The 1,153,433-nt window shown below is 41.3% G+C and overlaps 2 protein-coding genes across 3 annotated transcripts in view; both read left to right on the top strand.

Annotated features, from left to right (window-relative positions):
• The first annotated feature begins 480,506 nt into the window (after positions 1 to 480,506).
• Positions 480,507 to 1,106,219, top strand: TENM2 (teneurin transmembrane protein 2). 2 transcript variants are annotated; one of them, XM_081292628.1, is made up of 28 exons: positions 480,507 to 480,621; positions 767,683 to 767,892; positions 840,161 to 840,395; positions 868,807 to 869,045; positions 921,735 to 921,857; positions 934,567 to 934,772; positions 956,615 to 956,810; positions 962,861 to 962,962; positions 978,731 to 978,925; positions 984,375 to 984,575; positions 986,275 to 986,460; positions 1,018,863 to 1,019,009; positions 1,044,277 to 1,044,487; positions 1,049,434 to 1,049,553; positions 1,052,525 to 1,052,786; positions 1,053,519 to 1,053,786; positions 1,057,502 to 1,057,645; positions 1,058,062 to 1,058,311; positions 1,064,876 to 1,064,896; positions 1,067,805 to 1,068,037; positions 1,069,261 to 1,069,415; positions 1,070,569 to 1,071,443; positions 1,077,808 to 1,077,983; positions 1,079,867 to 1,080,102; positions 1,091,136 to 1,091,432; positions 1,092,939 to 1,094,553; positions 1,102,435 to 1,102,565; positions 1,104,139 to 1,106,219. In XM_081292628.1, the coding sequence occupies exons 1-28, from the start codon at positions 480,576 to 480,578 to the stop codon at positions 1,104,898 to 1,104,900; spliced, it is 7,842 nt and encodes a 2,613-aa protein (XP_081148754.1). In that variant the 5' UTR covers positions 480,507 to 480,575; the 3' UTR covers positions 1,104,901 to 1,106,219. The 2 variants fall into 2 exon arrangements, with proteins under 2 accessions (XP_081148754.1, XP_081148755.1); XM_081292629.1 differs by lacking the exon at positions 480,507 to 480,621 and adding an exon at positions 719,443 to 719,566.
• Positions 1,106,220 to 1,127,118: 20,899 nt separating this feature from the next.
• The window catches only part of WWC1 (WW and C2 domain containing 1), a 143,525-nt gene continuing 117,210 nt past the window's right edge, over positions 1,127,119 to 1,153,433 (top strand). Inside the window, exon 1 of the mRNA XM_081296533.1 lies at positions 1,127,119 to 1,127,617. Within this exon, the coding sequence (XP_081152659.1) occupies positions 1,127,499 to 1,127,617 (119 nt within the window). The 5' untranslated portion in view covers positions 1,127,119 to 1,127,498. The remainder of the gene's footprint in view (positions 1,127,618 to 1,153,433) is intronic.

Raw genomic sequence — 1,153,433 nt, 5'->3', positions numbered from 1 at the left:
TAGAAAAAGGTCTTATAAGATTCATTCACTTATTCTTAAACATGCAATTATTTTTACTGTTTAAAGAAAAAAACACCCTCATCGCACACTCTCATCTAGCTAACACACTATTTCTGTGATCTGCTTTATAGCAAAGCTTTTGGGGGGCTGTCTATACTCATTGTCTTTACCTCTCATTCCATTCTTTCTTGAACCTACTTATCTTGGTGATCTCAAGTATTCGTGTAGTTTTAGACAATGGTCATTGTGCTTTATATTTCTATCCCAATCCTCTTTCCTGACCAAACCAGGGATGAGATATGGTTCCTAGAGGAGAGTAGCCTGGATGGAAATCTTGATGTTGAGGGTTTGTGGTTTACACAAGGTGTAAGTAGATTGCTGCAGGCTGAAGCTGATGTCTCTAGGTAAGACACATGTCCTTGTGAATTTTGGCCCTCAAGTGAAATTGCAAACATCAATCAACTTCAGAGATTAGGGTCAGGAACATGGAAGCCAATAAAAGATTTGGATGAACAGAAATGAGATGCCAGAGTTCCTGGGCAAACATGCAATGGCAGATACCTAAGAGAGAGGTGTTTGATGTTTTAAATATCTAGTCAAACCTTCTGATCCTGGGGTCTAAATATGGTCCTGGAAAATTCTTTTATTCTAGCAATTCTTTACTATATTGAAGTCTAATTAAGCCACCGTGTAAGAGGAAAAACTGCTTTCTATACAATATATTTTAATAAGTGTTCAGTATTATATGACTATTATTTTCCCCATTGACAGTTGTTAATCTTGCTTTGCTGGGGTTAGAAATCTAAAAGTACATTAAGCATTACTGAATCTTTAAGACAGATTATTGATGATCATAAATTTTCTCACACCAAAGCCAACCTGAGCTGTCCCCCTGCAGTTTTATGAAAGTAAATGGTGTCTGTTTATTTTAAGTCTATTAGGAGAATTGCTATGTCCTGCTGTTGGGAACTGTGAATGGAATGATTTAGCAATGCAATGGTCAGTTTTCAGTAACCGTTAGGTTATTACAAACCAATAAGATGCTCTTTTCCATGACATAACAGGCACTTGCTAAAAAGGAAGTGGACCACAATAAGCAAATGGTTACATACATGCAGGTAGTGAATCGTAAACACCAGGGTTTCCACAGGTATTGACATTGAAGTTGATACAAGACTGATTGTATCTCTGGGCATATTTAACATGTATTTGGTACTGATCATTAATATCAGTGCAGATGTAGATCTCAATAGAGGGATGGAAATAATACCTAAGGAATATACCTTTACTAGGAAGGATATCCCTAACAGGCCATAACCTATGCAACCAGTATTAATTGAAGGTCTCTAGAATCCACACCCACCACCAAGGCCTGGGAAAGCAATGTTCCTGAAATAGCTTCTGCCACTCTGGACTTGAACTAGAGAGTCATGCATATGCTGATTTCCCTAGCTGTGAGAATAATTCACCTGCACCCTGCCTACTGAGAGTCCAATTACCTAATAGACAAACTGCTAGAGTGCCCAGGGTCTGGGAAGCAAGGACACTAAAACAATTTGAACAATTCAGCTTTAGAATACATTCTTGAATTGTGTATCTAAAGCAATCCAGAAAGAAAGAATCCATTTTAACCTTAGCACATGCAAAAAAAAAAAAAATGTTTTTCTGGTTTAATGACTGTTTAAAGTAAATTTCAAATGAAGGAGTAAGTGCCACAATATTTTGAGAGTTTAGAGCCTCTAAGGGTCTGCAGCTGACCTTGTTCTCCACTGAAATGGAAGCAGAGCCCCCTCTGAAGGTGCACTAGTGACCCATGCTGTGTGCTGGCCCAGCAGTGTCTCTGTGACCCAGAAGGTAATTAGTCTGAGCCCAGAGGATGACTGGATTCCCCTTATCTGCACGTGAGCTTGCAGACCCACAAACATTATTAATGGTCGTAAAATTATCTGATCCCTTTTTAACACCAGCCTTAGCATTTGTCTCTCTGACCTCCAGTGGCTGTTATTCCCACAGGCTGACCCATGCACTGGGAAAAGATGAATTCCTTTTTATTGGTTTGAAATTTATTGCCCATTAATTTCATTGATCAAACAGAATAAAAGATCAAAGAAAGGGTAGCCCATTACATGAAGATACAAATCATTATTACTTTCTTTAATATTTTTGACATTAACATTAATCACTATGAATTATGGTGGTGTTCCTTTGGATGTAATATGCAACTTCAAACATTTCATTTTAACACCACATTCTTGCTCACCATGTTATTTAAGCCAGTTTTTCTTTCAGCATAGCTTTTTTTTCCTCCTCTCATTTGCAACCAAATAGGTGGGGAAAGCATCATGTTTGTATCTCTGGAGGTTGTGATCACACAGCTGTGTACCTGTGTCTGCCTTTGCAGCAAAGTACTTAATATTTAATAGACACGACTGAGCTATGTTCTTTCTTCAATAAACTACGTCGACTTGAAAGGTATATAAATATTCAGGTTCTGTGGAATCAAAGACAAATTTGATATTTTGGAGGGAAATGTAGAACCACAAATAATGTGATTGTGTACTAGATTTGAAAATGTGTGGGAAAAGATAGAGGAATGCCTTTGATGTGTCTATAAAGATGTACATTTTCTTGCCAAATGACTATTTTCCAAGACATTTTTGTGGGGATTTTTTTAGAGCTAAAAATGAAAGGGTTCAGCTATGTAAATAATTTTGGAAAGATGTTGGAAGTGATTTGTTATGCCTTTTTACTTAGCACATAGCTCTGGTTGTTTACAACAAATAGAATTTTATATTTGATTGGTCACTTGTTTTGTCAGATTCATCCTCATCTTTGAATATCTGCTTGATATGGTCAGTTATGAGCTCTTTAAAAATCAATATTGAAGCTGGGAGATTTCAGAGAATCCTTGATCACCTCCCTTTCTAAATGAGATGCATAAACTAAACATAGATGAATGATTTGCCCAAGGACATTTGGTTGGCTGAAGATACTACAGTCCCAGCAACTATGCATAGCTAATTTTCAATTTATTAATCTCCAAAATACATCTTACTTTTTCAATGGCTAAATGCTTCCAAGTCATAATGATTATTTGCAAAATAATTGAGGTCGCCTTTTTAGTTGCTTGAGCTTAACTAAAGGTAGTTATCCATTGACTTGTCAAGTTTAGTTCAACATTTATTAAGCACCTACTGTGTGAGTACTGAAAATAACAAAAGGATTGAAAAGATATCATTGATTGGTTGGCTGGTTTTCTCAGTACTGGGAGTTGAATTTAGGGCTTCATTCACGCTAGGAACGTTGTCTAACCATTTACCTACACACCCAGCCCTGAAAATATAGCTTTTGATTTCAAATCTAGTAAAGTAGAAAGACTAGCATAAAATAAGATTATAATAGGATATAAAGTATAAAGGCTACAAACTACACACAATTTGCTAATATGGTCAAGGAAGGGAGTGTTTATGTCATATAGGAGAGACAAAAACCTATTTCAGGGAGAAGGTAGTTCTTGTCCATGTGAGGTGTTAAAGAGAACATGATGTATTTTTATTGGTGCATTAAAAATATGCAAAAGAGTGAGATTCACTCTGACATATTTGTGCATGCATATAACATAATTCGGTTAATCTCATTTCCTAGAACCTTCCCCTTTCTCTCTTGGTTCTTTCCTTTCTGGTCTCTCTCCTTTTATTTTTATTTATTTATTTATTTATTTATTTATTAGTGGAGTTAAAGGCAAATTATTGGGGTATGAAATCAACCAAGTTATGCTATGTCCATATATGAAGATGAATATATCACAATGAAAATGATATTTCTTTGGCAGAATAGATAATTCAAGGTGTGGGGAAGGGAGGTCATGCAAATATTCAGAGATGTGAAAATTAGAGCTCAGAATCCTCAGTTGTGCTGGAGGCCTGGAAACACTGAGGGAAGCCATGGGAGACAGTGCTGAAGAGTGATGGGTTGGTCAAGTTTTACATAGTCTAGCTAAGGGAACTGGCAGAGTTGAGTCAGTGAAGGGTTTATGCAGATATGAAGCATGATCTGCGCTATATACTAGGAATACTGTTCTAAGGACTCATCAGAAGGGGGAGATGCAGACAGGAGGGAGAAGACAGAGGTCATTGCATCAGCTCAGTACAAGTGACAGGCTCTGAAATGCAACCAAGTGAGGTGGTCCAATAGAGAGAATTTAGCTGGAGAGCTATTGAGGATAAGAAAATAAATTCTATAATAGAGATTGAAGTATCAAATAGGGCATGCAGGGTTTTGACTTATAGGAGTAGAATGCAAATCTAAAATTCCCTTTGGGCACAGAATGGTAAGAACATGATGAACTCAGTTCTGAATGCTCTTGTGTTTGAGTTTATAGCATGTGTCCTTGTATCCATTGGGGCTAATACTCAAAGGAATGCTGAGTTCTGATGTCCAGATGAGAAATTTGGGTTGGCACTATTGCCCAAGGAATCATCACATCAGTGTGTACATTGTTGTGTAAGACCATGAAAGATCAAAGGCATCCAGAGTGCCTAGAGCATGGGCAAAAGAGAAAAACACAGGTGGGTGCCACAGATGGGTGCCATCAGGACTTCTGAGGCCTATTAAAAAAAATCCACTCCTGCAGAAGCCTCAAAATGAGTGCTAAGGAGCATCCACTTAATTTGTCCATTACTAGATTGCAGATGCCTTCAACAGAGGCCGTTCCTGCATGGTAGGGCTGACTCCTGTTAGAGAGGCAAGAGAGGAGTTAGGCGCAGCAAAATATAGACAATTCTTTCCAAGCAAAGAGACGCTGTCCAGAGAAATACTGGATTCAAAGAATGGGTTTGAGAACAATTGGTAGATTTGAGCACTTGCAGGGATGGATGGGGGAAAAGACACTGGAATGCAGGAACTGGACCTGGAAATAAGGAGGCGTTGAATTAAAGTAGAAAGTTCCTGGAGGACATGTGATCAACAGTGCAGAGGAAAGACTGCCTTTGAGGAGAAAGAGGTAGAGCACACGCCTGAAGATCATTTGTTTGGTGCAGAAGAAGTAAGATAGGGATGGGACCAAGTTTGCATTGTTAAAAATCTAAGTCTTTCTTATTAGCTGTTTGATCTTGGACATGTTTTGTAATCCCTTTGTTCTTTAGTCTCCTCATCTGTGAAATTTTGACATTAAGCCCCTCCCTAATTGAGTCACATGGATTAAACAGTGTACTGCCTACAGAATTCTCAGTTTAGTATGTAGCACACTGTAAGTGCTTGAAACTGGAGGCTATTGCTAAGGGCTGCCTGAGGAGCTCTTTATAAACTCTGACACCTTTAACCTTTAAAACTCCCCACTGTAGGGACCACTTCCTTTATCGTTCCTCACACTGGTAGCTCTTCTGTGGCACTATCCTTGGCCAGTGCAGTACGTGATTCCAAGGAAAAACACAGCTATTCTATCATTATCAAGCAATCATTTTTTTTTATCCAGCTCAACTGGTTTGCATTAAGCAACCCTGAGCCAGGCACAGAGTATGCTACAGACCTGCCCATTCTTGGAAAGCAGGCACAGTAACGGGTTATTTGCCCAAACACTAAGCTCTGAACACAGGGAGTCCAGTCTGTACTTTAGGAGATTGAAGGTTACTTGGTTCTTCATTTGTGCCTGAGGAGAATTAGTAATGGCAGGGGGATGAGTGGAGAGAGGAAAACATGCTCATTTTCTCTGATCATTTTCCCCTAGAGGGAAAGATCAATTGCCTTCAACATGACGCTCAACTATTTTTCTGAGTCCTGGCCTCAAAATTTGTCAAGTTTTCTGAAAACATACGGATACTGCCATTTACTATCTTGCTCAGATAGTAAAAATGTTAAGAAATTAAGAACTCACTGGAATAAAAGGTTGAGTGGTCACCTTCTCTATCATAACCACATGGAGAATTACTGTGTATGTACCTATCACCTCTCCCCCTGCCCAAACTCACACTTACAAATACTCCAATAGGTGGAGGCATTTTCCCCCAAATATTTCGTTTATTTCCATGTTAAAAAAAGCTTGTGATTTATTAGTCCATTTAAAACCCATTAAAGATCTACTTGCTTTGATTAAATGGCACCATTTTAAAGGTTAATCAGTGTCATTTTTTATATTTAAAACTTAAAGGTACAGTGCTCCTTACTTACTGAAAATTATTTTTAAAAATGGAAATGGGAACAGTCATTGAAATGCATGCCTACTTAAAGTGTGGGATAAACACAGTGAGGATCATTTATTGGTCAGACCCTATGGGTCAGTATGCTACTAATGATATACATCTTTCTTACTTCCAGAAACCACAAGGTCACTGTGAATGTCCCTATTTTTAGTTTTCTCCATGTGTCTCCACACTGAGCAGGCTGAAGAAGGCTCCCTGTATCTGCACTTTAAATTCTAACAAACCATGTTGTTAGACCTTTGCCACAAAAGTGGAAAACTGTATTCTAACTAATGCATAAATGCATTGTTTCTATGTATGTTTACTTTATTACAATTTGTTTTATTCTTTTGTGTACTTTCTTAATTTTTGTGCTATACTTAATATCTCTGTATTATTCTAGCAGATAATATTGAAACATCACAGCAAAGGTTAATGTCATCTTTGATTTTCACTTCCCATCTGGGTTCTTACCCAGGTTTTCTATTCCATTTGGTATATAGATGACCATTTTGATTTTTAAATGTAAAAGTGCCTATGTAGATATTCATCTGTACCTTGCACTTTTTCATTGTCTGATCGGTTCTAGAGGTTTTATATTCTTAATTCTCAGATTACAGAATTACAGAGAAAGGTCCAAATCAGTCTCAGAAAAATTGAAAAGAAGAAACTTTCAAATGTAAAAAATGATGGACAGTTTCTAGAAGACACATGCTGAAACAATTTAAGTGAGTTTCTTGGTTTGATTGGGTGACAAGAGAGTAGCTTGTTTGGTTTTCTCTTGAGATTTCTATTATGAGATTCTCTATGGAATAGGATCTTCCCATTTATCTGTATAGACTAGAATTTCTTTTCAGGTTACTGTCATCCTAGTAAGTCTTTATCTAAATATGAGAACGAATAGAATTACGTGGTTACCTGGGTTCTGCTTTTTAGAGAACTACTACATCAGAGAACTCGAATCTCTTTTAAAATGATGAGAACACACCAGTGTTGGGTAACTTATCTGTGCTTTATCACTGGAGAGAGAAAGAAGAAAGACCTTATAGCAAAAAAACTGTATACAGCTTGATCTTTTTGTGTAAAACATACTGAAGAAGCAATGGCACTTTGATATTTCTAGCCTAGTGAATTTGCCACAGACAGAAGTATTCAATAAGAAATTTTTAAAAATTTTTGATGAATTTAATCTGTACTCATGAATAATTATTTGGCTATGATTCCCTTGTTTACCAAGTAATTATGGTTTTAAAATCTGTTTGGGTTAGCATTTAGCATTTCTCCATCCAAGGGAATCATAACATTGATGGAATATCTATCAGTCTATTCTTATGAGCTAAAGTAATTAAAAAAAATTCTTTATTATTCTCTGTATGATAGTAACCTATAATAAATTTGGCATGAGTTGTTCAAATATTGACTATCAAAGCAGTGTCCTTCTGCTTCTCTGAATAAAGGGGAGAGAATTTGAAGAATTTTATAAGGCTTTAATGAAACTCATGATTTCAGAATCACCATATACTGGAAGAAAAATATGTAAGAGATTAGTCACATCTCACAGACACACAACCAACCACAAAATTATATGCTGTGTGATGCCAATATTAAGCAGCCCCACCTAAATGAATTTAGAATCTGAATTACAGAAGGATGAAACGTTGGGGCCGTGCTGTCACTTATGACTTAATATCATTTCATTCCTATGACATTAAATCGGGAATGCACCCTTTTAAAAACATAAGACTTGTCATTACTCTATACAAGGAGGAACTGTTATAAAATTACTTCTGCTAAGCAGAAGGCCTACCCATGTTACTTCTTAGATCTGAGTTACTTTCTAAATTAGGCATGCTACTATAAGAAAATGTACTTCTTAAAATCCCCCAAAGAAAATGAAAGTGTTGAACTTGGTTTCTGAGGTCATGTATAATAATTCTAAGACAGCTATTATTCCAATAAAGTTCTCTTGATTAGTTTTTCTTTAAAAATATCATTGCAACTATTTAACATTTGCAAGCGGGATGGTGGAACAGATAGGGGTTCTCAGCAGGTACAGGGAGAACAGGGTGCATTTTTTGTTGTTTAAGAATCACAATGTTGAAACTACATAATTACATAGTAACTGTTGACCTTGTAATTACACTGTAAGCACCTGTAGTGACAAGATAAATGCATGGTTGTTTCAGTCTTTTAAGCTATAGGCCTATCACCAGACCCTTACAATATAAGCTACATAGTAATTTATTGGTAAATAGTGCTTACCCAAGAGTAATACCCACACATGTGCCTTGCTTGTTACACACATGCATAGAAACAGGCCAACTTAGTGCCCTGGAGGCACTTTTATTAAAATGACACAGGAGTCACATATGCACATGGCTAAGATTCCTAAAGTCATCTGTGGGCCTTTTGGGCTATTCTTCACTGCTGCTGGTTTCCACATAAAGACTTATGAATGACCTATTTTTACTGGTAATTATTTTTCATTGCAATAGGATATAATTGTAGACAGTTAACTGGAGTCCCCTTGTCTTTCCAGGTTTACTTCACTTTAAACAAGACCATGATTGAAAGGACTGCAAAAAGATCAAACTCCATTTTAACAAGTCCTTAGGCAAAAAAAAAAAAAAAAAAAAAAAAAAAAAAAAAAAATCTTTATATGCCTTTGCAAAGGAAAGGAAACAGTAGTGGGGAAAGATTTTCTAAAACAAAAATTCTTTTATAATGTAAACAATAATGGTAGCTATTAACACTTATTGAATGCTTATTAAGCCCCAGGGCACTATGATAATTACCCCTAATTTTGCCATGTCTGCTCAAATTTGGATTTCAATATACTGAGTGCTTTAGTGATAGTTTGATTTTAAATAAGAAGCTGAGTGAAATTTGTTGTTATTGTTGTTGTTCATTCCTTCAAAACGTATTATTTTTTTCAGTGTCTGCACTGTACCAGACCCTGTACTAGGTCATCCTTAGGGTCTAATCATCTTTCTAATGTGAGAGAAAAGTGAGTGATTTACTGTGATCTTTTTGTCAAAGTAGAATTTAATGCAAGCTATAGAGAGTAAATTAAAGTTACCCAGTAATGAGGGCAGTAAGTTATCTTGCAGTAATAGAAGAGAAGAGCATTCCTTGCTAAGGGGCCAGTGTATGTCACTGTCCAGAGATAAGACAAAATAGGAGATTTGAAGCCATCACAGCTGGGACTTAGAACTTGAGTTTGTGGAGAGATGGTGCCAACATACATGGCTCTCCATTCTGGTGTCAAAGGGAAGGAAAACATGCCCTCTCCCTACTCGGCATTTGATAATTGAGCCACCAGAACAAATGGACAGAAGGCAGATTAACAGGAGAGAAGCCATATTTAATTGCATATGTACACATGGGAGTCCCACAAAATATGCAGCTCAAATGTAGGTTAGATGTTGAGGCTTATACAGCATCATTCAGAAGAGGAAATGGAGGCTTAGGACATCTGAGGGGTGCTGGGGTGCTGCTGGCAGCAAACTGTGGGACAGTGGACAAAAGTGGTCTTGATAAGCAGATAATGAGTCTTGAAGGATAAAGGATCTTGAAGGACCTCTTTGAAGAATTTGTGAAAGTGTATGTCACCATCTGTCTGGGCATAGTACTGACCTCATATCCTCTCCTGTGACAAGAGTTCATCTTCCCTGGTTGATGGGATTCTCAGGGAGCAGATTCATGAGTGGGTCCCTTCTGTAGGATCTGTCTTTAGTCAGAGAAGGAGAGCTCAGAGAAAACCCCTCCCACAATTACCATTCCTAAAGTGCCCTCAGATTGGAGTCACCGAGTGACCAGAGCCCCATATTTCTGGGGTGGCATTCCTTATCCTTCTTCACTAGAGAGTTTGGATTTCATCTTGTGGTCAATGAAGAATCACTGAAGATTTTAAACACAAGAAAGAGAAGTTCAGCTGTGGATAAGGATTGAAAGTTAGGCAAGATTATCACTAGACAGCCATATTATGAGGTCATTGCAGGAATCCAGTAGAAAGGTGTTGTTGCTCAGAATTAACCCTTAGAACATCACAGAATCTTCCTATACTCTGTGTGCAAACTTCTTCAGTTTGGAGTTTCAATGTCACTGGCCTTGATGGATATTTCATCTGTCCAGTTCTGGTGTAGCACAAGGTAGGCAGGACAATAGAACTTCGATCAGCAAATGAGAACCACAATTGTACAAGGTTTAGCAGTGACTCTTATAATTGCATCCTCAACGTAACGTATCATCCACTGATGTTTTTAAGTATTGTAGGTGGAAGTCTGTCAGCCTGAAGGTGGTTTCAGCTCATGAGACACGCTGCAATCTTCTCTTGTCTGAAACACTGAATCATTCAATAAATAAGCCACTGGCACTTTTCCCCGTGTGGCCTGTGTGTTGATCCACTTTTTTTCCCCAACCAATACACAATTTTCACATGGCGTATTTGTTCTCTTTTGACAAGAGTTTGCAAGTGAACCTTCCTGTGAGAGCCTATATGTATGAACTACTTTGAAGGGCTTATGGAAAGCTAAATTGGGACTGTTTTTCTTAACACATCAGTTTGTATGATCCGGGAAAAAAAAAAGCAAAAGGCAAACTTTTGTTTGGATTCAAATGTCATCTTTGCCTGTACCACATTTATTTTTATTTCCTTTCTGACAAGGAATGTTAACTTTCCAGGAAAATTCAGCTTCTCTATGAGAACAGCCAAGACAAACAATTTCTTTTAAAGGTGTGATTTTTCCTTGAGGCTGTAATTTTATCATTTGGAGCAAATGGTGGCTTGTGGGGGGTGCGGGGAGCAAAACAGCCTTGGGGTGTAGACTCCATCTATGAGGACATCAGGGTGAACCATGCTTCAGATATTATGGCATAGGGTTGTGCTGTCCTTTGCCTCTCAAGAGACTCTGATGAGAAACAAAATGGAAAACTGTTCACAGTCTCCTTGGGTTAGATCTCCCTGAGCTTGGGGGAAGGTGGGAAAACTTTTGCTCGCTCAGGACATATTATAGACAGATGTTGTTCCTGAAAATATTTGCATTGGTGATGTATTATATTGGTGCAAGGTGAATTGTCTGAAATGAAGTCAGCATTTTCCTTTCATAAAAATGAAAATTTTCCCTATTCAGGTACAGCTGAAAATTTTTTTAGGTTAGCTTTTCTTTTTTTTTTTTTTTTTTAATTTGGAGTACTCAAGTATACCTTACAAGTACCTGAATTTCATGATTTTTACCCATGTCCCTTTCATATTGCAGATCAAATATATCAATATTTGTTTTTTTTATTTTTTTCAGTTCATTTGAAGTGTAAATACATTTTTCTGTTCTCATGGTATTAAGAAAAATATGTATTCCCTTTAAAGTCTTTTCTTTGTACTTTTGAATTTGAGTAGATATATTTTGCTTATAATGCTTTTTTTTTTTTTGGGTATTTTGTAGTACAACCAATTTAAAGGTAAAGCCAGTGGTCTCCCATCTTTCACAAGCCAAATAAAAAGCTAATTGAAAAATGATACTTTGTTTTTAACCCAATCTGACTATTTAGTTTATAATAATAAATGATATCAATAATAGGTATTTTTAAAACAGGAAGAACAGAAGAGATGAAGCATGACTCAAAAATGTAATTGTGCTAACATTTATTTCTATGTGACACCTTCAATTCTGCCCAATACTTCAGCTATACTAATTCCCTGAACTTTTACTATTAATGATATTCAAGCTGGAAAAAAAGAAGGTTGAAATGCCAACATCATATTGGAAGACAAATTTACATTTCATTCCCAACACCGTAATTTAATAAAACTTTTATGGTGTTATGGGTACCTAATTATGCTTGAAGCAGAGCGGGAATTTAACATTGTTCCACATACACAGAGGCTTTGGTGGTGCTTTATTTTAAATGGTCCTTTGAAAGTGCAATGTAGTAGAGGATCCACCAACTTATGCTGCTTTTAAAAGACATGTTGGAAAACGATGAATTACTTCAACCATATTTCATTTGTATGAGAGAGAATCAACTCTCAGAATTCACTTAAGTTGACTTAGTACACTACATTCCTGGACTATCAGGTTTTGAAATATTCATTCCTCTGAGAATTGTAGCAATGTTGGTGATACTACAGTATAGACTCTTAATGCAAAATTTACATTGTAAGCTAAGTTGTGAGTTTCCTGACAGTCTTTTCCAAGTAAACTTTATCTTATTTTCCTGGGCACCCTGGAATATGGTTTTATTAAATCACCTTTTTACCTCTTCTTATATCCAACCAAAATCTAGTTGATTAGATCTTTTCAAAATCTCAATAAGAGTCATGTCATCTTCCATTGCTTAAAATTCTCCGCTCCTCCTCCCCCACTCTAGATTAACTCTAGTCTAACCTGCCATTTACCATTCTCCAGTCTGGCTTCTGCCAACTTTAATTTAAACACCTGATGTTACAGCCAAATGGCTGTCTTCTGAACAAGTCCCTCACTTTCTGTGCCTGCTTCATGCTGCTCCTTCGAGGAAAATTCTTCCTCTCCTAGAAAAACTAACCTGGTGGGGTTTTTCTATCTTTCAGAATGTGGCCCTTTGCTACCCTCTCCCCAGACAGAGTTGTTTATTCCAGCATTTGACTCTTCTGCAATAGACTCTATTTTTTATGACACTTATTATACTGAAACTTGAAAAAAACTTATTCTTATTCACATAACATGAAATTGTATTAACTCTATTAACACCCTAGTCATGTCTTGTTAAAAGAGTCTATGTCTTACTTGCCCCCCCCCCCACCGAAGGGTTGAATGGTGTCCTCTCCATAGTAGGCACTTGGTCACTGTTGTGAAACGATGGGACATGCTTTTGAAGCAGGTGTTTATATGTGCTAATGGAGTGGTCACATCCCCTTGCCTCTGAATAAATTGGACTTAGTGCTTCCGTTTATACTGTTTACAGTCCCCAGATATCAGGTGTAAAAAATCTGTCCATGCTCTAGTGCCATTAATAACTCCTAATTGGTTGGAATGATCAATTTTTCCAATCACTTTACACAACAGGGTACTTATCCTGCACGTTTACCACCTCATCATTTTATAAAGTTACATGAGTCAACGTGGATATTTTCCAGGCCCTTCATTTTGAGAGTCAGTTTTATGTTTCTTTAGAGCATTTTATGTTTTAGACCAGTTTCAACCTTCGTTAGCCTGTGACAGATTAAAAAATGAATTGATTTTCAAATTTAAACTAGGCTTGAATCCCTGGGAAAATCTCACTTGATTGTGGTGTATCATTTTTGTTGTTGTTGTTGCTGCATTTTATCTGCGAGTATTTTGTTGAGGATTTCTGCATCAATGTTTATATTGGTCTGCAGTTTTCTTTTTCTTTTTTTTTTTTTCCCCATGCTGCGGATTGGACCTATGGCCTCATGCCTGCTAGGTGAGAGCTCTACCACTGAGCTACATGCTCAGCCCAGTTTCCTTTACTTTAGGTCTTTGGTTTGGGCATTGGGGTTCATGCTAGTCTCATAAAGTGATTGAGAAGTATACCCTCTCCATCTACCCTCTGGAAGAGATTGCCAAGAACTGGTATACTGTCTTCCTTAAATGTACAGTGGAATGCATTAGCGATCACATTGTTGGTTATAGATTCCATTTCTTCAATAGCTATAAACCCATTCAGATAGTCTCTTTCTTCTCATATGAGTTTGTGTAGGTTGAGTCTTCTGATGAAATTGTCCACTTCATCAAGGCTATCAAATTTTCAGATGCTATGTTTTTTGTATCCTTTAAAAAATCTTTTTAATGCTTATATTACCTATAATGCTTTCCCCGATCTTATTTCTGATGTTGATAATTTGTGTTCTTTATCTTTTTTCCTTAGTTATCCTGGTTACAGGCATATTGATTTTAATGATATTTTCAAAGAACTTTTATTTTGTTGATTTTTCTCTCTTGATATTTTGTTTTCAGTTTCTTCATTTTCTGCTCTAATTTTCATTATTTTTTTTACTTGTGCCTGTTGAATTTATTTACCTTTCATCCTCTAATTTCTTAAGGTGAAACTTAGGTAATGGATTTTTAGATCTTCTTTTCTAAATAAACATCCAAATTCTAGAAATTTCTCTCCCCTGCTCTTACTGGAGCTATACATTTTAATAGGTTTTACTTTCATTTTCATTTAGTTCAAAATACTTTGAAATTTCTGTCAAGATTCCTTTTTTTTTGACCCGTGTGTTATTTGGAAATATGTTAAAATTCTTTCATCATCTTTTTGTTACTGATTTGCAGTTTAATTTTATTATGGTCTGAGAGAAGAGGTCGTTTGATTTCTATCATTTTAAATGTGTTTTATGGCCTAGAGTGTGGTCTACCTTGGTGAATGTTCCATGGACATTGAGAAGATGCTGGATGAAATGGTTCATAGATGTCATTTCTCTGCAGCTGATTGATAGGGCTGTTGAGTTTGACTGTGTCCTTACTGATTTTCTGCCTGCTGGATTGCTGATCCCCTTTGATTATCTCTATCTTTTAACTGATGTATTTAGCTCTTTAGGTTTTAAAGTGATTATTGATATATTAGATTACTGTCTACCATATTTGCTATTTTTTTTTACTTATTGCTCTTCTTTTTCTTTTTCTTTTTTTTTAGTTTTTAATTTTTTAAATTTGTTTTAATTAGTTACACAAGACAGTACAATGATCTTGACATACATTTGAATCAGATGCTCTTATTTTTTAATGGTTTCTATTTTCATCTTCCAAGATTTTATGGTTTTAGTTGAGCATTTTGTATGATTTATTTCCCCTTCATTATTACATATCATTTTTACTTCTTCGTTTCTCCTATATAGTGGTCATCCTAGAGTTTGAAATACACTTTACAATTAATCCAAGTTCACTTTCAAATTCGACTACACAGCTTCATGAGTGCTGCAACTGCCATACAATAAAGAACAGGATATACACCCAGTTTTTAAATACAAATATTCTTATGTGTATGTATTCATACATAAAGCATATTTAAGTGAATACGTTGCTGCTATCATTATTTGGAACACACTGTTATGTGTTATGTCATATGTCAGTTAAGAATGAGTAGAAGACTGTGTTCTGCCTTCAGGTATTCATGCCCTGACCTCTTTCTTTCTTTATGTGGATCCTGGTTTCTACCCTATGTTATTTCCTTCTCTTTGAAGAATTTAACATTTCTCTCAAGGCAGTTCTCCTGGTACCAAAGTCCCACAATTTTTGTTTACCTGATAAACTATTCCTCCTTACCTATGAAGGATGATATCACAGTACACAGACCTCTGGGTTACCTGGCTAACAATTTTTTTTTCTCAACAATTTTTCGTGTATCATCTGCTCTGTTTTTACTTGCATGGCTTCCTGAGGAGTAATTGGATTAAATCTTTGCCCTTTTGTAGGTAACTTTTGTTTTTAAATCTCTGGCTTCTTTTGATAGTATTTACTTATTTACTTATTTACTTAATTTTTGCAGTGCTGGGGATTGAGTCTGGGCCTCCCATGTACCAAGCAAGTATTCTAAAAGTGAGCTATATCCTCCAGCTCCTAATCTTTAATTTGTTTTCAACTTTCTAAAGTTTGACTGGAATATACTTGGGTGTACTTTTAATTTATTTATTTTTGTTTGTTTTGCATTCTTTCTTTTGGTCTCTAAGCTTCCTGGATCTGTAGTTTGATGTCTGACATTGATTTGGGGAAATTCTCAGTTACTAGTTATTACTTCTGGTCCTTTCTCTTTTCTTCTGGTATACTCTTGACACATGTCCTACACCTGTGCATGTGAGTTTGTTCCACAATGCTTGGATATGCTTTTCTCCCTTCACCCCAGTCTCTCTCTCTCTCTCTTTTTTTTTTTTTTACTTCTCTTCATGTTTGAAAGTTTGTATTATCATAAACTCCAGCTCAGATATTCTGTCTTCAGCAGTATCAATTTTAATGAGCCATTGATGGCAATTCTCTGTCTTGACACAGTGTACGAGATCTCTTGCATTTCTTTTGATTGCTTCGTAAAATGTTTCTTTCTCTGCTTAGACTGCTGATCTGTTTTGTGTGCTGGTCTTCGTTTCCAATAAAGTCTCTAAGTCTGCTGATCATTGTTTTTAAAAATTCCTATTCTGATCATTCTAACATTTCTGTGGTATCTGAGTCTGTTTCTCATGCACGTTCAGTCTCTTCCAACTGTGGCTTTTGCCCTTTTTTATCCCTTTATATTATTTTTGTTTAAAGGTGGGCCTGACACACTAGATAGTCTTTTACTAATGTAGTGGTAAGGTGTAGGGAGAGGTGCCTTGTCGTCCCCTGATTGTGCTTGTGAACTTGGACTCTGTAGCAGGGCTTCTCAGGGCTGCTGCCCCTGTCAGAAGGCACATGGTGATGGGAAGGGGAGCTGTGGGAGCAGATTTGCCACTTTTCCTTCACACATATGGAAGTCTAGAACAGGGGTTGATATTTCTCCTCCCAAAGGAAAATTAGGCTCTGACAAATCCTCAACAGGTGAGGCTCTGGTAAAATAGCTTCTCAGAGGGCAGATCTTATTAAGAAGAGCAAACTGTTGGCGTGGTTCAAAATGGTTTCCTTACCCTTTCCCTATCTCAAGCACAAAAGTATTCTTGCTTTTCAGGAAATGGCAGAGCCGGGGGGGGGGGTAAAACTCACAAAAGGGTGAGAGCCCCCTGTGATGGGTCATGCTGCATTTTTAATTCTTGGTGCTGTTCACAGTGAGCCCAGAGGTTCATGAAGTCTTCACTGTGTTCCAAGGGTTTCTGCTTCAGTAAGTTGTGATTCTCTGCATTTGTATGTCTGTCTTTAAAAGTGTAGGGGGTAGCAGTTTGTCTGGTGAAGAGTTGTTGCTTTTTTTTTTTTAATTTCTTGTTAGGTTGGAGATGTAACTCCTATTATCTTTATAGGCTAGATCAGGAAATGGAATTTAGAAGTCAAGTTTAACCATTGATTAAGTGCAACATTGTTTAGATTCCTACCCCTGTCTATGTCTCAAAATGATAGCAACATCTTGTTTATTTTCAGAATGTCCCACAACTTCCTAGCTGTTAAAAAACGTTGAAGTCATAGGTAAAAATGAAACAAAACAAAACAAAAACAGTATGAGAAGAAATAGAAAAATTCAAATTTAGATGACAATAATAACAAATAATCTTATCTTCCTCTTTCTTGAGTCATGTGGCTGGTATCTCTTAGAAAAATGTGGAAAAGATGAAATTAAGAAATATCAGTAGATGAATCACAGGATCAAAGCTGTTTCAGACTAGATACGGTGGTTATAGACCAACTGTAGTAGAATCATCTATAACAGGAGCTATAACAGGCACTTGATAAATACTTTATTGATTGACCAGCTGATTGACTCATGCTCAATATTAAATATGAGCTTTAGGATAGTTGACCAAGGGTGCAATAGAATGCTGACTTTTATAAACTGGAATAATTAAAATGTGTTAAAAACCAGATTTAAGTAACTATTGACATTGGGTATGTTCTGTCCTATAGAAAGTACTCAGTTTTGCTTTGATTTCTTGACCATTTAAAATAAGTATTACTCTTCTCAAATGGCCTTGGGGAGAATGGGTGAGTTTAACAAACATACTTGGGATCTGTAAGACATACTAAATATTCAAGGGAATGACAGGGACACCTTCCCACATTACTAATATTAAGTTGTTTGTACCTAACTGCTTAATGAATGAAACAGTTAGATAATTCTATTTCCCTAGGGGTACCACGAAAATTTCACTCAGCCACTCTGAATATTGTGAACTAAGAAAATTAGTAGATATCTGATTTATCTCTTCATCTAAATATGAATGTGTAGCCTATGGGTCAGGAACATCAAGACTGGAATTCCCTCACCATCATTAAAACAGAGTAGTGTGAAAATAAATGTACAAACCCCAGCATAGTAAACTAATAATGGAGTATAAAAAGTTCCTAATGCGTTGATGTTGGAAGCTCCAGTATACATCACCTCTTTGGAATTCATAGTACATTGGCCAGTAGAGAGAATGTTTACAAGCATGGTAAACATTCCAGTGTATACCTGTTGATGCCATCGTATAGCTTACAGTAGTTAAACCTATAGTTGATAATACTTACCAGTTTCCATTCTGAGTATTTTTACTCCCCTGTAGGTGACCTCCACTGCATGAAAAAGCATGCTCTGTAGTGAAGAGCATAACCCATGTCCACACATACAAACTCAATTTCAGAGTTGAAGTTGAGAACTGGCCACACCTGGGACTTTTTATAAATTAAAACCAAAATTATGTAGAAATGTATGCATGTGGCATTTTCATCAATGTATATATCTTTGTTAGAATTTGTGGAAGCCTGTAAGCATATCTTACTACAAACTTGATCATACAGATTTGGTCCCGCTATCATGGTTAAGGATTATTTACTACCCTTGTCCTCGAATGGGCACTTACTAATGCCATACAACAGAAAAATTGTTTCAGGTAAAGATACAATGTCCATTAGAAGTTCAAATGTGAGGCATATATATATATATATATATGTATTTAAATTTTCTAGTAGCCATGTTTGAAAAATAAAAAGAAATGTGTGAAATTAATTTAAAAAACCCTTTTATTAAACCCATAATATCTAAAATGTTATCATTTCAGCATTTAACCAATATGACAATGATTAGAATGACATGTTATATTTTCATGCTACATTTATATATAGCGATAGATAGATAGATAGATAGATAGATAGATAGATAGATAGATAGTCTTTTATATCCTGTGTGTTTTCAACACTGTCTTCTCCTCAGTGTGAACTAGCTGAGTTCTTAATGCTCAATGGCTGCCATATTGGATATGGTGGTTATAGACCAACTGTAGTAGAATCTCCTGTTGTTTCTTGTTTAAAACTGAGATGTGTGGACCCTAACCCAGACTTTTTGAATTAGACTCTCTAAGGGAGGTCCCAGTGATCTGAAATGTTAGATTATTTCTAACTGATTCTTCATCAATTAATATTTAAGAAAACTTTACTTCTAAAAGTGAACGGTTAATCTCCCTAAGCACAACATTCATGCATGTGCACATATAATCACATACACAGAGCCTTGATCCTAGTTAATGCCTATTAACCTGAAAGAGACAGTAAATTCTCTTCCTTCCAGCTCCCCCTTCCCAAGTAAATCCTAATATATCTTGTATGTGCATTCTTAAAAAACACGTTTTTGGAGAAAAGAATTCAGTTTTCCAATGAGAGCTCAGTTTCTGAGAATATCTGATGAGCATGGGCAGTGTTTTGGCCATGTTCACCTACCACTTCCCCTGAAACAGGGCAATCCTATTCTAGTCAATTGATGACTGACTACTTAATACAATTTCCAATAGACTGTTTAATAGAGACAATTCATTAGGCCCCCTTCTTATAGTAAAAACACTTTTGGTCAATTCTATGTGCAAAAATTGGTGAAACGTGATTCAATGTTTTTTGAATTGGTTTGGGACACTCAGAGAAATAGCAGGGATGCCCATCATATCTTTTTTTTCAAATAGAGGCAATTGATTATCACATCCATAGAAGCAACAAAAGGGAATGAAAGAAAAGAATAAAAACAACATTGTCTCAAAAAAATCCTTCAATCATTCTTCTGGAGGCAGGTGACTTTTTTAGATACTTCCTATTGGTGAAGCAAATATGAACTGAATTCTTGTGTTAAATGTGTTTACATTTACACCAAAAACAGTAACACAGAGAGTGTGTTTCAATTAAAAGGAACCCTGGAGCAAAAATGTGTTACAGTCAGGGGTAGAAGCACAGTGTATCATTATCTCGTAGGCACAGCAGTCAAGATAATGAACAGCTAAGAAGACTGGACAATGGAAGGTGAAGTATGGCTTGTCATGAAACTGTCAATAGAATCTGAGCTCACTTTCCATTAGTAGGTGCTATGAAGTTGCAGGGATGTGCTGAACAGCTGGAGAAAAAGCTAAAATAAAAGTGGCTTAATAGCACTTAGTATTTTTAAGCCTGATTTAATATGGGCCACAGTTACCAAAAGCCATAAAGCAGTGATTTCAATGTTTAATTCCTCATATTGTATGAGCTGATGGTCTGAGTTTCTCCTTGACTGCCTTGACCTAAGAGAAATTCCTCCAGTATTTTTCTCTTTGAGGGAATTTGTTGTTATTGTTCATTGTTAGTATGGAGTGTAAGATTTGAATGTGATTTGGATTTCTGTCCCATCAGAAGGCTAATGTGGACATTCTAAAAATTCTAGTGAGAGGTGGTTTGAGAGCATATTAGATTTAGGTAAAAGTGAATTGCTATTCATTTGGGCTCAAGAACAAGTTTCCCCAGTAGATAAAAGCTACATGGCAGATGGGCCAAAGAGAAACAAAAAAGAATCAGAATCAAGGAAGATTTCAAAGTAAAAATTTACTAACGTTATATGTCCAGGAAAATGTATTGAAAAACAAAACCAAGTCTGGTAACGGAAGGAATCAAAGAATGCCAAGCACAGGTTGAGAATCCCTTACCTCAGGATTAGAATTGTTTTGAATTTTGATTTTGATTTTCGTATATTCATATTATATGTGATTGCTTGGGGATGGGACTCAAATCTAAACATAAAATTCATGTATGTTACACAGATATCTTATATGCAGAGCCTGAAGGAGATTTTATACAATATTTTTTCATAATTTTGTGAATGAAACCAAGTTTCACACTGTGGAATTTTCCATGTACAGTATCATAGCACAACTTGAATTTCAGTGCATTGTGGAGTCCAGATTTTCAGATTAGGGATGCTCAACTGATATAACTATTCTTGATTCTTTAATTTATTCGTTCAGTCATCTCTTAGATAACTGCTCCTTGCCTGGTGGTGCTCTGGGCCCCTGGGGACAACTGAGCAAGACAGGAAGGCCTCAGCTCTGTTACAAGGAGACAGAGAAGAGATGTTTAAAAAAGAAGAAGAGCAATAAGTTCAAGGAAACAAATAGAACTATCAAGCAAAAATAACTGGGACCCCTGGAGCTCATCAGTGGAAACCTCTCTGAAGAGAAAATCTATTCAATCCAGAGAGAGAGGAAGCCAGATGGAGGGAGAGCTAAATGGAAAGAAGTTTAATACTGAATGGATGCTGAAAGGGGCTGCAATCCTTCTGGCTTCCTCCTTAATGCTTAATGTCAACCTCATTCTCTTGAAAAAGTCAGAGTCCCTCTAACACATAGATGTTGAGAGTATTTGTGGTAGTTCTGGTGATTTTTTTTTTTCATTCTCAAAGTTTCCAGAAATTTCCCATGTCCTAAGTTTCTAGAAAGTATTTCAAGTCTCTTTTTCATCTTTTGCCTCTTATATAAGAATCATTTCTGTCTCATAAGATTAGGTATCCCATGACTGTCACTACAGCCACGTATTGACTCTCCAGAGATAAGCCTTTGTCTTGTAGACCCTGCATACTAAGAGCCTGGAGCCAGACACAGTAAACATTTCCGAAATAGAAAAGAATACAGTCAAACTGCTAAGTTGTGTTATCATGAGCAGTTCAAGGAGTGTCAAGTTCAAGATCTAAGACTATATTCAAAAGCCTTAAACAGGAACTCTTATAATTCCTAGAGCTCACCTTTGGAGGCTCTTATTCAGTAAATCTGGAGTGTACCTGGGCATCTGATGGTTTTGAATTCCCTCATCAAATCTTATCAGTAGATAATTTAATGAGTCTGTGGAACACAGGGAGGAAGTGAGTAGAAGGGCACTTAGATTTTTTTCTGTCTAAGCCTTCCCTTGATTTTAGTTTTTTTTTTTTCTTACTTACCTTTCAGTTAAGTGGTGTATTTGAATTAAAGCTCATAGTCCAGATAATTTTATTGTGTTTGTGCATATAACAGATACAGTGAAGGTAAATTATGTTGCTTAAATTCAAAATTCAGAAGCCAAATGCTTCACACTACAGGTCTTCCTTCTTGAAACATGTAGAATCTACCTGCCTGTACCAGTTCCCATCATGACAATGAAATAAGTTCTCTGAAACAGAAAGTTATACAAATTGAAACATATTTACTAGCTTACAAGTTCACACATCAAAAGCTTTGGGTAGTTCAGGTTTTAGATTAGAATTCAACATTTTCCCTCTATTAAACGCCAGCCGGGTGAGCTGTATTAATGACTGTGGTTATGTTTGACTGTAAGTGGAGGACATCTGGCAATATCAGGAGATCAAATGTTGGGAGGAGGCTTGGTGACTCTCTGTTTGTCACCCAGCAGGTGTAATGGATGGCAGGCATGTGGGCTCTTTGCCCAAGTTAATGTACAGACCTAACCTATCCAGGGAGAAGGTTCCTCTGCACTTTTGAAGGATCACAGCTCAGGCTGGGTGGACTGGGGGCTGTGGTGGCAGGGAGCTTGGGTAGGGGAGTGGATATTTTCCTCCGACACCAATTCCTTTAGCAAAGTCTTCATTTTCTAGCCTACAGGCATTTCTCCTGTCCCGTTTCAACAAACTTCCACAGCCCAATTTGTTATTCAAAAATTTATGGAAAATGTATGTTAAAGTGAAAGGGTACATTGTGCAGAAAGGGGAAGCAGCTTGTAAGCATATCATTACGAGTGAGCCATGGGGCCCGCAGATGGCACTTCTACCAGAAACGAGAGCCGTGCCAAAAGCTAAATTCTAAATACATTTAAATCACATATCTTTACTTAAAAATGGAGTATTTTGGAAGGAAAAGCAGATGATATTTAAGTACACAAGTGGTATTCTTTTGTCCCTCATATAATAGAGCCCTTTATAAAAGTCGCTGCCTTCTGAGTGTGCATAAGCCTCTGATTCCTAAATTCCCCAGCGGATTTAGTTGCAGTACATGGCTCAGTTCTTAATAGGATTAACTATTGAGGTAGTACCTTGCTAGGAGAACAACTCTTGAAGTATCCTTACAGTTATTGAAAATTAAAGGATTTGTTGTGATTACTATGTTCAATGCTAAAAGCAAACCTTTGTTTTGCGCATTAGAAATAGTAACAAAAATTATCATGACATATGGGCTTCTTATTTTAATTGAAAATAAATTTAGTTCTTAGACTGTGCCAATCTGTTAATTAATTAGAGGGAGGGTAGTGAAAGGGATGAAGGCATTTGTTTGCTGCTTAATATAATGATTTTCTGGAAAATTTTTTTAATATAGTAATCATGCTGATTTCTTGTTTCAAGAGTGGTTAAATTTACTCCTAATGGAGAATTTATGCTTTAAAGGGTACAGTTCATGTTGGTGAGAATAACACAGTAAATAATTGGGTCATTTTTATTTCTCCTTTAAAAAAAAAATCACATTATTTCCTCTAGCACCTTACTCAATGAGGACCTTTAACTCTGAAATTGATTTTGAATGTGTTTTCCTAATTTTTATTGATGCAATGTGATTAAAATACACATGCTTTGTATTTAAAAATTTAGAGCATAACCTTTTATTTTAATATTCTAACAGCCTGGTTTGTTTAATGGTTGTACTTTAAAAAAAATCCCAAAGTATAATTATATCTATATGACATTTGGTATATGGGATCTTGAATGTTCAAAATATTGCAAACACATGTCATTTCCACATTTCTCTACCCCCTTCTCCACTCTATTCTTCTGAAATATTCAACATAGAGTAAATTCCTTCCAGGACTATGGTCTGTATTTAGTTGGTGTGTACATATGTATGGAGAGACAATGTGTGCATATGTGTGTGTTTGTGTGAGTGTGTGTATGCACAAACAAATGGGTGTATGAGGTTAGAATGGGGGGAGAAATATGAGTTAATTTTTAAAGAGATACCATTTCATTTTTTTCCTGCCAACTACAAGTAAAATATGGTGATAGCTAATAACGTGTCGATAAATAAAAGTCCACTGGGAGTTTCTGTTGAGGCACAGATAGAAATCAATTATGGTTATTTGTAAATTGCTCATTTCAAACTGAATGCTAATGAAGCCAATTGAAAGGTGCTTCAAAAGTTTTTTTACATGAACTGGATCACTACCTCAATTCTATTTTAATGTTGTGTGTGTGAAAAATTCTCTACTTAGTGCTTTCAGTAAAATTTATTATATTTCAGCACTCCTCAGGATTTGTGTGTTTGAAAAGCAAATTACTTACAAAGTGAAGGTTTGTACTTTTTTTTCCCCTCATTTATTCTTTTATAGTTTTATAGCTTCTGTGGAAGGCAGTGATCATTCTATGTTCATGGTCATTCTGTATTTCTCACCATGCTCTCCCCAAGGGTGATTGTTTGTTGATGTACAATTTTATTTTATTTTATTTTATTTTTTTAATATTTATTTTTTAGTTCTCGGCGGACACAACATCTTTGTTTGTATGTGGTGCTGAGGATCGAACCCGGGCTGCACGCATGCGAGGCGAGCGCACTACCGCTTGAGCCACATCCCCAGCCCCTGATGTACAATTTTAGATGGTCATTTCACTTGATCACTTTTCACTCTCTTATTCCAGTAATTTCCCCTAAATGGTAGGAATGCAGGATGTAGGAATTCAGGGAAGGGGCTCATTTGTTTCCATATCAGTGAATGAATACGAGAAGAACTCAGAACTCTTTGAGGGATGTCCTGGGTGATATTTGAAAGGATCAGATGAACATTTAAATAGTTTGCTGTGAATAGAGGTTAAGTGTAGTAATTACTATCTTATAAATCAAAGCAATAGTCTGAGGCCTCCATGCACAAAGGTCAGACTCTTCATCACTGAAAAAACATTCTTCTTCTATTGGTTAGTTCCCCATCTGTCCACATTTAAAAGGAGATGATGATAAATTTATAAATATCCTTATATATTTCAATAACACATGTCCCAGAATGTTCCAATGCAAATCAAATCCCAAGCAACTTCTTTCAGCAAGTTTGTTTTTCTTAATGATTTCACATTTTTTTTAAAATAACAGCATACTTCTTTCAAATTAAATAACAACAAAAGGTCCACAGTTTCTGAAGAGTCTTACAAAATTGTTTATTCCAACTTGTCACCAAAAATGGTATTTTGAATTCTAAAGTTACTCAGTAAATAAAAATGATCCTTATATAATCTAGTACTCAATTGATTGCACTTTAGGCTTCCATATGAGTACTATTTTATATACTTTAGCAAAAGTAAATGAACCTCAACTATCTTCGAATTAATTATAATTAGTGACTGATTTGATGTTTTCTTTTGCATTCCTTTTTATATGTATCCTTATGAAACAAACATTATTCTAGGCATGCAATACACAATTATTAGTTCAAGTTGAAGTGATTCTGTATAAAAATGCTCTCATATTTATTCACTCAGAAAATGAGCAGGAAGAGAGTGCATATTTGATATAACTGGTAATTTCTGTATCAGATAACCCTTAAGCAAAATAGGATTTGACCCTTTCAAAATTGCTTAATGAATTGGTATTACATAGAGTATCTTTTTAAACTTCTGTAGATTTTTTTCCCTTTTCCTCAAGCCTTTGAACATAAGCTTTGAATCACATACCCTGCATTTGAATGTCATAAATATGATTGTGTTTGGATTGGTTTGGTGCATCTTTATGATAGAAGCTATGTATTCTAAGCAAAATTATGCCAGCATTTGACAGATTATTGTGGAAATCTCTGGATGAAGAAGAGGATGAATTAAATTAATTGAAATGTTATCTTAAGAAGTGAAAATTCCATGATTCCAAGATTCCATATAACAAGAATAAAAGTTGTCCTTGGACAGAAATGATTTTTAGAGAGAATAAAACATATTTAAAAATCTGGTTCATGCCATTTTAAACCTCTTCTAAGCAAACCTTGTCACTGCTGTTTGGATGGCCATCATTTCTTTGTGAAGTTTTGGTCAGGACCACCAAATATCATTCTCTGCTCATTAATCTCTGACACGTATTTGATAGTTCTCTAATCTATTTGTCAGAACCACAGTGGGCCTTCGGATCCTGAAGGTGGCTTCAGGGGCTTCTGGATGTTTTGAAATGTATTCTCTTAATTCTCTCCTCCTAAGATCCAGCTTAGCTAGCTTGGGGATATGAGCACATTTCAAACAGCATTTATTATGAGGCCACTCTCTTGCTCTACTATACAAATTTGCCACTAAAATCAAATACAATATGAAATCTGCCTTTCTCCCTGGAACCTGAGTACCACATTCACAAGACCAGTGTGCACTGGCCACGTGCTTTGCGTGATAGAGGAAGTGAGTTGCAATGTACAAAACCATAATTTTAGAGGAGGAATTAAATTATTTTTGCATGAAACCATGTCATATTTTAAGTTATCTATATTTAATAGCATCATCATTTTAGTGACTTTTGATGCATACTACTACATGGCAAAGTTTCAGGGGTTGGCTCACGTCTTATACTTTAATGCTCTATCCGTAGCATCTGATACAGGTCCTTAAACAGCATTAGCATCTGGCCATAACCTGGCCAAATCCATGAATACACAGGCCTGTATTCTTTGTATACCACCAGTATTTTCTGGGGGAGGGCTGTCTGCAAGTAAGCAACACGTGTTACTGAAAAATATCAAATAGACCCATTAAAAATAGTGAAAGGAAAACTGGTGAAATTGTCTTACTATATATATTTTTGACCTAATATAGCAAACTGTACTTTTCAATGTGCAACCAAAATAAACATGTTGCTGATATATTTTACATTTTTTTATACTGAATCTGTGAAGCAAGGTATGTGTTCCACCCTTACATCGCACATCATTGAAAACTAGCCACATTTCAATAGCTGCATATGGCAGATGGTTGGCACATTTCACAGCATAGGCCCAGAGCTTAAATGGAATCTAGTACACAATCACCACTCAATGAAGTATTTCTCCAAAAAAAAAAAAATGGAAACAAAATGAGTGAATATATTCATTGACTAGTTTTAGTATACCCAGACCAAATAATAATTTTCTATGGTATAAAGCTGCAGCAAGTCTAAAATTCTCAGGATAAAATTTCCTTATTAAGTAACAGAGAAATCTGTAATTTCAACTTAGAATATTCTATTTTTGAATAAGGCTGAAGTTCTTAAACCGTTATATGAATAGTCAAATGCAAACTGGCTTGAGTGTTATGAAATTCATTCATTTGAACTTGCCATTTCATTTTCCTCTGTGTGTGGAATGAAACTGATAGGCTCATATTTTTCTGTCTGTGAAATCTTTATTTTTATTCATTCGAAAGAAGTCAATTAATTTGCATTTACTAATCTCCGGTTCCTCACATTGTAATATTATTCTCTTCATATCTGAAGGGGAAATTGTTAATATTTCTCTTAAGCCTATAAACTTAATTTCCATTAAGGGAACTGGTAGTTTGAATGAAGAGAACAACATCTTGCAAGTTTTATTCCTATTGTGTGGCTTTTTATAGGCTTTTCTTGATCACTTCCATTTGTGGCATTTGTGTAACATATATAGTCTGCAGTTTGCTTTGTTTTTTTTGATTTTTATGTTTAATGGTGGAGAAAATCTATCTAAAAGATAAAAATCAAGGCATCCCTAAATTATTCCCCAAGTGTAAATAATTTTTAATTATTTTAAATTGCTTCTTTTATAAAATTTTAAATAGGATATTTAAATATTTCAATCTTCCTACAAATGTTAAATGGAAAGTTAAAATAATTTATTTGACTTCTAAGTGTGTCCACATTGACTGCCATCAGCAATCTATAAAATACATTTTATTAGAAAAAATATTTTGTAATAAAATCAGTGAATGATATTGTCTCCTTTATGTACAATTTTTATCTATACCAGATGAGTTTATTTATGGATATGGTTAGGAAGATTCTCAACAAAATGTAAGCAGTGTTTATTATTAACTTGTGCTTTTGAATGATTTGCACTCTTGTTTCAACTGAAACATTTAGGTTTTCTTCACGATGATACTACAAGAAAATATTCAAAAATAATTCCAAAAATCTAGGTCATATCACGTTGCAGTTATATAAAATTCTGTGTGTAAAATGTAAAAGAAATTTGTATTTTAGAAAAAAAATGCTATGAAGTTCGGTTTTACTTAATTATATTATTTTATAATCATTTAATTAATAAGGCACTGAATTTTAGTTAATTTTAGCTTTATCTGACAGATCTTAACATCGATAGGTCCTAATAACAAAATTCAGTAAATGTATTATCTTAAAGAATGTGCCATTTGTTATTGAATATTTGATGAGAGAAATACACTGATCTAAAAATATTTCTCCGTTACTAGCTTGAGGGATATTCATAATGCCTATAACAAAATTTGGAGTGCGTTTGAAAGTTCAGAATTTCAGAAAATCAGTGAATTTTTATATAATTCTATTTCTCTAATAATAATAAATAAATAATAATTTTATGCCAGTCATATTTTGTGAATGTATTATCTGTATGATCTTTAGAGCAATCCCATGAGTTAGATTCTGTTATTATCCCTCTTATCCCTCTTACCCAGGAGTCTGAGGAATGCAGAGGGTTATAATTTTTCTAGCATCACAGGGCTAGGGAGGGTTTCTGCTGAGGGTTCAAGCAGACATTGAACTGTGGGGCTTGCTCATTTCTTCAGTACACCATACCCAGTGGACCGTGTGTACACTGGCCGTGCCTGTTTCTGTTTTGCATTCTAACAGCAGGTCTTTAAATTCACAATTAATATTATATGAAACAACAAAGCAAGGAACATTGCTCTATTGCCTAAAATTGTCAGTGGTCTTATTACATAGACTCCTGTTATTCCAGAGAGTTTGTAGCTTTATTCAGAACAAATTGTTGATTCACTGAGAGGCGCATCTGACCCTACCGCCTGCTCTCTGAGGCAGTCTCAGTCGAGGGGCAGAGACACCTAGGGCTGCACAGCTTCCCCCTTCCAGGTGAAATGTTATGGTTTTATACTTCTTTTAATTATCCAAGTAATTTTTGATTCCACCTATTGGTGAATCTTCTGGAAAATATTCTTACAATGTTACTTAGTAATAAAATTGTTAAATTGTGGCTCTTAATAGAATTAAAAACTAATATTCAGGAGAGATTAAAGGATCAGAGCTTCACAAATGAGTAAACAGACATGATTATAAGGACACCTAATTATTCTGAGGTAGGATATAATAAAGTGCTAAAGTTGTGTGATATAACAATGATAAAGACTGCAGAGTTTCTAAGAAGGGAATCAAAGAGCCACACTGCTTTGCTGGGCTCGGATTGCCAACTTGAGAACCCCCAAAATAACAAAACAAAAACAAATCACATTTATACAAGGTCTGTAATTCTTCCTAGTCTCGTCACTGGTCACTCTTTTAAAGATACACAGTCTTGATTAGACAACTGTATACTTACAGCTACTGAACCAAGATACTATAAGAAGGAAGGTGACTTAACAAGGAAGGCCATTGTGGTGATTAATGTTGGTTGTGTCCCCAGGTGTGGCAGAAGCATTGACTTTCAGTATTACTCAATTTTGTGTGGAAGATATTTTAGTCCCATTTTACAGATTTAAAAAAACTGAGGTTCAGTGGGTCTCAGGAACCTTGGACAGTGTTGTGCTTATGAGTATTGACAGACTCACACAATTCAAACCCCAGCTGAAGAACTGCCTTCCATACTCTCCACTGCATGGTAGCAAGCTCTGTATCTGCAAGACCAGCATGTTAACACTCAAAAATTGTATTCCAGAGTGTCAGGAGTCTTTGCAGAGGGCAAGGTGGTCAGGGAGGATATAGCCACTGGTCTAAACACACTGCTTGACCTCATATGAGTGTCTCTAGGAATGTGGCCCGCAGTGTGGCTGTGTGCGGAACTTGAGATGGGCTCAGCTGAGCTGGCTGAGTGGGGAGGGGCTCCTCATATTACATATGAAGTATACCCTTGATGCCCAAGATGGGAAGGACCTGCGCTAACCTGGGAAACCAGAGCCATTTATTTTTAAAAGTCTTTCCTTCTTTTTCATTCAATACTAACACCACCCCTCTGGTGTGTTGAAGAGGTTACCTTTTCACAGACCAATTGTTCCAGTTCCTTTCATCAGAGGATCAGGGGACCTAGAGAGCCATAGATGTCTTAGTGTAGGACTAGTTGAATATGTAACCTCTTTTAGGCTGAGTGTGTGTGTATGTGTGTGTGTTTGGGGGGGGGTTGCATTTTTCAAAAAAGTCACTTATTACAAGATGAATCCAGAATTTCTTGACGACATTTTAGACATGTGGCATTGGAGTGGTGGCTGTGAGGGTGACAATAATGGCTGACTTGTACTGAACAAGTACTATGTGTCAGGCACTATACAAAGTACTTTTGGTGGATTTATATATTCCCTCTTTTCATGCAACAGGCTCACGTATATGCCCATATTTAGATGAATAAAATTTTAGTTATTTTCTTAGACCAACTTGAGGTCATTGAAACCTTTCTTTTTTATAATATGTTCCTACATACTATTGATAATGGTATTCACTAGCAAACATTTGAATATAAAAGTCATTGAGGTAGTGGCCAAACTGTCAAATTGTAACTTTTTTTTTTTTTGTATTGGGGATGAAACCCACGGTTGTTCTATCACAGAGCTGCATCCCTAGTTCTTCTCATTTTTAAAAAATTTTGAGACAGGGACTTGCTAAGTTGTTGAAGCTAGCCTCGAACTTGTGATCCTCCTGCCTCAGCCTCCCAAGTTGCTGGGAGTGTGTGCCACGACGTTCAGAGCCAGACTAAATTTTAAGATGAAATAAATCTTTCATATATAAGAAGCCTGAACGTAAACCTAAATATTACTAGGAATGCATATGATCGTTACCTCATTCTAATAGCATGCCTCTCAGGATATTATACACAGCATCAACTTTGAGGAATAACAAATATACAAACTATAACACCATGGTGGTCATTTTGTACCCTGATATTAATGGTATGACAGCTTCAAAGCAACTGAACTGATTAATATATTTTATACCAGACTTTGTATTCCTCTATTGAAAGATACCCAAGGTGTATAATAAGGTTCATTTAGTTTCTGATTTCAACATTCCTACATTTTGAAGATAGATGGCATTTGTGTTTTCTGTTTGTTTGTTTGCTATTTTGTGTTCATTTGCATCTAACCTAATTTTCTTCTTCATTTTGGCAGTTGTGTCCAGTTTTTTACTGCCTAAGCAGTCTGGGGCTCGCTTCCTTACTTGGCTTTGCAGTGGAGCCCGCCTAGAAAGCTAGCCGAATTGCACACTTGAAGATTCAACCTTTTGGTGAGTGGAATCCCAGCTACAATTCTGTGCTTTGTTCTGCCTCAGGTTGTGTTTACACTGTGGACCAAAGTGCTTTCATACTGGGCCTATAATTGAGCTTTTCCAGATCTGTGCAGGAAAATTGTTTTGCATTATTTTTTTTCTCCTTATGGAAAAACAATGTAATTTGTACTGATATTTTCCTTCTCTCTGGAAAACTGTTATTATCTTTCTTCCTCTTACCCAATGGAGTGACTTCACTGTTCTTCAGCTAGGCACCCAACACTTCTTTACCTGGATGGGGCTGTGTGCCCATCCCCCGCTCCACTTGCCATATTGGCTCTGGACACAAGGAAATAAGATGTGATGGTTGTGGTTAGCTGGACCACATCCCATCACACTGCAGAGGGTAAAGACCTGGATGACAATCTTGGCTCTCTTGATGTGTTCTAATGTTGTTCGTATATACAGGCCATGAGATAGCAAGTGAAAGGAAACCATGGGACTGTCTTATGCTCCTAGTTAAATGTTTTCTGCTTTAATTGTCCCTGAACTAGTATTCTCAATATTTTATACATATTCTAGCCCCATATGGAGAATCCTTCCCTACATCTCTTTTTTTTTTTTTTTGGAACTCCTATCTCCATGTGTCTCTAGTCTGTTTCTTTCTATTTATTTATTCTTTTATTTTTACTTAAAATAAAGGATCTTGAACATGCTTTGTAAGTCCTGGACCACTGAGCTATAGTCCTAGACCTCTTTTAGATCTCGCTTTTATCTTTCTAGAGATTAAATCCTCCTATTATGGTTCATCTTGGGGCAGGGCAATTAAAGGATTCTACAGGGACCTTTAATGCATTCTGCAATTCTAACTTGGAGATGGAGGTGTCTCATTTAGCTAAAAACATTGGTTAGTGCAAAGTTTTAGTCCTTCGAGTATTATCCAGACTGACAGGTAAGGACAAGGTGTGCAAAGTGATATTGAGCATTTACAGTGATTAGACAAAATACATGGAAAATGTACCTAAATTAAATCCCATTTTTCTTCTTTATGTTTTATTGCTAGCACAAGTTTTTCTGTGAAAATGAGACTGTGAGTGAAGAGGAAGTCTTAAGTGGCTGAGGGAGTAGGGTGGCTTTAAGGACAAGGGCAATGATGTGAATACTGTGAAGAAGGAGGTGTTTATAAAGCAGCAATTGGCGTGGTTGGAATGGTTAGTGTGGAAAGTACACTGAAATCTGTTATTATCTTTCCAACATTGAGCGCGTTATATAACGTCCAAATGGGAATCTTGGGAGACAGTAGTGACAATTAAATTAGACGATGCAGTAAGGTACTTACCTGGTACTTTGATGCACAGTCAGGGATAAATGAATGTTTTCAGCAATTCTAGCTCTACTTTGCTTGTGAAGAAACTTGAGTTCAAACAATCTGTTTAGAATTTACCTTTCTATCACATTTCCGGCACTTCTTTTGCTGTCTACTTAGATCTTTGCGAATGTGAGACCCAGGCAGAGAGAATTTTCTACTAGAGTAGTAACAGTTCCATTTGGATCTTGTGTGCTTTCATTATGAGAATAGCATTCAATTTGATAAACAACACACAGCATATCCCAACTTTCTCTGAAGCATATTTGTTCCAAGTTGTCGTCCAGGTGACATTCAAGTTGATTGAATAAGGCTGATGTGGTTCGAAGGCCTCTCTGAGTTCAGGGTGTTTAACTCAAGCCATTCAGGTGCTGCCCTTGCCCGGAAGCATCCGCCAGTGCTACTTTCTACAGTGGAAGCTGGGGTCTATCTTTGCTTTTGTTCTTAAGGAAACATACATAACCAAGTGCTGAGGAAATCCATTACAAATGTAGAGTTGTCAATTTTGGAAGAAATAGGAGGGCGTATGGTACAACAGACCTAAGACTCTGACATATCCTATGCTAACCCATCTGTCCTCTCTCAGCAAGCAAGAGACCAGAAAACTGCAGACTTAGGGAAAATGAGTTTTTGGGTTTTTTTTTTTTGGCCAAGACCTGGAAGCATGGTGTCTGTGTGAACAAAGTCTTTGGTAGGGTATCTAGAGGGCTTTGTGACCTAGTCATATAGAGCAGTCATTCCTTGCCTTTCTTTCTCTTTCTTGCTCATCGTCCTAATCTTATCTAATTTAATCTTCTGACTCAGTTTTCTGAAAAATGGTAGCAAGATTGTTTTTCTGTATGCAGTGGTCAGGGAAGTAAGCTAATAAGATAGCCAGGGTGATGAGGAAGAGCCTGCAGGTCTAGGAACAGAGAGCAGGTTACACAATTCTGGGCACTTGCATGATAATTAAAGCAAGTGTCAGAATTTCAGGCTTAAAAACTGAAAGCCTGAGCAACTTTCCATGCTCCCCAGAAATCTCACAGTGATTTGCCTAACATACTGGTCTGCAGACTCATTACATTCTCTCATTGCTTTCTTTACGTGTTGCCATCATTTGGTTAGAGCAGTATTTTTATCATTTACTATTGCAACCAGAAATGTTTTAAATTTGGGCTCTATAGCAAGCCAGTCGGTGAGGCAGGGCTTGGCTTGCAGAAAACTGCTATCAGTTTATAGAAGAAGTTCTTCATGCTGTCTGGCATTATATTTCACATTCTTTTGAACCTATTTTCAAGAAATACCTACCTACTTTGAACATGGCTCTGCAAGGCTTCTGCCCTCTGCTGTTCATTTAGAGTGTCACTTGCAGCCCTAATAGAATAAATGAGAGTGGCTTTGCCAGGCAACAGGAGGCTGTATAAACATTCGCTAGTGCTTCCCCAGGTTTTCCCTTCTTTCCCAGACCACCTCTGGCTTTTTCCTTTTCACTTAGGCTTATGCCTGAAGTTTTAAATGCTATTCTCTTTGCTCTTAAGAGGCAGTAACGTAAGGTATGCAGCTTTTCTGGCCAGGGATCCACCTTCAACATGGCCTCGTGACTTCTTCTGCTTAACTAGAAACAGTGTATAAAATTGGATCCATACTGGATTCATAGAAAACACAAAACTGAAGCACAGATCCTTTACATTCCCAGTCATACCTGCTTTCAGCTAGATGAGGATGGAATGCGAGTAAGGATTCATTCTCTCCTTGCCAAAAAAGTGAATTTCACTATTCAAAATATGAAGATAAAAAAGGAAGGCAATTATAAAATCAAAGGAAAATAGATACTATTAAGGATAGCTCCAATAAATGCTATGTAGGTCCTGTGCTTCTCAATTTCTGCTGTTAGTGAATGAAAGCCTACATTAGGAAGAAGTTTGGGGAAAATCGACAGAACTGTCTGAGGGCTGTTTTTGGCAATGTATCCTGCACTGGGTGACGAGTGGATTCAGTTCCTGATCTGTAGATTACAAATTGACATTTCCACTTCCCTTCCCATTAGAAGGTTCATAATATTCACTGTGTGCTCAGTATAGGAGTGACCACGTCTCTTTTAAGAAATAAGATATGTACATTTTTCCCCTCTAGTATAAAATCCATTTCTGTATAAGCACTGGAATTATTAGCACCATGTTGGAAGTATTACACTGAGTTCTTTTTTCCCTTTAATTTTCTTTCTTTCTTTCTTTCTTTCTTTCTTTCTTTTTTTTTTTTTTTTTGCCAACATAGAAACACCCTTTAATACTTCACAGCTAACCTTTAAGATGAGTGCATTTTGAGGTGTGTTTTTTTTTTTTCCCCTATGCTACATTCCTGAGTTGCCTCTTAACCTTGTGAGATTCACAACAGGTTTTCTTTAAATATTTCACATTCTGTCTTCAACATGAAGTCATACAATATTGCATATTTCCCAAAATATTTTCTTGGAAATTTAAAGAATGAAATAGAACTTACATTATAGAACTAAAAGTAATCCATTATGCCTGTGGTAGTTTAAAGTAACGATGATTAAAAGGAAAAAAGAGAAAGGAACCATTATTAAATAAAAACCTTGTGATGTGTTCTAAATATTTTTTCTTTCTAACATAGATCATTTTGTTTAACTATAAAGTCAATCTTCTTTATTTCTGAAAACTAAGGTCACAACAGGTTAAGTAACATGCTTAGACTTGAACAATTATGAGGAAGGAAACTATTGTCTTTCAATCTATTATTTGTAGAGACTCATTTATTGCTAGGATTCTTCTGCACAATCAAAAAAATGGGATTATTCTAGGGGAAGATATTATTATAAAGAATATCTGATAAGGTATAGCATAGTAAATTAATTGCATATATTTTAAAGTTATATATTGTGTTTTTAAATTCCCATGTTCATCAGTTATACTGAAGTGGGAGTAGTGTATTTATAACTATTTGCCAACTATCATTGGGATATAGCTTTGGGTTTGCAAGTCCTGAGTATACAAATCAATTAAACATTTGTAACATGAACTAAGAAGAGTAGTTCTAAATACTACTGAAAACATTTAATTAGCTTATTTATAAAATTGAGGAGGAATATCTTTGAATGGGTCATGTTACTATTATAGAACATTAATAAAGCTGGACCTGGTGACACTCACCTGTAATCCCAGCTACTGGTGTGGAGTGGCTGTGGTGAGGCAGGAAGATCACCAGCTCAAAGACAGCCTGGGCAAATTAATGAGATTTAATCTCAAAAGTAAAATAAAAGAACTGGGGCCAGGCACGGTGGCACATACCTGTTATTGCAGTGGCTTGGGAGGCAGGAACAGGAGGATTGCAGGTTCAAAGCCAGCCTCAACAATTTATAGAGACCCTAGGTAACTTAGTGAGACACTGTCTCAAAATAAAAAGGAGTAGGGATGTAGCTTAGTGGTCAAGCAGCAGTATATTTACTCCCTGGAATTAAAAATAAAAAAGAGATAAGAATATAGCTTAGTGGTAGAAATTTTTCTAGCAAGTGAGGGTCCTTGAGTTTAATCCCAGCACCACATTTCCCCACAAACACACACAGGGGAAAAAAAATTGTTGCAAAAAAAATCAAAGTAGTCTGTAAAAATGTTTTTGTATCATTAAATCTTATGAACCATAATGAACAAAAGAACAGAATTTGGATAAAACCAAGCAATTTAACCTGGCACTGAGAAAATAAATGAAAAAAATATGAGTTTCAACTGACTAAAACTCTAAATAATAAAAAATATATTACTAAAATATGAATTTAATGAAACTAAATATCATTTTACATAATACACACTATAAATAAGTCAAAAGAGCATATTTAATATGCTTGAGAAGTTATTTGCTATGTGTGTGTGCAAGTATGTGTACAGGTGTGCATCCATGAACACCATACCAAGAACCGTAGCAAATGCGTTACAGAGTATGTATATTCATAAAGAATGTAAGAGTATAAGATGATGGTCATAGCAAGAAAGTCAGTAAATACAATTGATTCTTGTTCGTGGCAGTCACATTCAATAAAGTCTCCATAGAGATGGAATTAAGGAATCCTGAGCCATCTCATTGGGTAGAAATACGGGGTTTGGAAACAAAAAGCTGAAGTTGACAAAATTTGTATCAACCAATGAGCAAACGAGCATGTGGCCTTCCTTAGTGTCTCTGTTTTAAGATGTCTTGTTGAATGTAGACTGTGTTAACATTGTGCTCATGGCCAGCCACCAGTGCTGTTCAGACATGAGCAAACCTCATCTAGCACATGCACTTTCTCACTAAGCATGTCACTAAGCATGACACAGTCTTCTGGTGCTTTGGAATGCTAGGGAGCACTCAGCACTGTGCATGGGGGCCATCGTAAACAGCAAAGTCACCAATAAAAAGCATCCAAGTGTAAAAAATAGTATTCAGTAGGCAGTAGAAGAACACTTGTTTACAATATGAAAACTGAAACAAGGAAGAGGATCCCCTGGTGGAATTAGTCTTGGGACAGACATGTTGGGTGAATCAAAATTTTCAGTGCTCTCTTTTGTAAGTCTTGATTTGGGAGTTACAAATATATTTTAAATTGTGGGTAAATTTACCAGTATGGAAGAATAAATAGTTAGGATTACCTCTGTCCCTCTCTGAAATGCCTTAGCATATTTGAAATGAATTCACCAAGTTTATTTCTGTACTTTTTGCTAAACAAAGCTCAAGTTGAAATGTGGCCATTTGGGATATCTGTATTGTCTAAATTGAAAAGAAAATGGTATTGCTACTTAGAGAAAACAAAGAAGAGAAAATAATTGTAATGAGCATATATATTGCTGGTATTTTCTTTGGATGATTAAGTAGTGTCTTTTAAAAAAAATCAATTAAAGTATAAGCTATCAGTATTGGCCTCACATGCAAATTATCGAAGGTGTTTTCTTTTAAAAATGTTATCTTTGGGGGTGGTAAAGATACAGTGTTCACTATTACCAATCACCATTTATACTAGTCAAAAATACTGAGGATCTTAAAAGGCATGTACTTTTTGACTCTGTTATTATACATTTAGTCTTTTATTCTAAGAGAAGAATCAGCATCAGACGTAAGGTTATATCTAGAAGGATGTTTTCCAAACAATCATTTAAAGCATGAGCAGTTTGAAAAGAAACTAAATGCTTACTAATAAGGATTTGACTAAATAATCATATCCAAAGTTTGAAGTATGGTGTGTCCCTTAAAATTATATTTTTCTCAAAGAACATATATATGTGTATATCTGAAAATAGCTTCATGTATTATTTTTTAAAAAAAATATAAACTAATTCCAGTGTATTTATTTTAAAATTACACAGAAAGAACCTTAAAACCAATGATGAGCAGGATATACCAGGTATTGCTAAAAGTGGTTACTTCTGAGAAGAAAAATAATGGATCATATGCAGTTTCTCATGTTTGTTTTTCCCCTATATTTTTCTAACTTTCTACCGTGATTTTATTTATTTATTTTTATTTATATATGACAGCAGAATGCATTAAAATTCTTATTACACATATAGAGCACAATCTTTCATATCTCTAGTTGTATACATAGTATATACACATCAATTCGAGTCTTCATACATGTACTCTGAATAATAATGATCATCACATTCCACCATCATTTGTAACCCCATGCCCCCTCCCTTCCCCTCAACTGAACATGTATCAGAATATAACAATTTTTGGTCAAATAAAGCATCTTATCTGGGATGTGGAGTTATTTCATTCCTACAAAAAACATGCATGTCCTCGTTTTTCTGAGGAGGGTTCAGTGACTTCTGGCAGAAGATGCTGTTCGTGTGGAGTGTTGTGGACAGTCAATGGGAAGGGGGAAACTTCTTCAGAAAACCAAAGACATTCTGCTCTTCTTCTTTTGCTTGGGTCAGAATTTACCTTCCAAGAACTGCTGGCATAACCCTTCTCTCTTCATTTAAGAATCAATTTTAAAAAAAATTAATTTTATAAGTGTTCCTCCTGTGTCTTTTAGGAGTATATAATGTGTTGAATAGTGCTTTTTTAAAAAAGTCTGTAAGTCTTTCTTGCTTTCTAAAAGGTTCAATTACATTGGGAGATCAGGTTGGCTCAGTAAAAAAAAAAAATGAAATAAGTGATATGAAATTCAGAGGAGAGAGTTATCAATGCAGGTATCATTGTGGGCCTAGCACAAAAGGAAGAGTATCAGAGAGAATGCATGGCACGGAATGAGCAGTAAATAATAGGTTGGGATTTGATAAGCGCACTGCAGAATAATAACAACTGCTCATTGAGGGCCTGTTACATGCCAACTGCTGTGTTAGACTCTCACTGCAGCCACTTCAAAACATTTACTGCAGTGTTAGACAGGAATTGATACTATCTCACTTTGCAGATGAGGAAAGCAAAACTCAGAGATATTAAATAGTCCATCCAAGGTCATACAGTTAATGAATGACAGCAGGAGAATTCAAATTCCACTCTGCTCTTCCTCCTCTTACTCAGTAAATCCTTATGACAGGTGTAAATGTCATTTACTTGTTACCTCTCAAAATTTCAGTTTCTTCTGCAAGAGGGTATAAAAGTGACTTGCCAAGGATTGCAATTGCCTAGCATGGCATTGTTACCAAAAGAGCAAAAGTCATGTTACCAATGGTACAGGGAGACCTTTACATGATGACTAGAACAGTGAGACATGGACACAGGACAGTGAGAAGGTATTTTCAAATTTTTTCTCAAGCATCCTTTTCTTTGAGTATCTCAGATTGTGACTATGTGAGGTTTTGCTTTCTGAGGTTTTGCTTTCCATGGTTTAAGTTATCCATAGTTAACTCTGGTCCAAAACTATTAAATGGAAAATTCCATTAAAAAATAGTTCCTGAGTTTGAAATTGTATACCATTCTGAGTGTGATGGTGATTTCTACTGTCTCTCCCTGTCATTTGAATATGTCATTGGAATATGTCATTTCTTTGTCCAATGTGTCCATGCTGTATATGCTACCTGCCTGTTGGTCACTTAGTACCATCCCCATTATCAATTTTATCCCACTTTATCACTCTTTATAATTTTTCTATTTTATTTTTAGTTGCTATATCTTACTGTGTCTAATTTATAAATTTAGATTTATTGATTATATGTATGCACACGAAAAGACATATGTAAAGTTTATATCATCTGAGGTTTCAGGTATTAACTGAAGGCCTTGGAATATAGACCATGAGAAAAGGAGAAACCATTGTACTATAATTTAAATAACTTTCTTAAATGCAATAATGTATTTATTTTTTAAAAAATATAAGTTCAGAAAGAACTTTCATTAGCAAATTGTATTTAGTTTGAAATTAGGAACTTTAAAGAAATGATTCTTATGTTTCCATCTAGTCATAACAAATGAAAACATTTAAAAAAATACCTTCAATTCTGTTTTAATAAATGACTTTTAAAATAATATACTTAAGAAAGATGAAAATGATAACAAATAATTCCAATTAAATGAGGTGATGGCCCTTGTAAGTTAATGCTTGAAATGCAGTTGAGAAACATTGCATTATATGGGGCTGATAAAAAAAGATGATATTATCTAAATACCCGGGGTATTCAGTGGGATCATAATAAAAGGTTCACATACAAAAGAAGTAAAGGTATGATGAAGAATGCTTCAACTGTTCATGTCTCACCAGAGAGTGGTGATGTGGCCCTGTGAGTTAGCACTGGACTGCAGGTGTTTTCAGGTGAGAGTCCTGCAAACCACATCAGGCAAGAGGAATAAGTGGCCACTTCTCTCTATGATTTAAATACAAGTAAGAAGTCTTTGTGGACTGGCCTGTTTTACTCAGGTGTTGCATTTTTTGAGTCTAAACCCCAGGAGGATGGTGGTCCTGTCTGATTTGCCTATCACTGGATCCCCTGTGCCTAAGCAGAGGCTTGGGCTCTGGTAGGTGCTTGGTAAACATTCTTTCCACCTAGGGACCTTCCCTGTGTTTGTTTGATATTTGTATGACTGCATCTAAGAATTTTGATGGGATCAGAAAGGAGAGAAAAAGCAAATTAATTCTGTTTAATAGATGCATGACCTTCAACAGGGTCAGCAGAGTCATTACTGAAGTGTTCTGGAGACCTACCACTGTCAGATGAAATGTCCCCAGCACAAACTGAGATATTAAATCAATTCAAGAGGCCCACAGCACTCGTAGATGTCACTCTTGGGAAGACTATGAGGGGCTTTGGGATAGGAAATGTTACACGGAGTTTTCTTGAAGGAACAGATTGGTTTTACTCATTGTGGATTGCTAGTGGTGGAGTGGGAAAACATGTTAGGAGGGTGGCAAAGAGCAGAGAGATCATGCTTCCACACAGTGACATTGCTGTTCTAACAGGACCACTGAGCAGGATGATTCATAGGACACACAATTAGGTACTAGACTGTGAGTATGTGTGTGTGTGTGTGTGTGTGTGTGTGTGTGTATTCTTTCAAAGTTAAGGACATCAAGGGAGAGTCCTTCAGAAGTTCCCTGAATGCTCTAGTCTAACCCTCCAGAGGTTCCTCTTTAATATAAATCACTCAGGGAAGCTCATCAATTTAGGTTTGGACATGTGGAATTAGGCATTGATAGGATGATTCTGCTTTTGGTGTGCTGCCTAATTCAGGTATAAGAAATGGCAGTGACATTTTTTGCAAGGAAGGCTATAGATACTCTGTAACCAGAGGTTCCACACCACACCCTCTCAGGTTTTCCCACACAGTGATGAGGGCCACCTGGTTTGTCACCTACTTCCCTGCTGCCTGTGTTAGACAGACCTTGAAGGTTCAATGGTACAACATTCAGGACTTGGCTTCAAAAGACCTCTAAACTTCTTGTTGTGGCATTGCTTTGGGGAGTCGTTGTAGTCCTTTATACAAATCAGATTGAAAATTTCTGCAAGATGTAGAAATGGTTTAGACCAAACTGGAATATTCAACAATAGCAAAGAAAATGTCAACAGGTGATTCTGGGACTTAGTAATTCTGGGACTTAGCTAGCAGGTGAAGACCATAGTCTGGGTGAGCTTGGCTAACAGAACATGCACCATTGTAGTTAATCCTCTCATAGGAAGATATGCCATCCCTTCCTGCCCCCTAAAATTTTATCCATTCTTACCTGACTTTTCTCAGTTTCTGTCTCCTGACGAAGCAGAACAGAGCAGAGAAACAGTGATTATTTCACAGTATAACTCAAAGTATCCTGTGTTTACTCTAAAGGGTTCAATTTTTTCACCAGTTGTGTATCAGAACCCAACTTGGCATGATGTCTGGCGACTTTCTGAACAAAGTGACTCTTATTCGATGAATGTCTTGATCAGATGCTGCAGGAACAACAACAAAAAAAATATTACAGCTACATTTTTACTGCCGGAGGCTATTAGTCACATCACCTACAATTTCTTTAACACAAGGGTCCTAGTCAATCATTTGCCTGACTCAGATACGGTAGATTTATTTATTATCTAATTTATCAATTCCAGAACTCCAAAAGGAACTCCAAATTGCTCTTTTATGTCCTTGATGGCGACCCTAAGTGATAAAGAAATTTCCCTGACCTTGGAGTGACTTCAAGAGACAATTTAAAGGCAAGACACAGCCGCATTGGAGAAAAGCTCAACATAAATTTGAATATCCTCCGAAGAGGGGGCAGTTGTCACCATGGTGATTTTATTCTCTCTTAGACTGAGCTCAAAATGAAAAGGGAGGAGTTTCCCAAGCAAAGATGCTGAAATAGGTGAATCAAAAATCTGGATACAATTTCCTGCTGTTATTGGAAATACAGTCCTTAGTTGGAAGTTCACAGCCTGCGTTTGGTATCAGATAGTGAACATGATTGGTAGGTGGCCTGAAAAAGTGCACTTCCATTGTTAAAATATGTATAGATAATTAGGGAGTTATCTTATTATCATTAATATTTCTCTACAAAGGTTTATACTCACACTGGTATTGAATGTTTCTCTAAACAGTATTGAGTGTTTATTATTCACCTTGTAATATGCAAAGTGCTTTGCAAGCATTATTTCATTTAATGGTTATAAGAATCTATGATGTACATGCTATGATCACTCCCATTTTAAAGACACACAAATGAAGGCTGACGTGTTCATGATAGGCATTTTCATAAAAGTGTCATGAAAAGCAACCTGATTGAATGCTCTCATCCTCGTGAAGTTGCATTCTGGTGGATTGCATAGGTCACAGAGCTAGTAGGCGGCAGATGTGGGATTCAACCCAAGTACGATTTCAAAAGGCTGTCGTAAATAACAAGTATCAAAGCTACACATAAACATGCTATAATTTTAGAATGCAATTTAAGATGAGTAGCTCCTACAGGTCATGTTCTGAGTAGCACCAGGAGACAGGCTGTTGACATCAGTCCTGAGTGCTCACAGATTCTGTTCCTTTTGTATCCCTCTTTGAGAATTTCAGGGATAAACCAACAAGAGCTGAACTCCTTTCCCATCACATACTGCATTAGGAGAAGCTTCTCCGTACTTCTGGCAGCTCCTCTCACCCACCACCCAAGAACGATTCTGTTCCAGTTGGGAAGGGCCTTCTCATAAACTGAGACTATGAAGCAGAAATGAATTGAAACCAACCCTGGCTGCCATTGTGGTGACAGATGTCACAGCTAGACCCCCCTCAAGCAGTCCTGGAACGACTCTGGTGTTCTGCATGTGCCAGCAGTCATTTCAGAAGCCACAGTCCCTTGCTTATGTTCTCCCCTTCCTTCCTGCGTGACCTTCATAGCTAGTCCTTTGTGCTGTACCTCGGATTTCTGTCTTTCAACAGTGATGACACTCCTTTTTCATCTTAGAGAAGTCACCTATCCGGGGAGATGGTTTCTTGGTGAATGTTGATTGGTACCAGGGAGTCTTGGCCCTCATGATCTCATCCTCATTGCTGAAGGTCCTGGTGTTGCTCACCTCCAAACCAAAAATTAAAAGGACCTTCATTTGTCTCCTTTGCAAATATTTTGGAGAATACCTAGCCAATATCTTCTCTTCTTTTTCTTTCTCCCCCCCCATTTTTTTTAAAGAAATGCATGATGGAAGCCAGCTGCTAAGTGCTGGTGTTTGTGTGCACCTGTTTGTTTATTTTTTTAAATGTAATTGGGAAGATGCCTGGAAGCATGAGTCTGTTTCTCATGCGCTTGAGTAGATTTGAGCATACAGAAGACAATCAGAGCCTTGTATTGTGCACCTATTGCATGCATGGTTCTGTGAGCTGGTGTTTTGCAAAAATGTAACAATCAAAATGCCTGGAATGCAAACCTCAAATGGAGACACAAGATGCTCAAAAGTCACTGGGAACATTAATTAACAAAAACAAACAAAAACCCCAGTAATAATATCACCTAATTGAGAATTTTGAAATACCTTATCAGTGGCTTTCAATACTGGCTACACTTCAGTATCATCTAGAAAATGTTAAAACACACATACACACAACACACACACAAACACACACACATACACACACACACACACTCACACACACCACTGTATGGGTTCTGCCTTCAGCCATTGTGATTAATTGGCATGTGTATTGGGACCACACATTCATATTTTGCAAAAGATAACCAGATAATATCAAGCAACCAGACCTGAGTACCACCTCAGTGCTTACCTTTCCCACTTCATCTCAGGCACCTGCCCCATGCATATGTACTGCTCTAGCCCTGTGCTTTCTGATTGGTCATACAGAGAACATTCCTACTTTTATGGTCTGTGTTCCCCTTTGTCCCTTTATAACAGCAGCCTTTACCCAGATTGTTACATGGCCACTTTGCTTCTTGCCATTTTGCTCTCAACTCCCATGTCAACTTACTAGAATCTATATGAACAGAACACTGTGGAGTTGTTCCCTGACACTCAGCATTCTTTCTGGTTACTCTTGAATCAGCTTCTCCTAATGTTTTTTCTTTCCAAATGTCTAACTGAAACTAGTTCCTTTTATTAGTTTTTTTTTTTAAATCTTCTACCACTAAGATGTAGTAATCCAATGGGTACAAAATTTCTCTGACTTGTTCAGTATTTGTGTTTCTATTAACTGGAATGGGACCTTGCACAGAGTAGGTACCCAACAGACACATGTTAAACAGATGTCCTGTGTGTGGTATAAAAAGCAAAGGATCTCTGATATAATGTATGAGGTAGTCAGAGTTCATCAAGAAGTCAGGTGTGCTGTGGCACAGGCTTGTAATCCCAGCAACTCAGGAGACTGAGGCAAGAGGATTGCAAGTGCAAAGCCAGCCTCAGCAATTTAGTGAGGCCCTAAGCAATTCAGTGAGACCCTAGTCTAAATTTAAAAAAAAAATGGTTGGGTATGTAACTCAGTGGTAAAGTATCCTTGAGTTCAATTCCCAGTACCAAAAAGAAAAAACCAGAACTCTTTAAGAGGGGGATAATATTTAGGGCCAATTTCAAATATAGGGGGGTTGTTTTGGAGTGTGTGCAGTTTCAGAAAAGCTGAAGTAAGCTATGACAGAGTAGAAGCACCTCGTTCACTTGGCTGTGATGACCAGGCTGTGATGAATAAAGTCAGTGAAGTGTCATGAGATAATGAGCACATGGAAATAGACCACAATCAGATCCAGAGCAATGCTTCTGAATGACGTAGACAGAACTTACAGAGCCCCAACTCCCATGAAAACTTTGAAAGCTATAGATTTATTTCAATGAAGACTCCCAGAAAACAGAGAAAACCTAACAATAATGGTGATAATCACTTTGTTAATGGCATTACACCAAATATTTATATGAATCACCTCTTTCTAAGGGTCACAGAAAACTTATGAGGTGATTAATATCCACAGTTATCTATCATCAGAAAAACCAAGACTTGAGAAAGACAAGCATTCAGTTGAAGCCCACCCTTAAATTGTTGACATGGGATCTGAGTCCAGGGTCTCAGACCCCAAAGTCACTGCATTCACCCAAAATGCCACATTAGTTATGTGGATAATGTTTCACCCAGTGTGACTCTGTTGCTATCTTCCATACTAATTCACCTCAGTAAATTAAAATTGTAATCCAAGGTACAGAAACACTTTGAATGAAATTCTCTTGTAAGGTTGTTCATTGTAGCATTTAGAACACAAAATATACTTTTAGCAACAGAAGAATATTATGAAGAGTACTCAGGTCCCCAGGCCACAGAAGGCAAAATTGTAGTTGTAATTCTGAACATTTTCATAAATAAGAACAGGAAGGCACACTTATTTTGCATGTTTTACATCCTATGTGTCATTTTAAATTATGACGATGGTGTATCACACGTACTGAAAGAGAGACAAAATAGTTTGCTATGCTTTTAAATCCTGTACAAATATCTAAGCAAAGTAAGCAAGAAAAATGTCCTATTCAATTTTTGGTTTATATTTAAATTGAATGTTGATGCCTGGCAGTGGTTTAATTAGAACAGGATAAGGAAGATATTCCGGGTGATTTTGTATAGATTCCAAAGGAGATTAGGAGGTCTTTCAAAGAATCGGGGTGTATTGCAATTGCGATTTATTACGTGTAATTTCGTTTCATTTCCAACTGTATTTGTTTTTTCTTTCCTGTAACAGTATCATTGTTCAGAAAGCCCACTGAGATCAGGAGTGGGATGGTGGCTGGTGCAGAAAGGGATGTCTATGTGCAAGATAGTGAAAACACGTGCGCCTTAGGCGTGTTGCAAACTATCTGGAGTTAAAGATGGAGGAGGAGGGATGGACAGAAAGAGCAGTTTTAAGGGGGAAAAAATCCCACTTAGGGTAGGACCAGCTGCCAAACAGCACTTGGCCTAGATCCTTTGCTTTTCAGAGTTGAGAGGCCTGGACAGGGGCTGCAGGTTGGAGGGAAGCTGGCTGAGAAGGCGTCAGACCTAAGAACACCCCAGGCAAAGCTTGTCTGCCTGGGAGGCCTCCTGCTCCTACTTCAGGGCGGAGTTGCTTCATCTTCAGAGCAGAGACTGACAGATCATGTAAAAAGGTGATTCCTGTTGAATTCAGGTACCAGTACAAAGACATACCGGTTTTGGATAAATAGCCTCAATTGATACTGAGTGCACAGGTGGGCCTATTTTTCTTTACTTTCTTTATTTTCATAATGATTTATAACTGTCAGCGAACATTAATAAACTATTCTAGTGTAGTTCCTGCAAAAATTGGAGCTACTGCTGGTTTGTTTTTAAAACAAACAGTTAATTCAAAACTAACAGAATTCTCCTTTTTTTAAAAAAAGATGGTAGTTGCTTATTTACTTCATTTCAAAGGTTTTTTTTTTTTTTTTTTAATTCAGTCTCCCTAGCAACAGAGACATCTGTCTCTATTCTCTTAGTCATTAAAGCCAAAGAAAGTAGCTGCTTCAAAAATAATAAAGGCAATTTCTATGAATTGGGTAACTGTTAATTGTTGCCAAGAAATCTTAGTGAGATAATGAGGCATACAGCAATTGACAAAGATCTTTTCATTGATGTATGAGCCTCCAGCTAGCCCATGGTGGTTAGCTAATACATACAGTACCATCGATGAGGTATTGTGTGGTTCGCTATGTAACACAAATAGAGAAGTGATCTTTACTCTTTCTAATTCCTTTCAGAAGTATGCCTTGCTGTGATTTTTTTCTGATTGCTTAGTAACTAATCATACCTCGGGATTCCAGGGAATATGTTTGCCCATTACATTTTATGGAAATGGAAAGGTTTGAAGCCTTCACAATGGAGATCAATGCAAGGAATAGTGTAGTAGCTGGTGGTGGTGTTAAAACACAATATATTTCTTTTCGAGTTGTAGATTCTGCAAAACCATTTGAATGAAAATACTTAAAATTGCACTGGATTCTAAAATGTATATTGGCATTTGTGCTAAAACTGTTTGCAGGCCCCTTATAATGAAACCCCAATCACCGTCTACAATAGCTTCACTAATAAACAAAACACTTTTCAATGCTTTCTGTTTTACTAGAAGCCAAGGAAGCAAATTATATTAAGTCAGTATTTTTTTATTATTGGCCCTCAGTTTGGCACATGCCTGGCTATATGTGAAACTACTGTTAAATGGATAATAACAGAAGGAGAAACCAAGCATATACAAACAGCTTTTGGTTTCTTTTTAATAAGGAAATATGGCTCTGATAACCAGATGTGGACATTATAGTACTGGCCTCATAAGCCTATTTTGGTTTCTTAAGGAGGTGGCTGGAGGAGGCAGGGTTGGGACATTATAAATGAGAAGCATCAAAAATGCTGAATCTACTTTTAAATGTAGGATGTTTATAAAATTTACATATATATGGATAACTATAAAGGAAAATATAAGGGACACTAAATGCATATCAATTTTAGTAGACATTTGAATAAGAATTTTTACTTTCATTGTAGTATGTTGTGGTAGATTACAGATAAGAAACAGAGGAACTAAAACACACTTTTAACCTCACAATGACATTTGTTTTATGGCAAACTGTAGGTATATATAGTCTGGTGCATTATACAAGTCATCAAGGCATTGCTGGTTGGGAGTTAGATAAGATCTTGGAATAAAATCGCAGGCATAGTTAAGCAAATCCTTTTCATGCAGGGATATTTTTTATGATTTGTGAAGCATTTTTCTTTTAAAAATCCTCTAAATACAGATATTCCTAGTAAATGCTTATGAATATAAATGAATAAAAGACATTATCTTTTAAAAATTACAGTTTTCATCTGCATAATTTCACACTGTTAAGGTGACAAACTGTTAATTTCCTTTCAAGATGCTTCTAATAGAATGAAAGTGGAGAGAATTTTTCTAACAACCAAGTAGAAATAGACTTGAATAGCTGCTGTGACTTTTTATCCAAAGTTTAAAAAATGCAGTGTCAAGGAAATCTTGGCACTTGATATGGTCTTTGTGACATCCTCTGAGGATCTCAAAGTGGCGTGCTGGCTTTGTTGATCAAGTTTTACCATATTGTCTACCAGCATGTCATTTCACAGCAGGATCTGGTGAAGGAATCCAAATGAATTTGTGTCTCAAACAAGGGACATCCATACACAGGACTCATCTCCAAATGGAGACTGGAAAACTGCAAGCCTTGGGCCACATGTGACCAGCCACCTGTTTCTGTGTGATGCATGAAACTAAGGATTGATTGTTTATATACATACATATATATATATATATATATATATATATATATATATATATATATATATGTGTGTGTGTGTGTATGTGTGTGTGTGTGTGTGTGTGTGTGTGTGTATATATATATATATGAGAAAAATCAAAAGAACAAAATATTTTATGATGTGAAAATTACATAAAATCAAAATTTGAATATCTGAGATTTTACTGAAGCCGTTTGTTGGTTTGTAGATCATCTGTGATTGCTCTCAGGCTACAGGGGCATTGAAGAACTGTGGCAGAGATATTCGGGGTCACAAAATGTGAAATATTACTTTCATTATTTACTAATTAATTAAAAATTAATCCCTATCTCGCCCTTTCCAGAAAAAGTTTTCTGACATCACTGCTAGATTTAGGCTATAGTGCCAATGTGAATTAAAAGAAAACTCAACTAATGTAACTTATTTAAAGCTAATGTTTGCAGCTAGCATTGAATGGGAAATGTCCTTTGTTGTCAGGTATTGTGCTAAGTATTTTCTGTGGATCATCTCTCTGAATTCCTGCAATGTGGAGACTCTTGTTATCTCCCACTTAATATACAAGGCAAAAAGAAAATACCAAAAACAAAAAAAGCAAAACTTAAAGCAAACACTTGCCTAAGGCCACACAAACAAGATGTGGTGAAATTAGACTTGGAACAATGCCTGTCTGAGGGCAAAACCCACATTTTTAACAATTGCTTAACAGTCACTCCTAAAATTATCAGCCCTGACAAATCAATGAGAAATAGACAAACACTTCACTAGAAAAATTAACTAAAGAAATATGTTGGCATTTCCTCAGTGAAGAAAGATAAACATCTTTTCTCCTAGGGAGATGCTTTTTCTGGATGAAGAAGATAGAAATGACAAAAGCCCCTTTGATTTTCCAACTTGGAATCTTAGATTTGGATTTCTTCTGACTTTGAACCATGCTTTAGTGACCAGCATCTCTGAAAATATAACTATCACATCATTGCCCTGGTCTTTCCACAGGTAGAACTTAATTGTGTTAAGTTAAAAATGCTGACTTAACTCCTGTGATTTCACTCCAAGTGGGTCCCTGGGCATCATTCTGTGGCTTTAGGAAGTCAGGAACCCAGATTCATTTTGATAACCCAGGATTCCCTGGAAGCAGTGTTCCTGGGGAGATTCTAAACATCTTTGCCTCTGCTCCTCCTTCACTTATTCTTTCTTCCTAGACCCTGTATTTTGTGCCAGCTGTTTTTTGTGTGCGCCAGGATTCCAATTTGTAAGCAATCTGAGCAGAAAAGGAACGCATTGGAAGAATGTCAGGTAGCTTCTAGAATCATCAGGAAGCCAAGAAAACAAGGTTGATAAAGGAGACAAGAACAGAAGGAGATTTGGCAACAAAAGCCATAGCCTAAACCATGCCAAAGGATCTGGTGGTAGGGACAATCATGTCCCTGGTAGTGAAGCTTCTCGGCTACTTCAACTTTTGAACTCTCCCTTCACCTTTGTGTCGTTTGCAAGCCATCACAGACCTGGATGGGAAGAGCCAGGTGTCCAAGTCCTAAACTCTGTGCCTTATTTTACCAGCCAGCTATAGGGAGGAAGAAGGATCTTGTGGGCTCTGGGCAGCTCCTGCAGTGGGCAGGGGAAGTTATGCATAGGCAGGTGAATGCAGGCTACTTAATCACTGTATTTGGTGAGGGGTTTGAATGAAGAGAAGCTTTTCATAGTACCGGGCTTTAAGAGAGACTAGCCCATTATCATCAAGTGTTGTGGGATCTTGAGCACAGACCCAAGGGATTGCTGGCTGCTCAGGACAACGAGAACTAACATCAGACATCTTTCTAGGAGTTAGGAGTACTGATATCTGAGCTAATTTTTACAAAAGAGAAGAATGAACAGGGAACAGAAAGGAAGGGATGCATTCCACCAAGCTGCTGGCACGTGCCCAGTGCATGCACAAAAATTTAAACCAGTATATGTCCAAAGACTTTTTTAATGCTGCTAATTTGATAGTGTATTTAAAATTTAAAAAAAAATTATGCCAAGGGAAAACTTCTTATTTCATTTTTACATGTTACAATTTTGTTGAGGTATAATTGATAGACAATAATGTCCACATACTTGAAGCATGCTATTTGGCAAATTTCAACATGTTTATTCCCATGAAACCATAACCATGATCAATTCCATTGCCACAAACCTGTACTCATGCTTTGTAATACATCCCGCCCCTACCCCAATTCCTTGGAAACCAATATTCTGCTTCTTGTTACTTCTGTATGTAAGTTTAGATTTTCTAGAATTTTATATAAATTCAATCATTCAGTATAAATCATTTGAGGGAATTTGTGAGATTTGCCCATGTTGTTGCATGAATCAATAGTTGGTTTGCTGTTTGTAATTCTGATAGTAGAAATAAAACAGGAAGCCTGGTCACTTACCATTGCTAAAATGTGTCACTCATTATTCCAATATACTTATGCAGTCTACTGAAAGTGAATCAAAAACGTTCTTCAAAGTTTATCATTTTCAAATAGTTTGATTATTACGTTATGCTGCTGCCTCCTACCCTGCAGAAGACCCAGTGAGTTCCTTGCTGGTAAATTTCTTAACCCCTTGAGTCAGGAGTCAAGTCTAATTTACTGGTGGGAAGAAAGTTTTTGTTACTTTACTTTCCTGTGGTTTAAAACTATATAAATTAGTATATTTCTTAGGGGCAAATGAATTTCTTTAGAAGATAAAATGGTCTTAGAATTTCCAGTTGAAGGTATGTTAAATGTAAATTTAAACACATTTATAAATTTAACAATTTTCATGAGTTTCTTTTATGAGTCAGGCACCAGATCTTGACAGCAGTTTTGCAAAAATGATGAAGACGTGTCCCTGACCCTGAGGGATTTATTTCTAGTGCAACGGGGTTATGCAGTTATAAAAGTTAGTTTATATACATTAATTTACCAAAAAACTCTTTATTAATCAACGACTATGTTCCAGATCCTGTGCTACAATCCTGGCTGTTGCTACCTCCCCTCCAGTTACAGAGCTTACTGTCTGATGAGGGGAAGAGCGTGATGGTAGACCAGAAAGCATGTGAACAGGAAGGATTAGAGCAGATGAGAGTACTGTTGGATAGCAATGAACAGATAGATGGGAAAAATGGAAGCATGGCTAGCTTTGCTGAGGGGCAAGATGACTAGGACATGAACATTCCAGGAAGCACAGAGAACTCCAAGTACAAAGCTGGATGTGGGGCCAGTGCCTGGCTGTCCATAAAACGCAGAGAAGAGCATTCCTTCAGGGAGAACAGGTGAAGGCTGGAGAGGTCGGCCTGTGCGGAAAGTTTGGGGGTTTCATTTTATGTCTTCCAAAGAGTCTCTGGAGTGACTGAAAGCAGGGGGTACCTGACTTTTTGTTGTCTATATTTTATTTTTAAAATGAGGCCATGTTCGCATCATAAAATTTATAAGTAAAATTTGAGCAGTAATATCCACAGATCATACGTCTTCACTTTGAGTTCTAATAGTTGAATACAACTAGGTAACCGTGACCCGAAACCAGATGTCAGAATTGCTATTCCAAGAAAGTTCCCTTATGCCCTTTTCTTTTTATTTTAAATTTAATTGTACTTTTATTTAAAGATAACCATATATAAAAATACATGGTTATACATATTTATATGTATAAAACCATATATATATATATATATATATATATATATATATATATATTTGTATATATGACATTTGGTGATGTTCTGATACATGCATAATTTATGGAATAATAGCATCAAGCTAATTAATATATATCCATCACTTTGTGTTCTTTTCTCCTTCCCCCCTACAAGTTCTGTTTACTTAAAACCTAATCTTTCAGCAACTTTTGGAATTTCCTTTTCTGGCTTACTTTGTGAAGGGTCACTAGTGAAAACTTGCCAAAGAGTCACCTCCCTTTGGCCATCTGAACTTTTCTCTCATTGGATTCTTGAACCATGCCACTTTATTTTAGTGTCACTGTTTTATTCTGCCCCGCTATGTCCCTTACTACATGCTTTCCGATCTGATCCCTCTCTCCAGACTTTCCTTGAAGTTGCTTCCCAGTGAGTGTGTAGGGTCTCCTCTATTTTACCTGGTCCACCTTAAATGTCTGAGCAGCTTCTGAAAATCCTACCTTTCCATAAGCTGACCTCTGTAATGCTACCTCTTCATAAGCCAGCCCATTGGAGATTAGTCCGGTCCTCTGAGCTCCAGCCGTGTTTCTCAGCTGTCCCCCCATTAGGTGCTCTTGTGTACTACCTGGTGAAGGAGTAAAGAGAAATGTATTGCTGTAAAGGGAACAGCTAGTGAAGTGATCTGGAGAAAATAGCAAGAATAATCATAGGGAGAGGCAAGGCAGGCAGATTCTGTCTCAATGCAGCCTTGAATTCCTAAATGGAAGGTCTCATGCACCATGTGTCCATCTGGCCCAAAACCATTTTACTCTTGGTTTGGGAAAACAGTGGCCACTGTTTGGTTTTCCTCTTTATCTTGTTCTGGGAGTCACTCTGTCCCTGATCTAGCCAGCAGTCATGAAGGCTCGCACACCCCAGAGAATGCAGCACGCCATTCTGCCCGGCTCAGGCTTCACTGTTGGCTGCCTTGATGTCCATCTAAATGCTAACTGATGTCTTTTCCCAGAGTCAAATGCTCTCTGTGCTGGCCTGTCAATGGTGGGTGTTTGCCTGCACTTGCCCCATGGCCTCGTGAAGTAATGGATCAGCAGGATTTGCTTATTTTAAAGATGATTTGATCGAGTGCATTCTGTGTGGGTTGATGTGTTAAAAATTCAGGATGTTATTTACAAAGAATTGCAGAGGCACCAAGGGCACATGGGGCCTTGGCCAAGATTTTCTTCCTTATTGATGCTGCCATCACAAATATTTAATTGGCATCACTGTAAATAGTCAAAGGTTAATGTAGCATGCTGCTAATGGATAATGAAGGTGTGCAGTCCTTACTGCCTCACTTTGCTCCTGGAATGTAATTACCAGCATAGGGATAGTCAGAGACGGAAGCCATGTATCATCTTTTGGCACTTGCCTGCAGGTAGTACACACAAAAAATGGTGGCTGTTAGGATTTTGTGAATTTTGATGCACTGCTCAAAATCAGATATTTGCATTTCCATGAGCACAAGACCTAGCATCAGTGAATTAGATAGTGCTTTCTGGCAGCATGACAAAAATATCACCAGTTTCCATATTTATGCCAAAGCAGAGAAACATTTATTTCTAATCCCAGTCCTATGTTTGGCATTTCATGGGAGAAGAGAAACACCTTTCTAAAAGTCATATTTTGTGATATGCGTTTTTATTTTTCATGTTTCTCAAGTAACAAGGATAGAACAACACCTGGTACATAGTAAGTGCTCAATAAAAACAGATCATAACAATTGCTAATTTTTGCTATCCTAACTGACCTCTTTATTCTTTGTGCATTTCTAACTTTCCCTTGTATTGTGGTTGCAATGATAACAATATCTGAATCATGTTACATGCATAAAAAACAATCGCATTGATATTTTTCTCCAAGTTTTTATTGTTTTAGTCATAGAGGTCTATACCAAATAAATGAATTATGCTTAAATATGCTACCTTTATATAGCTACCATCTGGGAAATAACTATAAGGCTATCTTATGCTATTATTTGTGCTCCACTGCATGATTTTTAAAGTACTTAACAAGAATCATTATAAATAACATATGGAAACAGATACATTTGATCTGATAGATTAGACCCTGTGACATTTAAGTGCAAGTCACACAAATGAAGAATTGACAGAATGGTTATAATCATGTCATTCCTTTGCATTTTGTTTCTAACTGGATTTGTCCACTGTGTATTGATAACAGAGGAAAGCTGCTTCCAATTATCAGGAAGCATTAAGCTTGTTGTCAGCCTAATATTTACAAGAAAGCAGTTAAATATGGGATTTGAGTGTCCAAGTTTGGGCCACACACACTGACACTGCATCCAAGGGCTCCTGCTTCTGTTGGTTACTCCAGCCTAGTCCCATCTTTCTCAGAGTTTGTAATTCCTGTTGTTTCTGCCTGTTTTCTTATTAAACAAGAGATTAGCAGCTGTTAAATGCATATTAGAACCCAACTGAGACATTATTAGAGATGAAAACATAAAATTTGAAAACACCCTGATTAAAAGGGAGTCCCTTAAGGAGGGGATGATCAGTTTTAGAGACATTTTATCTAAAATGGACAGTTTCGAAGGCCCAGTTGCCTTGACATGGGAGGTTATTCTATCCACTGATATGAACCAAAGTGGTAAAAATTGATTGCAAACAGAACTAAGCAGGGTTTTCCCCCCTTTTCTGCATTAACTTAGCAGACTGACTAGTGATGTTTCTCTCACTATGACTGAATAGTCCCTGTCACTAGCACTGACTGGGGAACTTGATACAGTGCACATTTCTAAGCCCCCCCATCCTGTGGGAGCCCTTGTTCTGAAACCAGGACTGGGGAATCTTCATGGTGACAAGTTCTCTAGCCAGGACCTCAGATATATTCTGCAATCTGCATGGGAAATTTCTTTGCCAGAAATATTTGTTTCTTATTTTATTAACACAGAACTGCAGAACTGTCAAGAACAGGAGATGAGGAACCTTAACCACATGATTCTTATTAAGTACTGGAATTAGTGCACTGCAGCAGAAATAATAGCATAAGATAACTTAGTATCCATTTCCTAGATGGTGGCGCTTATGGGCTCTGTGATGCTGGCCATTTACCTAACCTTTCAGTTTCTCCTGTGTCAAATGGCCTCCCGTAGGACAGTGTGGGAACTTGCGTGAGATAATCCCAGTGACACAGTTGGCACAGAGATGGACTTTGTAAGATGTCTCATTGTGGTGTTCATTGTAGCTGTCTTCATTCTGTCATTCTTACAATCTCATAATCATCACAATTATATACCAGCCGACCTGTGACAGAATTGTAGAAAAACCACAGAAACGTTGCATATTTTTAAAACATAAAAATTTCGGATTTCTACAGTACTCTCCCAAAAGGAATTTTTTAAAAAGTAAATATATTGACTGCCTTCAATTTTCTGGACTGAACCAACAATTTCAGGAAAGATGGTCCAGGCTACCCTGCAGTGACCTTGTGGAAGGAACTCCCCCTCAGCGCTGGAAGTCGAATGGCTGAGGTCTGAGCCACAGGAGCCACCTCGAGGTGTGCCTTCTCTTCTGCTAGTTGACCAGTCCCTCCGCACCCAGGACTATCGCTCATCAGCGCCTCCTACTGACTTGAGCTTGCTGAGGGCAGTGGTGGAAACTTGTGCAGCCCGCCCTGCTCCCCTCCACCTGCGCATCTCTGTTCCACAATTTAAAACACGCCCTTTGACTTGCCCTGTGTAAAGGTGGCCTTGTACTTTATTGTGTGCATTTTTGGCCAAGTTCCCACACACTGGGTTTGGGCCATTACAGGGCTTTAATTACAGCGATTACACAGCTTGGGTGAAGGAGTGTTTTTCCTCTGGTCATCCAGCAGAGTCTTGAAAGGCGAAGGCAACAGGTGGAAATGCAGCATGAATGACTCCTGCTGTCCTGAGCCAATGGACCCTGGGCAATGGAGGAGGCCGTGGTGCTTCTCTTCTGTCCCAGGAGACCCATGGTGGTCATCTGGGGGACACTGACCTGTGTCGCCAGTTACCCCTACCTTAGCTTTGACTGCCTCCAAGGTCCTTGTGTTCCTCGCATCCCATTGTTCTTGCTTCTAGAACATTCTAGGTTTCCTTGAATCGGCGTGTGGAGAGGACTTCCAGATTGTTCATGGTAGATGGATTGAAGCCTCTTTCTTTGGCTTGGTTATTTGAACATCCATTTCCCCCTTTTTCCTGTATAAGCAAAACATTTTTCTTTCTTGCTATCGTCTTTTCCTCCTGCTACATTATCACAGCATACCTGGTACCCGTGAAGCCACATACATATTAGTTTGGTTTTTTCCCCCGCCAAACTGAGTTTTCCTTTAAAATTATAATCTGCTTCTCTTGTATATTTGTTATGAACAGCAATCCAGATAATTAATTCAAGTTATTTTCAGACCTATTTCAAACATTTTGATGACTCAGAATCTGAATCAGAGCAAATAGAACAGGATCTAAATACTACAAGGTGACACAAATTCAACATGAGTAGGAAAGGACTAAAAAGGCAGTAATTGCAGTTATTCATCTTAAATTAGTTTGTATTGAGAAAAGTAATGCTGAAGTTCTGGAGATGTATGTTTAGGTATCACTTGCATCATTTTTCAAATCTATAGTCCCAGGAATATAAAAATAACCAGAATTTATGGGGCCTTTAACAAAAATACAGAGGTCTTCTCTCCTTGCCTAAAGTTTTGAATGTCCTTGTTTTAGCGGTAATGAATTAAGGTTTATGTCATGCTCCACACAGTAATCAGCAGCAATGTAATTGATCATCCTGCATTCCAGCAATATGAGGGTCTTTGTTTGGTATGGAAAGACCAAAATCCCCAAAGGCAGTTGGCAAGAAGGAAAAATGTTTTGCTTATATGGTAAAGAAGAGGAAGCACATGTGGGTCTTCAGTCTATCAAAAAACCTTTAGTTCAGGGAAAATTCATAAGAAAATAATAAAAAATAATTTGAATACTCAGAAATTATTAGGAAACACAAGCTCTGTTACACATAGGGTTCTGCTGCTATTTACCTATGACAAACTGAGTCTGGAAGAAGTTAAAATGGGCCCCAGAATTGTTAGAAATACCAAGATGCTGCAAGAAATCAATCAGATATTTCAAAGAGAGTGGGCAAGGCAAAATTTCACTTCTGACAGAAGGATGTGCTACTGAACCTGGCTAGCCAGCCACCTGGGCCTACTCATATCCCTATGCTGCACTGCCCTTCACCCTGGTTGGAGGACTCAGGGGTACAATCTAGGTGATTGGCTAATTTTAAAATTATGGCTGGGCAAAGGGAAGGGCTATAATTAAAGTGACTGTAATTGGGTCCTGGTAAGGCTAGATACTATATTCTGGATATGGACCACTGGGTTTTCAATTTCTCACACATCCCCCCTTTTTCTTTTTATACCTTTTGATTTTATTTTCATTGGCCCTTTGGTATGGCCATCCATCCTAGGTATATTAACTTTAAAGGTAGAAACTTTCCATGGGTATGAGTTCTCCCCCTTTTAGCAGTGCAAATAGCTATCCCAGTGTCTCAGGAACACTTGGAAAGGTTCTATACTGTCACTTTCTGGGAAATTGTGTTTTCCAGAGAAGATGCCATCAGTATCCCCCATCCCACATGTTCTGGGCTGTGACATTGCCACTCCCCCATTAAAAGGTAGATTCTGTTTCTCATCCCTTTGGCCTGAGCGGGTCTTAATTTCTCACCTGTAAGCAATGTAACTTCTGAGGCTACTCTGCAGAAAGTTCAGCAGCTCCCATGTGAAAGGATGCCTGTCCTCCAAACACTGCCTTTCAGGGATCACCTCTTGGAGCCCAGCTGTGAGACCCCAGGCCACATGAAGAGGCCATGCTGAGCTGTAACTCCAGTTTTTAAGGTATCCCATGCAAGTGTTAGTGAAGAGACAGCAAAGGTGACCCAGAGTTTCCAGTCTTCCTGTATGAGGCTCTGATACCATGACAGAGACAATCCATCAGTCTGTGCCCTGCCCTTAATCCTGTCTTGTGGAATGCAATATTAATTTATATCATTGAGGTGGATTGTTTTACATATAACTATATTTATATGAATATGGTATTCACACTTGTCATAGAGGTAGAATATGAAGCAAAACAGAGATCAGTAAAAGACATGTTACTATTATGTCGGGTAACGATAATCTGCTATAGGGATTTCCACCTATTGTTTGCTTGGTACCGGATTATGGGACCTAATGCTTCTATAATCTGCACAAGGGCCCTGAATTAGGCATTACTGCTCTTTCCATTTGATGGGATTGAGGCTTTGGGAGGGGGAATAATGAAATCATATAGTAAGTGAGGGACAGGATGAGGAACCTTAACTACCCGGATAGGAGATATATGTAAGTGCTAGTCTAGTACTGGTGCACAAGTTCAAAAACTATGCCACTGCAGAATAGGGTGGCTTTATACTTCATGGGGCTTTGTGAAGAGATAAAGTTTGTACTGAACCTGGTCAGGTGCAAGATTTAGATAAGCAGAATATAGAAGGAGAGGTAGGTATTTAGTGTGGAAGTAAATACATGGGAACAAAGAACTGAGAAAAGCAGCATGTTTGGAGAAAAAAAAAAAAACTAGTAAGAAGAGATTGCAGGAGGATGGTAGTGGTGTTGGGTGAGTTCCTAAAGAGATATAAGGCTCTGGGGTGTTGCATCTGAAATATCTCTAGAATGATTGTTCAGTTTGAGTTCATTCTAACAACTGTATAGAGACTATGTAAATCTGAAGGTAGGATAATCAGAAAAAAAATGAGGTGGGATTCATGTTAGATGGAAAAACATGGAAACAGGTACTGCAGAAGTTGGCTGATCTTATATAATATTACACTCTAATGATAGTACTTTGCAGTTGTATTGCCTTATATCTGAAAGGCTCTTCAGTTGTCTTTAGATGACATGAATCTGTGATATTGGACATGCTACAGCTCTGTGAGTTAGGGAATCCAAGTTGCTATCCTGTGTCGGAAGGATGTTGCTGAGCCTTATAGAGGTCAAATATCTTGTTCAAGATGCCATGACAGATAATAGCTCATTCTGGGACCAGAACCTTTGAGGCTCAGTCCAGGGCTATTTCTCTTTGTTAGACTAGCGTTTAAATAGGTTTTTTTTTTTAACCTTGGCAAATAATTTTTGGTTCTAATAATAAGGAGCATGGCTATTTCCTAAAATCCTTTATACTTAAAATATTTTGTTGTAAGTGATGCTGATGACCAGCCTTGAACTTGAGATTAGTGGAAAAGTGAGTATAGGTTTTCAGGAGGTTTCTTGAAGTCCTTCTTTCTACAAATCTGTTAGTCACTGAGAGCAGAAGCCCAGAAGTCACTCTCTTTCTCAACCCTCGTGTACAGTCCTGCTCATGTCACATCCTACTGACCTCCACATGTCTTTGTCTTCCGCCGGCTCACATCACCACTGTCTTTGTTTGCATGTTCTTGGAGGAACCCAACTGGCTTCTAATTTGTTGTTGTATTTTTACTACTGCACACTGAGGAATCTGATGATTTTCAATTATCTGTGTTTTTCCTGAGACTTACAACAAATATTCCATGTTCCCATGGAATAAATCCCCAAAGAGCATGGCCAAGCTATTCAGTGTCATCTTCAGATGTCGGTCACAATGCACACTGAAGCAGTATTGACAAAACAGTGAGTTTAACACCCCCACATTCTCACGCACACACATGTACCTCACTCATTTCTTGCTTCTTTAGTGTGGCACGTGTTGCCCGCTACCTGGAGCACCGTGTTGCTAGTTCCTACTGCAAACTCTGTTCAGTCCTAAAGCCCCACTGATGTCACTTATCAAGCATGCCCGGCTTTCCTCACCCATCGCTTCTGTCTTGGTACTATGGGTGGACACTGTGTGAACTCCATCCTTGCCTGGATCACCCGTATCATAATTCTTTTCATACCTACTCTACTTACTGGATTGTAAACCCCTTGAGGGCAGGGACCATGGTCATCCAGCCTTGGCATCCCTTGAAATCTTCACAGTACATGACACATGGCAAATGCTTATTTAACAACTGTTGACCTGGGAAAATGCACAGTGTTTTTGGCAATAAAGGATTTTTGGCTGGGAAAGGTCATTGCCACTGTGCCACAAATAAGAATTTATTAAGCACCTGTCTTCAGGAAGCACTGTGCTGAGTGCTCCTCGGAACAAATTGCACAGATCTGCTTCTTGACCTCTAAGAACTTATTTATAATTTAATACATATATCAGGCATGAGGGCAAATATGGAAAGGACACACAATAATTGAATTACCAACGTTAAACAGATATACAAATAGGTTAGATTAAATATTTACTTTGTATGTGCATTACCTCGTAAAGGGTAATTGCATTTTAGCAGCTGGTGAGTGTATGGAAACCATTTGAGTTTTATGTTTAGACAATAGGATCCTATCATCGTGATTACAATGTAAACGGAATTTTGATGTTTTTATGGGTGAAGATGGACATTAATATTCCCTCTGAGGTTAATTTACATTATAGTGGAGGAAGAAGTCATATAGCTTGGATAGCATCCAAATCTAGACACCTCTGGCCAAATTACAGCTAATGGAGCTTATCTGTAGAACTCTAACATTTAAAAAAAATAAGGAATTTGAAAAATATGTGTTTTTCATCAAAAGCAGGAAATAGGTTATTTGACAACATGCATTTGTCTACTGAATGTGATGGAATATGTGATGAAATATGTTTTGTCAATAAAATAAATTGCCAAACAAAATGTAATCCTTTCTGCAAGCACATTTAGTCTCCAGAATGAAATAAGCTACTTCAAAAGGCGCATTTTTCCTTTGAATTATTTTAGATTTGCTGTCTATCAGAAACAATGGAGAAAATGTGTTTTGTCAGACACTGTATTTCAAGGTATATAGATAAAATATATTTAATTGGAAAAAAGTACACTGAGATGTGGAGGGTCGCTAAAAGTTTATAGCACATTGATGTGCTTTAGACAAGTCTATAATTTTTACTTAAAAGACAGGAGTCTCATTTCCATGTTGGTTATATTCATTTTTAAAAATAATTAAGTAAATATACTGTTTTTAAATTGATATGTAAAAACATAAAAACTACACATATTAATAAGATACCGAGTGATGTTTTGATGTGTATATTGTGTAATTAGGTTAAATATTCTTAAAAATATTTAAGTAATACCCTGGATGGTTCTCAAGCACATTTGTAACCCTTTTCTTGTACCATGTTATCACTGCATCACTGAAAGAGTTAATTACATGCCTAATTAGGTTCTTTTTTTCCATTCTCCTCCTGCTCTGTGAATTGCTCCTTTGCCTCAAGGCTCCTGAGGAATTTTCACTTCCATAATTAATTAATACAGTTTAACCCTTCAAATGTGACTTAACGGCACACCTAGTTGAACATAATTTTTTAGCTCTCTGGGTGACAGGCTGTGGTGTCCTGCAGTGGACAAGTTGAAGTCAAGTACTTCAGCATTGGTAGGTTAGGGTAAAGCCTAATTTCAAAAAAGCTATCTAATGACCAATATGTATGCAAGGATCTTTAAGAATCGTAAGGTATTATACAAATGAAAAATTATGTGACCAGGAGATTATTCTTCTTTTCTCTCTTGTTCTTTTTATTATTATTTTTCTTTTTTTAAATAATAACACACTTCCTCACTCATGGTATCTGTTCAATATTTAATGACTGTATGAGATAATGTCTATAAAGCTCTTGGCTCCATGCCTGGCATTATTTCTATATTGATTTATAGTTTTCCAGTATTAAATAAACATTGTTTCATTTGGCTTGCTAACTGAACCCTTTGGGGGAACAGAGATTATTTATTTCCATTTTATGGAAGAACAAATGGAGGATCAGAGAGCAAAATTGTGATGGATCCCAAAGGAGGGACCGATCTCTACCAGAGGGTGACGAGGACTATCTAGGGGGAAAATGACATTTAACGATGTTCTGAAGAATACAGAGGAAATCAGAAGGCAAAAATTGTGTGTAAATGATGAAAGCACATGGCACGTTGAGGGTATTGTACCAGAAGGGAAGATTTAGCTTATTGGGAAATGAAGCTTAAGATGTCATTGGAATCACAAGGTACCTTATGGACTACAGAAATTTGCCTCAGTTGTAGAGGTTACTGGGCAGCTACTGAAAATGTTTGAAGTGGGTAACTGACATGGCTCAATCAAATTTTAGAAAGCAAACTTTGGTAGTGTGAAAGGGCCTCGGGTGCATGTTATCCAATAAAGGCAGTGAAATCCTTCTCTGGGCTGGAGCTAAAGAGACAATGGTAGAGAGAGTTACAAAGCCATTTATCAACTGTAAGTGGGGAGTGGCCATGGAGGACATGGGCCTGGGAGATGTTGGAAATAACTGGAATTTTGCATAGGAGATCATGAAATAGAAAATGCAAGGAGCAAAGAAAAGTAAAGAAGGAAACAAGTTGATATTAGTGGAGCCGATGTATTTGGTTTTGAGAGTAAAGGACTGTGACTGCAGAATCAACAGACAAGTTATGTTGTAAATACAGATCCTGAGTCAAAGAGAGAGCTTAGAGGAGGAAATAAAGATTTGAAGCGTTGTTATGTTGTTTTTGCTATTATCATGATATATGAATGAAATAACTTTCAAAGAATTTCAATTAATATTCAAAGTAATGTGCAGAAGTGAAACTTAACCAATAGAAACACTGACTCATGTTTCTCTCACTTTTACTAGGTAATCATTTTTGAGAATATGATTAGCTCAGGGTAAAGGTTTGCTTGAAAAATCTTAGGTGGATCAAAAAACTTGGAGCTATTTGTAGGAATGGTTATTATTGTTTGTATTTCCCAGTGAGACATGGGCAGGTGAAATTAATTGTTCAATGTACAACAGGAATTCAAATCCCTGTTTTCCTCTGGAGCTCACACTTACACACCATAACTGTATGAAAATGTTCAATTCACATTTTGACTCATCTTCAAGGCATCCAGCTGACAGTGGCAACTTCTGTAGGGCTCTGGTGGAAATCCAGACCTCTTCTTTAATGTAAAATTGTTCAAAAATACCCAGCAGGGGACTTGGCCCACCCATGGTAGCCAATGGATATTTATTTCTGTCTTATTCTCACCCTTCTCCATCCCTGGCTCTTAACCCTTCCATCATCCCTTCTGGCTGTTTTTTTTTTAAGACACTTCACCCTCTTTGTATTACCCTTCTACATGTCTGCCAGGCATTTTGAAGACAAGGATTTTTCTTGGCTTTTAATGCAGGGCTTTACACTGTGCTAAATTCTCTCATGACATTGTCCCATTTATAAGCCAATGAAGTATACCATAATTGTTCCTGTTTTTAGAGTAAAAATCTGTGTCTCCATCAGAAACTTCCCCAAAGACTGGTTAAGGAGAATCATAGACTGCATGTGAACCCTTGCCTAGAGTAAGAACACTAGGTGACTAGTAGGCTCTCATTTTTGCAGGAACAGAGGAACAAGACTTTGGGAGCATGGGCATGGTTCTGTGATATGGAGGCTTTTTCTTCTTTTGTTTAATCAGTGCTTATGATAATGGGATTCTGCCTAATATGACTTCTCTCAGAGAAAGATTGAATATAAAGGAGCTCCATAATATCTCAAAAAAAAATTTTTTTAGTCAGTCTTTTAGAGTATCTGAAAGGCACACACTCGATCCTTAATCTCACCAATCCAAATAATGAATAAGGGAGTCCACAACAGAATTACCGAGATTGTTCCAAAGCTTAGGAGCTAATTTGATTTTGTACAGAAGGGCTTTAAAGAATTTTTAATGAAAAGGCAATTAACGTTGAAACCTTCATTAACAAGGAGTTGAGAGGAAAAACTGGACTTCTTGCTGAGTTTTTGACTTTTTAACTAATTGCAAAACTTTATGGTATTTTTACTGTATATTAGAAAATGGTAAGGCACTGTCTGTTTAATATAGCTAGACCTTATGGGCAAATAGAACACTTTTAAAGGCTTTTAATTTTTTTTAAAAAAAAAAAAAAAGTAAAGAGGACAGAACCCCCAAGAACTAATTATAACTTAAACAGCTCTCATTTGATAAAATGGGTGCAGAGTAATGAAATGTGCACAAAGAAACAGTAATTTCAACTCAGCTTTAAAGAGTCCTGAGACTATTTGTTGTTTTTCTGTATTAGTACACATTGAATAATTTTGCATGAAGTCATATAAGCTAATATTTTATAAGAAGATAGAGAAAAAGAGCTGACCACCAAACATAGAATTACTTATGAACATTGGTTTGCCTGACTTCAAATCCTGTAAACGCTTTAAATAGAACTCCTTCCCCATGTTAGCCTTAATGATAAAGGAAATTACATGTGCAAATTTGGATTTTCAGTATTTAGTTTTGGTACCAGCATTTACCAAACCTTGTCCACATGTGCCATCTTTAGGGAATGGAAATGAAGACAAAGATCATTTGGCTGGAAGAGGAGTAGAGAATTATATTGGCCATATGGTGTAACCTCATGCCTTGAAATTAGGAGAAGTCTTATTTATTTTGCTTTCAAAGCAGCTTAAATCAAAAATTGTATAAGTTCCTAGTTAGAATAACTTTCTAAGTTGCTTTCTACCAATTTCTTGGGTACATCTCATTATATTAACTGCCATCTGCCAAAGTAGGTTACAGGGTAAGGGGGCTGAGGGCCCCCAGTGGATGTGTATTTTGTTATTCAGTCTTTGCCCTTTAGCTAGTCTTTATAAGTCAAATCTTCTACTACTGAATTGGGTGATAAATATCAAACCCTAAATTTTGGATTTTATATAGTGGATAAATAAAAGGTTTCTTTACCTTATTGTCTCTAACTGTGTTTATTGATGGATGAGAATTTAAAAAAAAATAGCTGGAATCATGTCCCTTTAACAGAAATAGCCTAGTTCCGTTTGTTGGAAATAGAACAAAGGGGAGATGTATAGGTGTCTCATTCAAAGCCTTCCCATCTGGAGAGGATCCATAGTATTGTTTGAAGAGTCCATCCCTTTCTGTGTTCTCTACTAATGCTAAAACTCATTTCATCTCATTGCAATATAATGTGTGTGTTGTAAGCATTCAGTACTTACATATACTCCTAGAATGCATGGTTAATTGATTGCACAATAAGTGCATCAGAGCAAAAAGGGTTTTTAGAATAAGTTGGGAGAAGAATTGAGTTCTATATCTGCCACTCACAAGCTTTACTTATCTGGCACATTCCTTAATTCTTTCTCTTTTATTTGAGATCTTTGCTGTTTAAATCTCTGTTCTCATAAGCTAAAAGTATATTGTTTTAGTTGATTAGAATCAAAACATTTTAAGAGGCTTATAAAAGGATAGAGGATATTTGCAAAATGAAAAATTTTGTGCACGGCCATTTCTCATGAATGTATTTTTCTGTATTGGAGAATTTGTATTTCTATTCCTTGTGAGAAAGACAAAAATGTGGCAAAAATATGCATTTTATTTCCATTGGTTACTTTTCCCCAGCATAAATTTTTCTCAGTTCTCTCTCTCTTTATGGTTAACACCTCTAAAAGGCATCTTTGGGAATGATGCACAGAATAAAAAAATTGGACCCACAAAAAGTACTGAACTAACTTGCATTTTTAGAGAACATTTTAAGTGAACTATACATTTAAAATTATTTTGCAAAGATGTTTTTATAATCATGCTCTTATATTTTGCTTTCCTTTGGTATTACAACGTGGTACTATCCCCATATATGGACAATATCAATAAATGGTTCATGTAGTTTTTTTGATATTCCTGAAGAGCAGAATATTGCAAACTGTTCCAGAGCAAGGTCTCTATGATACTAGTTTTAACTCTTAATGCACCTAATAAGCTGTATAAGTTTTGTTCAATAATAATAATTATTATTATTAGAAAAACATGGCATAGTAATTCAACTATAAAAAGCAAAAAAAGAAACTAAAGTGAAATCTATGGTGTTAGATTATTCCAAAGATTTATGTTGCATTTTGGAAGGGCCTGTAATGTTCTGGAAACCAGAAACAGCTCAAAACAATTTGCCGTAGTGGAGGATTATCTAAGTACTTTCCCTAGGCTAAGGTTTGCCTGTACATTATTTTTCATATTCACATTTATTGTTGTTTTTACTGAAATGTATACCTAGTGTACACACCAAACAACAAGTGCAAATTTGAGTTTATTAGCTCAGTTCCTTTCTTAAGTCATAGAAATAATACAAAGCAGACATTCTGGTTGAACTTTCATGTTCAAATATCTGTTTATAGTAGATGAGGTATGAGGATTTTATGATATTGTTTAGTACACTAGTGCAATAAAAGAATTGAATTAAACTATCTGCAACATGTTCTTTGTGATTAGTCTCATGCTCCTTTTTATTAATCCCTCTTATTATTTTATTTTCCTCATCCAAATTACTAATGTAAAAATGCATGACATTATTTCTGCATTTCATTGATTAATTTGTTCACCCAGCTATGTGTTTGCGTGCCTTGATGTGACCTGGATATCAGTTCCCTTGTCACTTTTTCTTTATTCTGCCATCTTGTGAGTTGACACAAAAATACACACTGCGAAATATATGTTAGGCTGGGACATTAAAATGATTGACAGTGAACTTGCAGGGCAAGGAGAAGGCTAATCCATATATGACACACGGAAGCTGTTTTCCTGGCAACAACTTCATCATTGTTTCTAAACATGAGAGATGAGCCAATGTACCTAAAAAATCATTCAGATAAACAGCAAAGAATTTTGTCTGGCGGGGCATGAATGCTGTAGTCTTTCAGCTTCTCACTTCTCCATGCTAAATGGAAATAGATTCTTCCCACCTACATTAATAGCTGTTTTAACTCAGTAAAAGATGTGTAAGTCTTTGGTATTTTTTTTTCCTATTGAGTCATATTCAATCTTTTTATATGTATGCAATACCAGAGTAATTGAGATATATGTCAGGCCCTTGGGGGAAAAATGTTCTTGTGTATTTAGAATGTAAGTTATATATGTAGACACCTTTTGGGATAATAAATTGTTGTGAATACAAGTTAAAATCTGATGAGAGCCTGTATCAAATTTTTAGGTCCAATATCTCACAGTATTCAATATTTCATATTACATGAACAAAAGGGAAAATAGGAGACTAAATTGGATCAAAAAATTGTATAAGGCCTAAGAAAAGACTGTCCCCAGATGGAATTCACTGAAGATTCTGTTTCTTTGCATTTTCATTATAATTAATTCTTTAATATTGCCAGTTGAATCTCACGAATTGAAAATATTCCAATCCATACAATCTGGCACCATGCTGCTCTTCTGAAATTCCAGGGAGCTTTCCTAAGGGAAGATTGGAAAAGTCATAGTATGAATGGAGCAATTTGAGTAGAGGTGTGGCATCAAGAGATACATACAGGCCAAGCAGACATAACATGACAACGGCCCCTTTCCAAATGCAGCAGAGTCAAATTATCACATTGTAATAGGGAGGGGAGACAAAGAAAGAAGCTACTCTTGGTAAAACAGCTATCTATACTTTTAAATTGCATGGTGTCCAAAACATATCTAAAATAGGTGTCTATAAAGGGGAGTTGGAAGCAGCATTCGATGAGTTGACAAAAATTGCAGAGTTTCAGGCAAATGTGTGTAGGAGTGTAGGGGACAGGATACCAAGAGGAGGCAGCCCATGGCTGAGGAGTCATATTATTGGCCAAGGACCCTCAAGATTCCCCGAGGATGGAGAAATACCAAAGAGACAAATTTAATGGAATAGTCCAATTATTTTGGAGAAAAGAATTGGGTGAGTTGCAAAGGGGTCACGTGTGAAGGCTGTGGCAGAGCAGGGTCCCTGTTTCATGTCTGACTCTAGAATGGCCCTGAGGGCTTTTTCATCCTTTTAAGGAGTTAGATACATAGGATGTGTCAACCTCCTCTAACCTTGTGTGAAATTCATGTCATCTTTTGTCTACCTAATGACATTTTAATTGAAAAAGCAATACATAGACATAGAAAATTTATAAAATAGAGGAGACTACTTCCCATCTCCACTGTCATATCCTTAGTGCTAGAAGACTGGCAATGAATTCAAAGAAAATGAGTATAAAACTCATAGAAAATGAGTTTTATGGAGCACAAATAAGGTTTTGAATATCGGCATATACGAAGGATATGTTTGAACCCACCTGGTGTCCTCCTCTGCTCCTCACAGGAATGTGGACAGAAGGTGACCTTGACCTATATAACCTTCTTTAGACCCAAACAAAAGATTCCAATCTTAGGCATCAAGGTGTCCCATTCCCAGAGCCAGCCACCACAAGTGCCATGTCATTTCCCAGAACATCCTAAATTTTTTTTTGTTTGTTTTCCATAGAACTCTTTTCTTCTCTCTTTTTACCCATATTAATAATTGAATTTCTACTGTGTGAATACAGACACACACAGTACAGAACCTTGCTTTTCCCATTTAATATTTTTGAGTATTTCTTACATCAATAACTAGTCTTCAACAACATGGCTTTACATTAATGCTTAATTTTACAGAAGCAATGGTGGATCTATTTAGATTTTGAATTATTTGAAAAAAATCAGGAGTTAATTTATCCAATTCTCAGAATTCAAAACTCCCTTGCTAAGTTGTAAGGGCTAAATTTGCTGAACTTACATTTATATTATCAGGAAAATAATCACTATTGTTTGCCGAGAAGACATCAGTTAAAATTAACTGTAAGAGTTTATCTCTGAAAGGATATTCATAGGTCTTACACAAGTAAGTTAGAATTTGTCATGAAAAAAAAAATTTATACATCTAAATCTTTTTTTTTTCCTTTTTTATATCAAAACTTTATTTTCTTCATTTTTTTAAACTGCTCTCTTTTCTCAAAGAGAATCATCAAAGGCATATGTAATGTGTACTGAGTAAGTCATGTTAATGAATTCCAGAGATAATTTCCAAAGGTTGGAAAGGCCTTTGACTTCAGAGAAATTGAAGCAGTTTTGAAAGGAGCCAAAGAGGTGTATATTAGAATCCTCCCCATATGCATGAATAGTGGAGTGACATTTGAATTTGACAGAGAGAGTGAAAAGATCAAGTTGAAATGTGGCACTGGAGAAGGGAAGGCTGCCTTGTCCGTGCCTTCTCTGTTTGCCAAGGGAAGATATTCTGCAACTCTGAATGAGAAGTAAAGGGCATTAGCATCAAGAGGGGTACAGGAGTCAGCTTGGATTTGCAAATAACAGAGTCATCTGGGCTAAACTCCAGGAAGACCTTGAGGCTGAGATCCAAGATCATATGCTTAAAAATAAGTAACTTTTGTTGAAGAAGAGTGTGCAGGTGACCAAAGTCGAATTTGCACAATAAAGGAGAGATCACAGGAAGGAGGCTCTGAAGAAGTGAGGCTACCTGGGCTGGTGGTGTGAGTCTAACTCCTGAGTCTACAAAATGATTTCAGAGAAGTGAACAACTTTCACCTCAGATTTAAAAAAGAAAAAAAAAAAGTTCTGAAAGTAACTACATTGACATTTTTATCTCCCATAAAAGATGGGTTCCTCATTGCAGTTGTGTTTATTTATTCTAAATAATAACAGCTACATTTCCCCCTTGGGTTCTCTCCTTGGAATCTAGGGCACCCATGGCCCCTTGAGGCTCTACTATTTATTCTTAGCTAAACACCAAGATTCAAATTGTAGGTTCAAATATCACAGAACTTGACTCATTTGGAATAAATAATAATTCCGATGGGGAAAACTCATTGAAATTCACCTCCTCAAAAGCTATGGTCAGTAGTTAGTTGGTTATAAATAGTATTTCTGCTTCTGTATTGTTTGATTCCGTTACAATGAGGACACATTCGTGTATTATTTGGGAATCTAAAAATAAGTTTAAAAATAGAAAATAAATTATAGAGTGAGGAAAAAATAGCATAAGTGGTATTGAAAAAAAAGAATTTTAATTGGGGAATGAATTTAAATAGGCTTCAATAGTAATGTTTACCTTTGGTAAAGTTGGTTAGGGCAAGCTAGAAGAGTAGCGGAGAGAACTTGGTTCTACAGGGTCAGACCACCTAGGTTTGAATACTAGGCTCTCCAGGAAAAGATAGAGAGAGATTAGCACAGTTCTCAGCTCTGACATTAGAATGATGCTGTATACACACTGCTGTGGCTTGATGTTCTTTGTCTTCCAGAGGTTTCTGCCCTGGTTCAGAGGTGGTAGAGCTTATAAGAATTGGAGGTACATAAGTCATGGGCTCTCACCCTCATGAGGGGACTTGAGTTGTCTCTCAAGAGAGAGGAGGCTGTCATTTAGGAAGGCCACCCCATTGCCTTGGCTTCTTCCTTTACTGCTTACCTACCACATTGTAATGCATTTGTGGATATTTCTAAACAATTAGCCTGTCACATGGTGAGCTATCTAAGAGTGACTAGTCCAGCCTGGGAGCAGACAAAGCCAAGTCAGTTCTTGTCTTTGAGAAGCAGATGCCTTCATGAGGTTTGACATGCAAAAGATTTATTGAGAAAAAGACCCTTGAAGGCAGATGAGGATGAAGCAGTATTAGCAGGGAAAGCATGAAGACCATAGTGTAGGTTTGTCACCTGTGACAGAAGGTCAGGAAGGAAGATAGGTTAGGTAGGCAGTCTTAGACTACAATGTGGTTCCAAGAAAGTTTGGGCCAGTGGGTTGCTCAGTCCTCCAGTCAAAGTTATGTGCTGGGGGTGATATCATGGCCCAGAGGAAGGGGCATGCATAGTCACTGGCTGGCATCATTCAGGAGAAGCAAGGACCCTGAATAAATGTAGTGATGGATCCAGAGATTGCATCTGGAGCAGGAGACATAAGTGACAAATTTCTGTGACCACCACAGGGCCATCTCTTAAGCTGAGATTTTGGTGTTGCCGTTAAAAATCACTAATATTAATTCATTAACACAGGCCTTCACTCCAAACTTTGAGTAGCTGGGCCCAGGATATTGCATCTCAGACCCTCAATTTCCTCACCTGTGAAGTGGGTAAAATAATAAGTATGTCACACTCATTTTAGGAATGATTTAAAGATTTAGTTGAGAGTGCTTTGGGAATGTGAAATACCACAAAGCTATTTCCTTTAGATGTTTTATAATTCAAAAACTTCTTTCCACTTTTTTGGCTTTTCAATTAGTCTGACTTTATAAGACTTTATTGTAATTAATTTCACAATGTGTGTCTATGGAAACAAATGTTCAGGCTATCTTGTCTTTGAACTTTTAAGAATTTAAGGTTTACCACCAGAATGTTTTATTTGAGAACTGTTGTAAATATGCATGGTGGTGAATCAGTTTCCATTATTCAATATGCACTTCATGGTGCCTGATGAGTTTAACCCACTGACTCTTGAAATTTATTTTGAAGATGCTGTGGATTATAACTCCGGAATGGCATTAAGCACTGCTTCGGTTGTTCATGGTGGTGTCCCTGGGGTCTCATGGAGTGATGGGAACATCCAATGCTCAATAACTGTGTGTTGAGTAAGTCACTGGGTCAGTTAACTTCTAGCTCTTTTCAGGATTACCTCTAGGCTTGCCTCATAGGGATTTAGAATACCAAATATAAAAACAGAAAGCAAGACAGGATGAAAGTTCCATTCCCAGGAGCTTGTGAAAGTTGGAAAGGAATGGATCAGGTGTTTGGACCATACCTGTTAAAAACACAATAATCATAGACTCCTTAGAAATTATTACCTGCTTATTTTAGAGCGAGTTTCTCAGCATGGCCCTGCTATTCTTTTGAGCCAGATAATTTTTGTTGGGGAAGGGGCTTATAGGTTGTTCAGTGGCACCCCTGACTGCCAGCAGAATCCCTCTGTCCTTCGCCCCTGCCCAGTTCTGAAAGTGTGCTGGGAATTGCTCATTATTCCCATGGGACAAAGTCACAATCAGTTGACAACCATTGTTTTATAGATTAGGTTACCAAAGATGCCCTGAGAGGTTACATCAGTCACCAAACCCTTGGGAAAACCAGACCAATTCTAATCTAAGGACTAAGGATCCAATCAGTTTTTCTGTTATGCAGTAGTGCTTCTTTGATCCAGAATGTTGTTTCCTCCTGTATGAATCAGCATGTCTGCAGTATAGTGACTGTGATGTCATCATGACTATTCATATCTATTCATAGCATTCTTCCACATTGTAGATTATCTGATATTATATGTGTGTGTGTGTTATCACATGCAAAAGCAAGGCCTATCATTCCCCTCTATACTGAATTAAAAATGAAGCTTCTCTTAGAAGTAAAAAAAGCAAGTTTTGAAGCCCAGTACAGACCAGGCATTCACCAATCTTCCTCTTTGGAGATGTATTAGGTTTCCTTGGCCCAGCTTGCACTGATATAGAAAAATATATCTATACAGAAAGATTGCTACAAAAAAACATATATGGCCACCAAGTCCAGAAGACATCCTGTAAAGTGGCCGAGTACAGAATGGCATAGTCAGGAGAGTCGGGTGTAATTTCAGGTAATTCCATGTCAGGTTCCTGAGAACCCTTTTGGAAAGCTCGGGTATGTATTAGTGCTAGGTCTCAAAGAAATGGAAAATTAGTATTTTCTTTCTCAGCCTACAATTTATTGATCAAAGAAAACTTATCTTTGGCTTTGTAGTGTTGCAACAATCTGAAGCACATTAATAAAGAAAGAGAGTTGCTTCTTGGGAGATAACCTTGATGGCTGTGATTTTTCTCATGAGCATCACTGTGGCTTATGTGCCAACAGATCACAAGTGAAGGGGAAGGAGGGGAGCAGCTGCTGGGCAAGGGCAGTGTAGTGTGTGTCTTGCTTGGCCCTCTCCCAGCCTTTTCTGGAGAGTTCTCATCCTTGCCTCTTTATTCTGAAGAAGGACTTGAGGAGATAGCATTATATGAGAGGAAAGGCTTTTTGATTATGAAGGTAGAAAGTGCTGAAAAGGAGCTTACTACTTCTAATAATTGGTTCTATCTAACACAATAATTAGGGGATGCCACCATTGCTGTATAGATGCATGTAGGTACCCACCCAGGAGCCACCTTGGTTACCTCCCCCACCCCACCCCACTCCCTGACAATTACATCACCCTGGGCAAGTTACTCAGTTTCATTATGCCTCAGTTTTCTCATCTGTAAAATGAGAGTTTTGAGTAATTATATCGAATTAAAGCACAGAAAAACTAGTACTTTTAAAACATGTAAAAAATTGTCACCTATCTATAGAAGCATTTTAATATAAATCACATATTTAAAATTCATACTGAGAATTAAATTTGTAGTAAGCTCTCTGCTACATGTTGTTGGTTTATTACAATGAAAAGAAAGTGTTCTCAGACAAGAAGGCACCCAAAGTAGGAAATTAGTCACATTTTAAATATTTACTATCAGTCTCTGCTTATTAAACATCTGTGGCTTTGTCTGTGTTGTGTGCTATAACAAAACTCCTTGGATGGGTTAATTTAAGAAGAGTAGGGTTTTATTTCTCACAGTTGTGGAGGCTGGGAAGTTCAAGGTGAAGGTACAGCAGGTTCTGTGGTCTGATAGGGGAGACATCATCTGTGTTCTTGTCTGTCCAGAGACCAAAAGACAAGTGCTAGACACTTCAGAGTGCTCCCTTTAATAAGACCCTTTACCTCTTCCATGAGGGGGAACACCCTTATGATCTAATTTCCTCTTAGAACACCTCTGAATGCTCCCATATTGGCTGCAGAGCCCAAAATCTGAACTTGGGAGGGGACTCATTAAAACCATAGCAACTCGCTTGATGGTGGCTCCTGTGCTGGCCACAGAGGAGACAGAGGTGAGAGCCAGCTTTCTTTCAGAATTCTGGTGGAAGAGAGAAAACAAAATGTAAGTATGAGTCCGGTAGCAAGTGATATGATAGGTTTAGGAACAATATGATTGTTCATATCAAGGGACCCAAATTCCCTGCCTGAGGATGGGCTTGGATAGAGAATCTCTTCAGGGGAAGTGATAGCAGTTAAGCCCCACAGGCAAAGCAAAACCAATAGGACGTGATAGAGGTCCCTGCACAAAAAAGGCTGGAGAACCTGAGTAGAAAGGCAGACAGGAGGGTGAGCAGGGTCAAAATGCCAAGGCATGATTCCTTGAGAAGGACTTTGCAGAGTGGGTTGAAGAGGGTAAACATTACCTTGAAAAAGAAGCCAGGGTCAGATTGTCCAAAGTAATGATAGGATCATAGAGGGGGGGAATCCTAGTTTGCAAACTGTACCTCTTGCTGTGTGGAGGAAAGTTGGAACACAGCCAAACTAGAAAAGATAAAGAGAAGTGATGAGGCTGGACCTGTGGGGACATCGGGGGACAGCGATGGAGGAATCAGATGAATGCACAAGTTCCTAACAGCGGGGCTCTGGCAAAATCCCACGTCCTGTAGTACCAAAGTGGGATTTGAATGGTGGTGGGGGGAAGCTTGGAAGTGAAGATTACTGTTCCTCCATGTTGAAAATTCTCACGTACCCTTTCTAGGATATCAAAAGAGGAGGAAAATAGGAGAAGAGTCATCAGGAGTTGTCTTTCAGGGCTTTCATTCCATCTTATGAGCCTATGAACTTAGATTGGAACCATTACTTACTGCCCCTTTTCAGTCTGGTGCATAATCTGTTTAATCTGTTGGCACTTTTCATTTGACTTCAGAGAGGTTTTTAAATATTATTTTTGACATAGACAGGGGAGTAGAAGGGTCTTTAATATATAGTTTTCTTTGACCCTTAGGTTAAGTCATAGATATTCGAACTGAGCCTGAAATGATTAGAGATCATGTAATGATGTGAAAGCAGAAAAGTCGATCTCTAATGCCCTGCACAAACTCTTAATAGTGGCTTCTTGGAGTGCTGTGTTGACAGAGAACGTGAGGCCCATCTGGCTTGGAGGGAGAGAGTGACAAGAATTAAATGCATGCATCATGGGTGCAGCAGGGTGGAAAAGCCTCAGATATCCATTTCTAGGACAAAGGATCCAAGCCCACAGTGTGTTGATGAACTTGAGGAAAGTCACAGATTCAGTTAGGAGCATGGCTGCAAAGAAAACCAAGTGTTATTGGCTAAGATATGAGGTGTCTCCCCAAAGCTCTTGTGTGAGACAATCCTGAAACATTCAGAGGTAAAATGATTGGGTTATGAAGGTCTAAACCTAATCGCCCAGTTAATTAATAGCTAGGGAATGACTGGACAGTAACTACAGGTACGTAGGGTATAGATGGAGTATGTGGGTCACTGGGGTTGATATTTTTGACCCTGGAGAACAGAGCTGTCTCTGCTTTTTAGTTGCCATGTCCTGAGCTGTTTTTCTCCACTACACCCTTCTGCCATGATATTCTACCTCACCTTGTGCCCAGAGTAATGGAGCCAGCCAACTATGCACTAAGACCTCTGAAAACTGTGAGCATCAAATAGTTTTCCTCCTCTAAAATTATTCTTATAAGGTCTTTCCATCATAGCAGCAAAAACAGCTGACTAAAACACCATGCCACCCATGCCTAATACCAACCTTCTCCATTCATTTCTTGTGTGATATTTGCCTAAAGGGATGACATCCAGATCCCTCTTACGTGATTTTGTTTTTAGAGTTAGATTTTTGGCTTTTAACAAGACCCCCAAGACCCTTGCTTTCAGGGAGACCATATTCCAGTGGGAGATGGGTAACAACTCAGTTGAATAAGCAGGAGATTGTCAAGAGCACCGGAGATTTTAAAAGCAGTAGAATCGGGGCATTGTGATAGGCAACAAATAAAACATGGCCCTGGGGTGGCCAGCGAGGAGAGTTAACTCAGAAAAGAGGACTTTTTTAGCAGAGACTTGAATGAGAAGAGCCAGCTAGGCCAAGATCTGACAGAGGAATATACCAGGCTTCAGGAATACCAAGTGCAAAGACCCCAGAGCTAAAAGTAGCTTGAATGTTTGAGGAACAGAAAGACGGCCTGCGGGGCCAGGGCACTGGGAGTGAGAGGAACAGTAGTTCCTGGGAAGATGGGGAGAGTTGGGCAGGGGCCAAATCATGTTTTCCCATCTCAGAGGGAAGGGAGTCTTAGGGTCTTGCTCAGTGGCCCCAGGCAGTCGAAAAGTGAGGGGGGCTAGACCCTCAGTCTCCAGGTTCTAGTGCAGTGCTTTTGAAAGTCTCCATGAGTACATAGTCCTTTCTTTCTTTTTATAGGAAACTCCTTGATTATAACTGCCAAGATCAAACAGCTGATAGGATCAAAAACTTTGCTCTATATAGATTAGAGTGGGAAATAGAAACCTGGAATAGTGTGTTTCCTTCAAGTGACCTTAGTAAAACATTCATGGGGTGCTGACAAGTACTTTGAATTTATACAATGGGGAACACAGTTTAAATACTTTGATATATTGCAAGCAGCTTCTAGAGAATCTCAAAAAAAGATTGTGAAGCTCATTTAAATCTTGTACCAACCCTGTGAGAATTGGTAGGAAATAGCTATAGCTGCCGTTTTTTTTTTTTTTTTTTTTTTCCCAGATAGATAAAATGAGGCACAGAGATTAAATTACTGGATTTCACATTTCTGCCTGTAGTCTTGCTTTCAACCTAATAGATACATTCCGCACACCTTCATTTACAAACAAATCCATGGTTGAAATCCAAACTGTGGTTAAACAGCCTTGGAATATTCACTTTTTGAGTCTTGTGTATTTACCTCTCTAATTACAAGGGATACATAGAAATGAATCTTTCAAAATTCATGCGCTGAGCCTGTTGGATTTTATTTTGCTGGCCAATTTGTTTCTAATATTTTTTTTCTGGGGTTTACAGTGGCCAATTTTCAGGCTGCCCTATTGAATATTTGCATATATTCCATTAACTGCGCTACCCTCTCCCTCCTCCCACCCTCCCCTTCCTGCCCTCCCTGAGCTGACTTACCTGTTCTGGCATCCTGTTCCTTGTAGGCTGTGCTCCTGAGTGACATGAGTGACAGCTTATGAGCCTAATAAATCCAGGCGAATGTGTAAATGGATGTTAATGGTTCACACTCCCTTCCACATAGCCCATGTACATTCTCATGGTGACCTTTGATGGTTAGTACCTAACTCAGAGGAATGACTAATGGCAGGATTAGGGAGCCCAGTAGATTTGGAGGTCAGCCTTGCAGCTGAGTGGAAGTCACACACTGGGGGCAAGTCAAGGACTTGTTCTTCCCCACAGATCATTAAGATTTGCATAATTTCAGGGCCAGCTCTCATCCTAAAAGTTAGGTCCATGTCTTTCAAGTATTCATGGGCCTTGAATGGTGTCTTTCATGTGGACATATATAAAGGTCTGAGCTGTACCCAGAAGTTTTCTCAATAAGACAAATACACAAACTTTAAATCGATGTACAAAGTAAGACCTAGAGAAGAAATGAACTCCAGGAAGAATAGAATTATCTGCCACAAAATCATTTCTTCCTCTATTTCACAGAAAATGTGTCTTTTGTTTGTAGTCTGGTGTTAGCTCTCACATTCTCTGAGCTGGTCCAGTTCCAGGTGTTCTTTCCTCTCTCTAGATGACATATGATCTCAGAAGCCTATTTAAAATTCTTTTATAATCCAGTGATATAACTCAGTAAGGGAGTTGTCCAGAATCAGGGCAGCCTCATATCCTTTTGTAGTGTATCTTCTGGTGTGTAGCACAGGGAGAGAGATGTTTAGGAAAACCACTCAAAAGGAATGTCTCACTTTCCACTTAAAAAGATATATCTATTATATATATTGCAATTCATATTCTTCCAGTATACTTTTTTTTCTTCCTCAAAAGAAGATACATGCATCTTAAATTCTGCTTTCTATATAAAGATATATACAGGTACATTCAGTAAGAAGATGATTCTGCCAAAAGTACCAAAAAATAAAAAATAAAAGAAACATATTTACATCTAGAGCAAGTTATACTGCACTCTGGTACCTTTTACCACAGTAATGAATTTCCCATTCACAAAAAATAAATTTTAAGAGACTTGAAATTGAAATTAATTTTGAATTAATTAATCTGAATTGAAATTAACTTGAAATTAATCTAAATTAAAACCCAAATTAGAAAAATTAGAAAAAGCATTTTTAAAGAGTCTAATTATATGAACATATATTTATGGGCTTTCATATGTGACACTAACTGGTAGATGCTACCTGAAGAATAAGTTCATATGCAAACACATTCAGTGGCATTCCAGTGAGGTGGGTTTTCTAAGATATTCTTCATTTAATTTTAGCATCTTTACTTTGGGTAGCACTTCCAATTTCTCATCTATAAACCTAAAGAGTAGGTAAAATTCTGTGTTGTACCTCTCATCTTCAAAATTCTAGGATTTCAAAAAATAAAACCAAAAGCCATAAAAGTTTTCATACGGACAGAAGGAGATTTTGCAATGTACCATCTTGGGTCCATCTCCCTAATATTAAGTTGTGACTCCCACAGCAATTTGTCCATATTGTTTTATTTTATGTCCATCTTGGGATATCATTATTTATGGGCTCGCCTTACTTTTTCTCCTAGACTGCAGGTAAACATTGCTATAAAATATGACTTTATAAGCCTGTCCATTACAGGCATTCGATACCCGCGTCTCTTCTAGGTTGTTTCCATCCACACACAGTTCTTGTGTGGCTTATCGAAATCTTATGGGGGTGAATGTCAGTGCTTTATTTTAAGTTTCCCATATTCCATTGTCTCCTTATTTTGGCAAAACTTTCCCAACAGCTGTTATGGAGAGAGTACTGTGCTAGACTCTGAGAGGGTACCGAGGATTCCATCTCCCAACCCAGGGAGTTTAGAATTCCAGTAAGGCAGTAGCCCATGACACCATGCAAGAGGGAGCTAATAATGTCAGGGGCCTTGGTGATGCCTCCTGGTAGCCAGGGTTCAATAAAAGACAGCTGGTCTCTCTACCAGTTACACATACAATTTCTATTATTATTATTTGTATTATTTGTAGAATCCAAGATAATTAAGTGGGAAAGGAAGACAAAAATAGAGAAGCAGCAGCATCCACTAGTCATTAGTAGTATTTCTGATGGAATTGTGCCATAGGTGTCAGAGCTTGGTGAAAACTGGCTGATGATGCTTTGAAGAATAGGTGGTGTCTCTTCACAGGGGAGCTAGGGACTGTACAGCTTCTGGAATAGTGCACACTATGATTCCTGGAACAGCAATGATGACATCACTTAGGAATTGGTTAGAAATGCAGGTCTGTTTGGGTCAGATCAGAACAGGGCTCGAATCCAACAGTTTGTGTCTGCAGACTGACGCTGTCATGTGTCACCGTGTGAGAACTGCTACCAATGTTCTGGCATGTTGGTAGAGATCCGGAGAAGGTACTTGGGAGGAGTGTGTTTCAGGATGATGCTCAAAAACAAAAACAGAGGCATTGCAAAGTCCCCACTCTTACAGCACTTGTGACCTGTTAGGGAAGCAAGTGACCCCTTCCAAGAACACCATGAGGTCTCACATGTGTAGAAAAGGGCAAGTGCAGAAGGCTGGAACTGCCTTTACCCGGAGAAAGTGAGGGAGCCGAGTGTGCAGCTAAGACTCAAGAAGGAAGGAGTTTGGGTAGAGTTTCTCCTTTAATGCTATATGAGTGTCAGAAGACTGAATCTGCTCAATTAGAATAGAGCATTTGGAGCTTATATATGAGTAATTTGTACAGTTGTTTGTCCCTGTACACATTAGGAATTATCCTCTGTGACTTCCTTTAAGCCAATTCAGTACTCAAAATACCATATATGATCTACACAAATAAGAATGTATGCATGTGTATGGAAATGCTCCTTGATGATGGTGACACTCTGCATGTGGCCTGCTTTGTGCCTTTGGGAGACACTAAGGATTTGGTGCCAATGCCTTATCAGTACCACCCAGGGTCCTATACACACAATAGCTCTCACAGTTCTTCAGTTTGGAATTGTTCACCCCACTATGGAAAGCACATGGAGCAAGATGAAGTCACTTGCCCCAGGCTATAGAGCTCCAAAGTGACAAGCAGGCTCAGCCACTACAGAAGGAAATCTCGGGCTTGAGTATGTTTCTAATTAAGAGGATGTGCACAAAAGTGAAGTTCTACCTCATGAAGTTTTAATTTATTCTGGCCTGAATTTTGCCTTAGAGGTCTGTCGATTTTTTCATGACTGAAAGCATAAGATACCAGGTGCCATATTTCACTGGGATTGAGGCAACCTTCAAAATGTCATATGGACATTGAGAGAAGCTGTGAATTCCAATGACCATGCACATAAGAATTTGAACAACACTGAAAATAAGGCCAAGAAGGACATTGATACAGGGGATATTAGTAGATGACTGGGCATATTTAAGAGAGGCAGCATATTTCTTCTTCAGGTGCCAAATTCTTCCTCTTATTAGGATGTCCTCTGTGTTTCCACATGCTTCTTCTGGTGGCTAACTCTTCCATGCTAACTGTTCTGTGACTCTTCTCTCCACTTAAATACCCTCAATGTCAATTTCACCTTGTTGTTAAATAATATTAATAAAGCCAGGAAAAAGTGCTATTATGTGCTCAATTCATAATCCTTCCTATTTGGAATCATGTTTGCCTCACATCTACCTGAAAACTGCACTAGTATCTGAAGTTACCCCAAGCCATCTCATGAAGCAACTAGAAAGATATCTTTGACCAGGAAACATGAATAATTTTGATTTTGACTGGGAAGATTTGATTAGGTTAACAGAAGCAGAACTATTTCCTAAATTTGTGCCTCCTATAAACATAGTCCATTAAAAAAAAAAAAACAAGATACCAGTGAGAATTAGTGTGTTTTAAAATAACTAAAAGCCATCATCTATTGGGAATTCAAAAAACAATTTATATTCAACGTTCCCAACACTAAATAGCTTTAGTGAAAACACCACTTTTATTCACTTTCTTTAAACGTACAGGTTATTAATACATTTTCAAATTAGTAGTTCGGAAATCTTCATACCCTTCTAACTAAGAGTCAATAGTCCATCTCCACCTGCAAGAGCGGCTTGATGCATTCATTTTACTACAATAAGAGTGTCCTTTAGAAAGCCATTAAAACATAGCCTTAAAATTAACATCGTGACCCTGCAAGGAAATATTAAATGGGTTGAAAAGTAATGGTTTTGAAAAGGAAGGGCCTGCTTTTAGAATACAGCTTTAAAAGATAAAAAGGGGGAAAAAGAAGAAGAAGAAGAAAGAAAAAAGAGCCACTAATGAATAATTATTTTAATGAGCCTCCGGTCCCAGAGCTGCTCATGTACACTCACATTAATGCGAGGGAATGCTAGATGGTGTGAACACATTAAAATCTTCATTTTAGGGCTTTTTTGTTCACAAAGCAATGCCATATCCCAGATTCTTCCATGAAGCACCTCTTTAGCAGTTGACTTGGTTAACAGAACAATAGTTCTGTCCACCAGGTCCTTCCAGCCGCTGCCTGGGGAACTTCCTTAAGCATCAGCAGGACCATGGATCTGCTTCAAAACCTCTTATAGCTCAGTAACCTCACCCCATGATCCCATGGCCCAGGCTCTCTCTGCATAGAAGGCATTTGAGCAGAGCAGTGAATGCAAAGTTTCCAGCATCTGATGCAGAGCACAAATGTAATCTGGGGAAAACTCTGCAGCTTTCCCACGCCGCCAAGTCCTAGTATGTTCAGTAAGAAAAGCATGGTGTGATTACATTACAGTGAGTTGCTTTGAGGAGCAAATGAAATCACCTAGGGGAAAAAAAATGCTCAGTACAAGGCTTTTCTTCATAAAAAGGAAAAGGTAGCCAGGCACGGTGGCACACGCCTGTAATCCCAGTAACTTGGCAGCCTGAGGCAGGAGGATTGAAAGTTCAAAGCCAGCCTCAGCAACTTAGAGAAGTCCTCAGCCACTTAGTGAGACCCTGTCTCAAATAAAATGAAATAAAAAGGGCTTGGGACGTGGCTCTCTGTTTAAGTGCCCCTAGGTTCAATCTCTGGAGCAAAAAAACAAACAAACAAACAACAAAAAAAAAAAAAACAGTAGCTCCTCAGGTTAAAAAATGTAACACTTCTGAGTATGGCTCAAAAGGTCCACCAGGAAAGGAACCAGTCCCAGTCTACTATGGAAGGTTATTTTTTGCCACTATTTTCCCACCTCTTGCCACTTCCTTTATGTTATGTCCCAGGAGCATCTTAAACTTCAGGGCCTTTTGAAACACAGATTGCCAAATCTCACACCCAGAGTTTGGGATTTAATGTGTGTAGGGATTGGGCTCAGAAGTTTATGTTTCCAGAAAGCTACCAGGTGTTGCTGCGTGTCCATAGATCACATTTGGAGAACCACTCGTCCAGTTCACCCTTTTTAAAACAATGCACTCTGCCTTCTCTCACTTAGAAAATTTTATACCAAGGCCTGATTCATAATGCATCACATGAATTCCTGCTGATTCCTTAAGGCAGAATCAGCTGCTCTGTGCTTTGAATTCCTCCAGTTGTTGATACCCTTCACTTTATAGCAGAAATCACTTGGCATTGTAATTGTCCAGCTCACGGGCTGAGTGTTCGTCTGCCCACCTGGACAGTGCTCTTCCCATGACCCTGCCACATTCATCCTTGTAATGTTGAAGTCTGCCTGGCACAAAATAGCTGCTAAATAAATTCTGCTTAAAGAAATGAGCAACCAAAACATACTCTCCATGCCCTGTGTCCATCCCCTGGCCTTGAAAGAATAACTTCCTCCTTCAGAAATGCAGTTATTTAGTGCCTCTGATAGGCCCTGGTCTTTTCTTTGAGACCCTTTGCTAGTATTTTTGAAGTCAAGGGCTTTCCCTAATTGCTAGAATTGGCACTCCTTCCCCCAGGTGCTCATTTTCTCCCCCTTCCATTTGACTTTGCGTTTTTTAGGACTGTTACTGTGTCGTATTTATCTAAGTGCCCCAGAACCTGGTAAAGTGGCTGGAACTTAGGAGACTCTTGGGAAATGTGTGTGACTGCTAAGCAAGCTTGCTGGAGGCCCGGTCAGGCTGTTCTGGGAAGCTGACTGAATTTATTGCTGGTGTTTCCAGCTGTCCACTCCTTCGATGGGTTTCTTCCAAAATATCTCCAAGAGTTCCAATTCTTACTTCCTTCATAGACCATATGAGAGACAGAGAATGCAATTAGGAAACAATTACCATAGCCCAAGCAAGATATGATGAAACCTTAAACTAAGCTACAGCTTGTGATCAAGGGGGAGAGGCAGCAAGACCAAGTAGATCCCCACAATTTGGGTCATAGGGTTTGTATACATTGGTTAGGGTCAAAGTGACTTCCTCCAAGTCTAAGTGCACTTGGTTCATCTTAAGATAATATCAGGGTCAGGTACATTCTTGGCACCCGGGTCAGTTTGTAAAGCTCCTATATCAAATGTTTTGGCAGGGAAACCAACTAGGCTTGCTCTGGAGCAACCATGGTGGTCCTAATCCAACAGGGCTCTAGTCCTGCAATCTGAGTGTATTTTGGCATGTTCCTATAGGCATTTATCTTATAATGATGTAAGACCATAAACTCAATTAAGTGGCTTGAGTACAAACAATAATTTACTGATTTGAGCTAAGTGTACAAATAGTGACACCCAGGAAACAATGACACTAAAAATTTCTAATGGTTTTATGTAGACACAGAAATCTAGATCATGTGTGTGTACTTTTATAAACTGCAGATGGTATTGTGAATGAGGAGATTTCCTAAGTGTCTCAGTTTGGATGCACAAAAATAATAGCGGCTAACACACAGAGTGTTGACTACGTGTCGGGCCCAGTTCTAAATAGTTTTGCACTGGTTGAGCCTTACAATCTTCAAAACAACCACATGAGTTAGGTTCTATGAGGATCCTTGAATTATGGATGGGGTAACTGAGGCACATGAAGAGTGGATCATTCTCTAAAGATCCTACATGACAGGGAGTTAAGTTGGCTGCCACATCTGTGCTGTCAATCTTAAGTAAAAACCTAAAGCCTGGCAGCTCCTGTTTCATACAAGCTCTGCTTGTACCTGCCGGTACTGAGTGAGCCAGGAGGATCCACACCCAGGTCCTGTCATCCCCAGCAATGCCCTGGCTCCCTCTACCACAGTCTGGACAGTGACAGGGACTCAGGACCTTTCCACTAGTGTCTGTGATGTTTCCACCTTTGCCCTCCTTAGGATCCCACATATCCCAGATGCTAGCCCATCCTCTTATTTAGTCAGACACATGGATTTGTCACTCGAAATGATCTTTTAATTGATTCTTTCCCTCTGCCTTCTTTCCTGGGATTTGTAGCAAATGTTAAATGCTGTTTAAAAAATGTTTTCTTCCCATGGAATAGGTTAGCTTGTGTGCTGATGAGCTGCAGCATTTTGAACTTCTCACTTGATAACTGACAGCCAGTAATTAAGCATAACTTGAACTCTGACCACATCTGCGTGTAGTTTTGTAGGCTGTCACCAAATTTCTGTTGAATATTTTATGTGGAAATGGCATACAACAAAATGCTTCCTGGCTTTGCAATCTCTCATCATGATTAGGTTAAAGCTTTCTGTGATGGGTTGGAGACCTGGAAATGCTCTAACTGTGTTACACACATTTTTATTTCTTCTGGAAAACAAAGTTTCCATATAATGCATTAATTACTTATTTTCCTTAGGGATGCAGAGCCTTAAATCAGGGAAGAGAAGGTGCAGAGAATGGCATTTATTGAAGGACCTAGGACATTCCAGGACTTGGGCAAATTGTTTTCTGTCATTTGAACTTGGTGATAGATTTGCTACCTGAGCAGATTGACACTTGTAATTGAGGGCCTGCGTCCTAATCCCTTTAATGGAGCCTACAGCTCTGACCTGAAGATGTGTCTCAGATACTGCTGGGACTCCTAGGCCAAAATCTCTCCTACCCTCTACTATGAAGAAGGGTTACAGGCCAACCAGCTCTTTCCTTGGGGACCCCTCATCCTAGTTACTAGATTGCAGAGCTAGCACAAATCAATAGCATTTCAGAGCTCTCAACCAATAGAGAGATAAAAGGAAGATGGGGAATTTGCGATCACAATAACACCCCCCATTTTTACTAATAAAACTGATATTAGAAAATGAAAATAGACAAATGTACCCTGATAGGTGGAGACAAATCTACCCCCATGGAATGCCTTTGGTAGAAGTCTCAAACCCGTTTCTGTATATTTTAATTTTGTTGTTGTTCCTGCTGAAATTTTCTTTTCTTTTTCTTTTTCTTTTTCTTTTTTTGGTGATATAGAACTTTTAAAGTCAGAAATCTTTTGCACATAGATGAAATTTTAGATATGTCTACATCCTTTGTGTAACAATATAGATTCAGCCACTTCCCAGCATCCCAGAAGGCTCACAGTAGAAGGTAAGCCCTATTCATACCTCTATCAAAAAGTATGCATTTTGGAGAGACTCTTTCAAGTGTTCGGAGTTAGAGGAGTAGAGCAGGGTTTGGATATTTTGTGAGAAGCTTGAGAAAGACAGAAATGGAGAGAGTCACTGAGCTATGACAAGCAATGACAGAGTAATTTTTCCTTTTAAATTTTCCAAGCAGATTAGGTCTCTCTTCCTTCTTCTGGGAAGAAAGGAGAGAGGCGTCAAGGATGCCCATGCATGTTATGCTAATAGATCACTCTTCCCTTGGGAGAGGCAAATTCAGAAATGGAGAAAAATTCTCTCCCCACCTGCATGAGGTATGTGATCCCCTGGGCAGTAGACAAGGGTAAATAGCAAGATGCACAGAATATCACAGGCTTAACATGACATCTTCCAGAAACATCAATTTTACTCAGCAAGTTGGGGGAAACTATTATTTTAATAGTAACACAAATATGGAGATATTTATGGAACAGAATATGAAATTCACATGAATTTTTAAAGTAAAACATATTCCTTTAAATCTCTTTTAGGCTTGCTTTGGGCTAAGCCCCTAGGTCCCTCAGGGGTATATATTCACTCCTCTCTGGCTGGGGTAACTTCAGTGGAAAGATTCTGGGAGCTCCCCTACGACACACATGTCACATAATACATTTATTAAAGCATCAGTGTGAACTTGGCAACTTCGGCAGATTGAGAAGGAAGGAGGAGAAGGGAACAGATTTGAAGAGACAGTCATTAGAGAGGCATGTGACCTGGTGTGGGGGACACATAGCATAACGCCAGTCCAGCAGGCTCACCAATGGACAGAAGGAGGGAGAAGGAAAGAAAGACCATGAATGCCTATGACACAGTAGGTAAGACAAAGAGTGAATGAGGAAGTGCTGGAGGTCATCTTGAGGTAGGTGCATGACCCCTTCTTCATCCCTTGCCTTCAGGATCCAGGGAACCATGACACACAGTCCTGTCCAGACCTGCCAGGAACACTCAGAGTGAGGTGTCTGAGGTGGGATTTGGTTTGTAGAGAGGACATGCCCACTCCTGTCTCGGGCAGTTTATAGTTGCCTGGCCAGTCACATGACCACTCCTGGTCAATCATGTGACGATCCAAGGAAGAAGAGTTTCTTCCTTCTCTTTTCATCTTGCTACTGTTTTGGGCTTTCATCCCCACCCCCATTCTCCCTCCCTTCTTCCTTCTCTTTTTCACTATTATCTTGGTGACATCATTCTCTATAATAAACTTTGATTTTTGCTCTGTATGTGTAAAATCACAATTCTATCAAGCAGACCTTGCCTGCAGAAGTTGAGATGCACATATTTGTGGAATCCTGGCAGATAAAAAAGGGAATGACTATCAGTGTTAATTATAGGCAGTGCTGAGGATTGTGATAAACTTGAGCCTGGGGGTCTTGTGTAATGACGTTCAAAGAAGCAAAAGAACTAGCTGGCTAGTCGAATCTTTTCATCTAGATTTGATCTTGGAAGTTCAGTTTCCTATCTCCACAACACTGCATAGACCCAACTTTCTCCCTGTAATTTTAGTAATATGAATGTGTCACTTAATTCCCATAATATCCCACCCAAAGTTACTATTATTTTCATTTAAAAAAAAATAAAAGCCCAGAAACTAAGTAGTTTTCTTAAAGTGACCAACTAGTAAAAGTTAACACCAAATTTGACCTAATGGTGTTTTAAGATTTTTTAATTTTCTTTTTTCTGTCTTATTTATTTATTTATTTATTCATTCATTCATTTTACTTTGACATCCATGTCAGAACTTCCAAAGCTTCTAACACGTATTCACAACAAACCTCGAAGGAGGAAAGCTATGATCCTCCACAGAAATGTGGTTTGCCAAGTACTTATCCATAGAATGGTTATCAAACATAATGGTGCTATTTAACAAAATACAGTGACAACTTTGCTATTTTAAATAACATGTTTCAAAATAAGCAATAACAGCAAAGCTGGGACTCTTGAAAGAGAAGAAATGGTTATTGATTTGGAAAAAAATAATTGGTTTAACAGCAAAAACATTTTAATATGAAACTTAAAAAAAGAAACTGTCAGTTGATTTGGTCAAAGACTCATTAATAGCCAGCTATTGGACAGCTTTTTCACTAACTATTTTCTTGGTGACATCACTTTATATAATGAATTTTGATTTTTGTTGGCATGTGTGTATAAAATCCAATAAAACTTTGAAAGGATAAAAGATAAAAATTAGTGGAAGTGATTGGCTTCTCTAACTCAGTGATTGTTCAGAGCACACATTCTGAGCTGCAGATTTTTACAACATACACATATTAGAGCCCAGTTCTTGTTTTATTTTTAGGAGAGGTTGGTCATGAATGTTGATTGCATTCAGTGAGTGGATAGTTTACAAATGCCTGGCAAAATGGCATGAGGCCCTGAGCCTGGTCTGTTTCATTTTGCATATTTCTTTTATTTAAAAGTCAGAGACCTACCATTATTCAGCTTCCTCTGACCTGTTTTTCCTGCTGTTTTATTGGACAAACACAGATTTTTTTGGCTAGAACCATCTCCATCTTGGCTAAAGAAATTAGTATCTTAGTACATATTTTCCCCTCCTGCTTCTAGGATTAGGGCAGCTAGAAAGTAAGCATAATGCTATAACTGGAATAGCCACTGTGGTCTCAGTAATGATTTTAAAACACCCACACAAAAAATTACTTCTCTCCTGAATGGAAGTCACAGAGGAAACATTGCTGTAGCCTCACACTTGTGAACAATTCCATTGTTAACGATGGTATATTAAGCTGGTTGCCTTATTCATTAATACAACATACAACAGAGTGCATTTTCAAGTGTGTGCAGTGAATTGCATACACATGCACATTATTGTCATCAGAGCTGTACAGAGGGAATATAGCTAAAACTGTTTAGAGGCGCCCCGTAATAGTTGCCTGTAATTGTTTCAAAATTGGTTTTCTGGGGTTTAGAGCTCTGTTTTTATTATTGTTGTTATTTATTAATCTCATTCTATGACTGTCACAACTCATCCTGGTTTTGCTAGCACGTTCCAAGCAGCAAAATGATATAATTTTATTTCATCAAATAATTTTGGTACTAAAAAAAATCACATTTAAAGGAACTGAACCCCCAACGATTTTAAATGATTAACAGAATTCTTTAGAAAAGTAGGACCACAGAGAGCACATGTGGGCCAATAAATAGAAAATTGTATTCTGTCTAGATTGTCAGACTTTGTTCTTTCCTTGTTTTCTTCCTTCTACCTCTTTCTATATTTTTGGTTCTTCAGAGTTAAAGGAATAAACAGCATGGATTTTGACATTTCTTGCAGAACTATACAGTGATCTTGGTTGTTTATACTGGCTTGTTGAGAGTAGTGAAAGAGCAATATGAAGAAGTGAATTTCATTTCAGTAGTATTTTAATACATACGGTCTTTCATTTTTAATGGGACAGGTTATAAAATAGCTAACAATTTCATATCCCACCCACTCATTAATATATTACACAAATATACACAACTTTGCTAGGCACTTTATATGTAGTAAGGAAGTGTTATTTCCCTTAAATATATTTATTGTTTTAAATATTATCTGAGGGTTTTTTTTGCATTTTGTGTTTAATAAACTTGGACATAGTCAAACACAAAATGCAAAAAAATGTAACTCTTTACATTTATTTTTTTATCTGCATTCCAGTTGAACTGGGCTATTAGATTTTTCCTTGTGGTTCTCTTCATTTTTGGTCTGAACCTTAGTGGCCGAACTAGTCAACAATTTGCTACTAATGCTTTAGTCACCATCTTAGGTCTTCAAAATTGGAAGTCCACCACTTTTCAGTTCCAAGTCCATGCCAGGCATTGGTGCCAAGAGAATGAAGGGATGTCATGGACATGCAAGGAGGCTGGTTTACTTGCACTAGTTGTGCTTAAAGCACTGGGAGCAATAATAAAAGAACCAAGCTTTCAGAACTGTCAAGGCTACACTACTGTCACACCCTCTTATTTGTCCTCTGTTGCTGATACTCATCCATATTTCTCTCCATACCATCCTTTGGGATGGAACTCATTAAAATACATGTTGTGCTCCCTCTCTGTCGTCTTCATTTCTGTATCACTTTATTCCTTGTTGCATCAGTAAAACAAGAGCAACTAAGTTGACATGCAAAGTGCAGTCTCAGAGGGCCATTTCTTCTTCCATTTGACCAAGCTCCAATGTGGTTCTGGGCTCACCCCAATCTCATGGTGGGCAGAAGCTCTCTGCTTCATATTGTGTCTTTTATTCTTGGGTAAAAGGGATATTTCTCTGGGTGTTCTAGGCTATTTGAGCTGCTACAACAAAACACAGTAGCCCTCAGAGTTCTGAAGCCTGGGACGCCCAAGTTCAAAGTGTAAGCAAAGTGGGTTCCTGGCATACACCTGGGCTCTTTCTTGCTGTATCCTCACATACCTCAATTAATCTGTTCATGAGGATCTTAGCACATGACCTCACATAGCCTTAATTACCTTCACAGAGGCCTATGTGCAAATACAGTCATTATAAGTTAGGGCTTCAACAGAGGAATCTGTGGAGTGGGCCCTCAATTTTGTAACTCTGAGCTCCTCTTTGTCTTAACTAACCTTGATCTCCTTCCCCTAAATTCAACACCACTTAGTATTTTTATTAAAACTGGACTTATAAAAATTAACATGTGTTTAAAGGAAATCTTATATCATTTCTGTAAGTTGAAGACTAGTGTTGACTGCCCTAAGTAAAAGATAAATACAAAGTACGAAGCTATGAAAAATAAATTTGAATGAATCTTTTTCCAGTTTTCAGAGAAAAACTAGTGAAGAAATGAAACACGTACAGGTTCTGAGTTCAGGACTCTCCCCAAGTGTCCCCCATGCTCTATTCCTGATATAGGCAGAGATTTGGGCTCAAGCTAAGAGTTTTCTATATGACTATTACTAACAACCTTAATAGAATTGAGAATATATCAACAGTAGGGAAATTGTGGTTCATATTAATTCTACCATTTTTCCTTGCTGAGCCCAGATTTAGAGTTGTGCATAATATATATTTGTTTCTTGATGTGAGCTGTACTGGCTACTGGCTTGTTAACTTTAATTGGTGGAACTGTGATCATTTAGGCTATTAACAGAAACTAGTCATGTGTTTTCAAAGAAACTGGTATAAATTAGACTCTTTCATTAAAGACCAATCAGCCATTTTCACATTTCAAAATTTGATGTCATTGCTTTCTTGATGGGGTAGCAAACTGACCAGAAAATTCATCTAATCCATTTTCTAAGGGTAAGAGTCAAGAAAATAAAAATCTATCTCTATTAATGGCTTATAATATTTATATTATCAATTCTGGCATAACTGGTTCAAGAGTAAGATTAGGAAGTGATTTAGCCAATGTTGCTTGAAAGTTAGACGCTGGAAGCAACAGAAGTGCCTGCCTCATTACTGTCTGTTCAAATCTCTAATGTTTGCTTTCAAAGAAAACAATCAAACAAGTGTTTGATTCTTTTCTAAAAAGAATCAAACAAATGTTTACATAAAAAGAATCAAAGACGTAGCTGGCATAGGTGAAATGGCACATCTTTCCTTTTTAAGAGCAAGATATACTACTGAATATGTAATGAAAACTTTTCATAAACATTTTAAGAATGGACTCAGAACAAGTTTCTTAAGGAGGCCCAGAAACAATCCAGAAATAGACAAAAGGACAGGGAATTCAATGACTCTCTGGACATAACAGGATGTTTAACTTTGTAAAAGTCAGCATGATTGGTTGCATGAATCTTGAAATGTAAGAGGATCAATATCTCAGATTCTAAATATGCTTTGTTACTTAGGAACTGATCTTGGGCAAGGTGTCAAACTTCTCAGCCTTAGTTTTTCACCTGTAAAAGGTATGCTGATGACAGCTGGTTCAGAATTGTACATGGTTGCTGGGAAGAGAGAGAGGCTTTACGTGGCTGTATTTGAATACCATTGTTAGTTGGTTCACTCATATTAGGGCTGGTTATCATCACTCCAATTTGCTCTGCTCCCTGTGGGAGGTAGTACAGTGGTGTCAGGTGAGACCCAAATGGTGTAGAGCCCAGGTGTCCCATTCTTCCTATATCCTGAAGCAGTATCCAGTAAGAATCAGTGCACAGGACCAGGGCAAGACCTGAACCTCCATGGCCAGTTTGTTGTAGTCTGTTTGCATCTGTATTTGTCTTTATCCATGTCTGCTTCTTGCAGCCTGCTTCTACTACTGAAGTGTCAACATTTCCTTCACTGAACCACAGGGGAAGATGATAAGAATTAGTACAAGTAATCTTTCTATTTCACAGATTTTAGAAAGAAGACTCCATGGAACACATTTTGCATGTGTGAAAATCTGTGATTTTATGATCCATAGCCACTCAAATTGTATGAAACATAGATTTACATTTTGGGCATAAAAACCAAAGGTCAAGAAGAGTTTAGAATAAAATTCCAAGGCTCAAACAAATTCATAAACCTCTGACAGGCCTTCCTTGCTTACGTGTAATGATCTAGATAAAGTAAATGTTAGGAGACACATCTATTTTAATATTCTAAATGCTTTTGCCTGACTCAGAACCAATTATCAACTAATAATTGGTTATTTTTTCCATACAGACAATATTTTTATACTGTTTTGTTCTCTCTCTCTCTCTCTCTCTCTCTCTCTCTCTCTCTCTCTCTATATATATATATATATATATATATATATATATATATAATTTATCACACTCATAATCCACCAAAGATTTAATGCAAGAGATAAAATGAAATGTAAATAAGATAGGAAAGTTCAATAGCAAGTGCTCTAATGATTTCAGATGTGCCACTCCCAACTTTCATGACAGTTGATTCATTGTAATTGTTACTGACTGCAGAGGAAGATACCAGGCACTCACACAGGTATTTCTAAAGGTCTAGCACCAGCCTCATCCAAAGGATTTTACTCTATCTTCTGTGCACATGCTGAGGTGCCTCTTTTATAGAGGTCAAGTCATTTGCCTAAAATTACTCAGCTAAAAAGCAGCAAAATTCTAATTGGAACACAATCCTAATTTCAGAGGTGAGTTTGGCTTTTGACACACTGACTGTTGTCATCTGGCTGCTGCTTCCCTCCTCAGCTACTTGCTGCCTCTCACAGTCATGTTTTCTTACCTAGCTTTATGATTCTTTATGTTCTTAGAGGCTGGGACTAATTATTGCATCTTAATAAAATCTCAGATTTCTCCTGAGACTCACATAATGCTGAATTGGGTTTATTTGAAGGCTATTTAGAAGGATTGTCATCAAACAAATACCTTTGTGTGGACTCTTCTGTAGGGTAGGGGGTGATATGTGAATGGTGACAGAACTGTTCTGAGACCACTGTCAATCCGAATGATTGTCCAGGCTCTGCTTTCTGATTCCTTAAGAATCAGGTGGTTGAAGGTCAGAAAGACACTAGATAGAAGGAAGATAGATAGATAGGCAGGCAGATACACACAGGGAAGGGAAATTCCTGTTAAAATGCATATCAACCAGGCTTGGTGGAGACTAATGACAGACTCTCCTGCAAGCACTATCCCATGCTTACCATTAAAGCCAGGTATACTGTAGAGGACACTGGGTCGGGGTTGGGGTGGAGCTGAGCACAGTAGCTCCTTCCGTATTTACATGGGGATATCTGTTTTGTCTGCTTCCTGCTCTCTTCTGTTTCTGGGTAATGCAGTTTTGTGAATTTTTCCATCGATTCAGACTGCCTTTGGAATTTGTATCCACCAAATTTTAGCCATGTCGAATGTGATCAGGAGGAAAGGGAGGGGGCATACACTGTGATTTGCTTCATGCATACACAGCTCTATTTTTATTGTATATTAGTCAATGGAAATTAATTGCTAATTACCCAAACATTTCTATGATAATATTTCAAGCTCTCTTGTAGCAGATGTGGCCTAAACTATATTTGGAAGAGAGTAGATGGTATTATCTTTCTTGATGGGAATGATTGCATAGGGCTTTAACAATTTTTTCACTGTCTTTTATTTTAGAAAGAAAAATGGCTACCCTTCTTTTACTACATTTGTTAAATATTCATACTGACCAGGGTAATTATGCACTGACTATATTAGCAAACATATAACTCTGTCAATGTGAAGAAGTTGGGAAATTAAATTAAACAGGTTGTGGATAATATATTCAGTTATATGCTGGTGTAGACATATAGATTGTTTAAATAACCATCACCACATTTCATTTGTAGTCATTGGCAATGACAGACTTCTCTTATTTTGGGACTCTCATGCAGAATTATTCTTTTTTATTGCATTAAATGTCTGTCCTTCAATGTCTGAACATTGCTTTTTCATTTCTCCTTTATGAATGCTAATAATATACTGGGTAGAGCACTGGCTATTTTTAGGAATTCAGCATTTCCTTATATTTATACTATGAACAAACTTGAGAGAGTTTAGCTCTGATTAAAACAGATAATTTTCTCTTTTTTAAAAAGAATAATGTGGGACTGATACATAGCGAGGACAAAAGGAATTTGATGGGCACAGTGTCAAAGCTTAATTGTGTCAATAATTATTTGTGTATTAGTGCCAAGTTTTTAATGAGGAGTAGTCACTTGTGTGTAATCATTATCAATGACAAGTAGTTAAAATATCTTCATGAAGAGGCAAACTCTGGGGGGAAAATGAACCAGCATTAACATTGCCTACAATTCCTTACATACTACCACTTTGAAAATCCATGAGTAAAATTAGTTTTAAAACATGAATTACCCGGGGCTGGGGGTGTAGCTCAGCAGTACAGTGCTTGCCTAGCCCATATGAGGCACTGGTTTCCATCCACAGCGCCACATAAAAAAATAAATAAGTAGAATAAATGTATTGTGTCCATCTACAACTAAAAATTAAAACAAAACACTGTCAACCACATGAGGATGTTGCTATGCAAATATAGGTACTTGTGCTTATATAAGATCTTCCCAAGCTAGGAAAATTTGTTTGTCCTTGGGGTTGCATTGCAACTTTGTTAGGACCTTTTAAAGGGAAGGACTCTGCTATCTCCAACCTATCACTATTGCCCAAAGACCTAGATCTATCCATGTAAGTCCCCATTTCTACATTAAGATAATAGCTTTTCTTTTTCCATATTTGTGCTTTCCAGGTCATTAAGACTCATCACCTCTCATTCTGAATGGTGTTGTTCTACTTCATTCAATATCCTGCCACTTTCCAGCTGGCTTGCTCTCATCTTTTATCCATAATTTTAAGCTAGCAAATCTGAGTGGCCCACACTGTATTAAGCCCTACAGGGGAGGAGTGAGGAACTTTTAAGATCCCTAAAGCAGCTGTGGATTGAGTCTGCAGTAACCTCAGTATCTGCTTTCTCTCTGTAGTAGATAGTATAAGCCTTAGTAATCACGTGGTAGAAGTCTAAAAAACAGCCCCCATAAGGATTGCCCACGTGATCCATTTATTTGATGTCATTGAAAACTTTGCTATTGGCATCTGCTAGCATCCAGCTGTAAAACAGGGCAGTCCAAATCTGTGCATCCCTTCTGTGCTTACAGGCATGGAAACTCGCCCTTATTTGCCAATGACCACAAAGAAGCTATGCTGGGGTGACCGCGGATATGTACAATGGAGGCAATATCTATAAAATACTTTGCTTTGAAATAATCTCCACATAGAAAACATAATTTATGGATTTTTTCTAATTGTGTCTGCCTTTACCCAGAAATCACAATTAATTGTAATGGGGACCATTAAAAGGTTTTTCTCTACTTTCCTGCTGTTGTGTGGAATGCCTACATTTCAGTTTATTTATTACTGCTTCATTCAGTCCCATCCTGTCTTTGTGTGATGTTTCCTGGGAGTGGAAATTGGTGTCTCATATATTGTGGAGTTGTAACAAAAACAAAACAGAAAAAAAGTATCTTAGCAGTGAACCCTTTCCTGTATGAATATTCACTGAAGGGGGGGGTGGGGGGTGGGGACAACCATCATGAAGTGGTTGCTAGTAGCAGATTTTGAGTAGGCCTTAACCACTGAGTCGAAGTCTGGAGACTTGCTGACATTTTGAAAATAGTTTTTAGAACAAAATGTCAGATGATGGGAGCTTTGTACATGCAAGAGTAACTTGTGCACAGCTGATGCTAACTAAGCCGATTCTTACAAAGCTGTGTGAGGATGGATGACCACTGAGCTTTTAAAGGAGCTAATTATATCCACATATATATTCAACACTTTGCATTTCGCACTCGCTTCGTCTTGCTTAGCTTATATAGGAGATGCAGTTGACGGACGTCTCCGGGGACCAATAAAATGCCGGCAAGCTGCGTTATTTTTAAAGAGAGCCTTCACTAAGGAGACATCATTACGTATTCAAACTTTGGACCAATGGCGTTGAGGCCCCCCTGTCACCACTCAGCCAGGCAGCTGTGTTGCATTCACATTGAAATGAGGGGATTTTTTAAAACCCAAGCAGCTGTATTATTCAGACTTAAAATAAGAGCTTAGTTTCCCCAAATGGGTGTGACGTAAACATCTCATTAAATATTTTTAATTTTGAAAAAAATATATATTTTAAGTGGCAGTGAGTGCGCGGGTGGTGGCAGCGGATCGCATTTGTGTGCAAGATCAAGGGAGGCACCTTACGCCTTGGTGGCCTGGGATTGTGCTCCTCCACTGTCACGGATCTGGAGAGTGACACGCCCCTGGATGCCCAGCTGCAGGTGGCGGTGGGCTCCACAACACCATGAGCACGTGCCGCTACTGTGTGACTTTAGTGAGTGGGCATCTCAAGGAAACCCAGGTGCTTTGTTCTGGCTCCTTTTCTTGACTTCAGTTTTATCCAAGTTTAAGGGAGCTAAAGGAGAAGAGGAGACATTTCTTTTCTCTATTGCTTATTAGGCCACAGTGTCCCACCCACAATAATAAGTGAAGATGGCAGAAAGGACTTTTGTCTCAATGCAAGGGCAGCCTGTGTGCCTGTCATTGGTTAATAAAGTTTGGCCTTGGGGTATGCATTAGTATCCTGTGGCTGCTGTAACAACCTTAGTGGATTAAAACACATATTTATGTCTCATCCTATGCTGAAGGTTAGAAGTCTAAGATGTGTCTAATGGGACTAAAATCAAAGTGTCTGCGGAGGTGTTCCCTATGCAGGCTCCAGTGGGGAATCCTTCCCTTACCTCTTCAACTTCTAGTATTGCCAGTGTTCTTTGGCTTCCTGGCATTCCTATAGTCTCTAGTCCTGTCACCACATTGGTTCTTCTACTCTGGTCACATCTCCCTCTGCCACTCTTTTAAGCACCCTTATGATATTGTGCCCAGTTAAGTAATATCTTTATTTCGAGATCCTTAACTAATTCACATCTGCAAAGTGTGTTTTAGCGTGTGAGGAAACATAGTCATATTCTTGAGGATTGGAAATGGACATCTTTGGGAGACCATTATTAGCCTACCACAGGTATGAACTTTGGAGAGAAGTACATCCAGTCTTGCCAGTTGTTAGTTTCATACCCTTGGGAAAGTTACTAAACCTCACAGTTTCTTACTCATAAAATGGGATATTGCTGCCAACCTCACAGATAATGTATGTAAACCAACAGACTTCATATAGCAGGTGTTTGACAAATGTAATCCCCGCAGCCTCCAAGAACATTTCACAAGTCTGATCAGGACATGCGTGTTACATTTTCCCTGCCGTGACCAAACAACCTGACTTAGAGGAGGAGAACTTTGTTTTGAGCTCAGGTTTTCAGAAATTCAATCCATGATTGGCTGTCTCCCTCATTCTAGGCCCAAGGTGAGGCAGACTGTCAGGGCAGAGTTGGAGAGCAGAGAAAAGCTGCTCACTGGACCACAGCAGGGAAGCAGAGGAGAGAGAATAGACAGAGGGCCAAAAGAACAGGGGGACAAGATATAACCCCACAGGTACACCCTCAAGATCAGACATGCCCCACCTGCCTACAGTTACCACCCAGTTCAGTAGTCTTTTCAAATTATTAATCCATTAAGTGAATTAATCTGCTGTTGAAGTTATGATTGTCCTAGTTGAATCATTTTGCCTTCTGAATTAACATGAGGGCTTTGGGGGGAAATCTCACATCCAAACCATAACACCAAGTTACTGGTCAGTAGAAAGTTCTAGGGTTTTACTTTTTCTTCCTTCAGTGGAATCAAAGTCCTGATGCCCAGGAGAGCATTCTCCTCTTATTGATACTATTTAACCTGGGGCACTTTCTCACTGTACCTGCCCTTACTAGGTCAAGTGTACCAGTGATTTTTGACAGATGCTTCTCATTGCACAGCTGCCTGTGTCACACAATGCCGCTGGGACTGAAATCCCGTGACTGACCCTGTCCCCTGCTGAGAACAATAGCCATTTGGATTTGGTTTGACCATCTTCTGGGAGGACAGTCCAAGTCCCCCTTCAGCGTGGCCGAGTGGACAATGGGCACCACTTGTACTCTTTACAGCCTGTTCACCTATTATGACAATGATGTCATGATTCACATTATTGCTCTCATTATTATTATTATTATCCGGTGACCTCTGATCTGGGGTGGAACTCCCTGTGACAGATGGGAGCTTCATTTATCGGCCTGCTTTATGCAGCACAATCCCCCTGCCATTCTGAGTTTATATTGAGACGGGCTGCTTTTGGAACAAAGGCAGTCTGATCACAATTTGTCAGTGTACTTGGTAGCTATATATCACCAAAGCTCTCTGCCAGTCCTTCTGGGACCCAATTATTTATGGAGCCGACAATATGGGCTAACTTGTCTTGTTATGAATGCCATTATTACAATAAAAGCCTTGCTATCCTGGGCAAGGCAACAGTAGTTTCCGTTGGTCAAAAATTCCATTAACTAAAAGGTACTTCACATTGCTCCAGGTGATCTCCTGGTGCCCCAGGTGAGTTGATGAGATCCGTGGGGAAAGTTCTATTTCAATATTCTTTTCTGTCCAGATTCGGGAGATCTGTTGATAACTTCAGCTGCTGCGGCCTCGGTGTAATTCAGGTCTAGTCCGTAATGGTTAGGGAGCGTTCCCAGTCTGCTATCGACAGAGGAGTTTACCCAGTACTTTGGGGAGTGGAAATGAAATGCAAGACTTGGCCTCTCCCTGTAAAGTGCACGTAATTGAATGAGAAGAACGATCCAACTCAAATCTATGCTTACCAACTCAGATGATAGAGGAATAAATATCAACAGAGTCCAGCTTGACTGCCTGCAGCCTCAAAATGGACTTCAATGCCATTCCAGCAGCGCAGCACCTTCATTCCCGACATCCTTCACTAACCCTGTGTCACACTGATTTTAAATCAAATCCCTTATGTCTGCTTTTAAGATACCTCAGAAGAACACTGGAAAGAAAGGAAACTAATTAAATCTAAAAGAAATTAAATTCTTGGGGAAAATGGTTCTATAGTAGGAGGAGACGAACAGAGAAATGAAACAATTATGATTGGATACGAAATATAGGGTTTTACTTTCAGGACACTTGATGGTACATATGTGACATTACAGAGAACGGAGGAGTTGGTCACTGGTGATAGATCATTTGAACATGAATTTTCTGACATGCTGGCTTAGCAAGGTCTCAGTGTAACAGATAAAGAGCATATTGATGGGCACACCTTCTTCCTAAACTTGTGTTTCCACAGTGTTAGTGGTATACAGAATTATTTTTGTCCCTTTCTCTTTCATTAAAATAGTCTTTGAACCAGGCATAGTGCTTAAAAGATTAGATCTTATACAGAAACATAACATATTGTATTTAAATATGCTAATCTCTAAGAGGAAATGAAGGATCTGAGCCTGCTCATTAAGAAATAAATTAATTCATCACCATCACATTCATCATCAATCATCATCCAGTTGTGTCCAGTTTTCAATTAAGTTTTTCCAAACTGCTTTGTGCCTTTACCAAAAGGACTGATTATCTCTGATGATGGTTTTTTGTGGGTATTCGGATGTTGATGGCAGTTGAATTGGCATAAACATGCTGAATGTCTTTTTTATTCAAGTAGTTAAGCACTAGTGTTCCTTGCATACAAATACATTATGATGACACGTGAAAAATCTTATAGTTTAAGATGTATTTTAGTGGCCAAACATCCAGCTTCTCACATTGACAGAGAATGTAAGTGTAGCAAACACTAAAGTACACACTGAACATTTATAATATATACATTGTTCATTCATTTGTGACTCATTCATTGAGGCACAATTCATTGAACACCCTTACGTTTCTGGTGTGATACAGGACACTGCATATACATCAGGAAATGCAAATGACATTATTCCTGCCCTGATGGAACTTCTAGTTTCATAGCTAGATAGCACATCATCGATTTTAGTAACTAGACACTCTCTCCCTTGGACTTTTTCTCAAGGTGAACAGCAAAAGCCGTGTTCACTTGACCACTGACCCTACAGGTACAGACCAGCCTTCTTCCTTGGAGTTCATGAGTATTCCATGTCGAAAGAGAACAATTCCAACTATCTCTTTAAGGTTTCCATGCAGAATGAGGATGTATGAAAATGACTCACCATGCCTGCCACTTATCTCTAGATTCCTATAACATGAAGATGATCACAATCTGCCATCGTGCTGTTAAAATGATGCATAACCCGACCAGCACTCCGAAATGATCGAGTATTATTGCAGCCTCTTACAAGTTGGGCACTGAGATAATTTGGCTAGTGTTGGAGAAAGAATGTTCCATAACCCCTGTGGCTCACCCTGCATTGAATAAATATGGCATGCTGCTGCTTTTGTTCTCCTTGTGTATGGAAGAGCAATTAATGTGTCAAAAAAGAAAAATCACAAAACGTGCAGACTTTTTTCCCCCTCTATGAAAATTGCAAGACTACATTCAATCTGCTTTAAAATTATTGTGCAACATTACAGGATGTTGTTATCTTTGAAATATTAGGTAACTTGTGGTTGACATTACATTTCTTGTGGGGGTTTCATGACTTATGTCCATTGGTGATCCTGTGGTGGTTAGTATTTCTTTAAAAATACAATTGGCCTTCCAGCATTTATATATAACTCCAGATGTGTGTGTGTGTGTGTGTGTGTGTGTGTGTACATATAGATATATCGATCTATATTTTAATCTGAATACCACAAATGAAGCATTTTTAATAACATAAACATCTGCAGATTTTGACTAAGGGAAAGATCCATGCGATGGCCAGCTCTCTGGGATTCTCTTTCTAACATTTCCCCAATGTTCCCTTGCATTCTTAGAAAAATTCATGAAGTATTTGTGGGAAAAGAGCAATAACAGATCATTTTCCAACTTCTAGCATTTAGAGGGATGAAAGGGGGAAAAGAGAGCAGAGTTTTCCTTCATCTGTTTTATCTGCTAATGTAGTTCAAACGACTCAGTTTATTCAATATTCTGGGCCACAGTATGTGCTCAACAAATGTATGTGACTTGAATGAATGAATTAACACATCATCTTAGTAAAACGTGTTACTAGAGATTTAGGAAGAAGGTCCTACCTAGTCCCTGATAAATACTAAGCTAAATTGGTGAGTGTCTCTTTATAGATTTAAATACAGCTAGTTTATTCTTTGAAAACAAAAAAAAAATGAATATTTTCATCCCAGGTTGTTAAATTGTATTTATTTTCTGTGTCCGCTGCCTGATCACAAGCTTCTTGAGATCAGTCCTGTTTATTCCTATATCCATGGCTCCGGATAATTTGGCATAAATAAAATTACTTTTTCAATTATTATTTATCAAGTGAATTTTCTAGCTAGACAAAAATGGCTGCGGTTGTACCTGGAAAATATGTACATTAAAAATATTAGATATTAGTCCTGCCTCTATATCATACTATGCAGAATTTAAAAAAAAAAAAATGCTTCATGTTTTCTAGAACTCTGAACATGTGCTCAGAGTATAGATAGGCAGGATCTGGCCCACATTTCCTTTTGTGCTCTGGCCTTCCTGCATTCCTTTCTCTACTTTTAATGCTCTAGACCAGGTTGTCATTGCACTACACACGTTTGTGGCCTCTCCATACCTTCTTTATCATGCTTTCTCTCCATGTGGATAACCTTCCTTGATCGCTGTGATTTCTCTTGTATTTCTAAGTACTTTCCACTTATTGGTGAAGGCTCATCTGGATTAATTTGTCTTTCACAAAATCTGACTTCTCTCTCTCCCTCCAAAGCTTCCAAGATACTCCATCCTCATATCTCTTCTATGATTTTCTTTCTTGCACTTGCATGGATATAATGACCTCTAGGGTGTCATTTTCTTCCACAAGACTATGTCTTGAGGATGAAGACCCTGCTTTGTCCACAGCTGTATCAGTGCCTGACAGAGTGCATAGCACAAAATGGGCTATTGTGCTTTATAGAAGGAAGGAATGGAGGAAAAGAGGAAGGAGAGATGGAAGATAAATGGATGAAAAGAAGGGTAAAGAGATGAACACTCAAAGAAAACTCTAATGACTATACTAAAACGAGTAGTCTCTGTTGGAGAACAAGTTCTAAATTATAAAACAGGAAAAGAGAGAATTTAAAAAAATTACAATAGGCACATAAATCTTTATGGAAGACACTCTCCACTTCCGTGCATGTACTCTGTCTTCTCATTTTTAATCATGTTGATTACCTCCTTTGTTTCAGCAGCCCATCACTATAAAATACCAATGTATTTGACTGGCTACCTTAATTGTTGAATTGTTGTAGAAATCTTGGTTTGTGCTTCTATTAGGATCATTACAAACATGCTTCTGATAGACCAGAAAAAAAATCATCATTGGCGGAAGTAAAAGAATTATTTATACATAAGGAGTTGAATATTCAAGCTTAGGGCTTGAATTTAATGAGTGGATCATTTTGTTTTCAAAACACAAATAGTGTTCTTATTCTAAAACTGAAAGTGTTTGTGGATGGACTTGAAGATCTCATCCTAATAGATGATACTTACAGAGTGCTTAGTGTGCTGTCCACGGTTCAAAGGGCTTCACATGGTTCTAAGGCTCTCACTTGCTGCAACAACCCAGGGAAGGAGTTGAGGAAACCAAGGTACATAGAGGTCAAGCAAGGTGCCCAAGGTCACATATCTCATTGGAGGCTTAATTTAAATTCTAAGCTGGGTAGTTCAACTTCAAGGTTAATCCTGTGAAAGCTCTCATAAGATTTCAACCTGAAGCCTGGATAACACAGAAGCTCATCCATGGTGACAGTTGTGAGCACAATTAGGTTTAATGTAATAAGCCAATATATTATGATTAAAATTTCATTTTCAAGGAAATGATTGGGTGAACGTGGCCATTTAAATACATTATTTGATATGATCATCACAATAATCTTTCCAGATTGGTGATGATCTTCCCTAAAGCTCACTTTAGAGTAACTCAAGGTACATACAGTGATTGAGCCAGGACAACTACAAAAACATCCTTGGAGTCTCTCCTTAGATCTGTGGATATAAGGTGTCTTATTGAACCTTTCCTCCAGTAAGGATTTTAAGTCTTGGCACATCTTTTATTCCTAGAAAGCAGATTGGGAGGACAGAGAACAATAAAGGAGATCTTAGAGATCCCTGCCAAATGAAGATGAGTTAAAAATGGAAAGTCATGAAATTTCTTAAACACACCATTTTTTTTTTTTCCAATTGGAGAACTTATATGAACATGCCAGCCTTTCACAAGGCACCCGTTGGGTACAGAGGAGCATACCAATAGATGGCATCCTTAGCTGACCACGGCCTTCTTTTCTCACTGGTTATAGTGGTTTGAGGAAGCAGAGGAGAAACACCTCACCACCCCCGCCCCCTCAAAGGGATGACCTAATGGCCTTGTTCACAAGGTGGTAGTCAAAGTGTAAGCCTAAATATTCACAGCCAAAAAGCAAGCATACTTTTTTTCCCCCTTCTTTTAAGAATGTACCTTAAACCCTTTGGTAATATGCATTTTTCCACTCTGTGGGAGGTCAATAAATCCCGTTGACTCTCTTTACATTCAGCAGCTCTGAATAAAAGGGAAAGAGGCCTGGTCCATCCAGGCATCAAACAGTCTCCGGCTTCTCCCATGCTCCGTTGAGAAGCCTAATAGTTCAGGCAGTGTGGTGTGCAGGGCTCAATTGAGAGCCACTGGCCAAGGTGCTCCTGTACCACGTCCATTCCTATTGTCAGGGAAATAATCACATTGAATAAACAAGGCACTGGACTTGCTTTCAAGCTGCTCTGATTTCTTTTACATGCTTAACAAACACACACTTTATTTTCTTCTTATGAGCAAACTGAGAGGGTATGGGGCAGGAGTTTTATGATGATGTTTATTCACAACCTCAAGAAGTAAAAACTTAGAGAGGAGCATCTCTGAACTTAGCATAGGATACATAGGATACAACAATAATTTCAGGTGCACATACTCCTATACACTTCATATCAGCCTATGGATTCACCTGGAGATTGGATCCTGAAAGACTGTATTTCAACAGTTGTGGGAAAGCTCGGAGGAGGAAGAGTTTCTTACTGGGAATTAAATCTCAATGTTCAATGTTATGGGTCTAAAACAAGAGTGCAGTTTTAATATAGGTCTTTGAATTCCCAGCTGTTGTAGAGTGTTAAATTCAAAGGAACCCTCCAATAGGAGTTCAGGATGAGGGTATATGTAGTAGACATTTTGTAAAAAAAATGCCCTGAAATAAATAATGTGTCCTAGTTTCCAGAGATTAGTTTGTCTATTCTTGGGAACACTTAGTGACTTAGATTACTCGGGAATTGTAAGTATTTTAAATGATCCACACATGACAGTGACTACACACACACAGGTGTATGTGTGTGCGTGTATTCCTTTTTTAGAGTAAGCTTTGTAAAAATAACAATGCATCAAAATCTGGATGAATTTGCCTTTAAGAATGAACAGGTTTTCTTTCTGGCATTGATTTCATAATTAAATAAATATTTAATTTCCTTACCCAGTCAATAAAAAAAAATTAAAACAAAACAAACTTGGTTGCAATTAATGCAATTAGCAGATGTGCCTGCAACTCATACCATTTTCTAATATGTGTCTTTCCTTTTTTTAAATCTGTTTTTGTCTTTAAGTTAATAATACCTCCAAATTGTGTTTCTGCTGCTGCTGTAGAAACTGTAACAAATTCAGTCCAACGTGAAATCAATAAAAGCTGCTTTCAGTTTGGTGAAATACAAGGGCAAGGTCTCTTTGTGCTCAAAATGAGACTGAACACTGATTTTTTTTTTTCGGGAGATGAATATTTCTGTTTATATTGTCCAGACCAGAAGCAGCCTGCCAATAATCAATTGATCTACAGCTAAATGCTAAAGATGACAAACGGATCTGTCCTCGTGAGTGTGTTAGGAAACAGGGCTTTTCTTTCGCGCATGAGACTTACATTTATTGAAGTGATTTAACCGATGATGGATTTAGTTTGAAATATGTATTTTAGAAGTTGGAAGTATTCTCCTTGGACTGAAAATATTTATACTTTTATAATTTCCTGGTGGGTTTTGAGCCACACAGGTATTTGCAGAATTGACAGGAGCTCTCTGTTGTCTTTTTGAAATATGCAAACTTGGCATGAGTGTGAGCAGGTATGTGAATGAGGGAAATGGGAGTCAAAACAACACAGGATTTCAAATTTCCATTATTAAAAATACATATTTTTAAAAATTAAAATCAAACAGAGTTGGGCATTCTCTTAGTTGATAGTGAATAAAGATGCTTCAATCTGATAAGCCAGTACAGGTCAGATGAGGTTTTCCAAAAAGAAGACACTAGCACTAAACTCAGGATTTTTCCAGAGGATTAAGATGTCTGTGAAGTCAAATTTGTGCTCCTGTTCCAACTGGTACTGCACTATTGCATTTCCATTGGGTCATTTTCTAGCTCTGTAACCCGTGTGACTCATATAATTTCTCAGGTCCTGAATTACTTATTTGTAAAAAGGGAGAAAACCAGAACCTAATTTGTATATATTCTCTGAGGAACAAATTAATTACTGCATATAGACTAATTAGAAGTGTGGTGGACACATAGTATATATAAGCTAATTTTATTAATTATCCCAATGCCATTTGCCTTATAAAGCATCAGAGTCATGCATATTGCCTGGTAACCTTCCTTTCTTGGTTTCTGATTGGCTGAACCTAATTATGTAATAAGCACCTTGATACTAAGCTATGTCATAATGATCTTGATAATAAGCATTTGTCATGTTCTTCTGTGACATTGTTGATGAATGTAAAACATGATGTGTTATATAAGGGGTCCGTTTTGTGAACCCAACATTAAAAGTCCCCTAAAATGTACATAGAATTTGCTTTGTCATGAGGAGATGTAAATGATGAAACAAAACATATTCACTTATTTTGCAACCTATCTTGATAAGATGTATTGAAATATTCTGTTTAATTGAGCAATTAGCAGATGCTGGTTTTTACCAAGTCGGGTTCCATGGAATCCTACTTCCAAAAGGTATTAATAAGTCTCCTTTCTTTCACCCCCAAAATATTCCAACATCAAATAATATTGAAAATCTAAGTTAAACCATTATATTCCTGTGATTTAAGAAACACTGTAACCTTTAAATGTGCTGATAGTACACCCAGAGGGGTAGCCCTTTCCACTCCTAGCCCAGAGCTCCTTCTTGAAGGGAAGCAGCTCAGTGTCCTGGATTCAAGGCCGTGAACAACAGGATTTGGGGACTGCTAACTGAAGCCTGTGACCATAGCTAGAGCTACAATAGCGGGCTTCACCAACAATGCTTTCCAAAATTCCATGCCTGTGTTCTGCACTAGGAGCTGCAAGGTTTCCCCAATTATGTACTGAAAATTTAAGAATGCTTTGCAAAAAGACTGAAATGGGTCATAATGAGTGTAATGCATTCCACTATTGTCATGTATTTAAAAAAAAGAGAGAATGAAATGAACTCAAGCTGACTCAGGGATGTCCCTGTAAGTCCTTCATCTTTGCCATTCATTTGCATTTTCTGCATGGACTCCTCCAGTGAAAAGGAGGAAACTCAGAAAACTGAGTTTCACACCAGCAAACTGTCAGAGGCTTTGCTGTGAGTGTGTGGTCACGCAGCTTGTCTGGGAAAAGGCAGCACCTTTGAGAGGTGCCAGACTCCTCACGCCCTCTCTGTTTTTCTAAAGGATTTCCCTGGCTCTGCATTGCAGTAATGGCTTCCTGTGTCACTCCTGAGTATGTCTGCAGAAAGCTATAGCAAAGCACTTTAATTTTATGACTTTCAGATGTCTTGTTAGTGGGCAAATGAAGTGATGGGACAAGTGGGCTTTGTCTAGTTGCTAAGGAAGAAAAATAACACGTGCCTTGATTACTTTGCTGACAATCTATTTATAAATTTCTGGAGGAGGTGCCTTGAAGAGGAAGATAACGTATATATTTGGGACATACCTGAGATTTTTCAAATAAAATCATTGATCACTGGTCTCTGCTTTCCACTGCTCTGGTGATGTGCCCAATGTTGCTTCTAAACTCCGGGTAAGCTTTGGGCTTTGTTCTTTGATGGCATTATACAAATGACATCTGGCAAAGGTGCTTCCCTTTCCCCTCCTCTTTGGCCTTATTCATGTTGAATTGCCTAGAGGATTTCTAAGAATTGCAATTCTGCCACCTTAACCACCCAGGATGGAAAAAAAAAATGTCTTTTATTTATTTATTTCTAAATGGTTGCCCCAACCAATGGCTAATTTGCAATGGAAATCCGTGAAATCTTTCTATGAAAGCCTTCAGGGCTTTCTTGGATTTTGTTTGTCATCTCCCTCCTAACAAGGTCTTCTTGATCTCCAAATCAGATAGCAGTTCTCACCAGTGCATCCAAACCTTTGACTACATTGCCAGAGGTTGGGCCCTTGCATCGCCGGCAAATGGCAGTTGGCTAGAAGAGCATTGTGGGTACTGGCATGCAAAGGCGTGATTCTAGCCAGGTTGCTCTCCCTTGCTGAGACACTCGAAGAGAGCAAAATGCGTTTTCCTGGTTACACACCTGGCCCTGTCAAGCCCCTATCCAAAATAAAATGACAATTTAAAAAATTGTCTGGGCAACTAGTATTTTGAGTCCAAAATGGCTAGAGTTGACACCACTGGGTGTTTCTGAAATATTTAAGTTGCACATTCATTAAGTTGGATGTGAAGGGGATTCAAAATTGTTGGACAAGGAGAGGAAGTGGTAAAATACAGTGACCTGTGGTTTACATAGGAATATTGCAGGATTTCCAACTTCTGCAAACCCATGTCTCTTTATAAGAACCAAGCTTTGCCATTTGTTTTCATGCAGGTGTGATTCATAATATCCCAGCATTCTGAGTTAATAAAGCCGTTTTGTAGACTCTCATGCCATTGATGCTGTGATAATTTGGCAATCTGTTACAGTAGGAAAAATATCTTATACAGTAGCCCCAGTGGTTCCTTTTACCTGGTACAAAGCAGGGCTTCCAAGGCACTATTGTGCTTCAGTGTGCAGGTTTCAAAAGGCCTTTCCTTGCTGAAGACAAAAAAAACACCACATGGTTCCCAGAGAGAGTAAATCAAAGTGAAATGAAGGTGGTTTGTTTATGGATAAGCCCCTCACTTAGAACAAGCCCGCTTCCTGCTTATCAGCTAATGATTTCCATTTGTCACCAGCACACTTAAATGCGAAATGGCCCAATTTCTACAGTATTGCTAGATCATGAGGTATGAAAAGAATTTCTGCTCCAGTAACCAAAGATGAGCGGATAAAAGAACCTGGGAGTTTTCCACAAGCAAAGGGTCTTTGAGAGTCAGTATGGACTTTCAGACGTATATATCGGCTTCCCACAGGACATGTCTATATGAACACAGGGGGGTCTAGAGTGACATTACTTATTGCATGGCAAAGCTCATCAGCTACATTTCAGAATTACTACTTAGAAAATTTTTTAAAAATTGCCCCATTGTTTTGGAGGTGGACTTTTTTATAATCTAGATTAACATATTGTCAACAGGAATGCTTCCCTGTTGCTCATTTATTTTATACTTTTGCCTTACAACTTCAAGATATAGGAGCAGCTAAGCAACCCAATTTAATCGATCTCTGTAATGAAATAACAGTTTAATTGGTCACTTATGATGTATAATCAGAGAAATTTATCAGAATGAGTGACACTATCATTATTCTCATTTTGGATTTTTTCCTACAGGATCCACAAGTTGTTTTGTGATCTCCAAGCCATTCTTTCTTTCTCTTTCTCTAGCTTGCATGGTGTCTCTCTCTCTCTCTCTCTCTCTCTCTCTCTCTCTCTCTCTCTCCCTCCCTCCTCCCTCCCTCCCTCCCTCTCTCTCTCTCTCTTTTCCTTTTTACTTTAACTGAAAATTTGTGCCATGGCCTTGATTGAACTATCTGACAGTTAGACATTAATATTTGTTGGCTTTTTGATTCCTTCTTTGTACTTTTAATCATTTTATTTAAAAAAAGAAAGCACAGATACATAATAATACTGAATTTAAAAAAAAAAATAGATGAACAGGTCATTGTCAGATGGGCATCCTTGTAACTACCTCTCAGGGAAAAATAGAGCTTGCCAGCCCCTCACGGCTCCTATCCAGTTGTGCCTTCCCGTCCCAAGCCCTGCTACCTCTGGGAAAGTTGCCACTTTTAAAAAATGTTATCTTTGATTTTCCTTGCCCTTCTGTGGCACCCAGGATATATCTCCACATCTGCTGGTTTATACTGGCTCAGTGGAGTCCATGTGTGGGTCTCACTCGATCTGTCAGAACGCCACGCTGTGAAGCTGAATCATGAGACAGGTATTTCTCACAGTTCAGGTGCTGCTGAGAAGCCCAAGAGCCAGGTGCCCACAGGAGGAGGCTGTCTCCTCATTATATCCTCACATGGTGGGGGTGGGAGTGAAAGGAAGCAAGCCACACATGTGTCTTTTTCTAGGGCACTAATCCCACTATGAGGGGTCCCCCTGATGACCCAATTATTTCCCAAAGTCTCTGTCTCCAAATAGCATTCCACTGGGGATTGGAACGTGGACATGTGACTTTGAGGGGGAACACACACATTCTATCCACAGTACTCTTCTCAGTCTTTTGTCATCCACAATCTCCTCCATATCCTTTTATTTTTTGTACAATTTACTTTGGGAAGAAATGGGGTCATTTCTTTTAAAGCTGTAATTTTGAATTCTTATAAAGGTGAAGCGTTCCAATCGTGGGCACAGGTATTCTCTTTCTAGGAAGGGCGTGGTAATGATTCACTCCGTTTAGAGCCCTTCTCCTACCCCCTGCCTATCCTCACATTTCAGTACTGCTTAGACAGTCAAGAACGTTTAAATCCAGCCCTGTAAGCCATGGATCCATAAAGAGGCTTGGGGGTATTCTTCCCCTTCCATGGAGAGGGCAGGTAGTGTGGGGAAGGACTCAAGATGTGGTTCTTTCAACACAGAAAGAGTCTCCGAAGGTTCTCATTTCAAAAGCTGGCTGGACTGAATAAGTTTGCCTGTGAGAGCATCAATTCAGATGTGTGGGAGTGTCTGGAAACTGGGACTCCATCTCAGGAGAGGGATGGGGGCTGGAAGTTCTATTCTGGCAACTTTTCTGTTTCACACGTTTTTAACTCTTTCCTATAACAACAGGAGCTGCTAGGCAGTACCTTAATTTTACAGATGAGAATCTGAAATAGTGCCTCACCTAGAAATAATCCTCTGACTGGTCTCCTAGTGATACTGGTCTTGGAAATCAGGACCAGACCAGGTCCTCATTCCCCCACTATACTTCTTTATGAGCTCCAATCAGATAACACCAGGTCTGCAGACATCACAGAGTCGCACCCCGACTCCTCCCGGGCATCCTTCTGGAGCGGATGGGCTGTTGTCCCCTCTGTCCCCACCACTCAGACCTTGGTCCCTTGTGCTCTGGCTGAGCTGGCCTCTGCTGCTCCTCCCGTATCACAAACTCTTCTTCAGGATCAAGGAGAATTTAGCCTGGTGGTCTTTAGGATTCATGTTGTCTCCGGGATGGGAATTCAGCACGCACAGCCATCCTGGAATTCCTCTTCCTGGAATGCACGCTGCCCTGTTTTGGGTAACCTGGATCGTGCCTCTTTTATACCCTAGGACTTGTGGCTTCCTCAGAGAACTTCCTTGCTCACTCAATCTACTTAGGCTTTTGCCTGTAATTATCTCCCCTACATTTTCTTCTTTCCTTTCAGCCACGTATCAACACTCTAATTATACTTGTATTTGTTTAACATCTATCTCTTTGGATCCTAAATTACCTGAGGGTGACAGATGCCTATTTTGTTCACAGCAGTGCTCTTTATGAATAGCCTAGCAGCGCTGTCTAGAACACCATGGATGCTCTGTAAATATTGCGTGGAATGCAAAATGGGAACGTGGTTCAGAGAGGTTAAGTGACTTGTCCAAAGTCACAGAGTTAGCAAGCATAAAGCTGGGAATTTGAAAACATGGCTTAAAACCTAGGCATCTTCAACAATTTGTTTTTCCAAATTGTATTTCTTGAATATTTGTGTAAATAAAAAAACAATAGATATTCCAAGAATAAAAAGTAATCTGTACTCAAATAAATTGTGACTATCATGCAATTGTTTAAAGAGAATTGAGCATTTTTTCTTTTCTTGCAGTATATCCCAGAGACTTCTTAGGTAATTGGGCACTGTGGTTGTCCAAGAAACTAATAGGTTATATAGTAATTCCCACTGGTGTTTGGCTATGATTTCCTTTTTTTTTTTAGATGAAGATTATATCTTGTGGGACCACAGTTTGAGGCAGAAGCTGAAGTGGGAATCACTCCACTATTCCTGCCTCTTCCTAGGAAGTCAGCAAATTCAAGGTTCTCAGAGCAAATGAGGTGTGACTATCTGAGAATCTTTGAAACACTTCAGAGTGTATTCCTTTTTTTTTTTTCCATCATGAAGATGGGATGGAGAGCAATATCTTAAGAAAACTAGATTAGAAATTAAAGAATTTTAAAAGGACTGTAATTTGGATTGTTTCAGAAAGAATATGGGAAGGATATATTTCAAGAAATAACAGATTAGGAAACGCAAACTAAAGCAAGTTAAGTGACTAATAACTTAGATGTAAGCATCTTTTTTCCACTTCACTATTCTATTAAAAAAAATGACTGAACGAGATCTTAAATGCTGACTTCCCTTAACGGGAGAAAGTATGAAATTACCAAATAACCAATGTAATCACACCTTAATCTTGTTAAATTGAAACACTGTAATCTACATTCAAATTTCACATATGGTCAATCTTGCAGGAGCTGGGGGGATGAACCAAAGCACTATTTGGAATTTTAAATAGAATCTCTCAAACTCTACCAAGCCTGTTATGTTCCTTATGAGAAATATTTCCCTGGAACTGGGAGAAGGGAACCCCAAAACACAAGCAAAGTAAGTCTTTATTTTTTGAAAAATAATCACAATAAATAAAAGTTTGTTTCTAGAAGCCTAATATCCACCACCAATCCCTTCATAAGGAGGGCAGAGTGGATTTCAGGAAAAGGTGGAACTAGGTGAGAAGAAAATGGGTTCTGCTCTCTCTGGTGCACAGATTATCACAGTCTGTCATTGAGCATGATTTTTAGCATGGCTGAGTAACTAACTTGGGCATTCTCCTCCAAGGCTGACTGAATGGGTCTCAAGTGTAACCAGGCCATCACCTGGCCACCAAACACAGGTCAGCAGCAGAGTCTCAAGAGCAGAGCTACCCACACGTGCTGTGAAAAATTGTAGCACTGTATCGGTTAGATCACCAAAAGAATGTTCTCTTGAATCTTTAGTCTTCCTTCTAAATATGAAGATGCTTTCATGTCCTCTGTCAGGAAAATCATACTGGAAACACGTGGTTCTCACAAACTTCCAGAAAATTCTTGTGGAATGAGAAATCTTAGGAATCTTCATGATAGAGGCATTAGAGAGATTTCCTTTATCAACTACTTGGATTTCTCTATTCTACCTGGTACAGAACACTCTACCTGGTTTCAACACTTTTGCTCGAGTCGTGGCCTGATGCTCTAAATCAGCTCTTCCAGGGAGATAGCTGATTACGGCAACCACGGGCTCTGCTCCTGAGGCTCGCACTAGAGCATTACAGAGAAGATGTGGCTGTTTCATTCATTCCAGGAGGCTGCTGCTTCCCAGCAAGTCCCTTGTCCCTAGAGTATTTTACTGTATCTATAATAAGACAAAACAAAGCTATTTTGAAGGTTGCAGTAGACACAGCCTCCATAGGCAAAGTCCTCCTGAAACCTGGAAGGAAAGAAAGATGAGACAAAGGTACCATCGCTGAATCCTCTGTGAAATGGATGCTCATAACACAGCCCTCCGCCTTGAACTTCCAACTGCTGAGAACTTTCTGTAGTTTTCTGCAGTTGGTTATCTCCTGCCTTCTGTTTTCATGAGCAAAGGCGATTGTGTTAAGAGTGCTAGGAAAAGACAACTTTGTTTTCCAAATCAGAACACCACGTGTCCTGGGATGCAAGTACCCTCTGCTTTAAATAAGAACACTTGCTGTCTCAGTTGTCAGTGGGACAGGGCAGGAACCAAAAATGACAGAGAGACCACAGCTCCCAAAGGGAGATTTAGGCAGTCATGTTCCTCAGCATCCAGGATCTGAGTCCTATGTGGTTCTAGGTGACCCACTTCACCTCTCACACCCTTAGTTTTTTTCTTCTATCAAATGGGGTGCTTTGGACTTCAAGTTTTATTGCAAAAGGCCATTAGAGATTATCTAACGATATAGCTTCACTGTGGATATAAAGGCACCGAGCCAAGTATAGCATTTTAGACTCAATTTCGGAATTGTGTGAATGTTCTCTAATATTCTTGCTATTATGCTCTGAGGCTAAAATACCCTATTGTTTTTGAGCTTACATAAGCTGACCTCATTTACTATGGGAGCATTTTAAGTATTTAGGAATATGAGGGTAAGCACCATAGAAAGAATAATTCAATCTAGATGTGAGAGAATCTTTTTTTAAGCTTCATTAACTGATAATTATTTGAGTGCAAAACAATGCCCTTACTGTTTGATAAATGAATATTAGTCTCATGTCTTGCTGATAAAAGTCATGAACAGAACAAGATTCCTGTGCATTTAGGGGACTTTGTTATTTTGATGCTAATGGATTATGTTCATTTTGGACAGATAGATATCTCTAATGACTCAGCAGGACAGACTGAAATTAGATTTGTCCAGCCATGCTTGCTTATTAGTATGTCCTGAACATCTTGATACCAGCTTCATATTAGAATGTGCACTTCATATAGTTTATCTTTCATGACCTAAAGATTTCTGTGATAGGAAAATTCGGTTAATTAGAAAAAGCATGATTATACTTTTGTTTGAAAGTGTGGCCTCATGTTTGTGTCCCCTCCCTCAGGAAAACCTGTGTCCTCAGAATCAGCAATATGAGATAACTTATTAAAATCTCTTTACAACGTATGCTCTTTTTAAAGTCTATTGAATCATACCCCTTTGTAGACATTACCTTCTTACGCTAGTGAGTTGTATTAGCCTTGGTTGCCATGATAAATAACCTCCAGATTTTAGTGACTTGACATATGTCTTTATTGTTCACCTTGCACAGAGTTCAAGTGCAGGTAGGTGGGAGGGAGGGAGGAATCTGGGGAGAAAAAGCTTCTGTCCATCAGTTACCCAAGCACCTGCTATATTGTGGCTCTATCCCTCTTGGGGTTTCTGGGGTCTTCTCTGCTCAGTGGATGGCTGCAAAATGGGAATGAGGATTATAAATAGAATGTTTCCCTTAATGGTCTGAACTTGGAAATAGCCTCATTTCCACACATGTTACATTGCCTAATCACTGACTTTAGCTTCAAGGGAAAGTGGCTGAGTGACCACAAAAAGAAGAGATGACACTAATTGCTATAACTGAAATTTTCAAAGTCCTCCAAAGGCCCCTGTGTTAAAATCCCAGTCCCCAACTTGGTGCCATTAGGAGGGAGTAGAAACTTTGAGAGTGGGCCTAATGGGATGTCCTTAGGTCATCAGGGGTGTGACTCTGAATGGGACTGTGGAATGCTGATCTGATCCTCTTATCCTCTGCCCCCTGGTTAATGAAATGTATGGTTCTGCTTCAGCATACACTCCTGCTATACATCTCAGTCCCAAAACAGTGGGACCAATCTGTCATGGACTGGAAACTTCAAAACTGAGAACCAAGACAAACTTTTTCTCTTCATAAGTTGATTATCTCAGTTTTCTTCTTACAGTCACAGAAGACTGACTAACACAGAGAGGCTGATAAACATGAACTGTTCCTCCCTTCCATGATACCCAAACACCAAATTTAAGTCAACTTAAAGGTAGGCTTGGTGAATACTTAATAGTCAAAACTCATCTGGAGTGTAACTGAGCTATCAGTGAGTGTTTTAGTCAGCTATTTCACTATTGGTACTGAGAGACCTGACCAGCACAACTGTAGAAGAGGAAAAGTTTTTTTTTTGAGTGCTCACAGTTTCAGAGGTTTTAGTCCATAGAAGACCAGCTCCATTCCTTGGGGCTTAAGGTAAAGCTAAACCTCATGGTAAGAGGGTGTGACAGAGAGAAGCAACTCACATCATTACCAGGAAGCAGAAAAAGAGAAACTCCACTTGAAAGATAGAAATATATACCCCAAAGCCATGCCCCAATTTCCATCTCCTCTGGCCACACCCTACCCACTTTCAGTCACCACTCAGTTAATCCCAATCAGGGGATTAATTCACTGATTGGGCTAAGACTCTCACAACCCAATAATTTCTCCTCTGAACCTTCTTGCATTGTCTGACACTTGAGCTGTTGGGGGACACCTCACTTCCAAACCATAACATTGAGACAAGTAAGGTGTGCTAATAATTATTCTGTTAGTAAAACACAGATGTAGTTATGCTTGTGGAGAGGTATAAATAATGAATGAGGGAGGAATAACTTCTAAAAATGCGTGAAAATTGAGAAACAAGAATTTCTTGAGGTTATGGTATTGATATGGGACCATGAATATTGCTGCCAGAGTTCTAGACAGACTGTTGCCATTGACTTGCTACAAAATCCAGAATAAAATTTCCCAACTTCAGTTCTGCCCTTCATAGAGTGAACATCATAACTAGTGTGCCTGACTTGTGACCTGAAGGTAGAGTTCAAGATAGGTTGTGAAAGAGGAGCATTTTTTGAGTGGCTGTTCAAATAGCAAATTACACTGCTGCTGTCCTTATCGTTTGTAATTCCATGCGCATGGGTCAGAATGACTGAATGTTTACAGAGTATTTTTCTACACACAGATGCATACGGATACGCACACCCACTCACACAAACTTGCGGGTGGAGGGGAAAGAGATGCTCTTTTCTTTGTTCTTTTGATTGAAGCTGTGAATGAGCACCTGGAGAATCGGTTTCCTGTCACTGATGCATCTTGCATCTCTCCTGGTTTTGTAACCTGTCCTTGGAAGGTGCCATCCATTACCTGTGTCTGTGTGAGTAGGATGGATGTAGAAATGTTTGTCCTTTCTGCCTCATATTATTAAGGGTGTTAGGCAAAAGTAAGTGTGAAAGTGTTTTTTAAGCTGTAAAGAAGGCATATATCGATGGGCAGTTTAGTGTTATTTTAAGTTCCAAATATCTGTCTAGTTAATTTGGGTCATCTATGTGGAAAGTTATTTAAATCACATTTGTGGATAAACTTTTAGCCAAAATCAAACATGCTTTAAGTAACACATTAAAGAAGCAAGTATAAGGAGTCATTCAATATCTGGTATTAATTTAATTAAACTTATTGCTGATGATTAATACTCAAGTTGTCTGTTCTCAATAATGCTATTGTGTTTCTCATAACCCCACAATCTTGGTGGGGGGTATATCACACAGGGAATCAGGTTCAGGAAGTGGATATTTCTCATGAATCTCAAGGCTGGCTTGGCTGATCTTTGAGGGCTGAGGATCAGTATAGAAATGTATTTAAAAACACATCTCAAGGTTCAGATTAATCAAAGCCAGGTTATGCTTTGGATTCTGGCCTGAAATGCCTACAATTGGCAAGATAAAACCTTCTTCCTTAATTCTTTGATTGAAAGCTTGGCTACCTGTATGAGTGTCTTAGAAAAATGTTTGGCCAACAGATTGTCAGAGTTCACACCTTGAGAGGCATAGTGGCACTTCTTGAAGCTGAATTGGGGACTTAGACTTGAGAAGATACAAAGGCATAGTTTTTTTTTAATTTTTATTTTTTTTAGAATTGGCAAGTTCTGATGCTAAATTTTGACAAACCATGGTGTCTGCATTTATATAGGAGAATGTAGAGAAATTCACAAGATAAAATTAGATGATCTGTAATGAGTCCTCCGAGATGTACGTGAATTTTCACGTGATAAGTTCCCATTTGTCCGGTCCTCACATCATCTCTCTCCGTGGTTATTTCTAAACTGAGCCAAGTTTAGACCCACAGGGGATCTCAACCCTCCTGATCCCTCCCCTCCCCCACCCCATCATCAGCTCATCTCTGGATCCGTCTTCCTGGCTGAGCCTTTCCACATTCTTCATGCACCTTTAGGAGCATCTTGTTTCTTCAACTACCTGGGGAATGGCTTCTCATTCTTCAAACCTCAGACTAAACACTCTTTGGTGTGCCTGCTGGGATGCAGGATGAGGGATGTCTGGTGTGTGATCGTAACACTCAGTGTGGGGGCCCGCCCCAGCCCTTCAGCCAGCATCCCATGACCATCTCACTCTTTGCCTCCCTAGCAGATTGTGAGCACCTTAAAGACCTAGTGTCATTTTAGTTTTGAATCCCCAAAGCCTAGCATCTGGCTTGGCACTTGGTAGGTATTCAGGAATGACACAGTGAATTGAATTGAATTGAATGAATGAATGAATGAATGAATGAATATCCATCTTCCAAGAAGCAAAATTCCAAGATCAAGCAACAGATAGGTGTGCCTTTTCTGAAAAAGTTAAGATTTACAAATTTAAACCCACACCTTGAATGGAGTGGGGGGTGAAATCTTAGTAATTGCAGAGGGAGGGCAGCTAGCATGTGGCTGCTTTGGGTATTTACCCATCAGACCAGACTGAAGCAGCCTTAATCAGGGAAAATCAATCTGCCTGTTTTTCAGAGTGAGCGTAAACATGCCAACGGCGGATGCCACATAGGTGTTCTGAAAAATCTTAAACCACCCTCAAGTTAGTCATAGCTTTATTTACTTTCTGTGTCTAAGTTTGAATTGTTGATACTTATCTAAAACAGCAAATTTATCTTCAAGTACTGTTTTATATCATGTCATGCCTGAGGTCAAACATCTTTTAATGTACTAACTGTATTCTGAACTTGCCCTGATGTTCAGGGTCTCCGGACCTGGTCCAGTTTGCATCCACTCTTCTCTGTGTTGACCAGATGTCTTGGCTAAATTACCCACATGTCCTCCTCTATACTCTGCTCAGATCCTTCAGAATTTCATCCTTTTTTTTAAGTGGGGAGGTTACAGGGGATTAAACTCAGGGGTACTCAACCATTGAACCACATCCCCAGCCCTATTTTGTATTTTATTTAGAGATAGGGTCTCACTGAGTTCTTCAGCACCTCGAAGTTGCTGAGGCTGGCTTTGAACTCATGACCCTCCTGCCTCAGCCTCCAGAGCTGCCAGGATTATAGGCATGTACTACTGTGGCTGGCTCACCTGTTTTCTTTAAGTCCAATGTAATCATGAAACTTTTGTGATACCACGAATCCCAAAAAGTATTTATCCTTTCAATTATCTTTTCCATTCAAATAATCACTTGTTAATTTGTGATATTTTTGGTATATTAAAAACAATAAATTCAGGGTGGGGGGCGCGCTGGGGTTGTGGCTCAAAGTAGAGTGCTTGCTTGGCACATGTGTGAGGCCCTAAGTTCAATGCTCAGCCCCACATAAAAATGAATAAACGAAATAAAGGTGTTTGTCCATCTGCAATTAAAAGTAATAATAAAATAATTTTAATAGAAATAAACCTTAAATTTTCCATAAGCTTTTTGTGTTTGATTTCCTCAACTTTATTTTCAGATGACATTCAGTTAAAGTTTGAAATGGAAGTTCCATACAGCAGGATATGGTGCTTTCTCTAGAGTCAGAAGAGCTGAGTTTCCATTGTAACTCTCCATCCTCACCAGCAATCTTCACCAAGATGGTCTATTCCATGTCTTTATGGTGTAGTTTTCTTATCATTGAAAATAAATGATGGGGCTGGGGATGTGGCTCAAGCGGTAGCGCGCTCGCCTGGCATGCGTGCGGCCCGGGTTCGATCCTCAGCACCACATACCAACAAAGATGTTGTGTCCGCCGAGAACTAAAAAATAAATATTAAAAATTCTCTCTCTCTCTCTCTTTCTCCTCTCTCACCCTCTCTTTAAAAAAAAAAGAAAATAAATGATCATAGTAGTTATGAAAAGGAAAACATAGAAATGAAATTCATGTAGAGGTTATGCTTTATGGTAAGTAGCTGCTCATTGTAAGCCAGCATCAGTTAAAGTGATATGATCTTTTATTGGTACGAGAGTCCAACTTCCTGTGTTCACATTCCAACTGCATCACCTATGCATGATCCTGAGACACCTATTTAACTCCATAAGCCTGTGCTTCCCTCTCTTAAAATGAGGAAGGTAGTGGTATTTTCTTTAGGGTGTCATTCTGAGGAAGAGAAGCATAGACCATATTAAGCACTCAATAAATATTAGCTCCTGTTGCTCACAACATCAGTATGCTAATTCAAAATTTTACTCACTCATGCTGACATTTCCTTGGAGGAAATTATACCCTTGATCATAATTTAAAATTTACTTTTCCAAAATATGAATCTCAAGATGCCTCCTAACCCTTTTTGGTTCTCCTCCTTCTCGATGCCATGAAATAAAAGTCTTTGTTGCTGTATGTATTTGTTTTGTGCAGTTGTGCTTTGGTAGAAGGAGAATTGTCTAGGTGATTTATCTGATGCTTAATAATAGGGTATCTGTCACCATATTGCAGAAAGCATGTAGACATTCAGTGGGACACCACTGATCTGCACTTCTTAGGTACCATCATCCTGAATGCTTCCCAGTACCCATGCCACCAACCCATTATAGGGCTCACATACCTGTTTGCTGACATGAAGAAAGTGCCTCCATTGGCTGGAGTATTTTCATGAAATCTGATTCCTTCATCCTAGGGAAAAGTATATGCTGGTTTTAAGAAGGGATAAAGATACCATAGAATTCCTTGTAGGAGGATTAACAAATATGATTCCTTTCAATTCCCTCTCAGGGGAGAAATGTACAATCAAGTTGTGTCCACTGTTCCAACCTAGTCAAGCCTCACTGGTCTGCAGGTCAGTCTCAAAATAGGATTTGATTTAAATCTCAAATGCTGCATACAACTTCCTGTATAACTGATATCTGGGTATGGATGAGTGTGTGTGTGTGTGTGTGTGTGTGTGTGTGTAAGTCTTAGAAAAAGGCCCCCAAATTGTTTTCACTAAATTGAATGTATAAACTTACTGAGATAATGATACACTTCTTAACATATTTCATGTATTAGCTAACATCTTTTTGCATTTATCTAACAAGTTTGTGGCTTGTGACACCAGGGTTGAGACCCTGGTTGTTTACATTTTCGTAGGATATTCTCACTGGAAATTTATGTCACAACACAAAAATCTATGGTCATAACATTAAGTAGGCCTTTTCATTTGTCGATTGTGTTTCATTTGTCCACTAGGGAGTTGATCCATAATATCTCCTGGGTTTTCTATGGAACTCATCCCAGCTAGGCTTTTATTTCCAACCACTTTATCCAGGTGGCCTTTGTCCAAGGTCAGCAAGGAACCAAATGGCTAAATCCAGGAACCTATGCTCTGTCCTCACGCCCCTTGATCCATCCCAGGAACTGATGCAGTTCTCCTCCCGAGAACGCTGTGTTCTTTGACTTCTCGGATACCATTGCCTCTTGGCTGTGCTCTCCTGCTCAACTTTCTTCTTCTCAAGGTCTTTGCTGGTCCATCCTCTTTTCCAGCAGGCCTTTTCTTGGGTCTCTGTGTCTCCTCTTTCTAGCATTCTGGGTGAGCTCCTCCTGGCTGATGTCTTCAGTGCCCTCTAACTGTGGAGGAGTAGTGCCCTTCTGACATTGTTCCAGCCATACCAGCCTCTTTCCCCACCGTGGGAGTGCTAAATAAAGAGGCTTTGACCCTGGCCCTGGGACTTGTGTGACCCCCTCCTTAACTTCCTATAAGCTTCAGTTATCATTTTATCAGGGAAGCCCAGCCTGGCCTGCCCCTGTGTGTGATCTCCACACATAACCACTCCCTCTAATACTTCTTTTAAAATAATTGTATCAGAAAAAGCCCCACAGGAAAGAAATGGCACACTTGACAGGGTTTCAATGAAGAGAGGTGGGCAAACTACGTGAGTGTATGCCTGAGACTAACGGGAATGGTGACCCTCCCAAGGAAAAGCACTTGCTGGGGCAGCCAGTCTAGCCCCAAGCCTGCAGGGACAGGAAGGGGACCTGTGTTACCAGAGCCTGAAAGCAGGGCCACCTTGTAGAAGGTGGCAGAGGAAGAACACAGCCAGCTCTGGGACCATGAAGACTGGAGGGTGGGAGAGAGCCGCTGAATTTTCTCTTTCCTCATCTTCTGAGCTCTTTCTACTGCCTCCCGTTGGCAGAATCCAGAAGATTCCACAGGGCACGTGGAGTCAATGCTAGTTTCCAGCTTCCTGCTAAAAGGCAGAGTGTCTAGTGGAGGTAAACACAGGTGCACAAGCAGGGAATCTTGAGAAACTCTTGTTTTCACTTACATATGTCAAGTTAAATCCCTCTGGAACCATGACAAAAATCAGCATTAAATGTCACTGCCTTCATTTTGAGAATGAACATTTTGAGCATCCAACAGGTATTGGTGAAAGTCACCATGAGCCCATTAGACTTCTCCCTGCAGAAGGTATGTTCAAAATATTAAACATCCAGTATGACAGAGGCACTGGACAATCAGACCAGTAATCCAAGAAATGAGATTATTGTACCAAACTGGGATGTCCATCAGGATGCTCAATGTGGAACATTTATAGGAGATGTTGTAATGCAAATATTTTAAAGGGAAGATAGTTTCTTTTCCAAAGACATTTGGAAAATGTGTGCCTTATATTCAGGAATTTATGTAATGTAGAGCAGGCAATTACCAAACTCTGGAAACTCTGGAAAGGGCACCTCATTTAAACCTTGCAAACCCTCTGAAGTAAATGTGTCAGTTTCTCTGTTTTCAGGTTTGGATATTGAAACATCTTGGAGGCTGCTGTTGCCCAGGACCCTGCATTGGTCTTTGCAGAGTGGGAGAGGCTCCCAGGGATTTTGGCCTCAAAGACCCAGCTCTTGTCTAGTCTTAATAGCAGGTCTGTCTATACCCAGGGGGATAGTTGTGGTTCAGGGCGAAAACTGGGCATATTTTATACTTTCATGTTTGATATTTGGTGTTTGCAAAAAGAAATCTCTAGCCAGGTGTGGTGGCAGATGCTTGTAATTCCAGCGGCTCAGGAGGCTGAGGCAGGAGGATCACAATTTCAAAGCCAGCCTCAGCAATTTAGGAGACTCCAAGCAATTTAGCAAGACCCTTTCTCAAAATAAAAAAATAAAAAGGGGCTGGGATGTGGCTCATGGGTTGAATGCCCCTGAGTTCAATCCCCCATACAGAAGAAATCTAGGAAAGTCTCTTTTTTATTTCCTGGCCTATTTTCTATCTCAAGAAGTTAATTTGGATTCATTCCTGAATTTGACTAAAACTCACAACAGGTGTATATACGTCCCCTCCTGACCACATTTATTTTCCCAGTCTATGTGTACAAAAGGCATCTGAAATACACATGCTAACTCCCTAAGATTTCCTTCTGGCTTGTTAGCTGTGATGTTAAGCCCAGAATTCTTAAGTGTGAATGTTAATGCAGGTAGTGTACACATAACACCATTTCGTCCTAAGTAGCCAAGAGGTGTGACTGCTAGAATTTACCTTGCAACATACATTTTTTAAAGAAATGCTACACCATCTACATAAAGAAATCAACGAACCTGTGTTTCCTTACTTACTGTGTTAATTCAACATTTTTTAAGTCCAAATTTCTGCTTCCTTTTTCTCTGCTTTCCTACCGTAGATGGGTAGAATACCAAAGAGAAATTATTCATTCAAGTGCTTTCTTTGCAATAATTATTTTGAATCCTTAATTCCTGACCCATACCTGTTGGGGGCCCCAGATGGGCTAGGCTACCTGTGTGGATAATTGGAAGGCTCCTCTGGGTACTGCTTTTCCCATCACAGCTTATAATGTCTTTGTAAAAATGAACAAACTGTGTGGACTAGTGGAAGCAAAGATGATTATTATGACCAGGAGCGTGTTGGAACCTTGATATTTTTGGTGTGTGTACATCACACTTGTCTGCCTAAGTTAATGAAGGAAGAGTGAAGAGTTGCTACTTATCATTTTAATACAGTTTTGAATTTCCCAAGAGAGAGTTTCTGGTTGTCTCAAGGTAGTGTGTGTGTAAGTGTGTGTGTGTTTTGTATACTTAAGTTGTCCAAATGATAAATAATGCCCTAGGTGAGTTGCTCGCTGTATATGTAAGAAAAAGTAATATTGCATTGGAAAGTTTGGAGATAAAGTAGAATCCAATTTTGTTTTGAAAGGTTTTGATGAATGTTAACCACTTTTTTGCTGAAATTCCTTTTAGACATATTTTAATCTTTTTAAATGAGCCGTATGTGATTTTTTTTAAGTAAAATACATAAATGACGTTGAGGAATTCTGTTATTAATAACATCTGAGGGAAAGATTCCTTTTTTGATTTCCCTTTCCCACTTCTTTGAAACAAGGCACGATTAAATATGCAAGGTTGTAATAGGAACTGAGTTTGGGAGGGTTTGTTCCCTTTGTTACTACAGTTCTGCAACTGAGAAAATGATTTCCTTGGTTTTTCTCACAATGAAGTTCTGCGTGTTTCATTCAAAACAATAATAATAGAAAAATACCCTGTATGTACTATGTCTAAACATCCACAAATAAACACTGGTTTTATTTTTATTTCAGCTTGGTTTTATTCGCATGTAGTGTATAAGCACAAGGATTTAACTTCCGGGACCCTTGAAGCAGGCACCTCTTTCCATCTGGTGGATTTGCTGAGGGGCTCCCTCTAGTGCCCTCAATTCCCATGGTGCTGTTTTGGCACTATTCGCCCTGTTAAATACCTTGAAGAAATACTGACAATTAATAGCAAGTTAGTAGAATTGACATGTGACAACGAAATTTTATTTTGTACCTAGGGCAGGTATCATAGATACCTTGTTGCTTTATTTTTAAAAACATTATTTTATTGAATATATTTGAGGTATACAGTACGGTGTTGTAGACGTATACATGCAATGATTACTTAATTAGGCAAGTTAACTTATCTACCACTTTCCACAGTTCAGTGTTTTATGATAACACCCCAAATCTACTCATTCTGCAAATTTTTAATACATAACACAATATTATACAAACTTTTTAGTTTGTAACATAATATTTTAATATAAAGCACAATATTATCAACTATAGTCACCGTGCTATGTATTTCTAGATTTATTTATTCTATGTAATTGCAGGCTTGTACACTTTGATCTACTGCTCCCATTTTGTCCCCCTCTCTGCCCCTGGTAACTCCTTTTCTTCTCTTGTTTCTATGCATTCAACCTTTTTTAAGAATCTATGTATAAGTGACAGTATGCAGTATATATGTTTTTCTTTGATCAACTTATTTCATGATGTCCTCCAGATTCATTCATGTTGTCACAAATGCCAGTATCTCTTCTTAAGATGAATAATATCCCATTCCATATATGTGGCACATTTATTTATCCATTAATTTGTCTGTGGACACAGGTTGTTATATATCTTGGCTATTGAATATGGGAACTCTGATAGTGCAAAAAGGTATTGATTCAAGATGGCATACTGAACATTTTTGTCTTTTTAAAACATTGTTTAAATTTATTTGTTGTTTGAGAATTGGTATGCCTATTTCTAAATATACCCTGAGATATGTTTACATCACAGATGTTATACTTATTTGGAAGCATCTATCCACAGTAATCCTATCTTCATATAGTCAGCGGTAAGACAATTTGCTTTTTAAGTTTTGAAATCATGCAATAAATTTAACTAAAGCTGTGTTAACTTATGTGTTTCCCCAAGCAACTCCATCCTTTCCAACCTGGATTACTCTCCTGTGGAACGTTCTGTCACATTCTTAGACATCAGACTTGAAATGGGATCTCTTTTGTTTGTTCTCTCTAGTTCTCTTTAAACTGCATGAGCAGAGTGCTTCTCCCTCCCGCTCTGTGGTCTTTCCCAATTCACAACTCTTACACAGCATTAGGAGGTTGTAAAGATCTGGAAAATCTCTGAACATTCAGAGATTCTCTTTGCACTTCAAATCAATAGGAGATCCCTCCTGACATTTCTTTAATGAGACCTCTTCTACTTTTCCAAGCTGATCTTCTAGAATATTTTTGTAGGAACTTGACATTCTAACCTAACCCAGTTATTTCTGAATGTGTCTTTTGTTTTGTTTTGTTTTGAGACTTTTTTTTGGGCTATTCCTTTTACCCAAAGCTTGCTTTGTGACTGAACATAGCCCTTTACCTTTAGCGGAATGTCCCCATTGGCTAGATTGCCTTGTCTCCCCAGCTTCTCTGAACTGTTTTTTTTTTTTTTTTTGGTCATTTTATTTTTCTATTTCACTACACTGTGCATTATAATAACTTTAATTAATGTAATTACTAATATAATAAATAGTTATTTACTAAATGGGAGGTGGTCTGGAGTGTTTGCAGTTGTGATTTCATTCCTTCCTCTACAAACTTTGAAAGGTATGTGCAGTATAGCTCAGGGCCAATAATTAACTCTATGCAGGTGAGTAGAATGGAGGGACCCATTCCAGATGGAACTTGTCAGAGGACTTCAATGTCTGTATTCTCAATAGTCTCCTCAGTTATAATATGTACGATTTCTCTACTCTGCCAGATTTTATGTCTCTTGAGGGCAGAATACTCTTACATTTACAGTATATTACACATCATTTTATTCTTTCTGAAAACTATAAAAAAAGAACATTATTTAAATAAATAAGAGAATAAAAGAACTCCATTAGGTTAGAGAAATGAAAATCCTATCTCTGGGTGTTTCCTATGGTTTGATTTAGATGAGGACACCTAGGTAGAAGATGTATTTTTAATACTACCTCTTCTTACTTCCAGAGGTCATAGGCATCTTGACCTAAGAAAGTTATCTGGGATGTGGCAAAGAAAAACTGCATTGTTAAAGCTTTTCTAAGTTCATAGAATTGCTGAGGGTGTTGACCCATGGGACCCAGCTCATTAGTTAATTACATTCATGATGCTCTTAGTTTAAAAATCAAAACCAGGTGTAGTCATGCCTGGGGAAGTTGAGACAACAGGGAAATAAATTTTTCTAGGAGATAGAGTAGGAGGGATTTTCTTCCTCCTGGTTTCCACCTGACAGTCTAAAAGATCTACGGGATGGTGTCTGTGCTTAATGGACAGTAGTAGTTAAGTAGTATTGCATCTTTTCAGACCTGTTTACAGGCAAGTGCTAAAATGCTAGAATACTGGGGACTGACTCACTAGTAAGGAAATAGGTAATTATACCTACATTTAAACATATATCTCTAAGGATCATCATCAAGAATGCAAAAGGCGGAAAGGAAGTGCTCCTCCAGTTATCCAAATCCCACTTGTCATCCTCTAGCTAGTTTTCACTCCCTTGCAGTTAAATTTTCTTGAAGAGGCAGGACTCATAGTTCTTCACGGATCTTTCCTTATGTTTCTGACTGTATTGTATAATAGGGTCTTGGTCAATGTTTGTCAAATAATGACAAATCTGGGGTCAGATATTACAAGGTACAATTGATTAATCCAAAGTGGCTTCATCTTATCCTAGGGGATAGGATGGGTGTCAAGGCTCAAGTTCAAGTGTGAGTGTTTGATGTGAGAGAGAACCAGGGGCTGGTGGCTACCCATATTTGCGTTAACAAGTGTTGAAGTGTGGCCTGAAAGATAATAGGGACACAGAAAAGGACTTAAATCAGTTGTAGTGTCATAGGGCCCCATAAAAAATTATACTAGTTATTAATTTTGCCTGAATAACAAAATGAGGACTATTTAATTAAATAAAGGTCTTGGTATTCTGATGAGGGAGAAAAAAAGGAAGAAAAGAAAAAGAACTACAGCAGATCCTTACTGTCCTGGCTATAATAAAGGCAGAGCCCTGGATTCTCGGGCCTGTACAGTGTCGGATTTTCCCTGTTAACAAGAATAGTAACAGTGTGATCACGTCCTCAGACCTTAGCACATTCACAAACACAGTTGCAATTTTACTCTGGCAGTGATAAATGAAAAATTATAAACATTTAATTTGTAGGGAAATTTAACATATTATTCCCTAAGTCCACTTGGCAAGTGAAGGAGGTAATTAATATAAGCTCGTTACATCACAGTGTTGCATCCCTATGACCACCCTAGCTGGCTTTCTAAAATTAAAAGTGACAAGTTGAGGTTGAAGAAAGGCTGTGTTTCCAGGCCTCCTATTGCAGCAAACCATCCTGGACAATGCACTCACCTGTCTGAAATGCCCTCCCAGGTCAGGGTATTTTTGCATTTTTCTTTCGAATTGGAAGCTCTATCTCAGAGCTCCCAGTTTTTCTCTGTTAAGACAGCCTAGGAAGGAGGTGAAGGAACCGAGCATCTCATCCTGGCCGGAGCTCTTGGTAGGTTGCTGTGCCTTAGCGCTCTCTCCCAGTGGGTAAAGATGGAGTGTTAGCCAGAAGACGGAGTTAAGCCAGCAGTGTCCTGCAGAGATTCGCCATCACAAAGGGTAATACTGCTTTATCGATCCCTTCCACACTCTCTCCCACCGTTGTGTTAAGCCTGTGGCGTGTACAACCTTTACAAAACGAGATCTGGAGATATGACTTACTTTCTAACTTGAACGTGAACTTGAAAAAAAGAGGGGATGAAAGCGTGTTTTGTAGGAATGGCGTGGTGTTGGCATTTTACAGCGTAAATGATAAAAATAAAAAATCAAAGTCAAGTATCTCAACAGAGGAAAAAAGTCACATAGCAATTGGAACACATGGGTATAAAATGTGGCCACATTCTTCCATTTGAACCAGAAATATCTTAATTTGAACATGTTTTATCCAACCATCTAACTTTCTCTTGTTACCTGAAGAAAGACAGCATCGTTAGCAAATGTTTTTAGAGAATGGATGTTCACTTTCATTTCAGATTTATGAACAGGGGACATAATTTATGTCAATGAGGTTAGGACAGGTCTGTACCTTTAAATTGAGACAAATAGATTGATTTCCCCAGAAATATTGATGATTTATAAGCTGTTATATTTGTGATCCTGTTCCTCTTAATAAGGCATTCCATTATCAGGGAGTTTTAAAAATACAGAAGCATTTGCTGAGAGCTGCATGGGAACGTGCCTTTAATTGGCACTGTCCCCGTCCTTCCAAGGATAATGGGAAAAAGCTTATACTTCACCGCTTGCATGATTTTTGATTTTACCTTTGTTTGTTACAATGCAGAATTAAGGAGGAAAAATGGCCGTGAGGTAGCTTTTAAAAAGGCTTTTCCTTTCATTGTATGTACTAATGGGATGAGAGAGAAGTAAAAGACAGATTTATTTTTATGTTTAATCAAGTCCAATAATTATTGCATTGTGGTTACTGCTTTGAGCATTACATTTTCAGTAGGTAATTTATCAGCTGCATTCTTTTTTATTTTTTATTTATTTATTTATTTTTTCTACAGAGGATTAACAGTGGCTATGGGATTTATACACTATAGGCACTCTTTTTCCTTTAGTAAATAAGGCTTATTGATGGCATTGCTTCCTGAGGCCCCATGAGCTCCGGGTTTTATACACACAACTTTTCATTTTTAGTACATTTCTTTCCCTGACTTTCTGAAGAAGTTCTCTGTGGCAGGTGGAAACTGAGGATAAGAGAAGACATTCTTGGTCGGGTAGGGGTAACAACTTGCTCTGGTTTGTCTGCTACTGTCCCTGCTTTAGCACCAAAATTTGAAGTCCCAGGAAGCCTCTTAGTCCCCTACAACCCAGGAAGATCTGTCACCCTGTGTTCCAGGCACAGGCTAGGAGCTGGAATGCCCTAGAGCACAAGATCTTTTATCCCAGTTGGGAGAACAATGACAGAAAGGGAGAGAGAGCAGATGTGAAGGGTATGCAGAGATGGACAGGATTTGGACAAGCTAGAGAAGGAGTTGACAGAAGGTGCTGGACCCTATTGCAACCTTCTGACCTAGGGCTTTCTCTGTATCTGGGTTTCTCTTTCTTCCCCAACTCATTTCAGGTGTTACAAATCCTTCTGTTTCTATCTTTTCTGTGCTCCCCACCCCACTCCCAGTGCATTTGGACAAAGAAATCATTCCTGCCTGATCTCCCCAGTTACCTATAGGCTGATTGAGATTTGCTGTCAAGATATTTGGATTCTCAACCTAGTGTTTCTTTATTACAAAAAGAGAGTCTTGAAGCTCATCAGGCCCAGAAATGGGCCAGAAATCACAATTGCCAGTCCGTGACCAATGGTTCTGCTAAAAGATTTTGTAGGAAATTTGGGTTCAACATTCATGTATTTTAGAACCTATGAATGCAAAAATGTTCTATGTTTGACTTCAGTGTCCTTGAAATGAGACTACTAATGTTATAAAAAACAAATATAGTAGCAACCCCTCACTCCTGTCTCTTCTCTTTCATAGCTTATTTTCATTCCTTTCCTGCTTCCATGCTTCCATTCATTCTTTAAAAGCAACATGTGTCTGCTTTTTTGTCATTTACATTTTTTTAAAAATGTATTGACAAAATAATCGTGCATACTTACGGGATACCATGTGGCAACTCAATACTTATAATAATGATCGCATTAAGATAACTAGCATACCTGTTACCTTTAATATTTGTGATTTCTTTGGAGCAAGAACTTTCAAAATCCTCTCTGCTATGTTTTTACTTTTGAAACTCACTCTTGTTTCTCTGTTTTTTCTAGGGAACAGTTTATTTGTGCATATATGAATGTGTGTGTTTTGTTGTACATGTAACCTACACCTATGACAGGCATGCTCTTAAGCAAAGCACAAAATTCTAAATACTCTTTTGGCTCAATGTGAGTAAAAGAAATCTTGTTAAATTAAACAGAGAATATCTGCACGAGTTCCTGCTTTTGCATATAAACGTATTAATGGAAATATTAAAATTCCACATAATCAGTTTTATGTATAATAAAAATCATGAGGCATGTTGGCTTCTGTGGAGTGGTAGACAAACTATTGAAGTAATTTTTCATTGTAAAAATGCACGTATAATTATAGGCAGCTCTTCCATTTTTGATTTGTTATGAATCTTGAAATTACATTTTCTGAATTTTTAGTTTTCTTTAAAAGGAATTTAATATTAAAACACTGTTCTTCACTGTTCATGACCAGGTGCTATGTGTGGATAGATGTCTGTTTATTTCTACAAAAGAGGCAAAGTCATTTGCAAGTAGCAGATCTTATTCGAGGTTTCACCCATGATGCAAGATAAAGATTTTATAATTTTTGGAAACTGATAATATGTAATAAGTTCAGTATATAGGTATAATTTGCTTTTTCAAATATTAAATACAGCAGCAAAACATTTCAGGTAAACATTATTTTAGCATTTGCAGTTTGAGTATTTGAATGGAAAACAACATTGTAATGATTTTGATTTGAACTTAATAAGACTCCCAGGGGGAGGTTCTGTTAATGTCTTATCTTTTGTTTTTCTAAATCCAATTGAGTGAATATAGAATTATTCTGCAAATAGGTTGCTCAAAGAGTTCAATGCATCTATTAAACATTAAACAAATGTCATGAAATAATTTTGTGGCTTTTTAAAAGCACACTTTGATCCCTGTTCTATTTTAATTTGGGGCTTCATTCTGACTTTTTCTTCCATTTTCTACTATATTACTTCACGACTAAGAGGGATTAGATAAATTAATTCTTCTTCAAAAATTACTTTAGAAATCTGTATAAAACATTTTCTGATCTTTTTATGGTCTTTATTGTTTTTGCGAGTTTAGAAATTTCTAAATTAGAAAATAATCCAGAAGGTCAGATTTTCTATTTGACTGTTCAGTTTTAAGATTAATTCTCAGAGAAGTAACTTATTTTGAAGGAGTAATGAAGAGAATCTCCATAACTTCTTAAATGTCTTGTAATCCTGATTCTTCTCCTCCTCTGTTCCTTTCATAACGAAACTTTCAAAATTTAAAGTAAGCATAATAACTTAATCCTATTTTGAGTTCAAAAATTTTGGGGGAAGATCTTAAGAAATGTGTGCATCTCCTATTAAGATGAATGCATTTTAAAATATTTACAAATATGAATGTATATGAATGTCATATTCAAACTCAGGATGAAATAAAACACTTTCCTCTGCTTTTGAAAACAGCTTATTTCCCCCAGGTCTGATTTCTGTCCTCCTTTCCCACAATTCAAGCAAGGAGAACTAGCATTATTTATATAATTTTGGCAAGGGTGCATTTAAAGGTCCATTATGTTATTTCTCACCATAATTTTCTGTGAATCATCCCTCATTTTATACCTCACATTCACACGCATTATTAGAAGTGCTTATACGGAAGGTCAAGCATGAAAATGATGCTATTTTGATAATGTATGCAGCTTCATGTAACTGATATTTATATATTGGTCATGATTTTGCCACTTACTCAATATGTGGTTTTTAGGAAATCATCTCTCCTCAATTTCCTGGTGTGCAAATCCGGTGGGTTTAGTACTTGTTAGTAAAACAGATGTTTACAAGGAAGTTGCCCTCTTAGCAACATATTGTATTTACATGGTAAATACCTAGTAACATGTTGTTAAGCATATTCCCTGTCAGCCTAACAATACATGATATTTCCCTTGATTTTGGTAATTATGTGGACTCATTATGGTCTTTGAATATGACGATCTACCTAGGCCCACTTTCAGAGCTTAGTAAGTATTTTCTGAATTAATATACACCATTTTAGGTATCTTGTTATTTATTAATATAGCTGTGTTTTTGTGTTTTGTTTTACTTTTGTGGCTACTCCTCTCCTAAAAAAATAAGGAATCAATTAGATTATTTTAAAGATTGTATATATATATATATTTTTTTGACAGCCATCAAGTTTTTTGATTCTATAACATATGTATTTTATGTGTAAGTGCCTCACAGCCACGTAAGCTAACTTGCAAATTCAGCAATACAAGCCACCTGAACCATAAAGGAAAAATAGCCACTTACTGAATTTTCAGATGGTTTTCAGAAATGGAAATGTACTAATGTATAATATAATTAATTTACTACAACTATGATAGTACATTGTTATGTTTATGTACATATATAGTTTTATACTTTAACAATATGTTTGCTATTTTTTGATTTATTAAACAGGACAATGATATATTTTTTTTTTTTTTTGCTCAGAAGCACATATTCCTTCGAAACCAGCATATTAAAGGTATGCTATTTTTAGACCCACTTTTGGCCCATCTATTTACACAAATTCACTCAAAAGAGTACATTACCTGGAGTTTTCAAGAACTATACTAATTTCTTATGTTGAAACATATTTTTGAGGATATCCAAAAAATAAATAAATTCTTAGCTCAGAACATACTTTTGAATCAGAAAGCAAGGAGGTGAGTAGATGACCAGGAGGTAAAGTTTATGTTGTTATAACCCACAATAGGCAATTTCCTCTCAGCCTTTTATGTCTTCTTGCAGAAACTGAGGTCTATATTTCTGCTGGACTGAGGCTTATTAATGCAAACAGTAGTTAGCATTTATATAGTACCTTATGCTAAGGTAAGGAAATGCATTAAAAAAAACAGAAAATGCCATTTATAAATAATACATAAATACAGTGATGGTTATAAGTTTCACTTTTGTTTTTGTTGAGGGGGTGGAAAGAAGTTAACTCATTGGTACCATATTTCAATGTCATGTTGAAGCACTTAAAAGGCCATGGTAGTGATCATGGGCAGTTTGCAGTGGTCTGGATAAGTGCTTGCTGACCTCTATGAGTCTGTATTCTAATGACTCCTCTTGAGTGCACCCTACCCCAAGTGGCAGTAAGCTTGCTCAGCTGACCTACTCAGCAGTCCCTCATTCTCCTATGATTTCATTCTATCTGCACTCCCTCATATAACATTAGCCTATTTTAGGGCTCTCAAGCTACCTTTATGTGACTTCTGCTGTAAGTCAAATTCAGAAGGACCCCCTTTGTTGTAAAGGAGTAGAAGCACTCAAAACCAACCCTGAAATTCTGTTCTCATCCTACTAGGTAATATACAGCAGAAAACTCTTAATTTTTCTAGTTTTGCTTGTCTTATAGTAATGAAGACCTAACACATTTAGGACACTCAGTGTTAGACCTATAAAGGGATATCTGCACTTTAAAATGTTTTGAACATACACACTAAGAAATAAAAAAATGTATTGTCATTCTCAAACACGAATCTTTGTAAATAAATCAATACATGTGTAACTGAATAATGTAGCAGATATATTATGAATTAAAATAATTATCTTTCTTAAAATAAGATAAAAATGATAATCAATAGTAGATCTGATCTTTTCTCACCCTCACTTGGTGGATTTTCTTGTTCATCTTGGAGATCACTACTTAACATAATTTGCAACATGCAAGGCATAGATGATGTACTCAGTGCTTGTTTAACATGGCTACAGTCCAAACTTCAGCTGCCTTGTCAGTTCTCTTGGGATAAATAACTGTGTATGAGGCTCATTATCACTCTAAACAGAGGCCAACGCACATCTGCATGTGGGTCATTAGGTTAATGTAGGAGCAAGCAAAAGGAATTCCAGGACCTTTTGAGTTTTTATCCAATCTGCATATTATTAAAAAATCTCTCTGTAAAAAAAAAAGTGACATTTGTATAGTACCTGAAAGTCTGAAATTCTCTGTAAGATACTCATTTAATTCTCCTTTAATACTTACTTAATACTCATTTAGTTCTCCCAAACTGAGTGTAAGCGAGGTACTCATTTTGTAGAAAGGGACTGAAGTTCCTTCACTTTATGATATAGCTCTGGCTCTAGGGCCCATAGGAAACACATTTCCCAAGGCATCTCATGTCTTAGTTGTTACCTTCATTGGTCATTGAAATGTCACATATGACAACCATAAGCAGAAGTTACACCTGAGCTTGTCTTACTCTGGTAGCCCATTGGGTAAGGCAGTGAGTATAGCTTCTCTTCGTCCTTTGCCTCCTCTGGGATGGTTTATTTATGTGCCAGTTCAACAGGGATTTGAGTGCCCAGGTAGTTGGTAGAACATTATTTCTCAGCGGGCCTGTGAGGGTGTTTTGCAAAGAGATTAGCTTTTGAGTCAGGAAGCTGAGCAACAAAGGCCCACACTTGCCAGTGTGGTGGGTGGTCATCATCTGATCTGGGGAGGGCCCACGTAGGATGGAAGGAGGAGGAATGGTGACACTGATCTCTCTTCTTGAGCTGGGACATTCATCTTTTCCTGCCCTCAGCCCTCAGATCTCCTGCTTTCAGGCCTCTGGGCTCTGGGACTCATAGTAGAACCCCCTCTGCACCACTCCCCAGTTCTCAGGCACTCAGACCTATACTGAATCACAGTGAATTCCACCACTGGCTTTCCTGGTTCTCCAGCTTTCAGACAGCAGATGGTGGACACCTTGACCTTCATAATCACTTGTGCCAATTCCTAAAATAAATCTCTTCCTCTCTCGACCTGTCTGTCTGTCTGTCTCCTCTTGGTTTTATTTCTCTGCAGAACTCTAATGCACCTTCTTTGCAATGTTACATGACTATTGTTTCAAGGAGAGAGGGGTAGTAATGAGAGAGCCTATGTTTGCTTGTGATAACTCATCTAACTCAGTAGTATTGTCCTGTATCTGGAAACTAAGAACCTAGTTAATTTTAACATATTGGTGTGAAATTATAAATGATCAACATGAAGAGTGTCTGTGTATCTCTATTTCTCTCCACTGTGATTGTTATCCTTGAATAACAAGCTGTGAAACTGTGCACATTTTATGCAAGGATAAATATCTGCATAATTCTGGAGTGAGAATTTTACAGTCACCAGATTCATCTATGACCCACAAGATGTCACTGATGTTACTATCTTAGCCATCAAGTTCTTCCATGAGATTCTCATCTATTCTGTCTTATATAAACTGCCACCTGGAACTGCACAAAGGCCCTGGACATACTAGGCTATCATTCCACCTCTGGAAGATCATTTTCTGGCTACAGTTTCTTAGAGAAAGGACATGTTTTCAGATGAACCGTGAGCCTCCATGCTCCTTTCATGGCCCTCAGAAACCTTCAGCACATCTTTGAGGGGACCGGAGACAAAGCCGGTCTCACTGTACATTGGAGGGTTTTGTTATCCTAACACCTATGTTCTCCCCTAAGCTTTGTACACACAAAACTGCTACCTGCTGCTCCCACCGAGCTCATACCGCCTCCTCTGAATATCTGCAGGCCCCTTTGGTGGTGACAGGGGAACTTTTCAGCAGAACACCAATGATGTCTGGCCTTTTTCTACTTTATGGTTTAGGGCATTTATAATTTGAGGTAAGAAGATAAAACATTTAACAGAGTGAAATTCAGCAAATGGCCCAGAGTGTGACTTTTATGATTACAAGTTCAATCAACCCTTTTAAAGATTTACCTTTTTTTCCCCTTGAATTTCACTTTGAATGTCTATTTGAAGAGGAATCTTTACCCAGCTTAACAAAACTCACTAAAATATTTCAACTGAGAGAAAATAAAACAAAACAATAAAAAGAAATATTAGCCGTGAACTTGCATAGACTTATGGCCTGGCCCCTCTACCTTGGGAGATGTCCTTCTGACCCCCGACATCTAGGCTTAAATTGGAGTTTGGGGGTGAAAAACTGGAAAGAGGGTGAAAGAAATGATTTCCAGTGCAATGCAGATAAAGCAGCGGCTGCTCGGCTCTTCTCTGGTCTCCCCTTGGGTGAGGCTTATGAGGAAAAGAAAGGTAGGTGTGAGAACAAATGAACCTATAAAAATGGGTCGGCATGAAAGCATGCTTGGAGGAGTTTAGCGAGTCTCCCTTTGGGAACCCAAATTTGGAAACAGCCCTTGGGACGATATGTAGTTGGCTTCTCTGTCAGTCACGGCAAAAAGCATGGATCTTCACAGGCTGCCGCACCAAATGTGGGCCATCGCAGAGCACCCTACATGGGGAAATAATTAGAATAAAAAAGAAACATGAAATCCAAATTGATGTGCCAACCGCTGCTAAGGATTAAGTTACAGAATTAAACAGATTGTGACTAGAAAGTCCAGTTATGGGAATAGAAGCCACTGTTGAGAATAGAAGTGGCAAAGCCAGGCTAATCTGCCTGAGAAGGGCCTGGTTTTCTTGAAATGTTGAGTCCCAACCTCATTCCAGGGCATCAAACTACATTTGACAATTCCAGGACAAGTGACCATAATGTCAGCTGCTAAGAAACTACTATGCAAGTCCATGTTGCTGAAGTCGCTCTGGCTGTGGTGGGGTGGGCAGCAATCCCTTCCCACCCCCAGCAGCCAGTTCTTCAAATGCTCAGCTGTTGCTAGGTTGGGTTTTCTCAGTCTGGGATCCTGGGGTGAGGTTAGCATGGAGATACATACTACCTTACCACCTCCGTGTCTCTTTGTTATTAAGCAGGACTGAGAGACCTGTTGTAATGTTTGGTGCCCCAGATCTGGTAGGTGTTAGTGTGCTAATCATGCAGAACTAGTAGGTATACATGGACTAGTATTCTAGTCCATGACTCTCACATAGAATCAACTGTTCTGAGTGTTGTGCTTTCTGATTTAATAAAGTAGATGAGGATTAATTCCTTCCCATTCAAGAAGTGGGCCAGAGAGAAAAACAGCCCACAGTACTTATCCTCGGAGTACTTTCTAAGACAGGGTGCCCTCCTAGGGCAGCAGTGCCAGGCATATTAGAGATCTTAACTTGCATTCAGATGAGGAATTTGATCATCTTGCACCTTGGCTTCACCTGATGGATGCTAGGACCCTGAGAGCTTCTCTGGAGTCACCAAAATAGTGAGGTTTGAGGGCTAAGAAGTATTTGCTTTCATCTTCTGTAAGCCCAAAGCAAGAGGCCAGGGCTGACCTTGGGGTCACCCTCCACCATCCTAGCGGGGCTGGATAGTTCCATCGGCATTAGCTGTTGTAACCTTGGTCTTTTTACCTCCCTCCTTTCCTCTTCCTCTTCTTAGTGGAAGTGAGTGGAATTGAAAAGTTAGCAGCAGGGGATTCTCATTCAATGGGTTCTCCTGGAAACCTGGTTGTTTTGAATTCACCTCCATCTCCCACCCTCTACCCCATTATAAAACCAGGAAAGAATTGCCACTGCACTAATTTTCCGAGAACAGGTGAAATATATCCTGTCGTGAATAAAACACCCCAAGCCGAAACTCAGGAGGTTCCTTCACGTTTCTCCCCCTGACAGAGGCTGTTGTGTTTTGTTACAGCAGCGTGCGGAGTTGTTATTAGAGTGTTATGGAAACCAGGTGTTAGAGCTGATTAGTCACTAATCTTCCATCTCTGGGAGCTTGGCTCCAATCTTCCCTTCATCAGAGTCATTCTGTTGTGTTAATTTATTCATCTCGGCTGTAAGAACCTTGTCAAATCAACATGGTGGTCTCTGCTGGGTCCCTAATGCACTATAGCCCAGATCGCAAACCTGCTATATGACACATAATTCAGGATGATTGGCAGTCAGTGCTCAAACGGCCCTGTGATTAAATAGGGATGGAGATTGCAGTAGCCTCGCACCTATTAGAAGGTTGTCTCGCTAGGGCGGTGCGGCAGGAACCGCGGCCTTACTTTTCTAGCTTCGTGTGGCTTGTGATTGATGAGCCGGCACGTCTTTTTCCTCTTAATATTTTACCTCTCAAAACACGAAATGAGCCACTTAACTTTATATTTCCTTTTTTACACTCTATCTCAAGTCTTCGTTAGTAAATCTTAATGACTGCTAAAATTATAGGAAACCCTGCACTCTGTATAAAAGGGAGACCATTTATTTTTCCTTCCTAGGCTGTTTTTTTCCAAACAGCTCACTTTTGACAATGAACTGTATATGAGGCCACCAAAGAAAGAGCTTGACCATGTTTTTAATTTCTGACAGGGAATGCGACTGTTCAATATGCCTGAAACAATGGTTTCTGGTGAAAACAACATGGCCCAGCCACGAGCATCTCAGATGCAGGGGATGCTGAGCTGCTTCTTCCTCTAGACATGGCTTCTCTCCTGTGTGTGGCTTTCCAGATCATAGAAATCATACTTGATGGGAAATTTGGAAGATAGATACAAATGAAAGGATAAAAATCATCCACAAAAGCTCACTGTACAGGGAGAAGTTATTTGGCCTGTTTCCTTGTGATGGTTTTGTTCATTTTGTGCAGTTTTTGTACGTTTTTGTGGAGTGGATTCCAAGAGCTGCAGAGATCCATATTTTTGTCCTGCTGAGGTTTATTTATTTCCTTTTTAATTTCATCACCTGTTGGTGCTGGCCTCTAACTCATGCATACACAGATTCACATCTACAAAATCCTTGTGTGAATCATTGTTGCCATCCAGAACATTCCCACAAAACAAAGGCCTCTTGGTCCAGTCTGAGATGGAAATGACAATATAATCAAGTAGTGAGAGAAATAAATTAATATGGAAACTCATGATTTTAGCTGGAACGCTAGTTGTTGAGCTACTGTAGTTTATAGAATCACTTGTGGTCTAAAGGAGTCTTAAGATTTTTCATTATGTTTGTTAACTAGGGTGAGAAGAAAGTATCTGTAGGTATCATATTTGTGAGTTCAGTTTCCCAAAGTCACAGAATATAATTAGAAATTCAATTTATTACTTTAGAATTTGTAGCAATTCTTCAAATTCAATGTTATAATTTGTATATTCCCAAGACCACAGCTACCTTAGTAGTGTTATGAATGGTTAGATATCATTCTATCTTACATAAATACCAAAGTTTTAATAACCAGTTCTTTTTTAAGAATAAAAATAATACTCTACTGGGTACTTGGGATATAACTTTTCATTAATGATTTTGGTTATTTGTTTAGCATAAGTTATCTGAGTTAGAATTTGAGGCATAATAATATTCCAGTAAAACTCTAAATGAAAAGAAAAACATTTGAGAAGATCTCAGAAAACTTCTACTATGGCACCTTTAACTCAATTTCTATCTAAATTCTTCAAAAAGGCTGGCTTTTAATGCATTATGTTTAAGTAATGCATTATGTTTTGTTTTATGTCTGTTGGGCTACTTGAACTAGAATATCTCTATTAAACAGTTGTGCCTCAGGTCTTAATGGTGAAAGGTTACAGCCTTGAAGAGTTAACTTGGAGTGTCATAGCTAGCTCTCCTTTGACAATGGCAGAAGTATAAAATAAAGATAATGATGGCATCCCTGATCTAACAAACAGAATTCTGTAGTTAGGGTTTTTAAGGTATGACATAAGATCATCAGAAATGAGAAAAAGCTTTTTAGAACAGGACCAGGGCAGGTCCCGAGAGTTATGCTTCTATTATTGTTGACCTCTACGCTTCTCCAGCCTTCCATCCCCACTTCCTGTGCCTCACTGACACATGGGTGATAGCAAAGGTGTTGGAGAGAGAGATGGGTTTGGTAGCAGAGGAATTTTAAAGTTCTTATGTGTTTGAAGCTTTGAAATCTTTGTTAGTCTTTAGCATGGAGTCAGATTGGAATCTGTGGTTTGCTTGATACTCACTGTGTGATGTAAGCCAGATACTCTGTACAATCTGTTAGGATTTAACCTGGTGATTTTTCTTTTTACCTTATTACTTTATCCCAGCTTTCCTAGAACATGGTGTCAGGGGTAGAAGGAATCAGGGACCCATAGTAAGTTCTAGGTCAAATGCTATAATATAGATACAGAGCCATTGCCTTTCTCTTTTGTATGCTTTCTTAGACTCAGCAGTAGATATAGTGAGAGGGCTCATTTCACCAACTCATGCCAACCTGGGTGCATTCATTGTTTGAGAATGCTAATTATTACAAGTGAACAACTTAGTTCCTTTTATATTATTAATAGAAGCAGGAATACTTCCTCATGAACTTGCTACTAGCAAAATATGGGATGCTGCCTTTTTAAAATTTTGTGAATAAATGAGTTGCATCACTCTTCTCCTTTGTTGTGTAACTGGTAAATTTTTTTCTGATTAATTTTTGTTTTTTTTTATATTTTGAACACATTAGTATACCAATAAACAATGTTGGGACAATTAGTTAATCCTTTGGAATAAAAGAAACTTAGACATATAATCAAACCTGACAGGGAAAGAAATTCTAGAAAGTTTTAAAAATTAATGAAGAAAATATTAATCCTTAACATCTGGGAGAAAAAAAACACAGTTCAGATTTTCTTTTTTTAATATTTATTTTTTAGTTATAGATGGACACAGTATCTTTATTTTTATGTGGTGCTGAGGATTGAACCCAGTGCCTCACGCACAATAGGTGAGTAGTCTACCTCTGAGCCACAACCCCAGCCCTGCAGTTCTGATTTTCAATTAAAAAATATATTTTCTGACTATATAAAAAAGTACCACAAACAGAAATCTAATAGGTTAGTATTATGTCTATTGTTTTACACACATATACACACACAGAAGATGTATGTATGTTACTCATAAAATAGCACACATGCTATTTTGTGAATGGGGTGGACTGGTTAATTAGAAACTATTTCTGATCATTCCTGGCATGGGGAGGGCCATCCAAGTGCATATGGCTTCCACATACTCTTAAAGTGGGCAGATCTCAGATGACCACTCTGAAATTCATCAGCATCATGAACTCCAGAACAACTAACTCCCAGTGGGCTGGGTTTGGTAAAAAACATGAAAACTTTATTTTCTATTCTCATGTCTCAACTTACCATATGTGTGAAGAATGTGGGAGCTGGAGAGGATGAGGGAATTTCCCACGTGCTCACAGCCTACCATAGATACAGCCAGAGAAGACACCACCTCTCCAGACGGCTAGCCTGGCATGTGCTTCAAGAATCGGAAAGGCACTAATTTCTCTTCATATGGTGAACATGGATAATGAAGGTGGAGCCTACTTCTCTTCCATTGGTTTTGATCATGTCTACTGTGGTTGGGAAATGTCTAACCCTTTGAGATGTGATAGAGAAAAATGAGTTCTGACTCTCAGGGGTTCTATAAAGATGGAAACTTATTCATGAATGTGGTGGATGATGATCCTCTTTGTGTCTGTATGGCATTGGGGAAGGTTCAGTAAAGAAAGGAAGACAATAAGGGACATAATTACGATGGATGTGAGCAGGGAGGCAGCAAAGCAGTCTCAGGGCATGGATGGGATCTGTTTACCTTTCTCAGCAAAAGTTTGGTGTTGGTAGTGCAAAATACCTGCATTTGAATCTGTGTTGCTACCACAGTGTAAAAACACACACTGAACACTTTTCTCTCTAAAGGGAAAGATCCTACTGATGGGGGTGGGTGTTAGGAGGAGGGAATGTGGAAAACATCCAATATATCTTGTTCGCAAAAAGTGTCATTTTAGTGTCAGTTCCTATTTCTTTTAAATCCATTAAAACTCTGTATGCTGCAGTTGTAGTCAGGAAAGACAGACATCATTATACACATTTGTTCCTGACACCTTGGGGTACATTTTCAGCATCTTACTCCTGGGAAATCACTGTAGGTGTGCAATGCCTGCAACTTTAAATGGAAGTGTGAATCTTTTTCCCCATGTACACCGGGGAAACTTACGCGGAAGATGTCTTTGTTTTCTTAAGTGTTTCAGTTCGCTTTAAGTGGATCCTGTGAATTCTTTCCTTTGTACACAGCCTGGGGAATCTCTCTACCACACAGTTTATATCAGAGGGATGTGGGGGGCATTCTTCTCAACATATAGAAAATGGTTTCTCTGTTTGTACATACAAATCTCTTTAACCAGAGAATGTGTAACTATTGGTAGGTGTCAGTTTAAATTTGAAGCTCATACTGTCATTTGAGCCTATTACTGTTTCCACTTGAGGCATTATAGAATATGAGGTCTATAAAAATAATTTTTGATCTTGTCGGTCAGCCTTTGATGACAACAGTGACAGTGAAGATGGTGACAATAATGATGACAACTACCATCCACTGAGTGCTTCCGTGTTCAAAGTGCTCTTCAAGGAGCTTCACAGATAATAAGTTTACTTAGAGCCAATGTGATACATTGTGCTCTGTGCTTTACAGACTCCGTTCTTTGTACCAGCAATCATAGCTTTTATCCTTTTGGATGAGGAAACTGAGACTCTCAAAGATGAAGCACTTGAGCCAAGATGACTGGCAAAGCCAGGAGCCGTACTTCCATCTCATTTCAAGCTCTGGTTCTTTGCATGACATATCCAGAGAAGACTAAATCACTTCCAAGGACAACTTGGCCCTACTTTGGTAAATGGGAAGGTTGTACTGGTGTTACCCTCCCTGGAAATGAGACCACAGTAGTCTCCCACCACCCTTTGCTCAAGTCAGGCACAGGGTGCCAAAAGCTTCCTCCCTGATGCTGTCTCAAACCACTGTGTGCCCGGGATGCATTAGAAAATGGATCACACTCATTTGCTTCATAGCCATTCAACTGATCGTAAATAATGGAAGATGACACGTGAAACAAAATGCCCCTTTCTTCCCAGTGTCTGAATTTCCTCTGGTTCTAACGTGACCCACTTTAGGCAAGATTTCCACTAATGAACACATAAGCTAGTTTCTGATTTCTGAATGTGCATTAAAGCTCATCTAATGCAAAATTAACCTATCTTTATTACTGGAACTGTAGACTATTAATGTAGCATGCAGAGTTACAGAATTATACATTTGGAAGAGATTTCCATGCAAGGCACTTGTGATTTTATGAAAACTGTTCCCCTTGTTCTGAAATTGGGTTTTGAGTCAGGGATTAATGAAGGTAAGAAGGAAAAGGGGATTGGGACAGGGTACAGTTCTTGAAGGTCACACACTCTAACTTTTGGTCCCTGGACAAACCCAATTTAGCAAGGATCATTATCCCTAGGAGGTACTGACATTTACAACACAAGGTATAAAAATAGTAAGTGCTCCATAAATGTTAGCTGTGATAAGCAGTTCCTTTGCAATTTCTCATTAATCCTCACAAAACTCCTAATAGATGGATGCCATTCTTATCTCCATTTAATGGATAGGGACACTGAGCTTTTTGGTTCTAAATCATACAGCTACTCACTAACAGAGCAAGAAGTGAAGTCTGTTAGTTTCTAAATACTACACCTTTAACTGCAATACTATCCTGTCACATATTTCCCAAAGGGTTTAATGTTGGAGGGCATCCTGGCTAGCCTAGGTAGGTTTATGATATGTGTATACTCATCCATGCAATGACAAAAGAGGATAAACACCCAAAGCAGGCTGGTGGGATGGGTAGGGGAAGCGATAGAGGACCTCAATGGGAAAAGTCCCCACCACAACAAAAGAGCTCTGCAATCTCGGTTCCTAGACTTGATTTATTAGCAGTGTCCTTGTGCTAACATTTGTACTTTAAAGGAAGATTTTAGTGTCTTATCTGGGAGTGGTGACATATTAAGCCATTATCAGCCATTAATAGCTTAAATTAATGTGTCCAATTAGTACTCAGTCACCTACAAAGGACCTGAGGGAACTGGTCTTTTAGAAAAGGTAGAGACTTTTATTGAGCACATATTGTGAGCCAGCAGTAAAGGTAGCTCAAGCATCAGCAAACATTTTTGTCCCCCCAGTAAGGGTCAGATAACTTGAGCTATGGATAATACGGTTTCCATCACAAGGGCCCAACCCAAGTTTGTGGAATGAAAGCAACTCTAGACAACATGTAAATGAATGATGTGTTCCAATAAATTCTTACACAGTCAGGCTGCAGTTTTTTTAAATAAAAACTGTTATTAATATTATTATTATTGCTTTGTAAAATGATGGAAATTCTAATATCAAAAATAAGAGAGCCTTAAGATTTAAAAAAAATATTTAAATTGAATAAGGAATACATTGAACCTCATAAAGGACTCTATTTTTTCTTCTTCATTTTTCCCTGGCCTGAGTGCACACACCTGTATTTGGATAACATTTTTTATTAATCACTTAAAATGTGTTGTTGTAAAAAGATTAAACATATTGAAAATAAATAATATAATGAAACTTCATGTAATTATCACCAAATTGATGAGTTATTAGCATTCTGCTTTTTCATATGTACCTGTCTCCTACCCCTTGTACCAAATTATTATTCATCTACTATTTGGAATGTAAAATGTATAAATGCATAAATCGTGGCTGTACAGTTTTGACTAATGTATGCAAGTGGGTAAGTCAAGCATTTCTTGTGTTTATAGCATGTCTTACCATGTGTCTCATAAGATGATTAATTCTGAGATCCTGAATGTCAAGTTCAGCAGTGAGTTCAGCAAGATCCCATCTAGAGACACTCAGGAATGGAAAAGTTGCTTCTTTTTATATTGTTCTGTTAGAGATAGATATTATTAGGACCATTTTCACAACTGATCTTTATGATGTTATGAGGTCTATTTGCACAAGGGATCGTTCTAAGAGCGGAGGTCAGTAAACTCAGAGGAAACTGACAGGGCCGCACAGTAAGCAGTCAAACCAATGCTCAAATCTGTGACTGTCTTACTCTAAAGCTTGTGCTGCTTCTGTAGCTTGGCTTGCTGCAGGTCACAGGTGCATGCCCATGGATTTCTGATAGTGATAGGCCAAGTGAGGGAACTAACCAAATCCGCATCACTTGTTCCTGGAGCAGAGCCTAGTAGGTAGGTGGTGTCACTTCAATCACATTTGTTAAAAGAATGTGGGTCAATCTTTGAAGAACACAGAAACTAGGTTATAAGGGCTCAGGGCCTTCTTCAAATTTCTGCCTGGGACTGGCAGAACTCAGCTGACTCCTGGGGCTCAAACTCACTCTTCATTGCAAATGGCACTTACTCTGCCAACCAGCCAGAGCAGAACATCACATCATGGGCAAGAACAGTGAGTAGACAGAGATCTGAGTCGACCTGGGAACCTAAGTTAGCACTCTGCACAGCAGGAGAACAGATGTATATCTTTCCATTTGAGCATGAACCAGGTGGCCTCAACTACATCTTCTAGGCACCTTTAGTACAGTGACTTGAACTTGGACATATTCTGGGTCCTATTTCCATGTTCTTAGTTATAAAACATTTTTTTGAAAGCACTTGTTTCTTCTTGGAGTATGAAATATGCACACATAGATATTTATCTATTTAGCAATATCTGTAGATATACATGTGGCGTTTCTATTTATATGTATACATATATGTATGTATGTGTGTGTGTGTGTGTGTGTGTGTGTGTGTGTGTAGAGAGAGAGAGAGAGACAACAGGAGGGAGACAGAAGGAAGAAAAACTAAATAATAAGGGAACACAGAGATTGAAAGGGATCTAAAAGGAATAACTTATATGAAATATCTCCTGATAACTGAAACTCTGAAGACCATGTCCATCAGAGACTGTGACTTCAACTGCACTGGGACCTAGCATTGGTGGTACTCTGAACCAAGTGAGCATTTAGGATACTACAGAGCACATGCATTCTCTAAAGGTACAGTCACTCCTCAATTCCTGTCACATTGGAAAGGAGTGGTAAGCCTGAAGCAGCCAATCGACTGCTGATTTAAGGATGATCCCTATCTCCCTCTCCCCAGGGAGAGGGTAAATAGAGAGGGTATTTGTATAAATAGACAGACTGTGGAAATGGCTGACAGGAACCCACAAGATGAGAAGTGGACAAGTTAGATCTGTTACCTTGCTTTCCACGCTTCCTTTAACTCGTTCATTTAGAAAGACAGTTTTTGGTAGGCAAAGTTTGCCTGGAGAGTGCAGGGAGCAGATCTGAAACATGGCATTCTGTGTCCCTCATTTTGCAAGAAAATTCACCCCCCTAGATTTCAAATCCCTGGTGATGGGATGCCACTCCCTGTCCCATCCAGCTGTGCCATTGATCATCCGCCACTAGTGTTGTAGCACACACAGTTGAATTGCTTTTCCCTGAGGGAGACAATGCCTCCAGGTGTGCTAATAATAAAATTAATAGCTTAGAGAAACTGCTTGCTACAGCAACAGCGGCAGGAGAAGGGAGGATCGATTTCAGTGTTTAACTGTCCTAATTCCATAGTGTATGCCCCACCTCAGCCCCTGGTGAGCCACGCTCGGTCTCATGGTTAATCAATAGATGCCTGATTTAAAACAAAGAACCAGTTTCAAGATTAGAAGTCTTTTTGAATGAAAAGATGTATAGTAAAACTGACAAAACCCTTCAATTTCCATCTTAACTCTGAGAAGGGCAGTCACTAGCTGATACCAAAGCAGGAGGGGGACTCACATGCACTGTATCCCCCCTCTGCCTATAAACAAAAGAAGAAAACTCGGCACTGCTACTGCTGATGGCATCACATAAATAAGAATTTATTGAGTTGCTCTGTGTTTAAAGGACTGTGAACATAAAGATGTGTGAATATTTTCAGTTGCACAGAGAGTAATATGTTTCTGCTCTAATCGGCCTGCTAGCTGGAGGTTCAATTTATACCTTCTTGGAGTGGCACTCCCCTCTTCTCCCTGGAAGGAAGGATCAAGCTCAGGATAACTTTGTGGCCACTGCTGGTGTGCCCAGAGTCCTCTGAGGCTTGGAGGCCAATGCCTACAGAAGGTTTTCCATCCCACCTTCCTCATCTTCCTCTTATTCACCAAATCGACCTTCCATTTGCATGACTCTTCCCTTTCCAGGAGAACAGTGGCCAGGAGAGCTGGCTTCCTCTCTGTAATTTTTACTATGTTTGCTATTATTTCTACGATTCTGTCTGAATCTTCCAGGAAATGTCTTTTTCCTTGTTTCGCATGTTCTCCCTTCATGGAAATAAGCTTTGTTCTGGAACACCTCTGTCCCAGTATATGTGAACTGCCCCTGAGGTGGAATAAAGAAAATCAGAGATATCTCAGATTGCACACAGTGCAATTTTGGGGGCAACTCACTGACAGATGTGTGATACTAGATGTCAGCAATACCAAGTGGATCTTTGCAATTTGGGTCAGAAGGAGGAGTGTATATATCAGGACAAAAGTGACTTTGTCCAACCAGAAAAGCAGCTGGTTTATCTTAAGCAAGTATCAAAGAGTCACATGCATTCTTAGTTGTAAAGCTCCACCCTACCACTCCAATGGTTTTTGTCTATTTATAATTTTCTGCGAAACTGCAGGGAAAATGAAGTAGAGTTACTCTGGGGTGATCATGGTGGTTATGACCAGGAGGGCTGCAGACATGTCAAGCTGAGTTCACACAAGCTCATTGAAGGGTAGAAAGCAGTTTCTTACCTCCCTTTGCTGTATTTCCCAACTGGCTCCCAAATAAGTCCTTAAGTCATAATTTGAGCTCCTAGAAAGAAGGCCTGCAGCCCCTTCCACCCCGCCTTCATTTATGTAGTGTTACAAAAGCTGATAGAATGTTTTATTTTGCCTTTTCTTGGGCAGCCCTAAAAATAGCCCCATCCCTCCTTTGTCAGTGATGTAAAGATTATAATTGGATAGGATATAAATTTCTTTCCCCTTGAACCAACACTGAGTAGAAGGGGGCATGGGCTCTGTCCTGTTAGGGCTGGTACTGGGGTTCTTTCTGCAAGGCTGGGGTACATTAGGCTCCATTGTCCCCACCACCCACTCCCTGTGAGGACCAGGAGCCAGTCAGAGACAAAGGTCAAGTCTTTTCACTAATTCAGAGAGAGAGAAAGACAGAAATGCCCACCTTTTTTTTTTTTCTCTCTCTCTCTCTTGTGTGAATTTTGCAAAGGCAGAGTGTTTAATTCCCAACTGAATCTGGCATTAAGTTTGGTTGGTTTTTGTCTTTCTCACAGTGACGGTGGGAATTTATTCCCAGTGTGGGGCCTTTTCAACTCATTTTCCCAGCATGACCATCCCTTGGTTCATTCTGAACCAAACCTTTCGCTTCTATTAGCCCTTATTTTTTTCTCATCATTTTATTGCATTACTTGATACTTCTGTTTTTGTTCTCTCTCTTCTCCTCTCCCTTTCCCCCCCCCACTTCCACATTTTCTCCTGCCCTCCCCTCACTCCTCCTCTCTCTCAAGCTCTATGCAGAGGGAGTCCAAGGGCAATGATAGAGAATCTTTTCTGGAATTTTCTCTCTGAGGAAAGTGTTCTCTAAATTTGGAAAAAGAGTGGGAGTAAAAGAGAACCAGGGTCCAAACACAAGGCTTCTACCAGTATATAGTCATTTGGAGGAGAGTTAATCACCCTTTCTGCTAAATGTATCTAATTAGATGTGCCGTTCTCCCTGACGCCAAGCAGAGGAGGTGTGGTGTGGGAATGCATACAGGGCGCCATACAAGTGTAGTGGCCATGACTCCATTGGCCCAAGATTTAGGATTTTATTATATGTACTTTCCTTCATAGGACATGCATTTTCTTCTCAAAATCCAAAGCTTCGTGAAAGTAGACATTATCTTATCTATCTGAATACAAAACCCACTGGCAAACCAAACCAATTTCTTTATGTAGTGTGAGTACCCAGAAAAAGTAAAAAGGTACTGGGTTCCAAGAACCACAGGTATTGTATCCCAAAGGAATCTTGAAACACATGAGAAATTCCAGGGAAAGAGAGCACAGAACCTTGTGCACAGCGCCTTCAACTTGGCCTCTTTCTTGCCTGGTTTTCCATTTTCTAGGAGTATTTTTTCTCCTCTCTTCCAACAGTAGAGTGAAATCAGGATTTTCCTACAAAAAGTCCTCACTTCCAGATGGATTTGTTGGGAAGTACCTATCGCTTAAAGTGAGAAATGCTTATATGCGGCAGACCAAGTTAATGGGACCTGAATTTTGTTCAAAGTAGCATAATATTCGAGTAAAGGTAAAACTGTTATTGTATGCCGAGCATTTGATTGGAATTCTATTGCCTTTTAAAGATGTAATGCTGGGTAAATGAAAAAGAAAAGTCCAACTCTAATGACCTTCATTTTACATCCTGAAAATGAATGGTAATAATCCGAAAATAGAGAAGTTCCAGTGAGTTAGGATTCATAAATATTAAATGTAATGGAGGAAAATCACAGATCTTTAAGAAATTAACTTGAACAAATGGTGATTTTAGTTACGATGTTGTCATGTTGAGTGATGGTCATTAGCACAGTGGATTGTAATGGGGACCAGCTTACTGTATAGGAAGAATGCCTTCTGATTAACTCGGGTTTTTTCCTGATGCTGCAGCCAGTTTACAACTGTACTGTACATCTCATTTTGAGCTTGTGATTGGCTCCAAAGGCTCTTTGTTTAGCAACGCATGTGCTCTGTTTTCATGATTAAGCTTTTTTTATGATTAGTCCCCATTTTCCTTTTTGTTTTAACATTTACTATGAATAATACACACTGTCTTGGATCACTGATTGGCTGACTGATATAATTGAGCTCAGATGCAGCATCCTCTGCCTCCATCCCCACTCGCTTCTGGGTTGCTTCCTCCTGCATGGAGACCACACTTCCAAAGCTGCTGCATAGCATTTTTTTTTAAACAGGGAAGTGGATTTTTGTACAATTCTAATAATATCAATTCAAGGCAGCTAGTTGTTGGGGGAACAATGCAGGGTCCCCTGGTCCCACATAGATCTAATTCCCTGTCATGTATATACTCTTGGACCCCAACAGCATTCCTAAGATGGCAGTTAAAAATGTAGATTTTCCTGGGAAGAAATGTCAAATAGCCAAAGCCCCTGAACAATTCTGTTAAACATTCCTCCCAAGTTTCTTCTCTCTTCATAGGACTTGCAGTTGTCTTTGATAATCTTAAATCTTTTCCTCTGTATCTTTCTCTAGCATTTCTAGTTCTTTTTCTATATCTTTCTTGAGCATCCCTTATGACATCTCCTGGGTCTCTTCCCTGCTTGTTTCCAGAAGATCTGTCCAACCCTATATTATATCCTACTGTCCCTTTCTGCACATTTCCATTTTGCATCCCACCCCCCTCACCTTCCTCAGTAAAGAACAGACTTTCCCTAGGATTGCTTCTCTTCAGGCAAAGGGATTTAATTGAATAATAATTGTTACTTTTGTATTTCTTGTCCCACTAAAACCATCCTTGCATTTGTGTTTAGATCTTATGGGAGAGAGCAATGTCTCTTCTTGGAATTCCCTCTCTGGTTTTCTCTTTTCAAAGGAAAATAAAATTAAAAAAAAAACAGAAGAAAGGAAGAAAAGTTAAGTGAGGGAGGGAGAGAGGATAGACATGATAATAGAGAAGAGAAATAATTTGTTTCTCACCCTTGGATGATCATGTGCATTGTGGAATTTATTCCTCCTGTGCCCATCCACAAGACTCTACCTCATGACAGGCATGTTCTAGCTAATGACTCCATGATTTTCTATCATGTGCACATGGCTCCTCAAAGCACAAACACTCAGGCTTCCTTGCCACAGATCAGGACATGTCTGAGCCATAACTTATACTCCAGAGTCACCTGGTATGACAAGGTTGAATCTGGTCTGCATGGCCTCTGTCTGAGATCATGCTCTCATTCCAACAGCTCTCTCTCCCTCTCCCCTGTGACCCTGCAGATCTGTATGAGGAGAGCTTCTTTAATATGTTTCTTGCTTGTGAATCCTCCTTTCAGGGTCTTTTTCCAGGATCTGCTGACCAACAAGTCTGTGTTGGTCAGCTTTTCATCACTGTGACAAAAATGCCAGACAATAAAAAGTTGGAGGAGGAAAAGGTTATTTTGGCTCACAGTTTCAGAGGTCTCAGTCCATGGTTAGCTGACTCCATTGCTCTGGACTTCAGATAAAGCAGAATACCATGGCAGAAGAGCATCGTGGAGGAAAGCTATCAGCTCATGGCAGCTGCAAAGCCAAGAGCAAGAAAAGGAACCAGGCAAAATATACCCCAAAGGGACATATGCAGCCACATCCTTCCTGCCTACAGTACCACCTGGTACAATAGTTTTTGCAAATTATTACTCCATCAAATAGATTAATTCACTGATTAGGTACGGCTCTTGTTATGTTATATTTCAACTCTTAACATTCCTACAGTGTTTCACACATAGAGTTTTCCAGGGAAACTTCATGTCCAAAACATAACAAAATCTGTGTAGTAAGTATCACTATCCAAACTTTATAGATGAGAAACCTGAAGTATAGTGATGATAGGTAATTCACCAAGTGCCACATACATTACACCAACTTGAATCTGCACCAATCCAATTCAAAACACCATACAATAAGCCTCTCAGGGTTTCTTGAATAATTTTCCAAAGTGGTCTGAATTATGTCATTTCCCTGCTTGAAACTATTTCCCTACATTCCTAAACATACCATTTAAGGCCCTTAAAATCAATGGCAAGCATAACTTCCTTTTCTCAGTTCTGTATCACTTCTGCTAGCCTTTCTGTCTAGGCACGTGGGGTCCTCAGGGCTCTTCAAATGGGGGTTCCCCTGGTCCAGGTCTAACCTCTTTTTCTTTCACCACAATCTCCCTCTATGATACCCTTTCCTGTTCCTGTCCTGCACAGTCCTTCTGGAACCCACACCCACACTATCCCTTAACTGTAGAGCTTAGCTATCACCACTTGGAGGAAGAATGTCTTCATCTTCCCAGACTGAAAGAAGGTTCCTTCCTTGAACTGTTGTAGAAATCTGTAACTTTGTTTCATAGCCATTCGGATGAGTGAACAGTAGAGGCTCTACCTAAATGGGTTGATTTTGATGGAGCCTCCAGTGGGTCAGGCTGTGTCACACTATGATGATTAGGTTATGGCAAAATATTTTAAGAGTCATTATCTTGGTGTTTATGTTTGTGGATATTTTTCTTCTTTGTGCTTTCTCATAGTTTTTAACACACACACACACACACACACACATATATCAATTTTTTAAAAGTTGCTTCTATAGGATAGATGAAATCATCAAACCTTATACAAAGAGGAAAAGATATAAAGATCAAAGGGGAATAAAAATTTAAAAAAAAACAGAAGAAAGGAAGAAAAGTGAAGTGGGGAGAGGATAGACAAAGGGGTAGGGAGAAAATATGATCATTATAAAAATGCAATAAATTCTAAAATCCTAGAAAAGAGCATCCGTGAGTATTGGGCAGAGGTTAATAATTACAGCGGAAGCAAGGAGTGGATAATATAAAGATTTTGTGTTCCACCATCTTTATTGTGCATATTATATCCTCTGTAAATATCTGTTGTTCTTAGAGATTATCATGAAGACTTAGAAGGGAAAAAAAAAAAACCTGAGGATCAACTACAACTGAACAAAATAAGGAGTAATGAGCTGAAACTGGGAGGAAGAAAAGAGAAGGGTGGAATAAATTAGATAATAGAAAATAAAATTAATAGTAGGGTCAATTAGGCAACAGAATAATTTCCCAAAGAAAGTAATTGGAGCAATAGCATCCAAGCTGTTCAGAACGAGGAGAGATAAATCAGTGAGAAGATTAATGTGGAGAAACCACAGTGGAGCAAAATGGACCAGAGGTGAGAAACTGTGCTAGGCTCTCCAGATGGAATCCTGGCACAGATTTCCTTAGTAGATTCCAGAAGGCTCTCACCTGCCACAGCAGGAGTTAGAAAAGCGTAGACACAAAAGCATAGACATCCTTAGTAGAATCCCATCTAGGATTGCCTGTCTCAGTTCTGAAATCTAGAGGGATCACCTTTCTAGTGTCAGGTGCTGTATACTACATGAGTAGAATGTTCTAATGTCAAGCCAGTGAAAATTGGTGTCCTTGTTTGGACCCATTACATCAGAGAAAATGGAGTAAACCCCAGGGGAGTCTGAGTCTTTGGAAGATTACAGTCCTATTTGCCAAAAAGTTTTCTTCTAAAGCTCAAGAACTGTCATTCCAAGCAGACCCTCGGAAATGAACATCTTTACCATATACGCACAGACACAGAGAAAGTCCTTGTGCATCTGCCACAAATGAACCACACCAGAATTCCCATCAGAGAGAAGGGATAATCAGAAAGTTGATCCTAATTTTCCACTAACTAGTTGTTGCCTTTGACCTATCACTCAAATGTAGGAGACACAGTCTTCTCATCTGTGCGATGGGGATGAGGTCATTTTTTTTTCCACAGCTTTGGTATGATGATTGCATGATAATGCTGAGCACCTCATACAATGCCCTGGGGAGTCATTCCACTCAATGTGTTTCTTTCCTGGCTTGTAGTAACATTTCTCCCTGTTCTAACTCTGCCTCCACATTAAATTCAAATGTTGATCCTCAACTGACATGTAACACTTACTTATAGATATAGGCTCCTTTTAAAAAATTGAACAGCAATAAAGTGAGAGATAATTTGTTTCTCATCCTTCCCAACTTCTTATCTTAAATGCCATATTAGTTTTGTATTGCTCTTTAACAAATTATCTTAAAATCAGCGGTGGAGAATAATCCTTACTTATTATGTCATAGTTGTCGTGGGTCAGTGTACCTATGCATGGCTCTTTGAGTAGAATCTCTAAAGACTGAAATCAAGGACTCAACAAAGCTGCACTTCTTTCTAGAACTCAGGAGAAATCTATGCCCAAGCTCCTTCAAGTGTTTGGATCACATCCTTGTGGTTGTAGGATTTAAAAAGTTCCTCTTTTTTTATATATTATATATTGGCACATTCAGTCTTTTTCCTTCTTTAGCTTTTTCTTCTACCATTTTTCTTTGACTTCCTCTTCTGCTCTCAACCAAGAGGAAATTCATAAGTCATATTAGACCCAGGATGATCTTCCCATGTCAAGGTCAAATGATTAGTAATCTTAATTACACTGGCAAGGTCCCTCAGCCATGTAACCTATTTGAAGATATGACACCAGGGTAAGAAGTTAATGGGGAACAAAATTCTGCCTATCAAACCTACTTCCCCAGATACCCATGGCCTCACCCTGATGTTAGTATCCTCCAGCTTTATCATATTCAACACTGAACTCTTCATCATTTTGGCACCTTCTCTGTTTCTGTGTTCTCTTTCATTCTGTCTTCTGTGCCCTTCTACACTGTAACTATGACACCTTATTTTATTATTTCTGCCTGTTTTCATCACTAGAAAAGATCTGAGTAGGGGATAGGATGTGAGCTTGTGGCATTTGGGTCTCCAGCTTCTGTTGGGCTTCTAATCCATTGCTAGGGAAGTGGAGAGAATCAGGCATGGCCCAAATTCCATGAGATACCTTAGGCGCATCTTATATCATGGAGCAAATACCTATCTTAGAACTTAGCAAGCATTATCCAATGAGAAATTTTGTTATATAAGTCATTTTATTCAGGCTACATCTTTCTCTTCTGTGAAATTAGACATTGAAAGAGGTTTGTGCTTCCCAATCTTTTCACTAAAATTAGATGTATCTTATTTTTTAAAACTCCGTTGGACCCAGGATGAGAAATATTTTAATACCAAATTCTATTTATTCCTCATTAAATAAATTTCCTCTATGTTCTTTCTGGGAAAATCATGATTTTTCAAAGCAGACATAGTTGAAATACTTGATTAGCAGCAACTATGAGGAATGTTATTGTACCTTGAGATAATTGTTAGCACACCAAATGAATTAAAAATAAACAAATAAATAAATTAAGTAAAGTTTCAAAGGAAGATATAAATATGTAAAGAAGAGCAATGCCATTATAAAGTTTTAAACAAGACACTTTTGCTCTGGAAAAGGAAAATGAATGTACTTAATACATTAGTAGTTAGATTTTAATATTGAAGAATCAAAGAAATTTTTAAGATTCCCCAGAACTGATCACACACCACAGGACCATAGGATCACAAGGTCTATTCCAGTTCTAAAATACATACTGCTAGGGATCAGTCTGAATTCCATTCTTTCTTGATGGGACACTGGTGGACTTCTCCAGGGGCTTTGCTTGCTACATGTGGCACTGGAGGGCTCAATTCAGAGCCTGTGGGGGCAGCACAAATACATGTAAGAGCCCTAGGAATTAGGGAGAAGGCACAGGCAGCTACAGACATCCACCAGTTGTTGTCTTGAGGGAATACAAGCCTAGTGGTATTAGATCTTCTGATTTTAAAGTGAGCTGGAAATATGGATTTTACTTATGTTACAAAAAAAGAAGAAAAACTTTTAAAAATATTGAAAAGGGTTTTAAAAATCCTGTATCAGCCATATAAAATACCTCTGCAAGCCAAATTATGTCAACCAACTACAGGTTTGCAGCCTGACTTGGAGTTAGGAATTACTGCCCCAAAGAGATCCACAATCATTTACAATTTTATCTGTGCTACATGCCCTTCTCCAACCACTGGCCATGCAACTTCCTTGTGCTTTAATTTCCTTGCAATAATCAGTTGGTATTTATAAGGCTGCTTTCTAAAGTGTAGAAGATTTGCATAAGTAATTACTGGGGTACATTCTTATTTTAGTTTTTCATTGCATTTAGGAAATAATTAATGTCATTTTATAATAGGTAATCAACTTATGTAAGGAGCATGACTTCCGGGAAAGGGGTGTATGTGTGTGTAGGTTTGTATGTATGTGTGTATGTGCATACGCATACACACATGTAAGAGAGAGATGGGTTGGGTTAGAGAAGGAGAGAGAGAGAAAGAAAGATGATTTGATTTACAAATTCTTAGTTCTTTCCAGGCATTTTATGTTGTCTCTGATATTCATGACAAGTAAACATTAATTCTTTGCAAAGATATGATTGTGTAAGTTAAACCAACATGACTTAATGTCTATTTTAACCATTGTACGCTAATAGTAGATGATTCTGCCTTTAGAAACGTAAAGTAAAATACTCTCTCTGAGATACCACATCCTGGGGAGAAAGCAATTGAATTGTATCATAAATTTGAACTGCTAACTTAGAAGTGAGAAGTGGTATAAAATAAATAATTCAGACATGCAACAAAGAACACTAGAACCACATGGACGTAATCAATGTTTTCTTAAGGCACAGAGAATGCATATATAGCCTGAGCATTAGATTTCAAATCTGTTTATTTCAGTGTATTGACATGTGTCGGAGCTCTTTTGAGGGCTTTTATTTAAGGGGATATAAAGTTACATGAATTTTGCTTATCTTTACTTGACCAATTACCCTCTAAGACAGTGGAGCTTAAGTGAGTTAATGGGAACCTTTGTGTTTTATCCTGGCTGGGTACATCTGTGTCCTGAGAGATCTCTTATTCTCTGGGTATCACTCCTGATATTCAAGAGCACATCAGGCCATGAAAAATTTAATGGAACATATGTCCTCTCTTTTATATTTTAGAAGATATTTCATTTTGTCTTCCAAGTTCTTGGTCAGAATGAGACCCAGATTATTTGGTGGAGATGTCACTCAGCTGTGGGTAGAAGAGTTAACTTTAGCCTCTAACGTCCTAGGGGGGGCCAACTGGGAAAATCAGGCATCCCTGTTCCATTGACTCACCTTTCTTCTGAACCACTAGTGTGTCTTCTTGCTCAGTTCATGGCAGACAGCCACACTATCTGGGCATCTTGCGCAAGTGTTTTAAGTCCTTTTAGTTTCTTCTCCCTGATATGTGAATTTAAAATAATACTAGTACTTATTTCATAGTGATGTTATAGGGAATAAATGAGAATATGTATGAAGCACTTTGCTTTCCTACTATATGGGAGACAAAGACTTAGCTGTTTTTGTTAATATTGTTTCTCTTCACCTTAGGTTGATTGAGCGATTCAAGTTTCTAATTTAAGGCTACTAATGATTTATTTTTATACAATTTTTATACAAGTTTCACAAAATCACTTTCTTTTCTCATATAGCATACCCAATTTTGTTGAAGTTACCAGACTCTGAAATCCCACATGCCTCAGGGTCCAGGAAAAATTCCCCCTGCACAAAGGAAACCACATACAGCAAGGTCAGGGATTCTGACACTCATAAGATTCAGGAAACACATGCTTTTCTTCCCTGAATCTAATGGCTCAGCCCTTGGTGGCTTCTAAATTAAGATGGCTTTTAGCCATATAGTATTAACTTTTTCCTCTGTATTGCTTAACTGGCATGTTGTAAACTTCCAGGAGTTCTAAGTAAATCACATTTTCATGTATGAAACTCCATCTAGTGAATACCTCTGGGTTATAAATATAAAGGTTCTGCATCCCTTATGCAGAATTCTTAGGACAAGAAGTGTTTTGGATTCCAGATTTTTAAAATATACTTTGGAATACTTGCATATAAATGAGACACCATAGAAATGGGACTCAAGTCTAATGCAAAGTTCATTCATGTTTCATACATACCTTGGGTGCATAGGCTGAAAGTAATTTTGTAGAACATTTCTGGTAATTTTGTGTGTTTTGAATGTGAACTGTCACATGAGGCCAGTTGTGGAGTCTTCCACTTATGACATCATGTCAGCCCTCAAAATGTTTCAGATTTTGCAAAATTTTGGATTTCACATTTTAAGTTTAAGGATGCTCAACTTTCAACAAACAAAATTGATAGCTAGATGTACTTAGCACCTGGTATATATTATTTCATTTAACTCATGTGACAAGTTAATATTATTTCTAATATTTCTGTTTACACATTAGGAAACTGAGGCTTTCAGGTGCAGCTTATCTAAAATAATATAGCTGATAGTGGTTGACATAGAACCAGAACAGAAAATGTTGGATTCATTAAGGGCAAAGATATGAATGAGAATATATTACCTTCCCTTCAGCATCTAACATTCCTGCTGAGTAAATAATGATACAGCAAAGTAAAAAGTCATAAGTAATAGGCAAACAAATATCCATGATGACTTTATGAAAGAGAGAGACTTGGGAAGGGTCCAAGGAGAACTTCCAAGCATTAAAAGACTTTGAGTTTCCATTTTCAATCTTTTTTTTTTTTTTTTTGGTCATCCAATTTATTTTGTCTTCAGTAGCTTTCTCACAATTCTGTTATTGTTACACCCATTTCTTAAGGCTTTATGGAAAACACAGTGACTTCTGTGTGCAACTTGAAACTACCACCAACCTACTAAGGTTTATGATACTATTTAATTCACTGGGATAAAATATTTTTGATAGTTTATAAATTCTACAGTGAGTTAAACTTGAGAAGGTTCCACAGAGTATCAGAAACATTTTTACAGGAGTTGATCTGATGATCGTATATCATTGAAATATCCATGTGGACTCAGAGATAAGCATATAATACATTTGGACATAACAGATACAGTAGTCCATAATATGAGTTTCCTTAGAAATGTATTTATCATTTGTAATCCTGTGATGAACTATACTTTGCTCAGAAATGGATTTTTCTCATAGTCTCATCAATAAGATAACCTGACAAGAACTATTTTTTTGGACCAGTCCTAAATTAATAAATTATCTCATATCCCCAAACTGTAGCCTCAAGCGGTATAAAAAGTATCCCTTTATGTTTAGTACCTTGTAAGAAAATAATTTATTATTGGCAGCTTGTGCATAGACTGAGTAATCTTGGTGGCTATGAGGTTATAGATTTTATTCTTAGTAATTATAATGAGAACTGAGGTTATATTACACATTACTGTGCTATCTGTATTATGTCATATGTATGACCTATTAACAGATTTTATGTTTGCCATTTGCCTTTATGTGGCTGAGAACTTCACATGCTTCATCTTATTTTCTCAATAACAACCCCGAAAGGTAAATTTCATTATTAGTCCCATTTTACAGATGATAAAATTGAAGCATAATAGAAGTTAAGTCCCCAAAGCCCAATTTCTTAACTTCTATATTTATAGTGTTTCCAAGGCAGAACCCTTCTTTCTAATAGCTTCAGACATTTATGTCTCGTCGGAATTCCAAGTTCTGTTCATTTGAACACAGTAGAGAAGTTTGCTTTTAGCATTTTGGCTTCTTAGCTAGAGAGATCATATTAGAAATTATTCTTCAAGTGGAGTAGATGGGAGAGAAGAGAAACAGCTCAACTAAAAAGCTTTCCTTGAACAGTTCCTGCAGATCAACGGACCTGAGGCTGCAGCCTCAGGTGTAAAGGATTCTTTTTTCACCAAGAGCAGCATCCAGCAGCGGCAGCAGCCCTGCCATTCTCTGGGTCCCTGTTCATTAGTAGTCAAGGTTTTCATTGTGCTCAGCAAAACAGTCACAGAAAATAAATGTGCCTCACAGATGGGCCCATAGAAAATCTACTTGATGTATTCTTGAAAATTCACAGCTAAATGACTTTGAAGAGATGGGGGTTATTGTGTCCATGATTAAAATGAGGTGTGGCATGAATCTTTCAGATACAACACTGTCCCCATAGAGCTTTTTAAACTGATAAGGTGCAAAGTGGTAGCTGGCCCTGGCTCATGGATGGGCCATGGCTTACTGCACCATTCCCGGATGATGAAATATATTTGTATGCTATTTGGTTGATGCAAAGGTAAACTTAAGGCTATAAAATAAGTGTGTTTCATTTTATATAAACTGTAGCATTTAATTGAAGGATTTTTCAGCTTGGATGTTCAAAAGGTACAGGAATTAGATCAATATATCATTGGACCATGTACACCATCCATATCAGAATTTTCTGATGTTATCTGGGTTGCCTGTCAAAAATGCTACTCATGTACCTAGGAGTAGAGCCCAGGAATCCACATCTTTAATAACTATCACAGGTTAATCACATTTTATATGAATTTGAAGTCAAACAATGTAGACATACAAGATGGCTATTATATGCAAAATTTGAAAGAATATGATTTCTCCAAATTATAAACAATTACAGTTGAGATTTTTCAATTTCAAAGCTGGCAAACTAGAAGACTTATAGACTTTACCAGAAGCAAAGCTAGTTTGGTTGTCACACTTTTACTGTTTTTCTGTGTTAAATCACACCATTGTTTTATATATGAACAACATTGGTAATTATTGCTGTTTTACAGTGTTCGTTACTGCTCTTTAATCTGTAGATGTGCTATCAAGGTAATCCTTAAAGAGTGTCTTAGTTGAGCTACTGAATGGCTTATAAGCAATATACCTTTTGTTCTCACAGTTTTGGAAGCTAGGAGTTCAAAACATTTTATAAGGGCTGGCTTCCTGGGCCATAGACAGTTGTCATCTTGCTGCCCTCTCACAAGGCAGGCAGGGTGAGGGAACTCTCTGGGGTCTCTTCCATAGGGCACTAATCCCATTTAGGGGAGCCCTGCCATTATGTCCTAATCACTTCTCACATGTTCTACCTCCTAAAGCCATCATATAGGGTGATTAGGTTTTAATACCTGAATTAGGTATAAGGCACAGACTTTCCAGATTATACTAAATAATAATGCTGTCACTCATGCTTAAAAAAAAAAAAAGAAATGCTCCTTAAAATGATTAACTTTGGGGGCTGGGGTTGTAGCTCAGTGGGGGAACACTTGCCTTACATGTGTGAGGCTCTGGGTTCGACCTCAGCACCACACATAAATAAGTAAATAAATTAATTAATTAAACGTCCATGGACAACAATTTTTTTTTTTTAATTACTAACATTGATAAGGAAGTTACAGACGAGGGTAGTTTTATGAAGAAGATCTGATCACCACCAGTTCACTCTATATTATTAATTTAGGTAAGTGGGTTCTACAAAATATTAGAATTAAAAAAATATTATAGTTGTAGATGGACAGCATGCCTTTATTTTATTTGCTTATTTTTTGTATGTGGTGCTGAGGATGGAAACCAATGCCTTATACATTCTAGGCAAATGCTCTGCCCCTGAGAAACAACCCTGGCCCCAAATATTAGAAATTTTATCCAGAAAATTAAAAGTGACAGTAAGACAAATATATGATACTAATGTTTGCAGATCTACATTCCTATGGGGAAAATGACATTGAATTGTGTAAGTTTTGAAATATGTAAAGTCTTCAGAAATTGCAGTTTGTATGAAAATTATTTGCTTGTGGATCAGCGTTTGAAAACCACTGAAACTGGCATGCAATTGTGCACCCAGTTGGCCAACACAGACAATTTTTACAATGACTACTGGGGTCGATGTAGACTATTAGGCCCACTATCCTAGTGAAAGATATCAGAATAGCGATATAGGATCATAATATTGATCAAGAAACAGGAAAAATTTATGAGACAGTCTTAGAGAAAGCCAGTTGCATTGTAGTCTCTATGGAAGGCATGTCTTAGAGATGGGCAAATGTGTAGCCTGAAGCAGCGGTATGCTAGTAAATGTTTAACAACTGACTCTGGGATTGGAAGATCCCTGATTCATAGCATCTGCCAATTTCCATGGTACATACTCCTACTGTGACCCATTTCAAAGCTAACAGTCATCTCATCAAATTCCTGACAATTTAAAAATCAACATTGTTTAAGTGGTGCTAGTTATTTGCAAAATACCACTGGAAGGGTCTATAGCATTAGAAAAATATACAGTTAGTTCTTCATAATCCAGAGCCAAACTAACTCTTTTGTGAGCTAAAGAAAATTATAATTCAGAAAGCTCCCTCAATTTCTTGTGATTCAGAGGCACTTAATGTAAGACTTTCTTTTCTTAACCAGCTTTGTTCCTTGTTCACATATCAATTTCACTGACATGGTATTCTATTTAGATATGTAACCAGAAAGTTCCAGCTGTCTTCATTTCTCTAACAACAGAAGAAAAACATGTGTGGGACTTCCAATTAAGTAGAGTTGAAACTCTGATTGAATTAGCAATTACGGACCCTAAGGTGGGTTTGGAGATTGGCATTGTGTACAGTGTACCGTGGAGCAGACGGAGAGACTCAGTGAATGAGTAGATTGGATTCCCTGAATGAGACAGCGCAGCAGACAGATGTTCCTAATCATAGGGACAGGGGTCTTAGCCAGGGCCTTTCCCCATATTGCACTGTGGTGTAGCCATAGCAGTATATTTTCCTCTTCTCGAGTCATAAGTACCTTCTCTTGCCAGTCTCCTAGCCTGGATTTTGATTACCTACAATCCCTTCAGAATACATTTCTTTCTGCTTCTGTCATAGATTATTTTCACAGTTCTCTGTAGGAATGCTACTTCTTATGGAATATTATGGAAATATGGAAATATTATGGAATAATATGGAAAATAAAGAGGGTAACCTTTCCTAGAAATTTTCTTGTCTCATTACATCTTCACATCCATTTCAAGCTACAGTTCCAATAGTACTCCCTCCTCCCTGATAAATCTATTTTTCTAGATGAATCTATTTGCCTAGATAAATATGATCTGGCTCTGCTCTGACCTCCTTAGCAGTTCTTCACAACGTTCATTCTTCATGGAAATCACTTAAGAAGCTTTTCAAAACTCATAATTTCTTAGGACCCACCAAAATTTCAGAAGTAATTGGTGTGGGGTTAAGTGTGGGTAATAATGTTTTCCAAAAGGGCTCTAGGTCACTCTAATATGCCACCAGAGCTGAGAATCACTCCATGTTCTACAGCATGACGTCTTCCCTTTCCCTAACCCAAGAGCAGTCCAGACTCCATAAAGTGCACAGAAGTAAAGCTAGATCTTTGGGTGAAAAATAGCTTTCAACTGAAAACAGCAGAAAGTTCATAGGTAGTAACCATACCGAGTTGACTGCAGGGAGGGGAATCATTGGAAGTAAAGATTGGAAAGACCATTTCCAAGATCTAGGATCACTTTAGGACCAAAAGCAATCAAAGGGGATAGAATCCAATGACTCACATTAAACAGGAGTATGCGGGAGACTAAAGAGGCTTTCTCAGTGTCCTAAGTAACTTTCCCAATATTCTATATCCTACGATCAAATATTAGACAAAGATGAGCTAATATTTTCAGAATGCATACACTTGGCCAAAGCATTTTATGTGTATGAACTTTTTTTCCTCATATAGCAATGTTTACCTCATTTTTATTACTTAATACTATTCTGTTTATGGCTATACCACAGTTGATTTATCTTCAGTCTCTTTAACAGTTTTACTTATACAAAAATCACATATCTTAAGGTTCACCCATTTAAAGAATGAGATACAATGATGTATAGTTTATCTATGAATAAGTGCAATCATTACCAGAATCTAATCTTAGAATTTTTTTAAATTGACAGAACAAGTAAAGGTGGTACCAGTTAGTCCTCGGCAGACCATAGACTATAAGTCCAGCCTTAGCCTCCTCAGTGATCAGACCTAATGTCAGTAATGTTCTCAGTGTCATCCATATAATAACGGGCACATCCAGAAAACTAGAGTAATCACGTTTCAATGTACCATGTCTAAACAAAAGCCAGTCCAGAGTAGCTGACACTCACCCTGTGAGAAGGGGTTCAGTTCAGAAATAAACTAATTGCATGGATATTTTTTTCTCAGATATTTTATGGAGAAAAGAATTTCTCAGATATTTTATGGAGAGGAAAACAGAGAAATAGTGGAGTCTCAAAGTTTTTTATTCTTCATTGAAGGATAGTTCTGGCCCGTTGAGTCACTTTGTCCCAACTGCTGTGTGCCCTTTTCCAAAGGTTTGATAAGCGCTTATTTCATAGATTGTCTGTTTCTTAGTTTCCACTTTTACAGTACAAAGTCCTCAATGTGAGAGGACTATCAAGTGTGCAACTTTGTTTTGCCTAACACTTCATTGACTCTCTACTGAGTCTCCATAGACAGGTAGAGCAAATTTATCAATGAATGATTCCTGGCATTGCTATAGAATGGCAAGCATTTAGCAGGTATTCCAGATTTTTCCCTTGTTAAAAAACTACTGCATGATTTCACAGATAATAGATAAAATATAGTTTGTTTTATCTAAATAATATATTTTGTAGTAATTTGTTGCTATTATTTAGTCATTCAAAAATGCATAACATATGTACTTAGATTTATTCAACTTTAGTCTCTTTTTGAAAAATACTGACCTTCAAGGGGTAAAGACTTTGTCATGACTTCTTAATGAGTTTCTGCGAAAGAACCAAGAGTTCCTAATGTATTTTACTCATAATTATACCTCATGATTATGTGTAGAAAAGTAGGTGGCCTGAGTCACAGATTCAAGCTGAATCCTTTAGAGTTTTAATTACACAGCACTGCCACCTAGCATCAACCACGAAGGCTTTTATTTATTATTATTTAAAAAAAAAAAGAATGGAGGCTCCTCAGTATTTAAAATATTATTAAAAGGATCAGTCTGCGATCTTTTAAGAAGCGTGGACTGAGATTGCTTCAGGAAGTATTTGCGGCAGCTTCCAACCAGCGTTGTTTATTTGAAAACCCTTGTGATTGGAAGTGAATTGGTGTCAATGCAGAAAGGGGCTGTGAAATGTGCTGAAGAGTTTCAAATGTCAGCGCTGCATATTCATGAGCTGCAGGCACCTGTGGCCGCCTGTGCTGTCTCCCTGCAGATTCCTGCCTCTGCAGTGCTCAGAAGGGCGATGGAGGTGGCTTCCAAATGGCATTGTTGTTTATTTGCATAAATATATAAAAGAAAGAAAGGCAAGTGGGAAACACACAGACATAAGAGTTAGAACAACCTGCATCCTCCCTTAGGGGAATGCAGCCAGGGCAACTCTCTGGCTGGCTGGGGTCTGGGGGTTGATGACGCCCGTTAGGAACCCCTTAGATTGACAGGGCGGTTGCAGATTTCCTCTGCCAGTCTGGGGAGAGGCTGGCAGTGAGGAGGAAAAGAGGACCTTAACCTTCTTTGCACCTGTTCTTGGATGTCCCTCAATGTGATGGACAATGCTTTTGCAGGGCTTAGGTCTCAATCTTCTCAGTTCCCAAACTGTGCTTAAAAAAACACATCAAAACAAATCAATAGTATTTAAGAGGGGGAGAGCCTCGTGCTTAGATTGATGCTTTACATAATGAGCCCTTTATGAGATGTAATGCCAACTGTTAATCAATAGACATGCCAGAACTGCCTCTAATACAACCTTGTAGAGTTTTTTTAAAATTAATCCTTATTAAAAATATTGACTTGTTGTGACTTGCTGGGGCCGCTCCTGGCTCTGTTTTTTATCCTAATTAGGAGGTTACGCTGCACTGGTTAGGCTGCAGATAATAATGTAATGATTGTTGTCTTAAAATCTGAGAATCAATATGAGATACTATCGAATTGTGCCAAGTGTCACAATTATGAAAATTACTAGAGATTTTAAAAGCTTCACAAAGGTAGGATTTTTTTTCTTTTATTGTTTTTCCCCATTTGCTTGTATGAATATTTTATTCTTATTAGATAGGTTCAGGTAGTTTTTGCTGTTTCCAAAAATGTTTCTTCAAAGCATTGTATTTTTACCATGTCACCTTCCCAGGGAGCTGACACTTTCTGTAATAGTCTAAGAGGATTTCCTCTCTCCAGGTCCCCACACCAAAAATGGCAGTGGTGCCTAAACACTTGGCAAAGTTCCAGAATGAAAGAACATAATAGAGCATCTGAAGATTTTCCCAAAGTGTGTCCCTAATTCAAAGACAAAAGAAAGACAAAGAAGTGAATAGAAATGAGAAAACTAGTTGTTACTGGTGTAAGGACTCAGACTATAGCATTTGGAAGAATATAATAAAAACAGTAAGAAACATACAAGTTAAGATACATACATCATACGATATATATGAAATATGATATCTGTGTCACATATGTCACATATGTCATAAAGGACACATGGTATATATGGCATATGTATATATCATATAATATGGCATATAATATATCATATATGCCATATATGGTGCATATCATATATATATATCATATATGACATATATCTTGTTTTATATATATTTATATCATGTATATAAATACATGTTTATATACATGAATAAAAGGCTCATTGTGTGTGTGTGTGTGTGTGTGTGTGTGTGTGTATGAATAAAACTTCCTTAGGCAAAACATACATACTGTACTCAGTTCATGATCTATGTGTACTCTAGTACTCATCGTGGTCTTAGAAAGATTGTACTGTTATCATTCCTGTTTTACATTTAGGCCAGTTGAGGCACAGAGAGTTTAATTTGTTTGTCCAGAATCACATAGAAAGTAGCAGAGCAAAGAATACCAAGCGGAGCCTGTCTTTGCCTTTTTCCCAATGTGTCTGTGCTATTAACCACTGGGATAATTGAGACCATCTGTCAAATTACAACCTCCTCACTTTGTGATTTAGGAAGTTGGGTGGGGCTGAAAAAATTGCAAGGACTTATCTCAAGACCTCAGCCAATGGTAAGCTGTTGGCTACACTCTGTCAGCATAGGTTACAAGCCTTAGTCCCAGTCAGCCTCCACGTTGGAGTTGTTATCCCTGAGGGTGTTCCCTCCCTGAGTGACAAGCCATATTGTGCAAAGCCAGCGGTTTCAGCCTCCTGAGCCACCACAGCTTGTATTCCCAGTCTCTGTGGCCAGCTCTTTGCAGGGCCATTGTTCTTATGGAAATCAGGGAGGGGTGCTAATGGGAGGGAGTCCCACTGTTTAGCTCTATGTTTGTGAATAAGGAAAATGTTTTCCTTCTATAGCCTCTTTAGAGACAATTAAGCATTAGCTTTTGTGGGATGCTAAATTATGAGTGAATTTAGTTTAAAGTATGTGAACCATGCACCCTTTGAAATTTGCCTGAAAAGGCTCATTATAAAACTAATGCTATGAAAAAGCACTCCCTTTCAGATTAGGGAGAGCACCTGAATAGTTTTCGTAAGTGGCTGCGCATCTTTGAAGGCATTCTAGTGGGCCTGAAATGCTTTCAACACACCTTTCAAGTAGGAAATTTCGCATTCAGCATATCTGTAGTTCTACAAGACTTTCAATAATATTTAAATTGGTTAACTGTATTTCTTTTATATCTGTTTTAATGCTTTTATTGATTGGAGGTAGATAAACTTGATTGTGCATGAAATCTTATTTTTCCACACAAAGGAGATATGATTTGAGCGTCTATGGGGGAAACACTGTCCCTCTAAATGAGTGAGACCTCTGAAATGCAAGGGTTTGGGTCACAGAGATGTTTGTGGAGGTCTTTGAACTACGTGGGACTGCCCCCAACATTTGTTTCTTCATAAGTCAGTGCTGCAAAAGAGGCCCAGGATGACAGTTTTTTTTTTGTTTGTTTGTTTGTTTGTTTGTTTGTTTGTTTTAATTAAAGCTCCTGGGAAAAAGAAAACTCCCAGTTCTTGGTGTGAGAATAAATGTCTCCTTAACACAGCGTTTTGTCTTGTTTTGTTGTTTTGGGGGGTTTATAGGCAGGATCATTCTTACAGCCAGTAGTTTTAGCCTCTTCCTTGCCATCTCTAAGGGAAGCCAACAACCAAACTTGTGGACATTTCACAACTGGGCAAGAATAGAGAAAGCAATATAAAATATTTTTTAAAACTATGTATTTTATAAGCCAAATAGAGGACATAGCTAATTTTAGTGCTTTAAAAGTACCTAGTGCCTATCATATACTTCGCAAGGGTTTGGGGACAGGGCCCTAATCTAGATGGACATAGATCCTGGCTTTCTTTGTCTCCTTGTGGGAATGTATGGGAAGACAGGTGTGAGCCCTGCTACCAGCAAGCCTCAAAATAAAGGGGAAGGGTGCAGTAAGAGATAAGGAAAAGAACAGCAGACACCAGAATGTTTGGGAGTTAGGATACTAAGATGATGCTTTTTTAACTTTGGACCTAGGACTGAGCTTGTAAAGTGGGGCTAAGAGAAAGAGAGCCCCCAGGGCACTTACATTCAAAAGCAAATGGAGGGTTTGATGTTATCTTCCACAAGTGAGCCTGGTGGTGGCTGCTCTCCATTGGCTGTTTTTTTTTGTTTGTTTGTTTTGTTTTGTTTTGTTTTGTTTTGTTTTGTTTTGTTTTGTTTTGCTATTTTGGGCACCAGAGATTGAATCCAGACACACTTTACCACTGAGCTTTATCCCCAGCCCTTTGTATTTTTTGATTTTGAGATGAGGCCTTGTTAAATTACTTAAGTTGCTGTGGGCCTTGCTAAATTACTGAGGCTGGCCTGGAATTTTCCATCTTCCTACCTCAGCTAGGATTACAGGAGTGTGCCAAGGTGCCCAGCTTTTCCATTGGCTTTGAAGAGGTCAAGTTTTGCTCTTGAATCCCTGTGTTGGCAATCCTAAGAAAACCCACATACCTGTGATTAGCAAACAATTTGGACATTGTCAAAAAGTTTAGTGTTAGTTTCATGTTTAAATGCTATAGAGAATACTATGCTATAGAGAATACAATGAAATATAGTAAAATACTGATTTCACATGTGAAGAAAGAAGAATATATTCAAGGCTATGCAACCAGGGAGTGGAATAAGGCAGAACTTCAGCTCTGTGGGAATCTTTTTTTTTCTTCCCTTGTCTGTGTATCCAAATTTGTACTTTTAGTTTAATGTCTCAGATGAAATGTGCTTATGGAAAACAAACATATACAACATGAACTAGTTACCACAGGAAGATTGAAGGAGACCATCACCCCTGGACTTGGAAGGCTGATAAGAAGAGTAAACATGTTCAAAAATATATTGAAATTTTATATTTAAGGAAAAAAAAGATGCATAGCTCAATTTTGGAGTGTTTTGGTGTTATATGATTAATACTCTTTATTCTAGTTTTTTTATTAAAAACTATTTTCTGCAATTAAAAAAAAATGGCCAAACTGAGGGAATTCTTCTTAATGAGGATTCAGTATCTCAGGCATGCGTCAAAATTTGGATTTTTATTTTCAATGAAAAGACCAGAATCATTCTTCCATGCAAATGATGGTCAAGTCAATGAATCTGCTTTGAGTTAGCAATAGAGAATAGTGATAAGCTAGTCTCTTGTGCTTAGGTACTATCTTAAACTTCTTACAAATCTTCATCCAAAACATTTGGTAAGAAATACTACTGATAGAAGATTACCAGGAGGACAGTCATTATCCAAAGCATTCTTTTCTGAATAATCATACCATTTTAGATTATTATAAAATTGCTATTACAAAATTGTGATTTTTTTCATTAAGCTATCTGCTGAAACGGATGGAATTCTTAATGAAAAGTGGTATAAAATACATTATTGTATGTAACATAATAACTCAGGGGATGTTGTTGCCTGTCACGGCTAATAGTTTTCTTTCTAGGGATCAATCAGTGTTGGAAAAATGAATTGCCTTCATTGTATGGACACAGTATAACACCTATGTTTCCCTTTTTGCCCTGGCTGCTAGGAAACATAGACTTAACACATACAGCTTATCTTGAGCTCTGAACCGCACTACATGCATCCCAGTTGGCAAAGATTATCTTTATGCCTTTTGGTCATGATTAATTTTATATCCTTCTTTTCTTTCCCCTTCAATCTTTTTAATTAGTTATTTAGTCCTGAGCACATATTGAAATCTGTCTTAAATCTTTTGTGAAGTGATGTGGGAAGTGAAAATACGTGTAGATATATAGACACACCTAAAAATCATAGCCATTTAACCCCTATTTATGTGCATACCATATTTCATGTATGGTTTAAATAATATATGAATGCTATTAAAAGTTAAGAGAGAGAAAAATAATGCTAGCATTAGCTAATAATAATAATGATAATAAGAGTCTTTGAGTAGAATTTTTAATGACTTTCAAATCTAATTGCATTCCAGAATCATAAGAAGAGGTATTTTTTAAAGAATATTTGTTCTCCTTCTTAAAAGATGTTGGCATTTTCAACCTTGGTGAAGCTCTGGCCTCTTCATTTTACAAGGATTTGGTGACAATGCTGAGAAAACATCAAAATGATGAACCATGAACAAAAGTGCTTAATGAATAAGAGAACCTGCTAGAAGAAGAAAAATATATACTCAAAATACAAAGTGAACTAGTAAAGAAGATGAATATCTATTCACCCTGACTGAAAAAAATTTACTTAAAATTAACCAAACATGTGCTAAAGTCCTGCTATATATATGAAGCCCTTTGGTAGGACACAGCCGTGATAGACAACAACATCCCCTGAGTTATTATGTTACATACAATAATGAATTTTGTGCCACTATTCTAGCTGCCTCAGTATTCCAGGGTAAATTTCTCCATGATGCTCCTTTATCTCATTATCACCTCCATCATCCAGAAGCATATTGCTGTGTGCTGAAGACACACAGTGTTCCAAGACATTGCCTCACAGTCAAGGAGAGTCGGCTACTTGGACAGACAGGACATGTACATAAAAAAGATAATTAACAATGCTAGGTAGCATATGCTAAGTGCCAAATCAGTGGCAGCAACAATAAATACTCAACAAGTCTGGGGGGAGATCATCACAACAGGCTCCAGGGGGAAATGGAATGCAGAGACCTGACCTTGCTGTTGGTGTAGGAACTAGAGAAATATTCCCCTAACTTCAGTATAACTACAGCTGGCTCATGCATATTTACTCAGACCGTTTCAGATAGAATGCCATATCATTATTGAATGTCTAACTATGGGTTTAGAAAAGTAATCCTCCCACACCTTTGGTCTTTATTCATAGTTAGTATCTAAAGCTATCAAAAAAAAAAAAAGAAAGAACCTGTTAGAAATATATGTTTTGGAGAATGCAAAAAGACCTGACCTATCTGTAAAATTATATCCATTTACAAAGGGGGTTTATCAATTTCAGCCTACCTTTGTTTTACTGCTGTTTCGCAAAGAGTTTATTGTATTTCAGTCTAAAAGCAAATCTGCTTTATTACAATTAGGGAGAGTGAAATTCTGCTTAACAATTTTTCCATTATAAAAATAAGAAAATGCTTGTTAACATATAATGTATTCACTTAATATGATAAGAAAAGCACTTGATTTCATTTTTCCTCTAAGTAGAAAAGCCATTTAGAAGGAGTTGTTTTTGTAGTGACTCAACAGAAAATATCTCAGCCAAGATTGAAAGCTAGCATCCGTGAGTACAAGAAGGAAGCTTAAATTCTATTTTTTTTTCTTTCTTTCTTTCCTTTTTTTTTTTTTTTTTTTTTACTCCACAGAATTCTCAATGTATGTAAGTCCTGCCATGGAGGATATGATTTATAGAGTGATCTAGAAATTAGTAAACAATTATAGCAGGAAGTGAAATCTTGCCATAAATAAATACGAAAAAGAAAAAAAAAAGAAAAGAAAAGGAAAAAAAGAGAACCTAATGGTGTTTTTATGAGCGGGTTAAAAAACTCCATGAAAACACTCAACAATGCCCAAATGCTTTCTATCAGGCCGGTAGAGAGCACTTTAAAATGTCTCGGATAGAACTCAGTACAGAAAAGATAGCATTGGTCTAACTATAATAAGTGGAGAGTTAGAAATAGCCTAGGAGACAGGCTCCCCTGAGTCACCAGCTCTGGTTCTGACTTTGTGTATCCAGATGAAACAGGAAAAACTCACTTGGTCATGAGTCCTCACATTCAGACTGAGGGCAAACAAATCCAATTTTTAAGTTCTTTTTCAAACACAAGTTCCTTCTTTCTCTTCCTGTAACTTTTCGACTCATCTTTCGATTCCACTCTGTCTCTCTGACTTCCAGAGCCAAAGAACTTCATTCTGGTCACAGTGAAGAATGTGGCCTTGAATCTGGGAAGTTTTTGAAGGTTCAGCAGTTGAGAATTTTTGTCCGTTGTTTTAAGGCTGGATGAGTCTCTGTCTCATCAGGACTTGGCTGTGCATAGACAAAAGAAAACCATGTGCTATTTTGAAGTGGAAATCAACAATAGGCTATTTCTTAGGACCAACTTGAAGTGACAGATTTGAGGATCCCAGTCTCTCATCAGGCTCTGAACACTTCAACAGTGGGGCTCCTGCAGATGAGGGTTCTTCCACAAACTTATCAGGAAAAGTTGATTGTTTGGGATACCAGGGGACCTCTGATATATTTCAATATAACAGGGATTTGAAGTCTGGTGTCACAGGATCTAAAAACAAGCACTGTGGTGTGTCTTCCGTCATGGGCACAGAAATTATACATAAAGGATCAGAGAATGAAACATAAAAAGAAATTACAACGAAGGTGATCCATTCACCTTCCACTTTTTGCGTCTGTTTAGAGATACTCTCTTTGTCTTCTGTATCTCTGGGTTCTCAAAATATTACTGCTTCTAAGAGTACCCATCTTGACAATCCTGTTTCCTTCTCTGCAGTAGTCTTCCTGGGCACCTGCCTATTTTAGTTTGTGAGGGTGACCATAACAAAGTATTACAAATTGTGTGTTTAAACAACAGGAATGTGCAGTTGGCCCTTCATGTCCATGGGTTCTACATCCAAGGGAGTCAACCACCTGCAGCTAAAAATAAAAGTCTGTAAAATATTCTGCTTCTATGGAACATGTACAAGTGTTTTTGTTGTTATTGTTCCCAAAACAATATAGTACAGCAATTTTTCATAACATTTATGTTGCCTTAAATATTATAGATAATATATAGACTATTTAAAATATACAGATTCATAGATTAGATGTAAATACTATACCATTTTATATAAGAGATTTGGATATCCATGGACTTTGGTATCCTCGGGGTCCTGGAATAAATCCTCCATAGGTGTCAACATATGGCTGTATTTCCTCATAGTTCTAGAGGCTAGAAATGAAAGATCAAAGTGTCTTCAGGATTCCTTGGGTCTCTCTCCTTGGCTTGCAAATGGCTATGTTCTCCTTGTGTTTACACTTGATCACCTCCCTGTGAGTACATGTCTTTACCTCCTCTTTTTTGTAAGGAAACCCATCATATTGAACAATTGTTACCTTAATCATCTCATTTTTCCTACTTACATCTTTAAAGACCCTATTTTTTAAACACACTCACATTCTTAGGTATTAAGAATATGCATTCCTAAGGGTACGAACTTCAACACATGAGTTTGGGCCAAGAACACAATTCAGCCTATAATAATCTGTCCTTTGACTGCCCAAAATTCACATCCTTCTCACATGCAAAGCCCATCTACTCCTGCTCTTAGCAGTTGTCTCAATGAAGACATTAGAGACACTCTATTTGCCTTTAATGAAAAGGGAAAAAAATTGACACAACTGGAAAGTTCAGGGAAAATTTATCATGTATAGGTAGAGCTGGGTTCAGATACTGTAATTATTATTATTACTATTGGGTACCAGGGATTGAACTCAGGGGCACTTGGCCACTGAGCCACACCCCTAGCTCTAATTTGTATTTTTTTTAGTGACAGGGTCTCACTGAGTTGCTTAGGGCCTTATTAAGTTGCTAGCATTGAATTTGCGATCCTCCTGCCTTAGCCTCCCATGCTGCTGGGATTACAGGCATGTTCCACAGTGACCTGTAGATACTGTAATTACTTTATCCAGTATTGATCATACCCTTAGTTCTCTTTTCCTCTGGAATGGGTCCTTTCTCAGCTAGGCTGTCCCTCATGGTCACTAGATGACTGCCAGTTCTCCACACAATAATCTGTTGGCAATTCCATTAATAAAGGAAATTTCCTTTTTCTCAAGTATTAGAAGTTCCAGATTCAGGTCTCTTTAGCGTGGTGCACATTTTACAACCATCATGAAAGTAATCCTGTGACCAGGACAAGGGGAAACTCCAAAGGGTGAGACCTGGGACAGATGAGTGACCTGAAAATCAGAGCTATAGTGAATCCTATGGACCAAGAGTTTGAAAAGCATTAGGCTTCCTCAAGAAATCTCATTTGCTCTTATCAGAAGCAAGAGGAAGTGTGGCTGGACAGGCAAAATCTATAGCTGTTCACTCCACCAATGCTCTTCTCTCTCACCTCACCAACTCCCAATTATTTCTCAGATCTCTTCTCAGTCAGCTCCTCCACCCTGAGGCCAGCTTTGATTCCTCTCCACAGTACCTGTTCACACCTTCATTATTGCATGAACTTTTGGCATGGTTTTCTGTCTCAATGAGCCATAGGATCTTTGAAAGGAAGGAAGCCATTATTCTGTCTTTCAAATAGCTAATGCTGACCACAATACCCAATATATAAGGATTCATGACCCTGTGTGAGTTTTTAAGATGCTAAACTCAATGAACCACAATGTGGGGAGATTATTTTTTTCCATGGGAACCTGCTATCATTTATAATATAAACAATAAAAAGGAACTAGTTTGGGGGAAAATCTGAGACACAGATATATACCTGTTTCAGCATTTGAGACTGGAAGACCTCACATATGTAATCATCCAATAGCTGTAACTCCAAAGGAGATATATCAGAGAATGAGAGGTGAACGTTCCCAGGTAACTTACAATCAGTCTCTGAGTCTATTTCTCCCTATTTCTGAAATAACCTATATTTGGATTAACTTTTAGTTTTCAAGATCCTTTGATCTTGAAATCTTTTAATGTCTCTCTCTGCTAATTCTTTGGCAAATGATACCTAGGAGAGTCTGCAGAAGGGCTGAAACCAGATCTGGACATGGGATAGACATTGAATGATCCATATACTGGATCTAGGAAAGCAAATTCTAGAATTTGGAATATTCACAAGATTCATAAAAATATCCAACAGGTGAATGCATTTGTGTCAAAGGGAAATGAAGAATGAACAAGACAGCATCTTCCCTTCTGTCCCTTCCTGTCCCACTGGCTAGCTGTCCCATTCTCTCTCCTGCTCAGCTTTCTTCTACTTCTGTGCTATTTAACTTATTCCAGACTTAGGACAGTCTTGATCCTCTTAGTTTGTCTAATTCAGTGCTTTCTCTGCCATAAGTAAATATTGCTCAAGATGAATGCCTATATTTCTTTCCAGGAACCTCTCCATTTACTTTTTGTTCTCTTAGGGCCAGATGGCAGCTTGGTAGACTAGTAGGAGTTTCTTTTACAATTCTTGGGGATATACTTGATTTTTAAAAATATGGTGAAAAACAAGAAACCCCTGTTTGCCACAAGGCTGTAAATTCAGTAATGGTACATAATTTTAACAGATCCATAAGTCTGTATGTCTGTGATTGGAGAAATCAGTCCATCTGCTTCATTTATGACCTTAATTGGAGTGCCTACCATATGGTGAACATTCAGTGAGTCTAATTATTAATGACTGAATGAGTGAATAAATGAGAAGGTATGAATCAGACCTCCAAGGTATGATTGGAGGACTTTTTTTTGGTGGGGGGGATATCCATATTTCATCAATTTTACTGTGCATAGTTTTCACATTTCAACTTCTGTGAATCAATGGTTCTCAGTGTGGATTTCTGTTGACTAGAGACTATTGCTGTGGACAGGTCATTATCTACAGATGCAAATGTAGTCAAACTGCAATACAGTCATGTGCATTATTGGTAATGGGCATTGAGTTTAATTGTTGCTGATTTTTAAATTCAGAAAGTTGGTGTCTCATTTAAAAACACTTAAAGAAGGAACATTTCTTTAGTCCTGCTACTTGTCTGATTCATATCTTCTCATAAGATTAGAGACGCATCAACAATAAAATCTACGGGATAGATAGCTTAGAAGAAAATCATCAAGATGATAGCAGAATATGATTTTAAGAAAGGCTGCATCACCCATTCTCTACCATGGAGAGTTTCCATGTATGGAAAAATATAGGCATTGAGGACTCTCAGCACAAAAATTGATTTGGAAGGGATATGTTCCAAACATGAAAGAAGTGCTAGCAATTTATTTTGTTTCTGTTTTCCACAAGAGATTGAATTAAAATCTATTTCTAAGCAATTCTCACTGGCAGTATTTGCATACTTGGTCCATAAAGAGAGAAGTGCCCTCACATGCTGCATCTCCAGGTCTTCATAAGAGCAAGTGGAGTAAATCCCAGAGAAACCAATGTGTTTGCCTCCTAAAATCACTTCAGGAAGGGGTGTCTCAAGGCATCTTTGAGGAGCCCCTCGTCATGCTCATTATCAAATCATAGTTAACCATAGATCTTATGTGGAATTTCATGGCCAATAAATGCTTTTAATTGGGTACTAAATTGAACTGAGATAATATGGCCTTTTGCAAAAGGATGATATAATAAGTAAGACCAGCTAGTTTGAGAAAACCATAATAGAGGTTAGGACACAAGAATCCCACTTTGGACTCCAGAGCTATGTTATACATTCTACATTTCTGTAACTCAGATCTTTCTACCAAGAACTCATCTTCTCCCCTGGTGACTCCCACTCTTGCTTAAACGTGCATTTCAGGAACTATTTACTCCAAGACAACTCACATTGCCCATCACCACAGGTCTCCACTGCCATTAACTTTGGGGCACAGAGTTGGCATAGTTCTGGCACTGGTCTCTACGTTTTTCCCAGAATTAACCACACTGTGTCAGGTACTTTTTACTGGTCAGACTCCCCTTCCAAAAGTAACCTGAAGGCAGATGTGTTTTCTTGTACCAGAACTAGGACAGTGCCTAGAATAAAGGGCATCTTTCAATAAGCCTGAAAGTCATTGACAAATACATGAGAAATTATGTGATACTTATCCATTGATAAATTCATGCTCTTATCCTTGATTTTCTTTAATGCAATTTAATTGGAGTTTGTTCCCAGGTAGTACTTGTTTATAAGTTCTTATTTTCTGTTAGAAGGATTCTCTTGATAACAATGACTAACATAACTAATATCACTCATTGTGGTTTAGAACTTGAATGTTCCCCAAAATATCATGTGTTGAAGACTTGGTCCCCATCACAGTAATATCCAGAGGTAGGGCTTTGGGGGAAGTGATTGGATCATAATAATATGAATTCACCAGTTGATAAATCTACTGGTGTTAATAATTTGACAATATTATGGGGAGGTGATGGGAACTATGGGCGGTGAGGCCTAGTTGGAAGAATTGGGTCACTGGGGTCATGTCTTTGGGGACTGTAACATGCCCTTGGCCTCTTCCTTGCTCTCTTTCCCTGCTTCCTGGCTGCTATGAGCTGAGAAGCTTTCCTCGACCAAGGTGTTTCTGTCCAACCGTGGACTGAAACTTCTGAAACTGTGAGCCAAAATAAAACTTTCTGCTATCAAGTTGTTATTGTCATGTATTCTGGGTCAGAGTACTAAAAAGCTAACATATCACTCTTCTAAAGAACAGGCGTAGATTACTAAGTGACTTTGGAAGTTGGACCTATTTTCCCCATATTTGCTCCTGTTTTTTTCTAGTTCTTTCTACCTATTAAGCATTTCTTTAGATATAATATGTGTCCATCTCTTATTGTTTGATTTTGCCCTATATTCAGAGTCCCATAGTTAAATATTTAGTTCCCAGGGAAGTGCTGTTGGTGGCAGGGGAGGGTTTAAGAGGTGAATCCCACTGGAAAGTCTTTAAGTGACTGAGGCATGTTCTTGAATAGGACTCTGGGACCCAGCTCCCTTACTGACTATCTTGCCAGATTTGCTCTATCATGTACTCCATACTGTTGCTCTAGCACCCAAACCAGAAGCCCCAAAGCAATAGGTCTTCCTAATCTTGTATTGGAAGCTCTAGAACTATGATTCAAAACAAACCTTTCTTTGTATAAGCTGATTATCTCAACTATTTTATTATAGGGATGGAAAGCTAACTGACATATTCCATTTTTTTCAATACAGTAATTTCCTTAGTATGCCTATTTTTATCTTTTTTACTTATTCTCCCAAACTCTTACTTCATGTGTATGAGTTTAGATGTTTCCAGTAAATAAGAAAATGAAACAGATACCAGATAATCCAACTCTAACTAGCCTATTGAAAGATTTATTGGCTCTTAATAGAAAGGCGTAGTTGGGAGTATGTTAGTCAGCTTTTCATCTCTGTTACAAAATACCTGGAAAAAAAATCAACTTAAAAGAGGAAAGATTTATTTGGGTTCATGGTTTCAAAAATGTCAGTCCATAGTGGGCTAGCTCCATGTCTATGGCCCTGGGGTGAGGCAGAGCATTATGGCAGAGAAGACAGGGTGGAATACAGCTATTCATCTGTTTGCAGCCATGAAGCAAAGCAGGAAGAGAAAAAAAGGGCCAGGAGGAACATACAGTTTCCAAGGGCACACCCATAAATGTATACCCCCTTCAATTAGGTTCCATCTCCCAAGAGTCCATTCAATTTATGAATCCATCAATGGATTAATCCACTGATGAGATTGGAGCCTCTGTGATCCAATCACTTCCTAGAAGTGCCGCCTCTGAACATGGCTGCATTGGGGCCAAGTGTTTACACATGAGCCCTTGGGGGACATTTCAGATCCCAGCTAAAACCAGGGACTTCAGGGTTCATCAACACAGACACCTTAGGGAGCCAGGTGGTTTGTTTCATCTGTTTTTTTTTTTTTTTCTTCTCTGTTCACGTTGGTTCTATCCTGTTCCTGGTTGTCCTTTGTCAGCTCAGAAATGAGCTGAATGCAGTCAAGACTGTGCAGCAGGATAGAGGACACATCTCTTCTTTTGTCCTTAGAATAAGAATCTTTTCCAAATCTCTTAAGAAACCTCTTCACGTTCTCTTTGAATTAGACCCCATGTCTATTTCGAAGCCAATCCTTATTGTTAGTGTGATGGTCTGTGCCAGCTACTTTAGTACTGGGTTTTCCAGAAGATCTCTAAGGAAGACAATGAGGGCAGCGTAAATCCTTCTACTTGAGCTGAGGTCAAGCTACCAAGCAGGACTTTCACAAAAGTAGGGAAGGGTAGAGTGTCTGAGAAAGGATAGCCATGGGGTCTATCAAAACATGTCCCCACCATTGTTACATCTTTTCTTTAAATGTGCTAGTGACAGCTCAAAACTAACAGGTCCCAAAATAGATCACCTTCTTTCCTCTTAGAGCAAATCTACTTCCCCATTTTCCTTTGCTGAAGGAATTTCAGTGACATTTTCCTCATTATCTACTCTGTAAGACAAAGTGTTACTTTTGATCCCAGTTCACCCCCCCCCGACATAGTATAGTACTCAAAGAAATACCTAGTCATTCATGCAGCTATTTATGGAGATTCTACAATGTACCAGGCACTATGTGTAGAATCGGACATAAAGCATATCTAGAGAAATTCGTAAAATAAAATTGGTATAGAAAATTATAAGAAAATATTTTATTCCTTGCAAACACCAAGCAAATTTTTAATATACTTATAAGATTACAAACTGTGAGAAGCGCTCTGGAGACAAAGAACAGGATGGGATAAAATGAAGATGGGGTAAACATGAAGTCTAGATTTAATCATCTGGGTAGGAAAAACTTCTCTGAAGAAGTGACCCTTAAGCTAAGACCTGAAGAGTAGGAGGCAGACAGGCAGACAGAGAGGGTGAAGCATTGCACACAGTAAGAATCACTTCCCAGGGTTTTATCGAGGCATGGAGAGGACTCCAGCAAGGGTGTGGTGTAACTGAAAGGAGGGTGCTCCCATGATTCAGTGCTGCCCAGCGGTCTCAAGAGGCAGCACTGGAAAGCAATTGTTCCACTGGGCAACATGGATGTAGCAGTTCTTGTGGAGTGATGAGGACAGGAGCAAAATGGAATGGTCTGAAAAATGATTGCAAGAGGAAGAGTGGAGACATGGATGGGTACACACCTTGTTGAAGAAGCTGGACTGCGAATTACAGCAGAGAAACAGTTAATCACTGCAGAATGCTCTCTGGTCATGGGAGTGGAGGGCATATTTTAATTATTTTTTTTCTATTTATTTGAGATGAAACTCGAATTGTAACTTGCAATGTCCAGAATTCTACGAGGCCAGGGATTTGTGTCTGCTCGTTTTGTTTTGTTTCATTTTTAACTGACAAATCCCTAACTCATAGAAAAACAGCTGATGACTCATAAGTACTCATTAAAATTTTGAAGATTAAATAAATGAGATATGCTTGATTATATCTTTGTGTGAGTAGGACGTGTCAATCATTGAATAGGAGGCCAAAATGCAAATGAGAAACCTTTCAGAAGGAGCAGTGCTCTGAGCCAGTGCACATGCAAAAGTCTTGATGCTTATCAAAGCCAGGACTTTTTTTTTTTCCATTACAATAAGAGTAGGGTGCAAAGATAGAGGGTTCTAGATTTGGAATGGAGTTTCTATCTCACAGCTTTGGAGATTCTTAAAGAAAATGAGGCAGGATTATCCCAAGAGCAAGGAGGGGCCTGTGAAGATGTTGGCAATCAATGCTGAGTGAACAGTGTTTGTAAAGAAATGAAAAATCTCTAGACATTTTAAGATGAAGGCTCATGAGCACATACCCTCCCTCTGAGGGTATGGATGGTGCCCATCATTGCTAACCTGTATGTATGTGGTGAAGAGGGGGGACCTGCTGCTGGCCAACTGGGGTTCATCCATGGTTTCCCATGTAGACTGAGGAGCAAAGGAATTGAGTTTCTTTCTCCTGGTGAAGCAGGAAAAGCAATACAGACCAGACTAGTGGAAGGCTACAGAGAAAGAAAAGTGAGTCCTCAGGCATGAGCTAGAAGGACGGCATTCAGCCTGGGACCTCAGATGCTGTGATGGCGAAGGCCATCTTGCTAGTTCATTCTTCCCCTGGTCTGGACAGCTGCAGTTTCCTCCAGCCATTTCCAAGGCTCCTGTCTTTCCTCTTCTCCTCTAAGGCTTTTCCTAATCTGCTGTTTTCTTCACTGACATCTGATTGATTTCCCGAAGTGCGTCACTGCTCAGGGCTTTCCTGCTGTGTCCCAGGCAGGTCTGAAAGCCTCACCTTGGACTTGAAGCCTTTCTATTATTTTGTCCCACTTTGCATATCGAATTATTTTATTCCTTGATAGGAGTTCGCCTTGTACCTACTTGGTCTCATTCCATCTCTCCCTCCCATGCCTTTGTCTGGGAACTCTCTCTCCTCTTTCCTTTGGCCAGTGAGAATCATTCTTGTGATTTTAACTTCAATATTTTTTTTACTATTGTTTGTAGTTTGTTAGAGAGTTAGTTCAGGGTAACTTGCTCTGCTAAGGATCTATGCCACCTTTTCAGTTTTCTTTTAATGCTATGACAGAGGTCTTCACATTTAAAGCTTAAGTTTACTATTACTTGTGAATAGTAAATCACATTTGAATAGTAAATCATCATAATGATAATAACTATTAATAATGACAAACTCAATTGTCCAAATATGGAAAAACTCAGATGCTGTCATGGTGAAGGCCGTCTTGCTAGTTCATGTCTATATGATTTACACACTACTCTATTTAACAGGTATTAAAATCATTCCCACACTATGAAATATTAATTGTAGTTAAAGAAAAAGAGCACTGCATTTTGGGAGATTCAAAACCATCAACAATATGGAATTTCACTGACACCAGGTGATCTGAAAATAGTTAAGTGGCTGCATTTCCCGAGGTTATTTTTCTCGGGAGGTATGTGCTCCCCGGGGAAGCTGTAAGAGTATTCTAGGTCTCCCTAGGTGCATCCCTCCAGGAAGTGAAGCCAAGGGGCTGGTTGTCCTGGGAGACCCTCACCAGCATTTGACAAGTATGGAGAGAAACAGAGAAGGTCTGACGATCAAAGGTTAGGCACTAATCTTCTCCAGGGGGCAGGCGCTGGGCTTTTGCTGCAGGCTGGAGTGCTGTCTCCTGGACCCTCCCAAGGGACAGAGAGCTTTTTTTTTTCCCCTGGGGGAGCCTGGCACTTCATCTCTTATATGCACCCAGAGTGCCATCCTGTGGCCTAAACAAGTCGTGTTTGCGTGTGGTGTGGCAGCCTGTGGTACATTTCAGGAGTTTAGGAGGAGCAGAAGTGTAGTGTAGGTAAGCTTCATCCAGGATCCCTCTCACAATGACCAAGAGGAGGGCAAAACGCAAAAGAACACCTTGTAATTCCTGTCAGCTCCCCTCCAGTTATATTCCTCATCTGGCCCATTGCTAGTTCTATTCTGGTGTCTAATTCTTAGTTGCCATTTTAGTTCCTCTGCTGGTTGCCATGGTTTCTTTCCCCCCTCCTCTTTCAAATGTACATTAGCAGTGATGTTTGCTTTTGTCTTAATTTCAAAACAGATTTTAAAACGCTAATATTTGTAATGTCAAGAGATTAGGTAACTTGACTTAAGGAAATCAGGCATTTCACACTTGGGCAAACTGCAGTAGAACAATGCCTCCCAAACAAAGGAGGCACCGGGGCTCTTTCCCACTCCCTGAAGCGTGTAAAATCACAGGAAGTGGAATGTGACATATTATTTTAATTCCATTCCTTAATTCTGGTAAGGGTGCAAGGTAACAGGTGCTCTTGTTTGCTTCTGGGGAGGCATAAAGCAGTACAAACCTGGATGAGAGCATTGTGCTATATAGAAAAGAAAATAATATGAACACGACGTTGACCCAGCCAGTCTTGTTTGTAGGATTCCTCTTCAGGAAAGGAACAGACCAGTATGCAAAGAATGTCGGTGTGATTTTCTGAGACTTCATAATTTTTCAGAATCCCGATGGGTTCAATAAGGTATAGAACATCGTACGATGGAAATGCTGAATGATCACTGAGAATGATTTAATAGAACACAGTATTTCATGATGGGGGGGAGATTCTATGTGTTTAGGCAGCAGCAAATTAGTGATTTGGGTTTTACAAAGGACATGTAAAGAGCCAAAGAATAATCCTGCTCTCTTCCTAATTGGAACTGGAAACAGTTGATAACGGGGATCAAAACAGCAGCTTCCTAGGATGGAGGCACCCCTGACACCCTTCCACTTAGCTCGGGCACAGGGGAACACACATGCTGTCACCCTCATGGCCCCCTTGTTCTGTTCCTCCCCACTGTCACCAAGTGGATGAGTTACCTCCCCTCCCCCGCAGAGGAGAAAAGAGTAGGTTGATAAAGGATGGAATCAGTTCTTGAGCCTTTCCTTCTAGAGATGCTAGTTTCTTTTACGGTCAAGAGAGGAGCAGGGGCTCAGGCTTTCCCATCCAATACCCTGCAGTTTTCCACTGCTTAGTTACTTTGTGACTCAGGAGAAGAGAGGATCTCCATCACTGTGCCCTCCAGAGCCCCAGTGAGCATGAGTGGTGGCTGTGAAAGTATGTGTGTGTGTGTGTGTGTGTGTGTGTGTGTGTGTGTGTGTGCACGCGCGCGCATGCGTATATTATATGTATAATGCCTGGGTGTGTTTATGTACTCATGTGAATACTTTGTTCAATGATCATTCATATTTTTATAAATCACACACACACACACACACATATATTCACACTTATATAATATGAACTATGTAATATGTAAAGGAATATATATTTACATATACTTTGCATATTCCTTTATGTTATAATATTTATATTAGGCTTATTTTATTTATATATTATAGCATTAAGTATTTGTCAAAATGACTCTGTATTTCAAAAGAGAAACAAGAGCTGGGGGTGTCTCTCGGCAGTATAATGCTTCCCCAGCATGCGTAAGGCCCTGGGTTCCATTGCTAGAACAAAGAAAAGCTGTACTGATTTTGTTAATCCAGTGCATAACCATATCCTCAAATTATTGGCATTTTGAAACAAGCACCCAGGCAGTGTGACCGGGCCCCCTTCCTCTGTTAGGCAAAGAACACAATCATTAGGTGAGGGGGCTGCTGTTGCCCACAGTAGGTGGGCAGTGGGAGTGCTTCTACTGCCTGTGTGTGCATGTGAGGTGTGGTGTGGGTTTAGTGCTGTGAAGTACAGGTGGAAGGAGGTAGTGGACCCCTGGAAGGCTGGAAGGGGCCATCTTGAGGACCTGGCACTTCCTATTTTCAGCTTCCCAACGAAGTTCCCTGCTGATATCTCCTGGACCTCATCTGTCGTTTCATCTCTTCATCCTTCATTTTGACACGTTTATAGAAAATTAGCAAATACCAAGATGGAAAGTCATAAAATGCTTGCTCCTATCAGAAAGAACAAAGCATAATTTTTGATATTATTATTAAATTATTATCAATAAAATAAAGCCAATAAATACTTGTTTGACCCTATTGAAAAACAACCCAAGTGCTAAATAAATGTGCATGCCCTTTCAATCCATGAAAAAACTCAGACACATAGAGTTGAAGAAATTGTTCAGTGTCCTCAAGCTGAATTCATCCTGAGAAATTAGCCTCCTGACCCAATGCTCCTTGCTGCCATCCCAAGCATTCTATACCATGAGATTCTTCTAAAGGTAATATTAATGAACTTTGAGTCCTATTGTATTTTTGGAATGGGAGGAAATTTTTGCTTAATATTTCAAACCTTTTGGAGAAACCATACTAGAGTTTAAGGGTGTCAAATGAGTTTTGTTAAAAATAATACACCAGTCATCGAGAACACAGTTTTTTTGGAGGAAAACAGAAATGATTGGTGCTTGAAATAGAAACCCCAAAGCAATATGGAATCGCACAACAAAGAAAGAGCAGGGTGCCCACCTGGCTCACCTCTGTCCTCCTCTCCCTCCCCTGTGAGTCTCAGTTTATCTTCTACTTAAAAAGAACAAACCCCTGGGATAAATCACTTCATTCCATATTGTTCCTTTCTGCTTTTTGTAATTTAAATTTGCAAACCTGAAGCCTGAGAAATCGTAGAATCTCGTCTTTTTAATATGAAATTTAATTTAGGGGATGGCATGGAAGAAGAGCTTGTAGAACCTCTAATGGATTTTTTTTCTGAAGGAACATGAAATTAAATATTGGTAATTATTTGATACGCTTTTAAATGCAGGCTCTAAATCCATCCTATCACAGGAACTTCCAGATGTACCAAGCATTAGTGTGACAACTGAAATGGTGAAATGCTTTAAAATGATGAGAAACCTCATTTTCTAAACCAGATGACAGATACAAAAGTTGGCAGTATGTCTAAAAGAAAACATAGCAAGCAGAGAGCGATCTAAAAATACTGTAAACAAAAACTGAAAGACAACTTGGAATTTCACTTCAGAAATGTTGTTGGTTTTTAAATAGCACCAGTGACTTCTTTTCCCCCTTACAATGAAATTTGATGGATTTTTGCTGTAAAAAGATTTTAAAATAATACTTGTGATATTCTTTGTAAATTTTGGATAGATACAAATAGATATACATGTATTATATGTGTATATATTATCATCCTAAGATTTGAATATGCTTCCTAAATATATTTTTTCTATCATGGTACCATTTTGAGCTTCCAAACATGAATTCTTAATGAGCTAATTCATTTTTGTGGCTTTCATGGTATTTTACCTGGGCTCAGGGTAAGAGGCCAGGCAAGACCAGTGGTTCTTATATTCCATTGTGCATCAGAACCCCTCAAAGGGTTCTATAAAGCACAGATGGTTGGCCCTGTGCCCAGTTTCACTGATTTAATGTGTCTGGGGAGGGGCCTGAGAATTGGTGTTTCTAGCAAGTTCCCAAATGATGTCCACGCTGCTGATACGTGATCTACTCTTTGAAAATACCTGACCTCCTAAAGGAAGAGGCCTGTTTGCTTCTGTGCCTGTTCATGAGTATCAGTCCATAAAATCTAAATTGATGCTGTATGTATATCTGGGGTTGGGTGGGGACAGGGTCTCCAAAGAGTCTCAACATCAACAGACTTCACTGAATTCATAGATTGATGAAAGAAATAAAAGAATGAGCAAATTTTAGATTTTGGAAGAAAGAGACTCCAAAGCCAGTATGTATCATAAAACATTTGAAATTTCTTGGCTGAAGCATAAATTTGAAATTCCCTAAATTGTGTATATGCTATTTACTCGAAGATATTAAAAACAAAAATGAAATGAAACAAAAACACACTGGCCCTAAAAACAAATTCTGATGATCCACAAACTGAATCCTTAGAATGGATAGCTGACAGTAAAGGAAATATCTGCATATCTCTGTAATTAGTCTTGGGTGTAGACAGCTAATAGTCACCTGTCAATCCTTGGCAAGATGACAGTAGTAGTAAAATTCTGCCAGCCTTTGCATGCATCTGATACATTATAAACTGGATAGAAGAGTTTTGAAAATTTACTGGGGTCCCTGTACAGTATATAATCCCTCCAACCATATCTGTGGGTCATACTCAGAACTGAAACATTGTTGAAATAAATCCAGAAAAAAAGCAGACGAACCTTGTTTGGTGGAGTCTGGAAGAATTCAGAAGACGCTGCCTACAAGCAAGGTGAACAGTGCTATATCATCCTCGCTGGCTGTGCCATTTAGCTAATGAACATCACCAATATTTTGAGGAAGTTGTTTCACCTTCCATTCGAACACATCTTTCTCCTTCCTCTTTTCCTCCCTCTCTCTCCTTCCCTTCCTTTCTCTCCCTCCCTTCCCCTGTCCTTTCCTTCCTCCTTACTTTTCTCAGTCCATCTTTATATAAAAAATATGTCTGCACACTGATTCTGGATAGGCACTGGCTGTGCTAGGTACTTCAGGGATGCTGCAGTGATTAATAAGACAGATACATATAGATCTTTCAGTCACTTAAGAAAACTAGATAATACGTAAATAAAGTAGAAAAAGGACTAGGAAGTAGGAGTATGCGCTGTGACAGTGTATGGCAAAAGAACCCATCCAATCAAGGGGTCAAGACAGCCTTCTCTAGACAAATGATGTTTGGACTTACCACACTTTGGAGGAGAAGGATTTTACCTTGCCTTTTCCCTATCTCCCGTCCCTCGAAAACTGCCTGAAATATCACCATCAGATTCGAATGAAGAATTCTGAGCCCTGAATGTGAGAAGGGCTGAATGAAGGATTAAGTGGGAATGGTGAATTTTCACTCAAACATAAAGTGTGTGGGGCTTGACTGTAGCTCCCTGTGCATATGGCAGCTGCTAGTTACATGCGACTGTTAGACACATGAAATACTAGTGACACCCCGGAGTCCAAATTGAGATGCAGTATAAGTGTCAAATACATAATAGGCTTTGAAGAATTAGTATGATAAAAGAGAATGTCAAACAGTTCTTCGATAAATTTTAAAATATTGATTTCAGCTGGGCGTGGGGGTACATGCCTGTAATCCCAGTGGCTGGGGAGGCTGAGGCATATACTGTTTATATGTTGAAATTATTGTATCTTGCATATATTAGGTTAAATTAAATATGCAACTAAAATTAATTCTGCCTTAATTCTGCCTTAATGTAGTCCCTAGACATTATATACGTGGCTTGTATTATACTTCTGTTGCACAACACTGACATACGATACAAAACATGTGGAGTTTGTTGTTGGAAATATAGACACATTGCAACTTCTGCTCTCTGATCTGAAATAAGGGACCATTGCATGCCATTGGCTCTTGTACTATAGCATGTTCCTTCACAGAGAGAAACACGAATCCTGCTGAAGTGCAGTTATGTTATCAAAACTGTTTTGATCTATTATTTGATTGTCGTATTGTGCATCTCAATACAAAAATCGTAGCATCTAAGAATGCTGTTGAGCGAATAAAAGGAGTGAGCTGCTTCGGAGAAGCTGGCAGTGGACTAAATGCCAACCATATTTTTTCATGGGTCCCATTCCCAGTATGTTTGCTCAGGAGAGGCCATGTTGATTGGATGGTTTGGGTTTTGTGGTGAAGTGGTGATATATTGAGGCAAATTAGTTCTCTCTTTCAAGAAAGAATAAACGATGAGAAATGGAAGTAGAGTGGGACCATTCCCTGTAGACATAACTTCAGCTTGTAGATATTTTAAATCCCTGAATGGGAAAAGTGCTAATGATTAGACTCTTTATATTCTGAATACATTTCACATGATGGTGGCGTCTGGAAAGAAAAGAGAAGCATGCTATAGAAGTTGATTTCGGGGTCCAGCTTTGCATGCACAGAAAGGCTGGGAGAAGAATCAGCTGTGGGTGTGTAGTTGCTTTAGGCTGAGGGTGCTCTCTGATTTCAAATGGTACGCAAAGCTATACAGCAAAACAGTAGCCTTCTGCACCAAAATCTATAAGCCGAAATATTAACAGTCATAATGGAGGGTCAAAACTATTCAAATGCATGCTAGTGCCTAATGCTTATAAATGCTTTAGGTAATATTTTTATTGTCTTATTCTGTCTTTCATTCACTTGGAGTTGAGAGGGAAAATTACAAATATTTTCTTTCCTTTTCTTGAAGGAACACAGACACATGCTAAAGCACTAATTGTTCTCACACAAGCCAATTTGGGCAATACACTATACAATTTGTCTCCAACAGGTGTATCAAAAAATGGTCATGTGTCCAGGCCCACCTCACTTTAGTACAGATGGGGGATATCTTGGTTACCCTTTGAAATTCCTCTGTGGGATTATCAGTGTGATTTAAAGAGTCAAATCGATTTTGAACTGAATTATATAAATTTTACAAATGTGCTTATAAGTCTTACTTTGAGCATAATTTCCTGATATTCCATATTAGAACACTGGAATCCTGTCTCAATCCTCCTGAAGCCCTGAAGGATAGAGACTATTGGTTAAATATTTATTGAATTCCTACTAGATGCCAAGGCAAGTCCCAATTTAGCAATATTAGAGATGAAGCAGGCATCCACACTTGAAGTACAGAAAAATCCTCAGCAAAAATTGCTCCAGAAAACTAAACAAGGTAGAGAAATGAATTCAGGGCCAAGGTCAGGAGTTTTGGGGGGCCTAGTATGATAGAGTTCTCCTGCTCAAGTGGGAGTTCACAAGGTTAATTTGCTCTATGCTACCAAAACCCAAAAGAAAAAAAAAAATAGAGGGCTGTGAAATATCTTCTCTGAGGTTAGGGAAAACTTTGCAGAAACAAAGAAAGCTACAGAATAGAAGTGCCAAAGGTGATAAAGAAAGATATTGAGGGAGTGGAGATGCTGGGCCCAAAGCTTGAGGAAATATTAGCCTTCTGTATAGTTCAATAAGTATGATGGACTGTAGCTGTTAATATAGGCTAACCACCATCTAAAACAGCTCAAAGAAAATATTTACTTCTCAGTAATAGAAGGAGTAGATGAATAGCAGTCGAGTAGTTCTTCATGCTGTCATTTGGAGAAGGCAGGACCCAGGCGGATAGAGACTCTGCCATCTTCAACATGCATCTTCCAAGGTCATCTCCATGTTGGCCAGCTGTGCAGGAAAAGGAATACAGAGAAGCACTGTACTCATCTGTTTTATGTTGCTTCAACAGAGTGCCATAGGCTGGGTAATTTGTAAAGAAATTTAATGTCTCGCTGTTCCAGAGGCTGGGAAGTCCAACACCAAGATGGCAGCATCTGGCGAGAGACTTCTTTCTGTGTCATCTCATTGCATAAGGCCAGAAGGGCAAGAAAATATATGTGAAAGAAGGTGAGGAAAGGGAACCAGACTTCTCCTTTTATCACAAGCCCACTCCCATCACTCCTATGATGCCAACACTAATCTCTTCTTGAGGGAATCCCCCTTTGATGGTCCCACCTCCCGATGCTATTCAATTAGGAATTAAGTTTCCAACATCTGATCTTTGGGGCTCACATTCATTTGATTTATATCATATTCCACCTCTGGCTGCCAAATCTGTATTCGTTTTCATATGCAAAATGCAATTATTCCATCCCAAAATAGTCTTAATGTTTTAACTCAGTCCAGTACCATCTCCAAAGTTCAAAGTCTACCCAAATAAGGTGAGACTCAAGGCATGATTTATCCCAGCCTATGAAGTTAACAAGTCATATGCTTCCAGAATGCAATGATGGGGTACATATAGGACAGACAACTCCCTTCTAAAAGAGAGAAATAGGCAAGAAAGGGTCCCAAGTCAGACCAAGACCCACCAGGGAAAGCAACATTAAATCTTACAAATGTGAGAGTAATCTTTGATTCCACATCCTACATCCTGGGCACACTGGTGTGGGGTTGGTCCCCCACTGTCTCAGGCAGCCCCACCCTAAGGCTCTACAGAGCTCACTCCACCTAGAGTTTCTCACTGTTTGCTTCACATACCTGCAGCTTTCTCAGCCTGTGGTTGTATCCTGGGTCCCTACATTTTTGTGGTCTTGAAGGTGGCCCCAATTCCATTGCTCACTGGCTTTGCTTTGGTGGAATCTTGTTGGTTCCTCTGTACTTGTAACATGTTACTGCCTGGGTCCCCTTTGAAATCTGGGACAATGCTTCCCTGTCCCAACATCTTGTGCACTCTGTGTATCTGCCAAGTCAGCACCACTAAGGCACTATGTCTTCTGTCTTCACCCTCTGGACATGTGGCTGTATTTGTACCTAGGTCTACTTGAACCTCAGCTGGGGCATCTAAGAGTGTTGCCCCAGAATTCAGAGAACAGAGTCTCAAGGTTGCATGGAGAGGTAATGCTTAGGTCCTGTGGGTGCCTTTCTGGAAGTCTTGAACTCAAGATTCTATGCTGAGCCTGTGATGAGAGGAGCATCCTTGAAGATCTCTGAAATGCCTTTGGGATCTTTCCTCTGTTGTTTTAATAAGCAGTGATGGAGAGTGCTGGGATCCCTTATATCCATGGTAATGTCTTTTGTAAAAGGTCACTTGCCCATACTCTTGGTGTGCTCTCCTAAAACTGCCTTTTCACTCTTTGCACGGACAAGCTGTGAATTTATCAAAGCTTTGAACTCTGTTTTGCTTGTAATTATAAATTTCTTCTTTAGTTTCTCGCATCTCACATTTTAAAATATGTAGTTCAAGGTAACCACATGGCAACTAAAATATTTTGCTCATTTTTCCCACCAGATAGTTTAGTTCATTGCCCTTTGGTGCTGTCTTCCATAAGGCCATTGACACGAACACAGTTCAGCCAAGTTCTTTGCCACCTTGTAACAAGAGTGGCCTTGGCTCTAGTTCCTGATAGCTTTTTCCTCATTTCCATCTGCTATCTCATCTGAATAGTATTTACATCCACATTTCTACCAATATTCTGGTCATACTGACTTAAATATGTCCAAGTTCCATATTATACCTGCATTGTTTTTTTTTTTTTTCTTTTGGGTCCTCAATCACCCTTAATAAGCCCCCCATGACAACACAATTTTTCTTCTAGTCTCCTCCAATTCTTTCAGCTTCTATCCATGACTCATTTCCAAAACTACTTCCATACTTTCAGGTGTTTGTTATAGCAACAACCCCACTTCTCTCTTATTCCATCCCAAAATAGTCTTAATGTTTTAACTCAGTCCAGTACCATCTCCATTTTTTTCTTAGTGTGTCTTCAAAATGCTCTAGCAAATAGACTGTGGAATCATCCCAGATGCCCTTCAATAGATGAATGGATAAAAAAATGTGGCATTTATACACCATGGAGTATTACGCAGCACTAAAAAATGACAAAATCATGGAATTTGCAGGGAAATGGATGGCACTAGAGCAGATTATGCTTAGTGAAGCTAGCCAATCCCTAAAAAACAAATACCAAATGTCTTCTTTGATATAATGAGAGCAACTAAGAACAGAACAGGGAGGAAGAGCAGGAAGAAAAGATTAACATTAAACAGAGACATGAGGCGGGAGGGAAAGGGAGAAAAAAAGGGAAATCACATGGAATTGGAGGGAGACCCTCATTGTTATACAAAATTACATATAAGAGGTTATGAGGGGAATGGGATAACAAACATGGAGGGAAATGAATTACAGTAGATGGGGTAGAGAGAGAAGATGGGAGGGGAGGGGAGGGGGGATAGTAGAGGTTAGGAAAGGTAGCAGAATACAACAGTCACTAATATGGCAGTATGTAAAAACGTGATGTGTAACCGATGTGATTCTACAATCTGTATTTGGGGTAAAAATGGGAGTTCATAACCCACTTGATTCTAATGTATGAAATATGATATGTCAAGAGCTTTGTAATGTTGTGAACATCCAATAAAAAATGCTCTAGAAAAATGCGATAGACAGGGTCATTTATTTAAAAAAAAGAATTTAATTTCTCACTGTTCTAAAGACTGAAAAGCACAATACCATGGTATTGGTTTCTGCTGGAGATCTTGCATCCTCAGATTCCTGTGGTGGAAGGCAGAGGGCCAAGGGAAGGGCAGGCACATGCATGGAGTGTGTATGTGCAGGTACATATGGGTTGAGGGCTGAACTCATCCTCCTATGATATTATCCATGTTAGTTATCCACCCATGATAAATAACCTCCCTTAATAGCCACACTAATCCATTTCTGAGGGCAAAGCTCTTTCAACCTATTCACTTCCACATGATTGAGTTGGGGATTGAGTTTCCAGCATGTGACTTTTCAGACACATTCAGACCAGAGAGAATTTTTTTTATCAGTTTTTCCTGGAAATGGTATGCAACACCTCTCCCTTTTTATTGGTGGGTGTCGGCTACATAGTTACACCTTAATGTAGACCATGAAACCATCTACATGCACACTGGGGAAACCAGTTAGCAATCCCTGCTAGGGTTAGATCAACCAAACCTTAATCCTGGGCCCCCTTAACACTATCTGGTTTTTGCCTTTTGATCATTTCTGAGGAGTTAACATGATATTCCCTGCCATGCAAGTCTCTGTAGCATTTCAATTTTTTCTTTTTTTTTTTAAGAGAGAGTGGGGGGGGAGAGAGAGAGAGAGAGAGAGATAGAGAGAGAGAGAGAGAGAGAGAATTTTTAATATTTATTTTTTAGTTCTCGGCAGACACAACATCTTTGTTGGTATGTGGTGCTGAGGATCGAACCCAGGCCACACGCATGCCAGGCGATCGCGCTACCGCTTGAGCCACATCCCCAGCCCATTATTTCAATTTTTTCTAAAATATTGTGCACATGCTCAGGTGGTGGCTTGACTTTGACCTGACATGCAGGAAGACATTAAGCCAAGTGTAATAACACATCCCTGTCTTCATCTTATAACCATCACTTTCCATAGATGTGGGTCACTTTTTCTCATTTCATAGCTCTGTGGTTTTGGGTAAGTGTGTTAACCTCTTAGTCTCAGATTCAGTGTTTTAATGAGAAAATAATAACAATAACTAAAAAAAACCCACCTTCCAAATTATCAGTAGAACTAAATAATTTTTAAATGCAACAATAATAATAGAAAATTTAAATTCTTAGTGGAGTCCTAATTTTTCTTGCGAGAATAACTATGAATTACTATTTCTCAAAAAAATATTTTTGAAAACCAAGGATGTAGGCTTAATTTTCTTAAATGGCATTTTAATATCTATGAAATCAGTAATATTTTCTCCTTTACTCATTCATACGATCAATATGTTAAGAATCAGTTTCCTGAATTTTGAGACTCTTGCAGGATCTAGGAAAATATCGAGTGTATAGTTGGTGCTCTGTAAATGCTTTTTGAATATCCGACTGTCCTTGTATCTGCTAACAGTCACCTACATTAGTTGCAAACTAATCTCTGAAGATTGCACGGGGACTGTGACATCCAGTTTTCCTTCCTCAGATAGGATTGGTACAAAGGAAGGGAACATGAATCAAGTTAAGGCATACAAAGCTTGCCTGCCAAATTGACTCAGAATAAAATTGTAAATTCTTTTATTTCTGGTTTTCTTTTTTACTGAGATATTTACTACAAGTTACTAGGCTGATGCCAGGGAACAAGAAGAATATTTTCTACCCCTCAGGGAGGCTCAACAAGAGAATGGCTTAAGCTCCTAGAGACCAGCGGCTTGGTGACCACACCTTGGGAGTGTTCAGGGATCAGAGTTAAGGTACACAGGACCAGGGAGAAGAAGGGTGAAAAGAGAGAAAGGGCAGCTTCAGGAACAGCTGCCTTCTTGAGACCTCTCCCACCTAGGGGTTCCTGCATTCAAAGTCTTCAAATAAAGCCCTGGAAGAAAGGTGTCATGTCAGAGCCATGTCTGGAGCTAAATGCCTGGAGAAAGCAGTCTCCTCCCTGCTGTGCTTCATGTGGAGATGAAATCAAGCTCTCTATTCTACTTTCCTGCCAAGCTCATCCCTCCACCCGCTATCCTACTTCCCAGGTGGAGTGCATTCTATCTGGGTCAGCGGCTTAACCAGCCCATGCCTTCAATTTTACCAACTTCTTTCTTGCGGTCTGCAAGTATTTACTGGACTCTAAATGTACCTTCTTCTTCTTGTGAGCTTATATTACAAAGAAATGAGAGAGATCTTGACAATAAACAGAAAAAGAAATGAACGAGATTATTATGGAGAAAGATGTCTGCTAAGAAGTAATAAAAAAAGGATATTTGATGGGAAGTAAGGGATGAGTATTGAATTTAGAAAAGGAGATCAGGGAGTATCCTTTGGTGCAGAGGGCACATGAGTTGACACCTGACTTGTGAGAAGAGGTGATGAGACAGCCTGACACAGCCCTGGGGTTGGGCTCTTCCGGGAAAAGGGATGCTGGGAATGTTCTTGGGTGGTTCAAGGAGGAGAAAGAAGAGGCTTGTGTTGAGAGTGGAGTACACAAGGCTCAGGGTGTGATAAGGAAGATGCCCGTTCAGTTAGTTCCTTGTGGGTCTTGGCAATGAATGAGTTTAGATTTTATCCTCCATGTGATAAGAGAGAAACCATTTGTACTTACTGAGAGTTTCTTTTTATTTACTCCTTGTAGTTCATTATTTGTTATCACTAAAAGTTCTGTGATGTCTTGAGCTCTTCAGTCAAAAACTTGCTCCCGAAATTTGTCAAATTATAAAATAAATGAAGAGTCCTAAAAAGAACTTTAATAACATTTATTGACGCTTTCAAATTATGATTCTCCAATAGCATTCTTTATTTCTTTGTAATTTATGAGAACAGAATAATGGATAAAATTGGTTTTTTCTTCTTCATATTTTTTTTTTGATGATTATAATGAAGACTTTTTATTCAATGCGAGAAATTACACCATTAGGAAGGTCCTAATTCTGAAGGGTGATTGCTAAAAGCCAGATTCTTTCTTGAAGGCGTGTTCCTCATTTAAAAGCACTTTCCTTTGAAAGCTGAATGAAATAGTTAAGGGATTTGGTGCTAATTAGGAACTACAAGCTGACTAAAAACTTCTGCCCTCTTTTTCTTCTTTTTAGGTTTTCTAAGAGTTTTATGGAAAGTATTGACATAAATGCTTTCTTGTGTAGGAAAACATAGATTCCAAAGTTTTGTGGCCCTGATTTTTACAGCTACATTTGTTCCATATTTGCCCATGTCTGAGAAATAAAATTTTGGAGAGAACAAGGAACTGTATGCTGTTTTGGATAAACACCCTATTGGTTTACGTGAAACGGTAGCTTTGCAGTGTATCCATTACAAAATTCAGATTTGGTGTGATTTAGCCTTTATTTTCAGTTCTCTATTCCGCCTGCTTTTGATCAGTTATATGGCGATGTCATTGGGAAAGAAGTAACCACAATTTTTTTTTCTTCCTAAATTGTTTGACATTGGGATTATTAAAGAGATGTTTGGAAACAAGTTTTTTAATTGTGGTTCCTAAAGTGTCTTGGGAAACTTGCTGAGGCTTGTGATTGCTGTTTTGTTAAATGTTCTTAAAATCCCATTCATTATGCATTCCTTTGGCTTTGGCTTTGGTTTTTGGGTTTTGGATGGGATCCTACACTAAGTGGTGCCCCCCTGGAAGTGATAAAGTGCCTTTGGGTATGTTTTCTGGAACTAGCCCATGAGGATTGCATGTCGTGCAAGCAAATGAGCTTGACATTGTCTGTGGAGTTTTGGGATTCCCATAGCCTAGGCTACAAGTGAACATAGGCATTCAGGGTGAACATCCCTGACAATAAGTGAGGTAAAAATTTTGAGGAATAAGTGAAAGTGCTCCAGTTGGTACCGCCATGATAAATAAAATGCAGTGGACTGGTTCAGCCATGCTTTGTCATAAATAACTTGTCCAAAGCAAAGATGCACAGGGAGGAATTATAAGGACTTGTCTTAATGGAGAAATGGAAGAGAGGGACCTGGCACAGCCCTTCTGCATTGATTATAAAGCTAATAGATGTTTACAGCATATCTAATTGGGACTAAAACTATAGCATCAACCTCAAGGTACGATGTAAACATTATTAATAAAGCATAGCATAAATATTAAAAACTCAGGGAAACAGCCTCTCTCCCCAGCTTCTTCCTGTTGTCCTTTGAAGGAAAGTATTTGGTTGCTTTTCTATGAAAATATATAGACATGCAGTAAGGACAAATGGAAGAAGAATAAATTTTGTAGGTCGATTTACTTAATGAACAAGCAGCTGGAAAAGGAGGGAGAAATTAAGTAAAAAAAGACTGACTAATGAAGAGAGAAGTGTTGGGCCTTGGAGGAGAAAGTGTCGTAGCTACTCTTTGGTGGTAGATTTGGGAAAGATCAGGGGGAATATAACTTTTAGGAAGTTTTGCTGTGAAAAAGATAAGGAGGTTTGCTGGGGACTGTGAGATGCAATTTTCCATTAATCCCTCTTGTATACTTAGAAAAAAATTCAATGAAAATATCTACATTTTTCTTCAGAATCCTGGGAGTTTAAATTGTGCTCCTTTCTCATGCATCACCATGCTGAGATGGGATCTTTCTATCTGACAGGCTTATAGATCAAGATTTTTGATGGAAGAGCTTAACACTGTATCAATAAATTAGGTTATACAGATAAAATAGAATATGCAAAAAAAAGAGATTACAACTTTTCCCTATTACCCTACCATAAAAATCATATTCTATATGGTGTTTTGTAACCTGCTTTTTTCACTGTGTTTGCACATCTAACTATCTGTCTGTATACATTCAGTTATTGGTACATGTATTCCATTTGAAGGCTCTAAAACATTTCCCTGTATGAGGTACTACAATTGATTGACTCTGTCCCCTGCTTCTGGACAACCCATTGTTTCCAAACACTTATTTTTTACAAACAATACTGCAATGAGCATGTATGTAGCCAAATTTGGGTGCATCCTAATTTGTTTTGCTGGGACTAGCATTGGTGAGGAATAAATTATTTGAAAATAAAAGAACCAAATAATAAAAGGCATCTAATAGTTTCTGGGACTGAAATGTCAAATTAATAGAGGCAATGCAAAAAAAAAAAGAATCCAGACAACTAGACAAAGTAACAAGATTATGCATAGAAAATTAACCACCCCCAATCCAAAAAGTATGATAAAATAAATCAGGAAAGAGTGCACCATCAATTTACCCTGTCTTCTGCAGGCTGTATTAAAGTTATATAGAACCAGTAATGTGTTATAAAAATATTAGGAGTGGTATAAAATATATTTAGTATATATCAATGCAAAGAAGTGTAGTAATTAAAATGTAAACATGGTGAAAGGTTCTAGAAAAGATTCAAAGAAAGGCAAAAGGCAAGATTTCTGACAATCACCTACTTAGTGAGAATGGGTTCCAAAGTCTGTACTTTCACGTTGTCACTACTTACACTATGAGAGAAATTGATGTTGAAGAAATGATGCTGAAGAGCTAGAAAATGTTTTTGTTTTGAATGTTCCTATTTAGAATCCCATGACATCCTTTCTTCAAGGTCAAAAACAAGCTATCTCTTCCTCCCTCAGTTCTACCATGAGTCACTGACCCATTTTGTTATTGCAGAATATGCATAGACCTGGTTGAGACTTGATATTCCAGACTGTTGAAATGCCAACCTCATGAGATCACTCTTTGTCCCTGGGTGTCATGTGTGTCAGAAACTATACAACACTTCAAAAAAGATTCTCACTCAGGCCCCCTCTATTAGTGATTCTTCACAGGTTTGAAAAAATAAAAGCAAGCCAAGAAGAGATACCACCTCAAAACCTCATGTGTGGAAGAAAAATGTGGGAGATCTATCGTTCTCAAACTTGAATGTACATCAGAATCTCCCAAAGGATTTCTAAATATAGAGTGTAGATCCCATGTTTAGGGGTTTGGATTCCACAGGCCTTGGATGGGGTTGAGAATCTGTTTTCCTGCTAGGCAGATACCTGTAATCCCAGCAGCTCAGGAGGCTGAGGTAGGAGGATCTCAAGTTCAAAGCCAACCTCCTAACTTAGCAAGACCCTAAGCAACTTAGCAATAGTTGTCTCATAATAAAAAAATTAAAAATAAAAAGATATGTGGCTTAGTGGTTAAGTGACCCTGGGTTAAACCCCTGGTATTAAAAAAAAAAAAAAGATCTGTTTTTTTTTTTTTTTTAATGATTACACAGGTCAAGGGACCAACTTTGGAAACCATTGTACTAGAGGTACAAGAGATCAAGGTTAAAAAATGGAAATGTCAACAGAATTAAAGCAGATGATGTAAATGGTAGAAGAGAACTGAGTGTCTGGCAGTAGGGGATATTGACTGGAGATTTAGAAGAATCTTTCTTTCTAAAAAAGGATTGTTCTTGTCTATCTTGTGTTGATTATGTCATTCATTCAGTATTGCTGGGTGATCTGATTTCTGAAGAACAGAGAGAAATATATACTTTATATATAACTTCCTAATTTGCATATGTTGTTCACTAAATAAAATTGAAGTAATACATGAATCAAATAAATACATCTGCCAGCTAGATGTGGCTATGGAGAGGCTTGTCTCTGAAGTGCAAACCTGAATAAACACCTATTTCAGTGAATGGAGACATTGAAGTCTTTGCACTGTTACTTGCAGATAGAACCTGTCATGGTCTACATGTCTGTCTAATCTTACTAACAACATTAAAAGGAAAAGTGGCTATAAGATCATGTTTATTACCACCTTTAATTAATTGTCTCCTTCAATTATTTTTTTCCTTCTCCTCCTATCTTTCTGGCCCCTGGGATGTTGTGAAGAGAAACTCCCATAAATAATCTCATAACTTTTATAAATATAAAGTTTTATAAGCGAAAGATAACAATATTTCCCTGCCTTCTACATCCAATGCTCCAGTACCTTTACCAGTTAATTCCACTTGGAAACAGAGAAGAAAGCAGTGGTTGTGTTCTCAGTCATTTATTTCTTAGCCTTTCATTTCTTTGAATCAGTTAAAATATTTTACTAACCATCTGGTTACCTGCAGATTCAGGAGTAAACCAATGCCAAAATACACCAAGTGATCTTATAAACACTTTTTTAGAAAAGAATAAAATAGAATCCTGGTCAGTGTGTGAATCTTCATTAATGATTCCTAGTATGTGTTTTTTTTTTTTTCACTATGACTAACAAGTATCATCTAGTTATGAGAGGCCATTATACAGAATCATTAAAACATGCTTAACTGTACTGTGTTAATTATGCAATGATAAATTATTCTTTATTTCTTCATTAACAGTATTGTAGCAGTAGAATTAGCATTGTTTGTTCCTTTTTGGAGAAAAAAAATCATTAATATTAAAAAATGAAAATTCTGGAAACTTAATGTTGTGGAATGACAGTTTTAATTTGATTTTTAAAATCCTATTTGCTGATCCCCTCAGCTATAAAAGTTTAACCATTATGTCACTGTAATTACATTTGCTGTTTATCTCTTCTTCCACAGCTATATCTAGGTTGGTGCAGGAAACTGGGGGCTGGCATTAGACTCTGAATCAGGAGACCTAAGGGATCTTACTAAATCTTCTACTAAATTGAATCTAATAGTATAATTTAAATCTCTTCTAGTTTTATTCTCTACTTTTCAATCATTTCATTATTAAGCAATAAACAGTGTGATCCATGCTTTAAGAGGACTGTGCTAGGCACCATTCAAGAGAGCAGAATATTCTAAATGAATGTTTTCTGTCTTGACCTGTTGAAGATGTAGCGTGAAAGTTAGACATGGATACACTGTAATTTACACAGAGCAAAACGTAATCACAGATGTGGTAGTGCAAAGGTAATATTAAGATGTGGAAAGGAAACTATTTTTCTGGATAGATTGTCTATTAAAATTTGAGCTTGGCCTCTAACAATAAAAACAAAAATAATGACGAGTACCATGAGGCGGCCGGTCATGATTTACTCTGCTGGAATGCAAGCCCTGGGACTTGTACATGCACCATGTCTTCAAACCCTCCCAGGATCTCTATGAGTTTGGTACTGGGATTATTCCATTTCACAGGTGCCAAAAGGGGAATGATTTTATTAGGTCAGTGGTTCTCAAAGCCTGGTCTCAGCACCAGCAACATCAGCATTACGTGGCAGCTTGTTAGAAATATACATGGTCGTGCTCTACCTGCCTCTAACATGTTGTCTGAGAAGGAGTAGAACAGTGATCTGGTTTTAGCAAGCTTCCCAGGTGATTCTGATATTTGCTAAAATCAAGAGCCACAGCATCAGGTAAGGAGGATAGGACAGTAGAGGCAATAACATGAGACCTAGAGCTGATGGCCATGGCATCTGGGTCCCAGCTTTGCAAGGACTATTTGTGTGAGTTTGAATTCATTATATAACCTCTTTAAGTCTCAGATTCCTCAACTCCCAAACTGGGAGAACAGTTACTGTGCATCTTGGATTAGATGAGATCATGCACATAAAACCCCCAACATGGTTTCTGATACAAAGTGAGCCTCCATTACAGGGTAGTTTTTATCACAGTGGTGGTCACCACTATTGCCACCACCGTCCTCATCCTCCTTATCCAGGAGAAGAAAGCAGCATGAATCAAGGCAGGGAGGAAGGAGTGCCTGATTTTCCTAGGCAGAAGATTAAGGGGACCATTTCTCGCTTTCATGGTAGAAACAGGTCACCAATAATGAATTGAAATATTAAAGCTTCAATATTTATATCCTTCAAAAAGCCTCTTTGATTAACCTTCCCCCACAGGGATCTTTTCCTTGATGTGCTTTCCTTGAATGTGTATGGATATAGCCTGTCCTGAATAAATTCTTACTTTTTTTATGTTACCCTATAATTGCTCTAATTTGAAGGATGCATATCACATCTCCCTTGAATAGACGGTCTGTTCCCCTGGGTTCCCGTTTCCTTGGAATGCTCCAGGGGGATAGTATAACAGCTCCCGTTTGGAGTCAGACTGGAATCAAACAAACTCCACCACTTGCAAGCTGTTACACTTTTGGCCAATGATCCAAGGTGCCTTGTCTTTAAAATTGAGATGTTAAATTCAATGTGTTTTTTTCAAATTGATGTGAGATACTTAGTTTGATTTTTTTAAATTTAAAATGAGTGTATCTTTGGGTAGGGTGGCTGGGAGAATTCAAAGCACTAAGGCAAGGAGAGGTCTTAATATAATTCTTTGAGAGGTGAGATGCTTACAACAAAGATGATCCCTATCTGTGTGCACTTGTGTGCTGACCAAGGAAGCCAAATACTGGTCTGTAAGATGCCAAGGTTGAACAACTCAGCAAAGCAAGGGAAAATGTCAATGGTGTATAATTGCCAATTCTCTACACTGTTTCTCCTTCAAATACAGCTACCTGTGTACTAGTAGTAAAGGGAGGGATAAAATGAGGACCTGAAGGTTGCTACAGACTCAGCAGTCTTGGTGACAAAAAGGGTCACAGAGGATTTATCTTCTGGTCCTCACACACATTTGAGAGCAAGCTCCAGGATCCCTTCTGAGTACAATTCCAGGCAGGGGCTTCCCTGAGCGTGATGTCTAAACCCATTCCTGTTACAATTCCGTTAGATCAATTTTAGCAAATCATGTTTATTTCTGTTTTAATTCATTCAAGCTGCTACAACAAAATTACCATAAAGTAGGTGGTTCGTCAACAACCAACATTTATTCCTCACAGTTCTACAGGCTGGGAAGCTAAGGTCCAGTGCAGGATTCAGTGTCTCTTTGGGTGCTGCTCCTCCTTCTTCTTGCCCTCACCTATTAGATAGGGGAAAACCAGCTCCCTCCTACCTCTTTGATAAGGCACTAATCCCATTCATGAGAACTCTGCTGAAACTTTAATTGTGCTCAAAGATAGCAAGGGTAGTTCAAAGCTGAAATTCAGAATTCTGAGAGTGCATTCAGAGGTCCAGCTCTGGAATATTACCCCAGAGAAAAATTGAGCAGACTGAAGCACAGAATTAAGAGCTTTAGCCTCAAAGTAAAATTCTAAGGATTTCACCTAACCATCATTCTTTATATATTCTACTTGGATTTTGATCTCTGTTCTGGCAATTTCCCATATGCTAAAATGAAGTTTTTCCTCTGTTCTTTATTTCAAATTTCTCAATATTTCTAAAGTGCCCTTTCATGTGTCAGCCTTTACCATTCTGGTATTTGCTTTTTCAGTTTATAAAATCTCTAGAAATGCTAAGCAATTCTCCTTTTTTGGTAAAACGTGAAAGAAAAAGAACTTTTTTTTTTCTTAGTTTGTGCCACATCTGTGGTAACCAGGACAAGGTCAATACAGAAATCCTAGTCAGTGCAGTGCCTCTATGCAGGGGACCCATGCTCTTCTGAAGGTTGGTTTTGCTGAAGGATCAGCATGAAACAGAAGAGACTGAGTGTTCCTGTTTTATATATTGTTATTTGCATTGCAGAAGGAACCAAAAGACCTCTATTTGGCTGGAAGACTAGCCTGAAAGTTCTAAATTCAGGAATTAGTGCTACAATCCCTGGGAGACATGTTCTCCCCAACCTCCACTCAGTTCCTAAATTCTCATTTTGTGGAAATCCTGATGTGGTAGACAAGATGGGGCATACTTGAAATAATTTGGCTCTTACTACATGTGGAAATATATTCATGAGTGATTTAGGAAATGAGACCATTGAGTAGTATGTGTTTTGTTCCTGAAGTCTGGGCTGTTAGCCTGTGAAGTGTGGTTCACATCCTCCATCCCCACCCTGGCAGCTGCAGAGGAACACAAGCCCTCACAGGGTCCCAGAGAATGAACAGCAGTGCTACAGAATATTCCCAATAATTGACCCAAGCAAACACTGAGCCAAGGATTTTTTACTGGACCCTTCCTGTGTGTGTCTTTGCCTACTCCACACAAGTGCAGCCCTTTCGTCAGCAGGTCATATAACTTTTTTCCATCTGAAGAATATTTCTTTGGCAATCTATACACCTTGGGCATTTAATGATGTTGATGTTTGTGTAGCAATTAAACTGGCCAATGGACTTGATAGCATCACTCAATTGGATCTACAAATTTGGATGCCCATGATTTGTGCAAGGTCAGATAGAAAAGGAGTTAAATAGCATTCAAACCTAAGATTCTATTATCTAAAACAGCTAGGTCTTATGTGAATTAAGCATGAAGTAAATAGTTAAGAGAACTTCCTGATTAATAAAGTCATGAAATTTGTGCATAAAAGAAGAGAAGGGCAGGCAAGTTTGCCTTTTGAAAGAGTTTTTGAGAGATGGGTGCTAAGATATCAAGGTTGCAAATAATTCTACTTAAACTCAGGTAACAGCTTCTTGAGCATGCTGGGTTCCAAATATGTGAAACTATCTCAAGTTAGTTTAAGTTGAAATGAAAAATGTATGCTAAGGGTATAGGGATGTTTCTGTGAATTCAAGTGCAAAATTCTAGCCAGCCCTTTGGCAGGTACTAGAATTAGGGATTGGAAACACTTGTCTCTGTATTGCTTTATTCTCTCATTCTACAAACTGACTTCTTATCTGTTTATGGTTTGGGGTTTCTGACCTCACATTTTCCAAGCAACAGGAAGACAGTCAATGTCAATTACCCTTTCCTTTCCCACCAAATACTTCCATATTCCTGAAGAAAATACTCTGGACTAATGTAGGTCATATACACACTCTTGTTCCAATCAGACTTTTGCACTATGGTAGTCAAGTAGTTTTGCTCCTGGCACTGGCACTGCATTGAACTGGCATTACCTGTGTGGTTTGGCTTCTGAGGAGTAGGTGAGATCCCTGGACCAGAGTTCACATCTTACATACATTTTTCTTCACCACATTCAGAATAGTTCTTACTATTTTGGAGGTACAGGTGCTCATTAGGTAAACAAGCACAGGGACTGGATGAAGTCAAATCCCATTTATGGAATGTCCCTCTCCTTTTCCTTCTTAAACCAATTGAGCCTCTCCTTTTAGGATCTCTTTATTATAGCGATCATTTATTATGATTGTAAGATTGCAAATTGTCACTAATCATCTCAAGAAGAGGTACAAAATTCCCTTGGAATGAATTGTAATTCAAATTTAATTTGTCTCAAATCACATAAAAACACTTGGGTATAAGAAAAAGGGGGTTAACACAGAAAGAGAGGTCATAGAATTTAACCTTGATTAAGAGTTGCAAATTCATTCACTTTATTTTGAAGTATCTTTTTACTAAAGATAAAATTTAACTTTCTAAAATGTCGATGAGAGCTAGCTGTACACAGAGTGCTTTCTTGAAATTTCCCATCTTTTTTGAATTGTAGCAATGTGGTATGCTGTTTAAAAAATAGACAAACACATGGAGATGAAACACAAAAAAGATTTCATGTGTTGGTGAAATCTGGAGTTTAAACCAGATATCTGGATTCAAATCTAAGTTTTGCCACTTTCATGGTGTTTTTTTTTTTTTTTAATGTTATATGTAATGGTAAGCCAAGTTTATTCCAATCCACACCTGTAAAATGGGGATCATAGTATCTAAATAACATGTTGCTGTGAAGTTTAATGAGATAACTAGTAAATTCCTAGTGAGGCTCAGCAATGGCAACATATCCGTACATATAAATAAAAAGTTTCTGGTATCCATGGACATACTATAGGATAAGGACAAAAATTTGGGAGAAAATGAATGTCAAATCATACAATTCCAATGTGTGCTGGTGAATGAACTGCTTCTCCTAAGTAGGGACCTTGTAACTCATCTGCAGTCCTTTTGAATGTGATTTATAGAAAACAGGTTGCTCTATTTGTTTATCCCTCCATATAGTTGGAGCCTCTGCCTCAGCTCTCTATCATCAACTGGTCCTGCTGGCCAAATCAATCTGTTACTTTTAAAAATCCTGCTGTTTCCCTCGTGTTATGAAGTCATATGTGAGTCCCCATAGAGAATTGCATGTTATCCCGCTGGTGAATCTAGGAAGGCATTTGATAGAATCGGACTGACATTTGATTCTGGTATGTACCCTTCTTTTGTCTGTAGTTCCATTTGTCCTTTGGGCCTTTCGCCCTTGTTTCCAACAGTCCTTACTGGTTAGGGTTTCCAGCAGCCTCTTTAGAGGACCAATATTCATTTCTGAGGCCTGGCTTTCTTTTCCACCTCCAGGATTTAAAGATTGCCTGTCCTTTGAAAAGTAGGGTTTTGATGACTTCTTTGAGCCTTTATTCTTCCTTGGCCCTCAGGAGTGGCCCTCCATTTTTATAATCAAAGGCAATGAGGAAGCCAGATTCCGTTTTCTACCAATTGTACCAGAACACAACATTTCATAGCATGAGGGATGTTGGTAATTGCTTTGGGAGGGAACATTCCCCTCTCAAAAATCAGAAGCTACCTCTCTATTTCAGGCAGTTTATCACAACTGTCTCCCACAGAGGCTTTTATCCACATGTATGGAAGAGTTTACACTGTTGTAACATTCGATACTATATTAGACAACAGAGGGTAGTAGGCAAATGTGAGAGACTTTCATTTCCTTGAACCTCTGAGTGATTACAGCATTATGATTCTGGTGAATGGCAGTGCTAATGGCTGTAAAAATATAATGCCATACCTTGAGGGATCATTAGGAAATTCAAGGATGCAGGTACGTAATTTCGAGATTGATGTTATTGAGTTATTTTTAAATTTGCACAAAATTTTCTATTGGGCTCTGCATTTTCTAATATTTTTTTCATATCACCTATTGATTTACAGCTAAGTCACAATACAAGTACAGGCTACAAAGAGTCCTTTTAATACACAGTTGTATAAGTGAATTCTTTAGCTATTACCCCAATTCTTTCTCCTTACTGTGTGATAAATACCCATTTCTGTAAGAAAGGGTATGAGTTTCTTTTTCTGTGTTTATATTCTTCCAGATCTTAAAACTTAAACTGCCAACATTTCTGATCATTTAGTTAATCATTTATCTTTTTCTTTCTCATAAGAACAAAATAAGACATAGAGACAGAAAAATGGGTTATAAAAGAAACAATTTGATACATCATTGCTGCTTCTCATATACACTGACAAACCTCAATGCCATAAAATAATTGGCAAAATAATAATTAGTAGGAGCAGCGAGGCAAGAATTAAATGCATATTATACAGAAAGGTCAAATTTCAAACTATTGTCAATGAGCAGTTAAACATAAATATATCTTCTTGAGGGATGCACAACTTTGGCTTGAAGCCCAAGAAAATATCTCAGTTTCAAATCAGTAACCTTCTGAATGCAAGCAATTTCCCCTAGTTAGATTGTTCTAGTTATTGACCCCATACTACTCATTCATCAAGAATATCTTGTTCATGTTAATTCATCCTTATCAAAAACTTTCTAGTACGGAAGTTCTCAACTTCTCTAAGATCCTTGGTGAGGCATGCTTAGTATGAAGCAAATATTTGGCAAGAGTTTCAAACTTTTGGCTTTTAATGGGGTCCTATCTATATTATAGCAGCTGTTGGCATACTTTGGTCTGAGCACCAAATCCAATGTGTTGCCTGGTTTTAAAAATAAAGTTTTATTGAAACACAAATACATCCATTCAGTTAAGTATTGCCTTTGGCTGCTTTTGTGCTACCATGGCAGATTTGGGTAGTGCAATGAACTCTATGATGTTAAAAAAAAAAAAAAAAAAAAAAAAAAAAACAAAAACTAAAGTTCCAGCTGGATCCTTGTAGAAGAGGATACTTTATATGCAGTAAATGCTATGTTCCAGCCCATACCTTCTAAAACAAAAAGATGTCTTATAAGCAGGATACTGACTCTGACTTTATCAGAAGCCAGTTCCTACTCTTAGAATACTATCTTCAAATTTTCCAAGCAGTTACCAATATTCATGTATTGCATCCTAATTAAGGAAGCAGGGTTACCTTGAAAGAGAACACTTGACATTGTATTTGTTTGACAAAGCAGGAGGTAGGAAGGAAATTTGTCATGAAATTATTATAGAAGTTCTTATGTAAATCCTGCAAATTAACAATAGACCTGAATAATATGTTCAGGGCAGTTAAATACCAAGAAAGACAGTAATGGCTCTAAGACCCTTAAAGCATTTTTCCCATTATTTTCTTAAGATGTTTCTTATAAACACATATCTATTTTTACAAAGCTTTTACTGGGGACTCTTTAATGGTGGGTTCTCCAGCAAATACTGGAGATATATTTAGTGACAAGAGAAAAGGTTTCTGCTCTCACAGAGCATCTCAGATACAATGCAAATGATTCCCTTGTTGTCATCCCTTCCTGGATCTTGCATTTCAGTTCTTGTACCATGCCATCATTAAAGCAAGACTTTAAGGAATGCCATCTGCTTACTCCTAATAGTAAAATAATAGAGAATATCAACTGTACCTCACACACATATGCAATCCCTTATGCCCTAATTCTCTATGAATTGTACATGGTAATTTAGACCCACACTCCTTCCTCAAGTGCTGTATCTCCACATCAATGGTTTGGGTTCAGTAAACAACAGAATTTCCACTTACCAGACTCTACCTTCCTGAACAGGTAGGGAGTTAGCTGATCTTTTTCATTTCATTTTCTTCTTATCTACATATGGCACCATTTGTATCTTGAGCTTAATATGATATATTAAAAGTCAGGGCAACGAATATCTGATTTGACTATGAATGGGTAATATTGCTAGAACATCTCAGGTTCATATTTCCAGGGATATTAGAACTATATCATGAAGTGAAAGTTAAATACTAAATGGGGTTATTAATAACTGTTTCCATCTTAAGAAAGTATGATAGTACTAACTCTTCAGAGAATAGAAATGCTGCAACCCACGAGATGTAGTTTAGAACATTGTTACTTAACTAGTGTTTTGATGATCACTAAGTAATAGCTGCTCCATATCGTGGCCATCCATACAATATTGATAATGCTTGGTGGAAGTGATGAGAGTGGTAGTGATGAAATCTATCACTATTTAAATTACTATTATTAGGAGATTTATACAGTCCAAAGGCATATTATATTATGTGACTTCAAAGTCGACACAGCATCTCCATTTTCTAGAGTGAGACTTAGGGCCTACTCCTCTCAAATCTTTGTTCACTCTTCCTCATGGTATTTTTCTCCTTCATTTCCATGATATCGGATATATGAGGTTCTTGCATACACGAGTCAACTGATCTTGTGTTTTCTTTATTGGTACATAAGGATTGGGATATGACTCCCGACTTCCATGAGCCAAATGAGTTATATTGGAGGACCTAAGTTCTTGGACAATTACAAATCTAGTGACCAAAAGGAACATGAGACAATGTTCTAAGATTGTCCATTTCTCAGTATGATAGATCTTGGAGTTAGTGGTCAGTTCCAAACTTGGTGTGAATAATTTTTAGATGTGTGAAATTAGAAAGTCACTTAAAATATGAATGAGAATATTACTGATAACTTACCTTAGGAGCCTGACTGAGAGCCTGGCTCTTTGTAGTTGTTCATGAAGCAGGAGCTTGACTTGACAGTGATACTTATGTTCTGCCTGGAAATCTGTGGGCCACCGCCCTCTGCTCACTCTGTGTGGTGCTGCTTGCAGACTCCTGTAGAGAAAGGGGCATACTGAAAGCTGGGAAGAGGGTGTTCACATCCTTCCTTCATTAGGTTTGGAGGCTGCAGGCTCTTGGGCTTGCTCTGATGCTTCTTTGAGTACTGCATGGCGGGGAGGAGGAGTGGGGAGGGACTGTCTTTCCGGTTACGGTAACTTAGCCAGTGCCTAAGGTACAGCCATCTGTTCAGCTGGATCTCAGGAGGCATGTAGGAAAGGGGAGGAGAGCAGGCGGCTAGCGTGCCGCGAAGGTGGAGCCGAGGAGGCAAAGGCTTCAGCAAACTTCCACATTTCATATTGAAATTTTTGCAGGAGGTGTAACTGCGCTGACTTTCTGGAATGTTAAACAGTTTGGACCGGATAAGAAAAAAAAAAAAAAGTGTGGAATTAGACTATATACCAATCTGATGTAGACTTCTGCCTTTTCATTACTATTCAAATACAAATATACCCAAACACACGTTTGTGCTATCGGGGCAGATAGCGAGACTCCTCGCAGGGTGCGTGCTGCTCCTTGGTGGCTCTTGTTGATTAGGACCGTGCGCACGTAGAAACGTCCCTGCATTTCACAATTCATAAAATTCATAGACAGCAGATCCTGGCTCTGCTTTCCCCATTTCCTGTGCAAATGGCTCCAGGGACCCTAACAGATTCTAAAAGCAGCCACATGGAGCTCTGAAGCTGGAGAGCAAAACACAATTGTGAATTTGCTTATCCTTTCTTGCTCTGGACATTAACCAGAGTTGGCTTTTTATCCCCAGACATATCAATATAAAGGCACAGGGGAACAGGAAGCAAATTGCCTTTGACCTCTTATTTACTAGTGCATTAAATTATTAGGCCACTATCTCCTACTTTTGTAGATTTTAAAATCAGATTTTCTTAGGTCCACCCAGAGGTCACAGGGATATTCTGTGGCTAAATATTTTGGATCATATCTGTATTTGGAATTTTTCTTATGTGTTTTTAAGAGAAGGCACTGCCTATATTAGAGAACCAGTCCATGTACTGTATCCATAAAGAAGCCTACTTGGGGATGGAGGGAGGCGAAGGCAGACTCCAAGCTTTCCCCCTATCTCAGCTTCTCTCTCTTATGTGTAGTGTTCAGTTCAGCATTACATTTTATTTGGTGCTTTAAGGATTTTAAATAAGCCACTCTCATGAAGATGTTCTAATACACAAAAAAGGAATCTGTGAATGCACTATAAGGCCATCTTAGCATTTCTGCTTTTGAATAACAGGCAAAATTTGCAGGGGCGTAATGGATAAAGGGGCCATGTTTTATCTATTACATCTTTTTAAACAGAGACACATAGTACCTGCAATATTTAAGAAACAAGTTGGCAATCCAATTAACACATTATCAGAAGGAAGAAAGATCTTCTACATAATTCAGACTGAGCTTTTTAAAAAATATATAAATTAACTACAAATACGCTCCTCTCATGAAACTTTTTTTTTTTTTTACTGGATTTCTAAAATATATGTGATTCCAGCTCAAATTAGGAAACAAGAATATTTGATGCATGTGCACTGACTTTACCCACTTCCTTCTAGACAAACTTCTGCAAGGATTTATTATAATTCATGAATGGAGAAGAAAGGTGCTCACATTGATCTGCATTCAGAATTAACAGATTGCCACTGCACATGGACGTTGGGAGGTAGCTGACTCTCCCAGTGCCACACTTCCCAAAAGTCTGTCTGTCATTGGTTTACAAGATGCAAATATTCAAGTATGATGAAAGGGTGCCCACAGTGTAATCAAAGACCAATGTGGAGGGCGAGGGAAGCTTAAACAGCCACCTGCAGTATTCCCTGTGACAGAGAAAGAGCAGCTGCCTGTTGGAGGCCCCCACAACCCACCCATGCATCCTTCTTGAGTACTTCTGCAGACACACTCACATATCTCCACTGGGCTGTCAGTGATTAACAAGTCAACCCCCTTAAGTAGTAGGATATTCTGAAAAGTTAATAGTGAACAGTGTTACAGCTCATAGGATTAGTTAATTAGACAAAGGCTTGCAGGCAAGATCTCTGTAGTCTTTTCTGCGAAAGTGATGGAACCCACTTAGGCAACTGATGAAAAAAGCAGTGTGAACCCTCTTCAAGGGAGGAAATGTGGAATGTAACAGAATAAAGCCCCAGCGAAGCAGTACGAGCTGGCAGGGGCCTCGCTGTCCAGTGATTGCCATTTGTCAGTGGCGGAAAAGGTGGAAGCTTGGGGAAAAGATTGATAATTTTGGTTACCATCTTTCCTACTGCTTCGAGGCAATTTTAATTACTTTTTAGAAGTAGTCTCTAAACTTCATTTCCCCACACGCATTGTTGACCTTAACTTTCAAGGACGGCCGTGCTGAGAGGGCTTACCCATGGTAGGCAATAAATGCATTTATTAAAGGATTCCTATCCAACCAGCAAAGGAGAAAGACTAATATTCTATTATTTCAAAATTATCTTTAAAAATGAAAAGATTGCCTTATAAAAACTAAGCAGATGTTGGCAAATGCATTTTCTTGCATTGTAACTGTTTTTTTTTTTTTTTTTTTTGTGTGTGTGTGTGTGTGTGTGAATTTTTCAGTGTCCACAACATTTTATTTTTTTATACTAGAAGCCACACACACACAAAAAAAATATTGGCCAACCAGGGGATTCCAATAAATAAGACAGACTGATTAGACATCAAAGAAGTGATAAAATAATGGTAATCTTTTTTTAAAGTGGAGCATGTATACCCAATGTTCACATTTTTAATATTTATAATTATAATTGTGATAATTAAATAAAATTAATTTATAAAATATAAAATTATAAATAAAGTTATAAGAAAATTGATTTTATTTAATTGTGATAATTAAATTAAAAGATAATTACAATGTTTACAATATTAATTGTGGATTATCTTCCATAGTGCTTATTTTCATGATGGATTTGGGGATTAGGTATGCTGTATTGGATGATATTTTTTAAAGACATTTTTTAACTTTGCTGTAATTGTAGAATCATTTATAGTCAGAACACATAAGGCAGAGCCATGCCATGTGCCCTCTGATCAGTTTCCACCAAGAGAAACATCTTGCAAACTGTTGTGATCATATCTCAACCAGGATGTGTATGGGTATGGCCCAAATCCACCCTATCCCTATCACCCCAGAAACCTGATTAGAGCCATGCTGATTTTACCTCACACTCTCATACCTTCCGAAACCAGCAGCCACCAATCTGGTGTCCGCTCCTGTCATTTTTTAAGAATGCTGTGTAAAGTGGAGCCAAATATCAGTACATAACCTTTTCTTCCTGTTGCTGTGTATGTCCATAGTGCATTCTTTTATTGCTGGGCAGGGTTTCAAGGCATGGGGCCACCACAGCTTGCTACCGAGTCACTTAATGAAGGACATCTGTGCAGTGTCCAGTTCTGGGTTGTTATGAATGAACATTCTGCTATAAAGACTCCTCTAAGGTCTTGGTGTGAACAGACATTTTCATTTCACTTTTGCTTACATAAATGCCCAGGAGAGTAGTCTCTGGGTTTTAGAGCAGTGACACGTTTAGTGTTTTAAGAAATCCCTCAGCTGTTTTTCAGAGTGGCTGTTCCATTTCACATTTGGGCCTGCAATGTGTGAGTGATGGCTTTGCCCCATCCTTGCTAGCACTTAGTGTTGTCCCTTTCTTGTTTGCTTATCCATTCTGAGAGGTCTGTAGTAACGTCTCATCATAGTATTAATTCGCTTTTCTCTTGTGGCTCTGATGGATGTGTTTTCATGCGCTTATTTGCACTCACATGTCCTATTTGTGGAATGTCACCTCGTGTCCTTTGCCAATTTTCTAATGGGATTGTTTGTGTTTTATTTTTACAGTTGTGTTTTGAGAGATATTTGCATGTTCTCGATGTTTGTCCTTTATCAAATATGTGGCTTACACATATGCTCTCTCAGCCTGTAGACTGTCTTTTCATCCTATTAACAAGGTCTTTTGGAGAGCAAAATTTTTGATTTGGAAGAGATTCAATCTATTATTTTTTCCTTTTATGCATTATGCATTTGGTGTCAAGTCTAGAATATTTCCCTCTTTTCCTAAAAATTTTGTATTGTTTTCTAAAATGTTTGTTTTATTTTTAACTCACTAATCCATCCAGTTTGAAGTTTTAAAATATAAAGTGGAAAACTAAATCCATTATCTTGTGGCTTCTAGATGTCTGGTTGCTCAGGCACCCTTTGTTGAAAATGCTGTCCTCAATGAATTACTTCTGCTCTTATATTAAAAGTCAGTTGAGCTTATTAGCATGTATCTTACCGGGTGTTCTTTATTCTATTGCATTAGTTTATGTATCTATCCCTCTGTCAATCCCATAGTATTCAGTACTCTAGCTTTATAAGTCTTAAATTCCTTCTTTTTTGTTTTAGCTATTCTAGTTTTTCTGGCTTTCTGTATAAATTTTAAATAAAATCATTTCAAAGTCTTAGAAAGCTTTTTCTTTTTAAGATAGAAATTTCATTCAATCTACTTATCAGTTTAGGGGAATTGGTATTTAAACTGCTGCATCTTCCAATCTATCATGATACTTCCATTTATTTTGATCTTCTTTAATTTTTTTCATCAGTGTGGCATAAATTCAGCAAATAATTTCTGTACATATTTTGCTAGATTTATGTCTAATGTTTCATCTTTAGAGAGACTGTAAGTAAAATTATATTCTCATGTCCAGTTGCTAGTATATTAAGATGCAATTGTTTTTTGCATGTTTATTTTCTATGACTTTGGCAAACTCACTTATACTAGTTTTAGAGGTTTTGTTATAGATTCCTTGAGGTTCTGAGCTGACCTAATCATGTTGTTTGTAAATGGGATGTTTTCTCTCTTTCTGATATGTAGGTTTTTTACTTCTTGAATTATTGTATTCTAGAAATCCCACCACAAATGTTGGATAGGACTGGTGAGAGCAGATGTCCTCACCTTGACTCCATTCCTAGAGAGAAGCATTTTTTTCCTCCATTCATTAGAATGTCAACTTTAAGTTTTTTGTTGATGCTCTTTATCAAGTTCAGGGAATTCCCTCTTATTTTTCTGATAGTTTTTTTTAAATCATGAATGGATGTGAATTTTTGCCAAATATCTTCTCTGCCTTGATTGATACTATCCTGTGATTAGAATTTATTATCCTGTTAATATGATGGTTTATATTCCTTGGTCTTTAAATACTGAGCTAGGCTTGTATCTACAGAACAACTCTCTTTTGGTCACAGTGCATGCTTTTTATTTTCATGTATTACTGGATTCTGTTCGCTAATGAAAGGATTTGTGCACCATTATTCATGAGAGAAATTCATCTTTAGTTTTCTTTTTTGCCTTCTTTCCTTCCTTTCTCTACCTTTCTCAGGTTTTAGAATTAGAGTTGTAGTAACTTCAACAAATGAATTGAAAATCACTTCCTCCTTTTCAATTTTCTGCAAGAGATGCTGGAAATTGATATTAATTCTTTCTTAAACATTTGGTAGAATTTTCCAGTGAGACCATCTGGGCCTGTTTATTTTTGTCTGGGTAGTATAATTACAAATTAGATATCATTAATAGCTATAAGGTTATTCATGTGATCTATTTTGCTTTGGGTGAGTTGTTATAATTAAGTGGGGTTTTTTTGGAGAATTATTCTATTTCATCTTAGTTTTTCAAAGTTGTATGTGTAGACCTGTTGGTAGTTGTCTCTGGTTATCCTGCGCATGTTGTCAGAACCTGTAGCAATATCCCTGCTTTGTAGCTGATATTGGTAATTTGTTTCTTCTATTCTTTGTCAATCTTGCTAGAGGTTTGTCACTTTTATTGATCTGTACAAAGAAACAACTTTGTTCATTGCTTCTCTCTATTGTTTCTCTGTATTTGCTTTCATTGATTTTGGCTCTTTATGATTTTTTTTTTTGGTTTGGGTATATTGTTGTCTTATTACTTTTTTCCTGGTTCTTAAAACAAGAGCTTGGATTACTTATTGGAGACTTTTCCCATTTTCAAGTTCTATGAAATTCTCTCTTATCACTGACTGGACTTTTCCCCACAATTTTGATGTGTATTTTCATTAACTTTAGTGCATATGTTGATTCCCCTTTAGACTATTTCCTTCACCCAGGGATTGCTTAGAAAAGTGTTTTTTAGTTTTAAGCATCTGGAGATTTTCTCCTTATCTGTTACTGATCTTATTTCAATTTCTTTATTATCAGAGAACAGACTTTGTGTGATGTCAGTCAAGTGGAAATTTTTTAGGGTTTATTATTATTATTTTTTTTATGATCCAGGATATGATTTACCTTGATACATCCTATGAGCACTTTGGAAGTAGGTGTAACCTGTGTTGTTGGGAGTGAAGTTCTATAATGTTGCTTAGACCCTATTGAATGTTCATGGTATTGGATCTGATATATCCTTGCTGATTTTCCATCTAGTTATTCCATTAATCTGGGAGACTCAGAAGTTGAAACCTCCAGATATGGTTGTGATTTTGATTACCTTTCCTTTTAGTTCTGCTGCATTTTGTTTTCAGGTATTTTGTAGCTCTGTCTTTTGAATGCATACATATTTAGAATTGTCATGTCTTCTTATAGAATTGACCCCTGTGTGACTATTGAATGCCCCTGTCTGTCTTTAGTAATTGTCTTTCCTATGCAGTCCACTTTAATAATAATAATACAGTCACTCCTACTTTGTTGGATCAATATTTGAATAATATATTTTCCTTAGTTTTACTATATTTTTATATATTTAAAAAGTTGAGATTTAATTCTCACCTATAACCCATTCTTAATTTACCTTTCAAACATGTTTACATTGTTATATTTAAAATGACTTTCTAATCGATAATAGTCAGATCCTGAGTCTTAGTTCACCTTATTGATCTCTGTATTTTAATTAGTATACTGAGAACATTTACATTTAGTATAATTATTGCTATTTTAGGACTTATGTCTTCCATTTTATTTTTTACCTTTTGGTTATTCTCTATTTTTGTTCTTTAAGTCCTTTTCTCACCTGTTTCTTGTAGATTATTGCACATTTTTAGAACTCTATTTTGACACCTATGGTGATTTTGAGTACACCTCTTTGTGTAGTTTTTATAGCAATTACATTGTACATTTATATCTTATCACAGCCTACTGCTTTCATCATTTTATCAACTGGACTGAAGTATGGAAACCTAAGTTCTCTTTATGTCCTTTTACCAGAACCCATTTATAAAATTTTCTTAATCATATTCTCTACATATAATTGTAATCAGATCAGAGAGTTACAATTTTTCTTCCTCTATCAGAAATCATTTTGAAAACTCAAAAGGAGAAAGTTTATTACATTTTCCCATAATTTTGACTTACATGTTCCTTTCTTCCTTTCTGATGTTTTAAGGTTCCTTCTTTTATTTTGATCTTTCTGTTTAGGGTACTATTTGGCCAGTCTATACAATAGGTTTCCTGGTGACAACTTCTTATAGTTTTCCCTACCTAAAGTATTCTTGATGTTTTTCTTCATTCCAAAAAAAAAAATATTTTCCCTGGATATATAATTGTAGATTGAAGGTTCTTCAATTTTAGCACTTGAAAAATATATTTTGGCTTCCGTGGTTTCCGATGAGAAAACAGTTTCATTTAAAATGTTTTTCTATATAGGTAAATAGTAATTTTTTCACAGTTTTAAAAAATTTTTTAATGTCCCTTTAATTTTTAGAAGTTTAACTCTGATTTTTTTGTATGGATGCATTAGGTTTATGCAGTTTGGGATTCACTCAGCTTTTTGAATATGTACTGGTATGACTTTTACAAATTTAAGATGTAATCAGCTACTATTTTAGCATATTTTCAGCCTTCTTTCTCTTCTTGGGACTCATGAAATAAATATCAAATGTTTTGTTGTCTCCTTAAAGGTTCCAATGCTTTCTTCTTTCTTCTTCTTACATTTTAGGTTTTCATTTTTCTTTCCATTATATTTATTGGGTAGTCTTTATGGCTATTTTTTTAGTTTTCCTCATTCTTTTCTCTGTTTTTTTTGTTTGTTTGTTTGTTTTAGTTATTGAATGATTCCATTCTAAAAATTCTGTTTGGGGTTTCTTTGTGTCTTCTATTTGTATAATGAGCATCTCTATTTTATGAGGACTTTTACTTTTTAAAAATTTTTTCCAAGTATGTTCTTGATTGGTCATTGAAGTAGTTTCATGATGGCTGTTTTAACATATGTAAGGTCATGCTAACATCTTAGTGTATGAATTGCCTTTCTTCATTCAGTTTAAATATTCCTGATTCTTTGTGTAACAGTGGTATTTGATTGAAACGTGTGCATTTGGGCTATATCATATTATGCAACTCCACATCTCATTTAAACTTTCCAATTTACCTGGTTTCTTCTGGCAGTGCTCTATGGAGGGAAGGGGGACCCTCTCTTGTTACTGCCAGGTTCCCTGCTCAGCCTTTGTCAGTTCCTGAATTCAAGAAGCTCCCTTTGAGGTGCTCATTGGGAGCGGGGATTATAGGGATGGAAGGTTGGTTTTTCCACTGGAACTGCACTGATGCTTCCCGGGTGTTAGGGATAGGAAGCCTTGGTACTGCTCAAACTCAGCATCCCACCTCCAATTGGTTCCACAAGGGGCAGGGGGAATCTAACACTGGGGGACGTGAAAGTCCTAACTCTTCACTAGACCTCCTCCTGTGTCACTTTGTTAGGGCCCTCTGGAAGTGAATGGCCAGGTTCCCTGTGGCAAGGGAAGCTTCATTGTCTCCTGGAAGTGGTGAAAATCCTGGCTCTCTTCTTGGCCTTGTCTGAAACCTTTCTGATTGAGGTTGAAGTCCCTAAATGCAACCTCATTAGCATGGAAGTGTGGGCTTCCCACTTGGTCTTGGCTGTTGAAGGTAGAGATGGAGACAGCATTTTTTTTTTTCCATATTGTTTGACTGGAGGGGCATGGTTGATACCTAGGTGCTTCGCCTCTTATCAGGAAGACCTCATTATAGGCCTTTGGCAAGAAGAGGCTAGATTTTGTTGGGCTGTGTGTTGTCTGTGCCTATTGATGTCTCTGGATTGTCAACTCCTTCATCTCCAAGTCCCCGCTATTTAAAGCAAGGAGACCCTCATTGCTAAACAAAATTACATATAAGAGGTTGTGAGGGGAATGGGAAAATAAACAAAGAGAGAAATGAATTACAGTAGATGGGGTAGAGAGAGAAGATGGGAGGGGAGGGGAGGGGGGATAGTAGAGGATAGGAAAGGTAGCAGAATACAACAGTTACTAATAGAGCATTATGTAAAATTGTGGATGTGTAACCGATGTGATTCTGCAATCTGCATTTGGGGTAAAAATTGGGAGTTCATAACCCACTTCAATCTAATGTATGAAATATGATATGTCAAGAGCTTTGTAATGTTGTGAACAACCAATAAAAAAAAAAAGAAAAAAAAAGAAAAAAATAAAATAAATAAATAAATAAATTAAAGCAATAGAAATCTCCAGGGAACTCATCACATCATTATTCCTTTCATCTTCAGGTTCCTAGTTGGTCTGCCTCTTCTTTTCACTTTAAAGACTCTTCTTATTTTTATTTCATATAGAATGTCCAAGATTTTTAGCTGGATGCTATGGGGAAAAGATGAAAAATTATATCTATTCCATCATTTTGGAAACATCAATTTTTATGTTGCCTATATTTAAAGGTTAGGTAGGACTCTAGATTGTAATATAAATTCTCCTCTTTTGTATTTTTTAATAGTGATAATTAATTTTTAAATAACAGGCAGTCATAATATAAAATGTCTGTTTGCCAACAGGCTATGAACTCTGCTTAGTTCCTTAAGAGATTAGGTTTCCCTGTCAATTTTTACCTCATTATGTATAAATTTCCATCACTTATCCAGAGGTGACGGTTCTGACAAACTTAGCCAACATGAACAGAGCCAAGAAAGAGGACTTTATCAGGGAAAATTTCTGGGCAACTAACGTAGATGTCAAAATGTCCAAATACCAAAGTTCTTGTACTTTATTAATAGTTAATAAGCCTTTAGGCTCCTACCCCGAGCATCTCTGAGCCATGGTTTTAAAAAATAAAATAAGAGCATGTGCACATATACACACAGAGGTAGAAATTCAGCTTGTTACCCCAAGCACATGCAAATTAGAGGAGATAGTATTTCAAGAGTCAGGAACATAGACAATATTTAAAAGTAAAAATTTAACAGCAAAGCAAGAGAGAAGCAAATTATAAAATCAATTTATAACACACAACTCTTAAAGAAACAACTATGGCTCTTCAGTATTGATGATGAACAATCTTATTGTCTTTCAGAGAGGCTGAGGGGCTTCTTTTCTCAGTGTTTAGTTTATATGCTAAGACTTATTATTAGAACTGTGAGTGAGAAATTTACGGTCTTCTCCCTCTGTCTTTTTAAGTCTATACTTACTTAGTTAAGAAAAAATTAACATAGAGAAAAAATAACTTTTTAGCCTCTCTGATGTTTTAAAGCATATTACAAATTAGCTACAATACATTTTAATTTTTATTATTCCTGTTTCCACCATTTGAGAAACCAAGTTAGAAAGGCCAGAAGTAATTATGACAAGGGCATTGTCTAGTTTGTGGTCATGGTAAGATGAGCCTCCCATTAGGTTCTCAATGGCCACACTTGCAAATAGCCTGTAATATGATTCCAAAATGTTGAAATCATTTGATCGGAAGTAAGGACCAGGAATTTTGGCATCTAGAATCTAGAAATTGCAATAATATTAGGACATTTGAATTTATTACTAGGCCGTGAAAACTTCTATCCCAGTTCTATTTATGTCTTCTAAGGAGGTCCTGGGGTCTTGGTTGGTGACTTTTAAAAAAATATTTATTTTTTTATTTGTTTTAATTAGTTACACATGACAGTACAATGATCTTGATATATCATACATTTGAATCAGATGGGGTATAATTTCTCATTTTTCCGAGTGTATAGATTGCAGAATTACATTGGTCATACAGTCACGTATATACATACAGCAATAATAATGTTTATTTTATTCTGCTGTCCTGATTCTTAAAGGTATTTCTCAACTTGCTGAGTCAGGAACTCTAGAATTTAGGAAACTTTTTTTTTTTTTTTTTTTTCTGAGTGATCACAGTAGCAAAATAACTGTGGTCGGTGTTCATATCAGGTGTACTTTTCTGTTGCCAATTGTCAAAAATATTTTCTCAGAATTTCAGGTAGCAATTGAAAAAGTGTATTAATAGTGTAGATGAGGAGTGTGCTGGAGACCCAGAAGGTCCTTTGGTGTCAAGAGACAACAGAGCGGCAACTTTGCTCTTGCTGCCTCTGGGTCAAAGCTGTCCACATCGACGCGCACACTGGCTGGCACTTTGGTATACAGGGACATTCGGTTACAGAGTGGTAAATAGCCAAGGAAGGGTGGGGGGGCGGCGGCGGTGGTGGTTCAGAACTCCAGATCTGCTCCCCAAGTATTTCCTGACATATTGAGGAGGCAGTGAGCAACAGTAGCCTAGAGAAAAATCATTACCCTGGCTCTGGGTTGTATTTTCCATTTTAATTAAAATTTGTATTTGTCCATTCTGTCCAGGCCCTGGCCCCATGGTCCATGCTATTTTGCATGGCAAATGAAATCAATAAGAGCCTATCATTTGGAACTTGGAGGCGCCTAGGCATTTTTGCCGTTATTTGCTGAGCAGAAGGCTAGTGTTTTCTGAGTGGTGTTTGGCATACACTCTCAGGATGAGGGTGGCATATGACAGGCTGAGGCTCTCTCTGGTTGCCAAAGCATGTGTTAGAGAGGTTCCTCCCCATCAGCTTACCTATTGTATTCTGGGTCCTCCTCATTTTCCCTTTTCTGCACTGGGTGTACTAGCAGTGATGGGCATCCTCTGGGTTTTAGTTAATGGCCAAGTGAGTGATTCATCACCAAGGTCTCTAGTTCACCTGTGGCTAGGAAGAAGTGACCAGGTGTATCCAGATGCAGATTTGCAAAGGAATAAAAACTGGCTGGGAGTTTGCTGATGGCTCATTAAATAAATAAGAGGAAGCCTGTTTGCATGTCTACGGTGCCTTTTATTATTGTTCTCCAGATCCACCTAGGCAATTTTATATTAGTCAAATGGTTTGGTACCATTGCAGAGCATCAATAACATACTTATGCTTCATGCTCAAATTTGCTGATATACTTGTTATTTTCATTTTTTCTTCCTTCCTTTCTTTCTTTTTCCCTTCCCTCCTTTTCTTCATTTCTCTCTTTCATTCTTTTTTTATATTTGCTTTCTTCCTGAGCTTTCTGTAGCATAAAAAATAGGTGGGGAGAATGTCATTAAAGAAGGACAAAATCAATTTCATTTTGAACTGCTTGATAACAAGATCTTGCATTAGAGTGACAGAATTATCATGTCATTTGTACACATATAAAAAAATCAAAAGATGAGTTTTCTTGCTATTACTTTTCCCTCCAAATCTATTAAATTAAACATCAAGAAAATTAATTTACTGTGTATCAAGTTCTTGTATTTATACTGACTGTTTAAGTAGACATTGAGCCTTTGCAAGAGTTAGTGTGAAGCTCACCAAGCTTGCCTAAGCAAACTTGAGTCAGACAGAAGGCACCATTTCTTGTAGTCACAGTCTTGGGTTTTTCCTTTGATGTTTTTAGGTGGGAAAGTGAAAGGTGCCAAGACTCAGGCCTGACTTTGCTGAAAGCATCAGTGTTCTGGAATAATGGATGTAAAGGACCGGCGACACCGCTCTCTGACCAGAGGACGGTGTGGCAAAGAGTGCCGCTACACGAGCTCCTCCCTGGACAGCGAGGACTGCCGTGTGCCCACACAGAAGTCCTACAGCTCCAGTGAGACTCTAAAAGCCTATGACCACGACAGCAGGATGCACTATGGAAACAGAGTCACCGACCTCGTTCACCGGGAGTCCGATGAGTTTCCTAGACAAGGTAGGTAGCGCTGCCCTGCTGATGGGCTCCAAGCCTTCTCCATCCTTGACTTGGCCTGTAGCAGGCAGATGACTGAGGCTGATGGAAATGGGGAAAGGCATGCTGACAAGCAAATTGCCCATGAGGGCTTAGTTTAGTAGGACAGTTCCTTTTCCCATGCCCAGCTCCCATGGGAACTAAGAGATGCATCCTTGGTCCTGCACACTTGATTCCTCATCAATTCAATGGTTGCTTTTAGAGACCTGTTATGGTAGGTTTTGACAGATGTCACATACAGCAGGTCCTTGGCTACATAAAAGATACTCCTGAGATGATACTTAATCTCTGCCTGAGGAATATGAGCTGATCCATGTTGTTTAGACTCTCTTCTTGGAATCCCACTTCAAGCCTCCAAGAGCTCATGTTGCTACTGCTTCATGAATTGGAATGAATTGGCCTTTTCAATTAGATTCTCTTTGAATAAATGTGTGTCAGTTAAAAGACATCTGAACACCTTTTGTATAATAGCATATAATTTCTATGTTGCCCCATAAAAGTATGGTGTTAACTATGAGTTATACAGTTTACTTTTATGTTCCAGAGCACAGGTGGTACATATATGTTATTACCTGTTTCCCATGATATAATTTTTTCCCTTAATTGTATTATAATACTTTGATTTCTTTTGTATGAATATTGATCTTCCAGGTGCTAATAATTAGCTTTTCCTTGGTGTCATTATCCACGAAGAATTCTGTTATCACTTGTCCAGGGTTATGCAAATGTATTGGCATGCAGACTGAAGCAGTGCAGGGCCGGAGGCAGAGTGGTGAAGTCCACTTACTGCTCCATGTCTTTCACTTTGAGTACCAGCTTCACCTTGGGTGCAGTTCACATAATTCACCCTGCAAAATTACAAGTAAATCCTCAAACCGCAGGGAATGCATGGGGTAGGATCAGGCTGCCTGCACCACAAGTTTAGGCTCTATTCTGCTGAGTTATTACATCATTCATTTTATACCTTTGAGTTTTTAAAATTTCCTGTTCTGCATCCTTGACAATCAGTTTGTTTGATTCCTAATGAGATGTCTTGGCTCAGAACCACATTCCTGGCTTCTTAGCTTCCTTAAGTTCTTAAATTACTTTTGCTTTTCTTTATTCTATAGAAAATATACATATGCATATTATTAATTAGCATTATGCCCAAGATTTATAAATCTAGAGTCCAGATATTGTTCCAAAAACATGTTGTCATATCCTCCCATTTTATCCTGCCTCCCGCTTTTAAATTTAAAATAATATTTTTTAAAAATCAACAAAGAAACAGTGAAATTATGTTTTTGTTGCCATTGTGTGTCCTTCAGGGAACAATTTTTATTTAATCTTTACTCTGATTTTCTGAGTACCAGAGTCTTCATAAAAATGAAACACATACTGATCCCTCTCCACTAGAAAAGAGGGACAGAGTCTGCTTGAAAATTGCTCTGGATCAAATTTGTTTGATCTACAAGTCACTCCAACATGTGCTTTACTTCATTAAGTACTCACCTGACCCCAGGTAGTAGGTAGTGGGAATTGGTGGGGGAAAAATGAAGAATCCAAACTTAATTAATGAGCAGAGTGCTTACATTTCCAATATGCAGAAATTAGGACACCTGTCGGCTCTTTCCAAAAGCACCACTGAGAGGAGATTCTGGTATTTTGAAAGGTGATGTGTGCCCAACATGGAGAAAAGCTTTTCATCTTCTGCTGGAACTTCTGTGTTGTTTGTGGTGTTGCTGCCTGAATTTGTTTCTGTCCTGAAATATATACTCTTCCTCCTAGGCCTCATTAAAGGTGCATTCTGACTTCTGGATCAACAAGCTGTAGATTCCAGATTATTGTTGAATGGCGGATGGGCCCATCATCTTTCCCCTTATTAATATTTACACCAAACAAAACCAAGTGTTGGGATTTTATTTTCCAATATACCTTTATTCTTCCTATTTAATCTTATTCTCCTCCATTGATAATAATGGAGGCTGCTTGGCCATATCAAACTCATAGCTTTGCAATTAACAATTCACACATGCCGTGTGTTGTTATTGAGCCCATATTTGTTTGTGTAATGTGTTTGCATGAATTAAAAACTGTGCAGTCCAAAAGTAGAAATGAAAAGGCATCGGAAAGTATTTGCATATGCAAGTGCAATTCCTTCTGAAGACATCTATGAATTTATGCATGAAAATGTAGTCAGAGTCTGAGTGGATCTACTTTGATGGGCTCTAAAATTGAACTCTGCAGGAAGTAAACAAGCACATATTTAAGGAGGGGAGGAACAGGAGATACAATCTGGCAAACAGCACATGTAACTTGAAACTGAGCCACTACACAGAGGGTTAAAATAAATTTTACACTCAGTAATAACAATAATTTTTTAAATGTCATGCATTTTCCATTTTATTTTCTTATTCATGAAATCAAAGAGCAGGATCATCTCAGCACTTATTAGCCTGGAGTTACATTAGCAAGGATCATAGCAGGATCATCTCCTGCAGTATTCTTATTTAAAACCCAAGACACTGATCATAAAACAAACACGCTTCTCACATACAAGCAAGTTTGGCAAACACAGTTGGCTGGCTCTCCAAATGCTCAGAGTAGAAAAGAATTGCCAACCTGTAAAAGTTATGTGGGGTCCAGAGTCTGACCTTGTCCATCTCCCCAGAGGCCTGCTGAGGTATCTAACCAGAAAGCTGCTGCAACCCAGCAGGAGGAAGGGGCCAGTGGCTCCCAGGAGGAGCTCACGGAAGCTCCCATCAAATTGTGCCAGCTTTGTCTGCTTGCAACACAGAATCTTTCCATGCCTTCTTCTGTGCTGGCCTCTTAGAGACTATGCAAATTACCTGTCTGGCCTCTGTTATGCTGGATCCTCCTGGTGTGAAGGGAGAGAATCACTGACCTTAGGTCTGTGGCTGCTGGAGTTATTAGTAATTAGTAAATGACTAATCCTGCCCTGAATAGTATCCTAGTGGTCCCAGAGTTAATGCGCCTGACAAAAGTGAACAGCAGTCTGATACCTGGTCAGACAGAGCCCCCATCCAACCTGTGAAAAAGATGCCACTTTGAATAATGAAGATAGGCTGAGTTCCCCAGCAGATTGTACAGCTTGTTCTTTAAGACTCTGAAGTAAATGTGTGGAGCAGTGTGTCATACACTGCTTCTTGTGTGGCATAGTTACCTAACATTAGACACGAATTCTGCCTTGGCATATTTGTGTAACTGTGACCCCGATCGGCACTGTGTGCTCCATCTACATAGTTTTTAGTAGCATCAAGCAAGGACAATAAGAATAACAACAGTATCCTAACAGTGGTTGAATACTTTCATAGTGTCAGGTGCCAATCTAAGTGTTTTGCTTGTATGAACTCACAACAATGTCCTGACGTAGATGCCATTGTTACTTCCCATTTTCTTTCAAATTAGGAGACTGATATATATATGTGTGTAATTGGATAAATCAACCAGGGCCAGAAACACATGAGGAGGAGTTGAGCGATTTCCTACCTGGAGAGCTTATTTCAAGAGCTGTGTTTTATACAATTGTGCTTAGTCACATGCCAAAAAAGAGCGAAAACAAACCAAAAACAAATCAGGACAGCCTCAGTCAAAGGCTTAGGAGGTTCTATGAAGCTCAACTCTCAAGCCTTATAAGGATCACAGCTTTAAATCTCTGTTAGCAATGCAGGAACTGAAGTCCCTAACATTGATTGAGCATATCATGGGCAATACAAGCAACCCCCTACACACTGACATCCATTCCCCTCCATTTCCACAGCAGTCCCAGACTACCTAGACCAGTCCTACTTTCATTCTCTCCACCGAATACCACTATAGGAAAAAAAATTCCTGGGGTAGGAATAAGTGCCAGGCTGTCAGCACTGATTCTCTGTCCCCCTCAGAGTGATCACCTTTTTGCACGACCTCTCAGCCTGGAACACTGACCAAGAAAGGTGTTGCTATCTAAATGATATTGCTCAGGTAAGCAGAACCAGTCGGTTTCTGTGCCAGCTGAGGCCCAGTGGGCCAGAGAGTTCAGCCAGGCTTCTCATTCCTCAAAAAGCCCTTCTTTCCAGTTAGTAGTTCAAGTCTCTTGAGAGGGGGCCGAGATTGAATTCTTTCTCTGTACCTCAGACTGTCTGTTTGGGTCAAGGTTGAAGAAAGAATTGGGAGAAGATTGGATTTTTCAAAGTATGCTTGCTTCGCTTCTCTCAATCAGTTCTAGCAAAGCAATAAATTTCACCAACTCTCCCTTGCACTTTTAAAAAAATACGTAAACACACACACACATACATATTTTAGACTCAGTTTAGTTAGGGCACTTCATAAATTAATTCTCGCTCCTAGGATTTTTACAATAATTTGGATAAAATAAATTTTGCTCTGTGTAATTTGGTATAGCATAAAATTTTAACCCATGTTTTTATTTTTTATTTTTTTAGTTGTAGATGGATGCAATATCTTTATTTATTTATTTTTATATGGTGTTGAGGGTTGTACCCAGTGCTTTGCATGTGCTAGGCAAGAACTCTACCACTAGGCCACAACCTCAGCCCTTTAATCCATGTTAATAAATTGAAAACTAGGAACCACTGGTAATCTGGATAAAATATTGACTATATCAATTCAATTAATGCATGTGGTAATTGTTGAAGCATTTTGAAAACCTATAAACATTTCTTTCTATCACCATCTTAAAAATAGTTACATTTTTCCTATCCCTGGGGATCATGGTTATAATGATTCTATTTTGAAAACTCTAGTACTTTGATTTACCTACAAAGAACAACTTTCAGGTTTTAGTGAAGTTGAAGATGCTGGTTAATATTTGGAAGGGTGAAATGTATCTTGAGAAGATTGCCTTCAATTTATTTTCTTTACCTCATGAAAGGACTTCTTTTTATCTTTGGTGGTCTTGTTGTTTAAAAAAAAAAACAAAAGAAAAATCTTTAGAAAAGGAGAATCTGTAACCTTTCCATGTTCTCTGATCTGTAATCTTCTTGCTGACTAACTTAAATTCTTATTCCCTCATCTAGGAGGCATATGATAGTAGAGTTAAAAATGCAGAACCCAGAGTTAAACTGCTGTGAGCTCTCAGGGTGACCTGGTCCAAGTTAGAACATTGCCTAACTTTTGTTTTGTTCCTATCTCCTATGGTCATTGGGTTCACTTCCTTCCATAATGTTTTTGTCATGAGGTGGCCTTTGTCTTTCTTTTCCTAAGTGGTGAATACAAGCTAAGGCTGATATTTGTGGTAATTGTCATTTTAATCCTATTGCCAGCAGGAGTAGGGATCTCCTACTCTCCAACACTCATGATATTCTGTGCAACAGAAATCTGTCCCCCCGCCCCTTTGGATTTGATTCCCATGAACTGAAAAATTTCTGACATCTTCCAGCCCAGAATTGTGCTTCTAGCTTGTTGATGGAGTATGGCTGACTCCCTGTGCACCATACCTTTTGCTTTCAAAGATGAACATAACTCACACATTATTTCCCTATTTTTAGAAAGGAATGAAAGATACCATCTAGCAACTGTCAGCTGATGCCAACACACTGTGTGACAGAGTTGCTAGTCAGAAAACTTTACAAGTAAAAAAAAAAAAATAAGGTTGGAAGAAACGCTTCAAGGTAGTGTCTTTGGATACAGGCATTTTTTTTCAGAGATGTGAATTTTATGGCAGGTAAACAAATATATATTTTAGGAATGAGATTAATTAAGAGAGAACTTAAACCATATAATCCCTGGATGAAAATTAATCCAGTCTCATCATTCTAATGTATGGAGATTTGGAGACCACACCACTTTGAGAGTCAATCTTATCTGTATTTTCTGTGTTGAGGTTCATTACCCTTCCAGGAATATATTTTTCAATAGCTTTAGCCATTAAGCAAAAGTCTTTCTAGTTGCCCAGTTGTTAATCTTTAAATAATTAACTGCTGTCATTTCTGCATTCAATGTTAAATCTAGCTTTCTTTTTTTTTTTTTTTTAACTCATCTTCTGTTTCCTGCTCTTTTTTGGTGGTAATTCTCTGGCGCTCTCCCCTAAGAGTACAGTTTTATTCTCATGACCCCTGAGGTCACTGTCTATATCCCTCAAGGGCTCTTCAGATACAAATGATGTAAAAAGATCATATTTGGACTGACATCTCTAGAGAATCTAGCCGTACAACTAGCCTCGTGTTTACCACCACTTCTTGGCTTTTCTGTTCAGAGAGATCTGTTTGATCTCTCTGGCTGGTATCACTACTCTTATTTCTCCTCTGTTGGGAACATTGTTAGACAGAGGCCTTTCCCCGCAGTGACCCCCATCTCCTATCTTGAGCACAACATTGTCAAGGAACATTCACATAGACCAGCCCTGGGATGCATGGTGATGAACATCTCTATCACTCTATGACTTTAGCTGGCCTTGTCTTGAACTTAAATCTGCCTTGTGTTTAGAGATAACTTAGGCCAAGTGCCTCTGAAGCCTGAAGGAATGGATCCTGCTCTGGTAATCAGAAAGGAACACCACACTGGTCTGATGACATGTGCTTTTCATGCTAGTGACACTCAAGACTTAATAACTCCCTTGTATGGGCTTTCCAAGCTCTCTTTGCACTTTCCTAAAGATTTCTTATTAAGGCATTTAAGCATCAGACTTAATAGATTTTTCCCTTAAAATATGTTTCCATTTTCATTTCCCAACTTTGGTAAATGGTATCACAACCCTTATATTTTAGGGAATTTTCCAAGACCCTTTTCTTTCTTCTTGATTCTTTCTTTTGGTGTTCACAAAATCTTGCCTATTTTTCTTGCTTTGTTTATCATGTGTCCAAGTTTCTCATTCCATGAGAAGCTTCCAGCTTTCCAATATTGTACAACTGTTCCTCCATTTATATGGCCTCCCTTCCTAAGTCTCTTCCCTAGCATGTTGTGCTTATTATGAGTAATTTTGAATTTCTAAAACAGGGTCCAGTTTTTGCTACTTCCTTCAAGTTAATTAAAAAAATATGGGGGTTCACATAAGGCCACTATAAATTTTGGGACACAACAGTGGATGAGGCAAACATGGTCCCTAAACTTGAAAAAATGGCAATTTTGAAGACACATAACCTAATAGATATGTGACTAGGTATAATATGTTAAATACTATGAAAGGGACAATACTGGGTGGTTTTAAAGGGACATTTAACCTGTGATTATGCATCAGGAATGGTTCTCCTAAATTGTGACATCCTTGCATACAATTCAGGGTCAATGATGGAGTGAGCCATCAGAGAGGCAAAAGAGTATTCAGGCAAAAGGTGCGACATACACTAAGGTATGGAGGAGACAGAGCTGTTTGCTCCAAGATCTTAAAAGAAGTTCTGGTTAGCTGAATATGGAGCAGGGACAGAAGGGCTAGAATTGGTAGGCAACTCAGGGAGATAATTCTGGTTTTCAGGGAATGTTACGGGAAACCACAAGATCAAGGAAGTAAGCTAAGAGGCTTTCTTTTAAGGAAACAAGACTGGTGGCCTGAACTGGGATAGTGGAGATGGTTTGAGAAGTGTTGAGAAACAGAGGTTGTTGCCTTTTTAGGACACTGTATAAGTAGAGACAGATATATTGTTCTGGGACTCTTGGGCATTGACTTATTTTTTTTTCCCAGCAAAAAGAATATTGGCTTTCTGATTCTGAGTTTACTTAAAGAGACTGGAAAGGTCAATGCTTGTAAATAACCCCTTAAGTAGAAGGGCATAGATTGTTCGTTCAAGTTCATCTAGAATGGCAGACTTAAAGTGTATCAAAATGTAGTATTATCAAAGAATTTGGAGTATTTTTTTTCTCAATCTCATTAGATCTCTGCCTAGGCAAAGAGCAGCACCATTGTCAGAGCATCTCCCATGGATCCAGGGCAAAGAGAAAATAGGATCAAGATGGCACTGCTCCTGTGCCTCCTCTGTGTCCAGCACATGCAATTCTGCATCCTCTGTCACACACTAAAGAAGCCAGAAACTCAATAGTAGTTGTGCATTGAGTGTAAGTGTGAGCATGGAATGACTCTGTTTTTATTCCAGCCAGTTGATGAGTTTACTGGGAAAGATGAAGAGGTTTAGTGGCGGAACCTTCTGCCGTTGGCAGGATAAGCAGCAGAAAGGATGAAAGAAGAGTCAAGGACATTGCTGTAGTTCTGTTTACAGCTAATGTGACATCCATGCTGGTCACCAAGGCCAGAGGCAGGGGATGTGCTGCTGGGCCACTTAAGACGACTTGTATCAACCTGGACTTTGTGAATCTCAGGTGTTCTTGGGCCATCTCTGTGCAGATGTTTAATGGGCTGTACAGATTTGCAGTTCTGGGGAGAGGCCTGAGCTAGACAGAGTTGCAGGAGTTGATAGCTAATCACTTCATAGGGCTTGGTGTGATCATCTAGGAAAAGTGTGCCAGGAAAAGAAATAAGGAACTGACAGGAGGACAAGGTAATCAGAGGACAAGAAGAGGAAGACCTTGCAAAGACATCCAGCTGCTCAGGCCACACTTGACGTCTCATTTCAAGCATGATGATAGTTTCATTTTTTTATCCCATAAAAGTCGACCTGATTTTTATCTCCTAAATCAGAGGTCACAAAACTAATGTACACAGGTCATATAAGGTGTAGATATGTTTTGTTTGGCCCACAGATTGATTTATAAATTTGAACCAGGAACACATCTTTCCACGTTCCAGTTTGCTCCAAACACCATTTCTGTTTCCTCATACGAGTTCTCCTTATCAGTCATTTGTTTTATATGCCAGGCGCCTGAAGGCTATTATAAATGCAAAAGGGTCATGCTTTTCTTATCTCCATTCCTTCTCTTTAGAATACCATTCTGCCTACTCCAAACCGATTCATCCTGCAAGGCTCAGCCAAACTTTCTTTTTGATGAATCTCTCTTCCATCTACTTTCCTGGGCCCTGTACTGGGCTGTTATTGTTATATTTTTTTTGTTTATGAGTGACTCAGCACATGGATTCAAAGACTCCTGTAAGTAGGGAGCCAAAGTGCTCTGCAGTTTTGTGCTTTGACTCATGGATGCAACTACAAGAGAATTTATTTTTATTAATGGTTTGTTTTCTAATGAGAAGACTTTAAAACAAAGCTTAGAAAAGGACAACATTTAGAAAATATGAATGGTATGTCTGTTCAGCTTGACAATACCAACCCCCACATAGTGAAGGGCCAACTCGCAGGTGCTCTCCCACATACCTTCATACTCCCACGCTGAATTGCATTAACATGTGCTTTTCTAAGTCAGTAATACTGTTCCCCTTTCTAGGCTGAGGCCATGCGCTACAAGAGCCTCTGCAGGGTCACTTGTATGTGTCAGGTGTCTTCAGTGCATGTGCAGTCAGTGACGGGATACAGTTCTGATGGAAACCTCAAGGAAAACTGAGAGAGGAAGGGATTGCCAGTGTCTGCCTCACCCTGCTTCACAGTCTGGGTCCAGGAGTGGGAAGCCCCACCCCCTGATGAATCAGCACACCGATATTATCAAAGGAGACATTACATTTTCAATGTCATGTTTTACGTTTATAATTTAATTTTCAGCTCTGGCAATTCCAGAAGCATCCCTAGGGACATATGAAGAGGAAGGGTCTGGTATGTCCCTGAAATGAATTCATGTTCATTTCTTGAGCACCTTAATTGGCATGCATATCTCACAAGCTCCCTCTCTCTCTCCTCTCTGCTGCAGCCAAACTCTCTCACACCACCAAGTTACTCAATATTCCTCCTGCACTGACTGCTTTCTTTTCCACTCAACCTCAAGTCAGATCTACTTTAGCAATAAATCTCTGCTGGGAGCAATCAGAGCAAATACTGAGCGTGCACAAAGATATTAAAAAGAAGTGCAACACAGACTTATTTAATAATGTTGAACAGCCCTTTATAATATTTGGAATATTTTGCCAAAGTTACTATGAGCATTATGTTTAATGCATTTTCTCCAAGACAGAAAGATCTTTCCAAGAATGAAAGAGAGAGAGAGAAATAGAGAATCAGGTGGGCCACGTTGTGTTCGGCTGAACCTGTTATTCTCTTTCTTTTCCTAGATCTTTTTCTTTGGCCAGAGACACAAAATGTGAAGCTGCTCTTTGTTCCCCCTGATTTATGAATAGTCGGCATTGGGCAATTGCTGTCCCAGTGGGATGCATTTTATTTTAAAAATAGTTTGAAGCACTTTCTTTTAAATTCCCCTATGTCTACTGCCACCTTGACTGTGTAATACATGCTTCTCAGGGTGTCCTTGTGCCATTGAGGTCTGCTCCATGCACTGGGAATTAAAGCACTGAATTTATTTGTAGCACTTTGAACCAAAATGTTGAATTTATTTAGAGAGTAATTCCAGTGGGTTAAATTTGTTTCTATGGATCTATTTGCTGCAGCTGGAACACTGATAGAAAAGAGGCATGTTACTTTTATGTCCTCAAGAGAGAGAGAGAGAGAGAGAGAGAGAGAGAGAGAGAGAGAGAGAGAGAGAGAGAGATATCCAGGCAACTGTAGGATAAATATCCATAGGGCAAACAAATCCCTCTCAAAATGACTGCAAATTCAGGTGACGGCATCAGCTTTAAAAAGACCCCTGTTCACCTGGCAGCTGTGGGTTCAGATTCTCCTTAGTTTACAATGACATTTTATTCCATTCTTGCACTCTGATCCCCATTTGTATGCATTGCAAAATCTCTGCACAGAGATGACCCAGTTAACACTTTCTGCTTCACAAACCCAGAGATGGAACAGCAGGGAGCCTGCTGCAGAGTGCTGAGTCGTACTAGCTGAGCAGTGAGGGGACAGGGAACCTGGCCACAGTCCAAGCCATCTCTGTCTGGACCAGTGGCAATGCGCTAGACTCTCCCAGGGAGGTTTAAGAAACCCAAGCCCCACCCCAAACTAATCATCATCTCCCAGGAAAATGGTAGGACAAGACATTTTTCTTGCCTTAAAACAAACAAACAAACAAAAAAACTATTTTTTTATATAAATAAAATATTTCCAGGGATTTGAGTAGAGCCTACTGAGGACATTGTCTGACAGGACCCACTATAGAGAATGTAGCTGTTTTGTTAACTGATGGCATTTCAGGAGCAGAGGCTCTCATGCTTAGCAAAGAGACATAGAATCTCACTTTTCCCTCAGAAGCCCCTAAACTTGGTTTTAGTAGAACCTCCTCATTCTTTGGCTTAATAAGTACAATTAATCCAACCAGGAGCTCATTTTGTGTGTTCTAATGCCATGGCAGGTGACCAGTTGCCAGTGTGTTATGGGGTTGCAGGTCATTTTTTGCCCTGGTCCACTTATCTGCTCTTCAATGTGAAGCATAGCGGCACATGGACTGATTCCTCTAGCACCCCTGCTTCTCAGCTTACCTTCTGTTAAACATTATAAGTGACGATTTAATTTGAGCACCTGGCTGGGGATGTAACATGCAATCAATTAATTACCTTAATTGATCCAACATCCTCAAAGTCAAAACAGTAATGATGAATTTGGACCTACCATAGGAAGAAACACAGTTGTGTTTAGGTAGAAAGGCGAAGTCAGCAGAGAAAGATGGTGTTAAAACTGGGTCTCCACCTCCATTATGTGTTAGTGTGCTTTAAGACAGGGAATGGTTTCAATAGTGGTAGAGAGTCCAGTATTCAGAGGGGGCATATAGATGGATTAAGCAGGTCAAGGTTTCAACTAGCTGTCATGCTGGAGACCTTTCTATTTTGGAGTGTTTGTTTAGGCGGTACCTCTCAGGGATGGTAGGTGGATGTCATTGTAGAATTTGGGTCTAGCTTTCCTAGATCTTGCAACTTCTCAAGAAAAGCAAACAGTTTGCATTTGTTGATAAAATCTCCAGATTTAAATGTCTCTGTAATGACACTTGTAGAGCTGATTAAGTAGGCTTTGCACAACATTCAGGCTCTGGACTTTTGTGATAATGAGATACTCAAATGCCCTTGAAAACCAGGACAATCAGAAGCAAACAACCCTAGAAGTTCAGGGAGTTAACATCCTGGGCATTCTCTTGACCAATGGATTCAGAAGCCAGAAGTGAGAGTTTTATGATAAATGTTTCTTTCCTTATCCTGAGATGCACAGGCCAGAGCCCCTCGCAAGAACCCAGTAGCAAGACCATGGGTTGCCCCTGCTTTGGATAGTTCTGCAACTTATCATTGAATTGGCATTCCCTCCTGTCCTGTTTCTGCATCTGTCCCTCACCTCTGTTCCTTTGACTCATTCTACAAATAAACTACTTGTTCCCAAGCCTTTCTCTAGCCTCTGCTTTCAGTGCAAATTGGGTTAAGACATTTGGCAGCTAATTCGTTTTACAAGTCACTGTGTAACCAAAAGAAGTCAGTCTGTACAGACAGGCGTGTTTCTGAGGCTGCCTGTGTAGGATTTTGTGATAGTGAAGGGCTTGTTGATTGAAGAAACAAGACACTGAGTGAGATTCGGGTCAGCTGTTTGGTGCTTACTAAATGTTACTAAATTATAGGTTTGTGATTTCTGTAATACTTTGTTATACACAAGAAACTTCATTTTGTTGTTGTTGTTGTTGCTGCTGCTGTTATTGTTTGGGTAGTTGGTTAGTTGGCTGGTTTTCAAATGAATCTTTATAGATTTTTCATTTTAGCATGGTTTTTGAGTTATATAAAGGTTGTAACACGTTGTAGAGTAGCTTGGTTGGATGTACTGCTGCTGTTGTCTTTGGTGTGGGTGAGTTTTCAAATCATGTGTCTAGAAAAATCTGATGCTGTTTCTCCACTGAAGCCATCACGTCAGATCAGAAAGTGCCCCCTAGGAAGTTCTGAACATACCCTATCAGCTCCCTGAGGGCAAAGGTTGTATCTTGCTTATGTTTCCATCTCTCTTAACTTCAGCCAATGCTGCCAGGCACAGGGGTATTTAATAACTATTTGTTGAACAGGGGATTCCCATCACCCTTTGGAATCTGAGGAATGGTATCAAGTCCCAAAGCTGCCCTCTGAACCCAACTCATATCTCTTTTCCTCTGCTCCAGATGATGACCATAGCCTGTATAGTTTCTATGCCACTAGGATAAATTGGTAAGCAGGATCTTTCACTCAGTCTGACTTGCCCAGACCTCCCTCTACCTCATGCATGATGCATGATCTCTGTTGCCAAACAAAGCTTCTGCTGGCACCTGGGCACTGCGAGAGAGATTTCTAGGACCTACCTGTGCACCGTGTGTTACAATGTATTCTCAGCCACACCCTGAGTGAAAGCCTGTGTTCATTTTCTTTCCTAGATCCTCTGAGCTCTGATCTTGCTCATTTACTGGGTGATTAACAAAAAAGAGTGCTATGAAAACATGGTGTAATTTCAGCCTCAGATCTTAGGACACTTTTACGAGGTCATTTTATTAACCCTTTTCAGAACCTGGGATAGCTTGCTCACATCACCATAAAAGACAAAATTTATACTTCTGCCAATGACTTACCTTTGCTCAGCCTAAGTTTACATCTCAGAAGGTTGATTAGTCATAGAGCATTACATAGCAGCATGACCTGTGAGTTCCTCGTTTTCTGTCCTTAACAGACTTAGGAAGTCAATGCTTTAGGGTAGGGATTTAGTATGTTTTATAAAGGTACTGGAACTTTTCTTGTTTTCATTTTTTTAACAACATTTTTGATTGATCACTGCATTGAATGGCAGGTGGTCTTCAACACACCTTACATGTATGAATTCAATATCACCTGTGGTAAAAATGGAAAAAAGTTGGGCGCAGAGATCATAGATAATCAGTTTAGTGAACATGGAGTGAGGGAATTCGCTGAGAATTTTAGGCTACTGAGCAATATTAGGTCATTTCTGTTGTCAAGAAGTCACTGGCTTGTCTGTGGGAAAGAGATGCAAAGGGGCTTCACAGAGGTCCCAGAACAGTGGTAAGCCATTGGAATTGCTCAAGAAACAACTTCTGAAGTCAGAGAGGAGGTTCAGGTGGTCTAGCAGGTGTTTGCAGGCTGAGTTCCTTCATGCCCTGAAGCCACTCCCTGTGGTACTGAATATGGTAAAATTTATAGATATGGACAATGGGTGTTCTGTGGAGCACAATGGTCCAGTCTTTTTTTTTTTTTCAGAAACATTAGAAATATTGTCATCCACAAATGTCCCCATCCCTGGTTGTAGGTACTATCACTGTGTCCCCAGGTAGGACTCACAGATAAAGGTAAGGATGCGACCAGCTGTTGAGGATACAAAACAAGTGGATCAGAGCTCATCTTAAAAATCAATCATTTAAATCACTTATTCAGCACCCAGGCCAATTACTCTGAGAACTCTTTCTGGAGCTGGCTGTCACTATCCCTCATTTGCCCAACACCTCAACAGCATAACACTTCCCTTATTGAATGCAGAGACCCAAAAATTGTAACCATAATATTAGTAGATTAAATTTATTGACCAAACGCTATGTGCTTCACTACACAAGATAGGTGCATGAAAATCATTGTAACTCTTAAGGACAACCAAGGTTTAGGGAAGTTAGTTACTCAACCAAGGCAGTCATCTTATACGTAAAAAGGGTGAAAGCAAAGGAGGCAAGCCCAAGCCATCTGAGTGTAGTGGCTGCTAAAAATTGTTTGTTGATTGACTACCTAAAAACCATCTTTCCCTCAACACTTGCTGGAGGGAAGAAGTCAAAGCCCTGTGTGGGAATGGCCTGGCCAGGCAGGCTGCTGGCAGGCAGAGGATCATTAGAGCTGTGACGACAATGCAGAGGGTGTTTTGGTGCTGAGATCTGTGCAGCCAGATGGAAATCGTAGTTCAAGCTTGGTGTTGTCAGACAGCAGAGGCTGTGGGCAAAGGGGAAGTCACGGGTGAGTGATTTTCGACTGTTTATCTCTAATGTGTGTGGCCAATGTCACTCCCATCTCTGATGGCTGTGATTTATTCTATTACACTGTCAGGATTAAAACACCTTAGCAGGAGAAAAATAAAGGGCGGGATACAAATGCTGTGTCATTGATGTGACAGATGGGATTCCTCTGGATGCCATAGATGACGAGGGTATGGAAACTGTCTCAAAAATGCCATGCCTGCCGAATATCAGAACGAGACAGATTCCAGGGGACCATCTATTTCACACCCTCTTTGAAAGATGAGACCAAGACTCAGAGAGCTCACGGGAAGGGTGGGGGGCCCAAGGTGACATGTTCCTGGTTTAGAGCCCCAACCCTAAATCCCTCCTCCCCTCCAACTAAGAATTCACAGCTTCATGGCCTGCTGCTCAAGTTCATTGTCCTCAACCCACCTAGGTGATCCTGACGTGGAGTAGGAGAGGAAGAAGCAAGAGATGGAGAAGGGACTTGGAGCCTTTCTCTGTACATTCTCCCAAGTACTGTTTAACCATGGGGAACTATGTGTGGCCTTGCTTCTTTTTTTGACTAGCTCTTTTCTCTTCTCTGAACAAAAAAGACCCCTCTCACCTCCAGGCACTTCTTAAGTGACGGGGTGGGCCACTCTCCACCTGCTGCGGCTGCCAGCTTCTTGTTGTGTCCTCACCTCTCTTCCCTAGACCTCTTGGGCCCCAGCTCTGTCTCTCTCCTGCTGTTTTCCATGTGAAGAGGGAGCAAGGGTCAGAGCTGGTCAAAGCTCCAGCTCTCAAAGCCCAGGGCCTTGTCTCTCCACCTCCTGCTCCTGCTCACTTATTCCCATGTGCAGACTTTCCAGCAACTTAGATTTTCTGAATTCCTTTAAATTAATAGAGTAGTGCAGAATTTAGACCAGAATGACCCAGCTCTAAGCCTAAGCCTCACCAACAGTGACCCATATGATGTTAGACAAGTGTCTCTGAGCCACAAAATCCTCTTGGCACAATGGCTATCTTAGTTTCTATATAAAGTGTGTTTTGTTGTTGTTGTTGTTATGAGAGAGAGAGAGAGAGAGAGAGAGAGAGAGAGAGAGAGAGCGAGAGAGAGAATTTTGATATTTATTTTTTTGTTTTCGGTGGACACAACATCTTTGTTTGTATGTGGTGCTGAGGATCCAACCCGGGCCGCACACATGCCAGGCGAGCGCGCTACTGCTTGAGCCACATCCCCAGCCCAATAAAGTGTTATTTTGTGAGTGGAGTTTATATATGACAAAATTCTTTTTCAAGTGCCTTTGTTGCTACTAAATTGTTTCCATGAACAAAGTGCATGAATTATTTGGTAAATCTTGCGGCTTTATATGAAAATCCCCATGTATCCAGACACCTTCAGGTGTTGACATGGATCTCTTGCAGGATGTTCTGTGCCTGACAGGGAGACTGGGCCCAGGAGGCCCCAGTGCTGTGAGACATTTTAGGTGCCAATCAGCGCTGCATTTCCCTGTGTGCACTGAACAAACACCCCAGTAGAACTGTTATAAGAACACCGAGCAACACAGTCAACCTCTAACTCTGAATCCTGCTTACCACTTGGCAGTGAGGCACACTGCTTGTGGCCCAGCTGTCATAAAGAACACGTCAACACGACGTCAGGCTCCACCTATATATAATGTTCTATATCCAAGAGATGCAGTATAATGTGGTGAGGCTTGGAGTAAGACTACTGCATTTCCCTGTCTCTAGTTCCTAACCTGGGAAAATGCATGGGAGGGAGGTGCCATCTTGAAAACAGTCCAAGGACACCTATGGTGGGGGAAGGGTGAGAGGCAGAAAGGTCTTCCTGCTCTATTAGACTCATCTAAGACCTGTGACATTTAATGACAGTGTCATTGGAATGGGCTGGAGTTCTGAATTACCCAATTAAATACTCACACAGAGGAATGGTATTAAAACTAAAAAACCACAAAGCCAAATAGCACCATCACAAAAACCTTTCTAAAAGAATATCCCTTATCTTCTCTGATAAGTCTCCTATTTTGTATTCCCATACAAGGCAAGTGAGCTTGGTAGGGATGTCGGACCACAGAGAAAAATGGAAAGAGCAAAGACTGCTCTCATCCCTCTCTCTGATCCCTGTGGGTTGACACAAGAAGAGAAGCAATCTCTTGAAAAGCTTAAGCCAGATGGATCCCTCAGAAAGTGAATGTCTATAAAGAGTTTAAGCATCTCACCTGCAATTTGTGTTATCCTCACTCCCATGCTAACCTTGGGGCTACAGAAAGGATTCTGAGCCTCAAATCCAGACCAGTGATAGGGGATCACTCGGTTAGCTGTCACTTGACTTCAGGCCACTTTTGTCCCTGGTGTTGTTTGGGAGCTGGGGATGCAGACATGAAGAAGGCTTGGTCAAAGCTCCTAGAAAACCCACTGGCTAGTGCAGGAGAGGCAAGAAGAGACAGAAGCACAATTCTCTGGGAGTGGAAATCAAGACTTCCTGGAGACTCTTGCAGCAGAGATGCTGTGCTAGGAGTCAGAGTTGATCTTGCTGAAGGTTTCCTGGGATCCGCTTAGGTTTGCTCTCATGTGAACTAGATGACTAAAATAGACGGGAAAAATAGCATCCTGATATTTAAATATATGATTACCCTTTCTTTATAAGTACTTAGCTGGAAGTGTCTCAGGATGAATACTAAAGTGCGTATCTGTGAATGTAGACCATATTGGAAACAGATTTACTGTCCCAAAGTGTAATGCTTACTCAGCCATCTGATGAGATTTGAGCACTGAGCAGTTTGAGAGGGATGCATAGAGCTGTTTTATTACAAGATGCTGTTATGAGTTATAGCAGCTTTCCTTATGCTATACGGCTGTCGCCAAACAAGTTACATGAATATAAGCAGTTTTATTTGCAATTTTTTGCTTACATTTTCTTAGCATATTCAGATTATGGCTTCTCAAAGCCCAGCTCGTACTCCTGTGACAGTCCTGGTATATTGCCTTATTCAGAGCCAAAAGGAGCCTTTAAAAATATTTGTTGATAGTCCCCCTTAGAGTATAAAATGTTAGTGTTTATTGACGCTATCACCTGGCACTTAAAAAAAAAAAGAAGAAGAAAAGGGAAAGAAGCATTTTCATTCTTGGGTATAGTGTGTTTATGTTAGAGGAAACCTAATGAACACATTAATTAGCCTCTGTTTGATACAAATACAGGGACTCTGAAATAGAAGGTTTTATGTTTTAGAAAAAAAAATAGAGTTTTGCATTTCTTTTGATCAGGATCGAACCTGAAACAACTAAAATAAGAAAGAATTAATTTCATAGGAGAGATGTACCAGGCTTGGTGGTTACATATAAATTATAGGCTGGAAAATTAGTGTTGTTGTTTCCCCTTGAATGTGTGAAAGTGAATCAGAGAAATTGATGACGTTAATAAAAATGATAATAACAGTAAATTAGTTTATACTAAATGTAAATAATTGTTAAGCTGGGACCTGAATGAACCTCAGACAGCTAGGGACTTCATTGAAATCCACTTTATTTTTATCTTATTAAGCATCCTTTAAATGGAATTAATTGTGTTGTTAATAATTACAATAAATATTTAACATACAATATTAAGTACTCAGAGTCTTCTTTTTTCTTTCTATTTGGTTTTGGAAAATAGCGTTATCATTAGTGCTTGTCTTGACTCATGATTTGGGGGACACTGGACTTGTGAACATGACCACATAGCCTAAAGTCACTATAGGGAGGAGCAGAACATAGATGGGATTGTAGATAATTTGGTGAATCAGCCTTTAGAGGCTTGTTTGAATTCCTTGCATTGAATTGCTTTTCTGATTATGAAAACAATTTGTATTCATTGCAAAAAAATTGAAATAATAAATATACAAAGAAAATTAAAATAACCTATTATTTTATCTTCCAATAGCAATTGCTATTATCATTTCAATATATTTATTTTCCAGCCTTTTAGCTGTTTTGTTATGTGGAATGCATTTTTAAAGCTGGAATTATATGTAATATTGACTTGGCATCTTACTCTTTGTATTTACTGTCATGAATGCTTTCCATTTCTTAAGATAGTCTTATGAAATATGATTCTAACAATTATTTAGCATTTCTGTATGAATGGGGCATACTGTATTGTATATCTAATCTTTTCCTCCAGTGGAATCTTAGTTTTTGTACTTTTTTGATATAATATTTAAAATGGTTTTACATAAATCTTTGTGTATGTCACTCATTTCCTTAGAATAAATTTGTTAGTATTTTAGACTTATATTAATGTGGTACTAATAAAAAAAGAACCAATAGAATAGGCTATAAGTTCTAAATGTCTGAATTATGCATCCAAAATCTAAAATGCATTTTAAAATAATATTTAAATTTTACTTATAAATCGTATGCTAAATTTTCAGCCACATATGTAGTAATCCCTCAGTACCACATTATAGATTGTATCTTTTAATTATAATGATATTTTGTTAAACCAATTTTAGATTGTGTGAATGTAGGAATCCTAAGTTATATTTCTCTGGATCCTAGCTAAGGGGTAGGTTGTGTAGGATCATATGACTACATCTCAAACTTTTTGTGTTTCTGCTAATAGTAGTGTAATTACTGAATTCTCAGAAAGATGGAGTAGTAGCATGTGTAAACGTTAAATTGTTTCCCTTGACTATATGCATATATTGCTGGGCACAAATGTCCACATTATTTATGCCTGCTACATAAATCACCTATAACATATACATTTGAGTACATTGAAACAGTAAGTATATATTTATGCTCATGTACATATATTAAAATATTTAAAATATCCTATTTTTAAAAGGATTGATTCATGGAGTTCAGTTATTTTACTGTTTAGTTGTGTTTAAATCAAGTGACTATTAGCACAATTAGTAACAAATACTGTGGGCCATATAGCCATCTGGCCTACCATTGGTCTCCATTTGCTCTAGATGTATAGTATTGCTTGGGGTTTATCTTAAAAGGAATTCTTGTACCGTGGTCCAAAGCACAGAGAAACCCAGAACAGACAGAAATGGCGTCAAGAGATAAAGGCAGGTCTTGCAGAATTTTTCTGTCTCATTTTATATGTGTCTGTGGGAAGCTTTCCACCTATACAACAAATCATCCCTAGGGAGGACAGTGTCATGATATGAGAAAGGAACAAAAAATGAAATGATGTCTGATTCCCATGGGAAAAATAGGTCTTATGTGAAAATTAATCTCAGTGTGTTACAACATTTGCTACATAAACCTGAACAAAAGAAGAAAAAAAAAGAACTTGTGAGAAGCTGCTCTTTCCCTCTGAGGTGATCTTTCATAACCGTCTCTTTAGTTTTGTATGGCTGCCCAATTGCAATAGTGTAAACCCCAATGTTCTCAGAGCACTCAGTGGTACAGAAGCCAGCACGTGGCTGCCAGACAGGCCACCGGCCAGGGAGGTCAAGCAAGAGGACAAGCTTGTCCTCATGGAGCCTTGACCCACTTACTCCTTGACCCTTACTTTTAATTCTTCTCTTTTATCATTTTTTCCCCTCTTCTGGGCATCTGTGTGTTTCAGATGATGATATAAGAGTTTCTTATGAGATAAACTCTGACACTTCACATGTAGGGCAGGTGGAGACTAATGGTAGACCAGATGGCTATGTGGTCTTTGGTATTTATTATTAAGACTCTGACACTAATTTGTTTCAGTGACCTGGCAAGTCACTTACTCTGTCTATGCTTCAGTTTTCACCCCTAAAAGGAGCCAAGAGAGGCATAAATGTTCTTTCAGCCCCCTCTCTGATCACTCATTTCTAGTATGCTTCTATGTAGACTCATTTCCTGCCCTTTAACTGGCTTGGTCATGTTTTTGAATGTCTAGTCATCCTTGATTACACATAATTAATACCACAGTATGCAAAATCTGGTGAGAACAGTGACTATATTTTAAAATGTACAAATATAAGTGAAACCCATTTGAAGCAAAAAACCTCCAGATGTCCCCAAAGAAAGTATCCTTTCTCTACTACTTTACTTCCTGCACTGAGTATCATTTTCATGTTCATGAAGATTCTGTACCAGATTATGTCATCCCCCATCTCTGATTCAAGTGGGTTGTGTTTATAAATATTGAATGACTGATGTAGCCTCTCAGTATCACCTTACCCTGGCAAGTAGTGTGGGGTATTTTGAAAAAAGATTCCTATAGAGATTAATTATACATCTGTGGGCTCAAAAACCTCTTTCTTTAGGTTTTTGCTTCTTGCACTCCTGAGGAATTGAATGTTTGTTCTCCTATTATGCTTATCAGTAAATTCTTAATTTTGTTAAAGGAAAAAAAAATATCCAGGGCAAGTGCTTACATTATCACCATCATCTGCTCGAAGCCTGAATTTCATTAAGTAGATTGTTAATAAAATGAGGAATGATATATCACAACTGCAATGCTGTGTCTCCCAAAGTTAATGAAGAGTTATAATTTTCTAGATGACAAATTAAAAGGCTGTTAAAATGGTTGGTAAGACTGTCAACGGATTTAGCAACATTCCAATTAAAATAGGGCATTAAAGAGAATTAAAATCTTGAATTTGGAGAAATGAGAAAATATGTTTAATATGTGATTTAATATAGTTGGGATCCCTGGAATCTTTACATAAGATGAGATAGATGTCATCTTAAAGACACCATGACACATTTTTTAAAAAGTGGGACATCACCATTTCAGAGGGTTTCACAAACTTTGTCAATAACTAGCTTTCCTAAAACATTAAAATTGTATTTTCTAATTGTAGAAACATCATGGCAATAATAATAATTTTAATTTATAAAATATGTATATTGTGTGTGATATTAATTTTATTGATAATACATGCATTCATGTATCACCCATTCCTAACAAATCAGCAGTTTTTATTTCTCCTCTTTATTTGAACTCTTAGTCATCTGGATACATCTTGACGCAGAGTGGTCACACCTTCATATGCTCTTTCAATTATATTTTAGTCTTATATATCCCCTCTGTTTTCCTTTTTAATCACTGAATACTATTAATTAAAATAGTGAGCAAAATTTTATTAAATCATTGTGTCCCTTATGTTTTTTTCCTGTGATAAATAAGATTCAGTAAACAATTCCATATATACGTGGAGTGAGTTTCTAGAAACAGGATTAATGGATCAAAGAGAATTAACACTTTTATAGCTCTTTAAATATTATCAAACTGCCTACCAAAGATGTTTTATCATTTAACATTATCACCAGTAATTTAATGACAGTTCTAATTCAACTACAGGGTGGGCAGAATTGAATTGCATCATTATTTTATAATCTTTGTAAAATAAATAGGTAAGATGGTACCATATGGTTGTTAACTTATTTTTAATCAACCTGCCCTAAGAATTTCACAGATAATTAGATAACATGACCATTTTTCTCTATTAATTTGGCTTTCTATATTTTATTCTTTGATAAGTAGTAATAGGCAAGGTGGCCATATGATGCTGTAATTTTCTTTGAGCAGATTTTGAAGACAGAGAACTGAGATTAACTTTCACTCAAAGGTACCCATGGAATGAATTGGCTTCTGTTGCCAGGAATAATATTCAATATATACAAAGACAAATTATTTAGAAACCTGTTATAGAGTTAACAACAGTCATAGTAAAATAATTTCTTTTTAAGAGGTACTAAACTTGAAACCTGTCCCTAAATATCAGTAGTGTAGGAGCGACCAAACCCTCCCTATTCCTACCGTAAAGGACAAAATAGGGAAGGCAGAAGACTGAGTGAACAGAATGAAAACTGAAGCAGAGGAGCTAACTCTGGGCAAGCATGCCCCAGAATGAAGACATGGAGGTAGGCAACCTTCTCAGTATTCCCCTCTCTGTTAGCAGACAGAGAACACTAGGAACAACTGCAGCAGGAGTTGCAGATAACTGCTTTGTGGACCTGCTGCTCTAAGTCTGCTTGGAACACTCTCAGCCTCACCTCCTCCCTCTCTGTCTCCCAATCTGGACTGTAATATTACCTGTCTCTGCCTTTTCTCCATAAAAAGCTCTCTGCACCTCCCTTGCCATTCACTCCCTGTGCCCCTTTATTATGTTTTGTGTTTCATGATCCAACATTTGCTTATTTGCTTTTTTATTTACTTATTTCTATTCTACAAAATGTAAGCTTCGTAAGGAAAGAGATCTTTTTTTTTTTTTTAATCTCGTTTTCTCATTAATGTATCCTTGGGGCCTGATATAACCATGCCTATCATGTAATAGATACATTATGAATGTTTGTTGGGTGAAGAAATGGATGAATTAATTGTGAAACATTACAGATGGAGAAATGACCCAATCTCTGGTTGATAAATCCAAACTGATGTAAACCTATGATGACTTTAGTGTAAAGTGATCCACAAGGAGATGCATTAGTTGGGATCAGGAGAGCACAAAATGCTGCAGACTCAAGGCAACCAAAGAAATGGAAGGTAACATTGGGCTAGAATAGAACATTTCTTGCAGTCACATCTAAGTGTTTCTTCATTTCCTTCTAAGAAAGAATTAAAAATATATTCTAGATGTTCACTGTATGTTATTTTCAGTTAGGTATAAGTATATATTTGAATATATTCATGTGTGCATCTGTGAATACACACAGCTACGTATACCCACATATGTGTGTGGGTTTGTGTGGACATATGCTTTGACTTTGGCAAACTCTGTGGAAGGTATCCCATTAATAGAGTCAGTGAATGTCAACTAACATTATTCTCTGTATTTTAAAGGCTTATTAAGAATTTACTGAAATATCATAATGAAGAAAACCCTGGAATAAGTAAGTTAGAATTTTGGTGCTCATATTGTACATTCCAGAGGTTAAGTGTTCTGTACAAAGTTATGCTTTTATGGTTAATTACACTTTTTTGAGAATGTTGGGGGAAAAAAGAGCACCAGTTGGTGGTACCCCAGCCTTCCTCAGCAATCCCCCCTATACTAACATTTTGGGTCTCAGTTCTCTTATCATCTGTCAGTCATTTTTCAGCCTTTTTTTTTAATCACATTGATGCCTTGGAGTATCATTAAGTCTGGACTTTCATCCCACCTACAATTCCCCTAAGCCAGTGGACTTCCCTAACTTAAAATGCCCTTGGCCATCAAAGGCAGGCAATCTGCTTCCTGAGAGCACTCAGTGGTGCAGCTAGAAAGGGTCCTTTCAGTAGGCTCCTGATTCTTCCTGTTCAAGGAATGGCCTTTGGTGTTTTGCCTTTGAAATCAATTGATTTTATTTTTATATTTAATTCTTTTTCATTTTCTAAAACTTTCTTTTCTTCACACTAAGTCACATCAGCACTAAACTCTCTCTGTGGTGTCATATACCTTAGCTCTCCTTTTATCCTCCCATAGAATTGAGAATCATAATGATAGAAGGGACCAGGAACAGATCAGCTCATCAAACCTACAGTTAATCACTAAGAGGATTCAGCTTTTTTACAATTTTACCCTTCTACCAAGAAATGGATTCCTGAGTATCTCTGTATTATTCCTTTTGTGTGTTGTGCTCCACAGAAATTTTCTCTATCTCCATCTCTGCGACTCCACTGTCAAGAGCAATCTCCTAGGCACTGCCTGCCATTGTGATTATTGCCAATATCACTGAATTAAGGTAATCAGGCCACATTCATTGCATATACTTGGAGCAGAAGCTGAAACCACAGGTGAAATTGAAATGCCCGGTAATGGCCATTTCAGTGTCGGTTTCCTGTTCTTTTCCTAAAGTGCATTTGCTTTTGCTTTTTCCTCCTTGCCTGCTGAGATCATTGTGTGGGTGTGAGTGTCCGAGGGCTCGAGTTGATAAGTTGCAAAGGGAAGGGGTGGGAGAGGAAGGCCACACAGCTTGAATAAATAAATGCATAAAAATATATGGTGTTCTAGCATGCCCTACTGCCATGTCTCCATCACTACACAAGGATGTCCTCATATATTAACTTCAGCATCAGAATTCTGAAAGCAAGGAAGCAAAGTAGCAGCGGTGGGAGCTCCCTAAAGTGGAGCCGGGCATGACATTCTGAATGCTGAAATTGCAAGCCCACAGTTCAGTAGGTTGCAGCAACACAGAATGCAGATGGCGTGTTGCTTTGGATTGTCAGGGCAGTGCTACAGTATATATAAATGGCTTCAGTTCGCTCCTGTTGGCTCTGTCACTGCCTTTTAACACCAATGTGTCAGTAAAGCCATGTTACAGTGACAATCATATGTTGGTAATAGGGCTCAGAGAATACCTTGGGAGCACTTGAAATTAACCATTTGAGAATGAAGGAATCATTTAAATGTGTTTTATGCAAAAGAAAAGGATGATGCATTAGATTTATTAGGGTACAGAAATAACTTGGATTGACTGAATGCATAGTATGGAATTGAAGACTAGATAAAATTGTTCTTTTTCTTTTTTTTTTCCCATACAAATGTATGTTTTTTTTCATAACATGAAGAAAAGGGAATAAGTGCACATTAAAACCAACTCAAGGATGAAATGATCTTCTTATCACCTGTATATATCAGATACTCAAGTCAGAGTAAATACAAGACAGCAGTTTACTCCCAGACCTTTACTGATGCTGTAGTCACAATGGGGTCTGACTCTTCTCCTAATTGTATTGACTCATTGGCCAGCTAGAAAATGAGGTCCCTGGGTATTTGTAATATCTCATGTTCACCCTGCTGTCCACAGCTTGTCCAGGGCTTTGTGACTCAAGGCCAGCAAGTATAACCGGTCAATGTGAGACTCATTAAGAAGGTAGTTTATTTCTTAATTTTGTAAATTACATGTTTTGAGAATGTCCACATGAGATGTCTTACCCTAAATTTAGAGAAAGAAGAGCAGTTAGAGGTCTGATAGAATAATATTTTCTTAGCAGAACGATTGGGTAAGTCTTGCAAAAGCAACTAGCCCAATTGCCACTTCATTGCATGGGAAACTTAAAGGTTTAAAATGGTCTATCTATGTATGTAGAGTTGGCCAATTTAAAAAAAAAAAAAAAAAACTTGCTTTCATTAAAAACCCATCATTGAAAGGACTTTAAGACCAAATACATTTGTTGTGTGTGTGTGTGTGTGTGTGTGTGTGTGTGTGTGTGTGTGTATGTGGAGAAAGACAGAATTTCATCTCTTTCACTGTTGGAGAAAGTATACAGACTCTATGTGCAATGTAGGGTGTATAGACAATGCTGTAGTTAAGTGTCCAGTGTAGCTTCTATTTTGAAGCTATATAACTTTGGTCAGGTTAGTACATTTCTGTAAGACTGAGGAGTTTTCTTTTTGTTTCAAGGAGAGATAATACTACTTTACTTTGGCTCATGTTGTCACTTACCATAACTTTACAGCTGCCTGCCATTTAGAAGTCCTCAGATAGTGTTAGCAATGATGGTTTTTATGATAGTTGCATTTCCCATCCCATGCTAGTGACCTACAGAAGCCATACAGGGAAAAAAACAAAAACCCAGCTTTATTTATTCATCTTCATTTTTTAAAGTCCTTTCAGATCTTACTATGAAAATGATTCAGATTCACAATAACTTTTCCTATTTTAAGTTGAAAGAACAAATTCAGGGAAGGCAAGGAAGTGACTCTTTCAATGACATTAATAGATTGGTCCTGGTGTGCTAGGTTTTCTAGTCTGGTGTGAGGTCTACTGGGCCACATGGCTCCATATGTATTGACTTAAAAATTAACTAGATTTTGAAACTTTGAAAATGGAGCAACTCAATGTTAGCCTAACTTCAGATGCTAACCTACCTAGAATCTATTTAAGAAATGGAACTTAAGGAACCAGTTAGTACCCAGGATAGAGGCAATCAGAATAAGCCAGATCACTACCATGTTAAACCATTGTTTCTGCAAATACTTATTCAGCCTCTCTCTAGTGCATGCCAGGCACTCTGCTAGGAGTAATGATAGTTAATCCATGTCGAACACTTGTGACACTTTGGGCCATCAGCTAAAAACTTACCTTGTGTTAACTTAATTTGATTCTTAGAGACACCTTAGGGAATAAGTACCTATATTGGCCCCATTTTATCCTATGAATCAAAATCAAATATGATACAAGTACCCATTTCCTCTGTCTTGAACTTTACTGAACTACAACCTCTAGAATAAGAACAATGTTTATCTTCTGGCATATAGTTGTTGCTCAATAAAATATTTTTAAATAGGTATATACTCTAATGGTAAGAAAATATGCATTGAAAAATTAAGACAATAAAATATATCTAGGAAGAGCATAAAATAATACATCCAAGGATACTTAGGTCTTCGAAGAAAAAATGGACTTATTTGTGAAATAACTTGAATACGTAGATTATTACATATGCCACGAATTTAGACTTAAAAGAAATTTCGCATTCTCACCTCTTTACTTTTTTAATGGACACTAAAGGAGATCATTCAGGACCTGACTATATAGAAACAACATTTTCTTTTTCATTTTCAGATCTTCTTTTTAATATGTGAGTCATCTCTTCCTACAAAAAAACAGAAAGAATTGAAAAATACCTAGGACACGCCTGCAATGTTGGTTCCCTGCTTAGCTCTTCCATCTAGGTTCCTAAGGATAAAATAGTCTGTAGTTGCTGAATACTTAGTACTTCTAATATTACAAATGATCTCACTTGCAAGCAAGAAGGGACTAGACAATTACTTGGCAAGTTTAAAAATTTTTATTTGAATAAAACATTGATAGTCTCTGCTGGAAATTATTTTTGCAGTTCTACCTGTGAAGAATATTCATGAAATGAGGAACTTTTAATCTAAGAGTAAGAGGCAAACTCATTTATTTGACCCATGTATCAAAATAGGTAAAGGCGAAAAAAGAAAAAAAAAATAGGGCCTGTAGGGGATGTCTGGTCCAGAATGGGAAAGGAGACAGTGCCATTTTTGAAGCTTCCCTCTTCCAGATCTGCTTTTCCCTTTTCTGTCTGGCGGCTGACAGGCTGGGATCACCTGGAAGGGATTTTGAAGTTAATTTTATGTGGAGTAGAGGCATTTTTTTCCCCCTTCTGCAGACATAAGGCTTGCAGGATTTATCACTAGCTCCTGGGGTGAGCAACATTTTTGCCAGAAATTTGTCTGCTCTAACCTTCTCTGACTTTGGTTCCTCAGCTAACAGCTTGCCTTTGGTTTTTAGGCCATGATGAAGTGGTATGCTGAGGCAGGAGAGGGAAGAGGCTGCTGAGGCTGGGAGGGCCTGTCACTGGTAGGTCTAGGCCTCCCGGTGCTCCGCTCACCTTGGGCTTGACCTCTCAGTGGCCTCCTCCTCCTTCTGGAGCTTTTGTTTCTTTGTTTTCTAAATGTCTACCTGGGCTCCCTCGAATCTCTTACCTTGGTACCTTGCCTTTTGTGTCTCTTGGACCCTCTCTGACTGGCTTACTTATGACGCTCACTTAAATGCCAAAAAAAAAAAAAAAATTTGCTTGGAAAAAAGAACAAGAACAACAACAACAACAAAAAGAGCACCTGTAAAGTGCCCACTGTGTGTCACATCTCAGCCTTCAGAAGACTTGGAGCCCCATTCTGTCAGTTTAAGCCACCCGCACCATGGAGCAAGAACCTCTGTATTTCTTTCTCCACCAAACATCCCAGAAACACTTGGACTCTGGATTCCATTAGAACACTTTCAAATCCCACTGCCTGGCTCCCTGACTAGGTGACCTCCATTATACTTTTCCCTGTTCCTTTGCCTGATTTGCAAAATATAGATAATATTTCCTTCCTCTTTGGTGTTGTGAGGATCAGATGTGATGGCTCACAGGAAATCCCCAATCTACTGCTGAAGAAAGCTTGATACCTTCTCCTTCCCCTCCTCTTCCTTCCCCATTCTTCCTTGAAGGTGAAAATGAAACATGGCTGTCCAAAAGAAAAACAGGAGGGAATCAAGGATGAAATGATTAAAACTGGAGTTTTCCTTTAATGTACTTAACCAGTGGGTCACTCAAGGTACTTCACAATTTGTTGAGAAAACCATTAAACACCATTAGTAGGTCATCTGCCACTGACTTCGAAACTATAGTCCTTAAAACCCAGCCAAATAGGGAAATCATCTTAATAGCTCTGATCACTTTGATTTGGGCCATAAGGCCATAGTGACAGATGCACTAACCATCTCATAAATACCAGGGTATTTCTTTTAGCCATTATAATTCACAGAATAGCAAAACGGTCATGTGCTATCCCTGTGTAACATGATATCATTTAAAAATGCAATGCAGCAGCAGAGGCATTTTGACCAAGTGGCCCTGCGTCTCTTACTCCCCCACTGAGCACCCTTCTGTTTGTTCTGCTCTCATCTAAATGACCCTCAAATTGCCTGTTATTTGGTCTTTTTCTCCTTGAAATCCTGAAGGAGGGTCTACTTTATTACAGTGGGAAGAGCTGGTCTGAACTTTTGAGGTGATCTGGTCTTTTACAAGTTTAGCTGATTCCAGCTCAGTCTTCTAAATGCACCTGGAGACTCTGCCCTCTCCCACTCTCCCTCTCTAGTAGGAGAGTCTGGGGTTGAATCATAGAAACAGGGGGAAGAAAAAGAAGGAAGGCCAGGTCCTTAGCCTTGGACCTCTAGTGGTTGAAGGAGAGAATGTACAGGTGTCTGCCACCTTTTCCAGACCTTCACTGATACCTTTGTCCATGTTATTATCGTTCTGGGAAAGAACTACTGTCATGTGACAGTGGGATGAAGGCAAAGAACAACAGAGATGAAGTCTCGCCACCTACTGCCATGTTCGCTGTCCAGGATGTGACCCAAGGTACTAGGAACTGGGCATCACTGTCCTGCACATCCAACACAGAAGGAAATAGCACCAAGACCTCTGAACTGGGAATCAGCCAGCCCTCAGAGCCTTTGCCTGCTTAAGGATGATGATAGGGCAGATGAAGGGTATCACCCCATCTTCTTCCACAGCACCCCCAGGAAGAGAGTTCACCATCTATGAACAGGACACCTCAAATTCTTGTGCATTGTTAGCAAATTGGCTTCATGTAAATGAAAATAAATAAATAGACATATAGATCAAGCAACTAAGATTTAAATCAGTGAATTTATTTGTCATGGCTAAGTGGGTAGTAGCAGCTGGTTTAGAATTTGAACTCAGATCTCCCTAACTAATTTAGGTTAAAACAAAAAACGAAGCCCCTATTTTTGTCTGATAATGATGTGTGTGTGTGTGTCGGTGTGTGTGTGTGTGTGTGTGTGTGTGGTGTATGTACACATGTATGATGTGTGCGCATATGTATGTGAAGGTGTATATAAGCATATATATGTGCCCCTCAAAGAGATCTAGCATCTGTAAATTCAATTCTTCTGAGATTTTTTAATATATATTCTTTAGTTGTAAACCGACACAATACCTTTATTTTACTTATTTATGTTTATGTGGTACTGAGGATCAGACCCAGAGCCTCAATGTGGTAGACAAGTGTGTGAGCTTCTATATTTTATTTTTTTTTTCTAACCACAATCAACTTTTTTATTTGTGACAATAAAAATTATATGTGTTTAGTTTTTAAAACAATTTCAAAACAATTCAGAAGAGACTAAAGAAAGCCCAAATTCCCTGGAATCCCAGAAATAACATCTACAAATATTTTGATAAAAGTTATGTTGACATATTTCAAATTTCCTAAAAGTATACATAAAATTCCTGGAGAAAATACTTAGTTGTTTTGTTTTTCCTCCCAGAACTTACATTCTAACCAAAAGCATGGTGCAAAACAGTAGCTTTCAAAGTGTGGTCCAGGAGCTACATGAATATCACCTGTGCACTTGAGAAAACTGTAGGTCAGTCCTTACCTAAACCCTACAGAGTGGGAAACTCTTGAAGTGGGATCCAGAGATCTGAGAGTTAAAAAGCCCACCTGATTATTATGATGAAAGATCAAAGTTGGAGAAATTTGACCTAATGTATAATCTGAAAGATCTGAGTTTAAATTCATCTTACCTATGTCCCTCATTGGATTGTGACCTTGAGTAGTTCGTCATCTTCCCATGTTTCTCATTGATGAAATGAAGATGATATTATCTTGATGTGTTATTGTGGAGAAGAGACAAATTAGGTGACTATTAAACACAAGGACTAGTCCATTATATCTGGTCCCCATGTGAGGCCATCATAGCTTTAAACAGCAGTTCACATTTACAGCCCATTGTGGAGAAGCAAGGCATACTAGCAGAAAAACACTTTTGTTAATATTTAAAATTTGCAAATAGTATTGCAGCCAAAACATGATCCCTGTCTGTTTCAGAATTTGCACTCCTCAGAAACAACATATGGTTCTTCATTGCCAATTAGATCTGCTTTCAAGGGAGGCCACATTTTTTTTCAAAATATTTTAATCTATGAAACTTGAGCTAATAATTCTGGACATGGGACTCTCCAAGGAAAGCACCATTTTGATCATGAAACTGAACTGTGAATGTGAAAGCATACAGAATTCCTCCATCTCTATTTGCCATGTATAAGAAAGACCTAAAGTGACCCAGGTACTTAAATTCCTATTTCAGGGGTGATTAGAGTTTATTGGTGCCATAACATATTTGCATAGAACAACAACAGCAAAAAATTAAAATACATAGAAAATATAAATATAAACCACTAAGTGGTTTTAGTTTTATCTTTCTGAAATGCCTTGTGATAGTAATCATGCAAGTGTTCTGCATTCAGGCACTGAGCTAAAGGAAGATGAGCTGACATCACTTATGGGATAATGGAACTTGATGAACTTAGGTATCAGACAACCTCATCCTGAGTTCACAGAAGAACTTGCATGGACAGAACTTGGCTTATCTTGGTGCAGAGCTGCAAATTTCAAGAAATGGTACCTTTCAATCTTAAGCACAAGCCCCATCCTAGCAGTCCCTACTGGCAGTTAGGTACTGTGACATTAAGTCTATAGAGCATCCCCTCTGTTTCCACTATGTGGAAACAGTAAATTGTTTTAATCACCTTAAATTGAGAAAGAATTGCTATTAAAAACTTTCAGTAATTTCACTAAGATTTAAAAAAAAACACCAATAAAATGAAATAGCGTAATGACAATATTTAAGTAGGAATGTTATGGCAGATAAATTCTTAGAGGTTTACTTGCTAATGGCCACTTGACATTTTTAAATAGAGCATTTCAGTAAATCACGGAAAATTAGCCGACAAGAATTTATATTCATCTATTTAAATGATACTTATAAATAAATAAGTAAATATGGTTTAAATATAGTGTGAGTGATGCTGGAGTTTGTAGCAGCAAGTGTCCTAGTGTAGGTTTTTGTTCTAATTTCAGATCAATTCAACAAGCGTCTAGTGTGGGATTCCCAAGAGCCAGGATGTATGCCAGTTCCCAGAGACCTACAGAGGAGAAAAGCCCAATTGCATAAATCTAGTAACACAGCCCAGATTTGTCTATGGTCTATGGTCCTTCGCTTGAAAAAAAAAAAAAACTCCCTTCCTTGTTTAACTGACCATACTAGGGGACCCTCATGATATGCAGGTTAGAATTTAGAGTGGCTCTTAATCATAGCTTGTGCATTTTGGCTTACCCACAGTTAAAGAACTATGTATAGGTCAGTTATTTGCAAAAAATGCCAGTAGCATGTTTTAATTATGTGTGCATTAATTCATTAACTCCACAAATATTTATTATGCACATTCTCTATCCCAGACATCGTTCTAAGCATGGAAGATCGTAGGAGTGAACAATGCATCAAAATCTTTGCGGCATTGAACTTGTATTTTATAGCAGGGAGTTCGGTGGAGAATCTGTGAATAATTAAGATAATTTTAGAAATCTGTTATTAAGAAAAAAATACAGCAGTGTTGTAGAAAGAGTGACTCTGGAGAGGAATGAGGAAACGACTCTCTACACAAAGCTTTCTGGAAAGACCTGTCGGGGAAGGTGGCATTTGTACTGGACTCTGAAGGAAGAGCTAAAGTCTATGTTGTAGCCATGGAGTCAGAGGAATGGCTCCAGTGGTTCAGGACTAAAGAAAGGACAGTGTGGCTAGACTTGGTGGATAAGGCAGGGAAACGGCCACAACATAGTTTGGTGAGTGTTCTGAGGGATTCCAGAAGACAGTCATTGTTTGGCATTTTGTGATATACTGAGAAGTTGGTGGGTCTACAGCATGGAAAATACATACACTTTTTTAAAAATTTCTGAAACAAGTAAAGAATCTTCATAACATTATATACATTCCTTAAAATAGAATAAAGTCGATTCTCTTAAGGTACATCTGGTTGAGATGCGGAGGAAAATCTCCAAAGTTATACTCAACCATCATTTTAATTCAAAAGGCATTTATAGTTAAAATACTACCAAGCTAAACTTTTTGAAAGACATAATAATGATGAAGAAATAGTTTCTGTCTGAAGTAAGCTACAAGCTATTGGAGAAAAGAGCTATTTATAATTACCTATGATATAAAATTTTAATGAAAGAAATTCTATATTGGAAGCCTAAAGGAAAAGCCAACAAATTGTGATAACATTAAACATTTATTTAACAAATATTTTTTGATTGCCTGCCACATATCAGGATGGATATAAAAATGAACAAAACACACGTGGTTCTTGTTCTTATATAGAGTTTCAAGTCCAGTTGGGAAGAAAGGAATCAAATATGAAATATAGTCGCAGTTGGAATAAAAGCAGAAAAGAACAACAACTTTATTTTATTCATTGATATTTATTGAGTGCCCATCTGGCCCATAGCCACTCATAAATATCAGTGGAATGAATGAATAGATGGATGAATGAATGTTTCATCTATTATAGAATAATTGGGGGTGACAGGCCTTAAAAGCCATAGTCAGATCCCAGGGGACCCACCATTTAAGCTGTGGCCAGAAAGAAGTGAAGGCATGATCATTTCAAAAGATTAGGAGATGAGGTGGCTTCTAGATAGAGATCAAGGGAATGAAGTTACAAAGATGGAAAAAAGTTCTTGCATTGTGTCATGAAGCTGAAGAGATGATAAAGGAGTAAAATAGGGTAAGGTACTACCGGCATAAAGAGTTAAATTATTTTCAAATTAAATAGGTCAATCATTTGTTTTAGTCAACATTTTTGCTACTGTGACTAATGATCCAACCAGAACAACTGTAGAGGAGGAAAAGTTTATTGGAGGGCTGACAATTTTCAGAGGTCTCAATCTAGAGAAGGCCAGTTCCATTCCTCTGGGCTCAAGGTGAGGCAGAACATGATGTGGGAAGAGTGTGGCAGAGGGAAACAGCTCCCATGGTGATCTGGACCCAGAGAGACTCCACTCAACAGATACAAATATATACCCAAAGCCACCCCCCCCATTCCCATTTCCTCCAGCCACACCCTACTATTTCAGTTACCACTCAGTTAATCCCTATCAGAGGATTAAATCACTGATTGGGTTAAGACTCTCAGAACCTAATCATTTCTCCTCTGAACCTTCTTGCATTGTCTCACACGTGAGCTTTTGGGGGATATCACATCAAAAACATAACACTATTTCAGGGATTCATATGTTTGAAAGATTTTCCTAATTTTTGCAAAATAAACTGACTGGGAATAATTGAATGGGAGCAAAAGATGATGTTTATGATGTTATTGTATGAAATTAGATTTTTAGACAATGGTGGGTTAGACTAAGATGAGAGTACAGATAGAAAAATATAGAAGGATCCAGCAATCCTTTTGCAGAAACAGTTACTGGATTTAGCAGGATGATGTTTTTTCTTCTTTCAGTTGTCTAATCTAAAATTTGGAGTTACCATGAATTTTTCACAGTATGAAGTGTGACCTTGTCAAAAACAAGTGAATCTTCTTGTTCCTCTGTTCAGAACTCTCCAAATGGTCTCCTGTGTCATTCGATGATTTGAAATCCTCAAAGAAGACCTACAAAGTCTCTAAATGTTCCATCTTGTTAAATTTCTAAATGTTTCCCACCAGTGTCCCCTTCCTTGTTCTGAGCTGGACTTCCCACTGCATTCAGACAGGATGGTCATTCTCCACCTCGTGGTATTTGCCTTAGGTGGAATACTCAGCTCCCAGAAGCAGACTTTGCTTTCTTTAGCTCTTGGCTCACATTTCATGTTCCCAGTGATGTCTTCTATCTTAGTCTATTTTGTGTTTCTATAAGAGAATATCTGAGACTAGGTAAATGACAGAGACATTAATCTCTTATAATTCTGGAGGCTGGGAAGTTCAAGTCAGAGGTGACTTCACCTGAAGAGAACCTACTTACTGTATCATAAAATGGTGGAAGGGGATACATGGCAAAAAAGCAGGAGCATATAAGCTCAGGTTTCTATTCTTTTTATTATACAATTTAACACTATCATATGGTGCCACTCCCTTACCCTTATCTAATCCTATGTACTTTTCAAAGGCCCCACCTGCAAATACCATTGATATAGGAATGTGGGGAATAAGTTTCGAACACTTGAAATTTGGGGGACCACATTTAAACCACAGCACCTTCCTATTCACTTGTCTAATATTCAAACCCACCCTCCTTTTCAATATACTCTGTCCTCTCTCTGCTTTATTCTTCTTCTCAGTAATTTATCAATATTAACAAAATTATATATTTTGTTTAATTTTTGTTTGTCTTCCCACTAAAATGTAAATGCATGAAGAATTGCATCTCATTTTTTTTCATTACCATTCCACAGTGCCTAAACTAATATCAGTGCATGTTGGTTTAATTAATAAATACACGATGATTGTTGGAGAAAAAGGGAGGGTAATATATTCCAGAATTAATGTGATTTTAAAAAAGTAAAAAGTTTATTGAGCATTTAGAATATGTGGACATTGCTTTTATGCAGAATAATCTTGAATATCTTGCCAAAATGTTTGAACTCAGTCCAGTAGGTAGTTGGGGTTCATTAGAAGGTGTTTCGGGAGAAAGAAAGCACACATAAGTTCTATGTAAAACTTCTTGGAATAGTGCAAAAGAAGAAACAATGAATGGCTACACATTGGGATTAAGGGGAAAGATCTATCAAGAAATTATTGAACTAACCCAGCTATGAGGGCATAATACATGCACAGACTTTTCAGTTTTTTGGTTTTGTTTTATATTTATTTTTTAGTTGTAGTTAGACACAATATCTTTATTTTATTTATTTATTTATTTTCATGTGGTGCTGAGGAACAAACCCAGGGCCTCACATGTGCTAGGCAAGCGCACTATCGCTGAGCCATAACCCCAGCCCCAGATTTTTCAGTTTTAAAAACAGAAATAGAAAAAAGAGATATGGAAGATGGAAATCATGAGTTGTAACTTATAGTCATTATTACTGTTGGTACTAATGAGCTACTTACTCTTTAATACAATTTCGTTATTTTTCCATATTCCCAATTCCTCATAAAACATTTGGATCAGTTGATTATCTCAACTGTAGAGTATTCAAGCTGAATATTCTGACACCATTTACTTTGGCGGGGGGGGGGGACTATGTTATTTTTCTGGCTAATGTATCTGTAGGTTTTTTTTAAGTTTTCATAATAGGAAAGTCATTGTATTTTTAGAAAATCAGTTCTTGCTATGTTTCTGTCACTAGACATGTGACCTTGAGCATGTCACTTAACTTCTCTAAACACTGTCAAATTATGGTATCAAAAGGTATCATGAGAGGAAGCCACCAGAGAATTATCTGCAGATATCTAAAGTGCTGTCAAAATTAGAGCAGCCAACCTTAATTGAGTACTTGATAAGTGGTAGGGTTTATGCCCATAAAAGTATTCTTGTTTTACAGTTGAGGAAACCGAGCTGAAGGGAAGGTATTCTGCTTGCCAAAGACTCCAAGTTATTGGTAAGATGTGGGTTTGAATCCAGGATGAGACCAGTGCTATTCAACACTTGGGCACAGTCTACTTGTTCCCAGGGGAAGCAGTGTGGCACTTGTGCAGTTCCAACTCCACACAGGGAAGAAATTTCAAAAGGGTGAGATGGTGATCTACTTTGTTAGGGAGTGACCTCTCTGTCATAAAGAGAGATTCAAGCAGGACTGCTGGCATCCAAGGCTTCAGTGTTTCCATAAGGAGATCTAAGCCCTCACATGGTGGCCGTATGGAGTGGCTTGAATTCCTTCCTGCTATAAATACCAGAGCACAGGAATCAGCAGCAGCACAGTCTTCTCCCAGTCACCCATCATATCTATTTCCTCTTATTTGCTGCAGATTTAGTGTCCACAGCAGTTTTATTGAATTTCTCATTTAATACTCAAAGGTTTGTAACTTATCCCTTCACCAAAATATGGAGGGCTTTATTTTTTCCAAGTCTTCTTCAGCATTTTAACTTAACAAAAGACATTTACACCATATCATGCATATATTATCTACCGAAAGATATTGTAAAAATATAAATTATTTCTAACTTAAATTCTATTTGAAATGAAAAATTGTTTCAAAAATCATATATTTAAAAGTTCAGCCAACTAGCAGCTCTCTCAAGATCAAAAGATAGGTGAAACACAGGCATTGTGGTGCATGATGCATTACAGATTCCAGAGACTTGGAACACTGAGGCAGGTGTATCATGAGTTTGAGACCAACCTTAGCAACGTAGCAAGTCTGTCTCAAAATAAAAACAAATAAAAAGGGCTGGGGATGTAGCTCAGTAGTTAAGCACCCCTAGGTTCAATCCCTAGTACCAAAAAAAAAAAAAAAAATGAATGTAGGTGGACAGTGCTTATGGCAATGAGGACATGGCTTTCTGACGGTTAGCAGGTTAGCACCATGAATGCCCCCATACAAATGAGTTCCCTGAAGTCTCAACCTCCTCATCCTACCTGAGAAACATTTATTTTCAATGCAGAAAGTTCTGTCATCTGAAGATGATCAAAAACAAGCCTTCTCTTTGTTGGGAGCAAGAGAGAAGAGGGGGAATATCTTCCATTTGTGCAACCAATTTCGAAAGAGTCTGTGATAACAATGATGACAAATGTCACTCTACAAGGGAACTAATGCTGAAACAGACATGGTAAAGTGAGGCCCATTAAACGTGCGCACCACTGAGTCAAGCTGCATATAATTACCACCGAGGACAATGCCCAAGCAGAGAATGTGGTTAATGATTTGTCAGAGCCCAAATGGCATGGAAAACAACTGCCGAGTGCATTTACCCCTCCTCTGATGGAGCCCATCACAATGTAAAATTGAGGGGGCACCTGGCATTAAATACTGTATTTACAGAAATGCAGTAAAAAAATCAAGATAGCATTTGGTGTATTGTTCTTATACAAAAGAGAGAGAAGAAAAAAAAAATTGCCTTTATCGACCAACATATTCCAATTATGATGTTTTATTTAAATAATCACAAATGGGCAATTTGTTCAAACTTATTTCTATATTCCCAGCATGAAATAATCCCCTATCCACTCAAGTTTTTCTATGAATCTAAGATGGGATAAGTAGAACCATAATTACAGGAAAAAATTGGGGCGTTGCAATTGCGGCCCAAAGTGTCGGGGCACTCGCTTCCCTGGCCCAGGCAGCTCAGTCTGTCTTTGTTGAGGCTCGATCCCCCCCCCCTCACTTTAGCTACCATTTCCTTACGGTATTTTAAATTAATTATCAATACCTTTTATGCCTTTCTGTGTTTTTGTTCTACATTTGTATGGACGGCTCTTGCTATTCTTTGGCAAAATTGCTTCCTTTGCTTTTCCCGCGTCTGAACTGCGGTTGGATCATGGTGAGGGTTTCCTTGCTGGGAGCTGCACCCTCCACAACAGAAGCAGGCTTTGTTCCCAGACAGCAGCTTGATGACAGCTGGACCAGAAGCCTCTGTATTGCTGGAACAGGTCAGAAGGGGAGAATTCATTTTGTTTGACACTGGGTGCTTGACTGGGCCCCAGTTTCGCCCCTCAGAGACTCCTAATGTGACCTGGGACCCTTCTGGAATCTGCTGTGCAGTGTTTTATTTGCTGGTCCTGGGCTGAGTCCACAAACACTAATCACAAAAATCCCAATTAGCTTAACAATGAAAATGGAAACACTGAGCCTCTGAGTGCTAAGGAGTAGTCTTTCAGAGTTGTTGACTCTTGTATATTTCATGTCCTACACACTACAGTAAAATAATAATATTCTGTAGAAACACCCTTAGGAAGGAAACCAAGAAGAGAAGGTACTGAATGTGGGCATCATGGCGAGTCCCAAATTAAGGCGGTGAACGGATCCTCAAGAGTTAGGTGCAAATACAAGAGCAAAACCAGGTAAGAAGTTGTTTAAAAGGTAATGGAAGAGCTTTAAAAATGGATGTGAATTTAAACCTGTGAAACAATAGTGCATGTAATGGGAATTTCAAAGTGAATCCATAAACCATTAACAAAGATAAAAGAAATATTATAACAGTGATATGGGCATTAAGTAAAATGGATGAAGAGAGGGAAAGTAATTAGAGGAAGCCTTTCCAGAAGAACAGGAGAAGTAGACCGAATTCATAATGAGTTATTAGGACAAATCAAAGAAAATGGGCGGCAACTACCCCCTGGCTTCAGGGCTCTGATTTCACCACTTTCTAGCTGTGGGACCCTAGAACAAGTCCCTTTATCTTAACTTCAGCTTTCCTGTGTGGAACCTGGGAATAATAATGGTATCACTGATCCAAAGATTATTTATGAAGATAATGTTCACACAAATTCTGAAAGCAAGGCCTAGGTTATGTAAAGTGTAGTTGTTATTGTTAATAGAAAAGTAAATATTCCAGACAATCTGATTAGGCAGGAGATATTTTCTTAAAGTCTTTCAACTCAGGAATAACTGCAAGGAACTTATATGTCCTCAAACCAGTTCAGAAAAAAAAAAAAAAAAAAAGCTTTCTTGAGGACTGACAAATGGCATGACAGTTGAGGACCGTACTTTGGATGGGATGGCGGAGGCGAGGATCATGGTGATTTCTAATCTGCACATGGTATGGATGTGTTGGGTGTTCTGGTCTCTTTGTTCTAGGGTGAGGGCTGTGGATCAGTCAGAGTAAGGAGGATGGTGTGTCTTTAAAGGTTAAGTCTCCAAACAGTGAGGCAGGAATCAAATTGGTGTCATAGAAAATCTATGACAGTTTTCCAAATACATCTTCTTGGCTCACCAATACAGTGGGTAGGGGGCTTGCTTCTATATGGCAACAGTATTGGAGAAAAGAGTGTCAATGGAATTATGATGAAAACATTGAGTCAATAGTGTAGGTTACCATGCCTACATCAGGCTTTGAAGTCTTTAAATGAGAGTGTGCACTGATAATTACACCTTATATTTATTGTTTGCCATGTGCCAGATATTTTAGTGTTTTCATGAATTGTTTTATTTATTGTTCCAACAAAGCCTGCTAGTGCAGGATATTTGCACTATTCTAATTCTGGAAATGAGAAAATTGAGATGAAGAGAGGTTAAGTAGCTTGCTCAAGTTCAGAGTGCCAGAGAACAGTGGAGCGGTGTTACAGCTCAGAAGCCTGGCACTGGTCTGAGGCTCTTGCCTGGGCTTAAAGACACCTTACACAGGTCGGTGATCGCCATCTGTATTTGATGGAAGGAAAGTGAAACTCCCTTAAAAATTCTTAAAATATACCTGCAATGTCAATAATTGAAAACAGTGAAACTGCCTTAAAATTCCCTAAAATACACCTGCAATGTTAATATTAAAACAGCACACATTCTTTGAAAATCAAATAGTCTGCTGCCAGCTGCACCCAATGGTCTAAAACTGCTAAGTACCACCTTCGAGAACCCTGCCCCTTTCTCTGATAATTGAACCTGACAGTTTAGACTTGACCAAGAAGACAATGCACTTCCTATTCCAAGAATTCTCTCTCTCTTTTTAAAATTTATTCATTTATTTTTATGTGGTTTTGAGGATCAAACCCAGTGCTTCAGACATGCTAGGCAAACACTCTACCACTGAGCCCAAGAATTCTCTTTTAAGAATACATTTTTCCTTTCCTTCTTTCCAATCCCTTCCCTTCCCATTTCTCCCTCTTCTTGATTTCCTCCTTTCAGCCACTGTTCTTATAATTTCATTCAGGCCTGTCAACTTTGTGTTAGCACATCTTGGCACATTGTATTTTGTTAGCAATGGCTTGCCTTACAACACACTAAATGGTTTTCAGGTCATATTATTTGAAGTGGCAAACTGCTGGTGTCTTAAAGGGACATGGAGGCTCTGATTTGCAAGCATTTGTCTTTTGAAATCAGAATTGGTGAAGGACTTGGAGGTTTCAGATCTAACAGAAGAAGTTCACAAAATCCGTTGTTGATAGAAATTCAGCTGAAATTTCACCACAAGTAGCCCATTTGTTTTGTCAGATAGGAGTGTCTTAGGATATTTTGAACAGGGCTTGAGTATTTGAACTTCATTACTTAGCAACTACTGTTCCATGACATTATAGGTCACCTGTTTTGTGAATGGGTAGACTCCACCCACCTCCATCACTACTGACACTTTATTTTATATACAGAAGAATGAAACCTTGTCGATCATAGAGATTCTACACGAGCACCACAGATGAGACTCATCTTTTTAAAACTTTATTTTAAACATAAGAAAGGGGAAGTTAAAAGCATGACATGTGCATGATGATACAATTACTTAAAGTTTCAGCCAAGCCCCAATTCTATTCTTCCACATTCCATCCTGGCTATTTCCACCATATTATACCCCCAAGTGAAACTAATGGAGTTGTTGTCAGTTGCTAGTAAGATGCTAATGGTTAATAATAAAAGTGCTTATGCTACATATTGTGTTCAGAAGCCCAGTGGATAAAAACGTGAGCCCTTGAGGGACTCAAGTGAGATGGGAAAAGCAAGGTGCCCTCTGCTGAGCCCAGTTAGGGACACAATCATGAGCCCTGGATTCCTCCATTTAGAAACCAAGCCCTGTCAGGTTAAGGAACTGCCTAAAATCATGTGAGCTGATAGGTCCTGGTCTAATGCCAGCCTCCAAACAGTGCTGCCTCCTGCAGAATTCCAAATCCATTCCTCTCCCTCCCAAAGCTAGAACACATGGGAAGCAGTTCTTGCACACGCTCAACAATGCGTCCACCGTCTCATCTGATATTGGCCCTTTGGTTTCTCCTTTCTGTGTCAGGGTACAGGTCCAGAGAAGGGGTGGATGTGGCCATTGGAATCTCCTCTGTTTCTGCTGGCCACATGCTGTAGCCAGCTGATCAGGACGAGCCCTACCTGGGAGCGCTGTTTGGAGTGTGTGCCCAGTTCAGGCAGACAGAGCCTTTGATTAGTACCTCTCTGGTCCTTGGCTTTTTTTCCCCTCTTTTGTTCTTGTCCACAGGAGTGGTAGGGATGGAGACTGAAGAGGCTCAGTAGGCTGGCTGGGACCAAAGTTGAAGAAAGGCTGTCTATTACCTAAGAATATAAATCACATCTCAGAAGTTTGCAAAGGGAAACGCGGATGGAACTGTGGGGAATTCCAAGACTCCTCGTTTTCTTTTTAATAAGCTGTTGCAAAGCAGAGACCAACAAACTAAGATGACAAGTATACCAACCTCCATGTGCTGAAGTAGCCGTGCAGCTCGGAAAGCAGCAATAAGAAAAGACAAAGCAAGTCATTTATGATATGTTTCCTCTTGAGAATGATAAACAATTAAACATATGAACCTAAAATTCTTTACCTTTATAGAATATCCAACATGTTCAGACAGAAATAGTTCATAATTTGACATTTTCACCTAGTCGTTCAACAGTAGATTGTAGCTACATAACACAAGAAAGGGGGTGCTCCACTTAGAATCCAAATCCAATGAACAGATATGTTAGAGGTAAATGATAATGAAGGGGAGTAAGTGCTGTAATAAAGGTACCCATAAGGGATTTGGAACAGCAGAGGACACTGGCTATTCCAAAACATGCTATACAGGGTTTCTCAGAGCATTTGATGGTGGGAGTGAGTCTTGTGCATCTTCCAGATGGTGAATGGAAGGGGTAGGGGAGAAACGCAAACCAGAGGAACCTAGTTGTGGCCCTCAGAGGAAAAGGTCAGTGGCTCAAAGTCAGTCATGGGGTGACATCAGAGGGTAGTATGAGATTAAAAACGGTTTGTACCAGAATGTGACCAACTTCAATCTTAATATGTGCTGGGTGTTTTATTATAAATCAAGTAAGATTAATTTTCTGTTGTTCACCCTGATAAGTAAGAAAGACTTAGCAAATAGTTTTCAACAAGATTGAGTAAAATCAAAAGGCTATTCCAAAACTATCTTGGACCTGGGTAGATATCTATAATAAAATCTTAAAACATAAAATGAAAATTTGTGATTTCTCATTAGATTACTAAATCACTTGGGCAATCCCATAATTAAAATGCCCACATTGTTACGAAGGTTAAACACTTTTCGCTGATTGCTGTATCTGTCCCATATGCCCCCATGGTTATACAGTGGGCTAGAGCCCAGCATTAGTCAATTTATTATGACTTTGTTTGTTTCTGCTTGTTTTCTTTATTGTTGTTTTTTGTCTCTTTTCCCCTGTGGGATGTAGGTTGCTAGATCGAATTGAACCATAGCAAATTTTAGTGATTTAAAATAACACATTTACTTTTCATTCATATCACATGTCCTTTGTGGCTCGGCCAGGGACTTTGCTTCCATTGTCTTCACTCCAACTTTCAGAATGAGTCCTAGATCGGGAAAAGGCAAGGAAAATAGAACATACTAAGACTCATGCTTTCTCTTATTAAGGAGAATGTAACAAATGTGACCCTTGATGACAGTTCACTCCACATCACGTGGCTGTCTCCTTTTTGAAAAAAATGTTGAGAAAGCTGGGAGCAGTGGTGCACACTTTTAATCCCTGCAGCTCTGCAGGCTGAAGCAGGAGGATCTCTAGTTCAAAGCCAGCCTCAACAACAGTGAGGTGCTAAGCAACCCAGTGAGAACCTGTCTCTAAATAAAATACAAAAAAAAATGGTTGAGTGTCCCTGAATTTAATCCCAGATTACCTCCCCTTCCCCCAAATGATATTAACAATGTTAAGGAGGTACAGTCCTGAAGTATCTCTTAAAGGAAGAGAATCTAAATTATCTGGGCATTACACTGATTAACTCACTGTACATTGGTCATCTCAGGCCACCGTAACAAAATGCCATAGACTGGATGCCCTAAATAACAAAGATTCTTTTTTGTTTGTTTGTTTGTTTGTTTGTTTGTTTTTAAGTTATGAAGGCTGGAAGACTGAGATCAAAGTCCTAGCATGGCCTCACTCTAGTGAGGGTTCTCAAGTTCTGGTTTACAGCTGACCTTACTCTCTCTGTCTTGTTAAAAGGGTGCCACTCTTTCAGACCAGGGCTCCACTCTCATGACCTCCTTTAACATTGATCATCTCCTTTCTCCCACCTGATCACAGGGGGAGTTAGGGCTTTAATATATAAATTGGGGATAGTACGATTCAGTCCATTGCATTTGAGCCCTGGCTCCCCAAATTCCCATGTGCTTTTTTCATGTAAATACATTCATTGTATTCCAACAGCCCCCAAAGTCTTAACTCATTCCAGGAATAAATCTGAAGTCTAAAACTCAAGGTCTTATGTCAGTATGTAAATCAGATATGGGTGACATTCCAGGTGTGATTCATCCAGCAAAATTTATTTCCAGCTATAACCCTGTGAAGCCAGACAAGCTAGCTCCATGCTACCAAAATACAGGGGTGAACAGGAATAGGATAAAATAAGGAGAAATCATAAAGAAGGAAGGATTGACAGGTCACAAGCAAGTTCAAAACCTAGCAAGGCAAATTCTATTAGATCTTAAGGCTCAAGTCTAATCCTCTTTGGCTGAATATCCTGGCCTCCAGGCCCACTAGAGTGACAATGTCACACTCTCAGCTCTGTGGGATGGCCTTGCCCTTGGCGGTCTGGGAGCGCCCTGCCCACCTGAATCTCTGGGAGGGCGACCTCCCCTTCCCCATAACCTAGGCACTGTATTTGATTATCCTGGTCCTCCAGAACTGGAAAGGCATCCAACCCTTGAAATCGAGGAGGAAAGAGCCTTGTGACCTGCAGAGGGAGGGACAGCCCTGTTGATCTCCGAATCTCATTTGGGGGTCACTTTCCTATTTCCTTGAGGAACACTGCACATTGGCAGCAGAATATCTTTGTGGTCTGGTCCTGTAGCATCCCCAAAGTCTGAAAGCCTTCTTTTCCTCTGGCCTTTCTCATCTCTGTTGGTTCCGACAGGCAGTGTTATAGGTGGTATAATACCATCTCTATTTCTGGCTTAGCTGAGATGGCTGATTAACTACATGAGTCACGCCCGGGCTCTCTTTACCAAATGCTGGCTCAGCCACACCCATCCTGTCTCTTCTCCACGATCTTTCTCATTGTTTCCAATATAGATAGTCTGAAAATTTTCCAAATCTTCAAATTCTGATTGCATTTTGCTTAACGATTTATTCTTCAATTCATCGTTCTCCTTTTCATTTTATTGTAAGCAGGTAGGAGAAACCAAGCCATTCTGCTATGATCTGAATGTGTTTCCCAAACTTTACATGTTGGAGAATTAATCTTTAATCAAAGAGCATTGAAAGATGGGGCTTTAACCCTCACAAACGAATTCATGGTATAATCAAAGTGCTTATCAAGGGACATTTTGTCCTGTTTTCCTTCCACTATGAGGAGACACAGCATTGCTCCCCTCCAGGTTCACCAGACAGCAAATGCCAGCACCTTGATCTTGGCTTTTCCAGCATTTAGAACTATAAAAGAAGTGAATTTATCTTTCTCATAAATTACCCAATCTCAGGTATTTTGTTATAGCAGCAAAAAACAGACATAGACACATTCCTTCAACACTTTAATCAGAAATCTGCTGAGCTAAATACCCAATTTAATTGCCTCCAAGTTCCGCTTTCACAAAACACTAGAACATGGGCCACCCAAGTTCCATGCCATTTTATAACAAAGATCACCTTTCCTTCCTTCTTCAGCATTTTCATATGTAACCAAAGCAGAATTTCCCCTAATATCCCTATTTCTAGCATGTGCCTCAAAACCCTTCTGGACTCTATCCATTACTTCCACATGTTTAGGTATTTGTTACAGGAGCACCCCACTTCTTGGAACAGAATCTGTATTAATCAGCTCAGGCTGCCTTAACACAATGCCATAGACTGGTTGTTTATACAATAGATCTGTTTCATAATAGTTCTAGATGCTGGAAGTCCAAGTGCCAACATGGTCAGGTTCTGGTGACAGTTCTCTTCTGACTCATAGATGGTCAATTTGTGGCCGTGTAGTCTCATGGCAGTAATAGATCTGGTGTCCCTTCCTTCCATTGTAAGGGTGCCAGTTGTCTTGGGGCCAGAATCTGCTATCAGAATCTAATTTTATCATAATCATATTCCTCAAAGACTCAACCAGTTTAAGGAGGGCTTATGGCTTCAGCTTATGAATTGTGTGAGGGACACAAATTTGGTCCATAGCATAGAATATTTTTTATCAAGTTTAATTGAAAATCAACCTTGGAAATAACACTGTCAAAATTATTTGGTTCATCAAAAACATGGATTTGTGCTATCATAGCACAAATCATTTTAATTATATTGACAAAAATGTGCTCTGAAATTTGTTAGAAAAGAGAGTCAATATTTACACACTAAAATATTCCTTTTTAGGTTTGTGTTTGTTTTTACTTATTTCACCAGGTTTTAAAAAGACAAGCCAGAGTGGAGTATAAATGGGAGCTTGCTCCCCTGTCCTTGCCTATCTCTCAGCCTTCTCCTGCTTGTAGAATGGAGGTAGTTGTTCTATAGCACACTACTATCTGTATGTGTGTATACATATGTATGTATGTATGTATATATGTTTATTTATATTTTTATGTGGTGCTGAGGATCAAACCCAGTGCATCACACATTCTAGGCAGGTGCTCTACTTCTGAGCTACAACCCAGCACACACTACTCGTTCTTAAGGGGAAGCTATCCCTGAAGACATGGCTGGTGCTCCCCCCTGTTTTCTGGTGCTCCCCTACCCCATTTTCTGGTATTCTTCTTGCCTCTAGCTTCAGGTTTGTTGTCACATGTGCTGTTTTCTCTTCAAGAACAGTTCATGGCAGGCTCCCCTGTAGGTTGTTCGGGTTTAATGTTTTCCTCCCAGTTTTATGTTTTAATATCAGGGAAAGCTATTTTCTTTTTTCTTTTCTTTATAGCCCTATACCTATTAATCATTGATTTGATTGATAAAAACATTTTTTATTTTCTGTCCTTCACAGAAAGATATTTTTAAGTTTTTTAAGTTTTCCTTTGTTTTCCTCCTCCAGAATGTCGGGATATCTGGTGAGAAAGTCACAGTTGGTAGATTTACTTATATATTTCTTGTATAAATTGAATTGTCTAGCTATTTTGGTAAAGACTGAATTTCACTGCTTTTTTTCCTTATTTTTAAGCTTTCTTTGATTTTTTTCATTGTTTTTCCTGTGAACATTTCAGTTAGTTGGCTTCTATTATGTGATTAAAAAGATTCATGGGAAGGAGAGCGTGACCTGTTCTGAAGTGCTTCCTTTTTTGAGATGTTTGCAAAAAAACCTTGTCTTAAATTTCATAAAAATGTAATCACATATCTCTGTGTTATTGCTTAAAATAAGGTTTTAGGCATTTTTCCTATTTTATTTTATTTTTTAAACTTAAATATATATGTGTGTGTGTATGTATGTACACACAGATTATCTATATATATACACATATATATGCATATATATGTATACATATATATATTTTGTAGACCATATATAAGTGTGTGTGTATTATATATATATATAGAGAGAGAGAAGAGAGAGAGAGAGAGAGAGAGAGAGAGAGAGAGAGAGAGAGAGAGAGAGAGAGACAGGCAGACTATAACAGCATACAGTTGTAGGTAGGTGTCTTATTCTCAATCAAAAAAAAAAAATAACTCCTGTGCCTGGGCCACAGTAATATTTCAGATGTTATTTGGCCAGTTTAACTCTGGTTTGGAAATGAAAAAAGCAAAATGTATATTTATCCAAATAGTTCCTCCATTTTATCTCCCCAAATGTTGATAATTTTCCCTTTTCTACCATTATATTTTTTCTCTCTCTGAGTGGAGTGAGATTATTGAAGACATTTGGGCCAAATTTTTTAAACAACATTTTTATTTTAGAACAAGTTTAAGTTTCAATGTTTTAGTTGTACAGAATTACTTCAAAGATAGTACAAAGAGTTCCTATATATCCTACACCCAGTTTTCCATATTATTTCTACCTTGCAGTTCATGATGCATCTGTCACAGTAAAGGCACCAGTATTGCTACACTATTATTAATGAACACTTATACTTCATTCACATGGCCTCAGTGTCCCCCTTAGGCCCCTTTTTGTTCCAGTATCTTATTCAGATAACACTTACACTCAATTATCAAACATCCCCAGAATCCTCTTGTTTGTGGAGTTTCCCAAGCTCTCTTTTCTGATGACCTGGGCAGTTTTGAGGAGGGCTACTCAGGCATTTTATAGAATGCACACATTGAGGTGGCCTGGTATTTTTCTTCTGGTTAATGTTTCTGGGGGGAAGAATGCAAAGGAAAAAAATATACATTTCGCCAAATAGTTTCCCCAGTTTATCTCCCCAAGCTGCTCATTTCCCATTTGTAACATTCTGCCATTCCCATAACACATCAAGGGCAGGCCTGTCACTTCGACTTTATGGTTGATGCAAACCCTGGTCATCTGACTGAAGCAGGTTTCTTCACTGTGAAAATTACTTTTTATTTCCATAATGTCATTTAAAAAAAATCACTATTTACAAATTTCCCTTAGTGGGAACATTATGTTGGGATAGAGGATGACCATAAATGATTTGGAAAATTCTTCTGCATGGGGAAGTTGTTTTATCCTCCATTCCACTTACTCACATGGATGTATTCTGTACCTTTGGTTCTGAGCCAGCACTTCTTTATTACTTCGTTTCTCAAGTTGTTCTACCATTGGCCACGTGGAGCCCTGTGCTTGGTTCCTGGACCCCTTTGATATACACCCAGCCTTGGGAATGTGTTGTTCTTTGTTGTGTTTTGTTTTGTCTTGAGAGGAGTTTTCTTGGAGCAATTAAAGATGTTACAGGCTTGTCTCCTGTTTCCTTAGCCCTGGAATCAGCCATTTTTCCAGGGGCCTTAGTTCCAATTTTTAAAGAACGGTATTGAAAGTTGAGATCTGGGTGCTATTATGTGCTCTTTTTGGACCAGTTTTGATGAGATGTCTCCCACTTTCTGTTTAATCTGGCTTTAATATTGGATGGCCATTTAGAACTTGATGTTTATTCCACACAATATTGGGAAGTAATCTTTTGTTTCTTTCCCCTTCATGATCTATGTGAACATGAGGTTTGCTTCCAGATGTTTTGCTTTACCCATTAGCACCTCTGGAACCAGACTATTTTTAAAAAGCCATATTTGCTTTGAAATAAAACTTTCTTCTATCTACCCAGGTATGAGGTAAATATCAGAAATCAAAATGGAATTGATAGCTAAATGCATGTATTATGTTTTTAAAAGGTGAAATCATCAATAACAAAATTAATTGTTCTGAGATAATTATATTTGCATTTCTTTTTCTTGCTTTTTTTCTGTTTCTTTTCTTTTTTGTATTGATGACAGAACCAGAGGCTCACATATGAAAGACAAGTGTTCTACCATTGAGCTAGATTTCCAGCCTAGTTCGGTTTTGTAAAATCTAAAGTTATGATGGTCTGTCTTTTAGCAGATCTATTTCAGAAATCTTATGCTACACTGGAAGGCAGTGGGCATGAGTTGGGCAATTTCACTGGGGGTAACTTTATTTGTTGTATTACAAAGTTGTTTATATCAGAATATGTATCTATTTTAGAATGGGAAAGGATTTTAAAAACTATTGTTCCAGCTGATTGATCCTACTTTTGAGTAAAATTACTTATTTGTTCTCATATATTTATCTAAATAACAAAGTAGTTCAAGTGTCCTGAGATGGGGGATCCCATCCAGACTAACTCTTTCAAGAATTTATTGATGTTTTATTTTTTTACTTTTTTCTCTTTTTTAAATTTTAATTTGTTATATATAATAGCAGAATGTGTTACAATTCATATTACACATATAGAGCACAATTTTTCATATCAGTAGTTGTACACAAAGTAGAATGACACCATTTGTGTCTTCATATATGGACTTAGGGTATTGATGTCCATCTTGTTCCACCATCTTTCCTACTCCCATGCTTCTCCCTCCCCTTTTCCCCTTTGCCCTATCTAGAGTTATCCAATCTTCTCATGCCTACTCACCCCCCACCCCCACCACCACATTAAGAATCAGCAGCCTTAAATTAGAGAAAACATTCAGCCTTTGGTTTTTTGAGATTGGCCAACTTTGCTTAGCACTATATTCTCCAACTACATCCATTTACCTGCAAATTCCATGATTTTATTCTCTTTCAATTCTTAATAATATTCCATTGTGTATTTTCTCCACATTTTCTTTATCCATTCATCTACTGAAGGGCATCTATGTTGGTTCCACAGTTTAGCTATTGTGAATTGTGCTGCTATAAACATCTGTTTTAAATATATGGTTACAAAGACAAGGAACTTCAACTCCATCATGCATTTTGGAAGCTAAAGGTATGACTAACAGAATGACTTTTGCTCTTTTTACCAGAGTTTAACATCCTAGCACCAAGAAATTTTGTAAAGAAATCCACCTCTGCTTGGAACCAAATGTACTATGGAGAAAGTAACTTATTTAAGGGAAAAACTAATGTACAGCTAACTAGGCCATTTTTGATGAGTCAATAAGATTACATCCCTTCGATTGAAACCAAAAATGAAAATAAATGTGTCCTAAAGAAAGCCATTAATATGATTGTGTTGCTTTCATCCTTTCTAGCCAACAGCCAAAAATTTGGACTCACAGTTCAGTGTGTCATTACTGCCCCTTATGCCTTATTTTTGGCAAAGACATCGCCGAGGCTAGGGCATATCTGACACCTGGTGGATATTGAGATGTCAGGTCTGCTTTTTACTCTCTTTAGAGAGCATTCCTTAACACCTGGAGCCAGCAGAAAAAGCAACATTGGGCCACCTGTTGACACCTTTATAGGAAGGTGGAAGATGGGTAAAGGAGACCCATTTTGAGCTTTCAAAATCAGTCACAGTCACTGGTTTCTGTGGTTCTAATATACTAGGCACTGAAACAAGGGTACAGAGAACAGAATGAAAGAAAACACAGCTTCCTTTGGAGGTGAAGTGATAATCTCTGCCTCTACACACATCTTCTGGCTCGTATTTCTGAACATTGTGAGGACATGCAGACTCGGTATTTTATTCCCCTCATTTCTCTGCTCTGAATTGTTCTTGTGGCTTTGGAAACAATTATGCAACCACAAGAATCACAAGGAATTTGGAGAGGCAAATCTAAGAAGCCAAGGAGACAGGCTGCAGGCTGCAGGGTATCTAGCAAGTGTTGACTTCACTTCCGTGAGAAAAAGCCAGTGTCCACAGGCCCTCCCTCTGTACAGGCTCTCTGGCTGTGTGTGTCCATCAGATCATAGCTGAGCCTGGGAAGCTTAGAGATTCATGGCATGGGGACCCAAGTGTAGTATAAGATGTGTTCAGACACACCTTATAGGTCATATATCTTTTATGTATCAAGTGTATTGGGTTTAGTGGCCATGAGCTTATAGGAATAAAAGAAAGAAAATTGATGTCAAAAAGAAGACTTTATTTAAATCACATTTTCAATTGTGTTATTTTATTTGTTCAAGATTTGAAACTGCTTCTTCACTAGGAAAATGAATACCTAAACCCAGATATTAATACAGACATTGCTTTGGATAGAAATGAAGAATTTTTAATGGCATTAATATTTTTTATTAATACTATTTTAAGTAATTGGCATAGGCCCCAATATTGGAAAGGAAGTAATATTCTTGATTTCTTCCAAAACTATACTTTGACAAACCAAAATAGTAAAAGAGGATGAATCATAGAATTTCAATCTAGAAGGGACAGCTTTCTGGTAAATCATTGACCCCAGTGAATATTTTTTGTTTGTTTGTTTTTGAGAAGGAACTTTTTTCTTCTTATTTCTCAATATATTCTGATGGTTTAATTCAGCCAAATAAAACAGAATGAAAAACAAGTAATCAGTAATAGGTAAGTAAAACATGAATTTTACCAAATAGGTGGTCCCTAAGTAAATCCTCACAAAATAACACAGTAGTAAATGTGAATCATAAAACTGTTTTATGAGATTTTTGTCAGGGCAAGGACAGAAAGACAAAGCCTAGTTGTGAGACCTGGCCCAGTTGTCAAGTATCCTATACCCAATCCTGCTGGTAGCAAGTAACCTCGAGGAACGATTTCCTACCTTTCTTTTTAAAAGGAGACTTTGAACTAAAGGGGGAAAAATTCCACTCTCTTTTAATTTCTTGAACCAAATAATTTTTTAAATGATCACCAAAAAAAGAACACATTTATTAAATTATGGAGGCCAATTTTCTCATTTTAAGTTATCAGTGATAGGTCAATATAAATCAACTAGAATTTCTTATCACAATGAAATGGCTTATATTTATACAAAGAGTTGCTTTAATTCCAGATGAGAGTAGGAAAGTAATGAGTTGTAGTACTTAGTCTACATATTTCCATTATAAACATTTTTCCCCTGAAATTATTTTGAAATGTGCGAATGTTTTCTTTTAGACTTTCTGAGATATAAAAATTTGAGATGGTGACACAGATTGGAAAATAGGCAAAATGGAGTGTCTCTGAGTTCATTCCTTATTCTGATGTTCAATGATGAGTTGGTGTCATGGTTTCTGCTGAGAACTGTGAAGGTTTTGAGATTTCTCCTGACTTGTAAGATAACGAATCTGCCATGCTTTCATGAATGCTGGCAGAAGTCAAGACTCTCTTATGTCAGAAGTAGACCAAAGTTTTTACTCATAGTAATAAATGTAGGCAGAACACTAGCATTGTGATGGTTCTCCAAGATCCAGTTCCGATAGAGGGATATGAGGAAGGCCAAATCATCCCTGTAGGCATACTAGGCATGAAGAACCCTGAGCTTAGGGAGATGAAAATCTTTTATAACGAATGGTGAGCATGCCTGCTCCTTTGCTCCAGAGGGAGATATTGTCTTTATCATCAAAGTCTGTAGTAAAAGTTGTTCTTTGCATGGCAGAAGGTACCATCTCTGCTTTCTAAGGCTGTTTATTGAGCAACTGTCTGTGAAAAAAAAAACAGTCTATTCTAAAATCAGTCAGCATGTCTGCTTGCAAGAGGTACAGAGAGGTGCAGAAAATTGTCTCCCCAAAGCTTTCCTATGAATAAATACAGTTCACATTGGCAAAATATATACATTGGCATCAAAAAAACTTAGTTTTTGTTACCAAGGAAATGGGGTTTAAATACTTTGTGACCTACCATGTGCCAGCACATAGTAGTAGGTCATAGATAATGTGCCAGGTGCTGTGCTGGGTGCTAGAATTGCATTGGTGAGAGCACAATGGATATTCTTCCTTCCTTGATTTCCTCTGTCAGTCCATTTATATTTATTTATGAAAACCTTTCTATCTATATACCCACCATTGCTGTAGTACTGCAAGCACAGAAGTAAATTAGACAAAGTACTTCCTTGATGAAGGCTGATTCCTGGTCATTGGTTTACATGTATGTGACATCCACAGGACTCTCATGGATTGAAACCCTGTGCACAATAATGTATCTACAGAGAAAAATCATACAACATTTCCTAATGTCCTGCCTTCGTTTTGAGGAGAGAGGAAAAGGGCTATCATCCACAACCCTGGTAGCAAGGGAAAGTTCCCATCTGCCCTACAAACCAAACCAGAGAGCTTGTTGTTCTGGAACATCTTCATTATTACTGCTCCTGCTTAGAGTTTGGGAAAGAATTGTTCAAATCAAATGGGAGGTGGTTCTTTGAAAGTTCCAGCTCACATTAAAAGAGAAAACAGGAGATTTACAATCTGAGGCCAGACTTAATAATACATAACAAATTGCAGCTCTGTTTTGGAATCCCCCTTGGTACCATTCCTAAGGATTCCAAGTGTTTAATTGAAATTTCTTTAGGGACAGTAGTAATCATTCACTTAAGCATTATATTTATATTTGCGCATGAAGAAAGGAAGTCAAAGGGCTAATAGAGCGAGTGAGAAGAATGGTTGTTTCCAGCTGCAGGCCACGAGGAGCCGGCAGTTCTCTGTGGAGTGCTTATCCAGGCGACAGCTTGCTAAGGTTGTCCTCTGGGGACCGTGGGAGGAGGACAGTGATGTGACTGACAGCTGTTTCTTCCTAGACTAAGACAGAATACATGATCCCAGTGCAGCCTGTTTAATCAAACTATTTTCAGTCTAGAGGATTAAAAAAACCTCAAGATGGAAAAGTATTCTGGTATAAATTTATTCTTAGAAAGGCAATTCTTTTTTACCCTGGTGGCTAACAGAGAGGGTTTGAATCCCAGGGGACCTGTGCCTTTATGATTGTCAAAGCAAAGTTAATGAGTAAGTATTATGCTAGGAATATTTTAGCCACAAAAATGGGGGATGAATCAAAATGGAAGTCATGGCGCCATTACCACTTGCCCCCTCGGCACCCTCCAATGTTCCACTTCCTGTGCATTTTTGATATCAGAGTAGAGGAACTTAAGTCAGTTTGTTTGCAGTTCTGTACATTTGAAGCCTCACCTCTATTGCCATGCTCTGTCTTAATGAATGCAGTCTTCACATACTGTTTTAGTCAGCTATTTTGCTGCTGTGACTAGAAGTTCTGACCAGAACAATTGTAGAGGAGGAAAAGTTTATATGAGGGCTCAAATCTTCAGAGGTCTTAGTCCATAGAAGGCTGGATCCATTCCTCAGGGCTCAAGGTGAGGTGGAACATCATGGCAGGAGAGAGTGGCAGAGAGAAGCAGCTCACATCATGGTGATCAGGAAGCAGAGAGAGATTCCACTCTCCAGATACATATATATATATATATATATATATATATATATATATATATATATATATATCCCATATGCATGACCCTAATTAACCACTTCCTCCAGCCACACCCTGCCTTCCTCCAGTTACTGCTCAGTTAATCCCATCAGGGATTAAGCCACTGATTAGGTTAAAACTGTCCTAACCCAATCATTTCTCCTCTGAACCTTCTTGCATTGACTCACACGTGAGTTTTTGAGGGACACTTCATATCCAAACCAAAACACATACACAGAAATGCTTTCCATACACCCTATTTATTTTGTAACAGCTTTATTGAGGTATAGTTTTCAAATCATAGAACATCCTACTTCAAGTTCACAGTTGAATGGAATATTATTAGTAAATGTCTGAGTTTTACACCCATCAGTGCAATTCAATTTCAGCACATTTCCTTCACCTCAAAAAAAAAGTTCATTTTCTCCCACCCCCAGCCCCAGGCAATAACTCCTTTAATTCCATCTTCCCATTATAATGGCTTTTGCTCATCACCTAATAGGTCTCGTTTAGGTTTTCCCCAGATGTGAGTTATAGTTTATATTTTTAAATATAGTTGACACTATCATCCTTATTTTATAAATGAGAAAATTGAGATTCAGAGAGGCCAGGAAATTTACCCAAGGTCCCAGAGCTAAGAAGCTGCAGGATTTGAACTTTGTTTAGTCTGATTCCAAAGCCCCTTTGCACCATGCTGCACAATCCCTCCTAGTGTGAAATTAAACCAGTTGTGGATCTTAATAGAAGTTGGAGATTACTCAAAGATCATTCGTGTGTGTGTGTATATATGTGTGCATGTGAGTGTTAAACACACATACACATATAGGTACATACATGAATATGGGTATATATACACACAACATTTCTCTTTTCTCAATTCTCTTTGTTCTTAATACATAAATATATACACGTTATATTCAAACATGCACTCTGTGTGTGTGTGTGTGTGTGTGTGTGTGTGTGTTTCTTTTTTTAAATTTTGGTAGTTACAATAGGGTTTGATGGCTGATAATTCCTCATGCCTGTATTTATAACATTTTCTTTCATATTAAAAAATTATGCCATTGCCTTTTCTACCATATTTATAAGAACACCTCATAAAAATTTGTCTTTCAATAAAATAATATTGCTTATATTGAAAGATAATATAATATTACATATTGACCAACTATTTTTGTGTCAAAATATTTATTTGGGGATACTTTTATTCTTGAGTTGTTCTTTTATTAATATGTAGTGTAAATAATTAGAGATCTGACAGCTGACAAATCAGGATGATGGTAAATTATATCAAGTTGGACTAGTAAGAAATTTAATAAGAACTAGTTTGCCAACTCCTGACAGTGTAACAGACGGTAGAGAGGGGCAATGATAATTTTCTTGGAGCTGCTAAAATTTGGTTTGAGTCCCTGCTTTTCTGCTGACCCCTTTTATGTCTTTTGGTGAGTCATAGGTTCCCTGATCCTTCTTATTGGGCACAGAGTGGTTCTAACTAAGTGGCAGTTAATGGCACTAACATATTTATGGTAGCCTAGAATGCTTCACCTTTTGGACAACATAGTTTCATACCTTTCCTATAAAACACATCCTCAAATAATTCAGTTTTAACTGCATTCTTTTGGATAAATTTATATGATAAAACAAGGAAATACACATAGGTATAAAGCATCAATCACAATCAAAGTAAATTTCTTATTCCTGAGATTCTCAAATCAGTAATGTGGGGGCTGCTCATCCAGGTGGTGACTCAGGGAACAAAGATTCTGTTATCTATCGACATCACCATTTTGAAGCCATGATTGCAGTGTCCCCTGCTTCATAAGGAAAGACAACCTGGTGGAGTTTGATTTGTTGTTTGGCTTTCTGGACTATAAAAGATAAACATCACATCTGACTGTATTGATAGACAAGAGCTAGACGTGTGTTCTCATGTGGGCACAAAGGGGACAGGAAGCAGTAATTGCTGGCTTGGCTGCTGTTTTCTAGTGGCAGTTGTGTACTGTGGAGGGGAAACCACTGATGTTGGTGGATACAGTGGTTTCTCTCTGATATTCAGGGTAAGTCTAATCAGAGGACTAGAGGGGCTCTGAACTTAAAAAATCAATGAAGTCTTAGACCAACTGGGTACTGGGGTCGAGTAGACTGAATAACTTGTTTCCTCGCTTTTAAATAAGATCATAATGAGTTTCTTCAAAATTGTTCTAAATAACTGTTTTCTGGACCACCATATTTACTTAAATAGATAAGCACAACTGCTCTGGATGAAGGGCTTGGGGCAAGGGCTAGGAGCCTGGGAAGAAGATCAAAACCACTGTGTAGATGATTTTAGGCCTCCCTTTCGGGCATTCTCTGATCTCAGGTCTTTGTTCTTTCCCTCTCTTTTTCATTTCTTAACAAAAAGTGCATTTATTTATTTATTTATTTATTTATTTTTAAAATATTTTTATTAGCTATTGATGGACCTTTATCATTTGCTTACATGTGGTGCTGCGAATCTAACCCAGTGCGTCACACATGCTAGGCCAGTACTCGACCACTGAGTCACAACCCCAGCCCCCCAAAAAGTATATTTAAATAATCACTGCAGAAAGTCCAGGACACAGATTAAAGACCTTTTGTGATCAAGAGCATAGATAATTCAACCTAAACAATTTTATTATCTTTTGTTTTGCCATAATTTATAACTAGGTAAATACCATATAACATACAAATTCCAGGCTTTCTTAGAAAAGCTGCATAATCTGGCAATGTAAGTCCTGTCTTCTGGAAAAAAAGGGACTTCTTCCACTTTGCCAAAGGCCCCCACTACTCCTTATTGTCCTTTAAACAGGCTCCTTTGTGTTAACTGCCTACCTGTTGTTAAACATTCGAATTTAAAAAACAGAATCTCATGAAAATTGTGTGACTCCAATGACATTTTTATCTTTTCCCAGCAAGCATATAATTATTAAAAATGAGTAATTATCAAAAATGAGTAAAGACACACTGAATCTCTACTTTTCTTTGTTCTTCAACCTATTTTGCATAGAAAGTTCTGCTGTGTGATCCTTTCCCATTTGGAAGACATTTATTTATAAATTGAGTTTTCCACAATAATTATCCCCTCATTGCCCATATTACTCCCTGTAGCCTTTTGGCTCACAGGATTTTAGGCTCTTCTTGGAATTAATTTTTGCAGCGATTTTTTCTTACCAAAGGATCTACATAGCAACAATACATATGAGAGGAGAGATGATGGCACTTTTTTTGGGCAATCTTCTTCTTAGACTTGTAACTAATAACATCTTTGTGAGGATGTGTAGTCAAACTTTGACATATGTCATGGTTGTCAAAGTCGGCATTAACGCTAAATAATAAGTTATTTAATATAGGATTCAACTTTATTATTTTTTCAAGTAAGCTGTCTATCACCAAGTTCTGAAGTGGATTTCTTTAAAGTCTCCCTGTCTCCAGAGAAAAAGGGGAAAAAGCAGTGTGTCCCTGGACAGGATCTATGACTCATTACGTCAATCAAACCCCACTTCAGAAGGGAATAAAGAGATTTGTATCTCAAAGCAGCGCATAACGACTCCTCGGCTTTTCATTTCATATTTATGAGCGGTTTACTTTGAAGTGTTTATCAGCCAATGCGCAGAAACATGAGGGAGGCTTGCCCGAAACCATACTCATGCTTCTAATCTGCGAAACGCTTGCCGAGCAGACTGGCTCATCTGCACATTGCCATGCAAAAATAAATACATAAATAAACTTTTTGTTATTCGAGGTCTTGAAGCCATGTCTTTATATGAACTATAAAAAAGGGATAAATAGTGCTGAACATTTTGAAATTGGTGTAACGTATGAAACTTGGCTCTATGATGTGCAAAAGGTGGGGGGCAGATGATTTCTTGTCTGAAATAAAGACCGAGTAGCATGCAGAAAAATAAAAACACATATGCATATACTTCTCACAGGGTATAGGGCTTTGGGGCTTTGTGAACACATGATGGCAGTGAATTGTATAAGGTGGGGTTTTTTTATATATATTTTTTGAAAATGTAATTCTCACAACAGTCAGGAAGATGGCTACTGCCAAGATATCGAAAGCACGATATAGGGTTGCTTTATATTTTGTGTGAATTAGGACCTCATGCCTAGTTTCAGATAAATTAAGCATATGGAAGGGAAAAGTTGGAGAAGATGAAGAAGAAATAAGAAGCATACATTCTCGATGACATTTCCTGGATTTTTAATACACCTGTACATCTTTGTTTAATTAATTAATTCAGCCCATATTTGTTGAGGCTCTTCTAGGTCCAGGATTTATGATGGCTAAGAGAAGTCAGAATTGCCAAGGAGCATCTGACAAGGGAGACTGGCCAGCCAGGGGATCACGTCAAGGCTGATAGCTGTTACTTTCTCAGATCAAGGGACACTCAATTCTCCACTTCTTTACATTGGATCTCATATGTCTGTGCTCATTTCTTGCTTTTTTTATGGCAACAAAAGCAACTTAACAAAACAAGCCAGTCCTGGGCCATGGGTCAGTGGTAGAACACTTGTCTGGAGTATACAAGGCCTTTAGTCCATCCCTAGCATGGAAAAAAGAAATAAAAAGAAAAAAGAGAAAGAAATAAACCTAATTCACTTAGATAATCTACAAATCATTTCATTGGCTGGAACACCTGGGAGTTTTCTCAACATTTCAGGAGTCCATGAGCCATTGCTGTTTTGCTTTTTTACTGAGTTCTTTAAAGCAATTGTCCTTCAGCACCCTACCAATACCTTCCAGGATCCAAATTGGGAGAAGCAGCTGTGTGCTTTTGATATCTTGGCAGTAGCCATCTTCCTGACTGTTGTGAGAATTACATTTTCAAAAAATATATAAAAACCCCCACCTTATACAATTCACTGCCATCATGTGTTCACAAAGCCCCAAAGCCCTATCCCCTGTGAGAAGTATATGCATATGTGTTTTTATTTTTCTGCATGCTACTCGGTCTTACTTCAGACAAGAAATCATAGACCATCACAGAAGTTGAAAACTGGAAGACTTACACCCATTTAAAAAGCATGATTTGTGCAAGCACCTATAGACTATAGCATCTATAGTGAAAAAGAGAGAAATGTGTTTCAAACAAGATTTCTCTATTTCTTCTTTATATGGCCTCAGGGATTTTTCTTCTCTCTTTGGGGCCTTATGCTTTCCTTAGGATTATATTCTAAAGATTATATGAGATTGTGCATGTTAAGGATTGATAACCCAGTCTGTACACATAGCGCCTAATCAGTAAATATTAAGCCATAATTGTTTGCCAAGTGAATTAATAATGATGCCACTCCTTCTTACATCATCCTTTTATTTTCAAAGAAACTGAAGATTCAGGGGATTAAGCAGGTTGCATGTTTTCCATTTAGAGTCAGGTTTTTGAAAGGACAAAGAAATAGTTACTCCTACCTACATCTGCCCTCCCAGTCAGCCAGTGTAGGTAAGAGCAGAAAATAAGCTTATTAGGAATAAGAAATCACACTATAATTGTATTTTTATGTGTTTATCTTACTGATTAGCCTGTGAGATCCCAAAAGCAGGAACACAGTTTCTCCAACTCTGTGTCCCTAGTTGATTCTTAGCACACCTTTTTGTCTATTTGTAGAACTGAATTGAACTAATCATTTTGAAACATGAACAGTGGGTGCCCTTGGGGCTGTGTGTGAGGTATAATGGCAGCTATTCTTGGGGGGACTTAAGTACAAAGGAGCCTAAAACCTGCCAGATATGCAGGAAAGTCAACCCAAGCCTTTGTGGGGTGTGTTCCCGATAATGCTGATGGATAGGTTTTCTGAAAGAACCATTTTGACTTTCTTATCCGACTAGAGATGGAGCATACTGCACACAAGAGAAAGTGATTTGGAGCCAATTCTAAGAGAGAGGAAATTGAAGTAAGAAATAAGTGTTTGAAATAATAATCTGCTGTTGATCCCTAACCAACCTGAAATGAGAGCACAGGAATTAATGAGGCTCTTAACCCCTTGTGACATACGAGTATCGGACTGGGGCCAGGCACACAGCAATTTTCCTGGTGGTGTGTTTGCGTGCAACCAGCAAGCAAACAAAACCACTGTCCCCTTTGAAAGGCCAGCTATCTTAATAAGGGAAATGTTGCTTTTCAGATGGAGTCTCGTAGAGTGCCAGGTAGTGCAAATGTTGTCCATAAGCACCTGGAAAACCTCAGCAAAGAGAAACATCTCAATAGAGAACAATTGTCACATTGGATTTAATTGCCCGTCAGTCCAGAGATGTAGCAGTTTTGCTGGGAAAAGTTGGCATTTGAGAAAAGAGGTGATCTACCAGAAGAGATCCCTGACTTGAGAAAAAGAGAAAGAAAGAGACAGACAGACAGACAGGGGCATCTCAATTCCCAACTCTGTCAGTTTTTCTTTGTGGCTGCTGGGAAGCCCAGGATCCCCCCACTTTCTCTGCTTCTCAGGGGAGGTAATTTTTGCAACTTTCTGTGGATGCCGTTGAGTCCTAAGGCAGTATGTTTTGAAAAAAAAAAAAAATCTTTGATGAATGTTCTCTCTGAATACCAAATAGTAGGAGATATTAGAGTGACTGGATTCTGGGAGATATTTTGGGAGAGTGTGGAAGGGCCAGAGAAGTTCCTGTAATGTCTGAACAGTTGTTCCACTAATTAGAAGAGGCAGGATGATATTAATGCTGGGCAGCCTCGCCAGAACACGTGGCCACAGAGACAGCTCTGCTCCTGCACGCTAATGCAGCCAAGTGGCCAGAGCCTTTGTTTTTGTTTTATTTTTTTTCAACTCAGAAATGTTAGATTTGTACTCCAGGATAATAACAATATTAGAACACAATCCAAATTTCTTTTAAAATCCATTGGGAACATTGATGTTTTAATTCCTGGTGCTTTTGGTCTTCTCTAGATGTAAGGATTTTCTGAAAGAAACAGGACTGTTGAAACCCATGTGGGCCCTGACATTTTCCCCCTTGTCATTTCTCCTAAGAATGCCTAAAATTAGAAACGAGGGTGCAGTTCAGTAGTAGAACTGCTTGCCTGGCTTGCGCAAGGCCCTGGGTTCCACTCTCAGCACTGAATGAATGCATAAATGAATGAATGAAAAAATAAATAAGTAAATATAAGTAAATATCATATTTTGCAACTGCATTGCTATAAAGAAAATATATTACTGTTATCTATGAAACATTCTCTATAACATTTTTTTCTAATTTTAAAAGAAATTAAAGCTTTTTTTTTTTTTTTAAGAGAGAGACAGAGAAGTTTAATATTTACTTTTTAGTTATCGGTGCACGCATGCCAGGCGAGCGCGCTACTGCTTGAGCCACATCCCCAGCCCCAAATTAAAGCTTTTTTATGGGCATCTTGTGACCAATGGATGGGCTGGCTCTGGGATAAAACCCTGTTGACACTGACATTTTGTTCTTGATACGTTTACTTCTAGATCTAAAAATTTCAATTTCAGAGTTTTAATGACCCTTTATCTTAAAGTCAGTATACTTATCTAATGAAAAGTAGAAATTTATTGAATGCCACTAATCGGTTACAGTGGATTTAGAATTTAGAGTTGCAATTTCCACTTAAGTAGTAATACAGTCCATCTACAACACATGGCTCTAAATGCTCTTGATTTCCTTCTAATGTAGGAGCCATTGTTTTTTAGAAGAATGTTTCTACATTGCATTAAATATCATCTCATTTTTTAAACTCAGTGTATTCCTCACAATTCAATCTTTTCCATGTGAGTCAAGGCAGCCCTATTGAATGATGAGTTGTGTTATATGCACACTATGATAAATCTCTTCTCAGTAATGTTTGAAGTTTTAAAAATTTCAAATAGCCCCTAATTCTTTTCTGTACTAAATTAATCATCTGGGCTATGCAGTCTCTCATTCCTCTAGATGTAACTTCATTCCCTCTGCTGTCCCCTAAACCTCTAGGATCTCCTTGGTATCTTCCATTAGAAGCAAATTATCGCATTGCATCTACCATCTGTATACTCCCAGCATCTGCACCCAAATGCTCTGCCTTCCTGCCTATCACTATAAATGAGCAATCACTACAGTTATCCCAAGTGAAACCCCCACTTATGCAGTCCCACTGGTCTGCTGGTCTGCTCAAGTTTATTCCAGGAGCTCTCCAGCCTCTCTCTACTAGGTGAACCCTTCCCTCATTCCAAAGGTGCTGCTGGAATTACACCCACTTCTTCCACCAGCTAATGTCAAGTGCTTACCTCCTCTTTGTGGTAAATCTGGAAGGTATGTCTGTTTCTTGCATCAGATTCCTATCCCCATCTTCTCACAAACACAATACAGTCAGATCATCACATGTACCTGAACACCTAATTGCTCTTGAACAGGTCACCAATGATTACTGTGTGGCTACACCATGATGGTCAATTCTTGGTTCTCATCTTCATGAACTATCAGTTACATTTGAACCATTTACCTCTTTGGTAATCTTTCTTCACTTAGATTCTGCTCTACCATGCATTTGTGGCTTTCCTTCTACTGGCTCTTTTCATATCTTATTTTTTTTTCTTTTTCCTCTTTGATCCAAATTCTTTAAATTCTCCAGTGCTCTGGAGATGCTTCTGTGCACCTAAATACACAGGGCCCATCTTATGCTTTTCAGTATATAGTTATTCTAGACTGGTGGTGACCTTGGCCAGCACCCTAGCATTAAACAGCATATAGCCAGTAATGCCAAAATCTTTTCCTCTTATATCACACTTTCACTAATATATTCAGCTTCCTGATCAGCATCTCCGCGTATGTCAAAGACACATTTCAATCTCAACATGTCTTGAATCCTCATCTCCTGCACACCCTCCTAGCACCCGACTCCTACTCCACAATCACACCTGTTTTTCTTTTAGTTTTCCCCATCTCACTGATGGCAACTCCCCCTTCAAGTTTTTGATCCAAAAATGTTGCTTCTGATTCCATTTTTTTCTACCACACCCCATATGCATTAGCAAATCCTACTACTGCCCACAATCCCAACACTTCCATCCAGATGGGCTGTAATCATGGTTTACAGATTCATTTTATACAACCTCCTGGATTCTATTCTTACCCACTTCAGTTTCCTAATATTCTAAGACAATAGAGAAACTCTCTCAAAATTGAAATTGGATTATGTCATCCATGTCACCAGAAACAATACTGCCGCTTTCTATGTCACTCGGTATTCTACTTCAACCATTATTTTTAGGAGCTTGGAATATGGCTCAGTGGTAGAGTGCTTGCTTAGCATGCATGAGACCCTAGGTTCTATTCCCAGCACTGCAAACACACACACACACACACACACACACACACACACACACACATTTCTGAAATCATCTCAAAAGCCCCACAAGACTCATTCTCATGAATTTTTGTGCCTTTGCTTAGGGCTGCAACTGTGTTTTCCTTGCTCATTTTAGAACATGCCAGACCTGTTTCTTTCTGGGTCTTCAATGTTGAAAATACACTATGAAGGCTGATTTCTTTCATTTGCTTAAGCATCACCTTCTCAGTGACCTTTTCCAGGTCAAATTACTCAGGATGCTCACAAACAGCCTGATACCACTCATCTCTATCTACTCCTGCTTAAATAGAAACTCCACAAGGACGGACATTTTGATCAGGTTTGCTTTCTAATATGTCTCCATCTCTTAGAATAAGGCTTAACACTTACTAACACTAACAAATGTGGGTCCAATGAATTCATGCATACATGGAGGCATAGGGTTCTTTACCTTCATTTAACCTGCCCTGGAGTTGTATTCTTTTACATTTCATATCTTATTTATTACGTGTCTACTTCCATGAAGTCAACTGCCTTTCTACTCATGGAATCCTCATTTGTGTGGGGGGTAGTGGGATAACAATGTACCTCATGAATGAATGTTCATTACAAGAATTAAGGCTTTGACATTTCTACCACCACCACTGTTGTAGCTACACCTCCTTTTTGTACTATTGTCTAAAACATTTTATTTAGTCCCTGTCATGTTCTAACCACACTGTTAAAGTGTTTGGGGGCATAGATGACTTTTATTTTTATACTCTTATGAGTATAGATATTATTAGATTTAGTTAGTGGAAATATTGATGCTTGGGAGTAGGGGGTTAATTAAATTGTAAGTGATCAGACCGTTTAGTAGTGGAGTAGAAATTCAAATTTGGGTTGATTTTCTTCTAATGTATTCTTAACCACACAGATACATGACCTCTTTCCGAGGGAGAAAAGTGCATGGGATTCCTGAGGAGTATGTCAGTCACAATGATTGTGTTACATGTACCTGGGTTTTATAACATCATTCCAGATTGACTGAAACACAAAAAGACATGAAAACGGAGGTATTCCTATATAGTGGGACTCAATATATGAACATGAAAATGCTGAGGGATAGAAAATAGTAGGAGAATACATCACAAGCATTTTAAAGTCTGGAACAGAGATAGATGACCCAAGGATTTTGTTTTTTTTAATTTTTAAATGGAAAAAGAAACTTGAAGGCAGAGAGAAGAAAGCAAGCAGAGCTCATCACTTATAATTAACAAGTATTAATATTTTGTCAAATTTGGTTCAAATCCTCTTTTTTCTCCCTAATTGCCTTATTCTCCCTCTGTCTCCAGAAATAATTGCTACTAAGAATTTGGTATATATTCTCCAATCCAGATTAACCTTTTATTATGCATGCATCTATAAATAACGTATAGCACTCATTATATTTTCTTATTGTTCTTTTGTTAATTAACATTTGTTAACTGAGATCTGGTCCTGTTAAGACCAAGGCTGTTATTTCCAACAATTGTTCACTCATAAAACAGCTGTTTTGTGGCAAATGGTGGCCAGCATTTTAGGTATGTTGTTCGTTTTTGCCACTTTTTCAGGAGACTTACACTTCTTCTAAAAGGCTACTATGATAAGCAATGGAAAGACAAAAATACATAGCACATTTAGCTGTACAAGAGTTCTAAGGGGATAGTATAAAGCCCTTCTTTATAGAAGCCATGGGTTGATGCTTCTAGATATGGGGTTCCCCTCCTGAGCTGCTCTGTTCCACGTAACAGCCAGGAGGGGGGGCTTGGTTTGTGGACTCTGCCCATGTTTGGGAGTGGTGTCGTTTTGTTGGAATTAGTTCCTGGCATTGTAGAAACCCATTAGTTACAGCGTCACTCACACCTTGGATACGACAGTGCTGATGGTGACATAAGACTTCTTTCCCCCCTATTTAGCAAGCTTCTGCTTTCTCTTCCTGATTTCCTTTTTTTTTTTTTTTTTTTTTGAGTTCGGCTTAGTGTGACTCAACAACTCTCTGTAAGTCAACAGCTGCCAGATGCTAAATGTAATTAAGGCTTTACATGTATTTGTAACCTACAACATGTGTTTGAAACACAGGAAGCAAGGTGGGGAAGGAAGCAAAGGAAAACTCTTGACTCAGTTTCAATTTTCCTCTGCCTATTTAATGGATGCTAACAGGTCCTAGGAAAAAATGGTCTTGCCATCTTCCATAAGCTGGGTGGTTTGATGCTTCACATGGTTTTAGACAAGTATCTAAATCTATCAGCCATTGGTGATAAAACAGTTGATTTAAAAGAAATGTTTCACAACAAAAATATATCATTAACATTTTCCCCAAAATATTTGTGGTGGATATACAGAGTCTAATTAGTGACTGAAGCAGCTATCTGCTACACATCCATTCACCTGATCATAGACTGTGATCCATCCATCTCACTAGATGTCAGACTGTAGATGAGTTAATTAACTCTTGAGATCTAGAATAATCCTTCAGTGATGAGAAAGTCAAAATGTTTTCAAAACATCAAGCGCATGATGGAAACAGGGACCTTGATGAGTGTCGTGAATGCAAATGTCATTTGCCTTTGTCAAGAGTTTCATTTAATGTTGGTAGTTTCTCTCCTCATGCACCAAACAAAAAAGCTAATAGAATAAGAACTAAAAAATTAGTTAAAGTAAAAAAATCTGAGCACTGAATCATAGGCCTGTCATTGGCTTCCGTTGAGAGTGAGGGGCTGCTCTCAGAACCGCAGCAGGGAAGCTGGCCCTTGGACTTAAAGCAAGGAAAAAGACCTGAAACAAAGATAGCAAGCCTGGCAAGAGACAGGAGGTGAAGAGAGGGACAGGCCCTGGACAGAAGCAGATACAAGTCTTCGACAGTTAAGAGTCCTCAATTGAGGCCCTTGTAATTTTTGAAAATTATTTTTAAAATGTGAGCTAAAATTAAATATAAGCAAGTACATAAGAAATGAAACCTTCATAACTAAACATGAAAAAATAATAATAAACCATTGATTTTGACCCTTAAACTCTTAAAGCAATAGAATTTTCCAGATGTCTGGTATCACCTGTGTAATAGAAAAACTGAAGAGGAACACTTATAAAACTACATGAACCTTATAAATAAAATACGACTTATTAAAATAAAAAGCAGTTCAGTATAGTAAATGAAAAATAGTCATAAGAAAAGAGCACAAAGACATTAAAATATAATAAATTAAAGGAAAAGAACATGAGGTCTATTTGATTGGTAAAGAGGATAGAAAGTATGGAAGTGTAAATATTTAAAAAATGCAATGGCTTAGCTTTGTAAAATTAAGACATCATGAATTCATACAAGCTGGAGGTCCAGCATACATTCAGTAATATTATTAACTCTAAAGAGAGTATAATCCCAAAAGCATCCTTAAAAAATGTCTGAGGAGATATGTAGAAAGCCTACAGACTACTAAATGGGATTTTGGAAAATATATTAAACCATAAGAAAGTGAGGATGAGAGAATGGTGGGAAGGAACAAACAGGAAAAATAACAAAATAACAAATCTAAGTACAGCCATATCAATATTCACATGAAATAAAGACAAAGGGACTGTCACACTAAGTAAAAGCCAGAGGTTGTCAGGTTACAGAAATGGCAAATCCTAATTATAGGCTGGCTACCAAAATATATATATATTTGAATTATAAAAACATAGGAAAGTTGGAAGTGAGCCACTGGGGATGGATTTATCATGTTCATCTTTTATGTTAAATGTAGGAATGCTGGCTTCACTGTTTTGTGTGAAGCAAAATAGAATTCAAGATTTCAAGTATTACTGAAGAAAAGAATTTCAAATTGGTAAGAGGTTCTGTTCGTCCTGCAAATGTAAAATTCTATGTGACTCTTAATGGTTTACATAGAAAAATGGGTGGGGACGATGTAGGGAGGAATAAGAAGAATCAAGGACAATAGTATAAGAGAAGAAAAAACCAAATCAAAATTGCAGATCTGTTACCAATAGAACATCCAGACCAAAAATACCAAAGAGGGAACGGAGAATTTGAATAACACTGTCAATCACCATGGACTAATGGACATTTACAGCATACTCCAAACAAGGACTCCAGGATCACAGGATTCTGCAAGGGAACATTTTATAGTATATACTATAGCTCATATATAAAACTCCATCCATTATAGATGGAAATCCCAGATTGTAATTCTCTGTCCACTATGTACTTCAATTAGAAATTAGTAAGTCAAAAAATCTAAACAAGTCCCAGATATAAAGTCACAAATTTAAAACCAACACATAGTTCAAAAACTACATGACTTCACGAGAATTTAGAAAATATTTGGAAATAAATGATTATATATCCAAATTTGTGTGATACAGATAAAGAAGAAAAAATTTTAGGTTTGTATACTTATTTTAAAAATGAAAGTTATTTTCATATCAGTGATCTAGACGGGTACCTCAGGAACCCAAAGAGAACGAACAAACAAAACTCAAAGTGAGTGGAAAAGGAGAAAATTAGAAAGGAACATGTCAAAGCTAGTCTGTTGGGAAAAAAAAATGATAAAATTGATAAATACCCAACAAGAATAATCAAGAATTAAAGAAAATATGCAAATTACTCAAGTCAGGAATGAAAGAATGGATATTGGTATAGATCTTACCAATATTCAACGTACAGTATGATAAATTTAAAATAAATTAGATGAAATAACAAAACATGCAAATTCCCTATAAAACTCAAGAATACTAGAAAAACACATCTTGACTCGAAAGTCCTTATTACAGGGAGAATTATTTTTAATTGATATGATGGTCCAATCTATTGGATAGATAAAATAATGCCAAATCTATATGTAGCTATAAAAGAAAGTAGAGATGCATAAAGCAAACATTGATAAAACTGAAGAGAGAAATACCCACCATACTGGGAAACTTCAATACGTATCTTTCAGTTTCTGTTAGGTCAAACAAATGTCATGTTAATGTCAGTGTGCAGAAATACATAGCTTGAGATGCTCACATTAAAAAAGAAGCATGGCCAGGTGCAGTGGTGTAGATCTGTGACACCAGGGACCCAGGAGGCCAAGGCAGGAGGATTGCAGGTTCAAAGCCAGCCTCAGTAACTTAATGAGACCCTAAGGAAATTAGCAAGACATGTCTTAAAATAAATAAATAGATAATATAAGTTTCAGAGGCAGAGCCTTGTAAGTAAGTAAATAAATAAATAAATAAATAGAATGGGCTGGGCATGTGGCTTGGTGGTTAACCATTATTGGGTTCAATCCCAGGTCCTCCCCACCCCACCTCCCTTAAAATACTAGAAAATGAAGCATGGTTGAACACAAAGACAAAGAATCAAATATTAAGGGTGCAGAAAAGAATAAATGAATGAGCTCAAAGAAAGGGATAATTTATCTACATAAAGTCAGAAATGGAGAAACTAAAAAATTTATGTAGACAATACATAGGATCAAAAAGGCAGAATTTTGTTTTGTAGAAAGAGAAAAAAAAATCCAGTCTACTAAAAAAGAAACAAAAGGCACAGTAAATAATATGAAGAATGAAAATAAAAACATCATTCCATAAATCCAGAAGAAATTCTAAAAACCCAACAATACATGGATAACTTTGTGCTAACCCCTCGTAAATAGACGAAATGATCACACTCCTACTGAAATTCATTGTTCCCAAACTTTCTAAATTAACTCAAGCGAAAACCAGAAATGGTCAGTAATCGTATAATCAAGAAATAAAACACTTTCCTTTGTCTGTAAGTGCTGATCATCAGAGTAGCCCTCAGTGTTGCTCTGTGGTATGTAATGTTGTAGAAATTTGTACTTGCTTGATCTCAGTATGTTTGATTCTATGAAGGTAGGTGCTATTTTGTAAAAAATGTGTAAAGGGAGACTCAGCGGAAGTAGTTAATTTTAAAACTATTATGGTTGACTTAACCCTGGTTTATACTATTGTTATATACTAAAATACATACTATTTTATAGTACTGTTCTAATTATCTGGACAGCTTGACATGAAAACATTTAGGACTGCGCCTGCTACGTTGCAAAGACCTTAGCAGATGTCATTTAATGCAGTAGTCATTCTGAAACATTGGACAGCTAGCCTGATCCCCTTACAACTTTCCTTTTCTTACCTCTGAGTGTAAATTTCAGAGGCAGAGCCTTGTATGGTCAGTTGAATGCTGCATTTGTATACAGAAACTGATCGGTATCATTTTTAATACTGGGATTGATCTTTTCAGTCTCAGAATTTCTGACAGCAGAAAGAGTCCCTAGGTAGTGGTTCCTGAATTCATTTCTATTTGTGAACTGCCCGTTGTTCAGAAAAGACCTTGTTGTTAACTGCTTTTGGATTTTCTAATTTGGACTTTGCTCAGGTTGGAATAGGAAAATGCCACCATCTCAAAGCAGAATGCCACCATTTTTTCTCTTTGAGAGTTACACAGTTTATGTGAAAACCTGTGACACTAGAAACTGTCCTGCTTTGCTAACCATATTGGTCATTCTGTGATTTGGAGTATGTTTGCTTACATCAGAATGTTTCTAGTTAAACAGATCTTGTAAAAGTCTTCACACATCAGACATTTATATAGATTAAAACAATTAGTCTAAACATTTAGAAACATAAAAGCATTAATATTTTAGTTATATAAAAGAAAATTGTGATTCTTAAAGCATAGTTTTAAAACATAAATATTTGGCTTAAATTTTTATGAATAGTAATGCGTGTACACCACTCTGTAGTTTTAAGCTATGGGATTTTTGCTGAACAGTTTTGTCAACATTTGGGAAAATATTTGAATGTGTAAAAGCAGATGAACTTTAGAAGAGCATTAAGAGAGTTTACGTGAAGAATTTTAGTATATACAAGCATAAAACATTAGAATTTATAAGTAGTTTCCTCAGTAGCTTGCAAAATTGTGATCACTGCATATACAAATACATAGTTGTTTATATTTGTATGAAAACAATGCTTTAGATAATGTTGGTATTGTTTAAGACTGATTATTTTGTATCACTCATACATATCTACAATAGCTCCACATTTAAATATAAGGTATTCATATTTAATATAGAGTAACAATTTGGCAATACATTTGATTAATCAAACATAAATAAAAATTATATTTTACCACCTATAATTGCCATATTTTTCTAGAAAATATTCCATTTGACAAAAGCAAAGGCTTCAGGTCAAATTACTTCAATTACTTTCATTGAAAGGACTACATTGTAAGATTTGTACCTTTTTCTTAAACACTGTGTAGCAAATTTATAGTCTACATTTATTCCTGGCTTTAAAATGTAGAATCTAACATTTACTCAAGAAAAGTGACCCATGTTTGTTTACAAGAGATTCTCTTTGTTTTAGGATAAATGATCCTGGAAAAAAATTCCCCTAAGAAAGGAATTAATGTTTAAAACAACCAATAATTTATATTAAATAGTGAAAATAATTCAATGCAACTTTATCTTCAAAAACCAAACCTGATATTCAAAAATATATTTTAGTTGATACCTAATACTATTCCAACTGTGCAATATTGTTTTTAAAAGGTAAAGATTAACAGTCTTGGGGTGGGGCATGCATAATACATTTTTTTACAAAATTGTGTGATTATACAATGTTCTATTTTTTGATGAAGTTTTGCATTTTGCAGCATAATTATAGAGGGTCAGTTTTAGCAAAAAATAAAAAAAAGAAAGAAAAATTAAAAAATTTTTGGATGGATTCATTAGTTTTCCTAGGGGCTCCTTATGAACCTTCTGTTTACATTATTATTGTTCCTCATGTAAGTTGAGACTTTTACTGTAGGCTGATACATGGAGGTACCCTGCTGTGAAACTCTGGATCTTAGGTCTTCTGCTTCAGGGGCCTCCTCTGGCACTGGGCCAATGGGAAAAGTGGGCTGCCGCAATGTGACGACAGATAGAGGTGGAAGTCCTGGATCTGGTGTGCCTTGCCAAGACAGCAGGGTGAGCCACTAGGGAAGGCTATCTCCCTGTTGCCTGGGTGGGGTTGGGTGAAACATCCCAGCCAGGCCACTGCAGATACCTGGGAGAGGGAGGGGAGCCTGCTGACATTGCACAGGAGGCCTCTTCCCACCTTCCAGAGAGGTGAAATTTAACCTGTAGCCTCCTCTGACACACACAGGGAGAGAAAGGGGTGGGGAGAGGAGGACCGGATCCCCTCACGGCTGCCTCTAACACGACTGGGAGCAATCAGGAGAGATTCATGACTACTGGGTAAAGATGGATGTTCTGACCCCCCACTTCATGATTTTTAATTCTGCCCTGGCACATTTGAAGAGGCCTAAGAGTGGGACCCGTGTTACAGAAACCTGTAGTTTGGGAGTATTTTATCTGCTCCCATTGTTGTCTCCAATTTGCCATCTTTCCACCACGAAGTCTAGGATTCACAGAGCTCTCCATATAGTTCCTGAGGCCCCAGATCTTACTAGGTTTGTCTTCCTCTTTTTCCCCTCTCAGGATCTCATGTGACTTTTATATGTAATGTCCAAGGGTCTTAGCTTTACTGAGTGGGAGGAGTAGAGACAAGTGGGATATGTTATCTGCCTCCAGAAACAAGTTTGTCAGATTAGATTGTCTTTTGAAGTCCTCATCATTATCCAATGACATCATTTCCATTTTCTCTTGTTGAATTGGCTTAATTTTGTTAGATCTTGATTCTGTCACCTTGCTTGTGGTCCTGGTGTTTTTCTGCCATCATTTTGTTGACTTTATGAATATCTGCATTTTATAAGCTTTGCAGTTGATTTCACATTTGGCACCATTCTCCACTGCTATCAGGAAAGAAGTTGGTGACATGGGTATTGATATGGTGACTGCTGCCACTAGTAAGTGAACACGGGTGAATAGGGGTTAATTTTAAAAGTGGTCTTTAGTGACTGTCTGAGTGTTGCAACAGCTTTTATGTCCACCTGTAAAATTTCTTGTCAACTTTTCAGGGCCTTAGAGAGTAACATTCAGATAACAGTGTCTTATATTATATCCCACCCATTACTACAAGTTTCCTTTATCTTCTTGCCCTTGTAGTAGAAAATCTGCTCAAATCCTGACATTTTCAGCGCTATTTGTATACCCTGGTATTACCATGATGTGATAATTCTGACTTAGCTACATATGTGCTTCTCCTACTTAAAGGTTATTTCAAAGTGTAAGAAACTGGTAAAAACTTAGAAAATAAAGCCAAGATCACAAGGCACTCACATATCCTTCCTTGGACTTGTGTTCCTAAATAGAATTACTGGGTCAAAGGACAACTTTTGTTATCTCTTGCTAAATTTCACTCTAAAAATGTTTTGAAGAAGACCTGGATTTTATGTTGAGGTTATAATTGAGGAAAGGCATCCTAAAGTCAAAGAGAATTAGCAACAGAGTAACTTTTAAAGACTGGTGTTCCTTTGTCTTGACCATCTCACAGTTTTTAGGTATTAACATTTTCTCCCAACATCTTAACTAAAATTGCATGATGTGATTATCATAGGTTTTGTGTGATCATCATGTATAGAATTATTGACTTGGCCTCTATATCATAATAGGGGCCACATGGGCGACTTACTGGCAATAGCCATAAAACATATACCTGAAAGTAAATGAATTTGGCATGTCGTCTACATCCACTTTAATCAACAGGGTCAGGGAGGTTGCAGGCAGGTAGAGGGTGAACATGTTCCTTGATACTGAAATACTGTGCCTCCTATGTATCTTTCTGCAAGATAGTAAAGAAGGAATGAAGTATTGACTGCTTTCCACTAGAAATATTAGCTTGGAGAATCACACAATGACTGGTCTCTCTCTTCCATTCAAAGCTGCCCTGGAGTTTAATAAAGACATAATTACACAAGATGAATTAGAGCAAAATCAGTCTTCTATCAATGAGCAAAGTAAGTGGAAAAAAAAATAAGTTGACATAGTATTAAAATTTCCCCCACAGTCTTTTCTATTCTGAGCTCAAGTGTGTGACATGGGGTTTGGTGCTGTTAGATGAACTACCTGAAATAGAGTTGTCTAAAATCAACTCAAATAGTAGAATGTTTGGAAAACCTGGGTAAGGCCATAAGAGCTTCCCAATGGAGCAGACTTGCAGTGTCCCCAAGTTTTCACCCCATACTAGATGAACAGTTGGTGGGCCAGCATTGAAAGCATTAAAGGCTGGGTCCTTGATGACCTTTCATGGCTCTATGTCCTTATCCTATATAATATTTATTACCTTATAGATTGCACTTTGTTTATGTGATTCTTTGATTAATGTCTCTTTCTCCATTTGACTGTAAATGTCATAGACTATATTTTTATAATGCTCACGGTTATATCCCCAATGCCTAGCACAGCACTAGGAACAATAAATATTTGTTGAATGATTTAATAAATGATAGGCCAGTTTTCCCCCTGTGCTCTGTGCATGGCTCACCAGCTCCATTGTGGGAAGCCAGCAAACCTGAGTGAGGCTTGGTCCAGGGTCAGTTCTGGGAAATTTGAGTGGAGTTCTTATATTTTTCTATCAGTGGAGAACAGAAAGATGACCAAATTAGTGATTGTCAGGGGTGGGGGATGTAGTATTCAGCACTGGGGAGAGATGGTATTGTTTGAAAATGAAGATGAAAAATGGAGGATGAAAATGAGTTTCTAAGATTATTTTTTGAGGAAACGATTTTGGTTTTAGAGAAAAAAAGAAAAAAATACCCTTTTCTATAAGAGAATTTGATCTTGCTCATTTGCTTTCTCCCTGTGAATTTGATGCAGGACCCGCAGTTTTCTTTACAATGCTGCTCATTTGTAGCTTGGAATCTAAAGTGTACTTTTTCTTGGCTAACTTTTAAAATTTCTACATTTTTTTTTAACCTGGTCCATGATGAGTGCAAGTTTGTTTCAACAGAAAAATAATCAGGTGAATTTCTTATCATGGAATAAATTTGGAAACCAAAGGGACACCTATTCATTTTACCATTTCCCATGGCCAAGGCCCACTATTGCCTATTACCAGAGGTATTCAGGTCAGGGACACGTGGTGTGCTCTGAAAGAGGCACATTTCCTCAAATAACTGTTTCTTTTATCCCAGAAGGTTTTTGAAACTTGGGCTAGATAATGAAATTAAGAGAAATTGTAAGAAAAGTAGCCTTAACAAGTACCCACTCCTTTGTATGTGGAATTATATGGCTAAAAATTATGACCTAAAGAATACAATAAAAAACATGTTTTTGTTTAAATTGTTTTCATCTATGGAAAAGAACACCTATGGAAAATAAAGTGTAAAGAAATACACTTCATGAACTCTGAAGATAAGATGAGACAATGTTAATACTAATCAACACAACTTTTTTCTAATTCAGAATGAGGAAAGCAGCAGTAGAAATGCCTCGTAATATCAGTTATGTATGAACTTGGTACCTTCTCTTTTATAGCTGATGAGACTGAAATATGAATTTTAGTGCACAATTATGAGACAATACCCAATTAGAAAGAATGCAAACAGGAACAGAGTGTGCCAGGCAGAGAATTTCAACCAGCCTGATAAACTATGCGCAGAGAATAAACAGAAACCCTGAGCATTGTGTGGAAGGCACAGGTAGAGGGAGATCACCCTGTGCAGACAGGAGTCTGCTCAGGTTGGCTCTCCAGTGAATAAGACTCTCTCTGCAGAGACAGTTATGAATGGAAGTGGGTTTCCTTCCACTTGCACATTTAAATAAAGGGGAGATCAGCATGCAGTGAAGACAGAAGTGTAAAATCGTAGAATGAAAGCACACCTATTAAAATTAAAGTCACACTAAATTTAAACAGTCATATTGTGCTTCTTAAAATAAAAGCTGAAAAATGTTATGTATGTGGATTTTCATAGAGTATCATTAATATTATTAATTATCATAGATTTCTGTCTCAGGTTTGGAGATGTGAATGATAGAAATGGCCCTAAATTGAAAAAATATACATAGGGAGAGGGTCAACACCAAGCTTTGGTTATTTATAAGATTTTCACCACTCACAGCATGGAAGTGCATTTTTTTTCATTGTCACCAATTGATTAAAGACTAAAGAAATCCACTTTATATGTCACCAAATACAGGGGGCTGTATGATTCCATCCAATTTTCATTAAAACCTTTGAATATCTTTTCATGAAGCTGAATAGTAAAGCACACAACAAAACAGGGCACTGAATGTGCAGAAAATATGTTGCTAGGTTAGCTATTGATGGAGACTGCTTGACACCACAGAAAAAGCTCAGGGTCAGTGGATATAGAGGTGAATCCAGGATCTGCCCCTGGCCCAGGTGTGACCTGATATACCTCATTCAACATCTCTTTGTAGATTGGTGGTGACAACAGTTTCTGGGCTACTATGAAATTTAAATGAGATAAAGTATATGAGGGATCTGGCCAAGTGCCTACTCAGCAGCCCAAGTTTCCAATATATGCCTGTTTCCTTTGCTTCCCATCAACCTGTGGATTCATCCCTCAGATACACACATTTTTCATAGGGGAAGCCTATTGGTGGTCTTAAATTTTGTTAGCCAAGATAAGTTATTTGATGCCATTTGAAAATAAAAGGACCATTCTTCCTCCTTTAGATGCTGATTTCAGTAACATGTCACATAGATTTATTAAAAATAAAAACTGCTTGGCATATATTGTCACACAAGGGGCACAGTGATGCTTTGAGAAATGTAAGGGATTAATACCCAGATTTAACAGATAACAAAACAGGCTCACAGAGTTAATAGACTTTCCACCAATGAACCTGTAGTCATTGTAATGCTAAGACTGGCTTCCAGCTCTTTCAGCCCTCACTTATATTTCTTAGAAGGTTAAAGTTTTATCACACACACACACCGAATGTGGATTGGATTTAGGTTTTACCACCATCTAAATGGATGACCTTCAATTAAATTCTCTAGTCCTCAGTTTTCTTAAAGATATAAAAATGAGTGAAAGATGCCCAAGAAAATGCTTGGTAGAATAATAGCCATTATGATAAGTACGATGCTTATTTATCTACATGGTGCTTCTTAGATGACAATGTCAAAATGCCTAAAAATCTTTGAAATGAAAACTGAGTAGTCTGTCATAAGATTGACATTTATGTTTGTTTTTTTTACTTGTTGTTTTCAAATTTATCCCAATATCCTGAAATACGCCTAAGATCTGTTTCCATATACGGTGGCAAATTAGACATTTGCTTTTTTGTGTAACAATGCATTTAACTTTATAGAGCATGACACACATTTTAATCCCTGTCTCTGTCGCTGTCCCTCTAGGAACTAACTTCACCCTTGCAGAACTGGGGATCTGTGAGCCCTCCCCGCACCGAAGTGGCTACTGTTCCGACATGGGGATCCTTCACCAGGGCTACTCCCTGAGCACGGGGTCTGACGCCGACTCTGACACCGAGGGAGGGATGTCTCCCGAACATGCCATCAGATTGTGGGGGAGAGGGATAAAATCCAGGCGCAGTTCCGGCCTGTCCAGTCGTGAAAACTCAGCCCTTACTCTCACTGATTCAGACAACGAAAATAAGTCAGATGATGAGAACGGTAGGTCCACTTCGTAAATACCTTTGAATGTTCCGTGCACGACAGGACCGTGGGGCTTGGGGTGTATTTTTGTCTTCTAATAAAGAGGCATAACAAAACCATTCATTTTCATTTAAATCGACCTTGTCTACCCAGTCTGAGCTGGGGGAAATAAGCCAGCAGCCCTCAAGCACACAAGAAATGAGAAGAGAATTAGAAAATCACATTTTGATGATAACATGATATTCAGGTATAGTCAGTGGGTCTTATTAGCAAGTAAATTACATGGCAAAAGAGGCAGCTTGATAAACTATGACCTGTACCTGGAGAATGTCCTCTCTCTACCAGTTTCTAGGTCTTCATATTGATTTCCCCTTCCCAGTATATGGCAACCTGGGTTATTTTTTTCATGAAGATCTCTTAAGAATCCTACCTTATCTGAGACTTTCATTTCCAGGCAGCAATGCCTCATATCCGTATTGAAGATCAAACTTAGAACTCATGCTCTGGAGTTTAATAATGACAAATAGGAAGAGGCTTGTCTTCGGAAAACTCTTTACCGCACTTACTTTTCCCCTTGGTACCTATGTAGGTTAATGGCTTCCCACATCTTCTATCACAAATCGCTGTTGCCTGTCCATCAGCTTTGTAGGTGGGTTTTAATGAAACTTTGAAAATTAAATTCTTCTGATCATTAAGCAGTAAATATAGGGAAGCCTAAGCAAGTCATTAAAGAGATAAGGTGCTTATTTATAGATTTCCTAGCAACTCAGAATTGTGTTTAGTCAAATACATTTTTTAAAAAGATAAATTGCATTAGGTACAGCTGATTTATGAAGAAAACATCAAATGCTGTGCAGTTTGTTATGAATAGACTGCATGTTTGTGAAAAGAATTACCATTAAAATGTTTACAAATAGATCAGTTAAGAATGTTTACATAAAATATTATAAACTTCTGCTAGAGCAGCTTTAAGTGTCTTCTTTCATTGAAAAAAAAAAGAAAAAGAAATTTACAGGCAGACAGCTTGTTGTGAATGCAAAAACATAGCTAAATACCATTTAATCTCAAAACTGTTGAAAATATATCATTTCCTGGGTAAGTAGCATAGATTTTAAAAAGATGCCACTTTGTCACATTTAGATTTATTTTTAATTCTGAAATAATTTATTCTACAGTGGGACAAGGGGCTGAATCTTATGCCTCTGTTCATGTAGCTAATCAAGGTGTACTCTTCAAGGAAAAATCTGCACTCGACTCCTTTGGAATTTTAACAAAATTCTGACACTTGGCACATTGTACACTCTAAGGTGTTCATTTGATAGGAAATTACTTTTATAAGTTTCCATGAAGGCATACATTGAATCCATTTACAGATATCCTTTTTCAACTTCAGTGTATGTCAGGTACTATTTAAAGGGAGGCCATTTGACTGCCCAATAAATAAAATCACGTGTTATCCAAGAATTTATAGCCCAATCTAAATAAAGTATTTTTAGCAAATCTCCCACGGTTGCATTATCACATATATACAGGGAATCATGTCTATAGGGCTCTTTGTACATATTTATAGAGTCTGCATCCTCTTCTTTTAAGTTATATCTATAGCTATATAAATATAAATACTTAAAAATTCAACCAGTAAGTGAAGCTTTCCCATGAAACCAAAAAACTCTTTCCTTGAATTTTCCTAGAACTGCTATTGATTAGGGCATAAGTGTGTAATTAATCATATATTTGGTAGAACAATAAGAGTTTCTTTTACAGCATATTATTTGAAACATCATATTTGAAAAATTTTTACTTTGAGGGAATCTATGCCAATTCCTACATTTGATGAGAAATAATCCCTTAGCTTCAACATCTTGAATATTTTTTTCCTGTAATGCTAGTTACAACACAATCAGATTTGCCTAAAGAAAAATGTACAATTCTCTATATGAGTGCATCTGGCAAAGCCCAAAAGAGGTACTTAAAAGCCAGAGTTCAGGGTAGATGATAGTTATTTTTAAATGTATAGGTACAATGGCTCTCCTTTCCTCTTTTTTACTAATTTTTTCATATTTCACGTATGTAAATTATGTACTAAATGCATGTTCTATTCTCATTTTTTGGTCAAATATAAAATAAGACATTTTACATGTCACATCATAAACTCTTTAAGCAGATAAAAAGTGAGACATAAGCAATTCTGCAGGCTGGGTTTTAACTTCAGTAAACTTCTTGCTCTTTCTGTCTGACAAATTCTGTTTAGTTCACAAAGAAATCAATGCTTTTTCACATCGCTGATTTTATGAAGTTTGGGAATGTATTATCATATAGATTGACAGTTGCCCCTCTGGTTCCACACCACAGCATGGACACTTACGAAGCCATCATTAATTTCTCACACTTGTACCCAGCAATGGCTTCCTCCGTAATAAATACTGTGTCCTTCAGAAACAAATCAATAACCTTTTAGGTATGCCTCTCTTGAAGAGGAAGTCACAAGAATCCATACTTTGAAGAAGCCCTCAACACAGACTTAGGCTTTAAGGATACATGGTCATAAAGGGATTCTATGTTTATTTGTTTGGCAGATTGTGATATCTTTCACAGTGTTCATTTAAAAGTTCCCTTAAAAAAACTATTCTTGTTGTCTGGGATTGTGGCTCAGTGGTAAAGTGCTCACCTAGCACATGTGAGGCAGTGGGCTTGATCCTTGGCACCACTTAATAATAAAATAAAGGTTATTGTGTCCACCTACAACTAAAACAAATATTTTTAAAAAAATCTCTGATTGTGACTTTGCCAAGCATATTCATCAAATGAAGACAGAACTCAGAAACAAACTATCTTTCCTAGAATGCAAAATATTTATTCATCCTTCCAAATCATGTAAGAAAATCCCTGACCTTGCTGGTAGTTTTTTTTTTTTTTCCAAGATGAATGTTAATTGGGCTTCCTATGTGCTGTGACAAAAATGACCTTCTAGGTAACTTGACAGTCCTGTCACAGTGCACACAAATATGACTTATTTACTTATTTGTTTTTGTAGTATACATGCTGCAATGTTAATCACCACTCGTAGCTCTGCATCTTAACCTCTGTATCTTAACCTGTACCTGGGAAATTATTATTGTGCTGGCTTGAGTTGGGTTGCTTTAAATAGATAAAATTCTCAAGTTCAGGTCCTTTAACTCTATCTTGAAGCTAACGATGGCTTGGCTAGAAATGAAAATGAGAGTTAAGAACAGCTGGGCCAAGATTTTGCTCTGTAAAATTCAACTGCATCTATACAGAGGGCTTTTCCAGGACTTTAAATTAGAATCATGTGCTTTTTTTTTCCAATAATAAACATTCCATTTAAACTATGCCCTCTTGGAGTCCCTTTGTATCAGCTGACTGAGAAAATGGGGCAGTCACTAATTCACAAGAATAACTAATTGCCTCCTTTAAGATGCAAAAGAGCACACACTGTAAAACTCTAGTGTGCATATTCTTGACTCCCTTAGGCAATACCTTCACCTTGGGGACTTAAAAATATCTTTGAGATTTTTATTTTTTAATTTTCAGCATAACCCTAGTTTCAGTTATTTTCTTGAAACTGTAGAAAGATAAAAGGACAAAGAAAATAAGCTTGGCCATTGGGATTACAGAAGTTACAGAAAACTCAATCTGGCAGTGGTTAAAGCCTTAAGAAATTTATTCTTCCCCTGTCCTCTCTGTTTCCACCCAAAGTAAATAAGAGCAATATTCATTTTCCTCTACTGTCAGTTGGGAAATTTATAATTTGCATAATGCATTTTGAGGTTGAAAATATAAATGTTGGGTTAATTCCATTGCATTTCCCAAAATGCACTTATGGCACAATCTGGCTGTCGGCACATAATGGATTTGTGTAAAGTGTGTTTGTGGAACACCGGTTCTATTAGATTGTGAGTCCTCTTGGTGGAGGGCTGTACTATGATGGTGTCCGTGGTGCTTCAGCACACACAGGTGCTTTGTTCTGCCAACCAAGGTAGGTTCATTTTTGCAATAGAAGTTGAGTTTTCTTCTCTTCCAAAAGATTCTCAGTAATTCAGCATTCAAGTAGCCCTTAATGAATGTATACCACACCTGATGGTGGGTGTCTGTTTCCACCCCATGCTATTATTCTTGTATCCATGTAAATCTGGTTTGTGCTTCATAATGCACTGCTTTCTTCTCCTCTGTCTCACATTTAAAAATGACAGAAACTGCCTAAAACAGACCCGAAACCATGCTTTTAGCTGCGAACAGAGTCAAAGACTCTGAATTTTGCTCTTAAAAAAAATTAACCGTGCACAGTGGTACCCGCCTATAATCCCAGAGGTTCCAGAGACTGATGGAAAAGGATCGCCAGTTGAAAACCAGCCTCAGCAACTTAGTGAGGTCCTGTCTCCAAATAAAAAAATAAAGAAATAAAAAGGGCTAGGGATGTGGCTCATTCTCCAATCCCTAGAACCAAAATAAAAGGAAAAAAGAAAAATGAGAAGTTAGGAGGAGTAAGAATAAGTAAAAGAAGTAGCCACAAAATGCATGAATTAATATATGACTATACTATTCAGGTTGATATAGGATAATTTTCCAGTCAAATATCATGGAAAATAATTTTTATGTAACTGAAAGAAAATATTATTTCAATTCCTTAAAAATAAAACAAAATGGGGGAAAAAAAACCCAATAAAATAAAACAAATTTTCAAGGCATTTTGGCAACAATTATTTCACATTGCATTTTTAAGCCATTTTTGTAAATCTACTTGCATATTCGAAAGAGAAACACAAATAAGAGTGTGAAGTGTGTTACATGGATTGAAAAAAATTAAGGACATGGAACAAAACATCACAGGCCCTCATTCTTGTCTGTTCCTGAACAAAAGGATGTTCTTATTTTAATGAGTGCTTTGGTTCCCTAAAAATCCAGGTAGTTGAGACTATGGAGGAAGCTTGTTTTAGAATTTTATTAATGGGAGTCTGAAATATAGAATTATCACAGTATTAAAACACAGCTGATAAAAAATATAGAACCAGAGGCAAAATTTAAGACTCTCCCACAGACGTGGGGCTGGGTTCACAAGCAAAGAAGTGAAAGGATTGATGTTTTGCAAATGGACCTGAATGAGACTAAAAGTTTTAGTGTTTTTGGCAAATTAAGCAATGCTTACATTAAAGTAGAACCGAGTGCTCGTAGAGGGTGAGACTGTGTGCTTTATTTCAGTACTGCACGTTCCAGATTATAAACTTTAGTGGCATGGTCTTTAGTTATTTATATATTTCTTTCTTTCCTTTGGTGGTTTCTTTCATGTTTGTTAATGCTCCCAGGGGCTATCAAGCAATGGCTCCATTCAATAAATACAATAAATAAAATGAAGCACTAAGCCTTACTTTTGGCAAGGGCAGCCTGATTATTACACGTGTAATCTGCAGGCCTTGGGGGAGACATTGGGCTTGGTGGATAATCATTCGGTTTTAAGCTGCTGGGTTCCTGATAGCAGTGCTTTAACTTTCCATTGAGCAGGGGAGGTGGTGAGAGAGGAAGAGGCAAGATGTTTCTGTCAGTTCACGATTGGAAGCCGCTTCTGTCAGAGAACTCCAACTTTTTTTTTTTTTTTTTTTTTTTTTTTTGCTTATTGCTCGGTCTTGTTTTTGGCTCAGTTGTTGTTTGTCAAGGATCGAATTAAATTTATATCAGAGATGGGAGAGATATGCCATGAATCAAGTAGTAGGGTCATAAATAAAATGAGTTAAAGCTAAGATAATATAAATTTTCTACAGACAACTGAATCAGGATGAACCTGCACAGAAAATAATACCCAACTTAAAAGGATCTGAGAAGATCATATGAGACATAAGGAGGCATTTCAGTTAGCCATTCTGTAACTGGGACATAGCAAGAGGAAGGGAAAAATTCCAAGTAATAGATTTGTAAATAGGATAGAAATTGCAGAGAGATAGGTACTATATATATATATATATATATATATATATATCATATGTTGTTGTATATATGCGCTAATGATTTAATTTTGATTGTTATCTAATGCTAGCTGAAAGAATGGCCTAGAAAATTGTCCTTTGATGGTTTTCCTAGTCTCAGTTGGAGTGATGTTGAAGGCTTCACACCTTGGGGTAAGAGGTGCATGGATCAGACCTAAGTAACAGAAGTTATGAACTATGGCCCATGGGCTAAATCAGCCCCAGGAGTTGTTTTACTTAGGACAGTGTTTACAATTTTTAGACTAGTAATATTTTTTAAATGTAAGATTTCATGTTAGAAATTTTTATTTGGGGCTTCTCTCGAAGCATCTAACAACTCAGTGGTACTGTTCAGGTTCTCTCTGGACACGTCTGGGTTCCAGGCAATGGCAGCAGCAGGCCTGGGTGGAATCCTTCACTTCCCTCCAGCCTGCTCTATCAGCATGAGATCCAGCTGTCCCTGTATGCTCTTCAGTGACCATCCTTGACCTATGCACAAACTTGAAACAAATCAGAAATAATAAATATTGTTCAAAATAGCCAGAATCCAGCAATTTTGTCCTCAGTGGACAGGTTAGGAATGGTGATATTAGTTCTTTCTTGAGTCTTGGACTCATTTGCCAAATGGGTTTTACATTGCTACACCAAATTTCTAAAATAGTTTTGATGAATTTAGATTCGAATCCTTCCATTAAAATTAAATCAAAAGAATCAATTTAATTTTGAAAGTATTAAGTCATTGTGTTTGTGTGTGGAAGGGGGACAAACAATGATTTGTCATCCCCATCTTCTGAAGTGGATGCCGGAAGTACTGAAAAATTAAGGTTAGAAATCTTTAACATATTATGCTTCCATCTATTTTACTGTGGAAGTACTAGGCAGACTTTAAGGAAATAGGTGGAGGGAAAACCTCTTTTAAAAACTTGAGCTATTTCAGCTGACTGAGGGAAAACCCCAGAGCTTTTCAGAAGGAATTCTTTTAAAGAAGAAGAAAACGACTTGGTACTAATTATGCTCAGTCTAGCGGTGGCAGGTGTTTATGGAGTCTGCTACAATGAAGTGACAACAAACTGAGGTTGTGAGAGGTAAAACACAGTGGTCTGCAAAGACTCCCATCCCCCAAGAAAGAAGGATATGGTGCTGGGCTGATAACACCAAGCTGGAAGAAGTGAAGGTAAGAGTCAGTGTTGCCCAAGCCAAGAAATGCTCTACCGTGATTATGCAGGACACTAACATCAATAAGTGATGCTGTTCTCATGGTGCACTGACCTCCCAGCCTAGGGAAGTGTATGAAAGAGAAAAGATGATTGGATTTCAAGTATGTTTACTGATATTATAGAGCTGAAATTTTTAAGCCAGTGTTCCTTGGAAAAGAATAGGTTCAGAGTTAACTTTGTGGAGGTGTATGATATTCTTGCGGGGTGGAGTATAGAACAGAGCGCAACTGTAGCAATACATCCACTTGTGAGGGGTACGAACTCAACGGAGAGAGCTGAGCACTAGAAGAAGATTGGGAGTGTTTCTTTATAGAGCATCTTATGTAAGGAATAAACTGCCACGTATCCACCAATCCAAGAGGACCCTAGAAATGAATTTAAAAAATTGGTTCTTGGAAAATAGCACATATGGGATAAATAGGCATATTTAGTTAAGTGAGCAAAACTCTTCCTTGTTTTATTTAATACTGATAAAAAAGTGAAGCAATCTTAGATAAGGAGGTTCTTTAATATGGGTTATTCTTATTTCACATCTGAAAATATTTAAGGTGTGGCTGCTCATTGTTCTGCATTGTACAAAGCTATCATATGTGTTCCTTTGTGTGAGTGTGTGAGTGTGTGTGTGTGTGTGTGTGTGTGTGTGTGTTGTGCATGGTGGGAGAGGTTACTCTGGAAAAAGGGATGTCATGGAGGAAGACAGACATCAAGAAATGTAAGTTGACCAAATCTCAATGAGATAGTAAAGTAAAACACACATGAAAATGTCAAAATGGCATGTGTGTGTGTGTGTGTGTGTGTGTGTGTGTGAACGTGCTCATTACACATCATAGTGGGATGCATTGTTACATATTCACACACACATACCATATGTGTGTGTGTATGTGTGTGTGTATGTAGTTTCAGAGGAGGGAGAATAGAACTGTGCTAACCTCCTTGGGTCATCTTACACTGAGAATCATTATCCCATACATATAGGTCAAAGTCTACCCAAAAGGGTCCACTTTCTCTCCAGTCCCATGTGAGAATCCTTGTCTCTGGGGAGTCCTGAATCAAGTTGAATCCATTAGAGAAACAGTATTTGACTTGATTTTTTTTTTTGCCAAGTAAGATATAATCTACATCTCTCTGTCCTTTGTGGACCTATCTCTTCTTCTAGACCTTTCTCTCCTTGCCCTGGATCTAGTAAGTTCTGATGACCTTAGTGTGAACTGATGTCTTAAGTATTTAATTCTACCCATTTGAAATTGATAGAATTATGTCTTCAAAACATGGTTTGAGCGTCATGACTCACTAGGATGTAGAATAAGAACATATATATATATATATATATATATATATATATATATATATATATTTATTCTTTACAATTCCATGTGTGAGTATGTGTGATAACATATGTTATTATATGTAAACACACATATATATGACAGATTATATAAAGTGTATATAACATTAGAAGTATTCCAAAATTTGATGTCCATATAGGTGTCTGATGAAATGGTAAGTGACTATAGATATATAGATATTTTGTCTCATGGGGATAAATTCTAAGCATCTGTCTTCCCTGGGAATATTTGGATTATCCAATACTGTGTGGCAACTCATTGGATTGTCTTATTGTTTATGGCCATCTGTGCTGACAATTCTTCCTATTTATGGGGGTACAATTCCTATTTTCTTCTCTCAGTTCCCTGTGTTGACTTCTATTTCATATACAAATAGATACAAATATTTACTTTGTTGAAGAAACAGAGCACCTCTGTACATTTACAGATAAATTCTTGTCTGTTCTCAATAAAAAAATAAGAAAATCAACACGAAATATATTACCACTCTGGCATAGTCAGAGCATTTGGAAGAGATTCAGTTTTATTCAGGTTGTAACTGAGGGTCAGGGCTTGTTTGAGTGGAAGTATATTACTGGAGATTGAACAAGGCAGCGGGCATGGCGATTAGAGAGTGGGAGGTGGGTGAAGTGAAGGTGATGATTTTTCAAGGGACACGCTCTTCCAGAAACTTCAGACTCCTTCAGATAAATGGGAACTTAGTTATTTTACTATACAACACCAGGAATGCATCCCTATATGTGTAGCAGTCAGGGACTAAGAACTTTGCATTTCATCCTAAGGAGTTAAGGTCTGACCAAGTAGGAATTAGAGAACTCCTTAAAGAAGGTTTGATCAGGGACCATGTGTTTTAGGAAGCAGAGGATTAAAACACAAAACGCACACACACACACATACACAATTTACCCGAATTAGAAGCCGTGTTTCTACAAAAGGAAGCAATCACCCAGATAAAAGGACTCTGGAACCCCCTCGATGGCAATGAGTGCACCTGCTTCTTGGCATTTGAGTCAGAGACACTCACCCCAACCTAGCAAGTAGACACTGGATATTTGTAATTAAAATATTAAAATTCAAAAGGCCTTAATTCAAAGCTGAAATCGCAAGCAAACAGGAACAGGCACATAATCCCACCCTCATGCAGTGCTGGGGTGCCCTGTACAGGGTATCCTCCTCTCTTCCATATTCAGTATCAGGTTACATAGCTTGACTCCACTGTCGACGTTATTTAATCAAATGATTAATAAAGTGACATTAAATACTACTATGTACAAGGAAAACGGTCATGATATCATTTTTAAAGGGGTGGTGAGTGGTTGTAGGTGAACATTAGCTAGCGGTGTTCCAGGTTGGCAGTACTTTCCTGAAGATTATTTCGGTTTCTCTTCCTGGCTGCTGTCTGTGAGTCATGTTCCCGTGCAGTGGGTTTAATTGCTTCTGCAGCGACAGTTAAGTCTCCCATCTCATCCCTAATCTTTCATATTTTTATCTCTCATGTTTTTTTAATCAGGCTTGAAAGGCATCTATTTATGTTTCTTTCAAGCTTTCTACTTGTCTTTATTTTTTTTCTTTTTCATTAAGTTCATCTTTGTTATAATTTCCAATTTTCTCATTTGAATGTTTGGATATTTTGTTGTTCCTTCCCTTACTTTTTAGATTCTACATTTTTTGCAATTTCAGTATTCTTTATATATTAAAAAATGCATTTACCTCATCTTATATATTTTGATATAAAATATCCCTTTATTGCTTTCATAAGGTGTCTCACCTCATCTTGAACCCCAGAATAAAACAGAATCCTCATGCTGCCAGATTTTTTTTCCTTTAGTACGAACATATATTTAAAAAAGCCAATGTTTTATTGTTGATTAAATTAGTTATAAATATATAAGTGTTTGTAAATATATGTGTATTTATATATTATACATCACTACACATAGTGCAAAATGTATATCATACCTATAATTATGCAAAACATCTAAAATACATGTATGTAGGTGGGTATATATTATTTTATACAAATATATACAAACATGAAGAATAAAAATCACCTGTAAGTTGGCACCAGGAATAAACATCATTCATATTCTGACACATTCCTTACTTTTTTCAGTTTCTATGTTATAGATAGAGAAAGAGATAAATATTTTCACAGGGTCAGTAGGATGGTTTTAAAAGCTCTAAAAAAGCCTTATTTTCTTGTCAGTAAATATACTTTAACATTTCCCCGTGCTATTAAATATTTTCTGCAGTATCTAAGGGTCACATAGTACTTCTTCAGCATAATATATATTTCATTGCACAATTAATTTATTTTAGATGCAGCAAAGAGCAGAATGATGAATAAAATTAGAAGAGCTAAATTCCTGTGCACATCCCTAATTATTTTCTTAGGGTAACTCTTGGAAGTTTTATAATATGCACAGTGGTGCACAGTGATGATCCTTTCCCGCCACTTTCCTCATAGGAGCATTTGGTTTTATACTTGCATTGAGAACCACTGAGAGTGCCACCCACCTGTGTTCAGGAGTCCCTGGAAACTGATGTCAGCAACTTTCCAAGTTATACATGAAACTATTTTCACTCTGACTTTCATTTATTTTAGTATGGTGCAGCTGAGCAGATCTCTGTGTGTTTGCTGTTGGTGTATTTGTGATTTGTAATTCTCCATATAAGAAGATGTTGGAATGACTCTTGTCATTTTGTAGTGTATTACCTTTTTACCATCCTTCAGTGACTCCTGCATAAGTCTTGTTGGTCCCTGTTATCTACACAGAGGCTTTAAAACACTCATTTATAGGTGTGAAAGTGATTTGATCACATTGTCAAAAGCATGTGACTTATTTTCTGTAAGGTGGAGAAGTTAACTAACTGGAAAGCCATTTAAATGGTTATATTAACCAAAGAACAAAAGCTAGTTCTGATTAAGGTAGGGATTTTTTCCTTATTAAGAATTTGAGCTGTTGTTTAGAATGCAGGGCTTACTTCAGATTGTTAATTTATAAAAAAGCAAGGACAGAATTGCATTCTGCATGATGAAAGGAAATTCACATCTAAGATAATCTGCAAGGCACCTTGAGGAGATAGAATCTAGTAAATGATGTATTAAATATTCTTAAAACTTCCTCCATCTATGGTGCCTTTGATTCAATGAGGTTAGTAATCATAAACACAGTGGTATCCCTGCATTGGTATTTTTACAAAATAGGTAGTTCTGCATGTAAGATAAATATCTCAGTACATAAGGAAATACTCTGAAAAATAATCATGTGGAAGCAATTACTATTATAATAAGCATATGGCTCTGCTAATATACAGTGTTGCTTAATAATTGATGTTATAGAAAAAAAGAAAAGAAAAAAATATCTATATTCTGGGGCATCCTTTTGTACATTCAGAATGGAAAAGACCCCAGTGAAATGCAGAACAATTAAGAGAATACAGGTTGTCTTCCATTTCCGCTGATACACATTTATGGCTCTGAACAACAAGGCACATTGGGAAGGCAGGAAGTACACAAATCAACTTAATCTGTCCCACTGTGGTATTTTAGTCCTTCCACAATATAGTCCAATTTTATGTTTTTAGCCCTTGCTCCCACTTCTCCTCTAAATATATTTTCAGCTCCAACCCAACTGGGCTACTTACTTTTTTCCAGAGAATACCCTTTTGTCCTCTTTGTCTCTGTCTGTCCTGTTCCCTTTTTCTGCATGGTTATCCCTACCCCAGCCTGTCCATCACACTTCCAGCCATCATGAAAGAATTCTCTAAGATTTCAAATCCCCTCTGAAACTATTCTGAGCTTTTAAACTGCACGTGAACTTCCATGCCTTTGAATTATTTAGCATTTTATTGCTCCATCTCCTCAAGAACCTAGGAGAAATGGTGTAGTGTTTACCAAGGTAGAGAAGCAAATGTTTCGAGTTGTTATCTAGAGATAGAATACACAGAACTGGATGATGGTTCTGATGAAAAAGAAATGCCAGGGATCTCTAACTTTAGCAATTGGATGGATTCCTCAGCACCAAGATGGTTAATGCATGGAGAAGATGGAAATTGGGGACTTATTTTGCATGTAAGACAACCAAAGGTAAAGGTAATGAGGATAAACTTGTGTAATTATTGAGAATAGATAGATCTGGACTGGAGTTATCACTTGAGAGTCAGCAACATAATATTGTAGGGTGTGTGTGAGTGTGTGTGTGTGTGTGTGTGTGTGTGTGTGTGTATGTGTGTGTGTGCACACATCCATCAAAGGAAGTAGATGAGCTCACCAAAAGAGAAAGGTAGAAGGAGAAGAAGAGGTTGGGAGCAAACTGAGTCATCCTTAAATGTTGGGAAGAGGAGAAGAAACACACAAAAAAGACTGGAAACCCATTGATATGCACATTACAGTTGTCTATTCACTGTTGTTTATGTGATTTTCATTGGATTTCCTAATGGATTTCAGTTCAAATGTGGCTCCATAATCTCTCTACCCAAAGTCTCTCTGTTTTTTTTTTTAATTTTTTTCCTCCCTGTGACTCTTGTTCTTTCAAAGGAGACAGAACTGGATGAGCCTAAATGTTATAAGAAAAAGGAGAAATAAATTAATTTAGAAAGGAATAGAGGCACAGCAACATGCATGAATATGAGGGGTTTTCTCATGTGACTGGTAACATAAGATGGTGGTTACTTTTATGAGTCATCTTTGCTGGGCCACAAGGCACCTACATAGCTGTTTAAACATTATTTCCAGGTATCTGTGAGGATGTTTGTAGAAGAGATTAGCATTAAGTGGACTGAGTGAAGTAGGTGGTCCTTCAACCACATGAGTGGGCATCATTAGATTTACCGAGAACCTAAATATAATAAAACAAGGAAGAAGGCTGAATTAATTCTGACCATTTGAGCTGGGACATTGATTTTCTTCTGCTTTGAGTGTTCCTGTTTCTCAGATTTTTAGACCTGAATCTCTTATTATAAGCTCTCTGAATCCCAGGTCTTTTAACCAGACCACCAGTTTTCCTGGGTCTCCAGCTTATAGGTGGCATATTGTAGGACTTCCCAACTTCCATAATTGTGTGATTCAATATCTTATAATCATTATAATCAATCTTTCCATTTTTTGCTTTCTCCTTCTCCCTCTCTCCCTCCTCTCTCCCCCCTCCACCTCCCTCCTCTCTCCCCCCTCTACCTCCTTCCTCTCTCCCTCTCTCCATACCTTCCTCCCATTCTCTATCTCCCTGTGCTTTTGGTATCATATCAAAGAAATCATTGTCAAGACAAGTGTCATCAATCTTTTTCTCAATTGTTTTCTTATAGAAGCTTGACAGTTTCAGGTCCTGTATTTAAATCTTTAATGCATTTTAAGTGGGTTTGTGTACCTGGTGTAAGACAAGGGTCCAATTTCATCATTTGCATGGGCATATCTAGATTTTCTGACACCACCTGTCGTTGAAGAATGTCCTTTCTCATTTATGCATTCATATATGTTGAAGATTAGTTAATCATATACATGTGTTCATTTCTGAGCTCCCTACATAATTTGATTGGTCTGTGTGGTTAACAATGGTATACTCTTAGTTATTATAGCTCTGTGATATGTCTTCAAATCAGTAAGTATGATACTCTAACTTTGGTTTTCTTTCCAAGGACTATTTGATCTGTTTAGGTTCTATGTGGGTCTTATGGTTTTGTTTTTTTTCTGTTTCTATAAAATACAACGTGGCGATTTTGATAAAGATTTTATTGTGTTGGTAGATTGCTTTGAGTAAAATAAATTCTTTATTTCTCCTGATCCATGAACGTAGGACGGCTTTCCATTTCTTCTTTTCTTCATTTATCAAAGATTTGAGGCTTTTCAATGTTCGAGTCTTTTACATTTTTGACTAAACTTATTTTTTCAGGATATTTGGGTAAAGGATTGCTTTTTCCAATTTCTTTTGAGATAGTTAATTGTTAGTGTGTAGAAGTATGACTGATTTTGTATATTGATTCTGTATCTTATGCCTTTACTAAATTTATATATTGGTTCTAACAGGATTTTATTAGTAGAGTCTTTAGGGTTTTTACATTTGAAATCATGTCATCTGCAAACAGAGATAATTTCATTTCCTCCTCTCTGATTTAGATGTCTTCTATTCCCTTTGCTTTCCTAATTGCTTTTCTAGATTTTCCAGACTATGTTGTATAATAATGGTGCAAGTGGAATCCTTGCTTTATTCTTTACCTTATAGGATATGTTCCTCCAAAGAAGACACACAAATAGCAAACCAGTACATGAATATATGCTCGACATCACGAATAATTGGGGAAATGCAAAACAAAGTCACAGTGGAATACTATTTTACATATCTATTAGGATGGTCATTATTGAAACAAATAAGCAAAAAGATAAGTTCTGGTGAGAATGTGGAAGAATCGGAGCCCTTATATACTATTGTTGGTAGGAATATACAACAGTGCAACCACTAAAGAACAGCGTAGGGTGGTGTATGCCTGTAATCTCAGAGGCTTAGAAGGCTGATCCAAGAGAATCTCAAGTTCGAGGCCAGCTACGGAAAATTCATGAGGCTCTATCTCAAAATAAATAGTAATAAATGACTCTAGATGTGGCTCAGTGGGTAGAGGGCTCCTGGAATCAATTCCCAGTAGTGAAAATATTTTTTCCATAAAATCTCAAAATCCCATTTCTGAGTATTGTACTCAACAGATTTAAAATCAGAGAAAGATACATTCTTTTGTTCATTGCAGCATTGTTTACAATAGCCAAGGTGTGGAAACAATTTAATGCCCATCAGTAGGTGAATAGATTTAAACATGTGGTATATATATATATAATGGAGTATTATATATTCTGCTGAATGAAAATAGCCAGTCTCAATAGGACATGTACTACTTACATGATCCCACTTACAGAAGGTGTCTAAAATAGTCATAGAAGTAAAATAAATTTGAATGGCATTTGCCAGGATTGGGGAAAAAAAACAGAACTGGGGAGATGTTCCATGGATAGAAAGTTTTTGTCATGTACAACAAAAACATTCTAGACATCTGCTATGTAACATCGTTCTTACAGTTAACAACACTGTACTGTGTGCATTAAGTACAGAGAGTAGATCACATGATATCTGTTCTTAACACAATTAAAAAAAAATGTATCCTAAGTCTTAGGCCTTTATCATGAAGAGAGGCAAGGATTTTCCTCCATGTGAAATCTTCCATCAAAACTTGAGTGGAATAAATGACGGAGTGGAATGTGCAGAAAGCCTAATTGTGGTGGGATTAATTGAGAATGGAATAACGAGACTTGGAGACACAAATAGAGGCAACTCTTTCCATGAGTTTTGGTGCAAATGTAGGAAGGGAAGTCAAGACAATATCTCTGATAAGAGAATGGTACTTTGGTGTGCTAATGAAGATTATCTAACAGAGAAGGAGAGAATAACTGGTGATAGACAAAGGAATGGGGTCTATTTTACATGTGCAAGAGCATAGGAAGTGCATGTATGGTAAGAGAGAGGATGGGTCATAGCAGATGGTTAGATATGTGATACAAACCCATGGTATTTCTCTGCTGATTGCTTATTTTTTCTCAGTGAAGTGGAAATTCTGGGCATCAGCTGAGAGAAAGGATAAAGGAGGCTTTTGAGATTTAGAGAGAGAAGTACAAAGAAGTGTAGGAGAGCAAGGATACTATTTTCTATGGTCAGGGGTATGTGTGTGTGTGTGTGTGTATGTATGTGTGTGTGTGTGTGAGTGTGTGTGTATTCATGCTGTATGCACAAATGTAGGCACAAAGAAAGTAGAATTTGATTTCACGACTATGGTTCTGTCAAACCAGCATCTATAACATCAAGTCCCAGAAGTAAGTTCAATGATGACAATGATTCACCATAAAACTTAAGCGAGATAAGGGTGAGAATGAGGACATCATAGAAACATGAAATCAATTGGCTGGAGGTGCCAATGGATGTCCAAAACTATTGGGATCAAGGTACAACAAGAGAGACGTGAGCTGGGGAGGAAAGCACAGGAAGAAGTTGAGATGGAGAATGGCTTGCAATTTTCCACAGTGACAAAGTATGATTCAGAGGTTAAGAGTTGGTGAGACTGGGTGGAAGATAATGTGAGTAGGAAAAGCCCTTCAAAGAACTGAAAATCAGGGCTTCATGAGAATTGCTTACATTTATAACAAACAAGTCATGACTGTGGACAGAAGTGTATATACAGAGAGAGTGACAGAGATCCAGAAGTTGAAATTATGTAGAAATGAAGAATGATGGAGTGGTCGCAATGGGGTGTCAGTGGATGATAGCAATAAGGAGAGTTAATACAGGATGGAAGCTGATAGCCAGAGATGAGATGCAGAGAGTGTCTGTGGAGCACTGAGCAAGCATGTTCCACCAGTGACAAGCCTCAGTGTCTGTCTTTTTCACATCTTCTGTCCCATAGGGATGAGGGCCCAGGGAGGAATTTCCGCCACCACTTGAGCATACCTGGGGGAAGAAATTTCCTTAGGAAAAGCTACCTACCTTTCCACTGAAACAAGAACACTAAATGGGCATTTGGAACATGATTAAGATTTTTGTTTTTAAGCTACTGGTATACAGAGTAGTAATAGACATAGTAAAGATGGAAGGCAGACGGTGAAGGACTGGCTTTTGATGTTAATTCCTGTTGATCCTGCAGAAATATTCCTGATATCTCTTCCTCATTTAAGGCAGTAGTCAAGCTGGGATGCTAGAGAAGCCATGGAGTTAGACTTTGGTATAAAGAACTGGGTGTCCAAGGAAATGGGAGGACAAGAAGACATTTCTATTACACTGTAAGAAATTTTGAAGCTAGGGACCACATCTTGCTCATCTGTGTTTCTATAGGATCTAGCGCATTATTTGTGGGAATGAGTGACAAAACTTTGGAAGGGAAGTAGAAGGAACAGGGAGAGAAGGCAGGGAAATCGAAGGACAAGCTCTAAAAGATAAGATAATACTCATTGGTAAACCCACACTTATTAGGAGACCTAGGTCCTCATGTATTTGATGTTAGAAAATTTATCTCAAAATAATCACAAAATGTATTTGCTTTAATTTGTTGTCAGTTTTTTTGTTTTTGTTTTTGCTATTGTTGCTGCTATAACAGAATACCAGAAAAAGGGTAATTTACAAAGAAAAAATCATACATTTTTTTATAGTTTTTGAGGCTGGGAAGTCCAAGGTCAAGGGACTTGCATCTGGTGAGTACCTTCTAGCTTCATCATCCCATGGCAGAAGACAAAAAGGGCAAGAAAATACATGTAAGAGTGAGAGAGGAAGGTGGGACCTGACTTACTTTTATAACAAATCCTCTCCCATAATGATAACATTTAATCAGAAGCTAACCACTTCTCATTAGGCCATCACCTCCTAACAAGGCTGCTTTGGTAATTAAGTTTCCAACACATGAACTTTGGGAGGCACATTCACACCATACCAATATTTGAGACCTGCAGTTACCTAATAAAAGAAAAACTGAAATCCACTTCATAAAGCAATACATGAAACCCATGAAAGAAAGGGTTTTGTTAGCATTGTCTATGGTTTTATATGGCTGATGGTGATGGTGATGGTGATGGTGTTGGGAAATGGAATCCAGGGCCTCTGGCAAGCACTCTAGGGTTGAGCTACACCCACAGCTCCCTGGTTTAATGCAAAACTGTCCCTTCTCCATTTGAGGAGGTTAACAACCTGATGAATGAAGAAGAGGTATAATGGCAAGGTGATTCTTTCGAACCTTCTAAAGAAAGCTCCATCTTGTATAATGAGGTGCAAGACAGTGTTTCCTTCTGAAAGGGTTGGTTAAGGAATGGTATCTGCACTCAGGTGACACCAGAATGACAGCTCCATCTCATAGGTCTTTGTTTGCTTCTTGAAATTTGAATCAAGCAAAAGCAGCCTCTATAACATGACTCAGAATCATCTTCTCTCCAGACCCTTAATGGGCTTTCATACTTGTAAACTTTCAAGAGTTCTGTCACTGTCTCCCCGAGGCAAACTGTGCCTATCCATGCCCATGAACTTCTTTCAATTTCAGTTTGTTCCGATGAAGAAAATTCCAAAAGTGCACTCACTCCATGTACCGTGATGGCATAACATAGAAATGGGAGTGTCTGGAGGCTTAGTAGGAAACCACTAGGGACTTGGGTCCTTATCCCAGCTGTGCAGGTAATAGCTCTGTGGCTGGGGCAGCAGACCTGTTCTCTGTAGGGGTCAGTATCATTATTCCTGATAGGAACACAATAGAGGCAGGTAACTTGGCTGTTAAGGGCAAAAGTTTTAGAATCGTGCAGGCAAGTGTCTTCCTCTGTCCCTTATCAGTGCCAAATTAGCACTCAACTCTCAAAATTGTGGTTCCTTCACCTGGAAAATGGGGATAAGAGTTAGACTTCTCCCTCATTTTTTTTTGCTTCAATATTTAAATGAGATGAGGTATTTCAAGCTCTTGGCCAAATGCCTGGTATGTGGTAAGCATTCCATACACAGTACTGATTCGTTTTCATATCACCTTTTTAAAACAATTTTCTTTGTTGCCGTATTTAATCAATTTGCCCTGCTTTTAACATTTCCAGATTTATCACAGGCAAGTGATTAAAAATGATTTCTGTGTCTCCTTCGTAACCCTGGGCTATGAGGTTGTTGGGCAGAAAATGTAAATCTCTGCTCTCGCATTGGTCCTCTGGTAAAGGCGACCAGGATTAGATCATTTTCACTTACAATGGCTGTCCTCTGTTTCTGGGAATCTGTCACAAGCGGGAGGTCTGCCTTGTATATCAAAAAGGAACTCTAGAAGGTGATTTCACTTTTGCTTTCATTTTGTTCTTCAAGGAAAGGGAGTTAAATATTAATTAAGAAGGCTAATGCAGTAAATACAGAGATGCAACCATCCCAGACTCACAAGAGTTTATGATAAAAGGAACTGTGAAAGGGATCAAAGCCAATAATGAGCCAGGACGCGCAGAGTGAGAGATGTGGGATCAAAATATGCAGGAGGCCCCGTCGTAGTCTGTGGTGCAGAGCGCCATTGACTCCCAGAGAACAGTGGCGCGTCCGTCATTCTGAACACAAGTCATCAAACATTTATTGAATATCTACTACATGCTGAGAACTGGAAATACAAAGATAAATTTCACATGATCCTTGCCCTCAAGTAACTCACATGCTAGGAGGAAAAAAGAGACCTACATGGTGGCAGGAGATAGAAGAGCACAGTAATTAGGCACGTTTCTTTGCAATGAGATGGTCTGGGTACCGAGGTTGGTACTGTCACTTCTTAGATTGGAGAGCATAGAAAATTACCTCTTGTCTCTGAGTCTGAGTTTTATCCTTGGCAAAATGGAAGTAACTACTTGTGGATTTGTTGTGGAGAGTAAATGAATAGAATGTTTGAAGCAGGCTCTGCACCCACTGCCAAACATGGACAACGGTGTACATACGATTACATGACTAGGGATTGCAAAAGATGCTAGTAGATATAGGCAAGGGTTTCAGCTAGCGGAGCATGATTGCTGGTAGGAGAGAGGAAAGTGACTTATTAGGCAAGGATACAGGACACGGTGAAATCAGAACAGCGAACAGGCTGGGATGAATGGAGAATGAAGAACCATCCCTTAGGAGCAGAAGGGATGGACAGCAGGAGAGAAATTGGAAGGGAATAATGAGGGTACTAGAAAATTTACCCTGGACAGCTTTTGGAAAGCTTAGAATTAATGAAAGCACATGGCTTTATCACATAAGCAAATGGGAGCCACTGAAGGCTATTAGCAAAGGGATGACTTGATTCGATATACATTTAGAGAAAAAAAAAATCTACATTGGGAGAATCTGAAGCAGATAGAAGAAATGGAAGGTTGATAATGGTCCCACTGGTGCAGTGAGATGAGAGGGAGGGAATTTGAAGAAGAGAGTTTGGAAGGCAAGTTTTTAGAAGTTAGCAATGGTCAGAGTGGACAGAGGTGTATTTACAGGGAGATGAAGAATTCCAGGTGTTTCTAAAGAGTGCAGGTGAGATAACTGGGTATGAAAAGCCTCCCACAGAGGCAAGGAGGAGAAGAAAACCTGGCCGGGAAACAGGAGTTTACTTTTGGAAAATATTAAGTATAGGTTTCCTTGGAATTTGGTATAAGAATGTCAAATAGGCAATTGGAAATTTTTTAGTGGAAATAAGTGTGAACCTGGGGGAAAAGAGAAGGAAGGAAGAAGCCATCACCCTTAGATTGTCACTGGGGCTTGTTAGGAGGTAAGATGTTTGGCAAAAGGGAGGGGACACAGGGTGATCCGGCAAAGGACAGCATCCTAGAAACACCACCTGTCAGGAGAAAATCCATGCAAGGTGAGGCCAGAAAGGTGATGAGGAAAGGATGCTTGGAGCAAAGGGGGTGCATCAGTGTTTTTCCTGGAGAAAGAGACTATTAGGAAGATCAAGGTCAACTATGCCTTAAGCTGCAAAATGTTTAATTAGGATGAAGAATGAGGAGAGGGCTTTGGATCTGATGTTGATAATGTTTGAAAGAAAGCATGTTCCCGGAGGAAGCAGTTGCAGATGCTTGATGAACATGGCTAATGGAAAGGAGGGTATAAAGAGAATCAAGGCAGAGACCGGCCTTGCACCCAGTGCATCTGGAAAAGCCCTGTGTTTCTTGGGCAGTGGTACTCACTGTGCATATTGGGACATTTTCAACATAAAGCAGTGAAGCTAACTGTCAATGTTCGTTATATTCTGACCAAGAGGACAGTGCTCCAGAACGAGGTCTCCATCCAGTACTTATGGAAAGGAGCACATGCTTGGAATTATTCAAATGAGGATTCTAGGAATTATGTTTGCTGAGAATCATGGACATTCAGTAAGATTCTCATAATTTATGAAGCATTTGAGGATTATTATAAAACAAGAAGTCTTTAATGTTTTAAAAGGACAGCATGTAAAATTGTCGGAATAAAAGGTTGAAGCACTTAACTTAAAAATATAGCCCCCTGCAAGCTCTAACAACTGAATTTTGATAAAAACCACAGCCCTCTATTAATGTGGGTACTCAGAAGTCACACCAGATTTTGATGATGAAAGGGCTTTGGTGATCCATTTTAAACTAAATAACAAATGTTTTTCAATCTGAGAAAACCCTGACTTTCCAGGTTTGGGTGTGGAAGTGAAATCTCTTAACAGTACACTGATATTCTGAATTTTGAGAAATGGCTTAAAACTCACTGGCAAAATTAGTTTCTGAAGTGGTGGGTTTGGGTTGTTTTCAGTTGTGGCTTCAGCTAGTCTTTGTCACTTCCCTCGAGGTAGAGGAGAAATCAAGGTGGAGACCAATGCCAGAGGCTAGTTCCCCTGCCTGCTGTTTTACCTCCCCACCCAGCAAATGCATAGTTAATGGCCCTTCCCTGCTTTCTTTTGATTCTTTAATAGAACATGTCATACAGTCCAACAGCTTTTTAAAAATCCCTATAAAGTAAGACAAGATTGGCAGTGCCATTTTTTAAAATAAGAGAAGCAGTTAAAGCTTAGGTTTTAGATTCAGACAGACCTGTATTTGAATCCATCTCTTCTATTTAAAAGCAATGCAACCAGCCAATCGCTTAAACTTTCCTAGACTCTGTCACCAGTAGAAGGACAAAAGAGAATATAAATACCCATTCTAACAGGTTGTCTTGGGGATCACAGAAGCTGGAGCATTATGCTTGCATTGTGTCTTTCTTAGGTTTATTCTCAACCAAGACATAAAATTATAATCACAGACTGAGACAATCACTCCTAGAAAGTCCCTGAAACTGTCTCTAAAGTAGACAATATATGGCTTTGTGCATAAAACCCTATACCTGAAAGGTGTATATGAAGATTTAATGCTTACAGTAATATATACACAGGACATAGTGCAAGGATGTGTCAAATGTGGGTGTATTTAGTGTTTTGAGAGTCGGGGGGACAGGCGTGTGTGATGAATGAGCAGTCTTGTGTCTTGTCTCTCATCGTCACTGTAAAGGGCATCTTCTTCTCTCCTTCCTCCTCCCCATAATAGGAGGCACTTATACTGGGATGTTGTGATAAACCCAAGGTGCAACACAGTTCCTAATGTGTCACAAACACTCAGTAGGTGCCTCTGAGTATTTTTAATGTCCTTTGTTCTCTGAATAGAAAGAATTTTAAAACAAAAACTGTTTGATAGCTTAACAAAGGTCCAAGGAGCATTCATTCTTCAGAGCTGAAGACCTGACCTTGCTGCCTAATCCATGTTTTAGTGATACAGAGTGATCATTGGGGTTAATTTTGGTCTCGCTTTGTAGTCCTTCGAGAGCTTTATAAAAGGAACATATGCTTAAAGATAATACGTAGGAAAGCCTAAAAACTCCAAATTGTGCAGCTTTTGATGGATTTGAAATAAACCCTTTACAAGGAACAAGGGAGAATGGATTTGGTTGAGGTTCTAGTTTCTTTCCTCAAAGATTTATCAGCTTAGAAACTGTGTGTGTGGGTGCGCATGAGCCTGTGTACATATGTGTGATGCTTTTTAATTTTGGTCAAAAAATATTTTTTCTTAATACATCCCCAATATTGGAGGAATAATATGAGTACATCTGGGTGGTTTGTGACTGACTACCTTCTTAAAGTTGCTTCGAGATGCCAAACCAACTTGAAATGTCTGCCATTCCCAAATTTTGGCAGTAAAATAAGGACAGTCTGAAGTAGCCTGAAGACAAAAACATAAATCAATGTTGTTCATTGCTTACTTATACTATGCTAATGTATTTGCCATCGGCAAGAAATACTTCTAAATATTAAACTAATTTTAAACCATTAGATAAGATGTGTGGCTATCCCTGCTAACGATTCTAAAACCCTTAGGTTTTGTCCCAATATTTCACAGATCTTCCCAGTTTACACCCAAAGGTATGTGTCATGGTAGATAGACACACACATACACAAAAAAAACTTGTATGAAATTTTTAAAAACGGGATTGGAAGATCCTAAAATCTTCCTTGAATGTTCTGCTGTTGATTTCTCCGAGGAGTAAAATATACGTGGCAACTTCTTCAGAAAGAACTTATTAAAGTTGAAGTACAAGGATTTTTAGATCAAAAGGATAATGATTTTTTAAAATCTTTACTATGTGATAAATTATTCTGAAGGCATTATAAAAATGTACAAACTTGCACCAGGGAATAACACAGAAAGTTGGTGGTGACTTTGAAATTAGTACAGACAAAATGCTAACCTCCTTCTATACTTGGTCAAGGATTTTACAGTATGGTGCTACCAGTGCTTTTTTTTTTTTCTTAATTCCATTATCATCAAAAGATTTTTTTTCCTTTTCAAGAGATATGCATGACAATAGCTACTACTTAGAAACATGAAAATCAATACCTTCACCAACAAGTTTCCCATTGTTTAAAAACAATGGCATTGTGAAGAATTGTAAATTATTTCCACCCTTTACTTACTTGCCTTTCATGGAGAAAATGACACCTAAATTTCCAACCACTGTAACTGTGAAGATGTGCTTTCTGGGCCTCTCCCCCTCTCTATAGGACAACAGAAAGGCATTAAACCTGAGGATGACTGGAAAGGGAGTGTAGCAGGGAAGGGAACAGTGATGTGAGATGCACAAAGGGAGATTTTAAAAGCCTACCGAAATTGGAGGATTTCTTGGTGCATCTCCTTCAGAAGAGACAAAGAATGGTGATTGGGGGTTTTGAAAATGATTGACAATCTATCAGCATAGGGTAAGATCAGAAGATCTTATCATTCCAATATATACCAAATTCCTCCAGACAGGTATTATGATTGACATCTCTTAGCCTAATGCAGGGTGACTTCAAGCTGGTGGAGATGATAAAGCACTGATGTAGCATCTTCAAGAGACAGAAACCTTTGAAGGAATCCCCTTTTAAACCACTTTTGTCAGCAAGGCCACCAGCAACTCCCTTGGAGGGTTATCACAATCGTTCTTGCATATAACTCTCTTTTTACCACATTGCCAATGCAGGTGAATCCAGGGCTGCTGACCAGGTAGGTCTGTACTGATCCCTTCTGTGTGCTAGTTATCTCCATTCCCTTCTTACTGCCCTTTAGAGATTGTTCATACTTTTTGAAGTTGCTTCTATGACTTTATTATTTGTAACAGCATGATTGAGATACGGTTTACATAGTGTACAATTCACTCAGTTAAAGCATTCAATTCTCTGGTTTCTAGTGTATTCACAGGGCTGTGCAATCATCCATCAGTCAATTTTAGAATATTTTAATCGCCCCCAAAAGAAACCCTTTCACAGTCATTTCCCACTCTTCCCCCAACAACCTCTGGCCCCCCCATAGCAACTACTCACCTACTTTGTCTCTCTGGATTTGCCTGTTCTGGACACATCATTAAGGTGGAATCTTGCCCTACATGTTTTTTGTGACTAGCTTCTTTCTCTTAACATTAGGTTCTCAAAAGTTCATCAATGTTACAGAATCTATTTTTTTTCATTTTTTTATTAAGGAATAAAATTCCATTATGTGGACATACCATGTTTAACTGTCCATTCATCTGTTGGTGGACTTTGAGTTGTTTCCCTTTTGGCTTGTACCTGTGATTTTTGATCCTGGGCAGAAAGTGCACCCACTTTGGAGTTTCCTGAACCTAAGTGCAAAACCTCACGTCCTCAGGTCTGCTACTACTTCACATAATCTGTTTCCTCCTTTTGTATAAATGGACATCCAGTGTTGCCCCTTTGACTCCCTGTAAAGATTAAATGAGTTAACAGTTGAACAACTTCCTATTTCTTGAATAGATAGTCACATAATATGAGCCTTCCCATAGAACTGTGATATATTGTACATAAAGGTAATCTGGGTAATTCCAGACTATTACACTCTATTTTAAATCAAGCAAGCAAAGGCTTCAGAGACATCTCCTAGTATTGACAGTACGTTCTGCAAAAGATTTTTGGCAAAGCTCTGTGAGAATTATTTCTGTTCATGTTTTCCTAACTCAGCCTCACCCTGTAATCCCAGAAAGTACACCCCACAAACCTTTGCCTTAGATATAGCACAATTTAAAAAAAAATCAATGTTGGCAACGGTCCCAGAAAGGGAACTGGCATGAGTCTTCCCATTTCATCGCATTATCTATTGAGGCAAATGTGATTGATTCTTCAGGTAATCCAGGATTTTATAAATCACTAAACTAAGCCTTTTTACATCTCTGGACCTGATGTGTTGTTGATCATGTGCTATTAAAACTTTTCTCATGTTATTTTCAACCAGAGAAGAATACATGGAATAAAACAGGGTCCCTTAGAGAAGTCAAAGAATATGCCTAAAGTTTCTCTAGTAATTGAATTAAAGAGAGTGGCTAACCAAATCTTTCCATAGAAATGCTACACCTAAATGAGTTCTTCTAAATGAGTTTGCAAAAGACGAATAGAGTCTTGTTTAATTAAACTTACTTGTAAAGTTTGCTTAGAGTTTGCAGTAATTCACCTTGTCAGTTCTCATCCAGGATATTTAATGATGGGCTTGCTTTAATTTCCAAATCAGAATCAGCCTCTCCCTCTTTACAGCCTGACATTAGGCACCCTGTAGAAATTGCATTATTCTCCACATGCATATTCATAGAATTAAGTATTATCGATGCAGTTAAAAGAGCTCAATTATTTTTTGCAATTGCATGTTTAGTTGTCTATGCTGAAGAAAAGTAGATTGAATATTTTAGGGTCTAGTCAAACCTTTAAAATATAAAATGTGAATAAATATCAGCAAGAACCCCCAGCCTTGCTGTCAGTTGGATTTTTAAGACATTTACCATCAATATCATCCCTTCATTTATGTTTCATGTAATGACTTCAATTACAAGGAGCACAGTTTTTTTTTCTTTTATTCTCACCAAATGCTTTGAACAAAAAGCAATGACGGATGAGGAAACTGACTATCATCAAAGAGAAACATTTTCTCTAAGATCATGGAGTTAGCAAGTACTGAAGCAAGACTAGCATCTAGAGCTCTGACTTCTAGCTCTTCATTTCATTTTTCTCATCCTCTGACCTCCCTGGGGAATGAACAGTATGCTTCCAAATACCTACTTACTTTAGCTTCATATTTAGGCTGGCCTGCATGTGTCACAATGGTGTTAGTTTCATTGCCCAGTCATTGAGACATATGAATATTTGGTAGTGATCAGAATACTGCATTTTCAGATTCCAGGGTAAATGTAATTCTTGATTAATAATTTAATAAAAAATAAGGTGTTTGTTTATAATGTTAATTAAACACTCAAGGAAAACACACACCAGCAATTCATTTGAGAAAATACTGAATACAAATAGGAAAACAAAGGAAATGAGGATAGGTTGATTCTATATGCATTTGAAATATACCACTGCTTTGTCCTTGTTCTGGGACATTCAGGTTTCTTCTTACCCCAGGATCCTTGTCATTGTGTTGGATTATTAGTACAGGTTGTGAAGAAATAGGAATCTTGTGAACAGTAATCTCAAACTCCAATGTCTGCTGGAACCAGGTGGAGGACATAAGCACCCAGGCATAGGGCAAATCCTTGCATATGTGTATACCTTGCCTGGACAGGTACTCCTCTCTGGTTGGTTATTACCATTCTGAAATTAGCATATAATTTTCCCAGATTTTCGGATTTTGCAAATAAGGCCAGAAAGGAACACAGATGTTCTTCAACTTAACATGGGGTTATGTCCTGATAAGCCCATCCTAAATTGGAAATAACATTAAGTAGAAAGTGCATTTAAAACAGTTTAGTCAACTTACTGAATGTCATAGCTTAGCAACACAGTGTACCCTGGAGTATCCATTGTTTTCCCTCATGATTGGGTGGCTATGTGGGAGCTGAAGCTCACTGGTGCTGCCATCTTCCCACAACAGTGCTGTGTGCCTATTGTGGGCACAGAACACGTTCAAAATTCAGAACGGGAAGACAAGTTCAGATTGCTTCCACCCCATCGTAAAGTCAAACATCCAAAGTCACACCATCATAAGTCGGGGACTTTCAGTACACATATATTGACATTATGAAGTCTCTTAATAGTTGGCTTAATTGAATTGTACAAAGAAAATCTTTTGCAGGGCAAACAAAAGCACAGCTGGAAGGAATTGGTGCACAGGCCATTTGTTTTCAACTTTCACTCCAAGGAACCTCCTCCCCAGAGAGGAAAACCATCTCCATTTAATATTGAGAGACTAAAAGTGAAAAGAGTTGCATTTCCATTCTAGTCACACCAGTACTCAGAAATGTATCCAATGAATCACACTTTCCCAAACTGTCATTCTCCTCCTGGGGAAACACTGCAACTCCATTGCATCCTCTCATTCCGTTGTGACCCACAGTGGGTGTTGTTATTCTTGAAGACATCAAATCTAGCAAATTTACCATGAAAACCAAACATATTGGAGACAAACTGGAGTAACATGACAGAGAAAATAAATTGGTCTCTGCCAAAATATAATCTCTCCCGTCATTTCCACTCTCAAAAGTATGGGGAAGCTTGGAAACAAAGGTTTTAAGGAGTTTACTTGGAAAACACGATGAACATTGCTCTTCCTCAAGAACTCAGAACTGTGTGTATGTGTGACTTGCTTTAGCATCCAAGGGCGTTGCAAATGAATATGTGATCTTTGGGCCAGATGAGTAGGTAACTAATACTTACTTCTATTGTGGGGCTCAAGGAATGCCCCCTATTTCTTGATAACATTTCTCAGGTGCCAGAGACTCAGGTGACAAATGGCATTTTTATTCCTGACGTGCTACTTTTTATTATATCATTGAGAAATAAAGTTCAATAAGTGACTTCTGATAATACTTTACTGCAGTCTTTATGAAAGATCGATTCCATTAAGTAGGTACATTTCAGTTGCTATTACTTCAAGTGAAGCCATAATGTACTTGAAATGCAGTCTTTAGTTAATAATAGCGAGCTTATTGAGTGTGTTAGAGTACTTACTTTTGGATCAGGTATCAGCCAAGAAATAGTATTTTAGACCTGTATGCTTTCTGTATATTTCTCCCCAACCTAACATACAGTTACATACAATTTAAAAAATACAAATGTGTATAATAATTTTATGGGATGTGTTACCACTTAAAGTACTGAAGTAACCTCATTGGATAGAAAAATAGCTTATTGGCCATGCTACTTGCAAAACTGAATTGAAGTCTACCTACCTAGGAACTCAGAGATGTAGTTTGAAAACAAACAGGCAATAAAAATAAGGACTTAACCAATTATATTTTTAAAAGGTTTATTCCTATAGCAAGAGCAAAAATTTTTGCATGGTAAAAAGGGATGCATGTTAAAGATAGGAGTTTATTTCACTTATCTTTTAGTGATCAAGAAAATGTGGGAATGTCTAGGCAAAAGAGAATGAGTCGACTTACAAAAAAGTTATGAAACCACCATAAGAAAATTTCATATTATGAAGGGACAATTTAAAAAATAATTGTGAGATTTTAATGATATAGGTAAATTATAATGTATATATTATTAATTTAATAAGCAGCCTGCACATTATAAATCCAGTTAAATAAAAAAAAGATGAACTCAATAAAAAGCAGACTGGAAGCATGTGCTCAAAAATATTGACAATGGTATGCATACACAGTAGGATATAGATTATTTCATGGGTAATATTCTATATTCTGATTTATTAATAAAAATATATTTTTTGAACACAGAAAACATTTTAAGTGCAATAAGCATTTTTGTGGTAACAAATGTTTGTTTTTATTTGAATGGGGTTTTTGTAAGCTTTTTCTATCTTTTAGCATGTTAACTATAGGGAAGTATCCATTGTGTGCATAATCCTTAACAGAATTTTTACCACTGCTGATGGGTTTTTCATAATAGAATTCTTTTGTAGTTTTGAAAAACCTTCTGCTTTTGTTAGTTATTCAAGGCAGAAAAAATTCATAGGAAAATATCAATAAAAATTAGGAGCAGAGCTTTGTAATTAATATTAATTTAATTAATCAACTAAACAACGTAAATATTCTATAATTTCATTTTTATATAGCTTAATTGCTTTAGCAAAAATTTCTCTAAGCAAGAGAAAATAAATGCACCAAATATTGACCGTAGACTGTGTAGAAATATTTCTGGACAACATGAAATTCTTACAGTATGATACCAGCAAACACCTCCAGGATTTAATGTCAGATCTGATTAATCAAGATATTAAAATTTATTAGAATTTATTCCGATTAGGAAAATAGCAATCAAAGCATTTGAATCTTTTCACTTGTTAAGACAGATGGCCTATCTTTATAAAGGCAAATATCCAAAAACAACAACCCACTACCTTATCTTTCAAAATATGATGCTCAGAATCATCTTGGAAAAGCGCTATTTAAGCCTAATAAGCCATATGCTTAATGAACTGATTTATTCCATTGTGTGGTATAGACATAAAAACTCTTCTTTACAATTTTTTATCATATCTGCATTCTCCACAACTCATTTCTGAAAATTAACCAAGCTTCCAAATAAGAAGTAAATTGTTATAGAGAATGAAGCTTTCACATAAAAAAAATTAAATACATTTAAGTGAACGGTCTGATTTACCAGAGATTCTCCCCACAGAGTTCACAGTGTGTTTGAAGATCAGATAAACTGACAGCCTCCTTGGTATACATAAGCAGATCTAAAATTATTCCAGAAAGAATACCTCAGAGGAATGCAGCTTTTCCTGCCATTCTTATTCATGTTAGAGACTGACCATGGACTTGGAAGAAATGAAAAACATTTCTGGGTCCTTAAACAAAAGGGTTTTTCCCATTTTAATTTTATGTATTTTAAGAGACACTTTGGTGTACTGTATTTAGTATTGCAAATAATGTTCTATAAAAATTGGCAGCTACATGTGTGTGATATAATGTAAACCTGACCTATAAACTAAATCGCCATTCACATCTAAATGCTTACTGTGTAGAATGCACATCTAAATGATCTAAAATGCAAAAATGAGGTTGAATAAGCATTTCTTTATTTTTAAATATAACACTTCCTAGAGAAATTCTTTTAAAAGTATAACTTGCATGAAAAGGGAAACTCTTGTTGGTTAGCTTATGAAAATGTTATTTAGAGACGGAAGATGGACTTTGCCTCTATGTTCACAATGTGCTTATCTAGGTGATGCTACTTGGAAGGTCTATAAACTCTACAAGAGGGTAAGAGAGCAGGGTGTCATAAGGACAGAAAGCAAAGGGAATTAAAAAAAAATAAACTGTTTGGTTTTTGTATGTGTTATTATACTTATATCAGCTTCCAGTAGAACAATGAGTCTTTCAATGAAGGAAATGGAGAAGCAGAGATGAGGGAGAGATCATGAGAGGGAGCTGAATGATTTACCTTAAAATATTTCCATAGGAATCTAGGAGATTTGAAGAATTCTAAATTATAAAACAATCTAGAAAACGTTAATAACTCTCCATGTCAGATTACGAGATGAGGTTATTAAAGCTCAAACAATATTGGCAAGAACAATGCTCAATGTGTAGAATGCACTGGAAATAATCAGGAGGTAACTAACTCACCTTTATCTTGTTGGGTGCTTTGTTTACAATATCCACCTACAATATCACACTCACGTCTAATACATCAGTTTTGATTGAATTCCTCCTGATCACATTGTATGCATGTATGGGAAAAGACTAGAGATAAAAATGTAAATGCCAGAAAAAAAGTTCATGACTTAAATGAGAGTATTTTCATAAGAGACTTTATGAGTGCCCATGGAAACGTTTTGGGCTGCTTGATGAGTACTTAAATGTATGGCTACCAAGTTGACTATAGTGAAATTTGAAGGTTCACCTGGAAGCTATATTGAAATTTCACTCAAAGAGGCCATGTGAACCTCTCTGGGTCTGGAAACTTTAGAAGCTACAAAGCCCTTTACCTGAATCAAATTTTGTATTGCAAAACGGACTCCCAGAGAGATGCAACAAGAGTAACTGAGAGTAACTGGGAAGTGTTTTTGGCAATGATTTATAAACTGTGGTCCACAGAGCAACAGTATGAAAGGTGGGATTCTGGGTGGGACTTATTAGAGACATGAATTCTCAGAATCCACTACAGACCTTCTAAATCAGAGAATAGAATCCACCATTCATGTGGCCACAGTTCTCCAGTTGATTTAATATGCATGCTATAAATTTGAGGACCAGTAGTTAAGAACAATATCAATCTTGTGAACCAAACAACATTTGTTTCTCTCCAAAATATTTGAAAAGTGTGGGTATAGTGGTGCTGTAATCCTAGCAACTCAGGAGGCTGAGGCAGGAGGAGGCCAAGTTCCAGGTCAGACTCAGCAAATCTGAGACTTTCAGCAACTTAGCAGGACTCTGTCTCAAAATAAAAATATAAGTAAATAAAAAGGACAAGGGATGTAGCTCATTTGGTAAAACACCCTGAGTTCAATTCAGTGCTAATTTAAAAAATAATAATAATTGACCAGACAGTTATGCAAACAACTTCACAGATACTGTTTCAGTGGGGGAAAAAAGATGACTGGGGAAATTGTTACCCACTAGTTTTGTGTACAAGTCTTTCACCACCACCCCCAGCCACAAGCATATCTATTTCTGAATCTTAGAAGTGCTTAAAAGAATATGGAGCACTTTTTAAGCTATATTTCCCCCTTGAATCAGTAATCAAAATAATACTATACCTGGAGAAATGGAAAGTTAGGCCATCTGTACTTCTTAATGAATTGAAGAAAACAGCATTCTGTTAAATGCTGCTAAAACATAACTGATCAAACTTTGGCCCAGCCTAGCATAATTGCTTTTGAAATGTGTTGTCACGTCTGTCAGTTCAGTCGTAGTTTAAGATGTTACATGTTTAACTTTGGGGGACGAGTGCAGAGTCTGAAAATATGTCATTGGAAGAAAAAAGTGGCTTCCATTTTTGACAAAAATATAGTAAAAAAAAACTAAACTGGAAACTTCAAAGAGCATGAGTATTTGAGACCTTGCCAAATGTTCATCACTTCTAATAGAACAAAGAAATCCACTCTCACCTAATTTCTGTAATTTTACTAAAGAATACCACTTATATAGAAGGCATTTTTATTATTGGATTTAAATTTTGGCATGATTTTCAAAAGGCTTTATTCTGCGTTTTTTTTGTTTTGTTTTGTTTTGTTATTTTTTTAACTGCTTCTGATGATCATAATTCAGTTCTATTTTCTGTATAAATACACTGTTATATTTGGGTCTTAGTGTGTTCCAGGGTTACAACCTTGTTTATTATTTGAAGGCAATGATGTTATTATGCATCCTTACTTTTCTTAGTCTCTGAAATAATATATAGATCTCTGGTTGAGTCCTGAGATGGAATCCTTTACCTCTCTCTCTGAGGCTACACTTTTTGACCTCCCTCCAGGTGAAGCCTGCTTTGTCAGACTAACTCACCCCCAGTGAGCACAGATGAACTTTGATGAGGTCAAGGCCCATGCCACTGAGGGCACTAATATAAAAGATTGCCAATTGGTGACACCTTGCTGATGCACTATTATCCATGCCTACAAGGCTGGTTGCAATGAGTTGTCTAATTTGAATTTTCTGAACCATGCCTTTAATGCTCACATACCCGAAGTATTTATCCAAACACATTGTAGGTTTACCTCCCTCAAATATCCAGCCATCCATCCATTTCCTTCTGAGCATAGCAATAAAAATCAAGCCAGACCCTATGCCTTACATATGGAACCGGTATGATTTACAGCCAGGCTGAGTCTAAAATCATAAAACTTTCAGTACGTGGTTAATATATAACCATCAAAATAACAGAGTGCAATTCTAAATTTATGAGGCTGAACTTAACACTGAATATCAAATAAGAATCACATTGATCTCTGTAGCGGATGACTTAAAAACACATTAGGTGGCATAACTGCAAGACAGTACATTGATTTAAGCATAAAATGCATAGCACTCAATACTTTACCACCTAACGTTTCTCAATAATGAACAAAGCTGTTGTATATTGATGAAAGGAAAATTATTTGTTTTGTTATATTACAGGGCTCATGGAGATGCCTTGCATTTAGGCTAAGTAAACATGATTTGAATCACATTTAGCAAAGGGTGACATTGCATGGACATTTTACTGAATTTACACTTGTTTCTCAAAACAACTATACAGAAGCATTATCATGATGAGAGTTTTCTCACTTTTTTTTTAAACAGAGGAAAGAGCTATACCGGATAGGTATTGACATTGTGTAGAAATACATTTTACTGTATTTTTATTTTTTCCATTTTTTAAAAAATTTTTGTTTGTTTTAATTAGTTATACAAATCCATACTGAATTTTAAGGTTGATATTCCTAAATGCATGAGCTGATCGTGTAAAATTATCATTGCATTCAAAAAATGTAAAAGTGTTCCTTAAAAATAAATAATAATCTTACAATAAGACTTTTTAATTAGTATATTTATTTTAATTAGGTATATATGACAGCAGAATTCATTTTGATTCATTTTATACAATTGCAGCACAACTTTTCATTTCTCTGATTGTACCTGTTGTAGTGTCACACTCTATGTGCAGTCATACATGTACCTAGGATAATAATGTCCATCTCATGCCACCATCCTTCCCCTCCTCTCTCCTCCCTCCCCTTTGCCCAATCAAAGTTCCTCCATTTTTTCCCATGCCCTCCCCCATAATGGATCAGCATCCACTTCTCAGAGAGAATATTCAACCTTTAGTTTTGTAAAGCTGCATGCTACTTTAAATTTTTAAAATTCCTAATGACTTGAAATTTTAAAATTTTTGATAGCTACAGGTATCCAGGAAATGTAGGTAACAAGACGGGTAAATTTGGTTCTGAGTTTAAAAAAAAAGAAAGAAAAGAAAAGAAAGAAAAAGTAGCTAATGCTCAGGCAGTGATGGACAGTGATACATGGAAGTGCCCAGGGACCTTCTTAGTGGGACAGGGTGCTTCTCCCTTCTCAGCTTCATGTATCTACTTTTTGTGTCTGGGTGGGTCAAGATACTAGGGCTTATGATTTGCAAATAAATGATAGAAATACAAAATTTTACATGAAGTCTCCTGATTTTAAAACACTGATAGTCACTGAAATGTGAAGTAAGGGGTAGACCACATTTAACCTGTGCCGATACAGTAAGCAGCATTCACATCGCTAGTCCAAGAGTTGTAGTCTCAGGGCCTCCGAGAACATTGTTCCCCAGGGAGGAGAAAGAGGTATTCCTTCTATTGGTGGAAAATAAGAGGAAATCTCAGATATTCATATATTTGTAGTCTGCATGGGAATTACCATCTGAGTAAAATATCTGCTCATATTTTACTAAAGAGACCCTATTTTAAGTGGTGGCAACCGTAGGGTAGTTAGAAAGTCTGCCCTAGCAAGTGTGCACAGTGAGGAAGGTTTTAAGGCCCCGTAAGCAACATAAATTATTTCACCTGCTAATCAAAAAGCAAGCTTATGTTTAGAGTCAGCTGCCCACTCGGCCACGCCATTTGCTCTGCCATCTTTCAACTACAAGCTGATGTAGGCAAGTCGGTAGCAAGGTCTTGAAAGAAAATCGTGACTGTTTGTAAGTAAGTAACTCTTTTTCAAAGACACTAGAGTTTTAACTTTATGTAAGTCATACCCACCCACGATGGAGTTTATTTTACCTGGTGTATACTTTCTAGCCTTATGCTTTCAGGCTGTGTTTTCTTCATAATAAATTAACTTATTACTCTTTATGACATGCAAGATGGACTGTGATGTTAAAGAATAATGTTTTCTAATTACCATTGACATTTGCAGAGAAGATTAAAATTTAATAAAATTAATTGTCCATCTTTGAATGGCTCACTTTGCAGTTAATCATAGAACTCTGATTTTCTCCCACAAATATGAAAATTTCAAAGTTTCACATCTTATTAATATCCATAATGAACTCTGCACTTAGAGTTTGTTTTTGCCTGTTGACATGGTTAATATATTTTAAGCAAAATTGGTATTGATTTCAAAAGAACTTTTTGTGTTCATAATGTTCCTACTGAAACATTTGGTGGTAACCTTCTCTCTCTGATTTGAAAAGGGTAACTTGTGGAGGTTAGTTTGAACAGTGAGAACTGTATCCGCTGCACCGAGGTACATCTCTAGTAATATAATTTGAAGTGCTAGGGCCCCTTGCATCCATTTCTGAATCTATTATTAGTTGATTAAATTAGCTGGCTGGATCAGTACAGTGAGAAGAGACGCAGTAATGATATTATAGAATTAGTATGCTATGATGAATTGTCAAGAGAAGTAATTGTGACAGCCCTGTGACCATATGCACTTAGCCATGCAATTTATAGTCATTTGGAGAGCCAAGGACTTTTCAGTTTGGGTTAGGAAATTTGTTCCTGCTTTTGACATAGTTTGAGGGATATGTGTGTAAGAGCGAGTGGGGGGTGGGGATTTGGGGGGTACTTGGTCTCAACTCAGGAAGAAATCAAGTCCCTTCTTAGCCACTGGAATTTGGATGATTTTCAAGGAATAAGCCATCTTGTGTGGATGTCTTTGTTGTAACTGTGCCAATTCCTTTAGATAGATTTATATGATAGTCCTGTTTCTTTATGGCTGCCGAAGATAATGTTACTTTGGGTAAGATAAAAGCAAATGCAATCTGGTATCACGATTTCCCTGGTTATGGAACACTGTAAATTCTCATCTATGTACTGCATTAACAGCAGTCCTGAAAACATTGTTGGGGTTGTTTTGATTTAAGTACATGTGGGCCGCCTAATTACCAGTAGTTTTTAAGCAACTTAAAATGTATCATTACTTTTTTTTTGCTTTGCAACTATTTGCAAGATAAACAGACTGTCAGATACCTCTAAAAGGCTGATGATGACAGCGGTTGGCAATGCAAATACTGGCAAAACACGGCATTAGGCCAAATTTATTGCAAAATTATCAAAACATGTATAACTGGGAAGCCACCTCGATACTACTGTTGTACGAGTATTACTCTCTCACTGATTTTTTTTTTCTTTTTATGATTTCTGGGCTACAGTCACATTCACAGTACAATGAACATGGGTACTAATGTTCTAATTCCAAACCAGATTCATGCAGAAAATGACTGCTTTTTTCTTTTAACCTGTTATAGAAATGTGCTGTGAATAGTTGGTCTTCTATTAGTCAAGTAGGACTGTCATTTGATCACAAAGCACAGAGTTTTGTTTTTCTTTTCTTCCTTTATGATAGTCATTGTTTTCACCGATTATAAGTCATAAGTGAGTCTATAAGCAAAAGTTGTCTTATGATCTTAGGTCTTAGCTCCTCCCCCTCGTTCCTAATAGTAGTTACCCAGAACTGGAATTTCACATGCCCGCCTTCAGGAGCTCTGCAGTTGGGCATTTCATATTGTAGGTAATATGTGGGTGACTGTCTATTCCTCCTCTTTGTCCTTGCCACCCGTGTTCTTCCAGCTCCCCATAGCTCGTATCCACTAGTTATTTTTGACTCTCCTCCTTTACCCTTGGTGTCCAATTTATCCCCAACACCTGCTGCTTCCTTCTCAGCAGAGCCTCTTGGATGGCCCCTCCTTTCCATTTCTACAGCTTCCATCCCATCCCCTTTCATCACTCAGCGCCCTGGTGTGCAGTGTGCCTCCGAGGCCATCTTCGTGCTATCTCTCGCCCCACTCCAGTACAGCCTATATATACTGAGCTACCAGATGGCTCTTGATCTTGATTCTACCCGCTCCTGTCATCTCCTTGGGCATGGGGCCCTTTGCTTATTGATATTTCAGACTCCGGAACAATGCATAACCAATTCCCCTCCTCTCTCCTGCCCTTTCCCTAGCACACATAATTAGCTAATTATAATTGTCATTTATAAAATGTTGTGCCAGGCACTGTGCTAAGTGCTTTCCATACATTATCTAGTTTAAGCTGCATGACTTCCTTTTTATAGACAATGAAACGTAAGTGTGAAACAACTTGCCCACCAAAATGTAGACCTATATGGCTTCACAATGTGGCACCACGGAACACCAGCCAGGGCTGGAGGTGGGCGGATCTCAACCTTATGTGAATTTGAATTCAGTACTCATTTGGGTCATGTCCCTCATCTCCTTTATCAGAAACTGACCCCATCTTTGGTTTACCTTTTTGTGTGTTCATTTTTACTGCATTAATCTGGCTCGAATAATGCTTCACCTAGTGTTTGTACACGGTGCCTCCTTGCCAATGGCCCACTTAGACTGCTTTGCAGAAGCAGGCAGAATAGGGGTCTTTCCTCAGAAGGAACTTGGCATCCATGGTCCCTGATGAAGTTTAGCATCCAACTTACTACTTGTGCAGCTTTGTGAGAATGGTTTTATTGTTGTATCGTATTTTAACACTTTCATTTGATAAGCCATAAGGAAATTTCTATCACAAAATTTGAGAAGAACTAAGTGTTGAAAATCCAGCCAGATTCCAAGCAATGACCAAATTAATAAATAATAAAGGCTCCCTGGCCAAGGAAAAATGCAGGGATTTGGAGATTCGGAGCTTCACGTGGAAAAGCTAAGATTCTACTTTGTAAACATTCCATAAAACATGCCAAGGTGGTTTGGGAACATTTACTTTCTTTTTATAACATTGTAGGTATAGTTTTAATGTTTCCATTTTAAAAATGCCAAGCATGTTTTCTAGGAAGTGAGAAAAAAATATTATTATTTTTGTCACTTTTTTTTGAAAAGTCAGGGGGTAGGAAAAGCAAAACTGGCAAAGCTACTGATGATGGGATGAGAGCGGGGAAACCACATTGCCATTGGTATCAAGAACGAATGTAAATCATTGTCAGCTATCTCTCTATAATACACACTTATGCCACTTAAAAATAATTGCTTCAGGGTAATTTAAACATCCTGAAATAAAACATTTGGGGGAAAGTTAAGTCATTCGAGTGATGTAGATAAGCATGCTAATGAAACCTTAAAAGGATAAATATGTGTGCATTTTATTATTATAAAATAAAATTTTATCTACATTTGAAAGGATATATGAATATAAAAATGTTTAAATATTTTGCTGATGGCTGGGTATCTGCAAAGATTAGATTCCATCAGCAGCATTTCTTATTTTGCTTCTGTCTCTGAAAATTCCTGCTCAGTCTGAGTGACTGAAACGGAGATGGCCGTTTTCTTATTACATTATGCATTTTCTTCATATCCCCTGTCTAACATTATGGAAAGTGGAAGCACACACATGCTGGGGAGAGATAGGCCTGCCTTATACTTCTAAAACGACCCATCCTTTTTCCTCGGTGGCTCCAGGTGAGGTATGCAACTTTTCTTCAGTAAAGTAAGAATAAAAACCTTTGTGTTTAGAGGCTGAGAGGACCCAAGGAGGGAAACCCAGACCTCACTAGAGCTAGAGTCTGTTTGAAAGACAAGTTGCATAGGAGGAGAGGGGATTTCCAGAAATCAAGTTTTACTTCTAAGTTGCATGAGAGTAGGTGTTCTAGAGTTTTGCAGCAGAGACTGGGCTTTATTTATGGAGAGGGTTAGGATTAATTGAACGTTGAAAGAAGAGAAGGTAAAACAGTAAAAGAAAAAAGGGTAAAAAGGTGCAAACAGGTGAAGAGTTTTCTACTCTGTAGAGGGGCACCAACGTCCCTGGTAGCCAGTTACCTGAGTGAGGAACCTGGCAAAAGCGCAGGTCCTGCAGGGTGGACTGCTTCTTGTCGCCTTAGGTAGCTTTTGGGACATTGTGGAAGGTCATATTTTATGATTTTCCTAATCCAGAAATGGAATATTTGAAAAATTCTCTGATTTTTAAAAATAATATTGGCTAAATTGCTCAGGTATTCTGAGACCAAATGAGAGAAATTTGCATACAGCTGAATGATGCCCTGTCTGGTATACTGGGAATGCCACACCTATTGGTAATAGGTATGGTCACCAGGGGACCCTAGGGGTTCTATGGTCTCACTTCCTATCAATTCCCCCTCATTCCTCTCCAGACCTTATCTTTGAATGAGCTGATTTCCAACTTAAGGAATTTGGCATTGACTGTTCTTTTTTTCCTGGAATATTCTGCCCTCAGATATCTTCATATATAACATGATATTCAAGCTCAGATGCCACCTCCTCTATAAGGCCTACCCTGGCTGTTATATAAATCAGAAACTCCCTTCCCATCCATCTTTATTTACCATGATACCCCTTGTCTTTATACTAGTACCATTACTTATGATTGTACATCATATTATTTACTTATATATCATAACTTCTGCATAATACATCTATCTTATCTGACATATAAACCCCAGGGTGGCAGCAGTCTTTGTTTCATTTGCTAACTAGAACTGAGCCTTGTAGGTTGTACGCATTCAAAACATTGATTGCATAAAGAAGTGACTGAAGAGTCTGGGTTAAAAACTGCCATAAAAAATATAGGCATATTTCTTTGAAGTACTTGTGCAAACCAACCAGAGAAGAGGAGACCTTCAAATCAAAGGATCCTGTGTAGGAAGACCTGGAATAGCTTATAAAAATTATTTTAAATTCATAGTTAAACAACAAAAATGTCTATGTTAACATTTAGTTTTCTCTAATTAAACCTATATTGGGGAGAGAGGAGGAGCATTGTCAATATCTTAAAAGAAACACTAGCCTGATTTAGGGCACTGATCCATGCTATTCTGTGTTGTTTCTGACAATAGTGATAAAGATAATTATATATGAATGTTAATGGTTGTTTTGCAAAGCAGTGTTCTGACAGTAGTCACATCAAAATTAACATTCCTACTGTATACATGTTAACCTTGCTCTCAATCAACTATCTTAAATTAAGTGCCTATTAAGCACTCTTTAATCAGTGATGAGACAAGCCTTGGTAAGACATCTCTTAGGGTGTCATCTGTTAGGTGTAGAAAGAGGGTCAGGCTTCCATTCAACATCCAGAGGGGAGCTCCAGGAAGATGCAGAGATACGTTCAATGGCAGTTCAGTGGAGTGGTTCAAAGGTGCATACTGGTGGTTGATAGGTCTAAGATAGCTCTTCTGTTTCCACTAGCTGTACGAACTCTTAGCTCACCTTGAAATTCAAAATCCTTACCTATAAAATAGAAATAACAGAAAAATATATGACCTAAAGTATTGTGAATATTACATGGGCTAATGTACACAAAATTCCTTACCACACTTTGTCACCTTCTTCATTAATAGGATGTATCAAAGGCTTTAAATGAGTAGATATTGTATTTGTTTGGCATCTGTAATCACGGTTATGATACTTTGACCAGTAGAACAATGATTTCATTTCAATTGGATGTAACCTAACATCCTCATCAAGAAATTTATGACTGATGGGTTCACAATGTTTAAAATATTTCAGAAGTCCACAATATGCAGCGGCAGCCACATAATTATTTCTCATTTTCTCCATCGGCATCCCAGGAGATCTATTTATTCAAGCAAATCAACATATCCATGAATTAAACTGTGAGAGATCAGGAGATTAAGGGGCCCAAATCTAATAGGTAGAAAGATATTTTTCTACAATTTCAAGGGAGTTTTCAACTCCTGTTACTTTATATTGCAAAAAGGTTTTCAAAAGTAATTTATCAGGTGTCCTGTCCCTGGAGTGCTCTTTTGAATGAATCTAGATTGAGTTTTCTTTTCCCTTCCCTGTGAGGAGGTGGCAAGAACTGGAGGTTACTGGGATGCATGCCACTGATAGCAATGGTCTGTGTGACCACTTCCAATAGGGAAATGTCAAATGGAGCATCTCACACCTAAGTGTAAGTCCCTCCCCAGCATACACGGGCATCCTGATGTCATGGCAGTGCTGCCCCACCAGGAGCACATTGTAAGGGTACAAAAATGAAGACCTCTTGCTTTAAAGTCTAAATGCCCTGCAGGGAGCCCAAAAAGATTCCTTCAACGGAAATGAGCTTATAATCAGGCTTTCATCCAAAGAAGATACAGAAAAACAACATCCTGTAGTTTTATGATACACTTTTACTAGGAGAACACAAATAGGTTTCTCTGAGTTGTGCTGCGCAGACTTCTCTCCAGCGTATTTCAAACAGCAATCATGATGAGGCTTCATTTCAAAGCCCAAAGAAAGAAAAGCCACACGTGAAACTGGATACCTTCTTTTAGCAATGAAGAAGAAATACAGATTGTTAGTATCTGCCATTCTCTTTTATTTATTTTTTTCTTTTTTATTATGATTTTGATATGTTCCTCATGTTGGCAGTTACCAAAATAAATTTATTTTAGCATTTTTAGGGGTCATGGGTACATTTACTCAGCAAAGTTAGCTAGTTGAAAGACACAAATTAACAGCTAATCAGAACTTAATGAGAGCTTTACAGCACCATGTTTGAGTGCTTGTCTGTATGAACGTATTGATGAGCAAAGCCACCTTTTGGACTTAACTGTTGGTAAAGCAGGTTGATTTCCAAGGTGGATAAAATGCATGGCTAGATATTCTGTCCACTGTGCTGTTGGCAGGCTGTTGTTTATCACAAGGTTTTAGTGTTCTTAATGAACTGTTAACAAGCTGTCAATTATGGTATTTATGCAAATTAGGGAAAGAGACATTGAAGGATTGATGTGCCTAGATTTAAAAATGCCTCCTTGAAGTATTGCAAAGTAAATAATTCCTCTTTTCATAACTGTCCTTAAACGTCTGTTACCCTTTGCTGATAAACCATCCCTTGGAACATGACAGGCCAGGCCTTCTTTCCAAGTCACACTGACAGTAGAAAGCTCATCTACCTCCAGGATGGGTTCTGCTTGGTGTTAGGAATTCAGGAATCATTTTTATTCACCCTCAGCCATAAGTGAAGTTCAGTTTTTAGGGTTGTGAAATTCACAGGACTCTCATGTGGACACACATTTTCACCTTTATTCCCACTGGAGACCATCTACCAGGGTGAAAACACACCCTCAACCCTGTATATGTCCTGTGCTCTTGCCACTGTTCCAAATCCCACATCTCTTTTATAGTAGCCCAGATCCTCTCTTACATACAAATGCTTCATGTACTTGCATTGTCAAACTGGAATTATTTCTTTGCAAAAGCTGGTTGTACCTCTGCAGAAAAACCATGCCTGCAACCAGTGTATCCGCTTGTTCCCATGTTGCTTAATCATTATTACTGTTTTTCCATTTTACAAGACCTTGAATTCGTGGACCTAAGACACTCCCTGGCATCCTTCAAGGATCCATACAAATATTACATTCTCCAGGTAGTTCTTTCTGCTCCTTTGCCCAATGGAATCAGTTCTTTCCTGTATCATCTCCAGAGAACTTTTAAACAATTTAAATTTCTTCTGTTGGGCCCCCCACCATTGCACACATAGAAATTGCAGGCTCTCTGAGAAACTGAATGAATTGTGCTCCTCAATGTTAGAAAATAACCACCTTGTGACACTTTAGAAGATTCTCTGCTCAGACTTGTGTTTTATAATAATAGTAAAAGCCTCTCTGTAATTAAGAAGTGTAATGATTTTGCTGCAATCGCATCACTTTTATTTTTAATTGGTGTGATCAGAATTCTATCCAGATAGTTATTATAGGAGAGCAGTCTTTGAAGAATTCTTCACTTCTCAATACAATTAAAGTAGACATCTTTTAAAAGCTCTTAATATTCCCCCCAGAAATGTGAAATTACATCTTGTTTTGTTTTGTGAAAGTCATGTTTTGATTATGTGAAATTGGTATTTTATATATTGAAAAAAATCTATTGAACTTGGAGTATGGAGGTTTGTGCACTTGTTAGCATATTAATTGTTCCCAAATCATTGAAAATATTATTCTTGCAGGTTTGGGGTTTTTAGCCTCATATTCTCAGCTTTGGGAGTTATAATGCCTCATAAAGGAAGTATCATAATGTACAGAAAAATCATGTATTTGTATCTAGTTGAAATGATGGATTAAGCTGTTTTATTGTAAGTGTATCAAAAAATGCAATAAATATTTGCCAATAAAATGTAGTTCTCACAAGATTTCACACATTTCAATTCCATGTTAATATCCAAGTGGAATATGGATGGCTTTATATGTTTGGTTATAGTATCTGCTCTGCAGTTTGAAAAATTTATTTTAAGTGTTGAAAATGTAAATATGAGAGTTCCAAGTATCCATGACTTATTTCTAAATACCACTTAACTCCTCCAGTGACAGATGAGGGCAGCATAAAACTGTAATTCTGGTGATTGATAAAATAAGCTGGGCAATCAAAGGAAATAATTTGATAAATCAAAACAAAAGTGTGAATGAATTGGTCTTTGAAGAAATAGGTCTTTGGTGGCAAGAGCTTTGGCTCTAGTGTCAGCAAGCACCTTGACCTCTTGGCTTTCTCATCTGTAAACAGAAAAAAAGTGCTCAGCTCCTAGGTTGGCCTGTGGCTTCAGCAGGTGAGTGTTAACAAACAAATACTGCTCTCTGAGTACTTCCCACAAGCCAGGGGCATTTCTAATGCCTGCTGCAATCTCTGTGGTATTGTCTCTGTTTCACATACAGCTTTTGATAATCAGAATGTGTTTTTGTTCTTTCCCCTTAGATGCAGTTAGAATATCTGAAAATTTGTGCATTTTACATAGGAATTGGAAAAAAATACCAGGTACAATATTATGTCCTGTTAGTCCTTAGTTCTGCAGTTCAATAACTATGATTTTGGAGAAATTACTTCATCTCTCTGTTTCTCATTTTCTTCAACCATAAAGCAATGTTGACAGCAGTGGTGGTGATGATTGTGATGGTGGTGGTGATGATGTTGGTGGTGGTGGTGATATGTATGTCACAGGCAATCATGAAGTTTGAGTTCATTCCTAGTTAGGTTTTAGCACAGGGCCTGACACGAGTCCTCAGTCACCTTTTCTTATTTGTAGCAGTAGTATCTTCAGCATTATTTTTGCTATTCTTAAGGATAATGTGATTTTTTTTTTTTTTTTTTGGAAATTCTACTGTGCATAAAAAAGTCAGTTGCAGGAACTGGAGATTTTTGTGGCCATTTCTTTGTATTGGACTTCCAGTCTTAACACTCTGCTTTTAATAATGCGGAATCTAGGGACACCCTGGAGTCATGGAGAGGTGAGCCTGCCAGTCCTCCCTCCCCCACCACCTTACACCTTTAAAATCCCTTTGTACTTGGATGATACTAGCTTTATCTTTGCTTCCTGCATCCTCCCCATTGTTGTTAGAGATAGAATGGGCTTCAAAATAAACTTAGGGCCCCCACTCCCTTGGTTCTGACCCTAGAAGCCAAGTCTCAGAGTCTCACTTCAGTCAACCTCTTTGAAATTCTAATAGCTCAACGTTAAAAAAAAAAAAAAAATCTTTCAAATCCATACTTTTTTCTCGAACTTTGTATAAGCCATGCCCTATAAAAAAAAAAAATGACACTGTCACATCACTTCAGATATGTGCACTTTTGTTCAATATAATATTTTAGGAAACAGTCTGGAAAATACTTTATTTGAAAATATCTAGATTTGAGCATTTTGCTATGGCTTTCACTTCACAGCTGCTGCTTAACTGCTTTGGCACAATCGGGATCCATTTTGCATTTTACTAATTTGGTGTTTAAACTCAAATGATTTGTCATCTTTACCAGAACAGGGCCAGTGGTCCATATAATTAGACGACTTTGCTCATCATACCTAGATTTGCTTGTGTTTAGCGTTTTTCCACCAAATGTTTGTCAAAAAATTCAGAGAGCCAGCAACAAGTTGCACTCTAGGAGCTATACATTTATTTTGATAGGAGTTGATCATCTCAAAGATTATTTTCACTACAAAAAAGATCCATGAATCACATAAATAGCTTATCCTTTCAAGATTCTAGAATAAAAACCATAAAGACAGATGTGTCCTTGTTGTCATTTTCCCAGCCGGAACCCTGAGAAATGTGAGAGGGGAGAGAGAATCCTTCAGTCAGAATGTCTTCATGTGCCCAGTTTTTACTTGAAGAAGAAGGAGGGAGGGGGAGGGGGAAGAGGAGGAGGAAAGAAAGGGAAAGAGAAGGGAGGGAGGAAAAATAAATAAGAAAGAAAAAATACAGAAAAAGAAGAGAGAGCAAGAGAAGGAGGGAGGAAGAAAGAAAAGGGAAGGAGAAAGCAAGAACCAGGTTTAGGGTTAGCACACAGGACGAGGGAGTGGGGAGGAGGGGGTGTATTTCAGCATCTAGTATTGTACCACATTTTTTCTTTCTTATTCACCACTTCAGAAGTTTCTTTGTGCCCCTCTTTTTTTCTCTTGCTCTTAATTTTTGCAAGTCTTTTAATATCTCCATTTTTAAGTAAATACACTCTTCTTAGGACAAATGGTATAGAAACAGAGATAAAGCTATCTCCCCAATAGATTATGAGTTATTTTAAAAAGTAATTACTCTCACTATTATGACTTCATGGCAATAATTAGTAGGCAACAGAGTCCAACTGCTGTTAAAGCAGGAAGGCTGAATGCCTCTGTCATTCTGTCCTTTGGACTGGCACAACCACATTTCAGTTCAGTCTTTTTGTTTTTTCTTTTTTTTTTAAATAAACTTTGACAAGTTATTGAAATTCTTAAGAAACATTATTGTCTCTTTTATCACAAAATAACCTTCTGGTCTTCAGTCATATGAGCAGTGGGTTGCTCTCATTTGATTTGCCTACCTGAGATGCGTTAGGGCAATGACGAGATTTGGTCTGGTTTTGATTTTGTGTGTAAGGTGCTCATCGAGATTTGACCACTTCGACAGCAATTGAGAAAAAAGAATTTGAAATTTTACATCTGTCTTTATAAACGAGAAAAATGATTAATTTGCCTGGGTGTTTTTCTAGTGTGTCATGCTGAAGCCTTGAAGGATGAATTTCATCTTATGTCAAAAATCGAGTAGCCTTGTTTTAGCATGAAACTCTGAACGATCAGAGGAAAAGCCTTTTCTTCATCCCTCGTTTTCTTTATAAATGATATCCACCTTGAGTAATTGTTCAGTCGAAGCTGGACTAAGTGCATGGGGGAAGATTATGTTCCTTCTGTTGCGTAACAGTGGTCAGGCCATTGCACAAGGTGATTTTCATGTTTTGTTCTTTTGGACTCCCTAAGGCAGGTGGTAGTTCATTGAGACTGTATTCTACTATTAAAAACAAAATCCGTCTTCATGAATGATGCCCTCTGTGTGTTAAACCCATCACTTTCTGCATTTCCACAAAGTATTTTTATACACATATATATTATCTCTCCTGGCAAATCTATAAATGGAATTTTTGAATGGAAATCCTGTGATATAAATATCTTTGAAAGCTTTCTCCTAGTCTCACCTGCTTTGCTATCAGCCATTTTCTCCTTCAAAATCAATGCCTCTCATTAAGACAAATTCTGGCAGGGATAAGGATCTAGCATCATTTTCTGGAAAAGTGGTCCTGATTTTGCCTCTGGGTTTGTTTTAATTGTTCCTCTCCATGCAGCAAACCCAGTGGTGGTTTAAGTCGATGGGAATTCCTTTGTAAGTTCACTTCTCTGTTTCTCCAAAGATGGTTGTGAGGATGAAATTAATCCACCCCAAATGCCTTACAGCACACACACTCCACACCAGGCCCACTACAGGTGCTGCAGTCTCAGGGTCAGGCAGGCAGACCCACAGTCCTGAGATTTAGTTCTTTCTGGACAGCCTGCAGGTGAACAAGACGAAATTCCCAGAGAGCCCTGCAGAGTGGAGAAGAGGAGATGATGATGTGTGAGCTATGCTATGGAGGCCTTCTAGGGAAGCCTTCTCTCTGGGATGTCATTTCACACAATGTGCAAAAAGGAGGTAGCCTCGTGGAAACCAGAAATTACATGCCCAGATGTCCGGAGGAGAAAGAGTGTGTCATGTGAGTGCAAGAAAAGTAGAACTCCATGAGGACTTGTATAACTAAGACAGGTAGAGGCAAAATGATCTAGAAACGTGATTTATCAGTATTGACTTTAAGTCAAGGAGGGACCCACATGGTGTAATTTATGTTTTAAAAATAATAAAATGTATATAAAGACAATTAATTTAGTAACGAATATAGGAATCTACCAAGAGTAAATCCTGACATCAGTTTTCTTATCTGTAAAATGGGTTAGAACCATCACAGTGTATACAGTAGGAATTGAATAAAATGATCCATCTGCACTGGTCTGTCTTAGCAGGTACTGGGTAGACAGAGGTCTCCCTTCAAGTCTGTCTTAAATGCCCCTGTGGTTATCAAGCCTGGACCATGCATTAGTTTATTTTGTGCTCTTCTCCTTTCCTCGAATATCTGAAAATTTTGACAATTTTCTCTGAGATTCCTGGCATTTGGGTCTCGGAAGATGGCAGGGGGCCTGGTTTATTGTCTGTTAATTTTAGCTGTTCTCGGCTGGAAGCACCATCACAAGTAGAATAACCAGAGAGAATGGGAGGTGGTACAGCCTGTTAAGTGGCCCCATGGGGCAGCCCTCACAGCAAAAATCAAAACAAACAAACAGCATCCCCAAACAGGTTTGGGCTTTAGGGGTTTAAAAAGTGGACATTTTCCCCATTAATAACATATCCATTAAACTCTAATATGACAGCTCTCAAAAAGTTCCTTTTAATAAAAGTACTTCAGATCGAAAACCATTCATTTTGCCTACAAATCTGAGAGCCAGGCAATACCTAGCAGATAATTCGGTCCAAAATTTTTGAGTCTACACGTAATAGCAAATGCAAATAAGTGATCTGCTGCTGTTTTGTATTTCCATTGTTTCTGTATGAGCCAGTCATTTCATGGGACCCAGAAAATTCAAGAATGTTTAATGATTCAAGATACTTGGTGGAATGGCTGATATAGGTATTCAGGCCAAATAATTAAAAAGTATATTTGTCTTCTGTTTTGTTTGAGGGTTCCCAAATCTAAAAGCCTTTTGTAAAGAAAAGAGTTAAACCTTTAAATATAAAACAAATGCACTACGAATCTTTATTGTTAGCCTTGCTGTAATATTACTGTGAAATTTTTATAGTGAAGGTATAACATTTAGATTGCAGATCATTAAGACAATTACTAATTTCTTTGTGTCTAAGCCACTATATTCGGAAGCAAATGTACACCTTATTTTATTGCTCGATTAATACCAGCCTGTGAAAAATAAGGATTTTTTTTCCAGAAGAGTATGATGAAATAGTTAAGGCTGGTTCTGCCATATTTAAGTTAATGGCAAAAAAGACAAAAAAAAATTTATTTAAAATGTTAAACCCAGGACCATGTGTACTTTAAGTCCTCGGAAAAAGAAGATGAAAAGTATTAAAAAAGCATTTATAGACAGTAACGACTATTGCTTGAGAAAAATGAGACTCCATCTTAAACCAAGATTCAGAAAAAGTTCAAACAGAAGGAAATTTAAGGTAGTTGCCTTGTGTGCTATTATCATCTGTCGTCGTCTTCCTTCCCTGTGCTTTCTACAAAATAGATTGAGTTCAGTCTTGAAATATCTGTGTACACCCACCTACATGCTTCTATCCCTATGTACAACTACAAAGCTTTATCAGTTTCTATATCTGTGCATATTTGTCACAAATCGGGTAGGACAAGATAAATCCACTTTCCTGTGATTTACTACTTCAAAAAGGACCGTTGCTGTTCAGAAAGAATGCCTGCAAATATTTTCCACTACTATGTCCTGAAAATAAAATAGTTTTAATCCTATAGGTATTAATAGTGAGAATCATAACCACTTTAAATATGATTCTGGGGTATTTTTCTCATTATACAAAAGGAAATTTTGATGTTTTGTGTAAACTGGAATTTTAAGTGGATATCTATGCTCAAGGAAAATAAGGGCCAAGATAAAATATACAGAAGTTAAACTCTAATGCAATCAGCCCTCCACTGGAAATAACTCTTACCCCTGTTCAATTACTCATTTTCCACTGTGGATTTTTATGAGAGATTCCCAATTTGGGAAAGCATACTGAATGGTTTATGCTCATAAAACAACTCATCGTTGACATGAACTCATATTTAAATCTGAATTACTAGCATTTGAGTTTTTCAGCCTGAAACAGCAAAAGATTGAAAAGCCATGGTTCCTAATGTCTCTCTAAATTATTATTTACATAGACATAGCCTTTATCATTTCTTCTCCATACTTGAAAAATAAAAACTGGTTAAGGTAACCCCACTGCATATTTTTCATCTGCTTGTTGTACACTTCACAGTCATGGAATGAATCAGCTTTGCTAAACGCACTCATTAGTGCCCAATTTGTTGCTCCTCATCTCTTTGAAGAACCCTCGCAGGCAGTTGGAACACTTATTTTATTTTGATTCCACCGTGGAAAATTGTATTCACATAAGTAAGCATATACCAAACAGCAATAAATCATTATTTCCCAGATGACCAATATCAGCAGGAATCTCATATAGTTCTCTGCTGGAGTTGATTTCCAAATTCATTGAATAATTATTGGTGCTGCTTTTCATAAGTGAAAAACATTTTTTTTTTTTGCTTTATATTCCAGTTAAATTTTTAACACTACCTTTCTGTCTCATTTCCTTCACACTTCTGATAACTCTTTGTAAAGGAGGGGAAAATGTCAAAATTTATATTCAGCAAATGTCAAGGTGGTCAGAAGGAATATAATTCTCAACAGTTCCCCCAATCTCTCCCCATGTTAAGAGCCTCTGTACAAAGATCAATTCTCATGTCACTGTCAATAAAACAAACAAAAACTTAATACCTTGATGTTTGAAGGGGAATCTCAGAATATGTTAGGGTTTTTAAAAATATTACATTTAGGTTATTAAGCTTCTGTTTTCTTTTTGCCCTGCCAACAGAAAGCATGGTATTGTCGTTTCACTTCATGAAGTATTCATTGAAGTTTTGTAATAAACACTGAATATGTTTTCAATAGTATGCATATTATTTCTGTCTTTTCCCACCTTAAAAAAAAACTTACTAATGGCAAGTCACTAATATACTTTGCCCCAAAAGTGAATTTGTAAGACATTGGTTGTTTCCAGTCAATTTGAATACAGATGAACTATTGTGGTCAAGTTCCAGAAAGGGTGAGGTCTTCTAGATGTAGATACTTCAACCAACATTCGAAAGTTCTTAGTGGCTTCTGTGGACAACATGTCATGCCCACTGCTGTTAGGAGGAAAGCAAACCAGCATATCTGAAACTTCAGAGCTCAGACACGGGAAGGGTGGCAGTACAGGCAGGCAGACTAGATTCCTACTGTTCATGCTATTATTCTTTTAAGGATTTTTTTTTCTGATTTTGATCAACACTTTTCCATGTTTTAGGATGCTAATTTTAAGCTAAGTTGAAGCAACTTCAGGAATATTTTCACTAAATTTCTTATTTTTTTAGAATTGAATTCTGAACGCAATTAATACCTGGACATAGAGCAATGTAACATTTGTACTATTGGTATCTGCCTGGCAATTACATAGTCTATATATTCATTTCTACATTTATCATTGCCTCCTTAAGTGAAAATATTATATGAATAATGACAAAATTTTAAAAATCACATATATTTGTATAAAATATCAAAATTGCATACTGTGATTACCAGTAATGAAAAATCTAAGCTTTAAATTGATATTTTGCAACAAATATGATTTTGTGCAAATTATTGAATTATCCATAGATAACTGCAACACTATATTTTTTAAAAAGGTGTCATAACTACAAAGTTATCCATGTGACAACAGGCTTTTAAATTATTTTGCCTTGACATTTGCAGGTAAATGGATGGAAGTTAGAGAAGATAATGCCAAGTGAAGTTAGCCTATCCCAAAAAACCAAATGCCGAATGTTTTCTTTGATAAAAGGAGGCTGATTCATAGTGGGATAGGGAGAGGGAGCATGGGAGGAATAGACGAACTCTAGATAGGGCAGAGGGGTGGGAGGGGAAGGGAGGGGGCATGGGGTTAGAAATGATGGTGGACTGTGATGATCATTATTATCCAAAGTACAGGTATGAAGACACGAATTGGTGTGAATATACTATGTATACAACCAGAGATATGAAAAATTGTGCTCTATATATGTAGTAAGAATTATAATGCATTCTTGTGTCATATAAAACTAAAAAAACAAAAAACAAAAAACCCTAATCTTGGGCTGGGGTTGTGGCTTAGTGGTAGAGCCAGTGCTTGCTTCCCACGCATGAGGCCCTGGGTTCGATCCTCAGCACCACAAAAATAAATAAATAAATAGGTAGATAAAGATATGTGTCCATCTACAACTAAAAAATATATTTTAAAAAACCCAGAAAACAAAAAAAATTATTTTGCCTTGAAATTTCTTTATCTTTTTATTAAAACATTTTAATCTGAGTAAATTTTAATTAATACAATGGGCAGCTTACCTTTAAGGTATTCTAAAATAATATAAAATGATGTTAAATAGGAACATATTTGAAATTATATTAATGCATTAAGGTGATCAAACAATTTAATAATATATGAAAACATTTTTAAGCTACAAGATAGAAATTTTTTCATTAGCTCTTTATTCTCAAAACACCCAAGCCAAATTGTTTTAAATAAGTAATTATTTCATATTTCAGGAGTAATCTCAAAAATTAATTTTAATTCAATTATTGAACTCTTGAATTTCAGACAATTATTAAACATTATTAGAAATTATTAAGAAATCTGTGACACAATATGTCTTACCCCTGAGTTTTACCCTGATTTTAATATAATCAAGACTCCAATAGCACTTGATATGACATTGAATTCAGAAGTCCTTTGAATTCTAAACTTCAAATGGCTCCAGTTTGGAAGATCAAAATATGGTCTTCCATAATCTTATTTTTTAAATTTATGTGTAATTTTAATTTGTTGTTTGACAGCAGAATGCATTACAATTCATATTACACATATAGAACACATTTTTTCATATCAGTGGTTGTATATAAAGTATATTCGAACCATTCGAGCCTTCATACATGTACTTAGGGTAATGACATCCATCTCATTCCACCATCTTTTTCCATAATCTATTTTTATTGACCATATCTAGTCACATAGGAAGATGATGATACATGGTTAGTTTGACATATGTTTCTTTGATCTTGTGGGGGAAAACAAGATAGAAAACTCCCAATTGAGTTGAATATACTACATGATCACACTACCCCTTTGCCCAGGAATTAGCCAAACAATAGCAGAAGTTACTGGGGGAAAAGAGTTGCTTAATGCCTGAGTGCCAACATGGTGGCACTATCCAGATAGTACTACTCCTTATCTTTTCTCTGTGTATTCCCCTTATTGAATTACCTGCCTATTTTCTAAATCATTCACCATCAAGCAGAGCAGTTTCTCAGTTTACAGTTTACCAGCTGTTTTACAGAGTGGCTGGTGTAATATAATTGAGAAGTTCAGGTGGTGCTGAATGCTTAGTGCCTTCCCTACATTGATGTCAGTTCAGAGTTCCTACAGGAAGGACCTCTCTTTGACATAATCTCTGCCTAAATAACATTTGCCAATTGTTCTCCTTTTAAATTAATTTTAATGGTGCATTATAATCATTCATAATGCTAGAATACACTGAGATGTTCATACATGCACATAACATGACCATTTGCCAATCTTGTTCATATTCTGCAGAATAGTACAGTGTGTGACTTCACAAACAGCTTACTTATAACTACCTTCTAATCTAAGCCCTAGAATCTGCTCTCAACCCATCTTCCAACTTGAGTTCCCTCAGGAAATCTATACTCCAACCAAAATGAAATATGTACTTTCCCCTGCATGAATCCCCAGATGGTAGTTCTTTGTTGGCCTCTCCCTTCTTACCCAAGTTCAAATGCTTGTGCACCATAGGTGCTTCACATCTAAACTATTGCTTACCTAATGATGACCTTATGAGTGTGCTTGGCACTCAACATTTCCAATGAAGCTTGAATGAACATTTTTTGTGGCTTTGATGAAAAGTAGATTATGTTAGGCACTAGTCTGAGAGAGCAGCCAGGCGAGGGTTCATACATGTGCCAAATGAAAGAGTCAGCCCTGAGTTGTTCACAGGAGGCGAAGAGATCGAATTAGTTCACACGGAGAGGGCAGGACCCAAGTGACCTCTTGATGAAATAATGTAGACTGATAACTTGTTGCAAATGTGATTGGAAACTGCAATCGCAGGGTCTGAACTGAGTGGAAGATTTGGAAAGGATATGGTTTGCTTCATAGATATGCTTAACCAGCTTTGGTGGCTAAGAAAGGATGCTGCCTAAGCTGTGATTCATTGTCTCAACACCTGTGAAGGGCACCAAATCCAATGGTGAAAACACCTTGAATGGGATCTTGTCTCTGCTTAGCGTTGGGAAGGGCACTTCACCTTACTAGGATGGTTTCTTCCTCTGGAAACAGGAATGGTCACACTAATTTCCTAGACTCCATGCATGAATTAATACATCATACAGGAACACATAATTGATTGGCCTGCAGAACCTTCACAATACATAGAAATATGTATAACGCCGTCCTTCTCCATCCTTTTACTACTCCTTTCTTTAGACTAAGTCAAGAATTTATTTTTTTTAATGGATTCACCACTGAAACTGATAGTCATGAAGCATTAACCATACTTTTCTTAAAGATACAAAATTCAAAATAATTACCAAGGCCACATTTAAAAGATAGAACTCTGTTTCTATAATGCATTTTTTTTGCCAATTCAAATTAGATTATAGTATAAAAGCATCATATAATTTCATTTATACCTTCAACCATGTCTTATGGCTGAAAAAATGCCCTGTTGTATATGGTAGCTCTAACCTTTCCCCAATTACCACAGTCTGATGTTTTCAGACATAATTTATTTGTAGCAAATAGATTTTATTTAAAAATTGTCTACCCAGCCCTTTGTACATTATAGCCAGAGCCTGTTTTAATGAGATAACTATAGATAACAGGGTCATAATTTTATGTCTCTTAAATAATATATTGAGACCATTCTACTTAGAACAATTTAATGAAAATAAATGATTTTTTTGTTATTGAATAGAATTTCCATAACACAATGAGTTTCCTGAGATAAAAGCTTCTGTACTAAGTAGAAAGTAGACCTGGGACAATGATTCTAATGGAGAGATGGCAAGTTCCTGGGTTTGCCATCTCCAGGCCTTCCCAGATGGCTGTGATCATAGGGAATGTGCATCTTCACCCAGGCTTAGGAACCAACTGCCATGTGGATTAAGAGTGTGGCAGCAGGCTGCGGGGCAACGTGAGCACATATTCATTATTTCTATCCAAAAGGGATACTTGTCTAATATCTGTGATTCCTGGGGAATGAAGACATATCGAGAATGTTTTCCTTCCAATATTGTAATAGCTTTTCAACTCCCTCACAACAAAAAAAGGCTCCATGATACATTCATCTTGGACCACCCTTTTTACCTCTTTTAATTTCTTTTCTTTAGGTGTAGTACTCCTCCCCCACTACCCACCATCCTCCTTCCTCTTCTCTTCTGCTCTGATTTGGGGTCTCTTTGTCTTTCTCATCTTTGTTTCCCTCCTTCTTGGGATGTTTTGAGACCAACAGAATGCTTAGATATTAAGCCATGAGCCCAAGTAAGTCAACAATCTGGGGGCAATTAGAGCAGCACCGTTTTCTGTTGAATCTAATTGGACAAGTATAATTAGTCCTAGTCTTATAGAGGACTCCAGCTAGCTTTACCTGACCAGCAAATGAATGTTCCAAACCTCTGTTTGCTCACCCCCTTCCCAGCTTATCAGCAAGCTGATAACCCAGGAAGCCTGCATTTCCCACCCCACTCCTGCAGGTAACCATAATCTAACTGCTTGAAAAATACTAGCATGCTCACCCAGGCGTGGAGTCTTCACGGGCCCTCTCTCCTTCATGGAGAGTTAATTGCCCTTTGGGTTTCCCAGGTATTAATCTAGCACTTACCTGAATATTAGCTTTGTCCCAAGCCCTGCAACAGGCAGTTCTTACCACAATGTTGTTCATTCTAGTTTTAGAAGAGACAAGGTGATATTCTAAGGAGATGTAGCATTAACTCTTTGCTGTTACCTGCCTCTACATTTGCCAAAACTGATCATTTTCTATTCCTTGGATATCCTCACAATTTCATTTTTACGTAAAATCACTATATAAAGTTATTGATGGATGTTTGGGAAATTACTCATCAGATAGCTTGCATACTTTATCAGCACGTGCCTCATGAAATGTAATTTAGTTTTATTCAGCTATTTTTCTGCTTTTCTATCAATGGAATCCCAGAAATCCCCTTTGATCATATTCTAATAAGGAAAATCAATTGCAAAGTAATTTTGTTCGCGACTTGATCTGCAGATAGGCTGCTGCTAATAGTGTGTAGCCCTGTGGCATGGTCTTACCCTTCCTCTAGGTCCAAATGGGGTTGGGGGTGCTTATCTCCACCTTTCAAATATCGTGCTGGTGAAGGATGTGAGAAGCCATTTTTGAAATGAGCATTTTTTTTTTTTTTTACTGTTTTCTTCTTCCAACCAGTTGTATTTCCCCTCTTCTGGAAATGAGTTTCTGTGCATCCCATGCAGTGCTAGGTACAGCAGGGGAGGAGACTCTGTGTGCTTCTCATGGAAGGAGGCAGCAGCTTCAGGGAAAAACCCAGTTGGAGCATCACCTGCTGTGTTGTCTAGAATCTGATGCCTTCTTTGCCACTCACCTGACATGAGTCCTTGGGTAAATCTCTTCAGCCTTGGGTTTTTGCTTTAAAAATTTAGTTATGCCAGAAAAGAAAATGAAAAAAAATAAGATTGCTTTTAAAAACTAGAGCACAGTTAGACAGTACCCTCCACTCTGAAAAATCTGCATATAGAAACCCAAGTTCTTTTTTCAAACCTCCTGCAGGTAATCGTTTTTATAAATTCATACCATTCTTCGATTTTTGTCATCATAAGATGGATTCTGAGATTTGGTTGTGTCACATTGATACATAACTTGGTTTCATTACTTTTAACTGTTTATAGAATTTCATTACATGCATGAATCATATTTTATTTAACCATTTACTGTTGATGAATGTTCAATTAACATGAACATTAATGTTGATAACAATGAACGTTCACTTATTCCACTAAATGGTGTGATGAATTTCATTGTATACATGTGTGAGCAGCTCTCTAAGCTCAAAAACTAAAAATGAATTTGCTGTATTTTATAATATAGAAATTAAGTTTTATACATATTGCCTAATTGCCTTCCAAGTAACTATGTCAATGAAGCTTCCTCCAGCAGCATAGTAAATGCTTATGCCCAAATCTTACCATCTTGTGATATTATTCATATAGAAAAATTGGGGCACTTTTTTGACAATTTTATCAGAAAAATAAAATTACATCATTTGGCCCATAATTTTTTGTTTCCATTTTAATTAAATTTATAAAATGAGAAAGCTAACTGATCTAATAAAATAATAAATTAACTGTAGTTTTTTAAATGTGTTAAAGATTTAAGAGATGGCAAGCATTTTTTCAAAAAGAATGTTTTTTATTTATGTCTTGGAATTATTATACAGGTTAAAAGAAAAATTGCATAGTGTGTTCATATTTTCAGTGAGACCTCTCACCCCAGGATCGGCTACTCCCTTATGTGAGCATCCCGGTACGTCTTATCTCGGTCAGTTATGAAGACATAGGAACCTTGCCCCAATTATTCAGGTGTCATTGCCTTGGAGCTGCTCAATTTGCTTATACAGGAATAAGTTGTTAAACATGATGCTTTCTGGGCTAAAAATGAAGCTGCCGTGTGTACAGAAGTTTGCAAATGTACAAAAGGTCACACTGATTGATGGCCTTTGAAAATTGGCCATTTGTGTCAAGAGGAAGGAGATGATAAGGTTTATTATTCTGTAAAAGTCTTCCAAGTGATGAGGACATCTCAATAGCACAACATTTTCTCCATCTGTTCTATCCTTTGAAATAATGAGTCGTGAAACCTGAGAAAATGAATCCCTCTACCACAATGGCGGGCTTCCATGAGATTTTATTTAGTGATGTGCTGGTCTAGCAGTGGTTAACAAGTTAGTGCCTAAGGACCACATCTCTCCCCAAGCCTGCTTTTGTAAATAAAGTTTTATCAGAACAAGAAAATCACATTACTGTATATATTATCCTTGTCTGCTTGCCTACCATAACAGAGTTGAGAAGTTACAATAAAGGTATTTGAAGCAATGCTTCAAAGTTTTAGTCAGGTTCTAAACAATAAAGGGTTACTGATCCCTGGTTGGCTATCCACACAATCTGCAGTAGAGATCATTTATCCAAGATTGTTGAATGGTTTATGAACAGATACATGGATTCTGCATTTTTATTTCTTGGAAATATTTAAAGAACTTTTAACGATTCTCTTAGCAGATGGATTTGAATTCGAGAAGCTTATAATGAAATCCCTAGTTTATAAAATATTTTTGTTTGTCCTAAAAGAGATGAGAATTATAGGATAAGTACTTTTGAAAAATATTGTGCTTGCCAGAAAAAAAAAATAATTTTAAACCAGGTCTTTTGTTGTCTCTATTTTCTAATATATTATTGAGATAATATTTTTCTTAACTTGGAAAAATGAGTTTATTTTACACTATAATTCTTTAACTTTTAAAATAAAAAGACAGTTAAATTGTGGTTTATGAATTTTTGTAATGTTTAATGGTAAGAAATCTGTCTTATGATTACTCAAAACATCTGTCTCTTTATCCTAGTAAGTTAATTCATTATGTTCAAAAAGACTTACTTAAAATAGCATTAAAATATTAGCATATTCATTGGCACATAAATGTTTAATAATTATACTTTATGTTTTCTCAACTCATAGTGACTGGTATTGTAATAGTAAGATAAGTAAAATAGTCTCTACTAATTAAAAAAAATAATACCAGCCTCAAAATTTAACATAACATCTTAGCATATCCAGGGTGCAAGAGACATAATATGTGTGTGGTATTTCCATGTGTCCAGTGTCCAGTAGACCTGCCCCATGATTATACACATAGTCCTTAGTTCCATTATAGGAAAAAATTACATTGGAGATTTTCATATATAGCAAATAAGCTCTGAACCAAAATAATTGAACATTTGGGGACAATTAAATTTGCAAATAATACTCATGAAAAGTTTTTTTTTTTTTTTAAATCAGACACTACTGTAGTTAAGTATCTAAAATAGAGAAAACCTGCAGAAGCTGGGTGCTGATCCTAAATAAACAAAACTGGATTTCTCTTCCCAAAACGGTTGTACTTCTCGAACTTCCAGTAATCCCTATCATGGTGTTCCCAGTAATTTTATGCACAGGCCATATTGGTAAGAGTTTATGCCAAGCAGGTTACAGGATAGGAACTCTGGATCTTGCCTAACCTACAGCTTCCATACCTGGTACTGGGCAGAAGCTGAGGAAATTTACAGTAAATAAGTATTTGTGCAAATGTTAAAGCAAATTCTTAAGCTAAAAAAATATTTTCCTGAGAAATAGCCACAAAACTAATATGCTTAAACTCAGCACAGGCACTGACCTGTATATATTTCCTCATTGATAGCCCAACAATCACAGGCCCAAAATATATGAACCTCAGTGTCAAGCTTATGTCAAGATGTCAATATTATAATATTATACATCCCGTGTCCAGTCTTGTTTTTTCTTTGGGAAAGTAGACTGCAGATGAGTAAAGTCACCTGCCTTCAATGAGCATACCATTCAATAGGGAAATGAAATATAAGTAAGTAGTGTCGAAACCATCCAGCAATTCCACCCAAGACAGAGACAGGGAAGAACTATGCAAACTCAGAAGCCAAGAATTAAGATGTTCTGACAGTTTCCAGTGCATGCATTTTATTCACCCAATCATTCTCAGGATAAGTCTGACCATGTCCATTTTGCACATGAGAAAATGGAGAGATTGAGTGACAGCCTAAAATCCCCTAGCCAGAGTGTAGCAAAGGAAGACTTGAACTAGTTGTTGAGTCTGCAGCCTGTGGTTCTCCCACCCATCATCCATGGCTTGCCTAGTCTGGAAGACAAAGGGTGCAAGTTGGATGTTGCTTCTTCCACAGTGTTGCTGCCCAAACTAACCCTGGTGTGCACACCATAAATGAAGCAGAAAGAAAAATGGAGAGAAGCCATTTTATTTTAGGACTCTTGGCCACAGTCTGTTCTGTCCTGCCTGTTTTCTTCTTAGCACTGTGTATATGCTAATTGTCATGGCTAAATGGTGTCATTGTAAATAATAAGGCCATTGTGACATGGTTAATCTTCCCTGGGGTTTGGTGGACACCTTCAGCTGCTGGTCCCATGCTGAGCTGGAGAAGGAGAGGGCAGCCCCTGGGCTCCAAAAAAAAATAATCCGCTTGTTTTTGTGCAATCATTCGCTGACAAAAAATACTAAAGAGTGATTTAAAAATAAAAATTGTTTGAAAGTGAGATGAAAATTTTTTTAACAATATGTTGTTTAAAATATTTATGAAATCTGCTTTTAGTTTAATTTTTTTTTTTTTTTTTTTGGTCTTAGACTCTGAAAGTTGAGAAGATAATGAAAAACCTTGTACTTTGCTACTCACCTGTGGACTTGATCCATTCAGATCAGACACAAAAATATTCTGACTGGTCCATTTCAGCATTCCCTCCTGATCGCTACCTCTAAACCTGAAAGAGATCTGCAAACAAATAGTGGCCCATTGCCCCATTTTCTGTGTGTTTGGCATTGCTGAAATCACTCCACAATCCAGTTTGGAAGGTTTATCATTTAAAGCTCTAGGAACATCTTCTGAGCCACTTACAGTGAGTTCATTTCCTGTACTGCTCTGAATGTATGACTTGAAACCAATACATCACTATCCACTAAAAGTGTATCAAGAAGGCCAGAATACCAATTAGACCTCCTTGTAAGCTTTGCCTAAACTCCAATTCTGGGCTTACTTTTTCTTAAGATTTTATTATGACTATCCTCAAGTGTGCAAAAGCATTAAAAAGTATGCAGTCAACACCTAAACTTTTTTTAGGGAGTTGATACCCTTTGATGACTAACTTTTGTGACTTGACTGGAGTCCTCCTATTTTTATTCACCCTACCTTGATCTTTGAAACACAGCTGCACACACAGATGCTCACCAGAGGTTGAATATAACAAATGGACATGTGACCTAGGTCTCAAGCTTACTGTGTACCTCTAGGTAAGCCTCAGAACCTCTCTAAACCTCAGTTTCCTACTCAGTTGAAATGAGGAGAGCATATGCCACTCCAAATAAATGTCATTCTGGGGATTGATTTAAGCAACATGCATTAAGAACCTGAAACAATTCTCTTGGCCCATAATGGGTACTTAAGGAGTGGTAGCTGTCTTAAGGTAGTACTACTTGGCATGAACTTGGCCAATTAAGTCAAAATTCTATTTAAATTATTTTACATTAAAGTATATTAAAATAGTGTGAATAGTGTGAGCCTTAAAATTTTTGTTGGTGTTTTTTGTTTTTGCTTCCCCCCGCCATCAAATTAATGACAGTTCCCCTTGATCCTTGTGCAACTACCGAGTTATTACAACTCAGACTTGAGCTAGCATCTCTTACTTGAGACTCAGCTGGGCAAGTTTTATTTTCAGTACAGGGGACCAAGGAGCACTTTGCAAACATGCAGGGTAGCACCTGATGCCACTCACATCATAAGGAACTGCTTCCCCATGGAAATTCTGGGCTTTCTCCCAAATGCTTCATTTGAAGGTGAATACCTTGTGCAAAATGCCACGTATGTGACTCTCTCTACTAAACAGTTAATGTTGAATACCAAAAAAGATCCCTTGCCCATGCTGTCTATCTTAATGAATTGTGACAATGCACTAATTTAAGCACAATTGGCCCAGCGTCTCTCATTGTGACAGAGGCGTTTCCACCGAGAAAAGCGACAAGGGTACTCTGAGATCGTGGGCTTGTCCAGGGCTGAGTTTGATTTATGAAATGAGACCTAGGAGCCTGGATGGAACAGATTGGCTTGCAAGAGACAGCTGTAGTGGAGGAGCTGCTGCCAGGTATGGGTAGTGGAAATAGAGAAAAATGAACAGTGGGATAAAAACTCCTTTCCCAGTCCCTACTTATCAACATGAAACATCTGTTTCAGCTACAGTGGTTCCCAGTGGCAGTCAGAATTATTGATATGGCAAAATCGCTGCTTATATGCAGCACAATGGTGTGTCCCCCCCACCCCACTGGCTGCATTGTAATAATTCATTACTGTACTAGTGTGACCAAAGACGCCATGCATGTGAGAGGGGAGTGAGTGCCAGGGCAATTGTGCAAATGGGGAGGTTCGTGGAAGAAAATTTTCCCCATGAGCAATAAATTTCCGCCTGCTGTTCTAGTTTATTGTGGCTGAACACAGCGATTATACTGGTTGGAAAATAAGCAATAAGCTTCTGTCTGTCTCCAATTGTTTTTAATATTCTTGTTTAATGGGAGAACATAGCTTTTATTTAAACTAAACATAACGGATGCATTTTAAGATTTGGATCGTTTTTTTAAAAAAATCTTGCTATCTCATATGTTATGTAAGCACATGCTGCTATAAATAGGAAAACAAATATGCTTAGTTCAGCTTTTTGTTAGATAAAATTTGATTAGGGATGTGCAAAAGCTGAGGCTGTCAGCCAACACATAGCACCAGGGAGCAATACATACCATGTTAGAATGAAAATTAAATGCATTTATTATCAACGAAACTAGTTTTGTGGTAACATTCCAAGAAAGTTTACATGCTCAAGTAAATAGGAACTAGAATTCCTTAATTTCAGTAATACCACTTTATAATGCATGGTGGTAAGCTTGCATGTGAGTTTCCATGGTAGCTGAAGGATGATTAGAAAAAGATTTACTAAACCAAGTTCTTGTTGTTCTTGGCCTCTTCTAAGTAGGAGAACAATACAAAAATATAAAGGAGAACAAGAGCTACCACTTGTAAAGATGCTTCTTTTTAAATGCAGTCTCTCTTTAAACCCAGAAAGGAATTTTATCTGTGTCCTCTTATTTACGTGATGAGGCATTTGTGTATTTTTAAGGGTTGATGATCCAAAAAAAAATGGTGTAGAAAAATAAAAAGTCTCAAAATTTATTTCCCAACTAAAATTGTGACATGGCCAATTTAGATAAAAGAAGCTAAAAAAAAAACAAAAACAAAAAAAACAGTTAGCTATGGTGTTTGTCTACTGCTTTTCCTGGGGTACTTAATGCGAATCCTTGGGGTAAGGAAAATACAGTTTGGTGTTTTAGACAACAATGAAATAAATAAGCAGAGCCCACCTGACGCCTGGGCTTTGAAGAGGTTAACAGACTCCAGTACTTACAACATGATAATGAGGATTTATGGTGAGCAGGAGGTGAAGGTCGGGGAGAGGCCCCCAGCCTCTCAGGTGTGGTGGCTCCAGGCTCCCTGCACACACAGTGCCTCTCAGCAGGAGTGAAGGTTACTCTCAGGGTTGTAATGACAGTTGAACTTACATTTGTGGCTGAGCCTATACACCAAAGATAAGTAGGTAGGTAGGACGATGGACTACTTTTTAAAGATGATTGCATTATTTTGTCCTTTGGCACTTTCCAATTTCAAATGCAGACTGGCAGGAACCAGAATTTTGTCATGAAAAGAAGTAAAGTATTGGGGCTGGGGATGTGGCTCAAGCGGTAGCGCACTGGCCTGGCATGCGTGCGGCCCGGGTTTGATCCCCAGCACCACATACAAAACAAAGATGTTGTGTCCGCCGATAACTAAAAAATAAATATTAAAATTCATTCTCTCTCTCTCTCTCTCTCTCTCTCTCTCTCTCCCTCTCTCTTAAAAAAAATTTTAAAAAAAGAAGTAAAGTATTCCCTTAATTGAGGAGAAGCCACGGAGCTGGCCAGTGAATGGATGGGGAAAGGGGAAACTCTTCATGTTCTGGCTAATTCCAAATTCTCCAGCTTTAAATACTGAATCTCATCCTTTGGCCCATTATCTGAAATGATCTGTAATTTTTCTCAAATTTAGGCTCATTTTGAGATCAAGAGCTTATACCTGCTTTCTCCTGTGACCAGAACCCTCTTCCCTGGTGTCTTAATAGGCAGGTTTGACAGACACTGGGCACAGTCCACAAGTCAGCTGCACTTTACCATGCACCCCTCAATACATGTGATTGTGTTTTTCTTATTGCTCATTATTTTCAGAACTTATTTATTTATTTATGACCTCTAGAATACCAGCCCCATGGGAGCAAGATTTTTGTCTAATTTCCTGTTGTTTTCCTTGCACTAAGAAGTATGTCATTATTTGATGCTCAGGAAATATTTCTGTTCTGGGTGGATGTAGGAAGTAAGAATAAGCTCATAGTTCTTATATTATCTGACTTTTCCATATATGGGTACTTACATTCTGAGGTCCATGGATTCTTCCAGGTTGGTTGTTCTTAAGAAATAATGAAACAAGAAAGCATTAGAAAAAGGAAGTAAGTACTAAAGGGGGCCTGAAATTAGCTCAGAAGGGAGGCTCAAGTTCAACTCAGAGGGCACGTTCTCAACTCTCCCCTCATTCTTGGTCGGTATTAACGTGGTTTAGTTTCACAACTTTCACTCTGTGCTAAATTAGATACATTCTTGGGTGGTATGACTTATTAGTCAAAAGCTAAGGATGTTTCTCTGTGGGATATTGCTATTAATATCACATCATATTTCACCGTTCTGGCTCTTTAATGTGTTGATATCCGTTGTTAATGTAATATTTTGCAAGAATATAGAGCCTTCTAGTTTTTATTTTAAAAGTCACTATTTTAAACATGGTTATAAATGGCTACCTTTACGTTACAAAATGAGTTACTGAACTATTCATAAAGTGCATTTCCTCTTCTATAGAGGATGTCAATAAAATCATAAACATGAGCTTGGTGGACCCAAGTATTTATGGCGCACATTACATTTAAACTAGGCTCCTTTCCCCTAAGGAGGCAAGTTGGTGTGTCATTTCTCATATTCAAGCAATGATGTCTTGACCCCAAGATTGTCAGAGGCTCCCCACAGGACTCAGCCATGAGATTCCTCTGGAGGAGCCAGTAATAAGCCCCCTGCACACACCACATGGTTTCAATTATGGTTTTATATGACTAGACAGTGTGGTGCCAGGAAGAAGTGATCCCAAACTGCACAAAGGCTCTCCATGGTGATTCATATAAGTGGTTCATATAACTGGGCCTCTGCTTCCAGGATGATTTTCTGCTTCTTATTCATGTTCATTTCATCTGTGTGGAGACCAGTCTCTGAAGTTAGAGATTCAGGTAAAATAAGAGAAACTGAACAGAGTAGGCTGGGTCACAGTCCTGATCCTGTCATGCTTTCTGTCTCTCATTCCTACTTGTCTACGACCTCTGGGAGAACACGTTCTATCTCAAAGCTGCTCTAGCAGGGCCCAAAGCCACTGATTCTTTTTGAGGGTGTCAGTGAAGTTTCCCTCAAAATTTGGGGTTGTAAATTTTCCATGACTTGAAAGAATGAAATCAGAGCACAGAGTGTTACATACATCCTTCTTTGAAAATGAATATTGGTGACTTATGAAATGTGCTTGCTTTTCAACATTTCCTGAAGAGGTAATTCTTGATCAATGTACATGCAATGAATGTTAGAGGTCAAAGTGGTCTAGACTGCCAGGTGCCATGAGGGAGGGCTCATTAGAGCTCTCTCAGCTTCTCTCTCTAGTACATTCATTATACACATCCACGACATAGTAGGGATTCATCAAATAGTTCTTAGACTGAAGAGTATATTATTGCCCAACTTAACTTCTTCTCACATAGGTGGAAAAACAGACTCAGAGGAGAGATTTAGGTTCCCCAGGATGACAATCCAGTTTGTGGCTCTGAAAGGACTAACACCCAGGGTTGTTATTGTGTTTGAGGAACTGGAAGGAGAGTCAGCTACATGGCCTGCTCAATATGGCCTTCTTGTGTTATGTAGAACCTTGAGGCCTGGATCTATTCAGCGTTAAGACCTCTGTGCTAGTATAAAATCTAGTTTACCGAAAATGAGTTTTGATTCTTATTGTCAGAGACCAATATGGTGGACCACTGTGCAAATGTAAATGAATCAGTATAGCCTGGGTGGGGAACTAAGCGAGAAGGCAAGTTTTTTGACAGCATATTGGTTTTTCTATAGATGGAGGGAGAGAGAGAAAACACAAGAAAAGTGGGTTGAGAAATTGAGAACAGCACAGGGAGAGGATTTGACAATATATCATAACAGCCCTGGGAAGTTTCAGTTTGTCGTGTAACTGAGTAAAGTAGAAGATGGGAACAACAGGTTAAGTGATTTATTTAAAAAAAATTAAAAGGTTTTCAGTTCACAAGTCTAAAAATCCTCTAAGGCATTTGTTTTTTTTAAAATGACCTACTCTTTTTATCTCAGAGAACCCATCTGTCATCCCCTTGAATTGAATAAGGAGGTAGGTAAGCATGCCTAGTCACTTTCATTTGAGTAAAAGCTTTTCACTTGATAATAAAATAACATTCTGACAATTTTGAATCCTATTAGCAAAATAAAAGCCAGAAAACTTCTCGATGAAATTATCAATAATTAGGTGTGTGACTTTGGACAAATTACCTGGCATCTTTCCATGCCTCAGTTTCCTCATTTCTAAGAGAAGTCATTAAATTAGATGCTTGCCAATATTTCTTTTATCTCTTCTATTGTCTTGTGGTTCAGGGGCCAGGGACAGTACAGGCCCTAGAGTCCAAATTTATGCTTAATTCGGGATCAAAAGAATGATGATTCATGGACTAGTGTCAGGAACTAAAAATTGATCCAATGTGAAAACATCAAACTCTGTCCAGCCAGCCACTCCTCAATGCATTCAGTTTTCTTCTGTGTAAATTTGAGAAGGGAAATGGCTCTTTTGGTATATGGTAACTCTTATCCATTCTGGAATCTTTACAAAGTGACTCATGCTCCACCCCAGTTACTAATATGTTTTAAAGTCTTCCTCCATCCCTGTCGGTAATGGTCTGAAGCTTTATAATTTGCCATCTTTTCACTGCTTAGGGACATAGGTAATCAATGAAAATGTGTGCTTCCAGAATACACATGTCCCCTGGATTGCAGTTTATCAAAGTCACTTTGAATCATTCCAATTGAATTTTCACTTCTTATAAATCATCAATGTCTATAATTGTATTACCAGGTCACAGGGGAATCACCAAGAAAGGTATATTAAAGAAATGGTGGAGGAGGGAGAGCAGCGCCCTTGAGTCATTCCCCGTGATAGAAAAACAGAAGCTGTTCTTAGAAAGCTGGGGTGTGGGAAGTGGGTGGAGATGTTCCCTCTCCTTTCCAATATGCACCCTGCTTCTCCTTAACCCCAGGAAGCTGGACTTGCCAGGAACTGTGCAGATGAGAGGAACTGCAGCTCAAACCAGCATGAACATGAAGGGGAAATGGTGAGCCTGTGTATTTAGGAAGATGGGGGTGAATATGAGTGGCCTTGGGTATGACTAAGTACAGGGTGTGAAGAAACAGGAGCCTCTCTCTCTCTCTCCCACTCATACAACCACTGATTCTGTTCTCTGTCTTATTTACTTTCCAGCTGGGTTTTGTCTAATAGTAACATCTGTTCTAAATGCACCCAGTATCCTGGCCCTCTGGTCGCCTTGGTTTTAAGTCTTGTTGATCCCTAAATCATGATGACTTTGATTTTTGAAGCCTGGGTCACATGACCCTGATGGGAGCCTCTGTTGGCAATAGCCCCTCCTAAAGGACTAATATGGAGCAAGCAGTGCTTCTTCAAGGAGACTGAGAATGGCGTTACCAGAAAGAAGGGAGAGGAGGGAAAGAAGGCTCATGTCCAGTGCAGTCTTGAACCCTCAAAAAAGATTTTGTGGTTTGGACCTGTAACATAATGTAGCACAGTAGCGTGTGATACTGAATTAACCCATGGGTCACCTTCTGATCTGCCTCCCTTTCCCGGTTCTTGGTTCCTCCTGTCTTCATGTGATTCCTCCAAGTGTTACTTGGACCCCTGAGTGTTTGATTCTTTCCTCGAAGAAATCAGAGAAAATTCCTCTTGTACAGAGTTTCTCACTCACTGAATAAACACTGGAACAAAAGAATTTCTAAGTCATCAAATGCAAAACACACCGTTCATCATTGGTGTTCTGCTATGAGCTTTGAAATGAAAATATAGCTCTTCTTTCAAACAGGTAACCTGTCTTAATCCAAACAAAATATCAAATTTCCTGAAAGAGGGTTATATGTTGAAATGTTTCAATTCTAAGTGTCATAGGCCTGGCTTATTCCCTCGTTGCTGATATATGTGTGTATTTTTCAAATGTATCTCTTGGGAACATTAAAATAAAACATTTCATTATCCATCTTCTTTCTATTTTTTTTTCTAAGTGATGTCTCTGCCAGATATGGAATGCATGTAATTCACTGTTGCTTTTAATTTGTCAGTACATTAATTTTAGTTGATAAAGAAGTTAACTGAATCTGCTGTCCCAGTTATCTTTGATAATTCAAGTTCATTTGGCTCTTGCTTTAAAAGGCTGTTCTGTGCTTCCCCAAATCTCCTTGGGTTTATATAGCTTTTAAGTTGTCATTGACCCCAGAGACCATTCAAGGGTGATTATAGTTTTCAAGCTTGTTTGTATGCAACAGCCATGACCTTTTTTCAAAAGACACCCAGCTGCTCTTTGCTGCCCCTTGACCTCCAACAGACATTTATTACAAATCAATTTCATAGATTCTCCATAAAATAATCTAGAGTGTCTCTGGTAGGAAGATGATGAAAGGGCACCAATTTATTGTCCTTAGGAGGTTAGAGAGAGCAACTGAATCATGAATTTTGAATAAATTTTAAGTGGTCTTACTTATTTTTTTTCTCATTGACTCTCCTTAGGAGGGACCATCATGCCCTAAATGTGGGATAGCCTCTCTAAGGAGATGATACAATAATCTCTGGGTTAGAAAGGGGCAGGGGTGTCAGCTCCTTGGTTGACAACTATAAAATCTCAAAGTTAGAGATAAGGAGTAGGACTGTCCTTGAAGAGATGGGTCTCGTGGCTTATTTACACTCTAGTCTGGTGGGGACCCCAATCCACTATGAGCATCCTAAGGAGGGTGAGGAGGACTTAAATCTTTAAACCACTTAACCTGATCCCATAAGTTGATAATGACCTTTGTGTTTTATTTTATAGAAATAACTTACACTTACTAGACCCCAGTAAGTGCTCATGAATCAAATTTAACTAAACTCAACTTCTAGTTCTTTTCCAAGTCTATTCTTTTAATTAGATCCATTTCCTGTTGCAGTGAATACACACACATATACACACACACCCATACACACATCTGTCTCTTCTTTGTATGATTGGGCCTTTATTCTAGAATTTTACTGTGCATTTGGTAAAAGCATCCTTTTCAAACAGAATATAGACTAGATAGAGGCAACTGTGCTTCAAAGAGTTTATGCACTAGGATATTAATTTCCATTTCAGAGTATTTCTTTTTATACAAGATGGATGTTCTGCTTTCAATTTATTAGCTACATAAATGAGCTTATCTATTTCTAATTTTGACTTAATATAAAAAGCATCAGATTTTAGGTTTCATCCATCTAATTTTCATTTTGTATAATTATTTGTGGTAAGCTGATTTTCGTTTATGCCATCTGTTCATCAGGTTCAGGCAGATAATATTAGAGGTATGTGTTCTCTGATATTGGAATATCCACATTCATAAGTCATACTGTATCTCAGAGGAGCTCTGTGGCTGACTGAGGCTCCCTGGGAGAGTGATGTTGCCCCCACTCCATGCAGGAGTGAGGGATCTTCTGTCCCCTCTGCCATTTACAATTGTGGTTGGAAGCATGTGACATCTACGCAGAAGCCTTTCTTGCCTTGGGTAAAAACTTAAGAATCGTTTTGATAGCCACGGTGGAAGGCTTTTCTCCCTGACACCTCTATTAGTTCCTCTGGAGTGGTGAAGAGGTAAGAAGCCTCCGTTCCATTCGCAAGTGATTCAGTTAGTAGCTTGCACTGAAGTATGGAGTGATGTTGCATAGGAGAGAGCTTAGGGGAATCAGATCATTCAAATTTATTTGCCTCCTGCACTTAAAGGCTGTTCTCTGCTTCACTAAACTTATGCAAATGGAGAAGTGGTGTTTGAAAGAAGCCATTCTTCAGTAACTTTGAAAACAACCTGTTTTATACTGTGCACACCTCAAAAATAAAAGGAAACACCTTTCTTCCCCCTTTTTCTGCCATGTAAAAAAACATATACTTTGAAGTCTTGCCCCTGAGTTAGGATAATGCTGTTTCTGTAATTGCAAGACTTCCTACTTTCTAAGAAACTTTCAGGTAAAATATTAACAAAATATCTTTGTGCCAGTAATGACAAGCATTTTCAAATTCAATCTTTGAAAAACAGAACAGCTCAAGAAACTTGAATTTTTTTTTGGTATGTGAAAACTCATTTTACTGACCTGGTGATATCAATTACTTTTTTTTTATGTCACAGAAGTCTTCTGCGATGGCTTATTGCATTTCCAACCTTTTAAATTATTTTAAAGTAAATATTGTTTATCACCATAAAACTAAGGAACAAGTATTCTAATTTTTCCTGTTTTGGTAAGAGCAATCAATCTTTTGGGTTATAGTCATGTTTTCAAATGTCAAGCAAGTTTAAAGGCTTTCTTTGCTGTATCTAGGAAGATAAGGCTGACGTCTTATAAAAAAATTCTCAGCAGAATTTGATTTGTGGCAAAATTCATAATAACAGAAAAAGCAACACATTTTCTGTTTAGTTTTCACCATATATCTTTTTACATACTTAATTATATTAGCACATTTTTATCTTACAATAATCCTATGAAGCAAATGCTGTTATTCTTAATTTATGGATTAGGAAAAGGAGTCCTAGGGCTGCTTCAGACACTGGTCTGGAGTAGCACATTGTGGGTTAAAACTCAAAAGACAAGATCAAAGGAAAAGGAGGTGATTCTCCTTCCAGAATCTTCTTTCTTATCTGCTATGAAATGTTGTTTGTATTAAAAATAAAAAATAAACACAAGCTAGTATATTCTCATTCAACTCAAAATTTTATTTTTTCACCCTGATAAAATACACATAGCATTTACCATCTTACCTATTTTGAAGTGTATAGTCTGAAGCATGAAATAGATTCTCATGGTGCTACTATTACACTAACCATCTCCAGCTGTCTTATCTTGCCAAACTGAAATTCTGAGCCCAATGAACAGTAAATTCACCATTTCTAACTCCATGTAGCCCCAGGAAATCATTGCCAACCAATGGCTTTCTGTTTCTATGAAATTGACTCTTGTAGGTACCTCATAAAAATGGAATCATTCTGACCTTTTGTGTTTGGCTTATTTCACTGAGCACAATGCTCTCAAGGTTCATTTGTGTTGTGGCATGTATCCAGAATTTCTTTCCTTTTGAAAGCTGAGTGAAATTTCAGGCTTCAAAATTTCCTTTTGAAGTCTGTATGGATATACCACATTTTTTTTTGCCTCCCTTCATCTGTTAAAGGACTCTCATGTTTTCTCTTCCTTTGGGCTATTATGACTGTATGTAGTTGTGCAGTTATCTTTTCAGTTTATAGGAGTATATAGCATGGGATTGCTGGGTAATATGATAAGGTGATGTTGATTTTTTTTAAGCAACCACAGTTCTGTTTTCCATAGTAGTTGCACCACTTTCCATTCTTGGAAACAGTTCCTAAGTATTCCTGATTCTCTACATGGTCATCAACAGTACTTGCTGGTGTGTTTACTAGAAACCATCTTAATGAGTGTGAGGTGGCAAACTTTTTTTTATAATAAGCTATATAATCTGCTTCATACACCAAGAACACAGCCAATATCACTCAAAAGTCAATTCTTTAAATATTTTCTTCTAGTCTGTTGTTTGCAACTATCTCATAAATTAAACCCACAGATAAACACATCTGTGTGTGTGTGTGTGTGTGTGTGTGTGAGAGAGAGAGAGAGAGAGAGAGAGACAGACAGACAGACAGACAGACATAGCTTGTCCTATTTTCCATAAAGCTTCATTCTTAGTGTTGAAAAGAGTATGTGCCTCCTACTCTATTTCTACAGTGTGAAATTTTCAGTTTGGAAGGAACCATAGATACATTCCCTTTCATGTCAAAGGAACTGAGGTCCAGATTGGTTAAGCAATTGATTCCAAGTTGCAAATCTAGTTAGAGCCAGATTCAGCTTGGAATTCTTGCCCTACAGGTCTCTCCATCTGCACCCCCATCCCATCTTTATGAGACATTATCTCATATTTGTTTGATACTATAAGATCTGCATTTTATCTATAACATACAGAATTACATTACAGACTTTAACAAGGTTACTGTCAGTTTGTGATCATTTTCACATCCATATGGAGTTCCTCTGTGACCTATCTCCCAGCATTCTTCCAGGTCTCTCATTCATGATGGGCATGTTTTCAGATTTTGAGTTGAGATGTGGATTTACCTTAAAAACTATGAAAAGCCCTTTTAGAATTTCATTTGCACTGAAGATGCTGCGTGTGAAAGACATAAGTTCATCTCTGTCTAATTCTCCATAGTTCTTAACATAGAAATGATGACCCTTACTGTCACCAATATTTTTAGAACTAATGGCAAAGTGTCTTTGTTTCTCTTCTGCTGAACACACCACAGACAGCCACAGTTCATTGGGCTGGAGAGTTTCAGCTGTACACCTAAAAATAAACGCCTCCATAAAACACCAAGAAAGACAATGTCAGTTTCCTTACACCTCTGAAAGAATAAGCTTTTTAAAAAAAAATCTCCTGAATATCAGTTGGGTAAATGTCTACCTCCTTTGTATCTGGGCTGGGCTCAGAGGGGACTTCTTTCGTCTTAATCCCCTTGTGTTTCAAATATATCTCTTAAGGATTGTGTTATTTGTGTGCTTTGCCCTGCTGAAATAAATTGTAGTTGCTTATCCACTTGTAACACAAATTGTTGGTTACTTTGCAGCAGGTAGCTTTTCCACAGATTTGTTTAATGTTTACAAGAGATAGCATACTGTCCCAAACTCTGATTCACTACTGTATCCACATAGGTGGGCACTCAGTAAATATTTTGTACTCAAAAAATATTTTTCTTGCCTGGTCTTTAATGATATTTTGAATAGAGTATAGCAAAATGAATAGCCAAGGTTCTATGTCAGAGAAAAAAAAAGTTCTAAAACATAAGCAAATGTATCCCTATTATAAGGTATAAATTAACTTGTTTTGGTAATATGAATCTGATTTGTGTTTTATTTGTTTGACCTAGAAGATAATATTCTTTGTAATTTCCCATAGTTATTGCCTATTGATCATATAGTGTTTTTCAGTATACTTGAGACTAACTTAAGCTTAACAGATGTGAGGGATTAATGGCTTGTGAAAAGCATAATGGTTGTAAGAAAGATAGAAATAAATTACATAGCTCAGAAGCAGTGGGTTCTCAGGAGACAGATTTGACAAATCTAAGAGCTGATTGGCTGATCGTTTTCATCCATACACATAAACATATGCACACACACACTCTTTCCTTAGAGTTCCTTCAGACTAATGCATTCCACAGGCTGCTGAAGTAAATAATGATGCAACTAGCTCTTCAGAGTTCCTATCCAGCCCTGTGCACTACACTTATTTCTAAGAGTAGAGAGGGTGCTTTCCTTCTTCTTGTATAGTCAAGATGCAACTCTTTCATGGAAATCCAGATAGGAACAAGAGAAAATATATAAAAGCACACTATGTTTTTTTATTCAATATCTGCAGATTGTGCGTGGGTCCTAAGACTCTATTCTCACTATTACCATCACCAACTATAATAACATATACATGACTACTGATAATAATAGCAGCCATATACCATGCCCCAAACCTCTTGCTGAGCTCCTTACATATGTAATCTTACATAAGTTTCATATCCGTCACCCAAAACTCTTTTGTTGTTTTGATCTTCATTTTATATATGAAGAAAACACAGATCAGAGATTAAAAGAAACTAGTTCAGTGTCATAAATATGGTAACTGACAGAACCAGAATTTTTACTGGTTTATTATTATTTCACCCTAGAATGTATTTGCTAGACCACCTTTGCACTTAGTCAGCTGTCCAGTGATGGCCTAGAGGGCAGTGATCAGACTGGAGTAGCTCTCTTGAACTCACAAGCAAGCAACCTATATTCAGCAATATGAACTTAAGTTAATATTTTCGGATTTTAAAAGACAAACCCATACATGGTGCATTAGTTTTATTTACACTTCTCAGGAGTGTTAGTTGTTTTGTTCCTTTGACAATTACCACAATATCAAAGAGCTTTATTTCATGGATGAAAAAGAAGCATGAATTTGGAATGTTCACCCTGCTAGCAATGACCTGGGCAGGTGGGTGGGAGCTCGGAGTTTGGATCTCTCTGACATCATACCTGGGGAAGATGAAGATGGCTGTGTGGAAAGTTCCAGTTCCCTGATGGATAAATGGGAGCCAGAACTGCTCTAGGGGACTTAATGGCCATTCTTCATCTTCATTGCCTGTGTCAGATTTAATTGCTGACTCAGAGAAATAGTTTTTCTTGGGAGACTTGCTGCTTATCAGAAGTGAGTGAAGAGTTCCAACCTTGAAAGTACACGTGATCTAAAGAGAGTGTGCTCTGGAGACAGAGAATGTGCACTGTTTTCTTTGCTTTTTCCCTCCTCCCATAAAGGGAATAGCTCCGTGTTGAGCAGGTAAGTCCCAATGCCATCTACAGCCTCAGATTACGGGGAGCCAATCTTTGACAAGAATGTATTGTCTTCCTACATGCGAGTAATAAAGAAGTTAACATCTGTTGTAATCTAATCATCTATCTGGATACACAGTTTTTATAGCAGCAAGGGGAAAAATAGTAAAATCCCTTAATGATGAATTGCTATTGTGAGTCTGTATCATGAATACCATATTAGACTTTTTTTTTAACATTTCTTGTTATCCAGTATTACTTATGAAAGCCCTTGGATGGGATATATTTTATTAAAAAAATTAAGGGTAAAGAGAGACAAATATGCTCACCTCTGTGAAGAAGATCAAAGCAAAGATCGAAGAGATCGAAGACAGACCCTAGGCCCTTTATAACAGTCCTGACTGTTGTATTTGCAAGAGATTGTGGTCAATCACCCTTGTAGGAAAAGATTGGATACCGACTTTGCTTTCTGATCACTTTTATTAGTATTAGCAAGAGACTTCTTTCTCTCCAAGTAAATTCTCTGAAAAAATCCACATAATGATGCATTTACTAGAAATGTGCTGAACTATTCAAATTTAATTTAGATAATCAGTATGTACTGTACGTATGGTGGACCTAACTTATGATCCATTACTTTTCTAATAAAGTGCCTCAAGTTTACCACGTGTCATTGATGCGGGCACATTGGGAATGGTATTAAAACAGTTCTTCCCAAAATATTCCACATCTCTCCAGTATGGATAATCACACTAGACTAGAGATGCTTAAATTTCAGTTGATGTCAAGTGCAGCTGCTCTGGTACCAGGCCTAAGCAGTTTTTCTACCCATGCAGTGTTAGGTGCTAAGAAAGAGCCAGCACTCTGGCATGGTGAATGTTTACGTTGTGTTGAGTTAGACATCCCAGTGTGGCTCATTTCATATTGCCAAATATGCTGATGTGCTCAGTTATAAAAGAAACCAGCAGCTGACTTTTTCCATGCTCTTTTGTTAAGGGGAACAGGAGCTGAGCTCCTACTTAGCACCAACCTCTGCAATCTGCATAAACTTACTTGAACTTCACAACCACCCTGTGGAAATGTTGGTGTTCTGATTTGACAGATGAGGCTCAGCATGGATAAGAAACAAGCCCCAGATCACCAATGACTAGGCTGCGAGTTCACAGTAACTGTCTTAATCCAAAGTCCATGAATGTCCAGGCTGTACAACTAAGATTTTGGTATTGATCTAGGGGTGAGCTGCTTCACAAAGGTCTAATGGTGACTGATTTTTAGGTCCAGACCCCCAGTGTGGCTACATTCTCTACTCTTTAGACTTGCTGATTGTTAATTTGCACTTGAAGACATGATAAAGCTGGTATTCTCCATCATGGCCCTCTCCTCATGACCCACTGGGCATGGAGGGTCCCACAGGACAGGGTAACAGTTCAGAGTCAACCCTGATTGCCCTGCTGCAGACCTGTGTGTGGGTCCATGAGCCCCTCTTCCTTCCTACCGTGCCTTCATATCACAGCCAGGAGTGCTTCCTGTGCGCTTGATCCTTGGAGCGATACATCACATCTATATCCATAAGAGAAAAGAATATGGAATTAGTACAGTCCAGAAATCTACATCAGTGTGACGAATTTCTGTGTGCTCATTTCCTAGGTCTCTTCTTTATTGGGATTATAATATCGGTATCTTGCGCTGTTTACCTTATCTTTGGGGGAGTATATTTTTCACTGATAACCATGTTTTTATTATTTATTTTAGGCAAAAATAAATATGCATAATCTTTATGAAGTGGTTGACTTTGGATAAATTGTTTTTATTGGAAAACAACTAGTCAAAGATATCTTTAACCTCCTCTTACAAGAACATAAAATTTATATATTCATGTTGTGGTTGAATTCTGACTTGGTTTATGAGTTTTTAGTAATGCTCGTCTCCTGGGAGAAAAGCCTTCCCATCTGTGTTAGCTGTGCACAGAAGGCCTCGGCTGCAGGTGAGTCATGGGAAGTGACTTGAACTTGGGACACACTGCTCACACTCTCCATGCACTAAATATTGTACAGTACAAAGAAAACCAAACTTCCTGGAATGTTTTGAGGAAAGAAACACTGATTTTGGGTTCAGCAAGAAATTCAATAACTTGATTCCTAAAGCTATGCTCACCATAGGTTAATTTTTTTTTTTTTTTTTTACAATATAAGAGAGGTCATTGTTACTATTATTTGAGGGAAAATAAAGGGATCCTATTCTTTCCAGAGAGGGCTTCAAAGCCACCCTTTAAACTATTTTTCCATTGAACCCTTCCCATATTCATGAACTAACAGGTAGTTATTTATTCCTTTTAATATTTGTTATAATGAAAACAAGGCTAAAATTTTGATAAAGATAAGTGCATATTTTGTAAGATGCCATGATACTGAATTACCATGAGTAAAATGCTATGTGGTCATTTATTCTACTGGCCCTGAAGGATTTATATATTTAGGTAGAGTTTTTCTTTCCATATGGCATTTGGACAGCTACACTTGGATAAATATTTGGTCAGATCTTATGTTTATAAACATTTCTGGGATAATAAAGTCACTTGAACTTTGACCTGAATCATAAACCCCCAAACTGGTATCCCTTCTGTTCATATTTCATCAGAAATTTCTGGAAGGCTAGCTGGTTGTGAGTATCAGGGCTTCTAGAGGTTCTTGAATTTTCAAAAAATAAAGTATTATCCTAGCTTGCAACACTAAGACATACACACTGGTCTCAGAATTCAATGCAAGACAAACACTACAATATTAGCAAAAAGTAGTACTTGTGTTTAAAAATTGCCCCTCATGTATTGAAAATTTGGATGAAATAATAAGGTTCTCTGTAATATTTACATGTATTTTTGATGGATAGAATAGTTTGCCTATGAAATATCATTATTATTCTCTTCATTGCTCTTAGAAAGAATAACCTCAAATCTATAGAGTTCATAAAGTTATCAGGTGATGTTTTATTTAATCCTGTTCTAAAAATATATAGCATCCACTTTTGTGATAGGATCACCATCAAATACAGGCATGTTCTTCTTTGAATTTACTTTTCCATGTAGGCAACTTATAGGAAACTACATTGTATCATGGATTCTTAAATATGTGCCCCATGCCTTCCAACTTTTTATTGAAAATACTCAGATGATTCAGTTTTAAATTTTAAGACACAAGCAAATTATCTTTAAAAATTGTGACTGATAAGATATGCTTGTTCTGTACTTGGGAAAATGTTCTACCTCTGCTGTACTCAAAAGATGACACTCAAACATCTCTTCCTCCTAAATAATGCTTAATTAAATATATTTTAATTCTGACTTTGTTTTCCTGTACTAAAAGACTTGCCTTTAGATATGAATAGGAACTTTATCCTAATAAAAATATTCTCTCAGATATTCTCCCAGGAGTATTTAATCTCAAGAACAGATACAAAAATAAAAGTCTGTTGTTGTTTTTAATCTGAAGTTAGGCTGATAGGACAATCATCAAACAGGGATTAGTTGTAACACTGCATCAAAATGTACATTTTCATGTCTGTGTAATTAGGTTTTAATAAACATGTTTGATGGTTACTTAAAACACATATTTTTCAATGCAAAAAAAATGGCATCTTGTAAACCACAGTAAAAAAGGGACTTTGCAAGGCCATTTGTTTTTTAATTACATTCTGATTATGATAAGCATTTGTTATTTTCCCAAGTAAAGATTAATGCCATAAATCAATTTTCTAAATTTGAGGCTTAAATGCAATATGTTAGACACATCTCTGGATGTCAGTGATAGGAAATTATGGCTTTTCTGGCATTTTATAAAATATTAATTATTGTGTGGAATCTTTTATTTGGGCCCATAATTTTAAAGAGCATGTGAGGTTTATGGTGCAAATATTTGGTTCAAGGAGTCATTATCCATTAAGAAATTACTTTTATGATTCTCTTCTCATTTGCCTGTTAAGTTTTCTAATCATTCTTAACCTTTTATGTTTTTAGATGTAGTCCATTTTTACTGGCAATTGAAAACCTAGATTATTTCAACAAAATACCACATTTGGGCTTTTTAGTTAAGTGTGTTTATTAAAATAATTGGGACAGAATGGAAATGGAGTGGCAGCAGTCACACCTGAGATCTTAGTCCATTTGCCTAAATGAGTAATTCCTCAACTTTTATTTCCAAAAAAAGTTACAAATTAGTTTTGTTCCATTATATTTTTATAAATGCACCATGTTCATATTATCCACTATGTATCTTTATACTTCAGTCCATGCACATGTAATATTATCCAGATATGACTCCATTTAAAAACATGATCTTTATAAGTGGAAGAAAGTCCTGTTCTATCCACAGTCAAATGTTATGATATGATGCTCATTCAGCTCCAAATAATAGACTGGAGAAAGATCACTTGTGTCAATCATTTGTGAATATGAAGTTTTCTGCATAGAATGGAACCAAATGGGCATTCAGATTTTTCTCCCATAATGAAGCTTTAATAAGCCAATAATAGAAGGTGTTGAAGCAAAAGATGAGGATGAACACATAAATCATGTTACTAGATCTTAAACGCAGGCATTATGTTTATGTATTGACGAATGTAGATTATTTGATGTGGCTGTGGTGCAATTACAAATCAACAATAGTAATTCCTCATGTCTTGAAATTCTAGCCTGATCCCGCAGTTCTGTTATAAAGCATTTGCAACTTCAGGGCAATCTCCTCAATGCTAGTAGCTCTTTCTTTTAGGGGGGAGAGATTTTCCTCTACATCTATTTGTATTTGAGTTTGGTCTTTTATTTTTGTTTTTCAATTTAGTGATTTTTTAAAAAAATTTCCTGATTGTGGGGTGCAAGACCCATTATAATATATTATGACTAATGGGATGTGGATCTAGCATTAGAAGTGATGGTGTGTCCTGGAGGGGACTTGGAGGAATGGCCTTGTTCACAGTCATCTGAAAAGGGCTGCATCAGCTCATTGGCGTGCTTTCATTGATACCTGTGACTAACACACAGCAGCAGCATGAGCTAGGTAACCACTTACAATGGATAAAAGGACCCCAACCAAAATGCAGGAACCATTAATTCTTTGAAAACATGGTATGGCAAAGTGGCATTGAGGTTGAGAGAGGTCCATTATCGGTAAAGTGTTTAGTGAGTTAGTTCTGGAAATTGGTGAAAACTGACTGATTGGTTTGGCAGGGTCTGTGAGAGTTCTCTGCATCATGGTTAGGTAGCTGAGTGATTTGAAACATATCCTTTAGAAAGGGAAATTTCAGGTTTTTTTTTCATCTATTAGAAAATGAAAAAGGATTCCATAAGTCTGCAATCCTGAACCTATAAGACCCTGGCTTCTTTGCTAAGATTCCTAAGTTTGTAGTCCATGTTATGAATATATTACCCCTTCAAGGAGTACCCTTGCTTCCTAACCCTGCATATAGGTGGGAATTCTTCCTTGCTTTGTTGTATGGATTAAGAGACCAGGATCCTTGTGGTTTAGACTTGCAAGTACACAATAGGCTTCCCTTTGGGTCTGAGCTAGCCTCCCATCCCAAGTGATGACTGTGTAATAGAGTTTAATAATTATTTATAAAGAAGGAATGAATCATGAATCTTAGCATTTATCTAAAGAGGCATAAAATAAAAAGCATGGTTATGGGGAAGAGAGAGTTAATATAGTGCCAAATTATAAGAATAAATGTAGTGAAACATACATACATTAAGGAAGAGTTCAAGTTTAACCAGTTATTCTGAAGTGGAAATTGGTTTAAAAAATCAGTTCTGAAGAACACAGGATATTAAATTTGATAAGATAATTGTAATTGTATTAGTTCAAGATAGCTGTCACCTCCTAGAAGCGTCAAATAATTGCCATACACATTCAACAGAATCCGTGTCAAACAATGTAGCAGGGGCACGTTCTGGGACATTCCCACAACTCTTGTTAGACAGGCAGGGCTGGGATGATAGACTCCTGCATATGGTACCTAAAACTGTGATTCAAGTGAGGGTTTATGCTGAGATTCGAGAGGAGGAAAAAGTAATCTCTAAGTTGTAGCATTGTGTTGTAGTAGAAAAATGACTAGATAAAGTGTCTGGAAGCTACGGGTTGAATCCTGGCAGGTTCTACAAGCTAACTCCTGTTCTTCTTGTGCAGCTCAGTTTCAGGGAATCTCTTCCCTCATAAAGAACTCCATTTCAAGTAAGTGGGCTGGAGACCCCCAGTTGCTGGCCTATACTTTGCTCTCAAGACCATTGTGGTTTCTGGAATGTGAGGGTGATCCAGCAATATGAGAGCAGAGTTGCCCATGTTAGTGTTCCTCTTTTAACCTCCAGTGCAAGTGTTTCCTGTGTTATTGTCACTTTATTTTCTTTGAGGACATGTGATGTAGAAACTCCAGTTCTGCCTCTCCGTAATCCCCATGTGGACTTGTATTTCTTTAATGGAACCAGCTGTAAATGAGAACCCTAAAGAAAACATCTCAAAAGTTAGGTCTCTCTAGGGTGTCCGCCATGTCTACTCTCCTTTCTGTAGTTGATGCTTCAGGTGTAAAGCAAAATACTGTTCTTCAGCCTCTTCTAATAAGCCTTCCATCTTTCTGAAGTTGTTTAATCTTCATTTGACAGTGCATAGAACACTAGAATTTGTTGGGCTTTTATTTCAAATTAGCAACTGTACTGAATAACTAATTTCCACTCACACGCATCATGCTAGAAAGTGGGCTGGTTGGCTTGACTGAGAGGCTCGGCACTCAGTTGGGGAACAGAGGAGGACTTGCCTTGGTTGCTTTCTAGGGATGGCAGGAGCTGAAAAGTGGTGGCTTCCTGCCTTCCTCCCGTATCTGTGATATCCCATTTATCTTATATAAAGGCTTTATCTGAAGAAAAATTAAAAGTTAAAAAAAAAACCTTCATGCTAAACAGACAGTTTAATTGGTTCTGCTATTTTTGGAAACTGCAAGATAAATGCTACGTGTGAAGTTAATAAACCATAATTGGAATTTGCTTAAGAGCATTCTTTCATTCCACACGGACCCATTCACTGCAGGAAGCAATAGGACCGAGCTGGGATGCAAGAATATATAAGCCCCTTTCCCAAGAACAACCGTGACTTTCTGTGTGACCTTGAGGAATTTAATAACTTTTCTACGTCCCCACTGGACAATAAACAAATTGGGGTGGGAATTGAAAGCCTAAAAACAAACACAATAACTTTAAAAAAAATGAATGCTTTCAGTTCTTAGACGATAACACTATTGCATGTGTTAACGTTTGCTGTTTTCCTGCCTCTGTACTACTTTTTCCCCCAAAGATGACTCTAATATTTTTGAGATGAATTTTGAGCTGTGTATTCTGTAGGCTGATCATTGTAAGCAATAAGGACCCTTTAGGTTTTGCATATTGTCTAAATAAAAATTTCCATCCCACCCAATTTGACCAATAGACTCACTCATTGTTATTATTGTTAAGGAGATGCTTATCAATTTATACACTTTTACTAATTATGTATGTAGGGAGAACTGATATTGTACTCCCCCCAGACATCACCTGGCACTTTCAGCATATATCTTTTCCTCTGGTGTATTATCCCAACTTAAGATAAACAGCAAATGTGTTCAAGAGCCAGGAACCAAATAACACTCATTCTCTCTGTGCTTTGGGTTTCCTTTTTTATTTTATTTTATTTATTTATTTATTTTGAATAGTGCAAGGACCTTGGACAGACATGCTAGGGAGGTACTCTAACACTGCTGAGCTATGCCCCCAGTCCAAGTTCATTTTCAGTCTTATTTTTTATAGAATCTGAAAATTGGTTTGGCTCTACTTATGCAAGTATGTTATAACTGAATCTTTGAAGATGAAATAGCAGCTTTTAATTTAATCTGATTCTTATTGTATAGAAATGCTTATATAATATCAGCAAGACAAAGCTAGGGTAAGGTTAGAATAAGGATTCTGAAACCAGACTAGGTTCAAATGTCAGTGCTGCTAGATATTAACCATGTGAATAGTTATGAGTTAACATGAGAGTTTTTGATTCAGGTCCATGAGAACAGATTCTGGGCCATAGGAAATATTTGATGAGCATCAGCATATGGAAAAATCTTCAACTCTGTAGTGAACCTGACTTCTAATCCCAGTGAGCATACTTATAAACTACAAGTGTGAGCAGGCTCTCAATGCTCCAATTTCCAGTTTTCCATCTATAAAATTATTTTATCTTAGCAAGATTTATAGATTGATAAATATCATCTATCCTGAATATGAAATATTCTCAAAGAAAAGCCTGCCCCTCTGACCAAATGTTGAAATTTTATAAACAAAATTGTATTGGGCTAGTCCATTATGAAAAAGTTTAGAAATATAGATTAATAGTCATGTTAACTTTGAGTCTTTATTAGTACCATTACACAAAATGTTATACTATCTATATGTTCAAACTGTAGCTCAAATTTCATGTGTTGCATGTTCCATTCATATTCAGCATCACAACCTTGAGCTCATGCTGTGGTCAGAATGCTGACCTTCACTGCTGCCCCAGGATCTTGGGATGTAGCAGTACATTCATATACAATGTCAGCTTTAGGTCCCAGCCATAAGAACCCATCATAGCGCTTACTAGTTTTATTCATTCAATAGGCAAATATTTATCTCCATGTTATATGTGTGTGTGTGTATATGCACATATACCTATACATACATATATTATATATATTACTGTATAAAATATAGTACTTAATATATATGCATTATATAAAGATTTATTACTTAATAATATATATATATATATTGTACTGGGAGTTGAACCCAGATATGCTTGACAACTGAGCCACCTCCCTAGGCCTTTCTACATTTTATTCTGAGAAAATATTTCATTAAGTTTATTAGGGCCTTGCTAAGTTGATGAAGTTGGCTTTGAACTTGTGATCCTCCTGCTTCAGTCTTCTGAGCCACTGAGGTTACAGGTGGGCACCACTTCACCCAGCTCTATATTGTGTGTATGTGTGTGTGTGTGTGTGTGTTCATTAGAAGATGGACTTAATATCTTTGTTTTATTTATTTATCTTTTTAATGTGGTGCTGAGAATCAATCTCAGTGCCTCACTCATGCTAGGCAAGCACTCTATCACTGAGCTACAACCACAGTCCTCTATATTATTTTTTAAAGTAACATTTTAAAAGATTTGTGGATGTGGGGCTGGGGCTCAGTGGTAGAGTGGTAGAGTGGTAAAGTGCCCGCCTTGCACATGTGAGGCACTGGGTTTGATCCTCAGCACCACATAAAAATCAAGATATTTTGTATTACAATGAGGGTCTCCCTCCATTTCCATGTGATTTCCCTTTTTTTTTTTCTCCCTTTCCCTCCCGCCTCATGTCTCTGTTTAATGCTAGTCTTTTCTTCCTGCTCAGCCTCACTGTTCTGCTCTTAGTTGCTCTCATTATATCAAAGAAGACATTTGGTATTTGTTTTTTAGGAATTGGCTAGCTTCACTAAGCATAATCTGCTCTAGTGCCATCCATTTCCCTGCAAATTCCGTGATTTTGTCATTTTTTAGTGCTGCGTAATATTCCATGGTATATAAATGCCACATTTTTTTTATCCATTCATCTATTGAAGGGCATCTGGGTTGATTCCACAGTCTAGCAATTGTGAATTGTGCTGCTATGAACATCGATGTGGCAGTATCCCTGTAGTGTGCTCTTTTAAGGTCTTCAGGAAATAGTCCGAGTAGGGCAATAGCTGGGTCAAATGGTGGTTCCATTCCCAGCTTTCCCAGGAATCTCCATACTGCTTTCCAAATTGGCCGCACCCGTTTGCAGTCCCACCAGCAGTGTACAAGAGTACCCTTTTCCCCACATCCTCGCCAGCACTTGTTGTTGTTTGACTTCATCATGGCTGCCAATCTTACTGGGGTGAGGTGGTATCTTAGGGTGGTTTTGATTTGCATTTCCTTGACTGCTAGAGATGGTGAGCATTTTTTCATGTACTTATTGATTGATTGTATGTCCTCCTCTGAGAAGTGTCTGTTCAGGTCCTTGGCCCATTTGTTGATTGGGTTGTTTGTTTTCTTATTGTCTAATTTTTTGAGTTCTTTGTATACTCTGGATATTAGGGCTCTATCTGAAGTGTGAGGAGTAAAAATTTGTTCCCAGGATGTAGGCTCCCTATTTACCTCTCTTATTGTTTCTCTTGCTGAGAAAAAACTTTTCAGTTTAAGAAAGTCCCATTTGTTGATTCTTGTTATTAACTCTTGTGCTATGGGTGTCCTATTAAGGAATTTGGAGCCTGTCCCCACAATCTGTAGATCGGAACCAACTTTTTCTTCTATCAGACGTAGAGTCTCTGATTTGATATCTAGCTCCTTTATCCACTTTGAGTTGACTTTTGTGTGTGGCGAGAGGAGGGGATTTAGTTTCATTTTGTTGCATATGGATTTCCAAAGAGTTTACGAGGGGAATGGGATAACAAACATGGAGGGAAATGAATTTCAATAGATGGGGTAGAGAGAGAAGATGGGAGGGAAGGGGAGGGGGGATTTTAGAGGATAGTAAAGGTAGCAGAATACAACAGTCACTAATATGGCAGTATGTAAAAATGTGATGTGTAGCCGATGTGATTCTGCAATCTGTATTTGGGGTAAAAATGGGAGTTCATAACCCAATTGATTCTAATCTATGAAATATGATTTGTCATGAGTTTTGTAATGTTGTGAACATCCAATAAAAAAAAAAGAAAAAAAAATAAAGATAAGGAGGCAAAGACAGATGAAACATTATTTTAAAACAAATAACATTCCAATTGATGGAAAGACACTCAATAATTCTAGATCACCCTTGGGACATGAGATTCACTCACCAACCTCATTTAATTTGGGGGGAAAAAAACACTAAACATTTCTAGTTAAGCAAAGTATTTAGTTGCTTCTATACAAGAAAAATTTGAAGGGAGGAACTTAGGGAATATCTCCAATCAATTTTTTTATGATTTTGTTTTATTTTTATTTTCTTTTTCTTCTGCATGGCAATATGCCATTGAGAAAAAAATTCTCATCAATGCAGTTATGAATTCAACAAAAGTTATGAATATTTTAATCAAGTCACCAACATTCTTGATAGGTCACTTTAATTCTTCTACAGAACTAAATTCTTTTATGGTATTTATAATGCTTTTTTTTCCATATTCACAAATCAAAACCTCTATAAGGAGCTCATTTGTAACACTTTAAATATTTTAAATATATTAAAATGTCCTCATTATCACGGTAACAAGTGATGAAAAGGAAAAGAAATGTTGTTTGTCTTAAATGATTGTTTATAATGTGTAACTGATTGCCAAACACCAATTTTGCTGCCAATTTTTATAGCTCTGTGTGTGTGTGTGTGTGTGTGTGTGTGTGTGTGTTGGTAGTAGGGTGGGTGGGTATGAAATTAAACTAGGAAATGAAACTTAAAGCCAGTTTACCAAAATAAGAGCTGTTCTTATGTAACAATGAATTGGGCAATAATATTTGGGCTTCAAAGACAATAAAGATTTCAGCCAAAATTTAGTTATAAGTTGAAGAAAATATATGGAGAAATAAATGACTTAATTTATCTAAAAAAAAAATCAAGATATTGTGTACATCTAAAACTAAAAAAATATTTTTAAAAAAAAAATTTTAAAAAGATTTGTTGATGTGCTTATTTGAAAATTGTAAAATTATAGAAAATGACAAAATTTGCATCTTTTAATTTTTGTCTCTACTTTTTTTTTACTGATTTCAGTTTAATAGTGAAACTCAAAGCTTGCAAATGTAGAATTGTTTGGGATGTTTCAAGCTACTATATTTTCTCTAAGTATATTATGCAGTAAAAAATACTATAGTTATTAGAATATCCCCCATAAAAACTGGAAATATATGTGGCATCTAGCTTCTAGGGACTATTTAATTTAAGAAAAACAACTCATACTTAGGTAAATATGGAAGCATATTTAATGCAAATAATGGAACTAAAAATTATTGTATACTAGAACATGAAAGAATTAAGTACATAGAATAATATTGCTTTTACATAGAATAGCATTTCTCAAAAATTAGGTTGTAAGATCATTTAAACTCTTAAAAACAATTGAGACAAGGAGATTTTGTTAATGTACATTTTGTCCACCAATATTACTGATATAAAAGTTTGAACCGAGATTTGTTAAAATATTACTTCACTTATTTTAAAATAACCTCAAGAAACTCATAATACATTAATACTTATTTTCTGAAAAATGAGTATTACAAAATGTTTAGAATTTTGAGAATGACATTATTCTTTTCAAATATTTTTAATGTCTTACTTAATACACCCACATTTGTTGTTTGCATGAAAGTATATGAAGAAATTCTGGACCATAGATAGAAAAATGAAAATTATCTTCTGGGGAGGCCAAAGCAGGAGCATCCCAATTTCAAACTAGCCACCACAATTTAATGAGGCCCTACACAACTCAGCTAGAACCTTTCTCTAAGTAAAATATAAAAACAGGCTGGGAATGTGCTCAGTAGTTCAGTGCCCTTGGTTCAATATATGGTACAAAAAAAGGGGGGCGGTGGATTATTTTAAGCAGCCTTTGCAGGTAATTATAGGTATTTGTATATTTGAGTCTTTACAAATGCTCAACAGTGGTAGATTCTTAAAAATTATTTAAATTATAGCATATTTTTTGAAACCATATCAATGACCTTAATGCACATGAATTAAAATCCATTGATCTTTCTTGCAATGAACTTGGATCTTTGTCCTTGTGCAGAACTGTATAACACAAGGAGACATTTAGTCATTTGAAGAATATTAGTTCCCTGAAATACGCAGATCTTCCACTGTTGCCACATCTCATAAAGCATTAAAAAAGTCCACAGAATTCTTGAAGTTTTAGAAAGTTATTGTGCTCGTGTTATTGAGTTCAAGTTTTGTACAATACTAAGTTTTTGCTCTAGAACTTGAATTTTATCATTGGCCACAATATTAACATGGCTGATGTCTTTGAAATGACTAAGACACTTCATTTATTTTCCAGAGATTATCTGTTAAATCCTCACATCTGAATAGCCATAGTTCTATTTCTGTGTTTAAAGTAAAAATAATGTTCCATTTAAAAAAAAACAAACGAGTGTTTCAGCTCACAACTGAATCACATAAATGCTTTTCCCTGAGACAATGATTACATGTTGGTTTCCAGACAAAAATGCTTCATTACCTATTTCCCATCTCATCACACTTAATATTTTTAAAAAATGTACTCAAAGAGCCAAGATTTAATAAAACAAAATTAATGTTTTCCTGCTTTATCAAGAACAGACAGTATAATTAGCACTGTTTCTCTCTGTGAGTATATTATGGTTAAAAAAAAACAACACATGAGCATAGAGTTAGGTGTTGCGGCCTTAACTCATTCCTAGGACCTGCTATTTTACCCTACATTGCTTCTGTACCCACCATCTGCACAGATATTGAATCAGCAAAAAGAACAATGATATGGAAGTTATTTTGAAGGCTGTTCCAATGTCAGAAACCTCCCAGGGCCTCAGACTGGGAGAACCACTAACAGAAAAGAACAAAATAAATAGTATTTAGAGGTAATATTAATTAAAGAGGATATCTAGTGTGTATACACACTTTCACACTATTGTAGTATTGGTGATGGCTGAACATTTTGATTATCTAGTCACCTCCTTACTATCAATTCCTCTCTGATCATCACTTTCCTCCTGGTGAGCCTTCATGTTAAAAGCATCCATTGGTGAGGTTCCATTAGGCTTGTCAGTAAGATACTGTTAACAGTTTGTCCTTCTCTCTTCACTCTGCTCACACAATACACAGACATATGATGGTATACAGGTGGGGAGATGGATAGGCGGATGGATGGATAGATGAGTGGATGGATGAATAGCTAAGATGGAAGGAGAATAGGGGTCAAAAAGAAAAAAAGGTGGGAAGGAAAAGATGAAGAATTAAAGAATAAATCAAAGTAATAAAGAAAATAAAAGGAGAAATGAAAGGAATAAGGAATTGAGATGAGCACCATGAGAATGCTTCTTATATGGATGGAGGTGAAAGTTTAGTTAGGGAACATCTTTAAAAATTGCTGTCTGTTGAATTCTGTAGCTATTCCTAATCACCTTGCTGAATTAAACCCAGGTGTAATGCATATGAAGTTAAATACACTATCACATGTTCCCAAACTGGGAAGAGCAACACCTTGGGAAACATGGAGATGCAGTCACGTGACTTTTGCCTGTTGCTGGAGGAACAAAACAATCAATGCCTTTCTTCTTCTTTTTTTAATACAGATTCATATTTTGGGATCAAAAATCTCCCCCAAATGAAAACATGGTTTGCCAGAGCTGCTTCTGCTTCTTTGTTTTATTTTTTATTTGTGTGGGTTTTGCATAGAAGCATATAACTGAGGTTCAGCTCATTGTAGTAAATGCCAGACATGTGCCGGTAACTGCGCTCCAGGAGGAAACTCTGCCAGGAAAAGGTTTTCTAATGATACAATCTGCATATTTTAATGAGGCTAGAAATGTAGGAATGTATATAGACTCTGGAATCTGCTTATTCTGGGTTCCCCCCACTTTTAGAGTTCCCATTGCTTCCCTTCATTACCATAAGATAACTGGAAATGGGTTTCCTATCACCATCCACCAGTCTGACATGGCTTGACATTTTCAGAGTTGAGATGAAATACCAATAATCTCCCAGTGGTTACTCTATTTTGTGCTTAGTCTAATGATGTTCATTCAATCACTGGAAAGACAGCATGGCTACTGTATTACAGAACTCAGAAACAAAGTCATACGTAACCACAAGAAACACAACCATTGAAGATGCTAGGAGTAAACCAAATTTTCCTACATTATTTTATCTTTTCATTTCAGTTCTATTGCATGAGTCCTGTAAGGTTTTTCTCTCTGTTTTAACCTTCACACCCTCTTCTTCTTGTCTCTTACTTTCTCTTTCTCTCATCCCTACCCCCAAGTGTTCATTGAGTACCTACTCTGGATCCAGTTTAGAGCTAATCACTTAATATATATTCACTCTTCACGGTTTTGCAAAACAAGCATAATGATGCATGGGTATTTTAAACATACATGTGCTTATGCAGAAACATCTGTATGTGTATGAATCTTGTATTTCTGACATTAACATTTCCCATGTGTAACTAAATCATATAGTACATACAACTGGGAACAAAGTGTGCTCAGGACACAGAGCTAAAAAGATAGAGCTTGAATCAAACCCAGGTTCATCTAAACCTCTGCAGTATGAAGGTTTTTCTTTTAGATCAGAATAGTTGGAAATACGAAGTTTTGCTGTTTCTTTCTCCTTAAACCCCAAATGACTCAATTTAGTTAAATATAAAATGGGGTGATTTCTTTGTTATTGGTGTGAACCCAGTTAAACATAAATGTATAAAGCTTGGGGTTCTCCTATCCCAACCTGTCTAATAACAGAAATTCATCAGAAATAGCCTAGAATAGATTAAACGTTCAAAGGGGGAGTCAAAGGGCAGACTCATTTGCATTCAGATGATTTGGATGTACATGGTTCATAGATTACTTTTAGAAACAATGTCAAGTGTACTTTCAAAACCGATAGATTTTAATCACGAATAAATAATTTAGGATTAAAAAACATTTTTACCTAGAAAATCATCTTAAAGGAAGCAGATTACAATATCCCCAAAGAAAAATGGGCTCTTTACTTAAACATCAAGCCTTCGTTTTAGTTTTTCTGTCTCATCATAGTACTTTGGACTTGAGAGCAGCACCTGTTTTCACCCTGCAATGCGGTAGCCTCTTGTGTTTCTTTACTGCTCTGTAAACCTTTTGAAGACACCATTATGAGCTCATTTTCCCGAATATAGACTCGTGGATGACAATAAGATCTCTAGAATGTTTGATAAAATGAGTAAATTAAAAAACTTTTTTGCAGTTCAAAAGAATGAATAGAACCAGGTGTCCCAGGGGATGGAGATTTTTAACCAATTTAAAACACATGATGTCTAGATGCAGATTTCTGAACACATTATGGTGATTCACAGTAAATCAGGAATGGTCCTGAGAATATGCATTTTTGCAAAGCATCTAAGGCATTTTAGATCATATTTCAAGGGCTGTTTGGCTTATTTATGAATTTAAATAAAATTGGGAAAGATTCTGGTTTGTAAATCTTCTGCTCCTTGATCATGGGCATGTGGAGCACTGAGTTGGGTAGTCCCTAATGTCATCTTCTTCATCCCACCAAAGGCTTTCCCTGGTATCTCTCTTACCTGACTGCTAGGTCCTTTCCCTATCCATCACTGCCTGTCAACACCCCATGTAGGAGTTGCATAAGAGGTTGCCCAGAATAAGCATTGATTAATTTTCATAAGAATTTCACACACAATTTTATCAGGAATAAAATTACTTCTCAAAGCATTGTCCTCTAATTACATTGCATAAGGAGGTGAGCACAAGCAGAATTATGCATGCAGATTGCTATAGAGGAAAATCTAGAATGTTCTGTTTTCCCAGTGGTACCTGTATCATGTTTTTCTGAAACAATATCTAAAATTCTAGATGTTCAAAGTGCTTTTAGAAATTTCTTTGACTGGAAATTATCTGTTTAAAAAGAAACCCAAATGATTATGATGTAAATGATTTATCTATCACTTTTGGAGGAACTTTGTACCAAGGTTATGGTCAAAGCAGTAATTTCTCAACTTCTTTAAGTCTCTATCACATACTTGCCTGCTCCAAACTCTGACTTCGGAACACCTTTTGTCTCTGCTAAGATCTCAGGTAGTCCCCTCAGGGGAGATGGAACTTGAATAAGTTCAGTGGCTTTCTTTGTAAGATTCTGAATATTTGATGTTATTTCTTAAAAGGTTATTTTAATGGGCCTTCTTAGCATAGTTGCTGACAACCTGGAATTCTCATAAAAAATATCCATAGGTTTAAAAGTTATAACATTTTGGGTATGAGAACCTTGATTTTCTTTCAGATTCTATTAGCTTTTGCTCAAAATGCCTCTTTTTTTGCAGGGTGGGGGATACTGGGGATTGAACTCAGGGGCACTCGACCTCTGAACCACATCCCCAGTCCTATTTGGTATTTTATTTAGAGATAGGGTCTCACTGAGTTCCTTAGCATCTCGCTCTTGCAGAGGCTATCTGTGAACTCCTGAACCTCCTATCTCAGCCTTCCAAGCTACTGGGATTAGAGGAGTGTACCACCATGCCTGGCCTCAAAATGCCTCTTTAATACTTTTCAGTGTCTGATCATATTGTTTTCTTATCAATAAACCTGTTAGTAAAGAAATTAGAGACATCATTTTACATTTCAAAAGGTTATAAGATTATATTCCATGCCGTCAAAAATGATTATTGCACAAAGTTTACAAGGATGTGTGCCTCCTTCCTGAGAGCAGGGACCACAACACTTTCTGTGAATTACATATGAATGGATACCTATTACTCTATAGCCCATTATCTGAAAAGAGGTTTACTCACTTTAAAATATTTCATTTTGAATTTTTTTAAGTTTTACACTTTTAAATGATTGAAAACTCCAGAGCAGAATACTGTTTTGTGATATCTGAAAATTCTTTGAAATTTCCATTTTAGTGTTACATAAATAAAGTTTTATTGGCACCCAGCCATGTCATTAGTTAGTGTGCTGTCTGTGGTAGTTTTCATGCTACAAAGGCACAGCTCTGTAGTTGCAACTGACACCATATGTGGCGCTCGCTGCTTGGCGCACTATAAATTGCCGTGAAGCAGTGTAACTCTACAGTGTTTCAAGTGCCACATGTGTCACCTGTCTGTGTGAAAAGCCATTGTCAAAGATGAAATAAGTAACAGCTCGTTATAGATCAGCATTAGCAGATGAACATTTGAAATACATTTTGATGATAGGGAACGCTCACTTTGAACACCAATTAAGCAAAATGGTAGCCCTCACATACAAAAAGAATTCCAGCCATTTCATTAATAGGCATATGTAACAAAAAAATTATACTCAATTATTAGTATTATGTTTTGAATTTCATAAAAATATGTAGCTATTAGCTTTCTTGTTTGGTTGGTAAGTATCCACATCATAGCCATGATTTTGGGACTTGGCCTGCAAGGTTGGATCTATTTACAGAAAATGTTTGCTAACTCCTGTTATGGAATATGGAATGCATATAAATTATGAGGTGGTCATTTTATTGGTGGAAAATATCTCACTGAAATGGAGTTAACTTTTAAAAGTATGATTTTTTCCTGATTGCTTAAGTAATATGTGCTGTTGACACAAAATTTTTGAAATGCTACAAAGCATAAGTGAAGTCTCTTCCTAAATTTTTCTACCTAGATGTAAATAAACTGTGCTGATGTATCAATGTCTTTTCTCTATGTAGAAAAATATGTATTTCATGTATTTTTATATATTGGAAACTTTACTATAAAATAATATTCAAAATCACTTAAAACTTTGAGTAGTTTCCATGCTATTCACAAATATTTATAAACACTACTTTTTTTATTGAATATTATTTATTCATATGGACATGCCAGAATATAAACCACCTTTTGAAATGACTGTTAAAATACTTTGATTTTCACTTTCCCTCTCTTTTTAATATCATAACTTTTGATGGATAATTTATTTACCCAAACTTTATATTATCTTTTTAAAATGCTTCGAGATGATCTATTATCTTCATTCATTTCATATTTTGTTAAGTTGAAGTTTAGATAATATACCCAATTTTTTCTATAAATACACTCTATAAGAAAGTTGGTTGTTACCACTCCATTAGTGGATTGATAAAACAAAGGTTGCTTTGTCTTGACACAACCTGATAACAAAGATGTGGTTAGGGCACAGACTCCAGAGTAAACCTGGAGGCTTTGAATCCTAACTGTGTGAGTGAAATCAAGCCATGAAGCGCAGGAAGTTAAGTGACAGCAGAACTATCTCATGGGGTGATGGTGAAATTGGGTGGAATTGTATATATAATGTCCTTAGTTAGATGGTATCTGCCAACTAGTAAGAGCTCAATATCTGTTATCTGCAATATAATACAAAGTTTCACTTGTGTGGAGTCCCCCTTTCTCTGGAAGTACCTGTGTGACTTTCAGAAGATTGTCTTTCATCTGCTATATTAAATTTATCCTCTTCTACATTATACAATGTCAAATTTTCAAAAGGGACAACTCTGCCTCTTAGGATATTTATGACCTTGACCATATCACCTATTGTCTGTTTGCCTGCTATTTTCTTGTCAGGTTATCATAAGACAAAGACACTTGTTTATCAGTCAACCAATGGGTTGGTACCAACCACCTTACTCATGAGGTGAGTTTATAAAAATTTGGATGTTCTGTCCAAACTTTTTAACTGAGTAACAGTTTCTTCTATTCCTCACCTATAAGAAAGCAGATCAAAATCTCCTACTGTTTTGGGTAATAGTGACAATTAAATGGGTTAATACATTTAAAACACTTACCCCAATGTCTATACAGAGCCAGTCTATGAATATCCTATGATAAATCCCCAAAGTGACAGATATTCACAATTTACTAGACAAAAGATGTTTCTTTGCTTCTGATAGCTTGGATAGCAGAGACAGTAGTCTTAGCTGCATAAATAGATAAATGGGTCTCGCAGACAAGCTGATTAAATTATGTGTGTGTGTGTGTGTGTGTGTGTGTGTGTGTGTGTGTAAAGGGAAGGTATTTAAATCTGAGGTCCACAGCTATTTTATGGCTCCTATTGGTGTCTGACATCAGTTTCTCCTATTAAAAATTAAACGTTAATAAAATAAATGTCTAAACAAAACCACTATTAGGTTTTACTCCAACGCCTTTCATTTTGTACTTTGTTTAATTCAAATAGTGAATATGTGATTTTTCTCTTCAAAATAGTCACATACCAGTCACCTCCCTCAAAATCTTTCACTCCCTCAAAGTTTTTCTTCAGGAATATTAGCCCACCTTATTTTTTCAGCAAAAACAAAACAAAACAAAACAAAACAAAAAACGATTGAGGAGGAGAAAAGTTCATTATAATTTGTTAATCTAACTCTGCTGCCAAGTTGGCTATTTTATTTAACAATAAATTGAAAACAAAAGCTCCCCAAGGCGGAAAGATGGAGTACCAAGCCCTGAAAGTTTGGCAGTTTAATTGACGTGTTGTAGTAGCCCCAGGCGGAAGTTAATTTCACTGCTGGTTATGTACATACTTTAGTTGTTGCAGGGGTAGTGTACATGTACCTACATATACACACATCCGTCTTGAGGGTTACACTAAAACTAAATTAAAAGCAGTTTTGTTATTTAAACCAACCCATGCCTCAATATAAAAACTCATTTCAAAATAGAACGAATGTTAACGTTAATCTTTAGTAATTTATTTTTTTAAAGGATATTAGTCTTGGGAAAGCTATGCCATTTTTACATTGGTTTAATACCATTAGAAAAGGGGAAAACTCGCTACATTCTGTTATAGGTTGAATTAAACAATTGTATAATTTCTGTGTTCTGAGGCCTTAGGCCCTCAGAACAGGGTCTTAGCTGGAGGTCAGATCTTCACAGAGGTCAAGTCACTAGGGTGGACCTGAATCCAGAAGAGATACAGGGACAAGATGAGAAGAAGATGGCTGTCTACACCATGTCTCACCCCAACCCTCCCCCTGAAGAGGTCTGGAACAGTTCACTCCTTCATAGCCCTCAGAATGAACTAAGTCATCCAACACTTTGATTTTGGACTTCTGGTCTCTAGAATGTGAGATAGTACATTTCTGTAATTTAAGTCTGTGGTTCCAAAAGCTTTGGCAATGAAGTATGCGTTCTCTTCAAGGAAGTACAGTGTCTTATCACAGGAATCTGCATTCAAGCACACTAAAGAGAGTAAGACATGAAAAGAAAGAATAAGATTATCCATATATATTGAGGAACATTTGAAAAAAATATAATGTATGAAATTAGTCTTGGATAAACTCATGACCCAGAAGCCCCTATAAGGAGTCCCAAATCCATCTTTAACATCCATTGGAAAGTCTAAGCCATCATTAAATGCTCAAGATGAGAGAGATGAAAGACACTACATGTTAAATGGACCAACTTTTCTTTAAATAAAAGGAGAAATTTATCTCACAGACATACTGAATTATATTACATGCATTCCATTGCATATTTTCTTGTAAAAGAAAAAATCAATCACCAGTGTTCTGTGCGAGTACAGTGACATTCTATAACCCAGGGTGCACCATTTTTCTTTAGGCAGCTTAGGTCTCCCAAAATCTCTCCCTCAGGGTTGAGGTCTTCATCCAGCTGGTGGCCCTATTAGGGAGCAGACTAAAGGATTATGAGGCCTTATAAGTCCTACTCTATAGCCCCCAGATTAATCTTCCCAGGAAGGAGCAGAGACACTAATGCCTGAGAAACATAAAAACAGACTGCAAACAGCAGTAAGGAAAAAAAAACGCATTATAGCTTTTACTTATTTTGTTGGACTTTTATTTCCAAATCACACAATTGTCTGAGATGATTTAATGTACAATTACATAAAAAATGAAATTAACATGTTTTTAAAAGCATAAAAGCAACTGCTAAATAAAGCCATAACATTTTTCTCTGTGCTACCAAGATAATGAACTGTATTTTTCATCTCTAACTGTGCTTCTGTGTCATGAGTATGGAATTTGGGGCAGGAGGGGGCAGGGAAATATACCTTCACTACTGAGAGACTGTCTTATGGCTCCCTGGGAAGTGGCTTTTGTCACTTGCAGAGTGCAGTGGGTTGAGGAGCAGAACAGAAATGCCTAGGAGGAACTATGTCACCGTGACACTGAATGCCTAAATGGTCTCACAAGTGCAAGGGGCAGAAAAGAACAAGTTGAGGGTAGCACGGGACACATGCTTTGCATCTTGGTACCCGCTTTGGCTGCATAAAGCCAACTTCTGGTTCAAGATGCTGCCCTGTTTAGATGTAGAATACTGTCACCTCACATGTAGCTATTTACACATATATACACACAATACGTGCAAGTGAATATGGCCTCTTTTCTTTAGCCATGTGCTCACACAAAAACTGTGTATCCACATTTGTAGTTCCATGTACCCTCCCAGGAAAACTTTCTCTTTCTCTAGTAGAAATGCTCCCTCTATCATTTTTCTCTAGGTAGTATACTCCAACTTTCTGGGGGAAAAAATGAGATCATGTATTATTTTCAGAATTATTTATGGGGAGCATGTTATAGAATATGAGTTAAATAAGTTAAGAGTTAAATAAGTTAAAAGTAATTTTACTCAGAGGCTGAATAAAGAGAAACACATATGGAACACCTCCTGTATTCCAGAATTTGTACTTATGTTGGGAATAGAAATAAATTCACAGGACTTTTTTCTCCAAGGAGTCCAGTCAGATGATCATCATTACTTTTTACTATTCCTTAAGTAATATCTAGTAAGAGTTCTTAGTTGGTGGATATATGCCATAATATATCACTACAGGGAAGAATGCAATTTAATGATATTTTTCCTCTATCCTCTAATTACGAGGTGAGATTTGGTGGAAGAATCTATGCAAATTAGGGTTCTATTGCCTACATTTTTGTCCTGGCAAAATGAACTTTAAACAAAGGACCAAATCTTTGCTTGATGAATATCTTTTTATATTTTCCATAATTTAAAGTGGGCAAGCAAAAAAAAAAAACCATGAATTTGTGCTTCTAATATAGTTCTGGGAACAAATCAATTGCGGTGCAAAAGAACCAGCCCTAAGGTGCTGTTTATATGAAGAAAAGAGGCAGACATACCCAGCATAATGGTCAGTATAGTTTATTAGGGACTTCAAACAGAAATGTAGTTCAGGGTAGCAGCAAAACCAGGTGAATTCCCCCAGTTTGGATCGGAAGGAAGGAAAATACTGATTAAGACAAAAGTGATTTTGTCCAAGCAGGATGTGCCTGGTTAATCTTAAGCCAATATTCAAGAGTCAAGCACATTCCTGTTGCCTGGGTCTAGTTGTGACACTTCATATATCATTCTGGCTGTTTTGTTTATTTGTAGTGTACTCAGAAACTATTTGTGGAAAAGCAACGAGGGCAATTATGATGATTACGACTCAAGATGGCTGCAGTCATGTCAAGCCGAGTCCACGCATCTATGAATAAGATGAAAGGTTTTATGTAAAAGTTCAGGAGAAACCTACACATATGCATTCACAAATCTAAGAGGATCGATGAACTCTCTTAGTGAGAGAACAGAGCAACATAAAGGTCACATTAGACACCTAATACCATGACCTGAAGGCATGCCATCCTACATAAGAGTGCAAGAGCCTGGTCTATGAGAGGTTTTCTTTGAGGACATAGGTCATGATCTAGTCTAATTTCACTTTCTTTTGTTTGGGGCTTGGGTATTTGTGTCGCTTTAGGAAGTCACCTGGAAGAATTTCACATTTACAAAACGATATTTGAATTTGTACAACCAAGAGGAGAATTATCTGCAGGGAGAGGAAACACTAGAAGAAACCAAAGATTTTCATCCCAAACAGACTTGAATGTAGGAGAGAGTATGTGCTCAGATGAATCTGTATGCTTGTATTTATATTTATGTGTGTAGGTTTGTATTTGTGTTCATATTTTGTTGTGTATATGCATATGATTGCATGTGGTTTGGTAAATATCGTGTGTACATATTTGTGAGCTCTGTGTGTGTGGATGTTGTCTGAAGCTTTTTTAAGCTGACTCTTTTCTTAAAGCGTTGACTTTATTTTTTGGTCTTTTAATTAACTAGGAGAACATTTACTTTCACAAACCAATTCTGTTAAATCATCTAGCTAGTCATATAGCAAACAAAGAGCCATATGAAAAGTGAAACGCTAGACAAACTTGCAGGACTGTTCCCTATTTGTGTCACCCTTGATAGCTTCAGGTGCAATGGCACTCCTTAGTCGGGGGTTGCCAATTGTATGTTCATTCTTTTTCTATTCCACGTCTATTGTGACAGCATATTATGCAAAATTTGGAGAAATGTTCAACGCTTTGTTCCGAACTGTTAACCTAATATTTTCTGCTCATAAAAGGTGTAATTTGCAAAATTATTGTGAAAATATTTTGAAAAATAGAGGAAATGGAGATTATCTGAAACCTCACAGAATCCACAGATATTATCTGAATAAGCAGATAGAACTGCACACACATGAGTGTGATTTGAATATGAGATCATGTAACCCTTTTTTTCTCCTGCTCTGAGACCCACTTCCATAAATCCCACTTCCTTGTTCAATATAACTTCTCCTTTTCCCTTGGATCTCAACAGTGTGCACAAGTTTTGCTGCCATGTAGCACATCACTTTAACAAAATCTATCTTGATCCCACTTTGGCTGACAGCAGTGGCCCCAATTCTTTCCTTCCCATTTTACTATCTCCATGTTGCTACACCCAGCTGTCCACTTGTAGTCTCCGCATCTCAGACTTCTCACTAGCATTTGGTCCAGCTGTAATGCTCCCTTCTCTTGACTTTCAGGGTGGTTTTGCTCCTGGCTCACTAACTGCTGTGGTCCAGTTTCCTTTGATGTTCCCTGTTCTTCTTTTTGGTATCTTAGTTTTAGCGTTGCCATGGCTCACTCATTATATTCTTTCTTATCACTTTGTAAAAACCTCTCCCGACCCTTGCAGGTGACCTTACCTAATCTTGTATCTCTATTTTTATGAGATCCAACTTTACAGGAGATTTCCCCTGAATTTCATACTTAAATATTCAACCATTCACTTAATATCGTCACATGAAGTCTAATAAATATCCCAAACTTGACATTCTAAAATTGAATTCCTCGTTTTACCTTCCAACTTGCCCTAGCGATAGCCTTCCCATGGGAGTTAAGAATAACTTTCCCTTTCTAATTTTTCAGGTCAAAATCTTTAGAGAATTTTATTATTGACAGCCTCCCCCGCCCCCAGCCACTAGTCTATATCCAACTCTCTTATTTAATGTTTTTTAGAAATATTTTGGACTCCTAAACACTGCTGGCCATGTCCACTGCTGTTTCTCAGGTCTAAATCACTATCGCTGCTTCCTTGGTCACTGCTTCAGGCTCCCTAAGTGGTCGTCTTGCTTTGAGTCTTGGCTCTTTCCTCTCTGTTCTCAAAAATGGCAGCCAGAATGATCCTTTAAAAAGATAAATCAAATACTTGTCCTAGAAATCCCTAGGCATGCCTTCTCCTGTGGTCCTATTGTGTGACCTTTTTTCTTTCTGGATTCCTCTTTCAATTACCACCTTCTCAGAGATCTTTTGAACAAATCTAAGATTGCAGCAGTACTCTCCAGAATCTCTACATTCTGTCTCCTACCCCTTTTACATTTCTCAGTGTCATTCACTCCTTCTAACATACCATATAGCAAAGTTATTTATTGCTCTTAATTTAATCTTGACTGTATGCTCCATTAAGGCAGGAATTTTGGAGCATTCTGTTCACTGCCATCAATATGCCCAATGCTGAGCACAAGAAGTGGTCAGTGTGTGTTTTTACCATAAATGAAGGAATAATGTGATTGGCATTGTGTTCTGTATGTTACAGGTTGATCGACTGTTCTTCCATTTAATAATACCCAGGAGAGTTTCTATTGAGTGAAGTATTTTTACCTACTGCCTTGCAATTGTTTCTGGTAATATAGTTAGTTTCCCATCCTAATAGAATTAATATTCCATCATTTGATAGTACCCTATTTCTGGACATAAACATAGCTTGAAATTTAAAGTATTGAAGAATCTACATTGTTGTATACCCTTCAGGTTATTTTCTTGGCATTATGTTTCTAGAAGAGATTTTTTTTTTTTTGGTGTCAAGTGTATGCAGAGTTTACCATCTAGAGTATATGACCAAATTTACCTCTTAAAGGTTGGCAATCATTTTCTCTATCACAACAATGGTCAGAGTACTCTTGAGTACTGCAAGCACCCTGAGTGACATTGTTTATTGCTGCTGAAAACTCTTGCCAACTTGATACACAAAATTTATATAATAGGGATTTTCAGATAAATGCTTTTCTTTTGAAGTTCTTATAAGTCACAAAGACTGTACAGTCTTCTCTAATGAAAACATCTTATGCAATCTTTCTACATTTGTCACAACCAAGAAATTACCACCATAGGTTAACTAACTCCTTCTAATAATATTTTGATTTACACTTTTTTCCTAGTGAAATCCCTTACTCCCCATTTGTCATTCATTGATCGTCTGTTGTGAGATGGCTTGTATGTCATTTGCCTAGACTTTTAATGTATGATGTATTTTTTGATGAATTAATATTGCCTGTGTTAAGTATGGTACACTAAGATCTACTGAAAGAAGCTATCATTTATTTCTACATGTCTCAAAATGTCTATCATATTATTGATAATTTTTCCAAAATTAGTAAATGTTACATGACAAAAGTGTTGTATCATCATAAACATTTAAGAAACATTGATATATAATCTCTAACAAGCTTTTAACCAAGATTAATTAAATTCAAGTCATTTCTTGACTTATTAGTTAAGTCTCTGTTGCAAATGACAAATAGTCTAACTCAACTTGTTTAAATGCAAACAATAATGAATCCTGTGATGGAATAAAAAGTTCCAGGGTAAGGGGCTAGATTTAGGAACCCAGTGTCACCCTTACAGCTTGGCTTCTGTTTCTCAAGTCTGCATGTTGACTTCCCATGTTAGAATATGCAGGATGGTAACAGAGGTTTCAATTAAAATCTCATGGGTCATTTATGAAACATCAGAAATACACAATTTCTCAATTTCAAAATATTTTTATCTTGGTAAAAATTTTCAAAGATTATCTTGGCAAAACAAAAACAAAAACAACCATATAATAGAAGCATAGACTCCTGAAATGAAATCTATTTTTGGTAACTGATATCTACAATATCAGAAGGCTAAGATAATAACAAATATTTCAGAAAAGAGAACAAGTACCATACACATGGCCACAGGAGAAAGGATTTCACACCAAAAAAAATGGGGTCAGAGGTGGGAAGAGAGAAAGTATCCATTTTTATGGGCACCTGGTAGTATTGTTTTTTTTAAACTACAAATCTAAATATTTCATTCTTTACGTACAACACCTCAATTGTTTCTCATTACATGCAATAAAATCAAAATTCCTTGCTATAACTCCCCCCCCCAAAAAAATCTCATGGATCACTTATTTGTCTTTGAATCAATCACAGTGACAGGCATAAGCTGTGTGGCCTTTCCCAGGGGCAGGTGTTCCACTCCAAGAGATAGATGGAATCCCATGCATATCCCCACATTGAAATCCTGAGCCATTATTGGAGTAAGACACCAAAATCATGGGGGCAAATAATAAATACCTACCATTGTGAGATTTCACACACAATGGATAGGAAATCCACTTTCATGTCACATGAAACCATACAATATCCCACAACTGTCCTGAGCATTGTTTCCCATTACCTGTGAGATAAATGAGCTAAATATTTTTTTCCACCAGTTTGCCTATGGGAGAACTTGGCTCGGTGAGGCACAGGTAACATTGCTAAAAGCCATTTATTCTTACTGATCCTTCTTTCCATTTGAAACAACATTGCTCATAATTACTTGTAAAGGTGGAAAATTTGAAACTCAACATCAGTGTTGATGGTGATCTATCAGTCTCTATACCAATGATAAATGTCCTTTGTTCCAATGTCCTAATGATCTACGATCAACAGTATATTTCATGAACACATTTCAACATTTTTGAGATTTTCACCAAAAGGCTGTCAGCTGTTATCCCAATGATCCACTGCTCAGATCTCCTACTGTGAATCTTCTGGTGTTTCTTTTGTTTTGCTATATACCTACACTGTTGTCAAGGAGACCCAGCTCACCACTCTCTTGTTTGAACAGTCCACAAAGTGTTCTATTAAAAGTCCCAATTAAATGCTTACAGCCGTTCACCTGTACATCCGTCCCTTCACTCTTTTGCCCACCCACACACAACCAACTACCTGACCAAGAAAAAAAAATACCAAGAGATCAAAACACATCATAAGAAAGAACACAATGCTTGGGACCATTGGGTATCGCATAATAGCTATGGCAGGGTCATCTCAAATGATTGCTGCCTTAACAAAGCATAAACCCAGATTGAAAAGTTGTAAACAAAAGGAGAGAGCAGGGGGAAATGAATGTTTTTTCAATTTTATGGCTACTGCATTATTAGGATTGTAAAGGTTAAATGGGTGTTTTCAACATAAAACTTATTGCCCTATGTGCGATAGGAGAGAATTGAGATAAGCAGAAAAAACTATCATTTTAGGACTACACCAATTCCTGAAATTTAAATTGCTTTAAATAATAAATGTTTATATAGTTAATTTTACATCTATGAGGCAGTGTAGGGGAGTGGTTAAGAGCACAGGCTATTGAGTTATTGTTATAATATTGTTATTATTATCATTCTTGCTAACAACTTTAGTATGTTTGAGGCATGCATAAACCTCTTTGAGATTCAATTTGATGATCTATAAAATGAAATTACTAAAGTCACTAATAATTGCACCTACATCATGGCATCTGGCAATAAGATATGCATGCATTAGGTTGAGTACAGCCTTTACACAAAGTAAGAATCAATGAACTCCTGTATTCGTTAAATAATACATAACATTATTAGGGAGGTTGTGAGCAAATAAGTTTTTCATTTTATATTAGGCTTTTGTGATCTTATAAAATTTATTTGGCTGTTTTGAATTCTTTGCATAAAGCTTTATGTAATTTTGAGTGCCATGAAAAAAATATACATATATTATTAAAAATTTGCCAAAAAAAAAACACCTATTGATGATTAACCTATGAAAAAGCAGGGCCAGTAGGTACATGGTATGGCCATTTTGAGGAAGAAGATTCACTTATTCTGTGTGGTCACAGAGACTAGAAATAGATATGTTGATTCTGTGAAGCCAGTTTTGAATCATTACAAAATGATGTGACTCTACCATTATTTAGAACTGTTCAACAGGCTTCACCTGGGGAAAAAAAAAAAAAAGCAACTTTTCCCTAGGGGTTTCCAAGCAGAGAATGGGTAAGATCTTATCTTATCCAGGAAGTCAAAGGACATGGAATTTCAGAACAGGGATTGAGAATGGGTTTAGGAGTGACTGATAGAAGGCTTTCCTATTATAGGATTCTGTGATTCTTATTTATAAATATAATTTAGATACTTTTGTCCCTATGGGATTTATATTTATTTAAATCATCTTTTGAAACATCCTTATTGGTGCAACATAAAATACTGTAGGATGGTATTTATTAGGAGTATGGGATATAATATCAGATATTACATGTCTGTCTTCAGCCCTGACATTGACGTTTAGCTTAGTGTGATGTTGGGCAAATGACTTTTCAGAATCCTTCATTTACTTACATGGAAATGAAAGTGGTCAATCCCCTCCACACCCACACATTGTATTCTTATGAGTGTCAAATAAAATATATACTGAAATAACTTTAGCAGAGTTATTGGCATCTGGTAAGCGCTCAATAAATATTTGCTATCATTACTATTAATATTGAAGGGATGAAAGTACTGAGATATGTAGGATCACAGATGAATTACTAGATATCTTAGCTTTTTAGGGATTTATTTGGTGAGAAAGTATTGAGCACACATATCTAGAAAACGAGAGTAAATGATACAGCACACGTTTCTGTAGGAACCCATTCATCATAGAGTTGGCATGATGAGGTAGTAGAAGAGGAGTGTTCAAAAATAAACAAATAAACTATATAAATGGGGGAGTAGGCATAGAGAGTGACCTGGGACCTGCTCAGTGACAGAATGATAGGGCCTACCTCAAGGAGGTGGCATGATCTAATACTTGAGTTGTGAATGAGAGTTCAGAGGGAAGAAAGATGTTATCTAGGTAGAATTATTAGGGCAACTCTTGTAGGGAAATAATACTGGAGTTTACTCATTTTTTTTTTAAAGTTGTAAACGGATACAATAACTTTATTTGTTTATTTTTATGTGGTGCTGGGGATTGAACTCAGTGCCTCACCCATGCTAGGTAAGCACTCTACCACGGAGCCACAACCCCAGCCTTGAAGTTTACTCTTGAAGAGTGGGTGGGACGTAATGGTTCACCCATTAATCAATTCACTCAACTAGTTTTTCATGTGTATGTGAGTCACCATAATTAGCACTGGAAACTCAAGAGAGCATTCACATTGGGAAATGAAGCAGAGAGCAGGCAGCGGTCTGGACCCACTGGGAAAGAGCAACAGGAAACAAAGCAGAACACACTTCCTGTTGAAGGTAGAACTGTTAATTGTTGGGACAAAAGACTAGACAAGCCAACTGGCTTAAAGTTTGAAAGACTTAAAATTTCCTGGCTGAGGACATGGATCTTTGTTCATTAGACGACAGGGAGTTGCTAAAACATCTTTTGAACAAATGCTTGAAAGTATGATCAAATGCCAGAAAAAAACAATGCCTAGGGCCATTAGGAAAGCCTTTCCCCGCCACTGGGTAATATTACATGATGGCTTCCCCCCTCAACTGGCACTGCTTCCTTTACCACGTTCTTTCCCCCATGTATCCAGTCCAGATCAAAGGGATGAGGGGGAAAAATAAAAACAGTTATATACAAAACCAGGTATGAACCAGACATATTTGAAGCCAGTACTTAAAGAGGACGGTGATTTCTAGTGAAGTGAAAGTTTAAAGAAATAAATGTGTTTTCTCTTATTCTTTGTTAGAAAAATAGAAGATGCGTTCTGAAAATCCAATTATGCCATTTTTCTCTCTACCTCCGTCTGTTATGAGCAAGACTTAAGTTGGGCTGCACAGATGACCCAAGATAAAAACACTAGGATAAGAAAGACCTAATATATTCAACGAAATATAATAATTCATATTTTTTAAGATTTCATTTAGACTATTATGAATAATTTTAATATACAGCCTCTAAAATTTATGAACCATAGTTGGATGACATTTTCAATCCACAAAGGCAAATGAATTTATTTAGATGATATACAATCTTTCTAATGGTAGAACTTTTTAATATAAAGTTTTGATTGTAATAATTTAAAATGAATAGTACACGCATTTGTTGAGAAGGTCTCAAGGTCAAAATTTTCAAATGCTGCCATCAGTTTCATAAGCTAATGCAAACTCAAATAAACTGATAAGAAATCATGCTGCTTTCTTCTTAAGTTCCAAAATAATACGTACAAATTTCTTTAATAAAATTAAACTTTTGCATCATCAAGAGAATATAAAGCCAGCATTGACACAAACATGGAGACAAAGTTGGCACCTGCAAATTCCTTAAGGATGTGTCTTCAGCCTACAATAGAAACCTCTTCTTTATGGTCCCCAGTTTAGGAGTGAAAGGGTTGAACAGTATAAGGAGGTGAGTTTCATGTCCCTACCTCTCACATGGCCACACAGGATTAGAGCAAGCATAAGATGCATGACCTCAGCTACTTTTAGCAGATTCTGTTAGACTTTCTTCTGGAAGTGTGTATAATAGAGTGGAGAGTCAAGGAAGAAGATCCACTGTTCACATAAGTGAGGTGACATGATTTTCATCGTGTCTGAGATCCTTATTATTCATCTCTGAAGTAAATCTTTTGTGAAGCCCAGTAACCTTGCGATAAAATCCCTCTCGTTTAGATTTACTTAGTTTTCATTGCTTGCAATCTAAAAAAAAAAGAAAGAAAAAAAGAAAAAAACTTCACCCAGTTAGTTCTTTCACAATTGTAGTCAACAAAAATTTGAATTCAAAAAATTTTTCTATCATAATGTCACCAATATAAGAAATTGTTGAGCTCAAGAAATTGCAAGTCTTTGGTTGAAAATTCATTTTTTGTGACTTCAAAGCTCACTTTAATTTTATGGTGATTTTAAGATTTGCAAAATATGACATAGGTTCCCTTGTACTTCCCTCTGATACATACAAACTCAGAATAAAGAGAATTCCTGGTACAAGAAAGAAAAAAAGAGAAAGAAATGCAGCCACAGATACAGAAGATCGTGCACTCTAAATCAATTGGAATGGATTTTAAAAACCAAACTAGGACAATTCCTTTTAGAAATGAAGTTAGGTCAGAAAAATGGTCCTTCCAGGGTAGCATTGTGATCCTGATGTGATTCATTTCAGCCCGAAATATTCTCAAAACTCTCCTTCCTCATTGAGTTCTCTGAACTGTTCAAGGATATGTTTATCAGGAGCAGGAAGAAATGCCTGGTAGCTTTAGAAGATTGCCTTGTCTCTTTGTATTACTTCTTTCAACTCTGATGCTTACTTCGATTTTTAAAATGACACTGAGAGGATCTGCACGTTCAGATGGATTTGGGTAAAAGAAACCTAGAGTCACAGAGGCCAAAACTCTCTGCACAGCAGCCAGCAGTTGGGAGTCCCTTTCCCTTTATCTTTTTTTTTTTTGTTCTCTTTAGGGATATCTGTTAAAAATTAATGGCTGTTAGGCAATTTTAGAAGAGAGTCTTCTTTGCTTTTGCTAGCAGGTGTAATTCAAGAAAAAAATATGATGCAGAAAGCTCCATTGCAGACCCCTTTCTGATTGGATTCAGTGGAGAGATTCTGTTACTATTTATTAATTGCTTGGGCTGCTCTGTCATGGTTGATGATGTTAGCACAGACCCTCGATTGAGTTACATTCTTGTATTCAATTAGGGCCTGTGTATTATCGTACATGTTAACACGGTAGAGCCACAGATGCTAGCCATCTGTAGATTTGATTTTTTCCCCCCTCATAGTCTTCAAAAATGGAGCAATTTAAATCAGTACTCCTAGAGAGACTTACAAAATAAAATAAGCACATAAGCACATCAGTTGCAGATTTAAAAACAAGGACAGCGTAAAATTTAAATTTGAAAGACTCTATCAGGAGTATTTGCATAATTAGAATCGCTGGGCATTTTAATCATTCTAGGTGGTCACTTAAATCTGAAGAAGAAAAGGATCAGAAATGAGGCTGCTTTCTGCTGTGGGAACACTTTCCTCTGGTTAAATGGAGGACAATGCTCCAATGTTAGAAGATCACAGGGACTCTGAAAGGTGATCAAATCAAAGGGGCTTATACTTCCCCAGGTGAACAGGATGCATGAGTGGCAAAGCAGGACTAACAGGACCCTTAAGAGAGGAAGAATGCACCTGCCCCTCGGGTACTTCTCTACTGGTGCCACCTGAACTATTGACACTTCCCAATATTGAGCAACTTTTCATAGTGAAACAGCAGAACCGGAAAAAGCCCTGGCTTACAGCAATCTTTCATTTCCCAGACTCTTTTTCATGAATTATTCTAAATCAGTATTCTCCGACAAAATAGATCCTCACTAAGGCACGTCAGGGATGCGTTAAAGTAGCAGGGCCATCATTACCTCTAATACCTCAGCATTCACCATGGTCAGTTTTGTCCACGTCAACCTGGATGGATGATGTGCTTTTGTACCACCATGACCTCCTCTTTGAAAACATGAGGCATAGGCCCCCTAGCTCTGGCCAAATTCCAGTTTAGGTAATTACATTCTGTTACCTAAAGACCCCCTATAGTTTCAATTAGAAAAATCGTTTTGCCTGCTCTTCTACCTGCAGTGTTATATAAGGGTCGGTACTGCACTGCTAAAACGGCAAACTTGTCTCACCCCCGAAGAGCTGCTCTTTATCATCATCCATAATTAATATTTATTGGGTACCCACAGGGTGAGTGGTTTGGGACAAGCCGACTTGGTAATTAAGTGTTCCCAAATTGCAGCGGCCTTTTCTGAGGATGAACATGCAGGTCCAAAGATTGAACAGCCTATTCACTATCACAGAAATACCATGTGATAGATCAGGCACTACCTCGCCCTCTTCTGAATCCTGTCCATCTGGTATACCTCTAATCAAAAATATTTTTTTTTACATTATTAGATCCTAATAGCCTCAACATTATGTGGAGAAGTTCTTTGTGGGAACTGACCAAAGACGGTGAGCTGGCTGTTCACATTGGACCAATTACACATTACAAATACCTCCTCTTCTGGGAAGGGCAGGCAAGTTTGTTGTCCTAATGCTGTTCACATTGAAACAAGACCTCTCTGTTTCTAGGATTCCACTTGCGTCTGGGCCATCTGCTCTTCTTTTTTGCTATCTAGCTCTGTTCACAGGATGCAGAGGTGCTGGAAACTCTTAGAAGGGATCTGGTTTAATGATTTATTTCTCAAGACGTCATCTCCATTTGCAGGCTGATGTGAGATCTGCTGAATGACTTCTCGCTTTAGGGTCAGTGCTCACCTGCTGCCCTCTGCCCAGCACTAAGCATTCTCAGGTTGTGCTATCTTGTGGCTCATCTTCAGGGGGACGTGGAGTTGCCAGGAGAAGGGTTTTGGAAATTACCTTCTTCAACCAAAAGACCTCAGTCCTGTGTTTGGGTAATGAGCATTGACCTGCTTTTCTCAACCCTCTGGGCTGCACCAGGGAGTAGAGTTGCTTCAGAGATGCAGGGAATAGGCAAGGGAGATGCTCTCTGAGAGTCACCTTTCTAGAAGTAATAGAGAGCCCTTCCTGGACAGCACCACAAGAGCTTTTAAGTTCTCTCAAAAATGATGGGTTGGGGGCAGAGAATGATGGCAAAACATGAACTAAGAAAAACTACCCTTTTCATGTTCATTTTGAAGTATATTTCAACTTGTCAAATGTTTCACCAGCTCCCTTGTTTGGGTTTCAGGAGAGATGCTCCTTGTAGGAGCATCATCACTAAGACAATGAAATTATTCTCTGTACTGAAGAGTTATCTTTTTTTAAAAAAAAATGTGCAATTGCTTACTTTTTGTTTCAAACCAAGTTTGAGAATTTCATTTACAAGGATTGTATTAAGGTTTTAGCCTCTTAAAAAAAAATCCTGAAGTCAACTAAACTGCATCTTAGCTGCCAGAAACGCACTGACTTGGGTTCTGTGTCCCTTTTCCTGTACTTCCAGCTCCTTCTCTTTTCTCATCTGTCTTGGTTTTGTTGAAGCACTCTGGACTCCTGCTGTGTCCCAGGGGACCTTTTTCTACTGCCATGACATCTCTCTGCATCCTTAGCATTTTCTTAGAAAGCATCTTTCCCTGACCCACCACCATATGACAACTTCTAGCACACGCCGTATCAGGGATCATTCCTTGGTTGCAAACAGCATAGACAACTCTGGAAAACTCAAGCAAAGAGGAATTTGGCAGGAGAATTGTTAGGCAGGCTGGAGAACAAGTGCTAGAAATGGGCTTGGGGACGGTTTCCCAAAAAAGACCTTCTGTTTTAGAGATGCATACTGAAATATTTATGGATCAAATGACACTTTTTCTAGAATTTGCCTTAAAATTCTTGAGTACACAGTGAGGGTAGATAGGACTATAAAAGGAACAACTCAAGAAAGGCCAGGAGTTGGAGAGTTTTATGGTTGGATGAGTACATTTACTGTTATCTGTACTTTGGGACATGGTTGAAAGTTCTGTGAAAAAAAAAAATTCAAAATTAAAAGATGCATCCAAGGCTGCTTATCCTGAGAACATACTACTGCCTTAAGTTAAAGGATGGGTGTTGTGACAGGGAAGTAATTCTGAGATGCACCTTAAGCAGGACACACTTGAAAGTATTTGCTTTACCAAGGTGTGTGTGTGTGTGCATATGAGAGAGAAACATACATGTATGTATTTGCATGTATATGGATGTGTGTTCTATGAAGTACATACTGTATGTTCTGAGAAAAGTAGCTGCGTTCTGTGAAGTGTGTGTGACATGGTGAGGATATATGATTATGTGTGTTCTTTGAGATGTGTGTGCAGGTTCAAGAGTGCCTATGCACTTGGATTTGGGGGGGTGGGTTGGGCAGGTCTGACAGTTTGTAAAGTTTGAGAGCAGAGTTGTGAGAGATGAGTGATTTTTGTCCATAGCAGGTCCATCCTGTTTCTAGTTGACAATTATCTTATTTGTCTTTGAGGGTTTTGTCCTATAAATATTAAACCTGAAATAGGATTATCTTTTCCCTCAATTGAGTATGTTTTCTCATTCTTAAATCATAATTTGTATGTTCTCAGCCAGTGCCATCAAATGTAAAACTATAATCTGCAGTAGAGCTTGTTGTCAATAAATTTTCCACAAATGTATCTTTCTTTTCTTTTTTTAATAAAAGGAAATGGGGAGAAACCAAGGTGACCTAGGTGGTTGGGAAGCAGAAAATATAGAAAATGGTGAGAAGTTGAAGAGCCACCTGGTTAGGGATTTTCAGGTAAATGAGCACTTACCTTCTTTCTGTCACTAACACTGGGCTGAAGTCCAAATTCCTGGCAGGCAAGTGTCTGATGGAACAAGGTTGTTTTTCTGCCTAGTTTCTAGCTATATCTAGAAGATGAGTGGAAATTTTTGGAAGGAAGTAGAGTCCTCCAGGGATGTGATGAGGTACAATAGGTATTTGAATACCAGGACGAATAACATGGTATCCAGGGGGAGAGATGCAGTTCCTTAAAGGACCTTTCAAGAGGTAGTTTCAAAGGGGAGACAGCTAACTGTTTGGGAGAGGGGAAAATGCTGGGAGTCCCCAAATACACTATGAGCCTCCTCAGATTTTCTCCGTGACTCACAATTGCTCATTTTTACTACAGTTTTAAAATTTTTAATAGCTTCTGTTACTGCAAAATTAATTCTATATTTTTCTAGGGTGATTTCCAACTATGGACCTTCTAGAACAGCCCCAATCTGTCGTCTTTTTTTCCAGGGCCATTGTAGTCCCCAGCAGCCTGCAACTACAAGTCACATAAGTCATTTATCTCTTGAAGATGCTGCTTGCTTCTATTCACAGGTGCTCTGGGTCAAGTTTCTCCTTCTACCTGAACATTATGGTCTTTCTTTTTGTACAAATATCTAGGATCTCTGTTTGCTTTCTGTTACTCCAACAAAATGCCTGAGATAATCATCTTAAAAACAGGTTCATTTTGACTCACAGTTTGGAGATTTTCATTCGTGCTTGGTTGGCTCTGTATCAAGATACCATATCATGGTTGGGAGAGTGTGACAGAGCAAGCTGCACACCTCATGACAGCCAGGAGGCAGGACTAAGAAGGAGGAAGACACCAGAGTCCCATAATCACCCTCAACAGTGGCCCCAGTGACAAAAAACCTCCCACTAGGCCTGACCTCCTAAAAGTTCCTCTGCCTCCCAACAGAACTAGGTAGAGGACTAAGCATTCATTACTGAGGCATTTGGGGGACATTTAGGATACCAATTGGAACATTATCCCTCCAATTCAAGACGAGTGACATGGGTTCCCATTGTGCTTATTTGTGCATTTTTGCTAACTGGTCCTTCCCATAGAGTTACCTGCAGTCAGTGTGAATACTGTCCCTTCTTCAGAGGGTCAGCTCCTTAAGGACAGGAGCCACACCCTATACCTCCATGCATCTTCTCCATGGCAATCAGCACCATGTAACCAGTGACAGGTGATCACAAATAGTGGACTCCTAGCCAGATATACAGTTTGAGTCAGGCTTTCATGCTCTGGTCCTCTGGCATTGGTGGAAGTTGATTTTGGTCGTTGCATGGGTGCATTGACAGTTGCCTGAATCTGTATCTTATTAGTGACTCAGAGCTTAAATTCTATGCATTATAATCTGTCAACTTATCTATACTGACTTCTCTATCCCTGTTATGGTTTAGAAATGAAGTATACCCCAAAAGCTCACTCATGAGACAATGCAAGAATGTCCCTAGATGAAATGATTAGATTATGAGCACTTTGACTGAATTAGTGGATCAATCCACTGCTATGGATTCACTGGATCTTGACTGCATGCGGTAGGGTATGGCTGGGAGGAAGTAGGTCACTGGGGCTGTGTCTCTAAAGTTTTCATTTTGTCCCTGGTGAGCAGAGCTCCCTCTCTTCTTCCTGGATGTCATGTCCTCAGCTGCATTTCTCTTCCACCATGATGTCCTGCCTTATCTTGGACCCAGAGCCATGAAGTTGGCAAACCATGGCCTGAACCTCTGAAACAGTGAGTCGATGTATACCTTTCCTCCTCTGAGTTGTTCTTTTCAGGTATTTTGGTCACAGCGATGAAAAGCTGACTCACAGTCCATCCCTACTCCTTGGATCCTTCTTGAGTCTCCTGTCCCTCCCACCCCTCTGCCAAATATCATGTTGTCCATTTGACAGGAATAATGCTGGGGGCTCGTTGCTTCCCTTGAACCAGGTTGGAACCCTGTGAAAGTTTAACTCAGCTGCTCCCTTCTCCCTTAGGAAGATGTGGGAATGCTTTGGAGAGCTGGACTTCACGATAGTCTTAGAAATAAATATTTATTGGAACAATCCACTCGTGATCATAATAGAAGAATCAGGAGAAATGAAAAAAGAAGGTGAAGGTGAAATATGTAAGGAAAGTCTGGCTTCTGCAGTTGTTTGCTAATTGTCACACCCCCTAGAAAGGAACTGGTTTTCCAATCTTGACACATGACAAAGACAGTAAGGAATTTGGAAGCAGAAATGAAAAACAGGCAAAGTCCTGGCTCATGCTGCTCGCTCTAGATATTTTTGGCATGGCTAAAATGTGCTAGGAGTATTTTATTTTGACATGAACTCTGACCACTTTTCACTTGTAATATGATGAGAATGCATTTATTTACCTGAGACAGGGTCAGGTTTGTGATAATCACACTGTGATGCACTGTGACCATATGAAGGGTTTCACTGATTTATTTGAGCTGAGTGTATCTGTAGCCTGTGGTGAACGAACTTGAGTGACCTATTTCTTCTTTTTTTGTTTAAAAGTCAGGACTATAAACAGTCAAATTATGAATCAGGAGCTAATAGGATGAATAGATGCAAGAAAACAGCGTGCAGCAATTTAATGAAAGAGAAATGTGTTGTATGCTCAAGACACAAATAAAATGCCACTTTCAGATTACAGTTTTTCCAATCTATTTATTTGCTTCATTTTCTTTAACTGCTATTTCACTCAACTACAACTTTTAATATTCATTGCATAAACAATACAGAAAAGCTTAGTTATTTTCAAATCTTCCTTGAGCTCTTTCCAACTTATTTTTATGTTTCACTGTCTATAATGGAGTATTTAGTTATAATAGGACACTGCATTTTGCATGGTTAAGTTATTTCTCTTCTTTTCGAGATGTCTGAGAAGATCTGGCTAGAAAGGCCTGCTAGCTAAATGGTTGGTCTTGATGAAACTCCCTGGATCCCTGTCTGGACACATTATTTTACCAAGTGTGATCTTTGGATCATGGAATCTGTTTCAGGTGGTGATTCATTCTGGAAAGGCTCATTCTCCTGTCAGTCAAGCCAAGCACATCAGAATGTCTGCTGATGAACAGAGACCTGCGTTTTTAACAACCTTCCAGAAGATTCTGTCCATACCAACCTTTGATTTCAGCTTTGGCCATGATGTCAGCACATAATTCATCTAAGAAATAAGAAGTGGATTTTGAAAGCAATCAACATAATCTCAGTCTCCAAATACTTCTATAGGAATTACACTTACTACTTTTGTTGATTTTATTGCTTTGCAGGATAAACAACACATTCTTTAATTTCAGGAAATCCATGCAAGCAAACTTCCACTCCCAGTGTTTGGAAGGTCTGTTTTAGACATACCCTGCAACCCAGCTCCTGTGGACTCAGTCCCCAAACCTGTTTATCCTTTTATTTCAGCTGAGCTGTTTTACTCCTGTGAGCAAAAATCGATGTCTCTGTTCCTCTTCTCATCAGATGTCCAGCTGTCTGATGAATGCAGACCAGTGACCCACCCACCAGCTTGACTATCATCTTCTGCACTCCCTGAACCCACATCCTTTACTTTAATACCTGCAAGACATTTTATGAAAGATATTCAAAACTGTTATTTTTGTAAACTCTTCCAGTCAGGAACCATCACTAATTTATGCTTAAAAATAACACTTGGGATTTTTCTATATTGCCACTTTTTACTAATCAAAGTAGTATATTTTACTGTGGGATGCTTGGAAATATAACAATCCATCAAAATTTTGAAATAACTTGATAGCCCACAATGTGGATCTTTACAGTTACTACACATATTTTTAAATTGAAAGCTCAGGAAGGAAACCCATTGAGTACATTGCTGTTTGCAGTTTTGTAGCCTTCTTTTCCCCACTTAACAAATCTAAGGCTTCCTTCAGATAGGGCATCTGTGGGAACTGGGCCTTCAGGGAGGACCAGGAGGAACAGTGAGAAAGTGTAGGATAAGGAAGAGGAAGAGGCAAATGATGGCAGCTTGAAAGTTAACAGGAGAGTAGATGTCAGTAGAATAACATCCTCCTGTGTCTCTCTGTGTATGTGTCTGTGTTGGAAATAAATAGACTCTATGATACATGATCTGAGGCAACAGACTCTCACCATCAAAATCCAGATGCCTCTGAGGTTTGGCAATCACTTCATGTTCAGTTTTTGACAGATCATTGCAAAGGTAGAGCCAGTGAAATCAAGCACGTGGTTGGGTTCTGGGCTTGGGTTCATTTTGCCTTTTCAAAGTTAACCTGGGAACTTCTCCATAGAACTTATCTTTGTCTGCTAATGTGGAACAGATGCAGTTTCTGTCAAATGGAAGAGCTACTTGATTTCTCCTAATGAAAATTGTTAAAGTGCCGAGGATTCCTATTCTGTTATTAGGGTTATATTAGGCAACTGGTATTATTCATTATTTCTAAATAAAGCAAAACGTGGACCCCCATGCATGAAGATATTTATTACTTATTGATATTTAAAGGTTGTTAAATTAATCTTATTTAAATTACTCCTACTGCCAACCACTGTTACAATAATTTATTATATAATATTACTTGAGGGTTTTCTTTTACTTTAATATAAAACTTGCAAAAGCAATATATTGCCTGTAGATTTTCCTACAGTTCATTGTAACTGTGACTAATTCATCACAGCTGTTTAGACATGCAAAATCTATAATACTTCATGATGTTGATTTTCTGTTTCTGTTTTCTAAGACTAGAGCTTGATTTGAAACCATATAATGAAAAATTACATGCATCTCACTGGAAGAAATATTACTTTAACCACTTGGAGGTGGAAGACCAGGAGTAGCCATAGGATTCTGTAGATAGGAGTTGTGTACATGAAATTCTTATCACTTCCCTGAATTTTGGTATGTCCCCCAAGAATATTGAAATTAGATCTGTATTTTGTTGTTTAGTTTTGATCCAGAATTAATGGCATTACTTTTCCAGTTATTGGCAAGTCTCTGCTAGGTAGTATAGATGTTTTCCAATATCATTCTCCATGGGCTATCTGAGACTTATTAGCATGTTATTCTTTGTTCTACCATCCTCTTCCTGTTCCTTCCATTCTCCTCCTGCCCTCTTTTCCTCTAAAGGGTGGTTATACTACTTTGGGTCATCACAATGCAAAGAGTGGGTGGAGACAAAAAAGAAGTGGCATTTCCATCTCTCCACCTCTTATCAGATCTTATAATGGGTTAAAGAGAAAAACAAACCAGGGGTAAAGTGAAGCTTGTGCTTATTGGAGGGGATGGATTGTATCTGTTGCATTAACATGAGTGATTGAATGTGCCTCAGTATCATTGTGTTTGATATTCAAACTGATGCTATCATTTTCTTAGTGATGATTGAAAGCTGCCTTGGTATCATTATGTTTGATATTCAAACTGATGTTATCATTTTCTTGGTTTGCATGTGGAAAAGACTGATGAATTATTAGTTACATCAAATCTTGAACATGTGCAAATTAGTCAAATGCAAAACATGTTTATAATATCCATGATTATTCTTCCATTTATATTATTTCGTGAGGCTTCACACAAGAGTAGAAGAATATGTGATGCTTTAACTGCCACTTAGTTATTTAGACTTTAAATACCAAAAGCACAGGGACCTTAGTAAAACAAGGGATATATGTGGGTATGAGGAAAGGAATTGTTTTTCAGCCAAACTGTTGTTGTCATTCAAAAGCTAATGGAAATAGGAAGTGAATTGGAAAAAGCAGATAAAGTTGTTGGGAAAAAGTTCCTTTGTATGGAGTTTGTCTACTTTAAAAAGTATGCAGGAGAAAAGAGTGGTGTAGCTGGCATTCATCCATTCCTGCCTTCAGAAAAAAAAAATGCTCATTTACTTAGAGAATATAGCAACACACAAAATAGAAACAGGCTCTGCCTTGGTGGAGTTAGGAGAGGCAGACATGAATTTCAAACTCACATAAAAGATCATAATCACAAGTTACGGCAGATTCTAGAGAGGAAAACAAAGAGGGTGATGAGAAAACATTAAAAGGATCACAGTCTCAAGGGCTTTGAACAAAGTAGATCTCTTAGGAAATGATATTTAAGCTGGGGCTTTATATAGTAGGAACTGTCCAGTGGGCAGGTAACAAGAGAATTCCACATAAAAAGAACAGCATGTCTTGCTGAGACTTCCCCATCTTTAATAACATTTAGTAACTTTTTGTAGCACTTGCTGTATCACAGGTTTTTGTTAGCTTGTGGTATTGCACATGGATGCTCTGGCAAAATGATTCAGAATCTGTGCAATAACTGAATTGACTTTTTTTATATGGTCAGATGAGTGATAAATGCTCCAGTAATTTTATGCAATTGTACTGACTGTTTCTGCCTATTTGCAAACATATTTGTGAGTCTTCCAAGAAGTCTCAGTATGCGTAATTTGGAAAGAACTGCTTTAACTACAGCTAACTTTGTTAAACTGCATTCTTCAGTCCCAGCTTGAAGAAAGGGAGAATCAGAAACCACGTTCACACTTTCCTTTTCAGAAAAGGAAAATAATTTGGTATTTTACTGTTACAAATATGCTGATGTCTGAAGTTACATTTAAAGCTATTTTTAGTAAATAAGACTCAGCAATGGAGTCAGGGTTGCTGGCGTAGGATTCATTTGCTTTAATGACACTTAGGGTTGCTTGACTTCTATCCCATTTTCTGGTGCCCAATCCCATTATTAAGGTAAGTGAGTGTGGAATAAAAAGAGTAGCTCTTTCAAACTATCAGTTTAATGGCTTCACTTCATTGAATTCCTAATTTCTCATTACTGAACATGAGTGATTGTTTTTAGGATCATTCATAAATGGCATGAAGAAATATTTGCTCTACCGTATGTAAAGTTATTTCTGGATGTGAGTTTCTGGTCTGAAAATTATCCATCATTTTGAACCTATTTTTTCAAGACATCTAAATTAAATACAAATTAATTTATTTGTGAATATTCTGTCTTCACTTGCATAATTATCCATCAAACTTAAACAACTTTCCTAATGTAAAATGTCAGTTAATTATTAATACATATGATTAAAGCAAAACAAGTTTTCAGAAGCATTTTTTTGAATTTGCAATAGATTCTATATGTGATTCTGATCTATCCACTTTCATCATAACAAACTAGTTATCTTCCTAAGTGCATCTTAATTTTAGATAAACAGAACACTATCTACCTCTCAAGAAATCAAAAGAAAAAATTATTTTTAATTCAAATTTATTCTTAAACTGTATCATCCACAAGCAATTTTAGTAAGTTTTCAGAGTAAGCTTGTCATTGGCTGTGGTATATAGAATCAGCTCTGTTATTCCTCATTAAAATATAATTTCTCATTCTTTGCTAGCACTAGGTCAATAGTGTAGTGTATTTAATAAAATATTAAAAATGCAATGTAATCTATTAAAGATACTGAAGATGTGGTGGAGTATATATATTTTATATAAAATTCCTATTTTCTAAAAAAATTAGGACATAGATTATGGCAGTAGTCTCAGAAATACCTGTCAACACCGCATACCTTCAATTCAGGATGAATGTAGGCATCACATCCCTGGCCTAGGCCTGGTGACATCATGCAAATGATGGCATTAGTGTCCAGAGTAATAATGGCTTCCCCTTCACCCTGTCAAACAGTATCAGTCTGCTAAACTGGAACTTTTGTTGCAGAACTCAAGGAAAGATAAAGGAAAAACTAAGGCAAGTGGCAGGTTTCTGTGGATAGGTTAGTAAAGAGATTTGTTGATAAGTAACAATTACTGTAGGCAGGATTATGGAATCTAATTTTTTTAAAAAACAAAATCCATAGATGTTCTTTCTCTGTAGATTTTATTTTTCTTTTGGCTATAAAATTAGAACTTGTCACTCCACCATGGGACTCTGACAGTTAAATAATAGTTTGCAAAAATAATTAGTGGAATGAGAAATTAATGCCCACAGAAACAGCCCTGTGACTCAGCGGACGAAGATACACAAGGCAGGTTTACCAAGGAAGCCCCACAGAACAGGCAGAAAAGCAAAGGCAGATGTAATGCTTTCAAATGAAGCTCCCAACCAGTGTGTTTAAAAACTTCCTTTAATTATCAGAATAATTTTCACTTGAAAGTTAAAACCAATTTGGCCCAAACATATTTTACTTTAAGCATTTTCAGCATGGAAAGGGGTTGGTGAATTACATTAAAACACCCCCCCCCCCCACTCCTGCCTTCTATCCTCCATCTCCCTTTAATGGAAAAGGGGTACTGGTAATATCCAGCTATCTTGCTAATACAGCTCCAAGTACAAAGAAAGGACAGTAGGGGTGGTGATTTTAATTATCTATGTAAATTAAACTATGTGCTATAGTCCTGTGATTGAAACTCATTACTTTAACTTTATTGTTTAGTTATGAGTGTAAACCTCAGCTCAATTAAATTATAAACCAGATTCTAATGGCTCCACATACTCAGTCTTTGAAAGAAAAGAAAGTACCAAAAGAATAAGGTCAGGACAAAAGAATATGTCAACTGTCTTTTCTATGTTATCATCCCAAATATACCACTGTGAGGTTAGCTTCCACTTTTTGTAACCTGTCACTGGATGACAAGATGTTCGGAACTGTTTGTTGCAAATTAATAACACAAAGTCATAACAGATGCGTCCTTTTGCTTTGTCCATTGTACGAAACACACAGTAATCTCATAACTCTCTCCCTCAGCATTATGTATGCATTAGGACTTCAAGCTCATTTTTTTTCTTAGTATCTGACATATCATTTCATATTTTAAGGAGTGTCATATCTTGGTGTGACAAATAAAGGTCATTCTTCTTGTCTATATTTTTGCCACCTCGGGATTATCCATAACTGTCAGATTGTGTAAGATCCATTGACTGTAGACTAATTGTCCTTAAATTAAATATATTAAAATTAAAATTTCTAATTGTAGTGAGAAGCAATGCTGTATTTCCCCTTGAGTCATTCTTGAATCAGATTCCTCACATGGGAGATTGATTTAGAGATAGTTTTATTTCACTTGAAATAATTGAGGACATTCAAAATGCCAAAGTTATTAGATTAACTTGAAAAGTTGCCTTTACTCTGCAGATTTATTTCAAGAACAAATTTTAAGGTAGATACCTTTAATTGACACTTAATTAACATGTTTAGTTTGGATTGATTCTTGGGATTATATATCTTATTAAAATTATGATATTTTTATTTGTAATAATTATGTACTCAAGAATCTAACAATTGGGAATTTAATGGGTAATTAAAGCTACTTGACTTTTCCAACAGAAGTTATTATTATTACTGATAATAGTAATGAGTGGACATTTATTAAGTGCTACTTCTGTGCCAGGAAACATGCTAAGAATTTCACAGACATTACCATATATAATTTTCACCATAATGCTATTAAGTGAAGGTATTCTCATTATATATTGTGCTATTCTAGGTCTGGGGATGTTAGGTAATCAAATGCAGTTTAAAAGCTAGGAACTGGCAGGGCCAGGATTTGGATCCCATGTGGTTTATCTCTCAATCCCATAAAGTGGTGTTTAATAGAAAGGTGGATCAATGGATCACAGGGAAATCTAAAATATCAATTTGAGAATAACAAAGAGTAGTGTTTAGTTATCATCACATCTGGCTGTCTTTCCATTTTCAGGTCATTATTCACTAAATTTTTGAAAGAAGGCAGTGCTTCATATATATTTGATTCTGGAGGCTTGCAGAGAGAGCACTTGCCAAAAAGAGGTTTTTAATAAATATTTGTTTAATTTAATTTAATATAATTGATATTTATTTTTAAAGTGCACTGAAATATATTTTCTCAGTTTGGAATGTGGCTCTATCAATGTATGGAACTTACCCTCCTAAGTTTTCAAGTTCATGGTGACTTTTCCTATGTCTTCTAAGGCAATGCTGTGTTTGCTAATACCACAAAAGCACTTTGCCTGGTTTCCACTGATATGAATATCCTTGAAATAAAGGCATGTCCATGACCATTCCTTTGGAAGGTTGGTCTGCATCTGGTGAATTTGCAAGTTACAAGCAGAGTAGCTAGCATTCATGTGTAGAGCTCACCTCATTCTCTCCAGAGCCACCCTCACTCCTGGAGGAACACTTGGGGACTAAAGGTAAAGAGATGGAGACCATCAGTGTTTTGCTTCATATCATAAATATTCCTCGATAATCATTTTCCCTAAGTGTTGGTATTGAAAAATGTCATTTTTTGTTTTTGAAATGGCAAGAAAAGAAAAGACATTGCTACTTCAGTGGAGTTTGGTTTGCTTTGGGCTGAAGGAGTCCACCTATGATTACGTCCACGTTGCTTAGAAGGCAATGGCTGTACTTCCAACATATTGTTACATATAGCAAGTATAATTCTCATTCCTACAATGTCCCCAAATACAAATATTTAATCATAGTTTTGTCGTTTCCCATTTTATGATGAGGCGGATTCCTGATAAGTGGCACTCTGTGATAGTAAAAGGCTAGAAATGCTTGGGTGAGGAGTTGAGATGATGTTTCAACCTATGCCCCCCGACATGGCTGACTCCACCTTCTACATTTAGTTGTATGCCACTCATAGGACATTCATTTCATACCTTCAGTGGATAAGGCACTTTGATAAGGGATTAGCATGAATTCAAAGATAAGAATATTCTGAACTAATCCACAGTCTAGTAGAAAGAAGATAAAACACGGACTAAGACAATGTTGATTGTTCTCCAAGGAGAAAGATAAAAGACTGGGAAAGAGATTGTCTTTGATTTTGGAGAGGTCAGTAGGGTAAGAAAAAATCTGAGTGCAAAAGTAAAATGTGACTTGGTCCTTGAAGAATTGGGATACTGGGAATCCTGAGACAGTGGTGCAAGGAATACTTACACGCTGGTACTTGTCTGTTTCTGGTCCCCAGGAAATCACCTGCCTTCTCCTAACCACTACCACCACTTATCAATCTTAACACTGCTTTGCTGCCCTTTCTCACAGTAGATGAAGAATAAGCATTTTTGTCATAAGAGGATTTGATGTAAATATGGCGGGACTGTCTGTAACTCGGTTGTTTGTAGAGACAAGTGCACTTCTTGTTGAATCTCAACTCCTCCCCTGTGAATAAGGCAGGTGGGCAAGAATTGTGATTGTTGGCTTCCCTCTGTGGGTGATGACTGCCTGCCATGTGTCAGAGGCAGTCTTTGAGCCCTCTAACACAAGCCTAGACTAATGTAAAGTGACTAGTGACCAATTAATGATGTCTGTCATAGGCACAGAAAAGCAGCTTTGGTACCCTTGCTGTATATCCAACCACACATTTAATTGGTTCAACTAAAGTGAGATTTCACATTCAGGGTTACTGAATACCAGGGAATGCCTTTATTTCCAATTTCCTTCATGCCAAGTGGGATTGGAGGTGGAAAGTCTCAGTTTAAGCAATTCTGAGAGGTGATCTTGGAAAGTCATTGTCACTTTTGGTCACCTGTACAGATTTTTTTTTTTAAAGCTAAAATACTGAGCATGTGAGTCACATGATTGTTTTCAGTACAGTTTGAGGATATGAGCAACCTCCAACTGGACAGGGAAGCTCTAGATTTGACAGTTGTTGAATATCTGTTGAATTTGGCTGTAAGTAAATTCAAAGATGAATGGGTTATCCAAAAATTAGAAGGGATGTGGCATGCAGATTCTTGAACAGAATTTGAGAATGGCCTATAGGTTGTATGTTTAGATGGTTTGAAATGTCCAATAAAAAACATCTCGGCTATAAACTGAATAACATACATTGATTAATACCAAAATTTGACAATGTAGATTCTACTTTTACATGGACTCTGCTTCTTGCTTCTGTAAATGATGCCTTTCATCAGTACTGTTTTAAAATAGTTTATTTGGAATTAATCTCCTAAAACAGGATGTTAAGGGGCATGGCAGTGTGTAATGTACACAATTTTTATTTTGCATTATAAATATGATAAACCCTATACAGTTCCAGGATTGTAGAGGACTCACAACTGTAATGAACTTACAGCCCAGGTGCTATCAGTTTCTCTATATAAGCAGAAAAAAATAGTGTCCTTTGTATGTTTGTTTCTCTTTTGCTGATGTTTCCTTGGTAGTGTATTTAGCCTCCTAACTACACCTCTAAGGTTTCAAAGAGAGCTGAGATTTGTTACAAAATTATTTTTAAAATATGGCTTAGCCATTGCCCTCAAGTGACATAAATGTCAGAATTACCTATGGAACTCCAGCACAGGCAATTTAATCCTTCCTGTCTCTAAGCCTTTGTGTTGTCTATTTTTATGGAGTAGTTTTCCTGTCTTTTTCCCCATTTTTGTAATTTTTAAATGGCTAAGTTGCAGTATCAGGTCTTCCTTTGAAGCAAAGATGATAAGGACCATCGCAGGGCTCTTTCAGTTGTCAGTGTCCTTAAATTGTAATTGATTAGTACAGGAATAAAGAAGTGATAGGGGATTGGATTTTCCAAGAAAATGGGACTATTTGTAACTGGTTGGAAGATATGATTTTATTGTGAAAGAGTTGAAACACAAAGGTTTCCCTAAAGTCTCATTTTTCATAAGCACAAGATAAAATCTGTAACTCTCATTCCATTGAGGCTTCGCCATTTGTTGGCTCTAATTTAATTGGGTAGAAAGCAGGAATAATGGTTTACTGTGAGGTCTGTTTTATCTCCCTTAGTAACCTGTCACTTACATGACCCCTGGACTCTGGGAGCATTTTTGAAAAAGTCTTTTTAACGTATACCTGTACTTATTTGGATCCTAAAATATGTTTTACTTGGAGGCGCTCAGAGGCAATAAAACAGAATGTCATTTTAATAATGGAGTCAAATTCAGTGAAAGAAAGGTAAACAGCAAGCACAGGCCAAGACAGGGGCAGCGACAGTGAAACTGGCTGTCCACAAGTTAAAGTGCTCAGCTTTCAAGTAGACCTATCAATGCCTTATAAGTCTGTTTGGTCGAAAACATTTAAATGTGCAGCTCCTCTGAGCAGCCTCATTACTTAGGTTTCTAAGTGCCTGTTTTGGCATGTTGTGCTTGGCCTTCTGCACACGTGCCATGTGCAGAACCTGCTCCAGTGGAGGCTTATCTAGCAGGTGTGCTTGATGCGATGAGCCGGACGCACATTTTTTATCTGCTCTAATGAAGGGCACTTATTCTTAGCCTGGGGTAGGCGGTGATGTTCTGTGATTCCTCCATAACCATTCAGCAGAAGCTCTCTTGTTTCTCAAAATACCTCACCCTAGACATCCAGGAGCCACTTCTATAGGAGGAAAGACAGTTTATCCTCCACTGACGGCCTATTGTTAGCTGCGCTGTAAAGTTGGCGTGCAGTCGTGGTCCTGCTGACTAAGCCCCTGTGCTCCTGGATCTCCCCATGGTCAATCAATGCCATAGTTCTCTGGGAAGGAGGAATGATAGGGCATCTATGAAGTGCCTCCTTTTTGGCCTTCTGTCCTCTCCGCTGTTTCTCTAAATGCCCACGTTACCAGTTATTTAGTATTTTACTAGAAACTGTGAAGTTTAGAGTTTGCCCTGCTCTCAACTCAGTGGTCCTGTGACCTAGCGACATTTGAACATACTGAATCTCATTGTCTCCTTTGATACATATCAAAAGCTACCCATGCGCATCGATCCACATGCAATAGGTATTATTCAAACTACCAGAGATACAAATCCTCCCTCCTCTACCCTGAAAGAGCCAACCATCATGTAGAGGAGACCGGGTTGTGACTAGCTAGGGATGACATTTCCCTCTTCTCTTTCTGGAGTAATTGTTAGGCAAAGGAGACTGCAAATGAGTCAGTGCTTCCCATGTTCTTTTCTTCCATATGAATTTCAGGAAGTGGACATGATGCTAATTAAGTGCTCTGACCAGAAACCATGTTCATCCCAGAGTAACATACAGTGGTGTCTTTGGGGGTTGAAACTTGGACAGAAATATATATATTCCCACAAAAATAAATAGTGGCAATAGTCATTAAATAAGATTCGACAAGATATTAAAAGAAAACAAGTGGTAATCATTCCAGAGGATCAAGAGAAAGTCCTAGAAATGCTCTTAGAGGATGCACATGACCCGAGACTGACACATAGAATATATCTAGATAGCAAGCCAAATGGGACAGTGTGTGCCTTGGAAGAAATGTTAATGACATGTTTGTGACGGTATGAAACACTCTCTGAGCAAGTTTAGTTCTTGAAGGTAAAAACTGAGAGAGTTATACAGCTATTTTGGCTCCTGTCCACATAATACATAGTTCCCTTTTAATCTGGCAAATTAAATAATGTCATTGGCAAAGTGGGTTTAAGCCTGAAAATTAAACACAGCCATGCCATCAGACTACATGCATTTAAGCAGAACTGGTAAAGTCCCAGTGTTTCTACTAATCACAAGATGAAGGCTGCAAGCAGAGTATATCCAAAGTATCTCTGTAGTGCAAGAAATGAGAAAGTGGTGTTATTTTTATCACAAAGAGTTTGCCATACTAAACATTTCACTCATAAATGTTATGAATTTTAAATCTAGACCTATAATTTAGAAAACATTTTATAGATTACCTTTTCATGCAGTCTCATCATTTCTTCAAACTATGTATCATGTGTAGACCCTCAGATTTTTTTATTCATGCAAACAAATCTTGAGGGACTATTTTCCAATGGCTCTGCAGCCAGGCTCTGTGATGTCCTGGGCAAACCCAGGTAGAAGGCTTAAGAGACTTGTCCTCAGAAAGCCTGAAGCTTACCAGTAAACACAGGTAAGTAAAGTACAGGAAAATATTTGGTTTATTCTACAAGTGTTCAGGGCAAATGAAAATTAGCTCATTTCCAGTTTTGTTGTGAATTTCATTTACTCTGCCAAAGGAACTTTTAACCATGTGAAAGTTCTTGCTATTTGATGAACACTTTAGTGAACTTTGCTATGAAGCAGCAAAAATATTAGGCTGACAACAGATATTTTGTTCAGCAATTTCCATTGGTAATGATTGAATGAGTGCCCCAAACAGCGAAATGCTAATCTGGGGGGGTCTATACTATTGATGTGATTGTGCATTACCTACCCTAAAAGTAGAAGAAAATATAGAGGGGACAATTTAAGACAATTGGATGGAATCTAGATTTCTGTAAAAGAGACTAAATATCAAATTCAGAGTTGTACATGGTAAATATCAGGAAATGGAATGGATAATTCTTACCTCCTGACTTTAGGAGCTTCTGGATTTAGAGCCCCCAACTTTCTTTTGAAATTTCATCACATACCTTAAACTCTAAGTGAATTTTCACTTTCATCATCTTCTCAAGGCATTTTTAAAGAAAAACAAAAGATAGAAAAGTTAGGTTTTACAGAAGAGCTCTAAATAGAAATCTAATTAAAGAAACTGATGATTTATCTTTGCCTCCAGTCTCAGGAGTCTTTTTCCCATCTCTCATGGAATCACTGCACCTAAAATTGTGGCTCTCGCTTGTGGCCTTGACTTGGAATTTAATGTGGCGATTAAGATGCCTTCTTCCTATATTTGCATATATACAAAGACTTGGACATCCTTTCAAATTATACCCACCTTCTTCTTAGGCTAATGCTGTATTAAATTGCATGGAAATGCAAAGGCTCCTCCATATAATGATTTTCCACATCCCATTTACTTGTTGATTATTAATGAATGCTTCCTAAGTTGCATTCCTGCTATTTTGTCTCTAAGACTACTTTCAGGGTTTTACCATCATATTCAAGAGGCCAGTTGGAGTCCTGTGCTTGCAGCTTCATTAAAATTCTGTCCCACACATCATCTGACTCACACTTTATAATCTATCAGAACACCTGTTTTCTTTACAATGGCCACGAGGCAGCTCAAAACACTGTGGTATTTAGCATTTAATAATGAGCACAAGATATGTATTTTTGACACTTTAAATTTTCTTTAGAAAAGTGCATGGAAAAAAGCCAAGTTTGAATGAATTATCTAAACTTTTGCAATTTCATAACGTGAATTTTAACCAACTTTTAAAAAAATGTGGATCAGAAAGTGCCTTCTCTCTTTGTCAGTGGCCATGACGTTGGCTAATTAGGAAAGGACGTACAGGGAAATAACTTTAAAATGTCATTGTATAAACTAATAGTGAGGGGCTGGGGATGTGGCTCAAGCGGTAGCGCACTCGCCTGGCATGCGTGCGGCCCGGGTTCGATCCTCAGCACCACATACCAACAAAGATGTTGTGTCCGCCGAGAACTAGAAAATAATAAATATTAAAAAAAATAAAATAAACTAATAGTGATACCCAAAGTATTTTAAGAAGAGTCTATGCATTATTACTTTCCCTATTTACATACTCGTCTCAGACACTTCATTGTAATTCTTGCTCTGAAAGGAAGCTGAGAAGCTTAATGTCACTGTTAATGTCTAAATATGTTTATAATTTGGTGACTAAAGTTAGTATTGGGAGCTGCACATATGTGTGTTTTTTTTTTTTTTTTCGTTTAAAGTTTGGGCATTTAGAAACACATTTGTTAAATGGTCCTCAATATAATTGTGTCTATTTGAAATACTTCAAGGGAGGGATAAGGAGATAATGGATGGTCTCAGAAGGGTGAAAGTCTGTCACTATATTATGTAAATGAAGAGATGTCTCCTTGTGCTTATGAACTGCTATAGTTTTGAGCGGTAATAGAGGACATACAGCAAGTTGATTATTGTAATCCTACCGAGTTATCTCATCAGTGAGTGGATTAAGGGAGCTCTCTCGACTGAGGGGTCTGAATAAGCATTTTCATTTACTCCCCACTGGGCCATTGACAAATGAGAGTTTTTATCTTGGAATGTTTAAAAGCATATACAGTAAACAAACCTATAGTTTCTTGCCTGATTTGGCTCCTTTACCAGCTCTGTGCTTGGGGAATGGCTTCTTCCATCCTGCCTAGCAATGAACTGATTTCTGCGACACTCTCGAAGGATGATTGTGCGCATGTAGTGTGGAGAGCAGAAGGGGTCTAGAGAGACTCAGACCTACCCTCTGCAAAAGAATTTGATTTCTAAGTTCGTGACTTCTCTATTTCTGCCCTTTGTTCAAATTCAGACCCTCTCTAATGATGTCTGTTTTCGGTCAAATGACCATCGTAGGTGCCAGGGAAGCCAGTGGACAAAACTTGAATTTGTACCTACTCCCCAAATCAAAACTTGCCTAACATTTCTTTCTTAGGGTTCCAGAGATCACTAACTATTTTTTTTTATTTTTTTAGATGTTCATGGACCTTTATTTTATTCATTTATTTATATGCAGTGCTGAGAATTGAACCCAGTGCCTCACTCATGCTGAGCAAGTGCTCTACCACTGAGCCATAACTCTATCCCCAGAGATCACTAACTCTTTGATTTGATTATTACTTTACAGAAACAGGTCATTGATTGAAAATAGATCAGTGTACTAATACCAGGTTGAATCATATAAGATGATCATTTTTTTAGAAGTAAGAACAGTCAAATGCTGAAACTTTCTGTATTTCCGTCTGAAATGTCCAGATCATGTGCATAGGTTTAAACTGGTGCTTTAACTGAAAGATCAGGGTGGGTGACGTCTGACAATCATGAGGGTGCTCAGATTCCCTCCATGATGCTTCATGTGTATGCCAGGCACTTGCCACATAGTCTGTCACTTAATCCCCTAATAATCTTATTAGCAACCTAAAAACTGAAACTGAGGAATCAGTGTGGGGTCACTAATGACAGTGAAAGGGCCGGCTCAGTTCTAAGGCTGATCTTTCTGACTTTAAAGACAACATGTTATTTATGTATTGGTGATGGGCACTGCATTTTTTTTTTCTTTCAAATTTGGGCATTTAGAAATGTGGTTGGTAAATGTTCCTCAGTATAAATGTGTCTATTTTAAATACTTCCAGTGACACAGGATAACTTGTTTCCAGAAGGGCTTAACTGTTTGAACTTGGTGCAAGTGTCAGCTGGCATGTGGCAGGGAGCACAGGAAGGAAAGCAGGAAGCGCCTCTTGCCTTGAGAGGCCTTTGGGCGGGCGGAACTCGGGCTGCCCAGAATTAGATTCAGCCTTGGAGAAGAGAAGGCGTAGGGCCTGCTGTGGGGGCATTTCTTGTAAGTTTTATGCAGCAATGTTTCTGTAGCATGTGGAGAGGATCAAACTCTCCCTAGTTACCATCATTTCCTCTTTTGATGCAGGACTTTAATTCACATTCCCTCCCTGAGCTAACACAGCCAACAACCTGTCTATAAATCCGCCAAAGGATTCATTTTACTCAATCCCATGTGGTTGTCTCATGACTTCTCATGTACAAATATTACCTTCCCATTCAGATCAGAACCTCTTTCAGGACAGAAGTAATCAATGCCTTGCCTTCATGTAACATACCCACGTGGTTTATCCCACCTTTACGTAACAGATCCATAAATACCTATGGACTGGCATATCAAGTAAGGTCCTTGTTGCTTCTAGATCTACTACTGATTCCTTTACTCAGAAGCAGTGTCAGAGGCACTAGACAGTGACATTCAACCAGCAAAGGCCACAAACATTCAACCAAGAACACCATTGATTAGGCCCAAACAATGCACTTTTCTTGACACGGCATCTAGATGTGCAACACAAATTTATTAGATCTTGGAACCAACAACTGAAGTTGTTATTTTCAAAGAAAAAGAAAAATTCAGTGTCCACAGATCACTGTTTCATCTCATCCACCTCTGGGTAATAGCATGGAGGTACAGTTCCCCAAGAGAAGGCAATGGAAATGCTGAAAAATGTAAACCATTCAACTACATGCCCAAATCAAAATCATCATTTTTTTCTGCTGTAGTTTCATCATCAAAAGGTGATTATTTTTAAAATACACAAGGTATACACACAGTCTGTTTGGATTTATAGAGACACTCAGGAAATATGATATCAGATTAAATTTCCAGCTAATGTTAGTTTTAACTTTAATATGCTTATGAGATGAATCATTTAAGACGTAATAAATTAGTACTCTAAGATGTATAAAACAACATAGAAAACATTCTAAAACTGAAGAATCATGTTACAAAATGTTGGAAATTAGAACCTTGATTCAACATTTTGAGAGCATCAACTAAATGGAGCCTAAACATTTAATTGAAGTTAAAATTAGAGTTAATGATACCAGATATTTAATCAACCAATGCCTTAAAATACCCAGCAAGGAGCAGTTGGGGAAGTGCACATGTGAGCTTTCACGCATTTTGGTGTTCTCCATAGCCAGTATGCATCTGTGCCAGACTAGGTCCCACTGAGCAATACGAATAAAGATGCCTTCACTGTAGAAGCTCATATAACATCCACAAAAGCAGTTATGGAACAGCAGGAACTCTGCAGGAAGCCGAGATATCTCAGATAGCATATCAACAAACCTGGCAAATGGCTTAACATCTTCAGATGAATAGTGAGGTGTGTAGATAATCTCTCTCTTGCTTGCCCCAGATATTCTCATTCATGTTCCTTCCATAAGGGGTGGGAGGGCGAGGATTTGTATGAGCATAGTAACCCAAGGAAAGTTGGTCCATTCTGTTTAGGGAACATGAAGTGAGGGCACTCATGGATACGGGTAGACTCTTCCAGAGGTAGATTATTCCAGACACAAGGAGGTTCCAGAGCCCTCTGCAGAATAGAACCAATGTTTTTATCCATTTGTGCTGTGTGTGGCTTGGCTCTGGACATGGTCTACACTCTGTTCTGCATTTCTCAACACAATGGTATTGCTTACTACTCTTGTTGTCTTATGACTCTGTTCCTTAACAGATTTGAGTTTATCTGACTTGTCTCTGAACTTCACCACTGTGTCCAATTCTTAATTACTTAATTCTTTTTGCTAGGTCATATTTACTGCAGACTATGTACATTCGAGGCCTATTCCTAGGTAATTCTCCAAGAGTTGGTGAGATGGATGGATCCTGCAGTCAATAATATGGCCACATGCAGCTGACTCTCTGTAAAGACAAAGGTTGTGTTTGTTCTTGCAGGGGGTATGGTAGACAGACTTCTGCCATGATAGACAGAAATAAATTAACAACATCAAAGCTATTCATAGCCAGAGACAAAGGCAGTCAAAAAATAACTTTTAGTATCTCTGATGAAATGGATTGAACCACAGATCCATTACTTGAACCAAGGCAAGTACATGATTGCTACAATATTTGAATTGTTTCTTCTTACATAGGATCAATTTTATTCTAGCCTCTCTGCACATGAGAAAGATTTAAATGAGACTCAAATTTTGAATCAGGACATATCCATTGATATTGAATGAACTGTAGTGACATGACAAGAACTAGATGCAGTGGAGACTGCTGAATGTACCCAGGAATCCTACACAAACATCCCTGCTGTACAGGTCACTAGTGGACATATGTGAACCAAGCTTATCAGTGCATGCAGTGTGTTTGTGCCACAGCTAAATATTGACATGGCGTTTTAATATACCCTCTGACTGGTTGCAAAAGTCCTTATTACTACATATATTAGTTTCAGCAATACAGACCCCATGAGATTTTTTTAGAGAATGCTGGTACCTGTAATATGTAAAATATTGCTGTTGTGTAGAAGTATAAAATTCATGCAGAATAGAATCCAAATGTGACTTGACATCTGAGACTTAGAAAGGAGAAAAGTTAGCAAATGCAATACTATCCCAGTCAGATCTTCCTCACTCCAATAGAGTCTGTGGTCACCAGAAAAAAAAAAATCAGCTTTGGAAATGAAATTTAGTTAAATATTCTCTCTTTCTCCCTCTCCCTTTCTCTCCTTTTCTTGCCCTCTTCCTCTCCCTCCCTTCTTCCTCCTCTCCCTCCCTCCTTAAAAGAACATTGGTGCACAATACTAATTTATGGTCTCCTTCGAGTGCTGAGGTTGCTGTATTAATTCTCAATTTATGTAACCCAGTTATATTTTTAAGGTATTCTTAAGGCCTTTCAAATATTTCTGATGAATGGTTGAGATATATTCTCTTGCAATTACCTCCCCTTTAGAAAGTTACCAGTTGAGTTGTTCCTGTCCAATTTTTCTTAGTATTTCTACTCTTTAGTGCATTAAACACTACTGATATCATGACACGATCATTTTGTAGTTAAATATGAAGTGACTTCAATGTTATGGATAAATTAGTTCACTTAGAAAACGTCATATTTGGACTTGAACTTAAAGCATTCCCTTTGATCAATTTGGTAGACATACCTACCCTACTTGTGAACAAAAATGACATTCTATTAAATGGATCTCAAAGTTCACCTTATTTCAATAACTAAAGCTATAAGTCCATTGATTCTGGAAGGGTCAGGGGGCATATGAAGTGTGTAAGCAAACCAAGTGAGAGGGTCTGCCTTTGCTCTAATTATCTGGATGACCCTGGGTTCGTTACTTGCTTTCTCTGAGTCTAGTTTTCCTGTGTATAATACAAGGGCAATGGGATATTTCGTTTTTAAGGATCGTTTGCTTTTATTTATTTATTTAGGTATCAGGGATTGAACTCATGGGCATTTGACCTCACAGGGATTGAGTCACACCCCTAGCCCTATTTTGTACTTTATTTAGAGACAGGGTCTCACTGAGTTTCTTAGTGTCATGATTTTGCTGAGGCTGGCTTTGAACTCATAATCCTCCTGCCTCAGCCTCCAGAGCCCCTGGAATTACAGGCATGCGCCACCGCACCTGGCATTATTTCATTCCTAATGGGAGACATAGTCTTTAGGGCATTTGATAAAGTTGGAATATAACAAATATAAACCTATCCAAAAATCCATGCTTTTTATATTGAAATAGCAGTGTCCTAGCAGAGATTTTTTTTAAAAGTGAAACACAGTTAGATCCATTCTCCTTCTAATGGATGATACCTGGATTTGGAGAGAACCATGCCCTGGGAGATGGAAGTTGTTACTCCTCTGTTCCGTTTTGGTTACTTTACCCAACAATTAACATCTGGACTGTTAAACACTGAGGGAGAGCTTTGCAAATCCCCCAGCCTTGTCTGTGAGTTATTAGTGCCCTAAGGCCACAAACTAGGTGGCCTAAAGCAACACATTTTCATTTCCTCACAGTTCTGCAGAACAGAAGTCCAAAATCAAGGTGTCCAGAGGAACTCACTCCCTTGGGGCCTCAGGGGAGGATCTCATCCTCACCTCTTCTAGTTTGCAAGGGCTGTGGCATTCCTTGGGTTGTAGCCACATGCCCCTTTGCTCCAGCTTTCCTTTACCTTCTCGTCTGTTGTTTCTGTCTCAGTACCCCTCTGCCTGGCTCACATAAAGACACTTGTGATGGAATTGAGAGCCCATCCCAGGGGTCCAGGATAGGTCTTTCTCTCCAGATCTTACCTAACTACATCATTTGCCATAAGCTACTCTTCACTCGGGTTGTGAGGCAACAGTTGCAGATTGCAGGGATTAGGATACAGACCCAGGTTTCTGGGCTACCGATTAGCTCACTCCAGGTGGGAGGCAGGTGCCTGGAGAGCCGATGCCCTCTTCCCATGGGCAGCACCCACATGGTGCTGACTGATTGCTACATGCAGGAATGTAGGCTCAGCACCAGGCTGCCAGGTTTTCTGATTTTTAAAGGAAAAGATAGAAATCTGGGCTTAATGTCTTTGAAATCTGAACTTAATGTCTTTGTGTCTGTGTGTTATATCCTGATATTAGGTGTTGGCTCATTGGGTAAAAAAAAAAAATCTACCTATGAGAAATACAACTCATCTATGGGCCGCTGCCAGTGTGTAGTCTTAGAAAAGCAGAGTAAAATTACCTTCGAGAGAGTGCTTGGTATCCATATCCATTAACTCAACAAATATTTCTTTAGTACTTAATAGAATAATATTTAGTTTAAATCAACCAGGGGAGACCTTGCTGCTTTGAGAAAATAACTCCCCAAATGGCACTGTCATTTCTCTTAAGAAGAAAAGAAAGCGTTTGTCCAAAATGTCCTTGCAGGTGGGTGTTACCTGTGACTTTGTGCTCTTCATGGAGATCAGCTGGGTTTTCATTCCATGAAGTCCAGATGTCAATTCAAAGTCTTAAATGTGGTCTCATGCTTGAGTAACGTACAGATAATCGTGCCCTTATTTCCCTAATACCTCCCAATTACTAGATATTCATCTTGGTTGTCTTGACCGTAAATCCTTTTAGGTGAGGAAGCAAGGCCATTCACAGTGCTTACAGACCTCTGGCATCAGCCTCTTTGCATGAGGCCAGTGTGTTTCAATGCCGGGTCCTTCCGTCTCATTCACTGGTGGCTGGTAAATTGTGTATTTCTTTAACACAAAGAGTGAAAGTTCTCACAGGTGCTCAATCTACTTACCATCAATAGATGTGAGACTTGTACAATTTCATTTTCTCATCAGGAAGATAGGATAATCAAAATACCTACTTCCCTATGTGTTTTGAGAATTAAAGAGAAGAATGCAGAGGAGATATTTGGAAGACTGCCTGTCACATAGTAAGCACCTAGTAACTATTAGCTATAGCCATTATTTTTATTAGCATCATTGTTATTATTACCAAACATTGGTAAGTATCTTTTTTCTTTATGAAAGGATTTCTCAAAATATAACATATGTATGATTTGCCTGAGAATTTAACTAAAATGGAGATTCTGATTCATTTAGGTTTCCATGGGGCCTAACTCTACAGTTTTACAGGCCTCCAGGTGAGGATAGTGCTGCCTGTATGAACATCACCATTGGGGTAGCAGATGGTCCATGAGACTGGTTGCATGTTGTAATTTTCTGGAAAGATTTAAGATATGTCAATACCTACTTATACCACACTGTCCCTATCACCACTTAAATCAAAATTGCTATTGGTGGGAATCCAGACCTTTGGTGTTTTGTAAAAAAAAAAAAAAAAAATGTTTTTGTGTGTTTGGAACAAAATCTTTAGGAGTGTTTGGCATCAGATCTGCAGCTGAGGTTGAGATCCACTCTCCTACTATGGAAGAATTGTAATGTTCTTCACAAATAATGGGATAAAAAAATGCCATCCCTCTCTATTATGAATAAAGCCCTCACCCCACCTGGAAGAAGCTAGTAGCATAAGCAAGAACAAGACATTGGAAGTGGTAAGCACAGCTAGTCTTTCAACTGTCTTCTGGAAACACAATATTTTGGTGTTTCCCAACCTGGGGCTGTTAACAAGAATCATCCCTTGTTTGTGTTTGTTAATCAGCTTGATGAGCAGTTTCTGTGTTGATCTTCCCAAACTGTGTTGGCCAGTTTCCAAATCAAGTGCGTAAATTAAACACTGCCCTCTCTTCAAGCTGCTCACCACCCTTGAGAATATGAGAAAGGGTTTCCTTGAATGCACAAATCTGTGTAAGTGGATTCCTTAGACGAGTGCTGTGCTTGGAGCTTGTGTGATGTGACACTATCATGTGTCACAATATTGTGACACTGTGAAGACATATTTTAATGTCAAGGAGTAATATTTTGACCAATATCCAAATGTCAGCTTTTTTTTTTTTTTTTTTTAGGTCAGGTTCTCTTTATATAACGGTGTTTCCTACTGGAGTTATTTATAGGCCTTGAGCCTCAAACTACCAACTAAAGCACACTATTCTGAGAACCAACAGGGAACATATGGTTCAGCGCTACTGAGATTTGCTATCAAAAAGGATGCAAGAGTGCGCTAGTCATTCCTTGACAAAAGATTCGGGACAGTGAGATGCCAGTAATATGGAAATTTTCATGTGGTTAGTTCCTCTACATATAAGACGCTCTGTGTATCACTCATGTCCTATTGACATGGGACCCAGAGGACCAATTCTAACCTTTACTTTTATTTCTGTGTGCACTCGTGGTGATTTCATACCAGGTAATCTTTTGTTTGGTTTAAACGGAGATCCATCCTTTTGTATTCTCAGTTCAGCAACTCTACTATAGAAATCACCTTAGATTTGACATTTCTAGCAGATTATAGTCTTCTTTGAGATGTATCAGGGGAAAACAAACGTAGAATCAGATAGTGAAGCCTACTTCCATTCCTAGAGATTATTTTCACTTATCATGTGACATGGCTGACACTCTTAGAAGAATATAATTTGCATAATTTTATTACTATTATTATTATCATTATTATGTACTTCAAGTTACCTTTATTATCTCCTAACTATCAGGGAATACAGTTTATGAGTGAACGTGCCTTAAAGCGTATTCAGACACTGGCCCGCTTGTCAATGGCCAACCCACTTAGCAAAGAAAGAAAGTCTTGCCCAAGGAAAGAAGAAATGTATTCATATCTTTAAATATAAGAAGAAAACCTGAGAAGTTCCCAGCATTCGCACAGCAGTGTCTGTTGCTTTTGTGAACCACAAAATATTTTGAATATTTTGCAGGAATCCAGATATTCAAAATGACGAAGTAGGTAAGCAGGTGACTTTGGAACTGGGACAATAGTGTCACCTCTGAAGAAGCAGTCAAGGTGTGAATGCGTACCATCAGCTGCCAATGTAAAAGCCATCATATCTATTTAAGAAAGTCAGCACACAGATACAAAGACAATCAGAAAAGAATGGAATATTCTGCAACAGATTGCTAACAGTGGGGTAGGGAGAGTATGTGGCTCTGTTTTTTTAAATGTTTCATAACAAGCCTGTATTACTACTTACATAACCTGCAAATGACAGTGACAACTGTTGATTGCTGTGGAAGCACAGTTTGTTTTTCTTCTTTTTGGCTTGTTTTGCACTTTGAGATTTACTTTATCATCAACATTTATTGTTTTTATAGCTCTTTCTAAAAGGTTGTTTTATAAATACCAATATACTTTAAAAAAAAATCTCTGTATCTCTGTCTCTAGGAAGTTATTTTCTTCTTTCTATTCGTTGGCTAAATGGCTGATTTGTGCTCTTTACCATGCATAATGCCTTTTCCCTTAGCCTATATTTTTAACTATCTTAAGTCTAGAATAAAATTTCAGTTTACAGGTTTTTCAAGTAGGAATGAGAGATTGTGTATCTTTGATCTCTCCTCATCACTCTCCCTTCTCATCCACATCCCCCTGCATATGTTTATTTATAAAAATGAGATTGGAAATTTTGCATTCCTAAAGACACACACAAAAAAAATCCCTTAAGATATGACAAAGAACAACTCCCAACTTCCAGAGTAAACAATAATTCTGATTCTCATTATATGTATAGAATTTCAAATAGGTAGTGGGAATTCCAAGCTATAATATTTTTCCCCTTTTTATTATTAGCCAGCTTTTCAAAATGCCTCAGATAAACAACATAAACAGATGAAAAGTGCATTTTGGCTCAGGGTTTCCAACCTTAGGTCCATTGTTGGTTGGCCCTATCACTTTGTGCCTATGGAGAGACATAGCTTCATTGTAGGGTGCATGTGGTAAAGCAAAGCTGCTCATGGCATTCCTACAATGACCTAGTGTCCTTCCCCTGGGCCTCTTCTCCTAATGTTTCCATCACCCCCCAATGGCATTACAGACAGGTGGCCAAGCCCTTAAGATGTGGATTCTAGTGACATTGAAGATGGAAACCATGACATTCATGTAATTGCATGGCATCCTTTGAAATCCAGTGTCTGACATCTCTACTTTGCATCATCGGATTCTGTCTCCATCCCTGTGTCGCCCTTTTTCCTGTTGTCCTTCCCCTGTCCCACTCGGTAAACTGATGTCAATCTTTCAAAATCAGGAAAAAAGAAATGAGACCCCTTTTCTCCTACACATTCCTTGATCCCAAATTAGAAATAATTACTTATTTGCCTATAATCTGGTAACATTTTGTACATACTTCTTTTAAAGTTATTTCTTCATTAAATAAATTATGGGCATGTTACAAATTGTAGATTCAGAATCCTATGGGGGTGGAGACCATGAATCCTTTCACTTCAACCATAGCACAGAGTAGGCACCAATAAATGTTCATTCAATGAAGGCGTAACCAAATGCCACAGGCCCAGGGAGTCCTTGCTCTATGGAGAGAAAGACAAACAGGTAGAAATAAGCTTCAATGTGCCAAGGGATGCTGTGGATTCATTTTCCACCCTGTCGAGATGGCTGGCAGTGGCAAGAACACCTTAGTAGCTTTTCTAAAGCATCCAGAGACATTCCATCCATTCTGTAAGGGGACAAAGGGGGAATTAAAATAAAAAGTTTGAGTTCAAGCCCACTAAATGCTTTTTAATAAACCCTTAAAAGGTACTCAGCATTGTGCTTAGATAGCTGTATAAAGCCATCCTTCTGACAAATTTCATATTGCCTTTTTTTAAAAAAAAAGATAAATTTCAGTAATTAAAGTGTCCAGTGAAAGCCTGACAATTTGGAGGGCTGAGAGTTAGGAAGCAATCCTGAATGATGCAGGATGACAGTCATATGCAATAATGGGGCATGCATTCATCTCAGATAAGAAAGGTCATTTCCTTTTCCAGCTCATTTGGAAGTCAAAATGGGCCACAAGGTTTCCAAGGTGAGGGGTTTGTGGTATAGGTCTAAATATCCTGTCCCTCGGGGCCAGGGTTAAGAGAGGACTAGGGAGACATTGCCATATCAAGGTTAAAGCCCAGGTGCTACTTTTAGAACTCCAGCCCTGTCCCTGGTCATCATTGTGACTGGACAAATTTCTTGATCTGAATCAGAGCAATTTCTTCTTTAAACTTGTAGTATAATAAATTTATTGTATAAGCTTTCTGGGAGGATTTTATGAAGGCATATTTGTAAAATTCTTACACAGTATCTGGCACATTACTAAGTAAGCTGGCCCTGCATGTCTATCTAGCTATATAGATGGAAGAAACACTTCAATATTTCCAGGTTTTTTTTTTCTTTGAATCTACTATAGACTGTACAGTACTAAGCCTAAAACTTCTGATGTTTATATGCTCAGAATCTATACCTGCTCAACAATGACTGATGTTATCTATGTATTAAAATTTCTGTTGAACTCATTGGAATGAACACCCTCATCTTTCTCCTTACGGTATGTTTGGTAAGAACACCCTCTGTTGATGATCCTTTTCACTAAGAACTCTCTGAAAGCTTTTTAAAATTCTATATTACATATCCCTATAGGGTGTTTCTTTCATTTCAGTTTGAGTTAGTATTATGGGAGGAGTAGAAGTAGAAAGAGTAAACAAAAGAGAAGAAAGATTTCCCAAATAGTCTACTGTAAGTCTGTATCTAATAAAGGTAGATGATCATACGAAAACTCAGGCTTGTCCTGTCTCCTTTCCTCCTGAGCTCTCTCTTCTTCATATTGGATTACATATCACACATTAGGTCTTGGCAATTGAGAATAAATGAAATGGGTTTCCTTTTTCAATTTTGTAAGAATCTTAGGTTGAAAAAAAGGAAATGGATCAGCAAGTAGGTTCTGCTCAGTCACAGCCTGCACCCCCTCCCCCATCCGCCCAGTGTGATAAGCCAGGTTCCCAATCTTACTGCACACAGACTGTTCTGGCTTTCATACATTGAAGGTTTGAGGAGTTACTCAAAGCTCTTAAACGTTGTACAGTCTTGTGATTTTAAGTACTGTTTCCATAACCATACCTCTGGGTTTAATGTCAGCTCTGCTAGAGCATGGCTTGATGCAGTTAGAAGCATGTTCATGTCTCCTGTGAAATGCTCAGGACCTATCTTACAGCAAGCGTGTCTGAAGACATGGAGTTAACACAGAGGCATGGTGAGGCAAAGAGTGATATGGGACGGGAGAGCCCCCAGTCTTGAAAAAAGTGAGCTTGAATGTATATCCCTGGCACAATTCACTGTGTGACTAACTGGACTAGCTTGCGAAGCCATGAGCAGAAACACACTTATGTTAAATATTCCAATATTCTATAATATATTTTCTTAACTCTTTTAAAAATCTAAAATACCTTTTGAGCTGATAAGAAACACAAGTGACAAAGGTTTCCGTATTTACGGGGACAGCATTTGTGGGTACTCTGGAGACATCAAATAAATGTACTTGAACATGAAGAGTGGAATAGAGAAAAAAAGGCAGTTACTCTTCCAATTAAATTAATTTATATGCAATATTATAAAATTTGACATTATCTAACATAGAGAATTTTACATTCCTTGACTTTTTGTGAACAAAGTCCTTTGATTTGTTTTGTTGTTTGCAGTTTTAGGCATTTACCCAGGGCTCAAGTGTGTTAGGCAAGTGCTCCATAACTGAGCTACATCTCCAGCCTCATTTATTTATTCATTTATTTTGAGACAGGCTCTCACTAACATGTGCAGGCTTCCTCAAACTTGCAATCCTCCTGCCTCAGCCTCCTGAGTAGCAGGATTACTGGTGTGTGCCACTACTCCTGACTGAGCAAAGCCCTTTATATTAAGCAACATGGAATTGATCCCAAAGCAGGGCTTCTCAAATTTGATCTGCAGAACAAAGTGTTGCCAATCCACAATGAGATGCACAGAGAAACTTGAGAATGTTTGGAAACTTTTTAAAGCAATACAACATTAACAGGATTTTCATGTATTATAATTATGTCAGAGATGGATCAGAACTTTCTTTTAAAAAAATCAGTTCACATAGATAACTGATAAGCACTGTTTCTTTAAAAAAAATAAAATTTTAAGAAAATAAAAGAATAAGCAATAAAACTGGGAAGTGTTGCCCAAGAGATTGCATGTGAATATCTGCACTTGTGAGAGTATTTGTGCAGACATCAGGTACCCTTTGTCAGTTCTGAGTGTGTGGCAGTCCCCAAGGTTGATAGTTTTCTTCCATGAGGATGAAAAGACCTTTGCGATGGATGATTTCTAAGTCCTTCTTTTAAGCCCAAAGTGGATTTTCTCATAAAAATGGTAGTTATCAGTAGAAGGCCTGATTCAAGTGTTCCATCTCTCCACATCGCTCCCATGTTGTTACAATGGGCTCCTGATCTGTGAAAGGGGTTCCTTGCAGTCCAGGGCCAGGCTCCAACCCTGTGCAGGTGGAGGCAAGCGCACCGCACCGCAGCGTCACTGGTTAAGAAATTGACAAATTTATAGCCCTGTCGCTGCCTTCCTTTCCGTGGGGAAGCGTGGCGGCTCCTCATCCAGCCAGCGGACTTAGATGTCTGTTTACTGTTGCCCTCAAACGTGAGCGCTGCTGGTGATGCACATCGCAAATGGAAGTAATGTCATTTGAAGTAGTCCCGCAAGAAGCCTGGGAGCAATCTAAATGCATTAACTCCTCCATCTGGGCGGAGGAGGCTGGAGAGGGTGCAAGGCTCGACTGGGCTGGAGCAAAGGAAACAGCCATACAGAAGTCCATGACTGCAAGTAGCCTGGGAACCTAAAGAGGTTTCACTTACTGCCTTCAACAAATGACACCAGGGTATCACAGGACATCTAATATTCTGTTTACAAATCTTGTTAAACATCTGAAGTGGCTGAAACAGTGGCTTCCTGTGTTTCTGAGTGGTTTCTGTGTTTCCCCTTCTCCCTCCTACAGCTCTGGATGGCTGTTGAGTTATGTATGAGAATACATCCATTCCATTGGCAAGGCCAGTGTGGGGGCTGGGATGCAGCTCAGTGGTACATTGCTTGCTTGCTGTGTGAGTCCCTAGGCTGGGTCCCCAGCGCCAAAAACACACACACAGCAGTGTGTATCCACTAGTGATTCCAAAGTTCAAGGCAAGACTGTAGGCTTCCTTTATATTGTTCTATAAGTCACAATCCACCATTTCTTTTCTCTAATGAATATAGTATCCATTTGATTTATTACTTTAAATTATATTTTTCCAGTTGCATTAAAGTGAAATTGATAAATAAAATTTATATATATTCACAGTGAACAATGTGATGTTTTGATTTATATATATGTGTATGTGTATATATATGTGTGTGTGTATGTGTATAAAATATTGTGAAATGATGAATTGGAGCTAATCATCATAAATACCACCTCGTGTACTCTGTGTGTGTGTGTGTTTGTGTGTGTGTAACACTAGAGATCTTCTCTTTTAATACTCTTCAAGTATATGGTACTTCCTTGTTAACTATACTCACCATGCGGTACAATAGATTTCTAGGAGTTATTCATCAAATTGAAACTTGTTCACTTTCACCAAATCTCCCCATTTCCATCCTACACCCCTTCACGGGCCCTTGGCAATGAACTTTCTGTTCTTTGCTTCTGCTACGTTTTAGAATCCATGTAAAAGTGAGATCATAGAGAATTTATCTTTCTGCATCTGGATAGTTTCCATTATTAGTAAATAAACTAAGGTTCAAAGTCATTCGATTAGTTTTGCTTTCTTACACTAAATCATGGCCAGTGAGATCTCCTGTGATGGGCTTAGGATCCAGACACAACTCCCTCTCTACTTTGACTTCACCTTATTATCCAACACCTGGGACTCTAAGCCTCGCTTAGGCTTTGAATCAGATCATGTCTCCTAGGTGTTTGGGGGAAAAGAGTGTCTCTTAATGTCATTCACTTATTGAACATGTCTTTACTTTGAATTTTCTTCAAACACAGCTATGAAGCTGCCCTAAGAGCTCTCACTAAATCACACCATGAGTCAAGAGCTTATATTTTCCCTATTCATAGAAAGAGAACTAGACAGCTATTTAAATAGTTAAGTAACTTGACCAGGATCTGAAGGCCAGAGACAGAAAGATTGTTCTATTTGTTGTTGTTGTTGTTGTTTTTGGTCTAAGACATTTGAAGTTTTTTAGTTTGGCAAGACATACGAAAAGGTTAAATACAATCAGCGAAATTGAAATATGCGTACTCATAGTAGGATGCAGTAGACTTACCTGAGGGCTGATAGGTGATCTAGCCTGCATGATGTGATGAAAGTAAGAACTGGAAGCCTGTCCCTAGCTTTCACAAAGTATGGATCCAGTAGGAAGATAAGCCATGAACCCAACAAACAAATGTCCAGGCTAGAATGTGATATGAGATAGACTCTGAAGTCTTCCCCCAAATGAACCTTAAGTTCCATGATTTCTGATGAGAAGAAGAATGAAGGGAAGCTTCTGTAAAGTAGTAGGGTATGAACTGAATCTTGAAGGTTCTTAATTGTTAAAGATGAGAAGGTAGAAGATTCCAAGGGAAAGATAGGGGAAACAGAAAAGTGGGAATATTTAAAGATATGGCTTGAGTTTAGTAATAGTTAAAGCAAAATGGTGGGTTGGGATCAGACGACGAACAAGTCGAAAACCCAACCCAGACGATGCACTGGGTCAGAATGGTGGTTCTTGCACTTGGAGGTACAGTGTCCAGCATGATTTTAGGAAGATTTCTTTGCCAGGTGTACATGTGACAAATATGGCAGGGGCTTGGGAGAGACACTGCATGCAGAGATCTTGGCCAGGTGGTAATGGTTCTCATACAGTAGATCAGTAGCTTTGCAGAAGCTAGAGGACAAGAAAAGGAAAGAAAGATCTGATGTCTAACGTGTGATACACATGCAGATGGAATAAAAAATATTGATGGGATGGTATTGGACCAAACAACCTTGTTCTTAACTAGGGTTCACCCCCCACTTCTGTCCCTTCCCAGGCTTCTGCTCTTACCCAAGCTTTGAGACTCTTAGAGGCTAGCAGGAGAAATAGGTTTGAGGCACAGGCTGTGCAGAGAAAGGTCAATGGGAGTGTCCACAAGGACACATGGAGCATAACCAAGTGGGCAGGTAAGGATACAGTTAGCTCATTGGAGATGCCACCCTTCTGTTGGTGTCAAGACACAGATAAAAACGGTCCTGATTATTTACCAACAGTTAACTGAGGATCAGATAGATATCTTTTAGGAATATATTCTTAGGGGCTACAAATATTTATAGTGGTCTGTGGGCTAGTGCTTAGTTGGGAAGAGAAAGAAAAATAAAAAAGCATTTCGGGTGTAAGCCAACCTTGGAGACAAGCACAAATGCTCCATGTGCATTTCAAAGAACATGAAAACCTCTTTAATGGGATGCAAGAAGATACAGCTCCAAAGGGAGTAGGGAGCCCTATTAGAGATGCCTTTGAATTTGCAGATTTAGCAAATAAAAATACAGGATACAGTTACATTTGAATTTCAGATAAACAGCAAGTATTTTTAGCATAAATATATCCCAAACAAAATTATTGATTGTTTATCTGAAATTCAAATTTGACTAGGTATCCTGTATTTTATCTGGCAGCCGTATGTTGAATGCTTCAGGAAAGCAATTGGACTTTATTAACTTTGAATGAGGACTATTTGAAGGGTATTTGAGCAGTGGAGTGACATGATGAAATAATTTTTTGGATGATTAATTTGGCATGCAAGATAGAGGAGAAGAGAGCTCAAAGGAGGAGGATGGTGGAGATGGTCTAGGAATAACAGGTAAAAGCCAAAGGAGATGGCTACTCCCTCCCATCTTCTCTGTTTGCACACTGCCCTGTCAGCCAGGTGTCATCTACATCTTTTGGAGGACACTCTGTGACTTGAACAAGATTCCTTTGCACCTAGCATTTTCCATGTCTTAAGGTTAATTTTTTTCCTTAGTGTGGTCCCTTCTTTCATCTATCTTTGGCAATTAGCAGCCGATTGCTAATGCAGTACTCGTAAATGGAAGCATCACTTCTCACAGATGAAAACAGTTATCTATTTTGCCATCAAGCAAAGGTGTACAACTTGTAACACTCCAAGCTCAGATACCTGTCCAGTCTGCCTTTCCGGTTGTACCTCTCCATTTGCTTCTTCAGAAGGTTCCAGAGAGTTCAGGTGGTCCACAACTTGAGATACTGACCATTTGGGCTGGGAGAGATCTACTCATTGGACACTCCAGCCACTCTGTGGCTTGGATAGATTGGTAAAGTTAGCACAGTTTAACTCTTCTGCCCCTTAATGTATGGCACAAAGGTAAGGGGCTGAAGGAATCATGTGCTGAGAAGCAATAAGTCTAGCAGAGTTGGCCACAGAGAAGAGGCTTACTGGTCACCCAAACCTTGCTTGCAAAAAGTGCTCAAGTTGTAGGTAAGAAAAGAGTGCCAAGGGGAAATTACAAAACATGAAGAGGCCCCATAAAGACGGAGGTTAAGCAGTGCTGTGATTTCAAGGTATCTCCTCCAAAATGCATATTGAAGCTTATTCCCGATTAACAGGAGACAGAACTTTGGGGAAACTATAAAGTCAGGAGGCTCAACCTCATGAACGGATTAGTGCTTTATAAAAAAAGCTGGCAGGGGCTGTAGCTCAGTGGCAGAGCACTTGCCTAGCACGTGAAAGGCACTGGGTTTGATCCTCAGCATAACATAAAGACATCCTGTCATCTACAGCTACAAAAAAAAAAAAAAAACATGTAAAATAACATAAAGACATGCTATCCATCTATAGCTACAAAAAAACCCAAAAACCTGTCAGGAACTACCTGAGGCCCTTTCCCCTTCTGCATTCCACCATGTGAGGAACCCAGTAGCAACTCGACCCCACCTAAGGAAGCAAAGAAGAGCATCCTCAACAGTTGCTCAGGCTTGATGCTGAACTTCCTAATCTCCAGAACCAAGAGAAATTTCTGTTCTGTATAAATTCCCAAGTCTCAGGTGCTTTTTAGAGCAGCATAAATAGAATAAGACAAATTGTCAGAATTCAAGCTCACCAGTTAGAGGGAAGAAATCAGAGTGGTTCCTAAGTTCATTTGGTATGATTTTGCAAGGCACTTATCCAAAGGGACAAGTCTAGCTCAAGTCCAGGGGCGGTGGTGGTGGTGCTGAATCTAAGTTGTGGTCTACTCTCCAAGTGGTCTTCACAGGTGCGTAAAAGTGGGCATCTTTGCCTCATTAGCACAGGTTTGTGGACAGTCTAGTGGTGGGATTAGACAATGAAGAGTCTGAACCTCACCTAATCATCTTGAGCATGAGTTCCTTCACCTGTAAAGTTGGGTGATAACAATGTCCCCTCAGGCTTGGTGGGCTTTATAGGACTGGTAGACCAAAATGCATAAACCTTAGTTCAGCAACTGACACCTCTCTATAAGTACTAATGACCATTACCACAAATTTCTAAAGTCAGCAGGGCAAACTATTTGTATTTGGCATTTTAGAAGTCATCCAATAAGTCTTGAAGATGGATTGACTTTCCTTTATAAAAACCAATTGACAATAATATATATATATATATATATATATATATATATCAAGTAGAAAATAAAATATTTAAGTTCTCTTGGGCCTTAATGTCTTTGTCATTTTTGTTTGTTAGTTTGGCACCAGGAGTGGAACCCAGAGGTGCTTAACCACTAAGCCGCAGCCCTTTCCCTCTTATTTTTCATTTTGAGAAAGAGTCTCCCTAAGTTGCTTATGACCTCACTAAATTGATGAGGCTATCCTCAAACTGGAGAGCCTCCTGCCTCAGCCTCCTGAGTTACTAGGATTACAGACTTGTACCACCATGCTTGGCTCTGTCACCTTTTTTTAAACAACCTTTTAAAAATGGAAAAACAATTCTTAGTTTGTGGACAACATAAAACTGACTGGATTTGGTTCATCAATGATAACGTGCCGATTTATCTTAGTGATAAAGAAATCCAAGAAGATAGTGGATATAAATTGGGAGATTTAGGGTACCTATGACTTTAGCATGGAGCCAAGCAACAGAGAGAGAGAGAGAGAGAGAGAGAACTCATAGCTTGAGCATGCTCTTAAACTTCAGGCTGAGTGTTTGTGAGAGCTTAGCCCCCTAGTTGTCTAGCTCAAGATTAGATATTCAATCCCAACAATGTATAGCCTGCTGTATGTGCTCAATAAATACTTTAGAGATAATGGATCAAGAAGATGTGAGGGGTTTTGAGCTGAATTTTACTTGCAAAATGCAGAGAGTAATATCATGATGAATGAATGACATGTTGTTCAACATGTATTTATTACAGTGCTAGTTACCTAGTGATGATAATCACATTATGGTTTGTTTCAATGTCACCTTTTTCAACATGTGCCTTGCTGTCATCTCCAATTATTGTATCAATAGTCAGCATTCCATATGAAAGGAACCATTAAAAGTTTCCGAGCTTTGGTGGAGTAAAAGTGGTGAGACAGGAGCCTGGTCCATCAGGAAGACATTGTTATCTCAGGATGATAACAATTTTCTGTCTCGAAACAAAACAAAACAAGGTGTTCAGAAAAGGCCATGGCTTTCCAGGTCTCATGCTGACTGTGGGCGAGTGTGACTTTATGAGCGCCCACGACCTTTGTCCCCTTCCATCTTCCCATACGTGCTGCAAAGATTAAATCCATAGATGCTCCTGGGGGAAAGGTGCCATTACAACCCAGGTGGGTGTCATTAGCTGGGAATGTAGAGCATAAAGGTTTCACCTGAAATAGGGACTTTACTAAGGAATGGGAACCATGTGGACATCAGACAATTCACATCGAAGCATGTCTCTTCAATACACTTCGTGCAGAAAAATGATTACAAAGCCATAGTGTTTGGCTGAGCTATCAAACAACAGCTGATAGTTTAAGAGAGGAAGAAAACTTTTCAGTGTTTCAGAATGTGGGACACTCTGGACTAATGGGGAACTTCCCATTAGGAGGCAGTATTTACAGTCTAAACCTGTCACTCTGTGTCTTGCCTCAGTGGCAAAAATGGGACAATTGGACCTAGCCTCGTTGGTGGCAGAGATCTTTTTGTAAATTGCTTCCAGGTGAATAGCTATGAATCTATGATGATACGTTAAGACCCTGAATCCCACAGATAAATGAAAACCAAATTTGAAAACACATGTCTGGTTGAGAAGGTGATTTCAAATAATTGAGACACATTTATCCTCTATTTTTGAAATGAGGTTCAGAATTCAACTGGAATTACAAGTCTCATCAGATACATTGAACTCCATACCATTTAAATAGGCTCAGCTGAGCCAAGCTCAGAACATTGCTCATTTCCCAAGTTCAGCCAGTCAGCCTGCTGGATTGACTGGTGATGTCTTGATTGGGTATGATTCCCCTTAACTCATTTCTCTGTTGTTGGTAATTAAAAGCTGTCTGGTTTTATTCTCATTTAACGATAAGTGAAAGGGTAATATCTGCCAGACTATTCCCATTTGCTTGGTGTATGCAACAGTTGAGAGTGTTGGGATCTCATGGGTTTTAAGCTGAAGGTCCTGGTAACTATTGGTACAGATAACGTATGGGAGTTTTGCACTTGGGAGCTGACTATCAACCTCAAAGCCAATTGGAACACAGTCCCCAGTGTAAATGGATAAATTGGCGTCGATGACCTTATCCTCTCATCCCAGCTCTGAAAAACAGAAACTTCTGTATGTAGATAGAGCAGGCTGTCTATCAACGGCAGTTTCCACGGGTCCCTGGTACCAGGGCACGTGTCTACTGTTATACAGGGAAGAGAAAGCATGTTGAAAGAGAAGGAGAAAAAAAAAAGATTGTCCGGCACTCTCTGCTTGGTGTGTTTTGTTCTGGTTCTCGAAGTGTTCCCTTCGTGATGGTTTTAATAATCCCGATCAGCATTATTATAATCAAAAAATGTCAGCTTAAGAAGATGGTAATCTTGTCGTCATTATGTTTCAATGTCACCTTTGTCAACTTGTGCTTAGCTATCATTTCAAATTACTGTATCAATGCTGTAATTAGATATAATTTGTGATATGACCAGCATTCACAGGTGAGCAGTTTTTTTTTTTAATCTCACACCAACTGAAATAGTTTATTATTACAGGTCTTTTCATTCAGAACCAAGTATGTTTAATGTGGGCTTTCATTTGAGAAATAATTCCAAATCAAAATGTTACGTTTTAAGAATACAGCATGACTTAATATTTATGACTCGATTATTACAGCCTGTGTGTGAGTAGGAAGCCCTGAAATCTCTATCATATTCTCTATAAATTTTTTTTTTATTAAGATGGCATATGGAGTTTTTTAGGCTTGTCCTCATGCATGCAATTAATATAATGCAGAGGTCTCTCTTTACCTAGACTAATTTCTTATTGAAATTGACCATTCTATAATGATTTCTGCTCTTCTACTGCACAGAAGCACGGGTCTAAAGTATTTTCCATTCTGTTAAGTTTTCTTTTAAACCAAGGTAATATTGAGGTGTAAGAGAAAGAAAAGTGATGATTTGGAGAAAGGTTTTCTACCTTCTTTCATGGACAGAAGAGGCCTAAGTTAAAAAGGACTGATTGATCAAGCATAAAAGTGATTTATGAAATATGACATCTCTTTAACATTGAGGAAAAGATGTTTTCCTTCATTGAGTGCTTTCTTCCATATGCAAAATATTGACACATCCCTATTATATCGAACAAAAGCCTTCATTCAGAGAGAGAATTTTATAGAGCGGCTGGTATCATGTGATCTTATTAATATTTATGAAATATGATAATAATATGGAAAAGGGGGAACTGGAATATAGCCCTATCTTTCTAGACCCTATTCATTTCGGCTTCAAAATGTTTTTTCATTTCACACATCAGACGCTAATTAGCAAATATCTAATTAGTGTTAGAAGATTAATCGCTCATGGGAGTTGTTGAGGCTTTGAGCTTTCATGCATGCAAAAACAGTGCCACTTTAGGTGCATTTGTTAAGGTACAGTAACTTTAAGTGATACAACTTTTATTTTTCTTTGAAAAATTTTAAATTACAGCAACAGAGTAAAGTTAGGCTCAAGAAGAAAGACAGTGAGAAACAAACAGTTGAAAAAAATAATACGGCACTGCAGAAAGCCACTGCTTCAATCCAATCACCGAATGTTAGGCGAGGTCTTGCTCTGGTTTAGGCTTGGTGGGAGACCCTCCCACTATTCAGGGAATCGTAAAATTCATCCTCTGATCTCCAGGTACTTAGACTCAAAACAAAGTCTTCCAGGCTAAATTCGTGTGATTTTTGTATATCCAAATGTGTGTTGCTGTATGGCTACAGACTAAGAACAGTTTATATTTTTTAAATGGTAGCAGAAAAATGAAGGAAGACTCATATTTTGTGACATGTGATAATTAAATAAAGTTCAAATTTCAGCATTCATCAAAAACTAAGTTTTCTTGGCATGTCGCCATGCTCATTCGTTTACGTCTTATGTATGGCTGCTGTCATGACCCCACAGCAGAGCTAAGTAGTGGCAACAGAGACCACTGACCTGCAATGGCTGTGATAATTACTCTATGAACTTTTAGGAAAACATTCACCTACCTCTAAATTAAAGCCCAATAGCTTGACATAGTGAAGCAGCTTTGGGAGCTGAGCAAAGTAACATAGGCCCCATAATTTGTTACTGGATGACCTTGGTCAGGTGATTTAAAAGTTCTAATTCTCCATTATTTTTTTAATCTTTTCATGGTTTTTATTGGTGCAGTTATAATTATACATAATAGTGGAATTCATTGGGACATTCATACATGCACATAACATAATTTGGGCAGTATTCCCCCTTTACCTCCTAAGCCTCCATTTATAATATAGGAATTATGAATGTCTTCAGAGATGCATGGAAACTGAAGCATTTAAGAATTAAGTAGGATTGGGCTGGGGATGTGGCTCAAGCGGTAGTGCACTCGCCTGGCATGCTCGGGGTGCTGGGTTCGATCCTCAGCACCACATAAAAAAAAATAAAGATGTTGTATCCACCAAAAACTAAAAAATAAAATAAATATTAAAAATTCTCTCTCTCTCTCTCTCTCTCTCTCTCTCTCTCTCTCTCTCTCTCTCTCTCTCTCTCTCTTAAAAAAAAAAGAATTAAGTAGGATTGCTAACAGAAAGGACCTCACCTGGGACCTCACTCAGATGAACAGTAAAACTTACAGTCCCTATCCTTTCCTAGATGCAAATTAAAGTTATATTTCCTCATTAATTCTACTTCAGACCCTCTTTGGAAAAGCTTCTAATGGAAAGGGTGAATGGAGCTGGGAGCAGTGGGGTTTTCACCCACTTGATGCATAAGATGGACAAGAGCATAAATGCTGAAGCAAAACGATCTTGATAGAGATTTTCTACTTTTAATATTATGGTACTTTGTCCCCAAATGCCCTGAAGCATCAATTCCTTCTTCTAATAAAACCAGAAAGAAGTAAGGAGCCAGGAAAAAAATTTATTGTTAATGCAAGTTCCAATTACATTGTTCTTATTTTTTTTTCTTGTAAAACTCTGTTTATAGCAAATTCCTATTTACAATTCATTGCTGTCAGGTCTATCATTTAAGTACACACATATTAAATTTATTGACTATATCCTGCCAAGTTAATGATGGGTTACTCATTAAATGCCACAGGGAGCCTGTCTTTTATAAATAAATTTTTTTTATTTTATTTTTTTTTCATTTTTTAGAAAGAGATTAATTTTTCGGGAGAGGGATTTGTAGTAAATTGAAAATTTTAAAAATTTTTCTCCAAGCTGAAAAATCTCTGTTTCAGAGCAGCAGGAATTTTTTTTAACTAACACAAACACACACACACACACACACACACACACACACACCCCTACACCTACCAAACTCCATTGATGTGAATAAACAGTAGCTTTGGCTTCTAGAATCAATATATCTGTATTGAGATTTGGTCATAATTCAAATTGCCTTCTCTGTTCTTGGAAAGCAAGACTGCAAACTACGAAAGGGATTTAAAGCCAGATTTAAACTGAAGATATAATGTCCTCCGTTTAATTTCTCTGATGGCTACAAACAACATTAATACGTTTTCTCTGAAAAAAATGTGCATTAGGAAAATATTTTGAAATTATATTGATTCTACGTGCTGGAGACATCAGTCAAGAGGGGCAGAAGAACCATCACAGGAACTAAGTATATTATTGCACACCGTGAAATATAAGAGCAGTTGCTTTAAGCGATGATTATAGCTGGGGGAGAGGAGGAAAAGCAGTGTCCTGGGATGACTCTGTTAGTCACTGGCTGCTCTGTGTACTCATGTGCCCACTCAGCTTGCAGCTAACCTGGGCAGTGGGCAAGCTGTATTCAGGGAAGCTGGGGGCGGAGACCAACCTGGTGCAGATGGAGGGGTCTCCTGCCAACACATGAAGTAAGCCAGAATTTCTTGAGTGTTCTCAGCACAGGATTTTCCCCACCATTTTAAAGAAGTCCAGTAGAGAAGGATGAAGGTAAATGATTTTAACTACAAAATATAGCAACCTGATCACAAGGTGCTTCCTATTAAAGACAAGTGGTTCCCAACCACGTGGATGGTGTTAACACATATTGTTTGAGACACTCCACATGTGAACACCCTGGAGATTTATAAACATATCTTGGCCTCCTAGAGTTTACTACTGGGTCTTTGGTGTTTTTGAATCTGTACATAATCTGAATAAGAACTCCCCAAAATGAGGGTGCTTGTTAAAATAAATGCAGATTGGCGGCTCACATTCTTGCCTACATCCACGTGAATCTTAAAGGAATCAAATACAGGAATCCAAATGTTTTCAAGTCACTCTTTAGCACCCTAAAATTTGGGTAAATATCCCTGAGTCATTGTCAATACTAAAAACCATCAGCAGTTTTTCTACATGTTCTCCATTGTCTTGACGGGTTCCTACATGCATGCCGACATCTCTCAAAGTCTTCTTTTTTTTATTATTTTTTTTATTGGTTGTTCACAACATTACAAAGCTCTTGACATATCATATTTCATACATTAGACTGAAGTGGGTTACGAACCCCCAATTTTACCCCAAATGCAGATTGCAGAATCACGTCGGTTACACATCCACAATTTTACATAATGCTCAAAGTCTTCTATTTTCTCATTTTGGTCTACCATTCTGTCAGCCACAAAGCACTCTTTGTTTTTTCAGGGGAATTATTTGTTTTCACAAATACTAAGGATGGAACCCTGGGCCCTTTGCACACTAGGTAAATGTGCTGCCACTGAGCAACATGCCCAGTCTGACACACAGGCTTTGGCAGTGGAAATTCAGTTACAAACCTGCTAATGATTTTGGAGAAACATGATCAGAATAATTTGAGTCGTGGTTATTTCTTGCTGTGGAACAAACAATGCCAAACTCAGAAACTTGTGAGTCTGTAGAGCAGCTTTTCTGCTGGGCTCACCAAACATCCATCAAGGGACTAGCTATCTTCAGGCTTCAGTGGAGGTTGGCTGGTCCAGGGTTGACTTCTCAAGGTGTGATCACTGAACCAGCATGAGAGCATCACCTGGGAATTTGTTAAAAATGTGGATTCTCCTATACCATCTCAGCATCATCTCAGCTCTAGCAGCCTGCCAGTCATCTGATTTGACCAGCTCTTCAGGCAAAGGCCCATGCCCATTCTGTTTAAGACCACTGGCTGGGAGGATGCCCTTGTCTCTAGGTGGTCTCCTCATCCTCCAAATGAGCTTGACTATCTTTGCATGGTGGTACCACATTAAAGTGTGGTAAAAACAGAGGTTGAAAGGCTTCTCCAGGCCTTGGCCCAGAAACTGCCCAGTGTCATTTCTGACACATTCTGTGGACCAAAGCAGATCATAAGAACAGCACAAATTCAGAGGAAAAAAAAATAGACTCCTTCCTGTGAGAAAAAATGCAAAGTCATATAACATTGCATAGACTTGTGGGTACAAGGGTGGAAATAACTGTTTGGACCATGTCGGCAAACAACCTTGGTGCCATAATCCTACCCTGACTAATCATATCCTAGATGAACTTCTCATTTTCTCTCTCTCTCTCTCTCTCTCTCTCTCTCTCTCTCTCTCTCTCTCTCTCTTTTGTCGTGCTGGGGATTGAACCCAGGGCTTTGTGCATGTGAGGCAAGCACTCTACCAACCGAGTTATATCCCCAGCCCATGAATTGCCCATTCTTACCAAGATTTCCCAATATTTTCCTCAAGGACATTTTTTCTTTTCCATGACAAATACAATGACCATTGTGTCGGTTTCAAAGGCAAGCAAAACACGGTAACACAACTGGGTGACTTAAAATTAACAGAAATCTATATTCTTATAGCACTGAAGGCTGGAAATGCAAGGTCTCAATGTCACTGGGCCCAGGCTCCTCTTGGCTCCCTAACTCCTGGCATTCTGCTGGTAGCTCTTGATGTCCTTTCAGTCTGCAGTTGCACTGCCCCAATCTGTTTCCTTTGTCATGATGTGTAGTGTATGTCTCTGTGTGACTTTCTCCTGTGTTTTGAGGATATCAGTCATACTGCATTATGAGCTCACCCTCATCCACTATGAGCTTATCTTAATTGAACTGATTGTTTGCATGATACTATTTCCACATAAGGTCACTTTCTGAGGTATTGGGAGTTAGGACTTTTGGGGATACATAATTCACTCTATAGCATCTACCTAAGTTTCAAGCCTATGACAGACTATATTTTAGAATATTTAAAATCAAGGTGGAACCCCACATTGGGAGGAGGGATGGATCCCAAGAGCCTATCCCTGAATTCACCACATGGTTGTATATACTTGACGCTCTAGTGTGACGAGGGTTTAGTTTGATAATTTGCGAATGTCTGATGGTTTAGTGATCTTCTAGACATGGAGCTCAGGAGGGAAGTGATACTCATGTATGCTAAGGTAGAAAAGCCACAGAAAATGGCCACTTCCCAAGTTGTACATTTTAGAATATCCTATTACATGGCAAGGAAATCCATGGTGCCATTTAGCATAATACCAGAGGCATGTCAAAAATACCATGTTACGGCTTGGAAACATCGATAGCTACAATGGGATATATATAGTTTCAATTGTTGAAAGAATAATTCTGCATCATGTGCCCTTAACCTGCCAGGGGTACTTTGGTTCTATTTTATCTGTGTCATAAGACTTGGCCTTTTAGAACACTTAGACCTATGTGTTATTTGCATATAGCTGTACTCATGCATTTATTCACTTATTAATGCATTCCTCATTCATGTTTCACTCAGAAAACGTGTACTGTGGGCTGCTGGGAAGCAGGTACTGGGAGGCCGGAAGTAATATAAGGTATCCCTGACCTCTTGGAGCTGATACTCTAGAGACAGCCATGAAAGTTAACAGTGAAAATAAATACCCAGCACAAGACTACTGCTATGAAAGAATATGTATGTAGTTGGGGGTAGAATTGACATTCATTCAGATATCTCTAGGCTTCTTGTGAAAATATGTTGTATAAAGTTGTTTTTTTAAAAAAATGGAATAGCATCCAAATATTCATTCCCCAAAAATGATATAGTCGTTGTTCAATGTTCCATATCAAATCATTGGAAATATATTCTAATTATTGCTAATTGATGTCAATGAGCTTTCTATGAATGTTGTTGCATTGCAAAAGATCTAGGTTTGGGAATCTGAGACTCCTGGATTGGAACTGAGACTTGGTGGTATGGTTATTTACTTTATCCAATCTTAGCAAATGTTCCCAGTAAACAAGCATGTAATGCCTACTTTCTAGGTTGTCCTAAAACTTATATGAGATAGCATAAGATACTAACAACTGCAACTTGTATAGTTAAATGCTATATATTTGCATATTTTTGTTTATCATTTGTTTATCTACCTTTGAGAAATTTGGAGGAATTTTTATGGTCTTTTAAAATGGCCACTTATTTAAAAAAATAGTCTCATAAGGACAGATCAAAGATCCCCTTTTCTAAAATCACTCAAGCACCTGTGCATAATGAAAGTCAAACACTGAGTAGCACAGTCTTGCTGGATAAACATGTTTTCAAAAATATTTAATTGTTATGGTTCCCAGATGAAGAAAACAGTCATAGTTAATTTTTACATCTTCAAAAATATCTGACATTCCAGGGGTGCATTATACATCAAATAGAATAAAAGAACATTAACAAAAACCATTTGCACCAAAATTTGATTTGTACTTTCACATAATATTAATGGTTTTCTGCTTTTATTGGTGCATCCAAACTTTGTGAACCTCTACCAGGCCCTATTTAAATACTCTGCATTAAGACTGCATTTTATCTTCCTAGTTTGAGCATAGTAATCTTGATTATATCTGCTGCACAGGCTGCTGGACAAGGAAGCCTCCCTTTTGCACCCTCCATGAGTAAATTATGACCGTCTGTATACACTTGACAGGTCACACATCCCAATGAGAGCTATAATATCAGTAAGGAACAAACTTGGTACTGTCATACAGGATGCATCTCAAAGTGTGGTAATAATAATTTGTAAATAATAGCATTATTAGAAGAAAGTTACTGGGTGCTGATTACACAGGAAACAGTTTATTCAATGTTCAGAGCACTCCCATGAGTTAGAAAATATTATCACCATTAACAGATGGGGAACATGAGACCTAGAGAAATTAAATAACTTATCCAAATTTAGAGGCTAGAAGTTGGAGCTGGGGGTATAGCTCAGTGGGAGAGTGCTTGCCTAACATGTACAAGGACCTAAGTTAGATCACACACACAAAAAAAAAAAAAATGTAGGAAGTGGTAAAACAAGAGAAGATGCCATTTTTTCTCCTTCAGACTTTATCCACTCAATTGCCATGCTGTGTAGACCACCCAATTGAAAATACATGGAACTAAGGGATTTGTATCGCCTTGTATAGGCCTTTGCCTGAGACATATTCTTTTTGTTGCTGTTAATTATCTGAGGCTCATGCTTGACTTTTTAAATATTTCTATTTCAAATGAGTCATTGTCTACTGGAATTATCTCCCATCAGAAGCATGGTGTGCCTAAGAACTGTAGAAAGTGAACTTCATACCACTGAGGCCTCACCTTCTGACCTGAAAGGAAATCGTTATTGAAGAGATGAGCCTGTGCGGCTGTTAGCACAGACCTCCCCTCTGATGACTAATGCTAAGTCTTTGCTAACTGCTGAACTGAACATTGAAGTGACAGAAGGTTGCACAGAAGGTAAATACTCTCTGAGATGTAAGCCTAAATTAGGAAGGAGCGGGTAGGATTGAGCATGAATGGGTGCCTACATTTGATAGTCTCCTGATTTAGGTGTCCTATGGAGAAGTGCTGGCAGGAACTCTCTTAGAAGGGGAGGGGCACTGTTCATGGCAGAAATAATGACAACTAAGCATCAGATATTCCCTGGTCCCATCTTCTCTTTAGCACTCAAAGACTGCACTACCCTCTGATTCAACTTCAGAGTGCTAATTTACAACATAATACCCGTAGGCCACGTTTCTGCCCCTTAATTGACAGCTCCGCCACCCTGTGCACCTCCTCTCCCAGGTAATCTGTGCACAGGGACTCCACTTATCTCACCTTCAAAGGGGCAGTCGCCTGCCCTACCCTTGGGACAGTCACAGTGAGGCAATCTGCAGTGTAGGACTCTTCTGGTCGGACTGAACTTGAGGTCTACTTTCTTGATAGACCAGCATCCTCCTGGCAGTGGAATCTCAGTAAGGGTGTTTGTCCTTCAGGTTGCATTAGGAGCCATGACATACAAAGAAAAAGAATTGTTCTGGCATTATCAATGCTTCCCCAGTACACACTTTATTTTTCAGAAATATTTTGAAATGTTTATGTTACTTTTTTCTTCCTTTTTTTTTCCCTCTCCATAATGAAGATTCATGCCAAAATGCAGAGACTATTTTAGTTATAAATATGGAACCATCCTCTAAATAGGAGAGCTGTCAGGGACTCTAGTGTTGAGGTCATTTAACCACTTTAGAGTTGTGCTCAGGGAGGCCTAGAGAGGCCAAAGTCTAGATCAGGGTCCCTGGCTAACTAACCCTAATCTCTCATAAGATTCTCTAAGACCTGAAGATGTGGATATATCCATTAAGCTCATTTTCTTTTTGCACTTTTAATTACTTCTATTTTTCTCTTGTATCACATTTCCAGTTTATTTTTCCATCCTTCCAACTGAAGGGACAAAGGGAAAGTTGGAGACAAGGAAAGAAGAAGGACCATGTTGGCATATATTAAGATCATTTGCACCAAATCAAAAACTTACATTCAATTCATCATGGCACTTTCCCATAGCAAATCAGGGATGTTCCCCTAAGTAATTATAAAACAGGTTAAAGGAATAAGGACTCTGGTCATTCATCGATTCTTGATTTTTTTATTCCCAGACTTATCGCTGCCTTGGATGAGAGGGTTGAGAGAATAGATACATTTGTAAAATGACTAGAATAATTTTACCCACCTTGGGGATTCAGTGAGTGTTTAATACCATAAAGGACTTTGAGATAGTCAGATGAAAGGTGCTTTAGAAGGCAGACATGATTACTGGATTAGAATTTCAGAGAGTGAGAAAAAAATCTTTTGTGTTGACAGATTTTTTTTATTCTTATTCTTTTTGCAGGCCTAGAGTGGTTTTAAAAAAAATTTTCCCTAACCAATTTCTTCAATTTCAGATCATGCCCTTGACTTAGTATTGCTCTCATGAGAAGGACTATGTGTTGATGTCAACTGTCTGGTTCCCTTTGGATTTTTTCCTCCTAATATGCATTTTTGCATCTTTGAATTCACAGGGCTAATTTTTCTCATTTCCCCATGGTTGTGATGTTTGTAAAGTAAAATGGAATCAGCTGGAGATCGTGCTCTGTGACTTGGTGTTTATTACATGTCACAGGGGCACACACAGGATGTGCGCACATGCACGCACGCACACACACACACACACACACACTTCTTGTATTGAGTTGTTCAGAGACTAGACCAATTTTATTTTATTCTCCAAAGGTTGCCATAATATCATTAATCTCTCTCAGCCCTTAAAGATGGCCTCTTGCCATATTCTGCCAGAAAACAAGATATAGACCATTTACTTTAAATACCTAAAAATAAAAATGCTGAAGCAAATGGTTACACACACACACACACACACACACACACACACACACACACACAGAAAGCAAATGTATGTTGTCTAATGTATTTTGTGATTGTTGGAAATCTGGATGCAATGGGTGGGAGGGAGCAATGGAACTCTCAGTTTGTTAAGAGTGAAATGTTTTATTATATTGTTGTACAATGTTTTTTGCTACTAAAATAAGTCATGCTAATTAATAATCCTGCAGAATTGTAGAGCAGCCTTTGAACTACAAGAATAGATTTTTAATCCTTTGTAGTAAAATTTTCCCTTTATTCCTCCCTCCTTTCCTGCCTTCTCTTTCTTCTTTCTGGAAGTATCTGTCATAATAGTAAATGTGCTTGGGACTGTGGTTTGATGGTATTTCATCTCAGCCAACCACAGCAGAATGGCATTACAGACTACCAGAGAACAGACAGCAGCATAAAGAAGAGATGGAAGGTGACACCAACCTGAAATCTTATAAGCCTCCTTTTATGTAGAATGACATTTTTCCCAACTTGTCATTGTATGCACCATACCTGGTGCACCTCACCTGTACAAGCCTCATGCAAATATCTGTGTCCTACAAATTGAATGTATTGGCTCCAAAATGAAAATACAAATACAAAATCCAAATTAATTAAGTGTCTACCAAATATCAAACCTAACATCATGACAGCTGGTAAACTACTAAGTCAGCTTCTATGCAGCTATATATATAAATCAGATATGTGTACCACTCAACTACAGATTTATGCCCAAGCCTAATATAGAGGGGCGTGGCTTTCCAAAAAGAAGCTGCCTGTGAGTCCTTCTTTGGATGGCTTTTGTTTAAGTTCAACAATATCTCAATAATTCCAATTTATATTTGATGGACTTGTATGATCTTTTCACAACAAAAAGAATAATAAAAGAAACTCTACCAGTGAGCATGCTGGGGTGTGTGTCTTCATGTGCAGTAACTTTGTGATGTGTTAGCTGTTTTCCAGTGTGAATACATTTCCTTCTGCTTTCTCTCTCCACTAAAAAGTTGCTGTGAGCCGCGGTGCGTTCCATTATACCTCGGTGCACTTGTGGACTCCTTCAAAACTATTGCCAGGTGTTAGCATCTTCCCGAGTAATTTCAGGCATTTTCCTCTGAATGAAAACGGCTCACTTGGAAGGTTGTGAAAGACAGATCCATGTGGAATTGAGAGGATTTTGTGTTGCGATGTGGTGGGAAAGCTTGCCAGAAATTGCCCGTTTCAGGCTGATGATGCAAAACCAGACATCTGTTAAATTAACATCTACCTAACGTTTTGCCTTCAGTCAAATGCATTTTTTAAAAAATTAAATCTCTCCCACTCTCTCCCGCTTTCTTTTTTTTTCCCACTGTCAAAACAATCTGTCACAAGATATTTAATTTCTGTGTAATGGGTTACTTAAAGAAACCAGCATATGGTGCAGTGAATATACCTAGCTACGAGCTACAGGCAAATGTACATGCTGCTGGCTTGCCGTTCTCCTGAAGCATATTGTGCCCAGCATAGATTTTATTATGGTGCTGGACTCCCTGAGCTTTGATTTACATCACTGCCAGGCTCTCTTACAACTCTTGCCTTTTAGGATCAAAATATTGGTATTAATATTCTTGTTCCATCAACAAGTCAGAAATGGCTTTCTATTCTGGTTAAATGGTGGTCATTTTTGGCCCTAACGATTTCAGTGAGGGGGGCCATTATGCATAATATTTGCTCAACCTTCTTTGTTTCCAAACATTTGTAAATAGCAGCAAGCTGATCCGTGGCTTGAAAGGGGCTGACAGGGGACAACACTACCACCCCATGCAGAGCCAGTGCTTCCCTGCAGGTGGGAGTAATTTCTACACAATGAATCTCCTTGTCCTGTGGGGTCATCTTATTGTTGGGGGAGAGGAGTTTAAAGTCACTGTCACTGTCACTGTGGAGAACAGAGATTAGACACGATCAAACTTGCATATGAAAATCTCACGTGCGTCCATGAGTTACACTGTAAATGCTTTACGTGCCTCCTTGAATGGTAACCACAGGGGTATTTCTATACAGTGAAGTGCTTATTAATTCAGCAAAATGTATTTACCAGGTCCTTTACTAGGCCCCAAGAATGAAAGGTGAATATAAAACAGAAGGTTGCTTGCTGCTCAGGAGGCTCACATCCCATGAAATGAAACCAGGTAAAAAACAAATGCCGTGAGCAGCCTGTAAGTAAAGTGAAAAGCAATGAATGATTTTATCCAGCGATCACCACCCATCTCTTTATCCTCTGCTCTATGTCTGACTCCCTTAACAATTAACAAACTCTCTAAATGTACGTGTGTGCATGTATAATACATAAATAAATGCATAAATGTAAGTTTTGAGATAGAGAAAATTACCAAATGGATAGATCAATTGCACTAAGTTTCTGCCATCAATTTGGGGTGGGTTGAATGGTTGAACAAACCTACTCCATTGTGTACCTTTTTTAAGGGACACAATACTCATTTCCATATAATTTGCAGGTTCCTACAATGACTTTCTTAGGAATGCTCATGGCAGCCTCTGAGGGCTATCCTAAATATGAGTGTTCCCAAGCCAGAGTTTCCCCACACTACCTGAATGAGGAAATGGAGAATGTGCCAGAACTTTGCCAGGCAAGGCCCAGAAGGCAGCAGCTCTGTGGAGACTGATTTCCGATTGTTCATTCACTAAACAGCTCTATCAGGGGTTTTCTGGGGGGGGGGGGGAGAGAAGGCATAATACCTGCAATAAATCACTTAAGTTGATTACTTATTAATCGAAATTCTCAAGTGCCCTAGAAGGTGTCTCTAGGCTATCATCAGTGCAAAGCTGTCACAAGCGAACGTGCTAGGCCAGGTGGCAAAATCCCTGGTCCACTTGTACCAAATAGCCTGGAAGAGCTTTGCTACCCATCAGAGCTGGGTAAAGTCCTCAAGTCCAAACAGCATGAATTTATTTAGGTGCAGAGACAGGAGGACTCGAGGTCTTTGTGAATCCATCTGGAAGTTGCAGTTTTCATGGTGCATCTTTTCATTTCCTATTAATTTTGAGCATGACACTTTTTCCCCATGACTTTTTTGCTTGCTTGCTTGTTTCAAGATGGGTCTCTGTTGCCTACGCTGGCCTGGAACTCCTGGGCTGAGGCCATCCTCTTGCTCAGCCTCCTGAGTTGCTGGGTCTTCAGGCACATGTCACAACTTCTGGGCCTGTATCTTTTATCTTGATTCTCTAGAGCCTCTTATCTGAGGCTCTGATTTCTAAAACTCTGCTCATGTTTAAAAGCTGAATGCCGCCGAGATGAAGAACCAAAGATGAGGTGTTATCCCTCTTTTCCTCCCACAAAATAAAGGGACATGTGAGAATTGTGCAGAGGCCTAATTAGCATTGTAGGCTTGGGATGCCCCTTAGCATTGGCAGAGTTTGCAGCTGTGGCCCAGCAGGATGATGAGTTTGTCTGTAAATCCTGGTTCATACTAGTGGTGCCATAAATATTTGTTGTATATAAGACTGAAATCTCTTCTCTTGCTGTCTCTAGGGAGACGAAATGTGATAGATAAATATAGATAAATAGGAGAATTACATTCTGAAACATTGATTACAGCTCAGCCCTCGTGATGGCTTGGTATTCATTCATTTGGCAAGGACACAGTAACACCTACTGGTTGCCAGGCACCATGATAGGTGCTGGTGTGCAGGGGTTTGGTGGGAATGAATGAATGAGACCAGGATCTTGCTCCACGGGACAGTATTACAATCTAGTCAAGAAATAAGGCATTCATCATAGAAGCCACCAATAAAAATACAACTAGAAGTGGAGGAAAATGTTTGAAAAGACAGAAACAAGGTTCTGGAGAGTAAACTTGATGGGATCTGAGGCTGTTTCTCTGAGGAAGTGATTCATGAAATAAAAACCAAAGGATGAGGAGGTGTAAGTCTGTGAAGCAGAGTTAGGGCCATTCCTGAGGCCAGTGCACAAGGCATAGGCCCTTGGTGGCAGGGAGTCTAAGGTCCCCAAGTGTTGAGAGTAGGGAGAGGTGGCAGGAGCAGGAGGCTGGGGAAGGGGAGTGCAGAGGAGGCTGGAGAGGCCTGCAGAAACCCAGGAGCTGGAGGCCGTCACTGAAAAGCCCTGATTTGCCAGAAGCAGGTTCTGAATATACACAGAGGAGCAGGACAACACTTGAAGCCATCGCCCCTCCAGAGTCTAAACCCATAGCTGGCTCTGGGCTGGGTGATGAGTCACAGAGACAGGAACCAAGGAGCGTTCACTACAAATTGGAGTGGTGGATAATGAACCTTTAAGAAATGTTAACGGGACCACGGACGTCATGTGTGACAGAGGGAAGATGGGGGGGCGGGGGCTGGAGGGGCTTTCAGACTCGGCAGGCCTTCTGCACAGCTGAGCAGCGCCTGGCTAATTTCCCTTTCTAATGAGACCAGCACAAAATCCACCCATTTAGGCCATTCAGCTTTTAGGTAAATGGACCAAGCTGTTGGGGTGGAGGGGAAAGAGGGGCTGACAGTGATGGATGAGGTTTAAATACCAGAGTGCCCCTCTTCACACAGACTTTTCTAAAGCAGTATTGTGATGGAAAGTCCTGGAAGAGTCCAGGTGGGCAGGGCAGGCTGGACAGAGCCCAGTGTGTCCCTGAGAAGGGGAGGCGGAGGGCAAGGCGGGGGGTCTCCGTCAGTGTGGCACCGTCCCCTTCAGGTCTGACAACAGTGTGGCAGGCAGCGAGGAGGTCTCAAACAGGGCTTGGTTCTCATGGGAAGCAGCTCCTGGGGGTCACTCAATGGGACACGGGGACTTTCCCTTGGAATATTTTAAGTTTTTGTTCAAAATTAGCACAAGAGCCATCTCTGTGGCCCCTCTCATCTCTGTTGCACAGCTTTCCAACTCTTTGGACAATGAATTGTTATTTATCTCGAGTCTAAAGCAGGAGTGACACAGCTCTGGATCTATCTTAAAAATGGTTAAATAGAAGCCAGGAAGGTTGGTGTCCCTTGATACAATAGCTGGATGTATTATACGCTAAGTATTAAAAATGATAACACAGCCAATCTCCTAGGAAAAAAACTTGAGCATATATGTTTTTAAAAGGAGTGATGATTATTTTCATTAGTTTTCTGACAGTTGTTCTGATCAGTTGCTTAGATTCAATGACCTCACTATACAGTTTTCATCATTTCCATGAAGCCAGTAGCAAAGGTGGCTGTGGGTTGCGGTACTGTTACAAGGGTGGATATAGCATTGACAGGTATGTTCAGCACTGAGAATAGTTAGCTGTGGAGAAAAGGCACTTGGATTGGTAACTGTTCGTGGTGAGTTTTGTGTTTAATTGTCATGACAATGAGAGGATGCATATACATCTTTTTTTTTTCTTTTTGCAGTTTACAGATAAGGAAGTAGAGGCACGGGGAGGTTAAGTACATTTTCCAAGGTTACTAAGCGGGTGAATAGAGGAGCCAGAATATGGATCCAGGCAGTCTGGCTCCGGAGCGGGTGTTCCTCACCCTTATGAGTAAAAATGTGGCAGAGATGGGGAACTGAGAGCAGTTGTTTACTTTCAAAAGGAACTTTCATCTTTCTGCACTCCTCCTCCTCTTCCAACCTGTTCCAACTGCTCAGAGAAGACAGATGCTTGGGGGGAGTGTGAGTGGCAAAGCAAATTCTTATAAATGATTTTTTTTTAATTTTTAGGATTTGAAACATTACCCATCACTCATCTTTCATAATGTTGAGGTAGCCAACGACCCCTTCTTCGCCAGCACACCCATGTGTGCGATCGCATAGGAAACTACCTACACACGTGAGCACGCACATTTGCTTCTGGGGGCACTTGGAAAATCTTCCATGGCTCTCTCTGCTTTCACAGATTCACCTAATTTGGGGCTGGCGAGGACAACTAAATACATGAGCAGCTCTCCGGAAGATCTCAACAGTTCGGCCTTAAAAATAGTTTCGACAATTGAATTTTAAAAAGCCATCTGAGAAATACTGGCCAACTGCACCTTTATGTTTAAAACTTGAAACACTCTGTGGTCCTTGAAGAGTTATTTTCATCTTTTCTTTTTGCCCACTTACATATTTCAAACACTCACATCCAGTATTAGATTGTGTTTAATTTGGGCACTGCGGAGCATCCCGATGCCGGTGAGACCTTGGGAAGGCATCATTCTTGTAAGTTATTGTCTTCTCTTTACTGTTGCACCGCCTGTGGAGTCGTTTTCCACTTCGTACTGGAAATCCAGCCTTGCATCCAAGGGGTGATTGCTGGCATGGACGTAGCTAGCTGGTATCCCCTGTATGAACATGGGGTAGAATATTTAAGTCAGCCTGCGGTGTGCTCTTTCTCTGGTCCCAAGGGACGACTCGTCCATTTTGCTTCTCAGGAGGAGAAATCCCTTTTTGACACCTCGGGCTCAGTAACTCCTTGAATCAGCAAACAGAGCCGATTCCAATCTGACTTTCGGCGCAGCCACTAAATTTCAGGCGTGCTGGAGTGCACAAAGACAGCCCCATCTGAGTTGGAGCCTGGACTAGCCTTTTCAAATTCCGCAAGGGGAGAAAGAAACTTCAAGGGCACATCTGCCAGAGGAAGAAGGAATCTTGCTCTTCCCTTTGCTGTCTGCAGCGTGTCTTCTGAAAGCCTATGTTTGGGGAACCCCTAATGGTTAAACTTACACAAGCAGAAGGAAAATAAAATGCCCTGATTAAATTTTCTGTGAACATGTTGAACATTTTCCTTTCTCCTGTCTCTGTGTCTCAGACTCGGAGTCATTTCGCCTCTGTCATCTGTTTCCAGCTCAGTTGAGTTACAACCAATCAGATATGAGGAAAATTAGATTTTAATGGAATATTTGATTTTCATTGCTTAATTGATTTAATTGCAAGTTTCTATTTCAGACTGGTATAAATGCAAAGATTTTCAGTCAAATGTAGAAAAGCTCTCATTTTTCTGTGTTCAACAATGACAAACTTAATAAGTCACTGTTAGCCTGGATCCTAAAACTTCGGAGTAAGGAATTACTGCTATCTTTCTGAATTGTTAGCCTGTTTGTCAGTTTCATGTATGTGTTCTATCTCATATATATTACACTTCATTTTATATATGTGTGTGTGTATGTGTGTGTATGTATATATATGTATGTATATATGTATGTGTGTGTGTATATATATATATATATTCCATATAATGTTATATTCCATATAAAAATTCTGTCTTTACATTTGTTTATTCTGGTTATATTGTCTTGGCTTTTTGTGTATGAATTTTGTTAGGGAGAACAATTTATATGTAGTTATATAAACATTTGCTTTGTTTCTGAGGGCATTTAATGTCACAAAATACTTCCTTTTGCTGATGATAAGAGGAAAGACAGTCAGGAGAGTCAGATCTCTAGCAGCCCTGTAAGGTCACCAGCTCTGGAGCAGGCATAAGCTTTCTGGAATCCCAAGAAGACCACTGTATGTGGCAATGCCCATGATGTATGTTGGGGGCCTAGGAAGGTTAGGAGAGAGGATCCCTGAGAGAACATGCAAGGCCCAGTTACCTCTGGGGAGGGCAAAGTTTCCCGGCCCTGGTGATCATCTCTGCTTTAGGGGAGTATATTGACCACAATATTTGATTCTCCAAAATGACTTTCCATAGTTATGGAATAGCCCGGAATTATCTTTTCACCATTCTTGAATTTTCTGAACTCCTTATAATACCAGCTAGGCATTCAAGCAGGGCACATACTACTTCCTCCTTCCTCCTCCTCCTCCTCCTCCTCCTCCTCCTCCTCCTCCTCTTCTTCCTCCTCCTCCTCCTTCTCCTCCTCCTCCTCTTCTTCCTCTTCTTCTTCTTATTCTATGAGATGGGGACAGGATCTTGTTACATTGCCCCAGCCAGCCCTGAACTCCCAGACGAAAGCATTCTCCTGAGTAGCAGGGACGAGAGGCTTGTGCCACCGTGGCTGCTTTACTTTTTTTTTTTTTTTTTGTCTTATTAACTTTTCCACCATTGTTTTTGTTGCTCTCTACCAGTTTGGGGGAAGTTGAATACTTTTGTAGTCATTTAGAGAAAAGCGCATTGTACATATAGAGCACTGGCGTATGAAATGTGCTTAGGATGACAATCCAGGTACCTTATGTCTTCTGTGTCAGTCTCTATTTGGAAAACAGTTTTTTATATGACAGTCTCAGCAGATGTGCAATATGACCTTGCCCTCCTTTTCCTTCCCCTCCTCCTCGCCCTCCTCCTCTTCCTCCTCCTCTTGATGGTCACCACAGTGCTTATGTGGCCTCTTCTACTAAGCTGGAAAGCACAAGCCTCAGGGCCTGCACCCTGCACAAGATGACCCTCTTTAAAGGCTGGCTAGTTGTGGGTCTTCGGAAGAATTACTTATCCTCTCTGGCACTTCCCTCCCTCATCTGTAAAATGGGGATGATATCAGGTCTTAACTCACAGAGCCATGTGAGAGTTGAGTGAGGCAACAGGCTTAAAGTGCTTAGATGAATGTCAAGCATGTATTAATGCTTAATAAGTGTGATGAGGACTACGGAGCTCATGACTCGTGCCAGGTGCTATTCTGAGCACATCACATGGCCTATTTCATTCAACACCGTCACACTCAACAGGGGGTGATTTTGCCCACCAGAGGGTTAGGCAACGAATGGAGACATTTTGGGTTGTCACGACTTGGGGGGTGCTACTGGCATCTAGTGGATAGAGGGTGAGGATGCTGTTCAATGCCATAGAGTGCCAAGGACAGTCACCCACAAGATGTCAATAGTACTGTTGTCCTCATTCAGTCCACCAAGTAGGAATTACATTCTGTTGTTTTGCAGAGGAAAGAATCTGAAGCTTGAGAAAGTATAACTCCTCGGCCTGCAGCTTTAGTGTTAGTTGGGTTGCCAATCCATGTTTGGAACAGAAGCGGGGTTTTTTTGTTTGTTTTTTGATTTTGTTTTTTGCTTTTAAGATAATGCATGGAAGACCCCTTTGGAAAACCCCTGAAACAGAGAGTTTGATTGCTTTGTGCAAGCAGAACAGTTAAGGAATGTTTTCAGGAAGTTGGAACAGATGCTGTCCAGAGTCAAGTGGCAGGTCTAGAAGGTGCATATGGTGCCACACCTCACCTCTTTACACTTGCTGGACAGTAGGGGAGTTCCAGGGGCTTAGCCAGAGTGGCTGGGGTACTGGGAGATGCTCTCAAATCCAGGACAGGCTTTGTCCTCAAGGAATCGTATAGATATATTTAAATATTTTAGCAATTGTATTGATCATCCCTGAGAAGTATTTTACAAACATTATTTCACAGATATTGTTGCTTAAGATGAAGTCAAGTTAAAAGTGTGCACACTGAGATTATCCAAAGAAAAAATGTTGAGTAAGTATCAGTACAGTAAAGGTATGACACCATCACTCATGAATGGGAAACACGTCACACCAGATAACCCTGCAGGACAAGAGTGACAGACTGCTCATCTGTGCCTAGGCCGAGCAGGTCTTCATGAACGAACCTAAGCGCATAATCATACTCTATCTGAGCAATGCACATTGAGTGGCAGTGATACCCAGGAGCCGAGGTGCACACAATCCTTCTCATTTTCGACCTCCCTCTTTATTTCTGAGTACAAAATATTAGTGATAATTGGTTGGTTCCACCCTTAGCCTGCAGCCTTTGCGTTAACTATGCTCCCTCTCTGAGGACCAGCAAAGCCTTCCTATGTTGTGTCCCCTGCAATGTGTATGGAAAATTAGCCAAATGTGTTCAGAGAGCTAAGTGACTCAAAATGCGCCCCCTTCATTATGACCTACGGTCAAACCCAGATGTCACAAAACAATTTGTGATCCACAGCGGTCACCGTGGTCCAGGTGAAGAGGCCACAACCATTAGTGGAGATCAGTTCCCAAACCATTTCTTTGTGTGAATGTTTATTACAGGACTTGTTTCTGTCTTTCTGAGCACAGCTAAATTAATGGCAATGCCATTTTAATTAGGACTTTCACTGGACTAAAAATCATCTTGTTTTTGGCCTCCTACTTTTTTATTCTTTATTTTTTCTTTCTTGTTATATTGACTCTTGGCCAGTTTCAACTCAACTATCATTCAAGTCACAATGTCTGTAGAGGGTGGGAATGAGGAGGAATAATTTTTTTTTAATGTAGTCCATAGCATAGTATGTTGGAGAGAAAGAGGCATTCTCTTGCAAAAGTACAAAATTGGTCATAAAAATGTGTTTTCAGAAGCCAGCTATGTTTGGTAGGTAGGTGTTTTTGTGCTTTGAATTAATAGTTGTCCTTTAAAATAGCAGACGTTCCATTGTATATGTGGGCAGTGACATGAGTGGGCACCCCATGCATGTTCCCAGCAAGGGGCTTAAAGACTAGAATAGCTCTCGTGCCAAGGCAATTCCCCACTCTCTCCTCCTACCCCTTCCACTTGTGCCCTTGCTTTCCTGGCATGGTGGATCCTCATGGTTGAACCTCATTTCTCGAATTCATGAGGCACATCTCCCAGCATGTCAAAGGCCACCTGCTTTCAGCGTGGCTATCAGACCAGCAGCACATCACCCAGGAGCTGGGTAGAGAGACAGAATCCCAGGCTGCAACTGGCACCTGGAGATTCAGAATGTGCATTCTAATAAGACCCTGATGATTCTCATGCACATTAAAGTCTGAGAAGTGATGATCCGAAGTATTCTGGGTCTGACCTCTTTAGTGGCTCTTACTAAAGTTTTCCTTATATTATTTATTTCCAGATTATGCTTTATACTTTGCATATATTACTTGAGGGCAAGCCTTGCCTTACTTTTTTTAGACCTATTTTGGATTGTAGGTACATTTCCTGGACAAAGTAGTACTTAATCACCTCCCAGATTTTATGTAGATACTCAGATTTTCAGTACAAGAAATAGATAAAGCAGAAAAAGGGAAGAGTTGATTCCTGGATTTAGGCATTTTAAGCTTCCACTTTCCAGCCGGGAAGTCTTGAGCCAATTAGTTAACTCCTCTAAGCCTCAGTTTCTTTAATTGTAAAATGCAATTTGTGACTATTATTGCCTAGGTTTGTTATAAGGATCAAATGAGATCAAACATACAAAACAGCTAGCATTGTGCTAATTGGTTCACAGTGAGTTCCCAATAAATGTTAGCTACTTATCATTTAAGCCAGAAGGTTCTAAGCATATCACAGTCCCCCAAAGAATGCCCCTCCCACCCCACCCCACTCATTTTTTTTTATTAACCTCACATTTTTGAATTGGGGTAGATATTTCTCTCCAAGGGACACAGCATTGTCTGGAGACCTGTGATTGTCATGAAGTGGGAAAGAGTGTTAATGGCATCTAGCGGGTAGAGACCTGGGATATTGCCAAATGTCTCAGAATATACTAGACACACCCCAAACCCAGCAAGGTATGATCAGGTCCCTATGTCAGTAACACTAACGCTGTCAAACCTACTATTAGCCGCAGAGGGACTGAGGTAAGCCAAGTGACCATTTCTCTTGAGGATCTGGGGACTTCAGTATGTTCATCCTCTCAAATACTAACGTTGAGCCCTTTGTCAGAATCCATCTACTATGAGGCAAATCATTTCCTTTGGAACAGAACCACCCAGTGGAAAACCTGATGCAGCCTGATTAACCTATTAAAGGTCATAAAACAATAACAATTACATTGCACATTTCATTCTTTAATATCAAAGCTAGCTGGACTCTTTGAAATGTAAAACATCATAAGTGAAAGAATAGCGCCTTCAATTCCCACAGGAGCCCAAGGTCATTGTATAAATAACACACTGGTTCCTCTATTAATTTCACTCCATTTCAGGATATGCAAGAGGCCAGACATGGTGGGGGAAGAGGAGGGCCCAGAGAAGGGTGAGCCTTTGCTGCCCGTGACTGAGGGCAGACTGCAGCCCCATCCACAGCTCAACAGATGCAAAGTAGTTGTCCTTACAGCTGGTAGCAGGATCAAGCATGAAATGCCTCTCTTTTTTTCTTAGGAAATCAGAAATGCTGTAAGAACTCCCAAGGACACATTAATTTCCAGGTACTACTGCAAAAATAAGGGCGAGGAGGCGAGTGTTGGACTTGATTCCTCCTGTGAACAGATTAAGCAGACACCAATTTACACCTCATTGTTAAGAGTAACTTTTTTTTTTCCATAAGTGAGACCACATTTACATCTTTTGTAATTAAGCTGAAGGATTTTTTTTTTAAATGACATTTCCCCTGCTGCAAATCATGAAGTAAATATTTTATGTCAAATGGGATCAAATGCTGAAATATATACATTAGAAGCATTAAAAAAAAATGAGATCAAAGCCTAGTGCCACCTTTTAGCCTCATCATCTACCGGGCTGGAGTAATAGCTGTGTTGTGATTTGGGAAAGGCCACGAATGACTACCTGAAGCAGTTACAGAGATGTTGAGGGGGAGGATTTTCTATGGGGAAGGCTGGCGCTTGCCAGCATCTCTGGAAGCACAAGCCATGGCAGTGTTAGCAAGGGCTCCCAGTCACTCAGGGGGGGCCATCCATCAGCAGGAACTGGAGCCCGCAATAGCATCCAACCATATATCTCCTGCACACTTTGCTTCTTGGCAATTTTCATTTTTAGGAAAATTGAACATAGAGAGCTGTATATTAAGAGCTCTAAGAGACCAACATCCTTTATGGGAACACAGAAGAATCTAGTTGGGCTAAAGAGGCATTTTTTCCCTCCTAACAATAGAGTTTGCATGGCTGCTATAAACAATACAATTACGGTCCCAGATAATAAATAATTGCAGAGCAAAAGGGAAAATGAGGTGTGGGCTGGGAGGAAAATGGATAGTTTCAGAAGAGATTTGCACAAAGATTGAGTCAGTGAGGTGAAGTTAAGTCATCCCGGGTCACGTCTGTTCTGCACTAACTAAGGTAAATTATTGGCCGCACACCTGCGCTGCAAGCTGGAGGTAGCACTGCTAGCCCGTTTGAGCCTTTGTAAGATGGACTTTTTCTCCCGTGAAGAGCTTACAAAGTGAAGGATTCAAATAGAAGCCTGTGACTGGTGCTTCGCCAACTTTGTGATCAGTCAAATCAGGTGCCTGCTTTTTAAGGAAATGGTGGCAAGCCTTGTAATATACATGTCGGTGGAGCGTAAATGCCAATGAATCGTGCCCTTGGGCATGTGCCTAGGGACTGTAACAATGTTGGCTTGCCATGCATTCGCAACCCTGATATCAGCATGAAAAGACAAAGCCTCAGATTTTTTTTTTCAGGCTTTTTCTGAAAAAGGTACGAACACATCACAACCTTTGCCAACCCAAAAAGATCATATTTACCCTTCAAGGGCACATTTCTCCTGGGGATCACTTGCTTTTTTTTTTTTTTTTTTTTGGTGGGAGCAGGCTTGGAGAGCCTCCTTTCCTTCCCGGGCTTCCTCCTGAGCCTCTCCAAGGTGGCTCTTCTGGTGTGGAGTCCCCTTTGTTTGCTTTCGATGGTAGATATCAGCACCTGCTATAAAGACCCCCTGAGAAAATCCTGCCCAAAGAATCTTCTTGATGTTCTCTTTGATCACAAGGCTACTGCCGTGTTCTTTCAGGTGATGTCGCACACAGCTCTGTAAGTGGTACCAGCTGAGTACCCTTGAAGACTCGGCTTGCTTTCAGCAACATCATTAAAAGACGAACCCAATCTGTAGCTCTGGGAACCTTACGCCAGAAGGGTTCATTTGTAATTTGGCACTTATTAGTTCTGTTCTGTATTCCAGTCATGGTTCTAGGTGTGGACATCCAACAGCGAACCATGCCCCTTGGAGCTTGCCTTCTGATAAATGAAATCAGACATGGACTCAAACAAATAAACTACATAGTGATTGAGACCTATTAGATACAAGGGAGAAAGAAGATAGATAGGGAATTTAAGTGAGGGGTGCAGTTTTTAATTGGGCGGTTGGGGTAGGGGTCACTGTAAAAAAATAAAAATAAATGTTAAAGGAAACACCCAAATGGGGTGTGAGTGTAAGCAATGTTCACAAGAATGTGTTCTAGGCAGGGGCTTGTGTGGCGGAGGTTGAGGGAGAGACTTCTAGGAGGGAGGAGTGGAGGTCCACTACATGGAAGGAAGGGCAGAATATGTCAAGTCTTTAGAATATTGGAAAGACTTTTGTCCTCCGAGCTGAGGAACGCAGATGGGTTTAAGCAAAGGTTTACCTTATCAAAATGTTCGCTCTCATTGCAGAACTGAGACCACTGGGAGGTTATATCAGTTACCAATTGCTAGATAACAAACCACAAATTTGGTGGACTGAAATGAGCAGTTTATTATTTCTCAAATTTGGTATGTTCACTGGGCAGTCCTTTGGCTGTGTGGCCTATACTCATTTCTTCAGTTCCATCCAACTGTTGGGGCTGAGCTTCTCCCTCCATGTGGGGTTTTGACTTTCGTGGTAGTGTCCCAGTCAAGTAGGGCAAGCTCCAGTGCTCAAGAGCTTATCATGACTTTGCTGGTACCACGATTGCTTATGTCCATTAACCAAAGCAATTTACGAGGCCACACAGTCCCTGTGAGAGAGGAATATATACCAGGGGATGAATACAGGATGGTAGGCTGCATTGGGGAGCCAGCATAACTACCAGGTGCTGAAAATGGAAATGTTGAACAGGAACTGGGAGGCTCTGTAATAATCCAGAAGAGAAACGATGATGGACAGTACCAGAGAGATGACAGAGAAAGTTTTAAGGAGCACCCAGGTTCTGAATTTATTTTGAAGGATGACCTTTGTTTTATTCTCCCAAGTCATGAGGACAAGCTATTAAGCTCCCAGCAATTGGTGATGTTCTTATTATGCATGAGATGATATCATAATAAAGTAAATGAGGTCAGGGATAGGTTTCTTTTATTGCCCATAATTATTCAATGAGTTTTCTGAACCATTGTAAACTTAGTAATTCACTTAGTGCTGTGACTGTACATGGTACCCTGTCAATATCATCATCAGCTAATATTTATTGAGCATCCTCTGAGTGTATGGCATTACACTGACAGCAGCAGAGGTGAATAGCATTAATTCTTTCAGCCAATGCTGGATTATTGAGTGGTTTATTACATCACTGTATTAATTGATGCCCCAGCAGCCTCCAGAAGAGTATTTAGCTTCCAGAACACAACTTCCTCTTTCTTTGGAGTGGATTTAGCTTTGTAGGGATCTAACTTCTCAAAGAAAGGATAAAGGGGCTCTGCCTATGTAATTATGCTAATGCTTTTTCTTAATTTTATTATCATAAACTGGGAGAAATCAGTCCCATTGAGCAGATGGAGAAGTTGAGCAGATGGATAGTGGTTACAGGATTTTGGCCAGTGTCATGTATAGATGTCACCACGTAGGTGATGGCAAGTCTGGGATTGAAATGCAACTTTTTCTATTACACTATACTGCCTCTCAGTGGCATGCTATTCCCATTTCTTTTACATGCTAATACATGGGCATGCAGACACCCAGTGTCTGGCTCCTTCAGAGAGTGTATATGCCACTATTCTTTGACATCTGCACCGTACAATTACTAGAAAAGTTGTTTACTTTTTGTTGTAAGCCCCTTTTTATAGGGGATTTGTTGCTGTTAAAAATCACTAGTTTTGTGTTAGTTAAAATCTCATCAGAAAGATGCTACTGCTTTCATAGTGCAGCTAGAGATTTAGGAGCCAGTTCATGAAATATACTATTTAATTGAGATCCTTGCCTTCATTTTGTTCTGGAAACAGTTATTCAGTGGTGATTATTTTCAATCAATCATTATTTTTAAGAAAGCTTTACCTTTTCTTTATTTTTTAATAAAAGAGGTAAATTTGGGTCTAGGAAGAAATCAAGTGGAAGGGGACTGTCAAAAAACAGATTTTATTTGGAAATCTCGAAAGTAGCTCCGTGAAATGTCACGTACTCGGAGATGTACCAGAGTGTACACCCTCCAGAATGTCTGTTTGTTGTAATTCCACCGCATTACATATTTTAGTGCATATCTCTCCCTAGCAGCTTCCCGAGCTTTTCAGATATTCAGCATCAGAAATTGCACTGTTTTATCCTGGATTTTACAAATAGCAACCAGATTATTGTAAAACAGAACTATCTGATAAGTCAGGTTGTGAATTGCTTTTGTGATTGTCATGGGTAAGAGTATTGAAGAAGCTGGCGAGCAGCACAGCACACTAGTTACTGTAAAAATAAAACCTGTAGCAGTGAGTGCGTTTTTCTGATGAATATATTCAAGGCTGTGATCATTGTGCAACTTCTGGTTGGATGCTTTCAAATGTTTCGTATTGAAAAACATCAGTAACAAGAACCAAATAGTCCACCAAAGCCCGTATTCAGCTCAATGGACAGGAACGTAAATTCTGACTTGTGGTTTCATTGAGGCCAACTCTATTCGGTCCACCATGGGAAGCAGGGATTTGAGGTTCTCTCTTGATTTGCCTTCCATTTTTACTTTATGATTAGGAGGCTGCTACTTTGATTTTCACTTAAGGGGTTGTTCAAATCACTATGCAAAACAGGAATGGAATGGAACACAGACAGGAGCAACTTCTGTTCAGCCGACAAAAACCAAAATGCCAGAACATGATAATTAACATTAGCAATTTTATAGGCAAAATAATTTGTTTTAATTGGATAAATAAGACCTGATATAATTACAATATTCAATAAACTAGTTTCAGAAAACCATCTATATCACAAACCTTTAATCATGTTATATACTCATCGAAATTTTGGAAGCAAATATAAAAATGGACATGAATTATCTCATCTTCATAAATAAAAACATTAAGGACATTTTGGGAACTTTGAAGGTTAGGTTCTTTCTTTTGTATTTTGGAGAATGTTTGTTTCTTTCATTTTGACAAGCGGTAATTTATAGAAGATTCTAGTAGCATGAGCCTTTGTTGAATCCAGGCAGAAGTGCTGTGAAGGTAGAGAATCTCTGCTCACGATGAGGTTTTTCCAACCATATTCACCCTGAGGAAAAACAAACCTCTCAGAAAACATGAATACATAATTGGTCCTGAAATGACCCCACAGAAGGAGACCCTATGGGATTGCAAATCTCCTCCCCCACAATGGGTCAATGTCAGTTAACTTCCAACTAGTGTTTAAATGATCAGGGGAAAACTAGGTTCTCCCAGAAGGCACTTGTAATTCTTTCTACCAAGAGAGTCTCAGTCTGATGAGATGAGCTTGAGATGAGTGGACCTGAACACCAGTTGATGCAAAGAATGTGCCCAAGAAATAAACACACACACACACACTGAAGTAAGTAAATGCACAAACTTTCATACTACTTCAAGGGAGAACAAGCTTCAGAAATCATGGTACACACATTGGCCATTTTCAGCTACATTCTAACAGCAGTGTTTTAAATGGTAGGAAGTGTATTGTAATATGTTCATTATAAATACCAAATCAATATAGTTTTGTATTCCCACTAAGTACAAGAGTAAGTACTAAGCAATATGTATTATGCAAAAACAAAGAGTTTTGTAACCTTCAAGGAACTGAAGATCTTTGTTAAAAAAAAAAAAGATCTATATAAGATAGAATCTAGTATAAGCAACCTAGAATTTTAGTAGCATAGCAGTTCACCAACAGTACAGGATGTCCAAAGTCAGGACAAGACTAATTGGAAAATTATATGTAATGAAATGTCCCAGGCAATGAGTGCTTGGAAATTTTAGAAAAGAGAATTTGTCATGAGCTAATATACTTTTAGAAAGGATTTAATGAGGATCAGGCAACATTATATTCAGCAAAAGTCAGCAAACGTTTCACAAAGCAAATTCTATGTCAAAGGAGAACCCGTGGAGGAAGCAGGGTGACTTACAAGAAATAGACTGTCTGGGCACAATGGCTGTGAGTTCCACTCACCTATTCACTTAGCTAACATACATACATATATATATATATATATATATATATATATATATATATATATATATATATAGAGAGAGAGAGAGAGAGAGAGAGAGAGAGAGAGCGCACACCCACTGTGTGTTGCACTGGTCTGGGTACTGGGAACACAGCAGTGACCTATACAACACAAAAGCATCCTGACTCTGTGAAGTCTATGTAAATGTGGCAAGATTGGTACAAGATAAGTGCCTGATACTGTTGGTTTTCCCAAGTGGGCAGTACAGGCATTTCTCTTCATTTATTGCTTTTTGCTTGTGCACCAATGGGTAGAGTCCACAGATTGTGTGTGTGTGTGTGTGTGTGGGTGTGTGTGTGTAGAGTGCATGTGCATTAAAAGTACTTATTCAACTTGTTAAAAATTTAGCAATATTTTTCATAACTGTATACACAGAAAAACATATTGGAGGACAGAATATTTTTATGTTCTCTAGGTTTTTTTTTTTTTAGTATTATATAGTCTTAGCCAGGGAAAGAATAAATGAGAACATAATTATTGCATTTATTGAAGAGAAAGAATTAAAGGTGATTGGACACTGTGGGTATTGGTTATTTCTGCCTCTCTGTATAATGTTGAAAGGATGATTTCTAGCTAATAACCTCCTCTTTCCATGCATGGAATGGGTGGCCTGAGGGGCTCAACTTCAAGCAGAGTTTAAATCCAAGTATGAGGAACCAAATCGGTGAGTATCACTTTCCTACATTGTTGTTGTTGTTGTTGCTGAGAACTCCATTAGTTTCTATCTACATGGCTCATTCATATGTAATGTTTGTCTTTTATATTATTTTGTATAATTATGATGGTGTTCATAGAAATGATGAAACCATTTCCTCAAAAAACAGTGTCACTGAATTTAAATGTGGTTAAAAACTTTAATCCTCACTAGTGCAGATGAGCAAGCAGTCAACAAACATTTACCGAGTAAGCAAGCTGCTTTTCTGAAAGATTTATGGAAGGTATAAAGCTGCAGAGATGTTTAAAACATGAATATTGTTCCCATTTGGCTTATTATTAAAAACCCAAATAATAACCATACCTAATGTGGCCAAGGCTTAGGCCTATGTGATTGGTGTGGATAAAGGAAAAGCCCTCGAAGATAGGCAGACCAAGGCTTTCATTCAGGCTATGCCACTTGCTGCTTGTGTGATCTCTGTAAATTTGTTCTGTTGGTCATTTTGTAATAGCCATTTGGCGGTTTATCTTGGTGGTTAGAAATTGAGGCAGTAATGGGTCTGTTCACTAAAGAAGCACTTGTATTATTGGTGACTACTCTTTATTGTATAGGTGCTAGGTGTAAACTAAAATTTGTGCTAATTGCTTTACATGTATCAGCTAATGAGACCCTCCCAATAGTTTGCAGATGAGGAGAATAGGGTTTAGGGAGGAAAGAATCTGACCAGTGTTCCACAATTAGGAAGTCAATTTCAGGTCAGGATTTGGACCTCAGGCCAACTCCAAAGCCAAGCTCCTAATGATGATGTACGTCACCTTTCCTAGGGCACTTGGATAGCTACTGTGATTAAAGCAATTTCACTGCTGTAAAGCAGGAAGGTCAAGGACATCTTTCTGGAGGACTTGTAACTTGTTCTGGTCTTAGATAAAGAAATTGAAGTCAAATCTGTTGTGATGAAGGGAATGAGGTGTTCTAACCAGAGCAGCTCTGGGGGCACGGCACAGGGATCAGGTGGGGGTACAGCCAGCTCTTGTCTAGTAGCCACAGAACAGATGACAGCTACAGGGATGGGTGGGTGTCAAACCACAGAGGCAACTCCATGCAAGGCAAAAAAATCTGCATTTTATTCTCCAAGGAACTGTGAGCCTTTGATGATTTTTAGGCCGATACATAAGATAATGAAATAAAACAGACTTTCAATTGACCAATCAATAACTATTGGGAATGGATGTCATTCAGAGTGGCGTTTTAAGAAGGCTATTCTGGCTTGCAAAGGATGAATTGGAGAAGAAAAGAAAATGTCTTAGGACAGTTATTTTCAATAAGCTGTGTCATGACAGCAGGGAGAGGTGTGGCAACTAATGAGGCACTAATAGTACTCACTTGCCAAAGATTAGCTGCTTTGTATATTAGGTAGGATTCAAGGTCACACCTAGAGAAACACCCTCTCCTTCCTGGGAGCCCCAGGGTTCTCTTGAGAGGGGGAAGGAGGTGATGGTACAATCTGGTGTAGTCCCTAGCAGGACCCTTAGGAATATCTCCAAGAGGGGTGACACCCCTACCCTGCATGTGCTCAGCACATGTAAAACAAAATAAAATAAAAACAAAGAGAAGTGCCTTATGAATGGATGCTGCCATAGTGCAGAGATCCAGAGGGTTGGGGATCTGGAAATGAAACAGCAAGATCTTTAAGAGTTATGGGAGTGGTATGTGATAGTTACTGATAACTGAATAATTCAAAAGAAAGAAAGGAGCCCTGAGTGATACCAAGACGTTTGCATTTACATCCATGAGGGTGTTTGGAGAGAAAGCTTGTGGCAGGGCAGAGTCAAACATTTGGTTGTAGTGCTCACAGAGTTTGAGGCATGTTGTCCAAGCAAAGAGAACCAGAGGGCAGCTGGAATCAGTGGAGCTTATGAAGAAGGTCAGAGGAGAGAGAAGTCTCTGTGGGTCATTCGGTTGGAGGTGTCGAAATGTTGTTTGTTACCCATTGGGAAAAAAAATTAAAAAGGGGTGGAGTGGATTTCCTGATGGTAGCCGTTAACATGTACAAAACACTTGCTACGCGTGCAGGAGTAAAACCTATAGCAGCACAGGCTGCAGCTATTCCTCCTGACAGCTGTAAGACAGGCAGAATGACATTCTAAGATGAGGAAACAGCCACAGAGAGGTAAAAGAACTATGTCAAGGTCACCTTGCAAGCAGTTGGTGAAGCTGGGATTCAGTCCCATCTTGCCTGGTTCCAGAGACCAGGAATGTAGCTACTGTGCTGTATTCCACAGCAGAAGCATATGAATATAAAGCTGTCCTGCAGAGAAAGGAAGGGTGCTAAAGTCACATTCCAGTAAGAAATATTCACATGGTTTGGGCCACCCGTTGGCACCCAGAAAAATACCTCCCCCCCAGTTCAAGATATCTTGAGAATAAATTATAGGTGTCAAACTACAAATGATGTCCATTCAAGGTACCTCCTTCTCACTGAGAAAGTGATAAAAATAAGCAACAACACTGATGGCCATTTATAGCTTTAAAAATATCTTTCTTTTGGTCTGGTCTTGATTTCCTTTTTATTTCTCATTGAGGATGTTTCACTGATCCAGTTCGATAAGCCCCAGGCCCCCTCCTCTGCTTTTATAGTACTGAAATGGTAGCATCCTCATAACTGGGTCTTTATTTTTATTGCCAGAAAATTCTTCAGGCCACTTATTCCCTTGTATAAAGTTAATTTTAACTACAGAGCCTGTATCAATAATGTCTTAAAGGAAGCTATTTCCAATATACTCTGTGAAACGTTTTGTAGAGAGTTCCACATTGACCAGGCACTGTGTCTCCCAGCTCTTTCTTGCAACTTCCCTTCTACTCTGCATCTGAGTATTCTCTGTTCCCTGCCCAGCTGCCTTCTGTTCAACCCTGGAGTGTTCTCTATTCTCTGAGTGGCCTTCATGATAAGCAAAGCTTCATCCAGAGCATATCGGGGCTCGTGAACTTCTTCCTTAGGGCCCAAGCACAAAAGATATCCACCTATTGACAAACCATGGAAAGGGTGGCACTTGGAGTTTAACAGGATTAAGCACTCCCTCTTGGGATACAATGTTGCAATCAGGGTAGAGAGAGGGTGGCCCAGCTCTCATTCCCTATCTAGTGGCTCTCCCAGAATGCCAAAATACAAGACTATGAAGGTCTATGCATATATTGTTCTATGTATATAACATGGCTGAAATAAAATAATCTATTATTTGGGAATGGGGTGTTTTTTTTTAGTTTTTCCAAAATAATAATCGTTAGAAGTAGGGCACATAGAATTTCCTTTCTCATTTTAGAGTTACAATTTTTTAAAGAAACGGTCCTTTAAAAGGTCGGCTGTCTCCTCTTCCTGCTGGCTCACTACTGGTTTAGCTCAGGTTAACATGGAAAGCAACAGTCATCTGTCACCCATAACTTCTACCAAATGCTTGACCTTGGAATCAGCAATTTACATCCTTATAAAAGAGGTCACTTAGGGAATTTAACTGTGTAATCCCGGCCCCCATGTGGCAGGAGAGCAGCAGAAATGGAACAAAGCTGGCGAGACGGCATTTGAAACGATTTGAATTGGGAAATCATTTCTTTTCGACTTTGTTTTAAAAAAAATGGAACCTACTTTAAAACGCTACAGGAAGGCAGGAAGATGCAGTAAAAGTCAGGGGCAATGGTGACTCAAAAACTCTGTTCCAGGACTCGAGAAAGCAAGTCCGGATGGCACATTTGGAGGGAACCCAGGAAGAATTTAGGTTTTCACTTTCCTAATAACCTCTTTCCCACCACCTTTTCCTTCAAGCATCATGCCTTCCCTTTTATTTGGCCATTATTACTAAAAAACTAATAGAAACACCTTTTAAACTTGAACCAGGAAGCATCGCTTTTGCAAGTACTAATATTTTGGTGTGGGCTTTTTTTTTTTTTTTTTTAAAGACAATTATCAAGACGAAGCATTTGTTTCTTCTTTTGTTTACCCGTGGCAGTTTGTCAGCAGTTATGATAAGTAGAGTTCCATCTGCCAGTAAAACTACATTGCAAATTGCCGTAGAAATTAGCAGCTTTCATTTTTGCCTACATAAATAAATATGCGAAATAAATTGCACATAAATGCATCCTAAAAAAAAAAAAAAATCACAGGTACAACCGCACAGTTAAATGCCAATCAGACAAAAACCAGAGACACTGCTGCGATTATCTCAGTTTTCAAACCTGGAAGATACACGAATGTGTTTCTAAATGAGAGAGGCAGTGTATCAAGCTCGCTGAGATAAAAACAGAAGCTGCCAGACACTGCACTGTGGCTTTATTCTGAGGATCCTTTGCCTGAAACCCGTTCTATCTCTCCTCCGTGTTCTGTCGCTCCCTCTCCATCTCTCCCTCTCCCTCTCTCCCTCTCTCTCTCCACCTCTCCTCGCTGTCTTTCCCCCGCTCATTGTTCTCTCTCCTCTGCCTTTGATGCACATACGTTGTCACATTCCATCGACTCTCCTCTCCTCTCTGTTCTTACACTCAAGCCTGGCGGTGCTTTCGTCAGGGCAGCGGCAGCGTCTCCTGCGAGTTTAAGTCATGTGTGCAGCTCAGTTTGATCGAGCGTTCCTTTTCTGCCTTTTCACTCTTACAAAAGATTAAAAGGTGGCGTCACATTGCTCCCCTGTTCCTTCCCGCAGGAGGGACTTAAAAGGGACAACAAAAAACTAATCACTCTCAATAAGCATTTTTCTTGCTGGGGGGTGGGGGGAAAGGAAGAAAGGAAAGGGAGAAAGAAAAAAAAAGAAAGAAAGAAAAGAAAAAGGGGGGAAAGAGGCGAGGGGGTGGACTTAGCGGTGTAATTTGAGACCGGTGGTGAGGATTGGAGCCAGCTAGAGATGCTGCCCGCTGCTAACAAGGGAAGGAAGCCTTCAGCTGAGGCAGGTAAGAGCGCCGATCGGAGGGTTTGACCGAGTGGCTTAGTTAAATCTCTGTTTTTACCGTTTTGTAATTGAGAAAGGCATCCGCAGCAGAAGCCGATTTTTCAGTCGGCTTCCTTTTGTTTAACATAGAAAGTACCTGTATTAATTTTGATGAATTAGAGCATGCAGCAAATTCAATTGAAAATAGATTTGTATAGTAAATGCGTTTATTACCGAATGATTTCTCCTCCCTTTTATTTAAGGGGAGAGATGAGAAAGATGATTTTGATCCGAAGAGCAGTTTGCATTACGTTAAATTCTAAACAGCTAACGGAAGAAAAAATAATAATCATCATCATCCAATTGATACTGCTTTTGAACTCTGGGACTTAAACCCTGGGAGACAGCTGGCATTTGAAATTTTTCTTCTAACTGAACTTCTGATGCGTTATAATAATTTTTCACCGGAGGTTTAAGCAAGGGTAGAGTTTATTTAAGTCGAGCTCTCTGGTCTGTTTGGCTTGGCTCTTGTGGGTGAGGCGCTTTTATATCTCCTTAACCTGGGTCAGGTGGATGTTTCATAAATGGAGATTAAGTGTTGTCCCAAATGAAATATGAAGTTTAAACATCAGGTTAAGGCATGTTTTGGAAATGGATCCAGTAAATAATTGGAATAACTGAATTATGACAGTTTGAAAGGGAGTTAACTCTGGAGGTGCTGTTGGCTAAATCTTTGTGGATTAGAAGCGGCTTCATAATGGAGGGGGCTAATTATCAGGCTGAAGTCAGAACTTTGCGTGAGGACCCTAAATCTAGAATGCATGTGGCCCTCCACTGTAGATAGCTTTTAGGAAGATGTCCGTTTTGTGCCCTGTGAATGGGAGTAGATGATTATATTTGATAGCATTTCTCCTTTAAAGAGCATTGGGATGAAGCTTAAAAAGCTCACATCTATTTTAACACTGAACAAACACAAAATGTTATACACTCGAATCTCTTAGCACTGGATTTTTTGTTGCTGCTGTTGTTTTATTAAAGTTTTGGCTATTTGTTTTTAACCTCAGTCTTTGTGGATTTTGTGTTCCTTGCATCTGCTGCTAAAATTTATTGCTGGCGTGAATGAATTGATATTTGAGAATGAAAAAATAAAACTATAATTGGCTAACTTTCATATTTAAGGATAACCAGGATCTTACCTAGGGTGTTACCTGTCATGCTTCCATTCATTTTTACATGATATACTGAGGGGTGGGAAAGTCTTAATATTAAAAGTACAGAATTCTGCTAGAAGAATGCTTCTCGGGAATGAGATTCAGAAAGGTGACCGGTACCTCCCCAAGGTTTGATCCTAGAAAGAACAGCTGTACTCTGGAATTGTTGAGTTCAGTAAGCAGGCATTAGAGGATATTTTATATATTTGTTTGGTAATCAGATTTTTTTTTTAGTTGCATTTCCAAACTGGACTTGCTCTGAGATACCTTGCTCCGGCATGTCTGATGTTTGCCAGACCATCCGATGGCATGTGGGCACAGCCCGTGAATCTAGTTTTATGAGGGAATCGGGAACTGCTGGATATGGAGGGGTGGGGACCAAGTGGACTCCGTGTCTAAGCACACCTCCTCATCCAGAGATAATCTCTGGAAGAAGTTCTGGAGAATACCCCAATACAGGTGCGGGGAAACTTAATTTTTCTTCATGGTTTAAAAAGCAGAGAAAGATGTGGACAAGGGTAAAAGAAATTGCCATAGAACATTTGATGTGGTCGTTTTGGTGGTAGTGTAGTGAATTTTAAGAATCACCTCACATGTAGTGTTTTGTGTGTGTGTGTGTGTGTTTTTCTTTAAACTTAAGGAACTTTGCAGAATCTTGAAGTAGCTTTTCTCAAATTCAGTCTTTTTCTACATGGCTTCCTTGCATGAGTCTTTTCTCTGACTCCAGCTGTACCTAACTATCAAGGGCTGTCATTCTGTGCTGATAATGATGATTATTTCTTAAGTGAGTGGTAAGTGTTGAGAAGACGGGCCAGGAGAAATATGTTGTCTTTGTCACATATGCTTTTTACTTTTATTTTTGAAAATTACTTCCTCAAGGTGAGGCAGCGATAAATTTTGAAGTTGCAGCGTGGCAATTTGCATCACTGAGCCACCGTCCTTCTCCTAGAGAATGAAATAGAACTAAAGTAAGCAGAAATCATTGCATTGTAAACTGGATGGTGGTTCAGCAGTACTTTGTAGGTAGATGGTAATCAAAGCTATCCTCACTCAAACTACCTGATTCATATAAATAGCATTTTTCTGACTTTTCCAGTAGATGTTGCTGGAGAGCAAAGAAAAGATAATTTTTTTTTACAGGAAAAGAAAAGAAAAGAAAAGAAAAGAAATGCTGTAGACTTACAAAAGGCAAGGAAAAGATCCTTCTCCCCAAACTCTGCTGATAGCATTTTGTATAATTTGCTAATTAATGAATTAGATTGAATCATTACCTTTTATTATGTTCTATAGGAAGCTATTAGAGCTTGAGTTAGATTTTAAAATTATGAGATTATTCTCCTTAGTCCCTATATATAATGTCTGTTTGCTGTTTTCCGTTTTTAAAAAATCAAGTTAACTGCACATTACTATTCAGAACATTTCATCCCTGAATGCTGAAACCCTTTAACATGCAAATATGATGTCAGAGGAAGAACTGAAATAGAATACCCTGAGAAGAGTAATGATCAAACGCATTATAAAAAATATGCACCAGTTGCCAACATGTAATGAAATATTAAGAAATTAAAAGCATGCAACCTCTAAAGTAATAGAATTTCATTGCTCTGAGACTGTTTTCCCACTGAATATTAAGTGCTTAATAGATCTACCCGTAAAAAACAATCGAAAACCTACATGGTTTTTCACTGAAGTTCTTTCATTATATGATTTTGAAAAATTAGCCCAATAGGATTTTCCTCAGAATAGGAAATGTAATTAACATTGGATATTAAGTGCCAGATTTGCCAAAGCAAAATCCACAAGGCTTGATGGAGAAAATAGGAATGCAGAGAGCAAATAGAAGTGCTAGAAGCTGAGGAGACCCACGCTGGAACTACTCTGCTGGTAATCACTCTGATAAAATGACAAAGACGTCCCCAAGGAGCCCAGGATTCTAGTACCCAGACACAGACTGATGCAATTTCAGGCAACCAATGACCTCTATCTATGGGAATATTTATTTTTGGAAATGATCAATTAACTGATTTCAATTGTGAAAGAAAGTGTATATATATATATATATATATATATATTTTCAATGTTAGGAGACTGTTAGGCGTTGCAAAATCACTTACAGAGAGTTCAGGGGTTCGACCTCTGTTGGAGAGCTTTGGGTTTTCCTTACCTTAGGCATACCTAGCTCTGTGCCCTGTGGATTTTTCTTTTGCATTGAAGCACTTCTATGTCAGTTTTTGTTCCTGAGGTGTGAAATACTCCATAGGATGTTTTGATTGAACACCTTTCTTTTCTTTTTTTCTATCTTCCCTTTTCCAAAAGGAAAAAGCTTGTGTTTAGAAGGCATGAGTGTCAGCGACTTCTGTTATGATTAGTACTGTTAAGTCCACCCAGTTGTAAAGAGATTTCAGGTGATGATGATGATGATGATGATGATGATGATTTTTCTTTGATTCAAATTGACTATTTGTGTTTGACACAGTGGTTTGTTGGTTTGTGTGTGTGTGTGTGTGTGTGTGTGTGTGTGTGTGCCTTTAAAAAATAAAGCTTTACAATTTGGTGCCAGAATTTATATTCAAGTTCTGTATTATTTGCTGTTGGCTTCTAGATCTCCTTAAATTGGAACTCTGGAGAACAGACTATGCCCAAAGCACCGTGGGTTGAATGTGCCAATGGTACTACTAGCACAGGAAGGTCTATCCTGTCTCACTGACAGCCTTCTAAAGAAAGGGATATCAAGAGAGCGCCTAATGCAATAAATGTGCAGGGTCCTCCCTCCCTCCCTCAGCAGAGCAGGGAAGAAAAGGTTGCTGCAGGTTGAGGGGATCCTTTGAATTAGCAGTGGAAGATGAAAACCTGGAATGATCCTGGTCAGGCCTATTAGAGGGACACGTGGCAGGCAGTGCCCAAAACCAAGATTGATACTGGAACAATGGATGGCCTGGAAATCAGTGTGTTTGATAGCTCCTGGAGAGGTGATCTGGCAGCTTGCAGATGAGTTGAGACCCAGATGAGAGTGGGATTGATTGGACTAGTGAGTTACTGCCATGCTAGGCAGTTACATTAAGAGATTCTGAAACACCTGTGTAGGGGGCACCTTTCTTCCCATTGAATTGCAGCCTTAAGGAACTATTGAAACTATTAGGATGTGGTACTACCTTTTAGGAATGTTGTTGAGAAAACAGTGAGAACGCTTAGTCTTGGAGCTAGAGGCCAGTGAATCAACTGTTGCATTAGCCTAGATGTAGGTAGTCAGGTTGAGAGAGATTACGAAGGGGAAGGAGAAGGGCTAGAGAAGCACCTTTCTATTATAAAATTATTGCAATTTCTTCTCTGTACTGTAGATGTCATGGCCTCATTAGAGAAGGATTTTGTGTATATGCATTTGTTATCATGTTTTCTTGAGGAAAATCTTCCCCATTTGTTGAAGATGAGATCTGTAGTTCCGAAAATATGGTGTTCTATCTGGGCTATTTGGGCATAATCAATTAGTGTTATGTTAATCTCTGTTCTGACATTGATCAAGTTGGATTTTTATGATCTTTGAGAGTTTTCATTTCTCTGAAAAGGAATAGACTTTATTTATTGGAATTAATTGCCTTTCTGAATTTCCGGTGCTGTCAGTTACTTTCTCTAAACCTCGGCTAGCTCACCTTGAACTCTTTGACTGACAAGCTCCACCATGGAGAGGACTCAGAATGTATAATGGAAATTTATATGTAAACGTATACGATGTTTCCTTGCATTTAAGACTCTTCACAATGAAGAGGAGAAAAAAATAATTATCAGTGCGATTAAAGAAGTGGAGTGTCACAATTTTTTATTTCTCACAAATGCAAGTTTTACCAGCCTGTTCACTTGGACAGGGTCACCACCATCACCTCAGAACCAAAATATAGAGGAGTGACTTTCCTTGTCCTTCAACTACTTTAATTTAATTTGTTCCATTTACTTTTCCAAGCTTTTCATCTTCCCACCATTTTAATACCATCAGAGATGGGGGGCTGCCCATGACATTCACACTTGACATTATGAAACACAAAAGACATCACTCATGCACTTGACTGCATTACAATGCAAGGAAAAAATAGATTCCAAAGGCTTAGAAATTATTGTCTCGTACCTTGAATGTAGGTGGAGTTTTTTTTTTTTTTCCTGTTTCCTTCAGCCTGCCTTATTTGACTGTTTTGCTTCTGTGTATTCTCAGAGGGTTCTAAAAACCCTGGAAAAATCAGCACCGACAAATCTGTAACATACACATCCTTATATTCACCAGAGGTGTGTCCTTTAACCTAATGGTATTACCACTAGGTTTTATTTGCTTTGCTTCAACTGCATTGTGATAAACATGCTGAAGTTGAGCTTTGCACCTGAGCTGCCTTTTCACTCTTGACTTTGGTCGGACAGTTGTGATCATACCTTTTTCTGCTCACAGATCTGCATTTATCCTACTTCTTCTATCATTACTGGACAGGCCAGAGATGTACTTAAGTCCACAGTAGCCTTCATCGTTTTGTGTGGTGTGTGTGTGTGTGTGTGTGTGTGTGTGTGTGTGGTGTGTGTGTGTGTGTGTGTAAGGGCAAGTGGGGGGGGTTCTCTAAAAGTTAGTGTAAGTGCACCCAGACCATCCTTTCCTTACTATTATGTACCTTCTGTTCAAAGATGACTCCCCACCCCAAGTAAGACAACACTTGTTACCTGAACAAATAGATTATCAGATTGTGGCGGGTCGATTCAGTAGTATTACATCATTCATCGAGATCATGTGTGCTATAGGCTTGGTAAAACAACCAGCTCCACAGTATCCTGCAGGTTTAATATAGTTCTGCAGCCTTGTACTTGGGGAGGATTTCTGTAATTGGAGACAATCTGATAAGGAGAACTTTTTAAGCCATTGGGGGATGAAATACAAGTTTTTGAAAAATGTGACTCTACAGGCTTGAAGCTGAATGGATTACAAATTTCTCTTAACTGAACAGAATCCTAATTGCATATGGAGTGGAGTCCTGCTTATCCAGGGTTTGAATTTCTAGCATAGGGATTATTGAGATTTCTTACTGCCTTTCTGCCTTCACTCCAGATACCTGATGTGAATCATTTCTCTAATCGGTGGCCCCTCCACTAACGATCTGGAAGAGCATATTTGAGCAGAAAAATCCAAACCTGTGGATTATTATTCAGGAGGTCTAATTAGGTAAAGAGTCTAGGTTTTCAAACTATTTGCTAAAATTGATTGGCTAAATTCCAACTTGGGGGCAGGGAGCTATCTGTCCAGTTACAAATGGTTTCCCATAGCTGTTGATGGTCTGTTATCTTACCAAGCTGTTTAAGGAACACAAAAATAACCAGAGTTCTGGTTTCATTGTTCCCTTCCTCTCTCACCAGAGCAACTCCCATGTTTAATTAACTAGTTGGCAATTGCTCCTAATAGGTCTTTTAAAAGGACATGTGGATCAAGCAAATGTATCTTGTGGGGTAGATCAGGTTTCTGATTTGCATATTCCTCTGGTGTTAAATACACAAGTGGTTTGTTGGTGCTCATAGCCCAGTTAGTTTTTCTCCAACACTTGTCTGATCCCAATTCTATCACTGGCAGCATGCCAGGCAATCCTTGATAAATTATTTATTTTTAGGATTTGACTCACTGAAAGTTCTAGGCATGGAGACCTCTGTATCTATTAGATATATTCACAGAATCAGAATTTGGTTTTCTTCACTATTTGTTTACTTGTGACAGGGATATCTGCAAAATCTTATGGCTATGTGTAAGACTGTCTGATCTAAGAGTTTGCTCTTCTCTTACATCATCCCTATTAGACAAATGTAAATGTTAACAACTGGTAGTATTTCGAGGCACCTAATTAAAATTCACTAGATGTGTCTATTTCTAAATGTATAATGTAATGTAAGTGATAAAATATACGCTGTATAATATAATTGACACTACAGGCTAAAGGGCACAAAGTGGTATTGTCTTTGTAGTACTTTAAAAAATGCTCTTTTATCACTAGATTAAAAATGAGTCCATTAGAAAGAAAGTTATTTGAAGTTTTTAAATGTCCAGCTGTAGCTGATTATGTAGTATAATGGCTAATAGTTTTCAATCCATGTTTTAAATGAAAAATTAGCCAGTAATATAGTTTATAGAGCTTACAATGTAGAAGAACAGTCAGAAAAATCATTGGCAAATTTAGTTAGAAGTGTTGTATGAAGAACATGCATTTGTGTTTATGTGTACATTTACATATATGTGTATGAGATTATACACAAATAATGCATGTAAAAATATATGTATGTGCATTTATCAAGAGAGAAAAAACTGAATGGGTATTTGCCTGGTAAGATATAGTAGGAGCATATTCCTGGTAAAATATTGTGCTTTTTTTCCAATTGACATTATTAATTTTATATAATCTGATGCGCTATGTGCTAGATGCCAGGAAGACCAAGGTGAACAAGGCATAGATTGAATCAGGGGCCTCTTGCACGCTGGGCAGGTGCTCTACCGCTGAACCACACCTCCAGCCCAAGGCATAACTCTTAAGGAATTAGAAGCTAGTTTAATGTTGAATTTTCTAACACAAATGAATAATTGGAAACATTGCAAGAGAGAAAAAGCAAGAACTACAAAGCCATTTGAGCCTCACAAGATACTTGTACAGTTTATGTGCTTGGCCTGGTCAGGCAAAGAGTTGAAAAAGAAATACAGACACTTAGGATTTTCAGGAGAAGATCCTCATATAAAATGATCTGCTTCCAACTAAAAATAAATCTGGCTTTATGAAAAAGCCAAGCTAGAGAGTCTGAATTCTCTTACCACCCGCTGCGGATGCAGGTCACAAACCAAAGATAGGATCAGTTTGGCTGATATTCACTGTTCTCTGAGTCCTGTACATCACTCACCCAACTGAAGAGCACAAGGGAAGGTCTTGTCAACGTGCTTAGCATTACTCGTGCTTTCAGTGGGGTTTGTTTGAATGTATGTTATCACGCATATTTTTCCAAAATGAAATGGGCTCACATAATTGAGATCCTTTTATTCTCAATCTGTTTGGTGTTTACAAGGTATTAGTCTTATGTGTTCAGAATCACATACTGCATGTGATTTATACACACACACATGTAGTCTCTAGAGGTCAGTAGAATATAAGAAATGGGCAGACACTCATGTCTAGATGAGACCCACAGATTCTGGAGACCATTTTTCAAATGGTAAAATGATGATAGTCAACTAATGAACATTAGAAACTGAAATCATTAATCAGTGTTAACAGAAAAATCATGTCATTCTTGTTCCTGAAATGAATCTAATCTATTTGTTTTAAGCAGATTTCAGATAAATGAACATTTACATGGCAAGAACCTTGATAGAAGTCCAAGCTATAATTACTTTATTATGGTTTATTCTAATAGCCTATGATTCTCCAGAACCATCTTTAAAGATTTTTTTAAATGGTACCACAACAAAAAAAGGTAAATTGTTTTTAAACACTTGACTATTATATCCAAAGCACTGTTTCTATTTTAGCTGCCAATTGAGTCCCCTTGACTTTTAGAAATGAATGATTTGATGATTTATGTGTTGCAATTTTATTTGTTCTCATGAACTAAATGTCCCTTATGTTGCAAAATGTATGAGAAAATTGTGATTTATTTTATATATAAAGCTAAAATTGTTGACAGCCCAGCACATTGCTGCATTGTTGAGTATGCTTATCAAGTTTTTCTCTGGAAAATTCATACACAAAAGGTGTAGAAAAGGACGGCATGGAGCCATAAACTGTTTGACAGCGAAGGTGTCAGTGCCTCTCACAGACCATCCCATGCAAGAGAAATCAGTGCCATAGGGACTCAGATTTCATGTGAATCTAAGAATGAATGATTCTCTTTTAAGTTGAGGTTATATGCCTTGGCTTAGAACATAATATGTCTTACGTGTGTTAATATCACTCAGACTTAGAACTATCTATCAATAAGCTATTCCCATATTCATTTATTTATGCTTTTGTGGATTGCGTTCTTAGCTCAGCCTCCTCCAAGATCAATCCTGTATCAAGGGCTGCAAACATAATACCTACAGGGGACCCGTCAGAAATGCGGCAGCGGGAGGTGACGGGGACTCATGGAATAGGGAAGAGATACTGCAACTAATAGACATGCACCAAACCTGTACTGCCCTAAGTAAAACAAGAGCTACTAAGCATATTTAGAGAGTGACTGTGTAGAGTATTTAAGAGAACTTTAGACCACAGTGGCTTCAGTCATCACCATGAGATTCCCAGAAGATATTCAATAAATATTGATGGAGCATTTACAATGTGTAATCTACTTACTTGGTCACCAATTATTAAATGAGGGAGATACCATTTGTATCCTGTCCTTGAAAAGTTTATATTGCAACAGGAAGTCTCCGGTGCACTATCTCCCCCATCTCTGGGCCCCTACATCTATCCTCCAAGACTTCTGCACTTTCTGTCCCAAGCCTGCCAACATCCTTAAGTCTTCACAACATCCATCGCCCAGTCCTTGTGGATACCCATCTCTCTTGTCTCCTTGAACACTCTACTTCCTCCAGGTTAACTCCCGTTCCTCTTTGAGGTCTCAGTTTAAATGTCACTTTCTCCTAGAAGTTTCCTAAGTCTCAAGGAGGGGCTCCTACGCTGTGACCCTGCAACAGTCCATTGACCATGTATGTTTTGGTTGTTCACTGTCTATGTGAGCTGGGAAGCTCAGTGAGGACAGGGTCCATGTGTGCCTGGCTTGAGCACTGCTGCTTCACTGAGCCCTGGTATAATGACGGCAGCCTTATGTTTATTCCGTAATGTTTGAGTCAGTGTTGAAATATATAAGTAATCGCCATGCAATGATAAATTAATTAACAGGTACATCTCTTCATGTATATCCTGACATAGATCCAAATCCCCAAGTTCCAGAACAGACCCATCCTTCCAGTTGGAGGTGGGTGTGCACTTTTTACTTGTTTTCTTTTTGGCCTTTGATCCTGTAACTTGTGATGGAAGGAAGATAGACTTGTTGGGGGGAGGGACCCTAAAGTTGGTTACTGCCTCTCTGCTGTAGAGATCCTTGTCAAAATATCAAAAGTTGGATGTTAAAGTTTGCTTAAAGAGACCAGGGACTCTGAGCACTGCAACCCTAAGTATGGAATAATTGGTTACTCAGTATGAGGAGTTTGTAAGGCACTGATGATTCAGAAAGGATGATGCAAACTAAATGCACACAGACGTGTTTTCAGGTGGGTCTAGGGGACCAGGTCACTTTATGTGAGAGTCTTCTCTCCACCAAATCATATTTATCTAGCTTTTTATTTCCAATCCTCTTTCTTAAGTATTCCCATTTCTTTGTTTTTTTCCCCCCTTGTATTTGATAAAATCAACCTGTTTCTAGTTGCTTGTAATTTAATGAACCTATTAAGTCCCAATCACCTTTTCAACACTGTGCAGCTTAAGTTTGCAACCTTATCACAAGTTTCCCCAGAGACTGCACCATCTTTCCAAGCTAATGGACACACTTAGGTGACTGAGTAGTTTCTGATGCATGTGATGGTTTTCTTAGCACCCATTCCACTTCTGTTTGTATTTATTTTTACTTTGAATTTGGCCATTTTAGTAAAGCCGTGCCCTTAAAGTAGAAAATTATTCTCATAGCATGCAGAGATATGGTTAAGACGTGCTAGGGAGTGATATTGGCCAAATTATATTGTTGTGTTGTGTGCAGGAATGGATATGTAACAACGAATCTCATCAAAATGTACAACTATAATGCCCCAATAAAAAAATGTGAAAAAAAAATTTTAAAGGTTAAAAGAATGGACTTGAAATTAAAGTCTAGACATTTTTAATCTTTTATGATTTAGAATAAAATTAATTTCAGGTATTACCATCTTTAAATGTGCAAGAGTTTGATGAGTTTTGTGAGAGGCATTAAGAATGTGGTGGGGAAAATATGCAGATATGATATCTTTATCTTATTATTGCTACTTTTAAGGACCTGCTTCTTTTATCATGGAACCCTGTGTTCTATTGTTTTTTTCTTGATGTTGTCTAAAGGAATATTTTATAAAAAGGATAGGGTGGGATAATACTCATGTATTTATTTGATTAGAGCAGCACTGGAATGATAAGACTTTGGAAGAACTGAAGCATCCCTGGCATAGCATGTGGGGAGGAGGGCGCTACCACTTGTTCTGTGGGTGGGGGACACTTCCTGTCAATCATCAGGGAGTCTATTTTTTTTTTAAATATTGCATTAGAGCAGGTAAAAAGAGGTTGCAGATTAACAATAAACAAATTATCTCCTTCATTTCTGGTAAAAACGTTAGAACTCACCAATCAAAACATTTTCCCAAAAATGCATTGTCTGTCTGTATTACAGAAACAATCTCACAGCCACACTCAAAGTTATGTAGACAATAATATAATACAAATGTTATTCCAAATAAATAATTATTTTAAAGTATACTGTAAACATAAAAGGCTTGTCAGTCTGCCATTCCTCAGACAATATGCATGTTCAGTTATGTGAATTCACAATGATAATTTCCGTTTTAATTTTTACTATGAACCCCTTTGTTCTATCTTTGATTCCAGGAGTATCATCTCAAACATCCATTTTTTTTTTTTTTTTAATTTGTAGTTGTTGGACCTTTCTAAGAATGTGTTTTATATGTGGTGCATGAGAATCTAACCCAGTGCCTCACACATGCTAGGCAACCTCTTTTTACCCTAGAACATACATTTCTGCTTTCCCTTCCCTTTCCTTCATGAAAGAGGATCCTGTTAAATCCACTCCTCCATCTTATATGGAAATTCTTAACACCAAAGATACTTCTTTATCTTTTTTCTTCAATAAAAAGTGTCTACAGGGGGGAAAAAGTAATTCTTTCAAAAAATAGAATATATTTGGCATGAACACAATATGTATCATTAGAAGTAAATTGTAACTGCCTTCTAATAAATCACAGTATCCTTCATTTCTAACACATTCTGAAATGAATAATAATCAATATCAGAGGAAAGAAAAAAAATCACTTTAATTTAGTGAAATGATTTCACTTCACCAAAATATGGACAGTATTTTTAAGAAAATGACCTTTGACTTTTAGCTCAGGTGTATTTTGCAATTTTGAAGGCGCTCGTGGATTTGTTAATATTAAATTGGTAATTGTTGAGCTCTGAGGGGGGTGCAGCAACTTCAGTCTGAGCTTATTACAGTGTAAAATATGGATTGCCTTTACCCTAATGGCCTCTGAATCCTATTACCATCCCATTAGAGAGTGTGGGATTTTAGTAATTCTGTTGTTGTTTCCACTGGGCAGTGAATATAATGGGGGAGGGCAGGGGTTAATGCGATTCATCTCTTTTAATACTTGTAACTCCAGGTCCCTTATCACTCACTGTGGTTTCGTTAGGGTTTTTTCCCCTTCTTTCCGTATCTTTGAAGACCCGTACATCGCTCTGTGCTTCTCCTAACCAGAAGAGTTTGGGGAATATGTTGGTGCTTCTTAGGCTTAAAGAGAATTTTAGATACTAACTCTTTATAAACCAAAGATAAATAAAGAAGGCCACACATCAACTTGTTGTGCCACTGGCTGTGACTCAGGAAGGTGTTCAGTGACAGCCATGGTGCCAAGAATAGCACTGAAATAGCTTCTCAGTCACCATGATGTATGAAGGCTCTCGGAAGGAGAAGCATGATAACAGAGGGTCAGATCTGTGCATACCCCCCCGTGCTGGCTAAAATGTTTCCATGCATTCCCGGGGACAGCTATGTCCTGGGTGCTAACCATGCTAGAGAGAATTTTGAAGGATTTCATAGTGATAGGGATTCTATTTCTTTAAAGAGAGGTTTATGAGTTAATTCCCGACATCCCAGACATGCTCAGTTGATCTACACGTCTGATTATGTATCTATGGTTTTATTCATGAAATTTGTTTTTAGCTAATACAGCCTTTTCAGAATAAATACGAACATCAGATTACTTCTCAGTATGTCAAAACAAATTAGGTTCCCACAGTGATGCAGTGAAAGGTGTAACTATTTTCCCTTTTCATATGTCAGAAAGGATTACTGGGACCTGGAAATTCCCACTTCCCCCTCCCCCCCTTCAGCCCGTGAGCCTGGTGGTTTGCAAAGGTCTGTTTTAATGCCTGAGCCTGGTGACCTAGAGCTCCAGCACCCCCCTCTGCTGCCATTAATGAGAATCACATGCTGAGATCCAAAGAAGCAACTGTGCTCTGAAAAGGGATGCAACTGGCAGGAGGTGATCAGACCATTTCAATATGTTGAAAGTGAGTGATACTCCCAGGCTTATTGTTCACCTTCTCTGAGAATTAAGTTTTCCTGGGTTTCATCATAAACGAAATGAGTGTGCAACATAATTGCAATATAGAAATGTCTACTGGGTGATAGAGTAAACACCAGAGTTCCCGGACAGGGGATTTTTCCTGCTCTCAATATTTTGATTGCCCCCACCTGGTTCTGGTTGATAGATTAAGCCTGGTAGTGGTGCTTGAAGATAAAATGAATTGTGTATTGGCATTGAAATTCATACATCAAGTTTTTCCTTAATTTGAGACAACACGTATCCTATTTCTAGATAGATCGTGAGAATGTTTTTTATTTTTTTATCATTTGGGTATAGTGAGTGAAATTCATTTTAGAAGACAGTTATCTAGCTACAAATACAATTAGTTTTCATTCAAATAAATTGATAAGAATAAGTGTTGTTAAGGGATACTATTTCCTTTTGATCCTTGGTAATGGACTTTTTCATTCATTTCTGTTTTCACCATTGCTTAGTAAGCATAAACAAAACAAAACAAAAATAAAATCTACCATAAGTATGCTTTGGTGTAATACTTAATCTTTAAAAAACAGCACATAAGCATGTGATGGTTTGAATATGTGATATCCCCCCAAAATTTATGTGAAACAATGCAAGTAAGTTCAGAGGTGAAATGAACAGATTATGAGACCTATAACCTAATCAGTGGATTAATCACTGATATTAACCACTGATATAATCAGAACCTTCAGCCTCACTCTGCCTGCCTGCAGTATCCACCCCGGGTGATACCGGTTATGTTCACTGGGGTGTGTCTGTAGTTTATATTTATTCCTGATGAACAGAGCACCCTCACTTTCTGCTTCCTGATGGCCATGTCCTGAGCTGTTTTCCTCTGCCATGCCCTTCTACCCTGTTGCTCTGACCCACCTTGGACCCAGAGTTATGGAGTAGGCCACCTGTGGAGTGTGACCTCTGAAACTGTGATCCCAAAATAAACTTTTCCTCCTCTACATTTTGTTCTTATCAGGTCTTCTGGTCAAAGCAATGAAAAAAAAAAAAACAGTCTAAAAAGAATGGACCATTTGCAGATGATTACAGCATGCATGAAGGAGACATGTAGAACCTGTGTAGAATGACAATTTGCTTTGTTGTTAAGGACAGCACAGGATCCTGGATATTCATCTGGTGAAGTATAGGCCTCTCCTTGACATTTATCACTGGGTCTCATTTAATTCATCTAGCCCCTTTATTCTTGAAACTTCTCCAGATCTCCAAGAAACATAACCATAAAATGACACTGATATTTCTCTCTGTGCGAGAATGATGTATTATTTTTTTCCGGGTCATGAAAACACAGAGCTGTCATTTGTTGTGTCTGGGTGATGTTTCCTCAACTCAGAACAAATCAACTATTACCACTTGTTGAATATCAAGAATCCAGTAATGAAATTTAACTCTGCGTAAGACTAGATATTTTTTAACTAGTATCATAATTCTAACGTCTGAATTGTGTGGAACACACAGGAATGATGAAAACCATATCTTATATATATCTTCTGATGCTTTTTTTAAGAGTTATATTCTCCAATAAGTATTTAGTATCAACAGGAACTAACATTTTATCTGAAAAAAGAAAATATTTGTGTGTGTGTGTGTGTGTGTGTGTACACTTAAACATAAAAAAAAAAAAATAGTCCTTGCAGAAAATTTGGAAAATTCAGAAATTTTTAAACAAAATAAGGATCCTATCTATCTCTGTTTTTGTTATTATTGTTATTTTTTACCAACTTACATAAGTATTTTAAAAACTGGGATTTGTTTTTTTTCTTGCATCTATCATACTATGGGAATTTTCTCTTTTATTAAATAATGCTCAATCATTATATTTATCTACCAAATTGTGTGCCTTTAAAAATACAACACTAAAAATAGCTTTCAATAATTTTACAATTTTAAAAGTCAACTTATATGTTTCTAAAAACAATAATTTGGAAATAATATACAAATGAAAGTGAAATCATTTTGAATTGCCATTATGAGAAGCTAAGCATTCAGGCTGGGACGTAGCTTCACAGGAGAGTAGGCCCTGGTTCCATCCCCAGCACCAGAAAAAACAATAATAATAGACACTTCAATAGTTTGTGATGTTTTTGCCATCTTTGCCTACATACATAATAATTTTAGTTCTTTTTTAAATGTATGTCTTCGCTATTATATTACAGTTAAATGTTTGATCTCTTGATCTATTCACTTTCCACTGAATCTCTGCTTAATTACATTATTCTAAAAACATCAAATATCTTTATTTAAAAGAACTTGACGTTTTTCAAATATAGAAAACTGTGCTTGGCAAATTCACTGCTAATATTTTACCACAGTAAGCTTTGGGTGGCTTTTCACATGAAGGTCTTTTAAATCTTTACGTAGCAAGTCATCGTCTTACATTTTAGATACCTTGAATTGTTTCTCAGCTTTTAAAAAAATTCCATTAACATTCTAATAAATATGTATTATATCTTCTACTAGTAATTTAAAAAGTAATGCTATAATGACATTAACATTTTTAATGCATTTAGGAATGTGAGTGTGGTGAGAATCTATTTTCCTCAAATAGTTAATTTACCAACAGGTTTTAAACTATATTGGGTATTAAATATTTTATTAAGTAGGGTTTTTTTAGGGCTTTATGCTCTTTGTAATGTGCTTGAATACTTTTTTGTTTCATTATTGCACTGGTTTGGTACAGTAAATTTATAGTAAGCTCAGTGTGAGAGGAGGAAGTCTCCTTATTTTTCTCTTTAGAATATCTAGCTTAATTTTTTTTTTTTTGGTCATACAGTTGAATCCATGTGTATATGGAGAAAAGAAGACGGTTGGTTCCATTTCTTACAAAATTTTTTTCTTCAAGCCTCTTTAGTTTGATGGGGTTTTGATTTTTCTTTTCCACCAATAACAGTTTTTCCCCTCAAATATTTGGGTTTGTTTGACCTTTTTTTTTTCTTTGATTTGTCTTAATCCACCCATCCTCACTAAAATTCATTAAGTATCCTATGTGTTTTCATACAATGCTACTAAAATTTCTTCCATATCTCCTTTATTTCCTTTTTGAGTGAACACCTCTGAGAGATAATTCTTATAATAGCCTTTTTCTTGACACTTCATAATAGCTGTTGTCATATTAAAAGCTTTGACAAGTTTTACAATGAAAACTTGATTTATTTGAACCCATCTTGCCCCAGGTTTAATCAACAACATAAATATTTTTATATTTTATTTTTGGAGGCAGGAGGAAGATTATTTGGTTTGATGGTTTGTGTTCTGTTGTAGGGTAAATGTAATAGCTATTACTCAACCAAGGGACTTACAGAAAGTATTCAAAATGGCCAGGAATTATTCCAATCAATTTTAATTTCCAGTGAGCCTTGTTTCTTCTAGGTGTAGAAAGAAAGATAATTGTACTTGAATTTTAAATGGTAGTCTTCAAAGCATTTCACTCACCATTTTATCTTATGGTAATTATTGATAATTCTAATTGCATAGGCAATGTTATACAATCATTCTGCATATCTTCATGATATTTTTGGAGTAAATTAAGCTGCTTGGTGATCAGTTTTTGTCTGTAAAATGGGACAGTATCTTGGAGAACATTATGAACAGCATAAATCATGTATCTGAAGCCCTTAACCCTGTTTCTACACAGGATCACCATTTACAAAATGAGAGTTGGCATTATTCTCAATAATCATGTATATGAGAAATGATGGGACATGATCGCTGCTCTGATAAATCTTAGCAGTGGTGTAATAAGAGGTAACAATTTCCTAATGCTTTGCAATTCACATATATTTATGTGTTCACCACTGAGAGGGTAGGCATGCAAATGCATAAAGGAGAAGAACAGGGAAATATAGCCAGTGAGCTGAATGCAAGTCAAGCAAAGCTCCTGTGGACGTGGCGATTCTCTGTGGCTGCCTGTGCCCATGCAGAATGAGGTAGGCGCTCCTCCTTGCTCTCTGAGGACTTGATCCAGGTGGAGCTCTGAAGGATGTCACACCCTGATGGAACTGAATCAAAATCACATCAAATTGAAATTCCTCAGCCCCAAGTGCTTGCTGAGTTAGGTTTCTTCTTTGTTACCCTTTTATGGAATGTGATTTTAAAAGCATCCCAAAGTTGTAAGTGCCTTTGGGTCACGCTGACATCTGATTCATCAATGGGTAAACATCCTGGAGTTGTTCCTGGAGCACCCTTTTATCCTCCTGGAAGCGAAGCCCCAGCTCAGCAAGAACAATGTGGAAATGTTGGTAAACCTCTTTATTACTTTAAGTCTAGACTCCTGTAATTCTCCATTTGCGGGTCTTCTGAACTGGGTTATTTATAGGATGTAACTTAAGAGTATGAGGCGGCCCTGATCCTTCCTGGCATTTTGTCACCTCAGCATATTTAGAACCATCAATTCAATCTTGTATTGGTTACCCATAAAATTTTACATTGATTGTGAAGTTGTTTTACTGAAGCAAATGGCGCCTCAGAGATGTGGTTTCATTCTGCAGTCTCATGGATTTTTCTTTTACCAAATCCAGTTGCTCTTAAAGACTTAAATTTGGATGTCTTTGATATGTACCATGAACTTGAAGTAAGAATATTTACAGTTAAGTTCCTTAGTTTTAGCTTTTATTGTAGTTTTAAAGATAACCCCACCTTTACTTCAATAAAATACATATTCTTTAGAAACTAAAAAAAAAAAAAAATAACTCTTTTTCCATTATAATTCTGATACCCAATTTTATAAGGAAAATATATTGTGAAATATTTTTCTAGGCTTATTCTATAAAATGGTGAATGCAATGAGGTTCAGACTTATTTAGTAACCTATTTTTAAACGATGTTATTGTAGTCTTTTTCTGAGCTTTAAGAACATTATTTCAATAGTTGCATAATATTTCATCTTATGAAATGTGTGATCTGTTTAATTCACTTAGCAGTGATTCCCAAATAAATATGTAGCAAGTGCTTATTCTTTACAGGGCCCTGCCTTAGCCTCTGAAGATGCAGAAATAGATAAGGAGAGACACCACCCAAACCCTGGTGGAATTAATTCTCCACTATTGGTGATTGGAGCTCCTTTTACTTTGGAGCTGTCACTAAAAGAAATGACTTTAGCTCTTAATTAAGTGACTCAAGAATATTTGATAAAGGCCAAATATTTACAACAATGACTATTCCCTGAAATGTTATTTTTTTTTAATTTGATCAGACTATCTCTGTTCATTCATGCCAAGAATGCTAGGGTTTCTTTTTTTTTCCCCTAAAAGGGCCATAGCCTAAGAGAAACTATTCGTGTTGTGTTTCTCTTTCTAGATCTTCTTCTCTAACGTGAGCGTTTTCTGTGGGCATAAATTCTACCTTTCTCTTGGGCCCTGTCAAATAAAACTTTATTTTGTCCTTTGCCAAATTACATTCAGTCGTGAGCCTCACCGAAGAGCACACGGCTCTAGTCAGAGCTCATTGCTCCAGTTGTCTACTTAATCTGGGAGGAGAAGTAGGGAATTGAGAGTTACGCTAAAGCTGTCAATACTTATTCTCATCTTCTCTTTAAATTCTGGTTGTGCCTTTGGATGATAATCTATGCATTCTATTCTGTATGCTCAGTTACTAGAAATGCTCATGAAATTGGGAAGAGTGCTCTTGGTTAAGTCATTTATTCTAGGTGTTGGGGAGAGACCACCTTGTAGAGAGCTTTGCATTTTATTTCACAAGCATTCCTGGAATGGGGGTTTGAATGAGCAGTCCTTGCAGATGCCATTAAGTGACAACCATGTGGCTATCAGGGATGAACGAAGTGCCTGTCTTTCGGAAATGGGGCTTTTTTCATTCATATCTAGACTTGAGCTGCATCCTTTAAGTTAGATGTTCTCCGCTTGATGGAAAGGAACATTGTATAAAATTGAAAGCATTTAAAAATACACAGTATTTAAGAAGAACTTAAATTCCTTAAATCTGTTAGTGGGTTAGAAATCTGGCTTGATGCATTCATGGTTAAAATTAAACCATATTAAGATCATATCTTACAATACCAGGTGCCAGCTTTCTGGTTCTTTCTGTCTTGAGCCAGCCAGGATAGAAGTAGTATTTCACGCTGGTAGATAACATCAGACTCTAAACCTGAATGCAATTCATGAGACATAAACCTGAGAAATCACAAGATATTTTCCTCTTTAAAATACATAATTGATAAATATATAAAGCTTCATCTAACCCACATGGGAGTATAGTAATGGACTAGGTCACTTAGAACCTGGATGGTCAGAAAGCAAGTCTACCTTGCAGGTATTAGATACCAGATATGATCAGGATGGCTTGGATCCAGCTGTCCTTTTGTACACCTGTGTACTTTCTGTGTGTTTCATACAAATTAGAATGTTTTTGTTCATTACAAAGAGCATTCTTTAAAGTCTAGAATCAGAATTGGATGTTGTTGAATAGTTGTGATTTTTGTGGCATGCTTCAGAATTTATTTTAAGGTTAGTCATTCAGAGAGCAGAGAGAGAAAATAGTGCATTCCAGTCTTTTTCCATAGAAAAAACTCACCTGAATCAGTGACCATCATACATCTTCCCAGAAGACTGAGAATCCAATCAGTTCCCTGGTGCCTCGATATTTTTGATATCCCAAACCCCTGCAATTTTACTTACAGATTAGGAAAAGAAAGGTGGATTGTCCCTGGCAGGTTGAAATGCATTATGTTTGTTCTGACCCCAGCTCAAATGAAAATAGAATGGTTCCAAACCTTAGGATGGTCCTGAAGCTAAAATTACTCATTGGAAACTGCCAGGGCTGATCAGTGCAAAATTGAGAAGCTTTTTTCGAGTCCTTCATTTGGAGAAACATCAATTTCAAGGATTTAAGATAATCATCTCACCTTATTATCAGATCAGTCTTCTTTTACATGGACAGCTACTATCTCTCAAGATATCCTTTCACTTATTAAAAAAGCAAAAGAAAAGAAAAGCTGTCAGAATCCAAAGCGAAATTGTAAAACTGAATCCAATAGCTGTGAGAAATAAAATTACATTTTATCTTTGTTAGTCACTTAAAATCAGAAGAACTCTAAGGTGCTGAGCAATACGTAGCCCAGCGTCGGTTTTTGACATATAGGGAAACAGAGTCTCAGAGAAGGAAAATGATTTCCTCAGTAAACTAGGACAATGAAGAAGAGATGAAATGGCTTTTGTCCCATGATCAAGATTTTTGACATGAAATGCAACGTCACCCAGATTAGCAGCAAATAGACCCGTTCTGAGACAAAAGGTTAATTTTCAAGCCATTACATTACATTCTCAAAAAAAACCAAAAAAATTACTGGCCCTCAAGCGTTTGTGAAGTATTTCTTGCGTTGCTGTTCTCATTAAGGAGAATAAACAGAGAACTGTTTGGATTCTTTAGTTGTTTAGTATTCCTTTAGCAATTTCAGACTTATTTGTGTCTGAAGAGGGAAGCCTCTTAAATCGAAACATGACATATAAACTAGCGGCTGGTTTTGACATTGAACTTCAGATCTAGAGTTGGTAAGAGTGTTTGCACTTAATGTTTGTAATGTACAAATAGATCCTTGTTTAAATCCTCAGCAAGAACAGCCTGAATAAAGCTTTCTCCACCATGTCTCCCTCCACTTTCCTTGTCCATAAAACAAAGGAAGAGGACTTCATTGCAGTCACTAAGCATGGCAATCATTGGCGAGTCGAAATGACTGTTTGGTTTAGATGTAATTTCAGTGTGTAAATGTCCACTCGACCTAAGGATATTGTTAATAGAGGCAAAGCCTCCCGCCCTTATTTAAAGCCCCCCCTTTTGATTTGAACTTTCTTCTCTTATTTCTTCTTTGCCCCATGACCCCCAGTTCTCTTTCACACCATTGCAAGTTTTATGTCAGGTGATTCAGCTACTGGGGATGATGGAAGGAAAGTAGCCCTGCTTCAGACCTGAGTATGTGTCAGAGAGCTTCCTGTCACTATCTAAAGTCAGCCTTGACAACTCAGAAAAGTAAATATTGCTCCTTTTTACTAGATTAAGAAACAGATTCTCAAAGCCTGAACAGTTTCTGTGGTGCCCCACAGCTAGTGGGCAGGAGGCTTGGTTGTGATTCTGGCAAATCTTTTTCTTCCTGTTCTGCTGGGCTGCTGTCTCTGGAGAACTTCCTGTTCTAGAGAGAACTTCCTGTTCTAGAGAGAACTTCCTCTTCTACAGAGGGCTCCTCACTGGGCCCCGGTTTCACAAATTTCTTGAGTCTATTTCTATTTATTTAGAGCTTGGGGGGTATCAGAGATAGAAGTCAGGGGCACTAGACCATTGAGCCACATTCCCAGCCCTATTTTGTATTTTATTTACAGGCAGGTCTCACTGAGTTGCTTAGTGCCTCGCTTTGCTGAGGCTGGATTTGAACTTGTGGTCCTCCTGCCTCAGCCTCCTGAGCTGCTGGGATTACAGGTGTGCGCCACTGCACCTGGCCCATTTCTTTGCATTTCATTGAACCACTTTATTGATCCAGTAGTGAATTTTCTATGTTAGTTACAAAAAGAAAAAAGAAAAATGATTCAGAGACATCCAGAAACCTCTCTTTTTTCCATCAGGACTTCTGCGTTAGGTTGGGAGGAAGGGATCCAAGATTTGCTTCAGAGGTAAGATCATCTTCAATAGACACAAGATTCGATAGAATGCAGAATCCCACTTTTCTATCACTAGTTTCTAAATGAGTTGTCCCTGGGCTTAGCCCCATGTTCTGCAGATCCCAACCTCTTGACAGTAGGAGGGTTTCTTCTGGATGAAGTATTGAGATTGGAGCAAGTGTTGCTGGGGCCTCAAGAGCACATTTCAAATGTTCCCGGGATACAGGGAATGGTTCACTTAAACAGAATGGACAAAATAGTTATTTTATACCTAATTTTATACATTTTGTTTTACAGCACTTGCATTTCGACTGTGTTTGAGGTCAGGTGAGGAATTTTCAACATGTGGCATTGTATAGGTACTCTAAAAGTTAGAGATTTGGGAGTATTTCAGATTCTGGGTTTTTGGATTAGGGATGCTCAGCCCATGTTCCTTCACCACACTTGTGATGTTTCATAACCACATACATATAGAGTGTTCTTGCTGTATACATTCCATTCTGTGTTATCCGCCTATCATCCTTTCCTGCCTAACATACTCTGAGTAGACAGGAAACATTGACTCAAAGGATGAATGAACGAACCCATGAATAACGGGATACAGCAAGATTATACTCACATTCCATGAGCTTAGATGCATTAACCCCGCCCCTGGGAGTCGGAGCGATTGGTTCATAAGAGATCAGTGAAGCATGAAGGAGTGAAGGAAAACTGGCACATGGACATCATATGTGGGCCACTGTCTGTTAGCTTTCCATTTTTACTTTACATACCAGGAGAGCAGATTGATATTGCATTTTAATTGTGTATATTAGAGGAAGGCATATGGTTACAACATTTTCTTATTTACCTTCTGTAACATGAAATTTGTCATTTTATTCCCAAAATAAAGGATTGAAGGGAGAGCGCCTGCTTCTTACACAAGTTCGATTCTCCTGTGCGAAAGTCTCCTGAGATGTGTAGCGAGTTCGTGCCAAGATGATGTTGGCACCATTTTCTTATTGCCATGGTGATCCCCAGCTCTCCTGAAATCTCAAGGGGGGCTATGATATTTTAAAAGCAACTTGAATTTTGGTAATTAAAAAGGCTGGAAAGAATACTCTTTCTACATTTTGCTAGCGTGGGTAAATATGGATAGCAAATAGTATCTGGGATGGGGATATCATTGCGCTTTATTAGGTGGATAACCTCATGTTAGAAATGCTTCCTGAAAGTTCTGTGCAGGATATTTATGGCCATTCAGGGAGCCCTCCTGTGGTTTTTAAAGTACATCTAATCCCAACCTTCCTAGAAACAGCTATTCTCTTCTGGAGTCGATACCACTTTAACTCAGAGCTGAAGGTAGGATTGTCAAAGGATTTTAATGTGGAAGGCAGTATGTAATATATGTAAATGTTGGCAGTTATCAAAGTAAAGCAAAAAAAAGTGATTCTCTTAAACTGGAAATTAAGTTGGACAAGCATAATTCACACTGCAGGTTAATCATGCCCTCCCCCAACACAAAAGTCCTTACATTATGAGGGTTCTTTTGAACTTCATTTGAGCAATTGTGCTCTCCAAGAAAAGCTGCAAAGATTAAAGGTTTTTTTTTTCACTTGAGAAGACGGTTGGAATTTTTTTTTAAAGGCATTTTGTTGAGCTATCAAGTGAACAAACACTTGGAATAAATGAAGGTGGGAAAAAAACAGTAGAAGGAAAAAATTATATCAGAGGGAATCCCAGGCTAGGGGCAGCGGAAGGCCCTCTTGTATCTTCATGAGTAATTTCATGTGTAGTATTCATAGCAGAAAGTGAGTAACAGTGTAAGGGAATATTTTGGTGGGTGAGCACCGTCATCTTACCAGGGCAACACATCTTCAAGGGCACAGAAAGAAAAAGGGGGAACAATGCATTTTAATTAGGAAGTTTACAAACAAATGTGGATTCCCAATTTGCAGATGGGCATTTTAATTGATTTTTGCCAAACCTCCTACAACCTAGTGTTTCGTAATTAAAAATAAAATAACTCTCAAGTTCACCTCCTTTCATGGAATTCAAATCTGATTGTGTTTGATCATTAGCACCAACCTGAAAGTTAAGACTTTTCTACAGATCAATTTGACTCCATCAGGAAAATACTGGCAACACAAATAGTTTGATGACCTTCGTGACAAAACATAGAAACCTGATTTCTTGTTTTAAACCCCTCTGGGTAAAAGTAGTTATTATGTTGTTCATCATCTTATTTAATGACATTTTTAGATGCTATGACCCAAAATAGAATATAGCCAGATGGTTCTTATTCAAGTTTTTTTATTTGTTTATTTGATTGATTTTTGTGTTGTGCTTAGCACAGAGATTTGCTGTTTTTTTTTTAATTGTTGTTGTTGTTGTTGTTGTTATTATTATTATTATTATTATTATTATTATTTTGGTACCAGGGATTGAACCCAGGGGCACTTAACCAACAGAGCCACATCCCTAGCACTTTTCATTTTTTTTTTTAAATTTTGAGACAGAGTCTCACTAAGTTGCTTAGGGCCTCCCAAAGTTGCTGAGGCTGGCTTTGAACTTGTGATCCTCCTGCCTCAGCCTCCTCAGTCTCTGGGATTACAGGTGTGCACCATTGTTTTTCAATGAGCAAAATGACTCTACCATAGCTGATATCTGACCTGCTGAGGATAAAAGCTCAGTGAAGTGATGGAGAATAGGAGAATAGCAATAAGAGCTTTGTCATTTCGTTTTCGTTTTCAGTATACCTGGAACAGAGGGAAAGTCCTCCCTGGGTATTTGATTGCACAAATATTTTAATGTTGAGACCGTTTCGGTAACTTTTTCCTCATATGTTCTAATGGTGTGCTTCTGTATTCAGTGTTTTAATCTACACAATTAATGAGAGTCAGGATTTTTGCTTTGTTTAGATAATATGCTCCTGAAATTAAAGAAGATTGATTTGGGCAGCTGGTTAGAAACTTTTTTCTTAATAGAATAAATATTAAGTGTGATGTGTTTGCTCTTCTTTAACCTAAGGGAGAAGGTTTTTTTTTTCCTTGTTTTTGAAGAACTGTGCTCAAAATTATCTACACTGTTTAAAAGAATGTCAGCATCCCCCTACTGTGTCTTAGTTTTTCTTTTCCTGAAAATAGATCCACAAATGTCATAAATTAGTCTGCAGATTTTACCTTATTATGCTTCCTCCTTCAAAAAATATGCAGGCAAGTGATTATCCGCGGAGCTCAACCCAGGGCTGATGAGTCGGTCGTAATTATCAAGGAGACATAATGAGATGAAAACAGCTCTTTCTCGAGGGCCTCTGAGTTCTCAGTCACTATCATCACCCTATCATGCTGGGTTAACTGTTTTCTGCCCAAGAAGATGTCAACACAATTAATTTCACAGTTTCCTCAACCGATAGAGTTAGGGTTAATTTGCTCATCTAGGCAAAAAGATCCACATATGTTATGGGTGGATCCGATTTCTGGGTTCTTTGTAGGCAGATGAAACAGCAAGGAAAATAAAATGACATTCCTCCTTTGGTAAGCTTTGGGAGAGACACTTGTTCTGACTGTTTGGTACTTGCCATTTGACATTCCTTCCATCCTTGAGTCTTTCAACAAACAGTTTTCATGTGTGAGCTTTGTGTGAGACCTTTGCCAGGTTCTGAGGGTCCAGTAGGAACCAAGCCGAAGAGCCTTGCCTTCGTGAAGTTTCTGTTCCACTTTGGGAAAAAGACCACTACTGAACAACTGTTCCAGTAGATGTCATTAATAGAAAACCACGAAACAACTAGATAATTCATATGTCATCTCTACCTGTTAGAATAAATGTTGGCTACTTAAGAGCGTCTAGTAGAGCTTCCACAAAAATGAAAATATCCTACATCCATATTTTCCAAGGTGGTAGGTAGTAGTTTCATCTAGCTCTGAGAACTTAAAATGTGATTAGTGTGATTTAATTTTTAATTTTCCATGATTTTAATTAATTTACACTAAATTTGGACAGCCACACAAGGCTAGTGCCAACCATATTGGACAGGGGTGGTCTGAAATTCATCATACTTCTCCTATCTCCTTTGATGCTTGAAAAACATTTGCAGTATGTAAAAATGTGGATGTGTAACCGACGTGATTCTGCAATCTGCATTTGGGGTAAAATTGGGAGTTCATAACCCACTTCAATCTAATGTATGAAATATGATATGTCAAGAGCTTTGTAATATTGTGAACAACCAATAAAAAAATTTAAAAAAATAAAAACATTTGCTTCTGTGCTGCAATTGCTACAGCATGAAAACAGGAAAAGGTGGATGCAAGTTTGCTTTATTTGCTTCATGAGCTTACAAGGAGCACTGTCAGAGAGCCAGAGAATCATGCAGGAGTAACTGTTTTTGCATATTTGATAAGAAATGATGAAACAATGTCCTTGATTTTAGTGTGTGCGTAGATTACAAATTAATCTTTAATTTGTGTCTGGATTCCTGAACTTGGTTAGGATACTTTTTTAAGTTCAATTTCTTATTTGTTATTGTTACTCTATGAATCACTGAAATGATATATTAATTTAGTTGATTAATATGATTCATTACCATAAATCTTCTCCTTGAGCTTATGCTCCTGCTTAGTAAAAATTGCGAACACATTTTCCCCAGAGTTGTATTCAGTATCATTCCTCAGAAACCGATTTCTCATTTCCTGGTGTTTATGTATTGCTTCATGATAGGAATTGAGAGAGAGAGAGAGAAAAGAAACAGGGGTGGGGAAGGGTGGAGGGGAAAGTGAGGCAGGGGAGAAGGAAGGGGTGCCATTGGGGTCAATCAGCTGGGAGAGGTGGCCTTTGTTGCCTGGATACCTGGGAATGGTCTGGCCAGGAATACTGCTAAGATCATTGAAGTTACTGTCAGATTTCTTTCTTTTAGCATTTTAATGCCTAGATTCTTTCCCTTGCAACTTGACAGTATTGAAAATAATCGAGTGTTTTTAGATCCTCTGTTCCTCAGTCGCTTCTTGTTTGTTTCTCATTCTATTTCTCCTCAAAAGAGGAAAAATGAGCCAAACAATTTTCTGCTCCTTCTTTTTTCCAATTGATATCCAGGACCTTTTAACTCAGCGCCGTGTATGAAACCCACTGCCGGCCATCTGTAAGACAGAACGATGACGTGTGTGTGTCACCTCTCCACTAGGGGTTCACGCCTTCATATTGTCTCACCATCTGTATTTTTTTTTTTTTTATTGATGAGGGCAGAGCAAAGAAGATATATTTCTCTATCAATTTCTGCTGAAGATTGAGTGTTCTGGGTCATGGTTTGGGTCAAGTAAGCTTAAGGGTGGGGGTGGGAGGGGAAGAGTCTGTTGTTGAGACTGTTTAGATGACTTGTTCAAGTCCTCCTCGTGAATGCATTTAAACTCATAGAAATGCTGCATTCTGCCCATTGATATGGACTGAATGCAAAGTAGACACTGAGTTCTCTAGTTTCTGCAGATACAGAGAAAAAAAAAAAAGAGAGAGGGAGAGAGAGGAGGAAGGGTGAACAAGAGAGATAAGGAAACATCAATAACAGGAACCTATACTTTGTCAGGCAACAGGAATGGAAGTAGACAAAATAAATACATATACAAGGGACAAAAGAAAACATCATAGAGACAAAGGCTATGAATAAATAAATGCATAGTGGAGTAATAGCCGCCAGTCACCAGACAGGCTCCCTTAAAGAGGAGAGTCACGGAAGTCCTGCCAAAGGCAGGGATGTTCAGACTGACCCCCAGGTGATAGTCTGTTCTGGATATGGCAACAGTAGAGCTCTCCAGGGGGCATCAAGGACAAGGATCCTGAGATGGGTGTGACTCACTGTCGATTTTCAGATCTCTCAGAAGAACACAGAGAATCAGTTGGCTCCAGTGGTTGGATGGTGTGGGAGGTGGTCATAGACTTGGGGGCAGGTGCTTAACCACCTGGACAGTCATTTGCCCTTTCTATGGGTTAGTCATCAGTTAATCAGCCACAGGGTTTCTTGGACTCCATTAGGTATGGGGAGGTGATAATAGTATTTTAGGCTTTATTGGTGAGACTGTCCAGAGCTGTTTGAGTTATTTAGTGTCATCCCTTTTGAAAGGAAGCCCACACGGTGGCTTTTGCATACCCCAGACCACTTCTGGGAGTTAAAAATAATGTCCAGGTTAAGAGCAACTTGCAGGGTGTTGAAGCATCTTCCTCGTGATCTCAGAACCAGTGAGATGAACAGGACCCAAGAAGCTGAACTTAACGCCTTTGTCTCTTCTGAGTCTGTGATAATGTGGGGGACACAGGAAGTACCTGGGTCCCCAAGGCTTGCTGAGTACTTGCTAGTGAGCCTCAGAAGAAACAGAGACATTCCAGTGTGAGGGTCAGGAAGACATTTCCTGATGCAATTTATTTGCCACCTCACCTCATGGAATTGATCTGGAGTGTGATCTAACACAAGTCTGTGTGTTGAACTATGTTTCGGTGGTGGTGGGGGGACACAAAATCCCACATCTTGTGAATAGCTACCTGCTATAGCAGGTAAGAGCACACATAGCTGAGACTTAAAATTAGTGAAAAATAAAATAATTCTGTCCTTGTTTCTAATTTTCTTAAAATGCCTAACTTGTAAAGAATTTTTTAAAAAGTAGGTGATACCAAAATTTAAAAAAAATATGAAACATAAGAGCAAGATATTTCAAACCTAGTTCCTACTCAAATAATATCTGACACATAGTAGTTGCTCACAAAATACTTATCAAGAATGATGGAAGGTGGAGGTAGGGAACCAGTCCATACTTTGTAATTAAAGCTATAGCAGTAAACAAGCTTATGCCTTCATTTTTAGCCTTGAGATTCAAATTGAATAGTAAGTAATTGGTGAATTGTCATTTCATTGACAAATAGGACAGCAGGACATTTTTCCTGTTTTCTCCTTCCATTATAAATCGATACTAAAGATCAATGTTGGTTTAGATGTCATCATGAGGCTTTGCTTTAAGTGATTTAGTAACTGTTAATCTTTTGGGATACCTTCCTTGTGATCCCAGTAACTAGTAGGTCTCCTTGCTTATAAATCGCTTCTTATGCAGGATTAAGATTGCTATAAGACTTCTTATTTTAAAATCCCCAACTCTTTTCCTTGCCTGAGAAAGAATAAGTCCTCTAGAGTGCATTCCTGATACCTGTGGCCTTGGGATGGGACTGACACATCAGTGTGTTCATTCAGACTGTCATTGGTGGGCATGTGCAATGACCCAGGTCTCTGGCAGATGCTGGGGCTGTGAGCAAACCTAGAACCAATCTTCTCGTGGTTTGCACATTATTAGGGGGAAGAGATGCACAGCTATTAAGTGATAAAACATGCTGAAGACACCATGAATGAAATCTGTCAGCGATGCAAAGGGAGAAGGAATGATTAATTCCACTTGGGCAGATTAAGAAAGATTTCATGGAGCTGAAATGTGAAAGATACTGTGGAAGCAAATAGGAAGGTGATATTCCAGGCAGAGGGAAGTGTTTTTATCAAAGACTTGGAGGCATGAGATAAGGTGTGTTCCTCGAACTGTAATTAATGACAAGGTCATCCCTTGTCAGTGCGATGAGAGATGATATCTCAGCTGTTGTCCAGGGCGGTTCATGCATATGGTCTTGATATATACAGAGTACTTTCCACTTCGTCCTGCAGGCCATGGGGAATCATTAAAGGACTCAAGTGGGAGATCATCATGGTTCTGTCTTTATTTGTATCTTTGAAAGACCATTTTATAAACTAGAGCGAGGAAATAGCAGTAGTCAATTTTTAAAATCTTTTTTTAACATTCATTCATCACTACGTATTAAGAACGTACTATGAATCAGCTTTTGTTTACATGCTTGATATAGGGGTATGAACGAGGAATAAATATTCAGTGCTGAACACATTGTGACTCCCACAGGCACTGGATGAAATGAGTGTCATTATCCAAAAAGGGCCAGTGAATAACTATTCATCCCAAAGTGCCGCCTTTAAATATCGCCTTATGTCCCTGCTGAGAAGTGTTCCCCTGGAGTCACTGCCACTGAGCATAATTAGGCCACTTGCATGAGAACTTGAGCAGTGTGTGTGGAGCAAGCCTTTTTCTTTGTTGGGTAAAATAGTCGTCACTTGGTGATCACCTTCGCCATCCACTCCAGGGCAGCTCTCCAAAGGGGACTCAGTTTGGAACTACAAGTGTGTATGCACTTGGTACAGCCACCACCCTCTTCCTGTAACTGCATCAGTGAGGTACCAGGTGTACTGATTGACCATTTTTCCATACTGTCTCTCTGAGATTCTGAATGCTAGAGGGTTTCTACCACCTCCTAAAGCAATTGTCAACTGGGAATGTACATCAGGCTCATGGGAGGAACATTTTGAAAAGTATGCATACTTGGGTACCATCTTAGAGATTGGGCCCAGGGAAATTTATAGTGTTAAAAGGTCCTCCTGGACTTTTCCTGAATTTACCTACATAGAAAATCACTCATTCTAATCTGAAATTCCTTACAGCACAACCAAGGCATGTCTTTTTTTCTTTTTAAATGGGTGACTTTCTTTATGCTGTTTATATTTTTTTATTTGTTCTTTTTAGTTATTCATAATAGCAGAATATATTTTGACATATTATACATACATGGAGTATAACTTCCCTAATTGTACTCTAGATTAGATGTCTACTCCTCTGAGGCCTAATATGAATGATTTCTATTACCTCACTCTACCTATGTCCTTCTGCCTGCCCTGGTTGTTGTACCAAGACATCTGTGTTTGTGGGGCTTTAATCCAGGAGAGAGTGGAGGAGGAAAACCCTACTCCAAGTGCATTAGCCAGCTCAGGCTGCTATAACAAAATACCATAGACTGGGTGGTTTTAATAGATATTTGTTTTTCACAGTTCTGGAACAGGGGGTTCAAGATCAGAATACCAGTAAGGTTGAATCTTGACAAAGACAGGGCATCTTTGTGGCTTATGGTGTCCCTTCTAATGACAAGGGGAAGGGAAAAGGAAGAGAGATAGTATAGGGAAAAGAAGGAGGTGATAAAGACGGGGGAAACGAGAGAGCTCTCTTGGTCTCTCTCTATAAGGACACTAATTCCATCATGAGGACCCCACTCTGAGGATCTCATTTCCACCTAACCACATCTCAAAGTCCCCACCTCTTAATTATACCACATTGGGGGTTAGGCTTCAGTGGATAACACCAAATGAGAGGTTCTCCACCCTGGCTGTGCATCAGAGTTAGTTAATTAGGAATCTTTAATAAAATACTAGTGCTCTGCTAGCCTTTGAAACTTAGATTTAATATGTTTACCAGACTCTTACCATCCAGCTAGTGATGAAAACTGAAAAGCTTCAGTTTACTAACCTGCAACATGGGAATAGTGTTACTACCTGTGCCAAAGTGACCTGAGACTGCAAATGTGAAAGGTGTTAATCATCTATAAAATACTGTAAAAATACTGTTTTAGTCTCATTTTTGTATGGTGGGCAGCTCCAGATGAAATCAGTGATTTCAAGTTTACATATAAGACTGTTTAGAATGAGTTTTTCTGGTGTCCCTGGATGGGAACTGCTCCTGCCCTGAATCTGTCAGGATGGTCACCCCACAGGATGTGGGGTGTCTAGGTGCCACAGATTCCATACCTGTAGGACCAGGCAGATCACTAAGTGAGAGGCAAGGTGATCTCCCCTGAGAAAACTTCACTCAGTTCTTCGTTGAGTGCTCCGAGCCCCTTTCGATTGAGACATGGTAGAGAGAAATGTCTCTACTATTAGAAAAGTAATTGTACAAACACAGTGACAAATGGCAGCTGGCATTAGACTCTGAGGACTGGGAAAACTAGAGACAGAATGCCCAGCTGAAGGGGGCAGCTGTTTGCATGCAACCCGGCTTTGCCACATCATCTCCTATTTCTCCCAGAGAATCCAAAATGCAAGTCTTTGTCCAAAAGCTCCTGGATATTTACACATTAGTAACCAATTAAAGAGAAAAACTAAAACAGAACAATAAGTATCCTTCATAGACTAACATGGACAGGTCTAAACAAAACATGTTTGCAATCTGAATTTTGCCCATGTGTTCCATCTGGCCAGCACACACTCAGCCGGTGATCAATCCTTTGGGTCTCGTTCTCTATCTCTTCCATCATCCTCCATCATTGCGTTTTTGTTGTTGATGGGTTTATCCACAAACCCAATGCATTGCTGTCCTGGCATCCAGTTGTTCATATCTGGCATGAGTCCTTTTCCCTTTCACCAGATTTCCCCGCCCTTATTTCTAAGGGTTGTATTCATTTCTGGTATATTCTGCAATCTCAGTAAATATTGGTTTACTGAGCCTCAGTCACCACACGGGGCACGTCTTCTGATGCTTAGGAGATATTTGATGCCCAGAAAGTTATGAATTGAAACTAAATCATAACACACAGCCCAGTGCTCAGATCTGACATTATCAACATTTTATTGGAGACGCCTAATATGCAATAGCTGTCCTCAGCCGGGCACAAGGCCACGCAGTGTTTGGTTTGCATGGGGCCCTGGCGCTCACATTTGCCATCCTGGGTTTTGGCACTCAGTGATGCCAAGTGGCTCACCAGAGGACTGTCTCTTGCAGAGGCTTGTCTCCAGGGGCGTGTCTCCCAAACCCTCAGAGGCTTATCTGTTAATAGAAGGAGAAACAAGTTGTGAAAGTAGGCCATGCACATTGCCAATAAACAGGAGCATTTCATTGGCGAGGGCCTTCCTCTCTTTGCCAAAGTGACCTTGGTTGGCGCAAAGATGACAGAGTGCTTCCCTGCCCGGGTCTGACAGCATTGCTATCACAGCACGTTTGACAAATCGTTCACATTAAATCGGGGGGCACTTTCGGCAGTGCCGACGTCCCCTCTCCATCACTCCTGATTACCACACAAACGTCAGCCATGGCACCAAGCACATTTGTCAGAGGAAGTAAAAAGCAGTTGTTAGTAAGAGTGCTACCTGTCATGCTAATGGACTGGAGCTTGTTGCTTTGTGTCTCACAGGAGCCTACAGATTTCAAAAAACCAAAACATAATTTTTTTTTTTTTTTTTTAGAAAGGTGTCCAGTCTTTCTTGAAAATCCTTTTGTTGCTCCGGTGGAGAGAGGTGTGTAGAGCTCATCAGATGGGACGCCAGAATGTCCTCTCTTGGAAGAAAAACACACTCTAACTGGGCTGGTGACTATGCTGCTCAGTGGCTGCTGTCATTTCTTCCTGGTTAAACAGGCAGTAGCATGTTTTTCAGTGGAGGAAACCTGTACCTTCTAAATCTGGATTAAATTAGTGAGGCAATTCTTCATGATTCATTAGTAAATCTGCTATCCTTATCTTGAAATTTTAGGAAATGGCTTGAAGGAGGTGGAGGGATAGTTTGTTTCTTTCCGTCATTGTGTCCTGCACCACACAGGGGCCACAATCTACACTACACCCCAAGTGTGGCTCATATGTTTTTTACAGCCAGTCACTCATTGCTACCCCCACTTTAGAAATAACAACACTGAGAATCATAAAAATTATTGCCCAGGATGACACAGGTAAAGTTGCATTTCTGTTCCATACCTCAATAATATTTTAATATCCAATAAAAAATATATACCTTGTTTAAACCTTTTTATCTTTGTCTAGGGATGCAAAAAAAAAAAAACTTTATTTAGAAATCAGGGCAAAGGAAGGCAAAAGAAATGAAAGAGTTCTGGGTTAGAAATGTACTTTTTAAGCTGGAGTCCACTACAGTGCTTGAAGAGTGTGACCTTCTGGCTCTAGAAACAAAGGGGATTGTTGTGTGAGAATGTGAACTTGCTCTCTGTGCCATGGTCAATCCTTTGTGGCTCGGTGAAAGGCCCCTGTTGCTCGATAAAGAGGTTAGAAAAGCACCATATCCTGGGTTCACACAAGCAAGGCAGAAGAGTTCACCTCTGGTCACCAAAATGTGTGGGGACTTTTCCCCCAGGAGCAAGCAGTCCCTTCTCTAGCTGATGCCATCTGGGTCCTCTGTAATTTAGTTCTGGCACTGTCTAACTGCAGAACTTGCTAGATCCATGAATTAGGTCTTCATGTACACCACATCCTACATACTGCAGGTGCCTCTTGCAAGCCCCAGGCTGTATGACCTGTGTCCCAAACCAATCAGGTATAAGTCAGGGCTATTAGGACCCTGTCCTTGGGTTTTATGAATCTCCTAAAGTGGCTAATAGATCTTGAGAAAACACTTATTTTTTACCCATTGATTACAGGATATTGTAAAGCATGTGCAGATGAACACCAGCTGGAAGAGCTGCAGAGGGCAGGGTACAGGAGGGAAGGGGCCAGGAGCTTAGTCCCCCAACCCCACCATGTGCTCCATAGTCCAGATGTTACTCAAATCTTTTCTGGGTTTTGATGGATATTTCCTTATGTGGACATAATTGATTATATCATTGGCCATTCCTGATCAATAATCAACTCAACCTTCAGCTCCTCTGCCTTCCACAGAGGTTAGGGATAGGGATAAGCCAGCCAAATCTTCAGTCCTGCCTTGGTCTTTCTGGGAAACAACCTCTATCCCAAAGCCATCCCGGTTTACTTCCAGTCATATCAATAGCATACAGGACACTCTTATCACTCTGGAGATTCCAAGGTTTTGGGTAGTTGTGTGCAGCAGGTTAGACATAGAATGTGCATTTCTTACCATGTGGCAGTGATCCTGGCTTCTTGTGAATTTGCTCTTCTCATCAAATTCAGCTGGAGTGGTAGGCTTGAGCCAGGCTAAGTTGAATGAAGCATTTTAAATGTTCAATTCCTTCCTTGCTTTATCAAATAGGCTTGGAGTGATGTTTCTGGATACTCATGCTGGCTCATTTCCATTGGATATGTCAGTTACTATCATAGTATCATCTTTTTTTTTTTGGTTGGGGTGGGGGGCTTCAGAAAAAGCCTGATCTGTGATTGATTCTTGATTGCCACCCTCTCAGATCCCTAAGCCAGCAACCTTCAATGGGTTAAACCCTCTCTGAATAAAAGCAATCACTCCTAAATATGTTAATGCATCAAATTTATCACTGTGTACCCAGCCCTAGACTAATCCCCAAGAAAACCAAGGGAATCAGAGCTTAATATGGATTAATATGTTCCTTTAATATGGATTGTTGCAGAAGCAGAGTGTTCACCTGCTTTGGGCGTGCATGGCATAGGTGTAGGTCTAACCAAACACTGCCCTTCACAATGGTATTCCCACTAATACCCTGGGGGATTGGCATTCCTGGGTTCTTCTCATTTCCCCACTCTTGTCCTCAATGCTCTGTGACTTATCCTCTGACTCCTTCTCATCAGATCAGAGTAGCATTTAACATTATAAGTAACTCTAATTTTCTTTTTCTTGAGTAGGAGATTTCCTTTCATGCTATGATCTATGAAACAGATCAAGAAGGATCCATCATGGTTGAAACAGAACTATGGGGTGCACACAGCTATTCAGTCTGATCATCTGGGTACCTCCCTAGAGCTTGGGTCTTGAGGGAAGAAGTGGGGAGCCCTGCCATAGAAGAAGTGTGCATCTCTCTCTGAGCACCTGTGCCCTGTGCTTTTCTGTGCCTTCTGGATCAATAATGTGTTAGGATGTTCATGCTGGGAGGAAAGCAGAGTTTGTCAATGAAGTCCAGACACCCAGGCAGTTAAAGGAGATTTAACTATAGCACTGAAGGATGGCTTAGTCCATTTGGACTCTTGTAACAGAATACCATAAACTGGGTGGCTTTTAAACAATGAAAAGACATTTCTCAAATTTCAGGGGACAGGGAAGTCCAAGGTGTCTGGGGAGTGCCTGCTGCTACCTTTATAGACAGCATTTTTTTGTTATGCCTCCACATGGTAGAAGGGGGCAGAGTGGTTTCCTGGGGTTTCTTTCACAAAGGCATTAATCTCTTTGAGGAAGCCTCCTTCCTCATGAACTTACCCACCTACTACCATCTTATTAGATATTAGCTTCAGCGTACGAACTTTGGGGAGTCCAAACCTTTCTAACGTAGAAAATGATGACAATTTACATTTTGCATCATATTCCAAATGCTCTGAAGCAATTTCATACACATTTATTCTATGGATCCATATTTCTACCTGCAAGAGTTTTTCCCAGTGCTTACTTGACTTCACAAACACAAGACAAAGTTACAATATCATGTCCAAGGTAAAAATTTTGCAACTTATGATTGGTGTCTGGACTGGAGCCCAAGTTCTCAGTGTCTGAGTCTGCTAGCATTTTTTTTTTTTTTTTGCATGCACACCCCCAGCTCCAGAGCTCATAGAAGCACAGTTGCTTCCTAAACAGAGATGATACTCACTGTCCATTGCTCTCTCCCCTTCTACTTCCCCCTCCCTCAGCCTCCACAAGCACACTCTACCTGTGGCAGAATTTATATCAAAACACTCATTTCCATGGAAATGAACTTGCAAACTCCCTTCCTTCCCCTAAAAAAAAGATAAGTAGAAGGTGGCATTTATTTAATTTTCATAAGATACATTGCCTTATTTTTTTTTCCCATTACATCTGTCCACGTTGCATGATTGTTTTAAAGGCAAGGGAAAGTGGCCCTGTGTTAATTTCCATGGCTACATACCCGATCATCCAACAGTGGCTTAGTGGCATGTGATGTATTCAATACATTTTAAACACTGCTGCATTTAAAAATAACTTTAAAAGGTTGTAAATGTCAAATTGAGATTTGAAATATGTCAGATAGCTGTCATTTTTACACCCTTCATTAATTTCAATAGGACTCAGTGAATTGTATTTGACACACTGTTATCATACAATGACTACAAGCACGCTACATTTATGTAGCACATCTCTGACGTGCGGAATGTTTTGAGGGGAACTTTAATATGTGACTTCTCTTTGACCTCCTAGATGACATGAGACCATCAGATGACAAGTGTGGCAGCATTCAACTCTAAGGTTTTCCAAATGGTGGCATTTGGAAAATCTTCAAGAGGGAGGCTTATTCAGAGATGGAAGTGTCCATTGGAGAGTTTCCAGTAACAAAAATAGCAACATTTGTTCTAGGTGCATAATTGCAAATTTTGGACCACAGCTAAGGCAAAAAGGGTTATGAATAAAAATTTCCTGTTGGCAGATCCGAGCAGATGGAGACACGCGTGGAAAAGTTGGGTCTGGTTATAAAAATAATATCATTATTAAAATTAATAGGAACCACCAACTCTTAAGTCCTGTGTGAAGAACATGAAATAAAGAACATAATAAATTAAGCTTAAGCATAATAAATAAAACTTAAAACCCAGGTTCTTGGTAAATGCTAGCTCTACCGTCTATTCTGTAACCCTAGGCAGATCACTTAACATTCAAGTGTCTTAATTTTCTAATTTATAAAACAGGATAATAATATTACTTAGCTCACAGATCTACTACACGGAGGAGAATCTGCATTCAGTGAATGGAGGCTGTTTTGATTTAGCAGGGCTGTGTCAGATACTCTGTATACAGCTATTTAGTTCTTTAACCACCCTGAGATACATAACCCTTTGTACAGTTGCTCATTTGCACAAGAGAAATGGAGGCTCCCGGGGAGGTTTGCTTTGTCTAGACTAATCCACCTAGTAAAGGACAGAGATGGTAACTTGAACTTGAGGTTCCCCAATGTCAAACATTTGTCATGGCAGTGCCATAGAGACAACCCATTTCCACTGCTGCAGAAGATGAGCCGCAGGAAGCTAAGCCCCAGGTCACAGAGAGTCAGAACTGTACCCTGCCTGGCCAGGGCAGTGGAGTTTGACAACATGTTCATCCTCCCCCCTGCTCCTTTTCCTCCTGTAAGAATGGTAAGTCAGGCTTTCCGTGCATACATGAGTGTTAGCCCCTCATTTTTAGCACAACTTTAAAGAAAATATCAGTAAGTAAATAACCTGCCAAGTATTCTTTTAAAATGCAAGTGGGGATTACTAAAGATGACTAGTTCGAAAACCTTTGAACAACTCTATATAGAGGAAATTCTTAATTTTTTTCATTTGCCTTCTTTATCTTCACTTTAGCATAGAAGTACATTTGAAAATCCACCAATGAGTCAGAGTTTTTAAATGATAGGACTACATTGATCTTCGGCAAACAGTATTTGACTATAAAAAAATTGTATTTCTTCAGGAACACCAACATTCAAAAAATGAATGAATAGTTTTGGGGTTAAATAGTAGCTGCCTATAGGCACTTTTTACCCACAGTGGGTCACTTTGTTATTTTAATCCTAATTCTTTTTTTCTACATTTTGTTTATGGGCATACCTTCACCCAAATAGAAATCTAAGGTCCCCCTTAAAGTCTCAAGGTCACACAATAAGGTGTTGGCAGTAGGAGGAGAGAATCCAGGTACCTGAGTTTCTGTGCCTTGGTTAATCTCAGTATATTCCTCTGCCATTTTCACTTGTAAAGGCAAGGGTAAATTCATGTGGTCTACAGATCAACACAAGAGAGGAAATATTTAACTTTTGTAATTGGAAAGTAGAAAAAACTCTCAGGTTGAATTCATGGGCCAAAAAAAAAAAAAATTGTAGGAAATAAGCAGATTTTCCATCTGGGCTTTCCTAGTTGCAGGAGGAAGAGAGAAACACATCAAAATGAACAAGAACATGTGGTCCACCCTAAGGGATGTGGCTGGTGTGCTTAAACCAGGAACAATGGGGGCTGCTGGGGACATGGAGGTGGGTCACTTCAGGGCTCATGCCAGCCACATCCCACAGTGGTCATTTTATCCAAGTCCACCTAACCCACATTCCTCTTCTTCCTTTCATTCTCCCCCAAAACCCTCTTGAAGTGTAAGTGGGGGTGACCTCCTAGCTGTGCCCTCTGTGGTCCTCATTGGCACCAGTTGGAAGCAAATGCTGCCTTTATCTCACTGTGGGGATTCAGCAGCCTTCGTATTTGCTATGTTTATGCGAATGAAGAATCTAAGGGTAGAATTATAATGTATGAGAACTGCACGGAGTGTCTGACAATACTCATAAACATTCTAAACAATTTTATCTTATTTCAGAAGAAAACATACATTTTGTCAACTAATACAAATTTTTATTATAACAGTATTTCTGTTCTGGACCACCCTGTTACTATGCATAGTATGGGATGGAGTGGATTTTTTTTCCCTAGATGTTTAGCAATATTTGTTCATCACCATGATTCTTCCTTAAGGATTAGTGGGCGGTAAGTATTGTCCTTATCAAATCTCCCTGATTGGGAAATTATAGCTTTTGGAACCTAGGTGATATTTTTGTGGTTGATTGGTAGTTTTTGTTTTGTTTTGCTTCTGACCAAGTAATTAGCAAGTTGCAGATCCTTGATCTTAAGATGGAGACTTCTTGATTCATTGTTTGTCTAGTTTTAGTACTTCATTGTATTTTTTGCTTCTGCAAGAATACACAGCAAATGATAGTATGTCACTGTGTTACAATCTCAAAATATAACACATATTCCCGTTGGTGTTCCACACAAAAGACTTGGGTGGGGCATTGCAAGGAGCCCAGTTTGTAATCCCAGAGGCTTGGAAGGCTAAGACACGAGGATCTCAAGTTCAGAGCCAGCCTCAGCAAAAACAAGGTGCTAAGCAACTCAGTAAGACCCTATTCTCTAAATATTTAATATACAAAATAAGGCTGGGAATGGGGCTTCGTGGCTGAGTGCCCCTGAGTTCAATTTCTGGTATTACCACCCCCCAAAAAGGAATGGCAACAACACTCCCCCATAAATCCAAACCTTCATACCTTTCACATTTCTCATATTGATGGTGGGAACAGAAGCTAAAACAAGTTCACTTTTTCTCCATTCTCCCAGTTCTATTTTCAATAGAAGAAAAAAAATCCTGCCTTTTTTTTCCCTAAGAAATGTTTGAGCAAAAGGCTATTAGATAGAATCTTAGCTTCCAGATTTAAGTGCTCATCGAAGGATAACCGGTATAATCATCTGAGCTTGCAAAGAATACACAATCATAAAATCATTTAATTAAATTCCATCGATGCTGTTTGTTTTGGTGCCCATTTGGGTATTAATAACACCGTTGCTGTTTTGAATGCCAAAGGTTTACCACTTAATTATTATCTTTGCTTATTGGAGATGTTAGCCTCAATTTGTAGGGTTCCATAATCTCACACTGGGTGTTGCTTCACCAGATACAACATGCTTTCCAGAAGTAAAAAGTCCTGCAGCCTGTGCCTGATCAGAAGATGAAGTGGTAGAAATCCAATGAAAACGTTTGTTAAATTGTAAAAATGTAACACAGGAAATCAGAATAGTTATTCAGACTGTGAGTAAATTTGATGGGGTGTGAACTGATCACTTTATTGCCCTCTGTTTATAGCATCCTTGCCATTTTCTGAGATGGCAGCCCAATGCTTTTCATTGTCTTAATTAGATTAAGAATGGATTAGAGGAGCCAAATCTATTATTAAAAAGGCAATTCTGCTGTGTTCCTGAAAACCCCCTTTTGGTTTTTAATTTCTTAAATTCCACTGATGCAAAATAGCAAATGCCTTACTTGTAATTATGAGCATGTATGCGTTCATTTAAAGGGCTGCAAGGGTATTAAGGAAATCAGATCTTCAATTTTTATGATATTATTTCCAAAGAGATAAGGGAAGGAACAAGGGGAGGGAGAGCTGCGTTTCTTGATGCTATGATAAAAAAAAAAAAAAATGAGAAGACAAACTGTGATTGTTCTCTTCTTCTTGTGTTTCACTCTGACATAAAAATGCATGCTTATATGAGCCGAGAATTTTCCCAGACACATTTGTGTTTTTAATTTATTTCCACACCCTGAAACATTTGAGAATGTAGGTTTCCTGTGCTTCTGACTTAGCCTGAGCATTTGTTCCGTGGGAAACCTTCCATGATGATGATCTTGTTTGCATTTTTGCTTACCTACCTCTCTCCCTTGTGCCTGTACAAATGTGACTCTCAGTTTTAAGCTTTGTGATATAATCTGTTATAAACATTCCATGAAGATTGCTCTGAACTTCAGTTGGAGCAGGGCTGCCAGTGTTAGGCTCTAATGTTTTTTCAGTAGGTGCTCCTGTTTTAATTTACTATTTCTTCCCTGCGCAAACTGTGTCATGTTAAGATGCTATTTTTTATATATTTTATCTGTATTTTAGAATTACTATACAGTCATGGGATGAAAATTTTGTGATACTGCACACACACCCATGCACACACCCACAAACGTGCATGTAAAAACTGGTGAAATTCAAATAAGGGCTGTGCTTTGCTTAATAGTATTTATACCACTGTCAGTTTTCTGGCTTCGATATTGCACTGTAGTTCTGTAAAATAATCTTGGAGAAAGCTGAGTGAAGGCTACATGAGAACTTTGTACTATATTTGCAACTTCTACTGGGTCTTAAATTATTTTTTTAAATTTTTTTTAAGGTTTAAAAATTTAGTATATAGTTTTAGTCCATTAATTACTAAACTGCTACCAGCAAATATTGATTCCCTACTTGCTCTATATTAATTTTTGTTCTAGCAACTGACACTTGAGACACCCTTTTGAGATTCATGTTTCCCCTCTTCTTCCTGTGGGCATGTTGCATGGTTCTCCCACCCATTCAGCTCTAACACCTTAGCATGGAGTCCATATCTGAATGGTCTGTTTGCTTGTTGTTGAATATTCAGGTAGAAGATAGTCATGGAAGGATGCTTGCTGCATAGAGAACTCTCTGTAAACATTCTGAAGGAAGAAATTAATTAATTTAGTTCACGTGTGCTTTTTGCACCTTAGCAAGACAGGACCTGGTGCCTGCCCGCCATCTGTTCTTTACAGTATTTTGTGATGGACCCAGATCCTGAGATTGATTCTTAAATATCATTGCTTCAGTATGTCGCATGCTTTGGATTGAAGGTTGAAGTGACACTTTATTGAGGAGGCCTCTGACAAAACTTCTCCCTAATTACCTGTCCCACAAATGGGAATCAATGCTGTCAGCAACATGTGATGGTGATAATAATGGTTATCATTTATCGAGCCCTTTTCATGCATCCCTTGCTTTAATTTTCTTCCATTACTAGCTTAGAGTTTAATAAAATCACTTGCCCAGGGTCATCCATGGTGGCTTTTGAGTGGCAGAGCTGGTGCTTGAACCCTGGAAGCCTGACTTTGGAGAACATGCTCCAAATCATCCCTTAGATGAACCCCTCTCTTCATACGTGTGCCCTCATCCTCCTAAACAGTGAGTGGCTATCAATGCTGGAGATGCATTTGAATCATCTGGAGACCTCTTCTTGGACCCGTTCCCAGATTCACTCATTTATTTTGGCTAGGGTGAGCGTTTTGTTAAACTTGTGAAGTGATGCAGCTTGGGTCAGCATCACAGGCTGCCTGTGAATTGTGCAGCCACTTACTCTACTTACAAGTTCAAGTCTGGGCATACATAGAGCAAAGCAGAGCAGTTGTCCAACTATCCAGCTTTGGGAAGAGGAGACCTGGAGTCCACCTACTTTCTTGGCCATCGATTTCCACACTTTTTGTTGAACAAACTGTTTTTATGTTCTCAGCTATAGGCTTTCCATCTCTGCCCCTCATCTGTCACTGGTGGTTATTTTAATAGTCTTTTACCTTTATGAAGGTGTCCTTCGCCTTCATTAAAAGAGGTTCTACACTAGGAGTCTAAGAGTTCGCCTGTATAGGAGTAGGTAGTTCACTTAGTGAAGGTCAATTAGTGACTCAGACAGGTCTTTGAGCACAGAGCATCCCCTTTTGAAACAGTAGTTGGGGTAGATGTCATGGTGCAAACTGGAGATAGTGTGTTCTGTGTCTAGGGCCCTTGCTCCTCTGGTACCATGTGGGAACCTCACCAAAATGCTGCCTAGTATTTGGGGTCATCAAGGCTTTCAGGAGGCTCCAGAAATCTAACTTCATTTGTGTTTCTTGGCTTTTTTTTAAATTCTGAAATTAGTTGGCAGGTAGTTAGTTCCTTTTTTTCCCCTGACACTATTGCTTAATATGGTGTCACCAATGACAGGATAAAAGGACTTTTGCATGGCTCAATGCAAGAAGCAGCTTTACACCATTGCCTTTTTGCCTTTTGGGGGCTACATTAATGATGTCTCTTCACTAATTACCAAGTGTGCCAGGTTCCAGTCTTTTCAGAAACAGGCATTCTGACTAGAGACAAGGCATGGAATTCTGTGGAGCTTGTTCCCTTGTCTGTGATGCTGAGCCTATAGGGGGAATGACAGAATTATAGAAGGCCCTCAAGGAGTGGTCTCTGGAGTAGAGCTGGAATAGAAGGATCCTCCTATTACTAGTGGCGAGCTCTGTGATTTCAAATAGGTTCCGTTCTTACTTAACATGAGCCCTGAGCTTGTGCTTCCTCATCTATAAAAATAGTGACATAAGGTACTGCAATGGTTTAGACTTTATGTGTCCCCCAAAAGCTCACGTTTGAGTTAATGCAAACAAGCTTCGAGGTGAAATGATTGGGTTAGGAAAGCTTTAACTTAATTAGTGTGTTAATCCACTGATGTGGATTAATTGGGTGGTAACTATAGGCAGGTAGGATATGGCTGGAGAGGTCTCCAAGTACATGGCTTTGGGGGTAGATATTTTGTCTGTGATGAAGGGGAGTGTCTCTCTCTGCTTCTTGGTGGCTATGTTCTGATCTGCTTTCCTCTGCCACATTCTTCCACCATGATGTTCTGCCTCACCTGGAGCCCTGGGGAATGCAGCTGGCTGTCTATGGACTGAGACCTCTGAAACCATGAGCCCCAGAGTGAATTTTTCCTTTTTAAATTGTTCTGGAAGTGTCTTTTGCTCACAGCAGTGGAAAAGCTGACTAACACAGATACTAGTACTCATGATTGCCTTGAGGATTAAAATAAATTTTATACGTAAAATTCTTAGACCAACTGAAGCACTGGCACACTAATAGTAAAAGACGCACTTCATGAATGCAGTGTCTTTGATAGACTGGACTCAGACAAACCGCCCCCATGGTTTTGTTCCACTGCTCTTATTGGCCTTGAACTTAGGCAACCCTGCTCACTCTGTCTTTGCTGCTGTTTCCACTGGCCTTTCAGGATCTTTTCCGATCACTCTGACTTTTCAAAAACGAGCGGGACTGACAGCTTCGTGGTGATGGATGGAAATTCAAACTCCCCCCTCCCTTGATGTGGTCCATCCTGATCTGGAGCTTGTGCCTGTAGACTCGGAGGAAATCTCTTTGGGAGAATTAGAAGCACAGTATGATTAATAATGAATATATGTATGTGTTTTAAGAGTAGGGTTGTACTAAATGTGAAGAGTCAATAAATGCCTGTTAACCTTCTCTGAGGTCAGCCGTCGGCCGGGTGGCTGGTTATGCAGGGCAGCCTGAGCATCTGCGGCTAATTCCAAGCTGCCCTTGGATCTGACAATGGCGCAAGCAATTAGGGAAGTGTCTCTGTAATAATGGTAATCGGTGTACACCAGGAGGACAGGGCACAGCTGTGGGGAGTGCGGGAGAGAGGAATCAGAGCCATCCACTCCCAAGGAGCAAGCCTCCAGCCATGGCTTTTCAGTTCGCGTCTGCAGTAGCTTTCATTCCTAGTCCATCATAGTTGACTGCAAAACACTTTAAAAAATCAGTGGATGACTCTAGGGCCAAAGCCCACCCACGGGCTGTTTGTTTTTCAGCTTATGACTAGGTTGAGGGTGTGCATATTCCTTTTTAATAATGTTGTTGTGGGTCTAAGTAAGCATCTAACTCAAATCATGTTTGGTCCAAATGTTGGTTGTGGGCGTCTATGTTTTTTTTTTTTTTGTTTTTTTTTTGGTCCAGAACCGAACTCAACATGCGCTATGAAAAAATTGTGTCCTTTGAAAATGTGCTAGGAATTTAGCTTTGCCTCACTTGAAATGTGGATATTTGTAAATGAGAAAGATATTGGAGTATACCGTTATAGTTCTCTTCTCCTCAATTTATTCTTTTTTGTTGGTGCATATTATACACAGTGGTGAGTTTCATTGTGGCACATTGATACATGCATATAACATAATTTGGTCAGTTTTGCTCCCCAGTTCCTCACCTGCCCTCCTTATCTTGCTCTCTTCCTCCCTCCCTGCCCCCCAAAAGCTCTATTATTATATATATGTATATATAATGTATATACATAGGTACAATGTATATACATTATACATATAGCCTCCCTTCCTCTTTCCATTCTTAAGAGAAGCAATCTTGAGAGAAGAAATGTATTTTTTCATCTTTGATTTGGAAAGAAATGTAGAGGTCTGGTCTAACTTCAAATGTTATTTTTGGTTTTCCCATCCTTCACTAACCCCTAAATAACAGAAAAGAACTCTCTAGTTTCTCCCATATGAGAGATAATGTCTCCATTCACATGCAGCTCTGAATAACTAAAGATGACAAAGGTGTAAGAATGTTTTGCATTGATGACTACTTTAGATTTTTATATCCCTTATACATCCAATTTCTTGCTGATCCTGATATCAACACTAAAAAGTAAGAAGAGCATTGGGGTGCAAAAGACTTTGGACATTCATTTATCCTTTCATCCAATCAACAAATATTTAATAAGTAATTATGTGTGCTAGATATTGTACTGGGAGTAGAGTCTACAATGTGAAGAAGAAAGACAAGGTCTCAATGGATTTTATTGGGAGGACCAGCAATCATTGCATAAATGAATGAATCAGATCATTTCAGATAATGGTATTTGCTGTGAGGAAAATAAAACAGGAGAATGTCTTTGGAGACTGTCTGCTGTTGTTGCTTCAGATTGGGTTGTCAGAGAAAGCTCTGCAGGAGTGGTGACATTTGAGCAGAAAATGAAATGACTTAAAAGAAGCCATGGTGAGGTCTGGGGAAAGCACGTCACACTCAAAGACCTTAAGATGAGGAGATCAGTAGAATGGGGATAGTGGCAGGAGATACAGGGAAAGGTAAGCAGGGCCAGGTAGTGTGACCTTCTTTGCCATGCAAGGGTGTTAATGGAACCGCTGCTGTACTGCCTGGATGTGAGTTTTCCAGTCCCCTTTCTATGGTTAGGTGTGGAAATGGAGCCAGGTCATGTAAGCACAGGAGATCTCATAGGTGAAGACTCGCCTCGTTTCTTTGAATATCCCTACAAGGGACCTAGGCAGGTATGTGATTAGCAAGTACGTCTGATGATCTAAGCTATTTCCAAAGCATGGCCGTGGCTCACTTGCATCAAAGTCACCCAGGATGCTTATTTAAAAATGAAGATCCCAAGGCCTTATGTCAGGCTGATGAATTCAGAATGTCTGGGATTGGAGCTGTTAATCTGCATTTTCAACAGAATTCCTTGAGTAATTCTTAGGCAAAGGAAATTTGAGAATTGGCCTCATTTTCGCTTCTTTCAAGAAGTTCTGACTGTATTCTAAAAATATTAAAAGATAAATGTTCAGGCTAATCTATGTGTATATTCATGAGAGTTTCCACTGATAGCAGCATGTGTTTACTGGATCTTAATAAGATTATGGGAGTGTGTCCACTTGTAACATAATTACAATTTATGTGTATTAATTCAAGCAAAATGAGTGAAATTGGGAAATTAATTATAACCTTTTTTATTCCATTTACATGATTTTATTATCAAAAAATAAATGAGCCTATGAGAAACCTCTGGAATACAAGCATTGAGAAATAAAAATCATACAAAAAAACAAAACAGAAAAATCAGCAGTACCAACTGTCATGCTTTAAAAACCTTATTGCCTTCAAAAAATAATTTTTTAAAAGAAAGAAGAGTTGGAGAAAACAATGAGTTGAGATTCAATAAATGTCTACCTGTGACCAATTTCTATCTGCTCCCCTGTTTAGCTTTGAGAGTGAGATCAGAAGGAAAGGGAGCTGCCTCAAGTCCTAGCACAGGGTCCCAGCGTGAGGCATGCTCCTGCTCTGAGTCCATTGTACACTTGAAAATCACTCAACACTGTGCACACAGCCATGGATGGCTTCCACTAGTGTTTCCAAGGATAAAGCAGAGCAGCCAATGGAGAGAGAATGTTTTCAGGGAGAACTTGCTGTGTATTCCACTTGGATCAGCTGATCAGAGACCAGCTTTCTCCATCTCATCTTTATATCATCTGTGCAGTGTTTTATAGCTTTACTTTATGGTACTTCCCTCTTTCCTGTCTTGTTAAAATTTAACCATATGTTATCATCAATTTCTTATCACAGCTACCTATTTTTTGCTGTTGTTTTTAATACAAACTATACAATTGTATTTATGCTAGGGTAAACAACAGGCATTTTTAATTGTTTTTTAGATGTTGATGGACCTTTATTTTATTCACTAATTTTTATGCAGTTCTGGGAATTGAACCCAGTGTCTCACAGATGCTAGGCAAGTGATCTACCACTGAGCCACAACTTCAGTCCAAACAGGCATTTTTAAAAATAATTCTCTTCAAATCTTTTCCCCCGAGAACAAGATGGCTCTGTAAGTGTCTGCCTATGAAGGTAGAAGGGTGAGATTGACTTTGGGTTTGCTAACCACAAAGACAGTGCTTATTTGTTCCAGAACCCACTGCTTTGAATGTGGATCATTAAAACCAACAGAAAAGTTTCCTCCTCCTCCTATAAAAAGGAAGATGGCTCTGGTTTTGTGTTCTTATTCTGAGTTCTACAAATTATTCCTTTCTTTGTCCTGCTTTATTCAATTACATAATTTCTACAGGAAATTATCAGAGATGAGTGAATCCCTTTTTCCCATCTTGTCTGGTTACACTTTATCATTTCAAAGAACACGTGAGAGTGATTATTACTATTTTTAAATTTCTTACTTTTTTTTCAAATTTATCACCTCCAGTCACTTTAGCCAGTACACTGTTACATTTCTTAGCCTTATATTTACCAAAGCTGACATTATTACAGTCTGGCAGTCTGCAGGCTACTTGGTGTCCGACAGGATTTTATTTAGCCAGCATAGTGATTTTTTTTTTTTAAATTACTGAATTTGAATGCCTTTAGATAAACAAGCTCCCAGTATCTACACCTGCCTTTTGTGATGTGTGTTTGTGTGGATGTGCTTTGATTTTACTAGTGTATATTGATGGTGATGGTGCTTGGCCATGTGTGCTTTGGTTGGGTATCTTAGTGATGTGTTTATGTGTTAGCGATATGCGCGTGTGATTTGTCGGGTAGGGATGCTAGTGCAGAAGCTGTTTAATCTGTTTTGTTTTGGTTGATTTCCCCCACCACATTACAGGTCAGCAGAATCTATCTCCTTTCAGTAATTATTGAAAAGTTAGGTAACTTTCACATTTTAGTGACCATTATGGGCTGTGTAACCTACATACCACTTCTTTACCTCCCAAAGACAGAAATCCTAAGATAACAAGTAACTCATCCAGTGGAAAAGAGTATTCTGAGTCTCAGATATGTCAATTCTCTTAGTAAAGACTTCAGGATTCAGGAGCCTCACTTAAGCAGGAGCCAATGGTGTTCATTTAACATGGGACTTTGACCCCAGAATATTTGCTGGGAATGACAAGATAAATCCCATACTCTGCTTGCTGAGCACTCAGTTGAGAGATTGATCTGCACTTGCATAACAGAGAAAAGAGAACCACGGAGATAGGTACTTCTTGCCTTCACACTCGCCCTGATTCATGGAGAAACTGCTCCTTCTTCTCCAAGCCCATCACTTCTTTCAGTCTAATTCTGAGTTATTTGCTCCTTTTCCATGCTCCAATAGTTGAGGCCTCATTTATCAAATCTCTCCCAGGAATAATGGCTGCTACCAGACCTGAGACCCTCACCTCTCCTTTTTAAGGTGGATGCTAGCTTAGACCTCAACTCTGTGCTCCTCTCAGCCCATGCAGTTCTGAATTTGCTTTGTGGGGTGTGTTTGCAAAGCGATGAATGAGATGGCTTCTTATTCTGCTTACTGCAGCTGCCTGTTACTACCAACAGGTTTGCTTCTACAATATGACTTTGTAGAACAAACCCTGGTTGTGACCTATCTTTCTATTCAGATTTATTTTAGTCCACGATGACTTTAGCTGTTTTATTAGCATGTGCCACCTCAACAAAGCCATCCAAAATGCTATTAAACACTACTCATTGAGGTTTTTTTTGTGTGTTGTTGAAGATGATACATACAACAATGTGAGTCATGAAATATTTACTGATATTTGTGTGATAATTTTTATGTGTCTGTGTACCTCAGATAAGGAACAAAGAAAGGTAGAGGCAAAAACGGCTAAAAGATAAGGAAAGTCTTCTCAGGTATATCAGTTATCTACTGCTGTGTAACAAATTACCCTAAAGTTTCATGGTTTGGAACAATAGTAAACATTTCACAATGCTCACACTTTTTTTTATGGATTGGGGATTTGGAGGTGGATTCATTGGGCAGTCCTGGCTCCACACCTTTCACAATGTGTTGGCCACAGCTGCAGTTGTGTGAAGGGGTGATGCGGCCACTGAAGGCTCTATGTTCCTGAGGGACTTGTGATGTTATCAGAGGAGTAGGTTAATTATCACTAGAGCAGGTTGTTATAAAAGAGAAATCAGTCCCCTCTCACTCCCTCTCTCTCTCACACTCTCTTGCCCTTCCGCCTTCCACCATGAATGATTCAACACAAAGGTCCTCACCAGGTGTGGGCCCCTGGATCTTGTAATACTCAACCTCCAGGACTGTACAATTTTTTAAAATTATTTTATAAATTACCTAGGCTAGGCGGTACTCTCTTACAGAAGCGTAAAACAGACTGAAGCACTGGGGCTGGAGGATCTTTTTCCTGGGTAGCTTGATTAAAATGGCTGGCAAGTTGGTGCTGGCTGGGTGCTTCCCTGTTGGGGTCTCTGAGTGGATGCTGAGCATCCCTGTGACATGACAGCCTGCTCTCCACGGTACGAGAAAAAGAGGAACTCTGCTGTAGCCCACCCTACATGACCTTCTGGTACTTCTGTCCCATTCTACTCCCCAGAAGTGAGGCCCTGAGTTTACTACACAGTAAAGGAGGAGAGTGTCTTTAGAAGGCAAGTTTTAAAACTATGACATCATATTCTGCAATTTTTAACTTCTATTAAAAATATCCCTATATCTTTCACAAATTGAGGTCGATTGTCAGGGTTTTTTTTTTTTTAAACCATTCTTGGAATAAGATTAGAAGACCACTGTGGCAGGCAGAGCCCTTCAGATACACAAAAGGGTCTCTGGCTGGACAGGGTCATGTCATTTTTGTGCTCTTGTCTTCGTCACCGCCTCCCAGGCTGCTAGCTGTATTTAATAAACTACAGTCATTGATGGTGTTGTATATAAAACAGTTCCAGGTTTCCCTACTCATTTCGTTAAGTGGCTGTTTTTTTAAATAGAAAATGGAAACATGACCAAGTCTGTTTGAACTTTGCATGTAACTCACCTGAAGCTTTGTTTTTGTTTTTTTTTTTTTTAATATAAAGATTTCTGGCCACTAGCCCAGATATACAAAATTACAAATTCTAGGGAATGGGGCCAAGGGAATTGTTACTCTTTTAAAGCCCCAGTGATCTTGATAGAGCCAGCTGCATCCCTATGTAAGACCCAGGGCTATTCATAACCCAAGCTGTCCAAGTAGAATCCCTCAAAGAAGCTGTCGTCAGCCCAAGGGGAAGGCATCTCGCTCTCACTCTCCTTTCAGGAGGGGCATCCCACTTTCACGTTCCAGGTTTCTGGGCACTTCCCTGACACCAGCCCCCTGATTGACAAGGACTGTCTGGTTGTGGAGCTGTATCCCCATCCCTGAAGGCAACCACACGAGGGGTTGCCACAGTGGTGAGGGTACTGGCCCAGAAACGCATCGTTCACGCTCTCCTGAAGACAATGACTCTCTCCCTGATTAGAGTTGTCCTTCTTTTACCCAAAGGCATTCCATGCAACCGAGGGAGCATAACAATGACATGCGGGCTTGGAAAGGAAATGTCTTCATTGATTTTTATTTCATGAATTGGAGCCTCCATAAAAATGGCACAGACTTGTTTTACAGTGTCAATTTGTGGAATTGAGGGGAGGACTGTTAAAACCCATCCATTTTCCCAAAGTTTAAACCACCCTAATGAATTAATCCATAGATAATGGATTGAATTCAGTGCAATTACCCTGGTAAGTAAGGCTTGTTAAAAAGAGATAAGGCAACACACTAAAGAAAACAGCAATTTCAGCTATTAACTGGATTTCATCTGGGCTCTGATAATTCACTCTATAAGTTTCCTTTGAAAAGCGAGAATGCGGGGTCCCCCTATCAAATTAGCAACCAGAAGCTGCAGCTCACCTGTTGATATTACAATAAGGTAAAAGATGACAATTCTGACAGCCATTTCCCCAAGAACCTCAGGATACCTAGGATGTGCGTTTGGTATGTCCCAGTAAATCTTCACAAATGTAAAGATTCCCCAGGAAAGATGCTCATCCTTGTCCCAGCTGCACCTCTTATGACTTTAAATTTTCCTCTTTAGAGCTAGAGAGGGCCTCTTTATTGAGCTGATAAAAGGAAAGCTTCCATAGGTACTGTACAAAATAAGAATGATCACAAGGACACAGCATATTTGTCAAGGTCCAAGCAGGTGGAGAGCAATGTATTAGAGATCATTCTTCACTAGTCACGTTTCTAGGCCCAGGCATTGGAAGAAGTTGAAAAGCACCTGGCCTCAAGAGGTGGCACTCGCCCACCCGGAACCTGGTGTTCAGCAGTTGACCTGCATTTGTCTCATAGCTGTTATTCCTGTTTTTGGGCTCAAGTCTTTGGTCCTCTTTTTATGTTCTGTCTGTTTTCTCCAGAAACCTCCTAAGTGACTTCTCCATCTTCCACGTTCCTGTTATGTAAATTATTTCTGAAAACACTTGTCATTTTCTCTCTGCCCTATTAAAAAAATTTTCAGTTGTTTTATTTACTTATATGTGTGACCCAAAGTCCACAGCTTAACTTTCAAGGCCCATTCTGGTCCTGTTTATCCTGCATTTTTACCTTTGGACCCCATTATCCTGCCTCGTGTATCATATACCTTCTGTGTTTCTTCTTTGCTCACAATCTGTGACTTCTCCTGCTATGGTGGAATTCTCCTAAAATTGCAATGCGGGCTCAGTGGATGCCGCTGGAATCTCTATAGATGACCCTCTGTGCCTGTGCCTTCCTGCAGCACTGGGAGCAGTAGGGCACAACAGAGCATTGGCCTTTAGGGGAAGGGCCTGGGCTCACATTCACCTGACAGCTTGGTCTTCTAGTCTGCATTGCTCTTTTTATATTACTTTTATTGTCTTCCAAATATACGTACAGTCACCCAAAAGAGGTTTGTGTCTTTGAATCAACAGTAGAATGTGAATTATAGCTTTGCATAAAGTAACAACAATGGATATTTATCATACTTTGTTAAGCAAGTACCATAAGTCAAGTACCCTGCTGCACTAACCCCCAAACAGTCTATGAAATAAATCCTATAATCATTCTCATTTTTCAAATTAGAAAAGTTTGACTTAGAGATCCAAGGTCTCAAAGCAAGTAAGTGGTAGAACAAGATGGTGAGCCAGGCAAAATAGTTGAGTGTTAAAATTTTGACTTGTAACTAGGTGTGATGGTACACACCTATAATCCCTGTGACTCAGGAGGCTGAGGCAGGAAGATCACAAGTTCAAGGCCAGCCTCAGCAACTGAGCAAGTTCCTAAGCAACTTAGTGAAACCTTGTCTCAAAAAAATTTTTAAAAGGATTGGGGATGTGGCTCAGTGGTAAAGTTCCTTTGGGTTCAATCCTTAGTAACATAGAAAAAAACTATTCTACTATAAGGAAGAGAGACATACTTACACACACACACACACACACACACACACACGAGAGAGAGAGAGAGAGAGAGAGAGAGAGAGAGAGAGAGAGAGAGAGAGAGAAACACCTAGCTTAAATCCTGGATTGCCACAGTCTAGATGTGTGACCTTAGGTAAATTTCCTAATTTCTACAATGTGTTTCCTCACCTATAAAATAAAGTTATACTAGTATTTACCACCTAGGGTTCTTCTGAAGATTAAATGAGCTAATCCATGTTAAAGTACCCGACATATTCCAAAGGCTTTAAAAATGTTAACCATTTAATTTTATGCCTATAAAACGTGTGCTCTTAAAGCTTTAGCACAACGCCTTCGTGGTACATAACTTCCAATTGATTATGTTCATATCACAGTCTCTCTAGACCAAAATAGTCTAAATAAATCATAGAAAATCTAAGACTGAGCAAGTACATGAACGGGCTTCACACCATAACATAAACCAGGATGGTGTTTTTCAAATGCTGAGGCTTACTGATGGGGTGATAATACCACCCCACACTCACCTTCCTGTCCGGCAAACCCACACCTGACTTCGGTGCTGTTGTGTACAGAGTGCACCGTGGCAAGGCCCCAGATCTCTCTGGGTTTAGGGAAATTATTGCATTCCTTGTGCTTTATGATGCCACCCAGGGTGTGTTGGATTCAACCAGGAAGGCATTGTGAGTTGTGTATTGCTGTACTTCAGTCTATTTCAAGAAATTAGAAGAGAGAAGAGGAGGAGCAAGAGAAAGGAGCAATGCTATGGTAAATGCAAGTGGACTCCTTAGGGGTGGTTTTAAGGTCCAGGTAACATGTGGCCATTTCAGCAACCACTGGTCTCCAAGAAATCGACAATGGAGCCTCCACAAAGCCAAAGCTGACCAGGCATGCTAGGGATGCAGCATTTGAGAGTGTCACTGCTCAGAAGGGAAATTAACCCAGCATCAATACTTGGAGTTATATCTGTGAGTAGCTTTTTTTTTTTTTCTGCTTGGAAAGCCCAGAGTGGGAAATTGTCACCTGAGGCAAAATTATGAAGAAGACTGATTTATTTTTGGTTTACCTAAGAAAGTGCTCCCCAGCGTCCTCATGTAGCCAACAGGGTTTTGGATCACCGGCAGAGAGAACTGAGCTCTTGTAGTGCCTGTGGTTGTGGTATATTCATTTCTTCATCCAGCAGTTATCTGTTGGGGATCCTCTGTGGCTATATGCTGCTGTTAGGGCTATCAGGGATTTCAAAGAGATGTGATACTTGCCCTCTTGTTGCTTGCACTGTAGTTGGGGAAGACAGGAAGCTGGAAAGTGAATTAACCTAACAGCTTCAGGTAGCAACTTGGGCTATAAACAAAAGATGGAGAAGTGACGGAATCTAGATTGACAGAGGGGTATTTCATGGGTAGACAGGAAAGGACTCACTGAGAGAATGACATCTGAACTGAGACCTGAACAATGAAAAGATGCCAGCTGTGGAAAGATCCGGTATGTTCCAGAAAGTAAACAGTTCTGCCAAGGTGCTAAGACAGAACCTTGCAGGATATGTCCAGAGACAGAAGGAAGTTGGACATGGCTGAAGAGGAGGGAGGAAGGAGGAAGGGGTGCAGGCTGGTGCAGGCAGGGCCAGCTTGTGTATAATCTGACAGGCTCTGTCATGGAGGTTTAGGGAATTCCTTATAGCCCCCCGCCAAAGGAGCAACTTTGGAGTCATAGAAATGAACTAATTTCACTGAGCAGTTAGCATATTCTGAACAACTTACACCATTTATGAAACCCTCACAACTAACTTGTGAAGTAAACGTGGCCCATTTTACAGGTGAGACAAGTATAAGCAAGATGAAATGACAGGGGCTGGGGACGTATAGCTCAGTTGGTAGAGTGCTTGCCTCACATGCACAAGATCCTAGGCTCAATCCCCAGCACCACTTAAAAAAAAAAAAGATGAAATAACTACCCAAGGCTATTAGAATCTGGACTTCAGTCTTCCTGACTCCCAAGCTCAGGTATTTCTACGATGCTTCTTTGTCCTATGTAATTGCTGAATTGGGACTCAGGAGTAACGGATCCAACTGGATTACAATTAGCATGAGTATTTACATTTTTTTGAAAAACACCTATCTTGAGAAGAAAGAAAATTGCAGATGAGAAGATTTTATTATTGTTGTTGTTGCTGTTATATCAAAGCAATGTAGCTTCCAGCCACACCTTTATTTCTTCTCCATCATTCTGACAGATGCATTAGGCATCATGGTGTTCTGGTGAATTTACCTTCTGAATCTCTCTCCATCTTCCCTACCCTGTGTTCACAGCTGCCACCCCATCCAGTCACCCTCAGCTCTCTCCTGGAACCTTGTGAGAACACCAGCTCTTCTCCTTGCATCCACTCAACCCTGCCAATCACTTCTGCATCTTGCGACTAGCTCCATCATTTTGAAGTAGCAGTTGGACCATTGTACTTGTATTGTACCTTCTGAGCTCCCTCGGGGGGCTTCCCCTGGTCTTTAGAATAGAGATCACATTGCTTTATATTATTTGGAAGATCTGGCCTCCCACTGTTCATCAGACCCACTAGAGTCTGTCAGCTTCTGCTGGGGACCATCTTCTTTTCCTACCGTCACCATTCTCATTTGAGACTCCTCTCACCTTTTCTAAGGAGGCTCTGCCTGTGTATATCCTGTTACCCATCGCCTATTAATGTCTATTCCTCCTTCAAAATTTGCTTTAAACTCCACTTGATGGGAAAAGTCCTCCCTGATCTCATCCACCCACCCCCAGGCTGGAGTAGGACACCTGTCACAAACTGTCATAAACTCTCTGAGTTTTCCTTTCATAACCAGATTGTGGATTATAATTAGGTACCTGGCTGATTAGTTATCTGTCCCTCTCTCTTGATTGTAAACAATCTGTGGTTGCAAATTGGACTGTTGTCACTCACCATTGTTCCCACTGCACCCATTATGATGCCAGGCAGATAGAACACACTCAACAAATCCTTGTTGATCCTGGCCGTGTGTTCACTGTCTAGAGGACGGGACAATAAATGGGCTAATTCTGCCACTTCTGTGCTGCAGCAATAGAGGGTTTAGACAGCACCTGCAGTCTCCCAGTCCCCAAGGAGGGCCCACTAGGGAGGTCTCCAGAGGCTCCCTGCTGAGGAAGGCCTGAAATGGAAAGTGTCTGCCCAGTGAGCATTACTGGTCCCATTGATCTTCATGGTGTCTGTGAGATAAAGTTTCTAGCATCCAAATATGCCAACAAACTCTGCACAAAAGAAAAGTTCTTGGAGAAAATTGTCCCCACATTTTTAGAGAATAAATTGGCCTATTACGAAATATGTGAATACATATACATGTAAAAGAAAATGCCAAAATGACACCGGAGTAGAGAATCAATACAAGTACTTAGCCCTACAGAGGGAATTGGCTCTTTAATGAATATTTGTGAGGCAGCCTCTGGAGCCATATGTAAATCTACCCAGTTGAGAGAAATAAATCAATGATGAATTCTGAAGTGATTCGGCTTTTTACCACTCAGTTCCAGAGTGGTCCCTTTATGTCATTGGAACTTCGGGCCACACCAGTGTAGGTGACTGTCATGCATATATAAAGGACACAGCACAGTATCTAGCACAAAATAAGCTCCATCCAGTTATTTTTTCCAACATATTTTTTAAAAAAAACACTCCATGAGCTGGGCATGGTGGCGCACACCCATACCCAGCTGCATGGGAGGCTGAGGCAGAAGGATTGTGAGTTCAAAGCAAGCCTCAGCAACTTAGCGAGGCCCTAAGCAACTCAGAGTGACACTGTCTCTAAATAAAATACTAAAAAGTGGTTTAAGTGCCCCTGGGTTCTGTCCTTAGTACCAAATATATATATATATATATATATATATATATATATATATATATATATATATACCCCAAAAGGAAATGTCCTATTCTTAGTCACATGACAAAAAAAAAAAAAAAACCCACAGGTGCATGTGACATGACAAATGTATTACTCCGAAGTGGCATTTCTCTCATTTTTCTGTATCACTTTCTGAAATAAAGTTGTCAGAATTTGTATGTTTCAAATAGAGGAAGAGATTGAGGACACTTGCAAGATTTTTAGTTTATAAAGAACATTCATAAAAGAGCAAATCTAGAAGGGAATAAATCTTAATTCTCACTATTATGATTTTAAGGCATTGGTGCCGCATCTACATGGCAATACCTAGAATGCTCAGGCTAGAAGTTGGAGATAAATATTTGGGGCACAGCAGTATTGAGTAAATATAGCCATTGAGATGGCGATGACACAGAGCTTGGTGGGTTCTCTAAGCAACTTGGTGGTTTATGAATTTATTAGCCATGGCTCCTCTCTGCAGAGAGTTTACCCTCCTTTCACAATAGCAAGACAGACATCAACACAAGTTCAAACAGTTTCAAGAAGGAAAAATGATTAAGGCACAGAGAGTTGGTATATACTTCCAGGAAAAAAAAAAAAAAAAACAGGCAACAAAACTTGAGACTTGAATTAGCTCTTGAAAAATGAGGAGGGTTTGGAAAGACATGCAGGGATCATTGGAGCAAATCAGTTAAAATATTCTTGAAAACATGGCAAAAGCTGCATTCAATCCAAGCAAATTTACTTCATAACATCAAGTAGAGTTTCACGTGAAGCTTCTTGCTGTGTTCTTTTGAGGGAAATTTCTAAAGCAGAATTGGATTGGTGGTGCCAGGCGACCTGAATGGTTTACTTTGGCTCCAAGAAATATAGACCTTTCAGATTAGTTATGCTCTTTCTTCCGGAACTCTCTCTCTCCCAGTTTTTCTTTGATTTTTTTTCTCTTTATTTTTCCTTCATTTGTACATAAATATTAATCACCTTAAATTGTCTGGGTATTATACCCTCCTGTAGGTACAATTCCACAAAAGAGAGTTTTGAGAAATCAGTGGAAAACTACATCTGAAAATACATTTTTAAAAACCGTAGGAGATCATGGGGCACTCCCTTCCTGGAGGGCAGTATTTTTTATTACCAACAGCAATTTTGCCTTGGTTCATTGATTCAATCCCAAGAGAGAAATTCCCTTCTGTTATCAGGAATGGTTGGGCATTTCCTGATCAACTGATGTGTTTCTGTGTTATGAATACCATGGGCGCAGTAACTGCTTGTGCTCCCTCCTTAAGGTGGTGGCAGGAAAACTTGGACTTGAAAGCAAATGTCTCAGATATACTGAATGCTAAAATACCAGGTTGGGACATGGGATTCCAGGGTCCAGCAAATGAAGCCAGTGCTCCAACAAGGTTTTGTTCCTGTTTATATTTGGTTTTATTTTTATTTTTATTGCTGCAGTCTGGCTGGGCACAATTCAGGAGCCACTTGTCAAAAGAAACTAACTTTATTTTTAGAACCACACACGCCAAACAAAACAGCTCCTCAGGAAAAACCCTCAGAGCCCAACTGCCACCACCGGCTTCCCACAAGCCTCTCACCCCAACACAAGCCTCTCTCCACCTCCCACAATCCTCCTGCTCTTGAGGCCGATTGGCTGAGTCACGTGGGCGGAGCCAAAAAAGTCTCCCAATGAGCAGCTCCGTGGTCTGAAAGGGTAGGGAAACAGCCCAATGAGCATCACCGCAGAGGAGCCAATCAGCTAGATGTTGCTGGGGCCGCTGTGAGCCAATCATCAGCCAACAGCTGGAAGTTTGCTGGGGCCCCTTCGGCTGTGGCTCTCAACATCTATTTAATTTTATTGATTTTAGTTTTTTAAATACACAACAGTTGAATACATTACAATTCTTATTACATGTATAGAGTACAGTTTTTCATATCTTTGTATACAGAGTATGTTCATGCCAATTCATGCCTTTATACATGTACTTTGGGTTTTTTTTTGCATTACAATTCTTATTACACATATATACTACAATTTTTTATATCTCTGTTTATATATAAAGTATGTTGACACCCAATTCAAGTCTTCATACATGTACTTTGGATAATGATGTCTATCACATTCCCCCTCAACCCTTGCTAACCCCCTGCCCCCTCCCTTTCCCTCCCATCCCTCTGCCCTATCTAGAATTCATCTAATCCTCCCATGCTCCCCCTCCCTACCCCACTATGAGTCAGCCTCCTTATATCAGAGAAAACATTCAGCATTTGTTTTTTTTGGGGGGGACTGGCTAACTTCACTTAGCATTATCTTTCCAATGCCATCCATTTACCTGCAAATGCCATAATTTTATTCTCTTTTAATGCTAAGTAAAATTCCATTTTGTATATATGCCACATTTTTTTTTTATCCATTCGTCCACTGACGGGCATCTAGGTTGGGTGTTCCTGTTTTTAAGACATTTAACAGTTTGCAATGAATATCAACCTGTGCATGCAGTTCAATGTGGCTCTGGGAAGCACAACCAAATTATTGAAACAAGCAAGAAATTTTGCTGATATTTGGCATAGACTTTGCAAATTAAATGTTAAAGTTCCACAAAATTAGAGAAAATGTCTAGAAAGTTATGAATTCTCTTTTGGGAGTCTTAGTTTCTTCTAAAAAATTGGGTTAATTATGAAGATAAGTAATTCTTATAATACTAAGCACATAGAAGAGACTCCATAAATGTCTGAGGAATTTACCTGACTTTCTTTTAAGGGAGACAGAAAAGTTGAATGACTCGATCAAGGTCACCTAACAACTTAGATGCTGAAATCACCACTGGTGCCAGGACTCACATCATTTGATTCATAGTTTGAAGTTCTCTCTGGCAGTACCAGCATTGTAAGGAAAATTGATGGCTCTGTAAATAAAGTTCCTTCACCAGGTACTTAAGTTTAAGCAATCCCACCTGAATCCCTTAAGTTCCCCAACTTACTCAGCCAGGGAGGAACTGTTAAACAAAACTTCAGTAGATTAAAAGATTCCCCAAAGCATTCTTTTGTCTTCAAAAAAAACGTCTTTTGGCTGTAATCATCGGGAAGAACATAAAAAAAAGAGAGTTTTATGAACATAACTGAAATATTTGGGCATTGATTTCCATCAGTGGGTCTGTGGTTGAGTTTTTGGCAGATCGGTGTGTTACAGAATATCAACTTGCTGAAGACCTGCTGGGAAACCCTACACTTTTTGATATTGACATTACGTAGAGCAGCATTCCTCAAACGTAGTGCAGGAAGGAGCTGTTGAACTTTCTGCTCACTTATTTTATCAAATCCTTATAAAATGTGGTGTACCTGTAAAAGCGTGTGCTGCGATACTTGCATACATAATGCACCAGTACGTCATCTCTAAGTAAGTTTACGTGTTTTGTGGTTTTGTCTCTTTTTTTAAACCCAGGATGAACACATCTCAGTATAAATTTCAGGCCAACATATAGTTCTGAAAACTAAATTTCCTGCTTTCTCTTTCTCCTTTCCTATAATTTGGATCTTGACTGTCTCCCAAAGGCCTAAGTGTTGAAGTCTTGGCCCCCAGCCTGGAGCTATTGGGGGATGGTAAAAAGTTTGAGAGATGGGGCCCACTGAAAAAAAAGTTAGGCCATTATGGACATGGCCTTGAAGTGGATATTGGGATTTTAACCCTGTCCTGTTTTGCTCTGCCTCCTAGCTACCCTGATAGACAGTTTCCTCCATCATACACTGCCACCATAATATGTGGGATGGCCCCAAGGGCAATAGGACAGCTGAGCGTGGACTGAAATCTCTGAAGCTGTGAACCACAAGAAACCTTTCCTACTTATAAGTTGTTTTTCTTGGGTCTTATGACACAGTGATGGAAATCTGACTAAAATATACCAAAGGCCAGAGAGAGAAAGAAACCACCAAGTTACTTTCATTTCCTTTTCCTCCTCCCTTCTCTTCCTTCTTTCTTCTTTCCTCCCCCACCCCACCCCCTCTTTTCCTTCCCTCTTTCTTTCCTTTCTTTTTGTTCTGAGAAAGTTCTCTGAGATCATCTCTATTCTCAAAAGTCCAAACTCAAAGAAGCAGCATTTATGAAGTTAAGCTAATCACCATTAACAATACTAAGTACGAATTTTAGGCATTTCTAAACTCAGTAACTATATCAGCACTTCACTTCAAAATCATCTTTGAAGTACCATTCTAATTGTCTAAGATTACTATTATTGTCATTATGATTTGTGGCAACCACACACTTAGTTTTATATCCTTGGCAAGAGATACAAAGACCAGTAGAGAGAGGAAGGGGAACAGGAGAGGGAGGAGGGGAAGGGAAGAGGAAGCACTGGGGACTGAAGTGGATTATATTTCATGCAAGTATGATTACATTAAAATGAATCCCACTATCGTGTATAACTATAATGCATTAATAAAAACACTTAAAAAGAAGAATATGAGAAAGTTTTCCTTTAATTTTTTTTAAATTCATTGACCAGTTATTTCAATGTTTCAGTCTACTTAAGAAAGTCTACTTAATTATTTTTTTTAAATGTTTAATTCACCTTCTCACAAGAGGATTTCCACATACTTAAAGCTTTTTTGTCTTTAAAGAAATAAATAAATCTTTTAGCTGATTATAGAAATTTCTAAGTATACCATAATTAGATTTAAGAGGATTCTTTTGGAGATGCAATTTAAAAATTCTAAATGCATGATACACACTTCTGTGAAAAGCATAATAATCACCTATACAATTAGCTAAATGATTCTCTTGAGTTCAAGAATATAAATTGGTGAGTGGCTAGCTGCATTAATCAGATAATTTCCATGTTTTACTTCAGGATGTAGACTTTTTAAAATATTGCTTTGTGAATTTTATTTTAAATAATAACTCATTGAAATGGAAGGGGAAAAGTTGTTTTAATCCATGCTTCAGTGGCTTAATATTTGCCTGAGTTTTGAAGGATTTAGCACTGTTCCTCAGGGAACCATGGATGAGTGCTAGAGGCCCATCCAGAGACTTCTTGGATTAGTATGTTCATTCATTCATTCATTTACTTCACGATTATTGAATGCTTATCCTGTACCACTTTCACATATGTGAATTGTGTACCAATGCTAAGAGATCCTTTTGCAGACTAACAGAGCCTCAACCTAAAATAACATTGCCATTTAACATCTCAAAAGAACAATAAAAATATCACACAATATTAATCACAATCTGTGGTTTCTTTTGTAACAATTTCATGGCATATGATAATAAAATAATCACTTCGTGAACTGTGTTTGAGGCAGTACGGTAGGCATTTTATATTCTTTGTAATGCTTTCAACTACCTTGCAACATTGACATTGTGACCCAGTAGAAGAGCTAAGAGGCTGAACTCAGAAGCTACCTTGTCTGGGTCCAAAATCTGGCTCAATTCTGTTCACATCTGAGTAACCCAGAAATTATTTGATCTCTCATTGCCTCTGTCACTTGTGTGTAAAATTTGGAACTAAGAGCACTTATGTCATAGGACTGTTGTAAAGATTAAATGAATTGATAATATGCAAAGTATTTAGAACCCTACTTGACACACACTTAGAACAATGTAAATGTTTGCTATCACTATGATTGTTTTGTTGCTATTAGCATTTTAATTGACAGGAAATAATACACCAGTATTAAAAATAAAATTTATTTGCATATTGATTTTGCCTGAGATGGAGTGAGGCAAGCCTTTTCCTGGAATGAGATGTTGATGTGGTCCTTGAAAGTTGAGTGGAATTTTAATTCAGGTAAGGCAGGGGATTCCTGGGAGGAGAAAGAAATGGATATAGGATAGCTAATAGTCCAAAGAAAGTTTAAGAAAAAGTGGGAAATTGGTAATCTGCAATATAGGTTGCATGGCAACCTATCATTCAATCAAGAATGAAAAAGGCTAGACTATCCAGTACTGATTGCATCCATATACTGAGCAGGTGTGTGAGTGTGTGTATGTGTATTTGTGTGTGCACGTGCACATGCACACATGTCTGCAAATTGGTGTGCATGTCCACTGGAAAATTCATTGACTGTTGTAACAGTTTGATTCTCAAGTTATTCTCATCTTTATTAGCTTGTCCTTTTATTAGATAATCTTAAGATTTATTGAAAGATGATCTAAAAAGGAGGCTTAGAAACAAAGGACATCACTTAGGTAAAAATAATGGCTTCATTTATGTCAACAGCCCCCCTGAGTCAGGACAGCAGCCAGTAGTTCCAAAGACCAAAAATTAGACTGAGATCAAAATTACCAGCCCAAGCACACTATTAATTTTCTGATTGATGGTGAGTAAGAAAAAACTATCGGGCATAGCTTGAGCTGTATTTCGGGCACCCTGTACATTTCTTCCAATTTATAAAGTATAATAAATGAATCAACAAGAAGGATTAGTTATCAGCTCTGAGACAGAGTGTGAAGGATGAAGTGCTCCTGTCTTCTCCTGATGTCAGTTGATCTATTAAATTAACAAGCATATAGATAGATTATTTAAAGATCAATTTAGCCAAGAACTGCTTTCGAATGAATACATCAGGCATGGAGCCTGTTTTCTGAGATCGTTTTGTAATTGGAATACATATTACTCGCAACTTCTCATCACAGGGCTCAAGCAGTTTCAATCAGGAGCTTTTGCACTTTCTGCAAAGTGTGTGAAAATCAAAAATGAGCAGATCCACTTCATTATGTATAATGAGGAGATCCGTAGTTACTCTGTAAGTAATAGCCGAAAAGAATTGCTACAGAAATGCTCCTTGCTTGCATTACTGACATAGGGCTAGGACTGCTGTCTTAGAAAATCTTTTCAGCATGAAAGTTTTGGAATTAAGTTCCTAATAAACTTAGAAAGTCCAACAGCTGTGAGTAATTATGATACAAGCATATCAATCCATGTGCAAACAGATTTATTCAGTAAGCTCCAATCCTCTTGCTAACCCTCCACTGCAATAATTAAGCACACTCTAATGAGTTTGTTAGCAATTTCCATATGATTTTTCCCCTTAATTATTATTTGAGTTGCCCATGTTTATAATACTTAGTAATATCCTTAAAGTATCAATGGCAAAGACACAATTTTGGCTGTTGTATTAATTTCTATTTTCTCATTTATATGCTAAATAAACTAGGGGGATACATTGATTTAAAGGTCAACATTTAAAAAAATTTTTTTTTTTGGCAGGGGCTATTCATGATCATTTTTATACATTTATTCACTGTCCTTGGAACTAACGAGACACCTTAGCCTGAATTACAATGAGGTATTCCTTGCTCAGAGACCTGCACGTTCTCATGGCCTTCAACACCCTGAAGGAACAGGCTCTCCCTGCCATTTCAACTTTATCTATTAGTAAGTCCTTTCTTAGTTGGTTTCACAACAGTGACCTCCTTCCTGTTTCTCAAAAAGGCCAAGAAGTTTCACACCACAGTCTTTGCACTTTGCTCCTCAATCTTCTCTCCCCAGCACTTTGCTAGTTAAGGGCTCACTTCTGTCAGCTGGGGGTCCACTCGAGTACCACATCCTCAGGAACAGCCTTGACTTTTAAGCACAGCAGCACTTGATCCTGGCATTCTCTATCATCTCACCCAATTTCATAAAAATCTCATCACTTTTAAATGAGCTAGTTGGCTTATTCACTCTCCTCTCTCACACCTACACTCGAAGCTTCGAGATGTGTAAGGATGTCACGTGACGTATCTCATTCAAAATCTCTATCTTCAGGGCCTAAAACAGTGCAGAGCACCTGGTACAATCTTCATGACTGCTTTTTCAGGGAACAACAGGTGAATGAGCAAACTCAGCTATTTGGTCTGCCTCTCATTTTCTAGATGAGTAACCTGAAGTCAGTGGGTATCCATGCTCTATCACCAGAAGGACACAGCCTGTTAGAGCAGATCTAGGTAGTTAAGCCCCAAGCATCCTAACAGCTGGACCAAGGCCCTGCCAATGCATGGCCCCACCTTCCTTCTCATTTGTCTGTCCTGCCTATTTAGGTGGTATGGATATTCGTAAAATTTAAAGATTGCGGATCAAAATTTGCCATTTCATTCCTTTTGAGCTATACAGACAAGTCACTAACCTCCGTGCACTTTGGTTGTCTCATGTAGTATGTATGATACAGATAATAATCATATACTAGCCATGTGCAATGAGGCAAGTAGTTTCAAGAACCAGTTAACCAAAAAAAAATGTAAATTTGATTGATAAACTGAAAAAGTATATATTTCAAAGTTTACCAAAACCTAAATGCCACTTAGTAAGAGAGTATAATATAGAATTAAATTATCAGTAAGTCTACTTTCTAAAAACTGTTCAGGGACTAAAATTCTATAGAAATTATGAAGAAAGCAAGAGAAACAGTAACATTAAATATTATATATACATGCACTATATATGTGTTTGTGTGTATTATATATGTATATACACATATATGTGTGCATATATATACATATACACATATAAAACATATACATATGTATAACATATGTATATATGTGTGTATATATATGTGTGTGTGTGTGTGTGTGTGTGTTTTATATATATGAAGCTGGGTCTCTTTTAAGCTAGTTGCACTCAAAGAATGGTCTCCAAATCAGCATATTATCATCATCTGAATATTTGTCAGAAATACAGAATCCCTGGCTGACCTGAGACCTACTGAAGTGGAAACCCAGGGAGTGAGCCAACCAATCTATGTTTTATGATGCCCTCCAGGGAATCATGATGTACACTCAAGTCTGAGAACCTCTGCCTTAAGTGATTCAGTGAGGTAAACAAGATAATTGCTGTCATAATTTTGAGGCCGTGCTATGTTAGTGCCTATGTTTATAGAAGTTCATTGAAAAGCCTAAATGTCAATATACCATCAAAATTTAAGAAGTCAAAATTTCATCAGTGTGTTGCCCACTTGTTTCCATGATGAAAGGCTCAGAGAATTCCATAAGCCATGAAGGCTGGCAGTCTAAATGAGATGAGACCAGTCATTTGCCACCTCTGTGTTGTGGCTAATGGGGTCAGTTGGATTCCAAGGACTCCCCTCCCAATTAGGTGCTTCCTTGAAGTGCAGAATTTCTCAAGATGGTTCAGAAAGAAGTAGCACAATGAAGCAAATTCAGTTTTCTCTCTTTCTTTCCTTCTTTTTGTCAGTGCTGGGGATTGAACTTATACCTCCAACCGGGAATGGTAGCTCCTGCTCAGAGTTGTTGCTAGGGGACACAAAATCATGAGTTTAAAGGACCTACGGGGATACCCTCCAGCCTGGAATCCACACTCCCCTGGTCTTGCCCTTTCTTCCTTCCTCAGGTAAAAAGTATCAAAGAGGTCTTTTCCAAACTCCATTCCTTTTTGTTTTTTTCCATTTTACTATACATCCATATTTCCCAAATTTCAGCTATTGAGGAAATGAGGAGAAGACTAAATGGAAGACGAGGAACATGATCTCAAAACAAAGCAATCTAAGAATGAGCAGAGAAGAGATCCCTTTTTTGCTGATACAGCTGTGGGCAGTTAACAGGAAGATGTAGGTAGCTCTCTCCAAGATGAATTAGACACACAAGTAGCTACCTGTTCACTTCCACTCATGCTCATAGTACATAGATGTGTAATATGTGTGTTTACACACATGCACACTAAACTGAATTTGGCATGCACGTTTACCTATATTAGCCATGTTGTCTATGACAGAAATCACTGTTTTTACTATTCCCATGAAGCACAGCACATGTATTATAGCTCAGCTTTCATGCAGAAGATTTAAGCCCACAAGAAAAGTATAATAGAACTGGAAGAGGATTGGGCCTATGGCATTGTTCCATGGAGAAAAGGCAGGGTGTGACAAAACCCACTGAGCTCAAAGAAGGGATCAGGGACTAATCTCCCTGACATCATTGGAGTTTGCACACTAAGTTTATGAGTGTCAGGCCCACAGCATGTGGGGTATGGATTCAGGAGGTAGGAAAGGAGGAACGAGGGCTTCTATAGGGCTAAGTGCAGGAAATTGCCTCTGTAGGCACTAGGATCACGGGCTTGGCACATGACTCTGTAATGCCACGATGCTCCAGGGAGAGGGTAAGCCCTGTGGGTTCCCATGAGCCACTGCAAAGTGGGATGTGATTTCTAATGACTCCATAGCAGAAAGCTGCTCTTCCAAACAACCTGCCCTGCAATTATTTTAAAATCATCTATGTATTAATTATGGCTTTCAGGATTTCTTTTTCTGAGCTTTATTGAGGTCTGTTTTATATATCATAATATTGGCCCACTTAAGGGTTCAATTCAATGATTTTTAGTAACTTTACTAATCTAGCATAACCATAAATCAGTTTTAGACTATTTTTGCCTCTCAGTAAGATTCTTCACACCAATTTATAGGTGAACCTCATTACCACACCCATCCCTAGGCAATTCCTAATTTATTTTCTGTCTCTATAATTTGCCTTTTGTGGACATTTTCTACCAGGGCAATAATACTGCACACAGTGTCTCCTGTCTGGCTTCTTTCCCTTATCGCGATGGATTTTGTGGTTCAAACACAATGTAGCCTTTATTCCTTTTCACTGCGGACTAATATTCCAACGGCTTCTGTTAAACATTTTTTTTTTAAATGCTGTATTCATTTATTTTAAAAACTGAAGGGAAACACGTTTCAAGTGAAGAGTAAGAGAGGTTCAGAATAGAGTTTTGTTCTGTGTGTCGCATTATAACTTGACTGATTATACTTTCTTTCTCATTTGTTCATCTTGCAAAGAAAACATTGTGTCAAGTGTTGGCTTTCCTATTTCATCTTTTAAGAAACAATTTCACAGTAGACTATTCAAATCCAGAATGGTAAAAATATAAAAGCAATACTGTGGTTTAAAAAAAAATAGTGCTAGGCATTCATTTGGAGAGTGCTGAGATACAAATATGTGTTAAGTAATGTAATAGAGGTAAAAATTATCATGGCATTAAGATGAGTCATAGGAATCTGAAAATAAGTAGAAGATTCATTACTTTTAATATTTGAAAGTAAATTAATTCAGTATCTCATAGTTTTGTTGATTTCATTTTCTTTCATATTCTAATATAGTGTCAGAGAGACTGCTACAATATTTACATATTGTCTTCGTGGCATTAAAGTTACACCCTCAAATCATCCACCTGGATCCATTTAATTTTATAATGGGTTTCTTTGGAAGTTGAGTTGTGCAATGTCATAAACGTTCAGGGAAAGTATGCCACTGTGGACTCAGAAATTATCTAAAAATGCTTCCAGTACACATGCTACATAAAAATGGGTCATATAAAGTTTATTAACCAAACAAATTTAAGCAGCTTGGGAAAGGGTGTTTCACATGAAATTCCTGGAGCAGCCTAAATGCACTTTGCAACCTGAGGTTTCAGCTCCTGTTTTTCTGCCCAAATATTTGGCTTTTCTGCTTTTTTTTTTCTAGTTTCTCTTCTAAATCAGGCAAATGCTATCTCCCTTGTTCTTTTGGAGTAGTTGAAGTGTAGAGTGAATTTTCAGACTCGAGCAACTCAGGAGGGTAAAAGGGTTAGCAGCTGGATCTGTGTGATGAAACAATAGTAAGGGAAATATTATGTTATCTGTAAATAGTAGGTGTCATTACCTGTCAGAAACTGGGCTGCAGGCATTGTGTGGCTCCCATAAGTGCTTTGCAACAGAGCTTCTGTCATTGTTCCCACTTAGCAGATGAAAAAACTGAGGGTCAAAGAGGTCCCAAATCACTCCCCAAGTAAGTGTCAGAGCCAGGATGTAACTCCAGCTCTGTCTAATCATATTCTTAACCATTATGCTAAACTGTCTCTCAAAATGGCAGGCAAGAGACAGATGAGCCCTCCACCCCCCCCCTGCCTCCCACCCTTTTGCCTGGTACTCAACTACATTAACAAATCAGGTGACCTCCAAGGTCTCAGGCTATTAATCCAAAGGATGAGAGGTTCAGTGTACATGAGGTCCCTTTCTTGAGCACTCAAATTCTCATTTCCCTCATCTCTTACAACTACCTCCTGGCATGGGTGAAAGAGGAACTAGTATAAATCACTTGCTTGGGATGGAAAGAGTTGCTATCAATGAGAGAAAGCCACATTCAGACCAGGAGGAAGAGTGGGGCCTGAGACCAGCAGCTAATGGCAGGAGGACTGTGGAGTAGCCACAGGGAATCCTGGCAGGAGCCTTGGACATCAAGCTAAAAACCCCTCCATCTCTGGGGTTGCTTTGATGAGCTTCACAAACAACACTTGTGTCCATTTCCTTTTGCCAGGGATATATAATTTAGAAAACAGACATTTTTTTTTCTATCTCTTCTTTCTTAGTAAACATGGAGGATTAAAAAAAATTATGGACAGCAGGGCTTTTTAAAGAATGCTTTAACCAGCCCTTTAACAGATAGCCAGTAAATACATTTCACAGTATGTTATCTCTGTTCGTTTGGAGAAATAAAGGTCAAATAGTTAAATTTTGATATCTTTATCATTTCACAAAGGTTATTCCTGAAGAAGCTATATGTAAAAAAGAAAACAAAAAAATTATATATTACAACAAGAGTCCTTTTCTGTATCCATTCCAAGTAATGGGTTTCTCCTCATAGGTATTCTTTCTGCAAAAGGTTTCTGTGATGATACTTGGTATTATTTTCTGATGGTGTCAGTATAGTGGGTCATTATCAAAAAGCCGGCTTATTTCTGGAAGATGTTGTTAAATTCTGTGGAAGTGTGGTTATTTCCATTAGACTACCAAAAGAAAGAAGAAATGTAAAACTACAAGAGATAGTTCTGAAGAAACCAAGATGAACCTTAGAAATATGAGATAATTGGTGCTTAAACTTTGAGTAGAGGCCAGGTTCCCCTTAGGGAACTGATGGACAAAATGTATGCTTCTGGTACACAAATGCTTGAGAAGGACACACTCAAGGTCTATTCGAGCTAAGCAGGATGGTGACAGTGACCTAGAAGCAAGGAGAAAATGCCCACATTTCCCTCATGCTGTGATGAGAAAAATATATATTATATTATATTATACTATACTATATTATATTACATTACACTGAAAAGTTGAAATATGGTTGACTTTCTACCAGTGTTAAGCATGCAGTTGGAAATGAAAAAACTATGCCAAGCCAGATGGCTCATAAAAAGGTTGCTGCTATAATTCACTCAAGTCAGTCATTTCTTCCATCATTTTTCAAAGGTTTGGACCAAAATCCAGAGAATGATAAAGGTTTCTTTTTTAGCAGCTGCAAGAAGAAATGCCATAACCAATAACCAAGAAGTCCTTTAACACCTGGAAAGGATTTGAAGATGTAGGACAAATTCTCTACTTTATTTATTCCATGTAAGCAGTTTGGAATCCCCTGAGTTCCAGGGAGTGGGGATGTGATGATATCAAAGAAGTGATTTGGAGAAACAACTTGGGTAATGCTGTGTTAGGTGGTTAGAATAAGGAGCCCCATCCTAAGGCAGCTTAGTAATCCACAGGAGGTCAGAGACTGGAATGCGTAGCCCTGGGAACCACCAGACAGATGGGAAGCTGGTGGATTTGGTAGATCTAGGATGGGTTGGAGATGCAAGAAGACCTCTGATGACTGTTGAGAAAGATGGCTCCACGCACAGAAGGGTACCCCAGAAGAAGGAGGGCCAGGCAAAGGGGAGGTGGTGAGTGCCCTCAGCATGTGCTGAATTATTTCAGGAGGGCAGACATTCTCAGGAACAGGGAAAGAAGCAATGAACAGCTGCCCTGCACATGCCTCATGGCAACCTCACCTGCAGGAGGAGCTTGTAGGTTCAGTTTTATGTTTTGAGCTCAGATGTTGGCAGGATCCTTCTCAACTTAGAAACTTGGGCCCTGCCCTGATTTTCCTTCTCATGATTGCCCCATATTCCAACATTGGATTTGTTGTGACTGTAAGTCACCCTATAGTTCTGTTTCAAAGAGTGCCTGGGGGCACAGAGTCTGTAATAGCTTGGCCTCCAGATTTTCTGTCTGAAAGACAACCTTCAGGATGTGCTAAGGTGCATCTCTAGGTGCACACACCTTTATGGAAAAAGCAGGGAAGGCGAGCCCTTGTAAGGACGTTCCGGAAAGTGGCTCATTCTCTACAGGACTGGCCAGGTCTGCCAGGCTTCTGCCCAGCACTTGTCTTCCAAGAATACTCTGGAGTAAATTTGTTATTTGAAGCCAATGTGCAATGTTGATATCTTTTATATCACACATGCACGTACATATACACAAAAATAATTTTGGAAAAAAATACCATCATTAGGAATTCTATGTGTTGACATGCAAAAGAAGAAATTATCATTTTCTTATTGTATATGATATGTCAAGCACTGCCAAGTTTATCTTTATCATGAGGACCCTATTTTGGAATCCGTCCCTGTGAGTAGGGACCACAGGATAGATGATTAGAAACCTAGGTCATCTGAAAAAAGAAAAAATCTGGGCCATATGGTCACGTACCTGTAGCTTCCTTGTACTTTGCTAACAGCCTGGAAACTCTGGTGAGTGATTTGGAAGTCCGTTTGATGCTGGTCTCTGGTGAGAAGCAATGTGACTCTTCACTTGCTGCAGCCGGATGGATGTCTGTCTGGGAAAGAGGGCGGAGGGTGGACGAGGTGCTGGGGGACCCCTCACCGCAGGCTTTGATCTTCCCTGGCTCCTCCTGGGATGCCTCACCTTTTGATGTTGGGAATCAGTTAATTACTAGTTGGGGTTGGTGTGAGGGAAACAGTTTGAAACTCAGTTCTCAAACAGTTTGAAGGCCTGTACTTTGATCTGAGGAACTTCAGGGCAACTTTCTAGAACATCTCAGTCAAAGGAGAAGGGCTCAGGCCGTGTCACCTGCTTCCATTCCCCTCTTCGCATGGCCTTGTTCTGCTAGGCTACCATCTGGATTTAGCGGACCGGTTCTCTCTTCAGAGCCCTGTGGTTTCATTGGTAGCAAAAGTTTTAGGATCTGATTGCCAGAACATCTTTCAGAACACAAAGTACATGAAACTTGGTAATTCCCTCCTTAGATCTTACCACGAAGCTCCCATCCCTCTTAACAACTCCTGCTTAACATTATCAAGATTATCGTGAATACCTCTTGCAACCCAGCCTTGACTTGTGAGACAGAAGATGAAACTAATGGGTTAGGAGTCAAATTCCCTGCCCTTTCCTTTGCTGATGGAAGTTAACATCCCCCAAGTTGACCTGAATGGCTGAAAAATGCTCAAGGGTTTGATGGGCAGGTGGTGCTGGAGAAATCGGCTCTCTTTTCTCTTCCAAACAAGGCAACACAACCTGGCACCTTGCCTAGTAATGCAATTCTCCTAATGAACACGTTTCCCTAGTCTGAGGCCCTCTGCATTGTGACCATGCCACAGGGCTGACAAAGAGATAATTTTCAGTGCTCCGTAAAAAACACAGGAGAAAACCTTCTGAGAATGTGTTTTGTTCTTATGTCATGGCCCATTATAGTATTTTCATTTTAATTGCATGTGAAACCTATTTAAAGAGGTAGTATAATGTAACTGTTCCCTTGGAAAACATGGATGGGAGCGATATGGATGTGTTTTAGAGGAGAGGAGCCTATTAGTTACTCAGGCTGTCACTGGGTACCTTAAGGGTGCTAACAGTGTATTAAGCATCTAAGCAAAAGTAATATATTTGATCCTCTTGTATATGAGTCCCTGTTCTTCTATAAGTAGTAGATTCATATCAGTGTATCTTAGGCAACAGAGTACCGTTCAGTATTTCAGAGATAAAATATGCATTCATATGCATGTACATTTTCTAGTTTTTCAAATGGGATTTGAACCATATAGATAAAACATGCACACACACAGAGACTCTGGAAATTACTTACCAAAAAGAATCATTGATAAGATTGGGGGTCTTTTTGTAATTTAGTTTTGTTTTCTCTTTTTCCACCCCTTTATTGGGGGAGTAGCCCATCCCTCAAATGGTTTGAGGTCTTCCTGACCTTCTTTAAGTAAAAATGTAAGTTCCCAAGTCCAGAAAAATGAAGCCACGGGGCTTTTTTCCACAAAATAAATAGTGTCCCTCAGTCTAGGTATCCATACCCTGCTAGAAGGAGCAGGTGTCCTCATGGAAAGAATTTCCACGTGGCTGTGATTCCCCTGCTGTGGTCCCTTCCTCATTTAGCAGGCTTCGTTCTATATGCATAATTGGGAATTAATTTTCTAATTAGGTTCTTCACATTTATGAAGTTGTTTGATGGGGTGTCTGTTCTTACAACATGGCCTAAAGGCTAAAGTAGAGGTAATAATTCTTTTTTCTGGCTTTGCCCCTAATTCAGCTAAGGTTCCTAGGAAATATATTTAACTTTTATGGGATCCTGGTAATAGATCTTTAATGCTGATCTACCTTTGAAAGGTTGTTAGGAGAGTGCTCACTAAGGCTTTAAGACTCATTACAGTAGAGTTGATTTTATTTGCAATAGTTGCTCAAGCGAAATGAAGCCATTTCTTTTGCAACACGAGGGTATTTAGGAAAGTAAGAGCAGCCACAACTGCAGAAAGTAAAACTAGATGTTGCATGGAGGAAAAATAACATTGAATCAATACGTGAGAAGTAAAGGTGACCCTGAAGGTTAGAAATCTCACCTGTTTACTACAAATATATAAGTATACTGAATCTAGCATGGGCTGTGTGAGTCTGTCATTAGGATTCTCTGTGATGTGCCATGATAGTTCCACAGGTAGAGAAATGGAGTCTTTGATTCAAACTTTCTGATTCATGGAGGTACAACAGTATAAACAAAGCTATCTAAATTGTTTTTCTGTTTTTTTTTTTTATTTCAGTACAGAATGCTAGAGATAAAGCTAACCATTAGAAGTAAAAACTCAGTCTTGGTGCCATTATTTTAAATGTAGCTTGTTGTATTATTATTCCATGGGCACAAACAGTATGTTTGTGAGGACAGTGGACATTGAAATGTTGCATTAAAAGGGCACCTTCATTTTATAAAGAATCAAAGCCACCTTCTATAGCCCTACTAGAATCATGGCTGAAAAGAAAAAGATGGCCAGTCCTCCACACCTTCAGATAAGAACCACTTCTCACCAATTTTTATTGTGACTCAGGATCCTCAATTGAGTTTGCCATTCACACAGGTGTCAGAACCAGGCAAAATCTGTAACAGTGCAGCGTAAGGGCTAATAGATAACGACCAATAGTAGATACTCAACCTCAGGAAAGAGCATTCATCTGATCCAGGTCTGCTGCACTCTTATCATTTCCGACGCCTTGTGGGTTCCTGTAGCCAGCAACGGTGATCTCCACTGTGAAAGTCCCCATCCACAGCCAATATATATCACTCTTATAATCTTGTTAGATATCAGCATGATCAGAGGCCATATTGTAGAATGGGGAAAAAATATCTCTGCCCCAGGCACTCAGGAGACCTGGTCTCTATCAACTGTAGGTGCCCATGTGACCTCGGATAAACCGTCTAAGCTCTTTAGTGCAATGTAGTTCTTTCTGTTCTGAACACACTTCACTTCCATGCCTTTATCTACCCCAGTGCATTTCCCAAAGCAGTCCTGGTCAGTCTAAATTTTCTTGAAAAATCAGCCTGGACCCACCAAGAGGGAGGAGGGCACAATGGTGAAGGGCACAGGTGCAGATGTTACATCTGGACCTCGTTACTGCCACTTTTCCACAGCTACTTAATTATCTCTGTCTCAGTTTCTGCAGCTGTAGAATGGACTAAAATCCTGTTTACTAATCCCTTTGCTGTCTCCTCCCCATCCTCCTGCTCTCAGTTCTAAATGGTAGGGTTTCAATTTGCCTTTGAACTAAAAGGAGAACCCTGCTAAAAGACTAGGCTGATTGTACAGACTCAGATTAGGATCTGCCTTCAGGACTACTACCCATAGACCCACTCGGTGGATAGCAAGAAAATGTAAATTACATCCATCCTTTGTTTAAAAACTGTCAATGTTTTCTCACTGTTCTGTATCTAGAGTGAAATCTAAACCCTTGATCATGTTGACCTGTAATTTTTTACTTTGGACCTCTTCCTTCCTTTCTCTTTCTCCTCGTCGGTTTTCTCCTCTCTTCAGCCTCCTTTGTCTTCTTCTTCTACTTTGAGGACCAAAAACATTCAGCCTCAAATTTGTGTTTGGGCCTTTCTTGCATTTTTAACAGCGGGTGGAGCTGTTAGAATTCAGTTCTCTTTGAATTCCTCATTACCGTGTCCAAGTTGGAATCATCACATCTGTCCCCAAACCAACAGCAGCCAAGGAGGAGGCATCTGCCCTGAGTTCAGGGCACTGCTGTTTTTCCCAGGTGGCCGCATGCACCACCACATGCCCGTTGACCCCTCCCCATCTCTCTCTGCCCTTATCTGCGCATGATCTTTTCTACTTGCTCTTTCGTTTTCTGTGTCCCTCCTCCTCCCTGTCCTCCATCATCCCTCACATCAGATCCTCTAGATCTGAAATAGTGAAGCAGTCTCCCCTTGGGCCATCCAGCTTCTTCCTCATGCTCTCCCTCTCACTCCAGGTTACGTAATTTTCCGGAGTACATCTCTGATCATTTGATGTCTGTGCCCCCAGACATTTATTAGCTCTCTAATAAAGTCTAATCTCTTTATCTTGATTTTCAAAGTCACATACGATTCCACCCAGGCTCCTTCCCCAGGCCAGCTTCTTGCTTTCCACACGTTGTTCCCGTTCTCTCATCCCTCCATGCTGTCAGCAAATATTAGGAGCCAATAAAAAGCAAGCTCCTGAGGATATGGCATTGAGCACTACCAATAGGCAAGAGGGCAAACACAGATGTATTAAGTGATATAAGAAGGAAAAAAAGGAGAACATGTTGAAAAGTAGAATAGCCACTGAGGAACTCCTTATATTTAAATAACATTTGAATATGTCTTCCACTATATCTCTGTTAGATAACTTCATAATTCTGAACATGAGTTTTTTTTTTTTTTTTTACTAATGTTTCACTCTCCTCCAAATCTCCTGGTTTCTCCTAAAAGGTAGCCGATCCACATTTAAAGACATGTTTATTCAACCTTTACTTTTTGCTGCCTCCTTTATTTTTCCTGGATCCACCTCTTTCATCTCTTAACCAAGGTGGTTTAAGCGTGAAGATAGACCTTGTTCCAGGAGTGGATCATGTGACTGAGGTCTAAGCCAATCGGCACACTGCTTTTCTCTAATCCCTGAGATTGTTTCTGGGGTTGCAGATGACTTAAACTGGGCAAATAGCTCATCTGAGAGCTTTTAAAGAAAGCACTAAAGGGGAATCTTTATTTATCCACTTTAAACTTGAAGTTCAGAGGATGGAAGATCTAGACTTACCACTGCCTTCTTGTCTGTTGGAGAATGAAGTCAACCTAGAAGGAGAACAAGAAAAAGAAACTAATTCTTGAGCTCCTCCTGGTCCCCATCAAGACATATCACACTTTTGAAATTTTTAGTTACATAGGTCAATAATTTGCCTTTTTGACTAATTCAATATGAGTTATATTTTCTAAGAGAGAAAATAAATATAGCCAACTAATTTCAAATACCTCTGCAAGTGGAGTATCCCTTATGTGGGATGCTTGGTACTAAAAGTGTTTCAGTTTTTTTTATTTTTTCAGATTTGAAGTATTCATGTGCATAAATATTAGGATACAAGATATTTATCATAAGAGATATCTTGGCTATGGGACCCAATTCTATACATGAAATTCCTTTATATTTGAAGTATATCTTATATACTCTCCCTGCAGATGATTTAATATGATGTTCTTAGTGCACCTGTGTTCTGATAGTGACCCATCACATGAAGTCGGGTGTGGAATTTTCCACTTGTGATGTCATGTTGGTGCCACTCAAAACATGTAGAATTTTGGAGTATTTTCAGATTCTGGATTTTGGAATTAGGGATATCCAACCTGTACTTTCATTAAACATTTCTTTGTACTCCTATGTCACTGCAATTTCTTCCACCATCCATTTTGTATCTTGGATATGTTCCTAGATATCCAAGGTGCTTGTTCCCTACCAGTTTTGAGTGTTCCTCTTTAAAGCTCCCGATTGTCCCAGCAACATGGGCCAAGACCACAGTAAGGCACTTGAGGTGCACACATCCCCCAGGTAGGGAAGTACCCTACCAGGGGCCCACTCTGCACTTGCAGACTAGGGATCTGGTGCCTCCTTACATTTTACTTCCCATGCATCTCACTCACTTCCTGCACCTTATCTTAGTTTGGACCCTAGAAACAGCATAAGTATTTAATCAATTTTGGGCAAATTCAAGAGAATTCCATATTACTTCTAAAGCAGAAATTATTCAGCCTTATGTTTTCTTTAGCATTATAATCTGACCTACCTCATCCACCTTTATTTTTTACATTAACCTTTATTTTGAAATTATCATCCATATGCAATGATCACGGGGAGGATTTGCTCATGACGTGATTCTAAAAAGCTCTGAATCGCATTAATCAGCAAGGGGAGAAAGTAATAAACCTTCTAAGCAATATGTCCAGAAAGCACATGGAATAGGAGGTGGTGGATTCAGTTTTTACTCATTTCCTTATATTTTCATAGTTCAGTGTCTGTTGTGGAGCCGGAATCATACAACTCATTATCTAGGTCACGCTAGTGAGCCATCTTGTCAGCACAGATGTGCTACTTTTGCACGAGAATTCTCAGTGGTGAAGTTGTTTCCAAGGTGGCACCTATTATTAATAAAGTGTTAAGTAAATAAATTATAGAAACAATTGAAGCAATGATGCCTACAAGATAAGCACAATAAGCTATAAACATCCTAACTTCATTTTATCAGGAATTTTGCTTGTCACTTGAAATGATGGACAAACACTGGCCACTTTGCATCAGTGTTGGTGTGTTGGTTGTAAGCAAAGGAAATCAACTCTGAAGAAACAAAATGTTCTAAAATGGAATATCAGAGTCAAACAAATGAACAGATTTTTTTTTTTTTTAAATAGCATTAGAGCAAGCTAAAAGCAAGACTGCTCCAAAGATCTGGGTCACAGAAATTTATGTATTGTGTCTCAAGGCACAAATAGGACGAATCTACGCCAGTAATTTTTCCTTACATGATTCCACTCAATTTCATCTTTAAATTGTCTACTCAAGATTGATTCTCAGGACTGTAGGTTTATCTCCTGGTTGCGATCACATGCCCATCCCTCGACAAAGAGAAAGCGAAGCACCTTGATTAAAAGCCCAACCGACGCCGTACACAAACAACAGATGTCCATGATTTTGGTGCAGTTGGAATATCAAAGCCTTCACTGTGGTACTTTACACATATTCTGGGCCAATTGCCAGTTCGTGTGGAACATGAACAAAGTCACTTCGTCGTGACGCTGTGCTGTAGCAGTCATACCACATTTGCTCAAATTCTGAAAGGACGAAGCTTCCAAACTCTCCGTAGATGTGTAAGTGAATTTGGAGGGGACAAAATGATTTGGTCTTGCTGTATTTTGATTCAACTATTTGACTAATCAAAGCACTTGGTGCCATCTTTCAGCAAATTGAACTCTTCTGACCCTGGGTTGTGTTGGAACAGCTTTGCCAGAACATGTACAGAGAAGGAAGACAGGTTTAAAACCCCAGTCCTGCCAGGCTCAGTGGCACATGCCTGTCACATCCCAGTGGCTCGGGAGGCTGAGGCAGGAGGATTGCAAATTCAAAGCCAACCTCAGCAAAAGCAAGACTCTAAACAACTCAAGTACGACCCTGTCTCTAAATAAAACACAAAATTGGGCTGGGGATGTAGCTCAGTGGTCAAGTGCCCCTGAGTTCAATCCCTGGTACCCCTTTTCCCCAAAAAAACAAAAACAAAATCCTGCCCTAAATTTGGCCCTTTCCCCCAATAGGATCTGTGAAAAATTTACTTACTTAAAGTTGTGCAAATGCCATGATGGAGATAAGCCACTCCTAGGATTGCTTTATTATGAACTTGAGCATGACCCAGTCACCCATATGGAACTCCAGTGAGCTGCACTGGAGAGAAGATTCTTCACCCTGGGTTTGTTAAGGCTACATAGCCTAGAATCAATATGTGCTGTCAGTTTTTTTTCTAGGTTTCTTTGATTGCACCCCTGGTCTTACTCTTGAAGCATGGAAAGTTTAATGCCCTATCCATCCTCCCCAGTGAGAGGATAGCAAAAACAAAGGAAAAAGGGCAAGAGATTTGGTCCTCGATCCTAAAATCCAGCTGCCCCAGCTGCCCTTGGCCTCTACAGCTGTTCCTAAGACAGCCACATGTACTGCCTTCTTACAGACCCACCTAAAAAGAGTTTAGCCCAACTTTATGTGTCTGTGACGTGAGCAGTAGCCTGTGCTCAGGAGGGTACCCCACTTGTTTAACATACCTCTGCTTTCTTTTGAAGTTGTTAGTAACTTTTAGAAAAAGGTCTGTTTTTGTTTTACATTGAGCTTTTCATGTTCTGTCCCGAGAGACTGAAACAAAGGAGGCCACCATAGCTTGCTAGCACCAAAACCCAGGCCACACCTCATTGCAACTTTGAATTTCTTTAAACAAATCCCATCTCTTGACACTCTGACCAGATACAAATGCCGCAATCTGGCTGCAGCAAAATAACCGGGAGGTGACGAACAACTTGTGTACGTTGATACAGCAGGAGTGGGAGCCCTTTATTGTAAGACAGCAGAGGTATTTATACATTCCACACAGCTTATCTTAATTAACATAAACTAGATACAGCAGTCAACCAATAAGGAATCTCCACACTTAATGGCTCACTGGCCTTACTTCACAAACCACTCCCTCTGGCAAAATGCCAGGCGCCATCCAGACTTGTTTACAGACTGTAACATACAAAAATCCTAGAATTCATGCAACCAATCTTCAGTGCTTTTTCTTCTTGGGAAGGACAGGAAAGTTGAGGGATGGGCAAAAATGTTGGAGAGACACCAGGAGGTTTGCACAACTAGAAGCAGGGGCTCACCCCATAGTTCCAGCCACTAGACTAAGATATGTTGATGTATCTAAAATACTTTTTCCTGAAACACAAAAGAGACTTCAAAATGATTTTTCTCCAAGGATAAGTATTTGGAAGAATTGGGTATTTTATCATTTGGAAAAGAACCCTTGTTTTCAGTTCCTTCAGCCGTTTGTTACACGAAACAGGCTGTGTTCTTTGCGAGGGTAGGGAGTAAATGCAGCATTGTGCAAGTCACCGAAGGTTGCGTTGGCATATGGGGAGTACAGAATGCTGAAATCTCATGGAAGAGTAGTTCCTTGAAAGCCAGATGTTGGGACAGGTTATTCATCTCCTCAAAATTCTTCAATGCATTCTCATTGTAGAACACCGAATAAAAATAAAATAGAAGTTCCTGAATAGGCCTTCTCACGTTCAGATCTTGGTATAAATGCCACTTGCTAAGAGGCTCCGCTTTCCATTACCAAATCAGCACTCTCTCATTCTCATTTAGGGGATCTGTTGTTTCACATGATAGCACGTTTCATGATGGTTCATTATGATTTTGTGTTTTATCATTTGTTGCTTCTCTGTTTTTATTAAAACTTAAACTGAAGGGAAAGAGATTTCTCTCACTCTGCGGTGTAAGCCAAGCACTTAGCGTGGCTCCTGAGCATATAACAAATGTTCCATAACTATACACTGCTAAGCTTGGAAGGTTTGATCCCCAAGGTTCAAGTGTTGGTTCTTGGTCCTCAGTTTGACAGTAGAGGTGGAGAACTTCAAAATGCCGGGCCCTTGGGCTGGGGATGTGGCTCAAGCGGTAGCGAGCTCGCCTGGCATGCGTGCGGCCCGGGTTCGATCCTCAGCACCACATACCAACAAAGATGTTGTGTCCGCCGAGAACTAAAAAATAAATATTAAAAATTCTCTCTTTCCTCTCTCTCCTCTCTCACTCTCTCTTTAAAAAAAAAAAAAAATGCCGGGCCCAGTGGGTGATCTGCAGGTCATTGAGGGTGTGCCCTCAGAAGGTATTGTAGGATCCCACCTCCTACCCCAGCTTCCTATTTGAAGATAAATCTCTCACTCTTACATGTAACCCCACCTTTGCCATCTGCCATGAGGTGATACAGCTGTGGGAACACCAGAGCCTGAATCATGCTCTTTGGACTTTCAACCTTCAAAACTGGGAACTACTCCTTTGCTTTATAAAGTCAATCCCTAATCTAGGAGAACATAGGACCTTGTGCATCTCTTTCATTTAAAGTTATCCTGACTCATGCATTTTGTTATAGTAACACAAAACAGATTAATATATACATTGAATTAAAAAAAAAACATTAGAGTACATATCCTGTTTGCAAAATGGCATCCTGTGGAAAGAGTCTGAGGTGTGAACAGTTGCATCATGTCTGAGGAACCAGAAGAAAGCCAGTGTTCCTGGGACACAGTACACATGAGCATGGGAAGGAGAGGAAAAAATGAAGTCTATGAGGGATGTAGGCACCATGACAAGTAAAAGCCTACTAGGCCTCAGTAAGAAATTAAGAGTGATGGGAAGCCACAGAGAATTTTTCTTGTGTAAGGATGTAAATTGAAGATGACATATTTTAATAACACCATAATATTTGGTGTTATTCAGTGCCTCTTAACAAGTGGCATCCATACCAAGATCTGAACATATTAACTTTGGTCTGAAGAATGAAACAACACAATAATGTTGTGGGCAAAGTTGGGCAAACTTTTCCAAAAAACCCCAGATAGTAAATATTTTAGTCTTTGTAGACCATAATGTCTCTGTCACAGCTACTAAACTCTCTCACAGGGTGGAAGTTTCCATAGACAATATGCAAAAATACATTGCTGTGTACTAAGCAATCTGTCTTCAGAAAAACAGGAAGCACGATTTGGCCCATAGGCCTTCATTAGTCAATCCCTAATCTAGGAGAACATAGGATTTTGTGCATCTCTTTCATGTAGGATACAGATCCAGACACCTGCACCATCCTCCATGAATGTTAAGGCTAAATCTCTGGGCTTGTAGTCTGAGTTTTGTTTAGCTATTTGTTCTACCGAAAAATAGAACATTCTAAAAAATGGGACGATAATATGGCTTAGAATTATTTAAAAATGATGGAAAATCTAAATCCTTGGATTAAGAAGACACAATAAATTCTAAATGTGTATATTTATATAAATTATATAGATACTACAAGGCACACTGGCATATTAAAAATTCTGAGATATCCTGCAAGAAAAATTTGTAGCTTTGTTTCTCAAATTTCTTTAATTCAGTCTCCACCCCTCCTCCTCCTCCTACTCCTTCATAACTACCATTTGGCATTGAAACTTGTATTTCTGGTAATATATGTTTATATATAAAATCATCTAATCCCAATGAGGAAAGCTGCATCAACACAGACAAAAGAGATTAACACCTATCAGAAATTTGAAACCATGTTTGTGTTAGTCCATTACTGCTGCTATAATAAAATACTTGAGACTGGGTAATTTATAAAGAATAGAAACTTTTATCTCATAGTTAAATGGCTGGGAAATCTAAGATCAAGGTGATGACACTTTTATATCTGATGAAGATCTTGCTTCAGTCTGGTAGGAGGTGAAAGGACAAAAAGGACCAATGACAAAGACAGAGACCTTAATCCCATTCTTTGGTCTCCACCCTCAGGACTGGATCTCCTCCTAAAGGGTCCATCTCTTAGCAGTATCACAAAAGAAAGTAGGTTTCAACATGAGTTTTTGGAGACACAATATAGCAATATAAAAGTTGAGAACCACTGGTTATAAACCCAGTTCATCCCCCTGGGATTCTTTTTTTTTTTTTTTTTTTTTAATGGTGCTATGGATTGAACCCAGGAACTTGTGCATGTAGGGCAAGCACTCTACCAACCGAGCTAAATCTCCATCCCTGCTTGGACCCTTTTTAAGGTACTAAAAACTGCAATTGATTGACATAGCATGGCCCTTAGGATGGTTTCCTAGGATAGAAGGATTTGTATTTGGGATGTTCTCCATTCATTTCAAAGCGAGGGGCCGTTTGGAAGAACTGGACCACAAATTGGAATGGATTAGCCTATGAGGAGTAGCATATTGCTAGTAGCAAGGGGAGAAAGCTCTGCCTAGATAAAGCTGAGCACATCAACCCTCCCTTTGAGTTCCCTGGTTTTAATTATTGATGCTAAAAATACATTCTCCTTAATTGTTTTGTGAAAATAAGTTAAATAAAGAATAAAGCTGTTCCATACATGCACAGGCAAACATTACACTCTTTTCACATAAACACTGGGATGATTCCTCAGAGTGTTCCTATTCAGATTGGGTTGCAAAATAACACCCACAGAATGTATTTCCAACCACAAAATACTGTGACAGTAAGCAGACAGCACAAGAGAGCCTGTTATGCTTTATAGATTGCAATGATTATATTGTGGGAGCAGTTGATGCATTTGTTGCTGTTCATTCTATTTCACATTTGCATTTAAATTCTTGTGGAACAAAGATAAGATAAAGAGGAAAACAAATGAGGCTTATTTGGTGTTGTATTGAACTCCTATCATAAGTATTGCTTTAAAGAAGGGCAAAGCTTCACACGGAAGCATTCCACATGGTCTCTGCAAAGAATCTCTCTCTCTCTCTCTCTCTCTCTCTCTCACACACACACACACACACACACACACACACACACACACAATCCTCAACTAGAAATATGAAGGGAAACATATCCCTGGAGCTTTAATAAAATCATAAATCAATAAGGAATAACCCAAAATGTGGTTGAATACAAGGAGAAAATGAAATACTCAATACTCCCTTTTACACATTTATCCACATTTTATTGACACATAAGAAATGGAGGACTGCATTTGGGTTTTGAAATGCTATCCTTTTTTATTTTAGGCATTCTTTTAAAGCATTACTTGATACTGTTCCTCTTTCAAATAATCTGTGCATTCACCAGCATGAATCTTTGATGAATTTATGCAAATCATTTCTACATCAGGGTAATTCTTTCTGCTCCTCTAAGCTCTCGATTTTGCTGGGATGCAAGCAAGAATCCTTTTGTAGAGTTCAATTGTACATCCTAGTAGGTGCATGCTGGATTCCTCTCCCTATGCAGGAAACCCATCTGCCCTAACCAATGTGATGTGTTTGCCAGAACAAATTTCAGAAGATTTTCAAAGGGTCACCTCTTCCTCCCATGTAACTAAGTTGCATATCAATGCTCAGAACTTATTCAAACCATTATGGTATACATCATCCTTTCTATAAATGTACCTGAAATAGGATCAAAATCAATCTGGTGATAACAAATTATAGGATGCATCTGAACTCATGAACAAATTTGTGACTATATGACCCTTGACAGTGGCCTTGACACAGGAAAGGGCATCAGTCAGTCCTTTCTCTGGAGATGGGCAGTGGGAGTCTGTGAGTATTTCTCAAAGTGAGTTCCGTAGAACCTTTTAGTAAGAGGTATTATGTAGAAATTAAATTTGGTTGTCAGATTAGGAAAATTATATGATAAATCCTCTGATTCGTTGATCTTCCTTCTTAGATAATACAAGGCACACTGACATATGAAAAATTCTGAGAATCCTGCAAGAAAAATTTGTAGCATTGTTTCTCAATTTTTTTTATTTAGTCTCCACCTCTTCCTCCTCCTCCTCCTCCTCCTCCTCCTCCTCCTCCTCCTCCTCCTTTATAACTACCATTTGGCATTGAAACTTGTATTTCTGGTAATATATGTTAATCTAAGTAATAACTAGTAACTAGCAGTAAGCTAGTAAGTAAACATTCTCAAATGTTCTCCTACATTTATTATAAATTTTATATCCTCTGATAGTTTGTGTATGTATATTTATAATATATGTTATATATATATATATATATATATATATATATATATATATATATATCCTATTTATTGGTTCATCAATTACTCAGCAAGTATTTGAGGACCATCTTTGTACCAGGAACCATTGTGTGCTTGGGACACCTCTGTTCAAGGTGTATTTTTATTTTATTTTCAAAATGCATTGAAACTTAGTTGGAAATATGAATAACAAATTATATTTAGAAATTGGAGTATTGTAGTACATTGAATATAGGCTCTTTTAGAATCTTAAGTCAAGTGTACAGAAGAAATGCAAAATAATAGATATTTTTCCTTAGATGTCATTAGGGCACCTTGAACTGAGCATGTACCTTATTTATTGTTGTGACTCTCCCTGGAATACTAACAATGATGCATTTAAATAGCTTATGGTTATGAGTTTTAGAATCCTAAGCAAATAAATTTGAAAACATTAATTCTAGCCTCTATGCCTTAGCTGAATTTCTATTATCTAAACCAGTCCCTTCAAATGTTTTGAAAATCAGATCATAAACAACATTTTATAAGCTTCCTATCTTAGGATGTGAATTTAGAATTGCACTCACCTGGCCCATTTTTCCAATTGTGAGGTGAGTTGGGTTAGAAAATCTATTTTTAGGAGAGGGAATAAGCATTTAGAAAGTTCATAACCGCTTCAAGCCCTACATTTGAATAACAGCCCTTGGAAAAAAAGTAATTCTGATTCTCATTACTGCATACCTGGTGCCACTTGAGTGATGTCACTGGAGCTGAAAGGCACTGCCAAGTTAATTTTGTCAAGTGGTTTTCACAAACCATACATCTTATTAATTATTCCCTTCATTTGCTGGTGGAGAAACACAGTTCAAAATGGCACGAATCAGTAAGAACAACAATAATAACGAACAAGTAAACATAAACAAAATGGCCTTGGAGATATTGTCTTCCTTCACCTCAGAGAGCAAGGGCATAATTTGCTTCAGGCTTGACTAAATTCAGTAATGCAGACCATCTCAGTGGGACCTTGTGTGTGTCTCTGGTTTGGCAGGGATCACAGACAGGTCCTCCACTGGCTGGTTCTCAGCAGCTGCAGCCTTCATGATCCTTATAATTAGAAGTTCCAATAGAAAGCGTGGCTTCTTTCTTAACTATTCTTAGGATTCTCTCTCCGTGGGCTGTTCTGACTCCCATGCCAACGTTGTACCCAGCCATTGCAGTCAGTGGAACAGACTGGCCTGATTGGCCAGGCTTGGAGAATGTTTCTATCCCTGGAGTGGATCAGACAGAACCAAAGAACAAAGGCCAGGGAAGTGTGGTTTTCTTGATGGGAAACTAAGGTGTAGCCACCAAAGGAAGGCAGAACGGATGCTGGACAGGCAAAATCGATGGGTGCCCACTATGCTTATTTTTGTAAGTGAGCCATTCCATTCAACCATGAGCTGTAAAGTGAACAAGAAGAGGGTTTTCTCCCTGGATGGTGCAGAGGGAGTTGAGGGAAGAGGCTTAGAGAGCTGCTTTTATGGCCACACCTCTTGGCTCTGGAAGGAAGTTGACCATCTGTCCTTGAGTAGGATAACCTTGATTCATGCCTCTTGTCCAGAGTAATTAAGAGCACCACTTTTAGTCTCAGAAGTATGTAGGTTTGTTTTTGTTTTTGTTTCGGATACCAGGGATTGGACTCAGGGGCACTCCACCACTGAACCACATCCCCAGCCCTATTTTGTATTTTATTTAGAGTCAGAGTCTCACTGAGTTGCTCAGTGCCTCATTTTTGCTGAGGCTGGCTTTGAACTTGTGATCCTCCTGCCTCAGCTTCCTGAGCTGCTGAGATTACAGGCATGCACCACCATGCCTGGCTAGAGTATGCAGATTTGCTTGAAAGATTTGATGGTCCTTAGATCTTAAGGAACCTGTGGGATCAAATTGAATGTCCACCCAACACAGCTGTAAAACTCTTGATCTAGTGCGAGGGATTTGGTTTGATAGCCATCTCAGTGTTCCCCCTGAAAAATCTGAACACCTTGGAATGCTAAATGCTTAGTTATTATCTCCCTCCCACACACACCAATTGTACTGGTTTCCCACACACAAAAAAATTAAACTTCATTATTACTTTTCACAAGTAATCTTTATTTAGAGATAGCCACATCAAACAATTCTTGGGTCCTCATTGCCACTTGACTCTGAGGTCTTTTCCTTGCGATGATTTTCTTTTTCTTCCCTTACTATCCCTGCAATCAAAGTGAGGTCCCTGGACCAAGATCATCTGGGTACTTACTAAAAATGCAAAATCTGGGGCCCTCTGAATTGGGTTCTAAAGTTCAGTAAGTTCCCCCAGATGACTTCATTTACATTAATGTTAGGAGTGACTTTTCTCCCTGTGTTGTCCATTAGAACCTCCAAGATGGCTTAAAACACACACACACACACACACACACACACACACACACAACCCCTATGTGCATAGATATGTATCCCTAAATAGATATACTGGGGACCAAATACATACAGATATTGATCAGTAGATAGATAGGTAGATAGATAAAAGACCAAACTTGTACTCAGACTGGCTAGATAGAATCTCTGGGCATGGACCACTATTTCTTTAGTTAGGGCTTGTTGGTGATATACTCTCATTTTTGTCTTACTCTGAAAAAAATATTTATTATTTATCATTAAATAATGGTGTAGCTAATTATACATACAATTATAAGTTGACATCTTTCCCCCCACCCAGATTGAAAGGATTTCACTCTTTTCAGGCTTAAATTGCTGTTGCTGGGGAATCTGTTGAGAGTAAAATCTTTTTCCTTTTAGGCAGTCTGAGTTTTAAACTTCTGATTGGTGTTAAGCTCTTCTCATTGTCTGTGGGATGCAGCTTTCCTCATTGGGATTAGATGATATATTTGTTTATTTATTGTCATATTTAGAAGTTATTGTGTTTTCTTAATCCAAGGATTTTCAGGTTTTTTATCCTTTTTGAATAACTCTGAGCCATATTATTGTCCCATATTCTGTAATTTTTTTTTCTGGAATGTTAGTGAAACTCATGCAAGATATGTTCTTCTGTTTCTCTTCTCTCTTGTTTAATTTCTTTGTCTCTCTCCAGCATTATGGATAACTTATTTATATCCTCCACTTCTAGTCTGAGGCTGAATATATATACATTGAGCTTTTTATTTCACTGATTTTATTTTTCCCCCTTGAATTTTTATTTAGAAATATGTCATTTCTGGAAGTTCTTTTTATAATCTGACTAGTCTTTCTTTGAAGAATATCTTGCTCCATACTCATTTTTTTTCACTTTTTTTTAACAAAAATATTTAAATATAGTTACGTAATCATTTGAATCTTGTGATTCCACCATCTAATGTTTTTTTCTGTCATTTTCTGAGAATGGCTCATGCCCACCTGTTCCCTCGTGGGCTCCATAGTTGTGGAGTGTGAGCTGGTGCTATCTGGGCTTTACCTTCGGTCTGTCTGTGAGGCCAACATTGAGGGTGTATTCTTCCATCCTATTACATAAATTTGCATTGGTTTATGCCAAGTTCTATAAAGCACATCCAATGCAGGACCACTTTGATTTCTTGTCTCAAGATCTCCTGGAATATGCTGGTAATGTAAATTTTGAACCCCCTTTGCCTGAGGGCACGCCTATGGTTATGAATATTTCAAAAGAGAATTTTTTTTCCCCTTCTACAATTCAGCATTAGATAAACAAATTCTCTTGTCTATCTCTTTGCTGACTACAGATGTTTTGCAGTGCAGCCTTTCCCTAAGGGAAGTGCCCTGGCTTTGAGTCATTCACTTTGTTAATGAGGAAAGTCGGGCTCCTAGTTTGACTTGCTCTGGGTCACCCCACACCTCAGAGGCAGAAATGAAAGAGGAGCCTGATCTTCTCATAGTCCAGTTTTTTTTTCCTCTCTCCAACAAAACAAGCTACAAAAATAACATTGCCTTCTTCTAATAAGAATGGCTTCACCTTTGCCGCCACTTGGACAAGTAACAGCAAGATGCAGTTATTCCTCATGGTTAAGTTCGATGAATTATAGAAATAGGTTACTTAGATATATTTTAAGAATCATAAGAACATAAAAAAGTCATATGGGATAAGACTTATAGTGCACACTATTCAGTATTTTGTCTTTTATAGTAGCACCAAGGGACACGGGTATGACATGATGATCGTTGCCCTTCGTAATATTGTCCTCAGAGGGGGCATCCCTGACTGGGAGAGATCTGTCATCCAAGAATTTCTCCAAGCTTTCTTGAATCCTCATTATATTTTTGGTTTGTACAACCTTAAGGCGCTGCTTTATATGGAATTGATCTTATACTAGTCAGGACATGGGCTAAATAACCCTGAAGTCCTTTTAAAATACGATTTTAAGTATCATAAATCTTGTTGTGTAAGTAGACTCTGCCAGTGAAGGGAGCACAGTGGAGGGAGGTAGAGATTGGACTCTCAAGTCAGACAGCCTGTGTTCCAATGGAGGATTTATCCCCGTGTCCTTGCTCTTGACCTTGAGCAAATTCTTCTGCTATTCTGAACCTCTTTTTCCTCTCCTGGAGAAGAACCGTGAGCTTAGAGTTATCCTAGGATTTCCATAAAAATGAAAGACATAATATGTGTAACATAACTTGGACAAGGCTTGGCCTATAGTAACCAGTCGAATGAAACTATTCCTAGTATTGCCATTGCAATATTGGTACCATTGTTGGTAGATGAATAGCTAGCTCGTGGTTACAAACCTCCCCCACCGGAAAAAAAAAATGCATTTGACCCTATTTCATGCCTTTCAAAATATCTGGAAAGTGAGGGGGAGAATAGAATATAAAAGGGGAAAAATTAATGCTTATGACTTCTGAGTATTTAAATTTTTGTGAGGACTCGGGTATATCAAATAAACCAGCAATCTCTCAGAAAACAACCATTGAAATATCTTTGGATGGGCTGTTGTAGTGCCCTGCATTCTGAATAAGAGAGATATAAAGTCACCAAGTGAATAAGGTCACTTGCGGTTCTACTCTGGATTTTACCCTTCTATAAATTGACTGTGATATCTGGTCATTGGGTTCCCTCAATTATCTTATTTTTGCCAAAAAAAAAAAAAATAGAAATAATGTTGCATGCAATCGCTCTCATGTTAATAAAACAAAATTCTTTTTCCTGGAAAGTGGCCTCGATCTCCTTTCTTAAATGTCTCAGTCTGCCCTGACATTTGCTTTGCACAAATAACAACACTCAATTTTCATTGACATTATCTTCTAAATACAATCAGATCAAAAAAATCGCTAACATCATCCTCATTCCTCTCCTGCAAGCAGATAATATAAGACGGGGTCGAGCTGATAACTTCCGCCTCAATAACCTCTGCTTCCACCACTTGAAATGCCCAGTGTGGCTTTCTGCTGGACCAGTCAGGAGTATTCATGTAAAACAGGTGCTTTCCATCAGCAAAGATGAGGACCTGGCATTTGCCTTTAATTGGATGTTCCTCCTGCTGAGTGCAGGGACTCCGTGAATGGGCAGATCCTTGAGGGTAACTTACACCTCCTAGAACCTCTGCCTGCAGGGACCTTCCCAGGTGCACATTTATCATTTTTCCAGGGGCTTGTGCTTAAATCTGTAGGTTGCAAGGAACTAAAGTGAAACTGCTAAGAAATGGAAATGAGCATTTAGGATGTTCCGACTCAGTTCACCTAAGTGTTGACTCTGTTTTGTGACACTTTGAACCCCAGACAAATCTATTTGGATCTGTGAGGAAAACACAAACAAAACAGGACTTGTCCTTCAAAAGCTTGCAAATGAGTGACCTTAGGTTACTCAAACTCTCTAAGTCTCAGTTGCCTCATCTGTAAAATGAAAATAAATATTAATATTAAACTTAATATTAAATTAAAATTTTAAGTCAGATGTAATAAATTGAAATATCACTTACTAATATTAAATTTTAATAATTTAGAATTATTTCAGCGTTGTGTGAGATAGTTCACATATAGGACTGAGGGTGCCTGCCATGCATAAATAGACATTATATAGACCATGAGCTTTTCATAGTGTTTATCCTACTGTAAACTTACATTAGGTTTCTTTTTACAAATTTTTTGAGATCTCTATTTCTCTATAGCTAGAAGGTGAAGTGGACAATCGAAGATTTTATTTGAAATTCAATCAAAACCCTTCTTATTTTTGATGTGCCCAGATATTTGAGGAGGGAAATTATTTGGATAATATCTTAGTTGGTGGGGGGTGTGAATAAATTCTGTATGTTGGATTTTCTACTTCAATTTGTTTGAGACTGAAGGGGTTTCTGAGTGTGGCACTTTTTAGCACTAAACCGGGACATCCCAGGCAAACAGCAGGATGCTACAGCTACCAGGGAATACCATAAGGCACATGAACATGAAGAACTTTCGAGAATGCATTGTCATTTTGTAAACTCAAACATTTCAATGGGGAAGATGTGGTTGGGGAGGGCTAAGTGCTTATAGCTACCCCCAGTTGCATAGATAATCCAGTATTGAACTACTATTGGCTTAAAAACCAAATAGCTAGGTTTGGAGGTGGGTGGCTTCTGGTTGGTCCACAGCTCAGCAGTGCCTTGGTGCCTGCCATATTAGCCCTGAAGTCACATCAGTCACCTCCATCCTCAAGTCTGTTTGTCTCTCATGACTGTGTGCAAACCAGGAAAGACGCATGGCAAAGGCCTTGCCTTGAACATCTCTCTTCTTTCTCCAGGGAGTAAATCTTTTTCAGGATCACCCGGTCTGTTTTCCCTCATGTTTCATTACACAGTTGTCAGTCAAGCCCACTCGTTAGTCAAGCAAGTGGGTGGCATCAATAGATAATTACACAAACCTAAGTCATCCTGTGGGCGAGCAAGTGCCCCCCTTCTCTGAGCACCTGTTAGCGTGAACAAAAACGGGACTTGGTTGGGAGAGGAAGGAGGGAAGTTGGAGAACCAACTAGTGGCTATTGAGTAGGGAAACAGCAGCTTCTGCCTGGGCAGGGGAGAGGAGAACGTCCCTCTTTCATATTCCCCCTTGTTCTTTAGCCATTTGTCCCACTGGTGTGAGGGCACCTTGCTTATGGCCTCCCAGTTGCCGGAGTCAACAGCACTGTGATCTATGTACCCACTTCTGTCAAAGGGGCTGGATTAGTAGGCTCAGGGAAATCAGATGAAACCTCTCTCTGCCTCAGTTTCTCGGAGAACTAGAGATACAGCCAGCAGCCTTCTAAACTAGAAGGAGTCTAGCCAAAGCAAACAGTAAAGAGCTCTCCATTTTGAAGTTGATTTCTTGCCTGCAAATCAAATAAAGTATTGATCTTTCGTCTCAGGAGAGGGCCTTTCATTGGCCTTTGATGCCATGATTCTCATAACGAAGTCCCCAACATAGAAAATATGATTGGGTTTTCTCACCTTTGAAAATCTTTCTCAGCACCCGGAGTCACTCCCCTCTGTGTGAGCTCTGCCCTCCTTCCTGGGGCTGCTTTGTTTATTTAAGGATGAAGCAAACCCTCCTCCTTCGATTGTCCACTTCACCTTCTAGATATAGAGAAGTAGAGATCTCAAAAAATTTAGTAAAAAGAAACCTAATGTAAGAAACCCAGCTCTTCTATGAAAGATCCAAAACCCCTGCTTAGCAAGACTCACTTTGTGATGCTAAGTTTGTTGTCTCTTCTATGCCCCCTGTCTCCTAGGAGGACTTCATTAGCTAATGCTTATGGTGTTCGATACTTTTTAGCAATATTTCTCCAGTGTTAAAGGCTGTTACTCCTTGGGTCACTCTTCATCTGCATTAAAACTGCTTCTAGCATCCTCCATGCCCTGGGAAGCAGGTGTCCATCCCTGGAGTATTATTTCCTGGCTCCTTAGAAACAAAAAATTTCCATTCTAGAGGGAGGTTTAATTCTCCTTCAAGCTTTTGATGACTCTTAAAATCTTTCCGAGAGCCCTGAAGTGAGAAGGATGTGGGGAACAGTGGCTTTGGCAGTAAAGTCCTAAAAGTATGAAGTGATTGGTCGGGAGTGGCGAGAAGAATTAACTGTTGGCAGTGCTGTGTTTTTTTTTTTTTTTTTTTTTTTTTTTTTTTTTTGCAGTGCTGTGTTTTAACCGAACTTATGTTTAGCAGAAGCATAGGCCACTGCCTCCCTTTGGAAGGTCCCAGGTAAAATTTTTAAATGAAAATAGCAGGAGTATTTCCAGGGAGCCCAGCATGATTTGGGTGGCACCGTGGTTCTCAGTGTTTTTGCGAATACTATAGTGTGTTGCCCTATAGATTTCTCTAGCAGTTTGTGATTTGTTTGTGTTTAGATGCCCAGTGGATCATTCATTCAAATGTGGCAAAGAGAGTTCTCTGCTTTAGAATTATATGGCTTAGAGATTGAGTGGGAAGTCCTTACTTAGAAGAAAACATTAGAAAAATTTTATTTAATTGTTTGAATGAGTATAGCTTTCAGTCAAAAGAAATATGTGAATAGCTCTTGCCCAAAAAAAGCAACATAGAGGAGGGAAACTCGTCAGACTGATGTTCTCTTTCCTGAAGACAGGTAAGGTGGAGGAAGCATAAAGAAAAGAAAAGTCACAAATTTGTATTCAGTGGCTCAAAGAATTGATTTCAACAGAGCTCTGAACATCCTACTCACAAATACTGTATGGTGTGATTTTATTTTATTTTTTTCTGATATGCCACCCTCCGCTGCTCCATCTCGTTCCTTTAAATGGCAGCCTCACATCTCACCTGCCGAGCTTTTGCTCCTCCAACTCCAAATCGGAGGACAGTGGGCTTCATGCTGGTTGTACTTTGTTGGGAATAGAAAGCAGGGTGGCAGCTGGGGGAGGGAGCGCCTGTAATTAAGCATAATAGTTTGAAGGATCACTTTGAAAAGAGGAGCGTTCTTAGACAAGCCCGTGGTTGTAGGTCATGGGCTGCTCTCTCCTCACTCATAATTGCAAAATCCATCGATGTCCCCTTTGAGTTTTTTTTTTTTTGGTAAAATAAAAGACTATTAAAACTGAATAAAAGCTTAATAAGTAGATTAGTTAGAACAATAGTTCTCATGAGAATGTTTTGATTCTGAGTGTAGCTGCTAAAGATAACCCTAAATGCAATCAGGTTGAGCTCCCTGCCTGTGTGAAAGGAAGGTAATGCCCTCGGAGATTTTGCCAACAGATGACATTATTTTTTAAGTGTCTCTTTCTACATTTAAATTAGTCTTTCCTCTGGGCACCAGCAACAAAACCTTTGTTAAGAATCACCAGAGAAACAGAGCCCTGAATAAATGCTCAGTGGAAAATTATTATTATTATCTTTTTTTTTTTTTTTGAGAATTTGGCTTTAGATGTTTCACATCAAAAAGATGGATGGCCGTGCCTCCAAGAGGGAGCGCTTTGTGATCCTTCCCCGTCCTCTTTGTAATTGTAAGGATCAAAACTCCCAAGGTGGCCGGAGATAAGGACAAAGAGAGCAATGCAATTTTACTAAACATACACTCACCGTAAAGGGCACTGCGATCCAATGTTGAGGACGGTGTGTCCACGTCTGTCCTCTTTGTGTCATTGTGTTAATCTCGTTCCTTTCGTCATGTAGTCATGTCCATATTCTCTCTTCTTCTTCCTCCTTCCCCTCCAATTTTCTCTGCATTTTATCAGACCTGTATACTCAGAAAAAATGCATCAGAGACTTGACCACTCGAGTGGCCACAGATGTTAAGACCTGAGCACGTTCCTCAGACATGACAGTCAGCACTGATGTCCTGCAGTACCTTCTGTGACATGCACACTCATGTGGGAAATTGACCTCCATTTTCCATCTTCGCCATTCTGCCTCTTCCTTGGAGGATCTCTTCTTAAAGGATTTCTTGGTCAGTCACTTCAAGGTTCCACACACTGTTCTCAACAGCCCCGGCAACTCTACCACATTCCAGAGAAGTCCCTCGGGTGTTCCCTTTTCTCATCCTTCTTGTCACTTTTCCTTGTCCACCCACCCCCACACTCCTAGGTTGCCTCCAAGTCATTCACTCAGATATTTAGTCCTGGGGGAACAGACACTAGGGACCCTGATGCTGCATTAGCATATAGGGTCATGAAGTCTCCTGCCACCAAATTAATAAAAAATAATCATTCAAATATGACAATAATGTGGGATTTATTTCCTATTTTTGAATCAAGCCCTTGCCCTTATGGGTGTAGAGTATTATTAAGTGTCTAATATATATATATATATACACATACATACACACACACACACACACACACACACACATTTACCTTTATTTTAAAAGTTCAGGGCAAATTGATTACAGCCTAATTCAGCATAGATTCATTGTACTTGATGTAGACTGAGATCCAAGGCCATGATGATGTAGCCTCAAATAATTGAGGGCTGAACGGATCATGTACCACACAGACAAGCTCTCCATTACATCCTTTCTTTTAGTCAGGCTCTTGGTAGAAGCTTGGAATCCAACCCTCACAGAGGATGCTTTCTGAAGGAGTGGCTTCACCATATACTCCATTGGTTATGGCCTAGAAGTCCGTGGGGCCTGGGAAAAGTCAGCCAGGTGCAAACATGTTTGATTCCTAAATGAACATTTACCTTCACAGGTGAGGGTGCAGGTGTGTTCATAGGCACGAGTTTCTCCAGAAAGGGACTTTAGACATACCATCAACCTGAGGGTAAAAGAATAAGAATAATGGCATAACAAATTATTCAGACAAAAATTCTTTGCTAAGGAAAGTTACTGAAAAGTTAAGGCAAATATTATTTCTACCTTCTCTGGCAGGCAAAGCAAAATAGGAGATGTGATGATTTTTTTTTACTCCTAACCTGGTGAAAGGAACCAGGCCAGATTGCCAAAACATAGACCCATACATGTGCACATTTCTGATGCACACACAGAATTAATTCTAAGAGATGTGATGCAGTGTCATTGAGAAATTCTACAAAGAGAACCAAAAATGGTGTCTGTTTGGTCTTGCAGTAGTATTACCAGCATAGAGATGTCACTTATTATAGGGCCACTTCTATACATATTCTTGTTGAAGTTGACTCCTTATAGGAATTTAAATTATATTTTCTTATTTAGAAACTTTTGTATTTTAGGTGATAGGAAATATCTACATTTTTATCTTGAGGGTATTGTTTCAATTTTTGCAATGCATGTATACTGTTTTAATAATCAGAAATAATAGGTCATTCTAATCTTAAAATAAAAGGTGATTTCCATTAGCACTTTTATTTGACCCTCAGGTCAGAACAAATGTGCTCACTGCTAATTAAAAAGAATACTGCTCTTCATGGCTGCCCATTGAGGAAGCCTTCTGAAACTTCATTTCAAATATTCAAGCATTTTTTTCCTTCAACTAAGATGCATTGACCACCCACCATGTACACTGTGTCAAGTACTTGAGATGGCTGGCAAGAACGTGATGGGCAGGCAGGTTTTAGGGTCTGGCATACAGGAGGCTTGAGGGAACATTACAAAATAATATCCAGCCACTGAAAAGAAAAATCTAAATAGTAGCTCAAATACTGACTCTGAGGTTGGTGGTCTCAGAAAAGGGATAAAGTTGAAAGACCCCAATTGAATCTGCAGCTTCTATTAAAATTGAGCCCTAGAGACACCTTCCAGCACATACCTTATTTTTTGGAGTGTAGAACAATTCATATTATATACACCCTTCTACTAACCTGTCTCTTTGAACCCTGCAGGCACTTGACAACTAATGAATAAAATAATGTTGTGTGCTCTTGGGGCTACTGCACACCCTTTTGTGTCGATAAAGGCTCTCATTTTTCCGACATGTGGGAGAGGAAACAACCTGGAGAGAGGCTGTGGAGAATAACTGAGATAGCATGGGCCAAACCCCAGGGGCACTAATGACATTGTATCCACAGAGCAAAGTTAGAGTGCTCTATAATGATGTCATTAGAGTCTTTAAAAAGCTAACTTATTGCTGACTAGAATTTCTCTATTACACTCTCTTTAAAAGAGGAATAAACTCCAGGGTGTGTAGCTGTGTGTGGGTATTGACATTGAATATCTGTGCCTCTCATCACTGTGCTGAAACCAGCTGACCTTCTCTTGTACAGCTTAGTCAACTCAGCTGCCCTTTCGAGGGAGACAAATGAATTTCCAGGATTATGCAGGTCAGGTCACCTGGGGTCAAAAACTGATTATTTAGTCATGCCATCACCTTGATTCTACCTGGGCATCTCAGAACATTTATTCTTGAGGTCTTCACCTTTGATTTGGTGCCCCAAAATGTTTATCCCTGTGTGAGTACATATGCAAGTCAAATAGACACCCACAATTCATGCCTGTAACACATTCAAATCCATTGGCAGGAAGGGAGATGTGCAAAACTGACCATTCAAAACATTTATTTGAAGGTCACAACTGAGAGAGGGGAAAATAATAATTAGTTTTTTCAAGAGGTTGAGAATTCGAGACCAAATTTAGCTTGTAACTTGGGGTTTAGCTTATAACTTGACCTTGGGAATGTTGTATCATCTCTTTATATCTGTTTCCTCTCCCGTAAAGGGAGGGCAATAACAGAAGCCCCTTTTTGGTGTGGTCAAGTGAGATAAAAGTACAAAACATCTACTGATACTCAGGAAATGGTGCTCACAGTGATGAACACAGGTGCCGGCATAGTGGTATCTGAACTTGTATCAGAGGAACATCAGTTTACAGAAATGCAATCTTTTAAACTCAGAATTTAGATGGTGTTTATGCACTGGCTGGTCACACTGTCAGCAGTGAAGCTTTTATAAATGTCTTCCTATCAAAACGCCACAATCTTTATGTTGTTGGGCTCTGTGTACGATCTAGCCCCAGACAGCTCTGAATTTGCATCCCACATTTGCATTCTGTAATTCACTATCTCCCAAAACAAATGCACAAAAGTAAATCTTCAACTTAGAACACCCATTCTGTCAAACTGCTGGGCCGTCCAATGAATGGTGGAGAGAAAAGAAACACATCACCCCAGCAATACGTAAGCTCTCGGAAAATATCAAGTAAGCCCAATGCCAACATGATATAATGAGATTTTTTAAAAAAGAAAAAAATTTAAAAAAAAAACAATGTTAGAGTCTAACAAGATTGGCATGGTTTATTAATGGCCCGTGCCTCTTTTGAATTGGAAAGATAAGGTATCTTGTTTCCTGCTGTTTGGTGTAATACACCAAGACTTTTTGCATACTTGCTGATATTTAAATAAACCTGAGGATGTAGCATTTGACAGTAAAGTGCCATATGAGTCTCGTAAGAAGAAAGAAAGGAATCTATGTTCATACAATAGCAATCCTATTGTTGCATGAGCCATCCTTCGTCTCTCTAAAATTATGTACACCCACAGTGCATTTTTGTTCCTCATGAGTGATCTGCACCCTAGAGGGCCAGGTCTGAGTGTTCGACTGCTTGCTGTGTTCAAGTGTCCCCAGGACTGCCCTTCTGCAATCAAGGCATCCCTGAGGTCATTTGAAGACAGCTCATGTTTACAGAATCGTAGGCCATTTTGTTGACCACATGGTTTAATGACATTTTATGAGAGGCAATCTAGCACTCAGAAGGTAGGGTGGGCAAGGGTGGGGGTAGGTTGCATGTACAATCTGTCTTGTTATTTGGAACTTGGTGATTTTTTTTTATCTTCAGAAACTGCATATCTGCATCTATATAATGTAAAAATAGTAGTACTTCGTTCAATGGGAATAAATGAGATTGGGCACACATTCAATGTTCAAGAAACAATAGCAGTTATGATAAGTCAAAAAGTCACATTTTCAAATAGTACAAGGAAAATATCATTTTATCCAAATAATAACTCACAGAAAACTGTCTTTCCCTTTACCTTCCCCATCATCCCAGTGACTATACCCTCTGTAGGTCACCTGGGTAATAAAGAAATATCAGAGACCAGTCTGATTTCCAAAACCTTACAAGAATTTACTGACCTTATCATTCTTGACAACAACCTGGAATAGGCAAGGTGAAGTCTCAAGTCCATTCACGGAGCCAGATTTTTAAAATAGAGTGTGTGAGCCTGCATGCCTGTGACACTTCATTCTGTGTTTACACAGCATAAGCATTCAACACTTGGTGAGCCTTTCCAGAATATGAATCTTGTAGATTATCACCATTTGAAAGGCAGGCCTGTTCTATTAATCTTTGATTAGTTAAATATTTTCCCACTTCTGCTAGCTTCAATTCTTGCAGATTATTCCTTTTTAATACATTTTTCCTTTGAAATTAAACATTTTTCTATCACTTTCTAGCCCCTTTCTTTACTTATTCTTCACCCAGTGCTAAAAAAAACTATCCTATAAATCAGCCTTCAAAAAGAAAAGTACTGGTTACGATACCTGGCTTATTTAGGAATATGCAGTGTAAATGAGGGGGAAAACATCAGTGTACCTCGTCTTTAGACTTATTTCTAATGTCTGGTACTCATGCATAGTGTGACAGATCAGTAAGGGAGCTTGAGAGGGTGTACAAAGCAATATGGTAAGTATGAAACTGTCGTGTACATCTGTTTCTGCCCAGGAGCACAGTAGAGGGTTAGCTGTCAAAGAGGGCTTTTTAGAAAAAAAGGGCAAGTGATTCTGTTTCATAAGCTAAAAAGAGAGCTTTGGGGGTGACAGTTTTAATGAAAAGTGATTGCTACCTGTGCTTTATTCTGTATCCACAGCCCGTAAGTAAGATGCTTCTTTTAATAATCTATCCTTTGCTGGAACAGTGCTTCATGGAATTAAACATATATTTCGTACTCTGAAAAGCACTTGGAAAAAGTTGAGATTTTTGCTAGGCTTTTTTTTGTGTGTGTATGGATCTAATGCTTTTTGTCATCAAGAAAAAGTCAGACTCATTAAACTAGGTGAGAACAGAACACCTGAAAATGACCTCCCAGAATCAGCTGATGTCTGCAGGTAACTCTCAACTAAATGTATGCATGTTGTACAATAAGGGCACTAGGTGGTCACTGGCCTTTCCCTCTGTGCTTCGTTCAGACTCATCCGCCTGCCTTTCAACATGTAGAGGACAAAAGAATGTCACCAAAGCTTCTCTCTAGTCAAATAACTCTAAACCCTTATTTAACAATATTGCAGTGTTTCCAGATACCCTGAGGGAATAATGTAACCTGGAACAATTCCCTAAATGTAGTTTATTTCACTACTCCTACTGATGAGCCAAAGATTACCAAACAATCCTGTAAAACAAATACTTGCCTTTCCTTTGACTGTGTTATTAATGGTATCACTCATTACACCACACATAAAGATTTTCTTTATAAAGAGCTGTGAGAAAACATGATTCAGTCCCCAAATGGATGATTGAAAGAGCAGCTTTTTTTCTCGATTTTCCAGGTATTACTACTTGTTTCTGAGAGTATTTTTTTCCTGTTTCTTTTGTCAGTATGCAAATCAAGGCTAAAGTTTTACTCCCCTCGCCCAGAAGCTGTCGATATTTAGGACATGTATCTGTCATGCTAACTTCATGCATGTTTTCCAAACCTTTTTCACCACCCTGGAATGATCATTATTCCTTAATTTTTTTTCTTTTCAATATAAATCTCTATAGGAAACTCAAAGTTGTTTTTTTTTTTTTTTTGGCAGAGGGGAGGGAGACCATATGTTTCAAAATACAATTTAAAATATAATAAATGACATTAGATATTGTAAGTTCAAATAGGCTATAATTGAAATTATTCATCTCTCTTCCCCAAACTTAGTAGATTTAAGCTACTGCATTGTATAGAAGAACTGGAAATAATTTAGCTGTTTATAAAAATGAGTCAAATAGAAGTATTGAGTCAATAAAGCATGGCTGCTAAAATCATGATATAGAAAAAGAATTTTTAAATGTGGAATAGTATTTGTGGCATATCACAAAATTTAAAATAGCAGGCCACAAAGTAGTCTACCGAGTACTGTTCTTATTATGTACAAAATAGGTTTTTACATACAATATTAGAAATATCAGCAATAAAATTATGACTCTTCGGACAATGGTATAATAGATGATTTTCTATTTCATTTTTGTCATTTTTGTTTCGTGTTTTCTAGAATCTATATAATCCACCTGAGTACTCTTTCTAACCAGTGATCGGTAAATATTTTTAAAGAGATAAATGACTTATTTGTTATAGTGTTATCCTCCTGCCTCTCAAAATAAACCATATACCATGATTCCTGTATGTTCAATGAGGGGCCTATTTTACTTTGACCACACTGGTATAGCGCCTGGAGACTGGTAAAAATGGCTGATCATCAGATTCTACACACAAATTTTCTTTGTTTTCTTCTGTGTTCTCATAGCACGCGGTGTTTCTGTTTTGATGGGTAATACCTTGAAGTCCAGTAACTTGTTTATTAATCTTTGGTTCCAGCCCCAGTCTTTCAATAGCCTGCAATTCATTTGAGGGCAAAGATAAATCACATGTTTAGGCATTCCAGAAATGCTTGTGGAGTGAGGGAAAGAATGGAGAACACCTTTGCTGCCAATCAGGCCAGAATAGCTGCAGACAAGATGCCCTCTCTCATAGCCAATTTTCTTGGCTGACTTTGTATAATTGCTTCAAATCTGTATTTCCCTTACCTATCTAGTTCTAGCCTAAATGTTGAATATTGTATTTTCCCTCAAAGAATGTCAATAAAGATTTTATTTTTTTCAATTACTCTTGCAGAGAATGTTTCCCTTTAGGAAAACTAAAATTTAATAACTTTTCTTCGGCAAAGTTGACGATCTCTTTATTCTCTCCATGATGACTGAAGTCAATCAGCAGTCGGTTGGAAGCCAAGCTGAACATAAAGTGATTAAAAGGAAACCAAAACACAAATGTACTCTCTTGAAAACCTAATCACATTATGGAGCTCTAAGCATGAGTTACGAGGTAGCTGTGGCCGGCTGGGTTTTCATGAAGTACCTATAATTTCATATCAGCAGCTACAGGACTTTCTGACTTCTCTCTAACTTTAAAATGCGATTTACCCTGTTACCATCTATTTATACAGTCCTTAAGATCTCTACCCAGGAAAAAGTCGTATTAAAATTATGTTAAACTGGATCACTGTAAGATTTTCATTTTTTCACCTCTGTATGGTGAAATTCAAGTGATAAAAATAAAATGGGTAATTCATTAGATTTCAAAGCTATGGCTGTTAAAAGCATTTTCTCGTGAATTCTTATGTTGTCAGCACTACTATAGGTGTACCTCTTTTGAAAATATGTGCATTATTTTTATTCAGTTTAAATTAGGAGTAATTAGACTTGTTTAAAGGAAAGGGGGTATGCGGTCATGATTAATTTCAGTGCATTATATTAATAATTCAACTCTAAGCCCTTTTTTCCTATTGGTGCTCTATGCTAATTTTTATTTTAGAGAAGGTAATTTAATAAGAAAGCCTAAGAAACTAATTTCTTAGGCTGTTTTCGAGTACTGTGTTATTAGAAACTGATACATTATAAGTTTATAGATTTTTATTCTGGCTCATTATTCTGCAGAAAGTATTTGATGATATTGAGGAAAAATTGAAAGTGAAAATTCCACCACTCCCTGTAGAAAAGGAAAACTGGGTAACTTTTTCAGGGTCTCTGGGGCTGGACTAGGAGCATTTTCTACAATGAATGACATTAGCAGCCTGTGCCTCAACATGGTGACCACTGTTTTCATTGACCAAGATGGATCTTTATTTTTAAGGAAATGCACATTTTATGAACACAGGTTTAAGTGTCACTAGTCTGTCTCTCTGTTGCCTTTCCTCTCCCTGGCATGGGCTTTGAAGAGCGTATCCTCCAAGCTAGGGTGGACCTGCCTTCTCGGGGCTCCCACATGCTCAGCAGCTGGAGATTTCATTGCTTCATCCTCCTAACTGATGTTGAGTTGAGCCAGTTTTATGCCGGCTATAGTACTAGTTACTAGAGATAGGGACCAAAACAAAACAACTCCAAAAAAGACCCTTGTCTTTATAATGCCTATCCTCTTACAGAGAAAACAAGCACACATTGGGGATTTCAGAAAAAAAAAATAAATACACACATATATATATATATATATATATATATATATATATATATATATATATATAATGCTCTAACTTTAAGGATAGAGAAATAGGCAGGAGTTAGAAAGTTTAGTAGCCCAAGGTGCAGAAAACAGAAGGCAGGCAGGGCCTGGTAAGAAGACACAGGTGCTGTAACTGGATGAGATGGGAGGCCAGACTAGGACCAGGGCAGGGATGCAGAGGACAGAAGCCCCCTTGGGAGGATATGTGTTACGAAGACCCCGTGGGTGCCTGAAACCATGTTTGGTACCAAACATTATGTACTCTGTTTTGCTGTGTATACCTATGATGAAAGCTTAAATTATTAATTAGGCACAGTAAGAGATTAACAATGATACCTATAATAAACTCCAACTATTAAAAGAATATACAAAGAATAATACTTATTTCTGAGTCTGGCATTGCGATGCTGGGATGTTGATTTGATAACCAAGGCAGCCGCTGAGTGCCAGCAGGTGGGCAGCGGATACAGCACAGGTACCCTGGGCAGGAGGTCAGATTTCACGATACTACTCGAAGTGGTATACAATATTTCTGGAATTTTCTATGTAATGTTTTCAGACCCTGTTTGACCATAGGTAGCTGAAGCCTTGGAAAGGGGGCACTTGACAGAAGCCAACTTGGAATGTAGAAACTGCAGCATGTTAAGGAAGGCCGGGCCTTCCATACACCTCGGTTGTTCTGAGTTGCCGTGTTTATTTTGCTATATCCTGTTTAGTTGTGAGGGGTTCTGTGCAGGCATTTTTATAGATCCAGAACCTCTTTCACTGTTTAAGACATTGTAGGGGCTTGTTACATATTAACAAATAATCTTGTTGGATTATTTTTTGTCAACTGTCTTTCAATGATGTTTTTACTAATATAATCCTGCCTTTAGAAAGTAGTTTCACTGAAATTATAAGACAAAGTTTTGATGTGAGTGGCCAGCTATACAATGGTTTCTCAAATTTATTATTCTTATATTTTAAAACAATAATGAAGTCAAACTGCAAAAACAGGAACTACTACTCTATAATTATGTATATTTATAAATCATTTGACAACTCCCCTGAACCATAGTCCAAGTCACATGTCCTGGAGTATTATTTCACTTGTGTAGAAACTTTTCTGGCCTCTGTACACACATGTGTATGCATGCACACAGTCTTCTCCTTTTCTCCTTTTTTAACAGGTGATTATGCATGATATACAGTTACATAATTTGCTTTTATCTCATAACATATTACAAACATTTTGCCATTTAAAACATGGGCCCTAGCTCATTGAATAGCTACATTTGATCTAGAGAGAGAAGTATGACCATTTTAACATTCACCAATTCATGAGCATTAAATTATATTTATTTTATCCAGAGTTATAAACAATGCAGAAATAGATATCTCTGGAGATACATTTAACTTCTATAGTACAAATACGTCCTAGTAAGCTTTATGAAACAACAAATCTAGGAAAGATATATTCATATTTAAAGTATATGCATGCATATGTAGATATCCATATTCTAACTATTCATGTAGTTTTATATAATATTTATAATTATGGATATATATGTCTGTGTGTGCACATATCTATATAACATAGGCAAATATGCATCTATATGGCTAAATTGTCCTCCAAAAGTGCCAATTTATTCTTCCATCAGTACTTTTGGAGTCGTCAATTTTCCATATCCTCATCAAAACTGGTCAAAATGAAGAGAAACATTTTCATCCTATTCTAATTGTCATATGTCTGGGTGGTTCTATAGACTCTACTTCCAAATACCTTACTCCTTCTTTAGCTCTGTCCATTCTGTGCTCCAGCCCTTCTCTGAAGGGAGTATGTATTGAGAGAGAAGGCACATAGACACAGAACGCTTTCATGCAGAATCCTGCTTTGTAGATGTAATAGTCTCTTGCATTGCTCAGGGGTTCGTAATTATCTTCAGCTTTGAAAAAATGGTTCTTGTTGGATGCAGGCAAACTCTTCTGAGACATATGCTCCCCTTTCTTCATAATGCTGGTATTCCTTATGCATAGTGATTCTTTGTCAACCATTCCTATTTACATACACAGACCTTGATTGATCAATGCAAAAAGCTCACACAAATGTCATCTGTCAATCTGTCAGTATCTGTGCAGTTCTCTTTCACTGGGAGCCCTCTCTCTGGAGTGGGATTCTGGCTCCATGCTTGGTGGCTGAGAGATGTGCATAGCTGTCAGGCATGCTGGGGATTGTGCATCCAACAGTCAGACTTATGATACTAGACACTTGATAAAATGTAATCATAACTTATATTACAGAGAATACTTTTGTTCATGTTTTACCATGTTGATTTATTCATAGGATACAGAGAATAAGGAGGAAAAAAAAATCATGATATCTTCTTTTCCCCAGTAAAAATTTTCTAATTACCTATATTGTGATGTTTTAAAAAAATATAAAATGATATGCCTAATAATGAAGATAAGTTCAGAGAAGTGTGCATTGGGCAGTTTTGTCTTTGTGTGAACATCCCAGCATGCACTTACACGCTTACACTAGAGGATCTAGGTCAATCACTCCATGTGGCCTCTTGATGCCACCGAGAGCTGTGATAAGCACTAGGTATATGAGGCATAGTTTTACAATAAACTTTTGTTTGAATAGGTAGGAAACATACGCTCCAAAATAAGAAATACAATATAGTCAATACATACAGCAACAACATGACGGTTTATTATCATAAAGTATCATGTACTATGTGTGATTGTATGTGCTGTACTTTCACATGATTGGCAGCTATACCAACATCATTAACACAAACATGAGGTTGGCTCTGAACTATGATGTTATGGTGGCTACATTAAGTGTCTGAAATTTTTCATCTTCAATATAATCTTGTGGGACTACTCTCATCTGTAGAGTCCATTATTGCCCAGAACATCTCTATGCAATGCCGGACAGTACATCACATTAAAATACATGGGCGACTGTTACCATAGTCTCCTCTTAGTGAATAACAAGAGAAACAATTACACTTATTTCTTTTGTATCAGTTATCATAATCTGTATTGATTGTGTATTTAGTTTGGCTTATTGAGTATTCATTGTCTCCTCTGGTAGATTTCTGACAGGCAAGAGTGTGTCTCCCATATTCACTGTGCATAAGAAGTACAAAAGTCAAGGAAAGAGATGTGGTTTGGCGTCCGTGTTTACACTGTTTGTCCCAGTTGCTCAAAAGAAAGATGGCTCCTGTGATGTCATCCTACTTCATGGTTGCACAAATATCCCTAAACTCTTAGAAGAAGAATACACTGTTTCTATGAAATAGAATTATGTCCAATATGCTTATCATTAAAAACTAGAGTATGCTGGTATTGTGGTTATTATAATATAAATATCTGATTGCATGTAATAGAATCCCAAAAGCTGCTGATAATTGGGTTTATGTGAGAGAATAAACATAGGCAGCATTAGAAATAACGTTGTCACTTTCTCCATGCCCCAAATATCATGGTTTCCTGAGATAGGGAAAACCATATTTGTCAGACATGAAATTTATGCTCCCATGAAAGGGGCACCTGATGTTATAATGAAACTCACAAAAGCATGTAAAGAGGATTTCGAGAAAACAAAATGTTCCAAAGTGTAGAAATAATTGATGGAATCATAATAATGCTAATTTTAATAACAATCCATCTATGAATGGCCTGCCAGCCTCACTCTTTAACACATTGTAGTCTTATTTATGATCATTCTAATGTAATTGGAAATATTTTTCAATTAAAAATGCATGTAATACTTGCCTAAAAGAAATGCCTCTTAGGTGGCTGGCTGGTAATTGTGCTTGCCTGTGGCTCCCCAAGCTTTCGAAAAGGACAAATCGAGTATTCCATATGGATGTGGCAGTGGGACAAACCAGAGGGTCTCCTCCCACAGCTGGCAAGGGGACCACCAGTGCCAGCTCCTCTTCTCCAGTCATAATTCAGTCAAAGGATCCTGACTAGCACTCAGATTTATTTTGATGAGGAAAAACATAAAGTGCACACCCAGGCATCTCTGATGAGGTCTTTAACACCCGCTGGATGCTTCTGCAGGAGACAGATGGTCTCAGCCTTGGCCACCTGTCCCAGTTGGTTGATGTTCATTCCAAATGACGCTGCCTGGCTCTGGGTTCTCATGTGGGTGAGCACAGGGGTAGCCTTTGTCTCGTACTGCGAAGGAGCAGAAGGCTTTTGTGTTCTGGAAACCCAGTTTATTCCATATGCCTTAGCACGACTGTGTATCTACCTCAACAAGACCGAGGGCACACACTGACGGTTTATCCATGGGGTAAATGAGTAAGCATGCCGAGAGAATGAGTCATGCAACAAATGAGGAGGCCTTGTGCCCTCAGACAGAGCTTGGGTAATGTGTAAGGGAAGATTCCTCAAGACCAAACTCTTCTCCATTGTTCTGCATTTGCTAGATGGGAACAAAGGAAGAATGTAGCTGTGGTGTTTTATGGTAAGAATCAAGTCTATCCTATTTAAAAACATTAAATAATTATCTTTTCTTACAAGAAGTTCTTTTCCAACTAAGAGTAGTAGTAATTGTTATAAATTTTCTAAGAATAGCTCCCCCTACACACCCCTTTGGAACTAGGAATTGAACCCAGGGACACTCAACCACTGAGCCACATCCTAGCACTTTTTATTTTCCATTTTTAGACAGGGTCTCTCTAAGTTGCTTAGGGCCCTTGTTAAGTTGCCGAGGCTGGCTTTCAACTCATGATCCTCCTTCCTCAGCCTCCTGGACAGCTGAGTTTACAGGTGTGCATCACTGCACCCAGCTGAGAATAGCCATCTTTACTGAGCACCTACTATAGTGCACCACCTCCACATTGGTTCATGTTTGTTAATCCTCCGAAGTTCTGTTCACATCTATCTCAGTTCAGGTCACTATACTGTAGATAAGACAAACCGTAACAGATAGAGTCAAAGCTGTTAGCCCTGGGATAAATGGCCTGTTGGAAAGGGCAAATTGGAGCCCAAATTTAAGGTCTTATGGAATCTAGAACACCAGCCCTCAATTGCTACTGAAAGTTGTCTTGGTGGCTCCCATGTAGGAGATCAGCCTTCCTTCTCCTTCCTATCAAATGGGTCAGCTTCAGAAATCAATGTGAGAAGAGAATTGTGGATTGTATGTACCATTGATTATATATGACAATTTTAAAAAGTGACTCAAATGCATAGTTGAAGGGAGAAAATAAAAGCATCTGTGAAAATCACAAGTTAGCTTTTTTCTTTCATTTCCACATTGCCCATATCTGCTATCTGCCAAACTATTTTACCAAAGTAAAACTCTGACTTCCTGATTTTATACCCCAAACATATGAAACTCTGGGTTCCTGCATGCCATCTTGAATCAAATGACGTGCCTGGCTTTGGGTTCTCATACACCAATAGTCTGGGTTCTCCTATTTTTCACTCCACCCTCCCTCTTCATCCTCTTTTCCTAATTAATTGTGCTCCTTCTGAGGGAATCACTGAGGCGATCTTTCAAATGCCATTGGGAAGAAATATATTTTCACTGTCTCAGTAGTTGGTACTGCTAGCTCATTGCTGTCCCAGTAATTCATTTTTAGGGAATTTTCATCCTACCTCACTCTTCTGATCTTCTACCTTATACCAGAGCTTGTAAAATATCATGAAAGCAGAATCACCTTTTAAGGTCAAGAACTTCATAGTGGTTTATTCTAAACATCATCAAGAGAGAGGTGTAGTCTAGACAAATCATGGCAGGTGTCTTAGTATACTTGTGCTGCTATAACAAAATGTCCCATACTCAGTCATTAATGATCTTTAGTAGAAATTGATTTCTTAGAGTCCTGGAGGCTGGGGCATCCAAGTTCAAAGTGCTGACTTGCTTTATGTCTGCTAAGGGGTAGCTCTTTCTGCTACTGTACCCTCCAGAGGGGACAAACACTTCGTCCACACATGACAAAGGAGCAGAAGGGCAAAAAGAGCTCTAGTGCCTACTTAAAACTTTATGAGGAGTAAGTTCCTTTGCATGAGGGTGGACCCCCCATGGACTAATCATGTCCCACAGCTACACTTTTTCATAGATCTCCTAGGGAGAAAAGATCCAACATAGGACTTTTAGAGTGACGCATACATTCAGACCAAAGCAATAGGTATAACATAGCTACAACATTGCACGATATAAATAATATAATAATACACCAATAGTCTGTGGTGGCAGGTAATTGAAAAGATAAGCCATGTCTTTGTTGCTAACTGTGGAACACATTTGTCTTTCCAAAAAAAATTGTTACAGAGTATAGAGGGGATGGGACAGGAGGGCCAGGTCCAGCATGTACACATGGTTTTTCTTTAGTGTGGCAGTGGCTACTGGCTTGTACAGCAGATGCTGATGTGCATGAATCTAGATGATCCAAGTTCACATCAAGCCCAGCCCCTGTTAGTGGTGATTCCTTGAGCAAATCACTTACCAATTTTCAGCTTCGATTTCCTCATCTGTAAAATGGGAATCTTAAAGGTGTAGTTTTCATAAGACTGATGTAATAACTAAATAAGATAATTCATTAAAGCATTAGGATAGTGCCTGACACATTGCAAAACTTGGGAATTTATCGATCACTTACTAGCATTTGCCAAGATCTATTGCACAACCTGCAGCAAAGGACATTTTTGCAAAGATGCACAGAGTCCCTATGTTTGAGGAAGGTAGACACTTCCTTGTAAATGCTTAAGCAATGCATTAAGATTCATCCTTAATGGCCAGGAGTATCCTTCTATGGAGAGGCTATGATTTTTCCTATCCCTGATGTTTTAGATTAGAGACAGAGAAGTTTGCTCTCTCGGGTGGATGAGGATGCATGTCTTTATGACTGAAGTGTTTGAAGAAACGGTAGCACATTTGCTAAGATTCATTCCCTCCCAGGTAACTATCTATCTGTCAGCCCAAAGGTTGCTGTGTGTTTGCTTGGAGGACCCATTTTCTCCAGGCAGTGTCTGCCCAGCAGTCCCTTTGATTCAGCAAGGGCTTTAAAAATGGAAACATGTTTACAAAGTAAAAAGGCAGGTAGGTCTCAGCATAAGTGGGGCCTGATGAGTTTCTATGGTAACCTCACTCAATATCACAAGGGTCAGTCTTGTAGAATGAGATGATGTTCAGAGAAACATTCTGGAATTTTCTTCATGGTCAACCTAACTATTTGTGGTTTTTTTTTTAAAGACAAGTATAGCATTTTAGCTTTGCTGAAATGCTTGGAAGCAGCAGAGAAGCTGATAACTTAGATATTAAGGAGCATAGCACCTCAAAAAACAAAGGGCTTCTTTCTGTTCAAGAGCCCCAGTCTTCATTGCCAATTACATGTTGAAATCCAGGGGAGAGAGAAATCAGCACAACCTAGGCTGGTCCCAGCCTCATCACAAGACCCCTACCTACTGAAAAATCTATTGTCAAAAACCTTAGAGCACGCTGCCAAGTAGGTGTCATTTTAAGAAGGCTGGATGGAACATGGGGGGAAAGTGATATTACTCCTTCTACTTGATCACTTGGTATTTTGCTCTTGGTCTCTGATAACCTCAGAAAATTGACTTGGACTATGCTAACAGATGCCAAGAAACCATTCATTTGATTTCTTAAAGTCTATGATTTCAAACGTGACCCATGTCACATTTGACTTATCTTCTTATTTAGAGCATGTGTGTGTGTGTGTGTGTGTGTGTGTGTGTGTGTATATATATATATATATATATATATATATATATATATATATTTATATATATATATATATATTCCACATGTTTATTCTGTATGGTTGTCAGTATATTTTGTAGAATTATGCATATGCAAATGGGCGTAGGGGCCACAATTTTTTGAAGAGAAAGAAGGCACTGGAAAAAAAACTATATATGTCCTCCCATGTATTTATCAGGGAATAATTATTTCTCGATGTTCACAGTAGTTTTGCTTCATTCCACCCCATCATGACTGATAAGCAATTTTGTTCACTGACTATCTAAGCACTGAGACTGAGGGTTCACAGATGTGTTAGGTGTTTTTTTTTTTTTTCAAACTTCTATATGATCAAGGTACTTTGAGCTTAAAACTTTGAAAAAATAATTAAACCACCTTATCCAGACAATTGCACATTATTTATAGTAGCAAAATTATATAATGTAAAAAGCAGATGAGATTTTTTTTCTTCTTCTTCTTTCCCTCTCTTTGCTTTCCCTTCTTCTTTTTCAACAGTACATTTTTTTTGTATGTGTGAAGCAACTTTAGAATAAACAAAAAAGCCAAGGGGGAGTGAAAAACTTGAAAATTACCTGTGATATTTTCATTTAGCAAGACTCACTCAGAGTTTTGTGAGGGAAAAAAAATGCTTCCAGGACTTTGTATGCAATAATATAAAAAAAACTTAAAGCAATAATAATATTGACATAATATTTTGTTCCAGACACTTTGAAAGGAAATATGCATTTAATCCTCTCTGAACCCTGGGATTATCATCCCTGATTTGTGGAGAAACAAAGGCAGAGATGGGTCACATGACTTCAGTAAGGTTATAAAGGTAGTAAGTGTTCTCAGTCTGGTTCAAGATGGCTTCTTCCTACCATTCTGTTGCATTGACTGTTATTGTGAGAGTATTGGAACAGAGGTGGTGTCATAATTCACTGTTTCCTTTTTTTTTTTTTTGCTTGCCGTATGGTGAACCTTTCCCCCGTACCATCATTTTTCATGACTGTCTATGTGATTCCAACTAAAAGGTCATGCGGTGATGTATTTAGATGATCCCCCGTTGTTGGGCATGCAGACGGTACCCCATTGTGGCAGCTCTCGGTTGAGGGATTTCTGTCTTCGTCATGGAAACACTAGAGCTCCAACTAACTCATGTACCAACTTTGTTTGAAAAACAAAACAGATTGCATGTTGCAAGACAGAGCTGCTGGCAAAATACTCCATCGTGTCAGATTTATACAAACCCATCTCTTGTGTACTGCACCATGTCCTAGAAAACTGAAAACCATGAAAACAAGTGCTCATATTTTAAGGAACTCAATGACAGCTGATAAAATATTGCATTTTCTGTAGCAGTTTTTACATAAAGCTTCCACCTTAAAGAAATGGATTTGATGGGACTAGGTGGTAATTTTTTAACACAAGCAGTGACAAAATAAACACCATCTGTTAGTATTGACTTATTCTACAGCATTCGCATGCTGGGTGATTTTATTTCACTTTTTACAGAAATGGTTAATGACACATCTGGTAGTCAGTGAAGGTACACTCTGGGTGATTAAATGTGGTCATAAGTTTACACAAAATGCTGACAGATCATTTTTTTCCCCTTCCATTATAACCAATGGGGCACATCCAAGTCCTGGCTGGTGACTCATTTTAAACCTTGTGGAGAATTATCAGTTTGGCAGAAGGTGAACTTGTGGAACAATGCTGTGTTATTTGAGGTCCTCTGTGAAACAGATACCATGACAGAATGAATGGGTTAGGTGTTTTTGGGGGGGACATACCCAATGAAGGCTGAATTGGAGGAGAAGGAGGTGAGGAGAGCCATAAACCAGCAGCATGAACTGTACAGACACAGGAGAAGGGACCGTGGGAAGGAGACAAGTCTCAAAGAACATCGGTTGGGACAGTGGGACCCCTGGAGCCAAGCGCCCATCAGAGCTTTTCTGCACCCCACAGAAATGGGCTGAATGAGTTTCCCCACGTGCTCAGGGATTGGCTTGACCTCAGCACAGACACACTCGTGGGCCCCAAGGGGACAGCAGGCGTGACCTTCTCTCAACTCTGTTCCCATAGCAAGAGACCTGAATTGTCACAGCCCCATAAATATGTACATAGTAAAGGAGGAGATGATCTCTGCATTTATTCATATCCTAGTGTCTTCAAAGGAAAAAAAAAACGTGCTATAGAACATTTGGGTCCATAAAGGACCACACACGAGGGTGGTCCCATTAGATCACAAGGGGTTTGAAACATCCCCATTTCCTAGTGGTGTGTCGCACTGTCCCAGCACAGCATACTACCCACATGTCTGTGGGGGCCTTGGTGTAAACAAGCCTGCTATCTTGCAAACACGCAACACATACAGCCAAGCATGGCTCATGAGACCTCATGAGGATAAAAGTGACTGTGTTTCTGCTTTGTATTTCCCACACTGTGATGTTTTTCCTTGGTAGATGGGAGTGCATTCCTTCTACATGTAAAGCAGTGAGCTATGTGGGCAGCAGCTTCATGCACCTGCTCTTTATGCATCTCTTGATCACATATGGAGGTCACTCGGAGTGGGTGTCCTATCTCTCCTAAGCTTGTGCTCTATGATGGTCACACAATGACCAGTCACCCAGTGACGTATGTCAGAAGCCCCATTCATCATGAAGCCATGCTCAACTGGTATGATTTAACAGCCTCTCTTCCCATGGTGTCTTCTTGGTGTCCAGTAGCAGCGGCCACACACAGTAGAGGACCAGCAGAGTTGGGGTGGTAAGGCCTGTTATTATGAGTCTCTATTAGCAAAGGAAAGGAGAAGAGAGCTTAGCACTGTTCTTTCCTCTTCGTTTCCTCTTACGACACTCCCAGGGCCCTGCTGCTGCTGATCTGTTCCTTAGATTTGCCAGGAGGCTAGACTTCACCTCCTATTTGAATAGGAAAATCATGTAGGAATTGAAGCAGTAATATTTAGAAAGGAACATGTTTTTCAGTCATTCAAAATGTATTTTAAAGGATAGAAGGAAAATAAAATGAACTCTCTTACAGGACCACTGCCCACCTGCCAGGCCATCACACTGTTACTTTCCTTAATCCTTACAACCTTTGGAGGTAAATAGGGATATGGCTTTATTTGTGTTAGTGGATTTGTTTCTTTGAATTTTTTACAGAAGTGGAAAATGAGGTTCAAGGAGGTGTGAGAACATGTCATTGGTCCACAGCTAGAAAGGATATTTAACAGGCTTCTCCGTTCTCCTGTTTAAACATGGAATAAAGTATCAAGGATGAGTTTCCCAGATTTGCCAGCTACTTCCTATTTGACAAGAAATTGTATTATTTGCTCAATGATGTTTCCTGATGTCCTGAAGAAGTTGCTGAAAAGACAGTTGCCACAATTTTTGCTACTAAAGAGTTGTATGCCTTTGATTTGGTCATTTCAGTTCTCTAGCCTCAGGTGTTTTTCTGCTTTGTTTTGTTTTTTTCTTTTTGTTTGTTTTTTAATATCTACAAAGAAGAGGTTGGATTCGATCGTGTTCACCAAACTTCAGTCATTTTCCATTTCCTAGCACCACGACTTCTTGGCACATCTATAATGCCACCTAGAGTTTATTTGCTTGATATCTTATTTAAAGCAGTTCCCCCTTTTAAAATTAAACACATCTAAAATGAAAACATTGTGTGAATGTTTAGAAGGGAGTAATAATATAAAATACACAGTTAAACTTCATAGACAATAGATGACTCCGTATCCGTAGGTCCCAAAGCTGAGAATTTGTCAAATTCTGATTTAAAATATTTGAAAAAAAATGTGTCTGCAAAAGGAACATATGCAGACTTTTCCCCTTGATATTATTACAGTGCAGTATAAGAACTATTTGTCAAGAACTTACATTGTGTTTGGTATAATATGTCATCTAGAGATGGTTTAAATATATGGGAGGGTGTGCGTAGGTTATATGCAAATACCATGTCACTCTATATAAGAAGCATCCAAGGATTTAGGCATTGTCAAGTAATCCTGGAACGAATACCCTGAAGATACTGAGGGACAGGACACACACACACACACACACACACACACACACACACACACACAATCAAGAGGAAGAGAAAGGAATACAAGGCATTAAAGACAGACTAGCAACAGACCTTCTGCTTAATGTAACCAAAACTTAATGGCAAATTTGAAACAATTCTCTAGTGAGAATATTTTGTAGACCCAATATTGTTGGACACTTTGTCACCTAATGCCATTTTGCCGTGCACAGTGTCCTACACTCAGGCACATGGTGGAGAAAAAATGTTTTGTGATCTCTGTTCTATCTCATGGACTTGGGATTTCCATTCTCCCCCACCTCTATTGCCTTGGGAACTGTTTTTCCTCAACCATCCCAATTCTAGGCTTTTAAGGACTCCTCTGACAGTAGAAATACCAACTGCATCTTTGCTTACAGATAGAGACAATGAGGCTGAGAATAGAATTGCTTTCTATTCTTCTCAGAGGATTCCAGGAAAGGAGATAAAGCCATAGAGGTGTGGTACAGCTGCAGGAAAACCACATAGTATCTTCACCAGTGGGCATTTGACTCACTTAAGATCAGATTAAATTGAATAGTGACCAAATGAAGGTAAAGCTAAATATGAGGGTTATATTCCACTTCTCTAATCCTGTTTACCAGCCTCCCTACCCACCTCTGTCCCCAAGAGGGGGACATATAAAAAATAAGTTTAAAAAAGCCTTTTACTACATTTTGCTTTAAGGTATTTTAGAAAGAGCAATCAAAAGAACTCAACTCAAACTCCAGCTCTTCTCAAACTCAGGGAAGACATGTTGTGGCTCGTGGTGGTCGAGAGAGCTGAGAATGTTCCAGGGGTATCTTTGGCAATTGATGGGAAGGGAAGCCTCACAGGTGGGAGGAAGACAGGCTACAGAGAGACTGAGGGCACCCTAGCCCTTGTGCCAACCATCTGCCCTGAAGACAGACCTCATCCTTGCTGTGGGTATGCGATGCCGTGAACATTTTTGCTGGATGACTATGGGCCTGAAGTCTGAAACTGAGTGCATGGTTAGTTTCAGCTATATTCTTCAGCACCATGTAGGAGTAAAGGGTACCTCTCCTTGACCTCTGCCTTGCTACAAACCATCTGTCTCCCTGAATCATTGCTTGGTAGCCCTCACTGCCCTCCGGCTCTCTTTGCCACCCTGGTATGTCACTACCTGAAGTCATTTAGGCATATGTCTACTTGCTTACTGGTGGTCTCTGCTCACTAGATTGTAAACTCCATATGATGGACCGACCGTATGTGTCCTGCTCACAGCTTGTTCTCAGGGTCTAGAACAGTTCTCGGTAAATTGTTGTGGGTAAAAAATATCACAAGTCAAATGAATTGGCACAAAGCAATTGCCCCCGTTCACTCTGACTTAGTAAATTAGTTCCTAATTCTGGCTGTGCACCACTATTACCTGGGGTTTTGTTGGCAACACAGTTTCTGGATCATCACCCCTGGATAGTCTGATTCAGTTTGTCTTGGGTGAAGCTTAGGAATCTGTATTTTTAATTAACATCTCAGGTGATTTGGATACAGCCAGCACCTGAACTGAAATTTGCAAAGTGCTCCCTTGGGGGATATTACTGAAGACAGAACTTCATTGTCAGCATCTCCAAAACCCCATTCCCTATGTTGCAGGCCATTAATTAAATGTACATCTCTGGTTTAAAATATATTTATGTAGCTCCAAGGCTTATCCAAGCTTGTGTATGTGCCTCTGGCAGAAACGACTGTAGTTATTCATAACCTGGTGCAGTAAGGTAGGGTAGCCAGCCCTCTGTCAGGTGGTTCTTCCCCAAGAAAAAGGATGGATCAATTAGATTAACAAATAAAGTGGCAAGCTGCTGAGAGGTTGCCCAATGGCCTCTGGGCTTTCTCCTCAAATGGCATCAGTGCACTGTGGAATCGTGGCAGATGGACACTAGTATTGCTTGTGTGCTCGGGCTGGGAAAGAGGCCATCGCGAGTTCCTCTGTCGGTCCCCCAAAGGGCTGCCTGGTTGGCTTGTGCAGTTCAAGTTGGCAGTATGGAGCAGAAATTGAGAGCCCCGGCTCTGGAGTCAGACAGTCCTGGGTCTGGATCACAGAATGGCCACTGATTAAAGTGTGGCGGGGCATTTCACACAGCCTCGCAAGCCTCCATGTTTCATCTGTAATTAGGGATGATATTATCAAGCAACTGGGCTTCAGATGAGATATCAGTGCAGTGTGGCTGGCATCTTATGTACATGGTGCTTGGTAAATGCAAGTACATGACTTGAGGCAGGACTGACAGACCATTTCCCTGCCCAAAAATCACCATACCAAGTCCCCAGGATTTACGAAATCTCGTCCCCTTTGGTCAAGAGAGGAACCAAGCAAAGATTTGTTTGACATGGAGAAATTGAGAATAATAGAACTTAAAGATTTTTTTTTAAAAAAAATCTCTTCTCCAAATTTCATTTGACATTTGCTATGTGAATAGGATTTAAATGAATGATTTATATATAGAGAGAGAGTTATGTGAGTTTCCTGAAAATTGGACTGGGTTTCCAGAAAAAAGTTGGGCTTGATTCAGACTACTCAAAATTAATTTCCTAAGGAGTGGTTTCAATAGATAAGTGAAGAGTTGTTACTGGAGGAGTCTGAGACTGTCATATGCCAACAATTGGTGTTCCTTCCTGTCATGGTCACCTACCTTTTATGAAATTTCTAGGCAAAAGAAAAAAAAAAGTTTAATGTAAGAATTATCATGTATGGGAAAGAGTGAAGAAACCCAGGTGGATCATTAGGGAAAAAAATATAGCTCAGATAATTCCATACCCGGAAATAAAAGCAGCATGCAGACAGACCTCACTGCCAAGGTTGACTTATACCTTGAAGGACATGTTGTTGAAGTGAGCTATGTCACCACCTATGAAGGCGAGTTACTAACGGGAGTATCCCTTACTGGGTATGAGCATTCCCCAAAACTTCCTTAAGGATGGGGCTCCATGAATCCAGCAAAACCAATCCTGTTAGCAAGTTAAAAAAATCACAAAGCTAAACAGATCAATTGATTGGATGTACCATTTTTGTTCCAATCCCATTAATTTAAGGTTTTTAGAAGAAAGTAACTCAGTACCTCTAGTGGAGAATTCAGTATTCAGAGATGTACAAAAATCATCAGTCACCAAAACTGACTTCTCTCTAGGTGTCCCCTGTGTTCTCCATCTCCTTGGCACAGGTCCAACCCAGTTTCCAGCCCAGGGAGTATCCCATGGCTGTCAGCTAAGGCTACACCCTGGGATCACCTGGGAATCTTTACAAACTAAAACAGTTGAATTGGCCTCAGGCATGGCGTGGGATTCAGACTTTTTTTTTTATTGGTTGTTCACAAAATTACAAAGCTCTTGACATATCATATTTCATACATTAGATTGAAGTGGGTTATGAACCCCCAATTTTACCCCAAATGCAGATTGCAGAATCACGTTGGTTACACACCCACAATTTTACATAATGCCCTATTAGTAATTGTTGTATTCTGCTACCTTCCCTATCCCCTACTATCCCCCCTCCCCTCCCCTCCCATCTTCTCTCTCCACCCCATCTACTGTAATTCATTTCTCTCCTTGTTTATTTTCCCGTTCCCCTCACAACCTCTTATATGTAATTTTGTATAGCAATGAGGGTCTCCCTTCATTTCCATGCAATTTCCCTTTTCTCTCCCTTTCCCTCCCATCTCATGTCTCTGTTTAATGTTAATCTTTTCTTCCTGCTCTTCCTCCCTGCTCTGTTCATAGTTGCTCTCATTATATCAAAGAAGACATTTGGTATTTATTTTTTAGGGATTGGCTAGCTTCACTAAGCATAATATGCTCTAGTGCCATCCATTTCCCTGCAAATTCTATGATTTTGACATTTTTATTGCTGCATAGTACTCCATTGTGTATAGATGCCACTTTTTTTTTTATCCATTCATCTATTGAAGGGCATCTGGGTTGGTTCCACAGTCTAGCTATTGTGAATTGTGCTGCTATGAACATCGATGTGGCAGTATCCCTGCAGCATGCTCTTTTAAGGTCTTCAGGGAATAGTTCGAGAAGGGCAATAGCAGGGTCAAATGGTGGTTCCATTCCCATCTTTCTTTAGAAGCTCCAAATTATCCAGTCCCCTTTCTGTCCCCTTCCTTCTCAGACTCCGAAAATCCCTATTCTATTCTCAGACTGATTTTGTTTTAGCTTCCACGTGTGAGAGAGAAGAAGCAATATTTATCTTTTTGTATCATTTATTTCACTTCACAGGATATCTTCCAGTTCAATTCATTTTGCAGCAAATGACAGGTATCATTCTTTTTTTGGACCCCATAAGTAAGTGCAAATAATAGATATCATCAAAAATTTTAAACATATTGTTTAAGAACTGGAAATGCTAGCTACCCTGATTTGATCATTACACATTGTGTACACGTTTGAAACGATCACACCACACCCCATAAAGATGTACAATTAAAACAATAGTAAGAAAAGTGCTCCCCAGGTGATTCTCATGCACAGCCAGAATCCCGAACCACCACTCAAGGTAGAAGAGCATCCCTTTCCCCAGAACTGGAGGTGATTCAGCTGTATTTTCTGTGCCTGCCTTTGACAAATTAGTTGCAAATTATGCTCCTGACTGCTTTTACATAACAATTAACACAGTCTTGTTTTCATGGGAGATGCCTTCATGATGAGCCTATTCACTCTGTCATTGCTTTGCTTTGCTTCCTTACTATGTTGTCTTTTAAATGAGCTTAGTGGATGAAGTCTTGTTGGTGCAGACCGAGCCTGCTAATCATTTCTTTCCTTTCTCAGACTTTTGAGAATTGGGTCCCAGCTCTTAATCTCTGGGTGTGCATGAATAGTTCTTATTAGTTGTGGTAAGTGCATTAAGTGAAACTAACTATTGACGCTTACCGAAACTGGACCGTGTAATCACATTGTTCATCCGAAGGGATTATAATGTTGACATGCAGGGAAAAAAAATGATCACCACAAGTACGTAAATAGCCTATTCTTTTACACTTGACTTGGCACAAACAGAAACAGACACCAAACTTACTTCTGTTGATATTCCAGTTGAGCTACATGTAAGGGACATTTGGAGGTGTCGTAGATTTTATTGTACAGTATTCATCTAACTTTGCATCTGATATTGTCCTTTTCCAAAGACAATATTTGGATGCCCCTAAATGTTTATTGCTTTTTCAAGATCCCCAACTCCCATCTTTAGCTTTGTTCATTCACAGAGCAGAATTTTCCTAAGTATGAAGGTTACATATACCCTAGGTGGAACACACAAGATGATTTTACGTTCAGCACCTGAGGTGACATTAGATAACTTTGGAATGCATAAACTTTTTCTCTAAAGGGACAAATTAAATATTTAGAGATTTGCAGGCTATGAGGTTTTGGTTGCTACTACTCAACTTGGCCAGGTTAGCACCAAAGCAGATGGAGAAAACCACTAAGTTATGGGTGTGGTTTAACCCCCTCCCCTTTTTTATAGACACTGAAATTTGAATTTCATGGGATTTTTACATGTTGTGAAATTTTCTTCTCAGGATCTTATTTTAGCCATTTAAAGATGCAAAAACTTTATTTAACCTCATGTTCCTACAAAAACAGCCATTGGGCTATTTGGTGCTCAATTTCAAGGCCTCTCTGAAACTTGAGAATTTTACTCTTTAGCCAAGTGGGTGGCTTCAGGCTCACCTCTGTATCAAACAAGAATATTTAGCTAAAATTTAATTACATTGTGTCGAACGGCTTAGATTTTATTTTAAGAATTACCTTCTATTCGTTGCTAAATGGATTTTCCATTTAGAGCAGTGGTTTAAACAAAGCATGAACTGATTTGCAGAAAAAAATAATTGAAGTAGAACAGAGATACATGGGTGTGCCAAAAACCTTGGAATGAATATTGGAGGATTGATAGTTGGGAAATTGCTGTCTGGATCTGGTTACATGAGTGCTTCTTGGGAGGAATACCTATGGTCTTGAAAAATAATAGCTCACAATATCAAAACTCATGTATTACTTAAAACAGGAAAGGTCAGAACTTGAGATGACTTGGAGTATACAGAGCAATGGTGGTCTCTTCACCTCTCTCCATTGTTGGCAGGTCGAATTAGCTGCCTACCACACCTTTCATCCTAACACCTAACACAGGATCAGGAGTTGGCTGTTGCATCATTATCCAAAATGGTGATTCTCCCTTATATGTGCATGAAAGTATTTAGTAAATGCTAAATCAAGAAAAATATAAACACAGATAGTGAAATTGTTTTACCATCTTTCCTAAGAGAAGACTCTATCTTTATAAGATAAATGAGCAATACGCTTGATGACAGATGTTTCTAATAATGCAAAGGCCTTGCTTGTAGAGGTCAACACTTATCTAAGGTTTTGCTTTCCAATGTTTCAATTTCTCATAGTCAGTTATGGTCCAAAAATATTAAATGGAAAAATCCAGAAATAAACAAAGGATAATTTTTAAATCAGATGTGATTCTGAGTAACATGATGAAATCTTACTATCTAGCTCCATCTTGCCTGGTATATGAATCTTCCTTTTGTCCAGTATATACACTCTGTATAGGCTACCCACCTATTAATCTCTTAGTAAGTGTCCCAAATATCAGATTTACTGTCAAATATAGCAGTATTATAGAGATTGTGTTCAAATAACCCTTATTGTATTTATTAAAGGCCCCAAAGTACAAGCATGATAATGTAGTAATTGAGATATGACAAAGAGAAGCCATAAAGTGCTTCCTTTAAGCAAGAAAGAGAAAGCATATAATTATTTTATTATTAGATATTATTAATATGTTACTATACCTAGTTTATAAATTAATCTTCATTCTAGTTGTGCATAATAAATCATAATATAGGTAGTACTGCTTGTGATTTCAAGCATCCACTCATGGCCTTGGAACACATCTCCCCGGGTCAGGGGAGACCAGTGCACTCTACACCATGTTATCTCATGGAGACTATTGGAGAAGCCTCCTCAGTGGTCTTGACACCTCTCTGGGCCCTTTTCTTACTTCTCACCTCCTATATTTTGATTCTCAACCTGCATACATAAAATCATAATAAAAACTAAATCAGCTATGACTCCCTGCTTAAAAATCTTAGGACGCCCATCACTGTTCTGGGAAAAACAACTGTCAAAATGCTCTAGAGTGGACCATCAATAGACCTTGCCATTCTGGGGCCTCAGCTCCTGCTGCTGCATCCATCCAGTGCCCTGACCTCCCTTCAGGTTCTCACACTCGCCTGGTGCATGCTCTCTTGCGGGCCCGAAGCAGGTCTGCAATTCCCTCTACCTCAAGGACTGTAAGTTGACCCTGTTGACATATAAAGGTTATGGGACACATAAACTTTGCTGATGGCAGGCCAATCTGTGCATCAAAGGGCATTTAGCAGCACCCCTAGTTTCTTCTCTTAACTGCCAATAGCATCACTACCCCCAGTTGGCATAGCTGAAAATACCCCAGACATTGCTAAATGCTCCTTGCAGGGCAGAACCACCCTCTGCTCTACCTGGAACACTGTCCCTTTATTATACCTTATCATCTGTTAGAGCTCAGTGTTAATTCCACTTCCCCGGAGAAGCCTTCTTTTAGAACTGTTTCCTCTGATTTGGACCTTCCTTGCACACTGCCCCTCTCCAAGTGCCCATCTCCAGTTACACTCACGTAGGCATGATGTGCTCACTAGCTTAATGTCTCTTCACTAGACTGAAGCTCCTTTTAGCCATGATAATGTGTACTCTGCTTTATTTCCAGAACTTACCACAGTTCCTGCCACATTGTCGTAATTAATATACATATTTTCAATGAAAAAAAATCCACTTTAAGTTGTTTTTCTATAACCATTTGCACCTTGTTCTATATTGGTGTTTCTGGCTGCTGTGCCTTTGTAGCCTGACACAGAGAGGTAAATCTTCAAATGCTCACAATGTCATAGCCCAACAAATTATCCCAGTCAGTGATTACATTTCTGTTATGTTTAGGGTTCAACTTTATTGCCTTTATTGTTGACAAGAAATTAAACCCATCTCTAAATGCCCCAGAGAGAAGTTTCTCATTCTCCCGTTTCTTGTTGTGTGAGCTGATCTTATGTCCACATCTGATTTACAGAGGAGGCTGCCTCTGTGCAGGAACAGAAGCCACATGAAAGGCTGTCTTCTAAAGATGCCCTTCCAGGTACTTCCCGGTTCTCATAGCTTTGGAATTGCCCCTCAGGTCCAGGCATTGAGCTTTTCCTGTGTGGTCAGAGTTCTGGATTACCTTCTCTTATTTCTCAGGTTCACTCTCACAGCTCCCATTTCCCACGTGCCCCGCCCATCGCATGCCCCGCCCATCGCATGCCCCGCCCATCGCATGCCCCGCCCATCGCATGTCCCGCCCATCGCATGCCCCGCCCATCGCATGTCCCGCCCATCGCATGTCCCGCCCTCCACGGGCTGTGCTTTGCTCTTCTGAGTGACTGGATGTTCCTCCCCACTCTGTGGTGTCAATCTCTCCATCCCTAGCTTTGGCTTCATGTTTCCTGTGCTAGAATGTTCTCCATGAACTGCTAGAAATAATCCCTTAATTCCCAAGGTAGGTGGCTTGTCTCTCCTGATCCCTGCACAGTCCCTGATCCTCTCTGTGGCTGTGTTCTCAACCTGCTGCATTGTGGTTGTCTGTCTACCTGGATTTCCCATTGCTTGGCAATACATAGTAGGAAGAACAAAGAAATGCTTCCAGGAATTTCCCCACCTCCCGCCTCACTCCCGTACTGGGGATCAAACCCAGGTATACTCTACCACCAAACAACATCCCCAGCACTCCCCCCTCCTTCTCCTTCTTCAATTCTGAGACAAGTTCTCCTAAGTTACCCAGGCTGGCCTCAAACTTGCAATCCTCCTGCCTCAGCCTCCTAGCTGGGATTACAGGCATGCACTATCACACTCAACTTCTCTGAGAGCATTTTTAAAGAAATGAATAAAGTATTTTTCAAATTTTTTTAAACTAAAAATTATTTCTATGTGAAGCTAGTTACAAAAGTCCAGAAAAGATGGAACATAAGACAACCACATTTTTTTGTTGTTGTGATTAGTGGGAAAAAAAAAAACACCCATGATAATAACATAGGATATCCTAAGTACTTAGGAAAATGTTTCAAAGCAGAGATGGAAAATATGTCAAGTCCTTAAAAATCAAGCCTTGGAGGGAGGGATCATAGAGGCTCAACAATGGAATACTGTGTTAAATAGAATTCTGAGATCTCCTCTAAGCTCAATTCAAAGAATACAGCAGTCCTCCCTTATCTATAGATTCGCGTTCTGAGATTTGTTTATCCATAGTCAACCTCAGTATGAAAACGTTGAATGGAAAAAAATCTAACAATAAACAATTCTCAAGCTTTGAATTATACACCATTCTGAGTGACATGATGAAATCTGCTATCCTGGTGCATTCCACCTGGGACATGAATAACCCCTTACCCAAGGTATCCACACTGTATATGCTACCTGCCCATTAGTCACTTAGCAGATATCTCTGTTATAAGATCTGCTACTCTGATTTCACAGTGATTGCTACTATCTATCAGTAGTAATCAGTACTGTAGTACTACCAATACTATTTACCATTTTAGACCCCCAATGAGGGCTCTGTGACTTATTCCCAACAGAGTCCAGAGGAAACGTTGTAATTTGACTCATCTTCAAAGTGTGCTCTGAATATCAAATGGGGAGGGTCACAGGTTTAACTCCTGAAACAAAGGAGCAAATTAAAAAAATAAAAGGAAAATCCAAGCAAACATTCTGCTTATTTTACCTTATTTTTACATCAGAGAATTGCACACTTGAAGAGACTTCTCACACAAGCCTGCATCTCACCGCCTTACTTTACGAATGCTGCAGTGAGGGTGTGCAGAATAAGTATGCTGAGCAGGTCTGCATACTAGCAAATATGGAACTAGAACAATGCCCTGCTGATTATCTTTCTAAGAATTCTGAACCCTGCTGAGTTCATGGGGCAACATTCCTGCACATGCCTTGCAACTTAAGTAGCTCTGCATCTAACATCCCTCTGCCAGTGACTGAGAGAAGGCTAGCAGCTAATAAGGGTGTAGTAATGATTGGTTAATATCAACTGATCCAGGTTTTGCTGAACATTCTCCTGTTTAGTATCTCCTCCACTGACCCCACCATGCCATATGGTGTACATTATTATTATCTCAAATACACAAAAGAGAAAACCGGAGGCTGAAAGATTAACTATCTTGGGAAAATCAACACAGCTAGAAATGGAGAGAAGTGAAATCTGACTCATCAGGACAGCTCTGAACACACTTCTAGAAATACAGTCATATATTGAATTAGGAAATTTTTTTTACATAGCACCTGTTAGGACACCTTGAGTTTTTTCAGACTCCTTTACAGACATGGTATATCATGGAAACAATGAAAATTTTAAAAGACACTTAATTTTTCTAACAAGATAGCTAATGAGCACTTAGAAAAATTTGCAGAATCCCATTTCTCCCTTGATGGGAAAATCAGATGAAACACAGAATAAAGTACTTTAAAAAAAATTGAAATGTGAAAATAGATGCCATATATGATATACAGTAAGATAAAAATAATAAAGAGCTGGAATTCTTGGGGGATGTACTACATGCTAGGCGTTAAGCCAAGTATTTCAGAAACACAATCAACTGAATCCCCAACACCACTTGGATAGGGCCTCTGTGTTCAGGTTGTGCACTGCTCAATTTCATAGGGCATTGTTAATATGATTTATAACAAATGTGATGGTTGTGGGGACAGGAAAGTGCAGTAGCCCTAAGTACAAGGTTGGTACTAGTAGTCCATTTGTTGATATTAAGATTCAGTGGTCAGTCAAACCCAATGTTCCTAGCTTAGGAAGCATTGATCTAGGAAATGACCCAGAAGGTACTGGCAGAGGGCTTGCTCCTCACTGGTTTCCGGATACCAATGCCCTGTGTGTTAACTTTGCATCACTGTGACCACTATACCTGACAAGAACAACTTAGAAGAGGAAAAGTTTATTTGGAGCTCACAGTTTCAGAGGTTCAGTTGACGTCAGGCCGACTCCACTGTTTTAGGTCTCAGGTGAGGACAGCATCATGGCCAAAGGACCCAGCCACATGGGAGTGGGAGGGGGAGGACCTGCTCTGCTCAAGGCAGGATCTAGAAGCAGAGAAAGAAGCAGGTAAAGGACACAGGGAAGATGCGTCTTTCCAGGGCAGCCCCCAATAGCCCACCTCCTCCAGCCATGTCCCACCTGCCTACCACCCAGTCAGTCCATTCAAACTAGGATGGACTATTATTAGGTCACAGCTCTCCTAATCCAATCATCTCACCTCTGAATATTCCTGCATTGACACAGGAGCTTCTGGGGGACACCTCATATCCAAACCACAAACCCTGAAAGCATCCTCTCTTGGGGCAAAGACGTAGACTGATTAAGTTGCACAGCCAAGCTTTGCCTGCTTTATATTAAATGAGTCTTCATAGGAATCTCAAGCCAACCATTAATGATTTGGTTCTGTTAGTAGTTGATTGTGGATATCACAATTCAGTCCATCTTGAGGGCATATGTTTTAAAAGCAAAATAAACGGATTCCTTTTGAATGTGCATTGATCTATATTCAGTACCATTATCCTTCCTCCTGGTCTCGCATTCACTGCAAAATAAAATCACTGTTCAGAAAGAATTCCTGGTTCAGCCCCAGTACACACAGTTGTCTCTACCTTAAAACAACAACAACAACAACAAAATTAGCAATTTTGGGGAAAACTTATGTAAATTACTTTTTATTTCAAAGGAACAGCAGGAATTACTCAGGTAAAAATATTTATGTTAATATGATGCAACATTTTATCAGTGTGACCAGGAGTGCTTTCTAAACAGCTGCTAGACGAATGTACACAAGAAACGTGGCAGGTCTGTGTGAAGGCAAGTTTTGTTTTCTAGTTATTGTGTTTGTTTTCTCCTGATCATTACATCCTCCACCCCCCACCCTCACAAGGCCTGTGCCTCTTGCACGAATTCCAAGGCCATGGTTAAAGGAGGCACCATATTTTACTGGGCTAAAGCTGTACGAGGTCACCAAGGCACTGAACTGGTTTCAAAGAGGACCACAAAAGGTTGGCATTCCTGCCATTGTTTGAATATTTGTTACAAATTACGCTGCATGACATTAGCATTGGGTGTAATCACTCATTCTTATCCTGTGTACCTTCTAATGCTTGATGAGAGAAAGAAAAACCACAGAGTCCTGATGTGCAATGTCATTGGCTCCTCACTAAGGCACGTGAGTCCTTGGGCAAGTAATGTGGGCTCAGGATCTGTACCCTGCTTTGGGAGATAGGAATGATAACAGGATCTCATAGAGTATCCTAAAGGTTCGCTAAATGATACACACATGCAGTGTTGGGCACAGTTTTTGATTCTTAGTGGGACTCTAAATTCCGTGTCATGTTGCATTCTTCTTTGTACCTGGGAGGACCCTGCCCACGTGGCTGCATAAACACGTCATCCTTGTAATGATAGTTGATAATTTTTCAGGTGACCTGTTTTTACCATTGTTGATGTGTGTGCTATAAAAAAAAAAAAAACTTGAACAGTGCTAAAAGCAAATATGTTTCTTTAAATGTCACTTCCCATCAGCCCCTTCTTGAGAAAGTTTACTTTGGCAAATAGGAGGATATCCTGCTTTAATGACCCCATTAGTCTTATTCCATTCAAGGAATTTTCACACCATTTCGAAGACCATGACAGTGACAGAAAATTTAGGTATATTTTCTGACTTTGTAGACTTCTGGGAAAAGAGTTTGGATGCCTTTTTATGCAGAAGAGGAATCACCCTGAAATAATAAAGTTTACTCACACACAGTATCCAAAGGCATGCTGATTTAACTAACAAGAAAAGCCACTTTACTCTGTCTACCTATTCCTTTGGTTATATATATAAAAAAAAACAAAACATGTGAACTTCCATGTGTGGACCCCATCCCAGACACAAGCTAATGAAGAACAGGATAGCTTGGGTTTCAGTAGCATGCCACTCTTCTGGAACTTTCTGCTCTCCTCCTTCCCTATCATCTCTTGATTATTACAGTCCCTCTCCGTCTTGCTATATATTTGTTAGTACAATGATATTTTGCTTTGCATTTTTCTTCTCTCTGTGGAACCATGTCACTCGTTGAATTTGACTTTGTTTTAATGAAGAAAGGGATAGTTTTTCCTACAGTGTGAATCCTTTAAATAATACTTATTTTCTTTTGGTTTTAATTTTTTCAAAAGTCTTTGCACACACAGGATGTGGTGACACACACCTGTGATCCCAGAGGCTCTGGAGATTGTGGCAGGAGGATCACAAGTTAGAGGCCAGCCTCATCAACTTAGCAAGGCCCTAAGCAACTTAGTGAGACCCTATCTCAAAAAATAATAAAAAAGAGGGGCTGGGGATGCGGCTTAGTAAAAGCACCCGGGGTTAATTCCCCAGTACCAAAAACATGGCTTCACCTGCTTCCTGTCTTCATTGTCTCTTCCTCTTCCTCTTGTTTCTGTATCGTTTTTGATTTCTTTCTTTCATGAAAGCAGATGTACAAAAATACACAGAATTTTTAGCCTTGCCATCTCAAGGCCGTTCCATACACCACAATTGCCTGGGCTACCGTTTGTCTTTAAACTTCCAATCTAAAGCTATGTGAGCTGTACGCTCAATGACCCGACAGTAACCCATATGTGGCATTTAAAAGAGCACCTGATATCCTGACTTAAGCAACAAGGGCACTGAATGCCACCCCTACTTGTTTAACAGAGTCATCACAGGATGACTTTATATCTTTCAGAAAAAGACAGTTTTGCTGTTTTGGTCTTATTTTCAGAAATGAACCGTAAAAACCCAATAAGTAATATATGGCATTAGTACTAGTCCTCAAGAAGTCGCCAGTGTAACGCATGTGTTATTATGGGATGTTACTTTGGGATGTTATTATGTGTCATTATGTCAAAAAGCTTAGGTCTTCCAGGGTGACCCAGCCAAGTTTTCTTCCAGGTTAATGTGAGAAAATGAGAAGAGGCAAAGATTTGTTCCTGCCCATCAGAAGTTTGTGTCTGGTTTTTGTCATGATGCTCATTTGTTTCCTCTTCCCAGACTCCTCTCCAAGTCTAAAGAGGAGAGGGAAGGAAAAGAGAGGAAGAAGGAAGGAATGAACCATGTAAGGGTGTTATGGTTTAGACTTGAGGTGTCCCCCAGAAGCTCATGTGTGACAGGATGCGAGAAGGTTTAGAGGAGAAGTGATTGGGTCAGGAGAACCTTCACCCAATCAGTGCATCGCTCACCTGACAGGGATTAACTGAGTGGTGACTGCAGGCAGGTAGTGTGTGGCTGGAGGAGGTGGGTCACTGGGGGCGTACCTTTGGGGTATATATTCTGTCAGTGGTTAGGGGAGTCTCTCTCTGCTTCCTGGTGTGATGTTGGAGCACCTTCTCTCCACCACACTCTTCCACCATGATGTCCTACCTCACCTCCAACCCAGAGGAATGGAACCAGCTGTCTACGGACTGAGACCTCTGAAACCATGAGTCCCCCAGTAAACTTCTCCTCCTTTCAAATTGTCTTGTCACAGCAGCAAAAATACCTGACTGAAACACAGAGTGAGGGAAAGAACTCCTCTACGGTACAAAATGAGTTTCAGGCCCTTCTGACCCCGGCCCCTTGGGAGCACTGTGTGGTTGAAACTGGCTGCGGACAAGCCTGTCCTGGACTATCTCCCAGGACACTCCCAGTCCCTCAGTTGAGCATCTCCTGGTGCTAGGTGCCAGCTGGAGGGAGGGTGCACCTACCTTCTCCACTGGCTGCCCCTGCCACCTGGCTCCCTGTCTAGACAGGAGAGTTTTATTTGTCACTACAGACGATCTCTCTGGATGGATTCTCAGACTACACTTTTATTTGAAGTCAAACAATTTTATTTTTCAGAGAGCTAAAGCCCAAGCATGGCATACCTGACCGGAGCTGTCCCTACTGATTCATTTAATACAAAGCCCATTGTACAAAATTAGTACTTTGGGTGGAGCCTTTCCATGTGTGTGAACGTCAATGCATCTGCTAAGATAACGCTGCCCCCTTGCCCATCACCACAATCAGGGACAATAAACATCCAGACTGATGAGTTAGATGCCAATGCCATGGAGTACAGAGCAGCAGAGATAAGATGGAAGAGGGCAGCGCAGGCCAGAAAAATCAAGGACAAAGAAGGCTTTGAATAAGAATTGCATGGAGGGACCTTGAATGGTAGTGACCTTGAAGGGGTTAACTGGTTTTGCTTCTTACCTCTGTATTGTCCAAGTTGAAAGAAGCAGCTCTTTTGATTTGAGTACTTTACATGTTTGTGAATTATCTCCAGGTTATGATTCTTGATGTTGAAAGAAATCGGATGTCTTCTGGGCTTTTCTCTAGGCTGCCAGAGAGTGGCACCTTGGGTGCAGGAAGACAGCATGTGTTAGGACAAGTGGAATGTGAGGAAGGTAGAGGGAGACGGGGAGCATTGATTATTTTGAGTTGGTTCTGTGGCTTGCGCTATTGACAGCGGAGTTTGAATGGTTTGAAGTTGGTAAAAGTCACTGTCAAGAAACCAGGTGTTGCTTTGAGTTTGCAGAAACACCTGAGGAAGGCAAACCCCTTGCTGTGCTCTGACTATCCCTGGATTTTTTTGTGCATTGGAATGAGAAGAGTGATAGAAGAATCAAACTTTTTTTTTTCCTCAGTAGCAAATATTGAAAGGGAAAACCTTAACCCCATACTAACCCTCTTAGCAAATGTAGTTGGCATGTTCCTCTCCTACAGGAGCGGAACTCTGCGGAGCCCAAACTAGGAGTTCATTTAATATGAATATAAAATTAGCTAGTGGATGAGTAGATACTTTAATGAAACAGAATAATTATTCAGACCTTGACTTCTTGTGCCTGTAATTCTCAAAAAATCTAGAATCATGGGTGTCAATCTGTGTGTGCCCATTTTATTTCCTTGGATATGATGGATAGGACTTAGTGTATGTTATTTACTTATGGTTACCTTCGGTTCTATTATTGGCATCCTCCATATCAGTTGTCAACCTCTGCAATTCATTTCCAAATAAGCTAAAAAGATATGAAAAGAAATTTTTTGTGATTTACTGGCTATAGAGGGGAAGAGATGTATGATATATGGATGACCCTAACCCTTGAATAATCCATTCTCATCACAGGAGATCTCCAAATGCTTTCTCTGTTCTACACTTAGTAACAACTTAGACTCAAAATGCAGGCAGGTATTTTTAAAAATGCACCAAGTTTTATAACTGAAACTTTGTACCTTGGACCAGTATTTTTCCCATTTCTCCATCTCTCTAGATTCTGCTCTCTGTTTCTGAGTTGGATTACCTCAGATACAGAAAACAGGTAGCATCATGAACTATGTATCATGTATTTCTGGCATAGTGTCCTCTAGGGTCATCCCTGTTGTCACACATGTCAAAATTTTTTTCTTTTTAATGGCTGAATAATATTTCATTGTGTGTATCTCATTTTATGTATCATCCCTCTGTTATAGATACTTGGGTTGCCTCCATGTCTTGGTTATTAACAATAGTGCTTCGATGAACATATCTGTTTAAAATCCTGATTTTGATTTTTATATATATATATTCTCAGAGGTGCAATTACTAAATCATATGGTCATTCTAATTTTAATTTTTTGAGGACACTGTATATTCTTTTTTATAATGGCTATGCCAATTTACATGCCCTCCTGACGTGTGTGAAATTTTCCTTTACTCTAGATCCTCTGGAAAACTTTTATATATTTATCTAGTGTGTGTGTTGATAGCAGCCAGTCTACCAGGCATGAGGTGATGTTTCATTGTAGTTTTCACTTACATTCCCTTGATGGTTGGTTATACTGAATGCCTTTCCATATATGTATTTTGGACTTGTGTATCTTTTTTGGAGAGATGTCTATTCAGTGTCTTTGCTCATCTTGTAATTGGGTCATTAAGGTTTTTTGTTGTTGTTGTCTGCTGTTGAGTCTCAGGTGCTCCTTGTATATTTTAGATATTAACCTTTCATCATTCAGTGTGATTTATAAATACTGTCTCCCATTCATAGCTTGCCTTTTCATTTTGTGGATTGTTGTCTTTGCTGCACCGTAGCTTTTCGGTTGATATAATCTGGCTCATCTGTTTTTGCCTTGATTGCCTGTACGTTTGGCACCATGTCCAAGAAATCAAGGCCAATGCATTTATGGTGTTGACTGTAGCCATGGCTTCACGGGTGTATGTGCATCTCTGATCGCATCAGGCTGGATCCCTTAAATATGTTCAACTTTCCGTACTTCACTCATGCCTCCATAAAGTGTTTTTTTAAACATACCAATAATAACAGCATGAATGTTAGCACACAATAGCCTCTGGAAATCCCTCAACCCAATACTGATCTCTGCCTCAGGTCCTGGGCAGTCAGATTGCTGTATTCCATGCGGCTCTGCTTTCAGTGTCTGGAACAGGCTGAAGACACACTTCAGAGAGCTTGGGTCTCTTTAGTGGACTCCCAACTAGCACCGCATTAACAGGGTGTTTACGTGGCTGTGGCTAATTGGCTACTCCCTACCGTCAGAGGAAACAGTGTTCAGAGGCAGGTCACACATCCGAATATAAGCTACCATAAACCAGAATGAAAAGAAAAGGGTTGGTGTTCAAGAGCTTTCAGTCCAATGCTTTGTTCAGTGTTTGCCAAAGATGTCCTTGCTCCCTTGACCTATTTCAAGCTATCAATGCTGGAATATAGACTGGAGTTGAATAGACAAATAGATCATTCCTCAAATTTTAGTTCCTATTGATTGGGAGTGGGCTGCTTAAAATGCTGATTTGAGAAGAATATGATGTCATGATGTCTGGGCTTATTAAAAAGTGTTGAAGAACTGAAGAGTCTTCATGCCATGGGAACATGGTGGAGAAAGAGAGGCAGACAACCTCATGTGCATATGATATATGTATACACCACGTCATCAAAACAATATGTGCACTTTTAACCTTGAGTCATGCCAGGTGAAATAGCACAATAAAGACGGCAGATACTGTCTCTCTACTCATTTACCAAATCATCCCCCCTTTGTTCCTGGGCAGACGTTGCAGCTGGTCACAGTTTCAGCCTCTCATACCCATGGGGGTGCCACATCCCCAGTTCTAGTGCCTGGTATTGCATTGTAGAAATGGCTTCATTGCTCCCTAACATGGAAATCAAATCTTTCCATATGAGATTCTCCATGCACTAGTGGCAGGAATGGAAAAGCCTTGTGTGGAGGACTTGAGAGAGACCACAGCTCAAGAAGGAACTGTGTCCCCAGATGTACTGATCAGAGGCCTCCTCCCAGCCCAGTCCCCTCTTGCCACTAACATGCATCATCCTACAGGGGACAAGAAATACTCTTACTGTACACTGCCACAGCATGAGGGGTTGGCCTTCATGAACTTAAACTATACATGTCAAAGTTTTGAATAAAATGTAAAACACAGTAGAAGTATAGATTGTAAATGCAAGAAGGTGAAACCATGGTTTCCCTTTTTATACTAATGCTGTATTGTTTTTAGCTGTACATGGACACATTACCTTTATTATATTTATTTCTTTTTTATGTGGTGCTTAGGATTGAACCCAGTGCCTCGCACCTGCAATGCAAGAACTCGACCACTGAGCCACAACCCCAGCCCCTAATCCTGTATTTTTAAAGCTGCCAAGAAATCTCTTTCACTGAATGGATGAGTTTCGTCCTTCCCTCCCCTGTTCATAAATCAGGCTTGCACCTCAACCCAGTAGAGTTCTCCCAGTAATGACATGTCAGCCCCTGAGTTCAACTGCAGCCCCCAAACTGTGCCCGAGTTCTGGGGGGAATCTCCAGGGTGAGCAGGAGGAGTCTGTTTCTCCTCCCCTCCCCACTCACTCTCCTGTACCCTCTACTGGCCTGGTTCCCTGGTTTGTAGTCCTGTCTCTCCCGACTTGAGTTCACTTGTGGTCTTTTCTTATCCTCAGGTTATTTGATTTTCTACTCTAATTTTCTCCCCAGCACTTTCCTATTTAGTTTTTATAGAATTTATTTTTCCTTTCCTAAGTGTAATTTTTTTGTATCTATCTTATTTGAATTTCATTTCGTGTAATCCCTTCAGTGCATCCAGGCCATTTTGGATGCTAAACGTGTTGTCTCTTCCCTGACAGCTGGGTATTTATTATAGAGTATAAATATATACTTAACTCCAATGTCCACAACACTTAGAACAGTGAAACTCGAGAAGACGCCAGGAGAAGAGGTGGGAGCTGTCCACAAGGCTAATCTAATTGGTGCTTGTTCTTGCAACAGGACGGCTAGAGCCGATGGAAAACTGACATTTAGGACTTGCTCTTTGTCTCTCTGCCTTGGGATAGTTTCCTCTGCACGTCTTTCTCTGTCTCTTCTTTTGGCAGAGCCCCTTTTCTTGATCCTAGTCCACATGGAGGATCATGGCCATTGACCCCAAGCTTCAAATCCCCTCTATGTAAAGGTGTCAGCTCTGACTTTAAGAGTAGCTCAGTGTGAAAGAAGCAAGAGAAAGAGACAGAGACAGACAGACAGAGACTGACTCCTTAGGTGCAACTTGGACAAGGGTCTGTATCTCAGCTGATAAATTCTCCAAAAGAGCAGAGTTTTATAGAGTAAAAATGAGAATGTTGAGGTCCCAAACTTGCAGCTAAGGGAAATAATTCAAAATCTGTCGTATCTCCAAAAACCTTGACTAATAGTGAAAGTAAATTTAAAAAAATAAGGGTAAATAAAAAAAGGTAAGTGAGAAAAACTAATTGTAATTTAACTTATTTTGAACCTAAAATTCACCAGTGGTGATCATTCTATGTGAAGAGCTATCTCATTATCATATTCTGCATGGATGTGCCTGTGTACCCACACATGCCTGCACAATCACGTTCACACATATGTGTTCTGTGAACACACACTATTTGCCATGTACTACACCAGGTACTGAAGTAGACCTTTTCCTCAATCTAATGGAAAGGAGGGATGCGTACATGGTGAAATTACACTCTTGTGTCTTGTGGCTCAGTAGAGTTCTTGCCTTGCAGGTGTGAGGCCATTCAAAGCTATCTGTAAAAATAAGAGAGGCCCTTGAGGTTTTGCTCAACCTTGCCTTTTCCTTCTTCTCTGATCAGTCTTTTCCTCTTGTGGCACCCTGTCTGCAGCCTCTTAGACCCTGCCCAGCCACACTCTGCAGGGTAACTCAGGTTATGTAAGCTGAGGGCTCTCAACTTAGCCACCATATCTCTGTATTCCTCCCCATCTTTACCCATTTCCCTCTTCATTCATTATTTTAAAAAGCAATGTTTCTTTTGTTTTTTTTGCCACAAACTAAGACTGGTTCTATCTGTTGTATGCAGATTATTTTTCAATACATAGTTTAGGATTTGCTCATGATATAAATTCACCTAAAGTTACTATTTTATCTTATCATAGCCATAAACTATAGTGCTATCTTTGTTAACAGAGTGTATATTGTTCTAAAATAAACTATGAGAAGAGCTAAACTTTCCTCATCTTTTCGTTGGGACAGGACGAGGTAGGTTAAGTTTCTACCGACAATATCTTAATTAGCCCTCAAATGATGTCCTGCTTCCATTTCTAAGCCTTAGCCAGTGCATTATCAGTTTAAAAAAAATAAGTTCAACAAATAAAGAAAAGTGATAATCATTAATATCTCAGAAATCTAAGTATATTGCTGTACTGCAAAGAAGTCATAAAACCTCATCAATTGTGAGATTTTTTTATTAATGAGAGGATTTGGGGAAAATATACAAATATACATTTAATCCTAATTACATAAATGTGAATGAAAATGTGAAAAAAAATCAAGCTGGATCTTATCATTAAAACAATCTAATTTTTTTCCTTCTAGAATTGTGCTTCTCTTTATCTAGTTTGTAGCTGCGTAACTCGGTCCCTTTGGAAAGTTCCCATTCATGCTACAGCCTCTTCTGGTGAAAGTTCTTTATTTTTCTGTGTATAGGGAAGATGTTTCTGAGACCCCCGGAATCCATTTCTCGGAATTCACAAAGTGGCTTTGTGGCTTTATTCAGAAATAGAAGATGAGTTTCTGTGGAGGTAGAAACACCAGAAGGAAACAGAAGCCCACCACTAGGGAGGCTCTTCTGAACACAGAATAAAGCATAAATCTAGACACGCACACATTAGAAGACATTTTTCAGTGTTCTACCCCAGTAGGAGTTTAGTGAGGAAAGCAATTTCTGTGCTCTAAAATGACAGAGTATTCTTTTCAGCAAACACCCATATGTGTTAGCATGAGCATATTTCCCTTATTAAATGCTGAGATTATTCTAGATCTGGATTGTAGTTCTTTTTGCAGGAGGCATCTGATTCTATGCATGAAGCCTAAGGGACTGCCCAAAAGTATTTGCCTGCCAGTTAGGTGCACAGTGTGTGCTTTTGCACGCATGTATATCTGTGTATATGTATATACACACACATGTGAGTTTCAGTGGCCTTTTAGGAAGAATGTAGCAGTGTTTGTATTTTTCAGCGACTGTACCAGCTCCCAGCCTATGATTATTAGTGTGTGCTAAATTCCCTGAGCCCCTGCCATGGTTACGACCCCCTATGGAGATTCTATTTTTCCCCTCTTTAAAATACAACACTGGTGCAGAGTGCCAAATCCACATCCTAAAAGTCAGGAAACTGCTTTTGTCACTCCTGTCCTGTGGTACTCCCCGGGGCTTCTGTGCCAAAGCTGGCTGAGAGCCCTCTAGTTTCGGCTTCCTATGTAGTTTGGCTTGTACTATCTTCCTGTGAATCATTTTACTAGTTTGGGATGGGTACATACTGTTCTTGTATGGCAACACAAGAGTGCACACATACACTCCACATACCCACACATATGCACGTGCAAATACACATGCACATGTGCCCACACGCACAGACCTACATGACTATGCATGCACACCCACTTATGTGTGTACACATGGCTGTATGCACACACATGTTCATGCATGAGTGCACACACAGATGCATGTTTGCACACCTGCCTGCACAGACATGCCTATGGATATACCTGCACACACAGACCTGACGCCTCTTTTCTCTTACTTTTTTACCTAAACGTTTTCATTTGCTCCATGTTCCTTTTTTCTATTTCTCTCTCAATGTCCCTAATAGTGAGGCTCCTGGTAGTTGTATAGTTCATCACTGTTATGAAAATGATCTCTCTACTGACAAGGCCTGGATTTATCTTTCTACAAGATCAACGAACAGTCCTGTGCACAAGATATGGAAGTTTTCATAAGCTGCCTGAGTTGAGGAAATATCAAATCACTGAGGCTTAACCCTAAAGCAGGGAGGGTCACCTTGGCCTTGCCTTCTGACTCGGGCTGTCTGTGCTGTAATAAGTGAGGGACATGGATCGACGCTACGCAAAGCCGCCGTCTCCCTGATCAGGGGTGTGATCCCATGCAGGGATTTCCTTGTGTTTTCTAACACTTTTTTTTTCTCTCTTCCCTCCTTGGGAAGCAGTGGAGGCATCTTGGTTTTCATGTTCCAGCATTTCACTAGTGCTGCAGATTTCTTTGTATTAGACTGAGGAAGGAGATTTGTAAGGTTGCCTCCTCTGCCAGGGCAAGAAGTAGCATGCATGGGGGAGTGCCTCCTTAGCCCACGATGGTCCCAGCTCTGCTCCGTTCTTCTGCTCTGTTGAGAACGTTGAGGAAGGACATTGTTGGGTCTGTTCTCGAGTCTGCAGACAGGCTAGAGGTGAGAGCAGGAGGAAGATCAGTCTGTCACAGTTGAATGACTGAGTTCACTGAATCCTGCCTCCTTCTTTTGGGGGCACTTGGACTTCCCAGGCTTTGTGCCCAGGATTCTCTGACCTGTCACAGGAAAGGCAAGCAAGCCACTGTCATGGAGACCCCTGGATAGTAGAGAGGCCCAGCCCTGCACTACACAGTAGGCATATAAATGAAGGAAGTTCCCTAACATTACTGTTTTTGTTTTGGTTTCTTTGTTTGTTTTGATGCTGGAGATTGAACCCACAGCCTTGCATATGAGGCAGGGTCTCACTGAGTTGCTTAGGGCCTCACTAAGTTGTTGAGGCTAGCTTTGAACTCATGATCCTCCTGCCTCAGCCTCCCAAGCCACTGGGATTACAGACTTGCACCACCACACCCAGCTTTGGTTTATTTTTGAAGTCCCATAAAACTACCACCTAGGCTTGTGGAAGCGCATGCTATGATAAGTGCACAGTGATGAAATCCCCCAATGAAATCCCCCGCACTTCTTAGAATGTGTCTTCATCCTTAAGTACTGCAGGACTATCATAGAAACTGGCTTTCCCTAACAAACTCAGACAAAAGGTAAAAAGAGGATTTTTTAAGAAGACTTCCACCAGCTTAAATCCTATGAACCTCTTAGGGTATTTTCTTTTGCATGCCATGGCAACCTAGACTTTGTCCCCCAAATCCATGCCCCTGAGGCTGTCTCTACAGCCCCACACTGTAGTATTTGTCCAATGATTGATGGGGTCCAGAAACACATCACAGGTAGGGAAACATTTTCCATATATTAGCTCAAGAAGGCCTGACTACTGAGTCGTGTGGTTCAAACTTTCTAGTCCTGTTCTTCAGGTTGTCCAAAAAGAAAGGTCTGTTGCACATGGAACTGAGGGTTACATGTTTTGTACCCGTTTCCGTGTTCAGCTCCCATGATGCTAAGAGGAGCAGGACACAGCCCCTGACCTCAAAGATGTCCTACTCTCAGAAAGAAGAGATGGGAAAACTAATACCTTCGCATATCTGGTGTACAGAGTAGATGAACAAATGACCGGGAAGGCCAGAGGACGGTGCCCCGGGGAACATGGCTTGGCACCATGGGCCAAAGGAGACAAACTATAGACATTATCACAGAAGAAGAAGCAGGTAGTGCCAAGGATTTTGCTGGATGACAGGTCTAAGCGGAGAAGAAAATATGTTAGAACATAGTGATTATCTATTTCTTTGGGGATTTTTCTAGAAGTCTGCAGCTGGTCATAGTGCTTGTAGGGGCCCAGATGGAAGAGGAGCTGGAAAGGCCATGACAACCCATTTCATCAGCCAGTGAAAGGCATCAAGCAATGGAATGGAATTGAAATATCGGTTTCAGTTGTTTTGACCCACAGGACGTCTTGACTTCATAGTTATGAACACAGATTTTCAACAGAATTTTACCGAGGTGGATGGATTTTTATTGAGAAAGTATTTCCTAGGGACAATAAGATTAAACCAATTTAATTTCTCCATCGGTTTCACATACCTATCCATGTAGAATCCGTGTATCCAGAGTAAATGAAGCGGTTGGGTTTTCTTTGGAGTCCAAACAACAGAGGAGAAAATTCAAAAGAGGGAAAAAAAATATGTAATAATCAGTAGTAGGTGTAAAACATCCATCTTTGGGTTTTTATTTATGTATAACACGTGTGCAGTTAAGTATAAAATGCATTCCTGCCACAGCCTCCTATTTGTTTGTGACACTTGAGTGTCCACCACAACTCGGGGATTGAGTTATTTTAGAATGCTTCTGTTATTGGGTATTTATATGTGTATGTATGTGTGTGTGTATTTATTTATTTTGATACGAGGAATTGAACCCAGGGGCCTTTAACCACTGAGCCACATCCCCAGCCCTCTTTATTTTACATTTTGAGACAGGACCTCACTAAATTACTTAGGGTCTCTTAGTGCTAAACTGCTGAGGCTGGTCTCCAACTTACAATCCTCCTGCCTCAGCCTCCTAAATCACTGGGATTGCAGGCATGCACCACCATGCCCACTAGGGAATATTTTTAAAGCTTGGATTCCCTCTATTTTTTTAAAGCAACTGAACATGTTTCAGATGGGACTCTTCCAAAGAGGGAAAATGAAAGTCCAGCAATTAGACACACGACTTGTTGCCAAAACTGGGAGAGGTAGGTGCTTGGAGGGAAGGTACAGTCAGTCCTTCCAGCCTTTGCACAAATCACCCACAGCTGACAGTGTGCACCAGGGGCCTGAGGCCCTGCCAGGCTGCACAGGATCATGGCCCCGGTTACCATATCTGCTTAGGAGTACAGGCAAGTGGCAGGCCCTTTGTAAGTGGAGACAATGGCTGCTGCCACAAAGGCTTGACTACAAGTCACTTGGGGGCTGGTGACTGGAACACCATATCTGGAAGACCCCGAGGTGTCTCTTCAGCATGCGCGCCTCTCCAGCAATCTGCTTCTCTGTCGACTCCTGCTTTCATCTCCTCCAGTGCCACCCGGTCCTCCTTGTCCTGTCATGTCTGTGAGAGGCACATCCCTCCTGTGCCTTTCATCTGAGAGTTGATACCAAGATTCAGGTTTTCATCAGCAACGGGTTAATGTCAGTTGGAATTAGCAGCAGTTTCACTCATCGGCTTTTATCGTTAATATTTACATAACTTCCAGATTGTGGCCTTTGGGGAGGGAGACCCATGGAATGTGGAATGAGCCCAGGACGGGAAGCCTGGAAAATGGCTTCTTTCTTTTTAAAAATCCATTGTATTTTATTTATGTTTTTAATAAATAAAATGAGTTGGATGGCTGCCAGTGAAACTGCTGAAAATAAAATACAGGGCTTTCCTTTATGCAAGTCTCAGGATTCCGAGTGGATGCTAAGTTGTAGGACTTGGAAACTGCGTCACTTCTGCTTGCTGATGGAAGCCACGACTCTGTCCGTGATACAGAAATCTAGAGAAAAAAAAATTAAGTGTAATTCCTTTTTGTTACCTTTAGTTTCAAGTGAGTATAATGTATAGAAAGTCATATTTACTTGGCTTTTGTCCTTCTTCTAGCAAGTAACCTGTTTCTTTACCTTGAACTTCAAGTCCTATTCTGAGTGCATCATTCTCTACTATAAACTGACACCCCTCCCCACTTTAAATTCTCAAAGTGAGATGACTTAGAAATAGATGGAACATATTCTCAGCTATCCCAAAATAACCCAAGTTGTGTTTGAATGATTTTATCAGCACATACTTCATACTCTGAATTCTTTGCCTCCTTGAATGCTTCCTAATTTTTCTAGAATGCTGTAGTTTTTACACAATCCATGTCTTTTGAGGTTTTATTAGTGTTTAAAATATAAAGATTTTCCTCTGCTTTTTGAGGAAGCAGTATTTTCCTCTTTCTGGTTGATAGACTTGCAGCAAAGAAAATAAGTATGACCTTCAGAATGAACTCTTGGTTACAATCAAAGCTTCATGATTGACAGGTTGTGTGCTCTTGGTTCACCTCTCAGAGTCTCAATTTCTCAATCTGCAAATGGGGATTAAAATAATTAAGGACTCTAGCATCTGCGGGGCAGAAATTATATCTACATACTTATAGGTACTATTCCAAAAGGAATGTTTAGACAAAGCATAATTATATCTAAACAACATAATGTACTTCAAGTTGGAATTAGAAGTTAGTTGTTCTATATTTGTCAAATACCATGACTTGTCTGGGATTTTAACACTGCTAATTTCCAAAGATGTTTTTATTTTTAAAAAGTGATTTTTAAAGGTCTGTGCTCTTCTGAACAACAGCTAGCATTCATATATGAATTAGATGTTAGAGGTATGATTCTGGTTATTCCCTGAATCAGAGGTGCACACTGACTTCCTCTGTCCTAACTTGGCCACCCCCACCCCTTGCTGGGTCAGGTTCAGAGACATGATCATCTACTCTGCTGTGGCATACATTTCTTTGTTTCCTGGTAATCCACTGATTCCCCACTTTGTTGTTGCAAAACCAGCCCCACCAAGGATCCCACGTGAACCTATGTGGGGTGGAAGAATCATTGTTGGACTTAGTAGTGAATAAATTGTGTCCTGAGCCTCTCATGCAAGGGTTGGTGATGGACAAGTCACAGCTTCTATGTGGCTCAGTCTGTGTCTCTAAAATAAGTATGTCATCTCAGTCTTCTCTGCCTGGCCAGAGACCATGCATGTGAGATCAGTACAAAGGATTTGCTTGGATACAGGAAGTCAGGGTGAGTGACTAGTAGGACAGCAGAGCACAGAACCCACTTAACCCCTGGAAGTAAAAGGGCCATTTGCTATGTGGTTCAAAGATAAGTTGCATGACACTTAATATCTGAATTATCTAATCCATTTTATGGTGGGCGGACATAGTACAGATTATGTTTCATACAAATTATTAATTATTAATGATAAGTCAACTTCTGAGCACAATTAAGACTGGGTTAAGATCTAGTTTAGATCAATAGTTTGATTTTCCTCTTCTTTCCTTAAAGTTATACCAGTTTTGTCACCTGTGCCTGTACTTAGCCTTTCTGAGACTCAGTTTCTCTATCTGTGCCATGATGACACTCAGACCTGTTTTTCAGCTTTCTTGGTATATGAATTAAATACAGAATGCATGAAGCATAGGGCACTCTGCTGAGACACACATGTCCGAAAGAAGTTCCAAGTAGTGTAACTAAACCTGATGTATAACTCTAGCAACATGTGCATAATGCTTCTTTAGATGATAAGCATTGTTCTGCTGTTATACAGAAATTAAAGAAAGGTGGAAAGAATTTAAATCCCAACTCCCCCCCCAAAAAAAAATGTGAGTACAGATTAGTAACACAGTTAAAACAGAAGAGAAGGAAGATGTTGGCCGAGTGGAGATCTCATGGCTAGTAAAACAGGCATCGCCTTTCAAGGTCCATCCTGGAGAGGAAACACTGTTTGAAATGGATTGGCCTACATGCTTGTGAAGGCCCCACTGGACCAAGTTCTTTCCTTGGGTCAGTACCCCTGGTGCCGATGACATACCACAAAGGACGAGATGGGGAAGGTAGCTCTGTGGGGACAAGAATTGAGAGTCTAAGACAATACAAGAATGTGAGAAGAAGTCCTGAAGGCTGGAGTTTGGAGGATCCTGGAGACCAGAGGGATACCTTGAACAGCTGGAACTGGGTGTCCACAGGGAAAGGCTGTGCTTCTGAGAAGGTGAAAGGTGAAATGAATGTTTGATGAGCTGAGAATGAATTCAGAATGACAGACAGTAAATAGTCTAAGCTGTGGCTCATGTCTCAGCTAACGGCAAAGAAGATGTGAAATCAAAATACCCAGAATTTTTTTGCAATAAATGACACACAAAAAAAGAGTCTTCCCAGGGCTGGGCAGATTATCTAGAAAAGTGGCTCTCAACCAATGGCAGTTTTGCCCTGTGTCCGGAAGCATTTCCTGTTGTGTATAAGTGGGAGGGTATGGCTGGCATCTGCTGAGGAGAACACAGGGTCCCTGCTCACCATCCTGAAATGCATAGGGTAGGCTCCTCCCTCAACCTCTCCCATCCCAGCCAAAAGCAGAGCATTGCTGCCCCAAGATGTCAGAAGCACCCAGGTTGAGAAAACATCACTGGTGTGCTGCAGGTGACAGCATACAGTCAGCCTCTGTCCAGGGCAACACAGCTGTGGATTCCACACCTATGTATTTCATCAACTGAGGTTGAAAATACTTTCTTTTCAATATTGTATCCATACTGAACAGGGACAGACTTTTTGTCTTGCCTTACTCATTAAACTACACAATAACTATGAATATTGCATTGACATTTTATTAAGCATCACAAGCCATTTAGAAATGATTTTAAGTATCTGGAAGTACATGCATAGATGTATGCAAATGGAATGCCATTTTATGTAAGGGACTTGAGTCATGGAGTTTGGAATCCACGAGGGGAACACATCCACCACAGACACTGAAAGACAGTGTTTTCTATGAGGGAAAAATCTTGAGGAAGGGAGATTCTAAGTCCCAATAAATTCAGGAAGCTCTGTGTCCAACTAACTTAAATAAGCATCTATATTATAGAACGTTTATGAGTATTTAATTAAAAAGGAAAGCATTTCCAAACCCATTTCTTTTTAAGAAATAGCTTCATATGTTACAAATGTTTCATAAAACATAGAGTGGGACCCACAGATCTGCTATTTTATGTGAATTGTTTGGGGTGGGATATCTGGGGTGTGAAATAATATTTTGGGTGTGAAAATATTAGACTTAGTTAAACTTAAATTGTTAAAAACAAGCAAAATCAATGAAACATAAAGCCAAACCATCTGTATTTCTTAACACATGATAGCACAAAAAGTGTCATACTAACAGAGAACTCATTATTTGGGCATTTGGGGCAGTGATGAGACTAAGGAATGTTCTAGTTCCTGGGTCCTTCAGACCGTCTCTACAGTAAGAGTGAGTGAAGTCGAATGTCTCATCCATATTCCAGGATGCAAATGCAGCCTTTTCCCTCTACGGTGCTCGGCACGTTTGTTGAACTGAATTTATTGTTGATACTTAAGTGATTCTCCCCACCCCCATTTATAAGTGAGCAGTTACAGCAGATGCTCACATCTGGTTGCTGTGTTTGTAAAAGGATTCTGTTCACTGGCATTTTTCTTCCCTCTGAAATATTGTATTTGTTTATTTCAGTAGAAGATGTATTCAAGAGAGAGGGGAAATAATGTGTACTCCCTGGCTCCATAGGAGGCCATAATTTAAGTAGAGGTGTTGGGCTGACCGTGGAGCTTTTGGGTGAAAGCAGAAGCCCAGAGGAAGGAAGGCAACGATTTATTATTGTTTCAGGTTATACTGCAGCTTCAAGTTCCCTTAGTTACCTGAATGTACCATGTATTGCTCAGATGAGGATCTGCAGTGAGCTTTATGCAATATGCATTGGGTGCATATTCTGCTGGAATGAAAGCTGCGGTAATCTATTGCAACTAGCAATTTATTAGGAAATAGGCATGCACAGTTAGCATAATAAATCCCTTCCTTCTAGTTTCCCAATTACTTAATTTTCTAAGAGGAAAACATAGCCCATCTCTCTTTTGATCCTACTTACTACAATATTAAGGGACTTAACAGCCCTAGGAACTTTTGTCTTTTAATCATTCATTAACTTCATGTTATACCTAATTCCTATTTCCTTATGGAGAGAAGGCAGTTAATACAACCAGCTGTATTAGGTAGCAGGTTTTTAAAAATATACTACACCACTAGAGAAGTTTTTGAGGGGTTTGATTTTGTATCAAAAGCCACTGAAAACCTTGGATGTTGATTTTACTATTGCTGTCATCACAGACAGACACACACAGTGGCTTGAAACAATACACAGTCATTACCCAGCAGTTCTGTGGGAGAGAAGTCTGGAATTTCTCTGGGCTAAAATCAGGGTATCTTCATGATGTTGAATCTTTCTGGGGTCTCTGGGGGAGATTGTTTCCTCAGTTTCTCCAGCTTCCAGTGGCTGCCTGAAGTCTTGGGATCATGGTCACTTCCTCATCTTCAAAGCCAGCAGGTGGCATCACTTGGATTGCCATCTTTCCCTCTGAACACAGGCATGGAGGTTTCTCCACCTAGAAGGGTCCATGGGCTAGTTTGAGCACATCTGAAGAATCCAGATGTGTTCCTCATCTGCAGGTCTTTAACTGAAATCACATCACAAAGCCCCCGTTGCCATGTAAAGTGATACAGATACAGATTCCAGGGACCTGGACATCTTTGGGAGTTTATTATTCTGCCTACCATGACTTTTTCCCCTCCATTTCCAATATGACCCAAGAAAAACTGCAAGTGAATCCCCCAAATCAGAAAAACATATTCATCGTGTTTTTCTTTTTAAAACCATCTGTTGTTACTTTTTCAGTTTTAAGACTGAAATACTCTAGCCAGGCATGGTGGCATACACCCGTAATCCCAGTGGCCTGGGAATCTGAGGTGAGAGGATCATAAATTCAAATAAAGCCTCAGCAACTTATGCCCTAAGCAACTTAGTGAGACTCTGTCTCAAAATAAAAAAAATAAAAATAAAAAGATTAAAAGGTCTGGGGATATGACTCGGGGGTTGAACACTCCTGGGTTCAATCCCTGGCACCAAAAAATAAGTAAATAATTAATCTAAAAAAAAAATTACACTAGACATGAAATCCTCAGGTCAATGTTTCTCTCTACTTCATGCTTTAGAGGTAAAACTCTCAAAGATGCTGGGGAGGCTCTGTCTCTGTACCAGGACCAGTATGGAGTGGCAGAAGTTGGCGGAACATCTGTCTTGAGTTCCAGCTGCTGATTTTCATGCAGCCTGCAGGCCTCAATGGGAGAAGCTCAGCTGTGCGGCTTCTGGCTTCCTCAGACACTGACTCCTCCAAGCAGACAATTACTGGTGGCAGCGAGCATGTGGCCACAGCTCACTGCATGATTAGCTGTTAATATTTGGTGAAAGGAATCACTTGAACCCCATCCATTTAACCATCAGAAATAAACTGCAGCTTGAGTCTCTGGAATGAGGAGGCTCTGATGTCAAGGGTGATATGTGGTCAGAATGAGGTGTTGCTCATTTACACACACACACACACACACACACAGAGAGAGAAAAAAAAAAGAGAGAGAGAGAGAGAGATTTTTTTTCCTTTCTTTCTTTTAGCAAAGAATTTTAGGACCCTTGTGAATTAAAAAGGAATAGAAGAGGTGTGTCAAGAAGAGTTGCGAATGCTCAACACATTTCCATGAAAGTCTTACATATGATTCTCCTTAGGCCATGGATCTCCCCCTAAATTTCAGAAAACATCTTTTCCAACACAGAGCACAATGGAGAAGTAAGGCAGGACATTGGTAGGTAGTGCGCAGAGGCTGCTGGTGACAACAGCCCTCCTTGGAGCTGGAATGATGGTGCTAGATGTCTTTGTCCCTGAAGGACTTGAACATTGTAATCAATGCATCTGTCGTTAAATACACACGAGGTTGTGTGTTCAGTAATTGTAACTCTATTGGCATGCTATTTAAAAATTAAGGCGTTCTTTTTAGTCACTGCTCACAAACTACACTGTTGTATCCCACCGCTGGCTAAGACCCACTCAGCAATGAAAAGCATTATCAGACAGTCCTTTGCCCAGAGCATACTAGCTTGTTTTGTTGAAATATCCTTGCATCCTTGGCTTTCCCTAGATCCAGAATATAATCCAGATGCCACGCCTGATTTGGCAAAAGTCTCCCTTCCCTGCCGCTCCCGCCCTTGCTCTCTCTTCTGTGGTCATGCAGGCCTTCTTTCTGTTTCCAGAAGCAGCCGGACACCCCAGGCTCCAGGTCTTTGCTCCTCAGACTCTTTCTGTAATTCCTCCTTCCTTCACAAGGTCATTCTCAGCATCGCCAATAGAGGGTGCCAGGTGCAGCCTGCCACAACTCCACCACCCTCCAGTGGCTTGCCCTCTCCCTAGGGCTAGAGGCCAGTCTTTACAGAGACCTTGAACCCCTACTCCCCCACCATGAGGGCTGGATTACGTCTCTGACCTTCTCTCTGCACATCTCCCTTGGGTGCACCCCTGCACCTCTTCTGTGTCCCTCAAATATGTTGGACATTCTCCCACCTCCAAACCCCCACCTTTGCCGTTCTTGGTCCATGCAAATTCCCTCATTCGCTTCCTCCATTCCTGCTGCACTTTCTGGTTTGAGAACAAGCACTCAGTAGGTGTCCAATAAATATTGGCTGAATGGACGAAGGAGCAAAACCGAGCACTGCTTGTCCCTGGAACCCTCTTGACAGGCCTGCGCTAGGCATTCGCTGCACTCTGTCACTCCCTGCTCTGTTATTTCCTGCAGGCCTCTCTCAGATACGGCTTCTCTTAGGTGCTGTGGAAAGCTAAACACTCAGCATCTCTCCGCTCCTTCTTCCAGGCTCATTTCGCCTTCCTAGCGCTCAGCGCTTTCTGGAGTATTGCGCTGTGTCTCCCCCGTGAGAATGTAAACCCCTTCAGGCTATAGATTTTGTCTGTTCACCAGATAGCTTTGCTTTCAGGTCCCAGAGCAAACACTTAGTAGGTGCTCAGAGAGGAGCTGTTGAAGGAAAGAATAAACAAAAGCAAGACTCCCCATGCATGGAACCTTTCACAGTCCTCTCCTCGCCCTGTAACTCAGCGCCCTAGGAGCCAAGAGTCTGAGGTGCAGAGACCTATTTCCTTCAGAGCACTCATCCTATATATCGGATGCTTTTCTGTCTCTCTTGCTAAAAGTTAGCTCCTAGGAGCAAGGACCATACCTCATTGCTGTGTCCCCAGCACTTAGTGTAATATGCCACATAGCTGGGGCTCAGTAAATATTTGATGAATGAGTAGGTCCTAAGGAAAACAAGTCTTCATTTACCAAAATTGCACATACACCTCACTAGGCAGGAATGTGGAGATAATGTAGCAGGTGGTGTCCAGGCAGGCTGAAAGCTCGGTCCACATGCACAGAGCATAAATGTTGAATTCCACAGCTCCCCTGACTCAGCGGCCAATATGCCTTGGCTACAGTAACTTCCTGAATACTCTGCAATGTACCTGGGGTGACTGGTAGACCAGGGACTGCTGCCTCTGCTTTTGTCCATTCTGGCTTTATGCATCTTGTTGCATCTTATAGCAGTACAATACCAGGAAATAGGAGTGCAAACCACAGACTTTAATGTAGCACGCCTATTAGGCTTCAGTGTGACTCAGCTACCTCTCCAGGAGCACACTTGGGAAAAGAGGTAAATGTCTTGGGAAAGAGGTTTTGAGGGCAAAATACTAGTTTTTCCATTTACTTGCTCTGTGTCTGTGGGCACGTTTCTTAACCTCTCTGAATCTCCTCATTCATTGCAGCAGTTTTCTGATTTTGTCTATTTGACTGACTACTCAACTTTCAGGACCTAGAACAAACACTCAGGAGGTACTCAGTAAATATCTGTTGAATGAATGACTGAACAAAAGCAAGCACCACTGTTTACAAATCCCTAACAACCCTGTTCACAGTACTCTCTGTGTTCTGCAGCTTCTTACCATTTATTCATTTAGTGAATATTTTAACGAACACCTGTTATGGCCCAGGCACCATGGAGGTGCTCGGAAAGAGCTCTTTACGGACCAATAAGTTGCCTAGCTTTCAGTCTATGTGGGGAAGGGTGTCCAATAGAAAATCAGTTAGGAGATAAGTGATCCAGTAAGATATTTTCAATGAACAATGAATTGTTATCAAAGCAGAAAAGGCAGGGTTATAGAATAAAGAGGATGGGGTGGATTCAGAAGAAGGAAAATATCATGAAGGTAGAACTGTCAGGGAATACTTCAGTTCTTTATGCTGAGATCCAAATGCTGCAAAGGACCAAACATGCAGAGATCCCAGAGACTAATGTTCCATACAAGGATAACACAGAGCTTGGGCCCCCTGAGACGGACAGTAGGCTGATCGTCCAGGAAACAGAAGGAGACCCTTGTGCTGACACAGTAGTAAGAGCAGTACTTGGTGAACCCAGAGACTGAGCCAAGGCAAGTTGGCTGTGTGAGAAGATTCTTATGGATGTTTTCTAACCACTGATCCTGGCCCCTCATAATTGTCCATTAAATTAAAATTTCTCTTTCAAACTTCAGTTTTCTAATTTGACTCTATTAATATTCTCCAGTAAAATAAAGGGTAGGAGCAAATTTATATTCCCATGGCTTTGTTATGTTCATGCTAATTTACATTTATCACCAATCACGGTTTTAATTAAAGGCACAGAAAATTGATTCAATAAATTTTCATCCAAACTGTGGTCAAGTGTTTTCCACTGGATTATTACGAACAAATTCCTATGATATCCTATAAAATGAAGCACCCGGTTTTAAATGAGATATTTTGGTTGGGGTTATCACTAAGGAAAACATCTTTTAAGAAAAGTCAGACACACACACACAAAGGAAGTCTGCAAATTTCTTGGAAACCTTTAAGTAATATGCCTGTTTTTATCAGTCTGTCATATTTATTCTTATACTACATGCTAGATGGTCCTAATTATGTGCTTTGTGTCATGCTAAATGCTTGCTCAGTTAGTCACCAAATTCCGTGGTTTTTGCAGGCTAAACACCTCTGACATACATCCTAGCAGACTGTCAGTCTGCCCTACACACTGGTGTTCCTGCAACAGCACCCCATTCCAGCCCTCTTAAATGTGTGACAGACCCTTGATCCCTACTTGAATACCTTTCCTGGATCCCCAGTGCAGTAGTCCAGGGGGGCTCTTCACTTTTACACCTTGTTTACTTTTCTACATTCATGTCTTTCCATTTCCCACAGATCAAGCATCTCCCACTCCTCAGGAAGCCTTGCTACTTTTGCCAAACGTCCCCTCCCTACTTTTGTCTCTTTTGCCAAACGTCTCCTCCCTCCATCTCACTTCTTCCCCTTCCCCTCTGCAGACTGATATCCCTCATGTGTGAAGCCCAGCCTAAGTCACCTTGTAAGCACTGCACTCCATGACCACCCATCACCATGTCAATCACCTCCCCTCTCACATGCTCAGCCACCTTCTGGAATCCTCCCATATGCTAGCACGTACCAGGTATTGAATATGTGTCAATTTCCTAGTGAAAATAGTGCCTTACTTCAGCTGCTAACGAAATGTCAGAAGTATGACACCTCACTATCATTACTGCCCATCTAGCCACCCAACTAGATTGCTGGCTGCTGGTGGTAGCATCAGGACTATGAGGTTCCTCTTAAGCCCCCCACACAGGGCCTACCAGGGGGCACAGAAGAAGCACTAGGGAAGTGTATCTTGAATTTAAAAGGTGACTTCAAGTGAAATGCCTCTGAAAATGTAGATAAAACTCTTTTCCACTCACAGCGTTGTTTCATGATCCCTTATCAAAAAATCCAGTTTGATCATACCAGTAGGGATGAATGAAAGCAAAGAGGCTTCCTTTCTTCCCTTCTCTTTCTTCTTCAGAAAACTCTGGAACTGATGCCCAGCTGTGCCTTTTGCTCCCTGAGCTTGGTAATGGCTGTGGGTGTTTGTGACAGTTCCAGACTCCCCTGGCTTTCAGTGTTTCCTGGAGAATTGATTGCTTTGAATTTCTATTGTTGGTAATTAATTGAAAGAATAAGTCTTCAGGATAGGTTAATAAATATGTTTTATTGAAGAAATCCCAGCGGTGCAAATGCAAAAGTTGTGCATTTTAAATTTTTAAATGGTTACCAACGCGAATCCCCCAACTCTACCCAAAGTATAGCTTGCCGAATCAGTGATGAATCCATTCATTTCTTCACCTTGGGTTTTACATATCTTGTTTGGGCTCCAAGAGGCATCTTCTGAATCCCACCTAAATCACACACTACTTTATACATCTGCAGTTTCTCAGCTCGTGCAGACAAGTGGAGAAGCTCATAGCTCATAATAGAGCTCCTTCACATCCACAATGATCTAGTTTTCAGCCCCCCCCCCCCCCCCCCCCCGCCAAGGTTTAAATTTAGATCCATCTAAGATCGTGTGCCCATACTTGGTACTAAGAACGCTGCTGGGTGCTTTATGTGGATTTCCTCCGTAAATCTTCACAACTCTGGGAGAGAGGTACTAGAGCACTGTGATCCAGGTGACAACTGAGGTCCAGAAAAATTTAGATGTTTATTTAAGGCCACAGAACTGATAGGAATTCAAACGTAAGTCATTCCAACTCCAAGACAGATCTTTTCTGTGTAGTGTGCTACCAAAGAGATCAGCTCTCCCTTTCTCTTGGCTTTTTGGATATGGCTTTATGGCCACCTTTCTCACTGGAAACCTGCTGCCAGATCCTGACCATGTCACTTAACTCTTCTGGGTTTGACTCAGAGGCTCTCAGAACCAGAGAATGTGGCAGGTACCATCTTTAAGCCTGGATTGCTTGAAAACAAGGATGATTAGGGCTAGATGCTATGGTGGAGGCCTTTTACACATGAAGTTCCTATTCTTGAAATTCTTTTCTTCCACCCTACTTCTGTCCCATTTTGGCAACGAATGTCTTAGGGTAGTCAAGAAAGACGAAATCAAGCTGCCTCCTTTCCCTCCCTGTATTTTGTCAAGGCTTCTCAGACCTGCCTGTACGTAAACCTGGCATGTTTCTCTGATTTTGAATGGAGGGGCTGAGGGATAGGTCCTTCCTTCTGAGTGTTGTCTGCAGCCTCAGGAGGCTGGACATCTGTTGCTGGCCTTCATCACCATCCCCAATAAACACAAGCTTCACATCAGCTCCTAGAGACAATGCAGGTGAGAACCACAAGGTCTCTTGGAAATGCCCTGTCTCTGGCACTGAAGAAGAGATCCAATAAAAAAAAAAAAAAAAATTACCTGCAGCCAAGGCCAGGCTGTCCAGCCAGCACTGCCTGGTGTTTATCAGGAGATGCCTGTGAAGTCCAATGCCTGAACATGCTCATCAAAAAGCAAATGCTTGGGCTTGGGGTGTGTGCCTCAGTAGTAGAGCACTTGGCATAGGTGAGGCCCTGGGTTCAATCCCCAGACAAATGCTTGCTATTGCAGCTAACTTCTAAATATGGTGGCATGTTTCCAGTGATAATCCAGTTATAACCCAGAAGGGAGATGCTTCTTTCCCTTTCCCTTGTGCTCCAACTGACCATGCTGATGAGAACTCCACATTTGTCCAATGGCTCCATCACAAGGGAAGCCTTGAAAACCTGAACACCAGGGTCCCATTTCCCATCTAATGGCAGAATTCCTCAACGCCATCCTCCTGTCTCCATTCTTCCCCTGCATAGGTTCTTTATCCAGATGTTAAGACTAAAAGAGAATTAAATGCCAACCTCCAAACCCTTCACTCTCTAATTCCACTTATTTCTAAAATATAAATTGAGCTATTATTAAGAAGTTTCTCTCAGGGAGCTAAAGTTTAGTTTTTGCATGTGAATAGGCCACTCTCTCCTTCCTGTGTTAGTAACTGCATTTTAAAGCTCTTGTGTTCTATTAAAATAACAATATCAAATTATGTAAATGTGTTAATTGCTTTATTGAAATTAATACCCTTATTTAGCAAGTTAAACCTTGCAAAATGGCCATTTTTATTAAAAATTATGAAAGTGTGCAGGCTGTTTCAAGGCTAATGTAATTGGGTGAACTCAGCAACGGGGAAGTGTCAATTAATGGGAAATTGTTAAATAATAATGTTTAAACAATCAATTTTCCTCTTGTAGTTTGGAAAATGGTTCCGACCAAGTAGATGACTGTCTGAGGCCTGAGGGAAGATTTATGAAGCATTTCGTTCTGCCCTGTTTTTGAACATGTTGTATTTTCTTTTCTGGTTTGTCAAAAGTAGGTTTTGTTTGGTAATAAAAATTTAAATCTCGCATTATGTAGGAAATTATGCTCAGGATAGTTCTCCTTTGTGAAGGTCATTTTCTAGCTGGCAGTCAATGAGCACAGGACTCCTCCCCTACCAGGCTGTGGGCACTTACTGAAATATTTGGAGATCCTTTAATTTCTTTCTTTTTGAGATAGTTCCCTTTTGTCTTAGGGATTCTGAGATTAAAAAATATTTCTCTCTCTGCTCTTAGTAGTACAAATCATTTCTTCCACTTGGGAATGTGTCGAATATTTTTTTGTTGTTGTTATGGGTGTTAATTTTTTAGCTTCCCTGCCATTAGAAATATCATTGACCAGGAAGCCGCTTTGGAATCCATGTCCTACTATGGCTTCCACCACAATGGCTGGTCTCTCCTTGCAGTATGAATGTTCTCGTTGGAGCACACTACAGAAACCTATTTATGAAAATATCTTGTGGTTTCCAAATAGTTGTAGGGAAGGGAATTTTTGGTCACTTATGCAATTTACAGAATTGAGGTCAACTGTGGATGTTGGGAGGGCTCTGACTGAAACTGTGAAGACAGAGGCAGTAGCAACGCACCAGCTCTCCGGGCTCATTTCCTTCTGCATGTTGTTTGTGAGTCACTGAGTTTGTAAACCAGAAGGGAATCCCCACATTTCAGAGTTTCAGTGTAAACACCTGTTTGGGAGTCATCCTTGTAGGTGGTGGATCCTGTGTGATTTCCAGAGCTTTTTGTGATGACTATATGACAAAGAACTCCTTCATTAGGTGAAATGACACAGATTTCCACCCCCTCCACCCCACTCCCCCATCATCCTGGGACGAGTCCATCAAAGGGTCTAAGCTATTTCAGTTTTCTTTGTTCACATCAGAGATGCTTCTAGTTTGTTCCACAGAATTCTCATGACTCACATTAAAAGTATTTTATTATGGATTTATTAATCCATTTTTGTGTGTGTGAACAAAAGATGAATTTTTATAGCTGGAACTGAAAAGGAGTGATATAAATTCTGATGTCTTAACAGACTCGAACTTATCTTTTCCCCAGGGGAATGTACCAAACTGATGGTTTCTCCTTGCTTCCACCACATTTATGCAACGTGAACTGCAGAATAGTAAACATGCCATTATTCCCAGATCCCTAACAGTTTCACCATCATGTTCCTCCTGGTGAAATTGTCTACTCTGTTAAAAGACTTTACACCCTGCTGAAATATGACCTGGGTAGCCACCTAGCCTCACTTTGACTTCTGTGTGGATACAAGGATTCTTTTGCTAGAGGCAGGTACTGGTTTCCATGAACATGGGCCACATGCCACCCATTATTTTATCTTTGGAAGATGCAAATAATCTTTCACTTTTGATGATAAAACACCAGATGAAAACCTCATACCAGGGGACTAAAATAGGATTTTACCCTCTAGACAGGTTTTTTTTTCTTTTTCTTTTTCTTCTTCCTCTATTTTAAGGGGCAAGAGTTCAGTTTTGAGTTGTATCAATAGTCTTGAGTGAGGTGGAAGATGTTTGCCTCTGCTGCAGAGGGAGTTTTGTGCATGCCATGGAGCTGAAATTTGTGACATCTGCTCAGTGAGACTTTCTAGTCTGTGCTCTGAGAACACCTCTATCAAGTGCATAATCATCTATCCAGTTTTTCTGATTCTTTGGTCTTTACTCTGAATTTTCTAATGGTTGAGCCAGGTCAGAATCAGGTAGATTCCAGGGCTTCAAGGAGGAAGTGATCCTGTTGGTACTTCCTTATTCTTCATAACAGAATCCCTTGTTTGACTGAGCCTACTTTCTCAGTTATAATATACTGCTTTGTCTCTGCCTTTCTAGAATGCATTCAGCATAATTGAATCCTTTTCATGGACTCTGGGCCGTTGCTAAAGCATGTGTCTCAGAGCTTTCTTGAGATATTTAAAACTATCTGCTTGCCTCCTAAATGGTCCCAGTCTACTACATTTGATGAGTTTTTATATCTTTTTAATAGCATTTCTTTGTCATTTTTTTTTGTTCCCATGCTGTTACCTTGTCACAACGCCTGGCAAATAGTAGGTGCTCATTGAATATTTGCTAAGTGCAGAAATGATTGTCACTTTTCTCTAATGTTATAGCATTTCTAGTGACAGAATTTTCTGTTTTTCCAGTTGCCTTCTTCTAATTTGTTCAGGCATTGGAAACCCAGATAACATATATGATAATACTGTGGGCAAACCAAGATTAAACAACATATGAATGAGAACTTTATTCCCCTCGGGAGTAAAGAGCCAGCGCTTCTTTTTGTAACACGGATTTTATGATGTCTATTTTGATGACCAAGAAGTTGCTATTAAAACTTGCCTCATGCATTAAAACTGAGTTCTGAGTCCACACAATTGTGAGAAAGTTGAATTCCAAATAGGTGAGGTATTTTTGTATTCAGTTTTCCTTCAGATGGTCATTACCAACACCTAGGAGCAGTGCCAGAAGCAGGCTCTATAAAAATCACTAGGCCATTACTGTGTTTGTGCTCATTTTAATTAGATTTCTTTTAGATTTTTTTTTAAGCTGTCCAGGGAGAAATGTGTCCCTTGCAAATGTAATGTCCATTATGTAAAACTTAAGTGCATCCGAGGGTTTGGAAAGTGTAAAATTTACACTTAGGGCCTTGTTTAGTCAATGTCATAAGATTTAGGATCAATTATAGGCAAGAAAAAAAAAAGAACTAGATACATTATTTTTTTCAAGAAAACCTGAAAGATAAGAACATTTTTTTTTCCTGTCTATCAGATGATTGACAGTTTGCTGTTTTGAATTTCGCTTGAGCTTTTGGAGGTGCTGGTCAGAGCCACTTCTGCCACTTCCTTATTGTATCCTGGCTGGAAGTATTGGGAGGACAAGAAAATTTCTCATTAGTGACATGTAGTGACACTTCACTTTATTGTGCATGGACGACTTTCTGACAGAGATAGATGACATGGTTCGAGTTTCCAAGAAAATGTTATTCCATCACTGAATGGAGAAGCTCTGAACCAATCTTTCCGATTTACAAACAGGCTGTAGATGTGCCAAAAATGACAACGGATACTGAAATGTGGAGCCTTGAAATTGAAGATGTTTCCTTGTTCCTTTTTGGATGTGTAAGGTTGTAGGTAACCGAATATATTAACAACGCCGTGTTTTCACTTTTCATTAAGTAGGGACGGACACGTGCAGAGTGTGGTCGATACAGAAAGCTTTCCGTTAGTGGGAATTTTGGGACACTGAATTTTTATTCCGTGTACATCGGGAAATATTTCTCTGGATTGGAAAGGGTAAAATAGCTCCTTTCATGCTCTCTAACCTCAGCCTCTCCTCAATTTGATTGCTCAGATGGTGTCGAGCAGAAGACCTACTCCCAGGAGGCAGTGGATGTTTGTGGGTTACCCACTGCCCCTGACCTTCTAACATCTGTATCTCCTCACTTCCTTATCCAAAATACCCTGATTGTGCTTAAGGATCCAGGAGAGTGACCCAAGATTTAGGCTGAGGCGAATGATTGATTCTATCCTTCAAACCACAAGGTCATGTGGCCTAAGTTGGGCCCAGTGGAAAGTCACTCAGGACTATTAATTGGAACTGTCAGAAAAGGCCAGAGTGTGATTCAGTGTGGCATAGAGCTATGAGGACTGCGGCAGGAAGCCTCAGGGGCTAGGAGAGAAGCCGGACTAAAGTTAAAGTGGACCCTCCGAAAAGGGCAGTGTTTAAAGAATCTCAAAGAAAAGTAAAATTCTGAACCTTTGAAGTCTATCATCCCCCAAACTTGTCCTATTTTGAGACCGCCCAGTGTGGTAAGCTAATAAGTCTCCTTTATTAGGCAAGCCCATTGAGTTGACTTTTCCATTGCTTGAAATCAGAAGATACCAACTGGAAAAGCCATTTAGTCAGCCATTTTTTTTTAACCTCCTGGTTCTACTAGAACACTGTAAGCCACACCTTGGCACCATTAAATTTACTTCATTCTCAAAGGCTGTCTAGTTGGAGCTGTGATGGTAAATGGTTAACCACAGCCACTGGGAGCATGAGTTGGGGCTAATTTATGGCTCTCACCATGGCCAAGGGCCAGCTCCCAATGTGACACTGAACATGGCATTAGGAAGACACCAACAGTTGGTGCCATGAGCCCACAGGAGTCAAGACCAGCATACTACCTTCTCTATTCCAAAGAGGCTGTTTCACATACAAGACAACTGCCATCCAGAGGGGCAAGGGAGGAAGCCTCCCCAAGGTCACATAACTGGGGTAAGGCTCGAGTCAGAAAGCCCCTCCCCTAACTTCTGAAACCCTCTTTTTAATAAGCTGGTGATCTGATTTCCACATTTCCATATGTGGCTTCTGATACAAGCACATTTATTTCTTTTAAACAGAAGGGCCTGTGGTTCTCTGCTTACGTCCAGAAAACTATCCAAATTTTCACAGTCTTTCCGGCTCTGCTGCCCAGCTGATCAACAGGAAACCCCGGGTAACTTAACAGATGCACCCCTATGTGTTGCTGTGCCTCTGCCAGTCACTGTATACATATGAGCTTTTCAGACACTACAGGGAGCACCTTTCTCTCCATGTTATATATCAGGGAACAAAGATTGAGAGAGAGAGAGAGAGATATGCCCGAGGTTCCATCTCATAAGGGGAAGGGATGGAGTGAGGGTGTGTGACCCCAGGTGTGTTGACTTTAAGCAGCCTTGGCCTCTCTCATTCTTGGTGGTGCACTGTGCAGGAGAGGACTTATTCTGCCATGAGCTATGGGCTTTGGGGATTTTCTGTAATCTAGGAAACACTTGAGGGAGACAAATTATCACACCAAATAAAAATGCATATGAAAGTAAATGTGGAACAGGTAGGTAATAATATCCATGGCCCTTCAGGTTTCTGATACTGGCTCTTCTTATTTTTCTTGTTAAGGTAACAATCCCTCATCCCATCATTGAGATTTAGTAGAACTAACATGGAGACTCATATGAGAGGTCCCATGTCTTGTTCCAAGGTTCCTTTAAAAAGAAAAAAAAAAGTATGAGAAATTTTCATCCACTTGCAGAAGTCATTTTGAGGAATCAGTAGTTACCATTTTAAAAGCAAACAAAGAGTTTTGTGGGGAAGTAAATGGAATGAATAACTCAGTGGCTTGAAGCCTGCTCTGTTTCGTCCTCCTTAGAGCAGACACTGATCATACATGACTCCTATAGTTTGTCATTGTGTTCGGTTATTAGCATTACTTAGAGTGACTCCGCAGCTTTCAATCCTGTGGTGGGAAATATTTAAGTAAGCAGGCCACCATACTCTCTTCTGCACCTATAAGAATATCAGGGCAGCTAACCTGAACTTGACCTACTGGCCCTTTAGTAGGGCAGCGAAGAAGTTCCTGCACAGTAGGGGTGAGAGCAAAAAGCCATTTTGTTCATGTTTCCTGTGCCTCCCTCCCTCCTTTCCTCCTCCACTCTTTCTCCATGTGGTGCACACCCAATTTTTACCCTTCAGAACTGGTGAGAAACTGACTCACTCCTTCAGTGAAAGCGGCATTGGGCTGTCTTGATGAAAATTGAAAGTGCCAGTCAAACAGGGTTTCCAAATATCCAAGTTTGATGTTGGGGTGGTGTAGACAAATTAGCCAGGTGCATCTGTTGTGTATCTGGCTCTTTTGGGAGTCCTAGAAAAACAACTATATATATATATATATATATATATATATATATATAGAGAGAGAGAGAGAGAGAGAGAGAGAGAGAGAGAGAGAGAGAAACATAATGATAAGCAACAGTTGCTTTGAATTCCAAATACAGTTATACTTTGTGGCCCAGTTTGGTATAGCATTTGTAATAATAAATCTTTCCACTCATTCCCATGTTAAGTTCTCCAAATTCCAAATGAACACATCTACAAGGTAATTTCCATACTTCCAAAAGCAAGTAGCAGTGCTCTGCTTGATACACAGTAACTAAAATACCAAGGTTCTTTGGCCAGAAAATCAGAAACTTAGCTCTGTGAGAATATGGGGGATTAATCACTTGATACTAAATACATGCAATTTTGCATGTGAAATCTTTCATGACCAGAAATAGTTCATGTCTTTAAAAGAAGGGATAGATTGGAAGTAAGAGCTATTGACCCAGAAAGTTTTGACAGCCATTCTTATCAATTCAGCAGTGATTCACTGAGTACATTCAGTGATTTTGTAGGGACCCCAAATGCAACTGACAAATCAGTTTACAAATCCTGTATCACTCACTTCTTTGTGTTAAGATATTTAAAGTGTCAGTTAAAAAAAAAAATGCCATCTGGTCTGAGAAAATGATCTAAAGCCATTAGGAAATCTTAAAAACTCTGCTTTAAAACATGTGTTGGGATAACAGTCAGGACCTGGGACTGCTGTATAAGCAGGTCTCGGGTCAGAACCCAGAGGTGCTAAAGATGGGCTAAAGATGAAGAAGCAATCCCTGGAATGCACACGGCCAGGTGGGGGCGCCCCATTTGGGACCCGAGGAGTCCTATTGCAGTCTGAAAACTTGAAGGCTGAAAGCAGTGTGGAAAAGAGCACCCTGACAAGAGGCTGAAGCTGCCTGCTGCTCAGTTCTGACGGAGAAGGCTTCCTTCCGCAGCTCCAGCAAGCCAGGCTCGTTAAGCCTCCCTTACACCTGTCTGCAGATGAGTACCAGTCTCCCTGCTGAATGGGAGAGAAAATGAAGCAGAGTTTATGAGATTTGCCCAAGGCCATAGAAGCCGTCCATGTCACACCTGGGATTGGGATTCAGATCTTTCTGCCTTCCAGAAAGACAACTCCTGTCTCTCTCGATCATGTCCTATTTTTAAGTTCATTAGTTAACCTCTGGGTACTTAGCCAGTTTCAAGAGCCAGGACGTCAAAGCGTTTTAAATGGACGAGCCTAAAGTGATCATTGTCTCCATGCCCGGCTCATCCTCTGAGCCCCTGCAAAGATTCTGTGGCTGGTACAGAGGCGGGCTGCTCATCAACAAGTTTCCCTGGGAGGTGGGAAGCATCTTCCCTCTGATCAGAACATGCCTGTCACAGAGCGCCCGCGGCTACTGAGCAGAGCCTACTCGAAAAGAGCTGCTGCCCCAGCCGGGGAGTCCAAAATCTGTCTTCTGGCAGAGGCTTAACTGTTTGGCTGCTGCTTCGGAAGGTCCATGCTGGTACTTCCCAGGAAGAGAGAGCCCAGCTGGGAAGCTGCCAGTTGCAGGCAATCTTCTCCTTCATTTCAACTCAACAAGGATTTAATGTGCTCCTGCTGAGGGTCCAGTCCTGTGGGGTCTGCAGCCCTCTGGGGGTCTACAGTCATGCTGGGGAGTCCAGACACTGGAGCAGGCGGCAGCCAGATGATACATCAAGGCCCTGCATAATTAAGAGCTCCCCAGCCAGGGCTACAGGAACTCAGGGCGTGTTCATCCAGGGTGTGTTCGGGCACTTGATGTAGCACTGTCCCTGCAAGCGTACTGCTAGCAAGCTTCGGAAAGACCCAGAGACTGCCCCCTAGTCTGTCAGGCTGCTTTGTTTGAGTCCCCTTAGGAAACAAGCAAAAAGAATCACACAAAATGGGGCCTCCACTAAAGGGAGACAGATGTTTTAAGAACAGACAGGGATGCCTCTGAGGCAGTAGGATTCTTTTCCAGAAAGCACTAAGCTGATCCATATCTTTCTGAGGTCAAAGAGAAGCCACCTTTGGCCCCATTGGCTATTGCTGCTAATCAATGCTTCTCTTCTACTCTCCCAGCTCCACTCTGCCCCCTTTTCCTGGCTCTGTTACACACAGTATTTTGTTCTTGGTTATGTCATTCATGGAACACCCACAGGGCTATTGTCCCTGCGGCCAGTCCCTGGGTGATGGTGGATTTGCAGCTCATGAGACAGGTTGCTGCCCGTGACTGCTTTGTATGTGACAATGCGGTTGCACAGTGGACGTTTCTGGCGGTGTGAGATTCTGATTACTTATGTAGTAGGAAGCGGCACCAGAGCCATCAAGGGCCATGGGCAGGGCTGGGGTCCACACTGCTAGACATGGTTTCCCTGTTCTTCCTACCCCTCTCCTCCGGGAAGAGTGACTTCTCCAGCCGGGGGATTTGCTTTGAGAAGACTTCTTGTAAATCTAATTAAGTGATTATTAGGAAAATAATTTGCTGGATATCTTTGCCTCTTGAAAGACTATAATTCCTACAAAGGCTTCAAATGGCTTCACCATCACAGCCACAATGTCTGGAATACATTTGGCAGGAAGTAAGGACTCAATGAATAGTTATTAAAGGCATCCTGCTGGTTTGCTCATGATGTCATCACACAATTCCACAAACTGCATGTCTTACACAACCGAGATTTATTTTCTCACAGTTCTGGAAGCTAGGAGTCCAAGATCAAGGTGTTGGCAGGGCTGGTAGCTCCGTGGCTCGCAGGTGGCCATCTTCTCACTGTGTCTGCAGTCTTTCCTGTGCAGTCCAGTGTGTCTCTCCATGTCCAAACTTCCTCTTCTTATAAGGACACCAGTCAGATTGGATGAGACACACCCGAAAGGCCCCATTTTAACTCGATCACTTCCTTGAGTGCCCTGTTTTCAAATAAAATCTATAGTACTACAAAATAGAGTTTCAGCATATGAATTTGAGGGTGTAAGGTCTTAGGTACACGTCAGTCCTTAAGAGGGATGAACGCTAGAAACAGTCAAGTATATCACAGAAAATGGTTTCATGGTACAGAAGAGAAATTTGAAAACACCAACTATAAGTATCATATTAGAGCGAGTTAAGATTACCCTTTGTGATAATATTATTCTCCCCTCCCATGAACAGGGAAGGCCAAGGTGGCTTTGCAGCCGGCCAGCCAGAAATGGTGGTGGAGCTGTAGCTAGCCACAGATCAGCCCTGTCATTTGGGGCTGGTCTATCTATTTCTGGCCTCAGTTCTTAAATCTGTAAAATGAAGGGGTCAGCATCCTTGACTCACCCTATGATTCTGTGAGGAGCAGACCTGAATGGAAGTATTCCTTAGGGCTTTTCTGTTTGACTAAGAGCAATAACCTTCAGCAATTTTCTGTCCTCCAAGTTTCATGGAGAGAAAGCAGGGACCCAAAGTTTATCTTTTTCTTTTTCTTTGTGGGATTCAAGCTATGCAGAAGTCAGAGTCCTGTAGAAGCAAACGCATCTGCCCTAGGAAGCAGGAAGTGGCTCTGTGGGTAGGAGGAAAGCCAGCAGTGCTGCCAGTTCCCAACTTCCTGGCTGAGGGCACCTCTTCACTGCCTTTCTTCCATCTCCTTTTATCCTGGCGATGGCTGACTTTAGAGGATTGCTGTGGTTTGGATGTGGTTTGCATTTGTCCCCTAAGAGTCATGATGATGTGAGAGGTGGTGGCACCTTCAAGAGGTGGGGCCTAGTGGGAGGTCCTTACGTCCTTGGGCAGGGCATGTCCTCTGAAGGGATGCTGATCTCCTGGGGTGAGTTCTTAGGGGATTAGAAAAGCTAAGCTTGACCCCCTGGAGTCTCTCTGGCTTCCTGTTAGGCCATGGGGTCACACTCACACCATGACACCACTAGGCCCTCACTAGAAGCCAGATCAATGGGACCATCCAATCTTGGACTTTCAGCCTCTAAAACTGTGAGCTAAATACACCTTTTTTTTCTTAAAAAGTTAAGATGCCTCGGATGTTTTGTTATAATAACAAAAAATGGACATTTCCTGGAACACAGCATTCCAGGAAGCAGTGGAAACCAGGTTCCCAGACCTGCCGGTTCCCCCACCATCCTGCCCCGAAGCTCAGAATACATGGGTGTAAAGCCTCACAAAGCCCCACCTTCCACCCCGCTTCCTGAACCTTTCCTATCCTTTCCTGTTTCCAGTGCTGACCTGAACATGACCTTGAGCAGTGAAATGGCACTGTGGCGTTTTCTCTGCCCCCCCCCCCAGCCCTAGCATCCTCCTCCAGCGGTGTGTACTGACTAATTACTTGTGGCCCTGTCCTCCCCTGTTATCTCCTGGAAGTAGTTTGTTTCTCTGTGTAAGAACTTGCTACAGATGCTACCAAAATAAAATCCTTAGGATAATTAGCAGATGCGGGTCTCTGAAATGTTTCCTCAGTGAGTCGCGCTGGTCTAGGAGCCTGCCAGCCAGCTCACAGTGCTCCAGAAGCAGGCTTGTCGCTGTCTTTGTTTGGATTTGCATATGTTCTTCCCATTTTCATTTACCGCCCTTTTGCCCAAGAAATCACCTCTCTGAATCAACAATGACTTTCCAAATCTATGTCTTCGCCTTTCCAGCTACTGCTTTCTCTCCATTTACCCAGTCACATCAGGTTACGGAAACACAAAAGCGGAGTCTTGCCCAAGTAATTGTGAACTCAGAAATCTAGGGCCATTTGCATTTCAGCGTGAGACAGCAGCTTTTGAAATACACCGAATGGAACTGGGGAAACCTTGCACATCCACGACTGATAGAATGCTTCTCCTGTCTGCTCTTGGATTGTGCAGTCAATTGACATTGTGTTGACTCTACTTCCCTTCAATCTCCCTTTCTATATAACTTCAATTCTCCTTCTGCTAGCATTTCCCATTGCTATTCCCAGTGGCTTTATACCTCAGCTCAGCCAATCGTTGAGAAACAATGCCATGCTTCTGCCTTAGTCCTTTCCCATTCCATCTCCTACTTGATTCCTATCTTACCTGTGCAAACACCTTTGGGAGACTGCCAAGATAAGAACAACCCTTTAGCCTTAGTTACCAGGTGTAACAACCCATGCAAGGGACCTGATATAGTTCAACCAGAAGTTGGCTTTCTGCTTTATTCTGCAAGATTGAGGATCAGGACGATCTTGATTTTTTTTTTCTTACTGAGAAAATGTATCCCTAACCTGTCTGTCATTTCCTGCTTGGTGATCCCCTATGTCCCTATGTCCCTGTTTGACTTCACCAGCCCCCTGCCCTGTCCCCTGTTTGGCTCCAGCCACACCCATCTTCCTGCAGCCCTGCAAACATGGGCCCTGACCTCTCTCCCAGAGTCTTGGCACTTGCTGTTTTCTCCCCCTTGCCCTCCCTGTTCCTGTGGCTGAATTGCGTCCTTGTCATCAGTCAGAAGAGCTCAGTGTGAGTTCAATTTTAGAAGCCTCCCCTGGAATTGAAATGCCAGCACCACCTTTACCCAGGCACCCAGAGAGGGACACACAGCCACAGTGCCATTTCACTGCTCCAAAAGGAAACAGTGGAGAAACTATATGGTTAAACCTGAGTCTTTTGAATTCTTCCGTCGCAGGTGATCTCTGAGAAGTGGCAGCTTTGCCACCAAGGAGCTTGAGCTTCTTGCAAAGGCTATAGCTCTCACCTTTACTCAAATGACTCTCAGATTTACATGCCCAGGGACGATGCCATCTGCTCACAGCATCTCCCCTCGCTTCCAGATGCTGCTGCTATTACCTCAGATTGAAGGGATTGAAATATGGTCCTTACTCCTGGCTCAGCAAGTCAGTCCACCCATTTGGTCAATTTGTGGCCCATCTTCTCTATGAAGCCGAAAAAAAAAAAAAAAAAAAACCCCACGCTGTCTTTAGTATCTTACCCTTAGATGTCAAAAAGCAGTTCCATCGCTGTCTATAAAATTAAGCATGCAAGCATACATTTTTATTACTGAGAAAATGTATCCCTAATCTGTCATTTCCTGCTCAGTGATCCCCTATGTCCATATTTGACCTCACCAGCCCCCACACCCTGTTCCCTGTTGGGCTGCAGCCACACCCATCTTCCTGCAGCCCTGTAGACATGGGCCCTGACTCTTGTCCCAGAGTCTTGGCACTTGCTGTTTTCTCTTGCTTGCCTTCTCTGTTCCTGTGGCTGAATTGCGTTCTTGTCATCCATCGGAAGAGCTCAGTGTGAGCTCCAATGTTAGAAGTCTTCCCCGTTCCTTTTCTCAGTAGCTGCCATTATTTCCGTAAACTATGCTAAGCTTGCGAACACGTAGGACCCTGGCAGTTGTGGGGTTCAGGACCACCTTTTCTGCCTTAGCTGGAAGAACAATGAGTGAACCCCAGGCTGAGGGGTCAGCCCCTCCCAGAGTCCCAGTCCTCATCATATCTACCTGCTTTTCTCCAAAGACTATCTCCTAACTGTATCTTACAGTTAAACTAAGTATCCTAAGAAGCAGTTAATTATTCTACAATAGTTCCCCCTGACCTTGAGTGAAATGTTCAAAGACCCCAATGGAGGCCCCAAACCAAGAATAGTACAAACCCTATTTAGACTGTTGTTTTTTTTTTTTTTTTTACAAATATAGATACCTGTTAAAGTTTAAATTATAAAGTATGCATCGTATAAGATGAAAGCAATAATAAAATATTAAGATCATTTAACGATATACTTTGTTAATAGCAATTGTGTTGTGGTCTGTCTCTGTTTCCCTCTCCTCTCCCACTCAGAATGCTCACCCCTCTTGTGACCATCTGAGGTGACCTGAGTAGTGAGGGCAGGGAGGCAAAAAATGTAGGCATCCTGACATTAGCACAGTGAGTACCAGCATGTGACATCACACCATGAGGGTCAATGTGATCTTCGAGATGGCTGTCATAAGGCTGCTGAGCAGGTGGTGCACACCAGTGTGGATACTCTGAAAGAAGGGATGACCCGTAGTCCAGGCAGGAAGGAGCGGTGTGCCTTGAGATTTCACCACACCGCTCAGAACAGCATGCCATTTAAAGCTGATGAATTATTTGTTTCTGGAATTATTCTTTAATGATTTCAGGTCCTAGTTGATCCGGGCATCTCTTTGGAAAGCAAAACTGTAGATAAAGGGGCTACTGTCCTTCCTGGTCAGGAGCCTAAACTACCTCCCTTTGGACTCCAAGTTTTCTTGGGTTGAGTTTTTGAAGCTCTTTATAATCTCACTTCCATTCACTTCCATGTGTCTCCAATAATTCCCTCTTTTCCAGGCAACCCGGTTGCTTCACTCTCCCCTTGACCTTCTATTTTATTCGTACCTACCATAGAACTTAGATTTGGATGAAATCTTACAAACGATTTATCCCATAGTATCAAAAAGCAAAAGTGGAATTCACCAGCTTAAAGCCACAAAGTTAATTCTAAAAATGCCTTTTCTGCCTTTCAAGTTTTTTTTTTTTTTTTTTGCCCTGTACACCATCACTCTTGCTTGCTATGTCAATGTCCACAGTTCACAGGTCCACCCATCTAGCATGTTAGCAGCTACTGACATAGCTCAATTAAAGTTCTCAGTCAAGTGAAATTAAGGGAAGGGTTCTGTTGAGTGAAGAAGAAAAGAGGAACCCAATAAGAGGGAAGGAGTCTACGGGCTAAGGGGAGTCACGATTGCTGATTTGACTTGGTTCGTCTGCATTGGCCATCAAGGTCAGGAGAATTTGAGATCCCCATTCTAAGCTGCCATATCTTGAGCAGTTCAGATCCTTGAGATCATCTTCACACAGAAGGAAAGAAACTAAACACACACACACCTGGTGACTTTTTGTCTTTCACACAAGACCTACCTAGGAGTGTACTTCCCGGGCGAGAGCTGAGGCAAGAGTTTAAAAGTCCAATAATTGGTGCCTCCGTGGTAGTTCCAATATGCCAGTTAATGCATAATGTTTCCCTGCATGAAACCTGATCAAAAAGCTTTGAAGTTGTTCAGCCCCTACTGTTTGCAGAGGAAAACATGGGGATTGAGGGCCTGTGGGGGGAGGGCCACGTGGCCACTCTGAATGACCAGCAGAAACTCACTTGTCCTCAACATGCACCGCTTTGCAAAGATACTGGTGATTCTTAAATGATGTTGAAGGCAACTATGTGAACTGACAAAAGGGGCTAGCAGAAAACAAATAAGTGAAAGCAAGCGGCCTTTTCTTTTTCTTCCCTGTGTTTGAATACCTTCCCATTAAAAGAACACAATATCCAACGGCAAACATGGATCAGCCTCATTAGGAAGAAAGAAAACTATCTGAAATGAACCTCAAAGAGAAAGAAAAAAGCTGTCATTTTCTTTAAGGACACTATTATGTTCTTATTGACAAGACAAAAGAGCAATAAAGTGAAATTAGAGCAACTCTAAGCTTGAATGTTTGGTCAGAGGGAAATAGACTTGCTATGATAAAGAAGAAGAAAAAAGAAAACGTAGACCTTTTAATCCACCTCTACTGAAGCGGTGAGGACTGACCTTACCCCTCATTGAGAGCATTCTTGAGTCAGTTCCAGGGGCCAAATTCTTACCTCATTGATACAATCCAGGAATTTTAAAACTAGAAGTCTGCTTGAATAATCCTTATGTAGGACTCTCTTCTAGTTGGAGGGACTGATGTCTATGGCAGCTAAATGACTTGCCCATGCTCACACAGCTTTTGAATTTCAAGGTTAAATTCTATAAATCAGCAAGAACTGAACCTTATTTTCTCCAGAGGTAGAATCTGTTTATCCAGGCTTATTAGGAAATCAGCATGCTAAAAACAAATTCATGGTGATTATTCTGAAATCTATCCAGAAGCATGCTTTCTGATTACACCTGCTAAGCTCTCATGAATTTAGAGTCCCAAGTTCCTCTTCCCTGTGTGGACTAGGCATCGAGCAGTCAGAGAAAAAGTGTCAGGGGATCTCCATCCTTCCTTGCTGCTATACCTCGGTGACACTCAACACCTTCTCCCTATACACTGTCCTTGTTGGAACAGGAAGGATGCCTCTCTGGACCCTGTTGTGAAATGAATGAAGCAGGAAGACCCTCCCAGCCATGCGTGAGTTATGGGACTCTGCAGTAAGAGGAGCCAGACACCTTGGAAGTGACAGGCTCTCCCTTGTAATATATAGTAGCAGTTCAGAAAAGGGAAAATGCAATAATTTTTTAAGTACTTTGGGCCATTTTCCTCCCTGGCTTTCCTCCTAGAGGAGTCTGGACACGTTTTTATTTGGAAAGGTGCTCTGTGACATTTTATATCTTTCCTTCCACCTATTAATAGCTCTGGCTGCCCCAGGTGCTCATTTTCAAGACGCCCTCAGAGAAGGGGGACTCCTGGCAGCCGCTCCTGCAGCTGACAGCTTCAGGGAGATAGCAGGTTTTAATTGATGTATTGTGGGCACTATGCTTTCTCTCTCTCTCTCTCTCTCTCTCTCTCTTTCTCTCTCTCTCTCTCTCTCTCTCTCTCTCTCTCTTGAAGTATGATGGGTTTAGTATCCTCTGAGGAACTATAGATTTTAATATGTCAATTATTCCTCTTTTATTGGAACTGGTGTGTTTGTGGCTGATGGATAGTCTCCCAGGTTCCCTTTTGTCTCTGTGTGACACTGAGCACCAGTGTCAACATCTCCTGTCTCTCTTTGAATAAACTTTCTACAGAAGAAACCACCAGCAAGCCCCCTATATAAATTCTCATCAGAAGAGCTAGTCACACGAATTCTGCTCAAATTTGCTGTCGAGTTGTTAGTTAATAATTTTGGCAAGAGGAAAATGGAGAGGGAGGCTGTTGGACCAAAGTTTCTCTTTTACCATTGTTCAGGTAGCAGCTCTTTGGCCCTGAGGGAGGAGAGTTCCCTGGGCATTGGTTGTACAAGCTGTCCTCTCTAAAGCTGATGTGAAGTCAACCCCACGGAGGCAGCAGAGTACTTCCCAAGAGCCTCAGTACATGCTGGTTCTGCCCTCCCTGCACCCAGAAAAGCCAGTGCCCACCTGCCCCCCTCCATGGATGGCTCTGTCTCAGACCTTCACCTGTTTCCCCCAATGTCAAGAACAGGGGGATTTTTTTTTTTTTTACTTCCAGAGTTTTCTGTCAGCATTCTAATAGACCTTTCAAAAAGCAGTTTTGTACATTATAATTCAAATACCATAAAACCCATGCATTTAAGTGCACAATTATGTGATTTTTTAGCAAATTTATGGAGTTGTGCCTTTATCAGCATCCTCTACATTTTTATTAATGTATTTTAATTGACACATAAAATTGTACATATTTATCAGGTGCACTGTGGAATTTCAATACACATATACAATGTGTAACGATCAGATCAGGGTAATTGGCAGATCTCTCACCTCGGGCACCATCGTTTCTTTGTGGTGGGAGCAATCAAAATCCTCTCTACTAGGTACTTTTAGGTACATAATTAATTGCTGTCAACCATAGCTTTTGTACTATGCTTTAGAACATTAGAAGTTATTCCTCCTCTTCATTTTCACCCCTGTTCCTATTATGGGAAAAAGTATGGAGATACCTCAAAAACTGGAACTAGAGCTACTGTAGAGTCCAGCAGTCCCAGTCCCCCCCCAAATAAAACCAAATACATCCAGTATTTCAGAGACACATGCACCGCCATGTTTACTGCAGCACTGTTCACAACAGCCAAGTTATGGAACGAACCTTGGTGCCCACTGGTGTATAGATTCCCAGTCCTTTTTACTGCTCACTAGTACCCTGTTGCTGCAGGTACGCCACATTTTCTTCATCCATTCAGTAGCTGAAGGACATTTGGATTGTTTCCCATTTGGGGTCTTATACAGTTGTGAATATTCACATGAATTTCTTTGCATGGACATGTTTTCCAATAAACCTCTTAACTGCCACTTATTAGATGTTCTGGTACCCCAAACTATGCTAATAACTTTTAGTGCATTTACAACAACTGGTGAGGTAGGAATTTTAATGAGAAATCTAAGACTTACCAAGAAGTAACCCATTTAAAGAAATGTCTCTGGGGCCAGAATTCAAAACTTTGCTTCTTGTACTGGGCAATCCAGCTGTGTCCCTAACAGCAATGCAGGCGTAATTCCAGGAAGCCTTGAGGGAAGGCTGACTACCTACCCTGCAGCCATATCTAAAGTCCCCAGTATGGCCACTTTAAATGGATTGGAGGTTTGTGAATGTGCCTCCAAATTTCATGTTGAGATCTTCTCTTTTAAATTACAGCAGCGCCCGCTTCCAACTCAATTTTAATATTGACACACAGATCAGTGCAAATGTATCAATTATCTGCTTTTGTGCTTGGCACCCAGTGGACACTGAGGACACAAAGAATGAATGACGAACAGCCATGGCACTTAAGGGCAGTATGATAGGAACACTGGACTCACACACCTGATCTAAACTACATGGAACCAACTATGCATGTCAGAAGAGCTTTGGAGGTTTAAAATCCCTTGCTGATATCCAGACTTGCCTTTTTTGGGGGGAAGGGGATGCCAGGGATTGAATTCAGGGGCATCGATCACTGAGCCACATCCCCTGCCCTATTTTGTATTTTATTTGGAGACAGGGTCTCACTGAGTTGCTTAGCACCTTGCTTTGGCTGAGACTGGCTTTGAACTCATGATCCTCCTGCCTCAGCCTCCAAACCTTTGGGATTACAAGCGTGCACCACTACACCCAGCTCCAGACTACTCTTCCCTCCCTGGTACTTAACTGCCTGTCCTCTTCTCCAGTGTAGCACATCGAGAGATCTGAGTTGCTAATAGACCTGGACTTCACACAATTAGTGAGCTACTCAGAAGACATCTATGGAAACACAGAAATATTAATATTATTTAAGGCAGTTGATTTTTTTTCATGTTTCTCATGTGATAATTTGATCATCAGGAATTTCCCCATTGATACAAAGTCTTTGAGGTTCATCTATATTTTTTCTTCCATAGATCTTGTCAATATCTATTAAATACCCAGCTCTAGGTTCAGTGCCAGGTGTTAGCAGTGAGCTATAGAGAGTTCTTGGCCCTCCTGAAACTGACACTTTTGTACAGAAAACAGATCTCAAACAAAGAGAGAACTCATTGAAATTATGAGAATTGCTACGGAAAAACATAGGATGTCAGATGAAAATCTACATTTACAAGTCTTCTAGGGGCAGACGGCAATGACTGATGCTCAGCCTTGTTCAAAAACAAAACCACAAAAAAAATGGCACATCCAAACAAAAATAAAAACAAAGGAATACAATCAGCATTTCAGAGACAAGTGCACTGCCATGTTTATGGCCACACTGTTCACTACAGCCAAGATATGGAAGAAATCTAGGTGTCCATGAGTGAAGGAAGAATTCACGGGGGCGTGGGGGGGGGGTAGGTGATATATCCAGGTGACTGGAGAGATGGAGAGAAATAGACACATTTGTCAATGGAAAGCCCTTCCTCTGTTGTCTTTTGAAAATATTGTGCAAATCTTCCATAAGATGGGCAATTTTCCTATCAGGGCTGGGTAACCTAGTATATCAGTTCTCCGTTTTCCCTGCCCAAGTTAGTGATAACACATCTTCCATTAACCTATGCTGAAAGAGCCCTTTCTATTCTACGAATCTATTTATGTTCCCCTATAACTTCCTTAAAGATACGCCTCTGGACTGCAATACCTCATGCTTATAGTGAACTGAAATGTAACTACTTTCCCCAGATTTCAGGAACATTGATTGAGCCTTTTCTGAGTCACTTGATCATAAGGATATAGGAATGTCATCCCTTTGAAGGGGAAAAAAAAAGAAAAAGTATTCTCCCTTTCATTTGAAGGAACTAAGTATTGAATTGGCATTTTTGTTACTTGTTGGGGTTTTGGTCTTCGATATCAACATTATCCTGACTTTTTTCCCCCCTAATCATTTCATGAATTAGAAATAACAGGTTATCTTAGTTCTAAAATTTCTTTGACTACATTGGTGTATCTTCCTGCTTGTATCTCTCCTGTTTTATTCCTGGATGTTATTTTAGCTCCTTTTCTTGGTATTCTGTCAATACCTTCCAAGCTCCTTATGTAGCTTCTTGGGCTAATCCTTGTTACTTTGCAGTTGTCAGAAACCTTTAGTTATGTGATCTTTCTCCTTGAGAAATTTCCACAGTAAAAGTCTACAGTTTTACCTCTCATAATCTCCACATTGCATTAAATTTGTTTTTTTTTTTTTTTGAAGATGTGCTAGTCCCCTATCCCCAAATTCCTACTCCAGAATTAGGTGCCCATTTTCCTTAAAATTGCCTGGCATCAGGAGCAGAAATTTTTCCATAAGTCAGTATCAGATTTTTTTCTTTAATTCTCTTTACTAGTAAGAAAAACATAATGTTTCCCTTATCCCGAGATGATTAAACTATTTTATAGTGTGGATTTAAAAACTTTTCTAATTCCCTTAAATTTCTATGACACATTCCAGGTTTTGATGTACAAAATGTGCTCTGTAAAAGCTGCTGGGTTTTTCCCACTAAAATACAAACAATATTTTTCATGTATATATCTGTATTTTTAAAAAAGAAATCAAATATAATAATACCGGCTTCATCACATATCTGTTGGAGTAATTGAGCACCACTTTTATCATAATGGTGAAAAAATTGAGGCAAAAGTGAAAAATAATTATGTTATAATAAAGTCTTACAAGGCTAGATAAGGCATGGTTCTTTCCTTTAAAAGACTTATACTTTAGTAGGTTCAAAAAAAAGACAATATAAAAATATCTGTAATAAGGTAAACATAAGGGAATAAAAGTTGAAGGGAAAGAGAGAGCTATTTGTGATAGGCTGAATATTTGGGGAGATTCCAAATATGTCCACCAAATGTGTCCTGCACCTGGGAGGCCAGCATGGGGGTCATGAGAGGCACAGTGATGTAGGTATTTGACAATGCATTGGTGCTTAAAATCTATATCTTGGAGTGAGTATCTTTGCTTTTGACTCCAAATCTCTTAAATCATGTGTCTTGCAAAGGTAAGAAGACCCCATTCTATTAAGAGGAGAGAGGTGGAGGGGGGGCCATGGGATCTGGACCTGGCTTGATTTCTAGCTATATTTCTCATACTGGAAAAAATAATAACAATTTCCCCGTGCTTTAACCAGGTGTGTTAGACTCAGTCATGAAGAGAAGGCAGAAGAGGTGGATTGCAGGATTGGTTCAACATGTAAGGCATGTTAGAGACCTCCCTGGGGGCTTTAATGAAGGAAAGAATGAGACAAACAGCCCATAGGATGGAGTGATAGGCAGGGTGTGAAGCCCATGGCACAGGCACAGAGGTGTCAAGGAACAGGTGTTCAATACATGCGGTGTCTCCACTGCCCTTCCCTGCCCCTACTCCAGGTGGTATAGCCTTGTGCTCTGGGTGTTCCAGTTGCCACCCCTCTAAGTGTTTATGGAGGGGTCTCAGAAGTTCCTTGGCACCCCAGGTTAGAGTTACCTTTCTCCTTGACACTCAACATACTGAGTGATTCTTCAAAGGCAATGCACTGCCATCCTGCAGGTCCTCCTTTGGGACCCAGTGTCTTCTAAGGTTGTGAGTGGGGTTAAAGTGGGGTACACTCCAGGTGGAGTACACTCACAGAGACCCCTGTCCAGGTGACTGATGTACCATAAAGGCAGTTAATCAGGGCTGGCCACTGGGACTTCCAAAGCACACAGCAGCAATTCACCTACACTTTGATCCTCTTGCTAGTCTTCTGGGAGCCCTTTTGAATATTAAACTCATTAACCAAAGAAACCAGTCTGCCATTAAAGTACACATTCCAGTCTGAAGCTTTTTTTTTTTTTTTAATAGTAAGAGTGATGTGGTTGGCTGATTCAGCATTAGGATAACTTTCCTTCCCACCTCCATAAATGTGTCTGGACAGATATTTTATTTGCAGGAGGGAGACAGAATACTCCTTTGGTGGCATGGTTGTTTAGAAATTTTCTGAAAACTTAGAATTTGACATTCTACTTGTGTGTTATATCATATCCCACCACTGGATCAGGAAATGTGCTTTGGAAAGATCTTGAAGAAAATGTATACGATAAGACCAGAGAGAGTGATATCTGGAGGACCTGGCTCAAATACCCTATTGGGAAAGGCTTCCCAAAGAAATGAACTGATTAATAGAAGGGAGCCCAGGAGGGGCACGAGGTAGGGGAGGAGGTACTCTAGGAGGGGTGAAAAGGAGGGAAGGAGAGACCCCAGGAGGGGCAGGGAGTGGGGCAGGAATACTTGTGGACTGGAAGAAGAAGCAAGTCCCAAACAGTGAGAGGTCAGGGTTTCTGGGGCAGAGAGAGGAGAGAAATAGATGGTAAGACATGGGCAGGGTCCACAAATTATAGGACTTCACAGGCCACCATACAGGGACTCATGTCCCAGGAATCCCTCCTCTGAAAAGCACAAAGCTAATGAAGGATTTTTAAGAAGGGGTAGAATGACCAGATATGTTTGTTTAGAAAAAAAAAAAAAAAAAAAGCATTGTTCTGCCATGTGGATAAAGAGCCACAATGAGGGGGAGAGGTGATGGGAGGTTGTCCCCCTGCAAGTGGGCAGGGATGGCTCAGAATAGCAGGATAAGTCATCCTCATACCCCAGAAGATCACCATGTAGTGAGGGAGAGGAGGAACAGATGCAGCATTACCAATGTGTGACATCTGATGGTGCCATGAGAATTAAGCAACTCCAGTGAGAGGAGTGAGGGTCATGTTAGCAGTGAAGAGCAGGGACACCTCCTCTGGTATGCTGAACAGGACCCCATGAGCTAAGCTGCCGAGGCTCCTGTGTTGTTTTTAGCCCATTGATATTTTAATTTTATATTCAACTGCTTCCAGATGAAGAAATTACTTTAAAAGTAGCTTTCTTTCTCTTTTTTTAAGCTACACAAACACATTTTATATGAATGAGCCCATTCCCTGCTCCTCAGTCATCATGAGGGGGTGAGAGAGGAAGATTTGCTGTGTAGACCACACACACAGCTAGAGAAGAACAGGTACGATGCCGCATCCTGAGAAATCGGGAGTTAATTGCTTTCTGAAAGACTTACGCAGAGTTCTCCTTTGGGGAGCCCTTGGAGCTCATTTTATTTAAATTAAATTCATGTTTTGAGGTGAAACACGAAAACATTAAAATTATGGATATTAGGGTACTATGTGATATTTCAAGACATATGCACCTTACACAGTGTTTAAATCAGGTTAAACATAGCTATCTCCTCAAACGTTTGTCATTTCTTTATGGTAAAAATATTCACGATCTTCTAGCTTTTTGAAATACACAGTCCCTGATCATTAACAATGCAGCTCCTTCTTGGAATGCCAGTGTAAGCCTTGGACTCACCGTTCCTCACTGACCACACCCACACCCCTGCATCTCATGGGGGCAGCCAGTCAGGGACACTGAAGTGCTCTGATGGAAAATCTCCCAAGCCATATTGGCATATCTCTTTTGTAAAGAAATAGATTGCCCTCTAATAACGTTATAAGCCAGAAAAACGTTCACGTGGTCATGTCAGGAGGCATCAGGAACGTTTTGCCCAGGGTTTTGTACTGGCTGGATTCTCTGCTCCACCTGTAAATGAGCTTGGACAAGTCACTGAAGGTGAGGTAGTTGCTTTGGCAAAATAAGGTGGTAAGGTGGTTACACAATGGAATATTACTCAGCAATAAAAGAGAATAAAATTATGGCATTTGCAGGTAAATGGATGGAGTTAGCGAATATCATGCTAAGTGAAGTAAGCCAATCCCCAAAACCAAAGGCTGAGTGCTTTCTCTGATAAGTGGATGCTAATCCATAATAAGGGGGGGGGGTTGGGATGAGTGGAGGAACTTTGCATTGGGGCAAAGGGGAGGTGGGAGGGGGCCTAGGGGTGAGAAACATGGTGGAATGAGATGGACATCATTACCCTAGGTACGTGTATGTTTGTACAAACTGCATGACCCTACTTCGGGTACAACAAGAAAAGTAAAAAATTGTGCTCCATTAGTGTACAATGAATTAAAGAGCATTCTGCTGTCATGTATAACTGATTAGAATAAATAAATAAAGGTGGTTAGGATGACTAACCACTCAGGTGTTTTGCCAACTTGGTTCTAGATACAGATTTCAGCCAAGAGGGCAGTAATTTGGATTTTTCAGCAGGATCACCTTTAGTATTACAAGTATTTAATTTTATGGGTCTTTACCCAGAGCTCATGACTGTGTCCCCTATACTCATGTCAGAAGAAACAGAAGAGAGAACTCATTTATTTCTCTAAGCATCCAAGAAACACATTTTGGGCCAAGGGGAAAGGTCACTCTTCAAAGATGAATTTTGACTGTGTCCAGGGGTTTCTGTGATTGAAAAATGGCATATCTGGACAAACAAAATAGTCTCCTATAGTTTCCATTCTTAGACACACCCAGAAATTTGTTCCATTAGAGGCTGTGCAGCTTACGGATGCTCACTTCTTTGAATTCATCCAAAGAAGCATGATAGAAATGAGGAAAAACTGCCATCCAAGAAAAAAGTTGCTAAATGCTGGTAGGGTTTGATCTTGAGATGACTTCAGGATACATTACAACTGTCGCCCATGATATGAAGAACTGACCAAAGGGGGAAAATGAGAGGTGCTCTGTCTCTGAGTTTCCTAATATAATAGGGGTAAATTGATGGAAATTTCAGGGAATTTAATTTGGGCTCCATGTAGAGAAGAAATTTTTGACAACAGCACTTGGACAAGAATAGAATAGAACTTAGGTTTCCCTCGTGTGAGAAGCAATCAGAAAGAGGCTGGATATTAAGGATTTTTTTTTTTTTATTCAAGTGGTCTTACATTAGCCTAATCCTTACAACAACCCTTTGAAGGTGGCTTCTGTGATCATTCTATGGGGTAGACAGAGAAACTGAGGCATAGGAGGGTTAAGTCAATTGCCTAACAGCACAAAATTATCACGTGACCAAGCCAGGATTTGAACCCATGGAGTTCAATTACAGAGTCCACAGGCTTAACCATGCTGATAAATTGCCTCAAGGTGGATGTCACTGAGAGATGCTGGATTCCTAGGTGGTGTCACCAATGAAGAGCTCACCAATGGTGATACAGTCTGTGCAGTCTGATAAAGCAGCTTCTGTAGTGGTTCATAATATGCGAGGAGGCACCTTCCTGTAGGTGCCCCTTGAGTCCCTGGCATTGAGTTGGTGCCCAGAAGCCTTTCTGCTGCTCCATGCATGCTCATCCTTTTGCCTCCCACACCCCATCAGGAGTTGAGGTTCATTATTTCTTGATAATATTTCATTTGTTTGCCTTACTGGTATCACCCACCTTCGGAGCCACAATGGGGCTCCCCTTTTTCAAAACATCATGAAGGTATCCAAACCCACCATGAGAAAGATGGGGGACTTGCCAATGAAACCATTTCTAGGGACAACAGACTCTCCTTCCAGGCAAGCTAGAGAGCTGTTTATCCTCTTCCCCATCAGAGACTGTACCTCATGTGGCGGCTTGAGAGTGATCTATGCTGAATTAGCCCCTTGCACATCAAGAAGCACAAGGAGAAATGGGAAGTGCTTCCTGGTACAGGAAGAGGAGTCTCTAGCTTGATAAGATCTATCTCAAGGTAGCTGACCAGGAAGGAGAACTGACCCTCTTTCATAGACAGGTGCTTTAAAACCATTTGACAACAGGTAGTTAAAACATAAGCATTGCCATGCTGTCAATCACATCTTGTCCTTCTGGATTTTAATGCTTGTTTTACTTGGGGGAAGATGATATTTGAACATTTTATGGTATCCATCAACAGAAATGTGCACATGGTTTCAAATAAGGGCTTTCAGCCTTCTGAAACCAATTACTTCTGCCTAAGTGGAAATGCCAAAGCAGAGATGTGTCAGCAACTAAAAAGAATATTTAAAAAAAATAAAAAATTAAACATCCACAATGACACCGTGAAACAAGAGTAACTCTGCACACACGCACACACGTTTTTAAAGAGGTATTTCAGAAAGTCTGTGTCAAACAATGTTAGCCCAGAGAGATGCAGAAATGTCAGACACATTACATGGGCAGGACTTGCGGCTGGCATTTGGCTGCCAGCAGGGGAGGGGGAGGCGTCCTCCTGCAACTAATTCCTCAGGAATCTCATGCTGAGCCTGTCTATGGGGAAGAGAGCAGAAAGGGAGGAGGGGACAGGGCATGTCTTGCCTATTATGGTTTTCCTTCTCAGCTGGAGAAGGTCCTCAGCTGTGTCGGGACTGGGGCTGCTGGTGATTTTTTTGTAGTTGGTGGGGGACACAAAAGAAGAGTCGCCTTCCCAGCTCATGACAGTGCTGCGCCACCTTCTCCTGATGGTTGAGTGACTGGCACAATTGAACACAAGCCAGACTGCCTCTTATGGAGGCTCAGTGTGTCACCTTAACCTCTGAGTTGTCTCCATGGGAAGGTTGTGATGGAGTCCCTGGGTGAGGATGACAGTGTGTGTGCTTGCGTGCCGATGCGGCTCACAAAGGACTTTTCTTCATAGACAGAGTAGTTGGAATATTTACTTGCACCCTTCAGTGGGTGTCCAGGGGAAGATCAGGGTCTTGGCAGTGGGACTGTTTGATTTTGCATCAAGTTCTCTTACCATAGTTGTGGATTCCTCTCACCGAGTGTCATTTCTAATTCCTAGCAGGCTGTCAAATTTTGTCTGCTTCCTTCAAGAGGACTGCCAGGTATATTAGCAGAAAAATATTCTGTGAAAATAGATATAAAATGAGGTTTATTAACTATAAACATCTGTTAAGTCAAGCATCCTGTGTCTATTACCAAATTACTTGATTTCAAGTTACTCTGTCCACATCTGTCACATATTTTTGTCATTCCCCCAGAGACCTATTTGTGGTGGTACTGTGCACTAATGGAAATGTGTAATTGGCTTTACCCTTTATTGTAGCTCCGAGTTAAGATATTTTAAAAAAATAGGCAAAAGGAAGAGCAAGGAAATGATCCATTCTCTTAACTAGATTTTTCTCCAAAACATGGATTATTCTTGCTCTTTGTATCTGATGTTTAATATGCTGAGCCAGATATTTAAGACACTCCTGGTGTCCTCTGCTGCAGGTGGCTGGGTGTGCTGACAAATCTTCAGGTATGCCATTTGCCTTCAAATGACACACTGCTGTCATGTCAATTTAAGTGGACTAATAATAATCCCTTGCATTTTAGGGCAGTTTACACGGTATTTTTACTTATGTTACCTAATTGATCTCATTGGATTGTTATATCAGTCCTCTGGGGTATATACATTCTTGTTATTAGCTCCATTTTTTAAATAGGATTCTAAAGTCATGGCACTCATCCTGTCCACAAAGTAGACAAGTGTATTTCAACCCATTCCATATGTAGAGTGGACCTTATCTGCAGAGGATATGTATGTTCAAAGACCCCCAGTGAATGCCTGGAATTGTAGATAGTGCCAAACATCATGTATGCCATGTTTTATCCCCTTGCGTACATACCTATGATAAAACTTAACTTATAAATCAGGCATAGTAAGAGATTAACAGTAAGAACTAAAGGTAGAATAAAGAAGTTCTAACACTATGCCATAGTACGTTGCCAGCATCACTACTCTTGCATTGTAGAGCCATTATTAAAATAAGTAAAATAAGGGCTACTTGAACAAAATCACTGTGATATTATGGCAGCCAGTCTGAGAACCAATATGGCAACTGAGTGCCAAGCAGGTAGCATATGCAGTGGAGACACGGAACAAAGGGTGATTCACATTATAGGCAAGATAGAGTAGGACATGGCAAGATTTTGTCCTTCTACTCAGAAGACTCACAATTTAAAAATTATGACCTGCTTATTTCTGGAATTTTCTATTTAATACCTTCAGACCATGGTTACATACTGGTAATTAAAATCATAAAAAGTGAAACTCTGGACGAGGGGGAACTATTATGTATTTTTTTCCCCACCATTTACTTTCTTTTTTTATCTACTTCTTTTTTGCTTTTCTTGCCACACTAGAGGTAGTTAATGACATAAAAGAAGTTCTGATTTATGTGTTCTTCCCCTCTTCCACCAAGGTATGCATGTACATATACTTTGCTCCCTAACTTTAGGATCCCTGAGGGGCTATGGATTTCTTGTCATTTAAGGATACAATCATAAATAAACCCAATAAGGGGTTAGCATTACCCCTCACAAGTCTCAAAAAATCGAAGGGATGATTCTATAATGGTATGATTTTGTTTATACTTATTTAAATAGAAAGGAAATGAGAAGTCAGGAGAAATCCCACACAACCTTCCAACAATCCCGACAGTCCCAATAGTCCTTTACATCACCAAACTTCAGTTATCTCAGCCTTAGGCAAATATGTTCCCAAAAGTTACTGAGGACAGATGTCCCTCATGGAGAGCCTATGTCTTCTGTCTGTTCAGACAAGTTTAGTGTTCTCCCAAGAGTCCACCAGCAAGAAACCTTGAGAATTTGGGACAGCTCACCAAAGCACATGGAACACATCATAAAGCCCACTAGATAAGCCCCAGAAGACTTCCCTCCTCCCGCTCCACTCCAGCTGCTCCCAACCACAAACAAGGCCACATTGCGAAACGGCAGCATTCAGTGACCAGCAGCAAGTGGACATTATGTCTTTGGGAAAATGCATTGTGAGGCTTGAATTGTCCAAACATACTGGGCTGCATGTGCTTTCTCCCATGTCTTTGCTTTTGCATGAAAAAGAGAGCAAAGGATTTTGCATTGCATTAATTTCTTTGGGGGGCCGTTTTCACATTCTTAAAGAGTTTTTTCTTGGACTGCCTGATAGTGTCCTGGTCACTTTATGGAAGGGACAAATGCCCTCGCACCTTGGCCACACTCTGCTCTCCTGTGGTCGACGGCACATGGTGGCAGGACGGATGCCAAGGACCACCAGAGCTTGCATTGCGGGGCTCTCTTTCATATTTTATTTTTTGAAGTTATTCTGGAGACCTCTTGGGAAATAGATGGAGGGTAGAATCATAAAACTTTAAAATGTCAGAGCTGGAAGGCAGTGTAAATTGCATGTGGTCTAATTGTCTCATTATAATGATGAAGAAATTGAGTCCCAGGGAGGTTGGGATTTGCCCCAGTTTACCATGATAGCGACTATGCTGCAGAGTTTCTGTTTGTCCTTCACATTCCCCTTAAACCTTGAAGACACTGCTGCTTTACCCTGAAAGCTGGCCGCACAGGCTGCATCCCTGGGTCCCTTTGTCTTCAATTGCTATCAATTGGCTTTACTCATTGGAAAGAGATCAGCTGTCAGGAAGAAATGAGGGCAGGGAATGAAGGGAGTCAGGGTTACCCCTTATCAGTTTGCTCTTTGTTGATGGTATCAGGGCTAGCTGTTTCCCTGTGCTTTAAGCACAGACATTCTCAGGTAGCCCTCTTCATATGAATTTTCTTTAGGGATTTCTCTCATCACTCCCCTTGCCCACTAGCAACCACTTCTCACTTTTGTTAACCCTGAAATATTGCATTCCCCCTTCTACTGACCCTCAGCCTTGATCACAACCCTTCAAAGGCTTCCCTTATTAAGCCCTCTTCATATCATCCAGTTTGGGTGCCATCCAATCTCATGGTAGAACCTTGATTGACAAATAACAGTTAGAGAAAAAGCCTGAGTGTTCTCTGCTTCCTGTTACCCCCTTACTCTTCTACCATATTGCATTCACTATGGAGAGATTAATGTTTGATATAAATACACAATTATTTTATAAATACAAAATATTTACCAAAGGAAATAGTAAGAGTACACAGCAGTTAAAAGCATAAACTCAAAGACTTGGGTTCAAATCCCAGTTCCTGTTACTTAACTGGGAAGTTTGACCTCTGTCTCCTCCTTCATAACAATGAAGCTGTTGTGAAGATGAAATAATATCAGTTCACTCAAAGAATATGTGAGGATTCAATATTAAGTGTTCACAAGTGTCTTCCACATGCTAAGTGTTCAATAAACGTTAGCTTTTATTAGCATTTGCCATTTGTTAAAACTCACATTCTGTACATGGAAATATTTAGGAGGACTGTGATTCTGTAGGTGGAGAAATTTGCAGATTTTCCTGAGCCTTGCACATGGTCATAAAATTTTATAAGGATAGAGGCATTATTTCTCAGGAACCCTGAATGGTTCTGGAGAAGTAGGGAGATGTGGGTGAGTGGGGGTGTGAGTCACAGGGATGTGAGGACAGATGGGACAGGAATGTAGACATCCCCATGATGGACAAGCCTGGATGTGCCTGGAAGATCTGATCTGCCTGGGAGAGACGTGAATCAGCTCCCTTCCAGCAGGGTGGGTGTCCAGTTCCCAGCTCCCTGACCTGGGAGGAGGCCATGGAATCTGCTGCCCCACAAGTCTATTGTTGAGAGATAAAGCCATGAGCTGATGTTCCTAAGGTAATGGTGTGAAGGCTATTTACAATGTGCTGACAGGTTTCCACTAGAGACAGGATTTTATTGTGAAATGAAGTGTTGAGTTCTCAAAAAGAAAAAAAAAACAGATTGATGATTTCTTCTTTCTTTTGCATATTTGATGAATATTCAGAAAGGTGTAATTGACTTTACTTGACCATGGTGTGATCCAAGCTTCCTCAAGCCACGCTGTCCCTGGAGAGCAGCTAGCTGTGGGTACATATAGGGAGGAGGGAGCCCTGAACAGACATATTCAGGTAGAACACGTTGCCCAGTCCTGCATCGAGTAAATCTCTCACAGTGCATGTTATCCTCCGTGTCTTTCCCCTTCTCTCCCCAAGGGTGCAGTAAATCGTGGTGAGGTCCAGAGTCTGCTCTCCTCACATTAAATAGGAGACTGCAACACACCTCTGAAAGAAAGAGAAATTAAGTCATCCCATCTTTTGTTGTTCAGGACAGTGACAACTCTACATTATTACTTTATGTCAGACAAGGAAAGAATTTAATACGCTGTTGCAGGACCTGGGAAGAGACGAGGAAATGCACCTTGCTCGATAGATAGTCTCTGTGGCTAGACTTTGGCCCTAACACCCAACTGCCAGCAGCCAAGTCTTCTCCCGCTCGCTCCTTTCCTTTCTCCTTGTTTTCTCTTTTGCATTTATTAGCATTTTGATTATTGGCCCAGAAGGTAATTAACCCTAGAGCTGATGGGCGGCTTGAGTTAGGTAGCCATCACACAGTTCCTGGGATATAAATGAGTGTCTGCCATATCTAGAGAGGGGGTTTTATCCAGAAACTGGCTTCCTGTTGCTCTGCCCACCCTGAAATGTTCACACACTCCCCAACAAGTGACCCACTGAAGCCTCTGTGGCCCAAGTGTCCAGCACTGCCAATGACCAAGATCATGAGTGAATGCATTCGCCTTTCCACGCTTGCTGCCTGACCCCTTTCCGCGTCTGGGTGGTTTTAAATGCACTTCATTATAACTATGCTGTTAAAAGATCACCCTCTCTCCCATCCACCCCCTCTTTCTCAATCACCCTCACCCTGTTTTTTTTTCTTTGCTTTTGCTTTTGTGTTTTCATAACACTTACAAGATTCTAACTCTACTTGTTATGTAATTATTTATTATGTTCCTGTTGGTTTGCCTCCACTCACCGACACATAAACTCTACCAGGGTGAAAATGCACTCTGTGTTGTTTACTGACAAATCCCATGAAGTCAGAATGGTGCCTGGTCCACGGTAAACTCTCTGCCAACACTTTTCAGGATGGATGAATAAATAAGTGTCCCAAAGAGGCCACTTCAGAAATTCCACCAATAAGCCCAATGCTGTGTTTCTCAACTTTGAGAAATACTGACAGCTAGTAAGCATATTCTTCCTAAAAAAAAAAAAAAAATCATACTCCGTGAAAATGCTAGTTTCATTGAAAACATGATTTTTTAAAAAAGTCAGTGTTTTAATTTTATATTATTAACAAGTTGAAAACCAAAAATTAAAACCAGCCAGTAGCACTAACCTAGCTTTACATAGGGAAGAGTCCGGCTCTATCCCAGGGTCCTCCAAGGGAATGGGGGCATCTCACTTCATGCTTCAAGCAGCTGTCAAGCTCTCCTGACCTTGCCACTCCCTTCCCCTCCCATTGACACATCCAACAATTATTATATCTCTGCTAGTCCAGAGATAGGAATGCAGAGATGGTGCCAGCAGGGACACCTCCAACAATGATACCAACTGGAAAAGTTTCATCAACTGAATCATCTGTGCGCTTCCACTGATGAGCCACGTGGGTCTTAGGAACGAGCTCCTGTCTTGGAAAGAATTAGGCAGAGTCAGAAGGAGCACCTGACGTGGGCCAGCCTGAGGAACATGTTGTTCTTTATTTTCAGATGGCTTTTGGGAGGGGAATCAAAGTGACTAATTGTAGTGTCTCACACATCCACACACACGTGCATGCACATGTGGACACCGTGCGGAAGCCTTCTACAAGTAAACCAAGAACATGCCCGGCTCTTTCAGAGCCATTAAGATCCTTCTTGCCTAGCTTCAGTCGCCTTATCTCACTCCCAAGTGTGGGAGAAGAGTTAGCTATGTCTAATCATCTGTTTTTCATCTGTGTAAGTATCAGAGCTTCTTTATCAGGCAGAAGAAATTGCATTAAAGATCAAAAAGAGCACACACTATTAGTGACAGCCAAACATTTTCCCAGACAGCAGCAGCTTCCTTCCTTTTCCTCATCTTCGCCCACGGACTTCGCCTATCTGGGACCCTGAGTGACCTAAGTGGGTGCTCCAATGTGCTGCGTTCTGGCTGTCAATGGGCCATGGTGAGGTTAGGGATGAAAAGCCAATTTTTAGATATTCTCCTGATATTGATCTCTGCTCATCAGAAAGGCTCTTGCTGTGCTGGATCCCCTTGTGCTTAGGCAAAGGTTTTTACACATTTCCCGCCACAACTCTACAATCTGTTACAGAGTAGCATCAGCATTCAGGATGTTTTTCCCCTTTCTTTGACCCAGTTTTAAAAACATCCAACTGAAGATGCTTCATTAAGTTTACACAGAGGTTGCAAGGCAATCAGATTTCCTCCTCCAGTGGTTACCAGAAGATCTGCTCCAAGATCTCTATGTCTCACCCTCTAAAAGCAGCTGTCTCACACTAAGGAATGGCTGCCATGCAAGAAATACCTTACCCAAGTCCAGCTGAACTGTCAGAGGGCTTTTTGTTTGTTTTATTCCCCTCCTATTATTTCTGTTCCTTGATCATTGATGACCCACCTTTTAAATCCCATGCTCACACTTTCTCTTTGACCTGCCTTCTCCCTGCTGAGCCATTCCAGAATCCGGGACTGTGACCCTCCTGCACACGCCATCCAGCATCAGCACTCAAAGTCACAGGAGAGCATTCCAGCTCTTTCCTTGAAGGCAGCCCAGTCAAGGCTCACTGCTTAGAGAAAGGCGTAGTCATAGCAAGTGAATGCTTCGAAAGATCATTGGAAAAGTCCTTCTGGGGGTTCGTTGATTTGTGTTCTTCCTGTTGGGCATAGTCTTACCTATGAGGACCACAGAAAGCACAACTTTTTACCAGTGAGCTTTTCCCAGTTCACAAGTTCAAGTCATTTTGTTCTTTGCGTTAGATGTTTTATGCTGAGAATCTGAAATTGCAGCTTCGAGCTCCCAAGCAATCAGCAAATGTCAAATGTCCCCAAGCACAGTAACCAGCTGAGATACTGAGGCACCGAATGCTGAATGGAGATTGTGGTATTTTTATTATGTTTCTGGCAGGGTGGGGAATAGAAAAGGAAGAGGAGAGAAAAGTTGCTTCTGGCTAGTACCTTGCCTTCCACTGCCCAGCATCTGCTAACCCATCTTGCCAACACCTAATTTTGGAGGAGTTTGTCAAGTTCATTACCACCCATATCTTGAATAAATGATGAATGGCAGTGCTTCTAACTTTTCATGAATTTGTTTTGATACCTAGAATTTTTCTCCTATGTAGGCTCAACCCTCCCTTGCTTTAAATTGTCTGTTTACTTTAATTAAGCCTTCCCCTGGCTCTCCAACTTGTTGAGTTTGACAAGCACTAATTTACAGTGAGCATTAGCTGTTTTGTTTTGTTTTTTCCTCCCCTCTTTTCTTTCTGGCTTTTCTTTTTTTTTTTTTTTCTTTTCCTTTTCTTTTTTAACTTTAGCCCTCTCATTCTTGCCTGGCAAAGAAGCCAGTGAACAACTCACAAGCAACATATTGCTCATCCCAGCTTTCTTCGTGGGAAGGTGTCTCAATCAATACGAGTCAGAATTTCCGAGCTGTGTCTGCTAATGGTCTATGTTGCATCTTTTTATGTTGGCTTCTTAGCATAGGCGTCTCTAGATAGGATCTGGCAGTCAGGAAGATGCTGGAAAATTCTCAATGTTCCAGCTGTGGTATAAAGAACGCAAAACCATTATTGGAGGTAAATTTGAGAGATGGCTGAGACCATCTTCTACTGCTTATCCTCTCATTTTAAGCTGCAAACAGCTCTCTGTTCTCTGTGTCTCAGTCCAGATTTTACTTCTCCTGAGAAATTTCTAGTGACCCCCCCCTTCTTCCCCATGCCACCCACAGTTAAGTAAGGTTCCCTTTCCCGGCTCTCATGGTACCATCTGTTTTTCCATCATAGTGCTTCTTATATCCTATTTAAATTAACTTAGCAATTTAATTTAAATTGACTAGATTGTCAGCTCTCCAAGGAGCAAGATCCTGTCTTACTCATTGTCGTATCCCACCTGGCAAATAGTGGCTTCTTAAGACAGAGACCTCTCTTGAATGATATTTGTGGGCTCTGTGATCCGGAAAGCCAGGGACAGCTCCCACTCTTGTCTTTGGGTTGCAGAAGGTCCGTTGAGTCACGCTGACCAAATTCGCCTGCATGCTTAGACCTAAATAGAGCACATTCTTAGACGGAACAGGAGCACTTGGAGACGGCGGTCGGTGAGGATTGACTCTTTGCTGCCTCCAGTCTATCACCCTCATGCAGAGAAGATCAGGACCAGGATGCATATTTATGATCTCTGGATGAATGTGCCTTCCCTACCTGCCCATGGGGAGTCTCCCTTCCGCCAGACACACTTCTCTGCTCTGACAGATGGGGCTGAGTGGGCAAATTGCTATGCTGATGAACCGCTCAGCTACCTGAGCAAATGTTCCAGAGAGACCTCCAGGGGCATGCCACAGAGTAGAAAGAAGAATTCCTCCACAGGTGAGCCTTTCAGGCCTCAGCCCGTGAAGCCTGGTGGGGAAGGGAAGGAGAGAAGATGACTTTCTCAGTACTCTGTTTCTGGCAGCCTGAGCTCCTGTCCTTGGGCTGGTGAGAAGCCTCCCTGCATTTTCCACTCCTCCCAGAAAGTTATTCAAATTGAGACCCAGAGGTCTGGGTGTCACTATGCTCATTGAAAGAAGGAAACCAAGAAGCTGAACGGAAAGCACTTAGAGGAAGGGTGCATTACCTTAAAATATGCAGATGGAAAACTGACATGATTGTCAATGTCACAAGTCACCTTTCTGAGTAAACATTTACCTCTGGGCAAATGCAGGGATGTGTTTCTTTCCGTTTACAAATGACTGGGTATGCAAATGCAGGGGCTGAGAGTTGTGCCCCAGAATGTGGAGTTGTCTTCTTTCATCTATCCATAATGAGGAACATGCAGGAATCTGTCAAAAAAGGCATCATGGGCTTGATTTGCACCTTCTGAATAAAGGGGATTTCAGTGTTAAATCTGCCAGCTGGTTTTGTGCCTAAGTATTACATCAGTCTCTTGTATGATCTTGCATCCTGTGTAAAATGCAATATTTTGGCCTAATGGGCAGGATTAGCAAGAGCTGGGAAGCCATAAATGAAAGTTTCTTGTTTCTAGAGAGCAAGTTAGAGCTTTTATATTATCTGCCGCAGAGCTCGGTGAATTTAAATGTATCTCTTGGGCTTTGGTAATATTCGTGTTAATGTCAAAATTGATCCCATTGTTATTGAGATGTGTGGGGTTTTTTTTCCAGGCCAAAGATGCACAGTGCCTGTTGCCAGGGCTGATGAATATCTGCAAGGGCCCCGTTCTTTCCGATCTTTTCCCAGAACTGAGAGAGGTTATCGTCATCTTAGCGCAGCTTGTGCCTATGCTCTGTCTGTAGGTCTGCATTTTTCTGCAAATCACTCATAAATTTAAAAGTGATCCATCAAGAACCTACTGTGTGTCAGGCACTTTGCTTAATTCTGGGGTGGAAGCAAACACAGTTGCAACAGTGAACAGCAAGATCTGGGTTCTTCTCTCATAAAATTCCTACCTAGATGCAGAGAGGAACAGTGAAATAAATAAACAGGCAGGAAAATTTTCATTGTACATTTACATAAGTGCCAAGCGGGCAAAGAGTAGGAAAAGATGAGAGATTTGGAATTATGGTAAAGGGAACCTCAAGATCGGCTGGTGACGAGGTGGTATTTAAGCTGAGATAAGAGGCCAAGCCAGGCTTGAAAATAATGGGAGAAAGAACTTTCCCAGCGAAGAGATTAATATGTGCAAAGAATCTAAACTGGGGAAGAGTTTGACATGCTTCAAGAATTAAATGGAAGTGAGCATGTCTAGTGCAAAACAAGGGGATAGAGTGGGATGAGATGGAATTAAATAGCTTCCACAGAGAACAGATCATACAGGGCCGTGTAGCTGCGCTAAAGAGTTGATTATTTTACCTTAAGTGCAGTTACAAGCCATGGAAGAATGGTGTTTCTCTAAACAGTAGATTTTCACACCATTAAGACAACTCATCAAAAAAGTGAGAAATAATAAATGTCGGCAAGATGGAGAAATTGAAACCTTTGTGCCTAGCTGGTGGTAATGTATAACGGTTCTGTTTCCACAGAAAGCAGTACGAGAATTCCTCAAAAACTTACCTAGAAGTCCCATATCATCCGATTCCACTTCTGGGTGTGCACCATAATAATTGAAAGCAGAGGCTTAGGTATTTGCACACCTAGGTTCATAGCAGCTTTCTTCACAAATGTTGAATGAAGGAAAAAAACCAATGTCTGTCAATGGCTGCTTCCTCAAATAAAGGTGGCTTATACATACAGGGGATGTCGCTCAGTCTGAAAAGGCAGGAAATTCTGTCACAGGCTGGCACATGGATGAGCCTTGACAATATTAAGCTAAGTGAAATATTATGTGATTCTCTTCATCTGAGGTGCCCACAGCAGGCAAATTCATTGAAACAGAAAATGGGATGGTGTTTGCCAAGAACTGGAGAGAAGCGGATAAGGGAGGTTAGTGTTTCCTGGTATGGCGTTCTTGTTTCACAAGATGAAAAAGTTCTGGAGTTGGAAGGTGAGGATGTTACAGAGGGACACAAATGTCCCTAAAGCTGCTGAACTTTACACCTTTCTAGAAGGCATTAGAAAGGTTGATTTTATATTGTTGTATTTCAACACAATGGTGAGATTTTAAACCACTCTAGAAAGGAGACAAAGAACAACATGAAAGAGAGATCAGCTGCTGCTTCCATCCCTTAAAGAACATGTTTTAGAGGGAAAAGCTATGGGACTTGTTTGTGGATAACACTGCTCCTCTTTGGAGTTGTTACCCTGATGCACTTGAAGCCAGGAGACCACTCTTGTAGGGGTAAAGACTGGCAAAATCCCTTTCCCTGGCAGATGTGTTTGAGCTTGACGTCGTGGTACATGACAAGGAGAGATTTATTTTTAAACTCTTGAGTAGTCTTGGATGGAGTTTGGGAGCTACTGCTGCTGACATGTGAATATTTGCCACACTGTCATACAGCAGTCATATGCTCAGTGTGAACACGCTTGTCTTGTGATTCGCAGTGATAACTAGCATGTGGCTAGCGCTGTTCATTCTCTTCCTCATTAGTAATGCACATCTTCCATTAGCATATGCAAGTAAGTGCTCCCTCTCCCCTGTGCGGTGTTGACATTCATTGTAATGATTTATTATCCAAGCTAAATAACCCTCAATATGAAACAACAAACACGCCTGTGTTTGTGTTTTCCATTCGTTTTGTTTTCTTTCTTGCTTCCGCATAAGTAGATAGTTCTTTATGTGATAATTACGTGGTACAGGAATAAGCGATGGGAAAGCCCACTTGGAAGGTTCCTAGGTTGGTAAGGTTTATTTTTAAAAATTGAAAATCCACCGAGTTTTAGTGACATCCCACATTAGGAGTCTTGGAATTTTAAAAATAATGGTAGATTATTATGAAAATATTTGTTATGAACAAACACTGCATATAAGACTTAATGATCCATGAAAGGGCTACATCTGGGCTTCCTGCAGAGCCTCCAAAGTCCCCAAACTCTTATTTTATGTATTTGTGATATTCTCACAATGATCTGATTCATCAGGAGTGGTATAGTTAGGAAGTGGTAGAGAATAGAGGCTGGGATCCAGAGCTACAAGAGTTTGCATCCTAGCAAAGCCACTGGCTGTGTCACTATAGATGACTTATGCGGCTCCCTGGTCCTCAGTATCCTGTAAAATGGGGACAGTAGTCAAAGCTGTGTCATGAGGCTCTTGTGCTGATTTGGTGAGCAGGTAAATGTGAAGCTCTTGCCAAGAGTCATTTTAGAGTGACTGCTCAACACACATTTGTTCTTATTGTCACTGAACTGCAAATAATATTCCTACAAGATAGACATTATATATGAAAATATAGAAGGACATAACACAAAAGGACAAAGACAGAAATAGAGTTCATTCTGCGAATGAATATATGGATAAGGGCTTGACAATATGTTGTCCTTGTCTAATCTAACAGAGATCAGGAATCTTGGTCCATAGCCAGTGTGATATTATTCCAAAGGTACACCCTGGCTCATTCCACTCATTCTACTTCTTAGTGAACTTATGTTGCCCATTTTAGTCACTGGGACCTTCCTTAACATCATTTTGGTCATTGGTGTGTTTTCATTGACTAATGATAATTTCCATAACTTAACATCCCTGCTAACCATTTGCATTATATTTCATCCAGTTAAAGTTACCTTACTTGGCTTGCTGTGGTAGTTTTGTTTTCTCAAGAATAAGAAGCACTGATTTTTTTGTCAAGTTACCTCTTAAAAACCTAAACAGGTTATTCCTGCTACAGGCGTTTCCCCCATAGAAAATTGTTATTGATGTTTTGTGTCATATTCCATTCAAAGGTAAAAGGCTGCTTCCACTTGCCATTTTTCTAGTGATTTTTTTTCTATACTGTGTCTGCAAGTCAACACTCTTGGGCTCAATTAAAATATGTATTTAGCCACTGGATTTGCAGAGAGGTGATCAAACTTGAATACTAATACCTGAGCTATTGCCTATGAATACAAGGAGGATGCCCATTGAGGATGGTTTTGAAGACAATAGTCAGTAAACCCAAGATGCCTGGAGGAGTGATTATAGCTCAGTATAGGTCTTCAGCTGGAATTTGCTGGATTGTGTTTTATTATTATTTTTTTAAGCAAACACAGAGTGTTGCTCATTAGAGTCACAATTTAATTGCAATCATGTCTACAAGGAAAATTCAAAGCCATCAAAACCATGCCTTTTCCTGCCTTCCCACTGCCTGGTGATCCCATAGGCTAGAGATGAATTTCCTAATCTCTGTTCCAAGGACCTAAAGCACTGAATCCTGATAACAACTAACACTTGTTGAGTCCTTACTAGGTGGTGAAATTTCCGCCAGTGACTAGGGAAAGAATTACAACCAAAGGTGTGGGCACAGCCCCAGCCTCCATTCTAGGGATTGGGGCTAGGATATTGTCATAGGAGTCAGTTGGGAAAAACACTGAAGGTTTAGTGACTAGGAATGAGCTTTTCAAGGAAAGGAAGCAAGGTAGGTATGGCTCTGTGGCTGGTGGGAATATGGCCGGGGGAGGAGCTGAGAGATCAGGATAGTAGGAGCCAGGGAAACCTAGGTCCTAGGTGAAGCTGGAGAAGTGATAAGTATGAGCAAAAATAACAAACATGGTTCCAGCACCATTCTGAAAACACAAATCACCAGGACAGAAGCAGATCTCAAACAGATCAGCAAGCTTTTTTTCATTCCACAGTGGAGTCAGTCAATTAATAATGGCCCCCAGTTACAAAAAGAGTCTGAGTTGTATAGTTTACTAGGAGGGTGAATTAATCATTGGACACTGAGGCAGAGTATGTCGGTTTCAGCAATCAGGAAAAAAGTTGTAGGAAGTCCAAAACTCACTGTCACTATGAAAAGCTCAGAATTCTTTATTCGCTGCTTACCTAGAGCTTCACCATTTGCTTTTCTCTTTCCAGGACTTATTGGCAATTGGAAAGGGTAAAAATCTAGGGCCCAGCATTTTAGTATCCATCTCTTCCCTACAGGGCCCATTACTGTTGGGAAGAGATGAATATTTGCTTTTGGTGGGGATGCAGGCGATGAGCCTGAGAAGAGAGGAAAGTTTGCTTTCTTTCCCTTGGGGCCCAGTGTTACCTGGAGGATTTACTGGGAGAGGATTAATGGTGCCTTCTTCCTCCTTCTTCCTCTGATAGTTTTGGGGGGTTGTCATTTCCCTGTCCTGGAGGTTGTCATTTTCCATATCCTTCAATAAGAGCCAGCCCACTTAGGCCATGCTACCTCTTGTCATCTTCTACTAACCCTACTACAACTCTAGGTACTATTGTAATATCTTCCCAATGTTTCAGTCAACACGAGCTTAAAGTGGTAAAGTGATATCATCCTTCATCTAGAAATGGCAGATGTGGAATTTAAACCAGAACTTGAGCTTGTAAGCACCATCGTGCGCTCCCTCGCTAAGATGCATCACCAACATTTGTGTCCGGTTCCCATGGGGTCTTTCTATAGCGCCTGTCCCATAAATCGGCCTTTAGTTAGCTTTGCATCAAAAAGAAACCAAGCCAAATTCTGCCATACTAAATAGGGACACAGGTGAACTTGTACACAAGTTCTTAACAGCTATGATCCTCTTTGCCCAACTCCTAGATCACTAAGTCCCAGCGGGAGGTTTACGAATTAAAATTTGAGTGCTTCTGGTCCCACTGGGCAGCACATGGCTGACAGAGGAGAGCAAACCTTTCTTAGCAGGTGCTCCATTGTAAAGCCCAAAAACTGACTTTAAAGAGAGCAAAATAGTATTCTACTCAGAAATATTTGCAGTGTATTGAAGGAAGAAAAATGATGCTATGAATTTCAATACAAACAGTAGAAAAGAGGAGAGGAAGGAAAACATCACTACTTTGTAAGCCCACTTCAGTCACCTGTCTGTTTGTCTGTCTGTCTCCGTCTCTCAACTTTTGCTTTGAAGCTAATCACTTGATAGATTAGCCTGACACGAAAGAAAATGCCCTCTTTTATCTGTGAAAGCTTGGTAATTGGTGCAGAAAGATACTTAGTGACTCATAATATTCATATAATCAGATTAGTTTGAATTCTACCTCAGCGGAGGACGTTGGAGTAATCCAATTCGCGCCTGTTTACCTTTGTGCACTTTTTTCTTCCAACATTTTATCCTCGCTGTTGGCTTCCAGGGGCATTATCCACAAAGCTACCCTGGTATCTTGGAGAACAAGTCAAGTACCAGGGCAAAAAGAAAAGGAGTAGAATTAAATGTCTGAAGAGGCATGGGGTTTAGTTTGGTTGGTTGGTTTTACTTTCTGGTTTGCTGATTTGCCTGGTAATAGTTAAATCAAGCCCGTGGTTTTCAACCTATGTTACTAAAGTGGGATCGGGCAGTTAACATCTCAATTATAGGCAACTGTCTTGTGACCAATCCTCTCTGAGCTTTGAGCATATGGTTGTGTCTGATGGCTTCGCTGATTTCACCAGGGAGAATTTTATAAGATCTCTATTTGAGGGCCACTACCCAGATGAGTGATACACTGCTGGAATTAATTATTGCTTGCCAAGTTTTGAGGATTGATTTATTCTCAACCCAGAGCCAAAAAACTCATCTTAATGCTGACATGTTTTTGATTAACTGGGTCTAGGTCCTCTTCCCAGGCCTTCTAACCCAGTGCCATTTGTACATTCCTATTAATGGTGGACTACATATTTGAGCACCTTGGTGTGAAATTTGCTCTCTAATTATACAAAAATGATGGCGCCCATACATTCCCTGAGACTAATAATTAAGGATGATCTTCCCCTGCAACTCCAGGCTTCCTCCTTTCTGGGAAGGCTTCCTTTCTTCCTGAAATGAAAGTGGCATTTCAGCCATCTGGCATAGGCTTCTGTCAATTAAGGAATCCAATCATATTTTACCCACGTTATTCTGCAGGAATAATGAGCTTGGTCTTCATAAATAAGTGTGTGCTCCCTGGAATCAAGGAGTGCCCTCCAGTATTTCTGAACTTCCCTAACATGAATAACCCTTGAGCTAATAACACATCCAAAAAAATCCTAATAATTGCTGAAATCTAATGGAGGAAAGTGGCAGAGATTACAGGTAATAGCTGCTGGTCCAGTCTTGGAAATCTACCCCAAAGCATATCAGTCATGTAAGCTTTTTTCCTGACCAATGTCTCACTGTCAGGACATCTCACTTATGGCTTGATTAACTTTTTCTAAGGCAGGATGGCTCTCTGTTCATTTTGGAAGTTATCCCAGCAGGCGTCCTCCCAGGTTTCTCTGGGGAAAGGGTATAGGCCATGCCTCTCATTTTGTGTTAGGTTTTTGAAGTCTGACGTTTTTCAATTACCTACTAGGCTTGGTATTTTCTTTGAATAAAACACTTACCAAGTATCAGACCCACTTTTCTGCAGTTCCTAATACAAAAAAGTGTCCTACTAAGAGTCTGCTTCCTGGAGATCACCACTGTGCCAAATTTAAGCAAAAAAAAAAAAAAAAAAAAAAAAAAAAGGCGGCCAGGTTTGCATGTGACATAGAATCAGTATCCTACACCAGAAGAACAAATGAAATTATTCTCCGTTGTCTGTATATTTAACCTCTTTGAAACTACTGACAGGTCTTTTATTTTGGAGTCTATTTTGCAGGGAAGAAAACTTCCTAAATATGATTTAATTCTTTTCTTCCCTCCAGAGAAATAGGATTTAAAACTTTGTGCTTGTACCCTCCAGAAATGGCTCAGCCAGAGTCAAAATATCATAGCAGTGAAAAAAAAAAAAAAAGGATGCTATATTGTTTCAGAGTCAAGATCTGTCTCTTGTGATAAAGAGATTTAAATTCTCACTATTCACTGGTCGAGAGCCAATCTCAGCCATGGAATTTATTGAAATGATAGAATGCTTTCAAGTTAGCATTTTTTTGTGTGTGCTCTATGGTTGGAAATTCTGTTGGAGAAATATGGTTAGACTATTTTGACAATTTTTAACCTGCTTAAATTGGATTTTTTAAAGTGCACAAATTGATGTTCTGCCTACTTGGAGAATGTTTTAAAGATACCAAGACTTCAAAGAAAAACAGTGAAGAGTAAATCAGATGCAAACATCCCTGTATCCATCCTAGCAAAATTAGTTTAGGATTTCCTTGGGCAATGCTAAATTAGAGTGAGGCTGAGGCATCAGGGCAAGTACCACTGGTAATCATCTTTTTTTTTTCTTTTTTTTTATGGGGGGTGGGGTGGGACTGGTGGGTGAGAAAAAGAAAGATAGGAATCATTCAGTGACTTCAACTTCATAGATATCTTCTAAGGATGCAATTGAGAATTCCTGGTATCCTTGCTACTGTCATGGAAAATTGTGTCCATTTCTGGTCCCTTGGAACTTGGAGTGTCAGGTGGCCTTTCTTGCCCTTGCTGTTCTTCCCTACCTTCCTATTTGGTCATCAGATATCTTTCTGTATCTTACTGCAGGGTAAATTAGGTCTCAAAAACAGCAATGTGTATTAGACACGATATCAGCTCCAGAAGCCGAAAGCATTTTTTTTTTAAATGAAGCCAGAGAGATGGAGTGATCTGCTTGATAATAAAGCTTAGCTTTAATGCCAGCTCCATGCTGTTACAGCATATTACTAAACAGCAAGAAATGTGGCACAGATGTTGTGGCGGCCATATTTTACACCATCCAAAAGGTCATGTCGCTTGTTATTACATTCAGAATCAATATTAAGTGAGCGTTCCAAATTTCAGCTGTCAGTTGAATTTATTGCTGCACACCAAAGCTGAAGGGTTCTCGACTGTGATTCAAACAAGCTAACAAATTAACTAATATAAGGGCATGCCTAGAAGAAGCAGGTGACCCACATGCCAACAGCAAAAGCTGGGCTCTTACATAGCTGCAAGAAAGGGCTGCTCCAGCTGCCAATCAGAAACAATTGCCATCTCAATAATGGATGGAAGGAAGGAAGAGAGGAGGAAAGGAAGGGATAGAGGAAGGGAGGGAAGGGAGCCTCAAGAGGATGAGGTATCCCGAGGACAGCTTCCTTAGATAAAGCGTGCTACGTACACCTCTGTCTGATAGTGCTCAGGGTCATAGTTAGCACACCTTGGAGATTGCTTACGTTGCCTTATTTGTACCAGGGTCACCTAAATTTGTCCATATTCTTCTTGAGTCCTACACATGGAGATACCCAACCAGATGCTAACTGGGCTCTCTTGGTCATCTCAGCATTTATCATCTCAACAACTACATTAGGGGGAGTCTTATAGTCAGCTCTAGAAGAGGTACAAAATATCTAATGGATGGACACTCATTTCATTCACGTGTACATTGCTTCCACCCTCTTCCCGTGGCCTCATGTGGTTTCATAAGTGGAATTTGGGAATCTCAAGTTCATGAGAAGAAAACTGAAGGTTATATCAAATTGTCAGATGAAAAGGGGCACACAGAGTCTCAGATACGCCATGCCAGTGTACTATGCCCAGAATAGCTGGTGGGAGGAATGTGGAGCATTGTTGGCAAATGTCAGCAAGCCTATGAATATATATACCCCTGATTTTCTCCAAGATTATAATTTTTTTTTTTGGTACCAGGGATTAAACTCAAAGGTACTCAACCACTGAGCCATATCCCCAGCCCTATTTTGTATTTTATTTAGAGACAGGGTCTCACTGAGTTGCTTAGCGCTGCGCAGTTACTGAGGCTGTCTTTGAACTTACTATTCTCCTGTCTCGGGCTCCCAAGCCACTGGGTTTACAGGCATGTGCCACCATGCCCAGCTCCAAGATTGTTTTTAAGATATATCTTTAAAACTGTGTATCTGTGATGCATTGCAATGTATCTGTTAAAGAATGACCACACATAGTGAATAGTCCAGGGCTGTGCAGAGGGGTCTTCAGATATGAGATCACAAGTAAAGAGCTATGTGATCCTCTAGTGGACCAAATTTCTCTCCTGAATATTTCCAACCATAGTTGGGAAAGTCTCCAGGGATTTTGAGCAGATTAGTAAATCACCAAATGGCTGGTAGCACAGGATTAGGTTTCTCTGGGGTGTTCCCAAGGTTCCTGACAAAAGTAGTGGCCTGCCTCTCTTAAAAACGCCGGTTGTGATTTTTAATTGACTTTACTGAGAGTGTTGAAGGAAAAAAAATTGGTAATTCTAGTAAATAAGTACTTCAGTCAAGGACTATTCATTATTCAAGATTCAATAAACATTTTTTGAGTACCTACTCCGGGCACGTCCTATGTTCTGTGCTCAGGGATAAAAGATAAACAAATGCAGTCCCCATTCTCAGGGACTGGGGGAGAAGCAGACATAGCCGCAAAGCAGTATGACAGTATGTAGTTTGAAATTCTGCTACCTTAGACACAGCAGGTTTATTTCTAGGAATTTATCCAAAGAAACACTACACAAAATTATGTTTAAATGGTATTAATTGTATCGTGGTGACTGACAGCTAAGTAGGTACTCAGTGACTATTTATTGAATAAATAAATATTATTATGAATATTTACAAGAGCATAAAATGGGGAATTCTACATGTGCAACACAGAGGATTGGTTCAGTATGACACTTACAAATTAAAACATTTTGGAGCAATAATATTTTGTAAAAAATACTTATGACATAGGGAAGATCTCCTAAATATAATGCTAAGTGAACGCAGCTTACAAGGCTGTGTACGTGATATGACTTTCATTGTGTGGAAAGAAAGAAAATCCACATATACACAGAAGAGAAGCATTCTTATCCTACATGACTAAATGAAGTGATTGACAGCTCAACTGAAAAATTAAAGCAAAGAGTCATAAAAATCAAACCATATGTGTCCAAATACTCTGTTTTAACATAAATGTAAAAAAGTTTTGTTTTTTCCCTCATTAATCTTAAACTTCAGTAGTCTTAAGGGGCATGGCTAACCCTTTTCTAATATGGAGATTGTTTTTTTTTCCTTTCCTAAACCTTTCATATTAGGCAACATTTTCTGTTTCTGATCTATAAAATAAAGCAAGAAATGAAAAGGCTTACAAAGAAGTCTGAATCCTGAATCGTTCTAGATGTTTACATGTTCCTCATCAATTTTCCCGGTTGTATCCATACCTAATTTGACAGCATTGTTCATAGCAATTTGCACTCATTGAATTTTTTTCTAAGCACTGAACTTAAGAAAGCACTTTGTTTTTATACTACTTTATTGGTTCATGCTATATTTAACTGAATTGTGAAATTAGATTAAAGCACAACTGGCATAAATAGGTTTGAGAAGAAACACAATTTCCAGAGGTGGGAAGGGGAAGATTATTAAATAGTAGCCTCTTAGCTGCGTGGTTTGGATATGTGTTTTCAGCCAGTGCAAGCTAATCTGACAAGTCAGTCAAATAAAAGTTGATGATGGGAGCTTTGGTATGAATATTAGCAGAGAAAGAGAAAAGAGCGACTGAAAGATAGTCCAGAGTGGTATTACTGCTTATCTTATATTATGATGGATTTGCTTTCAATAATAAACTCATTGTGAAGAGTTTACTGTTTAAACACTTCATTGTAAAGTTCAAATAGTAAACATCTTTACAATGAATAAGTGCACTTTTATAAGCAAATTATTCATTTAATTAATTTTTTATATTAAATGATGCAGCATGCCAAGCACTGTGCTGTCAGAACAGTGTTTGAGAGGTGACATGACAAATTGTCTTGGTGGCCTTTTTGCACTTGGCCTTCCTCACTTTGAATCTCATCGAAATTTCCTAAATATAATGCTAAGTGAATGCAGCTTACAAGGCTGCGTACATGATATGACTTTTATTCTGTGACTTGGGGAAAGTTCACTTGGATTCCTCTCTAGTACCCCAATTCAAGTAACTGCAAAATAGTGATAGTAGTCATAGAAACTGACAGCCAGGGTGGTTGTGAAAAACAAAGAAAGTTATAGGGAGATCTCAGAAGAGTGCCTGACCTGTTAAGTGCTTGTACATTGCTGGTCTTCTTTGCTATTATTTTTCTGAAGTCTTCAAGAGGCTTAACTTCTAAATTGTGAGCCAAAGCTTAGTTCTGTGAATCATCCATGGGGGGCGGGGGGGATGTAAAGAAGTCAAGAACTGAGAGAGGGTGTATGTGTGTGTTTGATGCTGAGGATCAGTACTGACAGACTATGGCCTATCAGCCAGACTGGACCCATTGCTTATTTTATTAATAAAGTTTTATTGACACATGGCCAGCCCTTCATTTATCTACTGGTTGTGGCTGCCACCATGCTGCTGCGGCAGATGAGGAGTTGCAGCAGAGACCACATGGGCTGCAGTGGCTGAAATACATACTATTTAGTCTTTCATAGAAAAATGTGCTCACATCTTCTGCGAGGGATCCGTTAAGATAGTAGCTTTGTAGGCTGGAGTAGAAAGAGGTGTGGTGTGCCAGAATGAAGATCTGAAAAGTTGTGAGGAAGCGGGTGCCCAGATATAAACTCACATCCTGTAGGCACGGATTTTACTGAAACCAACAAGAGCTGTTTATGTGAAGAAGTGTTTAAAAAAAATAGTTTTGAGTAGGGTAAGAACTGGTATGATGCTCATTGTCAAGAGCCACAAAGGTATTGTAGCTCTAGTGTGTTGGGCAACAGGGAGCCATTATGGGCTGTTGAGCAGGACAAATATACCCATAGCGTGGTTTAAAGGAGATTATCTGAGAGTGGTGTGTGCAGGGATTGTAGGTGAACCCATAACTGGAGTGTAAATAGGTACCTGTTACAGTAATCTGGTTGTGAGGAAATAAGGTCTCAGCAAGAGTGGTGGTGGGAGAGAATCGAAAATTAAGTTTCATATAGTTCTTTAATCCTGATAAGAACTATTTTCCACAGAAACTCACAAAGAAAACACTGTGGGTTTCTTCCTGGGAAACAAGCACAGTAGTATATATAGTCAACAGCAGAATTTATCAGCATTAGCAGAATAGCACAGTGGTTGCTACAATAGGAATTAAAATAATAACTCCAAAATGGGATAGTTAATCTGGGTTAAAAACCTAAAAGAGGCTCATGATACCTTTCTTTAAAAGTCATGTGTGCTGCAATACCTACGTGTGGGCTGAACAAGCTTTAGTGTGGGGAACAACCTGGAACCCGCGTATTCCACAGGGATTCCTCCAGCAGCACGGTACGATCGTACCTTGCCAGCTATCACCGACTGATCTGACTTCCTCTCAACCTAGCCCTTGGCTAAGGGTGTAAGCAGCCTCTGTGCACGTCAGGCTGTCACCCAGAGCAGAGGGTTTCTTTAGACTTCTTTTTTGTGGTGCAGAGCATCATCGTGGTAATGAGGTGGAAGGAACAAAGTTCCCTTCCTCAATGTAAAGTGAAAAGGAAAGCGTTCAGCCGACAACCCTTTAAACACCACACTGATTGGCAGGGGTAGTGCATTCTGCCTGCTAGCTGGAGCCATTTATATGCAGCATCCTCTGTTAATTGCAAAAGCCTCCATTGACAGAAGGCCTTCAGCAACTTCCAACCAAGAAACAACCCAACAGCAGACATGATGTTAGAAGAAATAATTGCTGTCCTGCCAACCAAGAACTTCTGTCGAATTAATTTGAGGGTTTTGGTGGGGTCTGAATGGATGATACTCCCGTGGAACAGGTCACATATTGTGAGATCCCAAAATGCACTTTCATAGTGTCCAGCATTTTAATAGAGTGGGTAGGCACTTTACTGTAGTCTCTTTTAAAAATAAATGAGGATATATTATTTACTCTTTATAGTATTAGGACTATTTGAAGTCATGGACACCTATACGCTTAGAATAACATCAACATCTCAACCAGGAAAAAAAAAATTTTGAAAACTGAATTTGGGGAGATGTATTGGTCAAAGGCCCTCCTCTTCATGTTGGGGTCAGGCAACATACCAGAACAATGTGGCTTAGAGAGAAAGGCTTTCTGAAACATTTTATAAACCTGGGTATTTCAGTTATTGGGTCCAGATGCTGCTCACAAGTTCCATTCTTTTCCCAGCACAGTACTATATAGACATTTACTAGCGGGTGGAGCTGGGGCAGGGGAAGAGGCGAGGAGGGAAGAAGGAATCATGTTTATAATATGCCACTGAGACATCCTTCAGTGTTCCAAAAAGTTCAGGGTCAAGTTCCACTTGCTTCACTGTAAATGTCACATATTTTAAATTTATAGAGATTAGGAGAGGATTTCCCTAAGCCTGGGAAAGATACTGCTGGTGATACTCCAGGCGATTCTAGGTGTCTCACACAGGTGGCCTTAAGAAACATGGAACAACACAGGGGGAACACTTTCTCTTTCAGCTCCTTTAACCGGGTTGGAGTGAAAGCCTGGGGTTGATCCTAGCAGGTCTTACTTTGTTTGCTGTGAACCCTCATCATTCATGGATTCCACATTTGCAAATTTGTCAATTCCATCAAATTTACTTTTAACACCAAAATCAAAACCTGAAGTAACTCTGTGGTCATTTATGGACACGCAGAGAACAGAAAAAAAATTGAGTTGCCCAATGTACACATTCTCAGCTGAGACCAAACAGGATAGCAGCTGCCTTGCTGAATTAGCTTCGTGCTGTGTAAGAGTCCTTCCGTGATCTATGGAGTGCCACATTTTCCACACTTTTGTGCTTTCAGCGGGTGGTTTTGCTGTTTAGAAAGGCCCCTGAGTGTATTGCTTATGTGTTGTCTGGTGATCCTAAGCACACAGGCCTGGTGTACCACAGCGAGAGAACACCTGTGTTGGCTAAGGTTCATTCAGCCTTGATTTAACAATGCCCTGGGCCCTGAGTCCAGTGTTAGTGAATCAGCAATCGATACATATTAAATAAGGAGTCTTTAGACAGAAACACTCATAAAGCAAAGGTATATATTGATCAACCAAAGAAATGTTGTGACCAGAGACTCATAGGAACCCATCTGGGTGCATCCCCTAGGAATTGTGGCTCAGTATTCCTTAGTCCAGGACTTAGGCTCAGCCACTTTATATAACACAACCTCCAAGAAGTGACTATATTTATTGCAACTGGCTGGCAATAGCATTTTGGTAAGAACTTATAAAACACTTTGTTTCCCTCATACTTACTTGTTTTTGATATTTTATATTTGCTTTCCCACTTACCTTCTACTTACAGAATAAATTATAAAAATATTTTTGTGTAAAAAAACCCTTTTGTGTTACAAAGTGGAGATGCAAATTTGTCAAATGCACTCATTTAAATGATATAACTGAGTTAATCCAAACAGTAAATATTAAGTAGGTGTTAATACAGATACTGTGGTATCAAAGCCAAAATAATAATATGAAGCAGGTAGGCCAAAAATAAGTTTCTGAAACCCTGTTCATTCTTCTCCCATCTCATTGCTTCCTAGCGTCTGATTCTACAGTCACGATCAAGGTTAACAGAGGTACTGTGACCTAGTTCACTGGGAATACAAAGAATACATTTAAGTGATCTAGTGATTGTATTAAATTCTAGCTATAGGACTTGAAGATCTTAGAATTTATGGAAATCATAGGAAAAGATTAGTTTTCTATATTGGTTCTAAGCTTTCTTAGAATTAACAGCAGGCTTCTAAATTACTGTTAGCAATACAGCTCATCAGACTTGGCCTTTAAAACAGGATTTGGCCCATGGCCCAAGCAAGCTGACTCTCTTTCCTCTGATAAAGATGCCCCACATGCAGCCCAGGGAAGGCGGGGAGTGAGGATGCTCCCACCATACCTCAGTGTCCACCAAGATCTTGTCCAAGTTCAGGTCTGTGTCACAGGATCCTTCAGTCTGCTCTATTTTACATGCAAAAGGAGGTAGGATTTTGGCACTTAGAGCAAAAAGATGTAAAAACAAAAAAGTACAAGGGAACAGACAAACTGAAAAGAGAGCAATTAAAGAGACAAAAAGTCCCCTTAGCTGCCTGTTGGGTACTTTTTTGATCTTTTCACCAAGGAATTAGTAGCTTTTCATTTTCCCCACCTCAGCTTAAAATACTGCTCGCAGAAAGAAGTGAACGTATTGGAAAGGCTGCTTTGGATTAAAAAGCAAATGTAGGTGAGTCAATCAAACAGCTGTCAGACTCTGTGAACCCCGGGCTGCTGGCCCAGCTCAGTGGCGAGTCTTATGCAGGACAGCAAGAGTCCCCAGGCCAGGAGTCCTGGTTCTCTTTCTCCTGCTTTCTCATGCTCACACGCGTGCCTCCACTTGGCTTGGGTGTTTTACAATCATTGGACCAACTTGCTGCTTCTGCCACTTAAAAATAAGGGAGTGGCTGCTTCGTTTTCCCAGCCTGTGAAAGGACAATGTTTTTGCATCTGAGCAAAATCTGTGTTTCTGTTCTCATCATGGAAGATGAAACTTTGATCGGCTCCCACTGAACACAGGGCTTTTTCCTCTCTTTGGTTTTTGTGTTTTCCTCCAAGCCCCCAGGATGGTTGTATTCATCAGTGCGCGCCAGGGTCAGCCCACCCCAAGTCCAAGGAGAAGGGGCCACAAGTTAGTCTGGGGGATATTGCGAGAGGCAGGCTGAGGGCAGTATCGGGCAGGAAGGGCCGTGTTGGTGGAGGACCAGTGGATGTCGCGGGGCAGACCCTCGCGGCACCGGCAGCAGATTCCACCGCTGGGAAGCGGAGTACGACATTTCAGAGAGAAGGCTTCTGAACCCCGGTTTAACAAGCCCTCCACGGCTGCAGTGCCAATCCCCAGGAAACTCGTTAAAGCAGTTAGATGCCACGGCTGCATGCACTTAAGACAGAGAAATAGCAACCACTCTTCAGCCTTATAGGTGCCAAGGCAGCTCCCCCACTCATTAGCCCAACCTCTTGCTTTGTGTTGACCCTATGGAGATGCTTCTAGCCTTGGGGGACCTGCCGGAGGCATGATTCGGAGTCACTGTTGTGATTCTTATATTACAGGACTGGCAACCCATATCTGAAGGGTCCTTGGCCTACCAAAAATTCACTTGGTTGATTCAGCCAGGCTATTATCAAATTTTAGGGTTTGTTATGCCCCAAATACTAACCTGACATATCCCGTGTATGTTTGTGCCTAAGGGGGAGATTGGGGGATTCTAGAAGTAACTGAGTCAACCAGGAGGCAAAGCCAATGGCCTTTGTAATCATAACCCCATCAGAGGTTTTTGTGACTACATTGGGGGTTAATTCAATCAAGAACAGTGGGCAGGGATTCAGCATTATTGTAATTTGCAGCAGTAGTTGTAATCATGGGCATCAGGGTCATTGTCTAATTCAAATTTTAACTCTACACCAGAGGTTCTAGACTTTGGACAAACTGCTTAACCTTACTTTCCGTGTCTATAAAGTGGGGGGAAAAAATAGTGATGATCTGAAGGTTTTTTTTTTTTTTTTGGTAAGATATAGTAAGTAGAATAATGTGTGTGATTCTGGTTTTTTTGGTAAGATATAGTAAGTAGAATAATGTGTGTGATTCTGGCTCATAGCAGGGTACCATCAAAGCTTGTGGCTTCCTCTGCTCCCTCTCCTCTTCTTCTTCTCTCCTTATGGTTTGATCATTTGAAGCAGGAATGATGTTGTTATGGAAATCATCCTCCCTTCCTTCTTTGGGGAAGTCATACACTGAAATCCCGGGAAGCTGGAACAGGATCACACACCAAAACGTTAGCCAAAGGAGAGCAGGGTTCCTGCCCCCCAGAAGTGTACACTCCTCCTGGTCGGTCTCGTGTTCACCTGCTTTTAACCTTTTTCAGTGTATGGAGTTATGTGACTTTGAGGTGCCAAAGATATATAAAACCATGTTTTCCTCTCAGCCAGCCCATGAATATGAGCTTTCACGCATTTGCATTTCTCATTGTAATTCTTTTGTTCCAAAAAGGGGTGAAAAGGAGGTTAAAAGGGATGTCATCCATTGGAAAGAAATATCAAAATGTGTACCGGTATCTCTTCGGAGCATCACACAAAATTGAGAATTTGTGTTATTTGGGTTTCAATTCAAGGTAGAAAATCTAAAATACTAGCAACAAATGATTTGTGACTCCTACTCAATTTATTCAACTCCAAACTATTTCAATAAATCTGGGAATTCATCTATATCCTGTGAAATTAAGGATTTTTTCATTTTGAAGGAAATAGTGCCAAATTGATAAAGTCTTTTGAATTATTCTCTCTAAATATACTTAATCTTCATTAATGCAGCCCTGTGTGGTATTTTGAGCCAATCTGCAGTAACAGGAAAATTTTTCACATATTTAATTCTTAAAATAGACAGAATTTCTTTTTTTCTCTAGTTCTTAGTCTGCCAAGGCATGTATGTGGAGAGATTTCCTGTACATACAGTTTTCCCCTCCTGGTCTCCTACCCTGCCACCCTCACAGCTAGATAACACATGATTCGATTTAATGCAGTCACTGGATTTTCTTTATTTCACCTCTTATTCCTCAGAGTCACAAGAGGATAAATCAACTAGCCGTTAACATGCACTTCATTTGGTGAAATTGTTTTAGGGGAGTTTCTTCCTCCCCTTCTCCCCCCTCTTTTCCTTGCTGATGCAGCTAATGAAACGATATGCGTTTCAATTCCAAGACTCCCTGGATTCAGACTTAGAGAGTAGCTAACACACAATTGATTTCCAGCCCTGCAGGAAAAGGGGAAATAGTAGAGAAGTCAGATGGATTGATCGCTGAGATACAGACCCTGTGGGATGCTTCAATATCATCCATGTCTTGAATGTATGCACAATCCCCTCATCAATAGAAAAACCCCCAGGATGGTAACTTTATAGAGTTCAGAAAGCAGTTTAAGTAGGCGGGTGTGCTAACCCATGGTTCGTCCCTCTTCAGGTCTGCCTGGCCGTAATAAAGTGGCATATGTACAAATATGAACATTGGAAATAGGCAAGTCAGAGGTCCTAGACATACAGCATATGGTTCTGGAGCTCCCTGAGACAGCATTGATTAAGGGATTGCCAACTCAAGTGTTTATAAGTACCCAGCAGAGGATGTAGGACAGTAAATGCTAAGTTACTTCCACCCTTACCTCACCGTAACACCTGCCTGCTCACTTCATCTGAAAAAGTGGACTATAGATTGGGGGGAGAAGTTGCCAAATTCATCAGTCCATTCCTGGATCAGCTTGGTCCTACAGCCTTCCATTTGTGGACCCTGAATTAATCCCATTCCTCCTTTACAAAAGAGGAAACTCAGAACATGAGAGGGAAAACCCCCTAACACTATGTGGCACACCCAGAATTTTTCACGACTTTTCATTTTTTTGTCCTTGGTGCCCTTACCACATACCAGGTTTCAAGTTTAACTTGTAGCTCTGGTAAACCAGCTTCTAATGCCTCCGGTTCCAAGGGTGTGTGTGGAATGCCACTGCTCACAGAATAAGACAGGACCCTCTCTCTCGCCAATGACAGTGCCTGAGCTCCAACCAGCTTTGGCAAACATTGAAGGGGATTGGTTGCCTCACAGAAAAGGGACCGGGGAAATTCTAGCTAACACAGTGTCTGGATCTGGATCTCGTATGTTCCCAACAAGACACATTCTTCCATCTCCTGGCTTTGTTTTCTGTTATGGCCTTGTTCTCAGAAAGATGCCCTGTAATAAAAAGGTATGCTCCAGTGCCTAGGTTTGAGGACCCCCTGCTAATAACCCATCCAGGCAATGGTAGAACATGGGGTGATTTCTGTGGAAGAGACTGATCAGCATGGAGGTGGAGTCTCCCTGCAGAGCCACCCACATGGGAAAAAAAATTGAGACACTATTGGAAAGAGGGGGAGGAAACAATGTAAGCAAGAACAATGTATAATAAGCATGCTTCCTCTTCCTACTTCATCCAGGGCCTTTCTCTTCTACCCAGAAGCATGGCATATGGGACTCAGGCTATTGGAGTTTGTAAGGCCATGTCTCACAGCCCCCTGAAGCTATCAGAAGACACACATTAAGGATCCATACTGTCCAGGGGGTAAAAAGTGAAATGTTATTGTTCTCCACTCTCTCCTTTACATATCTTAATGAGCACTTACTAAATACCAGTTATTAAGCATTTGCTAATCATTAGGCACTTGCTAAAGACCAACCTGTTTGCTAAAATATAACAATGTGGGTTGCTTTATTTTATCCACACCACAGTCTGACAAGCACAATCAGTCATCTTCATGGGACAGAGCAGGAGCATCTGCAGTTCAAGGTTCTAAAAATGTTCCAGGAAGCCTTCAGATTCCATGTAAGGAGATGGGGACTGGGAGGACAAAGAGGTACATCACTAGGCCAAGCCCTGTCTCAAGTACTTCTTTTGTCAGTCTTAACATTTTTCAGTTTTGCATACTAATTTTTTAAAAGGCATTGGTGCTTAACTTTTTTTTTTTTTGAAAACCACTTAGCAAGTAATTAAGTGATTTCATTGCTCATTCAATTGCAAATGACAGACTCCAACTTAACCATTACAAAAAAAAAGGAAAGATATTGACTAAGATGATGGAAGGATCCTACTGAATCCATAGCTTCCTATCTTTGACTTCCTTCTGCCCAAAGTTGTTCTAAACAAGTGACTCCATTTGGAAGCAAGATGGATATCTACCATGCCTCGTCTTCTCTTAGAGCCTTCTTCTCCCACCAGGCAGCTCCAGACAGTTATTCTCTTTCAGCAATCTTACCATACTTCCAACAACTCTCCTGTCATGGAGTCGCCTTGCCTGTTTGACCTAGCCTCTGCATAGCACAACTCTCCCTGACATCTTTGGCCAGAGGGATATCATGCCTTATTTGTCCATGTTGAAAACAGGTGCTCACCTGTGCCCCTGGGCATGGAGCCCTCCAGATCCATGTGGCTGGAAGTATGAGTGAGATGACCCTGAACCCAAACCAAGAGTTGTTAGTGGCAGGTGAGACTCCACATGCCCACCTCAGAGGGAGGAGCTGCAATTACCCTGAGAACCTTTATCATCAGATGAAAGCTCTTCCCAATAAATCATGTTGTCTCTTTTTTTGTTCCTAATATGGCTTTTAAAATGATAGCTGTATTATTAATTTTATATTGTATTTTTTATTATCATGGCAATTAATAGTACATGGGTGGTCTGAGGGCTTTTTTGTTTGTTTGTTTGATCAGAACTGTGTGGGATTGTTCTTATTTACTATTATATTTGAGAAGACACATATGTGGTAGTTACAGGTCTTAGTAATGATGTCAGATGATAGATTCAGATCCTGGCCACTATGGAGTATCTTCATGTGACCTTGGGACCATTTCCCATCATTTGTAGGATTTTCATGAGGGTAAATTGAAGCCATGTGATGCATGAAAGGCCTTAGCATAGTACCTAGTTCATGAGAAATGTTGCTTTTCTCTTTCTCAAATGAGTTACCACCAAGGATTTTTTAAACATGAAATTCCTTGAAATGTGTGAAGCATAGACTAGTTTACAGTAATCTATAAACATATTTCTTCAATTAAATCTACCTCATAAAGAAAAAAGATGCCAGATTTAGAATTTTTCTTGTGATACGAGTGTTAGTAACTGTTGACAGTGTCTTCAAGCCGCAGTGGAATGCTGAACAAAATCATGGGAATAAGGGAAATATCTAGATCCTCTGAGAGTCCAAGTGGTTAGACTCAACAAAGAATGGGTCTTCAACAATACTTTCTTGTAGTTACTTATTATTTAAGGCAATGCCAGTTTTAATAACAGCAAAAAAGATTCCTGCCAACCTGGGACAAAATGTGTATCTATCTCTTGCCACTGTTCTGTAGCCACAGTGAGCCTTCCTGTGTTATTCAAGGGGCTGCCTGCTCGCTTATCATCAGCACCCTCTCCATTCAGCTGTGGCAAAGGTCGTTAATTAATGAACCCAGCCTGTTTCTTACTGAACCCAGAAGTAGCACACATCACTGCCTTCCTTTAGTGGTCAAATATCCCTTGCTAGATGCAGGAGAAGCTGGAAAATGGAATCTTGACAACAATTGTTCATAATAGAAGGTTGGGGGTGCAAAATGTTTGTGGATCCAATTGACCAAATCGGCCACAGCTCTACTGCCCTAGATCCTGCCACAAAGTGTTGTGATCTGTGATTCTTAAGGGGCTCTTTCTGTCTCTTTCAACACTGCATCCTATACCCATCTTGGTGACTAACTAAGAAAGGAATAATGAAACAAATTGACCATCAGGATAGGTCTCAAAATGAATACCACGGCCAAATATTGCAACCCTTTGAAATCCGTCTTTTCCTTTTCCTGACCTCTGTCCAATGTGTGTGTGTTGTCAGCATAAAAGTAGCATTGCTGTACCTGGAGAAAGGTTTCCTAAGTAAGAGCTGCCCAGTGTAGGAGACCAGAATCAGTGGAAGGCCAGTGGCATCTTTCCTTCCACCCCTATTCCCACCAGTCCACACAACCAAGGCCACCTCATTCTTGGTTTGTGGGAGAGGAGCTGGAGCCAATCCAAGCAGGAAGGCTGCTTCTGGTCCACAGGTCTGTCCTTCTCCAGGCTGCTTGGCCATTTGGAATGTCCTGTTCTTTATCATCATCATCATTATCATTGCACTCCTGGTTCGGTTGTCCTTCCTCCTTTGGGGATCATGTCACTTAGATTCCTGGCAACTAACTTTGATAAACCACCTTAGCATGTACTTTCATTTGTGTATTTTTACATCTAGCTATATCCTCTGGTACCTCTTCCTCGAAGACAATTTGGAGAAGTAGTCAAGAATATGTTGCCTACAGCCAGCATGCTTTTGTTCAAATCCTGGCTCAGCTACTACCAGCAAAGTAAAACAGAACTTTAAGAATAGTTTCTACTCCAGAAGGTTATTATTAAAAAAAAAAAAGCAGCACTTAGCACAAAACCTAAGATATAATATGCACATAATAAGTGTTACCTAACATTGTCTTTTTATTGTAATTGCCCATATATTTATACTTTAAAATTTAAAGGAGAACTTGATCCCATTATAGTTTACAAATAAAGAAATGACATCAAGGAATTCAGGTTTCTCATTGCCTGGCTTCTTGGTTTAACTTCTCACTCATCTCTTTGAGTGTATTTTTTTTTTTGTTATTAACAGACAAAATAAAAGGCAGACTTTAAAAAAAAATGATATGATAGAGCCATGCCCCGGCTTTGATTCCAGCACAGAGTCCCCATTCATGTCAGCGCGATTTCTCTGCTTGGATTGATGGCAGAATACAGCCTGTTTCTAAGACTGTTTAAAGCAGGGCTCAAAAGAAATCACACTGGCCAGGTCCACAGCTGGCAAAAATGGGAGAGACTAAGCTGGTGAAAGAAACTGTTAATACAGACCAGAAAATTTTTTAAGCTAAAAAAAGGAACAGGCCCATGAAATCTCTGAAAGCAAAAGTTTTATTTGGGTAAAGTGATGTTCGACTCTGCATGATTCCTACTTAGAAAATGCACACGCCTGCCTTCTCTGACTGCCAGAACATCATTTTTTTAACACAGAGGAACCAAAATAGAGAGAGGAATAATGGGCTTTCACATAAGTCCAAAAGCAAACGTAGCCACAGGAAAAGCTGAAGTGCCTAGACCCTTCAGAACAGAGGGGGGAGGGGCGGTTCCCATAACCCCTCACCCCAGAGCTGCCTGTCACCGCGCACCACCCTTTGGAATCTGGGACTCGCAGGATATTTTCCAACCCGTGGTGACAGTCGTGGGAAGAGGAGGCCCTCAATTCCCAAGGCCCATGTGGTTGCTCCTTTCTCTAGACTTCTTCGAATCCGATCCCTACAAAGACCCTACCCAAGTCTCCAAGCAGTGATATTGCCCTCAGGCAAGCACCCTGAAAGGACAAGGATGGCTGGGGCATCTCCACCGGGGACCCCCAGCACTGCTTCTCCATCACCGGCAGGGCAGCATTCAGTGACTATACAGATTCTCTCTTATTTGAAATCCAGTGAAAAATAGACTTTCCCTTTCATTTTTCACCCTAAACCCTAGAATAGGATTCAAAATCCCATGGCTGTTCTCACCTCTGCTGAAGGTTGCTATTTCTCTGTGTTGGTACCCTATCAATAAGTGTCCCCCAGGTTGTGTTTGCCTTGGATTGTAAACCCGAGTGTGTGAGCCTAATGTCTCTGTAATACCTTCAGATGATATCTCTCAAAGCCCATATCCTTAATAAAAGATCTCTAGTGATGTTTTAACCATCATAATTCAGTTTTTTGCATGTGCTTATTTCCCTTTAGTGCATTACAAACTCTTAAAACCAGAGACTATATTTTATTATGTGTGCACATGTGTACACTTTCATAAAAGCGTGTATTTATATATAATGTAATACATGTCTATCTTACATATGAAAATAGATAAGTATTCTATAGAATGTATAGTGAAGTGCTCGAATTTGCACATAGAAAATCCTTAGTACATAGTACTTAGTACATAGTACGTATGTATTGACCAAATGGATGACCAAAGTGATTGCACACTGCCCCGGGGAAAAGAAAATCAGAACTCCAAATTGAATCAGCAAGTCCTAAATTCTACAACAAGGAATCAACAAAAGAGTTATAGTTTTGATTTCAGCCCTTCCTTACTATGAAAGGGAGCAGACCCATTTTGTAGGTTTTGTGTGACCCACATGGTATCTAAAGAAGTTTGAACTCCATGGGCCATGATTAAAAGTGAAGTTGCTCTGCAAACATCAAGACAGCCTGGCCACTGAGCCACACCCTCTTGTATCTCAGAGTCATGTGGCACCTATTCTACAACTCTCCCTATTGTCACCTCAAACAGGGAGGATGAATGTCACTTGCCACTTTTCATCAAGCTTGAAATACTGTGTTTCTCATGGTAGAGGTGAGAGGGGACTATTCCTTACCCCCAACTCCATCAAAGGTGAACAAATGAGAAGCAAATTAAGGGGGCTACCTTTCACACAACCATCAGATCTGCCTAAGTGTCCCAGCCATGTGAATTTTTGCAGGCTGCTGAAGCAAGTCTAGCAGCCCTGTGCCCTCATTGTGGGTTCCTCTCAATTCACAGTTTTTCTTTGTGACGAAGGCCAGGCTGATGCTGCTGTAACCCACACCGGGAAGCAGAGCCTACCGGCAGGACCTGTTCGCCCTTCACTGTTCTTAGCACAGGTGCCGAAGGTGTTGGAAACACATCCCAACCAGAAGCATGCATCAGGAGATGGGATGGTTCAAGTGTGGCGTGGCAGGCTTGCTTGAGACATAAAGACAACCTGTTCTGTCCACCTCACTGACTATAATAGCTCCTTGGGAACCACAAAGAGCAGCTGTACACATCCTTAAGTTTAGGGACCTCCTTGTGAGCTAGCGCTTCAGTGGTAGAACATAATGGCTCCCCAGGAACATTACCAGAGGTCGTATAAATCTTCATGGGGGTCTCTGCTGCCATTTTATCTTTAAGGTGAGTCATCTTTACCCCCATCAGGTGTGAATCTGTTCACAGGCATTTACATGAGAATATCGATGTCAACTGTATAGTGTTAAGAGAAGAGCTCTTTTATTGACTCCAGGACCATTTTCAGGGTTTCTGCAGGAGCTTTCTCTGCTGAGGATTCTGCCCCTGATGGAGCATCCCTGTCTGTCTCCTTTTTCCTTCTGCCCACTCTGTAGCACAGAAAGCATCCAGGACAAGAGAATCTTTTCTTTCTGCCTACCCATTGTTCCTAGTTGTCTGAGAACATTGGGAAACACATGTTTAGAAGTAGACTGGGGTAAAAGAGACTCTCCTTTTTATTAAAGGCTTATGCTTTGCCTTTCATGGGCTGAATTTCACACACCCATCAGATCTGCCTAAGTCTGGGTAGAATTTAGAACTTAGCCTGAAATTCAATATTCATTTTGCATGTGTTCATTGCTAGAAATTGAACCTGGGGCATCATGCAAGCCAGGCAAGCACTCTACCACCGAACTTCATCCCCAGCCCCAAATATTCCTTCCTTTTCTTCCCAGGTGGCATAGGGCAAGCTAAACTTTGGAATCAGGAGAAAACTGAGTCCAAATCTCAACTACACTACCTCCTATTGTATGATCTTGGGCAAACTGTGTTAACATCTCTGAACCTCTGTCTTTTCGTCTCTAAAATGGCGGGTCATAATAATAATAATAACTTCGTGAGAAGGGTAAAGAGGATTTTTGAGATTTAGGGAGAAAATTGATATATTCATTATATAATTATATGTAATAAATTATGACAAGGGCTTAATAAATACTTTTTTATTATTAATAACTTCTACCTCTTCTAACTGTTCTTTGTTTCTTCCTTTCTTTTCAGTAAAACTATGTGTAAATAACGTACTACCCCAAATTGTAGTTATTCTTATGAATCATCAAGAAGTGAGTGAAGGTGACCATCTGGAGTAGAAAGTATGATAATACTGCAGCATAACGAAACTTTCTACCACTCTTCAGCTTTACTTCTGTATGCACCTTTATGCTTGCTTGGAGAGAAATATTAAAAAAATGTTAATAAGCCCCAAATTTGAGAAGTAAGAATAGAAAAATGATAGACAGTGAGGACTATCGCTTAGGGCTCCTCTCCCCAACAATTATTATTCCTGAATATTTAAATTCTATTTCTATCCACCTATTTAATTGAAGAATATATTACAGTAGATATGTCACCCACCGGTCCACTCAGAAACCAGATAAAATCTGAAGCTGTTTCCACAAACATGCTTTGCACAAATGCTACAAGTGGCACATGTTTGCCAAATAAAAGCTTTGTTTGAGGAAAAACAAACATTTTCTTTGGGCATGACAAATTACCCATGTTTATTGCAAAACTGTTGCTTCTGCTGATGAACTTTAAAGGGAAATACGTTGGTTTTAGTTCTAGCAGCTTGAGGGGGTGGAATTGGTTGTTAGGAGGGTCAGGCTGGTAATAATTCCTCCACTAGAGAAGGTCAAGGGAATTTCTGCTGGGGAGGAGTCCCTTACAACACCCATTTGCTCCTGGCCAGATTGGAGCTGTGTCAGTAAAGACTCTTGATTTCTTCTGTGTTCCAGTAACCAAGCTGATACATGTATGTACAACAAGGGTCAAATTAGTGGAATAAAATGTAAGTTCTGGGAGAGTTTTACAGAAAGGGAAATAAGTATGCAACCATCCCAGGGGAAGGTTTTACATGAAAGATAAGTAGGAGTTTGATCCATGACACGAAGCCAGGAATGCCAGGAACAAGGAAAAGCTTCAAGGCACTTCGTACTTGGGAGAACAATGGGTGAGGGAAGGACATCTAGTCAAGTTCACTATGGTGGCAACTGAAAAAGCAAGTGTGCTGAATGCAGAGAGTGCTGGATTGTATCCTGATACAGTAAAAGCCTGATGAAATTCAGAGCTTAGTTCCTTGTAATGTGCCAGGGTTAATTTCACATTTATTACAGATGTTCCACGGTCAAGGAAGAAGCTAGCCTTGGGGGAATTGGGTGAAGGTTATATGACAACTCACTGGATTATCTTTGCAATTTTTCTGCGTATCTAAAATCATTCCAAAATAAAAAGGTGGTTTTTCAAAAGAAAATCAGGGATGGGAAAGGCTGAGCAGAGCAATTCAGTAAGCTGACCAGAAGTGGGGTCAGGTGATTGAAAACTACAGCTGAGTAGAGCAGAGGGTCAAACTGTGTTGGAGATGAACTTGGATGCCAAGCTGGAGAAATCTCACCCTAGAAGAAGATAGTTTTCTTGTTTATTTGTTTTTAAGCACAGTAGTAATCTCGTGGAAGTATCCTTTTAGAAGGGTTAAACTGGAAGAAGTATACGAGAAGAAAAGGTGTGTAAGAAAGACTGATGGCACAAATTGGAAAGTCCTTTTGCAGGTGACTATTTGGGGGAAGACAACATTTTCTGCTCTTTCATCCCCCTAGCACTCTGAGAACGCCATAATAATAGTACATGAAATCAGCTCTATCATCCAGACGATTTAAGACTCCAGAAAATCTGAGTAGATTTTTAGAAGAGAAGTTGAGGGAGAAATCCACATTTTTGTGTTAGATTCTGCAAGGAAAAGAACAGTTCTCCAGAAACTCTCTTTGTCAGGAATCCATGTACAGAGTTTCAAAGGAGGGAGAGAAGTCTTGAAGGCACCTGAGAATGACCAGATAGAGCAGCCAAGAGGACAAAGTCTCCAAAAATCAAAGGGAGAGGAGACTTCCAAAGAGATGAATGTGGAAAAACCCATAAACACAGCGGGGTGCCTCAGGGTGGCTGGAAGCCCTTCAGGCGTAACCAGAGCAGTCACCGGTGACTCCCAGGAGAAATGTACACGGCTGGGGCGATGGAGCAAAAGCCAGGTTAGTAGAAGGTTGAGGAGAAGTAGAGGCAATGTGCAGAAAAAAAAATATAGAGACTAAGGTGCCAGATAATGGAGAGCTGTGGGTGGTGAGAATGGGTTTTGTTGATTCCGTATTATTTATTACCTTTAGGGGCAAAGAGAATGTCTTCTGTGGAAACCAGGGAGAAAGGACTAGGAAAAACTGTGGATGGTGGAGAAGGTCATGGAAAAGAGACAGTGTCCTCTGGAAACTAGAAACAGAGAACAGGGGTTGGTTTGGTCTTAGCCAATACCATCTTCTTGTGTCGGAGGAGCCGGGGAAGCTTCCTGACGCATCTCTTGTCCCCCGTGTGTCCTCTAAAGCTCATCTAGAAGCTTGTTCTATGATTTTCCTTCTTGTCTAAAAGCTCTTGGTAACCATGGCTCTTCTGATAAAGATCAAAATCTTACGAGGGGCTACAGAATCCAACTCTTGTCTGACTCTCCAGCTTTTTCCTCAGGCAGCGTCCTCTCCATGTCCCGTGGTTCCAAGCTCACAGGTTCACCTTCTGTTTCTTGGAATCACTACGGCCTCTTCCTCTTCAGCATGTTGGACTTACATTACACTCCTCCTCATTCTTCTTTCTGTCTTCATATCCTCATCCTGCAGCACTTAGCCCAGTTATCAATACATTAGGAGGGCTTCTACAGTTTCCCTGTCTAGGTTATTCTCTCTATTTATACCCCCATACAGTAACTCCTTTCTTTCAAAGCATCTATCCCAGTTCATTTGTGTTCCCTCTATATGAGACCAGCCCAAAGCCCAATGGAAATCATACATTTTCCATCCATTCTCTGAAGTATCTCAAATATGAAAGTTATAGATGTATTGAGGTTATTAATATGGGTTTTCCATGTTCAAGTGTTTCTGTGGCATCTCTGTGGTTCTCCTCTCTGTCTTTCGAGGTCCTCAGCCACATTCACCCCAAGGATTTTTATTTTTCTCATTCATACTATGAAGATGGCATTTGCCAACAAAGTCATAAACTCTAACCCTTCTTGGGGCCAAACAGGAATCACGCTCCAGTTTCTCACAATCCACTGTTGAAAACCATGCAGAGAAGTTGTTAGTGGTAATAAGAAAATAGAATCTCTATTTGTTATTAATCTTAACCTAGCACTGATGGTTGTCTGACCTTTTTTTGCTCTGTTGAGAACTGGCAATTATTGACATGCAGAAATATGCACTGGTGCTCGTCAGATCTGCTGAGTTTTGAGCCAAATTCATCCCAACGCCCTTCAGTCTGACACCGCAGAATGTGAGAGGTGTCAAATGATCCCTGGATTCCAGACCTCCTTTACCTTATGGTATCCCACTTAGAGCTTCCTTGCTCCAGCTCAGAAAATGGCATCCCCTTTAATGAGCAGAAATATTTATCCCCTTTAACTGAACAGCTCTTAGAAGCAATTAGCATTTAGGGAATTTCTTGTTTAGAAATAATGTCTGCATGAAATTACACATTATGGACTAATTTGAAACTGGAAGATAGATGCTCATTTTTCGTATGATAGCACCTGCAGGTATTTGTGGCAAGGGGGCTAATAGCAGCATAAGTGTGAGTCGTCATGTTTCCGTCGTGTGTAAGTAGAAGCATTTTAACATGGAAGGATCTCTGAGGACACTGAGTATGTTCCTTTCAAGTGGTGCTATTTACCTGTCAGCTCACATCTGAAGGTTCAGCGGGCTCCCTGTGTTATAATTAATTCTTGCATTGACTTTGAGATCATTGCCTTTTGGCCACTGTCTAGGAAATCAAGAGTGATGCTATGTGTCAAAAATGAGAACCGTGTCAGAAAAGGGAAGGAAAGGAAATTTCTTGCTGACTGACAGCTAGGTGTGTGTGTGGGGGGGGGGCAGGGTGAGGGGGTTGGGGGGAGTTGAGGGGATTCAGATTAGTTTAAAAGGGAAACAAGGATCCCATCTAACAAAGTTAGGACTTGACTAGAATTGTATGTGCTTGAACTGGGTCATTTTAACAGATGGATGGTTCTAGAATAAGGGATGGTTTTAACAATATATATAATAATACAGGTTGAATATTACTCATCCCAAAATCCAAGATCCTAAATGCTCAAATATCTGAAAATATTTTGAGTGCCAATGTGATGCCACAAGGGGAAAATCACACATTAAGACTGTTTCAAAATTATTGAAATGTACAAAATTACCTGCAGGGTATGTGTTTAAGGTATATATGAAGCAAATGTATTTTGTGTTTAGATTTAAGTACCATCCCCAAGAGATCTCATGATATATGTAAATATTCCAAAATCTGAAAGGGGAAAAAAAAAACCAAAGCACTTCTGGATAAAGACTACTCAACCTGTAAGCATAAATTTTAGTGAATGACTATTAAATCCCAGGGACTCTGCCAAGTGCTTTCCATGATTCACTTCATTTACTCATCCTGACAGTCCATTTCACTGATGGGAGAATTGATGTTTAGAAGGGTCAAGTGTATTCAAGCTCATTCAGCTGAAATGTGAGACAACTGAGATTCAAAACCCAGGCAGCTCACCTTGGGAACCAGTGCCTCTGTACCCCAGCACCCCACCCCACCCATGGCAGTCTCAGCAGCACCAAAGCCAAGACTATGATGTAAGGATTCAGAAGTGGGTTTTCTGCTTTGGACAGACCATTGTTAAACAAAGAAACCACAGGCAGCCACCTGCCTGGCTCACATCAGCCCAGTGGGGAGCGAGGGTATGGTGTGAGGACTATGTTTGGGGCTCTAGTGGGGAAGGAGCTTCCTACAGTGGAGAGGAGAGCACAGTCCCAGGCACTGGTGGCTGCATGGGCCAGAGTGGGCCTAGGAGGGAACGAGGGGCCAGGAAAGCCCTTCGTGGGTGGCAGTGGCTGGCGTGGGACTGGAATACCCAAGGGACTGAGATGGGGCGTAGTATTCCAGGAGATCGCAGATGCTGCACTTTCGCCTAGGGCCGGCCCTGCTTCAAAGTGGAACTTCCCCAGAAAAACTAAATAAAGGAAAGAAAAGCCAAACAGAACAAATTCCCATTTAGTCAGCTTTTACTGTCCTCGGAGGCTCTGTGTTTATGCTAGATCTTAATTATGCTGCTTGTCAAAGACACACTAAACTCCACTGTGGTTGAGGGAGGTATTTTATCTTTTTATCTTTACAGTCAGAAAAGGACTTAGTATGCTGAACCCTACCCTTGACGTGCTTCAAACCTGAAATAAAAGAACATTCTCCTTCCCCATCGTCCCTCCCTCTGCAGGGCCATCCAGGAACCTAATGAGGTGGCTTTGGCCCTGTTAGGAGTAGGCAGCACCCAGGGGCCTGGGGCAAAGCTGTGAAGTCCCAGGGGGCTGCACGGGCCTGCATGGCCAAGCCCCTTCAGTGCACCCTGCCCCAGCCCCAGGCTTCCTGAGGCCCTTGACTGTGTCCTGCCAGCCTGGTGAGAGCTGGGAGCCTGCCTTGGACTGGAGAATAAGGTGGTGGGCTGGTTCCAGATCAGAGTGAGGAGAGGACGCTAGATGCAGCATCTATTTCTTTCTTTCTTTCCTCGTCTCCATTTTTACCTTTGCTTTCTGTCTTTGGCAAATGATGCTTTTGCATTTTTCGTGGTGACACATGATTTTCTTTTTAAATAAATGCATTTGGGGGGGGCAGTGAATCTGCGGCAAAGAAAAAAAAATTAAGTAATAACACTTGATAAAATGAAAACTGAGAGAAAAAATAGGAAAGAATAGCTTTTGGAGAAAGCTGTAACCACGAGCCCCTGCTTTATGCTTCACTCTGAGCTGAGCTGATACGTGCCGTTTGTGCAAATCTCCTCCCCGACCTGCGTGTTTGCAGAGCGTCTTGTCCACTGTGGCAGATCCTGACCACAGAGGGATGAGTGAGGATAACAACAATTCCACGCCCCTGGAGTCAGGATCTAAAGGGACTACTTTGGGGTGGGAACATACATCCCCACCCCAGTCGCACGTCATCTGTGGTAACAGTGGTTTGTGAGTGTAGGACTCATGAGAGAATTCGCCTTTGTTTTTCTTTACCAAAATTCAGATCCTTGGGCCCCACCCCCAGGCACTGTGTTTCACTGGGTCCAGGCTGGGACCCAGGATCTGCCTTTTAATAACCATCCTAAGTCACAAGAAAGTACTCCCAATTGAGCATCCCACAGGTGGGATTTCATTAATCCCAGTGTTGTGTACAGACCAAAAAGAGAAATCAAACGTGTCTGCCCATTATAAGTATAAATCCCAATGCCAAAAGCCCAGGCCAGCATAGGCTACAAAACGGCATTATTGTTTTTTTTTTAAATAAGAGTCTGAAACAGCTTTCCAGCTCACCTAGGCCTGTGTTCACCAAGCAGCTGAGTGACTTGTCAACCAACCCTTTGGCCTCTCTTGAAACTTATCTGTAACACTGAGAGAATAATACTCTATTTGCATTTACGGATCATATATCTGATGGGAACATCCACTGAAGTCCTTTTTATCTGCATAAAGTGTGCATGTATTTCTGTGCCCAAAGACACCCCTTAGAAACTTGCTGTTACAAAGTGTCATTGATGTCACCCAGGAGCACAGCTAGTTGCTGGGAAGGCAGCTCTTGAGTGTCTCTCTTCAGCTGATCAGAGAGCTTGTGAGGCCCCTGGTAGTAGCTTGACAGTCCTTCTTTTTGCTGAGTCTTGACGATGCTGTTTACCTCCTGGTCTCTGAGAGAACCAATGGGGTTTGTCATGGAACCCCAAGTCCAGATGCGATCTGAGTCATTTCTAATCACTGATATTATCCAGGTGACTTGCTTGAGCCAGGCGTACACAGAGTTCCCTTTCAGCTGTGGTGTTTCATAACTGGCATTAGCCTGCCATACCCAAAGCCTTGTGAAAATATTTTCAACAGTTAACAAGCAGAGCCTGCAGTTATAATATGCTCATTAGGCTGCGTGGTACTTCTCCAGTCTTACAGCACACATAATCTGCTGCTTGATTTCCACTGGGTTTCAGTTCGGTTGGCTATCAGCTAAGGAGCACTGGCAGCCCTTTGGGTTTGCCAAGGGCTGCCGTCTTCATGTGTGTTTTCCACAAGGCCATGCTAACTGGGAAATGACACGCCTACCGTCTTTATGTCCCATGTCGCTCTTTATCTGAGGGCTCCTTCTTTCATCCCAGATCCTGTCTTGATCCCTAAGTGAATGCATTCCCTGAGGAATCAAATTAATTTTAGAAGACAATGTGAAGGGACACCCAGTAATTCCAGTGGATGAATAGACTGATTTCTAGACTGTTTTCCATCTCCCATTGTCCTAAACCTTGCGAGTCACAGTCCCTGCCTTGAAAAACAGTGCTCAAATTCCAGATTATTATTATTTTTCAAATAAAGGCATGTGATCAGCTGTGTGATTCTTCCCCCCCCCCTTATATTTTGAAAGCCCTATATTTGAGGGAAAATATTCTCTGTCCTGAAGGTCAAAGTGTCCCAGTGTTCTGGGGACTGAGAATATTTTGACAGTTTTGAATTCTGTAGAGAAATGATTCTGGCTGCTAAAGGAATAATTCCTTATCATTATTACCATTATGATTGTTTTATTTCTTTTGACTGGTTCTGATGGGCAGCCTTTATTCATTTCTTGGTCAAGAAGTTAGTTAAGTGTCCAAAATGTATCTAACAGGGTGTTGGACCTTAAAAATTCAGAGGTAAATAATACCTGTTTTATTCCCTAGTGGAATTAACACTGGAGAATGTCAACCTTCTAAACAGATAAAGACAATGGGCAAGTGGACGATGGGAGGCTACAGGATGGAGAGAGGAAACTAGCAGAAAAATAAGGTCCCGTGTTGGATAAGACACAAAAATAATCAGGATTGAATTTGAGAACCAGAGACCCAAGGAAGTAGAAGTGAAGAAGGGCAGTTTAGAATCAAGTGTCCGTGGGGACCAGAGATGTCTCTTAGGAATGGTCATAAACAGGCTCATGCAGGGTACAACGGTTGGGTACGGTGGCCTGTCCTAGGTGGGTATGCTTAATAGGGAGAGCCTGGGTGAGAGCAGTTAAGTTGGAGAGGCAAAAGTAACATTATTTCTGTCCGTCTGTGCTGCTATAACAAAATATCCCAGACTGGGTAATGTTTAAGAACAGTAGTGGATTTTTGCACAGGCCTAGAGGCTGAGAAGTCCCAAATGAAGTGATTGGCAGGTTTAATGTCTGGAGAAGGCGTGACCCCTGTAGATGATGCAATCTCAGTGTCCTCATCTGGCAGAAAAGCAGAAGAGTGAAAGGGGTAAACATCTGCCTAAATCCTCTTTTATAAAGTCATTAGTCCATCCACTGGGGCAGAGCCCTCCTAAAGCCTCACCTCTTAAGAACATGGCATTAAGGATTAAGTTTCAACATGGACATGAACATTCAAACCATTGCAAAAAGCATGGGACCTGTGATTGTTAAGCCCTGGGATCTTCAGAGGGTGGGTCAGAACTAATCGTGTGTGCACACTCAACACGTATGATACATTGCTTGGCCCTTCCACTTCTCAGACGTGAGAATACCTTTCCTTTTGGATGCTAGGAGCCTTAAATGAGAGGATGATGTGGAATAACCTATCTAAGGCCTAGGATATAAAAGAATTCACTCAGGCCACATTCATTGAGTCCCTCTAATTCCTTAAAATGTGTGCTTCTCTTAGAGAGAAATGATTTGAGCTTTAGACCAAAATGTGGGTCTTCCTGCTTCAGTCATATCAGATTGCTTTGTTGAGTGGCGCCCAAGACCTTACTTACAGCTCCAGGCAATTGGACCAGTTAGGCACAGGGCAATCGACACAGTTTTTAAAGCTGCTGATAGGCTTCTCTACTGCAACTTCGGATGATTTAAATGGATTCTCCCTGAGTCCCATCAGAGTGATAAAGCACTTGTGTTGGCTTGAGTAAGTGTAGGTGCATTGTAGTGCAACTAATGATGTCTGACGAGGTTCCACCTGTCAGCCCTCATTCTTTCACTATGAGACTAGCAGTTATTTCCTGGGATGCCAAATATTAACTTGCGTGATACTAGAAAGGATAGCATGTTAACCCTGTATGCTCAAAGAAAGTCAAATGAGGGCTTGCAGGAACAGTTGCCAACTGCAGATAGATACCAGCAGAGGCTGGAGTGCAGAAAAAGCTAAATGCCTGATGTCATAGACAGTAGGAAGAGCCTCAGGCATGGGAAATGTGGCAAATAAATAATTGGCCAATCACTTTCTGAGTTTATCAGATTCTTTACCTCCTACACAGTGAGCATCCAACCTGCTTCCTGTGCCTTGGTTCTCATAGGTGGTCATCTTGCATTGGTAGATACAGAGGGTTGGAGATTGCCCACTGCCCCACTCCCTGTGGCCAGGTGTGTACTCTCCCTCTGCTCAGAGATACTCCTAGGAAGACAGACGTTCTAACTGTACTTAGCTCTAATGGCCTTACCTGCTTTCTCTGGTCCTCTGAGCAGATGCAGATTTGAGAGTAGATTTTGATAAATAGGAGATCTAAGGGAGTCTGAGGGCACCTGACAGAAGTGACCATGGAGACTGCAGTCTCCAGTGGAGGCAGAAACAAACCAGTGGTGGGTGTCCTATTCTCAGCTTTCATTAGTTCTAGGACAACCGTGATTTCTATGTTGATGTCATACTGTGAGTCCGAAAGCACCAGATCTGTGGGGCTCCTTTGGAACTCCAAATTCTCCATTCCCAGGAAATAGATCTGATACTTTAGAATTTGTAGAAGTACTGTTTAGACCCGAGGTATCAAAACTTTTGATTTAGAGATTGGACCTTGAAGTCCCTTCTTTCCTTTCTTCCTGTCCTCCTCCCCCTCTTCCTCCTCCTCTTCTTTTCTCTCTCTCTCTCTCTCTCTCTCTCTCTCTCTCTCTCTCTCTCTCTCTCTCTCTCTCTCTTTCTCTTACTCTCTCCTAGTTCTATCTGGCAGGTCTCCTTATAGAGGTCTATATACATACCAGAAATTCACTCTTGTAAGCATACTGTTTAATGATGCTTTGTTAAGTGTATACAGTTGTGCATTCATCCCCCAAATCCAGTTTCAAAATTCCTCTATCACGTTAGAAACTCTCTCTTGCCTGCCCACTTTCTTCTTAATTCACATGCAAAACCCCTCCAAAATTGGCTTATAGGGAATGTTCTTTTATTTGAACACAAGAAAGCACATTTTGTAATCTGTGATTCTAAAAATTATTTAGATTTTTTCCCTAGCTTCTATGAAAATAATATTGCTATTGTGTGAAAAGGAATAAGGAAATAGAAAAAAAGATGGTATTTAATAATTGTGGAGCCAGTTGGTAAAACCTGCCCCAGTTTCCTGTACTTTGCCATTCCACACTGAGATAGGTAGAAGCAGAGAATGGGGGGGGGGGCTGTATATATCGCAAGTGTTTGTGGTTATTTTTTAAACTTCATTTAATTTAATTTATTTATTTAATGTGGTGCTGCAAATTAAACCCAGTGCCTCACATGTGCTAGGCAAGTGCTATATCACTGAGCCACAACCCCAGCCCTGTATGTGATTACTAAGCCTTTAGTAGTCAAGAAATTGGAATAGTAGTGGTAATAATCTTTGCTACTTATTAACCATGTCATTTGTTTTATTCTCTTTAAAGGCATGATCTCATGTAGGTCCCTCCATGGCTCTCTCCTTCCCTTTATACAGATTAGCAAACTGAGGTTCAGCTCTATCAAAAAAAATGATTCTAAGTCTTAGTAGATTGTCAATGCCAGGGATCCAACCGAGATCTGACCCCTACCTAGGTCCTATTTCTAGATCATACTTGATCACATCCATAGAAAAATGCATCATGAAATATCGCCAGCCTGATTGTCAAGAGTACGGCTACTATTACTAGAAAAGAAATATTGGAGATATATGGCCCTGGGGAAGAAAAGTAAGCCAAACTCCCACTTAAGAGCCACCCCAAAATGGTGGGAACAAAAAAAAAAAACAGTCAAAGACAATAGTGTTTATGGCTTTGGAAGTTTTGAGACATTGTCTTTAAACCTCGCTGGTATTTGAGGCCCAGGGAGAGGGCGAGCCCAGTGTGGACAAGCCGCTGCTTGACTCACCTTGGTTGATTCTACCCAGGAATGAACTGCACCAGGGGCCGTGGCAATGTGTGGGGAGGCAGCGTGATTCACTGCTTGAGCCAACTCAGAACAGGTCCTCACAGCAAAGCAGCCAGGTGGATATGAGAGGGCTATTGTCTGAAATGATCCCTCCCTCCAATGATGCTTCGGTTCAGCACTCAGTCTCCACATACAGAAACACCACCTCAGATTAGATCATCTCCATGGATGTGTTTTATCCTCAGTCCCCATGGTCTCAGACTTGGTTAAGCATGGCAGTCCTGGGAGACACTTAAGAAGAGGTTTCTGCACCCCTAAGGAATGTTTGATGCCATAGTCCTAAGTAAAAGCTCAGATTCCTATGTTTTTATAAAACTTTCTGTGACTTAGAATGAACCAAATTCTGGACTTGCTACTCTGTAAGTCCATATAGACAGTTTATTTCCTACCGTCTATCAGCATGCCTGACACAGAGGCAAGTTCAGTAGATGTTTGCTGATGGAATGATAGCATGAATGAACACTGTTCTGAGAGGCTAGCAATGACGTAACTTACCTCCTACAATACTAATCAATGGTGATCGATAACTGTTCAATGATTGATTCATTCCAAATCTATCTTCTATCTTCTCCCGTTCATTTGTTCTGCTTTGTGCACATCACCATGAACTAATTTAAAGCGTTGTGTTGTAAAGGACCAGATGTCCCTTTAATGAGGTGAGATGGTAGGCGGAGCATACAGGAACAGATTTTGTAGGTTTCAGGAGTTCACTTGTCCTAGAAATCTGAAGAGAAAACCAATTCCCATATTTTGCAAGTTTATTTTTCTGTAGTACCAGTGAATAATTGTCCTGAGGGGACGAGATGGCATTGGAGAATATTAATCTTAGATTTTCATTTCCTGTAAAATAACTTTCCACTTATTACATTCAGTGAGAATACTTTGGGTTTCAGGAAATATGCATATTTTATCACAGACAATCCAAAGTGTTCTCTCAAATGTAGCTGAAACTCCAGAGGTAACAAGTGCAGGTGGCTGGGTGAACCAGGGGATGGAAGTTGGGCTCTGAGGGGAGAATGGGGTCTGCACACCTGGATCATCATGGGCAGGTTGTAAGGCTCCAGTTTAAAAGAAATTTGGAATAGGAAAATATTTAAAATCAAAATGCCAATAATAATAATTAGTGAGGTAAACATAAAGTCCTGACCGTGTATCAGTCATTATGCTAAACTCTTTTCTGTATCAGTTTTTCCAATTGATTTTCTAAAGAAAGAACTCAAATCAGGCAGTATAATATATTACAACTAATAATAGATTAAGAAGAAAAGGCCTTTGCTCATGGAACTAGAAGTCCAGGGGTAGCTTCAGGCGTGTTAGATTTCAGGGGCCTGAACAATGTCCTAGGGCCTTTCTCTTCCTGTTGTCTCTCACTATGTGGTGATAAAGATGACCACTACCAATGCCAGCTTACATCCTCTGAAGATCAAGTCCAAGAGAACAGCAGATTCTTCGTGTGACAGAGCCTTAAAAAAAAAATACCCACCAGATCACCCTTACTTTTGACTTCTACTGAAAAGTTCAGGGGTCTCCAAGACCAACCTTCCTTCTGATTCCAGTTGCCCCTTTGGTGGTCCCCAAGATCACTGTCAGTTTCAATAATTCACCAGAATGACTCACAGAACTTGCAGAAAGCTATTATCATCACAGTTATAGCTTCCCACAGCAGAAGGATACATATTATAATCAGTTGTGGAAAGAGAGTCCAGGGAAGTTCCAAAACCAGGGCTTGCCATTGTGCTCCCCCTGTGCCTTCATGGGTCCTGCTAACCATCCCTAGATAACAACACTCTATGGCAACACACAGAGGTTTTTCACTCTAGAAAGCTGACCCAAGCCATATAGGGCTGAGTTTTTATTTGGGGCTTAGTCACACAGACATGGATGACCACCTGTAGGACTGACCTTTAGTCCTTCATCCCTGTAGAGGTCATGTTGTTTTGACAGGACCCAAGGCCCCCATCGTAAATCATGTGGTTAGAGAGTTCAGTGTGTTCCCAGGCCCCAGGTAAACAAACACATTGTGCTCAGGCACCCCTACACTATTATTCCAAAGGCTTTCAGATCACTTCCCAGGAGCTAATAAGAGTAAAGGCCAAACTTCACTTTGGGAAAGATTATCTTTCACTAAGCACTTTCCCAATGTCCTGGTAAAAACCTGGACCCATCCCTGGACTAGTTGCTTTGATATGGAGAAGAAGCCTGCTAACCAGCCAGGCCTTAAGATGGGGTCATTCACCTTGCCCCCCACAGAAGCCAACAGCAAAGGGCACTGATTGGCCAAAAGAAGTGAACATTGGTCAAGCTGGTTTCAGTAGCATGGATGAGGACGTAAGTCCATGTTAACTCATGAACAGAATAAACAGAGTGAACAAAACACCACATTTTCTCTTTTGATTGGATGTGATATTATTAGCCAGTCTGGGAGAAAATGAGGTAAAGGTAACTTAATAAATGAAAGTTTTTAAAAAAGAGACCGAACCTCTTAGAATAGGTCATATGTGACTTAAAGAAGAGGCAGAATAATAGCAAGTGGATGGAGATTCTCTGTATGGGATCCCCTCTGCACACTTCCACCAGGAATGAGTTATCAGCCCCATTTCCTCAGACCAGAGGGTTCCAAATTGCAGTGCATCAGATTCACCTGAGGAGCTTTTAAAATCCTAATGCCTAGGTCAAACAAAAGATGAAGTTTGACCATCTAGGAATGGGACAAAGGCATCTGTATTTTTTTAAAGATCCTTAGGAGATTTCAGTGTTCAACAATTTGTAAGCTAATGTCATAGGATGTTGGAACTGCTGATCTGAATGCTAGGTTCTAGGATGGCCTATTTTACCTAAATAGACAGACACTGCCCAGTCACTAAGCAGAAGAATGGTCCTTGCCATCTCAATAGAAGCAATTCACAAGCTCATCCAGAGAAACAGGTTTGAAACATTGTCATTAATATTTACGTGACTTGGGCCTTGAGGAAATGAGTCCATTGCTTCAAAATTCAGTTTTCTAATCTGCAAAATGACTGGCAAGCCCTAAAACAGACCTTCCCAAATAGGTAGAAATGCTTGGTGTGGCCAAGCTGCTCCCTTCTTTGGAAGAGAAATACAAACCCCTTGTCTTTTTTCTTCTTCTGCCTTTTAGCCTTTGTTACTTTGAGTTGTTTTGATTTTAACAGGATTAAAAAAAATCTCAGCCAGTGATACAAAAGTTTGAAGTTTTCTCTGTCACTAAATACATTTGTTCCCTTAAGTATTGGGAGCCTCATGAGGAGCTGGACTATTCATTCAGTCATTTATCGAAGCAAGATTTATTAAGTATTCATGAAAATATTTCATCCATCCTAAAATGCGCTAACCCCATCAATTGCAAGAGGAATTTCTATTTCAGAAATGCTAAAAAGAGCAAAGAAATGTACATAATAGATTTGGTGGAATGTGGTCAGCTCGGTGTCCTCCAGGATGCTAGATATTAGGACACAAAGTTAGACCCGTTTTCCTCATTGCTGGTTGGAAAGAACCAATATCTATAGTTAGCATCAATCTGAGCTCTCCTGATAAGAGAGTCAACTCCAGTTTTTTTTTTTTTCCCAGAGGAAATTATTTTCTATGCCTCTTTGACATAATTAAACACGGTGCACTAGTCACTGTTGGACCTTTGAGAAATACAATGACCTGTTTAAATGGTCCCTGTGCTTAAGTCACCTTTCTTGAAAGTGACTGCATGTCATTCCACCCATGAATGGTGAGTGAAAATGGCCTTCCTTATTTCACCAGCTCGCACAAGCCATGCTGTAGGAAAGCCAAGGTGGGCAGGTAGATGGAATTCAATTTGATTCTCCTGTGCTCTTTCTTCTCCCAAACCTCCCCACTCAACTGAAGATTTAGTGTTGTGATCTCAAATGGGTCAACAAAACACAAGCTCGGGAGAAAAAAAAAATTCTGAATAGAGACTTTCTCGACTCTATATATACTTAATACAGAGATGCCCCATTTTTTTTCTCTCTTTACTTTAAATCCTGCTTGGCTGGAAATGTGCCTATGCTGGCTGATTAAAAAAAAAAAAATAGTTGGCAAAATGAGTTCCTGAGAATCGATGAGAAATTTGGGGGTAAGATCTTGGGCATAGGAGAACGATCGGTGCTTCTGATTCATGCCACTGAAATGAAATCTTGGTATTCAGGTTGGGGAATTCATTTTTTGGTTATGAAAAAAATATATATATTTGAGAAAGAAGAGGGGAGAGAGACTAAAAATAATAGGCACTTCAAATCCAAATGAGAATCCCCACTAATAGCATCCTGGCATAGCATGCCGGGTGGGACCCCGCTCCAGTCGATAGAGCATCTCTTTTGAAGGTAAGCAATTTAGAGAATGAATCTGCTCTACCTTCTGGTAGGAGGATGGGTGCCAAGGTTAGATCTTTAAGGAAATAATCTTATTAGTCCCTCTTATTAAGGAAGCCTCTGCAGTGTGTAGACTTTGAACCTGCCTGATAAAAAGTAGGTCTTGTCAACCAGCTCACAGCTCGTGGTGAAAAGGTTGAACTTTGTTGGTTTAGATCATCCAATCCAAATGCAAACATGTTTCGAAGCTTCTGTTTGCATACTCTGAGAGAAAAAAAAAAGACTTCCTCATTTTCCCTGACTCTGACACTAATAGCATTCCAAGGGATGGCAGCTCCCACAGAAATTACTAAATCACTGAGTTAATGGTGCACTCGAAAAGGCAGAAGTTTCCAGCTAACCCGAAACCTAAAGCTTCCAAATTGTCATCATTTGGGTCCTTTAATTTTTTTCTTTTTTTAACTCCCCGTTCTTTTCTCTTAACGGATTCTGGCCCTTCAGTTTCTCTGCAGTGACATCCCCAGACTGACCCCGTCTGCAAGTTGTAAGGCAGAAATTTTGACAGCTTTGTCATTTTCCTAGCTGTGAAGGTTGATGTCGAGCCTACAGGATTATTGCTCTCCAGAAGTACTTCACTACATAATCAAGCAGAAGGTCAAGAGAGGTGGAGAGAGAAAAAAACTCTAATTAAATCACGAAGGGCTGACTTGTGCCCTAAGAAACGCGTGCAGCCTCGGGGAGAGCCTCCTGCTTGTATCCAGATGCAACAATCGGTCCCAGTCAGGGGCTGCACTTGTCGCAATGGACAACAAAGAAATTGCCATTAAAGTGAGCAGCTCCTTGAGGAACTGGCTTCATTCTCCGTTTTTACCCTGCTATTAAGGCCCTTCTCAAATCAGATTAAGGAAAGGCTGGAACACATAGTTGGATTACAGTAACAGAGAGGAGAGAACAAGCACTTTTCTTGCATCTGTGCCTTTGACTTGTGAGATGTGTGGCTTTGGGGTCCCAGCCTGGGGTGTAATATGACCAGACAGTGGTGACCAAACAGAGTGAAAGCAAAGTCTGAGACTTCACACTGTTTGCACGATTGGTCTCTATAATGAGGAACTGGGCACCATGGTAATTCTCAGAGATTCAAAATGCTGAGTCTGCTTCAGTTAAGCAAATCCTACCTGAGACCTACTAGGTGCCAGATATTGGACAAACCATTAGTGGTTCAAACGAATTCGTGGATGAGGCTTTGGGTTTAATAAGTGCTTAGGGCAGGTGAGCAAATACTGTAACTATAAGGTGGCAAATGGAATGATGGGGTAATAACAGCTGTTAAAAAATGATTGAGCACATACAGTGTGCAGGTCACTGGCCTGCGTGCTTTACAGGGAGCACCTCGTTTAACATAAAATCTAGACTGTTATGCATGGAGCACAAAGGCAAGGACGTTACCTCAGCTGTGGAAGGTAGAGGGCATGGAGAGTTCTCTAGAAGAAGGCATTTGAATAGGTCCTGAAGGATGTGTTAGAATTATATCCTATATATAAGAAAGAAGAAATCCTTTCTCAATAGAAGGAAGACTCAAAATGTTGCAGAAGACAAGATCATTCAAGAAATGTATCAGAAAGCAAAGGGCAGGTGGTAAGAAGGGGCTACGGATAATGGAATGGGATGAGGGCTTTGTCCTGCAGTGAGGGAGCCAAGGGAGAAACTTAAGTGGGGGTGACATTCACATTTCCATTTAGAAGGATCATCCTAGAGAAAGGCTTCTTTCCCTGCTGATGTGATGGCTCCAAGTTTCCCCTGTAGCTCTCCCCCCAAAACAAGCCAAGGGTAGGCACTGCCCACACAGAGTACCCATCTGGAACTCAGGGACCAGACATCCTGACAGTTTATTTTTGGAGTTAAAGTAGAAGATACAAAGATTTTTTTTAACTTTATTATTAGTGAATGCTGCTCGTGGGAACTTAATGGTTTTATATCAAATCTAAAACTCGAGGATTTCTTAGAAGGAGTCACATTCTTTAAGCGACCGTTAGTGTGCATCCTGCTAATGTCTATCTCTGTGTGTGGAAAAGATGCTCATGGAAAGTTGGCTGCAGCAGATGTTAACTCCTGCCTGTTCCTCCAGGCTTGCGCTGAGGGAATCTGAGCCGTGTGTTTACAGGTCACGGGAAAACTGTCCTTCTGAATGATGCTCATCTCTAATGGCCCAGTGACAGGGCCAGGGGACAGGCAAATGAGAAAGGCAGTGAAAGGCGAGGACAGAGGAGCAGCAATAATGTATTTGTGAACCACAGTGGATGTCCAGGATGCCACACAGATTGGTGACTGTGTCCCTGGGACTCATTCCACTGAGACTCACTACTGCAGAAAAGACAGGCTACGGGGGATATAGTTATGAGATAATCTGTCAGAACAGGAAGTTGTGCTCATTTCCCACGTTACCATGTTGCTGCAGGTGAAACTCTTCCATGCTTCTGTAGGCAGCTGCCGAGCTTTACATCCAGAGTTGGAAAGCATCAGACCTTCTTGGTCACCCTTGCTGGGATCAGCAGGTCCCATTTCTTCCTCAACAGGGGCTGAGACCCTCCATTCTAAGGAGGGCTGTGGACATCCCAGGTAGTGGAGATGGGGATGATGTTGCAAAAAAGTCTCTGAAGTGTGTCCGGCAGTGAGAGAAAGATGTCAAAACAACCCAGAGTAATGACATGGAAGAACTTTAGAGGAAGAGGACTATTACAGGTCTGCCCTAGGCTCAAGGGTCACATGCTAGAAGCTCAGCTGCACATGTCCAGGCACAGAGGGACTGAACTGGGCCTAGGAAATCACCATGCTGTGGCAGAAACAGCATCATCATGTTGGAGGAGGATGATGTACACCTGTTGGAAACTTGGGTCTTAGCTCTGAGCTCACCACCGTGGGAGCAGTTCCTCTGTTTCCCACTGTCGGGTGCCATGGTGAAGAGCCAAGCTCTGCTCACAGTATGCCAGATAATTGAGACCTCCCCCCTGGCTCCGCCTGAAGCCCTAGGGATTGTAGATCTAGCCCCCTCCCTTCCTCTCCCCCGCATTGGACTTCCAGCACATCACTGACTTCTCAGGAACAGGGCTCTGGCCCCTGTGGTCATTTCAGGCCCATGGAGCCTGCATAAGTCCTAACCACATATCAGCTTTCTAAATTGAGAAGGTGATGAATTTTTAAATTCTCAAACCTGTGCTGTAATAATCCTTCCACTATCCCACACATTACGATGCAGGAAGGCAACAGATGTGTTTTCTTATGACTCTGGGAACATGAAATATTGATGGGGACGGCAGCGTGGACTTGGATTGAGGTTCATCTACAAGGCAGGCAGCAGGGCTCATTCCAGCTTCTCATTTTCCACTTTTCTCTGCTGATGCTTAGGACATGAAAAAAGCCCCAAACCTGTGGTACCCAAGGCGAATTCAATGAAAGGGCTTAAAAAACTGTGCACTGAAATCTTTCTAAAAAGGTCTGTGTCCGTCTCTGGGGACTAATTGCTAATGCAGCTAGTATGCCTTTGATCTAGATAGATGACTTTTCCTTTGTCCCCAAGGGAATCTTGACAAACATTTTGGGCTTACCCAGTGCCAAGCCCAGGTAGCCTGTTAGAGAATAAAGAGCACTTTACACATTCAGGCAATAGTCCTCAGGATGAAGAATAACATGTGGGTTCTTCTCTGACCTATGCCAGCTGGGCTCTAGGACGAAGTGAAAACTTCATTTTTAGCGCATCTTTTTCCTGGTTGCATTTAAGTCACAGGCAATGCATTCTGAAATGGAAAAGGGCACAAAGTAAATATTCTGGTCCAAAGAACAACAATAATGAACAATAAAGAAAAAAAAACCTGAGTGAAATTTTCCCCAGGACAGTATTTCTGAACATACGTGTGAGTGCTGTGGGGTCCAAAAACACAAGACATCCTTAGAAAGCTTATGTATGAGTTTCTGAATTTTAATATTTATTGCAATACATACTATGAAAAAAAAAGATATATGCACACATACAGAGATGCCTATATATGTAGTTCTATGTAGAAAACACATCCAAGTCTTGATTTCATGAATATCAATGGGTGGGGTGACATGAAATTGGGAAACACTAAGGCAATTTGATGAACAGCATAAAGAATCAAAGACTAGATGGAACTGCAGCTGCAGCAGTGCAGGGAAAGACTGGAGAGAGCAAAGCTCCAGACGGTGTAGGAAGTGACTAATATTCAGGAGCTGCTGATCTGGCCATGAGCAGTTTCCCAGTTGTTCATAGAGGAGTCAGAGCCCGCCAGCCCTTCCCTGGTCCGTGGTGATAGATGTGAATCTACCTGCCTACAGAGACTTCAGTTGCAAGGGATTCCCTCTGGACCCTACACACAATTCTCTTTTGTCTAGAGTCCCATTTTCCTTGTCCTTTTAAGCAGAGAACTATACATCTTTCTGGTGCCTCAATCCAAAATGCTGTACCCGTCCTCTTCACAATGCCACGATGTGGGACCAGGTACTGCCAGCCTCTCGGGAGACAAGCCCTTCAATAGGGATTCCCCCCATGAGGCTCTGCCCTGGAATCTCAAGTGCAAGAGAAACATGTGTAATTGTCCTCTGCTATCTGAGCTCATGATGAAAGATCATAGCCGCTCCTAGCTACAGAGTCTTCAGCATATTCCATGAGTGACATGTTAATTCTAACTTTCAAAAAGCTAGGGGAACCAGGGAACCATTCTCCTCCTTGCATTCATAAGACACCTATACGAAGAGACTCACAGTGCAGCTAGGAAATTCAAATCCAGCTGTGTCTGAAGAAGAGGTTGGACTTCCTGCACAGCTCAGAGCCGAAGGCTACGCTCCAGCTGTGAACACCTTTGGGAAATGCCTGTCCTGTGTGTCTTGTTCTGTCCACAGCAGGGCCATAGACTTACAAAGCCTTCCTTAGAATGGGGCCCAGACGTAAGCTTTCTTCCTGGCCACCAGAAATCTCAAAATAAGAAAATATGGACCAGGGTCTTTTTTTTTTTCATGGACAAAGGGTAGAAAAACAGAGGAGATGGTGGATGTGGGGAAAATGAGGAGGAAAAATGAAATAATGACTCCACATAAAGGAAATTGATACCCCAGGATTCTCTCCCTAGCTCCACCATGAGTCCCTAGCTGCACTGGGAAAACCCATCTTATTCCTGATGTTTTCTTTTCTCGTCTGTACTGAGATGTTTGGACTAACTGGCCAGTTGAGTCCTCTTAGAACCTTTGTTTCTTAACTTTGATGTGGGATAACTCAGAGAGAGAGAGAGAGAGAGAGAGAGAGAGAGAGAGAGAGAGAGAGAGAGAGAGGAGAGAGATGGATGGAGAATTGCCACTAAAGTTATAGGGAGGCCTTAGCTTCACTGATGACTCAGCCTGAGAAAGGGTGGTGGAGCCATATTATCATAATAGATCCCTGGAAGAGTTGTAAAGACATCTTCCTCTGGAGCAGTGGGGGTGGCTGTGGGGAATGGGGAACCCCATCCTTCCACATCCCTGTTCTCTAGGCTCTCTACCAGGAGCCTGGCTGCCTTCTCAACTAGACACAACTTAGAACCCTTCAGAATCAACCACGTTTTCAAGTCAGCTTGTATAGACAAGAAAAAATGCTCTGAGCTCTCTCCCTAACAGCTCACCTCCCACTTCAGGGAATAAGAAGACTGCTGTTCTTTGGCTTCATTTAAGAAAGTTATTCCTATGAGGATGACACAGTTTCTGAATCTTTTCTGCCACCTTAAGTTTTTAAGCCAACCGTTTAAAGATAGCCTTAAACAGTTGCCTGGTCCCAGTGGAAACAGCAAGTAGGTGCCCCAGGGAAGTTCTTCACAGGGCTGTGTAGAAGCACGGAAGCAATGAGAGCCTCTCAACTCTCTGCCAGTGAGACACACCCAGGCTTCAGCAGTACATAATTAAGGAGATCCATCATTAGGGGTTGAGTTTGCATTCCCAGAAAAGCCCAAGACCACCACGTCATTTACAGAGACAAAGAAGGACCTGTGCTTTCAGGCTGACGTTCTTCATCACATGCCCCCTGCGGTGCAGATGTCCCTGCAGAGTCAGAACTGTCCTCAGCTGAAGTACACCTTACCAGAGAAGGAGCCTTCACTTAGCGCTGACTTAGTGTGTCCCTCCATGGTGGTACGTTACTAAATAAAGGGGAAATCGGGGAATTGTGAGCTTAATGAAGCCAAATCACCGCTGGTATTAGAAAGTGATTAGCTGTGATCTGTGCAGTAAATAAAGCAGGACCGTGTTACAACTTGATTTGGCTGATGTGTTTCAGAAGGACTCGTAATTCATGTTTCAACTGGAGAAATAGCTTCAGTAAATGATGCAACAGAACGTATTTTTGTTCAAGTGGCTCGACAAGAAGCAAAAGATGGAGTTACTTTAAGTGCGAAAAGGATCTTAATAATGTTCATGCCATTCAGCTACTCATAGGCAGCTAATGTGCAGCTATTTCCTAGCAGGGGAAATGTTATAGAATCTTCTTCATTTGAAGATTTATGTTTCCTTAGACTCTGTTTATATATATAAAGAAAGAAGTGTGGTTAGTACTTTCAAACAGATGCATGTTCAAGCGCTCTTGTGTTGGTTTTGTTCGGAAGAGATTGTGATTATCTATTAAGTATGATATTAGAAAAGACGTGGAAAAAATGTCTGTACTCTCCAAAAATATTAATAGTTTATATGTATATTGCCATCCAATGAAACTGCAGCCCTTATAAAATCTGAAGAGTTTGAGGTATTGCTTTGCTTTTTCAAAATATTTAGAAACAACCATGAAAACCCTTTTAGATAGTAAAATGCCTGGTCTGGGAATGTAGCCCAGAGGTAGAGCATTTACCTTAGCATGCATGTAGGCCCTGGGTTCAATCCCCAGCACTGCATAAATAAATAAATGAATAAACACATGCATACATACATAAAACAGCTAATACAAACTGTAGGACTCCATTTATGGAGAACCTTAAATAAACAAAATTTAAAGTAATCACTTTTTTAAAAAAAAATGTTTGGCAAGAAATTACTACTGGTAAAGACAGTACTCAAGTAGAGACACTGGATTGGGACAAAACTGATTTGTTGGAAGGTGAGATGAAAATCTGACTGGGAGTCCATTGGCTGTACCTTAAGCCTTATGGGAGCACAGAAGGAGCTTTCCAAGGACAATCAGTCCTGTGGGTTTCAAGTGAGCTGTGCTGAGTAGCATAAAATTAAATGAATCACTTCACCTGTCCAGCCACCATGGTCCTTCCCCATGAAAAGCCAGTTTTGCATTCGATGGGAGATTCTCAGCCTCTGCTCTTTTTGGCTTTCAGGATGAGGTGTACAAACACCTCTAGGAGAAAAATCCTACAGGATGGGGCTCTGGTCACATCTTCCAGTACAGCATTCCTGTTTAGAATCTCAAAATTCCAAAGTAGTTTTATTTTTCAGTTTAATAAGCAGAAAGGTATCCAGGTGATTTTGAAAACTTTGGAATCCCCTTTTAAAGACATAATTGTCGATGACTCTCCTCTTAATTCTCAGTTTCTATGCTCTCTTCAGTGTTAATTGCCACCTCTTCAGGGGGCAGCCCATCTGAAAAGTTTACTGAAGGCAAAGAATGGCGTATGTGCTTGGCCCACATGTTGTCAGTAATGATCTGATAGTCGGGGAACACTTAGAGACATGGATCAGGCAGGTGTGAACCTTGTCCATGTAAATCTTTTGCCACTTAATTGATAAAATTTTGAAAATTCATAACAGCCAACGGTGATTAGGAGTTCATAGGTGCCAGCCACAGAGCTAAAGATTTTCTATTTCTCACTGAGTCCTCAAACTTATACTGTCTCATTGCCTGTAGCTTCCACATGAGGAAACAGGCTCAAGGAGGTTGGAGAGCTTGTCCAAGGCCAGAGTGACCATGTGACAGGCAGACCCATAGCCTTCCCAACTTGAATCACTTGAGGATATGGGAGTGTCCACAGAGGACCCTTGCCATGACTTCCAGCCTAAAGTCAGCTTCTAAATTAATCATGATTTTCCTATTAAAGGAATAAATAATATTTGGAGTAATCTTCCTACCAGGGAAGAGCATCTCTTCTGGTCACTCAAGTTAAGTTGATTCTAAGTTGCTTTTGTGAAAACTTCTGACATGTGTTGGAAATTTTACTAAAGAGGGTGAGAAGACGTGCTTCACACTGAGAGCATAGTTGTACCCATATGTGGCCAGGGCCCCCAATAAGACTTTGCAGACTGGACCTCTCATTTGAATGTATTGCAGGGAGCCAATATGCCAACCTAACAGCATCCCCCAGAGGAATTTGAATCCTTCATTTTTCCAATCCTCTGCTCATTGGTACCTGGGTCGTGTTGCTGCATGTGATGGGGGTGTGATGTGTGTGTTTTGCCCTGCAATGCTGCCTTGCATCTGCTGATGGTCGACGGGAGTCTGCCTCTCCCTGTGCTGGAGTACATTCCCTGATGCTCTGCTAATGCATTCCTGAGAGAGTAGGTCTGCCCACTCTGGGCTCTGGTCCACTGACCTACACTGTGTCCTTTATCCATTACTTCCATTTTAACAAGCAACTTTCCACCCAAGCTATGTGAGTTGGGGTAGACTAAGTCATTAGAAGTGACAGTCACTTAAAAAAAAATGGCAAAGCACAGGAGTGCACGATCAAGGGACGCCTTTGGAGAAGGCAGGTTGCCGGTGCCTCCTTACATTCTCAGATAAGACAACCGACTCTCCCCAAGCTGACTCCTGGCTCAGGTGAACTGACTTAACTGTGAGGTCCTGCCAAAGGTTGTTTCAGTAAGCGGTGCCTGGGGCTTTCACAAAGTGAAGTCACCTTTGCCTGCCAAGCAGGGGCTCTCCAGCTAGACACTAGGCACTTTCCTTGCCTTCTCATGATGCCTGCAAAGGAGGAAGTACCTGTCATCAGCCTGCCTTTCCTGTGCCAGCACAGAGTTCCTTCTGCCTGTGGCTAATCTGCCCAGCTCATTCTGTATGGCTAAGCTAAAACAAGAAGGGAAACAGTGGGCTGAAACCTGGAGAATTGTTCATTTTACTGAAGAGGAAACTGGGGGACAGAATCATTGCTCTACTTGCTAAATCTCTGGTCTTCTGTCTGGTGCTGTGACTTCGATGGGGCACCGAGGAGCATTTGTTGGGTGAGCGCAATTGCTCTTCATCCAGCCTGGAAGGTTAGTGGTGTTACCAAATATTCCTTGCTTCCCTTAACGGCCCATTCTAAATCAATCTTCCATGAATTCATCAAAATGTTTGCTGGAGTGCCTTAACTTTGTTGCTTCCATGCCAGTGGCCCTAACCCGGGAGGCCACTTGCAGGGCATTTCCCCAACTGTCATTTGCCCTTTCTTCCCTGTGTCCTCTGCTCCCTCCAGGGAAAGGACCCTTGTCCCTGGGCTCATTCCCCATGCTGGCCATATTTTCCTGCCCTCTTAGTTCCTCCTAGATGAGTTGGGACATGCCTCAGAGTGCTTTTGTTTTCTCTGAAAGAGGTTGACTTGGGGAAGAGAGTGGGGGAAATATATGTGGGAACCGTTTAATTGTATCCATGAGGATTCTTAGTAATCAGGATGCCAGTGTGTGTTTTCCAGAGCCTAGAGCTGACATAAATAATGTAGTGTACCTCGCTTTGTGCAGGCTTGCTTAGGAATGCTGATGGAGAAAAAGCCAAACTGGGATCTGAAGCTCCCGGCTCCCGGCACAGCCTTTAAAATCTTTTTATAGAGTAGTACTTTTGAAAGTGCAGCCAGGACCTTTGCGAGCCTTCTAAGGCAGGGAGAGGCCATGCCGGAGTAACTCTACAAGGCCTCACTTGGTTTCTGGAGAGTGAGAATCAGGTGGAGCTTAGATGGCTTCAGCTAAGGTATGGGTCGATTTCATTTGGGGTTCCTACTCCCTGAAGGAATAGGACAGCTCTGTCGAGGTCCCGGAAGCCCGGTAAGTGTGCAGCTGTTGCTAACAAGGTATCACCAGCTCCTCAAATAGAGTGAAAAGTGCCTTGCCAGTCTTTTGGAGCCTTTTGCCTTTATGGGAAGAGCCAAATGAGCTTTGCAGGACAGCTAACCCCCAAATGAAGTCCAGTAGCCTGGACTCATTTCATGGTAAAGTGGGCACTGGGGAGGCTAAGGGGGACCACAAACGCCACAGTTCATTTGCAGGAAGGAAATAAATGTGTGTACGTGGGATCTCTACAGGAGGCGTGCCAGGCCAGATATCCAATTGAAGCATCTTCCAGATTTTGAGTTAAGGTGTAAGATAGACCTAGTCCTGACCACAAATGATAGATGTGAAGGTGATGGTGGGGAGAGTGAGGATGGAGCTGAGGGATGTTAGGGGTCCTTCCGGTTGCTAATGATGTAAAGGCACAAGCTCTAGGCGTTTCGTAAAAAGAGACAGCGATTCCTTTGCTTATGCTCTGGTGGTTTAAAAAAGGACCTCAGGGAACATCTGTTTTGTTTTGTTTTGTTTTCCTTTTGATTAAGGCATTTGGGGTCTAGAAAAGAAGATTAAAGCAGGATCTGTTTAATTTATTTAGTTTGCCTCACAGACATGAAGCTTCAGAATGGTAAGTGTCAATTATATTCCTACCGGTTCAGGAATTAGCTGGAAAAAGGGTCCTTGCCAGGCAAAGATCTGTTACCAGATTCAGGTTGTGACAGTTTCTGGCCAGTAACAAAAAAAGGTCGTGTATCAATCCAGGGAGAGCCCAGAGGTCAGCTCTGGTTGGACTGGAGGGATTGGAGTGAGTTGCCCTTTGAGGGGATGGTTCTGTGTCTGTTCTGGATGGTTTCACCATTATGGAACCTCTCTTGGAAAACAGTGATCAACTCAACTTTGAGTTCACATGAAAAAAAGTGAAATTGATCTGACACTGGGACAGGTACATTTATTTCCTTTAAGTTTGGTAAGTAGTTGTTTTTTTTTTCTCTCCATTTAAAATGTGCCATCCAAATTATGTTTCATAAGATGGTGTTTGGAAATGCCTTTGTGGTAGGAGCTTGTGGACGTGTTACTGAGAACTCTGCAGAACACATGGACAATGTCATTGAGTTGGTGGGAAAGAAACCTGGTTGTGTCTGGTTCCATCTCATCCTCTTTATCAGCTTCTTCTAAATGGTTCCACCATAACTTCTGTTCTGTCTTCCTGAGAGCCCACGCACCCCTCTCCGAGGTTGCACACGCTTGCCCAGATCAGAGTTGTGCTTTTGTCTTGTTTTGACTTCACTGCCAGCTTCTGTCTCCCTAATAAAGAACCCAAAAGGGTTTTTAGTTGGAGCAGGTGAGTCTTAGTCTTTAGTCTGAGGATCTGTTTCAACAGCAAGGCTTTTGCTCTTTGGCTAACAGCATGCCCATCTGTTAAATGGGCTTGAGAGCCAATTAAAAAAATGCAACACTTCTGCTCCTCAGAAACCTCTCAGTGGCAGCAGCGAAAATTTGAAGGGAATAAAAAAAGACAATAGAGAATAGCCCAGGGTTATCTGTGAGCTCTTCTCTGACGGACTGAGTTGAGAAATGTTTTACGCATCCCCAAAACCGTGTTGCTTGTAAGTTTTTATTTCTAATTGCATTGGAGGAAAGTACCTTTTAATGGTGGAGAGAAATACAATACTCGTAATAAACAAAACTCCATTTATATAACCTAAAAAGTGACCTGAAGGAATGCGAGGAATTGATAGAAGGCTGTGCTTCTCGGGTCCAAAGTCACAGCTTCATGTTTAATTTAACAAAACATTAAACATTTCATGTTTAATTTAATGAAACATTAGAGCACTAGGATTTGTCACCTTCATGACAGAATGTCAGAACTGTGGGATAGTTTCAGAATTTATGTTCTTTCTCCAGAATTCACATGTGACAATGGAAATGTCTCACGGCTTAAAGATCTGTACTTTTTTTTCAAGGGATCTTTTTTTACCCCTCTGATAAAAAAGAAGAAGAAGCAAAAGAAAAGCCAGTAAAACAAGAAAACCACCAGCACATTAGGCATGCACTACTAGTCTAGCTAATTTTAGGGGGGCTATTAGCAGGCATTTAGGCAAATCTATTAACATTTAGCATCAGCTCAAATGCAATTGCATTTCTACTTTTTTGCTTCCGACAAAATAAGCACAGGGCTCTTCAGGATGAGAAAAGAAAGAATATTGGAACCATTTGTTAGGCGGTAAACTTTTTAGTAAACCCACTTGGATTTTATATTGAACTCTTGCAAAAGGTGGGGTGAGTTCTTTGGGAAAATAATGAATGAATGCATGAGTTTGATGAAGCTTATTTCCAATGTGAGAGGAGCAACCCTGGGTACTGCCTGGCTTACCAGATTTTGTTCTTAGTCTAAAAAACGTGGCTGGAAGTTGAAAGTGCTTATTTGCCTTTGGTTGTGATGGAAAATTTGCCTTTTGGTATTTCAAGGGGCTGACAGAGAGAGAGAGAGAGAGAGAGAGAGAGAGAGAGAGAGAGAGAGAGAGAGAGAGACTCTATCTCTCTGTCCATGTTTTGTAGGTTGATGGGTTCTGTTTTCATCTGATGCTCAAAATGTTTAACTCCTTTGGGTGGAAAACAAAATTTTATGTTTGAGCCATGAAGGCAACCATCCGTTTGTAAACCATGCATGTATGTGTGCATAGATGTATTTACACACACATACCTACTTGCACGCACATGCACATGGTGTGTAGGCACACAAACAGCCCCTACATTCTGCCTCCATTCATTTGAACTGTCTCCTGTACCATTTCTGGAATGCCATATATAACACGGTGTGGTACTTTGTTTTGTGGTGACAGAAATGTGATATTATATACTCCCTGTGTTATTATATACTCAGCCCAAGCATGCAGCTTCCCTCTGCACCTTGAAGTGGCTGAGACCAGATGCTTCAGAGAGAGATGTCATATTCATTCAATTCAGAGGAGCATATGGCTAGAGAAAAATCATTATGACAGTTACTGACCCGAAGAGCAAGTTGCTTTTTTAGCCCTTAAAAAATTTGCTTTAACCTCATTCTGTGTAGCTGAAGATACTTTCTTTAGAGAAATAATTTTTTAATTCTCCTATATGTTGCATTCTGAACAAGGGATGCGAAAGCCTGGCCTGGGCTCCTGGGGAATGCTGTTTCTGTCACAGGGCCAAGGAGTGGGGAAGGCTCTTCCACCATGCAGGATGGATGCCTGCTCCTCCTAAGGGGCCACGTGCAGACCCATTGTCTGCACCTCTGGGTGCCAGCACTGAGATCCAATGTGGTGCTCTCCAGCTCACCTTGGACACGCTCAGCCAAGGACCCAGCAGAGTTCACCCTGTGTGCTGTCCCAGCTGTCCTCTGTGCTGCCTGCTGCCCTTATGACCCCTGGCTTCCCACCATCCTCAATATAAATAAATCTCTGCAGGTGGCAGAGGTTGATGAGGAGGCCTCTTCATTTCCAAAGGCTCTTTCCATTGTACCTATATGCCTGGCATTATGACAAGACCTGGAAGGGAAAGGATTGGGGACATGGCCCCAGCCCTGTAGATGCTCCTACCCTGATGGGTACCTGATAACAATGTGACAAAGTATGGTCTTCAGTGTCACCAGGGCTGTAAAAGCAGATGCCACACTGCAGTTACCCTGAGGGTATGGAGGAGGGAGCAGGTTGTCCTCAAATAGGCCATGACAGTCTTCATAGGGGTCATTGATGGAGATATGTGTCAGGAAGTTTCCACAGGGAGACATGGAGCAGGACTGTCCAAGCCCAGAACATGGCAGGCACTTAGCTGCTGCACCCGGGCACCTGCCAGGCAAAGGATTGTGCTAGGAAGGTGAGCAGAGCCTGTGGTAAATGGTTTTCCATACCATCGAGTCCAGGTCCTTGCTAAGCGACCACCATCTCAGAAATCAAAAGCAGCTGGCAGTTGTCAGCAATGGGCAGAGCCAGGGCCGGGCAGAGCTAAAGCAGGGTAGTGGGGTTTGCCATTTCCATGACTAATTTTTTGTGTAAATGTGCCGGCTCCCACTAATCACTTGTGAACACCCCAGATGGAGCCCATGGGCTGTCAGTCTGCAACTTCTGCAAGCAAATTACGGGACACCAATGTGGGGACTTCATCCTGTCCCTGACTTATTTCAAATTAGAAAAGATGTTAGAAGAGAACTTTTACAAAAACAACACCGTGTGTTCGCATGCAAATTTTCTAGTGTCCCTCCTAGGAAATCTGGTTGGGAGGAGAACAGATACAAATGTTCCTGTTTCCATCTGATTTCTGCGTATGGGAGGGTGGGTGCATTCAATTCTTTCACATGGCCAACACTTCTGGAAGTGGAATGAGAAACGGAGCATGTCCAAACTAGTGAGTGTCCTTTCTCTAGCCCCTATGGCACATGGTGTGGAGTTTATTTGTTACAGGTGGGTGGGGTGTCTTGATGTTTTTTTTTTTTAACTTTTCTCACCAGCTGTTGTGCTTTTTGTCATGTGGGATTGCAAAGTGGTGGCACTTCAATGAGAAGGTTCTAGCACATTCCATGCACATCTTATGGGAGTACACGATGCAGGAGCATTATCCTTTAATCTTGACCTCTTGTATTTTGACTCATCGGCCACTTTTATAGTCTTGGCTGGCCCCCGGCAGGGCCGACTCTCAACAGCCTCCCAGGAAAGAGTGGCCAGAAGTTTTCCCTCCGTTATCCTACAGGCTGTGCACTGGGGAGTTGTCAGGGAAGCTCACTTGTGAGGGAAGAGCCAGGCCAGCCAGGGAATGCTGGGACTGGGTCCTGGCTGCCTTGCTGGCTTGAGTAACACTGCCAGGCATTCTGCACATGTTGAAGGGAATGAGCTCTCAGTGGCCTAGTTTATCTTTCTGAAGAGTGAATGGTAATACTTGTAAAGCCTGTGAATAATGTTAATGATGATTTAAAAAAAAAAAAAGCACTACCTGTGACCAAGGTATCAGCTCACCCCAAGGCTGCACATGAGCCAGGCTTGAAGTATGTCCCCATGCTCCCAAGTAAGGCTCAGTGCTTTGTCCTTTCTCCTCCAACCCATGCTGATCTGGTTGTGGAACTCAGTCTCTTTGCTCTTGCAGAAAACACAGGAACAAATCACCAAACAGATGCACAGCCATCACCACCCCACATCAGGAGTGGGTAGACTTCACTGAAGGCTTGGGGGAAAGGAAGGCTTTTACTTGACAAGTGCAAGGAGAGCATTTGGACCCCTCCTGAGAAATCCCTGTTTAGTTCTATTCACCTGGGTCTCTGGATCCTTGTTGCATCTCCATCACTCCCCAGAAATTCAAGTGCATCAAACTGTACGCACTCTGCCTCTGCCTCAAAGCCTACCTTATGAGTACACCCGGTGCTGTCCCATCCCAAGGCTCTGCAGGTGGAAGACTACAATATAAAGATTCATTTCCCTATGGGTGGAAACTAGACCATTTCCTATCATTGACCTTCAAGCCACCAAGAAGGGAAAAATTGTTGTTTTTGTTTAAAATGATAATTTTTGACATACAGTGCTTTATTACATATATCATGATGCCTTTCAATATCCTTCCCATGTGGAAGATTGATTTATTGATTGATTGAGAGATTGATTGTGAAGGCAGTGTGGCCAAAAGTTAAGAGTGCAGGCTCTGGAACTCTGACACCTCCTAGCTGTGTGCCTCTGAGTAAGCTGCTTACATTCTCTGAGCTTCAGGTAAATGAGGGATAACTGTGGCCCTCCTTGATAGACCTGTTATGCCCTTAAATGAGATGATGCATATAAAGGTGCTCATCTCAGAACCCAGATGGTAGTGCAATTGTCATTTCCTGTATCTATAATCAGCATTCCATTTTGTTCCCAAATTTATAAGATTTTTTTCCCCTCTAGGTTCAAAATAGTTTAAGCTTAAGTTGGTAGAGTGCAGATATTCTGGAACAGGCCAGCTCCCATCTTACCCACCAGGTAGATACTGACTCCATATCCATCCTTGGTTTTGAAGGCGGAGCCCAGGGAGGCCCCTGGCCTTGCGCTAAGCCAGCTTTTGGTTTAGTTTGTTTCCCTGCAATGACCTTTCCCCCCTGTCACTATTTGACCCAGACAGCTAAAGAACCCAAGGTGATGGAGGACAACTGGCGTTACCAGAACTTTCTTACAAGCAGAGTTTTACTAGAAACACAAACACTCTCTTGTTCAGGGGAGCAGAATCCAGTTCTTAGGATCTTGGTTTGAGCCCTCAGAGGGAGGGGCTGGCGGGGGACAAGAAACTGTTATTGCAACTCGATTTTAATCAACAGTTTCACTAACAATATTGAATTAAAAAGTTACTAGCTACTAGTTAGAGCATGGCTTAGCTCGTACACGGGCAAATCAGTCATTCTGTGGTGATTAACATCTATTCAGAACAGAGAATGTATTATGGGTACTAAATTATCATAGGAATTAATGCAGTCTTTTTAAAGGGCTTAAAATATGTTAATAAATACAGTATTCCAGCACCTGCAGCTCAAGGAACCAAAGTCATTAAAGATGGATATAATTATATTTATTATTGCAGGGATCTAGGTGGGGGGAAAACGGTTTAATGAGCATGAATGAAACAAGGATTCTTTATTTAAAACTTTTTACCTAAAGAAACTGCACCCTTTGAGGAGTTATTTCATAGAATCATTGAATGAAAGAACTATACAAAAAAAAGTCAGTGATAATATTCCAACCTCTGGGCAGTGAACTTTTGGGTCCACCGAAGACATTAAAAAATACTTCACTTGCTTTCCATTGAACTTTGGGGCCTCCCCTTCTCCTGCTCTGCCTTGGAGATCTGCTTCTGTGGCCACCGTTTCACAAACCGCATAGTTCATCCCCTTTTATTTAAATTCCACCTAAAAGCCACGCCCTGTTGGCCATTTCTTTTTTTTTTTAATTTTTTTTATTGATTATTTAAAGCATTACATAGCTCATGATATATCATCTTTCATACATTTGACTCAAATTGTGTTTTGAACTCCCATTTTCACCCCAAATACAGATTGCAGAATCACATCTGTTACATATTCACATTTTTACATAATGCCATATTAGTGACTGTTGTATTCTGCTACCTTTCCTATCCCCTATTATCCCCCCTCCCCTCCCCTCCCATCTTCCCTCTCTACCTCCCCTGCTGTTGTTCAATTCTCTCCCTTTTTTTTCCCTCCCCCTTGCCCCTCATAACCTCTTATAATTTTATGTATCATTGAAGGTCTCCTACTATTTCTATGGGATAATGTTGGCCATTTCTTAAACACACCAACCTCTTTCCCAGCTCAGGGCCTTAGCCCATACCTCTGGGCCTTTATTTTTAAACTACTTCAGCAACACTTTACCATACTTTGTCCAAAACAAATGTTAAATATTAGCTAAGTTAATGTGGTGCCATGATCGTTTAATACAGGTATGTACACTAGGTCCCATACCATCCCCATTTTACAATAAGAAAAATGGGTCAGGGGGTTAAATGGCTTGACCTTGGTCCTACGGACCTGAAGTTCTCTTACTGCAAAGTCCTGCTGCCTCTTTGCAGGGCCAGCTACTGCTGTCCATCAGACCTTGCTTAGAGGCTGTCCTTGACCCCTTTAACTAAAATCAGTGCCTCCCACCCTAATTATTTTTTTTCAAGATACAGTTGGTCCTTCGCAGCTCCTCTGAGCCGGATTTAAAATGATCTGATCGTATGTACGTGTATTTTTAGTTACCATTTCCCTTTTGGCACTCTATCAACATGCCCATGAAGACAGCAATGGGTTTACTTTGTCACTTTGTGTCCCCAGCCCTATTAATGTAACTGACACTTAATAAATACTGAGTAAATATTTGTTTAATGGGTCCTTGAACTCATATGTTCACCATTTGCTGTCTGTAGCCAGAATGAATTATATTTTTTCATCTATAGATTAATGAAAAAATATCATATATATTTTGTTCAAATTATCTGATGAATAAAATATAATTTTATTAGGAAGGGTAACCCTCTTTTGTGATCAAATATTTTCCTAGCTAATGGATATAAAAATGACTAGTATGACCATTTCCATATTAAATCTGAGCCTTTTTGCATAAAGGCTGGGAACGGATGGTTGAGGATACTTCCTATTTGGACAATAAAAAATCAGAGAACCTGAGCAGGGAAGCGTCTTGCTCCAGGCATGAGCTGGTGGGGACCATGAAATGACAGCGTCTAGGTTGTTTCTGCCCATCTGCCTTGTTCACGCCTCCGCCTGTGTCAGGAGCGTCCCACAAGCCCACTGGAACAGAAGCGCTTCTACACCGACTCTGGCTGCTCCGGTGGGGATGTTGTACTTGGCAGGTAGGGAGCAGGAGATTGAAGTTCTCTTATTTTCTTAAATCTTGGGGGTGTTTGAAGTGAAAATTAACTGTCTGCCTCTCCTCGTGGTGGAATGCATTTGAAATGCTATTTCCTGTTATGAGGTAGAAGAAGAAAAATAAACAAACACACATGGTGTGGAATTAAAAACAGAGGCCCCAGAGAGGCACATCATACCTACAGTGAGACACCAGACTTAGAGAAACTGCCTCATTGTTTAGATTTGCCATCTTGTCAAGGGTACAATCAGGCTCTCCAAATTCCCAGCTCCATGATTCTTTACCATATGGGGGCCAAGGACCACATGAAGAATCTGTATAAAATTGGGGGCATTATTCCCAGAGAACAAGAGTATGTACAAAAATGAAATGATTTTCCCATTATGTCAGAGAGTTTATGGACACTCTTGTTTATTTCGTGTCTAAAGGTGTATGAATTCCAGTTTAAGAAGTCCTGGTAGCACATAGCATGTAGTAATATTATAGCTAATATTTATTGAACTCTTGCTATGTGTTAGATCCCTAATTAAATTCTATGGTTTTTGACTTTATTTTCAGTGTAATACTTCTTCTTCTTTTGCAAATGAGAAAACTGAGTCTCAGAAAAGTGAAATAAACCATAAAGTGCTAGTGACTAAATGAGAACAGGTGATCTAGTGTTGGAACCCCACGAAGGTGGGCAGAAAAAGCCTGCACACCTTCTGCTTGCACTTGGTGCCAGGAAGAATGTCATGGTGGAAAGAAAACTAAGAAGACACCTTCAGAGTACCAGGAAAGTCACGATGGGATGATGACTTCATGATCCAGGTCTTTTAGCTCCTCATGGGGAAGCAGTTGGGTTTTCTCAGGATATCTCCTCTTTCCAAGAATTTCCCTGTATTCCTACACATGGGGTGGGGTGGCTGGAAGAGGTAGTTGTCCTGAGCTGAGAGAGTTCCTGTGGTTCTCTTCATCCCTGCTCAGAATACTTCCAACATAACCTCGTCTGTCATCAGATGGGCAGATGGGTCCTGTCTGAATGTGAAACCCTCCTAGGAAGATTCAGAACCAACTGGATTGTCAACCCATTTTATGAGAGTCTATTAACATGAGGTGTGTTCCATTATTTCTTTCATTCCTTAAGAGAATCAGCATGGAACTCATTAGAAGTTGCTTGAGAATGCTCCTTGGACCTTTCTTTTTCTTTCTTTTTTGAAGGAAGCAGAATTCATTTTCACTTTGATGGGTTTTATTTATTAAGCTAGAACTATTAACTTCAATGGAGTTAAGTACCTCTAAACCTTTCTTTTTGATCCAATGGGCTTTATGTAATCACTTTATCTCATTATTAATTTCCTAGGTAACTGCTTTGCTCTAGTCCCCTGGTTGGGTGCTTAGATTAGAGAATGGGAGAAGCCTCTTACCTCATGGAGGTTATAGTCTGGAGAGGGCAGGACACATAATGGATCAGTGTGACAGATTGCAGTGTGTCATAAAGTGTTCAGCACATACAGCAGGCAGACCAAAGCAAGTGAGGTTGACTGACTCAAAAGCTTACGTGTGGCCACAAAGACAGACCTAGAGAGGCAGTTGGGAACTCTGCTTTCCATAGTAGACGGGTTCTCATGCTTCAGTGGGCATCAGGATTCCCCAGAGGTCTTATTAAAACACAGATCGACGGGTCCCAAGCCCAATTTCTGACTCCATGTATACAGGGTGGGTCCTACAATCTGTCCTGAGAAGATGTTGCCCTGAAGAGGGTGGTGTTGCTACCCTAGGGACCACACTTTGAGAACCACTCTTCTAGCTTCCCATAGGGAGAGAACACAGAAAATGCTTTGCCTTGTTCTCAGCTTTTCCTCCCTAATTGTTGAAATATTACTTGCACCCTATCTCCTCCTGCTGTATGCTGTGAGTTTCCTTATGAACATATTGCTTCTGGTCTATCCATTGAGAGTGTAATTCCATATTGCTCTGCAGGCTTTCTTGTCTTTCTTTAAGTACCTGACTCTGAGCTCTGCTGGGTAGGAGTGGAAGATTACATTTGGTCCTCCATATCTGCAAGCTGTGCATCCATAGATTTAGTCAAGTGTCTCTTAAAATCATTTCTGTACTGAACCTATACAGACCTTCCTTTCTTGTCATTATTTTCTAAACAAAAGAGTCAAAAAATATCTACAGAGTTACCTTATATCTACCTTATGTTAGGTATCTACATATCTAGATATCACAAGTCAGCTACAGATCATTAAAATACATTGGAGAATGTGTGTGGGTTGTATGCAAAATACTGTGTCATTTTATCTTGGGGACTTGAGCATCACTTTGTCCACAGAATGTTATGGAACCAATCCCCTATAGAAGCTGAGTGATGGCTGAGAAAAATAAAATGCCACTTGTATGTATTAATGACTTGTATTCTCATGAATGTGACTTTGTGGGTCTGTAGGTCTGAAGCCAGCACTAGGGTCAGAACTGTTCCTGCCAAACAATCATGCCTCACAAAACATCCTGGACCTATGGGTGGACAATTAAACAAAGAGCCACTGGCAGATCCAGTACTGTATATCCTCAAGTCCTCTCAGACCCCACAGGACCCACGCTATATGCATAGAGAGAAAAATGAACTGGGAGAGAAGGTGGGTACCCAAAAAAGCCAAAATCAGTTGCAAAACAGTTAAACGCTATTTTTGACAAACCTACAGCCTTTCATAAACACAGTCACGTTTCTGGCCAAATGCAATGGAAAATATGAACTCGTGTCAGAAAACAATACCAAGTTCCTACATTAATGGTTCTTTCTCTTTCCCTTTATTCTGTTGGTCCATTTTACACGGGAAATAAGAACCTTGTGGACAGAAAGATCATCATTTGTCAATCCTTTTGCAGCAATTTTTCCAACACTTCTTTCAGCTCTAAATGCTTTTAAGCATCTGTCAGTATCATATAATAGCCTTAATGGGGGGGAACAACAATAACAACAAACTACTCACTGCATAAGAATGAGTGAGTGAGTGGCTTCTCCTTCCTGGGCCAGTGGAAATGATGGTCCTGTCCATATGTGGATTTCCACATGCAGCTGTGCAGTTATTGTTTGCACTTAGACCTTAAGTTGTCTGTAATTTTTATGTGTGCAGGAATGGTGCCAATTGAGAGAGAGAATGGACCAAAAAAATTATTTAGCATCTCTGAGATGAGACAAGTCAATAAACAGCTTGATTACTAATTCATTCAGGAACAAAAATAATGGCTTTCTAAACTGAAACGACCAAATCCAATAACTAACTGTTTGTCAGGGCAGTAATAATGGTATTTGTATCTCTTTTAATTGGCTTTAACCTTTCCCTTCATGTGTGCAGTATTAAAAAATTAAAGAGGAAAGTATTTAGAGGCATAGATTTACGGCACTGCGTGGATTACATGCTTTTAATGAGGTCAGGACAATAAACCATCCGAGCAGAACCTGCTGCCCAATGATGAATTACTCCTTTTTTCTACAGTAGATAGACTAGAGCAACGTACACACAGGCTCACAGGCCCGCAGCTCATGTGGGCCATGCAACAGCTGCGCAGCTCTGCTCTTGAGCTAGCTCAGGGTGTTTCCAGTTATAAGGAACGTTAAGAAAATTTCAAAATATGGAGCTACAATAGCTCAGGTGGAAAAAAATAGAAGAAAGCTACAAAAGGGAACACACAGTGTTCAGGTAGAGTCTTCATTCATGTAGGTCTGTGTACGTCAGGGTACTTGCGCAAGTAGGGGTGAACAGGTGAATGTAAGGAAAGGAAGGAAGACTGGAAGAAGAAAAAGAAAGAATGAAAGAAAGGAAGAAAGGAAAGGGATAGGGAGAAATGTAATTTGGAAGAATACATGCAGTGGTCCTAAACCCAGCTTCACAGCCTGAGAGAGACCAATTGGGCAGTACACCTTCTGAATTTCATCATATTCTTAACTTAGACTTATAGAATGTCAGAGTATTTGCTCCACAGAAATCAACCAGCTCTACAAATCAGGCTTTCTTTGTGGAGAGCCCCTTCCTAGCACATCACTGGTCACACACTAATTCATCCACAGTGGTCAAATCCAGAAAAAGAAGAGTTCACTAGGAGAAGGAAACCTGGATTCCCAAGAGGGTCGGGAATGGGAAATAGGATATGTTTCTCTTTGACTTTGCGCATGTCTTTATTACTTGAGGTTTTATTAATTTATAATAAAAATAAATATTGTATTTTGTTAAAAATCAGTACACAAACACCATTCAAATCTTTTTGAAAATAGCAAAAAAATTAATAACTTTCACATTGTAAATCAAGGGCTTATTATTTGTAAAAGGAAGCAAATTCAAGACAAGTGACAGAATCACATGGTCAAAGGACTTGGGACAGCCCGAATTATGTCCTTGATTGTGAAGACATCCTCAATCAAACCCCATCTGACTCCTAATTCTGGGGAAGAAAGCAAGCTCGTCTCCTCCTGTTCATTGGTTGACACCAATCTCATCACAGTCTCTGTCCAATCAGAGGCCTAGAGTTGGCAGTACGAACCTGAATAAAAAACATTCCACTCTAGATAGCAGAGCTTCAGTCCATGGCAAACACACCCTCCCTGTGGGATAGCCCCTCCATCCCTGAGCCAAGGAATGTAACACTTTCTTTTTTCCATTTTAAAATGGGACAACCTTCAAGTAGTCTCAAGAATGAGCAGAGGTCTCTAGTTTCTCCTTTCTTTCCAAATTCTTTTCATATATCTTAGCCCTTCTGTTTTCATGACAGCCACCAACCAACTCCAGGTCCTATCCTGCTTAGGACCTGTTAATCAGCTTCCTCCTGCTTTGACAAAAGTTCTGAGATAAGGCAGTTTAAGGGAGGCAAGATATATTTTGACTCAGAATTTCAGAGGCTTCAGTCCATGGTCATGTGGCCCCATCACTCTGGGTTTTCGTGGGGAAGAACATCATGGTGGGGAGCTTATTGTAGACCAGAACTGATCACACCTTAGTGACCAGGAAGCAGAGAGAAAGAGAAACTCAAGGGGCCGTGGTCAAGACATACTTTTCAAGGACATATCCTTGGCAACCTACTTCCTCCCACTAGCCCTCAATTCCTCAAGTAACACCACCAGTTTGGAGGCCCAGCCTTTAACTTATAAACCTTTGGGGATCATTCCAGATCCAAACTATAACAGGACCTAATTGCTCTCCTTTACTATAGGCTCTTGCAAATCAAAGTCCCTTGCAGAGAAGCCCATACTTGAATTGTTAATGAAAACAAATGCTTGATTTTATAAACAATCATTCATTCAACAGATATTCCTGTATGCCAGTCACTAGGTTAGATATGGGGGCACAGTGGTAAGCAAGTCAGAGAGCTGACGCTGACCTTGCAGTAGGTAAGACAGGCATGGACCAACTGATGTGAGAAAATAATGTGTATTTTATATCTTCTACCATAGGGAGGCTAGAGGGGATGTTCCTGGGGAGCCAGTCTGTGAACGGAGATTTGAATGGCAGGAGGAAGTCAGTCATATATAGAGCTTACACAAAATGAATGTCTTATATGGTCTTTTTTTTTGGGGGGGTGGTGTCTGCACCCACTGAGGCCTTTAAAGACACAGCAATGAAGGATAGAAGCTCACTGTATACCTCTCTTTCTTTCCTCGTGACTAATTCAAAGTGAACTCAGATGGTTTTTGCTGCTGCAAGTATTTTTTTTTAAATGCTCAAAACTGGGCTCATTTGTCTATTTGTAGCTGGTTTCGTGTGCTAACATATACCTAAGACTGTTCACTGGCCACAGTTGTGGGTAGCATTATTTCCATGAAAGAAAGTCATGGGTTGAACTGTCATGAACTCTGACTTCTCTCAGTCGTGTCTGTACAATTTCAACCAAAGACACCATGTTCAAGGATGATTTACAGACTTTGGATCAAGAAATATCCAGGTTCAAATTTGAGCACTGCCTCTTCCTGTATTCTGAGCATGGCCTTGGCCTTCCCCAAGCATGTGGTGTCTTCAGCTATAACATGGGACTATAAAAATACCCATTTCCTAGGGTAATGGGGAAAATTAAATAAGGTCATATCTCTAAAGTGCCTGGTTCAAAACAACCTAGAGCTCCCTCTTTCAGAAGTTTCTGGAAATGCTGATAGACTGTGACTTACCAGAGAGGCTGTCGCTGCGTGCAGACAGGGAGATTCCATTCCTCATTTCTTTAGTCTTTCTGTTGGATGTAGAGCTGCAGTTAGGGTCTGGAGGTTGCAGCAAAGATTTCCTGATTAGACAAGAAAATTGAGAATGTAGCTGTCATTCTTTTAGTATGATCCATCAGAGGGGACAAAAGAGGGATTATCAGTTGGGTACTCAGCAAAAGTTAAAGCCATTCCTTTAATCCTTATTTAAGCGTCTCCCTCTGCCCTTTGCCTTCTTCTCCTTCCTTTTGCTTCTGGTTGTCTTTATTGCTTCTCCCTGAAGCATCAGAGATAAAGCTTGGAACCAAACTGGACAAAGCCCTTGAATCACATCCACATGCGCAGCAATTGATCCAGCAAACTGCGTTGCCTGAGCATAGAATCCTAAGGACATGCGTGGAGGCTGACTGTATTCCTAGGGGTACGCAAGCTGCATTTGAATATAAATTTTTTTTAAAAAAAATTAAAAACCCAAGGAGATAAACAAGACAGAAGTACCTTTAATTGACTAAAAATATCAATGCAACATATTCCTAGGACAATCTCACCAACCCCCCCCTCCTCTTTTTAATGGGACCAAGGAGGAGGTTGGGAGGAAGAACAGCCACTGAATTGATCTGACAGCGGTTACCCCTGGGAAGCCCAAGTGGGGTCTGGAAAGGCCTGTATTCTTTACTTCATATGCATCCACCTTGTTTGATTTCGTTTGGAACCAGCCTGCACTACCTTTTGAAATTAAGAATACACATTTTTAAAAACCGGTGAAGGGCAGAGAAGAGTTACTTTCTAAACAAGATAGCTGCTGCATTGTTTTTAAGTAAGTTTTATTAACAAGTGACAATTACTTTTTTATGATACATTTAAGATAGTGAATTATGAATGACTGAAAATCCCCTCCAGCCTAATTGGGAACCATTATGTCTGGTAATTGCCACTGATTTCTGCAAACAGTCATTTTTCTCTGGCCTATTAACATAATTTAAATTTTTAATTGCCCTTCATAATTGTCTATTGGAGTTAACAAACAGTCCCATTCACCTAAGGGTTTGAGACCAGGCCCCACCCTGGGACTCAAGCTAGAAGCATCTAAGACCTCTGGAGGACACTACTAGGACTTTGCCGACTGTCAAATTGAGGTGGCACTGGCACCAATGGGACACCTTTTTAAGGACCCACCCAGATGCGACATGATATATTTTAGATGTCTGCAGTATAGTTTGTCCACTTTACTTTGAAGCTAACTCGCCAAAAAGAGAGAAGAGAGTCACACTTTAACAATGTGAACAAAGACTGTCATAGGTGGGAACATTCTAGAAGAAGAGCAGAACATCTGCCACTGTCCCATGGGAAACTTCCTATAGGAAAAATGGTTTATATAGCTAGGTGAGGGGAGAAAGGAGGTAGGAGTCTGAGAGAAGATACATATATATATTTTAGTAGATGTTTATATTAAACATATACATGTAGATATAGTTTAACTACACAACAAGTGTAGTTGGGTACAATCAAAAAGAGTATAAGGAAAACAATGAAAAAATAAAATCTCTCTATAATTCCACTAATGAGTGTTAAATCTATGCATAAGTACATATATATTATATATATGGGTGTAAATAGTTTCATAATATATTTTCTCACACGACTTAACATTTCTCTGAAACATTATTTTTAAAGACTACATGATTCAATGTATGGATTCACAATTTTTTAAGCATTGCACTCCTGTTGGATATTTAGTTTCCCAGTTTTTAATATTACAAAAACGTGAGTGCATTACCTGCATATTTTGTATACATCCGTAACAGTTAGCTCAAGAAATTGCCCTAGAAGGTGATTCACGAGTATGGACATAGTGCTGAATTACCCTCCCCAAAGTTGCATTTCCATACAATCTCCCATCAGTGTAGAAGAGGACTGAATTTCCCATATTTCCCTAGCTTTAGACAGTAACATTTATTAGAATGTTTGTGTAGTTGCGAAGTTTAGAAAAATACATCTGTGTAATTTTCAAGTTGCATTCATTTGATCCACAGTGAGGACAGATCTCATTTCCCTTATTAGCGTGTGTATGGATGTACATTTGTGAATGATGTTTTCTCCCCACTCCACCCACTTTTCTCTTCCTTTTTATCCTTTTCTTATTGACACAATTGAGATTTTAAAGTCTTTATGCTTTTTTAATTCTCCGGAGATTGCTCTGCCTCAAAGCCACACAACAGTGGACTCAGACCACACAATCACTTCCTGTGCTATTGAAGAAGGGCTTTTTGGTTTTTGTTTTTTCTGCCACTTTCACACTCTTACACATTTGCAGTAGGTGGGAGGGATAGCTCATGTCTCTGTGCAACATATGGAACAGTAAACAAACCGTCTCAAGGGCCTCTGTGACTGTCTTCCCCTTCCTAGGCTCCTCTGATTCCCATCTTGGTTCCCAGCAAAAGTCCCAGGGAAACCTTTTGGGAAACCCCCACTGGGTTAGTACTGAGGCAAATAGGAAATGACCAGAAAAAGTACAGACGTGAGCAACAGTCAGAAATACTAAATCATAAGCGATTCTCTTCACATAGGTTTATAGCATCCCGCATAAAGCAAAGTGAGGAATCTGACAACAGGAGCCACAAAATGCTCAGCAATTCCAACATGAATGTCTGCTGATCTGATCCAAATCTGTTTCCAAAGTTGGGAGCTGCAGGATCCATGTATATATCTCTAAGACCCATGTTCACCCAAGATGTTTTCAGTATCTGCTATCGGTAGCTGACTGGCCCATGTGGGAGGGAGTCCAAAGCTGAGATATTTACCCTAGCTTGAGAACTGTCAGGACTTGTCATATGAGTGTGTTCAGAGTAGCCACATTTCTTCAAGGGTAGGTCCTCCTCTCTTTTTTCAGACAAGTTGAACGGGGACCTCAAGGAAGGATACTAAACTCATTCCTACATGAAACTTCCAGTGGGATAACGTCTGCTCATGACTCTGAGGGAGACATTTATTATAAAAATAGCAACAGTTGTCATTGCTGACTCACTCTGTGCTTCCAAATTGAAAGTAACAACCTGTTACTCTTATTTCCCTCCCTTCCCTAAAGAAACTCCAATGATATCACATTTTTTCTGTGATTCCATCTTAGCCAGATCTTTGCATCTTTTACATACTTGGTTTAAATTCAGTTTTCTGAGAAAAGAGGTCCTGGGAAATCTGCTGCTTTCTGCACCTAGAACAGGAGAAGGGGGATGTCAATTTAAATGAAGATTGTAAAGATTTCTGCCATTAACTTATATTCATTTTCTTTTTGAAGTTAAATAATACATGAGGACTTTTTTGAGGAAATGGGGTTTCCTTTGAGGTAATCTCTAGACTTGATGGCTGAGAACTCAAGATCTGGACTCCAAAACTGTTTTCTGCTTTGAGTTGGCCACTTTCTAGCTCAAGGGTGTTGATTGGAATTAAATGGGTGTAAGGAAATGGGATTGTTAGAATCCAATGAACGGCATAGGCATACAATGCACACTCAATATGCGTTTACAAAAGCTGTCATTTTTACTACTACTGCAACCTGACAAAATATTGCTTATCACTCAGGACATCTGTGGGTTGGGTGTCTGTTTCCTCTACTTCTGGGTAACATCTCTATTCCTGTTCGCTCCTTCAGGCCCACTCCTGCTTTCTGTGAAAATAGAAAGAAAAAATATGGGATGACTTAAAAGATGCCAGATGAATCTTTGCCCTGAAGCCAACTGTTTATTCAGCTCATTCAACTAACAAATAATTTCACTGGTGATTTATTGTTTTTCTCAGTGAAATTTTCCTTCATACATCCATAATTAAAAACGGTGCAGAACAGTAAATCGGTGAACCTGTCATATAACATTTGTTAGCATTGAAAACCAAGGCATCGTAGCTTTTAGGAGAGGAAAATGAAGAGCTTAGATAGACCCTGAAATATGGATTTTTTTTAAAACTGGCTTTTATTTTAGAAATGAAAGACTATTGGGGGCTGTAGGTAAAGAATCGAGACTAAGACATAAAGGGCATGTACCCCATGTATCCATGGCCTAATTTCCCTTGATACTGAAAACAGTCTCATCAGCAATGAGCACAGGCAGTGGTAAAGTCATTTTTTCTCAGACTAAAAAAATACATGGAGTTTTTTTTTCCTTGTTTTTTTTTCTTTTTATAATATGAAAATTTTCTTAAGGTTAGAGAAATAACTGAATTACCTACCTAATTTAGAAGGTGTTTTTATTTAAGGCAAATCTGATGAATACTCTGCCCAGAACAAAGTGCTGAAAGTCCAGTAAGTAATCACCGAGCCTGAGAATATGATCGCAGAGTAGGAAAGTATTAGCTTTGACAGAGAATTCAAAGTTGAAATCGCAGAGTTTGGACCCTGATTGTAATGCCAAACTAACAAATGGCTTCTGAGATTCTGCTATGTAATGTGACACAGGGCTCTAATAATGAGACTTTTTAAAAATATTATGAGAGAGGAACGGTGGAGAGATTTTTAAAAGACATGTGCATTTCTCCCATACAGATTTCATTATAACTGAATACTACTCTTTAGTAATTCTACAGACATAGAAATGAACTTGATATGCACCCAGTTGCGGAGTTCATCCTAGAGGTCCTCACCTGTTCTCCTCCCTTACCTCCCCACCCTCCGTGTTAACCGAGAACCTGATAAATCAGCAGACAATATAGAAGCCTCATTAAACCTCCAAGCAGTGCCTAGTCCCCCCAGAGAATAGCATTCTGAAGGAGATGGAGAGTAACAACAGATACAATCATGAGGAAGAAACCCGCTAGAATAAAAGAAACATCAATAAACCATACCATGCACCATTAAGGACCACCTCAAGATAAGATACTCAGCAGGGGCACCAAGGATCACAAATGAATTAACGTCAAGGAAGGAGTGTCTGGTCTCTCAGAGTATGTCAGGCTGGGTTGAAAATCGCTGCTGCCCAGGGAACTGCCGAGCAGTCCCCACCCTCCATTTGAGGGGTAATCGTGCCAGTGACAGAATGCTGAGAAAGACCTTGCCACGTCACATCTCTTTGCACACAACTCCCAATTTCTCAGAGCAAGCATGTGCCACCAGGTCAGGTTATCTGTTCACTTGAAGGACAGCTAGCTTTTTATTTAAAATTCATAGTCCTGTTTTTTGTTTTTTTTTTTTTGTCATTTCTTTCAATGCAATTTCAAAATCACAGAAACCGTGGAAAGGATCCCTCAATATCCTTTACTCAGTTTTCCCAATTGTATGTAGGGTCCCATTGTCCCCCAGACCCTCCAGACACATGCATGTTGCTTTTTCTGACTCAATAAAGAGTAAGATGACCCTGTATACTTCGGTATATATTTCCTAGGAACAAGGTCATCTTCTTCCTGTAACCACAGGTAAAACTATCAAAACTAAGAAATTTAGCATTAAAGTGTTATCTAACCATTAATCTATCCTCAAATTTCACAAATTGCACCCACAATTCTTCTTCTCCAATCCAACATCAAGTTCAGGATCACGCGCTGCACCTGGTTACCATATCTCTTTAGTTTCCTAAGGTCTGAAGCCTGGATCTTTGCCCACAAAAGCCTTTGCCTTGCTTTACCTTTTCTTGGAATGACACTTCCCCCCATTTTATTGATGGGTTTAATATTTAAATGCATTTTGTAACTGTACACTTCAGTGAATTTTCCCCAGAGGGAACATAACCATGTTACCCCCTGGGGGCAAGGCAAAACATGGAACACAAACATAGCATTGTAGAAGACTTCTCTGCAGTTAATTTATCTTATACATGTTTTAGCCAAAAGAAAGGAAAATTCTTTTGACTACACCTCATGGTCCTAGAACATTTCAAGATAATGGTGTTATCTACACTGACCCTCACTAACCACACATCTCCCTGCCTTCTCAGACCAAGATGCAAGAGTCCCTGGCCATTTCTGCTTTGACCCAAACAAAGCTGAGCACTGGGCTTAATGATCATCAGACAGTGGGATGATCTTTTTTTTTTTTGTCATTTTATTTTTTTTATTTTTTATTTTTTTGTATTTTTTTATTGGTTGTTCACAACATTACAAAGCTCTTGACATATCATATTGCATACATTAGATTGAAGTGTGTTATGAACCCCCAATTTTACCCCAAATGCAGATTGCAGAATCACGTCGGTTACACATCCACAATTTTACATAATGGTCTATTAGTAATTGTTGTATTCTGCTACCTTTCCTATCCCCTACTATCCCCCCTCCCCTCCCCTCCCATCTTCTCTCTCTACCCCATCTACTGTAATTCACTTCTCTCCTTGTTTATTTTCCCATTCCCCTCACAACCTCTTATATGTAATTTTGTATAGCAATGAGGGTCTCCCTTCATTTCCATGCAATTTCCCTTTTCTCTCCCTTTCCCTCCCATCTCATGTCTCTGTTTAATGTTAATCTTTTCTTCCTGCTCTTCCTCCCTGCTCTGTTCATAGATGCTCTCATTATATCAAAGAAGACATTTGGTATTTATTTTTTAGGGATTGGCTAGCTTCACTAAGCATAATCTGCTCTAGTGCCATCCATTTCCCTGCAAATTCTATGATTTTGCCATTTTTTATTGCTGCATAGTACTCCATTGTGTATAGATGCCACATTTTTTTATCCATTCATCTATTGAAGGGCATCTGGGTTGGTTCCACAGTCTAGCTATTGTGAATTGTGCTGCTATGAACATCGATGTGGCAGTATCCCTGTAGCATGCTCTTTTAAGGTCTTCAGGGAATAGTTCGAGAAGGGCAATAGCTGGGTCAAATGGTGGTTCCATTCCCAGCTTTCCCAGGAATCTCCAAACTGCTTTCCAAATTGGACGCACCAATTTGCAGTCCCACCAGCAATGTACAAGTGTACCCTTTTCTCCACATCCTCGCCAGCACTTGTTGTTGTTTGACTTCATAGTGGCTGCCAATCTTACTGGAGTGAGATGGTATCTTAGGGTGGTTTTGATTTGCATTTCTCTGACTGCTAGAGATGGTGAGCATTTTTTCATGTACTTGTTGATTGATTGTATATCCTCCTCTGAGAAGTGTCTGTTCAGGTCCTTGGCCCATTTGTTGATTGGGTTATTTGTTATCTTATTGTCTAATTTTTTGAGTTCTTTGTATACTCTGGATATTAGGGCTCTATCTGAAGTATGAGGAGTAAAAATTTGTTCCCAGGATGTAGGCTCCCTATTTAACTCTCGTATTGTTTCTCTTGCTGAGAAAAAACTTTTAAGTTTAATTAAGTCCCATTTGTTGATTCTTGTTATTAACTCTTGTGCTATGGGTGTCCTATTAAGGAATTTGGAGCCCGACCCCACAATATGTAGATCGGAGCTGGATGATCTTGTTTACATCCTTGGAGCAGAAGGGCTCACACTGGGTTGAGAGACTTTCTTATTCCCCAATCCCCCAATTCTTCAGGGACTATTTATCTGTGACCCTTCTACACGGGACCCAGGTGTAGTTTGTAGTTCATGGGATTTCTCATGTGAGTTTGACATCTCCCTCTGATGATCAAGGGCATCCTTTGGGCAATGTCTAGTTGCTATAAATTTTCTAAACATTTGCTTTCAACTTCTGTCTTCACCTCAGTGTGTGCTGATGGACCATATTTAAAGCAGCTCTAGGCTAACCCAGTGAACACCTCTCAAGTGAAATCTCAGCTCAAGCTTCATATCTCTGGGGAGCATTCCTAATCCCCACCATCACCTGCTTATGCCACCATTAAACACCTGCTGTAGAGCATTTATCTCAGTTCATAACAATACTGTCATATTTGAGATGATTTCATTAATGCCTGTTACCATGACCCAAATCTGGGCATCATGAAACAGACTTCTTCCATTTGCCCACCACCCATCCTCCATGCCTGATGCTCAATAATAAATAACTGTCTGACCTAAGAGTGAATACTTCGGGGGTGGCCTTTGAAAAAAAACAATGAAATAAAACAAGACCACGGGCTAACCTCAGATACACTTCAGCGCAGTGAAATTGCATCTGGAGTAAAAGAATAGGGACCACTTTTGCTCTCAGCTTTTGAGGACATTATTATTTTTCTTTGAAGGTTGAAATAGGGAAAAATCACAAGGCATCAAATTGTACCCCATATTTATGGAGTAATCCCTTAAAATTTTGAAAAGCACCCATTTCTAATTAATCATCTTGTGAGTGACAGTACTTCACAATTAAACTGTATATTACTCTCTTCAGAAAAGTTTATATTTATCCAACTGTATTTCTTTCTTTCTTATACAGTCACAGTTAGCCAGGGCTCATTTCACTGTGTATTTGTAACATTTTTGGGGGTGCAAGATAATAAGAAATAAGAAAGACACTGACTCATTCAGAAAAGTAGAGATTATGGCTGGTTTGCAAGAAAGAAGATTTGCACACTAAACCCATGAGCAGATTTTTTTTATTTAAAGAATTTCAATGGGCTTAGATCCATACTATCCTCTGCTGTTTTCTTCAGTATCAGGATACTGATGACAAAGGTTTATGCTTGACTGGTAGCAGTTAGGGACTCTTACCAAAATACCCTAAAACTCTCTTTCAACTGTAGAACCCGATCTCCAAGGCAAACACTTGAAATTGCTACCTTTGTGCTGTTAAGTTTGGATAATTTGGGATATATTTCTTTGTTTCATGTGGCCTTACCTCAAATTCTGGCTGAATAATGGTAGACAAAACAATTAGGAGCACTCTTTCATGGGTAAGATGCCTCTGTGGGCTAAGGGAATCTTTTACAGCGAAGATGTGCGTTGAAAGCATACATTTCCCTACCCTCGCTCAGATTATTTTCCTCAGTCTCTAGGTGGCTTTGGTTATAACTTATAATTCAAGGATGGCATTTTAAGAGATCCAGTGGAAAAAAATGTAGTATAAATGTAAATGTAAAAGATACAGCTCATTCTGTCTTTGAAATTGTTGGTGTGAAAAGAGCTCAACAGTGTTTTATTTAAACAAGGTCGGCTTCGACCTTGATTGACTTGAAGTAAATTGCCTGGTACAAGAGGCAAAAGGAAGTGGAGAGAAAAATGGCAATCAGCACCAAATGTTTCACATATTGATTGACAAGCACCAGAGATGTGCTAGAGTAAGATAAATTGGCCAACAGGGCCCATCTTGACAGCTCCCGAGATGGGAAAATTGTTCTTGTTAATTTGCTGCGGGAACCTTGTCATTTATGGAATGTGCACGTGAGTATCTCCTAATTGTGTAAACAAAGTTCAGATTCCTAGGCAGCCTTGTTCTGTTATTGGGTTTGGTAATTTTTTGGTCTGAATCACCAGGGTGCATTTATAAAATGGCTCTGGAGTTGGGGAGGAAGGGAAAGCACTGCACCTGCTTTAAGCTGGCGTTTTTGACTGAAATAGAACAAATTGCTTGGCAGACCTTTCCGATTTAACAATAGATTTCAACAAACTCATGTGCACAAGCTTTCCTTCCATCCATGTTCCACAGTTTTCTTCTGCTAGATTCTAATTGGCTTTATCTGGCCTCAGGTTTGAGTGTATGGTTTTCAAATATTAAATTTCACTTTATGGGTTTGGTGGAACCCAGAAAAATCCTTCGTGACTTCTCTTATCTCCACCCCTATAGTATTTCTTTTTCAGTCATTTTCTATTTACCTTCTATCATTCTGTTCCTTCTTTCTTCCTTCACTGGGCTGAATTAGTCAATGGCTAATCTCTCCCAGGACCCTCCTGCCAGACCTTTGTGTAAGATCTGTACTTTGGACACAATAGTAAGTCCATCTAGAAGTCAGTCAAAGAGATCCATCTAGAAGTCAGCTCTCAGTAGATCATTTTTTTTTCTTTTTCAAATTATGCAAAAATATATTTTTAAAAAATATATAATTGTATAATTTAACATATTTCTGCAGAAGTTTGCTTTTATTTTATTCAAGTGCAAATCCTACCATCATTACTTTCTCTTCTCTCTCTGAATTTTTCAGACCATTAGTCCATTCTTGATTAGACAGGAATGATATTTATTTTCATTTAAATGGGCTATATGAAAAATAAATCTAACTTCCAAGACCTGTTCTTAATCACCTCATTAATGTGGCAGCTCAGAACAATGTATCACTTTCTCACTGTCTGAGAAAAAGATTCAGATTCAAAAATATTCACAATTCTCCTATTAGATTGTGCGGAGCCCTTTGGTGTGAAGTCAGGATTGGATGGGTCCCGTGGAGGAGCCTGGCATGGAAGAAGATAGGGAGTGGTGGGTCCTGAAGGTGAACCAGAGAATATGTACCCCACTGGAGGCATTCAGTGACATACAGACAGTGTTCTGCAAGCTCTAAGCAGAAAAGCTCCAGAATCTGAATTCTGGGTCCAGATATGATGTCATAAGTCTGGTGACTCAATGTATACAAACTCCGTTACATGCACAAAATAATTTCAACAAATTGATTATTTGTATAAAGATGGTCTCCAGACTATGTGTGTGCAGTGTATATAAAACCTGAATGACTTGGGTCTCATCGCCAAGATATCTCATTATGTATATACACATATTGCAAAATTTAAAAAAAAAAATCTAAAACATGAAACACTTCCAGTCCCAAGCATTTTGGATGGAGATACCCCACCTGTACATGGGATGTCATTTCCCTCACTTCACAGTTGAAACAGAGGCACCAAAAATTCAACTTAACTTGTTAGATGGAGGCAGGACAAGTGCTCTGGACAGCTAGTTGTGACTTTTCTTCCCACAGCCTTACTCACTTTCTCATCCACTAATGTCACTTAAGACCTTGCAGTCTCACCCTTTCATCCCTGTCTACCTAACAAGATCTAAAACATTGTTAGGTTCTCACTCCAGTTATCATGCACCTCATCTTCCCCAGGTGGAGACAACCACACCCTGTTCTGTTCTTCCCATGTTTAATGTAGATCCTTGGAAAGCAGTTCATGTGAAGAGTGTACCTCCAGCTCTTTCACTGAAATATGAATTCTTCAAGGTCAAGGCTATGTCTGATTGGACAGTGCCTTTTTTCTGTCCCGTGTGCCCTTGCCACATGGTCTGCCCTCCGAGAATACTGATGGAAAGGATTTGAAGTGTTAGCAGCCACACAGCAACTTGAATAGTGTTAAATCCAGAATCCCTATACCTCCATCTGCATGTATCCACAGTGACTGGCTGCCAAGTAATATGATTTAGGAATTATCATGAATCAGAAAAGAGAGGTCAAGGAAAGCTCTCACCTGTCAATAGCACCTCGATTGCCAGAAACATGTCCATCCCTAGATAACCTAGAAGTGCTGGGAGGTCTTTTCCAGAATGCTTGGGCATTGCTTCTGGGATGCCAAGAATCTTTCAAAAGGTTGAGAAGGGGTGAAACCACAGAGAAAAACACTCCAAATAACACTGAAACTTAACTTCTAAAATGTCTTGGGTCTCTTTGATTAGCAAATGAGTAGCCCAGAACATACATATATGGGTCACACTTCCTTTTGGATTCTCCCTAAGCATCAGACATCTTTCACTTCACATAAATAAACTCGGTTTCTCCCTTTCTATCTTCTCCAGAACAGATTTTGCAAATTAAAATCCACAAGATTCCAAACTATGTATTATCCTAAGGACAATAAGATTAGAGTGTCAGTGAATCTTACTTTTGCTACAAAAATCATTTGATCCCATTTTATCCCCATCTGGATTTTTTTCTATAGCATCCTCTCTGAGGGTCATCTCACATCTGCTTTAATGTCTCCATCCACTGTGAGCTCACTCCTGCAGAAGAAAGCCCATTTTGTCTACATACAAGTCAAATCACTAGAAAATCTACCATTCTATTCACCTATACTGTTTTTTCTCTCTTCTATTCATTGGCCCTTAAACAGAACAAATGCCAACCTCCTCCTCCCCCAGGGCTGCACTGTGTGGACAGGACTGAATCTGCCCAGGTACACAGCAGATCCTGCCTGCCCTGGTCTCAGATAGGAGAAAGATAGTTTTCTACAGGTTTCCACCTGTCTCAAAATGAGCACCCCTCCCACCATTCTGCCCACTTCCTCCTACACCCTCAATACTGACGTCTGTCTTAAAATGCCACTACCTCTGTGTGTTTCGACTACTATAAGGTAGAGCATAAAGATGTACATCTTTTCATGATCAGAACGTACATTTGTGGTTCATTTGGACCAGACATACTTAGTGTTTTTTTATGGAACTTATGTAGATGTGAAAACCCTAAAACCTTTTCCCATTCGTGCTTCTGTGAAATCGTATTTATTCACTTGTTGTTTAATAGAATTTTTTCTTTTAACTGAAGTCGAGAACTTTACTCTTACCCTTTAGGCTTTATTTTGGATGATTTGGATAATATTGGATTGTCGTCCCCTTTTCAAATATATAAGCTTCTTTTTCTATCTTTACGTCCTCTACAGATATGCAAAGATGACTGTGTTCTGTTCTTATTTATGTTCTCACTGTACATACTGAGCATGCCCAGTAACAGCCCTCTGCAGAGGAATGGGCTTCACTGGGCTACTGTGAATGACTGAGCAGGTCACAAGAGCCGAGTGGCTACGAGAATTGCTTTGAAGTATTAAATAGTTAATGAATAATAGAGTCATTATAAATCTTACCCTTGGATTGAACATTCAAGTGCCCATCATGATTAGTTAAACAATATTAATAATATTGTTGAACAATAGCCAGGGGAGAGTAAGAGGGAATAGTGGGGCTTGTGGTGCGATGAAGAGTACATAAGAAAGTGCTTCTTCTGAGAAGAACCCAGGCGATAAACACAAATATAGAGAGCGTGGGAAATAACTTTCCTGGGGGCATTCTGGATGATGGAGACTGTGCGGGTACCAGTTTTGTGTAACTTTAAGAAAAACCCCATCCAAAACACTGGGCTGCAAAGACTCAGAGAAAACCTGGACCCTCAGCAGTCCCCAGGGAAGGGCTGGCCCCACACTGGGATTCTTTCCCCAGTTGGCTTGCAAGGAGTTAACCGTAGCTCTGTGGGGCTGGATTCGGGGATGTGTGTGTCCTAGATGAGGTTTGGCACTGAACACGCTAAATAATTACAACTGAATTTTCTCATGTTCATTCACAAAGGCGCAACCATTCCCACCTAGTCCCAGCCCTCTTAGGTGCGTGAAGCACTCATTGTTGCCCCAATGCCAGGAGATAAATTTCTCTGGGGAACCCAGAAGCAAACCGCAAAGCCAGGAAACCACTTACGAGGAGATCTCCCAGCCTTAATGGAGATTTCCACTTCCCACCTTGGAAAACACGTCGACTGGAGTAAGCGGAAGCTTGGCTTGAGGGGGATGACCAGTGCCATAATCTGCTGGGGGAGGGGGTGCACAGTTTTATCTTTGTTTTTCCTCTGGCTCATGAACTCTGAGTCCTGGGATCCAGTATTTTACCTTGGACAATAAAAGCTAGATTATTGCATGTGCATAGTCATTATATAGTCAAAAAATGTATAAGGAATAAATTATATACTTTTCATTATGAGAAATAAATATATTAAAATTTAAATATATAAATAAATACTATAAAGATATATTACATTTAGTATATATTAAATAGGATCATATTTAAATATACAGAACATTTAATATATGTAATAAATACTATATATGAGATATACAGTAGAATTTAATATATATTATATGAGATATAGTAAATATAAAATTTAATATTATATGTAGGTATTTTCATTTTGGGGGGGGAGGTAAAGATGTTTGCAGAGGCAAGTTATTGATTATATTTTTATGTTTAACATTTTAGAGCCTACTAAATATATTTGCTTGATAAGTAATTTGGTAGCTATGCTACTTTTTTAAGAGCTAGAAATGACATTATCTATAAGTACCATTTTTATACTTTTGGACTGTGGTCAAATTGTGTTGGCTTTCTTGTTGATAAGAGTCATTATCAGCTATAACCACTCTTACAGCCCATACCAGGCAGAGGCCACACATAAAATTCCATAGAATATTTGAAAATAGAATGTTTGAAAATATATGTCTGTATTTTCAGTTTGTGTGTGTGTGTGTGTGTGTGTGTATATATATATATCCAAATTTATCCTAATCCCAAATCACCAAGGGTTTTTGTACTTCCAAGCAATTTGTAAGGTGAGAAAACTTTATTTACCTTCTAGATGTTATTGGTCTTCTTGTTTTAAGATAGACGATGTTTTCCTGAAAGATTTTCGATTTGGGCATTAGATGTAACAATATCAGATCTTGAAAGTAGACTTTTGCCTATAAAGAATAAAAAGCTTCTGGGGCTTAGGCTATGGTTGAAGTCACTTCTATCCTTGTGGGACAAGCAGCAGCAGCAAATTGGCCAAGATTTGCTGGGGTTTTCGCTGGGGGCAGCCTGGGATTTCCCACTATGACTGGGAGCGTGAGGGAGAGAAGGAAACAGCATTGTGTGTTCCTCCCTCTCTCTTCTTCCCATTTGAGAAGCCAGGGAGTGGCTGTCTACTAGAAATGGCTCTCAGCGTTAGAGTTATGGTACTGCCTTAATGCACCCTGTTTTGTGTTCAGTTGGGATGACACTAACGTGCACCATCACATTCATACTACACACAGACTTTTCCTTACTCCAAACTTCTTATCCCCCATTACCGTATCTTTGATAAACTTAATGGAGAATCAACAGCAGGGGATTCTTGAAATGATATTTAAATTAATTGAGAAAGGCTTCCAATTAAGCTATTGGAAAATATATACACGTATTTGTTCAAATGATAAGTCATTGACTTGCTTTTCATCTTTTGTAGGGTTTGGCGAGTTTAAGCTGTTCAGGTCAAAAGTAGAACTAATAAAAGTGCAATTGAACTTAATATATTGTGTCAAGATTTACAGTAACAAATTATTGTTTTTAGCTATAAAGATATCATTAAGCATATGCCAGGCATCAGTGCGTGACTGTAATAGGTTCATGAACGAAGGGCTTTTTCTATCTGGATTCAGTGGTGCTTTTCCCAAGACAGCAGCAGCTTTTATAAAATGATGGTTATATCTCCTCATTATAGAATCTAATCTCCCCAAAAGACATTCAGCAGCTGCAAAACACTAGCATCTTTTAGTTGTAAATTGTTTTTTATTATTTATCCCTATTTAACTAAAGAAGAAAGGGCCATCAGATGATTTAACAAGACGAGAATTTAGTGATTTTAACATTTGACAGCCCCCAATTGTTAGCCTATGTGTGGATCTCTGGGCTTAATAGTAATTGATGTTTTTTTTTTTCTTTCTTCCTTTCTTGCCTTTACTACATAAGCAGAGTATGTGTCCTAATACAAAGCAAATCTGCATGATTGGCTCTTTTGTGTTTTTCTGTAGCGTGGAATTTGCAATGGTGTGTACTCCTCATAGAATTTTAAATTTGAAGAATTAAGTTTTTCAAAAAAGAATACATGTGTCCTGCTGAAGGTCAAACTTTGATGGTAGGTATCATGATGAGTTGGAATTTTTTACCCACAAAGTGATACAGGAAAGTCAAAAGAAAGCCCGTGTTTGAGCGACAGGGATTATGATTTACTGGTGCACATCCTGTGGCAAATGATGCTCCACTGTGGGATACGGGTTGCAGTATCTTAAGAAAGTGATCATGCTCTGTTTGAGACTGTTCCGTGGAATTTAAAAATAAAATGGCACTAATGAGTTTTCGCATCACTCCATTGGTAGAATTCTCGGGGGACAACCAGCCAATTTAAATAAATAAGGTTCCAGAACCCCATGGGAGCTCAGAGGGGTGAGCCATCCATTTTAATGGAGGTTCAGTTTGAGAAGAGAAGATTTCACTCATACTTCTGAAGAGATGGCTGCCACGTGGTTTTGTGGTGAAATCTCCTTTGTTGTAGTTTTAAGGCATATGTTTGCTTTCCATCGCAGGACTTGGCATATTTTCCTGGAAAGGTTTAAACAGTTTCTACCCCATTAGTCCTGCATGCGTCTGTAGAATGGTAGGTCACTCAGAACCAATTAAACAACTTTTTTGTTCCATGTACTATTTCCTTTTCCCTTATTCTGTTCAGACTCTAGTTGTTTATTTGCAGCCCTTACCTCTCCCAGCTTTAGATTTTCCACTTTATAGACAGAAATACTTCTTTCAGTTTTGTGAGAAAATAACAACAGCAAAATTCAAATAAGTCCAAATTTAAAAAACAACAACAACAACAACAACACATTGAGCTTTACATAAATAGCTGCTTCACTATGATGATAACAACTTGGAATATTGTACTATGGTGAATCTACATTTCTACTTATTTAATAATTGCAACCTTAATGCTGTTTACCATTTCATTTGTATTATTTATACATCAACCAAAGGGTATGAACACTAAAAAATAATTTCACATCACCTATCTTCCACTTCTTTTTATTTTCAAAGCCCTGAAGATATAGTTCTCCCATAAATAATAATAAAAAGGCACTGTATTAATATTTCAGCAAAGATCCCATCTACTCACACATGCTCACAAATGCATGTTCTCTAATATATACACACACCCCTCCCTACAAATTAACTGTGCCTGGGGCTTGCAAGAAAATCAGGTCAAGTTAAAGGAGAAATCAGAGAACAGGACCAAAATTAATTTACTACTCTGTACCACATGTGAATATGAGTTTGCAGGGGAAATGGCTTATTTTCTGGACTATTCCTGTCCCTGAATATGTTGAGATCTGTTAATTCTGAGGCATGTTCAGCATTGTCTTGCCTGGACAAAGATGAAAGTTCCACTCTCTCAACTTAGGTTTTATTAAATTTCCTTAAGTTCAATGAAAGAGCTGCCTGCCTTGTTGATTCTGTTCCAAAACAGCTAAGAGCCCTTTTTATACCTCTTTCTTCCTGGAGGGCATTGGCAAAGTCGTGCATAAAATCATGATTTGACTCTGTTTAAGGAGAGTTTTCTAGGCGACAATTAGCATCATTTTCGAATATTTAGAGCGCTTTCCAGTCCAGTGTGTTAAAGCAGGCATGGAGCAGAGATGTGGAAAAATGGTTTGGGGTAATGCATTTTGACCAGATTGATGAATGAATCACTTTTGGCTCCTTTCTCTTACACCCACATTAGTCCATCAGCAAAACATTGACTTCACGTTGAATATATATCCAATTCTGATCTTTGTCCCTTGTGTCAACACTACCCTCTCCCCAGTCTAAGCCCCAATTATCTCTGACCTGGATTATTATAACCACCTCCCAATGAGTCTCCCTGCTTTTGCCCTCTCTTCTATTAGGTTTCTTCTCAACACAGCAACCAAAATAGTCTTGTTAAACCAGATGTGAGATCATCCAACTCTTCCTGCAGAACTCTTTAGCAGCTTTCCATCACACCCAGAGCCAAAGCCAGAGAGACCTCAGAGTGGCTTGGGAGGCCTCCCCTTCCCCAGCTCTCATTCCATCCTGGGCTTGTTGACTTGCTTGCTTTTCCTGAAATCAATCCAATGTGTAACAGCTCAGAACCTTTGCTGTTCTTTGTGTCTAAAATAGACTTCCCTGGACATCAGCATGGCTCCCTCCCCTAGTTCCATGAGGTCCCAGCTCAAATGCTGTCTTAACTGGGAGCTCTTTGCTGAACACCTGATATTAAGTAGCACCCGTCTCTTCCCTATTCCCCTTACCTTGCTCTGTTATTTCTTAAGGCCAGTAAGCACATACAAATATGTGTATGTTTGCATATGTATGTCCATAAATATGCAATATGTCAGCTTTTGCTATTTTTTTATTATTTATTGGTTGGTTGTCCTCTCTCCCCTCCAGAACATAATCTCCAAGAAAGTAAGGATTTTGTTTTTTTTTATTTCATAGCCCTTGTCCATATAATAGGGTCTGACATGTATTATACACTCAAAGAATATGTGTTAGAATGATGGAAGGATGGAAGAGAGGGATGGAGAGGAGGAAAGTGTTCAAAAATCTCTTTTTGTGACTAGTCTGGAATCTCTTTTGGAAATTCCCTACTAGTCTTTTAATCTTCCACCCAATTATTTATTCTGATGGAAATCCCCTCCTCATCCTTTATCTTTCATGTGATTGCAATCTCTCTTATACTAGATAGAAACTATTTTAGCTTAGGTGTGCCTACGCCAAGTCTTAAACAATGTGCATAGTTTAGTGGGATCATAGAAAAATACTGTGGGACTAGGAAGCCCATCCTACCAGTTTCTGCTTGGACATTAACTAATCTGTCCCTCTTCCCTCCCCCACTTTGTCAAACAAGCCAAAGAGATGCATCCTTACCTCCCAGGTGAACACTAATTAATGTTTGCACCATGCTTTGAGATCCACAGATGAAAGCAGTCGTAAAAGAAAAAGTGTTATTACGTTGGGTATGGTTGTAGACTCTCATTTAGCACTGGAAACCGATCAAGCGGGAATGTTGAATCATGAGGCTAAGGTTGGCCAAATACTGCACTTGTTATAATTAATTTGAGCTTAAGCTTCAACACAGTGACATGTTTCCTTTAAATAAAGTTAAGTCCTCTATAGATACATGAGTCTATATGAGTCTCAAATGTTCAGCTAGAAACTAACATTTCTAGATATCCAGAAAATAGGAAGGTAAATGTGTCTCTCTCTGTCTTATGGTGGGGCAGGGAGAAAACGTGGGCAAGTTGCTTACTTTGAGACATCTTCTAAATGATCCTCAATCTCCTTGACCCTTTGAGACAATAACAAGTATGCTCACAGATTTGAGGAACTTCAAGCTACAACTAAATTTAAAGGACCTAGAATCCTCTTTCTCACTAAATGTCAAGACATTGTCTATGGCCTTGCTGACCAGGGCTACTCAGGACTGCTAAATTTCTTTGATGGCAAACTTAGTAGGAGAATATTCATTCTTGTTATAGTTGTTATTCAACAACTATTTTTATAAAGCTGTTTGCTTTATAAAAAATCATGTATTAATCACTCTCTGTGAACAAATACTTTGTTAGGTGCTTTGGAGGGTGGAAAAATTAAAAACAGCAATGGTACACATTCAACAACCACCTGGAGAAACATCCAAACCTTGAAGAGCCAAAATGAGTAGTTACTCGATAAATATGTGTGGCAAGAAGGACTTAAAGAATAGACAATGCTCCAGCAAGAAAAATAGCACAAGGCTGCACATAGAGATGAACTCACAGGTACTGCATGTGGAGCAGAATCCCTGTTCAACTCTTATTGTCCCTAGTCCTGATACCTGAATTGATTTGTAGAAATCCACTCCTTCTTCCTTAAGCCATGGCTCAATTATTTAAGGATGGTTACAACTTCTCTTCACTTTTCTCCAAGGTCAAGAGCTGTGGGGCCTCTAACCATATTTCTAGTACCCAGGTCCATTGAAATGTCCTCCCCTGGGGAACTTGGCGTCTCAACTAGACCCTAAAGTTATCAGCCTAGAATGAATTGAACTGACTAATCCAGAGATGCTCAGATCAGCATGGGGTACATTGGGTCCCTCCTATGATCTGGCCACGCTTATGCCATTTCAGATTGCATGAAGTATTTGATCATGAAACCGTTCTTTCCTGGAACACACGTTTGCATTTTGAGAAAACCTAGTATTTCAAAAATACAGTTTAGAAAATAAGAGGCTAAGTTTATGTAGTGTTTTGGGAGGGACTACCTGTTGTACACATTCTGTATTAAAATTGTAGACTTAAAGTTCATTAATTTGATTTATCACGAGATCAGACTTTCTTCATTCTAGTTTGAACTTTGAGTTTTCTGCTTGTCCCCCAACTTGAATATTGGACAGGAGTGTTATTTAGCAGTGGGTGGTCATAGATTCAGTTCTCTAACTTGCAGGGTGGACTGGGAAAGCCATGCTTTCTTCCTGAACCACAGTTTTCTCATCAGCAGAGCAAAGCATTCAATTAGATAATATTCTCTAAGTTTCCTTCTAGAGCTAGTATTTTCTAGAATTTTTCCCCAATTTTCATTGACTTTGTATAGGTTGTTCTGTAACTGTCATTAATCTCAGGAAGAGAGTGATCGCTAACTAGAAACCTATTCTAAAGAGAAGCACCACAAAGGGCCTGGGCAGCCAATCGACCTTAGCTCCAAATTCCAAGACATAATGAATATAGCACAACTACATGAATGGTGAAACTAGCGTGAGCTACTAGTCACAATTATCTTTGCTCTGCATCTGGGCCATGCGGCATGTTAGTGTAAGAAAAGGGAAAGCCTAGGCGTTTTTGCACATGTTAACCAGCGCTGACACTTCAGTCACGTCGCCTCTGCCACGGCGGGGTTTGCCAGTTGCCCACGCAAACCTGTTTGCTCATGATTGCAGTGGCACGCCATTGCGCCAGCTGACACGCAAATTCCTCGCTCTCCTCAACCCTCTTTGGTAGTTGCTTCTTGCTTGGCAGCTATGATTACTTGAAAACAGTGTCAAAACAAATCCTTTCCCTTTTTCACCCCCTGACAATCACGCCGTGGCTGTGCCTGTTGCAGAGTCTCAGCCCGTGTCTCTATTTACTCCCTCCTTCCTTTCTCTCTCTCTTCTCTAATCCTTTCCCTTGCCTGATTCAAAATTCCCCCCAGATGTTAGGCAGATGCATCCCAAGACTGGGGTCAGGGGCGGGAGCTGAAGAAGACAAAGCTCCCTGGTGTACATTGATGTTTCAGAACCATGGAGAGCGGTGCTAGAGGCCAGAGCAGAGGGACATCTGATTTAGCCAGCCCTCACCTGTGGTTTCAGTCCCCAATTGGAACCCCACAGGTGGCAGAGATGACAAAAACTCTACAAAGAAGCTTTTGCGTTGAGAGCCAGTCTCCCCTGAGCTCAGGAGCCAAGCTTTGTATCGTCACATTCAAAGAACAGATTGCATCTGGGCCCGGATGCCTGTCCTAATGTCAGCCCGCTTGGCATTTACCTTCTTTTCCCAGGCTGACCTCTGAAGATAGGGGCAGGCTCCCGGGGCATTGTTCTAACCATGCAAATGCCCTGGCCATTGTTTTGGCATGGAAGAGCTGCGGTTCCCTTCCAGCCCAGCACTGTAATTTTATCAACTCTGGCTCAGAGAAACCTATATTTATAATGCTAATTAGGAGGGCACACATTTAATTTGAGTGGAAGACTGTTTGCATCTCGCTGAGCCTGATAGCACAGGGCTCAAGCGACAGCAGTCAGAGGCAAAGCAGGCCTTTCTCCCTTCTCCAAGTATTTGAAACAGGGCTTACTCTTGCCAAACAATTTCTCTGTTGGATTAAAAAGAGAGGGAGAGGGAGAGTGCTGAATCGGCTGGAGCTCAGAAAACTTTGCGTTTATCTCCTGCCTGCATAATATATTTCTCTGTGCACTGAGAAAACATGCCTCTTATGTTATCTAATTGTTTCCTGACACATTTAGCAACATTTCACACTCTTTAAAGTGACATTAACATTGCTGACAGTGGAGGTACTTTCATTAGATGGGCTTTGAATTGTAGCCAGGATGCACTGCGGGTCTTCAAACAGGCTTGTAAAAGGCGAGGAAGGTATTATTTATGAAAATAGAGAATTGGCCAACAGTGCCCTGTGGGTGCATATTAATTTTGCTGACTTTGGTCAATTTAGGGTGTGTGTGTGTGTGTGTGTGTGTGTGTGTGTGTGTATGTATGTCCCCATCTGTACACACACGCCCAAAACAACAGCTTCTTGTGAACTGAACTGAAAGCATCTCCATCATCTAGTGGACCGCTGGGCTGCCCGGATGTCATGGAAGGTCTCCAACATGTCTCTTTGTCTGCATCGTTTCCACCAATACCAAGCAGTGTGCCATTTCATATACAAATCTGTCACTTGACACCCAGGCTAGGGCTGAGTAACCACATGGCTGGTGCACAGGTTGACATGATCACCACACTTTTGGTTGCTGTGGTAGTTCTCCTCTTCCTCCCTTAGAGTGTCCTCTTGTCTCTGAGGTTGTTTTTCATGTCTCCAGATGTCCACATTGATGCCTGGTTTTTCTCCATAAGGTTTCATAGTGAGGCTTCAGGGAAGGGTACCCTGCAAACACCTGGCTCTGCAGGGCTTGGGGAAAGGAATTTGAAGTTTCCTTCTGACCTTCATGAAAAAAGTAAGTCAGGCTTAGAGAAAGTAGGGAAGGTCCCAATCAGGCTGTCAGTTTCTACTGGGACACAGCCTCCTGCATTAGCCTGGCCCTGTTATTGATCTTCTCACTTGTCATGTAGACAGAGTAACATTCAAAGACTGTGGAAATTTAAAGCTGGAGAAGAGAGGTCACAACACACTGTCCAGCTACCTTCACACTGCTGTCTTCTGTAGTGAGCCTCTCTGCTGTACCCTAGAAAGAATCTGTTACTCTTCTCTCTTTACCTCTCCAGCATTGCAATGGCTCTGTGTGGCTACTTGATGCTTCATCAGAGCAATCTGAATTAGCATCTTGGCTTAGCCCAGTACTTCCTGCATGACCTTTGTCCAGCCCCTTGATCTCTACAAACCTCAGTTTACTCATGTGTAACATGGAGACAATAAGAGAGACTGCCAGGTCATACTGATAGAAGGCTTACATAAATCCCCACTAGTGAAGTGCACTAAGCATATGCTGAATATGTCGTGAACCCTCAGGAATGGCATGAGTCCTGTTCACTGCACTATGTAGCACTATGTACTTCATTGTGGCTGAGATTTTTCAGAGTGTTTCTATATCTTCCAGGGATGGATCTTCCACCTTTTTTTTGTGGGGGGTGGGGATTACTGGGGATTGAACTCAGGGGTACTTAAGCCACATCCCCAACACATTTTTGTATTTTATTTAGAGACAGTGTCTCACTGAGTTGCTTAGCGCCTCACTTTTTCTGAGGCTGGCTTTGAACTCATGATCTTCCTGCCTCAGCCTCCTGAGCTGCTGGGATTACAGGTGTGCACCTTCATGCCCAGCTGGGTTTTCTCCCTTTTTATTGGTGGGTAGATTCTGAAGTATCTAATCCTTAGAATCTTCCTGAGGGCCATTCAATGAGGAATGGGCAGGCTGCAGGAGTGTGGGCAGCAGAGATGAAATAGTTGGCATGTCTGCTGCCCCGAGCTCATGTTTTATCTTAGCTGTCCCTGAAGCACATAGCAAAACACAGACTCACAGTTGAGAACTGTTTGCTATCTGCTGAAAATGCCTTTGAAAAGAAATGCTTCCAATAACAGCAATGAAAGCTATTGCCATTTGTAGGACAATTTAAAGTTTGCAGTGCACTTTTGTATACACCATCATTTAACCCTCAAAAGGTCCTGGAAGTGGAGAAGGGCACCTATCTCTTACCCTTTTTACACATGATAATAATTCTCACCATTTACTTCAGAAAGTTTACATGAATGTCTTAGTTAATACTTGAAGTAACTAGTGGAGTACGTTTCTACACATTTTGTTTATCAGACCGTTGAGCGCAGAAAAGTGAAGTCTCTTGACCAGAGTCCCCCAACACATTAGTGGTAGAACCAAGATTTGAACTTGAAATTGGTCTCACTGTCCATCACATTGTCTTGCCAGCAATTGCTACTTTGTCTTTACAAAAATTAATTCAATTCTCTTGTCATTTCCTGTGTGGTATGAGCTCTGCAGCCAGAATGCCTGAGTTAAAAATCTTCCTCCCAATGAACTTAACACCCCTGCAGTTCAGTAGGCTTGTTTTTAAAATGAGATAATATTACCTGCCTCAACAGTTTCTTGAGATTAAATATAAAAAAATATATGTAAAGGGTTTGGAAATAATGCCCTGCATATCATGAGACCATCATCAATCTTAGTAATTGGCAATACTGTTATTTTCATGTACTAGAAACTGCAAGAACTAGACGTAAAAATATGTAAGACAGATTCCTTGCATCATGGGAGATAAGTGTTCTAAAGGAGACTTTGAAAATTAAGTTGCAGCATGTTCATAAAGTTTTTTTTTAACTTCCTCCAGAATTTTTTCCCACAAACTAACCCCTTTTGACAGTGACAGTGTGAAGTAGATTCTAGGAGGTCAAGAAAACAGCCCTGTATGTCCACTGCATGTTGCAGGACAGGGGCAGCTTAGCTCAGTGAGCAACCACTTTGCCTGCACACTTACAACTTTCATCTTCTACACCTGGATGGAGCTGGGTCACTGTTCCCTGTAGTTCCCCAGGGCAGGGAGCTCTCATAATTACAGTGGATCATATCTAACACTGGAGTTAGTTCTAAAGTCTGAAGACGAGCCAAGAACAGAAATGTGGTCACACCACCACCCATGAAAATACCCTGTAAAAGTGCAACCTTGGAAGGTAACATATTCTCTCTGAATGAATACGATAGTGTTTTCTACAAACTTGTTATAGACTGTCCATTCTTTGTTTGAGCACCAAATGAAGTACTGATTTCATAGTCTAAGCTTCTTGATATTATAAAAGCAACACACATTTAAAATCAGATACTTGCCCATTAAAAGGCACCTGAAATCGAACATAGCCACACAGCGCCCAACAGTGAGGTCAATGTCAAGAGCATTGATGTATATCCAGATGTATCCGTGGACTAAATTGTTATCATCATCCAATCACAGTGGTGTTTATTGTGTACAAGCTCTGTGCTGGGTGCTAGGATACAAAGACGTATGATCCACATCTCTACCAGAGGTTACTCGTGAATGAGCCAAACATTTAGACAAATCTCCAAGCTAACATACACCACGAACAGTGATAGAAGCAGATGAAGCGAGCTGAAAAGATGTAAAAAAGGTGGTTACAGAGTCCTGAGGTTTTCAGCAGGAGGTTGACAGCAGGGAGAGACATAAGGAGGGAAAGATGTATATTCCATATACAGTCACTTTGATGTGGTTAGAGTGTAGGTAACAAGGGAGTTTGGCAAGAGGTAATTACCATGAAGGAGTTAGAACCGTTTTACATAGGCAGGAAGAAGTCTTGGGATAGTTGAGAGAAGGAGCATGACATGAACACATTTGTGCAATCAGAGATATGTTGGCTTTGTACGGGGGTGAGACATAGGAGGGAAGGGTCCCAGTAACTGCAAAGCTAGAACCATAGCATGTTGGACAGCTTTTGCTGCTGTAACAAATAATCGAGATCATCCACTTATAAAGAAAAAAGTTTATTTTGGCTCACAGTTTGGGAGGTTTTAGTCCATCCGTGATTGGTTTCATTGACTTGAGCCCATGGTGAGGCCCATGTTGAGGGAGGAGCACATGGCAGAGTAAAGCCACTCACCTCATGACCAGGAAGCAAAGGAAAGAAACAGTCAGAGACTGAAGTCTCACCATCCCCTTCACGGACACACCCCCAATGACCTAAAGACCTCTCGGTAGGCCCTGCCTCCTAAGGGTTCTCACACCTCTCAACAGCATCAAGCTGGGACCAAGTTTTTAACATGCCTTTGGGAACCCTTAAGATCCAGAGTAAAGCAGTGCCTAGACTACTATCCAATATGGTAGCCACTAACCCCATGTGCTATTTAAATTTAAGTAGTTAAAATCCCATAAAAGTAAAAGTCTAGTTCCTCATTGGTACTAATCACATTTCAAATGCTTGGTAGCCATGTGACTGATTATCACAAACATGGATCATGCCCATCACACAGAAAGTTCTGCTGAATGGCACTGATCCACCAAAATGGCAAGGCTATCTCCTCCTAGGGGTTCTGGGAGATGTCTCTAAGTGAGGTGCACATGGCAAGTTCCAGAATTACTCTGCAGAAGACATTTGAGGAGTGAGTCATTGCCTGTTGGTAAACAATCATGTTGTTGTAGGTAAGGCTTCGAGTCCTCAGAAGAGGTGCCTGTGTGGATTCACTGCACCTGGCCTCATGATTATGCAAGGACGGGCATTAGGAAATTATGAAAACCATATTATTTCAAAAATAAGCTCTACTCCCCATCTACAGCCTGATATATATCTGACACCTTCCAAAGTGCAAGGCTGCCAGGAAGATGTGATATATAAACATGCAAGCTGTTGGTGAGATAGAGTAATGACACCCAAACGCACAGAGCCCCAAACTGTGAAGACGGTTCATGCTCGAGTTCCTGCACGAAGCCCTTTAACTGGGGCACGTCCAACTGCACGCCGCCCTTCCAATAAATTTGTATAATAGCTGGTGCACAAGCAGGATAGTTTTGCCAGGGCCCTCTGAAAACGATTTGTTTTCACGAAAATGCTTAACTGGGCTTTAGTGAGTTCACTGAAGTATGAGTGAAGAGGGCAATTAGGTGTATTGCTGCAACAATTAAAACTTCACTTGGGGTTATGTGGAATGGGACAAACCCAGGTAGGTGGACATTGCCTCATTGAGAAGACATAAGGGGTCATAGTGAACACTCCTTAGGTGGGGGTCAATTACCTGAAACTGTGGGGACATTCTCCCTCAAAAATAAGCTCTACCACCTCTGTAAAGGCTGCTCAACTCAAAGAGTGTTCTCCTACCTCTGTAGGAAGGCACACTGCATCTTTGCTCAGTGATGATAGGGACTCTTTTAAGCAAAATTTACCTCTAACTTCAATTCCCAGTGGTAATGTAAATGTATTTGCTTGACACTTCCATGGGGTGAGTGGGAGAAGAGTTGGCTAAGCTAAATCTTTTACTTCTATCCAATTATTACCAACTGGGGAGGGAAAAAAAACTGCTTAAAAATTGACCATGTCCCAAGGATTCTATCCAAGCCCACATACCTGCTCACCCATGGTGTCTCCAACCCAGCATTATTGACATGTTAACCATTTTCCGTTGTGGGAGACCATCCCATGAATTGTAAGGGTTTAAAATCTCCCTGGCCTCTACCCACTAGATATTGGTGACACCATACTCTCCATCCCCACCATCATTACAACAAAATATCTCCAGACATTGCCAACTTTCCCCCAGGAGCAAAAGTACCTCAGCTGAGAATGCCTGATCTGGCCTAAAATTAGCATTAAGTATTAGCAGCCTGCTACCAGGAGGAAACATCTACAAAAACATGTAACATCAATGTAAATATAAGAAATAAAAAATATATAAATATATATGCATATCTATATTTTCATTTTAAGATGCTATATTATTCACCCTCCAGTTTTTATTGAAATTGCTATCTTTGTTCTTTTGAAAAGATTTTAAGATGTAGGCAAAAAACTGAGTACTACTAAATGAGGGTAGTTACATAAAGCCTCAATAATCGTTCGAGGCTGCTTGGAGTTTCTCTTCAATGCTGAGGTTAAAAAACTACTATGGCACATGCTTGATGGGCACTGGGTAGACTGTACCTGTCTGCGTCTCTTCCTCACTCTTCCATACCCACAATATTTTTATAAATGGAACACATACTTCCCAACACAAATTATTTTTCTGGGGCCCCCCATTTGATTTCTCCTTATTTAACTTATTTTAGTCTGCTTTAACAACATGCAGATTTTATTTTAGAGGCAGAATGCCTGGAATCTGTTTCTAGTTCTTCTACTAAGTAACTGGGAGGCCAAGCAAGTCGTTTTTCCCTTTGGGCTGGGCGATCCATTTTAGGCAGGATGATACTGGTTCTAAGTGAAAGAAAACAACTCAAGTAGACTTTAAATAAAATCAAAAGAGGGTAGGCTGGGGAATAAACTAATTCATATATTGAAACATTCAAGGGTAGGGGTGTTCCAGGCCTGGCTAAGGGCCCTCAGGAGCAACTCCCTTCATCTTACACCTCTGCTTCTTGCTGACTCCATTCTCAGGCAGATCCTCCCCTGGATTAGCAAAATGGCTACAGGTAATCCAGCTTCACCATCTCCCAGAATCACCCTCCAGGAGAAAGAAAGGAAACTGTGGCACAATGCATCCACAGTAGGTGCTTGTGAGCCAACTGGAACCAATCAGCTTCGAGTCTCTTTAGCTCCATCCAGTCCCTTGTGCCTAGTTGGGTAAAGCACAGTTCCACGGACCTTACAGGTCATATCTCCACTCTTCACATATCATCAGAGGGGTGAACGAAGTTGCTGGAACTCACAGGTAAAAGTACAACACAAAGCTCGCTCTGCCTGGCTCCAAAGCAAGTACCATCTCCATCCGTCCCTTGGGCTTTGGAGAACAGACAAAACTCAGGAATGGGTTATATAATAAAAGGACAGAAATAGGGGAAGCACAAAGGTAGAAATAAATATTTGCAAAAAGCAGTTGTGTGATGACATCCACTGGAGCCAGGGATTTGATTCAGGGGCAGAGTAGGAAATGAGAATAGGTTGGTTGGTATGATGCAACCAACTAACAGATGACTGAAGTGCAAGGCCTGTTGCACTTCAGGTCTAAGAGGAGTCCTTTGTAGTTTGTGGCAGTACAAATCCTGCCCCTTGGGAGTCCCCAGTACTCACTGAGCAACTGACAGCGTTGTGATCATGTGGATGGCCATAAATAAAATAACCAAGGCTGGTGTTTAAGGAGCAAAACAGGCTGAGCAGCTGTACCGTGGCTTCATCCACCTTCCCAGTGATGGAGAATAGGACCGCAGGAGGCAGGGCTTCTGGCTAGAGTTGCTGGGAAAGGTGCCTTGTGCCTCTGCAGTGGGTTTCATGCCTCTGTGCCCCAACAAAGGCTTTTCATGGAAAGCCCTGTCACACAGCCCTCCCCAAGCTCCAAGTGCAGAATGAGGCAGAATTGAACCATCTGACACACTTTCCTGAATAGCATGTTTATAAAATTTGGTGGCAGGTGGAACCACATCCAAAACCAAAAATCCCGCTGAATGCAAACAAAAGGAGGGCCACATCTCTCATACCAGGAGTATTTTTATTACCTAAAAATACTATAAATGTTTCTTACTCTTTAACTCCTTCAAATGGGATTGTACTATACAATTTACTTCATAAAGTTTTCTCATGGGCTTTCCACATGTTAGGCAAGTGCTGTACCACTGGGCTGTATCCTTAGCCCTTTATATTAAGCGAAATAAGCCAAATTCAGAAGGTCAAGGTTCACATGTTTTTTCTTACATGTAGAAGCTAGAGAGCAAATAGGAAGCGAAAGGTTGGGGAGGAGCAGCGATGTCATGAAAATCAAAGAGAGTTCAGAAGATAGAGGAAAGGACCAGGGATAGGGAGGAGAGAAGGAAAATGGAAATACTGGGAAATGATACTGGCCAAATTTTGTTATGTTGTGTGCATGTATTTAGAGTAATAATAAATTCTACCATTATGTACAACTATAGTGCACCAATAAAATAGATGAAAAAAAAATAGAGGTTTCACAAAAAAAGTCAAATGTTTGGGGGGGGGAATGGATACGTTAGTCCAACATCTGAAGTAATGTATAATTGGGAAATATCATGAGCATGTTTAAGCCTCCAGCCAACCGTTTGCCTGTGTTAATACAGACCTGTACAAGACTCAACTTGAACACAAAGCTGTATTTTTTATTAAGTTCTTGAGCATAAGGTGCCCCAAAGGATTTCAGTTTTTGACTCAAGAATGTCCTTGTCTCCTACAAATCACTTGTTCTGTGGAGGTGTTCACTTTGCTGTTTCCCAGGAACCTAGCTTCTGCCTCTAATTAATTACCCCCTCTGGCAGGGGCTCTGTGGTACATTCCACAAAAGGACCAATGAGTTTGGAATTTATATCTGGTTCATTTTTTAGCAACCACCCTTGTCCAATATGGGAAGTAGAGATTGAACCGTCCAGAATATGGGCTTTGGGGTTACACCACGTGGATCTCAACCCCGACTCTGCTATTTACTAACTGAAGGTGTGGGAAAGTAGTCATCAAAGTCCCATCTTCTTTGCGTTTAAATGAGGAGGAAAATTAGTACACACTTAGTAAAAAAAAAAAGTGATTATTAAATTTGTGAAGTATAAATTCAGTCCTTTGTGGAAGGCAAGATCATGCTCTGTTCGTAACTGGTAATCAGGTGGCTCACTTATGCTTTGGAGGCAATATTTCTGGTTTTGGGTTTTGTCCTATTGTGTTTTGTTTTACTATCTGAGCATTCATCTCTGCTCAACCAAATATCCTGACACCCCATCACTGCATAAATCAATTTTGTATTGCCTACATAGAATGCTTCAGTATCTGCTTACTATTGATCTTTTCAACGAGAAAGAACAAGTTGTTTTAAGTGAATTTGGGGAGTTGATCTCCATCAAGCTCTCTGACAATATATTAAAAGAATTTGGCCAGAGCAGAAATTCCACCATTGGTATTTCATGCTTTGGGGGAAGGAGAAGAGACTGTGGCCCTTTAGTCCTGTGGAATGAGCTCCAAATTCAAATCCAAGTAAGGAGTTAATGGCACCCAATGGAGACAATGGGGGACCAACACCACTTCAACATCAGATGGTTCATGATGAAGTTTTCAGGAATAACTGAAATGGACTGAGTGAAGACCCATAGTGTAGATGACAGATGGCACTATGTGTTGGTTCTCTCTCCCCGACTGTCTCTGTGAGTTTTCTAACTGATGATGTTTCTGTTCCCATTGACTCGAAGGCATCTTCAGAATCCTTCTCAACACAGCATTCCCAACCATCTATCAGAATTAGCATGGAATGCTGTGTCTGGGTCTAGGTCCTTTGATCAGAAAATTTTTCCTAAGTTAAAACTACCACAATATTTCATTCATTTGGAAACAGACCAGTTAGCACAATTTGAACTAGAATCCCCATGTTTCAGGTTGTGGCCAATCCAGGCTCACAGATAATTAGTGAGTCTGATTCATATGGGGCTCTTGGAAACACGTGCACACAAGACCATATGAGTTAATGAATGACATGTCGCTGCCTTTGCATGTTTCCTGTTGCTAGTTTTCTGGGCATTTGCTGAGGACTCTACCGATTTAAAATGAAACTTCCAAAATTGTGTGGGGGTTGAAGGGGTTCTGGAAGTACATAAAGTGGGAACCAGGTAGGATAGCACATGTGGCCTATTGACCTGCCCATGCCACACTGTGTATTTCTGTAAGCCATGGTCCACAAAGTGAGCCTGCGTAAGTTCCAACTTTCTCCCCTGTACTTTGAAACCTTCTTATGTCTACACAGATGGTCTCTGACAATTGGAGTAGTCAGGAAGGTGGGGGATGTAGTCTATGCACAAAATTAAAAAATGAGAGAACAAATAGAGATCAGCATCCCTCTGGATTGGAGGCAACCTAGGGACAGAATTTTCCATCATGGTAGATCCCAGTAAGCGGCCCTGAAGGAGCCACTAAGGCCCAGAATTAACAGGGATTGGGAAATAACGAGACTCCAGCAGTTCCAGGTGCCTGTTCTCAGTCCCGGCTCTCATTGTGGCGTGGCTGTTCTTCGTTTGACTGTATTTGTATAAATTAAAAAGCGTTTCTGTCTTGTACCATATGAAATGAATTCATGCTGAGCAAAATTTCAAAAAGTTCATGTAAAGAATGATTTCACAGAAACTATCATATCAAGCTCCTGGAAAATTGCACTTGAACTTCAGTTCCACCTCAGTCCCTCAAAGGAATTTAAAAATTGGCTTCCAGCCATCCTTGTTCTTCGACATGCAGTTTCAAATATGCCTCAATAGCACAAACTTTAAAGTCTATTGATTGTGACTTAAAATCTGCTCCCACTAGTGCCTTGCTGCTAAGTGGACGTCAACAGTGACTTCACAGTACCTCTCAGGGGCCCAGCACATGCAGGAGCCTGGAAGAAGGTGGAGACTGGCCAAGGAGCTACTTTGAACTTCATAACGAAATTGAAAAAATAAATAAATAAATAAAAACCTTGAACCCTGTCAGATGATCACTGCTATGGGTTATTCAAAGAAATGTTTCTTACTTAAAATCTCAAGAATGCCTTGGGATTGGGGGTGGGAACCTGGAAACCTGATCTCTCATAAATCTCTCTCCTTTTATGTCACTTTCTTCCTTTTCTGGTAGCATGCTATTTAGACAAACACTGTGTGGAGTAATGGTGGGTGAATTTTGGAAAAACATAAGCCCAAGTTTGACTCCCGGCTCCTGTCACTCAATTTAATCTCTTTGTGCCTCAGTTTCCCCATCTGCAAAATGGGAATGTGCTATTGTCTCTTTCTATGGGAATATATACTAATTCTAACTTCATGGGATTATTCTGAGGATTAAGTGAGGTGGAAATGTAAAGAAACTACCATACTGAGTGGCACATAGTCATTGCACAAGACATGTTCACAGTTGAAATACTAATGATGGTCGTTATTGTTAGAAGATCTATGGGAGAAGGTATTGATTAAATCTTAGCACTGACTCCAACTCAGCTCTGAATAATTCCAATGTGTTTGGGCTACCTTTGCCAGAGCCCCTGGCAAAAGTGTCATGCTTTATATTGCTCCCAAACAGCTATGAGTGAATTGAATTTTTCAAATCAAACTTCATTTCTCTATTGATCTACTTTGGGGGTGATTCATCTGTGTTGTGTTACTGGGCAGGGGTGGCCTACATTGGAATTTTAAGGGAATCTTACCTTCCATCTCAGAAAGGGTAACAGGCTAGTGATTCCATATCTCTATACCATTGTCCATTCTATTTTGTCACCAGAAATCCCCTTTTTCTTCTTCAGAGATTTGGTCAGGCATCACTTTTTGTAAGAAGCCTTTACACTCTTCCTGCCACCGCAACCTCACCCAGCTGGAGCCCATGTCCGTTTTCTCTGTCCCCACAACACCATACCATAACTTGCCACCATCCTATTATTTATCATATGGTGCTAAGATGACATATTTTTCCCATCTGTCCCCTCACAAGACTGTGAGCTCCCTGAGGGCAAGGATGATGGCTCGCCTATTTTTGAATCCTCAGCATCTAGCAAAGTGCACATATATTTCATTGAACCGAAATCATGCACCACTAGCATTTAATGTGCTGAATAATCAACCAGGAAATGCAGTTATAAAAACAGTAACCAATACTGATTACTGGTTAGTAATGGTTTGGATGTGCCTGTACGTAAGTTCTCCCTCCAAAAACAGCACTTCTTCAGGCTCAGACACTGAGTTGAGACACTAACTTGATTCTCCAGTTCACTTTCCCAACATCCTGCCCTTCCCTGTACATTCCCAGCCTGAGGGCGTATCTCATGGGCTGCTCTTCTTGGCTCATTTTCCTGAGCTTCCCAAATGAACAAGCCAGCAGGCAAGCAATTGCAAAGACCCCAAGATGTAAGGGTGAAGTAGGTGAACCTACGCATGCTGATGAGCTTCTCTCAGCAATTTGGCTGCCAGGAGCTCCCTGCCCTGTGGAAGAGAAGTTGCGGTCCTTCCATGTGGGAGGAGAACTTCTCAACCCAAGGGCAGCTCTGAGTCACTGCCCACTTTCTGCCGGACCTGGCTGCTTCTCCTCATGGTGTGGGGTGGCTGTGCTTGTCTTCATAGGCCTTCCCCCACGGTGTCCAAAAAACACACGTGGTGCAGAGTGGGGGCACTGGCCAACTCTTGGGAATGTAAATATGCCACTCTTTTCACTTCTACCCCAAGATAATGGATCTGGTTTCAGCCTGCTTTATTTTATGTGTTCATATATTCAGCAGATGATCATCTTTAGGAAGCTGTTGGGGATGCAGGGCTGAATAACATGGACATGATGCCTACCTGCAGGTGGTGACAAGGGCTTCAGAGAAACTGAAACAGGCTGAGAGGTCAGAGCAGGCAGGCTGGGAACACTCAAGAAGACACATGTAGAAGGTTTGGTGAAGAACAGAAGCAGGCTTGTGAATACTAGCCAGGTGGTAGGGACAGCGACGGTGTGTTCCACATAGATGGTACAGGGAGCAGGAGGACTCTGAAGGTAGGATGACTTGGCCTGTTCAAGCAACAGAAATAAAGAGGGCCCCACTGGCTGGAGAATGTGGAGTGAGGTGAAGAGTGGCTAGCCACTATTTGAGGTGAGGTGGGAGAAACAGCTGTGAGCCAGCGTAGACAAGATTTCCGATCTATTCTGTATCAATGGGAAGCCACTGGAGGGTGCTAGGCCAGGGAGCAAGGGTGTGTCACTCATGTCTATGAGATGCCATTCCAGCCACCATGGAGAAGGAGTGGGGACAATGAAGAGTAGATGGGTTATAGCCTTTTTCTGAAATATATAACTATCTATGGAATGAATATGGACTGTTGGAGAAACATCAAACCACCCTTTAATAAAACACATCTGGAGCATTTCATTTAAAAAAATATATATATATAATATATATTTGTATTGTGAGCTGGTTTCAATGTGACTTTCTTGGGATGCTCTCATGACACTCATTGCTGACCTTTGACCCCTCTGTCCTCTCTCCCAGGTCGTCCCATCCCACCTACATCCTCGTCTAGCCTCCTCCCATCTGCTCAGCTGCCTAGCTCCCATAATCCTCCACCAGTTAGCTGCCAGATGCCATTGCTAGACAGCAACACCTCCCATCAGATCATGGACACCAACCCCGATGAGGAATTCTCCCCCAATTCATACCTGCTCAGAGCATGCTCAGGGCCCCAGCAAGCCTCCGGCAGTGGTAAGGAAACTGTGTGGTGTCTGGATGTGTGCTGTTTTGTGCGTGACATTCTTGATCCTCCAGCACAATGACAACTACAAAACAAGGGCTGTGGAGAAGGTGGGGTGGGGATCATCAAGGTGAAATGCATTTGTCATTCTGTGGCATGACAGTTCCAAGATGCATTCGTTGAAGGTTGTCATTGCCAAAGAGGCTTTCCTTATCCCGATAGGCTTCGGGCCTCCTTCGCTGGCAGGAATTTGCCATGTGAGAGCATGCTCGTCTCCAAGGTGAAGTGCAGAGAGACAATGGAATATTGAATTTTGTATTACTGTGATTCTGGTCATAGCCGATTGACCCTGGACGCCCTCACATGCCCAGTTTGTGTGCATCTCGGATTCCTTGTTTTTTGATAGCTGACTTTTGACTTCTTCCTCCTTGCTTGTTTTAGATGATTTTGCGATTAAAATGTGTTCCCTTGACATGAATACTGAATGTCTTGCCAAGTCCAAAGTGTTTGGGGTGTGACCTCTCCTATGACCCTCTGCTTGTGCCACTTCTCTGGAATTTAACAAGCTGATCGTGTGGTACTGTGGTGAATACTGGCTCGGAATCCATAGTTCTTATTTTGGTTTTCACATTCACAAGAGCAGAGGAACTGGATACAAGGTTCTGCCCCACTTGGAGGATTTTGTGACTCCCGATTTAATTCGCAGTCACAAAATCTGAGGTGAAATTGTTCTGGGACCAGCTATAGTCAGAGCTTATGGACATTTCTCCTTTTGGTGAAATGTTCTTATGAACATATCAAAGTAGGAGTGGGTCGTATCCAGAGTGGGCTCTTCCATAGCCCAAAGAGAGACTGGAAGAAGTGAGTTGCTCTTGGGATTGTCTTCTCAATCAAACTCTCATGACGTTCACTACCATATGCCATAGTAAAGAATAGAAAGCTTTCCACTCCAAAAATGGTCCTCCGTGAGATTGTGTTTTGGCTCTATACATGAGTATATGCTACCACCACCAGCCTCAGCCTCTCTAATTTAGGAAGGACCTCCTAAGCACATTTAAGATGATTCATTTTGTGGATGGAATGATGGACTGCTACTTAGGATGGCCCATGCCCTTCTTCAAAGCCAGGCCTGATATATTTAGTAAACTCATATTCTTTTTTTTAAAAAAAAATATCTAATCAAATCTCTCATCAAATGAGCAATCCATTGTTGATATTATGAAGGCCTTTAATCTACCATAAATCTTTATTAGAACTCATCAGAGCTTCTAGTTTGAGAGAAATGTGATTATGGCACTCTTAAAATGACATTACATCATTGGGGTGATTGGTTTATCATTTGGAGAAGAGACATCAATCATAACTAGCATAACCACACAGTAAATGAATTCAACCTTTCTACCGCGGAACAATGACACTGTAATTGCTCAAAATCAGGCTTAAAATGAAATCGGAAAATGCTCTTTCTTCAAATATGATGTTAACTTAATGGAATATATTATGAAAAATCATGTTTGAAGAAATTCTATATAATTAAAAATATGTGGAAATATATTCCCTTTTTTCTTTCATTGGAACCTGATTTTAGCTACAGAGTCTTTTTTTTTTTGCTGCAGAGATTATGTTGCATTTAATTGAACTACCCTCGCTTATGTTTTGCTGCTTTTTATTTCATACTATGTAATCGTGATGAATATTGTATTATGAAGGACAAGAGGCTTTCGAAATGAGGTGCACCTGCTGATAGCTTTTTAAAAAACAGACAATTATTAAGGAGAAAATGAGCTTTTAAAAACTACATCCTTTTATGCATATATGGATACCCAAGCAAAGATGATTTCCATAAGGGAGGTCAGTTCATATCTCTGGGCCATCTAGAATGTTTTCTTTGTGATAAAACAGTGAGTGAATTCTTTTCTTTTGGACAGTATAGAAGATTGCCAGTTGTTGATTGGATATTTTGGTTGGCTTTATGCCTAATCAAGACCTCATTTTGGTGGACACAACAGATCTGTGTGTTCAGAGTCAAACTTATCCATTTCTCATCACTGACACCAATTTGTTCAGTTCACTTAAGACTGATAGTGATTTTAGCTTTAGTATAAGGAGAAAATACCACAGAAAAATGTGAAGGTCCATTTTCTTGCCAAACAAGACCTTGCTGATATGATTTCTTCAACAGAGGGGCAAAGACCCAATTATTCAATACCGTTGTTTTCAGTGAGAACTTACATGACATGGGCATGAGAGCTCTGGCCAACCGACAGTCATTCAAAATTCTTGACTCCGGCTTAGCTAAAATGAGAGCAAATCGAATTTGAGCATGTGTGTGTGCGTGTGTGTGTGCGTGTGCATGTGTTCTTGTGGAATGGATTTGGGGTCCAGGGCAAATTGGGGATTCTATCAAGATTGGAATGCAGTTGCCATGAATTTAAATTTGACATAAAGGATTGAAAATAGAGTTTGACATAGAAGATGCAGAGTGCAGAGCTAGTGCCTGAGTGTTTGGAATTGAGTTTGATGAAAGGGGCTGAATTTTTCAGGAGATGTCAAAGCATCAACAAAGCACCTATGTGTTTGCATGTGTTACATTTAGCTGGTTAATTACACAGAGTGTTTTTAAGTTGATTCCTTGGCAATGACCTTGTATTCTGAAGATCAGGTAGCAGTTGGTCTTTGTCTTTTTCCTAGATGATATGAAACACCTTCTAGCACATTCTGCTCATACATGACAGTAAAATCTATTTCCTGCTCTCCTCTTGTTGTTATTATTTGACATTGGTGAAGCCCATTATTAGGAGAGTCACTGAACATGTTTCCTGCCCATGGAGATGCTTTTCTGGAGACAAACTGGACCTAAAATACAGGCACTGAAATGCTTTTGCCCAACATGAAAGTAACAGCCAAGTTGCACCTTTATGATTTGACCATCTGTTTTCTGTGACGGTAGCGCCTTCTTTAGTGGACAGTACTAAAACCTTGTCACCTCTGCAGTCAAATTGTGCTAACCTCAATATACACCAACCAAGCAGATGCCCAGGTACAGATAGTGAGAGGCCCATCTGCATCACCTGCATTCTGACCTTCTGCCAGAGCAGGATAGCTCTGAAGATGTTTCTTGTATACAGAAGCATAATTTCAAATCCTATGAAATAAGTCATCTGGGAAAAAATCTGGATCCCAGCAGCAGTGTAATGGAGGTTCCTGCAGATGGAAGAATGAGACTGCCTTTCAAATCAGAATAGAGTTTGTACTCTGCTATCAGCATGCAGCATAAAACATACCAACAGCCACATTATAATCTGAAAGCATTAGCCTCCTTCTCCTCCATAGAAGGGTGAGTTTTCCTTTCCTATAAAGTCTAAATTCACTCGCAATATCAGCTCTACACAAGAGACGTAAGCAGGATGCCTCTGCTAAGACCCTTTCTATAGATCCTCCGTGGAAAAGATGTCCCAACCAGAGTTTTAGTTTGTCACTGAGCATGTTAAAGCTGCCCCTATCCTTTTTAAAAAGGCAAAGACTTGATTAATTTAAAATGAATATAGTACAACAAAATCAGCATGCCTCAAACTGCCTACAGTTAGTCCAGGAATTCAGTTGCCTAAATTAGTGATTGTGTTTTTTATCTGGCATCAGAAAACCCAAGAATTTTAGTCATTCATTCATTCATTTATTCATTTTCTTGCACTACCCTGTATAATTTATGACAGTTGAAAACAATTGTTTAAAAGAAATTTCTTAAACTGTAATCAGATGACACAAGAAGGGTAAAGGAAAAATCTTGGTGAAAAAAGAATACATACATACTCATCCACATAAATTCCTGTTCCATTATTTAAGATAGATTTTTTTAAAAACCTGATTCTAAGCTCCCTAGCAACCAAAGGAAAAAAGGATACAGATAATAAACAAGATGCATAATACTCAAAGATAAAAACAGATCAACTGCGTCAAGGCAATTTTCACAATGATGTCAGAAAGAAATTTCTCATTAAGGAGGTCATGTGTGTACTCCCTGTGACTACATTCTCAGCAACACACACACAACTTCCTCTCAGATTTCCTGTTACTTCCCCTAAGTATTCTATAAGGCATAGTGCACTTTCCATTTAAAAACAGTTCTGTGAATGCTCAAAAATTACACAGTCCAGGGCTGAGGATATAGCTCAGTTGGTAGAGTGCTTGCCTCGCATGCACAAGGCCTTGGGTTCGATCCCCAGCACCACACACACACACACACACACACACACACACACACATACACACACACAGTCCAAGGACAAAATTTGGTTTGATCCATAGATAACTTTAATTCACTAAAGTACCCTGGGAACTGCATGTCCTATAGGTAATAAGTGGTAAATATCATTGCTCTTACTACATATTAGGGGAGTTAGAAGACTGAGGCTCAGAGCTGATGGCCTACGTTATACATTTGTCTTGATAGTCCTGTAGAGGTGAGGACTGAGGGTCCGGCATGAAGGTGAATGTGCCTCTTCTGGATGGTCTCCTTCATGCCCCTCCTGCTACCCATGGGGCTGGACATGGAATGAAAAAGGACGACAGCCCCACAGAGGGGGAGGTTTTATAAGTTAATGAAAATTTTATCTGTGTATATCTTAGATTGGAGAAAGAAATTCTCTACATGTTATAAATTGTCTTGGTTTTCTAAGTAGATATGCCCATTGTAATTTGATTTAATTTGGGATTTCCTGAAAAGCTCGCAGCAAATACTATGCATATTAATGATTTCCTTCTCGCTTTTGCATCCCAGAAGTCATTGTACATGGTGGGGTTGTTTAGCCCACCTCTCCCCATGCTCCTCACTTGAACTTCTTATTCTGCTCTTCATAGTCTATTCTTTGTCCTCTTAGCTTCTCTCCATTCTTCAGAGACTCCCACTGCAGTGTCCCTGGTGGCAGACTCATAATAGATGCTCTGAGAGCATTTCTTGAATAAATGAGTGAATGAACGTCTCCAATAATCATCTTCCTTTCATTAATTTACTAATTTTCAACATGTATGATGTGAAAAAAAATGGAAAACTGAAGAATTCCAGGGGAAGAGGGCAAATTAAATGCCCCAAGAGAGGGGAATATGTTTACTAGGTATATTGAACATACCTGTTTTTCACCTGCTTTCAGGTTCTTAGTAGTTCATCTTTAAATGATGAAGTTTGTTACATTTTCAATACATGTCATGACAAGTAATGGCCAAGCCAATACCAACAACCAGGGGAAGCTGAGGAAGAGCCCAGGTGGCAGAGGTGGGACCTGGAGGACTGGACTTGACTGGGAGAGAGCACAGTTTTCAGTCTTTGTGTCAGGGAGAGGAAAACAAATTCCAATATCATTTGCTCCCACAACTTGGATTTTTGTGTGCATGTGAGCCTCTGGGTTCCAGGTTCTTTGCCAGGCCCCTTGGTTTGCTGAGTCAGAGGCTCAGAGCTACCTGTAAGTTCTTCCTGCTCCCCACGCAACAGTCTGGCCCAGGCTGCCCCTCCTCTTGAGGGGTTCCCAGCCCACCAGGTGGTGTAGGCCCAGTCCACAGTGATGAATCCAATCTGTGGAAGCCACAGAGTCACCCCTCACTCTTGCCCCAATGCAGAGCCACTCCAGACTTGGCTCTCAGCTCAGGGATCTTCTCCTTTCATGGAAGGTAATTATGCTAAGCACACATATACTTTTCTTTATTTGTTTTTAATTAATCCCCATTGTAGCTCATTGCAGCCACTGTTATCATCATACCCATTTTATAGATGAGAAAACGGTGGCACCAAGAGATTATGCAACTAGCCAAAGTCACAAAGCTATAAAACCAAGGACACAAGCTTCAACCCCTAATTGCAAAAGGCATTCTAATTGCAGAGATTTTTCTCCCCTCCTCTCTGTTAACCTCCAAATATTCATGTGGCTTACTGAGCCATGGATTAGACAAAGCATTATATTAAAGGCCATGGAGTATCAGTTTTGAATCATTTTTGAATGCTAAAAAAATATTGAATATACATCACAAAGTACCCTTTACCTCCCCAAACACACATATCTCCGGACTCTTCCCCTAGAGATTCTGATTCAGGAAATTCCAGAAAAGCTCAAAGAATCCTGTTTTCACTCCTCCCTTCATGTGAGTATTGTCATTTGACAAGTTTGGGAGGCATTATTAGTGTGATGGGAGAGCTCTAAGCTGGCAGCTAAGGACCATGAATGTGCTACACTCCGTCCCTGATTCACGGCGGGTTTTATTTTATTCTTTTTCTGAATATAATATGTTGATTTTTAATCATTTTTTATTATTAGTTGTTCTAAACATTACAAAGCTCTTGACATATCATATTTCATACATTTGATTCAAGTGGATTATGAACTCCCATTTTTACCCCATATACAGATTGCAGAATCACATCGGTTATGGCGCGTTTTAGCAGGACTAAGTCATTGGTCCTCCCAGGCCTCCGTTCCCCTACCTGTCAAGGCTGGCCATTAACCTGAACCATCTCTAAGCTTCTCCCTTGCTCGGGAGTTCTGTGGTTACAAGTTTCGTGCCTCCAGGCTGCCTCAGAGTTGGAGAGCAGGCATCTTACTCTACCACCTGGACCACTGTTAAAAAGAGCCCGACACAGTCTCACAACACAGATCCTTGCCCCTCACCTCCAAACAATGACAAGAGTGGTTTGGGATCCTGTGACATGGGTTGAAGTTGTTGAAGGCTACCCCAGCGAGGGAGAAAGCAGAGCCCCACCAACAAGTTCTGGGCTTCCAAAGACCCTCACCCAACTCCTGCACAAAGTCTCCCACCTCAAGAACTGGGATACTTCTCAGGACTCTTTGGATGCTGCCAGCTTCCCAGCAATGGAGCAAGTAGACCAGGCCTTTTCCTTCATCTGTGCCTTCTTGCAACACACACAACACGCATGTGCACACATGGACCTACCTACGTGTGTAGTATGTAGGTCTAGCAATTTCCAGCCTAGCTGGGGTTGGTACCACTGTCACTGTGCCAATGAGCACACAGTCAAGATGGACAGGTAATTCCTTTGGAGATGTGCAGCCTGAAAGTGTCAGACGGCAGAGAACTGCTCCCCCTCAGCAAATAATCTTGATATTGACAAAAATCCCAGGGTCGATAGGCATTGTGTACATTCTGCCTCTCCATCTCTGTCCCTGGCTTCTTGGTACATACAAAAAGATGTCCTAGGCGTAAAGGGACTGGGAGCTACACATGACATCTTAACAGTTTCCTGCCCTAAAAAATTTTTACCCAGAACTTCAGCTTCTCGTGAATTCCCTTAAAAATTCCACCTTGTATTCGAACTAGTTTATTACATACAATTCAGTGGACATTTTAAAACATGGCCCAGTCTTGTTAGGAATGTCTTCATTTTCTGTTAAAACACAGGATATATTATTTTACCAGGGGAAGTTTCATCACACATTGTGACCCCCATCCAAGGTAAATCTCTTAGACTTACCCTAAAAGAATAATTAAGAAAACCTATATTCTTAAAAGCGTGGACATTGAAGTCTGTATTACTTGAATCAAAATCATAGCTCAGGTACTTTCCAACACTGTAAACTTTAACAACTTACTTAAACTGTATCTCATATTAATCTGTATAAAAGAGTAATTTATGTCTGAAACTCCTAAAGTTGTTATGAATATTAAGACATTCTGATGCATCTAAATATCTTGTAAAGATGTTTAGAAAGCTGGAGTCAAGGGAGGGCTAGGTATTATTTGCCGCCTTATGATTTTAAAGATTCTTATAATTAATTTTTTATAATTATTCTGTTAAATTGTCACATCATTGTACATGTTTATGGAGTATAGTGGTAATTTATTTCATGTATATACTGTGTAATGAGATCTTTTAATTTCACAAACACTGTTAAATCGTGGTAAAATACAGCTCACATGAAATTTGCCATTTTCCCAATTTTTATGGGCTCTGGGGCACTGAGAACCTTGACGTTGTTGTACGATCGTCTCCACCACTCATATCCTGAACGTTTTTTATCTTCCCCAACAGAAACTCAGTATGTATTCACTAGGAGCTCCTTCTGGGCTGCCTCCCCCTCACCCCTGGCCACCATCATTTCATTTCTGTCTCTGTGAATTTGACCATCCCGGTCACCTCATATAAGTGGAAACATGCCATGTTTGTCCCTTTATGACTGGCTAATTTCACTTAGTGTACTGCCTTCCAGCCCCATCTTTGTTGAAACATGGACCAAGAGTCTCCTTCCTTGGAAGCCTGGTTGTACTCTGTTGTATGGACATACCACACTTTGTGTCTCTACTCGTCCATGAATGGACACTTGGGTTGTTCCCCTTTCCAGCCCTTATAAATAATGCTGCTGTGAACATTCATATACAAATATCTGTTTGACTGTCTCCTTTGGGTTTGGGGGACACATACCCAAGTAGTGAGATCTCTGAATCATAGACTAATTCTACATTTAACTTTTGAAGGAATTGCCACACCATTTCCTACGTTGACTGCACCCTTTCACATTTTCAGCCATTGACTCTCTTCTGGGGAGAGAGATCTGCTTAGGACATTCACCCAGTTTTTAATCAGCTTGTTTACTTCCTGTTGTTCCCATTGAGTTAAAGGGGTTCTTTTCATATTCTAGGGGATCCGTTGCTCACAGATAGGTGATTGGAAAACATCCTGTCCCGTTCCATGGGTTGCCTTTCCATTTTGTTGATGGTGTTCTTTGGCACGTGAGAGTGTCTAACGTAGGTGTAGGCCAACTTTTCTATTTTTCTTCTTTCAGTGTCTATGCTTTGGGTGTCATAAGCCAATCCCTTCAAGGGCTTAGTCTATGGGTGCCATTGTTCTAACTATTTTTACAAATGGTAACTCATTTAATCCTCACCACAAGAAAGACAGAAGCTGCCCTTGTTTCTGGGAACCAGCCTGACACTGACAACAAGGATTTTATGTTGGGAGGAGCTGGGCTGCCACTCACAGCCAGATCACAGTGTTCTGGAGAACACAAAGCATCTACCAGAGCACCAACATTGCACAAGGCCACTCTGACTGTGATGAGGTGAGATCAACTGAAAACAAGAACACTTCGTGATTTTTGCCTAAATACAAGCAAAAGAAGGTCACTGTCATATCACTCCTTTTGTTAGTCCTATAAAGAAATGCCTAAGGTCAGCCAAATTGAAGAGGTTTATTTCAGTTGGAGTTTTGGAGACTGAAATCTGAAGAGCATGGCAACGGTTCTGGCAGAGCCCCCTGGGCTGCACCACCTTACAGTGAATGGTGTCATGGTGGCAGAACTTGGGACAGGGAAAGAGCAGATGGAAAGACAGGAAGCAGCTAAAGGGGGAGGAGCATCCTGAGGCCACCCACTAGTCCCCACCAGCTCCCAACACATGAGCCCTTAAGGATGCCCTTGAACCATTTCCAAACCACAGGAATATAAAGCAGCCTCCCCCTACCCAGACTAACATGAATGACTGCATTTTTTTTTTAACCAAGCATACTTTTCTTAGTGTCTTCTGAAAAAGTGCATTGAGATACCAAATCAGAGAGTCATCTCCACTCTCTGACAGCCCCAGATGCAGGAGTGAGCATGTTTCTTTTAAAAATGCCTAATACAAGCCCTTTTTTACACTCCATACTGAAGGTGACTGCCATTGTATACCTTCTCCCTCCTTGAAATGTTAACAAACTTAATTTGGCCACAGCTGCTCCTTATCCAAGGTATTTTGCTGAAGGATATTGACACCATTATGCTGTGAGTGGTGATATTATGATCCCCATTGTACAGATGGGAAAACTGTGCCTCAGAGAGGTTAAGTAACTTATTGAGGGTTGCAGAGTTAATAAGCAGTACAAGAATTTGACCTCTAGAGGTAAGTCTCCAGAAAAAATAAACCTACAGAAATTTAAGTACATTTTTAAAAGACAATACTGGAAAAATATGTTGAAGATATAAAAAGTAGTCATCATTTACTACTTGATTCAGGTCTCGGTAGTATTTATAAGGCTTAGTACTGACAACATGGGATGACGATTTCTGCATTATGTCAGGAGAACTGGTTAAGGAAAGTGTGTGTGTGTGTGTGTGTGTGTGTGTGTGTGTGTGTGAACTGGGCAGGTAGTGGGAAAAAGCTCATATTCTGCACCTTCTGGAGTGAGAAGTTACTAGATAATGCTTAAAATTGAAAGCACAAGAAATAGCAGCGATGCATGTTATTTATAGAACTGGAGATAAATACCAAAATAATCAGCTAAAAAAAGGTAAATGTGGTTGCTGCTAGGAAGGAAGAAATTGGCGGTGATGGGGAAAGATTGCTATTTCTGAACAGAACATCGTAGAACTAGTTGCTTCTTTAAACTGTGCACATATTTTTTTTTTAATGAAAAGAAAATATTTTAAAAGAAAGTCCAAGAGACTGGGTATGAAAAATGCTTAACACCAATGTTAGGACCCCAGATGACAACTGTTTAATATTCTCAAATACGTTTTCATTCAACAAATTTGTATTGATCGTGTGTTTGCAGTGACATCAGGGGCAGTGAACCTGAATTGTCAAATGCTTGGAGGAGTTTTCCTGAATCTGTAAATGGGTGCCTACCACTGCTATTTATTAGGGAGCCCTGGGGAGTGGTTAGGGCTTTAGCTCTTTATCCCAACACAGCCCAAATCCCAGGCTTAGGACGGGTAAGAGCAGAGGAGACGCCATGACAGTTCTTTGTCCTCATTATTCATCCTGGATCCCTCTAAGCACAGGTCCCATCTTCCCCTGGAGCTCTCTCAACCAACTGAGCCCAGCCAGAGCTTTCGTTTGCAAAATTGCAGACACTCTTATAGTCTGCCTTATTCAATTTAGCACCTCATTACATCCTGATTTGTAATATTCTCTTGGTGTTTCATGCATATAAGTCACTTGTGTCAACATTAAATTGTCGCCACTTAAAGACAAGGGTCATTTCTTTGGTCTTTTTGAATCACTTAGCAACTGATGCAGGTTGAGATGAGCTTGGGATCCCTGTTGATCTAGCTTTAAAAAGAATGGAGCAAACTAGGGCAGCAGAAGGTGGGCGCGCCCTGCTGAGCTCCTCTGATGTGGACCTGTTGTCTTGGGTCATCTCCATGTTAGACTGGAGGTCATCTCTGATTGAGGGTGTGAACTTGATCACTTTTACAAGGAGCAGAAGAGGCAGTATAAGGCATAATCAGCAAAGAAGTGTGCTTGTGTAATCTTCCATCTTCCTAGGAAGGGAAGGAAGTGGATCCAAAAGAATAGTTCTCTTCTGAGTTGATGGTGCCTCTGAGATAGTTGCTTCCATTGATAAGTGGGAAACACTAATGTTGGGAACCAGCCTAGGGAAATACACAGGCTTAGTGCCTCTGGAACATCCTAGGGCTTCCCTAATGTGGTATGACAAACTGTGGCTTCAAGCAATGGATAGTTACCTTCTCACAGTTCTAGAGACTCCAAGTCTACAACCAAAGTCTTGGCCACACCATGCTCCCTCCAAAGGCTCTAGGGAAGAATCTGTCCTTGCCTCTCTGAGTTTTGGGAGGTTCTTTGCAATCATTAGCCTTCCTTTTGTATGGTATCCCAGCTTCAGTGCCTCCCTTCCTCTTGCCATGGTCTTCCTCTCCCTGAGCATGTTGGTGGGTCTCCAATTCTCTCTTCTGGCAAGAATACCAGTCCTTAGACACAGGGCTCACTCTAATCCAGAATAGATTCATTTGAATTAAGTCTTTCAACCAGTTCACTAAATCCAAATAAGATCCTATTTAGAGGTACCAGGGCTTAGGAATTCAACCTGTCTTTTGTGGACACAGTTCAATCCACAACGGTATCCAATTGAATACTCAGCAGGATAGAGCTAGGAGATGTAGCTTCCCAGGGTCTCCTCAGCTACTGAACCCACCATGCCATCCACAGCACTCAACCTTTAAAACTTAAGCTCTTTGAAGACAAGAAGCCTATCTCCCCATAGTCCATTTCATTCTCTGCATTTAGTTAGCATTGAGCACAGCCCATAGCAGATGCACAATTAATATTAGATAAATAAACAAACAAGTCAGTGTGAAGTCAAAAGGTAAAGGGGAGGTAGGCAGAGGGTACTTTCCATGTCCAAAGAACAGTCCAAGAAAATAGTAGGCATGAGCCCTGGCTCCTGCGCTGCTTCCCTGATTCTGTAGTAGGAGAGAGAAAGAATGAGGGAGGGGTTTCTAGGTGGTGGAACCCTGCAAACTGGTGGCAAAGAAAGCCAGAAGCAAGCAGAGGAAACCAAGGTAGCTGATATTGAAACTCTAAAATCTAAATAGACCAGTCAAATGTAGAAAAATTATTTTGTGTAATACTTTAAAATTCTAGCCCCAGCCCTGCTTTTGATCACTCCAGGGCCAGCCGCAACCCTCTCTTTTATCATTTTCCATCACATCTTTTGTTTTATGATTTCTGTTCTTTATTGTCCTCATTCCTTCCTGGTGCTTGTAAAGCCAGAGATGAGGGGGCAAACCCATCCTAGATACTGAAGCATTTAGGCAGTTATCACTTAAATGCATGTTTTCTGCTAGAGCTGTATTTTAGTGGAAAACAATAATTGTTTCTAAGACAGCATCTTGGAGTTAAACCAATTCTACCAGCGAACACTCAACCATGGGAAGCTCACAATAAAAGCAATGATCAATCGGGTTTTTCCCCTCCTTCAACTTCAAAGGCAGACTTTGCATCCCTTTGTGGGAAAAAAAAAATTATTATTTAGCACTTCAGCAGAATAGCGGTGCTCTGTAGAGCAAGACCCCCCCCCCCCCAGTTTACCTCCTATCCCCTTTTCCCACCCTTCACCCTCGCTGAGGGGTTACAAAGAGGTGTTTGTGTAAGTTGCGGTCTCTCCAGCCCCTGCTTTTGAATCTCATCCCTGTCCAACAGTGGACCGTAGGGTGGGGGACAGGACGCCTTTCCCTGGTGCCAGCTCCCCAAATAGTTCCACAATGCATTTGGTGGCATTCACACTTGGCTGGAGCTGCATTTCAGTCTGTTCCGTCTGATTGGATGCTGCTTTCTTCCCGTCTGTGTGAGGGAGCCCTCATTCTCAGCTCCCAAGGTTATTTTCATCTCAATGACCTTTTCCGTCTCCCTGGGGTGCCTCACCCTTCCCTACCCCCTTTCACTCTGCCTGCTTAGGGTGTGCTTTACATGTTGCTCTTTCTGCAGTCACTGTTGCCTTTGATCCATTTCCATCAGAGACTTTGTTGCCATGAATAAGCAGTGAACTTTACCAGTGACTCCCCCTATTTCTCCGTGGTTTCTTCTTGGGGTCCTCTAGCTCCAGTCAAGCAATTTACTTTAAAGAATGGAGAGAGATGGGATGGGACACCATCTAGTTAAGATATTAAGATACTGTGTTTTTTTTTTTTTCCCTTTCACTAACCCGTGCACCTTCCAGGAAGCCTGAAAACTGGTTAGAATATAAGAGACAAGATTTGGTGTGAAAATAATTCACAGGGAGGGAAAAAAGTCATATTGCATTGGGCAGACGTGGCCTTTTCTGCCTCTCTTTATTGATCTCAAATTGCTGAAAGAGTTCAGAAGATAAAAAGGATCTGAGAGACAAAGAAAGAAAATCATGGTGAAGCAAGAAAGAGCCCCGAGATGGTGAGAGCCAGAGAAGCACCAGAGCCTCATTCTTCCCAGAACTTGTCTGTCACCAGGGCAGTCCCTTGTCCTCTTGGGCCCTCTTTGTTTCCTCTGTAGCATTGTGAGGATTGGGTCCAGATGTTCGGCAAGATCTCTTTCAACTTCAAAATGTCAAGATTCTGAGCAAAGAGTGAGAACAAAACACAAGACATTTACTCTACTCGAGTCACTGCTGTGATCACGTTTCTGTATTTGCATTTTTTTGTTGTTGTTGTTTACTTTTTCTTCCTAAGACACGGAGACTCACTATGTTGCCCAGGCTAGCCTCAAAAGAGCAGCTGGAACAACAGGTGTCCACCACCATGCCCAGCTTCACCTTTCTTTTAAAAACTCAGAAATAATTTTTTTTCTCCCCAAAAGATAGGAAGCTAAAACTAGTGGCCCTTTCTGGATTGGTGATGATGGTGACAATGATGATATTCCATAATAACCATCTTCACTTATATAGCCTTCTTTGTATTAATGAACACTCTCACATGCTTCGTCTCCAGTAGCACACATCTGGCTTTGGACATTCAAGCTGTTAAATTTGTCCTTCTGGTTATTTATTTATTTACTTATTTTTTAAGATGGCAACATTGCAAAAAGTGAGAGGTTTTATATAAACATTCCTAATTCTATCTTTCTCAAAATAACTACACACCCAGAAATACCTGTCTGCATTATATATTGTAACCACAAATAGTGATAAGTCAAGCGGAGGCTGTCCATTTTAGATGGGTGTGATTTTTCCACTTAGGTGATTTGCCTGGCTGCGGTTATATTTGAACCTGTGACTCCAGTTATCCAGCTTGTTGGCCTGGACGATGATTAGGATAATGATGAAGATTTCTCCACTATTGTCACTAATTATCATCTCCTCATTGCTGTGCCATTTCCACACTGAGGAAACATTATCTTGTGCATTATCTATTTACATCCCTTTAAATACACTGCAACTACATGGTGGGAAGGATTTAAAGGGTGTTATTATCTCCACTTAACAGATAAGTCATTTGAGGGTCAGAAAATTCAAGTGACTTCCCAACAGGCTCTATTTGGTCTGATGGTCTCAACTTTCAACTATTAAGGGCTCCTTTTATAATCTTCTCCCAGATACACAATGCTGTATAGGACTTGAGATTCATTTACATGGTCACAATTCATTGGCTCATTTTGTGTTACATGAAGGCAGACTGATAGATTGATCAATCCATTGATAAATAAGCATATTTCAGATCCTTGATTTATTCCAACACCCTGAATTAACAGAACTTGGACTCCTTGGACTTATACCCAAAATTTGTTTACAGCTTCATCATGATTCTCTGGGTGTCTCTTTAGGGGATCAATACCTTTTCCAACAATATTTCCACTAATGTCTAATGTCTACTCTCACTAATGAGTTGATTTACCAAGTAAGATTGTAATGGGAAAATTCTTCAGTTCTTTTGCACGATTACTCTTGATTTCTGTGTTCTCCTGGCTGGGCTTCCTGACAAGTTCATATAGATAAGAGGAAGGAAAGCTCAAGTCAGGAAAGTTTAGGTGAGTTTTAGCTGCAGCTACCCAAAAGCTGCTGGTTTTTTTCTGATCTGTGAAGGTTGGTGCTAACACAGTGAGTTTTTGCTATTGTTGTTATTTTTGATATGAGAGAATACAACATGGAAGACTGCCTTGCTGTTGGCTCTGAAGGTGGTGCTCAAAAACTGTGGACCATGCACACACTTTGATTGGAAACCCACGGTAGGCCCAGTGGGTCTTGGGCACTTGGCACTGCTGGCTCTAAAGGTCCATCCTTGCACTTGAGCCACATCTGGAACCTTCTGACATTCTCTCTGACCCTGAGGAGTTCTGACCCATCCTGATGGATGGATGGGCTCTGCTAGCCCTAACTTGCCCATTTCCTCACTGAAGTACAAGATCAATGTGAGATTCCCTTTTTTTTTTTTTTTTCAAAATAATTTCTAGGGCTTAATTGGACTGGAGCCTGCCTTGGAAAAGATTCCAACTTTTACACAGTAAAGTTTCCTATGCTGAGTAAATTCTATTTGTATTTCCTTGTATTATTTTGTTATCAGATGCCACAATCCTTTTGCGACAGGAACGTGTCACAGAAATCTACAAATATGATATATTTTTTATTCTAAGATGGCATTGATGGGACTTGATTACACTGTGGACTTAATTACAACCTTTCAGAGATGGAAAAAAAGAAAACATACATTAAACACACAGGATATTCTCAAAGCTCTTGATTATAGGAGAATGAAATGTAAAAATATATTTCTAAGAATGGAGAAAATATGGCACATATATTCTTATAAGCTAAATATACTTCCTTATAAATTTTTGGAAGATTTATACCCAGCTCATTCCATGCCTAAAGTTGCATGTTTTGATCACTCTGAATCAAACCAGGCTGGTACTCCAGGAAACACTTCCATGTCCCACTAACACAAGGCTTTGGACAGGGCCCTAGACAGATGAGTGATTTACCCTCCTGGGGTGCATAACCAAGAACAAGCACTCCTGGTTGTCAAGGTGTAGAACCACAGCAGAGATGGTATGGAGAATCTACATGACAGGGTGTAGCATGTGCCATTCAGAATCTGTCATGCAGTTACTTAGGGATGGGGTGTTTCCATTTTCAAATCCTGGTAAGTTTCAGAGGTTAAGCCTAGCAAAAGATCTTGAGGAATACGTCCTCAATACGCTCGAGGAAAAGACAGGCAGTCCTGCCCTGGTTTCTCCTCCATCACAGCTCTGCAAACGCCTGCTTCTAAGAGCTCCAAATCCTGTGCCTTATTCCCTTTTTTATTTGGACTAGCATTACCCTGGGCAAGTTGTTTAATTAACTTCTGTGTTTTACTTTCACCATTTATAACACAGGGATAATTATACTTCAAGATAATGTGTGGGAAAAAAATACCTCTCTATTGCACAGTGAGAGGCAGACATGCAAGTTATCATCATTGTTTATTAGTAGTAATGACACCCTACGTGGACAGTGGCACCAGTGCTCCTCCCCCCACCCCGCGTAGAACTCAGAACCCTCATGCAGATTTCCTCATTAAAGCTGATGTGAACTCAGATCTGACTGGAGACTGTGCAGAGGTGCAGCCTTACCTCTTTGCTGGGCTTCTTCTAATATGGTTTTGTCACCCTTCATCAGCACCTGCTGTAAACAGGATTGGGCTACTCAGATCTCCTCCTGGACATAATAAACAGGGCAATTGAAGATGGAATGGTATCTCAGTAGCTGCTCAGGCCAAAGAGTTGGCAGATCATAGAAACTATTCACATTCTTCACATCCGGGGTTTATCCATGTATTTCCATGACCCCACTCCCAACAAAATGGGTCATGAAAGTTCCAGGTGGGAGGATAGAGGCGGGAAAATGGATCTTCGAGAAGTTAAACTCACACTTTAACTTCCTACATTGTAGCATAAAATTCCACTCATAAAACAAGCAGGCCCGTGGATCAAGACCCCTGCTGTGTCCAATTAGACTTCTTTAAAAAGGAACAACCTCTTTAACTTTGTGAGTTTCTGGAGGCTGTTTATCTTTCCTTTTGGCTTATCACAACTCTTAAATTACCTTAGCATATGCTTTGTTGCTAGTATTTTTCTTCCTTTTCTTTGCCACAGGAAACATTGGAAAAGAAAAGGTTTTTTTATAAGAGGCATTTCAAGATAGTGTTAGAGGGGGAAATGTTGGTTAATGAAATAAAAAAGGGAATCATTTCCACAGGCTTTTGAAACTATGTAGTGGGACGATCATTCAAGTATGGGATGAACCGTTGAGCAAGATGAGATCTTATGGCAACAGAGGAACTGAATTTGGGGTGTCAGCTTTAAATTCTTATTACCCTCCTTCCTGTACACTGCTTCATACAAATTCAGAATCCAGACAATTATGCTTAACATGCTGTTGAATGTGGTAAAATCATGCATTTTTATGTAGTCAGTAATCAAAGTATTGTGGTGCTTGTTTCCATCCATCCCATTGTGCATACGGACTCCCTGAGGAACATGGTGGGGTAGTTCAGCAAAACCAGCATAGTCCTGTGTCTTTCTGCCAAGTCCTTTTCCTACTGCAAGGGCTTTATGAGGTGATCAGTCCCCAGAGAGCAAAAGCTTTGTCTTATTTATCTTTGTTCCCTATTAAGCATTATCCCTAGAACATCAGAAACCACACATAACTATTGGATGGATGGATGGATGGATGGATGGATGGATGGATGGATGGATGGATGACAGATGGAGGGAAAGTACTTAAATTCTTTGGTCTTGGGAGTTTCTGCAGATCACCAATGAAGATACAAAATATAGGGCAACGATTTCTTACCTTGAAATCAGGCCAAACCAGTATGTTTAGTAAAAAATAATGAAATATATTCATTGTACTTAAAGTCTAAGCCTTTATTGTGGCTAAACATGGTATGATTTGGTCATAGCCTGACACTTCTAACTCCAACTCTTTCTGTCCTCCTTTCTTCCCCTATCTCTGCAGCAACACAGACTCCTTTGCATTCTTCAGACATGCACCTTCCCTGTGGGAGCCTTCCACTTCCTACTCCCCCTGCCCAGTCTTTCCCATATCCCCTGTGGAGGACTTGGTCACTCACTCAGCTCAGTGTCACCTTCTCATGCAGTTTCCCCATTCACATTTGCTTCTCTCCCCACTTTTTGAACCTTTAACTAAAAGATTGTCTAGCACTTAGTATGTACTTAATAAATACCTGTTCTTTCACAAATCATTATCCACATTTTCCAAATATTCACTGTTACTAAAATAAATTCTTACACTTTTTCTTCTTCCCACACTCCAATTAGAAAGCAAATGATCTTAAGCCCAAATGCAATGTGAAAATTTCTTTTGTTGCATTGTCCTCAATATCCAAAAAACTAAGAGATTGTCTCCTCTCTACTCACCCTTGAAAGAGGAAGGGAGACAGGGAGGAAAGGCTGACCAGGAGAGAGGGAGGGAGGGCTGACCAGACCCAAGAAAGAAAGAAAATGGATGGATGGATGGATGGATGGATGGATGGATAGATAGATGGGTGATTGGATAGATAAATGGGTAGATGGATGGGTAGATGGATGAGTGGATAGATGGATGGGTGGACGGATGGGTAGATGGGTGGGTAGATGGATGAGTGGATAGATGGATGGGTGGATGGATGGGTAGATGGGTGGGTGGATGGATGGATGGGTAGATGGGTACATAAATGTAAGCAAAGAAGGAAGGAAAAAGGGAGGGAGAACAAAAGGAAAGAATAGAGGATGGAAGGGAGGACCAAGACTGAAGAAAGGAAGAAAGAAAAGATGGAAGGAAGAATGGATGTGTGGGTGTGGATATTAAAAAAATATTAAGAAAAGAAGAAGAAGAGGGAAGGATCAGAGAAAGGGGAAGGGAGGAGAGAGGAAGATGAAAAAGACGGAATTAAACAAAATTTAAAAGGTTATGGGAGGTGGTAAGACATCTTAGAGACTTTAATATACTGGTGTGAATGAAGACCGTTCAAAATAGATGGTCCATTTTTAAAGTTAATGACCAGGCAGCATCTCCCTTCCTTCTCCTCTCCTCTCCCTGACTCCTCCTCCACCTCCGAACTGATCTTAAATGGTGTAGCTTATGGGGACACTGCATTAGGAGCTGACATCCCTCACCGTTTACTGAACCATGGGTTCTGTTCAAGGCCTCTTAAGTCTGTCACCTGCTCTAGTCAATAAAGGAAATGGGCCTCACTGAGTTTAGCTCAGCTGACCAAATCCACACAACCATCAAATCAAGCACAGCAGCTAGGACAAGAACCATGGCTGCCGGATCCCAAAGGCCTTGAACTTCTCACTGCCACAGGCTGCTTCCCTAAACACTGCTTCTGGTTTCACCCACCACCTACAGAACTTTTGAAATACAGACTTATAGGCCCTATATTAGATATTTGTATTCAATAGATCTGAGTTGGAATCCAAAAATTTGCATTTCCAACAGGTTCCCAGACAATGCCTGCTAGTGCTGGCTTGGGGCCCACATTATGAGAACAAATCACTAGGTTAAAGCTCAACTCTCATGGCCTTGTGTTTATTGGAGGAATGTTAGTAGAGGTTTAAGAAGCTGGAGACTCTTTCAGGTCGCTTTCACTAGAATTCCTTTCAATTCCACAGACACTTATTGAGCATCGTCCATGGTAGATGTAAACTATACAGTGAATTAGAGACTACTGCAGCCAGGTACTTGGCCTTCGGGAGATTGGGCCGGTCAGTGGCAGTGTACACAGGTCTAAGTGTGGAGGAGACAATAAGAGTTCATTGTACAGAGCAGGTCTGATGCCCTGATGGACGGTGCTTGACTGGCACAGGAGGCCCTCCCAACCTGGGTAGGGAGAGTCCTCTCATGTGCTTGCTGCCCCTGCCTGGTACCCTGCTTCACCTAAGTAATTAGCTGGGGTTGGGGTGGTTTCAGAAAACAAGAACAGAGGCATGGAGAGGTGAAGGAACATGGTCCTTCTGTGGGGTGGGGGCACTCGAAATGCTACGGGAAAGGCTAGCATGCAGATGTGTCCAGATTCAGGTCAAGCTCATGTTTCCTGTGGTTTCAAGGGTTCACGTGCTGAGACTTGGCTCTCCGTGTAGCAGTATTGGTGGGACCTTTAAGAAGTGGGTCCTAGTGGGAGGTCATAGGTCACTGAAGGTATACTCTTAGAAGGGGGTTAATGTAGTTCTCATGGGACCCCAGTCCTGTTCCAGCTTCATGTCTCAGCATGTAACCTGGTCCTCTCACACCCTCTCCAGCCATCGTAATGCCATCTGTCATGAGGCCCTCACCAGAGCCAAGTGACTGTGCCTTGAACCTCCAGAATTGTGAATTGAATAAATCCCTTTCCTTGATAAAGTTACCTGGCCTCAAGTATTTCCTTCTAGTAAGCAGAAACAGGTACTGATGAGGAGAGGAGAATAGCTAGATATGACGCTGGCATGTGGTTATGAACAGCCTTGTTTGCCTACCAGGCTTATAAATGAAAGTCAGAGAATTCTTTAAGAGCATTCATGGTTGAAGCATGGGGCTCCTCAGTAAAATGCACAAATCCTGCTGTTTGTTCAGGTATGTGCTCATTTGGTAAATAGTTTTGAAACTGTACTGGATGATGGGGGCTATAAAGAGAAGACTTACAGCTTGGAGTCTGTCCTCTACAAAGATAAATAAAACATTTACAATCTGAAATCCGATCCTAAAATGGGAATGTTAGAATCATGCCCTTATTAAAAGGTATGAGGACACAGAATGAAAATCCTGGAACAGCTGAGGGAAAGAGTCTGCAGCTAGGAGAATCGCAGAGGCTCCATTTGTGATCATTCTGGTAACAGAGTCAAAGACAGAAGGCAAAGCTGTCCCCTTTATCCGCCTCTCGATGCCTTTATGGACATTTTATAGCTGGTCCTCGAATTTCCCTCAAAGAGTGTGGGGACAGAAGCTGGGAGTGGAAACTCCCAGAGCTGTTCTGGAGGAATTGCCCTTAGAATCATGCCTGCTTTATTCTCCCCGTTAAACGTCCAGAAAATAGCCAGCAAGCGCATCTCCCCAGCCTGATTAAAGAGCGCGTGTGCAGGACTCTAAATAATCGCTGCATGAATCTTGATAACCACCAAAATGAGCTTCACTCGGTTGGCCTATGATGGCAGAAAAGCTTCTAATGCTAGGCTCATCACTCCATCATGCTTCAAAGAAGGGGAGGCAGAGCCTGCTCCATCCTTCTCTGGCTCCTGATTAATCCACACTTTTAGAATATGAGTAAGAACTGACTGATGAGCTGGTTTAGTTTAGCTTTGTAGGATTTTTCCCCCAATTTAGCAAGCAATGAGGACCCATACCATTTCTACTCTTTCATTTGCCTCTTAAGTCTCATTTGTGTCATTAGCTGAACTGATGCAGCCCTTGGTTTTTTTTTTTTCTTTTTTTTCCTTCTTTCTCCTGCTCAGAATTCTGTAACTTGTCCTTCTCCTGTAATTATAAAGTGCTCAGAGTCAGGACAGACCTGGTAAACTTTGCTTTTCAGCACAAAAACAATATTAGCTAAAGGGCTGGTTGTAATACAGATGCTCACAAAAGTAGTGGGGGAAATCAGGTCTTAAAAAGATTTATAAACCCCATTCCACATTATATTCGTCATCTTCCTTTCTTGCTGTAAACTCTCAAGAATTCGGGTACGAATGCTATTTACAATGGTCCCTGTCAGGAGATGTTGAATACAGATTTATCTGCCTGCCAGGTCACAATTACCTCTAAAACCTAAATGAAATGAAAAAGGAGAAACCACATTCTTCCCAGTAATGGAATATTCCAGAAACAGTCTTCTTGGCACCTATGTTCTCTGCTGCTTTTGTGAGAGCTGCCTCGGGTTAGTCCAAGCATCCTTATTTTATAAGATATATAGATACGTAGAGAGATAGATGTGCAGATTGACAGCTTAGGGGTATAGATATGGGTAGGATGGTGTGCAGAGAGAAAAACAGAGGTAGTGAACAAAATTGATGAGTCTGAAAAATTCCTTAGGGATTTGAGTCTTTTTGGTGTTTGTCTTCCGCTGCTGGGCACTTGGCTCCACCCTAAACACTGGAAGTTGATCAGATTACTAATTCTAGCCCTTTCCTAGTGGGAGTGTGATTGGAGAGACTGGGATGCACACACAGAACACAGGACACTCCCATCCCTGTTCATCTGGGTCATCTTCCAAGAGCCCTTCTCCATAGCATTACTTAGGACCCCTTAGATGACCTAGCCCTACTGAAATGTGCTTCCTCTCAACAAACTCACTTTCAGATGACCCAACAAAGAGAACCCACCAAACCGTGGTTCTCAAAGTTTGGTATCCAGAGACCACCAGCAGTGGTAGCAGCAGCAGCAGGAGAGAATCTTTTGGGAATGCAAATATCTAAAATACCTAGCCCCTCCTCTTCCCTTCCTTCTCCAGACCTGGGGAATCAGAAACTCCAAGGGTGGGGCCTGGCAATCAGTGCTTTAACAAGCCCTCAGGGAGATTCTACCATATGCTGCAGTTTAAGAATCATTGATCCAACTGCTTGGATCTGCCTAGCTATTCCTTTAAGCTGTGGTTGGCAACCTAAGCTACACATTAGAACACCCAGAGAGATTGAGAAGGCAGATGCCTGGGTGCCCCTCATAGGGTCAGAGGGCAGCCTGAGCTTCAGGGTGTTCAGAAGCTCCCCAGATGCTCTTAAGAGAAAGTTCAAATGGAAGCAGGTGCCTGAAGATGTGCAAAGGGTGAGCTGATGATTGCAAGACCAAAAGTGAGGAGACTGTCACCTAAGGCCGAGTCCCTGGGGACAGGAGATGATCAAGACTCTGGCAGAAAAGAAACTACAGAACCTGCACACTGATGATGTGGAGGCCAAAACTGAGGGAGGAGTCAAAGATGGCTCTGGGTCCTTGAGCATGGCTAGAATGGAGAGACCCTCTCTTTTCAGGAAAAGCAAGGTTGCAGTTTTGAACAGAAGGAGATTTTTTGCTGGGAGGTAGAAAGAAAATAAAATTTACTGAAAGGTTATGGATGGCCAGATGGTGATGCCCAGCAGGCAGCTAAAAGTTTGGATCTGAACTTCAGGGAGGACAGACAGGAGGGAGGAAAAAAAGAGTGAAAGAAAAAAAAAAGAAATGAAGGGAAGGAAGGAGAAGAGACAATGAGAAATGCTGAGATAAACCAAGAGACACCATCTGCAGTCAGTGGGGAGAGCGTCCTTGCTGAGAGCAGTGGATTGGCTGATGGAAGAGAGGTCTGAGGACACAGCCTCCAGCAAAGCCTACATGTACTGGAGAAAAAAATAGGAGAAAGCTGAAGGAGCAAGTGTCAAAAGAGTCACCACAGATGTGCTACATCGGCAAAGCTAAGGGAGGAAATGGGTTCGGGGGAGGGGCACAGGAGACATCACATCAGGGCCAGGAGTCTCAAATGCTGGAAACAGGAAAGGAAGGGAAGGTATCTCAGGGAAGGAGAAGGTTTGCAGACTCAGAACAATAACAATAATTATCACTCATGCACCAGACTCAGGGCTATGCTTTATATGAACTCAACAAGGACCCTTAATGTATTAGGGGTACCCAATTTGCAGGTGAGGAAACAGAGGCACAGAGGTGTTGATTATCTTGCACAAGGTTACACGGGGAATAATGGCCGGGCCTGGAGCACACTCAAGCAGTCTAGCTCCTGAGGGGCATCCAAACTTCCTGCAGAAACCAGCACCACCCACTTAGTCCTTAGTGGGTGGAAAGCCCAGCAAGAGCAGCAAGTGTCTGAAAACATCTCCCATGTGGTTTCAGAGATTGCTGCACTCTGAGAGCAGAGGCCCCGTGCCAGGAGACACTTGCTGGGCAAATGAGCAGGTGCCTATCAGGAGACAGAGAAAATACTACACCGGATTCTGACAAAAAGTTGACATTTGAACAAAGAGAATTAAATAAAAGAGAGTATGTTAAATTAATTTGAGAGGTCTTGTTTAAATCCACTCATGCAAAAGCATTCTCAATTAAGGCTTTGATCCTACCCTTGGCTCAACTCCCTGAGCTTAGCTAGCACGGCAGCTCGGAGAACATTCTGGAAGATGCCAGGAGAAGTTCATTTCACACCTGAAATGATTAGACCTCATATCGTTTCCTACAGTATCATTTCATCTGTGCTGTCAACCCACTAAAACAAGAATTTGGGGTGGGAGTAGGAAGGAAAGGTAGATCAGTCTGGAAACATCCCGCCAAAGCCAACGTCCCACCGGGGTAGGAGGGGAGGCCCTAGATGTGAGTGGAGGTGAGCTGTGAAGAGGCTCTGGAGCTTCTCTTGTGCATTTTAAAACCCATCAATGCACTTTCCATACTGGAAACTGCCCACCTATGTGGGGGAGGCGTCATTATTGGTGTCTCAGGCAGTAGCAACGGCAGTGCTGAGAGGTTAAATGATATTCCCAGCAGGCAAGAGGAGACATTTTTCCAGGCCTGGCATGCGAATTTCTCTATTTATATTTGTTTTCAAATTTGGGCTGCTCTGATGATCCAGAGTAAAATTTGGGAATTGGGGTAATGATTTATGAGCGTAAGGATTTTCAAACATCATTTCCCGTGTTTGGAAGGGAAATTTGGCTGTGAGAAAACATCACAAATGAGCCTGGATAGATGAGGCGGACGCAGATTAGTTTTTGAAGTGGAAGGATTGGAGGATTGGCCCTGTTTTCCAAACTGTTAATTTTCTTGTTAATCATAGGGTTGGTTAATAACTACCTGGTTATGACTGTGGCAGGGGAAGATTGTCTAAAATAGGTCAAGCCTTCAGTCAGCCTTGCCTGTCCTGTCTTGACGGCAGGAACAGGGAGACAGGAGCCTCAGGAGAGGAGGCGGGACGGGGGTGGGGGGGAGGAAGGACAGCAGTGACAGCCCTGGGGACTCCTCTGTTGGAGACTGGCAGCACGGGCCATACTCTCAGGAGCCCCACAGTGGAGACAGGAGGGTAAAAATGACTTGAGATGTCTTTTTTGAGATGTGTATGTTTTTTAATTCTCTGATTTTCATTTTCATTAACTATATGAATTAGACAGGTTTGTATTCTATGTTCTATAAACATGAGAGAACAATTGGACTATATAGATGAGATTTCAGACAATGAAACCACCCCAAATCATATGCTCAGAGATTATCATTGTTAACCTTTAGATATATAGTCCCCCCCCCCCCCCGCCTCAGAAACACTAAAATTCAAAATATATGGCAGCAGGGACTTTATCTTCATTGTTCACCAATAAATTACTAACACACCTAGAATTGTCCCCAGTACACAGTAGACACTCAATAAGTATTTGTTGATGCAAAGACATAAAGAAAAATATTTTACATTTATTATATATAATTACATAATATGTTGTATTCATAATTATATATAATTACATTTTTACACAATTTTCAGCTGCCAAGGGAAGCTACCACCCTATGGACTCCTTTCACATAGCAACACACAGCTTCCTGGGTCAGCACACTGTGGCACTATGGTGACGAGTTTGGGCTCTGGGGTAAGACTGCTTGAGTTGCAATTAAGACTCCTACACTTAGCAGCAGTGTGATCTCGGGTAGTTACTTGATTCCTCGGGGCCTCAGTTTCTTAATCTGTCAAGTGAAAGCAATAAAGAGTACCAAACTGGTGTTTGCCCATCATGTTGATATATTAGAATTTATTTAAAATACTCCCTTTTGTCAGGCACTTTTGCTGTTTTGTATTTTTTGTTATTAAAAAAGAAAATTACTGCAAAGATCATCCTTGTGCAAAAATTTCTTTGCACATCTATAATTATTTCCTTAGGAGAAAATTGTGGCCGTGGAAATAGAAGGTCATAGTCAGTCAAAGTTGTTATAACTTTACATAAAATATGGCCACTGGAATGTGGGAACACCTAGGAGCCACCAACTCTTGGGCCAGCCTATTTTCCCCACATCCTAAGGATCGGGGATTAGTGCTCTCCTTCAGATCTTTTAGGCCGGTCTGTTTGAAGCATCTCCTTCCATTTCTTTAGGCTGTCTTGAGCTTGGCTAAAGAGAAGCTCTGCCAACAAGCAACAGATTTTTAGGAGCAGATTCCAGGTCTCCGTGCATGTGAGAGGTGGGGGTGCGGGGTGGTTAAGCACAGACCCGCTGTCCCAAGAAGTTGCTCTGAGTATCAGAGATAAAACAGACTGTCACTTTCAGCAAATCCAAGTGCCCCCAGCAAAGTGTAGTGAATATTGTGCAGATGCTGGCCAGCGGGTAGAACCTGTCTGTTCAAGGTGTGAACTGGGGTTGGTATTTTGAAGGCTGCCTGGAGCAGAGAACTTGCTTCTATCGCCTGGTTATTTTAGTTACTCTGCCCCTCTCAGGAGCTCAGATTCCAGGCCCTACCAACCTCCTCCTCCAACTTTTGCCCCCGTGACACCTGTGACACTGGTCAAGTAACCTGCATCCTGGGGCTGTCCAGCCTAAGAGGATTAATCCCTCCTACATTTACCTCCTCACAAGGGAAACAGATAAGATGGTTGTAAAACTCTTTGGCGAAATAGAAGGAGTTGTAGAAATAAAGCGTTATGGCAGCCAACTCATGGAGAACGAGACCCGATGTCACTTGAATGTTTTGGAGCTCTGTGTCTTATGAAGGGGAACCTGTTTTCATATTGCGGAGCATTGGCTCCGCCTGGGAAGTGATCGTGTGTGACAGTTTGCTTTTGTACTCCCCACTTCATAAAAAAAAAGGAGCAGGGCATTTAGGTTGGCTGTATTTGTTCCGAACAGGAAAACAAATCTGGCATTTTTACATATTATTCTGTACTCCTGGGAAACGCAGCTTTGGCAGCCTAAGGGAAATACAGTTCAAACAAAAGCATGTTTTGTGGCACTTTAAGTAAATCTGCCATAAATGATGAGTACTTGAGATGATGGATATATTAATTGGCCTGATTCAATCATTCCACATTGTCTACACATTGCCTAGTATCACTTTATGCCCCATAAGTACATTCAATTATAATTTGTCAATATTCAAGAAAATTTAAAAAGAGACTAGAAAATATATTAAATAAATACAGTAAGGATGGCTTCATGCCAAAAATTTTTAAAAAGGTCAATTCACTATTTGACTGACTAGCACACTCATTTGACTAATAATCTTTGCATACCTACCCCAAGCCCAAACTTTTCTCAGTACTGCAGATCTAACAGTACCCCAGAAAGATGTGGCCTCTGATCTCACGAATTAGCTTTTATTCTAAAGTGGAAGTTAGCATTTTGGATGGCTAAATATGATGATTGCTGGTAATGATTGCTAGGGTAAAAAAGATGCAGCACGCCAAGACAGAAAATAACATGGGACGCAACTGAGGAGTGGAGGGCAGGCTTTCCAGGCCAGGAGATAAGATTTAGGCTGAAGCATGAAAATTTCGGTTCTCAAGTAACAAGGGGAAGGTGTCTGGGAGGGGTGGGGAGTGGAAGGGCTCTTTTTGGTCAGAGGAAACAGCAAGGAAACTGCCCCAAGACTGGGGCGTTCTTGATTATGTTGAGGAACTATATAGAGGATAATGTGTGCATTAGAATGTGACGAACCAGGGGCGAGGGACATGAGCTAAGACACCGTAACAGGTAGAAGTCAGACCAGGAGCATCAGGAAGTATGGAATGCAGGCCTTCTGCCTTCCGAGCTTCTGGATTTCAGAAGGGGAATTCTAGGCATCACTCTGTACCTTGGAAGCTTGTCTGCTCTCCCTTGAGTATGGGCAAACAGAGCAAAAAGGCCTCTGTGTCTTCCCAGTCAGGGAAATAGAAAACGTCATTGCCCTAAGTTAGATGTTTAGTCTTAGGATTCTCAGCAAGCTGGTACCACCAAGGACTTGGGTCAGCTACAGTGGTCCATCCTTTCAGGGTGCCACCATGCTGTTAGGAGGGTAGGCCATAAAAGCATGAGACCTGTGTCCCCCACCCTCCCTCCATCCCTGGACCAGGAGGATCAAGTTACCTAGACTTGAATTCCTCAGTGACGCAGAAGGGATGCGTGTAGCGCATGGCGCTGCTTTCTCTCGGAAATTGGTTTGTGTGTTAATTGAGAAAACACTGTTAGGTTACAAATTAATTGAATAAGGGCTCTATAAATGCAAGCTATTAATGTTAGTAATATTATTTCACAAGTGTATTGGAGCATCTACCACAGGCTAGATAGAGAGCAAGATACTACAGCTGTCACAAGGACCAGAGCCCAGCCTTGCCCCACACAGAGACTGCAGGCTCACTGGGAAAACAACGTAAGCAAGGGACCAAGTCTAGCTATGTGACCCTTCCTATTTCTCCAACCTATTTTCCCACTGTGTCTCTGTCTTACAGTATCTTAGGGGTGCTCAATGTGAAAAACATTGTTCACGTTTCCCAGTTCATACACAAGTTAACTCAAACTTCAGGTCGTACAACCAGCTGTCCCAGCTTTTTGGATGGTCCTGGTGCCATCATTTTTATGCCTCAGCCTACAAATCCCTCAGTCCCAGGCTACACAGGACAGGTGGGGGACTCTGGCTGCAGGGGGGCAGGCATCAGAAGAACTTCTTTCAGCTTAATACCACAAGCTAGATAGAACATTTGGGGCAATTCTTTAAGCTTTAGGTTGTCTATAAAAGTAGATATTAATGCCTGGCATGTATTTCTCAGGATGTGGTTACAGGATCAAATTGGACTCCATTTGATGTTATATATAATCATGGATATTGAGTCCAGGAATGTTCCTACGGTCACAATTATTATTATTAGGGTGGTCAAGTTTGAGAAAAGTATAGGTAAAGAAAATAAATAAATAAATCCCCCAATCCAAATGCAAGTGGTTTCTGGAAACCCTCTGTCTGTGTCTATTTCATTTCCAGACAGTTTAGAAGCACATAAGGAGTGAAAGTTCAAATTTCAACCCCATCATCTTGTGGTGGAAAGCGGGGGAAAGGTGCTATTTAGAAGGCATTTGAGATCCATTGAGTTACCACTAATGAATCTTCATTGGGATAAGAGGTTAGACCTGTTGAGTGAATAGAAATGAGCCATCGTGAGTGACGATTATAGAAGTGAAATCCATACAGCTCACAGTGGTGGCATGCTGTCAGGGGTTGGGCCAAGCCTGAGATTTTTTCAATGAGCGCATCTGGCTTTGAAACTCCCCAGGAGGGGGTAGAGGGTGGAGAAAGAAAAATTCAAGAAAACCCCACGAGACCTTTTTAAATTTAGCACTCAAGGCACTAAAATAAGAATATACCCGTGTGTGGATGAGAAAAGGAGGGAGTCTTTACAAATAGGAGAATTTGGGATATCTGTGTTTGAGAAATTCTTTTGGACAAAAGCGGAGAAAATGACATTATCTGTAATTAGAAATAATAATGTGTAATTGGTTCATTTGCCATATTTCTACAGTTCTGATTTAGTTGAACAATGTGATCATTATGCCACCAGCTCTCAATAGAGGTGTCACAATGAAAAATAATTGCAATATTCCACAATATTAACTGCACCCTAATTGCAAAAGTTTTGAAATATAATTACCATGAAAGCTAATGCGACAGGGAACATTAAGCATAATTAGTGTTTTTTAAAAAAAGGAAAAACTGTTAGGAGCTTGTTATTGTCTAGTAAGGTAGCTTCAAATTAGCTGGCTGTAGAGCACTTTCATCTAGCTTTTCTATAATTTTCATTATTAGCACAGACTGTAATAAATTTATTTGACATAGCTCACACCTGCCAACCCTGCAGGAGATAACTTATAATGTGCGCCAGCCCCAAGATTTCCCACTGAACCTGTCAGAGCTTCCTACAAGGAGGCAGCCAGGAGTGAGGCTATTTAAAAAAAAAATAAAAATAAAATAAAATAAAACCCCTCAATTGCACATTACACAGTTCAGATTTAACACTTAAGCTGTGTTTTAAGTAATTTCCATAGAAAGCCCAATGCTCTAGGAATGCAATTAAGAGCCTCTTGTGGGTGGTGCTAAACAATCAAATCAGTGCACATTTCCAAGAGCTCCTGAGGTGCAAGCCACTCTCCAGTGCCTAGCCAGCCCTGCCAGGGAGCCCACAATTAGCCTGTGCACCTGTTTGCCCGAGTGCTGCCCCTGATTTTCCGAGAAAGGCGCCGCTACCCACCAACTCCGAACTCAGTGGCCACGACCAAACCCCTCAATTTCTCCTTTGACCAAATGACTCAAGGTCAGCGTTTTGAAGCAATCATCTGTACCTCCTACCCACTCTGGATTCAGCCCTTTTGTAATGAGGCTTAGAAGTATGGATCTTGACTCCACACGGACTATCTGATGCAGGGGAGGAATGTTCTCAGCACCGTGGTATGAAATTCCCCCGGGACCCCTTTGCAATATTTCTGTGTAAAGTTGTGCCTGGGGAGTGTGCAAAGCTCACAGAGTCCCTGTTGCTTCTTAATTCTCATTTTAGCCCCTTGGCTGATTGGCTACTTTACATTCCTTTGATTAAGAAAGAGAAAAGAAAGCCCAAAAAAGGAGGGAGATTGTGAGCAGATATTTGGGGCACTTGATACAGAATCCAGTTAAGAAAGGTCCTCCGTCCTAGATGGCACAGCAGAAAAAAAATCTAAAATAAAAGAAGCATGTGGATCTAAGAGCATAAATCTGAAATGGCATGTTCCACAACCTTATATCTCCATTTTTAGAATGTATGGAGCCTAGTTTACAAAATATTGCATGGAAAGTTGAGCGTTCCCATTTTCCAAGTTGTCACTAATGATGCCAACTTGATAATAATAATAAATGTAATAGTAAGAAAAAAAAATTTTTCTGTTTAAGATACCCCTTGATTCTTAAGTAATGTTGTTTAGACCATTCTAAAAATGAAAATATATAATTTTGTAAAATTTTGTAACATATTTAGAGAAGTAAGAATTTAAAGATTTTGCTGGGTGTAGTGGCACATGCCTATAATCCCAACAGCTTGGGAGGCTGAGGCAGGAGGATCATGAGTTCAAAGCTAGCCTCAGCAAAAGTGAGGCTCTAAGCAACTTGGTAAGACCCTGTCTCAAAATAAAATACAAAATAGGGCTGAGGATGTGGCTCAGTGTTTGAGTGCCCCTGAGTTCAGTCCCTGGTACCAATCCCCCCCAAAAAAATAAAATTTAGAGATTTTCTTCCATCTTCTCTCCTGCAACCCCACCAAAGAGATAAAAGTATAACCAACTTTGCATTAATAGCCATACAATTTTTTAAATAATGTTGCCATGACCTAAAGCCAAAGGTATTGACATCTAAAGAAGGCATGAAGTTCTCTGGTTCCTAAAGACGGCCAAGTCTTACAGAAAGCCAACTTGACCTTTAGAGAACAAGTCACTGTCCTTCTATTTCAGTGTCTCCATCTCCAAACTAAGTTTTGACTGAAGCATTTCTTCTGATGGCAGGTTTAACATTTCCGCCAACCCTAGATCTCAGAATCACTCTGTTCCAGGGTTCCTCTTGTAAGAAGCATGGATTCTGTTCATAGCAGATGATCCTGAAAGTGTTGTCTAGAAACTCTTGGCAGGACCTCAGAAGACTGCAAATGCTTGAAGGACAAGATTCACCTTATCTTGCCTGCCTTCCATCGCTCTCTCAACTCTTTCCTTCTTCCTCCCTCCCTCTTACCCTTTCTCCCTCCCTCTCCTTAGCATAGTCCTCAACATTCAGGCCCTCAACAAATATGCACTCCCTGGCAGGAGAGAAAATGAAGCCCAGTCCTAGCAGCTGCCCTGGAGAGCATATTGCTTGCTCAGAGAGGAAGCTACCACGGATCAGGGTTAATCTTCGGGTCTGGGAGGCATGGGCATCTTAGGAGCTTCCCTAGTTCAGCACTTGAGGCCGATAATCTGCTGAATGCATTGCCTTTCAATTTATGGAAAGGGGTCATATATTTTAGTGGTTATGCATGACTTAAATAATGTTTAATGCTTATTATGATTCCTCGGTGTGACATTTCTGCTGAGTTTTACATTTTCATTTTCTCTCTCTTCTCTCTTTACTAAAAAAAAAGAAAAGAAAAAAAAAGAAAAAGGAAAGAAAAAAAATTGAACCAGTTTTATTCTCTTCCAAAAGAAAGGGATTTCCTTTTTCTAATGGAAGATGGAAATAACAGACTAGAAACTCATAAATGTTCAATTTTGGATACCACACAGAAAGGTTTTTCTTTTCTTTCTTTCCTTTTTTACTATATCCTGTGTCAGAGTTTACAGTCAGAGTTTTGCAAGGGAATTGAACAGAATGTGTGGTCTTATGTTCAAAATATTAACTACATTCCCCTAATCTTCTGAATAATGTAATTGCTCACCTTTAGTCTCCCTTCTTTGGGGTGGAAGGATTATCAAAAGTATTGTTGCCATATCACTGTAAAATTACTCTTAAAGAAATCTTCATTATTACTAATCAGCCACTGCCTGGTCATTAATTTTATTTGTCAGTACACAGTAGGTTAAAAGTTCTCTTAAAACCTTCAGGGTTAACCTCTATTTAACAATCAATCATCAAATCTTCATTTGCAAAGATTAGAAATCTAATGTGAAGTTTAAAAAATGACAAATACTTGAGATTTGAACCCAAAGATGAGGGTGTTATATGATCACTCAAATGTCTAGACTTCAATATGCAAATCAGAAACAGAACTTGAAGGAGTGGTTTTATTTTGAAGAGAAAAAATAATAGAATATCTTGTATGTCATGGATAGAGCAAAGGAAGGGCTATTGAAGACATGTGAGTAGAAAAAACATAAACCTTCTAAATTTAGCACTTTAGAAGTGTCTTTGAAATTCAAGACTTTTTTCCCCAGGACAAACACATTTGTACAAAATGTAAGACTTTATTTTTTTACTTTGAAGGCCTCCACTGACCTATGGCTTATCTTGTAGGACTTCCACAAGATTGTTTTATTTTTAATATATTTTTAGTTATAGATGGACACAATACCTTTATTTATTCATTTTTATGTGGTGCTGAGGATCAAACCCAGTTCCTCACATGTGCCAGGCAAGTACTCTACCACTGAGCCACAACCCCAGCCCAAGATTGTGTTTTTTGACTTTTGTAAAAATCTGTCCTAGTTGAATATATAGTTTACTTTATATATTTGCAATACCAATACAATGAAAATTTTACCTCCTAGTTTTGAAATTATTTTTATTTTGGCAGTTACTAAGCACATGTGTTCTTACTTATTCTTGCCCCCAGGGCAGACATCACTAATCGATCACTGCCCTCTTTCCTGCTGTGAACAGGTGTGGCCTGCCAATATTTCTCAACAGTCTTTCACACAGCCACTACTAATCAATCAGAATTGGCATGCAAGATGAAATGTCCCTGCTATCGAAGGCAATAATCACACAGAATTACAGATGTGATTCCCTTGGGGGGTAACCAAAATGCTAAAACCTATTATAGTTGCCTCTTCAAAGTGTGTGTTAAATATTCTCTTTTCTACCATTACAAAGAAAAAAAATAAAGGTATGCAAACTAGTTCTCTTTAGTAGGAAAAAAAAATATTTCTAAGATCTAAATTGTTCTTTCAGAAAAAGGGCCAAAACTGAAATCCAGTAACTTACAGTTCCATTTACATTCATTGTCCCCCAAAGGGAAACCCTAATCATTCTAATACAATTTCACTATTGTTAAATCACCCTTCCTGGGGCAGAGGGTTTCAAAGGCTTAGCACCTTTGTCTCAAACACTGATACCAAATTGTGTCTTTCTACAGAATGAAATATTCTTCATCTTAAAGGAGTTATGTTTATAGAAGAATAATTTATCCTAAGTTACGTTAAAGTAAGTAAATTCATGGCAACACAGTTAAATTCGTAAGAATAAGAACCCATCATTACTCAGATTCTCCTTGGATCTCAGCTAAATTGAGTACTATGCAATTTATGAATACATATTTTTTGTTAAACAAACCCTAGGAAAAAATCATGTTTATGCATCAAAAACCTGTTATTAAGAGCTCAAAATGTAAACTTCTTATTAGAAGATCTGAATTTTTTTCCCCAACTGCAGCATTCTCGAGAATTAAACATGATTTTTATATTCCCTTTTGAGGTGAGGAGGAGATGAGCACAATTTCTTGTGGTTTTAATTGTTCATGTAGAATAGAGTCATTTCACAAAAATGACAATGTATACTGTGGCAGGGGACATGAGGTAAGGAACAGAGGCCATCAGCAAAGTCTGTTAGGCATCTACCCTGGGTGAGCCAGAGGACTGATCCTGTGCAGGTCTGGAGGCACTGGGACAGGAACATCAGGGGTGCGGGTGGGAATAAGTCAGTTCCAACAGTTATTCACGTGGTGAATACTTATTGATGCTTGCTCTATGCTAGGCAATGCCCTTTCCCCCTGGGAGCACCAGCAGACTACAGAAATAGTAGTCCAGGGAGAGTGACTTACAGCCTGTGAATGATTCATTTTAAGCTACTCTCTTTTTTGTTAAATAAGCTATTTCTTACTTTATTTATTTTCATGGTAGGGATTGAGCCCCAGATTTCCAGCATACTAAGCTTGAGCTATACCTACTGGTTTCCTCTTTCATTCATATTTTAAATTGACAAGTAAATACTATGTATACAGTGTAGACCATGATGTGTTGGTATATGGGTACAGCGTGAAATGGCTCAGTCAATCTAACATACACATAACTCACATGCTTATTTTTTTTAATGTGGTGAGAATACTTAAAATCTACTCTCAGTGATCTTCAAGTACACAAAACTCTGTTGCTAGCTAAACTGACCTGTTCAGCTATTGAGTTGTTGAACTTACTCCTCTGAACTAAAATTTCACATTCTTTGACCACCATCCCCCTGTTTCCCGCAAGCCAGCCATTGTAGCCCCCCATTCTACTCTCTGAGGGTTTCACTGTTTTAGATTCACGTGAGTGAGATCACAGAGTAGATGTCTTTCTGCCCCTCAATTTATATAACACAAAGCGGGACAACATTCCTGTGTGTGTGTGTGTGTGTGTGTGTGTGTGTGTGTGTGTGTGTGTGTTATACCTCATTGGTGAACATGTACATTTTGGTCCATGCATTTGTAGGTCGTAGTCAATCCCCAGCAACCCCCTAATGGTAAGACACAGTAAGTACTTAGTAAGTATATGGTGACTGAATATTACAAGAAGAGAGTGGGAATATTATATGAAGTAGTGGGTGAGTGAAATACTATTTTGTATGTTCCTTTTGCAGACAATGAGCTTCCAAAGGGCAGGATGCATGTCTACTATCACTGTGTTCTGAGATATTAGTGTCTCATGGGCATGCAAAAAATGTTTGCAGAATGGTATCAGAAGTATTCTTGGAATGAATTAGATGAACAAATAAGCTGGTATCAGGGTATGAAGCAAGGGGAAGGGCAAAAGCATAAGGTAATTTTAGAATGCTTGATTTTGAAGCATTCTAAATCCAAGCTAGCTTTCCTTCCCTGAAGAGCTAGTGCAGAGTGGACATGATTTACTAGGTGTACACATTCCGTTCATCATTATTCTTTGTTCCAGCCACTGATAACACCTTGAGCAAAGGCAGGGAACGGAGAAGGCATTCCCAGGTGGAACAGGACCAGCAAAGCAGCCAGGACGGTTCAGGCAGGTGTGAAGTGATGGATGAGGGGTATCTCTTAGAAAGTCTGGAGTTATTTATTTCCTAGCATTCTTGCATTCCAGAAAAACCACGCAGCAACCTCAGCAAGATGGAGCAGAACCACTATGATGTTGTGAACTGTAGGGGCACCTCCAGAGCTCCCTGGCTGGAAGGCATTCTACTTTAACTCTGCAATTTCCTGCCTCTCTTCCTAGCGCAACCTGGAGTCATTGACTACACTCTGATGAGCTCAGTCTCTCTTCTTTGACTGGGATTTCAGCGGATTGAGTCCATGCCAAAGATCAGTGGGTGTTACAAACTTCGATATAGCAGTAGAAGAAGCTAGCTTTACCTACTGTCACCCATCATATTTTCATATCAGGCCAGGAGAATAAGCTTAAGAGGTGTTACCAAGCATATTTATTTATGCAGACGCTCTTTTTATCCTTTTCTCGACAGGATATTGGCACCACACTTGAAATAGGGGGGAAAAGCAACATGTTCCCATTTCTCAACTCCATTACTGCCAACTTCGAATTGAGATTATCTTTGAGATTTTGAATAGCTGCAGCATTGATCTGCTGTTACTTTGCAGTGTAGAAATTCAAACAATACGAGTCCTGAGCTGAGATAGACAGAAACTCAGAGCCTGCAATTCCTCTCTTGATGTTTTCACAGACCAAAAGCAGACAGAGGTTGCCTCCTCTTCTCAGGTTGTTCTAGCTATCTCATCCCCAAACGTCCCTTTCATGTCAAGAACTTCTGTGATTGTCACCTGACGGACATGTCATTGCAGGCAAGGTCACCATGAACCAGTTATGTAGCCTAGGTCGAGTTATCTGATTTCTATTGCCTCTGCTTCCTCACCAGTACAACAGAGACGAGGGCAGAACCGAATGCCTAGGCTGTTGCAAGGACTCCAAGAGATCATGCAGGTCAAGTGCTAAGAGTGCTGCTTGCATCTGGTGAGCAGTCGATAAATGTTAGAGCAATTGTTACTGTCACTACTCTTGTTGTTGTGTGTGGAGAAGGAGCATTCATCCGTGTGCCTTGTATGGAAGGACCAAAAAGGTAGGAAAGGAAGGAGAGTGGACCACAGCCAGGATGGCGTTTTCCCACTTCCTCCTATATGGTACCAGGCCGAGAAGACCCTGCCCCTCAGGTCCATGTGCACGTTTGGCATGGCCTCCCTAAAGTAGTTTTCTATCACATCTGTTGCAAATGACCACAATGTGGTGGCCTAAGATGACACAAGTGTATTATTTGAACGTTCTGAGTCAGAGTCAGAGATGGCTTACTGAGGCTGAAATCAAGGTGTCAATGGGGCTGTTATCATTCTTTTCCAGTTTCTAGAGATTGCTTTGCTGCCCTTCCATCTGGACAGCCAGCAGTGTCAGTCTGAGTCTTTCTCGTGTAGTTCTCTCCCTGGTTTCCTTTTCTGCTTCTCTATTCAATACAGGGATTCTTATGATTGCACCGAGTTCACCCAAATAACGTGGGAAAATCTTCTTACCTTAGAGTCATCACCTGATCCTCAACCTTAATTCCATCTACAGCCTGCATTCCCCTGGGGCATCTATATCAACCCCCGAGGTCTATAATAGCCAAGTACCACAAAATGGGTGGCTTGAACCAACAGAAATGGATTGGGTCACAGTTCTGGAGGCTACAACTCCAAAACCAAGGTGTCTGCAGAGCCACATTCTCACTGAAACCCACAGGGGGAATCTTTCCTTCCTCTTCCTATCATCTGGCGGTTTGCCAGCAATCTCCATCATTCCTTGGCTTTGAGCTGCATCAGGCCAGCCTCAACCTTGGTTGTCAAGGGCCCTTCTCCTTGTGTCACTCTGTGTCTTCACATGGCTGCCTTCTTACTAAGGACACTGGTCATATTGAATTAGGAGGCCACCCAGCTCCAGTATGATCTTAACTACTTCCATCTGCAATGGCCCTGATTCCAAATAAAGTCACTTTCTGAGGTACCGGAGATGAGGATGTGAACCTGTATTTTAGAGATTCAAAATTCAATCTATAGCATCAAGTAACAACATATTCACAAGTTCTGGAGCTGAGGATGTAGACATCTTTAGAGGTCACTAATATTCCTGCCTCTCCTCCCTTTAAGTGACCCTCTTTGCTTCCTAGGGCAAGAAGTTAACAGCATCGATTGAGAGACATGGAGAGACTTATATAGACCCCAGCCTCAAGATGTTAGGTCCACTGTGTCCATTAATGCAAAAACGGAAGGAGACCCCATTTTTGACACAGGAAGACAAGGAAGACACAGGAAGCCCAGCTAGCTGTAGTGTTGTCAGAAGGGGTTTTGGTCCACAGCAATTGGGAAGGGAGCTGGAGAGACAGGAGAAAAAGGAAGAAATTAAATCCCTGACAACATATGGTCAAACTTCATCCCAACTGAGCTTTCATTTAAGGTGTCTGGATCCGTTCTTGGAAGTGTCTTTTCCCCTCCTGTTCGGCGCAGTTCGCTCCATATTGGATGCTTTCCTCCCTCCACCCCCACTAGCCACCGGCTCCCTTCAGCTGCTGTTGGCCCTCACACACTGCTGAGAACTGAAGCTTGTGACTAGGCCTCACTTTCCCAGCAAAAGCTTTTGTTCCCTAGTATCGATTCACTAATTAGCTACCTAATCCCCACTCTCCACCCCTCCCCTTTACAACAAAATCAACAACAGAAATTAAAGGCATAAACCAAAAGAGCAAAACATCTTCAAGCTTCCTAGCATCCCTAAGAGAGAGAAGCTAGGTACTAACAAGAAAGACGATCTGCTCCGCTTCTTTTTCCAGAGGAGAAGGTACTCAGTCAGGATTTGATTCCACAAAAAGATTTTTATTTCCATAATCTAGAGGGCATTGACTGTGGCAACATGCACTTTACTGTGAATTGTCCTTGTCCTGGGTGCGAGTCACATGGGGTATACGTGGGAAAGTGGGCTCAGATTCTGATAGAGGCCACTCAGTACCGTGCTGCCATTTTGTCTGACCAACCATAGGTAAGGTAGGTGCTTGGTCTCCTTGGGCCTCAGTTTCCTTAAAATGAGGACTTTTTAAGTATCTAATTAATATGTTGGTGATGAGGATTAAAGAAGCCTATGACATAAATTGAGCACTTGCTCTGTGTTAAGTGCTGTGCTAAACACTCTCCGTGTATTCCCACCTGATACTGCACCATGTAGCTTAGCAGAGGGTCTGACACACTATCAACAACAAATGGTCACTCTTTGTTTCTACATGGCTTCCTTTATTAGATCTGTCACAGGAAGCAAAGTATCCTCGTTGTCCTTTCTGTCCAGTCTTGGAACCAGCTCAAAATCCATTGAGAGACCCCTCAGTTTCTCTGGAGGTTTGTTTTGGACACTGTACTACGTTTTTGTTCAGCAAGTCAGAGCCAAAGGACTTGGACGGTGAAAAATTTAAATCAGATCGGTGAGAGTCAGCAATCTTCATCTCCCCCACTGTTCGGCTCCGCACCTTTGCCACCAGGTCAGGGAAATCATCAGTCCCGGGGAGCAACTACAAAGCTGTTTCCAGAGCCAATTTCCTGCTGAACTGTGTGTTACACTCTTAGCAACATTCCAAAAATTATACTCACTTCAAAGGCAGCTTTGATCTGGCCCCCTCCCTCCCTTCTCCCCCAGCCTTTGCTGAGGAGACATCTCCAGGAGGAGAGTTCACCTTGAAAGGCTGAGATGCCTGAGAGCAGAGCTCGGCTCTTCCTGAGAGGGAGGGAGGCCCACGACCAAAAGAGGAAAAAGAAAGAAGAAAAGAAAATCTGTGGGAGGCCTCACTTATTCTCCCTAGCCCACTGCCCTTGACTCGGCAGCTCCGTGCCTCTCAGGGCCAGCAAACCCACCAGCCCCAGAGCCGCCATCCACCGCACAGACAGGTAGCTGCAGATGCCTGCATTTCCCGCCTCCCCTGTTTGGGGGTGTTGTTGAGAAACTGCATTGAGTTTCTTACTAGGGGACTGTGTTTAGAGGTATGTGACTCTCTCACAGGTCAGGAAGGGACAGGAAGAAGAAAGGGCTTTCCCCAAAGGACCCAGATATCTGTGCTTCTGAGAGGCCACCAGGTGCCACAGATACACCTGATAGTTCCTGGAAAAGGAGGGATTCTCAAAAAGGGCCTTTTCCCTCCCCCGACTCCCCTTTCCTCAATTCTAAATTATAATATGGAAACTGAGGTAAAGAAAGAGACTTGCTCACTGAACAAGTTGCCTGCAGAAGCCAAGGTGATTGGCAAACCCCAGTTTTAGCCCAAGAGAACTCCGTGGGAAGCCTGGGGATGGGAGAGGGGCAGTTGGAGTCTGTCATAGGGACTGAGCACTCCAAACCTGGTAGATAAGAATCATTGATTTCATTTGTGAATTGGGAATGTGAGGGTGTCCCCAGGCAGGTGACTTTTTTTTTATAATAGCGTAAGGAGTCTATTTCCACGTCCTGTAAGAGAGTAGAGAGAAGGACAGGTAGTAACCCATCGGGAGGAGCAGAGGGCTGCCAGAAGCTTGCTTGTGAACTTAAAAATCTTGCCTCACCTGTCTGAGGCTTAGGTTCCTTACCCATAAAATGGAGACTTTGTAGCAAGGATAAATGATTAAAAAAAAAAAAAAAACATGGAAAGCATGTCTCTCTCTGTAAGTGACACAGTTCTCGCCCCACAAGTTCACAGCCACTTAGAGTGACAGGCAACACAAGAAGCTGCCACTGTAAAGCATCCCACTCTTGTCTGTGGGATGTGCCTAGCACATCGCCCGACCTTTAATGCAGATCAGCGTGCACTGAATAGATTGAGTGGACTTTAAGGATTAATAATATTTCAACATGTTCAGGAAAGTCTCCTTAAGGGAACCTTGTTGCAAATGATTCTGTAAAGTGAAGAATCTTTTCGTAACCACCCCGTTACTATTCTATTAGTGTCACAACTATTATTGGTGTCATAATTATTATTTGCTAGAGAGGACAAGAATAATGACAACCACTGTTGACTGATACACAGCGACTAGTTTCCTACTTAACACAGAGTTAATGCTCCAGGAGGTTTAAACACCAGTAAAAACCCCGTATTGTCGGTCTGTCATACCACTGGTTTCTGTGTGCATTTTTAGTATTGCATCTGTGAGATAAAGAAGGGTTTATTTATGTTTCTTTTTTTTTTTCATAAAAGCAAAAAATGTTGAGTGAATAAAAGCAGTTACCACCGATCTTAAAAAGAAGCCCTGAGATGCACATTGAGCCAGCACAAGACATCTTCCTGATGTGACTGGCTCCCCAGGATCCACTGCATCACGCTGACCATTCTGGTAATTAATAACCACCCTGACACTTGAAGCCCATCAGGAACGAGAGGCTGCCCTAGTCTGGGAGGACGGTGGGACATGTTGCCACCTGCATACCTCCCCGTAAGCTCTGCCTGCCGCATTAGCAAGTGGCAGCTATTATATTAGACAGAGCCACAGCTGAGCCCGCAGTTTGATTTTTGTCACCATAAAGGCAGGACGAGAATTGACACTGGAGTAATTAGGAATGAATTCTCAGATCTTGGCTTATCACGCAGGCTGCCAGGGAGGCTAGCAAGAGCGCTGTGGCAGTGTTTTGGAAGCTGAGATGATGACCTTGCAGACTGACCTCATTCTTAATCTTTCTATCAGAGCAACCAGGAAGCATTTGGCCAGAACCTCTTGTTAGGCTGACAAGCAGAGCAGTTCAGGTTTGAGGTGTTTTGGGTTTTTAGTTTTTGTTTTTCCTTTTTGGTTGCTTCAGGCACTTGGAAGAAAGAGAAGCAGGAGAATGTAGACAATATGAAAAACAGAGTTACCACGGGAACAAAATGTTCTTCCGAGAAGCTTGAAATGAGCATAATTTTGGAGAATTTCTGCGATGGCGGGTTAATTCATAATTGGGTTTGCTGAGCAATCAACAATGTGTTGCTTGTATTTTCATGGGCTGGGAACATATGACGCCGTGTGTGCGCGCGCGTATTATACTGCTCCGGTACTTTGATACTTCACTAATGTGCAATCTCTATTTCTTGCTTTTGTCTGGGGGCCTCTCATATTACATTTAGATTGTATCCTTTATCATCCCAAATTGACATTTATGCTTTTACTTCTATTGTTTCCCTAGCTTCTGCCTGGTATGGATCAACAATTTGTTTTAATCTGTGTCACTTCTCTTATCTCCCTCGACACAGAGGAGCAGTCATTCTGCACCGCCATCCGCCTACAGAGGTGGTGTTATCAAGAGCGTGCTGGGGTCCCTCACCCTCTCCCCACTGTCTAAAGTGCTGGCGAATGTTAATTGCTTTTCCAGTTAGTTTATAAGAATGCAGAAACCGCTGAATGCAGCTTGACTGGTTTTGATGAAAGTAATGGAATGCTAGTGCCTATGAATAAATAAATCTGATTTACATAGAGGACTGTTGTGCTGGTGGATAGGAAGCTGCCGGATGCAAGCAAATTATAGTTTAAGGACACATTATTCCTGGGCTTTTATTCTAAGTGAAGGGGAAGAGCTCAGATTTCCCTAGGTTCCTGAGAGGGAGGCAGAGAGGTGATCCCTTACCCTGAAAGAAGAAATGCGTTTTGAGAGCGGCGTTCATCTGAAACTTAAGGGGGATGCACTTTGTTTGGAAGGAAGATTTCCTAGGTCTCACTTCCTGAAATCCCCTTATAGAAGGCATAGAGAAGAGCCAGTAGGCGAGGATTGAGAAGTAAACTCAAAATGCTTGCACGCATATCAGGGTGCACTGGCGACAGATCCAACAGAGACTCTTAGAGGGAGATGGGGTGGCAACCATTTCTAAGTCCAGTTTATCTGTTTCCTAAATTCCCACAAGATTATGGTGGCGTGAAGTGGAATTAATAAAGATGTTCTCTCTCTCTTTTTTTTTTTGGATGAGACAAGGCAAACATGCAGTGGCCCTCTGCTGGCTGTGTTTGCTATCTTAGTTGCTCGTGGAGTGGAGTGGGAGAGGTGGGAGTCTGTCCCCTACATGCAGGGTAGTAACAGTGACATTGCCTGGGAGAGGAAGGAGGTCAGGGCATCTGTGTTCCAGAGTGCCCCAGGATTGCGCCTGGATGGGCCTATCTGATGAGAAAGGAGATGGGGGAAGGACACTAACAATCCAAGAAGATGTCTACACCAAAGAGAAAAAAATGCTGTTTTAGAAGTGACTTTCCTGGTGGCTTCTAAGAATGAGGATTAAACACCAAAATTCAATCATTCAAAAAATGTCTGGTCTGAGCCAAGTACTATTATAGGTACCAAGTGCACACAGAGACCCAGCACAAGGCCTAGGGCCTTGAGGATGCAGATATTCCAGGCCCATGGTAGATCCAACACTTTCGGGAGATGAATAGTTAGTTGAGAGACACCTTGAAACTTGAATTCAAAACTTGAGCCATAAGGTTTCCAGATGAAAAGGACAGTTTTCCTTGTATTTAGTGTCATCCACAGCATGACCCTATGAAAGAATAAGAAAATACCGCAGGGAAACCCAGCGTATGAGATACAAATTCAGTACCACCAGTAAAAATCACGCTTGCCATATTTTGTCCATTCCAAGGTCTTCAGTCTATAAATATATTTGAAATCAGATTATCATCCACTATCACCCATGCTTATCTCCCAAGTTATTCTTAATCATTTCTCAGGTCCTGATAATGTATCGATAGCTATAGATTAAATATGAAATTACCACAAATCTCAAGCACTTCAAGATTTATGGACTGAGTCTTCGGCCTTATATCAAGTCAGCCATCTGGGAAAATATATGATTTCACCATAATATTAAAAATTACTGGCAGCATCTTCGTCTTATCCGATTGGTGTTGTCCTGATGATAAGCCACAGTGAGCAAAGAGAGAAACGGTGTGATAAATTATGGAACAGACATTGAAAAATATATTTATTACATTTGGATGTGCAAGGATTTCACTCGCTATGTACAGAATAAATAGAGTTTATTTTTTTAATGCCCTCTTTGGTTCCCAATATTTTAGAGTCTCAAAAGACAAGCTAATACGCGGTTAGTTCTACTCATAGGAGCTTATGGCAGAGTTGGAGAAACTGTACTTAACAATGAAACTGTTTGCTCTAGGAGTTTCCTGGTCAATATGAAGGATAAGCACTAGATCAAAATTCACTGCAATCTACATGTGTATCTTTCTCATCTTCATAATGTTCCAGAAAGTCTAGATCCTAATTCCTGAAAGTGTGGTTCATGGACCAGCACATTGGAGTCCCCAGGTACTGTAGAGTAATACAGACTCCCTGAATTAGACTGTCTTACTTCACAAGACCCCCAGTGGGTAGGGAGCAAATCATACTCTCCTAGATTAGAAACCTAACAGGAAAGTTTGTGATGTATCTCAGAGAGTTTGTTAAATGAGCAAAAGGAGGAAAATAATCTGAATAATCAGCAAAACTATCAAGACAATGGAAATCATGGTTAATGTTTATGGAGCACTTACTATGATCAAGCTATTGTGCTATGGTCACTTGACTTTGTGTGACCTTCACAAAGACAACCGGGAGACACAGTAGCATAATTCCTACTTTACAAATGAAGAACTAAAGACTGAGAGGATTAAAGGGCTCTCCTCAAATATCAGAGAGTGTGAGTAGCAGACCCAGGATGGATGCTCACATCTGTCTGATTTCTTCAGGAGAGTCCCAAGAGCCTTGTGGACAGGGACAGCCACGCAGGAAGGAAATCTTGAAATATTGAATAGGAAATAAGACATGAAGTGGGAGCTGTCTGAAGAGGGAAGAAGGAAAGGAAGAACAGCAAAATGGTCTTTTAGATTCTTCTAGAACATGCCTCCCTCTGGAAACTGCAATCATCTTTGTTCTTTATTTTTCTCATGACCTTGGCCAGTTGACCTCCAATTTCCTCACATTCCTTCATTAGTATCTCTTGACTGTGGCCCTGGCTTCTGAAGTCCACTCTGCCATCCTAGCCTGGATTCACCACAGTCTCTGGGTCCTCCAAATAGGCCTCTCTAACTGCAGCCTCTCCCTTCTCCCGTCCATCTTAAACACCACTGTCTCGGGAAACCCAGCCCAGCCATGTTCCTTCTCTGCCTGACTCTGTGCCAGATGCTAAAACATGGGGACAAGCAGCATGCATCCCGTCCCCAAGGAGGCAACAAGCCCATGGGCAGCCCTCACAGTCTCCCTGTCCACCACTCCAATCTCATTTCCCTCTTGCAATGCCTGCACACAACTGCAGACCTGCCTCCACTTCTCATCACTCATCTCTCTCCACAGCCAGGATACTCTTGCCTCCCAGATTACCTGGCGGGCTCTACCTGGTCCTCCAGTAGCCAGCCCAATGCACCCTCCTCTGCAAAGCTCCCACTCAGCCTTGCTCAGCCAAAGTTCTCACTCCCTGAGACTATCAGCATTTTTCTTACTTGTTATTGCCCCTTTTAGATCCTGATTTGTATTCTTGCTATGTCTCTGGAACAAAGAAAGGACAAGGAGACAGTAGAATGTCTTACAGGTCCAAAACCTAAACTTGAAAACCTGTTGTTAGGTCGAAGACATTTCTGATGCATATCCCTCCCCAGGGTCCCTGTCTCTCATATGCTGCCCAAAGCCATGTGAAAAGGGTATGAAATGTGCTCAGGCTTTAGTTCATAATTACAGGACACCCCTGATCTGCCAGCTACCTCCTTGCCAACAGTGTTGTTTGCATCTGAATAGAAATGGGATTAATTAATGAATACATAATTTAAATTACCTATATAATCTCAAAAGCAGTTCAGGTGATTTCAAACCAAACTGAGCTACCTCCACCCACAACTCTGCTTTATGGCTACTATCTTTCTAACAAACTTTCTCAGGGTGTATGATTATCTACATAGTGAGAACAGGTATCACTGTAACACAGAAAGAAGCCAGAAACAAAAATAAACAAACACGAGGTCAAGATTTTCTTCTAACCTATAGGGTCTCTCTTCACATGCATTCTACTGTCATGTATAACTAACTAATTAGAACAAATTTTTTAAAATCATATTTAAAAAAACATGAAAGTTGCCCTTAACCTTTACAGTCATGCCCATGCATTCTTACATGTGAGCAATCATGAGTGCTGACAAAGAATGTCCAGGTCCTGGGTCTCCTTATGTCTGTCCTTATCTCCTACCTGCACCATATGGAATAGAGGATGCTTCCTTGTAGCTCAGGAATCTGGCTGTGATATCTCCCCACCTCAAAACGTTAGTCACGTATTTGTCTTCATACCTACTCCTTACAAGTGTGCAGAATCAGGACAGTTCTTGGCTCTCAGGCCCAGTTAGCTGAACACAGATGACAGGCGAGGCACTCTTGCTGATTCCCGTGCCAGTGTTGTGGGGACCAGCTCTGATCCATTTCTGTCCATGGGCGCTTGCCAGGAGCCACACAGACAAGGCGGTAGGATGCCCATTGATGGGCCAAACGTTGTTTTTCTCGACAGGAGCATGCAGAGTAGGAAAGAATGGCCAACTGGCTTGGTCTGACCTGCCAGCCAATTTTTCACTCTCCTGGCAATTGCTTAAAAATGGTCCCATATTTAGAGTTCATGACATAGGTTAATACTTCTTTCAACTCAAGGTGACTAAAGCATGAAGAAAGTATTCATCAGAAGCAAAGGGACTCGCCGAAATGGATATATCAAAAACATATGCAGCCTATTCCCCAGCACCATTTATCACAGCAGAGTCAGAGGACCACCTGCATCAGAAACATTCTGAGAGCTGGAGATGGTAGGTCTTGCCCAGTGTCGCCAGCTAGATGCAAAACCCGGGGCTTCAACAGAGATCTAACTCCAAATGCAATCCATGTGGGCTTACAAACTATGCCTCCAAAATCACTTTCCACCATGCTTATAGGAGGAAAGGAATAAAATGCTTAGGGACCATCTCACAACCACCAGAATGGCTGAAATTAAAAAGACTGAACATCGAATATTGGCAGCGATCCAAAACGCCTGACGTACAGTCGTGATGGGAGTGGTGTTTAACTGAATAAGAAGATGCCAAACAGTTTTCCAAATCAGAAAACTGTTTGGCATTTTCTCATCCAGTTAAACATATCCCCAGAAACCTCTTTCCTTAGGATTGACTCAAAAGAAATAAAGATATATGTCCAAGTGTAGGTTTATGCTTAAATGTTAATGGCAGCTTTGATTTTCAATAACTTCAAACTGGAAGCAAACTAAATGTCTATCCATAAATGAGTAGATTAATAAACTCTGATACTATTCAGTTCTACAAAGGGATGGGCTACTGAGAACTCAAGGACATAGATCAACCTTACAGATTCTATGGTGAAACAAAGAAGTTGAACACAAAATGGTCCTTTCCTGTCATTTCACTTATAAAAGTTCAAAACATGTAGCACCATTTTATGCTGCTAGATCAAAAGTGTGTGGCCTGTAGGGAGGCAGGGATTGCCAGGAAAGGAGGACCAGGGAGCTTATTGGAGTGATAGCTCCATGAGTATATATATTTATCAAAACTTTCAAATTAAATGATTAAGGTTTGCATAAGTAAATTTCACCTCATTTTTAAAAAAGGAAGATGGGAGATATATAATGTGATTAAAAAAGAATAATGTGAAGGACTTTCTTGGTGGTGAGAATGTTCTATATCCTGACTGTGTCAATGTCAGTATATTCGTTTTGCTATTGTAAATACTCTGATAAGATGGAGCAGGGCACAGTGGCGCATGCCTGTAATCCCAGACCTCAAGAGGCTAAGGCAGGAGGATCACAAGTTCAAAGCCAGCCTCAGCAAAAGTTGCACTAAGCAACTCAGTGAGACCCTGTCTCTAAATAAAATACAAAATAGGGCTGGGGATGTAGCTCAGTGGTTGAGTGTTCCCGCGTTCAATCCCTGGTAGCCATCCCCTCCCCCAGAAAAAAAGATGACAAAGAATGTCATCTTTGTCACCATTGGGGACACTTTGTCTTCTCTCTGCATTATATCCAATAATTGCATGTGAATCTATAGTTTTCTCAAAAAGCTAAATTAAAAACAATACAAAACTTGCTATTAACAGCTTAAGGTTTGAATTGTGTCTCCTCACAAGTTTAAGTTTGTGTCTCTTTGAAACACATATAAACTTGTGTTGTGTGAAAGAGTGGAGAGGATTCCTAAGTGTTTTTAAATGTGCTTTGATTTTTGTTTTGATTTCTCTGTAGATGTCTTGTGGCTTATGATTAAACATCCGCCCCTTCTCTTGGGCTGAGTTCCTTGTTCTAAGGTTGAAAATCTCTCTGCCACTCTCCATGTCTTCCCAGTGTTTTATAATCCCAAATTCATGTTGTAATGTGAGGAGCCCCTTGCTTGAGCATTGCATTATTTCTCAGGCAGCGTGGAATGAGTAGTGGCTGTGAGCATCTTCGTTGCTGAGTGGGGGGAGATGTCAGCCACATGTGATTTTGCACATCTCCCAGGTAATGCAGTTGTGCTAATGTAGTCTCCTGGATGCGGGGACACCAGCTGGGTTTATGTCACTCCCTCGGTGGCCCTAAGTGCATAAATCAATCCTTATTTTTATGCCAATCCATACAGAAGGCTTCCTCGTGTGTACTGCATGTAGGGCAGAGGACAGGAAGCCTCGTTGAGCAAATGGTTTGCAATGGAAGAAAGCAAACAATGTTGGAACCTAGTTTGGGGGTGTTTTTATTTCTTTATTTAAATCCCTAGGAAGGCTACTCTGACTTGAACAGAAATACCAGTGAAGGGATTCATTAGCCAAAGTGAAGTTAGTGTCAGTCAAAACAAAATCAGAATGCCCACCTTGGCTTTCTGAGAGGTGCAGGACTCAGTGCTTGGGGTCTGAGTCGCTGGCCTGTATCCTGGGCACCTGCTACATCACACTGAGGCACCCCTAGCCTGTTGGACTCAGCCTTAGCCAATTGCCTGGCATTCTGAATTACAAATGCCAATGCTTACAAAGGTGGACCTGAGGATAGACCCGTTTCTTTTTGTTCAGAAAGGGATATCACCAACATTTCCCCAATATGTTCAAGATATCCAGAAGGTGGAACAATATGGTTTATCTCATTTAACAGAAAGGAAAATTGATTCATCACAAGTCATTGTCCCCCTCCTCCTCTTCATCTGGGATAGTGGAGGGTAGAGTAAGAATCTCATGACAAGGATGGAAAGTTGCATTTGTCATTTCTCATCTCTCCGGGTAGTATTTCCTGACCCTCTCTAGGAGCCCCCCAGATGCCTGTGGTTCCCATCTCCTTCTCCAACATCACAACCTACACAGTTCCACCTCCCCGTCCCTCAGGTTTCTGAGTTTTGATGGAAAACTGGATGATAATTAAATTAATCACATAACATGAAGCTTTCTCGAATTTGAAGATATTCATTTCCTCTGGGTCCCTGAAGGGCATTCCTAATGTAATCCCAGGAACCATGATAGAGCTGTGGGAAAGAGATTTTGAAGCAGACAGCTAGAGTCTTCATGTTCCCCACATTTCATCCAGTGGGAAGCGCAACACATTTAATTATTTGGTGATTACTGAAAGTGGAGCAGTATGCTGGTGTCATCCCCTGGCACAGGAGACACCAAAATATTTGTTGGAAGAATGTGTGAATAAGAGCAGGGTCATTCTTAGATGTTTCTAAGAGCATTTGAGAAATGCCTCTTGGAGGGTGCTGGAGCCTTCCTTACTTGCCAGTGAAACTGCTCATCTTGACAATTCAAAATCTATAAAAAATACATGAATTTTCAAAAATGATATCCTCCTAAGAAGATACTTCTAGAACACCCTGAACACACCCCTTTCTCCCACTTATGCAGCCCTGTTGATTTTCTGTCTCTCCTACGAGATTACATGCTCCTCAAGGATGGAGAGCTACGTCTTAGATGCTGCTGTAGTCTTACAACAGGCTCAGGCCCAGGCACAGAAGACTTGTTCAACAAATGTCTACTGAAGTTATCATTTTCAAGAAAGATGGACCATAGAATGGGTTGTCAAAGAAGTTGTTGTCTAGAGTCTGTTCTTCAATGACCTCACTTCAGATCCTCTTGAATTTTTGCATGGGAGAGGGAATTCTAGTCAAGGTCATGGGCCACAAGCAAGAATGAAGGGTGATAAAACTGGTAGGGGAAGATTTATAAAACTTTTCTTTCTGGCTCAGGGCTAGATATATGCAAGATAACAGTGTTGTCCCTCAGAGAGAAGCACAAGTGAACAGTCCAACTCTGTCCCTCTGCCTTCTGTCCTCTTCATGCTCAGTTCTCAAGACGACGCTGTTATCTCACCAGAAAACACAGCTCAGAGCATTACAGATGTCTGGTACAGCGGAACCCACATTAATGGTTATTGCTTAAAGAAGAGGCATGCTCAGATCTCTTTACTGTGCTCTAGGGAAATGGCAATTTTTACTTTCTTCCAGTGAAAACCAGAGACATAAAAAGATCAATTGGGTTTGGCTTATCTCAGATAGACGGGGCTTTTTCAGAGGTTTAAAAGACAGACTTGACATGGCCCGAGACATATCCACACAAATACAGACTTCTTCACAGTTAGCTTTGCTCAGGGGTGCTCATGGATATTTAGATGTAAACGTTTCAGTTTGTTGTAGGAACAAATAAGTTAGTGACCATATATGAAGAATGAATGGAAAATCAAAATAAATGGAATTTTAAAAAATGTTTTTGGCATGGCTTCCAGGCTTCCTCTGAAACTACTGATTTTTAGTGCCTGTTGACAATTGACTTATGATTTTGTTTGAATTAACTGAGCTGTTTGAAAATTCTTTTCCCTGCTTAGCCAATTTCTGACAATGAATAGATCATTCCTAGAGGGGGAAATAAAAGAGATATATTTTGGTGGTTTTTGAAAGAAAGCATGATTTCTTTTCAAGGTGTCAAAAATTGGACCAAATCAGAAATTCATTAAATGACATTTAAAATGACCCAAAAAAGTTCCTGTTTTTGCTCTAATAGAAAATACCCAACCTCCGACACCCCCTGAAAACATGTGTGCATGCCATACAATTATGTAAGGCTGGAAACCTCGTTAATGTCCACTTTAGCTGGAGGGACTCATTTGCCTTTGATTACTACAAAAAGCAGAAGATTCCAAAGTGGTGCAACACCATTCTGACCATGCCTTATGCAATATACTGTGGAAATACAGTAACATGGCCTGTGCCTTGAAAAGCCATGCCGTTTGTAATCATCCCAGGTGCCCTGCTCTGGAGACTGTCAACAGCAAGAGGAACTTTAAATTGCTTGCCTTTGATGAAAATGAAAATGTTATCCACGAAACATCTCTAGGAAAATAAATTCAGGCCTGTTTCCTGCTATGCAAACTGATATATACAGTATCTCCCTGAATCAGCTTTTTTCTCATCTGAAATAGAGCTACTGTACTTTATTATGATGTCAGACATTGAACTTGGGTGAGAATGCACTTCTAATAATTAAGATCGTATCAGGTTTGGAAAGCCTAATTCCTAACGGAAGATGACACTTCCCTCTTGGTGTGGACTCAGAATGTTTGAAAATTGGGCCATATAAAGGCCATAGACGTATTGGAATATGTTTGAAATTCCTTATTGCATAAATGTGCAGATAGTACCAGAATCTCCTCACACGCAATCCCATAAGCCCATTAAAAAAAAAAAAAAACCATGAGGCATCTCATGGAGCAGGCAGGTGGTGTCTCATATGTTCCTGGGATAGAGAATGAGCTTCTTGTCTTTAAAAGTAATTGATTTTATAGAGAAACGTGTCAAGAGCACTGGTTTTCAACATGATTCCGTTCTCGAGTGTTGGGAAATAATATATACCGCTAATTGCTTCAGAAATAGCTGGATTATTTAACTTTGGTTTGAACAGTGGTTGGAAGAAAGATCTTGAGCCCTTCTGCTATTCTCCTTATCGCAGATTAATAGCTGTTTTGAAACTAGGGCTACTTTTGCTGTTGCCGAGATGAAATCTGCATCTCCTCACTTTTATGGGTAAGGCATCAGCTCCAGTGTTCTGAGCTCAAACTCCGAGTGTTCTAAAGATAGCAGTGTGACATTTCTGTTTCAATAAAGCCCAAATAGTCAGTGAGATATAAAACACCAGAGAAGAAACATGTGTGCTGATCTTTCTGCCGGTCCACGTTGAGCTACTTAGGTGAACAGTTGTGCGTGGAGACTGACTGCAGGTGGGGGCAGGGATGCAGGCTGACTTCTGGGGGGGGGGCATTTGTTGGGCGCAGAGCTGCACGCCTCTTGCTATAATTCTATATTTGCATGTCTCGATCCTGTAAGATTCATTGTGAGTGGATCTAATGTGAAACCTGAGACGGGAAATGTGGCCATTCCCTTGTGTTAAGGGGGATTATTCTTGCCCCATTGTTTCTCCAATGAGCTACAGTGAATGTGTCTGACTTAGAGAATGCATATATTTATTCCAGGTGTCAATGCAGTGAAATGAGCCAGAACCCTAGTCTGTGAGCAACACTTGCTTACTTACCAATTATGCCTGTTTGCTTCCTCATTCATTTATTCAAAAAAAATTTATGTATGTCTAGTATACATGTACACATGTGCAAAACTGAGCTATACCCTGATGAATTTATAATGAGATGACTCATATACCTCTTCCTCCAGGAAGCCTTCCACCATCCACTAGGTCAAAGTTCAGAAAAGTCTTTACTGTAAAGGTCTAGATAGTCAATATTTTAGATTTCTCTCTGAGGGCCAAATGTGGTCTGTGTCCCATATTCTTCCTTTTTATAACCCTTCAAAACTCTATAAATATTCTTATCCCAGGAGCTGAATATGATCAAAGGACCACAGTTTGCCAAATGCCAAGGTCAAACCAAGGACCCTTTGTTGTACCCATCTCTCATAGCAATCTCCACATTGGATTAAAAAGAACAAAAACTGAAACTCCAAGGAAGGGTAGCCCTGGCCTAAGCACTGGAAAGTATCTGTTTCCCAAATATAAAGTGATATGGTCCTTCTAGGTTTATATTCTAGCTGGGAGACAAGGTCACCCGCACCAAGGAGTTTATTGACATGTTATTCAGAATCCAACAAGTGTTCTAAACAGTCCCTAGACATATCTGGTTTTCTGGACTATAACTCATAACCCCAAGCTAAGAGATGAATTTTAAACATTCCCTCTTAAGTTCGCCAAATTTAAATGAGAATTTAAGAGATTCTCAGGAGAGTGGTGTGCAATGGCTCAGGATAGTTGGTACAGGAGCAGCCCAAGATTGACAGCCTAACCTCAAGGAAAAGGGCACAATAAATCAAAAGGAGATACACAGCTATATGTCTGAATAGTACAATTACGTTTGCTCCTTAATAAGTTTTCAGTCATCAATTAAATGTTGAATTACGCTCATTATGCCCTCTTTAAAAATGCAGCCAAATTTAGCTTCCAATTTCAAATTAATATATCCACACAGCGTAGTTAAAATAAAAATATCAAGTGCTTGCAGGCAGTGAACTTCAGTGGAAAATTCACTCATTTGAACCACCTCATTTACGAATAATGTATAATAAAAGATGGGCAGGCCTGTGACCCAGGACCATCCAACGAAGAGCAAGAGCTGGAGCATCACGTGGCCTGGATTGACTCTGGCTTCCCAATTATCTGACTGCACAATTTACCTAACCTCTTTTAACCTCAGTCTCTCCATCTGTATAATGGATGCCTCCCCTTCCTAATAGGGTCATTGTGATGATAAATTAAAGTTCTCCATCTTACTTATTTTTATTATTTTATTTATTGCAGTAATGGTGATTGAACCCAGACATTGTGCATGTTAGGCATGCAATCTATCACTGAGCTACAACCCAGCACTTTTTATTTTTTTATTTTGAGACAAAATCTCACTAAGTTGCCCAGGCTGGACTTCAAGTTACAATCCTCTTGCCTCAGCCTAAGGGAACACAGACATCAACTACCTAGCTCAGTTTATATAAAATTCTTAACAGAATTCAGCAGGTAGAAAGTACTCTAAAAATGTTAGGTCTTGTTATTGAAATTATTATCATCATATTGTTAATAAATGCAAAAAATAAATGTGACACGAAGTGCTAAGAGACTATAACATGTAGATATCCCAAAGATACAGGCATAACACCTTCTAGGAAGCCCACTTCATCCAGAATTATCCAACTAATTCTAGAAACCAGGTTAGCCTGAGACAAACTCCCCTAGAACACATTATTTGCCAAGGACCTCTTTGGTTAGACTGAGAAAAGCTGTTTTCCAAAAGAATAAAATCTGCTCACATGATATTACATCAGATCTTACTATTAACCTCCAAATGTTTTGCATCCCCAGCACCCTACGACATTAATTACTTTACTCCTAAACTATGGGAGAAATGGGGATGGGGGTGGAAATGGGGTGGAACAATCACACTTAACTCAGAAAACCAGTCCCCTCTCTCTTTCCTACTAGAAAGGGAAAGATTACAATTTTCTCTAAAATTGGGTTGGCTTCAAATCATACCTCATTTTAGGACCAAAAAGTAACCCGTTGGGAGTGTAGACCTGCCGCATTTGTTGTCACCTTTAAAAGCAAGGACTTGAAAAGGGCTGTTCCCCGTGGAAAACAAGTTCCAATGACAAGGCGGCCACTGATGTAACACAGAGAAAGGGCAGCTTCGGAGGAAGAAACTGGGACGAGGGAGTTTGGCTGGAGCCGTGAGACCCGTGGAGAGCCTCTGGGTATCAACCAGACTGGCAGCCTGGTTCCCAGAGGGGCCACCAAGATAGCACCTGCCTGTCTGACTCCAGGCTTGCCACATCGACCCAGCTTCCCAGCCTCCACCAGACTCTCCCTGCCCAGGACTCAGGACTCGGGTCTCCACGGAGAGGGAAACGGCTCCAGCCCATGAAGCCGTAGCTTTGCAAGACCTGGCACTTGTGCACTGGGCGTCGCAGCCAGCAGGGACCATTTCGACCGAAGAGACTTAGCTTGATATCGGTCTGCGGGACAGTGGTGCGACAGCTCTGCCCTTGAATCTTCCAGGTAGGCAGAGTGATGGCTTTTATTGACTTATCCTAAAAGGCAAGAAGAAGGGATGGAAAGCAAAACAGGAGATGGCACTTTAATTGTGTCACTTTCGAGTGGGAAAGGTCAGAACAACTAAACACCCACCGACAGAGCCGGGAAAGGGGCTCCCCAGAAAGTCAGGAGGAAGTAAAGCGTGGACTGTCCCCTGCCCCCAGCGGAGGAGAGCAGGGGTGAGGAAGAGTGTTGGTGGCTGAGCATCCTGTGATGTTCATTTGTCAGTGCCTGTGGCCGCCTTGTTAGAATTCTTACACTTCCCATGCTGCTCTTGTCCCCTCTTGGGGACAAGCTCTCATAAGCCAAAGTCCCTGTTATGAGCTCAGGCGGTGTCACTTTTCTGGACATCCCTCTGTTTTCTGTGCGTCCTCAGCCCCATCATTTAGGAGCTCCCTGGGCTCTGACCGACAGGACCGATGTGGGTCACAGGTGCTGGAGGTGTGCAGACAGCTATGCTAATTACACCACACCTGTTTCCCCAGGTTAAGCCGTTGCTATTGGAAACTGATCCAATGAGGCAGTTGTTGCCCCTCCCCACCAATCATTGGGGCTCAGTCCCTCATGCTGGAGAATAAGGACAGTAAAAAATAAGAGTGATGGGGGGGGGGTGCATGTTATAGTATCTGTACATGGTTCCAGGAAGTTCCAGGAGGCTACAAAGGAGAGAGGTCAGTTGCACCTGCAGAGGAAGATAGTGGTCAAGGAAATATTCCAGGAGGATCTGAGAATTAAGAAAACATTTGCTAATTTCTGGCATTGGAGGTATAGAGACTGGGATAGTCCAGGCGGTTAGATGTCTATGTAAATGGCCAGCCCTCCACTCAGCGTTCTGTAAGTTCCTAAAGATATTTTCCCAGTGCATTCATGGTGGCATGCAAAGAAACACCATCATGTCCAATAAAATAGGGATGATTTTCTCCATTTCTCTCAACTCAAGTTCTGTATATCACCAGCTATGTTGCTGAACTGTCAGTGTGCTGGGTTTTTTCCCCCTAAATAATTTTTAAACTTTTTTGCCTTCTTTTATCATTTTTGTCCTTTTTTTTTGTTCCCAGAATCAACCCTTTCTTCTGTAGAACATTTCCTAAGACAGAAGTTTCTCCTCCTGGGTAGCAATTTCCCTTCCTGAAAAATTGCCTAGTCCGCAGCCAGGAAGTAGAGCAGGTTGCAGAGCTCTGTAATTTGTTTCCCATCAACTAATAATCTTATTGTGATGAATAATGGAGGCCTGTTAATGTTTCCACAAGGTTATGGACTGTGCTGAGTATCGTGAGGCAGACAACTTTGCACAGCCAAGACATTCTTTCTCCCTTCCACATGGTATAGTTTCTTAAACAGCTTGCAACAGACACAAGAGCTTTAGTGAACAATATTCAAAGGGCTTGAAAAACAAAAATGATTCGTGATATGCCAATAGAAGTTTTACACAGATGTTGATTCCTTCATTCCTATTTAGTTTTTTAAAGTGTATGTGTGTGTGTGTGTGTGTGTGTGTGTGTGTGTGTGTGTGTGTGTGTTTAAGGAGGCGACAATATATTAGATTCTTGAGTTTGGGGGTGGATTTGTCCCTGGGTTTGTCAAAGAACAGCCTCGGCTTCTCTGCTTGGCCTGGCTCCTTCTTGAAGGGAGTCTTACTCCTATAGACCCAAAGCACTCTGTTGTGCTGCATTCATCCTGGTTTTAATTTTGATTGCTTTGTTATATTTTTTAAATTGACCCAGAGTGAGATGGGTTTTACTCTGTGCAATTCTATGAATTTTAACATGTGTAGATTTCTGTAACCACGCCAGCTTGTAGGAACCCAGAACAGCTTTATCAACTTAAAACCGCCTCTGTGTTATTCTTGTGAAGTCACACACTTCCTTAATCCCAACCTCTTGCAGTCACTGATCTGTGACTACAGTTTTATCTTTTTAAGAATGTCATATAAGCCTGATGCCATGGCACAAACCTGTAATTCCAGCTACTTGGGAAGCTGAGGCAGGAGGATTGCAAATTCAGGGCCTACCTGGGAAACTTAGAAAGACCCTGTCTGAAATAAATAAATAAATGAAAAGGGCTGGGGGTATAGCTCAGTGGAAGAGCACCCCTGAGTTACAGGCAAGGTATCAAAAAAAAGTCATATAAATGGAATTATTCAGTATACAACCTTTGGAAACTGACTTACTTTATTTGGCCTGTGCCTTTGATTATACCCAAATGGTTATGTGTATCAATAGTTCATTCCTTTTTTAAAATTCGGTAATCTTTTACATATATTATATGTATATATAATTTTATTTGTTAATTTAAAAGATTACTGAATTTATTTATATATTTATACATTTATATATAATTATATATATATATATATATATATATATATATATATATATATATATATATAGGCATATACCATGATCTTTTAATATATGAATAGATTGTAAAATGGTTTAATCAAGCTAATTAACATATCCATTACTCACAGAAGTATCATGGTTTTGTGGTGAGAGCATTTAAAAAGTTATTATCTTACCAAATTTCAAGTGTACTCTGCATCGTTAATTAGTGGAGCCAGGCACAGTGGTGCATGACTTTAATCTCAGTGCTTGGGAGTCTGAGGCAGGAAAATCACAAGTTCAAGGTCAGCCTGGGCAACTTGGCAAGACCCTATCTCAAAATTTAAAAAGAGCTGGAGTGTTGGAGCACCCCTGGGTTCCACCCACAGCACTGAGAATAATAATAACTCCAGTGGTTCCTTGTATTGCTGCTCCGTCTTCTATCTTGTGGAGGATGACTGTTTATTCTTTCACTTGTGATAGGACATCTGGTGGTTTTTACCTTTTAGGGATTGTGAACAGAACAGTTATAAATTTTCATGTGCAGGTTTTTGAGTGAACTTAGGTTTCCATTTCTCTAAGGTAAATGCCTAGGGTTGTGATTATGAGGTGGTGTGGTAAGTGTAACATCACAGAAAACTCTTTTCCAGAGTGGCCATTATCATTTTGCAACCCCACCAGGAGTATGTGAGAATTGTCATGATGGTATTTTTATTAGCTTTCCTCTCTGTCAAAAGTAAAATGTGTGTTTCTGGTATGATACTCTCTTTTGTCAAGTGCTCCTTCTGGTTAATTTCATAAGTCATTTATTTTTTCATTCCCTAATGAAATGGTCCTTACATTATCTCTCAATTAACTCTTCTGTAAAAACAAGCATAAGGTGTGTTTGCCTGCTTTTCTCAATTCTATTATGGCTTCTTCTTTGGGTCAGGCTGGGTGTGGTTGAATTATAAACATATCTAAATGATGGGGATATGCATTGTCCATGGATTCATATGATGGTGCTCAGAGTACCAGAGGCTATAGAGAGACGGGGACTGGACCAGGTGGCAAAACCCCTTCATATCATCCACTTCCATTTCTGCTTCCTGAAAGCAGATGCCTTGTTCATTTTTATGTGTGCAAAGAATGCCCCGAAGGTCATATGGATCCCATTTCTCTCTAGCATAGATCCCCCTCAGCAATTCAGAATCCACAGAGGAAATTCTGAGTCTGAACTTTACAAAGAAGCCATATCACACGTGTATTCCGTGTGCGTAATTGAGGACTCCAATTCACCTTGCTCTATTATCTAGAATTAAACATAAAAAGAGAGTTGATAAATACCACATTCAGTTGAAAACACAAATGAATCAAAATGTTATAGTTTCTCTCCACAGGTAATAATTAACATTCTTGTGAATTTCTCTGTGTGCCACAGAGTATCCTTTAAATGTTCCTCTAACAGAAAATCCAGTGCATTGGGACATGTACATAGGTAGACCTGGCATAGTGGCTTTGTCTTGGAAGATAACATGGGGGTTCACAGTGGGGAGGGAGTTTGTGTATAAGCTAACGATATGCATATGTGAACATTTTCAGAGCTATATGTCATAGTGGCCCTTACACAATTTTCGTATGTGAACCGAGGCGAGAGTAAAAATGTATGTGGGAAAGTGAGATGTTTTGATAGTTAACAAGGACAAGGAGAAATAAAAGAATTAAGATGCAATCTGTGGTTTACATAAAAGGTCGGTATAGGACATGGTTCTTTCTTTACCTTCCTGAAGTCCAGGGACTTGGTCCCACTAAAAGCCCTTGAATCCAGGGTCAGCACTCAATAATTAATTGCCAAGCGAACATGCGAGCAAATGCAGACATGGATGAAGGACTGAATGAAAAATAAATTATTTTAAATGGCTTGCCAAAGCATAGGTCGCGTGTTGCTGCTCTCGTCCAAGGAATTTCATTGAAGAGAAGGCCAAAGGAATCTTTTGAGAGAAATGTTGCCTCTTCCGATTTCTCTTGGAGAATGCAAAAAAAAAAAAAAAAATTATCAAGTACTCATATATGTGACTTCCCTAGGCTCTGTGCAAAGAGAAATCCACAGAATAAAAACTATGTCCAATCATAAACCATGAGTGAGTCCCAGAAGCTTATGAAAATGAGCTGTGGTGGCTGACTATGACCAACTGGGGTCATTCAGTATGATGTGTCCATGTGTAAAGGATCTCACACCTGCCAGAGAGATTTAAGGAAGCCATTGGTTTTCATGGGATTCATCTTAAAAGGCTTCCTGAAGGAGGCAGCATTCCACTGATCTTGTTTTTGATTTGCAGTCCCTTAGCAACACTGTCCTTTCTTCTTTACCAGTTCAATTGCTTTTTTGTAGCACCAACTACTCAGATGAATCAGGATTTACCCTACCTAGGTGAGTCAGAGTCCTTCAGCAAAGATTTTCTAATGCCTCGGATTTGTGATGGCAAGAGAATGTTTTTTTTCGGGTGGCAGAAAGGGCCACAGGAGATCCTGTTAGTCAGAGTTTGGAAGTGAAATGTGTCATTCCCACTTGGGGAGTTGGGGAGGCCTCTGCCCTCCTCACTTCTGTTGGGATTTCTGCTTGTGAAACATTTGTTGTCATGTTTGGGTTGCTGCAGGAAGAGAAAAAATTGCTACAGTTTTGAGTGAGAGAGAGTCTTGTGTTGGCCAGGACACCCACAAAAATTTCTTTCTTGAACTTCGATCAACTTCAGTCACTGGAAGTTTATCTTAAACCACGCCATGCCACAGCCCCTCAGAAACGTGATCATTTCTGTTGGAATTTGGACATCCTCTCAACTCCTTTATACTTACCCTACTTGCCAAGGTATAATTAATTACCTAACCAATTAACCCAGCAACCATGTATGTTGCCTACCAAATGTTCCAACACCACAGATTTGAAAATAGTGTCTTGGCCTTCATGATGCTTACTTTCTGCTACAGAAAGATGATTTTTTTTTTAAATTGGATCCCAACATATACCTAAGAAACAAAGCAAAAGAAAGAGGATAAGGCAGCTGAAGTTGAATTCTAAGATGACATTTGAGACTTCAGACATCCAAGGAGTGATCTACTAGGTTATCTGAATCCCCCAAGATAATGCTATACCAAGTCAAAGGACCTGGAGCCAAATTCTGCTCGGATAGTTCCCAAATTAGGCAGAGATCAGGGAGGATCCAGGGCCTTGCTTATTTACTTCAGTGTTTTCTTTGAAAACCAGTCTTCAAGGTCAGTGGAAGAGACAGACTCAGGCTGATATTCTGAGTAATCCCGATATACATGCTAGATTTTGAATGCCTTTGTTTTTGCTGTTTCCTGTGCCTGAATCATTGTTCTTCCACACGGTGGAATGGCACCCTGCCTTTATCCTTCAGGTCTCTGATCAAATGTCATCTTATCGGGAAACCTTCCCAGACCACACTATTAAAGTGTCAGATAGGCAGCGTTAAAAATGGAAATTATTTTCTCTACCAAATCTGATTATTGCACATGAGAGATGACTCCCTCTCTACATTATGGGATTAAGAATGATCCCATGTGAGGTGATAAATACTAGCATGTTTCAGCAACCCAAGAAGCCCTGAGAAAAACATTGCTAATTCATGACTTAAACCATCTAAATGTGATGAATGACTCAGGACGTCGCAAGCCACTCAACGGTGATTGCAGTGGCAAGGCAAACTTCGAGGCTCATAAAGGAGCCAAAGAAACTCAAAATCCCTGGTTTGACCAGAGGCTTTTCATGCAAAAGGGGGCCATGCTTGGCAGGACCAGCAGCAGCAAAGAAAACCTCGGTCTTTCTTGTGCTAATATTCACAGGTAATGAAAGAATGGATCAAAGGAGAGCAGCTACCATAAGGCACTTCAAGTTGTCCACCATCCCAGGGTTTTATTCCAATGTGTTTAAGCTGCAAGTGTGAAAAATATGCACACTGATTATCTTAAAAACCCAGAGCTACCCCAACTCATTAGTGGAAAAGGAACCCCTTAATGTAAGTGGTGTCATTTACCTTAAAAACATCTGATAGAAATAAAGTTTTTCAAGTCAGAAAAATAATCAGCTTGGAATCACAGGTTCTGTGTCACCCTTTTATCCACCACCTCAAGAAAGAATTTGCATCTTTGGGCCAAAATAAATAAATAGTGACATTTCCTGAGTGCTCCCTATCTCTAATGCATTTTCTGAGTGCTTTAATGTACTATCTCATTTAGCTCTCTTTACCACATCAGAACTGTTGTTAACCATCCTTTTATGGAGGAGGAAACAGTGGCCTACAGAGGAAGAACTCTTCAATATCCTCGATAAGTCCAGAAGCCCTCTGGGGGAAACTGAAGCAATGGATAGCTTAAGTACCTGAGAAACCCTGGAAATGGTACCGTGAATGTGACAAAGGAGAAACCTACTTTTCCACTGCAGCACAGAAGGAGCCAGGGATCCAAATGACATTGATTCCTCTTCCTGCCACAAAACCATCAGCTTCACAAAATGCTAGCTTTGCCAGGTGTGGTGATGCATACCTGTAATCCCATCCATGGGGGAGGCCAAGGCAGGAGGAGATCAAAGCCAGCCTCAGCAAAAGTGAGGCAATAAGCAACTCAGTGAGACACTGTCTCTAAATAAAACACAAAGTAGGTCTGGGGGTATGGCTCAGTGGTTGAGTGCCCTTGAGTTCAACCCCTGACACCCACCCCACCAAAAAAAAAAAAAAAATGTTAGCCTTTCATTCTTGGGTTCAGTTTATTTCTCCAGGTTGTCTGCATCCTGGGTCTCTTCAGGTTGGGACTAGAAGCTTCTTCTCATCTTTCCCTGTTCTGCTGCTGGATGCTTGGGCTCATGTTGTGTGCTCCATAATGAGAAGGACCACGAGCCCTGGGAGAGGTCTAATCCACTTTAATTTGAAGATAAAAACAACTTCAAGGGCTGGGGTTGTGGCTCCGTGGTAGAGCACTTGCTTGGCATGTGTGAGGCACTGGGTTTGATTCTCAGTACCACGTATAAATAAATTAATTAAATAAAGGTACATTGACAACTACATATATTTAAAAAAAAAAAAGATAACTTTGAGGGGCTGGGATGTGGCTCAAGTGGTAGCATGCTCGCAGGGCCTGTGTGAGGCACTGGGTTCGATCCTCAGCACCACATAAAAATAAAATAAAAGATATTGTGTCTGCCTAAAAAACTAAAAAAAAAAAAAAAAAGAATATTTTTTAAAAAAGACAACTTTGAAAGAAACTAGTAAACAATTATGAACAAAATCCAGAGGGCGCCTTTTCTGACATTACTTGAGCCCCATAATCCTGGGCAACAGGTGCTGCTTCAGGAAGAGCTCAGATATTTGTTTTTCTTGGGTAATTACTTGCCCCCATGTGTGTGTATTCTGAAGACAAAGAAGTGCTCTGACAAAGTCCCAGCAACACGCCCTATACCTCCCATTACATCAGCTGTCACTTGACATGAAGGAGACGCAGCCCAAGGCCTGACATTCAGCTGACTTCTGTTTATATAGTATGGAGAAACTTTTGTTCCCTTGCCCTATAAGGCATGTACCAAGAGAGATTTGGGGAAAAGGTCACCCAGATAGTAAATAATTCTGCTGAGCTTTGAAGTGAAAATGCTCCAGGAACCTTCATCCCGTCCTTGCCATTTAACCGAGATGGCTCAGTCATTCTTGCTGTTAATGAATGGTGCGGATCAGAGTCGTCCCCGCCCTTCCGCTTATCAGACGCTCCATCGGAAATCAAAATCATATTTCATCTCTGCTTTGGTCCCCTTCCTGGGTTCAAGGGAAAGAATCGCAAATATCTCAAAGAAAGAATAAAGAAAAAAAAAAGAAATGAAATACACCCCGAGGAAAACCTAGTTAAAGAGCTGAAGAATGGCATCTTGATGGCAGAGAATTCTGCCAGGAGGGGTTTTTCTCCCCACCACCCCACAACAGTCTGGTCTTTGAAAAACATATTATCTTTCATAGGTAGGGAAATATCCAAATTATGCCCAGCCTATTTTACAATAAGACCTTGAAAGGCACTGGGATGAGAGCAGTTTAAATTTTTGATGCAATTCTCTGCTTGGGAAAGTGATAATGCCGCTCAAATAACAGAAAGAGTGTTTTCTGCTACAGCGCGACAATCAACATAACGTCTGGGCATATTAATAATTTCACTCCTAAACTTCTCGACAGGGAGCTCATGGGTCTTAATAGTATTGTCAAGATCCTTAGGGCAATTGAAAAACCCAAAACCATTACTTTCTACTGATAGGCTCGTCTCTCCCAGAGGATGCCCAAATACCTAGGGTAATGTAGATTTATGGAAATGCTCACAGAGGCACTGCTCAGATGGAACTTTGTAATAAAAATCTCCTCTTTAGAAGGGCTCCTCTCCAGTATTTTAAGTGGTCTTGTGTGACTTAGAAAGTATCCAGTGGAGTTGACATTGACCTCAAGTAATCCTCTCCAGATGATTAAGGAAAGCGAAGACTGAGCATGGTGCACCCTCAAGTGATGGGCACCTGTGACGAAAGTCCCTTTTCCTCCCATCCTGCGAGACAACTTGTTCTACGTACGTAGGCAGGATGGTCCAAAATAGGGCGATTATTCACCATTAAATGCTTAAACCCTGAACAGCTGCTGATTCAGTGCCAAATTCAGCATCTTCCTGCACCCCTCACCACCACAGTCTCTGCCTACGCCCCTCTGGGTTTGGACTGAGCTAGGCTCTTCCCCCATCCCTGGAGGATTCAGCTGGTTTTCCAATGTCTCCACCCCCAAAAAAATATCAACAAGCCAGACCTGCTTCAGGAAAAGATGTTTTTATTTCTTCAGGGAAAGAGAATCTGAAGTTGTAAAAGTTGTGCCCCATCTGAGATCTGACCTTGTTTGGCTCCAGTGCAGCCATGCCACACACAGATGCCATGGTCTTTAAAAAGTAGAAGGATCAACACTTCTGTGAAACGTCCACTGTAGGCAAATCCATAGAAACAGGAAGTAACACATGGCATCTGCCAAAGACTTGGGGTGAAAGGGCAAGAATGGGCAGGTCAGCTAAGGGATGGTGTCTCCTGTGGGGGTGATGAAAGTGTTTGGAAGTTAGACTGCAGTGAGGGGTACACATCTAAGATATATCAAGTATACTAAATATAGTTCATATATGAAGTATTAAAGAAATACATTAAAGAAACACTGAAACATTGGCTTTTAAAAGCTGAATTTTCTTAAATCTCAATAAAGCTATTGGAAAACAAAAAAGAAATGCTCGGCACAGCCAAGAACAAAAAAACAAATAAAGACAGAGGGTTCAAAGCCACCTTCTCTCTATGTCCAGCTGTCTCCCCACTAAAGAACCTTTTCAGTGTGGTAAGAATGAGGAGAATTAAGCATGGCCCCTTGTATTTCCAGCAAGAGACTAAAACATTCAAAGGACAGAGGTGGGACTCTGCTCAGATCCCACTCCAGGAGACTCTCCAAATATAACCCGCCCCTGGGGACACAGGTGGTCCATGAATCCATTCAGCTCAAGCCCTGTACCCACCAGGCCCCGTGGCTTTGTGCTGGGGATGTAAAATCAGGACAGGCAGACCCTGTGCCCTGGAGGAGTGGCAGTGAAACGTAGAGCACAGAAGAACCCAAAAATAATTTAAACAAAAAGAGGTGTACACCGTATGCAAAGATGGCACCCAGCAGAGGCCTAAGGACACTACCATGCAATGCAGGACTCAAGGAGCAAGACTTACATCCCTTGACTCCCTCCACTCCACCTGCCTCACCTTGAAGATGGAAAACAAAATCTACTTCAAAGGTCATTGTAAGTTTTAAAGAAGATGAAATATGTGGACTACTCAGCATACAACTGGTGCTTATGGAATGGGGGCTGTCATTCCCAGAGGATCCAAGATGTCCCTCCAACTGAGCCGTCCAGAGTACAGGTAGAGCCAACCAAACTTGAGCTTCTGAGCCTGCCCGCGATGGCTCCTTATGACAGTAATTCCCATGCTTCTGCCCCGTGGTGCTGATCTATGTGTCATTGCGAGACACTCGGGATGTTTTTTCTCTGAGGTCATAAAGTTGGTATAAGCAAGAGGACGATAAATCTTTCCTTACAAATGAGCACAGCCCTTCCTTGTCTGAGCCCTCTGCTCAGGCTGAGCAGGCCCCTTCCATCAAGGACAGCTCCTGGTGCAGGTCAATGATCCCCCTCTGCCGAGTGGCACCAACCCCAGCTGGAGCAAGCGCTAGGAAATGAGAGAGAAGATAAAATCTGGCTCAGACCTCCATCCCTCCTCCTGCTTCCTCCTCTACTGTGAAAGGCTGCAGTGAACTGCAGCAGGGGCCAGAACTGTGAAATATTGCTGGCACTTCACCTGCCCTGCCAAGCCAGCAATGCACACGTGGGCCAGGAGCAGAAAATAAAAGTCCCTTCTATGGGGACAAATCCTTCCCTAGCTGTTAAGGCAGGGAAGGAGGGAGCAAGCTCCCGGTTGGAAGTGCCTGATAGTTAGAGACAAATAAAGAAATCTCTCTCCAAACACTGAAAGAGTCTGGACTTGAACCACCTCCCCCTCCCCCCCCCCCAGTCCCTCCATTCCCCAGGGTGTTAGTGAAATGCCTCTGGTCAGAAGAGGGCAGGACAAGCCAGGGCGGAGTGTGCCCTTGGCTCAGCCTCTGACAGACCTAATTGCTGCTCGTCCCTCATGCCACTGGTTATGGGAGCCAGGGACACAGCACAGGGGAGGGCCTCTGGGAAGGCATAAAAAAGAGATTGCACTGCAGTTTGGCTGTTCTGGCCTATTTCTCCTGATTCCAGCAGCCTCAGGAGGCAGAGCAGAGCTTTGAGGTGGGCGATCCCTCCGGTTTCTCTCAAGATTCTATTCTGCCATTTAAGCTGTGTGCAAAAAAAGGAGTCAAGCCAGTTTCCCTTTATACTTGTTATGTACATGTCACCCAGGGTCAGGGTCCTAGTTCTTCCCTGTGGAATGTGCTCTTCCCCCTGTATTTCTTTGCATAGGGCTAGGAGAGGAAGAGATCCTGGAATCAGAGAGACAGCTCTACCTCTTACTAAGCTGTGTAACCTTTGGCTTGTTGCTTAACCCTCTGATCTGGGGAATGGGGATGATAAGTGTCCTGTCCCATAACAGTGAGTGGGAATACACTAAAGTCATTTATGTTCAGTACTTAGCAGGGAGGATTTCACTCATAGCAACTATAGTCAGTGTTACCATTGGGTTCTCATTAACAGTGATTGTTTTATTTGTCAAAATGGAACAATTCTGTGTCCCAAGTTTCATTTATGTGACCCCTCAGAGACAGACTTTGGGGACTACCTGTATCAGCACCCCAGGTTATGTCTCTTAGTTCCTCTGACCTTCTGTGGGCTGAATTTGAAGGTTGAAGGGTCTGTGATGGGTGGTGATTTTTCTCTCCATCAGTATATCTGACATCTTCCTCCAAGAGCTACTGTTTCCAAGAGCTAGGAAAAGTGGGGCCCACGGGGTCCCAGGAGATGCTCTCCAGTTTCCTCAGCATCAGGGCTGCTGTGGCTGCTTGCTACGATTATCAATTTCTTTGATTATGCCAAATAATAATACAACATGAGACTATTTATTAATAGCTTACCATGTACCGGAAATTATGCTTGGCTTCCTATTTACAAATTCTCATCTGATTGTCCAAATTAACCAGATATGAGAAGCAAAATTCCACATCCATCCTACAGGTGAAGAAACAGACTCAAAAACGAGGTTTGCAGCTTTGCGAGGGCCACACATCTGGTGACATGGTCAAGCAGAGATTCCAGCTATCCCCAGCCTGGCGCTCTGCAATACACCCACCCTCCTGGATTCAACCCAGAGGGTGTTTTTCTGAAAAGTCTTCACCCCCAATTCCCTTTGGCTCCCACACAAGGTCAGATTTCAAAAGAGTGCCTTGTGCCAGTTTTCATCAACCGGAGACTCCAAAGTCTCTGCCAACACCATCCCACTTCTAGCATCTCAGACTGCTGTCAAGAAGGAACTTGCCCCAGAGAGGTGGGTCCAGAGAAGAAGGCAGAGGGTTTGTGGTTAATTTATCAATGCTTAAAGACCAACCACGGGCACGCCGCCCCCGGCCATGAGTGATTTATTAGCAGTGAGGCAGGTCCCTACTTATGTTTTTTTTTTCCTTCATACACTTTATCATTGTTTTTAATCACCAGGAAAAATTGGTGCAGGCTATCAAACAAGACAAGGCTGTCTCAGTTTGTCCCTCCTCCCCCTCCATACCCTCACCCTTGGCAACAGCAGACCCAGACTCACTGCCTGCTTGGTCTGTTTACTTAGGCAGAGTACAACAACAATAGCTAATTATTAACAATTTACTTCCTTAGCTCCCCACCCCCAAATTCTTCCTTTATGTTATTTAAAATGTGGGCGTTTGTTGTTTCCACTTGTACTCAAGTAGCTTTGCCACAGTCAACACAAGAACGGATGCAGGCCGCCATCTTGTTTGGAGTGGGCATCGTCGCTCCACAAAGCAATGCTTTATTTTTCTTAGGATCCCATTTATTTTTCTTAGGACTCCAGTAGGAATTTAAGCAGGACAAAACACATGGACAACTTTCTTGTCAAAGTCAACTGGCACCAAAAATAAATGTAAAACATAGACGCTGGGACCATGCTGCAGGACCAATGGTGGTACCAGTTCTTGAAAGCTCTTCATGTTCAAGCACACAGAAAGCACCTGCCCCCTAAAGCCACTCATTTTTACCTAGACTTTTTCCTGACTGTACCTTCTTTGGTGTTAAGTAAAGAACCAGTGCCATCGTTCTGTCTTGCTAGGACCTAACACTGCACAGCAACTCAAAATAACTTCCAGGTTCTCCATTCAAAGTAAATAGGTGCCGTTCGATAGGTCAGCACCAAGGTTTTAATGACAATTGCCTTTTGCCAACTAATAGCATTCTTATTAGGTGATACAGTGTAACCATTTATGTTATGCAGTTGTTTGTGATTAAATTGCATTATTATGTGATTTTATGTTTATATAATGGGAGAGCCATAAATAATGTGTACATTAATTAAACCCAATAAATGCAGAACATAGAGTGGACATGAGGGCTCCTTCATCAAGATGAGTTGCGTGTCCCTGTTTCGCCACAAATGGAAGACATCCAATACTTTGGAGAGGGGCTTTTCATATATTTTGGCTTCTTGGGAAGCAGTGAGGTAGGTTGTCAGTCATTGTATGTATTTTCAAAATGGAAAAACTTTTCAGCCAACAAGTATGTTGGATGGTTGTAATGAAAGCTGATCAAGGCAAAAAGCACTTGGGACAGTTAGTTATAGCAGAGGGCATGGCGGCACATTCCCCACACTGAATACCAGGTACTCAAGTTATGCTAGGAGCCACCGGCACAGAAGCATGAGGAGTGGAGGACACAGTGGGTGTATCCAGCAGGGATAATAACGGGATGAGCAGGTTGATGGCACACAACAGAAGAGACTCAAGAGCATCCACCTCTACCTGGCTGCTGTTATGAGACTCAGCATTTTGATTTTGATTTTTGTTCTGAAGTCAGGAATTTGGAACACTCCACAGAATATTGACTTTTATTTTTTGATAATATTCAGATTGAGGGCTATTGATCTATTACTTGTGACCTGGATAAGTCAGGTCTAGATTGACTTTTCCTACAAATCTGAGCTCCTAGGAAAATGCCATCATGTCTTACCCATCCCTTTGTTCCTGAAAGAAACAAATCATGTTCCATGCACATGGTTTGGGGAGCTTGCCAGCCAGTGGGTAGTATATTAAGCACTTGACATCCATGCTTTCTCTCTGCCTTTCAGAGGAACCTTAGCAGATAGTCTCTGCTATTTTTCACCATTTGACAGAGGAGTAAGTTGAGGTAGCATGCTTAGGTTCATGCAGCCAGAAAGTGGCAGACCTCATCCTTGAACCTGGCTCTTGGGATGTTCTGTGCTAACCTCCAGCTAAATACCCTTCCTAGACATTCCCATAGCACTCTGCTATGATCTTCTTTGTGTTCTCCTTCCTCCTCCTAGTTCAAACTACGACTATTGGATAGATAGACACATGAGCAAATAGAATCAACATCACTTTGGACATGAGCAACGATAATAAGGAAAATATCTTCTTGAGGATGCTGGACCATTTGGGGCTTTTGTTGATGTAATTAAATTCATTTGTAGTGCAATAGAATGTTGCTTCCTAGGAGGGTAAAGTTAGTATAGAATTGAGTATTCTCTCATCTTCCCTTCCTCTTCTTTCTCTGTTTCTTCCAGGAAGTTCTAAGCCTTCTCTTTAGAAGAAGAGAGAGAGAACTTGACCTCCTTCCCAGCTAACTGCATTCTATTTGAAACAGATCACGTAGCACCCAAATCAAGCATCCATTCCCCAGGGCACTACCCCAGATCCCACAGCCGGGGGAATTCTGCCCACACACGAGGCAGATGGACAGGGAATGGCCACACAAGCAGGAGCCAAGGAGGAAAGTTAGCTCAGGGTGAATACACAGGAAGCAGGAGGGTCTGCCATCTCATTTAGTGAATTAAATCCCTCCCACGGCCTCTTTGTACTGGGGAGAGTGTGTGGTCTGGAGGGCTGGGGGCTGGGGAGGGGAAAAGCATTCCCACTTCTGTACTGACTCACCCTGTCTTCCAGCAGCAAGTTCCATAATTACCTGACTAATGGGGAGTAATGATACCGCTTGGATGGGAGTTGAGAGAGGGAAAAAGAAAGGCATGAGAATTCATTAACCGCGTGTGAGGGGCTCGGAGAGCATCTCAGAGGGATCATTATTACATCATTCACCCCCTTCCCTGCCTCTTTCCACTAACATGAGACAGACAAATGCTAAATAACCATGTAATAATATATTACTCAACAGACAACAATGCCAGAAAATATAATAGCGTGCCACAGCTATGAAACTCCCCCAAAGATATATTTAAAGTGTCACCGATGCATAATGTAAAACATGAATTACAGGTTCATTTGGAGGGCACGACTGAAAATCTATACGACGGCACCGTGGCATTTCCCACCGGGTTTCAGTTTTAGTTGTCTTTTTTTGTAACATTATTCCATAACTTCAGCCCAGAGAGGCAAACTTCAAAAAACTGGTTTCCATCCTATTTTTCTGCCCAGTTTCTGTTGGTCTCAGTGATCTCCAAACCTCGCGTCATTTTGACATGTCGTCTTTCCCTCAGGATGCTTGGGCAGGCTTTGCAGGAACCCTAGAATGTAGATTACACCTTTTGGAGATGGAGCCCGGCCACATAAGGAGACAAGTAGTTGAAATTTGTGTCAAATTGCTTGTTTAAATGACTTGAGCCAACTTCTTCAAGCCAGGACAGCAGGGGCTGAGGATTTTAAAAGTTGGCAGGGGCCAAAATGACAAGGCTCAGCAGTCACCTGGTGAGCTGCCAGCCCTGCCTGGAGGCTTCAAAAATAAAATAAAAAAAAAATAAGATAAACTTTCTCAAAGGACACAAATTAAAAGTCATGTTTCAGCATCCATTAAAGTGAAATTATAGGCTTACTTCGCAGAGCAGACCACTTTCGATTTCATTATGCTTAAAGATTTCATCGTGTAGAAGATTGGGGACCGGTTGCTATGAAAACCTCACACAGATCTGTCTTCTGTAGTTGATATTTACATGGGGATATTCCCCGACATGGCGATCTCGTGTGTTCATTTTTCTTGAAAAGATAGAGGATTTCATTATTTTAAAAATAGGATGCTACTTGAAGGAAGGAGCACAGTTGGAAAACATCTCCCCTGACCTTCTGGAGAGACTCGGTCCTTGGGGTTCATCTCAGAGGAGAGAAGTTATCAACCCACTAATCGAACTGTGCTCCCGGGAGTATTTGGTTGACTCTCCAAAAAAAAAAAAAAATTGTACATACAAACATTGTGTTTCTGTACATATTTACTTACCTGTTTATCAATTTATTTTGAATTAATTATCAAATCTTGAAAACCTAGGAAATTTCATCCCTAAGTCCAGATCTTCAGCTCTTCTAGCAAAAGGAGAAGTTGAGTCTGCCTTGAGCCCTTGGGCATTTCCATATGGCCACTTGGGCACCCAATGTCAATCACTTCACTGTCCTGCCTGGCCCCACCCCATGTCCTACCATGTTCTTGTTCCTTTTAGAAAGATTAATTTATTATTTTATGCTTAATTGACACAAGAATTATACATATGTATGGGTTACAATGTGATGCTTCAATACATGTATACATTATGTAATGATAAAATCAGGGCAATTAACCCATCTGTCACCTCAGATATTTTATCTTCAGGGCAAAACATTCAAAATCTTTTTTTTTCCAGTATTGGGGATTGAACCCAGGGTGCTTTATCACAGAGCTACATCCTCAGTCCCTTTTTAAAATTTCATTTTGAGATAGGATTTCTCTAACTTGCTGAAGCTGACCTCAAACTTGCAATCTACCTGCCTCAGCCTCCTGAGTACTGGGATTACAGATGTACACTGTGGCCTCTGGTCAAAATCCTCTTTTAATATTCTGATATTTATATGATTATTGACCATCATTACCCTACCATGCAGCAGAACACCAGAACTCCTCTCTCCTAGCTAACTATAAATTTGCACCCATGACCAACCTCTCCCACCTTTATACCCTCTCTGGTCTCTGGTAACCACTATTCTACTTCCTCCTTCCTTCAGTTCAGCCTCTATTTTTTTTAAGAATGTGTATAGTGTACAGGTTTACCAGGAAATGGAATGGAAACTTGTCACAGCAATCATCAACCTTGACTCTTGTGTTACTTTTATTGAGTAGTTATACATTCCAAATATTCCACTGGTCATCCCTCACCAACTTGATTTTGCTAACCTCGTTCTTTGTTTGATGCATATGGATAAATGCAAATTAAAGCACGTCATGCATTTGTAACTAACCTTGGGGCGTTCTGCAGTCTTACCTGTGCCTCTGGTTTGTGGATCTCAGGGATTTGGGTTGCAGACGCCCCTCTGTGGGTTTGCAGAGTGCCCGAGGCTGGCATCGACAGGCACTGACAGCTTTCTCCTTCTTCTTTTTCAGGCCCTCCAAACCACCACAGTCAGTCCACGCTGAGGCCCCCTCTCCCGCCCCCTCACAACCACACGCTGTCCCACCACCACTCCTCCGCCAACTCCCTCAACCGGAACTCGCTGACCAACCGGCGGAGTCAGATCCACGCCCCTGCACCAGCGCCCAATGACCTGGCCACCACTCCGGAGTCGGTGCAACTGCAGGACAGCTGGGTGCTGAACAGCAACGTTCCCCTGGAGACCCGGTGAGTCCAGTCCCCACTCAGAGCTCTGCCAGCTGCCCTCGCCTTGACCCTGAACCACCCACACATGGCCACTGGGGGGTCTCAGTTCTAATGGGAGCGAGACCCCCAGCATGAACAGCAGACAGGCTTAGCCATCCTTATTCCCTTGGCAATTTGCCCCTGAACGGTGGGCTGATAGGTATTTCTTTGTTCACATGTGTCTCCTTTTAATGCTTGTTTACTCTCTTAGACAGCTCTTGTGTACCCAACTAATAGAATTAGCATAACATATTTTTACTCAAAGGCTCATGGGAAACATGCTTATAAGGGTATATTGACTGAAAGCTGCTGATAAATTATGCATTTGGCCTTTCTTGAAGTAATAAATGAAGACTCATTTGAAATTAAGTGTTTGGGGAGACCTTGAGAAACAATCCCTGATTCCAGACTGACAGAAGTATAATTTTAATTTATATTTCATCCAACATGCAGTCTCACTTTAATCCCTCCTGTACACACTAACAGCTTGATGCCTGTGGGGCAAACAATAATGTATAAAAACAAACAAGAAAAAAAGGACAGCAATGATGTCAGGAGGGAAGAGTTTGAAAACCATCTCCAGGTCTGGCTTTGTTTCGGTTTTGCCTTCCCTTCTATCATCTCTCCACCCTCGCTCTGGTTTTCCAAAGCCACATGTGCCTTTATCACCTGCAGGAAGACCCTGTGGTCCTAGCCCAGCGGGCTGGGATCTGATTGACAGCAGAGGCTGAGTGGATTGGCCAGGCATTGAAACAGCCTCGTGGCTCCGCCCCCAGATGCTGTCATGGCTTCTGGGCTCCAGTTGCTATTATTTCCTTGTCTGGAAGGACCATGGAGACTACACAGAGAGAAAGGCCCATTTGTCTTGACCCTTCACAAAGTTCTCAGTTTGTAAACTTTAATAATTTAGGTGTGAAGAAAGACAGAAATAATCTGTGATCTTTCTGGTAATGGCCAGTGAATTTTCTGCACACAGCTGGAAGCAGTTTGGAAAGCTATAGCATTTGGAACTGTTTCTCATCTGTGATGTTTTCGGTTTTTTTTTTTTAAATAAGATCTCAAGCATTAATGTGTGGTATATCCTTGTCGGTGTAATCACACCAAAGTTGAGTTAATCTTATTTTCTGACAATTATAGGTTTATTTTTAAACATGCCTACGATCTTAATCTTTGAAGCTTAAAATATGTCAAGTCAATTTAAAAAAATCTACGTATATAGTATATATAGTCACGAACTTAAACATCTGCACTGTTGTCGTAAGTCACTGAGATGGCTTTGCTGGAAGCAACTGGTCTACCAGCCTGGACTGGGAATGTTCTCCACCATCCACGGTGGTCCTGGAGGCTGCATGAGATTCTCTCATTTCCTCCCCACATCCACAAACTTCCCTAGAGTGTGTTAGGCTCAAGTCAGCCTATTTTTACATTAATAGATGATTGTTTTGAAAATAGTTTCTGGGAGGAAAGGCTACCTGGTGAATTAGATGAAGGAGATTAGATGAAGGAGAAGAGGCCCACCACCACCATTAGCAGTTTCTGTGGGGGCCCCTTCATGTATTCTGGATGTTTATGCCTGCAAGTATTATTTCAAGCCTGAAAGCAATCCTGAAAGGTCAGAAGGGACTGCTTTATTACTGTCTTAAAGATGCAGAACCCAGATGTAGAGGGACAAAGTCACCTGCAAGAAGTGTATGGCTTCGGGGAGACAATAAATTAGAAGTCACATTGCAGGGGCCCCTCGTGTTCCCTACACAAGAAGCAAGGTGATGAGACGTCGATGGGCAGACAATCACAAGCCTACATTTACAGCCCTAATCGTTACACTTACAGGGCCAGATCCATCAGACCATCTGCTTTTTGCAGGGTCTCCCCTCGGTGATAAGATCTCACACAACACATAAACGTCAACACAAATACATCTCCCAGCTGCTGATGTAATCGTATGGTACCCCTGGAGGTTCGCTTTGAATATCCATTTGTAATAAAATCTCCTCTTGACAAACATCTGGTAGACCAGTTGCACAAAACCAGCAGGTTCTTTCCCTGCTTTCCTGAAGTCAACTCTTGCAGAATCTTCCTGCACATCTTTTGGATGTGTGGCATTTCTCTAAGGCTTAGGACTCCTGAATGATGCATTCAGAAGAGGCAACTCAAAAGACAAAATTTTGCAGGTACATAAGACTGTCGAAACTCTATCAGAAGTCTGTCAGAAGTAAAAACAAAGGAGAACAACATCTGCAGGTCCTTTGATAAGGATGAGGGAATGTCAGGCCTCCAGATGGGGCTAGAAACAGAAGTCAGGCAATGGGCAGAATTTGGCAAAACTCTGAAACTGTGCTCATGGAACTGAGTATAAAGAACTTGGATGTACAACTGCATGAGATCTGAGAGCTTGAGCAGTAGCCCATAGAGTTACTGGATTTATGATTTTCTTAAAGATTCCTAATTTTCTTTCTTATTAGCAAATATTTTTCAAGTCATTTTTAAGTGTGAGAAGAACAACGTTAGATGCAGAGGAGGTGATAAGTAGAACATGCATCATCCCCTTATGACTCTCATGTAATCTAAAGGAAGAGGTTATTACCTAAACAAAAAGATATTGCAGTATACACAATAAAAGAGTATAAAAGTTACAAGGATTGTACAGCAAAAGAAGGAATTAACTCTCCCGTAAATGTTATGAAAATTTTCACAGGTGAAGGGGCTGCTTGGGCTGGGTTTTGAGGAATCAGTAGGAGCTCACCTAATAGAAAATTAGAGAACAGTCAAAGGCTCTAGCATATTATTTATTCCCATCCCCCACTGCTTTTTTCATATGTCTTGGCAACTGAGAACTGAACAAATTCACTCACTTAAATGCTAAGACTCTGTCAGTTTAATGATATCGTTTTTTTACCTGTGAGAGAATAAAGGTATGGGTGTCCTTCTGGGTAGGGGCATGATGCCATATTGATTCACATTCCTATTCATGTCAAATAAGAAGCAGTTCATCATATTCTGGAGAGAGAGTCATTAAAGGGAAGATGTTCTGGAGGCTGATCATGTGTGCTCACTGATTTGGAAAACACAGTGGACAACCACAAACATCTTCATGGTGGCTGTCTCTTTAGTGCAAACCTCTGGGTGTGGTGAAGAACATTGTGATTCTGGAGGTAACAAGCAGGCCTTCTGCCACACCCAGAAGCCAGAAGCCACATCGCCGTGTTTCCTGAGGCTGTGGGGAGTGGGCCCTCTTCTCCCAGTGCTGCTGTGTGACTTCCCCATCAGTTTAAAGCGGCTCCTTGGATCTTTTCTGAATTATCCATTTTCTATTTTTTTTTCTCTGATGAGCAGAATCAAGGGTTCTAATGAAGGAAACACAGCTAGAAAATAGGACTGAACACATGATGATTTTTTTTTTCTTTTTCTTATATTTGTTCTTTTTAGGTACACATGACAGTGGGGTGCATTTTGACACACTGTGCACACATGGAGTACAACTTCCCACTCTTAGGGTGGTACATGATGTGGAGTTTCACTGGTCATGTGTTCACAGATGAACCTAGGAAAGTTATTTGGAACTTAATGCAAGACAAAGGAACGTGTGAGGAGGGTTCCACATCAGTGTCAAGCTCCAAAAAGAACTGAGTGTATGAATTTTCACTACCAGAAGCAGTCCATTTACATAGGAGCCCTAACAGAATCCGAGAAAAAAACAAACAGAAGCAGAGAGCACAGAGAGAGGTCTCCATGGTAAACCACTGCCTTCAGCCCCACCTATTCTCAGAATTCCTGGAACAGAATCCACGGGCAGTTCTTGGTTGGGATCTCTGGCCGCTGCCTCCTGGGGAGTGTCTGAAGTCAGCGACCGAGGAGCTTCCTTTCCTCCCTGTGTGTGATCTGCTGAAGCGAGCTTCTCTCTGATTCTATTTGGGCGGCAGGTCTCCAAAGAGAATCCCTAAGCAGGGCAGAACTTCCCTCTGAGTTGTGAAGTCCTGGAAGGCCTGACTCTCATCACCAACGTCCTCAAGCTGAACACAAGTTTTGCCAGTTGTTTTCTAAGACCATCATCCATTATTCATTCTAGAAATATCCATGAGAACCCCTACCATGTGCTAGTCACTGAGAACTCAAGAAAGGAGGAGAACAAAGTCCCTGCCTTTACCAAGATGCTAGGTGGGAGGTATGTGAGCAGATGATGATAGAAATGTCCCTGCCGTGATCAGTACCAGGAGAGGCAGAGAGAAAGAAGCCAGGCCCAAGGGAGATCTCATTTATGTTGAGGATGAGCAGCGGGGCTCGGCCTTGCAGAGAGCTGTGAGAGGCAAGAGCAGTGTCCTACCTGGGGAGGAAATGCTAAGGCTCCAGAATAGACAGCCAGCTGGAAAGGCAGGCAAGGGAGGGAGGGTACCAGGCCTCGGGCTGTGCCAAGGACTGGACTTCACCCCAAGAGCATCAAAGAGCATGGAGGCTTTTAAAGTGAGGCAGTAAAACAATAAGGTAGTTCTGGAGTGAGGGGGGACTGAAGGTCCAGTTGGGAAAACATAGCAATAGTCGAGAGGAATCGGGGCTGCCTTGCCTTGGGCGGTAGCGCTCACCCAGGATGGGAGGCCGCTTCAGGGCAGACTCTGCACAGTGATGCCTTCCTTGTGGCACCCACAGTGATAGCATTGGCTTACCTGCAAACAGGTTCTCTGGAATAAAACACAAGTTCAGTTTGGGACATGTTCAATCTACAATGTGAAGAGAATTCAGTTTAGTGACTATAGGTCAGGCATTTGATTCTAAATATGTACATAACAGACAATCATCCATTTACTTACTGTATCTGAAGATCTCAGGAATTGTGTTTTGTTCGTTTTGTACTGGGGAATGGAACCCAGGGCCTCACACAATCTAGGCAAGTGTTCTGCCCCTGAGATATATCCCCGGCCCTCTTAAATTTTATTTTTAACTTTATTTTGAGGGTCTTGCTGAGTTGCCCAGGCTGGTTTTAAATGTGAGATCCTCCTGCCTCAGTCTCCTGAGTCTCCTGGATTAGAGCACAAGCTACCATACCCAGCAATGGATTTTTCTCCTTAAAAATTTTTCTGCAAAAATTTTGTTACATTGATTTTACATCACTGTATAGATATATGAATAACAGCTTTTCTTAATCAAGTGCTTTTGACTTGGCCCTTAGCTTTATATATATATAAATGATCCTGTTTGATCCCTTAAGCCCGTTAGGGGTGCATGTCACTGTCTCTATTTCAAACAAAGGAAAAATGAAGACTCAGGGTAGATGGGTCTCGAATTACCCTTAGTAAATGGCAAAGCTGGTACGGAGCTCAGTTCTACCTGACTCCAAATCCCATGTGTTTAGCCTTTTTTGATAATGACTTTGGGACTTGCAGTTGGGGTGGGCACTATTCTTATTCTGATGGCACATAAGAAGTTAATTTGTCTTGGCCATAGGATTGGTAAAGTCATTACATTATAAGTGACATAAGTCAAGAATCAATCTATGGGGCAAAGTCCAGCCTGTTACTGGATATCGACTCAGACATTGTCAAAATCAGAGACAGGGCAAGATATAAGGGACCTTTGGCTCTAGCTCTGAGGGTTAGAGGCAGCTCAGGGTGGTGAGTCTGAGGCCTGGCTGCTCCATGGTGGGGCAGCATGGGACATGGGTCAACAGGTTTACAGGCAGAGGTTGAATGCTCTGCATATTTTTTTAATATTTATTTTTTAATTGTAGTTAAACACAATACCTTTATTTACTTATTTTTATGTGGGCTGAGGATCGAACCCAGGGCCTCACATGCGCTAGGTGAGCGCTCTACTGCTGAGCCACAACCCCAGCCCCTAATGCTCTGCATATTTTAAAAGGTGGGCTCAAACCAATACTGTGCAAACAAGAAGTACAGCTGCTTTTTTAGTTCATTTCTGTAGTTTTCTTTTTTTTTTTTTCCTTCTGAACAGAACTTTGCCAGATTGGTAGAGGAGGCCAAACAGTCACAGAACCATGGTTGACCATGGCTGACCACTAGGTCATCCTGCAAAGGTCATTCTCCATGTAGCAGGAAGCCATGGCAGGTGCTCTGGTGGAGAGCTGAGCATTCTGGGCTTGACAAGTGTCATTCAAGGAATCTAATTTGGGGATCAGAAAACGCTTTTCTGGTCTTCCATATGCCTCATCTTATCCTGATCTGGATGCTGCATTGGTAGCGCATATTTGGGAATCAAGATTCAAGACCTTTAGTAAATAAGGTTCTCACAGAGAAGCAAAGAGATTGTTGGAACATCCTCGCCATGCTGAGTCCAAAGACTATTCCAAACTTGTTCTCTGATTGATTTTTTTTTTTTACCCAAGGATTAATTTTCTGACAGAATCACTGACAAGCTTGATCTTGAGAATATTAAACCAAGGTAACCTGTTGGAGTTGGTTTTTTTTTTTTCCTTTTTCTCTCCGTAATGTTTTCAAGTAAGGTTTAAAACTAGAATTCATTCCGGGTGAACCAAATGCATTGAAGCACTTTTCAAATCAATAGGCAGCTTGATTTCTCCATATTGCAAAACATTATGCCCCCTAGATTCTCATCAGAGGCAACATGGAAATTAATGAGACCTTTAGGTTAGCCTTTCAAGCTCAGCCTTATTTTATGGCTTTACCTTGCCTTTTTGACACTCTGATCCCGCCTGGCCACCAGCAGCATTTCACGATGCAGTGCACTTTAATTTTGCAGTTTTCTTAGTCTTCCTTGGAAACTGGCAGCTTATTAATCTCAATAACAGAGCTGCTCAATAGGCAAGCTCGCCAATGAGAAACCAGCCTTGGTCTCTTTTTTATTTTCCCCGTTGGCAGATGGGAACAAGGGGGTTGGTTGTTGGATGGAGCCAAGGGGTGGGGGTGATAGAAAAAGCCAGTTGGGAGGGGGTACCGCATCCCCCAAAGCCCTTTCTGACAATTGGCAGGAAAATAAAGAGAGCCCAGTCTAAATCCACCAGTCTGCAATTTATGGCTTGTAGTGTTAAACACACTCAAACCCATTAATAAGAAAATAAATAAAGTGTTGTGGCACGTGTGCAAATTACAAGGTGCATTAAGAAAGAAACAAGCATTACATCTTACTCAAGACGGCTCCAGCCTTCTCTTGGCATAGTTTGCAAACGTAGAAGCACCCTTGAAGGTAGGACTATCCAAAGAGCAGATCTCCTGCTAAGTCAATTAAATCATTGGAGACTTAAACTTCTTATTTGCAAGTCACTACAGCTAAGCCTCCAGGTAGAAAGAACTTTAATAAAACATCCACCCCTCAGCAGACTGGACTGTGGGGACCCGATTACAGACTGAGGCCACCTGGTGGTCATGCCTTGGAAGAGCAAGACTCTGCCCCTAGTCTGTGTAAATGTGGAAGACTCTTGGTGTAAGATCACAGTTGAAAAAAGCCAAATATTTCCATCTCTGTCTGTGCTCTTTCACCCATTCAGCTAATACCAACTGTCATTCCCTGTGGGCATTTCCTGGTGTCTTCCCAGGGGATATTTTATCTGGCGTAGACAGGGGAAGACTTGAAGCACGAGTCTTTTTCTAATTCGGGCTTTCAATGATCCTTTTCTTTTCACAGAAGCCACATAAGGTGTCTGCGGTTCTTCCAGGCAGGGAAAGTAGGACCTGCAACTTTTCTGAAGCTTCCTTTGATTTATTAGTCTCAGCCTCGCTTGCCGTTGTAAGTTGAGATCTTGTGCCCCCAGAATTGCAATCTGTCCCAAGGCGCTCAACCATTGTGCCCAACCAGAGATCGATCATATGGGAGTGTTTAAGAAACTTTTCTCAGATAGCTTTTCTTTCCCCCAAAGCCCACCAAACAGCTTGCGCCTGTTCTTTGAGTCTTGTTTGCAAATATTAATTTTTTAGAAGTCATGACAACCATCAACACAGATCCTTACCCTTGAAATTGTGTATTTTTAAAAATTTCTTATGGAAACATTTCTTGCTCAGGGTAACTGGTTAGTGTTCAGCAAGTACCGCATCGTCTGTTACCAGTAACTTAACTGTGCGTGCCTTATATTTCAAAAGAGAATGAACGTTTTCCCCCTATTTGCTGAATCATATTGAAATTGTACTTCAATTTGTTAAAACTTTGACTGGGTGCTGATATCATGAGTCCACTTCTCAACAGTTAGCCCCCGCCCCCCCCCCCCCCCCCCGCGTGAAGATTTTCTACACCAATGAATGATATTTAAGATCTTATTTATTAAATCATTTGAACAATTGGATTTGAAATTCTGCATAGAGGGAAAGGTACGAAATGATGCGATCCTTGCATTACTATGTGCTCAGATAAGAACTTAAAATGGAAAGCTCAATCTTAGTGACATTTTAAATTTCTTATCAACCTGGTTCCTTTCTACTGCACTTGGGAACATGTGATAAAGGGCAGAGGGAGCAATGTGGCCCATTTCAGCCTTTGGTGGGACCCTAGGGAAATCGGCTCTGCCCTGTCCCCATCCTAGCTAATTCAGTAAAATGAAACCATAAATTTACAAGTCCCCTGAGGATGAGGCAGCACACTGTGTGTGAATTTTCTGGGTGATCTGGTATTCAGCTGAGGGCTTCTCTTCCTTGGCCTGTCCAGTGGCAGTCTGCTGAAGACAGAGGACGGAAAGATTCTCCCTTCCAGTTTCTATACCTCACAATCCACATGAGAAGGGAAAATTGTGGCCCTGTTGAAAATCTCTCCACATCCCAGAAACCAGTCAACACTCTCTGGGGTTTTGGTTTGTGGATGGCATCATCTCTGAAGTGCCTCCTCTGTGCCTCACACTGTCGTGGGTACTTTACATCATGTTATCTCAATGGAAGCTCTTGGGGATTTTTCATTGCATTGATATCTCAGGGAAAAGAGCTTGGGAAGATGGAAGGCTGAGAAAGAGAAGATGCTGGCCAACTTGGATTCAGATACTTAGAGTGAGGCCTTAGGAGTCCCTCCCTCACCCTGGCTTTTCTGTTTTCTAACACTGTTTTTTAAGTCAGGCCTCCTTTTGTGACATCTTTGTGGGACCTACAGGCTATACTCTGTCACCTCAGAAATCTAGGAGGAAGTGAAGCTCCTCTTCCTGATCTTTCAATAACACTTCCTTCATGGAGGCCCATTGGAGCCAACCAGGGTCACATGACCACAACCAACCAATCCTGAAGCTTGGAGAACAGATCACATTGATTGGCTAAGCCTGGATCCCATTAGTACTGGGGGGGTCTAAGTGGTGAAGCAGGGGCCTGGCCCATTACCATACCTTACTATTAGCTTAGAAAGGAGGCCTGGCAGGCAGAACCCCACACCAGCCCAGGTCAAATTCTATGCTAGTTTTGCCACGGCCCACTGGCCTGCTCTTATTGTCTGATTATAGTGATTTTCTTTCTCTTCTGGGCAGACATGGTCCTGGTCAGGATAGGAGGTGGGCAAATTTCATGGCATTGGATTTTCTCACTTGCCTGGGCGCAGAAGGGGGTTTACAGCTGATTTCAACATGAACCAGAAAGATTAAGTTCCACTGACTGACTCCCTCCTGCCCCCTTCTGATTCATCGCCCTCTCTGGTTCACTTCTCAAACATCCCACAACTTTACCTTTGAGTTCACTGTGGCCACTTAATGCATTTTAACTTTTATTAGTCTCCTGATGTCTCTTTTAAGCTATCATCTTCTTTCCCACAAAAGTGCTTGGATTCCACATTTTCTAATTAAAACATGCTCATTTATTGTCTTACTAACCAGTGCTCTTTACGAGGGCTCATGATGAGAAAGTTAACTCAAAACATCTCGATGCATTTCCTATCTCCTGGAAATGGCTGGAGAAGCAGTTTTACCTTTATAACGTTGAATTACTTTGAAGAATTTTTGGTTTTGCTTTTTTGATAAGACCATAAATGGAAACATTTACCTCCATGCATTAAGCTCATAACATTCTCAGCAATGTATTTGTAATGGTACCCAAGTTTAATGTAGTGGTGAATGTGGTGGCATCAGGGTGCAGGGGCCTGATGCCACCATATTCACCATTATATTAAACTCTAGATGGGTTTAAACGTAAGTGCACTGTATTTTTCTTCTACTACACTGAGCCTTACTACTTTGGGTAATATCAAATTATTTCACAAGGGTATAAATAGCATCGAGTACCATTATTAACATGGGGATAAGTTGCATTTAGGAATGAACATTTTTCACTAATTAAATGTTGCACTATTTTGATGGTGTTAATGCTATGATCCATGGGAGCTGACTGAGTCCTGCAGAACAACATATTACCCAGGATTTTCACAAGGAGAATCAAGATAGTCTATGTTGGCCATACTTGGACTTCTGAGTTTTCACCGTTGTTTATCTTGTCTTTGGAAATATGAAAGAAATACTAAGATGGGGAGTCCCTCATGCCCTGCCTGTAATGTGAGTCTTCAAATTCCTAATACCATTCAGTTCAGGAGAAAGGGAGAATTGTGGTATTCTTCACAGAGCTAAAACCAAAGGACTGTTTCAGACAGAGAGGGAGACATGGAAATGAGGGTGGGAAAGGGGATGGAGATCAGATGGGGATGGAGGATGGGATGGGGATGAGGAAGGAAGACATGGAGATGAGAATGAGGGTGAGCAGATGGAAATGGGAATGTGGGTGGGGATGGAGATGGGGTTAGAGATAGAGATGAGGATGAGCATGGAGTTGGTGGCTGAGAGATGGGAACAGAAAGAGAGACTGGTGGCAAGTAGGATATGGAAATATGCACATGCCACCTTTTGGGAGCCTGGTCCTGCATTCTGACCACTGTTAACTACATCATAAGATAGACCAGGAGAAGAAATCAGGGTCAACATGATTCTGATAAGACCATGAATGGAAACATTCACCTCCATGCATCAAGCTCGTAACATTCTCAGCAATGTATTTCTAATGGTACCCAAGTTTAATGTAATGGTGAATTTAAAACTGAGCCTCATAAGTTAAGAGAAGGGGCATCATCTGGCAGCTCAGAGGCAGAATTTTCAAACTAGAGTCCTATTAAGGTTACCTAGTATAATCCAGATGAGGAAAGTGAGGATCAGAATTACCAGGGCCTCCCTCCTGAAGGTCCAGTGGGCTGCAAGGGGGCCTCTGGTTCAAGCCTCCCCTCCCCAGCACCCCTCACTGTATCCTGAGTGGGGAGTTTGGTCTCCACAGAATCTTTATCTCCACTTTCTTCTGCAAAGGAAAGGCTAATAACTTAAGGCAAGAAGAGCACAATTATAGGAGATTTGGTCTTTTGTTGTTGTTGTACTTCCAAAATATACATATTGTCTTGGTAAAGGTACTCGATGTTTAGACATATGGAAAATGGAAAGAAATAGTCCCTACTTCTCAGTTTCTATTTTCAAGGAAAATACCAATGAAGCTTTATTATTTTAAGCTTCCAGAAATATTTATAGATATCTGAGTGTGTGTGTGTGTGTGTGTGTGTATATATATATATATATATATATATATATATATATATATATATATATATATATTTTAAGTTTAATGTAAATGGAATTGTCTGCATACCATTTGGCAACTTCCTTTTTAACTTAATGAGATGTTTTGCAAATCTTTTCAGGTGATTTCATGCAGACCTACCTCATCCAGTTATTTTAAAGTCTATATAATATTCCATAATGTCATAATTTATTTATCCAGTGACTTCTCAATGGACATTTAGATTACTTTCAGATTTTTGCAATTACGAACAAAACTGTAAGGAAGAGTCTTGTGTATATATCTTTCTTTGCATCCTTATATGATTATATTCAAAAGTTAAATTCCTGGAAATGAAATTGCCAAATCAAAGGGTACATATAATATGCATTTTGAAGTTAGATAGATAGTGCCACATTGTGTCCATCTCGGTTCAAATGTTCCAATCTCCCTGAACGTCTTCTTTATTGAACTGTCCTGTTTTGATCAGTTTAAAATAAGAGCCCCCCAACTTTATGGTGTTGGATTTTAGACATAAAATATAGATAATGTTGTTTCTTAAGGAAGAATGTTAACAGATAATACTTGAATGCCTTAGAAATGTTGACCCTCTTATTTTCATTTTGCTATTTTTATTTTTTGGTGCTGGGGAGGGCACCCAAGACCTCCTAGATACTAGGCAGGTGAGTTCCCTCTGAGGCACACCCCTGCCCACGACCCCTTCCTACCTGCCAGGCTAGCATGGAAAGAGGCAGGGTGTGGGTGGGTCTGGACCACTGGCTCCAGGCTCCGTCTGTGGGCCCTTTCTCCTTATTCCTCAGCTGTGCTGCAGTGTGTCCTAGGTGATTCCGGATGTTTGGCCCTGGCTGTCTTTTGTTTTCTCATTTGCAATTTGGCAGTGTTTTAAATTTTCCTCCTCTCCCCGCCTGCCTTGCCTCTGTCTACCTAACGGGGCTATTATACGTATGTCTAGGATGACTTCGCCAAGTTCTGAATCCCCGTGAAAAATGCCTGGTACAGCAGTGTGATTGTTCCAACCATTAAAGACAGCCTTGTGATCCAGGACTTGACAATCCAGCAAGAAAGACAGCCTCTTTTGTGAAATGAGTATGTGAGGCCTCTGTCAATAAGACGCCCTCGGGCCAAACTTATATAGTTACTTTATCTGAAACTCCCATTTTATGCTAAATAAGGATTTTTGTATTTCCTACCGCCCATTGGTAATCCCATTACCAGTTGTGTTCCTAGGACTTCAGCCTAATTCAGCCAATATTTTAGAAGTCCTTTGAGTGCTGAGCACTACCCAAGGCACTGAGGGCAAGGATGCAAAAGATCTGTCCTTGTCCCCTGGGACGCAGTCACCCAGGAGAAAGACAGTGCAGCAGATCACCCATATTAATTTGGATTAATGCATTCTGCATCACCAGACTACATCTTAGGGGCAGCACCTGTGGCTAGAGCCATCTCATGGCCCGTGTTGTGGCCACTTTCTGGGCTGGTGCATGTTCCCTAGTTTTACTTTAAGGGGACTATGAAGGTATTTTTTACAAAGATATGTTATGGTCAGATTTACTGTAAAAGTCCTTGGTTAACATTACTAGAAAGGGAAGAAGTTCTCGTACCGGGAAGTTAATCAGCAGATCCTATGTTAGCTAAGGAAAGCAAGAGAAAGGGATGGAGGAAAGAAGAACTAAAAAACAAAACAAAACCAAGAGACATAAATTTAAAGCAGGCAGCATATGGGATTCATTGATAACACAATAATAACAGCTCACATGTAGTCAATGTCACGAATGTGCTGAGCCCTTATTTAATCCATGTGGTACCCTTAGAAACACTTCGCATGAGCTTGCCATCTACGTATGGGGAAGCTAAGATTTAACATCCCGTCATTGTTGCATGGCTGGGCAGCCAGGCTCTGAACCCTACATGCAGTCAACAGCTTTCCCATGAATGGCCACCCTGTCCAGCCTTCTGAAATCCCCAGGTGCTGCCCCCGTATGAACCTGGCCCTGCCCTTCCTCCTCCTGCCCTTCTCCTCACCTTTCTAATGTGCCTCTTCCTCTCTTCCCTCCAGAAAAATGCCACCATTGCTTTTTAGCATAATCACTTAACCTCTGTTTGATCAAAACCTAAGGGTAAGAAAGGACCCCAACTTATGCCCAGCCCTCCCAGCTGTCTACCCGGCAGCCTCCCCGCCAGGCTTGCATTCAGGTTTTGTTGAATTCTGCCCCTTGCAACGAAAGTGCCCCAAGGCGGGCACCTGCCTTTGAGTCTCACATGCCACCTGCCCATCAGACAGTTTTCAATGCACGTCATCTCGGCATGTCCCACTGAATCCTCGTCAAGACCTCCAAGATGGCAGTGATGAGCTTTTCTGGTACTTACAGCAAACATGCATGACAATATTCCTTGACACTTGCATTTTGAAGAAGTCCCGCCCGGGGACCTAGGAAAACCAGCACTGAGGAAACCCAGAACCTTTCTTTCTTTTTTCTTTTTTTTAAGAGAGAGAGAGAGAGAATTTCAATATTTATTTTTCAGTTTTCAGCGGACACAACATCTTTGTTTGTATGTGGTGCTGAGGATCGAACCCGGGCCACATGCATGCCAGGCGAGCGCGCTACCGTATGAGCCACATCCCCACTCCCCCAGAACCTTTCAAAGAAGCCAGGATTTCTGAGCCTTGTTCCCTGGGACGTGTGTTGTGACAGGGATGCTGCAGGATCTGCCTGAGAGTATCTTAAGTGCCATGGCCATACTTCCGAGTTGATGCTAAATGATGGTTGCCTTATTTAATGCCATCTTTTTTTTGACAACTGAAACATATGAATCTGTCCTGTGTATTGTCGGTGGGTATGCGGCTGGCCTACAAACACACTTAAATGGTACACTTCGGAGAGCATTAATTTCTGAACGTCTCACAGATATATGTAGGCAGGCAAATGTGTCACAGGGGTTGCTATAAAGCTTAATTAATATCCCTGAAGAGCTCTTATATCATTTCATAAAGAGTGCTAAATAAGAAGAAAATATTATACCTATGGATATTACACATCTAAAGAAATGTGGATAAATACACTGATGGGTCTTCTTACATTTCCTCGTACCTCAAAGGGTCTGATGTAAATTCTAATGGGAAAATAAATGGTATTAAAGATAACCATTTTTTTATGTGAGACTTAAAAAAAAAGCAATGTCACCCCAACTTGAATGTTAGAAATCACTACACGTTATTGGTTTTAAAGAAGGTAATCTATAATTCACAAAAAAGGAGTAGCATTTTTCTTTTGTTTTCTCTCTCCTCTGCCAGACTCGGTATTTACAATTGCCTTGAAGAATTAAAAATTTTTGGTAGCTGTGCTTATAAGTTTTCACTGCTGTAACAGAATACCTGAGTCTGGGTAGCTTACAAGCAATGAAAATTTATTGGTTCACAGTCATGGAGGCTGAGAAGACCAGGATTGAGGGGGCCAGTAGCTGGCAAGGCAAGAGAGGGCAGGAGAGAGACACAGGAGGCCCTAAACTTATCCTTTTATAAGGAACCCGCTCCTGAGATAACACACCCACTCCCGCCATTACTGGATTAAGCCATTCATGAGCTTAATCACCTCTCAAAGATCTCACCTTTTAATACTGTGACAATGGCAATTAAATTTCAGTGTCAGTTTGAGAAGGGACAAACATTTAAACTGTAGCAGTAGTTATGGCAAGAATTTGATAAATCAATTTTATTTTTTTTTAGAACCAGAAGAAGGCTTATAAAAGAGTTGATCTCGCCCATTTGATTTTTATAGCAGAGATATTGCCAGTCTCTTCTTTCTTTCTTTCTCCCTTCCTTTCCTTCTTCCCTTGTCCTCCCCTTCTTCCCTCTGACTCTCCTTTTCTTCCTCCCTCCTTCTACCCAACAAATGGGTCTTAAGCTCTTACAAAAACCAAGGGGGGAAAAAATCATTATTGAGTTTTCAGATTACTTCATTTTTTATTTCTTTTTTATTTCTGGGACTTAGTGTGATTTTTTGTAAATAGAGGGAAATGAATGAGAACTCATTTTTCAAAGGAAGAACAACATGGAATTCCAGGTTTAGGATTGGAAAGAGGAGTAGTTTTAGAATTCATGTGGTTCAATAAGTGGGTAGAATGTTAAATATTGAAAGTACTATTTATTCATTGTCTGTATTTATTTATTTATTTATTTAGATGTTGAGGTTGAGCCCAGAGGGCTACATCCCCAGCCTTTTTTACTTTTTTTTTTTTTTTTGGAATGAGAATCTTGCTAAATTGCCCAGGCTAGCCTTGAACTTGTGATTCTCCTGCCTCAGCCTCCCAAATTGCTGGGATTACAGGTGTGCGCCATGGTACCAGGTGGATATCTGGGATATTTAAAGATTAAAGATTTGTGAAGATCTTCAAAAATCTCCTTCATTTCATGTGCTCCCATCTCCCCTAAATATCATGGAACCCTGTGTTCATTTAAAGCTAGTTAATACATAAAGATACTCAGGAACCCAAAGAGCTCACTGTGAGATGTTATATTTCAGAGCCTCTGTGATCTTATGACAGAAGTAGAAGCCCAGCATTTGTTTAAACCCTGACTGGAAAGGCTTTTGTGATTTTACTTCCTGAAATAAAATATAATTTTTCTCTCAGCCTAAACTTCTAAATTCCTCCATACATGGACGGGCTCATTCCTCAGGGTCAGTGATGTTTGGATCTGGCAAGTCAATGCTGTTTATTACACCAAACTCAGAATGTGTGCTAATACTAAAACACTTTTTTTAATATAAAAATATCACAGATCGGTGGCTTTGCTAAGATATAAACCCCTTAGGTTCTCACCAAAACCACTTCCCTGAAGTGAGCAGGGGCTGACGTAGGTGTGTTGAGACATTTGTAAGGTATGAAATAATTTTGCCCTTTTTTTGTTTTGTTTTTAACAACTGTTGCTCCTTGGCTCTTTGGCAATGCTTCTTGGTTTTTTTGACTGGTTCAGTTTCCATAAACAAGCTCAGGACATGGGTAGGATGCAGAGACTGACAAACATCGGGTGCCAACCATAATCTGACCTTGCTGAGAAGTTCAATGTCAATGGTGATTCTCACATTTAGAAAACAGCTAGAGGTTCCTCAAAAAGAAATCATAGAGTTACCACATGATCCAGCAAGCCGGAAAGAACTGGAAGCAGGTCAGCAAGGATGATTCCACAAGTGTCCACGGCAGCACTGTTCACTATCACCCAAGGTAGAAGCAACTCAGTGTCCATCAGGGGGATACTCAGACCTATGTGCAATGGAATAGTGCTTGGCCATAAGAAGGAATCAGGAACCAACACATGCCACAGTGGGGAGGCACCTCAAAAGGTTTGGTAAAGTGAAAAAAAGTCAATAGTAAAAGGTCACATACTGTATGAGTCCCTTTATCTGAAATATCCAGAATAGGCAGATTAGGCATATCCATGGAGAGAGAAGCCAGGTCAATGGTGCAGGAGCTGGGGGTGGGAGGAAGGGGAAGACTTAATGGGTAAGGGGGTTATTTTTTTTGGGGGGGTGCATTATAAAAGTGTTTTAGAACTAAATAGAAGTGGCCATCATACAATATCATGAAGGCACTAAAGGCCATTAGATTGTCATCTTTCATATGTTTGACTTTTCAATGCATGAATTTTATCTCAATTTTATTTTTTAAAAGTCAATTAATAAAAGAAAGCAGCTAGAGGATCAGTGTGCTTTTCTCAATGAGAAAGGTAGGGACAGCCAGAGAGTTGGGCTGCACAATCAATCAATCTCTTATTCTGGTCTTTTCCAAGAAAGGTGCTAGGAGAAAAACGCCTGTCCCCCAAACATGCCTTGGCACAGCTAACTTGAAGTCTGACACAGTGATTATCTTTGAGGTCACGGCACAAAATACCAGTACTTACCCCATGCTGTGGACCCACCTGTGTACTATGTTAACATCTAAAAGATTGTCAGCATTGTGTTACTCACCTCTTTCACTGTGACCAAAATACCTGACAAGAACAACTCAGAGGAAGAAAAAATTATTGGGGGCTCGTGGTCCCAGAGGTCTCAGTCCAAGGTCAGAAGACTCCAAGGCAAAAACATCATGGCGGATGAGGTGGAAGAGAGTTGCTCAGCTCATGGTAACTGAGAAGCAGAGAGAAAAAAGGGACAAAGACAGGAAGGGGCCAAGGACACATAAAGTCCTCGAGACCATGTCCCAGTGACCTACTTCTCCAGTCATGCCCCGCCTGCCTACAGTTACCACCCAGTAGCCTATTTAAATTATTAATCCATCAAATGGATTAATCCACTGATGAGGTTATTGCCCTCAGGCTCCAGTGATTTCCTAAAAGCCCACCTCTGAACCTTGCTGCATTGGGGACCATGCTTTCAAAACATGAGATTTTGTAGGGATATCCTATATATATCCAAACCCTAACAAACACGATCACCCTTCAGCATCATTGTGAATTCCATCCTTCCAAATCTTATAAAGTCCTTGAAGCACCAAATATAAGGAAATAAAGAAGGGTATATCAGGTTGGAGTCCTTTGTTACAGAGGTGAAAACAAGAGAAAGATAAATGGATCCTTCTCTGGGTAGAGGAGAATAAGCCTGGGATGCCTCAGAGATGAAAACCACTCGGATCCTCTTCTTTTGAAAATGATTTGGATGAGAAAATGCACCATGAAATCTTCATGTTTGCAGAGATACCAAACCTATGAAGATAAACTGCTCCATAGGTGGGCCGAGAAGTGAAGATAAGGAGCGAGTACATTTACCAAAAACTCTTCTAGACTTAGAGGAAGATTATCTCTGAGCTCCCAGTTACAAATGAGGGAGCTGGCCCGGAGATTAGCATTAACACATGCCCGAATACATACGCCCGTTGGGTTGCTGTGGAAAGAAAGAGAACAGAGCTGCTAAATGCACAGCATTACTAAGTAGAATCTTAGAAACTATTTTTAAAAATGCATTATCCCACAATTTTCCCAAGTCAGTGGGTGTCCACAGTGGAAACAGTGTGCTGGTGGCTGACATCTCTCAAGAATGACAGAGAAGTTGAGAATTTCAGTTTTAAAAAAAGATCAAGAAAATGAGAGGTTCTCACACAACATGCCAGAAGGCTCCTCGGAATTGAGAGATGAAGCTTTCTCAAAGGGTTTAAACTAAACACGTGCGAGAAGGATGAGAACGTGGTCTTGCTTACCGAAATATCAAGAGCCCAAGTGACAATACCCCTTGAAGGGGACTTCACGGGGCAAATAAATACAAGAATTGCTTTTGAGAGCAGATAAGAAAACTTTCCAAATTTATCACCTCCTACAGGCAGTCTAAAACCATCTTTTAAGATCTTTTCGAGATCTAAGTTGGTTCTTGCCTTTTATTTATTGAGAATAGATGGAAAACCACCAAGATGGAGACTCTTATAGGGGTGAGGGAAGACAATGGAAGCTGGCCCTCATGAACTGTGCATCCTGCTGAGGAAAGCAGATGATAACAAAGAAGAATGAATGAGATGGCTACTGAAAAGAATTTGAGTTGAACCCATTGTCCTGATGTCTCTGAATGCATCACCTCCTACCTTCAATCACCATTGAATGTGGACTGTTTGCAGCCTGTAACCTTGGAGCAATGTCAGGTGATCAAAGGATGGGATGGGAAGAGTCAGTCAAGGGAGCCTGTCTGAGAAATTGAATTTCAAGGGGAGACTTGAAAAACCTGAGAGAGAGCATCCATGCAAAGACCTGAGGAAAGAGATTTCCAGAATGAGAGATGCACCATGTGACCACCCTGAGGTGAGTTAGAGCTGGACCTCTTTGAAGAAAGCATAAAGTATGGCAGAAACCTTGGGGACACAGCATGTAGAGGCAGAAAGAGATGACACAGGCCACAATGAAATGCTGGGGAGGCCACAGTGAGAAGCTAGGTGGTTTCTAAGCAGAAAGGAACTGGGAGTGCCAAATTTGATTTACGCTTATGGTCAGTGACTGGCTCCAGGGTAGAGAACAGATGTCAAGGGCAAAGTGGAAACATAGACCTGTGTAGAGGTGGCTGAATGCAGCAGGCCCAGACCAAGGTGATGCAGAGGCTTTAATAATAAGAAAAGAATGGATGTCCACTGGAGGCAGAGAGGAAATCAACCAGTGATGGATCCCGCATGAAGGAAGGACAGGAACTGAACTGAAGCCCCATGAGGAAGATGGCGAAGGACTGGAGCGTCCACCCAGGACTGGAGCGTCTATTCTCAATGCATGAGAAAGTTGATGACCAACAGATCTCAGCCAGGTCCCTCTGCAAGACTGCCCTTGAGCTGAAGAGAGCCATTTCTCCCAGGGAATTCCCCTGGGAACAGTCCAGATCCAATGATGGGTCTGTGTGGATGCCAAGGTCCAGCCCTTCAGCCCGCACTGAACAACTCTTCAGAACCTGCCCAGCTCTAGAGCTCCCCATGAGATTGATCAAGCCCCTTGGCAGCAGCAGCGCAGTACAGCTTCTCCCCAGCCAGCCTGCTTCCTTCACCCCCAGGTGGTGTTCCCAGGAACACTGTCTTATAAGCTTCCTGCGTATGGATTTCTTCCCACAGAGTCTCCTTCCTGGGGACCATGCTTGCCCATTTTGATAAGTGATGGCTTCTCTAACCAGAACCAGGTAAGAGAGACCTGGAGGGAAGGAAAGTCAATAGTGAAAATCAGGACGTGTGTCTCGGTCATGCCAAACTTGAGATGCCCGTACATCCAAAGGTGGATAGAAGAGCAGGCTCAATATCAAGAGGTGAATAGAATATTCTGAGCAAAAGCCAGAACCCTCAAGGTAGAGAAACCAGCCAAGCATTTTTACTACAGAGGCCAGGACTCAACCCAGGAGGTCTTCTACCCCAGGCCTTCTGGAATCCTCCCGACTGTACTTCCTAACTCAAAGAGAGAACACAGTTAAGACCCCTAGACTTGGCCTAAAATCCAAATCGCCTGCCCTCTAAGCCATAAATGAAGTGTCCCTCATCATGTTCTCTTCTTCCTGCCATTGCCCCTGGATGGCTGTATTCCCACCACTCTGTCTTTTCACATCCTTGAGGATTAGGTCTCCCCCCACCCATAACAGGGCCTTTGCACATACTGCTACCTCTGCCTGGGATGTTCTGTACCACCCCTGGCACAGTGAGCTGCTTCTCACCCTCAGACCTCCATGGATGGAGTCCTGCATCTTCTCTGCCTCCACCCTCTGTCTCCGTCACGGCACTTCCCATGTTTCGTAATCATTTCAGGTATTTGTTGGCTCTCCTGGACTTGATCTTTGTTGGTTTGTTCTGCTTCTCTGATTAGAAATGTCCTGTGAGGTTAAGGACTTATTCTTCATTGCATCCAAAGCATCTAGCACCAAGTGATACCTGCTTGTGCTCAGTAATGATTGGTGGGCGCTTGGCTTCATTTTTTGGCTTCATATCTTAGATACTTAAGTTTCTTCCAGCTCGAAAGTTCTGACCCTCTCAACGGTGCAGGCAGTAAACTCAATGGGAGAAATCACCCTGCTTGTGGATTCTATCTGATGTATGCATTCTTTCTTCATCTACCTCTGGCCGCCTGTGAGTGCCCGGAAGTCCATTTGGAATGGCTGTCTGCACACCCATAGCAGAGCGCCTGGCGAAGTCAAGGTCAAACTTGAAGTCAAAGTCACAAGTCTTTGTTTTCTCTCTTACTACCTCTATCTAGACTCCTACCAATTAACTTGGAAAGAAGTCAACAAGTTAACAACTCCAGGGGAAAAAAATAAAAGGCTCCTCATCTCCTCCCAAAGACTCTGAAATGGATTTGCTCACAAAACAACCGGGCTTCTTTACTGACCTCGAGAGACCTTGCCTGTCGCACTGAACAGTGCATCGTTTCGTGGAGGGGGAAAAAAAAAGTTTTATCATGAAAAATGCTACGTTATATCACAGTGTGACACTATTTAAATACTAAGAATTCGAAGCGTCTATTTAGAAAACGGAAGGCAATAAATTGAGTTGCTAATTATTCCAGCTGTGAGTATTTTTGGTACGGCTGCAAATTTTGAAGAGGGCAAAATAGAGGATTTTCCTGTTGTTCATTGCAAATGCAAATGCAGTGACAGTCCCCTATGAGCTGAAGGGTTCAGGGATGAGGAACCTTGAAAAACCTGTTTTTCATTGAATCAAAATCCTTTTGAGTCTGAGCTTAGGGAAATGTGCTATGGAACGGACCTTTAATTATACTAATTGGGGTGTTGGTTTCTTGTTTTTTAAACTTGGGAAATAGAAATATAAAATTAAAAAAATATTTTAAGTTTTATTTGAAATGCAGCTGTTCACTTCTCATCCCAAGTGTTGATTCCCAAGTGGAAGAAGGGAATAAGCGCTCGGGTATGACCCCAGACCCCTTTCTTCCTAATAAGGTGATTGGGAGGGACTGGGGAGCAGAGGCGTCTGCAGTACACAGCCATTGTGTTAATGAGAGCGCATTCATTCAACAAATACCTTAAATGAGCTGGGGCACCGCGCTAGGTCACATAGATTTAGCAAAGATAAGATGTACGTGGTTCCTGCCCTCAAACAATTAATAGATGTGTTCATTGACTGTTCCCAGAACGTCAGTGCCAAGGCTAGCATTTCACAGGAATAAACTCACCTGGAGCCCCGACAAGCTAGGGAAGGAGGTGCTGCCACTGTCTGGAGATGAAGGGACTTGCTGAGGTCATGCAGTGCCCAGTCTAGGAGCTACAGGTCAACCCTTGGTTGTCTTGAATTCAAATCAGCAAGCTGAAACACTGTTTCCTTGGTCCTATTCATTTTAAAAACAATTAAATCAGTAATAGTAATAAAGGAATGCTTCTGGGTATTCAATGAGTCTGATTGTAAACATCAAATGCTTTCCAGTTTCTCTCTCAAGAGTATAAACTATGCTCTTTTTTTTTTCTTTTTATAGTACTGAGTATGAAGCTCAGGATGGCCTTATCACTGAGCTACATATCCCCAGTTTTTTTTTTTAATATTTTTATTTTGAGACAGTCTCACTGAGTTTGCCCAAGCAAACTTGTGATCCTCCTGCCTCAGCCTCCCATGTAGCTGAGATTACAGCATGACCCCCCATACCTATGCCCAGCTGTTTCCTTCTTTTTTAATGTAGATACTTGTTGGGGTTTTTTTAATAATATGTGCACTTTACATTTGCAAAAGGAAAAGACAGAGCCTAGTTTTGCTCTTTGGGTCTTGGTTGGTCTGCAGAGCATCCATTACCCTCTTTTCCCATCTGTTCCCTATGGACCTTTTTATTCTTCTCTTTTTCTCCATGCCCTCTCTCTCTCTCTCTCTCTCTCTCTCTCTCTCTCTCTCTCTCTGGAACCTCCCCATGAAATTTTCCCTTGACCACCCATTTCTTCTCATATTGGAGAGTATAATAATGGAGGAGAAGGGATAGTGGTTACTTAACCTCTTTCCAGCTAAATGTTTTATTATAACTCCTGAAAACCTAATTACAGTAACTTTACATGCTACAGTACCCTTTATGGGCTGCCTCTTTATTAAACGTACTCCTTTAGAGACAATAAACCTGATGCTTCAAAGGGCATGGCCAGGACTGGGTGCATGTGATGGACTCTCAGGTTTCTGGAGCGAACCTGATCTCCCTCACTGAGCTCCCCGCCCCCACTCCTGGTGCGTTTCTGCCTTTAGCCTTTTCTCTGGCTTTTTATCAAATTTCAGCCACTGCCCGTATGATATTAGAAATATCTTAGGGATTAATGGGGGCGTGTATCGACATTTTCATCCTCATCTGTGAACACCTGTGAGGTTATTTACCAGGGAGGTCCATTTTCTCGGTAAAACAACAGTCTACACCTGGGATACCTGATAAAGCCAGAGCTGCACTTTGGTACTTGGTGCAGTGTTGGAACCACTGAAGAATTTTGCTGGGCTCCCAGAAGCACTTGCTGCCACAGACTTGGAAAGCAGAGCAGAGCAACACATCTGCACTGTGGGTCATAGTCACAGTTGTTCCAGCTAACTGAGTGGTCCACGTGATGATGGGATGGAGGGGTGGCAGGGGGGATAGTCTTGACCTTTGGAGTGGAGGCAGCACAATTATTTGTGTAGTACATTTCTGTTTTGCTGCCCTGCTAGGATTTCCCCCTGGGAATAAAGCCAGACCAACAGGAAAAAGGGGAAACTCCTCTTAGGATCCTACAGGTTGGTTGCAAGCTGGAAAATGGAACTTGGTTGTTAAAGGCGTTTATGGGTTTCTTTGTTGCTTTGGTCGACTTGGAGGTTAATGACTGAGCTTACTTGCAATTGACAAAGAGAAGGAAGGAAGGGAGGAAGAAGAAAGAAAGGAGAAGAAATCCCTCGTTGGAGGCTCAGAGAGGCAGCCACGGCTTCTTATACTCCGCTGTAGATTAGTCAAGCTCCGTCGGTATCATCAGAATAAAATAAAAATTCACAGCACTTTGAATCGGTGGGGCCCTTCTTGCATGGATGCTCTGTCTGGGTTTTTCATTTGTTAGGCTGCCTTTTTAAAATCCTCCACGGTTGTTTAATGTATGCCCTTAATTTTCTAAGCCAATTTGGAACAGCAGCCTTGGTTTACCAAGATTCTGCCTCTGCTGCCCATTTGGGCTGTCCTGTGAAGCACCTGGGAGCACATCTGGAAGGCTGTCTCCGTTTTTTATTAAATGGTCAAGTGGTGACATTGACCAAAAAGACTGATAGTGTAGGGTGGGGTGATGATCTGAAGAACTGACCAGATGCCAGGATCCAGAGAGCCGTGCGCCTGGAGGGACCATCCTCTTTCAAGCTCACTCTCCAATTCTGAGCCCCTCACCAGTGACCAGCACGGGAGCTGGTGCTGGATTTAAGCCCCGATCCCCAGGAGGCTAGGAAGGGCAAGAAGTGCTCAAACTCCTCTTTTCTTTTCTGTAAAACATCAAGGGCTGGTTTTCTGGATCTCTTGAAGTGTTAGCAAACTCCAAGGACAGCACTTTGGGGCCCCTCATTTGCCTTTCCTTTCCGAGGCACAAGTGGCCAATTCTGAGAGCAATTGAGTTGTGCTTGAAAAAATGTCAAGTGCATTTGGAAACTACACATTTTTTGCTGATGCCTGGAGTCCTGAGCTGAGCAACTTCCATGACCCACCGCGGGGAAGAAGTTCAGTGGGGGCAGCACAAATGATTCCCGGGAACACACTGAGCAGCCCCCCTCGGGGGGGTGGGGGAAGCTGTCTTAATAGCAAGTTCATGGAAAAATCAGGAGAAATCTCCTAAGCCTTCTGCATCCTCCCTGTGACCATTTGGCCAGATCATTGCCTGTGGGTTCTTTATTTTATTCTATTTTATACTTTTCCTTCAGTGTGTAACTGCAATCCTTGGAAGAATCAAAGCTTGCCATTTTTTTTTTCAGCATTCTTAGGAAAAGTTTCAAGCAGATAGAAAAGTTGGAAGAATAATGCAATGAAAGAATAGCCACCTAGTTTCAACAACTGCTATCATTTCAGCAGATTTGCTTGATAGACAAATCTTCTTGCTGAATCATTTTGAAAGTTGGAGACTTCATGATACTTCACCTGAGACTTGTGTGTAAAAAAAAATATGCCTACTAATAATCTAACAAAAAAATAGCTTCTTAAACTCTATTAGGCACTAGAATTACCTGGAGACCTTATTGATCATATACTAGCGAACTCCATCTTCAGGTCCAGATGGAGCTCTGAAATTTGTTTTGTTGTTGTTTTGTTTTGTGCTGGGAATTGAACCCAGAATCTCTCCAATGCCCAGGAAGTGCTCTGTAACTAAGCTATATTCCCAGCTCTTTTTTTATTGTATTTTGAGCCAGGTTCTTAAAAGTTGCCCAGCCTCTTCTGGTATTTGGGATTCTCCTACCTCAGCCTCCTGAGTAGCTGGGATTACGCGTGCAACCCCCACCCAGCTGAGTTTGTCCTTTTTTAACAGAGAGCACTCCAGTGATGCGAGAGCAGGTATTTGGAGAGCATAATCTGAAGAAACTTTAATTTTAACATTTTAAAATGGTCAAAGTACTATCATTGTAGTATCATTTTAACCTTGTGAAAAGTTGTAAGTACTTATTTCATCAGAGATTCATTAAGCGCCCACTGTGTGCCATGCTCTGTTGTGTTAGAACTCAGCATAGAACAAATCAGGCAAAACACCTCATTATTTGAACACTTTATAGAAATTCAGCTCTAATAATGGAGAAAAGCAGTAAGTAATATACATATATGCACATATATGTCATATAAGGAAGATAAATAAAGGCAGTTATGTTGGGTAACAGAGTAACAGTGAATGAAAGGGGCTAGGGAAGATCTCTCTGAGAAAGTGATATTGGAGCAGAGTTGAATAGCGTAGAGCAACAAGCTTTGTAGATATTTCCAGGCAGAGAGAACACCATGTACAAAGGCCCTGGGGCAGGAAGATGTGAGCCGATGAAGACTAGCAAAAGGATAAGTGTGACAGATGGAACAAGGGAGGCTAAGAATGTTAAAAGAGTCATTGGGAAGGCAGCCTGAGAGCAGATCACACAGAGTGCTGTAGGCCATGAGAAAGACTTCTGATTTCATTCTTAGTGATATTGGAAGCCTTTGGGGGGATGATGGGGAGAGAGGCTGGTGATATATGATATGACTTCCTTTTTAGAAGGAACTATGGAGAATAGACTGGATTATAACAATTTTAGGATCTCAGAAAGCAACCTCACATGTAAGATGTAGCAGTCACCTCCGTCCACTTTTCCTATAAATGAATGCATTAGAAACAGCATTCCAGTTGGCCTGAACATCGTAGTCTTCATTTTGTTGCTCTTTTCTTGCTAAAACATTTCTATTTTCGATTTATTCAATCTTCCACAAATAAGACTGCCATCCAGGCACTAGTGTTGTAGACTCTGGAGATATCCAGAGTAATATCTACCAGTACCAGTGCCCAGGAGTTGACGTTCTAGCAGAGGGAAAACATTTTAGGAAGGTACATCCTCAAGTATATGAATGAACTCAGTGCTCAAAGCAATGTAAGGGATGTTGGAATGGGCTTCCCAGGCAGGTAGCTGGAAGGTGAGTTGGAGCTGGCTAGGTTGGGTTCAGTGGGGAAGGATAACAAAAGCCATTCGGAAGAATCTTCCATAGCATTTGCAGAGACACGCAGCACGAGCAGGCTTGTGAGGATGCGTCTCTGGTGGCTGGAGCTGGAAGCACCAGGTTAGAGACAAGGGTGAAAAGTTGGGTCGTGACTGTGGACATCTGGTCCCATACTGAAATTTAGGTGTCCTCTTTCAGGAACTGGCTGGTGACCAGGGATCTGTAAGCCAGAGCACAGCGTCATTTGTGGTTTGGGGAAAAGAAAAGCAGAAGTTAAAGGGGAGGATTGGTGGGAGAGGTTGATGGGATTCTTTCACGGGCTGGAAGGGAGACGGTGAGGCAGAGGGGATGTTGTTCTCATGTCACTGGGAGGGCCCGGAGCCAGGAGGAGTGGGTTTGGGGGAGGAGAAGGAGACTAGTCTGAGTTTGGTTGTGACTTGGAACATGGACCATGAGATACACAAGAGGAATGTGGGTCTGAGGTCCAGGAGAAGGTCCATCCAGAAATGGAGACTTTGGATGTATCCTTGAGAGCTGAAGCCATAGATATGGGTAGGATCCTGGAGGGATGAGGGTTGGGTTTTGTGTATTTAAAAACACTTAGAGTGATCCCTTGCAATCCCTTGTGATTCCTTTGTTTTCATTTGATTTCCTGTGTTCATGACCCACTTTTAAAGAATGGTCCAAGAAATAAATCTGATGGGATTCTAACCCCATTCCCAGAGTTTTTCCAGACCCCAAACTTTCTGCTGTGCCCGCGTTCCAACTGCATCATCAGGCAGTGGGCTATTGTTTGGTGATTCAGAAGCTCTTCAGCTGTGGGTTTGACATTGGTCCAGCTGTAAACTAGAACTCGCCATTCAGGCTTCTTACATCGCTCTGAAAAATTAATAATAGAAACTACTTGTGATGGACAGGGCACTTCCCAGGAGCAGCCTTGGTGAAGGGCTCCTCCTATGTGACCTGTGTCAATCTCTGAGTTCCTCGGCTCTTGTTACCCCCACTCTTCAGGGAGGAGACGGAGGGTCCCAGAGCGGTGGTGGGTCACAGAATTGGTAAATAGAACTGCATCTGTTAAAAATAGAAAGAAAAAGGAAATACCTACATTAATGTTTTGAAATCTTAGAAATCGTAGAACTGCAGCTGAGTAAACTGGAAAGGAAGACGTAAGAGAAAGAGTAGAAAGAGAAAGTTCAGGGTGATATTTAAGAGCATGGGTTTTATGGAAAGACACAACGCTGGGTTAAAATCCTCAGACTCTTGATTGATAATATTTAGTTTATAAATACCGGTGATAATGGTATTTCAAGTGCCTTTCAATAGTAGGCATCTGCCGGGCATGGTGGTGCATGCCTGTAATCCCAGCGGCTGGGGAGGCTGAGACAGGAGGATCTCGAGTTTGAAGCCAGCCTCAGCAATGGCAAGGCGCTAAGCAACCCAGCAAGACCCTGTCTCTAAATAAAACACAAAATAGGGCTGGGGATGTGGCTCAGTGGTTGAGTGCCCCTGAGTTCAATCCCTGGTACTAAAATATATATATATAAAGTAGGCATTTAAGATGTGATAACACTCAGCAGCAGCAGCAGCAGCATTTCTAAGAGAGAGACAATAATTCAGTTTTCCTATTTGCTTTGACTGCTTTGCAAGGTTGTTGCAGAAAATATAATCTCGGTGCCTTTATGGAAATATGAAATCATGCAAGTTTATAGACAACCCACATCATTGCCCAGTGTAATGTGTGCCCCTTGTCCTAAAGTGGGGGTAGCTCTTTAGCACTGGGATCGTGTGAATCAGAGGGCAAGGCCCAGCTGTCCAGGGCCACGCTGACTCTCTCCCTTTTTCTTGACAGGCACTTCCTCTTTAAGACCTCCTCGGGAAGCACCCCCCTGTTTAGCAGCTCCTCTCCAGGATACCCCTTGACCTCAGGAACCGTTTACACGCCCCCGCCCCGCCTGCTGCCCAGGAATACCTTCTCCAGGAAGGCCTTCAAGCTGAAGAAGCCCTCCAAGTACTGCAGCTGGAAATGCGCCGCCCTGTCCGCCATTGCCGCGGCCCTCCTCCTGGCCATCTTGCTAGCATATTTCATAGGTAAGTCGAGGCAGCCTCGGTCGCCTTTCCTGGTGGTGAGATGGTGGGGGAGAGGCTGTGGCCTTGCGCATGGAGAGGCCCTCTGTTGTCCGTCCAGTTCGCTTGTGGGCTTCTAAGAGGCCTGATGAGGAGTGATGGATGCGGGTGATGTTTTGCCTCCTGGGATCCACTTAAATCTGATGAGTTTCTCCTTCATGATTCAGATGACATCTATCAGAAGTGGAATTAAGTACCCTCGCTGTATCCTTTCCTGCCGATGAAAGGAGAGTTGTCATTTCTGCTACCCAGAGTAGCCTTCTAGACTTCTCTGTCACTGAGTTTTATTCCTGGTCTGTGCTCTGAAATGCACACAGTGTGGATTGACTTTACCCAGAAACTGAATAGAAGGAGAATAGTGGTTGGTCTGTCCTGCCTGACAGCATCCTGATCACAGCGAAAGCCAAACTAGCTAGCTTATTTCCAGAGCTGTGGAACAGAAATAAGATGGAGTGGCCAAAGCATGCAACCAGGTCTTTGTACAGAATCAAGTCACTCAGAGATACCCTTGCCCACATCCCTGTCCCTGAGCTTCAATTCTCATCTCATCATGTGCTGCTGAACCTGAATCTGGTTCAGCTCTCATGTCCCTGGTGACTCGGTGCCTGACTTAAGGTAGCAGATCTGTGAAGTTGCTGGGGCACTGCTCTTCCCATGCCAGGGATATTGGTTTGCATCCATGGGTGGATCCATGCAACCCCGGAAGGCAGCAGATGCTGAGATCCAAGGGGCAGAGTGCCACATGCATATGAACATCCCAGGCTGGACACAGAGCCTGCTCGCAGCTCCTGGCCCTGACAAAGAGCCCCAGTGCGGCTGCTCTGTCAGCTGCGCTTGCCAATGGCACATCTCCTGGCCCAGGCAGAGGCCGTGGTGACGTTTGTTGAAGTTTATTTGAAACACTCGATGATTCTGGCTTGGTTTCAGGGCAGCTATGAGCTATGAGCTCCCGGGTTGGCTGTGCCATGGTGCAAAGCAAACCTATAAAACACCAGCTAAAAGAGGCTGACTCCAAAACAGTTCTCAACAGGCATGCTCCAACTCCTCCCATCGAGGAGATAAGGCAGGGCAACACTGACGGTGCAGGCCTTGCCTCTCGCCCCAACACAAACACCCCCCGCACTCTGAAGTATGGTGAGGGGACTGTGGGACTCCTACACTTCCTTCTTCCCCAGGCAGCCCAGCCTGGTGCCTGCCAGAGAAAGAAACTGGTGCAGAATGTTCCAGTCCATTCGACCTCAGCTCGCCTGATGGCAAAGGAGTATATCTGTGCATTCCCAGAAATCTGGGGCCTTGCTCGAAGCAGACCAACACAAGACAAAAAAAAAAAATCAATGTACATTTTTTACGCTCTTTTATAATACCGCTGAGCTTGTCTTAATGTGGAAAAATAAGCATTTATATCCCTTACCAGTTGAGCTTCTAAGGAATGTCCTCCAAAAGAGAGAAAAGGGACACTCCAACCAAAGTGGCTACACTTAACCTGGGTCCTGGAAAAAGCCGTGGTGCTCTGAACCTCCGTTCAACGTGGGGACTGAGGTCTGATGCCCCCGGAACCCTTGACTTCAAGTCATGTCTGCTTCTCACTTACCTCTTGATGAAGTGTGGAGTGGTGGGTTGACCTGAGGGGGAAGGAGGTCTGCAACCTCCTGGATCACTGGATTAGAATCTTTTGTGTTGTTGGAGGGAGTTTTGTGTGATTCCCCAGGCAGCTGTTCAGGGCCTTGGTGGAAGCGAATTCAATGTGCCTTCGGGTTCTTTCCATGATCTGGCTTTCTGTCAGGCACTTCAAAAAGGTCCATGTGTTCACTTCTCCAGCTTAATGTTCTGCTGGGCTGGTGAGCACCATGGGGAGCCCAGATACAGAAATCGAGGCCCTGCCTGCCGCTGCCAAGAATATCCCCAGTGTCTCTCCTACTTCTCTTGCAGGAAGGAGATAGATGGCTACGGCCTGACTTATTGAGCTTGATAGTTAAAATATAATAGCTTTCTGTAAGGGCAATCATATAAATGGGAAGCCGTATAGTGCGAGTTTAATGTTTTAATCGGGTGTATAACTTGTAAATGATGGATTAGGAAACATATTTATCTTCAGTCTGGAGGCTACTGGAAGCTGGACCTGAGCATCTTAGATGGTTTATTAGTTTATAATCTGTCACTTCCTGTTATGTATACTTTAGGTAAGATTATGCTTTGACCCTGGAGAATTGAAAAATAGTTGATGACTCAAAAGGAATGATGTCATGGGCCAATTGACCCCACAGTGAATGTGGGGGTGCAGGACTATCTCAGCTCCTCTCCAGAGATGACCATAGGCCTGCAAGCCAGGTGAGGGGTCAGGATCCTCAGTGGTGATCTTGGCCCTGGCAATCCCTTTCTCCTTAGCCTGATGAAGTTGTTTGCCTTCCTAAGTCTTGGTTTCCTACATGCAGCACAGGGGCATGATGGTTATTTACGTGCAGAAACTCTGAAGTATGGTGAGGATTAATTAATGTGTATAAATCACTTTGAAGATGAAAAGCAGTATATTATTAATTACAAAGCTGCGGGGGCATAAACAGTGCATTGCAAACACAGGGGAAAGTGCTGGTGGGAGCCACTAGTGATTGTGTCTGCCAAAAAATAAAAAAACAAGGTACTGAGGAGGAACAGAAAGATAACAGGAAAACCAAGGGCCCTCTGTTGGAGAGACTGGAGCTTTGAAGACCTGAATCCATCCTGGTTCACATATGACGCCATATTCCACGAGAACATGACAGGTCCTGAAATTGAAGCAACCACCTCAGGACATTTATGGACAGGTAGTGGGTTCAGCCCTGCCAGGCACTGTGACAAATACGTCAAATTATCTTCCTTGCATGTTCAAACCCATAGAGAGAAGGCTTTTCAGAAGCAAGCAATTCGGAATAGCTCAGCCCCATGACAAGTTCTCTGTGGCCAGGCGTGTGGGTGGGTATAAAAAGCCAAATGGCAGCCTTTGTGCAAATCAGAACACGTGGGCCTCACCCACTTGGGAAAGATCCCCTTGTCCAGCTCATGTAACCAGGGTGAGAGAACTTTAATGATAGGTAATTCCATTAGACCCTCTCTGTTCCAGATTCTCCCAATGTATAAAACACCCCAGAATAAAATACTCTGAAAAGCTATGTGAGCCACCACGGGACCACTGTGCATGTCACAGCCCCTGGTGCCAACAGATCCTAGAGCATACAGGTTCCAGGGAATTTGAGGGGAACGCAAGAGAGCATTTTCTTGGGAAGTTGTCTTTCTTCCTTGGCACCTCAAACTCTGTCATTATGTGCAGTGCCAGAAGTCATAACCCTACGTTTCTGGATCATATAACTAGGTAGATTTTCTCCCCTGCTGTGTATGTCAGATATACTGTGTTTATATCTTCATGTATACATAATAGTAACTAGTTTGATAGAACCTTCTCCCTGCTTCAAATTAGAAGTATTTAAAGCACTTTTTTATAACTAGTACACTTAAATCATGATCCCAGTCACCAACATATACTCTAAGTAGAAAATAAAGTTGGCACATGATGCTCCTTTGCTAAGCATTGCTATAGAGACCCAGAGAGACTAGTCCTGTGGTTGTTTAGTTGCAGGACCAAGGTGAGGTCCTCTGATCTCCTAAACTCAGTCTCTCTAGTCTCCTGATACCCAGTTTACACTTCTTTAATTACTCTCTGAAGACTGTGGCTAGCTGGTTCCTCAAATATTGTATGAAACCTCAGTGGGCCCTCTTGGAGCACTAACTCAACTTATCTAGTCCTGTCCTCATTGGCAAGAGAATAGTTGCTCCCTATCCTTCCCAAATCAGCTCTGGCACAGTAGAGAGAAATCCTACCTCCTCCTCCATCTCCAACCTGTCTGCCTTCTCCAAAACCTTCTGTTATGGGGCTCAGCAATCTTTTGCTATTAAAAGCCAGACAATAGAAACTCTGTGCTCAGTGGAACAGTCAGTCTCTGTCATGACTACTCTACTCTACCATGGTGACTCAAATGCAGCCATAGAAGCGTGTAAACAGACAGTCAAGACTTTAATTATGGACACTGAAATCTGAATTTTATGTAATTTTCATCTATCATAAAATATGCTTCTCTTGATCTTTTTCAGTCATTTAAAAATGTAAAACCATCCCTTAGGTCACATGCCATATAAAACAGGTGGCAAATTGGATTTGGTTCATAAAAAGGCCCTAGTTGTCAACCCCTTTGATTCTATCAGTGCTCACCTCCTAAGATTATCTTTCAGGGTCTTTCCACCTGCTTGAAAACACTACTTGCTGCTAAGAGTACACCCATATGTCCACTATCAATAAAGCAAGCAGTTGGTGTTTTCTGATACTGACATCCTATTTTGTGATAAATAATTGCATCTGACTTTCTGGCCCAAATTTAAAAGTAAGAAAAGCAAGCCACATCTCTCTACACTTAAAATCTTTCTGCAAGATGGACTATTCCCTCCTGACACTATAGCTGTAACTAGACAGCCTGAAACGCGCTCCATCATCCCCAGAGTGGGATGGTGTAGCCCCTTTGCCACACAAATCAATAGTCCTCAAACTCGGTTACCCCAGGTTCCTCTGCAAATCCATTTCCTGTTTTTACAACCTCCTCAGTGTGCCTCATGCCATCTTCATTGAGGTTTTCCAACAGGTTGTGACACTCCTGGGCCACTGAATTACATCATCACCTTGTCATCTTAGGTTAGCATTGACCAGGTCTCATTTCCTTAAAAGGCATAGAAGTTTTAACAGGGCTACTTCACGTCAGGGAAGAAAGATGCTTCCAACGTCTGAGTAAGTCCAGCTCCTCCTGGAACTTCTAAGTGAGAAGCCACATGTTGACACAGAGCTCAGACTGTCACCCCTGAGTCAGAAACAATGGGTACCCTGCCCCGAGATTCCCTCTAACAAGGCTGTCCATGAGGTTGGGAAGGGAAGAGGGCAGAGAGGAGGATAAGAGCATTTATGTCATCGTAAATTAGTTTTGAGCTCCTCAGATCTCTGCCAAACTAAGATACATATATATGTATTAGAAAATCACCTTGCCTTTCTTCAGTGCAGTAATTTCTGCCAAGTCTGAACTACCAGGTTTTAAGTAAGCTGCTCTGCGCTCAGTCTTCTGCCACTCTGACTTTGATCTGTGCAGAACGCGGCCGTCAACATGTCAGGAAGTTAAGAGCGTGGTAATTTGGGGTGCTTTCAGTTTCTTTTGAAAACAATGAGAGATTATTTTCTATGGAAACGAAGAGACTACCATGTGTTTAAAGTTGCTATGCTTGAAAATTGATATGTTGAGACTCACGCTGATGAATCCCGCGTTCTTGGCTGCTATTTTGTGTATTCTCATCTCACAGAACAGAACAGGTTTGGGGAAAACGTACAGGAAGCGACAGAAAGTAAGAGTGACATACCTGCCTGGCAGCGTTGGTGAGGGCACAGTCTGGGGAGAACGTTGGCCTCATTCAGTCTCGCTGCCCTTGGACTATCTGGAGAGATGATAAACTTCCCCTCCTGTGTGAATTCTAGATTGTGTATTTACCTCCCATTGTCTAAAGAGCAGAATGCTAATGATTCATCCAAACAGTCGAGGAAATAACATTTCCACCTAACTCTCTGGCCCCAGATGGTGCAACAGAAAGAACTGCCCACACATTAGTCAGGAGACCCATTTATATTGTGTGTTCAGAAGTTAGTAGGAGACATTTTTATCTTACAGATGTGCTAATATGCTCCTATGATACCTCCTGCCAGAGCTTCCACACCCATGAATCTTGGCACTGGGGCTGCTGTCTCATAGCTGCACACTTGATTTCAGAGGGTCTGTTTACAGAGAGAGAGAAAGTCGTTCATTAGCTGGGTCTTCATCCCCCAGTAGCCATGTGGCCACACTGGTACCACGTGTTTGATACTGAGCAAAGACAACTTCTGCCTTAGAAAAGGATGTGGCCTCTTATAAAAACAGATTTGAGTAATTTGGAGAGCTGGAAATGCTTCTGGATGGGCAATAGCTAAGACAGGTGCCTGAACTTCCCTCCCTGAGACCCCTGCCCAAAGTCAAGGGAGTCAACCAAAGCAGGGTCTGCCTACCTCGCAGGAAAGTGCTGGGAAGGAGAACACAGAAGCAATTTCAGGTCCTGACTTTGCAGAGCATCTTAACGGGCCTCTAGGGCCATAAGGAAATGAAATGGTCACCTTTGGCAGGCCCAGGACTTTGTGCCTCCACTAGTATGTGTGAGTAACACAGGAGAGGTCCCTTCCTGCTATCCTTTGAAGTGCAATTTGAGACCTTATCCTAAACTTCTTCTCTGCATAATTATCTCTTTAGCAGTCAGCAGTCTGGAAGTCATGATAGGATGTGGTCACGTCCTTGTCAATTTCTCCAAAAACCCATTTGGGTTTTGGTTTTGTTTCTACAGTGCTGGGGATGAAACCCAGGGCCTCAAAAATGCTGGGCAGGCACTCAACTACTAAGCTATACCTTTTTTTTTAACCGGGCCCCTTACAGTGATTACTAGGCCTACAGACCCTTCAGATTCTACCAACAGTTTTCATGTTCCCATTTCCTCAGTCTTTCGCTCATTCATTTTTTTTTGTGTGTGTTTACTTCATGGTTTCAGATTCTGGGTGTTGTTTCTAATGTGTCAATAAAGCTTGCTTCATTCCACATTTTATTTGTAACACTGTTTCAGGGGTTATCGCCCTGCCTTGGTTAACAGACAAGCAGACTGATATGAGAGGAACCACATATTGGACTTGGGTGTCTGAGAGGCCTGGTTCAAATTCTGACCCATAGACCATATAAAACCCAAGTGACTATTTAATTTCTCTGCAGCTTAGTTTCTCAACCAATAATATGTGGAAAACTCCTACTTTGTAAAGATGATTCCAAGTAGTGCTCATTGAAATGATAGAAACATACATATTTCTTCAAATACAATATATAGCAGTTATGAAAAGTGTCATGATTATATGCATCCCTAAGGGGAAAAACTATAAGTTAAACTATGATACTGTCACCTCACATTTATAATTTTATTTTGTATATTGGAAAAGAGACAGAGATCACTAGGATTCATATAACCATGTGAATAAGTAGGTTCATGGCCACATAACCCTTGTGTAAGACACACCAATTTTAAGATGAATTCTGATTTCAGATTCAGACATGTGAAAATATGAAAAAAAAAAATCTGATTCTTAGAATCATTGGGACATGATGGGACCTGGCACACAGTAGAAGCTCAACTAAATAAAGCTATTGTGAAAACTGTGTTAGCTATTATACTTTTAGACTGTGTACAATGAGAAGAATAACCAAAGTTTGGGACCACTGTTATCTCCAAAGTCATGACTGGCACTTCCTAGCACATCACAAGAAACAGAGATATTTGTTGAATTAATGCATGCTGATTAGGATTAGGTCTGTATTGGATCCTTTGTGGAAGCTCTTTTCCAAGTACCAAAAATCCATGATCCCAAGTTCCACCTGTTCCCCAACATAAAGGGAAGTTTCTAATTCCCTTATGTTGTAATTGCCCCTGTTCCCAAGTTGCATTTCCAAGTTAGAAAGCATTTAGGCGAAGGAACAGTGAGAGGGGGGTGCAAGCACCACATTTGAGCCTGCTAGCAGGAATCTGTGATTCCCTGAAATGGAGAGAAGTTTCTCGGTGGAGCTAGGAAGTGTTTGCTTCTGGCAGACAGCCACCGTTTGGCACTCGCAGTGCAAAAGTGTAGCAGAATTCAGTTGGAGTTCAAGGTGAAGAAGCAAATAATGGCATAAATCTGAAAGTCTGTTGGCTGTTTCTCTGTAAATGAGGATGTGCTAAGAAATGAAAGCATTCACTACAAAGCACCAAGGAGAGAAAAGAACTATTATATGGTGAATTAGGTCCATGTACTCAAGCCATGCAGGATCTTTTGTGCTCTGAAATGCCCTTCGTAGCTATATAACTTCCTATGACAGAAATGTGATCCAAAGGAAACTTCTAAAACATACACTTTTCTCTTAAGGTCACCTTAAGCCAGACTTCATCACATTCTCCAGTGAAAATTCCTCTCTGGAAAATTCATATTTTGATTATCATGAGTAGACACCCAGAAGTTTTCCCTAGCCCTTTTCTTATCAAAGAAATCATTTATTATATTGATATCTTCTAATAAGGTCCACTGCATTACAAAAGTCCATCAACTCTCTTGACACATTTAATATTACCATAAAAGGAGGATTATACATTGCAGGTTCTGTTCATTTTTGGTTTTTACATTATCCACCTTCTGGCCTTAAATAAATAAATAAATATCAGAATGTATCAGAAAATATAACAGCATCACATTTGCATGTTGGTTGGATAAGACCTTTGCTGAAAAAAACTATTGTCCTCCCTTCTGGAAACCAGAAAGACATTTATGAGATACTTAATACATATCATCTTTCTGACACATTATTTAAAATAATAATAATAATAATAATAATAATAATAATAATAATAATAATAATAATAATAAAGCAGCTGTGGGTGATAAGGGAGGAGAGAGGCTTTGCCACCAATCTCTGCATTTCTTTCATCATGATTTTCTTCACAGCTGTGAGGGGAGGACCTTCCCTTGGGATGGGTTTTCAGTCTGGTTAGGTCATTTGTGGGAGACTTTGTGCAAACATGTTCGGCTCTCCCTAAGGACTGGGATCTTTAGAGAAGAGGGCGTATTACCTTGCTTTTTCCTTTGCAGTTATGATGCAACCCTCTCCGTTTGCTTACTTGTATTACACCACAAGCACTTTAAAGTCACATTAATGAAGTTCAGACAAGACTTGCCTACATTCCACAGGGAGAAAGAAGGGTCAGGATGGTCAATGCTTCCTGATCTTCAGGCTGTAATAAACACAATGACATCTCTCAAGGAAGTTCAGAGTGTCTTTAAATAAGATGCATTTTCAAAACTGGTTTTAAGGCTGTCTTCTGCCCCAAATTTTATCAACACAGACTTCTGGGGCATTCGCTAAATTTAGAGTATGTGTGTTTAAATTTTCTTTTAATAAGAAGATATGCAGCCTCCCTAAATCTCAAGAGAATTCTGGGTTACTCTTTTTTCTTTAGAAAAAAAAAATTCTTGTAACTTTGTGTGTTAATTTTATGTATTATTAATTTTATGTTAATTAATTTAAGCTGTATTAAAATTATATGTATAGCCTTATGTATATGAAGCTCTTGCTTTTCCATTGGGCAAAGGATTCTATTTTACTGAGTGATTGGCCAGTTAGATGGTGTGCTGGAATCTGCTGACCAGCCTCAGAATCTAGGACATTTTTACTTGAAAATTTTTCCTGGACCTAGAGTCTAATGAGCAACCCCATAAAATAATATAGTTAATGGGAAACTTTAAAGTTCCTGGAGTAAGTTATATATTTTGCATAAGTGACTGGAGCCACACTGCTAATCAGGCACAAAATGGTGATAAAAGGCATCTGAGTTTTATTTTTCCCAGGACCATCAGGAAACAGGTTCTTGTACTGCAAAGCTTTTTATTAACTCATTGGTATGAATCAATGGTCATTTCCCTTTTTATTTCCTCTTCTAGAAATGTGGAGTGGTCTAACCATTGTGCAATAAGAAATCGAGGTCATTTTTTGTGTCTTTTTTTTTTTAAAGCCAGACTTTTTTTTTTTTTGAGAGAGTGAGAGAGGAGAGAGAGTGAGAGAGAGAGAGAGAGAGAGAGAGAGAGAATTTTTAATATTTATTTTTTAGTTCTCGGCGGACACAACATCTTTGTTTGTATGTGGTGCTGAGGATCGAACCCGGGCCGCACGCATGCGAGGCGAGCGCGCTACTGCTTGAGCCACATCCCCAGCCCCTTGTGTCTGTTTTTATCCAGTCTGTTTTTATCAATGAAGACATTATCTCCTCCCAAATCCACTATAAAAACTGTAAAAAAAAAAAAAAATTAAGCCGCCTTGTTATTAACTTACATATCATGGGACCAAAGCAGTGAAGAGTCAAGGACCAGAGGAAGAAGAATTAGTACCCAAAAGGATGGAAGGAAATTGATACATAAGAAAAAGACACAGACTCCGTGAATAGAAAAATCAGAAACATTAGCTAGCAACGCAAACTATGAAATGCCATACAGCAAGCAGGATAAAATGTGGACCAATTAGAAGACCAAAGTATGGGGAGGGTGTTGACACCCAGAGTACCAAATTACATGTAATCTTCCACACAATTTCTGGAACCAGTAAGTCCAACCAAGATAATAAGATGAAAGGCAATTATTGAGAATTGCTCAAAGGCGATGTTTCATTACCTCATCTTACATCATTAAACTTTTGGTTCACTCGTGAACTACTTAGATAAACGACAGTGGACAGCTCAACATCTATCCAAATAAACCGAAAGCTACCACGATAAAAGAGATTGTGTTTATAGACACAGCAGGTTCTTGCCTAATAGATGAGAATAATGTGTCTAATGTTGAACATCAATCTGTATTCCCAACTTGTTATGAAGGGGGGGTCCTCTAAAAATAACTCATCCTACAAAATCGTTTTGCACTAGGGGTGGTTTATCTTCTGTGGTGTCTAATTGATATCTGTGTAATCCAGCCAGAATCGTTGCTAACAAAAATGATGTAAGAAGGTGGAAAGAATGAATGTGGTGGTAGATTCCCAGGGGAGCACCAAAAGTGGGAGGTTTCAGATCTCTGTCGCCTTCAAATGTGTTGTCAATGGAAAGATCCAGGAAGCCAGAAAGCAATTTATCTTATTTTCAACCCTGTTCAAAAATCTACATGAGGGAAGAGAATTGTTTTATGCCAGATCCTTTGCCTGTCTTTTCTTGCCTGTCTTCAGGCATAATGGAAGGTCCAGAAGAGATACCTGAGATTTCCTTACAGTTTTAGCTCCCAATAGAATTCAGTGGATTTATGAACTTCCAGCATTTAGTATAGTCTGTCAATCCACAGAGGGTGTGTCCTGGTCTAGTTTGGATGTGGATATGTTCAAATTTATAGCAACTCACTCCTTACCCTGCTCATGGCTGGTGCTGGGAGGGATGGAAGGGTGGACTGGTGGAAGAGAGAAAGTAGGTCAGCTGCCTTTGGGGTTACGTGCAAATGATGCGTGCATGCTCTCACAAACACACACTCACATTCCACACACCCTGCTCTGAATGTTCTGCGCAGAAACTTTTTTTAAATTTCTGTAGTTTAAAAAATGTTTTAATAGGTACCTAATAATTAGTCATGTTTATGGAATGCACTGTGATGATTCAATATATGTATGTCAGTGTGTCTTGATCAAATGAGGGCCATGAGCATTTCCACTTCCTTAAAAGTTTAACCATTTCTTTTTGCCAGTTATCTTGAAATTCCCTCCATCTTTTAGTTCTTTATAAAATATATCCTAAATTGTTGTTAACTCTAGTCACTGCTGTAACAAAGTACATGTATAAAGACAAAAAAAAAAAAAACTATAGTCACTGCTGTGTTGTAGAACACTGGAACTGATTTCTCCTAACTGTTCTTTGGCAATCATTACCCAACTTTCCTCTATTTCCTCCTTATTTTTTTTCACATTTTTCCCACTTTTTTTTTTCCAGTACTGGAGATTAATTCCAGGGGGCACTTAACCACTGAGCTATATCCCCAGCCCTTTTTCATTTTTTATTTGAGACAGGGTCTCATTGAGTTGCTAGGCCTCAGTAAGTTGCTGAGGCTGGTCTTGAACTTGAGATCCTCACATCTCAGCCTCTCAAGTTGCTGAGATTATAGGCATGCACCACCACACCTGGTCATTCGTTCACATCTTCGTGAAATAATTTGACTGATAGATCTGGTTTGACTTGCAGATGAGATCAGACACATTCAGGGTGGTCTAGCCATAGTCAGATTTGATACCAGCTTCCACCCAGCTTCCAAAGGTTTACTTTATCACAATGTTTGTCTGCATTTGCATATATGTGAAAGCCACTGTTTCTGTTCCCTCCCTCCTTCTACTCTATATACATTCCACCTATATATATCATTAGGGGAAGTCCGTATTTACCCTCCTCTGTCAAGTTTAATTTTTTAAAAGTCATATACATAATATTAAGCCCACAATACAGTTAATTTCATTTTGTGCTTTTTAAATATTCACTGGTCTGTTGATCTGCAGCTCTTCTGGACTCTTGTCCCCACCCCTGCTCTACCTCCACCCTTGGCGCTCTCTTTAGAAGGTCGTTGGGGTGAAGGTGCTGCTTAAGGTCTCATGGCTTGCCCTGTCTGGGAGGAAATGTCTCTATTTCTTTCATGAGGATGTGAATGCTGATTACATAGCATTTTATTCTTCCCTTCCAAACTGACAGGAATTAAGCCTTTTGGAAAGGTCAACTGACCTGAAGTGATAGCCGTATTGTAATGAAATACTGATGGCTTGCTTTAATGTCAGGCAAATAGGAGAGAGGAACCAACAGAAAGATCTGTGACTAAATTTATCTCCAAGAAAGAAAACAGAATTGCCTGTTGTGTTTGTATGACTAAGGGATTTATTAAACAAGCTGTGTAGCCCACCCAGGCAGGATGCTGTCACTACACAAAAAAGTACTAATAATACAGAGATCACCCGAAAGCCAAGCCTAAGCTCTTTTTATCATTGCACGTCCTGAGTGCCCTTGCTAAGTTTGCCCATGATGTTTATAATGCTTTGTCACCCTATTACTGCCTCACCCCTACCCAAAAACTTTTACCATGTCGTGGCTCCTTGCAACCCAAAACAAAGCAACATAACCAAAAAAAAAAAAAAAAAAAAAAAAAAAAACAGCTAAATGAGAAGATAGCCAGAGTGGAAGGAATTGTCTCTTGTCATTGTCACACCCTTCAAAGATGGCTTATCAGGATGGACAGGCAACAGGCATTCTATTGGAAGAATTGGTGTGGGACCCGTTTTGGTGGAAATGTAAAGAGAGACTCTCAATATAAAAAGTAACAAGGTTCAACTGCAGAAACATGGAAAAGATTCTTTCTATCATGGCAATAGTGCTGTCAAATTTGGGCTGATTTTTTTCATTCATGTGATAGGCCAAGTTAGTTGCACACCTGAATGACAGAGAACATTGTTTGTGCAGAGGGAAAAATAAGTTAAGTACAACCAGAAAAAGCAAAGCAAGCACGAGAAAGGAAATCCATGAATAAGATTCCCCCTTGAGTAACTGTTGTATGGATGCATACATAATAATTTGCATCTGTGGACTATGTACGTGTGTGTGCGTGTGTGCACTCCTAGGAATATAAAAGAAGAAACCAGGAGAATACCTAGACAGAATGATAACTTCCACTGGCTTCTATAGAACAAGACAGAACCGCACGCTCACTACTGGCCTCGTGAATAAACGGAAGCTCAGGCTTCATGGTCAGTTCAGAAAAATCCTCTGACTTAAATTAAACTGGTTCTTATTTTTTCACTGGATGATGAGGCTATAGTTTTAGCCCATCTGTTCACGGCCTGTCCCTGGCATCCTGAGAGACTCTATCCATTTATCTTCAAAGCCAAAGAAAGGAGCCTGATACGAGAGGGGGGACTGAAGCTAGTGGCCCAGGAAAGATTACTGTAATACTGAACTGAGAGGCTCAAAAGCTCTGCCCTGAGCCACGTGGTCACACAGAAGCCTAGGTTCCAGCACAGAGGGTTGCCCTGGCGTCTTGACGGAAGGTTTTCTACATGTGCATAAAGATTCTCCACATAGAAAAGAATTTTGATTCGAAGCTTTGATGCCTTTGAATGCGCATCAAGAATAACACTGACATGCTTTCACCAGAGCCTTGGAATCCTAAAATAAATAATAGAAAAATTGCGATTTAAAATATAATTCCAAATACTAACTGGGCCCCGCTGCCTAGATGAGTAATAAGCTTCAATAAACGTGTGACAGGCGCAAGGCTCTTCAGTATGAAGAGTAGTGAGGCCTCAGAAATAGAAATAGGTTTTTCATTACATGAGGGATTATGTTCAGCCTGGCTGTGGAGCCTGTTCCCAGGGCCACAGCTGCATCTTCTGTCTGCGGTCGTATTAACCAGTAATGGTAACATGGTGACGCGCAGCCCCAAACAGCCATTCGTTTTAGGGAAGAGAGAAAGGTCGCTTTCTCCTGCCAAAGTCCAGATTACCATTGTTGACCACAAGCTTTCCCTAAACTTCCAGTCCTTTGTGCTAATGAGCTACAATTTGAGTTGGTTCCACCTGGGCGCCTGCTGAGATTTGTAAGCGAGCAGGGAGGGGGAACCCAGGATGATTTGGGGTGGTGCTGTAGCTGTTTGATTTTCACCCACACAGGCTTATCAGAACTGGCAAGTAGATATCTTTTTTGAAATCATACCAAATTATTATTATTATTATTATTATTATTATTATTATTATTATTATTATTTAATTTCAAACAAGCCTCAGCTGTCCATCTGAGCCTTTCCCAATTCAGGACCTCAAAATACAGCACGTATCCCACAGGCTTCCCTTCTGCTCAGGCCTGGGATTGAAATAGAGAACCTGGGATTTTCCTGCTTCCTGGTGACCAGGAGGACTGTGGGGTCTTCAAAGACGAGTTTTGGTCAAGGTTTGAGAAATGTTTGGAGGCTCAGGGACAGACAGTGCCCATGATAGGAAAGTTGATTATTCAGGTGGTCAGCACAGAATTCTCTTCTTGCCTCAAATAACGAGTCATTAAAACTTTCCCTCAAGGCCCTTTGCTCACCTGGATCAGAAAACTGGCTCTATGATCTTCACCAGTCCTTATCATAAGGGTCCCCTGGGCATTGGCATCGTCCAGGGAACAAGCCCTGGGTTTGCTTTGGAAAGCTAGGATGGGATCTCAGCCCTCATTGACGGAGTGCTCTTGGAAAAAGATCCATTAAAATTCCTGAATTTTGTTTTGCTCAACTATGAGGGCATGCTAATAACAGTTATCACGATAATGGTACCTTTTTCATAGTCATCCTATGTAAAATTTAAAATAGATGATGATTTTTTAAGTTGTTTTTGCTTGTTATGCAATTTGTGCCATCCTTTAAGAGAAGACACACAGAGATGCTGATTGCAATTTAGGGATTGGGTTACTGGAGTTCAGAGAAAGGAGAAACCTGAGGGTTGGGGTAGGTGAGGCTAACTGGGCAGAGGAAGCATCCAAGTTGACCAAATCCTAGAAAAGTGGATAGAAACTAAATGATGGATGAACCTGGAAGTTGTTCAGACAGCAAAACTAGCAGCCAGGAAGGTGAGAGGCCAGAGGTAGGAGGTGACGAGAGAGTGGCTGGTGAGGAGCAGGGAGCCTGCTGAAAGCAGTGGCACACAGGAGGGGAGGCAGACGATCAGATGATAGATGGCCCTGAAACCTGGCAGGAGGCTTAATTTGATTAATTTGCCAATAGGGAGGTGCTTTAAGTTCATAAGCGGGAGTGTAATATGATAAAATTATGACATGATATCATGTCAATTACCTGGTACATGCTCCATAAATATTTATTTACTAATTGATTGAGGATTCAGGATAGATTGGGAAAGGGGACAGGAGACAGAGAGACTGGCAGTGATCAGTGGCTGTGTGATGGTGACGGCCCGGATGAGAGAGTCAGCCACGGAAACAGAGCTGCAGAGGAATGAGTGAAGAATTTCTTCCAAAGAAGAGAAGACAGAGTTGGGATACAGCGCGTCTTGTGTTGACTCAGGAGATGCAGAAGACGGAAGTTCTTAGCACATGCTTAAGGTTCTCTGTATTGTCAGAATGGGAGACGGAAAAATTAACACACCGTCTCTGAATCACCACTCTCTTTTCAGAAACCACGATTGGCCAAGGCAGTTTTTCTTGCTGTGTAATTCTACCAGGGCTGGCTAGAAGCCCATTCTTTTATAACACACTCAGGAAATCTCGGTGTGGTTTCTTTATTATGAGAGGGGCCTTTGATCCAATAAAACCCATCAAGTCCCTTTAGAAGGCATTCACTTTGGAATTTGTAGAAAGAGCAGAACTGGGTTAAAACTAAACTCAAAGGCTAACGAAATTCCTCCTTAACATGGTGCTTATCTCTAGTGCAAATGGTGTGAACCAAGCGGAGGCATCAGGCTACAACCGAAGCCCGGAGTACCCATTTGTAAACAGAGAAACTTCTGCAGGACTGGAAGGCTCTTGCTTTTACCAATGTGGCCTGGTCGGGGTAGGCTGTACCATTGCCCCTTTTGATCTGGGGCAGTGAAGCTTACAAATGAAAATCTTGAAAGAAGAAAGTTGCCTTTTGATCAGCTGGTTAGAGGCAGGTTTGGAATTATGATAAATTTGCTACATATTCACTGTATGAGCAGACTTAAACTCTAATGCATCTGCCCGTGTTTCTGCAAATGAGGCTGACTCACTGTACCCAGGCTGAAGGGTGAGATGGATGAAGTTGGTTATGGGTTTATGGATCCGGGCAGAGAGGGTTAGACATCAGGGAATGAGCCTTTGCCCTTCTCCCCCCCACCCTCCCTCTGCACTATGCTGAAGTCTTCATTTATTTTCTGGGCTTTAACATTTGACTGAAGTGCATGAAACACCCTCCGGATGCTACATGCCCAAAGTAAATTATAACACAGCATGCTCCCTGAGGAACCTGAGAATTCGCCTCTAGACCAACCAAGGTGGTTTAGGCCTCAAGGCACCTTACTTTGTGCTGTCTGGATTCATTGTGTGGATCACCCTAAATTTGGTCAACAATTATGTCTCTGCTTTCTTTTTATCTCCATCCTTTTCACAACTCCATCCTCTCACACAAGATATGACATCTAGCCCCAGTCTCCTTTCTGCTACAGGAGAGCAGGAAGCCAGACTTGACCATGAAGCCAGACATCCCATTTCTGTCCGGCTTTTGACTCTATACCATGGTGTCATCTTTAGGAAATCTTAAATCAGGAACCATTTCCAGGCTCCTCTGCTTCCTTTGCTTTACCCCATTTGAGAGGCGAAACCCTGATGTTTTAGTAAACACACCCCTACAGGCCACAGAGTCCTCCTGCAGCCTTCTGAGACCCCAAGAGAGAAGACACTGGGGCTAGATGTCATGTCTTGTGTGAGAGTTAATTTCGGCATGCATTCTCGACAAGACCATAGCTCAGTCATAAAAGTGGTGAGTTATTTTATATGGCATTTAAATGTGGTCAACATATCAGCCAGATTCGAATAGTCCCAGCATAAAGATGGTGTCATTGTCTAATTGCAGTCCTATTGCTGACAACACTCTGAAAGCCTCTTTAAAACATAAAGGGAACCTGCTCTGGGGAATTCAAAGATTGCATGAGAGTTGTAAGACATCCAGGAGAAGTTTAGAGTGGAGTTTGGAATCGAGTGAACAGGCTCTTAACCATGGGTGAAATTGTAAGAGAACGGCTTACACTGTTCTCCCAAACCAACTTGTCATTTCTCAAGTGTATAATGAAATAATGCGTATGAATATGTTCATGCAGAGCAGCCTCTTCCTCAAGTATCACCCTCCTTCCATGCTTCACAGTATATACAACAGTCTTTTAGAATAGCATTTTACCATCTCAAGACCAAGGGCTCCCAGCAGATCCTAAAGGAAGTGTAAATGGATAGCGACTTTAAGACTGCATCTTTGTAAGTAAATGATGATGGAGGCTCGGGATGGATGTGCATGGAGAACTCTGAAAATGATTGGCAGTCATAGAGACTGAAAGTATGAGGCTAACCTTCCTATTCTGCAGCTACATGGAAGAGCAGATCTTTCATGGTCTCTGTGTAAGGTGAGCAGAGGGCTTGCAAACACTATCCGTGTAATAAGAACACAAGCCCCGTTTGTTCAGTTTCGAGTGTTATTAAACAACAGGGAACAAGACTCCTGCTCGGGCCCTTCTTTCTTTTCATAACTGTTCTCACAGGGATTCTTGTAGCTGTAATATCACTTTGTGTGAAATGATACATTAGAACCCACTAGGTCTTCTTACAGAATATCAAATATTTTCCCCCTTAAAGCTGACTTGAATTGAAGAGATCTTGGCACAGATTGATGAAATAGTCCAAATACTATCAGTTCTTGTTCTGTAATTCAGATGGAATAATAACCAGTCACCTTAGCCTTTGTTCATCAATAAGGTGGTCATGACCCAAAGATGTACAAAATTATGTCTTTTCTTCTCTTTTGGTTTTGCATATGATTCAGGATTGTAGTGCATTGGAGATTTCAGCAGAGCACCCCCAGTGAGATCCACCCAGCAAGATTCTTTTGTACATCAGGATGTCATTGCCCTTTGCTCTAGCTCAGTGCACTCCTATACCACCTGGGAAACATTCAGCAATATCCATAGATGTTTGGGGTTGTCACAGCAGGAGGTGCTAATGGCATCTAGTGGGTACAGACCAGGGTTCTGCTAATCATCCTACCATGCACGGGGCCACCCCTAAGATGAAGAATTCTATAACCCAAAATGTCAATAGCGCCAAGGTTGAGAAATCTTTATCTAAGTAACCAGTGATCAGATATAGATAGTGTGTGTGTGTGTGTGTGTGTGTGTGTGTGTGTGTGTGTGAGATATTTTCCCTTTACCATCAGAACTAACAAACGGAAAGGGGCTCCTCAGATCTGCATATGCCCCATTTGGGACATCTTTGTCTGTGTTGCTTCTTCCTCTTGGTGCAATATTTCATGATCCTTGTCCTCAGGCCCCTTCATAGAAGCAAAGTGTGGTGTTATAGTTCTAAGAAATTAATTGACTGAACTGATCAACTCTGTGCTGTGAAAAGAAGGTTCAACCAGAAGGTGGAATGAAAAGTACCCCTGAATGTTGAGCTTTTTTCCAAAGCACCACTGCTCCTGTTTCTTTCCACGAGAAGGATAATAAAGTCAGCCATTAACTAAGGATCTACTATGCACAGAAATGTCACATTCAATATTTGACTTCATCTTCCCAATGGCTCACTCCCTAATGATACTTAGGGAGAGAGATTCAAAGAGGTTGAATAATTTGCCAGAGGGCGCTGCAATCAGTGGTCGTGTCTGGACATTAAGGCACAGGTCTGGTTAGCTCCAATGTCTCTGTTCTCACCACTCTATGTGCTTGAGTGACCTAGTTCTATGTGTTTTCATCCCCCAGAAATCCTTAAAACTGTGCTTAATGACAATGCTTCCAAGGAAGGAGAAAATAAGAGGCCCTCTGATCATACAGAAACTGGTCAGCTCCACTTTGGCCATGTCCTCTGAACTGAAAGGCGACATATTCCTCAGCCAGCTTTCTTTTGCAAAATCAATCCATGCCAGGGCTCATGGGAAGATAGGAGATAGGCAAAGGAACCGGGAAATAAAACAAAATGCATTTTAAAACTGAAAGCATGGAGGAGACTCCAGTGTCCTGGTCAGAACAATCAAGCCAGCATTTCAGCCAGAGTCTCCCAAAAATAAACTACCATAAGATCCTAGTAGTGGCTTATATTCAGGCCCTATTTTCTTCACACAACTGGCTAGATATGCAACGTTGGCTGAAAGGAGCAGCAGTGTGCCTACCACTTGTGTTAATCAGTTTTTGGTCACTGTGGCCAAAAATAACAGAATAGAACATCTTAGAGGAGGAAAAGTTTATCTGGGCTCTAGGTTTCAGAGGTCTCAGTCTGTGGTCAGCCGACGCCATTGCTCTGGGTCTAAGGTAAGGCAGAGCATCGCGGTAGAAGGGTAAGGTGGAAGAGAGCTGCTGAGCTCATGGCCAGAAGGGGAGATAGAGAGGAACTGGGGAGAAGATAAACCCTTGCAGGGCATGCCCCAGAGACCTGCCTACTCCAAGTAGGACCTACCTCTCAGTCGTTCATGTAGCTATCAGTAGATTAATCCATCAAATTAGTTAATCCATGAGGTTATTCTGATGAGAGTCCTCATAATCCAATCATTGCCTAAAAGTGCTGCCTTTGAAACTTGCTGCATTGAGGATCATGCTTGCAACGCATGAGCTTTGGGGAACATCTAGATCCAAACCATAAGACCACTCAGTGATGTCCTCAAGGACATGGGCCATTCTGAGAACTTTGGTTTTCTTTCACTGAATTTGCTATGTCGTTGTCATAGAGAAGCTAATGTAGATCCAGATATCCACAATAGCTACCTCTGAGATGGTAGGGAAGAGAAAGGGAAGGATTCAAGTTCTCTGCTCCTTTTATCAGGAAAGGCCTAAGCCAGCCCTCCCCCAAACACACACACACACACACACACACACACACACACAAAATTCTACTTAAATCTTATAGTCAGGACTGTGTCACATGGCTACCCCTTACTTCAAGAGAGGCTAGGAAAGCTTTTTCAAACCTGTTAATGGAAGACAACGTTAAGGAAGAAAAGTTTGGAATTGTCCAGTGCATCCAAAAACCAACGATGACTGATGAGAGTATTTTATTTTCAAAAGTCAAGTTTCTGCATTTCTGTAAGTAGATGCAATAGCTGCTATTGAGAAATCTCTCTTCCATGCTTGTCCAACGTGGCCTTCTGAAAGAGGGGGTATTCGTTTATAAGGGCCGCCATGACAAAGAACCACAGGTTGAGTGGCTGACAGCAACAGCTTGCTACCCACATTTCTCAAAATTCCAAGTCCAAGATCAGGGCCAAGCTTCCTCTGAGGATACTGGAGAAGGATCTCTTCCAGGTTTCTCTCCTGGATTCTGGTAATTCCTTGGCTTATGCCAACATAATTCCAATCTTGACCCAGTGTCCTTCTGTATCCATATCCATGTGTGTCCAAATTTTCTCTAAGGACATCTGTCATTCTGAATTGGAGCCCACCCTACTTGCCTTAGCTTGCTCATCTGTGCAGAACCTATTTTTAAATAAGGTCACTTTCTTAGCTACAGTGGGCTAGGACTTTGGCATCATTTCGGGGGGATACAGTTCAAATCATAATGAGGTCTTTGTGAATCCTTCATAATATCTCCATAGTAATGAGGACAGTTAATATTTTTCACCATTGACTTCATACTAAACAGTTCATATACATTCTCTCATCTAACCCTTACCATTACCACATGGGATAAGTGCTGTTTTCATTTCTATCTGATAGAAGAGGAAACTGAGGTACAAAAACATCAAGTGCTTCCACCCCAAAATAAAATAAGTGGTACGTTATAGGGCTAGATGTCAACCTCCTGTGTTTGAACGTGAGTCCTCCCACATATCTGTCTCCTAGACTGTCTTTGCCGCAGCTATCTTTATCTGTGTGTAATAAGTTTCCCGCTCATAAATGCCAAATAAGGGTAGACAAGTTGATTTCCTTCATGCTAAAAAAAAAAATCTTTTTTTTCCACAAAGGCTCTCTTTGCTGCCTTAGAAACACAAATAAAACACTTCATTCTGCACTAGGCATAATGGTTTTCTCTTATTCAAATGCAGGGCCATCTGTGCAAAGTATTTTATTTCATCATTCATTGAAGTTCACTTAAAAGATGAAATCACCCTTAATGGAACAATGAAATGGAAGAATTCCTAAACTGAAGGCAAAGACTCAAAAGTGGGGCGGGACACTCTGCTTCCTACCCACCCTCCTAGCCCAGAGTCTTCTGGGTAAATGGTTTTGTTCCAACACCCTCAGGGAGGAAGGAAGGCTCCCTGGGAGCAAGAATAAGCAGAGCTGTTTACAGGCCAAGCAGCTCCTAAGACTCAAGGCTGTATCTGTGCCATCCTATGACCTTAGCAGCCAGCTGACTCTGGCAATGGTCTAGGTGGATGGGTGCAGCATCACCGGCTTCTTGGGCTTGACCTTGGCTAATCAGCTTTGTGCCTGATCCTTCTTGCCTTTAACAACCCCTTTAACCTTTCACAATCTTCAAGAGCTCTACCATCTTTCTTCTGCTGCAACAGGATCACAATGAAAAAGGAAGAAGCTACCTCCTTCTAAATAAAGAACTACAGCCTTGGAGGGATCTGCTTTTTGTAGGCAGTAGCCACATCTCTTAGTTCCTCCTGACTGGTGGCAGATAATACAGGAAATGATCGGGAAAAACAAGGACTACTTTATGTTGATGTGATACCTCGAGATTCTGTGTGACAGATACCAGGCATTATTGCAGAAATTGGCTCAGGAAGGTTAGAGAACTTTTCTAAGACACACAGCTAAGAAATTGATGGATCCACCCCTGGGACACCAGTGGACTCCAGATCCTGTGCTCTCTCCACAGAAGTGCTCAGCAGTGCGGCGGAGAACTCTAATAAAATGCTTCTTATTTGAGCTGACAGAATCTTCTGGAATAAGAAAGGAAACGAATTCCACATAGAAAACCAAGGCACTTCATATTCCAGGCACTGTGCCTTCAGGAGAAGCCTGTTGAGTTGGAGAAATGAGAGCACTTCAGGGGACTTCTCCTGGGTGATTCTCTGCTCTGAGGTTGTCCTGCTTCTCAATGGCTGCTTGTCTGTAGAGGGAAAATGGCCATGAGGAGAAGACACCCCCATCCTTCTCATCCTCTTTCCTAAGGGTGAAACTGACTCTTGAACCGTAGGGGAAGGAAACATTGAAGTACCTACCATTTCCTGAGCACTCATGATACTGCAGGTGGAAGGGTTTTCTTGAAGCATGAATTTAATTCTCCCCACATCCTTATCAGTAGATGTTAAGAGTCGTTCCCATTTGACAGATGGGAAAACTGAGTCTTATGAAGTTTCGGGAACCTCTCTGAGGTTGCACAGCTGGGGAGAAACAACCTGAACTGGAAGCTAAGAGGACTGCATTCCACTCCTGTTAACTCAGGCTGAATGTGACAAGCATTTTTATGCCTGGGACCACAGTTTCCCCATCATAAAAGCCATAGCACACACTCTGTGAAGGACTCTAGTCTTTGCCTGCTTTGTCACATTTAATTTTCTTAGTCACTCTGTGGGGCGCTACTCTTTTATCTCCTTTCAGTAGATGAGGAAACTCAGGCTTAGAAACAGGAAGTAATCTGTTCAGGGTCAAATGGGAAGGTGCTGACAGAGTAAAACACCCCTCTGCTTGACCACAGTGCTCTGTGGCCTTCCATGGGTGATCTTCAAAGTCCTTCAGCTCTGAATTTTTAAACCGTAGGAAGACAAATACATGAGCTTAGCAGCTCTATGGTAAATTCCTGCACGATATCAAGGAACAGATGCAGACACTAAGGAATGAATCGAATAACTTGCTTGAACTAATACAGCTTAATTAACGTAGGTCAAGAGTGGCTTCAAAGTCAGGCATGCCAAGTTCCAACAGCCATGTTAGAGTAGATTCAGTGGAGCTGACACTCAGAATCCCTGTTTATTACTTTGAATGGACAATGAGGTCAGGATCCCCAAGGATCTTTTGGCGGGAGGGCGGTGTGAGGAGTGGTGAAAAAGGTAGTTTGCTCAGTAGCAAACAGCAGAACCTCTGGAATTCAACAGAACAGGGCTGGACTCCACACTTGTCCACTTAGAGCTGTATGACTTGAGCTAGTGACTTCACCTCTGAGAGCATTCTGTCATCACTACGACTTTAATAATAAATGCACCACTATTGAGAGTTGCTGCAAAGATTAAAGTAGAGATGTTGTATGCTCATGCTTGATAACTATTTTTTTTAAAAAAGGCTGGAGTAGATGTCATGAGGTGGAGCCAGATTGGGCCAGCCAGGAAGGGATTCAACATTGCAATGGACTTCTCCTTGGCTTTGATCACAAAGCAGCATCTTCTCCTTTCCTTAAGGATTTCTTGGGTCCCTTTTTCCTGAGCCAGCTAGCATGCCCTCTCATCCTTCCACTAGAGGAAAAAACAGTAGAGACAAGGATTAATTTTAAAAACAGAGGACTGGGATGGAAAGAATGTAGAGACAGGATCTAGAAAAACCTGCGTATGAATTCAGTTATCATGTAAACCTCCCTCAACTCCAGATTATCATTCCAAGACGACGACGATAATGCCCATCCTGGCAGAGCTATCATCACCATTAACAAAGGGATAATTATATATAAAGGGCCTTAGTAGGTAATAAGACAGCGGCTGTTATTTGTAGATTGGCTGACTTGTTTTCAGGGGCTCCCGGTGATGGGCCACTGAGAAGAAATCTCAGCTCTACCAAATGTTCTCTGCTCTTTTTTTCCTGGCATTGTTTGTACTCTGAGCTGCCCCCGCTTAGCTGTGTCTGATAAGTCTTCTCCAGCATGTGGCTAGCATAACTGCTTTTGAATAACCTCCACGGCTATTGAATTTGTGTTGAGTGGAGAAAGGCGTATTGCAAGGAAAGAGGGGTCCCCGTTAGGAGGCTTTCTTGGACTCAGCCTCTGGGTCATTGTGGATTCACCTTCGAGCCACCTCCCCTGGCTCAGAGCTGCTCAGATTGTTTTGCCAGCTGTGGATCTTTGAGACAAGGGCTTCCCAGGACAGCAGTACAAAGCACAGGGTGGGTTTTTGCCACTTGTTGATGTTGAGTGAATCTTCAGGCTCCCCTGTTCATCCCTTTTGTAATAACACAGAAGTTTTCTTCTGTTCCTTCTCCATCTTGCCACTTTGTTCTCTCTCTGTCTTCTCCACTGCTGACTGTCCAGCCCAGGTTCTTCCACTCTCGGGAGAAGAAGGTCTATCTTGCTTTAAATTCTTTTCTTCTGCCACATGGAGACCTTAACTGCCTACTAGCATCTTAGAATTGGTTGGGGGCTGACATGTTCAATGCTTTTTAAATTCTACTTACTGTAGAAAGGCAAGAATTACTTGTATCTCTCTTTCCCTTCCTCCCGATTCCTTTTCTCCTCCCAGCATTAAGTCTGATTTCCCCTCTCTGAATTTATCCAGCTCACATAATTTGCCTTTTCATTTTGTGAATGGAGATAATTTGTGAATAGAAATTACTTCCAAATGTTTCAAAAATATTTTCTAAGCATTTGCTTTAACATGGTCTTGTAAGTTTTCCCCCCTTTTCTTTTCTTCTTTCATAAGGAAATAAGTATTTCCGGGGAAATAGAGCTGAAGAAAGGGGTGGTTGGATCACCCTCTCTTTTCAGTCCCCTGTTTCTTTTCTCATAAGAATTTTGGGTCCCCTGTCACCAGAGTAACTACAAATATGGATTTGTTGGGGGAAGGCTGAGGGCAATTTTATTCATACTCTTTCCAAAGAAGTCCCAGAAAGGAGTAGGACAGGAAGGAGGGGAAGGGACCCAGTGAGTTCTGCAAGGAGGGCCAGCCTGAGCACTTTGTAGGTGAGAGAGTCCCTATATCCATATTTTAATTTGAAGGCCCAGTGTCATATTTAGGGTGACTCTAGGGCAGCTTCTGTGAGTGGTCTTTGTCTTCTGTGCAACCATCCACTGAGTCTTTCCTTCTGTCCAAGTGCCAGATATGAGTGATGGCGGTCCCTGTCCCCAAGGAGGTCCCCATCTCATATAAAGAGAGAATAATGCACATACGATGCCTCATGACACAAGGCCGAGGTGCTCACAGCTGTGCCAGGTAGAAGGTGACTGGGGAAATGAGGAGAGCACGTTATCTGAAGGTATCGGGAGAACTTCAGAGAGGAGGAGGCATTTGAAGGAAAGGCACACAGGAGTTCAGCAGGAGGGCAGGAAGGGAGAAGGACCTTGGGGACAAAAGAACACCTAGCAGAGTGATTAAAGTCCAGGAAAGCTTGGTGCCATAGAGGGCTGCTGCCATTAACCCTGGAGAAAAACTATTGAGAGAGGCATCCAAGGCATTTGATGGAGAGACCACTGAAAGAGCCTATCATGACCCACACGTGTTTGGATTTGACTCTTAAGTGGTGCAAACCCTGCTGAGAACTCTCAGTAGAGGGCCTGGGGCAGCCTGCAAGCCCTGAGCAGAATGGAATGAATGGATCAGGACTTGGGCAGTGAGAGCAGAGGGCTCCCTGGAAGCCCCCAAAAGAAAAGGAAAGGATGATGGCAAGGCAGGCAAGAGAGAGGAGCTGGGGAATAGTCCTATTTGAATTGTCCCAGAATGATGTCTTAAGGACAGTAGCTATTAGAGGATAGCAAAGGCCGAGAAAGCACCCATTCCTCTCTTGTTAGAATGCCCCCACCCTTTGAATCCAGTGCCCAAGAGTGAGGAACAGTCAAGGTAAAAATGGCCTGCACTGGACCTTAGAGGGGACATGGGTTCCTATACTCTGGGTTCTCTGCAGCTTAGGACTCGTAGAATTAGGGTGCTCAGGGATGAGATTGCCAGGCCAGCTATCAGCATGAGGTTTGCGGGGGGGGGGGGGGGGAGGTAATATCTTGGATATAAATAGATTAGCAAGTCAAGATAATTTAGAACTCCTCCACCTAAGTACACACTCACTATTTTGCCACAGAAGGCCCACCCAGGATGTACTAAGATAGAAAGGTTCTCCAGAGCACTTTTCCCCAAGGCAGAGGCATGAGCCCCAGTGCTCAGACCCCAGGGGAAGCTCTAGGAATAGGCAGTGTCAGGATCCCACTCTCCTTTTCCTTCTACTGAGTTCAGCTTTGTGCTCTTTTGGTTTTAATTGGCCCAGCCAGTTCCTACGAGGAATATTTCAGGTGCAATACATTTGACCTTACCTGGTTCCTCACTGTTTCCTGTGACTTTTTTGATGTCATCATTATTTGGCTTCATCGTCTTGACAATTGTCTTGCCCGCTGACAGACCCTTGGCTTTTGGCAGGTGAAGGGGAACGTCTGTCCCCTTCTCCCTGGGGCCTTCTGCAGGGGTCTGTGGATAGGTAGGATGGTGCTTCCACCCGCCTGCTTCTCAAACTGAAATGTTGGCTTCTCCGAACCTCCAGAGTTGCTATGATACTGTGCGTCTTTGGACAAGGTCCAAGCTGTTCCCCTCCCTGCTCACAGCTTTGACGGAGCATTTCCTCCCCCTGATGCTGTTAGATAGGTGACATGCCAAACCAAAGTTAGACCCAGTGCAAGACAGTTCTGAGTGCAGCTTCCTCGGTTTGCCCATTCATCTGCTGTGCTGGAAGGAAAAAAAAAAGTAAAATAAAAAAAGCTCTATTAAATAGATGTGCCAAGTAACGAGGAGAAAAAGAAAGAAGTTTCTTCAACTTTCGTATGCTCAGAATTGTCTCACAAGCAAAATTTTGTTCCTTCCCTCTATTTAAAAATTGATAACCTAGAAAGAAAAGTCAGGCGTGGGCTAGAAATGGTTTGTGGAACAAAAGTGGCACCTACTGGTGGCAAGCCTTGGCTTAAATTTGAAGTTTAGATTTGTGCATGACCTTGACCAAAGTTATATCCTCCTGAGAAGGCTTCCTAATGATTTTCTATCTCTGGAAGGGCAAACCCTCTTTAGATGTATAAATATTAAAAAGCGCTTCTTAGGCACGAGGGCACTGGTTTCGGGGCTACAGCATGACTTTTTCAGCTTGTAATTAAAAACATCTACTGGATAACTAACCAGCAGCACTGTTTGCTAAAAGGAGCAAATGATTTAAAACCAATTGGGCTGCATGCTGAAATGCAGTGGCCCGTGGGTAGCTATTCTTACCTCTGGTTTCTGGAACCATCGACCCAGCTCCCCCAGGCTCTGCAAGCTGTCAGGTTCTGGAAAACCAGCTGCATTCCTTTACTCCAGTCTTCGGGAATTTTTGCTTTATCCTGATTTATTCTATATTTTCATTTCTGTATGTGAATCTGTATAACTAGCCCCTCAAGGAAAACCATAGCTCCCCCCATTAGGGTGTTCACTTAAGGGTCACAAGAGAACCCCAATACTGACTTCACGGGGGAGGGGAACAGTGATCATTCATGAAGGATGATAGAATTTTTCAGAAAGCAAAGTCTCTCCTACGTGTTTGAAATCTTTCTTCCTTCTCAAAAGCAGACCCCTACAGAGTGATGCAGAGGCCATATAAATGATCAGGGACAAAGATTTGTGATTCTTCCAGTTGAATAACATAAAGAGAAGGGGTGCGATCCACCCCCTCCTAAATAGTAATGGATCTTTTTGGTTCATTCTCTCATTTAATTTTCAAAGCAACCCTATGTCAATCACATTTTATAGATGGGAAAACTGAGGTCTGGATATGATTTTTGCAACATCATGTAACAATGAAGTGGTCGTTTTGAGAATATTTCTAACTCTAAAACCTGTACTCTATTTCTAGTGACGTAAAACAAAAGCAGACTTTGTTTAATTCTTTATTCATTCATTCATTCATTCATTCCACAAATATTCATTACATATCCCTGATGAGTAGCGCTGGGCTAGGTGTCAGGGATTGATACCAAGGAAGCCCAGAAAGCAGCCCTGCTCCAGGAAGCTTGCTGTCCAGGGTCACTCTAAGTTTCACATCCCAATTGCTCTCTGCTGATATTTTTTTTTAACCCCTGGGGGAGAAGTTGACAGATTGTGAACATCAATAGTTATTGAATTGATTTTGTCCCAAGGCTTCTTAAGAACCATTCTCAATGAGTGCCAAGCCCTAAATGTCTCCCAAGTCCTACTGAAAGAAATCAGAGCAGATTATATTTTCACCATCCAGCCTCCCAGGGCCATGAGATGCTGTGTAGCGCTTTTTTCTCGGGAGTCCCATTCTTCTGCATGACTCTGCAGCCTCTACCACTTGGGTTAAGTTTGGCTTTGTGCATTTAAAATAAATGCCTTCTAGGCACAAGTGCAGTGTGATCAGAATAGCATAGTGGGAGTAAGGGAAGATAGGTTTTTTTGGACCTGGCAGAAACCACCAGAGATGGAGCATTCATGTCATCCGTCCAGTTATACCAACGCATGCATCAGGTTTCTTTGTTTTTAATTCTCATCTTGATGGGGAGGGATGGGGAAGAATTGTTGCAACAAGCTCAGCATTGTCCCTGATTTCCTGAATGGTTGCTTTTTCGCTCTGATATTAGGGGCATGGAAGGCAGCCCTGCCCCCGACCCCTGCCCGCTCTCCCCATTCAGTGTCACTCTTGGGTACAGCTTGTCCGTCCAGCAGGCACTCTGCAATCAGCGTTGCATGTGCCAGCTTATTAAACACTTCCACACCCCACTCCTCTGCCTTTCTTTAATCAGTGGAAGAAGTTTGCTTGGCCACCAGTGCTCGGGTAGTGAGGGACTTGGATTAGCACAATGGCTTTTGCTGCTGTCCGCATGTGGCCTAATAGAGTTGGTAGAGAAGGTTCTTTAGAGGCACTGGTTCTGACAAGCGAAGCTTCTGTAATCTTGCCTTTGTTTAGAAATATGAACTTCGAAACCCTACCGCAGAGAGTGTCGGCAGCCACGCTGATCCGAGGCCTTGGGCAAATTCATTTGAATTGCTTTGAAATTGGATATTCAAAATTCAATAAAAATAAGCCAACCTGATGGTACAGCTGCAGCGTTCCACCCATCCAGCTGGGTAAGCCAATGATTTCCAGGCGAGGACTGGAAAGCCCGAGTGTGATGGGAAGACGAGCAGGGAGCTGCCAGAAAACTCTCTGGCAGCCCGGCCGCCGGCGGCTCCCTGCCAGCCGACTCCGGAGCAGGGCTGCTTTGGCACCAAGTGGCTCCTCTCGCTGGCCTGCCCAGGCAGGGACGCCTGCCTGCCTCAGTCATGGCCAGGGTCCAGAGGGAGGGAATGCCTCAAGGACAAATGGATGGGGTGTTGGAAAAACAATAAAATCACAACACTCCAGTTGTTAGGAGAGTGGCTGGACTTCCCAAATACTCTGCCACAGATCCAGAGCCATCAGACACAGAGGCGGGTTTAATTAAATTGTATGCAGATGCAGGCAAACATCATAATTTGCCCTCAGGCAAACGCTGCAGCTTTGGCCTGTCACAAGGGACCTAGCATCCTGGAGGAGGCTTTCCTGCCACCTGCCCCGGAGGTTCCTCTTCATCAGGGCCGTTTGGAAAGCCTGTCCTCCCAGGGGTTTTTAGGGAAGTCCATGCTCACCCTCCCCGAAGGCTCAAGCTGTTTGATCTCCCTGCTTGAAGATGGGGTAATCCAATTAGGCATCACACTGTGAAATGCCTACAAGATACATACATTTGTGGAGGGAGATTGTGGGCACGCGCGCACGTGTGTATGTGTGTGCGCGCACACACACATACATTCGTATATCGAGATAGATAGACACATACACTCATGTAAATATGCAAATACAGATATATAGAGCTACAGAGAATGTGGATTGTTGCATGATGGATAGATGGATGGATGGATAAAGGTAGACCTACGAGGTAGACTCCTCATGTTAAGATGTGTGTTTTGCCACCCCTAAGCAATCTGCTTGATTTTCATAATCAGCCTCATCAAGCCCCACGCACAACGTCCAGGCTCCTTCCTGGGTTGGCATTTGTGTGCTTGTGAAGCGCTTTGAGTCAGATTCCAGGAGAAGCACATCCGCTAACCTTCTGATTGTTGCGCCTGTGCCACCCACAGCACCATACCTAAAGAGGGGTAATTGGAGCTCCCGCGTGCAGACATTGTGAGCAGCCCACTCCATTGGCCTGCGTTCTCTACCGCCAGCCACTCAAGGGCCAGCCATGAAATTTAATTTGGAGTTTTACAGACACGTTCTGAATCCGAAATCTCAATAATAACTTTCCCTTTGCTCAGCCTTTTAACTGTGAAATTCAGTTGGGGAGTTTCGAAGCAGCAGGTAATGTCACAGCACTCCAGAGGGATTTTGCCAGAATTCTACTAAAGTGCTTGCAAGTGTCATTTCCATATTTAACTAATTTCAGTTTTTAATTAGCTCCATGTGAAAAATGAGAGTTCACGCTGAGCTCCTCTGTCAGCACAGACGCTTGTTTCCTTTCTAGGATCTCAGGACAATTAAGAACAAACTAGTTGATGCTACAGTAAGTGTGATCATGCATAGCTCTCTCAAGCCGCAACATTGTTCACTGACAGGAAGACTGGCAGAGCCAGGGCCCACGCGCCAAACTGGGAAAGAGCAGTTTGGAAAAGGGCTGGAGATGCAAATTTGTGAGTCCCAGGACCTGAATGATTTCTTAGCTGCAGAAAATGTATTCTTGTCCCTGATTTCTCCAAGATGACCCAAGATCAGGTTTTGAAAGAACACTGTATGAAGCAGATAAATGCAAAGATGGTGTTACTATGGGAACACAGGTTTCCCAGGTACCGTCTCTGTGCTAAGCTCCAGCATCCAGGTACCTATAAGGTCACTGGCTTGCAGATTCTTAAGGCCCTTGGCATACGAAAGTAACTTCTTTATCATTTTAAGTTTCAAAGTGCAGTACAGACATGGAAATTTGTTAATCCTACATTCAAAGTGTAAATTTACCACTGGGGACTAACATGCAAATGGAAAACTACACAGTCTTCAAAAAAAATGTATTGAGAGGTTCTGTTTTGCATAAACTGAAAAATATTTGATGTGATCAGATTTCGGAAACAATTTTGAGGAAGCCAAACAAATACAGGCCCTGCATTTCATTTGCATAGCATCCATGCTAATGGCATTATTTGTTTAAAAGAAAAGATTCATTAAAAGTTTTGAAAATGATTAAAGTGGAGAAGGGGTTGACACTTCTCTTTAGTAGCAATTCTTGAAAATTGCTTTGGAAAGTAGAATTTTTTTTCTCTCTCTCCGTGTGTTTTAGCGCTGGGTAATTGTTCTCTGTTGACAATGAACGTTAACAGATGATGTGATAGTGACAACACTAGATGTCTCCAATAGGAATTGAAAATTGGAATCCAGGGACAGAGGGACGCTTTCATGTATCAGGTTTATGTGGCTTGATTGGGGAGCAGAGTGACATTTGTACAGGTAGGGCTTTTTCTGGTGTTCTCTTTTTGGGGGGAGATAGAGGCAGTACCAGGGACTGAACTCAGGGGTGCTCGACCACTGAGCCACATCCCCAGCCCTATTTTGTATTTTATTTAGAACAGGGTCTTACTGAGTTGCTTAGCGCCTTGCTTTTGAGGAGGCTGGCTTTGAACTCGCGATCCTCCTGCCTCAGCCTCCTGAGCTACTGGAATTACAAGTGTGTGCCACTGTGCCTGGCTCTGGTGTTCTCTTTTCTAGCACCTGGGCCCAAATTCCAAAGAGCAGTCATGACTTTATGGATCAGGGCAGCAGCCTTTTTGATATGAGGTTAGAGCAGGAGATATTGTCTGGGTTTGGCAGAAGTACTAACCGCTGGTGGGTTTTTGTTGTGGTGGTGGTTCTGTTTCTGTCTTTAAATAAGTGACATGTTAAAAGATGGAGGTGATATGTTCAATATGTAGAGACCACCCAGAAGTTATTTAAACTAAAATAACTGCCACAATGGGTTGTAGTGGCCAGCAACGGGAGCCTAATTGCTCATCGTGGAGTCTTGAGATGGCAGCTGAACCTCTAAATTGGGACGCACTCCCTTTCAAGCACTGGGGTGGCAGACCACTCCCCAGGGCTGTGATGGGGGCTCACCCGTGTTGGGGGTGGGTCTGTAAACTAAGGAAAATGCATCTTCTAATTTATTAGAGTTTCTGTTCAGCTCTCCAGGGATGATGAGAGTGTGGTGCTCTTGAATTCTTTGTTCTTCTCCAGGTGTGACCTCGAGTCAGACTTTTCTTGTCACCCAGGGTGAAGAAGCTTGGTCCTGCCTGCAGAGGCCTGACTCACCCTTCCCTTGAGAATGGAGGATACTTCTCTTAATGCAAATGGCAGGTAGAAGCAGGATCCACCTACACAACATTTTCCACTGACATGGGGATTGGCAATTAGCAATCCCATAACAAGGGATGAGTTGTAGTAGGGTTTCAGAAATCGTGTGCACTCTCACAGGTGAAGTAGCAGTGAGATGCAGAGGGCGTGGAAGGTTCGAGAGGCGGAGCGAATGCTGGAATGGACAATCCTTTTAGAGATTGTTACGTGAATTCTGGGCCTGATATCTGAGGGAGGAAGCCATACAGTGGTCATCAGAAGCACTTCAATCATGCTTGTTAAGCCATCCACTTATTTATTAATATATCAAACAAATATTTCCTGGCACGAGGAATGAGAACAGGTTCCAGAATCCAGGCTGCTCAGGATCACACCCCAGAATTTCTTACAAGCTACACAAGAACAGGTGTGTTACTTAACCTCCCTGTGACCCTGGGTCCTCTCTGTTAAGTGGACCCTGTGATAATACCTATCTCGTATGGGTTTTGTAAAGATGCAAGGAGATCGATCTTGAACATCTCTCAGTACAATATTTGGCAAAAGGAAAAGTGCTAAATCAAGAGTACTTTTACTATGGTAGGTTCTAGGTGTACAGGAGCAAACCAGCCAGACACAGCTACTACCCTGCCAGAACCTGCAGAGGCATACAGGGAAGGAACCTAAGATCTAAATCATTCATGAGATCACTCAGCCTTCCAGTTTCTCTGTGAAATAAGGATATCAAATAAGGAGGAATGGGACCATCTCTGCAGGAATAAACTAATTAGCTAAATACCTTATTAAAGTAGCAATCCCTCCGCATGGACATGGTGGTAGCATGTGCACCTGCCAGGACCTGAGACACAAAGGGACCTAGAAGCCCATCTCCCAGGAAGCTTGGAGAAAGAAGAGCCACTCTCACCAATGAGAGTTGGTTCCTGGCAGGGAGAAAGTTCCAGACCGCGGGGAGGACATTTCTGGCTAACTCTGAGATCATGGCCATTTCATGAAGAAGACTGCTGTAAGCAGCTGGGCTTCTCCCAGAAGGAGTCTTCTCCTGAGTTCCCAAAATTCTGCCCAGAAGACCCTAGGCTGGCTTTTTGTTTCACAAAAACTATCCAGTACTTCGCTTGGGTCTCTCAGACACCGTGGCTTCTGCCAGGAGATCAGAGAGCACAAAGGAAAAAGTGTTCCGCTCAAAACCCTGCCTAGAACTGTTGTTGCCCCTGGATTGGCTTTTGTGTATCCTGAATTGAAGCTTGATACTTTATCCCCCCTGGCTTTGGGGTAGCACATTTTGGGTCACATGTGTGCTCAGGATTCCTTTTCATCTCTTGGTGCTGAAAACGTCACTCCTCATGACTAAATGAAAAGATGCTGTCTAAAGAAACATAAAGGGGAAACCCTTTGATTTCATAGCTTTTGGAAATATAGTAGGACTTCAGCTTTGGGCAGCTCTATCTGGTGTTAAATATTCTAACAGAATAAATCTCTATGTAAGTTTTGTTTGCCGTGTTGCCTCTGCTTCAAGTCTGATTGTTTTCCTCTGTGTGGAATGTTCCAGTAACAACTGTTTGTTCTTGCTGTCTAACAAGTTTGGCACACAGGTACTATAGCAGATTTATGTGGTAGTAAGAAGACAACCACCTATTACTTTGTGTAATAAACTTCCTTCCAGAAGGAAGAGAAAAAAAATGGTTTGTGCCTTGTCTGCCGAGCAGGTTTAGTAAATATCCACAGGAATATCCACAACTCCACCATGGAGCTTGCAGAGATCTTTAAATTCCAAATTCTCTGCCTGTACCAGGGAGGAACAGAGCTGAGGGGGTTAGAGTGCGCCTTCTAGGGAGAAGCATGGCGCGCAGCCTCAGAGATAGCCTGAGGCCCTCCAGTGAGCCTCACGCCACATGCTGCCTTCCTCGATATCAGATGTCTCCAGGAGCTTTGGCAAGAGAGAGATCACAATTTGATCCTAGCTGAATTTTCTGATAAATCTTCAGGTTCCACCCAGGAATCAATGTGGTTGATAAAAAGAGGAGTCCATATGCTTTGCACACCAGACAGCCAGGCAGTTCTGACACTTTGGGGGAAGTGTGGATGCTTGATCTGGATTCTCATCTGGGCAGAGAGCCATCCCAGCACAACACCAGAAGGGGCTCTAGGGGGACTCTGGGTGTGGACAGGACTTCCCTTCACAAGGACCTCTTTACCTCCTCCTCAAGCTCTTACACAAGTGTGGTAGACACAAAATCGGGGAGCCAGACTGGCTCACACTAAGTCCCTTGGTGATGGGTGGCCAGATTAAATGTAAGGTGCCCAGTTATATTTGAAGTGAAGTAAACAGTGTAAATGTTTTTACTATAAAGTGTGTCCCAAGTTATTGCATGGAAAACACAAATGTAATTGGCATCCTGTATTTTATTTGCTAAGTCTAGTGACTTTGCTTAGTGGCCACTCAGCCCCCTCTTCAAGCCAGATGTTGAACTTCAACAGAGTCAATAGTATCACCTTACCTCACCAGCCATGATTGGACCCCACCCCCCAAAATGGGCATGTGACCCCATTTAAAGCCCTTGCCTAGCATGTGTAAAAGTGAAGCCCTCCTCTCATCTAGCAGCCCAAGTAGGTAGGTACATGGGTACAGTACTCCCTGTGCACATGGTTCTCCCCTTGTAGATAAAGCCTGTCTTTGGTTCTCAGGTTGCTATAACAAAATACCAGAGACTTAGTAGCTTATAAATAACAGAAGTTTAATTCTCATAGTTCTGGAGTTTGGAAAGTCCAAAATGAAGGCTTTATTAACTTCAAGGTCTGGAAAAGGGCTTCCTTTCTCATTCATAGTCAGTGCCAGCTTACAATTGGATTCTCCTCTACAGGGCATTGATCCCATTTTTAAGGTGACTCATCACTTAGTCACTTCCCAAAGGCCCTACCTCCTAATACTATCATCTTGGGGAATAAGATTTTAACATGTGAGTTTAGGTTAAAGGGACAACCCTTCAACCCTCAGCAAAACCCATTAACCCACTGACAGAGCAAAAGAGGCAGAGCTGGATTGGCCAGCTTCTCCTAACTTTCATGAGCTACCTTCAGAGCCTTCCAAGAAAGAAAAAAAGAAAGAAAGAAAGAAAGACCATTTGCTACACAAGTTATGTCAAGCTGAGGCCTAAGAGTCCTAAGCTAATGCATAGCTGCTCAGCTCAAAAAGGAATTTCCCTGGGAATGCTTCCAGGAAGGTGTTTACACAGGATATCACTGGGGGACCTCCCCATGGGTCATCTGCTTTGGGCAGCTCTGTGCCTGATAGAGGGGAGGAGGGATGATCACTGCTCCAAACAGAGCTGAAATCCCCCACGTTGCACCTCTACAGCCAGGGTTCATCTGACAACGGAGAGGTGAGCTTGCCCCGAATGCCATTTCAGAGCCACTGTTGAAAACATCTCCTGCCTGAAAATCTCTCTCCCTCTACCTGGGACATTGCCTCAAATTTCTACTCTTAGAGTTTATATGTTTGGCTTAAATCATTCATCGTCCCTATAATTGTACATCCATTAATGGTGGTCATTTGGAAAGCAGAGTCCTGGGAGTGTTGGATGGGGGCCAAGGAAACTTCCGATGTGATGGGAAGGCACTCAGACAAGGGGCACTTCAGGGTTTGGAAGCAGGCAGTGGGTCTCTGCTCCAGAGCTGGCAGGAGAGGAGGTGAGCAGAGAGGACCTGTCCGGTGCACCATTGCACTTTGGCTCAACCTAGGCTTTGGCAACTTGTTTTTCCATCTTCCCACCTGGGCCAACCACCTCCTTTCCACATGGCATCTTACAGCAGCTCCTGACATGCTGCCTATGTGCGCAGAGATCTAGTGCCTCGACCTGGAGGGAGGTATCTGGGTTCTCTCATCTCCTCGACCTTCCTGGAAATCCACAAGAGAAGTTTCATCCTTGCCCTTGTGCCCTTTAATGAATTGCCATCAACTTGGTCTCAGTAATACCTGGTGTCTCAAACTCGTGCATTCATCTGAATCACCTACAGGTTTCCTTAATACTCAGTGCCTCCACCCCTGAGTTTCTGATTTGGAGACCTGGAGGGGGGGGTGCCCATAATTTGCATTTCTAACAAGTTCTGGGTGAAGCTGATTCTGCTAGTCTGGCAACCACAGCCTGAACCAACAGGTCTAAGCTGAACTTTTTGAGGACAGGAGCAGAGTCATCATAGCATCCCTAGGGCCTGCCTGGAACCCAGGCACGGAACAGGAACTAGGAAGTGCTGTCACTGTGCTCCATGAGGCTGCACCAGCCTCTGCCTGCTTCGGGATGGTGACCACTGGTGGAAGCACCCTGAATTTGCAGACATCAGGCTAGAGGCAGAAAATATTGCCCTTTGATAGGCTTTTTACACATCAACATTTTCATAATGTCTATATAGGAAGGGATTAAAGGTGGAAATTTGGGTGGAAAGATGGAAGTTGAGGGCTTGTCTTGAAGCTTCATTTGCATAGGGAACGCACTTCTCTGGCTTTCAAGAAAGTTGATGGATATCACTCAGAATGTTTCCACGCCCCTCTCTGACCCCCGACCCAGCTGCACCTCACAACCACAATTTCCCGTTGCTCTCCCCCACCCCCGTTTCATGTGTGCATGAAATATGTGACCGGGTCAGCAGCCCTGAGGTTCCCCTGGAGCTTACCGCAAAGGGACTGCAGCTTCCAGGGTTCATGCAGTAAGGTGGACGCGAATCAGCTCAGGGAGCTCTGCTTCTCAGTGCAGGTGAATGGCCTCTACACAGAATCCACCCTTCTAGGTCTCTGTAACCCCTTCTGTAAAACGAGTCTGGAGAAGATGATCCTCAAGTGTTTTCTTATATAGGATGCTCTGATTTTAATTCAAAAGGCAGGGCATTGCCAGTTGAAGAACAGGCTGTCTGCTTGGGGCCTACCTATTTGGCATGTGAAAGGTGTTTTTCTACCGATGGTGTTTTTCTACCCGATGGTGTCGCTCAGTCAGTCCACACAATAGCTGCTACGGGCGGGGCTCCTGATTCTGTGTGGAGCCCTGAGCTAAGTGTTTTGTATGCTCAGTAGTGGGCCTTAATATTCCTATTTTATGGATGAGGAAACTGAGGGTCTAAGAGAAGGAAAGAAAAAAAGAAGGAGGGGGGGGGGAAGGAAAGGAGGGATAGAGAAGGAAAAGAAACGTCTCCCACAGCCTCACAGCTACTAAGAACAGGACCAGGACACTGATCTGAAGCCAACTCTGCTAGAGCTGCTCTGACTACCATATTCTGTCGTTCCATACAAGTAGAGTGTCCCCGAGATGTACTGGGAACTCAGAACCTAGATTTAGGCACTTCTGTTATGTGAGACATAAAGCATTGCAGTTGACACTGCTGAACCAGAGTCCCCAAGTTCAAAGCCAAACCTACCACTGCTGGCAGAATGGCATGGGCAAAGTACTTATTTCTCCCTCCCCTGGTGTCTTTGGCTATAAAATGGGACTAATAAAAATATCTGCCTCCTAGAGCTACGAAATGAAGTGATTAATATATTAAGTTGAACCCTATAAAATTGCTGCTATTCTATCATATCTGATCTACCAATAAAATTGGCAATTTCACATTTACGTATTTAAGTGGGTCAGACAGTGTCTGGCCCAGGGCAAGCACTGTGCTGGCATGGCCCTTCTTGCTATCGAGGGTCGCACTGGGGGCTGGCAGGGCCGGGGACATACCAGGTGCCCAGGGGTTGCTGCTGCATTTATTGTGTTAAGCAGATTCTGGGAAGATGTCTAGGGTGGGCTGGGTGGTGGAGACCCCCTGGGGCTGAAGGAAGGCAGGTGGGACAGAGGAAGAGCTTTTGGGACTCTTCTGACGTAGTCTGATATCACACAGGAAGTCCCATAGTAGAAAGGACTGACCCCTGAGGTGGTCTTTGTCCCCTGGCCCTACAGAAGCAAAGAATCCTCAGTCAGAGGGAGGGTTGGATTAGGTCTTGTGATTTGCTTGTGACTAGCTTTTTTTTAATAGCTAGAAATAATGAGAAGAGAGAAGGCAAAGGAGGGTCTCCCTCCCACTTGCCTCTACCGCTGGTGTTTTCTGTATGAGCTCAGAACTCATGGTAGGTCCCAGGGAAGTAAAAGACCAATGGGAAGGTTAGCCACTACCCAGCACGGGGTAGTGTCCCCCCAGCGTGGCCCTCAGCCCACTGCTAGTATGCAGAGTGCCTCTGGGTGGTGGTGGGTTCTGAAGCTAGGTTCTCGTTTTTTAAATCATATTCTAGTATTTATTTATTTGACAAATAACATCATGTGAAAATATGATGTACATTGTGAACCACCTGGGCAAATTTCTTTATTTTAATGGTTATATTTTTTTCTAAGGTATCACAAAACCTTATAACTAACATAGTAAGCTTTTTATTTCATAGGTGTTATTTTGAAATAAAGCTACATTGACTCATGTTTTTCAAAAGGGGATTGATTTTATTGATTTTTATTTATTTTTTATAAATAAATATAAAAATCAGGACAGCATGTATGCTGGGCAAGTGCTCTATCACATGACTACATCCCCAGTCCTTTATAATTTTTTGAAATGGTCTCGCTGCATTGACCAAACTGGCTTCGAAGTTTCGATCCTCTTGCCTCGGCATTCTGAGTAGCTGGGCTGACCTGCATGCACCACAGCTCCTGGCTTTGACTTTTTAATATAGTCAATAAATGATAATACTAATGGAAATCAGATTCAGTAAAATCCATGAAGATGGTCATTGATGTCTGGGCTCAGAGTTGATTTTGTTATAATAATCAAATGAGAAATGCCTTAAAAGCAGGTAGTAACCTGGAGCCTGGCAGAGTTAGAACTCAAAGATATTACTTATTCCTGTTACCATTGTTATTGTCAACCCGGAACACTGTAAGATGAAAAGAGCAAATTTTTTAAAATTTTGTATTTGTTTTAATTAATGAGAGTAGAACGCATTTATGCACTTTGATCTATCATACATAGATGGGATAGAATTCCTCATTTTTCTGATTGTACATGTTGTGGAATCACATTGGTCATGCAGTCACATATATACATAAAATAATAATGTCTGTTTCATTTTTACTGTCCTTCCTATCCCCACATCTTCTCCCCTCCCCTCCCCTCCCTTCACTTCCCTCTACCTGATCTAAGGTAACTCTATTCTTCTCTAGTACCCTACCCGCTGATGGTGAATTAGCACCCGCATATTAGAGAAGACACTCGTCCTTTGGTTTGGAGGGATTGGCTTGTTTTGCTTAGCATGATATTCTCCAACTTCATCCATTTACTGGAAAATTCTATAATTTCATTCTTCTTCAAAGCTGAGTAACATTCTGAAAAGAGCAGATTTTTAAAACACAAATTTTCAGTTATTTCTTTCCTTTAGCAAACATTTCTTATGCACTGTAGTGTCCTAAGCCTGATGCTGGTTGTAGAGGCAGATTAGAAAGTGGGTAAAGAAGTACTCTCACCTTTCAAGGTGGTCAAGGCTCAAAATGGCAGGGCAGAGGATAATGGGTACTAAGTAGCTACCCCACGAGGTAGGGGGATGTGTGAGAGGTATGCATATGGAATACCCCAGGAACATGAGAGGAAAGGACCCAGGGGAACCTAGTCAGTCCACATGGTCAGGATCTGCTCTGTCCAGTGGGCACGTGTGACTGCCAGTCACTTGACATGTGTTCAGTGCAACTGAAGAGCTGAATTGTGTTTCCTGTCAATTCATTTAAATTTTAAAAATGAAGCATAAATGTTTTTACTTACCAATGCCTTTATTGTTTTGGCGGGACATGAATTTTATTGTTGACCATTTAACATCAGAACCACAATACAGGGTGAATATGAAATACAAACCAGATTTTCAGGACTTTGAGCAAAAATAAACAAACAAAAAGTCTCATTTGTGACCTGTATATTCGGGTTGAGTTGATAACCTTTTGGAGATGTAGGGTTAAGACATATTATTACATTTGCTTATACTTGTTTAATCTGTTACTAGCAATTTTTTAAATTGTTGTGTGGCTTGTGTGATATTTCTTTGGGAAGTTCTAGCCCAGAAGCAGAATGCAAATGAAAATCTGGGTAGAAAAAAACAGAAAGCATGGACATTTCCAAGGAGAGGCCTAACTTTGGTTACCTGGGACGGTTGTTCCTGACAGAGAGCAAAGATTAGAGATGTGGAGGGCACTAATTAGAGGGCTGTTCCTGGGGCTGCAGAAGAACAAAGATGTCTCTGAGATTTAGTCCTAACTATGCGACCTTGGTAGAGCAGCCAGATTTAGCAAATTAAAAGAAAAAAAAAAATCTAGCAACCCTAGACCTTAGGTATGTTGTATGACTGTAATAAGCTCTCTTTATCTGTAAAACAGGAATAATAAGATATCCACCTCCAGAGTGTCCTGTAAAGTTGAATGGAATCAAGTACAGGGCACATTTAGACCCTTTACTCTAAAAGCACTAAGCAATGAAAACAAGTTGGTAAATTTTACACAGGCCATTCTTTCTTTAGTTCTGAATGTGCGGGTCCAGGGGACCTGATTATATTAGTCAGCTTCTCCTTACTGTGATAAGACACTGGAGGCAGGATGCTTTATAAAGAAATGAAGTTGATTTTGTCTTTCAATTTGGAGGTCTAAACAGCATGAGAGAAGCTCTGGAAAGGGCCCCTGGGCTGAAATGTGTTTCTCTACGTGGTCTTACTCCGTCTCTTTATAAAGTCACCAAAATTCCATCAAGTGGGCTCCACCCTAATGACCTCATTGAATCTAATCACTCTTTAGAGTACCTATTTCTTACACACCATAAATAGATAATGTTTGGGACTGGGGTTGTAGCTCAGTGGTAGATCACTTGCCTTGCATGTGTGAGGCACTGGGTTTGAATCTCAGCATCACATAAAAATAAATAAGTAAAAATATTTTTTAAAAAAAATAGATGATTTTTGCACCCTCTTCATACTACTAGCACATACTTTGGGGGTTGCTCTCCTGCCTGAGATGGGAGGGCAGAAGCCATATAGAAACCGTGTCACTGATATTAGAGGAGATGCTAGCCCCTCCTGGGGGGGTAGGTTCTGCCTGGCTTGGGCTCCCCGTGGAGCTAGGATGCAGGCTGGGACCCAAGCCATGAGGTGGAGGGGGTAGCACAAGCATGTCCGACGTCCTCCTGCTGTCACCGAGATGCTCTGTGTAAGCCGAAGGTGTCACAGCCGTCTGCCTCCCGCTGCCTGTTGAGAGCAGTGTGTACCTTTAACACAAAAGAACGTGTGGGACTTGAGTGTCACATAAAACCCTTGAAATTAGCTCTATTAACTAAATTGTCACCAACTCAAAATAAGTCTAATTGTGTCATTTATCTAATTGCAGATGATAACGCAGTTCTATTTTTTTTTTTTTTTTGTAGGTACCGGTAGCTTGCTTTCCAAAAAAGAAATTATCCTTTCTTTTTTCCCAGATTCACTTTCTCCTTGAAGGAAGTTAACTGTGTTGCTATTCAGAGGATCGCAGAGCAGGGAGGGCAGGCTGCCGCGTTGCATGGCTTCATTCCCTACCACCTAATCAGGCCCTGGGAGATAGAACTAATTCCATGTTCCTTTCCATCAGAATCAGGTTTTAAATGTTTCAGGTTAGCCATGTGACATCCACTTAACTAAAAACCATTTAAGAGAAAGATCAAGCCCAATTTGCTAATCCAGGATATTTTTTTTTATTTCTAAGTGGAAGAGAAAAAGAAAAAAAAAAACTTGAGCTAACCATGTCAAAAATTAAAAATTGAAAGGGACACTGGCAGCCTCCCCATGTGCCTAATTTGGCTTTGCTGAACAAATGACCAATCTGAAATGAAAATTACCTGCAGAATTTGTTCAACATCCTCATTTCTCCAACGCGTTTCTCACTCCTGGAAGAACAGGCTGCCGGCCATGGCATGGTCGGGCCAGGTGGAAACAGGAACGTGGATTTAGATCCTGGTTTGAATTTTGCAGTCAAAGCCATTTGTCCCTGAGTTGAGGATCAGAGGGTCCAAATGCCCCTTTGTTGGCTAATTTTATTAACAGGTTATTTTGTTCATGCCCTCACCAGCAGGTAGGGATAATATAAATCTTTGGTGTGAGGAGAGGGGGGGTTCTTTGAAGTCCCCTGGTTGTCTCTGTAATAAAGCATCACGTTGCAAGTTTTCAGAATTTTCTGTCTTTAAAGAGAGGGAAGAAAATGAGGGGGAAAGGAATTGAAAGACAAGGTCAAAATCCTTGCTTAGCCAGCCAGGAGTCTTCATGACCTTGGGCACATGCTCACCATCTGTCCATACAGCAAGGGTAGGGACCGGTGACCCTTGAGGCCCATCTTGGCTGGGTTCTGCCTCCCTTCCTACAATGCAGAAAAACAGAGCACAGAGGTGTCTCTGAAGGAGGGTTCGGATAAGGGAAGGCCTCACAGGGGAACTGTCCCCCTGTTCCCTGGGACTTGGGGTTGTGCTGGTGCTGTCCTGCTGTGGAAGGGGTAGTGTGGCCCTTGAGAGCAGGCCTGGGTGTCACACTACCTACCAGCTGAGCATCAGTTTCTTCATCTGCAAACTATGAAAGCAGGGATCCCGGCTCGTAAAATTGGTAACAACAGCTTAGCCCAGGGATTGGCACATGCTCAGGCTGAATAAAAGTGAGCCATCGTAGTGATGACCAAAGAACCCAGCAGGAGATGAGATGGGCTTCCCAAGTGGCTCCTGGGCACAGGAACCCCCAGCTCCCTGATTGCATTACTACCATGACATGCCAGCGGGTGGGGGGAGCATCGTCCGTCACTCCGTGGAGATACAGTCATGTGCTGCCCTCTAGGACAGTGCTCCACAAAATCTATCCCACGGCAACATCATAGCTGTCCTAGTTTGTGTAAATGCACTGTGTGGCCTCACAGTGACACAATCGCCTATCACCGTATTTCGCAGAACACATCTCCATCACTAAAGGCAAGAAAATGGAGGTAATGGCGTGTGCTTGGTTCCAAAAGCAGCTGCTCCCCACCAGCCCTTCCATCCCCTCCATGCCTCCATCTCTACCTCTGTAAAATGGGAAGCTGACAGTACCTTCTTCTAGGTCATCATAAGGAGTGTGTGAAGATGCATATAAAGGACTTAAATGGTGCTTGGCAAAAAAAAAAAAAAAAAAAAAATTTAGCTTTCAGCTTAGCCAAGGAAAGTGGTGGTAGAAAGGTTTGCCCAGGGTCACCTGCTTATGAACAGCAGAGCAGAAACTTGAACCCTGCCAAGAATGAATCTGCTGTGTCCCGGGGCCTAGAACAAGGGCCTAGCTCCTTGGCCTGATGCCTAAGCCCCTCTCCGTCTCGATTCTTCTGTCCGGCTTCCACCTGCCAGATGGTGGACCCTGGAGTTCAGATCAGAGGACTCTTTGGAAGCTGTTGCTTGGGGGCTGGCCCAGGACTCAGGATAGAAAATAAGCTGGCCCCTCCCTCCATTTGTTTGCAGCAGCTGAAGGAAGAACTTGCTGGAGAGCAGAGTCTGGCCAGGGCCACAACAAGCGGACGCCTCGCAGAAGGCTGTATTTCACGGGAGAGTTCTCCTCTTTGTTCCAGCACACGTTGCACATCTCCCGATCAATATGACATCTTATCCTCTAAAACATTCATAATGTCTGCTTCCTAGGATTCCGGTGGCCATGTGCCATGTGCCGCCCGGCTTGCCTTTCCTTTGTCGTCGGTGGTCTGGCGGATCTGCCCTCTCTTTAACAGGGTTGCCGGTTGCTGCTCCCTGAAGAAAGACAAATATTGTTTGGGTTGTCAACACTGAATGACAAGCTCGGGCAGGAGAAAGATGCGTCTAGGTGTCTAGGTGTGGATTGTGGGGATGTATTTTGTTATCACAAAAGCTCTTAAAATCCCAGACCATGATTTATTTGGTGAATAAAACCTCCCGATATTATCATTCTCTAAAGGTATTTTGATCACATGGGCCCATTCTTAGAGAAAGAAAGGCTTTTATTTTATTTCTTTCCCTGGGAAAAATAGCAGCAGGAGCTGGGTGGTCTGAGGTGGGAAATGATACCTTGTGTGGACCGTGGCTCCAGGCGTGTGTTTATCTGCATGAGGATGAGCAGTTTGGCGGACAATGGCCTGCCTGAGTGGCATCCGAAGCCCGCCAGCCGGGCACATTCCCGGGCTCTCTGCACAGGGAAAGGAGAGTGGCTGGAACGTGGGTGTCTGTCTTGCGTATTGATCTGCCTGGTGATGCTGAGAGCAAGAGGGTGTCGTTAGAGGTCACTGCAGCACACCAGACGGCATCCGCCCACAGTATCAACATGGCCACCTGCAGTGCACCTGTAACAGGGGATCCAAGGGGACAGGTGAGGGAGGACACCAGCCCCAGGGCTCTGTACATCCATAAGCTGTAAGGAGACCCATTTGCTTCTTCCAAACACAGGAATTGATTAATCTCATCCCACTTTGCACTAGCAGTACCATCCTGAGTCTGTCACCAGAACAGATTAATGTGCTGGTCCTTCTGTGTGGATTCTTCTTGTCTCAGAAACATACTGCTCCCTGGTCCCAGAGCTGCCTCATGGAACCGTCACCTTGTCCTCACGGCAGACATGCAGGAGGGGACAGAAAGCCTCTCTACTTTTTGCAAGAGTCTAGAATTAGGAAGCAACAGATAAAATCCCTGCTGAGGACATTTTAGGACCACAGCTGGAAAATAAGACTGCCAGAGAGATGCACGCAGTGGTGTTTCCGCAGAGCCCCCTCCCGTGTCAAGCGGTTGTGCTAGGATTCGGGGATCACATCCCCTGCTCATCCTTCCTCTCCCTGGGCAATTCCTGGGGCATGAGCTTTGCAGCCATTTTGGAAGCTGTGAGCAGGAAGTTGGACGGAGACAAGCAAGTTTTCAGAGCGTTCTTGGGAGATGGGTGCACAAATCCCATTAGGAGGAAAGGGATTTGTGCCGTCACTTCCATGTGGTGCTTTGAAATTTTATTCCATTCTGTGGATCGCAACACCGTCTGGGGAAAATAAGACAATCATTTCACCAAGGCAGTGAGAAGGGCTTTTTTTTTTAACTCCTTTGAGATTTAAATTTTTTTAACTCCTTTTTAAAGACTTAAGGCATTTTCGAGAATGTTATCCCTCATGGTTTATCTTCATCTCTTCTCTTAGGCAGTCGGTAATTTTGGCACTGACAGTGTTCTTAAAAAGAATGTCATTAAGGCACCACAGAGGCTTCCTGCTCTGTCCTCAAAAAGGAAAGGAAAAAAAATCACTGTCCTCACCAGTACCCCAAAACGACAAGAAGCAAACTGGACAGGGAAAAGTCACCAAACTTGATTGCTAGTCAGCCTGACCATCCACCCAAGGTGCCAAATAGATTGATTTTATATTGACAATGGCAAGGGGGTTTTTTTGTTGTTTTTTTTTTAAGTTAAATAGCATTCTAGTTCCTGCCCAAGGGCATATTCGTGGTGGACTAATGACCATATACAAAAGGAAGTATCTGTTCATGAGCAGCAATATTTGATAAGAATTTCCAGTCCTGCTCAGTCTTGACTAAGTAGTGATTGAAAACCCAGAGGGCAGGTGTCCTTCAGAAAAAAAAAAATGTGGAATGGAGTCACTAGCAGGACACCATGGGGTTTGGAGCGCTTCCTGCATGTGTCAGGGTCTGAGTTCCAGATTTTCTGTTTGCTGACTCTGTGATTTTGGGGCAAGTCACTTAACCTCTGTGTAAGCCCCAATTTCCTTCTCTATACAATGTAGATTATATTAGCATTTCCCACGAGAATGGAATAAAATGAGTTTTCATCTTCTTCAAAATAATATTCTTCCAACATCTCGCATCTCATCCAAAGAAAAGGCAAAGTCCTGATCATGATTGGGCTATATGGTGTTTCCCAAAAGCTCATGTGTAAGACAGTGCAAGGATTTTCAGAGGTGAAATGATTAGATTATAAGAGGTGTAACCTGATGAGTGGATTCATCCACTTGAATGAATTAATCGCATGGTGACTGAGGCAGGTAGGGTGTAGCTGGGGAAAGAGGTCACTAGGGCCATGCCTTTGGGGTTTATAGTTCCTTGCTGGTCAGCAGAGCTCAGCTTCCTGTTGCCATGTGCTGGGCCACTTTCCTCTGCCTAGCCCTTCTGTCATGAAGTTCTGCATCACCTTGGTCCCAGAGATATGGAGTTAGCCAACCCTCTGAAACCATTAACCCCAACGAAGCTTTTTCTCCTCTGAATTGTTCTGGTCAAATTTTTTGGCCCCCAAATGCACCTGCTCCCACTCCCTCCCTGTTTCTCCACTCCACTTCAGAATCCCTTCCCCACTCTGTCAGCATCGGCTGCTGTCTCACTTCCTTGAGGGCTTTGCTCAGACACCACCCCTGGCCAGTTGGAAACTGGAAAACATAAAAAAAAAAAAAAAAAAATTCAGTTTCTCATCCCCTACCCCTCTGGCACTCCCTGACCCCCACTCTGCTTTTCAATCCTGTTTCATTTCTCCGTCGCTCGCTAGAACATAAGTTCCATAAGAGCGAGGGTTTTGTTTTGTTGGGCGGCTTTATTCCTGATGGACACGCCTCGTGCACAGTGGGTGCTCCGTGAATATTGGCTAAATGATAAGTAATGAACAAATGCCATGTTAAAGTGATTTTCCCAATCCCTGGTACGTTGTCAAATAAAAGTGAATTGTCCTCATCACGGAGGAAGCTCATTTGCATGTGTTCATTTTCACCGCTGATTGCCAAGGTGCCTTTCCGGGCTGCGTGCCTGAGTTCAGGGTTAGCCCCGATGATCCTGCTGCAGTGTCCCCCTCTCAGCAGGGGTGGTTTGGACTCCTGTTTCCCACAGGAGTCCTGGCATTGTGGACTTAATTGGTTGGTGCAGAGTCAGGGAGACCCAGGCCTGACCCTTCCCGACATCCTCCCGGTTTGTGAATGAGCTTTGCCATCCTCTCAAAGACCCCCTTGGGCACCTGACGGCACACTCAGCCACCAGACCCAGCGGGCTCAGATCCCTTCGGTCCCTCCCTGAGCTCTGCCTGGCCTGCAGTCTTCCACTTTCAAAGGAAAGTCCCATCTCTTCCTCGGGTTATATATCGACAAGCCTGATCTTTAAAGATACCCCTTGCTCCTGGGGGCCTGCTCAGCAAACAGAGAGCATCCGTGGCTTCCATGTTTGCCCTCTTTGACAAGCAGGGGCTGAGCAGCTCTCTGGGAAGTATTGCTGACATATTGATTGATTCTCTTGTCAGGTTGATCCTCTGCCAGCCAATGAACAAGGAAGGTCCTAAATGGCACCCAGCAGGGCCCACACAAACCCTAATTACTATTTCAGACAACCCCCTTCACAGCTACCACTTTTCCAGGCCTACCTCTCCTTGTCCTGTGGTTGCTGGAGAATTCTTGGTTCCCCCACAACCTCCCTCTCTCTCTCTCCTACTTTGGCTCCCTCTGAGTATTTCTTCAGAGCCCATCTGGCAGCACCAAAACATAGCAACTTCAATAAGAAATCATCAAACTAACTCCAGGTAGGTCTATTTATTGTTCTTACTGAAACCCAGGATCTGTGTGTGGTCCTTCCATACGGCCTTGGTTCCTTTTCAACACTCTGTGAAAGTTTTCTCCAATTAGCCAGAGGGATACTTCCAGAACTTGGCTGCCTGCTGTGTTTTTAGTGGCTGTTTTCCCAGTTGCCACCTGGATTCCACCAGCTCCTCCTTGGAGCCCTTTCCGACCCATCCTTGCTGACCCATGGAGCCCTATTTTTCTATCCAAGGGTCTCTCTGGGGGGGAGCCTGACAAATCATGATGAATGGTACATTTGGCTATCAACCAGAGTGGGGGGTGACCTCAGGGAGAGGGCCTCCCAAACTCATTTCAACTCTGACCCTAACATGGCCTGAATTGGACCTTTTGGAATGAGTTGCTGGACTATTCAAGGGAGGGAATGGAGAGGGACCACCCTAGTACCTCCAAGATTTCTTGTCCAGTGAAATGTTAATTAATGAATCCAGCATTTACACAAAATCTCAAGATGAAGTAGCCATAACTATGTCTACTCCAAGGATTCTCAGCTTCCTGAATCTGTCTCTGAGAGTTCATCAGAGCTGGCGGTACTAAGGCATAATGTTCAAAGAACTACATTTTGTTGTTGCCGGAAACAACGATAGTGGCCCTGAACAAGGGTTAACCCTTCCTGCTTGAGTTTCAGAAAGGATCCTGACCCAAATTCTAAAGAATAGACAAAGATCTTTCGTTTAAAAAAAATGGCATCTCCCATTTTCTTTATAAGTCAAGGTTGGCTCAGATATGCTTCTGTAACAAAGAACCCCAAACCCTAGGTGGCTCACAACTTACAGTTTCTTTCTTTACGCCTTCTGTGTTCTTCTACTGAACCACCATGGCCTTGATGCCACCTTTACTCAAGAGCCAGGATGATTATGCAATAAAGTGTGTGCTGCCAGGTCACATGGCCACACCCAAATTCAACCAGCTCATCAAGGGTAACCTCCCTGGGGGCAGGGGGCCGGGGTACCTATGATGGACAGCCATTGATCAACCCCACTGAGAAAGTCACAAGTTTTTAGACAGACAAGCTTTGCTGAGACACCATTTGCCCATAGACTTTGTAACAAGACCAATATGAAAGATGAATCAGAGAGGCTCCATCCTGTTGCAATTCCACCATGCTTATGAAATCTCCCTGTAATCAAACTTCAGTCAATAGTTGGCAAATTGAGGGTGACAACAGCATCTCCCTGCAGAGAATGTCTGCAGAATGGCTACTGCCATACCTTGGCTGGGTGCAATGGCACATGCCTGTAATCCCAGCAGCTTTGAGAAGCTAAGGCAGGAGGATTGCATGTTCAAAGCCAACCTCAGCAACTTAGTGAGGCCATGAGCGATTTAGTGAGACCCTGTCTCAAAATAAAAAAAAAGAAAAGGGCTGGGTATGTGGCTCAGTGGTTAAGTACCCCTGGGTTCAATCCCCAGTACCAAACAAACAAACAACAACAAAAAAAAAAAAAACCAGCTACCACCATGCTCCTGGGGGGGGGGGGGGAGGGGGTTCCATAATTGGCAGCAGGTATTTGATACAATGATGACCAAAACAGCCTTCTTTTGCAAACTAGTCTATATTGCTACCAGTGCCATTTTATCTCACCCACTGCCCCTTGTATTATGTGTTTTTATTTACGAGCATATTTTGCTCCGCAAGGCAGGCTTCCAAGTTTTCCCCCCATGTACCATTATCTATTCTGGTAAACTCGGATGCACTTAGGTGTAAGGCCCTGTTGGATTTTCTGGGGCCTTAAGGAACCTTTGTTCCACCTGTGACAGAAACCTTTGCAAAAGGTAAAGGGAGAGATTGATTGAAAGGCTGATTTCTCAGCCGAACCCATAGAACAAATCAGGAGCAGAATAAGAAGCAGAATTCTCATTAGTCAGAAAACTCATTTACTTCCCAGCTCCCCTGGGTCTTTATCCTAAGGACCCTTGAGTCCGTTCCCATAGGCCAGAAAGATAGTCTCATTTTCTTACTCGAGTAAGAGACAAGGAATGGCTGATCAAGGAAAAAAAAAATCAGTGCCAACAAAAGCCTATTTCAGACACCCCCAAACAACAAGAAGGTGGTTGTACCCCCAATATAATTCTCACTTATTTACTTACCATTCAATCCAACAACAGGAAATATGCCTGAACTTGAGTTTCATTTTTGTCGTGTTGCCTCTGCTGGGAGGACGGGTCTCCTGCTCGCCAGATTTGGCTCTTCCCCACTTCCCCATCTCCATCTCACTTCCTGAGTTCTCTTTTCACTTCTGGGAGTTGTCTGTGAAGTCACTCATATACTCTGACCCAAACCCTTTGCACCCTGTCTTTGGTTTTCTTTTTTCAGGAAATTAAAAAAAAAAAAAAAAGTAAAAAGATACTGTGGAACTCCAAACAAAACCAAAGGAGGTGGTGGAGGGGGAAGGGAGGCGACCTTGAAACCACAGAGGACACAGTGTTGGGAGATCCCCTTTATGTTCAGTGGGAATAGCGTCTGTCGTGCTCCCAGAGTGTACCCTTGCAATGTGCTCTGTCCCCTGGTGACAAGACTGAGCACTGCAAGAGGACCGCAGTTTTGATGATAGCTCACCATGTGTGGTTCCTGGGGGAGGTTGATGTCTTTGCCTGCAGGGGGCGCTACTGCCTCCTTCTACAGATGTGAACGTCAAAGCTTGTGTTTATGGCTGGCCCAAAAATGCAGCTGGTACCTGTCACCTGTAGGCATGTACCTTGACTCACAGAGACCCTCCTCCAAAGGGCTGTATCTTCAGCATGGCAGTGGCAGCCCAGGCAGGCCCCAAGAACCCACCAGCATCTTTTAAAAAAAAAAAATCATTTGAAAATAGCTAATTCCTTGGCTCCCATCACCTGGTAATTACAAATCAGAAGCTATCGTTATCTCAAAGCCGCCACGATTAGTTCTCATTTCCTGACCTCTGTATGGTGAAAATATGTCATTATTTGAGGCAATAGAATCTTGTCTCTTCAAGTAAGTGACCTACATAGAATGGATAAACTGCAGGAGAAAATTAGGTGTTAACCTTGACAGAAAGTGTACAGTAAATGTCACTTATTCTTATTAGTATTTATCATCTCAAAAAGTTGCAACAGCAGGCTGAACCCTTCAGAGTAACGCAGAGGAAGAAAATGTGGTTCTGAGATGGTAAAGCGCGTAAGAGAGAAGCACACACACACACACACACACACACACACACACCTCGCCGCCCTAATCTGCAGCCATCTATCTGAGCTGTATTGTTTGAAGATAGGTTTTTAACCTTAATAGAATGCAGCCTGACTTTAAGTGGTGGTAGGCATGCAGAATTAATTGCCATGTGAACAATTTCCTAAGCATTGTTAATTGTGTTTCCTGTGGTTAACTGTTTCTCCCATCCCCGCTTCAAACTCGGAAGCTTCCCCTGTCAACAGTCCTTTCTTTCCCGCAGAGCCAGGAACGTAGCAACAGCGTCAACCTGTGTCCATTGAAACACCAGACAGACAGGCGCGGTTATTGTTTAGATGGGAAATACACAGGGAAGGAACTTCTTATTAATTCACAAATGAAGCATTTCTTCCATAAGAGCTTTGAAAGAATCCAGGTGCTTGGGATTTGCCTTTCACTCTACTCAGTGAAAACACCTTGCCAAGAACCATCAGGCGTGGTGGTCAGGGGGTGCTGAGCTAAACCCGCTGGGGGGTCCTTTGGGGGCACAGTAACAGAAAGCCCAGAAGTTTCTTTGGAGGTTCGAGGTGCACATGGAAGTAAGACTTCTGCAAACACACACACCTGTTTCCCAGGTGAAGAACAGGCAGTGCTCTGGATCACTTTGTCCCATTCCATGCTCTGGGGGAGAGAGAATAGCACTGTTTTTCAGGAAAGGACTCCATTCTATCATCGTCGCCCCCCCTCCTAAACTTTTTCCACAATGTTCTGAAAGGGATCCACTTATCATGAAGAATGGTGCAAGAGATAATATATTTCTAAAATTTGAAAAAGGGAAAGGCAGGCTTTCAAATGGACCAATCCACCTTGGGTGCTGCTGGCTGTGTGGGAATATAAGAGCAGGTGTAGTAGGGACCGGCAGGTGGGTGCCATTTGCATAGACTCGATTTGAAGCTGAGTTGTAGTTTGGGAGAAACCATCCTTGTCAAAGTCCCCGGACTACCAGTCTAACTCCATTGCCTCCAGAGTGCCGGAAAAGATGGATGTGATGGAGTGTCCCCGTCAACCATGCTTCCGAAGGGGCGTTTCCACCTCTGCGGAGGCACCCTTTGGGAGATCTAGGCTTTGCCTTCTCCTCCCTCCTCGTCCACCAGGAGGGATCCTCCCTGCTGAGGCTTTGAGCTGCAGCAAGGAAAAGGAGACCTAGCCACTCAGATTGACATGCTTTCTGTATTTAGCTAATCACTGCGGCCCAGGGCAAGCCATTTTTGAACTGCAGTTTCCTTAAAAGGCAATCGCTTGGAAAAAAAGGCACCTGGCCCTCCCCCTTGACATTTGCATTGCTGAATTATCTATTCATATTTTCATTACTTTGTCTCTCCTGCAGCAATGCATCTGCTCGGACTCAATTGGCAACTCCAGCCGGCAGATGGACACACCTTTAACAATGGGATAAGGACCGGCTTACCAGGAAACGATGATGGGGCAACATTGCCATCTGGAGGCAAAGGTGAGGTTCCAGCTGCTGCTTGCCCTCGAGGTCACAGGAAAATTCAGAGCCCTCGCCAGCTGGTTCAGGTTTTTTAATCCAAATCTTGGAAGGTATGCAAAAAGGAAAAGAAAGGGGAAGGAAAAAAATTGCTGCCTTTCATAGGTGCCCCCGTTAAAAGCTGTTTGCTGTTCCTGTCTGTTAGCTGTGTTTGGCTGGAGTCGCTTGGAGCTGGCTCAGTGCCTGCTCCAAGCAATGTGCATACCTATGCTATCTACAGCGACTGGCAAGGTCTAGAGCTACTTGAAAGCATCCCAAGGCCCAGGCAGAAGCAACAGCAACAGCAGCAGCTGGAGCGGCAGCAGCAGCAGCAGCAGGAGAAAGTCCCGCCTAATCAGAAGGTGGGGAGCAGCAGGCCGCACATGCCACTAGACTGGGTCCCTCTCCCAGAGGAGAGACACAGCCTCCCTGGGGAGCAAGAACGCCTGGCTTGGCATGCAAGAGACAGGCTCAGAGCTTTTCTGCTTTGGGGAAGAATAGAAAGGAGTTTTGACAACTCGGCAACAAAGCCTCTCTTCTCAGAACAGTGAAGGGGACAATAGAAATGTTTATTGAAGCAATCAGGCAACTGTATTCTTGCAGAGGAAAAAAAAATAGGTGCTAACAAGGTGCTAAAAAGGAGGAGAGAAAACAGAACTGTAGGGCGGTGGGAACGTGGAGCAATTAGAAGACAAGAACAGCCAATGGCGCCACAAGCAGGGCTTGGCGGTGTTGGGGTTTGCTTAATTCAGGATGGAAATCACAAACAGGAGAGGTTGTATTGCAGAGTTACTCCAAACACAGAATTTGCCTCTTAGAATATATAACCAGTTCAACCCTCCCTCCATTTCTTAAAATAACCACAGGGATATTTCCAAAAGGAAAGAAGGAACATTTATTAGGCACTTGTTGCACACCAGGCTTAGCACTGTAACTTCATCAGCTCTAAAGGGAGGGAAATCATCTCTGAGAAGCTGAGGTCCAGAATGTTCTAGAAACTTACTCCAAAGCAATCAAGTAGGCAGGTGCAACTTTGAACTCAGATCTGTGCCCTTTGCACCTTTGGGCAAGATGTTGGCGCTTTCCATAGGTCAGTTGTTTTCCACAGAGAAGATTCCAGAAGTCTCTACCCTCAGAAATGTGCATTAGCCATCCTGAGAAGCCAGTGCTCTATAGGTTACTCTCCCGAGAGCTGTTCTGAAGCTTCAGCTATGACTTTTCTTTTTATCTAGTCTTTAAGAACGGGTTTCTCATCTGTCACAATCATACCACTAAATTACCTTTAAGTAAGCATGAAAAAGTTTTATCTGCAGATGAAATAATATGCTTCCCATTATCAACTAAGTAAAATTCAACCTCAGAATGAAAAGTATACTTTGCCTTAACTGACCATGTTCTGCTTTAACTGACCAAAAAGCCCAGAGTCAAATTTATTGGCCTCAGATTGGAAATCCATTCACCTCTGGCACTTGACACCATCCCTTTCTTCAGTTTCCTTTACAGCCCTGACTCTTGGCCTGGATATTTTCGCCCCTCAGGAGACATTTGGCGATGTCTGAAGAGTTTTTCAATTGTCACAATTGCAGGAGGTAGATCTAGCAGGGAGAGGCCAGGGATACTGTAAAAACCCGGCTCCACACAGCACGGCCCCCGTGATAAAGAATCTCCCCTCTCTGGAGTCTAGAGTGTCAACGGAGCTGCTCTTGGAACCTGCTTAGAGAATCTCTGCCACATCTTATCCATTAATATCCCTTAATCCACAAGTCAGCACCCCGTCCTTTCAGAAAAATGCAGAATACACATTTAAAAGTGAATGTGCATCTTTTATCATCAGGCACAGGAATGCATTTGGTGTGTCTGCATTCTGAAGTTATGTACAAATGCTTTTTAAATAGCGTGCTTCACAAATGGAAATCACTGATCTGCACAGATCCCCATCAATTAAAGTAGCCACCCCTCCACTGGGGATTAAGCTCCATTTCCAAGCTCCTCTCCCCTGTGACATCCCCCCGCCATCATGGTCAGAAAACAGAAGAAAAGTCATCTCAGACAACATGCCTTACAAATGGGCTCCTCTGAATTAACAAATGAGGGCTGGGGCTGTAGCTCAGTGGCAGAGCGCTTGCCTAGCCCCTGTGAGGCACTAGTTGGATCCTTAGCGCCACATAAAATAAACAAATAAAATAAGGGCATTCTGTTCATCTGCAACAACATCAAAAAAAATCGATTAATGAATTAATTAACACATGAGGAGACACTTTCCATTGTGTCTTTGGAACCACTAGAAGTTTCCCCTCCCACACAACACGCTTTTAAAAATATTGTGCAAGTCGTGTAACATCACCAGTTCAGATGCTTTCCAAATGAGTTATGAGACAGACAAAATGTTTGCTAAATCATTGCCCAATGTGTTGGTCAATAAGATACTTAGAAAAAAAAAAGGGTAAAAGAAAAAAAGGGTGAAAATTTTCAATTATATAAATCCAGACACTTCCTTTCCCAATACCAAAACAGTAGTCTTCCAGTGACTGAGGATGTCAGATCTCTTCTTGTTTTATAGATTGTCTTATCAAATGACTGGAAAGATTACAGTGTCCTCATGGTCTCCTTACTCTTAGGGAATGTGGACTAGAATTTCTCAACCCAGTGACCTCCCTGCTTTCCGCTCCCCAATTCCATACATTTAGATAACCTGAATCGATGCCAATCGACTACTTTTCCAGTGTTTCAAAGAGACAATCAAGACATATTGGCAATAAGTTAATTAAATAACACCCCCTCCATTTTTTTGTGGTATACAATAATCCTTCACGCCGATGTTTTAATCAAGATTCACCACACATTGCCAGGGAGGTTAATCTTATTAAGCAATTACTGGGTAAGTATCCAGCAGGAGTAAATTAAAATGTAAGCAAAACACAGGCGTGTGAGTCCCATCTAAGATGGCACATCAATGGAGAATTCATTGCCTGGTCTTGAGGAGTATTTACATTGCTCAGGTTTGGAAAGGCGTCTAATCGACAGGGCAGCCTCCACGCGTGGATATGTTAGTGGAAACAAAGCACTTGATTAATTAGTTGGGAGAGGATGTTCTTTGGGCTTTGTCTTCCTTTCCCTTCTCCATTAGTCGTTGTCCATGGCTTATTTTTCCCTCCGCTCTCTATCAATTAAACCTTAACGTGGATGGTTGTTGGGTTTCGCATCCAGAAGAAGCGGCACACAACACTGCCAGAGCCACTCACCGTCTGGTGTGGGTTTCTATGTTCAAAGGAATGAACTCATACATCTTCATTAAGAGGACACGGAGCGCTTTCTCTATAGATCTGGGATTAGATAAGCCTTGAGAATGAAGAGTCAATACAGTATTCTGACCTGCTCGGATGATAAAAGTCATCCCAGTTTGATGGGGTGGGCTTCGAGGCAAGGTACACAAGAGTATTAAAGAGGCACAGCATAGGTACCCAATTGGTCGCTGATTTTAAGAAAGAATAAATTCCCAAGTAGTATTTCATGGATTAGCCTCAGAACTTATGACTCATTTTACATTCAAAGTGTCTTCTGTATCAGAAGTCAGCCAACCCCAACTCAGTGACCACCTCTACCCAGCTGCCTGTGATGCACATCTGCTTACATGTTTGCCCCTGTGCTTTTTCTCTACAACAGTGGAGCTCAGTCAGTACATCAGAGGCTACTTCAGCCCACAAGTCCTGAAATATTTACTACCTGACCCTTTACTAAAAAAAAAAAAAAAAAAAAAAAAAAAAAATTGATGACTTGTCCTGTGTCTTTTCCAAACCCACTTCTACTTTTCCAATAAATGCACAAATTGTGGGAGACCAGAGGGAGGAGCTCAAACTCCCAATATATCAGTTTTTCTTCTCACCAAGCACTGGTTATAATACATTCTCGAGGGTCTTTTAATGCAAAATTACCTAGAATATAAGATGCTATTGCTGGTCTGGCTGGATGCAGATATCAGCGATTTCTCTTGGAGACTGTGTGACTTCATGCAGGTCCTTCTTCCTCTCTCTGCCTCTAGTTGCTCATCTCTGGAATGGTAGTCCCTCATAAATGTGCTGTCCTGCACAAATCACCTTGTCAAACACTGCACATGGGAACATGCACTTAATAAGCAACAACGTATGGATCTTTCATGTTGTCAACTGACGTCCTCATGGCGTCTCTCCATTAGTCCACTTAACAAGTCTCTGTGGGCTGCCACTTCCTATGAGATGTCATGCTTTCCAAAAGGGAAGTTTGCTTTCCTAGTGTCAAGACAGACGATAATGCCCCTTCATCTTCTTTCCTTTACCTTGGAAGAATTGATACGAGCCCCCTTTGAGGATTTCCTCCCAAGCATTTGCTTGATGAGGTCAGTGGGAAGCAGGACTTCCCATTCAAAAGGGCCCATGTGTGTAGAACAGGTTGGCCGGCTCCCCACAGCATTGTCTCTCTGCAGCTTGAGCTTCATGACTGCCAGCCTGTCTGTTTTAAGCCCTACCATTCTCGGTTTATAACTCAGCTGTAAACATTTATTTGTGCCTGAAGCACATTTCTTTCCTACCCTTTGAAAAAAAAAATCAGAATTTCCAGATGGTATGCAAGTTGGAAAAAATGGCAAAGACTGTTATTCTGTTTAGAAACATGTTTTCCTACACTTGCCCTTTCAGCAAAAACTTCATAATGATTTTTACTAGTTGGCTTAATGCGTGGTACTAGGAGCCAGATTAGCAGGGAGGTTGGTAATTCTTCCTCTGGCTCCCGTCAGTCAGCCGCTCGATTCACACAGCCTAGAGTTTCAAAATGATCACTTCCCTGCATGGGGCTTTTCCAAAGTCAGTGAAGTTCCCAGAAGGACAAGGGGTCATTATGTTTGAGTCAAACATCACATTACCGCACGTCTACTGGCAGATATTGGCAGCAGCCTGCACACCCACATAGTAACACCTCTCACTGTGGAGACCGTGTGGTTCTACCCTTGCTACAGATGGGTACCACTCAAGTGCATCGTACTGGTGGGTTTGTGCTTCCGACTGACACCCACAGCCCCATTCTGGGTTTCATGGTTTCTGTTTGCCTGGTGTTATTGTGGTTGATGTGGGTGTGAATAACTAGATCCATTTCCCTTCCCAATGAATTTGTTCCTGATCTCACTGTCTACCATTTTTCTCAGGGTCGGCTTGCACACCCAGAGATCTGCTCTCTGGATTCACGCTTCTGCATATCCCTTATATGCAGTGCATTGTCTGATCACGTCGTGGTTAAATTTGGGGGCTTAGGGTCTGCCAGATGAAGCTTTTGATCCCAGTTCCACCACTGAAAATCTGTGTGACCTTAAGCAAGTCACTTAACTTCCATCATTGGTTTTATCATCTGGCGGGGAAAAAAAAAAGAATAAAGGACACTAAGAGATCACATGGCAAAATAGCTTCTCAATACATTTCAGCTACTATTAATAATACCAATAAACTCAATGACATATCAATGCAGAAGTGAGTTCACTAATATTTGTTAACTCTCTCGGTAGCACTTTAAGGGAACAAATTGAGGTTTCTAAAGATGTAAAGGCCATATTCAGTCCCTAGAGCTGAAGGATTTTGTAAAAAAAAAAAAAAAAAAAAAAAAATCACTGCTGCCGGGTTCAGGAGCCCAGGGTGAGGCTGCTTCCTGAAGAACAGCCCTTGGTCAGCAGCTGAAGGCTCACAGGCTTAGCAACCTGGATGAGCTGTGCTCTTGGACAGTGACTCTAAGGTCCTAAGGAGAATCTATTCAATTTCTTGTTGGTTAAACGGCGGACTCAGATGGTTGTCCTGATTCCCAAATAAATGGAAACGAGGTGTAATGACTGGAGCAATATACTGAATTCAACTTTATTTGCAATAGATAAAAATATGTGAGGCAGAATAATCGGCAAGGCAGATTTATGCAGAGGTGCCTCTGGAGTTGGGTTAAGTTAGGAAGTATTAATATGAGGCCTCATTTCCCTGTACGACTAGGAGTCCATTCACTTTATCACTTGTTTGGGGAATAGTTTCACTGTTTCCATAAATGAATTATGGTAACATTTTCTGAAATGATTAGCTCCTAATGTGGCCATGGAAGGCTGTCGTCTTGCTCAACATCCGTCTTATTTAACTGGTTGAAATTTTAGGTACATGTTTCAGACATAGGCAATAGTTTCACATTTACATGCGCAGTCGTCCGTAGAGTTATAGAGTTGAATGATCCTGTAAAATTGATCATTAGTGTTGCCTCAAAAAAAAAAAAAAAAAACAGGCATCTCATCTTTAAGCTGGAGATGAGCTAGCCAGACCCATCCTGTCTCAGACATCTGCTTCTTAGAGCAAAATGATCACCATCTCCACTTTTCATTGTGCATCTCATGAGAGACAGAAAAAGTCTGCCGTGTAAGTCCCAGCTCTGGGAGATGTGGGCTGGACTCCCTCCTGCTTTCCGGGACACCATGCCCAGGCATTGCCAAGAACCCAAGGATACTGGCCAGATTTCCAAAGAGTGATTTCAGGGTCCTCCTTAGTGCCTCTTCTCCTGATGCCCCCAATTCAACTCAAATCAAGTCCAGGGGGACCTGCACTGCAGGCTTCCTAGATAAGAGAGAATGGGAATATGACCTTCACCCTAACTCTGATGTGGACCATCAGGTTATCTATTACTATAGTGTGTGCTGGATAATTGTTGACTGCATGACAACAGGAAGGAATGACCTGCCCGCCATGCCTAGATGTTCATTATTCATTGTTAACTAAATAAAATCTGGCTGCTCTTTACTTAGGCAGGTGCACAGAGCGGCCCAAGACAGCGGCGGCTGGAGCACATCAACACCAGCCATTTGGAGGAATGAACGTGTGCCTGGGTTTGCCCTGGCCGTCGCGTCCTAATGCATGTGACTGTGCTCTGGCCCTCCCAGTCCACAGGCAGACTGACCTCATTATACAGTGATTCCAGCTGCTCTGGAAAATGGCTTCCCATTTCCTTAAGGCCCCCTCCACCTTTGGCCATCCTTTATTAATGATGCCTACATCAGGCAGCCCAATTAGACTGTCACACATGTTACCCTTCAAATCCAGGACATGGGTTAGGGTTGACATAGGGAGCACTGCCAGTCATAGCAAAAAGGTGGAGAGGCACCACACATGTCACATGGTTTAATCCTCAGAAGCAGCCCCTTACACAGATGAGCACACCACACAGGCTCACAGAGGGGTGGTGACAAGCCCAAAATCACCTTGCTAGAGGTTATTAGAGCTGAGCTAAACCAATTCTCCTGAGCCCCCTTGAGATCCAGACTTTCCCATAGGAGGACACCTACCCCATAGGAGGTCACCTACCCCACAGGAGGACACCTATCCCTACAGGAGGATACCTACCCTGCAGCTAAAGACAGAACCTCAGTCACGTGTTTCCTTACTGCTTGTCTCGCAGTGATGTCCTTTTAGGGATGAGTCATGGTGCTGGCACTAGGATGACGGGCATGGCTGGACCTTTTTTCCCATTTGCTATAAGAAGGACTAGTGTAATCCTTAGGAAACTATAATGAGATGTGTGGACTAAATATTACATTATAGCTGTGTTGATTTTCTGCCTTTAATATCTGTACTGTGGTTCTGAAGAAAGATTGTCCTTGTTTTCTAGAAAAACAAGTGTTTGGAGGTAAAGGAAGATCTGTGGGTAATTACTTTCAAAGTTTCAGGACAAAAAAAATATCTATATCTATATCTATATATATATACTCAAAAACCATCATCTCTCTGTATCTGTGGGAATTGGTTTCCAAAACCCCAGAGGCCAAAACCTGCAAGTGCTCAAGGTCCTTACATAATATGTAGATTGTTTGCATATAACGTAACACATCCTCCCATATACACTAAATCACCTCATGATAATAACGAATATAGTACAAATGCTATGGAAATAGTAGGCTATATTATTTAAGGTATATTAAGAAGAAAAAAACTCTGCACATATTTAGCACATGTTCAATTTTTTCTGAATAATTTTGATCTGCAGTTTTTTGAACCTGTGGATATAGAACCCACAGATGCAGAGAGCTACTGCATATACAAATATATATATATGCGTATATACTATACATATATATGCGCATGTATGTATTTAGAGAGAATGATAAAGCCAATATATATGACATTTGTGGTATCTGGGTTGATGATTATAGGAATTCTTAGTGATGCTTTTGTTCTTTTTTTGTAAATCTGAAATTACTTCAAAATGAGAATTAAATATACATACATATATAGTTATATATGTACTACATATATGTACATACACATACACACACAGATACAGTATGTATGTGTACTTATATGTGGGCAGAATGAAAACCCCTTTTTGCAAAGCCTAATACAGTTGTCACACACCTGGAGAATTCACTGTGAAAGCAGTCTCTAGCTATTTAATAGTATGGATACAGTATGTTAAATGCATCAAGTTTATTAAAAGTAAAGTCACCTGTAACCAACCAGCCATAAAGGCTTTCTGTTAACACTTCCTCCCCCTCTGGCCCCTGCACACTGTCTCACACAGTCTTGGACACACTGAGAAGATGGCCCTCCTGGTCCTCTGTAGGCCACTTAAGACACCTTTGAGTCCAAACATCTCCTGTAGGCAGGGCCATGAAGACCTTGAGAGCTAGACCTTTTCAACCCACAGCTGCTTGGTAATAAGAATGGAAGTCCATCAGCAGAAAGCTCATTCCCACCCATTCCTTCCACCAAAGGCTCAAGGTCACTAAGTATCAGGGGCAGAGCCCCCCATTTGGGTTTCTTAATCTAAAGGACTTTTCTACTGTATTGCATCTCCCCAAAGTATTTGTTTATTTCACACAAAAGATAAATTCAAAGTTTTTACATAACTCTTAAAAAGATTTTATAAGGAAGTTTCTTCAAATAGTAAATACCACATAAGCTCTCAAAGGTAAATCTATTTTTTTTATCTAAGTTCCATTTTCATGCAGATTTACAAAGCTCCTTTACGTGGTCATGGTGTAGATAAAATACCCACCAGATGGGCAGGTGGAGCTGGCTGCTGCTCAGCAGCATGGTATAGAGCACACACGGATGGCCAGGCGCTCAGCCCAGGGCCCCTGAGGTGACTCCACAGCTCTGCCTGACCCCAGGGAGCACAGTGTCCAGTGGGAGAACTGGAGGAAAACACCAAAAGCAACTCTAGATGCCAACAGCCATGTTGCCAGCTGAGGCAGAAGGAGGTGAAGTTGTTGCAGAAACACCAATACGGAGCTGAACCTGTCTGGTCTGCACAGGAGCAGCAATTGGCTGTGACAGTGAACTTGACCTGGGCCAGGCCCCAGTTCCCTAGGGTAAGCTTGTTCTCATGGTTAAAAGTTGATTCCAAAAGAATTAGATTCTTTCAGTGGACATACACTTACACACACACACACACACACACACACACACACACACACATATACATGTTTATCATATACACAGATTTTTCTTTTTTAGAAAAAAAAAAAGATCCTTTATTTTGTAAAGAAAGCCAGATGCTTTCCTGTATCATTTTTCCTTCTTTTATTTCATTCCACATAACTAGATAGCATTTATTTTACTGTTACTACGTGTGAGACCCTGCACTGAGTCTTCTTTATGGGTTCACTTGTTACCCCATTCTGTGAGGTAGTATTACTGTGGTTCTCATTTCACAAAAAAAGGATTGGAGGCCCAGACAGGTTCAGCAAATTACTAGAGGTTACATAGTGTGGAAGAAGTAGAGCTGGGATTTGAGCCCCATTCTGTGGTTCCAAAAACGTGTACTTTACACCCCAGGTGCACCACCTTTTTGGTGGATGGAATACGAAGGAAGGGAGCATCTGAAATCTTACGGTGCTGGCCACTGGGAAGGTGCCCTGTACTCACTGTTAGTAGTAATCAATTTACTGAGCTCAGTATCTAAATCCGGGATCTAGTAAAAGAGAAGAGATCCCACTAGTATAAGAACCAGACCTATGAGCCTCCATATCTGAGTTTCTCCAGAGCAAAGATTCTCTGGAGGCCAGCCTCCTTGTGTATCTCCAGCATCCACATTTGGCGTGATGTGATCAAAATTCATGTTGGTTTCCACAGTAGCTCAGAGGTCTCCTGGGTGCCAATTTCCTGCCTCTTTGTCATATGCTGCCATTGGCCCTGCAAACCCTGAAAGCCCCACAGACATGAAGGCAGGCACATCTCATTAAGGTTCAAGATATGATGTCTTTAAAGTTCTTTTTTATTTTTAGTGCACTCCTTCAACTTGTTGCCATACACGTTGCTAGGATGGCTTTTAATCTCTATCAAAGACCTCCAAAGTATTCTTTTTCAGAGGTTTTTTTTTTTTTTTCCTCTCTCTCTTTCTTACGGTTTCCTTTTGATTATATTCCTTCCCCCAAAATCTTAATTTGGGGCAGGGTGGTATCCATCAAAAGCAGCATTTTGAAGTAAAGATTAATTTCTAACTTATGGTAATCAGACCTTCTGATCAACTTCTGATAATAAATATTTCCCCCTGGGCCTGCCATGATTTCAGCAAAACCCCCCAATAAACCACATTCTCTTTGGGCTTAGAGCCTTAGCGATAATAAGAAGACTTATTTTGTGCCAGAATTCATTCTATGAGTTTTGCATGGATTAACTCAGTAATCCCTCATAGTAACCAGACAAAAAATAGTAACAGTGCCCCCCACTGGACACCAGAGGACACTGAGACACAGAGAGAAGCATCAAAGCCAAGATCCGCACCCAGGCCTTCTCTGCGGGAGGGGGGGGGGGTCCCTGCTTTAAAACACTGACACATATTCCTCCCCCCGCAGGTCTGTATCAGCGCCTGGTAGAAACCCTAGCCAGCATTAAGATGTTCAGGTGTAGGACAAACCTTCAGTCCCCATCTAAAGATCCAAACTGCTCAGGACTTCTGGTGTTTCTTTTCTTAAATATGTTGTGGAATGAGATTTCCAAACTTCAGTTCCTAACTTGACCATCCTAGAGGTCAGAAGTATCTCATAAGATCCAAACCAGTGATTCTCCTACTTTATCTTAGATTCCTGCTTCCTTCTTATTTGACCCACTCTTGAACACAATAAAAAAAAAAAAAGAAGAGAAAATAAATTTGTACATTCAAGTCACTCTGTGGTTTTGGGGGTTTTTTTTTAATTTAGATATGCAAGAGCTTCCAAGACTAAAAATGTCACCTTTCTATTTTATGATGGGAAAACTGAGGCCAAGATCACATGAGTCTTGTGTTAATGCTGTATCGAGATAGCAGCAGAGCAAGCTCTGCAGAGGTAGACGAGTTTGTTCACCTTACACACTGGTCTTTGTAGATTTTATCATTTCTCCTGACCATCCCAAACCCTTTGCAATGTGTGGTGACCAGATGTGAACAAATATTTTCAAGATTCTAAACATTACAGAGGGGAACTTCCTCCACACTCAGGTTAGAAAAGGTGTCCAAGCTGCAGGGCCACCTCCGTGACCAATACCCAGAGGAGAAAGACCCTTGACACAGAACGACTTGACTTTCATTCTTTCTGTTGGTCTTCACTTGGTTTAGAAGTTCTGAAGAAGATAGGCGGGTGATAAGATATGTGTTTTATATGTCCCATCAAAGCTCAAAGTCCATTTGAAATCCTTGCAAATAACCTTTACACTACAGATTTCTGACTAGGTTTTTCCCATTTGGGAGATAAGGAATATGAAGCACCCTCTCTCTTTTCTTTTCTTTTTTTTTTAAATACTTTTTTACTTATAGATGGACACAATATCTTTATTTATTTATTTTTATGTGGTGCTGAGGTTCGAACCCAGGGCCTCACACGTGCAAGGCAAGCGCTCTACCACTGAGCTACAGCCCCAGCCCCGCTCTCTTTTCTTGAGCAACTATTAGCAATTCCCAGCTTTACACAATTCCATGGTGGTAAAGGAAATCACCCTCAGAAGTGTAGGAGACACAGCTAGTTCACAGTTACGAAGACACCTCTTTCAAAACCGATTATTTCTCAAACTCCTGTTATTAAAGATCAAAAGGATGCTGAGTATAGGCAACTGGTATTTTCAATAAAAGCAATTTCCAATAACGTAGCGGAGATGTGGAGATGTTCCCGAGAGAGGCATGGCTTCTCCACGTATCTCGGACCCCTCCCTGTAACTCTCTGAGAAAGAGTTAACTCAGTACCGGCTCAGCTTCCCATCAGCCCTCCATTTTCTTCTGAGTTGTTTTATTTATTTGTACTGATTTTGTTGTCCAATGTGTCATTATTGGACTTATTTGTGCTTGAAAGAATAATGTGAAAGTCTGCAGGAATTAAATATGGAGCCATCTTAATGTTACCCTCCCCCTTTCCCTGTTGATAATTTTTGCATTCCAGACATATTGGGGTGGTTGAAAGCTTCACATGTACTTATCTCACTCCAGATCTTATTATATTTGATCGGTAAAAGTAATCACAGAATTTTTAGAAAGTCTTGTGCCAAGATTTTAGATGCTCTGGGATATGAGTTTATAGCTTTGTTACTTAACCTAAATGTTTTAGCTGTGACTTCAAGAGACTCTTGCCATATGTTTAATCTTAATTTTGAAACAAATAATTCTGACCTATTAAACAGAAATGTCGAGCCGACTAATGTATATAGTTGTCACTGACTCAGTGTCTCTTCCTGTTTCCCAGTGCCCTGGTCATTGAAAAACAGCAGCATAGACAGTGGCGAAGCCGAAGTTGGTCGGCGGGTGACACAGGAAGTCCCGCCAGGGGTGTTCTGGAGGTCACAGATTCACATCAGTCAGCCTCAGTTCTTAAAGTTCAACATCTCCCTGGGCAAGGACGCTCTCTTTGGTGTTTATATAAGAAGGGGACTCCCACCATCGCATGCCCAGGTATGGCCGTGTAACTATGTGTTTAAAAATGTATGCATATGCACATGCCACTTTACACCTCTCATTAAAGCCTGGACAGTAACAGGCATGACAAAGGTGCAGAGAGCTGGAACCCTGTAAATTGCCAGGAGCCATGAAAATGGTGTTTCAATCCCCCAAAAGGGGTTGACAATGCTCCCAAAGTTAAACATGGGATAACCAAATGACCTAGTAATGCCACATCTACTATGTGTCCAAAGAGAATTGAAAATATTATTATTTGTTTTATTTATGTATGTATTTATTTATTTACTTACTTACTTATTTACTTATTTTGGTACAGGGATTGAACCCAGGGTGCTTTATGACTAAGCCATATCCCCAGCCCTTTTTAAATTTTTTTTTTATTTTGAGACAGGATCTTGCTAAATTGCTAATGGCCTTGCTAAATTGCTGAGGCTGATTTTGAACTTGCAATCCTCCCGCCTCAGCCCCCTAAGCTGCTGGGATTACAGGCATGTACCACCATGCCCGGCAAGACATTGTTTTCTATAAAATATATGCCAATGGATATTGCAGTATTATCAGAACAGCCAAAAAGTATAATCAACTCTAATGTCCAAGTGATGAATGGATAGAAAAAAAATGTGACATAGCCATACAATGGAAGATTATTCAGATATAGAAAGGAATGGAACATTATTTCAAACTACAACATGCATGAACTTTGAAAACACTATGCTTAGTGGGAAAGAGGCAGATACAAAAAGCCGCATATTGTATGATTCCGCTTATATGAACTGTTCAGAATAGGCAAGTCCATAAAGCAGAAGATTGGTGGATTCGTGTTTACCAGAGTATTGGACTGACTGTTAATAGGGATGGAATTTCTTGCCTAGGATGATGGAAATGCTCTGATATTGGGTGGCTGGCATGATGGCATAACAGTGAATGTACTAGAACTTCTGAATTATAAAATAGCGACACTTACGTTACAGAAATCATATATATTTTTTAAAAAGGTAACATCCCTATCTGGTGAAGCTAGCTTTGCTAGCCCTGCAGGTTAATTTTGGATTCTTTGTTATTGAGTTCATTCATTGAAACATCACTTGGCAACATTCTACTGTCTATGGGAATTTATGTAACAAATCAAGATACCATAGTGGTTTCTGATTGGACCTCTGCTCAATTCCTTGGGAAGTCCTTAGCATTGTGAAGCTGAGATTATTCCCAGTACCAAAAATAAGAAGACTAGATTATATTGTGGGTTACTTTTTTTTTCTCTTAAGTCTTGTTTAATTTGTCCTGGTAGAAATTTTATTACACATGCCATTTGGGGTGATTGAACACCTGTCTAGCTAGGTTTTCTTTTCCAGGAATAATTACATGTCCTGAGACAAGCCACGTGCTTTTCTCTTCCTTGTTTACCCTCAAATCCAGCAAAACATAAAGCACATTAAGAAAAAGCACCAGTAGAGAGGGAACACCTGTATATCCAGTCGAAGCTGACTTTGACATGTATTGGAAAGGTACTCATCTAGAAAATTCAATTGGAAGAATTTAAGGCTTTAAAACCATGGCAAATGTGAGGCTATCGGGCCACCCTTTCCTTGTCCTTAGCTTGTGGCAGGCATTGCTAATCAATGACAGTACTTTTCCTCACTGGACCCAGTGCACAAATACCTCCGACATAACTCTCCAGGCAGCCACTACCAATCGACCAGTGTTGACTCTCAAGATGAAACTTATTTGCAATCCCATCTTTATAGCCTGAAATGATCAATATGAGGACTCAAAGGACTCTTTCGTTTTTGAGCAGGGAGGGCTGTGTACGTTTTTATTACCCTACACAGCCCATGCTATAGGGACCAATGTGTAAAATGGTAATCAATGAGTCCTCCATCCATCCATCCACAAAGATATTTATTGGGCTAGGCACTGATTATCCAGAGATGAGTTAACACAGCCCCTGACCGAGAAGAGCTCCTCAGACAGAAATCACATCTGCTCTCCACAGAGATTCTCACCCAGAAAAAGACAGGAATTCAGCAGAAAGGAGTCCCAGGGGCATTGTTGTAGCTTCTGGCAGGGCAGCAGGGTGCTGCTCTGGGAAGTTATGCAGACTGTTCGGTGGTTTCCTTGACCTTCAGGCTCCAGTGATTCTGCTGGAGCCTCGGCAGGGTTTGCAGTGGTGAGATGTGCTTATTGGCAGGATTCAGGTGAGCACAAACATGCCTCTGGGCACAGCTGAGCATAACTTTCCTCTCAGCCAGTTGACTGCAAGAAACTGTGCTGGGGAAACAATTCCTCCCTACATTGTTTTAAAGCACTCTCCTTCCCCCTTCTTTTGCATGCTTTTGGCAAAGAGAGTCTTGGAAAAAAAACAATAATTACAGCAAGACAAGTCAAGACTCTGCAGCTGACTGATGGTGGACAGCGGGCAGGAGCACACTCCACCCTGTTTCCCTGCTGCTCTGACAATCAGGAGTCCAGTCCTCAGTGACAATGTCTTTTTTTCTTTTGTGGCTGTACCACACTGTCCATCTCCTGCCAACCTGGTGATTGTTCTAGTGATCATCCTCTCAAAATAGCTCCAGGGACAGCCCCATCACACATCTCAAGGGGAGGGAAATGAATAGGCATAGACAGATGCGTGCTGGGGTTTCCGTGGAGCTGCCAATTTAGGAATTCAGGGTGTATCGGGGGGTCACCGAAGTGAGGCACAGTGCAGATACTCTGAAATGCACAAGACAGGTACAATATAGGGGCGCCACTTAAGAAAAGAAAGGAAAAAAGAAAACACCTCCTTCCACATCCCCAAATTCATTCCCTGCCATTACTTGTGTTCATGTCCATTTGATGAGCTACATTTCCTGGAGGAGACGGTGCTTAGCTCTTCACAGAGATAGGTGACTCACTCACGTCTCAAACTATTATAGAATTTCTCATTTCTATTGGCATATCCTATCAAGGAACATAAGTTCTATGGGGATTGGCAGTCTAGCCAAGGTGACTCATGTGAGCTGGAGAGGGCGGAGGAGACGGGGAGGGGGGATTCCGTTGGCTGTGTTGTATGAAATGGTTATGTTTAAATTTTACAGAGTCTCATGCTCTGACCAAATGCCTATAAGGTTTAGTATCCTTGTCCAAGGATATTAAATACAGAGGAGAATCCTTTTTTACCTGCTTAAATTTCCCAAGAATCAGAACCAGTCCCAGCTGAGTTTTTGAAACTGGTTTTTTACAAAAGATACAGAGGCAACATGGTCTAGGAGAGGAATTCCTGGAGCTAAAGAGAGCGCTGCTGAATGTAGCCCTGCCTCACAGTAGCCAGGTGACCTTGGATGTGTCCCTCAACCTGCCATGGCCTTGGTCTCCTTCTCTACCTGTCACCTAAGCCTCGGGACATTGTTGTGATTACATAACAACAAAGATAGAATGAGAAAGCACTTTATAAACCAACACAGTGAAAGAAGATATTATATACAAGTGATTCATTATGCATTTAAAAATTGGGTGCTAGGGGTTTAGCTCAGTGATAGAGCACTTGCATATCATGTGTGAGGACTTGGGTTTGATCCCCAGCACCTCAAGAATAAAAAGTATATGTAACCCTAACAAGCACTGTATATAGATAGGCAATTATGTAAATATAGACTTTTAAAATAAATTAATTTTCTAGTTATTTTCTTCTTACTAAAGAACAAACTACATCTGTATTGCAGAAAAATTTTAGCAACCAAAGAAGAAAGTAAAAATACCCACATTTCAAAATAGTCCCCTTTGGCTAAATGTTAATGTATTGTTTTTGCTGTTTTTTAAAAAAATCCACTGCACTAAAACACAGTCTGAGAATCTTGGTGGCTTAAAATAACTAGGGCAATTTCTTGTTTACTCTGTATCCAGGGCTCTTGACCAGGGGTGATTTTGGCCTATACCCAATCCCATCCCCAGGTCATTTGGCAATATTTGAAACTTTTGGGAGTTGTCACAACTGGGATTAGATCATTACCGGCATCCTGGGGTAGAGCCAGAGATACTGTTAAGCCCCCAAATTGCACACAGGAGCCCCAACTCAGAACTGCCCAGACTCGAATGTCACTAGCTCTGAGTGGTTCACATTCCTCTTCAGTTCATTAGGACTTTGCTCAAGGTGGACCTCATTCAAGGACACAAACCAACAGAGGCTTCACTATCCGGAATATCACCAGCTCCTCTGTACACCAATTCCTGATGAATTTTGTTTGGAAGTGACGTATAAACTTTGAAGTCTTTCTCATATTAACCAAAGCGAGTCACCTCCTAACTTCAATGGAGCAGGAAGTACAATCTAAAGATGTCCCTGGAAGGAAGAACAACAGAAATATCAATGAAAAAACCCTAATGACTTACACATAAAATGCTATGATACCTGTCCTCGTGGCTGGTCTTTGCCTCCTCAATCCGTGTCCTAAAAATAAACCCTTATGGGTTTTATTCATATTGCTAAATTGTCCTGAAAGATTGCACCATTTATACTCCTACCCACCAGCAGCATTGTCTAGTGCCCATTTCATTTACTTGAACCCTTGCATAAAATAGGTATTACCAATTTTGAAGCCTCGTCAGTTTGAAAGGTAGATATTACATTGTGTTTTAAATGCAACATTTTGACACTCTGCATTGCGTTTTTTAAGACACACAAAAAAAGTCAGTCTTGAGCCATTCTTAGCCTACCAACTTGAATTCTTAGGAGGATGATGTGTGTACAGCAGCAGTCTAGCGCATCTTACCAAATATTTGAAATCCTACAAACTGTCAGATTTGCTGAACTCTGGTTGTAGAAAGGAAATAAGTCAGACTGGGGGGAAAAAAATAATAATCTGACCTGGCTACAGTGTTCTAGGCATCAAAGGAAATCTCAGAGGCTGTTGCTGCAAGTCGGAATCTTGGGTGGTTAAGGCAGTGAGCAAGTTTGCTTGACAGTTCCTCACTGATTGCTGCTGATATGTCAAGCCAAGTAAAACCCTTTGCGAGAACAAGTCAATAATCGGCAAATTAGGTACATGATTAACCTGAGACAACAAGATGCAGTTACCGCTTGGGAGCCCTGCCGGGACTTCACCTTCTCCGCAATCCTATTTAGCAAATATTAAAAATGCCTATTTCATCACTCAGACTGATGGAGCCAGGAGCCCAGTGACTTTCAGCAGCAACTTAGAGGCGGAGGGTGGGCCCCGGAGTTCTGACAGCTCCCAGTAAGTGGAGGTACGAGGGACTGCATGGTAGTAAGACAGACGCTGTCAACCCCTAATTTACTACGTGAGGCTGCTTCTACAAGATGGGAAGCAAAACTATTCACACACGAAACACAGCCACCACTGGCAGGGAGCTGCTTCAGAGACCACAAATTGCCCCAGGATCAGACCAAAGATATGCAAATATGGCAGATGAGGTACTTGTGAACTTGGACTGAATGAGCTCCGAGCATTTCCGGTTTGTCCTCATCAGCAGATTCTCCTAATGGCATTTCTTCAGAGCACATTCATAGGTGGCGATTTGTGGTGTTGGCTTAGCCAGCTCCGGTTTGTCCCTTCCCACTGCACAGCATGATTGGAAAAGAAACTCTTTCTCTTCTTGTCCCCTTCCTTCTTGCCCTGCTAAGTAAATCTGTACATGGCTTCAGCCAGAGGTGGGACTAACAGGGTTCCTGGGACCCACAGTGCCCAGCTGTCCTGACTATCAGCCTGTCTCTCCACCCTTCCAGTGCCCAGATACTAGGTAGGTCAGCTCTCCTGGACTTCCCATTCCAACGAAGTTCAAGACGGAGCCAAGGTCAAGAGCCTGCTGTCCACTCACACAGCACATCCTGTGGAAATCTGTCGAAGTCCCTAAGGCGGTGTTCAACTTCATTTTGAAGGGAGGCATACCTTTAAAAGCATATTTTTTAAAAAACATTTTTTTCCAAAAGACCTTAAAATACAGAGAAAGATCTTGCAAAACCAATCGGATTCCTCTCTGGCAGACAGAAAGGGATTTTGGAAAGGACTTTCTCAGTGGATCCCCTTATGATTATCTGATGGCATCCTGACAGCGGTCCAAGTCAGAGGGCAGCCTCCGGAGAGCTCAGAGAAACCTCCTGAGACCTGGTGTTAAGGGGAGTGCACTGGGAGGGTGCTGAGGGTTTCCCGAGAGGGGCAATGCTTGGGTTCATGGCACTGAGGACAGGGAAGAGAAAAAGCCAAGCATGGTCATGGATCCTGTCATCCCAACTAGGTGGGGGGCTGAGGTAGAATCACAAGTTCAAGGCCAGCCTGGGTGACTTAGCAAGACCACACCTAAAAAAGAGAAAGAAAGAGAAAAGAGAATGTGTCAGGGGCTGCACCCTATCTCCTGGTTAGACTGAATATAGTCTTGGGGGTGCCATAGGTCAGCTGCTTGCAATACTCTGAGCAAAGAAGGAGCTTCATCTTCAAGTGAAATATTATGTAGAACCCCCGGTGTAAAACAGAAAACAGTGACAGTTTATTAACATAGCATTTATATAAGGTCCACATCGTTATGTTAATCTCTGTACATGCATGTTTGTATGTATGCATGCATGTCTCTGTGTGTGTGTGTGTGTGTGTGTGTGTGTGCGCGCGCGCCATTTCTCAATTCCGTGGGGGATTGGTTCCAGAATATCAAAACCCGAGGACATTCAAGTCTCCTACATAAAATGGCACAATATGTGCCTAGAACTCCCTTCCTGAGACTTTAAGCCATCTGGAGATGACATATAATACATTTCAGTACAAATGCTGAGTAAATTGTTACACTGTATTGTTTAGGAACTAGTGACAAGGGAAAAAAATGTACATGTGCAATTTAGATGTGATTTTTTTCCCCACATATTTCCAATCTGCAGATGGCTTAATCCATGGATGTAGAACCCCTAGACAGTGCATGTGGATGTAGCTACAGAGAGGAGAATAGGACTAGGGGTTAGGTTGTTCGACAACTTATTTTACTCTATAGTAAGGTACTGAAGTTAAGGTAGTCTCCCCTGCCCCAACCCCCAACACTGACACATGGACCCACACAGGAAGCAAACACAACAAGATCTGAACATTTATTCATTTAAGTTGTTGAAGCATGGGTATTTGCTCCCATATTCTCCAAACTCCTCTTAATTTTTACAATCTCTCTTTACCAAAAGCAAATCCGTGCCATGGCTGAGCCATCTTAAGTAAAACAAGCGGTGGAGGGATATAGATAATGAATGTAATCTCAGTCACTCTCAAGATTTAATTGATTTATATACCTTGTTTTCTTTGCCCAGTTTTGAGGGGGAAGAAATCATAATGAATATATTTAAGTAGTTGTGAATAGCAACAGTATTTTCTTTAATCGTTTCTTTTATGAGCTGTGGAGACTCTTCAATTAAATTGATCCACAGCTTGAAAGAGAAGTGAGAGAAAATAATTGTTTCAAGGTTAAGTCACTTAAAATATCTGACAACTGCTCAGGTTCCTTGTCTTAGATTTAAAAGGAGAGGAGTTGTACCCAAATTTTGAAACACTCTTTTAAAAAACTAATAATAATCTCCTTTTGGGGACCGTTTCACCATCATTGGGAATTCCACTCCTGGTTTTACACCCTGACATGATGAGCCTGGGCTTCTGCTTGAACAAGATCCACGAGATCCTTGCTTGCATGACTTTATCTGAGCAGACGCACATCAGGCTGAATTCAAAAAGGAGCCCAGTGCAGATCTTTAGGTTTCCTAATAAGTGACAGTTACAGAAGTTCGAATCTATGTTCAAAGATGTCAGGAAAGGCTTTGTTCCAAGATCTTCACAAAATTAAGAGCTTCCAAGAGGTCCACTGAAGCCTTTTTCAGTGAGAGTGTTTTTTGCAAGGAAGAAAAATACTGATAAGAAACCAATGTTCATTTGTCATTCATCTGGCCGCTTATGAAACTACTCTGTACTCAGAGAGTCTCCCCATTTAACACCAGCATCTGTGCCCACACAGAATGGTACCACCCGGGGCGTCACTACTGAGGGCTGCTGTGTCCCAGGACCAGCCATGTGTGTTGCCTTAGTTTGCCCTCCTGTCAGCCCTATGAGGTCCATTCTATTGTAGCACCCCCACTTCACAGATGAAGGCAGATTGGGGTCACAAAGCAGCCCTTGGGCATAGCAATCAGACACCCTGTCCTGGTATCCAGTCATATCCAGCAGCATCAGCATCAGCATAAATGTAAACCACATCGTAAGATCACAGCTCACGCCAAAACCAATAATTGTTAAGAGCCAATGAAAGTCCTTTGGAAAGTCTCTGGAATGGATCAGGACAGAAGCCTTGGCCCCTGTGGGTCTGGCTGAGGGTGCCCAGCGGATCACAAGCAGAGAAATGAACAGAGAAGGTGGAGAGATCAGCACTTTCAAGAGGATGATTATGGAAACATCTTAAGAAGAGATGCTGGGGATGTATGAAGATGTCACCGTGCTTACAGAAATGTCCCTCTAGCTGTGCTGGGCTGGTCAGGCTGAAGTCCTCCTGTATTGTTTGTGTGTCTCCCATTGATTCTAAGATGCATGTAGTACTCCTCCTTTGACATCTCTGCAAATGGAATGTGTTTGGTGACCAATGGAGCCAAGGTGGAAGGAAGTGTTTGGTGTCACATTTTGTGGATGTAAGAAAACTCAGTATGCATTCTCATGACTATAGCACTGTTGCAGATATAACCAGATCTTCCTGAGTATGATTCGAAATGAACTTTTTATTACTAGAGTTTCCCTTTGCAAGATAAAGTCCTAATCAGTTTGCCATCCGTTAAGTGCCAAAGTTTAAGTGGCCTCGTATTCATTCCAAATATCCTCAGATAACTAGATGCCATGATATCAATCAAATCAGTGTGGGGCTTAACTATAATTTTTTAATGATACTTAAATACATATTTTTAAAATAATGTTTAAGTAAGCCTTCTGTGAGAGGCTGATGGAGCTGTTCTAGCCACAGGACAGCATGGGCATAAAGAAGCAATCCACTCCCAACCACCTGGCCCTCATTGACGACCACCCTCAAAGCTGTGTGACCTTGGACAAGTCACTCAACATCTCTGTGCCTCATTACCTCTTCTGTAAAATGGGGACGATATGATGTGCCCATAGCAAGATTGTCAGGTGCAAATGAGAAAAACCTTTATAAAGCACTCAGACTCAGGCTCGCACATAGAAATGGTGGCATCCATTGTCAGATTTCTCAGAGTATCCATCACCCAAGCCCCCACACAAACCGAATTTCAATGGCTTTTTTATAAGATAGTTTTGATTTGTGTTTTTGTCACTCTGTAGTCATACATGGTGCTACTAGGAAAAAAATAGAAAAGACTAACATTTTAGTTTATTTTCCAGTTTTCTGTTCACATCTAGTAATCATTTTTACAAATACAGAATCCAACCACATGTGTCATTTTCACCCTGGTTCTTTGCTTAAGGGAGAGGGAAATCTTTTCAACCCTGGATATTCTTCCACAAACTCATTTTAAATGCTTCAAAAATAGTCTAGTCTTTAAAAAAATAGCCAATCCTCCTTTCTTCAGAGCCAGGCCTTTAGTGTTTCCACTGGGGGGTGAGGGAGCAGACACTCGGGCTTGCCCAGGGTCACACTGAGACTGGCACAAGCTTCCACTGTGGTTCTCGAGAGGCCAGCCCAGGCTTGTGATTCTGTGCCTCTCTGGTGCCAGGGAGGTCATTTTGCACCTGGACACATCCTCCATCCCTTCTCTCCTTGGTGATGTATTTGATACATTTTCCCAACCAGCCCCCTTGAGACCCACCTATTGATCTTGGGAAGGCAAAGAGCCAAATGTGACATTTGTGATAAACCGTCGGCTAAAGACAATTAGATGGGAAGGTGCAGTAAATAAGAAATCGCATCAGCAGGGCCCTGGGAGGCAAGACGTCCCCTCTCCCAGCCTCCTGACACAGCAGCCATTGTGCATCCCGGGGCAGCCCAGAGATGCTCATTGGCTTTACTGACCTTGACCATAAGGCTATCAGGGGTCACCACTTGTCTCGCTTGGTCTACGGAGCAATACCTTTTACCCTGCTCCTGGGATGGATCAAAAGGCAGCATGATGAGGGTGTGACCTTGTGGGAAGACAAAAATCTAAAATCAATCCCTTTCTGTGCTCAATAAATACTCACTCAAGGTTTGTACTGTGGACACAGATCAAAGGTGTGGCTCTCCTTTAAGAAGAAGGGGACTGGACAAGTGGCACCCTCAAGTAAGAGGACCCTGAGGTGCAGCACAGGGCAGGGGATAAGAATGGACACCCCATCGTCGGCCTGGTCTGGGTTTGAGTCATACCTCTGCCGTGTGGCAGCTGAAGGGTTTATGGGTGAGTCCCTCCAGATGCTTCGCCATCCGTGAGATGAGGACTATTCCTTGTCAGGGTGTTGTGAGAATAACTAAGATGAGGCCTAGCAAACAGTAAGTGCCCCACGGAGATCAATCAATCGAACTGGTCTACCTCCCTGGCAGGTAGCCTAGCAACGAAGGCTGCACAGGAGAACAGCCAGGCCTCTGCTGGAGGCAGTGCTGATGTGCACACTGAGCTGGGCCTTTAGGCTCTAACAGAAATGGCAAAGCTCAGGATCTTCCAGCTCAGCTCAGGGATTCCTGGACCCTCCCCAGGGCAGAGGTTTGGGGTACCTCTCCTGGGTGCACTGCATTCAACTGTGTCCAGGCCAAACACGGCTCTCCAGGGATGGGAAAGGGGCTGACAGTGTGCATCCTGCTATCTCTGTGTGTAGGAGCCGATACTGTGTCATTTGAGCTATGCCTGGCTTATCCAACAAATGTTAGCCATTACCGCTACTAAAAGGTTTGGGAGTACAAATAGGCCACGACTTCCAACCTGTGAGGGGAGATGACCAAGCTGAATCTTTTTTTCCCCTAGTTAGTTATACATGACAGCAGAATGCATTTCAATTCATTGTACACAGATGGAGCACAACTTTTCATTTATCTTGTTGTACACCATGTAGGGTCATACCATTTCATGCAGTCATACATGTGCCTCAGGTAATGATATCCATTTCATAACCATCTTCCCTACCCCCCATACCTACTCCCCTCCATGCAGTCCCCTTTGTCCAATCCAAAGTTCCTCCATTCTTCCTGTGCACCCCCAGCTCCATTATGGATCAGCATCTGCTTATCAGAGAAAACACTTGGCCTTTAGTTTTCTAGGATTGGCTTATTTCACCTAGCATGATATTCTCCGGCTTCATCCATTTACCTGCAAATGCCATGATTTTATTTTATTTCAATGCTGAGTAATATTCCATTGTGTATGTGTGTGTGTGTGTGTGTGTGTGTGTGTGTGTGTGTGTATTATCCATTCATCTACTGAAGGCCATCTGGATTGCTTCCACAGTTTAGCTAACGTGAATTGAGCTGCCAAGCTGAATCTTGAAGGTACAAGAGAAATGAAGAGACAAAGATTTTTTCTAAGCAGAAGACAAATGAAGATCCTGAGTAGGAGTGTCACAGAGCAATCTTCTTCTTTTCAGGAAGAGCTTCTTCTTGGCCGTGGCTCACCAGCAGGGTCATAGCTCTTCCCTTTTGAACATGCTGATGCAGGTCAGGTGTGACTGAGGCAGGACAGCCCTCTGGAGGTTTCATGGCTGGGCCCCTGGCTGAGTTGGTGCAGATTTACAGCCAGATACACAACATATCAATAAGAGGACATTGACATGTTCCGGGCACCATAAAGCTCAGAGTCACCTTGTGAACCAGGCTCTTACACTTTTACATGCTTCAGCGACAGTCTTGTAAAGACGTCAGGACCTGTGGTTTTCCATGGTTTCTTCCTGTTCTCAGACATTTCATGTGAGAGCATTAACATTTCTCAAGGGAGACCCCCTCTTCAGATAGACACATCATTCTGCCAGGAAACAGGCCACACTATTGTACTCCTCCAGCATTTATTGAGCACCTAGTATGTGCCATAGATCAAGGTCCTGAAGTAGTGAATAAGGCAGAACCAACCCTGCCCTTGTATGGCTGGTGGGCTGTAGCACAGATGCCCCTGTAGGGATTCCCAGGAAGATACCCAGAAATGCAGTGTTCAAGCCTTGTTGAGCCCCACCTGATTGCCATTTCTGCTGGGAATCCCACTCTGAAACATCTCTGAGGAGGAAGGGAACTTCGATGTACAACATAGTAGTAGTGGTGGTGACCATTCATTCTTCTCTAAAGACACTTCATCCTTTTCTGTTCATTTTTCAGTCCAACTACCTCACCCTCCCCATCCCAGATATTCAAAATAGATTCCTTTTAAAAGGAGAAAAAAATAAAGACAAAATATGCTCTTTTAGAGCTTATAAACAACAATTTGAGGCTTGATACATAGGGAGGAAACATCTTGGCAGCACCTATAATCTGCTTATCTTCAGCCAACAAATTTTTAAAGCCTCTGCCAACCCCAGAGGGTCCTCGTAGGGGTTAGGCTCCGTAAACACTCCCGTTCAGAAGCTTTCTTGTTATTACAAAAAGAACTTGAGTTTCATCTTAACCATCTATCAGAGCTTTCGGTCTCTGAAAATCCTTCTCTGGCCTCCCATCATGCTGTAAGGAGCTCTGAAGTTGTCTTGGAGAGCAAGCTCTAGATGGACATCCCCAGCACTCACCACTCACTTGTCCATAGTAGGCGCTCATTTAATATCTGATGGGCCATCAGTCACCTGTCCTGCTGGGGCCCTCTGCAGTCTGATAACCAGAAACCACTCTGTGCCCTGCCACATCAGCCTGCCTGCTTTCCCTGGGTCACACCAAGCTCATCCTGCCTCTGTGTGTTTGTCAGCTTCCATTACTGCAAGGAATACCTGAGACAAATCAACTTATAGAGAGGAAAGGCCCCACGATAGAGAAAGAGCCCCACTGTCCCCTTTGGGGGCACAGACCAAAGACCTGAAGGCAGACCACTAGACTCCTCTTAACGTTTCCACAACCTCTCAGTAGTGCCAAGCTAGGGATTAAGCCTCGAACACATGGGTCTTTGAAGGGTCATTTCAAATCCAAGCTGAGCCCCATGCCTCTGCAGCAGATGTGTGCTCTTCCTGAAGCGCCCCTCACCAATACTCCCCTGGCACTTTCCCCTCTTCTGTGGGGCCTCTGCCTGAAACTCACCCCTCCAGCGAGCCCTTTCCTAGAGAAGGAACAGAAAACAGTATATTTGATCACACTTTATGTCCTTGTCGTGCTTTGCTTTTCTTAAATCTGCTTTATTTAGGTATGATTTTAAAACTACCCAAGGCATGCATTTCTTTCAGTGAACATTTTGATCTCTAAAACGTGAGAAGCTCATCCTCCTGAGCAGCAGCACCAGTCTTGATGCAGAGCATGGCCACGACCCTAAGGGCCCCACTCCATCTCCAGCCACGCCCCTAAGGCCCCGCCCCAAGGCCCCGCCCCAGCTCTGGCCACGCCTTGCCCGCTACCTGGCCACTGCGCATCTGCACCTTGGTGCTCTGTAGCTGGAGACTAGATGCGTGTCTCCTGGCGTATCTATTCTGGGAGTCATGTGCTCTTCTGTCTGGCTTCTTTCACTTAGAAGATGTGGGTGAGATTCCCTCAAAGGGATGGGTCCCCAGCTCATTCCTGTTCTTACTGCATAGAACTACAGTGGGGTGGATATACACAGGTCCCCTGGTCCCCTGCTCCACGAGGCAAATGTACCAAGACCCCCAGTGGATGCCTGAAGCCGTGGAGAGAACTGAGCCCTATGTATATGGATTTTTTCCTGTATATACATACCTATGGTCAAGCAGGTGTTTGATTTTTTTTAATATTTATTTTTTAGTTTTAGGTAGACACAATATCTTTATTTTATTTTTATGTTGTGCTGAGAATTGAACCCTGTGCCTCACACATGCTAGGAGGGGGGTGCTACCACTTGAGCCACGACCCCAGCCCTGATTTTTTTTTAAAACTTCATTTAAATGCCATCCAATGTTCCACAGTCCCCAAAATAAAGATTTGCTACTTACAATGTGATATTCCACATAGATTCCTATCAATCCCTAAAGCTCATTATTTAATCTTAATCCCTATGTTACACCCACAAAGGGGACATTGGAGATTATTTTAAATAATTACCAACTCTTCATCCATTCAACAAGTATTTATTAAGCACCTAGATACCAAGCCTGTGCTGCAGTCACATACCTATGATGCAGTTTAATTTGTGAATGAGGCATGATAAGAGGTGAATAGCAATAACTACTAATAAACTAGAATAATTATAACAATATGCTGTAATAAAAGTGATATGAATGTGGTCTCACTGTCTGGAAAGAATCAAGAGAAATATTAATGTTTCCAGCCTACAGCTGAACCCACAGAAAGTCAAAGTGCAGACAAGGAGGGACCCTGTACTACACTTCTCTGTCCTCCATCATGCTGATGGACTTTTGGGTGGTCCAATTTGCTCTATTTCTTATTCACAGCCCTTGTCACTCCCTGATGTTATCCTCTCCCTTAGTACCATCAGGTCCAGAGGACAGAATCCTTGTCCATGTCATATCCCTGATGCTGGCACTAAGTGGGAGCTCGAGGTCTGCTGAATGAATGACTGTTTTTACACCCACAACATAAACAAAAGCAAGAATCAGGGATGTGCTTCAGGTCTTTATGTTCTCTGAACCCCAGTTTAGAAATCACCAGGTGAATCTGTACATACAGACCACTCTCACACACATGCAAACGAGAGAGGCCAGGAACACCCCGCCTGACCCTGTTGACCGGGCACGCTGACTGACCTCCACTACCCTGGGCTAAGGGTGCAGTTTCTGAAGATCCTCCACTTATTAACTTTTCTGCAAGCCATACCACCTCTGTGCCTCAGTTTCCCCATATATGAAGTGGGGTTAATTTTTATTCAGTAGAGTTTTATGAACATTAAATAGGAGAGTCCATGGGAATCCCTTAGCACAGAGCCTGGCCTCATTAAATGTTCATCCATGGTCTCATCTGAGCATTAATGAACAAAAACGAGGGAAACTCAACAGTGTTTCCTAAAATTCCCTAAAATCCTTTTTGCGTGAAGGTGCTAGGGATGAAACCCAGGGCCTCATGCATGCTAGGCAAGATCTCTACCACTGAACAACACCCCCAGCCCCCAAAACACACTTCTCAGAAGAGCTTTGTCCTCCAAGGAATTGTAGTACCAAGAGTCACCATGTCGCTGTAGACTTTATGGCAAATGTCTAATTGGTTGGGTCTAGGTCTTTTCTAGTCAATCTGTCAAGATCCTCAGTGAGCACTCACTATATTCTAGGCACAGTTCAGGGCACTAGGGACACTGTGTTGAATAAAACAGGCTAGTGTCTCTCTCCAGGAGTACATATCCAACAGGAGGGAAATGGACTATAAATTAGTAGATAAATAGCAAGCTTTTTCAGAGTGATGAGTTTTTATTTCTGAGGATGAAAACTCAGAGGCAATACAGACAGAAAGTTTAGGCCAATGCAGGATGATAGGAAGCAGACAGCAGTGAGATCAGGAGAAAGACAGGCCAGGCCAAGGGAATGGCTGGTGCAAAGGCCCCGAGGCTGGATAAGTTGGCAGCTCCAAGAACTAGGAGCAGAGCAGTGTGGCTGGAACACAGGGAGGAGGTCCTGAGAGAGCTGGGCAGGGGCTGGCTCTCAGAGCAGCTTTCAGACAGGAATGGCCAATACCCAGCAAAACCACCAGACCTTTCCAAGCAGCCTTTGTGACTGCTCCAGCAAGACATCCCCCATCTTCAGGTTGCCAGCCTGTGTGGGCCAAGCCTGCCCCTAGCACTTCTATGCTCTGCCTTCCTCCCTGTTCTCCACTCAGTGGCATCTTGAAGGGACTCAGAAAACAGGCCAGCCACCAGAGAGGCTGGAAGCCATAGCCAGCTCCTTGGAAAACTTGAAGCGATCTCCCGTGGTTGCTGCCACGCGTGCAAATCCAACTTCAGGTTCTAGTGTGGCTGCCAGCCATGCTCAGTGGCACTGGGGACACCGTTCGCTTCCCTCGTGGTCCCTGAGACACAGGAAGGAGACCGGGGCTTTCCAGAGATGGAGTGAGATAACACACGTGGGCGTTTTCCATTTCACCTGGCACATAACACACTAGCCAAAATAATCCAGCGCTCCGTATTTTTAACAATGACTTTTCCACCGGTGCCAGAGGACCTATATTGGAAGAATCAAGAATTCCACCCTCGTGGATAAATTCTACCCCGCTCCTGATGTTAAGGAACCCCATTTGGTTTGCCTCTGTCTCTCCTGGGCTTGATCCTTACCTGCGGGGTCTGGCACAGTTACCAGAGTAGCTGTGAAAGGCAGGTGCTGCTTCCTGTCTGGATGCTCAAGGGCTCCTTGTCACAATAGCCCCGGCAGTGCCCCCAGCTAAACCAGCCGCCTCTAGTTAAGTAACTCGGATGCTGCCAGTCAGAGCTGAACAGTCCCCAGAAAGACAGCAAGACCCTGCTCGGGAAGCAGCCTCCGCTGGAGCCCTGCTCTCCTCCCTCTCCCTTCCCCTCACACTCAGCCCCTTTCAAAGAGAGCAAAGAAGCTGCACTGAGCTTTAATGAGGAATCAGCTGGGCACACTTTGCCACAGGCCTGGCTGGAGGCAGAGAGAGATGAACAGGCCCCGTGAGTGACCCACCGCGGCTAAAGTCACTGGATGCAACCAGAGACCCCATGATAATGCGGCTTCAAGCAGTCCCCACTCACACATGCTGCCCACCCTCAACCCCACCGATGGCTGAGAATGCCCCGCCATCTGAAGCAGAATCAACATCAGGCCCCTGGAGGCCGGGGATGCTGCCAGTGTGGAGCGAGGGGAGCGGCAGGACATCCATGGGAAATGTCACCATTTATTGCTTTTCCCAGTCCCCATCAACCCTCAGTCAGCAGACGTTCCAAATAGCAATAAAGTTATTTTCCCGGTCTTCTAGGGTCCTGGACCCAGCAATAACGTCTTTCTGAAGGGCAATGAGTTTGTCTTTAACCTTGCCCTCTTTTGGCAGGTATGCACCCGGGTGGCTTCCAGAAGCCTCCCTGGGCTGCTTGCTCCCCGTGTGCAGATGCCTTCCCTTCTGGAAAAGTGACAGACCCTGCTCAATGGTCCAGGCACCTCTCCTCTCCTCCAGCTCTTCTGGAAACCCACTAAGTTATCTTAATTACCATTCCTTCTTGGTCTCTGCCAAGAAGTTGAGAGATTTATAATTGGATCAGTCAAATATTTGCTGTGGTTTATTTCCTTGCTCCTCGAGCTCTTGTAAAAGTTGCATTCGCGTGCCACTTTGGGGTATGACTAATGACTCTGAGGCGCAGTCCTCACATTGCGTGCCAACATGGGTTATTTTTCAAAGGCCAGAGAAAGAGAATTCGCGGGGAGAGGAGCGGTGTTTATTTGGGGTTACTGTGCAATCCCACCCTGAGTGGCTGCAAGAGACACAAACTGCTTTGAGAGACAAACGTCCCCCCTGCAGGCAACCCAGGCACAGATACACCCTTCCACTGGGATTTGGTCATGTGCTTTCTGATTCCCTTCCAGGATGTCTGCAGACCTATTAGATAGAACACGCCATGGCACAACCTTTTCAGTCACCAAGCACAGTGTGCCCTGCCCCCCCAGCATCTCTGTGTCCTGGATGGATCCTCATGGGGTCCTGGAACAGAGGAATCAGATGTCCCTGGTCCTCAGCCTGAGTTACCGATTTCCAGTGATGAACCATGGAAAGGGAACTCCGGCCAGGGCCCAGGATCTTGGAAAATGGCCTCCTTCTAGTGTCAGCCAGTCCACCAAGCAAGCTGCCAGGCGGCAGCCTAGGACTGCGGTCCTAGAGAGCACGGGCTCCCCTGAACCAGATGGCTTCTCTGCAGTCCTGCTGTCCCCACCCTGGAAGGAGTCTCCACAGCTGGCTTGATTGATGCTCATTGTGTTTCCACACCCCAGCCCCTTCCCACTGTTATAGCCACCATGGGTGATGCTGGATGGCAAGTGCTAACCACAAGGAACAAGACCACATGTCCCCCTCTAGAGCAACTTTGGGACTAAACGGTACACCCACCTGGGCCAACTGCAACCCTCCTGGGTGAACCAGGATAATGAGACACCCTATATGTGATGGATGGAGTTGGAATTTCGCCAACAGAAGATGCTGCCCGTTTTTCCTGGTGACCCTCCCCTTCTGCCCAATAAGAAGTGGAAGATATGCAGGGACTGGCTATGATCTTGGGTAATGAACTAGGGAGGAAGAGAGCCTGGAGTCAGGAAATCTCTGAAAACTCTGCCAAAGTAACACACCGCATCGTTTCAGTGGCTTCCTCTAGTAAGCATGTATTGATTGCTCAGGATGCAATTTCGGACTCTCCTCCAAGAGTCATTCTTGTATCCAGGACATTCCTATCTTGTGGTTCTGCCACAAGAACAGGGGCTTTAAAGGTTCCCTGGCACCTTCCAGGGTAGATGGGAACTGAGGAAGAGCAAGAGAGAGATTGCACAGGACATTGGATGGCAGGATCTAGAAGTGGAGGATGCGCCACACTATGCCCCATTTGTCCAGAATGGGCACATACCCCCACCTGACTGCAAATGGGCTGGGGAGGAACATCCTGATGTCGGCAACAACCAGCAGTCTCTACCACAGAGGTCCCTAAGCTGGTGTCAGAGGAGGGAGGGTACAAGGTAACAAGGGACAGAGAAAGCATCTCCTTCAGAACCACAGGGTGACATCACGGATCCCGGGGTGGCACAGCATTCCAGGTTCAACGACAGTAACTCTACCCCTCCCTCTCCTGTTCAAGACAGCACTTCAGAAAAAAGAAGTGGCGGTGATGGTTATGAGAAGAGAAGCCCTCAGTGCAATTCTGGTCCCTTTCCATGGACTTCATTTACAAATTTCTTATTTTGCTCAATGGATATTTAACAAATGCTTATTGATCAGATTCTGCTCCAGGTGAACTTGACCCAGGAGAGGATGCTAATGAGGCATGCTCACCATGTACAAAGCACGTGCTATTCAAGCACCTTGCAGGCAGAGGCTCATTCCATCCTCACTGTGACGTTCTTGTGTGGATACTATCACTATCCCCATTTTAAAGCCCAGGCAGTGGAGGCACAGTGAATCTAAACGGCATGTGCAGCACCCCAGGAAGGAGGTGGCGGAGCTCAGACTCTCACCCAGGCACAACGTCTCTGAAGTCCTTTCTCTTAGTCACTCCCTACGCCACACATCCCGCACCTGCAGTTTACACTTGTCTCACTGGCCCCACAGTGACTTAAAGACATTTAGGGGGTGACAAGAGCTTGAGAAAAATAAGGTGCAGTAAAGGGACACAGGATGGAGCCCCATCAGAGTCTGATCATGCCCCGCCCTCCCATCCAGTACCTTATTTGAGAGCCGTGGCTGGCAGGTTCCTGCTTAAATGGAGGCTGCCCTCCAAGCTTCTGCAGAAGGACCCTGAGGGGCAGCCACAATGGATGTCCTCCCTCTCCTCTGAAAAATGCCTTTTCCCAGAGCAGTTTGATTGGTTGGACAGCGAGCACCACCACTAGTCCCAAGCCACTGCCGAGAGTCCCTTGGCTGGTCAGCAGATGGGCAAAAGATGACAGATGCCCAAATTAGTAATGAGCAATGGCCCCGCACAAGTAATCACCTTCCCCAACTCTTCCTCATGGGGGTGATCACTTGGACCCCAAATGAAGTCTATTCTTCTCACCTCGGCACCAAGGAAGTTACAGTCATTCCTCTGGCTGACAGCAATTTGTAGACGTGGGTCTTTGTAGTTGGACATTTACGAGGTTGCTAAGGAACAAATGCTTTGGTTACAAAGGTCTTGGAAAACAGCAACGGTTTGTCATATCCTTTCCCATCATTTATTTTAGCCCTTAAGGACAGCGGTGACCAATGGAATGCGGGGTAGAAGGAAGCTAAACACAAACACTTATTTCCTGAAATATGGGACGAATGTCCTCTTCCTGGGCACTGGCCATCTGCACTTGTAAAAAGGGAAGCCCGCTCTGCTCTTCTGTGATCATTCTGATTTGCGAGCAGGTGACTCATAGTCACTAGGTACTTAAAAAGAATGCTTATAATCTCCCAGGCCCTGCCCTAACTCGTATCTCACGACAGCCCTGAAAGTCAGGGGCTGTTGTACCCCAGTAGGAAAACCAGACAGAGAGTAACGATAGATTCACGTCAAACAGTAGCAAGTGGCAGAGACAGAATTCAAACCCTGGTCTGTCTGATGGCAAAACCTTTGTGTTAGAGATTAGAAAGTCTTTTGTTTTCAATGATCACATTTCAGATGGAAAAGCTGGCAATCCTGGTAATGGGGCCCCCACACCAGAAGGCTCCTGGAGCTGGGTTCTGTGAAGTTGGTGAAGGGGGTACAGCTGATGTCTGCCACCTGTGAGAATCCTTCCAATTGGGCAAAGCTAGGAGAGAGCGCAGGCGTACATACAGTGGTGGTTTCTATCTGCTAAAGACCTCCCCTTGGAATATGCTCTGGAAGGCACAGTACCAGCTGCTTTTCCACGCAGTGCTCAAAGAGTTTTCAGGATGAGTCCGTTGCTGCGTGGACTCACTCTCTTTCTCCCCTGCAGAACACCTCACACCCATGTGCACAACTAACCCCTGAGAACATTACATCAAGGCTGCTCAGGAGTCTTCCTTGGCTCCCACTTGTCCCGTAATATTCTACCTGCTATTTAGAACAGGACTCTCAGGTAACATTTGTTCTTGCCATCCTCCCATCCCTAGTAGCTTTAGCTGACCACTCTGTCTTTCACTGATCATATCCAGCTCCGAACCTGGTTTCCACATTTAATCTCTGATATATCTAGGCACTGTCGGGGCATGGATATTACTGTCAAACAGATCTCTGTCCAAGTCTTTGTGTGACTATGTGACCAGTTGCTTGACTTCTGAAATTCAATTTTCTTAGTTATAAAATAAGGATACAGGCTGGGGATATAGCTCAGTGGTATAGCACTTGCCTGGCATGTGCAAAGCCCTTGGTTCAATCCCCAGCTCTACACAAAAGTTTATATCTACATACACATGGATATAAATAGAACCAAGATAGGATTTTTGTAAGAATTGAAAAAAAAGATTATAGTTATGATGACTAACATATATTTTGTGGGGGATTTTGTGTGTGCCAGACACTGTTCTAAGTGTTATATTAATTCTCACAACCCTATACATAGGTACTATTATTTTCACAGTTTTGTAAATGGGGAAACTGAGGCACCGACAGCCAAAACTAATGTCACAGCCAAAATTTCTCCCAGGCAGTCTGGTTTCAGGTTCCTCATTCACAGTCACTCTACTGTTCTGTCTTCTCCCTGTAAATGACCACCAAAGAGTAGCTGGTAACGGGTACATAATTCCTTATCTGAAACTCCTGAGGAACAAGATGCACTTGGAATTCAGAATTTGGAGAACTATAGAAAAGTTATACTTGGCATAAACTATGAATTACATCGCACCGCAGTGGGGTCTGGAGCAACAACCCATATCTCACAGACACATAAACAAACACACACCCAAAAAGTGAAAAAAAAAAAAGAAAGAAAAGAAAACATTGAAGTTTTATGTATTTCCAAGCTATAGGCCAAGAGATTTCAGCCATGGTCATAAAACAAGCCACGGTCACCATAAGCATAATAAACAGGGGCTGTTATTACTGTTACAAATTTTGTGGCTTGTTTTACTGTATGAACTCATAATGAAACTTACTAAAAAGGATATCTCAGCCAAGGAGTGGGTGGGAGGGGAGATGCGGGTCATGGGACGGGTCTGCACCTCCATTCACCCGGGGCGCTTCCTCTCCTCCACAGTATGACTTCATGGAGCGACTGGACGGGAAGGAGAAGTGGAGCGTCGTGGAGTCACCCAGAGAGCGCCGGAGCATTCAGACCCTGGTCCAAAACGAAGCTGTGTTTGTGCAGTACCTGGACGTGGGCCTGTGGCACCTGGCATTCTACAATGACGGCAAAGACAAGGAGATGGTCTCCTTCAACACAGTGGTCTTAGGTAGGTGCGGGTCTCTGGGATGCAGTGCACAAAGGGATGGATGGCTTCTCCGCGGAAGACGCGGCTTCCCAGAGTCCCCATTCAGTGAGGTCTCACTGGAACCCCCATCAGGATCATAATGTGATGTTCATATGACGTTCATGACATTGTCCCCTAACCAAGCTCTGATGAGACACACATGCTGCTGAAATTATGCCAAGGGTGCCCTTAGTGCCAGGGGCGGGGCTAAGAGCTTGGTCAGAGGACCTGGGTCAAAGACATCACACAACCTAGGCAAATCAGTGCAAGAAGTCAGCCTGTGTTTCCCCTCAGGTAAAGCAGAACGCACACTGGTGCCCACCCCAGAGGGCTGTCATCAGGATTACGGAAAATGGAGATGTGCATACGTCTCTAAGCCCAGAGTAGAGGCAATAAATAGTCACCATTCACATCAGCTCAGAACTTCTCTTAGAAACTGAGAATGCCCCCAAATAAAAAGAGTTTTAAAAACTTAAAACTAAATCAGGGAAAGAATATAGACTTAAAAAAAATAATGTCTTTATTCCCTAGTAGGCAAATCTTAATTACACAGATCTTTCAAGAATCATGGAGCCCCTTGGAAAAATCCATAGGGCCAGCAGAGAAGTCCTTAAAATGCCAACAGTAGAAAAATCCTCACTTTAATTAAGCTCTTGTCATGTTTGGTGTGTTTTAGCCCCGCTTTTTATTAGCTATCAAGAGAAAAGACAGGATTTTTATTCTAAATTTTCTCTTCTTTATGCACATAAGTCCTAAGGACTTTAGTTCACAAATTCACAAAGTTCAATTGCAAATTACCAATTCTATTCAGAAAAGTTGCAGATATTTTCATTACGGTTATTTTGTTATTGGGTTTTAATCTTCTTTCTGATCAGGATCATTGATCCTGGGTAGAAACTCTGTGAATCAGGGCAAATTGTTAGGCCCATTTCACAGAAGAATAAACTGAGGTTTGAAAAGCTAACTCAGCCCCTCAAGGCCCCAGGCTATGGAAATGCATGGGTCCCTGGGTCTCATCCACTGCCTTTCTGCATCATCATAACTTTTAAACATGGCTCTCAAGCTTCTTGGAGAAGCGTAGATGGAGTGATTTCATAAGGAAAGACATCACAACTGCAGGACTAAATCCCACCTCTAACTGGGCAAGTGGCTTAGCTCCCTGAGCCTCGGTGTCTTCATCTGTGGAAAGGTGGTGGCCACATTCAGAAAAGTCAGGGGCTGGCATAGAGTTGGAGGTCAGTGAATGAAAGCCCTGCCAGGGGTGAGGGTGTAGGGGTTGTTGTTTTTGCCTTACTGGGGATGGAGCCTGGGGTGCTCTACCACTGAGCTACATCCCCAGTCCTTTGTATTTCTTATTTCAAGACAGGGGATTGCTAAGTTTCTGAGGCTGACCTCAAACTTGTGATCCTCCTGCCTCAGTCTCCTGAGTAGCTGGACCTAACAGGTGTGTACCACCTCATCTGGCAAAGCAAGCCACCATTTTATTTTAAGACGATATGTTATACAGCTGTTTTTATACTGACTTCATCAGCCCCATGGATTTTTCCCAGGGGTTTTATGATTCTTGAAAGATCTGTGTAATCCAACCTGAAATTCAGGCAGCCACTTGAGAATTGTATAACATCACAGAGAATTTTAGTGTTGACCATAGGTAGAGGCTGATCCTTGTTCCCTCTGCTAGGGACAGATCAGCCCTACCGACAAGGCAAGCCACATGCTCTGAAGTAGGAGTTGGCACAGTATAGCCCAGGGGCCCCATCTGGCCCACTGCCTGCTTTTATAAATAAAGTTTTATTGGAACACAGCCACGTTCGTCTGTTTACATATTGTCAGTGGCAGCTTTCCCACTGTAGCGGCGGAGTTGAGTAGTTGCAACAGAGACCATATGGCCCACGAAGCCGACATCCTTACTATGTGTCCCTTTATAGGAAAAAGCCTGGCCCTGCTCTAAAGTCATGTCATAACTCAGTTATCACGAAAGCGGTTGGAGAAGCAGCTCCTCCAGGTTGAGGCGAGGGAGAAGCATCAAGCTGTAGCGACTCAGAAGGAAGAAACGAGCAACAAAATTGAGATCTAGTTTGAGATGTTGAGATTTTTTTAAGTCTTTAGTTTAAGAACATGATGAGACATGACTTCCTGTGTCACCTTGTGTTTAAACTCAGGAGCCTTGACATGTTTGCAGCAGCGCTCATGTCGTGCTGCATGCAGCTGGTGCCACTGGATTTCTGAGGACCCAGTGAAGCGGCTAGTAGGACCGCCACTGGAGTGTGGCCCTCTGGCAGCCTCTGCACGCTGTGTTTGGCGCCCATCAGCTCAGTTGGGCCCTGGAGAGCCACGTGCAGCGGGTGCCATGGCTGTCCCCTTCCCTTCCAGCAATCAGGACAGGACACCAAAGCTGGAGGACTCCTAGGATTCACCCGAGGTCACAAGTAGCCCGTCAGAGGTGAAGTCCCCATTTAGACTCTGCAGAGCTGTGCTCTCAGTCCCTAACCAGCCTTGAATTCTAGTTAAATGTGTCCCTTTCCCCTGGACAGCAAGTGTCAGGGCCCAGGTGAACTGGAGGTGGCTCTTCCCTCCTGTCCCTTCACCCTCCTGACCCTTCACCAGACTCAGTGCTGCTGAGAGCCCCTGCCCCAGGTATTACCCTCGCGCCTGTCAGAGCTGGGAAGAGCAATTCTCCCCTCTCCAGAGGATCTCTCTCGCCCGCTGGAGCATAGGGAGAGTCAAAGGTAATCGGCCTAATAGTCGGGCAGGTATCTTGATAGAGCAATGATAGCAATTGGCCTGAAATGCAGGGAAAGAACAGTGTTTTACCTAGTTCGAGGCTCTTCCCCGCATACCTATCATCAGAACGTTCTCCATCAAGAGCAGCCAGGACGGCGGCAGCCCTGCGATGGGAAACAGAAGGGAAAGTGTTAGACGGGTGTCAACCGGCGATCACGCTAAATATACCTTTGACTCAGGAGTCTGTGATATGTTCTGCAGAGAAGCCATCTGCCTTCAGAAATGAGTGTCCTCTCGGGACGACAGCAGCATTCTGGAAGCCGGGCCCTGGCGCCCCCGCTCTGTGTGCTGACTTCCTGGGCCTGCGCACACCTCCTGCCAGTTCCTCCTTACAACCACTTGAACCAAGTTGACACCCAGGAAAACAGATAATATCTCAGTGACAGCCCAGAGTGGACAAAGGGGCCCCAAGCAGGATGGGCTCTTTTATGCTTCAGCAGAACCACATGATGCTTTTATTCCTGCAAAACCTGCCCAAGTGCTTTCAGTATAAGACCTTGGGATTCTTAACTGATAGACACACTCCTCAGCAGTTTTTGCTTGTTTGGGATTGTCTTCTTCTTGTGCACACACTAGGACCTACTGTATACCAGGCAGAAGAATACCTCAGCACCTACTATATACCAGGCATTAAGAGTACCTCAGCAATTCAGATCTGGTCTTTTCCCTGGGGATCTCGGTATGTCAAAAGGTAGTTACAGGAACAAGCAGTACAAAAACCTAGGCTGAGGAAAGTGAGGTAGGAGGACAGCCAGGAGCTGAGTGGCCTCTAAGCTGAGATGGAAGTGCATGCCCACAAGCAAGGACTTCCAGACAATTGGCGAGCATGGCACGCCTGTGGTACTGTACCCGGGACTTTGGTGGCAAGGAGGGTCCTCCTTCTGTGCTCTGTTGCTGCAGATGTAAATTTGGAGATCCAAGAGCACTGGCCTCAGCAAGGTCCATTTCCACCAAACTACACCCAGATGCACATGCTCAGTGAGAAGCACTCAGTACCTCCTACAGCAAGGACCTCGAAACATGCAAGCTGGATAGTGTCTCTGTTTAACACTTTCAGCTGTTCCCCATGGTCCCAGAATAAAACCCAAGTTGTCCCCATGGCCTGCAGTGCTGGTCTATCCCAGACCTCTCCCAACTCCCTTATGTCTCTACTGTTTGTTTGCTGCCCTTCCAGCCACATTGAATTCAGTTCCCTTCTTTTCCACCCCAGAACCTTTGTAGAAGCTCTTCCTCCTGCCTGAATACTCTTCACCCAGTTCTTCCCAGCTCTTTACGGCCTATTTCAGTCACCTGCACAGAATAGAGAGGCCCTTCCTGACCGTCCTCCATAAGTGGCTTCTACCTGTTATCCCCATTCCAATATCCTGTTCTCTTCAAAGCATTTCTTACCATTGTTACTTGTTTGACTTAATGGGTTTTTTTTTAAGCTTGTATTCTCTATGATACTAGAAAGGTCTGAGAGCAGAGACCATGGCTCATTCACCTTAGCATCTCCAGTTCTGGTACATCGTAGGTCTTTAGTTAATAGGTGGAACCCTAGATAAAGAACTATGACAAGTCTGAGATCTTTAAGAATAAGCCTGCTTCCTATCCATGTTCTGGGGGAGACCTTGTCTCTATTATGCTAGATAGTAAATAAACCTCCCTTTACTCTGGAGAGAGACACTTCCTCTCCCCCAAGGCTGAGCTGTACACAGACAGCCTTGAAAAGGCATTTCTGAATAGCCCGGCAGTCAGTGTCCCTGCTCCCAAGACCTTCAGAAATGGGAGCACCCCAGAGACAGCTGTCCACCAACACCACGTGAAAAGGCTGATTTTAGATCCACCAAAGCACCCGATGCTCTTTGAGTGAATGACAAGTACATGAAACACACAAGCCACATAGGTGGCCCCTCGGGTGTTTCCTGGCCCACCTTTAAAGAGTTTCAGCCCAGAATATTCATTGCTAGACATCAAGGAAACTGGATTGATGGAGCTTTTAGTCTTTTGCTTGATTCTGAAAAACCCACCCATGCACTCACTTGAGTTCTCAGAGTGCCAGAAACAAGCTACATCCGGGTTCTGGAAGAACAAAGCTGGAAAGAGAAACACCGTTAAAAGAAGGCAAAGTCGCATGGTTCGATTTCTCAGTCCAGAACAGGAATAGTGGGAAATTAGGCTGAAAGGAAACACATCCTTACCACTCTCAGTGACTCCATTAGGAACAATTAGACTTTATGGTTCTTCATACCCAGTCGCCATGCAAATGTCCCCAAATCTCCCAGGGTTGTACAATGTCACACTTAGAACTAGTGGCTTGTGTTTTTCTTTTATCATCTTAGTAATTTGGGACCTAAAAGTCGAAATGGGTTTTGTTTTAATTGAAGGCAAAAAAAGAAAATAATAATTATAATCTTAAAAGAATGTGTCTATGTGTATGCAGACCCAAATCAACATGAAAAAACTCTAAAATGATCAAGGGCAAAGTATAGCTTGAAAGTACACATAGAAAGTAAATCATGAAATAAAATGCTTATGCAGCTTCCAGAAAAATGTGAACCAACTGAACTTCATAAAAAATAAAACCCCAAAAGCTAAGCATAAAAGGATTTGTGTATAACCCAATGCCTGTCATGTAAACCCAAAATCATTTCTGAGGTATCATTCATAGGTAGAGCCATGCACCGTTTAACGATGGGGATATATTCTGAGAAGTGGGTCATTAGGTGATTTGTTCATTGCACAGACATCACTTACTCACACTTAGAAGGTGGATCCCACTACACACCCCAGCTATGTGGTGTGTACCATCTTGTGTGCACTCCATTATTGACCAGAATGTCACATGCAGCTAATGACTATATTTTGATTTTTTTTATTATACTTCCTAAAGCAGGTTATATTTTTACTCTGGGAACCTGACATTAGTAATAACCACTCTCATCTTGAAAAATCACCCTCTATTCCAGAAGCTAAAAACTGATTCACCACATTTCAGACCTCATCTCACAGTGATAGGATGATTTCTTGGTGGGCTCTCCTGACAAAAGCAAAATTCACAGCGATACCAGCCCTGCAGACTTGCCTTGATGAAACAGATGGGGCATGGCAATGACTTCCACGCACAGAGCCAGTGTCCCTGTCCCACCATTCCCTGTTCTCTCTGGGTTCCTATTGCTGGTCTTTAAAAATGGTGGATGACTGCCTATTAAAGGGCTGCACCAGCAGGTAGGAGAGAAGCTAATTGCTCAGTCTCTCTCTTTTTTCAGATTCAGTGCAGGACTGTCCGCGAAACTGCCACGGGAATGGCGAATGTGTATCTGGCCTGTGTCACTGCTTCCCAGGATTTCTAGGAGCAGACTGCGCTAAAGGTATGTGCCACCGCTACCCCCCTGTAGTTGGAAAACAAGCTGTACTCAAGCTTCTCAGATGTCAGAAGGGGCACCCAAGTAGCCTTCCCAGCCAATATCCCAGCTGGGATGTTACGAAAGCCCATGTGTGCTCAAAGGCCGAACCCTTGGGTGAAGAATAGGCTTTGATATATGACCCTTGGCCAATGTACCTATAGGAACACAGCAGTTCTCCTTGGCACTGAGGTGTGCTGAGAAGAAAGATTTGCTAAAAATGAGATGGTCGGATTTCCTGTAAAAGCAGAAGTGAATTACCATCACTCCTTTCTTATAATCATTAACTTCTATGTAATGGAAGATTAAGTATCTCAGGGTTAGTAAATTTCATTCATTCTGGCCAGCTACACTCTTAATCTAGGAAGCGCTATTTATCTTGGTGGAATCGGTTTTAAATTGTATTATTAATTTATCTAGACTGCACAGCAAAGAATGGCTGGGGCCTTGGGATTCTTGGGGGAAAGATAATATAAGAAAGAAAATGATTCTCTCAAAAGCAGGGAATTGAGGGGCTGCAAACCTAACTTGCAAGAGACCTTCAGTTCGACCTTGAAGTGGCTCAGTCGGAGGCAAGATTAGTGGTGCTCCTTGCTCTTTGACATAGTCCATGTCCACACACAAACACAAGTATGTCCAGATAAACACAAATAAGAAATTCAAACAGAATTTTTAAAGTGATATCTTTATGTCTCTTTTCTATTTTATTCTATTTAATTATTTTTAATACCAGGTATCCCCCCACTATTCAGAAAAACAGCCTGAAAAACAGTGACAGGCAGGTTATGAGCCCTTGCTAGGGAGTCAGACAGTCCTGGGTCCCTGCCCCAGCTCCTCTGCTGAGTATCTCTGTGACCTTGAGCAAGTCATTGAACATTTCTGAACCTGGGTTTTTGCATCTGGGAAAGAGGGGGTGTCAATTCAGAAGCTCATCATGAGGACACAGTAAGATCCACACAGAGGTCTAAGTGAGGCACCTTGCAAGGTGTCAAAGGGATGGATTTTATTATTTACTTATTTATTTATATTTTTCTTTGTCTATTTGAATCTTTTCATCACTTTTATCTGTGCTTCATTAAAAGATCCTCCTGCTTAGCTATTCTAACGGGATATTCCCGTGAACTGTGTTCTCCCACCTTCACCATACTTGCTGGGAAATTTTTCAGATATTCTCTACCTTGCCCAGATTTGAAATTTCCATCCTGATAAAAGCTAACTATTCAGTAAATGGAACTTTCTCGTTCTTCTCGTTCTGGTGGCCCATGTGTGAGACTCATTCCTAAATGGCACCACTTGCAAACAACTCCTCTGTCCCCCAGTACAGAGAAAGATTTGGTCAACTCATCTGATACAGAAGGATAAGAGTAAGGAGCCACCGATCAGTTCTCCTGCCTGGGTTTTGGCAAAGCGGGCCTATGTCCACAGGCTTGGGGACACTTCAGCAAAGTGAAAACTCAAGCCTCCAGCTCCTACAGGCACCGCACGCAGGCTCTGAGGGGCCTGAGGGAGCAGGGGCCGACCCTCTACACCGCCAAGTCCCATGCGTTTCCCAGCCAAGGCTTCCAGGGAAGGCAAACCTCAGTACCGTTCGAATGGCTCTTCTTGCATAATCTAATTTTCCTGGGAGTGAAGGCATTAACGAGAGGAAGGACAGGGCAGTGCTTTTATATGTGGCTGCAAATGGGCTGAACACGGCCTGTGAGCTGTAAATGTATATTAACACTGACACACATCGATGTATTATTAATCCTAAAAACCATGTGTGCTCCGACTGCACAGCCAGTTACTGGCCTTTCAGAGCTAAGTACCCCGGCCATTTAAGAACTCTTCGCTCTAAATCCATTTCCAGACGAGCGTCCATCCTGCATTATGGATCTGTAATGGAGCGTGCATTTAGCTGCTTAAAAGGGCTCTCGGTGTGTGTTTCGCATTCACCACCTGCCCTGTGGCTGGGCGCACGCTCCGAGTGTGCATTAGCCATGCTTTATAATTGATCCTTGTGAAACAAATATTGAGTGGCTGTTGAGAGTAGTTGCTCCTCAGTACTCAGTCGCCGTTCCTGAGATTGGGCTTTGAACTTATTTATATTTTAATTTAACTGTTGATGCATACAGGAGACAAAATTGAAGCGCTTAAAAACTAAATCTGCCTTCTCCTGTTTCCCCATTTGTTCTGGGCGAAGCTGGTTGAGAGTGTGAGGAGCAAGCATCGACCCCACTGCCCTAAAAACCTTTCTCCATAAATATTTTTGAAATGGACACAGTTTAAGCTGCTTCATTGTGGAGAACATGAGCTTTCATCTTTTCTGAGCCCTTCTTTCCCAAACTTCAATCTTTCACATACCACATTTATTACCGTTGCCGAGTTCATGGGCCACCGGTTACTAACTTATTTCTTTAAATCAACTCATTATGTTTACATAGATTTGTTGTAAAAGGTACAACATCAGCAAAAATTGAAATAGAGAAAACTAGGATCGATTATCATAAATAGGAAATGACAGTGCATCCCATCCACCTCCACTCCTGACACGCTGATCTCACATTCACAATCCTGAAAGTGGACTTAGCATGTAGGCCAGCCCTGGACACTTCATTCCATAATTATCAATGTATAAAACTAGCAATGGCAGAGGAGTCATGTGGCTTTACCTGCTCTGGCTTCAAACCGGTAAATCTAAAGATCTGCACCTGATTTACTCCTGAAGCATAATGCCTGTACTTCCAATAGTTTTTAAATAGCAAGAAATAGTTCTTCCATGCTAAATAAGTACCAAGCACCATGCAGTGTTCTTAATACATACTCTCATTCATCCTCATTACACTATGAAGTGAATCTTGCTTTTACCAATACTCTACCTTCCCATTTTTTTTTAATTTTTTTATATAAAAATCCTCTTACACTTGGACACAAGTTGCCAAGAAAGGACATACAGTTTCCATACTGTTTTAACCCAGATCTCCCTAATGTCAACATTTTAAATTTCCATAGTTCAGTTCTTGAAACCAGAAAAATTAACATCCATGCAGAGCTATTAACTAATTTGGGGAATTTTTTCCAACAATGCCCTTTCTTCTCTGGTCCAACATCCCACACTTTGTCCCGTCTCCCTTGGTCCCTCCAATCTGTCCAATCTGTGCCAGTTGTTCACTTTTCTTTGCTTGTTTTTCATGACCTTGATTGTGTGTGCACGCGTGTGCTTGTTCATCGGCATGTGTTCCTGCCCGTGAGTGCATATGGTTGCTGGGAATTGATACCAGAGTCTGTGTAAATTCACATGGTCTCTACCTCTGAGCCACACCCCCAGCCCAACTTTCACCCTTTTGAAGAGTGTTGCTCAGGTGTTTTGTAGTTCATCTCTCTTGTTGGGTTTGTCTGATGTTTTTCATGATTAGTCCAGGGTCATGCATTTTAAATAAGATACCATGCCCTGTGCCCTCCTCAGTGCACCGTATCAATGATGCACCTCCAATCTGAATAAGAAAAAGCATTAAATGTGGTTGCGTGCATATGCGTGCACACGGGCCTTTTTTTCTACTTTAAACATAAGCCACAGAGGCTGAAAGTCTGAATCCCATTGGTCCTGTGCAATTTGTCAGTGGCTATGACAAGTCGCCAGTAAAAAGCCACTTTGAGCCCAAGAACCTCCGGGTGTTAACAGGGAGTTCTGGAGCGGAGAGCAGGGGTTGCTCATGCAGCGAGGAAAGCAGCCGGCTGGCTTCCTGCTCCCCACAGCAGTGCATGCCACCTCCTGGCTCTGGCCCCTCATCACTTCCCTTCTTTCTGGCTTAGAAACCCTGAAGAGGCCCTGAGCCCAAGGTCCTCCCTCATCACAAATTCACAGTCCCTCTGTTGCCTCTCTGACAGCTGTACCAGGATGCCTTGAGTTCTGCCCTCTCTGCTACTACAGGCACCGGCAGACTCGGGCCCTCCTGCCAGGGGGAGAATTTGCCAAGTTAGCAAGCGAGACTCCCATCACATCCAAGCAACCGGGTGTGTGTCCAAGTGACAGAAATTCAGACTTACTCTCTTGACCTCTCGATGCGCCCTGGTGCCCTCGGGTGCTCGGTGCAGGCAGCAGCTCCTCATCTTCCTCTACACCTGCCAGTCTGCATCAGGCATCTGAAGATATCCTTGCAGTGAGCAGAGGGAGCCGTCAACGTGCATTTGCAGGGTACTCATTCTGCCTCCCCCACTGAGCCGAGAGGTCCTGAGAGGTGCTTAGGTCAAAATGACACTGACCCTCACCTGGAAAGAGCATATACTGGTTCTAACTCATGTTCAAAGCCCGCCGAAGGGACAGAACTTATTTGGGCATTTAATAAATGCTTATTAGGTGCCTTCTATGAGACAAGCGCTACACTGGAGAGATGAGCAGGAAAGCCAGGGCCTGCCCCTCCCGAGGCTCCCGTCTGATGGATGGGCTCTGAAAACAAGTGGGGCATAACAATATGAGTCCAAAAATGCTGTGACGCAGGCTTAGAGCACTGTAGACTTTACAAGGAGGAGATAAAGGAGTTTACGAAGCAATGAAGTGAAAGTGTTGTAAATGGGAACGTTGTCAAGGACCTTTCAGGGTCACTCCAGCAAAAGGCTTGGAAAATCACCCTAGAAGAGGCAGGCGAACGTGGAAGGTTTACTCTACTACCAGTTCCTGAAGATAGTTGCATCGCAGGCCACACCACCATGTGTACTCCCAGGAGGGGTCTCCACTAAGCAGGAGGGGAGCAGAGAGAGAACCAGAACCCCTGGGCATGTGCCTCCGCTGGGGGTCAGGGTAGAGCACACAGGCAAGAGTTGTGAATGATCCTAGGTCACCATGGGAAGGACTTAGGGGAATCATGGCAGACCTGCCTTCCCACCCTGCTGCACCTGTTGCCTGGGCCAGAGGCTCACACCCTGTCTGTGGGGATACGGAGACATCAGAAAAATGAGAAGTTTCAAAGGTTCTGAAAAATTCACAGTACAATGTGGATTTAGGGAAATCGCCAGGCAATTGTAGAGGAAACCCTGTGGAGAAAGACTCTAGTAAGGGAGCTCGACCAAATAGTGCTTTTCAGTGTAGAATTTTATTAATTGTGCAACACAATAAGCAACCTGTTCAGATCCAGAGCTTAAGGGGAAAATGACATTTTTCCTGGTAATTTGTACCATTTTCCATCAGGCGCCTCTCCTATCCAACAGTAGTTGTGCTTATTATCCAAGTTACTGTTTACCCCCACCATTTTTTTTGTTATTACTGTTTCTTTTGCATGGCTTCTCATTATTTTAATGCTATCTGCTGGGGGCTAGAGGTGTCTTAATTATTGCTCCTTTTCCTTTCCTTGCTTTTATCTGAACACCTTTTATTGACTTAAGGTCTTCCAAGAGTTGCAAAGCACCCTTGCATTTTGGAGGAGAGCCGTAGCTTCTGGGCCCCCTGTTTTAACACTGGCTCCTCCCATGGCTCATTTGGGCTGAGCTGGAGGCCCCGACCTGCAGCAGGAACATAACACATCAGAGCCAAAGCTGTTAGGTAATGTGAAGCTAATAGCGATTAGAAATGACAGCTCCTGCCGCCAGACAGCTGTCAGTGGGGCCCAGAAATGCCACAGCTGCAGGAACGGGAAGTCTTCTCTCCAAGGGCTGGTTTCAAGTCTTAGCCAGCCTCTCTGGAGCCTTTGGAAAGGGGAGCAGGGATCTTGTCATTTTTCTCCTGTTAATTAACTAGTATATATACACACAGCCCAGTGCCTTGTGGCCATGTTATAGCACTAAAATTCTGTTATCACCACCATTGCCATCTCCATCATCACCATCACTATCAATATCACCATCATCTCCATCACCATCACCATCAATATCACCATCACCACCATCACTATCACCACTATTATCATCACCACCATCACCACCATCATCACCATCATCACTATCACCACCATCACCACCATCACCATCACTTCCATCACCACCATCACCACCATCACACCATCACCATCACCACCATCACCATTATCACCATCATCACCATCACCATCATCAACATCATCGCTAACATTTATTGAATACTTACTGTATGTCAACCACTGCACTGAGCACCTACATAATTATCCCATTTGATCACCAGTTGCCCTGTTTTATAGATGATTGTCCTCTTTATAGATGAGGAAAGTTAGAGGCACAGAAAGGTTAAGTAACTTGCTCAAAATCACTCATCTAGAAAGAGATTTTAGTGGAATTTGAACCAAGTGGTCTCACCTGGACTCTTATACTAGACCAGCAGGACGCTGGCCTCAGGAGACATAAGTGGCACAGGGATGGGCACTTTGATGGCTGTGCACCAGCTTTCTAGGTTTGAACCCCTAAAATATTTTTGAAGGCAGGAAATGAGGGCTTACTAAATAGAACTGTCAGGGCCAGATTTTGAAATAAAGTCCACACGACTTCAGACCCGGGTGCTCCACAACTGTCTCTCCCAGCTACTCCGTACATTGCCCACATCCTTCCCACCCTGCCCTCAATCACCAACTCCTATCCCAGGGCTCCTCTCCACCCTCACCTCCACTGCCTGTGCATGCGGCCACCTGATGGTGTTGCTCCTCCCCATTTCCAGAGCTCTCCCAACACCATGAGCACCCCGCTGCCTCCCCCAAATGCCTTCAGAGGTTCCCCATGGCCTCCCTCTGTGGTTTAAAGACATATGTCTGGAGAGTGTGTTATATATGCACATTTACAGTTTCCTCCCCCATGCCAGGGCACTCTGGATTGTAGGACTGGTGTGCGGCTCATTTACAGGCCTTTTTGACACGCTCTCGGGGGGTAGATGCAGGCGGTGAGGCTCCACTTTCTGAGAATGAAGAACACATTCTTTAGAGGCCCTCGGTGACCCACAGTGCTCCTGCTCCGTCGCCTCCCACCAGGCCCAGAACTCATCCCTCATGGAAGAGGAGGGGCTGCTGCTTCCCCTTCGCTCCCGCTGTTTTCTTGGTTGGGATGTTCTCGTCAACCCCAGCCTTTCCTTTCAAGCTGCAGCTTATCCATGAAGGTCAAGCTCACAGGGCAATGCCTGCCACCCCAGAAACAGGCCTGCAGTCGCTCAGGGCTCAGGAACATCTTGGCAGCCACGGCCCCTTCCTGCGGTGCCAGGTCTGAGCTGGGTGGTTACGTCAGCCGCTCCTGATGATCACAGGCTTCTCACTGTCATCCTTGTACTTCCCTGCACCTGGTTGGGGACCTAGTACACAGTGTGTGCCTGCTAAATGTCTAGTGACTTAAATTTAGGGAACAAGGATAACAAAGTTAAACATCGCCGGAAAAATGTCACAAGAACACGAGCAAGTGCTGGAGAACAGGACTCCAATGAGTCCGATACAGCACGCGGGGAAAAATAAATGACAGCTTTCAAAGTACAGACTGGAAGGGATGGCATGAGAGAGGGAGAGGAGGGGAGGAGGAACAAACAAAGAAGTATTTACAGCAAAGAAATGCTGATTACTCCACAGTGGGTGTGTGTTACTACAGAATAACAAGGCAGTGCAAAAGGAGAACTGTAGAGTTTGAATTTCTAGATTTTAATCCATGCTCCTCTAGTTAACTGTGCTCATTTTAGCAAATTACTTAACCTCTCTGAGCCTCGTTTTCTTGTTTGTACAAGGGGGACATTCACGATGTTACCCATTGCCTTGCTGTGAGGACTATAGTGAATTCATGTAAAGTATGTGGAGCAGGGGGGCATTTATGAAACACTCCGCCCATGTCATCAGTTGTCACCCACAGGGAACCTCAGGATCATTCTTTACTCCTATTTTACCGTAGAAGAAATGAAGAGTTACGGAAAGTAAAGTTACACAGCAGGGTCAGATTTTGAGTCCATGTCTGCCTGACCCTGAGGCTGGTGGCCCTAATGACTTGTCAGGAAGACTCCCCCTGGGTCAAGAGCGGTGACCCCTCTTGAAGCCCCCAACAGTAAGCACTGCCCACATCTCCAGTGGTCTCCCTCTCTTGGGTGGTTCAGCCTCAGCCTCAGCCTCCTGACTCCCCAACACCTTCTGCAGCACACAGGAGAGCAGCGGCAACCCCCGAACCCCCTCCCAATGGAGGCAGGTCCCCCTCCTCTCCAGAACACCTCCCTCAGAGCTGCCTCAACAAGGTAGCCCCTTTCCTGTGTCATGGGTAGACTCTATCCATGAAAGGTGCTCAGGTCTATCTGTCCTGCCTGGGAGGCATCCTGGCCCCTTTGGGGCCCATCTTTCACACCTGCCTCCTATCTCCCCAATTCACCCCATGGTCCTCATTCAAGCAGACAGGCCAGGGGCATAGCTGGTGCCCACAGGAAAGTTCTAGAGCCCACTCTGGCCTGCAGAAATGTGCGGGATTCCTTGACAGCTAGGACCCAGGAGGAGAGACTTGAAGCAGGTACACCCAGGACATGTTCTGCAGAAAGGGACTGAATGGCCACACTGGGCAAAGTCCCATTCTATAAGGTACTTTAAGCAGAGTCACTACTATCTATCACATAGGAGCAAGCGACAAGCCAGGCACTCAAAGGGGGTTCACATGAATTATCCCATTTCATCTTCACAACATAAATTATCATTCTTATTTTGCAGTTAAGGAAACTGAACCTTAGTGAAGTGGAGGCCCCTACCCAGGTACAGTGTTAGAACTTTAACCACAGGATGAGTGACAGCCACTCTGCAGTCGTGGGATCCTTTTAACATGCAGATTGCTGGGTCCCACCCAGAATTTCTGACTTGGTAGGTCTGGGGCCTCTGGAGCTTGTGAAATTTCCAAACTCTCTGGCCCCTGGCCACCCTTCTGAATCAGAGTCTGCATTCTCACAGGATTCCCAGATGACTCCCGTGCACGTTCAAGTTGGAATCTAGATAGCCCTCCCCTTGAACTCCACTGAAACAGACCAAGAGAACTGTGATCCAAAATAGTGACATCACCTTTTCCCTCTGTCCCCCTGGCTTGTTGGAAGACATGGGAGACTGGAAGCTACAATGTTGCATTACCTGGTGGCCACCTCCCAATCACCGCCACTCAGGTCTCCGGTGCTTGCTGCATTCCCAGACAGAAACCAGTTCATGGTGCTGAATCTGTCAGCTCTCCAAAGTGAACTGCTTCTGAGACTAGAAGAGTGTTTTTCAAACTACTAGATAAGCAACAGAACAGCCCTAGAAAACAGACTGCCTGACCCTGGGGAATGTGTAGATGTGGTGCACACAGATTTGGGGAAATCCAATGGTTGGGAAGGTCTTCCATATTAGGAAATAAACCAGACTTTAGAAAGCAGGCCAGCGGGGACCGTGGGAGAGGAAAGAGGTATTTTATGCCCTGCTTTGTCTCTTTACAGTGTAACTAGTTGAAACAATTTTATCCTAATGAAAATAATGATAATAAAATCCTATCTATTGATTTCTTTCGATGCACCCGACACTGCACAGAGTTCTTACCATGCATTATCTCATTTCCTCCCCTTAGAAACCTAAAGAGTAGGAACTCCAGAATTCTTATTCCACTTTAAAGAGGAAGTAATTGAGCCTTAAAGTGTCCAGTGTTATAATAACTAGCAAAAACAAAGTGAGGGGGGAAAAAAAGCAAGAAGACAGGCTACCTCATGAGCTTGCTCCCTGGCCTGTCACTTTCCTACCTATTAGGGAGGCAGCAGTAAATAAAACAAACCCAACGAGCCTGCAGGACATTTCCATGCTGTGGATCTTGGGACATCCTTAATTTGCAAATTTGCCTTGATGCTTAAATCACACCAAGACGGTAAAGTTACTTCAGTCTAGACTTGCACTGCAGAAAAGCTTACTGTGTACTCCAAAGAATTTAAATATTCATTATATAATTGCTGCTATCGTCACACACACACACGCACGCACGCACGCACGCACGCACACGCACGCACACATGCACGCGCGCGCGCGCGCACACACACACACACACACACACCTTAGACTTTTTTAAGAACAGCTTAAGTACTTATCCACTGCGAACTTTTATAACTCCAAAATGGAGGCGTCTCCATATCTCTACAGGTATTTTAAATGAATTGAATTAATCATAGGCTTAAAAGTCTCTTGTGATCTTCGTTAACTTCCCTGGGTTTAATTAAAACATCTGTGCACTTTTAATTTATCGATTCATCCAACTCATATGTCATGTTTTTAACACACCCCAGCATGCTCTGCATCATTTTTAACCCGATTTCCACTTAACTAAAGCAATTAAATTCACCCTGGATTAATTAAAGCATCCATACTTTCGTGCTTAAGTCAGCGTGTGCTTCTTTCCCCACATGGCTCCTGAATGTCAGAGATTTGACACACCTGATGAGTTTTTTGTCCTTCTGGAAATTCTTCCCTGAATCACTTCCTTGCTTATTAATGTGCCATTTGACAGAACGAGGAGGAGGAGGAGGAAGTTGGTGCACCTGAACTTGGGCCCTCTGAGCGGGTGACTCTGACCCTGTCAGCCAGACGGGACCTCTGGATTCCTGTCTTTACAAGGGTCCTGTTGGATCTTGCCACCGTCTGAGTATTCTGGGCTGGAAGGTGGGGCGGGGCGGGGAATCAGGTTGGAGGTGGCCGTGGCAGTCAGAAGAACAAGTGATCTTTACATTGAACTTTCATAAGCACTCCTTAAGTCTGCCTTCCAATTTCTCCCCTCCTCCTCCCTACTTGAACCATCCTTTGCTGTTCTGCCCATTTAGTAGGGAGAGAAACTGTAGCAGGCACCGAGTTCCACGGGCTTCCTGGTCAGGCAGGGTGGCCAAGCAGTTGTCCATAAAGTGACAAATTATCTCCCTGAAATTCACATAGGATTTCTGGCCCTACCAGTGTACTTGACAGAGCCTGCTTCCCCTTCAGCCATGGTAGCACTGAGGTGAGCAGCCTTTTAATTTTTTTTCCCCCAATAGAATAAGCCAAGAATTACATCTCCCTATTTTTATCTGCACTCACTTAGTTGTTAATGAATCTGAATATCTGGTCATACTTTTGTTGGCAATCTATATCACTTCTGATGTCCTTTGCCCAGGTTTTCACTCCTTTGTTCCCTTTTTATTGATTTATAAGAGCTGCTTCTGTATTGCATAGCCAACTTTATTTTGTCAAACACGTTTCAAATATTTCTTCCCAGTGTTATTTGTAACTTAATTTTCTTTTTCGAGTATCCTTTGTCAAACAGAAGATTTAGATTCTATGTAATCAGATCAGAGTTTCTGGAATTTATGTCTTAACATCTCTCACCCAAGAAAATAAAATTAGTCTTCACTATTTTCCTAATATTTTTATAGGGTTTTTTTCTCTCCTCTTTAGATCTCTGCATGGAATTTATTTTTGAGTTCAGGGTACAGTAGGACAAATTTCATTACCTACCAAATGAATTGTCAATTGCAGGGATCTGGCTAGAAGTGACACTGTCCTTTCCTAACACTGTTGTGCTCAGCACTGAAGTTAAGTCCACAACACTGAAAGAAAAAGGAGATCCAGCTGTGGTGCTGGGAACCCTGAGTTTTGATTGTCTGGCCCCTGAGGCCCACATGGCACACCTGGATTGCTTTGGGGTGGGGGACGGAGACTTCTGTCTCCCGTTGCTATTCCCTGTCACCTTGCCCAGCTAACACCCTATGGGGTTGCTGCTCATCAGTGTTCGGTGACTTCCTGGTATGTGAGGCAATCAGGTGTTACTGCCATCTTGACAATTTACTTGGAGTATGAGGTTCAGTTAGAACGTTCTCACGTCTCTTTTCTACAGGGGTTTTGAGTCCGTTTTCAAATAACTTCTAAAGGATCCCCTCTTCACAACCAGCCCTGCCCACAGCAGTTTGTCACCCTGCAGGTTTCTCTCCTGCTTTCCTAGCAGAGCCTCCCTGGCAGCCTCTGCGTTTCCTGCAGGTGTTCTCACTACCCCAAGCTCCACGTAGAAAGGATTTGTTTCTCCAAAAACAGCGGCTCTGAGCAGTGAGTCCCATTCCTGCCGAGTAAACACCCCTGAAAAATCGTCCCCTCCCTTGCCGAGAACTTGGGGAGGGGGAGCTCTTGCTTGATCATTAAAATGAGCTTCACACCATTTAGGTGAATCTAAATTGTGTCATTTTTTTGTCATCCGCCTGTTAACTTGTCAGTCGTTAGTGGCAGCGGTAATTTATTTTTCTTCTGCGGGAGTCTTAAAGCTTCCATTTACTAGATTTAGTAAAACAGGAATAGTCAATTTGTACAAACATTTTAATTAATTTCAAATAGAAGCTTGAATGCACAATGTTCTACTCTCGCAAGCCTTAGGAATCAGAGAGAGAGGAGAGGGAGAGAGAGCGAGCTCGACAGAAAACACTTTGCATGTGGTTCCTGGCCAATCCGAACTGGTGTCCACCCACCACCAGAGAGGACGAGGGGGAGAAACTGATGAACTCTTTTAATATTATCTGGTGCTTTTCCTGCAGTGGTGTTGTGTGCATGCACATGTGTGCTTGAAACATACTGCATTTCTTGTTAACCCTTCAAGTCGGGATTTGTTTTGGAATTTCATGAAGGAGCATCGGTTAATTGTCTAGCAGGTGCCAGCTCCTGCTTTGAGTCATTGCACATATTATCTCACTTAATTGTCCCATCAACGCTGAGAGAAAAAAAAATTAGAGGGGAAATTGAGTAGGTAAGGAGTTCAGTCATCTTGCTAAAATCCCACGTTTGGAAGAACGACAGGCTGGAGATTGGACCCATATCTTTGTAGCACCGACACCCTTGCTCTTTTCACTTCTGCTTTGTTTTACTTCTTGGCAAGGTATGGAGTCAGAGTTATCTTTTGATAACCTGTCATAAAAAATAAAGTAGATTGCATGGTTGTGAAAGTATCAGAAGAGTCAACTAATACAGGAGGCTCCCCTTTACATGCAGCCTCTCAATGTGAAAGAGTCCCAGCCTTAGGTACAGGGATGCTCTGGGTTGAGTTATATCTGAGAATGAGTCTGTTACCCAGAGGGAAGGTACTTAGGTGCTTCCATGCAGACAGCCCAGTGACCACTGGAGGGCGCTCACCTGGCATTCATGTGCACTCTGCCTCATGGCAAAAAAAATTGCTGGAGCTCAGGTCTTCTTACAAGCCCGCCTTCTGATTTTGCTGTCTGCCCAGTCCATCCAGTGCCAGCAAACATCACAGTGCTGTGCATCTCGGACCACACTCCCAGCAGGCATGCAGCAAACATATTGAAAAAGGCTGCATTTAGAAATGCGGAGAACTCTCCGACCTGACTATTTTCCATTTTTTTCCCTGAGTAATCTAAGTAGGTCACACTTTATATCTGGTTTCCCAAGTATCTGATTTTGAATAAAACCCATTCTTACCTTCTAGACAATTCTTTTTTTTTTCTTATCACTTGGAGTTTATGCCAAAGAAGAGTTTCATCCTGAATAAAGTAAATAATCCCATTTTATCAACTAATATAGATAATTATTTGCTCCTACTCTCTAACCTCCTCCACCTACTGGGGTGAAGAAGGGTGCAGTAGGAGACAGGGGTGGTGATTAGATGTGACTTCCTCTGCCATCCTTGACAGCTCCTGCAGTATGTGTCCCTCAAGTCACAGATGGCCCTCGGAAGCTGATCCACTCACGTTTGTGGCCACGTTTCTCACTGCCTTGTTTCAGTGTGGGAGAGAGGAGACGGGCAAGACATAATGCAGATTCTAGTCTTCCCACCAGGAGATACCGTCAGCATTACCCAGATCAAAAATGACAAGTAGATTTTCTCTTGAATGCCAATTCTGCCTGATTGCAGGTTTCAGCCTGAGCATGGCACTGAGGGTTTTGAAGCTCTGTGTAGGCTCAAGAGGGCAAGATGCCATGATCAATTAGTGATGTCTGCAGTGGTACAGGCATGGAGAACAGGAGTTCGTGTTGCTCACATAGACCTCCCAGTCTTTGAGCTTAGCATGATTCCCATGAGGAACTGACATGGAACAAGCTGACTTTGTCTTCAAATCCCCGTCAAAACTTCAAAAAATGTTTCATGTTAATTCATATTTTGCACAGTGCCCGATTTGAACCTTGGGCACCCTGGATTCAAGGCTCTTTCCTCTATCCTCTCATAGATGGTCAGTGTCCCTAGTAACTGTGCAGAACCCTCTGCTTCAGCATCCTGAATTAGAAACATGCTCCTCACAGTTATGGTCCAGGTGAATATGCAAGTCCCTCTGATGCTTCCATTTATGAGCTCATTCTTCTCCTCTGATAGATTCATAAGGGTGAGAATTCTCCTGGAAATAGTGCCCCTGGTGTTTTTCACAGCTGTCCCATTATGAAGCATTTGGGAGGGAACTATCTCCTCAATTATAAGCCAACTGTTGAGATGTTTTTACTTCCAGCTCAGTTTGCAGTTAAGGTAAAACATGCACTTTTCCAGGAAAAGACGGCATGAGAACCTCTCCAGAATCTGTAAAGCCCTATCTTCCATAAACGACTATGTAGTGCTTGCTCATAAATCCTGGGGCGTCCCTTGCACACCGAGAACCTAGGGAGAGATATTAACCCAGTCAAGCCCACAGTGATGAACACACGGCTGATAGGAAGACACCAGGGGTAACTTAGCTGCTGTCCTCAAGCAGCTTACAAGATCTGGTGAAGTAGACTCAGGGGAAAAAGTTAACAAGAATATAACTACACAAAAGGGATGTCCAAGGCCATGGGTCAGTTGACACAGATATGAGTTGGCTGAACCTGCGGTGTCCTCCTGTCCCAGAGATGGCCTGGTTGTGTGTGTGTGTACACGACTATAGAGTTCTAGGAGCCTGTGCTTAAAATCACAGGAGTCCTAAAACATGATTCCTCAAGGTCTCTTTCTGAGGCTGGTGCTGTTGCCAGAGAAGTGTTCCCATTTTATCCGCAAATAAGAAGGCAGTTTGGAAATGTAGATTCTTTAAAAACTGAGACCGCTGAAGTCCCATCCTGATCAATTCCAAAGGGGAGAGGGGGTTTTGCACAATTGAGGCCAAACTGCTGAGAAGTGTCAGTCATCTCATCCCAGACAGTCCCCGCCGATATTTCAATCTTTCCCGTGGACAGACACGGAGGTGAACTGCTTGACATTTCCTGTCTTCCTGCCCTCCCCTACCCCTTTTGAATAGTCCAGGTGTATTTTATCTTTATACCTCAGTGCACCTGCTGCTCTTTAAAGTAGGCACAGTGATTTCTTCAAGGTGTAAGTAAGAAACTGAGGCACAGAGAGATCTCCTGACTCCAATGTGTCCCATCACATCAGCTTGTCACAAAGGAGTTGATGGATCTGAGGGTGAAATAATTAGCAGAATGGATTCTGATCCCCAGGCCAACAACAATAACAAGAGGAAGTCAGGGTAGCTTTGGTAAGGGCACAGCTTTGGAGGAGGCCAAACTGGTTTCCATTGGGACCCTCAAGCTCTATTCAAGGGGTGAATGACTTCACTGGGCTGAGCCTCCTCTGCAAACGGAGATCCTGAATACAGCCTCCACTCAGACAGTGACTCTGACGCCCAAGTCAAGATTCGCACCTGCCGGGTGCAGTCAGTGTTGGCAGCCGCTGGAGTCAATAGCATCTAGCATCGTGGTCGGTGCTATTTATCTGAAGGTGGACCTGTACCTCCTCGGCCACAGTCCCTGGCCCACAAAGTTGTAAGCAAGACACAGTGCCAGACAAGCTCTCCCTCCTTAGACTTGACACAGCCCTGTGGATGGTGGCCCCTCTGACCTGGTGTTCTGTCTTTGGTTTCCACAGCTGCCTGCCCCGTCCTGTGCAGTGGGAACGGACAGTATTCGAAAGGAACGTGCCAGTGCTACAGCGGCTGGAAAGGCGCCGAGTGTGACGTGCCTATGAACCAGTGCATTGACCCCACCTGTGGGGGCCACGGCTCCTGCATTGAGGGCAACTGCATGTGCTCCGCAGGCTACAAAGGGGAGCACTGTGAGGAAGGTGAGTGGCAGGCCCAGGGAAGCGGTGGGGTGACACACAGCCTGACCCTTGGCCAAGGAGCCCAGGCTCCCTGTTTTGCAAAAGAAGCCTTAGCATTTTGAAAGGAAAAAAAACAACAACTTAAAAGCTTTGAGCAACTTCTTTAGCTGTAGAACTGAAAGGCTTATGGAGATGGTTCTAGAAGGAAAATCTTGTTTTACCCTCCTCTACAGGCAGTATCTCCTTCGTTTTTCTCTTAAATTGCCCTTTGTCTTCCAGTTTTCTGTCCTCTTCCTCCTCCTCTTCCTCCTTCTTTTCACTTTTTCTTCCTTTGCCTCCTCCTATCTTCTTCCCTCTTTTATTTTATTTGAAGTCTCCTGAATTGGGAATTACTAAAGCTATCCAGAGAATTCCTGCATCCCCCCCACCCCCGCCTTCCTCAAAGCTGATTTTTGGGGTTTGCCATTGTCATTTGTTCTTGGTAACCTAAAGTCCATATTCTTCTGGGTAAATATTTCAACAAAAATTAATATCAGGTAGAAAGCAGGCTGGTTCGAAAGACTACCAGTATCCAGGTCATTCAGAGACACCATGTGGGGCAGATTACTCCAGTTACCCACAATCACACAGAGCTAGAGGGGAGAGGCTGTGCGGCAAGAGGGCTGGGATCTCCTGAATTCCGAGCATGCGTTTAAAGGCCTCCAGCCCTCCTGGGGAGAAATCAGGGATGTCATAAACTGAAGCTGATCAGACAAAACACAGTCCAAGATCAGGCTTGGAGATCAGAAGAGGGGGAAATGGGGAGGGAGCATGGGAACAGGTTAGAATTTAGAAATCAGCTCTAACTAGTTCTAATGACTCTGGTTGGGTCTTTCGGGAGAGTTCTTCCAGTACCCAGGTGATGAGACCAAGTCCTGGCGCCAATGAGGCAGGAAGGTCAGCTGCCTACACCCTTCCTGAACATGGTCTCTAATTGCCCACCTATTGCTTCTCCCAAATAAAGAATCAACCACACTGGGTAGGAAGATAAAAACTTAGGTTCTCTCCCTGCCTTATTGTCTCCCCAGCCTTTGAATTGGGTCAGTTGTCTCCCAGCTGATATCCTTCTGCTAAGTCCATCCCCTAGAGAAGTGGCACTGTGCATTCAAACAGCCCTCTTTTGCCTCCACTGTGTATTACAAACACAGTGTCAACTCACCCATCAAACCAAAAGATAATCCAGAGCCACCCTGTTCCACATGAGGTGGCTTGAGATGACCACCCAGGATGTCCGCCCAAAAAAATCCTGTTGGTTGCAATCTTCCCCGATTCTTTGAGCTTCTATAGGATGAGCTTATAATGAGGGGTTGCAGGATTCTGTGGTTCTTTAGGCCAGTGGGTCCACTCTTCCATCCATTAGTGTATGGCTTGCCTACATGCTATACAACATACACCACCATGGCAGCCTCACCACACAGTAGGGACTGTGCCTATCTGATCTTTAGATAGGCCCACACTTGTGAAAGCCCCCATTTCACAATTTTAAGAACTGTGGCTGCCAAGAGCTCCTAAGGCACACTTCTCCTAATATTTCTCCACATATTAACAGCCAGGTCCTTACCAGGGCCCCAGAGCCTGACTCCCAGGACTTCCCTCTCTCGATTTCTCTATTTATTTCCTCCTCTATAACAAAAGGTAACCTCCCCGTGTTTGTATCATAAAACCAAATTGGGAGCCTGGGTGGAGAAAATACTGATTTAATAACCCTGCTTGAAAGGTGAAAGTTCTTAAAGATAAATGGATTGTAGGAGGCGAAGCTGCATTCTCTGAAAACATGGGACAGGCCAACGATGTGACGAGAAAGGTCACAGCGACCTTCTGCATACATCATTGGTAGGAGAGAGTTGGAGCAATAACACTGCCGTCTTAGGGTTTTTCTCTCCAGGAAAGATTGCGCACATCTGTATGAGTGGAATATCAAGTGGTTCTTCAACTTCCTCACTCTCCAGCCAGCCTTATTTAAATGTTCAGAGCGAATTAAGCACCCAACAAAACAAGCAAGCCACGTGGAACCTTATGAAACTGTGAAATTTCCCCTATTGATTTCTGCTACCCAGAAAGAATGAGCCGAGGTGATTCATATGCTGTTTTCAAAATAGGAAATGGAATCAGAAAGTCGGGATCAGCACTTTTTCTTCCATTTAGCTTTTTATTCCTAATATTCATCATAGTCATAACGTTCAAACAATTTACCTGAAATGGCCAAGGCAACAAAATCAATAGTTGCCATCCTCCACTCCTGCTGCATAAACACGGTTGTGCTATTAACAAATTTGCACAAGAAAATAAAAGGACGTGTTGGGTGATGTCTGGGGGAGTGGGCAGGTGATGAGAGAGGAATTGACATATTAGTTGATGTCAGCCATGTTCCCATGTCAGTTTCATGGTTGAGTCATTTTTCAATGACATTTAACTTCATAAATGTAATTCATGGTTCTTCAGGGGGTTATAGTACATATTGTTTGTAAAACTCCTTGACCTCCTTTTTCATCCTTAGGGATAGAAATTGCATTCATAACCCTTTTTTGCCAAACCCACAGAGAACCCAAGACTAAATGAGTTCTAATGATTTCAGCTGCCAGGGGGCTGGCGTCTCGAGGCACAGGGTACTTAGCTAGTTGAAGGCTACTACCCCGCTTTTAAGTGTAGCACTGTCTCTATTTATAAGGCTTCGTGAAATGCCATAGTCCCTTCTGCCTGCTAAAGACTCTAAGGACGTGGCCACAAGACCATCTTATGAAATTGGAACTAAATTTAAAATTCATAGTGAAACTGCTTCTCTTCAAGTTTGAATTTAGTTATTCCATCAGCTACTGTAATTATATAGCACTAAGGGCATATTTACTGGTATCGCTGACCAGAGAAAGGGTTAGCTCATATTTCTAGATACTATAAATGGTTCTTTTGATGACATTCTAGTACTGGGCTAATAAATCTCAGTGGATTTTCCTGCTTTCTTCATACCATAATTCAGCATAGAAAAGAGAGAGCTAATTTATCTGGAAGAAAAATGCCTCTCTCACTCTCTCTCTCTCTGCCTCTCTCGCTCTCTCTCTCTCTCGTTCTGTCTTTGGTATATTCCTTTTTATTATTTTATCCTTTTAAGAAAAAGATTATGATATATTTTTTGAAAGTTTCTAACTGTATCCTACCAAACATTTTAAATGGCTAATTATAGGTTGAGAGGAATTTTTGAGGCAATAACGCACACGATATTTTTTGTGTATATTTTGACTTTGTATTGTCAGATATAGGAACCAAGTAAAGAAAAACTGGAATTGGGGGATTTCCTTTATGAGAAAAATACGAACATCACTGGTGCTGAATGAATGAGCTCATGTTTTGCAGATCCCAAAATACAAACTATTTCTAAAAGCAAAAAAGGGCACAATTTCTCTTGCTAATCCGCCCTTCACACTGGAAGTTGGTCCTGCCGGTGAGGAGAGCTCACAGCAAACTCTGCAGTGATAGTGGGTTGAACACGTGCTGCTCTCTGAATTGCACCAGGCATGAGACCCTGCAGGTGCTGCCTAGCTCCCTTGTAAGATCTTCTGTGTTTCCACCTGTCCGCTCACCATTATATGCAGGCGCGTTCCACCACCCTCAGTAGAGCAGATTAGAAAGCATTGGCAGGGTTTATATCGTCAGGAGTTATATTTCCCAAGGCAGTGAATTCAACTCCAAAGTGATTGTTAACAAGATTAAGTAACATCATCATAAGCATCTCCAACTAACAGTAAATCCCTGAAATTCACCTTTCTGGGAAGAAAAGTCATTGTTTTTCCCATGGCCCAAACAGTTTGGAACTAACATCCACTAATACTATCTCCCTGAAAATATCCAAAGGGGATCCTGAGAAACATCTCTTAATACTGAAAATTACTGTTTTTGCTCAAGAGAAGGGGGCTCATTGGAAGCTTCATGAACTGTTGTGATTTTTAATTAATCCAAACTCCTCAAGTCGGACATCCCCCAGGACTACCTATTTAGATTGTGGCATGGGGAATTTAAATAATGTTATATTTAGAGTCCAGGTATTCTCCATATTAAAACACACTGTAAATTCTGTGCTAAATGAGAAAGAAAAGACAACCACGATGAGCAATGTCATAATCCACCCTACAAGAAGCTGGATCCCTCGGGTCGTCATCCCGATGTAACGGTGAATTATTTAGAGACCAAACGTCTTGCATATTTCAATCTTGGCGTTGGGCAAGGAGGAAAGACAAAATCTTGTCTGAGTGTTTGAACCACAAGGTGGCACACACACATTCAGCGAGCTCCACAATACCTGAAGAAAAGAACTTAAAGTGGTCTCAGGCTGGCTGGGCCTCCTGGGTTATGGCAGACACATTGCTTTGATCTAGGCCAACAGGCCTGACTTCAAAGCTGTTAAAGTCACAGTTGTGTAAGTCTTAGTCAAATAAGGTGATGAGCCTTCCCTGTGTCTCTGATCCACAAGGTAGCATCTGAGCCCCCTCTACAGCACAGCTCCTCATCCAAAACCCATGTTGTGCAGATCTTTCTCCTCCAATCACCGAGACATCTTGTCCTAGGAATACCTAAGGATGCCGTCCTGCCTGGACAAAGCCTTCAGGCCTGGTGGAGGCCCACGGCTTGGATCACATGCTCCTGCCAAAGCTCTGTCCTCAAGAACTGGCCTGAGTGGGTTCCTGGGCAATCTCCTTTTAAGTGTCCTCCTGGATGTCTAGCCACGCTGACTATTAGGAGGGGCAAAGAATAGACCAGGAAACTGGCAAGAATGGCAGTGTTCAGAATCTGACGCTTTTACTTGTCCGACTAGCTGGTAGAGGGCTAGTGCCCCCACCAAAAAAACTCTCCTTCCAGTCCACCCATGATTCCTGGTAGGAGGGCCACCCTATCTGGATCCATTCCACGCCAGCACCGCCTCTCTGCCTGCACCTTCACTAACCCTTCAGCATGTGTGTGCCCCAAGAATCTAATTATAGACTCAGCCTACGTGAAGCCTAAGATGGAAAGTGACTCATTTATGAGTTTCATGGGTTTTCTTTTGAGTCTTGTGTTCCCTTTGGAAGCCAAAGGTTAGTGAGGTTAGAGGGAGCCTCTCCTTTCCCCGCTTAGCAAGAGGAGTGTTGGATTTGGCCAAACGTGCAGAGAAATTGGGAGCATGCTCATTTCCAGGTCAGCACAGTCAGGGTACGAAGGTTTGTGAAGACAAGGTTCCAAAGGTTGAATGACACACCTCGGAACTTACAGGAGTCTCCCTAATTCTTTGTTCTCTTTGCATCCTCTCCAAATTGGAGATTGGGTCTTTTGACATATAAAAAAGCCTTTTATTTTCAGGAGTGCTCTTCAAGGCCCTGTGGGTGTTACCTGGACTGCTCCATTTGCCCCATGGCCCATCCCCCATGAGTGATGAGAACTTTTCCTTTGTTTTTTTTCTTCTCAGTGGATTGCCTGGATCCCACCTGCTCCAGCCACGGGGTCTGTGTGAATGGAGAGTGCCTTTGCAGCCCTGGCTGGGGCGGTCTCAACTGTGAGCTGGCAAGGGTTCAGTGCCCAGACCAGTGCAGTGGCCACGGCACGTACCTCCCCGACTCAGGCCTTTGCAGCTGCGATCCCAACTGGATGGGTCCCGACTGCTCCGTTGGTAAGCCAAAAGGTTTTCTCCACGGTCTCCCAACGCTCATGCCCGGGGGTGCCGTCCCGTACCCAGACGGATGGCCCTCTCCTCTTCACACTAGCTGGGGATGGAGGGACTTGGGCCAATCGTACAGTGCCGTTCTCACTCCTCTCCTTAGCGACGGAGTTTGTGATCTTTGAGAAACAATGAGAAAAACACCGCGCTGGTTCTGGGGCCTGGTAGGTTCCCTCACCAAGAGTGGATGAGGGGCCCGGGAGGGATGCTTCCATTTGCATTATAGACTTGTATACACTCCCTAAAGGAACCAGAGAACAAAACAACAATTCAGCCCCAGACAAACCGAATAGAACGTCCTATAAAACAGAGGAGAGGCTCCCTCGGGGTGCTGTGTGAACACATTAGAGAGCTCCATAATACTCCGGTGACGGGGAAAATAATGAAGTTGCGCTGTACACTTTATTTTCCTAAATTTAAGAGTACACATCTTACCTCCCAAGTGACCTTAGAGAGGGAACAGTTCAACAGTTCACGCCGGCCCCAGCCTCCCTGAGAAAGGCTGGGTTCACACGGATGAGCCCCGCCCCCCCATCCAGGGAGCCATCGTCTTGTCGCCCCTTCCTCTGGGTAGAGAGACAGCTGTCAGATTGCCATGGCAATCAGGAGAGGAAGATGTGTGAGGCGTTCTCCACAATGGGAAAGAAATGAATATTTCATTCCAAAAAGGGAAAAAAAAAAAAAGGGAGAGTCAGTTCAAAATGGGCTATTTTGGGATGTGTTCTCAGACCCCTCGACTCTGGCTTCTTTGAGTTTCTGCAGAGGATGGGGGAGGCGAGAGTCCTAGACGCCAAGGCCCAGCTCTGCCACAGACACGCTGTGTGACTTTGCGTGAGTCACCGACCGCCCCTGGTCTGTCCTCCCCTCCCCTGGCATGACGAGCCACACACCCCCCCTCCCAGTAGACTGTTGTAAGGATGGATGTCTGGCACGTGCTTGTCCTCGCGTGAGAGGTCTGGAACACCAGAGAGTGCATATCTGTCTGTCTGTCTCCTTCCCAACCACAAAAGACTTTGAGCTCCTTCGAGAAAGAGGCTGTTTAAGTGCAGCATGGTTATGGCGGTCAGCATTGCCGCCAGGTGCCGTGGGGAACGCAGAGGTCTGCGGTCATCGTAGGGATGGAGCAGAAGGGTCCCCGACAGGCCACAGGGGCCTGGGCAGTTCAAGGGAAGAAGAGGTCCATCTGGCTAGGGAGTCAGGATCTACCAGACCCCTTTTCAGGTGTGTACCTCTGGCTAGCTTTGCCAAGCGGAACCCCCTGGCCTCCTCTAGGGACAGTTTTCCATCTCCAGAAGAGAGCTGTCACTCACCAGTACCTAACCCTCCCAGAGGACTTGGTAAGATGAACTTGTAAGCCCCACTCCCAGAGTTCCTCATTCACGTGGTCCAACCCGGGCACAAGAGTTTGCATTTCTAATAGATTCCCAGGTGATGGGGATGCTGCTGGTCCAGGGACCACACTTTGAGAACCACTACTCTAGACTACTCCTAACAGCGATTAATCCCCAGCCAGCAGACACACAGGCTTCCCAAGGTGTCATAGCTGCTGGGCCTCAGGGCCTGCTCCAGGGGCCCAGATGTATGTGGTCTGGCTTCCCTGAAGGGTTTCGCCAGCTGCTGTGTTGAGCTGTAATCATTGTTTTTCTTCCAGAAGTGTGCTCAGTAGACTGTGGTACTCACGGCGTCTGCATCGGGGGAGCCTGCCGCTGTGAAGAGGGCTGGACAGGCGCAGCTTGCGACCAGCGCGTGTGCCACCCCCGCTGCATTGAGCACGGGACCTGTAAAGATGGCAAATGTGAATGCCGAGAGGGCTGGAATGGTGAACACTGCACCATTGGTAGGCAAACGGCAGGCACCGAAACAGGCACATATTGCTTTATTTTCATAAATCGTAGATCTATAGTGACGGTCGTGCATTGCAACTGGCTGTTCCCCCAGGGACACGAGTGCTCTCCCACATTCCTGCTGCCTCTCCAAATCTCCACGGGGACAGAGAAAGGGAAAAGCAGGGTCCCTCACTGGAAAAGGCTTTTCCTTCTTTCAAAGATCCCAGGTTGGGAATAAAGGGACCAGTCCAGATTTAAAAAAAAAAAAAATCCCAATTCCCTATCTTGGGGAGGGAGAAATGCACATGCATGGGAAATGGTCAGCGCCTGGAGACTGCAAGCATCCCAAATCACTGTGGTCTGCAAGTCTTGCCTTTCCAAATGGTCTCCCAGCTGGCTGGATCCCTGGATCATTGCTGGCTGGCAACAATGTGAACACACTTACTTTAGACAGGCTAGATGCTGGCAGGACTCTCAGGTCCCCTGGTAACCAAGGGGCCCCATCAGGGATGTGAGCATCCTCTTGCCATGCAGGGCTGTGTGGTGGGGCTCCTGGCCTCCCATCAGCACCCCCACCAGCAAATGTCTCCTCCACTGGTCCCATTTCACTCTTTGGCCAGACCCTTACATGTAAGTTTCTTGACCAAGAATATTTTTTTAAAGGTCAGGTTCTTTAGCAAGAAGTAGTAGTTTCAAAGTTTCATCATTTTTAGTTTTGTTTGGTTTTTGCCATGATTGTGGTTTTAGGAGGTCACTACTGGTTTGAATGTAGCTAAGTCTCCCTTTAGGAGAAGCCTCTGCTTTGTGGCTCTCCACCTCTCTCAGACAGTTAGGATGATAAAGCTGTGAACCTGAATGTCATTTTACCTCTATTTTTTACTATTGGTGTTTAATTAGGTCAGTCCTACAATCCATTTCATGCCAAGTGGCTAATCCACTTACCTGTGTGGAAACTCTTGGGGAAGTTTTCAATCAACTAGTGTTAGCTCCTTGACATTACTTTTGATTCCGACCATCAAGTTTGGATCCTCCCCTCTATCCTCGCCCAGAACTCCCTGCAGAGCTTGGTCTACCTAGAGAGAGACCCAGGGGGAGGCACTTGCCCAGCGCTGACTGATAAGATCAGACTCAGTTTCCCATGCTGTTCATTTGGGTGGTGAAGCAGAGATAAAGTGAATTGACTCTGCATTTGATTTCCCCCAGTTCCATCTAATTGGACGTCCAAGGGGCAGCGTGCCAATCAGGCCCACGACCGTAGCACTGGGACCCTGCTGGGACAGTCTGTTGGCAGTGAATTGTTTTTGCAATCTCTCAATGACGCTCCAGGCCCTGCTTCCCCTGCAGCCTCTCTCATCTTCAGTCCCCTGCAGAGGGACAATTCACAGGACTTTCAGGGAGGGAGGCACAGTCCAAGACCAAGAGAGCTCTGACAATAGCTGGCACTCCTCAGGGGTGTTCCTCTTGATGTGCTTTTGCATGTGCAGTGATTTAAATAAAGACCTTTCCTCACCCCCATCTCCCCACTGGCCTCTATCCCCCCGCCTACTCCAAAGCTCTTGCCAATCCACAACCTTGAGGTAGAGAATCCTACTTTCTCCCCATTCATACAATCCAACATCTCATCCCTTTGGTCCCCTGTCACCACATCTGGGAGTTAGGGGGATAGCAGGGTTAGTGTCCCCACAGTGATTCCTGATGGCTCTCCCCTACCTATAACCTGTCCTTACCCTGCAAATGGTTCACAAGAGGGGAGTCCAGATGGATTAGGGCAGGGGTGGGCCAACCACAGCCCGGAAGCCAAATCTGGCCTGCTGCCTCTTCTCCTATCGCTTATAAGCCAAGAATTGTTTTTACATATTTGAGGGGTTGACAAATCCAAGAAAAAATATTTCATGATGCGACAGTTCTGTGAAACTCAAATGTCAGTGTCCATAAGCAAAGTGTTGGTAGAGGACCGCCACGTCCATCTGCTGGCATCTTTTCAGCCTGGTGCTTTGGTTTGGCACCCTTTCCGTGGCCCACCAAGCCAGTTGTCGTCTGGCCCTTTGCAGAAAAAGAGCTGAGCCCTGAATGAGGACAGCTCAAGTGCAGATGGACAGAAGGGAGACGAGGGAGGCAGGTTGGAAGGGGCACGAGCGGAGGCTTGAAGGCTGTCAGGGGAGAGAGAAAGAGAGAAGGTGCAGAGGCCACAGAGTGCAGAAAACAGATGAGGGGAGGTGTCTCTGGGGCCTTTGAAAATGAGATGGGCAGGTGACAACTTTGGTGTCAGTGGAGAAGGGCGAGGATGTGGCCAGCAGGAGAATGCAGGAGCTTCTTGGAGCCAGCCCTGGGGGAGAGGAGTATTAGAAAAAGGTGTTTCTGTGACTTGAAGTGTTAGGCTCAAGTTTCACATCTCTGTGAGCTGACATACAGGAGTTCCTGAGGGACACGGAGAACGTGCAAATGTATGTCACGTGAAGCTCTCAAAATGAAGAGGGTGCTGGTGTGGGGAAGTCCCGTGTTCCAAATTCAGATGTCCTGTGGCTTTTAGAGTTTGTGCTACCTAAGTTGTAAAGATCTGGATCCCCAGAGCCTTCCCTGTGAGAAGTTAGGGCTCGGTGGCTCTATCAGTCAGTCATGTGTCATCTCCTCCTGCTTTTGTTCGCTGAAGATTTTGCAAAAAGAAAAGCCAAATATCCCTTGGTTGGGAGACTTGCTATTGGGAAGCGAGAGAGATGTTTGTAGGCGCATAATTGCTTCTTATGCTTTTCAACCTCTGGCCCTAGAGCTGTTTCGGGGAGTTTAGTCTCTTAGTTGGAACAGACACTCCTGTCATTTCATTTAAAGTAAATGCCACCATTTACAAGCTCAGAATCAGCCTCCTCCTCAGGGATACTGACAGAGAGGAAAGGGAGGCTCTTTGGTCCTTTCCAAGCAGAGCCTCAAATGCTATGTTTTGAAAATAGAAAATAAATAAGAATGAAATGGCACATAGTCAGTAAATAATGCATTGGGAAGTTTGGGGAGAGGCAGAATGAGGAGTGGTTAGTGTTGGGTACGTAGGTTGTCTGAGGCCTCTTTTCAAAAGGTCACAGTGAGGTGGTTTTCTTGAGGTCACTGCAAATAGTGCACTGAACAATTCACGTCAGAATTGGTGGATCACATTTATTATATTGAAGGAAGCAGGAGAATAGGTAGGGAAGAAAGGGAGGAGCCCAAAGCATGGACTTCTAAAACTCCATCAAGTTGAAGTACCAGGATCTAGCCATGTCTGGTCAAGTGCATTGCCGAAACTTGCAACCAAATTACTTATCTATGGAAATTTAGTACATTTTGCCACAGACTTTCATATAAGGTATGATATTTCAGTGTTGACTGTCAGAGCTAACTTAACAGCTCACTTGATTCTACCAAGCAATGATTCTTGTGTTATCTCATTCGAACAAGTTCAATAAAGGTATGGCTAAAATCTACAGAATTACATGGATAAGATATATACTTTGAATCCCAATTGACCATGATCCATGTATATCGTTGGAATATATTACTTGGATTAGGTCCTGTTTACTCCTATAAATAAGCCAAAATGCACATTGTGTGGTCAGAATAGGTTTACTCTTTAAATATGACCTTACCATGGGTTTCACCTGCCACCTGCCTATGACCTGCCATCACCCTTTATTAAAGTTGAGGATTTAACATAAAAAAGTCATCCATTGGCTATAGCACCAGAGCATGAAGGAACCATAGAATTCTTATTAGGTCAGAATCCCTAGGAACCGCAGTAGACTCAGGCAGGCATCTCTTTTATTATAAATAGATGTAGCAGATGCTAACGTATTTTGCCAACAGAGTGGTCAGGCGAAATACAAGGGAGAAGTCAACTTTTGTATTAGCAGGGAATAGAGAAGGGAAGTTAAATGCTACTGGTGCTCTGTTGTGATTATCTGCTGAACACAGGCTGTCGGGACATCTGCTCTCTGTAATGCACACTGACACACCCACAGGCCAGATCATCCAGCGTTGGCTCCTTCCGAACCTGGGTGAACTGTTTGGTATGTGGGCAGTGAGCAGTGTCTGTCACCATTATTCCAACTTGTGTATTTTGCCTGCGTGGTCCTGACCTCTGATCACGTCTCCGAATCGTGACAACTTGATTCCTAGGGCCACGTGGGGCTGAGTGACCTGAGCAGGTGCCACAAGTCGGAACAGTTTTCTTTTCCCTCTATTGCACCGGGCCCTTCTATTTTTCCTCTTTAATTGGTTGGGGAAAGAAATAGGTTCTTGTGATGTTAATAAGGAAAATGAATCTTTACCCAAGGTAAAACCAGCCGTGCGGCAATCTGATGTGCTGATTAAGTGATTGTCATCAAAAGTAGACAGGGTCATAGTCCAAGAGGGAGAATGCTTCAGAACAATAGGGACCAGGTTGGGAAGGAAACGGCTGTTCAAATTAACCAGCTCCAGACCGAGGACAGCTGCCACTGCATCTCATTCCAGTTTCATTCCAAGTTATGGAAATTTTTTTTTCTTGTAGCTATTGTCCTTGAACATTTGAGATTTCGAGACTCTACAATGAGATCAAGTTGACATGAAATTAGCCTCTGTGGAGCCGTGTCTGGAGAAGCACCTCATTCTCTGATTGGTTAATTAACCTGTTCCTCCAGGGGCTTTTTTTTTTTTTAAAGTAAAAACCTGAAGTGATAGCCCTTCCCTGTTAAAAATTCCAGACAGACTTTGAGCACAATGATTTTTGGTTTTATTTCTTCCCACAATTTGGCCAAAATGCGAGCCTTCTCAGGGCAGGTCGGGAATCCCATGTGCCAGAAATTCTCTTTCAGTCTGGATCAGATAGTCTGTTCAAGGGTTCCTGTCCAAACCCAGAACAAAGACTGAAAGGTAGAAGTTACCGGAATACATTTTCACATCACTGTGAAAAAAAATAAAACAAGATGACAGGAAATAACGACTTTGTAGGTAATGAGATTCTCGTCAACAGAAGTGTTGGCTCTCTTGTTCCAGATATTGAAGAGGAATATTTTAGTATCAGCTGAAAAATAGACAGACACAAACCTCCCCCTAACTTTATGACTTGACCACTCTGTAGTTGAAAAAGGAGCATTTTGGGAATTGCTTCCTATATGAGTTAGTAATTCTGTTCATGAAATGCGTTCCCATCAAAAAAATTAAGGAGGGGAGGGTTCTCAACATTTCAGATCAATGGGGAGACAAAAACTGAGATCATCCTCTGTACTACCCCCTTAAAGTTTCAGAGGAACTGGTCACAGACAAGCTTGTAGCCCTCAGTGACAGGGCCACCTCCTGAGAGTTTGGATGCATCACTTAATGATGGAGGTGTGTCCCAAGAAACACGTTTTTAGACGAACATCAAGAGTGTACTTACCCAAACCTGTATGGTCTAGGTCAGTCACTCCATGTGGCCTCTGGTGACATCAAGAGATGCAGGAGACACAAGATTCATGAGGCTGCTGCTGGGGAAACACAGATAACTATTTTACAGTGAACATGGTTTTTGTAGGTTGGAGTACTCTCTGAAACAATGATAAAAAGCGTAATGTAGTAAGCATGTCCACACAGTTGTTTATTATCATAACCTGGCATTGTGCCCTGTCTGCCCATCATTGCAGGTGCCCTGTTTTGTACAGCTGGCAGCACCCTAGGTTTGTTGTACCAGCATCAGCACAAACACAGGAGTGATCTGTAGAGCTACAGGTTATGGCTACAGTGCCACCAAGGTGATAGGGATCTTTAAACTCCATTAGACTCATCCAGGACCACCATCACATATGTGGTTTCTTGTTGACCCAAAGCTTCATTATGTAACTTGATATAAAATACAAAACTTCCCAAAAGCAAGGAGCCAAACGTGGTTTGGAACTCTTAGAACATAGACCCGTGGATGGAAATTAGCATAAGGAAGATTCCAGACTCAAATAAAGGAAAGCATGTTAAGAATGAGATCTGTTGAAAAAGATGGGACGAGGTGCCCTGGTATACAGTGGGTGCTCAGCCCTGGAGCTTTTGCAGAGATTTAGCATCCTTTCCCATCCTTGCTTCTCAGATCTTACAATGCGCACTAAATAATTTACATTAAAGGAGAAGGGAAGACAGAGGGGGGCCATGGTGGGTGGATCTGGTAGATATTTGTGATGGACAGCTTTTACATCATTCAGCATCTGATTCCCTATAGAGTCTTGTAAAAATAGATTGGCCAGTGGAGGGGGACACCAGGGTTCTGAGCTTGACTGCCACACTCTATCGGCCCTGGAGCAAATCACCTCGCCTCCCTAACCTCGATTCCTTCATGTGGCGAATGAGGAGGTTGGACCACATAATTGCTTTCTAGGGCATGAGACATGAGCAAGAAGGAGATGCTTTTCGTTGGTGTACAAATATACCTTATTGAATAGTTATATAGTGCTCTTCAAAGTAAGTATTAAGAAGAAAACCTATAACTAGCACATCAAATTCATGATTATATAGGTGTTATTGCTTAGGGATGTGGTGGAAGTGGGTAGCATTATTAGGCCTGGGTAAATTTAAAGAAAAATATTAAGTAAATAACACTGCAGATATTGCAAATATCACAAATGCACTATGTGATTGACTGAATTTAGAACACACTTGGATGAGGTGGTCTCTGAGGACCTGTCCATTTCCAGGGTTTTATTACTTTGGATGCAGAATCATAGGCGTGGGCCACTGTAAGGCAGCCAAGGCTGTCAAGGGCTGAGAGCCTTTCTCTCTTCTGCACCACAGGTTTTCAGTGTAGACTCCCTTAGCTCACGCTAAAGACTACATTAAAGGGACAGATACATCAGAATGTTACCCCAGCTGATGAGGCATCGTCAAATTATTGAGTGCAGTGAAGGGTAGATTTTTTTTTCTTCTTTTCCCTCTTCTTTTTTGCAGTGCCTGGGCCTCGTGCATCTAGGCAAGCACTCTACCACTAAGCCACATCCACAGTCCTTGAATGGTGTTTTTTATTATTAATTTATTCATTTATCGCTCACCTTTGTTCTAATTCATATCCAGTATCCCCAGGGACTCTTTTGTGCATTAAAAACCTTCCTTGTATAGGTTGGGTGATCAGCCCTCCACTTTATCTACTCGTACTATACTTATTTTTATTTTTATTTTATTTTATTTTGGTACTGAGGATTGAACCCAGGGCTGCTGCTCAACCACCGAGCCACATCCCTAGCCCTATTTTGTATTTTACTTAGAGACAGGGTCTCACTGAGTTACTTAGCACCTCGCTAAGTTGCTGAGGCTGGCTTCGAACTAGAAATCCTCCTGCCTCAGTCTCCCAAGCTGCTGGGATTACAGGCATGCGCCACCACACCCAGCTTATAGTATACTTTTTAATAAAGATAGTGACGTTAAAATAGTTGATGTACCTTCACTTCACTTGGGTTGGGACAAGTGCAAGTGTCATGAAGTACTTAAGGACACAAGCTTTCTTGTCACTCTGCCTGAGCTCATATCTTGGCATCTTTTCTAACCTTATGTGTCTGAGTTTCTTTGTCCCTAAGATGGGGATACCTAGCACTATTCCAAGTGTGAAGTTAGAGCCTAGTAAACATGAGCTGAAGTCATCCTCATCACAGTCATTATTGAGTACTGATGTAAAAAAAAAAAATTGAAGGGCAAAAGAGGAGTTTCAAAATAAAATTCTTATTAAAATTTTTCTCATACCTTCCACCACCAAATGTGCCTCCGACCCATCAAGTAGTTAGTGGCATATCAAAAATAATCGCACCCCTATCCAGTTCCCACACAAAGGCGAACAAGGCTTGCTCAGCCACCTGCTGGCATCTGCATCTGAGAACCAGAAACAGCCTTTGTCCCCTGGAATTAAAGCTGCTTATTTTTACCAAATAACCCAGCTATCCATGGGATCAAATATCTATGCTAATAGAAACTTGTGAAATTAGGATTTGCTTCTTTTGACCAAAGGTTCTAAAACTCAACTTCTTAGACATGATCTGGGAGAGCCAAGGGGCCTATTCTGGGTTTTATTTTTATAACAAGTATATTTCAAAAGGTAAAAATCCCTCTTTGAAGTGTTATTTGGAAATTCTGCTATTGCTGCACAGAAATAAAACTTTGGTTCTCTTAAGCCTGTATTTCTCAGGCTAGAGATCACAGACACCCTTGAGGAGCTAGGAAGACGGTATCTTCTCCTTTAAGGTGGAATTCAGCATTTCTCAATCTGGGATGCTGTCCAAATCAGTGCCTCTTAGAACACATGGTCCTGCTCTCTCTTTTTTCTTATTCTTTCCCATTCCTTGTGAATCTAGGATGCAAGATTTACTTGCACTGGCTTTACACGTCATAGAAAAATCCAGCTTTGCCTCCATCAAGTACCATGTGTGTTTTCTCAAAATCATTGATTCCCTGTCCCTATTCAGCCCCATAAACCTCACAATTACCCTCATTTCTCCCCTGCTGCAATTGCTCAACTCCTTGGAGCATGACCTGGGTGTAACATCTGGGGATTCTCAGCAATTCCTGGCTCATCTCCTGGGTTATCCGGAGCCACACAGGATACCCCAGATGTTCATGAAAGAAACAGATTTTGCATTTCCTCCCAAGTTGCTTGCCTAATGGGGTTCAGTCTTCTCCACCCTCTTCTTTGATCGCATGCTATTTCATGAGCTCTTTTTCAAAAGATTGCCTTGGTTGTCTTTGGGAAGTAGAGTGTCGCCATCTTGAAAACCTACCAGTCAGAATCAGGGTTCATGGCTTGACTTCTTTTTATCATGCCCTTCTGTGCGTCTTCAGAGTCAGACTGAAGAAGGAGGAGCTATGTCATTGGCCATCTCTTGAGCTTTTCCATTTGTAATAAAGAAGCCGTATGAAAATAGCAGCTAGGCACATTTTTTTTAAAAGTATTTCACCATAAACAGTCTCAAGATAATTAGAATGGATTAAATTATAAGAGAAAAATGCATTTGGCTAATCTTTCCTCTAATTAAAAAAATATCCCTAGTTTTAAGTAAAGTGTTTGTTTTTAAAAAACATATTTTCATTGTAATCAGGAAGGGAGAGGCCTGTTTGGTCGTCAGTGATAGGGTAAAATATCTGCAAAGTAATTAAAGTTACCATCCATTGGGTTTGTTAAATTATTATCAAGATCCCTATGAAGTGAGACCAGACTTTTCCCATGGCTGTCACCCAGGGACTCTCCACAAAGGACAGCATCTGTGATCCATGAAGTCAGCAACTTTCTCTGTTTTCTCAGATCCCTGATGATGTGGTCCCCGCAGCCAACAAGTGTCAGCCAGAAGGTCAATTCATAGGTTATGTGCTTTTCCAAGTTAGCTGGGATTAGACTCAAAATGAAGCTGGTCTGTAATGTGGAAAGTTTCTTAGCTAGAATAGGCTCATACTCTAGCCCTTCCTGAGATCCATTCTAAAACTGATAGAACCCAAGTTGCCCCCAGTCTGACTCACAAACACGGAGCCTTTCACTTCACCTCTCCAATTTCATGGCTCATCCCAACTGCAAAGCTCACTCCCCACTTTCACTCCAAGGGCTTCTAGAAGTTTCCATAGTATCTCACATCCTCACATTTAGCCAATTCGGGTTCTTCAAGGATGGTCCTTGAAATCTGCTACCTGCAAAATCCATTTCCAGGGATTCCCACAGTACTTCCACAGCAGGTTGTGGTTCCACAGCAGGGTGTGGTCATCAGTGCCATTGGATGACCCAACACTCACTCTCCTGAAATACTGCCATGGGTACACAGCAGAAGAGGGAACACCACACTCCCCACTCAAGAAGCCAGTCCTGTGTGCCTTTGGGAAAATGGTCCTTCACTTTTACCTGCAGCACCTCCCGCCACGTGGAGGTGCCATCCCAGGGCTGGGATAGAGCAGATACCATGGAGTTCTTTTGGTTTATTCTCCTGCCCCAACCCTCAGACTTGCTCTCTTCACCTGAGGTAGTGGGAGGATGCTTTTAACTTCTTCAAGCACTGCCACTGTCCAAGTCCCAATTGAGATTCAGTCAGGACCCGACTGTTTCTACAAGCAGCTTTCTAAGAAAATTCACTTTCTCCTTATTTCAGTGAAGGGTTTGCTCTATTTTCAACCAGGTCCCCTGCAAACCAAGAGTCCCTGAGCCTTCTCTCCCTAAAAATTACAGCAATACAGCTCAGGAGGCTGAGACAGGAGGATCACAAGTTCAAAGCCAACCTCAGCAAAAGCGAGGCACTGAGCAACTCAGTGAGAACCTGACTCTAAATAAAATACAAAATAGGGCTGGGGATGTGGCTCAGTGGTCAAGTGCCCCTGAGTTCAATACTTGGTACCAAAAAAAATCACAGCAATGTTGGAAAGGAGAGAGGAAATGCTGCCATATCCCCATATCCCCAGATCCCAAGTTCCAAGTAGAAATGCCACCAAGGGCATTTCCCTCCCATCAATGATGAGACCCACTCATCTCAAAGTGGACATCACAAAAATTACATCCTGACAGACCCTAGAAAAGGAAAGTGTTAGCCAACATTCCAGAGTCAGAAAACTCCACATGATTGCTTTTCAGGAGGAATTGGAAGAGCTGAGAATCCCGGGCCACAAAATTCCAAGTTTAGCCACAGTACTCCCTGGTCAAATTAGTGGTGATGTTGGTTCGAGCCTGGCCCAGAGGGGTCATCTGTCTAAAACTGTACGCAGAGTGATGAGCTCTGAGAAGTGTGAATTGCATTTCTTTATTTTTAAAATTATGCTTTAACTTCAAAAGCTCTGAGAAGTGTGAATTGCATTTCTTTATTTTTAAAATTATGCTTTAACTTTAACTTGCCAGACAGCCCTGGATAGGTGTCTAGAAATAATGCCAGGGGGTGGGAGCCTGAAAGATTATAAAATAACTGCCTTGCAAGTGTGGGGAAAATGTTTGGATTTTGATTGCAAAAATTAGCAAGCTATTAATGACCAGTCTCGCTCTTGCTTCCAAAACCACTCTCTCTAATGACATGAAACTCAAAGCAGTGGCTTGTGCTTTGCAGAGAACATCCCAGCTACAGGGCAGCGAGACTGTTTTTCTACTGTAGGTGCGTGTGAGCACAGGAAACCCAAATGTCACTGATGATTGCAATCCCTGTGAATAGGGAAAAGAGATTGAAGATATTGGCGGTGGTGCAAGATCCTTGCTTTTTCCTATTAGTCCAGGCAATGCAGGCAAGGGCAGCTGGGTCCCTTAAGCATGCTGCTATCAACTTCTTCCATACTTTGAATATGAGCTGATTTAACTTTTTATTTCCATTAAATGGGGCCAGGAAAGATCTGTATCTATTCACTTACAGACCTGCTCTCTAGGGGTCTGATGAAAGAAATGTTATCATGTCATAGAGAAGCTGGGCACAGAACACGGTCTTCCCACAATTAGAGAGTTTGGAAGATACAACACACATCAAACCCCGCTGCAAACCGTGCACCTCTCCAGGATGAGTTCACAGAATGCAGCGTCTTCTCTCCTCACTATTAACACTCTGTCAGCACATCACTATTGTCATTTTTTGTGCATTCAGAGATTCTGCTGTGTAGGAAACCTGTAGCAAAAGGATTGAGTGCAGAATACAAGTCATCGAACAAGCCAGACTCCAAATCCGTCCCCTATCACTTGCAAATTGGGTGACCATTGACAAGTTATGTATCTTGAATAAGCTTCCGTTTTCCCATCTATGGGTTGGGGATAGTAACACCCATGCCCTGTTGTCATGAAGGCTCCGCTTCTCTGAAGCATTTAACACAGTGCTTGATATCCCATAAATATCAACACCACATCTTCTCTCTTTACCTCCTTTCTCAGCAAGTCTTCCCAGAGTGAGCAGTGAAGAAATCAGTAAAGATGGCCTGCAACCACACATGGTTAGGAGTCCAGAATTCTAGAAAAAAGGCCAGCAGAGGACAAGGTATCCATAGGCCCCTCCTACTGCACTACTTCAGGAGGGGCTCACTGGGACCCCTTGCTTCCATTCCTTCAAAAAGGGAGAATGCAGGGAATGAAAGCCAGGAAGGTGCAGGAGTGGTCCCCTTAGGTGCTCCCTGTGGTCCCAGGAACATGGGTGTTATAGACATCAACCAGAAAGCCATCCGTGAACGATTCATGCCATGTGTGAGGTCCACACCTCCTGTGTCCAGTGCCAGCTGAGCTTCATCCAGTCATTCATAAAACATTTATTGAGTGCCTAATGTATGCCAGTACCATGCTAGTTGTGCCAGGAAGCCTTCTCTCTGAGAATGGTTGGGGAAGCAGGAAGAGGAAGAAAGGTTTTCAGGGGGTGGTAGAATCTGAGAACTGCAGACCTCACCTGTCCCCTTGCCCACATGAGAGTCAGCACTTTGCTAACCCAAGACACCCTTCCTGGTGTTTCTGGCAGTCTTTTTTTTTTTTTTAATTCTTCAACATTCACCCTGCTCAGAGCTTCCCCATAGAGACCAGTGTAAGGACGGAAGCTTTAAACTTCAAAGAGTAAATTCATCTGTAGCAAAACAGAAAATAAAATAAAACATCATCTGTAACACAATGTAATTGCATAAGAGAAAGTTGTCAGGTATCAAACTGTGTGGATACACGCAAATGACGCCCTCCTACCTGTCCCTGTTTTCTACGAGGGAGGAAATTCGCTTAAGTAGAGTGAAGACAACAACTCATTAAAATTTGATTTTCCCTCCGATCCCTTTTTATCTTTTAATCCTCCATATATGGCACAACTTGTTCTGTTAAATAACACTCATTAATTAAATCTCGTCTTAGCTATATCTATATTTTTATTTATTATGAAAACCTTCAGATGCTTATAATCTAATTTAGCTGGATTACTACTTGGACATCTCTAAGTGAGAAAACTCTGAGCTTTTAAGGTGGAATTACTGACAAGGAAGGGGAAGGGGTGGGAGAGCCATTCACTCCTCCTCGTTTCCCCTTGGTGGGAGGTGGTTGGGCCTGCTTTCCTCTGTGGGGGGAGTTGGCCTAGATTTAGAGAATGAGGGCACTATAATTCAGGATCTTTGTTGACTTAGAATAGGGAAGGGAGGGCAGAACCCCGAGAAAAAATTGTGAATTCAAATATCCCTGTACGAGAGAGGCAAGTACCAGGTACGTGAGACGGAGGGGTAAGGTAGCTGGAAGTAAGAATGAGCCAGAAAGAGTCTACGGCGGGCAGATGTGACCCAGCTCCACATGAACATTGCCATGTAGAACTGCAAGCCTCGTTTTTCCAAAATGTGCAATTTTTTAGTAGAGGCCAGAAATCAGGATTGTTATGCCTATTGTCTGAAATTCCAAATGTTGGCAAGAATTCAACATTTATTAAAATGTTGTTGAGGCCATTCAGATAAGATTGGAGCCACCCATCTACAACCATTTATGCTCACCTGCAGGGCAGGAGGACTTTTGAACTGAAAAGCAGCCTTTGCCTGGATTGATACTGGGACAGCTGTGGCTTCTTTGGTTTGATACCCCCACTCTCCTTGGTGACTGGTTCGAGCTGGTGGGAGTCTCTCTGCCATGGTACAGTGGTGATAACTTTGCACTTACATGGTGAACTTTCTCCAAGGAGCTCAAAAGATTTTGTGTTGCCTCAGTGGACCTCACAGTGAGCCTGTGGGGCAGGCAGGTAGTAGTGGCCCCCAAACATACCATGAGCGGCAGCAAGGAGTGTTTTGTACACATCCAGCTAGGTTGACTCATTGGTTTAATTCCATGGTATACACTATTGGCAGATATGGCCTTCAAGAAGCACGGGCAGGTTTCTCATTACCACCTCCTCAGCCGCCCTTTTTGGCTTCTTATCTTCCTTCCATCTGCTCTAATTGACAGCTAAGCCCCAAGTCCCAGCAATGAATACAAGTGAATTGAGCCAGAGACTAATTCCTGTCGTGCGTGTGAGTGTGTACATGTCTGTGTGTGTGCCTGCATGTATGTGTGTCCACCTGACCTCTCAGCAGGCCCAGCATGGTACATCTGCACCATTACAACATGTCTCCCCATCACTCATTGGTCTAACGCCAGGCTCTGAAACGCTACCTTTGCAAATGTTCAACACCCAGAACCTCCACAATGGGTATCTGCAGGACTCTGGATACCTGTATTTTGCAGCACTGCTAATAATCTGTGCTGATTGGGGCCCCGATGTCCCTTTCTCTTCCTTAGACTGCTAGAAGGACACCTGGGAAGCCTTTCCCTCGCAGAACTGGTGTCCATGCCCCCTCTCCAGTCACAGTGGATTAACAGGAGTGGCCATGTAAATAGGGACAAGGGCAGAGAAGTGAAGTGGAGGCCAAGATGAGGATCTTCTGTGAGTTGCCTTGGAAAGAATACCTGGGAAAGTCAGACTGACAGCCGTATGTGGGCACGTCCAGGTTATCACCGTCCCTCATGATGGGGTATTTTTTCTAACAGTCCCTGCCCTGGCCCAGCCTCTGCTTCCTAGGCCTGCACACTCTGTGCCCTGCTCTCCTTGAGGAATTCCTTGGGCTTCTCAGGCATGACTCAGAGAGAAGCCCCTGTTCTGCAATGTAGACCTGTTGATGTTCTTCCCAGGACAGCACAGCTCAAGTATCCTACATTTTCTAGATTGCCTGGCTCTTCTTTCTAAATGGTCTCCGATCAAGCCACTGAATCCTGGGAAGAGTTCCCAGCATGACACTCTACTATGATGCAGCCATGCCTTAAGCATCCTTCAGAGGCAGGTGCAAAACCAGGGAACACCTGGATGTTTCAAATGTAGTGTGTTGGGGAGATAACTAGACCTGTTGGAACCGCAAAAGCTGATGTATGCACCAGCATCCCGTCAGATCTGGCCAATCAGAATTGCTCCTCTTTAGAGTCAGAGGAAACAATGGCATTTTCCAGGGATGAAAGTGTTAAGGATCCCACAGAAAAGAATGAGAAATTTCTCCTTGATCTAGTTGGAACTAGGAACTGATTGAACTTCCAGAATCAAGCATCATGTTAAACCTCTCCCCAGTAGATCAAAATCAAATATTGAACACTTAAAAGGTATGTAGATGAAGAAAGCTGCACCTTTGCTTCTTTACGTGAGTGTAGAAGGCATGGTTTTTCCGCTGCCTTGGGAGAACTCAACTTGTGCTTTTCACTGGGTTGTGTGAAGTGGAAGCTGTTCAGGCTTTTCAAAGGTATGCTGGGGGTGGGGGTCCTCTGTCCCCTCATTCATTAAGCCTCTCAAGTATCAGATGATCCATCCATCTTAACACAGGTGCATTTACACATGCACATAAAAAAATAGCTTCTGGGGACTTAAAGGGACATGAGGGTGGGAACCTCTCTGTTGTAGCCTCAGGGCGCATGCATTCTAGAAATTCAAAAACCTCAGAGAAGTGGCACCCATCTCCAGTGCTGCCAAATCTGGTAGCTCAGAGCTTCCTTTGCTCAGGTTGCCAACAGCTAGAGACAGCACACCAGGTGGAGCCCACCAGACTGAACTCCCCTTCAGAAGCCAAATAGTGGAACTCAGGGAACCCCAGGCTGGCAGAGGCATCATTAGAGAACTGGGCTGCTGGAATTTCCTCTTTCAGCCTGCTTCAGTTTCCAGAGAAGCTTAGATGAGATTCCAGATGAGCTAAGTCCCTGGTTGGACCCACAGGTCCCTTCCAGCTGCATCCGACTGATCTCTGCGCATTTGGGGATGGATTTACCTTGACATTTAAATTTCTGCTTCTATCACCAACAAGATTGGGTTACGCTAAGTAATACAACTTTAAAATATTTTCTGAGCAGTAAAAGCAGACGACCGCAGTGTTATAAAATCTTGTCTTTTAGGAGACATTAAAATGTTACTGATACTGATCGCAGTGAGGTAGAAAGCCGCCAGCCAAGACTTTGAGGGGAAGGAGGCAGAGCCCCTGGAAACAGCGTGAGGCCGATGCATAAAAAGGTAGTTTAAGCCACGCCGGGGGAGTCACGTCAGAAGCTAAAATCGCACGTTGCTGGGGGTTTGCCTTTTAATTTGTTTTTCCTCGCAGGCTGTGGCTTTACCCCTTTCCATCAAAGCCTTGATGGTACCTCCCAAGAAAGGTGATCTCTGGCAGAGCCACTTCCTTTGGTTTGGCCAACCTTGGCAGCTAGAGATACTGTTCACAAAGAACCTCGATTATCCCCTGCCTCAGAGCCTGGAGCACAGCAAGGTGCCTCAGTATGTATGTGCCGGCTGGCCAGAGGTTCCCTGAGTGTGTCCTCTTCCCTCCTCCCACCACCACCAGCCCTGTCATTTAAGACAGGGAAAAAGAAAAACCACATTGTACCTTAGGAGAATAGTTGGGGAGGGGGAAAAAAGAGAAGCCTCTGTGAGTTACCTTCAAAAATACTATGTTTCTTAGCTAACAAAATAGCCCATTAGTTAGAAAGGAAGAGCTGGATTAGAAAAGGGACTCACCTGGTCACTCCAAGGGCTCTCCTGAGTTTGGGGGCATTCGGGCTGGAGCAGGGATATTTTGGGCCTTTGACTTAGTACACGCACTCACAGTGGGGTACTATCACCCCCAAAGGATTGGAAAACAGTTGGAGGGACAAAGGAGGAGCTTACTCTTTTATAATGTGTATGCAGCTAGACAGTGAATTGGTGGCTTGGAAATTTCACAATAGGGAGAGAAATTGGGGGGAAAGATCTCAAAAGCTTCCTGGGAAGGAGATAAGGAATAAGTGGGCAAGGATAGAGGGAACCGTTTCTAGAATCTCAACAGACGTGCCTTTGCGTCTTCGGGGAAGGAACATTCTGCCAGCTCCTCTTTCTGTGTTTATCACCCCCTCTGCCTGCTGGCTCAGTTTTATACCAAATCAATTTGGACTGGAATAACCAGAAGGCCAAATAGTTAATTTTGTCCATGTTGTTAACTTACTGACTTTCCAAATTTCCTTTTCAGAACTTACCAGCTAACAGTTATATTGAGTACTTAGCACAAAACTTGACATCCCTGGTGCTAGGTTCTCAACATGACTTCTCTCATCTAATCCTCATGTCAATGTTCTGAGGTGGATAGTGTTAGCATCCTTGCTTTATAGGTGAGAAAGCTGGATCAGGGAGTTTAAGCACCGTGTGAAAGTCATCGAGGGGCAGATGAGCTCTAAAGATCCAGGTTGGCTTATCAGAGACCAGGCTTAATCTTTGCACTGTCATGATCAACTTGCTCTGTCCCCAGATAAGTGCAGCAAGAGGGTTTCTTGGGGACCCAGCAGTGCAGTCAGGTATATGGGCACCAGGGAGTCACCCTTACCTGTTGGTAAAGTTATCACCTGCAACCGTGTGCCTTGAGTGTTGGGGTTAACCCCCACCCCATTAGCTTGCCCAGTGGCCTCCAGGCCAAAGAGCACCAAGCAATCTCAGATCCCAAATGTGACTCGTCACCACACCACATATGCATAATTGGCCAACTTTCCTCAATTTAAGTTGACTTTCTATCAGAGTTCACATTTCCACCAACTTTTCATTAAATTAATTATTCAAAACAATTCAGAGTTAGCGTTCTCACAGCAACTGTAACTCTGCCATGACTAGATTAAGGCGTAAATTGAACAGCATGTTTTGCAATAAAGTTAATTTTATATTCACCAGAGAACTGAGTTATAGTTGCTGTGGGAACCATCATTTCGAATCTCTTGACTTTGGTGCATTTAAATTCTCCACCGCAGCATTGCACACGGTAGCAGATTTTGCATGGACCTTTAATTTCCTTCACACCATGGCCTGGCTACCCTGAACTTGGAAGTCCTGTCAGAAAGTAGCATTGCAGGCATGCAGCTTTCCTGGCCTTCTTCCTCATGCTGGTACCATGGCACTATGCAGAGAAACAGCCAAGAAGTCAAAATGATGTCCCATTTTATCTTAAAATTGCCTGCTTTGGAGAAGTGACTTTCCTTCAAAGCACCAAGGCTCAGGCAATGTCACTGCATTTTTGTGCAGCCAGGATTCTCATCCAAGGGTATTTTTGAATCTGTGCTGTATAATTCAGTACACACAGGGTGACCTCCAAAAGCTCCAGGTCCTTGCATGTGCCATTAATCATGCAGGCATGCACAGCCATACATCAGAACTTATTGGAGCTCCGGAAAAGCTAAGCAACATTTCCCAGAGCCACATAAAGCCCAAGCATCTCTAAATCAAGACGCATTGCGGGGCCTCTCTAAAAGGTATGTTCAGCAGAACTGGAATAGAACTCAGGCTAAATCCTGGTGGTAAGGAATTGGAAACATGGGCCAAAGCAAAGACAGAGGCTTGTTGGGGAGGGACAGCAGAGGAAGATGAAACCCTGAGATGGTTAGAGATGTGAGCGCAGCATCTACAAGGATTATCGATTTTTGTAGCTTTATTGGAAAAATCAGTCATGCTTTCTGCCTCCTGGGGATTGCTCCGCTGCAATTTGGGAGTGTGTCTGTGTGGCAGCTCTGCAGGTTAGCATCTGAGTAGCAGCTCCCACTCACCGTTCAATTATCCATTTAGCTAGAATGTGACTTAGCAGAAACAGACTGCTGTTTTGCATGTTGAAAATGTATTTGAAAAGGGGGGATGTTGTTTCTCAGTAAATGAGAGGATTTCGAAGAGGAAGCTTGCTGTTTTAAGGGCACGCTTATTATGCAAAACTGAAGAATAGCACCTAACAATAGCATGGACCAGATTGTTGGAATCCTGACAACAGTTCTGTACTCTTCCAGGAAACAAAAGCCTCCTTATTTCTCAGACTGTGCCATAAGGAAATGCACTTCCTGCTCAAAATAATTGCAGAATTGTAGTGACCAGTGGCCTCCCCACCAAATCCATAATCAGCTAAACACTGATTGAGAAAAAGAATAGATCATTACATGCAAATAGAGTTTCACAGAAGAAGATATAAGTGCATGATCAGGCAAGCTCACCTGGGCCACCTGAATGGGAAGGTGAATTATATCTGCATTCGTGACTAAGGGTGGGCATGGTAAGATATTGTGCCAATCAGAGAAAGTAAAGAGGACCAAGAAGCAGAGGAGAGATGGGAATGTTTTTATTGCTTCTGTACAAGGTAAAAGGGGCCATAAAACAAGGTCAAACATGCACTGCCGTGTGAAGTCACTTGACAGTGTTTTGTGGCCAAGTCTGATGATTTGCAGGGATTGGTTCATTTTTTTGAAGGCTTGACAGATTACTAAACAAATATAAATCTATATATCATATGTGTAGATAGACAGACAGGTAGGGCTTATTAAGTGCCCGGGTGACACAGTTTGGATGGGTCAAGGTGGCCTGGAAGAGACAGAGCACAAAGAACTAAAAGACCAGAGAGTGTCCCCGAGTTGTCTAAGGACACACTGCCAGCCAGAACCAGATGAAGCTGGCTCAGTAACCGTGGCCTCCTGGCCTGAAGTCACTGTGTTGAGAGAGTCAGGAGCAGCCCCTGTGAGAGTGCCAGCCCTCCCCTGCCTCCGTGGCCTCCGTGGCTCTGGGGTCCTCTCCTCTCCCCTAGTTGTTCCTGTGCAGCCTCAGGCAGCACCAGTGAGCTGGGGGGGGGGGCGGGGGGGGGGGGGCTTCCTCCCAGGTGTTCTCTTCTTGTGGAAAAGCACTTTGGAAGGGAGGGTGGAGTCATTTCCTATACCCAGCTCTCAGGTCACTGATTCCCAGCAGCAGTTCAGTGTGCTGCATTATCTGGGGTGCTGTGTGATGGACAGTGTATTTTATCCTCTGCTTCTGTGTCTCTAAAACCTTTCCTTCCGGAGATATGGGTAGGGATGCATCGGAGAATTAGCCATGCCACAGAGCCACAAGCTGGTCCCCTGCCCCAGCCACTGTCGGGGCTTACCAGGATATCCTGGCCAGCTTCCAAGTTCTGTCCTTGCCCGTCCCCCATCTGTTCTCCACCCAGCACCAAGAGACTGCCCCCTCTTCTGCCCAAAGCCCCCAGTGACTTGTTTTCATTCAGAATAAAGACAATATCCTTACAGTGGCCGAGAAGCCCCTGCACCTGGCTGCTCTGCTCCGGCCGCACTGTCCCTCCAACCCCCCAGCCCTGTCGTGCCTTCTCTGTCTGGGCTGCTGCCTCCCCAACCTTGGCATGACTTGCTTCCTCCCCCTCCTTCACGTCTCACTCATGTGTCACCTTGTCAGCAAGGGCTTCCTGGAGCACTGTGTGTAAAACAGCAATCTCACCCTCCCTGGCCCTCCCCACAGTAGTTATCACCCTCTGACATATGTGATTGATTTTTCTGTTGTTGACTGTGGGTCTCCTGTCAGTGGGATGTAAGATCTTTGGGGCTGGGGGTGCAGCTCAGTGGCAGAGCATTGGCCTAGCATGCACGAGGCCCTGGCTTCCATCCCCCTCCCCCGCAAAAAAAAAAAAGGCATTTAAGTTCTCTAAGAACAAAACTTTGTCACTTTCTTTATCACTCTATGTCAGGTGTCTATAAAGCACTTGGTGCATAAGAGATGCTCAAGAAATATTTATTGAGTGAACGAGAGCATGAACTCACAGGTCCACTACAGAAATCAGCACATCTTAACCACTAAACACATGCTTAATATAGGGGATGCTGTTTCTCCCTTAGAAGTCCTTTCATCCCTTGATTCCAACACTCGAGACTCTTTGAGGACTAGGGACTAAGCAGGAAGACCAAGGCTCATTCTCGACTGGGGACCACCATGCCATCCTGAGGGCACCACCTTGCAGGATTCTCATGATGCATAATCTGGTTCTTGGCTTCAAAAACTCCATTCTGTTGGTGCTGACAGTGAGACAGCTCTGGGCTGATTCACACCTGCTACTCAAAGTCACATCTAAACCCCAAGTAGCAATTTATTTACCCACTGTGAAGAACCCTGGCCATTGCAGGGCATTCTCTCCTCAAAGGGAAATCTATATGGTGATGAAGTTAAAAGTCAGAAGGTGGCTTGGAGAGCAAAGAATCAAAGCAAGCAGGCCAGTCATCCCTCAGTGTCCACAAGGGTGGGCTTTAGGGTCCTGGGATAGCAGAGTCCAAGGATGCTCAAGAGCTTCAGTGCAGCATGGTATTTGCATATAACCTGTGCAAGGCTCCCAAATAGTTCACATCATCTCCAGATGACTCATAATACCTAACAAGGTAAATCCATATTAAACTGCATTGTTTAGGGCATGAGCATAAGATCAAAGTCCACACATGTTCAGTACAGACACAATATTTCTCCAATCATTTTTAATCCAAGATTGATTGAATCTGAGGATGCAGAACCCCCAAGGGTACCAATCACTGACATTCAGAGGCAGGCTTCTCCAGCATAATGCCCCCAGGCTGGACAGGAGCAAAGAACCCCAGCTCAGAGTCAGATGGACCTGGGTTCAAACCTCCATCTTCCACTTGCAGTGACAATGACCCTGGGCAGGTTAACTTGGCAGAGTTTCAGCATTTTCAGCCACGGATGATATTAATGCATACTTCCTAGGGTCCAGGCTCAGTGCAATAGCACAGATGTGAACTGCTGAGCTCCTGGTGGGTGCTTCCTACCCTCAGGGGACAAAGACATGCTCTCTTCCTAGTGAACCCTGACTCTTGCCCTCCAGGTCCCTGTCCTTACCCCAAGCAGATCACCCGCTTCTGTTAACATGCTTTTCTGAGCCTGGGTGAGATCTCCACACCCGTGGTGTTTGACAATTTCAGGACACGCCCCTTGTATTTTAAGGGGAGTTCTGCAGAGACCCTGTCCATTGAGTGCATGTCTCACTCACAGAATGCTCAGGAACGTACCTCATTTTTCTTAGTTCCATGTGAGTCTCTGAGGGCACCTTTTGGGGTCTTGGCCAATCTCTCTCCCCCCTCCCCTTTATTTTTTCCTGAGGCTGGTTGTCACTATGCTGTCCAGGCTGGCTTTAAACTTGCGATCCTCCAGCCTCAGCCTCCCAAGTCGCTGGGATTAGAGGTGTGCACCACCACACCTGGCTCTGATGCTGTATTAAATGACAGCACACACTCTCTCCTCGTGGCCAACGCACATGCAAATCAAAGTCCTCAACCACACCGACAAAGATACTTTTAATAACAACAACAACAATAGCAGCTGTCTGTTGTGGAACATTCACCATGTGCCGTGCATCACCTATTCTCTCATTTAAATACTCTCTGGGAGAGGTACTTTTATAGCTCTGACTTACAGGTGAAGAAACTAAGAAATGAAAGTACTTATGATTTTTGCCTGAGAGTGTGCAGCCAAGGGGTGGAGCTGAGATTTGAACCCAGACCTCTGAGCCCACGGTCCTCACCATTCTGAGCCAGGCAAGCCTTCCCACCCAGGGTCTCCATCTGCAGGTTCAACCAACAGCAGGTGGGAAAAAAAAATAATGCATCTGTACTGAACAGGCACAGACTTTTTTTTTTTTTTGCGTTATTCCCTAAGTAATACAGTTGAACAACTATTTACAAAGCACATACATTGTATTAGGAATTTTAAGTAATGTGAAGATGATTTAAAGTATACAGCAGGTGTGCATAGGTTCTATGCAAATACGAGGCCATTTTATGTAAGGAGTTTGAGCATCCAAGGATTTTGGTATCTGATGGGGGGAAACCTGGATAGTCCTTTATGGACTTGGAGGCATGAACGACTATACCACCACGGCTGACCGATGCTCTGGGAGGCTTAGCTCTGAGAGGCTGTAGTAGCTACTGTGGAGCCCACGCTACATACTAAACACGTGGCTAAGTACAAAGAGCTGCCCTCTCCCTTGCTCTTGGGGGCCTTTATCACCATACCCACCTTCTGCTTCCGTGACAGCTAATGAAAAGTCCTCACTTCCATTCTCAATCAGGACCAACCATCCTAGGTTGCCTGGAACTCAGGGCTCCCCTGGAATCCAAGATTTCAGTGCTAAAATCTGGACAGTCCTGGTGAGCTGGGATGGCTGGTCCCCCTAGCTGAGAACAGGATAGGGAGTCCATCCTCCTGTTGTCAGTCCCTGGTCCACCACTCTGCTGCCCTGGCCACGTGACTTAACTTCTCTGTGCTTCGATATCCTCACTGAATAATGGGGCTGACAATGGCACCTGCACTCTAGGTGGATATAACCACTAGTGACCTAGTGTGTGAAGAGCACCAGGCCTGTGGGAACGCCTAGGAGGATTTCTGTTATGGTTGTTATTACATAAAAATCTTCCTAGAATCCAAAATGTCAATCCTGGGGAAGATTCTTCCTTAGCCCTTTCAACATCTATAAGAAACAAACATTTAGTGATTTCCTTACAATTCCCGAAACTGTGCAGGGAACAAAAAAAAAAAAAAAAATGGCCAGTTATTGTTGGCCTGATTTTACACTAGTTAAAAGAGAAACATCAGCCTGCAGAAGTAACAAGCCCGTGCCCACAGGCCTCCCAGGTGTTATTTGTATTTTTATGACCCTCCTGTGGCTATAAGGATGCTCAGTGGGTGTAGAAATTGGATGGTTAAAAATAACAAATAAGAAATCAAAGTTGTGCCTCGTTCCTATTTCCATACCGGTAGGCACCACATTCATTATTTGCTGGACAGCCATGGGAATAAACAATACAAGGTACAACAACTTGATTGTCCTCCAAGAACCAAATTAAACCATTGGGCTTTCTTCTGATTGTCATCCCTGCCTCCTCGTAGCTCTTGTCCCCTCTTAATCTACCAATGCGCCTCCTCATCTACCTGGCTGGGTGTGCTGGCCTGTCTCTTTCAGTCTGGGGGCTCTCTGCTCCTTACAGGTGCGAGGCAGGGATCTGCGCAGGCACACAGACACAGGCCCTGTCATCAGCTTGCTTCTGGACCTCGTGCTGCTAGCAGCTGCTTCTCCTGCTGAGCCAAGTATCATCCTTCCAGGGGCTTGGGGTGTGACCTGAGGGAAGCGTTTCCTTTTACCTGGCTGCTGAATCAAGGGCACAGCGAAGTAGCAAAGAAACGCTGCACGGGGGGTTTTGTGCATTCATCCAACAAATATCTTTAATGCTAAGCACTGGGGTGAGCTCTGGGAACACAGCCATAAACAACAGAGCTTCCACTCTGGAGGTTTGGAGGATCCCAGGACAGTGGGTGTTAGAGCACAGGTTCTCAGCCTGCGCTGCATGTAGGAATTACCTGGGGAGCTAAAAGAGAAACAAAAGAAGGCTTGGGGGTGTGGCTAAGAGGTTGAGCTTGGGCTTCGCCTGAGCAATGCCCTGGACTCAATTCCCAGTGCCAAAGGGAAAATGAGGAAGACCAGGAATGCCTGAGTCCCATCTTCACAGACTGCCTCAGTGGTGGTGGGCTGCCTCTGGCCTCCCACGGGATTAGTCAAGGCTCCCAGGCGATTGGTGTGTGCAGCCAAGTGGAGACCTGGTGCTCTAAACAAGGGACCAGTTTGAATTACTCCAGGTCTGGGAGGAGGAGACTGGCTGGGAAGGCACTGGACGGGGGAGGGTCCCTGAGCCAGTGAAGCCTAGGATGAGAGTCTTTAGCCAAGGTGGGTGCAGGAAGTCCCACTGAGGAAGAGGGGTTTGCAGAAGCCCAGGGGAGGGATCCAGGCTGTGTGTGTTCTGGAAATGTGCCAGGAGCTGTGCTGAAGCCGAGAGCAGAGACAGATGTGACAGGAGAAGAGAAGGGAGGAAGCACCAGGGCCAGATGATGCGGGGTCTTTGAGGGCTCGTGCGAGATCTAAGATTTAATCCTAAAGCAGAGGTTCTCACACAGGCCTCGGGCACACGGAGGCCCTGGAGGGCTTGTTGGACTGCCGATGGCAGGCCAGCCCCCGGTGCTGTTTCTGGAGCCTGGGATGGAGCCCAACCAAGAAGTGCAGTTCTAACAAGTTCCCAGGTGGCATCGATGCTGAGAAGCACTGCTTTAACCTAAAGCCGTGGGTGAAGCTAACTGGAGCACCCTGAGCAGAGGCTTGGCACAAGGTGGTGTGTTCTGTAGCCCCCCAAGTGATGCCAACTCCAGGAACCCGCCCACCACATCTTCCCTCCAATGAGGTAAAGCAGATTAAGAAGAAAAGAGCAGGCACCCAAAAAACACACAGGCTTGCGTGGGACACAGGGTGGCTGATGATACTGACGCCACATAAGTTCCCAAGAAGGGCTGTTCCCAGTTACCCTCACCGCCAAGTTTCCTCCTCCCATGATCCTCTTCTTGAAAGAAGTCACGATGTTATTAGCGACAGCCTGAAACACCGGTCCAAGAGATAAGGGGCATCTCCCTTTCCATTTCTCTTCAAAGGAGAAAGGATGTTTACTTGTTTTATTTCAAGTTCGTCATTTTCTCTGCGGCCAAGGCTGAGCCCACATTCTGGCTTTTCCCAGTCAGAAGTGATGCTGATCAGTGAGAATCCAGGTGCATCCAGGAAACGGTGGCATCAACAGCTGGAGCCAAATTTATGTCACCTCACGGAGGAGGCCCGGCTGCTGCGGGGGTGTGCAGGGGAGCATTTCCTCTTAGGAGCAAAAGCCAGTTTCTCCGCTGCTGCAGACCAGGTGAAGAACTCTGCTCTTCCCAGCACCCCCACCTACAGACCTTCAGGACATGCGAATGCTGCCAAAGCAGAGAGATTTTTCTTCTGGTGAAGCAAAGATAGCCATTCAAGCGCAGGCTCACGGTTGCATATCCACACCAATTTGTGCCTAGAAACAGACCCTGCATTACTCCCTCCTGCACATGTGACTGAGCAACGGGAAAAGCCCTGCCATTTTCTAGACACCAGAATGCTTTTTTGGCAGCTTGGTCTTCTAAAACTCATTGAAGGTCCCCCCCCCCCCCCCCCCCCGCGCCAGAGTGTTCCAAAGCATCAGATGCATTCCTGAGCATTGCCCCTGGTGTTTAGTATCAATGGCTACGGAATCCCTGGTGATCCCTGATCCCCAACACCTTGGCTGCCTCCAACAAGAAGAGCTCTGGAGTGGAACAGCAGGCTCTGGATTGAATATTTCCAGTGAGTATCCTGCTGAATCCCAGCGGAGGCTCAACTCCAGGGAAACAGTGACATTTAAAACAGTTGCAGAGGAGCCAGGAGCCGCTTCCCTAATTAAGTCGCTATTCAGAAGTAGAGTTCTTCCCAGTAGAAAAGGCACCATTTCTTCTCCCTTTGAGGCTCCTGCCCTCATAGTCGCTGCGAGCTCCAGTGGATCTTCTTCTCCCTCGGCTGGAGGAGGGTGGCATTTCTGGAGTTGGGTCTGATGGTCACAGGGGCAAGGAGAATTTCCTAGAACATGACATCATCACAAACAGGACCTCCAGGAACCCTCCATGTTTTAAACCTGAAATCGGATAGGCTCTTGTTTTCTTCCTGGACCGGGAGCAAGGCAGAGAGAACTGATTGGTACTTGGGGTTGTTCCCTGCAGAAAGAGCACCACTAATTATAGTATTTGTAGGAACAAAAACTCTATCATCACTACCAGTGATGGGTGCTCGAACCATTGAACACTTAAAAGATGCCAACCTCTACTAAAACCCTCATCCTTATCGTTTCACTGAACGTCACTGGCATCTGTATAAAATAATTGTCATCATCAAACCTAATGAGGTTATTCAATCAACAAAAATATATTGAGTGTCTGTTAGATGCCAACCATCTTTCGAGACCTTGAAGATATCTTAATGAACAAAGGAGACGAAAATGTCACCCTGTTTGGAGGCTGTATTCTATTGGGAGACAGATTATATAAGGTTAATTGGTTAAATATGTACTTTTACCAACAGGCTGAGGCTCAGAGAAGTGCATCTATCAGCCCAAGATCACACAGATAGCAAGAGGCAGATCTAGGTTTTGATCCCAGAACTCTCCGGCTCCCATTCAGGTTGGGGTTTCGCACAAGGGTTCGTCCCAGGCTGGAATGGCTCTCCTAAGGGTCTCTTGGACCTTGCGCTGTCCCCGCCTTTGCGTAGCCTGCTTTGTGCTCTCTCTTGCGTTTCCACCTGGGCCGGCTGCAGGCTCCGTGCTTTCCTCGGGTGTACTCGATGTGGAGCATTCAAATCCCATGTCTCTCCCACACCCCTTGCGAGATATTAGCCACTTATTTCTACCTCTAAATTGCCGCACATGGCAGAGCATGTCTTGATGCTTTTTAAGAAAAGCTTTTTATGGTAATTATAGCTTTCTTCAAGTGCATTTATGCTCCCCTTTTTACTGTGCTATAGACATTATTTTGCTCAGGCCTAATTTTTGTTAAGGCAGAAAGGCTGCCTACCTGGTAACTGTGTCGACGAGAAGCCACCCGCACACCCCCTTCTCTTCTCTTAAAGTGGTGAGTACTTAGGTGTAGGAAAGTCTTGGAAACTACTCCATATTCATTGAGGATGCTGATTCCAGTCAGACACTCTTCGCTCATTCATTCCCTTCAGTACTGGTAATCCAAGAGTAAATATAAATTAGACATATCCCTTCGCCTGGTAGGTTTACACCATCACAGGAGTTCCCAGGGCACCTGTTCGGTTGTATGCTGCACAATTCTAAGGGTGCCCTTTACATTTTAGTAAATGACAATGTGCGCATTTCTTTTTTTGGTAGGGGGATGGTTACTGGGGATCAAACTCAGGGGCACTCAACCACTGAGCCACATCCCCAGCCCTATTTTGTATTTTATTTAGAGACAGGGTCTCACTGACTTGCTTAGTGCCTCACTTTTGCTGAGGCTGGCTTTGAACTCGTGATCCTCCTGCCTCAGCCTCCCGAGCCACTGGGATTACAGGCGTGCACTATTGCACCCAGCATGTGCACGGTTCTTATGACAATTCTCCAGCAGATCAAAAGGGCTGCTCTGTGGCCTGGGTAGCATCAAGGACATGCTGGACAATGCAGAACAGTTTGGGGGGCAGCATAGCAGAACAAAGGGGGTAAAGGGGCTACCACTGCCCGGGGTCGGGAGCCTTAGGAAAGCTTCCAAGAGAGGGAACCTCGGAGTGGGGATCTGGAGGATGGTTGAAGTTAGGGAGATGAGGGAAGGGAATGGGAAGGGTAAAACCCAAAGCAGTGTTGAGACAGGCTGAGGTGTAAGGTCTGTGAGCTTGTCAAGGACTTCAGACTTGACTGAGGACCCATGGAAAACTATGGAAGTGCCTTCAGGAGGGTCCAGAATGGAGAGAAATGAATGATGGTGCAAGACTGGAGACAGAGAGGACAGTGAGGAGGTCTTGACAGGAGTCCAGACCAAGGTTGGGATGGCAGGGGTTTGCATGGTGGCAGTAGGCATGGGGATGGAGGGCAGATTCCAAAATATTTAGGAGGGAGGACAGGTAGGACTTTGTGTTCGTCTGTTTTGCATTACTACAATGAAATACCTGAATCAAGTTAACTTGTTTATAAAGAAGATAGGTTTATTTAGCTTACTGTTTTAGATACTGAAAGTTCAACTGACCTCATGTAGGCTCTGGTGAGGGCCCCCTTCGCTGTGTCATTTTATGGAGGGTGGTAGCCTTGGGAGCTCGTGCAAGAGGGCGAGATCGTATCTCAAATCAGGAAACCAGGCAGATACTGGGGTCCCACAATCCCTTCCAAGGACATGCTCCCAAATGACCTAAGGACTTCCCACTAGATCCGATGCCATCTCCCACCACCACCTTGAGGACCAGTTTCCAACAGTGAACCATGCAGACTGTATCCATCTATAGCAGAGCTCTTATAATCAAGAGGAAGATTAGCGAGAACTTCATTAGGATTAAACTTAAAAATGAGAGAAGTTATGGAAGGAAGGAGGTAATTATTAATGACATCGAGGTTTCAGTTTGGGGCGATGGGTCCATGGAGGCACCATTTGTTGAGGAAGGAATCAGATTTTGTGGAGAGGAGAGGGAAAGAGGTGGGACTTTGTTGAGTTTGACATGCTTATCAGTGGTGAGATGCCAGCTGTAGTCCAGGGCCAGGGCTCAGAGGACTGGAATTGAATTTAGGAATCATCAGACCATATGGGTGTGTTTGGAGTTTTGACAGAATTTGGGGGTTTGGTTTTGTTTTGTTTGTTTTTTATTTTTTGTTTTTTCATTGCAAATTTCTTAATTTCTGCATCAGCTCTCTAGGTTAGAAGACCACATAATTAGTCCAAGATACTATTGTGCCCTTGAAGGTTCTCCCTGGGAAGAGGACTTTTGATCTTGGAGAGGGAAGTTTCCACTGTCTTCTCATGACTCTTAGGAGAGTTCATGGATATGGACCAGGCTGAACTGATAGGGTGCCATTTGGTGTTCATTCATTCACGTGCCCTCTCTGTCCCTGAGACCAGGCTCTGGCGACTAACAGCAGACAACCAAAATGGCCAAGAGTGCCTCCCCATCTCAGTACTGTTGACATTGGGGGCTATATCATTCTTGGTCCTAGGGGCTGTCCTGTGCTTTGTATGTTTGGCAGCATTCCTGGCTTCTATCCACTAGATGTCAGATGTCATCTTTCCCAAATTATGATGATCAAAAAATATCTCCAGACATTTTGCCAAATGTCCCGGGGCGGGGGGAGGTGGGGTGCACAGAGGTGCCTCTGTTGGAAACCACTGATCTAGTGTCCAGAGAGAACCTGAAGCCTGCAGGCAGCCAGGTCTCCCTCGCCACATCAACAAGGAACCAAGGTCCCTGAGTCAGTGGTCTTAGAGGGAGGCACCGAAGAAGTCAGCAGAGTTAGCCTGAAATCCAGAAGACTCCACATAGGAGGCTTCATGGATGCCCAAGTGCAAGCCCAGAAGCCCCATCCAACTTCAGTTAGAGCGTTCTCTCCAGAGGGAAGCCACCACCTGAGGCCCATCCGCCCTCCAGACTAATTACTTCCTACGTTTTGTTTTTCCTTAAGCAGAAGCTGGCTTTGCACTTTACAAACACAAAGAATCACCTCCTCGGAAGGCCACCCGCAGAATGAACTTGTGCTAGGGGTAGCTTGGGGTTGCCTAGCAACGCCATGCACCTACCAAGGCTGCTTTCTTCCTCTTCGAGCTAAAAGCAAAGTCCTGTCCATTAATTCCCAGCTGCCCTGAAATTTCTCAGAGACTTGCCAGCACCCCCCACTGTTGGTGTTTTCATCTTGCTCACATGATATGGAGAAAACCCGCTTCTGTGGTCTGTTTATCTCACTTCAGTTGGTCAGGGGGGAAAAAAAACAGGAGAGAAAGAGAAGGGGAAAAAAAGACCTCCTTCACTCTAGGCGCATACATATTTTGAGTGCGGTATTTCTGACTGACATGCCGGTGCTCTCTGCAAATTTAAATTTTATGTAGTGGACGTGGGTTTCCTACACAATGAGGCTTCTGTTGAGACTCTGGGCATGATTTTAGTCAGACATGAGACCTCAAAGTAGCTAAATAACAAAGCACATATAATAGATAGCATGCTGAGCAAATGTTACGGGTCTGTCATTTAAGTCCATTCTCTGTGATCCGGTCCCCAACACTCCACTGGTGGAAATTGTAAAGCTGGAGGTGGCTGGGGGTGGAGATGATCTCTTTTCCCTAAGAACCTGTGAAATATCCCTCGGGTGTTTCCTCCCAAGTTCCATTTTGTTCCTGCAGAAATGTTTGCGGCACTTCTCTGAGACTGGGAAAGACTCGGAGCACTTGTCACAGTATGACCAAGGGGGGTGCATCTGTCACTCCCCAGGCAGGGCAACGGTCACCTCATTGGTAAAGAAAGGTCTGGAAGCCTGAATCTGGGCTTTGTAAAGATAGGTGCAGAAACCAAGCAAGCCCTGCCCGAGGTGTGTGCAGACACCAGACATGGGTGCTTCGTGTGCACACTGGGTCTCGAGCCAGGTGGGGCAGCAGGAGAAAACAGCAGATCCCCTGCAGGCAGCTCGGCTTCCTACAGAGACTGTCCCTCTAGAATGTCTCTGATGATCGCATTCTGGAGAGGATGGGCAAGCATAAGCATCACAGAGTCAGACGCTTCTTCTTAAAGATGTAAAGCTCAGTTGCAGATTCTCTAGATCTTTCTCCCTCGGAGGAGTCCTTTGAATTCCCACAGCTGCCATATGCACACATGCCACATGCACACCAGATCCTCATAAGGGGTCCTTGAGAGAACATAGCAGGGTGCCCGGTGGAGGCCTTCAGAATGCTGGAGATCGCATGGGGAACAGAGGAGCCTTTGACTCAAAAGAAGGTTTCAACTCAGTTACCTCCATTCTTGCAAAGCGCCTCATTCCTCCACCGTGGCCCAATCTGGGCTGCGTTTTGTGTGGTTTAAAAATAGATACAGAACAAGTTGGAAATGAGACAGTGGTGGAGGTAGAGAAGGGATTCAAGATAGATGTTCAGGGAAGCTACTTTCTGCAGACGATTAAATTAATGACCGTCGGGGTGTCGTTTAAACGAAATAAGAAAGCATACCTAGGATGCACAACTCGGTAAATTTCCTAGAAGTCAATGCATTGTGTGCTTGAAACAAGTGAATTTTATGGTATGTAGATTTTTATGCCTCAATAAAGCTGTTGAGAGAAAGAAAAATGAAAACGTATCCAGGAATTCAGCATGTAGGCTTCGTGAGTGTGGCCACATCCCACCCATTCTGTGCAACTCGAGCTTTCCTGGCAGGACATCTCCCCTCTCTCTTTAGGACTTCCCGTGTTCTTTCCTTACCTACCAGGCTCAGCTCAAGAGAATAGTAACTGCAATAGTCTTAGGGGCTAGAGCAATTAGGGAATTAGGTTGACTGCTGATTTCACACCCAAAAGGAAGTGGGGGAGAGAGAGCCACAAAACAGGCATTGCCCAAACTTGCCAGTCCATCCCTATATAGATCCCTCTAAGTCCCAGATCAGGGTACCCAGCACCGACTCCTTCTTCAGCCTTCAAATCCTGCAGTATTTTTAAATCTGCCACAGATAGTTGAGCGATGAACAACCAACATTTAAAAATGCCCCTTAAAACTAAATATTACAAGAATAGGAAAATAACCGAGCAGAGCCATTCAGTTCTCAGTCAGGAGCAGCTCATTAAAATCCTATGTAAATACATCTTTAAAATTCTGAAAGATGGAGGGCATTTTGCCTCCATCCTGGGTTGGTAGGAAATGTTCTCTCTTTTTACAGAGAGTACTCCTAAAAAAGAAAGAAAGGAAAATAAGAGGAGGGGCGAGAGAGAGAGAGAGTGAGGGAGAAAGGAAAAAAAGAAAAGAAAGGCAAGCTTCTTTTGGAGGTAGTGTCAACCCTGAGCTACTGGCTAGAACCCACAGCCTAGCCAGTCTGCTTGTCAGCTCAGCCTGGTGCAGTTGTCTGGGATGTGCATTGAACTCCCCACTTTGGAAAGATTGCTCTGACCCCTGCACCCAGGTCAGTTGTCATTGGGAATCCCCTGCATCTGCCACCCTAGTCCGTCTTGCAACTGCATGCATGGCCTGCTGCCCTGATCTTCGGACGGCAGGTCCGGGCCCCACTGTGAGGCTGGCCCAGTGGCTGCCCTGCGGGCTTGCTCCCCCTTTGCATGGCTCCCCTGCCTCCCTGGCGTGGCCTCACGTCCCTCCTTCTCATTCTCTCCATTTTTTCCAACCAGATGGCTGCCCTGATTTGTGCAACGGTAACGGGAGATGCACACTGGGTCAAAACAGCTGGCAGTGTGTCTGCCAGACCGGCTGGAGAGGGCCCGGATGCAATGTTGCCATGGAAACCTCCTGTGCTGATAACAAGGATAATGAGGGAGGTGAGCAAGCGTCTTCTCCATTCCCAGCCCCCCAAGAGCAGAGTGTTGTTGTGTATGCTTTCGTCATGAGTCGTTTTCTCCTGAAAGACCTCCCCTATCCTATGGTCAAATGTCGCCCCATTGCCTTTGAAACACATGCAGAACTTATTGCATTGTATACTTACAACAGGTGAATTCTCTGGTATGTAGATCACGGTATGTAGAGAACAGACACTCTTGGGGCAGCAGGGATTCCTGGAGGCATGGGCTGTGGGCACTGGGGTTGGATGCTGCTGGCTTTGGAAACTCAAGTACCCAACACTGCGTGCAGAAAGGTAACTGGTGCTGGCCCTGCCTTTGGGGTGACCAGTCCAGCCACGCCTTTCTCAGCTGGTGGTTACTGTGAGGGACAATGGTGGTGACAGTCAGTACCTCACCCTGCACTAAGATGCATACTCGCAGCCCTTGAGATGTCACCTTAAAGATGGTGGAACCAGGACCTCAAGAGCAGTTAATACAACCACTAGTAGTAAACCTGGAACCTAGACTCCGCCCTGGTCCACGGTGCTTGCTCCAATCTGTGCTCAGCCAACGATAGCCCTAGGGCCAAACTGGTTCGTGAGCTAAAAATGATTTTTAATGGGTGGGGGAAAATAATCTCAAGAATGTTTTATGACATGAGAAAATTATGTGAAATTCCAACTTCAGTATCCATAGTTTTTTTGAACCCACTTTACCGAGACATGATTCTCATATAAAAAGCTATACATATTTGATGTATGTATGCATCCCATGTGTTTGGGAATAAGGGATGAATCTGTCACCACCACCAAAGCCATAACATATTTTCCCCTCCCAAAGTTTACCCCATACCTATTATTATTATTATTGTTGTTGTTGTTGTTGTTATTGTTTTATTAGGTTTGGTTTTTGTGGTACATAAGATAAAAACCTCTTGGTGAATTTTAAGTATGCAGTTTGGTATTGTTATCTATAGACACTATGCTGTATAGCAGATCTCTAAAACTTATTTATCCAGCATAATGGAAGCTGTGTGACCTCTAATCTGTACCTTCTTGTGTACTGGACAACTGTGCCTGTTTGTCTGTTTTGTCCATAGCCAGAGGACATAGGTCAGTTGACAGGGGTCCCTGGGCCTTGCAGGAGAAGTTTGCCACCCACCCTGATTCTAAACCTCTGTGCTGCCTTACTGTATTACCTCCTGATGAAGCACTAAGATTCTCCGACTAAATGGAGTTGGGTTAGCACATGGGTCCCCTGCTCTCCTAAGGATGCTCTGCCATGAATGTCCCCCAGGTGACAATCCACACACACCAAGATGACTTGCTGGTCAGAATTTACTGGGCTGGAAGTTTTAAGTGTAAGTGGATCAATGAGTCCAATGACTTGATTTAGCAAAAATGTTTATGTCCCACTATGTGTCAGTCACTGAGCTCCAGGACTGTCAATGTCTAATTGAAGCCACTCCTGCCTCCACAGTCCCAGAAGGTCAGATTCAGGTGTCCACTGTGGGATGTACTGCATCGGGGTGACAGATGAAAGTATTAGACATTCTATTCTTATTTTTTTACTTTTCTCCATCCTCTTGATGGACATTTTGCAATTCCCATAATCTATGCTTGCCTCGTACACATCTATAATTTGTGAACAAATGGACAGACTGATAGGAGTTCACAGTAAAAAAGGTTTGCAGGCCCCACGCAGCTTGCAGAGCTCCCATTCATTCATTTTCTCTTTCCTGAAATGGAGCCAAAATAGCAACCTCTTTAATTCATTTTTTAACAAGGTGAGGCACAACTACAGAAGGCATTTTTCTCCAGAGTCAGAATCCAGTGACTTTTGCTGGTGAGGTTCACTGTTTTGCTTCTGCTCCCTGATGACTTCGCTGAGCGCGGCCGCTGCTGACAGATCAGCTTCTCCTTCCTGGCTGCCTTCCTGCTCAGGCGTCAGCAGTGCATAGAGTAGCAAATTGCTGAGATACAGCACAGAGGGGCGAGAAGGCTGTCCTGGGGACTCAGTCCCCCCCCACCCCACCCCACCTGCTCCCCGGGGGCGGGCATCCTTCTTCCTCCTCCAGCCCTACCCCATGTCCCCACCCGCATCAGGCCAAAGCCACATCCCTGAAGTGGGGTAGCTAGAAGAGGCACCAGGTCCTCTGGCTGAAGGGCTCCCCAACAGGCACAATTCCGGGTCCCTCCTAGCAGGCAGAACCCAAGCTTCCGAAAGGCAGGGGACAGACGCCAATGAGGCAGTGATTATGCTAAAGACAATAATGGCCTTGTTGTGGGAACTATTAAAGCAAACCTCCCAAGGAAGTAATTAACCACCAAGAAAAAAGGCTCTGCACAGTGTTTATAAAAAGAAGCTCCCAGTTACTTCAGAGTTGCTTATGTCAGGTGAGAGAGGTAGACACGCTCTCTCTCTCACCTGGCGAAAGCAATTCACAATTAACTGAGTTCTTTTTTTGGAGGAGATTCCTCGGTGCAGAGTGTCCTTTCCATGGTTAATTACTTTCCTAGGAGGTGTGCTAAGCACTTTGCTGTTTATTGATAAATATTAAAGTTGCTTCTCATCAACCCCAGATCCAGTCCTGCACACACTAATTACATGGGGGTTTTTTGTTTGTTTTGGGGGCTGGGAGTGCTGCCCCCATCTCTGTCCTGCTTCAGGAGTTCTCAGCAGGGACTGTGTGGGTTTAGAAACCTGGCATCGGGTCAGAGAGGCATCCAGGCAGAACATGAATGCAGCCCTGGGAGCAGCTGCAGAGAACACGTTTGTTATAAATCCCATGAATGGGGAAAATAACAGCGCACTCTTCCAAAGTGGACTGGAAAAGGCAAATCACTTTTCTGCCTAGAAACATTCTAGCTTTAAAATAAATAAATGTCAATTTAAAGTGATTTAAAAAAAAAAACTGTGAGAGATACAGATAGAGACATTTGAAGCCCTTAACAGTCTGTTACAACCTGGGTTCAATACCACTCAGGAAATTCAAGCCCTGGTCTTTGGGTGCCACTGGTTGTTCTGAAAGTTTAGCTTGCAGCAGAATCACCCCCAAGAACTTGATGAAACACAGATGAGGAGCTGATCCCCACCTCAGCCCAAACTACTAAACCTGGGGTGCAAGAATTGAATTACTAGTAAATCTCTAGGTGACACAGATGCCACTTTTCTTTGAGAACCAAAGTCCTGAGACATCCTTTATATGTAATGAATTAATTTCTCTCCTTGGCATCTAGAATGGCACCTTCTTTGGAAGAGTTGAGAAATATTTCCCTCAAACATTTTCTGCTTTCTGTGATACTTAGATGAGAAAGGCCATTGCAAATGGCTGTCTTAGCATCTCCCATAAAAACAATCTGTGCCAGCCCCTGTCTTCTTATTAACATCACTTTCGAAGGCTCCCGACTCCCCAGTCATGTGACTGCTCACATAGTCTCAGAAAGCAATGGCTGGTTCAGAAGGGACAAGCCTAGCCTGCCGTGGTTCCTGCGTGGGTAGTGGCAGCGGTTCAAATAGACATGTCAGCTGGGGACTGTCTTTTGAATAGTGAGAGAGCTTCACTTGAACCACTCACCCCAATTTGAAAAAGAAGAGACTCAAAGAAATAGTTTTGCTTACAGAAGACAAATACCAGCTCATTAAAGTCTGAGGATACACACAACGTGTTCACCAAATGACAGGCAGATAATATTTAATTATCACCACCAAGGCAGAGGTGCGAGATTTAGTTCATCACAGCCAGGGGTAGGAGAGAAGGGTGTAGATTTCCTCTAAAAGTGGGAACTACAAGGTGAGGAGGCATCGCTAGACTGTCTGGCCCTTCCCTGTGTCCTTTTATCCCCCAGAACTTAGAGACAGGAGCCCCAGCCCCTTCCCACACCGTGCCCAACCCCCATCATTTCAAGCCACATGAGAGTCTGGTGGAAGCCCCTGTGGGGTCTCCCGTCTGTGTGAAGGGCTGAGTTAGGGTCACTCCCCCAGAGGTGGCAGGGTAGGGGTAAACCTGTGTGGGCTGCCCTTGTCCACTGTCACCTCATGTCACTTCCTCCCTGGTATCTTCATCTCCCCTTGGTGCTGTTTGAACAGAGCACTGAGAGATATTTCCTTCATTCTCCTCCTCTTCCCTAATCTCTGGATGGGTGACAGAGCCCGGGCTACAGTCAGCCTGTGTGTCCGTCCAGCTCTTCAAGTCCCTGATTTTCAAGGTCTTTGTTTTCTTGTCTGTAAAATAGGAATCTTCGGGCCAACTCCGTTAGCTGGTGTGCAGTTGAAGTGAGCAGATGCTTGTCATGTATCCTATGCGACACCTGGTTCCTAGAATGTGTTGACCCGAATTTGGCCAGCATGAATATTATTAGCACTAACGTCATTGTTTTCTAGAATGGAGACTAAACCTATAGATGGAGCCCAACTAATAATTTTTCCAGTATACATAATCGCAAAGGTTCTAACGTTGGGCTTATCAAACGTTGGTGCTGTGTAACCCCATGGAGAGCTTAAGTTAGATTTCTAGGCCCCTGCCTTTCAAGAGTCTAAGTCAGCTCTGGGATCTAGGAACCCACATTTTCCCCAAGCACCCCAGCAATCTGATACAAGTACGCCACACAGCACATGCTGAAGAAAATTATTTCAATAACAACTTATTTCCCCTGGCCAACCCAGACCATGTCCTAGTGTCTCTACCCCAAACCTCTGCCCCTGGAATTCCCAGAACATGAGAGGGATGAAGTGAGGAGAGGAGGTTTGTATTTCAAGAAGAAACAAATAAATAGAAAAACACGAGCCCATTTTCATATTGCTGAGGAAATACCTAGGTATGTTTTAAAAGTGCTTCTCCTTGGCCGGAATGAAAAGAGAATGATGTCTATTTCAAAATCATAAAAGCCTTTAACTGTCTATCTCAGGGATTCATCCATCCAGCTCTCCACCCACCCCTCCCTCCATTCAGTGGCTGGTTGGTGCATGGTTTAGGAAACATTTGTGAGGGTCTACTCAGTGTTAGACTCTAGAAATTGGCCTCAGAAATACTGAAACCCACACATCACGTGTCCGCAGCTTACTCCCTGAGAAGATAGGATGTATAAACACATTGTTATTGTTTTAACAATCCAGCGTGGAAGGGGTGACAGAGACAGAGCACCCAAGTTCAGCAGGAGCAAAAAGAAAGAACTGACATGGAACGGGACACTCACAGGACATGGGAGAAAGCCCATGCCAGGGGGAAGCCCCAGGTTTTCAGCCTGTCCCCAGAGGAGCCCTCCAAGCCACAGATCTCAATTCAGCATCTTCATTTCTCTTCCTGAAGTAAAATCTCCACTCCGGCTTCCCTTCCCAAATGGTGGGTCCCACCCCACCTCCCTCTGCGAGGTTTGGGTCCTTGTTTCACTGTGAAGGAGGCTGCCTTGGGTTTAGAGATGTGGATGTTGGCTGAGGCTCTGGGCACCCCAGCCAACGCTCTCTAGCCAGGTCTAAATGAGGAGAAATAACACTGGAGCTTGTCCAGGGCACTTGGAACAGATGAACCCACCCCTCGCCCACTGCCTCCACCACTCTCTCCCCATCCCCTCACCATCCAAATTGGTTTGACATGATTCAGGGATGCTATTTAGGCATCTATCTCACTTGTTAATTAATAACTCACCTTGTCTTTACATTTAGCAGAGCCAAGTCAGGGGCTTGAGAGACTCTGAAAGACTTATGGTTCCCAAGTCCAAAGAGTCCAGTTTCTTCCTCTGGCGAGGGGCAAAGTTTGGTGAACCCATTGCAAAGGCCTTGATTAATATGTGAAAATCATGTTGATGGATGGGTCGGGTGGGAGGCAGCTTAAAAGTGCAGCCTTGCTCTATTAATTGGGTTGGAAGAGGATTCCTCTCACAGTCCAAAGACCTTGTAGCAAATGTAGCTGGAGCCATAAACAGAGCCCTGGGTTCACTCCCAGAGAGGAAAGCAGCGCATCTAATGCTTAGGAGGAAAACTTGGCCTTCGGGCCACAGCCAGTTGGCTGGGCTCTGGGTCTCTCTTCTTTGAGAGGAAGCAGAATTACCCCCAGCTGAGATTTTAGAGGAGCACATGGCAACAGGGGTCTGAGATTATTCTGGATCTTTCTGTTAAAACAAGATCTTTGACAACATGTACATATTGGACTAGAGAATTGTCTATTTAGAAAACCAAAGTTTGGGATATAGCTTTATTCTGCTGGAGTTTTTTAAAGAAAGATAAAGCCTATTCTCCATTACATATAAAAATTAAAATCAGTAAGATTTTTTTATAATTTTTTTTTAAAGAGAGAGAGAGAGAATTTTTTAATATTTATTTTTTTAGTTTTCGGCGGACACAACATCTTTGTTTACATGTGGTGCTGAGGATTGAACCTGGGCCGCACGCATGCCAGGCGAGCGCGCTACCACTTGAGCCACATCCCTAGCCCTAATCAGTAAGATTTTTAAGAGATGATACATGCCAAGCGCTGGATGATGGGAAGAACCTCCCGATTCCTCTGCTGTTGCCCACCCCCATGATCTCATTGCTCTACCCAGCAGCCAGAGGGTGTTTTTGGTTTTGTGGTGCTGAGGATTGAACTCAGGGCCTTGAACAGGCGAGGCAAGCACTCTACCAACTGAGCTATGCCCCCAGCCCAAAAGCTTTCCATTGTAAATCAGATCCCTCATGCCCTCTATAGTTAAAATCGAATTCTAAATGTTGGTTTCACGTTGGCCTAGAGACCACCCTCTGTGTCCCCTGCCTTCTGTCTGGCCAGTCCTCTACCATCTTCCCTGGAAGTAGACTTCATCCCTGCTGGCCTCTTCTGAACCCCACCCATTCCATGCTCATCCACCCCAGGGCCTTTGTTGGTCCAGGGCCAGAAGTGTTCACCCCAGGCACAGTGCACCATGGGCTTCTTCCTGTCATTCCCTTTCAACTCAAATGTCCCCTCCCCAGGAAGGACTGTGTTGACACTAAACAGTGCCCCTCACTGTTCCCCCTCCCCCCGTTTATGTTTCCCTAACATAAATACCACACTCTAATCCTATATTGAATGTGTGATTCTTCACACTGGACTATGAATTCCGTGGGTCTGTTTCATCCTGTCACAGCTACCCCTCTGTAGCCTTGGGGGATTGGCTTCAGGACCCCTGTGGAAACCAAACTCTAGGATGCTCAAGTGCTTTTTATCAAATGGCAAAGTATTTCCATAGAAACTTTGCATATCTTCCCATATAGTTGAAATCATCTCTAGATGACTGATAATACCTAACCCAGTGGAAATGTTATATAAACGTTTGCTATGGTGTATTGTCTAGGGAATCCTAACAAGAAAAAAAAAAAAAGTTGGTAAGGTTCAATATGGACAAAAAATATTTCTGAATATTTTTGACTCAATGGAGGTTTAAATCCATGCATGTGGAGCCTGAATCTAGGGAGGGCTATTTCCATTTTACATACAAGGTTATAGATTCTCTAGAAAGTAAGACTCAAGCTGGGCATGGTGGCATACACCAATGATCTCAGCAGCTCAGGAGGCTGAGGCAGGAGGATCTCAAGCTCAAAGCCAGCCTCAGCAAAAGCAAGGCACTAAGCATCTCAGTGAGACCCAGTCTCTAAATAAAATACAAAAATAGGGCTAGGGATGTGGCTCAGTGGTCGAGTGCCCTTGAGTACAATCCCTGGAGCCCAAAAAATAAATAAAGTAAGACTCAAAAATAAGCCTTTCTGTCAAATAATAGAAAATGCAGCTTTTCTCCTTTACGGCCATTGTCTTATTTCTTCTAAATTACTAGCAAAATCTGAACAATATTTCTGAAGAAGATTCAAACAAATACAGAATTTGTGTTGTTGAACAGAGACCACAGCAGGGGAAAACAATCACCTCCAAGATAAAATTTACCCTTTGAAAGCATCTCCCAGTAAATTTATTTGACTTGAATTTGTTTGGGGAAAAAAAAGAGAGAGAAAATAAAAAGTATTTAAAGTTCCTGAATTTACCCAACATAGCACCTTCAGTCTTTCCTAATCAAGTCCTTAGTACTTTAAATGGTTATTAAGTGTCTCTTAAGGGATTATATTTTTTCCCTGATTAGATGACAAATCCAATATTCATCATAAAATTGTGATGAAAATGATAATCTAAAAAAAATGTTAATCATTTAAATCACCACAGATTTATTTTAGGGAATTAAAGGATTAAAACACAGATTTAACTGGTGGCCAAGAGGTAGCATTTATAGCATTAGGTTGGCTTCCTGTATTTCTGCCTCAGCCAGAATCTCTGCCTGGATCACCATGCGTACTGCCTGCTTTCTGCCACCAACATCTGAGTGACAGCTTAAGGCCCTGGTGCCATTATTACCAGCTCGGTGGCTCCCACTGTCCAGGGCCAGATGTTGGTTCTCTATCAGGGGCAACAAAGAAACATCTGGTGTGTCTGGAAGCATTTCATGAGACACTGCAGAAGGGAGATGCTGCTGGGATTGGGAGGTCGAGGCCAGGGTTGTGGTTAAGTGTCCCCACACGTAGGAATGCTGCCCACGGTACATGGTCATCTGGCCCCAAATGTCAGTAATGTCAAGGTTGAGAAATCTGGTGCAGATATTATTGACATCTCCCAGGAACATATCAACCTGAGAAATCCAGATAGTCCCCCGTTTGGCCTGATGCCAAGAGCCATGATGTCCAAGGTCTGAGGAGGCATTGGTCATCTATCAAGGAGGTCAGGCCTTTGCTATGATTCTACCCTCATTGGCCAAATAAACCATGGCAATACTCCAAGAGCCCTGGAGACCCTCTCCTTATCCTTTGCATACACACACACCAAGAGCCACGGGGTGGGGTGACCTTCCCTTACTCCCAGGCTAGCACCTGGCCAAGCTGGACTCAGAACCCAGCTGGAGAGCCCTGCCCCGCCCCTCCCAGCACCCAAGAGCTACACCAGGGTCAGGGCAGGGCAGACCAGGAGCACTTGAACCTCCTGGTTCAAACACAGATTCTGCAGCACAATGAGAAATATCATGGGCGTCAGCCTCCTCCCCGAGGGTCCGGGCTTGGAATGCATTTCTCGCCAGGAAGTGCTTCTGTGCCGGAATGCCAGGGGCGAGCAGGGGAAAGTGGAGCAGCTGGACTTTAAATAGCAAGGCGTTCTCCGCAGCGCAGCGAGAGCAGCTGCCCAGGGCCTGTGCTCTTTTCTTTGGTTTTCCATCTTCTCAGCCAAGAGCTCTGGGGGATTGGAGAGGGGCCAGAGCTCTGTGGCCAAATGTGAATCCAAAGGAAACCACAGGTTCCCCCCAACTCTCTGTGTGCCATGTGTCCCCTTCTCCCCACCGGCGGCGAAACCCAAGCCTTCCAAGGTATTTCTCTCCCTTTTCTGCCCTTAATTCATCATTAATCTGCACCCCCCAAATACACCCCAGCTTCCTAAAATGCTGTTCCCACACACACTCAGGGACACCACCCCTTTCATTGAGGAAATCATGGAATCATTTCTTTTAAAGTATCTGGGAATGTCAGCTTCAGAAAAGGTCAAAATTTGAAGCCCCTGGCAGTTCAAATCCCAGAGAGGCGAAGTAATTTCTTCAAAGCCAAACAGCAGACAGGGTAGACCTGGAACTGGAGGGAGCAAATGCAGAATGCTTTTTCCATGCTATGGTGACACCAAAAGGACCCAGTGACCCACAGGAGAATGGGAATCTACCATTACTGATTTGAGCCGAGATCTCTCTAGACCCAAGAGCTGGGCCAAGCTGAGTGAAGGCACCTGGTGTACCCAAGAGCGAGTGCCCTCCTCAAGTTTACCCCCTCATGCCTCTCTCAGCTCACCAGGGTAGCCCACTCAGACCACTGGCCATTGACATGAGGAAGCAGACACCTTTCCCCAAGCCAGCTGCACTCCTGGACAGGATGCTCCAAAATTCATTCAGGCATTCAGCAAACGTAATTGAGCCCCTACTCCATGTCAGGACACAGGAATGAACAAGACTCAGACTCTGCCTGCAGAGATCCACAATCTGGTGGCTGAGGAGCAGCTATTGAACCAGTCGCTACAAAGCAGTATATTGAGTCTATGACAGGCCAGGCCCGGTGGTGCACACCTGTCATCCCAGCAGCTCAGGAGGCTGGGGCAGGAGGATCACAAGTTCAAGGCCAGCCTTACCGATTTAACAAGGCCCTAAGCAATTTAGTGAGACCCTGTCTCAAAATTAAAAAGTAAAATAAAAAAGTTTTAAAAAGGGCTAGGGCTGTGGCTCAGTGGCTAAACACCCCTGGGTTCAATCCCTGGTACCAGAAGAATCTAAGAGTCTCTAATAGAAGTAAGGCCGAGGGGCAATGGCCACCCAGAGGATGGGCATCAAAGACTCCAAAGAAAATGAATCTTCGATTTTGAGAGATACAGAGGAATTCAGCAAGAAAGGAGGGGAAGCACTGGGGTGAACAGCCAAAGCAGAAGCATGGAGCAAGGGACAGCCATGCCTGTTGGGGACCCTGGAGGAGGCTGGCCCCACTGCAGCAGTGTGTGCTTGAGGGAGGCTGTGGGGGCAGGGCAGGAGCAGACTGAGCAGGTACCATGTTGGTGGAGGGGGCGGGGCGAGGCGCAGGGCAACACATCCAGAGTGGCTGCTTTCTCCTCCCCTCTTATTGGTCTCCAAATTCACCACCAGACAGAAGGCGGACATACCTGCCTGCATGGCCCCTGAGCCACGCACACCTTCACACCGTGGCCTTTGTTTATCTTTCCTCCATTCTTTGTGTACATTTTTAACACTCAGAGGGAAGAGGCAGCCTAGTTGGATGGTGCAGAGTGGAGGTGCTGGGTTCAGAGAGCTCCGGGTCAGGTACCAGCTTCTGCACTTACAGGGTGAGCTCAGCCAAGTCACTCCAATTCACTGAGCCTCAGCGTCTCCTCTGTTGAGAAGGACCAAGGCTGGTTCCTACCTCAAAGAGGGCTGCTGGGTATAAATGGGTAACTGCACGCAGAACAGGACAGTGGTTCTCCGTGTCAGCAAGCGTCAGAATCACACGAAAGCCTTCATGCACGGCCTTCATGCACTGAGTTTGGATTTAGTGGGTCTGTTTTGGGGTTCAAGAATGTGTGTCTCCAACAAGAGCTCAGATGCGCTGACTCCGAGAGCCACCAGCACATCATTTTGACAGGAGCTCAAGTGCCGCCACAATGATTCCTCCCAGGGTGGCATCCGTGGGCCACCTCCTAGGAAGAGTCAGACCAAGCAATTCTGAATCCTAAGGTGATGGCCTATTGATTGGTCCATGGGCCCTGGGGACATGCTTGAGCTCACTGAGGTATGGTGATGGAGGTTGATGGTGACTCAAGAATGTCAAAATAAAGGACACATGTGGAAAGAGCGAGCAGGGAGAGAAGCATCCTGGTACCCTCGGTGCCATTCCACTGCACCTCCCATTTGTCCCTTTAGGACCGTGCTTGCCTGGACAGCAGGGTTTGCTGTGCCCTTTTCTTTTGGGGTCCTTGAGCTTTGGAAAGACCTGGGTAGAAACTCTGGGAACAAGGACAGCAACCTCACAGGCCTCTTGTGAGGTGTGACTAGAGAACTCTTAGAAAGCACCTTCATGCCTCGATATTTAAGCGACAGCTTGAGCGTTGTATCTCCCTGTATGATGTACCTTCAGGGACTCCAAACACCTACGCCTCCCCCCACTCAGAAGCTCTCATATCAAGGGGTGTGTACCTTCAAAATCAGAACTCTCCTTTGCTCCTGTGGTCATCCATTTCCTTCCCTCCTGCCCCACTGGCTCTGGGAGGAAGGATAACTTCCCTCGGAGATCACAAACCAGTGGCTCACTGACATGCTCTGTTTGGCTTGCATAGGTTTTCAAAAACCTCTGAGTGAGTCGCCAACATTTACAAGGTTTCATTTAACCAGCGAAGAAACTCACGGGCTGCAGGTCCCCTGGCCCAAAGTCAAGAGCTAAGGGTGGAGCCCAGTTGTCCTGGCTCTCAGTGACCTTGTCCATTCTCCTTTCAGACCTTCTTCTGAGAGTAGTTATACATCCCATTTGCTGGGGCATCTAATGCGGCTGCATCTGGGCTCAGGAAGGAGAAAGGGAATCCATGAGAACACAGGTGCAGGAAGGGGACGCTCCCGTCGCTGGTCAAGCCTCCCCTGTCGTTACTTCTGCCACGTTCTCTCACAAAACCTGTGGCTCATCAGGGGCAGACCCAAGGCAAAAATTCCAGCCCAGCTGCAGCCCATCACCCAAAGTCTTGGCCCTTTGATGAGCAACACTGAGGCCATCACGTCCCAGCTCACACTCTCTGCCAGGGCGACGGTTCCATTTGGTCTTTGACTTGGCATCTTTGTCTACGCATGCCGCCACGTTCATTTCTGAGTGATTCCTTACCTGGCTCTCGTGTTCTCTTTGCTTAATCATCAAAGCAATGGAATTTTAGTATCTTTCCATCTCCACCACCACTTCCCAGACCTTGGCTGGGCTGGGTGATTTGTCCTCAGCCCTTTTTTTGTATTTTATTTAGAGACGGGGTCTTGCTGAGTTCCTGAAGCTGGCTTTGAACTCATGATCATCCTGTCTCAGCCTCCCAAGCTGCTGGGATTACAGATGTGTGCCCCTGCGCCCAGCCTCCTCCCCCTCATTCTGCCCACACCTGCCTTCTTGCTCCTACAGCTCACAATGCAGTCCCACCCTGGGCCCTGGGCCTGCTGTGCCAGCTGCCCTGAGGCTCTCCCGCTTAAAGCAGGCTCATGCCACATAGGTTTCCACCCAAACATCAGCTCTTCCTAGAAGCTCACCCTGACTCCCCTGCAAGGCCAGTCCCCTCCTCCAACCACCTCTGCTCCTTTGCCTCTCCCCCTTTGGTGTCTTCAAACACTGTCACTCAATGTCTCTGATGCATTCAGGTGTTTATTGTCTCTGTTTCCTCCTCCAGCGTCTATGTCCATGACCACAGGGTCCTTAGCTGTCTTGGTCACTCGTGGTCGCAGGCATTGGCTGAGTGCACACTTTGATCAGAGGCATTGGGGGTAGGAGGCAGTATCGTCTTGGTATTTAGTAGATTATTTAGGGATGAATGAATTTCATTTTGGGATTTGAAAAAGCATTTAGACAATGACACCTGAGTCACTAAACACCACTGATACCATTTTACTATGCAAATAAAATCCAAATATAAGACATAGTAGTATCGTTTTTCAGTAAGACACGAGCACACAGCGATGGTGTCATCTTCTCTCTTATCTAATAAGTCAATGGCGCTGCACATTGACTTTCTATGGTTGAGGCAGGAGGTATGCGCATTCCGAGTTCCCCTTTGAAATCAGAGGAAAGGCAGAGGTTGCTGAGGATGACCGTTGACCTTGACATCCCAAACCACAGCAGGCTTGAGCGGTATGGATGGCGGGAAAGAGCAGCAATCTTGAGGTCGGGCCACGTGTGGATCCCAGCCTTGCCATTCGCCAGCAGCTACCTGACCTAGTTAAGCCTAGTAACTTAACTCCCTAGGACTGTTTCTCCATCTGTAAAATGGAAATAAACAAATGGTTATACTGTAAATGCTTCTTTATGCAGTTTACTTATATCTCAAAATACCCAATTAAACTACTATGATTATTATTTATACTCTACAGATGGAAAAATACTAAGACTCAGAGAGGTAAAGTCATTAGCCTGAGGCTACACAGTCAATATGTGGCAACCAACATTTTGCATAGAGTATGTTGGACCCTGGTCACCTGCCTCCAGATCCTGTGATCATAATTGACAGGACAATGTTGGCTCCAGGTACCTAGCCCACAGAGAAGATATCTCCAGGGAGTACCAAGCCCAGTACCTGGAGGACAGCACTGGCCGCTTTTAGAAGGACACAGTTTAGGTATTAGTGACTCCTGTCTCCCCAGCAGAGCAGAAAGTTTGCCGGGTCTGGTTCCTCCTCCCCAGCTGGCAGTCGGGGTATTTCTTTTCTTTTTTTTTTTTTTTTTAAAGAGAGAGTGAGAGAGGAGAGAGAGAGAGAGAGAGAGAGAGAGAGAGAGAGAGAGAGAGAGAGAGAATTTTTAATATTTATTTTTTAGTTCTCGGTGGACACAACATCTTTGTTGGTATGTGGTGCTGAGGATCGAACCCAGGCCGCACACATGCCAGGCGAGCGTGCTACAGTTTGAGCCACATCCCCAGCCCCTCGGGGTATTTCATAATGCCAGAAAAAGAGAAGGGCGGTGCCCTGCTATTCATTCTCTCAGCTCTGGTGCCAGCCTTCCTGCCTCCGCACCCCAGAGACAAGGTCTCCCCTCAGGCAGAAAGTAAGCGTTCTGGCTTGTGGCTCTGAGGCGTGGATGGTGACAGCCCCTTTTCTTTCTGAGGGACCCAGCAGGTCACTGTCTGGCACCCCACCAGGCTGTCACCCCCTGCCGGGCCTGGGCTCTGCTGGCCATCAGCTCAGCTCTGTCTGACCTGTCAGCAGACTCTGGGATGGAGGTTGATGAGGAGCAGAGCAAGGGGGAGACGCCCGGGGCAGTGAGAGGCCAGGAGCGGCTGGCGGAGGGCGGGCATTTGGGGAAATGGAGACGCACTTGGGGAGGCCGAGGTCACAGGCCCTGCTCCCTGTTGCCACTGGCGTCTGTGATGGCAGAGTGGGGGGATGGCAGCAGCCGGAAACCCCTCAGGCGTGGAGAACATGGCCGCCGGCTAACAAGGGTGAGCTGGTGCCAGGGAACCTGTCAGGGCTGTCCAAGGTGGGAAATCTGTGATCAAATGAGATCATTCCCGGAGGCTGTTTCTGGGTGGAGGAGAGTGGCAGAGGCAGAGAACGAGACGGGGAAGGAGAGAGAAAGAGAGCGAGCAGAAAGGAAGGTGTTTTCTGAGCCTCAGCAGTCCTCCCCCAAGTCCTTCGCCATCCAGAATCCACCTTGCTACGCTGTGGCTCCTTGCAGCCTCCTGTAAGAATCAAGAGCAGAAGTCAGGAGCTTTGGAGGTCGACGGCCCCCAAGGTGGGTGGGAATCATTTCTCCCTAGCTTTGTGACCTTGGGCAAGATCCTTTCACTCTCTGAGCCTCCGTTCCTGAACCCGCCTCCCAGGGCCTCATGAGCATGTCTGGACAATGACTGGCCAGGAGGTGCCCAGCACACAGCGGGAAAGCGCAGGGCAGCTTGTGCAGCCCTGGGGAGCCAGCCCATCGTGACCCACCTGAGTCTAAAACGCAAACTGGGGACATGAAGCCCTGGGGCGGAAGGTAGACTAGAACATGTATCCCAGTGTTCCAAAAATCCACTTGCCTTCCAATGTGGATTCAGGTGGTTAGTCTTCTGCTTGACTTAGTCCTGCCTTAGGTAAAGGGAGCCCCTGAGTATTGGCCACTGGGCGTGTTTTCCTGGAGAACAGCCTCCTGACAGCTTCAGACAGGACTTGGCTACAGAGGGCAGCCACCTGGGGTCACAGCCCAAGCCCACCACTCAGAAACCATGTTTTCTTGGTGAATTGCTTCACTCTCCCCAAGTGTCCCACTCCCCATGTGTAAATGACAGTGCCAATAATGCCTGGAGGCAATTTGCAAGGGAATGAAGGAAAAGTACTTAGCATGGTGCCCAGCGCCTAGGACGCTCTGCATGAGTGCCAACCACTAGTCTCATCAGACATGGTTCCCATGAATGCTTCCTCATCCTACTGACCCCAAGACATCGTCACCTAGCTGAAATGCATTGGCTTTGTTGGGCACTGGGAGCCAGGGGACAATGACTCTGATGTGCTAGTAGTGGTGATGTGGTTTGTCAGACATGGTCCCCAATGGCCTGCATCTTTATGAGAAGTCAGTCAAGGCTGGGATCCACTCGTGACTGTTGAGCAGATGGAGGTTTTATGGGTCTTTCCAAGGACAGAGCCTTTCAACCTAGAGCTCCATGTTCTCATGAAGCATTTCTCAAAGTGTATGGCACTGGATACAACTACAGAGAGATGATCAGAGACAAAAGGGGTTCATGGTCATACACCATTGCAGTATTAAACAGTTATAGTGTATGTTTACATGTCAGAAACCCTGAGAAGTCCTGCTGGGTGCGGGGAGAGCTTTGCTTTGCATAACTGATGTCTCCCAGACTGTACTTGAACACAGATCCCCCCTCTCACCTCCATCTCTGTGTTTCAAGGAACCTGCCAGAGACACGATTTGGAAAAACTATCTCAGGCCCTGGGGTCACTGGTACTCTTGTGGCTGTTGGAGGGGTATTTTCAATAATTCACTACAGGAGTCCTTGAGCTTTTATGCAGAAAAGAGTCATCTACAGACCTTAAAACTGCAGATTCCCAGTTTCCACGCTCAGAAAGTCAGTAGATCTGGGGTGACAGCAGGAAGCGGGTGTCATATCACTCCAGGGGAAGGCAGCAGGGACTTACTAGTGATGCATAGGAGTCTGCCTCCCGGGGATTTTGACACTTGGAGCAGCCGTGTTCGCAAACCCTAACTCCCCATTATTAGAGTCTCCATTTTAACAAGATCCCTGAGTGATTCTGATGCTGATTGGAATTTGAGAAGCATTGGTTCAATGATATATCTGTTTGGGTTCGGGTTCATTTGTTTCATTTCGTTTCTGGTGAAGAAGCAATCCAAAAAAAAAAAAATTCTCCCAATGACTTGAAGGACAGCTAGCATCCTAGGGAAGAGAGGTCCTCAGGCCCGAGGCCACTTGCAGTGACAGGTCTTGGTTTCCCACATAGGCTTTGCTTTCTTTCCTGCGTCCCTCCTAAAGGAGGGGAAAGCCAGCCTCGCAGTTTGCAGTGGGGCCTCCCTCTGCCAGGTTTCTGATCCCCCTTTGCTAAGTCATAAGAAATGCTGAAGGTGCTTTGGGGCAAGGTCCTCTGGCCCCGGAACTCAAAGTCTGACAGAAAGAATTGGCAAGAAGAAAGAGCACAACTTCCAACAGGCTTTCCAGGACCGCGAATACGGGTCTCCTTCTACAATATTTAAGTGTGGCCAGTACTCCATGAGGGGCAGGGGGGGATGCCTGAGGAACCACGGTCCATCAGGCAGCCAGGGTATTAATGGCAGGTGAAACCTTCCAAATGAGCACCCTGTCAGCCAGCTATTGCTTTCGAGGGCTGGCGACGTGGGAGCCCTAACAGAGGCAATGAAGAACTAATCTCATATTGCCAGGTTAAATCAAGTCAGCCTGGCCCGTTCCTTTCACTTCTTAGTTACATCAAGCCAGAATACTTTCAATTATCCCTCACTTCCAACTTGTCAGCAGGAACCGGGTAAAATGCAAATGGAGCCAGGCCCTTCCCTGGTGCAGGGCAAGAGCTATCATTTAAGAATTGCCTCCACTGATTTGAGATCCTCCTTCTTCAGTGCTAAAGCTGTCACCATCTCTTTCACACGCGCCATCTTACCTCTGGGCCTCTCAATAGTGGGTGCTCTGAAGTCCATTCTGTAGATTGGAAAACTGAGCCATGCACTTGCCCCGTGGTTATGTAGATGACGAGTCACAGACCAGATCTTAAAACCAAAACATCTTACGTCTAAAGTCCATATTCATTCTGGCCCTGACCTTTAGAGCGACTTCCTTGAGATTTTCTAAGTACTTTCCTAGTGGCAGGGGACTGGCCAGGGTCAGCATGTAACCGTGAGGAGCAGCCAGTCCAGACTAGGATCCACATGAGCCCTGCTTCCTGTCTCTCCCCTTCAGAGCAACTTACAACTGTTTGTCACCACTTACCCTCACCCCCTGCATATGGGGTCAACCAGATGCCTGAGTCATTTCAGAATTTGCAGCTATGGCATACCCTAGGATCTGATGGCCAGCCCCAGCTCTGAAGAACAGCCCCATGAGCACATTGCTCCTGTTACCTGGAGAGGTATTTCTTTTGCTCTATCATGTGATGCTGGATTGCCAGATGGAGCCAAATTCTGATTTAAGTGGCTTAAATTTTTTATATAGATAGGGACCTGCAAAAATATTTTTTCCCAAGGTCCCACACACTTTAGGCATGACCCTACAAAATCTTACCCTAAAACAAAGTCACTTCCTTTGTACTCAAGAATTTCTTTCTGTCCGTAACTAGCCTTAACCCTAGCCAGCACCAGTGCCTGCCAGGCACCTACCCTCCTTTTTATTCATCGTTAAGGGCAAATGGCCCCAAGTTCCTTCCTTCTTGTCCCAGATGGTTGCCACTTTCCTTCTTCCCATTGCTTCATTACCTTTCCACTGTCCCCTTATTATCTGATCTCAAAGCAGTGGACCTAAGCTTTACTGGGCTCTCCACCTGCATTGCCTGTGTTTTTCTTAGAGAAGTGACAACTTGGCAAGTATCTATCTCTGTATAGGTAAACCAAAGTATGTGATGCCAAGAAGACTCGAAAAGAAAAAAAAAGGAGGAGGAGAAATTACTCAGAGGCCCTTAGTCATGATCAGGTGCCCCTAACTCTTCTAAGGACCATCTGTGGGTCATCTCCATCACTCTCCCCCACATCCCTGTGAGGTGCACCATTGTTACCCCCACTTTGTAAGTTCACCAATGTAGCCAGATGACCAAGATGATTATTGAGAACACACCCAGCCCCAAGAAAGTTTCCCCTGGGCCCTTTCCCAGTCAATACCTCCTTAAAAAGGTAGCTACAATTTCTGACTTTCCATCATAATTGATTGACTTTGCCTGTTCTTGACTATCTTGTAAATGGATCATAGTATAGTCTTCAAAGCCCGAGTTTTTTTTTTTATTGGTGCATTATAGTTATGTGTAATACTGGGATTCATTGGGACATATTCATATGAGCACATAACAGAATTTGGTCGATTTCACTCCCAGTCCTTCTCCTTTCCTGTTCCTCCTTCCTCCCCCTAATCCTCCTCCTCTACTGGTCTGCCTTCTATTTGCTCGATCTCCTCCATCCCACTCCAGCTTTTCCCCTTCAAAGCCCGTGTTTTTAGCCAATCCACTTTATGGCCTCCTGACCCCAGGAGTAGGGAAGGTAGATTTGGTGGTTGGTGGTGCTTCGCTGCAAACCACAGTCTGGGCAAAGTAGGGCTAATGTTTTAAAATCTGAGCTTTTGACCTGTCCCCAGCCTGGGGCTGCCTTTAGGTACTCCCAGAGCCGTCTGTGGCACCTGCGGTAGAGTGTGGGCATCAATTTGAGTCATCCTGTCACAAAATAGAACTCAGAAAAGTCAATTTAGGTGTTTCTCTGAAGCCTTTAATACTTAGAAAAGCCACAGAGTTCACGCAGGTGGGAGAGGGAATCACCTGCACACCAAACCACAGGGAGCAAGGGGTTCCAAAGACTGAACAAAATGCTTCCAACCGACTCTCCGTAAGCTGCCCAGTTTACAGGGATCAAAGAGGAACACAAGTGAAATAAAGTTTCTCTCATTCCCAGGGCCTTCTCTGTAAGAGGGTTCATGCAAAGACTCAGGCAGTCTCCTTCAGGTAAAAAGACGTATGTGTTTCAGCCAACTCTGAAATGTCCAGATGCTGACTGTGGCTGCTTGCTGTACTGCCCCCATGGGCAGGGGCCCGCCACACTGAGTGTTGGCTTTACTAATAGGCGCTCAATGAAGGCCTTGAGCTTACGTCTCCCCACTACCTAGGAACGCCTTGAAAATCTAGCAGAGCAAACAAGGCAGGGGCTGGAAATGACTGACACAAACCTCCAGCCAGCACAGGTACAGGCCTCCTGTGCCGTACGACAAGCTGAGGGCATTGAATCTCACCGATGCATAGCAGGGTCCTCAGCCACCTGGTTGCCAGGGACACATCCCCAAAGCATCTAGTCTCTCACGTCGACTCATTTACAGACGCTCACCTGGACCAGTCAGTCATGCTATTTCCCAGCAGGAGAAGCACAAGGGCCTGCAGAAGTGACTGCATCTCACTCCGCCCACATGGCCCCCTCTGAGGGGCCTGGTGCCGTCTTCAGACTCCTTTGGGAGGGAAAAAAACTCTCCTTCCCTTTTCATCCAAGCTGCTTCTCAGGGACTTGGGTACCTTACTGATCCTCTTTCTGCCCCGTCTCACCCTCTGTAGGATGGGTGACAGGTTGATTGTGAGACGATGCCGGTGCAGGACACTGTACCAGGCTCTGCTCCAGACACTGTGCGTCATCCTTTAGCCCCCACAGGGAGTGATCCCAGGACCCTGGGATGCCGAAGCCCTCATGTTGAATGGTGTCGTGTTTGCATTTAAAACCACACACATCCTCCTGATCATTAAAAATTGTCTCCAGATGACTTACCATACAATGTAAGCATGCTGTCTAAATAGTGGTTGCAATGTATTGTTTAGGGAATGATTACAAGGAAGATCATCTGTACTTCCTCAACACAGAACCGCCAGAGGCCTCCAAGGTTAGTTGAATCCACAGATAAGGAAACTGCAGATACAGAGGACCAAGAATTAACCACTTCTCTAACGTCATCACCATCATCTCCATTTTACATATGAGGGAAACTGGGGCATGGAGCAGTTAATTCCCCAGATACCAGCTAGGTGGTAGAAGCCAATCCTCAGATTAAAATCTAGAAACCAGAGCATGAAATTCTTGAGTGACATTATTCTGCTTTGCAAAGTTGCCAAGAAGGTTTAAATCAAGAACATGGGACAATGCCCCTCTATTGCGTCTATTATCACTATTAATTGTTATCAACCTGTCACTATTTGGAAACACAGTCTGGCATGTTTGCCTAGATTCATCCAGCCCAGAGTCCATACTAGTGATTGACTCAAAATATAAGGAGATATTAATTTTGTCTATATTTTTAATATTTTTAGTTGTAAATGGATCTTTTATTTATTTATTTATTTATTTATGGTGCTGAGGATGGGACCCAGAGCCTCACACATGCCAGGCAAGTGCTCTGCCACTGAGCCACAACTCCAGCCCTTAATTTCATCTATTTTAATGTCCAGATTTTATAAACTAAGAGTTAAAAACCTTCAGTGAGTTTTTATAGTAAAGCTTATAGTAATACCTGTGGTTTATTAAACACATACTATTTGCCAGACAGATGATGTGTGTGTGTATGTGTGTAATCATTTATTCCCTACCACATAACCCTATGGTACAGGTACTGTGATAACTCAACCGTTTTTTGTTTTGTTTTTTTTGTTGTGGGTGTTATATATATAACAGGGATCGAACCTGGGGGCACTTAACCATATCCCCAACCCTTTTTTATTTTTTTTTTTTATTTTGAGACAGGATCTTGATAAGTTGCTTAGGGTCACCCTAGGTTGTTGAGCCTGGCTTTGAACTTGCAATCCTCCTGCCTCAGCCTCCCAAGCCACTGGAATTACACCATGCACCACCATGCCCAGCTGATAAACTCAGCTTTAAAGGCAAGAAACTGGGGCTCAGCAAGGTTGTTTAACTTCCCTTGCTCACACAGCTAGGGACTAGGGAAGGTGAACTTGAACCTCATATCCATCTGGTTCTAGAGACCAAGTTCTTACCTCTGCACGTATCTTCTTTGTAGAATTTTTGGCTTTTTACACTGGGACTTATAATCCAAAGGATTCAATTCAGCAATAATTAACCCTGATCTCTGCTTCACATTGCCAGACGGTTAGAGGAGATTCTCTGATTTTTCTTTATCAACAGTAATGGAAAGAATGTCTCATATTGTTCCCAGAAAGCTTCTTCCATGTCACCCTTCCCTGAAACTGCCATTGCCATTTCTATATGATCTATAAGTGTAGACTTCAGCAAGGGCTGTGACTTAGCATGGGCTTTGACAGAGGCACCTAGACAATTCTCCTTGACCACATTTCAGAGAGAAGGAAGATGACACCGATGTGTGCCACCACCGTGTACCCCACAGGGCAGCCCCAAGTGCGCTTCCCCACAACCGCCGAGTCAGACTCGGGGCCCCACGGCCCCTGCATACCTCTCCCACCACCCTCCCCATGGGAAAGGCAGCCAGACAAACAAATAAGGAGGGAGAAATATAAATAAAGAAATCGCCCGATGCCATAGGAGGGCCGGGCGGCTTCCCGCCGCTGTTGAATGGAGACATCGGAGGCCTCTTAGGTCCTGAACTGGTGATTCAGAACAGTTTGATTGCTGCTTGATTGTTTGCGAGATAACTGCGGGATTGTCAGTGACAGGGTAATTTACTGAAGATTGCAATGTCAGACTGCATCCAAGGGGCTGGCTGGCATGGAGATGCGCTTCTCATGACTGACAGGCCACTGGGAGACTGGAGTGCCAATTTAAAGTTCACAGTGCCGTCGGAAAGTGTTGGGCCTCGGCAGCCCATAATCACGCAGCGTGATGAGATCATCGTAGGCATAAGGTATGCTCGCACGTACTCACGGAGAGAACCCCAGATGTGCCATCTCTGGAGCAGGTACCTGTAAATATGCAGGAGGAAATCACTGAGACCTTTTTTTCTTCTTTTTTCCTATTTGTCGTCTGCAGTTGCTGACATGTTTAGGCCATCTCCTGCCAGACAGACAGGCTCTTGAATAGAAAACCCAGAATTAACAAAACAGTGGGGAAATTGGAGATTTGGAGTTTGGAGGCAGTTTGCAGCCCAGGGAGATGGCAGGCAGGAACAGGTGGGGAGGAAAGTACACAGAACTTAGTGGACAAACTCTCTCAAGGCACTGAGTGCAAGAGGCCCTCAGGCTGGGAATATGGAGTGGGTGGTGTATGGACCAGAGGTGAGGGGAAAGGCCGCTGAGATGGATGGAAGTCCTAATGGGAAGAGGCCGGCGACCTTAAAAGAATCTATAATACTAACAACAGTGGGTTCCTTCTCACCTGGGAAGTTTCTGAGGCTGCAGAATGAAGCACTGCCAACGTAGCTCAGTGGATTATTTTTAAAATACGAAGCAAGCATTCCGTGGTGGACTATTTCTGTCTAGAGAAAGCAGTGTGCCGGAGGTGATGGTCAAGGCAGAATTCTGTGCAATTATAGTTTTCCTTTTTTTTTTTTTTCTTATTCTGCCAATGGCCCTTGAGTCCAGATTGGACAATGGGATGTGGACCTGATGTGGGACTTCAGTCCTCCTACTGGATACAGCATGGTTTCTGGGTCTTTCTGGGGTCTGAGTCTTCCGTGCTCTGGGGAGTAGCTGATTCAGTCGGCTGAAACATTTGGAGCCTTGATTTGGAAAGTTCCTAAATTTAAAGTGTGCGTGCCTGCTCACTCCCCTGTGCCTGAATTTCTAGGAAATTTTTTGTAAATCTAAATGTGTTACAAGGCACGGAGCGGCATTTGCCCGTGTGGAAAATGAGAGGCTAGGCTTAGTCATTGAAAGCCAAGCAAAACATGCAACCTCCTGATTTGTTTGTTTGCTAAAAAGGAAGTAATGCATTAAAATAATTGTACATTAATTGCTAAATGACAGTGGAACTTTGGTGAAATTATATATTTCAATTTCATTAGCAGAACCAAACGTAAAACATAATGCCAAAAAATTTACATTGTAGTAAATTTAAAGCACACAACCAGGCCTCTGATTGGGCATCCTAGTACAGGAGTCGGTCATAGCACAGCCTTGGGTGTGAGAACCTGTTTCTGTGGTGCTGATTAGGGCCAGAAAAATGCCTTGCTATCAAATCCAGGAGGTGTAAGCAAGTTTATTCTCAATCAATTCCCAGCAGAGTGAATAAGGATTGGCCAACAGATCCATTCTAACAGGAAATCCCAAGGAGTGGACACTGCCCAGAACTTTCCTGTCCCTAGCTCTAACAGATGTGAGGAATGGGAAGCAGTCATTTATTCATTCAACAAACATTAGTGTTTGGCACTAAGCAAAACATGAATGTAGAAATTAATAAGACAATGTTCTCCTCACAGAGCTCATTTTCCACTCAGGGAGGCAAGCATAAAGAGATAATTAATTCCAGCACAAGGAAGCTGGTGTTAACAACAACCATTTCTAGATTTTTTTTGTGTGCATTAGAATCACCTGAAAATTGTGATTAAAATGTGCCTTCCAGACCCTGCCCCCAGTGCTGTCTCTGAAGGGTCTGGAGTGTGTCCTTGATTTTCCCCCTAGGATTTCAACGCAGAGCCATTCTTTAAAAATCTCTGGTCAGGGATGCACACTGTAGGAGTAGCTGTGTCCATTCATTGGGACAGCTGTAACAAAACCTCCGGACGTCGAGTGACTTAAACAACAAACACATATTTCTTGCAGTTCTAGAAGATGAGCAGCCCAAGATCAAGGTGCTGGTGGATTTGGTGTCTGGGGAGGATCTGCTTCATAATTAATAGATGGCCATTTCCTCCCTGTGACCTCACAGGGCAGAAAGAAAGCCAGAGGACTCTCAGAAGTCTCATTTACGAGGTCACTAATCCCTTTCAGGTTCCACTTCCAGTGCTGATTTCCCTCCCAACGGCCCCACTTTCTAGTACCATATATTGGGGGTTAGAGTTTACGGATCTGGGGGCACACACATTCAGTCCATAACAAACCCAGCCAAGGGCATCATCAGGAAGGCTTCCTGGATGGGGAGGCCACACCTAAACCAGGTCTCAAGCTATGAGCCAGTCTGTCTGCTTCTGCCACCATCCTGTCCACTTTTTAAGGACAGGAGCCATGATTTTTGGCTCATCCAGCAAGTAGATGCATGTAAATGTGTGTTTATGAATTGTAGATGGATAAGTAGGAATCATCCCAGGGATGGGGATGTGAGAGGGGCAGGAATCCAGGCAAGTAAATCTGAATGCTGGAGGTCCTGCCGACAGGTGAGAGAGCAGAACCAGAAGCAGCAGGTGGACTGGTGGCTTAACTTTCAGGTTCCTGTGTCAAGGCCATTTCTGCACAGGATCTGGAAAACCCAACACACAGCGCCTGGTTTTCCAGCTGCTCAGCAGTTCCCTCCCTGGCTTAGGGGAGCAGGAATGGAATTCTTTTCTCCATGGAAGTGAGACTTAGGTGTCCCACACGTTTTGACTGCTTGTGTTCCCGTTAGCACGGCCCCTGAGAACTGGCCATCAGTTGTTATTTGTGCAATGTTATTTAAAAGCAACGTTTTTATTTTTTATTTCCAACTGCTCCAATAACCCTGGCTCATAGTAGAAGAAGGAAGACATTCTGGAGACATGTCATCAAGAAAGCCAATAGAAACCCACTTATCTGCTACTAGGGACAATGATTGTCAACATTTTCAGTCACGTCCTTTCAGTCCTTTATTTTCTATGCACATAGGTTGGAATTATACGAGGTTTGCTGTGCGGAACCTGCCAATTCAAGGCCCTGGGGAAGGTGGGACGGTGACAAGTGTTAGCATCTCCAAGCGGCTGAGTGCCATGAAATCCACTGACCCTGGCTCTGCCTCTGCCCCTCCAGATGGCCTGGTGGACTGCCTGGACCCCGACTGCTGCCTGCAGACGGCCTGTCAGAACAGCCCTCTCTGCCGGGGCTCCCGGGACCCCATGGACATCATTCAGCAGGGCCAGACGGAGTGGCCAGCTGTGAAGTCCTTCTACGATCGCATCAAGCTCCTGGCAGGCAAGGACAGCACCCACATCATTCCTGGAGACAACCCCTTCAACAGCAGGTAAGCACCCTGTGTCCCCACAGGCTGCTGCGGTCACCAGCTCCCCCCCACACTGGGGCAGGGGGAAGTGCTCCTCCCTTTCCATGGGCCCCGTTGGCCTGGAAATGGCCCAGTTGAGGCTTGCTCCCTGCCAGGCTCCTAGAAAGCCCTTCCCTCACTCCAGGCTCCAGCAGAGAGCCCGGTGCACGCTGTAGGACTTGGCCGCCTTCGATCCAGAATTGCTGGAGATACCTGTGGATTCCCCCGTTTTGAGATCATTGTTATGATCTATTATTTTATGACACTCTTGTCATTCTTTTAAATCTCCCTTTACAATGCCTCTGAGAGTGACTTTTGTTTGAGCATTGCTTAAATAGTTCATTCAGTAGAGGCTTTTTGACAGCTGTTATTAAGTTGATAACATAACCTATCATCCTGGCATCTTGGAGTCAAGATGATGCCAGTGGGGAGAATGTATTGAGCACCTAGGACAAGCCAGAGATGTGCCAATGACTTCGATGCTCACAGCAGCTCCACCCCTGGCGTCTCCTCGTGGCCCATTATGTGCAGGGGCCACTCATTCTCCCCAGTCTGTCTTTGCTCTGGGTTGCTGATTTGAGGTTTTATGAATATTCTAGGGTCAAATTCTGAATTTATTTTGTGGCCACCTTGGCCCTTCCCTTCAGGCCAGGACAAGTTGGAACTGTGCCCCGAGAGTAAAGGGAAGATTTCACCGTGAGGCACCTCCCAACCATCCATCCCCTCTTACCTTCTAGGTACCTTCCTTCTACCATGTGCATCGGAGGGTAGAAGGAAAGGACAGGAGGGGCCTGACTGGGCATGATTGATCTCCGTCTCCATGGGCCCAGATCCCCATCTGGTGGTGTAAGACATGGGGAAAGGTCTTCTTGGTGTTACCCCGCTCCATCTCTGTGCCCCTTCATGAGGAAAAATCAAAACTGCTGGGGTCCTCATCCACAAAACCTCTAGCATCTAGGAACTTGAGCGAAATGGTCCTGATCCCTTGTCCTTCTGACAGCCCCCTCATGCACCATTCTCTCCCACACCCCATCCTCCACCTTTCTTCTCTATTTCTTTTTCTAAATTTTGAATTTTTTTTTTGGTTGACATATACTAATGGGACATATTTGGTACATATTCTTGTGTTGTAATGTAGCATTCTGACTCATCCGTACATTGTGAAATGATCAAATCTGACAAAATAGAATATTCGGGGCTGGGGATGTGGCTCAAGCGGTAGCGCGCTCGCCTGGCATGCGTGCGGCCCGGGTTCGATCCTCAGCACCACATACCAACAAAGATGTTGTGTCCGCCGAGAACTAAAAAATAAATATTAAAAAAATTCTCTCTCTCTCTCTCTCTCTCCTCTCTCACTCTCTCTTTAAAAAAAAAAAATAGAATATTCATCACCTTAAACATTTGTCATTTCCTTATGGTAGGAACATTTAAAACCCTCTCTTTGGGCTATTTTGCAATATAAAACACCTTACTATTGCCCAGTCTTGTGCCCCTCCTATGCAACAGGACACCAGAGGATATCCCTCTGAAATGTACTGCCCTCCTCTTCCCCTTCCTCCTCCTCCTCACCCAGCCTACATCCTCAGGAAGGCCTGTTTCTCAGGCCCAGCAGGACGGGGAATATTAGACTTCACTTTTCACAGGCGCTTAATTGGTGATTCTCTTGGTACTCCCATTTTGGACACCATGGGGCCATGACTGTCCCCATGGGAGGAAACACCATGGGGAGGAGGAGACACCATGGGGCCATGATTGTCCCCACCCCTCCCTGAGAGTCTAGCCTCGATGGCACAGGAAAGGGTAGGAGTTGGTGCAGCCCATTCCGAAGCCTCCTAGAATCCTCTGGAAAGTTGGGCTGTCCCAGTTATCGGCAGCCATTTTGAATAGACTGCTTAACAAAATCACCTTAAGTCAACGATTTCAGCTTCCCTGTTCTGATGTTACCAAACATAAAGTAGAAAAATAAATAATAATGCAAGAGAAACGGTGATCTCCACCCTCTTCTATTTCCACCCTGACACTTCCTAACTGTGTCACATTGAGCACATAAACCTCATTTGCTAGATGAGCACCATTAGAATAGGTATCACATTCTACTCACAGTATATTGCTGTTTTAATAGAAGAATAAATAAACAATGAATGAATAAATAAATAAATAAACAAACAAACAAACAAACAAACCACAACTCTCTGACCAAAAAGGAAGTGTTTCCTCTGCTCCTAACTCTGGGAGGGTTTCTGAACACATCCTCCAAAGACCCCTGGTCAACTTCCATCTGCTCCCTAATTTACATTTCATTATTTCTACCCTAAATCCTAACAGTCTCCTTTTCATCCTCTTCCTCTACCTATCCCTTCTAACTTCCTCCTCTCCTCCCCAGCAACAGTTACCATTGCCAGAAGGCATCTTAAGTGAGGGCCAATATGCAGGGGGGCAGGCAGGGACCCCAAAAAATATTCAGGGGATTATCCCAGCCCAGAGATCTGAGCAAAAGAAAGTTGCCATGGAGAATTCTCTGGAGCTCTGATGATCCACTCCAGCTTGTCTGCCCAGATCCACGAAATACCAAACTGTACTCCAAGGCGCAGGTCGAAGTTCAGTAAGCATGTGGATTTCAGTACCTCATTGCCTGACAAATAATGAAGGACAAAGCCAGGAGTAAAAAGGAACTTAATTCAAGACTTCTCAAAGGCGTTCCCTAGATAATGGCATACAAAAATAACTAAAATGCCTTGACTCCACCACTATAATTTATAGAGCGGATCTCACTATCTAGATAATGTGATAATTGTTACACATCAATAATCATAAATAGAAATGAACTGATAGCATGTCTTAGCTGAATCTTTTCTGCAAATTGGCTGCCTGGAAACGATAGAAAGCCAGCAACAATGAAGAATTAGAAAAATAGAAGGGTAGAAATCTCAGGCAGCCCAGCCCCTTTTATTCCTATGGTGCTCTGCACAGTCTTGTGCTACAGGACTGACTTTAAAAAAATAGCAGTTGTAAAAAGAAATTTTTTTTTAAAAAAAGGGGGGGGGGAAGAAACCCACTGTGGAATGTACTTCCGATTTTGTTTTCTTATCACAACCACTGTGTACCTTGTGGTCATCAACACACATCATCAATTTTAAAATAGTGTCTGGTAAGGCCTTAAAGAAATCTAAGTCTGAGCTAAGATAAGAAAATGGAATTGAACAAAAGGATTATTTTCATAAATTAGTTTTCTACTTTCAAAAGACTCTAGCATTGTGGTTGGAACTAGCTAAAAATGAGATTCATTTGTTAGGCAGCCAGTAGCAGACAATTAGAGCTGTCAGTGGAACAGTCTAAACACCCCTGAGATCGTCAAAGGGTTGGAGTTGAACAGTGGGGGGTATTACTAATAGAAAGAGAGATGCTTGGAGACAGCCTCCCTCCAGTTTGCAGGACACTTGGGATTGCAAAAGTAAATGCATTCCAAAAATCTTGACAAGATTCTGGCAAAGAATGGGTCAGCTTGATTGCCTACTCCAGAAATTGGGAGTGTGTCCAGGAACCCGGGAGCCTGAGAACCTCTTTGCTTTCGCCAAATTGCCCTGTATCTTCAAGGGCAAGATGTGGAGCTTCTCATTGTCTCATTTCTCCATGAAGTCTAGAGGATTCAGGTGACAGGAGACATGGCTCTGGGTAGAATACAGGGTGAGCGCCCCTAACCCCAGAGTTCAAAATCTGAAATGCTCCAAAATCCCAAATACCTTAAGCACCAGCGTGGCCTGGTGAATGTGTCTTTTGTTAAGTACCCAAAGTATGGCTTCCCTAAGTGGGAAGTTCCATATCATGAAACTTTATTTCATGCACAAAATTATTTAAAGTATTGTATCAAATCATCTTCAGGCTATGTATATAAGATGTATATGAAAGCATAAATGAATTTTTGTGTTGAGACTTGGGTCCCATCCCCAAGATATCTCATTATGTACATGCAAATATTCCAAAATCTGAAAAATTCCAAAGCCTGAAACACCTCTGGGCCCAAGCATTTCAGATAAGGAATGCTCAACCTATATTGTAGCATCTCTATGGCTGGGTGCAGGGTTTCCCAGAGGAAGTTGGTTGGAAATTGGCATTGTTGGGAAAATTCTAGTTACTGTGGTCTGGAAAGAAAGAGCTTTCCCTAACAACAGGAAAAAAAAAATGCGAGTGTCAGATTTCAACCACCCACCCCCCAGGACAGTTGGAACTTGACATGAGAAAAATATGTAGCTACATGCAATCCAGAATCCAAGCTATTTTCACCAGAAAGAAATATATCTCCAATGTTCTCTTTTCCTCAGGCTTTTATAGATTGGGAGAAATTTTGCTCTTGGAGGGCAGCAAAAAACTATGTATGTATACATCCCAGCCTCATAATAAAACCTGTGTGCGCTGCCCTGCGCCCCCGACTCCCAGCCCGGAGGAGGAGCATGGCATGGCCTTGCTCCAGCACCAAATTAGGAAATGAGCAGGCAGATGGGGAAGCTCTCACCCGAGCATAATGCTCCATGTGCCAGGCGAAGGCATGCACATGAGGGATGAGGGCAGCCTGGAGCCTGGGCCAAGCAGAAGCCAGACTGCATCAAGCAGTGGAACCCAGCCAAGGCTGGAGAGAAAGCACACGGGAGACCACTGTCCAGCCCTGGGACGGGCCAGGCTGCCCAAGGGATTTCACCTCGAATGTCAGAATTTTTGTTCTTAGGAAAAGCAAAACATTGAGACTTCCCCTCTGCCCATCTCTCTGTACAGACATGGTCATGTGGAGCTAGAAATTCATGTTGAAGGTCTTCTCCTTGCCTGGGGACCAGATGCAGATGAGGGAGCAGTAGCAATAAGGAAAGAGAACTCAGCACCCCTTCATCGGTTTCTCCTGCATGTGGCTCAAAGACCTCTGTTTCTTTCTCTCCCAGCTTGGTATCTCTCATCCGAGGACAAGTAGTAACTACAGATGGGACTCCCCTGGTCGGTGTGAATGTGTCTTTTGTTAAGTACCCAAAGTATGGCTACACCATCACCCGCCAGGATGGCACGTAAGTAGCACTGTGGGCTGGGACCTGTCCAGGGCTGAGTGCGGAGGCGGAGAGCCATGGTGCAGTCAGCTTGAGTTTATGTGGCTCCCTGTGTGAGGTGGCCACCAGACCAGACCTTCAGAGAGGATTCCCCCAAGTCACTCCATGCTTTCCTGTGTGGTATCCCAACCAGAAAACAAATGTTGTCCTGTGTGTGCTGGGGGGTGGAGGCAGATTCTAGAAAGAAGGTAGTTTCTTAGAAACTAACTCCGATTTTAAATCAAAGGCAGTGCAGGGTGACAAGAATCCACACGACACCGCGTCCTGTGGTGATCCCCTTCTGCTTTCATCTGTGGCTCTAGGAGCTGTGTTGTTTTCGCTACAGTTTTGAGGGGGTGGGCTGTAATCAGAGAAGTCTAATTAAGTACATTTAGCAGTCTCCCTGCTGTGTGAAGGAGGCAACAGTCCCCAGTGATCTTCTGATTGGGAATGTGCGCCCATTCACCCCCACCAAGAAGAGAGCTCTGCCTCTGCCTGAACCTACCGGGCAGCAAGTCAAAAGTTAAATGCACAATAAGAAAATAAGAAGTCTGTAGGAAGGGGAAAACACTGACTCTGCACTGGAAACTCTTACACACACACAGCTGTCCTAGCCATTGCCAAGGAAGCAAGCATCCATCACTGTAAACCTGATGCAGCACTTTTTCTATAAAACCAGACTCTGAGAAATCCTGGGAATAGCATGGGAGGTGAGAACTGTGAGCTTGGCTTTCTCTGGCGAGGAGTCTAGTTATTCCCTACTGTCCTAAGCCTTGCAGACAGTTTTAAAAGCCACCAGCCTACAGTAGATCCACCTTACCGTTCCAACACTGAGACCCAAAGGAGGGGTCTAAGGATTCACATCCAATCCTCAGTACCAATGTCCAACTTACAGTGCCTTACATCCCAAGCACATCGTAAGTTGAAATATCATAAGTCAAAAATGCAGGGCTGGGGCCGGGGCTCAGCGGTAGAGCACTTGCCTAGCATGCGTGAGGCACTGGGTTCAATTCTCAGCACCACATATAAATAAATAAAATAAAGGTCCATCAACAACCAAAAAATATATATATTTTTAAAAGAAGTTTAGTTCAGATATCAAAAAATAAAGAAAGTGACATTTTTTAAAAATGCATGAATTCTACCTGACCTACCAAACATCCCTGCTTAGCGACATAGTGCGCAGCAGGTTATTTGCCCTGGTGATGGACTGGGAACTATGGCTCCCTGCCACTGCAAGTGCGGGACTGTTGGACCTCACGTTGGTAACTCAGGAAGAGATCAGATGTGCTTAGAGTTTCTACTGACTGCAGATCACTTTCATAGCGTTATGAAAAATCATAAGTAAAAACCAACATAAGTGGAGGACCAGCTGCAGTCATTAACTGTCTGGTAGCTCTACTCAGAGGTTTCTATGGCCAAATCCAATTATTCAAAAGCACTGGAATGGTTAACGGATACTGCACAAAGATCTTTGGGGCCTTGTTCATTCTTGGAAGTCAGTGCTCGTGAAGAACTAACAGCCTTGAGGCAATTCTGTAAAGTCCTGTGAAACAGCACAAGACACTTCTGAGTCCTCCCTCTGCTGTCTGTCCCTTCCACTCCCCTGTCCCCTCAGATGCTCCCTGGCTAATTAGGATCCAAATCCACCTCCAAGATCATCTGTTCAAACTCCTGGATCAGTGCCTCTTCAGTTTGCTCAGGTTGAAAAGCCGTGCAAGTCCCAGGCCGTGTTTGGGAATGCTCCAAGGAATCCCACAATCTGTTATAAGTATAGCATGGGCCACACTCTTCAGCTGATTCTTTCTTGCCAGTTAGGAACCATGTTGCTTCAAGGCATTTGGGTCTCTTGTACAGCTTAGGCAAATCCTTCCCCAACAGCGTGCATACCCAGGAAATACATATATAAACAAATTCATATGTAAACTGTCATACTAAATGTACTGTGATATTGACCTTCATATCTATGTGGTCCTCGGTCATTTATTTTACATCTGTTAGAAAACAGCAGTTATTTTACCAGAATTGGATGAAGCCAGTCATCAGTGTATTTTCACTCTGATCCAAGCGGTAGGGATTCTGATAGAAGCAGGATGGAAGAGCTGCTTTCTGCAAAAAGCTGAAGATTCCAGAGGAGTACAGCCGGGAGTTGGAGGCAGGGTACTCTCTGTTGACCTCCTACCTTTCTGTGAAATGGGAAAAGCAGAGCTTTTGTATTTTCATCCTCTTGGTGGGTCACCTCCACCCAGATCATCAGGAACAAACAGGAATACAGTGAAAGAATCATTGCCAGAGACAGAAGCAGAATGGAGTTTGGCTATAAGCATGGTGCTGTGAGCCCCTGCCAATGTCCGAGCATCACGTCACTGTCACCACGCTGTCTGCTGAACACTTCTCTCAGCCTTGCGCTGTGCTAAGTGCTTTACACCAGAGGTCAGCAAACACATTCTGCAAAGGGCCAGGGAGTAAATAGTTTAGGCTTTGCTGGCCATGTGGCTTCTGCTGCCACAACTCAGCACTGTCACTGTGGCAGGAAAACAGCCATAGAGGTTACATAAGCAAATGAATATAGCTGTGTGCCAATAAAACTTTATTTGCCAAAACAGGTGGTGAGCCAGACTCACCCCATGGGACATAGTTGGCTCGTGCCTACTCTGGGGTCTTCATATTTTATTCTTTTTTTAAAAATATTCTTTAGTTGTAAATGGACACAATATTTATTTTTTTGTTTATTTATTTATTTTCATGTGGTACTGAGGATGAAACTCAGTGCCTCACATGTGTGAGGCAAGCGCTCTACCACTGAGCTACAGCCCCAGCCCAATGTTACATTCTTTCAGACACCGTGTGTCAGTATCATTATTCCCATTATACAGATGAAGAAACTTGGGCTCAGAGAGGATTATTAACTTACCCATAGCATCTCTCAGAGAACCCATTTACCTGTCTCCAGGTTTGACCTGATTGCCAACGGGGGTGCCGCCCTGACCCTGCACTTTGAGCGAGCCCCCTTCATGAGCCAGGAGCGCACCGTGTGGCTGCCGTGGAATAGCTTTCATGCCATGGACACCCTAGTGATGAAGACGGAGGAGAACTCCATCCCCAGCTGTGACCTCAGTGGCTTTGTCCGGCCTGATCCAATCATCATCTCCTCCCCTCTGTCCACCTTCTTCAGTGCTGCTCCTGGGCAGAATCCCATTGTGCCTGAGACCCAGGTAGGAGCTGCGGGCACCAGGGTGGGATGCTGGGTACTTCCTAACCAATGCCAACCAGCCGCCTTCCTCCCATCACACCTGTCTTCCTGAGGGGCCCGAAACTAATACTAAAGGAGAGGGAGCACAGGAAGACTATAGCACCACAAATAGAAGTTTGAAGCCCTCCCGGATGTTCCGGTGTTTGCAGATAGTCATTCAAGGCTTTGGCAGTCACTGGAGCTTTTCATAAAATAAAAACAATATACATATGTGCAGACCACCTGCAAATTGCTTTGATTCCTGTTAGTCAGAGAGATCCATGATAAGAGGCGCTTTAATGATCTACATCAGTGTTACGACACAGGGCACATCATTGCCTCCCTGTTGCTTTACGCTATTGTCACTGGAAGTCGCAGGTTCATATAATTACAGCCTCTCGTGGCCTCCTTGCATGCAGCCTGCAATAAAGCCTGCTGTTCTTATTTACATCTTTTGCCAACAGTGTGGTTTTCTAAAAGAAACACAACAGTGACCAAGAATAATTATTAATCCCAAAATCATAACCTCAGCCCCTTCTCTCCATGGCATAGGATGAAGTTTCGGTCGGTTTTCTTTTCTTCTCTCTCTGCTGGGGGAAGTGGTTTCATGCATCCACTTTCGGTGTGGGACTTCGGGAGGCAGCACCAGGTTGCAGACAGTCTACCTCCAGAGGTGTGTTTGGGAGAGTCCAGAAACCAATTGCTTTCCCTCCAGGTTCTTCATGAAGAAATTGAGCTTCCTGGCTCCAATGTGAAGCTTCGTTACCTGAGCTCCAGAACCGCAGGGTACAAGTCACTGCTGAAGATCACCATGACCCAGTCCACAGTGCCCTTAAACCTCATCCGGGTTCACCTGATGGTTGCTGTAGAGGGGCATCTCTTCCAGAAGTCCTTCCAAGCATCTCCCAACCTGGCCTACACCTTTATCTGGGATAAGACAGATGCCTATGGGCAAAGAGTATATGGACTCTCAGATGCTGTGGGTAAGTTTTCATTTCAACCACGTACTCATTCACGGATTTTGATGTGTTCATTCTGTCACTATTTATTGAAGTTCTAGTGGATGCCAAGCACTGTTCTAGTAGATAAATACACAAAGGTCAATAAGACAGACCAGGTGCCTCTTCCATGGGCCTTGTGCTCTAGTGGGGGGTTGAGGTATGAAACTCAGATGGGATGAGGCAGTACCAAGAGGGTTAATAAGAAGACAAAAATGGCCCATGCTGGGAAGAGGACACCTCCCTGGATGGGCATTCAGGGAAGGCTTCTCAGCAAGGTGACATTGAAACACAGGCTTGAATGACAAGAAGGAGCTTTGTGAAAATCAGAAAGAGAGCATTGCAGGCAGAGAGAAGAGTGGGGTGTGTTAGAGGACAGAGAAGGCCAGTGAGGTTGGCGTGTAGTGGCCCCGAGGGATATTGGAAGTGAAGGGACAGAAGCAGATGAGGACTAAGGCATGTTCATGAGAGAGCGCTTGAGAAAGGCACAGGATATATGGTGGGATAAGGCCTCAGGACTGCAGGTCTGAAAGCCTGGTACTGTGTTCCAAGGCTTTGTTTTTTGAGGGAATCACGCACTCCCCACTTAGGAAAATTCGCCCTAAGGAAAGGGTCCTGTAGCTACCGGAGATGTACATGTTGGAATATCTACCTGGAATCTTCCCACTTGGGGAAAACCATATAGGAATTGATTAAAACCCAGACTCCTGCTTTCTTTTCACTGGTAGATGTGTGGTTTTCAAGAACCAGAAGTCAAGAACCAAAACCAGAGACCAGCACACTTAGAAATGTTCCCTGTAATTCATTGGCAGCCAGTGTTATCAGCCATTCCCTTTGTGCAGAGGGCAGTGTGCTAAGTCCTTGGTCTTAGGTGACCTCTCAATAGCCCAAGTGGACTTGACCGAGATCCCCACAAGGCAGAGGAGAGACTGCAAGAGTTCTCTAAGGTCCTGCAGCCAGCAGGTCACACGTGCTCAGGATGTGGCCCCGGCAGTAGGCTTCATCAATGAATGGAGTTGGTAATTGAATGGAGACAGTAGAAGTTATGGGAGAACCTAGTACATTTAATATAAAGAACACCACTAGCTAATCAGAGACGACTCATACCTGGCTTTAGCCAATACCAACAAGGAGACTGACTATGGCCATACACCCCCGTGTGCTCCAGCTGTGCCCTTATGCTGTGATGATTCTTGTTTTCCCGTGCCTTCAGTCTCCCCCTTACCTCCTGGGTGTTTCTGAAGCACATCCCAGAGATCACGTTCTCTCATCTGGAATACTGTAGAATGCATCTCGAGAAAGCACGTGGAAACCATGACAATGCTATCACCACATGTCACAATTTCTTAATGTCGTCTAATAGCCTGCCATGATTCAATATTTCAGTTGTCTCCTAAATATCATAAAACATTAAAGATTTATTTGTTGAATCAAGATCCAAAAGGACCCACTTTTTGCAATTGGCTGGTTTCTCTTTAATTGTTTAAAAGTTTAAGTCTCATTTTCCAACTTTCTCTTTTTTGCACCTCTATATTTCCCGAAGACCCTGGGTTGTTTGCCTGTAGAACTTCCCAAAGTCCATTTCCTGAAGTGTGTTTCCATTTCCAGATTGCATGATCGTGGCCGTTTAACCTGTTCCTCTGTCCCCTATAAACCTCCTGTAAATTGACAGTTGGGTCTTGAGGCTCTCCCGGTTCGGGTTTGATTTTATCTTTGGTAGGACAGCTTGTCAGGTGGCGCTGTGTTCTTAACACCGGGAGCACGGGGCTATGTGTCCTTCCTGATTTCAGGAACCACAGATGGCTCGTGGCTTAAGTCTTTTAGGTCATTAGGGATTGTAAAATGATATTTTAATTCTGTCATTACTTTTTCATCTATTATCAGAAATGTTTTGACACAGGGATGCTTTCTCATTAACTACTTAATTATTTGAGGCAGAGTTCCAATAGGAAAGAAAGGGCAAATGCTTTCTTCCCTTTATTTACTAGTTTTCCATATACTCAGACAGTTCTTCCTCCAAGGGGGGTGGATTAACGTTTTTTAAATAACTTTGTGAACTCCTGGACTGAAATGTTGCTGCTGTTTCTATTTGTTAGAGTCCCTATTCTGACTCATGGTCAGCAGGTCCCACTTTGGTCACTGGGAGCCTCTTCACACTGACTCCAGAATCCTTTGAGGTGACCCTAGTGGAGTCTGACTCCTCCCTCGCTGTCTCCCAGGGTTACATGGTCTGTTCTCTCTTGCTCAGCCTCTCTCCAGCCATCTCTGCAGGGAGCCCCGTTTCTCTCCAGTGAGGAATAATATACCAAGGCCACCAGCTGACCTCAGCAACCCTGTTGGCTTCTGTGTGGGTTCTTATTTCACTCATTTTCAGAGGACAGACTAGGAAATACAGGAGGGAGGTGTTTCTTCAATAAAATGCACCCTCCGTTCTTATCAACCCTTCCATATCTCAGGATTTTTTAAAAAGCTGCAGAGAATCCCCAAAGGTGATACACATAGTTAAGAGTCTAATGTACTAGGAACAGCAATAATAACAATGCCTTATATTTCAAGAGCAGTGTTCCAATTAAAAATGCACAGTTTCTCAGCCCTTTTCGTGTGTGTCCTTACTACAGCTCTAAGAAACGGGGGCTTTACTTAGCCTGCTGGACTCATGGGGAAAATGGAGCCTCAAGGCATAAGGCTAGAACCCAAATAAGATTAGTGTCCATCTCTCCTCCTTCTCCCATTTGTCTGTGTAGCAAATCAAGTGTTTTATAGCCAAGTTTTGGGATCGTGTTCCCCAGTGAACTTCCATATACCTAGCAGGCTGAACCCCTTATTAGTGGCACTTTCTGGCATATTGAGTGAACATACAGTCATCCCTCAGGGTCCACCAATTCCCAGTCCACAATACCCCAGGGGATCCCAAAACCTGAGGGAGGATGCTCAAGTCCCTTTAATAAAGCAGCACAGTGTTTGTAGATAAGCTTTGCACATCTTCCCATCTATGTTAAATCACCGCCAGATTACTTATAGTACCTAATATGATATACGTGCCATGCAAATAATTATTAGACTGTATTGTTTGGGGAATAATGACAAGAAAAAATTCTGTACATGTTCAGTACAGACACAATTTTTAAAAACTGTTTTTGGTCTGTGGTTCATTGAATCCACGCATACAGAACCCACAGGTACAAGAGAGGCACTGCTATACAAAGTGCCTCAGCGTACACAAGCTGTTGCCCCTAGAGTCTCCTTATCGATGAGCCACTATGCTTCCAAAGGCCTTTGTCCTAGGGGGCAAAAATAAATAGCAATAGATATAACACATATATTCCCCAGACATCAGCCGAGAGACAGTCTCCTACACGTCTCCGAAGGAGCTTCATTCAGTACCAGGGTTTTAAAGATTCCTCTCTTCCATCCACATCACTGGGGTCATTTTTGAAAGCCAATTGTTCATTGCAGAGGTCTTTCCCTCCCCACAGAGTACAACTGTGTAAAGTTTCAAGGTCAAGTTCAACTCGAAATCTGAATTTAATGGAATCACAAAGACAAAAGCAATCAGCCTGCCTCGGAGTGAGTTTTGGGGACAGAGTCTGTATCTCATGAACATGTGCTCCTTTTTTTTTTTTTTTTTTTTTACTGGGGAGCTCTGGAGTAATCAAATGGACTCTCTTTTCTCCCACTCTGCACACCCTTTGTCCTGCAGTGTCTGTGGGCTTCGAATATGAGACCTGCCCCAGTCTAATCCTCTGGGAGAAGAGGACAGCCCTCCTCCAGGGATTTGAGCTGGACCCTTCCAATCTCGGTGGCTGGTCCCTGGACAAGCACCACATCCTCAACGTAAAGAGTGGTATGTGAGCACATCTCCTATCTTACCTATAGCCTTGTGTCTTTTCTGGAACATTCTCACCAACCTTGACATTTCAGGAAGAGCCCTTCTCCTTCCCTCCGCCATTTTTCAGGTGCCAAAAAGAGGTCATAGGTTTCCTTACTTTCTCCTTTTAAATGTCAATAACATTGGGATGGTTTGTACCTGATAATTCTTCAGTTGTCCCTACGAACATTCTCTTACCCCATACCATAGCATTGGGGGATTCTCCTCCCATGGAAGCTCTCTCATCCCCATGAAGACATGGAAGAACTACCAAAGGAGAGGTTTCCTAATTTTTCTCTTCTCCTATCACTTCCCCTCACCCTTAGTAGGCCAATTCAAGTGTCCTCCCCAGAAAGCTGTAGTGACCACTCCACTTTACCTCCCCTCCCCAGGAATCCTACACAAAGGCACTGGGGAGAACCAGTTCCTGACCCAGCAGCCCGCCATCATCACCAGCATCATGGGCAATGGCCGCCGGCGGAGCATTTCCTGTCCCAGCTGTAATGGCCTTGCAGAAGGCAACAAACTGCTGGCCCCCGTGGCCCTGGCTGTGGGGATCGATGGGAGTCTCTATGTGGGCGACTTCAATTACATCCGGCGCATCTTTCCCTCTCGAAACGTGACCAGCATCCTGGAGTTACGGTAAATAAACCCACAGGCAAACTTTTTGTGCTCCCGACTGCCCCTGAGTGTCTTTGGGTGAATGGCGGCTACACTTGGGTTCTCCATAGAATATAAAGTCCATGTGCTCCAACATCTAGGCCTAGAATGAACTAAGGATTTGGGGAAATGCTTGGTGCATCTAAGACACACCATACACAGATTTGATAACTATTGTCAACAGCTGACTTACCACCAAGGGTATAACAGCTTTTCGTCTCCAGAGGACACGGGGTAAAGGACCAAGGTGTCTTTTATTTTTGTGAAGTTCCGTAGAAGATTCTGATGCATATTGAAGCTAGAGAACCACTAACGTTCATTGGCTAGTTCATAAATTTCTATCGAGTGCCTCAGTCCTTGAGTTCTCTATAAATTCTCCAGATGTTTGCACATTCGTGAGGATAGGAGGTAGCACAATTTCATCAGGGCTTGCTAGGTAACTTTCTTCCCTTGGTAGATTTCCTCCTGGTCATTGCTTCCTACTAAGCCTCAAGTATAGACTCCTCTGTGCTGGGAAAATACTGACACGGTGCTACCCCTCAAAAAAGCCCATGAAAATATGCTCTTCCCAGGATAGTTGGTTCCAGACCCTCAACCCCAAGGAAGAGCTATAAAATAGAGGGAGAAATGGGTCTGTGTACACCAGGAGCCATGAGAATAGGGGAAAACACAGAGGGGAGTAAAGTCCCAGCTGTTGCATTTGGAGTCCACTCAGGAGCCTCAGAAAAAAAAAATCAATTGTAGACAAATTTTAAATAATGATTTCAAGTATTGAGAAATCTACTAGTGTAAGATCTAGGACATGGTGGGGTCAGGGGAATTAGGAGGCTGAATGGGATATAGTAGCCAGAGGAGCCTCTCATCCTAAGTGGCCTTCAGTCTGATCCCCAAATAACAAGGTCAGCCATAGGGAGATCTGGGGGACAGCATTTCGAGCAGAGAGAAGTTGTGTAGAAACCCTCTTGCCAGCCAATAACCTGGCGTATTGAAAGGACTGCTGACAGAAGTCCAGTGTGGCTGGGTGATGGTGAGCTCAGGGGAGCATCCTTGGAGGAGATCAGAGAGGTAGCCAGGACACTGATATCTTTCTTGTTTTAAGAGAGAGTGAGAGAGGAGAGAGAGAGGAGAGAGAGAGATTTTTTTTAATATTTATTTTTTAGTTCTCGGCGGACACAACATCTTTGTTTGTATGTGGTGCTGAGGGTCGAACCCGGGCCGCACGCATGCCAGGCGAGCGCGCTACCGCTTGAGCCACATCCCCAGCCCGACACTGATATCTTGGGGACTTCCTAAGCACATGGACAAGGGCTTTCTTGTTGGGATGGGTGGCTACTGAAGATCGAAGCAGGGAGTGGGATGGAGCTAGGAGAATGGGACTGGCCTGTGCTGGTCTCTGAGGGCCCAGGAGGGAGGAATCGTGGGCTCAGAGAACATGAGAGGTGGGCACCTGGGGAAGTCCATGCAGTCCAAGCTGAGTTGGAGAGCCAAAGAGCCACCATAGGAGAAACACCAAAGTGGAGGAAGAAGTGGTAGCATCCATGAGATAAGCAGAGTGAGAGGGAGGCATGGTGGAGGAAGCTGCATAGCCAGCCCTCAGGCCATCCCTGACAACCCCCCAAAACACTTCCCCACCCCTCACCATGGAGAGCCCCTTCCCAAGATTTGTTTTGCATTTTCTGACCCAGATAAGCCCTCCTCTTTTCAGGCCTTCTGTGGAGGAGGCAGGAAGGGAAGGGTTGGATGATTTAATGTGGCATTGCTACCCTCCACATCTGCCCTTCCTGTCCTGCCATAGATCTTCCTACTCAAAGCCAAATCACCCTCTGCCTGGTGCATTCTTACCTCCAAACCTTGACTCGTGCTACCAGCTCAACCCAAGTGTCATGTCTACTGACCTAACTCAACCCAAAGTGTCGTGTCTACTGACCTACCTCTTCACATCCATCTATGAGGTCCACATTGAGGGGCCACTCTCCCATCAAGCCTGATTGCCCCTCATAGAAATAATTCTCACCCTCCTCTGGGTCTCTTAATGCTCTGAGTTTGCATTAGAGTTGACACCACTTACTACCTAGGTATGCAGTTGTGTCTAAGTCTTAAGGCCTGGTGTGTGACCTTCTATAGCGCAGATGTCTTGGTCACCTTCGCCCCTTAATGCCATGTCCAGCCTACCCTAGGTGCTCAAGACAGGAAGCATGAGTTAAAGAACCAGTCTTCTGCTCCTTGTCAGAACTGGTCTTTGATTCCACGTCTCTCAAACTGTAGAGGCCACAGTACCAAAGGGACAAGCTAGTGGCCCAACCAGAGCAAACCACACAACACTCACCTGGTGACAGGGAGGACAGCTGGAAGGAATGTGGCTCTCAATTTCCCTGGACAGCTGTGTGGTTTGGTTTTTTCTTCTTTCGCTGCCTCTGGACTCGTTCTTGCTTTCATCAGCCAGGAACCCAGAGCCGATTAGAAGTTGAGCTTTTACAAGAACACTGGTTTGATTCTTCTCCTCTTCCCACTACATACCTGAAAACAAAGGGCTGTCAATCCCCTCACTTCAAAACAGAAACCAGCAAAGGGAGGGGGGAGGGAGGAAGAGACCTGTCTTGCTTGTGTCTTGTCTCCATTGTGAGTTGGCAGCCGAATGATTCAATTTGGGGACTCAGAGCCCACCCCATCCCCTTACCCACCCCAGAGCTTAGCCTCAGGACTGGGATTCTGTTTAAACATTTCCATGCTCTCTCGCGCTCCTCACCCTTCCCCTATTCCTTTACCTGCACAAAACATGCGAGGGCAGAACTCTACACACTGGGTAACTTCTGCTGGTAGAAAGAGCCTTCTCTTAGTAAAGTGGTTACCACCTATGTGCTTTGATTTAGCACATTTTCAACACCCTCTCCCCAAAAGAGTCTTGAAATCCCACCTTTAGCAGTCCCTTTCCATTCCTCTAATTATCACCCTCCCTAATTGGTCCTTAGGAAACCTAAGGACTCAGGAGAAAGGTACATTTTCCAATCACTCACATCTTCGGGTGACTTTCTCTCATAGAAGAATCCTTCTTGTCTGTCTCCCAGTTTGAGACCATCTTAGGACTGGGACCCCCATAAAAGGCAGTAAATAGGTAAATAAGTAAGAAGTGGGACAGTGCTTCTCTACCTTTTTCTGATGTGGTCCCTTATTGTGAATCTAAGAATCGCACTTATTCTTTCATGTTTGGAATTCTTGAATTATTCTTTTTATTTTTCAAACATAAATTTCTATTATAACATTCAATAGGCTTTTTTCCATTGAAATACCTTCTCCCTGATGACATTCTTATGGTGCTATTAGGGTGGGGCCAGGGCTTCTCTGCCTTAGGGAAAATCTACAGAGAAGGGAGTTGTCCCAGCCAGATGTGGTCAGGCTGGAAGGGACCGAGATGTGGGAAAGGAGGGGTGCAGGAAGGAGGGCAAAGACCATGAGAGTCACCAGAGAGAAGCTGAGCACCAGGGCAGGCTTCCCCGGGTGGGACCGAATGTTAGGAGGGCTGCAGTTAGAGATGCAAGTTTGCTCTGCCGTCGGGCTGAGAAGTTAGGGGTCAGGAAGGGAAAGATAACAAAACATGCAGTCCAGAATAATGTAACCACCAGGACGCCGTAAAGTTTTGGATAGTACTGGGCACCATTCTCATCATCAACAACCCAGATTTCTTGGTGCCTAAAGCCAATATAGTTTCGGGGTCTCCTTCTTTTAAAAATAAAAGAAGCAAGGTTATTTAGGATGAAAAAATGAAACAAATGACAAGTTTATTTTTTTTTTTTAGAAAACAGGAATCAGCACACACATCCCAAAATTCAGACAAACCACCTTGTATTTTTGTTTTCACCTATTACATGTTCATGGGACTTGTTTTCCTACACTTTTTAGCTCCCTATTCCTTGACTGTCTTTTAATAAGATAGTTATTTTTTTTCATTACATTATCTGCAGAAAGGATAAAAAGATTATCTAGTCTCCCCCCCCCCCAGTGTGGCTGATCAAAACTTGTTCCAGATTATCAATGAAGTAGGAAACTTTCTTTCATCTTGGCCATTGATTATTGGTAATGTGAAAGTCATAAACTTTGGGGAAAATTCTATGAAGCTTTCTCTATAGCATTCCTGGGCATTTCAAGTTTTCTTGTGCAGTGAATAATCGAAATACTCTTTGCATTGATGCTCACTGACCATTGTGTCATCGATGTCCTTGTGGTATTGGAATTCTACACTGGTTGAGGCTGCAGGAATAAACACAGTAGGGCAGAAGCATTCCTGAATGCCATTCTTATACCAGAACAACTAGCAATAATTTAACTAACAATTTAACTAGATGCTAAATCGCATCCTTCTAAAGCTAAACCAACGTACCCCAACTCAAACTCCCTTGAATTAGAACACCAACACCACCACCAAAAAAAAAAAAGCCTGTGGCCAGTCCAGCTCTACCCGACTCAAGCAACAAGAGTCTCAGCTAATTATAACTCTGTCCTGAGCAGAACTCCAAGGCTCAGAGCTAGTCCCAGGCAGGGTTTGTCCTGCACTAAAGGTTAAAAGCATTTGCAATCCAAGCTTCCTGGGCTCAGGAACCCACTTCCCCAGCCCCTCACTCTCTCCTGGACTCTCTGCTAAGTATCTGCAACACAGAAATGAGTAAGTCCCATCCTGTTCACAAAGAAGTGAGGAAGACAAGCACACAAACATAAATCACAGGACAGTGTGATGACAACTTTGTGAGACAGGCTGAGATGGCAAGGAGAGACCCCCGCAGGCTTGGCAAAGGGGTCACTGGGACTCTGCTGTGAGCAGACATGATCCATCTCAATTCTTAAATCAGAGACACCACTTTGTCCTCGGAGGGTACATCTAAAGAGTGTATTTGTGCTATTGAGACTGCACACAGAGCCAAGGCCTGTCCCCTGTAAGTAGGGCATCTGTACTCATCTACATAGGCTGACTCAATGATGCTATAATTTTGGTGTGTTGCCTGCTAAGCACCCAACCTGTTAATGACCCTGGACCAGAGTAGCAGTGACTTCATCTGTACCCAAAGCTCATATCCATGTGATCATTCGGACTCTCCACTCTCCAGGGACTTGATCCCATACCCCTTCCTTTGTCCTTCCCCCAACATAGATACTATATTAATCAACTTAAAGCAGATGTTCTCTGGAAAGAAGTAGGTCAGGTCTGCAAACCCAAATCCCATCCAGTCTTTGCACAAAATCTTGACTAAAAAAAAAGTGGAATTGATATTTCAATAATTAAGAGCCAAATATGTCTACCACTGGTGGCAGATAACATTTCACTTTCATTAAGCAATATAAAATAGACGCGAGAATTCCCGGCTGCCACCCTGACACACCAGGCTTTGCAGAATGAATCTTAAATTGCACTATGTCAGTCAGAGCTCAGGAGTTATCAGCATCATTTAATTAACTTTTTTTTAGCAAAAACTAACACGTTAGAATAAAATATAAAAATGTAATCCCTGTGCAAACCCACCACTAATGATGGCCCCCGGCAGAGGCCCGGGCTGCACCTAAACAGGAATCAGGGCATTGAACTCTCCGTGTACCTCCCCTGAAACCTCTTCCCTTCGCTGGAAGGGAACGAAGGGTCAGGGGCTCCTCCACCTTGACCCGGAAGCCTCAGGAATGGGGAGCAGCTTTCCTGACTCCTCCTCTCCCTGGTGTTAGTTTTCAGCCAGTTTCCTGTTGAAATCGAAATGTAGTTTTTGTTCTTTAAAGAAAAAGCAACAAAACTTTTCCTAGTTCTTCAAAAATGAATGGTAAATGGAGTCTTTGGCTCCGATCACAAGAGGAGGTTGGAGTCTATGAATTTCATTATGACCGTAGTGGTAGTATTGGTGGTTATTGTGAGAAAGAAGGCACGTTTGGGGTCTCACACATGCAAGTGGGATACGTGGAGGAAGGAGGCAGAGAGCAGAGATAGGAAATGGTTCTGCCTTTCACATTCAACAGAGCCTTGGCTCAGCTGCAGTCTGGTGTGAATGGGGCCCTTTCTTAGGTACCATTGACCCTGTAATACACCAATGACAAATGAGTGGTACAGATGTGACCTGCTCCCTCCATACCCAGGAAAGACATCGCAAATGAATCACAGTGCTCTTTGCAGCTGACCTTGAACTTGGGGTCAGAATCCTTGCACCACCACACTTGCAGGAACCATTACTGCAACAATAGGTGTCACCCCAGCTGTAACCTACCTGCCATCCCTTCATTAGCCAGAAGTCCTGTTTCACCTGTTGCTGCCTGTGTCACATGACAGCCACATTGCCTGTCAGGAAATCCAGGCATTCTGGTCCGGATTTTCCAATGGCCTGGAGAAGAACAAAATTGGGGTTCTTCTCAAGTAATTGAGCTAGGAGCTGTCAGTTAGAGGTAAAAGAAAAAATGAAAAAGACTGCCTTCTGGTGGGGGGGACCTTTATATAAGAAACAAAAAATGTTATGTTTGCTTTATCATAAATTCCTCAGCTAACTGTTTGTTCTTTTTTCCTTCTGTTTTCTTTCTATAAAGAAATAAAGAGTTTAAACATAGGTAAGACGAAGAACTCTTTCCCATATAATTTGATATGGTTCGTTCGCTTCCTTGTGTTTGCTTTTATTTTTTTTTTATTTTTTTGTTTCGTGCTTCTTGTGTAATGTTGTATATTTTTATGTACCAAATATAGTAACTTTTTATGCGCTAATTGTGTGTTGTGGATATGATAAGCTTTAGCAATTATGAAATGCAGTCAAAAAGCAACCAAATAAGCTGACAGTAATTAGAATTTCCGGGAGATGTAAGAGCAAGATAATGAACCCTCAGTGAACTTTTATCCCGACTGCTCAGCACGGTCCGTAATTGGGCTAAACAGTTGAGGCAAACTTCTGGCTTTTGTAAATGCTGGACTGGGTTCACAAAAGCTTTAATGAACTGGAAACGGGTCAAAAACTCATTTTCAACTCATTAATGATTTTTTTCCCCTGGATTTATGGTCATTTAAAAACACACACACACACACACACACAAGTTAATTGCCAATCTGCTGGTCAGAAAGAATCCAACAGTCAGATGCGTTGAGAATTTTCATGGAGTTAAATCACTTTTGAGTGGTATGAAGGGTGTAGACCAAGTACTTTTTAATCTAAATGATCTCTGTCATTCCATTGATCCAAGGTCATCATTTAAAACTATACTGGAAGAGTTCACATACAAAGTACACAACACACACATCTGTGTATGTACGCAAGCATTGCACCAAGATGGATATAGCAAGAGTGTTCTTGAAGAAAAATGACCTTATTTTTATTTGGAAGAGGAGACCAAACAGAGCAATTTATATTGCTACTATTCTTTTCAGTCCGGGTCATGTAATGTAAAGGGGCATCTTTATGATATTGGAAGAAAATTAGAAAAAGAAGCAAGTCCAATTGTAGGAGGTCATCACAGTCAGTGAAAAGGCCATGGCTAGGAGGAGTCCTCTGCCTTCTTATTCTCTGGTGCCCCAAATTGGCTGGTTAGAGCTCCCCTTGCATGTTGCGCTGATCTTAAGCCACAGATTGTGGAAGCAGCACTGCCCATCTGACCTGAGCCTCTTTGGGAGCACCGTGGTTGGAATGAATGTGAGGCCATGTGGAGCCACAGTTTCCTGAGCAGGCATTCACCCCACGCCCCCAGCTGCCCGCTCTTATGCTGGAGATCTGGAAAAGCCTCTTCAAATCTGGCTCCCTAGAAAGTCAAAATTAATTGTCTTGCTCGTAGATAGGCACAGATGTGCGGTGCCTGCCTCTTTCTGTTGATGGTGCCGGCTACTGTGTGTTCATAAGAGTGCAGCGTCTAATTAAAACTCGGCACAAAGTTTTCCCTTTCTGCCCTAATTTGTTTTGCATGTATGGATATTCTCTAATGACTTAACCAAAAAAAGAGAGAGGAGGAGGAGGAGGAGGAAATAGGAGGAGGGAAGGAGAGGAGAGGAGAGGAACCCACCTAGCCTACTCTTTCCAACTATTGTCTAGGCTGGAATTTTAGAAAGACCTTGACTTCTAGTTCAATTATGTGACTTAACAGCAACCTGAGGAGAAGCTGGAATTAAAGATGGTCTCGACTCACAAATTGTTCCTAAAAATAGCTCCCTAGATCTGGTTTGTTTTTTTTTCCTTAATTCGGGAAAGAACCCAAATGGTAGTGTTTTAATTGGTAATTTCCCAGCTAATGTCTACAGGACAAATTCATCCAATACTATCATCACCCTCACCTTCCCTTCACCTCGCCCAGCCCCTCTGCTCCTGTTGCACCAAGTATAATTAATACCAGGAAGAACAGACCATGCTCTTGATTGGCAAGTGGCCCTGAAAGCTGCTCCCCCGCACTGGGGCAGAGGAGCAATCCCTGTTCGCCTCCTGGAGATATGATTTGAATAGCCAGTATAGAAATAGTACGAACACTCACCCCAGCCTCCATGAGTGACCGACACTGCAAAGGGAAGAACTGGTAGGTTTTGAGTCAGAAGGAACATTAGCAATGATTCAGTTTGATTTCTTCATTTCCCAAATAAGGAGGCGAGCACCCAGTGCAACCAAAAGACTTACCTAAGGCCACCAACTGAGTACAAGTTGAGTTCTGAATTTCCTGTGTCTTGATTATGAGCCAACATAGTGTTTCTCTGTACTGGTTAGCTAGATGCATGGCAGACAAATTGTCCAGGCTTCTGAAACTTACACTTACCTAATACACTTCACGCACACAAAGTTATTCATTTCCAAGTGCTCCTTAGGGCCCTGGTGGTTCTGGGTTCATACCTATGACCTCAATGTTACCCACGATTGGAAAACTGCATCTCCTCCCTCAGCAACACAGACTCTAGATGTGATTGCAAGAGGCTCACATCTCTTCCCACTAAATGCCAACTTGATTTGTGTCTATACCCAGGAACAATGAAAAGATCTGAGATCCTCAGATTGGAGATGGCTCCAGGGAGCTTCTCATAACAAAGTTAGGAAAACTCTTAGGTTGCCTCGCTATTCATGATCTAGTACCTTGAAGTCACTGATGAAGCATAGAGTAAAAAGGGGACATCATCAGGCAGCTTTGATCCTCAGTCTCACTTGAGACAATGCTAAGCCCGCGAGGGGATCTAGAAGAGGCTGACAGACAGGTGGTTGCCTTGAATAACTAGCTGCTCACAAACCCAGGCCTGGAGTGGGGTCTTTCCTATCAGCTGCAGTCTTTCAGTATGAGGACAATCCAGGAAGCCCACGGTAGTGTGAGGGGAGAAGTCTAACTAGAAGGAGCTCAGAGCCATGCCAATGCCAGCGCTCAGTCACGGTGTCAGATTCCTTCCAGTTCACTAAAGTGGAAAGATGCTAGAGAAGGTGAGGGCGTGGCTAGTGGTTTTGTCATCTCTTTGATCCAGGAGGCCAGCTGCATAGCCCCTTCCTCATTTTTCTTTGTGCTTCTTCCAAAGCAACAACCCAGCACACAAGTACTACTTGGCTGTGGACCCCGTGTCCGGCTCGCTCTACGTCTCTGACACCAACAGTCGCAGAATCTACCGCGTCAAGTCTCTGAGCGGAGCCAAAGACCTGGCTGGGAATTCGGAAGTCGTGGCAGGGACTGGAGAACAATGTTTGCCCTTCGATGAAGCCCGTTGCGGGGACGGAGGGAAGGCTGTGGACGCAACCCTGATGAGCCCTCGAGGTAAAGGCTGCACAAGGGAGTCCTCCGCCCAGACGGAGCCTGCTGCCCGCCTTGCATTCCCCTTACTGGAGCTGAACAGCTTCCAGCAGCCTAAACACAGCGTTTCCTGGGATAATTTAACCCTGATAGATGGCTTTGGTGTAGGGGTGGGCGATTTTGATTTTTTTATATTTATTTATTTGAGTAAACTTTATCACCCACATAGGCTGCAAATGGAAAGTAGGGTAGACTGCACCTCGAAATTTCTGATCGCGGCTAGTCACAGAGTGCCAGAGTGCCAGCTTTAGGGACTAGAGCCAGAACAAAGCCCCGCGGGGACCTCCAACCACTCCCCGACTTTCCTTTGGACAATAATGTATATAAAGTCTGAAGTACAGTGGCCTGCCCAGCTATAAATACCCGAAAAAATGGTAGCGATTAAGAATGGGCATAATTTCCAGGGGTTCAGGATGGGGCAGTTCTTGGAATGAATGGGGCTCTGTTTTTTAAAGGACTGACGGTGCTTTAGGTTAAGGAGCAATCATCTAAGGGTCTAATTCCTGTTAGCGTTTTTAGCTACTGTGAAAGCAGCCTGCAGCATGGATTAGGAATGCCAAGCCTTGTACTGGAGCGCTGAAATAAAAATGCAAAAGAAATAGAAGCTGCCGTCTGTGCCTTATCAGCCCTGCTGCGACAGGGGAATGCTAGGGTTGGGTGTCCCCCGGGGCGCCGGAGCGCTGATTAGAGTCACGGCTTAATTGGGAATTCTTCCTGGAGGTTACATTTTTGAATTGGAAGTTTCTGACTGTAAGAATCATTGTTTCTCAGCCTCAGAGTTGCAATCGGTTGTGAAGGGTATTTGAGTAATTTACTATCAATAATTTTTAGAGGAATGAACTTTGGAAATAACTTCTTTTCTAAAGAGAACAGATGCAGGATCATTTCCTCATTCATACATCTGCAGCCCTGGTCCATGTGCAGCCTAAGGTGTTGTCTTCAGCTGGAGGGAAATGGGCAGGGCTACAGTGAGCACCCCGGGTGGGTACTATACTCATTTCAGCACAGTGCCCGTGAGAAAGGGTCTTGCCTTTAAAAGGCTGAGAATCACTGCTCTGAGTGGGCTGATCCATCCCAGTGAGGTCCCTGGTCCAAGCAGAGAGGGCCCAGCAGGGCAGCCCCACACCTGCACCCCACAAACCACACTCCTTTCCAACAGACACATTCCCACCGCTTGTCTTTTGAAGGTATTGCAGTGGACAAGAATGGGCTCATGTACTTCGTTGATGCCACCATGATCCGAAAGGTTGACCAGAATGGAATCATCTCCACCCTGCTGGGCTCCAATGACCTCACTGCTGTCCGGCCACTGAGCTGTGACTCCAGCATGGACGTCGCCCAGGTAGGACACTCTCTTTTACTTCTCATCACTAAGCACCTCCTAGTTCTTGACCGAAAGGTCTCACCGGATTCCTGTTTGAGTTGGAAGAGGAGTGGGAGGGCAACAGATACTGGTATAGATTTGTTTGGAGGAGCCCAGAGAGGAACTAGACAGCAAGATGCAGGGGAACCGCTAAAACTGGGAGAGGAGAAAGCATGAGACAGAGGAAATTTCTGCTCAGAAGAGTCGAGTTGGTGACATACTCCAGCCGTGGCAGATTACAGGGTAGGAGTTGCTGGGTAATTACCCGTCTTCTCCATCATTATTGCAGGTTTGAGACTGTACAGTGTGGTGTTATATGTCAATCAGAACTTCCTGTTAATTGGAAGTGATCGCATTCTCGCCATGTAAACCTTTTCTCCGTGCAGTAGTGATCGGAGCAGAGTCTTCTGTATTAGTCCCCAAAGTGTGCCTTTAGTCAGGGCTCTTATCGTGACAGAGAGCAGAGGCTCCCTCAAATGTATAGCACTTGTTCTCAAACAACCTGGAATATACGTTCACCCTTCCTGTAAGCGTCTTTTCAACCCTTGGTCAATCTCATAAATTTCAGCTCAAATTCCACAACAAACTGACAACTTGCTACTGAGATTTTTATTTCGAATTCCACAGAGAAGGAATGTGTTTGATTTGGTTCATTTTTTTTTCCCCCAGGCAAACACTCAAAAGTTGTAACTTGCTAGCTGGCCTGTGCTTTGTCAGCCCTTGGGTCAGGGCCACCTTTCAAGCCACATGCCTCCTCCAAATAAACACGCCCTTCTCAGGCTACTGGCTTAGTGAGCAGAGTGTATTCAGGATTGTACTGACCCCTTGTGCAGTGCACTACCTGTGTAACCATATACTATAACTTGGACCCTGGTTAATCATCTGGAGCTGTGAAGCATCATAAGTAAAGCCAGTGGGCAGATGGGACAGGAGGTTTATTGCACAGTTGCTGTTTATTGCACAGTTACTACACATCAGCATGGGCAATGGGAAGCTAGTTCAATGAAGAGCACCTCTAGGACAGTTTGTTAGTAAAAAAGTTAAAATCTGCATAAAGCCAATGTAAGTGCCCACACTCAAATGCTGGCCATATCATAGACTATTCTTGAACACAATACCATGTCCTCCACAGGTTCGCCTGGAGTGGCCAACAGACCTTGCGGTCAACCCCATGGACAATTCCCTGTATGTTCTAGAGAACAACGTCATCCTCCGAATCACCGAGAACCACCAAGTGAGCATCATCGCGGGTCGCCCCATGCACTGCCAGGTTCCTGGCATCGACTACTCGCTCAGCAAACTCGCCATTCACTCTGCTCTGGAGTCAGCCAGCGCCATCGCCATCTCTCACACAGGGGTCCTCTACATCACTGAGACGGACGAGAAGAAAATTAACCGTCTGCGCCAGGTAACCACCAACGGGGAGATCTGCCTCTTAGCCGGGGCAGCCTCAGACTGCGACTGCAAAAACGACGTCAATTGCATCTGCTACTCTGGAGACGATGCCTATGCCACCGATGCCATCCTGAATTCCCCATCGTCCTTAGCTGTGGCTCCAGATGGCACTATCTACATTGCAGACCTGGGCAACATTCGGATCAGGGCGGTCAGCAAGAACAAACCCGTTCTCAATGCCTTCAACCAGTACGAGGCCGCCTCTCCGGGAGAGCAGGAGCTGTACGTCTTCAATGCGGAGGGGATCCACCAGTACACTGTGAGCCTGGTGACCGGGGAGTACCTATACAACTTCACATACAGTGCTGACAATGACGTCACCGAGTTGATTGACAATAATGGAAATTCCCTAAAGATCCGACGGGATAGCAGCGGCATGCCCCGCCACCTGCTCATGCCGGACAATCAGATCATCACCCTCACTGTGGGCACCAACGGAGGCCTCAAAGTTGTGTCCACACAAAACCTGGAGCTTGGCCTCATGACCTATGATGGGAACACTGGGCTCCTGGCCACCAAGAGTGATGAAACGGGATGGACGATCTTCTATGAGTAAGTGGGTTTGTGATGTGTCTCCAAAGAGCGCTTCCCCGGGCCGGGCTGGCCTCAGCATCGGCCATTCATGTTGCTTTTAAAATTGCTTAGTCACATTGTCTTCCTGACTTTAATGATTTCCTGTGGCCTCAAGATATTCATGTCCCTCTCCCTGACTCTTAAATGATTTGCTCTATTGGGTCTCTGATATTGAACATCCTACCTACTAGCCTTGGGAATTCCTGTTGTCTGCCTGCCGTTCAAATTTCAGGATATTGGACACACACAGCCCCTGGGAGATAAAGTGCTGATTAACTTTGCTGATTATTCATGTTTGCTATGGGTGCGGAAATTAGAACCTAAAAGGCAAGATCCCAGTGGGGCTCCTGTAATTTGCCAATAGGTCCAGCAACACACTTGATTGCACAGACAGGTAGATAAACTCTGAATTTCCTCTTTAGCAGGAGCAGATCAATACAGATAAAGTGCTAGGTATATTAAAAGATGCGAGAGCCGGTCATATTTCCCCTAACAATTATCTCATACTTAATAGTCCTGCCGTTTGTTTTGCCAAAAAGCTGTTTTCCCTAGCTCCTGCAGCAGCTCTCGGTCAAGCTCCCGCAGGTATTAACCAATGGAACGCTGGCGGAAGCCGCTAAGACTCCCCAGTCACTGACCGTGGCTGGAATGGAATTTGCAAGTATCTGATGTCCTTGGGAAAGGAGCATGCTAACCTTATGTATTCAGAGTGCTTGCTTGTTCCAGATGTTGATGCTAGCTGAGAATTTAGTAAGTTGGAGCAGGGGTATTACAGAGGGGAATGGGGCAAGAGAGAGGAAAGAAGACCTCATTGTCAATCACACCTAAATCTAGGAATGTTCACTTCCTGTTTGTGTGCCAAAGGGCTTAGGAAAATGTAAAAGGAAGCTGTTGCCACCTGCTGGAAATTTAGTGCATTGCAGAATTGCTTTCCCTTCTTGGGGCAAAGCAACCTTTCTCAGGCTTCTGAAGCCTCTTCATATTCTTCCAGGCACCGGACTTGATCACACTTCCCCAGAACACTTCCCCCTCTGACATTCAATCTGAGTGCCACCTTTAGCAATCACCCCAAGTAGGTTAAAGCTAGGCTTAAACACATACACCTCTTGGATTTGTGCCTTCCTTTGTGGTAGTTTTGCAGAAAGACCTGTTGCATTTAGAAATCATTAGTTGGGGCTCCTGAATGAGAAAGAAATGCCCCTCTCAGGGAGCCCAAACCCAATTAGGCCTGACTCCAGGACTGTAGTAAAGCCTTGGCTCTGGTTTTAGTGGGTCCACACAAGTGGGCTTAGAGGGAAGGTATTTTACAGCAAGAGTCTCTAGCTCAGTAAAAACATGTAGACGTGATTCCTATTTTTTTTTTTTTTTTTTTTGTACTGGGGATTGAACTCAGAGGCACTTCAACACTGCACCACATCCTCGGCTGTTTTTATTTACTTTTTATTTTGAGACAGGGTCTCACTAAGTTGCTTAGGATCTTGCTAAATTACTGAGGCTTGCCTCCAACTTGTGATCCTCCTGCCTCAGCTTCCCAAACTGCAGGGATTACAGGCATGCACCACCGCACCCAGCCATAAGTCTTTTTTAAATATTTGTTCATGAATAATTTTTTCCTCCCCTCCTTAATTTGATAAGCTGGGGTTTTGTTTTGTTTTTTCCTCATAATGTGGGTAAATCTAGTGATCCCAAATTCTGCATTGTGGAGGTTCGAATATGTAAGGTTCTCTTAGCAATTCTTTAAAAAATATATAGCAAGTTCTTTTGGGGTTTATAGCACTTTTAATACATGGCCAGCAAATTGGTAGTTTAAAAAAATCATACATCAAACTCCACTTCCTCATGGAGGAGGGAGATGGAGACCAGCACTGCATCACCTTAACCAAAACTTCAGAGAGGAGTGAGCAGAGAAGAGAAAACCACACAGGCTTTAAGGTTGCCAGAAAACAGTCTGTCATTCTGTGAGGACTTCAGCAGGTGGATTCCTCTCTTTCCACTGTGTTCCATAAGGCAGGGTACAAACCTTTCCATAAGGGGCTAGAGCAGCAGAACATTCTCTCTGCATAGACCTTGACGGGCAGAGAAGCTGTTTATCAGCTCAGCTGTTACAGTGACCCTCAGCAGATAAGTTTGATTCTCCCCATTTTAAATATAAGGAAGCTGAGTCTCAGAGAAGTGACTCGACTCTCCCAAGGCCACATGAGAGGTCAGTGGATCTCTATGTCCAGTACTCTTTCTATGACCCACCACTGTTCTACAACAAGGCTCTGAGTAGAATTTGGAGTTCCATCTTCCATCTCCAGATGAAAATTGTTCTAGGATTTAGGGAAAGATGTTCCCAATAAGGCCATCCCATTAAGGACTCAGAGCAGGGGGAGGAGTCAGGGGAAATAACATTAATGAATCATTCTGGCCTCATTTTATGATCAGCCAGTCCCAGAAAGTTCCAGGGAACTCCAACCTTGGAATTCAGATTTCTCCAGATGCAAGACATTAGGTCCTGATAGAAGAAGTAGCCGGGTTACAGGATATTCCTGAGAGAACACAGGTTTTCACAACCTTCTGCAAAAGCCCCTGGACCTTAACACCAGGAAGACAATGGTATAGGTTCCACTTCTGCCAAATATTCTCTGATTGGCCTTCGCCAAGTGACCCAACCTCTCTGAACGTCCGTGTCCACCTCTGCCAATGGGGATAATAATGCCAGCAACACATGGATGCCATGATAATCCACTGGGATAATACACATTGCACTTGGCATACCCAAGTTCAACAGAGAATAGGTGCTGTTGGGATTTGAGGGACATCATTAAGTACTCTTCCATCTCCGTCCCATCCCTCAGGTTCCCAACAGCCACCTACATAGTGGATACAGGAGCCAGACAAACAGAGACCTACTTTGGAAAAGCAGAACTGAAGAAAGCAGCCTGTACACTAGGACTTCTTAATTCCCCACTTTGAATGAATCCTCTCGCTCCCTGGCCCTCAGTACTGCTGGGCCTCCCTTCCCTGCAGGAGCAGACTCTGCCTTAGCAAAATGAGGGTCTAGAGGGGCAGAGAACAGATCTCCCTTAAGGACAGGCCCTCCTTAAAAGAGAGACAGGAAAGAGCTCTCCAGTCCATCAGGTTCAGCTCCTTCTCCCAGTGAAGCAGTGGCGAAGGAGCAGGTGTCAGGGGGAAGGGTGGATGTGGACTTCCCATGGAGTGGAGTTCAGGGGTTATTTTATAGAATGAGCTGGTTTTGCAACACACACAGCTACGACATACCCCTTTGGCAGTTACCTTGCTCTCTACTCCTCTTTGGGCTTGGAAGTGGCTTTTGGAGAGCCGAGCAGGAATGGAGGAGACACGAGCGACCCTTTGGGCATCCTGCCATGCCTGTTCAATTCCCAGACTGGGGAGGAGAAGCCTTGCTTTGTTTTGCCTTCTCCTCTAGCATGAGTGCGTGGACTTTGTCTGTTTTATTCCTAGTCATATCCTTAGTGTTTTTTAAAATGCATGGCCCAGAATAGGTATTTCATGAATATCTTTTGACTAAATGAGTCCAAGGCCATGTCCAGCCCCACACTGGCCAAGGCCTAGCTGGTTCCCTCTGGGTACCATTGAGATCCAATTGCTCGAACTCGAAGATCCTCACTCCTGGGTGCAGAGTGATTTGCACAGAGACCTGAATCTGTAGACACTCCACAGAGGGAGTGAGCAGAGCTGCAGGGAGCTGAGCCCTGTTGCAACTTAATGAAAAATGTGCTTTGTCTGCCCCAAGATTCAGGTTCCTACTCAGTGCTCTGCTTCCCCAAAGTAGAAACTCTTGCTGTCCTGGTCCCCTCTATGGAAGTGCGATGGGCAGTACATTGTGTGTGTCCCAGAACTACAGGGGGGTGGAATGAAAGCCCTGGCCTGGGTCCCGGATGATGACCTCCTCACTGTCCTACGACTTGCTGGAGGTGACACGCCTCTGCTCTCCATTACTGATGAGCTTTACTGTGTGACACACCCCAAATCCAGACACTTGGAATTGTTTGTGGTTTATTTGCAAAAGTTTTTTCTGCTTATAAAGCATTAAACTCAGTCATATTGATTACAAATAGTTCCTAAAATACAGGAACACGTGAAAAAACAAAGAGTCGTCCAAATCCCACACGAAAAATCACCGTTAATGTTTAGACATCCAGGGGCTGGGGATGTGGCTCAAGCGGTAGCGCGCTCGCCTGGCATGCGTGCGGCCCAGGTTCGATCCTCAGCACCACATACAAACAAAGATGTTGTGTCCACCGAAAATTTTTAAAAAATAAATATTAAAATTCTCTCTCTCTCTCTCTCTCTCTCTCTCTCTCTCTCTCTCTTTAAAAAAAATGTTTAGATATCCATATTTTCAGGAGAATTTCTTCTATAATAGATACTTACATATTATCAAGGGACAACCCTTCGTACCCTGCTCTTTCTACCCAACAATATAGACCTTTGTAACTAGCCAAATTATTTTGTACTATTATGTGCACATACAAATAAATAACAACAATCCCACGACTATATATAATTAAAATGCACTACTACAAAAAGAAAAAACATTATTAAGAAATAAAAACAATTTACTTTTGTCCATGCCAATAAATAGAAATCCATGTCATCAATGTTGATGATTTCCTAGGTTTATGTTGTTCTAAAATGTCACTACTGTACATAGCATCTCTTTTTTGGCAGGGGGGAGGTACTGGGGGATTGGACCCAGGGCTTGTACATGCTACACAAGTGCTCTACCACTGAGCTACAGCCCCAGCCCATAAATAGCATCTCTGTACCCCTGTGTGAGAGTCGGTTTCTATAGCAGGTAAGACAGCACCAGGAAGCCCCTTCAATGAGAAGGCCTGAGTCCCCATTCCTGGTTACGGCACCAGGCCTTTCCAGAGCACGTGTCATCTGCCCTGGATAAGTGATGGGGTTAGAGATGAGAGGCTGGGCTCCTAAGCTCCCTGGGCTTCCCATTCAGAGTCCCTCCTGTCACCCTCACCACTTTACCCAGCTGGCCATCCAGCTCAGTGTGGTCCTGCTCTCAGCTTCAAATATCCTCAGAGTTTGACTTTCCAGTTCTCCAAAGAAAAAGCAAAATTTCTCAGACCACTGCAAGTCTCAGCCAGGTCTGCATTCCTGGAGTCCAGAAACAGTTCCCAAGCACCCTCCGGTGTCCTGAGCGCTCAGTGGTCAACTCAACTGGGTCACATCTTCCCCACCGCGAGCCTCTTATGAGGCACTCCCGCCCCTGTGTGCCGTGGGAGCTCCAGTATCCATCACTCAGAACCTGCCCATTTTGTCCCAACCCAGAGGGAGGCGCACCAAGGGTCCAATGGCTGGTCCTTCTCTTTTGCCCTCCAAACGTGAGGATTTCATGGTCCCACCCCACCCCCCAGCCCTCCTCAGCCCCAGAGCCTGAAGGCAGATCCTGGGAAGAGTCTGTTCCCTTTCCTGGGGTGGGTGAAGGCCCAGCTCTCAGGGATCCCTGGATTTTCCAAGACTGAGAGATGCTCTATGAATTGCAGCAGCAAGGAGGTGGCAGCAAGAACTTGCACATCTCAAAAAAAGTAAAACTGACACTTAAAAGTAAAGAAGAAAGGGTCCGATTTCAGGCAATGTGCAGGCAGCAGGGCAGGGCCCTACACACCCAGATGTGGGCACAGAGGACAGCTGAGGACAGCATGTCCCAGGGAAACTGTAAGAAGGGCACCAGGGGAGCCGAGCCATGGTGGGTTGGTGGCTACAGGACCAATGAACGGGCTGCCTGCAGCCAGCTTGCTCGGCTTGAACCAAGACATGGAGGTGACATTTGGCCCAGGCTGCCTTCAGCGAGGTCTTTGAGGTGACAAGTGGGACAAGCTGGCATCCCTGTGGAGGACTCTGGGCTTGGATGGTCTCAAATGCCAGATCTGGATTTGATGGAGCAACCGTGGGAAAAGAGTGTGGCTTGCTCAGCAGAGAAGTGACAGGATGAGACTGATATTTTGGAAAGATTAATTTGGTGGTTTTGTGGAACACACAAATTAAAGAGCCAGCGACGTTTACGAGACACTGTTGGCACTAACATGCGGGAGCACCGTTAAGTTTCTCCTGCTTGAGACCAGGCGGAAGGTTCTCCCTGAGCTGGGGCCAGTTAGTCAGTGGCTGGGAGGACGCACGGTTTGCTCAGGGCAGGTGGAGGTTTGGGTTGTAACCCGGAGCCTCCGTGGGATGCACGGGCCACCCCACTCCTGCGCTCTTTCTCTGGCCCCATCATCTGTCCCTTGTATGGTTCTGAACACTGGGAGAATCTTTGGTTCCACTGACTGCCCTTCCAACCAGTGTTTTTCTCTTCTAGCTATGACCACGAGGGCCGTCTGACCAACGTGACGCGCCCCACGGGGGTGGTGACCAGTCTGCACCGCGAAATGGAGAAATCCATCACCATCGACATCGAGAACTCCAACCGTGACGACGACGTCACTGTGATTACTAACCTCTCCTCGGTGGAGGCCTCCTACACAGTGGTACAGGGTACGCCCCGCCCACCCCTCTGCCCCAATCTGCCACGCCCTCGGGGGAGAGCTCCTCCCCCCCCCCCCCGCCCCGCCAGGGACTTGCACACACCCCCAGCGCCCCTCAGCTTCTGTCTTATGCAAACATCCACAGCAAACCCACTCCCTAGCAGAGATAGGTCTTGTTTTAAAAAAAAGAAAAATTCCTGGGAGAAAAATGTCATCCATACACAACCAAATATCAACTTACTAAAAATGTCTTTTTTTTTTTTTTTTTGGTACTGGGGATTTAACTCAGGGCCACTGGACCAGTGAGCTATACCCCCAGCCCTATTTTGCATTTTATTTAAAGACAGGGTCTCACTGAGTTGCTTAGCACCTTGCTTTTGCTGAGGCTGGCTTTGAACTGGTGATCCTCCTGCCTCAGCCTCCTGAGCTGCTGCTGATTACAGGCCTGCACCACCTTGCCCAGCTTCCAGCACTTTTTATTTTTTTTTTATTTTGAGACAGGTTCTCACTAACTTGCTGAGGTTGGCCTCGAGCTTGCAATCCTCCTGCCTCAGCCTCCCAAATCTCTGGGATTACAGGTGTGCGCCCCTTGCCCAGCCTCTTCTCATTCTTACCCCTCTGTAGCCGTTGTCATCTTCTTGGGACTGTTTATTCTCCGGGGCCTACTACTGCATGTTGTTTTTTGTTGTTCCCAGTCTGATTCTCTCTTTAGTACATCATCTTTGTTGAGTTGGTTGCCCTGGGGTCAGAGGTCTGTAGCAATCTCTTGCCGGAACCAGGATCTCAAAGGTCCCTGGCCACCCCATGGTTATAGTTGCTGTTAGACATGCCCACGCGGTCCAGGACAAGCACAGGGGCTGGCAAGAAAAGGAATTGTGCAGATTAATTTTTCCTTTAATTAAGATATAATGTCAGTGGGCCAGCCAGTTGTCAGAGGATAAAAGTGTCCTCTTGGTAGATAAATGGTGACATTTCTGGACTATTATACCGCGACAGAGCCTGTTTCAATGACTCTGTTTCTGCTCTGCCAAATGATTAATGATGTAGATTCTGTCCTTCTGTATGATGGCTGCAGTTGCCGAGTGACAGGTGCACCCTTGCCCACTGCCCCAAAAGCTGGCGTCTCGGAGGCCAGCCCAGCCCGGCTCCTTTGCCCAGACAATCAGGAAGCGGCGTATCTGTTCAAGGAGTCTCTGACTTGCATTTCCTTCCTGTAACTTTTCGATAAAGGAAAAGGTCAGAAGTCTGATTGACTAGTGTGGATTCCATTCGGGAAGATAAACACACAGGGTGGGCACCGCCTGGCTCCGTCTTCTCATGCCCTTGGAGCCTCCTGAGTGCAGGTGGAGGTGGAGGTGGCATGTGACAGGTCAAGAGCAATAGCTCAAGAAGGAAGGTGGCTTTTTGTCTGGGTTTTGTTGAAGAGCCCTGGCTGTGCTTGCGTTGGATCTGACCTGTGGCTGACACCATCCACCCTGGGTTAGATGGAGGCAAAGAAAAGTCATGGGGAGAATTGAAGTCACTTTCCTTTCCTCTATGTTTTTTTAATATAAGCTAAAATATATATGTTAAAGTTCAGGGATTTGATTGACACAAATTGTGTAGGCAATAGACATCTTTAAATGTTTAAATGTACTATTAATAGTCTTCAGTGAGTAAAAGAAAAATATCACGGCATAATTATTTCTGGAGAGCCACATATTAATAATGTTTTTCTTCCCATGCACCATCTCTGCCACTCACCTTTGCATTGTGTGTGCGCTAATTGAAGGCAGCCCTAGACTGACAGCTGTAAAGTACCATGGAAACCTGCAAAAATAGGGTCTATTCTCTTCTGACTGATAGAGTGGATAATCTATTTCCCTGTGCCCATCCCCACTTGCGTTTTTCCAGATCAAGTGCGGAACAGCTACCAGCTCTGTAACAATGGCACCCTGAGGGTGATGTACGCCAACGGCATGGGCGTCAGCTTCCACAGTGAGCCCCACGTCCTGGCGGGCACCATCACCCCCACCATTGGGCGCTGCAACATCTCCCTGCCCATGGAAAACGGCCTCAATTCCATTGAGTGGCGCCTGCGAAAGGAACAGATTAAAGGCAAAGTCACCATCTTTGGCCGGAAGCTCCGGGTAAGTGGTTGGCACCTTCCTCCCAGAGCTGAGGGTTGCCCGGCTTCTACGCCTGCCTTTCTCCTCTCTTCCCTGGAAAAGGCAAGTTCTTCCCTCAGACGGTAGAAGCCCCAGGTTTTTAGGCCATTTCCTAGGGTGGACAAGGGCAGCCATTCTCTGCTGTGGGATTCACATTGTGCTCTAGCTGGAGAGATCTGGCGTCTGCCTTTCCCGCTTGACATCTCCTCCCCAAGTTTGCACTGTCTGGCCAGATCATGAAAGGAAGTGATGCCTACCGTGTGCTGGGCATTTGCTAAATCCTGGGAGAATGACTTGGAAAGTTTGCACTTGAAGGAGCTGCCAGTGGTAGAACGCACAGACACAAGAGGACCATAGGCTACCGAAAGACAGGGTCACCCAAGAGTCTGATGGGATCCCAAGGGATGAAACATCACCCTGCACAAGGGGGTCAGGGACAACATTCCAAGGGGAACAAATGACAGGGCGGAAGCAGGAAGTTGCAACCAACCCTGGCATCCCCACACCAGGCAACTAGCCCCAAGTTACAGCTTTTAAAAAACTAATGCGTAGCATATATTGAGGACTTCAGTGATGCAGGCTCTAAGTTAAATGCTTCACTTGTCGTATCTGATTTTAACCTTTTCAACCGCCCGCCTCATGAGGTAGTCATGATTGCCTCTGTTTCCCAGAGGAACACACAAGTTCAGGGAAGCTAAACCAATGATGTGATGGATGGGTAGGAAATGGTCAAGCCTGGACTTGGCCCCAGTTCTGTCCTTCTGTCTGGCTCACTTGCCAGGACTCTCAGCCACTGTATCCCACAGCTTCCTGCTCAGATTCACAATCAGACAGATTATCTCAGCACTAGTGGACCCTGCTCTGGTCAGTCATCTGTCAACCAGAGGAAGCTACTCCTACCATTATGCTAACACTTTACCCAGGGTTTGGGGAAGGACCCTGTGGTCCCAGTCTTCATCAAATGCAACACATGTTTACTAAGCACCTACTATGATCAAAGCACTGTGTTGTGCCCTGAAGATACATGAAACAGAAAGCAAAGCCCCTACCCTCCTACAGGTCTCCTTCAGGGCTGGGAAGAGATGGAAGAGAGGACAGGTAATAAGCAAACTAAAAACAACTAAAATAATCACAGATCAAGGCAAGCAAAAAACAGACAATGAACCATGGAACAAGTTGTAGTTTAGCACTGGCTTTAGAATCCCATGAAAGACTCAGCGTGGGCAAGACTTGGGTGTACCTTTTTTTGTGTTACTGGATTGAAATCCAAGCCAGCCCAGGTGATCTGCCTGCAGAGCCAGGCCACTCCGAATTAATATTCTGCCTTTGTCTGACTGGAGTTTAATTCTCCACATTAGGTTATCAGCAGTCTCCCATGTTTTTCTTCCTCTGCTGGTATCTGCAAAGTTGCAAGCCGCAGTATCTTCCTAAAGACAAAAATGGAATGCGATTAGTAGTTAAATCCTTAATGACTGGATTTCAGGGCTGTGTAATTGATTTTTGATATGCTGCACTGTAGAAGTTGATTATAAGTAGTCATCGTGCCTTTTCTCTGATAAATCAGTTATGCATTCTAAGTTTTCAAAATAAAGATAAATGTGGCCCTCAAATAAAATGGCTATAATCCCAACTCTAAATATTAAAAAAACAATCTTAATAATGGTACTTGTGGTAATTAGCAGAAGTTAGACACGCAAGCCTTATAACTGAATTTCTGCCAGGGTTAGAGTCGCTGGCATCATGTTTATGCAAATCAAAACACAGTTTTATCTATCAACACCTCAACATTTAATTGTCTGGTGTTAGTTCCTGTAACAATAATCACATATCCATTTAGCTCTCTTAAATGAAAATCACTATGAGATTATAACAGGTTGAGTGGACTGGAAATGTAATTTGAAAATGAGGGAGAAAGCCTGGAATTTATTTGCATCTCATTTATTTTAATTCAGTTCATAAACTGTTTAGTGAATGAAATAAAAGCAACTCCTGGAAATTGCAGAGGAGCAGTTGGAAGATGGTCTGAGGGAATTGTGACGTGTGCCGTAGACTCAGGGAGCTTGGGAGTGGCCTTTTCCTCCGATGAGTTTCATGAGCTCCTGACAGGGAATCTGCAGGTATCTGTCAGCCCCATAAGGCAAGCGGCTGTCTCGGTCAAGGCCAGCGTGGGCTCTTCTCTCCCTTCCTCCAGTCTTGATGGTTCTTTTCACTCCTGCTCCACCAGCTCAAATGCAGACATGACATTTTTCATTCATTCAAAAGTTGTTCGTTAAGTGCCAACTGCATCCAGCACCATGGAATGAGGAGACTAGATAGATAAGGGAAGCCGGGTCCTTGCCACCGGAAGTTTACAGCCTGGCAAGTAGCGTGATGTAGCCAGTACCACCAGGAAAGGGGTGTTCATTGTATCGGTCAGGAGAGGCAAGGCTATGCCAGGTAACCAATGGACCCAGCAGTCTCAGGAACTGGACACATCACAGCCCAAGAGTCAAGCCACTGTTCTTCACCGTGGCTTACTCCGAGTGCTCAATCTTGTGACCCTGCCACTTGACCTCCAAAGCAGCTATAGGAGGAGAAGAGAGCTTACATGCTTTAAGGGGACCTCATGAGCAGGCCTAGCACGACCCACATCACCCTGCCCACCCCAGCAAGAAGAATCCAACGATCTCCATGTAACTGTGAGGACACTCGGTCAATGTCTTTTCCAAGTGCCTGAGAGGGAGGAGGTGAAAGAAGATTGATGAATCCACTGCAGACTCTACCACCCCACTTGGGTCTCAGGGTGGACAGAAGAGCTAGAATCGGTTCTGAAGAGCAGTGAGAACTGGCCAGGCTCAGACACAGGAAAGAGGTGATGGGACAGGGCAGCACCTATGAAAAGGGACCAAGACAGGAATGGCATTTCAGAAAACTTCCAGTCCCACAGAGAGCCTGGAGGGACAGCGGCCAGGGACAGCAGAGGACGGGAACGTCGCACCAGGCTGGCGCCTCTCCTGGGGACAACAGGGGGAGGCTTAGTTAGCAGAGGGATGTGCAGGGGGGTGTGGCACTAGAATTGTCTCCCAGCTTCCTAGAGAGTGGAGGCCTGGAGGAGGGGACAGGGGGAGAGACAGCAGGAAGCTGTTGCTCCAGTCCAAAGAAGAGGGAAGACTTGGGCACCACGGCCCGGACGGTTAGCGGGATTGAGCAACAAGCAGGGTCGCTGGGTCATGCTGACCTCTGGAGGGGCCTTCCCTGCGTTCCTGGGGACCAGGCAGCCTGGGTGGCCGTGCGGGCCGCTGATGGAGCGAGGCCAGGAGCAGAAACCCACACAGAGGTGTGACGTTCTGGTGGCCACTGCTCTTCTTGGAACAGAAGGAAACAGAATGAACTTTAAAAAAGACCCCTAGGCCAGCCCCAGGCATTGGTGAGGTTCAAAAGGACTGTTCCCCAGACAGCAGGGAAATGGGGAGATTCCGCAGGGTGACAGGGCAACGTGGGGTGTCACGGATTGAACCAAATGGCCTGATCTTTCCAAGGACCAGGGAGCTCCTGGGAGTCTGGCCAGCAGACGGGTGTGAGGGTCCGAGGCTCTGCATATCCCTGGAGCTGAGCAGAGAACAAAAATCCCAGCAGAGCCATCATCAGAGAACCACGCCCAACACCAACACCACCATCCTCCACTCAGGGATGTCCCTCAGCAGGAGACAGTGTCAGCTGTTCCTCCTTGTACCCTGGGGCAATGTAAGGTGACCCCTGGACGGACCAGGACTACCCTTCCCCTGATGTCCCCATGGGATTTCTGAAGAAAGAAAGAAAGAGAGAGAGAGAGAGAGAGAGAGAGAGAGAGAGAGAGAGAGAGAGAGAAGAAAGAAAGGAAAGAAAGAAAGAAAGAAAGAAAGAAAGAAAGAAAGAAAAGAAAAGAAAAGAAAAGAAAAGAAAAGAAAAGAAACCCATAGAAGAACCACAGCTGACCCTGCACCAGGAGCTCACATCCCTGGGCCAGTCACGGACATGGGAGTGGGAGCCTGTGACTGGCCAGGTGAGGGCACAGGTGATAGACACCTCAGTCACACACCCAGACAGGCCAGGCTTGGAGAAGATACCAAGACTGGGAGCCTCCACCTTCCAGATACAGTCCCATCCTGCCACCTCCCACGCTGAGCAGAGAACTCGCGGCCTGAGGATCCCCTACCACCCAGCAGCTCCCCACTCATCCACCCGCTAGGTTTTCCCCCAGGCTTTTGGAAGAGGGAACAAAAATGGCCCCTTCTATAAAGATTTTAAACTTCCGCTCTTTCCTAAAGAGGATTTTTGTGTCTGATTCACTCTGAAAAGGAAGCCTAGATCCTTCCTCTATGCTATTTCTTCCCCGTTATGATTTGCTTGGAAATTGCAAAAGCAAGAAACGGCAGCACGTGGAGGTTGCAGAACAGGAGAGAGATGGCTTCCAAGATCATCTTCCATCATGACACTGGGATTCGTGTTATTAGTATTCCAAGAAGAAATGGGAGCTGGTAATTTTGTTTGGGTTTCCATATAATTAATATGACATTGCAATTACATGTTGGCAGGCATTACTTTTACTTACGTGGCCAATCACGTTGACATAGGAGCAAGGGGGGGCAGGTGTGCGCATGAGCCGTGAACACGCGCTCATGGACCCAGTTCTCCTGGGGCCTCTCAGGCAGGGATGTCACAATGTGAGTCACCAAGACAGGCTGAGCTTTATCCTTCCTGTCACCTGTGTTCATTCTTCACTTGACTCATGTTTTATTTTTCACCCACCTACTATGTTCTCACTGAGCACCTATTGATAACTAAACAGACGAGATGTCATTGCCCTGTGAGAAGAGCTTGTGCGTACAGAACAACTTGCAATTTACTGTTAGCTTAGATAAAGCACAATTAGAAGGGCAAGCCTCTGCAAACATATTAAGCAATATGCTCCCCAAGCAAGCATAACTTCAGGACAACTTGCTGTTTTGGATGGTGTGATGGAAACGTGAAAAAGAAAAAAAAAAAAAAAACACCCTCATGGAGTTTATGTCTTAACAAGGGGAATGGATAATAGTGATGCATACAAGTAATATAAAGAAATGGTGTAGAAAAATAGAGGGTAGGAAAAATACATAATATGTGTTTTAGGTTCTGGTCACTCCAGGAAAATGACATTGAAGGTAAGAGCTGGGAGGAGAGAAGATAAATGGGGAGGAAAGTCTTAGTTGCTAGGGCCTGACATATGCAAAGGCCCTGAGGCCAAGAAGATTTTTGCTTGGATCCTGATTTTATTTAAATGTGGCTAGAGGAAATTAGCTGAGGGTGTAATCAAAGAGATAGGGCTCTCTGGGTCCTTGTAAGAATCTTAGACACTCCAAGTTCCTCTGAAGATTTACCCACTGGTGAATAAACACAATCATTCATCTGAAACCCTCCCTTGGGAAGCTCTTGCATGCTTCAGGCTCCAATGGATACAGTGTTTCCTCTGAGTAACTATCCTCACCCTCCTCCATCCCCAGAGCTCCTCCCTAGGTCTACGCTCATCCTTGCACTGATGAGCAGGGATGTTTTTGCCCAACTCTCTTTTTCAACCTGGAAGTTCCAAGAGGGCTGGGGCCAGGTTGCCTTGCTCTGTCTTAAGGGCCCATTGCAATAATTAGCACATAGTAGGTGCTTCAGAGATACTGAAAGAAGGAACAGGCTCTTTAAGCTGATTTCATGAAAGTTCTCCTGTCCTACCTCTGTTTATCCCAGGTCCAGGGTTCCCGGGAGGATTCTAACTGTTCTTTGGATCGCAGACGGTCCTGGTCGCGTTTCTGTTCTATTTTCCATGTTAGAACTTTGCAAGGATGTTCATGGAGCACCAAGCACTCCCCAAAACAGTGGGCAACCTAAGAAACAAAAGACAAAGCCCCTACCCACCAGGAGCTCTCAGGCTGTTACAGACGAGGAAACCGAGGCACCGAGGAAGAAGGGGTGGCTTTGGAGTGACAAAGCTGATCAGAGTCAAAACTGTGACTCAGATCCAGACCCTTCCACCTTCCCCCCTTCCCACCATCCAAGACAGCAAGCCATCCAAAAGTAATGTTTGCTCGAGGAATACATTATTTAATATGTTTGCAGAGGCTTACCCTTCTAATGATGCATTATTTAAGCTAATATTAAATTTATAGCAAGTTGTTTTGTCTGCACAAGCACTGGTTCCAGGGTAGTGTTGAATCTTATTGTTTGGGAGCTGGGGAGAGCTGCTTTTCATTCCCAGAGGACTGACCCAGCAAGGAAATGAAGATGTCATGGATGGCTTTTCCCCTGGGTGAGTGAATAACTAAATCTTGGAGGCTGCGGCTTGCTTCTCCTTGTAAAACTGGGAGAGTCTCCCAGCCTCCCTAGATACTCTTAAAGCACAAAGAGCAAAAGGTTCTTCTGTATGTCTGACTGCAATCTCTCCTGCTGTGCTACAATTCCATTTCCTGTAGGGGATCCAGCCCAGTGTAATTTCCTCCTTCACGTTTCTCAAATCACCAGCCCCTGACGTTACCCCTAGAGCTAAGTTAGAGTCACCGGTTATAGGCCCAGCAGGGCCATTTTGACGACAGCATTTCCTTTTCTCTGGGTTTTTTACGAGTCTCCTTGTGACAGGCGTGTGTTTGGTGAGATCAAAACATTCTGCAGGGAAATTCCACAGGGGAAACTACTTCCCTAAGCCTGCCCTCTGCAAAAATGAAAACCATGCTAAATAGCTTGAGTTTTATTAACTGGGGAAGCCAGGCTGAGGAAAATGCCCGATAATTAAAAATAATGGCTTCCTTACAAACACAAAATTGTATTAATTTAAAAATTGGTTTCTCTATTGCTGAATTCCTACCAAGCCGGCTGAGCAGGGAATTGTGCTGATCCTGGCAGTGAAAATAATTCAAAATAACTTTTATGTTCTCCGGGAAGCCTCAAGGTTAATTTAAATATTGCTAGATGGGTAATTTAATCCGGAATAAGAGAACAGTGTGGCCAAATTAGAGCTCCCAAGGGCTCTAACCTGGGGGGGGGGGGGGCGGGCACCCAGGAAGTGCCCATGGCACCCACAACTTCCTCCCAGCAGCTGAGCGCCTGCACTTTCCAGATGCAACCTTGTGAGAAAACAGTTCTGACTAGATGACAGGACTGGCCACAACTCCAGCTCAGCTTTCCGTGCCCTTATTAAACTCTTAGAAAGATTGGACATCCTCGTAGAAATTGCACATTTGAAAAGCAAACTCCAGCCAATGGTATCAGGAAACACAATTCTTGGTGAATTCGGGAGTGAAAACCCACCCTAGATCACCAATAGGGAATAATTAGCGCCAAAGTTCTCTGTGGTTGGTGCACCGCGATCCCGGGGTCAGAGGCCCCATCAGCTCCAGCGACAGCGGGAAAGCAAAGGGTGGGAGTCAGAGGGTGCCTGGCCGACCTGTGTGTGTGTGTGTGTGCACGGTGTTTACTCTTATATAACAGAAGCCTGGTACAGACATGCACATACACACACACCATCTACACACTGGTCTCTCTCATGATTGCATATTAGGGAAAGAACACGTATACACACCGGTGTACATGGATGTTGTGGTCACCTCTGTGATGTACCTGTGGTTCGCCCAGATAACTGAACATAGCACCTTACGATGGATGCCCCGCGTGTCTTCTAACCAAAGAGTTGCATCGGAATGACCCAGGGAGCTAGTGAAGTTCCACAAGCCACAAGCCCCTCCTCCGAGCGCGGATCGATTCAGCACGCGTGGTGTGGGTGGGCAGCTGTGCTCCCAGAGCTTGGTGGGTGCTTTAAAACTGCAGCCCCAGGGAGACCCAGTCTGACGCTGCGCCTCCTGCTGGTGCTGCCGCCTGGGGGTGAGGACCGCGTGCTCTAGGCCGGGATCACAGCTCCCCTGCTCATTGTACAAACCTGTTTCTGCCACCCACGTGCAGTGCGGTGACGAGGTGCCTGGGGTGGAGTGCTGGGAGGATCCTTTAGGGCAGCGCTGGCAGCAGCGGGCGGAGTCCCAGGGGATGCTCATCTGCTGCTGCTGCTGCTCATCTTCATACCACAGAAGGGCGCCCTGCTGGGCTGCAGGCATGCAGTGTTCCACGCGCATAATTAATGCACTGGGCCCTAGAGAGTGTGCAAGAAGAAGCAAAAAAGGAAAAGTATACGGGAAAGGAGGGAGGGGTGGACGGACAAGGGATGGGAAATAGTCGGTGCGTGACCAGGAGCGGAAAACCCTTCCCTCCTTGTCGACACAGCGTTCCTTTGGCCACGGGTGTCGGGGAGATGCTGAGCTGGACTCCTGAAGCACATGTGCTTAAGAATCCTGGATGTTGGGCTGGGGATGTGGCTCAGGCGGTAGCGCGCTCGCCTGGCATGCATGCATCCTGGGTTCGATCCTCAACATCACATACAAACAAAGATGTCGTGTCCACCTAAAAAATAAATAAATAAATATTAAAATTCTCTCTCTTAAAAGTGAATAAACCTTAAAAAAAAAAAAAGAAAAGAAAGAAAGAATCCTGGATGTTTTGCAGTTGGCCTGATGGATTAACCTATATAACCGACCTTCTGTTTCCAGAGGAAGGGGTCTTCCCCCAGGTTGTGTTTTGCTCTGAAGATGGCGACTCTAATTTGGGAGAAAGATCCCCCAATGATTCTGACAGCATTCACTTTTGCATTTGTTGAAAATAAATCTTCTCCTCAGACTTTCACTTGTTCTTTCCAACTGCTGCTAGTTTGTCAATGTAAATCTTCCACTTAAATCATTGGGGTTTCCTGCCCTTCACTTTGGTACCAGGGATTGAGCCTAGGGAGCTCCACCACAGAGCTATATCCCAGCCCTTTATTTTTTTTATTTTTGAGACATGGCCTTGTTAAATTGCCCAGGCTGGCCTCGAACTTATGACCCTCCTATCTCAGCCTCCCAAGTCTCTGGGATGACCAGCATGTGCCACCAGCTGAGTTTCCTTATGATTCCAAGAACTCACCACCTTCATGCCGATCTCCATGCTTTGGTACATTATCTTCCCTAGATGTCCTCTGACATATCCTGTCATTGTCTCTGGTTGACTCCATGGAAACCTGACTTCATCTCTGCTTGCCCAGCCCTCTGAGCTCCTATATAATAACAGTCGCCACATAAATTAAAAGAAACATTATTTAAAGTATCCAGCACAGCACCTATCAAAGCATGAAACCTGCATCCATTTAGTTTCAACTGCTAATAATAGAGATTAGAAATACCAGGGACTTAAATGAGATTTAGGCTGATGGTTTTCTTATGACCTAAAAGAAACTTCAAAGTAAGGGATTTGTGGCTGTGTGAAGACACCAAGGTCAATAGGAATCAAGACTTTTTTCTCTGTAAGAGTCACCATCCCAGAGGTTTCTGTGCTTAAAATCAGCTCATATTCACAAGGTGAATGCTGGGGCACCAGCCATGACATCTGCATTTCACCTAGGAGCAGGAGGGATGTGGGAAGAGCAAAAGGTCACCTCCTTCTCAGCTTCCTTTAATGATACTTCCCCCAAAGACCCAACAGCAACTACCACTTACATCTCATGAGACACCCCATCTTCAAAGGAATCTGAAAAGATAGTTCTATACCTAGGAACAAAGCACTCCTCAGAATACAGATGTCTGTGGTGTTGGATTTATTTCTAGTCTCCCCACCAGCTGCAATATGGAGCCCTCAAGGGTTGAAGAAATGCTTTACTGTCTCTTCATCGTTTCTGGACACTCAATGGAAGTGCAGTTCAGGAAGCAGAAAGGCTGCTTAACTGTCTAAGTGGTTAACCAGTTGAAATCTGAAGGCCTAAGTCCTAGGCCAACCCTACCCCCTTATTGCTGTGCGACCTTGAGTAAATGTTTCCTCATTTGTCAAGTTGTCTTTGTGGGCATCAACACAAGCAAATGGATGTACAGTCCCTAAACTAATGCCTAACTCTACCATTCCTCAACATGTGATAAAGTTGTTATCTTTATTATCACCGTTATCAGTAAGTGCAGCTTAACCTTTGGGGTTAGGTGAGGAGGAAGAAGACATCTCCAGTCCCTTCCTCTGCCTATCCACATCTTCCCTCACTGTGCTTTCCACAGCCACCCCAGGGATGTCTGGATTTGCAGTCAATTATGTTGTAAGAGTGGGCAGAGTCACTGCATCACCGTCTCCTCTAGCCATCTACTTAAGGCTCGCCAAGTCTCCAGAGCCCTTCTCCTTTGCCCTTCACTAGTCTAGTCTCCCCACTCTGCCTTCTGGGACAGCCCTTCTCCTCTGATCAGATCAACTCCTAAATAAATATTAAATGATGTCTGGATGTGTCCCCATTCCTTTCAAATCTGAGTAAATCCGTTCTTCCCTTTGTTGGAATTCCCCAGTCCTGACGAAGTCCCCTCACTGAGCATCAGCCTCCTTGACAGTGGCAAGATTTTCCACCAGATATTTAAAATAAAGAAGTTTCTATAGGAAGGAACCTTTCTAGCCCCCAGATTCTTTGTAAAATAAGGATTTCTAACCCCTCCTCCCCGTTCGACTAGGTACTTTCACATAAAAAATCTTAAAGGTCCCCAGCTTCCCAGCCCAGGATGTGCCAAGAGAGGGTGATAGTGTGCAATAGAGGAACCATCTTGCCCCCTGGTAGGTAGGCAGGGCGGTGGAACCTTCAGGTCCAGGCATGAGGTATAGCTGATGCGTGCTGATTGCCCTCACGCTTTCTACCAGAGGCCCCCTCTTTATTGGGGCCCAGTCCAGCCCTCCCACGTGCTCATGCAGCCATGCCCATTTCAGCCGTCTCCATTCATAAACTGCCTCTCCGCTGTATTCCTGCGCATCGTGCAGATATCGCCCCTCCTGTGCGTGCGTGAGGTTAAAGGAGGCTGGAGATCGGAGCTCTGAGTAAAGCCAGGCTGCTTCTTCCTCCATTGCATGCCTAGCCCTGGTCCCACCGGCAGCGTGGACTGCGGAAGCCTGGCTCCTTCCCCGGGTGGCCCCTTCCAAACTGGCCCATTGTGTTTTCCCAGGTCCATGGAAGGAATCTCTTGTCCATCGACTATGACCGGAACATTCGGACAGAAAAGATCTATGACGATCACCGCAAGTTTACCCTGAGGATCATTTATGACCAGGTGGGCCGTCCCTTCCTCTGGCTGCCCAGCAGCGGGCTGGCAGCGGTCAACGTCTCCTACTTCTTCAACGGGCGCTTGGCTGGCCTTCAGCGCGGGGCCATGAGCGAGAGGACGGACATCGACAAGCAAGGCCGGATTGTGTCCCGCATGTTCGCCGACGGGAAAGTGTGGAGCTACTCCTACCTGGACAAGGTGGGTGGGTGCGCAGACCCGCCCCCGGGGCTGGCCATGGGCCCCGCTGCCCTTCCGAAGCTAGCCCCGCACACTTGTTGTCACCAGACATTTTGACCTCTTTCCTTTGACTTTCGGGGGGGGGGGGGGTCCCTCCATGCTGCCCTCCCCCTGCCCCCCACTGGGAGGGAGACAAATTCTAAAGAAAAATGTTATTCATAACTTAGCACTATTACCATCAAAAGAAGAATGGAAGTGCTAGATACTCAATAACAGAAGGGTAGATTGTCAGATTTTATCCATCCCCCCCCAAAAAAAAAAAATGTTGAAGTGAACAGAATCATCCCACTGGCCACACAGCTAATCATTACTTCTGAAATACTTATGAAAATGCAGTGATTTGTTAAGACCTCAACCTGAATTAAGCCATCAGGGTAGGCCATTTTGCCTAAAATTCAAACCCACAGAGCAACACCCTCCCATGTGGCCTGTTGACTATAACAGTCAGTGGGTTCTTGCTACATAAGTCCACATCTGGAAATGCCAAAATCAGGGCTTCTAGCTGGAAAAGGTCAAGGTGGAGCAGCAGTAATAGGAAATTCCCTTTGAAAGTCAGTCATGGTGGTGTAATCCCCACTACTCAGGAGGCTGAGGTAGGAGGATCACAAGTTCAAGACCAGCCTCAGAAATTGAGAGAGACCCTGATTCAAAATAAAATAAAAAGGGTTGGAGAGTGACACATTTGCCCAGCATGCACAGGCTGTTCAATCCATAGTACTGAAGGGAAAAAAAAAAAAAGAAGAAAAAAAAAGTTGGGTCATATGCCAACTCTTTGGAAGGCTGCCCTGGACATCTAGTCTTAAGACAGGGGCTTGCTCAGTCTGGGCCGCCCACGTAGACTCCCCTCAGCACTGGTCCATCCCATCCCTCTCTTTTTCACTAACTCATTACATCAGTCACTTTCAGACAGATCTGTTACATCTCTGCAAGAAAGGGGCTGAAGTCCCCTTGGTCCATAGCTAGCACTGTTCTCTTACACTATAAAGTACTGGAAAGTTGACCAGTAATCTCCTGATTGCTTCTATCTAAGGTTATTTCATCTCTACAGTGGGTTCTAGTCGGAGGATGTACTTTCCCCTAGATGTAATCAGGAGTGGCAAAAAATTGAGCACATGTGTCCAGCTGGGCCAGTGGCAGTCAGTTCTGAATAATCTCAGGGTCTTTGTGATTGAACCTGGGGACAAACTCTGTGCCTCCCACCTCAGTCCTCCAAGCCCTTGATACTCGGGATGCCTGAGCAGTATCAGCAGCCTCTGGGAACTTGCTACAAATGCAAGTTTGTAACCAAACAGCCACCTTGATCCATCAGAACTGGTACACCCCCTGGAATGAGTCTATGCAAACTCTAAACTTCCCATCTTTTGTGGCTTTTAATTGACATTTGGGGAAATGGAATCGATTCTGTCATTCATGTACTTGGTCCTGAAGAGCCAACTCACATGTTCCCTTTCCCTTTCCTTCCTCCAGTCCATGGTCCTCCTGCTCCAGAGCCAGCGCCAGTACATATTTGAGTATGACTCCTCTGACCGTCTCCACGCTGTCACCATGCCCAGCGTTGCCCGGCACAGCATGTCCACCCATACCTCCATTGGCTACATCCGCAACATTTACAACCCCCCAGAAAGCAACGCTTCTGTCATCTTTGACTACAGCGATGATGGCCGCATCCTGAAAACATCCTTTCTGGGCACGGGGCGCCAGGTGTTCTACAGGTATGGGAAACTGTCCAAGTTATCGGAGATTGTCTACGACAGTACTGCTGTCACCTTCGGGTACGACGAGACCACCGGTGTCCTGAAGATGGTCAACCTCCAAAGCGGGGGCTTCTCTTGCACCATCAGGTACCGGAAGATTGGCCCCCTGGTGGACAAGCAGATCTACAGGTTCTCGGAGGAAGGCATGATCAACGCCAGGTTTGACTACACCTACCACGACAACAGCTTCCGGATCGCGAGCATCAAGCCGGTCATCAGTGAGACTCCCCTCCCCGTGGACCTGTACCGCTATGATGAGATTTCTGGCAAGGTGGAGCACTTCGGCAAGTTCGGAGTCATCTATTACGACATCAACCAGATCATCACCACGGCCGTGATGACCCTGAGCAAGCACTTCGACACCCATGGGCGCATTAAGGAAGTGCAGTACGAGATGTTCCGCTCGCTCATGTACTGGATGACCGTGCAGTACGACAGCATGGGCCGGGTCATCAAGCGGGAGCTGAAACTGGGACCCTACGCCAACACCACCAAGTACACCTATGACTACGATGGGGACGGGCAGCTGCAGAGCGTGGCGGTCAATGACCGGCCCACCTGGCGCTACAGCTACGACCTCAACGGGAACCTCCACCTGCTGAACCCAGGCAACAGCGTGCGCCTCATGCCCCTGCGCTACGACCTGCGCGACCGGATAACTAGGCTGGGGGACGTGCAGTACAAAATCGACGACGACGGCTACCTGTGCCAGCGGGGTTCCGACATCTTCGAGTACAACTCCAAGGGCCTCCTGACGCGAGCCTACAACAAGGCCAGCGGCTGGAGCGTGCAGTACCGCTACGACGGCGTGGGGCGGCGCGCGTCCTACAAGACCAACCTGGGCCACCACCTGCAGTACTTCTACTCGGACCTGCACAACCCCACACGCATCACCCACGTCTACAACCACTCCAACTCGGAGATCACCTCGCTGTACTACGACCTGCAGGGTCACCTCTTCGCCATGGAGAGCAGCAGCGGGGAGGAGTACTACGTGGCTTCCGACAACACGGGGACTCCCCTGGCCGTGTTCAGCATCAATGGCCTCATGATCAAGCAGCTGCAGTACACGGCCTACGGGGAGATTTACCATGACTCCAACCCAGACTTCCAGATGGTCATTGGCTTCCACGGGGGCCTCTACGACCCCCTAACCAAGCTGGTCCACTTCACCCAGCGGGATTACGATGTGCTGGCAGGGCGCTGGACCTCCCCAGACTACACCATGTGGAAAGACGTGGGCAAGGAGCCTGCGCCCTTCAACCTCTACATGTTCAAGAGCAACAACCCTCTCAGCAACGAGCTGGATTTGAAGAACTACGTGACAGGTGAGGATCTGCCTCCTCCAAAGGGCAGAAGCTCCCTGTGTGGTGGTTGCCCCAGTGAACTGTTGGGAACTTGGAGAGAAGTCTTAGGTTTGGTGGTGTAGGAACCCCCAGAGCTGTCAAGCCTGGGTGGTGCAGCTGGCAATTTTCTGTCTTGCATTTATGAGCCCAGAGATCTGGGCTAGTTGTCTATCCTCTCTGAACTAGTTCCTGTCTCTGGTTAAGAACGCTGATAAAACCATCCCGTAGGGTGATCCCGAGAAGTAGATGAACTTAGGTAGGTGATTTAGTGCTGGCACTCAGGGGGTGTCCCCGAATTGCCATCTCTTATGTCATTAACATTGTTGTCACTAGCAAAACAAAGCAGTGAGTTAGCACAGGCACTGAGATGCCTGGGACCCTGCCCCTGACCTCCAGAGGCTGACCTGGTGAGATACACACACAAATAATCAGCAATAATGAAGGCAGAGTTAGGGCTTGGTCACTGTCAAGGTGTCTGCTTGGTTTTTTTATTCAAAAAAGCATTTGTAGAGTGGGGCCACCTGAAATTCTGGAAATATCATGTGAACAAGATGAGCACGTTTCTCTCAAATCTAGACTGTGTGAAAGAGAAAAGGTGTTTGTGTGTGTGTGTGTGTGTGTGTGTGTGTGTGTGTGTGTAACTCAATTCCAATTTGGAAGATTCAGCACAATATATGAAGACCCATTCATACTGAGCCCAAAGAAGGAATGGGACCCAGGTTGGTTCAGTGGAGAAGGAAGACTTTGAGCAAAAGTCTGGATAGAAGGGCAGATGACCCAGGATAAGTGAGAGATGAGGTTCCCTGTGCATGCATCCATCCACCCATCCATCCATTCAGCCCAGCTCATGGAGCATCTTACGTGTTCTAAGTATATAGAGCTGAGGTGGAAGGCACACAAAGCCCCTGTGCTCAGGGAAATAAGCAAAGAAATCAAGATACAAGATGGGTCCCAAGAGTCCAGGCCTCCAGGGGCCAACCTTCAGTGAGCAAGTGAGGACCATCTAACCTGCCAATGCCAAGACCAGGCCTCCACATTCTAGGAAACTCCCAGCTACTGAACATGAGCCACGCATCAACATCAGGTAACCAGGGTCACTGGAAAGGGAGTTGTGGCTACCTGGAGCCCAGGGCTGCCCTGGGTGTCCCCTGCTATGAAGGAAGTCAGCAACTCAAGGGTCAACTCATGCCACATGATGCTTTGCTGACAGGTTCAGGCCTCTCCCAGTTGAACTCTGCATCTCCATACAACAGAAGCCACTGGAACTTTTAGACCCAGCAGCTCTGGCCAAGCTGGCTCCACTGGTGCTCCTCTCCCAGCACCTTGTCAGAAGAGCCTGCCATGATGTTCTGCCAGGGCTTCTTTCTTCCTCAGGACTTTGTCCCCCAACTCACTGCTATTTCAAAGTGCCTCTCAGGAAGCACACCAAGTATCAAGTAATAATAATAAGTGCTGTGGAAATGAATAAAATAAAGTAAGGGGTTGCACAGGAGAGATGCAAAGCACCTCATTTACTTAGGGTGCTTACAAAAGGCCTCTCTGAGCAGGTGGCATTTGTGCAGAGACCTTTATGAATTGGAGCAGGGAGAGGAAGAATGTTCCAGAGAGGGAAATAGATGGATGGGGAGACAGACCCGGCCTGCTTTAGCCAAAGGAGAGATTCCTTCCCCACAGCATGTGCTCCCAGAGCCATGGTTGGTGCTGGGCACCTGAGGAACCAACCAACTAGAGGCAAATGAAGAAACCCAGAGAGGGCTGAAGAGACGCCATGCTGCCAAGGCCTAGACAAAACTGTTCACAGGACACAGCTTCACTGACCACCTCAGCCACTTTCCTGCCTCCCTAGAAAAAGAAAAGGGAAATTAGCAGACTTTTCTAAATGGCAAGATGGCTTGCCTCATTCCAGGGCTTCGTGGAGACTCAATAAGTGGGAATCAAATCAATTTGAACTAAGTCCAACCAAATTGAATCCAGAAACCATTAGAAAGAGTCTAAAATAAAGGATGGTGTCAGAGAAACCATGTGAAGAAGGGTTACTCTCTGCAGTGCAACTGAGAAAAGGAACCTGGTGGAGAAGGGGGGCAGACCAGTGTGGACACACCTGCTACCACCTGTTGGTGACAAAACGACCCTTGGAGAGTGGATCGGAGCAAAGAGCACCAAATCATTCTCTGCTGTTGAAATGTTGGCTCATCTGTAAACCCTGGCTAAATTAGTCTTAATTTGCCACTTAGGAGACTAGCAGAGTGGCTGAACTTGCTGCTCACAGTCTAAGCGGAAGAGGTAATTAAGATGTAGTCAGAAGGAAAGCAACAAACAGAACATGCTCTCTCTGGTACCCAGAAGAATCGATGCTATTTGGAAACAGATCTCTCTGAATGCAAGTGGCAGCCCCCGAGGCATGAGGAGGTTCTGCATTCACCCAAGAATGCTGGTGCAAAGGGCAACAACAGAGTGCAGAGCCTGGCCAGACACAGGGGAGGCTGAGGCAGGAGGATTGTGAGTTCAAGACCAGCCTCATTAACATAGTAAGACCCCTGTGGCCCCCTACCCCTGCTCTGGAACATGAGGGTGGCCATCATGAGCCAGTAGAGGAGGGCAGGAAGGGATTCCTTTCCCTCAACTTAACAGTTATTTTTCATAGTTATCTTTGATATGACAATAGGTACATCTGGGATGAAGAGAGATTAGAGGAAAGGGTATAAAAGGAAGATTGAGAGGCTCCCTGCAATGTCCTGGATTTTTCCAATTTTAGCAACTGTGGAAACTCCTCAACGTTGGGCACAATGAGACCTAGGTCCAGCCGAAAGTTCTGCCCAGTCCTCAGGCCACTTTCCCTGATGTCAGAAAATCTCCAGTTACCAAATCTGGCCTCACCAGTCACTTGCTATTTGACTTGAACAAATGTCTTGACCTTTCTCAGCCTTTGTTCCTTCATCTGAAAAATGGTGATAAAGCACTCACCTCCTGCAGTAGTGAATAAGAACAGAATCAGCCCAGCCCAGATGAATCCTGAAAAATGGTCACAATTCATAAGCAGCTCTGGACTTGGAAATGGTGCCAATAGGTGTGAAGACCCTGCCTGCACATAACGCTCTGGGGAGCTGGGGATGGCATCTATCTGCTCCCCAAAGCGGATTCAGACCCCGCTGTGAATGGCTTGGCTTTAGCAAACCATGAACTCCAGACAGGATTTGAGTTAGGAGAACCTCCTAGAAGGTGCTCATGACGAGCCTCCAGCTTCCTCACCCTGCCTTCATGGTGGGTCCCTGGACTTGCAAAGGCCAGCCGGTGCACGGGAGCTGAGTTGGGTTCCTGTGAGAAGCACAGCCCCGCTCACGTTTTCTCTTCTCTCGCATCCACTGAACACCTGAGGAAGCTGCGCTGACGTGTTAGGAGCCAGAGCTCCATGGTGACATAGTCACAGGCTATTAGGATGGGAGAGGAGGTGGGCAGCCACCAGGAGGCCAGGACACCAGCTCCCACCTGGGTGCAGCTTCTCCATAGGCTGCTTGGGAGGTTGTCACTCACCACCCCAGCGGCTCCAGGAGGAGCCGGAGTGCTTATGTGGTTCCTGAAGGGCCTTCTAAAAAAGGATAAGCAGCTTGGACAGATGTTTCCAAGTGGGTTTAGATGCAGAAGCAGTAGAAGAAGAAAGGAAAAGGAAGAGGAGGAAGCATAGCTATTACTCCCCATGGAAATGGTCTCGAAAATTCCTGGTGACAAAGGCAGAGAGCTCTTACCATCTCTTTTGGTCAGCTTTTTCCCTGCTGTGACTAAAGGATCTGACCAGAACAACTATAGAAGAGGAAAAGTTTTTTGAGGGCTCACAGTTTCAGAGGTCTTAGTCCACAGAAGGCGGCTCCATTCCTCAGGGCTCGAGGTGAGGCTGAACGTCATGGCAGAAGAATGTGGCAGATGGAAGCCGCTCACATCATGGTGACCAGGAAGCCCGGAGAGAGACTCCACTCCTCAGATACAAATATATGCACCAAAGCCACAACCCAGTTCCCACCTCCTCCAGCCACACCCCACCACTTCAGTTACCACTCAGTGGATTAATCCACTGATTGGATTAAGACTCTCACAACCCCAATCATTTCTCCTCAGAACCATCTTGCGTTGTCTCACATGTGAGCTTTTGGGGACACCTCACATCCAAACCATAACATTGTCTCTGTCCTTAGGAATCTGAGCTAGGGAGAGGGCTCCCTGGGAGAAATGATGACCACGGGAGGCCTGAGGATGGCCTGCTCTTGCTACCGTTGGAAGTTCCCACAATGGAAGTCCTCAGTGAAGATGAGGGGGGAGTATATGTGGGATACAGAGGCAATACTAAATAACACTGAAACAGTGGGGACAGTTGGTCCCTTCTCCATGCTGTCTGAATCCAGTTTAGTTGAGGACCAAGCAGCCTCTGCTTGGCACTGGTATGTACCAAGCTCCTCATTGACACTTGTGATCTCCCTGTTTAGGAGCGAGTGTGTCTCAGGCTCCCTTAGTAGCAGCTAACAAAATGGTACTGGATCTCATTGACTTTTCCTGTGTTTCAATTTTATAGTTATGTTCTAGTTGCAATAAGTGAGTCTGTTTTCCCATTTATGAGAGTAATATAAAGTTTCTTTTTTAAAATGGATTTCCCTAAGTTGAACAGACAAATTTATCTCTTTAAATCAATCAGTAAGTAGATCATACTACAGTTGACACCTGAATGTGGCAAAAATAATATTCATCATCTTGACAAGTGACTATAAATATTGAAATTTTACCCCAGTTTTTTTTTTTTTTGTACCAGAGATTGAACCCACTTAACCACTGACTAAGCCACACTCCCAGACCTTTTTATTTTTTATTTTGAGACAGGGTCTCACTAATTTGCTCAGGGCCTTGCTAAATTATTAAAGCTGGCTTTGAACTTGCAATCCTCCTACCTCAGCCTCCTGAGATGCTGGGATTATAGGTGTGCACCACATGCCCAGCTAATTTCTTTTTTTTTTTTTTAAAGGAAAGGATTTACTGGTGAATGAGATGTGAAGAGTGAGAGAAAGAAAGGAGTCAAGAATGGTAGTTGGACTATAATGAACCAATTTTAAAAATATGAAAAAAAGAATGGCAGCTGAATAATGAACCAATTAAAAAATATACTGGGGGCGGGGTGGAGAGTGGCAGCTGGAGAGAAGAGCTATCACCACCCGGGATGGAAAGGACCATGGTGGTCCTAGTTGGGGCAGGAAGATTGGGAGACAGTTCTGGACAGGTCAGACTGGAAAAGTAATTATATGCACAGGTTCAGAGTTCATGGAGCCGTCCTAGCTGAAACATAAATCATGGAGTAGCATGTAGATAAATCGTACCATCATATAATAGCCCTTTGACCTTGAGGCTTGATAAGAGAATACGTTTGTGAGTGTAGATGGGGGAGAAGACATTCAGAGTGATTCTGTGGCATGCCAACAATAGGAGATGGGACGGGTGTCAGCTACTACTTGTAGGAGAAGGAAAAACAAAAGAAAGTTTTTCCAGAAAACCAAAAAATAAAAAAGTTTTCCACTCGCCAAATTTGACGAGAACCATGAGGGAAGCTTAGCAACCGGGAGGGCAGTGTGGAGACACAGCCTGGTTCAGAGGAGAATGGGAAACAGTGAGAAGGGAGAATCGGCTTGAGAGGCTTTGGGGAAAGGAAAATAAGAAATAGGTGATAGCAAAAGGAGAAAAGGGCAAGAAGGGAAAATGACCAAGGGACATGGAGCAGCAGCTCTGCGTGCTGATGGGACTGACCACCTGGAAGGGAAGTAAATAGACCGTATGAGGCAAGAGGTGGGGTGCTGGGATGATGGCCTCGAGTCAGCACCCAGTGCCCAGTGGAGGGGTGCCCACCAGCTGCCCCTTTAGAGTGCTAGCACGAGGGACCAGGTGCAGGCAGCTGCATGGTGGTAGGAGTTGAGGGAGAACAGAAAACCAGGTCAGCTGCTGGGGGCAGGAAGGGAAAGCAAGTAAAGGCTTTTGGAGAGGTGAGAAGGCATGAAATCTTCCAGGAGGGGAGGCACAGGGCTGAGTAAAGGATCGCAGTTGGGTTGCCAGGCAGCAGAAAGGCAAGGAGGAGGTCCGCCGTCAGGAAGTCCAGGTGGCTCCATTCAGCATGGTGATGATTCCTTCCCCAGCCTTCTTCAGCTGCACACATGCAGATCTGGACAAGGCAAAGACCTGGATTTGACCAATATTGTGATCACACCCAATGAAGTGAGAAAGGGGACAAGGGATCTGGGAATACCTACCCAGGGAATGAGTCCAGAGACTGGTCAGCAAATATGTAGCAGGCTAGAAGGCCAGGATGTTGAGGGATAGGGGACAGGAGTTTAGGATGGGGGGAAGAACTTGGGAGACAGGGTCGATCAAAAGATGCAGGGTGTCAGGTTATAAGGAAGAGTGGGATAGAAAGAGTTGAGGCCCTGCTCAGGGGTGACATTCACGAAAGTGATGTGAGAGGAGTCAGATATTGGCAATGAGAATGTCCAGAGCATGAGAGGAGGTCAAGGGACTAAGAGACCAAGATGTTGGAAGGATCACCTACTTGCCTAAGAAATCACTAGAATTAATTCAGGATCAGAGGTGGAAAGAATGAGAGTGAGGCAGAAGCTAACAGCTTTGAGAAATTCATCCAAGAGGCCTTCGATGACTATGGTACCTTCAGATCCAGCACCCACAGAATAAGCTGGAGTACCAGTGCTCTCAGGGAGAAAGGCTCAGTTGTAGCAAGAATGGAAAGAAACCTTTAGAGAAGATGTGTGGGGCTTCCCTGGTGACCCAGATGGATTCCAGAGGGCCTGGTGGAAGTATTTCAGGAGCTGAGAGAGGTAGAGATGGGGCAGGAAAGGGAGTTGGCACAGAGTGTGAAGCATGATCTCAGGATGCCATCATAAAAGGACTTAACCAGGCTGGTCCTTCTGGACTCCAGGCCAATAGTTTCAGTGAAAATGGAAGTGTTTCTAGGGACTGATGTTCAGGACTCCATACTGATCACCGCAGAAGGAGGCCTGGAGACCTGGGGGGGAGGTGGCCCTCCTCTGAGAACCTGGACATTCAGCACAGAATGCATGTGGGCAGGTGGTGTAATTACCAATGCAAAGGACTTCATCTTGACCCCTGGTTGGGTGTCTTACCTGAATATGCAGAGCTCTCTCTTGACGCCTCCTTGAAGAGTAGGAGGCCTAGAAAAATGGGTCTCGGGCCAGAAAATTGCATCCCATCCATGTCCAACCCTTGGAACCCCCCTTCCATGGTGGGCCAGCCTTGACACAGCAGTCCTGGTCCAAGGGTCCTGCACAGTGGTCAGAAGCATCACTGATCCCTCTGGCTGGCCATTGTATATAGGCTTCTGACATGTTGTCTGGCCTGTAATAAATGCCCCTTTAAATATATGCTTCATTAAGGAGGGCACATTCATTGGATGGTGCATGTGCCAGGCACCGTGATGAGTCCTTTGCATGGATTTTCTCCTTTGATCCTCACAACAACTCAATGAGGTTGGTGCAATTATAATGTCAACTCATATCTGAGGCTGGGAGGGGGCTGGAAGTTGCCCAGGGTCACACATCAAGGGAATCGAAGCTAAGTCTATATCTCTGCAGTACTGGCCTTCTTAATCACGGCATGGTGTTGGTGTGTCAGTTGACCAAGCCAGGAAGGACATCTATTTCCTGGAACTGTGCAGACCCAGGACACCTCACCGGCTCTTGCCTCCCTCCTCTGTTGGACCCCATACCTAAACACCTGTTTTATTCCCTCCCCCCCCCTCTCTCTGATCCACTTGCAGCTTTCCATTCATCATGATTTCAGAAATCTTTATTTTTGTTTCCACCATAGATGTGAAAAGCTGGCTTGTGATGTTTGGATTTCAGCTCAGCAACATAATTCCCGGCTTCCCAAGAGCCAAAATGTATTTCGTGCCTCCTCCCTACGAATTGTCAGAGAGTCAAGCGAGTGAGAGTGGCCAGGTAAGTGCAGATTCCTTCCAGGAATCCAAATGATTGCCATCATTCCCATTGCAAACAGAACCACAGGGTAGCAAAGGGCGGGTCAGGAGAGGAAAACACTGGAGCTGGGTATAAAAGGTGCAGGAGACACAGGGCTTCCCAGAAAGTGAATGTCGGTGCTGTCATCTACCTGGTGCAGCACACATTTCTTCCCAACCTCAATTATTACCTTAATTGTGGTATCATTATCTGTTCAGTATATACCCTTGAGTCACTCCTTGATTAACAACAGCACAGAGAAATCTAGCAGCAGCCCACCATCTGCACGGCCTAGAAGATCATAACCCTTTCAGCTTTTATGGGAAGTAATAAAACTGTGGTTTGCAGTTTCTGTCCCATTAAAGAACATTTTTATGCCCCACATAAAACCTTGGCGCTTTATGGCCCAAATGTACACAGATTGAATTTTCAGAACATAATTTGTGCTTGGGTCTTTCTGTGATGACCGAAAGGTGGTCAGTTTCAATTTGGGTGCAGCTGAGACCTCTACCACAATCAAATGGGAGGAGAGGGCATGGGTGCTCGGAAAACCCCTGCCACAGAACTGGTGCTCAGCACGATGGAAGTCTGAAAGGTCTCAGCTGCTCAGAATAATTGTCCAGATTGTATAACTATAGAGAGTTGAGGAGGAGCTGCTGGGTAATTGGAAATAGCATTCTCTTAGTCCTGCCCCTCGGGGACCACTCAGTGGATGAAAAGCCATCATTTCTCTCATTTATCTAAGTGCCGTTACCTCCCCAGCTCAGCCTCTTCCATTATCCCTGCCTGTCCCCCAACCACCAATTTCGACAAGTTGCCATTCGAGTGGAGAACTCGAGGCCAAGGAGGCAGGGGTGATTTCCTTCCTCCGCAGAACCAGGGCTAAGATCCAAAACAACTCACGAACAGCCGAGGGGTCTCCCTGCTGGCCCCCAAAGCCTGCATCTCTTAGCCACACGCTTCTCAAACCCTGACATGCATACAAATCACCCAGAGTGTCCAGGTAACGTAAGCCCCTGGCTCAGTAAGTCTTGGGTGAGGACTGAGGTTCCACTTTGTTAAGAGGGTGATTCTTTGTGGATCCTCCCTGGCTGGTCCCTCTGAGTAGCAAAGTCTTGATCCAAAGAAGGTAATGAGTCTCCAGACCATTGGTCTCAGAAATAGCCAGGTTAGATGGGTTAGGTTCACAGCCATTCCAGTAGACCACTGCCCTGAGGTCAGGACATTCCTGGGTTTAAAGTGCACAAGGCAGTGGCCACCCCCCAGTGCAGGGGAATCTGATCCAACAGTGGTGAGCCACGGTAAGTGTGTGGGCCTAGGTACAGACTCAGGGGAGATGACAAATCTCCATCACCATCTCTTAGTGGCACAGTTACACAATGGACAGGCCCCCCCTTCAGAGATCTGGCAGCCTGTCCGAGTTCCGACAGGCCAACTAGGTTAGCTGGTATTATAGGCACACAGGGCCTCTGGGGCGTCCCAGGCATTTTTCTCTGGCTGTTCCTAACGAGCTGCCTGCACCTTCTCAGCTTTCTCTATGTTCTTGTGCCCACAGCTCATTACAGGCGTCCAGCAGACGGCGGAGAGACATAATCAGGCCTTCATGGCGCTGGAGGGGCAGGTCATTTCTAAAAAGCTCCACGCCAGCATCCGAGAGAAAGCAGGCCACTGGTTTGCCACCACCACGCCCATCATTGGCAAAGGTATCATGTTTGCCATCAAGGAAGGGCGGGTGACCACCGGTGTGTCCAGCATTGCCAGCGAGGACAGCCGCAAGGTGGCATCTGTGCTGAACAACGCCTACTACCTGGACAAGATGCACTACAGCATCGAGGGCAAAGACACCCACTACTTTGTGAAGATCGGCTCGGCCGACAGTGACCTGGTCACGCTGGGCACCACCATAGGCCGCAAGGTACTGGAGAGCGGGGTGAACGTGACCGTGTCGCAGCCCACGCTGCTGGTCAATGGCAGGACTCGAAGGTTCACCAACATCGAATTCCAGTACTCCACGCTGCTGCTCAGCATCCGCTACGGCCTCACCCCCGACACCCTGGACGAAGAGAAGGCCCGCGTCCTGGACCAGGCGAGACAGAGGGCCCTGGGCACCGCCTGGGCCAAGGAGCAGCAGAAAGCCAGGGACGGCCGAGAGGGCAGCCGCCTGTGGACTGAGGGCGAGAAGCAGCAGCTGCTGAGCTCGGGGCGCGTGCAGGGCTACGAGGGCTATTACGTCCTTCCCGTGGAGCAGTACCCCGAGCTCGCGGACAGCAGCAGCAACATCCAGTTCCTAAGACAGAACGAGATGGGAAAGAGGTAACAAAGTCACCCGCTGCCATTCCTCGTCTGGATGGCTGAGCAGGAGTAACTGTGCTCTCCTCTCCTAAGGAGATGAAGACCTAACAGGGGCACGGAGGCTGGGCTGCTTTAGGAGACCAAGTGGCAAGAAAGCTCACATTTTTTGAGTTCAAATGCTACTACCGTCCAAGCAAGAAGTCCCTCATCCTGAAGCACACTAAAGCCCAGCTGCAAATTCTGAGGAAATCAAAACAAACGGATGAACGAATGAATGAACAGACACACAAAATGTTCCGAGTTCCCCTAAAATATGGCCCACTTGTTCTGGGTCTACCGCAGAAAAGAGACACTAAATATCCAAAAGGAACAAAAGAACAGAAAAAAAAAAAAAATAGGCAAACAGCAACCAACAGACAGCAAAACAAACACACCGACCAGAAAACAAAGCAATGAAGACGGAAGGCCTCATATCTTATTACCTCACTCATTCACACGTGAGCGACGCGGAGACACTGACAGGGCGTCCGTTGTCAGACCAGCTGGGGACGATTCAGACTGCTCGTTGGACAGACGCTTCCGACGTTTTCCTTTAAGCAAATACAGGTGCATTTAAAACACGACTTTGGGGGTGATTTGTGTGTAGCGCCTGGGGAGGGGGGGCAGCGAAGTGGAGGAGTGAGCACTGGAATACTTTTTAAAGAAAAAGAAAAACACAAGAAAAAAAAAAATTCCTATCAAAAGTCAAAGCGAAATAATGCCGTCGGGCACTTACCTCTCGGGTCTCCACTTAGTCTGGCCTGAGCTAATTTATTTGAGCGCAGAAGTGTAAAATTTAATTCAAAACGGTGGCTATACTCACTACAGATAAATTCTCATACTCTTTTGTCTTTGGAGATTCCATTGTGGACAGTAATACGCAGTTACAGGGTGTAGTCTGTTTAGATTCCGTAGTTCGTGGGTATCAAGTTACGGTAGAGGTGCGGCATTGTGACTCTTGCTAACAGGTACCACTCGATCACCCTGTACATACATACGCCGCAAGGCGCAATCACTGTTTCAGATTTAAAATTATTAGTGTGTTTGTTTGGTCCAGAAACTGAGACAATCACATGACAGTCACCATGAGGAGAGAAAAATTTAAAAATAAATAAATAAAAATAAAAACAAAAAAAATGTTAAAAACTTAAGAAAAAAATTAAAAAAAAAACACAAAAAAGTCTAATAAGAACTTTGGTACAGGAACTTTTTTGTAATATACATGTATGAATTGTTCATCGAGTTTTTATATTAATTTTAATTTGCTGCTAAGCAAAGACTAGGGACAGGCAAAGATAATTTATGGCAAAGTGTTTAAATGGTTTATACATAAATAAAGTCTCTAAAACTCCTGTGGACACTGGTCTTCTGTGGAAATGCTTTGAAATGGTCAAAAGGGAGGGCGCTTGAGGTCCCCAAACAGCTCTGATCTTGCTGAGACACCAAGCGTTCTGAGATACTTGGAACCAAAGTGTTTGGGACTTCAGGTTTTTGTCAGATTTTGGAATATTTGCATATACATAATGAGGTATCTTGAGGATGTGACTCAAATCTTTTTTCCCCCCAGTCCTAAGGATTGAACCCAGGGCACTGCCTGGGCACTCTACCACTGAGCTATACTGCTGACCCTTTCTATTTTTTTGTTTTGAGATAGGGTCTTGCTAAATTGCCACAGCTGGCCCTGAACTTGCGATTTCCCCTGCCTCAGTCTCCCTAGGAAGCATGCACAAATGCACCTTGCAGGATGAGATCCAATGCTAAGCTTAAATCTTAGGTAGATCTCATCCACAGCATCTAAAGGTAAATTTTATACAATAGTTTTGTTTATTTGTTTGAGTACTTGGGATTGAACTCAGGGCACTCAACCCTTGAGCCACATCACAGTCCTATTTTGTATTTTATTTAGAAACAGGGTCTCATTGAGTTGCTTAGAACCTCACTTTTGCTGAGGCTGGCTTTGAACTTGCAATCCTCCTGTCTCAGGCTTCTAAGCTGCTAGAATTACAGGCCTGCACCACCATACCTGGTTAACATTATAGAGTATTTTTAGTAATTTTAGGCATAAAATAGTTTCATGGTATAGAATTTTCCACTTGTGGCTTGGCTTCATGTCAATGCTAAAAAAGTATGGTTCTGGAGCAGTTTGAATTTTGAATTTTCAGATTCGGGATGCTCAGCCTGTGCTGCTTTGAACATTTGGTAGACCTTTTTTTTTTTTTTTTTTTTTGGCACCAGGGATTGAACCCAGGGGCACTTAACCACTGAGCTATATCCCCAGCCCTATTTTTTTCATTTTGAGACAGTCTTGCTCAGTTGCTAGAGCCTCACTAAATTGCTGAGAATGGCCTTGAACTTGTGATCTTCCTGCCTCGGCCTCCAGAATCACTGGGATTACAGACGTACCACTGTGCCCAGCTTGGAGGGGCTTTTCTTAGAGTGTCTTGATGCTCTTCAAGCAGCTCTGATCATTCTGGAGTCCTCTCTGCCTGCCTCTCTGACCCCCTTTGGTGGGGACAAAAGTTGGGGGTTGGTGCTGGTATGCAGGAAGGACCATCAGGCCCAGCCCTCCCCAAATACTCAGGCCCCACTATGCTACTGCTTTCTAGTTCTGGAAGATGCTACCAGGAAATTGAGACACTAGTGGGACTCTGCTCACCATCTCTGGAGACAGTGTGTGTGTGTGTGTGTATGTGTGTGTGTGTGTGTGTGAGAGAGTTTTCTTCCAGCCTACTTAAGTTTATCCCAAAACTTGCATACTTGCAGCAACCCAAGTCAGAAGAGCACTTGGGGGTGGATGAATTTTTGTTCTGCACCTCTCTTACAGTTGGGATAGGATCCTCTGTACTTCATGAAAACTTGATCTTACTTGGTGCCAGTCACGGTGCCATGGGCTCTGCTGCCATGTTTTCCTTGGAAGCTTACCTTGCATTCATTCAACTGCACTTTATTCAGAGCTTGCCACATGCCAGGTGCTGGACTTATGTTCTTGGGATTTGGAAGGTAAGTAGACACAAACAGGGGCCTTAACCTCATGAACTTCCTGGGCAGAAGAATGGGTCAACAGCAGGCAAAGAATGACACTGAGAAGTGGAAAGACAGGGCCATTCAGTGCCAAGGACAGATTTAGAAAGCAATGGAAACACGTCCCAGGGGACGTGACCTCAACTGAGGATGTCACAGAAGTCGCTGTGGTCTGACAGTTCAGTGGGAGTTAGCCAGGTGAAGCAAAGAGAATATATTCCAGAGCCCAGGCAGGATATGCAAAGGGACTATGGTGGGGGAACAGGGTCAGGCCAAGGAGAAACAATGTGGGCCTCAGAAAACATACGTGACAGACTAGGTTGGTTTTATCATTAAAGCAGCAGGAGTGCATTAGTTTTCATGTCATACACAAGTTCTCTGGATGCAGAGTAGAGATCACAGAGAAGCAGCTGATGTAGTCACGTGGGTGAGATGAAGGAGGAGGCAGAAGTGCCTTTCCACTGGAGATAAAGCTAACTTCGACCTCAGAAGAGAGATGGAGGAGGGCGGGGCAGGTGGATGGCAAGGACGAGCTTCCAGTATCATACGCTGGGCAGGTGAGATCGCTGAGGCTAGTTGTCACCCAGCTGGTAAGTGGTGGAATCAGATGGAAGCCCTCTAAGTCTGACTGCTTCTCCAGGAAGTCTGGTGCCTGGTCTGTCTTCTGAGACCTTCCCAAGGCCTGCATCCCTCTCCCTTCCTGTCATCATTGAGGCAGAGTTCACCTCCACAGGTGGAAGGGGAAGGAGAGGCAGGGCCAGCTGGCTTGCAACCATGACCCTGCTGGTGTTCCCAGCAGAGCAAGTTCATTAGAAACCAAAGTGGCTGAGAGGACCTCCCTCTGAGAAGCAGGGCCACACAGCCTGCCTCCACAGTACGCCCAGGTGGGCAGGCTCCCTGAAGAGGACAGGAGCAGGGGGCTCCCTGGTGGGACTGCCTGGGGTCAGAACCACTGAGGAGGTGCCCACAGAACAGCTCAGCGGGACAGCTCCTGTCCTGGTGTGGCAGAACCTTCAAGGAGATCTGCCACCATGCAGCAGCTCACTGAGGTTGGGAGGAATTGATCCCAGGCCAGGAGCCCAGGTGAGCTCATGCGGCCAGAGCTTCTAGGCTTCATCCAGTCTGCTGAAATGCAAGCAGAAAATACAGGAAAAAGGAAACAGCTTTCTATGAAAGATCATGGGCTGCCTTACCTCAGGCTGGTCCAAAATGACCAGGACAAACTGGTAGAGAATTCTGGAAAGACAGTGCAGCTTAAGAGCTCATTAAGACCCGGAACTCTGCCTGGGAACCCATCCTGACTCATTCCCTGAGTGTGGGAACAGGGCTAGCTGTGTTGCTCAGTGGTAAATGCTTGCATAGGATGCATAAGACCCTGGGTTCAAGCCCAAGCACCACAAAAGAATCAAAAAGCCCAAGAAACTCTGAGAACCAAGTAAGATAATGCATGTTCTTTATGGTAAATATCTTCAGCTGCTCCAACAGATAAACCCAATGTAGGTTAATACAAGGAAAATTTATCTTTGATGCATAGAAACGTCCACCTTTGGTTCAGGGAACAGGATGGCTGCTATGACTAAATGAGTATCAATTGCATCATTGACACACAGGAAGTCCTTAATATACGGTTTTATTATTTTAAAAACTGTTCCAAGATTTCCTGTGAGTGGGAACTGAGCCATTCCCACTGGGTACAAGCCTCAGGGGCTCAGCCAGGTGGAGGCCCTTCCTCACACCTGGTACCTCCTCAAGAGCAAGTTCTCCTCCCCCAGCCCAGGCAGAGGAACTTGAACCAGTGCCGTCAGCATCTGACCCTGCTCACAGCCTCCAGGGCTTTTCAGAAAGAGTGACATCTAAGGGGTCAAGAGTCTCAGCCACATGAAGACTGGCTGTCTGAGCAGGTGACATTCGTGCAGGCATTCATCAGCATTGCCAGTCATCAAGCACAGTTTTGTCCCTGGCAGTGTCAGAAGCTGGGACTATAAAGATAAATAAAACATGGTTCAAAAATCTCCTGGTCTAAGGCATGAGGCAAACTTGCAAGTCAATCAATGGGCCCCAGGGGGGCCTGAGCTGATGCAGAGGGAGAAGCCCACCAGAAGCAGAGAACCGGCAACTTTCCTCCCTGAGCATCTGCACTGGGCACTGGCCAATGAGGGGACTCCAGGTAGGGAATATGGGAGAGATGCTCTAGACTGGAACTAGAGCAGGTGCTAAAGCATCCAGAATGATTCTAGAAGTAGACTGCCGAGGTCAGAAGGCTGGAGCAGGGCTCCATGGGAGAATCCCCTGGTTCAGGCAGGAGACACAGCTCAGTGGTGAAGCACATGCCTAGCATGAGTGGGATCCTGGTTCCCTCCCCAGCACCACCAAAAATAAGACTGAAAGAGAGAGGGACTGGAGAGAGGATAGTGAGAATCCTGGGAGCTTTCTCAGCGGAGGTCCCAGGCCCACCACATGAGGGTCTCTGGAAGGGTGGACAGTTCCTGGGTCGATGTCAAAGCTCCCCAGGTAGTTTTTCAGGCTCAGCTGGAACTGAAAAGCACCCTGGACTGGAGATTAGCAGGAGGGCAGGCCTGAAATGAGACCCTCGAGGGAGGATGAGCAGGAGGGAAAGTCAGGCTCTTAAAGCTGGTCCTCCACGTTCATGAGGAGCATATAGGGAGTCTTGAAAATGGTTAATAAGGGGGAGAGAGAGGAGGGACAGAAAGGACAGGGGCCTGGGAGATCCTGCCATGTCCACGTAAGGACCTGAACTCAGAGAACAACAGAGGAGAGGCCAGTTGGCCCAGCAGGATTCCATACAGGAAGAGAGGAGAGCTTCGGCAGCTTCCTCTGAGTTGGGGACCAAGGCTACGTGGGTGGAACACCAAGGGCAGACCTTGACCTTCCAAGAGGCCTCACTCCAGCCAGGTCAGGCACTAACTTCCCCTCTCCTTCTGAGGGAAAGGGGACCACACCCAGCTGAAAGGACAACACCCTGAGGGCAGGTGAGTTCTGGTAGATCACACCCATCCCCATGCCCCACCGTCCACCCTGAGACTGTGGACAGGCAGCCCTCCAACACCTGGGCTGCCCCAGCCGCTCTCTTCCCGCTTGTCAGCCAAAGTCCCCTTCCCAAGCCCTCGCCACCTGACGGTAAGTGTTGGCTCGCTGTTTGGCCACTAGATGGCAACCTTTCCCAGACAATCGTCCTGGAGCCGGCCTGGGCGCCTGGGCAGAGGTGGGAAGGCTGCTCAGAGAGCCCCGCCCCGGGGGAGGACTTGCTCCAGGGGCCTCTGGGATTGGCTTCGGGGACCCAAGATTCCCAAAATCAACCCGATTTTGAGCGCAGCACCTCCACTAACTGCCTGAGTACATCTCCACACTTCTTCATGTCCCTGACCCTTGCTTTTTCCTATATGTAACATAAAGCTAAAAATACCCACTATATAGGATTATTTAGAAAGGTTAATGAAAATGAGAGATTTGAAATGCAAGGCAAATGCTTAGCACTGAATATGTACACGTGAAATGGTAAGCAATTATTCCAAAAACGGAAACATTTTTGAGTGATGGTCTTTGGAAGCAGAAAAAGAAACTTCATTTAAAATCTCAACCACTCCCCTCCCTCTAGCTAAGCCTGGGCTCTTTACTAAACTCTGCAGGCTTGGTTTCCTCTCCTGTGAAATGGAGGTGAAATACCACCCTGCGGGGCTGCTGTAATGATGCTCAGCCAGTCACAAGAGCAGGGCATGACCGGCTATACTTATGCTCTTTTCAGCCTTCAGTGATAACTAAGGGTGGGGCCCTGCCCCTCAGTGCACACCTTAGAGAAGGAACCCACAGGTCCCTTCTCCCTCTGAGCCCAATTCCAGGGGCAGCAAAAGCAATCTCTTTATATTTATGTATTCATAGAAACTTTCACCCATATTACTTAAACTTCCCAAGCACTCCACGAGATAGTTGGGAACAGATGGGAAAATGGAGACTTCAAGAGGTTTCACAGCAAATCAAACCCCAACTAGGCCCCTCCCAGGTGGCTGCAAATTCTTCTCATGCTCTCAGTCTACTATCTCCACTCCCAGGTCACTCCCTCAATAAGCCCTTATCTGAGTCTTATCTCAATGAAATACACACAGATTTTATTTTGATACAGGAGTTATTGGCCAGAGAGAATCTTCCTCCATTGGCTGGGAGTCAATCACACCTATTTTGCCAAAGGCTAGAGTGGAGGGAATGGAGAAGGTGAACACAGACTGGCTCATGCCCCCAAGAGCATTACTGAATTAACCAGAAGACTTGCAGAGGCAAGTGTCAGAACCCCAGCTCAAAGCAAAACCCAGAAGTCCAGAGGCATGAATAATACCAGACATGGCTGGATTCTGGGCTCCAAAGATGTCCAAAAGGTACTGTCTCTGCTCCACCTCTCCATTCTGCTTCCCTTGGGATGTTTATTACATGTGCAGAGAAGGTGGTTGCCAGCAGCCACAAACCTACATCCTTACAGCACCCAAGGGAGCCACAGAGAAGCCTCCATCTAGTGCTCAGAAGACCTTGATCTGACCCAAACTCCATAAACAGTTGAGCAATGGGTAGTGTCCCCAGGGAGTATAGCCGTCTAGACAACAGCCTGTGAGCTGCTGATAAGGTGTCAAGTGAAAGCATGCTTTGATCCAATCTGTCCTCAATAGTGCCTGAGACATCTCAGGTGCTCAGGAGACAAAGGCAGGTGCGGGAATTCTGAAAGAGCCTAGTGTAGAACACCAACCAACAAGACAACATGGACGGCTGGGAAGAGAACAGTGGGGAGGGGCCCGAGGCTCCCCCTTCATGGAGATTAGCTACAAAGGACAGGATGGGTGCACAGAGAGTGCATTGGGAGGATTAGAACTGAATCTGAACTCTAGGGGCTTCCCACAAGGTTCTGACCCACCCACCCCAGGACACTTCCTGTGGCACTTCCCTTTGTCTGGGAAGGCAAGAAGCTTGCATTCCAGCCTAGAGACCCTGTCCCCTGAGAAGGACATGTGGTCAGTGTGGGGCTAGAAGGCCCCTGTTCCTTCACTCTGATCCCTGTCCGCCGCCTCCCATATGTGGGGGACAGGCGTTCCTGTCACTGTGGACCAAGCTCATCAGCAGAGGTGGTTCTGCCCATTGTCTAGTCCTGGTTCTGGGGCTGCGTTTCTCAATCTTGGCCCTACTGACAGTTGGGAGCCAAGATTGCACGGTCCTGTGCTTTGTAGGATTTGACAGCATCCCTGGCTTCTACTCCTGTCCACCAGTGTTACCCAATCCACGCCCACCCCTAGTCATGACAGCCTGTCAGATATTGCCAGGCGTCTCCTTGAAAGGTGAAAGTGCCCTGGCCGGAGGACCACCTCTACTGTGTTCTGTCCCCACCCACTTTGCCCTCATTTATCCCTAAACCCAAACGCCAACTTTCAGAAGGAAGAAGCTGCCCTCCTCTGGTAAAGCCGATGAATTCATCAGCCCTCTCATGTTCATCCAAGCAGCAGCTCCAAGCTAAGAATCCTGGAGCTGCCTGGATTCTCCTTCTGTTCTGGCTGCAACACTCAGGAGCTTCTTAGGTGGTTGGATTCTTGAACCTAGTGTGGAGGAGAGAATCCTCCTTCCCCCAGTTCCTCCCTCCATCCCTTGGACTTCCTGGGAGCTGTGCCCTGCTTGGGAGAAGGCAGAGCCCTGAGCCCTCCTGACAGCAGCTGTGGGCACCTCTGCAGCCAGGAGCAGCCTCCTGAAGCCTCGTTTCCATATTAATGGAAATGACACCATGACCAGTAGAGAGGGATCAGGGAATCTCCCCTGAGACTGAGGAGGGATGCTAGAGCCCAAGGTGCAGGGTCATGTTTTATCTCCGACTTCCTGTCCTCTCCCTGTGCCGGGGAGCTCACAGTCCCACGAAACAAAGTACCTTGACCGTAGCTGGTGGTGCCAGAATAATGTTCTGAGGGCAGGTGGTGGGGATGTGATAAGAACTTTGAAGCATTTCCAAGGAGAAGGCGTGGATGTCCACCAGCCCCCAGCTGGGCAGTCCTCAGGGCGCTGCTTGGAGAGGCAGGATCAGCAACACCCAGCTGCCAGGCCCGTTTCCTTCTTTGGCTCTCTGCTGAAGTCTCCGTGGTTAGGAGCATCTTTGTTCTCCCAGCACATGAGGTGTGTGAGCATCCTGAGGCCAAAGCCACAGGTACACAGAGAGAGGGGACAGGCCAGGTGAAGGCCTCACCTGAGGAGTGAGCTCAGGAAGGTACTGCGACTGTGTTCTGTGGGTCAGGGAATGGTGCACAGGGTCTGTGTGGCGTGTGCAGAACTGCAGCACACAGCGCACACTTGCCCATGTGGGGGGAGCCCACAGCCTATGCCCAACGAGCCCTGGTTTGCACGTGGGTCTGTACGCATGTCCAGGTGCAACTCACAGAGCATGGAGGAGCTCAGTGGGTGTTTCTGCAACACCTTGCAGCCCAGGGTAATGCATAGTGCAGGCTTCCAGGGTATGTGTGGAGGGGCAGAGATGCCAAGTGTAAGGGTGTCACAGTGTGAGGAATAGAGACTACACTGGGGGTAGAGGGAGCACATGGTGTGTAATTAGTGGAAATGTTGGACCGACCAGAGCAAGGACATGTGGGGGAGCTGCCACAAACACCTCCGTAGGCGCTTCCATTCATTCTCACTCTTCACACACGCCTTCCTCCACACGAAGCAAGAAGGAGAGTTAGGGAGGAATCACGGTGGGTGGGGTAAGAGCACAGCGCAAGCACCGCGGCCACCCTTGCTTCCTGTACTTCCCAAGACGGGATCCAACTTGGCCTCGACTCATGAGGGGGCATATAGTGAATGGTTTCCAGCATCAGCTTTGGAAGCAATGGTTTGGGCTTGAACCCTGACCTATTACACCTTGCGCAACCCAAAACCTCCTGATGACCCAGTTTTCTCAATAGCAGGATGGGGAGCTTCGGCCCACCTCTTGAGTGGTTTTGAGAACTGAAGATGATCCAGAGGTCTAGCACCTCCTTGGGTGTTACATTCCCAAACAGTAACCTAAGAACCTAACAGCAGAGGTACTTTGGGGGTTTTTTTGTACTAGGGATTGAACTCAGGGGTGCTCTACCAATGAACTATACCCCCACCGCTTTGGACTTTTTATCCTGCCTCGGCCTCCCAAGTCACTGGGATTTGAGGCATATGCCATGGCTCCCAGCTAGAGCACATCTCTTAGTGACATCTCAAAGATTTCTGTAGGGTAGAAAGCTGCTCTTCCAAAGGCCTGGCTATCCTACACCCAGGGCAGAATCCTTGCCAGGGAAATCCCTTTCCCCATCTCGGCAACCCCTCAGCCCACTCTACCCTTGCTTAGTCCAGAGGGAATCTAGCAGAAGGGAAGAATGGAGGGACTGCACACCAAGGAAGAGATTCAGCTGGATACAGTGGTGCACGCTGGTAATCCTAGTGGTTCAGGAGGCTGAGATAGGAGGACCGCAAGTTCAAGATCAGCCTAAGCAACCTAGCAAGGCCCTAAGTAACAGCAAGACCCTGTCTCAAAGTAAAAAGAAGGGCTGGGGATGCAGCTCAGTGGTGAAGCACCTGTGGGCTAAATCTCTAGTACAAAAGGAAAAAAAAAATGAAATTCAGTGGTAGAGCACTTGCCTAGCATGTGCAATGCCCGAGTGTGTTCCAGTAAAAAGAAAGATAGATGAGATTCACACTCATAGCACTTCCTATAGATAAAAAGCACTAGGGAAATGGGATAGAGACCAAGCTGAAGCCATTCAACACCCAGGCCTCAGGATCTGAAGGAAACCAGGCAAGCCCTTGTGCAGCAGTGACCAGCTGCTCCACCCTGCTGAACCCAGGAACATTTTTCCGGTAGTGCTCTGCTGGGTTCAACCTGCCTGAGTTCAGGGCAGTGCTGGAGCCTGCACACAGGACCCAAATATGTGTTCCCTCCCAACCCCGTGTTTGGTGGTTGTATGTTAGTAGTTTGGAATCCACCATGGAGAAAGCATTCACACCATGGAAATGGGCATCTCTCCGTGAGACCAGCAGGTCAGGGAAGACAAGAGAATAAAACCCTCTGGAGCTATTCAGAGAGAGAGAGAGCTGAGAACAGATGACCCTGGGTGAATCCTTCTCTGCTGACCTCACGTGCACAGGCATTTTGACATCCAAGGATGGGAAACTTAGGCCTGGCACCCTAAAAACAATAAAACCACAAAAGTTGTGTTAGAAATAATGGGAAGACATTTTCTACATTCTTCCAGCTTCTAAGGTTGTGTTTGCCCAACTCAGTAGGGTCACAATGTGTCCTGTCCCTTAGAGCAGATACAGACCCCCTTCTTCTGGTCCGAGTTGTCAGTTCTCTGGCAGAAGGGAGCTGCCTGCAAAGTCATCCCCTACCCAGAAATGGCCATCCACATCCAGTGTCTGAGAACAACAGGGGCACAAAGACCCACTGCTCACAGCAGGGAGTATTGTCTCTGAAGAGTCACCACCACTCCTGAGCTCCCAGGGGGTCAGCTGAGGCCAGGTTAGGTGCATTCCAGGGTCTCCCGTGGCCCATTCCTGCACCCTCCTTCCCTCTCAGATATTGTTCCTGACATCTCCAAGAAAAGTCCTGCACTAAATTAGCCCAGAGTTCATCCTCTGAGGACCTCAAGACCTCCTGACAACCCCTTAGCAGTAAAGAGGGAAAGCAATGTAGGCAGGTGATGGTATCACCCCGCAAACACCACCACATGGGTCTCTACAGGGGGGGCTGTGGATGTAGACTGTGGCCCGCTGGGGACCTGTGAACCAGCACAGATGCTTCCACAGAGCAAATGCAACACCCTGTGTTTGGGATTTCAAGCCACCTATGAGAGGGTGGGGCTGGAGAAAGTGAGGGCTCGTGAGCAGGTGAGTGTGCGCTAGTGCTGATGTTCTGGGCTGGCATCGCTGTAACAAGGGGAGAGGGACAAAAGAATATCACCCCTCTGCTGGAGTTAGCAGCACACAGGATCTCTGCAGCAGTCCACCTGCTCTGTGGACTCCACAGAGACCTGAGCCTGCAGAACCCAACTCCTCTCTGCCTCTGGGCACAAGGCACATGCTGTCCCAAGCACATGGCTCACACTTCAGTTCCTGGTTCTTGAGTGGGGATTACAGTGACTCAGCCCACGTGACCCGACTGAAAGGAGTGACTTTGAAGAATCGGTGTCAGCCCCTGGCATTAGCACCAGGTCATGGTCTGAACTGTTCACCTAGGCATGATGGTTCTGGGTCCCATAAAGTACATTCATTTATCCCTCCAGGGACTCCCTGGGAAGCAGATACTACACTCATTGTGCTGGCTGTGGGACTCCCATACAGCCGTCTTCCAATCTCAGACCCATGCTGGTCCCACCCAACCTCATCATGGGTTCTAGAGGGACAAACCAAGGACCCAGCAGGGAGAAACTGATGGGATTTGGCTCCAGCAAATGGAGTCATCCCATTTGCCATGTTTCTGGCTTAGAAGCTCCTTTTGTGATCTGAGCCCAGATCCCTTTAACCGGTGGATGCACAGATGGCAGGCAGCTTCCCCACCACCTGGTGGAAGGGAGTTCCCTGGCCACCCTACTACAGTGGGAGGACTTTGCTGAGCAAACTCCAGGCAGTGGACTGTGTCCATGCCCGGGGAGTGCCAAAGGGAGGTGGGATTTGCCTCCCAGCTCCCCCTAGTAATTCCCCTGCCTGGCCTAGACACCTGCTGTGCCCCTCCTTGAGGCAACCGCATTACCTATGAACTTGCTAATTGGAAGCTAGTTTCTCTTCTGAGGTGTTGCAGCTGGGTGTGAGAACTGCAGAGGGGCCCCTGCCCCCTCGGGATGACAATAATACAGATCACGCTTAGATCAACCTGCAGCTGTACCAAATACTCAGCTGTACCAAATCTTGCATCTGCAAGATCTCATGCACCAGAATCATCTTCTACACTCCCAGGGGTCGGACGAGACAGCCTTATACTGGCGATTCCACACCCTGGGGTTTTAGGCCAGACAGGCCTGGGTCTGGAGTCCAGGGCACCTTACGTATTGATGTTGGAACGAGCAGGGTATGTGGGAAGCACCAGCTCGGTGCCCACTATGGGCTCAGGGCTCCATCAGCAGCCACTGTCATTACTATTATTGCCTTATTACTGCTCCCCATAGATGCCCCTGGTTACAGAAGTGATCACACCAGTAAGTGCCTGCTCCATCAAGTCCTATCCTCTGGTCCTTGGCCCATGGCAGAGGTCTGTCTGCTGCTGCTTTAAAGGCCAAGTGTGGGGGCTTCCTGTGCTGAACCAGTCTTGTCTTTGATGGCGATGAAATGGAAACATAAGACAAGGGACGGAGGCCAGCAAAAGGACTGTGCCTGCCTGTGACCCCCTGGTGCCATGAAGGTGCCTGTCTTCAGCCTTCTGGCCAATTTGGTCCGGGAGGCACATGATGGAGCAGAGACACCTGCTACCCGCTGCAGAGCTGTTGTGGGAACATGAGGGAACTGTCCAGGAAGACAGCAGGACAGTGAGGACAGTGACTTCATCCTTTTTTGTCTGAGTCAGGCCAGAAATTGTGTGACTCATGGTCCGACTCAGATTTCTTTTACCTCACTTGAAATATGCCAAATTTCTCCCCTATCTTTATTTCCTTTATAAAGACATTTACTGTAAAAATGCTAAGCTCTATGAAATATATTTGGAACTCAGGCCATATGGCTCACCAGGAGAGAGAGAGAGCTGTATTCTGGGCTCATTGGTTATAAAGCTGCTCCAAGCCCAATATCAGAAGTTCCTGAAAAGGAAATTAATAGATCATCTTAAGAAATTTAGGACATGTTTTTAGGTGAACGAGGAATGGTTGTTGCTGTTATTGTAGTTCGGATAATATTCATTGAGGGATAGTCCATGCTAGACATGGTGATAAGTGAGCTGGGAGTTAAAGTATCAAATATAGTACCTTTTTTACTATTACTCACCAACTAACACTTTGACCAAAATTACTCTCCCTCCCTCCCTCCCTCTGAAATGCTCAAGTGATCACCAAATGATGTGACAGTAAATTACAGACATCATGACACTTTACTCCTAAATTCTTCAGCTGATGGCCACCAAGAATAAGCCTCCTTCTCCACCCAAGTACCATGCCACTGCAGGTCCCAAGATATTTAGTGCTGACACGGAAATATTGTCTGAAGCACATGGCCATCTTCACATTCTTCCAGGAATCCCAAGAACATCTGTGGTAGCTATTTTTTTTTAAGCAACCCAGAATCCCCCATGGATCCTAATTACATTTGGCTTTTTCCTGATGTTTCATGGATACAGAGCTTAAAAAGGAAAGATACAGAGCTCTCAAATAAAGACTTTAGAGGAAAAAACCTTCAGTCTGAAACTAAAAGCAAAAATCCAATTCACAAAGGGCCTTCAGATGTGTGTGATTCTCATTCTTCACTACAGATGGGCAAATTGTTTCTTAGAGGGGCCTACGGGTGCCTAATTATTCCAACACACTAATGCCATCTGCTCCCTACAAGAAGAAAAATGGTCAAAAGTTCGTATCAAACGGCCGCAGGCCCTGTTCAGGGTATGGCTTGTGTCCTCTAAATATAGCCATGTCCTGTAGGCTGGGCTGCCCTGGGCCTGATTCAGGTTATCAGGGATGTAGAAAAAAAAAAAGAAATAAAATATACAAATAAGAATCCTGTCCTCACAGTTCTTACTGTGCAAATCACCCCAGACCTCATCCTGCAGTGAGGGAGGAGGCAGGAGACCAGGATTGAAAGGGTGGGCACGGCCAGCCCACACTGGACCTCAGGACACAGGGCAAGGCACTTGGACTTCATCCAAAGACCAGTGAAGAGCCACTGAGGGGTGCAGCATGACCAGATGTCTGTTTCAGAGAGACCATTCCTGTGGGATGAGGGGCAAGGAGGCCAAGGAAGCTCTGCGAGGAAGCTGGGCCCCGGGCAGGTGATAGTGTCCTGGATCTGAGGCAGGGGAAGGGGACACAGACAGAAGGGAAGAGATAAAGACTCATTTTGGTGATAGGATCCAAGGCCCTTGTAGATAGAATAGATATAGGAGTAAAGAAAAAAAGAATCCAGATGACACCCGAGTCTCTGTCATTGAAATCATGTGTTGAACAGACGTGAACACACCATAACCCAGCGGCCATGGATAGGTATTTGTAAATAGTTTTATTGACACACAACCACACCCATCTGTTTACATACTGCAGTCTCACCCTACAACAGCAGCAGGGCCTAGTGGTGGCAACAAACATTATACCAGCAGGGGCGCAGCTCAGTCCTGGAGCCCAGCCCAGCACGTGGAAGGCTCTGGGTTCCAATCCCAACCCCACCAAATTTTTTTTTAAAAATACACAAACAGGGGCTGGAGTTGTAGCTCAGCAGTAGAGTGCTTGCCTCGTATGTGTGAGGCACTGGGTTCAATGCCCAGTACTGCATATAAATAAGCAAATAAAATAAAGGTCCATCAACAACTAAAAAAAAAAGTAATAAATACACAAAACAAAAACCCTGTGGAGATCGCAAAGCTGAAGACGTTATCTGATTTGTGTGTGTGTGTGTGTGTGTATACAAGGATTAAACCCAAGAGCACGTAATCACTGAGTCACATCCCTAACCCTTTTTGTATTTTATTTAGAGACAGGGTCTCACTAAGTTGCTTAGGGCCTCACTAAGTTTCGAAGGCTGGCTTTGAACTTGCAATCCTCCTGTCTCAGCCTCCGAAGCCCTTTGTTATCTGATTCTTCGTTTTGGCCAAGCCATTGCACTCTAGAGTTGCTCAGAAAGAAAACAGATAGTTTAGTCAGATAAATTTGATGAATTCTGTATTCCATATATATATATTTTCTGGCCTCTTCATCATGGATGCATCTATACTGAGAGCTCTGGGAAGTCTCACAAGAAGAAGCAAATCTATTTCTTTTATTAAAATCAACATTTCTGGCTGGGCGTGGTGGTGCACACCTGTAATCTCAGGAGGCTGAGACAGGAGAATTGCGAGTTCAAAGCCAGACTCAGCAAAAAGCAAGGCACTAAGCAACTCAGTAAAACCCTATCTCTAAATAAAATACAAAATAGGGCTAAGTTCAATCCCCATACCCCTAAAAATAAATAAAATCAACATTTCCCAGATATCTTTGGTCTCAGACCATTTTTGTGCTTCACACTGAGGAATGCACCTATGGACACCTGCTTTAGAAGGATCAGGAGGCACATTGCATGCATAAAGGTTGGTGAGAATACAAGAGATGAAATCAGTTAAGATATCATTCAAATGGTCAAGAATCAGTGGGAAAAAAAAGGAGCTGACGTAGGCCTTTGGTCAAGAAGAAGGAAGAAAGCCAAGCAGGTGTAGTCGTAAGCATCTGGAATCCCATCTACTAGAGAGGCTGAGGCAGGAGGATTTCAAGTCCAAGGACAGCCTGGGAAACTTAGTGAAACCCTGTCTCAAAGTAAAATAGAGCTCAGTGATAGAGCCCTTGCCTCCTATGTGCTAGGCCTTGGTTTGATCCTCAGTACTTGAAACAAAAATAACAATTGAGAAGTGTGAATTCTAGCTTAGACAAATTGAGCTCTGTTGGTTCACAGAAAGCAATGACCTTCTGCTCCCAGGAAGATGGACAAGGCATGTTTTTCTCTATACTTCCCTTTTCAAATAAAAGCCTTGGACAGCAGTGTTTAGAGGGGAGGTCCTGGGGAATGAGTGGATCTTGAGGGCTCTACATGGATGGATCAGCCCACTGACGGATTAAGAATCTGATGACAGAAGGCTGGGTGGTGGAGCCATGTTGGTGGAAGCAGGTCACTGGGGTGTTCCCTGGGAGACATTTCTCCTCCCCAGCCCCCTCTGCTTCCCAGCTGCCACACCATGGGGTTCCACTTCACCTCAGTCCCAAAGTAGCCAGCTGCCCAGGGATTGAAACCTCTGAAACCTGAAATAAATCTTTCATTCTTTAAATTGTTCATGGGCCTGTAATCACAGCAGCTGGGGAGTCAGAGGAGGGAGGATTGTGAGCCAGCCTCAGCAAAAGTGAGGCGCTAAGCGACTCAGTGAGATCCTGTCTTTCATAAAATACAAATTAGCACTGGGGTTGTGGCTCAGTGGTCCAGCACCCCTGAGTTCAATTCCCAGTATCCCCCCTCCCCTAAAATTGTTCATGTCAGGTATTTTGGTTACAGCAACAAATTCTTATTGAGTTGTCACAAGCCAACAGTGAGATGAGTATTGTAGCTCTCATTTTTCACAGACAAGGAAACTGAGGCTGGGAGAGACCAAGTCTCAAGACCAAAGTCACACATCCACCAAAATGCAGAGTCAAGGATCAGGTATGTGGTTTTTTTTTTTTTTTTTCCTTTTCTCCTGTCCATATTTTTTTCTAGTACTCCACCCAGTCACCTTGTCTGGTAGGTTATCTGGGGTTAAACCCCACCCCACGCCCTTCTTGCTGGGTGGTTTGTAAAATTCGGTCTGCCTCCCTTTAAAGTGCTGAAGTTCTGATAATGAGGTGTCAGACCTTGCGCAGTGGACAGGTGAACAGCTCTTCATTCCCAGCGTCTCTAAACAGTTGGGCTGGAGTTTAATTTAAGCGCCCGGGTACCATGGCAATGCCAGTGCTATAAATACCCAGAAGCGGCTCCTTTCAGCCAGCCCACTGGGTACTGCGCCCACCGGGTTTCCACCAGGGCTCCGCTGCGCAGTAGGAGGGGAGGAGAGTGGCTGCCAGCAAGGGCGCCCTCCCTTGCTCACAAGCGCTCCTCTCCCTCCCTCCCTCCACGCCCCCACCCTTGAAACTGAGATTTCATCTCCTCCTTCAGTGCATAATTCATTTCCTGCTTGGTGAAAGACACAACAGCTCCCAAGTCCCAGAGGACTCTTGGGTGAGGGCTCTGGAAACAGGACGGTCTCCACCTGTCTTGCAGCCCCAGGATCGCCACTGGCCCAAGAGAAATCCAGTTAATGAATACAGCAGTAAGGGTTGGGGGCCTGGGAGGAAAACTCCTCCTTCCAGAGACTTGAGTGGCCTATGACATCCCATACTGTTCACCCCCAGGTGGGTCTGGGACAGCATCAGGCAGGTGCAGCATCGGCACCAGGTAGGCCTCTCTTCAGCTGAGGAGCAGAGCCCACTGCCACTCTACCTGCTCAAGGCAAACTCCACGATGATTCGCTTTGGCTGCCCTGCCCAGCCTCCAAAGCCTCCTTCAGTCACTGCAGATGGGTCCACAACCCAAATGAAGCAGAAGTTCAAGATTGGCTTCCTGGCTACCCCTCCACCTGCTCCAACCAGACAGTAACCCAGAATTCTCTCCATAGGTACTTTAGAGTCACCTTGCTGGGAATTCAGAAGGGAAAGCCCACAGAAGCAGCATTGATGTCTGGGCTTTAACCTCTTGCACCTCAGTTTGCTCCTCTAGAAAATGGAATCAGTAAGACCAAGGACAATAAATCATTACGCATAGAGACTCCTTTCCCTGTTTGTAAAATGAATCGGCTGTGTTAGACTTGGATTTATTTTTAAGTGCCATATTCAGCGCTGAGGACCCAGAGGTAAATAAGAAACCATTTTGTCTGCCTCCGCTCTCATGTTGCCAAGGATTTCTTCCACCCTAATTTTCTCTGGCTTAGGACATGTTTTCCCATCATTGGGGGGAAAAAAACCCAGTCCACCAGGAACCTCAAGTAATGCGTGACTAAAGGAAGGGGACATTATTGGCTCAGCCAGAGAACATAAGTGTGCATTCCCCAGGATGTGTGGGAGGGACAGCACGAGGTAGGGAGGTAGTCACCGAGGAGAAAGACAAATCTCCGCCGAAGTTCTCCAAGCCTCTATTGCCCTAAAGAATGCAGGGGCCAACAGGAAGCTATACTGGCATTTCCCTTCCCTTCGTTATTTGCATTTAATTTCTCCTTCTTGCCATCTCCATGAAACATGTCACCCTGTCCTTTAAGGCATATGTGTGGAAAGTAGCCTTTCTTTGTGGCTGTTGCAGTAGGGAACTGATTTAAGTGGGCATTGCTTTTAAAAACAAGCAATTTGTCCCAGGCTTGGTGTCTCCTGCAGGCCACCTGGCTCTGAAGTTTTGGCCAGTGGTCACTGCTGCTTGGCTCCAACAATGGTCAGGCCTACCTCCTTGAACTCAGCACACAGGCAGCCAGACACAGCCCCAGGAGGAAGAGGCCAGGGCCTCTTGTCTTCAGTTCAGATTCCTGCAGATCAGTCACCTGTAGAGTAAACTCCAATTTGGCCTATCACATGGCTGAGCCGGTTCTCCCTTTAATCCCCTGCACGTTTGCCCTGGGCCTCACAGAATGCCAGGGGGATGATTCACCTGCCATGGTGTGGGGCAGGTGGCCATCTGTTTTATGACCTCACCCTGCTTGAGCTTCAGGGAGATAACCTGGGATTCTTTTGTTGGGGGTGGGAGGGCCAAATCCTTGCGTCAGTTCCTACCCTGGTCTTCTTCCTGTTTTCCATGTCAGGTGTAAAAGTCCAAAGGAGAAGTAAATGCCAGGTGGTGGGCATCAGAGTTACAAAGAAAGTCAGATTTGAAAATCTGCAAGGTGTTTCACAAGGAGCACAGTTAGTTAGAAGGTTTGGTTGGAAAATACGACACAAGAAATCAACAATTAGAACTCTCACAAGCAGCCACCCATAATTTTGGGGGATGGACATGAGCTTATGTTTTGAGCAGAAATGGTCCACATTTCATAGAGGTTGCTTGCTGCTAGACCTGGGGCTCCTGAGGTGATGGCTTCTCATCTCATTTTGCCCTTTACAACCCTCCCTAAGGAGTCCATGTTATTATGTGATTTTTTTTTTCAGGCCCAGAACTAATACTTCCATTCAGCAAATCACCCAAGTTCACACGGCTAGAAAGTAGTGTGAGTCTGGGACCCAAGCAGCCTTGCTTCTCAAAAAAATAAAAATTAAATAAAAATTTTAAAAAATTATGAAACAAACATCAATAGAGATGATGTTTGTCAGCACCCATGATATTCCAGAGCTGAACTACAGAGAGGTCCTAGAGCTACGGGAGAATTTTTAAAAGAAGGAAAGCCTAGGTTGGTGGTCGAAAGCAATGACATTAGAGTCAGACAAACCTAGTTTATCTCATTAACTGGGTGCCCCGGCCATTATGAAACCTCAACTTCCTCGTCTATAAAATGGGCACAATATATTGCCCTACTCCAGAGGGTCGTTGTGAAGATTAAAGGAGATCAGGTGTCAGAAACATGTAGCTTGGGGTCAGCTTCACTTCTGAGCTGTGCTCTAATCAATAATTGGAGGTTTTTCTAGGGGTGTAGCTCAGCACAAAGTCACTTGCTTGGTATGTGCAAGGCCCAGACTGGATTCTTGGTACAATAGGAAAGATAAAATTGGGAATTTTTTACATAGTAAAAGATGGCCCAAGTAGAGAAAGTGGAGAGGGCTGAGGGAATTCCCATGAAGGAATGGGGAACTCCTACTTTGGTGTGTTTGGAACCTTCCTGAGGCCAGAGTTCCTGGACTTTGGTGTCTAGGATTTGTGGAAGGTGGGAATGAAGAACCAAACACCGAGCCCCTCAGCCCCGACCTCGGGGAAATAATTAACTTTGCAGAAGGTGAGGAGCTCACCATGGAGGGTCTTCTCTTTTTTTTTTTTTAATTTTATTTTTTTTTATTGGTTGTTCACAACATTACAAAGCTCTTGACATATCATATTTCATACATTAGATTGAAGTGGGTTATGAACCCCCAATTTTACCCCAAATGCAGATTGCAGAATCACGTCGGTTACACATCCACAATTTTACATAATGCCCTATTAGTAATTGTTGTATTCTGCTACCTTTCCTATCCCCTACTATCCCCCCTCCCCTCCCCTCCCATCTTCTCTCTCTACCCCATCTACTGTAATTCATTTCTCTCCTTGTTTATTTTTCCATTCCAGAGGGTCTTCTCTATCAAGCAGAAATGACACCATGAGCAGGGGAGTCCCTTTCTTGCTCAGCACATTCTGGCCCATACAGGCCCAGGGAGTGACATTTCTGGGAGACTGCAGGACTCAGACAAGAGGTTACACTGTACTGTGCTTCATTTCTCTAGTCCAGCTTCCGGTCATATGTCCACTGTAAAAATGGTTGATCTCATCCTCGTGAAACAACATCTAAGTCCTGTAGAAGTCCAAATCTAGCTGATCCTAACTCAATCCTGCTACCCTCTTCTTTTGTATTTAATTCAGTATTTTCAAGAAACATTGTCTCTGTTTTATTTATTTTTATGTTTCAAGTGGGTGTCTTGCTTTTTTTTCACTGGACTGGCCTGGAATTCCCTGATCCTCCTGCTTCAGCTTCCCTAAGTAGCTGGGACCACAGATACACACCACAGTGCCTGGCAGATTGTTTTAATTTCTTAAATTTTTTTCCGAGATGGAATTTTGCTCCTCCCTTTCCCCTTCCTCCCACTTTTCTTACCTTCACAGGTAAGTACTCAATTTAACTAACAATATCATTACTATTACTTTTACAAAGTACTTCTCCAGACAACCTCTGGAAGTCCCCCTAGGGAAGCAGATTCGTAGCACTAATTTTAGGGACCCTAGAGCCAGCAGAATTTGCAAATTAAGGGGTGGGGTGGGGTAGCTGAAACTACGTGGGGAGAATTGAATAAGAGGGAGACAGATGGTGCCTGTGCTGGGGGAAGGGACAAGAGATCCTGGAAAACTTATATTCCCCGATTTAAAAGAATCTTCCCACTTAACCACTTCTTGCCTGACTCCTGGTTCTACATAACAGAAAAGCTGGGAGTGTTGGGGCCACCCGTGCCAAGAGCCCTGGACACTCGGGGTGGAAGAGCCAGTAGCGCTGGGAAGCAGAGGCAGAGAGGGTCTTGTCCTGACCTCCTGGGGCTCGCCTCTGGTTCTGGACCCCAGGTAACGGGCAGTCTCCCTTACTCTTGGCAAGGGCAGCGCAGGGGTGGTCGGCGGTTCGGACTGTCCCACGAGGGGGCGCGTCTCGGGCCCTAGGACCCGCCCTCGTGGCGCTGGGCGCGGGGAGGAGACCCGGGAACCCAGGAGCCCGGCGCTCCGCCTCCCGTTTCCGGGGCAGCGCAGTTACCTGCACCGCCTGAGCCGCACCTGGCGGAGGCAGAGTCGCAGGGCGGGCGAGCTCGCAGCGGCCGAACCGAGAGAAGGAACGGCGCCGGCTGGGGAGGCGGCGGGCGGCGAGCAGGGCGGCGGAGGCGGCGGAGGACAGGCGGCAGCCGCGCTCGGCCCGCTCCGCCTGGCCGGCTGGGCGCACCCGGCCCGCACCGCGCTGCTGCGGGCGCACATGGCAGCGTGAGAGGCCGGCGGCGGGAGGAGCGGGCGGCGCCGGGGCCGCAGGGCCGCATGGACAGCGGCGCCACCCCGGCCGGCCCCCATTAGGGACCCCAGTCCGCGGGCGCCACCCCCCGATCATGGTGCCTCGGCGGCCGCCTGGACTAGGGACGGCCGGCCGGAGCCGCTGAGCCCCGCGGCGGCCGCGAGCTGCATGGGGGAGCGCGGGCCGCGCACGGGAAGATGCCCCGGCCGGAGTTGCCCCTGCCGGAGGGCTGGGAGGAGGCTCGCGACTTCGACGGCAAGGTCTACTACATAGACCACACGAACCGCACCACCAGCTGGATCGATCCGCGGGACAGGTAGGACCCCGGGAAGCTGCCGGCACCCCGGCAGGGTCCCCACCTGCCCTTGAGGCCACCGACCCGGGCTGGGCAGGGGGGCAGGGGAGCTCAGCGTGTCCCTCGCGCTTTCTTCAGTTTGCCTCCCACCCCTGCCCCTTCTGGAGCGCCACTGCTGCCCCAGCAGGGTGCTTAGAGGAGGGGACAGCCAGTGAGCTGGCCGGATCTGCCCCCACTGCCATCCCCTACTGGTGTACCTAGGCCCCAGCCAGCACCTGCCGGGAGTTTTGACCTTAAGCTCTAGCCCCGCCCCCTTCCCTTTTAGGGGTAGAGGTTCGGCGGGGGCGGGGGCGGGGGCCGCGACCCAGCTGGAGAAGCCCAGTCTTTCCACGAAACTAGCCTGGGGGAGGGGGATGGGATCTGGTTTGGAGAGGTGATAGGGACACTGGGTTCGGTGGAGACCACTGGAGGAAGGGCGCTACGCGAGGAGAAGACAGCCTGGAGTTGCATTTTGACAGGTGCCTCCTTGGCCCCTGAGAGTGTTGGAGCAAGTCTGGGGAGGCCCAGGTGGGACGGGAAGCAGGGAGCCGGCGAGGGCAGCCAAGGGAGACTGGTTCTCCAGGAATCTCACTGCAACTTGGAAGCTGTTAGGATGTAGATGGAGGTGAGAGGCCTCCCGCGAAGCCCTGCCCATCACCGCTTTCTCCTCCCTTTCTCCTCTCTGGGGCCCGAGGCTCCTCAGCCCTGCATCAGCGCCTCCTGACCTTGGTGAGCGCCTAGCCGGCTGGATTGTGCTGAGGCAGGTGCAGTCTGAACGCCCTAGACTTTCTCCGGGGGTTTGGACTTCTTGGAATTACTTTGCACACACACCCTCTCCATGTATGTGCTAGAGGTGAGGGAGACCCCTTTCCATCCCCGGACCACTTTGTTTTCCTAGGCTGACACGGTTTGTGGTCAAAGCGTCTCAGGAATGTGAAATTTTCACCTGATCTGTGACCTTGGGGGTCAGGTCCCCTGAAGCAATGGAGGTGATTTTTTTTGAACCTTCATTATGTGGGGTTTGGATGGGGGTGGGGCATATCTCCGAAGTCCAGGATGGGGTGTATAAAAGATGTGGGTTAAAATTTTTTAAAAAGTAGCTGAAAGAAAATGAGAGTTGAAATTCCCAGTGGTTTCCATTGAGTATTTCTGTCTATTCATTCATTCATCATTTCCTGGGTGCCCATTCTGCTCAGCACCATGCCAAATCTGGAACAGAACATTTTAATGCTGGAGAGTGTCCCTTAGGCAAACTTCTTTGACCTCTTTGCGGTGGTTTCCCTATGTGTCAGATGAATGATTTGCTTGGAAAGGAAGGAGTTGAATAGCGGGATTCTTAAAAGTTGGAAGGGACCTGAGAGGTCAGAGACCAACTTCCATTTTTAAAACATAAGAGAAAATTTGAAGCCCCGAGTTGTGATTTGCTCAAGTATTTTGATCTTCCCACCTGTATGCACCAAGTTCTTGACCAGCTCTGACATTCTACCTGCCAAACTTGTTTTCTTGATGTGCTTCCCCCCCACCCATGTCAATCAGTTGCCCCACATGTGGGTAAACTTGGCAGCCCCTTTTCTCTAGTTGTCTTCTAAGAACAGGCAAATTCAAGCTTACCTTTCCTCCCACACTTTAAGTCCCTGCAGTTGACCTCACCCAGTGCCTGTTAGCAGTTTGGATGTCATATTGGAAATTGAGGACTACCAGGCCAGCAGCCATAACCATGTATCTGAGATGATAATGCAGTCTTGGGAGGTTTTGCAAACAGCCGTAGTTCTTTACCCTTGCAAGAGGACAACATGTAGCTTTCTTTGAAGGACTGACTTGGCTAGAACAGTTTCCCACATTTCATTGTCACATGGGCCACCTTCTTGACTTTCTGGTATATCCACTTGAGGTATTGCTTACTTTAATACTTGACTTTGGATCAACTCACTCTTAAAAATTTTTGAGCCACTTTCACAAACGGGAAACTATCTATTGCCATAAATAGAGAGGAACTTTAAAAAATCCCAGTAATTGCTGGGGGATGGTCAGTGTCATTCATTTTATTTTAGCTGGACACTATGGCCTGCCTAAGGCCCCAATGCCAGGCCTGCACAGACTTTGATTTTAATCAGCTTGGCAAGTGATGGAGAGCAGGCAAGAGCGTACAGATGCTTAGTGGAGCTATTCACCTTCACCTTGTAAGTAGGTTTTTGTTGTTGTTTTGGTACGGGGGATTAAATCCAAGGTCACTACCACTAAGCTACATCCCTCAGCCCTTATTTTTTATTTTGAGACAGGGTCTCGCTAAATTGCTTAGGACCTCTCTAAGTTGCTGAGGCTGGCCTCAAACTTGCGATCCTCTTGCCTTGCCACCTGAATTGCTGGGATTATAGGCATGTGCCACTGGACCCACTAAGTAGGTTTGGTTTTGTGTTCTACCACCAAGCTAAATCTCCAGCTCTACTTATTAATTTGTAAGGCTTCATCTTTGGGCTTCCTGGTCAACCTACCCGAATTGGCCTGGTGTGGGGCACTTGAGCTTGGGGTCAGCCCCAGGTGTTGTAGGCCAGCTCTGAAGGTATCCGGGTAGAGCTGAGCTGAGCATATGTATGTGGTTCCCTGGACTTTCCCCTTCTGTGTGCTTGGTTAGGGATTTCTACCTTTTAGTTCTGCCTGTTGGGCTCCGTGGACTAGCTTTGAGCTTGCTGAAGTTCAAGTGCTCCACGGGCAAGAGAAGAGATTGATTGGATAGTCTGCAAGGGCTGCCAGCTCTCAGATATGACTTCAGACCCTTCTTCCTCTCCTTACCCACTAATTTTATGGTGGAAAAGAAGGAGGCAATTTTTACTTTATTTATTTATATATTTATTTGATGCTGGGGATTGAACCCAGTGCCTTGTGCATGCGAGGCAAGCACTCTACCAACTGAGCTATATCCCCACCCCAGAAGGAAGCAGATAAAGTCTCCCAGAGTAGGTAATGTCTTTGCAGCTGTTCAATGCCTTGAACAACAACAACAAAAATCTCATTAAAAACCCCACTCCTTAAGAGAGAAAGAGTGAGAGAGTGTGTGTGTGTGTGTGTGTGTGTGTGTGTGTGTGTGTGTTTGCCTTGGTGTTTTCCATGCCTGAATCATGGAGATGCCCACCCATTCCCTTGAATTTAAAAGAAGTAAGTCAAATGGTTCTTCAGTTGAAAAAGTGATTTCTTAGCCACCAAGGACAAAATAGCATCTCCGGTTACCAACCCTAAAGAATGTCTTGGCACATTCCTCTCTCTGGGCTGAGCTGTTTTGTGTGCTGTCCGCACAGAGCTCCTGGGGGTAGGGAATCCAGTTTTCAGCTTCCCCTTTCACCAGGGGGTTGGAAGAGCAGCCAAGCGGCCAGCCTTGCCAACTGCGCCCCTTCTCACCCAGGGAGCACAGGGAGACCGAGATTCCTGAGGACGGTTGTCCCAACAACCGGAGAGGGTCCAGTCGGTAGCCTGGGCCCTGCCCACTGGGCAAAAGGCTCCAGCGCTTGCAGGCCCTGCCCTAGTCCTGGCCCATGTAGGGAGGTGACAGGGCATAGAGAGCCAGGTGCTGCATGTCAGGCCTACACAGCCCCTGAGAGGGGGGCTCCTCATGCCGCAGACTTGGGTGCTTCTGGGAGCTGCCAACACAGGGCCAGCAGTCTGCGTGTATTTAACTTCATACTCTGCAAAAACAAACACACTGATTGTTCTCTGAGGAAGAATGGATCATTGGGACTGGTCCTACCAGAGAAATTTCCTGAAGCCTAATTCCTACCCATTGCCTGCTGTGTGTTCACAACTTTTTGCAGGAAGCACCTGAGAACTCTGGGTAGCTTCTGGATCTGGAGGCCACGTGGCTCAAGAGGCCAGGCAGAGAGGACAGCTCCTCTTCTGATTCAGGACCACCTTTTGCTCATCTGTTTCACAAATAGTTTGTATTGTAGAAGGTTGGGTCCTCACCGGTTAAAAGATCTTAACCTCCATGGGGTCCCAGGACCCTTATAAGACAGACCAGGAGCAGGATTTGTCCCCAAGGATTTATTTGTTTGCTTGCTTGCTTTTCAGTGCTGGGCATTGAACCCACAGGGGTGTGTTGTGTCACTGAGCTACATCTGCATTTTGAGACAGGGTCTTACTAAGTTGTCCTGGCTGGCCTTGAACTTGCCATCCTCCTGCCTCAGCCTCCCAACAAAGTATTTCATACATAATTTCTGGGGCCTCATGGTCCCTAGGTTTGTGACCCCTGCCCTGAGTTGAGGCTGTTTGTCACCTTCTAGGTGCCCTCTTATTTAGGTGGAGAACAAGCAATGATTGAGCAATTCCTCTATTTAGGCTGTTTGCTGAGAGCTTTACATGGCTTATTTCTTTAAATCCTTCTAACAACTCTGGGACTAGGCACAATTATCTACTTGAATAATCTAGGTAGGCTAGATTTGCTGAAGCTACTAATTTTTTAAAAAAAATACCAGGGCCTCATGCATGCTTAGGGCACTGCTTTACCACTGAACACCACCCTCAGCTTAAATACTCAACCCTTTTGTAGAGCTGCTGAGTGACTGACTGCCCAGAACCCACATTTCTAACCCACAGGCTGACTCCAGAACCCACATTTCTAACCACTGCACCATTCAGCCTCCTGCAGAATGAGTTGCTGACTCAAGTCCTGTGCTCCACTGCCTCAGGAATTTGGCCCTGGGAAATGGAACTGAGATAGGCATGATTTCATTCACCTGTAGCGGTCCTGGTCAACCAGAGGGCAAGTGTGGATAATGGAAACAGGGGCTGGCATCTGCCACCTGCTCCCTGAGTGACCTTGATAAGTTACACGTTCTCTCTGAACCTTGGTTTTATCTTTCATCGGATGAGGAAAAGCACATAAATCTATGAGGCTTGACTCCAAGCATTCATAAACTAATGTTGGCAGGGTGGCCAGTTCGGAGACTGGCACTCAGGAGGCACTAGGGAATGCCAGTTTGACTAGAAAAAAAGTACCTGCAAAGCACCTGAGTCCATGGGAGGCTGAGTCTCCACCCCACTTTGCAGCTGCAAAGGGCCTTTCTGGTTATACCACCCATGCCTGTCATTTCATAGATGAAATGGAGACTCAGAGATAAGTGACTTGTCCAAGGTCACATAGTAAACAATGCCAATGTTGAGTCTAGTAAAGGTTTCTTTTCCTTTTTCTTATATGTAAACTTTGCCCTAAAAATCAGATCCAGGTTCTCCTCCTCCATGGTGAGAATTCAGGGATGTTTTATGCTATGACTGAATTATTTCTTCTAATCCTTTTTTGGGTGTGTAGATTGATGAGTTTCAGTTCACAGTGTCAAGGCCACCACGTGTGGTGTCACAGGAGTTTGCTGTATGTTGAGCAGTCTATGCACTAGTGATCACAAATGAATTATTGTTTTTACAACTGGTTAAAATGGGGCTGGGAATGTGGCTCAGGTGGTAGCGCGCTCGCCTGGCATGCGTGCGGCCTGGGTTCGATCCTCAGCACCACATACAAACAAAGATGTTGTGTCTGCCAATAATTTAAAAAAAAATATTAAAATTCTGTTAAAAAAAAGAATTAAAAAAAACTGGTTAAAATGGATGTAGGGTTATTGCTTGGCAGATGTCATTTTCTACCAATTTATATTCTGACGTGCTTTCTTCAGTGAGGTATAACTAGCCTGCCTTGGGATTTACTCAAAGCCTCTAGTCCATGTTTCTGCTCGATGTTCCAATATCATCTATAGACTTGTAATAATAATACCTATATGCATATTTTTAGAGGGCTCCTCTACTCTTTTTAAGGCTCAAGTTCAAAAACTACATATTCTATGAGCCTCTACCATGCATGGGAACATAAGGTTAATTCTTAAGACAGAGATAAGGTTACAAAGTACTAATATAGATAACAGAAAAAAAGAAGAGACTTGGGAACCCACAAGTGAGTAAGATAATAATAAATGCCACCATCTATTGAATCCTCATCTTCTGCTGCCTGCTGGGTGAAGCATTTTGTGTTGTGATCTCACGTAATCCTTTCAACAGCCACATGACGTGTGTAGGAGCACCTGAGACTTAGAAATTAGAAAGGTTGAGGAATGACGGAGACCCAGTTGCCAGAGTTCTGAACCTACACTCGTGTTAGGCATTCTGGGTCACCTTGGCCAGGTTTGTTCACCCACATCAAGGTCCCACCCTTTTGACAAGTTGGGTTTAAGGGTTACCGCTCCTTCTTTAGAAGGGGCAAAGCGATGTGATCTCAGGGCGGGATGTTGCTAAGGAGTCTCTGTTGGAGAAGCCGTTGAGATCTTCATGGTGCTTGGGAGACCGTTTGGTATAAACTCTACCTTTGGGAGCAGTCAGCTAACCAGATCTCTGGAGATGAGAGAACAGAGATGGAGGCAGAGACTCTTTGAAGGGTGTAGTGTGTGCAGGTCAAAGTCGCTTCCAAGTCGCTTGGGCAAAGGCTCCCAACAGCCAGGGAATGAGTAGCCAAGACAGCTCCTCTCTGTCCCCATCCCTCCCCCTTCCAGGGAGAGGGCTTAGTCAAACTGACCTGATTTTCTCATTCCCTGGGGTCCCAGGTAGCCGTGAGAGAAACACTGCCCTTTTGAAGGGAAGAGAATCAGGTTGCCTTAGTTACAGGGGAGGCTGGCACACCAAGCTCAGGTGCACGTAAAAAGAGACAAGGTCGGGATGAGTGGGGGCTGGAGGTGGCCAGCCTGTAGCTGGCCAGACCGTCTGAATGGTCAGGTTCGTGTAGCATTTTTAGTAGGTGCCAACCACATGTCAGGAGTTCTCTCTGGTCACGTGTGTCTCTAAGTGACAAGGACTCACAGTCCCCAGCCGGGTGAGGGCCCTGGATGAGTGAAATCCACTTCACTTGGAGAAGTGGCTCCAGTGGCATTTCTGTCACCAGCTCCTTGCTGTTTGCTGAGGGAAGCACTTCTGCTTGGACAGGACTGCGGTTGGACCTGGGTTGAGTTCGTGTGAAAACCTCACACCAGGCCTCTCCCGCACAGAAGGCCAGCCGGCCCCACACACCTGGAGGTGCAGTAGCCAGAAGCTGTACTTGCTGTGGCGGCAGCTGGGCTGAGCCTGGCTGTGGAATCCCTGCTTCAGAAGGAGATAAAGGGAGAGAAAACTGAGAAACTGGATCCAGCAGCGTTTTGTTATTTAACCTTTGCCAGCGGGCCATTCAGCCTCCAGTTCCTAAGCAGAAAACCTCTTGTCATAATAATGGGGTCCGGGATGCGGGATAATGGGACCGCATCTGCTGTGATGCTGGAGGGGGGATGTACTCTAAAGATGCTGGACAGGGATGGGGGGGTGGAGTGGAGAGAGAACCAGAGCTGTGAATCACTTGCACCCCCGCCCCCCCAGTAGCCTCTCTACCCATGACATCTCACACTGGGAAGAAATGGGATCTTTCAGTTTCAAATGTCTGCCAAAGAAAAGGGACTGAGGCTTAAGTTCTCTCTCCATGGTCAGAGAGGGGGAAAAAAAAAATACATGATAACTGCATCAAGATTAGGGACACCTTTGTTGGCTTTTTCTCTTGGCTTGCTCCATTCATCACTCTGGCCCCGAGGACACCAGGCCCGCAGCAGCTGCTGATTTTCCCCTGCGGCCGCCTGCTGCTGTTGGAGTCTGTTTTGGAGGGGTCCCCTCACCCCCAACACACTGGCTTCCTCTCTGCCCTGCAGTGGCTGTTGCTTGTTTGGTTGGCCACTGGGGCCGCCTCTGGGGTCTACCGACTGGAAACTGGTGTGGAAGGATAAAATATCAAGATGCAGGCATCAGGTGGCTGCTGCTAAGATGAGATGACCCTGGGACAGACTTGCGATCCTGCATCTGCCCTGGCTTTTCTGGGAGAGTCGTGGCTCTGGGAGCATTTCATCATGCACTCCAACTTCTTGCAAGTGCACCGTTGGTGTTTCCGTCACTAACAGTGGGAACAACTGGCGCCAGGTGATGATGATGATCAGTAATAATGATCAGCTCAAGTGATCTTTAGTCAGCATTTGTCCCATGCCAGGCACTGTTGTGCATCCTATTTTTCTGCAAACGGGGAAACTGAGACGGAGAGATGTCAGGTAATGAGCTCTCAAGGTTGTGCACAGGTAGGAAGGGACAGAGTTGGAATCAGAATCTAGGTCTGCTGATTGCCAAGCCTTCCTCTTTCCATCCCTGCCATCTCTTTCCATGGGTGGAGAGAGAGAGAGAGAGAGAGAGAGAGAGAGAGAGAGAGAGAGAAAAGGAGAGGGCTGATTTGCTACCAAGGACTTGTCAGTGTATCTACCGTGTTGCTCATGGAGTAACATTCACCTGTTGCGGGCAGTCATTGGTGTAACACACCACCCCCTGCAGTGGATAAGACCTTCATAAAGATCAGAGACACAGCGTCATGTCTGGCTTTCTCACAGGTAGTAAGTAGCCTTAAACCAGTTCCTTCTCAGTGTAGAGCAGGAATAACAGTAGGTTGTGCCTACCCCAGGCTTGTGACCAGGACGAGATGACCCCAGATGCGGGAAGTCTCAGCATGCCTAGTGCACATCATGCTCTCCACTGGGAGCCCTACATAGCCAGGCTAACTTATGCCCTCATGCATTGGTAGAGGGACTAAAACCCACCTCTTCCCTCCAGTGTGACGTCTTCTCGCTGGGCCACAGCTCACCTGGGCCACGTTGACTTTAGTTGTGCTTGCAACCACCTTGGCAGGGCTCATTATAGAAATAAATCAGTAAACTCCCCCACACCCCCCAGGTCTTATCAGAGCCGAGCCCTTCTATGGAATTTCTGGAGCGAAGCAGCCCTTGCCAGTGAGCTGGCACTGAGGCTGCATGAGCAGCCAGCGGGGCCATGAATTGAATTGCCATTGCAGAGCTGGGAAGCATGGTGCAGGAGCAGGGGTCCCTGGAATTCACTCGTGACTTCTTTGATAGCATGTCCTTGCAACTCCGTCTCCCTGCTTGTGCTTGTTCAACAGCTGTTGGAGAACCTGTCTGTCCGTTTTAGCGTGGTGGAGGTGCCGAAGGGCATTGGCATTAATCAGTCCCACCCAGCCAGGTGTTGGCCATTCACTCCGCAGGTATTTATGGAGTGCCTACTGTGCTCAGCCTCTCACCAGTGCCAAGGATCAGAGCAAAGTCCCACTGCAGTGGGGTACACACTTAGATGAGGAAGACTGGCCGATAGTTAAACAGATAAATCATGTTATGACCAGGGGCTTGATGTTCTTGAGAATTCTTTTACCATCTTAGGAGAATCGAGGTGTGTGTGTGACACCTGTTGATGGTGATGGTGATGGTGTGAACCTAGGTGTGGGGCTTGGAGAACTTTGACCTCAGTAGGGAGTTACCAAGAGCCTGCTGTGATGAGCTGGTTTGAGTGCTGGGAATGCAGCGGTGAGATAAGGAGGTCAGTCTCCAATGCATGGAATTCACTGCAAATTAGTGAGAGACATGGCTCGTGGAGCTGTGCAAATACAGCTGGAAGGGCCAAGCTCCCTGAGCCTCAGTTTCCCTCTTCTCCTGTTCATCTGGATGTATTTAGCATTGATAGCTGTTTATCAAATGGCTTGCCAGCAATAGGGCAGCCATTGTTCTAGCACAGAAGATTTTGCAGAGATTACACCAGCACACACTCTTTGTGGTGCATACATTCAAGAGCAGTGGTTGTCAGCCTTGAAGAAGCATCAAAAGCCCCTGGAAGGCTTATTAAACACCACATTGTGACACATGGGTCTTGTGGGGAGAAGGTACATTTCCAACAGGTCCCCAGTGACACTGCTGACCTGTGTCTTATACTTTGTGAACCACTGATACATTGACTCCTAGAATCACTGCAATAACCTACAAGTGGTTACTATATATCTGCAGATGAGGAAACTGAAAACAGGGGCTGACTCCCAGTGCTCCTTCCAGGGCTAAAGGAAATGGTCCCTGCACCGTCATGACTGTGAAGTGTACGTTGTTCTGGTTTTGCTAACCAAAACCTAAGTGGAAGTAAAATGCTATAGGGTTTTCTTGTCCATGCTGGAATACAGCACAGAGATGCAGGCAGTCTGGGGGATTCTGGAAACCAGAAGGCACTTGTCTTGAATTAGAATGAATAGAATTTAGATATCCCAGTCACAGAAGATCACAGGAACTGTTTCTCACACTGAGCCACTTCACCCAGCTGGACTTAGACCTGCGCTGAGTGGCAGAGGAAGGGTCTCTGGGCTTCTTCACCCCTGGGAACTTTTCCCACTTCTGTTCTAGGTAGTGCAGGGAGGCAGGGGTGGAGGAGAAGAGGCATGTTTCTTTTTCTATGGAATTGAAAAATTCCATCTGGAAAATTCCGCCCCTACCTGATTAAAGGCTTTTTTTGAAAGCAGTGCTGGGGATTGAACCCAGGGCCTCCCACATGCTAGGCAAGTGCCCTAGTACTGAACTGTATCCCCAGTCCGACCTCTCCTTCAATTATATATATCTTTGTCACTCGCTAGTTCTTTGACTTTGGCCAAATCACTCACACCCTCCCGAACTTCCATTTCTTCATTGGCAAAATGAGAATAAATTAGGGTTGATACAAATCACATTAAAGGTCCTTTATTATATTCCTGTTCCATTCACTAGGCAGTTCTAACTGCAGTGATTACACCACCCCACCCCCACCCCAGTCCTTCTTATAGCTTTCTGTATAGTGATATTGTTACTACCCAATTCATATATTTTGAGGACCAGATTTTTTTGGACATAAACCACTTCTTCTTTGTTTTTCCTGAGAAAAATGTTCCGCAGAAATGCTGATCACACTTGTGAAGATAGACCCTTCTCCAGTGAACAATGACTTTTGCTAGACAGGAATATTAAAGGCATCTTACGGCTCAAGGAGTCTCAAAACCAACTTAAAGTTGGTTTATTTTCTTGGCTGACATAAAACAAATATTTGCTGGCAGCCAGTGGAGGACCCTGCGTTTTTCTTCACTCCTTTTACTGGTCTCTGTGCCCTCCAAGGTTTTTGCCTAGTACAGTCGTTCTTCAGAAGTGGTCCCAGAGCAGCGTATCAAGTTCACCCACATCAGGCCTGCAGAATGAAAAGCTCTGGGGGGTGTACCTGGCAATCTGCAGTTCAACAAGCCCTCCTGGTGAGCTGCTGCCACCCACTCAAGTCTATGAGCCACTGTCAGCCAGAGTGACCAGGCATTGTTAGTGGTGGAACGGCAGAAGCCAGACAGGGTGCAGACCTTTCTGAGCACAGGTGTAGGGAGCCAGCTGAAATGGTCTTCGTGGACTTGTGAGCATTTTAATATCATGCTCGAACCCTTGCTGTCTAAGCTGATCCTCCATACTCCCTTCTTCAGGCCCTCACCCTCACTTGACATCTCCTTTGTTTTGTGTGGTGACTCAGCTCTCAGACAAATTGTAGAAAAGCCTGCCCCTCCTCCCTTGCCAGGCTCCAGAGCACCTTCTTTGCATTATTAGAATGGTGTGATTTCCTGCATCTTCCCCGCTCTTGGTTCATGCATAGCTGAGTGGCTGGTGTCGAGGAGCCGCACACTGGAGGCAGGAGATCCAGGCTTCTGCCCTTCTTTCTTTCTTTTTTTTTTTTTTTTTTGGATACCTGGGATTGAACTCGGGCACTCGACCACTGAGCCACATCCCCAGCCCTCTTTTGTATTTTATCTAGAGACAGGGTCTCACTGAGTGGCTCAGCACCTCACTTTTGCTGAGACTGGCTATGAACTCATGATCCTCCTGCCTCAGCCTCCTGAGCTGCTGGGATTACAGGTGTGTGCCTCTGCGCTCAGCTCCCTTGCCCTTCTTGAGTCTGGGTCTTCATAACTGTAAAATGAGGGAATAAGGACTCTTGATCGCCTTTCCTCAATAGAGAATGAAGAGATGTCATTGGGGTTGCAGGGAAAATGAGGAAAGGTTAGTGGTGCCCAGCTTCTGCTACATATTGGAATCATGGGATCCCTGGAGGGGAATTTGAAAATACCCGTGAGTGGCCCATCCTCGGAGATTCTGTTTTCATTGCTCTGGGGTATGGCATGACTTTGGGATATTTAGAAAGTCCTCAGTTGATCCTGAAGTGCAGCTACAGTGGGGAATCACTGTATTAAATATATCTGCCTTTCCCTAATACGTAGAGAATTTGAATGATTTTATGAGAAAGTACCTTGTCAAGGGCACCCATATGAGCGTCAGATAACACTTTAAAACTGTCATTTATACAGTTCTACTTGGAAAAATTGAGATGATTCAAGAAGTTTTTCTTAAAAAAAAAATAGTTGCAGGAGGTGGAGAAATAGATATTTGAGGGAATGTCAGGTACTTTGCTGTTTGGCAATTTTCCCTCTTCTGTACCTGTCTTGATATTTCTTTCCTGATGTGTTAAGTATCTAAGAGATTTGGGCTCCTTTTCGCCTGAATGTGAAAATCTTCAACTCCCACGGCAGCACTAATGCTCTTAAATAAATTTGTCGGAAGTTGCCAGCTGAGGTGGGGCTCCCTTCATCTGCTACATGGAGTCTGTATATTCATCCACTTACCTGCATCCTCTATTCCCCCAGATGTGGGTGTGGATGCACTCGCACTCGCCACGCGGGTCATAGCCTGTAGACAAGAACTATCACTGGTGAACATCTGTTAAGGTTTGCATGGTGCCCCACTCTGGGCTGGGTGCTTTGAAGGCATCATCTAATTTAATTCTAACAGCAACACTGTGAGGCAAGAATTGTTACTTTTTCTTTAAAAAATTTTTATTAAAAAATATTCTTGAAATAGGAAACTGTCCAAGTTGCCCAGGCAGGCCTTGGACTTGCGTTCCTCTCACTTCCGCCTCAACATCCCCCATAATTAGGGTGACAGGTATGCCACCCCTGCTCCTGGCTACTGAAATTTCTTCAGGGGCACCTTCTTGCATTGCTCAGGGTCTGTCTGGGAAGCTGGAGCTTCCTGCTTGCTCTACTCCTGCTTTAGCAAATGTCCTTTTCTGAATAAGCAGGACGTGTGAACTTGTTCATTTGGTTCATGCATCCCTCCAAGATTCCCTGACCAGATGCCCCGTCCGTGGTGAGAGACCAGGTTCTGCTCAACGGAGCTGTCTCCTTACTTTGGTATGGAAGGCTAGTAAGAACCAAGTTTCCCTGTGCTTCTTTGGCACCTGAACAGCCTGTGGGCTTGGTCTGCCGCATTCTTGTTTGCCCATTGGAACATCCTTCAGGATGTTTGCCTTGAGTTCACTAGAAGTCAAGTGGGTCATCTCAGCCTGAGGTTGGCTGAGCAGGAAGTGACTGGCCACGCATGGATTACCTTTCCTTTCTGCTGCAGTTGGATAGGATTGAACCTAAGGCATTCCATTACCTTTGTGTATTGGCTTCCTGGTGGGAGCCGTGCAAGGAAGGGGATATAACAGTGAACAAAGACTGACATTGTCCCACCTGGAGCTTACAAATAACAAGAACATGCACAAAATAATTCCAGGTGAGGAAAATAAAGAAGGTGGTGTCTTAGGAAATAACGGGCCTTGTAAGTAATATGAAAGGTCAAGATATAAAGTTATCAAGTTTTGTAGTTGGAAAAACTGAATTTGCTTTTTGTTCTGGCCAAAGGGTTCTGTTTTTTTTTTTTTTTTTTTCCTGGAGGCAGCATAACCTGTTGATCATGTTCCTCTGAACCTCTAAAGAGGGAGAGTGGCCCCAGTGCAGATTCCTTGTATTAGTTTTGCAACTTTCTTGAATGTTTAAAATCACATCTAAACAAAAGATACCAAAATATGTATGGGAAAGGTTTTTTTTGTTTTTATTTTGGGGGGCATGGAGTGTTGTGCTGGGGATGAAACCCCCCCCAACAGTTGGCCTAATCAGAATCTCAGGAGGTGGAATCCAGACTTTGCATTTGTTAAAAGGACCCCTGAATGATTTTGATGGAGTCTTAAGATTGACAACCACTAATCAAGGGAGCAGATTTGTCCCAAATTGCACATGGTTCTAGAGACCCAGTGAGAACCGGGATCCTTCCGCCTCCTCCACACCTTGCTTCCTTCTGCCTTTCTCTGAGCTTCTGTGGACTTTTCTAGAACAGACTCGGTTGTTCTTTGGCCAGGAGTGAGTCTTCAGTCTCTAGGCCCGCCCTGGCGCTCCTGCTTTGAAGAATCTGACCCGTGGCTGTGCGCTCCATCCCCCTCCCCCATCCTGGAGCAGAGTCCTGGGGGGTCATCAGGGGCCGCCCAGAGGTGCCCTCCTTGGTCACCTACAGCGTCTGTGGGTGCTGTGCTTCCCTAGCGGTGTCCTGTGTCCTCCAAGCCTTCAACCATCTGCTCTGCCATGAAACCCCAGGTGTCCACTTTCAAGTACCTGCTGGATGTTGTACCTGAGACAGGCAGGCGGGGCAAACTGCAGCCAGTCTGAAGGTGGACGGAGTCCTGGTCTGAACAAACAGCTTGGCCGCTTGCCTTTCCTGCTGGACCGTGAGAAGCTCTCTCTGTTCTAATTACAGCATGTTCAGGTTCTAAAGGTCCAAATGGTGCCCAATGGAATGCAGGTCTTCTTCCCACCTGGTTCCTGTCCACCCACACCCCTCCCCACAGGCATCTCTTATTTCCAGGAACATCTATCCTGATTCTTCCTTTCCCCCACACCTGCTGAGATCTCACCTGCAGCCCTGTCTTTTCCAAGCTGAGCCCTCAATCATTTTCTGTGTGCTTATGCAGAGGTGTAGAGGAAAATGAGACCACATGAGAGATCTCACCCTTCTGCTGGCCCCTGATTTCAGACCGGCTTCTATACCCTACACCCCCTCCTTGGCCCCATTAGTGACTTCCCTGGGATACTGAGGGGCATGCTTCTCTTGACAAAGCCTTTCGAAGATGCTCCCAGTCTCATTTTTTAAGGCTCTACCTCACTTTTTTTCACCTGGAAAATGGGAATAAGAGTAATGTTTACCTCATTCTACTTTGAGAGTGCTTTCAAAAGATCTTTCTGGGCTGGAGATATAGTTCAGTGGTAAAGCACCTGCCTAGCATGCTTGAGGCCCTGGGTTTCATCCCCAGCACAACACTCCATGCCCCCCAAAATAAAAACAAAAAAACCTTTCCCATACATATTTTGGTATCTTTTGTTCAGATGTGATTTTAAACATTCAAAAAAGTTGCAAAACTAATACAAGGAATTCCCATACACTCTTTACCCAGATATGACTTTTACATGTTGCCTCTTTACCTCATATTCTCTCACTGTCTTTCAGAAAAATATACAGGTGGAGTGAACTCATCAGAAATGCTTGGGACCAGAAGTGTTTAGATTTTGGATTATTTTTTTCCAGATTTTTATCCCCCAGATCCTGAATATCCCCCAAAGACCTATGTGTTCCAGACCCATGGCTCTAGTAGGAAGTGTTAGAAGCTTCATGAGGTGGAGCACAGTGGAAGGAAGTTAGGCCATAGGGGGTGTACCCTTGAAGGGGATATTGGGACCTGGCCTCTTCCTCTGTCTCTCTCTGCTTCCTGGCTGCTCTGAGGGAGGCAGCTTTGCTCCACCACATGCTCCCACCAGCCTCAAAAACAATGGAAACAACCAACCCAGAACTGAAACCCCTGAAATTGTAACCCAAAGTAAATCTTTCCATCTTTAAGGTGTTTTGTCTCAGGTATTTTGTCACAGCATCAGAAAGCTGACTAGGACATTTGGAATATTTGCATTTACATAATAAGATATCTTGGAGATGGGACCCTCGTCAAGACGCAAACTTCTTTCTTGCTTTGTGTACACCCTCTGTGCATGGGCTGAAGGTCATCTCCCACAATATGTTCATTGACTTTGTGCAGGAAACAAAGTTTCATGGTGCGGAGCTTTCTGCTTGTGTCGTGTGACGCTCAGAAAATTTCAAATTTGGGAGCTTTTCAGATTTGGGATTTTCGGATTAGGTTGTTCATTCTGTAATGTATATAAAACCATTTTATTTAAGGATAAGTCAGAAACATGTCTTTTTACTACTTGTCAAATTTAATACTTGAGTATGTATTTCCTAAGATACAAGGACATCCCTCCTGCAGGTTTTATTAAGATTAAGTAAACAAGGCATACTATTTTGCAGGTGCCCAGTACCCTTGATCATTAGCTATGATTGTTGAGTTCTTATCATTTGTTCCCTGCCCCTAGTCACCTGGCCAAGTGGCAGTTCCCAAGCATACCCTGCACTTGGCCGTTCTCCCGATGACACCCCACTAGCCATCACAGGTGGCATGGGATGCCGCTGACCCTGTGAGGCCCATTCTCACCCACCCTCTCTCTCCCTGGAAGGAATTGGCTCTAAGTAAGGTCTGCCCTGGTCCAGGACAACAGAGGCTCATGCAGGACAGCTCTAGAAAAGACAGTCTGACCCTGGGCTGGCGGGAGCTGCAGCTGAGAGTCCACAGAGCCTGAGGCAGCACGGTCACCTGCGTCTCTCTCTACTCTCTTCTGTCTGCCTACCCACGTCATGGTTTCTGCTTGTTCCCAAACCCCTCATTTGTGAGTCAATTTTGCCTCTTTACTAACACGTGACCTTTGGCAAATGGCTTAATCTCTTTGAGTCTCAGTTTCTTTGCTTTATACCAACAAGGTTAAAAGTACTAAGGGCCAAATTTCCTTGTGTGTCAAGTGCTAAGTTTTCTATTTATCAGCTCAACTCACCATCGCCCGAACCTTCTAAGAGAGGTACTGGTACTATCCCCATTTAGACATGAGGAAGTGGGGCACTGAGAGCCTAAGTAATTTGCTCCAGGTCACACAGCTAGAAAGTGGCAAAGCCAGGATTCAAGGCCAGGCTCTGGCTCCCGAGCTTGTACTCCTAAACTAGCATCTACTTTGAAGGGTCATGGTGAGAATTAAGAATTAAGTCTCTCTTAAGGAACTTCACAGGGAGCAAGATTCATCATAAATACTCAAAGTGTTAAGTTATTCCACTACCACAGCATTAGTTTGTGGGTGACCCAGATGGACTGCAAAGCCCCGTCCATCTCGAGCCCTTCAGCTCAGCTGCCACAACTGCTGTGCACGACCCTGAGCTTGACATTCTCCCCAGCCCAGCTGTACCCATTGACACCCCTTCTTTCTGTCATGGGTAGCATGTGATGGGATGCTGATTTAAAAGGCCTTGAGCTGCTCTCATCTGGTGACAGAGGTCAAGGGTCAGGAGTCAACCACAGCAGCTGCTCACCCAGGAGAGGTTGTGGATATTCTTTCTCAGAACCTCCAGAGTAAATTGTTCTGAACACCGGTGCTAATTGCAGGCATTGGCGGTTACTGTATCTGAGCCCTGTGTTCAGTTCTGAGCCCTGCTTCTGCCCTCACCCTGCTGTGACAAGCTCCTGCTCATTCATACCACCCCTACCCTCATGTCACTCAAGGTGTGCACCCCAGACCAGCTTATTATCATCACTGCCTGGAGCTCATGAGAAGTGAGGAATCTCAAGCTCCACCTCAGACCCACTAAATCAGAACCTGCATTAAATTTTTTTTTTAAATTAATTGACACCTATTAACTGTCAATTAATTAGAGGGCACAGTGTGACATTTCCATACAAGTGTACTGTGTGTAATGTGGCATCTGCAGGTCCTGGGATCCATGTCTGTGTTGCCCTTGAGCCACACTGACCTTCAGGGCTGCTGGTTGTGTGGTCATTTTTTTTTCTCCTGTTTGTTGGCTGCCCGTGCCCCTTCCTAGCTCTGCCCTAGGGCACGCCACATATTTGTGGTATCAGTAAGCAGAGCATTTTTATGGCCAGTTGTAAATGCTATCTAAGGAAAGGAGCTTCTTAACTCATTCCCAGATCCCCACATGGGATGAGACTGGAGCCATGTGGGACGATGGAGCTCAGCAGATCGGGGTTCACACCTGCTGAGAAAATGCAAGGTCACAGGGCCCTGGCAAGGTGACAAGCAGGGTCAGATGCCAAAGGTCAGAGTAGACCCAGGCTGTGCAGGAAGTCCGCCAGGGCTGCAGCACATGGCATCTTTGGAACAAGGGCCAGTCGTGGTGTGGGGGGACCCTCATGGGAAGGGTTGTGCTTGTTGGTTCTTAGGGGTCATGAGGAGGCTCCCTGCAGAGATCAAAGAGGCAGAGTCCTGTTTAAGAGAACGGGGCAAGAGCAGGTCCCGGGGTCCCCAGTAAGCTCCCCAGAAGGTATTTGAGCCATCAGGACAAGTGCAAGGGCCACTGGGTGAGCTCCCTGGGCAGGCAGAAAGCCTGCTGCAAGGGGCCAGCAGAAACGCTGCCTCAGGGAGGCCAAGGCTGGGGCTGGTTGAGCCAGGGCCACTGGTGGCCTCTGGTGGGGGACTGGGGACAAGAAGGGTAGTAGCCAGCAGCTGGTGTAGAGATCTGTGGAGGCCCCAGGGGATGCCTTGCCTTTCCAACATGAGTGTGGCAAGGACATGTGGCCAGATTCCAAGGGCTTTTCCATCAGGATTGGGACCCAACCCAGCCAGCCAACCCAGCCAGCTCAGTTCACCTGGGGACTGTTTCAGCATCAGGTGGACCTTGCCCCAACACATTCCTGAGATAACACACCCTGGCCCGGCCCCATCCTCCCGGGTCCTGTCCTCCTGGACCGCTCCGGCAGCCTGGTGGTGTGAGCGAGGCTGCTCTCACCCTCCTTGGCTCTGTGTCCAGTTTGTCTGATGTTTGTGTGTACGCCTGTGCAAAATGACTGAAGAGCGAGTCATTAGCGAGCTGTTCAAAGTCCCTTTGGGAACATTCCAGGAAAATAAACCAGTATTCCATCCAAGCCACAAATGGCTTCTTCTTGTCTTCTCTCTACGTTGCCGAGGCTGGCCTCAAACTTACAATCCTCCTGTCTCAGCCTCCTGACTGGGCATTAAATGAATGAGGACAAGTGAAAGGGGCTGACAGGGACTGGCAGGTCTGCAGTGTGGGACTATGAAATGGGTGCTTCTCTGAGCAGGCTGCCACCTTCTGACTCCTCTGCTGCTGAGTCTGACATCTTCAGGCTAATGCACTTGGAGCAAGCATTAGACTCAAGGAGAGCCCCAAGCTGTTAGGGGTGAGGGGGCGCAGCCCACGTATTGGGGCTGAGGTGTTCCTGGGGAAGCTCAGCTCCCGTCTGTATTTCAGGAAGATTTCATAGCTTGAGACTCCTCCTGCTGTAGAAAAACAAATGCTAAAGGACACTCTTCCAACCCCAAGCTGACCCCAAGCCCAGGGCAGCTAGAATGCTCAGGCCTGCCTCCCTGCTTTTCAGGCAGGAGGAGTGAAAGAATAGAGCCATTGGACCATGAAACTCCCAAGAGTCCTTTCCCCCAGCGCGTTTCAGAATCTGCTACCATGATTCTCTGTGTGTGAGGCTTGCAACTGCTATTTGCCAAACCGGTAACTGTTGACCCAACAGAAATCAAACAAAGATACCAGAAGCTCCAGACAGGCTGTCTTGATTGTGTTGGTGGAGGGAGAGCCAGGTGCCTCCTATCCGGAAGAATGCTGCCCGTCCTCGCTCCAAAAAAGAGATGCATTTCCTTATTCTTAACTGCCCGGGCACCAAAACCCGCCTTACCAGTCCAGACTGCCTCCGAGCTTGCTCACCTACCTGTGTGTATGTGTCACTGTGCTGGGAGACCTTCAGGGGCTGGCTGGGGGCAGGGTGGCTTTGAAAGGCCAGGCCTGACCTGGTGAGACTCTGGGGTCAGCCCCTACTGCTGCGACCGCAGGGGACCCAGCCCAGGAGCTGGGGTGAGGGCGGCCTGCCTTCTCCCTCTACAGTAGGCTCAGAACCCCCCCTGGGTCCTTGGAAAGGGCTGGGAACAGAGGCACACACCTGTAATCCCATCAGCCACTCAGGAGGCTGAGGCAGGAGGAGCGTGAGTTCAGCAGTATGTTAAGCAACTGAGACCCTGTCTTGAAGTTAAAAAAAAAAAATGAAAAAAAAAAAAAAGGCTGGAGATGTAGCTCAATGGTAAAGCACCCCAGTTTCAGTCCCCAGTAGAAAAAATAAAGAAAGGATTGGCTGAATTATAGGCAGTAGCACGGAGTAGTCACAGGCTCAGGCAAATGCTTCTCTGATGGAGCTGGAGAAAGGGGAGCCTCCGATTTTAAATGTGGGCTGAATCCGAAGCCTTTAGATGTTTGCCGGGTTTTATGAGGTTTTAGGCAATTGCCAAATTCCTTTCAGGTTTTTTTCATGAGGATGTTATTTCTGAATCCACTCCCTGTCTTTGCTCTTCTTCCCAAATTACACTTAATTTGCCTCCAGAAGAAAGACAGTGCAACCTCATCATTTGGTCAAGATTTTATAGTTAAAAAATAATAAAGGGATGATCAAGTTAAAAAATCTTATCAGATCTGGGGATGTAACTCAGTGATAGTGTGTTTGCCTAGCACGTGAAGCCCTAGGGTCAATCCCCACTACCTGCCCCCCCCCAAAACAAAACAAAACAAAACTTGATGGCTGTCACTTAGGGAGGGACTTTACATATATTGACTTTCTTGCATGTCCTCATCTTCCAGCTAAGTCCACACAGTAAGTTGGCAAGAGGGTTGGAGTTTCAACCCAGGGCTGTCTGACTGCCCAGCCCAAGTGCCTGCCCATGAGCATTGTCTCCTCAAGGTGGGTGGGTGAGTGGAGTAGCATCACTAAAACTTTATTGTGTTCTCCACTGGTCCTCAGAGTGGTCCTGTGTGTGTCCCAATTTGAGAATTAGTTAAGCTCACACTTTCCAGGGTGCGGTGGATGGAATTTAGATGCTGGAGGAAATTCCTGCCCCCTTCCTGGATCCCACAGACCTGCTGTTTGTCCATGGTGGGTGGCACAGCCAGGAGTGTGCAGAGCAGGCAGGAATGAGGTGGCCCATGAGGCACCCAGTTCTGTCACTTCCCCGGCCCTGAACCCCTGCTCCCTTGCAAAGACTCTCTCCCGATTCCATGTTTGCCTCCTGCCCTCTTAGGTGCTATAGCTGTTGGAAATGTGAGCTCGGAGGACTTTTCCCAGAGAAAATTCTGCCCACTAGTGTCCCCAGTCTTCTAAATCATTGGAGAGAGAGATGGGATGCATGGGAAGGAGAGACAAGAGTGTCCGGTGACAGTCTGGATGTAATTGCTAATGACTCCTGCAAGAAGTTCGCCCAGATGTCCCCATTTGCATTCAGAGACACTGCCTGCCTTTGTGAGGGCCATCCAGTGTGGGGTGAGGCCTTATCAGCTCAGTGCAAGCACCTGGTGACATCATGAATATCTTCACTCCCTGAGAACACATTTGCAGGCAGGAATTTGAGCTGGAGGGATCAAAGGCCCCCGGTATGCTGTGTAATCCAGCTTTTATTGTACAACCCTTGGGTTGATTGGCCCTTTGTTCCTGCTCTTTGAAAAAGGATGATTTTTTTTTTTAAACTTTCTGGGTAGAAATCAGTAGTTTACACTTGCTAAACACCCCTTTACCTGGCCTGAGGACCAAAGAAAGGCCAAGGCACTTATCTGTTTACAAATATCCTCTCAGTTCCAGAAGTTCAGAAATATAATCAGCCCCCAGTTTTTTATTAGATTGTTATTCAGGTGAATTTCTATTATAAATGACCAACTTTCTGATTTTACATAGATGCTTTTTATTTTAGTTTGCTTTTAAAATAAATTCTATTTGTAGTTATAAAATAGGCATAACCTTTTTTTTTTTTTTTTTTTTTTTTTTTTTGGTACTGGGGATTTAACCCAGGAGCAATTTACCACTGAGCCACATCCTAGCCTTTTTTTTATTTTTTTATTTTGAGACAGGGTCTCACTAAATTGTTTTAGGGCCTTGCTAAGTTGCTGAGGCTGGCCTAAAACTTATGATCCTCCTGTCTCAGCCTCCTGAGCTGCTAGGATTACAGTGCCCAGCCATATTAACTATTTTTAATTGTACAGTTTAGTATTGACAAGTACATTCACATTGCTTGTGTTCATTTCCACCATACAGCTCCAGAATTCTTTTCATCTTGGGAAACTAAAACTCTGGGATTGGGGAAGTAGCTCAGTAGTAGGACTTATGTGAGGCCCTGGGTTCAAATCCTGGACTGCAAAAACAACACTGAAACTCTGCACCCATTAAACAGCACCTCCTGTTTCTCCCTACCCCCTAACCCTTGGCAACTACCATTCTTCTTTCTGGTTTACACATTTGATTCCTAGGGATATCATGTAAGTGGAATCCTAAAGCTTTTGTCTCTTTGTGGCTGGCTACTTCATTTAGCATAATGTCCTCAAAGTTTATATGCGTTATAGTCTGTATCATGATTTTCTTCCTTTTGAAGATAAGTAATGTTCATTGTGTCTACACACCACATTTTGTTGGCCCATTCTTTTAATGGGTGCTTGGGTTACTTTCACTTTTGGGTTGTTGTAGGGAATAATGCTGCTCAGAACATGGATTCTGTTCATGTATCTGTTCTTCACATACATCTGTTCATGTCCCAGTGTCCACTTGTCACCGAGGACCCAGGTTCCATGTGCCATTGATTTCCACCATTCTCAGCATGTAATTTTCATCCTTAAACTCCCGTTCACGGTCTAACAAAGCTTAACAACCTCAAAAAGATCAAGTTCATTCGTCAACCAGTTAACTGCCCATTAGAACATAACTTCATATTCTTTGAAGAGAGAGCACCAAGTCCAGATTCTCCACAACTTTGGATTCACAGTGTCCAGAATACAACAGATGAGGTCCTAGGCTAATGAAGAAAGGCAGTCAGTAGAAACAGACCCACAGATGGCAGAGACGTTGCAGTCAGTAGAAGATAACTTTAAAACAATCACTGTAGATATGTGTAGGGATTTAAAAGAAGGGAAAAAAATCAAGAGAAATGGAACCAAATGAAAATTCCAGATGAAAACCACAATATCTGAAGTGAAAAGTTTGCTAGATGAATTTTACATAACAATAGGTCAGATACTGTGGAAAAGAAGATCAGGGAACATGAAGTCAGAGCTCTAGGAAGTATCCAATTGAAACACAGAAAGAAAAAAAGCTGGAAAAACATGGCCAGAACCTCAGTGCTCTGTGGGATGTTGTTATTGTTGTACTGGGGATTGAACCTAGGGGTGCTATATCACCAGTCCTTTTTTTTTAAAATTTTTGATTTTTAAGACAGGGTCTCACTGAATTGCTTAGGGTCTCACTCAGCTGCTGAGGCTGACCTCTAACTTGCGATCCTCCTGCTTCAGCTTCCCAAGTTGCTGGGATTACAGCTATGCACCAACACGCCTGGCTCTGTGGGACATTATTAAGTCATCAAAAAAAAAAAAAGTGCATTTGGAATTTCAAAAGGAAGAGCAAAAGAGAGAGAAGAAAATATATTTGAAGATATAATGGCTGAAAATTCCAAAGTTGATGAAAATACCAACTCACAGATCTAAGAAGCTGGACAATCCCAAGCGGGATAATCATGTGGAAAACCACACATAGACACATCGTAGTCACATCGCTGGGAACAAAAGATGAAAATCTTAAAATTAGCCAAAGAATAACACATAGAACAATAGGATTATGTACTGGAGAATATAAGAAATACTGATGACTTCCTATCAGAAACTGTACAAACCAAAAAATAATTGAATGGCATTTTGAAGATGCTGAAAGGGGAGAAATTTAAAATTCTATGCCCAACAAAAATAATCCTTCAAAAATTAGGTCCAAATCCAGACATTTGCAGGTAAAATAAAAATGGACAGAAATTATCACCAGTAGACTTGTAGAACAGGAAATGTTAAGAGAAATCAGGTAGAAACTGGGATTAATTAAGAGTACCAGAAAACAAAAGACTTTCAAAAATGTCTTCATTTCTTTAAAAAGAAAATTGACTGTTTAAAGCAAACATAATGGTACATTGTGGATGAAGTTTTTAAGAAATAAGAGAAAAGCATCAAGCAACAGATGAGACAAATAAAAAATAAAATGGCCAGTTGGTGAACTGAAATCCATATCAATAATTCATTAAAAGTTAGATTTTGTCAGGTTGGATAAAAAAAGAACAGGACTCAAATGCATAGACTGCCTTCAAGAGATTCACTCCAAATATAAGTGAAAAGGTGCTCTAAATATGAGAGCCAAAGGATAGACTGATTCATCCAAAAAGACATGACAGTCCTAAATGTGCAGACACCTAAAGCTAAACACATGAGTCAGTGACTGGAGTGGGTAGAGCGAACTTTCCACCTCTTCATAGGGGGATGTCAACCTTCCTCATTCCAGACCCAGACTCCTCTGAGTCACTGACAAGGACAGAAGTGGTCGGAAGCAAACTGAACCCCAGGGCTTCATTTCATGGTCAGCATTGAGACTCCCTATCCTCCTTGTGCCCGAGATGGCAGACCCTGCCCCCCCACCACCACCAGCAGGAGGCCTTCTGAAAAGTAACCAAAGGGTACCCCACCCCTTGCCAGGAAGAGTTTTCTGGAAACTTCCATGCTCACATGGAAAGCCAACCAGGACTTGGGGCCATGTTTGCTCATGTTGGAGAAAGGTGGGGTCCTGGAGTGATGGATAGGGTCCATGTTGGTCAGCAGAAACTCCAGGTGGCCTAGGACACTGGGAAGGTGGCAATGTCCACCTTCAGGCTGGCTCCTGCCATTCAGATAAAGAAGCTGAGTCAGGACTAAATGAAGCCTGGGAGTGAGTAAGGGTTTTTTTTTTTTTTTTTCCCAGTAATAATGAAAAGTTACCCAGAAGAGAAGGAGGTGGTTCCTAGGAAGGGCGTACCTGGGTGGCAGAAGAATTTGTTGTTTTCGGGCAGTCCTGTTTGCACTGATAATCCTCGTGATCAATGCTTGCTTGCTTGCTTGCTTACTTCATTTCTTCCTTTTCTTCCCTCCTCTCCCCTCCCCTCCCTTTCTCCTTTCCTCCCTTCTTCTTTTCTTTTTGAAAAATTGTGAAAAAATACACATAACTCACAACTCATTGTCTTAACCATTGTTGAGTGTCAGCAGTATTAAGCACGTTCACAATATACAACTATTAGTACCATCCACCTCTTTTCATCTTGCAAAAACAAAACTCTATCATCTACTGAGGACAATAACTCCTCTTTCCTCCATCCCCCCATTTTTTAAATTAACTTCCATTCAACTTTCTGGCTCTAGGAGTTTGACAGCTCTGGGTACCTCATATAAGTGGAATCACACAGCAATTTGCCCTTTTGTGACTGGCTTGTCTCACTTACAAGATCCTCTGGATCCATCTATGTTGTAGCCTGTTACAGAATTTCCTTCTCTTTTAAGGCCAAAATAATATTCCATGTGCATTTATATCGAATTTTGGTTTTCCATGTGTCCTTTGATGGACACTTGGGCTGCTTCCACCTTTTGGCTACTGTGAATAATGCCTCCATGAATGTGGGTGTGCAGCAATGATATTATTTTGTTTTAAGGTGATGAGGTGAATGTGGGGGAAAGGAATTAGTAGATCAGGATTTTGGCATGACATTCTTATTTCACATTTGTAGAAACTTGGAAAAAAGATCATTACCTGGGAATTATAGTTTTGAAGAGTCACTGCTGCCAATAACTTTTGGTGGTTAAAGTCTTTTGACCCTTTTCCTATTTTGGCCAGATCCACTGACTGAGTTAAGGTTTTTTCTTGCTTTGGCTAGCGCTTCAATCAGCTGAAAGGTGAGCAGACTCCAAAATTCAACAGTCTCCCGTTGCAACTTCTTTCAGAAGTTTCTTCCATGGGGCTATCCAGATTGAACTGCTCCCTTCTCAGAAATTTCTCATGATTTTCTACTGCCCGCAGAAAACCTGAAGCTTCCTGTCATGACTCAGAATGGCTTTCCTTCTTCACACCATACCTTCAAGCAGTGATT

The sequence above is a fragment of the Spermophilus citellus genome, assembly GCF_964194105.1.
Source record: "Spermophilus citellus genome assembly, chromosome: 1".
In the NCBI taxonomy this organism is placed as follows: Eukaryota; Metazoa; Chordata; class Mammalia; order Rodentia; family Sciuridae; genus Spermophilus; species Spermophilus citellus.
The sequence above is the reverse complement of the archived record's forward strand: the minus strand, read 5'-3'. Positions and strand labels throughout refer to the sequence as shown.

Coding starts and splice junctions, on each gene's coding strand:
- TENM2 (XM_081292628.1), top strand. CDS start 480,576: ATGCTGCCCGCTGCTAACAAGGGAAGGAAGCCTTCAGCTGAGGCAG. Junction 934,773..956,614: donor TCCCACCATCGCATGCCCAG/GTATGGCCGTGT, acceptor TCTCCTCCACAG/TATGACTTCATGGAGCGACT. Junction 1,053,787..1,057,501: donor TGGACTCTCAGATGCTGTGG/GTAAGTTTTCAT, acceptor TTTGTCCTGCAG/TGTCTGTGGGCTTCGAATAT.